This window comes from Cygnus atratus, chromosome 2 (assembly GCF_013377495.2).
Source record: "Cygnus atratus isolate AKBS03 ecotype Queensland, Australia chromosome 2, CAtr_DNAZoo_HiC_assembly, whole genome shotgun sequence".
NCBI lineage: Eukaryota > Metazoa > Chordata > Aves > Anseriformes > Anatidae > Cygnus > Cygnus atratus.
The window spans coordinates 18,310,259-19,463,691 of record NC_066363.1 but is presented as its reverse complement, the minus strand read 5'-3'; the positions used below and the strand labels follow the sequence as shown (position 1 = coordinate 19,463,691).

Here is a 1,153,433-nt window from a genome sequence, read left to right as displayed (position 1 = left end):
GGCTCTTGAAGTTGTCACCCTACACGGAGATGAAATTGTTTTATTTTAGCCATAGCCAGTGATTAAGGTGGGCATTTATGACCTTCTTATGGGCAGGAGGCAATACGTGGAAAAGCAATCTGCAATGCTAGCCATACAGACAAGGCACGGTAAGATGCTGTAAACCAAACCCACTCTGTTTTCTGCTACACAAGGAGCCCCATCAAATTACTAGCATTATTTATACTCTAATAAAATTTAGAGGTCTTGTTCAGGTTTCAGTTTCCATGGTGCCAGATTCTGTCCACACACAGAATGAAACACGGCTCTAAAGCTGATGTTAAAATGAAAACAGTTGGGAGAATTTCACAGAACTCAAAATAAATTATTTTCAGGCATACGTTTGTTTTAAATGTTCTCTCCTAGCTGCTGGTCTAGGAGAAAGACATGAAACCAACCAGGAATTTCATTGTCTTTGAGTAAACAACACGAGATAAATCCAATTTTGATAATCCTGGATTACAGCGACAGCAGTGACGCTGGTCCTGTCTCAGACTGCCTCTCCCAGCCCCACAGGCGGACCAGGACACCTTCTTCCTCCAACAAAGCAGTGCGGGATGGATGTCCAAGCTATTGCAGCGGTCCTCCGTGCCCTTAGGTTTTACACATGTGGCAACACTTTGTACAGGTGCTTGTAAACATGATACAATTTATTACTGTTTCTGCTTCCCAGTAAAACAGAATCAGAGCTGGCATTTTCAGATAGAATTCCTTTTTTTTTTTTTTTTTTCCTAGCAGCTGCAACATTTAAAAAATTTAACTGTAAGCTTTTTTTTCTTTTCTTCTGATTTCCAGAACTGAAATGATGGCCAGAATTAAAGACACGCGCTCCTCTTTTCATACACACATGCTTACATACATATGTAAACATCCACTCTGACACCTGGTTTTGCTAAAGAATGCACTAGGAGTCTTGTAAGCTGATAAGCAGCCTGCTCTTACATGAGAACCAGATTTTAAAAAAATCTTATAGGCATCAGAGCTATTTAAGTATTGATAATTGAACACCAGCAGTTTATAATGTTTGCATTCCTTATGAAAAATGATAAAGGAAGATAAACCTTTATATTAAAAAAATAAATAAATTACAGTACTCACTTCCCCTACACGTTATTTTAAATGATTCTTTTTCATTTAGTGGTACATCTTTATAAACAATGCTGAGTTAATGGGTTACAAAAATACACTCACGATGTTAGCCCACTCTTAGAATACGAAGAAAATTTGGGGTGAAAGCATGGGGAAAATATTTCAAAACGTGAGGGGGTGGGTCAGACAGAGACGGCTCCAGGGTCCACGTTGCACCCGCTGATTGATACAGCTCTCCATGAATATCCCAAGAGGTGCTGCATCTGTACACAACCTGACACGTCCTCCGGCCAGTTCAGCATTTAAGTGACACGCCATCAGTGGAGGGTGAGGCACAAGAGAGATTATTGAGGCAGCTGTTAGGAAAGAAGGGCAACGAAGCTGGTGAAGGGTCTAGAAAGCAAGTCTTATGACGAGTGGCTGAGGGAACTGAGGTTGATTAGTCTGGAGAAGAGGAGGCTCAGGGGAGACTTCCTTGTACTTCCCAATTACCTTAAAGGAGGTTGTAGCGAGGCGGGGATCGGGCTCTTCTCCCAAGCACCAGGTGACAAGATGAGGGGAAATGGCCTCAAGTTGTGCCGGGGAGGTTTAGGTTGGATATTAGGAGAAATTTTGTTACTGCAAGGGTTGTGTGGCATTGGAACAGGCTGCCCAGGGAAGTGGTCGAGTCACCATCCCTGGAGGTCTTCAAGAGATGTGTAGGTGTAGGCCTTAGTAGCGTGGTTTAGTGGTGGACTTTAGTACTAGGTTAAAGGCTGGACTAGGTGATCTTAGAGCTCTTTGCCAACCTGAATGACTCTGTGAGTCTATGATTCTAAGAAGAATGGCAAGCCAAAGAAGCACAGCCTGATTATGTGCCCTAACGCCGGGTCTGACAATGGCACGGTGCAGAGGCAACTGAGAGAGCAAAGGAGCCCGGAGTGTGGTCTCCGGGTGCAGGAACCGCGCTTCTCCCTGGGCGCTGCTGCCAGGTGGCCCCGCAGCAGCACAAAGCAGTAGCTGTGGGTTTTTCTGGCCACTGCAGAAGGCAAAGGCTGGATTAATTAAAAACAAAACAAACAAAGTGTATACAGGTCTGGGCTTTAAGTTTTAAAGCAGTTCCACGTATATGTTCTTCCTGTGCTGACCTGCACTGTACCTTCAGCCATGGATCCAGTGAGTTCTTGTTCATGGGTTTGGGACCAGGGATCCACCCACAGCCCAGAGCCCAGGCTCTGCCTCAGCCTCCTCAGTAAGCAAGTGAGATAACAGTTTAGAGAAGGGCTACACCGTCACCTATACGTATCAGAAACCATTCCGGGCACCACCTGAAGGGAACTCTGGCACAGTACAGAGCCTTAGTTTTCATGAAAGCCTCGGTTTGGGTTCCCTCACTTTGAAAGCATAAAAGAAAACCATGAAATCTGCATATGAGATTCTCTATATTGTAATCACAAAATCATCTAGGTTGGAAAAGACCTTCAAGACGACCAAGTCCAACCATCATCCCAACCTACCGAGTCCCATCACTAAGCCATGTCCCTTTGTGCCACAGCTTCTGGCAGACAAGCACCACAAAGCGACAGTGTTCAGCAGACGGGACTGGCTTCCAGACCCATTACCTTAAACTGGTTCTCAAGTCCTGACCTTGAATAAATTACTATTTGAAGCATTCATTAATTGAAAATGTGTATGAGAAAACTTGTGTCTATTAAAACATAAAAGCCAATAAGTAAATTTAACTGCTTCTATGGCCTTGTGTACTAGACGTGTTTATCTCAGTATGGGCAGGTATGACACTTTCATCAGATGGCGTAAGAAGGGAGTAAAGAAGTGCCTGAGACTGCAGATTGCCATACCAAAACAGATTTTACTACCTTCTCAGGAATAGCATATAAGCAATAGGCCCTAAAAATACCTGAGATGCTATGCTAACAGATACAATATGCAAGTGACAATTCGCAATTCTCCTGCAGGAGAATGCAGCAGATGAGCTGAAACTTTCTGGTTTCAAGTAATGAGAATGCTATCTCAACATTCTCAGGTTTTTCTTCACTCTGTCCGTCTAAGGGAATAACCCAGTCCCTAAAACAGCTTTTCAGACTGTGAGTTTCCAGTGCAGGGACTTTGCCATCATCAGTTTATGAAAATAAAAGCCTGGAAACCAGCTAAGTAAACAAAACAAAAAAAAAAAACAAAAAACCAAAAACAAACAAAAAAAACCATAATACATTGCTGCCTGAAAATATGCCACAGTCAATGCTTGCATAAGAAAATTCTTAAATGCTGCAAATATTTTAGTATTTTCCAATTCCTCCACTCGCTGCAGCAGTTGTATCCTCCGCTTATTGCATCATCTTGCCATTGGAATATTGTTGGCAGTCGTAGTGTGCACTGCAGTTTTATTCCCTTTCTCTGGGCCAGTCCTTTAATCTTTTTTTTCTTCTTCCTTTTTTTTTTTTTTCCTTCTCTCTGAAGGTTATTTATGCAAGTGTGACATGCAGTTACAGTAAAGTTCCTTGCAGTGAAAGGAGTGCAGGGCAGTGGTAAATTCCAATCCAAAATTATTTTGAATTCTAAAGGCTCCATTTAAGGGATAATGATGGGAGCAAAGGGCATTTCTTCAGGATTAATCACTGGCTGGGTGAGATGATAGCCCTAGGCAAAGCCACGGGCCATTAACCCCTGCGGGTCACCTTATCCCTACAGGAAATGCACTGGGTCAAGTTCACTGTTGCTATTATAAAATCTTATCGGAGAAAGAGGTTACACTTCTATGTTTATATATGTCTTCCATTCCCATGTTTGTAATGATAGTGGATAGCTTTTGGCAATGCCTCTATATTGTACCATGGAGAGATGTAAAAACAAGTTCTATTGTTATATTTGATGCCAAAGATACAAGTGGATTTTTTAATGTTTATAGGGAAGCATTTAAGGTTCTTGGTAAAAGAATGAAAAATGAAACGACAGAAGAATACCACATTAAAAAGACCCAAGGAAATGACCTTAGGAAGAGAGACCCTCCCTTTAACTGGTGTAAAGCATCACATCTCCTCTAAAGCCAACAGAGCTACATGAATCCACAGCGGCTGAAGAACTCAACCAGAAGTTTTGGTTGAAACACACTGAAGTAAAAATCGATGCATCACCTACTATTATATAAGGTAAATCACATAAAATAGCAGTTTGACAATATTGTTGAATGGGATTTATGAGCTCATGAAAACATCATTTAAAAGTGGTGCACAAGTTCTTAGTTATTTAAATAAGTCCCAGTCCCAGAAGCTTTAGTTAGATCCAATTGCTGCTGCTGCTCACAGCAGTAACTCCTTGCACAGAACTGTTTCATGACTGAGGACTTGCACAGGAACAGCAAATTCAGGCTATTTCTCCATAGACCGAAGGACATTCATGCGCCCACCTACAGGGCAAATCCATTTACGGCGTTTTGCCCCTTTATTTTGAAGGTGTGCTGCAGTTACACAAAGTGAAGATCCACCAAGAGGGAGAGCAAGAGCACGTGTCCGTTCATAGTGGTGGAGGTGATGCCTGAGGTGGGGAGCCCACGATTCCAGTTCTTTCTCCTAGAACAACGGCTGCATTTATCCAATTATGATCCCACGTAAAATGTGTAAGCAGCTTTGCAGCAGCCAGGACGTTTCACTGTCCATGAAATAAATGGAAATGTCACTGCAGTACAGAACTGTGGAGTTCTCCTCTTAATACACCTCCATCTCAGAGACTCTCCTGATGTCTCTCTCCCTTGAGGAAAGGAGCTTAACTCAGCACGGCTGCTAATTGCAGCCTACATATCCCACACAAACTGAGGAAGCTCCTTTCTGAGCATAGTCGGGTGCTTCACTGCTGGAGATACGTACCCCGTTTCTGGCACCCCCGATTTACGAGTACAGGTGGCTCCACGACCATCACATGCGTTGGTTCACATCCCTCTCGGAGGCGCCTGCCTCTCCTCCCGCTGTACGCTGAGCCTGGACAGCTACTAAGCGGTTCTGATTTCCCTAAAGAGTTTTAAAGTTGCAAAGGAAAATATACTTCCATCGCCTCCTAATTCCGGAATACGACACTTTGCAGCTTTAATGTTCTTTTAATGAAGTTTTTAGGTGTAATACAAACACACAAACATTTTAAACGTATGGTAATAAACTGCAAAGTAAATATAATTACGGTAGCTCTCGCCAAATTGAAAGCTTTACGTTTTGCTGTTAATTGACTGAAAGGATTTGCAAATGCTGAAAAGAAAACTTTGGCATAAATATTTAATAAAATACAGCAATAAGGTGCTAATCATCTTACGGGATTAAGTAGCTAGGTTTGAGATCGTATGATATGACGATGATGAAGTGTACAACTGCTGATGCCAATTGCTCTCTAATTAAATTTGAAACCAACATTGAAATAATATAAAGGGTCTGGGTTAAACCAAACAAAAAGCCATTATCTCCATTCACTTTTTATATGTTATTGTGAGGAAAAAAAAAGATGATGTGAGGGAAAAATGATTGTTCATCATAGCCCTGACCCCTATGAGGATGGAGACTGGTGTAAGTCAAACCTCAAGTGGAAAACCCAAGCGATTTCCTTGGCAGAGAGCTCCTGCAGGATGGGCAGGAGGAGCAGGGTAAGGCTGCCTGCTACCTGCACGTGCAGAGGCAGGCAGAAGGCATGGAGACTTTGCCACCACCACTTGTCCTCCTGCAGGGAATGCTGCAGTCATTTATGGCACCAACCCCTCCAAAGCAGGTGGAAATCAAGCAACTGAGGTACCAGGTACAACCTGTCCTTCTTCCCTCACCTCTCCAGCTCCTCGGGGAGACCAAGGGAAAATTCCTGCAGAGCAGGACCAGAAAACAACCGTCATGATTGAACCGGGGACGCCTCCAGCACATGCTCCGGGGCAGGCAGCACAGCTCGAGTCAGACCATGGAATTGTGGCAGCGGTGCCACATCCCGCGTCTGCTCAACTCACCTCTCGGAAATCACCCAGTAATGCTCAAATCTGACTCTTCATAGCCATGTGCAATAATCGGTGCTGTTGCAATGCCTTCCCCGCTCTGTTCTGCCCCTCTCCTACACTCCTGTAGTTGTCAGCTTTCTGGAAGAGATTGTCTTTTTGTTATATGGACACAGCAGCCCTTGATTTCTGATTCCTAGTGCCCCACTGCTGCTGCAGTGCATAAAAATCTTTACCGTAACATGAATCATCATGCTTGCGAGATGAAAAAGAGGCTGAAACAAAAATTCCCCTTTAGTGCTAATTATTATAAAAGTTAATAAAATTTTTGGGAGAAGTAGAATACATTTTGTTGCATCTCTGGATGGCCAATACTTGGAACGTTCCCTCCAGTTACTCATCTCCCACACAGTTTTCAGCCTACCTATGTATATATTGCTAATTACTCATACATCTATTACATATATTATTATGACTGTTGAAAGTCTGCAATGATTATTACTTTTTTTTTTTTAATGCAAATTTGTACAGAAAAAAAAAATATGAGTAATTTTCTTCCACATCTGTGGTGGGAGATGTATTGTGTGTTTGAAGTTTGAGCCAGGGTTTTATCTTGCTATTTTTTGCTCAGAAGAGCCAGCAAGAAAGAACGGTTCATTTTACTGCTCTGCACTTTCAAGAAATGAAAGGGGGTGGACTATCACGAAAAGTTGAACGGTTTGATCTTTCTGTATTTGGCTAGGTATTGCTGCAACAGGAGGAATTCAGATCTCCCTGCTTACAGTGATCTAATGATAGGGTACTACAGCCCAGCCTCGGTGGCAGGAAAGCTCTGTTTTGGCCCTTACTCACTCTGACATGTTTAATCCAGGCTATAACTCTTTCAGGAATAAGGTCAGAAACTATGCAAGTCTGAATCTCTGCCCTGTTACACCAGTTTTATGTTTATTTAATTCTGTTGGACTACATATGCTGCATCGCACTACAGGGATGAGGGATCAGGATCAACTTTTTTGGCTGCCTCCATTTTGTGCTACGTTTGTTCAGCACGCAAGCCCAGGCCACATTCAGAAAGCCATTTCATAATATTCACAATCATAATTTCCATATCAGTTCATAATATCCATATCATCAATATTCATGTCATTTTTTTCAGTTTTCTCGAGCAGCTATTTTAATTTGCAAAGAATACAATAAAGAATGTCACATATATATTCAAACACAGAAGCAAGAACTCTGTAAAGAACAATCACCAATAAATATAATAGCATTGCACATTTAAAACAGAAAGAATTTCCTCTCCTCTCTTCCAGGACTTCAAAATCCTCATTAAAGATCTGGGGTCCTACCCTCCACTCCTGGATGTTGGTACAACCCCATGGAGGTCAGTGGAAGCCGGGCCAATTTAAACCAGCCCTGAATCTGGAAATGAGAAATGGTTTCCTTTTATACTGTGAACAATAGCTTAGACACAGAAATTGGAGATAAGCATTTACATAAAATACTGAAGAAAAAATCCCCTTAAATGAAATGTTTGTATGTTGCTTGTTATGTTAGGTATGTTGTCGAATGATGTCAAACTAAAATAGCCCCAAATGTATTTGTTTGATAAACATTTTCTGTCCCTGTTTTATGGCATCTTATTCTCAAACAGGTAATGTGCTTATTTTACTCAGATAAGTAGCGTGATAGATCTGACACAAGAGACTATTATAGCCCACGTCAAAGAAATTCTGTTGCTCTTACATGATGCTTCAAGGTGATCAGTAGTTTTGTTTTTTAAATGGTCAAAGAAAAGCTCACAGTGATACAGAATCACATTTACAACACTGTATTTAAGTTTGTATTCCTATTCCCCAACAATAAAGCCTTTGAAAATTGTATCTTAAAACAGTAATATATCCTATAACGTGAGCCAAATATATACTTTACCTAGAGTCACTACATACAAACATTATAGATCATCCGACAATGTGAGAAAATGTCACTACGGTCATTTAAAAATGCTATTTGTGATAACGTGCTTTACCATATTTTGCTTGGGGCAATATATTTCCATGCTTTATGAAATTAGCAATTCTCATTAAATTCTAATGTTCCTGTCTGAAAAGAGCAGAGCTAATTAACTGCTCCATTAAAATTATTACTTACTCCTAATGAGTCCTGTAAACGTTCCTACTTTGGTAGGCCAGCAGAAGTTTCCTGAACTGAAACGCCTACCAGGAGTACTGCACGCACACAGACACGCACACAACGTCACACTAGGCTGGTTTGACAAATGACAGGAATGAAGGCAGAAACAAGAGATCAGGTTTAGCACTTTTTTTCACTTGCACAAACCTCCTGCAAGATGAGTTATCAAAGAATATAAGTCCTCACGCTCAAGACGTAAGGCGAACACCAAACCGCCTGGCGTTACAAAGAAATTCGGACTGCAGTGCCCCTACCTCTGTTGTCACCTGCGGAACTGAAATAACAGCACTGTGCTATCGGATGGAAAGGCAGTGGATGCAGCCCCCGATGACTGCGAGGCACCCCCATGCCGTGTGCATTGGGGTTTCACACGCAGACCTCAAGCCGGACGGGAGAGCGGTGAGCCAGAGCGGCGCCCGAGGGAGGGCAGCGGGTGCTCGGAGCGCAGCGCCGAGGAGGAGAGCATCTTCCACCCCGTCCGCCCGCAGGGCCCCGCTCCCATACAAGGGGGAGGATTTCACCTCTCTCACCACAGAAAGGTTTGCACCCGGGGCTCGTGGGTTCAGCGTTAACTGATAGCTTTAAAAGGCTACGCGGGCATCCCAGTAATCGAATTAGTACCTGCCTGGGGATCATGCAGGCTGCGGGAGGTGAATTCCCTGAGTCGTGCTAACAACAGGCAAAATCGTTTTGGCAGCTCTCAGTACCGGCGGGCTCAAGAGAACCAGCACGCAACCTGGCAGCAATCTATCACCAGCGAAAGTCAACGAGAAAAAGCGTTACCCAGAGCTGCTAAGAAAAGCCTGCTGACTTAGACAGCAAGCAAAACGCGACGGTTGCATTCGCAGCTGAGCAGTGCTGAACAAATCATGCACAAACATTACAAACATTCACACGTGGGAAAGATTTTAAATCTACGCATGTAAAAATCTCCCGTGACACGCCTGCACGCTCATCTGTCAAAGAGCTGGAACAGTGTTTATTATTGCTACGGCAACTCTGACCAAGAGCTACTCCAGACAAGTATCAAATGTTTTAACCAGATAATTCAAATATAGATATTAATTGAAGAAATTGAAAAATTTATGACTCTTGTGGGCTGAGATCAATTATTACATTATTTACATTCACAGAGTAAATTATTTTTAAAATGATCTGCTCAGCTTCATTATTAAAACATTTTTCAACGCCTCACTGATTTTTTTACAGGGTTTTGCTTTTTCTCTGTAAAGGTTGAAGCTTTCCACAAAAATGAAGTAGTGCTTAATAGTGCTCTGCAAGATAATAAACATTATTTTTTTAAATACATTCAACTCCTATTACTCCCAAAAAAACACCTCAGCTTGGACAGGATTCTGCCACAAAAACATCTTTGATATTCATAGAACAGAAGAGAAAAGAATATCCCAGGTTGGAAGGGACCCACAAGGATCACCAAGTCCAACTTGTGGCTCCACACAGGAATCAATCGTCCATTTATGCTGGACATGATCAGAAATTCCATTTGCAGCCTAAACTGGCAAATATACACTGTATTTCTAGTAATGACATGCCAGTCTCAGCTATTTAAGCATTTAGGATTGGCGGAGAGTTTTGAATGTTTATCTATAATAAACTAATATCGTCCATAACACTGAGTGCTCTGGAAATCCCAACACCTTTTCCTTTACTATGTCACCACTTTCAGCTGCAGCTAATAACCGGAGATCAATTCTTAAAATTAACCAGTCATTCCAGCCCCGTGGAAAAGCTTTTGCCCAATGCCTGCGACAGCAACCCTTGATAGCGCGTGCTTCCCTCAGCTACCTCAACCCTCTCCGCTTCCTTTGAGTCTCCACGCGCAGCGCACCCCTCTAGAAAGGGTGCTAACTCGTTTGTGGGAGATGAAGCCCTAGGTGGATGGTCAAATGCACTTTATTAAGTGATGTGCAGGAGGGACAGTCCACGGTGGGGTCAGGAATGCTGTTTTGGGCCCCAAGGTGACTCAAAACGAGGAAGCGTCTCACAGTGAGGAAACACCAAATGACTTGAATTTTCACAGCGAAAGAAGCAGCAAATAAGAGAGAAAACACATTCACGTACATAAAGCTAAACTCTTCTATCCAGGCAACCACCAGACACAGTCCCGGACTCTGCTCTTTCCTGGAAGAGGTTTCTTTCCCGGGGGGACCCAGCTTCACGGGTTGCAGCTGCAAGTGCAGCATCTCCACCACTCGTGCACTCTCTGGAGAGCCGTGCCACTTGCGGAGAGCTTCCAAAAGAGCAACTTACAAACCTGTTAATGTTAAAAGTTTTTGAAAACATTTGCAACCAATTTTGCAGTTAATTAAAACCAGATTTGCTCTATTCAGTCATTTGTTCTACAGCTTTTCCATCTTTTTTGTTTTTAAGTGTAGTGTTTTTTCTGAGTAAGCCACGCGTAAGCGTTAACTGTAAACAGATTAATCGCAGCTCTGATCTTCCTCCAGAACCTGCCTGCAAAGACAAACAATTTTCAAAGCCCAAGGCCTCGCGTGGATCACGACTTTTCAAGGTGAGACCAGCCGCTTGGCACTGCCAGTAGAGAGCCCCATGCCAAACCACACAGCTAGTAAATAGCATGGCACCAGTTCCTCAGAAATTTCCATAGCAAGTGTTTTAGGAAAAGATCCAAATACCCCATCAGTAAATCCTGCAGAGTAGGTGATACATTTACAATCGCCACATATTTCAAATTGACTTTCTCTCACATGTGGGTACACGTTACAAATCTAAAAGTAACATAAAATAGATATGCCACAAAGTTTGAAGCTACCCTCTTTCCCCTGTACAGAACAAATGTAGAAAAAATTTGTGACACCAAATCATCACCCTTTTTCATCAAGAAGGCAAAAAATCATTATTCCTGCTTTTATTTAAAAATCAGTATTTATCGCAAGAAAGAGAAATAAGTTGGCTTAAAATAAAATAAAATAAAATAAAATATAAAAAAGCATAACTCTTTAGCCTGAGTTTCAAGCCAGGCTTCTCCTGACTTTGGAGCACAGTCACCCCAATGATAACTGTTCCACTGGATCCCAAACAGCATCTCTTATGGCCCTTCCCCTGGGCATGCAAACAAGGAGATTTCAGTTAAAATTAAGCTCCTGCTCACCAGGGACCAGTTATTGATTTTTTTCTTTCCTTTACTCAATGAATAAAACAGATGGGATTTCAAAAACATTTGGAAAAAAGTGACTTAAAAAAAATACAGTGAATTAAAATACCAACACCAAAAAGCTATCCATGCCTTGCTTCCACTTCTGGTGACTTTATTGAGAAATGGTTGGTCTACATTGTTCAAGTAAGTTTACAGAAGCTTCACTGTGCCTTAAGAAGAACTCAGAACACAGAGGTCCTTGGTAGCTGCAGATACCTACATGTAGGTGCCCTAATAAATTTCATGTCATGAGCTGTCCTTTGCAGAAAATAATGGCCACTTTACCTAAAATGAGAGTTTAAAGCCCCACTGTATCAACCTGTGAGACATGAACTTATATCCAGTAAAATGAAAAAACATCACATGAACAGAGTTAATTGTCTACTTAGTCTTAAAAACAAGCAATGATTCATTTATTATTACAACAGATACTAACAAAACATGCTTAGAATTATTTCAGTGCCTTAAACCGACTTTCAGAAAAGCTTTCCTAGGTAGCATGTAATAAAATGAACTGTTGGAAATTTCTTGTCTGACATACAGAAAATATGCTGACCTCCACTACCTTTGAGGCATTATTAAAAATTATTATAATTGTTAAAAACAAAAAACAAACAAAAAAAAACACTGCAATTACTTGAAACAATGGTATCAGTATCATTTAGCATCATCTGTTGCTGCTTGTGGAAGACAATGCTTAGAGAACACAGATCCAGATGTGCAGCTGGCTCTGAGGCATAAGCACACTCCGCACAGTCCTGCTTATAACAATAATCAGTACAAGATTTCCCCTTACCACATCCAGACCCTAAGGATCAGCGATCACTTGCCAGTTGTTACACACATAGGGCTACCCTCTGAAAGTACGGTTGCATTTTAGCAGTATTCTTACTTCAATAATACACCTTAACAGCCTCTTAGTTTTTCAGTACTTACTGTAGTCTTAAAAAAAAAAAAAGTCTCATTTAGGCAAACCTGCACCCCGCAGCAATAGACCACAAGTATTCATCTGATACAATCACATCAATCTGAGTAGGTCTAACTGTGTATGCAGTAGCACATGCAAAACACACAGCAGACAAAATCCACCACATTCAGAAAACAAACACTGTAATCCTGATATAAATCAAGATCCACTACTTTGTGCCATATATGCATAACTCCCCAGCTTAAATAAGTTTGAGTCCCACATAAGGATAGAACTCACGCAAATTCTCCTCCTTCATCTCATTTACAGAAGTGCACAGGGATAGATATGAGTCATAAGGAGGGATGTTTCACCTTAGTTTAAAAAAAAAAAAAAGAAAGAAAGAAACCCACAGATCCTGTATCGAGGATACATATATTATAACATTCTCATAAATATTCACTTTCTGAAACTGTTCCAAAATTTTCCAGCATTCATGTTAGTTTTTTCTTGAGTTCAGACGCTGTGTTTAAAGGCTTGTAGAATAGCTACCCAAGGAATTTAATAAAAACCCATTGTTTTAAAATATAAATTTAGATTTGACTAGGCACTGGAATCTGGTTGTAACTCTTTTAACCGACTACTAGAAGTTACAAGAAAAGCCAGCGTGCATTTAACGTGTATTATTTCTCTCCTGCCCACAAGGACGACCCACAACCTGCCTCCCAGTTCAGTGAGGACGATCTCTGGGAGAAGTGCCGCTCCCCAAGGTGTCCTTCCTGTGTGGCATTCCCCCACAGCACGCCGTTGCTCATCTCCAGCCCGCAGTTGTCTTTCAAGGCTTAACGCATCAGTGAGACTCATGACCTCACATATGGCCACCTTCCTCTTTGACATTTTGACATCATCATTTAAAGCCTGGAGCTATCACGGCGGATTCTTTAAAGCCGTAACAAAGAAGGACTATATTAATTTTCAAGAAGAATAGTTACTAGACGTCCTGCAACCTGTCAACTCCTGCCTGTGGAAACCAATCGCTTATGTTCTGGGGGAAGCAAAGTATTCGTGCTCAGTTACTGTACAAATCGAGAAGGAAAAAAGGATAGAGACGGCTGCCGAAGCTAGTAGCAACTGCAATTAGAAATGAATGAAAGCATCTCGAATATAAATCACAAATATAAATCATGAATCAACAAAGATTGGAGTACCAGGTAAAAGGAAAGGTAAAATATGAGCTTTTCTTAGACGGAAAAAAGTTTCATGTTGCATTCAGCCTTTGAGCTGCTGACAAGATGCCCCTACACAAAGATTATAAATTACGGAAACCAATAGTCTGGAAGACACAAATCTTAAAAAATAAATGCCAGACAGGCAAGACGAGCAAGCTCCCTTACAGGCCTACCCCCCTACACAGCAGCCTGAGCAACCAAGACCCGTCGCCTCTTCACTTCAGCTACCAAATGCAGGAGACCTCCCAGACACCCCTCCCGTCACAGGAATCTGAGGGCAGACCACTTTCACCAGGAAATCCTGGCATCTACATTTTTGTCCTGTAATTTCACCAGGAAATTGTGGCATCTACGTTTCCGTTCTGCGACTGCCCAGAGCCGCTGCCACCCTGTGATGGCCGCCGAACAACGCGAGGCCTGCTGCACGCCTCAGCCTTGACTTTGCTCCAGCGCACATGTTGCTACCAGGAACCAGCGGAAACAAATTTGGCATAAATAATCTTACATGGAGCCTTTCTTAAAGCACCTGAAAGCTCTCAGAAGCATTGCAGACAGCAGAGGTGTGCTCGGGAGCTACAGCTCCACCTCTGAACCATGAACCACGGTTCATGAATGCCATGAACTCAGGTCCATGGGTCTGCACTTGAGGCCTCACGTCCTCAATACCAATTCCCGACCGTCTTTTATTGCTATCTGCTGGAGTTCACGTCTTTGCTCTGCTAAAGACAGTGCCTCAAGGAGATAAAGAAGGATGCTAAAACTCATTTTAACCGTTTTAATTCATGTTTAATGAGTAAGAATCCCGCTGTTCTTCAAATGCAGCTTTAGTCTCCAAGTATCTCTTCTATACTATTTTGGATTCTATTTTTGATCAATAAAATCAATTATTTCATTTTTAAAAACAGTTTTTTTTTAAACAGTGTGAGTGCACACAGTATAAAGTTCCTGTTAATTTAGACTATTATTCAGTTGCATTGTTTTCAAAATATTAACAATTTCTATTAAGCAGAGACATGTAGGAGTCAACTTAATGAAATAATTTTAAATACTCTATTTTAAAATTATGCAATTTACCTTTATTTAAATCTAATTTGCCAGGAAAACATGACAAAAGGTGATTTTCTGCAAAACCTCCTTAGGACTCATTCTAGTTCTTTCAGGTGCATTTTTAATATTAATATATGTAAGGTATTATGGCCTAATTCAAATTGAACCTAGCGCATGCTTGCAAAAATTAACACCAAGACTTTTTTATTAAGACCATCAACATTAATTTTAAAAAAATAAATAAATTTAAGAGATAAATTGAAAGCACAAGAAATCCAAACTCTAGAAGGCATACAAAACCATATTTGTTTGTGAACATGCTATTTCTAACAAGAAAGGGTAATATAAAGGGAAACATAATTCTGTAATTTAATGTTTTAATGTTGAGGTAATCTTTTAGCAAACATTCCGGTACTTTAGACCAAAACAGCATCTGGGCAAAATAAATGAATAAATACATACATAATAAAAAAGTCATTAGATTATGTTCAAATTATTAATTAATAAATTTTCAGAGAATAACAGATATTTGCTATATTATTTTTAGGCACTCTGATACCAAAATTAAGAGTAAAATCTAGCTAAAATGACTGCTCGTGTTATTCCTCTTCAGTATGTTTAACTACCTCATTTCTGGCACTGTCATATAGCTAGACATCCAGAAGCTAAGAAATGCACTTATAATTTATTGCCTATAATTAATTACACTCACAATCTTTTACAAGGAAAAGATCGTACCTATAAAATACAGACCTTTTAAAAAGGAACAGTGCATTACTTCAAAACGATATGCTTCTCCGAACAGTTTCCCTAGCTCACTTTTGCTAAAAAATTTCTTGTTCGAACAGAGAAATCCCCGGCTGGGCCTGTCCCAGCTCTCTCGAGATGCCTGATTTTGAACTTGCTGAGAAAGCCGCCTTCTTCTGCAGCGTAAGGTTAGCAGCTCCAGGGCATTGCTGCGGGTCCTGGGGCATCCGTGGTGCTGGCTGGTTTGGGGTGGGTAAAGGAAAGGTTAAAAAAAAAAAACAAAAAAACCTTTTTTTACAGTAGTGATTTTTTGGAGTGATATGTTGATTTTGTGGCCTATTTCATATTTTAATGACAAATACTGATTATATTAATAGAAGGATTTTATATAAAATATTAAACTGTAAAAAAAGCAGTCATCCATCCGATTCAGGGGCATTTTACAGGTTAGGAGAGCTGAGTTTGTGCTGCCACTGCATGATTGTGGGGGTACAAATGGCAGCAGCTGAAGTATGGCGAGGCCTTGGTTCGGTGGACTTGTGCAACGGGAAACAACCCAGCAGTTAGTATCAAACCCACTTCTTCAACAGAGTGACATTGCAGGTTTTCTCCACTAATTGGGACACTAGAAATCCCTCAAAGTAGCAAATGTGTTTCCAAAGGCTTTTTTATTATTATTATTTAAGGTTTTCATTTAATCTAAAACGTGATTCCTAGCTTCCCTGGTGCAAAAAGCCGGGCATGTCAAGCCACACACTGTTGTCTCGTTGAGTCTGTAAACAGACAGAATGAAACAATAGCATGGCTAAGTGAGAACTTTCTCCATTCATCTTAATGGACTGTTAATTATGACCACTTAAATGCCCACAGTGTTAACCATTTCACCGCTGACTGGATTTCACCAAAAAGTGCCGTTTATGTATATATCTTGCTTTATTTAAAGGTAGGTAGATGTAAAACTCACAGTCGACATGCATCCACATGGACCAAACAATTAATAAAGTTGTGAATATGAATCGTACAGCCAGCTGAAAAGCCTGATGATCATCTTCTGAAGTTTATTCTTTTCGAGGATCTGAGCAAAGTGATGATTCAGTGTCAACAACACGGTGTTACTGCTTGAGAGATTTAGAGACTCAAATAGGCCAGTGTGGATTTTGTGGTACCTTTTCAAACAGCAGAAAGGCCAGTAAAATGCAAATGACTGGCCAACATTGCCCAACCTAAGTGATGCAGCGATACACGTTAGGATATAACATGGCTAGTCAACGTTTTCCTACACTGAAATTCCTACAAAGCTGTACGACGAATGAAACACAATTTATTTTAAGAAGTCAGATAATCTTGCAGAATTTACCATAGCTTTTAATTATACCTGCCTTCAAGCATATGCTATTAATGGAATTAACAAACTCAGTTAGAAACAGAACCACTTTTTTCTGGACATAAATATTGTAGAAGAAATTTTCTTTGGGCAAAAACTAAGAATAAAAATCAGTGATTTTAAAGAGTGCAGTCCTGACAAGAAATACAGTTTTAATATCAGATGTACTACTCAAAGAGTAATTTCTACATGTATTTGGAGGAAATTAATTTTGTATTATGAATTTAACTTCTTCAAAAGTTCTAGGGCTTCTCCCTTGGGCAAGTGGATCTGGTGAAATATATGCAGCCTTAGGTTTCATGCAGTCTCTCTGGTTCCCCATATTCCCGCTGGCTTCAAGGGCTCACTGAGGAAACCCTGGCAGCCAAACGGGACTGGATCCATTTCTTCTGTCCACACCACAGGTTTTTCTGTGGTTCCTTCAGTCAGATCCTACAGTCATTTCATGCTTGCACAAATCCCAAATCGTGGACAAGCACACATATTATCAGCATAATGCTTCCCTACAGTTTCGTTCTTAACACCTGCGCTACAGCAGCCACCTGAGAGGTGTGCTGTACACAGGCTAGCACAGTGAAAGGCAGGTGTCCCCAGCATTTAAAATGCACAGCCCTATGTTCCATACTTTGTTAAGCTCTGCTGGTTATAGCCACGCAGCAATTGCACTGCCAATGGCTACCACCACAACGTGGATACTCAGTTTTGCCGTGTAACCCTTGTTTCCAGAGTCCATAAAACAGCCATCGCACTGCTCTGTAATGGTTAGAAAACAACAACGGACCTGCCAAGGAAAGCAGCTCTGAACGCAGAAACCATTTTCAACACCCTGAGAACCCAACAACTATTTGCGCTCAGGCATGCGGTCAGTTTTCCCACTTAAGCACTCTAAGACACCAGCATTTTTTTAAAATAATAAGTAGTTTTAAATGAGCAGTCAGGCCCATGTGGTCAGTATGTACTGTCAGCAAGAACAACAGTATGTGGGCCGGTGCATTGGGTCTACCACCACTCTCGAGACCCCCCTGATAGTTACCATAGAGATAGCAGGAGCCACAAAGAGCTTCGATCACATTACTGACTGGGAGGGGGTCAATTTGTATGCGCCAGCCCTGCTGGGATTGAAAGAATGCAGAGGAGGACAGGAAAGATAATAGAGAGAAAAATAAGTGAAGAGAGAATACAAGAAACAGGAAAAATGGAAGAAAGAAAGGAAAAAGGGGAGAGGGGCACAAAGGGAGTCAGGGATCTCGGAAGCAAAAGCCAGCGGAGAGACTAAGGAGAAATGAAGAGAGCAGGAGAGAGAAGGAGCGAGAAAATCCATCTTGCGAGGCAGCTCTCGTGTCACTGCCAGGCAGGAAACACTGCTCCAGGAGAGCTCATTCACAGGCGCTGCGAGCGGGCAGGAGCAGCAGGGATGCCTGCATCACCTGACCAGGCTCAAAAACTGTTCAAAACGCACCGAAAGGCAGCGAAGAAAGGAGACGGGATCACAGAGAGGAGAGGTGGTTTCGTTTTGAGATCCCGACGGGCTAGCACATGACTGTGCGGTGGGCAGCAGGGACGTGGCACTGATGGAGTGACCGCCACGAAAGCTTCATTCTTCTTTGGACTCAGCAGCCCACTGCACGGAGGGCTCGGGGCTTGGCAGGTTTTGCCTCTGAGAGCTGTGGGTCCCTGGAGCTGGACGGGCTGGAGGTCTCATCTTCAGCAACCGCGCTGCATCCCTGGGAAGCCACGCCAGCCACCGCTTCCCCAGCTGCTGTGTGCTCACCTCCACCTGCACACACCTTGGAAGATACTCCTTTCCAAACGAATACGACACCTAGGTCCATGCTGCAAAAAGGCTGAGGAGAGCAATTTGAGTTATTGTCTAAATCAGCAGAGTATCCAAAGCACCAAGCCCCAGAAATCACCTGTTATCATTTCACAAGCCATTGTTCCTCTGTGGATGAGTAAATGGCACAGCCCAAACCTGCTCATCTTTCAAAAGGAAGCCTAACAATGTCAGAGAGAGAGAAGGAATAGGATTTAACATATTACCAACAATATTTAAAGAAAGAAAACGTATTCGGTGGCATGTTCATCAGTCCTACAGCTCCCCAAAAGGTAAAGATAGCAAAGAATGTCCCGCTCCGCTGATCTCATCGATGCTGCAGCAGCTCACCTTCCAGATGTTCCCAGGACACACACGGCTTTATAATCGATCTTGTGGTTTCAGCACGTCTGCAGCTCTCCTCCTCGCACTAAGAGAAATGCCCCAAAGGGCTGGCAGAGCAGCACACTGCTCTTGCACACGGTAGCCTAATGGCTGAGTGACAAAATAATTTTTCCTCGAGAGGACGATGATGTGCTGAGTTTTTCTATAATACGCCTTTTTTCCTGGAGGAAGTATCACAGCAGTGCTCACCTTCAGGACCAGTCCATTCAGCCCCTGAGACTAAGACAACCTCCCCTGATTTCCTTAAAGCGAAACAGATATAAATATGGTCAGGGAGAAGCTCCATGGATTTCACAGGGCAACATAATCCACAACTGCCAATAGCAGCCACTAGCCTGACTGCAATATCACCTGCTTGGTACGCTACATAAACAAAGCTAGAAGTGATTGCAAAGGGCTTTTAAAAATGAATTAATATTGGTTTTGTACCGCTCCACTTTTCAAGCAGTTAAAGCAACCATAAATTGGGTTTGTCCCTCACGTATTACCACCAAAGTCGAGTTACCAGAGATGAACAGAACTGACTCCGAGTTAGAGGCACACAGATGTCTGAGTAACATTACTGAGGTGAAAGCCTCTAGAAATGCTGTAAAGCAGCTTTTCCATATATAACACTGTCACAACTTCAAATGCACCATGATTTTCACTACAAAACCCCTCCAAAGCAACACAAACTAAACTGAAAACATTTCCAATTCAGAGGGATATATCTTTACATAGAACTGCCTGTATGAAGTTGTAAAGTGCCTTTGTAGGAGAACCCAAAGTGCCCTAAGCACAATTCAAGCTCCTAAAAATGCCCCGTGCATTAGAAATACTCTTTTATTTTCCCTTGCAATTTCTAGCACAGCATCATGTTTAAAAGAGACGGTGTCGACCCAGCCACAGCCAGACTCTGAGATCTCAGATCCTGTCCCAGGCCTCACCTCCCAGCTTCCCAGCACCACGCGTGTCCTGGGTCCTCCGCTAGGCCAGCCCCGGGGCTTCCACCCGCTCCCAGCCCAGCCCCAACAGCTCCATCTAAGACTGCTGAAGTCATTACGAATGTTATGAACATCCACTGGCCAGATGAGTCTCCATTTCCAGATCCCTGACAGTTTTTTCCACTACAAGAAAACTTTCCAAAAGCTGGCTAATAGGCCCCAAATGGTTCTTTCAGCACTAATGTGAACTGGAAACTAAAAAACTGTCCAGCGGGTAATTTGTACAAGTCTCTTAAATCTTGAAAGCGGGGCTATTCATTTTCTAATAATAAATCTCTACTGCAGCTAATCTTATCTTCTTTCCACAAAAAAATCCTTTCCAGCCAGCATATCTGTGATTTTAAAGTGTGTGACAGTGGTAAAATGAAAGTGCTGGATCTTATGACTAAAAGAGAAGGAAATATTTAGGCTAGGCATACAGAAGAGCCTTGTTTTTGAAGCTACGACCAAAATTATATAACGGAACAAGTTACAAACTGGGAGTGAAGTGTTCATAATAGAGAAGTCAAGGACAGTCACTGCTGCTTGCGCGTCCGCCAGGCTGGCTGCCGTGGGGAAGCTCCACCTTCTGCTCCTGGAGCCTCACGCTGCCCCAAAGAAAACGAAAGAGGAAAAGCACTTCGAGTTTTCTTCATTTTCACTCGGACCTGGTCAAAAACAGATCTCGTTTCTAAAGGCTGAAGCCAAATGAATAAAACATCTTTGCAAATATTTGTCTGAACTCGGGGCTTTGCACGTCATTAATTACCAGTTTTATCTCTCATTTATATTCGAAGTACCTAAGGCCGCCAGCCCTGGGAGGCCCAACAGTACCAAGCACGGTGTGTTTAATGGCACAGACCTTTTTCGTATCGCTTTCACTCCGCTGACAGTGAGCAAATTACGGGGAGTATCTGCCAGGATAATTCGTGAGTTTCAGGATACTTTTTTTCATCCAAGAAAAAGCAATGTCAGAAAAACCACATCCCCAAATAAAACTGAAGCTCTGAGTTTTGACTAGCAGCTACCTGTAACTGCCTATTCTCAGTCAAGAGGTAGAACAAGAAGTATTTAGAGAAGTAATCTGAAGGACACGCATGTCTGAGAAACCCAGAAATGTTTGCAAGTAACCTGTGAAAAGAAAAGGAGACCAAGACTGATCTCTGCAGTTTTTCTGCCATTTTACTGCATCACTTTACAATCACTTTCTAAACAATACATCTGATTTAACTATGCTAATTTAATTTTTTTTTTTACAAACAGTGCTCAGCTTGTTAAATCAATTATTCCTTGCCGATACATGCACTACTCTAATAAGCATTTAACAGTTGTTTGCAGAGCCTGGTGTGGAACAAGAAAACAGAATGATCAGAATACCCTGCCCATTCAGAATAAAATGCAAACTCACCAACCCCTTTGGCCTCGGTTATTTGGAAGTTGCCAGAATTCCCTTGCCCCTCTGGAATGTGTGGATAGAAGTAGTCCTGCAGCTTTCTCTGCCTGTTCACCCACGCCTGTGAAGGGGCAATCTAGCTCTCAGGTTTTGTCACCAAAGCTTATGATGAAGATCAGGGAATACAATACTGAACAGAGGAAAATATCTGAGTTTGTCTCATGTAACAACATTTCAGGTATATGAGGGGAAATGAACTTTATGAATAAAAGCTTTATTTTTTACAGGAGATAATACTATACTGTTGTTTCTCTTCAAGCAAAATGTATCATTTGAGTCATCATAAAAAAAAAACTTACCTGTTTTGATCAAATTTCTTTGTCCTTTACATCTGATGAACAAAACAAAGAGGTCTATCTCTGCAGTCCTTTCTTTGCACCCTGTTTCCTCTCTGGCATCCTACACACCTTTCCCACATAAACTGGGGGTTCTTGACATTTAAATGCAGTTCCTTAAGCTTCCAACTAATTTGATATACCTTTTCTCTCTGGGCCATACAGCAGTCCCCAAATTCCCAGTATTATTCAATCTAGTTGAGATTTTCCTGTTTTGTAGATAACACTAACAATTTGAGCTAACAGAATGCAGTTTTCATTTGTAGGATACGATGTCCTTTAGGAAGTCAGCAGCTGCTTTTCTAGCCTATTGTTTCTAGTCTCTGCAATATTTTTGTACAAATACAAGTTTGCAATTTTTGCCTCTGATGGGGCTTGTCATTTGAATTTTAGTAATTTTGCTTACTGCTGCTCAAAACCACTGTTCTTTTGAGGTTCCTACATGTTCCAATTGTGAAAAAAAAATGACTGGTAAGCTGCGTGACTTCATGGTACCTTCTGATCCAAACAGTCTCAAGAAATGCTGTATAAACATCAGGATGCCTATGAAACAGATGCTAGATATATTTTAAGGCATCAGTCCACAGGGGAAAATATGGCACAGAGAAATTAGAGCAAAAATGTTCAGATACAGAAGTTAAATCTGTATTAATGTACTGAAAATATCAGGAACTGTGTATCAGAACTCCAAAACTGCCTTAAAAATTTAGAAACTTTAACAAGAACAATACAGGTCTTAACAGTAACCTTAGCCTTAACACCTAGGGTAAGAAGTTTTGCCTAAATTGACATTAAGCAAATCAGCAAGTCAATAAAATCAAGCAGTTTTGCCCTGCAGTCCTATTCTTTAATCTTTAGACAATGGTCTCCAGCCACCTCTGCGTTATTTTTATTAGGTGTCTTTGGCTTTTTAACCGAGCTGTTTCTGCTGAGCTTATCTGCAGAAAGAGTAGGTCCAAAGTAAGCAAACAGCAAAAAGAACATAAATAAATAAATAAGCCCTCAGAAGGAGCCTTTCAAAGCCTTGCATCTGAACCGCTGCCTTATTGTCTCTGCTTTCACCACACCCCTCTGTCAGTCGGCTGCTACACTTTTTGCCTTTAAACAATTTTTTTTTTTTTAATTTGGAAAGGCCTAACCAGCATTAAGGGACTTAAAATTCTTAGGGAGGAAAATAATTATAATAATAATAAAGCAATTTCGTAGTTTTATGGAAACAAAAAGCATCTGAATCAGCATGTTGTATTTGTTTTCACCATCAGTTTTGGAAGGAAAAAAAAAAAAAAGGACAGCTGTTAATCCATTTTAGTTAAAGTGGAAAAAATCCTGGGGACTTTCTGAGCCTAATTTCAGCCTAGAGTGGTTTTTATGGCCAAACAATGAATCCTTAGAATAATTTGTTCATATCACGAATACGCAACAAACTCTCAGCCCAGGGCCTGATGCAATTTCCAGGGTGATCAGAGGGAACACCTCCTTTGACTTCAGTGACAGTAACGACGTACTGTATGATAAAAAAAAGGATTAAAAAAAATCAGGATAAAAAAAATCTTTGCAAAAGTATTCCTGGCGAATCCAGACCAATCGTTTGTTTATGTCGAATGAGCTCTGAAAGTGATTTTACAGCTTCACATGTGACTTATATTGATGCCCACAAATCAATATAAATCGTGGGTAAAGAAAGCACCATCGCTTAGAGAGGTACTAAATTTCCAGCCCGCAGTGCTCATACCGCGATTATTTATGACCTCTGCACGCAGAGGAAAGGCTGTGGCGTTCCCTCCAGTTTCATTGCTTCGTGCCAGCTGAACGCTGCGAGAGGGATGGTGTGAGAAATGGAAGGCTACAGCAATGTTAACTATGCCGCTTCCCTCCAACATCCATTTTGTTCCAAAGAAACACTTGCCAGAGATTAAAATATTCAAGATGGCTGGTTTGTGCACCCTTTCTGGGAGCTCCACAGTTTTTCTGGTTGCAAATATTCCAGAGCCCCGTCTTTTTCTTAACCCCGGCAATATTTTACTCCGCACCTCGCCCGCCCTCCGAGTCGTTAAAGGCTGGCAGGAGTTCAAAGGGCTGTCCCCCCAAAAAAAGCCGCCCGCTTTCCAGCCGGGACGTCCACACGACCCTCGGGACGCCGGCTGGCTTGGGGGGGCTCTCCCCGGCGGCTCGGCTCGGCTCGGCTCGGCACGGCAAGGCACGGCACGGCACGGCTCGGAACAGCGCAGCACGGCTCGGCACGGCACGGCACGGCGTAGCGCGGCTCGGCGCTGCTCGGCATTGCATAGCACGGCTCGGCGCGGCTCGGCGCGGCTCGGCACGGCTCGGCACGCCGGCCCCGCACGGGACAGCCCCAGCAGCGACCCCCCAGGACCACCTGAGCTCCGGCGCAGGCCCCCCCGGCTCCCTGCGGGGCCGCCACTGAGCAGCTGCGGGGCGGGGCGGGGGGACCGGGGGCGGCACGGCTCGGCTCGGCTCGGCTCGGCACGGGTGCGGGTGCCCTGCTTGCGGAGGGGCCGCAGGAGGTTTTCCTGCAGGTACCCGGGAGGATCGGCCAGGAGCAGGGGGGTCGTGCGCCTTTACACAGCCGGTGCGAGCCGCCTTCGCGGCTGGTAACCGAAAGCTCCGGCGACCTCTCGTTTTTTTTTTAGTATTTTTTTTTGACTTCGCCCGAAGCCCCGATTCCCTGCCTTCTCCCCCAAAAGCACCGCGTTTCCCGTTCCCCGCAGCCCTGACCGCGGGCGGATGGGACGAGGCGCTGCTGCCCTAAGTGCCCCCGAGCCCGGCTGCGGTGACTTTGGGCTCCCGAAGCCGCTTCCCACCGGCACCGTCAATTTCGGTGCCGCCGCTCGCAGGAGGCTCGTAACGCCCGCACGCCAGGCAGGCGGTCGCGGGGGTTAAAATTTCCGTCCCCTGTCCCCTCGCCGGGCTTGAGCCCTTCAAGCAACGTTGCCCCTCAAATCTTGCTGCAAACAACGCGGGGATGTCGAGGAGGGAGACCGCCCGAACGGCTCCGGTGAAAATAAAATCCCACCGAGCTGCAGGAGATGCTGCGGGGCTAAGCGATGCCGCCCAGGAGCGGGGGGTCCCGCAGCCGGCGACCCCAACCCGCTGCTCGGTGCTGCAGGGAACGGGAAGGAGCCGGGCGATGGAAAAAGTCCGGCAGCGCACCGCTGCACGCGCACCGCACCGACGATTTAGGGTTTCTTACTTTAAAAAGATTCTCCGGTGTTTCTAAATAAATGTCTTTTCCCCGGTAGCTTGGCTAGCGAGGGCCGTATCTTGTCATCGATGGTAAATCAATGGCACGGGCTGACCTTTAAGAGGGCTGCATCCTTTATTTAAAACAGGCGAGCTGAAAAAGAAAGAGCTGTGAAATACAACTTCGCTGGGGCAGGAGGGATTTTTAATACGAATTCGGTTTTCTCCGAACTGTAAATAGCAGGCTTCGCTGGAAGGCGGCCGTATTTCACCCGGCTGAAACGCTCATTTGAATCCGCTGACGGGCTCGGCGACGGCGAAGGTGCCAACTTCTAATTGATACGTTTAGGCGAAGCTCGGCGCGTAATTGCTTTTAGCATTCATTTATGCAAAGCGGCTTCGGGCGGGCAGGGCGAGCGCGGAGAGGCAGCGCTGCTGTGCCAGCACCCGCCGGGCCTGCCAGCGCCGCCGGCCCCGGGGCACCGGGCGGAACGGCTCGGCTCGGCTCGGCTCGGCACGGCTCGGCTCGGCTCGGCTGCCCGCCGCGAGGTTTCTCCCCACCGGTTTTATCGCTGCTGCTTTCGGCCGCCACGACGCGGAAAACAAAACCACCGCCGCTCGGGCACCGCGGGATGCAGAGGGCACCTCGCCCCCTGCCCCATCCCCGCTTATCCCACGGCCGCGGCTCGGGGAGGGCACCCGGGCAACCGCGCACGACCCCGCCCGCGGCTGGGCTCGGGGGGCGCTGTGGGGGGGAGCCTGCGGGCAGAGCCGCCCCGCTCCGGTGGCTGCCGGGGCGCAGCGCGGCCGCAGCTGGTGCCGGCGCTGCGCTCCCCGGCGGGGGCCCCCCTGCTCAGCAGCCCCCGGCGGCTGCCCGGCCGCCAGCGCTGATCTCCCGTCCTCCCGCCCCGGCGCGCTCACGCGCACGCACGCGCACAAAACGACGGCTGGCGGCCGGGGAAGGGGGCGCAGCCAAAAGAGCGGCGCCGTCCCTGGGTGGGCTCGAACCACCAACCTTTCGGTTAACAGCCGAACGCGCTAACCGATTGCGCCACAGAGACTCCCGCGCTCTGCCGCTTTCGCGGAGCGAGCGATGGGCATCGCCCGCCTGCCTCCGAGACCCTGCTGCCGCGCGCGCGGCCCTGCGTGGCTTGGCAGGGCCGGGGGCAGGGGGAAAGGTCCGATTCCTTTACCTCGGGCATCTGAAGGGCTCATCCCCGATAGTACTGTTCACAGAAACGGTCTCTTTGTGGGAATTTCCAAATCGGTGTTAAAGTGGCTTCTTCGTGGCTCTTGTTAATTCATCCACTGCACGTGCAAGTCAAAATGTAATTCCCAAACATCACTGCAAAATTGCCCTATTAATATATTTAAAGGTAGTCTTAAGTGATTGCAGAGAACTATTGTTTAAAAAAGCAGCATCTTCCTGCACCTACACAGCTAAATTATATTTACCCCTCTAGGTGACTGCAAACAGTGCAGACAATATTCCCATTACTATTTTATCAAAATCCACTTCCCACCTTACCTTATAATAAAACCACACCTGTGGCTTTGTCACATACAAAAAGCTTTCACATTCAAACCTGAGCAAATGTTCCTCCCTTACTCTTTCACAGACTGCCCGAATCTCTTTGAACTCCTACGATATTCATTGCTTCATTTTCTCCTCGTGGCTCTCTGAAGCTCTACGCGATGGCATTCCTGCCCTCTGAAAGCCTCTGGAGTCGGGCAGGTGCGTGGTGCACACCATGGGTGCTAACTCCTTCCCAAGCAGACACCCGCTGCACATACAGTTTCTGCCCACTCAAGGCCAAGAAGTCCCAGCTTAGTCCCCAAACCAAAGAGTCTTCACCAGCAGGAGTGGGAGCGAGAGCATGTTACTACAGCTCTCCTATTTTGTACACCACCTTTGGTCTTCAACACCGTAAGACATCACTTCTCAGCCCGCTGAGTAACTTCCAGCTGACCACTTACTGTCCACACCTCAGCCTTTCCACTTCCTTCGATACTTGGAAAAGAGCTACATCAAGATATTAGCACAGAACTGCTCTACTGTATATTGATGCCACCTTGCCAACCAAAATCTTTTGAAACCCAGTGGACAAAGACAAGGTATAAAATATTCTGTGTGAAATACAATATATTCTGTTTTGTCTGTGCACGAGGACAAACGGACGGTCCTATGAAGTACACCAAGCTGCTTTTATGCACAAGCAAAGGGATATTCAGTGGAAACAGCAACATAACATGCTGAACAAAGGCCTGACCCACAGACCAGTGCTGGTGAACATTTCAGCACAGGTTTGGGGCCCAGAAACGTTTTACTCTATACATGAGTACTCCCATAGTCATCATGCACGTCAGCTTGGCTATTTGCAAAATCTGTCTAGAGGCCAGAGCTAAAAAGGCAGTTAGATGTGCTGATACCGAGCACAAGCTCTAGCTTTCAGGTGTCTGAGAGGAACACAGGAACAGGCGTCAGACATCTGAGGCTGCCCATTCAGCGCGCAGGGACAGGGTGAGTGCAACAGGTCAGGCGACAGGGCCACTTGGCACCTTTCTTGTCAGCATTCTCCCCCAGTGAATCTTGGAGGCTTTCATTTTAAATTTTACAGGGTAAAAATAAAAATAACATAACCAATGTTATCTGTTTGGTTGAAAGCTGCAGATCAGCAAAAGATCTGGACATGGATGACTTTCAATGACTGCTAAAGCTCTAACCAGTGAGGCATCATGCCAGAGAGCAACGTTACTCATCTCTGTAAATGGAAATAATTAGATGTCTACACTCTGGAGAAGGTTTCTGACTGCATCTTCAGATGAAAGGAAGATGCCAACTTCTGTTTAAGTTGTTCAAAAACCAGAAAGGGATGCTACGTCAGATGAACTTTCCTCCCTATCAGTGTTTTATTGTTCATTTCTAGACAGATCTCTTTCTTGATAAGCTGTTTCTTATGGATCGTATTTGCAGTTGCTTATTTTTTTTCCCCAATATGTAATATATAGAATTTAAATATTATTGTTGGATTCACTGATTATGGATTATATTTTATTACGTAGTTCTATAAAAACATAAATGTACTACATATAAATATATGAAAATATTATACAATGTTATTAAATATAAAAACAATAAAACTATAGATTTATATATTTTATAACATTATTTTATGGTTATTTTGGGACCCATGAACTTACAAGTTCATTGCTGTGATATCCATGATCTTCTTCAGGTATAGGCTTTGGTTCCTGAGTGTCTGAGAAAACTAATACAGGATATAAAGAAAGAAAGTAGGCTTTCTTTAAGTGTTATAAACATACAATATACTCACCCTCTGTCCAGGAAAATAACCCAGAAGAGTTCCTAAAAAATCAATTCAGTATGATATATCAGAAATAAAAGAATCTTCCCACTTCTATCACAGAATAGCTCATAACTACTGTTTCTACGATTTCTCACAGGAAAGCACAGTTTACCCCCAACAAACCCACGTGCCTACATTATTTATTACTCTATGCGTCATTTTTGTGAAGTATTTGTCAGCTCTTTAAAACTCATCCAAAACTACTAAAATTCCTAGTCACTAGAAGTTTCAGAGCAGCACTCAGTTTCTGCCCAAATGTATTTCTAATTGCTTATTTTGTAACTGCAGTCTGTAAATGTACTGCTTGCCACCAAAAGCTTTTCTACGTCTTCCTCTGAAACCTATAATTTTAGTCCTCACCAGAACTAGCACATTAAACAGATAACTAACGTAATTCAATGTTGCTATTAAAATTATTAAAAGCAAAGAATTACATTTGCATGACAAAAGTTTATTTTCTTATGCAGCTGCAAGCATCAAGCCCTGAAAAATATTATTCCTGAAGAAGGATTCAAAAGAAGCAGGTATAGATAGCTTCTCTTAACCAGCTCAAAGACTTGTGTTCTTTTTATTCTTCAAATAAAATGCAGTCAGAGGTGTTTTTCCATCAGTCGCTTGTTGACAGATTCCATGTTTTTTGTTTTGTTTTGTTTTCAGATGCAGGGTGATTTGTCTCATTTTATAAGATTTTATTAACTTACTATTGCTAAACACTTTTATTCTTTGGCCTGTTAGTAAAAGCAGAAGCATTACAACTGAAAGGACATCTCTGCAAATAGGAACAACTTAATTTATAAGCAAGGAACAGGACTGAACAATAGTATTTTACTGACCTCTCCAGTTCACTTAGCTCTGGCTTCTCTTATTACACAAGCCACACAAGAGAAGGCTGTGACTAGATGAGAAAATCCAGAAATCTTGGGCTGTAGCTAACTGCAGAGTTAGTTAACCTAAAAGTCAGCTGTTCCCCCAACCTCCATCGCCACGTTCACCAAAAGGGAACAGCACAGACCCCCAGGTTCTGGATCATGTAGAGTTGCAGTCACGCTCAGGAGAGACTGAATGTTGTTTCAGTGTGCTTGTGACAAGATTGCAGAGCAGCTTGTCGTTATTATCAGTAATTTGGAATATAGTCTGCAGCTGTGGCAAAAAAGCCCAAAACCAAATAGAAAGGGATACAATCAGAAGCGATCTTCAGATTTCACCTGACACGCTTTAAGGGGAGTTTTGCATTGCAATTCCCTCCAATCTATCTGCTCTGAGTGACTACTGAAAAGAACACGATCATTACGGCAGTCAGTTTAACAGCTTCCACCAAAAAATATAAAACCCCTAATATTAAGATAGCGCTTTAAGAAAAGTGAAAAGAAATTTTTACTGGCATAAGAAGTGAGCACAACACCAAGGAGTGTAATAACGATGCTTGTCACGCAGCACTTATTTCTCTCAAGCACTTCTTTTTATCGTGGTAAGAAAAGGAGAAACTTCCAGTCCTTGCAGGTTTTCAGAACTGTGCCTAGTAAGAACACTGAAGTGTTCTTAAAATAATAATGAATATCAAGAAAATATGAATGAGTCTCATGCAATAATTGAACTTTAATGTTGTGTCTATGGAAGACAGAGGGAAGAGCAGAAATTGTCAGTCTGTGTTCTCAGGAGCAACCTATTTTTATATTTTCTCAAGTCCCAGACTCAGATTTAAGTTCCAAACACAGGCCTCAGCTCAGAAGAGCAACTGTATTCAGAGCAACATTAAAGCATATGTTGACTTCAAGTACAATCTGATTACTATCATGTTATCAAATAAATGAGTTAAATGGGTTAAATTTAAGAAAAAAGCAAAGGACAAATTTTAGAGCAGACTTAAAACTGCGGTTTGTTTAAAAAAAAATCAGAAGGGCACAGATATTGTATCCTCGCAATGCTTAGGAAAATGCAGCCCCCTGAAATATTCTCACCAGAAGACATCTAACTCAGCTCCAGAAGTTACTCTGCGAGTAAAGCTATCAGCCTTACATCTGTCCCAATGCCGTATTTCAGTCAGAAGACCGATGTTTGGAAGGAGGGAAGAAGAGGCAGTGAGAAAGGAAAACCCAAGTAAGCCTTGTGGATCCGCTCCAGATATTTCCAAACAGGAATCCGGCATGTTCTGTCCGACAGCAATCTTAAGAAACCTGTTCTGACAGGTTGGATAGGAAACACCATTTCTGGAGGCCTTTTCTTCATTGGACTGTTTCAAAGAGATCAAGCATCAAATTCAGGTATTAGTGCTCTTTTCTGGATGCTTCTACAGGCTCAAAACGTTCTTGCATTGCCTTCTAGAAGAGATCTGCATGAAAGATGACACATGGGGTCCACAGCTTCACGCACTGTGTTTCGGTTCCTCCAATTACATTATTACCAGCTATCAAAAGGTTAGCAAAGGTTTCTCATCCTAGAACTCCATAGCCAAATTAGAGGAGGTGGAAGGTGATGATATCCCACCATGAAAGCAAACTTCGATCCCCATGGTTCCGGTGCACTGCAGCACAACTCTAACCCTCTCACACACCTCGAGCGCAAGGCAGCTGCTCCTGTCATCGCTCCCTGGCTGCCCCTTGCAACGCAAGCAGCACCCTCCAGTACCCCAGGACCCCAAACATTTTGGTGGCCTCAACCTGCAACAAAAAACTCTTTCTTGGAATTATAATAGGAATGGCATAAAAGGGACTTATTTTGTTTCTTATAAGGATTATGTGAGAGATATTCATAATATTCTTGGTAATATACAACAGAGAAACTAAAGGATACATCTTTTTCTCCCTCTGATTATAATCAATCCTCTTTCTTCGTATGGTCTTGGACATGGACAGGCACTACAGTAATGGGGACTAGATCAAAAACTAAAAGTAAAACTAAAACTAGATCTCACTCCCCTGCAATTCAGTGGGAGCGAGAAAAATTGAGGATGTTTATATTTGCCTCGGTTAAAATAAGGGGCAATGAGTATCTCCACAGTTCTGTGAAACTTTATCATCACTTAGCGTGGACAGGAATCAGTGTGGACATCGGAATATTTATAGAGAGAACCATTAAAAAATGGAAAAGAACCTTTAAGCCCCCAAATTACACGCATCTACCCTAAGTCTTGAAAAGTACAAGGTAGAGAGAGAGAATGGTATGGAGAGTAAAAGATGAAAAAGGAGAGAGAGAAGGAGAGAGGGATTAGAGAAGAAATAAGAGAACAAAGAGCAGAGGAGGGAAACAAAAGGATAGGAAATCAGAAAAGTGAAAGGAAACCTGAATTAGCTCGTTTTTCAGATGGGCCATATTCCTGCTGCTTTCCGAGATTTTACAGTGGAAAGGAACCGACGTATTTTTGCAGTTTCAACAGCTTGTGGTGAGATTGAAGGCAAAAGGAGAAAGCAGAGGGAACTGACCTCTCTCCAGTTGCTCCTGTCCTAATGGATGGTATAATCTCCGCTACAGCAAAGGAACAGAGAAGGCACTTACTGAGTTACTCACAGCTCCTTGTCCCCTCCTCCTCCTCTTGGCTCCCAGCTTCTCAGATCTTTCTATTAAACTTTTAATAGTGGGGACCCCCTCACTCAGGGCAGCACTGCAGTCATTCATTAGTGTCCACCTAGGGAACAAATAACTCTTTAGCTGCACTGTAGGTGTCCAGCTTGCTTTGTGCCTGGAGGGGGATTTGTAATCGAAACAGGGAAGTGCAGGAGCAAAGAGAAAAAATGGGCAATAATAACCCGTGAACTCGCCTTTCATTCAGGTAACGCACAAGACACATGTTAATGATTTCAGCTTAAGTACCAGGCAGCGAACTAACTGTACGCTAACCAGGCAGAAACCACCTGCATGTGCCAACGTCGCTAAGCAGGGACTTCTTGGAGAAGGGACAGCAAGAAGTGACTTGCTGAATTTGCAGGGTAAATTGTTGTTGTTGAAGTACTTTGTTGAGTACTTCACTGGTATTCACTTGTAAAGTCCCCTTTTAGATTTCACCCAAATGGATCAACAAGGTAAGATTTTTGTCAGGTCTGTGTCTTCGCTCTTTTGCGCAGAGTTTTTCTATAACTGAACTAGGAGAATCCATGAATATTGAGGCAGAACGTGCTGAGGTTTTAGCAGGTTACGTGGGACTGTTTCAGACCTCATGGCCTAGATTACCAGGGCCATTAGGATAAATTTTAAATACAAATTAATTCAAACACAAATAGGAAATTAATTTTATTCGCTGTCCAAATCTATGTGTGTGCAAACCGGTCAATCGTTACCTAAACACTCTTCTTCCTTTCCTTGTCGCTCTCAGTTTTTTGGTGACTACTGGCCCCAGCAGGGTGAGGCAGCCATTTGCCCATCTTGCCGGTACCCTCAGATGAACACATCAGCTTGCAGCATACAATAGCTAAGAGACAGCCAGAGAAATACAAGAGAAAAAAGCTCTCTTTAACAGAGAAGAGAGGGCTGCGAATACCTTCGAGGACAATGTTTCTTTTTTCATCCCTAAATATTTGCAATCAATACAGCTTCAGTATTTTGCAGGCTAATCAATAATGCAGTGACAGTGAAAGAGATGTGAGGGTCTTCTTAGCGGCTGCAAACTGGCAATGACGCTTTGATGGCTCCTACCGAGGATTTATCATTTCTTGGATAATCTCCTGCAGAACACGATGGGGCCTGAGAGTTTAATACATAATATGGCTACAGGAAGAAAACCGGACAGATGATTGCACTTTATCATAATTCCCTATAGCATCATGTGCCGAGGAAATCACACATAAAACAAAAGAATGATATGCACCTAAAAGCACAAATATAATGTACAAAACCAGTCGCTCAGGCATTTAACAAAGCTAAGCCAGTACTTAAAAAGTAGGACAGCCCCAAGGGTGTTACGAGGAGCCACAATCTTGTCTTCTGGTTGTTCTTCCCAAAAGGGACTTCAGAGAATTAAAGAGGGATTTTATTAACAATTATTATTGTTATAATTGTATTGTATTATATTGTATTGTAAAGTATTTCAGAGTATATTTTATATACTGTATTGTAAAGTATTTCAGAGACACACACAAGCTAAATCTTTCCACAGACATGCTATTCACTAACTCCATGAGAACCATTTGTTTGAAAAAAATGGGAACTTGCCCCTAAATAATCATATACAATAGTTAATAAGCAGAAATTGAAGAGGTCACACCTCTGAAGTTTAATACATTTTGGTCAAAATCCAGCCCTCGGCACCCGGCTCGAGCACCCAGAACATTTAACCTGGAAGTGCCATCCCTGCGGGAAGGGCTCATCCCTTCAGACATCTCTGCTGCTGCACGGGACACTGCGGCTCTCACGCAGCACAATACTCCCAGGAAAAAAAAATAAAGGCTATGCACAACAGCACACTCTGACAATACCAAAGTCTTCCTCCTGGAGGCTGTTATGTAGGGCCCTAAGCAGTCAGACAACATGTGAAAACTCATCTCTTCACCTGCCCAGGAACCCTCCGGGCCTGAAAGGGCTAAAATTATTCCTCACCCCTTCTCTTTTCTCACTTGTCTTTTATTACATAAAAGCCTCTTCAGATTTCCTGAGGTTCTTGTCATAATTATTTACTACCTCCAAGTAATTGTTATATATATATGAAATTCTACTTTAAGAAAAAAAGAATCTGTATTAATAGAAACAGCAACATATCCCAAATGCTACTGCAGACTCCTGATCATCCTGCATTACATGTTCCAACCATGTATTTTCAAAGGAACATGATCCAGCATTTTCAGTTTTTCATACAGCCTGGCAGTAATTGCGGTATCATTAACTTTTTCCCTCTTCCCCCCCAACCCACCCCCCCTCATGCTACATGTTAATACACCGTACATCTGCTCAATTTCCACAAAGAACTACCGAAGTGTAAATACAAAATATGAAAAACACCTGATCATACATAGCATTTTTTTAAGTCTTACAGACCTTCCTACTCTTGCTGTTACCACCTTAACTAGGTTTTTCAGTACTCTGCTAACACTCAGAGCTTTCTAACAATTGCTTTCCTTATCTATTCCTGCAATTGACATTTGCAGATTCTCAGAGATTTAATCTTTTCCTTCCTTGCAATTTATCTATAGAACACTAGAAAATAAACAGGTGCACATGAGTCTATCACTGCACCTGGATTTTTTTTTTTTTAATTGGAATAATCAACAGAACTGTACTGTTAAAATCGGTTGTTTCTTGATTAAGTTGTCAAGCAACTTTGAAATAGCTCATTTTCTGAAAATCTGTCGTGTTTTTAACATACAATTTTTTAAGCTTGTTAAAATATTATGCCAAAAATATTGAGCTAAAGAATATTAAAATTAATGATGAAATTAACAACAAAAATTATGCCTATGGTCTTTTACAGATCACAGAATCCAGTTCAATAACACACATGCAGATTTATAATAAAACTAGTCTCACAAGACTACAGAACCCTTTAAAAGCAGCGTTTCTGCCATCTTCTATCATATGCCTATTGGCTTTTGCAGCTTGGTAGGTAGAGATCATTTGTATTTCATACAGCCAGTAGTCATTAAAGACACCTCCCCCAATATTTCTCTTAAATTGCATAAATTGGAAAATTGTTCATTTCCTCTTCCTCCAGCTCTGTTTTCATGTATGATGAATTTAGGGACGTTTTGCAGAAAATGGGCAAGAGATTATCCTACATAAAGATATGCCTGCTGAAAACAATCCAATGAATTAAAAATAACCACGGACTGCAACTGACCTTTCCTATAAGCCAATATATCCCTATAGTTTTGACATGCCTTAATAATTATTAGCATTTGTCTCAATGAAAACAACTGCAGAGTACAATATTTAGCATTTGTTTTGTATTATTTACAATTTCAGTGTTCTGTTTACAGAGGTTTATGATCCCAGCCTGGAAATCCTACTCAGATGAATAATTCAATCTTATGTAAGTATTCTGAATAAGAGCCACAGGACTGAGTCTTTCTAAACACAAGATAAACGGGTGGACAAACCGTATAGATCAGTTTAGGTATTGGATGCATCCTTACTGGAGACAGCATGTCTGCTATCTGTAAAGGGTTTATACGCAGATGAGTACCATAATGCTAAATCCAAAGTCCTGACAAGATCCGAGAGCTCTGCAGTACTTCTGACGGAAGCATATTACAATTAGAGTTACACTGCATGTTCCAATTCCTGCCCAGAGACAAAATGTTGATCATCTCCAGCACCACTATGTGCATAAACACATTTTGCAATATTATGCTGCAAATGTTAATTCTAGTTAATACTCAGATCACAGACTAGAATGTACTAAATTTGGGTTTAGCTCTATCAGAAGGGGCATACGTATCCATCCTAAGTCCGGTTTTAAAATAAAATTATTGTGGTAATGTACAGCCCAGACACTTTTATTTATAAAACATGCTTTGTTAATTTTGATATTAAATAAGTGGAGAATTACAACTGTGAAAAATACTTCTGTGGCTAGCAACTTGTTTAGTTTTGAAAATTAAATTCTGTACATATGTATCAAAATACTATTCATAAGGATTTGTAAATAACAACGTATGAAATAAATATAAAGTGTTATATAAATACATGTTTGAAATTATATGCATACATCTCTCAGAGCAGATACAACTACTGCCAACATCTTCCACACTGGTACATTTTATTTCCTGTTCAAATGCATAAAGGTTTGCATACAGGGTTTGGAAACAGGAATTTTCTGGCATTTTAATGATGTGGCCCTGTGAACACTCAAGCAACTTTCCCCAGAGGTATATATAGCCCAAATCAGCCCCAAAGCTTCCCATCTTAGTAAAGCTGCTTACAACTCCGTAGAGTGAAGCCCTGACTACAGACACAGATACACATAGTTAAATGAGATCTGGTTACCGATTTCACAATGTGCCATTCTGTACCAGACAAAGCAACAAAGGAAAGATGACTTCTTCTCCTGTGTGAGCTGTAAACACTAGCCATCATACCATTTAATAGGTTTATTTTATTAGTAGTATATATTTAAAGTCTTCAACGCAAGTTTCTTTCGAATGATGAAAGGCTGGTAAATTCTTAAAAGATAATAATCAGCGGTGCAGCCGTTCTTTGATGGTCTGTAATTACCCAACTGTCCATTACTGGAATGACAGCAGCAAACTACCACTCACTGTTAGTTTGTTTTCGTTTATAACTTGTACTTTAGGTAAAAATGCATTAATCGCAAGCAAAACAAATTGCTTATTTGAAACACTTCCCATAGAGACTTACTTTTTAATGCATTAGTCTAGCTGACATATACATGACATTTTACATGGAGGTTAAACTGATGTAAATAAATGTAATTATTTGAAAGCAAACAGGATCCAATTATATTTATTTCTGTATGGGTTTATCTTACATTTTCCACCAGTGTGTATCATGAACAAACAGTGAACTCCATGAATTCCAGGCAGCTACAGATTTTAAAACTTCCTACCGACCTGAAATTTGATGATAAAGCACTGTACTCTTATTTTTATATGATTTGCCCGAGGTAACATCTTGCGTAATCATTCTTAAAATAATTACCCGCAAAACTGCTTAAGCAGGAGGAATGGCAAAAGGTTTGAATTTCACAGACTTTGGCTCCAGCAACACAAAGCTACAGATGAAGGCTGGGGCTCACAGGAGAGCTGCTGGCCCTGACATGGCAGCAGCGCTGTGCTGACCGGGCCCCTCTCCTTCCTCCCTGGGCGCTGTGTGGTGCCTCCTGCCCCACCACCACCCACCATCCACCTCAAACCCACCTCCTTCCTCAGGATCAGCTTCTCTTCCCCCCCTCTGCCCGTTTTCTCCCACTTCTTCCCTCAAAGTACCTCCACCGCCTGAGCCGCTGCCTCAGCCTTCACATTAGTGCCTCACAGCCGCCATATTGTGTGCGGCTGCGCCTCGACGACCTCCTGGCCCTTGGCCCTCCAGGAGAGGCGATGGCGGGCAGCCCCTTCTCCCCTACCTCCTCTGCACCGGCCCCTTGGGGCGACCAGCAGCCTCTTGTGGCAGCCCCCCTGCCATCATGGTCCTGAGCAAGTAGGAGGGCCTCAAGAGGCCACCGAGGGGAAATGGCGGTGGCTGCCAGGAGCCTCTGAGGGGCGCGGAGCGGTCCAGTTTGTGCTGCTGCTGCAGCACTGAAACCACCAGTTAGTGACGTGAAATTAGGTGTCATACGTGCATATATGTGCTTATATATACCCCACAGGTGTGAAATACCATTTCTGTGTACCTTTCTTACTGAAAGATATCGATTTATGTGTAAAGCAAAACCTGGCCATTGCTAAGTAGCTGAAAATTAAGTTACCTTGACCTAAGACCAGGGCAACTTCAAAAGCAATGATTATCTAAAAGGACACGCCACAATTAATAGCTGTAATCCTTCAACTGTTAATAAAGGATTTAAATTTTTTGAATGTTATTTTTAAAGTTTTCTTATGTTCTTCTCATATTCTGTGCTGCTTTCATTTCAATACTGCACAATGGCGCTTTTGAGACAAAGAAGAGGAAACAAATGGCTGTACACCAGAAATGACAAGAAGGAGCTGCCAAACCTCTGTGCTGCAGTGGACAACCTGATCCTGCCTCCTGCCAAAGACAAAAAGGGTTTTGCCACTGGCGTCACTGACAGCAGGATCAAGCTGCCCATGGCAGGAAGGTCTTGCAAACCAGGTAGATGGTATGGTACAAGTTGTAGGACGCACTGATCTGACTGCAGTCAGCAGAGAAAAAACAAACAAACAAACAAACAGTTTGATGCACCAAACCATTTCAGCTGCTATTTTCATATTTTGCTATCACACAGGTCTTCCAGAAATTATTGAAAATAATATGTACATCTGAAATACAAAATGTCAGTTTTACATCCTGCCGGTTCTTGTAAGGAACAAAAGATCATAAAGTCTAATCAGTAATATTAACACACAGCTAAACAGTTAACCTTCTATGTGCTGAATAGTATCCTTGATGGTCGTTGTTTCAAACAAGGTAGGAGAATTACAGATTTCCCTAATCAAACCCAAATAGGGACATAGTTGACTTACATCGCCATTAGGGAGACATTGACTGTTCTTCCTACTTTTGTATAAATGTGGAGGCATAAGCATGATGACTCTGTGTTATTCTTGCTCCATTGGAGATGTTACCCAGAGGGTAGGGGTACTAGGCTCCCAGAGGCAGTCTCCTAAGAGACTGCATCTCATGTGCATTTGCAGCAGCATTACTGCGCATGGGCTTGTCACAGTTTGACCCATATAATCCATTAACCCAACCAGAGATCAATTCCTGGGAGAAGTCTATCCCATTTTTTGAAAATTACTTTGTTGCCAGCATTGTAAATCTAGCAATAAACTGTTGCAAAACTCTATCCTCTCTCACATTTAAAAGAGCTTTGCAGAAAATGGATATTAGGGGATAGGGAGACACAGGGACATCTGTCTCCAAAATTTCAAGAGGAGCTTTTCTACCTGAGACTAAAATGCATTTTTATATTATTGAGTGTTTATGTAAATAGTAGCACTTTTTTTTTTAAATTATATTTTACCCGTTATTTCTTTAAAATATAGACTTTTCTATTTCTATAATTATATTTTGTGTGGTCATTTCAAAAAATATGTACAGCAATATCTTTGTCATAGCTATGTATTATCATCAAACATACATATTTATAACTCTCCATTTACTTGAATGCTCCACATAAATAAATGCTCAGTGCTTGTCATGTTACTTGTCTAGCTGTTAGAAAGAACAAAAGAAGAACAACAAAGAAAGAACACAAAAAATTTTTTACAATCTAAACTGAAAACATAAAAGTTAACTGTTCCGACATTCAATGGTAAGAATCACAAATTTGAAGGCAGTGAGACTGAGCTATGTTTTGCTTTCCTCATGCTTTTTAATACAATATGACAGGTGTCATGTGATTGGGGAGAATATTATTTAAATTTAATGTTATTTTTATTAATGTATTTTATATTGATAGACTAACTTAAAACCAGTCATCATTATCTTTATAGTAAAATTCTAGCATGCAGCTCTAGTGAGAAACTAGCCTTAATTTCTTTGCTCCAGTTACATGAACCTGGTCAGGGATACAGTTATATGTACCCTGTCATGTGTCATAAGGGTCAGTATCTACTAATTCCAGTGGCTACTGTTACAATATTCAACCTCCAAAAGTTTCAGATCAGAAGCTGAAAGTTTGAGACATTTATGAGTGAGAACACAGACTCCTAATTTAAAACGTGTGTGACCTTAATATAGCATTTGGGGGTTCAGAATGTTCCTATGTACTTTGCCTAATACTGCAATTTCACAATACTCCCTCACTTCCAGTCATAAAGCTATAGATTGATTTACCTTGTCTGTAAATTGTAAAGAACAGATCTCTATTAAAAGCGAATTTCTATGACTATTTGAACAAGTAACACACAAAATAGTTTTCCCTGACACAAAGGCAGAATAAAAAAATAAAAAAAAAGTCATCTAACCTCTAATTCCAGTGATAAGTTAGCATTTTTCATGGATGTGTATACTTTTCAGAAAGTACTTTAAACAGAATGATTCTATACTTGTCAATGATAACTCTGTTTATGTAAAATAATCTTATAACAGGTCACCAGAATAATCTGTCTTAATCAAGAACAGATTTATATCCATACAGTCCACTTATTCACTGACTGTAACAAAACATACAACATGCATATATACATTATTCTAACTCTTGCATACACATTTGCCTTCTTTACACATGATATAATCATGAAAAAGTATCACCTACTCCTGCTCACACTGAAATCAGGGACACAATTTACATCTCTCACATTTTAGAAACTTTAGAAACCCTCTTATAAAAGGGTATCATGCATATTTCGCTAACTCTGAGTGTTCCACAGCTTGTTGGAAATATTTTTTCTTCATAAGTAGCTCAGGAGGTTAAAATGAAACTCAGAAAAGTATGAACATGCACAGTATTTTCTATGTTTTCCATAATTCCATAAGATTTTCCATAATTATGGCATAGACTAAAATAATCCAACCTGGAGCATTTAACAATTTTCATTAGTAAATTACTTTATAAATGGCAGTATTAAATAAAAATAGAAAGCCTTTACAGTGTGATATCTCATTTTCTCTGGTGGGAATTAGTATGTTACTGATGAGCAGTGTTTGAAGCAAAATCTTTCTTTGTTAAATCATGTGTACTCTCTTTTAAGCCAAAACTCAGCATATGCACGGTAGTATAGCCACAAAAAGTGTGATCAAATATAATCAAACCTTCAGCCATTACACAGCCAAAATATCCATAATTTACATGATTATTTTGCCTAAGGGTCTCACTCTTAATGTTTTGGCAGCCCTTTTTGTATAAGCAATATGAATAAATTAACCGACAAGGAAAATGTTAAAAAAGTAACATATTTTTAATAATGTGCTAAAGTTTAATGCATATAACGTAGTTATCTGGTTATGTTTTTGTATCAATGTCAATACCTTTTAGATGAGTAAGGTAAAGTCAAGAGGAACTTAAATTCTTTATATGGATTCTGCCTTAGATAAAAGGTCACATTTTATTCAAAGTATAAAAAAGATCATTAAAGTTTTAGTGAGACAGAATAGTGCAATAACTCAAGAAAATTAATACCATGAGCAGTTTCTCCTCTCTTTTTAACTGCAATGGTCAACAAAATAAATGAAGAACAACAAGAGAGAATCAATGCAAAGGCCTAGAGAGTAACTCCCATTTTTTAAACTATTAATTTTGTGCTCAATGTCAAAGGCAATGACAGTAAGCACTGAATAAATACAAAAGTTCTTTGGGATTACGGGTTTTTTTTTCAAGATGAAAAATGCACTGGCTTGGAATGTTTATTTGAACCAGCTGTATGGTATTACTATAGAGAGTCAGGAAGTTAATATATTCTTTGGAAGTCCAGTATCATAATAAGTTATTCTAGCAGTCAGAGTGAACAGAGGACATGCAATGTGATTTGGCAGCCCAAGCACAGATACTGCATCCACTCCTGAATTCAAGCTATGCAGCAGCTATAAGTTATCAGAACTGGGTCCTGCTCATAATTAGAAGAGTGACTGGTAGGAGAAAGGTGGAATCAGAAATAATATTGGCATTTACTCGTACACATGATGGGACTGATTCTCTCTGAAATTAACAGGATGAAATATTTCGACCGAAATCCCTCACGTGGCAGGATCAGGCTTACTGCACTTCTTTTCATTCATTATAGTGTTTTATTCTGGGCACTTGTCCCCTATAATTTATGCAGCCATGACCAAAGTCCTTATTGGTATAGTGCCGGCGACACAACAACATGTTGTGATATGAAGCACTGGAAAATCAAATAAATCTGTATTTTGACAGAAATTTCCAGGGCAAACTAATATGTAAGGGCTGCAGGGAAGGAAGGGTATAAACTCAGATATTCTAGTTAGAAAGAGCCATGAAATCTGTTTATATTCTGCATCTCTCCCATAAAACCATTAATGGTGAAATCCTTCATACCACTACAATCAATCTCTCTGTAACTATTTAATAGCTATGCTGAGGCAAATCAAATTATTCTTATAATCAGGGATAAAATACAACACATTTTGCAATCTATCAAGTAGAAGATCACTTACTTGTACTATTAGTATCTAAAAATGAACTGTCATGCTTTGGTAATAATAATTTTATGATATGAGGTTTAAAGCAAATTAATTTAAGGTTAGTGTGGAATTTCAAGGCTATATGCATATTCCTATGGCAAGACGATGCAAGAATGTGAGTTATGACACTGCAACGTCCAGGAATAATAGGGTAAGTTAAAGTTACCATAACAGATGTTTTGATTTTAAGTCTGCATTCCCTTACTCTATCTAATGTTGTCACAATCTTCTGGTTGCCTAAGTAGGGGTTATTGTTATCAGCCACATCCCATCATTCTTCAGCAACTTTCCTAAAAAGGGAAAGGGGAATTTTCTTTGAGTGACAGACACAGAATTGTGACAGATGCAGAATTCATCATTTTTTATCCTCTGTGTGCCATGTAAAATACAATATGGAACAGTTCTGCAACACCTCTTCTTTGCAGAAAAGGACAAAAGCATCTTCCACAAAATACTACCTTCACCTAATTTTTTTTTGCCTCTACAGAGCAATACAGACATTAACCATGAACTGAAATCTTAACAAGTATAAAGAATTTGTCTGAATTTATTTATGCTTTAAAATGCCTTATGCTTTCAGCTACTATCTTCACTTTCTTTAAATTACATAAAATTTATTTTCCGAGATATGAACAGAGGCATGTTAGAGCTTGGTTAATTAAAATAGTCTATTCATTAAATATATAGGAATGCAAAACGAAGTTATTCACTGGTAGAATTGGCATAGCTACATAGATCTCAACAGGGCTCTACCAGCTTGTTACAGCTTGTGATCTTTTGGCCCATAACATTAGTTTAATACGTTGCCTTGTAAATAATAGATTAGATAAACAAGTACTCGGGTATGTATTTACATTTTAAAAGACATATTATTTACTTGATATGACAACTCACTTTAAGTTAATCTTTCTTTTACCATGCTCACAGACTATATAAAAAATGCACTAGATAATACTGTTCTGTGTCCAGTACAGAATATGATAAATTCTGCCTATTTTTTGTTGTTTGTCTTCTTTTCTTCTGAAGGACCGCAATGCAACGATAATTTATACTATGGTAACTATATATAATTAAATCAGATCGCTGCCATAAAATGCATGTTTGACTTCATTTCTATAGGCGAGATTCTCCTGGCGTTTTTCCAGGAGGATGTGTCACTGTGGCTCTGATGATGTGAGCAGATGGCGGGAAGCACGACGAAGGACCCTACCTCCGCTCCTGACCACCAGGACCAGCCCAGCCTAATCAGCTCCGTAACTTCCGTGGTGTGAACAGCTGATAGCACTGGGGACTAGCAAAACTACCAGGATGCTCAGCCCCAGAGCTGTTCCTTTCTCCTCTGACTCCTGTTCTTCGTAGCCACATTCAAGAAGGGGCTTGGACTTTGTGCCTAATGATGGTCTTCGGTTTTACTCTGCCCCAAGAGGTGTGGGGAAAATCAGACCCTCAGATGTTTTCAAGACGTTTTTTGCACTTAGAATCAAGAAGGTGGCTGGGAAATGAAGGTCACAGTGAAACAGGGCAGAGGAAAAAGGTTTCTGTCAGTTTTCCTTGACACTGGAAGAACTCCACATATGAACGCACTCTTTTTAGTCTCATCATATAGCATGAGAGAAAAATCCTACCGGAGAACCTCCCAGGGTTTCCAGGCTCTCAGATGGGCTTTGCCTCAGAGAGGGCACCTTGACAGGAACAGATGTGATAACAAATGACCTTTAGAATTGCACCCTGAGAGCTGTTGACCGTTTCCTGTTCGTCCTCCTGAGCTCCTGGCTTTAGTTTGGAAACCTTGAGACCGTGACACAAAACTAAAAAGGGTCAAAACCAAGTAAGAAGAAAAAAAAATAGAGCATAAGACTTGGAACCAAAGGAAAGATTGGGGAAAAAGAAAACAGAGTACAAACAGGCTTTAGAGTCTTCCTTTGCTTTTAAAGATAAAAATAATATATCTAAATCCAATGCCAAAACTGAGTATTATCTTCAGCCCAAAATCAAGGAAAAAAATCTGAGATGAACAAAAGTCTATCAAATGATAATAGAAGAAAAATGTGTTTCAAAGCCATGTAATTTTTATTCCAATCCAAATTACACCACGTGTAATTTTAGGTAACACAAAACTTGTGTATTCCCCTGAGTGCACTCAGATTTGCTGTGCAACAAAGTCTCTTCCCAGTGACAGTTCACGGGGTGGGTAAGTGGTGCTTCCAGGGGGATCCAGAGGAGAAGCTGTGTGCACACAGGTGTCTGCAAGTGTGAGAGAGGAAGATGGGAGGTTGTTTATTTGTTCCTCCTCGGCTTCACCAACAACAGTGAAAACTTTCTCAGCACCGATTTCTTGTAAAGCTCCTTGAAATCAAGACTATGACCATATCCCATGACTAGCATGGAGCAAAAGTCACATTTCACCCATACGCTCTCTTAGGCTCGTGTTGATGACTTCGGGCTGTCTCAACTAAGTCATCTTGGAAAAAAAGGCTGGAAGAATAACAACGTACTCACTGGCACTCCATTTTTAAGGCAAGTTCGGGGAAAAAAATGGCCCTGTTAATGCAATAATATGCTGCATCTCAGTCACTGCCTGCGAGAGACAGAGAAGAGAAAAAGGGGAGGGGTAAGTGGGAGACAGAAGGAGACAGAAAGCAGAAGCAGGAACAAAGATGCAGTATCGGGAGACAAAACGAAAGGAGGGACGACATCGAGGAATGTGCAAAACATGCCTCTTCCTACATTTGTTAAAACTAAACACACTCACAAACTATCAAAAGCTGAAACGAAATGAAAAACCTGGGTACATTTGATTTTACCCTTTCAAGCAATTAAATGATTTTCTGTATGATTTTTTTTTCCTGTCAAGTCCTGTCCTTTCCTTGCCATGCCTTCTTTCTCCCTTGCCTTTTCTCTTTTTTTTCTATGCCATCTTGCTTTGTTCCTTTTTCTTTGCTTCTGCCTGCTTCTTTCTTCCTCTTCCTTTCTTCTCTTGCTCTCCCTTGCCTTTTTTTTTTTCTTGCTCTCCCATGTGTTCCCTGAGCACATGAAGAACATGAGCACAAATAGTGGAAAAGCATTTTTTTTTCTGATGCTCCTTTTCTATCCCCATGTGGTTTTGACTGCTGTAGCTCTGTTAGGTTTAAAATACACATGGGGAAGCCACTTGTACTCCCATGTGTTTTAGAGCTATCTACAGTAGCTCACTGCAGGAAAAACATGTGGGAAGGGAATGTGTCGGAAAAGTTGCTTGTACTCCCTCCAACACGTGGGCCACATTTAACAAGGTCAAGGGACAAGTGTGGCTCACAGGCATTAGTTTGACCGGTACTATAAAAAGGATCATGCATTCTTCTTTCTTTTACCTGCGTGCACTTTGCAGTCAATCGCTCACCAAAATGCAGCTTATGGAGCTTCAATTGATCGACTTTTATTTTTAGGCTGGATGATCAGCTTAACATATTTGAGGAACAGATTATCATATCTTTCTTTCCTGGTTTGACAATTCCAAGATAATGAAGGATATAAATGTAACAAGAGGAAACTTTTCTTTTTTTTCCCTTTGTCTTTCATCCTGCACAAGAGCATCACACACGTTTTGAGTGAGCAGACGAGGGTATGTCTACTAAACCGGTCGTCTGTTCCTACGGCAGATTTTTTCTGCGGAGTGTCCCTTCTGAACTCTTCTGCTACAAGCCTACATTCACACAAAATATCTATGAACTGTTGGTTCATGTTATACGCATTTTGACACCTTTCAGCTGGCTTTCACAGATTTTCAAAGCACCTGTTCCAATACAACCTGTCTTTTTGGCAGCAACCCGTACCAGTAAGCCCCTGATTTTCTTTCCTCCTTCCCTCAACTATTTCTACCAATATATATGTCAAAAATACAATGAAGTGAAAGGAGGTGAATGCTGCCCAGTTCTCCGAGATGCTGGACCACACTTCCTGCAGAAAAAAATATTGTTCGCATTGTTGCACAGATTAACTAAACTGCTCTTGCCACTTATGTCTTAGGGGAAAGGTCCAGCTAACTTGCGAGTGGGCTGCTTGCCATGTGAACAGATGGGCACGGGCTTCGACAGCCAAGAAATGATGGATCAAATTTTGAAATTTGTTGCTCGCTCCCCACCGCAGTAGTTCCGAATCGGCCTCGGTGGAACTTTATCTCTGCAGAAGTGGTGTAATGGCAGCAACATTTGACTGAACAAATACACCTCACATCTCAGTGCTGCAGGCAGGCTGACAAAACCAGAACAACGCCATCAGCGAATGCCTGTTACAAGCTTACGTATCTCTCTGAGGCTAACAAGCTCCTATGTGAGCTTCCAGTGCAGTTGAAGTATTATTTTGTGTGGAGGTCCAAGATAAACTCTTTTTTTTAAATTAATTTTTGTTTATTATTTTATTTTAATTTTTTTTATTAAAAAAAATCCTTTTAATCTATACAGCCTTTTAAACAAGAGCAGGTTCACCTGTGTTTTACAATAAGCATAAGGCAAGAGGAGGTATGGAGGTATCCATGATGCCCTGTTTAAATGTAATTTAAAATGGTTAGCATAGATATAAAAAATATTATTCGTGATTTAACATAGCAAACTGACAAACGCAAATTGAGAAAAGTTAAATGGTATTTGACTGCTATTAATAAATCAAAGAAGTTGTTGTCTATAAGGACATTGTTTCTCAGCTTTCTAGGTGCTGCTATGGCAGTACACATTCACTTCAAATTTCTGTGTACTCGGTGAAAATCTAGGATGTGAAAGCAATGTATCTTTGCATTTCATTGATGCGCTTATTTAATTCTGGGTTTGTAATTTGAATTATTACTGAGGAAAAAGTCTGTAGGCTTGTCACATTTCCTGACATTAGTTCAACATGGCTTTGCAGATTTAACTCTGTCTTTCTGTTATTATTTTAACTACATCAACATTGTATTATCTTAACTAACACCAGCAATTGCAAGCCAGGGTCTTAACACTTTTGTTTATGCTGTAATGGGAATTTCTTACCTTGTGCCACTTTCTAGAATACATTTTGACAGTTTACTGATGGATTTGCAAAAGCAGTTGAATAGTTCTATGAGTACATGATAATAAATGACGGTGATCATAATTAGTGTTACCTTTAGAAATACATAGTATTTTTAATAAAATTGTGCATAAAGCAAACATGGATAAAATATTTTTATAAGTAGCTACACAGCTCATGCCATTAATTATCTCAGGGAAAAAAATGCCATTTCCCAGGGTCTCTTCCAATTTTTCTCCACCACCTCAGGCCCAGCGCTATTTGGTATGGGCAGATTAGGGTAGCTGATGATTCCTATTGATTTAAATGTCGTGCTAGGAAGCCTAAATCCCCAAGAGCAATAGAATCTCCCCTATCACTATCCTACTGCTTATTGACCTAATTCACTAACCAACCATCAGGGCTTTCTCTCACAGCAAATAAATCTTGCATGAAACAGACAGTACATGGACACTAGTAGTTTTCAGCGGTGTTAACAATATAATATATTTAGGGTCACCAAAGCATTCCTCTTTGTTTTCTCATATTGACCAAAACGTCATTTGCCATTTAAAAATGGGCAGAATCTGCGATCGTATTTTTATATCAAAACTATTCCTGCAATGTGAAATAAATGTGATGTCTGTTCAGGCTATTCAGCATGTGTAAAATGCCATTTATTTCAGTGCTCGGATCTGCCGGTGAGTTACTGTTGGAATGGTTGCTGAATGGATCTGATGGGTGCAGCATTATAGCCAGTAACTCGGACCCACTGTTCACCACTCGAAATTCTAATAATTGCTAAATTTCCTCTTTCATTAACTGAGTCAAACAAATGAAGACCAAAGCAGTGTTTGTTGTGTTGTTCTGCTTTTCACAGGGCAATATTTTAAACTAAAACTTGGTTCTTGGACTCAGCAGGTGCCTGTGTCTGAACTGAACTCTCAGTGATTTTGCTGGGTTGAATAACACACTTGTATGAATGCAAATGCCCAACAACTAAAATTCATGGCTCTGTAAAATGTGTTCATCGCTAGATATGAAATATGCTCACCAAAAGAGATCACAAAAAATGCACTGCATTAGAAACAAAAAACAAAAACCTACATACTACTTCGATAGACAGATCTGCTTCAGAGGAGAGGCCTAATTCTGCTGCCAGTAATGTTAATTAAAGCAACAGAAAGGTCCTGGATCACTAGTCCTCTCATCAATATTGAGCAAAGCCTTTATCAATGTAATTTGAAGCAGTATTAAAAGTGATAAATGCTCATTTATAATTGTTGATATTATCAAACCAAAATAATTTGTAACCCTACGTAACCGTGCCAGATTTTTATCACGTTAAAAAGGTTAATACAAGTGTTACAAGAAACATCAATGAGCTACGCAGACTACGTTTGCTTTCGGTTAGATAAGTATGCTTTGTAGTAGTTGATATTCCCTCTAGATAATGGATATGGGCCAGATTCTCTGCTGACACAAAGCAATATACCTAACACGAACGGAGATATGCTGATTTACGCTAGCTGCAGATCTAGCCCTAATATCTTTAGATGCAATAAACCATCTTAAATAACTCCATTTCCTAAATATTACTCAGCCATTGCTCACTATTGCCAAAAGGGATCTGTGAATGCCAAGGTCTGCAGGATTTTATTTATCAAAGCTTCTTTCAAGGCATCTATCATTCTGGCATGCGAGCTGTGCTTTATGATCAGAATCAAACATTTTCAAGAAACAGCAAGATTAATTCTAGGAAAAGAATACTGCGTAGTGCTTGCTCTCACTGTAATATGTTCCATCTTTTTTTTTTCTTTTTTTTTTTTTTAAATGAAAATGGCCCATCATGTTAGTTGATTTAAATACGTTTTGCAGCTTGATACTGCTGAACCATATAAATAGAATTAGAAGTGTTATGCTATGCATCTCTTTAAAGAGTGGATTACTGATAACTCAATGTTTGTATTTTTATATTACCTACCTTGATAAGAAGCTAACTAAATGCAGAGCTACAAGAAAAACACATTTGTTTGTTATATAAACACGAAATTATTTCCCCAACTATGCTAAACAACATTTTAGTGCCCTGACATTGAACATCTGGAGACAAATAGTACGTAAACTGTACAGCTTAATTTTCCTTTGAGGTTTATCTATTTTTACTTACATTTGCTGGATGTCAGCTTATAATAATTACTCTTCTATACACATCTCTAGCACTAATGTGACAGATTGTGAATGCTTCTTGACAATAGAGCATAATATCCTCCTTACAGGCTTCCAATAGCGAGGCTGCAATCTCACCACCGAGTGCATAAACACGTAAAAAAGTCTTACTTAAAACATTGACAAATTCCAAATATATTTGGTTTGCTGTTTAAAAGCACACACGGGCTATACATTCCTCGATAAATCTAAAAAATGAGGCTAAATGTAAAGTACTTGCAGTGCTGCGCGTGACGTCTGTATCTGAGTGCTGCCTGAGCAGCAGGAACAGCAGGCACAACTTTGAAGCGTCTGCAAATTATGTCAGATGATTTGAAAGGAAGCAAAAATGACAATTTAAAATCTACTGCTAATAACTGTTGTTTACAGAGACAGAATACCAATACAAACATTAAAAAGCATTTCCTAGCGTTTGTGTTGAGTATGACAAAACTACATTCATCTGCGACGCAGGAGTAGACGTGGAATCATGCTAACACTTCACTAAAGCAACGGGAATCTTTTTGTATTCCTTCATTCAACATTAAAGGTGAGCACCTTCGGGTAGGCCTCGTTTATAAATCTCCCTGAATTTAGTCAAAGACACTAGATTTTTGTCTTAAGAAAAAAGCAAACGTTCTGAACTACAGAGCTTTATTTCTCTGTGAGAGAAAGAGCATGACTGAAAATTCAGTAAATGCAGTAATTCCACTTAATTAGACGACTCTAAACTGTGCTAAAATGCATAAAAGGATAAAGCTGCTATCCTGGAGGATGTGTTGTCCAGTACATCACAATAATGCCTGCTTACATGTCCAAATCATTACCTCATTTTATTACTCATTTTCGGTGTGATCTTACAAACGGACATGTGCAAATTCTCCCTGTGATTTTTTTTTGGACATATAAAATAAAAAACAAATGCATTTCTAAGAGTTTGATCTGATACATATTTTAGTAAAATAAGGGGACTTTTATAACATGCAAGATTTTCCTCTATCATTAGAAATCAGAGGAGCTATGACGTTTTAAACACATAAACCTTCTCTGTTTGTCTCTATTCCTGAGTACTTAAATAAGGACTGAAACATAAATAGCTTAAACATGTATAATTTAAATGTGTATATAATTTAAATGTGAAAGCTGTCAGTTTATTTTTTCTTAAGATTTTTTTTACAGACTAAGAATACGTGGCTCTTTTCATGTATGAGGGGAATGCAAGAAGATTTTAAGTTTTGACAAATAGAAGACAAACAAGTCAGAAAGTAAATCAGAAGGTAAATAGATAAGCCCTTCAAGTTTTGTTTTGTTTTGTTTTTTACCTAAATTAATGTCGCTTAAATTCAAAAATACTACCTAACAGTGAAAGTATTTTTTCAGGTTAAACTTAGAATAAGAAATATTAAACTCCTGATCAAAACTATATTCAGCTACTATAGGTTTTACCTTACTAAAATAAATCAAGTGCTTTCACATATATAATTCAAAAGTTAATTTCCTGAACTGTTAATGAGAACTATTTGTGAGCAAACAAAGTAGGTTTTATTGAATAGTCCTTGTCCTTACCCAAACAGGGCATTTATTGGAATTAATACATACAAGAAAAACTTGTATAAAAGATATAAAATAGTTTTGCAAATAGATGTTAAGTACTGTACTTTCACCAGATAGGAGGACTGTCTACAAGAATTGTACCAACTAAATAACCCATGTTACAGCTTTGTTCAAGGCAGTATTTTATTTGCTATACTGCACTTCTGTACCAGTTGCACAAGGGAAATTTTCCTGGGCCTTTTTGGGTATGCATGCTCCTTTTCTTTCATGCTATGGTAATGTCAGTGAATGAAACATGACTGTTGATTTTTTTCTTTCAGAAATTAATCCATGCAAGAATCAAACTTTGTAGTAAATAGTCACTAATTATTTAATGTTCTTATCTGCTTCAAACACTTTTTTTTTCCCCAGTAAAATATGTAAGTTAAAATAGACTCACTACTGACTTAAAACAGAGGTTCTAGGGGCAGCCCATTACTTGCAGATGAAACTCTTAAGTCAGTAATAATTTGACTAAAATTGACATTAGAAATTTCATCTTCAGTTACTGCTTTTCACTCTGTGAAAAACAATAAACAGAAAAAAATGCTACTCTGAGAGTTTTCAGCGATACTTATGCCAACTCTTGAATTTTATGAAGTAGTGCTCGTGACATGCAAAATGATTTCCCCTCATTTTGAACAGTTGCATTATTTTGTTTTGAGTAACAAAGAACAAGCTGTAAAAAAGACTAGCTTGCATGTACTGAGGTAGTTTCACTGATTAATTAATATTCAAATATTAATGCATTTCCTTTGTAGTTTCCTTATTTGATATACATGTTGGCTTCCTCCTCTTGGAAATTATGATGAACAGGGTTTTAAAACATGTAAACACTATGCACAGGCAGTAAAATCTGATATCAGTTTGACAGCCTGTGAATACATCTTCTGTCCTTTTTGGGGGTGAAAAAAAAAGAGAGGAAAAATAAAGGTCAGGCTGCGAGGTTGGGCAGGGGAATTGAAAACACAAATTTTGTGATTAAAATTAATTAAAGGACTGACATGGGCTGTATAATCTTGTGATGAATCCTTACCAGTTGTTTTGCCTTTAAAGCTAGATTTTAATTTATATATTTCAATATGCTATAAATGATAAGAGGATGTTGAAGAATAGATTTCTGTAGCATGTAACCATGCCATATGTGTACATTTCTAACATTTTTTTATGACAATCCTTTTCCATAGCTGTGGTCTCTGCACCTTTGTAAATCTACAGCTCAGAGCTTTGTCCTCTCCTCCATTTTATGGTTTTTCTTCTCCTCCATTTTATGCCTTTTCTTATGTATCGTGTCTATATTTGACAACCATACCACAAGACAGAGAAAGCCTGATTTTGCCAGCCCACCTTGCTGTTGTCATGCCTTTTAGTTTCTGGCAAAATGCAAATCAGCAGGAATTCTGTCAGGCAGAGCTCTGAAGCTCAGCGTTCATCAATTCAGTGGTGTTCATTTGTATGCCAAAGCATCGGACCAGTGCTATCACATCAGATCATACACCAAAAATGTAAGCAGTCGTTCTTCATGCGACCGCAAGACCTGACACTGTGCTTACGTGGTGTGTCAGGATTAAGGGCCGGATCCTGCAGGCAGTATACTTTTATTTTTTTTACCTCAGTTTGTGCATAGTTGAGACCTAAGTTTAGCAATGCATGATTTTACCTAGTGAGCGGAGAATCCACAGTGCCAGCAACCTGATTGCTCGTGTCCCGCATCAGTACTGAGGAAGAAATGTACGTGACAGGCAGACAGCCGATTTAGGGAAAAGAACTGGATTAATATCACAAAGAGAAAACACATTCAAATGCATATAAAATGTGATGTGGCTAGATGTGATAAAATCCAACCTTACCGTTCTCACTGGAACAAAACTTTAACAGGTTCAAAACCTGGGCTGAGCTCTTAGATGACCGTCAATAATTAGTGACAGGTACAGATGTGGATACAAAATTCCTAACAGCTCTTCAATTAAATCCAGTCAATCGCATTGAATAGGTCAGGCGAAATGAAATTTGTATATTCAAAGCTCTTTCCTAGCACGAGGTCCACTCCTCTGGCAGCAGTGTCAACCCGCAAAGGGATCGCAGCGCAGGTCAGAAGTTGACCCAAAGAGCAGGGGATGCTCACCAGTTTTGAATTAGGCTATGATAATATATGAGGGGTATGATAATGTATAGGGGTATGCACGGGGTATGCTTTACATGTTGCACTACATTTACATATGTGCTAGTGCATCTGACGTACTCTCATCACCAACTCCTATTTCAGAGAAGAAGCATTGCAAATCTAGAGGGAAAACTGCTCTTTTTATATGATTTTACGTTACATATTTGGTAGTAATTGGCAGCTGGTCATTTTTACACCTTGTGTTGTCTGAAGTGTATGTGTAGTGTGGGAAGGCTGTGTTGTCTGAAATGTATCTGTAGCAGGAAAAGGACTACAATCTTGCTGTCAGTATGTAGATATTATTTTAAAATCACCAATCTGGCAGGGGCCTTTACCTTCTACTTTTTTTTTTTAAAAAAAAAAGAGATTTCAATATGGAATTTCCACTTAAGAAATATTCTGCAAATAAGGCTTGTTCAGTCAGTATGTAGATGTTACTTTAAAATCACCAAGCTGGCAGGGGCCTTTTGCATCTATTCTTAAAAATAAATAAACGAGGGGATTTCAACAGTGAACTTCCACTTCAGAAATATTATAATAAAAGTTTGTCGAGGGAAGGCTTGGTTAGGCGTCCCTGTCAGTGGTTAGGCGTTAGTGTCCCTGTCAGTGCTTCTACTCTTTTCAAACTGAGGAGATCTGAACACGGAATTTTCACTTCAGAAACATCACCACAAAAGTTTGACGAGGGAAAGCTCGGTTATGCGTTATCGGTCCAGCCCGTTCAGGGCGGTGGGGGGGGGGGGGGGGGGGGGGGGGGGGCGGGTTGCGGTCCGTTCTGCCTATCCCGGTTAGGATTTTCTCGTCAGAACACAGGGGAACGGTATCTGAGGAAAATCCAGATCTTTACAGGGTTCGGCCGCAAAGGCACCGCGACCGAGGGAAGGCCCGGGGAGGCGCTTTCCTCACGGCGACGCGGTCGTGGGGGGGGGGGGGGGGGGGAGCGCGGGCGGGCGGGCGGAGGCGCCGCCGGGGCGAGGGCTCCGCGGTTCCGCGGAGCCCTCGCCCCGGCGGCGCCTCCGCCCGCCCGCCCGCCCGCCCGCGCCCGGTCCCGGTCGGCCCCGCCCCGCCTCCGCCGCCGGTGATCAGCTGCCGCGCGTCACGTGGCGCGTGTCGAAGGTCACGGCGGCACAATGGAGCTGTCGGCGGCCGCGCAGGGCGGGTGGCGGCTGCTGGGCGACCCCCGCCGCCTCCCCCGCCGCGCCTACGCCGCGCTGCTGCGCGCCGCCTTCCGCGGCCTCCTGCAGCCCCCCGGCGGCCTGGGTGAGAAGCGGGGAGGGGGTAAAGGAGGATGTTTGTGATGGGGGGTGGGGGGGGGGTGTTAAGGGGGCTTCCTGCTGGCACCTGCGCGGGGGTGGGGGGGGGGGATGCGGTGTGCCGAGGGGGTCGGGGAGAGCGTGGGGGGTGTGTGCGTGGGGGGGTCGTGCGTGGGGCTGCGGTGCTCAGCGTTAAGGTTGTGCGTGTACAGGGGGGTGCGCATAAATACAGGGGTGTGCATGCATATAGGGGTGTGCATGCATATAGGGGTGTGCACGCATAGAGGTGTGCGTGCACATAGGGATGTGAATGCATATAGGGGAATGCAAGCATATAGGCTTGCATGCGTGTATATAGGTCTGTGTGCATATAGGGGTCTGTGTACGCTTATAGGGGTATGTGTGACTATAGGGGAATGCACACACATAGGCTTGCATGCATACATATAGGTCTGTGTACATGTAGGACTGTGTGCATGCTTATAGGGATATGCATGAATATAGGGGAACACACACGGGCTTGCATGCGTGTATATAGGTCTGTGTGCATATAGGGGTCTGTGTGCATGCATACAGGGGCATGCATGAATATAGGGGAATGCACACATCGGCGTGCATGCGTGCATATAGGTCTGTGTACAAACAGGACTGTGTGCATGCTTATAGGGGTATGCGTGAATACTGGGGTATGAGTGAATATAGGGGTATGCACACATATAGGTGTGCATGCATATAGGTGTGCATGTGTGTGTGCATGCACATAGGGGTATACATGAATATAGGGGTATGCATGCATATAGGCTTGCACGTGTGAATATAGGGCTGTGTATGCACATAGGGGTGTGCATGGATATAGGGTTATGCATGAATATAAGATTATGCGTGCATATAGGTTTGCATGCGGGCAAATAAGTCTGCGTGCGTATAGGACTGTGTGCATGCACATAGGGGCGTGCGTCTGTCTAGGACCGCCTGCATGCATATAGCCGCGTGACCACGCACATAGCCGCGTGTGCATGCACGCGGGGGTGTGCACGCGTACGGCGCCGCGCGTGCGAGCACAGAGGTGCGTGCACACCGCCCCGGCACCGCGGCCGGACCCTCGCCCGCGGCCGGCTCCAGGGTGCCGCTGCGCGGGGCCGCCCCGCCGCTGCACGCCCGCCTCCGCCGGGAGGTTTCAAAGCGGCCGAGCCCGGCCGGCACCCCGCACCCTGCTCCCCGCACCCTGCTCCCCGCTCCCCGCACCCCGCTCCCCGCACCCTGCACCCCGCCGGGCCGGAGGGGGGCGGCTGTGCCCCGGCTGCGAGCCTGCCTTTAACCCGCAGCCGCCCCGGGGAACCGCGAGCAGAGGAAACCGAGCTTCTCCTCGCGGTGCTTTTTTTTCTATCATTTTTAATGGGGTGGAGATTTAGGCGCAGCGCCGGGACGGACCGCGGGGTCCATAGCATCCCCTTCGTCCCTTCCCCTTCGTCCCTTCCCCTTCGTCCCTTCCCCTTCGTCCCTTCCCCTTCGTCCCTTCCCCGTCCCCGGGAGGGTGGCACGGCGAAGTTTGCGGGCTCCGCGCTGTCCTCCTCAGCGGGGCGTTTGTTGCAGACGATCCAGACCTGCAAGATATCGACCCGGCGGTGTTAAAGCACTGCCACGCCGCAGCCGCGACGTGCATTCTGGAGGCAGGAAAGCAGAGAGCCGACGTGGCTGCCATCAGGTACCAGCAGCGCCCTGCGGCCACCCCACTGCTCCCCTGGCTCGCGGCCGAGCCGGTGCTAGCAGAGGGCCGATAAATTCTGCTTCCCCGCAGCACGTGCCTGGAAGACTGTAAATTGGATAAAGAGAGAATCGAGCAGTTTTGCACCGAATATCAGGTTTTGAATCCAATTCGAACATCTTGGTGTTTTCTTTCTCCCGTAGCAATTTGTTTGAAGCTTCCAAATATATTTTCCTTTCTCTCCCCCTCTCTTTCTCTTTTTTTCCTTCAGAAAAACAAGGATGCCTTGGAAATCCTGTTGGGAAGGTAGGTGAATCAGTGCCCGTTAAAGCTACTCTGAAACTCTCCTGGAAAACATCCATGCATACTTTACCTGATTAAAATAAAAAATATTGATTTTTAAAAAATTGTTTATTTTTATTATTTTTTACATTTTTAACAGACCTTAGAAAACAACTGTTGAAACTTTCCTTCCTCCTTTCAGGATTCCACTTTTAAGTAACTTTTTGAACTTTTCAAGGAACATTACCAGTATCTTGTTGACTTTATTGATGGGCAGCTTTAGAAAATTAACTTTTAGCGTAGGGAACTTGTTACTGTTGTGTCTTTCAGCATAGGCAGATCTCCCCTCCATATAACTGATGTGTCTTGGCGCTTGGAATATCAGATCAAGGTAATCTCAAAGCATCAACGTGTTTCTTTAGTCCGTCCCAGTGCTGAGACCTGACTTTTTTCAATGCTCTTTGTTTTTAATTTAGACCAATCAACTTCATAAAACTTACCAGCCTTCCTATTTGGTGACCTTAAACGTGGAGGTACGGTACTGCTCCCACCCTCAGAGGAAAAAAATGCAATATCATGTCATTTTTTAATAAAACTGTCTTTTGTTGGTGTTTTTTTTTTTTTTCCCCTCAGAGTGATTCAGGATCGCACCCAGATGTTAGTTTTAGTTGCACGATGGAGCAATTGCAGGTACTTCTTTCCCTCCTCATTGTTTCTATACTTGGCCCCAGTTGTGGATGTAAATGTTTTTAACACCTTGTCAATCATAATTAAGTGATAGAAACTATGCTCAAAAAATAAAAATAATAAAAAATAAAATAAAAATCCAGAACTGGGAGGGTATGGGAGAAACTTCTGACAAAATTACTTAGATGTGGTCTTGCTGTCTTCTCAAATGAAGCTGTAGAGTAACTGATTTTGGTTGCATGTGTTGTTTCCATGTGTGCGTAAATATTTGGTCAGTTTTCATAACCAATGAATTATTTGGGTATATTTGGGAGGGGATGCATCATTTTTCTGAAACTCTGATTTCCCGTGGTTTGGGGAAATGATTAAGGAAAGCAGTTCACTGACTGAAATATGTCACGAGTAAAAATAGAGAACGAACTGGAGCCTCTTCAGTGGCATTAATGGCACGTCAGAAACGTAGTGAAACAAACGTTGATCTTTGTTTAGCGATTTAAATGTGTAACTGAACAATGGAGGTATTGTAATGCTTGAAAGTGAGCAAACCGGGGGAGAGTGGGAAGAGGGGCTGGGGCAGAGAAGGCAAGATATTAAAACTCCAGGTTTACACTGCCGCTTGGTTCACATGTGTCTCCAAAGTTGTCTTTGACATGCTAGAGAGTGTTTAAAATTGGTTCACTGACTTACTTAAGCCTGGTGTACTTTGTCTGGAGAATGGTCCCAGTACAAAATTGCACTCAAAATATTTTCAGGATTTTAGAAATGTGTATAGTGCTCAAGCTTCGAGTAACTGTTAGCACCAGCCATTGTAACCATACCAATAAAATCTGCACATTAAAAACAGTGATATATTTTAGGAGGTCATATACGTTAAAAGGCATTTTCCTTCAGTTCCAACTTTTCTGACTTTTTTACAACAGTATTAAAAAAAAAAAGGAATTTATTTAATTACTTGCTGGCATTGTTTGTCAACTGCAACAATTCTTTGTGGTATAGGATGCTGGTCCCCCTTCCCTCTGCGTGTAAAAGAATATTCTGTTCTACTGCTAGCTGACCTTTAAAAAATGTTTATTCTAAGACGGTGTTCCCTCTCTCAGGATTTAGTGGGAAAACTAAAAGATGCTGCAAAGAGTCTAGAAAGAGCGACTCAGATGTGACTGAAGGAAGGTGTCAGCCTGCTGAGCTCACGTACTGATTCCTAAAAGCGTCTTCTGAAGGACAAATGTCTTTCATCTCCATTTACATCTCGTGATCTGAAGCTTTTTTTAATGATCTCCTGGATGAGAATTAAGTGAAATAGCTGTTCTTACGACCGCAGTTGGTATTCCTTGCTTAGTTTTTCGGAAGATCACCTCTCGAGTTAAACGTTCGCTCAACTGCTGTCTTCCAAGCGCTCCTTCCCTTTCCCTGTGCCTCTGTTTCTTTGGTTTCTAATAAAGTTTATTCGCTCCTACTCCTCTTTTTCGAGGGGGGGGTGGGGTGGGGGGGGGAGCGGCCGTCCCTAGCAGCGGGGCTGCGGAGCCCGGCCCCGGCCCCACGGGGCGCGGCCCCACCGCCTCCCCGCCACGGGGCGTTTGGGACTCGCCCCTGTCACGCTGTGGGATGTAACCGGGCCGATCCCGCATCCCGGCCGAGCTTCAAGGTCGGGCGGCGGCTCGGGAGGCGGAAAGGGCCCTAATTGAATTTTCTTGGGGGCCGGCTCGCCCCGCAGCCCGCCCGCCCGCCGCAGCGGAGGAGCCCCGGCGGCGGCTCCCGCCTCCCGGAGCCGCTCGGGGGGGGGCCTCGTCCCTTCGTCCCCTGCTCTCCGCCGCCCCGAGGTGGCCGGGGCCGAGCACCTGCCGGCGGGGGAAGCACGTCGGGGGGACCCGGCCGCCCCCACGAGGCGCCGAGCGGGGCTCATCCCTCGGCGCTCCCCGCCCGACGGCACCCGGCCGGCCTCGGCCCCGCTCCTCCGCGGCCGGGCTGCGGCGTGTCCCGGGCTGCGGGCTCCGGGCTGCGGGAGGCGGCGGCGGCTTCCCCCCGCCGCTCCCCGGCCCCTCCGAGGGGCTGCGGGCCCCGACGGGGCGGGCGGCGGCCGCGCGTCCCCACGCGGGGCGGGACGGGGCGGGCGCAACAAGTGCGGGGGGGGGTGTCCGGGGGGGGGGGGGCGTGGGGTGTGGGAGGGGGGGGGTCACGCGTGATCGTGGGGGAGCGGAGGGGATGAAAGAGAGAAGAGCCCGAGCGGGCGGGGGGGGGGGGGGGGGTGAGAAAAGGAGGAATCGGGCGCGTTGCGTGGGGGAGAGGGGGGGGGGGGTTTGTGGGGGCGGTGGGTGCGGGTCCGGGGCGGGGGTCGGTCCGTGCCGTGCCGAGCCGAGCCGTGCCGTGGCGGGGCGGGGAGGCGGCGGCGAAAAGGAGGCGGCGGCGGCGCGCGTGTAGGGCCGGGGGGGAGGGGAGGGGGCGGCGGGAGGGGGGGGGAGGAGGAGGAGGAGGAGGAGGAGGAGGAGGAGGGGGAGGGCGAGGAGGAGGAGGAGGGAGAAGAGGAGAGGAGGAGGAGGAGGAGGAGGAGGAGGAGGTTGCGGGATTGGGTCACGGGGAGGCTGCCGGGCTCCGGCGGCACGGCCGCTAATTCCCAGGCCACCCTTAAGGAATGAGGAGCCCCACGTGACGCTGGCGGGGGCGGGCGAACTCCGAGCCATTTTGGGGCCGGTGTCAGTTTGCAGTGTGTGCCTTCAGCCTTGCATTTTTCCCTCCTCCACCCTCCCGCCCTCCCTCCCCCCCCCCCCCCCCCCCGCGTCCCCCCCTCGCCACCAACTATGAAATAATAATAATAAAAAAAAAAAAAAAGGAGAGAAAAAAAAAAAAAAGAGAGAGAGAGAGAGGAGAGAGAGAGAGAGAGAGAGAGAGCGAAAGCGAGAGGCAGAGCGGGGGGAAGAGGGAGAGACAATGGGCTGGTGGAGAGAGGACCCATCCGGATTAGCGAGACTTTGCGCTCCCGGCGCCTGAGCCACCCAAAAAGGCAGGCTCGGAGGGAGCGAGAGGGAGCCAGAAGGGTCGGTGGAAGCGAGGAGAAAACCCGGGCGTTTTGTAACTAACATGAGCGGAGCGCAGCGGCGGCGGCAGCAGCAATAAGCTTATTGCAATTGACAGCGTCTGCAGTTCATTTCAAGATGGCCGCTTGGCTCACATTCATTTTCTGCTGAACGACTTTTAACTTTCATTGTCTTTTTTGGCCGCTCCGATCGTCCCCCGCCGGCTCCTTCCTCCGGGTATGTATGCAGCGAGGTGTCTCCTCACCGACGGCGGGGGGCGGCGGGGGCTCGGCGGCGGTTTTCGGCCGGTTTGGGGGCTGCAAAGGGGAGCCTAGGTGTCCCCCCGGCTCTCCGGCTGGGAAAAGCGCTGACAGGCTGCTCCAGCCACACACGCACACATATAGACACGCAGCAGCAGCAGCAGCCCGTGCACTCGCTTTCGCTGCGCACCCACATTGGCAAATTTTAGTTCCTTTCTTCCCCCAGGTGCCCCCGAAAACGTTTCTGTGCACATGGCCCCCGAGGAGAATATTTATATTTCCAGACCCTGCTGCCAGCCCGGCCTGAGCGCCCTTTGTTTAAAGGCAGATTTTGATTAAACAGGGACGGTCGTGAAATCTGGAGCTGCCTGGGTCAAGTGATTTCAGTCCTCTCCGAAAGAAAGGCGTCCGGGGGAGCCCAAAATGTCAGATAACGCCCCCATTTTATAGAGACGGAGCCGCCGGGGGTAGCGATCCTCCTGGAGGGGTTGGTAGGCTCCGGGGCGCCCAGCAGAAAATGTTATTAACTTAACTTGGACAAGTACTTGGGGGAAATTGGATGGCTCGTAAGATGGCGGTTCCCAGTTGTTCCCAGTGTCTCCTCTTACATTTGTGCTTCAAATGCGAAAGTTTGGGGGGGTGTCCCTGCTGGGAGAGGCGGGGAGGGGGCGACCAGGACCGAGGAATAACTTTTATTTTTATTTTTTTTTTTATTTTGAATTTGGTAAAGAGAGCAGTTTGGCTGCGAGCTTTGGGGACTGGGGTGTGCGATTTGCTAGAGCCTTTGGAGCAAAGGTGATGTGCCCGTGGGACGGAGAGGGGTTTTCGGATTTCTTTCCTGCCATGGGGATTTTTTTTCTTTTTCCTCCTGAGCCCGGGAAGGGTACGTGAACGTGGAATCCTTTGTCAGGTCTTAAAGGTGTCACGAGTGGGATCCTCGTGCTGGCTGTGGGCAGCGCTGGGAAGTTGCTTGCGGATGTGTTTGCGTTTGTCTGGCCTTGGCAGTGTATAACGCGGGGTGTTTCCGCCTGTTTGCTGTAAATATTTGCGAATAAACAGGTAAAAATGGGCAAAAAACACGCGTATCTGGAAAAGTGAGAGAGTCACTTTTCAGCAGCTAGAAACTTTGATTCGCTCCTCCACTCTCAAAAAAGTTCAGGAAAACCTGGGCGCATGTGCCTATTTGCAAGCTGGGCACTAAATGGATTTTTTTAAATTTATTTATTTTTATTTTTTTGCGTGGTCTGTAGTGCTCAGAGCAGGCTGTTTTACGGGACCGTCCCAAAGACCGGGCAGGTTCTGGAAGTGCAGTCCGGGGAAACTACCGAGACTGCCCATTTGCAGCACGTCCTGGAAACTGAGACGGACTTTTGCTGCAGTTTGCCAGAGATACGAAGCGATGACCTACCTGATCCCTTAATGAATGCAAAATTAACATTTTAGTGCATTTTTTTAAGGGGACCGACTGTGGAGTTCATGTAGTTCCAGGGAGGTTATTTAAGGGGCTGGGGTCCTTTTGCACTCTGTTGCCAATATTCAGGTCTTTTCCTGGCCGCAGCGTGCTGGGCGAGGATATTTGAGCCACCTATGCCTCCTTTGAAAGGAGCACCATCCCTCCTTAAAAAACACATGGGGGCATTCTTACGTGAAAGAGCAATAACAGACTTCTCAGTAGAAGTGGGTCTGGCTGATAGTAGGTGAGGATGTGGCATGACAGCTTCTTCCCTGATGAGGAGAGACTTTCCCGAGTGGATATAGGTGCCAAGTGTGCAGACCTGCCCCCGTGATGTTTCTGTTTTTTTTTTTTAAATTTTTTTTTTTGCGGGTGTATTTTCTGTCAGAGACCTGTCAGGCGAGCTTTGATAGTTTATTGCGTTTATGGATTTTTAATAATGTAGCTGATCCTCAGCAGGAGAATGCACTTCTGTTTTTCCTCATTTTGACACAGCCCGTTTAAGGCCTCTAAATAATCAGTCGGCTGGCAGTGTTTGCTTCCAGCAAGCATTATCTTCCTATATTTTACGTCTGGTTGTCCCATGTGTCAATGTGTAAATAAGTATTGTCCTGGCTGAGAGGCTGTTTGTATTGACCGTGTGAAGTGTCGGTACTCGTCGTCTTATCACCACGAGCAGGAAAAAAAAACCGAAAGGGTTTCCCTCCTCCCAAAATCTTGAGCTCGGGCTGCTGGAGTGAAACGCGCCGGGTTGGTGTGGCCCCCACGCAGGGATTTACACGCGTGTCCGTGTGCCTGCTCGGGCGGCTGTCGGCGAGGGGTTCCCTGCCTGCTTCTGCTCGCCGGGAAAAATCTCTGATGGCAAAGATAACTCGAAGTCCGGGCAATAAATAACCCGCGTTTAGGGGGTCGCTTCGACAAAACAGGTTTCACGGTTGAATTTAATCCTCCTCCGGTTGGGCAGGGGCTGGGCTCGCGTGAAATAAACGCGTCGATGTCCTGCAAGGTTTGTCCCAGAAAGTCAGGGCTGGCGAGGAAGGAATTCTAGCAGCCGGCTCGCCTGACCCCGCTCACCGACGGGTTTTTTACTTCGGGGATTTGTCAGCTCCGAGGTGTTGGCTCGGACGAACAGGAGGCAGCCCGGGGCAGGCAGGGACCCGGGGGCACCCCGCAGCCGCTGCCTCGGGGGGCCGGGGGCTGGAGCCCCGGCTCTGCCCGTGCTGGAGGGGGGCGAGCCGCCGCCCGGGGGTGCAGGGGGGGCCAGGGACCCTGGCAGCGGCAGCACAGCCCCAAAAAGCGGGGGGCTCGCTTTCCTGCCCGGTGCCAGCAGCAGCTTCGGGGACCTGCCGTCGCTCGGGGCTTTTCGCACTTGGCTTTTCTCTTCGCCTGCTGGCTCCGCTTCGGTTTGGGGGAGCCTGCTCTGAGGCTCGTCCCGAGCTTCTCCTGGAGCAGCAGCAGCAGAAGTTTCCTTGCTAAGGTCGCTCGTTGGCGCTGTGTGTGCGCTCCTCGGGAAATACCCTACCCCTGTCCTGGGCGGGCTGGCCGAAATTCAAAGCGTTTGCGGAGCTCGGGCTGTGGGGCTGCTTGCGCTGCCCAGCATCGAAGTTCGCGAGGAGCTGGGGAGAGCCTCGCGTCTGGAGGCTGCCCCAGCTCGCAAGAGGCGGCTGGGGGCTGCGGCTGGGCGACAGGGGGGACAGGCAGCCGAGCCGCTGTGCTGGGGGGCGCCGACATGGGAAAACGAGCAGCATGCAGCTCGGTAACACGGGTACCTCGCATTTTTCAGGATCTGCCTGACAGAAAATAATTCGCTCTGCAACTGACGTGGCTGATAGGGTATTTTCCCACTGTGTACTTTCCCCTCTAGCTCTTATTCCCTCTCATTTTTAAATAGTACGCGTGCATGTAGCGCTGGTGCCACTGCATCCGATGGGGGTTTATGGCTTTCAGACTGTGAAAATGACATTTGTTTTTCACTCTTGTCGCTGCATTGTGTTGACAAGGTGTTGATTTAGCTTTAGGAATGATTTGGTCACATGGTCCTTTGCATGTTGTCACTAATGTACCGTTTAAAGTCGGTTTGGGCTTTTTTTTTTTTTCTCCTTCCCTTGGTGTGCTTTATTACTGAAAAGGAGGCGGTTATACTTTATTTATTTTTTATTTTATTTTTATTTTTGCTTTTTTTTTTATTTTTTAAGGATCCGGAGCCGTGCGTTGCCTCCCACCCGAGCACCTTGCCCCGGGGTGCTGCAAATCACTTTCCACCTCTTGCAAAACTTTGCACCGCTCTCGCTTCGTCCGCGGGAGGCTTTTCAAATGAGCCTCAAAAGAAGGGGGGGGGGGGGGGGGGGGGGGAGGAAAGGAAGGAAAGAAAGAGAGAGCGAGCTGGGGCGGAGGGGGAGGAAGGGGAGACCGGAGGGAAGGGGACCGGGGGGCGGCGGGACCCCGGCGGCGCGGCGCGGAGCGGGCTCAGCACCCCGCCGGCGGTGCGGGGGGCCCGGGAGCGCGGCGGGGCGGCGCGGGGGAGGAGGGAGCGGAGGGGGGGGAGCGGAGCGATCCGAGCCCAGCTCCTCGCCCCGAGTCGACGTGGAGAGAGGCCCCTGCGAGGAGCCGAAATGGCCGAGGCTCGGGAGGAGCCTCCCGCTCTCGCCTCCGCCGGGCTCAGACCCCGCAACCCGGCACCCCCCGGCCCGCCCCCGCCCCCCCCCCCCCCCCAAATCCTCGCCTCCCCCCTGCCCGTCCTCCCCCCTCCCCATCCCCTCGCCACCGGGCTCCCAAACCCCCAGGGCTCCCCCGCCCCCCCGGGTAGCCCCCCGGGGCCCCGTGTCCCACCCCCCCCGGGCCCCGGCTCAGCTCGGCCCGGCCCGGCCCGGCCCCCCTTCCCTCCCCACCCCCCCCCGGCCGCCCCCCCGCCCGGCTCTCGTGTGTTCCCAGCGGTGGCAGGATGCCAAGTGTAAGTGTAAGTTGCTATAGCAACCCCCTCGGAGAGCGGAGCAGATCCGGATCGGCACCGAGCGGCAGCGGCAGCCGCCCGGACCCCCCTGTCGGGCCGGCCCCGGTGCCCGGACCCCGCTCCGAGGTGCGTGTCCCCCCGTGTCCCCCCCCCCCCCCCCCCCCCCCCCCACCTCGGTCCCTCCTTCCCTCCCCCCCCCCCCCCCGCCCCCCCCCGCCGCCCCTCCCCGCTCTCCGGAAATGCCAGGGCAGCCGCACCGGGAGGCGCCGGTTCCCCTTTGTGCTGCTCGCCGGCAGCCCGGTGCCCGGCCGGCCCCCCCCGGGCTCCCCGCCGAGCCGAGAGCCGCCGCCCGGACCCGCCGAGAGCCCGGTGCCCGGCGGGGAGCGAGCGGCGCGGGGGCCGCCGCGGCCGCGCCTCCGCGGGGCTGCGCCCAGCCCGGCCCCGAGCCGCCCGGAGCCGCGGGAGCCGCCCCGGGACCCGGGCTCGCCGCCGCCGCCGCCACCGGGGGATGCCGGGCTCGGGGCCCCGGCGCCGGGACGCGGCGCTCGGCCCCGCTCACCCGGCCCGCCGGCCGCTCGCGTGTCTTGCAGAGCCGCCCGGTCCGCCGGCAAAATGCACCGGACCACCAGGATCAAAATCACGGAGCTAAACCCCCATCTGATGTGCGTGCTCTGCGGCGGGTACTTCATCGACGCGACGACCATCATAGAGTGCCTCCACTCCTGTAAGTAGCCGCGGGCGCCCGACGAGCCCCTGCCCCGGGACAGCCCCGGGACAGCCCCGGGACAGCCGCCCCCCGGCCGGCCCCGCCGCGGACGGCTTCCTCCCGCCGCCGGCCCTGCCGCTCTCTTTGTTAAAGTCCGAGTATATGGACTCCGAGCGTCCCCTTTTCATGTTAATCGCGGCTTATTTGGGTATTTGTTGAGCTTAAGCAGCGCGCTTCTGCCGATGGACGATCTGCGGGCTTGCATAGCTGAGAAGATCGCACCTCGCTCTATGCATGCTCCGGCGGCACCTCCACCTCTGGCTAAAAGGCTTCCCGTGTTTGCCTTGCAGTCTGCAAGACGTGTATCGTGCGTTACTTGGAGACGAGCAAGTACTGCCCCATTTGCGATGTCCAAGTTCACAAAACCCGGCCGCTTTTGAACATAAGGTAGGAGCGGGGGGCGAGGTGCGGCGCGCTCCCCTGGTTTTCCTCCGGCTGGGGAGGCCAGCGGCGATTGTGCTGATGTTATCTCTCGGTGTGCCATTTAAATCTGAAAGGAGCTGTCAATTTCCGAGCTAACTTGCGCGTAGGCTCTCTCTTTGGAGTTTTGTCATTGATGGAAATTGAAGATTTCGCTGGATGCGAGGCCGAAAAGTTGCTGTTGGTCTTCTTTTTGCATACGCTAACCGCTGCCACAATGCCTTCTCCCTCTCCCCCCCATTCTCATGGATACCGATCCGACAGTTTTTATCCCCACTTTCCATTTCTCACGGACATGCTTCAGTCTGGCCATCCAGCAAAGCCATGGAAAAAATAAAATGCTGCTCAAACTTTTGAGGCTGAAAGTCAAAAGCCTCGAGAGCAGGCTTCTCGGTTCAGGAATATTTTCTTCTCGCTGTTGCTTTTTCCCGTTCTCCCTCTTCATTTGGAGGACCGGTAGTTTTCAGGGCCTTCCTCCAGTCTGAGAGAATTATTTTTCAGTTGTTGTGCCGCAGATCGCTCGGGTGTTGTTTTATAGCAGCCTTTAGAAGAGTGTTAGCTTGATTATAAGGTCTTGTAAGTTAACTTTTTATGACTAGCCTCCTGCTTTGTAGGAGATGCCTCATTGTTGTGAAAGATTATAAATGAGGAGCTGCCACTCGGATTAAAATATTGCTTCATCTGCTTAATTTTATGGTCGTTGTTTTTTTTTTCAGGTCAGATAAAACTCTCCAAGATATTGTATACAAGCTAGTGCCAGGCCTTTTCAAAAGTAAGTAGTTAAATAAGTGTGTTTTTTTTTCCTTGAGAGTAGAAAACCCCAAACCAGAACTGTTGTCCTGTCTCGCTGCCAGCAGTTACAGAGCACGTACTAAAAGACAAAAATGTATGCTTTTCCACCTAGATGAAATGAAAAGAAGAAGGGATTTTTATGCTGCTCATCCGTCGGCTGATGGTAAACGCTTCTCGTTCACAACTTGAATAACTGTAGCATTGACCTAGATGCTTCCCTGTTTCCTTCTTGCCTTACAAATTAAGCGGTGCCACGATAGAATTTTAAGATGTAAATCCAGAGTAATGGAAGTTCATTGTTTTAGCACTTTGGTAGATTTAATTCATAATCTTGCTGTGGAGATTTTTTTTTCTTGTTGCTGAGAATTGCCATTCTTCCTGATTTGAATTTCAAAATGTAAATTATTGTGGAAATTTCTGCGCAGCTGCCAATGGCTCTAATGAAGACAGGGGAGAAGTGGCTGACGAAGACAAAAGAATTATAACAGACGACGAGATAATAAGCTTATCCATTGAATTCTTTGACCAGAATAGGCAAGTTCCTGAATGGCAATATTTTATGTTTACCTGACTGATAGCAGCTATATTTACTATTTGTTGTAATTGTTTCATTTCTTCTCCCAGACTGGAACGAAAAGGAAATAAGGAGAAAGAAAAATCAAAGGAAGAGGTAAATAACTTTCCTTTGCTCCAGAGGAAACATGACACGCACACAAGTATCTTTTGAGTGGGTTTGTTGCTGAGAAAAATAGATGGAGATTTGTGTCCGGATCGAGAGGAGAACACCTCCTGCTGCCGTAGTAGGGAGAGAAGAGGTAGAACAGCTCCATACAACTGTATATGCAACCAGCTCTTAAAAATAAAAAATACCTGGAGCATTGCTTTTAAAGTTGAACCTAATTTTTGTCATTCTGCAATAAATTATTTATTGGTTATTTTTTAAAAAGTCAGTATGTAGCACATATGCATTCTTAACAGGGATTCGGTATGAGATACAAATCTTTATGTATAAAATTAGTTGCATTTTTAATTACTTTCCCGGGAACTACAAGGTACCACTTATTTCTATTGTCCCTTAGAACAGCAGAAACTGTTACCGTACCGTTCAGAATTTAATAACGCGCATTTTTTTAAATATCGCATAAAACGTTAGATGCAGCTTTGGTGGATGTAATTGCTTGTTCTCAGTTGACTGATTTCCTTTATTATGTCATTAGGTGAATGACAAAAGATACTTACGCTGCCCAGCAGCAATGACAGTGATGCATCTAAGAAAGTTCCTGCGGAGTAAAATGGATATTCCTAACACTTTCCAGGTACCCAGTGGTTTTTCTTTTTGTTTAATCAGTCTTGCTGTTGGAACCCTACTAACACTGGTTAACGCTCCGCTTGGTTTACATTTCTGGTCACTTCCAGCAAGTGCTAACAACGGGGCGTTTGCAACATGTTGACGGCATTCAGAGCATTATTTTACAGTATCTCCAGGCAGAGTTTGGTGACACCCTGATTTTATATGTAAATATCGAGGTATCAAGAGATTGCTCCTTAACTCATTACAAACACGTTTAATGTATGCAAAAATTCCCAGCTCCATTTCTGGCACAGCGGTTTTTTAAATGGTTTGGGGGCTATGGTCACCTCGGGGGCAGCGTAGTGGTAAATACCAGGGCGCTCGCTAACGCAAGGTTAAATGTCTCGAGCAGATCGATGTGATGTACGAAGAGGAGCCTTTGAAGGACTACTACACCCTAATGGACATCGCCTACATCTACACCTGGAGACGGGTAATTAGCAGCCCGGCCCTGGCTGGCGGGTGCCCGGTGGTGGCCGGGCAGGGCGCTCACGGGGGCTTCTCTTTGCCTTGCAGAACGGCCCTCTGCCCCTCAAGTACAGAGTGCGACCCACTTGCAAGAGAATGAAGATCGGTCACCAGAGGGAAGGCTTGAATAACAGCGGGGAGCTAGAAAGTGACTCTGGGAGCGATAAGGCGAGCAGCCCAGCAGGAGGCATCCCTTCCACCTCCTCCTGTTTGCCCAGCCCCAGCACGCCGGTCCAGTCTCCCCATCCCCAGTTCCCGCACATCTCCAGCACCATGAACGGCACCAGCAGCAGCCCCAGCAGTAACCACCAGTCCTCCTTCACCAACAGAGCGCGGAAAACCTCGATAAACGGCTCCTCGGCCACTTCGTCCGGTTGACGGGCCCACGAGACTACCGCCCCCGCCCCTCCTTTCTATAGATCTCTCCATGCCATTACAGCTTTATAGATGCTAATACATGTGACTATCGTCCAAACTGCTTTCTTTTGTAGTGACACTGAACTTGGCTATAAAAGGCGGACTAGGTGACATTCGCTGTGGACGTTAATTGCGACGCAAGATTGAAATGTAAATTGTTTTCGAAGGACTGGGAAGCGAACAGAAGCGACACCTTCATGTGTTCTGAATGATGTGGAGTTGTTTCCGTCCCCGTCATCTGGACCCGGGAGTCTCCCGAAGTTGATATAAACCCTGGGAAGTAGTTTGTTAATCCAGACTAACTCCTCCATTGCGTTCTCTTCAATTGTTATTGTTATTATGCTGTTTTGTGAACCTGTAGAAAGCAAGTGCTTTTTCATCTTGAAATCCAACGAAACGGAAAGAATATGCATAGAATAATGCATATATGTAGCCATGTCACTGTGAATAACAATTTTTGCGTATTAGCCATTTTGATTCTTATGTTGCATCTTTAATTCTCTGTTGCTGCGCAGAACCGATCAAAAGAAAAGTAAACTTCAGTTTTACAATCTGTATGCCTAAAAGCGGGTATTACCGTTTTATTTACTGACTTGTTTAAATGATTCGCTTTTGTAAGAATCAGATGGCATTATGCTTATTGTACAATGCCATATTGGTATATGACATAACAGGAAACAGTATTGTATGATATATTTATAAATACTATAAAGAAAATATTGTGTTTCATGCACTCATGATATGGTTGTTAAATTTCTAAACTGGTTCGACCCTTGCAGATGCCGCCTGTTTGAGCTTTGCTCATACTGTGAGAAACACTTTGTGTGTGAAAGCTACAGTATTGGGAAAGCACATTCGAGTCTCTGATAACCTGGGGGCAATTGGCAATCTTAAAAGCATTTTACTGCCTTTGTCTTTTTTTTTTTTTCCAAGTGGTATATTTTTACTTTACCAAATGTTGTTGAAGTGATGCAGTGAAGAAAAAAAAAAGTTAAGGAAGATGAAAGTAATTGACCTGTTTGATTACCTTTTTATTATTTGGTGTGGTGGGATTGTGTTTTTAAAAGCACATGGAATCATTATAGAAGCCATAAACTATTTGGTATAAATTTTAAGGAACCAGCAATTTGCTGGATGAAGGCATTTTGTCTAAATTTGCTTTAATATTTATGTATATGGTACAGTACTAACTTCATTAAAATTTAACAGGTACTTTAATATTTCCAATAAATTGTGGAGAATGCCTCCTCTTTAATGGCCTGCAAATAGGTGCATTTTATTAGAGGCTTCTAAGGGTATTATTTTTTTTCAGTAGAAGGAACTTTTCCGACATAAAATATGAACAGCCCAGAACACTTTTCAGTTTGTGCTTTGCTTTGGTCGAACTTCGTGTGTGTTCATCACCCATCAGTTATACATTTGTGAGGGTGTTTATTCTATATGGATATTGTTTCATGTTTGTACGGGAAAATTGTAGTTAAACATTTCATTGTCTCCAGTCTGCAAAAGAAGCACAATTCTATTGCTTTGTCTTGCTTATAGTCATTAAATCATTACTTTTGCATATAAATTGCTGTTATTTGTCCTGCTTGTTTTTATAGACCAGGTGATTGCAAATCCTCCACAAGGTTATTGCTTATTGATGTATAATGTCTTGTTAAACAAGAGTTGATATTTTTTCCTGTAGTAAACATGTACAGTTCAATTTCAACAGTAAAAACTTCAGTTTTATATACACGAATAACTTTCATTTATAGTTGATCAAAGAAATAAACAAATAAAAGGGATAATTCATTGAAAAATAGCAAATGAGCTGTGTTGATAATGTGGTATTAAAGGGGAAACGTTCTCAGTTCCACTTTTTCTGGGGGCATAAAAAGATTTTTAATGAACAGAACAGCACGGTACTAAAATAACAGCAACAAAATTGCCTAGAAATTGCCACGATTTGTTTTGGGTGCCGACCTAGGAAACATTTGCTGTTCTTTATTTGACCTCGGATTATTCTTGGCGATCAGCAAAGGGGGTATTCCCCCTTTTCCAGCCAGTTTCGCGTCCTTTGTGTCCGAGTTTAGCCCATGTCGAAGCTCAGAGGGCATTTTCCCCGTAATTTCTGTGCTGGCAAACCCCATGCTCTGCCCGTACTGCTCTGCCTTCCTTCTCAAAACACCCTGCAGCCAAAGGCGTTTCAATGCAAAGGTTCCTCTCCGTGCGACCGGGTGTGTGTCTTGGCGTGATTCCTCAACCCCAGGAGTTAATTCCTCGGGGCTCTTTGACTTAAGTCGCACCGAGCCCGACACCGAGCCCAACCCGAAGGGCTGTGCGTTCGCACGCTGCTCTGATCTGCGCTGGAAGGAGCTGATAACCACCCCTTGGAGCCTTTAAACGGAACTTCTTCTGCTCTTTGCGAAGTGTCCGCGCAGCACGAGGCGCTGAAGCAGGAGGTGGATGATTCCCCCCGAGGTTTTTTAAACTCTTGCAGCGCGTTCGGCTTCTCCCGGTTCGCCTGGGAAAAGAACAAACGTCTCCGGTATCTCCCTGCCGGGCTGCTGAAGCCGCCGAGGATGCTTGTGGCAGCCTGTGAAAGTAACTTTTGGTGAGCTGCCGGCCCTGGGCAGCTGGCAGCGCGGTGCCGAGCAGGTCCGGGAGGGCGATGCCAGGCGGGCTGAGGATGCTCCGCTGGCGGAGCTGCGGCACCAGCCTCCCCGCTTCCACCGGCTTTCCCCTCGCAGCCATACAGAGAACGGGATTTTTAAGAAATGCATGTCAGTCCCCGCTGTTTGGAAAGAAATCCCGGCTATCCACGTGCAAGAGGGGTCTTTTCGCCACCCGACATTGCGTTTGCTGGGATTCGGGATGGAAGCCGAAGTGTGCTGCGTTTTTTAGGAGCCTGTTCCACAGTCCGGCTGGACAAAGGCAGGGGCAGGCGCCGTGCGTGCCCGCTGCAAAGCGAGGTTTTTCCGTGGTCGCCCGTCCAAAATTTCCGCCCGGCTCCAGCCGCCTGCAGCCCCGAGCCGTGCTCTTGTGCCCGGCCGGATCGGGGGCACCGCTCCCGGCGGTGCTGCCCCGGGAAGGAGAGGGAGAAGGAGCGCAAGGAGCTCCCAGGCTTTAGCAGAAGACGGGCAGGAACGGGAGGGAGGCACACAAAATTCTGCGAGAGAGAAAGAGGAGGAGCATGAGGAGCTCGCTCCGCCGAGCCGTTAGCCCCGGAGCACCAAGTTGTGGCTCGGAGAGACCTGTACGGAGCAGGCCGGTACCGGGCTGATGTGCCCGAAAATGCGGGCGGTGGGGGGCCTGTCCTGCCCTGCTGCCGGGGGGCCCGGCCGGCCCGGGGGGAGCTGCGGGCAACCTCGCCCTGAGAAGTCCTCCCCCGTTTCTTTTTTTTTTTTTTTTTTTCCTTTTTTTTTCTTTGCTAATGAATGGGGGCTCGGAAGCCCGAGGGAAGGGACAAAGAAAGCGGCAGGCGTCCTTCCAGGCGGAAAACCGTTTTCCTCCCTTTTCCCCCGCAGCCGTCGAGGCCGTGCCGCTGGCCGCCCTCCTCAGCCCAGGACATCGCCCGCTCCGCATGGGATGGCCAAAGCGCTGCCGAAACGGGTCCTGCCGGGGGTCGGGGGCTGACACCGGGACGAGGACCCCGTCCTTCCCCCCGACCCTCTCCGAGCATCCTTTCGCCTTCACCTCGCCCCCGGCTCTCCCGTCCCGTCTCCCCGCCGGCGGGGAGCTCTGCTATTCCCTTCTCCGCATCTCCGGCGGACGGCTCGGCTCCCGGCGCTCGGCAGCTCCTGCAGTTCCGATCTTTGCCACCACAGCGGTTCGCGAGGACCGGGGCTCTCCCCGCCTCGGCCCCGCTTCCCGGCCCGGCCCCGGCGGGAGGCCGCAGGCAGGTACCGCGGCGGGGCGCGGGCGGCCGCGGTGCCGGCGAGCACCTTGCGCCCTCCCGGCTTTAATACGGCGAAATTGGGAGCCTCTGTTTACCCAGCTAAGTGTTTCCTGTTTCCGCTGTTAATTTTTAACGTTCTCGCTTCTCCTCTGGGTCCTCGAAACGGATTTCCTTTATTTTACTCTAAACTGTTTCTTTCTTTCTTTCTTTTTTTTTTTTTTTTTTTTTCATCTTTTCTGCCTACCTCCCAGGACGGGAGCGCCTTTGGGCTCCCCGGCCCCGAGCCGCTGCCCTGCTCCGGGGCCGGCTTTGTGCCTGCGGGGAGCTCCCCGAGCCCCGAGCCCCGCTCCCGGACCCCCGCCGGGACAAAAGCAAAACCCTCGGAGAGCGGGGCAACCCTCGGCCCCTCCGCCTTCGGGGACGGGATATCGGCGTTAATTAACCCGCGGTAATTACAGAAGGAGCAGCCACACGGGAAGGACGCGCAGTCCCCGGGAAGCCCCAGCCCGGCCCCGCAGCCCCGGGGCAGGACGCTGCGGGCACCTCCCGGGGGCTGCGCGCTGCCGCCGAGCCCCGCGGCCGCGCAACTTGCGCGCAAAGCCGCCGAGCGACCGCGGCGAGCCGCGCCGGGACGAGGCTACCCGGGCCGGGGGGAGCCCACCGGGGACCCCCCCCGGCCGCTCCGCCCCGCCGCGGATCGGGCCCCCCGGCCCCCCCCCGGCCGCCCCCCGCGCCGCCGCCCGGGCAGAGGCCATCTTGCGCCTGCGCAGCTCCCGCCTGGAGCCCGCGGAACTTCCCCGCCCGCCGCCCGGTTCGGACGGGAGCGGCGCCGGGACCCCCCCGGGACCCCCCCGGGAGCCCCGCGGCTCCCGGGGCCGGGGCCGTGCCGCCAGGCGGGGCGCCCCGGACGGGCTTTGCAGGTCCCGTGCCGCCGTCCTGCCCCGCGTCGCCCCGAGGCCGGCCGGTGCCAGCCCTCCTCCGGGAGCCGCGGGGCTCCGGGGGCTTCCCGGGGGGGCTCGGCGGCCATTTGGCGCTGGCATCCTCACGGCGCGCAGCTCGGCGTCGCGGAGACAAAGGGCTGGATGCTTCAGCCCAGCGCCGGTGCGGCGGGGGATGAGCACCGGGAGCGGCCGGGCCGGGCCTCCCCGGCGGCGGGGGGACGCTTCCCGGCTAACGGGGACCCCCGACGGCCGCCCCCCCGGCGAGGGAGGTCGAGGCCGGGAGGCGCCGCCCCGGGAGCCGGGGCTGAACGCGGAGCACCCGGGCGGCTCTGCCCGCACGGGCGTTTCTCGCTCCTCCCTCGGCATGTGCCGGGGATGCTCCAGCGGTGCCGCCTCGACGAGGAGCTAGGAGTCGGGGGCGGGGGGAGACGACGGCGTGCGGAAGGTCCCGAGGCTGCTGGAGGCTGCCGGAAAGGGGTGGACGTAGGGAAAAAAAAAATAAAAATGGAAAAAAAAAAAGAATGGAACAAATAAGAATGGAAGAAATAGAAATGGGAAGAATAGAAATGGAAAAAATAAAAATGGAAAAAATGAAAATGATAATAATAAAAAAGAAAAATAGGAAAAGAAAATAAGAAAAGACACGACAAGAAAAGGAAACACCCCACACAGCCCCGCGTACTCAAGCCCAAAAACTCGTCTAGGAAATGCGGGGCAAAAAAATAAAAAATAAAAATAAAAATTAAGCCAGAAGGGTGCTGCGAGGCGCTGCCTTGGCACGGGCAGGGTGCGGGGGCGCGGAACCTGCGCGCGTCCTGCGCCTCCGGCAGCCGTCGGGCCGCAGCCGGGCTGCGCGGGGCGCGGAGCGGGCACCGCAAAGCGGCGGGGGCGCCTCCCCCGGTGCGGGACGGCGGCGGGGCAGCCCGGCCGGCCGCGCCGGGGCGGAGGGAGAGCGGCCGCGGCCGGAGCCCCGGGGAACGCCGCGCCCCGAGGCCTCGCTGGCAGCGGCGAGGGCCGGCGGAGGCGAGGCTGGCGCCGAGAGGGATGGCTACGAGGCTGCCATTTTGTCTCTTTTTAGCGGGTTGCCTTTCCCCTCCGCCGGAGAGCCAGGGCTCTGCGCCCCGGCGGAGCCACCCCCCCCCCCGCCGGCCCCGCCGCTCCCCGCGGGGAGGCTCCCGGCCTCGCCGGCCTGCCCAGCCCCGCCGGCCTCCCCGGCCGCAGCCTCCCGTCGCCACCTCGGCGCTAGGTGCTCGGGGTTTGCAGGCTGTTCAGCTGATTTGTTGCTAATAGCAACCACACGACAGCGATTCGCAGCCTTTCCTGCTGCCGGTGCCTCTCCTTACACCTCCGGCCGCGGCTCGGGATGCAGCCGGGAGGCTCCGCGCTCCCTCCCGGGCGAGGACGGGGCGAGGAGGACGGGGCGGGCGAACTGGGGTTTGCCAAATCCAGCCTCCCCCCGCCTTCAGCTCGGCTCGGCTCGGCTCGGCTCGGCTCGCATTGTCTGGGCGCATTGTTGGGAGCTGCCAGCGGCACGGGTGGGTGCAGCGCTCGCCTTGCTGCCTATGGAGATGCGGGCAGCGCCCAGCGCCGAGCCGGAGCGCACCCTCCCCCGGAGCAACAGACACAAAGGAAGACCTCGTTCCTTTCAGCTGCCCAGAATAAATTAAGCTCCGGCTTTCAGTTTTGGACCGTCCCAAAAATATTTGTTATTATTTCTCTCTCTCTCTCTCTCTCTTTTTTTTTTTTTTTTTTTTTTTTTTTGTTAATGGTACTGCACAAGCGCCGGCGGTTCCGCAGGAAACCAGAGGTGCAACCATCTGCGTGTGGTAAAAAAAGGCTCAGCCCCAACCAGCTGATATTTCCTGGTCCCATCCTGCAAGCCAACCCGAAATATTTTTGCCCTTTCCCAGTTTATTTCTCCCTTTACGATTTTTCTCCTGCCTTTGCCCAGCGCGGTGGCGACGCGCTGATCCCCACCAGCCAAACCCGCGCCGGGACAAATGCCTGCTCCAGTGCCAGCGTCGTCCTCTTCGGTGAATAAAAAGGAGAATTCCCTTCCCTAGCGGGTTTGAAGCGCCCCGACGTCTCCGCCTTGCCCCCCCCAGAACTAGTTTGCTCGGTAGGAAGGTCCCGCAAATGAACGCCGCTGCCCGAAGCCCGCAGCGGGGTCCCCGCAGCACCGCGGGACCCGAAGGCATCGTGCAGGGAGCGGGGAGGGGACTCCGCGGCCACGCTAAAGCCAAGCGATGGCAAAGCCAACCCTGAACCGGCAAACGAAGCCATCCAGCCCAGCGGTTCGAATATTTACCTTCGTATCTCAGACTAGGGTCTACCCCTGTTATCCGTAGGTGCTTAGGACGACACCCCGAGCTCAGCACGCCTTCGTGAGAGCACTTGAGCGTCCTACCTCCCCTCCACTCGCGAACCTTTCCACGCGTAACCCCTCGCCCCCCCGCTTTCCGAAAGCCCAGCGCTCCGACCTCGGTGCCTCGGGGGAATCCCGAGGGGCGGGCGCTCTGCCCTTCCCACCGAGCACGCCCGGGCGGGCGAGCGGGGGCTGAAACCCTCACTTTTACCGCCCCCCGGCCCCGTGCTGAGAGCCTCCAGCAGCAGCAGCAGCACGCCCAAACGGTTCGCCCGGTGTTCGCCGAGCGGCGGCCGGCGGACGCCCCGTCGGGGCAGGGTGGGCCGGGGGCGTCCCGCTGCCGCCGGGACGTGGGGTGAGCCAGGGGAGGGTCGGGGACCCCTCGCCCCTCCGTGTCAAACCTCCCCCTTCACGCCCTCGCGGTGGAAAAGCGGTGAAGTCCCGCTTTTCGGGAGATAAACGGGCCGTCGGGGGGCGGCGGGCGCGGCTCCAGCCCCCGACGTGCCCCGCAGCGCCCCGGCAGACTCGCGTGGGTGCCGGCCGCTCCCACGAGTGGGGCCCAGACACTTGTTGCTTCGCGGCTCGGCAAGCCCTTGGGGAGACCCCCGGCACCCCTCAGCCCCCCAAACCCCCGTGAATTGCTCTGCCCTTCCCCGACTTTGGGAAAATGATGTTTCCCCGCATTTGGAAATATTGGCCGCATTTCCCGGTGAACCAAAGGCTGGGATCAAAGCGCGCCCAGCAGCGACCGAGCACACGTTTATTTGGATAGTTGTCCCCCGGTCCCCCGCCCTCCTGGTTGTTTTTTTAAGCCGACGTGTGGAGGAACACGACCCGCCGAAGGATACGGGCTTGCTGATGCTGAGCACCCCAGCAGCGTGCAGTGCGCTCTCCCCACTACGTCATTTCCATCAATGATTTTCCGTCCTCGGTACTTTTTTTGCGAGAAGCGGTGACATTTCCGTAGACCGCATTTGCATGGTGTTTATCCCTCATTATTATTATTAACCACGCGAGCAGCCTCCCGGTATCAAGCAACGAAATGTCGCAGCGAGTTTTGGAGGTGCTCTGGGTGCGTGTGCTTGCTCCGCTTACCCGAGCATCAGACTTAATTAGGCAGATAAATCAATTTATCTGAAATCGACACATCTGCTTTTTTTTTTTTTAAAAAAAGAAAACCTCTGGAAGCAATTCATCACCGTTTGTTTATTTATTTTATTTTATTTTTTTATTTAACTTAAGAACAGAAATAAGTATAAAGAAATGTGTTTAACAGCTGTTCCCCTCTCAAGTACACATGGTGATAATTTCCCAAAATATTTTCTGTGACAAACGACCTTCTCCCCGATCTGATTTAATTTGTCCCATTTATTTGCGAAGAGCACCGCATCGCCTCTTTTGTTTGTTTGCTCAAAGAGCGATTTTTTTCGCTTTAAATCCTCCTGGAAACACGTGGCTCATTTCGGTGTACAACCTTCTTCACTCTCTTTTTTTTTTTTTTCCTTTTCAGCTGAGCAAAAACGGGGATTATTTACGCAAACCGGACCGACTTCTCAGACTTTTGCGAAGTTTTTAGATGCGGCTGAAGTAGCGACTCCCTTTCAACTTTAAGCCCAAACTTTGCCCTGCCGATGAAATCACGCGTTCGCACAGGGTGAGGCGTCAGGTTCGGCCGATCCGCGGCTCTGCACAACAAAATTCCAGCCCGTGAAATCAGGAGGACGCCGTCAGGCAGGGGGTGGGTACAGAAAGGGACATTTTTCTTTGAGCCTTGCCTCTCAGCTCCCCTCGGAGCAGCCGGCTCGGTAGCGGGGCTCACCGGGAACTCGGCTCACGGGCACCCAGCGCCCTGGGATCTCCCGCAAAAGAGAGCGGAGCGGGTGCGGAGCCCGTCCCCATCCTCCTCCCGAGAGCCGGCATCTCATTTTTCCGCCTCGCCGTCCCCATCAGTTGCTCGGAGGAGCTCCAGGCTTAAATCTGCCCGGAGATGTGCCCGTGCTCCGGCCGCCGGCTTGATACTCGGTGGCGAACCGGCACCGGCGTGCGGGAAGTGGAAGCCTGTGTCTGGGCGCCGGGGCGGAACGAGCCGCCTTTGAGCCCCCCCAAAAATATAAAAAGAAAATAAAAAGCAAAGCGCCGCCGCGGTGGGTATTCCCGCAAGCAGCGCCTGTGCCCGGCGGAGGGCTCCCCCCGCGGGGTCCGGCGGTGCCCACGCGTGCCCCCGAGGCCCCCAGGGTCCCGCAGGCTCCTCGGCGTGGGTGGGCGCGGGGCTCGAGCCCTTCCCGTCCCGCAGCCCCCCCGCACAGCCCGACGAGCAGCCCACGGGGGAGGGGGGGGGGGTGCGCGGGGGCTGCGCGGCCCCACGCGGGGCCGTGAATCACGCGTGGGCCGGAGCGGCAGCGGGGATCCCCCGGGGAACCGCAGCGGCGGCGGTGGGGGGGAAATAAAAAAGAAAGGGGGAGGGAAGGACCCCGCAAGGAGCGCGGAGGGGCGGCGGGGAGCTGCGCAGCGCGGCGGCGCCCCCTCCTTTTAGCACTTTCTTACTTTCTTGTCCCACGGGGGGGGCGCGTCCCGGGGCGGCGGGAGGGCGATGGGGTCCCACGGGGGCTGCCCTTCCCCATCCTCATCCTATCCCATCTGATCCCATACTAACCCTGTCCCCATCCCATCCCCATCTCATCCATTGCATCCCCATCCTATCCCCGTCCCCATCCCCATCCCATCCCCACCTTCATCCCATCCTATCCCCATCCCCGTCCCCGTCCCCACCCCCATCCCCATCCCCATCCCCATCCCCATCCCCATCCCCATCCCCATCCCCATCCCCATCCCATTCCTATCCCTATCCCAAACCCTATCCCCATCCCATCCCCATCCCATTCCTATCCCCATCCCACTCCCATCCTATCCCCATCCCAAACCTTATCCCACCCCCATCCCATCCCCATCCCAAACCCTATCCCACCCCCATCCCATCCCATCCCCGACCCCATCCTATCCCCATGCCATCCCAAACCCTACCCCATCCCCATCCCATCTCAACCTATCCCCATCCCACCTCCGTCCCCACCCCACCCCAAACCCTATCCCACCCCGTCCCATCCCCATCTTATCCCCGTCCCCATCCCATTCCTACCCCTATCCCACCCCCATCCCCATCCCATCCCATTCCTATCCCAAACCCTATCCCACCCCCATCCCCATCCCATCCCCATCCCAAACCTCAGCCCCATCCCCTCCCCTCCCCTCCCATCCCGAACCCTCCCCCGCCCCCCCATGGGGCTCCCTCCTCTCTCAGCCCCCCCCCCCCCCCCCCGCCCGCCAGCAGCGGAGCGGAGCGGGGCGGGGCGGGCGCGCTGACGTCACGGGCGGCGGCGAGGCCACGCCCCCCTCCCTCAGCCGCGCGGCTTCCGCCCGGTTGCCATGGAGACGGGTACACAGCGCGGCCCTGCGCGGCCGCGGGGCCTCCGCCATGAGCCAGCGGCAGGTGCTGCAAGGTACGGCCGGGCCGGGCCGGGGCGGGCCGGGGCGGGGCGGGGCGGGGCGGGGGGGCCGGGGACCCGGGCCCCAGCGCCCCAGCCGCTCACCCGCCGCTGCCCCCCGCAGTGTTCGAGCAGTACCAGCGCGCCCGGACGCAGTTCGTGCAGGCGGTGGCCGAGCTGTCCGCCAGGCCGCAGAACGCCGAGACCCTGAGGAGCGCAGGTACGTGGGGGGCCGTGGGGGGCCGTGGGGGGCCGACCCCCGGGATCCGTCCCCGAGCGCCCCGCCGGAGCCCCAGGCGCGCCCGCTGCCCGCAGCCCCGCTTCTCCTCCGGCTCGGGGCACGGGCTGCGGCCCCCCAGGTTCCCTTTATTCCCAAAGGAAGGCTCCCGGCGCGGTCCTCGGAGGAGTTTCCGTGGTGTTTTATGCGCCGCGTTGCCGGTGAAGCCGGCGCCGGCTCGCGGAGGGCGGCGTGCCCCAGAAGCGGCTATTTTTGTGCTGCCTCTGGAAGTCGTTCGACAGTTCCTCGGGGCTTCTCGCCGGCGGGGCTGCGCGGCTCGCGGGGGGGCCGGCCTCTGCCACACCGAGCGAACCGAGCTGGGAACGCTGAGGGAGCGCTGGGAGCGGCCGTGCCCTGCTGCTGGCGTCGGGCAGCCCCGCGACGCCCGCCCCGGGTTCCTGAGCTTAAGCGAGGACGAAGAAGCGCTCCGAACTTAATTACCTGGAAGGCAGCAGGGCAGAGTGCTGTAAATCCGTAGTCGCTTTACCATATGGTATTCACGAATTGATTATGTTTTGCTTCGTCCCGATTTTGTTTTCAGTGCTTGTTTCCCGGATCTTGCAAAGCTCTCAGCGCAGCCTGAGATACAGTGGGGGCAAACAAACAAAAAAAGAAAAGCAATCGCGTAAATGCTTCCAGGTTTTGGTTGCTGTGATTGCAGCTCTCTGGTAAAATAGTTCTGCTGAAAATCGCTCGCTCGCATCCTTGTTAAGGAAGCGTTTGCTTGGATTATGTGAGTGACACGCTGACGCCAGGCCTTTTGTATTGCCTTGCGGTGCTTCTCGGTTTTGTTTTAATCTTTCAGTGAGATAATGCCACTGCTTTAATTTATACAAATTATCCGCATTTACCAAAGCGACATCTTGGCCGTAGGAACAGATTGCGTCTTATTTGTAAGAAGAGGTCCCTCTGTGGCCATTTACAGTTCTGGGTTTTGTCTGTTCGCAGACAGAGATCCCATTCAGGCACAGTTCTTACAGTTTGGTATTTTAAAAACTGCAGAAAACTTCTATTTTAAGAAAGCAATCAAAGTGTCAAGCTCATTTTACTTACATTGTATTTCATGATCTTAAAATAATTGTCTGACGTAGTCTGGTGAGTAGCTTTTCTTTAGAACCGATTTGTTACTTGTGTAGAGGAAATAATCGTTTTGAGGCCTGAAACTATTCCGTGCACAGCCTCAGTGTTGGTCTGAGAGTTCACTTTACAAGGATCAGGCTCTGGAGTCACGTTGTGGAAATGTGCCTTTGTGAGCCAAGAAGGATGGCAAGCAGCGTTCTGGTGCTGAGCTGCTTCTCTATGGGTTTTGAATAGATTTTCAGATGGTAGAAAAGAGGGCAAAGTCTGCAAATATAGTGTTTCCTATTGCAATTTATTTGAGTGGCTGAGGCCCACAAATATTTTACCTTGTTCCCTCAACCTTAGCTTTTAAACTTATTTATGATGATATAATTAAAATGATAACTGTTAGTTTTGACCTTTTCGGGATGTGCTAGAAACAGGTTTCAGAACCTCCCTCTAAATGAAACGCGATTAAGTGCTTTAAAAATGACTAACACAAATATTTAGAGGCATTGCTATGTCTAGCAGGATAACCGGCATGCATTTTGTGGTCTTGGTCCAGCGAGCTCTGTAGCAGTGGTTTGAGAAGGAAAGACGTCTGTCTACACATGCATCTCCGTATAAATCCATACGTAATAGGACTGGGGGGGCTGATTTCGTATTCTGGCAAAGAAAGCTAATTATTCCTTAGGGAGACGGCGGTTTTAAGAAGATGCAGAAAGTCTTTGCCTGCCGTCATTTTCCATTAGCTTCAGGAGTCAGGGGCGCTTGGCGGGGTTCTCCTGTTGGATCTCAAAGGCTGTTGGGGTTCGGTCTTTTCCCAGCTGAAGCAGAAGGCAAGATTGCACTGACTCGAATTTGAACCAAATTAAGCCCTCAAAATGTGCTGAAATGTATTCTTGGGATATCGGCCTTGGTTTATGTTCTTGGGTATCCAAAGTTCAGGCTGGCGACTGTGAAATACCAGTGCCCAAGGAATAAAGCATTTGGTTCCACTTGAGAAGTAGTTTTGGTAAATAGTATCTTATAAAAACTAAGTAGTAGTTTGAGATCATCTTGTTCTGCTCAGGGATTTCTTTGGACATGAAGCTAATATTGTGCAAGATGGAAGCGTGTTTAAAAAACAGCTCGTCACTGCACCGCTAGCCCAGCTTTCGTGGCGTTACAGCAGGCACGGTGCTGTTGTTGCAGGTGAGGGGGTGGCAGCAGGAGACTGCAGCATCAGAGGGAGCAAGTGGCCGGGGTCGGGGTGAAAGTTTCTTCTACTGGTTTGGCAGTTGAGAAATGTTACGGTACCATTCCTGTGGTGCGCCCTCTGTGTAATCTGCGGGGGATGCCAGTGGGGAGGGAGCCAAGTGGAAAACCACCTCTTTCCAGTGCCTCTCTCTTCTGAGGCTGCTCTGTCTAACCAAGCTCTGGAGCTGCCTTTGCACTCAAACCCCAGAGGTGGCTGTAACCAGGGAACCGCAAGCTGGCCCTGGGCTCCCTGGCACATTTCCAATGCACTGGCTCTGCGTGTACAAGAATGTCCAGGGGGTTTTGTTCCTGGGAGCTCAGCAGCTTTCTTGTGACGGGGAAACGCAAGGAATGATCAGAGAAATTCCTTTTTCAGGACTCATTCCTGTTTGTTTTCTAACAGCTCTCGGGTCGTGCTGCTATGGTTTTGTTAAGGTTGTTCCTTATGATTAAATACCGCTATGAATAATGACTGCAAGATTTTTCTTTTGAATGCTTAATTAACGGATACGTGGAAAAAAAAATCCGAAACTCCTAAACCTCTTCTGTTTGGTAAATGTAAGCTCGGAACAACGACAGATGCTTCATTCATCAAATCTCATTTCTGGAGGACACCTGACTGATGGGAGAAGCTGCTATGACAGTAACAGCTGTAAACATATTCTTTAGAAGCAAATCTGTCCCTCTGGCAGCTACAGCTCACGATGTTTGGTACCGTTATGCGTCATCAAGCCCCGTATCCTCTACTGGAAACCAACTGTTTTTACTTATAACAGCAGGTGAGCTTGAGCCCTCTTTCTTGCACTGAGATTCAGGCAGCTTTTGTTTTTTTAGAAAACTTAGGAGAAAATCTGAGCTGGTTCCAGTATGTTTCTGCAACTGGTAGTCACTGAGGGTCTGCGTCTGCTTCCTTCATCTGTCTTGGGAAGTGCAGCACTCCGTAAATCGCCCCTTAGAAGTAGATACTGTTTTTTTTTTTTTTGAGGCATTTATGATTCAGTATTAATAAATGCATCGAAATAAGACTTGCATGACTTCTGGATATTCATTTTTTGTGTTCTCCCGTAGTAAGAATTAAATATTTATTTATTCATTTTTGTGTTACAGCTGGTGGTGATGGGGTCATTGCTTTTAATGTTTATGTTTAAGGATGTGATTGGGATTAAGAAACAGTTTTAGTTCAGCCACTTTGAGTTTGACTCTAAAGGTAGTTCAAAGTCAGCCTTTCTTGGGGCTGATCACACTCCTCAGCATAACAGCTGTGGAAGGAATAGAGAAAACCAGGTTTGGGATATGGACAAAGAAACTAGAAGCCGTGTGGTCTAGCAGCCTGCGCGTTGTTGTCCCGGGACTGCGTGTGCTGGCGTCCCCCACACCTGTGAGTGCTTCTCATTTCTCACAGGGTTTTGTTTTAACGCCTCGAGCAGATTTCTTCCAGTTTTTTGTTCCTTGGCCTTACCTACTTGCTGGCCAGTCTTCAGAGCTCAGCGAGCCAAGTTCCAGAATGTCAGTGTGAAGGAGGACACCATCTCAAACCCTTGTGGCACGGCAGGCTTCCTTCTTCGTGGTCTTGTCCCTTTGCAGCTGAAGGGCAATGCCGTGCCGGTTAGTTCTTGCCCAGCCCCAGAGCTCCTCCACTGGTCCCAGCTTTTAAACGCTGCGTTCCCCAAGCCTTGGAGTTGTTTTAGGAGTCTTTATTTTTACAAAGATGCTGTTCAGATATATTTCCCTCATCCAATTACATGGAGTCTTTTTGCCTGTACTTCTTTCAACTTCTAGCGTATGTATTTGAACGGTGGGTTTTTCAAGAATATGAAGGTATCTGCTCTGAGAGCACAGTGCCTTGTAAAAAGCCTGCTGGGAGGGTGGCACGTACAGGAGGTTGGCTGCCACGTTAGCTGTGTGCAGGAAGGCCGCTCCCTTAAAGCAGCGGTGTTCCCGCCCTACCTGGATCTCACGAGTGGATATGCACGGGTAGGCTCCAGTGCCCCCACGTAGCCAGTTCCAACGTTTGGCCTTAAGCACCCTCTGCTGCGAAGGATGCACTTCTCCTCCTTGTTGTTATTTTGGGGTAAAAGCTTTCTTGAGCTCTGGCGAGAGGAGAAGTGGATGGGGAAAGAGAAGCACGCAGCGTGGGAAGGAAGGCAGACGGCTAGCCTGGGAGTTGTAGCGGGCCAAGTGGGGAGAGTGGCGTTCCCCAAAGCCTGGCGGTGCGGTTGTGCCTGGTGAGGGAAAGTACCAGAGAGATGACAAAAGAGGAGAAAGCAAACATATCCGAGGCCGGAGGACTGCCTTGTGCTGTAAGTCAGTCAACTAAAAGCTCAACTGCTGTGGGATTCCCCCCCCCCTCTGCCTCCTGGCCTGTTCAGAGGAGACTTGCAGGTAGGAAATTCAGAGGCAGAATTTGTCGGCAGCTTCTGCACGGCTGGCAATTAAGAAGCAGCAGCTCCTTGCGACCGCCTTGGTTTTGGTGTGGCTGCGAAGAGCTGTGTGGTGACCACTTACCAGCTCTTTGAGCAGTATTTTCAGCAACTCAGCCCTCCTGAAACAGGATTAGTTCTGGTCCGTCAATGCCGGAACAGCCAAATTGGCTTTTAAGGAGGGGAGACTTACTGCTGCTTGTTTCTTCAGAGTTCTGCAGCCCTGCTGCTGCGCCCAACCTGCGTCATGTTCCACACCATCTGGCAGCTGCTTGACGAATTACTTGGTTACCCAGAGTCTCTGTTACCGACCTCTATTTGTGTTCCCTTTGATATCTGAAGGACTGCAGTTGTGTTGTGCAAAGACGGGTCCTTTCTCAGCGCGAGTCATGCTGGAGGAGTTGGTACTTGAGATGTGCGTCGTGCATGGGCCATGGAAGGGACTGTGCCAAGATGAGTGAGTATGAAAGCTCTTTCTCACCGTTCTGGGAAGCTTTGTTTCAAGTCCCTGACTTAAACCTCGCTATTTCTAGGAAGGGACTGTTGAAGGTAGGGTGCTGGGGTGAGACAGAAATAAGCTTGCATTTCATTTCCTTGTCGAATCATCTGAATTGGATGGGCATCAGGAGTCCTGAAAAATCAAGGTGGTACAACGAGTGTTGGAGCATTAGTGTTAGATCAGAGACTGTTCGTGGTATAACAGCTGGCATACAGAAATAAGAGGACAACGTTATATTTGATCCAAAGATAAGAGTATGGCAGGAGACAATAGTAGTGTAGAATTATGTTTTTTCATGTTTGCGTTTAAAAATGGAAATACTGTTTTGAGGAAGGAGAATGGGGTAGAGGCGGCCATTTTCAGGTGCAAAAATGGAGAGAATTTGAAACTCAGTGATGTTACTCTGACTTGTTCCATGTTTCTGAAGTCCCTAACTTCAAGTTTCATGCGGGCTTTGCAGGAGGTAGGGAAAGAGAGTAGGTGGATTCTGCCTGACTTTTCTGCCTGACTTTCAGGTGTGTTTTTCCCCCCCACAAAAAAGCCAAAATAACCAGATGAAGTCTGCTATTTCCAGAGCGATGACTCTCTGTTTGGCTACAGAAACTTGGAATGAAAAAACTTGGGATCTGCCGCTGCCTCGAGCGTGCCTTTTTTTTTTTGTGTGTGTGTGTGTGTGTGTGTCTCCTCCAGAGAGGCAGCAGCCAGCGTTTGCTTGCTGAAAGAAAGTGCATCAGGCCTGGGCACAACAGCTCCACTTGAGAAGTGTGCTAAGGGTGATTCAGCTGCTAAGTGTGTCATTCTTTGAAACAATTCTGAGTGGGAAACTGAGGATAGAAAGGGGAATCGGTCCTTGCCTGAGGTCAGTCAAGGTTGTGTGATGCAAGAGAGAATATTTGGCAGTAATTCTTTGTTACCCTGTTTCTGAGTTGCTTGTGGGAACCCTTCCAAAACAAATCTAGTCTAATGCTCTAAATGCCTTATTTTGTAGTTTACTTTGTGTTGCTGCCTTTGAATTAGACTTAATGAATTTCCTACTTCTGTCACAAGAGGCTTGTTTAGAAGATGGCCAAAGAGTTCTCCTAAAATTTTGGGCAGCAATATGCTGCTATCCCTGCTCTGTATGGCCCTACATCAGAGAAAGCTGTTGGATGTTTCTTACCTATGTTACCTGAAAATGCTGACAGGAACGGTGGCTTGGACTTCTTTCTTCTCCAAAGTTAGACTTTGCTCTAGACCAGGCAGTCAAAAGAAAGGAAGAGGTTGACTAGAGGAGCTCACCAAATGCAGCGGCTGTCTCAGGTGAGAGCAGCTGGTTGGGCCCAGGGCAGGAAGGCTTCCTTCTGTCGGGCACATTGGTTCCTTCCAGCGCTGTCTTCAAAAGTTGTAGAAGGAAAGGTTGTCTTTGCTTTCCTGTAGGTGTTTAAATGGAGACCACATCTCTTGGAATTAGCACTTCTTCGAAGTGCTGTTGGGAGAAATACTCTTTACTGAGGATGTAAGTATGAAAATGAAATAAATGGAAATCATGAATAAAATGAAAACTTCTCAAGCAGTCTGTCTTGCTGCGGAGTCAGATTGAGATGATGGATATCATCATGTTGCAGAGAATGTGAGAAGTGGAGGTAGAAGCTTTTAATTATGTTCAATGCACAGGCATAATCTAGGTCTATATGATTCTCTAAATTCTCAGTCAATTTGATGTCGACGTATGGCTTGTACAGCAACAAGAATTTATTTTTCTTTTTCTTGTTCCACCAAAGCTCCTGTCATGATGATTGTTTGTTCACTGTCTTTTCTTTTATTCACACATCACTTTGGGAAAATTCGTTCTCCTTGAGAATCAGTACAGTTTCTATTTCTTTCTAAATCTTTTTCATCTGTTCACTGTTCTATCAGCCTTGCTTTAGCATTTTGTGTCTTTTCTTCCAGCAGTAACTCCCATTTCACTTTTCATCTCTTCCCTCACCTTCAGTTGCATCAGCTAAAATAGTTTGTCATCTTAAATGTCGTCATCAAGCTTTATGTGCTTTGTACCACAATGAAACGATCGGTGCTGGTCATGGTGAGGAGATGCTGCTTGGAAGCGTTTTCAGGCTCAAGGCTTTTTAGCATGTTCTAAAAGCGAAGTCTGGATCAGCTCATCTTGAAAATACAAATCATATAAATCTCCTATCTGGGACAACTCAAAGCTCATGTACATATAAACTTTCCTGCGTGTGGTTTTGCATTTTGCAGTGCCTAGGTATGCCGTGCAGGCTAGAAACACGTCATGTCACCCGGAGCTAGCTCATGGGTTCCCCTGCTGTACATTCATTCCGGTCTGCTTAAATTTCACTGACTTTTGAGACTGCCTTGGTGTGCCACCTTGGCTTTTTTAGGGGCAGAACACTCACTACATGCTGAGGTGTCCCTTCTTTCCCAACCACTTCTAACAGTCTCTCTTTTTTTTTTTTTTTTTTTTTTTAAAATCAAGCTTTATTGATATTAAAAAGTAAATCTTGTTTTCGTATCATCTCACCTTAAGGGCTCAAATGTAATATAAATGCAAATGTCAGTACAAGTGTCCGAACTGGGGGCATTCCAGTAAAGCAGGAACAGCGCAAAGAGCTGGAACAGCATGAGGTCCCGCAGGAATTTCAGCAGGTGTTTGACCATGCAGCTCATGTTAGAGGGAAGGACAAGAAAATGCTTTCCTGTACAGGACGCAGGTGACTTTTAGAAGATTAGCTCACTGTAGATGATATATGGTGTTGGCACTAATTTGCACGCTTTTCTGTTTTTTTTCACTTTTAATTTGTCCTATGAGGTTCTTAGTCCATTTTAATATGAAGTATAGCTTTCCATTGAGACCTTACCTGCCGTTTGGAAGAGTTTGTGAGAAGATACCAGCACAGCGACCACATCTTTAAATAGTGCTTCCTGCCAAGTGCTGAATGAAATCACACTGGAGGAGCTACCTTCGTCTGCTGCTGCCCAGGAGGCCTCTTTCAGCTCTCCTGGCTTTGACAGGAATGTGAGCAGGCACCAGTGATACCACAGACCTATTTCCGTAGTCTCTATGTGTACACGTTCAATTAATCACAGCAGGGCTATTTTTGGTGTTGCTGTAGTATTATTAAGACATCACAATTTCATTTCCCTTTTCTTGTGTGTCCCCGTAAGACCTGTGGTGTTTTGTCTTGTGAACATCCTGGGAGGCTGCACCCACCATGGCTGGGCAGCTTCTGGTTGCGGTGCTGACCTTCCCAGAACAAACTCATCAAGGGTCAGCATGGCCTCCATGGTTACTTGTCTCTCCTGTCCTCCCCACCTCTTTTTTTAGAGCCAGCAGTGGATTCTTAGGTTTTCTTCTTGCTGGGAGTAATTTGGTTATAACTTAACATGAATGTTCCCTGTGAGAATTGCCCTGCTGCTCAATTACTTTTTTGGGCCTTTTTTTAGGGTGCTCTTCTGTACAGAAGTTTGCTCTGGGTATACCTTATTTAATAACTTCCATCCTTTAGACTATTCCTTGCTCTAAGCCCCTCGGCTTTTCCGTGTCTTGGTGTGTCAGTTCAACATCTTAGAGTCATCTGCCATTAGGCAGTGATCCTACTGTTGTGGGATTGTTGCACCAAAAGACCTTTGTTTGGCCCTCGAGAAGGGAAGTCTTGCTTTCTTCCATGCTCAGCCAGCTACATCTTTATCTGACGGAAACAAATGTAGTGGAAAGAGCAAAGAACGGAGGCAGCTGATATGGAGATTTCTAATTGCGGCTCTGGTGTTGGTGTCCTGGTGTAGCACTTTCACAGCCCCAGAGAGCATTGCTTTCTGGTTGAGCTATGAAGCTCAGAAGTATTAATTCATGCAGCTGGCTGTTAGAGGGACCCTGCTTTCGCAGAACTGCAATACGAGCAATGTTCCCTTTATCGTTTGTCACCTTACAAATGATAATCTTTATGTAACCACGTGTATCTTGCTTATATCCCTACTGAAGAGTCTCGGTTTGACTGGAGGAATAACTTCATGTACGGAGTGCTCATCTTTGGTCATCCTTGTTGCTTTCTGTTGAACCTTTTCCAGTCCTCCTCTAGGGAAGGGAATTAAACGCAGAATGGATTTGTGCAATAGCATCGTGATGGGCTCTGTTTTGGTATCTCTTCGTTTCTATATAGTACTGAATACCCTATATACTTCTGTATGTATATATATACTTTTTTTTTTCTTGCTACTGAGCAGTGAGCCAATCTCTCCATGGATCTGTCTGTTCTAGCAGTGACATCTTTCTCCTGAGTGGTAGAGATCTGTTTGGGGTCTGTTGCTGTGTATGGGACATTGGGGTTGGCTTTCCCATATGAGTTTGATTTAACTTGGCGTTTTATTGTCCAGTCATTCAGTCCCTAGTTTCATAGTTCTCCCCATTGATGCTACCTTGAATAACTTTGGTTTACCAGCGTGCATTCTCACCTCACTGTTCATGCCCTCTCCCAGATCGTAGAGGAGTACTGAAAGGCACGCGTCCCCGCACTGACTCCTGCAGGACCTGCACTGTGACCTCCTCCCTCCTATTGCAAGAATGGAAAGTTTACTGCTGCCATTTCCTATTTTCAAATGTTTATTCATGTAAGCACTTTCTTGGGCTGTGACTGCTAACACATTGCTGCTTACCTCACCTATAATTTCAACAGCATGTGTAGATACTGGAATATGCCCTTAGAGAGTGGACTTCCAGATTCCTTCATATTTCGCTGATACACTGCGGACTGCAGTAAAAACACATCATAAATAGTAACGTGATTTAAAAAACAAAACCAAACACCAAACCAACAACCTTTGAACTCTTCTATCTGGAGTCTACTATATTACGGCGATTGGTCCCCAGCTCAGTCATAGCTTGTGTAGATGGAATGCAATTTGGTGTAAGTCGACGTGGGGGTTCTGCTGGCAGGCTGAACGAGTGACATACCAGTGGTAGCTCACCTCCAGGTGGATTTTCCTGTGCAGACTTCATTAATACTTGTATATTATATATATTTGAATATACCTTATTTTCCTGTGCATATTTTAACGTGTATTTTATTTATGTCTGAATATATCTTATTTCTACATGTAAATCTTTTTATATTTCAGAGGATTTTTGTACCTATGAAAAACGGGCAGAAACATTGCTATGCATCAGCAGTGCTATCCAAGTGCCGACTTCATTTCAGTGGAACACCTGAATTTCCTACAAGTTCTTTTTACCTGGAAGAGTAATTTAATAGTTTTTTTATGAGTAAAGTTTAGTTAAAGCTTAGAATAAATGTTTAGAAGAAAATCTGCTTACCGAATGGGCTTTTCTCTTCCTGTTGTAACTCAGGTGTAATGTCTTTGCTGAGACCTCTTTTGCTGGATGTGGTCCCAACTATTCAACAGACGGCTGCTTTGGCTCTCGGGAGACTTGCCAATTATAACGATGACCTGGCAGAGGCAGTCGTGAAGGGAGACATTCTTCCACAGCTCGTGTGTTCATTGTCTGAGCAGAATGTAAGGCATCATTGTTTTCTTAAGTAATCATTTTTTTTAACTGTTGCACAGGGAAAGAGAAATCTTTCTGTATCAGCTATCTGCTGTTATTCCTAATATAGCAATAAATGAATGGAAGTCAGAGACAGCATGCATGTTTGAACTCCTGAGAGATCCATGTGTATTGTATACATAAATTTGACTTTAAATAAGTTTGACTTTAAAATATCATCTTACCTCCTAGTGCTTTACGAGATACACACTCATGGCATTGGTATGGTTTTAAAATGTTGAGTGATATTTTATTAAAGGTCCCCCTTCAAAAAGGAGACAATTTGAAAGCTGTAGTGATAATTGGCTAGGATTTGTCAATAATACTAAACACTTGTGAAATACATACTAAATATTTCATTATAGAAGTTCAGTTTGTATCTCCAAACACAGCAATTTGGAAATCTGTAGCGTGAGAAATATCAAACCACTGATTAAGGAGAACACACTAAAGTTTTTGGTCTTTACTGTTATTAAAAACAAAAAAAAGTGTAGCAACAATTACAGATCTCACGGTCTCTCTTCTTCTGTTCTTGCCATTTTTCTTCAGTTCTTGCACATATTCCATTTTTTTATTCCTAACCTAAATCAACAATAGTAATAAAAATGTAGTTTTGTATACAGTTTCTAATGACTGGAAAAAGGAAGAGACAGCTGAGAGTGAAGTGCATTGATACCACAGCCACACTTAAGTTGCAATATTGTTTTATTAGATTTAGGAGAATTAGGATTTCAGTGGAAATATAGTCGGGAAAACTATGTATATTTCTTTTTTTCAGTCTTTTGAGGAAAATGTAAATACTCATTGCATTTTTTTTGCATATCTGGTCACTGCCTATACAATTAATCAAAAAAAATTAAAAAGAGAAACCTTGATGTCAAGATACTGGTATAGTATGGAAAGAAAATTAAGGTTTTAGGTAGACAAATTTATAACCACTTTGGTTAATTTATTTTTGTTTTTTTAAGGGAAGGAGGGGAACAGAACTCTTTATCCTCTTTTTTTTTTTTAAATTTGGAAACCACCCCCCTGTTACAATTCAAAGCACTCACTAAATTAGCTTGCGTACCCTGATTTATCTCTTCCATGTTACTGCCAGTGCTGTCCCTACATCTGTGAGATGGCTGTAATTCAGAATCACTTGGGGCAGCAACAAGATTAGTGTGAGGTCATGGAAAGCCTACTATGCCTTGGTGACTGAGGGCAAGTGAAGGAAACTCATTATCCAGTTCATGCAGAGTTTAGCAATGCATGCAGTTTGTACTTCCCATAGGCAAAAAAAAAAAAAAAGGATACATTTCCATTCCGCTCACTCTTTGTGTATCAACATCTATATTTAAGGAGCAGATTCTCTGAGCACACAATAAATACTAATTCTACTGATTTATGGAGAACAGTTACAGGATTACATCCCAGCTCAATGTTTTGTCAATTAAACTGAGCAAAATGGTTTTACGGTATGTTCTAACTGGGCTTGTGAGTACGGTTTGTTTGTAAATAAATGTGTTTTGAATAACAATGGAAACAAATAAGTGTTTTCCTTTGCCAGAAGTGTAATTACTTAACAGAAATAACATACTCATATTTGCACAGACATAGACTGGCATAAATTATTATAGTTCTGTTGAGTTCAGCAGAACTTACGGTAACAAACTAGCTAGGGAATTGTCCACTTGTGTCTGTACAGTTTCCCTTAACCTCTGTTCTCCTAAGTGATGTTTAACGTCTTGCTCCTAAATTATGTTCATTGGTATCTGCTTGTAGGCCTTAGAAGTCTGGATTTTTGGCATTAAAGGATTATGTTGGTACTGGTAAACTGAGCAGGACCAGGGCATGCACTTGAACGCTGGAAGATGACGGTGCTCCCTAAATGCTAACATGATGGGTTTTGGCCAATGCTAACCATCAAACTGCTCAGCAGTGCCTGGATATGGTTTAGGGGGTAGCGCAGGACAGAGACAGTTCTCAGTTGTATGGATGGGGCCATTGTGCTTTGAGGGAAGAGAAATTTAGGTGTGTGTACCTGTTATGCAACGTTGCTTTCCTTCAGGGCCAAGGAATGGGCCTGGGTCCATTCTCCTTATACGCAGATACCTGTTGCAGGTAGTCCTCTACTGCCATACCTTAGTGCTTCAGGGTGAGATTTTTCAAAGGTGCTTGGACACCTTGCAAGATGCAAAAAACCCACTCACCTGGCTCTTTGTTTCTATGAACTTCATTCAAAAGGGATGTGGGGTTTGCACTGTTTTAAGTTCTGGGTACCTTGACAGTAGGAATCCAGCAGTTACCTGCCCAGCCTCCTTGTACAGAGCAGGAGGGAGAAAAGCAGCTTGGAATGAGATTAAAACCAAGCTGATGGATGGAGAAGGAGCCCTCTAGAGCTAGTATAGTGTTGATATACCAACTGTCAGGCCACAGAGCACACTCTGGGCATGTGGATGTGGCAGTAGGTTATTTGTGTCCCAGTGAATCTTGTGCTCATTGCTGCATGGTGACTTCAAGAGGGAGATGAACTTTCTCCTGGTGCAGTTCATAGAATCATTAAGGCTGGAAAAGACCTCCAAGATCATCTAGTCCAGCCATCCCCCTACCACCAATGTCACCCACTAAACTGTTTCCCTAAGCACCATGTCCAGCCTTTCCTTAAACACCCCCAGGGACGGTGATGCCACTACTTCCCTGGGCAACCCGTTCCAATGCCTGACTGCTCTTTCTGAGAAGAAATGTCTCCTCATTTACAGCCTGAACCTCTCCTGGCAGAGCTTAAGGCCATTCCCTTTAGTCCTATCACTAGTTACCGGTGAGAAGAGGCCGACCCCCAGCTCCCCACACCTTCCTTTCAGGCAGTTGTAGAGAGCAATAAGGTCACCTTTGAGCCTTCTCTTCCCCAGACTAAACAGCCCCAGCTCCCTCAGCTGCTCATCACAGGACTTGTGTTCCAGGCCCTTCAGCAGCTTCGTAGCCCTTCTCTGGACACACTCCAGGGCCTTGATGTCCTTCTTATACTGAGGGGCCCAAAGCTGAACACAGTACTTGAGGTGTGGCCTCAGCAGAGCAGCGTACAGGGGAACAATCACCTCCCTGGTCCTGCTGGCTACACTATTCCTGATACAGGCCAGGATGCCGCTGGCTTTCTTGGCCACCTGGGCACACTGCTGGCTCGTGTTCAGGCGAGCATTGACCAGTGCCCCTAGATCCTTTTCCTCTGCACAGCTTTCCAGCCACTCTGCCCCAAGCCTGTAGCACCGCATGGGGTTGTTGTGGCCAAAGCGCAGGACCCAGCACTTAGCCATGCTGAACCTCGTCCCATTGGCCTCTGCCCATTGACCCATCCTGTCCAGGTCCCTCTGCAGGGCCTTCTTACCCTCCAGCAGATCGACACTTCCCCCCAGCTTGGTGTCATCTGCAAACTTACCGAGGGTACACTCAATTCCCTCATCCAAGTCATCAACAAGGATATTAAAGAGGATGGGCCCCAACACCGACCCCTGGGGAGCACTACTGGTGACCGGTCACCAGCTGGATTTCACTCCGTTCACCACCACTCTCTGGGCCCAGCCATCCAGCCAGTTTTTAACACAGCAAAGCGTGTACCTGTCCAAGCCATGGGCTGCCAGCTTCTCCAGGAGAATACTGTGGGAGACCATGTCAAAAGCCTTGCTGAAGTCTAGGTAGACTACGTCAACAGGCTTTCCCTCATCCACCAGGCGGGTCACCCAGTCATAGAAGCAGATGAGGTTGGTCAGGCAGGACTTGCCTTTCATGAATCCATGCTGACTGGGCCCGATCCCCTGGTGGTCCTGCATACATTGCGTGATTGCACTCAAGATGAGCTGTTCCATCACCTTTCATGGCACTGAGGCCAGGCTGACAGGCCTGTAGTTCCCCGGGTCCTCCTTATGATGCTTCTTGTAGATGGGTGGCACATTAGCAAGTCTACAGTCATCAGGGATCTCTCCAGATGACCATGACAGCTGATAGATGAGGGAAAGTAGCCCAGCAATCACATCCACCAACTCCCTCAGCACTCTCGGGTGGATCCCATCTTGCTCCATGGACTTGTGACAGTCCAGGTGGAGCAGCAGGTCTCCACCTGAACTGTGGGGGGTTTCTTCTGCTCCCCGTCCCAGACTTCCAGGTCGGGAGGATGAGTACCCCGAGGCTAAGTGGTCTGACTAGTAAAGACAGATGTAAAGAAGGCATTAAGAACCTCAGCCTTTTCCTTATCCTCAGTAGTCAGTTGTTTCTGGCAGGAGTGATTTAACTGGGCTCTGAATTTTGAAACTGAAAGGAGGGGAAGAAATGTAACCTTCAACTTCCACATCCCGATGATAGCTATGAAACTGTGGAAGGAGACTGTGAAATATGACTTCTGGGGGAATATGCAGTTTACATGGAACCCCATGATGTGTGCAGCATCGTACATTATAAAGATGCTCAAAACATGTCCCTGCTCCAGCACTGAGGCAGATGGGTAGAAGGACTGAGACAATTGCTTGGATTTTGCTTGAACTCATTACAGAGTCACCAAGCTGCTTAGTCCTGTTGAAAGTGAGTCAGTTCTGGACACATGCAGTAGAACTGCAGCTTGCTGCTCAAAACTGAGAGTCATCCAGGGCTAGGTGTCTGCTAGGCTGACTTTTTGGGATCTTAGCTATGGATTGAGGCAGTATTTAGGCATTTGGGGATTTGGGTCCTAAATCTTTTTGCTGGATCTTATTCTCTGTGTCTGTTTCCCATTTGTGAATGTAAACAATGTTTTTTCATGGCGATGTTATGAGGGTACAATATACATTACAAATTGTGAAGCCTTGTGAATGTTGCAGATGGGTAGAATTATTTTAGAAGCTTGCCCTACATAACCTATATAAGCTGGCTAAATATGTTAAGAGCTATTGTTTTTGCAGCTCCTATCACTCACTACTCACTTAAATAAACAGACTTATCTAGGCTATTATCTTTTCTCCATATCCTCTTAGCCCTCTCATTTTTTCTGTTTGTTTATACACTTACTGCAAATTTTAGATCATAAGCTGACTCAAAGAAGGACTGTATATTCATTGTTTGTATGATGTCTGGTGGTCCTGATTTGGATCTGTGTGAGATACTGCTGCTATTAAAAAAGTCTAATTTATGCACATAAATTATGCACATACTCTGTTATGCTATAAACTACTTAATTTTATTAAAAGCATTTCTTTTTTTTTTCTTATTTGTATAGCGTTTTTACAAGAAAGCAGCTGCATTTGTGCTAAGAGCAGTTGGTAAACATTCTCCACAGCTAGCTCAGGCAGTAGTTCAGTGTGGAGCACTGGAAACACTTGCAATTTGCCTGGAAGATTTTGACCCTGGAGTCAAAGAAGCTGCAGCTTGGGCACTCGGGTATATTGCCCGACACAATTCAGGTAACAGGTTACACGTGTGTTATCTTTCATCTCATGTGAGAGTTGTAATAAATTGTATTATTGTGATGTTCATAAATTAGAACAAGATGCTTCTTCTTTACTGTTATAAAATTTTAAATTTGGAATAAAGACCTGCTCTAACATTACAAATCTGTCAATGCTACCTTACGTGGGAAGCTGGCATATCTGACATTCACAATGTCCCGGTACGTGAGAGGTGCTCTAAGAAGAGATGGATTGGATTTGTGACCAGAAAGTAGCATTCTGCTTTATTCTCCTTTGTGAAGAAATTTCAAAACTTATACATATTATATAACTGTTACTATGGAACAAAGATTATTTTGCTCACCATTAATTCTTATTTTATATACATAGCAGAAGGGAGAAGCCTAGGCAGAACCAAGTTTCATTCATCGGACAGCACTGCCTGCAGGATAAATGTGCTAAATTCATTGCAGTGACTATATATATTATCATTAGCCAGTAGACCACACTCTTCTTTGAGAGTCAGGAATAGATCCTAGGAATCTGATATTGAGCAGTTCACTGCTGTCTTGCAAGCAGTTATATAACTCACTGGCAGTGTCATGTTCCTATTTAAAAGCTGATCCACGTGGTCAATAATTCTTTTACCAGCTATTTATATAGTTCAAGTAAAAGTTTTGAACTATGAATCAAAGAACTGAGAGAAGAAACTGCTGCATGGAAAGGATGGAAGAAACGGCTTGTGTTCATATTGCTTAAAGTTAAAATAATTCTAGGATCACAACATTAACTTATGTGTTGTTTTGGTTCTAAAATGTACGTACACTGAATTTGGAAGTTATTCTTTTATTTCTTTCTTTTTAAATTTTTTTCTTTTTTAATCGGTGTGGAGTGCTGGACTGCAGAAGGTATGGGAGATTTCCTCTTCCCATTCAGAGAGATGGTTAACTTTCTGGGGCAGACTCCAAAGTTATCAGCATCTCAGGAATGGGCTGCTTTTTATCAGGGAACAAATTCATTCTTGGTGCACCTCTATGTGCTAAGGAGCTTTTATCTTTTGGTTATTGGGCCTGAATCCCTGAAAATAAGTGTTGCTTTCATCTGAAACATATCTTCTTAAGTGTCATTTGGAAGTGTTCCTTTGTATAAATGTATGTAGTCGGAGTGTGTGTCTGTGTTACTCTTAACGTAAACATTTCTGTAGTTTTGTTATGTCAGTAAATCAATATTGACTCACCTCAATTGCCCTTTGTGCTATTCATTGCATGAATGCTGGCTGATCTTCAGGGTGATCCCGTTCACTCTGTGATGGCATTGTCTGCAAAGATGGAGATGGTGTAGAGGTATTGAATAGAAAAAACTTCTTATACATTTTTTTATTCCATAGTTATGAATTATTTATTCACTGACAATGAATTAATGTATGTCCCATGTCAATTTATGCCAGCAATAAGAACAGCATTTTCAGAAATTAGGTTGAAATTGCAAGTGCTACCAACCTCAAGCATAAGGACAAGGACAGATTGCTTGATGTAATCAGTTAAAAAAAAAATCTCTGCAGCCAACTGGGGGATTTACCTTCCTCTATAACAAAATTGCAAGAAGTCTGTAAAATAATGATTACTGAAAGTAGAGGAGTTATTGACTTGTCAGTGCTAGGTGAAAGGTTGAACTAGATGATCTTAGAGGTCTTTTTCAACCTTAAATGATTCTATGATTCTAAGATCATTCTGTGCATGGTATGGCTCTTATATGGCTACAAGCATTCCTTTGTAAAAGAATATTGTTGGAGATGGGATACAACGATAGATGGACCTGGTCTTACCAACATCTGGTGTTTACTGTTGAGAAACTCTGGATTAGACTCACACGCTTATGTTGATAAAGTTTGGCAGTTATGATTTTCTGTCATTAACTGTGGACACATATTACGGCTTAAACTCTAAAAATAGAGCAGACTGATAAATGTTTTTCCCCACCCACAAGTAGTTTTTCAGTTTCATAAATTGTTTCTATTCCCATGGGGATAACATTAAGGCGAGACTTTTTTTTTTTTTTTTTTTTTAAACTCCTTAAAAGACCGTGGAGGAGGGAGGCTTATTTGCCCCTCAGAAAGAATAGTTCCATGATTAGGGCATATGTCTGGGATGTGGGAGCTGGATTAAAGTCCTGACCTGTCTTAGGCTGGATGTGAACCTCTGTCTCCCTGAGTGCAAGCAAATGCTCCCAGCATTAGGTGATAACTGCTTTGCTGTGGGAGGGATTCTCAGTTTTTTATCAGAAATTCTGTCCATGACCTGGTAAAGCTGCTCTCTAGGAACTGCAGTGTATGTTCCTGTGAAAAGATTTTGAGAAATCAGGACTCTTTTCTTCTATGGTGATTTTTTTCCGGGTTGGCAAGTTCCTTTCTATCTTACTATCTATCACTATCTATCACTTAAAATACAGTTCTTCTGTAAACAGATGTCTCCAGAAGGCGTGTTAGATTTTAGGTCAGACAGATATCTCATGAGATTCCAAGACACTAGAAATCCTGCTGGATGAGTTTCCAAAACTTAGCAACGGCTCTTGTAGTTCTGCTTTTTCTTGAAGATCCCCTTGAGCTGAATTTCAGATGCTGATTTTACTCCAAGGTATACGGATCAGTGTGCTCTATTTTTGCTGTGCTCTAATCTTGCCAGTTGGTATTTCTACTGTATACTTGTGTTTGGAAAGAAGAGAAGTGTTTCAAATACCATCAAAATACTATCAAGTCCATGAAAAGCATGTTGTAAATTTTTACTTATACCATATGCAGTTAGATTGAAAATGCAAGATTCTTCTGTTTGAGAGAAATGGGTATCACTTAACTTTCTATTTGCTTTGCCGACATAAAAGCATAAGACACATAATTTATTAATGTTCTCTTACCTGCTTCAGCATTTGGTAAACTGATAGGAAAACAAAACCAAACAACGCTATTTATGCTCAAGCATATTGCTGAGAGAGGAGTTAAATGCCTTTTATGAAGTGCTGTGGTGCCCACAGGATCGTAGGGTAGTTCGCTTGGAAGGGGCCTTTGGGAAGGCTCTAGTCAAGCTTGCTGCTTAAAGCAGAGTCAGCTACTAAGTTGCTCACATCTTCAGTGATGTGCCTTTGGTAGTAACTTTGTTTTATTCCAGGATCTAGGTTTGCCCTGTAATTTGTGACCACCATCCATCTGATTTGAATTTTTCCCACCATTTTCAGTGGAATCGTGACTGCTGTGGTTGTAATGGTCTGCATAAATCAGTGACCCTGAAGTGCAGCCTTTTGGCTGCTTGTGGACTTACTCTTCCTGTGTGGCCATCACACAATCACATGGTCTTCAGAAAAATGCAGTATTAGTGGTTGTTTTAGTCAAAACCCGTTATTTCCCGTGGCTACACCTGCCACCACAACACGGTCTGTTTGGCAACACTGCTCTACATTGAAACATGCCTTTGTTTCCACGCAAAGAAGGTTTTGCTGCTGTCTTCCACTATGTGGATATGGCATTTGTACCTGGCTGGTTTGCCTGCCCTGGGGACTACCTTGCATATTCACTTCCTCATATTCATTTCTCTGCCTCATCTTTTTTTAATCCATACTATTACTGCTAACCTGTTAATGTGAGTATGGATTTTTTTTTTTTCCCCAGATCAATCCTGTAAGACTTTCCATTGATTTCAGAGGGTATGTAGTCAGGAGCTTACTGACTCTTCTTTATTCACTTTCAGCTCTTCCTGATCACATAAGCTCATGACTAGGCCTCAACTTACTTTGAATTAATTTCTTAGTCCCTGCTGACCACTTTTGTATTAAGACAAATCAGTACAACCCTAGTACCACTTTTAGGTGAAATGGTGACTTCTTAAATTCCAATGTCTTTCTTTATAAGTCTTCCTTACAACCTCCATGTCAGCCTGTCTTTCTGTCTGCCATATCTTCCTCTGCTAAAATTCTCCTCATAGTTCTGGACAGAAGCAACTTATCTATGGTGGGTTTCCAGACCAAATTCTCTTGTCTCTGAGTGTATGTGAAATCACACTTCCTACTTTCCCTCATGTAGGGAGATGTCCAACTTTATCACCATGTAGTTAGATGGGTCTTTTGGTCCATGTTCTAAACTGCAGTTTCAAGCTCTGGGTTTGAGTCCACTTTCTGTGGGTTCAGATGATGTTCATATTTTTTTTTTCTGATGTCTTTTCCCTTCTTATCAACTCTTGGTCTTGTCTGTACTCTGGTAATGGTGTCCTGGAACATTGTTAAGAAAAGTCTTTTTGTATTTTTGGTGATTCTGTTCCAACTCATTTAATTTCTTTGGCTGAATACTTGTTTTTAAAAATGTCTGTATTTCTCCTTTAACTCTTTCTCAGCATTCTTTTCTTTTCACATCTCTCTGTGTTCTGGAATTAGATAGCAAAATTTTGTAAATAATAACAGATACATAGTCTGAATTAAAGTTGTTCTACCAAGTGGGAAGGTTAATTAAGATTTGTTTTGAGCGAAATAATTGCAATTATTATACAATCATTACTACTTAGAATCGTAGTGTTGGGCAGAGACTGTGGGGGAGAAGTGATGGGAAGATGCATAATTTCTTTTGTCCCTGCCTCGGCTTTCCTGGATTTCTGACAGTCTGCTTACTACTTGACTGTCTTCTGACACATGGTGCAGCTCTACATGTGGTAAGTTATTAGCCATGAACCTTATAAACACCAGTGGAAGAACAACCGTTTAATTAACCATGACCAACAGTAACCATCAGTATTTAAATGATATCAGGCTTCTAACAGCAAGAGCTGATCTAAATTGAATCAGATTTAGTTTGCTCTTTTAAAAGAACTTTTATTTCTACTTTTACATGCCTGGGCATTGCTTTGACCTTAAAGTATTGCTCTTTTCCTCCCTACTTGAACTTCATAATTTCAGCTCATAAGGCATCAAAGAAACACCTTCTTCTAGTACTATCCTGTACCTCTTGGCATTATTTTCATGATATTAGTATCTTCTCAGCAGAGTGTAGACAAATGAGATGGTTGCTCTGAAGTTGCTTCTGAGACATTGGGTCAGTAACTGAGGCATAGTCAGATTAATCAAGACCTTTGGTCGGTAGTTCATGATGTATTTCTCTTGGTCAGTGTTCAGAAGAAATCAAAGAAAGAAGAATTTGAAGAATTTATTTATTTATTTTTAATGAGAAGCTTTTTTATACCACTTATATCATTTAGCTTGTTTTCTGATTTGTTTTTATACGTGCTTCAGGTACATTTCATTTCAATTCTGTAAAATTGCAGATTGACCATTTGGCAAGATTTTGTTCAAATCGTGTGATGTGTATTTGGAGGGTACATACTGTACACTTTCAGCCAAATAGTCATTTGAACGGTTAATTTTTGTATTAGTTTATTTAAAAATCGCTGCATTACATCTATTTTTTGAAGTAATATTTTTATACTTTGCTTAAAATTCTATATCATGTAAAATAGCATACAGTGTAAATATTTGAATGATTACATGTATTGGAGTGTGTGACTATAATTCACTAATTGAAAACAAATCTGGTCAGAAAAATTATTTGGATGCTAACAGCCTAATGATAACGTGACTTACAGATTTCATGAAAAACTGTATTAGTCTATGTATATTTAATGAAGTATGCTATATTTTTCTTAGTATGAAAATCTCTTTATGGATGGCCTATAAATCAAAAGCTAAGTTAGAGTCTTGAAATACGACAGCTATATGTTGCCATGGTACTGTAAGTCAAGATAAATGTTAAAGATAATAATGGATATGCATAATAAGGTGTAGCAAAACTCAACTAAGACCTAATAGATTATTGAATTCCCCATGATTTTTACTACTTTTCGAACACTATTTTAAAACAGCACAGCTTTGTTATACTATAAATTTTGCTTGTGGTATCCAATAATTCTTATTTTAGGAGTGTGATTAATGCTGCATATATGGACAGAGCTAATGAATTTCTAATAGTGTAATTTTTGCTCATGTCAGCTAATCATATGCCTAGCTTTTTTTTTGTCTTTTTATTTAAGGTGCAGTTAGTTAAGGATATTGTACTAATCTCAGACACACAATATCCCACTGATGATATTTCTAATTTATCTAATTGTGTGTGATAAAATTTTCATGTCATTGAAGTATAAATTCTGTATTTTCCTGTGTATGGTAGCAAAGCCTAATTTTGATAGGTGAGTTCAGTTTTTCCGGTCTTTTATGTAAGATAAATCTTCTGTGTATGTTTTTTGTATTTCTGGTTTTGGCATTTGATCTATGCTAATATCTGCTTATCATTTAAAGAGGGTAAAATGCTCTCTAATTAGGTGGTTGGTAAAATTTTGGTACTTTGGCTTTCTGTGTTGTTGTTAGCCATGCATAAAATGCTTTCCTATTGATCAGTGTAGAATAGCCAGGGTTTAAACAGCTGACATCTGCTTACTTTAAAAAAAAAAAAAAGAGGAAAAAAAAAGAAAAAGAAAACAGAATAACAAACCATTTCAGCCTAATCTACCTCAAATGTGTGCATGTAAATGGGGGTCCATCTATTGACCTGCATTCTTTTCAGTTTTGGATTGGTCCACATGGTTTATGAAACCAGGAGGGCTGATTTGAAATGCAGATGTCGAGACAGTGAGCTACACCCTCCCCTTTTTCCTTTGCTGTATCTGTCAGGGTGAAAAATGGCTTGCACAAGGGTCAGTCACCCATACTCACTTAATTACTTTCCTTGGACCTACAGAACTGTCACAAGCTGTGGTGGATGCAGGAGCTGTTCCTCTTTTAGTGCTCTGTATCCAGGAGCCAGAAATTGCTTTGAAAAGGATTGCTGCTTCAACTCTCAGTGATATTTCAAAGCATTCTCCAGAGTTAGCACAGACAGTAGTGGATGCAGGAGCTATCGCTCACTTAGCTCAGATGATCCTGAACCCTGATGCTAAACTGAAGGTACATTTAAAAATTATTTTTTTAATCTCCATTTCACCAGTCATTACTTGATATTGAATCAATGACACTGATGTGCATATTTATTTAGAAAGCTCTCGTTTTGGGTGTTAAAATGTAACTACATAGTGACGGAGTTCTGAACGTGTTCACTGATCTAGCTACTGGATAAAAAAGCTGCTGCTCAGTGAGGATCAGCTAAACAAATCTTTAAAGTGAATGGTATTTTTTTGGGGAGAGGGGAAATTATATAGCATCATATGAAGAATGCAATCTGATGTATGACACCCTGTCCTTTTAGTTTAACATTGTCTGACAGTTACTTTTAATGCACAGTTCAGTTACAGAAAAGGTTTTGCATGCTTAAGATTATACCATAAAACAGTTAATATTGAATGCATTATTGTATTTTAGAATGTGCTATCCAATGTGAATAGCTCTTGTTGAAGACTTCATCACAAGTTTAACTGAAAAAAGATTTCCTTAATATATCTTTCCTGTTTTACTCTAACAGAAACAACATTAAAAACAGTACTTCAAACATAGATAAAAATTATTTGAGGTCTGACAGAGCAAACTTCTACAAATAAAAATACTTTCTGTAGATGTCACTGATTTTTAAATTATAGTTTTAAATGGTGTATATATTTTTTCTTTTTTATTGCATAGCAGTTTGAATGACATGAAACAAAGAAGAAACTTTTATTCAGGAACCAGCAAATGTTCTCTGCCATTATATTCGTGCATGAATTGATTCAGTGAATTGTAAAATAGCTGTAATTGTTTTCTCTATCTTGCTTTGTTTTCCTTGATGCAATAGATTTTTGTGTGCAGGAGGAGTGTGTGTTGCAGGCTGTTCGTATACTATTGATTTTATAACAATTTTTATTTACTAGCGTCAGGTGCTGTCAGCGCTAAGCCAAATAGCAAAGCATTCAGTGGATCTTGCAGAGTTGGTGGTTGAAGCAGAAATTTTCCCAGTTGTGCTCACATGCCTGAAGGACTCAGATGAATATGTCAAGAAAAATGGTGCAACTTTAATTAGAGAGATAGCAAAGCATACGCCTGAGGTAAAACCTTGAAAATGCAAATGCAAGGTCATATCATTAGATTTTACACTTTAAATAAAATACAGGATTATTCTGTCATTTGCTTTTTGAAAGAGAGGGCAAATGGCTGTTTGGCATATTCATTGGAAAAATATGGAAATGCTTGCTGATATTATGAGATGTGTATTGAATATGAATTGGCTTAAGAAAATTGGGAATCACATAAAGTATACCTGACTATTTCATTCCATAAGATATCAGCACAAAGAGGCAGTTTTAGGCTGACAGTACTGTCAGCGTTAGATATTAAAAATATCATGAGTAAAGCCTCAGAGAAGTCATGATAGCAGCTTACGAATGACAAGAACATGCTGTAACAATAATAGATGGTGTGTGTCCTTCTAAAAAATCTTTTGGGGTTGCTGGTATCACATTTTAATTATTTTTTCCAATAACAATGAGGTTCAAAAATTCCCTTATTTATTATTAAACTGATAATGATTGCTTATACTAGCTTGTGTTTGTGATCTGAGTGTCACCATTTACGTTCTTTTTGCCAATAATAGATACAGGAGGATGGGGAGGTTTAGCAAAGCAAATGCAGAATGAATAGGAAAAACAAACAATTATATTAATTTGTCAGATCATAGAATCAGTTAAAAGGCTCCAAAATATGACTGTGGAATGAAATATAAGGAATGTATTTGTGGAGTGTGCTAGTGCTGAACACAGCCGTCATGATACTAACTTAACAATTGAGAATTGTTTTATCATGAATATTGTGCTGCTGTTTCTTCAGCCTGCTTGTGTTGTGGCTGTTGTTTATTAAAGGTTGCAGTCTTGTTTTCCTACATTTCCTACTTTCTCTCTGCACCTCATGACTGATGAAACTTTGCTTTCTCAGAGAATTGAAGAAATTATCTTTATCAAAGGCAGGCACTGGAGTTGGGAGTTAGAGGCCAAACGCACAGGACTCCAGGCTAAGGCAGAAGAGCTGCTAGCACAGGATCCTTCATGCGAGGCCACTTGGCCGTTCTAGCTGCACTGTAGAGGAGCCATAGGAGGTATCTTAGTGACTCCCAGTGGAAAGTCGCAACTGACGTTTAACTTTAGAAAGCTCTCTGTATCGCTGAGCAACTCTCTTGAAGCAAAACACATTGCAGCAGAGATAGACTGACAAACGTTATTTCTATAGTTGTCAGCTGTGTCTGTCATGCAAACATTGTGGCTTTTGGATCTCTGCTTTCTATCTGTATACGCTGTAAAATTCATGTGAAGGCCAGGATATGGGGGTCTTGAAGTGGGGCCTGGGGATCACAGCATCAGGGAGTGCATCTGTGCAGCAGCTCTGTGCATCTAAGTGCACGTGGCTGTGCCCAGACACAGGGCTTGGTCATTGCTGGCTTCAGTTGGCAGTCATGTGAACAGTTTTTCCTAAGTAATAACTTTAAATTCCATGTAGTCGTTTCATGAATAAACAATCCCCTTTTAAAGGCTCAGAGGTAACGGTGGATTTCGTGTTAATAGAAATCAATTGGATTGGAAATCCACGTAACCTCCAATTTTTGTTCATTTAAATGCAACTCCTGAGAAGGTATTTCTTTTGCTTTGGAATCTTTGGAAAAAAATGTGATATACCCAACAATGTAGAAGGAAATAACCATAATATGAAATTATGTTAATTTCTATGCATTGTTGATACCATATGTACTCTACTGCTGTCCCTCAAGTGATGTGAGAAGTGATACCACTTGGAAAGAAATATGTTTCATAGCTTAATATCCACAGCAAGCATCACAGACTGTGCACATGATTTTCGTTTATAAGCAAGGCTATATAATTTGGCATTCAGGGGCAAACTCCATCGCCCATTAAGGGTGCTCCCTGGACACATCCTTCATAGTACCATAACATGGCAGAATGGTGTAGTCCAAGTTGGTTTTGTGCAGCCGTGACAGTTGTCTTTGGCTTTGTGCCCAAGTTGGGGAATCCACAAGGGCTCTTATGCTGCAGAGGTTATCTATAAAGTGCAAGTGAGAGGAGGAGTGGGATTTCCCTTCTGTTCTTGCACAGAAATTTGTTGGTTTGGAGTAGGTGTGTCTTAAGGTCATTCGTGTATTAGGTTGTCACTTAGATGAACCTTTGGTGTATAATAATGGAGCTGAGAATATGTCATCCCTTGCTATACAGCATCAAGAATTCAGAATCCTGATTTCCTTACAGTAAAGTCAATCAAAATCAGGGTAGCAAAACAGTTTAATTCTTGAGAACTTCATGCTTCACTCAGTGCTCGACAGTCAGCATGATATGTCAGTCTTATTCCAGCTTGATTTTGTAAGTCAGGAGCAATACATGTAAAGACTTTTATAATGTGGTGCTTTATGCCTGTTGATACTTCACAGTATCTAATCTGTTCCGTTTATCTTTGCAGCTTTCACAGTTTATAGTAAATGCAGGTGGAGTTGCTGCTGTGATTGATTGTATTGGCAGCTGCAGAGGGACTGTCAGACTGCCTGGCATCATGATGCTTGGTTATGTAGCAGCTCATTCCGAGAACCTGTCAATGGCAGTGATTGTCTCCAAGGTTAGCTATCATTTTGCCTTCTTTCTATAATTCTTCAGTGGTATTCTGAGTAAGAGATACAAATTAACATAGGCAGAGCACGTGTTTTGTGACAATTATATACTTGCTGTTGATTAATGTACTGTCTTGTAATAGTGCGGCTTGCAATGTCTGAAATAGTGGTAACCTGATCAAAGTTGGTCCTTATGAAGTTGAACCTTTTATGAAATGTCTTGGATTAGTCTGTGAACATATAGTTATTCCACTACAGGATTTTTCTGTGTTGCAATTGAACGAGTACAAAAAAAATAAGTCAGTGAATTTCTATGGTCTGTTTCCTCTTAAAATGAATATTTGTGGCTACATCAAAACCCTTTTTGAAACAAGAATGTTTTATGGCACATTCTTTATTGCACTAGCATGACTGTGCTAGTACTGCTAGAGTAGTCTTGCAACAGAAATCTGTGGACTTGCAGACACCTCAGTTTCTGAAATGTAGAATGGTTTGATTCAGCTGTGCAAGTGGCATTTCAAATGAGATAAGCTATTCATTTTCAGATTTAAATAAATTTTGCTGGGCAATGAGATAGAAGGGAGATGCAGAAGGGTCATTTGCAATATCTGCAATAGCTGAAATTAGTGTCTGAGGTAATATTCTGATGTGAATAATGCTAACTAATGACATTAGGAAGAAGGGATTAATTTCACTGAGTATTTTTGGCCCATTTTCACACCAGCAGGTTGAGGAAGGTGATTCTCCCCCTCTGCTCTACTCTTGTGAGACCCCACCTTGAGTTCTGTGTTCAGCTCTGGAGATCCCAGCATGAGGAAGGCATGGACCTGTTAGAGCAGGTCCAGAGGAGGGCCATGAGGACGATCAGAGGGCTGGAGCACCTCTCCTACGAAGACAGGCTGAGAGAGCTGGTTCAGCCCGGAGAAGAAAAGGCTCCGATATAGCAGCCTTCCAGTACTTAAAGGGGACCTACGGAAAAGACGGGGAAGTAGTGATAGGATGAGCATTTTAAACTAAAAGAGGCGAGATTTAGATTAGACATTAGGAAGAAATTCTTTACTCAGAGGATGGTGAAACACTGGAACAGGTTGCCCCCAGAAACTGTGGATGCCCCATCCCTGGAGGTGCTCAAGGCCAGGCTGGATGGGGCTTTGGGCAACCTGGTCTGGTGGGAGGTGTCCCTGCCCATGGCAGGGGGGTTGGAGTTAGATGATCTTTAAGGTCCCTTCCAACCCAAATCATTCTATGATTCTGTGATTTAAAATTTACTGTATGAATGGAAACAGCTAAGCAATAAAAACTGAGGAACAGAAATGTCTTCTAGTAGGAATGCAAGTTAGAAAATGGAAATTGCTACAACATAACGGCAATAAGTGCACAGAGAAGGTAGGTGTGATCAAAAAATTCTCTTTTGCATTTGAAAACCGAAGAGACAAATGGTTCTGGCTTGTCGTCTCTGGAGGCCCATCTTCTGTGTATGTGCCCATGTCTCACCCTTGTCAGTTGTACCTAGAGCAAATATGCTTCTGCTGTTAAGTGCTCGAAGTTAAACGTGACAAATGCAGGTTTAAGTTCACAAGAAAGCACCTAAGTGATAAATTTTTGAAGTGTAGTAATGATTTGATTGCTACCATAACTGAATGGGAATGCAGTGAGAGGTTTTGTAGGAATCTTCACAAACTCATGAAATATTTTAATGAATGATCCCCAAAAGAAACCTGAATAAACCCAAAGCCCATTAAAAAATAAAAATTGCTTTGGGAAAACTGAGTTTTATCAAGTGGTGCATAGTGCTGAGGGCAGGGCTTGGTAAACTGGGACCATTTGAAAATAGCACATCTAAGATGTCATGACATAAAGTTATAGTTCCATACTGCTCTACTGTCTCCTGGAAAGGATGAATTTTTAAAAGTGATGTGTGTTACTGGACAAACACTTCGTTGTGGTCTTCTGCAGTGCTGTGTCAAAAAAAAAAAGGCACTTCAGTCCTTTGCAGTAATAAAGAGTGGAAGATAAAACACTGCAGATTAACATTTTTTTCCACTAGTCCTAGTGCACATAGTCCCGTTGTCTGTATTTGAGAAGGATCTTGGAAAAAAAAAATGAAGGGAGTACAGGAAAGAATAAAAATGATCTAGGGAATGGGAAAAAAGATCTAGTTAGGGATTAGTAGCCTTGCCTCACCTAAAATAGTGTGAAATGATACCTTTTGAACTATCCTGGACATAAAATACTGGCTACTGAGTAGCTCCATAATCCTGTGGAGAAATGATAAAGACTGTGACCCTGAACCAGAAGAACTTCAGTAACAGCTGGATGTGAGTGAGGTATTCTCCATCACTTGATGTCTTCATGTCAAGAGTTGAAGCCTTTCTGGAAGTTATCAGATGCATCAAACATGAACTACTGAACTCAAGAAGAGGTTTATGAGGTGAAATGTAGTGCTGTGACTAAAAGAAAGTTAAATGACTGAATGATTGAGCCGTTCTGCTCTTAAACTGCTGTCATAGATTCATAAGCACTACAACTCTTTTATTTTCAGTCTGACAAAATGAAACCTTTACTGTTAGTACAGCCTGAATTATGTGATGTATTCCTTTTATCCCTTAAAGTTTGAGTGTTAGCTCCAACTGACTTAGAATATTGAATCTGTTTCCTTTTGTTTAACTAGATTTGTAAAGATTTCTTCAAAATTCTTGCTAGTCATGATGATGGCAAAATATGACAACACTAGCAAGTGTTCTCTTATAGCTTATTTTAGAAGAACAGTGTAAACAGAAACACTGTGTAACAATCTACCAGTTTAGTTGTCCTTTCTTGGTGTAGATTTGTAAAGGTTGTGCTTTTGGATAATGCTACAGGGAATACCACCACTGTGTACCTGCTTGGTAGAAGAACAAGAAGATCATATTAAGGCAGCAGCTGCTTGGGCCTTGGGACAGGTTGGAAGACATACTCCTGAGCATGCACGTGCTGTGGCAGTAGCAAACGTGCTACCCACACTGCTTTCTATGTATATGGACACACACAGTTCGGAAGATCTTCAAGTGAAAGCAAGTATATTCACAGTATCTGCAGTATGTCATATTTATTGTAACCAACAAGTATAAGTGCTTAAAAACTGTTAAATGGTGAATGCTTTTATTGATATTCAATGAGTTGTGGATTTCCTGTGTGGAGGGTGTCTGAAGGGTGTCTGAGGGTGTCTGAAGGCTATGTGGCATTTTTTAGGACTGGTTGGTCTTAATGGGTGTGCATATGGTGCCTGCCAAATCATTTGGTACAGCCAGAGCAGTATAGTCCCTCATTTTGTTCCTACTTTAGGTTAGAGCTGTGTACATCCATAAATGCTGTAATGTAGGACCTTTCCTCCATGGCAGCTAATAGGGCTGGACTTAGGTAAAATGTAGTTTTGAGCGACACTAAATGAACTCACTGAATAGTATTATATGACAGGATATGGTCTCCCAGGTTGTACTGTGCCTCGTTACAGTCCACCAAAGTATAATGAATTCCAGATCTATAAAATAAGAAGACAATTTTGCATTGTAATTTTCAGTGCTCACAAAAATATCAAGGCCAAATTAGCTGTACGTACAGTGAGGTCATTACTGCAATGAGGTCATTACTGCTTCTCGTAGCCAGCATTGAGTCTCTTTTCAGAAACCAGGCACTGACATACAACTGTTCCACTGTCTCTCTTTCCCTTTCTGCCTGGATGGTAGTGCACCTTGCTATCCCACACCAGCAGATTCTCCTAATAAGTCACTTCTAAAATACAGTCTTTTAAACTGTGTTTTGATTTAGCTTTCTTATTATATTACAGTACTTCAATTTACTTAAAGGGTCTACGCCTGGTTCTGTTGTAGCCAAAGTAAAATTGCCATTACTTTGACTGTAGATAGCATAATAAGAATATGATGCACTGTAGGTTTGAGGTTTAATAAATCTAAGTAGAAAATTGATCAGAGTTCTGTAAGAGTATTTTCTGAATAAAAAGTATGATGTCCATCGGGTCACTCTTTAATAAAGAATCAATTTGCTTTTTTGGTCAGACTTCAGGGATATGTATCATGAATTCTTGTTGTTTTCATTGATGTCTTACTATAGTAATTTTATTTTGCATTTCAATAGACTAAAAGAGCGTTAAAGAACATACTTCAGAAATGCACATATCTTCCAGCACTTGAACCATTGCTGCATGATGCCCCTCCCAATATTATGAAACACATTGTTGGGCAGTTTAGCAAGGTAAGAAAAGGCTCTGCTTGATGACTAATGCATTGTTTTCCATTTAGCAAGAAAGCTATCGTTCCAAAGATGGGGCATCTGTAAAAGTCTTAGTTTTCTCAGGATCCTGAAGCATCCCTCGCAGAAGCAGTTTGAAGTGTCGTGCTTTGTTGTCTGATAAAACTGGATACTGTTTTATCTGGAACCTGCTATAATTCATCCTAAGACAGTGAGAAAACAATTACTTATAAGCAAGGTGGTTCTTTTCTTCTTTGCCTCTTGAGATTAAGTGAAATACTAACTCATGTGCAAATACTTTCACTGAGCCAATGCATCACATAAATCCCAGTTATATCTGTTTTAGACAAAGTGCAAGCTGTCTGTACAGGACAGGAGTTGCTTAAGTTGGATGTTTTACAGTAACCTAGAGTGCAAAGACTTCATCGTTTCTGTCCTTACTAATTTTCAGTCTCAGTTAAGAAAGCTTAAAAAATTCTACATCTTTTCTTATTTCTGTCAAATTTTTAACTGTTTATTGTTCATTACATTATTGATTTGAGCACAGCATGTAAAGAGCAATACTGTTTAATCAAAATATTTCAAATTATTTAAGTAATTCCTAACTAAACAGGAGACTTCTAGTTATGCTTACTAGCAATTGGGAATCCTGCTTAACTATAGACTTTTCTTCTGTGCAGTTTAATCTACTTGGAGTATAATGCAGTATATGCAATGCGATCTATTTGCAGGGGTACCAGATTCTCTTGGTGAGGTGTGCTTTCTGGAAATGGCCGAGTAAAACTCTTGATTGGTAATCAATTCTTCTTATCACAGATCTGGAAGTACTGCTGTTTGTAGTGCAGATTGGAGATTTGCTCAGAATGCAGTGCCTTTGGCTTTTGTGTGCTAACTAGAACTATTAAAGAGTTGAGTGTGTAGTAATTGGTTACCCAGTGTATATACATTTGAGTGTTGTTTGCTGTTGAAGTGACTTTATACCCTTTATATCAGCTGATATTTTGTTTAATTTTTCTTCTTCTACATTGTATTAAAATTTACTTGTCCGGCATTTGTTATTCTGAAGTATACATTTAAAATGAAGTTCTTTGCACTAAAAGGTGTTTTTTTTTCAGTCCTGTAGTGTAACTTAGGAATGTTCTATTTTTAAACCTGAGGTGTATTAGTTTTGTTGGCTTATTTATAGCTCAGTAAAAGCCTTATTTCTGAGCTGCGCTTCAGGGTGGGATGCTACATGTTTTCACTGCTGGACTGTCTCATTTTAGCATTGCCCTTTCCAGGGTCTTAACAATTCTGTGCTGTCTCAGTTTGGACTCGGGGTGGGGAGAGGCTGTCTCAGAGGTGTTGTCTGTCTTTAGAGTCACTTCCAAGAAACTTTTCTGCTGTCTATCCAGCCTGGGAGTCACAGTGTGGAGGAAGAAGGCAGGGAAAGGGCCATATCCTGTCTCCTTGCTAGTTCCTCCGTGGCAGTTCTTGTGGGAGGTATGTGGAAACAGCTGTCTGTTTAGTTCCCAGAATGAAACGACCACAGTTGTTCCCGACACTTCTCTGGAACATAGTGGAGAGAAGTCTCTATGCTCTCCTTGTTTTTCCTTACCTGTCTGTTGATTTTGTGCAGCCCAGAGGGACCAGGGAAATGAAGGCTGTTTGCCCATATGCGTGACAGAAATTTCATCCTTCTTTTCCTCCATCCTTTTAGGTAATCCCTTCCTCCTTCAAGGCTCTTGTTTTACACTGACACACAGTCAAATTTATGGCTCGATTTGTCCAACCAGGGTGAAGGCTTACAAAATGCTTTTGCCCCCATAGCCCTATAGTATGTAGCTCTCAGGGTTGGCTTTAAACCCATCTGTTTTTGTTGTAGATGCAGCTGACATCTTGCATTATCTTTTTTTTTTTTTTTTTTTTTTTTAATATTATTGCAGCCCTGTGGGCCTATGGACTACATGCTGTCATTCTCCATTGCCTGGCCCAGCCCCCACCTCTCTCCCTTTCGTCCTCTGGAAAAAACTGCATATTGGCATCACTCAGGGAGTGCAGAATGTATTGTCTGATCATTTCTGCTTCTCATCCCCTTTGGCTGCAGAAACTTAACATTTTTGCTTTGTGTGTGTATGTGTGTAAAAGGCTTCCATGGCTACACAGTGTGTTGTAGGATTTTAATATCCAGGAATTTAATAGTAGCATGTAATGCTTCAAGGCTGCATTGTTCACTTGCAACAATTCTCAGTATTGTTTTCACGCAATAATCTATACTAGATCATTATGATGATATAAAATTCTGCTCTACAATTAAACTGTGGGAATTGACATAAAAGACCTGAATAACTTGGTTTAAGTGGAACAGATGCTGTTGTTATTCCATGTTAGTATTCTGTTTTTATTATCTGTTTAATCTCCACAATCATATTGTCTCTGTAGGGATAATTCAAGAAATATTACTTATGGAGCAATAAATGTTCAAATCAGAATTTTTATATATGTTATGTATTAAAGTACATGTTAAATTACATTATAACAATAAAGGGCTGGTTTATTATTTTTGCTGTATACCTGTGTGTTAAAATACAGTAGTCATTACAGATATACCTCTGATGTGTTCCACTTTAGCTGTCCTCTGAATTAAAAACAGATAAGCAATATTTGAGCCCAGTAGCACAGAGATTCCTTTAGAATAATATATTCTTTTTATGTACTTTTCTGTGTGTAGGTGTTACCACATGACAGTAAAGCACGTCGTCTCTTTGTAACAACTGGTGGGCTTAAAAAGGTTCAAGAAATAAAAGCAGAACCCGGGTCACTTCTTCAGGAGTATATCAACACTATTAACAATTGCTTTCCAGAGGAAATAGTAAGGTAGGGAAAGGGAAAATGAAATCTAAAAAAATCCGTACTTTTAGATGCTCTTCATAGTAGCAATACAAAGCGAGGATGTAAAATACTGAACTTCTACATGAATTTTGTTTTTAATTAGTGTAACATTTGGTTAAATGCTCCAGTGGTAACCACAAATTTTAGATATATACTTTTGAACACTTTCTATTTTCTGATTGTTTTGGGGAATAAATTTCTTCGTTTGTAAATAAAGCCCAAATAATCAGGCTGTTGCAGGAAACTGAGATGAAAAGGTATTCCTACACTACCTAGGTGAACCCTGAGGCTTTAGCACAGCCACTCATAGTTATGAATGTCTATAGCAAGCTTAGTTTATCTTGGTAACTTATCTGGATTTCTCAGGAATTGGTGAATCTTTGGTTACGTCCTTGACTTCCTTAAGCGCCTGTCTGAACTAGTGTATTCAGAGGCTCCTTTGAAACTTCCTCTGATAAACAGAGGGTGCAGTTGCCCTGCCCACAGCTGCCCTTCCTCCCCCAGCCTCATCATGAGGCTTAAGTGTTATATAAAAGGACCATGCACCAGCTGTCTGCACCAAGTTGAACTTTGCCCTTAATGAATACAGAAACACTATTAAATAGCTTACAGTCAAAATGTCACCATCCTAAATTGTAATAAGGAGGTAAATGCCCTCCTAGATTCTAGATATCCATTTACCAGTCCTTCACTCCATCAACACATCAAAAGGATGTTGTACTCATGCACTCCCTCTACAGGCTCTGAAAATCTGCATCATCAATTTTAATTATAGCAACAGAGTTCTTTAGCTAATAACAGCTACAGACAGTCATGCAAAATGAAGCCCAGTGTGTCTCCACAAGGAAAAGCCACTGGCTGTCAAATGGGCAAAAGCAAAATCATAAAGAAACTTTATTCTGCAGCTACAAATACCAATATTTTGAAGGGAAAGAAGACTTCTGTTTACACTTCTCTGGATATATTTAATGTTTTCGTGTTCCATCTATTTTATTTTTCTGTAAATGAAACAAGCCTACTTATGTAGGCTGAGATGTAACAAAGAAGGGCCCCTTCGAGCATCTCCTGCTTGCTTCTTTGTGCTACTACGTGGCGGTGTTTCTGCTGTCCAAGGCACAGCTGCTATACTAGACTCCAGATCTGGGCTTTTTTCGGAGACTGTTATTCCAGGCCATTTGCAGACTGAATATGATAACAGTGTATTGAAAAGTTAGCTTTACTATTGGAGAACGAATGAGTTTTTAAAAGACTTTAAAAAGTTGTATTATGCAGAAATAATTCAGAAAATGAAAATCTTTAAGGTAAATGGATCCTTCTTTAATGTGAAAAGATCAGGAATTTTTATTTGAATACATTTTAGGCATGCACTACATAGAAGTGTGTTCCTCTCTCCTTATAGTTAAAACTTCCAGGGTTCAGAGATGATATCTTAACATGCCTGCAAAACCAAGAATGTACTGTGATGTATGTTTTTAGAATAGCATGATAATTTCAGATACTCTTAACCTGGAAAACAAGGACTAAATGCAGCTTTGATGATGCTTGCATATTGGAAGCATGCAGTTGGTCCATTGTGGAAAACCAACTGAATGACAGCAGGACAATAATGGCACCATAGAGTTCTACTCTAGTGAAAACCTATTGGATAATCTCCATCACTGAGCTGACACTAGAGACGGAAGGTCACTGTGATCATTTTTTTGTTGTTCCAGAATCAATGTCTCTTGCAGTGATGTAGCCTTCACATTAGCTTTGGGGTGTGTGTTTATGTTTCACAAACAGCAGTAGGCTATTTTTCTCTGGCAGCCAATTATTCAATGTAAACTCATGCCTTTTTATTAAAGAACCTAATTTCAATAGAAGTTAATATCTGCGTTTCCCAGTAAAGATGATGCTTATGGCTGCTGAACCTCTCTTAAAAATTTGCCACTGCCCCAAAAGAAGCCAACATTCTTTTTGAAAACCTAACTTCCAATTATAAATGGTAATGTAAGTTGAAAAGCAGACTTACTGCACTCTAGGAGAATAACTGTAGAGTTTGTTGACCAATGTTTAATGCTAGGATTTTTTCCTGATCGATAGGAATATGAATAGTTTCATTACTTAGCACAGAACATGCTTTGTAGTCTAATGCACAAACAATATGTTTCTCTTTCAGGTATTATTCCCCTGGATATTCTGAGATACTTCTGGAACGGGTGGAAAATTACCAGCCAGTTTTATAAACTTCAATTTTTTATTAGAGCTGTATTTCACATTTATGCTTTTATGACTGTAATACAAATACAGCTGTTGAAACTCTTGTTAGATTCTGAAATCTCCTTCTACTGTTTGAACCACTGAAAAAGCTCAGCACTTCCAGCAAGCTGTATTTTGTTTCTTATAAAATTATTGCTAAGTTTTTGTTCCTATTTATTTTTTTTTCTCTAACTTTACTACCACATACTGCAGCATATATCAATGGAATTTCATGCAGGGGTGATGATTTATCACAAAGCTTTTTTAGAGTCAGTCACTTCCTCTTCCTTCCACAAGAAAGGTTTGTTATTATCTCATTCAAATTTTATCCTTCTCAGTACTTTATCGATTTTTTCCCCCTTTTGCCTTTGCATATTGTTTAGAGCTTCCCAAGCTTGAGAGCAGGAGGAAAAAGTTGTCCCTTGTGTCTTTTCTAATTATGGAATCCATTCTGCACTGAGATATTTCCTACCATTACCTTTCAGAAAGTGAAGTGATACGATTTTGCATCCCCAAACATGCTACTAGCTGCTAAATAAAGAGGTAATCAAATCTGATGACGATAAAAGGGCTCTATTCTGCATGCTACAATAGTGTGGTGGTCCTGCCATGCTAGATAGTACACCTCCTGCAGAAGTCCTCCTAATTAAGGCAGGATTACGTGGAGGGGTGGAACAATGCATTGTTTGGTGTATGCATCGTTGTTCCTCTTGGAAGGGACAGAGTGAACTCGGAGCTTCTATGGGTACAAAGGGAGAGAAGGACCCTGTGAGGTTCTGCCCCATGTGGATCAGCAGTGCTTGGGCAACTCAGGAAGAGAGGAGAAATGCTTGGCTGTGGGAATACTGTTAGCAAAGCTTTGAGCTCATTCAGAGGAAACCTGACGATACTTGGGTCCCACTGATTTGGTGCACTAAGACGGCTCAGTACTTATTCTTCAAGTGATGAAACTGCTGCAGAATTGAGTAGAAACACACTTGGAACTTAAACTTACAGATCACATAGATGTGGAGGTTATTGGAGGTATGAACCGTTAGATGTAGAACATCCAGGAAATATTTGTGCCCTCTTATGGAGAGTGAAAAGACTGTTATATTTTTCTTACTCTTCTGGTGTACTGTAGCAGCAGGGAGCATCATACAACCCTTTAGTATTCATCAAGTAATAGGTAATTGTCACTTACTATTTTTTGTTCTTCTAACCATTTTTCTCTTCTTAGTATGCAGCAGTTTCTATTTTTTTTCTCTTTTCCCAAAGAGCAATATGCAGCGTTTCTGGAATGGGATGTTGAAATGCTGGCAGCTGCAAGGGAATACAATACTTGAAAACCCCTGCAGGAGAAACTTGTCTACTTTCTTAAACATATTAACTGAATGAGTTTATAAAACAGGGATAGTCTCTTCTATTACTTGTAAAAAAGGGAGCAGAGACTTACTGCAGTTGGAAATGATTTAGAGTGGGTTTTCCCTGCCAAATTCCAAATGACTATTTCTTCTTGTCAGCATATTTTTCAACAGTTCACAAAAACATTGATGGGCTATCTTGTGCTAAGGTTTAATTCTACAGAGGGCTATGCCGCTGGTCTGAGGTACTCGGTGCTCTCAGACTTGTCTGAGAAGCAGGGGATGCCCAGTAGCTGGCTGTATGGCACACAGCTGAGATGGAAAATGTTGGTCTCATGAATGCTGATGTATAAAACCACACCATCTGGGTTCTTGCCTTAGCCTACACCAGAATGAGAAGTCTTAGAATTGACTAACCATGTGCCTTTTCCTTTTTGGTTTTTATATTTTGTCATTATTGATGTTACAACACTGGTGGAAAAACATTAGGTCTATTAAGAAAATCGTTGTAATACTCAATAGATTTTGCGTTATTTGCAAAATGCATTATGGATATTTAAAAATCAAATGTTGTACAATCTCTGAGAGAAAATGTACTGCAAGGGCTTCCAGAGAGCATTGAAGGATCTGAAGCCCTTATTTTCCCTAATAGAACAGAAATCCTGTAGAGGGCTGAATGCAGTTGCAGGCCACATGGGAGGCAGGGTAGGCATTTAGCTGTGTGCCCGTAGCTGCGTCTTGTGTTTGGGAGCACACCCACAACACACAGTGCTAATGTATGTGTTCTGTGTGGAGAGAGCAAAGAGGCTTCAGTCTCCTGACAAAGGTGCTACACTGTAGTGATTCCACAGGGTTAAATTTCAATGCCTAAACCATTTGTCCACATTTTTTTTTTGCAGCCTTTTACTGATTGCTGACAAAGGAAATGATTGCACAAGGCAAACCTTCAAAGTGATTTGATTTCGCAGGGTGCAATCTCAATCAGATGTAGCATACGTACATCTTCACACCAGTTGCGCAGTCCTGTCCTAGGCTGGTGGAGCTGTTTGGCCTCTTGTTGCGGGTCTCCCTCCTGGATGATGCCACATCCCATCAGGCTGTGGCAGTGCAAAGTCCTCTCCCACATACTTGGAGAAGCCCTCAGCTCTCCTATGCTGGCAGGCTGCTCCCCTGCATTGTACATACACCCTGTGGCTGGAAGCTTCCCTGGCGGTGCACATCTGCACAAGGCAGATCTAGGCCTTTGCAACAGAGTTATCACTAATTTGTATTTTAAGCTTACTTTACTAGGGCAAGAGTTGCTTTTTTATTTTTTTTTTCCCTGTATTATTTCACAGGCTCCAGTGTATGGTGTTTCTATTCTGCCCTCTTGTTTGACTTAACTCGTCATCTAAAACTATATTAATGTTTGTAATTGCTACTCTGGCAAGCTTCAAGTGTGTACCATTTGTCTCAATTTCATAGAATAAAATGTAGATTTGCATTTTAATTCATTGTGTAAATGCTGTTTTCATGCTAGTTCGTGACTGTGATGCTAGAGAAGATGAAGAGTAGGCTCATTTTGCAGCTGAGCCCGACACCACCTCTGAATGTTTGTCTCGGCATACCACTCAACAGTGCCTGAATTTCTCCTTCTGAGCTTAGAGACATACAATGATTTCAAGTAAGAATCCTTCTCACAGAGGTGGCTTATTAAGACACACAAAGAAAATTAAGCCAGTGCTTTGGCAGAAGTGAATGTAAGCAGAGACAGCCCTTAAATCATTTTGCCAGTTGCTTTGACTGCAGTATGGGGACTTTTGAACCCAAGTCTTTAAAGGCTTTCTCTGGGGGCCCAAGCTATGATTTTTGTCTACATTACTACATCTATTATTATATCTACAGATGTAAACTACAGCCTTGAAAGAACATGTGGATGTGTAAAACTTCACCATATTTCATTCGGTGGATGGATTAACCGGCCTACAAAAGCTTCATTCTTTATATGAATGACTGGAAACCAAGAGGATCTGAAAGGGGGAAATTCAAGGAGTTCAACTCTTGTGCATATAATATGTTCTGCATTTCCAGAGGGGTTTACCAAGGCACTGCTTTGTCTCATCTGAAGTGATCAATCTGCTGGAGATCTGCATCTTAACAAACAAATGAACAAAGTGTTGAAGGAGCTGAATGGTGAAAGAACAAATGAATCCCATTTTGTGAAGTAAAGCATAAAGTTACTGTAATTAGGAAGCTGATGGTGTGTGGGTAGATCCTCAGTTGGGGGCTGTGAATTAGCTTGACCAGAAGGGAGTTACAGGCATGGAGGATGCCACGCAGCAGTCCACAGCTTGTGGTGTAAACTGGAGTTCTCTGATTTCTGGGCACGTAGAGGTGGTTGACTATAATCCATTCAAGTGAGGGATCTCTGAAAGTATGCTTCCTTGATGTGTCTTCCTTAATGGCTGTATCTTGGTTGCTAGAGTTTTAGATCTCATTATGTGACCGGGGTAGGAAAAAAAATAAGGAGCAGCACTAGATTGCAAAGCCAATGATTCTGCTTCTTGTGCTGGCATTGGACTGCTTTTATGGTCTTGGATAAGCATTACACCTCCCTGTGTATCATCATCTTCCTCCGCGGAGAATCTGTTTCACTTCATTATTAGCTTACCTAAGTACTGGAAATATCATATTCATGTAAGAGGTCAATGCAGCAGGACTTAAATTATTTATTCCTTACTGAACCTATTAGTTATATTATTTAAGAACCTTCAGAAATTTGCATAAGTTATCTTCGAGATGGTAATTTTTTAGAATTTGAGTAGAACTAAAAACCAGTGGATTCTGTGAGTTTCCTCATCTGACACAATTTGAAGGAATCTTAGAGAAAGAGGAAATTACAATGTCTCTCATGACTGTACTAAAACTGTTGATGTCTTTTTTGTATAATACTTAACTGTTAATATTGATATTACTGTGCTGCATTCTGCAGTCAGCTCTATAATTTAGCTAGTGAAAATACTAATTACATTATTACCGCTGTACTGTATTTCTAGATACTGCAAAAAAGACTGAATTAGAAAATACATACAGGCAATGCTAAAGCATAATTTGGTGAGTATAATGCCTTTTAAACCAAGTTATTTCGATGTGTTACCTTTCACAAGAAGTTACACTTACTTAGGTTAAACGTTTCTTAGTTGTTCGTGTTCCCTCTCCCGCAGAGGTCCGATGGTGAGGCTGGCTGAGTGCTCAGCACGGTGCTGAGGGCCGTCTAGCCTGTTGTGTGTAGTAGAAACCGGTTGTGTTCACTGTGATGCATCAGCAGGCTGGGGAGAGGAACAGTGCGGATGTATTAATGCCATCATCCTAACGGATTTCCAAGAGATTTTGATAGCTTGCTTTTTCTCCATAAAAATACACTTGTTCCTGATAATTCCTGTCTCCAAGCTGAGTTAAAGGATAGGTACCTGCTTCAGCTGGGGTTGTTCTACGTTTTATTCCTTCTAACACAAACCCAACATTTTAGGGTGGGGAGAAGTATGCTCATGTCATTCTCTAAATCAAAGCTCTTGATTATTTTGGTGTCAAAATAGGTGATAGGACTCCTCATGACCTTGTGACAAGATCCGTGCCCTTTGCTCCCCGAGGAAAGTTTTGTCTTTGTTGCTACAGCCTAATGGTGTGTTTTACCACTGTCGTCTTATAATTAGGTCTGATGTCCGCTGTGCACGTTCACCTTTCAATATTAGGTCAGTGTTAAAGCTATTATCAATCTAAAAGGTCGGATTAGTACCAAGATTTGGCTTTTGTTACCCCCACAGTGCTATAGTTATATTACAGTCTATTGTTAAAAATTAATAATATGCAGCATAGAGGCCTGATGGAATCATGTTAATGAGAGCACTGAAGCTTCATCGACTTGCAATATCATTAGAGCCCCGAGACAGGTTTATAGCCTTGTGCAAAGTATATTTGTATTGCTTTAGACACAATATTTATTTGGTCACACCCAGCCAAATGTTTCCTTACTAAATTAAAATAAATGCTGGCTAGTTCAATGAGCTACAAAGATATATAGTGTAATTTCAGGTTCTCAAGTCACAGAAAATGAGCCCCAACAATGGAAATCAGTAGAAGATCAAAAATGATGGATATACTAGAGTGAATAAGAGCAAAGAGGAAAGGGAGTTTACAGAGTTGAAAGAAGTTGATTTTGTATGACTCAAGCAATGTATATAATTTGGAAGGAACAGCTCCCATTTGTAGGCTGTTCTGATGTTTATGTAACCCCTCCCCATATACACACACATACACATTTGCAAGCATAGTTAATAGAAATGTGATTGTTACAGTTTCTGTCTTTGCTTTCACAAGACTTGCCTCCGTAAAGCATCTGTAGTGGCTGGGGGAGAATTCACTGGCAGGCCCCCTGAGGGCTTGGAGCACACCAGAGGCAGTGACATTTGGCAGTGGGAGTCTTTTCAGGGTTCAAGGCATCGTGCCTGTGCTCCCTGTATACCATCACAGGCAGGGAGATGGAGCTGAAGGATACATCAGTCTGTTCTGACAGCATGTACCCATAGGGATGAGGGGAAGTATGGATGCCTCTCCTCTATCTCCTCCTCCTCTTCCTCCTTCCTCTCCATTTCCTTCTCCTCAGGGTGTCCCAGCGTGTTGCGGGAGGCTTCAGTAGTGCTCTGAGGTTGAAAACTGGTATGAGTGCTAAGTGTTATTACTGTTTACTGATGTGATTAATGTGTAGCTGACCTTAATTAATTTTCTTGTGGTAATTCCCTTGGTTAAAGTGGAGAAAATGAAAATGTATTTTAAGAAGCTGTCATCGCAGAAGACACAGCTATGCCTGACATACCTCGTCCTGTCTGACAGCAAGGGTGTGAAACCTGGCTTTCACCCTGAGATGTGAGCTGCAGTTGGACCATCTCCCCGTATTTATACATCTTTTTATATCAGGCATGATTTACTATTAACAAAATCTGTTCAAATTTTGCCATTGGCTCAATTTATCATGAGGTCATGAATCATTATTTTAGGTCTAACCTTTCCCCCCCAAGTGTTTTTAAAATCCCGATTTTGTGTTTATGCTGGTGCAGTCATGCAATGGGAATGTTTGGTAAACTCGCTGTTTAATTTACAGTGCTCTAGCAGCTGCTTTATAACAGTTGAACTACTCTGACTTAAATGACTGTTCTTAAGAGATTAAAAACTAATTGAAAAGGTGAAAAAGTCCAGGACTGTCTTCTCTGTCTCTCTCTCTCTTTGCATTTCATGTATTTATTTTTAAAAACATCTTTGAAACTGCTTTATAAACGATTTGAGTTCCTCTGCATAATTTAGATGGGAGAGGAAGGAATGCCAGTTCGCTGGGACTTGTTCTCTGACCACCTGAGAAAAAAAAGAGTTTTTCGTCCTCTTGAACATCATCTGGAGTTATAATAAAATGGGCTCTCAGCTGGATTCCTTCTGTGTGCAGATAGACAGAGCTACATCACTGCACACCTAAAGCAAGGACACAAAACTACAAAAGCAATCTGAAGTCTGGAGCTTGCCTGCTCCTCAGAGACCACAAGCAGTTTTCTGTAATCTTACCAAAAATGATTTGAATCTTGAAGGAGGATGTACTTCTCCCCCCACCCCAACCTGAGCAGTCCGAAGGACCAGAGCTGGAGATCCTTTTGTATGGAGGAAAGTCACCTGTCTGGGCCAGTGTGAAAAACCCTTGCAGCAGTTATTGGAGGAAATTAAAAATCCACAAAACTAAAAAGTAATTTAGAAAAATTCAATAGTAGGATCTTATTAAAAACAAGACAAAACAAAACAAAAAACAAAACAAAACAAACAAAAAAAAACAAGCTAATTAAATTTCTGTTGAATTTTCACCCCAATCTGTTGCAGATGACTGAAATGTACTGCTAGTGTGGTTGAATCCCCGGGGCGAGAGGCACATGAAGGATCCACACAAGATGGCTGTGAGTTAGCTGGTGCTGCATGCTGCTTGTATGGGGAGCTGATCCCGCAAGCCCTCAGCCAGGAAAAGCTTTTGTTGCTGCGAGGGTGTTTGGTGCTGTGAAGGGAAGGTTCCCGGGCATATGGCTATCAGATGAGGGCGGCGCGGCTCCCGCGATGTTCTGGGCTGCTGGAATAGCTGGATGGCAGAGCTGTGCAACTTCACACAGGCACGATGTAATCTGAAGCCGTTCTGCAGGGAAACTGTAGGCAGCAAGTACAATTCTGAAGCCTGATATAAATTCCTTCCTGTTCAGCTGCCAGCAGGTCTACTGCTGCGCATTAGCACACCATTGTTCCTTAATGTAATTGAAAAGTTCCTCGTTAGAGGAGCGTTTTCCATAGCCCCAAACGCACAGTGGTAAGGTCTTGGCTGTCTTCTCTTGCCATATTGTTGTGCCCCGAGCTGGTCCATTTGCTCCATTCCCTTTCTTCTGCTGAATGAAATGATGGTTCTGCCACTTTGTTCTGGATTTCCTTCATCTTGCCTCCCATCTTTTTTTTTTTCCTTAAATAGTATTATTTTAATTAGTTAATTTGCTTTAACTCAAATTCATTGATATATCCATCTACTACATGACTTTATCTGTGGAAGACATGGAATTCACTCCTTTAGCTCCTTCATGATGCTTTTCTAGACCTCAGGAAGAAAAAAAAAAAAAAGGAACTCTCTGTTCCTTTCTTGAGAAAATGTTCTTGCATGTTTCCAGGTTGTGACGCCTTTTAATAGTTTGCCTTGTGTTTTTGTTTATTTGGCTAATTGCTCTTTCAGATTTGGCTAATTGCTCTTCAGATTTTCTTTAGCCCTCCTAAACTACCACTCCATGTATTGCTTGTCGTAGTTCATGCTCCTTTTAATTGACCTTGCTTTTTCTAAGGTTAGTTGCTGAGTCCTGGCAGAATAGTTAGAGCTCTCATCAACAGCCAGTTTTTGCTGACAATAGGCTGATGTGTGCCTTGAAAGCAAGCACATACAACTGCATATTAAATGCTAACAGTGTAGTGACAAGCACAAACACTTTTTGGAAATCCTTAAAAAAAAAGAAAAAGAAAAAGTCATATATATATATATATAATATATATATATATAAAGGAAATTATTGAAAAGCCACATTCCCAAACTGAGGAGCATGCATGCTTGAGATGGGCCACACAATTTAATCAGCTCTGTGTAAAATCTCAAAGAAAATCTCTTGCAGTGAAAGACTTCAAGAGCAGAGGAAAGCATTTTGGGCCCCACTATGCCCTGGGCATAGGAAAAGTCGCATGTGGGTGCCTGCAAGATTTCTGCTGGTTTGCATCCCAGTAAAGGATTCATGGAGCAAATGTAGCTCCCCTTCCCCAGCAAGGCAGGGCGTTCTTATTTTGAGAATTTATTCATTGCTTCAGATATGCTTTTATCACACAATGTCATCAGGATCCCTGTGTGTGTTTTTTTATGACTGCTTTGTTTTAAAGCTGTGTGGAGCCAGCTACTGCCTTCGCCTTTCTCCCTCCTCTCCTTCTCTCTCCTCCACCGTTCCACTACTCCTCCCCTCTACCTTTGGTGCGGGCCGTGAGGTACGTCTGTCGGTGGGTATTTACTTTCCCAGCTTTTCTCTGCAGCCGTGTGTCTGTAAATGGCAGGCAGCATCACTCCTAATTACACGTTGCCCCCAGATGCTCCGTGGGTGATGCTGATGGATGGCTGTGTGGGTGGTGCTGGAGGGGAGGGGGAAGGGGCCTGGGACGCAGCTCCTGCAGTGGTAGCAGAGGGCTCTCTTTGGGCTGGCCTCATCCGTCCTCCCTCAGCAAAGGAGCCCAGGAGCCTCCCAAGTCCGCTGCTGGGCATTGGCAAAGGGGACACGAGGCAGGGAGGGCTTTGGGATACAGCCCAAACCGAGAGGGAAGCAGGAGCAGCTGGGACAGACTTTACCCATTTACCTTTTACCCATCACTGTGGAAACGACACAGCAGGCAGGGCTGAGGAGCTGCCATGGACTACAAGAGCTGCTAAACCCCTTCCACCTCTTGATTTCAGTTCCCCCATAGTCCTGGCTTCTGAGGGCCTGTCCTGCTGGCTGCATGGGCCCTGCTTCATTTAATGAATGATATTTCTGACAGCAACCTTCTGCATGGATTAAGGTGTCATGGAAGAGGTCAGGCTGTGCGTTGGAACCGAATCGGGCCATTTCTGGGTACCAAAAGCACGGCTGGGTATCTGGCAGGCTGAGCCACTGCCTTCCACCAGCCGCTGGCTCCAAGGCTGGTCTGTAGGGGCTGTGGGTGGAGGAGAGGCAGGAGAGAGCATCAGCAGAGCCTGCCTGTGAAAGGGAAGGGACAGACCTTCCTGCACCATGGGGATGGACGTGCCTGTGTGACTGGAGGAGGAATGGAAAGCCGGGCGATCCCGCACCTTGAAAGGATGCCCTCTGCACACCGCAGAAATCCCAGGAAAGGTGAGGAGGTGGAAGCGGGGATGTCCAAGCCATCGTTTTGTACACATCTTGACTCTTCAAGGGCTGCTGATGGAGGAGGAGGAAGTGAGAGCGTGCACGTGTGAAAGCGCATCTGCAAAGGCTGGTTCCTCCTCTCTAACTGTCCTGCGGTCCCTGAAGGGTGTTATTTCTTCATGTGCCCAGAAGGTCAGCCTGACGGTGGGTAAGCTACTGGCAAGACTTGGATGGAGGCAGGCAGCACTGGCTTTGGGAACTGAAGCAGACGGGCTGTGTGGGTTTTTATGCCTCAAGCTTAGTGCCAGCCTGGGAATTCACCCCCCAGAGTGTGCACTGAAACTAGAAGGCGTCTTGGGACAGTGTGCGGAAGTTCATTTAAAACCAAGGCCGTGAAGTGAAGTGCAGTGTCAGACCGATGGTCCCTCCGGACCCGGGTCTGTCCCCAACAGGACGACCCTAACCCCAGGCACAGCGAGCACAGGAACCTGGTCATGTCCTGCTGTCCCATCGCAGCCCCGCAGCAGGGACACCTTTCTGCTGCTTGTCCTCCACTCTGAAAAGTGACTGTGGAGCCTTACCTTTTGCTCAGGGAACTGCCTGCCGTTCTCTAAGTGTCTTTCCTCCCATCCTGCGGCAAATTAGTTTCCTGGATAACCCTTGGTGTGGAACCCTGTCGAAGCCTTTTGCAAAACCAGACCGCCCCGTGCCTGCTGGATCCTCTCTCCATGCCCTCACAGGAGCACGCCAGGGCTCTGGTGGGTCGGTGAGGCAGGGTTTCTCCTTGCAGAAGCCACACTGCGTCTTTTCCAACAGACCGAGCATATCCTGGCTCCAGGGACTTTATTTTTATAGACCCTACTGCCTTTAGCAAGGATGGACGTCAGACTTCCTGGGCTGTAGCTCCCAGGATCCTTTCTACCAACCTGTTTGTGATTTGGAGATGCAAGGGCAGCTTGGCAGCCCCCTGGCAGCCCTCTGCTTGCAGTGGTGCTGGGCGGCCTTCCTCATCCCACCGACGGCAGGGCTGAGACGTGTGGATGAACAGTAGCCAGGGAGTGAGTGGGGCTTTACTCAGGAGTGGAAACCACCACCAGGAGAAATGCTGGTAGCTCATTGTTTTGCCTCAAAACACACTTGCTCAGTTTCTAAAGAGAGCAGTTGTTCCCCCCGCCCTTCTCTCCATGGGGACGCGGCATTTTGCACGGCTTCTCGTCCCACAGCCTGCAAAGTGCAGAGAGTACGTACACAGATAAGGTGATAACATCGCTGCTGTCGCAGTTCTCATGTGTCGTAGCTCTTTGTTTGTACATCGCGGGTAATTGATGGGGATATTTCCTGGGGATATTTCCTGCAGCGTGAGGAGATGTCTGCATCGACAGCACACTGGGGTAAAGGGGGAGAGGGAGACTGCAACTCTATGCTGAAATCATACGGATTAATGGGAGAAATGAGCACAAAAGTGAAGAACGTAGCTAAATACAGGCCCTTTGGGCTAAAGAAACATAACAATGAGAAGTTTTTAGCCCAGCTATTGAACACGGATATTTCTTACATGCCATCCGATGAGTGACGGATGCTGCTAAGGACACTTGAGGACCCAGCTGGGCAAGGAGGCTGGGAGGCAGCTGAGCCCCTCCTGTGCCTGCAGCACGGTTCTGCAGGTGATGTTCTTTGCCTACTACCAAGATGGCCAGAAAGGAATAGGCAGAAGAAAAAATAATAATGGTGAACAGTAAATAAAAATACAGGAGGCAGCAGCAAAAAATTTCATTTTTTTCTTGGGCTGGATGTGGCCGCAGAGGCAGCTTTGTTCTGGGAAGAGAAAGTCCTGCAGCACAACAAGCACACCTGGCTTGGGCAGCCTGTCCTATCTGTCATCATTACGAGCACGGACAGATGATGATGATCTCCCCATTCTGTTTCTGCTTTCTCTCAGTCTCCAGAGATGCTCATCCAGCTGTTTTCACCACAAAATTTATTTGGCTAATCTGTCCATTTTCCTTCCTTGCTTCCTTGCAGTGCTTCGTACCCTTATCAAGCTGTTGCTGCCCTCTCTGTACTCCCTGCTGCTCTCAGCCCTTACCGTTTGTGTTAACATCCCAGTGCTGGATGGTGTCTTGCTGTCTTCTTCCTCCTGCCCTGATGTTCAGCTCCCCGTCCCTGCCCAGCGCAGCATCCCGCACTGCACGAGGTGGGTGCGAGGCGAGGGAGGAGCAGGGGCTCTGCTTTTTGGTGGGACACTTCTCATGAATACAGGCTCTCCACACGTGGCTCCATCCCTGCACCCATGTTTATTTTCAGGGCCGCAGCCGTGTAGCTAAAACCAGGCAGCCAGTTCACCTGCTGCCGTAAGATTGCGTGGACCAGCAGGTTTCACAAGGCTGCAGCACTCAGCTGCAGTGCCTTAAAACGATGACAGTCACCTGGGGAGCCACGCTGAGGGCAGGCAGCCCTCCTGACCGGGCTGTCCTTACCTGCTCACCTGCAGAACAAACGCCCAGCAGCGCGATGAAAGCAGGGGCGTGATGGATGCTTTCCAGGTGTGACCTCTCACCTCTTACGGTAGCCAAAAACCTTTGTGGGAAAGGCGCGTGATAGAAGATTACGGGACAATAAAATAAAAGATCAATCAGGTGAAGGATTCTGTTGTTAAGAACGTATTAACTGTTTGTAAAACACACAGCCACCCGACAGGCCGGGCCACACCTGGAGGGGCTCGTGATAAAGCCACTGGTGGCTGAAGTGGCTTGGTCCAAAGGGCAGCCCGGTCTGGAGGCGTACGCGGAGCGTATCTGCTGCAAGTGCTACGGCGCACGCAAGGAACTGAGCACACGGCCCTTTAGCAAATGCCTAGTGGAAACGTGGCACTGCAGCAATGCAACACACTTGTTTTTCCAGAGGCGTGGGACTAAAACGCCCCTCTGCTGTACCTGACCCATTGCCATCCGTGTCCGGCCAAAACGAAAGGGGAAGGGCGTGATTTTGGTGTCTGCTCTCTGCCTTGCTATTTGTAGCGCCACTAAGGAGAGGGCGCTTCTTTTTTAGAGAATGTAACAAAAAAAAAATCTTCTTTTTTAGAGAATGTAACAAAGCCCATGAGTCTTAGAATAAAAATAATCACGAAGGACAGCATCTCTGCTGTTTCTTTGGTACCGTATCTCTGATAGCCGCTGTGCATCCCTCGCATTGCCTGGAACCAGAAGCAGCCGTCACGCTGGCGTTACGAAACCTCTAGCTGCTCCAAACCCACAAAGCCTCCCAGGGTTTCTGTAGCCAAAATAAATACCGCCCAGGAACGAGAGCTTCTTAATCCAGCCCCATCGCTTACAGAAGACAACGTCTCTAGTCAAATTTCCATGCCACGTGCAAGAGGTGTTGAATCACGATTTTGGAATTGGTTGTGTCTCTGCTTTGTGCTGCCACCTTCCGCAGCTGTGGTACTCTGTAAAATACATATTCAAATATGTCAGAAAAAAAGTGGAGGAAGGGTTATGTTGTCATTTCTTTTCTCTGGATGCTTCCTTCTAAGAACTGCATGTATTCACATCTCCTCTCCCCGTGCTACAGCTGCCATAATGTGCCTTGTGCCTTTAAATGTGCGAAGCACCATGTCTGTCTTGCAGGGCCGTCAGATTCAAGATGGGGGAGAGACAGGCTTTGTTTTCTCTCTTATGGAGATTTCGCATTTGTTCCTCCTTCACCACTACCTTGGTTTGCGGAGCAGGTTAGTAAACAATCCCATCCTGCTTGCCGGTGTCTTTATGTTTTCTGCATGCAGGAAGCAAAATGCACATTTTCCCTCTGCACAGGAGAACGAGAGGGAAGGAAGATGTACAAAGCTCTGTCAGGGAAGCAGTGTCTCCTGCTGCAGAGCCTTCTTGCAGCAGACAGGCAGCCCAAGCTCTCTCCCTTGAAACTCTGCAAAGCGCAGAAAATAAACAAGCAGCTGCATATTCTTGAGCGCCTGCTGACTATTTCTGTCCTTACCCCTACTGTCATTTCATTTTCAGGTTGTTTCATTTTTATTTTTTCCCAGCTCACCCCTATTATAGAGTGCAAGACACCAGTGGAGGTTGTTCTTCACCCGTGGTAGGTGCCTGATTGAATTAAGTAAAGGTCTGGCTCTGAACCCCATCACGGGTGGGCACAAGAGCCCGATGCCATCAGCGGGGAGGGGAGTGGGCGCCTGGGGGCTCCCTGGGGAGCCAACTTTGGGGGACTGAGCCCGGATCCCCTCAGAGGAAGGCGGGTTTCCACGCAGTGTGCTGACTCGGTGCTGAGAGGAGGTGCTTTGTGCGGTCCAAGGTGAGGGCAAGGCAAAGCGAGTGGAGCCACGTTAGCATTAGAGCTTGTCTGCATGCTCAGAGGTTTACCTGTGCTGTCAGTCCCGAGGAATTCATGGGGCTGTCTGACAATTTGTGGGGAGGCCTCCAGGCTTTCTGTGGTTAGAGCTGTGTCCTTTTTCCCCCCAGTGCGTGTGACCTCCTTGGGGGAAAAAAAAAAAAAAAAATTATGTCAGGAGGGTGCTCCCTATTCATTAACTAGAGATGCAGCTGCCGTGTGTGTGGAAGTGTGTGTACGTGTGCAAGCAGAATAGTGGCTCCTGTACCAACATCCTCCTTCACGAATCCTGTTGCAGGAGGATGGTTATAAATAACTCTTCGGCCTCTATGATTGCTCAGCCGGGACAAGCTGCCAGAGCAGCGCATCGACTCAGCACGTGCCCGGACAAGAGCCTTTCCCCAGCAGTGCCTCCCACTGCCGGCACCTCCCCGACACGTCCTGGGTGCCTGGTGGGGTGGCTGGCCCCATCCTGCTGCCGAAGCCAGGCTGAATCAGATTAAAAGCAATGCTTAGGTATTTTTTCAGTACCCCTGGTTATAATTCTGACTGCTGCAAGTGCTGCATGTGCCTTTCCCAGCAGTGATGCTCTTGGTGTTTCTCCTAGAAAAACATGCGTTGTTCTTCTTGCATCTTCACTGATCCAAGTGAGATGGGCGGGTATCAGCGAGTGGGACAAAATTGTCCCCCATGTTACTGTTCTTAAGCAAATCTGCTGCTATGATGGTTCTTACACCTCTTCTTCCTGATGTAATCCTACCAAGAAAACTGCCTTGCCCAGTACCAGGTAGGAGGCTACAGTCTGACTTCTTGCTGCCACTCCTCAAACATATATGTATATATATGTATATGCATATTGCATCGTAGACATTATATATACAATTATATAGCCTTTTAAAAATTATTTTATTTTAAAGTTACCTTAAAATAATAATTAGGAAGCTGTTGTTGTACTTTCCTTCCAAAGCAGGTTCCACATGGATTAAAGAAGCTGAACACGTGATTTGCTTTTTAGCACTTAGAGCACCAAAATGGCTGTAAACAAATTCAAATGTAATTTTCTCAAGAAAATAATTCCTCTGTTATACAGGTCCTATCTGCTATATTCTTCAGAGCCTGTTTTACGTGTGTAATTTGAAATTATTCAGAAAAAAACTAGCTTTTTTTTTGGATGCAAATCTGTTTTATTCTGCTAAATCTCAGTCTCCAAGATGGCTTTTTCTACTGTTATTAATTCCCACAAGTAATTGGAAAAGGCTTCTATCTTCAGAACGCCACTTCAACCTTCCAAGAACCTATCTGCACATACACACCGTGTTCCTTTAACTACCTGGCTCCGTTTAAAGCAGTGCACTTGCTAGCTAGATGCACATGTATGCTGTTCCTATATTGCTGCATCTCTTGCTTGAAATGGAGATGGCATCATGCATACTAACGCATCAAACATTGATATGAGTAGAACTGCATGTGCAGTAAATGTTTTACCAGTATAACCACCTTGGTAAAATAAAATTATACCCCTGCCTAATTATAATGAAATAAAAGCAGGCTGTAGACCAAGACACAGTGGTTAATTCATTATTACAGCATGTTTCCAGCTGCAACAGAATATAAATATCACCTTTTCCCATGTGGGTTATTTTAATTTTTTTCCATAATGTCAAGGATTTCTTATTTCTAAATGCAATCACGACATCAGCTACATTTTTATCTTTGCCCTGCGTGCCGTATAGACAAACCTCCATAAGGCAAACAGCGAGCTTGCAAAAACGAACTTATCTCCGAGGTTAAACAAGGTGTGGCTACACCAACGTGGGTCTCCCACACCATGGGAAAGTCGTTTTTCCAGCCCCTAAGAGTGGTCCTCAGCCTATAACGTGAAGAAAGTTTTATAACTCTATATTTACACGTTTTTAGCACCATCGTATACTTTGTTTTCAAAAGAGACGTTATATTTAGAAGTTGCTCAAAATGTGGAGCATGTGTTAAATTTCTTGTGCGTAATCTGTCAAGACTAATTTGATTCGAGACCAGTGCCTTTTTTCCCCCCATCTGTTTGGAAAAGTGCAGTTGTAGAGACATCAGTCATGTAACACTTTCTGTGGAACAGCTTTACTGACAGTTGGGAGTTGTCAGTAACCATGTGCATTTCAAGCTCTCAGTCTGGCTACGAGGAGAAAAAAACCCTCTGACACATATTTTCCAGGGAGCAGCAGAATTTAAGGCCGGAAGGACCCGGCGCGATCGTCTGAGTGACCTCCTGCCTCGCCACGCACGGAGGAACTCATGTTTCAAGCCTAATAGCTGCAGAAAACACCCGTGTTTAGGCCAAACACACACCCCACTTAACAGCGTTCGCTCACCAGTCACTAGTAATTTATTTCACTAGTTAGCCACCATCGTTCAGCTCGCGTTGTGTACATAACTGGGCCTTGCTTCCTGTTTAAACTGATGGAGCTTCAACTCCCAAGCTCTGCGAAAGCTTTAAGAGGTGTTGGATCTCTGTTCCTCGTCCCGACACGGGGAGACCAAGGCCTGCGGCGGGCAGGAAGATGCTGGAAGATGCAAATTGTTGGAAGGAGCAAAATAGACCCGTGAAGGGAAAACCACGAGCCTGGGGCCGGTGCCCGCAGCCCTGCTTCGAGGTTGCTTCTCCAGCACCGGGGCAGAGCCAGGAGCAGGGCTGGCAGGGCTCGGCAGGGCTCCCTGTGCTGCCTGCCGAGGGACGTGGAGGAAGGGGCACGGATGTGCCTCTGGAAGCTCTTCGGTTTTCAACGAGGAAGCAGCAAACTTGGGTCTTGTCCCTGAGCTGCTGAGAAATTTGGAGTTGTTTCTCTTGGAAACAGTGAAGGAATGGCCATTGTGTTAACCTTCGGAAAGCTAACATGCTGAAGGGTTTCTCTCTCACAGTAAGACGTTTTCTATCCTCTAGGACTCTTTTTTCTCTTCATTTATATCCTGGGCCAAAGGAGGCCAAGTCAGAAGTGATATAGCTACCATATCCTACTCGGCATTACCTTTTATCCATTCTGGTGTGCACCAATCTTTATATTTTATCTCCTTTTGTGATGACAACGTGTTCTGCAAATTCAGATTCATTTACTGCACTCTCCAAGTCTTTTTCCTGAGCAACCAGCTCTGGGTGGCCCTGCTCGAGCAGGCGGTTGGACCAGATGGACCCAGAGGTGCCTTCCAACCCCAACCATTCTGTGATTCTCTGATACCCTAACATCTGCGGATCAGGACGGCGTCTCTGCTGCTGAAAATCTTTAACACTCTTAAATGTCTGAGCTTGCTTTTGGCTGCCTTGGAAAGGTTATGGTTTCACTATGCCCCTGCAAATGTTGATGTTGACTCTTTGGGTGTATAGTCTTTCCTTCTGGTTATTTACTCTTCCCCTGACCTCTGAGATTTTTTAAAATGTTGCTCGGGAATAGCTGTATAGGTTCTTCCAATGCAGTGCAAAAATATGAACTAGCACATTTACAGTTACCTTTTTCCTGCAAATTGGATATTAATCTGCTTAATCGTATTTATATTTTATTATAATTTCATACAGTTCTTATTTCAATTAGTTAACCGCTGAGTCAAAGGCCCTCTGGAATTCACCCAGTCCAACACTCTGCTTGCAGGGGGCTATCACCAACAGCGGGTGAGGCCAGCCATGGTCCAGCTAAATCCTGAAACATCTCCAGGAGCAGAAGTTCCACGGCCTCTCTGGGTGACCTGCTATGCTCCCTTCCAGGTGAACATTTCTTCTCAAGTCCAGCCATCAGCTTGTGGCCACCATCCCCTCGTACAGCCTCACGCACTACGAAGATGAGTGGCTCATCCCATGCACTAAGAAGATGAATGGCTCCTGTCTGCATAGCCACGCTTCAAAACGCTACGGGCAGCTGTTCCAGCAGCTATTAGCCTTCCCTTGATAAGACAAAATAAGCACAGCTCCCTCAGTCTCCCTCAGTCCATGCCTCTGACCATCCCAGTAACCTTCCACTGGACCCTTTACAGTTTCTCCACGCCCCTTTTGGACAGCAGGACCCCAAAAATGGGTGCAAAACTGAATAGATCTGGCCACTGCCCTCATGTAGCCCAGTTTGTGATTTGCCCTGCTCAGATGAGGACATGCTGGTGACTCATGCTCAGCCTCATGCTCCGTGTAGCCTCATCTCCTTTTCACCAGGATGACTTTTCAGTGAGGTGCTTCCCAGCCTGTAGCTGATGCACGGGGTCTTTCTGCCTGATGTGCACAGTTTGCAGGTTTCCTTGTCGAACCTCTTGAGGTGTCCATTGGCCCAGATCTCAAGTTTATCATGGAGCCCCTGCTCTGAAGCTTTGCCCTTTGTCCTGTCAGTCCAAATAGTTTAGTGTCATCGACGCATATGTCTGTGCCACCATCGAAGTTGTTGATGAAGATATTGAACAATGTGGATCTCAGTACTGACCCCTTGGGTGATCCTCTGGACACTGGTGACCACCACACATGGAGCCATTGATCACCACCCCCTTTGAACCTGGTGTTTCTGCCAGTTTCCAGCCCTTCGTACAGCCTGTCCTCACAGCCCACACACTGAGCTTCCAAATGATGATGTTGTGGTGAGATGATGTCAAAACCCTACTGAAGTCGGGGTAGATGACACGCAAAACTTTCATCTTCTTCACGCATTCAGTCATTTCCTCTTAGAAAGCACGCGGGTTGGTTGAGTTCAGTTTGCCTTCAGTAAATCCACACTGACTGTTCCCAAGCCCTTCTTCTCCTTTATGGCCTTGGAAGTGGATCCCAAGAGGGATATGCTCCATGATCTTCTAGTGACTGAGATGATGCTCATCAGCAAATAGTTCCGCAGTTTCCTTTCCTGTGTTTCTAAAGGCAGATGAAGTTTTAGACCTTTTCAGCTATCTGGGACTTCCCCAGTCACCACAGTTGTTACAGACAGCAGGCAGCAGTCTCACAATCACCCTGACCAGCTCTTGCAGGAAATGAAATGTGTCCATCTCTGGTATGCTCCTTTTCTGCATTTTGCACCATCGAGAAGATGCTCATGTAGCCAGTCAGGTCTTCTGCCACAACTCCATCTTTGCGCAGAACCGGGTTGTTTTTTTTTTTGCTGAGCTCTCGGTAAATTTTCTTTAAAAATCATTCAGATCCTCTGGGCACATTTCCACTTCATGGTTACAACCAAGGAGACTGTATTTAGCGAGTCCTTGAGAAAACCGCAGTTTGTTTTCCTGAAGTCCAGAGCCTTTGTTGCTTACCTTCCCAGCCTTTTTCTACACCCTGGATTCAGTTCTGGTCTCCTAGGACAGATCCTGACACAGTGACCGCATTTGCCACCAGCAAGTCACCAGCACATAACCTCTGGCTCTCCCCTTCTGCTTTCACGGCAAGAAATGATCACCAGCACAGTGTAAGAGGCCCCTGGATTGCCTGCTCATGTTGTGTTCCCTTCCAGCACATGCCTGGATGGATGAAACCCTCTGTTAGGATCAGGAGATTTCTGCCCATCGTCTCTAGAAAGCCCTGTGCATGGGACCCTCCTGGGTGGGTGCTCTGTGAACGGCAGCCCCCTCTCCATTGGGACTGTTCCTCTGCTCCTCGCGCAGGGACTCCCCTGCTCTCAGCTTTCTTGCTGGAGCTTTCTTGCTGTTGGGGGGCTCCTTAACAGCGAGCACAATTCATAGCATTCATGTTTGATTCACGGTGACTCACATCACCTCGACTCATTCTGAATCTCTTGATTCATGTCACTCTTGTTTCCTAATCAAGGTGCCACCAATCTCCAACCTTACAGTCAAATGCAGTTGAATCTCAGAAATCTAATTCCTTTCCTTATTATCTGGGCTCGGTGTAGAACTGTAATAATAATAATAATGACATATATTTCTTTATCCTCAAGCTCTTTCAACCTGACTTGCACAATATCTAGCATTCTCTGACATACACACCGTGACAAACTGACCATAGATAGCTGCATTTGCACCCTAGCACGTGGCAGCTGTGAAGGTGGGGGCTATCAGAGGGCGATGTGAGCTACACTTTGCACTGATGAAAGTACAACACCAACGTTAACACCAGGCTGAACAGGCAGAATTTTATTCCTTTATTGGTTAATTCCCCCAAAGCCCCAAACAATCATGCAAAGAATAGACTCTTTTGAATGAAAGTCACATATTAACTTTATATTTTGCTTGCCCTCCAGTTGGGTGCATTTTTTTCCTCCCTCTCCTGCTCATTCATCTGACCAGGACTGTATATACAAGAAGAACAGAAGCGAAGATCACAAGTCTTTGTTTTAAAGCAAAAATCCTGATGCAGAACTTGGGCTGCTCCTGCTGCCAGCAGGTAGTGCAGCCTGGCTTTACGGTGACTCATGGCCCTGTGCCACATCGCAAATAATGCTGGTATTAATCTCCCCTTGCTTTGTTCTGCCCCCCTCCTCCCGGTGTCTGATTTCATGGGGCGGCATAGCCAAAGGTCAGATAAACTACATGATGGCCAGAGCTGCTACTGAAGGAAGAAATCGGAAATGCCTCTCCCAGCATTTTCAGCAACAGGGATGGAGAGAAAATAAAACTTATTTTGCTATCAACCTGCCTGATTTGTCGTCTCTTGTTGCTGTTTCAGTATAGAAAGCTGTGGTACAGCCAAGGGGAAGTGGCCAAGACCAGCTCTGTTAAAAATGTTTCTGGGTCTGCCTGGCTCAGTACATTTTTTTCCTCAAAATGTTCTTTCTCTGGGTGTTTGATCATTTGCAACAAATGACAGTCCCAAGCTGAAAAAGATGCCGAGCTTTGCCTATGAGCTGGTGTTACTGACTGATTCATTAATTACCTACTTTTCCCCAGGTTTGATTCAACGTGCTGTTCACAAAAAGATAACTAGCCACAAATTAGTCAAGCTGAAGTTTGATGCGCTTTGCTACAGGGCAAATTTTTTTTGTTTCCAGTTTCAGATGACTGATTGCTCCTGTGAAACTCGCAAGTGCTTCTTGCATGTTGTTTCTTTTCCTCCATGACTACCAAAAGGGCTTTTATTCAAATGAGGCAGAGCCCACAAGCACGGGGCACTTTGTGAGCAGCTAGCAAGGATGGCTCAAACGGGTGTGCTTTGGTTGCACGTTTTTCCTCGCTTTCCTTTGAACCAAGCTGCCTGGTGGTTTCCGACGACGGCTGGCTCTCCGCTACAGGCACTGGGTAGTGCTGACACATACAGGACTTAGCTGGAAAGAGAGAGAAGAGCAGAAGACAGAAATCACTTCCTGTGCGCGCAGGCTTGTCTTTTTCTGTCTAATGTCAGGAACCCGTCAAAGCTCCTTCCCAGAGAAACTCCCTGGGTCGTGTCTGAGCGACTTCGGGGGTGAGACAAGTCGCCTGCGGTTAGAGAGATGCAGAGAGCAGTGGGTTCGTTCTTCAAAAGCTTCACAAAATCATGGGCAGGCATTTCAGCTCCAGCCTTGCCTTGTGACCTTCAAGACCACATGTAAGCAAGCCTGCAGCCTGCAGGGCTTTTTCTTGCAGCCGGGCTCTTGCTGTGCACATGGGCATTAGACTGCTGTCGGCCGGAGCAGGCATCGTTTCATTCCCAGCTTTCGCAGGTGTGTAAGTACCGGCACAAAGCACACAAAAGAGGAGGGATGGATCCAGGCAGTCCACTTTTAGCTTGGCCTCTGTGGCAGCCGGCACCAGGCACGGCTCTGCAGTGAGCAGGGCTTGTCATTCTGCTCGCGAGGGGAAGGTCCCCGATCTCACTGCCCCCTGCCCCAGCAGCCAGCAGCTGCCGCGGCCGAGGCTCGGCAGGACCCCCACCCCACTGCTCACCCCAGGCAGTCTCCTGTTAACCCCATGGCTGGATGGTGGAAAAACTGTGTGGGAGCCCTTCTCTCTATGGTTAGCTTACCCAGGGGGTGTTACTTTGTGGAGAGGGGTTATTACCGCTCCGCTTTTGTTCTTTGTCATTGGTTCTGCCTTATTTTTATGTGGATTAACTGTTAATAATAATGGGGAGCGTTAAGCTTTAGCAAACAGCTGAGCTCTGCACAAATCCAAAGAAAATGCAGCCGTGGCCATGCAGGAGCCCCAGCGAGCCGAGCCCCTGGCCGGATCCATCACAAGAGGTGCAAAGAGCAGGCAAGCACGTGCAAGCTCTTCATGGGCCTGGGCATCCCCCAGTGCTGTCCTGTGGGCTTCTTCCATTCCCCCCCGCCCCTCACCATTGCCCAGGGAGGCCGGATCCTGCCCGGTGCGGAGGGAGGGGGAGAAGCACGAGGAGAGCTGGCCTTGGCCGTGGATGCGGCCACAGAGGGAGGCACCGACATGGGAATGTGGACGGACAGGCGGAGGTGATTAATGGTGATATGTGTTACTTTAATTGAGTCATGTTTGGCTTCTCGCTTTTGTCAGCACTCTATTTTTTGCTGTTGTGGTGGTGTGAATTTGGAATTAATGTAAAGTATAACAAGTGTCCCTCAGCTGGCAAACATGGCTGAGACTGAAAATTAAAATGCTATGTAAATCTCACAAGATTAGGGCATAAACTGCAGCAGGCGGTGGAATGGCTGAAGCCTGAAGACGCTGGAAAGCTTCTCTCTACATTAGTCCTGATAATACAAAATCAATTTACATTGAATAAATTTTTCTCAAATAACCATTCACCCTGTGCTATTTGATGTTACTAATGAATGCGGGAATTGGATCTTAATATGTTCCATGGAAATATTCTGCGGAGGTTTTATTAGTTCTAAAAATACTTTGTGGAATCGCCGCACTTTGTCATTAAAATTGCCAGGTTCTGTGATACAGATATACTGGAATTGTAATTAAAATGCTGAGGCACTGGCGGCGGCGTCATCATTCTGAATTGAAACCCCGGGTCCTTTCCGAGGGCTTTTGAACCACCGTTTATAAGACCCTACTGCTCTCCTGCTTTATCCCCCGTGGTATTTATTACAGTGTAGGAATTGAATAGACCCCCGTGAGGCAGGGTGGTGATGGTACCCGGGGAGGTGTCGGTCAGAGTCGCACAGGGAGCTGAACTAACACATGACAGTTGTCCGTGAGGTGCCTCCTCCTTTCCTGGTGCCCACGGAAAGACAACCACAGCCAACTACACCCCTGGGATGGGGAGGAGACGTGGGGCCATGACCTGCGGGCGAGCGGCGGGTCCCATGTGTTGGGTGGCCGCGTGCGCCGGCAGCCCACAAATCCCCAGGGAAGAAGGGAGGCAGTCCATGGACATGGAGGCACGTCATGCGTGGACGGTGAGGGACCCCACCGGGCCTGATGGTGAGAGGCAACCTCCGGCACCGCAGCACGCCTGCTGCTCGCGATCCCTGTGACAACCGGGATGGCTGCTGAGATTAAAACCTTCTGGCAGGGCGACCGGGCTGCACAGGAGTTCAGTACAACGATACAGAGCCCTCTGCTTGTAGGTCACCAGCTTAAATCTGCCTTCAGTTAGGAGGAGGTGGAAGTCCCTGCTCTTTGACAGTTGCTTGGAGCTCCATCTGCAGCACTGTTGGGGAAAATATCATTTCTCCTGCGCCGAAGCAAAGCTGCAAACTCTTCTGCTGGGGACGCGTTCGGTGCTCGGCAGAATACGGCCGCGCTGCGGGGCCGGAAGCAGGGCCCCGCTGTGTCCCGCGGGGCCGAGCAGGGCCGGGGCTCTCTCTGGCTCACCCAAAGGTGCTCCCGTCACTGCGGGGCCCCGTTGGTATGCCTTGGGACACCCTCCTGGCCCGCCCGAGCCGGCTGCCTGGCCTCATGAGCTGGGCGATCGCCGCTGCCCGCAGGACCCCAGGGGCCAGAGCTGCCGAACAAAGCTGTGGGAGAGGGCCGCACGTGGCTCTGCTTCCCGTCAACATTCCCTTTCTTCAACTTTCCAGAAAAGTGAAGGGAACTGAATGTGAGGCACCTAGAAGAGAAAAATCCTGTGGGATCTCAACGGGACTTTATTTGTGCAAAGCTCTCTACTGTCTTTAAATATGTTGTTATGCGTATAGGCAAGCACCCCAGGCTCTGGCCCAGATTAAGAAGATTAAGAGCCCCAAAACAAAGACTGTCACAGCAAAAGTGGGGAGATGACTTACAACAGCAGCATTAATATTTTTCAAATCATTTTCAGCCATGCTTACTGCTCCCGTTTATTCTGTCACTGATTAATTTGATCAAACATTGTGAACAAATAATTTGTATTAAAAATCATGCAAGTTCCACCCTTCGCGTAGTTCACTTTGGGCAGGTATTTATTGGATAACATAGTCTCAGACTAGTGAATGTTGACATTTAATTAATACAGAAGCTTAGCACTGTGAATATGAAGAGTAGAAAAAGGCCCAAGAAAATCCTGTGATAATGAAAGGAGATGACAACCAGGTTCTGCTAGTCAGACATTTCTGTTGACATTGAAGGGTCAAATGTAGATATCTGGTGGAGGGCTGCAAATAACACACTGCAGGTCAGGGTTTGCATGTACAAATAGTTTCGTATGACGCCTGACTTATACCTGCTTAAGCTGTTTGCACTTACACTGGCAGTGCTATGCTGGGTATTTTTGTCATGCCTATACACGGAAGATGCTACCAAAATAGGGGTATGTGTGGTATAACGTGCCAAGACAGCACTGTGGCTGTGAATGTGTACCACACAGCTATGGAATTGTTTTCCAGAAACTATCCTGGTGAGAAAGCAAAATTAGGTGAGGAAAACTGCATCTATATTAGGGGATTAGCTATCATGACCTACATACCTATGCTGGCAGAACTCTGTAGTAGCTCAGAAGCACTTGTGTGCTGTCTAAATTGTGACGGGTAACATCCGCCCACGCAAAAAGCAAACAAACTGAAAGAACTTGATTGTAATAAAAGGAAAGCATTTTATCATAGAAATCTACGGGAATGGTTTCTCTTGTCATGCATAAATCAGGAGCATGAGCTTGTCTGAATTTTCCATTCCATTAACTCCGTAGTTCTTGAGTTTAGATGAAAATAGTTTCGGAGAAAGGAAACAGAAAGAGCTATTCTGTGCTGCACGCTGATGGTACAGCAAGACATGCTAAATTGCCCAGCCACTTTGTTGGGCATAAACCTACCACCAAGTTCTGTTCATTCTGTGGCTCACCTTAAAACAGTAATTGTGTTCAGGATACAGTTTATTGTGTGTGCAGGAAGTATACTATTTTTTCCTTAGATTATTGGGCTTTATAGCTACATCCCTATTCTTTCATCCATTTCATGCTGAAATTTGACAGGGGAAAAAAAAAGCAAAAAAAAAAAAAAAGATGTGTCTTCTCTGTGTCACATTGAGATTCGACAGAGAGGTTTCTACTGAGTGGAAACAGATATTCCATTAAAAGTCCACTGCTGCTGTATAATTTAAATGCTTTTTCAACACCACAAACTACCTCAAGCCAAACAGCTGGTGTTGACTAAGAACAGTATTTCAGACTGTTACATGCTGTGATTATTACTTCCCAAACAAGAGTTTATACTTCATTTTCAGTGAAGATTAAATTAATTAGGGTGGCAATGTGATATGGGAATAAGAAGGTGAGTGAAATTAACAGTTTTCACCTACTCTGAGGTTTGTTTAATTAACTATTTCCATTTGGAAGTGTTCTTCTGGGACTGCATTTTAGCAATCATACCTCTTTTTGAGCAAATAGACTTCGCAGGTCCCCCACAAAAATACACAAGCTCATCAGAAAGAGTTACTTCTATTTTGACTACATGTGACATAGTAAAAGAAAAACATCACATCGAACAGACTTAGAAACTCTGTCTTTTCGTAGCATGTATTGGAAAGTGGTAGTACGCTCCTGCTAAGTGGGAAGAATGGTGATGTATGGAGAAATTGTATTCTGTTCCTTTATTATATTTGAGGAAAATCTTTTCTCATGTTGCAGGAAAATTGTCACACTACAGAGGGCTACTAATTCCTCTTTTCCTGATTAAAATGCAGTGGATATTATCCTAAACCATCAATATTGTTCGGAATGCTTCTCTCTGCACAGACTAAGGATTATTCCTCCACCATCAATAATGGAGTTTAATGTTTAAAAGCTTAGTTCTGCATTCATAACACACTGTTGATATAACAAATCTTCACTACTCTTACCGTTGTCTCAGTATTCCATAAGTCGTTTAAAAACGACATAAACATGAAAAACTTCTGCTTTAGAGACCATCCCCTACGAATGTGATTCTACAAAAACGCTGGTTGCCCTCACATGCCCTTAATGACCACTTATTGGCAGTAACATAACTTAAGGATTGAATTGATGCTCAACCAGGCTTTTGACTTCACAATAGCATTTGTAAAAAAAATCTAATTATCATGATACAGTAGAAATTAGAAAGCAATTTGTAAGTCTTTTGGTCAATGTGGTTAATACAGTAACACTAGAGCAGACTAAACATGCATGTAGCTTTACTGATGGGAGTAGTCTGCATCTAAGAGATCTAAAAATAATTGCAGATTCAGAGGTAAAACAGCATTGGTCTGACCAGGTTTTCATTACCACAGAAACGTGTTATACAGTATAACCTATATTCCATCAATTCTGTAAGCATAGTTTGTATTCTACCAATTGTATAAACAAAATTAATGTATTTTCCTATTTGAATGATAACTGTGAATACATATAGAGATCTGAATATATATTTCTTATTTAAAATCATATAAATAGTACAGAATGAGTACATCTTAGTTTACAGTTTCTTCTCAAGAAGTTTTTTTTGATGAGCATTTAGACATTTGAGCTGTTTGGACTGGACCCCAAGGAATGTTTCTTTCCCCTGAAACAGGCTGGAACCAGAGTTTCCACCATTCATGGCAGTAAAATCCAGACTCATTTTTTTCTGAGTATTTTTCTATTTTTGGTTAAAAACGACTGTATCAGTGACAGTCTCGCAGAAACTGGACAGTATTTTGTCCCTCTGAAGTACATTTGAAAACACTGGATACAAAAAGCATACAGAGTGAAAACAAATTAATGAGAGAGCAGAATTTTTTTGTAGCATTATTCTAACACAGCAGCCGCCTGTACTCCCAGTGCTCTGCTTTAATACTCACCGTCTCAAAAAAGAGCAATTCAGGGGATGCATGTGCTATTTCAAACAAGTTAGAAAATCTTTAACCATGCTTTGCTTATATATGTACAGTTCCTTAAAAAATCATCACTTCGCATTCACTGACCAGGGTTATTTTTGCTCATCTGCCAAACTGTGCTCATTCTACGCAAAAGCCAGCCATTAGCATTGCTCGGCAGCGGAGGACCGGTGTTTAAAATCAAGCTTTTTGACAGGATTCTTTTAAAAATTAGTTTCCTTTTGTGATTTGGTTACAAGCTGAGCCACCTATATTTCATAGAGACAGAAAGGACAGAAGCATTTTGTTTCTGTGCAGCACGGAGTACCTGTTTTGAGTTAGCTCTGGCTCATCTGACTCCCCTGAATGATTCTATTGATTTCAAGGGGTCTCCTCGCCTGAGAAAAGTGAGCAGCAGAGACTGGATGCTAGTTTTATTGTTTCATCCAACGCAGATTCATTTTCTGGGATCAGTTATTCTGCTTGATGAATGGGAAGTGCAACTAAAAAATTGAGCCTAGAAACCTAATGTTAGCGGAGACCCTATGAAAGTCTGATTGTGAAATATGATCCAGAAGGCATTTACTAACAGACAAAATTTGAGAATCATTTCTCACACAGGCAAGACTGTTAAAGTCAGTAATACTTTGCTTTTCCATTACAGCCAACAGGAATCCTGCTGCACAAAGGCTGACCAAAGCAAAGACAGAAAGATCTGGTACTCGGAGCAGCAACACTTTCATTTACTGAAACCTCGTGCGTGCAGAAGGTGGAATTAATTTAATTGCAAATAAATGTCAAGAAATAAATTAACGGAACAGTGCTAAATTTTGCATCAACGATATGTTATGGGTAAGATATTCTTTTGTGTCAGTCATCTTTAAGAGAGTGAGACAAAGGAAACAGGGTAGGGGGAAAAAGGCTGTACTGAAAGCACATAGAGAAATCAAACACAGGAAAACTGTTGGGGACTTAATAGTGCTAGAGGTAAATTGGCCGCTATTCTTTCTATCAGAAAGAGATGAGAGTATTTGATTAAGTTAAACAGGAGCCATTTCTTTGTTCCTGAGAACAGAGAAAGAAGCATTTCAACCAGACAACTGAGACAGGGAATCCAGGAAAAAAAAATCTATTAAAGAGATAACAAAAGAGAAAAACACTTATACTAATTCTGTCAAAATTCATAAAGCATCCTGAGAGGTTTATAAAGGTGGTATTCACCTCAGGCACATAGAGACTAGACCACAGCAGAATATTTGAGGTAGGTCCAAAGGACTGGTGATTTCTTGGCATTTTTAAAAGTTGAAGGCCCTGTAATGCCTAAGAAATAAGCTACGCAACTAAATTTTCTGAAGACCAATAAAAAGGCACAGCTGTGTGGATCTGAAATTAAATGTTACATAAATGTTACAAAGACAAAAGAACTCCACCTCCATAATATTTCAAATTATTTCACGGGGTAGTGTAGAAAGGCCGGCCAGCAGATCTGCTGAATGTTTTATTTATTTCACCTGGCACAGGCAGCTCGCACATTCTAACGAAGGTCCCAGCACCAGCAGCATTATAAACAAGAGCGTAAAAAGCCATAATTTCTTGAAATCAGTCATGTCACATCAGTAGCCTTTTACCTCCATGATAATTTACAATATTTACTGATCAGATTGTAAAATAAAGCAAAACCTTTGCCTGCACCTATATTCACTTAAATCACTGTTCAACTTCAAGCAAAAAACAATTCCAGCCATCTGCTGTTATTTATTCTTTAGAATTTCATAAGTGTTGAAATCATCAGTTATAGTTAAAAACAAAAAAGTCTAATTCTTCTACTTCTGATAAATTCATGCAGAATGTATTTTACAGCAATCTGCATACTGAACACAATCGGTGCTTGATCTTACTGGGACTAATTTAGGATAGATAGTGTTTTAAGAGCAAAATATAGCCCACCAGCTTTCATATTTAGGTTAAATGCAAAGATTTATTAGTCCTCTAGGTAAACATTGACCTTGGCTTCACCTTGGTCAATATTTACTTCTGAGGTTAATAAATCTTTATATTAACTGCAATTGAAGTCACTCTCTGCTTAAGAGATAAAGACTAAACAGGACCTCATATGAAGACAGCATTCATCAGATAAACTCTGCAGCTTGATTTATCTTCTTGCCCACTTGTCTTAAAAAATGCTAATCCACAGATAGTGAAAGATGTTTCTCTTCTGGAGGGGTAGCTTTTTGTTTTTACCTGCAGTTTTGTGCACTTCACCTACATTTTAAAGTAATGGCACAGCTTCGTGTCTCTTGCACTTAGGAATGGCAAGTGTTTCCAGGAACATATCCTCATCACTATATCACTTTGTTGTCTGGTTATCTATGGACAAAACATAGACTATTTTATCCAGTGATGAGCCCTCTTGAGTTGGTTGCTATTCAGTTCGAATAAGGTGGCAAGTCTGACGTTTTGGAATACATAATTATTTTGGAAACAAGGTGCTGAGTGGGGGTGGTGAGAATGACTGCAATCAAACAGCAATAATAAATGAACAAACTAATGGGTGATGACCTTGAAAAACTGGAAATATTGAACTTACCAGAAGAGAAGAGACATCAAAAATGACTTAACCCAATTACCAGGAATGGAGATCTCCATTCCTGTACAGGAAATTGTCATGAGAAGCAGCTTGAGAAGTAGAGGATGAAGTTACAATTAGAGATTCCCTTGAAATTAACAGTGAAAAGGAAAACCAGAAAAGAACAGGTTTATATGTCTTCTCTTTCCACAATGTCAAACACCATTGCACTGATTAAAATCTCACCATGATGTTTTCTCCACATTTAAGATGCACTTAAAGAAAAAAACAACAAACAACATATGTTTTTTCCATGGGTCTGATTGAATCCAGACTAGATTGTACCTTATTTCAATTTAAGTGGATTCTGTACAGTATGAAGTATTTCTGCTTAACTGTTGCCCAAAAATTGAGGAGTTGTAGAAAGATAATTACTCAGATTATGGAGATATTAAAAATGACACTTTCTGAGAAACAGAATCAAAGCAGCATTAACCTTAGAAACGAAATGGCCAAGCAGTGGACTCCATTTTTTAAAAATGGATCTCACTTAAATAAACATCAACCACTTTACTCATGCAAGATTCCCTTTGAAGTCAATGGGATTAGCAATGGATAAAATTCAGCCTAAATTCTGTGTAGAAAGGCAGGTACAAAGTCAGTGAATCATTTAAATCCCACAGATTCTCAGCATTAGGCTTAAAAGCTGCAGAAGTCCGTGTTTGTCCTTTGCATTGGGTATTTCATTATCCACAAACAGGGGTGCAGGATGTGTCCTCTCCGAAATACACTTAAAGTTAGGAATCTCCACCTACATTCCTCTCTTCCATCGAGGTGTGTTTTCAGGATCCCATTGTTTTTCTCCACGCAATGCTGATGAGTTTACAATGATGTCTCGATGCCTTTCTGCGGGCAGTGCAGGGAAATGTCATGCAAACTCCATTAATAAATCATTCTATTGGCATAAAGTGTTTGAATGGCACAGCCAGCTCTTCTAGCCAGACAATGTATTTTCATGGCTGCGTGCGTAAGTGTGGGTGTGCAAAAACTATACAAATATATATACTCATCTTCCAAGCCCCAAATAAACTGATCTGCATATCTTTTTTCTTTTCTTTTTTTTCTTTTTCCTTCGCTGAAAAGAGCAGCTTATTCACCAAATGACAAGGCATACAAAAGGATACGAGCTGCATAAAGCCAGTGGTGGCTGGTATAATACACCTCTGACTTTCATTGTAAGTGACGGCGCAGTAACCATTCATAGCTGTATTCTCCCTGCAGTTTCTTATTTCTAGTTCATGAAAATAAAACGTAGGTAGGAATTCAACATGGCTGCAAAATCAGCCGAGATTTTAAGTAAATTCTTTCAAGGATAAGCATCAATAAATAAAGACGGTTTTCCTCAATTCACTGCCGCGTGAACCCCGGGACGCGATTTTAACTGTTTGAAGCCTACACCGCGGCTAAAGGGGAGCCCCGAGAGAGGGAAAAGCAAACAAACTCCGGCTGCCGGCTCCCAATATCCCGCTTTCAGTGCCGGGGGGTGCCTCGAGAGCCGGAGGGGAGCCCCCTCCAGGGGCACCGAGGGGGCGGCGGGGACGAGCGGGGCGCCGCCGACCCCGACCCGGGCTCCCCGGGGCCGGCAGCCGCTACCCGGGCGGCCGACGGAGGGGGACCGGACCCCGGGCCCGCCGGGGTTGGGGGGTCGAGGGGGAGCCCCGACGGCCCCGGGGGGGGGTTTAAGCCCCTTTCTTGTCCCGCCCCCCCCCCGAGCCCTCTCCCCACCCCAAAGCGGCGGCCGCCCTACCGCACCGCCTGCCTGGGGAGCCGGGCGCGCGGGGCGGTCAAAGGCGCGTTTGTGTAATTAATAAAGTAAATTAAAGGGTTTTAAAAATTAATTCTACTCATTTAGCCGCCAATCTGTTAATGAGGCATGGAAACCCCCGGGGATCGATAGTCGGGAGTAAAAACGAAGTAGGTGAAGGAGGTGCCTGCTGAATGGTAAAAGGTTTATAGAGGAAGTATCCGTATCTCGGGCGATATAAATATATATAAAAGGATCCGTATAAATCTTTTCCTGCTCCGGCGGGGTCTGTTTTCCATCAGCGCTATGGAGGCAGCCGCGGTCTTCCTGTTTTATGGGGCTCCAAACTTTCCCCTCCCGCGGACCGCGGGGCTCCGGCCCCGCCCGGCCGCATCCTCGGGGCCGCTCCATAAATATTAATACCCTGCGCGCGGCGTAATTATCTCCCCCTAATTGCGAATGCAACCAAAAATTGAGCCTGCCGTCATTCAGGCACCTCTAAATTATTGTAATTAGGGTGGTTTCTTTTTTTTTTTTTTTTTTTTTTTTTTTTTAATGTCAAGTGAATCCCGGGGCTGAGCGCGAGTCCTTGTGTGCAGCGGTGCAAGGGGTGAGCCGTACGCCGCGCCGAGCCGAGCCGTGGCGGGCGAAGCCGCCCCCGGGGCCAGGCTCGGCTCGAAGCGAGCGACGGGCCCGGCGCCGCGACATGGCGGGGACCGCCCGGCCGGGAGAGCAGCAGCGCCCCGGCGAGGCCATCCCCGGAGCCCCGCCGCGGCGCCGCGCTCCCGTTCGCCCGCCCCGAACACGGCGGCGGGGCCGGGCCCACCCGGGGGTCGAGCCCAGGCCGAGGCGGCGGCGCGGAGCCCCCGGAGCCGGGCAGGAGGCGCCGCGTGTGCCCGGAGCCCCGGCGGTGTGCTCGGGGCCCGCTTCCCGCCTCCCGACCCTTTGTCTGCCGCCCTCAGGCGACGGCCGCCATGGCCGCCGGGCGGGGCTCGGCCCCGCGACGGGGTGGCGGGGAGGGTTAGGACCGAGGAGGGGTTGGGGAGCCCCCCCGGCAGCCCAGGAGGCGAGGGAAGGTGCTCACCGTGTAAATTTAGGGAGTAGGGTGGCCTTCGAGCCCACCGGGACAGCCCGGAGAGGCACCAGTGCCTTCGTGAGGTGTTGAAGCATGGCTGGCGTTTAGCGCTGATAGGGAAAGTGGCACCTGCAGGTGCTCTCCGGACTGCTTTCTGTAATATTTTGGGATAGGGGAATTACTCAGTCCCCTACATAAATCCTTTGAGGTGTCAGATATTGCGTAGCTGAGGCATAGCTGAGGCTGACCTCAGCCCAGTGTGGTGCTGAGGTGTGTGAAGAACCATGGTAGTTGTGCTTCTCCCCTTGGCAGCTCCCCAAAAACCAGAGCTCTTGACGAGGAATTGGGCACCCGGGCTGTGGGTCCTCCTTCAGGCTGACGGAATTAAGCCCCATTCTCCCCAGACCCAGGCTAAGGAGGGCACTAGTGCTGCCGAAGGAGGTGCACCCCTCTCTGTGAGGGACATGGTTTGGTGGGTGACATTGGTATTAGGGGGATGGTTGGACCAGATGATCCTGAAGGTCTTTTCTGACCTTAATGATTCTATGATTCTAAAGGGATACCAGGTTTGTGAGGCTGGCAAGATGGGAAACAAGAAGGGAGCCCGCAGTCCATGCTGAGGACCTTCTGCCAGAGCTGAGGGAGCCTGCAATGCTGTCCCCAGCCAGACCTCAGCCCTCCATGCAGTGATTCTCACACCACATGAGCCTGCCCAGATGCAGAGGTGCAGTCTGCTGAGACTGCCGTCTGTGAGATCTTAATTCAGGCTGAAAGCGAGAGAACTCATGTTTTGTGTGGTGTGTTGCTTCCAAGTGGGAAATGGGGCATCAAGCTATCGGAAAAGCTTGAAAACACAAGGTTAGTTCGTACATTCATGCTCGGGAAGCAATCTGTCACAGTGCCAAATATAAGAGCTATGGGAGCACACCGTTTTGCTAGCCAGAAAGGAGATGCCCCTTACTCTGCGTCTGCTCTCACTTTTGGTGGAAAGACTTTGTAAGGAGCTCTTCCCTTATCTCCGGTTTATTCATTCCTGCCCTTGTGCTGCCAGCTGTGCCGTGCTCGCGGAGCTGTTTGGCCATGAGTGATGCAGACTGAAGAATTGTTATGGCTATTTGCTGATTTTCCTGCCAAGTCAAATAACTGAATTCTACTGGAAAATTGTGCACCCCTCTTCCCTAGGCACACCCCTGCACCGTCTCTTCATTAACACAGGTCACACATGACCCACCTGCAGCTTGTGATGTCCCAAGGCAAATGGAGTATGGGACAGGTAGAATTATAATCAATAAAGAGCTTATTTTCTCAAATACTGTCAAAAGAATAAGTGTATAAAAAGAAGCATTCAGAAATTAGAGAATGCAGGATGAAGCTTTTCTGTGCAAATTAATGCAGCCTTACTCTAACGAGCTTTTGGTCCACTTTGATTCTGAGAGTTGACATCATCTCTGCTACAAGACTCCGTCATTAATGCTGAAGATAGACCGTGTCCTTCAAGTGAATCGGGCTGTACTTAAATCACTGTCCTTGTAAGCCTGGTGTTCGTGCAGGCTGCAGTGTTGTGTGGTTTGCAGGACAGAGCGGCCTGGGAGGAGCAGCACTGTGGGCAGCAGAGCAGTGCTCCTTAGCAGGCAGCTGCAGGTCTCTGCTGCCTGTCACCTGGGCAGGTTCCTTCAAGGAAGTCTCCTGAGATGGCCATTTCATGTTGTTCTTGGTTCTGGTGCTCAGGGGGCACCTGAGACCTGAGCCAAAGGGGATCTGATTTGGGAAAAGTATGGAGCTACCTTAGCTTCCAAGTAGTTGAGGGCTATTCCTTGAACACACGAAGCCCTACAGGACATTAAGACTTCACAAGAGCCCAGCTTACAGTATTAAGGTCCAAAACTGATCCCAGCCTGGGGCCATCAGTCCCTGCCCCACTGCTGCTGTAGGATGCTGGTCTCCAGCTCCCCACAGCCCCGTGCTGCCTGGATGTGGCAGGTTGTGGACCCGTGGGCTGACTTCCCAGACCTGCCTCGCCTCTGTGGGCCTGATCAGCAATGGCTGATCTCAGTTACCCTCATAAGGCCTGGTCTGGATTTGCTGGCTTGCACTTCTGGCTTTACCTGGCTCATCACTGTTTATTTTCTGATGATCATGTTTGAACCTGTCTCCACGGCAGGGCTGCCCTGCATGGCTCTCTCGGGGCGGTGGGGCTGGCCACCTGCTGTGAGGTCCCTGCCCTGCTGGCCCTATCATCCCCCTTCCCAGCCCCACCAGCCCTTCTTGCGCCTTGACAAAGACTGTTTGAGAGATCTGATGATTTGGCTTGAAATTTTGTGTTTCTAGGTCTTGTATGTACAAGAAGAGAGCAATGCCATCTTGCCTCATAGTGATGAAGTGCAAATATTTCAGTATTTCTAATGAACTGAGCTAGCAAGGTGGGAAGACCAGAGAAAGACCCTCAGATAAATGACTATGGCAGGCTGGAGAGCCTCTGCAGGAGCGTGGTAACAGCATGTCTCATCTTAGAGCAACCACATGGGAATGAAGAACTGTGCGTTTCTTTTTTTTTTTTTTTTTTTTTTCCTCTTTGCTGTTTTCTTGACCAGCTAAACTGCTTAAAAAGAGGTCCTTCAAAAGTCACTAGGAGTGTCAGCTGTTTAAAATAATTCTACACAGGAATATATTTCAGTATGTAGTCTGTTACATCCCTCTCCCCTTATTCGGTTTGCTGGAGGAGGATGCAGTGGCAGAGATGACAATCTGGCCCCATGGAAGTCAACGGGAGTTTTCCACTGACTCCAGGAGGGTCAGTGTTTTACTTGGGGCAAAAAAAAGTTCCACTCCTTCGCTTCCTTAAATTAAGCCAAGGTCAGTGCAGACTTGGTGAGCCCCAAGCATTACAGAAAGCTGTTTTCTCAAGCCTGCAGACACTGTCCATGTTTTAAGTAAACCAAATTGTTTTAAATTCCAATTTCAGTAGAAAACACAGATGTGATAAATGCCACCTATGAGCAGGAAGCTGATTGTGTATACGGATCAACATGCTGCTTAGGCTTGGTCCAGAAAAGCGTTTTGTTTATGTTACAGGAACCGTAGTTTGTTTAGTAGGAAAGTTTGGTACTGTTTTTAGGTTAAATCTTAGTCTTTTAACAATAGGTATAGCCACTGAAGCTTACACTATCACTAGTTCTCAGTCCTGCAGAAGAATGATTTGCTTTGTATTTTATTTGCCTTGTGTATTATTTGTAATAATATTAATAGTGTTGTTTGCAATATTCATGATTTAGGATTGCTGTAAGCTTGTGCTTAACTGTGTGGGGGAAAATGGTTTGGGATGCTACTTATATGGCCAGTACTAGGAATGTGGGTATGAATATTCATAGTACTGGCCATATAAGATGGATAGATGAATACCATCTATGAATAGTGTTTTGCAGCTATTTGCAGCTACTATTTATTAGCACGTGGAGCATGGTCAGAAAGCCTGGCTGTGCGTTGCCCTCGAGCTGAGCTTTGGCCCAGCAGCAGCATCACATCCCAGTGAGCAGCGCAGCAGGAGGGCTCCTCGAGGAATGGTGCTGGCTCTGCGGTGCCTGGAGGCGGTCTAATGACATGTGAGTGACATGCAGGTGTCTCTGGCCTGCGTGGCAGTGGAGGAAGGAGTGAGGGTGAGCTTCCAGAGAAATGAGGACGCTTTCCCTGAAAGCATGGTTTTGTACTGATAATGACTTTCCCCTGAGCCCCTTCACAAGGAATGAAAAACAGTTAATGAGGTGCTGAGATGCTTTTTGCCCAAGCACCCACGTTGTGCTCGTTGCCAGAATCCAGCCCTCACTCGCTGTGCTTATGAGCATCACCAAGTCTCAGCCCAGACTTTCTTTGGGTTGAAAAAAAAAAGCAATTTTTGTAACAAAGCCTTGTACCATACCAGCTCAGAGCAGGAAGCCAGGGAGGGACCGTATCCCCTGGAAACTGCAGGGGGCACAGTGTCATTACTGGAGTTACGTTGGGCCAGGATATCTCGCCTTCCTTAACGAAAAGCTAACATGGGATGTTTAGTGTCAGAAAATCAAGTCCCGGGCTTGGTGAGTCATACAGATGCCGACATCTGATGCTGGTTTGGTGCTTCAGCTCATCGCCAGTCAAAAAAGCCATACCCGTTGGAACACCTTTTTCACTTTCAGCAGCAGTAGGTCATCCGAGGAGCTCGTTTGTCCAGGCAATCCTTTGACCTCGCCTTGCGTAGCACAAGGTGGTACAACTGCAGGTGTGCTCGCAGCTACAGCACCGTAGCAGGCCTCGAAGCGGCGGTCAGCGCGGGCAGACAGCGCTGCTAAATCAGCACAGCGCGGTTCCTCCAGCAGCTGAGCCTGGTGAGGAGCCAAGAGGCAGCTCCGCAGGCACCAACGCGAACTGGCGGTGAGGCCTGTCAAGGAGCCCCGTGTCACATCAGGGGCAGAGCTGCTGTCATCCTGTGACGCGGCATTTGTTCTGGGCTCGTCGGAAGGAGAACGCGATGCAGAGGGATTTGCTGAACACCCAGCATGAGGAGTTTGAGGGAATAGGTGCGCTTCACCTTTTCAGAATGGTCAAAAGCACTTTGCATTGAATATAAAAAAAATATATTATTAATCGTAATACTTTCTGCTAATAAACAATACTTTGAAATATGTTAGTTTGGAAGCTGAATATATTCCATGTTACCTTGGGTGTCTGTTTCTTACATGCAGTTGTGAGACTCACATCCCTCTCACCTGCTCTGGTACAGCAGTATGAGGGATTTGAGTATGCTTTCAGTGTGTGGACATAGATGTGGTCATTCAACTGTTTGTTTTTTTTTTTCCTCTTTTTTTTTTTTTTTTTCCCTGCAGAAATGCCTTGTAGAGCTGACATCACCAGTTCAGCAATCTACAGTGCTGAATAATCGTAAACATGTTTGTCCTACTTATTCCCCTGGAGGATTTTTCCACTTAAAATATTTAAAGGAATACATACTTGCTGTGACATAGGTATATTTCAGAAATATTGTAAGATTATACTAATTCTAAATTTCATAGATTTAACAATGACTTTTCCACAATTAAAATCCAGCAGGTTTTGCCTGTAGATAAAGAACTCTTTACTACTTCAAAATGTTATAATTGTCCAAGCAAAAGACATTTGTTTTATTTATAGGAAATCATCATGTGGTATTGAATGCATATGTGTTAAGAGACTGTTTTGTGATCTTCAAACTGATAAATTACCTCTAGAAACGTTGGCTTCTTGGCATGTTATCTCTGTGAAGTACAGCTAGGTGAATAAAGAGTTTGGTTTTGCTTGAGAGCTTGCTTTTGCCATGCACTTGTGATAGTTTTAGGTTATGCAAACCTTTCACCTCTAACTAATAATTGTCTGAAGGGATCAGAACAGAAAATACAGACTTTTTTTTTTAAGATTTCTATGAAAAGGAAAGTTAACAAGAGAAAATCACTAACAGTTTTGAATAACAGTACAGCGATTGCTTGCTCTTGTGTAAGCTTAATGTTTATCCTTTGGAGTAAAGGAGAAAAGAGAGAGAGACTGGGGAAATGATGTTTCCAGAGCTGCTGGGAAGCACTCTTAATAGCTTCATACAATTTGTTGTAATACGTGGTTAGCATTTCAACACAAACGTTAAGAAAAATATAAAGGCAGAGTTAACTTCTTATTTTAATTTTTGTTGGATACTAGTGTTGTTTGCAGCTTATCAGTCAAATAAATATCCCGAGAATGTCATGGTTTATTCAGATACTTTCCTGCAAAGGTAGTTCATTAAGAAAGTTCATTAAATAATATCTGAAAAATAGTACCGTTTTGTACCAGTACAGTGCTTGGGATTGTATACCCTCCTAGTCCAAAAAATGGGATTTTTTTGCATTTATCTTGCCCATCTGTAACAGTTTACAACAGAAGGATACATTTCAGTCGGTAGAAATTCCACCTATATGTAGGTGACTACATTTTCAGATAGCAAACTGGTCAGATCGAGCAGAAACTGCCGGGTACTTTTCATAGGTGGAGTGACTGAGAATCCGGTTTCAAACTGGACAGGCTCCCAGCATGACAGGAACCTGGTTAGGGAAACTACGTGGTGCTGACTCCTGCAGGTGAATTGCAGTTTAGGGTTTAGAGATCAAGCCTCCCCAAGGTCTCTCCCCTCTGACTTGAAAGAAATACCTTACCCCAGCTCCGGCAAGCATTGTAACCATAAGCGTTTGAGCAGCTGCACCAGGCAGAGACCTGAGGGGATTCTTTGTTCCACCTCAGTTCTGTGCTGTCAGCACCTTTCTGCAGCTGGGGCCAATCTCTGGTATTCCTGAGGCAAACCAAAACAAATAATTCCGTTAATCTGACTTCACCAGCTCCAGCACTTTCTGCAGATCTATGTTTTGTGATTGATTACGAGCTCTGCGTGAAGCTTTGCCGTGATTAGGATATCCTTATTGTGCCTTGCTTAGAGCCTAATATCCTGAAGGCTCGTACTTCAACTTCCCCTAGTGTGGGGTGCTTACGGAGTCCCCCTTTTCTACCTGAACACCTGTTTCAAAGAAAATGTGCAGCAACTTTGTAGCTGAAAGTAATCTGTACTCCTCTGTCAAATTTGGTTAAAGCTGGCCAAAAGATTTGGATGATGACCGGCTCGTACACATACGGAGACACATGGTGCCTGTACGTCTCTGCTTCCTTAGGAAACGAAGCTGCAAATGACATCCGTATCTTTTCCTAAGATCAGAAGCCAAATTATTACATCTGTGTGCGTGGGGAAATCCTTCCGTTATGACTCCTGTACTTAGTGGCAGAAAGCTTAAACACAAAACTTGAAAAAAGAATTGCTGTCTTAGAGGAAAGCTGCAAAACTTATGAGCCTGGCCAGTGTCCATAAAGGAGCTGGGCTGAAAACAAATTCCAGGGTCAGACAGGACAGTGGCTATCCAGCCCAGCCTAGCTGTGCATTTGTTCCTTGGCTTGGGCTTTTACAGCTTGTTTTCCAAATTTTTATTACTTTTATGGAGCTGTCTGTAAGGAAGATGAGAGGTTTTGGGGAAGTGGACATCGGGACTGAGCATAGCAGCGGTCTCAGGAATGCATTGTACTGTAGCAAATTAATTCCTATCACTCAGCATTTCCATTTTCACCCTGTGCTGCAAGCTTGTGTTCTGGTGCTTGTTTGAACTGACTTCTGCTTGGCTCTGAGAAGCTGATTCTCAAAGTAGTTCTCTCCTTCCAGCATCACCTGCATTTCTGATCACCCTGTGGCTGTTCCAGAACATCCTGCTGGGCTATGGCCACTCAGCACAGCTTGGAAGAGTAATGTTACCTTCATTGCTCTCTGCAGCCCTTAGTGCCACGTGCTGACCAAAATCACTGTGTGGATCATTGCTGACTACATTAAAAAGCAGTAGGTCTCTGGTTCCTCAATCTCACACTTCTGTTGCAATCACCGAATAGCTGAGAAGGTTTCTGGCGAGGTGTGTCTTTCGTTCCCTTCCAGTGCTGGTCCATGCAGATATAAAAACCTACTCTTGCTGCGAGTCACTTTCTTACCCTAAGTTAGTTTGTGGTGGATCTAAGGATGTCAGCCTCAGTGGTGAGCCTTGTGGATCAGCGTGAGTCCATGTGATACGATCTTTTTTTTGTTTTTAATTTTTATTTTTTAATTAAGAAACATCAAGCATAAAGCATGTATGAAAAACTATTACTAAAAGTGCAAAGTCAAGCCGTGGAAAAAATTCTGTAACCTCAGAAATGAGACTAACTGGAGGATTTTAACTGGGCACCTGTGGGTCATTCCCTGGGTATGGATTTTGATTCCACGTTCATGATGTTTTCCTGGATCCTCGTTGAGCAAGGTGCCTCCTGTAGAGAATATCCAGTGACACACATTGAAATAGGCAATGGACTGTAGTCTGATTTCTTCATTTGTTATAGAGGTGATAAAAGCATTGTTAATGATTACGGCAGTTGAATGATATTCTGGAGAACTGGACTCCATCCTTGCCATTGCTGCAGGACTCTTCATTTTCCTGGACATATTATTTCAACAAAATCTACAGGTAATCACTGTTTTCATGTTTGTGAAGTAGGACTTATGGGAGTGCTAGACACTCAAAGGTGAAGGTGGCCTAATGAGAGCTGTGCTTTGAATCTGTGAAGTCCTATATAACATCAAATACTTTGAAAAAGCAGGCTGCTGGCATCTCCAATTATTATTTATATTTTCCACTGAATCTGTCTCTAGTTCAGTTCATGTTCTGTAAAATGGGAGTGATAGTACTGGTTCCCATAAAAATATGCAACAGAAAAATAGCAACATATTAGAGAAATGTTCCGATATAGCAATAAATGCTCATGAAGAAATGGCTGATTCCTTTCTTGATAGCAGAGTTTAAATAGCATGTAAAAATAATGCTTTGGGTTATACCTTGGATAATAGGAAGAAAACAAAATGCTAAGCTTCTGTTCATTAAGTTAACGCTGTTTTATCTGCGCTGAGTAATGTAGAGATCTTGTGGAAGAACACTGTGCAGTTGTGTAACCAGAAATCATATATGAAAATCTGATGAATATTTATGATTCTGGAGGCAACTTAAAATTGTACAGATATTTAGTTCTATTTTTTTCCCAAATTCAGTAGCAGTAATCCACTAACACAACTACTTTCTTTTCTTTTTTTTTTTTTTTCAGGAAACTGCATGAAAGATTATTTATCAGGAAAACAATGTAAAGAACATCACCAGGCATTGTGTGTCCATTTCCACGTACTCCCTCCCTGCCTGTTGCCATATACATATCGTAAATCCTCTACATTGTTGCCCTCTAAGGAACTGTGCAACTGCTTCATTGTTCGCATGTCAGTTTGCATATGCAAATGACACGATGCCATACATTTCTGCAGCAGAAAAAGCTGTTTCTATAATCAGGAAAACTAGCAATTAATGAGCTGGGAGTAGGAGCAGATCCTGCTACAGGCAGGAACAGCGGGCTTTTGTGCCCTCTCTTCTATGACTTGTTGTATATCTGCTCGGTTTTTCAAACTGTTACACGGCTGAGACAGCCCCTGGTTGTCTTTCTGGTTAATTCTGCCTTCTGAGGACTCAGCGCTGTGTAAACACGCAATTGAAAGCTCATTGACTCCGAAAAGGAATTTAAAGGTGGGGGGACTTGATGTGAAAAAGTACATAACAGAACAGCGAGCTTTCAGAAACTTTATTTCCTCAGCAGATGTGTTGCTCTCCAGGCTGTCTTACAGCTGAAGGAAGGAAAATAGGAAGGCAGCAACAATTGAGGCAAACTTCCACCAGTGGCGAGCACGTGTATGAGCTGGGAGATGCTGCATAGAGAGAACATTAAGAGGAGGCATTGCCTGCTGGAAGCTTGCTCTGCCATACTTTCCGTATATACTTCCACGTAATCCCTCTATTCTGCCACTTTTATCTAATAGCAGCCTACTCTGGTACGAACGAACAAATTTTACAAATGCTTTTGGATTGTAGCATGGTATTTAAAAGGAAACACAGATGTTAGTGAACAATTCAGAGAGGAAATGAAAAGAGGAAGAGCATCTGGAGGCTTGAGTCTGGGCTGGAGCTCTGTTTGTTGGTTGATTTAGTACTCCTTGGCCTTTGCAATCAGATCTGGCCTTTGTGCTTTTGAGTAGGTGCCCCGAAGTATTGCACAGCATATCTGCCTCTGCTCTGCTCTGGGCATGCTGCTGTGCACAATGCTAATTCAAGGGCTTGGAAGAAGGACAGCTGGATTTCTTCGACACCGACTCCAGTTGCAACAGTCACAGCCACGAGTTTTACATCCCTCCCAGTTCTCATCGACCTCCTGGTAATGCTGATGCCCAGAGGCAGCTGTCCGCAGTTAGAGAAGTTTGGCAACGGACAGTCCTCCAAAGAAAAGGGGGTCTGGGGACTCTTGGCTACCCCAAGGGCTTTGTGTTTCAGCCATTGCTCTGGGTTCAGGTGAAGGTGGTAAACCTGTTCCTTTTATCGATTTAATGGAAAGGTTTGCGAGTGTCTGCAAAACAAACTGTTACACCACCTGTGGTGATAATAAATATTTTACGCTCTGCAGAAGTGAATTTGCCTTAACAAAGCTCTTGGTTACAGTTACCTGCGTGTTTCTGTTTTGCTCGTGCATGTTTACTGCATCTGCACATCTGAACAGCATTGGCAGAAATTTCTTGCCTGCATTCAGCTTCCCTCAGACAGAGAAATACAGGGTCTGGAAGCAGCTGTATGTTGGGCACAAAGTAGTGCAACATTATCACAATTCCTCGATATTTCTCTGCTTAACATCCCAGTACCCCTCTACTTGCTCTCCCTCAGCCTCTTTTTCCTTGGTGAAATGTGAGAATCAATGGGCAATAAGGCTTACATACAGGGTGAGTCTCTCTTTGGATCTAAATTTTACTATTTAAAGAAACAGTTTTCTATTTTTCACTCTTCCATTGACTTTGTCAACGTGTCCTGGAAATACTGAGTTATCTTTTGCTATCAGGGATGTAGTTCATGTCTCCTAATAAGTGATATAGGTGTTATCTGTGTTTAATGTAGAAATGTCTGCCTTTCCTTGAGCCTTGGTGCTGTATATTGTATGCTATCTAGATGTAGTCAAACTTAAAAGCAACGTAAAAGACATTTGACAGAGATCAGCCTGAAGGGCAGTTCTTTGTTGCCTTTGGAGCTTGACATGAATAGTTGGAAGGAGAGGGTACAATCGGTGAGATGGGAAGGGGCATGGATTTTTTTTCAGATTTTTTTTCCCCCAATTTATATTTAAAATGATAAAAAGCCTCATTAATATAAACTATAAAGACAAAAAATTCCTCCCCTTCCCCCTTTTTAATGTAGTGATTTCTTCTTCTTCTTCTTTTTTTTTTTTTTTAATTTATTGTTATTATTTGAGGGGCATTTTATTCTGCTCTGGGGTGTTGAGGGTTCTAATCCTCAAAACACAATATTCAAACCTCCTGGAGGTTTCTGCCAATACAGCTAATTTGGGCTTCTAGGGCTGCAGTGAGAGGAAAGTATTTAGAATAGATGCAACACTTGTGGAGGCCAAAGGTATGAGAGGGTTCAGGGAGGGGTAGGTCCACTGAGGGCTATTATACATAATGGTCCAGATGCAGTTGTGTTGTGAGTGGAGATGTGGCCTCTAAATGCAAACTGCTTGGTTAGATCAGAAGATTTTGAAGTATTCTGTACCTGTGTTTGAAGATGGTTTTATTTAGCATGTGGCTGTTTTCTAGATGGCAAAATTGTATACGAACATTGTAAACATACTAGTTTTTTTCCTTCCTCAAAATACGGAAAATAAATTGTGCCGAGCTGTTTATGCCCTTTATGAAGCGTCCTCTAAATAATATATAGGAGAGTATAATAGCTTCAGTTTTAGACAATGCAGACAATGTTCTTTTTTGAGTGACCTTTTCTGTTCTTTTTGGAAATCTAGTACAGTCTTACCAACACGAGTAGGATTGAGCCTTAAATGCTTAAAAATTAGCAATGTGCAATACATTAATTTAGGTAGTCACACTTCCATACAGTAACAAAAGGGAACTGAGTATTGCTAGCAGAACAAGTAAAGGAGTGTACATATGGATTATGGTGAGTTTCAGTATTTAGAGGAAAAATGATGAAAAGAAAGAAGAAAAGCAAGCTGCTTATGGAAATCATTTTCTAGCTATCCTGAGTCATAAATAATTTGTGCCAAAACATGAAGAACTAAAAATATTTCTTCAATACAGGTTTGGCTTTTCTCGTATTGGACCAGGCAGCCGAGTTTGAACAACTGCTGTGTGCATATACATATTTTTAATTATAACAATTAATTATACTATCCCCTAAGGTCTAATGGAATATCTATCAACTAGGCCACAGATACAAGCTTTAACATTTTATGAAAGAAAAAAGGAACTGCACACGTACACAAAAAAAATTAATTTCTTTATAAAACCAAATCTCACTGTTGTTGACTATACATGAACATGAACATGTGCTGTTGTTTTTTTAACCCATATTCATTGTCTTTTAAAGATAATGCAAGTTTTGATGGTGCCTTTATGTGCCATCGTTCTCTTCATAATGTGAAAAATGCTTTCATGTTTCTGATAATTTGCAATCTTGAAGAGATTGTCACATAAAGGAGATTGCATGTACTGAACTGCATGTGCTACACAGATGAGGTAATGTCTGTGGTGCACGCTTCAGATTAACCTGGTTGGAGCACAGAATGCCGTTTTAATGATGAATTAAAAAACAAAGGGGCGTGTGTGTGTGAACATATTACTTTGGGCAAAAAGGTGAAGTCCATCTCAGGGAAGGTTAAATGTGAGAGAAGGAAGCTATGCTGCAGAAATGAGCTGGGGAATTAATGCGTTGTCAGGGGGAGTTTGGAGAAAAAGAGTATCGTCCCGAGCTGACATATGACTTAATGAGGGGCTGAAGAAATGTAGTGGAGGTGTAGAGGGGAAACAGATAAAAATAATTCTAGTTTCCTCTTACCATCAGAAAGCCAGGTGTTATATGTTTTCTTTGCCTCTTGAGTCTAATAAAAGACTTGTGGGAGTCAATGAAAATATTTTTGTCTCTGTGTTCTATTTTCCCCCAATAATAGAAATTTTGAGAAAAAAAATGAAACACCGTTGTAGTCCTAAAGGCATTTCTTTAGATGATGCAGATTGCAAATTATTTCCTTACTGGGCAAACAGTATAATCCTAGATCATAGCTCAGCTTTTAAACCAGTTTTGATTTATTTTCACAAAACAAAGACTTAAGAAATTTAATTGCCAGACGTTTCCAAAATCTACTTACTATTGCACGTGCTAAGTTCTGTTGAAACATACCATTTCAAGAATAATTTAAGCACAGTGGAAATACTACCTGAAATAAACTGCTTTATGTACAAAGTGGGGGAAGAGCACGTTTCACAGATTACTGCACCAAGGCTTTAGAAATGCGGCACAGTACTGAATATCTATATCATTTTTAGCAAACGCTGAGACTTTGTAGCTTAATGATTGAGAGTATTTACATTTTCCAGATGGTAGGAATTTCAGTCTCTGTTGTGCAGAAAAACTTTTTGCTTTAATTATATATATTTCTTTTAAACTGAAATCATAAGCTCTTTCACTGACATGCTCCATTTATCATAGGGGTCCACCTTCAAAAATAGATTTTTCATAACTGCAGAAGTGGAAAGAAAAGCTGAAAGATCAGCCTTTATTAATTAAAGTCAGTCAGTCTTGATGGTAAACTTGTGTGGATAAACACAAGTGAGCAAACCCTCGCTTGCCTGCTGATGTGCCGTTACCAGGAGTTATGATGAGATACATTCATATTAACAGTCTGAACGTTTATGTTAATATTATAAAAGTCTTTAAATAAATGTTTATAATCGACTATCATTCTCAATAGCCAAGTGGCTATTAAACAACTGTATTTAGTGTCAGTAGTTTTATGCCAGTTGATGTAAATCCTTTCCTCCAGGAACACAGCTGGGAACACAGACAAAAGCACGATTCGGGACTCCACCGCAAGGATTTTTCCTTGAAGTTAAGCTGCAACTGCACATGAAAAGTGATTTCCATTAATGCCCCTTCCTGCACAAAGCCTAGAGAAGTGAGAGCAAGGAGGCAGTGCTCCGTGTTGTGCTCCACGTTACACAGAATACGGGTGGTTCTCCTCGTCTCTCCTAGGCCCAACACCATCAGCAAAGCAGCTGCCATTACGTGTTTCACTTTGGCTGCTGACTTAAGGCTACCACCACATCTTTTGTGTGCAGGGGATTTCCCAGGCAGAAATCTCTACACTTGCACAGCGCAGAGCATGTGCGATGAGCCTGGGGCTGCTGGGAAGCATTGGAGTTACTGTAAATGTGCAATAAATTTGGCACTCGGGGGGTGTTTTGGCCTTAACTGTGAATGTGTGAATCAGCCATGCGGCGTATTAATGGCAAATCCGAAGCTTCCAGGCAGTGTCTGACTTGGCGCCTGTGCATGTACAGATGATCTGGACAAGAGCTTCGGCAATGCCTTGCCTTCCCAAACGACAAGTAGCTGGAGGAAGGGGACACGGCTGGGGGGATTCTTGCAGAGCAAGTCGGTGCCTTCCAGCCCCCGGGATGCTTCGGGCTTGTCTTACGCTTGTGGTTCCCTACAGTGAAAACCGTGGGGCAAGGCTGCATGAAAGTCAGAAAGAAAGTTTCGCCTGTTTTGATAGATCAGCTGGGAATTGATTATTTTAATCTGTTTTATTTATTTTATCTGGTTGGGAATTATTTTGCCCAGTCTCGAACCTGGAAGCTATTTTTAATTTTAAGAGGAGTTCTCCCTTGATGAGGTGATAACCTACAATGGCATAGGAGGATCTGGTGAAAAATGCTTTCATTCACAGCTTCTGTTTTGTGAAACAGACTTTGTCGAGCCTACTGGCAGAAAAAGGAGGCTTGAAAAGAAATTCTGAAATTAACTTTATAGATCTAAAGATGTGTTCACTTTTCTGCATATGTGTATATACAATTCTGAACGTTACACTACAAATTATATGGTTAATTATTAATTAAATGCTTGAATCTCATGCTGTCCTTCAGGGTTATAGGTTTTCAGAACCTTATTAAATATGGAGAAATACACATACTGCATAAAGGCCATCTCAGGGAAAAAAACTAGGAAAAACTGCCCAGCAGAGCACAGAGGACTCCTAACAAACCACTGAAGGAGATTGGCACTAATTACAAGACTGAGGCACAAACAAAAGCAGGAGGGCAGAAGGAATGTCACCACGTTTGGAAATACGCACTGACAGCTAATGCTGCTGCTGCGGCTGGACGTGCCTGCACAATAGCTGGTGCCTGCCCCAGGGCCGCACAGCTGGGGTTTCTGCCCTGCACGCAGCTGGCCGTGGGTGGTGGAACTGCTGCCCTGTAGCCACGTCGGTCCTCTGCCATCCCGTTTCCTTCCCGTTAATATTATAATAATAACGAATAGAGATTACTATTTCTCTCTAGAATGATGGTGACTTCCCGAGACATCCTTGATAATGTTTCTTTGGCACGTGCACAGAAGTTATCTCAGATTTTTTTTCACTTTGTTTCGAGATGAGCTGCCTACTTCTTTCTGTTTGCAGCCCCCCACCCCAAGGACATCAGACCAGGCTGCGAGCTTCTGAGTCAAGGATCGGTCCCTTAACTGCCCTAAAAAGCAAAAAAAAAAAAACAACAAAAAAGCCAACCTCAGTGAACTTTGGCATATTTTTCTAATTGATGTGAATGAGATGAAAGGGAGAGCTGACTCCGGTGACCTCTGCAAGATAATTGTGTATCGTGTGTTGCGTGAATAAAGGGGTGTGCCATAGCTGCAAAAATGTGAACTGACACCGTTCTCCCCTCCAACAGCACTCTTTGGTGTGTGTCCTCAGAGTAAATTAACAGCTGTTGCCCTTCGTTTCTCTTCTGCTCACCTCCCACATACTTTGGTCATTTGCATGATGCAACTTGGTGTGTTAAAAAATGTAATGCTTCGAATTACCAAGATTCTCGTTCTAATTTATTTTCATTTATGTAAGTGTAATTATTATTATGCTGGTTCTCCATCTTTACCAGAGCAAGACATCAGGACAGATTTGGCAGAACCTGGGGAGGTTCTTACTTGTTTTGTGCTACTGTAATCTGTAGGAGGAACACACGGACATGGGTCTGTAACAGTTAAAAACTTACCAAAGGAATTGGTTCTTCAGTGGTGCAAGCTGCCATATACAGTTAGGTTTGAGATCTGCTCTCCGTTTTATTTTTTTTTTTCCCAATAACATTCTTTTGAGCTGATTTTGTAGTATTTCTTAATCAAAAATGAGTAAGATTGAAAAGGCTTTGAGCATAATTGGTTTTACATCATACATTTGTGAAAGAATTACGCTTCCCATGTTTTGATTTCATGAAAGCTTTTGTGTCTGGCTCTAAACCAAGCTTCTGCTCTATCTTTCTCCTCATTGAAGGTTTTGGAGCAAGCCAAGCTGAAATGCATCCTCTTATTACATTGCTTCAGTCAATTCAAAGTTGAAATGCTCGTGCTTATGTTTTAAATTACATATTTAAGCCTCTTTCTTCTGGAATTGAGAAGGTCTATCACAGAATGTATGAACTCGCTTTCCTTGCCCTCGGTTAGGATAAAGAGTTATCCTGTTGCATAGAGAAGCTGTATGGTACTAATTATGCTATAGGAAAGCTAGCACATATTGTATGTGTGTGCTGGAGCCTGATTTGTTCTGCTCTCATCTGGTCTGTGGGAATTTATTTTACAGTTCAAGGGATGTTTGAGCTGGCTATTAAGTACTGTGGGAGCATTAGACAAATGGGACTGAAGATACCATTCAGGGGAAGGTCTGTCCAAACATCTGTCTTGCTAACTTATTGTACTTAATATAGTTATACTCAATTAAACCTTTTGGTGAGTTTTGACTCTTGGTTTGCAGCTGCAGTTATGCTGTGGAACTCCAGAAAAGATGCACTCATTCTGTGCAAGGCAGGCTGCACTTCAGTAAGCATCCTAAATAGATATTGAAATATGTCAGTGCTTTCGCCATGAGGTATCTGGATCCATAATAAGAGAAACTGGAAATATGAGTTTATGCCGGCATTGTTAAAACAGCAACACCTTCTAGTTTAGCAAGGACAAATTGCTGTGAGTTACCGATGATGAAAATGTTATGCTTGAAGAATCTGGTTCAATACCTATTGTATTTAGAGGGAGCCTTTCCTGGGCTTTGGATCAAATTTTAATTTCTAACTAAAGGTAGTTATAAGTTAGAAGATATTTCAAGTGCCTTTGGATTTCTTTTGATGTGTCAAATGTGTTATAAAGTAAACAATAGCTTGAAGGAAGGGCTTGTACATGGCAGAATGGACTTCCAGCTTTAGAAATACTACAACTTACTTCTGAACACTGCAAATCTTGGCTATAGAAGTGTTAGTTAAAGCAAAACCTGGCTGTGGCTATAGGGTGGTCAGTGCAAGGGAAGTAGGTGAGAACTACTACCACAGTGATTAAAAAACAGAGCAGTGCACTCAGGGCTGTGAATTGGTTTGGAAAGGTAACAGTACAAGTTGTGGGAGAAGCAAGAATAGGGGAAAGCTCTTATTGTGAGCAGCTGGCTTAAACACAAAATTAAGCTACATGGGAGGTCTGTTTAAAACCACTTTGTTTAGCAGAAAAGGAACAATTAGGATTAAAAACAGTTTGCTTGCTAACATCCAGAATTAATTTCCTGGCTCTGACTTCATAATATCTGTATCATATGAAAGACTTGAAACCATACTTTGGTTGAACATGCAGAAAGTATCCAGAAATGTCTTTGTATTAGATGCCTGGCTAGTTTCTTTGAACTCATTGAAGTTTTCCACCTTTCATTTTCAGGATAGGCTGTGTAAATGTAGCCCTCCAGTTATGCCTGGCTGTGAAATTACATTTTCTAGTTGCTGAAAAGTCCTGTAAGTGTGCAGACCCTCTTCTTTAGTTGCTCCATGTAATGAGAGAATGCATTTTTTTGGAAACATGATATCAGGTTAAGTCTCTTGTGACCACTACTTTCCCCCCTGACATCTCAGATGCTGCTCGTAGGGTTTTATTCTAGAGCACAGCCCCCGTCTTTATTTTGTTGGTCTGTGGCTACCTTGCAGGAGTTGCACGTGCCCTGGTGCTCACGAGGCTCGGTGAGTTTAATTCTCTCTTGGCAGGGCTTTCGGCAGGGTGTCTGTCCTGGTCACAGCTTCTGCAGAGCGCGGGGACTCCCTGACTCCCTGCGTTACTGCCATCCTATGACATCCGCATTCCTCACATTGGCTGCACATAAAGCATGGATTAATTTGAACGCATAGTTTTGGTTTTAAAGCACGTAATGGCAATAAAGCTTGGCTGTTTGAAGAGCATCTTCAACTTTCACCTTATGGGCACCTGTGGTTGGCTCTTTGCTTAATGTTTCCCACCTTTTTGCACCAAACACTCATCTTCACTATGGTGCAACTTGCTTTGTCTCTCACCTTGCTGAAACAGCTTCTTTTATTTTTAGTATGTGATGGGATTTGATTACTAACAGCTCTGTACCTTTTTTCCCTCCTTCTTTCGAGCCTTGTCGGACAGGAATCGAACAAATGCTGTCTTGGTGTTCTTGCTGATAAATCTTGCAGTTGCTCAGAGGTAATTTAGAGTGCTGAAGGAGACGGTTTGGATAATGAGCCCCGATCACTGGCATGAGAACATAAGGGAGAGCGGCTCTTTTCTGGGTGTTCGTGAGTGCAGGGACTCCAGCACAGGAGAGCATTTTGTGCTTAAACCATTTGTATTCTGATCTTCTAGAGTAGCCACACGTTTGAAGCCTGAGCTTGCCCCGGGTACATACAGGCCAGGTCGGGTGACTTCCCGGCCACCAGCCGCGGCCTGCTCCCTCGCTGTAGTGGCGGTTGTTGAATCTAGAGGCCTGGTGAGATGGCTGATGCCCCTTCCCCAAGAAGAAGGCCAGTTAGGGGGATCCCAGTGCCTGAGAAGGAATAGGATGCTTCATTGTGGACCTTAAGAGACTGACAATCCTTTCACATCCATCTTCTAATCTGAAAAGCTCGTTTCTTTATGGATTAGCCCCACCTTGCCAAAACATGCCTGTGGAACCCATCATCTGCTTTAGGCCAGACACTTCAGTCCTCCGAGTGAGGTCAAAAAGCGTGGCTGTGGGGAGCATGCTTGATGGAGGGTCAAGAAGGGGGGAGATCAGCAGGCATGAGGACACGTTTCTGGTCTGTCAGAAGAAAACCCCATCCAAATAAGCAGTGCTTCCACAGACGTGTTTGGTTTATTGAAACGGCTGACAGCTGAAATTAGTGGCAACACTCAGAGAAACCCCTCAAGGCAGGGAATATTTTGTTGCTGTTATGTGGTTACAGGGTACAAAGGAAGACAGGGCCGGGCCCAGAGCATGAAGTCCATCTGAGCACCATGTGCCTAGTTAAGGCCGGCGCTAATTAGTCACACCTACTGGGGCAGAAAGGATCCTCAGGCACCACTTGAGCCCTAGCAGTTGGGCTAAGCAGGTGCATCTCGGGGGGCACGGGACTTTTCCCCAGCCAGAGTCCAATGCGAGCCTTTCATCCACAGCTGGGGGAATGCAAACTTAATTTCTGTCAGCACAGAAGGCAGCTGGCCCTTGTGTTGGGTTTTGTATGCCAAATAGGCTGGGGACAGAAGAGTGTCTGAGATTCTCTTATAATGAAATGTTTTTTACAGATCCACTTAAAAGTACATAAAAAGGAAAAGAAAATAAAGAGCTTTGGCCTTGGGCTACTTACGCAGAGGCAAGGGGAAAGAGTGGGAATGGAGACAGGCAATGAGTTAAATCACGTCCCTGTCCCGTATGGGGTTGTCAAACTGCTGCAGAACACGAGGATTTCACAAACTCCATTTAATCCAGCAGGATACACCACACAGCTACATAAAACAAGCCAGTATGAATTAATCAGGCTGACTGGGAGCAAAGCAGGAACCCTTTATATAAACTCAAGGCACACTGGGCAATAACTAAAATGTCCAAAAATAGTCAGAGCACTGGGCAAGTGTAAATTTATGCCAGCTCACAAAGAAGTATTTTTCATATCTTAATTATCTGTGACCAGATAATTATTTCATATCGTATCACTGACAGAGATGAGACTAGAAGCTTGGAGAATGGGGAATATCATTAGGAAAACAAAGATCGTGGTATCATTTGCTTTGATAAAAAAGGAAGTGGTTGGTATTTTATTGCAGTTGTAGCAACAGCTACAGCCAAGCAGTATCTGTGTGCTCCTTTTGAGATTGTGTTCTGTTCAAACAGCAATCATCACATTTTTGGGATTAGATAGTACATGGATTACTAGGAAAATCTCAAGATACATATTTGTAAATCTATTTATAAAATGTGACTGACAATTGAGAAGCACCATTTTATTTATTTATTTATTTTTAATTGGGCGTTAAGATGGAATAGGTCATTCTGTCTGGCTCAAACTACTTTGATTATTTTGTTAAATAAGGAAAGGAAATATTCAATTTAATATGTGCCAAAGCTAATATTTACATTGTTCAGTATATAAAGGCAGGATCGTATTAAGAGAGACTGAAAGAGGAAGAGAATAAACTGTTCTCAGGGCCCGCTGTAGATAGAACAAATATTAATGGGCTTAAATTGTAGTAATGCAGAGTCAGGAAAGATATTAGAAAGAAGTCTATCTAACGTCATAGCTAGTGAGGCCTGGGAAAGGCTAGCAGGGGGAAGCCATGGACCTGCCCTCACTGGTAAAGATTAAACCACTTCTTGCCATTGTTTATCTACAGCTGGACTGCTCTGGGACAGACCATAACTCTTTCTTCAAGTCCTTGCCGGTCCTAATTTCCAATGCTTTTAATAAGGTTACTGTTAGATTGTGATTCTTAATCTCACACAAACCATCTTCACCACTTGAAGCTGCGGCTCTCAAGCTCTATCACTTGTTCATGCACATTCCCTTGTAGCACGGCACTGGATCTCTGATCCCTCGTGCAGCAGCCTACCATTACTGGCCACACGAGCCCGAAGCCAGCACTGCTGCAGCTGCGCAGCGCCTGCTCTTTGCTACAGCACTGCATTGTAGGGGGTGTGCTGACTTCCTGAAGCAACAGCTGGCACAGAGAAATTAAGATGGACAGGAAGGAGTGAAGCCGATTTGTTCTCTAAGTTAACTGCTTTGTTTTTATTTCTATTCCCGTTACATGAGAAGTGTGAAAGTTTGAAAGAAACCAAGAAGCAGGGGACAGCACACACAGAACAGACACTGAGTAATGGAGCGCGAGAACATCAGAACGACACGATTCCCTGTGCTGCAGTACTTGCTAGCCTGTACTGCACTGGGAAAGGAGAGGTAAGCACAAGGGAGTAAGCTGGAAGTTCAGATTATACATTTACATTATGTAGTTTATGTAGAAAAATTGTTTCCATGAAATTTTAATTTAAACATCTCTTTTGCTGCAGTCCCTGCATTAACGTGACAGTTGGCTCTCATACCTTGAATATCATCAGTGCTTTCAGGTTTTCTTCAGGTGAGAGAGAGAGAAAACATTTCATCAGAGAAGCTATTCTCTTCCTATGTATTGTCACATGCACACATTTCCTGAAGAAAAGGGCCTTCAACTGCTTGCTGGAGCCAGCAGCCCCCGTAAAACACTGCTGGCCGTGTGGCAACCTCCCCTGAAGAGATTAGCAATCAGTCACCCCTGGTGATGCAGACCAGGCAGGAGGGGGATGCCCCTGTGCTGGGAGGCTGGGACGGGATGGGCAGGATGGCCACAGGTAGCTGCAGCCTTGTGAATCTCAGCTCTGTAACCACATGGAGACAACCGAGTGTCAGCAAGGGGACAGTGCTGTACCAACAGGAGCAGTTCCTCACTAAGAACCATCGCTTCAAAGGATGGGCTAGCTTAAAATTTAAATGTACTTACTGCAAAGTGAAATTTAAGCAGAAGTCTTAGGAAAAAAAAAGAGGAGAGCTTGACATGCTGTAAACAAGCAGTAACACCTCAGCTGCTGAGCAGTTTGTTGGAGCACGGCTGGAGCACGTTCTATCCCATTGTGCTAGGTTTGTATATGAGAAACTTTTATTGTATGAGCATCCATATTATAAAAGCAGCACAGGAGTGTGGCAGCCCGGTCAGAGGATACTGCAGGTTTTTAAGTGACGAACACAGGGAACTGGCCTGGGAGCTTGCTATCCACCTCTAGCACATCCAAGTAACGCGAGCAGCAGTCCTTGAGCACCATGGTCATACGGAAGCCTAAACAGCTGGAGCAGCTGTGTGATGTGCAGGCTTAGATTAATACTGGAGACATCATTAAGTGAGTAATTAAGAAGATTCTCTCCCCTCCCTATCACTTCATCTACTTTTAATAGAATAGCTCCTCAACAGCCTTCCCTGTGGGGAACATCAGCTTTATCATCAAGTCTGTCAGGTGTATTTTATAGGCAAAAGTATTTCTGAAAACATTGTCTTGCTACATCTGTGCCATAAACCAAAAAGAAGTAAAAAATGAGAAATGCATTAAGAGAATTAAAAGTCAGTCAGGATAAAGAAAAAAGGCACTTTTCTGCCATTTGCCTGGGCTGTGCGGTGCAGGCTGTGTCATGTGCCAGAAGCCCTGACAAGCAAAGCCCTGAAATGCCCGGACAGAAAGCCCTCCTTCCTCCCTGTGAATTATCCGGGCTTGTTCCCAATTATTTTTTAAATAATTTGTTTAGCTTAAGGTCTTACACACATTAGCAAAGTTCTGTCAATCTTTATATCAATTAACTGTTGTGGGCCATCTTCCTTTTTCTGTAGCAATGCTAGGATTTAATGCATCGCATCATCACTCACAAACCTCTGTATTTGTTCGTGGAGCACAGCCTAAACACAAAAAAGCACAGGCTAAACATTTCAAGCCACTTAAGTAAGCATGGAAGGAGCAAGGTAAAATGTAATGCAAAAGTTTAAAGTGTCTTCTTACGTTTTCTTTATGATATAGTCTACACGCTCATTTTAACATCCCAAGTTCATCTGTAAGTGATCAGAAATGTAGTTGAAACACAAGAACAGAAGATTTACCTAGTGAGACATCAGAGTGCTTTATTTTATAAAGCCTTGCTCATGTTTGGAGTGTAATCTAAGCACTAACATACAATAATGAGTCATCTTTGCCCTGTCCAAATAAACAGTTTATCAACAATAATGAGTGACAAAACTGCTACACAGACAAAAAGAATGCTTTGTTGTAAATTTCTAAAATTGTCTAAAAATGTACACTAATTGGCCGCAATTAAATATTTACTCAAAGTACGTGTACCTCATTTTTAGTTCAGGGTCTCGCTGTGGCCTCACGCTTTAAGAAGCCGCAGCGTACTTCAGGAAATGAAACACGGGTGATAAATGTAGACAACCGGGGTGTACAGGGAGAGAACAAAAAAAATACCAAGCCACAGTACCAACTTATTTAAATACATACAATACAAAAGTATACACATACATTACAGTGCTGCAGACATCACTAAGTCAAATGTAACAAAAAAAAATAATCCTGAAGGAAAGGTAGGGGAAAGGAGAATAAAATTAGTACACAGCAACAGGGATAGTATTGCCTTTGGCCACTGAAGAGAGTGTAATGGGTTGCTATTGTATAGGCTCCTCTGAAGTAAAACACTACATACATTATGCACAGTTGCAGGCTTAACAGCACTGACATTAGTTATGGAGAAGGCATGCTGGCACTCCTGATTTGAGTTAGAAATGATGATGGGGAGGGTTTGACTTCTTTTAAATTGCCTATAAAATCTAACAATTTCAATAAAGAAATTTCAAAGGCACAGCTTTAGCACAGTGTATAAGTAGATAAACTTTAAGCATATGTAAATTTGTCTTTCAAGCATGGAGTCTTTCAGGGAAAAATACAAGAAGAGAAGAAATACAATATCGTGTTTTAAAAATTTTAAACAAGTTAAACATGATCAGCACAGTTTTAGGCAACGTACTATACAATCAAATTTGAGTAGATGGTAGGACAGGCCATTTTGTTGACGAAAGACGACCTTGGGAAGAATCCCTCTGCAATAACCTTTCTCTTTTTATTGTAAAAGAGTCTATCACGGAAGTGAGCGAAACATTCACTTTAGTACACTACTGCACGTTACACCTTGGAAGATGACAAACATTACTTCATTTGTACTGCAAAATAACTTTACATGTAAACTCAAAAATCATATATTGTACACGAGTCTGAAATTCAGAAATATCCCTGCTTTCCTAATAATGTAAACAGTAAAATTCAGGGTTAATTTTTAGAGGGACAATCTATAATAAAATACCACTGTTTAAACAGTACAACATAAGCATTTAAACTTCAAATTCCCATTAAATTACAAGAGAATGGAGTTTCTATCAGTATGCACATCTCTCGTGGGTGAAAGATGTAGCTACTATTGCCCAAAACTATGCGCTTCTTCAAATAAGCTTTTTTCCACTTGTAACATTATTAGTTCCTATATTGCAAGAATATAAAACAAATGAAAACTTCAGGTAACAAAGTAAAAGAAGCAAGGTTTTTCCCTTAACATAAGTTTACTGTAGCAAAAATGTACACACAGCATGAATTACATGTTAGCTCTTTGTAAGATAAGAGACATCAGCTCTCAGGTGTCTGAAAGCCTGAACTTCCTGATGCAATGTGCTGAAAAAAAAGGGAAAAAAAAGGGAGACAGAGGGAAAAAAAAAAAGAAAAAAAAAAAGAAAAAATCCAACTGCAGTGAACCTGATGGGAAAAGCCTCTGGCACCAAAGGCTTACTGTTGCAGCTGTTTTTTAAGGAGTGCCAGTGTGCATGGTGTAAGTGTAACATTCGCAGTAAGGTTTTTATTATTATCATCATCATCATGAATACTGTCATGTATCTTTTAGTTCAAAAAATAAACTGATCCACAGTTTACAATTTGATATCAATATTGTAGATTTAACATGCATTTACTCTTCCCCACCCCCACCCCACACCTCTTTGCTCATTTATTCCGTTTCAGCTGGTAGCATCAGAGTATGACTGTCACAGTGCACTCTGAGTAAGCTGTTCTATTTATTTAATTTAATTATTATTATTATTTTTTTTGCACACACAAAAGAGTCAGAAATAGCTAGAACTATGCTGGGAATATCAGGCAGCTGTTAAAGCGAGTATTCCACCCCACTTCAGTCATCTTTGCCAGCAGATGTAAACAAAGGGGTTGCTTTCTGCAAGATGAGCACTTCTCTGAGTTCCTTTTTTCCGTACACTTGTAGCCACTGCTGTTGTCCCCAGGTCTTGTGTCTGTCCCATGTAACATGATAGGTTACGTCAAGATGTTAGCAATAAAGTCCAAGAAGCGCTTTGAATACTGTTCAGGATTAACGGTTGAAATTTCTGCACCAGCCTACGCGAAGAATTGGGAGGGAAGAGGAAAGAAGGAAGAGCAAGTGTTTTATTTGATGCTTTGTCATGGACAGTGTTACTTAATGCACTTCATTTGCAGTCTCAGAACCAGGTACTATACATACAAAATCTAATAACCCCTGCAAGCAGAATCTTAAGGATGCCTCTCCAGGCTCCATGCCAGAACAGGGACGCTGGTATGCTGGTTGGTGCTCACCACCATAACCCTACAATATCCACCTTCCATTTCTGAATAGCATTCTTTGCTCCTCTTTACTTTCACTGTACTTCAGTCCCCTACATAATTTCTACCACACTCATTTAACCACGCTACCCACAGATTCTGGTCTCTTGAGCAGCGGTGTCTTCATGGTGAGAAGACTGAACTACTGTAGTCGGATCTGGTGTGTCACTACTTGCTTAATGTGTATTGCTATTTGAATACTAATTTACCTGCTTTGGAATACATGGTAACAACGAGTAACTTTTTTTTTTTTTTAACATATGTTAATCTAAACCTGCACTCCCTGAAGAAGCTGTACAATTGCTACTTCAATGAGGTCATAATTTCATTCATATTTTTTATTGGACATTTTCAGAGATTTAGTCATTTATATTAGTCATTAGTCCTTTATATTTATAGTTCCTCATTTTACAAAAGGGAAAAAAATGCATGCATGCAATTACTGAACAAACTTCAGTGTCAGGTGGCTGAGGATGTAGATAGTGAAAGAAACAAAATGTTTACACGAAAGTAATGTTCTGTAGTAAGTTCTAATCACAGTCAGCTTCCATGATCATAGCTGCTATTTACAATATTACTTTATCCCTTATTTAAGCCAGAAGCGTGATTTTTTAAGTCTGCTACATTCAACGTTAATTAGTAATTGCCAGATAATGGTCTGCGTCAACTTTCATCTGCTTTGAGAGCAAGAGATTAATGAATACATTGTTTTGGAGAGACAAAAAACACCTTCTGCCAGCCTGTCCAGGGCTTATTGCTAAGTGTTCTAAATCACCTTCTGCTGGAAACTAAAAAGCTCTGAACTCTTTGGTTAAACCCCCCCACAGTGCCCTGATCCTTAGATACTTACACAGAGGGGCTTTGGCCTCATAGATGATTAAGTTCTTTTTAAAGAGTTTATGAAATTTGAACCTTAAATCACTATATGGTGCTAATGGAAGATACCAATCTTAATTCTGTAAGACTGGGCTGCTTCACCATGATTCTTTGGTGTCTGCTGCTGGACAGCAATTTCAGTCAAAAATAAATTAATGGTAGTCAAACAGAAGCCTTCATTGAATAGCGTCTAAGTATTTGATATGTACATTTTATACTTAATTTTGCAAAGTGGACTTTTTAAAATATATTTTAAAATATATATTTTTAATGAAACTCGTAAAGTGAGCCACGTTATATGCTGAGGAATTAACTTTCAGCAGGCTATACCCAATAATGAAACCATCACTAGGGCCCTGCATCTGGAATAAGATTCACAACAGCTTTCACAGAACTGTATACTACTACAAGTGCCTGGTGAACAGCTTTGATTGCAATAATAAGGTGCATCACACAAATACAGTACAAAGCCCTAAATAGGCAGCATCTCATTAGTCTTCATTATTGGTAAGAAATATGTGTACAACTGAAATGGGAGTTTTACTTGTAGTATGTGATGTGTAGCAGTTACTCTGTACTTTTGTATTACTTATGAAACCAGGAATAAACAATTTCCCCTTTCCACAGATCTCCTGGACTGTGTATTAAACAACAAAAATGCAGATCTATAAATGGTACCGGAAAAAAAATAAAACAACAGATACTTACCCCATGCTTTACCGTTTTTGCAGCATGGGCAGCTTTCTTTTTTGCATCATAATGAGTAAGAATGTCAATAATGGCCATAAAGTATATTTCCTTCCTAGGTGCATCTGCGAAGGGCAAGTACGTGACAGTAAGAATGACTTTTGAGACATCTTAGTCATGAGTCCTCCTTCTAACAAAGGAGACTTGTTAAAGATCAATCAGCAGCTCAGGCAGGTTAATGTCAGTCAGAATCACAGTTTTATAAAGACCACAGGCTCAAGATGTTCTTAACTGAGACTTTAACTGCACTCGAATATGATTCAACCCCCCCCCCCCCAAATGAGTGCAAAATAAAACACCAGCATACAGAAATAGGAATTATTGCTCACTTAATGTGGATTTCAAGTTCCTTCATAGTTATGTAAACAAGTAGGGAAAAACTAAGTTTTTTTATGAAAGGTAGTGCTTCTGAGTCAAGAAGAACATACATACTTTATTGATAAAGAAGAACACGTATTTATCAAATGCTGATGAAAAAATAAACAACTTTCCTGTCTTGAACAGCTGCTGAGAACTGCAGTGTCTGAATAGGTAAGCCAGTATATGGGTTGATTGTGCAGTAGGTGAACTACTTGACTGCATCCCCACACATCACAATATCTACGAAATATGTTCAGTACCAAAGCTTAGCATTACAGATGTCTTCTGCTTTCACCAAACAGCTTGGTGAAAAAGTTCGGTGTTTGCTTACACCAAACAGCTATCAATTTCCTCTCCTACAGAGTGAATTTATATTGTGAAATGTAACTTTGCTTTTACGTGGTTGTGAGATGTTAGGATTCTGGTGCAAGAATCAAAATATCTTAACATCTAAATGTTTATTACTGCTTACTTTCATGGGATTTTATTCCATAAACATCAATAGCTGGATCAAACTCCCCTGGAGCCAAAGGCAACGAGCTGTTCAGCGTATTTCCTGGGCTGTCTGGAGGAGTTCCAATAGGGTGGGTCCCATCACTTTCACCTTCGTCTTCTCCATCGTTCTCTTCACACTCTACTTCTTCTTGTTCAGCTCTTTCAACATCATGAATTCCAACCAGCAAGCTGTAGTCCATGAGTTTTAGCTGAGCAAGGAACTAGGAAGTGATAATAAGCAATTTATCAATATCAGATTACAGAAAAACGTAAGATCAGCTTTCAAATACGAGAAGTTACACAATGCCATCAGTCGAGGACATCAATGTTTCTGAGAGGAGCAAAATGGAGGATTAAGTGATAAAGCTAGTAAAAAAGATACCTGAATTTATTAAGACATACTAACAGCGCACAGGTCACTTGCAACTTATACTGAAAAAAGCTGTAGGACACTCTCCCAAAATCCTCAGGGAAAAGTAATTTTTCGTGTGGTGAAGACCAGTGTCTGTCATTCCAGTCTGGTGTTTTAATTAGGGCTACTCTGCTAACCGCTCGGTGCCACACCAGCCTCCGTGCATCGGGCTCATGGGCTGCTAGAGCTGGTGCTACGTCTGCCTCCTCCCGCCCTTTCCAGCCTTGTTAAAGAATCAAGCCAAAATGTTTAAATATTCCTGCAGTGGAAATGTAGTGAAGGTTTACATCAAGAAGAAACGGAGCGGTGCTATATTCTCTTCAGAGTGAAAGGCTCCCAGTGTAAGTCACATAAGCAAAATGTGAATGTGAATGAAAGGGTATTTTTGAATAAAGGTGAGTTTGAAGAAAACTGGAAAATGAATACAGTTGCCATATAGACAAATTGTTATTTCAATTGACTGGAACAGAATAAGGCAGGAAGTTAAGAGAGGGAGATGGAAATAAGAGATGTATAAAAGCAAGAAGAAGGGATAAACAGTTCAAGGGGTGAGGGGCAGGCAGGGCAGTGCTGTGCTGCAGCTTCAAAGCGATCCTGGGATTTTGAACTTGCCATAGGATGACCCGTGGAGCCTCTGCTTACGATATGCACAAAGAGAGCCTGAAAATACAAATTGTTTCAGCTTTTAGAAGCTCTAAAGGGCTACAAAACAGAAGTTAGAGCAGACCAGAGGAGAAGGGATTTAAACCAGACTTTGGAATAGCGGCAGGGATAAATGAGTATAAAAACACGGGGAAATAAAAAACGACAGTCAAAATCCTGATTCTGAGGAGAGCGGAATCAGAGATAACAACGTGACTCTGAATTCAAGTGCTAGAAATACATTACAAAGAGTGAGATTGAGAAGAGGTTTTAAGAAGAAAGAAGAAATTGGTTTCTAACCATTTCAATATAACGCAGAATATTGTTCACAAGACTAGAAGAGATCTGAGCTGGAAGAGATGATATACAATGATATACAAGAAGAACAGATGAGATTGGCCAAAGGCGATGGAGTGGAAAGTGAAGGAGTGGAAAGACTCCAGGCACATCATTAGGTACTTGATAAATATCAAGAGAGAGAGGAGAAAAATCTACCAATAACCATAAAAAATAGCATGAAAGAGAACAGACCCTTGGGAAGAAGAGTGAACTGCAAATTAGAAGAAAATGGGTCTTCGGGAAAAAAAAAAGCGTGCTGCTGATGACAGCAAAAAGATTTAGGAAGATCAACACAAAGAAAAGATCATCTGATTTAGAGTGGAAAAAATATCCTGATGTGCTTTTTCTCAGGACAGTTTCAGTGGGATGAGACAGCAGGAAAATGAAGCAGGAACAAACTGAGAAAAGTCATGGACAAGAAGCCATCAAAACAGCAGCAATGTGCCTGTTTGAACACAAGGAAGAGATGTAAGAATCGATTATGAGAGAAATACAGTACAACAAAAATATTTAATGACAAAAAAGAATGGATACAAAGTCATATACTTAAAAAAACTACTCCATAGTATGTTTAACAGTAAATAGTGGTTCATAAGATACTCATATGCTAAGTGTTGTGCATTTTTTTTCATTGTGGTAAAATCTGAGTGCCTAATATTACGTACAAAGTGCATGCTATTAGTCTTCTAGCAAGGGCAGAAGGACCAGAAAAAGCAAAACAAGGCTGAGGAATAGGTTGCTGTTGTTAAAATCAGGTGTCAGATCACTTCACACTAGTAGTGTACATGTATGTTTAACAATGCTCTGTATAAATTTCAAAACCATAAAACACAGCCTCTCGAGACATTATCTGGAATCTGCCATTGTATTTACAATCCAGTAAATGATGTAGAAGATAGCACACACAGTCCACATTCTGCAACAATGAAGTATCTTCTCTATTCCTTGCACATGTTTAATATCTCGTCTGCAACCTACTTAATGTAAAAGCTTTAGCCAGCAACTGCAGTACGTTAAAAGGGCACAAAAGTTTAGCTCAAATATACCTACCTCTAGAGCTATGACATTGATAGAGCAGTTTTCTGGTGCAATGCTCCAAATACAAAATAAGCACATATCAATTATTTCACAAAATACTTACGTTTTCATAATTATCATCATCATACATTTCTCATCATTATGATAATGGGAAATTAGATTTCTTCAAAAGCAAATGATTGCGAATTCTAAAGTTCCAGTATTGTGTTCAACTATTGAGCTTTTGAACAACACTCAGACACAGATCTGAAGAACTAGACCAGTCAATTCACAGAGCCATTCTGATAAAAATAGCTGAAAGCATTATTAAGTCTCAGAAACATTTTGCTATCAGGTCTCTTCCAACAAGGCAAACAGATCTTAGGCTTTGAGTATAGGGACTGCAAAACACTGTGCTTAGTGATAATGTTTTGACTTATGGAAACTGAAGCCAAGTTATATGAAGTAGACAACCCAAAATTTAGTTTACTTGCTGAGTAGCTAAATCAGTTATAATAAATATTACATTAAATTCATATAGTAACACTTTTCTATTAACTACTGACTATATTCAGCCAATTACAAATTTATGATATGACTGCGCTATGATAATGAGTCCACCTGCTGTACACAAACTTCTGAGGCACTCTGTTCTGGTGATACAAAAGAAGATTTAAAACTGGATTACTAATATGAAGCAAATAGAGCATCACAACTGCAAGCAGGGGAAGCTACATTCTCTGCTACAGACTACAGTCCATTTATGGATCCAGCTTAAGTCAGGTAGTCTTGGTGTACCTCCACCTGTAAAATACAACCAGCAATACTCACCAGGGGCATTTGGAGGTACTATGCTTGTAAAGCACTTATGTACCAAGTAGTACCATCAGTTTAACATCACATCATCAAGGCAGGGACAAAGTATGGCCATCAGCTATGCCATCAAGCCATTTATCACATCAGCAAAAGTAGTGATCAACTCCTGAAAGTTTAAATTATGTTTCATTTAAAACAGTCAGTGCTTATAGTCTTGCAAACAAGAGCTTTCATTTATGAATTACAGGTATGGTTTCCTGGGCTAGCTGTAATTTGGCACATATTTTTACTACATATGAACAGGTGTACTCTTACCTCAACGTCCTTTTTGAGCTTCTCAAGGAACATCTTTTTGTTATTTTCATCAATGTGAATCTTTTGGCCATCATTAATAAAATCATTGTCTTTGAATGTTGGCAACTCTTTGGCCTAAAATAAACAAAAACTACTGTAAGAGTCAGAACGCAAACGGAAGCACATTGAAGTTGCTGGTTCAGCATGGGTACAGAGCAAAAGCTTCCCCAACCCCACCAGAGCTAAACCTTCAAGCCTTCCAAAGTTCAAAAGGCTCTCCAAGGCCCAAAGAGGGCATTAGCGAGCTGTCACAGCTGAAGGCCCCACCACTGCTTCTGCAGTTGAAGCAAACACACCTCCAATGCATGCAGCTGTTCATAACTGCAAACAGAAACCCGTTTCCTTGGTTTATCAATGCTGTGAATAGCCTAGAAGGTATATGTTTACTGGGAATGATGTAAATTTTACTGAGACAAAATATCAAACTCAGCACTTCATTTGCATCTAACCTTCAAGTCCATGCTTCTTCCAAGATGGCATTTGTCAAAGTGACTGACAATAAGTGAAGTCGAAACACAATCTGTACCTCGTAACAAAGCACTTCTGCACCAGATCTTATAGATTTAGCCAGATAGGATTACATTTTATGTAGCCACCTCAACGTTTGTAAGTGCCTAATACCAAATAACTGTTTATAAAGTATCAAGTGAACATGAATTATGTAATGCTGCTTAGAAGTGGTGAATGTCAGAGAAGACCGCTGCCTTTTAAATATGTAATTAAATATTCTTGTGATGGGAGCATTAGTTGAATATCTTCATCTTTAACTCCCCCACGAAGCGATTTGCAACAGCATTAAGGAAAGCCAGAAACTCTCACATGAGCACTGCAGATAAAGTAACCACTGGTTTTAGCACTAAGACCCTCAAGTGGGCTCTGTTTTCAGAGGGCAATGACTGAAAGCTCACTTTCAAGAAACAGCAAACCAACATAACAAGCAAAAACCCAGTTTCTCTGGGGTATTTGGTCAAGCAACCCAGAAGTAATAGTAACTTCTGCAATCAGAGCCTTGAAAAAATTTGCCCATTAAGACTGATGAACAGCCTTTCTCCCTGCCCTCACCTTTAAAAAACATTAGAGAAGAAAAGGGTTGTTTTACGCAGGAAATGTTGCAGAACACCTCAGTGTTAGTCTTCATATGCAAGTCTTTCCACTAGGAATGGAAGGCAGCTAGCAGCAGCCTGCTGGAATGGCCTCCAGGAGTTTAATCAGTAAGACATTGCTTGTAAATTTAACATGGACAATAATTTTTCTTTATAAGTTTATTTTCTTTCTACAACACAGTAAGGAAAAACATCACCAAGGTACTTTTCTCCCAAACGTATGTCTTGGATTGCACTGCATTAAAATGTGAGCATCAGAGCAGACCCTGCAATGCCTTTCTGCATCTTCCCAATGGGTAAAAGTTCCTTCTGCTGTTGGGCTGTGCACACAGGTGGCTCAGTTCCCTGACTGTCCGAAATTATTTTCTTGGTCCTGGAATTCATGAATTGCTGAAGATCCCACCATACTCCATTTGTTTAGAGAAGTGATGCTTCTCTTCCAATAACTGCCCCAAACATTTAAACAGTTGCATAAGATTTTAGTAGTTATGAATCCACGTTAAATCCATTGCACCTACGAACTTTGCAAAAAACTAAGGTCCGTGCCTCACTGCTCTGACTCGTTACCGCGTCGCGTCTGGAATTTTATGATGTATTAGAATACCCTCTAGTGTTGCTCCAGAGACTCCGTCTATTTTAGCTGAAAAATAAGAGGAAAACCCCGCCTCAGGCAGCTGAGATGGAAGCACAGCCGTGCGTCCAGCCCACACGGCTTCCCTGCACGAGTCCCTCTGAAGTGCGCGGCTGCTTCGCTCGCAGGCACCGTTAGGTGCTCCTTAAAGCAAACAGCGAATTGTTTACTGCTCTACGACAGCACAGTGGGCATTGATTTTCCTTCTGGCCTACACAGTAAGTGGTTTAGGACGAAGAAGAGTGGGGGAAATATCAGATAAGCATTCTGGACTGGCAGCTGCAGGGATTATCATACGCGATTGAGCAAACTGCCCCACAGATGAGGGCTAACTCCGCAGAGGCGGGGCTGAGGATCCAGGGATGCTGCCAAGGCCAGGGGATGGAATCCAACGCGTGGGATGCTTAAGAATGGAGAGGAGATTTGGATGAATTAATTTAGGCTGGAACAATAATGAAAAGAATGCAGGAAACCAAGCTCCCTTCCCTTTTAGCACCAAAATCACTGAAACGTCTTTATCTTAGATTATCTTTGCACCTAGTATATCCCACTAGGCAGAGGTTAAAGTGAAACAAGCCCATCGATTCTGAAAAAAAACCCTATTAATGCTGTTTAAAACTGGGGGAGGCAAGGAGGAAGGATGTGCCTGTGGTTAAGACACTGACATGTAGGTTCAGTGCCAGGCCCTGCCGCAGACTTCCTGCACAACGCCAGAGCAGCTGATGAGACCCTGCTGGGGTGGGAGGGGAGGCGTGCTTTTCCTCTGAGGGCAGGCCTGCCTTCAGTCAAAATAAACCTAAATTGCAAACAGTGTTTTGGGAAGGTATTATGATCCAGTAGCGCAGGTACCACACGCCACTCTCACCTTGCCAATAAGCTATTTTTAATAAAACTGAGCTACCAAATCTGACACAGCTTTATCTTTTGCCTGTCATCACAAGGCAAGGGGCGCTACCAAGGACATTCAGGGCAGTGAATCAGCTCTCCCAAAAGCTGGACTCTTACCAGCCTTGTAGCCTCGCCTGTCCTCAGTAATTGCCCTGAGGATTTTTATCTGAGGTCATGTTTCTTCACCTTCATTCTTCAAATGCCCAGAGCAGTGAAGACTTGGCAAATACAGACCAGAAGAAATCAAAAGCCAAAACTGACGCATGGAAACAAAAGGGAGGAAGTAAAAGCAGCAGGTACAACATAAGAAACAGGAGCTAAAAAGCTATGTGTCGGTGGTTGCTCTCTCACCACGTCACTTGTATGATGCATCCCAGCCTGGTCTATTCCTTTACTAGACAAAGATTTTTTTTTCTTTTTCTTTTTTTCCTGTGCTAGGCAATATAACTCCACATTTACTTAAACCTTAATAGCCCTAGGGTACTGTTGCAATACCAAATAGTACTCCTGACAGCCAGCACAAGTAGCAATTCTAGTAGCACTTATGCTGAAATTAATGGCTTAAAGTTAATTTGTGAATTTAGGAATTAACGCCCATGAAATATGCAACTAGGAGGGGCTCTAGTAGTTATTTAAAATTCTTAATGTATGTATTCTTATTGAAAACTTCGAACACGGACATTTTCCTCTTATGCACTTGAATAAATACAAAGAAAACCACATTGTGGCAGTTTGAAACACTATCTGAATGAAAAAATTGAGACTTTGCTTTAATGAAATAATTGATATGATCAATTTTTAATGAAGTCTCAAATATTTCCAATGAAGCAAAATCCTTGTTGGAAAAAGATTCTCCTAGAATGTAATTCATTATAATGAACATATTACTATCATTAAAGAACTAAATATTTTAAGAGCTGCACAGGAGATGAACATCTAACTACTTCCACTAAATTAATAATAGATTTTCTTTCTGAACCACCTCCATCATTTTTAATCCCCTACTTACAGATGCAAGGAAGGCATACATAGACAAACATAGATTTTACAAATACGAAGTATTTATTTACTAAAAAAGCATGCTACCAACACACTTCAGGTTTGCATTCTAAAGTTTGCCATGGTCACAGACAGTTTTAATGACAGGAAGGTTTTACTGTCTTTCAAAAGGCTGAAAAGCAATAAAGGTTTATTTGACTAAGAAGACAGAATACGTAAAGCCAGATACAAAAACTAAAATTACTGTGAAACAGTCCACTGACTTAATGTTTTTGTAAAAAAAAATTGAAAGGTAAGAACCAGAGGTAAGGTTTAATTTCAGTGTGAACAAGGATATAGTTTTTGCAGATTTCTTATAGGTCTCAATTCAGTATATTAAATATTAATATCCCAATATTAAAATGAAGATTTTTTTTTCCAAAGGGATTTTTGTACATCATGACCTCGAATAATGATCCTGGCTAGTATTAATGCTGGTATTTTGGAAGAAGTTTGCTAAAATAGCTGTGGGACAGCTAAGTTTGAGAGTCTTTGACTGGAGAAGAAGAAAAGACTAACTTCACAACCTGGCAGCAATTTCTCACCTAGCAAAAGAAAGATTAGATTACAGGAGAAATGTTGCATGGCAATCTTGTTTGTTTGGAACTAGTCGCCAGCTAAGCTATTCACACAGGTAATAACTGGCAAAATTGGGCTGATAGTTTATAACTTTTGGAAGTGGTATAGAACATCTGCCAGGAGCGATGTTCCACACCCTAGGCTTCCTTTCACAGTGAATGGCTCCCATGCACTTAAAAAAAATATTTTATATTTAGTAAGTTAGATTAAATTTACCGTGCTTACCAGCATACACAGCATTTTAAAAAGGATATTATGCTACATATAGCTTGCAACAATTTGGCACAGGTAGTTTTGAACTGAGACAAAAGTCTGAGGTCACCAGATCCACAAGAAGAAGAATAACTAGAGCCTCCTATGGAAGTCTGCAGCATTTGGCATCACGGGATTGCAAATGGCAAAGGAAATAGAGATGTAACCCCAAAAATGGGATTTGAGAGGGAACACTGGAATAGTTTTAAAAGCTACCAGAGAGGTTTTTGTAGGACAAAAGATTGTGCAAGAAGTTGGATTAGGAATTCAAGCATGTACCAGAATAGTAGCTATACAGCTTATAAATGCTCAGGGAAATGCATGCACAATTATCCCTAAAGTTAATGTTTTCCTACTGCAAAACAAACATGCGACATATAATGCAAGACAAAGATGCCATTTTTATTTTATTTTATTTTATTTTTTAATATATGGAAAACAGACTTTTAAACAAATAAACAAACAAAACCCCAAAACCAACCTAACAAAGGGAAAATAATGACTTGTTTTGAAAAACAGCAAGGGTTAGTGTTATGTGAAGGCTGAACACTGAAAAAGGAATCTGAACTCTGAATGTTTATTGCTGTCTTTGCAATGTATTGCAGTGTGAAGTTATAAACTCTGTATATGCCCACTTTAGATTCATTTCACAGAGAAGACATGCTTCACGCCTGTTGTGTGAGATTGGCATATGAAGCAGATTGAAATCATTAAAAGAAATAAGTAAAAAATGCTGTTCTGGCATTAGCAATTTTAAATTAGCAGGAAAAAAAAAAGCTCAGTTTTGAGGATGATCTACCTTGGATCAAGTTTTACCTATTGACATCAGAAGAAAAAGGGCAAGCTTGTAAACAAGCAAACTTGTTGCTATGCTCCTGTACCAAAATCCTAAAAGAAAAATTGTCCTCTCAGAAATCAGGTAAGTTAAGTACAATATGTTGTAATGTTAAGATAAAAAGTTAAGGTAAGAAGTGGCTTGTTTTATCTACCAGCATCTCCCAATCTAATTACCAAAACTATGTATTTTGCATACAAATCAACTAAAATGCAACATAATAGCTGTTAACCATAGCATTTTTTTCCAAAAAGAAGCTTCATTAGAAAATTCTTTGTTCAGATATATTTTCTGTCATTTTTATGCATTTATGTGTTATGAAAAAACATACCACAGAGGTGGCAATGCAACCAATTTTACATTAATTTAAAGACATACAATTATCAGTCTATGACATTCACCAAGAAAGATGAAATAGGGTAGGCTTCACATCAGTTAGGTTTCATTTTTCTTATTCAAATTTCCTTCTGAGTTGCTCACTCACTAGCAACATCCTGAAGTTCTTTGTAAGTACAAGTATACTCAGCTGTAACTGCTAATTTGATGTCATACTGAAAGTGCAGCATAATTATGGACAGACCACCAGGGGAGATCTGCATTATCCTTGTTTCACTTAAGAGGGCAAAATTGTCCAAGGAATGAATAGAAAATGCCCACTACTAAAAAAAAAAAAGAGTGAGAGAGACAACTAAAGACTAAAAAAAATAAAGGAGCAGCTGTCAGAACTTGACAACTGTTGAAGCATACTATTCTTTTTAAATTCAAGACATCTGTAAGTGCATGTTATGATACTTGTTGCCAAGAAAGTGATGCCTTTATTATCAAAAATATCACTTATAATGCAAATGAGAGGAATCGTGTGTTAAGGTGAAATCTTGGGGATGGAGCTTGTCTCCACACTGATTATCATAGAATATTGAAATGACAGTTTCAGAGTTTATCATCAATATGTTGGGATGTTAAACAGTTGAAAACAGTCAAAAAGAAGATAAACTGAGAACAGGACCAAAAGTAACATTCTCAGAGTCATTCCAGTCAGCTTTTCTTCCTAAAAACTGATTAAAATGTTTGAATCTTAATACCTATTTTACACTACAAAACTAAAAAAGAGAAATACTTTTTTTTCTGATTTCTTACTTTATGGTCCATTATTTTCTTCTGCATAATTGACCACCTCTTATTTATTAACTAAGTAACAAAGAGTAGCTTGATAGGAAAAAGATTCAAGAACATCAAAATTTTAGCCTTTTCAAAGTAATTTATTTAAAATTTGCAATCTGTGTTAGAAAATGACCGAAAGACTGGATTGCACAGCTGTAAAGGAAGCCAACATACTATGCTCAATATTCTGAAAACCATTTGATTACTTGAATACTGGTATTTCAAATTACTTAAGAGCCCATTAAAAACTACAGCATTGGCAGACATTTTTAGCCCTATATTTTAGCACCAAAAGCTTCCTGTCTTTTATTACTTTTTTGTTATTCAGATGTGAAGAGCAATGGCTATCTTTATAATATGTAATTAATTAATGCTGCCATTAATTGGATTTCTATTGTTATTTATGTCATTTCAGGGCGATATTAATAAATTGATGATTTAATTTGCCTCTGGCTAAAAGTTTGCTAATAAGCTGCTACACCAGATAGATATTTGAGATTTTTTTTTTCTAGAAGAACAATTGAAGAGCAGTTTCTTCTAACTTAGGAGATTTCAACACAATCCTCAAAGTCTTCAATGTAGTGACATGCAAAAACACATCTCCTGATAGCAGGTCTTAGCACTGCTTATATAGCTTCAAAAACCAAGCTTTCTTTGTCTGTTCATATCACTAAACAAAAACTTTTTTATTTAATCTTAAAAACTGCTCTTTAGAAATACTTGAAGTAGTTTATGTGAGTAAACTAGTGCCTATTGAGGGAGAGATTCAGATCACAATGATAATGACTGTTCCAAACATCTACAATGAAGACACTTGATGGTGCATTCTTCTCATGCTTTCTAGATCAAAAGATAGATTCAAAAATTTACACAGAAAACATGTAATGAGCAAAATATTATTTTTTTCCTTTGCTTGGAATAATCCGCAAGAGTCTTTCTTAATGTGTTTGTAAAATTTTGTTCCCCCTATGAAGTTAGCAGTCTGCCCAGTTCATTCTCTTGCTCTGAAATGTTTGTTCTGATCGGTAGCTTGTCGACTCCTTGCTGCGCTGTATTGACATTTGAGGGGAATAATGAGTAATAAAAATCTGTTCTAGCAGCCTGAGACTGTTTGCTTACAGCTTTGATAAGCTTAACATACTTCTGCCTCCAAGAAATCAAATTCCTTTGAAAAGAAAATGATGTCTGAAACTTAAACTATCTGGAGAATTTTGGGGGAGCAATTTTTGATATATCTTTCATATAAATATGCAAAATGGAAGGGGAGGCTCTAGACATATTGAAGTTCATTGGAATTTTGTCACTGGCCTCACTAAAGTTAGAATTTCATATTACATATGGAGAATAATTTTTCTGTATAGTTATACAAAACTATACATCTTAGTTTCAACTTTGCTATCAACTCCAATAGTAATTTTGCCATGGACTTGAATGGGAACAGACTTAAGGCAGTGTTTCTTTCAGGTTCTCACTCAGTTTACTAAGTGACATTATATCACTTAGTATTACTATATAATATCTGTGTATTATTATTTATGATTATGAGACATATTCCTAATACTCCTCAAAATATCTGTACAGTATCACCTCTTGTATAGCTGAAAATGTGTAATATTGTTAAATTTTACATTATTATTCCAAGTATTAATTATAATCTGAAGTAGTCCCATCCAAATAATTTGCCCTCCTCATTTATACCGGATTATTTTAGTACTACCAGCAGAGGTTTTCAATGACAGTAGGTATCACTTGCAAGACACTGAAGGGTTAATCTCTTTGCTTCAAAAACACTAGAGTTGTGCTATTAAACAAGGACAAAAACAGACCACAAGAAAAGAATGAAGACCATTCAAGACATGATCTTGAGGGCCTAGTACAGCAAAGGAGAGCTAATGCAGATTACTGCAACTGCAATTGGCATTTGGCACATGTTAGTTGCGTAATGCTGGAAGAAAGAATTTAAGTGTTGAGTCATACCTTAGGAGGAAGTGGAAAAACTTAGCACACAGTTTTTCTTGCAGCTAGAACTGCAGCACTGACAGCTATTGCATGCCCCTTACCCCTTTGTGTAGTTGTGTGATTCACAGAAGAGTTAAAGAGGCTGGTATGGTATGACTAATGCTTAGGATAAAAACAAGTGATCAGAATGGAATTTTGGGACAAAACAAAATGAAGTCTTTTAAGCAAATTGCTGAATGATCTTATGCAACAGCATAATTCAGAAGGAATATGGAAAACTTAAGAAAACTAGTGGTATGGGTTCCTAGACTTCACTCAAAATTTGGAAATCTAAGAAGTCTTACAGAACAGGGACTATATCCCACCTTCAATTATCTGCAGAATCTTTAGACAAACCTCTCCTCAAGTGCCATTGGTGTATTTCACTGGAACCTCAGATAAATGTTTATTTTGAGAATGTTCAATTTTCCAAATGAGCTGAAGTTGGAGATGGAGACAAACAAGGCGACCAACTTCCTTTTAGAGCAAAGTTCCAGCTACAGAATTTGAGGGAGAACTGCTCTCATTATAGCTACATATACATCTAAGTCTGTCAGTTGTTGGCTTGTTTATACGACCTTTATATACCAAATGGTTCTCACAATTCAAGGTTTGATTCAACTTTGCATTCACATTAGAAGTGGTGCCATGTCACATCTTTCCATTAAGTGACATGGAGTGTCTATAAATCTCTACATTAAAGAGCAAGAAAAAGAAGATGAAGAAGCAAGAAGAAAGAGAATGAAGTTCTTGATGTTTTCCTACCACAGGGCAGGCCCTGAAGAAACTAAGAAGAGAAGAGAAAAAAGGAAAAGGAGGAGGTAGAGGAGTGGCTCACTTACCTCTGAAATTTCAACACCATTGCAAACCAATAGTCAAAGGTCTGCAGTAAATATGGGAAAGATAAAGGAGGGAATAAGGTAGAACTCAAGAGGGGAGAATATGACAGAAAACAAAGAAAAGGGGCAGAACAGCACTGATTATGCTTGTCCTGACACTAGCTAGCAGTTTAGGTAACTGAATAGTAAACAGAAATGCACCATACCTTTTCTTTGTCACTGGCTTCTCGAGCCACAGTAGAGCCCTGAAACAGAAAAAATGGATCTAAAAATGTGCATATGTCAGAAACTAATTTGAAATCGTTACGATAACAGGTCAAAAAGTGGATGAACTGCATCTTCTGAACTTGAGAGCTGTTTTAAAGAAAGGTGATACAGGAGGTAGAATGTCCATAGCACTGAACTTCTGCCATCACTTGAAGAAGATGTATCATGAGAGAAGAAAGATGGATTAAACCCTCAAATGCTCTACATCTATTATTCCCCTGACTGCTGGGTTTTCTTCCTCACCTCTAATCCTAATTTTGAGACAACTTTGGAAGTTCAGTTGGCTTGCAGGCTTCTGATCTTTTTGTGCCAATTTAGCTGTATAGCTGTGGAATAGCCTATTCTATATAACTACTTGGACATATGTAATACACATTTGAAAAGGATGTCACAATATAAATACATACAAATATTTAAAAAGATCATAAAGTACAAACAAGAACAATGTACCTCAGTGCGATATGAAGTCAAAAGAAGAGATGAGATCAACAGTGGTTTCACAAGATTTACAGTGTTTGCCAATGGCATCTTGGATATTTAAAAATACTAGTTATAATCATTAAAAAATTAAGTAAGTTATATGGCGCTTTATGAATAAGCTTTAAGTGACCAAAAAAAGGCTGTATATATTTCCTCTCAATTTTTTTGGAGCAGGACCACACCTTTAAGTACCCAGAGTTTATCTATCATAATAGCAGTGCAAGAAATAATAACTATAGTTATATCTTCATTAACACAGTTACATGATAACCATTGGATATTGAAAGATGGGTAGATCAGCTCTCTCTTGTTGGAAAGTATGCACTGTGTAAAGAAATGCTGGAGTGGAGTTGCACTAGTTTAAAGAATGTGAGGATTCCCAACCACACCTTTTCGTACCCTGTTTGTTCTGTTTGCAGAGACAAACTTAGAAAACTCAGAAAGGATGGAGAGAAAAGATAAATATGACAGTACACCCTCAGTATTTTGTATGGACCAGCAAGCAGGGATTTCATTTCATTATATATTTATCTGATAAAACAAAACAAAACAAACAAACAAAAAACTAGTGAAAGTCTATGGTATTTTGTTTTAGTGATGATACATCTTTTACATTGTATTCTGTGCTCCATCTGCATAACTATTGGGCCTGGACAAAGGTGAACAGAAAACCAAACTGGAGAAAAAAAGAGGATTTACAATAGTAGAAATTATGGAGGTTGTCAAATGTTAAGAATGCTATTTATATTTCTTTTTGTTGTGCTTTTGTCCCAGTTTTTTAATGCCTCTGGACATTATGATGCTCTAAAACACATGCAGTTCTCTCAAATTTTTGGAAGTTACTCATCTCCAATTCAAGTATGAGATCGGTCACTCCTTCTTAGTGGCACTTTTGAAGAAAATCCTCCAAAAGAAGCCAAGTTATGACTGAATAGTTGATTTCTGCCCCTCTACTAGTCATGTCACTCATCAACTGGTTAATTTCAAATGAAAAACTGCTTAAGTCTGTGAGGGTAAATTAAAAAAAGAGCAAAAACAAAAAGAAAAATATCTTTTTCTGGTAAGCTCTGCTGAACACTGAAAACCAAAAAGTCAACAGTCAGGAAATCAGTTCTTGCAAACCAGGTTCAGTCAACTATCTAACCAATTTCTAGGTAAATACCTGACAGTAAGGAAGGATGGTGCAATATGTCTCTTAATATACAATGCTGAGAAAATATCTTAAAATAAGTTTGCAGATGCACTTAGTGGTTCAACACAGAAATTAAATGCATTAGAAAGAAGTACATTTCTCAGGGAAACTGTATGGTGAAAGTAAAAAAACAATCCCTTAGAGACAGGAAGACTAAGACCATTTCTTGGGCATTCATTCTAAGGGCTTTATATTAAATATTGAGAAAAATTACATTTTGGAGCAAAACTAAAACACACCTTATGAGAAAAGCAACAGAAATTCTGTACTAAGAACCATTCTCTTTTTACTTGAATTATTTTTAAAACACAAAATGAAATAAGAAGCTTCCATAGTAGTGATGTACTTAATAGCGTATCTACTTTTTTAGTAGTTGGTTTATTAACAACGTTATGACATTACGCATTCATTTTATAAGTCTTCTGCAGAATCAGCTGTGGCTTTCCATAATGTTGATAAAAGCCTATAGTAAGCAGAATTATTATTTTACTTCTGTAAAGTGTTTTACCCTTAGACATTTAGTTATATTTAATAAACATATTTGGTTAAATTGCTCCATTTAAAACATGCACAGTACAGATAAATTTGTACAATTTCTATAAAATCATTTTTCAGCTTTTCTAAACTTAGATACAGAAATAAACCAGCAAATGCTGGTTGTAACGTAACACAGTTTAAAATTAATTACAATTTTGAGCAAGCTTCAAGCATCAGCAGAATATGGTATTTATATTAAAGGTTTTCAGATACTTTGTCAGTTATATTATCAGCAGTTATGTCTCACCTTTAGATCATATTTTCTATAAACAGATAAACGATGGCTGAACACATTTCTTGTAACAATCATATATATTTCAACTCCATCGACAGTGAGCCGGTACATGCCCAAAAACTGGGGAAGAAGTGTATTCCCATGACACTCCACAATAAACTGCAGAAGCAAAATAAAAAACAGGAATGAGGATGGGTATACTTTATATAAATATATATTTACACATTTTTAAAGATGAAACAACAAGAAAGAATATATCTATTTATTGAATACATATTTGTGTGGAGACAAACCTTTGAAAAATCATGCCAGAAACAAACACTTCAGCAGGAGGCTATCCTGCTTTTAAGCCAGTGTTTAAAAAATAAAATCTTGAACTGCAAGTTACAAGTTAAACTTGTAACTCTCAACTTTTACAGATGATGTTATTGAAAGAGCAGGCTCCATGTGGCAGATCCGTCCACTTTTATGGTCCAAAAGTGCACCTAATGCAGATAGCATATCTGGTAGTGACATCACAAAACAGAAATAGTTTTCAAACATCACAGTGCTGTATTTTGTACTCTGCTGTCCCTTATTTAATTTGTATATTTCTCTGTTCTCAGTATTTGCTTATTATGATGACCATTTACAGTGCTGTCACCAGCAAGGCGTATCATTTATTATCAGCAGCTATCTGCCAGTTCCCACGTGATGGCTGCATTTCAGGGTTAATAGAGTTGAACAGAGAAATGAAAGTTCTCTGTATTCTTTTTTTATTTATTTAAGAATCATTTCACACCCTTAAGGTTGCCATATTGAAATACAAATGTGCTACCAACATTGGAAAGTTTGGTCAACTGTACCCGAAGCCCGACTTAATATATATGTATAGACATTTATTTAAATCACCTGCCTTACAAATATTAGTTCACAGTACTATTTAACAACCACTGGAGGAAGCAGAAAAAGTACAGACTACATTGACGATGAGAACTATTTAAGGATGAATATTTATTCCTACAGTAGGAATGTCCATACTATATTAATCCTAAAACCAACTTGCATATATCCACTGTTAAGTCACAATGATGCAGAACAGAAAAGCAATCAACAGCTTTGTTCTTTCTCTTATTACCAAGTCTCAAACAGAGGAACTTGGAGAAAATTTAAAAATAATTTTCTTAATAGGAAGCAAGAAAACTAACCAACAGTCAGCTTTGAAAGCCCACCAGATTTTAAATATTTGTTGAATAGTGAAACCTCTGTTTCTTTTGTGCCAAAGTGACCTGGTTATTAGAAACACATTACTCTAAAACACAAGAGACTTCAGAACAAATTGACAGAATAAGCGATTTGAATTGTTTAACAAAGATACTTTGTTTGATGACAAATTATGTAACAGAGCTCTTGGAACTATGAAGATGTAATTTTTTGTAATTTATCTGACTGTAATTTTTGGCTGTGCTAGTTTTAAGGAATTTCACTAACTTTATACTGGAATCTGCGCATGCCAAATACAGACTTTCCTTTTTTAAATGACAAAATCAAAAACAGCTTTTAAGAAAGATTTAAGAGTCCTGAAAACAATCCTATCTGGCATGAACCAAAGTGAATGAACACGAAAGCTTGAAGCTGTTGATGGTGTATTGAACAAAATTTTGGCTAACAACTCTGACACACAAGCTCTTGAGGCTACAACTGTTTAGGCTGTGACATTTTCTGTCTGCCCTGCAGCTTTACTGGAGGTTGCAACACCACAGAGATGCCACACATGCTCCAGTCTAGCATTTTAAGCTCAAACTGCCTATGAATGGGCAAAACACCCTAAGCCACAACACAGTCTCAGCAAAAGCAAATCAGAACCTCAGTAAAGAAAGACGTATCCCCCGAATGTAAGCAGCTTGGCAGTTAAAAGGCCACAAAGGCAATTTCAGTACTGAAGAGTGCACAAAGATTGATCGCTTTGCATCTGAGAAGCGCTTCTGTTTTTACCAGATGCGGAAGCGAAGTTGTTGAATTAAAGGCTTTTTGCTCACAGGACTGTTATCAACCTCACAAAGCAGTTACAACGTGTTCCAGGACACATAGCTCATTTTGACTGTCAGCAATTTCTCCGAAAGATCTGATCATAAAGTGAAATTACAACTATTAACGCTAAGGTTACAGAAAACCTATTTAAAACAGTAATTCCTGTTATTCAGGCTGCATTGATTATGCTGTTATAAACATCAAGTACATGGCATATATTCTAAAGGCAAATGTCTTTCTAATCCTTTAGAAGGTGGGAAGGATTGTTCTCACAACAACATTCACTGCATGATTCCTTCTGTAAGATCTTTAGTTTCTGCGACAAATCTAGCTTCCAAGAAGAGCTCAGTGCCACTGAATTTCAGGCCACTCAACTGCATAAAGGATCCATCCATTTCTAATATTACAGCTCTTACTTTAGAAAGTTTGAGTTCCCATGCTGTAAAAGAAACACTATTATTCCAGTTTTCCAGATGGGGAACTGAGATGCAGAGGAAACAGGGAGTTTGTGCCTCTCGAACAAATGGACCGGGACATGTCAAGTACCAGGCTAATCCCTGTCTCCCCTGTTGCCTTTTCTCCAGCTGCCAGGGCACAGTTTTGACACATTTAAATCATCTCTTCAACCCCAGCTATCGCCAACTCTCTGATTTTAACCTTTCTGGTCCTGAGAGTCCCCATCTGTAAAACAGCAATGCCATTAACACAGAACACGTACAAAATAGCCGCCGTAACAGCATAAAATAAACCCTTTGGTTGGCAGTATACAGCCATCTCCCAAACTGTTCTGTGTTATGTGCCATAGGAAAAGGCAACTAATGAGAGTAGCTTAAGTCCTACTTCAAAGTTGGAGTCAGTCATTTGCTAACGTGGTCGTTTCATTTTAATACACTTGCTAACGTGGTTGTTTCATTTTAATATTATGCTAACATGTCTTCTGAAAAGCCCATGTCACTAGCATGGAGCACAGGACATCTGATAAAAAGGGATTTGGCTGTATGACTGCAGACTGCTAGGAGAACTTCCTTCCCAAAACAGATCAGGTACTGCAACCATTGTTTCCTACTTTCTGTTGACTGTGCAGACTTGTGCCACTGCAAGTTAAAGAAAAGCCCCTAAAATTATTTCAGTGCTTTCCATGACAGCATTTCTTATCCTGATGGGGAGACAAAGGAAAGAGGGAGGAATGCTGCTCGCTTCCAGAATCTACAAGGTTGGTCTAGAACTTCCTACCTTTGAAACTATCAATCCCCCATATCTGCATCACAGAGGAGGCAAAACGTGTCATCTGTTTGGGTGGGAGTCCAGCAGGACTTGCACTGGTGACTGTGGTTGGTAGATTTTCAATTTGTCCATCTTGATATAAATGAAGTAGCAATTTAGTCACCCCAAGGTGCTTTTTAGGAATGATTTCCTGAAGTTTCCCACTCACAGCTGGAATAAAAGTGAGCCTAGAAAATAAGCCAGTACATGCTTAACAGGACTGCTAAATTTCAGTGAAAGAAAAGACCTTCACTCCTTTTTGTTAATTCTTTCCAAAAAGAACATTAAAACAATTCTATCAAGCACCCTTGCTAAATAATTCTATAACACTTAGCTAATACATTTACAAGTCCTTCTATGTAGTAACAAAACCCATTTTTTAAAGTGTTACAATAAACACCCTATCATTTTTTCTTATTAATTCAGACAATTTTCATTTTTCTGCACAGCATGAAGACAGTATTACCATTAACAAAATAAAGTATGATCAGCATGTTGACACATTTTATCAGCTGTGCAGCATATAGTTTTTAAATATGTAATTTTCTGAGCTCTCTTGAATCCCATGCTTAAAGCTGAAAATGAGTAAGAAATTCTTTATGACCTTATATCCTCATTATTCTTTGTATAAATACAGCCTCAAAATTCCTTAATAAGAACAGAACTTATTCTATCTCATTTTACATGAAAAATACTACTCTTAGCTTCTAATTTCCCCTTGGTAATGCTAGTAAGCTATCAGGAAGACTAAAAGATAACATGGTGCACATAACTGTATTGGCAAATATACTATGCCATTTTTGGCTCTTTAAAAAAAAAAAGGGGTAAAATTCCCGTTTTTGCTATTTCTCCTCTTCTCCTTGAAAATAATCTGGGGAATGAGCTTGACATCAGTGAGGACTAACTCCTGAAGTAGATCTATCTCATTTCTTATGTGAAAAATCAACATTGCTGTTTCTGACAGGTAGCTATCTGGAAACATTAATTCAGAAACATACAACATGCTCATTCTCTGTTACCCCTTTATGTATCTTCAAGATTTCCCACAACTTGATAAAGGGAACACTGTGCTTATCAACTACTTAGACGACAAGTCTATAAATTCACTAGGACACTTTCATTAATTGAATTGAATAGTAAGTAATATATAACTATTTACAAATGTTTTGGACACTGAAAGACAATACTCCTTTTTTGGGCTCAACTTTCACATCCTCTTGCCCACAATCAGAAAATACCTTCCAGCAATATGTTGTGTGTACATGCATCTGCATGTGGGATCAGCTCCCAGAAAGGAGGTTGAAGAGTTGTCCAAAGAGTTATATCAAGTTTCAGAATATTCAGATGATTGCTATTTACTTGAACCCTGCTAATTTCACAGAAACTTATCCATTGGGTACATATGTGACCCATTGAAAGAATTAATTAGGTGAATTACAACACACAACAGGAAGTAATAACAACATTAGATGTAGATTTTCACAATATATAAACTTGTTTTACTCTAGTAAATTATCTAAGAAAGTAATTTTATTTCAGGAAGTGTTCAATAAATAAACAAGTTTTAGCATACAAGCCCTGTGATTCACAGCCTTATATTTCATGTTGATTCAGACTCAGCCCAGAGTTTAATTTACTGTCAAGTGCAATGTAATCTGAACATGACCAACACCTGTGATTATCTAGGCTGTATATCCGCTACCAGGAACATTAGTCTTGATAATGCTACGATCAAATGAGTCAATTGCTGGTGTCTTCTGAAAGTGCTCTGCACAGCATCAAGAGCAGAATACTAAATATACTGAATATACACGGAACAGCTGCTGGTGAAATCCAGGCCTCAACAGAGACAGTTGAAAAACCTCACTGAAAGATGGGATATCTACCTATGAAATATCCCATCTTTCAGTGAGGTGTTTTTCAGTAACAATTCCAGTCCATGGTGGTCTGGCCCATTTGCATAGGTTGAATTCCATCCAATGCCTTTGCTAACAAATTTCTTATCTTTGTGGTCACTTCTATTATAGGAAACAGTGGGCCTAGTGATGGAGGTGAAATGTAGTCTGTTTGGATGAGAACACTTCTATTCCTATCTCTATATTTTATGCTTCTCCTGGTTTTTTGTATCAAAACTGCTTTATAAGATGGTTATCGTGTCACAGGGCAGAAGACCATGTTCCATGCAGCTTCTTGATTCACAGCAAGAGCTAGCAGAATGGCTTTTCCAAAGCATGTTTTTAAGCAAAACTCCCATAAATATTACCCTCTTACTACACTGGGGGACACATAGAGTCAGGGTCACTGTTAGATGGAACATATCCTTCTTCATGAAGGTTTGCATTTAAATAATAGCACATTATATCGCATTGCTTTGCCTTTTTACTGACTCTTCCCCTTCTTTTTGTCATACATACAGATGTAACTCAGGAAGAAAAAGGAAGGAAAAAGAAAACCCTAGCCATTGATAACCCATTCAAGTAATGACATGGATGGAGGATGACACAAACTTAAACATAGCTCTGCCTTAGCAAGCTACTGGCTTGATGTTAGGTTACCTCAGCACGCATTACTAAACACCTGGTCCCTACCTGCTTTTCTGGGATATTCCCCAGCCTAGGTTGTCACCACTTTTGTGACAAAACTGCTTTTAGCCTGCAGTAATGATTCTCCATCTATTTATGATTATCATGTTTTCACCTACCTCCCACTCAATAACCTTGCGCTATTCCTTGATTTGTGAGCAGCCCTGAACCATGCACTCTTGCTACCTTTTCCCCGTTTTTCACATTATTGTCTATGATTTTTCCTTTCGATTTTTTTCCTGTTTCTTTCACATTTTTTCCTCTGCAGAAGTTAAGGTCGTATTTTTTCTGCTTTTGTTTTCTCCTTTATGCTGTTGTCTTTCCCTTTTAGCTCCTTCGATCCTCTCCTTTCTTTTCATTCACTTCCAGATCACTCCCCTGTTCCCTGCCTCCAGTAAACGGGCACTTGCTCTCCTTCACCAGTGTGCTGCATCTACTATTCACTGCTGCAGGTTGCCATAGAAACAGGCAGGCAGTGCAATAGGTATCAGTTCTGCATGCAATTACCTGTGCATGGAAGAGAACATGCAGTCAGAAGCCAGCTATGGAAAACCTGAAGGATACCTACACGCGTTATTAGTTTTATACTCGGAAGACTGTATGCTAACAATGCCCTCTTGTTCACTTGGTTTGAGATGGCTTCTCAATTTCTTTTTCCTTGCAAAAACAGTTAAATCACCTGGGTGTCAGCAGTGAGGAATAGTGCATCCCTTCTGAAGTCCATTTTAATGAAAAAAGGTGTGCAAAAGGTGTTGGTTTTTATGATAAACAACCTAAGTTGTTTTCATTTTATTTTTAAAAATATCCATCCTGTCCTTCATCTATTCTCGAAGAGGACATTGATTTACACCAATTTAATCTTTAAAGCAAGCTTAGCTTGCTGGGAAGGACAGAATGTCTTGATTCAGACAGTTCAGAAACAACATCTTTCTGTGGAATTTTGTTCAACTGGCACTGATTGTCCTTGAAAATATTTGTAGTTTATAAAATATCTACACTAGCATATTCTGTATTTTACGTAAATGACTTGATAAATTTTTTGCACAGGGCAATACATCCAAAGGAAACATATAAACATAGCTCGAATGTGTACTGATATTAAATTTTTTCTTTAAGGAAGACACAGGGTATACCTGTTCTTATACACAGGTTGAAATCCTGGCAATGCACTTATCACAGCAGACTTTGCTGAGCTCTCCTTTAACAGTGAAAAAAGGAGCTGTAGGCTAAACTCCAGTTTTCTGATCTGTGCTTTTGGCGTCTGGAGCATAGGTTTTAAACAAAACATCACTAGCTTTGAAGGCATTTCGAATGAATATTTGTTTTTGCCCTCAAAGACTATTTAAGTATTTAACATTAACATGCTTGATTAACTTACACAATTTTAAGTTGTTGAACCACTAAATGTAAATAAGGCCCACACAGCGAGGACTTTTCCAGTATGTCAAAGTCTGACCCACTTGACCATATTACAATGGTTCTAGCATATTTGACAGGTAAATGATGTTCAGCTGAAATAGTGCCTGAAGAGCAGCTAAGAGAGTTCTACTAATAACTGATAGCATACCAATATTCTAAGCAGCCCAAACTAAATATGACTAAAAGCAGTATTTCACACTATGTATCAGAAAATACTACAGTAGTTAAAAACTGGCTAGCAAGGAAATTCATAGCAGAAGAACTTAACACGTGATACATGTCTACATTTACCATTGTGCTTAGAAATCTAGCTGGTTCACAGCCTAGGCCACTTGGTTTTTAAATGCAGATGGAAAGCTGGACGTGGAATTTACACTCGTTATAAATGTCAGCATCTTTTGCAACTTCAAGCATGGAGAAAGGCTTTAATCCCCCTATTTGTTTAGGCCAGAAGTGGTGGGCTTAGTTGTTTATTTTTTCCCCTGGATTTTCTATTTTTAGATTTGCAAAAAAAATAAAATAATGAGCTCTAGTGTTCTTACTCAGTGCTGAAAGCATCAGACTCATCTGATGAGTAGACAGTAAGTGTGAGTGTTTAGACTGAAGTGTTCACCATCTGTCTGAGGTTGTAGGCCTGACTGCCACTAACAAAAAACCAGGCGTCATGTCAGATGGGGTGGACATATGAATGCAACTCACAATTCTGGACAGTAACTATAATTTAAAATTGTAAAAACTATTATTTACAATTCAACAGTTTTAATTTGGGTTTGCCATATATACTTATATGCTGCTTCTATAGTAACTTCTCCTGATACCCCTTCAAGCCTGGTTCAGTTTTAGTTATTTACCAATTTCTAGTATGTAGCCTTAGGCTTGGAGTTCAATCATTTCATTTTTAATATTGTTAAAGTTTTTATTATTATTATTTTAAATTTTAAATAATAGTAGTAGCAATACTGTAACTTGGGAGGCATCTAACTTGACTACTTTTGTAAAACACCACCCAACATTGCATTAGAGCCTCTACCCAGAAAGGAGAAAGCTGTTAACTCAAACTCACATATTTTATTTTCACTCTTAACAAGTTACTAGCCATTCTGTTTCATGGAAATAGCCCAATTTCTCTAAGTTGTCCAGTCGTGTCCTTTATAATTTTGGTTCATTAAATAACAGGCACTCTACACTGGATAGTGGCAGTCTACATGTCTATTTTTGATCTTTTGGTGATTTAAAAAATCACTGTTAGTTGGAGGTGGATTTCAGAGATGTTCATGGGAAAACTGCCCTGCTGCACTCCTCTGCTGACCCCACTATCTCCCATATACCTCATTGGTAGCTCAGTAATTCAAAAAGGTGCAAGTGGAATGACAGCTATTTTGTAAGTGCCAGGGATAACGACTATTTTGGTGAATGAAGAACATATACAGTCTCTCACACCTCTTGACTTATCTTGACATAATCCACTCCCTTGTTCTCTTTGGTTAAAGATAACTACCCAACTGTATTTATTTTTCAGAAATTCAGGAAGTCTTGGAAATCATTTGGTAAGGCTTATTTGGTTCTAAGCAAGGATGGAGTTACTTCCAAGGTCTAGAACAATTCTGTCAGCTTGGAGCTGTTAGCAGGAATAAGAAAACAGCTGAGTAAATGTTATGGTTTACATGAAACTCATTCAGAGTTTCAACCTGTGGAAGAAACCTGAAGTGAGTCCACAGAGGTGGGAAAAAAAGGACTGAAAAAGAGATAGGAAAGAGACGATCTGTCACAAATAGTATGCATTTCAATCATAATCATGTCAGAAGTAACTGGAAAATAATTACTGCCTTCCTGGACAGGTGGAAGAGGGTGCAAGACACAAAGTGTTTAAAAGTTACTGTTCATAATGGACAGATGACCTAACGTCAAGTCCCTTGGAGGTATCAATATGACATGGGAGACTTGGGAACACGGGAAACGTTCATGTGAATCATGAAATTCACATGAATCACCTCCCTGGTCTTCACGCACCCAAGACAGATTATTCCGCCCAGGAGAATCCCTGCACTACATAACTGGGTCTCAACACGTCTGCATGCTCCTCTCCTAGGAAGACTGAGTGTCCAAACACAGCTCTGCTCTGAGAGCCACCTGGCACGGGGTCTTGTGTGAGGCCATGCCACATCACACTTGGGCTGTGGAGCAAACCAGGCCAGAAATTTTCACATAAGTGGTGAACGTTGCTGGCAATCAGTGAACTGAAAATGGAGGAAAGCTAACGAGCAGACTTTTCCCTAAAAATGGGATACTTTTGGGTGCAATTACAATTAGCCTCTTCAGCTGTAGCAATGATTACAGTTCAGGAAGATACTGGGCAGTAAGTACGTAAATCAGTAGATTATATATATATATATTTACTCTACTGGCAGGAGAGAGTAGGCCAAAATAAAACGGAGCTCAAGAGAACTTGTTTTATTGACAAGGATTTCCACAAGGGTAGCAGTGCAGTATGTGAAGAGTCCTGCACTACTGCAACGAAGCCATCTGACAGAACCTGAAGGCACATCCATCTATCCCTGTGAGAAATGGACAGACCATGGACTGCGCTCTGGAATCGATTCTAGCTGGGATGGAAGAACTTGCATCCAAATAATGAAATCCTTCCCTAAAACAGGATGGCCATGTTCAAACTCCAAAGTAGGAATAGTAAGTGGCCTAATAACTGAATGGTTTGCTAGTACAGAGGCAGCCTAAGGCCAGCCTGTGTGGGATGACTTGGTCAGCCACAACTGTTTAAAGACCTGCTCACCAGGACAATGGGTTCTCTGGATTTTGTCAAGCATGCTAAGTTATACTTGCCCGGTCTGAAAAATGTCTAGAGAAATGAGGGGACAAGCTGCTGTACCTAAGGATACCGAGCTTGTAATTACCAGCAGCAAAACACAGGACATGGTATCAGTCACCTCACCAGAATTAGTGGGATTTAATTTAGATTTTCTTTAATTAATTAGAACAATTTTGTTCTTTTAACAGCACATTACTGAAGACACTGAAATTAATTTATTTCATTAAAAGTCCAATTATTAAATTGCCTCTGTACTTGAGTTCCTTGGCATTTGTAAAGTGCTCTCAAGTTCTGAGACAAAAAGAAATATCAGTTGTATCTTTATGAATCTTTTGGAGGCAACACTGAAAGCTTTCAGACTCAAGCTATTTAAGATATATAATGATGTGTAAGATGTTACTAATACTACATAAGCGCATGCTTCCATTCATATATGGATGTTTACCAGTAAAAAATCAAATCAGATGCCTAGTACAGGTAACTTGCAAATCATCATTACTTGTAACCTAGCCTATTATGAACCCTGATGTTTTGAAAGCATTAATGAATAAAGATTACAATAATGGTTAATTCACGTTAGCACTGTCTTCATGGACACACTCTTGAAAGGATGTGACTGTTTTGAAAAGCAATATGACTTCTCAGCTGGATTAACGGTCTCAAAAATCTGGATCATTAATGTTAGTTACTAATGCCAAACATGAAATGGACTAAAACTTTTAAATTTCCCGCACTGCTTCAGAAGTGAAAAAATGTTTTCGATTAAAGCTAAAATTGTAACTTCGAACATTCTAATAGGCAATAACCCCACAATTACAATTAAATAATAGTTTACATTTCTGGTTAGTAAAATTGTAATTAAAAGATGGTCTTCTGAAGATTTCTGACAGGGACAATATTTGTCTGTTAAAATAAATACATGCTTGTCTTACATTTTATTTAAACAGAATAACAACATGCAGAGAGGAAGGGGTTAACATCTATCTCACTGAAGGCTTCACAGCCACTCTGGGCTTGAATGGGACTCACAGATCTTACATGAACACAACAAAAGTGGAGAGGGAGGCAGATGGAAGAAGCACTGCAAGGATGGCTAGCAATTTCTTGAATTCCTAGCACCCCAAAATCATGCCTTTTTCTCTCTTCTTCCTCAAAAGATGGCTTTAAAACTGGTTTTACACGAGTAACCGTATAAAAAAATAGTCAAGCTGGGTACTTTATATTCACTCAGTGTTGCATTCAAAATGGAGTTTGTGATTTCTATTACAGTTGCTGAAACTATCAGAAAATGACTAAACATCACCACAAGACAAGATAAGACAAAACAACAAAAAAACTGATTGTCCTTAAGTCTTCACCTGGAATCCCAACCCACGGAAGTGAGCAGGAAAGTGGAAAGAAGGGAAAAAAAACACCTCCTTTTGGATATCATAGTTTATATGATTTTTAGTGTCTTTCCTGGTTTATGCAGCTTTAGAGCTTATTCAAACAGATCTGGGACTAAGAATGTTAGTACTGATTTTTATTAAGGCTTCTTCTGTTTCCCAAGTTTTGCTCCCTTCTGTACCATCCACAAAAATCATACACTGGCACAGTACCAAAACGCCTGTGGTGATTTGAGGGATCTCCTCTTCTCACTTTAAAGCAATTTATAGAAACGCACATTGGCAAAACCTGTTTTTTTTAATAGCAATAATTTTACATTAATTATACCGTTTTTAATTTCTCATACAATATAACATTTATTATTTGACATCTGGTGTTAGTGAAACACATTCAGTGATTAGACTAGGAAGAAAGAGGTCATCTGCAGCATTCATATACTTCTACACAGAGACCTCCAAGCTAGCCCAGAATAAAGTAGCTTCAAGACTGGAACGCAAAGAAAGAGCATCTTCCTAGTAAGGAAAAGGAGCTTACTCATTTAAAACTTTTAACACTAAAAAAAAGACTGGCATTGTAATATATAAGAAGAGATCCCACACCCTGACAATAAATAGCATATTACCTGATGGTATTTCTTCAGTATGTTGTGCATTTCTGCTACATCTTCACTTGTTATAGTTTTGATGATATATCTTTTGTCATAGGATGTATGAAACCGGGCACCACTGCGTGCTTGGGAATCATTGGCAAGCGGTGCACTTCTTGTCAATGAGTTCTGTCAATTGATTAAAAAACACACATAATCAGACAAAAATATGCAAGTTTTAATTAAATGAAATATAAAAAATTATATTTCTTTTAAAATCTTTTTCAATATGCATCAAGCTGAATTCGGCAAAGCATGTAATTATATTGCATTACCTTGACAAATCTTTTAAAAAATATCTTGAGAACAAGAGTGTTTGGGGAAATGTACTGACCATCACCAATTTAGAAGTCAATGAAAATTTACTGCCCTTTGTTATGGATATGTTATTAACATTTTGGAAGAAAACATATACTCTTAAAATCCAAGAGAACCAATTTACTACACCATAATAAGTATATACAGAGGATTCATCCCTAATAACAAGATCATTTTACAACCGAGCAGGACCTGTTCTTGAGCCAGTGTGATCTGGTACATAACAAGAGTTAGACTTCCAAGTTCTAGTAACAGAGCTATTCCAATGATTTCCTAACTAGTATTAAGCAAGCGATATTATTGTATTTTTCTTCTTTTCTTCTTTTGGCAAAATAGACACATCCATCTTCCCACAGGCTCAGGAGGGGAAGATCAGTTAATGACTGTGTATAGCAGTCAGAAGAAAAGACAGCTAGAGGTTAGTGACCATTTTTAGACTGAAGCTTGAGACTATGTGTGCTTCAACAGCAGCAAAAGCTGCTGCATTTTTTTTTTCCAGAAAGTAAGCAGTATTCAGATCAGAATTTTTATAATTAAAAATCACAATATTAAAAAAAAATAAGTAGTAAGAGCAGTAGCACAGCCATGAGAAAACACATGCTTACACCCTACGTGTATTTCCATAAACATGGCCCATGCTCTGTAAAGATTAAACAAGTTAATTGCAGCCTGCTGGAATATAGTCAGGGACTGTAGTATTTCTGTGCTTATGCAATATACCTGCAGTAAGCCCATTTGGTATATCACTCCTGGTAAAAAGAAAATCCAGTTCCTGCTATCATTTCTCATTGTACCACACTGCACTAACAGCTGTTGCTAAATTGAAACACACTTCCCACCTTCCACACTCAGATGAAATAATGTTTTCCCTCCAAGAAGAAAAGCCATTTTCGCAGAAAGAAGATGCAATTAAATTTTGTATGTAAGAGGAAACTTTGCAACAGATTTTACAGATTCCTAAATATCAAAATTTCAATTTCAGCAGCTACAGAACACTACATGTTCTTGGGGTTTGATAAGGCCCTGTGAATCAAGTCACAAAATACTTACAAAGTAATTACAAATAGTCTCTCTCTACCACCACCTGTCACCCAAACCACCAGAGGGTATTTTATAGGAGCTGTATCTTCTTTGGAAGGAAGATTTATGCTTTCATTCCAGCAACGCAGGAATCTGCGATCACGAGCTCTAGCAGCTTCAGCAGGAGCCGCACATGCAAAAGTGTCCAACCACAATGCCAGGAGGTCAGCACAGGTGTCAATTATTATTAAGTAGTAACCTCAACCATGAGATGAGGGCAACTATAGCCCCAATTTAAGTAGGCACCTGAACGCACGCAATTACAACTCCATATTTCTAATTGGGAATTTCTAATTGGAAACAGGAATCCCGTTGGCCTCAATAGGCCTTGATGCTTTCTTAAATCAATTTAACATGAGGTAAGAACATTTTCCCACAAGCTTACTTTGTTCAACTGAAATACTCAGGAGTAGTAGGAATAACACTAAATCACCTAAAAGCACACAGCTCTATGAGGCCTTATGAAAATGGAAAGCTTTGTTATGACACGTAGGAGAAATAAATCTTTGCATACTTCTCCCTGCATACTTCTAGACTTGCTCAATGAATTAGTCATTACTAATATCTGTGACAAAACATGATGCTTTCCTCTGCAACCCTCTCTGTCCACTAAAGAAAAAAAGTATGTTAATGCTTCCCTAATGCTTATTATAAATAAATAATTTCTCTAAACTGAACAGAGCTTTTGGGACAACCACTGAAGACTCAGTTCCTGCTCTGCACTGGCCTTTGATAGCCTATTTCAACAGATGAAAGCCCTGATACACTGAAGATACTAGATATGGGAATTTAAGCATTACTGTAGTTTTCCATACCTGCTTTCAGATGATCCTTATTCAAATTCATTTCCCACCACTCCATCACGGAAATGTTTTTATGTACAGACAATGTCTACTCAAGAGAACACGTACTATAAATTGACTGAATTTTCTTAGTACTACACTTGATGTCAGTACTCCATTAATTTTAAAATTGAATCATAAATCGAGCTAGTCTTAGAAACCACCCTCTGTTGAAACCTTCTATGTTCTGGAGTCAGAACTTGGCTTTATTTCCTGGGCTTATATTTAATTGTTTTAAATGTCAAATTGATAATAGTTTTTTGTTTTTTTTTTCAAATACTATGCAAATCCAGTCACTTTCATCACCAACTCTGGAAAATACGATGAAACATAATAATTATTCTTAGTTTTGAAAAAAGCTAAAGCATGGGTAATCATCAGCGTATATAATGAATTGAACTACTGCTAAATTATTAGGCTATAATTCAGTTAGCAATAATAAAGGCTACTGGGTAATTATTTGTTATTGTTCCCAGAAGAAAAAGGTGCATTATTCTGAGGTTAACTGTTGCAATAAAGCTAAACTACTTGTCAGTAACCACAGTTTGCTGAACGTATTGCTCCCAGAGAATCCTACCCTTTAAACTGTAAGCCATGTGGTATAAATCTTGAAAGCAATTAACCTAGGGGGAGCCTTAAGTTGTTTTGCTATAAAAAGTTGCATACCTGCCAGTCTGCCAAGGAACCTCAGAAGGAGGAGGGAAAGAGGGAAGACAATAAGGAGAACATGGACTAGCATTATTGTCCAAAATTTCAAGTACTCTTAAGGTATATTCCAACATTCTTCACCAAAAAGCATGTCAGATTTGAGTGAAAGAAAGATCTGGGAGTACTCACTATGAGTGGAAAAAAGGAGTGGTTTCATTACGAGTAGAAGCACCCTGCATCCAAAAGTCTCTCTGAATCTCAGTACTGCCGGTAATGTTATGGCTGAGATGCAGCCCACAGAAGATGCTGCTTCTCTGGACTTTTCAACTGCTGAAGCTCAGTCAACAATTCTGTGCCCAGAATGGGACAAAAATAAACCATTTTTACTACAAACCATCTCACTGCTATTCCTATAACCCTTCACTCCTTTAGAATCTGTCACCTTTGGTCTTCACAAGCACTAATTGCACTCTTCCAAGTGTTAGGCCTTAAAATAGTTCTTCCTGCTTTTCAGGTACAGTGTTCCTGCAAACACAACCTCCTTTCATATCAGTATTAACCAGGAATATATAGTATATATTTATGTATCAACCCATCAAAACCAACACATATATATTCTCACTCTTATTATTTTTTAATATTTCTTGTTGGAATATGGTACTCGACACATTTGAAAATGCAGACAGTGTAAGCAGTAAGACATTCTAACTTAAAAAGAGTGACAGCCGTAAAAATAAGAGAATGAATTATCTACTATTCCTTTTATCATGCTTCTTTCATTACAATTCAAGCCAGACATAAAAAATAGAAACTAGTCAGATTCAAATAGAAATTAATAAATTTAGTCATATTCTAAATCAACTGGACAAAACCTCATTAAGTCACTTAGTTTTCACTGATTCTTGTCTTCTCCTGCAATAGCTGTTTTTTCTAATGGAAATGAATTCTGCCTGATTGCTAACTGTAATGACAAGTTAATTTGCAAATACAACTATCATACCGAACACATTTTTAACAAGAGAATATAATACATCTGTAGATAATTATTTAGCGTAGAATTTACTGCTTCTTAATGTTTTAATAGATTAGAAATGGCGAGGCATTTATTTTTGAGTAGATGGCTATTTTATTATTAGTTATCTATATCAAGTTTAATTAAGAATGCATGTAACTATCATTTTACCACGTACATAATTAATTTATTAGAATAAACCAAACAACATTGTGCTAAGCAGCACCACTATATACGAGCACAGGTAACCTGACTGCCTTCTCTACAATACTCTGACTCTAGTAATAAATTAAAGATCAGATGTTTAAACATTAAACATGTTGAAGATAAGAAAACCCCTCTAATTAAATTGTTGACACTGTTTTTACTAACTCTCCATTCCTGTAATAACTCTTTCAATACAATGCTCTCTTCAGAGACAGAATACAGCTCCTTTGAACACTGAAAGGAGGTGGAAAATGAAGGATATTTAAGATCAATGATAACTGCTGTGCTTTCTTTTGATATTTGTGTAAGTTTAATTAATAAGTATGTTTTAAAAAGATGAAAAATTAAAACTAATGCCATCATATTGGGCTCATTACTAGTCATTGTATTATCACTTTCCTCTGCTGATAATGCATGGCTCAGCATTGTCTGTGGACAGTTTTCCTTGTCATGTTTCACACTCACTTGTGTGAACAGAGAAAAGTTCTAATTCCTCTAACGCTGCTATGTACCATGCAAAATATCCTACCTTTCAAATATACTGATCATATTCCTTTATAACTAAAAATCAGTGCAAAATTTCCTACCTTTCAAATATATTGATTATGTTCCTTTATAATTAGAAATCATTATTCAGTAAAATACATGACATTGTTACATGATCTTTGCAACAATGAATCTTTAAAAAAAGATCACAAAAATTGGTTTGCACTTGACAAATCATTATTAGCAAGTAAATCAATGAACAAAGTGGAAACAATATGGCTACGTAAAAATATCTTAAAAACACCCAGGTTGAATGGGGCTTTGAGCAACCTGATATAGTGGGAGGTGTCCCTGCCAATGGCAGGAGGTTGGAATTAGATGATCTTCAAGGTCCCTTCCGACCCAAACCATTCTATGATTCTATAACACTAAGATCCTCCAATTTTGAGGTAAGTGTATTTAATTTACCTGTTTGACCCAAAACTGTTAAGTGTAAATCAAAACATTTTGCACCCCACTCAACCCTGACAAACAAATCTGCTATACTACACCAACAAATAAATAGTACATATATTAGACATGGAAGAGATTCTTTGCCAGAAAATACAAAGTCTCTTCTAAGTTAGCACATAAAGTGTCCGAGGAGGTCCTGCTAAAGTCTCTTTCATGCACAGACACTAGTAAAGCTGCAACTGGTAAGACATCCCTGACAGAAATATCAGTAACACCCCGTGTGGTGTCTAATATGCACAGTCTACCACACAAAGCGTGGAAAGTTTGTGGAATTTTCTCTTTTAAAATTACATATTACCCCAAAAGACATATCTAGATGAGGACGTAACAGTAGAGTAGAGTAGAGTAGAGTAGAGCAGAGCAGAGCAGAGCAGAGCAGAGCAGAATAGAATAGAATAGAATAAAATAGTAAGTTAAGCATCTCCTTTTTCCAAATGGAAAATAGAAGCAGGTCTGAGGGAGGGAGGGGGAAGGAGAAGCAGGAAGAGACAGATGATGGTTAATGCCAGACTGAGTTCCCTCAGGCTCTGCTTCTTAATTAGGGGAAGACCAAGTGGAATATGAGCAGATAGGAAAGGGGCCTCTCCTCACTTAGAACAGATCTATGAGCCGCTAAGAGAACAGGGAGGATAACCTTCAGACATAGGAAAAAAACCTTCTGAGTTTCATCCTCTAAAGGTACAGGTTCGATGTCCTAACCCTTTTACCATCACTCACTGCTGCTACCTAACACTTGCATACTGCGTGAGGAGACAGTGGAGTAGCCGAACAATATCTGAGCACTAGTCAGAACAAGGTAATAAAAATCACCTGCTTACACTGTATCTTCAGTGAGCAGAAAACTCAAAGAAAACAGGGTCACAGTACCCAGTTCATGTTTTCTCAGCTGTCTCAGCCTCTGCCTCAGCGTGCCTCGGTCCTCGCCCTCACGACTCCAACATCTGCCAGCCACACGTACCCTGCTCCACTTAACAGCTTCACTTAGCAGCTCTCCTGAAGCCTACTGCTCTGAGTGGCGGTGCTCTGCCAATTCCCCATTCACCTCTAATTTGTGAAGTTTTAATCTTGTGCCTGCTGGCTTTTCGTCTCAGGAGAATGGAAAGGTTTTGTACTTCTGAAGTGTGAATACTTTTATGAGGTCATTTAAAGACTACGCTAAATTACTTGTGTAATTACTTATACAACTGAAGACACATTTAGCGTGCCAAGTTCAGAGATACCTCTAGCAGATACATTTCTCTTTTGCGTACCTCCCCCTCTCTCCCAAATAGTTTCCCTCTGAGAAACAACTGCCTGAAAGTCTCACTGCCCTTACATAAATCAATATAAAAACTATCAGCTATATTGCACTGAATAGCAGGCAACCAGAAGTATTCATCTGGTCTTCCAGTAGTACTAACAGGCTACAAATAACAAAGAACTTGTCCCATATCACAGAATTAATTTCTGATGAAATAATCTAAGTACAGCTTTAAATATATGAATATATAAATAAATAAGAGCTACACCACTTACTAGTATGTCATTTCCCAAAGAGTTCTTGATACAGAAAATTACTCAGCACACCTAAATTATATCATAATTCCACCTAAGAATAGCTTATTCTTTAACAAGTTAATTAAAAGTTCATTTCTTTTTACTATAGATCCCTTCTCTTCCCTCAGCATCTCTGTCAGTGTAGAATTTTATCTTACTTGCTACAGTGAAAGTGCATTAGTTAAGGAAAATGTGTTTTCTAGAGGTGCTCTTGGCACCTGATCCAAAATCCTTTGAAGCTCAGAGGAGCTCCTCTGGAGCCTTCAACAGAATTTCACAAACTAGAATCCAACACAAATGCTACACATCACAAGCCATTTCATATCACCCAGCTTCTCTTAAGTTGAACTCCAATCTTGGCTTTTGGTCAAAGCACAACTTCGAGAAAGACAGTCTTGATTTTCCAACTTCAAAAGGCAAAGATTCACCACTACAGTTGTTCTAGTGCTTAATCATTTATATTGCTGAAAAGGTGAGTTTAATTCTGAATTTGAATGATTTTCAGTTCCAGTCATTCTTACTTATCTAGTATCTAGAATTGTTTCTCTGCAAGTATACTCACATGTTACTAACTTCTTCTCTCTCATTTTTACAAATGAGGCAGGTCAAGCTCTGTCACTCCCATCACAAGGCATTCTCTATGTTCTTAAATTCCTTTGATGCCATTTTCCCATATTTCTTTTATATCCAAAATGTCAACATTCTTTTTTTTAAGATGACTAGCACCAAAACTATATACAGTATTAACTTCAAGAATAAAACAAATAGATGTTCAAAAAAGTTATAGTTCTTCCTGGTCTTATTTTACATCCTCCAGTTTATCCACCCAAGGGAGCAGTTATTCCTTCTCATCAGGAGCTCACACTAGTGCTAAATTCTTGTCCTCTTTGACCTTTTGTTCCTTTTCAGAGGTACTACCTCCTCAAATGCAGCCTTCCCCTCTGTAGTTCTGCTTTCATGAAAGCAGAATATTATTCTTTTATTCGTATAATTATTTATTATTAATTTATTCGTATATTTTAATTAATTTTATAATTAATTTTAATTCGTATATTAATTTATTCGTATAATTATTCATCTGACTGTATTAAAAAGCATAACGTTTGGACAGGCTCAGAATGCCCGGTGATCCAAGTTGTTTTGTATGAGATCCTTGTCTTTATCACGCTTTGCCATTTGGACAGATTTTGCGTCTTCTTCAGGTTTTCACTACATGAAATGTCAATTGCTCATTGACAATTAAATTTTGATTGTTGTCATTTAATCATCTATTATTCACATAATTTTTACTTTTTGATTACAACTCCCCCCCAAATAATTAGCATTTTAGAAAATAACCAAGTCACAAAATATCAAGCCAAACACTTTGTAAGAGGCATCCTCAGTCTACTTTTACCTTGCACATTGCTCAATAAAAATAGCAGCCTATTGTAACTAAGAAATTATTGTGTAATTGATAATGCTGGTTATACCAACACTAGGTAGCAAAAAAGGTAGCCCGATTTACAGAGATGTTGGTTGCTTCTATCAGCAGCAAGTAAAGCTGTTTGGAGCTGTATGTTCCAAATGAAACAATTTTTGTGAGAAAGCACGTAGGGCAGAGCCATAGGCCCTGCCACTGGATTACAGGAAAGATTTGCCTCCCTGTCCATAATTGCAAGCTGTATTTATAACTGGCAAAGCAGTGCCCCCATCTTCAAAGACGAACTGCTGGTGAGGCTCTTCCTCCTCTGCCCACTTTGCTTGAAGCGTTCACAGCAAGGATATTTATCTCCACAGTGGGAGGCCAAGGATTAGCCACGGCCTCTGAGAGGGTGGGGAGATTTAAAGGTCAATTTAATTAGCTCATTCTAATCTTTTACACATCTAATGTAAATGTCATTGTTTTTTAACTACTGCTTTAGCAGATGAGATTATATTTTAGAAACTTTGAACATGTGAACTATGTGTCGGATATAATACAAATACTTCATGTAACTAATCTAAAAAGAGAGCCTAATAGAAATCGTCATTGAGACAGAGCTTTTCATAAAAAGAGAAAAAGGGCAATAGGAAAATTCTGGTGATAAAGCTTGGAGAGATTTAGAGGAACAGTAAGTTTTCTAACTGACTGGCTTAACAGCTTCTCATTGATTTAAATCTTTCCCATCTTGCGACGTCTGGACAAAAGGAAAACAACAGCTTCTGGTACTGTGATCTCATTCAGAAGTTGTGGGATGGTAGAACGAGCGTCACCAGACATTCCCCTACTATTTCAACCACATACCCCAAAGACAAATCAGATCAAATCCCAAGCTATTTATGAGCGCCTCTGGGCAAGCTTTGCATGAACGAATAGGCAAAAACAAGTGCACAGATGATGCTCTGTGATGACTGAAATCATAGGTCAGTGGGAAAGCCTGGCAGGGGTTCGCTGCTGTTAGGGGAATTACATACGCAGGATCTGGCTGTTCTTCTGTGACACTGCCTGAGCCATGCCCAGGTTCTTGTGAAGACAAGCTTGCAGCTTTCCCCAACATTTTTTCATTTCATTTTTAAAAGACCTTGGGAATCATTGATGTGGATGAATTAGACCTGGATTACTGATTAAGAAGCATATCAGACAGAAACAGTGTCATACAACTGGATGTAGAGCCTCCGAGGCTTGTAATTTGAGTTGTAATTTGAGTTATAACACCAGAAGCATCAAACCCAGAGGTGTATGGTTTTGTCACACAACGAAGGGTAGGGAAGACTTTGGGGTTTACTTTGAGTGTTGGCACCACGCATTCTACCATTGCTGTTGAGCACATTCATATCTGCAGTAGGATGGTACAATGGAAAATACTTCACAGTAAATTCTTTTTTTTTTTTTTCCTTTAGAAGAATAGCTTTAAAGGAAGACATTTCTCTCCTAACATATAAGTTGTCATGTTAGGAGGTGGGAAAATTGCTTTTGCTAGAGCCTGTGCTGATAAATTTTCTGGAAAGCACATTCCATTATATCTGCAGGTTGAATCTGTCCGTCAGTCTATCAAGAAACACTGATCTCTGACACCGACATATGTCTAAGAAGTCTAGCATGTAGCAATGTATACCTGACCACTAACATATCCTGCAAACACACTCAGTGTGTTTGACCTCCCCCTGCCTTTGGCTGATGTATAGATAACACTACACTACGATTTCTTGTCGGCTCAAAAGCAGGGCTCCAAAGAGCTATGGTGAATGTCATGGAGGCTCCGAAAGAGAAAAACAAGCCACTCTGGTCCTAGATTCACCTGTCAGAAATATCAAGTACCTTATATGGTCTCATTCAGATGTGGATGTACACGTTCTGAACATCTATGAACATTCAAAAGCAAATTGCATTCAGGGAGTCATTACTGTGGTGAAAGACATGAAAATCTTGAACAGACAAAGGTGAAACACAAACTTTTTCTTCTTTTTAGCACTGAGTTATTCCTTTGTGAGCAAGGTCATGGGTTCTTTGACTTGGTCTAATGAGAGCATAATCAATAAAATACGAGATTCTTTCCTAAATCAAGTTACCCTATAAAGACTGTCTGGATATGGAGCTGCCAGTTTAAGGCATGCACTTGCTTTGGAAAGAGTTAGGGATCTTTATCTATGAGCCTTTCTCCTTCAGCCCTGCAAAGCTTGGCTTGATGCCTCATTTTCAAGGGCTGCCTCTATAATTGCTCAGGGTGCTCCTATTTTTTGCTCTATTTTTTGATGTTGTCCACACATGCTAAATTACTTTTTTTCTAGTTTGAATGCCTAGTTGTGAATGATATTTAGTTTAGGCAAGACACTGCTGAAAGCAAGGCAATATAATTGTTTGCTCCAGGGGAGACTACGAGAAACCAGAGGTTAAAATATCTGTAGAGTTGTCATACCTACTAATATTCAGTCCCACAGTCCCTAAATCCCTATTTGGACTCACACTTGAGGCACCAAATCCTAGAACATCATATTCACATTGCGTACTTTTTTACATGCTAGAAAGACTACAAACGCCACAGTTTTTGTTAGTACAACTGGCTGAACACCTTACTACCACTACCACACGTGCCCATGTCAAACAAGATGTCGGCAGCTCTGACCATCTTAGTGCCAATGTCAGTTTTGGATCCACAGACTGATGCTCTGCTGCAGGTCCCTCATTTGGCAGATGAACTCAAGAACTTTCCATGCACAGATTTAGCACGCTAAAATGACCAGCACAGAAATTTTCTTTCAGAAGGTTCTTGTTTCCAGGACTATTTATGCATTTTATTAAATAGTCAGTGAAAGGATATTGTCTTAGGAACAAGATCCAACTCCAAACGTAGTTGTTGCAAAGACATTTATTGCTGACCTTGTTGCCTGTAGTTTGATGTTAGAGGCATCTTGTCCCTTCCCTAACCAAGGGCTGATAAATGAAGGAATTTCAGTGCAGATGTATGAGCACAGAGCTCTATTTTAAGGCTTCTAAGGAAATGAATTGGACGTGGGAAACCTGAAAGACATGCATTCGTCTGGATCATTCTGCCATTTACAGCCCCCCTCTCTCATGCAGGAGAAATACGAAATTACTAAAATGTACCTTGGACACTCCCAGCTGATTCAATCACAGAGTCACAGAATGGCTGAGGTTGGAAGGGGTCTCTGGAGGTCACCTTCCTCATCAATCTAGCCATCTAAGACCTAGCAAGACTTTCAGAGCTCATTTTCATGAGTGAGAGACATTTAAGATCACTCCTCACTGTGTGTTTTGTTTTGAAAAAACAGCAGCTGATTAAAACAGTGGCACTGCTGAGTAACACTTAATCACTGATGGCACCAGCTGTACCCATCATCCAGTGGTGTTGTGAGGAATCTCAAATTACTTACGACATAGGGGCTGACACTTCTGTTGAGGGGTAGGTCTCTATAAGAGGATTATATGCACAACTTTTGCATGGATTTTTTTTTAAAATACATCTAATTAAAGACTGTAGTTACAACAGATTAATATTAATAATTCACTTTTCCTAACCGTAATATGTAAGTTGTGCCTCCCTTTCAAGGACTGGAGAGCACAGACACTTCAGAGAACCATTAATAGCCGTGGGGAGTCTAAAGAAACCAAAACTCTCCTTTATGCCTTCATCTGTGGTGAGCAGCCGGCTGAGGACACTGCCTCAACAGCCATCACTGCGCAGAACAGCCTGGCTTTCTGTGCATTGAGCACACAGCCATGCGCTGAAAGGGAACCTCTGCAGACAGATGTGGCAGGTTGACCCTGACCAGCAGCCAAGCACCCACACAGCCGCTCACTTATGGTCGAGAGCAGATCCAAAACACAGCACCATACATGCCGCTATGAAGAAAGTTAACTCCATCTCAGCCAGACCAGCAAGCCACTATCCTGTTCCAAAAAGGTGCACCACCGCTGATGGATATGTTTTTGTTCCAACAAACACATCACATTAGACTGTAAAATAGTTTGTAAACTCCTAATATGTTATCTTGGAATTGGATAAGTCACACAAAATGAGCAAAAATGTTCATAGGATGACAAGAATCTTGGTGATTTGAATTTTAAGTACCTCAGAAGGAAATGAAATTAAAGGATAACTTCTGAAAAATTAACCTAGAATTTGCAGTATTTACCTGATGCCATACTACAGTCTCGACTACAAACTACTTCAAGAAATTCTTCTGTATAGAAAGCTGTGAGAGATACTGAAACTTAAGGAGAGACTCACATCAGGAGAAGTGAAAGATACTGAGTTCATATGGCTTTTATTATTAAGGCAATCTCAATTTTCATTTTTGGATTTTAAGCTTTTACATGAAAAAATGCACATGCAGAAATAACAAGGAGCTCTACACTAAAATGAACTTATGGACCATCTACAAGTGCTTTATGAATTGTTTATCCTGCACAGACAGCCTCTACAAATTGCTCCTGCAGACAGGCAAAGCGAGAAGTGAACATGTCTCCTATTACACTAAGTAATAAAACTTTAAGGAAAATCAGTTGCCCTCTCCCCCATCCCCAGCAGAAGGATCATTAGGTACCGCAGGACATCAGTGCCCTCTGGTATGAGAAATTCTATTTTATAGGGCAAGAACCCTCTTTTGCCTAGTGGAATCCAGATGTAGGATTCAGCAAGAACTTTAAACAGGAACAGATGTGTGAGAGGACAGTAAATTAAGGTTTTTTTTTTTTTTTTTTTTTTTTTTTTAGAAAGCAACAGGAGCAGAAGCACTTGTAACAGTAGTAGACCCTCTTTTTCTGGAGTTGGTTGGAGGAGGTGTCAGTTAGCTGCTAGCTTGCTTATCTGTCATAATTTTACAGTTTCCAGAAGCCAGTCCTACAATTCTTGACAGAATTGTATTAATGGATTTTGTTAGGTAAGAAATTATGTCAAACAAGTTGAAAATAAACTCCAAGGTTATCTCAGTGACTCCATACATTTTGGGAAAAAGGCATTTTTGTAGAATAACTTTTGCAAAACCAATATCTGAAGCTAAGGGGGAATGCAGAAATTAGAAATTAATTTAGGACCGTAGTGAGTGATTTCCTTTACTGATTTTTTTTTTCCCCTGCTAGGAACAGTTAATGTTCTCAAATATTTTCCTGCCAATGTTATGACAATCTTTAGAGTTATGGATTCCTCTTCAATGAAACAGAAGACACTAACAAAAACAGTAGCTCAAGATAATTTACCCTATCAAGGCAAAATTTGCCACTATTTAATGCTCTGGGTTGTGGAATTTCTTTGACACTTAGAAATTATCTTCAATAAGAGATCTAAATCACGCAACAGCACAAAATCTCCTTCACTTTGATAATTTATCGTCTATATAAGTGGTTAAAATGATTTTAAAGGTTTTACAGTACTCAAATGCAATTTTGATTCACACTAACCACCGCCTGTGTTCCCTTTTACAAGAAAAACAGCCAGACAATTTTTATTTGATGCAATAAATACCCTAGTAAGAGGTGATCAGCAAGAAGGAAGGTCATGGTCCAATAAAGCAATTTTTGACATAGGAACAAAGTTTCTTAGTTTAGGTTAAAGATGTAATATGTCATAAAAAGTTTGTAATCTGTCATAACAAAGGCAAACTTTGAATAAAACCCAATGTTTAACTTTGTACTATATTCTCCACATGGCTGTCCATAATAAAGAATGAATCACATGTGTCTCTAGGAAACTAATCCTATCTCAGTACTAATCAAAACATCTTTCAGAGATGCCCAACTAGCTATGAAAGGCAGACAGATGTAGATTCTTCAACAAAAGGAGTAGCTTTTCATCATGTGAAAGGTGGGAGCCCATTATAGGAACTGTAATCGTCATGACTAGAAATGGCTTCCTGCAGGGCAGGAACTATGTTAGTTCTCCTGACTCTGAAGTTGGATTGAATGTAGGGAAAAAACTGTACTTGATAAGAATTAAATCCCTCTTCAGGGTTAAGAGATCTCTGCGGGGAAATCTCTGTATTAATCACTCTGTATGTGAACTAAGTCTGTCTGTGTGTTAAGCATTCCACCAAACTACTGTACAAAGTAAATAACACAATGTCAAGAATTAAAATGAGTATGGCCTAATAACTAGACCATACACTAACAAATTATTTTCATGAGGTAGGGTTTTTTTTGTTGTTGTTAATCTTTCCTTATGAGTCAGCACTATCTGCCCCCTGGAACAACTCATCAAGGATATCTGCAGAACACTTTGAAAACAAAAACGTTTAAAAGGAGTGTTCTGCCTAATTTATACTGATGTGTCTGACTAATGAAGAGGGTAAATGGCTTTATTTATCTACACCAGTCCTGTCTTGCTCAATAATGGGAATGACATTGTTCATAATTGATTGAGACTACTTTCCTGAAATCATTTTGTAAGAAACACACTATGTAGAGAAAGTTATGTGCTATCTCTTCCCTAAACTCTCTCTCAGTTCAATATTGTGTTTTTCCATATCATGTTTGGTTTCTGAGTATAAGTCAATCATTTTAATCAACATTCATTGGAATAACTTCCTGAACACAAATATTATCTGAAAAAAATTATATATATACAGTCAGCTCCCTTTGTCAAATTAGATTCCCTTTCTATACCACAGGAAATGTAGCATTAAAATGAAAGCAACTTCTACTTTTAATGGGGTAATCCCTTTTTTACATACAAGGCCAGGGTGACATGAATTTTCATTTATGTGTATTCCTGTAAAAATGATTTAAGTTTAAAAATGTGTTCAAAACATATTACTACTCTGAGTATTTTTATTTTATTAGAACAGTCCAGTAGAATGAAAATTCAGTGATAAACTCCTTGGGTTGAGAAAAAAAAAAAAAAAAAAAAGAATAGTGAATGCAGATATTGTCTTCCCTTTGGTCAAAATTATATTAACTAATCTTCTCTCTTATGCTGGATGTACTTGAAATACTAAATAGCACTGAAGATGTTTTTTGCAACTAACACGTAAGTGTTGAATCAAAAAACAGGATGTGGTTGTACTTTCTTCTTTTGTATTGTTGTTTGGCTACATTGTCATAAAAACTCAAAACACATACCTAAAAAATACTTTATTTTTAATCTGAAAATTAGGACATTTTATTTAGTTACAATTAATAAATCCAATCAGTAGTAGTTACAACACAGGAATTCCTGATTTGGCTAGAATAGTACTAGAGATGAAAACAGCCCACAATACTGTGGTATGCACAATTTTTGATTATGCTAATTTTACTAGCTTTAACTGATGACAGCATCTTCTAATATATATTTACTGAAATACTAATATATATTTTCTGAAATACAACTTTGCCTACTAATGTCATTAGCCCATCTTCTCAAAGGTACCAAGCATGAGCTGACATCATAATTTCAAGTTTAGGACCAATCACATCATCCTCTCTGACACACTGATCCTTGCCCTTTATCAAGAAAAAGGAAAACCTTCATATAAAAGGATCGTATCTTCCCTAACAAAGCATATCTCTTTGGTCCACCAGGAAAATTGTACCAGGAATGCAACCTGATAATTTTGGAACAGCCCCAGCTGTTTCAACTGTTGGCCAAATCTTGGTGTATTTCCTCTTAAGCAGTTCTTCAGTGAACAAGACAGTGAGGAATCATGCAATAGGCTCATGACAGCTTTACCAAAAGGAAAGAAAATAAAACAAAACAACCCCCCTTCTCCACCTGCTGGCAAAGTTAGTGGTTATATAGTGAGATTCATACCCTAATTTCTACCTGCATTTGTGCAAGCATATATTAACCAATGTATGCATTTTAACACATTGCTTCATATTGAGAAAGGGGAAAATCAGTGAAGAGGACAGCTGAAAGAATTAGATAGAGATTTGGGCTGCAGCATTCAGTCTGCTCTGTGTAGCATGAACAGGAGCGTTATCACAAATGGAATTTTTACAAATTTTTTAGCTGCTCAAAACCTTTTATAAAATTTATTATTTATTAAATATCTTCTCAAATATCTTAGTGACAGGCTAAGAGACAACTGTAACCCATATCAAAATAGCTTAAAAGAGCAAAAGAACAGGACAAGAAGCAGACAGTGGGTCACACTGTGAGTGCTATGTAGGACGGCTGTCTAGCAGTGTGATTGCAGAAGGAATTATCCCTATGACAGAAATGATGTGCATTAGGAACAGTTAATGGAAAAGGGAATGTCAGTGAGTATTGGCAAATCTGACTGAAGCAGAGTTCAAGAACTTTCCTTTGCAAAGACTGAAAGAGGCTTTGACTGCAAGAAACAACGCTGCCAAATGCAGAGCAATTTCTTGTTTTGCTCTATCTGCTCTTAGCAAGCTATTTGTTTCCAGACCCGTTTAAAAAAAGGAAAAATGAAGTGTAATGAAGCAGTATGAAATTGCCTGGCCACAGATCACCCTTTTCTAAACAACAACAAAAAAAAGTCATGAAGGAAACAGACATGGTGGTTTCTGAAACCACATCTCACATACACATATCCCTAAAGCGACTGTTATCAGAATGACTCAGCTGAATACAGCATCTCTTGTCAGCAGTGTCCAGAGATCGTTTCTTCTTCCTCCTGCAAGAGGTATCACCCCTCAGTTTTAATGACTCGGAGATACTGGGAAACAAGGAGGGCGGAAGATAGCAGAAGGCTGCCAGAAGACAGCCAGGGGAGGCAAACAAATAAGCCAGAAATGTTCTGGCTGCAGGTGGGGAAAGGAATAGAGAGAATGTATTCTTTTTCTCTTAGTTTTCCTCCAAAGTGTTTCAGCACTTTGTCCTGTTAGCAACTGCAGCTTTATGAACCTTTAAACCCTGTATATATCCCTGATTTAAGAGTTTTGAAAGTGAACTTACCTGAAAGTCTTGATCATCAATTCCAAACCTCTCTCTTAGATTACGGAAAACCATTGGACAATATTCCTTAAATTTGAAATGACTTGGCATGTTTTCTCTGAAAGAATACAAAACCAAATCAACTTCATTCACCTGCATATGTAATTAAGTAACTCGAGAGTATTCTGTTCATGCAAAGCAGAAAATAAGGAGATTTACAATCTCCCCTCTAGAGCCTTCTCTTTTTGAACAAGATTTGGTCTCACCATGTTCTTTCCTTTACCATGTTTAATAAATTTATATATATTTGTCTTTAACAAGCTGAACCTGGACTCAAAAGCAGAAAAGAATGTTTTGTCATTGCCCTTAAATTATTTCAAAAGTGAAACCTTAGATTGCATTATACAAGAATTAATATACCTTTGGTGACACTAGGAAATACTGACAGTGCCAAACTTCAAGAAAATTGGACTTACTGAGTACAGAGCTAGTTTTAACATTCAGTTGTTCATTTCATACTTATACTTGAGAAAAGTAACTTTGAACTTTGTCACAGAGTAAAAAAGACCCAAAATAGCAGAATTATTCCTTTTTCCAAATATTCTTAAATGGGTTGTACACAAAGCATCATTAATAGTTTTGTATGTATGCACATCCTGTTCATGTAGCATCATTTTTAAGAGATGTGGATATTACATTAAATGATCTTAATACGTTTGGAACTTTGATTGATATAATATCGTATCACAAATTATTAAAAGTTGCACGTTATTAAGCTTTGAAATATGTTTTAAATTCTCATTCTTATTCAAATATTTAATTTAAAATACTAAATGTATATGCACCCAAATTTGTGTTTTAAAAAATACCCAAATCAATGTTTATATCAGCCATAAATAAACACACCAAGAGAGGATCATCTTCAATATATAAGATACCCATAAGGCAATAATAAACCATATGGAAGAAGAATACTACCCAGCAGCCCCTGCTGTTACTTTTTGGAACAGCACAGATGGTTATGTTTATCACAGGATTAACTTAATCATCAAAACTTCAGTCACATCAACTGAAAAATAACAGAGTTCATAGTACTTCATAAAATATCACTGCCACTATCCCCCTCTACAAAGAATTGTTACTTGTACTTACTTGTTGAAAAGGTGATTGTCCACCTTAATCTTCGAGTATGCTTTGAAATCATCTGGCATCAACATAACAGGGATTTGAACGTGGCTCAGTTCATTGATCTAGAGAAAAAAGAATACATTTAGTTGCTGATATCTTTGCAAAGATTCTGCATATGTCTTAATTAAAAAAAAAATAATTATTTGGCCTATGGTTTCTTGTGTATGTATCCTGGGAATGAAAATAAGTGAAAGAAAAATGCAAAACCAGATTTATTCTTTCCAGATTAAATGCATTGACAAGGTAGACACTTTGGAAAAGACGAAAGAGCATTCCATATTTATACTAGTTGTAGAAAAAAAGTGCTTCAAAGAACACCTGGAGTGTGCTCTTTAAGGAAGGTCAGTGAGGATGCCAGCAAAATAGTCTTTAATGCTAACACACTGTTCTTGTTTATCCAACTGAGCTACATTTTCCAAAGATAATTCAAATTTTGTATTTCAAATGACTATTTGTCTTTGCAGCTTATGAACTAGTCTTACCCGTCTATGTCTTGAAAAAAATCCCCGAATTTTGCTTACATATGAAGGCGCACACTTTGGACTCAGTAAGAAGCGGCTTGTTTAGTACAATAGTGCAGACCCCAGCCTAGTTTTTGCAGTTACAGCATTCAGACATGTTTTTGATTACTCAAGTTTGACAAACTACTTAAATATTCAAATTTGTGCTTAGAAATAGATGGAGAAGTTCTAAGGCTTTCCTTATTTTATTATACTTATGGGTACCACCTGCTCTTTCTAGTTTTGCAATAAATATTGCCAGTCTCCTCACTATTATATACTGAGTATTTAATATGTAATATTCCTATATATTTGGAATTTCAGAAATATCAACTTCTGGCCATATCTTTATGATAAAATGTAGACAACTTCACAGTTACTTAGTTTGTAGGCATGTTTTTATAATTGCATGTATTAATCTACTGTTGTTTTAATAAATTTTAAGTAAAAGCATGATAAACATAACAGAATATTGTTAACTTGCAACAGCTCTTTCAAATCATTAACAAAATATCTTTCCATTTCCATGATCAAATCTTTCTGCACAGCACATTTTGCTTCAGCAGCTTTCTGCGGAGTGTAGGGGGACAACTCTTTATATGATAGTACAAACACTCAGCAGAGGTGGATGAAACAAAATAGGGGTGACCTGTGCTCTTAGCATTGGTTTTGCTTATCCAAAAATGTTTTCCAACTGGGAAGCTGTTAGTTCCCTGTAGATGCTATCCTGCTTAAGGGAGGCTTTCTGAGAAGCTTGCACTGAAGCAGCCGTGGGTTATAAATACTGGAGGATAAAAAACACACTCACTGCAAGTATAACCTTCTGCAGAACTGAACTTAAACAAAACGTGAAAGCAGTGAGGACCCTTTTTGCTCTTAAACAGAGGAAAGAAACCAATGCAATCAGGCAGGTCAGACAGCCTCATCAGTCTTCGGTCTTTTTAAGTCACGGTAATGTGTCTTGCCATGTCTCATTTTCATTATTCAGACCCCTGCAGCCCACAGGAAAACTGATAAATATCAGTTGAATTTACTTCACAGAATGCTTCCCTGGAAAGCCCTGAAACGCTATAGATTGAGGCACCATAGCTGCAGAGCGGAGCAAAGAAATGGAAAGGTGTCTGGGATGGGTGAACGTGAGCTGCTCCTTGGAGTCCCTGGGAGAACGCTCTTTCCTCCTTCCAAAGTGGGAGAAAGAAGAAACTCTAGTAAATTTTTGAAAACACAGCTGTGCAAACCTAATAAATCATGCTGACACCTCATTAGCTATGACATAAAATAACAGCACATTGATGGAACATCGCAACATCTACCATACAAGCTCTTTACTACATTTGATATCGCTGCACATCAATCTCACCCTGAAACCACAGGGCAGCTTCACGAGCCTGCAGAACAAGTCTAGCTCTTGTACAAATAAAACTAGGGATGAGTAGATAGATTATACTCAGTAATGAAACTTCAGGTTTGCTTATAAAAAATTCGCTACTCTCTTAGATTGCCAGGTTGTACAACAAATTCCGTGCTTGAAAATGGGATAACAGAGACCTACATGCCAGCCAAAAGTGATTCCACGACCATTTTCAGTTGAATACTATTAAATACGCTGAATTCACACATCTTAAAATGACCCATCTAAAACAACAGCAAGTTCACTTGCAAATTAGGGGGTTTAGATTACCAAAATTGCATCAACCAAATTTTCACACGCATTCACTTTCTTAATTTGCTAATGTACAGTGTTTCTGAATACATTTATAGATTCGCTTTCATGCTGCACAGATTTAAATTTGTGCTATAGCAGCACAGTTTTAATTGTGCCTGTAGGCCTTACAAACATCATCTCCATAGCGGAATAACAGAGCCACGTGTAATTCTATTTGCATACTTCAGAGCTTGTCGTATTCTAACCAGGAATTCCAAAACAGTTCTCCCAGGAGGTTCTCTACAAGATGTGAATGTACATACGCGCCCTCCTCACAGAAACAAAGAAACAAAATGCAGTTTAACACAGGGCTACTTTTTTTTTTTTCCCTGAAATTTTTGCTTTAAAGGAGATTCACTAACTCTGAGGTCTGTAAATATAATTTCTCTAACATTTTAGGGAATTCCTCTCTAGCAGGAGAGAAGAAAAAGCAGGTGATGAACATACAGTAGAAGTGACCTTTGGTACAGCACACCAGCTGAGTAATGGCATGTCCCAGTGGCACAGGCCATTAATTAATTTAAACCCTTCAAGTATAATAAGGTCTGCTTCTTTGTGCAGTAGTGCATTTTTCGGATGGATTTGATGAGGCCACATTGAAAGTGAACACCACCGAGGAAGGAATAGCTGTGACATTACATCTTGGTGCAAACTGGAACCACACTGGGGGAAAGAAACAAGATCCAGAACTCCCCCAGAAACGGGCCTTGGGAAACTGAAAGGAGAGGGAAAGGTCAGAGGGACCGATCCTGCACTTTGCTATCCCTGTGTAAAGAAACAGCCACGCTTGAAACAGACCAAATCTGAAACACATGGAGGACACTTTCAGCCTTCCAACTCATCTCAGACAGTATTTTTGTAAAACAGTTCTAGTTCTGCCACTTACATCCTTTAACTGCACTGCTTTTTTTTTTCTTTTCTTTTTTTTTGCCAATGCAAAATTTTGCTGTGGTTTCTCATGTTATTTGCAACAGACTGCTTACTACATCTTTGAGGAATTTAAATCCCATATAATAGCCTTGGAGAACAGATTATTTTAAAAGATGAATGACTAGGATTTTAGCTGCACAGTAACCACGCATATTATGTGGAAATACCTCATGTCTATTAATAACATGTGCAAATTCATGAACACAAGATACTAATAAGTGACCCGGAAACCTCTCTTTAAGTAATTTATTCAAAAATCTTCTGTGATATCGGTACAAAACCTGCTGGTTATGTGAGACAGAGACATCCCCCATGACTACCAAGCTTTAAAGAACACACTTTGAAAAGCTTTAGACGGCATTGTCCCTTTAAATATTCGGTACCAAAAAAAAAATATATCTGGCTGCAGGGATCTGCTCAGCCCCGTGGTTCAGCGATGGCAGGTGGGAGGGGGCGAAGGGGAAGGAGGCTTTCAGGCAAAAACCTACTGATTGCAACTCATTTTGCTCCTGCAGGTTCAGGATTGAATTCACACTGTCAGGAAAACAGAGGTTGTAATTAAACTGCAAATAAGGGAATAATAAAAGCTACTGGACATTGAATAAATAGTAAGACTCAGCTGGTAATGATTCTGAAATTAGCACACAGAGAGGTGTTCCCAGAAAGCCATCTTATATTGGTGACATTTCAAATAAGCTTCTCTAATTTATATGATTTGAAATCAAGCAATGAATATATCATAAATTGTTAGCCATTATTAATGACCCTTATTTAATTCAGATACATTCACCCTAAACACCACATTACTAGGGCAATGCATAATTAAACATTAGTTTTCATCCTGTCAGAACATAAGCAGCAATAAATTGCTTGTATGCAAAGCAGACAATGAGATATTTAAGCAGCATACAATAAAGGCAATTTACAGCATATATTGCATGTTTAGCTGGAGGAGCCAGAACAATGATCCTGTTCTCCAGCAGATACAGTCTGATGCCTATCAGTACGATGCTGCAGTGAGAAACCTGTGTAACACACTACAGCTGGTGTTATTGGTAAAAAAGAAATTGGAATAAGCAAGGTACACCCCTGCCCAAAATTTCATTCCAAGCATTTCACAAATCACATGCGGGCTACTTAGCAGTGCCTCATGGCTGCTTCTGAAACCCTCTTCCTTTGTAAAGCCTTTATTCTATATGTAGTTTATTGTATTTAGTATCTCAGCTTTAACACACAGCACATATACTGCTTCCTTTTAATTTAATGTATCAGCCAACGAGACTTAAGATGAACCTACGGAAGGATTAGGTATTTCCATACCCAACAGCTTGATAAAACACCTTAATCACAGTTCTGGCTTTTGTCAGTTTCACGAATGGAAACCCCCCCGCCCCTTCCGATGATGCATGTGGCTGAAGTTGTGGAAGCTTCTCCTTCCCTTTTCTCTGTTCATCTCCCAACTTGCTTTCTCAATTGAAACCCAACTCACGGCAGTCTGATCTACTGAGACAAACAAGCTACAATTGCTTTGTTAGTCTGAGATAAAGTCAAGTGCATTTTTCTCTAATTTATGTATTTTTAAACACAGATTTTGGAAGAAGTGGCAGTGGAAGAGAGTTTGGAAGAAAGAAATCATTGAGGTCTAAAAATAGAATTGAACTTTTAACACCAGCAGCAGTTCTGGGATTTTGATGTTCATCATATTTTTTTCTTTCTGCATTTCAGTTTCTACTCTGGCAAGGAAACTTGTACAGAGCTCTGAAAATAAAAATGTTAGGTGGCATTTTTCGTTAAGTTACAGGGCCACCATTCTGATGCATCAATCCAGGCACACTTCTTCAAAGGTGCAGTTAATTCATTTACTTGGAGGTGAATGTTTACAAGAGCAAGCTCATTGGAGTTGCCCTTACCAAGCAAGGCTACAGAGCTGAAGAGTAAGAATGCAGCAGGGGAAACCAGCTGAGGGCCTAAAATGTTATGTTTAGGAGACTCATCTTTCTTCTGGCACCTTTTTGATAACTGAACACTCTACAGGTCTTAGGAAACAGAGCATTTTCCTGCTTACCAGAGCGTACTCATCCAGAAGATAAGGATTCGTAACGTAATTCATCCGATTATCCTGCAAAAAGCCATTTCTAAAGCTGCTCCTGCCTTGCTGCAGCCTGGCTAGAGGCACAGTGGGCCCCGTGGTGTCGGGCATGGGCAGGCAGGCTTTTGAGCAGCCCCCTGCCAGATGGGAGCACGCTGCAGCATCGCTACCGGGACAGTAACCGCCTTCTGCCAAAGTATAAACTGAACCTGAAGTGATTACTTTACAGCTCTTTGAAATCTACCTTGAAGGGTCTGAAAAGGGTGGAGGAGGTCAGCAGCTAATCAATTTTGTGGAAGACATTTGCCTGTTACAGGGCAAAATCATCATTTGATAAATGTCATTTGACAGTTTAAATTACACTCAAAGCCATTCTTGCAAGAGAAATAAAAGGTTAAGCTAAGTTCTGCTGTAGAGAAATAAATCAGTTCGGCAAAATACTCCTTAATTTGTTTTAAATGAGGTTTTCATCATTTCAATCACACAAATCCATCTTTCTTTTTTTCCTAAAAGCACAGGGTAAAAAGTATCTACCCAGACATTTTTTATTAACTACACAATGTACTAGGAGTTTAAATGCCATAGGAGACTTCTCCAATATAAGTAATTTCCAGTTACTTATTCAGAAACAAGTCCTGAAATTAAACCAATGATATGATTAAGAGAAAAACACAGGGTAAAGTATTTAATTTTCTCTGAATCTTTAGGATCATTTTCATTTCATGTATATGAAGGGAAAAAAACAAACCAAACCAATATAAAAGCCCAGCCAGCTGCCAGAGAAGTATGTGTTGAAGTTTTACATGTATCAAAACATCTACCAGTAATTACTATAGAGCAGCTTCATGTTTTTACAGTTGAGGTGATACCTGTCATTAGATTTTTGGCTTTCAATGAAACTGAATAATCTAGTGCTGGAAAAGCAGACCCAATTGAGCCAAATGTTTTTCAAATTGTCTTAATGCAGAAAGACATACTTTCCCCTAAGAACTAAAACACAGAATATTTGAATTACTTAGCAAAACCATTAAATACACTTTATGCATTTAGAAATTCTGAGAAATGAACACTTCAATTAAAGATGATTTCTTTTTTATAAAAAAATGACTTTTCTGAAGTCTTATGGTCTTTGAATTAAAACAAATAAAAAACAAAGTTTCATAGGAAAACACAGATGTTTTCATGAAACTTTAGTTATTGTTCTCAATGTTACAATGCTATCGTTGGGCAGGAATGTATGTAGTTCATGCATCCACTGGAAAACAGAATATCGTGACATACCTGAGAATGCCCCAAAGAAGATATTGTGACATAGTGAAGAAAGTCCCAAAGCAGAGGAAAAAATTGTTTAGAAGAGCATTCATTTCTTGGTGTTTATCTTTAAATTTGGAAAACCAAGGTGCAAAATTCAAACAGGATTTCATAGCTTGGTTATCACTCATGTTCAGATAGTGTTTAAAGAGCCTACAGCAAAAGCGTTAAAATCACAAAATCTTGCATCAAAACATTTGTAAAGAGAGTGTAAGTCTTTCAAGTCTCTTGGACATTTCCACAGTGCAGAGAATCCAGAACATCTGCTGTATACTGTCAGACAAGTGCAAAGCCATATTTCTACAGATTTGGTTAAACTTCCTGTGCATCTGCTTACACCTTTCAAGGAGTGCAAAAATTAACACCTTATAATTTGCCAAATAATCAAAGACCTAATTTGAATTAAGAAGCTCAGATATAGTGACTGTCATGATAACCCCCCCCATATTCCTAAAAAACTAGGAGAAATGCATAGAAATTCATAGAGAAATACTACTGTACATCAATTAAATGGAAAATAAAGTAATGGGAATGTGAGTTAGAGCGGTGATTTTGTCACGCAGAACAGTTTGAGTAGCAAATGGCATACAAAAATAAAATGCAGTCTTGGTCCAAAAGGAAACTGTAAAGCAATGAAAGTCCTTCAGATCTGGATGAGATGTGCTGCACACAATACAGATGAGCTCATCCTTGTTTGCTAATGCCACAGTCAGAAGGAAAACAAGACAAGGCATACAGCTCAGACAACAATTTGCAAGCTATTAGCCAGTGGGCTTAGCACAAAATTGATACAATAATATTTTATTTTTTGAGCAGAAATATCTCAAGTAATCTTTCTTGAACTTCAACTTGTGTGTTGGGAAGTTGATACAGTTTAATATAAACTTTGATAGAACAGGCATCTTCAGCTGTTGTTTGAAATACTGATTTAAAATAGACATACTTGTCAGAAGGACTGATAGCAATCTGGTTTGTATTTTGCTAATTCAAGAACAAAACTCTTATTTGGCAAGGGATAAACTTTACTTCACTTGGCTGTGTTCTCAAAGCTTCACAAGAGAATATCTAAAAAGAGGAGGATGCTATGAGGCAGCAAGCATTTATTTATACCACAGATGTAAAAAAAAGGTTCAATTCTATATATGAAGTGATACACAACTCAGATAAATGTTTTGCTGATTTCATAAATGATCTATTGTGGGTTCTGGAAGAAGAATTCAACATGCAGGAACAAAATGAAATAAAATTACACATATTCCATGAATCATGTTACTCAGATTTGGAAAACAAACAAACCAAAAAAAAACCCAAACAAACCAGGCTTAAAAGAGTCTATTAAATAACGATCATCTCTCATAACAGATCTTAAGATCATATTTGTCAAGTATAACTTTTCTGAACAGGAAAAATGAGTTCATGCAGTTAAATGTAATATTCCAGTAAACCACTGAACAGATATGGAGATGCTGTAGTCTTACCTGAGTACTATAACCACAGAATGAAATTCAAGAGAAAAAAAAAATCTATTCAACAGAGAAAAGCAAATTGTAATGGGAAAAGAAACTTAAGGAACCATTTCACATATAACACATACAACTCAGCTGCTTATTCAAGAGGAAGGTTTCAAGAGCATCCTGCCTCAGAATGACAGGATGGAGAGGCTGCAGAACGAAGACCATAAAGCAACACTCTGATGTGTCAGATGGGCACCATTGCTGTCCAGAAGCAGTAACAAATGTAGAAAAGCCATATATATATATATATATATATTTACAATGGCATAAAGGAGCTAATGTACTGTATATTATTATTATTATTATTATTATTATTGTTATCATTATCATTATTTTCTTTTTAGGGAGGATTGGTAACACACTTGAATATGCTGTCACACATACCATCCTCATAAATATGCTGTTATTAAGGAAATTTTTGACTTGTGGAAAGACGACATTAAAACATAATTCCTTTTGGTCATTTCTGGCTATTGATCAGGTGAAGGCTGAAGCAAATTTTCAGAAAACCAGAAGCATCTAATTTATGAAGCAAAATAACTGAACGTGAGTGACACCAGAGACAAGTTAGCCTACAGCTACAACTTTTTGTTAGCACTCGACCAGTATCCTATCCTCCAGTCACAGTAACATTTTTCTGTGCAGCACCAGACAACAACCTGTACTGTAAGTCCAAAAGGATGAGAAGCACTTGCATTTTCTCTGTGTACAGAAAACCCTTGATTTATCTCCTTGAAGCATCTTGGTTGCACAGTATTCCTCCTGAATTTACATTGTTTTTACTTCTAAGTATTGTAATGCCTTGCCAACAGTTGAGGTCAGGCTAACGGCAAGATAAATTAAAAATACACGGTCGCTCATATGTATACTCTGCAGCTTCTTGCTACAGAAGCCATGATTTTACGTGCCGGTTGTTTAGGATTTGGGAAAGAACAGTGTCCTGTTGCGTTTACTGGAACACAATGAACTGGGTTTTACTTCTCCTCTAGATATCCTTTTTCCACACTGAATTCCAGTTTATTTTGGCAGTAATGCTATATACAAAATTTCACAGATTTATTGTCATTTCTTATTGGATATTAACTGACCGTATATAACCACCACAGAGTTCATTTTGCTGCAGGCTGAGCACGTATATCACGATATGGTGTTTCATGACTGGCGAAAGCCTCCCCAGCCTGCAGAGCCGCAGGCCCGTGGCGTGGTTCGGAGGAGTTGATGGGCACTGAGGCACAGCTTGGGACTCACCGGTCACAAGCCCCATCACTCTGCAATTCTGATTAAACTGGAAATTGAAATGCTTAAACTCAAGGCAAACATCTTTTTATCCCTTGATATGAAGCAAGGTAAAATTTGTTAAAAGCAACATAATTGCATGACCTTTTTCCTCAGTTTACAGGTCAGACTTTTGTTACCTGAAGATTTCACAAGCTTATGGGGACAACAGGACACATTCAATAGGCAAGAGGATATAAATCCTCTTTCTATTTCTATTTGTCACAGTCCATAAATAAAAAGTAACTCCAGTGGTTTTAGTGCTGTTTATCTGAACATGCACTGGTGTTGCAGTGCTTCTTTGAAGGGCGATCAGACAGAAACGCCCAAACTTTGTCATTCAGCAAGCACAGCAACAACAAAACTTTACTTTTACCATAAAGCTAAAGACAAAGATGCACTGTAAAGATACGATATTTTATGCATCGTACTTCACAGCTGAGCCCCCTCACTGAGCGCCAGAGCCTGGCACACAGAAGGCCCAGCTCTGTCGCACAGGCCAGGCCTTAGCCACAGCAAGGTACACCCACTGTGTAACTACCAGGGTATGGCCCCGAAAAATTGCCAGAGAAGTGGATTTAAGGACAGAGAACCAAATGAAAAACTGTATGGAAACTTCTTTGGTAGCCAGAACCCCATGTGCCTTCCACGTGCTGGGAACACACACTTGTTAGACACAAAGTACACAACACACTATTAACAAGCGCACGGAGAAGTTAGATGAAAATTTTTACTTTTGGTGAAAGTTATTTGGTTCATAGACTGGGTATACTCTGAATTAGTTAAGATGACGATGACAGCAGCACATTGGTTTCTACTACACTATCCATGGCAGCACTGACTGGGTTGCTTCAAACCCAGTCAAAAACACTTTCCCTTGATTTCATGGTTGATGCTACTATTTGATCAGCCCCCACTCATTCCTGCTCCTGAACTTCAGGATCACATTTCTAAGACTACAAAATAGCCTACAAAAATGCGCTCTCATCACTGACATTCATTTAAGGTTATGTATTGCTGATGAACATTCTGAGAAAGGAAATCTGGCTATCTTTTTGATTAACTCCGTACTTGAAAATCAAAATTAAAAACATTTAACAGATTTAATTTATCCCCTAAGCAAGAATTTCATATACAGATATACATATTTTATACACACAAATATACATATAAATTAAAAAAGCAAAAAAAAGAAAAAAGCCCGCAGCTACTGAGCTACCAACACACACTTTCAACCATTACTGCTAATCGTAGCATACAGAATTCTCCAACACAAACTAAAAAAAACAACACAACAGCACAATCGTTTAAGAGTTTTGAATAATGCACCCACAGAAAGCAAAACACCGCATTTCTGAAGATTTGAAGCCAGACAGTATTAAGCCAAGCACTATGTTTGGGAGCAGAGGCATCAGGGGCACGGGCCGGTTAACGTGGCTTCCAGCTGCTCGGCATCGCCGCACCAGCGGCAGCGCTCAGGAATGTGCACTCGTGTGCCCTCCGCATTCCTCTCTGCGCACACACTCACTTTTCCATCTTCAGTCTTACATAAAAAATATTTTTGAAAAACTATGTTAAAAAGGAAACGCCAGCCTTAGTAATAATTTGAATATAAACCAAAAGAACTGAGTAAAAGATTTTTTTTTCAGAGAACTTCACAGTAAAATATACCACCATCATACATTTTACCTCAGGGAGGCTGAGACCAAAAGCTGCTGTTGTTAGAGACAGACATTAATTTCTGCTGTTCCCAGTGGGAGAAAAGTGGCTGAAGGGTAAGTTGGTGGCCCTCCAAGCCACAGGAATCAGAGGGAAGCATGCACAGAACAAGTGAAGAAATGTGCTTGTCGTTCTTCCACCATCAGGAAAGATATGAAAATTAGGGTGGATTGAGAGTATTTACTTCAAGCTTGAAAGCTCAGGCCTTTTTTCTTGTAAATATTTTTCCCAATTATTTATGTAATCATGTACGATCTTATACAACTTTTGACCTAAAATGCACAATTAAGACCAGAGCAGTTTTCAGGGAAGCTAGAAGGGACGCCTCTGCCTAGCTGCAAGAAAGATCTTGAGAAAGAAAGTAGGTTGAGTGAACCACAGATGTTTTCAGAACACACGAAGGCCTCTGCTTTAAACAAGTCAGTGTTACCAACAGCACCCCCTGAAGCTGCACTTCCAATCTTCCCCAGTTTCACCTGCTTTTGCACCATCACTTCTCCTCTTCTGACATACATGGTATGGGGTTGTCAAGTGCTGAACCCAAGCTAAAAACCAACACAGCTGTAAACAAACCTGCTACCAAGAATTTTTTCTCATTTGGGTCAGTTTGCCAATATCACCCACTCTGAGGTCACATGAGAGGACAAATATGTTTCTTTCTTCAAGTTGTTGGCTTAAAATATTCAGACTACAAGCTAAAAAACCTTAAGTTGGAAGTGCTGTGTGCAGTTCTAGATTTAATTATTAAAAGGTGAATAAGGAATCATCATAAAATGTATTTTTGAAATTTAAATAAGTTTTAACTTCAATACCTTGTAAAAAGTACTGCAAAATAACAGTAACCTGCACTAATGACTGGACTTACTGCACACAAAGCAACTTTGATATTAGCCTTTGCTGCTAGCATTTAAGTACATTAAAAAAAAACAAAAAACACAAACAAACAATAACCAGAGTATGCTGAACTACAAAACCAGCTTTGGGTAACTAACTTCCTTTTCAGGTGCAGGCAAAATATTTTATTCGTTTCTATTCATTCAACTAACATTTGCTGAATGGATAGGTCCTTCAGACTTGAAGAACCAACTGGGAGTCAAAAAGGCAAGAAGACTTGTTTGTTTGTTTTTTTTCTGTTCCAGTAATAAAAAATGTTACAGAAGATGAGATCTAGTTTTGAAATACTGAGGCACAGTTGCGAGTTGAATTGATTATAGTCTCCAGATAATACCTGATTTGCTTAAAAAATACTACTGTGTCAAGTATACAACTTCCTTTGATTAAATTATTTTCCACTTTGTGTACCCAGAATATTTTAAGACTGCTTTATTTAACTTAGGAAAAAGAATGACTGTTTCAATGCAAGTGCATTGATTCTCAATTTATCAGAGTTTGACAAAAGTGATTTACAAGAGGATCCTTTTGTGAAAAAATAAACTTTGCCTGCCACCCTACTGTCTAGGATCTTCAGAGGAGATGGGGATACGTTGTTCTTTCTACTCAGAAAGACAATAATCACTTCATTAATTACAAATGCAAAACAGAATTAAAATCAGCTTCTTGTCTATCAATTTAAATTATCACTTAAATGACATTTTTATTTAAATCGTTACATCCAACTTCATAGTTTGAAATGTAGAAGTAGAATTTGGAAACAGATGTAAGCAGATTTATCTTCTGCTTTCACAGATTACCAAAAATGGAGATTCAAGTTCAGTCAACTATAAAAAAAAAAAACACAACAAAATCAATCAGACAAGCAAACACCAAAAAGAAAAAGCACAAAGCAACCCACCATCCAGCAAACACACGCATGTAAGTACTTCAATTTAGGATTGCATTTTTTAATTCTGATCCAAAAGTCTGCCTTAAAATTCACCAGAGAATTCAGGCTCAGCTCTACAGATTCACATAAAGAGAGCTTTGACATAATTTTGTCTTATGCTACCTTTTGAAGATCAAGATTTCTTTAATTCCCAAGGAAACATAATTTTATCTATTCACAGCAAGAATACATACAACTGCTAAGCAGTACTGAAAAAAACCTAAATAATCCCAAATACTTGGCTAGGAACTGCCATGACTAAGCCTCAGCAAGACTGAAGAAGTATATATCCTAAAAAAGAAAAGCAATTAGATTTCTTTTTATGTCTTAAAATACTGTCATTCTCCAATTCCGTGTACCACACACTCTAAAAATGTTACACACACTTCCCAGGCATATTTACTGCCTCAACAGAAAGGGACACTCATACCAAGTTTTGTATTAGTTATCACAGAACCACAGAATGGTTTGGGTTGGAAGGGACCTTAAAGATCACCCAGTCCCAACCCCCTGCCATGGGCAGGGACACCTCCCACCAGACCAGGTTGCCCAAAGCCCCGTCCTTCTCTGGGCAACCTGTTAAATCAAATTCAAAACAGAAGTATCCTGTCCAAGTATATATAGAAAAAAACAAACCATTTAATACTAGGGTTGTAGAATTTCGAAGTTGGAAGCAATCCATTCTGAAGTGCACTCTACCTCTGCCTACGCTTCCACTTGCAGTTAGGTATGACCTTCAGATCATCAGTAAGCTCTTTATCAGCCAGCCCTTTAGACTGCAAACTCCAAAACTTGAATTCAAGTAGCAATGAAACTAAGAGCCCTGCTGAACTTTTGGTTAGGATTATCTTTCCAATGCTCATCTCTGTTTTCCTTCCTTAGACAAAAGACTTCTTTGCAGGCTTCAAACACAGGAAGCCTGCCAGCAGTGTGCTAATTTCTTCTTGTCTCCAGGCCTTCTGTATTGTCTCCCTCCCACTTCTACTGCCTAGTAGTAGATAAGCCCAGAAGGTAAGGCAGATCAACGAAAGCCAATTTTCAGGAGAGGTGCACTTGGCACAACACGAGGAATATGTTGTTTTTCTAGGGTCATATTCCAGGAAAAAAAAAAAAAAAGAGGTAAAAAGAAATGCTTTAGACCACAGTGTGTAAACTCAATGGGATAAAGATGACTCATATGGCCCTGGCTGGTTGAAGTGACCTCAAATACTAACCCAGACGCCATTAAAGAAAAATCTAAATAAATACACATTCTAAAATCCCATACCATCTACCCGTCAGTGCTAAAAATGGCCTCACATTAATCTCTGATAAAATACTGACTGATGGATAAACAAATGCTGTTGTAACTGTAACCTCAGCAGTGAATGTGCCCGTACCCAGGACTGAAAGATCTAGAAGCAAGAATTAGTATTTTGTTTCACGTCTGTACACCACTGAGGAGAGGAAAGGTCCTCCCTTTCTTTCAAGGCAAGGACCCCCGAGCATCACCTGTGCAAACAGGCATAAGCTAAAGATGTACCAGCTTTTAGGTACACACAAAGAACTGAGATAATTTATCCCTCTCTGAAGAAGCAGTTTTGTTTCTCATTGATGAAGCAAAATATTTCCAGGAGAACTGAATATAACAAGCTCAGAAGAATCCCACATGGAAAGTAGCCAAGTTTCCTCAACAGTGTGGTGGAATTAAGGACAAGTATCACCCAAGGAAGACATCTGAGATATTTCTTTTCAGGCTTTAGTACACGTGAGCATGCTATATACAGAATGCTGTATTCTCATATTTCACTTTGTTATCTGGAAATCATTAGTTTTATTCAGGTTATAATGAATTTAGAAGCTTGCTTTGCACATGAAAAGTATCACCATTAAACCACAACTTAGGACAAATATGTGCCAGGAAAAATTTGCACTTTTGCCATTGTAGCTTACTTCATCTCTTGTGAGCCAGAGACGTTTGCACAAGCTGTTTTGGAAAGAGCACGGTTTTGCAAGCACACTGAAAACACGCAGCAGTGATTCATCAACCTGTCTTTATCCTGGCTTATCAACCATGCTTGTCAGAAATCAGTTCCCTTTAGAAGCATGGCTTCACACTTGTGACTTCAGCACCCAACCTTGCACTCATTTTTGGGTGCTCACTTTAAAATGCTTCTGGTCTGATTTTCAGAAGTGCCCAACGCTGTTTCCACTGACTTCTGTTCAGTTTGGGAAGTCTATACTCCAGGAGCTAGTCAGAAGATGTTTCTGACTGGGGCTTGAATAGGAAGGCAAACATCACCACAGCCACCACTGGAGATTTATTTAGGACAAAGTTTTCAAACTGAAGTAGCATTATTTGCTGTTGAGACCTCTTCCCCATGCAAACTCTGTCAGTTACAGTAAAAATAAGAATCCACAACAGATGTATTAGCCAAAGACTTATGTAAATAAGTTAGCATTAAGTGGTGAATTTGTTGTTGTCTAGTGGTACCCTGTAAGCCAATAATCTTGTTTTCACATAAAACATACAGGTCAGAGATTTACAGCTAAAGAAAAGTATTAAAAAGTCAGTGACAGAAAACTGGCTTTAATGCTTTATGAAAGCACGAATATTGATATTTAAGGAATCTTCTGCTGGAACAAATGCTGAAGATGGCAGAATAATTACATTAAAAACACTGTTGCCCAATTTTCCTTTCAGAACCTCTAACCCACAAACTGTCACCAGCTGCAAGTTTTATTTTTTCTGAAAAAGGGAACAATTTGCTAAAACTGACATCACTACGATAATCTCTCGTTCAGTTTATGAGACCATCTCAGCAAACCAGACATTTGAACTCTGGTTTAATGAGTACTCTGCAGGAAGTGAAAAGTCCAGACCATGAGAAAGACTTAATGTGCCACTCAGAAAAAAAGAAGAAATGTATTTGCAGTGAAATTACTGAAATATGTATGTGACTCTTTAACAGCATCTATGCTGTCTTTATAAAAACTGGTCATTAATTATTTTTTAATAGGTTCTTTGAAAGGAGAGTGCTTAAAGGAAAAATGTTTCAGAGTTCATAAATTACTGCATTGATTGCTTTATAAAAGCTAGGGACAATTACAAGCGTAATTATTCTTAAAATATCCACTTCATTGTTAACACCTTAAAAGTATAGTGAAAGCGTTTGGTGCAATAAAGAGGAAAAATATCTGAAACATTAAGCAAATCATTACGACAAACAAATTTACATCACTTGCAACATTCTTTCTTACCTTACTACTAATTACAGCTTGCCTTCTTGCCTTATGCTACTGATGTATCTGAACAGCAGCCTGAATTTGGCAACAAAATACTTTCGAACCGTATGCTTACATTATTGTCTCCGGGCAAGCAATAAAACCAAAATCAAACCTGGCATTCACTGGATGTGATGGCGTTGGTGAGCAGGGGACTTCCAAAACAGTTAACTTGTGTGTTTCTACTAAAAAAAAAAAAAAACACAAAAAAAAACAACAAACAACAACAACAACAGCAACAAAACACTACCAGACAACTAGGAGACGTGGAAGCTGGCATCTACCTACCTCTCAAGTTGGTTGCTGTTTCAGCTGCTATCAAGCAGCTCCCAACCACAAGCAGACTGGTAAATAACAACCAGGATCCAAAACACTGGAGTCTCTTAGCAGCTCAGCTACCAGAAGCACCTCAAGTTTTCATACTGAGCCATCGCTAGCCTCTTAGCCTCCTCTCTTCTTAACCCACTTCTGCCAAAATGAGCCTTTAGCAAGTCCCAGTTTGCAGGAGACAGGTAGACACCTAAGTCTGTTCTCACCTCCTCCACTTTCTTTCCTCCAAATTTGGTCTTCCCCATGCAGAAATTACATCCACTGAAGAATCCAGCTTTAGGTTGCATTAAGATTTAATGCAATCATCAAAGCTGTAAATAGCTTTTGCAACTATTAATAACACACCAGAGCAGCAATGCACAGAGCAGAATTCAACTGACTACCGACAAGTTGTGAGCTGAGGCATAAGGCTCAGCTGTGCTTATCTTCAGTGAGGAGTCCAGATCAGTTCTGTCATGGTCAAGTGTTTAAAACAGGTCGTAAGATAATGCCCTTAAAGCACCTTTTTCTCCCCATTAGTTCCAAATGCAGCCTGGGGTGCCCAGTTCAGTTCTAGATGCCTGTTACTGTACAGGCAGGGTTGACTTACAATTCTTTCACTACTCCACTCATCAACTATTTGCAAAGTACCTATTTACTGAGAACTATTATGTAGTAGGAACAATTTTCAGAGACTGAAGGATAAAGACCGTTGACTTCTAAGCAAAATACTTTCTACCTAGCAGAGGATATAAATACAGACAGGCACATGAGCAGCTACCAAATAGCATGAGTAAAGGTGCTGGAAGCACAAAAACCACCCAGCAATGCTGGAAATACACGCAGTAAGCAGAAGACCTGTGAGCAGCTGCTCATTTTGTGAGAACTAAACCTATGCAAGCGAGGTGAACCAGTAGCAACGCCCACTGCAGGCAACTTTTATACATAAGCACTTATCTGTTAACACACTTCAACATGGAGAATGTTTTTCATGAAATATAAAATCTTTTCTGTTTCATCCACTAATTCAAACCTACTTCTACTGTAATTTTAGAAAGCTCAGAAATATTTAAAAATAAAATCCTGGATGCGTTATTTAACCTAGAAGCACATCATCAAGTTTGATTTAGTGAGATTTTATGTTCATTTGGTTTTCTTATCTGCCACAGTCTGGATGAAAATATTTGTTTGTAGCAGGAGCACTACCCATAAAAGACGGTGAGTGAACTGAAGGAGCTTAACAATACCTTTAGGGAGAATTTGACAGGACTTAGGTCAACTCTTGCAAAAAGCAACACACACATATTCTAAGAGCAGAGAGGCAAGAACCCGCTGCCACATTCATGAGGAACTGTTTAGCAACAAGGTGATGAACAGCAAACCGGAAAGCACATTTGTGCTAAAAATAACCAACCTTTTCCTTTTCTGGAGCAGGGTACCTTAACAGAAAAGAAAGCATGTAACAATGATAAAGTCTGAAAAATAGGTTCTATGTGTATGTAAGTAATTAACTGGTTAACTGTTGGATTTGCTCTTTGAAAAGTCAGGAGCAATCCCTGCTCCCGATCCTAGCGCATGGGCACTCATCGCACAGCATCACAGCTCCAGAAAAGGTGGCTGCCCTTGGACAAAGTAGGATTCAGGTCCAGATACTTTGATTTCCTTCTCCTACTGCCTCCCAGATTGTGTCCTGGGAGTTGTAGTGGACTGGGTGTGATGTGTAACTCTGTGGTTGTGGGCATAATCAAGATCAGAGCAACACTATGGAAAGCACACACAAGTCTACAGTCAGAAGAAGGATTCCTCACAAACACTTTCCGACATTCAAGAATGGTGACTAATCTCGATGGTGTCTTTTTCAAATGTGTGTCAGTGTCTCTTCTGAAATAATCTCTCGGTTTTCCGCTGAACTAACAATAATCAAGAGAAGCAGAACAAATTAAACAAGTGTCACAACAGCTTCTTTGTGGGCAGCCTTCCCCTCTCTCTTACACGCCACCCTAAGATGTGGAATTTAAGATAAAAAAAAAAAGAAGCCAGAGCTGTTAGAGCAGTAAGAAAATAAGAAAACAATGTATATTATCTATCAGAAAATGACTGTTTTTTTGCACAACAGAATAGATGCTGATTTCAACATTCAATTTCAAGATAAACCAGTACCATGCAAGACGTACAATGCACGGCATGTTATTATAAAGACAGGAATTTCCAAGTGAAGGTGCCTTTGGACGGAATCTGATGTGAGATACTGGGGCATGCGACAGTGATGAAGGCCCCTGTGGTGTTTCTGAATGTGAAGTAACTACACCCACAGGTGTCTCGACCAAAATGTAGCAGACTATTGTGTCCTTTGAACAGGTGAGGAAGTATTTTAAACATCAGCTATGCTACCATAACAGTATTTCTTCATAAACAATTCTCAGAGTTGATCCTCAAGTGATCTGCAAAGCCTTTATGCCGTCTTTTATCTAATGTTTTCTCATGGAAATGGGAAAAACAAAGTGTACACTGAAAAGAATTTTAAAATCTTTTAAATGACAAGCTCTTACAACAAAGGGGAATATGATATGAATGATTTTGGAGCAGGCAGAAACACAGAAGTTGGATGATCTATTTGGTATGCAGCCAACAACCTATACCCATGGAGAAAAGGGCTACATGAAATAAGAAGGTGGACTACAAGAGGTGAAGGACATGGAAAGGTTTGCCACATCTCCTGATAGCACGCAGGATGCACAGTCATTATGTTATAAGCTTCTGCTGAGATTCACAGAGCTTGACTGTCCTCTCACTCGGAAGGCCGTGAATCAAAAATATCTGTGCTAACGTCTATGGAGTTCCTTTATAAAACCACTGAAATAAAATGGTGAGTCAGACTGGCTCTGTTTATCTTCCCTGTATCCAGAAGAATAGGGCCTGGGCTGCAGTATTCAAACTACTGTAATTTAATGGCAATTCCTACTGACTTTGACAGGTTAACTGAAAGAAAAGTCAAGAACTGTAGAAAGAAGCTAAATGAAGGAGAGAGAAACTCAGCAATAGGAAGGAAGCTAGCCAAAAAGCAATCCAGGCAAAAAAACAAGGTATCAGCGTGACACTCAATCTAAAACATCTATTTTTGGAGTTACAAGTTGTTCTGGGCACCACATCTGCCCAAGTATCTTTGCAGTTGTACACGTTTCTAAATAAATAAATAGAAAAAGCTTACCTGGCCTTTCACACACAGCGATTTGGAAAGGAAGCAAAAGGAGACTGACCAACAATACGGGCAAAATGACAATTCTGGATTGTAAATAAAGCAGTGCAAATTCAACAGAAAAGAACACTATTCTTGTTCCAATCTTTTCTGACCTAAATCTTGTTATTGCAAGGAACAGCTAAGTCAGCTGCTTTCTGAATTAAATTTAACTGCTTTTCTATAAACCGAACAACAAAAATCCTAAACCCCGAGCACGAAGAAATGGCAAAGGGCCCTCGCAATGGCCTTTCCTATTCTCCTGAAAACCACTTTACGTGTAAGTGGTTTGTTACACTCATTATTGATGGATATTTGGGTCCGATGCTGACTGCAGTGGGCCATCCCAGACAGCCTCCATTCCATTGCATCCCCATCTTTGCCTCTCCCCTTCCTTTCCCCTCACCCCCAGTCAGTCCCCAGCGTGTGCTTGCTCTTGCTGAACCACAGGGAACACTACGGTGGTTCGCAGCTCTCCTTGCAGTGAGTTAGCACTCCGAAATGGCTCATCCCCGGGCCAGCACGAGGCAGCAGGAGGGGGGGATGCAGGGCACGGCAGCAAGCAGTGAGCCAGGTGGATCGAACGCTGCCCTGTCACACAGTATTTCATCCCGAGCAGCCCGCACCATGGCTATGGTAATCCTTCTTCCCACATCAAGACTTTTCATTTATTTATTTCTGATGCCATCAGTTGATGGCACGAAGCCATCAACTGGATCTAAACAAGCAGCGTCTTGCCTCAAATTTAAGGGGACTCTCAGGAGACCGAGGGGACAGGACTGGAACAGTTTGACTTGTAGCACTACGGCTATAAAAAAAAAAGAAATGACACTACGTACTCCACATAATTTTCTGAAGCTCCAGAATTTTGCTGTGATCTACTTCTAGGTTTCAAACACTGGATGCATAAAGCTAATCCTTCTCATACAATCCTGAAAATCTCAGCTGGAAAAGAACACTGGCAGTAGGTTCTCGTATCTGATTTATTCTGGGATATCTTTGGTTAACCAGGAAACGCAGGGATGCTTTCCCTCCAAATAAACAAACAAATTTTAAAAAGAAACAAAAAATATGTGTTTGTACCAAATCATTCTACAACCTGCTTAAAGAAGGGTATTTAGTGTTCTCGATGGGATACATTTAACTTTTTGTTTTACCTCTCTGTATAAGTTACGTTTATATGAAAAGCTGTAAAATAAAAATGCTATGAACCACCACATTTGCTGGTTGGCACTAAGCTCACGTAGAGGCTCCCACTATGCTACCTACAAGATAACTATAATGCATGGTTAGTACTAGGAAAACCACATTTTATTAAACAGTTATGTCTCAGTGCCTGATAGGAAGTTCTGCTTTTTAAGATAGCAAAACACCAGCAGTATGGCACTGCAAACTCTGTAGAGGCAAGCCACCCCTAATTCCCTGGAGAATACGATGAAAGCAGGGAGTCTCATGAAAAACATAGTGATTCAATTAGAGTGCTAATCTTCCTGAAAACTTATGGATGCATTTAGAAATAACAGCCCCCCAAACCTGGAAATATAAAATGCTTTAAAAGGCCCCCCAGCTGGGTCGGATCCCATAAATCAACCAAAGCAGGTCTTCGACGAGACACGAGAACGCAAGGCAAGTTTTTCAGGTTTCCTCCGGTACTTGGGAAGCAAGTCACACAGCTGAGAACAGAGAGGCAAACCTGACGTTATCAGACCCGAGGTTTTGCTTGTGTCTAGACAGCTCCAAGAGGAGCCCACACAGGCACATGCAATCAGGCGAGGTGCGCAGAGCAGTGAGCGCTGCCCACCGAGCGCCTGCACGCCTTGCTCTCCCGGTATGCACGCAGGTCCGTGCTGCTCTTGCAGCTGCCCCAGCCCACGGCTGCTAGACCAGCCCAAGTGACAACCAGAAGAGAGAGGCACCCATGCCCAGAACGGTGCCAGAATCCCCCATCCGAGCAAGAAGTCGTCAGGCTGGAAGCCACCTTCTGCTGCTGGGGTGACCAAAGCGAAAGCATCAGGACAAAAATATCGGTATCTCATGACTTCAGCAAATTATAAATCCAAACGCCTCAAGAACTTGAAAGTGCACAGAATTTTTGTGCATATTTACATATTTACCACTGCATACATATTTACATACTGCATACAGGTATAAGAAACTGGCAGTGGGTTTTTCTAACAAGTTCCTTTTATTCTCAACCTTGCTTTGTCTTTTCGATAGGAGGTTCCCTTGGATACAAATACTATCAAATTTTTTGGAGATCCATGGACAAAGTAGCCTGAATTCAAGACCAACATTTTTGCAGAATTGCTAAAGAAGATGACAATCTCCTTTGTGGTTGTGAAAGACCATGGAGCACTTTGGTACATGCTGTGCCAAATCCTGACCTTCAGCATCCCTACTGTGGGTTCAGAGAACTACAGGTGCTGCAGCAAAACATCTGCCACAACTGAATTAAAGGTTTAAAGGCTTTTTCTTAGAAAAGAACAAATGCCAAGCTTTGTTAATTATCCTGAAGGTTTCAAAGTAACAAAGATCTAAAAATATGAGCAGTAAAATCTCACCAGAAAGTATTCTTCCTGTGTCCTTGCCTGCAGATGGGGACCAGAGTAGCTATAGGTGAGGAAGGGGAGGCTGACTGTGTTTCACTTACTATACTCTTCCAAACCTGGGCCCGATAAACAGGAAACAGAAAATCTAGAAAACCTGTATTTTACAGCCTTTAATATCTTCACAGCAGAGTGCAGTGTATGAAATTCAGAGCAGGCAATATAGCAAACTACCACAGACCCGTTTTTGCCCCGTCCTACCAAGTACCTGTTGAATAAAGTAACGCAGCTTATGAAACTCCATACCATTTCTGCCTGATACAGAAAACCAGGCACATCAGAAGGAGAAGGATGGCTGTTTGTTCCGATAATCGCTTCCACGCGGAGGAAATCCCTTCCCTACCTCCTCAGTGCACACCGTTCCCTGGTGCGTGTCCCAGGCGGGTACCCTGGAGCCTGCACTTGCTGGAAGCTCCCACAAAGCACAACACACGAGCTGGATGTGTAGGAGCCCAGTTTCACTGTAAGCAATGGTTATTTTTTGTAAAGCACCAGTGATCAGCACGGGCCAATGGAAGCAGCCTCTGCTGCAGGTCTGCTACGATCGGGTGCTGCAGGACACCAGAACAAAGGACACTTCTCTGCCCCTCGCTGCAGGGATCACACAGCACCACAAAAATCCCGGCTCTGCCTCATGCCAGCCATCACCACCCGACCACAAGACAGAAACCAAAGGAGCCATTTAATTGCTAACCACTTGTCAGATCAGATGTAGATGCTTCTCCAACAAGGGTGTGCATAATTTAAGAGACAAAGATAACACAACAGGAATGACTTGATATTTCTTGGGACGATGATGGTGCTTGCAGAGCACTTTTTCATTAACGCTACTGAAATCGCTATTATTGTTCCACGTTTAGCTTGCAGCCCACAAAGATAAAGGTGTATTTTGTGTGATCTGACGTTTGATCAAACCACCAAATTTACCAAACAGTTCTATAGAAAAATGCAGAACTACCATTTTGAGGAGTCTTGCCTGTTTTTCCTTAAAACTTTATAGCAGCAGTCTGACAACAGGGTTCTTGTGGGCCAGTGTTCTACCTACACTGAGGATGCTCTGCTGATGCTCTACAACCAGATGACTGCAGAAATCTCTTTACTGGCTCTTTGCATCATATAAAGAAGCCAAGTTTTATAGACTGTAATGCAAGCGTATGGCAGACTACACAGCAGATGACAACAAGCAACTGAGGGTTGAACCTCCTGAGCTATACCTGCTTGAGTTATAACTCCATGTTATCTCAAACGCTTCATAGAGTACAAAGAAGGAGAAACCTTACAGAGGATTAATCAGGTGAAGGTATAAAGATTTGGCTGTGGGGCAATGGAACACCTCCCACCAAAACACAGACTACCCTTACCTAGTTCCTTCTCAGGAAAGCCCATTCACTCCTAAAACAGCTACTGCTAGTAATGGGAAAGGTATCCTATTCCATTCACATCTTCTTTCTCATTATTTTTAGGCAGAACAGTTGACTAAATGTGTCTCTGAGATCTGGCAGCTTTCTTGTGGAAGCTCTGAAGTGCCTTTACTCCTTCAACACAGCTACTGCATTGACGCTAAGACCTAACTTAATTGGGCTCACAGAACTTGAAGGTTCATAAACAACTTTCCAACTATTCCATATAACTTTTTTTTTTTCCAAATAACTTTTCCAACTTTTTCCAACTTTTCAAGCCAATATAAAGTAACATCTATTTTATACCTGTGAATGCAAACCAATCAAAGTGTTAAGAAAATGGAAGGGGGCACTGAAGCCATGGAAGTACATAAGTAATGCAGGGCAGGAATTAAAAGGGGGAAGCGTGGTGAACAAACTCCTCTATCCCTCATTGCATCCCATGTTTTATTATCTAGCCGGTGAGATGCGGTGAGTAAGGAGGAAATGGAGAAAGAAAAGGTATTTACAGAAGGAAGGAGACCCATCAATTATGCTTCTTCTGATACAAACTATTGTTAACACAGCAGTAAAATTCAGTCAAACAGGTTAATGGACTGAACTTCTTTTCTGACATCACACAAAAAGGAAAAACTGTTACACTCCTCACTGATAAAGCTTTATAAGGAAGGAAAAAAACAGCGCAGATAACATCATTATTGCAACATACTATCTGAGTCACTAACACTTTTAACCCTTAAGGAAGCAGTAAAAATGGGAATTGCATGCCTTTTCAAGCAGTAAGTTTCTCTCAGGTGTTTGTTGCTATATGATCTCTTTTTCCAAGAAGGAAGTGCTTAAAAAAGTGTGAGAAAACCTCCTTGTAGAGGTAATTCATCATAGAGGTAGTTCGGAAGCTAAGAGATAGCCACAACCAGGTATCAGAGCAATTATTAACATCCTTTATTATCTTTTTTTAAAAATAAGAATAGATATTTAGGAGGGTGAGCATAAACTCAATCCGTTACTAGCACGAACCAGGACTGCACACTTATTTACGCACTGGGACATGTCATGTAAGTAAGGACTATTTGGTAAAGGAAGGTTTGCACAGCAAGTTTCTCATCTGGCAACAGTTTGTTTCTGGAGGTGTTTGAAGGGCCAGATGGGGCAAGGAAACTGATGTGATCGCATCTTGCACAAAGAAGAAATCTTTACCTGCACTCCCATACATGCTGTCATAGCAGTATCAATTCCTGCTGCAAGCATCCGTGCTATTTACTACAGAAACAGATTCCCTTGAGGACAAAATCCAGTCTCTAACCAGACAGTAAGTGGTGTCCTCTCCAGCTCCTTGGAGACTCCAAGTCTCCACAAGCTATTTAACTCCGAAGTCTGCATTCCCTATGTCTCTGGGTTTAAGTTTCCACAGAAGCTTGTGAACAAATCATTATATTTGAAAAAAACAATTAACTTACTGAGTAAAGATTACGCTACAGCTGGCTCGTTATTGTTCCCTCTGTGGCTTCCATATTTAGGGTTTGAAACGAGATTTCAATGGAAATTATTGTCAGTTTGAATTCCTTAATGAAAAGCTTCAATTGCCTCCTCACACAAGGATGTTTTTTCATTGTAACAGGATCTGTACTAGCCATTGCCGTCTCGGGAGGAACATGGTGTCACTAGCTGTCACACACAGCACTCTGAGGCTGCAGAAACACAGTCTTGCTTGTCCAGCTCCTGCTTTTTCCATCATTACAGAAGCAACTCTGGGATCTGGGCTAATTCAGGTGTTAAAATATTTAAGTGCTGCTCTGTAAACTAGATGTCTTCCAGTCCTATTACAGAAGGATATTTTCCAAAATATTAATCACTTGCAAAAAGCACTTAAAAACGAGGCACAAGGAATTTGTTGAAGGTGTTATTTATTCCCTATGGCATTGTCCACTGTAAGAAAAATGGCTCAAAAACATGTACTATAAACAAACAGTAACAAATTTAGACGAAAATGCTTTAAGGGCACACATACAGAAACGTAATCCTCCAGTCCAAAATGGCAAATTCCAGTGTAAAGTGATTATAATCGTAAACACAACCACGGTACAGTCTGACCCCTTTCTACTTACAGGAAAAAAAGCCAACCCAAACGTTGAGTCAGAAGCTGTCTTAAGAATTATCCTGCCCAGGGAAGAATTTTGCAGTAGGACTCAGCTGAGAAAATAAAACAGAATTTGATGCTGGCGTTATAGTATAAGGTTTCTACTCAGAAACACCTGGTCCGTGAGAGCTGCCAAAATGACTTACACCTTTTTGGGTTCTAATCCATGTGGATTCAAACATACAGCTTGTAGGAAGTTAAGATCCTGACTCCATCACCACTAAGCAGTCTGCACCAAGGGAGAAGTTCCTTCCCCCTAGGCAGAGTACAAGGGGCAAACCAAGGCTCCTGCAGCAGCACGTGAGCTGGTTAGCAGAAGTCCAGCTTCACCTTTAGACCACACATTTGTACGGAGCAAGCATTAGCATGAGTTCTCTTTCCACGGAGGTAGCAAGTCTTAAGCCTGTTGCAGGTAGTTCGATAAACCAGCCCTGGGGTCTCTCAGATTTTTTTTTTTACAATACTTTATTAATATGAAGAAATGGAAAGTAAAGCTTTTCTAATCAGCTACCCTAGGGTATTACAGAACAATGTTCAATTGTTTTGTTAGAGAAGTTAGGCTATTTCTCCCTTCCTTTCTCAGTCATAAAGTTGATATACAAATAAGAATCAGCTGTGTCTATCAATATTTCTGATTTTCTGCAGAAAATGAGAAAATATTTGTGAGAAGATAGAAGAGCCCTCCTATGCTTGGCTGCAAATTTTTTCTTAGAGTTCAGAAACTAGCTTAAGATACTTACTAACCTGCTGTTGTAAGATGAGCATTTTTGGTTCCACAGAAGTACCAAATATTGGTCAGTACTGATGTAGATTTGACTTAATGCAGTCCCTTTCAGCAAGAAGAAAAGGTTATTGCCTAGAAAGAAATACAGCTTTCTTTTCTCCCTGTTTTTGCCCATATTCCAATGTCCTTACATTAGAAATGCAGGCCCACAGTTTGTGTTTGTTCACTAGCCCATCAAGAACATCCCTTCCTCCTCTCCCACAAATCGAAGCACTTTTGGAAATTGAAGGTTTTAAAAGTCCTGTGTTTAACTATTTGAGTTTAATGTGTCGGCTTCACACACCAATACACCTGGTACGCCTGTTACACCACGCAGTGCTGCTAATTGCTTTTAGTAGGCTCGTGTAATGCTACAACCACAAGGGCCAAAGTATACCACTTAAAGACGATGCAAGAGCCCTGAAATGCTTTACTGCAAATTGTTCTCCAGAGATCTTTCAGAACCATCAGATTCAGGCAACAACCGAGATGCTCTTAACCTCAGCTTATCATCATAAGTGCTGCTAGGAGAAATTCTGAAAGTTTAACAAGATTCACCAGGAGCATCAGAAGAGCCCATCCCTAGATGAGGAGAGCACAGATGATGTGACATGAAGGATGAGGGTCATGAATACTCAATGTTATCAGTAGGAGTAACTTAAGTCCCAGAGGAAATGCCAGCCTCTCCTACAGGACACACACTTCCCTGCAATAAGTACTATCAGCATGACAAAGAACCCAAAATGTAAGATCATTTCCTTTTTTGTGTAATAAAGTCCACAGAGTTCTTATATACCGTCCTGTATACCTACCTCCCTGCTTGCAGAAAGTTGGTTTCATAAGTAGAGGCTTGATACTGTTTTTCTCTTCACAAGGATGGGGGTCTTGACCTATTTTTAACAAACAAATTTCCCTGACTACGTCAGCTGTCAACAATAATAAAACGGAAGCAAGTTACATATTCACCATCCTCAAGAAAGCTTTTGTAGGGAAACTAGTGTGATACAAAACGAAATCTCTCTCTATACACATCAGCAAGTTGATTTTATGGCTCCCCACTCTCGGATTACACTCACTCACTCCCACATACCCGAGTACCATGATGTTGCATCCAACACAGCTTTGCCAACAGGGAGAAACCTGCTTCTCTTGGCTTCCTGACATTGCTGGGGTTTTGGTTGGTGATAAAAACCTGAATTTTTAGATGGATCTTTTACATCCTTTAGGAGTTAGTAGTTGATACGGGGTGGTCCTTTGTCTCAAAATCCCTTTGATTCCAGATTCCGTTAAGTGTTAGGTCAGGTTGTATGACAATTATCTGTTTTTCCTCATTTGCAATATACATTTGTTTTCCTTCAGAGCCAACGGGAAATGAACAACACAGGGGATACACTGCCACTTCATTACAATTCTCCGGGTGTTAGGATGCAGTCTGCTGGCAACCAGTCCTCAGAGCCTTCCTTTTAGCCTTTTGGTCCTGACATAAACAACGCATTCCTCGGCTTTTACAGCTAGGAATGGTGCTCTTGGTTATCAACACAGCCCAGCTTTTAACCCTTTGTTCTGCTGTTTTCTCTGTCCTTACCACACATTTCTATTCATACTGCATTTGTATCAATCGCAGGATTTCTGTTACAGATCTCCACAATTCCACAGCTTTTTCAAACGATTAAAGCGTTCATACCTAGATGAGCTTAAAGGCTTAAGACCCTAAGATATCTTCAAGCTTTTATCTAGTCTAGTTCTTTGCTACAGGAAGGGGATAGAAAACAAAACACCTTGGTTTTTATCCTCTCGCCTCTGCCTCTAAATCCCCCACAGTATATATACACTACTTCAATCTGAAAAACTTACTGGGGATTGGTAAAGAATAACATATCAGAAGATGAACCCGTCTCAGAACAGGAGACAGGGTGGGCAAAATTAAATAAACAAATAAAACAATAAAACAGATATAAAAAATAAACAATAAAACGGATCACAAGCGTAATATGACGGGATGCATCACCGATGTAAAAAATCCCTTGATTTACACAATACATATTCATCTTACTTGATGTTTGAACTTTAACTGTTATTTTCATTTACCCACAGCTAAATATACTCTCCACTAAGTTAAAGATTTTTTTTTTCCTGTATAATAGGGCGCATGCAGACACACACATAAACTTACGAAGCACAAGAAAATTAAAGACTTCCTTGGCTTTTTAGAATACTAGAAAACAACAGCTGATGATTATTTACAAAGCAGATTTTTTTTAAATTCAGAATTGAATAATACTGAAGCATTACATAGTTTAAAAGTGGGTACCAACTAAAGATAACACCTTAAACAGATTTGACTGTACTTTAATGACAGAAAAATAAGCTTTGCTCAAGTTACCTGTCCTTTGCTATCCAATACAATTACTTTTAACTCACCATCTCTCAAGACTTTTGAGATAATATACTTTACTGTCTCATACCTCGTTTTTTATACATATATGAAGCAAGAAAGGAAAAGAAAACTAAATTTTAAATTGTTGAATCAGCTTAAATTATAAAAAGGTCCTCTTAATACCTACAAAATGGGCTTCTGCCAGGCAAAACTATCAGTCTACAGTTTGGATCAAAAGATTTATTGTAGGTGAGCTCTTCTTCCAGTTGAGTACCACGATTTTTAAAATCTAAGCAAACAAATATATAATACTTTCAAATTACAACTACTGTAGCTACCAGCACTAACACTTTCTATTTCAGAAAAAAGCCAGTGCCTATGCTGCCTATTAAGACAATCACTAAAAAAAACACCTGTTTTAAATGGATTTTTAACCATACTGTGTGGGAGATGACCGCCTGCTTGAGTGACTGACAGGGGTGAAGGCATTAGGTGATGCCTGCATTGGCATCTCCTTCTGAGGAAGTCTCTGACTGCTCCAAAAATTAGTACTTTTAAAGCAAAATCTGTTGCTTTCTAATTCAGCCATACACTTCACCTCCTGCAGTACTGCAAGAAATCCCCATGCCTGTATTTACATCCAGTAACGGTGAACACGTGTCAAACGGGAGCCTAACTTTACCAGAGAAAGCAAGACATACTTATGTTCTAACAATGCTTTTCATTCTCCTGCTCCAACATGAAGACACACGACCATTTACATACTCAAGAACGTTTCGGTCTCGATATCACACCTTTATTACTACGGGCTGAGATCCTTGAGCTACACTTTGAAGCTGTTGGTGACTTGCTAGAAAGACAGAGGCAGCAGCACAAATTGGGCCAATGCACACATGCACCAACACTGGTCAGCTCCAGCATGCACCGAAGACAGCAGTGGCTTGCTGCATTTCACTGCCCTGTTGTTTTACAGTGAGTGCTGCCCCCACCATCTGTTTCATGCAATTGTCTCTTGACACACAGGTAGCTAAAATGGTATATTGCAAGAATTGAAAAGAGTTACACCTTGGGAAGGAAAGAATGACTTCTTTTTTTCCCTTCAGGACGACAAAATAAACTACTACTACTGTTACAGAAATCTAAAGAAAGAACCCACAATTGTTACACGTACTTCATAAAATCCTTTTTTACTCCAACAAGGTATGAAAAACTGTTACTACTGAATTTTAAAGCAGAAACACTGGTTTAAAGTTACTAACTTGTGCTATTTCACAAGAAGTCTTATTGTAAAGGAAAGTCCCTGTTTCCAGAATCACTGTTAGCATCTGTTTTTATATTAGAGCAAAGTTAAAAACATCTAGCCCACACATTTGCAGACAGAAATCCAGGCATATAATCCATAGAGGCCTGAAGCTAACAAAAATAATCTGTGAATGAGTTTTTAATTTTTTCCCCATGTCTTATTTTCATGCGTCTGGGAACACGTATGTTGCTCATACTGATGTTTAGTTTTCAGATTTTTCAGAGTGAACCAGGCAGTCGAGGCTGCTTCGTAGGTAGTAAGAACCTGAAGTGAATAGGATGATGATTTTCTCCCATTTTTTAGAGCATCACTTGCTTAAAATGGCCCATTTTTACTTTTCAAACAGCCCCTTTTATCTTTGCAACCTAGCCTTTCCCAGCAATCTAAGCTTCAGACCACATTTGCCTTGTGCTTTCAATAATTTGCTGGATACAACAGGATTAAGTTTGATCCTTAAAACAACACAAGTAGGTATGAATAGGTTTACTACTTTCTAGTTTTAGGGATGTCTGCAAGAGAAACCCCCAGCCCCATGCAGCTTCATGAGAAATCACTCATGGTTCTTCAAATCACCCCTCAGAAATACATGGGGCAGGGGGACTGGGTTGGTTTTGTTTGTTTAAGGAGAGCAGGGAGGAGGAAGCAAAGGGCAGGAGAAAGGAAGGCGTCTGGCTTGCTGGCTTTTAAATCAGCCAGAACTTCTGCTGGGCAACTCCTAATGTGGCTACAAGCAGCACGGGGCAGACGAGACCTTTGAATGTACTTCCTCATTCCATATACTTGAAACCTCTATGCTATGAACAGTGTGACTACATAAACGTTTCCTAAACGTATTGCATATGACCTCCAAAAACTGAAACGAACTATCTGAAAGCCCAATCCATCCAGAAAATGGAACGGGCACGTTCTGGTCAGGTAAGAGGTGTGGAACCCAGAACCTGCTCTTTGAGAGCTTGCGAGGCTGGCCTTGGGTATCACTGAGGTACGTGTACCAGCAGCCACCTGGTTCTTGCAGCAGCCTCTCAGATGCAGAAGTAGCATCAGACAACTTTATGTAGCAGAAATGAAAAAAACTCACAACACACTGAGAGCAAACAACAAAAAACAGCAAAAAGGGCAGAGGGAGCTGAACCAGAGCTTTATTGTGAGCGTTGCATGCTCCAAATCCATAAATACAATCTAAATTGTTTGACTTAATCCAGTTATCCACTAGAGCCATTCAAATACAATTGATGAGCATTTTGTTTCTTTTCAACATAAAAATGGCTTCCATACCCAACATCCAAGTGATGGGGACAGTAAGAGGTTAATGATAGCAACCAAGAGTAAATTTATTTATTTACACAATCTCTCTTCAACTCTTTCTACTGGCAGTATAATTTTTCACTAAAAATGGTCTAAGCAATCTGTTTCACACAGGTAGGCACTACATTGTTCTTACTGGGACATGCCACTGGAAAGCATTGTTTTTTTTTAAAAATGCTGGTATTTTCTTCATGCTTCAGTTTGCTTGCTGCATTAAAATCCGTAAAGTACAAATATTCCAATTAAAAAAATATTTTAGTGGCATATTTAGTAATTACTACTTATTATAGGTATTTCAGTGAATAGCTAGAGAGAACAAAATGGCAAACAACTGCAGTGCCAAAAGTTTTCCTGCCCTGGACAGGGGAGCTGATGTACCTTGAAACCGTGCTGTTCCCAGTTCCAACAGAAGGGGATAAGGCAGCCATCCCCCTCCTGCTCCCCGAAACACCCCACTTGCATTAGTTTACAGAGCTGTGCTGAAACAAAATAGCATTTACCATTTATTAGGCTGAGAGCACAGTGCCTTTGCAACTTTGTGGTACCTTGCATTCACATGTATCCGTGAGCTGTGGAAGGACCTATCATTGCCATTTCACCACTCAACTCAAAATACGACTCAAAGCAGAACACGGATACTGTTTTGACATCTAAACTCCCATTAGCAGCAATTTCCCATCTCTGCCACAAGAGTTGGCTTTCTCGAAGGCTGAAGGCAAAAGTGAGTTTGAGAAAGAAAATTTATCTAACTTTATAAATTAATAGAAATGTTAAGAATTAAAAAGTCCCAAGGCATTACCAAGCTCTCACATTTTGTTTTATTTTTGTAGATTTAGTTTTTCCGTCTCAGCAAAGCATAAGGGTTTTTCTTTCTGGGGGTCACTTCCAGCTATTACTGCTCTGTTTAGGCTGCAAAACATTCAGGGAAACGTTCCTATCTTTATTTTAAAGATGGGTGTCTGTTTCTGAATTTTAGCAACAGTTTAAGTTCAGACTTCAGAAGGTGCCAAATTCCTTAAAATCCACGTGGATTTGAAGAGCATGGCTCATTGCATTTTATGGAGCCTATATAACAGCTCAAAGAGTGCCCAAAGGGGATGATCTTGCTCCCTCCCACACAAGCCTGCTCCCTGCAACTTGCAAAGGGGGAGGAGGAACAGGACAGTTTTCCACTATGATAAGGAGTTAAATCGAATTATGGGATCCCTTTTAAGTACAATCCAGCCTGAAATCACTTGTGTGCTCCCATACAGTGGATGGTGCAGTACTGAGGTATTCTGCCTATCAGTTTGCAGATTACTTCCATGACACAAACATCGACTTTGAAGTCTAAATATACTTCTGTGTGTGGAAAGTCCCAACAGATTCCTCTTAGCCTTAAGAGAAGCTCAAGAAAAACATTAAGACATTTTATTAAAATACCACCGTCTGATGTCTTTTAAAAATTGTTAAGATTTACTATGGTGCAATTTTGAGTACAAGATTCAAGACAGAAAAATAAAGCTATATGCATTCACAATTTGGGAGATCACTAGAGGAATGCGTATGTGGACAAGAAACAATCAGAGGTTAATAAAGAAAAGGGTAAGAGGTATTCCATATTAGAGCAAAAGACAAATACGGGTAGGAGGGTAGGCTGGGATATCAGTGCTTACTGGTTTCGGCCTGCTCTCCTGCACCTACTGGTACCCAAGGGTGAAGACAGCCTGGCTTCCCTTCCAGTGTTACTGCACAGCCAGCTCCAGCCACCACTGGCTTCACAGTGCATCCTCAAAAGAGACTCAAAAGATGAGAGTTAACTGCCCCATCTCTCCCAGAAAAAGTTTTCCTCCATCAGACTCAGTGATATACAGATCTCTCAGTTTTTGAGAGTGACCATTACAGTCTTGATTCAAGAATAACTGAGTTAAGCTGTGCAACAAATGCTACCTTCTTTTTAAAGGTGTTACAGATAGATGCTTAACAACCCCTTAAAGTGAACAAGGTCAAATATTCATTGCCCTAAGAAACACAGGAGGAGGGAGAAGTTAGCACACACAGGAAAACAAAATATATTTCCATCCTCTCCCAAGCATAGCAACTAGTGACTGACTTACATGGAAGGTTATTTATTACTGGTACCACATATGGAAATAGCAGGGAGGTTTAAGAGGTTTTATACTGGAAAGTATATCTTTAACGTTTTTCAAGTCATCTTTTCCCAAAAGCTCAATTTAACTGAGCAACTTTAAGGACGAAGTCTCACGGAGCATGTAAGATGTGCTTTATGGCACAGAGGGCAACTGAATCTGGTCACAAACAACCTGGATGCCTCAAGTCCACCAGAAAACGTTATGCTGAATATAAACCATGTAACCTTTATGCTGTCATAAGAGATTCTATTTTGATTATTAAAATACTTTATAATAAAAACTTTCATATAAATAATATGAACACGCTAACCAGGAAGCCTTTAACTGCACATATTACACATTACACAGAAGTAATCGTTATTTTCGTTTAATGCTTTGATGTTTATGTTACAAAAATCAGATTAGTAACTCTGCCCAGATCCTGTTAAAGCCCAAGCAAAGCATCAAAGCAGTTTTATTGTTTTTGTTAGATACTGTAAAGAGATTACACAGTGTCCATCTCTGACCATTCGTTGTAATTCCTTTATTTCACTTCAGCCTTACACTTTTTCCATTAAGTCTCAAATGGAACAAGCGGCGGCTTTGGACTTTGATAAAAGGTCACGTCTCATAACTTTGTACTTTATTCATCTCCTCAGCTAAAAGTTTTAGGAAAAAAGATTAAAATAGCAGCTCATTCTCAGCCATCTCTTAACACAAAGCAAACGATGGTGGTATTATTCCATGCAAGACTAGACTTTAGTTACCATTTCAGAAAAAAGTGAGAGGGAACTAACACAGCACCAGAAATAAATTTATGCCAATGGAAGCCAGTGGTCCATAAAAACAAGCACTCAGTCACTGCTGGATGATGCAGCACTTGAGGTAAAGGCTTGAAACTTGACCATAAAATTCCTGTGTTTGAAAAAAGCTATTAACCTAGCTGCTGCTGCTATTACTTGAATCAAGGAAGCAATCTTTAATTTTAGCTGAGGTGGTGCATTGAGGACAAGGGCAAGATTTACTTCTTACAGTAAACTACTCAGCAGAGCTTTCCCTCTACCCGTCCTTTTACAAGGGAAAGTAAGGTTCAGCATTTCGATTATCTAGGTGGGCAACTGAAAGCATGAAGATTAGATGGTAAAGCAAGAACCGAACACAGGTCGTGATTATCAGTTGCCTCCCTTACCCACACTTATGAACCTTTTGTACAGTATCTAACATAAAATTGATTGAAGTCTCCCAGGTTAAACCAATGAAGGGAATGTTAAGTTATATCAGAGCAGCACCTTCTGTGTGAGCTCATACGAGTAACTACACGTTGCAACATCTCCTGATCGGAAACATTTTTATTTAGACTATTTTAGTAACAAATATGAAATACATAACCAAACTTCAGAGAATTTGCCAGCAAGCCTTCAGAGCAAGCAAAAAACAAACAAACAAATAAAAAAACCACAGTACTAGTATTTTAAGTTTCAAATTTACTACAGCAAGATCATTAGAATTCAATTAAGTTTCTACTGTGCTGGAAAAAGTTTAAGAAATAATACAGAAAATATACATAAATTAGGAACTGGAGTAACAATAACTTGTCACTGACAAAGCAGATGTCCGTCACCTTGACAGTTTAAAATTCAGTGCTCTTCTTGCAATGCAGACAGCAACGAAGCCTAGAGTTTATCACAGTGATTTGTGATCAAAGATTAAAGATAGCTTATATTATCTAAAACCTCAAATTTGCAACTATCTTAAAACCATAGGAATAGCATCATGTTTAATAGATAAATTTTAGACAAACTTGAGATATGTAATGCAAAGGCACAAAATTCCATAAAAATTCTTCTGCATCCACCTTTTAAAGTGAAGCAAAACCATCAGCAAAACAACCTTAAATTACTGGACTTTCAAAGACATGACCCCCAGGTGTCCCTAGCAGCCCTGTCTGAGATATAGCACAAGGTCACAGTGCAACAACAGCACAACATGAGCAGATGCTTTGCAACTGAAAGCCCACCCAGCCCAGTCTTCTCCATGACAGCACCTATAAATAAATACCCCGGAGAACAGTATAAGAAGTGAACACACATGAAATTTTCCCTGGCTTCCACATAGCAAAGAATGTAGTTTCTATTTAGCAGGACTCAATGTGTTAGTTTTATAAAAACTCATCCACTATGACCCATGTAAAGTTTTAGCATCCACAATATGCTTTAGCAACGAGTTTGACTCCTTGCTGCAAGAACCACCACTTATTTGCAATTTGAACCTGGCTTCCATATCTTGCATGGCAAAAGGCAGAAGTTGCTTCTTACCCAATCCTTAGCTTAACTCTTGATTTTTAAGACTTATTACATATCCATCAGTCATCTTTTTCCAGGCAAAAGAGTCTTGACTTATTAGAGAGGTTTTTTTTTCTTCAGAGCTGTTCCAAGTTCTTGACCACTGCTGTTGCCACCATCTGAGCTTTAAGCTCTACTATATTTCTTGGCAGGAGGAGAGGACTGTAGCATTCAGGATGTGGCTGCAAGCTGGATTTACACAGTGCCATGGCAACCTTGTCTGGTTTACTCTTTGTTCCTCTTCTAGTAATTCACAACAATTGCTTGCTGGATTCCCATCGCATGGTGGCATAACACCAAGATCTCACTTCTGAATGGTTATGGTCAGCTTTGATACAATCTTCATGTCCTGTCTGTCTCCTTGTCACACTGAGAGATCTAGGTCGTATGAGCTGTCTAGTTATTTTCTTCATAAAGTGGTTTACTTTTTTTTCCACCTCCATTTTTTAATAGCATCTTTTTGAATGAGATAGACTTTGGTATTGTATTTGGTATTGTATTTGATGGTGTACACATTAGAAATGCTTAAATCTTTCTTTAAAAAAAAAATCAGTGTAGCATACTCTCACCTACCATTTATTTGAGCCATTCTCTCTGATGACAAATGTATAGTAAGCACAACCGGTCCACAAGACTGTTGTGACACAAGCAGACACTTCCAGTGATCCTTAAATTATACACCTCAGCCCCCTTTAAAAAAAGGGGTTAAAAAAAAAAAACAGAGACAGAAGCATGGACTTGATAAAGTTAGATTTATGTCTGTTTCTCTCAAAAAAATTATAATATCTGGCAGCGATTTAAGTGGTAGCTGAACTTTTGTTGGCCAGCTCCTCCTCTCACTGCAAAAAAACAGCTTCCACATAAGTAATTTATATTGAATTTTAAAAAACCTTACCCCCCCCCCCAAGAAGCTTCATCATCTAGACAGTGCAGCAGTTCGCTGGAAGTCAGTCCATTCAGAGACTGATGTACTCTAATAGGCAGGGTCCATGCAGATTTTTTGACAAACTCCACAAACTCATTCACAAACAAACTCACCGTATTTTGTTTATAAACCCAAACTACTACCACAAAACAACTGCACAGCAGCAGCTTGCTACTTGTGAACTACTCTCAGCAGAGTGCCTTTACACCAGCCACACATACTGCACCAGTAACTCCAGGTACAGAAGGCTTCAAAAGGGTTTATATAGAAAAAAGATTAATCTGGGAAACACGTTTTCAAATGAGATGATGTGTAAAAACAGTACATTTATGCTCACAGATGTGATTAGTTGCAATCACTAGCATTACCCATGTATCTCACTGCTATATCACATTTATGTTGCTTACAGATGGGCTAACTACATGTCTTTTCACATACTGGTACATTACACTTGTGGGATAAGCTATAGAAACACCACCATCTGTTCTCATTTACTGACTTGGATCTATAGCAGTGTAGGAGTTTAGGGACAAGGGGAGATGGAATCCCTTTGCAGGGAAGTGAAGGGATTCATCTGGAAGAGCATACAGGTAGGTTAGCAGTTCAGAAACACAGGGTGCTGCACTCCAATGTGCAACAAAGAGGAACAGGTCAGGTTTTACGTTAATCCCATCGGTTGCTCCCTAGGCAAGCAATCAAGCCACCTATTTTCATTAAAGACGCCACTTGCCAACGCTTGGCTCCCCAGCAGAAGCAGAGCCTGGACAGGAACGAAGCCATTGAGGATCTGTCCTCATGTACAGAGTTTCACAGATAGAAAGTATGCGGCTTGGGGGTGGGGAGGCTGCAGTCAAGCTCTTGCTTGTTTTCTGCCTTCGGGAAAAGTTCCTGCATAGCCAGAAGAGCTTTAAAGTACAATTAAAGATTTCTGAGAAGTGCAGTGAAAAAGCAGGTGAACAGAGCCGTTCTCTCCCACCTTCTGAAACGGAGACGTGAAAAATACCTCCATCACCCTTTCTGAGAACTGCTGCGTCTGAACACCAGTTAGAAACAAAAAACAACACACATACAATACCACAGGAAACAAAAAAAGCCCCGCAGGCTGCAACACAGCATGCAGACATCTGAGCTCGTGCTAAACCAACAGCTTGCACTAGAAGCTGTCAGTGCGCAGCACCTCAAGCTTAGGTGAGCTGCTTCCATTAACCACCATGCCCAGCACACTGCAGTTCCCAAGACCCAGATCAGCTCTCTGCCACTATGAGGATCTCATTTTCCTTCCAAGATCAGTCTAGCTCTTAATGTCATTCCTACCACTGATCAGTGCCACACATCCCAAAAGGGCAGCACTGTTCTTTATTTTGCAGCCATGCATTCACTAGCCGAGCCTCAAACAGAGAAGACTCAGCATTGTACAACAGCAGGTAATTGGTCTTTAAAAAAAAAAAAAAAGTCAATTCAGGATCCTGAGAAATATGAGAAAACATATGAGAAATCTGGGGGGAGCAGACTAAGATCATTTCCAGCAGACATTTGCCGTATTTAACTCCGAAGATCAGATTTATACAGATTTTGAACTGAAGCATTTCCTACAGGAATTAGTAACTGCTCATCTTTAACCTGATCCTTTAATATGGAGTGCTCCCCACACACAATTTTGCAGTTGAGGCCCACATGCACCTCGGGAACTTTTGCTAAGAACACTAAAAATGGATTACTTGATAAGTTTGAAACAGTTACGTAAATCAGTAATTTAAAACAGCCTCATCTTGTTTACTTACAACTTAAGTTGAGGATATGCAAGTTATTTAACTTTTTTGGTTTGGTCAGATACTTGCACTGAATGACTGGATGTGCATGACAGGAACTAAATGTAGTGGATATAGGTGGTGCACTTTATCACAATAAAAACTTTATCAAAAATAAAACATGTATTTTAACTCCTGAGAAACATTAGTTAAATCCACAATTTCAAAACCAGAAAAAATACCATCCTAACTATCAGATATACATTAAGAAGCTGTACTGGGTTATAAAGCACCAGATGACCCTAAATACACACTTGCTGCTCCTTCACAACACCAGCTTGGCACAGAAGTGCTTTGTGCTATCCACTCTATGACCTGCTGGGTTCTTCCAACACATCAAAATAGCTTTAAGGAGATGGGTCCTGCATTGACATGTAGGAGAAATTCCCCTCTAAAAACTACACAGCAGCTACGTGCAGGAACAATTGTTCTTCCCACCCTGTATCAGGTATTTCTTCATATATATCATGCAACCACCTTGTAGCAACAACTTATTGTCACCTTTTGTATAGAGGCTCCTACAGGAGGAAGAAAAACTATAAAGTTACATTCAAACCAAAAAACGTGCACTGAGTAATAGTTAAAGACTGTGCATCAGTTCTTAAACAAAACAGATATAAATATGTAATGTCACGGAGTAAGTTATATACTTGCAATAGCTATAGAATTAATTTTCTCATCAGTTTCTAGAATACTTACTATAAGGATAGCACATTTCAGAACAGTGTCTTAGAGATTCAGAGTTTAAAGGCAGGGCACTGCTTTACCCACAGTGCACAAAAGATTTGCAAATACTCAAAACAAACATGATTTTTCAGTCTTCTCTCCCAAAAAAAAGTGTTTAAAATAAGATTTTTAATAATTGGCACATTTAATATACAAACAAAACGCATGCTTGGCTTCCAAGTACTCAATATTTCTTTAGTCTTTAAAACATACTGAAATAAACATATATATCATGCCCAGCACATCAGCATAACATAGTCACTTAGCAGTATGTTTTTCAGTGATGGATAGAATGAAGCTCCCTAGTTTTACCTCCCTTAGCTTTAGCCTCCAGATAATTTTTCTAACCCCTCTGCACAATATACATTCCCATTTCTTTAACAGCCAGGATGTTGTTTCGCACACAATAGCCTCCCGTCATTATACAGCCTTGATTCATCTCTTCAACATCAAAAATGCTGAGCAAAGACACAGGAGTCTTGTTTAAAGATGTGCTAAATATTGCTGCAGTCTTATCAGATACATGGTGAAGCTTAGCATGAGCTGAGAAGCCTGGCTACACACACACCTGCCTGTTCAACTACAACATTATTGCAATCCAACTTGAAAATTAATTTTACTAACCAGCACAAGGATCAAAAGAAAAATGCAATAATGAATCAGACCTTTTTAATGAATAAAAGAAGTCATGATTTAAAGATCAGACCTCTACAATAAGATATCATAGCATATCTAATGGTGCACTAAGACACTGCAAATTTTATTGCAGAATTTAAGACTGATGGAATGACAAGGGCAGTTCAATGATGTTAGAAACGTCTCTATATAATACAGTGACATAACTGCAGTGACAATGCAATTATATACTAGTAACTGGGAAGAAAAAACTACTTAGTGAGGATTAAGAACCTAAATAACTTCTCAACTCGTTCAGTTAGGCAACCTTTATTTCTTTTGAAGACACCTTATCTGAAGGCTTCTCAAACACTTGTCTTTACAAGAAGTTTACTGATGCACACCCATTCGCTTGGTAAACACACAGTTACAGTTTGCATCAGTTGTCCAGAATATTTTCCGGGGAAAGCGTTATTTCACTTTTCTTGCTCCTGAATTCAATTAGACTGACTTCTTGACCTGACAATCCCTTAATGCAAGCAACTCCTAATACACTTCTACAGAGAAGAGCTGAACTAATCCCACATCCAGTCACCTGCTCCCATGATCACACCGGCACTCCTGCAAACACTACAGTAATCTACTTCCCTCCTTCTCCCAAGCTAGTTACAGCACCAAAGATACATAGATTTGTAAGTGTTTTAACAGGAATCCACTTGTATAGCTACCTTTATCTTTGATATCAGCCTAGCAAATCTTACATATTTATTCTTCAGGGTATGAAATTTGAGAAATTTTCAAATTTTTCTAAATTAAATGAAAAGAACCACCTCATTCTGTCACCTCGCTTTAATATGTTCTTCCCTACACTGACACATCCCGAAGCATGAAGGTTTGTCCTATCATTCCATTTCTTTGGACCAGGGAGGTGATCGTTCCCCTGTACTCTGCTCTGGTGAGGCCGCACCTCGAGTGCTGTGTTCAGCTTTGGGCCCCTCCCTACATGAAAGTCACTGAGGCCCTGAAACATGTCCAGAGAAGGGCTACGAAGCTGGTGAAGGGCCTGGAACACAAGTCCTGAGAGGAGCGGCTGAGGGAACTGGGGTTGTTTAGTCTGGGGAAGAGGAGGCTCAGGGGAGACCTCCTTGTACTTTACAGTTACCACAAAGGAGGTTGCAGCAGGGTGGGAGTCAGTCTCTTCTCCCAAGCACGAATAGATACAAAAGGAAATGGCCTCAATGAGAGGTTTAATTTGGATATTAGGAAAGATTTATCCACTGACGGGGTTGTGCAGCATAGGAGCACGCTGTCCAGTGGTTGAGTCACCATCCCTGAAGGTACTCAGATGTTTAGATGTGGTGCTTAGGGTCATGTATTTGTGGTAGACTTGGCAGTGCTAGGTTAATGGTTGCACTTGATGATCTTGGAGGTCTTTTCCAACCTAAATGATTCTGTGATTTGCAACCATTTCACCAATAGAAGAATGGACAGGCAGATAACTGATCCAGCAGGCCTGTGGCCAACCTAAAAGCCTGAAGCCTTGTCAAAGGCCCCATCCACTACACCACAATTCTGCTACGGTGGATTTTTTTGTTTAAATAGTTCATTACACCAGCAATAAAACAGACTTCATAACAAATGCAGCAATGTTTCTTGGGAGGATCTGAGGCTGCTGACAAATATTTTAAGGCTTTTGAAATGCCTAGGCATTTTTTTGTGTGTGTGTATGGAACCCTAGGAAATGTAACGCAGTGGACTACATACATAACACTGATGTTTCAGCCCTTATTGTGCTTGACATAGGGAAGAACTGCGTCATGAGGATACCGGATACCTGATCATTTGAGTATTAAAACAGATTTTTAAATGAAATAATATTTAGAACATTCATTTTAACACATACAGAAATATGAAGACCGAGATTCAATGTCCATAGTTAAATTTAATCAAAATACACTATTAGCACCTGGAAATTTTCCAGGAGCCTTCTGTGTCCTTGGCCATCTGCCAAGACAGCTGATTACATTTTAAGTCTGCTGAAATTACAGGGATGTATTTGAATATGCCATTCTCCACTTTTGGTAAGGTATTTACAGTTTTGTTGTTGTACACATAAAAAGTAGCTAACAATATTTCATTTCCACTTTACAGACACAGCCAGACATACTTGGTTCACCTATATTTCAGATATGTTTGGTTCATTTCATAAAGCAGCTACTGACCATTACACTTCCAAGTTTCTTCAGCCATAGGAAAGCAAGGAACCAGTGACAGCTTACATAAACAAACCATAGCTAGCACCAAGATTTGAATCCATGTACGAAACATGATCTATGGAGACAAAACTATAGTTCAAGCATTGGGCAGTGTTTTCTACAAGTATGCTAGAGCCAAGCATCAAAATTCATGTCAAAAGCCTCACTCAATTTCACTGCTAAGCACGGTCAGGGCATGCAGCAACAGATAGCTCTTACAATAGCATTGTGCAGAAAATGCTGAAAAGGGGAGGAAGCGTGGAAAGAAATCACAATAACAAAGTCTTTACAATACATCATCAAAATGAGCTAAGGTAGCTTGTCCATGTCCCAAGAATACTGGGGAGTATTACACCTCCTAAGAATATCTGCATATGCATGCAGTCACAATTCTTTCTGGATACCTTCAAACAACAGTATTACTGATTTAAGATATCAGAGAATATCCAGGATACAAAATATTCTAAAGGTAGACAGCCATGACTCATATAGCTCTTATAAGAACAGTAGAAAATTAGCAGAAACAAACAAACAAAACAACAACAACAAACAACAAACAAAAATCAGCATCCTGGTTCTGAATACTTTAGAAGTATTCAATGCACAAGACTTATTCAGAGTTACTTCAGCTCAGAAGATTCCTCAGGCCCAAAGTAGGGCTTGCTGTCACTAAAAAAGGAAGAGCTAGAACACTTGCACAAGGCGGATGCATCATAACTCATGCACAGCCTGAAATCTGGTGTTGAAAGCACACTAACACCTTAAGTATTGCCAAGTATCAGACCTGACGTATGGAAGCCTAAGAGAGTAAGAAATTGAAAATGCTCATTGTCAGACCAATTCATCATCAGAAGAACGACAAACTCAGAAGACTTTACCATACAACACAGTACTACAGAGTTCATTTTGTTCATCCACTGCTCTGGCTGCAGCTCCACGGCCGTCTATGCCAGCGCGAGCACTGGATCCAGCACTCCTACTCCCTGGCATTTGACGTGCCTTTTGTTGAGCTCAGTTAGTGGAGACTGACCTGAGCAGCAGCCAGCAGTTAGATCAGCTTAGGCTGTGGTTTTGCAGCCTTTTGCTTCATGGCTGAGCTGAATCACACAGCTTGCCACTTGGCAAGTGGGAGCAGCCTTCCTCCCCCTGCCCCCTCTCCACTAACACCATTTTATAAGAAGGCAAGCTGGTCCAATCTGTGATCCCAGGAAAAGCAAGAAGGAAAAAAAAAAAAAAAAAAGCCAAACCCAGACTTTTTGCCAGATTAGTTTCTGGTCTTTTAGCAAGCTGAATTGATTTACTGGATGATCAGACAAATACTAGAGCCAGCATAAACTAAGCAGGAGGCACTGGGCCTCCTGTTATTAAAACCAGATGCAGCTGGGAAGGGCTTGACCAGAATCATTCATCCCTTTACCTTATTCCACAGGTAGTGCTGCTGATCGGATGTGACTTGTACTGACTGGATGTGGTTTAGTACAAAGACTGCCTAAGAAAAGGCTAGCTACAAACAGCTCTCTCGGGAGAGAAGTCTCTTGAATTTGAAGCATGTCTTTTGTTGGAGTGGCAGAGAGAAGAGACTTAAGAGAGTCTCAAAAATACATCTTTGTTGTGTTGGACAGCAATAGATAAAGTTTTCAGTAAGCTAGTTACCTCTCATAAAGCACATGGTAATGCGTGGCAACTTCACAGAAAAATGTCATTTCAAGCAAAGTCCTCTTACATTTTTTGCCCATGTAAATATTACACACGCTTGCTTGAGACAACTATAATACCGCTATGAGATTTTTCAAGTACAATATGAGTGAGGTTAAAATCTCAAAGAACAAGGCTGAAGGGACACACGACCCTGAGCCAAGCACCTGCTCCCCTTGTGAGGGAGACAGACCAGACTGCAGCCACTCCTTGCAGCCCATGGGGCAATCCTGCCCCTGCCTTGGGCACTGCTACTTGCCAGACCCCACCGGAAATAATCACTTGTTTTCCTAAAAGTAACTCCTCCTTCCCAAAAGGTTTTTTCCTGTTGAATCATTTGAACAGCCAAGCTTACAGTAAGTTAAGGGTGAAAAAAAATAGGGCTAAGAGCAACAACTCACGCTGCTGGTAGGAGGTAAGAGTGAAGCAACATATCACAGCTGAACCACAAGTTAAAGTTACCCACTCCAAGACCCCTATATGCACTCAGATTCTCACAGCACACGTAGATGCAAGTTATTTGTTGACCTGGCAAATTGCTCCTCGGCGTAAGCATAAACTGTCCTCACAGGAGGGATTTACTAAGACAGTCACAGACAGAAAGGGGGACAGGCACAGAAATGGAAGCAATGCACATTCAAAACTAGAAGGCAAGAGATCCTATAAGCATGGAGGAAGTATGTGATTTCTTTTCTGTACTGAAGACCTCCTTACATAATGTCAGGAAGGTGTCTCAGATCAGAGGACTAACTGAAAAAATAGAAGCATTTTCCGATTTCTGGACAAGGATGCTGGTGAGCAGGCAAAGGTTTCTGAACTACTTGCTGCAAAAAAAAAGCCCACAGCATTAAATGCCAAATTCTAAAATGGACGAAGTCTAACACATTAATTTCTAGGTTCAACAATAGCCTTAGGCTTGGTATTGGTGTCTCTCACTGGTACAAGCAGACGTGTTTCCAAGATCCAAAAAAAGTTACTATGGATTTGGACTGTCTGTACTCCAATTTAAAAATAAGAGACTGCACCTCCATTTCCTCAACACTTTAGTTTGGTTGGCATTTGCAGCGAAGAAAAAAACCTTCTGCAGAAAGGAGTAACACAGCCCAACTCTCAGCATGTTCTCCCACCCACTAATTGCTACCACCAGCGCTTACAAAGGCCACAAGGAGAATTAAGTAATTTTGGTAGTTATTTTAGATTAAAGCAACTCACATCACATCCTTGTCCTCCCTGCTCCCCCCACACAAAGTTATTTTCCGTGGGGCACCGCTGAGGCGACAGCGCTAGGTTTTAGCTGGTACTACCCCTTTCCTCTCACTTTGTCTCACCAGGACTACAAAACCATGCCTTTAATGCACATCTCAGCCAGAAATTGGAGAAGCACGACTGTCCCAAAACACAAGGCCCCAAATGCAGCTCCTCCACCCTAGGTTATGCCCCCTTCCCAACAAGGACAGGGGAGATGCAGTGCCAGCTTTAAGCAGCTGGAAGTCTCTTGGAGCAAAGTGATTGCACTGCAGCTTTACTGGCTTCAGGTTAGTTATTTTGTGCTTCCTGAACTTAAGCACTCCTTGGAGGAAAAAAAAAATAAATAATTGAAGCAGTTCATTAGTAAATCACCATGCAAACTTAACAAGATTAATTAAATGCCTTCAGTTTCACAGTGCTGGAGTTAAATGACAAGGAAAATGTCACTGTTATGTAAATTGTTTATATTCACACAGGAAGTATTTTATATTTCCAATAAAGCAATGCAACTATTCTGCAATCATAGCCTGGATAGTTAAAGATGATTAACGATGCTGTGGAGAATTTGTATTGTTAGCTTAACTCAGCTTTGATGCAATCTTTAATCCAAAAACTCAAGACATCTACCTAAAGCATCTAATTAATCACCTCGTACACTTCAGAGTGGATTTCACTGCCCTGAACCCGAGCCAGCGTGACCTGCCTAGGTGGGGAGATCTCCACTGGGTTTGGTTGCTTATCTAGCACAGTGTCATCTAACACACCTTTCCTTTCCAGCACAGCTGCAGAGCTGCCTGCTCAGAGAGGGGCAAATATATGTAAATGGACTGGATCAAGGCTTCAGGAAACACTTCACAAAGTGGTAGGTTAATCAGGCAGAAAATCAGCTGTTCTGTCCTGGAAGTCATAGCAAAATTCAACAATACCAACCTTTTGACTAGTCCGTTTCTAAAAAAGAAGAAACAGAAAATTGCAAGCTGCCCTCAGTTATGCAGTGGCAGTGCTGTGACTCATAGCACATTGTTTATTTTATGCTTAAGGAGTCTAAAAGCCGAGCATTTCTGTTCCTGGTTTGTGAGGGTTGCTGTAAAAAAATAAATAAATCTCTGAAGCCTCAGTTGCGAAGAGCCACTGCAGTGACACAGCTCCCAAACCAGCTCTAGGCTGCTGTGTATGTCTGAAAACTTGTCCAATACTGGCAGTAGTTTTAAAAACATTCACGTCTCTTACAGAAGCCTGATCGAGAAGTTTGGCACAAATCTTACCAGCAGACTGTATGGCACAACTGCATCAACAGCTCTAGGGCAGGTTTAGCTTTCCTGAACGCATTTCAGCAAGCAAGAGACCATTTTCATCAAATAAGTATATAAGGTTACAGCCTATATATAACTAACCTATACGGTTACAGCCTGTAGAACTTTAAATAAAACATTTGGCACATCAAGCACACAAGGAGAGGGAAAAAAATGACTACCTGGGCAAATGCCATCAGCCCACATTTGAGCCTGGTAAGAAAAATGGGGTGCACCAGAAGCACAGCACAAAGCTCTGGATATTCGCTGCGGTTCCTGGAAAGTGAGATACAATATCAAGCTTCATTCTGAGGCAAACTTTGTTTTTCTGTTCAGCGAAATGGGATTATAAAAATGGGAAAGTTTTCATCAGCATTTCATAAATACATGAGTTAGCAGAGAAATAGCGGAGGAAGTTTGTGTCAGGAGACTTGCATGCTTGGGATGTGGGTATTATGGACTAATCAGCCTCTAATGAGTGTGTCAATCCCAACACAAATAAAATGCAGAATAGAAAGCTGTGGGAGAAGGCAGCTGTGGCAGATATCTTGATCATAGAGTCCATCTTCTGTAGAATCTCTACCTAGCCTTCAAAGTTCACATTGTTATTTATGGAATACCTGAACAGACTGTTTAGAAGTCCAGAAATATGTTTTTGGACAAGTAAATTGCAGAGCTACAGTAAGGTTTTTCCCCTTTCCCTAATTTCTGTTTACAGGCCCAGCTCACTTTAACAGTTTAGATGACTTTTTTCATACGAGTCAAACAAGACTTCCATTTCTAACAGAATGTTTTCCCTCTTTACTTGTTAGGATTAGATCCTTGGTATTATTTCCTTACACACTTTGCCTGATTACCAGTGCTGTTCTTGGGATGGCAAGGTTCTTGAGGGATCTTTACAATAGCACATGCAAAACTCTTAAAGCTTTCTTCAAAGTATTTGGAGAATGAAGCTGCCAAGACTTCAACATACTTTGAGAAATGGACATAAAAAAATTAAGTCAGGGTTCAATTCTTTAGTCTATCAAATAGAAGAGAAGACCAAACAGCTGGCAGGAATCTGACAAGCCAATTCTGAGCTCAGACAAACTTGTCAGCTAGGAAGGTAATGGTAAATAATGGAGAACGTGTAGCTTAATGCTTTACTAACTCAGTCCTGTTACTTGTTCCACCTACCCGAAGGTGTAGTATTAAATTTCTTCCAAGTGACCAACTAGCATCAGCATTTGAATTGGTTTTCAGCAACAGGTAAAGAAAAGCAGGAAAGGTGTTGCAGTGAAAAAAACTTGTCCAGGTGAGTAGTTATACAACTTTCATCTTGAAAATATGCAACCAAATCTATATCCTTCCTTTAAATAGCCTATGTTGGTATTTTTGTGCTTGCCATGTCAGAAACGAATTAATCTCCCAAGTTAATTTTTTTCAAATAATTTGATCTGCAAATCTACCATATCTATTAAACACAGGTGACTGCTGTACCTGGGGGGCAAAAAAGGAAAAAAATCCTTCCTATTCCCACCAGGAAAAAAGGCGTGGAGCACTCCAAGATTCAAGATTCTGATACTGTTTTGCTTTGACATGCAGCAGTGGAGCACTGAAGAGGGAAGAGTGCAGGACTCCGCTAGCCGAGAGACATCTGAACCCTATCAACATCCCCAAGCCAACACAGCCTGAGGGCATAGCTCATTCCAATGAAATAACCAGCTACAACTGCCTGCAGCTGTAGGTAGGAAAGAGAAAGCAGCATTGTTGAATCAGCTGAAGACCAAAATAACAGCTGGGGAAACTGCTACATCAGGAACTCAGGCACCTATAGGAATGGGCAAAGGCTTCTGAGAACAGGGGTCACGAGGCTTTGTGTGCGCGTGTGTGTGTTAACATACCAAGATTTTGTTCCTGTAAATTATTTTTCCCCCCCAGTTTATTAAAGACAAGTGGTAATATCCAGAAAGTGTTTTTTGTTTTGTTTTGTTTTGTTAATTTGGTCCTGCCCACTGTGCAAGAGCAGCAGGCTGGCTTGCTTACCACAGACTGCAAGTGCAGCATGAGTCAGACCAAAAACTCACCGATTTGATCATTCTGCTTAGGCCCAGAAAGCACAGCTAGGCCAGAGAATCTCTCCAGCTCTCCCCCAGCCTTACTGTCATGAGAGGGGTAAAAAGCAGCAAGCATCAGGAGCAGCAAGCCCCCATCCACAGGAGCCACCAGCTGCTGCCCCTCGGCCCCGTGAGTCATCTCTTCGGCCTCCATGGGAAGTCTGTGGTGGCTGAGGAGGAGGAGGCCGGGTATGGGCTTTTCCAGTGAAGTCAGCGTGTTTTTGGCTGCTATCTTTCCCAGAAACACGACCAAGTCTTTTGAATAGCCAACTGAGAATAGGTTTAATAAGTACTTCCTCTCAGAAGCCTTACCGTAAAAATTTAATTTCAAGTGCAAGCTTTTAAATGCTGTCACTTCTTGTACCAGACAGTCTATACATCTTACACATCGAGAACTGATTTGCATACCATCTTAAAAACTGAAGTTGTACATCTTTACATAGGCTTCTTAAGCAAGTCTGGAATAGATGACACGATTTTCTTTCACAATTGGGAAAGGCACAGAAAACCCCTAGAAACAGAACAGCACATGACAAGCAGAAACTCCAGAGAAGGAATTTACCTCAACAGGATCAGAGTGATTTTTTTTTTATCATTTGCAGAAGAAAAACCACACAGTACTTCATGAAAAAGGGGATGTTTATTAATGAGTCATAAATTTACAACCAATAGCCTGAACGCAAGTGTCTGTTCTGCTGTTCTCAAAACTATACAGAAGCCAAAAAGTAGCCTTGCTCACCATTAGGCACTTACAAAAAAGGAATTATTAGGATCACAACTTCAAAGTCTTTAAAAAAAAGTCCCATTCCTCATCCAATTGCCCTCTCAGTTTTTGTTATTTTACAACTTGGTCTTTCAGAACTGGCTGAAGATTTAGATGAAAATACAGGAAGTTAGGAAGACTGAAGCAAGAAGCTTAGAATTTAGCAACCCTGCTTTTGTTATGCAAATCTACTGATTTTTGCTCAGCTACATGCAACTGTACTATGTCAGATTTGCACACTATGAAGTGCCCTGACAATTGCATACCTAATGAACACTCAGCTCCTCTAGGAAGTTTTCCATCATCATCATCCAGGACCCAGCCCATGAGCCCATGCTACAGCAGAATACCAATAAATGCCCTCTAACTACAGACAGCTTGCAGCATTGGGAGAGAAAAACAGTATGCAGAACAAACAGAAACACAGCCAGCAGCTAAACAATGTTTTGGTACCTAAATGATCTAGCAAGGATCTACGATGTGCTGGGCAACATGATCAAAGCAAGAACTCAACTCTGCAGAACAGCTTTGAGCCTACCTCGCACCAGGACATGCCTCCCGCAGACGAAGGGCACCACAGCATAATTACTAGTTTGGTAACAGAATTAGTGAGGCTTGGCACCAAGCTAATCAGATATTGCTCGGTTTCAGCTCTGTATAATAAAATTCTTATTAAGCTGTTTTCTTCTGACTGGTCTCACGTTAACCAAGTTGGATATTTTCCTCTCTCCCCTCCAGAAAAAGTCCCTGACTGCTATAACCACAGGCTTGATATTCTACAGGAGAACCTTTAAGGCAGGATTCAAGAAATATTGTTTAGGTGGTCTTCCAAACGTTGTCTCTTACTTTTAAGAGCAACTTCAAAAGTTGCGGCCCATAGGAAGCCACTGCAACTCTTCTGAAGACATCCATCTTCTACCCGGATATGCAAACTAAAAGGTTAAATGTTTTAGCATCTTCCTCAAGGCCACGGTGGGAGAGATGACAGGAAACTGGCAGGTATAACAGACAGCTGTGCCTCGTACAAAATACATGCCTATTTCAAAAGGTTAAAATAATTGGAAAGGCCTCTGTTCTAAGAGCTCTCATTTTTTATTTTTACAAGGGGCAACAGTTCAACTCCAAATGTGAAATCAAACTGCCGACAGGAAGCCACTCATCAGCTGAAGAGCACAAACCAGAGCTAACACAGTCCCTCTAACTGTCCTAAGCAGCCATAAAAATGTACCTTGTAGCACATCATGCCAGCCTCTTCCCTCCCCTAAATTTTGCATCTCCCCAAAAGAAGTCACCACTGGATCAGTTTAGTACCAGAAAAAGAGAGGAAACAAGCCCAGCAGCCCTCACTTTGGCTGGCTCAAGCGTTACAGAGGTTGTGGTGTGACTAACTTTATGCTAGTATAAACTGGCACTTCCCTACAAAGAAGCTGTTCTGCCCCACCTTCTCTACTTTTCCCCATTTTTGTCCTAGCACACCTGTCTGTGTGGCTGGATGAGGAACACCAGTGAGCTGCGGTACATCCAAAAATTCAGAGCATATTAGTTCTACTGGATTATTAGTTTGGGGCTGGGTAATTACTGATCAGGAAAAGCAGATACGGCTGAGCTTGTTAACCAGAAAGACTGGAATGGCAAAGACTCAACTGATAAGATGCAAACACAGAACAGCAGACCTGCAAGAGGTGGTACAGCACATAACTGCAGAGGGTCACTGGGAAAAGTGAGGTATAAAACCAGTTAGCACAGGTGGCAGCAAGGTGGTTCTGCAATCCCAGCCTCACCAAGCAGCTCCACAGGCTTTCCAATAATGCCTCAGAAAGAAATCTGCTTTTTTTCCTGTTTTTTCTTAGAATCTAAAAGGACCACGCATATACTCACGGCCATATTCACGATATTAAGGTTGCCTTGGGAACTTAAAATGCACTCAAAAGAGCTGGATTAGTCTAATTACCTTGTCTCAGTACACGAGGTGGTAGTTCACCAAGTCTGATGAAAAATAAGTACTCTAAAAGGTGTATGGCCGTATGTATTTGTACTGCAAGTGATTCAGACCTGCTCTTTGAAGATAAAGCTAATGTTTTCTTTTCAGTTTGTGAAATCCATCACTGCAGCATTCAGCTACTTCAAACAATTTTCACGACATCGCTATCAACCTATCTCAGCACAAAACTAATTAACTTATTGTAGAACCCAGGCTCTACAGGGAGATCATAAAACAGATGTTCACAGAGCAAGCCACATACCTGAAGTTACCATCCCAACAACTCAAAACCAGCCCGTTTCACCACAGCACCTGGCTGCAGTCCGTGGAAGCTACCAAGGTTTGTCATTACCATCCCAGAGAGGCAGCAATTTTCTTAAGACTGGTGCAGCCCTTTTGCAAGGTAAGATGTGTTCCACTGTCAGTGAGAAGGGAAGAGAAGCCAGGAGCTGTTAAGACATCTAAATAGCAAGCATCAAGTGTAAGAAGCCAAAAAACATGGAAATAGGACCTAGGAGTAAATATAAATTAGTAAATTCGCACTGAGTCTGTTTTCCACAACAGCACTCAATCACCTAGAGTTCAGAAGAAAATGAAGATGAATGCTTACTTCTTTCAACTCTTTAAAATGTCATCATTCAACAACAAAGACTAACCTTTCAACAAGTCAAGATACCTTTCAGCCAACGTGCCTACAACTCTAATTGAGTGCTTAGGCAAGATTAAACTGAAGATCAATAAATAATAGGTAGTTCCATCTTACTCCAAGGGTAAGATGAAGCTGCATGACACATGGAGAGCCTGTGGAAGTGAGAACGTCACGAGGCGCTCTCCCAGAAGAGCAGAGACCAGGATCATTCACCATGAGAGGCACGATGGGGTGGGACAGTTATACTAAACAAAGCTTGTAATTCTAGAATAGGGCTCAAAAAAAACAACTAGCAGTCTCTAGCCAACGGGCATAATGTGTCTGCATTATTGACCAAGGAGTTTTAAAATAATCCACTACAGAATTTCTTTTAAGGCATCTGGTGCAGGATACTCAAATAAGATGACAAAGTTGATTCCAAAAAACAAATTTACATTGCCTGTTCGCTTCGCTGAATGTTGTCCAACCCTCCCTGCTGTGGTTAATGAAATTCAGTTTCAAAACCCTATAGGCAAAATAACCTAGCCTTTGCAGCACTGTATTTTGTAGAGGGGAAGAAACAGAAAGTAGCTTTGCGACTGCTGTGAGATTTTTGTTCATAGCTCTTCCTGTCTCATCCCTAACAGAAGCTATTGTACATTTCCTTTCAATAGTTCAAAGAACACCCACATGAGATATCGCTCCCAATTTTATTTCATGTAAGAACATTTACTACCTTTATTCCAACCACAGTAAACATTTGCAATTTTTTTATTTGTACTAGAGTGTGTCCACTGAGATGCAAAAGCATTATCAAGTGAATTTCTGCAGCAACACAGAGCTTGACACCCAAAAAAGAACCAAGTTTTCAGTAAATAGCTTTTCCTGTTCTACTTCCTTCTATATACAAACATCTGGGCTGAGTGCCCAGATAACTTTCAAAAATAGTTTTAATTGCTTTATTCTCTGTTATGCTGTAATCAATGCTTTTTAATACGTTGTTGCTTCCTGCTTCTTCGAAAGAGCCTTCTCCCATGCAATCTACCACCATTGCCATTGAACAATTAATAAGGAGGGTTTTTCTCCAAGCTCACACTTACAACTCCGGAGTTCATTCTAAAACCAATAACTTGCATTTTACTTTGAAAAAGCCCTATTGGAGCACATTTGCAGTAGTGATGCTCTGCATTAACATAAACACTAGCAACACAGCTGACAATATAACTGATGAGCAGCCCTGCCCTTCTCAATTTCCCACCAGTCTGCTGTGCTGACAGCTGATGCCATGAATCAACACTATAGTTCCATATCCTCGGGGTTTAACTAGTCTCACTATCATTTAAAAGAACATAAAAATATGGACCCAGAAGTTATCAAGTCCTGTAACTTATGAACATGTACGGCTAGTATTAAGTGCTGCCTTTTTTTTTTTTTTTTTTAAGAAACTGATGATAAACATAAGCCAATAGTTTTTACCCCAGAGGGCTTAACCGAGCTTTAATTATTCTGTATTTCTGTAGAACTACAGAAGGTTTCCTAATGCGATCAAATATATCCCAGTATACACAAGGGGGAAAGCTGCATTTACTTGTCCCACTGGCTTTCTTCTCCCCACGTCTAACTACAGTGGTGAAGACACTGCACTGGCAGACAGGAGTTCCATAGTTTTCACCCCTTTTATTACGCTGTCCTTGTGTTGTTGTTCCACTTTTCTTAAAAAGATCAAGCCAGATTACAGCTGAGAGTGCAACAGTAGCATCAGGCTTCGCAATGCCTCATGTAACCAGCCGAAGGCGATTCTGGAGTTTATTATCTGTTGAATTCTTCACCCATAGGAAGTACACGCTTTCTGATGTACTCTGTAAATACACTGGAGGAGAAAAAAAAGGCATTTGATCCATGCATTCGTATTGTTTCACTCGCTTATCAGGCAGCAAATGCCACTGTGAAGTCAGGCACTGGTAAATTTTTAGATCAGCTTGTAATCATCCCGAAACAGATGGCGATTACAGATTCTAGGGGCTGAGGGCTTTTTTTTCCCCTCTATAAACTCAACATTATGCTCAAGAACTTCATTAGGCATTCATTCTCTTCTGTGTTAACCATTAAATGCAGTCAGAAGCGAGGTCTCCAGCATTCCATTCTTTACCTCAAAATCAGTTACAAAAAAAAATCCACTTCTGTGATCTTCTGTATTTGTGGGCAATACATTGTGGAGGACCTAGGCCCAGTCCCCTACAAATTCCCAGCCTTCCTAACAAGCTTCCGACAGAAGCAGACAGTCAACACAGGAGAGAGCAGACTCACCATGACTGGGCCCGGACAACTGTAATATCCTGCAGAAAAAGCAGAATACGTACGCCTGCCTTCCATTTTTGGCACAGAATGAAAGAAGGGAAGCATGACTTCCCAAAGCATTGGACAAAAACTTACGTGCCACCTTCCTGCTCCCTCCCCTGGTTGCTGGACGTCTGCCAGTGGTGACAGTATGAAGGTGAGAACGTCATTTACTACGCCACTGGTAAATGAAATTTTCTTACAATTATACTAGTTAGAAATGTAGCTCTAAGTCATATTAACTGCTGAGTTTAAACAACTGTTTCAGTAGCGCAGCCAGATTATCTTTGACACAACGTAAAAGACCAAGATAAGATCAATTCTTAATGATGCAGATGCCCGGAAGATCCGAGCACACCAACAATTAGCCTTTGATGCTACAACAGCCGCCAGTATCACAATCGCACCTACGGACTGGGACAGGGTTGCTTTCCTTTTCAGGTGGTGGAAAGTTTCATTCAACAGCATATTTCCGCACACCAAAAAGTGAATTTATTGCTCTGAATGCGAGCATATTTCCCTGCTATTAAGATCTTTGGGTACTGTTTACATGTCGTTTTCCCCCACGTGCCCTTCTAAATCACTGAATTTGACTGCGTTCCCAATTAGGGTTTTGCATTTGCTATCTCTCTACCTAAACAACAACCTGGGCCGCCAAAACAATTTTCTAACAGCTTGAGGAGGGAGGAGGTTTTTGCTTGTTTTAAGAGCCTTAGGTAACAGGCACCTCCCTGCAGGTTTTCCTGATTAGGAATTCACACACTCGCTATAAGCCCCATTGCTTTGTGATGCTGATACACTACACCTCCCTTTTTAGAGACGTATTTCCTTTTAGGATAGGAGAGTTAAGAAAGCAGATCTTGTAACTTTCTCTTTATACAGTTCACCTTTACACATTCAATTTAAAATCCAAGGATCCCTCAAAACTCAGTTGTCACATTATAGCAGTACTCTGGGCCTACACTCCAAGTTGAAAAGCCTACAGAAAAGCCCATTTTTCACATTTTATCTTCACCAAGTGCTTCCTTCCAGTGTGTACCACATTCTGTCAGAAACATGGGAACTGCATCTCAGACACACCACTTCAATGCGTCCTTCCTCCCAAATCTGTTATAAGACACGGGGACTGCTACTGTCCCATTAATTGCTACGCACAGCAGTGGAAGCAGTCTTAAGTAAGATTTTTCAGATGAGTAATATGTTCTAAGCTTATTTAATTACTATCATCATAAACTATGAATTACGCTTATTTCCTAGACTAACCTTTTATTATGGGTTTCTGTTTGTTTTGTTAAGAAACATAAGTATCCTTAATTCCTGTTTCTAATGAACCCACATAGGTACTCTGTATTTTGTCTGCAAGAAATTCTTATTTGTGATAACAGAGCCTGCTCCAATCACACTAAAGACTCATTTTCACTTGTCAGACAAAGCCACATCAGGCGGTACAAACCAACGGGGTGAGCATCTAACAGAGGATCCTGCAACGCTTCGATGCTACGTTCTTGGCTAAGAAGAGGTATTTAGATTTGGACACAAATTATTTCTCATACTCTAATTTAGAGGGATTTTCTTTCCATGGGGCCCAAAGTATTATTCATGATTACGCCTTGCAGCAGGGTGAGGAACCAGAATATCCGTAGCACACGGCAGATGCTCAAGCCCACAGCCATGCCTTCTCACAAACACAAGGATGCACTTCTCCAAGTTTACTGTATTCCCGAACTTGCTCTTTGCGCCCACCCTCCCCAGCTAAAGGATTCCAATTTGCAGTTTTTAGCTTTACATGCACGAAGCGGTACGCCTCTATTGCTTCTTCCACTTGGCACAGCTACGCACTCCCTGGTAGCACATGATGGTAGGAGTCATGTACACTATTGTGTTTGTCGCTATTTACTTTGCTATTAGGCACGGCACTGGAGAGGGCAGAGCCTCTGAAAGCACTGGTATTTCCAGAACAGACATGTGTAGCAACAACTACGGCCAGGTCTCTGCTCTTGCCCAGGGAGACCCCAGAAGTGCCTCACCCCACCACCACCAGCTTGCCTGCTTTCCTTGACACTGCCTGCCTCGGAGCGGTACAAAAAAATAGCCACTAGGAGCGAGAGAAACTCGTGCACGTAAGCCCAATTCTGGCAAGCGGCACGCTGCGCACTTCCACAATCAGAGGGCTTTTTGCTGAGCAGACAGCTGTCTAGTTCCTTATCGGTTCGTGATGTAGGGTGTCACTGCTTACAGCCGACCTAGGGACAGCTCAAAGCCCTTCATCACCAGCTCCTGCCGGCTCGCAGGGCCACCCTCAGGGGACCGTTCAGCCTCACCCCGCTTCCCTCCTGCCTTCCGTGCCTTGCTGGCACCCAGGGGTCCCCAGCACATCCCCACCACCCCTGTGGGATGCCCAGCTTCGTGCCCGAGCTATTAAACCATACACAAAGAAAACGACACAGGTTTGGATGTGCAGGAAACAAAGGGAAAACCGGCCTCACGCCACGGACCGCTTTGCTGCTACAAGGCTCGCAGCCTGATGTAAAGCCGCCCGCTGACCACCAGCGGCGAGCAGCACCTGGAAGCGGCGGCACCGCGCTAGGGAGGCAGCAGAAGTTTTCGGCCCAGCGGCCCCGACGGCTGATTTTTTTTTTTTTTTTTGCTGATCTTTGGGTGCCGTGCTCGCAACCTGCCGCGGCGGCTATTTAAAGATGCAAAGCTGCGCCCTGAGCCCCGTAATGCCCGGCCATGTGACAGCCCCCTCGGCAGGCTGCTCGTTTTAAACGCCCAGCACCAGCACCACCAGCACCACCACCCCCGAGGCAAACCGCACAGGAGGCAGCCGTGAACTTGAGCAGCTCGGCTTTAAGAGCAGAGCTTTTGGGGGCTTTTTATCGCCTCCCCCCCCCCCCAAGGATGGAAGCAGGGGGCACCGCGGCACGTCCTCACAGCGCTGCGGGGGGGGGACACGACCCCACCCGGGGCCGGGGGGGGCACGGCGGCCGTCCCTCCCTCCTCCTCCTCCTCCTCTTCCTCCCGCCGCTTACCGAGTGGTTGACCCCCCACATGAGGACGCTGAGCAGCGGGTCGCTGGCCCGGAACAACTTCACTTTCTGCGCCACGAAGTGCTTCTTCTTCGTCTTGGTTTTACTCGCCAGGGCGGGGGCGATGGTGCTGGGGCCGCCATGGCGCGGCGGCGGCCGGCGGGAGGGGCGGGAGGAAGGGAGGGAGGGAAGGAGGGATGGAGGAGGAGGAGGAGGAGGACGAGGAGGAGGAGAGGCGGCGATGCTCAGCGCCGCGGCCGGGCGGGCGGCGGGGCGGGCAGGGTGCCGCGGGGCGCCGCGCGCATCCCGGCCTGCAGCCGCGCGCCGAAATGGCCCCGCTCGCGCGCCGCGGCCACGCCCCCTCTGCCCGCCCCCCGCCCCGCAGCGGGGGGGGAAGGGGGGGGGGAAGCTGCCGCCGCCGCCGCCCCCCCCGGTTCCAAGCCGGCGCGGGAGTTTCGGTTCCTGCCGCCGCAGCGCGCATGCCCCGCGGGCGCGCGCGCAGGAGTCATGGCGGCCGGGCGGCTGGCTGAGGGGAAGGGGAGAGAGGCTGGTCGGTGCCCTGAGGGGGCAGGGGACCGCTCCCCCTGTGGTGAAGCGAACCCAGATCGCACCGAGACGGCTAAATACACGCCGCTCTGCGCGGTTCTCATGTTCGCTCCCCCCCTCTCCCCTCCAAATAAACACACCTGAGGAGACACCTTGGGCAAGGGGACACTGACCGATGTCCTCCTTGGACAGGACGACATCGCCAGCCCTCTCCTGACCTAGCTCCTGCCCGCGAGTGGAGCTGTCACAGCCAGCATACAGCAAACACCAAGAAACAGCCTCCTGCAGGCACCACGCAGGGGTTTCACCGTGCTGTGAAGGCACTGCACTCCTGTAACATGCGCCTGCCCAATCGTACTCACAGCAAAAATGTTAAAAAGCGTTTAAAAAGTGTTTCTAAACTCCCTCTATGACCACAGAGGATGTGGTCAATGCTAGATGACATCCTACAAAGGCACATCTGCCCAACTCAGAGGTGTTGTACACAAAATACACTTTCCTTCCTTGCACAATGGAAGTCCTCCTGGCAGCACTGCCCCTTCCCAAGGGCCAGCACATTCAGCACACTTAGGCTAAGCCACCCATTGATTTCCAAGGCACACAGAGGGATGTGCCCATTGCAGGTCCCACTTTGTGCATTAGCTGCTTGTTCAGCAAGGTCACCAGGTCCACGGGGAACAGCGATAGCACGGCTGCCCCATGGGGTGGACAAACCAGGAGCCAAGGGTTGTCCCAGTTCAGGCAGCACCCTCACCAGTGGGGCCCAGTATGCAGCAGCAGTCCCAGAGAAGCCAGGTCCACCTGGGAAGGCTCAGCATAGGCACAAGGTCCATCCAGGAGTCCAGGCTAGAAGGAGCCAGAGGCTTGGAGGCAAGCTACCACTGGTATAGCCCCAAGGCATATCCAGAAGGCAAGACTAGAGACAGGCATACCTACAGCATAGCTCAGGCAAAAACCCAACCCCAGCTCATCCCTGAACTTAAATAGAGGTCCTCGGCAGAGGGTGGGGATGGACCTCCCAGGTGAGGCTGTTCAGGGCCGTTAAGGTCTATAGGTGCGCTCATGGGACTGACTTACACAGGTGCTCATAAATTTAAAACCTCATTGCCCCAAACTCACTTGGTCAAGTGTCTCATCCTTTCCATTTCTCTTTTGCCTTTGTGATCTCAATAGCAGTTATCCAAGCAAATAATTTCATCTCTTTCCAGCACTGAAACAGTTACTGGGGATTAGTATATGGCCTCTTTTCTGCATCTTATTGAGGGTAGGAGAGAACAGAGATGCTATATTTCATTATTGTTACTATTATTTAAGAGTAAAAAGTGATTAGGAATTACAGATGGATTCTAAATTCTAAAATTTCTTGAAAAAAAATCTTACAACAGCAAAAATCCCTGATGTTTCTACTGCAGTCAATGGAAGCAGTTGAATAGTCAGCACCTCTGAATAAAAGCAGGTTACTTAGATGCCTAAATATAGATTTGAAGTCAGATTTTTAAAAGAGTTCAGTACCTATTTTATTCCTTACATTTTGCTTAGAACATGACATCTGAGCATTGTGCAATGCTGCACACATCAACGTGACTAACATCTGTCACATATTTGTTTTTCATCTTCTTTCCAGAATAAATCCATAAAATCCATACAGTGAAGCATTTTGGTTTTTAAGCGTGTAATATACAACAAACATTTTGTTAGGTTTATTATAGGAAAGAAAAGGCCGGGGAAGGAATTTTTTTGTTTTGTTTTGTTTTGTTTTTCTTGCAGGAGACTTTCCTGTCATCTTGGCCTAGATTCTGAAGAGCTCCTTCCTGCAGATGTGAATTCTTACCAAGGAAGGTTGTGTGTTATCAGAGGAACAAAAGATGTTGACCATAACCTTTACATCAGAATTTGAATAAATCAAGTGCCTGGACTACTTAGATGAGGCCTAAGGCACAAGTTTGTATTCTCCAGTTTCAGGCGCCAAGAACAGGATGGTTACCTGCACCTGTCTATCTTGTTGGGATGACACAGGTCCACCATCTGTGCCATGATATACCTGGAGCTGGACACGGGCATCACTTGAAGAGGCAAAACCCAGTCACACTTGCAGCCTGTGCTTTTCTTTTGCATCTCTTTCTGGCTGTGCATCAGCTAGAGCTCCAGTCTCTTTCTTTCCTTCAACTGTAACCCTAACCTTATCTCTTAAAATAAACCTAGCCAGAGGCTGAGCCTGGGACTGGATTACCCAGCCAATTCCTAAGGCAAAAATTTCCCCCTGCCAAGTTCTAGCAGCCTAGACTTCTCTTTAAACCCTTTTTAGCTCCCCTCCAGCTGGAGCTCTGGGCTCTCTCTTTCTCCTAGCTCTAACCCTGAGAGTAACCCTAGTCTTATGCTAAGCCTCAGCCCAGGGGCCCCAGCGAGTGCCCACACCAAAACCTTCTCAAAGGCATGTTTTCTTTGCAGCCCACCTTTCCTTTGGCATGTTCTCTTTCATGTTCCCCTCCAGCTGCAGCTTTAGGCTTTCTCTGCCCAGATACTAACCTTAATGCAGATCCTTAGACCAGGACCCCCAGCCACTGCCCACATTTTTTTATTTTTTTTGGCCACATTTTTTCTACACCGTTTTTTCTTCAGAGCTCCTCTCTAGCTCCAGTCCAGCTGCAGCTCCAAGCTCTCTCTTTCTCTCAGCCCTAATCTTAATGCTTGCTCAAATCATATGCTTTGGACATGGCCCTTGTCCAGTGCCCACACCAGGAAGTTCTTGCAGCTGAGTTCTCCTTGCGGCCTATGCTTCCCTGTGACAGCCACTTTCTAGCCCTGAGCCAGCTGCAGCTCTTGGCTCTCTCTTTCTGTCATCTATAACCTCAGACCTATCCCTACCCCTGACAGTACTGAGCCTTAGACCAAGCCCACAGCCAGTGCACACACCTAAAAGATCTTACAGACGAGTTATCTTTGTGTCCCAGCTTTTCTTCTAGCAACTGCTTTCCAGCCCTCCTGCAGCTGGAGCTCTGGGCTCTCTCTTTCTCCCAACATTAACGCTAACCCTCACACTAGCTGTATGCTGAGCCTCAGACAAGGACGCCAAGCAGTAAAACAAAAACACAACAGTAAAAGCAACCAAGATCTTCCCGCACCCAGCGCTTCCTAGGCACATTCTAATTGCAGCATCAGGCTCTCTCTTGCTGACAAATCTAACCCTAACTCCAACCCTAGGAGGAGGCTGAGCCTCAGACCAAGCAGCCCTGCCGCATTCTCCTTGCAGCCTAAAGTTCCCCTTCAAAGCCTCTTTGTAGCTCCCCTTCAGCTGGAGCTGTCTCTCTCTTTCTTCCAGCCCTAACTTTAACTCCGAAATAAACCTAACCATAAGCTGAGCCTTGCCACTGCCCCCATTTTGGTGCCCACACCAGAAGGATCTCCCAGACAAGTTCTCCTTGCATCCCACCCTTTCTTTGGGTAAGTCCTTTCTACCCCAGTCCCACTGCAGCTGTAGGTTATCTTTTTCTCTCAGCCCTAATACTAACCCTAGCCATATCAATAAACTCAAATAAAAGCCAAGCCTTGCACTAGAACACACCAGGCCAAACCAAAATGTTCTGGCAACCATATTCTTGCAGCCTACACTTCCCATTACCAGTTCCTTCCCAGTCCCTCTGCAGCTGGAGCTCTCGTCTCTCTTGAGCGTAACCCTGGCTTTAAGCCCAACTGTATGCTGACCCATTGACCAGGCCTCCCAGCCAATGCCCACACCAAATTTCTCTTAGCCATGTTCTCTTTGCAGCCCACCATTTCCTTCGGCGGCCTCTTTCCCATCTCCCTGCAACTGGGGCTCTTGGCTTTCTCTTTTCCTCATCCCTAACCATGACCACAGGGTGAACCTCAGACCAAGACACCCAGCAAGTGCCCCCACCAAACATTCTCCCTTTCCAAGTTTTCTCTGCACCCCACTGTTTCTTTCTGAAACTCCTTTCCAACCCCAATCCACCTGCAGCAGTAGGCTCTTGTCCCTGACCCTAACCACAGTCCTGATGCTTGCTGGAGGCTGAGCCTTGGACATGGGCCCCTTCCAGCACTGACACCAGAAAGCTCTCTCTGTAGCCATGTCACCTTGGCAGCCTCTTGGGAGTTCTCCCCACCCTAGCATAGGCTGACTGTCTCTGGGGAGAGAGAGCCTGCAGCCCAGGTCTGCTCTTTGTTCCCTTGTGGCTTATGGACATTTTTGTGCATGCGTGAGGTGATTTTTACACATACTGCCTGGTACAACACTTGTACTTCGGTCCATCGATAGATTTTTTTATAGCATGACACTGTGAGTATATGTTGCTGATCAGAGTTTGTGGTGCATATACAGAATTGGAAGAGGAAGTATTGGAAGGCCTTCTGGGAGAGGATTGAAAAACTTCAGAGCTAAACCCAAACCTGGTACAACACTGCCTGTAGTGCCTGTGGGGAGATATCTCTTGCTCGGTATATCTCCACAAGAGCAGTCGTGAGCCATTGTAAGTGAAACAGCTTGTTTCACTTCACAGATAACCTGTGAGCAAGCTAACGTAAATGTTGAGATGATGGCCCAGGAACTGACAGAAGATTGAAGGGCTGAATTATGACAGCACAACCTCTTCTGAGGTAGCAGTTGGTCTTTAGCTGGCTCTTAGAAGACCGTTTGGGATCTGTATCTTCCAGTGTTGGTAAGAACAGTTTTTGGGAACAGGAGATTCATGCTCTGAGTTACCGCACATTCCAACAACGGAGTGGCACTTCCTACTTGACTTTAAAGAAATCCACCCCCCGTGGATTTACAAGTGTTAGAGACTCCTTTAGAGCATCCAGAACTTTTTGATGGCTGAATATAAAGCTTTTGAACTGCCTGAGGACTGAATAGGAGGGCACGGCCAGGGTCAATTCACAGTGCTTGGGAACTTTATTAAGTGTGTGATATCACCAGTGGACTAAGCTGGTCAGAACATGCTCAATCTCTGATGAAGTAGTTTACTACCCTTATTAGCACTGAGCAGTATTTAGAAGCTCCAGAGGAGATGAAACTATTTTGTTTTGTCATATCCGCATCAATTTTTTTCTGTCATTGGTACTAAAATTTTTCTGTTCCTTCCTGTGTCTGTACAAGATGCTCAGTTGGGAGCTGGTGGAGAGGGGTGAGGGAAGGAGAGAATAAGCTAGCAAGACTGCACTAATGACTGGTTGCCCTTGACTGACTTCATCAATACTTTGCATAAATTAAAACCAGGGTGCAGGCTCTCACCTTGGCATTATTTAAGTAAAGCCTGGGACTAGCAAGCCCACCATTAAAGTCCCTTTGCTCTAACTGATGCTTGCAGCAAAGTTTTGCTTAGCCTTACTATTTAAACATAACACTTTCTAAGGTAATACTTTATCCCAGCACATACAGGAATGACTTGCTTTTTGTTTCACTGATTGTCGAGAGCAATCCTGGTGAGTTAGGGTCTCTACTTCTGAGAAAAGGGATATCATACACTTTGTAAGTGAAGCTTTGCCTAGCTACTGGAAGGTAATACTGCCCTTTACAATTATTTTCTGCAGCTGCAAAGAACAGAAGGCCCACAGAGTATCCCTGGGCCAACTGCCATAGAAACTAATTTCAGCTAGGGCAGACTCATAAATTGTTCCATTACTCTATAAATTGGTCTGGGTACATGTCACTTCAAGCCAAGCTGGGTTACTTTAAATCCAGCCCATAGTTCTAAAATATGGCTGTTTTTTAAAAGAATTCATCTTAAAGACATGATGAAAATAAATACCTGAAATAAATTAACCTTCTACAAGAGCATAAAACCTACAAGGATGTCAAGTTATTTACCAATTTATTGGAAATACAGAAAGAACAGTCCAAATATTTTGAAGACAAAGCATTTCCTTCATTTGTAAAACTGAAAAACAGAAATAGAAAACAAGTATAAACTTCTTTTAAATGCAGGCTCCTTAATTGCTCTGCTTTCAGAAGAACAAATGCAATTTGTGTGTGGAAATGATTACTGGCTATATATGTTTACAGGCAGAAAGCATCGCCTGCCAGTCGTCAGATGTGCCATCAAGAGTCGCCGGGTTCACAGAATTTCACATCATTGCAGAGGATTTCAAACAAACTCTGGAACATAATTTAAAATGCAAAACCAGAATTATTAAAATTAATTTACAGAGATCAATGCAACAATTCCTTAAGCACAAAGGAGTCTTACATTTCATTTTAAGCACTACCAATTTCCTTTTGTTCCCCAACACAAAGCATAGCACATAACCAAGGACCTATGAAGGGGGCTGTCAGCCTCAATTAGAAGTCAGGCATCTATACCAAGTGATGCTTTACTTTCTTTTTACTTATGGTGAAAAAAATAGACAACCTACTTTAGCCTATGCTTAGGAAGTTATTACAGCCAGGGGTAGCTCTTTTAGCCACCTCCCTAAGTGCAATGGAAGCCAGGACAGCTTCTTCTCACCTTGTTCAACTCTCCATAAACAAACCAACTGAAAGCCTTACTGTGATCGGTGTCTCACAGTAGCCATGTCCATTTTAGTTCAAACAAAGTAAAATTCTCCCTAGCCAGAGAAACACTAGAAGCCCAGCTATCCCACTCCCTCAGGGGCCCTCTGCTTCCCTTTTATGACTTCCCCCACTTAGGCAGCACAGCTGTCAGTTCCACCTCCCAGCAGTTTAACAAGCCACAACTGCCAGGTTTTGCAGCTTATATAGTCTTTAAGGGCTAACCTCTTCCTTCTTCTAAAGCAAAGGGTTTTAACCCTTTCTAGGTTCACAGTGACTACAGTTCAGCTGGTGAGTTGTTTACGTGCAGCTTCCTGGGATTTTCTGGTGTCTCTTTACTGATCCAAGCTCCTTTTTTATCAGGTGTAGTCAGCTATGGAGTTGCAGACTTGCTCCTGGGTACTGTTGCTCCAGCTTGGGGGTAGAGAATCTAAACCTTAAACAACATATAAACCTTTGGGTTGTTTTGTTTTGTTTCAGCAAAACGATCTAAATTGATAGATTTCGCTACTAAAATTGGGGTATCTAATGAATGGTATCAAAAACATGTAAGTTCAATAAGAACATTCTGTATATGCTTCTTGTTTGTTCTTCAACCTGCAAGGTATTTTGATCAACATCAGATAATAAATGTCACTTTGAATAATCCATTAATCATGTTTGTGTCTGTCTAAAACCTGATTTCTTTCAAAATATACTCTTCTTCTGATTGAAAAGATTTTGAGCTTCCTCTATCTGTTTTTAAAGGTAATTAAACATAAAATTACACATTTTAAAAATAGTCTAAGAAGTAAAATGTAGCATTTACTTCCTATAATTGCACATACTGTAATAGAACCTGCTTGGTGCAGAGCTTATCTTACATGGTAAAGCCAGTAAGTTCCATTTTCATCTAGCTCTATTTTTCATAATTGTAAAGTTTCTGAGGAATTTTCCTTCCTGCTACAGCACTCGAGCAGCCTTTTCAATTTCTAGCCCAGAAATACAGCTTCCTTAGCGTGTACCATTTCAGAGTTTCTTGCTTGCTGTGGTTAATCACAGGAACTACCGTAGCTGATGAACTGTTAAAGAGCTGCAGTAGTTCCTGCATGCTCTAATTTAGATGGTTGCCACTGTTACTAAGGATTTTGTTTTAAGAGAAGGTTGTTTGTGCTCTCTTTCAACATTCCTAAACAACTCTCTAGCGTTTTTCTTCTGGAGACATTGAAAAGCTCCACTAATGCCAATAGTGGAGAAATAGCCCTTAAAAAAGTCCTTGTGAAACTCATGGAAAAGCAGAGTACATAGTTTTCAAAGCTCAAATTCCAAAAAAAAAAAAAACACCACACCTTTAATACTAGATGCCTCTCTTTTGCACAGAAAACACCAGATACCAAGAACCTGAGCACTGACAACACCAACTGAATCCTGAAGCTGCAGTGGTACAGCACTTGTGAGAAGCAGGTCTCTCATGCGTGGTATCTAAATAAAGTAATGTTTTTAAAAAATCTGGCCTTACCTGCATTTAAAGAATTTACATGGCTAGCATTTCACCACACATCGGCTTGCTCCAGACTGTGTCCGTTCATGTTCTGAATTCTCCAAGGAAGGAAATCCTGTGACTTTTCCAGCATTTTGCCACCTCCACATTTTTTTGTATATGTCCACTGAAAATTCTCCATGCTCCAGCTTGTGTCTGTTGATACTTGCCTTATCACTGGACACCTTTGAGAAGAGCCTGATTCTGTCTTCTATGTGCTCTTCCATTAGGTATCTGGAGGCAGCAGTAAGCCCTCCTCGTCGCCTTCACTTCTTACTGCGGAACAAAACCAGGTCTCCCAGGCTGTTCTCACGTAGGATGTGGTCCAGCCCCAAAGCTATCCTGGTGGTCCTCCACGGGGCTTGCTCCAGTATGGCAATGCCTTTCTTGGCCTGGATACCCCAAAACTGGACTCAGCACTCCAGGTACAGGCTTAGAAGTGAATAGAGGGGGATAAACACTTTTCTCAACCAGCCAGCTATACTCTTGCTAATACAGCTCATTTATTATGTCTCAAATGCAAGATCCAAGATCCCACTTGCCTTTGCTGGACTTCAGGAGGTTTCTGTCAGACCACATCCCCAGTCTGTCCAGGTGCCTGTGCACGGCAGCCCTGTTCTCCTAGCATAACAGATGCTCCCTCCAATGGCATATTGTCTACAAACTTGCTGAGAGAGCACTCCATCCCATCATCCAGGTCATGAATAAAGATATTAAACAGTATTATCTCCGCTATGAATCCTTGAGGGATTCCACTTGTACAACCAGTCGCCAGTTCTGCTTCATATTGTTGATTACCACCCTTCGAGCCCAGTGGCTCAGCTGATTTTCTGCCCATGTTATCATCCACTTACACAGTCCATACCTCACTAATTTGGCTCTAAGGAGATAATGGGAGACTGTATCAAAGGCCTTGCTGGAATCAAAGCATACAACAGTTAGTGTTCCTCCCTCCATGACAGAGCAAGTCATCTAATCACAGAAGGCAATCAGGTTGCTCAGGCATAATTTGCCCTTGATAATTCTGTGCTGGCTATTCCCAATCACCTTCTTATCCTTCTTGTGCTTGGAAATGGCTTAGAGGAGAATTCAGTCCATAACCCTCCCAGGGAGTGCAGTTAAGCTGTCTGGTCTGTATTTCCCCAGATTCTCCTTTTTGTCCGTCTTCAAGATGGACATGAGTTTGCATCGTTTCTTCTTTATGGCTCCGTTGTAATATATTATTATTTCAATCAATATGTAATTGACAGTGAGACCCAAATATGCTATTAGAAGGTTATAGTCTATCACATCTCTCCTTTTAAGGATATTTTACATTTCTAATGTAAATAACTTGCAATATTTAGGTTTTCAGTAAATTATGTTTCTGCTAAAGAAGTTTTTATCCTAGACAAAACCAATCTCACCTCGAGTTCTTTTGATTTACATAACAAATACATGTTTTCCAAGAAATATTCTATAAAAAAATGGAAATGAGAAAAATTCATTTCCTTAAACCCATTTTAAATACTGAATAACTTTCTTGATGTCAACAGATACGTAAAGTTTTTATTTTATATAAAATAAATGCAAATAATCAGCGTGACAAACATCAGAATAAGAAAGGAGAAAATGATAGGAAGAAAAACGTGCACATCTTAATTACTTTGTAATTACTGTGTGAAACTTCAAGGAGCTGAAGAGAAAACGAAACTCAGCTCTCACGAGAGCAGAAGTGAAAATGCTGTAGAAGCTGGCTAGACACAAGACCGAAAGAGATTCTAATGAAATCTCCAAGCAACAGCATAAAATGTTGTAGAGATGGATAACGAGATAGGCTTTGAGTGTGTGGTAACGTGTTCCAAACCCCTGACAGGCCCCATCTCTGACAGGCTTACGTGGCTGCAAGCCCCTAGAGCACCACCATTTCACGGGAGGCAGTGCTCGTGGTGGGGCTTGGTGTACTAAGGCTCTTTCCTCTTGGGCACGTCTGTTTCAAAATACACGTGCTTGAGGCCTGATCTACACAGTTTTTTGTTCATGTAAGTAAATGAGGGTGGTAATTTTAAACAGAAATAGTTATACAAGTGCGGAGGGGCTTACAGTAAATGGCCGTACCAGCCCGGGTGGGTTATTTCCTGTTCGTAGGAGAAGCCATGCCATGAGAGCGCACACAACAACATCCTCCAACCATAAGAGATAGCAGTGCTTTGCCTACTCTGGTGTTGAAAAGTAGGCTAAGCGAAGCAACCATAGCTATTCCAGGTGTGAGGAGGGGACTCTTCGCCCAAACCTTCCTCCTTGGCAGGCATGGGGGTGGCATTTCCTGGTGATCCTTGGGGGTGACAGGGTGCTGCTGCCTCTGCACAGGTGGTCTGGTGCCAGGGACCAGAGTCCTGGTACAAAATGAGTTGCCAGGGATTATCAGTGTTGTTAAAACAATCTGACCTGCGGGCAGACAAAGCTTTGATCATTATATACTGCCGCTGAAAACGTTACGGCAGTCTTCAGCAACACATCTCCCAGGCTTGTTGTCAGAGCCAGCAGGCTCGAGGCTCTCTCAGTTTCACTAGGGAAGCGTGAGCATTTCTAGGAATTCAGCTTTGGAGAAATCCAATGGTCCCACAGTGAAAAAAGAGCCATTCTAGGTGTTAACTAAACTAATAGGTTATTGGTGTATTCTACTTTTTTTTTTTTTTTAGCTACTTTTTGTTTGAAAACAAGTAAGAAATGTTCAAAAATTCAGTTCATATTTATTTTGAATGAGAACAAAATCCAGCAGGGAATGATTGGCACAACACAGATGAAGGCAGGGTATAGAGTTATCCATGTGAGTTACTATAGGCAGGAAGATGTATGCCCTGTATGCCCTTTCCAAGCACAAAACACCTTAGCCCCAGCTAGTTCCAGCTAACAGGCACAGTTCTTTTAAAATCAAAAAATGTATACAAGTTAACATCAGGAGAACATCTTGTCTGTGATTATATATAAAGTAAGCTTGGAGATTAATTCATTAATGAGAAAAAAAAAGGACAAAAATAATAGATAAACAATTGATATATGCCCAAAGCTCTCTACAGTGTACAGTTTCACACATGTGAGGTGTGCAGAATAAGAGTGGCGGAAAATTGAAGCACAAGAAGAAATACTGCAAAACCGCAGCTTTTTGACGCTGTCACTGTTTCTACATTTGCAAATGAAGTTGCTACCATGTTTCCTCTGCCAGGCAGGCAGAAAGGGCCGCTAGCAGCTTGCAGACTGCAGAGTAAGCGCAGCGGAGCAAGAGCTTTCATGTTGATGTAAACGGCGATTCTTTGATGTTAGGTACAGCACGGTCCCACAGAAATTAAGAGTTTCCATTCTATGTGGAAGAATAAAGCAAGGAAGCCAAGAAGTTTTGCTCTTCTTTGAAGCAAAGATGAATAAAGACTCTTTGTGAATGAAATATTCATGTGTTCCATTGTGTTTTTTAGTTCCTTGAACATCTATATTCTGGGTTGAGCTTGAGCTTAAGACATGTCTTAAACTTCTACTGCACAGTGGGAAAGGGCTTCAAGACCTAGAGGCTGTGCTGGATAGAGTCAAAGTATTGGTGGCTCTGAACCAACACCAGGCTGACTGTTACAGGCCCCGCTTTTCAGTTCAGAACCAGTATTTACTCACAGAAAAGTGTCAACACAAAAACAAAACCCAGACACACTTAAAGATGTATGAGGGGGAAGGAAACCATCTCCATGCTGCTCCCAGCTTGCAGACCACAGGGTTTCTGTTCAGGTTCCTGTGGGGAGCGTGGGTGAGGAAAGAAAACCTGTGGCACATCGCGGGGCTCCTCTATTTCCAAAGCAGAGAAAACTGCAGTAAACACAACCGCATAACCTGGTATTTGTGTGTGCTTTTCCCTATTATTTTGGCTGCTGATTATTGCAAAGCAGAGAGTTTAGCCATACTTACATGTGGCAAACAGGTCGGTTCTTTCGTCTAACTGACAGACAGAACCGACTTTTTAGCATCGCTATCTGGCTACCGAAAAATAGCATGAAGACAGCATTAAATATATGTGTATATATATATATATATATATATAAAAGAAAATATTATTCCTTGTCCCTTACTGGTTGTGCAAATATGCAGACCTGCATACACAGATGCACCAGCCAGAAAGAAGAGGGACTGGCACAGAAAAGAGCTGACAAAAATGGAAATGGAGAAGAGAGTCTGAGAAACAAGTAAATAATCGAATGAAAAGGAAGGGAGGAAGCAGCAGGGGTTTTCTTTCCTCTTCTGCATGGTCTTTGTGACAAGAAAATTACTTGTGGGTTCAGGCATCAGATAGATGTTTAAAAAGGAATGGCAGAGAAAGCTTGAATGAGACTGATCTTTTGAAACAAACATTTCCTTATAAATGAAATCAAATAGCTTCTGCTGGGACAGCAGGTCTCAGGAAGACTGCCATCAAAGTGACCTGCTCTGTCAGATACTGTCATGTTTCCCCTTTCACTCAGAGCAAAGAAACAATTTGTATGACTTATCACTTCATTATATTATTCGTTTGCTTCTTCATCCATTGCTGGGATATTTTCTGTCAGTTACCAGGCTTCTCTCAGCTCTGTCTTCAGTCATGTTCCTTGGCAGAAAACACTATTAGCCTGAAACAAATCTCTCAAGGAGAAAGATGTAATTCTCTAGGCATTCCAGTAAGTCTGAAATATTGTTGCTTCTAACAGCCTCTAAGGAAAAGTAGGAAAAAAAGCCAAATCTAAGTAACTTTTGCACGAGGAACTATTTAAAAATGTGTAATTTTTTTTGGTATATTAATCTGTATATTAATAATTAATTATATTAACCATTTTTTGTATATTAATCAATAATATTTGAATACCAGAGTGCACTGGATATGGTAAAGTAATGGACTGTGTTGTGGTTAGCCCTAACAAACTGGACAGGGAAATGCAGTCCCCCGCCCCCTCCATGCATGGAAAGCTACACTGGTCATCTCTTCACCATATTTTAGGAGTATCGCAGGCATCATCCCCAAGGCACCATCCCTGCTGCCTGGCTTTAGACTGTCCCAGCTGGTACACAAGAAAATTATATTCCATTAAGTTCTTAATGTTCTTCCAACTAGCATACCACTTGTTAATTAATAATAGCAGTCATACTTCAATAATAATTACTAATATAGTAATATTAAAAATTGAAAATAAAAATAAAAATCCTTATAAATGCAGTTAGCAGTTTATAGGAAAAAGGAAGCAATTTTGCTGTACTGCAACTCAGAGATTATTGTTATATATAACTGTTTTAAGAACCATGCCTTAACAATTCGAGGCAACAGACTAGCAAAGTGGATAGATGAATTAATATAAGATGAATATAGGAGGTAGGTGAAAATTTGCAGCCATGTATTATATCCTAACTCATGAAGATAAGTGGTTTAAGGTTGGTGGCTGAACATAATAATAGCTCCAGTTTTACTGGGCCTGGAGTGCTCCAGAACTGATTTCCACAGGCGCACAGTGACTACATTTTGGGTTTTAAAATCTCACCCTGAAAATTTTCCACAAATATGCAGTCCTTTTTTTCTATGACTTCCAGATGAAATTTGTCAAGTTTACAAATAATGATCAATCTCAGGGTTTAGCCTTGAATCTGAGGGTTTTTCTTTCTTTATTTTTATTTTTCACCTATCGTCTTTGGTGCTAAAAGTTCAGCAGCATAAATGATAGGCTCATTGATTTCACTTAGACACCTGACTGGGTTGGACCTCAGCAAGGAGTTGTGGCCACACACGGAGTCCTTCAGAAAGATCAGCTCTGCAGCACAGGTAGTAGTGAAGCACTGCAACCATGTTTTAAGCACTTGAGTGAAGAGTCACTGTGCCAAGCATACACACAAAGCCAGGAGTTAAGGAGTAGGAAAGGATATATTTATCACCAGATTAGAAGTACACTTGGAAAACATTCAGATAAAAAGAACTACCTGCAAAGTAGCTGTCCTACAGTAAAACTGCTTCCAGCTGGTGTCTAGAGAGAAGAAAGCGTGAACAACTACTTATAACGGAGGGCTGCTTCTTTGGATTTTCATTCAGGAGCACAACTTATTGAAGAGAATTTCACTTAAAGAAGCATGAGACTGCTTGGGTGAGTTGGGATCTGCCTATACAGGCCTTGCTAAAAACATTTTTGGCTTGGAAATGAAAATGAATTGTATAAAGGAAAGGCCCAGAAGGAAGGGAGTCCAGGAACCAGTATGGAGCCAGGCAGAGCTGGACCTCGGGGCTCAGCAGATCTGTGCACCTCAGATAAGCTAAGCCTAAAAACTACTATTTGGGGCATTCTTAGCTCCTTGGTAGGACAAAATTTCCAACAGTTTGGCCTTTTCCAAATTGGACATTTTTTCTCCAGGACCGTGCAATGCTGAGAGAAATCTGAAGTTTTAGCTAAGAGGACACATATTTCCTTTACTAGGCAGAAAGTGTTATTTCAGGAGAAGTTTTATGAAGTATCCCAAAGGAAGTTCCTGGTATTATCTGACACTTATATATCATATGGGCTTTTTAAAGCACAGGAAAAATTACAGTTGACTTATTAATTAACTGATTTTCAGCAGATGGGGAAACACAGACATTGAGAGGCTAGAATAAATTGGCCGTACGAGTTAATGGCAGTCAGGAACATGAATCAGTATCTCCTGGCAAACAGGGTATGAATCTTTGCCAACTGTGCCACTGTGACAATATGGGCTTATCTGGTATCATGTGCTCTCTCTCCCCACGTTTGCCTCCTGCCAGAGGCACTGTGTAAGGCCTGCCAGGAGATCCCTCATGTTGGCATGATGTAACATGGTCTAGCCATAGTCACTGTCCTGCCCCAGCCCTCTTTCCACACTGAAGGACTCTATTTTTCATGCACAGAAAAGCTTTAACTGTTGGCTTTTCATGGCTTAAGTTCAAGCTTCTTTCTTCATGTCATTGTCAAGTCTTGCAGACTCGATCCTCAGCAATTAGGCTTACAATTAGCCATTAGGCATTTTAATCCTCAGCCCTTTTAGTCACTTTCTAAAAAGTCATCCAATTTACGAGATGATCTATGTGATTCAAATTACTTATTTTTTGAGGTCTCTGAATTTCAGTCAAGGCATTCCAGGTATGATGGACAATAGAAGTTCAATACAAACTTATGCAGTAGTTTAGAATCTATGATCTGGTCTGCCGTACTTTTGTTAAAAACTGTCAACTCTTCCGCTTTCAGTCAGGAATCAGAGAATTAATTTTGCACATCTCTGTGAATGATGCACAGCCTTTAAGAAGAGTTTACGAAACCCTCTCTGAGGCACTCCCCTACTCTGTAGAGAGGCTCACTTCAGCGATGTCTGTGGGTGACAACTCTGCGACTTATCCCACCTCCTAGGAGGGCTGCTGTTCTGCCAGGTCGGCCCCTTGGGCTTCATTTCTGCCCAGCCAACAGCAGGGCTTAATTGCACCTACAGGGACAATTGCTGGTGGTAGAGAAGGACTTGATTTAGGGAGCCTGAGCATCTATGTCTGGGTTATAATCTAGATCCTCAGAAATGTTTACTGAACTGAAACTGGAGTACTGAGAAGCATTTCTCTAAAGACCAGTTGGCCATACTCATCCTTTTCTGGGAAGCAACTTACCATATGTGTGTTGCTTCACATGAGTTTGGTTTACCACTAGAAAGCTTAAAATGAAAATAACAATTTTATTCTTGATATAATTAAAAAGAAAAGCCATTTGCAAGTATAAAATATACCACTACCGATCCTTTGTCTCAGCTTTTGCTTATGCTGTGGTTTCATCACACTTCACTTGCTCTTCACCTTTCAGCCCTCCCTGCCTGTTCCTCTTTCCCTCCCTTGTGCTGCCACTGGTGCATGTCTCAACCCAGGGTGATCCAGTTCAAGAAAATAACATTTTTTTTTGCTTGTTTAAGCCCACAAACTGATATGCTGTGGATCAGATGAGCACAAATGCCAGCATAAGAGAGGGGAGAGAAGGCAAGCCTGACGCAGTGCCAAATTAGGTTTAATCTATCTGGGAATCACAGCCTTAGGCATGCTCTGAAGTATCTTTTGGCCACAGTAACCAGGAGCCAACTCATCAGCACATGCCTCTGAAATGCTGTCTTTATGTGTGGGTGCCCTTGCAGGATACCTGTATTTCACTTGGAGGTTTTCTGGTTGCCCTGGACATATGGAGAGCTTCAAAGAACCTTCTTTTTCTCTAGGAATGCTGTATTTCTCTGCCTCCTGGTATTTATCATTGTGCTGTGATAAAGACATGGATCTCTTGCTCAGCATCTGTAAGAATGAAATGGAATAACCTCAGTTCTGCTTGAGACTGCCCCTCCTGTGAAGTGCAGAGTTCTGGTTCTTCCCTTATTTTGTCTTAGTAATTGAAATTTGTGCTTATTTCACTCTAGTTTCACTAACTGAAAATTACACATCACAAAAATGTTCTTACCTCGTGGAAATTTCAGCCACGTTTTGGGATCACTGGCATCTTATAGATGCCATGCACACCATGAAAATACCCCCCTATTTTTAGTTTCAGTGGTCACTGAGCTGCTCTGCCTGTCTCACACATGTTTGAAACAGTGCTGCTTTTTTGTGTTCTTTTTTTTTTTCTTTTTCACTTTCAGAGGGAGGCTTGAATGCATCCCTCCCCTGCAAAGAGCCAAACTTTGACTCCTCCCTCTCCAAAAGAGGAGTAATTTATTGCTATTAAAATCAAAATGCCTAGATAAGATACTACTGGTTATTGGTAAATGAAAGAGAAGATAGCCCCCAGTTCTTTGAACAGAGAAGCCTGCTACAGTGTTGGCTACAAAGATGTCAAAATAAAAGATACCCAGAAAACCAAGAATTGTGCTGGTACATAGCTAATCAGAATTGCCCTTACCCACAACAGCACAAGGTAGCTTTTTATGTCTTGTTTTAAATGGAATAGAGAACCACAAATACCCCCTTCCCCACCACACACACAGTAATATTAATAGTGTTACCATTAAATGCTTTACCCTTTCTGAACATTTTGCAAAAACAAAGAAACAAACAAAAAAAGCCACCAGTGAACAATCCAGAACTAACTGCCCTGCCAGCAATGCGTATATTGCTATTGAAATGGCAGTTTGCAGAGCAGATATTCAGACAAGCAATGGCACTGGGGAGTTACTCATACACTAACTGTGTTTTTGCCTTCGTATTATCCTCTACGCCAGTCTCCAGCACTTAAATCATACTTCATCCTTTTGCTCTATTCAAGTCTGACCCCAGTTTTTAAATGGAAAAATATATTAAGAGAGTCGTAATCATAATGCTCCCTCTGGTTCCATTAGCTTCAGAAGAACTGCGTTTCGTACATTATATGTGACCAAATTAAAAAGCCCAACTTTATTCTGTGCAATTCCTGGCTTATAGAGGCTGGGTATAATTACTTCTGCTAGAGTATTGCATTATACTATAATTTGCACAATGGTCCAAAAGCCTTCCAATGTGCCAGCAGAGTCAAAATCTCCACCACTTTACAGTCAAGTGCAGTGCTGCTGCTTTGCTCGTTTCAGCATGGGTAGACAATTAGGTAATTAGGGTAGAATTAACCCCCTCATCCCCAAATTAGGGGTTGCACTGAACTATAAAAAGAAATGCTGAGTTTAGAATATAAACATATTGATCTCATTTCATCAAAAGTCACAACCATAATATTAAGGTACATATAAAATAATTATTTTTAAGTGTGCAACTTGAAAGGCTGAAGAGGTTCTACATAAAATCTTCATACTGAGATTCATAGAACTGTTTCTTCTGCAACCTTTAACGCAGAAGCCATCCTTCCTATTCCTCTGTATATGTAAAATTTTGCACCATTGCAGCTATCTCAATGAATGGAAACAATTTTTATTATGACCAAAAGCACCCTCATGCAGAGCATTTTAGGAATGTCACCATTTCAGATTCAGCTTGACTGAACAGAGGCATTTATAAGGTGCCTTCAGTGACATTTCTGCAATTCGACTCACTAATGAACCTGAATAATCAGCTGATGATAGCTGAGATCAAACCCAAACACCTGAAGCACATCTTCAATTTACACTTATGTTAGGAATTGCTATGAAAGTTTGATTCTAAGTAGTTTTGTGGTCTGTTTAGATCTTGACTGAAAAATGGATATTACAAAAGCAAAAATGAGCAAGGAAAACTCATATAAAATCACTGCAGAACTGGTGCACCTGGGCTCACCACTCACTTCTTACAGAATGGGGGTATCTTGTTCTTCACCCCGCTAGCATTTCTGAATAGCTTACAGTAAAGTTCTCTGGTTTCTCTGCTTCCACAGTAAATAGTCCTTTCTTCAGACTGGATGAATTCAGTGAATTGCCATTTTCGAGAGATTGGTTGAAATCGAAAAGATTTTGACAGATAACTATTATGAAATAGTATCAAAAAAAAAAAAAACAGAAAGAAAGTTTAATTTTTTTTTTTTGAATTCTCAAACCAATTATCTAAGCTCTCATTTCAGGATTTTTTTAATGCAATTTCAGTTTCCCAAGATATTCAGAAATTGATGCCAATTATTCCGCATTATTACCTTTTGTTGAATGTGGAAAGTAAATGCTCTGTGAGTTATATCTTCATATTTCATATCTTGAAATACATAATTTCATTGATATTTCCTATTAACATTACAATTTCAAATAGAACTTACACTGCTAGTATCATTTTAAGCATGTCCTGACATGGAAAATTAAAACACATCACTTTAATGAGTTGCTGTCACTCATTCTTTCTCTTGTTATAACATGGCTAACATCAGCACTACAGCTTGTTACATCTGTACATCTGTACTCTTAAGGATGTTTATTCAGAGATATCCCCACACATACCCCTTTGGAAGTGTTGAAAGCTAAATGTATCACTTACTGTTACAATCTTTAAAGAAATGCAATCACTTTTGACAGTTCAAAGAAACTGGATATCTCTTCAGTACTTGCCTCGAGGTTTCCTTTTGGTTTCTTTTTTTTCTTTTTTTTTCCTTTTTTTTTTTTTTTTAAATTTGGAAGATTTTAGTTCCCTAAAAACTTTACTTCCGTGCTTAGAAGCAAATAGTTTCTAAAATCTGTAGAATTGCAAGGAACGGGGAGATTTTCATCTCAGAAAAGTTCTTTTCAACTCATAAGGGTTGTCTTTTTCACCTGAACTAGTCATCTGGACTCCCTTCTAAGCATCGAACAGCCAGTCGTCACATCCTGGATCAGGACGGGTGAACCATGACCTGAAGGTGTCCGCTTCCTCTCAGCTGAAGATAAAAGGAGCCTGGGATGAGTCGGTCTGACAGACAGCTCCTGCTGTGGCCATTCAAGGCTGGGGGAGATGAAGCCCACACGAAGTCCCTACCTGTATATGAGTTGTGATAAAGCCACTGAAAACTGTCAGCTGGTGATATGAAGAAAGATCAGCCTGCTTAAAAAATACACGGGGAACTATTTGTTTCTGATGAGATGACCCAGAAACAGCAATGCTATCAGGCATCTGGTATTTGGTTCCTATTCCAGGGAACGGTAAGGACAGGTCAGCACTACAACCAAGAGAAATTAATTTCCTTACAGGAACCGTACTGGCTGTCTTCTTAATTGCTTCTGTTTCAAATGCTTTCATTTTATGACTTTGAAAATACACACTTCACTTTTATACTTCAGTGGATGATCGTGCACCTCTCTAGACTGGTAACTAAAGTGCTATCTAGAGTGTTTGCTCAGGAGGAAAGAAACCCCAAGGCATTTTGGTAAACTGAAAGCTTAATTGGTATTTTGGTCCACACTGTCATTCTATAGAATAGTCTTTATTGGCACAGAATTCAGGGGAGCATCCCCAGCCCAATTTGGATGGCTATACTGGAATAAAGATGCTTTTATGTAACCACCTTTGTTCTTCTTGTACCTTAGTTTGTCCTGAAGGTGCAGAAACTGCCTTATCCTACCAGAAATACCCAGATAATAAATAAGTCCTTGAGGCTGAAAATCTTTTATTCTTTTCTGGTCTCTGAAAAGGAAGTGTCACTTAACTGAAACAGATTCTTCTCCCTATTGCTCCCAGGCCTGAACCCTTTCCTACAGTCCCTTCTGCCTGTTCTTACCCCAGCCCTCCTCTCCACTTCTGGCCCATCACCATCTCATACTCCTCTACAAGTCACTGCTCTGCAGGCTTCAGAAGCTCTTTCTCCATTAAATTTTTGTGCCATTGCTTTAGACTGCCAGCCTCCCATTTGCTTTTTTTTTTTTTTGTTTGTTTGTTTGTTTGTTTTTGTTCATGCTGTCTTGTGACACTGTGCCTTTCATTATCTGTGGGACAAGTGCCTGGTATGCACAAGGCAAACTTGTGGGTTTGCTTCCCAATAAAATACTCCTAGCACTCTGTACTTTGCAGCCTAGAAATCCAGCTGTCTTCTTATTTATTAGGTGTCAGTGGGTTCTACATAGGACAGAATCAGCTTCAGGGTCAGCCTCACCTCCATCCAAAGTGTGCATCAGCCATGACATGGAAAGTTCAGCTTTATCCCTGCATCCTCAGGTTGGAAAGAAGTTGCTCACTTATTTTGTGGAGATAGCTCTTGTGAAGTCTTGGCAATCCTAGGAACTGTCAGAGACTCAAGCACGCAAGGGAAAGTAGAATCTTCACATTTTTAGTTTTAAAATGCAAATTTCCCTGCTGAGCATGAGCAATCACACATTGCTCAGTCTTATAGGAGGGAAAAAATGACTAGCTGAATCTTTTCATCTGTGCAAGATGGACAGTTTCAGCGTTGATTGCCAAAGATATGCATAGCTAAAATAACTGGGAAAAAAAAATCTTTAATGGAAATTATCAGCTGAACCTAATAACAGTACTGTTCTCTACCCTAACTCACAGTCACCTACTGACTTACAGGCACCGTACCTGTAGCACAATGAATTAGATACCCGTGTGTTCCCACAGGTATTTAAAATATTGTACGTTTGCTATAGACAAAACCAACAGTCTACCGCTACACTAGGAACACAGATGACTCGACTTCCTTCTCTTGACACTATGCATGGTGTACGAGCACAAAAGCTTGATTTCCACCTGCCACCCCCTGGGATCTCCCTTCAAACCACTCCGGTCACTCAAAGCTCAGGAACGACACAGTTCATTTTATCGGGGACTTAAGGCACCAAGCCCCATCCTTGAGTTTGTGACATACAAGGCACAAGATCTGGTCAAAGTGGGTTTGCATCCTGGCCTCTCTGGCTGCTGGGATGTGACACCTAGCTCTGTGCTCCTGCGAAGCACCATCTGCTGAGGCTGGGGCTGACACGGCATCAGCCTCGAAACCAAGGAGCTTCACCAAATACAGCAACCTACAGCCTAGATCACTTGGGCCTCCTAGAGCACTAATGAGAAATGTAGACACAAATAGGCTATGCTGGTGTTTATGCTGATATGTTGAAGCAGCATAATACGTTCATCTTGAGGAAAAAAATTACAGTAGTTGATAATGTCTTCTGGGGAAAAACAAACAAATTAACCTTTCAATAATGCCTTTCATCAAAAATTCCCAACTTTTTTCTCCTAGTTTTCTGAAGAGTTTTTTTCTAACTTGTTCTTGTCCTTCACATCCCCGCATTAGCTCACGTAGTCTTTTTGTAAAGCCTCTGTTTTCAAGAAAACTCTGTTTCCACCAGTATGCCATGTGCTAGTGTTTATTGCAACCTGCATATCAGAACCACAGAGCTAACAGAATACTGTACTCGCTTTTAGCCCTCCTCCCATAGACATGACTGCATGTGGAGAAGCAGTCATCTAAAGACACAATGGACTTTTGTCTACTTCTACAGAAGGCCGCACAACTAGCTAGTAAATGGAAAGCTTTAATTCATGCATGGTTTGTTTAAAAGCATCACTCTGGTAGTCCTTAGGATGTATGTTTATCATAATGCAAAATCAAAGTAAATTGCTAACAATATGAAGCCTTGTAGTCCATGGTCTGATAATATTTTATTTGGTTTTAAAAAATGAATAAACCACCTCCAAAGACTAAGCCAAATTCACCCAATAGCTCGGTGGGTCTCAGCTTCAGACTTAGACTCAGTTTGTTCAGATTTGGACAGTGATGGCTTACCACATTTATGAATAATTCCTTACAGTTTTTTATCACTTTCTACTCCAGAAGCTAAATGAGTTTTACAACTATTAATTGAATTGTCCAACTTCACTACGCTCTGTGAGATAGAAAGGATTGTTAACTCCACTTTACAGATAAGGAAACCGAGACAGGGAGTGGAAACAATTAGCTGGAGGTCACACAGGGAATCAGACACAGATAAATCCCAGATCTCTCAATCCAATGCATTAAGTGTTGAACACTGTTCCTTCTCCACACAAACAGCCACCAGAAATGAGACACATTCCAAACACAAGCAATTAAAGCAACATTTCATTAAAGATAAAAGCTTCTGAAATTCATCCTATGCTGGCGATCCCAAACATTGTTTTCTTTTGTCTCTGTCACATTGTTTTAAGTGCAGATTACTTCTGCTTCCTTCCTTCCTACACCATCAGAGCAGCATGTGCAGCACATGCTCTCACATCACTTGGTACAGTCATGCAGCCCTCCTGAAAATATCTGCCCTAACAGCATGCTGTACGCTGTTTTGTATGCATGTCATCATGATTTCCATTGTAATATATACAAATCCTGATCATTCCTTGGTATTCATGGTATGCGAAGTATATGGCTGTCTCTCTAAAGAGACCAGTCTCTACGTTACACAGACATAGCACATTTTTTCTTTTAAGAAATTATTGGACAAGTTCACAAACACACCATGCAAGGTTCAACTCTCTGAGAGCACGGGGGAAGTAACAGTAGAGCAAATACTTCATACTTTTAAGGTCTGTTTGGCTTGACCATGCTCACGCTCAGGGTGTTTAGGAAAGCTCTAGCACACTCACCTTGTACAGCACACTTACAGTTTCAGCTATCACCACTCTGAATAATGTGTTTGATTAAGCCACTTAGAGTGGTGTTTATTAGCTGACAGCCATTAGTAAGTGAGCTGGTTAAACACTTGCCACAGAGTATCAATAAACAGACTAGAATTTTCTTTGTTTTGCTTTAAAAAAATGTGTTTGTTATAATTATCTTAGCACCTAGATCTAATCATGGATTTCTTTAAATCAACAGATGTTCTGCCATTAATTTCCACAGAAGAAACATCAGGATCTCTATGAAAAACATTTTACATAACACTCTACGTGAACAAATCGGGGCTCTATATGAGTCTAGTTCTGAAGAAGCTTTAGCTTCTGACTTCAGCATTTCTATCTGTTCTTTCTCCACTGAGTAGCTGTGCACAATCATTTGCTCCATTTCTAACAGTGAATGAAGTCTCATGACTGTTTGATGGGACAGATATATACTACTATGGAAGAAAATAGAATTATTACAGAGCAAATATTGGGGCAGAAATGCAGATTAGTACAAAACAAAGCAAAATGCTTCAAAAGGTGGCATTAGCTATTGCAAAATCTCGTTTGAGTGACATTTTCACAGTTAAAAGCTGTTAAAAGTTAAAAAGTAAAAAGCTCTCTTGAGCAAATTTGTAAAATAAAGTGTATCTAAACTCTTTGGATCAAAAGCAGCATGGACCAAAATCAATATATTTTAAAAAGGGGTATTACAGACTGCTAATTCCGTATAGAATTTTAGATTTTTAAAAAGTTAAATAAACTATGCTTTTCTAGCTTGGTTTCAGTGGAATCACTGGGAATATGATCTGTAGGATTTTATTAGAGGTACTCAAAGTGTAGAGCTTCAGCAAACAACCTGGAATTCAAAAAAATGTAATTAAATAAAATCAAAAAGACTTACTAATCATTACTGACACTATTACTGATGTCTCTGCCCATTGCTGTCTATAATTACACATGGTTTTCTATGTGATAGTCCCAATCACTCTTACCTAGAATAAGGCCTAGAATATGAATGTATTCTCATGTACCTGTGACTTTCCTGAGCTAAATGTCATAATGAGTTAAACATTAATATTTATTCTAGTTCCAGGCAAAGTATTTATTGTGCTTGTGAGAGCAATACTCCTCTTATTTAGTTAGACTTGTTCTTGGGGCCATTTATATTTTGGTGGAACAAACCTATCGTGTAAAGAATGATAGATCAATATTTGAAAAACAGTCACAGATCCTTCCCAATTTCCCTGCCACATTACAACAAAAGTTTAATTTATGACTTTTTTAGAATTTCTAAGAAACAGATTTTATAAGTCTCCTGTCTTGTCAATAACATCTGTAACAGCCTTTCTTAAACCCCAAACCACGTGTTTAAAACTACAGCTGTAGGCCATTAAACACCTGTGACCTTCTCCCATAAGCTGCCGAACATCTTTGGAAAGGACACTACCTAACGGCAACTGTGCAGTCAAAAAAGAAAAAAAAAATAAAAGAAAGAAAGAAACAGCCCTAAAACTCTGTAATGAAGCACTGCCCCCCTTCTCGACCTTTTCTTCCAGGCTGGGAAGGGTAACGCTGGCTCAGGAGCCCAGGGAAGTTCTTCTGCCAGAGGTGTTCTGCAGAGGACAAATGTGCTTGGGTTATGATGTTTTTAAATGCCTAGGGCTGTGTAAGGGAATGGGATTGTCAGTGACACTTGGATTGCCATGTCTGCACACAGATTAATTTTCAAACCATCCTATCTAATATTCATCGTTGCCTCCCGAGACGCAGTGCGGAGGCTTGGTCTGCTTCAGCCCCCATTTTGGATGCCAAGAAGAACCGAATGTTCTGCCACAAAATCCAGACTACAGCCACGTCTATATTAGTGCTTTGTTTTGAGGCAATGCAAGTCCCAGCAGTCCTCATTTACTGCAGATCGGTGCAGTCTGCGGAGCAGTGCTCGCAGGCACTAACTAGGTTTCCTTTCCGAGGAACCTAACCTGATGTCTGTGCTCCATATGGCTACCAATTGCATTTCAGTCCCGTATGGGGACACGTGGGCCTGTGACAGCGCTTGCTGCTTCAGGGTATGTCTACATTACTGCTCGTCAGCTCAGATCACAAACGGGCATTTGAAGCCTATCTCCTGGCTGCCTGACCTGCTCCCTGGTTCACATTGCAGAGAAGTCTCAGGGAGCCTGAACTGGAGCAGGTGAAACTAAACTGGAAAATACTTTCCAAGAGTTCCTCTGAATGTGCCGCAGTTACTAATGGACATTGAGCACATAGGCCAAGATCTAATTTGCAGTAAACCTTCTGAAGCACACATTGTGGATGTTAGGTTCTCAGCACCAGCTGTTTCACTCTGCAGATCTGTTTTCCTCCCAGCCCACCACTTGCTAACCTAAACACAGCCTCAGATAGCTTCAAACCACATGTGCAGTGGTGATGGTGATGGTTCAGGGGACCAAATTAAACCCAGTCCAAAATAAAGCCCCTGCACAGAATGTAGACGTGCAGGCCTCAGTACTGATTACTGCACTGACTGGTGATTTTGTTGCACCAAATCGCTTGCCAGTGTGGGTACAGCCTACTGCTCTTTGCCTTCAGACAGTGACCTCTGATGCCGAGGCATGCTGAGCAGAAAACGGATATTCTATCCCCTTTAAAAAAATATAGTTTTACCACATTTTGACACCTGAACATTTATGCTCATCTCTCGGATGCTTTTACTCTGCGGCATTACTGAGGCTGCAAGCAGGGAGAGGTTAGGTACGTGCCACCACAAAGATCCTGCAACGGGCTGAGAAGAGCTGCTGGCTTTCATTGTTCTGCTCAGTGAAAATTTAAATTCCATCATACAGCTCTTACTGATGGTTTATTTAAATCCTACAAATGCAGTTTTATTCTATTAATGTACTCTACATCCGATTAAATTTTGTACATATATATATTTTTATCTCTGCATATCACCTAGCATTAGAAGTAGGCTCACTGAAATATAAATAAATACATAAGTGTACTCAAATCCACCATAATTCTGCTGGGTCTGATTCTGATTTCATGCTAGCATTAATCAGAACTAAAATCACCAAAAATGTCAGAGCCGTTTACTTGCAGAGTTTGTATTAGTGCACTTGATAGATGGTATCAGAAGGTAGGCAGCCAACTGCACAGCAAATTCTGCTGTTGCAGACTGTAAATGCTACACGAAAGAGTATATCGTGATAGAGCCTAAAGTTAATCTAATGCAAAGCCCAGGATATATCCTCCATGGTCCTTGTGAAAAAGGAACATGAAAGATTTGACCAAGTGTTATTGATCAGAATTTAAAAAGTGGAAATGAAGGTTTCCACGTATCTCTAACTTCTGCCTTGTGATTTCAGCCTGCAATAGAATTAACCTACAAAAGAAAATAAATTGTGGCAGGACTACAGATACAGATCAAGGCTGTTTTAGATTAAGTTCTCTGTATATATCATGGTTCTGTACCATCTGTTTTGTATCGAAAAAGAATAATAGTTAAGGCACATTTATTACAATAAGAATCTTAAGAGCTCACATACTCCTTTAAAATATATACTGAAATTAAAGACAAAGTCCTACATGGGAAACTGAAGGTCTTCAGCATCTTTCAAGAGACAGTCAATGATTCTATGATAACACTGTAAATAAAAAACATCCCTAATGTACATGATTCTTGCCTGCATCCTGTAAAAATGATCACCATTACTTATATTGCGCTACTCATATTTTACACACATATTCTGTAAGTTACACAGAATAAACTTCAATCATGATACTCACTGACAAATTTCTGTTACACAACTATATTTATGGAGAATTTTATGAAAAGAATGTATTTGCTTCCTTCTAGCCATGCATGGATCTACTTAATTTTCCTATAGTAGACTTCAGATAAACTGGATTTAAAATGCATAAAGCTTGTTATTTATGCACTGCATATGAAATTCATGCACAATGTTTTTGTTGGTGTTGTATAACTTTCCTCTCACCATTCTGATTTCACAACGTCCTCAGTGAATTCATTATTTTTGTTAGCAAATAAAATCTTGATGAATAACCACATGCTATCCTTGAGCACTGCAGTTGCGTGTTCCTCCAAACAATTTCAGCCACTCGCCCATGCTAGGAGAACTCACAGTTGTCGGTTTAAATGAGTTATCCAACTTCATGATAGACCCAGAAGGGCCCTAGAGGGATTTGGGATTTTTTAACGATTCCTAGAATTTGGAGTTACAAAGACCACTTCCCCGCAGACTCTCTGGCTCTGGAAATCACAGCAGCAGCAGCATTAACTGCACACTGGGCTGCACTAGCCGCAGCGTAGCCAGCTGGCTGACAGAAGCGACTACTCCCCTCAGTTCGGCACTCACGGCCAGTTTTGGCAGCCCCAGCACAAGGAAGACATGGACGTACTGGAGCGAGTCTGGCAGACAGCTGTCAGGGTGTCTAAGGGACCAGAGCACCTAACATACACGGAGAAGGTGAGGTACCTGGGGCTGTTCAGCCTGGAGAAGAGGCGGCTAAGTTGGAAACCAGCTGCTGCTTTGAACTGCCTGGTCGGGGCTTATGGACAGGCTGAAGCCAAACTTATCTCAGAGCTGCACAGGGTAAACTGACAAGAGTCAGGCTGCAACAAAGGACTTTCTGAGTGAACACAGAAAAAAAAAAAAGTCCTCTCTGAAGGTGTTTAAGCACAGAAACAGGTTGCCCCAAGGGCATAGGGATCCATCCTTGAAGACACTCAGAATTCGTGTCGACAAGGCCCACCGCAACTTAAAAGCTCTGCCCTGCCTTGAGCAAGGGGATGGATTTGATAACCTCCAGAAGTCCCTTCCAAGTAAATTCCAAGCCTATGTGCATGGGTTGCTACTCCTTCCACTGTAATACTTCTCCTATCTAGTTTTTCACCATCAATACACTAAATCTGTCATCTGTATCCTCATAATCTTGCATCCTGATTAATTCAAAACTGCTGTTTTCAGGCCATCTGTTATGCATATCCCCCCCTCAACCGAGTATATACAAAATACAGTGGCTATGATATTCCCTGACCACAATTTTGATGTTGCTGCCTTTTTGTGTCTCATCACACCACCGCTTATCTCCCCCCACAGCGCGGTGGATTTGTTTGCCAATTTGTCAGCTTCTGCCACCGGGATCTGCCTGTGTTGGCAGATCCGCACGGCAAATCACACACCGTGACTACTGCTTCTGAGCTGGTGCATAAACACCTTCCAGCATTCCCCTTCTCCCACACAGAGTTCATTTACTGCGTTTTTTTCCCAAGAAGCTGTCAGATGATGTCTACCGAGAAGGGTCACGGTGTCTGTCAATCTCTTTCTTTAAAATGATTACATATTCTACGTGTTCCTCAATACTTTCGATGTGGTATGTCTTCAATTTCTTAGCAAACCTCAGAAATTATTCACCTTCTGTTAAATAATTAGAACAGTTTTCCAGAGTACATAGATTCCCAAAGACTCTAAGGAACATGTTTTTTTTCTAAATGCCTAATCAGGGTAAATGCCTCATTTCCAGAAATACCAGGGAGAGGCAGGTGTGCCCTTTTTCAGCATATTTATCCTGCCTAGGTATTTTTCAAAGTCCCACCAGGCAGAAGGCTGCAGATTTAGCTATGCAAGTCTTGAAAATTTGGTTCACAACATGACACAAGAACAATAGCAACAATAAAAATACTGCAAAGGATCGTGATTGATCTCCAAGCTGTTTTACAGTCCAGTATTCCTTAGGGTTTCCTCTGAATATGAAAATTAAAGTGAAAACAGAAAAGAAACTTCTGAAATTTATACAGGCTGTTTTTATGCTCCTGACTGTTTCTTTGATGTATGTTCAACTGCAGTGGAAATCTGTAGTTGAAGTGGAAGAGAACACACTGCAGAAGGGCAGCAGTAAACTGGGAAGTAACCAGGAGCAGTTGTGAGTAGTGGGGGTGAATTAATTCGTAACAAAGCAAGCCTTGAAACAAACAAAAAACTACACCTTGAAAATACAAGTAAATTGCATGTATACAACATATACAAACATAGCCAAGCAGGTGTAATCACCACAAGACTGTATGCTTATTTTCACCAGACTGCCCTGCCATGGCTTTGATATTAGAAATGGAGCCGTTGTGTAGCTGTCTTGTCTCGAGTGGGGTGGAGGTTAAATCCATTAGGCCCCCTAAGGTTTAGTGAGTATGGGAATCCCTTATCACTGTAAGAAGCTGCATTTCAGGGACAGACTTAAAAAATAATTTGTATCACACAGCTTTCCAAGCCCCAGCTACAGACAGTGACAGAGACAGGTTCCTCCACTGAGTATTTCAGAGCAGGAGCCAAACTGTAGATCTTTGTAGTGTCCCCTGATGTCACAGAATCACAGAATGGTTTGAGTTGGAAGGGACCTTCAAGACCACCCAGTTCCAACCCCACTGCCACGGGCAGGGACACCAAAGACCATCCAGTTCCAATCCCCCTGCCATGGCAGGTTGCCCAAAGCCCCATCCAGCCTGGCCTTGAACACCTCCAGGGATGGGGCATCCACAGTTTCTCTGGGCAGCCTGTGCTGGTGCCTCATCAGGCTCTAACTGAAGAATTTCTTCCTTATATTCAATCTAAATATACCCTCTCCTAGTTTAAAACTGTTTCTCCTTGTCCTGTCACTACAGGTTCTCGTATAGTCTCACTCCATCTTTTTTATAAGCTCCCCTATAGGTACTGAAAGGACTAGAAATAGACCATGAACACAAGGGTGAAACTCAGCCTGCATATCAATACACATAAATTTGAGTATATGCGTGTAAATATCCACGTTAGTCAGGTGCCTAAGCTCCCATTTTGTCATGGTATTACAGTCACTCCAGCCATGGAGTCTGTAAAACTGTGCCAACTGAGTAAACAGGCATGTACGATTGTTTATACCTGCATCGTGCTGCTGGACGGATTCACCTGGCAGCATGATGGATGACACAGGGTGTTGTTCTGGCCTCCTGCTGCCATTCCAGAAAAACACTGGTCTCCCACAAATCTGGCTTCCGATCTGCCAGCCGTGGGTGAATACCACAGGGCGTCTCAGATGACGCTAGATACCTCTGTCAAGGGACGTGAATTGGCTCTAGGTGTTTGTGCTGGCATGAGCTCAGTTTTGTTCTAGCTTCCACTCGGTGTACTGGCTAGATTGCCACCGAGTATAACAGCTCCACTGAGTACAGTAACACGTGCAGATTGCTCTATGTAGACACATAAATCTGCTAACACAAGTCATTCCCAAAGGTCTGATTCGCATACACAGGTACCTGTGGCTGCATCTGAGATGTCCTAGTGTCCTGTGTACCTCCCATGGTCTCCAGCAGGTCACTACAAAAAGAGAACTGGTCTTAAGACACATTTGGCAGCTACCTGAAGGCGTCTCAGGTTCTCAATCATAGAATCATAGAAAAATTAAGGTTGGAAAAGACCTTCATGATCATCTGGTCCAACCATCCCCCTACCACCAATGTCACCCACTAAACCATGTCCCTAAGCACCACGTCCAGCCTTTCCTTGAACACCCCCAGGGACAGTGACTCCACCACCTCCCTGGGCAACTCGTCCCAATGCCCGACTGCTCTTTCTGAGAAGAAATGTCTCCTAATTGTTTTAATTGTTGAAGAGTAGCACTCTTTGTTCAATTCTTTGTTTTAATTGTTGAAGAGTAGGGGCATGACGTTTCAATTTTTCCACTCACCAGTGACATTACCCGACTGCCAGGACTTTTCAGCTATGATGGAAAGAGGCTTGGCAACTCCATCAGCCAGTTCCCTCAGGACCCTGGGATTCATGTCATCAGGTCCCATAGACCTGTACCTGTTTACATTCACCAGGTGGTCTCGAACCTGCTCTTCACGTACAGAGGGTAGGACTTTGCTCCCCCAGCCTCCATCTATGGGTTCAGGGAAATGAAAGACTTGGGAAGCCCATCTACCACTGCAGACGGAGGCAAAGAAGTTGCTGAGTACCTCAGCCTTCTCCATGTCTGTCGTTACCAATTACTCAGCTATAGAAACTTACTCTAAGAAATCAGCCACCTATAATCACTCACACGTTAGTATTTTCACCCCTCAGTCTATTTTAACAAATGTTAAAGGCACATGGTGGCCTTTGGGGACTCCTCCTGTCACCCCAATGCAGCAGCCTGAAGGGAGCTGGGTCCTCTCTTGTGCTCTTCCTCGAGGCTCTGTGCAGAAGGGATGCCACCTCCCACACAAGGGCTGGCGGATGGGAAAGAAGCACTCACGCAACCCCTGAGAATCAGCAAGAGTTGTTTATTGCTGGAACATCCTGCAGGTGAGCCTGCAGGATGTCCGTGGTGTTTGGTGGCTCCAAGCTAATGCTTGGGATGGAGCCTGAGCGACGACGAGTAGGGAGCTCTCCGGGCCCTGCTGCGAAACCGTTGGTGTTCTCTGATGGCACAGAGCAAAGACATGCCGGGGTAGTCCCAGGTCTGATGTGGCCGAGGTGGATCCACTTCCATCGGCTCCTCCGCCTCTTCTTGTGGACCCAGCTCCACGGGCTCCACGGTGTTAGGCAGGAGGACAAGCCAGTCCTTGCCCGGGACTGCCCACACAGGATGCCTTCCATCAGGAATATTTTCAGGCCAAGGTGCTGAACCAGGGGGTCGTCCAGTTCCATGCCTTGGTCCCATGCCACCCTCCGCTTGATTTTCATGCATGGGTTTGACGCTGCCCTCTGTTTTACGGCCATGGCTGGGTCCCACGCTGCGTTCTGGCCGACAGGCATGCCTCTGCTCCCCACGGCTGTCTGCCTCATGCTCCCGCCTTCGCTCCATGTCACCACTGCACCACCGGTTAGGCCCAGGCCCCCTGTAGCTGTATATTTGAGGGGCTGGCCTGTTCCCCGCATCTGCGCTGCCAATGACACCACTGACACGTGTCTGTGGGCTGGGCACCAGATGTCCCCCGGGCACTGGTGTGTTTTGTGCCGCAGGCGCTGTCCCTCTGCCCATGACACATCTTCTCATTAGCTGCCATCCTTCTCGGTGCTTCCTCGGACCGCATCGCTGTCCTCACACCGAGAAGGGCTGCCGCTCGCCTTGCTCTTTCTGGCCTTCTTCCTGCCATACAAACTGGCTCTCAGAGGACCTAGTAGCTGAGCAAGTGGTGGGCCAGCTGTAGGGGTCCTGTTTTGCAGGGCCCAGGGCAAAGGCAGGGCAGTGGTGGCCACTGTGACCTCAGCGAGCCTCTGTGATGGAGTGGCCCACGCGTGGCCAAAGGCGGCTGTGTTGGGAGAGGCCTACGATGTCTGAAAAGACATGTGGTACCTTTCTGTGCAGGCAACTAAATCCCTGGCTTATACATATCTTTTAAATTAATATATTAACAATGAAAAAATAAACTAATATATAAAATACACTGAAATGATTAAAAGGAAATTGTAAGAAATCCAGAGGAATGAAAAAGAAATTGTCACCAGGAATTCAATTTCATACGTTAGGTGAACCAGTACTTGGCACACGGGAGCGGAAAGGGCTTCCAGGATTCGTGAGTCCAGTTCCTGCCACCTTTGGCACAACATCCCGTGATACTCTCCAATAACACAAGTTCTGTCCTTGAGCAGATATCACCTACTGCTCTTCCAAGTAACAACCAAATGTGTTAATCAGTTATAGCTCCCAGAAATATGTGATAGTCAGACATATGCGGTGCATTTCACTGGAAAGACCCACACTTTGATTGTTTCTTGTGCTCTTTCCATTATTTTGGAACGTGTTTAGACCATGATATCACTCAAGCTGGATATCAAGCTGCAAGTTACAGGGTATCTGTTTTCAACTATCTGTCCACAACTTTGTTAGAGAAAGCGGAAGCACTTACTAGACAAAAACTCTGCATTTTTCATGTCTTCAGAATAAAAACTGCAAGTAATGATATCATCCTTTCACTACCTCTGTCCATTTTGGACTAACAATCATCTGTATAAAACCTGATGTTTTGGTCTATCTTATGTCAAACCAAAAAGGGAAGAAATAAATTTCCTACTGATACATCAACACAGAAAATTACTCTTTTTCAAAGTGGTCTGACAAATAAAGATACATTAAGGAAAGATTAGTTACATAACTAGTAAATTAGCTTTGTACTGGATTGTCTGTGTAATGGGACATCAGAAACATCTGTGGCTGGACTCCAGGCTACACAGTCAACAGATCTTAAACCCACTGACTAGAACTGAGATGAGGATTTGGTTCTAATTTCAAAAGAAGTAAGCACTGGTCACTTCCTGTATCTTAGTTCATTTTGGGCTTGAAAATCTTTAGTGGAAAATTCAAAAAAAGATATAGGAGGAAGGATATGAATGCTAACTTGGTGCCAAAATTTCTGTGGAATGTGTTTGAAAAAAATGAAATCAGTGTACATCAAAATTATAGAAAACTTTGCCTTCTTGAAGATTAAGAGGTGCAAGATTATAAATAACTGCATTAAATTATCAAAAACTGTGAATATAACCACTGGCAAAATCTTAAATAATACTGTCTATATCAGTCCAAACATTCGTGTACTGAACTCACCAGAATACCCCCAATGCATCCACATCATCATTATTTAGCACAACATATTAATTACAGTTTGAACTTGACAGCCATGACCAGCTTATAAAAGCACTCCAAAATAAAGTTCAACCCGTGACCATACTTATAATAAAGGCTTCTTTTCTGTTTTTAGATCACTTGTTATAACAGTCGGTATTTTTGCTTTAATGTTATTACAGTATTCTGTCCTTCTTCAGTAGAGAATTTGAAAATATCTGACTTGTTTTCTTGCTATCTGTTGCTCCGGGAAGCACAGTGTGGGTATAGCCTTCTATCTTTTCCATCTGAGAGATCTGAGTGATTGTGCAGGATGCGACTCTGTGGCAATCGGGTTTTCAGCATCACTGAATTTAGACTTCAGACCTGCCAAGTATTTCACACTGCTTGCAGGGCTCAAGCAGTTAGCTCCCGCCTGACATTTTCTTGCAGCTGGGGATCCAACGCACACATTTATTCAGCATTTACACAGATCTTTTGATTTGGTGTGTGAAATCACGGAGCAGGAATGAAGCTGTTGCATGCCCATGGTGTCCTAAAAGAGCCTTCTGCTCACAGAGGTCTTGCTGAGGGGTGCGCTCTCTGGATGCAGCCCAGCTCCATGTTAGCCCACCACTCAGTGCTCCCTCTGTCCCCTGACGTAGCACAGCATTCTCACAGGTACCAAAATAAACAGGACCTGAGAGCACTGATACCTGATGCCATACAATGCACAGAACTTGGAGTTTAGAATAAAGCAGACCGTGCAATAAATCCCCCAGTATTATATTTAGTAATGGTATCATTTGTGTCATTCGGGAAAGTGATCTTGATTTGTAAAACCCCACAGCTCTGAATAAATCACTTCCACAGTGAAGTATTTGACTGAAGAGACACTAACTGTCCTATAGTGAGAAAATTATTCAGGCTGGGAAGAAGACAGGTTCAGAGCACGAAAAACAATAAGCCATAGAGAAGCTAGAAAGAACAGCATGTACAAAAGACCAAAGGGCAATTGTCAGTATCCCTGAGTAATGACCATAACAACAGGTGCTAAAACATACAATACAGCTATATAGCACTAGCCAATTCCTCGACTGGCAGAAAGTTCAATAGCCAAGTGAAACCCTTTATAACCGAGAGAGTCTCATTAGCACAATGAAAGGGACAAATAAAAATTGGTAGAACCCATTACAGTTGCCTGCAGTGTGAAAAAGCCTCCTGTTTTCCATTTCCATTTGATCTCCCTACGCTATAGCTAATATAATAGTTGCCAAGTGGAAAAATAAGTAGAATCTTCAGTTAAAATTGACTACAGCTTTGAAATTTTAATAATTTCTTTCTTCATCTTTCGTTCCAACAAGATTCCTGTCTTACCAAGTACAGTATATAATTATTCCAGGTTTTACTCATGAAGATATGTACCCTTTCTTATCTAGCCTGCCTGTCATATCTTGTTATAACTTACAGAAACCTGAAATATGCTGTTCTGGTAAACCTGTCAGAATAATAAGAGAAATATGTATAGTTAATAATTGTGATAGGGTTTCCACATTATTCTGAGATCAATAGAAGTGAATATTGTGAATAACACTCTAAATGTAATTTATAAAAATGTATAAATCCTTGCCAGTCATTTCAGTTTACTAACACTCTTGAAATCTTATCAGGTATTAATTGCTAATAAGCATGATTCACTATGACTTACTTGCACTGATTTACTGCTCTCAGTAGTGAAGTAAGCAAACAGAAACTGGCATGGAGCACTCCTGAAAATGGAAAAAAAAAAGTTTTGGTTATCTATAGGCCTGCCAAGTATGAAGTAATATTTGTTCTAAAGCACATCAGTATTTCTGTGTTGGTCTGCAGTACCGATGTTACTCTGAGCCCTTTTTCGTGTATAAATTCACAAACACTTTACAAAAGAGGAGGAACTCTGCTGTAACACTGTGCAGCAGAGCTGAGCTAGCTAGAGATAGGAAGTGTTATCAAACTGTCAGCTGGGGAAATGCTGCATCCAGATTCACTAGGTCCAGCCAGGGAGACCTGAAGGGATATTTAGCTGAATCTTCTCCTGTATAATTGCTAATGACTTCAATGTTAACTTCAAGAGGTCTGAGAACAGAAAGCATAAGCCCCAGAGAATGATTTTTTTGTCTGAAAGGCACATTAGCTTTAATCCTAAGCATATGTCCCTGCCTCCTTCATGAATACAGGGAAATCCAACAGAATAAGCAATGCTGTCCTTTGATTTGTTTCTCCGACTGCTTATGCTTCAGCTTTGTCATCAAGTGATCCATTTCAGCCTCATCTGTGCACCCCGCATCCCTTTTACTTCTGCGCTTTCTCATTGCAGTTCTTCTTGCTGCTGCCGCCTCCCCAGTCATGCACACGGAGATCTTGGCATGAACATTCAATGACGAAGGCCTTTGGAAATTAGAGAACTAATTTTTAAAAAATTGTTTTGTCTAGTTGATAGCTTGCAGCACCAAGCCAAACAAAACCATTAAATGCTTCAATGGGCTAAGATCAAAGACGGACACCTGCGAGCAGAATCCTCTGTTATCCTTTCACTGTCAAAAGTAATTGTTGCTAATTGAACAAGTTTGTTTAATACTAAAACAGCCCAAGAGACAATATTCTGAGCTGCTGAAAATAGAGCTGGTTCTGCTGAAGTCAGCTATGCTAATCCATACCAACTGAGGAACTGACACAAGGAGAGAAACAGTTAACCCTTTGCTTAAATTCATGGGCTGCATGACCAGCTCTTGCAACTGAAATATGTGTCTTAAAGCTTGGTCTGGTAAAGAAAAAAAAAAAAGAAAAAAAAAGTTTTATTGGCTGCTTTTATCTGAGAAGCTATAAAGTGCACACTTTCATATAAGGAGTCTAGAAGATGTCCAATAGGACTTGATGAAGGTAAAAATTAAAACTTTGGAAGGACTGCAAGAAGAAACTAGCCAGCTTTAAAAACTGGTTTTCCTCTGCAAGAAAACAAGCTCCTCTCCTACGTAACCAAATTTAACACGTAACTACAATCAACCAGCAAGCAGCGAAAAACACAGTTTTAGCATATAGATTTAAATGTTTAGAAAGTAAATAATCACAAATCCAGCATGTCTTCAAATCAGGCATCTTATAAAAAGAACTTGAAATAAAGTTTGGTTCTATCAGTCTCATGTTAAATCCTGGCACAGTGAATGGAAAAAAAAAAAAAACAACAACCCAACAAAACCAAGCAATCATCACAATGACTTCCTGTAATATCAAGTGAGATAGAGGTTTAAGATATAGGTCTGTTAAACACATCACACCGCCCTGATCATCAACAGCAAAATTATATACAAGCAATGTTTTCTGAGGTAGCAGCGCACATTAAAATTGAAAGAATGTAATTTAGGGAGAGATTAAAAAACAATTGTGATTGTAAATATAAAGAGTATTTATTTCAGAATCAGAGCTGGCTCCTCCACTCAGCTAAGTGAAGAGAGCCTACAAATACCTCCAGTAAAAGCCCAACTTATCCTGTCTTTCTACCTGACATTTCATGTGATCCTGTTTTATTAGAGCTTGCCTGGATTGCCTGTGCAATGCTGAGCCGCTGTGCCAACAGCCAAGTAAATCCCAGAGTCGAAAAGACTCCGCATTATCGAGGCTGATGCTGGCACAGTCTGCAGAGAGGTAGATGGGTGCAGCTACATGGATAAACACAAACAGATGCATGCTGCATCTTGTGGTGCTCAGCAGCAGGCTGAATTCCTCTGAGCCCCAGTGCTGACCCCAATGCTATTTACTCTCAGTGCTCTTTTACTACTATTATTGGTTTGCTTATCTCTTATATTCTATCCTTTCACTTTTTACCTTTACCATTACCTTTTGCTCTTATTACATTGCACTTACACCATTAATAAATGAATAAATCACTGAAGAAACTAAAACATTGTGAAGAGAGCTTGCTAAAACTCACTCATGTAAGCGCATGGGCCTGACAGCGGTGATCTTTTCAGCATGCATGTAAGAAGTCCCCCTTTTTTTGGTCTAAGTGGCTTTCTAAAACCAAGAAACAGGAAGAGCCACTGCCCAAAATTCAGGGTGCAGCTAGATCTACCAGTGACTGAGCTAGGTGGGTACCTGGCACTGGGACCTGGAAGTCGGTGCCAACCCCAGGGGATATGCAACATGCAGCAAGTAGTAATGTAGGCCTGGCATCAACAGTTTTTGGGAGAGGGCTGTCTGGAAAGAGGCTTGGAACTATGAGCAAAGAAACGTCTGTGGATGTGCAAAGAGAACATTACTTAAATTATCTCTAAATAAACAAGATTATATTTTAATGGTGTGTCTCTAGCTTGATTCCAGACTACAGAGCCTCACTATTAGCTAATTGCGCGTATTACAAGGGAAGAACATACAGAAAGTATACAAACAATATACAAAACAGGTATTTAAACACTGCTCAGCAATTGTACATTGTCTGTGATAGTGTCTCTGACTTCAGGGTAACCACAATGAAAAAGCAGACAGTACCATCCGGCCTAAAAAAAAAGCTTTTAGATGCACCACTTGCTGGTGGCTTCCTAGATTGGTTAGTGAAGACATGAGGTTCCATATATTATGGAAATATATACAGTTACCACATTTATCTTTTTTATTTATCTCAGATAACTTGCAAAAGCTTACAGGCTGAGATGCAATGCCGTGACATCGTGTTGTGTGCTGCAATGCATTATCTGTAAAGGCCAATCTATTAAGAGCACACGTCATGTAAAGAAATTGTTTTAAATGATCACCAAAACACAGAGACATGACGTTAGCAGGTAACTTTTCAGATCCTGATCTGTATTACTGTAAAAGAAAGCTGCCCGACACCAAACTCTCCAGAACAAAAGTCTTGGGAATCCGACAAGAAGCAAACCTGCACTAGCTGAAAACAGTGGGCCCAGGGCTGCTGGTTTTCATGTGCTCAGCTGCACACATAGAGTATCAGAGACCAAAACCTATGAGCTCTCCAGTTTGCATCTTTCCTCTTTTCATCCCCCACTTTGGTTTCTGCAAGAAGGTCCCTGAATCTGGACAGTGAAGAAAACAAGATCCCAGGGTACACAAAAGCAGCTCTCATTCAGTCTGAGTACAGTCATTTGTGTGTTTACCTAATTATAAGGAAGGGAACCAAAACACCATTATATACTCTAAAAGCCTGTTTCAATACCGTCTGCATTAGAAACCATGCCTTGACGTTGCTGTCCAGGGGTCTGTCCATGTCTGGAAAGTTTTTTCTGTGTTCATATTATCTGTCAATGTAAGGCAACAGAGCACAAATTTTTACTACTCTGGACATCAATGATTTTGCAAAACCACACAACATGTAGTCTCATTCTGATTTAAGCTTAGTGAAAAATGCTAAGCTATGGTTTCTGAGTATGCATCGACTCAGAAATCAGGACTAGGCAAGTACAGAATGTGTACTTACACTAAAGGCAAAAGGAGTGCAAGATCCAACAAGCTCTACCGGAACAGAAAAAGCAGAAGACAAAGGAGGGCTGTGTTGCACAACATGTTAGTTGTTCAGCATCCTAAACTAAACACAGCTCTGTAACATTCAGTGCAGATGCCCTAGCAAATGCTCCTGAATGCACTCTGCCAAATACCTCAAATGACTGGGCTGATGACCAAATTTTTAATATCCAGAAATAGGTAACATTTTGGTAGGCTGACAACATGCCAAGAGAGTTTTCAATGCAAATAATGCCAACCTCCCCCAACCCCCCCCCCAAAAAAAAAAAAAAAGAATTGGATAGTAATCAAGCTAGGAAATGTGGTTGAAATTAAAAATAATGTAAAGTTAAAACAAGAGCCTCAGTGCCACGCGGTTTCGGGGTGACTGTCCTAAAGCACAGCTAGTTTCCCTTCATGCGCTCATCTTGCGCTTTGCTTAGCTTTTATAGGAGCAAAAATATAAGAGCTTGGCTAGTCTAAATCTATATTCAAGCTGTGAATTACATTACTCTGACAATAGGACCTGGCACCACAAACAGGCTTTGGAGACAGCACTGCTGGCATCTTTCAAGTTACCCATGGGCTCACTAAGTGGTTGGCCAGGAAGATGCTGGATTCTCATCTCCAGGCTGAGTCTGGCAAAAACACTCCAAAACAAGTGTTTCCTTAAAGATTAGTTGGGTGTGTGAGTAAATAGATGCTCTGACTTTTACAAAAATTCCTGACTATGAAGGGGAAAGAGAGGAAAACAGTTTGAAGATACTTTGATATCTCTAAATATGTATATCTGACTTAAAAATATTTCAGAAATAACATGAGGTTTACACACTCTTACAGCTAAACATCAGATAGCACAAGAGACAGAGGTATCCCAGCTAAAATTAAGGAATGTGATAAATAATATTTAACATAATTTATATATGAAGTAATAATCTCAATAACCAGAGATTTTTTAATCTCTGAACTAATTTTCTAAACCTAAACAGCATTTTCAGTGAATAAAAAATCACAGCTTTCATTGAAACTACAACCTTTTTCAGCGAACATTATTTGTATAACTTTTCTTTGCGTAACTTCAAACTTAGAAACGTTTGATTCTTTTTGGATTTCCAAACTCAGAAGAAAAATCCCTACATGAAAGACTTCTTGTCCCTCTCTCAGCTGCGGACCTGTTTTGCCTCAACTTTATAAAAGTTACATAGTAAGCAAAAGGAAAATTAAAATGTAATTCTGTACTCTAGACTGTTTTTGGAGTTGAGAAAGTTATGTAAATTACAGAGTAGATTAATGAAGAGGAACAAAAGAAAAGCAAAAAAAATAAAAATTGCTCAATTTCCCCTCCAAACAAGAAACAAAAGGAGGAACACAAAGGAAGCAAAACATCAAAATGATGAATGAGAAATGAGAATTCTAAATCTATAATTAAAAGAGCAGACTTTGACCAAGAAAATTTTCTGTTTTGAATACTACAGTAGTGAAACAAGTTAAAAATATTCATTAAACTATCTTCTATATTTTGCAAGTCTAGCCTTCAAAGCCAAGATAAGAACAGAGTTGTCATTCCTTGTCGAAACACAGACTTTGGCAAGGCTTACCAGGAACAGTGCTGTTATAAGAATGGAAATGATACGGCATAATTTGTCCTGAGGATACTAGAGTGCTTTATTTCTGAAGGCTCAAGTTGTAAACTGAAATTTGGGCAAAAAAAAACCCAAACTCTTTATTAAAACGTAGTCTCTGTGTTCCTTCATCAGGACAAGAGATAAAGGCCTCTGAGAACACCTGATGTCAATCCTAGGATGTCCAGGATGACACTTAGCAGTATGCCAGAGAATTGATTCAGTTTAGCTTTAAAAAGGATCTATGTATTTGAAAACAAGTGACGTTTTAAAATACCTTTGCTAACATGCTGTGAAAACACTTAGGCAGAATTATCTGATGTTTTAGATGTATGGTCAAAAAGGTGATTCCTTCTGTCATCCCTTCCTTCAATCATTCCTTACAGTCATCACTTAACATCTCAGACAACACAGTTTTCAAACAGCACCTTACATAGCAGACTTCTACATGTCCATTAATGTTAGCTAACCTATTGGGTTTTATAAACAAAAAAATATGATCGGCAAGGTGACTTAAAACACAGTCTCATTTTCTTAAGATACATATGCCCTGAGAAACAAGTGTGCCACCTACTGATTCACCAGATACCACTGAGGCATACCCTTCCTAATTTTGTATTGCTTCTGTGCTGCAGCAACTGTATTTGAGGACATTAATGAACTTCAGCTCAAAACACTCTGCATGATAGTGTCCTGTCACTCAGAAGTGTCCTGTTTCATAGCCAGAATTTCAAGTATAGAAATACTAAGGTATTTTCAAATGTATTTAGTCATTTCAGTTAAACAAGCAAATTGGTTTCACTTTATGAGTTTATTCAGGATCATACAGGAAGTCTATGGCAGAGCTGAGGTCTCAGCTCCAAGATTAAAAGTTTCACTGCCGAACCACCTGGAATGTCGTATTGAAGGAAAACCTATCAGAAAATACTACTGCAGTGGGAGGGCATTTTTCAGTAGTCCCAATCCATACACTTGGTGAAGGCAGGGTGCGTGCAGAAAATGAAGACTTACAAATCTCACTTGCAAGCCAAAAGAATGAAAGGCTTGTTCATTTTTTTGATTTCCATTTTTTTTTTTCCTAGAGAAAGAGGTCAATTTACATTGATATTGGGTATTTTAATGTGAGAAGTAATATACCAAACTGAAATGAGAAGATGATATGTTGTAAATTCATTATTCCCAAAGCCAGCTGCTTCTTGTCAGAGAAGGAAAGCTCCTTTTAAGTGTCTTCTGAGACTGATATAAAGCAAGCTATATGACAAGACTGTATGTACTGTATGTCATCATGCATTTCTTAAAGCATAAAATATGAGTGATTTTTTTTTTTTTTAAATGGAAAAAAGAATTATTTCAGACAAGCAATCCAGCAAATAATAATTCCACTTCTGATGTTTCAGGAAATGAGAAACAACTCCCCCAGTGGTGCTTTCAGTAACACTAGAAAGATAATTTGAAACACCTCAACATGCAAATTTCCAACACTTAAATTCAAAAAATACTTTGATTTAGCAGTAGCTTATGTGCTTAAAGCCCTTATGAAATTAAATATTAAAAATGTTGTTCCATAATATTCTTTCAAATATGTTTTTAATCCACACTTGATTTATTTTTGCAGAAGCCTTAATTTAATCAAATTGATAGGACATTTGGCGCTGTTCCTTCATAGGAAAGCAGACAAATTCTATAGTGGTTTTGTCATAAGCTAAATCATCAGAAGAAATTTCATTAAAATGTGTAGTTAATAAAGTCCTTATTCACTCTATTAGGTATTTAGTTTCTAGAAAACTCTTTAATTTCATAATCTCCTATCAAATGCAATTTGTATTATCCTCTTTTGTGTATATTTTTTAGTGCTAGAACAAATTATATTTCAATAAAATATTTCTGTCATTTGTGAATATTGGTCAAAGTTGTGAATTCTCATGACATTTTGTAACTGTTCTCATTAGTTGTCTTCCTTTGCTTCCTTATTAGTATGTTGTTACCAAATGACACCGTCGGAATATTTTCACAACATTAAATTAAAAAATGTTTTCCTTGATATATTTGCAGAATTGTGACAAAACATAATAAAAATACTGCAATTATATGGCTGTCACGCAGTGCTTGATTGCCTCTACCCATGGTAAACACAGATAGAAATAAAGACAGAAAAGATAACCTCTGCAAAATTCATTTCCATGGCACGACAATACCACATTTATTTAGACTGTGGAGTAGGTAAAGTGCCCGCAATGTGTTCATAGTCTTTAACTTCCAGTCACACAACTGAATAGAAATCAACACTGGACTAAGGAACACAGAAGGGATGTGCTCAAATCTCACCTGGCGTGGAGTCAAAACGCCACAAGATCACACACCTGGAGGTGCTTCAGGGTCCTGGAGGTTAGACCCATAAACATGGCATGAATAACAGAGCTGAGGAGAAAAAAAGCATGCTCATCTTTCTCCAGGTCATCTGTTGTTGTTCTTGCTGTTGTCTGTACGCCTTTCTACGTCACAATAACGATGCATGCTCTTCATAGAGTTTGTGAGACTGTGCTGACTGTTTCCAATCTGCATGAAGCACTTTAATCTTCAAGTAACTAAACCCTTCATTCCAGGACTGTCTTGAAACACACAGTGATCGTGCACCTGATTACCACATCCCTCTTTCACGTGGATTCTGCATCGTCAAAAGTTTATGGGACAGTTTATATGGAAATAAAGAAAAGATGTAACTAAGTGGAGATTGGCCAGAATTATGTTTGAAATAGCCATAAGAACAATCACCACTGAAGATATGTAAAAGAAAAGCTATTGTCATGGAGACCGTTGAGTTTCTGGTCAGTTTATCCCAGCCAGCAACTATGCATCCACCAGCTACTTGCTCACTATTCACACCCAGTGGGATGGGAGAAAGAATTGGAAAAGTAAAAGCGAGAAAACAAAATGTGGGTCAAGATAAAGATAGCACAGTAAGTGCGGGATGAAAAAGGAAAAATAAGTGATGTAAAGACACCATCTCTGACAAGCAGACCGATGCCCAGTCAGTTTCCAGGCAAAGGCTACTTTGGTGAGACTACCCCCCAGTTTTTATTGCTGAGCCTGACCTAATTCAGTATAGAAAAATCCCTGGTCAGTTGGGGTCAGCTGTCCCAGCCCAGCCTCTTGCCCACCCCCAGCCTCCTCACTGTGGGGTCAGTGTGAGAAAGAGAAGGCCTTGATGCTGTGCAAGCACTGCACAGCAACAGCTGAAACACGGGTGTGTTATCAGCACTGTTTTAGCCACAGATCTACAACACAGCAACATACTAGCTGCCGTGAAGAAAGCTAGCTCCGTCTCAGCCAGACCCAGCACAGAGTTTAAACCAAAATCTTTGCTTTCAGTAGTTACATCCATCTCTCCTTACATTTGTCATCTGCAGTGCCTGTTTCGAAAAATAAAGACCCACAAGAAGTTCGTGAAGCAGGTGACTTGCCTCTCTCTATCAAGCGGCTACATTTTTTTCCCCCTTCTTTCCCTGTCTTTAATATCCATTGTAACTATTAAAGATCAGCAAGACTTCATGGAGAGTCAGTCAGTCTGAGACTGGCCTTCAATCACAACTTCAGTGTGATTTCTCCAGTTAGATACTGATCAGTATAAATGGCTCTGACTTGTTATCGCAGCTGTTTCTAGTGAAGGTGATCGTAAATCTATATACATTTTCTACGGGAGTGGTGATGGTAAAAGTGGAATGAGACACCATCACGTATGGGGCTTGTTTACAACTAAAAATGACCCACCCGCTACAACTGTAATCACATTTATCACAGAATCAACCAACAAGGCCTGGACCTATTTGTGCTACAATCTCTGCAGATTGATATGGCTTATAAAAATAGAACTGAATTTATACTTGCAGTGCAATGTAATAAAAAATCTGGGGAGAAAGCAATGAGATTTGTGATAAAAAAGAGATCACAGGAGAGAGTTAATAGTAGCTGTAATGTCTTTACCTATTATTACCTGACTTTGAGGTCCAAAAATGATTATATTTGCCTGTTCCCATTTGCTTCTGCAGTTACTGATGGCAATTAAACTGCAATTTGAAGTTAGAAAATGTTATTCGATTTCAGAATTTGGCTTAGTATTCACTCCAAAACAGCCTTAGCTGGCAAAAGAGAACATGACAATGAATTCTTGTTCTGAAAATAGCACAACTATCTGGCATGGCTTTCTCCATCATCAGCCCAAAGCTGATAATAGAAAGGAGATAACTCTTCTGGTCCTCTACCGAAGCTCTGTGATGATGTCTTAACTGTGGGGCCACAACACATGATGCTCTAACAGAGATTTGCCTGTGCCTTGCTCTACGTTGCGTAACTGTTTTATCTGCTTGCTCCCAAGAATCTGCGGCTTTTTCTTTTCCCACAAATGCTCTGCTGACATTGAAACAAGAATAACATGAGCCAAAAAAGAAAGGAAGGAAGGAAGAAAAGAAAGAATATGATGGAAGGATGCACAGGGCAACTTTTATTTTTTAAACACATGGTATATATTTATTAATTCTCATACATATTCAGTATTACTTGGGTGATGAACTAGCATTTTTCTTTCATTTAGGTAAGTTATGGATTTAGTTTTTCATCAGTACCCCAGCCCACCTGTATTAAAGACTTAGTCCTCCCCTAAAAGAATTGCCACTTGCACTCCTGAGTGGGGATAAATTGCAAAGCATATTCAAGCGTGTACCATTATTTGCTATTTTCCCCTCTCCCACAGCTGCTTACAGCAAAACCTAGGGCAAGGAGCAAGATCCCAGCTTCCCCTCCCGCTGTCCCTGTCCCACTTCCCTCTGCCCTGTACCCCCAGCTCCTCCCTCCAAATCTCTCCCTGAACTCCTGCCCCGCCACACTGCGGCCAAAAACAAGCAAAAAGCCGCATTTCCAACAGCCGGGGCGCGGCCTGGCGGGGGGAAGGCGGCAGCACAGCGCCGTGTAGTGACGCGGGGAGGGCTCCAGGCGGCGGAAGGGCCCCGGGGCGCCCGCTTGGACCCGCCGCCGGGCGGCTGAGGGAGCTTAGGGAAGGCGCAGAAGCCGCCAGCCCGGGCTCCCCTCAGCGGGGCCCGGCCGCGGGCGCCACCTTCCCGCCCGCCGCCCCGCGCATGCGCCGCAGCCGCCTCCTAGCAACAGGGAAACAGGGGCGCCATCGCCCCCGGGCGGGTCGGGGAGCGGGGCCGGGGGACTGAGGGGAGAGCCGGTGGTGGAGGAATAACGCCCAGTTTGTGTTTTATTTCTTAAAGTTTCCTTCAGCCGCAGCCAGCCCAGCGACCGCCTTACTGCCTGCGTGGTAGCAGCGTCTACACCAGTAAGGAAAGCGGTGCAGTCTCAAGGTTATAATAAAGCTGTGAGATTTATCTGCAGAGTTTATGTGGAATAGTAACGTGAGAGGTACGAGACCTAAAGCTGTGTAGATAATAGATGAGAGGGGAAAAAATGAGAGAGAGAATAAAGCCTTAAATACAGAAGTTTTACCCTAAATGCCACTAACAGGTGGTTGGGCTGCGAGGGAGCAAATCTCTCCAAATTTTTGATGTTTCAAAGGTTGGGGACGTCTGCAGGCAGGGGTTTCAACACAAAATATGGGTTTGCTGGCAGAGGAGCATCATCTGCAGAGCAGAACTATTCTTTTGTAGTCTTATTACTAACCTGAATTGGTCATCTATATAACATACTCCAATACTGTATTATCTTAACCATTTTTAGGATTTTGATCATTGTTGCCATTTTCTGATTATCTGATGTGCTGCCACAGTGAATACTAAGATGGGCTTCAATGACCTTTAGTTCCTATTTCTGTCTGCAAATCTGCTATCTGTACTTCTATCCTACACCATAACTTTTTTTTTTAATTGTGGACATATTAAAGGCTAATAAATGAGGTGTTAAATAATAGGTCTACCTTTGTAACCATAACAATCATGAATGTGATAGTGACACACTTGAGGTGTTTCCAATAGTATAAATATTTAGTGTAAGTAATATATTTTGATATGTGCCAGTAAAGGAAAGAAAGTAATTGACAAAAGCTCAAACACAATACGAATACAATAAACTGGTCATGAATAAATGGATGCTGAAAATTAAAAAAAGGTCTCTGGTTGTCTGAGCAATCAGCTCATGCAACAGCTTTTCAGTGAGAGGAGTGGAAACAGAATACCTACTGTTTTGTTTTTTTTTTAAGGTAGAGCATTAGAGTTATCTGGTGGGATTAATGGGACGTGGTGCATGTGACAGGCAGGAATGAATCTGATCATTCAGAACGTCACGTTCAGCCCGATGTCCCTACAAAGCTGGCAGATGGAAGCATTCATTTTAAGACACGTACATTGGCACAACTGCTTAAAAACTTCAGTACGTCTTTAATTTTTACTTGTCTTTAAAATGTGCTTCTTCCTAAGGCAGACCAGCTTTGAATTCTATATGAGAAATGTCCTGCTATTATTCTTCAGGAAAAGGTTGCAAAACTTCTCTCTCTCTCTCTTTCTGTTTTTTTTAGATTAAGCCAATTTTTCTTAGACTCTTTCTCATGGGACGTGGGTTTTCACTGTGTCTCAGTGAGACATTTAAAATCACACACATAATTTCTAAAAATCTTCTTCATTTGGATTGTCACAGCCTGGATTCTCCAAGGATAGATCCTAGGTTTGATGTTATTTAATATATTCATTATAATTTGGAAATGAACAATAACATAGAGAAATCAGAATCTTCTACTGAGATGAAATAGTTTGTATTAATTAAGACTAAAGAAGATTGTTAGAAACATCTGAGAGCTATCCTGATTCTGCTATCATGGTGTATCTGGTAACACCGTGATAAATAAAATTAATTGGTGGTGAATGGAATATAGTTTACACTCCCAGGAATATTTGGAACACTGTACTCTTCAGTAGTGAACCTGAGTTAACTGTAACCTACTGGGGAAATGACCTGTTTACCATATGTGGATGGCTTAGTGAAAATCTTCGCTGAAGAAATTGGCTAAAAATTAATCCTCCAAAAGATGTAATGTCACTGTAATAAATCAGTAGTGCTCTAGAATTGATTATGGTATTCAGGGTTAGGTTATTCATATCTGAGAAAGATTTAACAGTCACAGAGGGGCTCTGAGACAAGAAACATATATGTCTGGAAAAGCTGTATGGAAAAAATAATTAAGACCGTTTAGAAAGATGATAAATCAGAATGTACAGGAAATTATAAAAGAAAGTAGAAAGGATCAAGTCAGGCTAACTATTAACTAAATTTGTAGTACAAGAACAAGGGAATGTTGTGTTGAATTGAATAAACTGTTTACATATTTTTTAAATCTAAGGAGTAGTTGCTTGTAAAGTACACTTGACAATTGGACCTGTGCCATAATGTGTCATAGAATGAAGAGTAAAGGGATTAAGCATTTATGTGGACAGTAAAAATAGCTACTATTGTGAGAAAGAACATAAAAACTTCAGGAGATCTAAACCTTTGTACTTCAGGGAAATAAAAAACCTGTAACAGATGGAGGAAAACTGACTTTTGGGATTGGTTTCATGCATTTATCAGAAGCATTTGTCTCTTATCACTGGAGGCAGGATACCAGTCTGCAATGGAAGACTGTTCTTATTCAGTGAAGGGGTTTTTTGAGCTGAGGCCTCTCAGTTGCTCTGTGATTTGTAAAGAATGCTGTCATGTTTGTTAATTCCTGTTCATTTTAGGAACGTTCATACACCTTCTTTCATACTGTACAAATTGGAAAGTAAAGTGTGTCTCTATATCTTAGAATCTTAGTTTAAGGAGTGAGATACTCCTTAGTTAGTGCACCTCTTACTAGGTGTGCCAAGAAGTTCAGCTTCAGAAAACAGTGAAGTGTAGTCCTTGGGCAGCATGAAAAAGGCGCTGCTACCAGAAACTATTGTATCAAAATTTTATTGCAAATTTTGCATATTTTTACAACATCTTTTTATGGAATCAAATAAATATCTGATAATCTTGGCTTATGTTCAAAATCTAAGCATCTACCTTTGGAATTTTGAAAGTAACACTCAGCTAAATGCTAATATGATACCAGAATGCAAATAAGAAGTACCGTTACATCCTGAAAGTTCTGAGGTTTTAAATAAGTAATTGTATTATTCTTTAGCTCACCTAAAATCTCCCTTCTCTCCCTCCCCCCTTCTTTCTCTCAGTTATTTGGTCAACCTGATACCTGACTGCAAACTGATGTTGTGTTTAAGGGTATGCCTATGGAGTACTCCACGCTGCATCTCTCACGTTAATTGTTGTGATTCCTTTGCTCTGTGTATAGTTTAGAAACAGGTCATTTAAAAAAAAAAAAAAAAGGAATCTATAAGTGAACTCTCAGAATGACCAGAGCGTATTTATTCTTTTTTTTTTTTTTTTCTGGAGTCGATTGACTTTTTTCAGCTGAATCAAAATGAAAGATACTATCTTGTATCTATGAACAGATTCTAGTTAAGTTGGGCTAGTTAACATCTGTTGCATGGTAGCTAATTCTTCTCTTGATCCCGATCATTTCTTGCCTAATATACGTGTAGGCACAGATAAAACAGCAAGCGGATTCAAAGGTGTTGACTTAATCGGTCTCATATGTAATGTATCTTCTGGAACCGAATATTAAATTTGACCTGGTATCTCTCTCTAACTTTTCTTCTCTGAAGGCAAGTTTCCCCAATGTATTGATGTTTGTAGACTTTATAGAAGAACAGAACGCTGGGTAATTTGGGTAAGGAGAAAGGGGAATCTTTTGGTCCATAATTAAGGACTAGGAAGAAGTAGGAGTAGGACAGATGAAAGCCAAAAGAAGAATTTGGGAGAAAGAAGTATGCAAATTTCAAGATAATTACACAACAGTATGTAATAATGACAAAGTTGTCAGAGAATGATGAGGAAGATGAAGATGTTTAAGCTAGAATACAGAAGACGTTTGTATGTAGTTCATGGATTCAGGAAAGGAGTGAGATTGTCTGGTAACGCTGTGATTATAAATTTATCATCTTCCTTTTGATTGCACTGGAAGACAGCAGATCTAGCATGTCCACACAGAAATCAATTGAAATAATCAATGAGGTGGACCAGTTTATAGGCAGTTTCCACTGTTAGCAAAGAAAGAAAAAGATTTGAATGTCTGAGACAAGAAAAAACAGCAAGACTTCCCTTACGGTGGCTAGACAAATTGACAGAAGTTAATTATCCCTTGGTTGTTCTAAAGGATCTTGCACGTTCATCATTCTTGGGGAGGAACTTGACAATCATGAGCAAGCAATGTGTCGTTGCAGCAAAGAAGGCTACCTCTGTCCTGGGCTGCTTTATGCCAAGTATTGCCAATAGGTGGAGGGATGCGGTCCTTCTCCTCTCTTTGGCACTGATGAGACCACACCTGGAGTAATGTGTCCAGTTCTGGCCTTGGCAGTACAAGGGAGACATGGACATACTGGAAAGAGTCCAGTGTTGTAGGGCCATGAAGATGATGAAGGGACAGGAGCGTGTCTCCTATGAGGAAAGGCAGAGAGAGCTGGGACTCTTCATCCTACGGAAGAGAAGGCTCAGCAGGGATCTTACCAATAAAGATTCCCCATGTATAAATACCTGAAGGGAGGGTGCAAACAAGACAGACCCAGGAACTTTTCAGGGGTGCCCAGTGATGGGACAATGGGCAGTGGGCACAAACTGAAACACAGGAGGTCCTGTCTGAAGGTCAGAAAGCACTTCTTTACTGTGCGAGTGACAGAGCACTGGCACAGGTTTCCCAGAGAGGTTGCGGAGATCTTCAAAAGCTGCCTGGAGATGATCCCGGGCAACCAGATGTAGGTGGCTCTGCTAGCAGGGGGTTGGACCAGATGGCCTCCAGAGGTCCCTTCGAACCTTAGCTGCGCTATGATTCTGTGGTCATGGTCAGGTTGTAATAACACAGCTTCAGACTTTCTTACAGCATGGTACTGTCAGATCCCAAAGGGGATTTTGTAATAAGTAACTGATTAGAAGCCTTTCTTAAATCCTTCTTTGCCCTGCTTTTCCATAGGAATAATTGTTCTCAGGAGGGACTTCTGAGTCCTTGACATAGAGGTAAGTTCTACAGTTGTCTGTGTCTTTGACTTACTCTTGCACATTATCTCATGTCTCACTAACATTCAGTATGTGCAGGGTCTTAGGTTATCGTGTCAGTTATTTGAGGGTTTAGAAAACAGAAGATGCAAATGGAACAGGTAGTTATTTTGTAAATGCATTGTATAAATTAAAAACAAAATAGTATGGCCTCTAAGTGTATGCAACAGGACTCTGACAATGTCAATATACAGTCCATACTGTAAAGGAAGTACTTATAAAATTTCAGTATTTTGACCAGTACAACCACCATAAAACTTTCCTCATTTATATTATAAAATACATATTTTGTTAATTATCTTTTTTAAAATTAATGCTCATTTGCTAGCCATTATCTTATATTTAAAAAATAATAATAATAAACTCTGTGCACGCTCGTTAGTGAACAAGTGTATTGACGAAAAAGATGTTGAAAATCTGGTGATAGTTTTTTTTTTTTTTTAATTTAAAAAAGTTGGCTGTCATAGAACATAAAACTAATACTTGGCTAAACCAGTAAAGCATTTAGTCATCTATAGTTAAAAGCAGCAATATTTAATGTCTCCCAGCTTCTAACCAGTGAGGTCAAAAGCCTGATTTATTTATTTTGGTATACTGACTAGAAATATGTGGCTATCTCAGATTTGCAATGTAGGAAATGATTCACACTGCAGAGAAGTTTCTAGAGCAAGCCAATAAAATAAGTAAAGGAACCATGGCCATCATTATCTGCAGATCTAGTGCTTAGAATCTGCTCCATTGGGCAGGCATCTGCAAGAAATCTTTCATAAACTAAATACATTTTCCTTATTTTATTTGGAGTTGCAATAATGCCAGGTCATGATACAACAGCCCAAAGGTTAGAGGGTTCTACTTTCGAACTAAAAAGTCCACATTCGTGACCTTCTTTAAAGTCATTTTCCATTTACAGGCAAAATGTTCTAGTCACGGAGGTGTTACTGGAGATGGGCCTGTTCCTTCAGCCCCCTTAAAAAAGACAAGGTGGCTGTGTTATGTCGTGTGCCTAGTCCTGCTAATGCTCAGTCTGCTGTGATAGCATCAGCCAGACATAGCCTGGCATGTGGATTCATGTGGAGAAACAGGGTAATATATTTATGTCACTAATTTTAGTCAATGTATGAGCTAGCAACTCTAGACTCTGGTTTTGGTCAGAGGAAAAAATGGTCATTTTTCAAGGTGCAATTCACCTGATCAATTTTAGATACATACTTTAGGTTGAGCTGCCTTAACAGCTATTGAACATACTGACTTGACTTCCACTGACTGTAAAGGGGAGTGACTAATTTAAGTACCGATGCTTGATCCCAGAGTTTCTGGATACTGAATGAACTTAAGTGAACGGGTTGCTCAGGCTGGGGTAGTTCTGGTCCCGTAGAAAACCAGGAGATCCTTATGAAGTTCAGGGTGAAGGAGGGAAATGCCACAGCTGAGGGAGAGCTTTGGGGGCTGTAGTTTCTGTAGGAATGAGGATGTAGTTAGACCTAACGACTGTCCTGCTGGCTGGGGGACAACACCTGATCATATCACCCCACTGGAACTGGTGGGAGCAGAGTAAAACAGGCTAATTTATCTACCACAGAAATCAGTAAATTCCAGGTGGAGGACAGGAAGTAGCATAGAATGATAACTTTATAGATTGCTTGACCATGCATTGGCTACATCTGTTTTGTCAAAGTCCTTTATTACCTCTAGCTCTAGGTGATTTAAGCAATCAGCCCTTTAATCTCAAGACATATGTGAAGAATTACACTCCTTCTAGAAACTTAAAAAACACGAAGTAGAGAATATTACTTAAATAAGAATCTTCTTTGTCATAAAGATTTAATTACATTTAATCACTAGTGAATAGAGTTTTAGTTTTTAAAATAAGATTTTCAGATAGCATAGACCCAGCACTTAATTACATTGAAAAATATAAATCCCATTAAAAATTTGCCTAAAATCAAAATATTTAGAATACTAAACTGAGAATCAAAGATACACATTCTGTAGGTCTACTTAGAAGAAGACAATACACAGTTATGGAGAGAGAGGAATTTTGAGTAAGAAGTTGACTTATGGGCCAGTAGCTTTTCAATACCTGAACTCATTGATTGTTTGAGACAATAAAAATTGAATACAGAAGGCACATTTTTAATTTTCAGTAAGTCAAAGAGTTCCACATGCATCATAGCGTTATTCTCCAACTCGAGGCAGGATAGAGAGAGCTTTATAGGGACCAAGCTAACACCAACATCTGATGGCAGAATGCATTGAAATCCAAAATAAAAATTGCAGTAAGAAACAGACTGAAGGGCATAATCCACAGTAATTATCTAATTCTCTGTGCTTTTTTAATATTTCCAAGGAACCAAATGTTTCCGAACATGGAGAAAAACTCAAGTTCCCTGAAAATGTTCTTGGGCGTTATACACGTTTATATAAGTGTGAAGAAATATTTACAACTAAAAGCTTTAGTTATTCACAGTGTTGGACTACACATAATTATTTGAATCTGTGAACGTTAAAAGAAAGTGGTGCACAATTATATGTTAATTGGTCCCTAACCAAAACTGTGCACTTTGAAACACTGAATTGTAGTGTGTGTATTCATACATGTGCCTGTATACGTGCACAAGGGTAAAGCAGATTGGAGCTGAAGAATCTTTGGTTATATGGATCTTCCTCTCAAAGCCATAATTTGTGACCTGCCTATGAAGTTCTAAATTTCAGATTTCTAAATTCAGTTCTAAATTTCAGAATTTTCGGACGTGCTTATCAGCTGGTATCACTACTGCTGTGTTGTAGTTTATTTGGGAGGCTAGTAAAGGAACAATACCTGAAAAAGTTCAGAGGATTCAAGAAAAGCTCCACATTTTTAGTGAACGTAATAAATTATAGCAGTGTTTTGTAATCAGCCAGGCTACAGCTTGTATTGCAGGAGATAATAATCTCATATACCACAGGAAAGCTGTCAGGGTAGTCTTGGTTGAGGGTGAAGGTGTGGTTTCCCCCCGAGAACTAACCAGGGATTTACTAGGGGGTACTGAGTGCACATTTTACTTTTACAGAGTGTTAAAACAAACCTAACTTTGGCATAACTTGGTCTGTTCTGTGCATAGCTAGTGCTAGTGGGTCGTGTTGTTCTTTACTTTTTGCCCGTAGCTTAACTGAAAGGCTCTCAGCTGAAGTTTTGCAAGCCATGTGAAATTAGGTCCACATGGGGTTATTACATCCATATGCTTCAGAAGCTGCTATTAGATGCAGCTGAGAAGGTCTTCCAGGTTCACTTGCACATGTGCTAATACAAAAAAAAAAAAAGCAGAAGACAGAAGTTGGACTTGGTGTAAATAATGTAACTTTTAAATAATCAGTGAAATTTTTACTGTGCAAAACTGTTTCTTAATAACTGCAGACCTGATTTTTGTCTTCCATAAAATATGGGCAGAGAATTTGAATTGAATTTGAACCCCATTTTTAAGGTAGAACTTATTTGTACGTTCTGCACCTGTATAGAATGTTTGCCACCATATATAGACGAACATGGAGAAATAGGTCCCCTAGCAGGACCTTCGTGTTCATGTACAATTTGTAGATGTAGACAAAACTAACTTATGAAAGTGCATGCCATATGTATTTGTACCTCATTACAGCTTGAGCCTGTGATGTCTTGCATCTCTCTTTTTAGTTATGTTTAGTTGATGGATGTATTTTACCAAATGCATTGAAGTGTTAAAAAGTTTGTTGTTTTGGACAAAAGAAACCTTACTGTTTAAAATGGATATCTTTGTGCATAGGAATTATGAGGTCAAAGAATTCCTCAAATTGATTAGATGCATTAAATGAATGCGAACATCGGTCCTAAAAGCTTTCCTAAATCACTGGTAAGCTGATTCTTAAGACATAGAAGGGAGTTTGTTTGTCTGCTTTTATTTTTTGTTTTTATTTTCAGAATGGGTAAAAAAGTGAAGAAGGAAGTAGAGCCTCCACCCAAGGATGTGGTAAGTTTATAAACTGCTATGTGCTATAAAATAAACATCACACAATTATAGACCCAGCTCTACCATCCTTACATAGTTCCTTACTATGGAACTTACACACATTATTCTAAAAATGTCTTCTAAAGATGATTCTGTTTCTGCTTTTTTTGGACAGCATACAAACCAGAGTGACTGGGCATGTGTAGTTCTTTGTGAAGATTGTTGTCTTTGGCAAGCTTCGCAAGTAGTAATGTATGAAACAATCCAGGCTTCTTTTTGTTTGAAGAGCTATATTAGCTTTCCATTTGTAAAAATCAAAGGACAAAGCAGCAGAGACCTGAAATCTGCCCCTCTTTTGAACTGTGGAGACATTGCCTAGGATGAAATAGTTAAAAGCCTAGATGAATCTGTGGAGTTTTTTACTGAATACAAAAGTTTTACAGATATTTTGAATTACAGTACTATGTGTTCTAGATCTTTTGCAAAGATATACAGTCTCTAGCAGCAGTTTAAGTTTTTCTGGTATCATTGGAAGTGCAACAGTGAGAAGTACTAGAGCTGAAGCCAAATATGGAATAATTAGCTCTTTTGAGCCAAGAGTATTCAACTCTTAAAAATAAATAAATAAATAAGTGGAGTTTATAAGTCTGACAGTAGCTTATGCACACTTTTTGAGATTTTCTGTAAAAAAAAAAAAAAAGGTTCAAAATACAGGTTTAAAGTCTTATTGGTTTATTCAGAAAGAAGTAGAAGAAATAAGACTGAAACGCTAAACAAAGTATAACACAAATTCTGCAACAGATAATGAGTAAGTTAATAAAGAATTGGGACCTCAGCTAATCCCAGAAAGAATACAAAATTAAATGCAAAGTTTACTATGTTTTTTTTTTTTAAAAGGTTTTATGTCTGTTAAGAGCAACGGTACTGCAAGATCTTTTTCAAAGGTCATAGAAAAGTCGATCAGCGAAATTTACATCATGATTTCAGTGTTAGATAAACATAAATAGTTTTAACGAAGACAATGATAGAAGTCATTATGGCTGAACTCACATACCCAACGCCATGATGTCACTGAGGCTTAGCAGTTGTCACTTCTTGCACAACTGTTCTGTGGAAAGGTGAATATTACAAATGTAATTGAAAAGCTACAATCAATAATAAATCCTTATAAAAGGAGACTTGAGATAAAACTTTAACATGAGAGAGTTAACCGATATAAAGACATTTCTATATGGAATAACCCAAAAAAAAAGGAGGAGACACAAAGAAGGTACATGTGAATCAGACTAAAACAGACCTGAAGAATTAAAATCTTGCAATCTAAGAAAAAAATGGAAAGACATAATAATAGATTTATGGCATACAGATAAGCTAACCCCCTCCAAAATAATAAGAGACTATTTTAGTAAATGTCTAGAAAATCAATATAAACAGCATCACAGTTTCTAGATTCAGAAGCCACCATTTGAGTTTCTGGAGAAAAGTATAGTATAGCCTTCTACCTACTACAATAAACTGTGAATAATGTTAGGCAAGATAATCAACGTTTGAAAAAAATAAACTTACGAAAGAGGTTAATAAAATAATTAAAACCGAAAACATTGGAGAGAGTGAACTCCAGATGGCATCTGTGGTTTTTGGCTTAGACACTTACCCTTATTGTACTTCAGGCTAGCATATCTCTTCTAGCAGCCCTATCAGGAGAAAATAATGGAATGTTGCATAGCAAAACAGTATTAAATATGAAAATAGATCCTTGATTAGTTCTTACTATCAACCAAGAAAATCTTCTAGCTGTGAGAATATTGTTAACACTGATCATGTAAAATCAATTTTCAAACCTTTAGATTTCACCTGGGTATTTCAGATGGCAGGAAATGAGATGCAGACAAAATACCTGATATATTAGCTTTTATCTTCTGATTGATAAGCTGCTTATGAAAATGTCAAGTCCAAGAAAAGAAGCCTTGAGATAATGTGGACAGATTCATATAAGAGGGCTTTTGTGCATGTGGAATTCTCTGAGAATATATGATAGTGCAGATGACCACTGTTTTTTTATAGTTTTCTAGGAACAGGTGGAAAACACATATCCTAGACCAGCCACAGCTTATATGCTTCAGAGAGTATTCCTGAGGACCCTGTTTTCACCAACTTCCATTATTTATTTATTTTTTAACTATTATATGTTCTGAGGGCTGGTCAGAAAAAAAGTACTCATTTGAGTTTCTTTCTCTATATGGATTACCTTAAGACTATATTTCAGGCAGATAAAGTATGTTAGCTTTGACATAGGTCAATAGGAACTTCTCGTATGATATCTTCCCTAAGTTTGGTCTGGACAATATTACTGTTTGGTCATCAGTTAGGGGACAGGCATTAGAAGGGAAGCTTAACGTTACCACTGGAGAAAGTACTGAGTCATTATGCATGAAAGAAAGCCATAAGTCCTTGAGTATTTTTGAAAATGGCTTCACTCACAACAGTCATGTTACAAGTGAAAGTTCGGAGGAACAGAAGTGGCACTGTCAACTCCTGAAATTTAGACTCCACAGAAACACCTTCTTTTGAGCAACCAATAAGCAACCTAAATATTAATTTGACTTTAGTAAGGCTTTCAACACTGTCTTTCATTACATCCTGATAGACAAACGAATGAAGTATGGATAAGATAAATAGACAACGAGGTGAATTGAAAACGAGCTGAACTGCTGGGCTCAAAGGGTTGTGATCAGCAGCATGAAGCCCAGCTGGAGGCCAGTCACATTGTGCCCAGGGGTTAACCTCTTCATTAGTGACCTGACCTATGGGACAGAGTGCATCCTCAGCAAGTTCACAGATGATACGAAATTGCAAGGAGTGGTTGTTACACCGAATGGTTGTGTTGCCATTCAAAGGGACTTTGACAGACTAGGGAAGTGGAGAAAATACGAATTTCGATAAGTTCATTAAGGAGAAGTGCAAAGTCCTGCACCTGGGTGAGTAATAACCAGTACAGACTGGTTGATGACCAGCCAGAAAGCAGCTTTGCAAGAAATGACCTGGTGGTCTGAGTGTACAGTAAGTTGAATATGCACTAGCAGTGTCCACTTGAGGCAAAGAAGGCCAACAACATCCCAGGGCACATTAAGCAGTGTTGCCACAGCAGTTTGAGTGAGATGACTGAAGTCTTTCACTCAACTTTGGTGAGACCAAATCTGGAGTGTGATGTCCAATTCTGGGTTCCCCAGAAGAAGAGAGACGTGGACTCACTGGAGTGAGTCTGGCAAAGGGCCACAAAGATGCCAAAAGACTTGGAACGTTTGTCATGTGAGGAGAGGCTGAGAGCTGAAGAGTCCGTTCACTCTTGAGAGAAGGCTTGGATGGGTCTTGTCAATGTGTACAAATACCTGGTGGGAGAGAGTAAAGAAGTCAGAGCCAGACTTGTCAGTGGTGCCCAATGAACGTATGAGAGGCAAGAGGTACAAACCGTAACACAAGAGATTCGATTTAAACATAAGTGGAGAAAAAAAAATTCTTTTGCTGACAGATGATGGAACATGGGTTCCCCAGCGAGGTTGTGTATGGAGTCTTCATCCATGGAGATATTCAAAATCAGACTGTCCCTAGTCCTGAGCTCTAGTTGACCCTGCTTTGAGCTAGATGATCTCCAGAGGTGCATGTCGTTGTCAACTATTCAATGGAATATGTCAGTTTTGTATTGTTAGTATTGGAGATTATACTTGGACAGAAGTGAAATAGATAGCATGAGCAGGTATATGTTAACTCCATTTTTTTCTAGGCAAAAGATAAGGGATTGAGGATTATGAAAGATATTAGTAATTCTTCTAAAGTGTCTGTGAAAGCTGTAAGGATAAAGCAGACCTTTAGTCGTTTAGTTCAGAAAGGGCTTTTAAAGGATCTTTAAAAAAACAATAGGATGATTAAACAATGGAATAATAGGAGATAGATACATCCTTCAAAAGGTGGGATTTGCATCTAAATGGGAAAGCAAAACAGAAAAAACGCTCACAAATGAAAAGCAAAAGCCCAATGACACGATGCACCAAAATATTTTGGGAGAGATCCATACAAAACCTAGCAGTAAAGCTTTTCCAAAATCACAAGAAGCAAGAAGCTTCTTAGAGGGGGACTACTGGGTGATTAAAGTCATAAAGGAAAAGAAAAAGTAATTCTTTGTCAAGAAAAAAAAAAAAAGCTGTGCAGCAAATAACTGAAATTAATGTGAATGAATTATTCTAACTGTAAAATGACTAGAATATGAAATTGAGGTACTCTTTCTTACGGTATTTAATGTGTACCCTTTGTACTAGGGGAGCGGAGAGCAGGAAAATTCATTTTCAAAAAGAAATACATTAGTAGTTACAGGGCAGAAAGTTTGTCTACCACACAGGGTTAGTTAGTAGAACAGATTGCCCCCCCCCCCAAAAAAAAATATATATATATATAGTTGCATGGGTAAATATGATAGTAATGGGAACCCATATTGCTTGTGTAGAGGAAAACTTTGTCTCAGAAATCTATTTGAATTCTGTGGAGGGAGGAGTCAGTGTGCAAGTGGATCATGGTGGTCTGGTTGATACAGTTACTTAGATTTTTGATTCACATAAGCACTGACAGGTAAAAAGAAAGTCCTTCCCTGGCTACATCTGGTTAACAAAATAGAAAGCTAAGGTTAGAAAACAAAACACTGTTCTGGTTTCTTAATGAAAGAAAGAAGTTGCCAGTGGACTGTCATCGGGTTTTGTTCTGCAGTCTGTGCCATCCAGCCTCTCAGAATTCACATGGATTCTTTCATGAAAATGGCAGCCAGTACTAAGTAGGTGAAAAATGAATAAATACGATATTTCAAATTACAGAAAATAAAAGGCAAAACACCATATGACTAACAAATGCATGATACCTGCGTATGTTGAATGCCATTAACAGTTCTGATTTTTCCATATCAAGAAAGGTACAGTTGAACTCTAAAAGTACTGAAAAAGACAACAAGAATAATCAGAGTGACTTCTATATCAGGAAAGATCAAAGAGAGTAGGTTTCCTCATTCCCAAAAGGAAATGACTCTAAAGATGAATATCATAGATGCTTACAAAAATGTGAACATACAGAGAGGGGTGTTATTCATTTCATTGTTCCTCCACAGTGAATGAATTGTGGAGGACAAAATTGTCCGGTGATATTTTTAAAACAAAGAAAAGGCACAACTATTTGTCTAAGACTTAAACTCTGATACTTGTGTCTCAGAGTATTAAGGGTGGCCTAAATACAAATGGCTTCAAAACTATTTACCAGATAAACTGGTGGAAAATTTTTCTTTGACTTTTTGGACATAGATAAAATCACTAGCTCACCAGCTCTCTCTAGATTGCAGAGGGCTGGAATCTTGGGGGGAACGTAAGTAAAGTTTAATAGTCTGCTTGCCAGTGTGTTATAAGCCTGTCTCAGAGACAGGATGCCTGGCCTTTAGTCTGACTGAAAACAAATATTATATTGCCTTCAGTTTAGCATTTCAACTGAGTGAAGTTGATGGAAGGAAAAAAAACACTGCAATTTCTAATGGCTTCAAAGTCAAATGCACACAAACACCATGATCAGAGCTACAGTTTTTGAATTACAGCATTTTTTTTCTCTCTTTCATTCGCTTTTTTCTCAGTACAAATCAAGTGCTGGGAATGTTGTTGCTTATAATCCAGATACCTGTGTTTATTTAATTCAATGTCATTTGTCACTTCAGGCATATTGTTCTAGCATTTAGGTTGTCCTGTATGTGTCATTCAAGGAAGAGTCTGCAATGACGTATGAAGATTTAGGAGCAAGTTGTGATAGCAAAAAAGGGAACTCTAGCTATGCTGCCATTATGAAAAGGAAAGGTCACATCCATTTCTGTGATGTTTTTGACTGAGAATGTTACTTCCAGCAAATCACTGGCCTGCTCAGGCTGCTGACTTCTTAAATGTATGTAAATATTGGTGACTCTTCTTATTGTGTTTTCAGCCAAAAGTGATTCTAACAGGAAGGTGCCTGTTGCATATTTCACAGAGTAGTAGTGAATCAAGTATGTATAGAAATGGGTAGAGATTGGACCAATTTCACTCTGCTCATAAGCTAATTTGTGATTAAAGTCTAGGAATTATCAGTGAATTGTAGTTTATACAATTACCTGTGAACATGAGAGGCAAAGAAAATGGAGCAACATAATAGCATTTTTGTTATTAGATCAATGTAAATAAATAACTGAGGTTTAAAACTCTTATTTCATATTTCATTTCTTATTAACCTTTATCTGAGATCAATCTCCGTGTTTGATTTATGTTTCTCTGAAGCACTAACGTCCTTTACTAAAAATTACTGTTTCATCCCATTGCCATGTATTTGGCCAGATTCAGCCCTGCAGATGCCAGTGAAGTTTCTACAGGGTTGGATTTGACTCTGCCTCTCTATATATCACCTTTCATTCAAAGCCTAATGTAATTAAAATGTCTGCAATTGCTTGGGACAGCTATTAGGAATCCATTTTGAATTGCTTTAGAGAAAATGTAGATTGTAATTTATTATTTTATTATTTATATTTTTACTTTATAGCAGAATGTATTATTGATGGAGCCCTACAGCCAATAGGGATAAAGAACATTTTCAGGAATGTGTGGAAGGAGGGCATATGAGGTGTGGAAAGTGTTCTGATCTGCTGCAGGGTCTTTTGTGGATGTCCAGGTCATTCCTTCAGCACATGAGGTGGGCTGTACCAGAGGTGTACCCCTGTGGAGCAGCTGCAAGGAAATGGAAAATTGTAGTCAGGAAAAACCTTTCACTAGAATAAAAAAGTGCTCTAACAAGCTTATATTCCATACCTACATAAGGATTATTGACAATGTATCTTTGTTGGTCATAGAGGAGTAATCAGCCAAGCTGAACAAACATGACTTTAGCATCAAAGGGTTATCATCTGTTTGGTCTCTTTTAGCTGTTTTCTTGTGTCAGAAGGAAGTTCTGTTCCACAGGTTTAACTATATCCATGTGAGCTGCAATTTACAGGTAGAGTGTACCCATACTAATAAAGCAGTAAGAGTTTAGACATCATCCAAATTTTCTCTACTAATGAAAAATCTAAATGCACAATTTCAATCTAGATGTGTGGACACAATTTTCCCCCTTTTGTATGGGAGAGCAGAGCTACCTGCTCACGAAGGGAGATGCATGCTGGCTGCAGCCCATAAGGAACGGTCATAAATGGTTTCCTTTTCTCCCTGCCAAAGTCTTTTCTTTTTTTCTTTTCTCCGTCTTGCTGTGTGCTATATACTGAAAGTCCTCAATTTGCAAAAGATTTGGAAGGTAGCATGTGTACATCTGGGTTTGGTTAATGACTCTGCCACATCTGTTTAGTATTCATATAATACTAATGGTAACCATTTAAATTTACAGTGTGTAAGAATCTGAACTTGTCACCTGAAGCATCATGACCTTTTTACAAGCTGAAGTATAAATATGTATTTTGAATAACATCTCTTCTATTTGTCATTGTTTCAAAGGAGCAGGTTCAATAATAGGCTAGAATGGACTCAAACACCTTTTTTCTCAGAAAAGTGTTATGTCTCTGCTTACATCCTAGTGCTTACCTGAAGGATCATGTTCTCTTCCTGCAAGGAACACACGTGTGAGTAGTAGAGATGTGTGAGGCTGGCTGAAGGGAGTTCCAGGCATCTGTTAATTCTCCTATATGCATCTCATATGGCTAGAGTGAATCAGTAAAGAAAGTTGTTGGAATAAGCCGAACTTTTTGCCTCCTTACAATGTAAAAAGAAGATTCCCAAAATAAATTCCTTTGTTTTAGGCCCATCATTAAGATGTAACTTGGACCACTATGCCACTGTTTGGTTTAAATCTTGTTGCCAAGTCATTACTGAGTACAATGACTTCTGGTGCAATAAGCTTGATTATAGAAAAGGAGCTTTGTTCCACAAGTTGTCCCTTGCCTACAACTTGTCTCAACAAGCATGAAGTTGGACAGTTCTTCAGGTTTTCAGACCTGCTTGAAGGTAGGGAGAGCAGTTAAACACATTAGCCAAGCAACCTCTGAACTGTTAGGGAAACCTGAATCTTGATCTTGCAGACTTAATTTGTGTGATATGCCTTGTAGAAGAGGATGAAAATATTTGGATTTAAGAACCTACCAAAAATAAGGATTTAGAAGTCCATATCATATTTTGCCTTATTTCGGAACAAGTCTGGGTGAGCTGAAAAAAAACCTTCATTTTTCTTCATTTTTCTTCTAGCACACTCATAACTTTGTTGAAGATTTGCTCCAAACAATTTCCTTGATTGACAAGTGACATGTATATATATCCATGTCCTTGATATTCAGCAACATGTGCTTCTGATGTAGCTATTAAAATGTTTTAAAATGAAGTAAAACAAATTATAGACATTTTAAGATACACACAACATAAATATACATTGTAATAGTATATTGCTATCCTAAATGATTGATGAGCTGTATCTTAAAGATAGATACACTGACGTTGAGTGATTCTGCACGACTCCAGTATCTAGTAGCTTCTGTATGCAAAACAGATATTCTATAGGTCTAAAGCATTGGGACATATGAGAGTTTTTGCATATATAAATCGGTATTTTAAATCCAAATTAGCTTAAAACTTTTTAATGGGTAATTTTCTTGGAAATGCTTGAGTTGTTGTAAGAACAAAAGGCTTTTTCAGAAGAGTTCCTTTTCTCAAGAGATGTTATTCCTAAAGTCTATCAAGAGGCTGAATAGATTTGTTGGATTTTTTTTTTTTTGTATGAGAGAGATCAGAAATGGAAATGAACACTGCATCATTTCTAGCTCACTGAGCATGGATTATCATAGAAATACTTCAGCTAGTATACAGGATCGTGATAAACTAGTGTTTGACAAGTGAACTGAGTTGCTGAAGGCAAAGGAAGGGTCATTTATTTTTTGAAAATCCCATCAAATGGTAGTGCCACGGAATAACCAAATGCTATTACTTATACAACATACAAGTTCATAGTTTCTGTGCACAGCAGCTCATAAAATATCTCATCCCGTGTTTGATTCGGAAGCTGCCGGATGCTCTTTCACGTGTAACAGAGTTAAGTAGTCTGTTGTCTTCAAAACTTCCTGGATGTACAGTGAACTGTCAAGTTTTTCCCAAAATCTTCATACTAGATGAAATCATGATTGTATTAAGTCAACTATTCTTTCTTACTTTTCAACATCTCAAATTGTTATTGAAAACTGAATTTCTTCAAGTAAATAACAACTTGTTAATATTTCTAATTCAATGTAGATCTCAAATTTGTGTTTTTTTTTTGTTTTTGTTTTTTTTTTAATGTAGTATGGGAGTCTACTGCAGCGCACAGTAAGGCTCAGTATAAATAAGCTTTTCTTCCTTTTTTTTTTTTTCCTAGTTTGATCCTCTATTGATTGAAAGCAAAACAGCAGCAACGGTCGTGCTAATGCTTAGTTCGCCTGAAGAGGAAGTTTTGGCCAAAGCGTGTGATGCTATATATAAATTTGCATCAAAAGGTTAGTCCTTTTGCAATAAGCTTTCCTTTGACTTGCTTATGTTTTGATAGTAGTTCAGAATTTTTTAGTTTCCTAGCAATAAAGTCTTCATTTCATTTAAAAAATCTCTGTCAAGATGAGAAATATTCAGGATAGGTTGAATATCACTAGCTCAGATACAAGTAACAAATACCTACACAGCAGCACTGTAGGATGAGGAGACGGATGAGGAGTACTACAGGCAGCTGGCAGAAGTTGCAAAATCGTCAGCACTTGTCCTCATGGGGGACTTCAACTTCCCAGACATATCCTGGAAGCACAACACAGCCCAGAGAAAGCAGTCTAGGAGGTTTATGGAGAGCGTGGAAGATAGCTTCCTGACGCAGCTGGTTAGAGAGCCTACCAGGAGAGGTGCCCCGCTAGACCTTCTGTTCACAAACAGTGACGGACTGGTGAGAGATGTGGTGGTCAGGAGCTGTCTTGGGCAGAGTGACCACGAAATGGTAGAGTTCTCTATTCTTGGCGAAGCCAGGAAGGGGACCAGTAAAACCGCTGTCTTGGACTTCCGGAGGGCTGACTTTGAGCTGTTCAGGACACTGGTTGGCAGAGTCCCTTGGGAGGAGGTTCTGAAGGACAGAGGAGTCCAGGAAGGCTGGGTGCTCCTCAAGAAGGAAATCTTAACGGCACAGGAGCGGTCCGTCCCCACGTGCCCAAAGACGAGCTGGCGTGGAAGAAGACCGGCCTGGCTGAACAGAGAGTTGTGGTTCGAGCTTAGGAGAAAAAAGAGGGTTTATAATCTTTGGAAAAGAGGGCGGGCCACTCACGAGGACTATAAGGCTGTTGCGAGGCTGTGCAGGGACAAAATTAGAAGGGCCAAAGCTCATCTGGAGCTAAATCTGGCTACTGCTGTTAAAGATAACAAAAAGTGTTTTTACAAATACATCAACACCAAAGGAGGACTAAGGAGAATCTCCATCCTTTACTGGATGTGGGGGGAAACTTAGTTACAAGGGACGAGGAAAAAGCTGAGGTGCTTAATGCCTTCTTTGCCTCAGTCTTTAGCGGCAAAACCAGTTGTTCTCTGGATACCCAGTACCCTGAGCTGGTAGAAGGGGATGGGGAGCAGAATGTGGCCCTCACTATCCACAAGGAAATGGCTGGCGACCTGCTACAGCACTTGGATGTACGCAAGTCGATGGGGCCGGATGGGATCCACCCGAGGGTACTGAGAGAACTGGCGGAGGAGCTGGCCGAGCCGCTTTCCATCATTTATCGGCAGTCCTGGCTATCAGGGGAGGTCCCAGTCGACTGGTGGCTAGCAAATGTGACGCCCGTCTACAAGAAGGGTCGGAGGGTAGACCCGGGGAACTATAGGCCTGTTAGTTTGATGTCAGTGCCAGGGAAGCCCATGGAGCAGATTATCTTGAGTGTCATCACGCGGCACTTGCAGGGCAAGCAGGCGATCAGGCCCAGTCAGCATGGGTTTATGAAGGGCAGGTCCTGCTTGACAAACCTGATCTCCTTCTATGACGAAGTGACACGCTTAGTGGATGAGGGAAAGGCTGTGGATGTGGTCTACCTTGACCTCAGTAAGGCTTTTGACACCGTTCCCCACAACATTCTCCTCAAAAAACTGGCTGCTCGTGGCTTGGACTGGCGTACGCTTCGCTGGATTAAAAACTGGCTGGATAGCCGGGCCCAAAGAGTTGTGGTGAATGGAGTCAAATCCAGTTGGAGGCTGGTCACTAGTGGAGTCCCCCAGGGCTCAGTACTGGGGCCAGTCCTCTTCAATATCTTTATCGATGATCTGGATGAGGGGATTGAGTGCACCCTCAGTAAGTTTGCAGACAACACCAAGTTAAGTGCGTGTGTCGATCTGCTCGAGGGTAAGAAGGCTCTGCAGGAGGATCTGGACAGGTTGGACCGATGGGCTGAGGCCAACTGTATGAAGTTCAACAAGGCCAAGTGCCGGGTCCTGCACCTGGGGCGTAACAACCCCAAGCAGTGCTACAGGCTGGGAGATGAGTGGTTGGAAAGCTGCCTGGCAGAGAAGGTCCTGGGAGTACTGGTTGATAGTCGGCTGAATATGAGCCAGCAGTGTGCTCAGGTGGCCAAGAAGGCCAACAGCATCCTGGCTTGTATAAGAAGCAGCGTGGCCAGCAGGTCTAGGGAAGTGATTGTCCCCCTGTGCTCGGCTCTGGTGAGGCCGCACCTCGAGTACTGTGTTCCGTTTTGGGCTCCTTGCTACAAGAAGGACGTCGAGATGCTCGAGAGAGTCCAGAGAAGGGTGACGAAGCTGGTGAGGGTTCTGGAGAACAAGTCTTACGAGGAGCGGCTGAGGGAGCTGGGCTTGTTCAGCCTGGAGAAGAGGAGGCTCAGGGGCAACCTTATCGCTCTCTACAGGTACCTTAAAGGAGGCTGTAGCGAGGTAGGGGTTGGTCTATTCTCCCACGTGCCTGGTGACAGGTCAAGGGGGAATGGGCTAAAGTTGTGCCAGGGGAGGTTTAGGCTGGAAATTAGGAAGAACTTCTTTACTGAAAGGGTTGTTAGGCATTGGAATAGGCTGCCCAGGGAAGTGGTTGAGTCACCATCCCTGGAGGTCTTCAAAAGACATTTAGATTTAGAGCTTAGTGATATGGTTTAGTGGAGGACTTGTTAGTGTTAGGTCAGAGGTTGGACTGGGTGATCTTGGGTGATCTTCCAACCTAGACGATTCTGTGATTCTGTGATCACTCACCTGTACTTAACCAAATAGGAAGCTATCCTTTGTACTACTGTAGTAGTCTCTAATAAATGAGTTGGCTGTCCAACAAACAGAAGCATCCTTTGCTTTAAAAATACTAATTAATCCTAGAGAACTGATATACAAATCCTAAGGAAATGTTAGTGCGTAATGTTGTTAAAGACTAGCCACTGTGCACATTAAGAAGGCATACTTTAGTTTGAATAGTCAACTTTAGTACTGGAACTTCCGGCTTCTGAATACTTTTTCTTTTTTAAACGTTTCTTAAAGTAATTATTTTTATTGTGTGTGTGTGTGTATATATATGTATATATATATATATATAAAATATATAGGTTGAGATGAACCCTGTTGTAACCAGTAGCTTTATCCAAAAACAGTTTAAAAGACATATCAGAGACATATCCAAAAACAAGTTAAAAGAATCAATGACCCTTGATAACATGATGATGACAAATCAGCCTATATCCTTCCCCACCACTTGGCACAGGACTGACAGGTTCTTCCTTACTTCTCTTCAGAGGCGTATGGGATCATCCTTTCCCCTGGTGATCTGTTGTGTAGTAATATGTTATCCATACAGTTACCGTGCCAGTGAAATGCCTAACTTTCAGGGCAGTTGTTTTGGATTATCTGTAAACTCAGCAGTGGGTGTCACCATATCTCTTACCACTAGGTCGTGTTCCCAGGTAGCAGCAAGGGCCAGCTGCTCCACAAGGGATGGGAACCAGCAGTCAGGGTGACAGCAGAGCAGGTGAGGGACCATGACCTCGGGCAAGAGCACAGCCCCACACTGCCTGAGCAAGGGGAGCAGAACAGGTCCCGTGATGGTAAGAGCAAGGCTTTTTCCTGCTCTGTCTTGAACAGGAGCTCCCATGGTCCTGTCCAGTCTTCTTTTTTCCTTTGTTTCTGTGGTCCGGTGAAAAATGGTAGCTATTTTACTTTGTTATATTAGAACTATGAGCTTGTTACATTTCTTACTTTTAACCTAATTACTCTTTAGGTGATGAAAACAAAGTGACACTTCTTGGTCTTGGAGCAGTGGAACGTCTGTATAAACTCATCTCACATGAAGATCCAATTGTACGCAGAAATGCCATGATGGTGCTTGGTATCATGGCTTCTAATCGTAAGAGTCTCAATTTTTTAACATTTTTCAATGTGTATGGTTGTGGTCGTCAAAGCAATAGGTGGCTTGTGATTTTTTTTTTCTTATATTAGCGACTGAAAACAAAGGAACTAGTTTGCTAGAGAGAACTCCACTGATTTGGGGAAAAAAAGAATACAAGAGAAGTGAATTTTCCTCAAGTCATTAGTTTTGTTTTGACAGGGACAAATTGAAAGAGTTTGGTACTGGAATTCTCTATCAGAGAAAGCCGGACTATATAAGATGCCCAAACAGTGTTGAAATGACACACTGTCCTCTTTTACAAAAATTGGAAGAGAAGGATAAAGTGGTATATATCATGTACATAAAAAAAGGTGTGGTTAAATATCAGTTGTTACTGGATGCACTGGTGTAACTACAGTGATAATGGAGAAAAAGTGTTAAATTTATAGCAGCTAACTCAAGTGTCAATAGCAAAAAAAAAAAAAAAAAAAAAGCCCTGAACTCTGAAGCATTGACACGCACATTTACCCAGCTTCTTTGGCAGGTCAGTGCTCCTGTGTAGGTATTTGTTACTTGTATCTGAGCTAGTGATATTCAACCTATCCTGAATATGTTTCAGAGACATTTCAGTCATGGCAAGCCAGTGTATCTTGTGTAGCCATTACCATTGTTAGATGAGTTAACCACAGTATATGCAGATTTTCTTGTACCTTTTTCTAAGGTGAGTATGTATTACATCCATGCTGGGTGGCTGAGTGCCAGATGATCAAGCCTCCGTAAGCAGAGTGTAAGCATACCTGAAGAAGATGAAAACCTAAGTGACATAAGGTTGAGTTTCAGTGGCAGTTATTTTAGTATTGCTTTGTAAACTTATACCCAATCAATATAATGAATCAGGTCTTATTTTGGAAGATGATCTGCCCAGTTGTCTTTCATGATGATATCCTAACCACTATTTATATCTTTTACCAACTGCTATCTGCTTTTCATGTTGCATTATATCTTATGCTCTTTACCTTACTTTCAACTCCATGCTAGCCTACAGTTATTCCCTTCAGACCTTGGCTTCCTGCACAAACATGGATTTGCATGGCTGAAGATCTTCCATTTATATTCACATATATATATATATTATTTTTTTATAAGTACATTTTTCATGTACCATTTCTCTTACATTTCAGCACTGCAATGTGTTGATAGTAACAACACAGCTCTGTAAGATCACATGAAGTCTGTCCCAAATGTTTTTTGTTTGTTCTGTCTAGTGGTTGTAGTTTGGCTAGTTTGCCATTACCAAGAAAAATGCTTCTGAAAGTCTTTCTTGTGATTTTAATAAGACCTGTATAATTAATGTTTTCAATTTGCAAAGTGGGCTCTGCTATCAGAAAATTAGAAAGTGAAGGCTTGAAAATTAAGTAAAGGGAGGATTGTTTTTAGTTTGATTATTTTAAGTACAAATAGTTTTAACAGTTGGAGTATGACTTCTTTGACAACTAAAACTGTGCAACATGCAGTAAGAACCTACTAGAGACAAGTATTTTGAATGAAGTTTCAATGAAGTATAGAGAAAATTTCTATTTATGAAATGGCAAAGAATGTTGTCTTGTACTTGAAAATCTCCTGTACATTTTCTGGGCCCGTTATGATCTTGGTATAACTTCAGTCAATTCTTTTTGGCACTCAGAGAGTAACCTTAAGTACATTCCCCTTGGAGCAGAATCTGTTTCTTTATTCAGTCCAGCTTGCCAAATAAAAGACTTCATGTGTGCATTTATTTCATTGTAGATGATGTCAAGAAGTTACTGAGGGAACTGGATGTCACAAATGCACTTTTATCCCACCTGGTGCCAGAAGGTAGCTTACAATATTCCTTGTGCAAAAATACTCTCAAAAATAATTTTCTATTGTCATTTGATCAGATAATTTAATAAAATCCTCTGTGTAACTTACGATTTTTCATAATATATATTAAATAGGTAATCACTTGTATAGCTCATTTTTTCACTGAGTAATGTTTTATGCTGTACAGATGGAGCAACATGTTTATGAAGAAATAAGGTATGATTAACAGCTAATGTTTATTTACTTTCAAAAATGTTTTAAACCACCAGATTAGTGAGCATATACTGTGCTGAATAAACTTGATCAAAACATTTCTTCTTTTTTTTTTCTCCTATAGAAGATGTGGTTATTCATGAATTTGCTACTCTGTGTCTGGCTCAAATGGCTGTTGAATATACTACTAAAGTACAAATATTTGAGCAAGGTGGATTAGAACCACTTATCAGACTACTAGATAGTCCTGATCCTGATGTTAAGAAGAATTCAGTTGAATGTATCTATCTCCTGGTACAGGTGAAGTTTACTCTTGTTTTAAATTACAGAGGCAGATAAACATTCTCAATGGGGTTAATAATTTTAAAATATTTGGTTCCTTTACTCTTCAGCACTTATCAATGTATTTGAAAACATTAGATGTCACACCTGGAACAGATTGCCCAGAGAAGTTGTGGATGCCCCATCCCTGGAAGTGTTCAAGGCCAGCTGGATGGGGCTTTACGCAACCTGGTCTAGTGGGAGGTGTCCCTGCCCATGGCAGGGGGTTGGAACTGGGTGATCTTAGAGATCCCTTCCAACCCAAACCATTCCATGATTCTATGATTAACTGAATATCACTGATTTGACTGTACTTCTATTCAACTTAATGCAATTATCCATGCGGTACGGCAGTGTGAGACCAGAATTGGATTCAGATGCGTTTTAAATTAAGTAGGAATATGTTTTCTTATTTGGCAAATATTAGTCTTGGTAATGAGAGTTATAACCTGTGTATCCAAAAGGCCGGAATAATTCTAGAACTATAGTTGTAATTGCATTGTGCCTTGTCTTGGCCAGCAAGTCCATAGTCACAGTTTTTGAACATCTTCCTAATGATAGGTGATTGCTGTCAACAGCTACTTTCCATACTGGAGGAATAGATTTGTTATTGGCTACTTTCACGCTAAGCACTATTGTCATCCATATGCTGCTTAGCAAAAGAATGGTGCATTTGTATGTCAGTTCTCTTCCAAGGCTTAAGCGAATCAATTCAGTAATGAATTCAGTTTATAACTCTATCTCTTTTGGGGCATCAGAGCATGTCTATTCAGAATCACATTTTACTCTTTCTCCTCTTTTACTATCTCGCTGTCTTTGTTGCAGGGTATATCTGGATAACTGCACCTGGTGCTTGCTTATATTGATAAGGATAATTGCATGCTGCACATGTGCAATAAGCTATTTAAAAGCAAATTGTAATTTATTTATTTTTTTCTATTTTAATATAATCTACTACTGTCTTTTTATTGAGCAGTATATACATTGTTTAAAGTTGAGATTTTTAATCATTATTTTATAATTACTGAAACAAAAGAAGAAGTAACCAGGCAACCACGGTGTACTGTTAAAACTATTTTCTCCCCCGCTGATATGAATAAAAATGATGAAACGAAATTTTTAAAACTTTCTCAAAAAATGTGTGTATTGAGACAAACATGGCAAAACCAAAAGTAAACAGACTTCTTTAGCCAGAGCTAGATACTGTAGGGTATACCTCAGTAATGCAAAAAATTTGTATTTTAAGGTTAGGGGGGAGGTTGATCATACTCAGTTTGATTCTTAGCTAAGAAAAATGAAATCTTCAGAAATTGATGTTCTTGTGTATTGGCTCATTTTTGTATGTTTGAAATAAGATATTTGGTGTTCTTTCTGTAAAGTCAGGAATTGCTGTACTGCTGTATTTTCTATCACTAACATTCTTTGTTGAATGTTTTGCTACAGGATTTTCAAAGCCGTGCTGCAGTTTGCGAACTGAATGTAATTCCACCCTTGCTGGAACTACTGAAATCTGAATACCCAGTTATTCAGTTGTTAGCCCTTAAAACCTTGGAAGTAATTAGCAAAGACAGAGGAACCAGGATAATACTGGGAGAAAATCAAGGCTTAGATTGTCTTCTGAAGATACTGGAAACCAATGTACAGTTTACTTGCCTTAAGAGTTTTTCGTTCTTGCCGCTAATGTTTGTATGACTAATGAGAAATATTGTTTGTGTTATAGAAGAGTGGTAACAGAAGAAATAGCTCCTTACTTGGAGCTAACTGTGATAGAAACAGGATAAGCTAGGATACCTAATTTAGTAGAAGAGGTAGCAAAGGGATTACAATAAAATGTTTACATTTGTTTTATTGCATTGTTGCCATATTGTTTTGCATTTGCCATCCATTTCTCAAACTACTGTAAATGTAAGAAATATTCACCATGTATCTTTTTATATTACGTTTTCCCAAAAATTTTTATTAGATGGTGAACTCTGGTACTGGTTCAGTTTGAATGCTGATCTTGTTTTCTGAATTTCCTTTGATATTCATGGCTTTAAATATAATTTCCTACCTTGGAAATTTCATTGTTTATGTTATTATGAGACTCACTTTAGTGCTTCTTGACTTCAGATGTCACCTAGGGAAATATAATGCATAGAGAAATTTGTGATATTTTTGAAATTCTAAGATGACAGGTCCTTTCTGAATACCTGCCTAACACATTCAGATGTAAATGAGACACTTTATTTTTTTCTTTTCTTAATTGTTTTTAGTAAGTTGTGTTCAATCCTAAGGCACATCAAGGAAAGTATGCGACTAATATAAATATGAAAAAATATATTTTGTAATATAAACAAAATGTCCTAAAGAAAGTTATGACCATTATCCTACAAAGTTAAAAGCCTGAGATATTTTAATCCTGATTTTAAGGTTATTTTTGTATGGGCTTTTTTCCTTTTTAGGAATTTAACGATCTACATGTGGAAGCTCTTGCTGTGTTGGGAAATTGTCTTGAAGATGTGCATGCTATGCAATTGATTCAGCAGACAGGAGGCCTTAAAAAGCTACTTTCATTTGTAGGAGACTCTACTGTTCCTGATATTCAGAAGAATGCAGCAAAGGCAATTGCCAAAGCAGCTTATGATTGTATGTGACTTTTTAAAAATCTGTGTATGTGAATTTGTTTGTGAAGTAAATTTTCATCCAGAATGAGGCTGTCTTATCTGGTTGAGGATAGTACTTGTGTTGAGGAAAACATTGGCAAGAAAGAATTACAATGATGAATCTTGGCAATCAGAGCACAATTGGGAAATACATGTATATGAATAGTTTAAGATTTTGCCTTATTTTTAAATATAATAGATTCTTGCAAAATGCTGACTTCCTAAAGAAAAATGGCCCTCTGAAAATATGACCTTTTAATTTTGTTTATAGATGGTAGTTACCTGGCATCATAAACTGTCACCTCTGCTGGCACAATTTCTCATCAATATCAGTTAAGACTTAATCACAAGCTTAGTTCCTTTTGCATACAACTGCTCATCTAAATGTCAGGCAATTTCAAATACAAATTCCTTTAACAGGGACATGAAAAAAGCCTTTCAAATGGCTTGCAGATTAATATTCCCAGTGGAGTTAAATAGTTTTATTGTCATCTTTTTATAATTATTCATACTATGGTTCTTTTTATAGACTTTTCTATAATTCACCAAGGAATTCTGAATTAGGCAGAACATACTCATCACTTTTGCCCACGAGGATGATCTTTAAATAAATCTACATTTGAAATTCTTTCCATACATTGGTTTCTGAATTGCAACATATGCCTAGTACTGCTATATAACAAAATGCAATGTAAGAAATAATATACTTCTGTCTATAGAAGATTTTGATTCTGTCGAGGGATTTTGATGACAGTAACTATGACAGCAGAGCTTAAATATTTTGTTCATATTTCTGTCACCTCATGGTTGAGTCATGTCTTTAATTTAGGTTTATTTTACAAATATGCTGTCTAATTTAATGCATGGCTAAAACAATCTATCCTTCCTACAGTATTTCAGACCTCCTTTCTTCTTTCCCCATTTTATCTTTCCACTTCTTTTCTCACCTTCCTTAGTTTGACTTTCTGTTTGTAATTATTTTGTTTGTAAATGATATATTAAAGTAATAGAATCTACCTTTCCTAGTATTCTGTGTTTCTGTATGCTTTTATCATTCTCTGTTGGAAGCTTTGCAAATCAGAGAAAAATATTTTCATTTATGTTTAGATATCAGAGATAGGAAGGAACCTTCTTATGCCAGTGTTTTCTTTGTGTATTTTTCCTGCATTGTTATTTTATTATGCTACTTAGGACTGTCGGTATCATTTTTATAGTCCTGTGACAGGCTTGTAAGTAGTATGCTAAGTAGATTTATATTTGCTCCTACTACTTTCTATTGCATCTTCATCCTTTTTCATATTTATTTTCAAATAAGCGTAGCCTTCTTTCCCTCTTTCACTCCTTTTTTCAGTTTTTGTGACCTAATATTTTAGCAGCTGTTAGTAGAAGCATGTCTGAACACACCATTCGTAAAGCGCAGTGGCAAGAAGTACACGTAATATATTGCAGTACGGCATATGATCTTATATCATTGAATGTTACTGTCAGTGAAGATGCATCTTCTTGTCATATATCTTTACAAATGGAGTCAATGTGGTTTCATTATAAAGGTTTGCTCTCTTCTTCAGCCTATGACAGTTGGTATGGATGGAGCAAGATGGGAAAATAGATCAGAAGATTTAAAATATTTGCTCCCAAGCTGTAGAATTTTGGTGACAACCAGTTAGATAAAGGGCAACGTGTTGTTGTGGTGCAGTAGAAACACAGTCCAGGTGCTGCTCAGCATGGCCCCCAGAAGTACTGAATTTATTACACATACCAAGAGCTACTGGTCTAAAGTCAGGCTTCCAGTGGAAAGAGAAGTGGCATTGGGGCCATTTTAAGGAATAGTCCAAAGGCAATAAGATAACAGAAATATTTGCCACGACATGCAGTTGTTGTTGTTTTGTTTTGTTTTGTTCTGTTTGGATCCTGGTTGTAAATACACCAAACAGCCTGTTGTGGTGGTTTTATCCAGCTGGGCAGCTGAGCTCCACCACAACTGCTCTCTCACTCCCCCTCCTTGGAAGAAGAGGGGGAGAAGAAAAGTACACTGGGAAGAAAAGAAAAGGCTCATGGGTTGAGATAAGGATAATTTAATTAAAGGGAAAAGGAAGAAGGGGGGGGGGGAAGAAAAAGAAAAGAAAAAAAAGCAAAGGCCATATGGAAGCACAGAGAGAGGGGAAAAAATATTCTCTACTTCCCATCAACGAGCAATGTTCAGGTGTGTGCTGGGAAGCAGGGTCTCGGTATGTGGACTGGCTGTTTGGTAGGACAGACTTCATAATGAGAGCCCCCCTTTTCCCACCTTTTATTGCTGAGTGTGACACCGTATATCCCTTCAATCAGTTTAGGTCAGCTGCCCCGGTGATGTCCCCTCCCCAGCTGTTGCCCACCCCCAGCCTACTGGTATTTGGGGGGTTTGGAGGGAGTCCTGATGCAGCGCCAGTATTGTGCAGCAATAGACACAACATTGCTGTGATATCAGTGCTGTTCTAGCTACAAGCTACTGCAGGGAAAGTTAACTCCATCCCAGCCAGACCAGTAATCCTGTCCAAACTGCAACTCTAATGCTTACTATGCCAATACCTGACTCTATGTAAGTCCAATATAACACAACACAGCCTGAAGGTCTTATATGGCTTTTCATTAAATTTGCAATAGCCATAAGGTCGCCCACATTCGTCAGGTTTGATAATCATGGTTGTATTTTATGAACATTTCCTGCATGCATAGGAAAAAAGTATTGTATTTCCTTAAATGAAATATTCTACTTCCGCTATGATAGAACGTGTATGTCTTTTTAAATCCTGTTAGGCAGGTATACTGCAGTGTCTGTTTTTGAAATGATTACTGTTTTTTTCGTGATGTTATCATGACAAACAGTTTTGTTTTATGCCCCTCTGAGCCCTTTAGAAAGGACTCCTGTAACTTTTTGTTGTTGTTTTATGTTATAAGACAAGCTTAACCCTTAAGAGCTATTCTCAATATCAGAATAAACTTATGTGGCACAAACACTATATTCAATTTTAAATAGCATCTTCAGGATGCTACTCTGTTCAAGTAAGTTAAAATTGATCAAATTTCTGTAATCATTATCCTTTTGACACTGGAAATCTGTTTTGTTCTGTAACATAATTTTGAATTTAATACATTAATCTATCAGTAGTTCTATTAGTGTTGAATTTTATTGTGATTCCTTCCTTGCACAGCAAATAATGCAATCACCTCAGAATGCAAAATATAATTTAAAGCTGTCAATTTCTGAATATCTGTGAGTGGATTATCCTGACTGTTGTTTAAGGAGGACCTGACTTTCCTCTGCCAATACTAGATGCACCACAACAGCAAAATGCTGTGGAATGGAATGTATGTGGAGAAAGTGATGATCATACTCACTCAAGTTTGGCTTCACTCTGCCAAAATTCTGGTTTCAAGCTCTCTGAGTTCTTTACATGTATCTAAATGCAAATCTTTTCAAAAGAGAGCATACTAAATATGCTCTGTAACTTGATTAACATCTGCTTTTTTACAATACAAGTTTTTATTTACTTGGGTTATCTCAAGATCAGTGGAAGTTTATGATACTATTTAACAATAACATTTTTTTTCATTTGAAATTGGTATAAATAATTCCATAAACTGACATCAATGAGCTGAATGTATGATCAGTAGAACTCTTTGATCACAATTTTAGGGTAAGAAGGCAAAACAGGAAAACACACTGAAAAACAAAGGTTAGCTTGTGGTGGGGCCAATTCATGAAACACTGGACAGAAGTGTTAGTACTCCAGACTCTTTTGGTTGGGTATTTTATCCAACCTGAGTATCTTACTTAGTGTTAAATCAATGTATTCAAATGACTTAGGGGTCAAGAAATTCATCACTGTAAATATGGTGTTGGCACTGAACATGAGAATTGCTTTAACACAAAGGATGCTTTTCAACTCTGAATTCTTTCTTTTCTTTGTAAAAACCAAAGGGAACAACTTGTACAAACGGAGAAAGGATCAGCAGAAAATATTCCTCCCTTACATAGAATTGGTACCTGGATCTTAATAATTTTCTGTTTATCTAGCTAGCTATATATAGGTGCATACTGCTTACAGTAGATTCAAAATCTGTTTTTCCACATTATTGAAAAATTCTTCATTCTGTTTAAGATACTTTAAATCACTATTTTTACTCATTCAAAAATTATTCATATTATTATAATGATTATTCTGACTTCATACAGGCATAAATTATCTTTTAAATTATCTGTAAAATGACAGTGTAAACAATGTTTATCATCATAACTGTCTTTAAAAACAAGAACAATTTTAAAGAAAATCCGTATAGTACTAAGTAACTTGCTGTATAAGAACCAAATTACTGAGGCATGAAGAACCTCTAGAGATCATTATTAGGGATTATGGACTACTTTGGCAAGCAACAGGCTAGGGGCATACCTGATTACTTGTCAAAACGGTCTGTAATCCCAATTAAGGCCTTCTCTTGAGAGCTGGCTGATACACATCAAGGTTGTGGCCAAGGTTCTGCTGATGCTTAAAATCCTCCCTGTTTTATCTGGTGCGTGTTTTACTTTCAGATTTCAATCGCGTATCTCAGATGGTTATAAAAGCAGTTAAAACTGAGCTAGTGAGGACAAAACAACTAGCTTCTCGTGTATATGCATTGAGCCTTTTTTTTTTTTGTCGTTTTTTTTGGTCATGCCTAGGTTTTTCAATCAAATTGTCTTTTCTTTGGCTTTGTGGACTTACATTTCTTTACTTCTATTCACCATAGATTCAGTTTTATTTAAAATGATACTTGCACTGTTTTTCTTTTCTTTTCTTTCTTTCTTTCTTTTTTAATTGATTAGACAACTGACCACATAAGGCATTGATCCATGAAAGCATTAGCAAGTATTAGTAAAATTTCCAAACGTGCCAAAGTCTTGCAGACTTCTTGGTTCCCGAATTTCTTTGATACATTTGAAAGTTTTACCATGTAGATATAAATTCAAACATGTAATTAATCCACTTCAAATTATGCATATAGTTAAATTCATTTTGCTTGACTCTTAACTGTACAGGTTATATGACGTGCAGTGTCTTTCTGGCTAAGAAGGTTTGACTTAGAGCAGTTTCTAACAAATACCTGCACACTGGGAGAGGAGAGAGTTTGGACGTGTCCTCCAGACTTCTGATCTAATCCATTTGGGCCTAAGTGAAGTTGTAAGCATACTTGTCAGACTCCTGTAGGTACTTTGCAGAGACTCTTTGTTGTTACTTATGTAGAGGAACATCTGTGGTGTTTCTCAGCTGCTGCATATAGTTGGTCATCAGTGAACCCTGCGTGACCAGGCAAAAATACAAAATTGAAATTCTCTGCACAGTGTGTTCTAATGAAGGACTGCAAGCTGTACAGAATTTAAAATTCGATTTTAACTCCCCCTGCCTTTTTTTGGCTATGAGAGTATGCTAACTGGTGTTCCACTAAATTTAGTTATACATTTACTAGTATGTTCTTCAATTTTATAAATTTGAACTTTGTTAGCATAAACTGGAGTAAATCTGGTCCTGAGTAAGTATGATCTACTGAATGGAAAGATCTCTTTTCATCATGTCTGTCGACATTATGCGAATTTAAGTTTTAAAGTGCATTCTGTTGAGCTATGTGTGTTTAAAGCTGTATTTAATAGGCATCTTTTAGGCTTGATTCAGAGTTCACTGAAGTCTAATGGGCTTTGGATCAGGTCCTTTGTGCACATTTCTTAATTGCTGGTGCCTCCTAGCAAAATGTTTTCATTTCCATGGTATCAAAAGCAAGTGTTACGTTAGAAACAAGTATATGAAAGCAAATTCATGTCCTTTCACTGATTTGGAAAACAAATGCAGATTAATGCTATTGTTCTTTTTTGTTTAAAGCTGAAAATAGAAAAATATTAAACGAGGAAGAGGTTGAGAACTGCCTCATAAACCTTTTGGAAATCGATAATGATGGAGTTAAAGTTGCTGCTTCCCAAGCGATTTCTGCCATGTGTGAGAATTTATCTAGCAAACGTGCGTTTGGACTCCAGGGTAAGTAAGGTGGGAAGGAACGAACTGACAGTCTGTGCTTTTTCTTCTGTAAGGAACGTTACAATTTTGCAGATTGTCGTGGTTTATTTGAAGGTTCATGTATACAACTGTTTGTTTTAAAGGGATTCCCCAGCTGGTAGAGTTGCTAAGCAGTAACAATGAAGAGGTAAAAGAAGCTGCAGTCATAGCATTAGCTAATTTGACAACAGCCAGTCCTAGTAATTCAAGGTGAGTCTGCAATAATTAAATGATTATATAAAACACTAATCTGAACACAAGTGATAATGTTTTGATTTTTAATGAATGCCTCATCTTGTCCTTATCATACAAGGATCTATTTCAATGTGTCTGTAAGCTCTTTTTGGTGCTTATGAGTCAGCTGGAATAGGTTGGTTCTCATCAGTGTTACAAGAGTTACACTATCTCCACTAACATTTGCTCTGTCGGGGAAAGGTATGAAGCAGACGTAATGAAAACAGAGGTACAAATCATGTTTTGAAGAGAACATATGAGGAAAATATGCCTCATAATCTAAGACATTCGATGTGGGATTTTTTAATATATATATTTTTTGAAAATTCAAAATCAGCAAGGTATCCTTTAAAATTTGATGGTTCCTGCAGCTTTTTTTTTTGACTGATTTGAGACATTTGACACTCATATATTCTAAATATCAGCACCGTCCTTCTTTCTCTTTTTGTTTCCCAAGTAATAGAGAATACTCATAGTGCATTCTCTAAAAGAAAAGAAATGTAACTTCAGTATCCAGAATAATTAGCAAAGGTTGGTTAGCTGACTGTAAGTTCCAAAATAATTGTACCAACTAAATTCTACTGTCAGTTGGAGAGTTCTGCTATCCCAACTCTATTAAAAGTTCTGTTCAAGGAAAAGAAACAGAGCAGTCTGACGTATATGAGCAATCACATGTAACTAACAAACCATAAAATAAAATTCCTTAAAAGTTTCCTGGAATATACTCAAGGAAGTTGTAATCCATTCACAAGCATTCTTTGAAGTGAAAAAGTAAAATAACTCACCAAATAAATTATTTGTTTCAATTTATTGATCCAGCTCTAATAGTCACCAGTATTCACTTAATGTTACCAGATGGAGCCATAATTTGACACAAGAGAATAATACTCTGTTCTCAGATTCGCATAGGAGATTTTTTTTTGCCTGATTTTCTGCTCTCCTCATGTGCATGACTCTCCATTTGGTGTCAGTGGGAGTCATACACACATAAAAAGAGCACAGTACTGGAGTCTAGGGGTCAGACTCTCAGCCCCGCTACAGCTGGTTTTCGTAGCGCAGCCCTTTGAGGTTTTGCATTGTGAAAAGGGAGTCTCTGGAGAGTTTTGAGTTGGTATAGCAGCTTATGCCAACTCATTCAGTTTCTTTTGCCAAGGAGATAGTCAGGACATTGTTTAGCTCAACTGCTAGAACAATTCTCTGAGACCTCAGGCAGGGAAATAGCTGTCTCTGTTCCTCCGAATTATAATGGAGGCCGTATTTGTTTCTTGCTAGACAGAGTCAGGAAATTGTAAAGGTGGCTTGCATATACTTCTCTGTCTTTGCAATCCAGCTCCAACTACAATATGGAAGCACAAGATAATCTAATCACAGGTCTTCTGCGAAAATCAGGAAGCAATAATTTACATTAAATATGTATATTGGATGAATGCCATGTGACTATATAATTACTTCAAAGCTTCATTTCTAAATCAAAACCATTAATAAATCATAGATGGCTCCAAGTGTGACTAAGATCTACAAATGAATATATAGAATTGGACCCTCGGCTGATACAAATTGGTATAGTTCCAGCCCACTGACTGACTATCTGGCCCATATGTATTCTACATTTGTGTAATTAAGAAAAAAAAAATTAGTTTGGAAAAAATGAATCCCAGATTGAGTTACCATAATCATATTTCATTCTGGAGTATTTTGTGTGTATGCCTTGTAAACCACTGAAAATAAGTGTATATATAATGAAGATGCTGATATACTTTTATAGTGATGTGACCTTGCTGTGTAATTATGTTGACAATATTCTGGTCCCAAATGGGACTAATGAGACTAGTGCCCTTTTATTGGCTATGTATTAGATTCTTGTTATAAACTCTCCAAGAATATTAAATCATAAAGCTAGTAGTATGAGGAAGGCCTTATATGGCAAGAACAAGAAAATGGCTATAGTAGAGGGGAAGACTTATTTACTGTAAATATGTTTTCACTATTTACCAGCCAGCCAGAACACAAAATTCAATCTTGTTGAACTCATATATGTGTTCTGCAATATTTCATTTTGTGCCTGTTTTTGCATGTGTTATATTGATTGAAGGATGAGTAGCTTGCCCTTTCATTGTGCACAGTATATATTACAGAATGTAAACGGGACAAAACTGCTATTTTTGCCGGAGATTTGTTGTTCATAGGAATATTCGATCAAGTAACGTTTCTTGCTTTTCATATAATATGGAAGAAAATACAAGTTAAAAGAAACGTGTAATTAAGGCTCCCACAACAGCCAGCTCATTAGGATAAAGTCTTCCATTGATTAATAACACAAGAGCAGCACAGGCAATGGGCAATACTGCCCCCCACTAATGTATATTAACCTTGACCTCTAGGTGCTTCCCCACAGCAATGAAAGGCTAGTTCTGTACCCTTGCCCAATCAATCCTTTGTTTCTCAACTGAGACAGCTAATAAAGGTGTCAAATATGGTGGAGGTTTTGTAATTAGAACACCTGTTCACAATGTACGGGACAGAGACCAGCTTGTCATTTCACACCAGTCCCCAAGCAACTGTTATTTGGCAAAAGTAAATAAATTAATCAATGACTCCAGCCCTCGCAGTATTTTAACCAAAGGTCTAGAACAGAAGAGAACATGAATCCAATACCAACAATTTGAGTTTTCAGGTTTACTGGAAAACATGGATTTTCTATATGATCTCTACCAGAATACATAAAAATTACTGCAAATAACTTTTAAAATATTCAATCATTTAAGCTTTTGTTGCATAACTGATGTGGTCATGCTTCAGCAGCACACAGAAAAAAATATAGTAGTAAAATACCCCCTGATGATGCTTTTATTTGAATTTTATCATAAAGTATGAGAGAATTGAAGTTGTTCTGTATACTGATAATAAAGTGTTAACCTGAAAATACTTGGGTAAATAAAAATAAAATTGTGAAGCATGCTGCAGTTTAGAATGCTGTATATTTATTCTAACGTATGGTAAAGAAATGGTTTGGGGATGTTACTATGCGCATAGCTCCGAGGCCATCCTTCAGATATGTGCCAGAATTTGTTTCTGTTTGCCTGCTTCTGGGAAGAAAAGAATTATATTCAGCTAGGTATTTGCATCCACTTTACATTTTTTAAATCCAGAACACCAACTTGTATTGTTGAAAACTGTATAGAGTTATTTGGATGGCTGAATGCCATTTTATAGTCTATGAAATCTGTCCATTTTTGATGTGTCCAGGCATCAGGAAATGTAGGCACAGTCACTCCAGTAATGTGCATTATGCACAAATTGAAGAATTAAACAAATAAAGAAACAGCAGTGCCATCTATTGGACAGAAAGACAAGTTGTTCTCTGTTATACAACTAGCTACAGAACAAACGTTTTACTTTTTCCTCTGCCGATATTTTCCTGTTTAAAGTATAACCATTTATTTTTGCTCACCGTGTATTTGGGGTAAGCTAATCATGTTAAATATAAATATGATGTTGGTTAGAAGTAACGCATAGAAATAAGATCTCAAATATACTAGTTAGGCATTAGTTAATTTGGCCAACCATTTTCTTCAGTATTGTCTTAGCACAAATGCCATTTCTAGTAGCTGGCTTCATAAATCTGGCAGTGTCTGAATTGTGGGCATCTACTGGAGTTACCACTAAAGAAAAACATATGAAAATTTGCAGCTTTATAATGAACATGAAAATTAATTATCAGCCTCAGTAATATTTGTCTTAAATTGCTTATTTTAAGTGCAAAATTGATAGCATTCAGCTAGTTTGGTCTGGGGGAAGAAGGAAAGGGATGAATTTTGTTCATCTGTACTCAGTACTGCAGGAAATTGTGGTACCCGACAGACTGAAGATCTGGCAGAATATTTCTCCTGGGGTTTATAATTAGAGTCATGTTACATATTTCTAAGAATCCTATCCGGACTCAAGATAATAAAATATCATCACAAAAATTGCAAAGTCAGCAAGCTTGATGTTACTTAATTTTCTAATTCTTGAATTCTTCAGAGGAATCTCTGGACCTGTTTACAGCAGGAAAATTATGTCCATATAGGCATTTATAGGCATTATTGTAGCATTTGAATGTGTGCTTTGTGAGATGTATGAAGATTTCCAAGATATGGAGTAGGCTTGGAACAGGAACATAGGTTGGGAACTCATTGCTTAGGGGCAGTGCCCAGTGAGGAGAAAATGAGTTTCTCCCTTGACTTCAGTGGGTTTTGCATCTATTCCAAACTGAAATTCATATCCTGATCTAACAACCCTTAGTCTCTTATGAGCAGATAAGGCTCACCTGTAGTGAGAATCTCTCACCTTCTTAGAGGGAGATTTTCATTATCCACAAGAGATTTTTTTATTATTTTTGAGAAGGGTCTGGCTGTCAAGGACTAAATTTAAAGACTGTCCAGTTTCCGTACATTTCAGATGTTGATATTATCATTAAAAAGTAATGATTATTACCATTAAGTAGTAATATCATTAGGTAGTAATCTTGCCTGTTAGAAAATGGAAAACTTAATTATCAGTTTTCTTTTTCAAGACTGTCATTGGAACCTAATTCACATAAGTGGATGAAAATTGAAGAGTCAGTATTTCATGAATGTGTTAATTTATGAGAATATATAAAATTTCTAGCATGTGAGTGTTAAATTTAAAAACAGAAATAGGCAATAATCCATAATAGAGGTTTTGTCTTTTTTATGGTTCAACATAAGTTTGTGTTCCTGAAGGAGGAGATCAACAATGAAATTCCTCTAACTGTATTGAATAAAGGTAATATGTTTTAATACTGACCCCTAGTGACAGAATTACATTTTTGAGCTACTAATGAAAAGGGATTTTGTTGGGTTTTGTGGTTTGCGTTGTTATTTTTACATTAGCACCCGTTCTGCAGAGCCCTATACAAATACATCCAGTTAACTCATGCCATGAATAGATTCCTGGTTTGACTTTCTCTTACCATATATCCATAGTGTGATAGGTACTTTCTAAACAGAAAAGACAGCATGGTCATTACCCCAGATCTCACAAGCTTCTCATTTCAAGTTACTGCAAGTGTTTTATGGTAGATTTCTCCCTTAGCATAAAAGCTGAATCAATGCCTGATGCTGCGATGTCATGCAGAAACGCATCAGATGACTGATGCACAACTTGTGGATAGTACCCTAAATCATCCCCCACTGACAGGTGTTTCACTCAGCCAGCTGCTGTTCTCTCGTAGATTTGTGAAGGTGTGAGTATATGGTAACGTTCCTCTGAAGACTCAGACACTGCATTTTGTTCCTGGTACGACTCTTGTTTTATTTTTAACTGTGTTGCTATCAGGGGTTATACTGAAAACAGAGACCAATGTGGAGCGTTCGTCTCTAACACAAATTTCATGTCACATCATCCTGAGGCTTATGAGGTATCGGTTTCAGATAGAAAATAGAACACTTCTAAATTGCAGTAACTAAATAGAAGTTCTACCTTGTGGAATAGAACAAAATCTTTGGGGCTGTTTATATTCTCCTACCCTCAAAGCCTTGCAATATGATCCATTTTGTCTTACCTGTGGAAGTTTGGAGTTTCCTTCAGAGCATGTGTTTTCACCTGTAACTTCACAGGGTAGATTTCTGTGGGGTCAGATGAGACTGGATCCCTCCTGGATGGAGACTCCTAAGCCTAGGGAAAACAAAACAAAACAAAAAAAACAACCTACATTTTATGATGTGGTGCAAGTATGCTGATTTCTCCTGAGTGTGTATCCCTACGATGACATTCAGTAGTACACACTGAGATGAATTATACTTTTTATGAATTAAAGGTGACAAGGGTTATCTTACATTTGAGTACATTTCTGGAAAGTCTACTGATTGTTTAGCATACACGTTTTCTTTGTAGCTGTTTATATATTACAAATCTAATTAAATACGAATTATTAAAGTGTATGTTTTAACTTATTTTAGTCTAGTGTGAAATCACAGAATCGAGGATCAATCAAGGAAGTAGCAGGTCTGATCATGCAAACTTCTGTGTTGCTGTGAATTTAACCTGTGCACTGACTGTGGCATGTTATCTAATGCCCCTGTAATGTTTCAAATCCAAATTAGGTATACTGGAGTTTTGGAAGTCAGATCTTCATAACGCTGTCAGCTGAATTCAACAACAGACTTTAGAAAATATCGGTGTCTCTCTCAATGAGAGTCAGGTATCACGGCCTCTGCTAGCCCAGACAGTTTAAAGTTTGATTGCTTCCAGACCATAAGGTTTATTGAGTTTTAGGTTTGTTGATATTTTAACAAGGTACTTGCCATTAAAAAATAGGAATGGAGGGCTCTGTTCCTGAAATGAAAAATGAATATTGTTTGCTGATATAATCAATATTTTCATTGTAGTACAAAGGGTCCCCAAATTGTAGATAAGATTCCCATGTGCTAGATTCTCTTACTTGGAATAAACATACTGACATTAGTTTCCCTTGAACAGTGAAGAAAGCAGAAGTAATGATAGTCATTAAATAAAATAAGAGTGACTATATAAAACAGTCGATTGCGTTTGAAAATATCTAAATTGCAAAGTGAAATTTTTGGTAAATGCAGAAGACATTTACTGTATGTGATTATTCTGATGGCATAAGAAGGTAAAGAATTAACAAACTAATACGTTTAAGGAACAAAAAGGAATGTATTTCTTGAGTTTTTTTCAACTTCTGGTTGTCATGCTCTTTTTCAGCCTCTGAAGTTGCTTTACAGTCAGAAATTATGTGATAGAGCTGGATCAAAAATGTCTTGTGTGAAAAAGAAGTCATGCGATTTAACACAGAGTTGATTTAAAAAAATGTGTGTGTAATTAGATGCATAATTCTTATGCATAATTTACATGCAATTATGTATGAAAATGAGATATGCACATGCATAAATGGCTAGCTAAGCACCTCACACACAATCACAGTAATTTTGCACAGAAATTAAACATGCAGTTGCAAATGTATTCAGAAAATGAAGTCCATAAGGAGTCCAATGGCTTTTGTGAGGAGGGAAAATTTAATTCTTCTCTGAGCAAAAATTCTATTAAATCCTTCTTCAGTCAAGAAAGGGGGAAAGGAATAGAACAGAATCAAAAATAAAATTTAGTAGAAACCAATTTATGTTCAATAGTGGTAGAAGGAGCAGACATGAACACACTATCGTTTTTATGACTTGTCAATCTCACAAGTGTTAATTAAGCACAACCCAGAGCAAATAGTGATGTGAAGCTGCACCACATCTCTTCCCCTCTGTCTCTGCTCCATGTGAGGTTGCCTACTTTAGGGTTTGGAGGGGCGGTCTTGGTGGTTTCTGTCGGTTCTTTGAACATTATTCTCTCTCCGTTATGCTGAACCTTCTCTTCAGGAAGAAAAGCTGGCTGACCCATCCCTGTGCACTGAAGAAGTCAATAATCTGTTACCTTTCTTGCCATGGCTGGGAGGCTTAATCGGGGAGCAGAGCTATTAGGTTTGATGTGATGCTAACAAAGAGGTGGTTCTTGCCCCAGAGAGCTTGCTGTCCTAAAAAAATCTGGAGTTTTAGTCTGATTTTTACTGGTTGTTTACACACTCTACCAATGCCTGAGCTTTCCTATTGCACCCCAGACAATTAACACAATGAAATATTCAGTTAAGTGAAATTAATATGCATCTACAGCTTAACTGTTTAAAAACAGTTTGTATTGTGAAACTTTCGGTAACAATATTATTGTCTACTTTGAAATGAATTTTGCAATAAAAACAGTGAACAAAACACTTGTTTTCTCTAACTCTCAGCATTTATTCTTAGAGTCCTGAGAGATCTTTTTATTTTCAAGTAAATATCTTAATAACTTATGCTATTATGTATATTTAAAATTAATCATTTAAGTTAAATTTTTAGTATCTGAGTGTATAATGTTTGCCTTTCCAGTGACATGTGAGAAAAATATTTTAGCTATTCTTGTATGTAGTCATTTGAAAAAATCCAAATGTAATCAGAATTGTACTGTACACCCTGGTTCAGGTTAATGCCTAACCCTGTTAGGTTAGGCACCCTAATGATCATAACCATGCATTTCTGTATCATAACATTCAAATTATTTTAACTTTAATTTAACCCTAGACCTATCTTGTCTGGGTTTCTTGTTTGCGATTCAGATAGTCACCTTCTACTTTTCAAAGAAACTGATGTTGCAAATGCGACATCCTTTTTTTTCCCTTGTCACTGTCTTCTTTTCTTTTCCATCATCTTTTCTCTCCATGATTAGGAAATGTGATGTATTTTGGGTCTCTACACCACGCGGAAGAAAAAAAAAACAAAACTGAGGATTTATATAATTTACTCTTTTTCACATCAGAAAGAATTCCATTGCTATAGTAGAATACTTTCTATATAATTTATATAATAAGCACATTTATTTTTTTTCAGCTGAACCACTGCTCACTTCATCCTTTGAAGATGTAGTCCTGTACTGGTAGCACTGATGAAGTGCGCCGTGCCAGCAGGATCTGTCTGAAGCAGAAGGAATGTGTTTTGCGGGCAGGGAGAGGCTACCACTACCTATGTTAGGCAAAGCCAGTGCTGGTAGAAGCTTCTTGCTCTGACTTTTCTTTCCTTGTAATAAAAAAACTACACAGTGCGTAACTGCCAAAATGGAAGGGAACAACCTCCATACTTTGGTCTTAATGTTGTAGTGTTTCAGCACCTTAAAAACTTATTTGTGTTAATTTGTTCAGTTCCCTTTGGAGGTCAGGCACTGCTGTCTCTTTAGCAGCAGGAGCTCTGTGGCCATGGGTGGCGGTGACCCAGTGTTTCCCTCAGGTGTTCCAGCCTCTCTTTAAATCATATTGCTAAAGGTATTGGTTACTTTCCCATCTTATTACCTGCTGTTGTCACTTCTAACAGGAATTCTTGTTGCCGTGTGATCCATTGTGCTACTTGATTAAACTGCAGCCACAAAGCTGTGATTCAGGATGAATCTGCGCGAACGTAGAATGCAGGATTGAAATAAATATGTATGATCTTCGGAAGCAGTGCTTCTCAATCTTTCTGAAGTTGAGTGGCACTTAAGAAAATTGGCTGTGCTCTGTACCTCACTGAGGTCAGCTCTGAATGTGCAAGGGGCTGGCACCTTGCTCTTTTGTTAAGTACCTGTGTACTCGCGGGCTTTATGCAGATTGTAGTAAATCTGCTTCTAATGCGATCGGCTGCACGGCCCCGTTCTGGGTGTCATCCTGGAAGCAGTGTGATAGGCACTGCGTGCTTAGTAGGATTTCCTGTGGGAGAATCCATGTGCTCTTGGGTGTAGTGCAGGAATAGTAGGTTGAGCCTTTGGAGGAGTGCTGGCTGTATTACACCTGTGAGATGTAAGGCTGCAATTCATGAGCAGTGCCTCTGTCCCATGCATCCTGGAAGTACTGCAATTTCTGTGCATCCACTGTACAGGAAAAACTGTTTGCTTGTTTTCTGGATAAGGTATGTGTGTATATACTGTGCAATGCTGTAAGTACGATAGCTTATGGCTGTGTGCATGTATGGTGAGCCTCTCCATCACTTTGCTGGTGCATACATCATGTCACTGATACACATGCTCCAAATGTGATATTTTCCTGAAAACCTGTGGTCCATGTGCTGTATAGCTGATCCTTACATGCAATCGTGTACGGGATTTCTTCATATAAAGCAGCCTGGATAGAGTTGCAGAACTACTGGAGCTGGAAATCTGGATAAAATATTTTGGGGGAAGAAAAGACAATACATAATAACAGGAAAACCTAGAAATGCTGTGGCCTTACCTAAGTAAAAAAATGTGTATTTTCAGCTCTTCTTATCTGGTCAATTAGGGAACGAGAGGTCGGACACCCAGATAAGTGGCAATCCAGCTAACTGTGAATGCTCTGAGGAGTGCAGAGCACATCTGAAAATGGGATTCACTTCTGACCAGATCCTGAAGTGCTTGCATTAAAGTTACTGGTGCTCCAGGAGGATTAGTTAGCCAACACCAGACTAGCCATATACCTTTACGCTGCACCCCAGCTAATAATCCTACTCACTGTCAGTCCCTGGATTTCTGCTTTTTGCATGTTTTTCCAAACTGGGGACTGCCACTTGCCTGGCAGCCTTCCTTATACACGTCCTCGAGCCCTGCCTGCAGCTGCCACCACCTTGTAGCCAAGGCTCAGAGATCAGCCCGACAAACCCTGCTGATCTGTACTGATTCATTCCAGGTCTGTGCAGGAGTATTTGCATCCCCCCTCTCTGCAAGCGGGGTTTGGAGATACTTACCCTAAGATCAGTTCACAGTAAGATCTGCATTATGTTTCCATGTAATGCGATTATATGGCAGGGCTTGCTATGTATTCTGCTTTGTATCTCCTTTGCAGAAGTGAGTGACCATCAGCATCCCTGAGGTGTTTTTGTTTTATCAATGCCTTGACGGTCTTTGAGAGCGTAACTGTTTCTTGCTTATGCTATACTTTTAAGCTTGTGTTTACTTTGTAATTGTAAAATTTACCAAAAGATTAATTAGATTTTTGGTAAGAAGCTGTTCCAGTAAAAGTAAGATTTTTCACATCCAGATTTCTCCTCTTAATGTGTTGCCAGGAAGTCAGCAAAGCTTATAAAGACTGCGTGCTCTTCTGTGCTTCAAGTGCTCAGATATGCTTGGATAGAGGTGGGAGAGTTTGTTAAGTTTTTGATATAGAAGAAATGAACTAAAGAGGTGGTATAAAAAAAGCAGTTGCAAGAAAAATTCAAATTGCCATCTGTGCATTTCCTTTGCTAACAATATTGCCAACTTTTGTTTAACAAACAGATGAGCCCAATGTAAAATTACTAAGAGCAGACAGTAAATTCAACATATGCCTCAAATCATTTGATCAAATTTTATATACAAACCCAGAAGGAAGACAATTCAATTTTTGTAGCATGCTGGTTTATAGTGACATTGGAAAAAATACCCCTGAAATGAACGTAAGATGATATAGACGTAAGATGACGCAGACAAAGAAGTAAGTGCCTGTTCTTTAGCAGAAAGCAAAGCCTTGGCAAGAAGGTTAACAAGAGTCTGAAGTTATGGAATATCTTACAGTGTTTGAAGAAAGTAAACCCTATTTGTATCAGTAGTCTCTTTTGCCTATGGCAAGGAATCCAAGGAATACATAATGAGGTGGTAACAGGAGCATGTGCCTGTTCAGCATGGGAGATGCAGATTTGTCAGAGCATGCTAGTTTCCCCTCAGTCAAATCCGGGTTCTCTCTTCAGGGTCTGCATCAGTTGTAGTCAAGAATTTACTGTCATTATAAGCCATGTCACCAGCTGCTTTCGGATATATTCTTTATCCTGGGTATTAAATATGAAGTTGATTTTCTTTTTTAAAACAGGGCACCATTCAGGTGGCTGCCAGAAGCAGAATATCAGTGTAAAGATGAGGTGCTTATAGGCCAGTTCCCTCTGCTGGGACTGAGCTCTAGTCACACATGACAATTAGTTCTGCAGCACATCACATTTAAGTCCTCCAAACGTGTCTTCCAGTAGTGCAGCTGCCTGCACCTTCTGCTGCCTCCTGCCTAAAGGTACCACTTCCTCACTACTGCTGCTTCATCCTGGCTGTTCTCTAACCTCCCTCTATGAAGGGGTCCTTACAAAAAAAACAGCGTTCTTCCCCCTGTTTTATTTGCTGCTTAAAATGTGGCTGCGAAAGCAGCCTTCAGTCACGGGCCTCTATGGTCATCTGGGAGCAGAGGGAATATTTCAGTTGGGTCTCCTGGTGTTGTGGAACCACAGTCATAGCCAGCCCTGAGCTTGGTGCTAATGTGTCTGCTGTACTCCTGTCTAAATCAGCTTGTATAAAGCCAGCTCAGTAATTTATACATTGCACTGAACTGCACCACGTAGACCTACTCAGTACGAGTGGCAGAAGCTTGCTGTGCTGTGTTTATGCCACCCACACATCCTACCCCGGAAATTTAAGGAGACACCAAAAAGAACAGCAATGTGATACTCTGTGCACTAAAATCCTCATTAGAAAACATGCTAGAATTATTATAAGGAAGGCTGATAAGACTCTGAAGAGGCATTTGGCTGGAACTAAAGATAGAGAATTTCAACATCTTTGAAAAGATGCAAGATTTATTTCCTTTATTCAAAACCTCAGAAAGAATCCATGTCCTGATAAGTTAAAGAATCCGTAAGTGTGTGACTTGGTTTGCCTGCCTAGGTTGTGCCTCTTGAGCTTCACACTGTGGGTCAGATCTAGGGAAGGCATCAGAAGGAGGGCTTTCACACTTCAGTTTTTAGTTTCAATTTCAGATCGTAATTTAGATATAAACATCACTCTTTCAATTTATTGCAGGTAAGCGAAAATTTAAGTTCTTCTTGACACGTTAAGGCTAATTTAGTTGGTACACGTAACACAATAAGAGGAAAAAACGGTCCTAAAATAACCAACATTTTTTTCTTCTTTATTTTACTAGTGCTGTTGCTGAGGCAGAAGGAATTGAGCCACTAGTAAAAACCTTGAATGCTCAGAGGGATGGAGCCGTTGCTAATGCTGCTGCAGTGCTGACAAACATGGCCACGCAAGAACCCTTACGCCTAAGCATTCAGAGCCACGGGGCCATGAGTGCGCTCACGGAGCCGCTGCGCTCGACCAGCAGCCCAGTGCAAAGCAGAGCAGCGCTCACCGTGGCTGCCTTGGGTTGTGATGCTGATGCCAGAGCTGAGGTAAAACTCCTCTTCAAGGCCATGGTTGTTTGTAACAGTTCTGAATCCTGAGGTTTGTGTCATACTTACCCAGCTTGCATAAATTCATGCCATACAGCTTTCCAGTGGAGCTTCAGCCATGGCTATATTTTAATCTATGTTTATGAGCATTAAACATTAAGGTTTCTTTCAGCTGCAACTGACGGCTGTATTTTGAAGATGAGAAGTTCTCTTTACTCTCTCTCAGTGTTTTATTGCTGTCCGCTTTCAAGGCCCAAATGGCAATGCCTGACTTTGATTTATGAGATACTGGATGCACGTGGAGTAAATGTAACACAAACAAAATTCAAAATATAATTAATCCCTTGATCAGTAGCATCCAGCAAGTTGAACTTTTCACTGTTTATCAATGGTCATATTATTTTCTTTTCATAAATAAGGATGGTGCTGTGTGCATTCATAGATCATAAGCTAGAGATTTCTCAAGGGTCAAAGCTGTTAATTAGGACATGAATAAGGGGCATAAATAATCAATCTACCTCTTTCACTGTTCTTAAAATGTTTTTCTCTTCAGAAATCCAAATGAGCAATATTTCCTTCAGCATGTATAGGAAAGATACTGTAGCACACAAGAGAATAGGATGTTAATCAGATTGTCATGCACACAATACAATACAAATTCAAATATTTTGTGATGTAAATTAGTTGCTAGGAGGCAGCAGAATGCAGAAAAGAGCTGGATAACACTCCATGGCAGTCTTGGGTTGCACAGTCTTTTCAGTTTCTGCACCTCAACCTAATAACTGAAAAGCAAGCCAGAGCCAGAAGGGATGTGTGTCTTGAACCACTCCGAAGCTCTCTTCAGCTCCAGCCTGCACAAAGTTCACAGAAGCAGAGAATCCCCATAAAAGTCTTTCTGCCAGCCCAACCTTGCTTGTCTACAAGGCTTGAGTGCTTTGGATGGAGAATTTCATAGGCTCTTCTTGCTGGGATGGAATAGATGAGTTGTGTCAGCAGCAATGTCTTTGTGTTTTTATAGTTACGAAATGCAGGTGGACTGGGACCACTTGTTGAACTGCTGCATTCCAAAAACGAAGAAGTCAGAAGAAATGCCTGTTGGGCTGTTATGGTCTGTGCAAGTGATGAACTCACCGCTGTCGAACTGTGCAGGCTAGGGTGAGTAGAAATCGTATCAAGGGGCAGAGGGAAGATTTTAATGAGAGAACTCTGTTAAGTTGGTCTTTATGCATTTATAGCAGAACAACAAAGTTAAGCTATGCTTTTTGGTAAGCAGAAACTACTTTTGTTCTACTGATGTTACAGGTGAAATGGCACTGATTTAAAGTAAGAGAAATCTTGAGAAAAAATGCAAGTCTGAAGAAAGAACCATCTGGAATTATAAGAATGTTTATTGTTCCTGTGACTGAGTTAGGCTTTATATCAAAGATGTTCTTATATCCGTCAAAATTAGGGACTGCAAGTGCCTCATATATATGAAATTGGAATTAAGGTTTCAGGCTGAGTTCAGTGCACAGCGAATTGTACTCACTACGCGAGGGCTAAATTTTGTTTGTGAGCACTGGTTAGCTGCTGGCTTGCTGAACTGTCATGTAAAAGAGAATATGTTATATTCCTTCTTAGAAACTCCAAGTTCCATATATTAATATTTGAATTAGAAAAGCTGTTTTAGCTGTAAGAATTATGTCACAGGTCTCTTATACGCGGTGACTCTTTTATTGTTAGAGTAAAATATATGTAATTGCCCTGCTCCCTCTGCTGGACACTCCTCTGGTTACTGCACAGATCCTTGCAACCCATCCATCAGGGAATTCTGCATTCACCTTAAAAACGGAGGTCTGGAGGGGACCTCAAAGGGGATATTCTTTGTGTGCCCCCTGTAACTGAGTCAGGTGCACTGGCATATTTTTGCTAGTTCAGTGTGACTGTAAATACCAATTGTGAAGGGGTTTCACAACTTCCTGAGGTAACCTCTTTGGGTGCTGAAGTATCCTTACAATTAGAAAGGTTTTTCAAATTCTGAATGTCCCTTACGGTAATTCCATCCAATTGCATCTTGTCCTAATTTCAGTGGGATTGAATAGCCACCTTTTTATAGCAGTTTGTTTGCTTTTTTAACTTACTGAATTTTCTCATGTTCCGTGGCCCTTTCTCAATTTCCTTTTCATGACAAAGTAAAAACATTGAACATTGTTTTGAAATCTGGTATCATTTTGTCACACATCTCTGAATTTCCCTCATTTATTTATGCCATGTTGAAGTGCTGTCTCCCAGCCTGGATGAGGTACTTCAGCTGAGGTCATACCACTATCAAATAAAACTCAGTAATTATTTTCCCTATCTTGCATAGAGCACTGTTCTTATTTAATCCTTTCTTTGTGACAGTATCAGAGTAGGACTCTAATTTATGTGTCCTTCCAGTTTGACAGCATATTATTGATAATAATACATTAAGCATAGTTTTTCAACCAGTCAGGCACTACTTCATGTTATTTTCATGTAGATCATATTTCCCTGACTTGCTCATGAGTATTCAAATAGGAATATTTGAAAAGACTTATTAAAGTCAAAACATATCTCAAAGTCAAGACATATCTTGCATCTACGTCTTGTGCCTACACATTGAGTCAGTTACCCCATCCCAGAAAGGATTAGATTGGCTTTACATGATTTGTTCTTGACAAATACATAATGGCTATTTCTTAACACTTTATCTCTTGCATGCTTGCAAACTGATTATTTAATAATTTGATATGGTGTCCTCTGGAGACTGAAATTTGGCTGAATGATCTCCATCATTTCCTTGGTCTTCCTTTTTAAAACTAGGTAGTGTCTTTGCCCTTCTTCACTTTTCTGGCTCCTAGCCTGTCCTCCCTAAATTTTCAAAGATAATTCTAAAGAGCTCAGAGCTTGCTTTTGCTGTTTCATAGTGTACTATGGGGTAAGTCTTCTCCCGCACTACCAACTTTGTCTTCTCCGGCTTACTCTGGACATGCTAAGCCCACTGTTTTTACCTCCTTGTTAATATTGCTGCTAGGCATCTGCTTGCAACCATTATATCAAAACTGAAGCAAAAAAGGCAGCAGACACTTCAATCTTTTCTGTGCCATCTGTTGTGAGTTTTCTTCCCACATTGAGCAATAAGCCTACATTTTCCTCTCTGACTCGTAGCATATGAACCATTTATTTTTGTTTCGGGTCCCTGAATAGTTGTATCTCAATTTGCCTGAGGGTTTTTTGGTTTTGCACCTTACTTTTTCTTCCCTGTTGGAAGTGTCCATGTTTCCATTTCTGCATGAGTCCTTTTTTGGTTTTCAGATTGTCACAGAATTTTTGGTGCTTCTGTGCTTGTCCCTTGTTGTCTTCTCTTTCCTCCAGATGAGGCTAATGTGCAAATGTGCCTTTAATGTCATGTCTTAGACATTGCTGAACTCATTACACTTTCCTTTACCCTTTTTCCACTTGAAATTTCTTCCCTGCATTATCTTACTTGCTGATTACCTGGTCTTGTTGAAATTTGCTTTATGACGAATAGCTTGGATGGTTGTTCCACGGTTTTCTCCCAGTGCTTTCTTCTAAAACAGACGGTTGTCACTTGCTTTGTCTACAAAACTTATCTCTGGATTTCTTCTGACATACCTTCAGAAGTCTGCCTTGTAAAACATCCACAGCTGAGCTGCGTAGTTCAGAGAGAGAAATGGACAGTCTAAATGTGGAGTTCATTTTATATAAAATTTATTCCTTTGGATATGAAGAATGTCTGCATGTGCATATAGGCACATGCATAGAAGTTTGAGTAAGTGCACACGTGAATATATATCCCTCTTTCTTCCATTATTTTTTCCTAAGTACTTCCAAAACTGCACTATGTTATTTTCTCCTGATTCAGCTTCCTTTACCTTCCTAGTGAGCTTTTCCTAAGTTTCTCAGGTCAGAAGCTGTCAGTCTGTGGGTTTCAGCACCAAGGAATGAATCGCTGTCCTCCAGCATCCCCCCGTGATTATTTGTTTCTGTTCCCATGCTGCAAAAGCCCTGCCAGCCTAGTTGTGCTGACGCAACTGCTTGTGCTCACATGCTAAACTGAGTTCAGCACACCTCTGCCTACTTCCCCTTCCCCAGGCACAGGAACAGCCCTAAACCAGGATTCACTCCTTGCATAATACTGAACTGGAATCTGCCAATTTATTGTATGGTCAGCTCTGAATATTATTCCTTTTACTCTGCTTTGGCATTTTTCTTTTTTTCCAGTTCTCTGTGGTACCCAGCATCTTTCCGATAAAAGGTTGTGGCATCCTGTCAGCATTTCTTTATGTAACTGTTTAACTGCCAAAAGGAATCCCTTTTGCTTTGGGGCACCACAAGGCATTTTTCTCCTCCAGAGGAAGAATTCAGTGTAGCACAGCCAGCTCTTTGCTGGCCCAGAGGGCACCAGGCTAGCAGTTGGAAATGAATCTGTACCTTAGCCTTGGTAATGCTGAAAACTAACTCAGAACTGTGTAATAGCAATTAATTGTTACTTAATGATGAGCTATTGTATTTTGTTTAACAGTGCTTTAGACATCCTAGAAGAAATTAATCTGTCAACAGGGCGCAAAAATAACTTTAGTGAAGCTGCTTTGGAAAAACTACTTGATAACAATCTTTCCCAAAAGTACAGCCAGATGGGTTATTTATCATCAAGTAATGTCATTACTGATGGATTCTATGATTATGGTCAGGTAAGCTACTTTAAATTACTCTACTTAGGAAGAGTAAAATTGTCTTCTCAATTTATCAAAAGTAAGAGGACTGTAGCAAAAGCCAGAGTCTGTCTACCTAAAATACCGTGGTGTGTTTTCTTGTCTAGCAGTTTTCCAGCTTTTATACTAATTTCTTTTGATTATCTTTCCTCATGGGTGAAATCTCATCATCTTCATGCTATTCCCCAGTTGCAATCTTCTTCCCAATCCTGTGTAAGCTGTTTTGTTCCTAGTTCCTTTACAGAGCCTTTCTCAGACCTTAGTTCTTCTGGTCTCTTTCACTGCAGTACACTTAATACTAACCTGACACTGAATGACCCTGTAGACTTTTTGTTTATTTATTTTTACATGAAGAAGGGTTCATATTTTCACCTTGGTCATGACCCTTTCTTTCACAAAGCACTGTTTATATATAAAGACTGACCCCACTCTGTATCCCCAATTACTGCTCTATTCAGTTTAAATCAGAGAAATACTTTTCAAAATGCCCAGATGAATTAGAAATACTAGTATTATTGAAAATCAGTGAAAGGCATGCTTCAAAAGCATTTGGTTGCTTTTGAAAATTCCATCGTAAATTATAAAGTCTTCAGAGGCAGGAGTATTTCCTTACCCTAAATTTTACAATGATGTAATGACAATAATTACAAGTTAAATTACAAGTTAGCAATTCTTTCTAAGAAAATTGATGAAGTAAATGTGAATATGGAAGAAACTGATTTCATATATTTTGAACAGGTTTTATAAGTTCTCATGTAAGTCTTCTGTTAAAGATTGACTCTTTAGATACCTTTTTAAGATATTTTTTGTCTTCATCATTAACTGAGCAGAACACCTTGCCTTTTATTTTAATTTTCTTGTAGATAAAACCTGGAATTAAACTTTTATCTTTGGAGGAACTCAGTATGCAAGAACTTACTGACCGTAGGGCCATAATCTTCATTAATGCTAAACCACAAGAAGAGTAAGTCATGTTTGATCTACCAACATTTATTGCAATAACTCATTTTTCTATCATTTCCACTGTTTCCAGTATGAAACTAGGGTATAGCTGGTATTGTGAGAGATATGTTTTAATCCTAGCACTGTGCTACATGTCCTAAAACACAAAAGATTTGTATTTTATAAAATAAGCTTTTGGAAATAACTTTTCTTCTCTTTAGATAGCAAAGATTCATTCACTTGAGTTAGTCTATTTTTCGTTAGAAAACTTAGCCATGAAGACTCATTCATTTAACATCCTTTGATTTCTGATGATGGGGCACCAGTTATTTTATTAGTTATAACAAAGCTTGTCATCTGCTGTAATAATTATGTCATTGAAGCTGAATGTCAACAAGCAGCAATGAAATCTATGATTTAATGGTCTTGTACAGACAAATGCATGGAATTTTAAGCACAACATCCCAAGAGGCCACACAAAGCTTTCAGGCTTGATAGAGAACCTATGTCTATTCTTTCTGTGTTTAAGTTGAAGCCAACCTAACAAATCTTCTTAGATTTGAATGCAGGAAGTTGGTATTGAGCTTGTTTAACTGGGAGTCGTTTCCTATAAACAGTCTCAGAGATCAAAGAATGCTCTACCAGTATTTTGCAAGTCCAAAATCATCTTCTCTGTCAACACATCACATATTTGGTTTACAGTATCATTAGCTTTCCTTTTAAGCCTGTATATGACACCATAAAGATGTCTGAGAATATCTATGACAAATTAACCTTCCATGCTCTTTGTTGATCCCTAAGCTTGTCTTTAACTATCAGGTTTTCTTTCTTTGACTTGATACAGCTTATTGCCTTTGCACCTTGGCAGCAATCTTACTATCCAGTTACTTTTGTGTCTATCATTGGTATGCCATACTTCATTTCTGACCCCTGAATCAATATCAGGTTTATTAGTTGCTATGTTATTCCTTCCAGTTATATATTTCTTATGAATATATTTACTCTCCTTTAAAATCAAAGCTCTATTTTTGTAGCTTAACATGCTATACAATCTCTACAAATAATATGCAAAAACATCTTGCTCCATTTCAGTGTCCTTGCAGTAGAGGAAAAGCCACAAAATTCATCTTATGAACAGACTACCTTGTCACCTTCTGTTTCAAGAAAAAGCAGTAGAGAAAAATCAAGGTATGGTCTTAAGATTTACTAGTTGTCAATGTTCTATTATTGTGCTACCATTGGAAATGGAATTCTGATTGAAAATAGTGATAAACAGTTTCCTAACAGAGTACAATAGCTCAAATACAATGTTAAATATGTTTTTAGAGTCTTTCTTTCACATCCTAATTGCACTAATCTTCCTTTGTCTATCTTAGTAGTTATTTGTCCTCCCCATACTGTATTAGAACATCTCCCATTTATTTGGCTGTTTTTTCCTTTCAATATCCTTAAAAGACAGTGAAATTCAATTATGTTACACCTTGACAGCCAGGACACAGGGAAAGGAGGGTAGTTCTTTCTCAATTTAGAACCTACATCTACAAAAATTTCCTATACTGCCTATATCCAACCTTATTTCTAGATAAAACGTCTTCCAGTGAAATTCCACAGATGACTAAAAGCAGAAAAGGATGTGTTCAATACTGTCCCAGTTTTGACAGCAGTGAGGCTAAAAATGCCTCGCAGTTGCAAGGCTCCCTCTGATCCATACAATTCAGTAGGTACAGTCCTAGCAGGCTTTTTTGTGGGACTGATCTGGTGGGCATGTCTGCTGGTACCAAATAGGTCTGAATCTCTAATGTTGTGGTAAACTTAATTTCCTTCCTGTACAGAAAGAGGATTTGAGCCTACACCTCCCACCTGCACACACTTGATCATAGGGTACTTGGGGTTTAGCAGTCTTACTCTGTTTCGTTGTAGCTTCGCTAATGATGAAGCATAATGAACAGAGCTTTCTACTTCAGCTGTTCGGGCATTTATCTGACAGAGCTGAGACCAAAGTTCTAGTCCCAGTCTTAATGGCTTTTAGTATAAAATACTTAACCCTGACCTTGTTCCTGTGGAAAAGAAAACTGAACCATGGTCTTGCAACTGAACCGGTGAACTCTATGTAAAACAGCAGCACAGTCACCACTGCAAGGGTGCCTTTCAGAGAAGGCAGGAGTACACACCTAGTTCCAGAGGATTGTTCAGGATAGCAAAACCAGTCCAAATACAGCCTCCTTGCAAACAAAGGGATGGTATCTAATCCTCGATAGTAATGTCATGCAGCCTACAACTCTACTCAGCTTTCCTGTTAGCTCACTTAGGGAGCCAACCATGCATCATGCTGGTTTCTGTGGGACCCAGTCCTGACTTCCAAATTCTCCTTGTTTTGTGGTACAGGGGTTCTTGGCTATACCTCAGGGCTGTGAATTCTAGAGAGTGATGGCATTACAAAATGCTATCTGCTGCAGGGTTTGAATAAAGAATGTCTGTCATAGGAACTGAGGTACTATGTTTGCAACTTTCAGCTTGAAGCTCATCCATGAACTATGATATGCTACTGTCTATACAGACCTTTAATTAATAGAGATAATTGTTGCTTTCTTACACTGCATATATATTTCTGTATATGTATATATGTGTGTGCTTGAGAGATGAAATCTGCAGTAAGAAAGATGAGAGAAAATGGGAACTGACCTTGCTTTGTGTTCTCAATAGCTTAATGGTATCCCCAGTAGAGGAAAAGCAGGAGCCACCTGGAAGATCTTCGTTCAGTAAAAGCAGCAGTAAAGAAAAAGGCTTAAGGTATTACATTCTGAATTGTGTATGTATAGGTTCATTTAGAACTGCAATACAAATTTTTGACAGGTAATAGCTACTGAAGGTGAAGAGTTGAAGTTCTGACTTTGAACCAGGATCCAAATTGTGAGATTAATCTAGCCAAAAGTTACTGAGTTACAGGACAGACATTTACGTTTGGCTGGTTATTTGTGCTGCAAGCACTTCTGGAATTCAGTTTAAACAATTTCATATTAAATACCTGAAATGAATCACATTGTGGAAGGTTCCTGTTTCGGGATGCAAAAGAATAAATTCTGCATCTTGAGTGTCTAACTGGGCCTATTCTAACTTCTGCTCATTTGGAAGGTCCTCCTGATGCTCAGCATGTTTTGGCCATGACACACTAAGCATATGCCAGTTTACTTAAATACAACAGGAGAGATGGGGAGATATCAAGCCAATGATATTTGCTGTGTACTTGTGGGGGATTTCTTCATTTCAGAAGATGCTCTAGAGACTTAGACCATTTTGCATAGTCTCAAAGTACAGAGACCTGTTCTGACAAGATCATGTGTTTATTATTGTGTAAGGTGAGGATACCCTTAGATAGTTGCTTTTTAATGTAATTTATGTCAATTACACAGTAAGTGACTGCATTGTTAGCGATCATAACTGTTCCAGAAAGCAAGAAAAAAAATAGGAAAAAACAAATGCCTGGCTCCATTTCCCCATAGTAAACTTGCAGGGATACAAAGCCTTCTTTCTTCAAGTATGAAATAATTGCTTTTGAATGTCATGATCAAGTTGTATGATTTATAACCCCATTGTCATTCATTTTGAATCCATAATTCATACACCATTATTACTATTAATTTGTGAGATATATGGGAGTTACTTGAAGGTCAATAGCTGACTCCAAGTCTCAAACATGCTTAGACTTTTTTCTAGATATTTTTTTCCTTTGATCATACATTTCTGTTCATCATTATTTTGCAAAGTACCACTGAACACAGTTTAAAACCATTGTTTTTGAAAAGTGATACTAGTTTATATAAACTGTAGTTGAAAGCTAAGAGAAAGGAGAGTTATAATTGTCTGCTGGAAGTGTTTGAATTAGATGTAGAGGAAGTGCCTAGTTGATAGTTTGACATGTATTTGCATAGACAGCAACATTTTTGATCAAACAGTTGTGTATCTGATATACACAATGACTGGGCTAAAATGTTATCTTTAATGTAGACTGATATATATGTATTTCTTCCACGCTATGTTCTCGTAGAGCATTTAAGGAAATACTTTCCAATGCTTGTTTACTCCATTTTGAAAGAGAGACGAGAGATTAAATTATGCAAAAAAGGAAAGAAAATAGGTGTCGTGGCTGTCTTTTGGTGGTAGGATGGTGCATTGACTGCAGTCTTCCCCACGCTGGTTCTCTGGTGTCGCAGGACATTTGTACTGAACTTACTGCAGGAATCCTAACAGCTTGGAGACTATTAATTGCCATTAGTTCTCCTTTCCTATGCTCCTCTGCATTTGCAAAGAGTGCAATCACTTAGCAGTGCAGTTTTCATAGGGAAGATAAAATATTGGGTCTACAAAAGGGAAGAGCAGGGGAGAAAGAGAGGAGACGGTCAAGGAACAAGAATTATACTGTCTATAGAACTCTGTTATTTTGAAAACTTATTAAATCAGACATCAGAGAGGTGGGAGTAGTTAATTTTGTTGTTTTTAACAGGTTACTCTCAAGCATTATGCCTAACTCTATAAGTGGACTAGTAGGTAGTGGTTTAATCTGCCGTTATAAGGTTCCCTAGCTATAGTTAGCTACAGTCAAATTAGATAAGGAAAACAGTTTGTCTGCTTTTTTAAGCATACGTGTAATTAATAACCAGAACAGTTTATTTAACAGGGTGGTGAATTTCCTATAATTTGAAGATTAAATCTTAATTGGTTGTCCTTCTAAAAAATGTGCTTTATAAAATCTATGAAAAGGTCTTTTTGTGAATATGATGAATCTCAATAGGTAAAAGAAAAGTTTGAAAAGTAGTCTGAAGACAAATTGCTTGAATTAGACTACTGATAACGGTATATGCCTTTCTGCTTTGTACAATACCTTCTTAAGAGTGCTGTTCATTGTAAAAAAATCAAGAATAATTTGAAGACCATACAATAATGATATTGTGCCCTCAAGCACACTACTCTCTGGTGGCGCTTTATTTCTTTTCTTTTCCTTCCAAGAATACTGGAAATATTCTGTATTTTTTTTTCTTTAAAAAAGCCAGTCCCGTTAAAGAAATGGAAGAAATTTTGTCAGATTTCCCAGTAGAATTACTCAAGACCCATGTTGAAAAAAGACATGATGCTTACAAAACACAAGTTCTACGTGTTCCCAGAAATGAAAAATTCTAATCTAATTGTATAGATCTTAACAATACTCCTGGTAAGATACTGATTTTGTAGTTGCTATGAAAGTTGTGAAATGCACAGTATTTTATCTAAGCAAAACAAGCATTTAATTTATACTTCTGCTATTTGGTCATGGTACCTGTTCAGGATTTGGACTTCAGAGATTACAGTACTCTAAATAAATGTACGTTGTTTTCTATATAAGAAAAGGGAAGGGGAAAAAAGAAGAGGAAAAAATGATAGATGTTACTCAGATTATATCCAAAGTCCAGGATGAAATAAATCAAGAAAATGCACAATGGCAACCACCACCTGACTTCATTTTACTGGATTATATTTATGATGCTTCTAAAACAATCCTACCACTCACTACGACGCGGGAACAGGTTGTGGCTCTCGCACAGTGAGTACCAAATTATATTTCCATAAGTAATGCTGATAAGTTCATTTGGTAAAATACTAGCTTTCTCATCACAGGACAACTTTTTTATTTTTCTCATCTTTACTTGGAATCAGCTTTGGCCCAGTGTTATTAGAGAGCTTGTTTCATGAACTAAGTCCACTTCCATTCCTCCTCACATTCCACCTATTTTGTGATAATTCAGATTGCCTTTATTCTTGGTTGTGATCTTGGCTGTGATAATGCCCTGAACATTGTTGAACAGCAATCAGACATTGGTAATTAATGCTTTCCCCCCACTCCCTGAATTTTAAAGAAAAGAACTAGAAGGAAGCACATAAAGCCATTCTTTTGTCACTGCTACTTGGGTATGGCCCAGCCCAAACAGGAGTGCCAGAGCATTTCTGTTGACTCCAATGAGTTTTGGATGAGGATTGAAAAACTGACCAAAATGCAAAAATTCAGTACTCTGCAGGAGAAAGTCCAGATTCCCAGGAGATATCCTTTTAGTTCCTTGCACCTGGAACTTTGTACAGTTTGCATTTACTTTTAGTCAGCCATATGACTGTCAGGTGTTGAGAGGCCTTCGTGACCTTCTGCCTGGACCTTCCCCAGACAGCTCTCTTCCTCTCCATTTCTTCCTTCCTGTACCGTCACAGGCACTTCACAGCAGCACATGTAGGCCTTCCCAGTAGCCGAGACAGCACAGCAGCCGTTCACATCTGGGGAATGTGCCTGCCTTGCTGTAGCCCGTGGTGGGCAGAGGCTGGAGGGCCCGGCTCTCCTGGGGCTTGGGCCCAGCTGGGGCCTGCGACAAAACTATCTCTTTTTTTTGTTTGTTTGTTTGTTTTTCTTTTTTTTTCTTTTTTTTTTTTCTGTAAACCCAAAAGCACAAGACATTTTTAAATATAATTTTTAGGTGCTGCTGTAATTAACATCGTGGTGGTTAAGTAGCGCAAGAACATTGCACTGATGTGTGTACAGAGTGTTGTTATCAATGTGTGATTCATTAGTTACCTCGACTGCTCGGCCTGGGCACCAATCACTGTCATTTCCAAGCAGTGTGGCTGCTTTCATCTTCTCCTTAGTTTAACCTTTACTATCTTACCAGTTTCCTGGCTGCCTCCTGAATCTGGAGAGTTTGGCGTCAGATCCCGCTGAGTCTCACAAAATTTGTTTCTTCTACTAACCTTCATTTTTAATGAAGTGGTCTGCTCTGATATGAGGAATGACTTTTCCGTTGATTGTAAAATTTGACAAGACAGGTATTCATCCTTAACTATCCAGCTGTGTATAAATTATGCTGCCTTTGTCAAGGTGGAATCTGTAAAATACTCTTTCAAATCCGCTCTTCACACACACCAATGAAATATTTGCAGATACACAACCCAGTGAAAAAATCATCAGGAACTGAAGTAGTATATTTTCTGTGGGGATTTTTATATGCATGTGGCATTTTCGGTGGCTGCCTGGGTGGCGTGTGCTGAATGGGAAGGGCAGGAGGAGGCAGCTGACGAGCCCCCGGCAGCTTGGGCAGGGCTCCTGCTGTACTTGCCAGGAGGGAGCTGGCATGGATCAGGGGACACACTGTGGTGCTGGCTGCATCCTTTTAAACAAACGCAGTACATCGTTGTGCATGCATGGGAGTGGTGTGCATGCAGGCTCGGGAAGCTTTGCTCCCTTTATTGAGGGCTGGCTGCAGGCACGAGCAGTGCAGATGAGTGCTGGGAGCCTCTCGCTTCCTCAGGCTCACGCAGTAATTCCCAGCTTCAGGATACCACATCCAGTCTGCTCAGCGATAACTCCCTGTGCCCATGCTGTTGGTACCAGCACCTCCGTAGGCCCTAGATTTTCAGAAATAAGGCCCCTGCTAGTGCCTCGCATTTACTGAGGCCAGAACCTGCTCACAGAGAGTTTATAATGGAGATGTGGTGATGCAGGTTTTCTCCTGGTCTGAGGCAGTGGCTTGTGATTCCCATATCAGCTCTGCAACACCCTGTCTGGAGTCACAGCCCTCAGTAATGCCCGTGCCTTTGGCTGAGGACACTGTGAGGAACAAAGGTCTTTACATACAGGGGCTGTGCAGGAGGGGGTGAAGGTGTGTGCAAGAGGAGCTAGCGACTTACAAACTGGGGGTTGATCCTATCTGTGCACGATCACCCCAAAGGCATGGTTTGGGCAGTGTTTGCACAGATTGTGGATTCTGATCTTCTCTTTCTTTGACGAAGCTATTCTCTTTTATGGATAAAGACAGCCCCCTGCCCCCAGATGTTGGCTTTGATGTAAGAAAACACATGTAGAGGTTGAAGTACCCTTTCTGGATATCATTGCTTTCCTCTGTTGGGATCATTACCTATGGCTTTATTTTTGTCATATATATTCTCATGTCTTTATTATTATTTCAAATGAATGCTAGGGCTAAGGATTGTAATATATAGCTCACATAATCCAGTAGCTGTGAAGATGAACATTAGTTTCTGAACTACTTCCTCAGTAATTTCACTTTTATTGATGATTTTCTCTGAGTAGTTGGTTCCTACATTAGACATTTCCAGAATTGCTGCTGGCAGCTGCTGCACCTTGGCTTAGGTCTGTGACAAATGTGAATGACCTGAGTTAGGTTTATCTGGATTTAATAGTGAGCATATGTAAAATACCAGCTACTGAATTGAACAATTCAAGCACACGTAGAGACAGTCTTAAAGTTTTATATATCATCTTACTGCTTCTGTACCTTTCATTTTGCTGATATGTTTTTGTAATAAATTCAAGAGACATTATAGAGATTTAACTGTTGTAATTGTAAATTTGTTGCAGGTTTGTTGCAGACAAGATGGGTGGTGCAATTGAAAGAGACAAACTACATGACTTCAGCTGGGAACTTCATATAAGTGAAATAGAATATGAACTGAAATCCAATGTTGTGCCTATTGGGAAAGTGAAAAAAGGGACATTTTACCACAGGGCTTTACTTTTCAAGGTACATTAACATTTATTTTACAACATAGAGTTATTTCTGCTAAATGTATATTATAAACTAAAGTATACTTGCATCAGTATAATATAATATTTATATTAATGTAAAATCTTGTGTATATATTTAAGTCATTTTTTACTGGCAAAGTTGATTTCCCAGTGAATGAAAGCCAGCATCGCTTCATTCTGTAAACATTCTTGTTGTCATTAAATTGTCTTAAGTGATATCAGCAGAATACTTGATAAATGGCAAAAAGCCAAGTTATTTGAATGGTAGTCAAAACATTTTACATTTTCTGTAAACTGTAAAATATTGAATTATGCAGTTTCCTGATTTTTTTTTCCATGCTGTAAATGTAAGTTTCTCAGGACAATTTCTATTCAGTATCTGTCCAGTATTCTGTGACAGAGTGTAACGGCTTTTATGCTCTAGTTTCATGGACTGGGAAGCTTCATTTCTTCTTCTGACTTCATGTATGCCTGCTTATCTGTCCAATCCTCCTTCCTTGGCTGTTGGTTAACTGGACTTTACTCCTTCTTGCATGGAAAGGAGAAGAGAAACAAAGGCCTAGGACACTAAGCCTGGGAGAAAGAGTACAATCTGAAATTTGTGGTATACATGGGGAGAGAACATTCCTGACGTATTTTGTGGAGGTCTGGGGCAATAAATTAATTGTGCTGAAGCAGCACTGGTGTTCTCTTACCCTCCACTGTTCTCTTACTGTGATGTTTACAAAGAAACCTTTGTAGGGACAGATCATCTCTCTTAGAGACACATCAGTCTAAGCACAGGATATCTGTGTCCATTTGTAAAAATGTAAAGATCTTTCAGGATTTCATTTCTTCACAGTGGATGCATTCTGAGAAAGCAGTTTTGTATCTGGAAGCCATCACAGCGCTCTCGGGGATGGTACAGCATTGAGGCAGTGCAGGTGTCCCATCCAGCTAGCGCTCGCCTCGCATTTCATTGATTTCCATGTTCATGGGGCTCAAAAGCAAGAAGTGTACTTCAGGGAGAAGCAGTAATCCTAAACTTACACTGATAAAAATGTTACATTTTCTCACTTAATTATTCGCACTGAGTGTATGTGTGCAAGGTACCTACACCTCATTGTTTGTGTAGACAGTTCTTCAGAATGTTGTGCAGAACCGAGTCTTCCAGATAGAAGAATACGTTGTGGGGACTATGGATACTGCACTTCATTTGAGATCTGAAGGACTGCCTGATATCTTTCCTGGTGTCAGAAAAGAGAAAAAATATTTTTTTTTTATGTTGTGCATAGAGTATGGTAGAAATAGTATTTATAAGCCTGCACTGTCTAAGCAGAACCAACAGTAAAGATCTGTAGTTCAGAACACCTTAGAGATTTACACAGTCTGTATCAAGAAAGCTCTTGGCCTTTGAAGTATTTCTTTTCTTTTTAAGCATCACTTGCTGTATATTGCAGAAGCTAAGTGTGATTAACACCTTTTTCTTTCCTTTTTAGGTGATAGCAGACAGAATTGGCATTGGCTGTAGTTTAGTTCGTGGCGAGTATAACAGAGCTTGGAATGAAGTTAAATTGGTTGATGACTCTCCACAAGGAGTAACTGGGCTTCTGCTTCCTCCTCAAGAGTATATTGTAGATCTAATGTTTGAGCCAGGCTTTTTGATGAAACAGGGAAGTGCAGAGGCAGATCAGTACAAACGTATTTAATCATCCCCAAATTTCTCCAAAATAAGCATTTTAAAGATGATTGCAATGTTATTTCTTATGAAACAAAAGGGGCTTGCCATCCGGTTATCAAAAAGAAGCATATGTTTCTATAGTCATTTGCTGAAAGATGTTCTTTTTTCTGAGAACTCACTTCAGATATCTGCATCTGGTATATTGTCCTAAGCATTGAATTAAACATACTTTACATAGCCAATCTCAATTCTTAGATATTTGTGGAGACTTGGGTGTGGGAGGTGGCACTCTTTTAAGATGAAATTGTAAAACTATAGATTAAAATTTGGTAGATCAAGAATATTTGATATGTGTTAACATTATACTACTTATTAAATAGGTTTAAATTATTTCCAAAATACAGTATATTCTTTTGTTTGTTTCTTACATTCCTTCAACCCCCATGCACAATTACAGGAATTATGTGTTCATGAAGCAAGAAAATGTGATGTCTGGTGAAATAACAAGTTGTCTAAAAACAATTGCACATTTTTTTTGTGTGTGTGTCCTGGTTTCAGTTAGGACAGAGTTAATTTTCCTCCTAGTAGCTGGTAGAGTGCTGTGTTTTGGATTAGGATGAGAAGAGTGCTGATAACATGGTGATGTTTTAATTGTTGCAGAGCAGTGCTTACACCAAGCCAAGGACTTTTCAGCTGCTCGCTCTGTCCTGCTAGTGGGCAGGCTGGGGGTGCAGCAGGAGCTGGGAGGGGACAGACCCAGGACAGCTGACCCAAACTGGCCAAAGGGGTATTCCATACCATCTGGCGTCATGCTAAACAATATATAGGGGTGGCTAGCCGGGATGGGGGGGCTGGCTGCTCAGGGATAGGCTGGGCATCGGTCAGCGGGTGGTGAGCAATTGCATTGTGTATCACTTGTTTCGTACACATTATTATTAGTAATACTATTATCATTATTATTATTGTTGTTGTTATTATTATTTTCCTGTCTTAATGAACTGTCTTTATCTCAACTCACAGGCTTCACTTTCCCATTTCTCTCCCCCATCCTAGAGAGAGAGGGGGGAGGGTGAGCGAACGGCTGTGTGGTGTTTAGCTGCCGGCCGGGTTAAACCACAACAGTGTGAAATAACCCAAGAACTGAGAATTAGAAGAATTAGGATAACAGTGTACTTTCAACCTCTGAAGAGGCTAAAATATAAATACCCCATTTATATTTCTTGGAACTTGCCAGAGTTAATAATTATGGATAGAAACATACTGTGGATGAACATAAATACTATTCGTCCTGACACAGAGAAGACAGATGACTGATAAGTTACTGCATTCAATCTCCCTTTAAATTCTTCATTTTTCACTTGAAGATAAAATGGACTATGAGAAGGGAGCAGTTCTGGGTGGAGAATTTGTATTTCTAACAGCCTTGGGTAACGTGGTGTTGCCAAAGTGTGATGCTGCACCTAGCAGAGGTAAAACACTGCTTAGAACACTCCAGTAAACACTTTCTGGTGAAGTAGTCAGGAATGTACTGTAGTATTTAAGGGAGCATCATTCAAATGAGTTTACTTGATTGTAGGAAAGTGACAAAAAGCCCTGTATAAAAGTTATGCCAATGCAGACAATATTGTGCAAAACTGAATTTCAGAAGAGAATGACAACGAGGCATTTACTTCCTGACCATCAAAAAAAAAAAAGAAAGATAAATTTGCAGTCTGTGTTTGTTTAGTTTTTTGATGTTTGTGTAAGCCCAGTCACTTGTATAGGCTATTTTGGTTTAAGGAGGTTTATACCTGTCATATTCAATACTGTTTATGAGTATGATGCCACAATACTCCCTCCTTCTTCCATTGACAAGCAGCATAATTTTTTGGTAGCCTTTTAGCCTTTTGGGGAAAAATTTACCTTTTTGTTGTAAATTCACATTTATGTTATGTACAATTTTTACCTTGTGTTCAGCAGTAATGCAGAAATCAGAATGAAAGAACTCTGGAAACAAAACATAGAATATACTAGCAGAGCCGAGTGGAAGGTGAGGATGTGTTTCTTATCATTGCTATGGTGCTGGCAGGAGACTGATGAAAAGTGATATGCTCTCACTGACAGACATGATTGGATATAGAAACGTGCAACTTTGAGAGTGCAGTAAATGGCAGAGAATTAATTTCCTATTACCTATCATTTTGTATAGATTTCCTACATTAGAATTTCATTATTATGTGTTGGAACTATAGCATTAAATTGCAACGTTCTCTTTGTTTGAGAAGGTCTTGAAAAACAAAGCAATTTCAGTTGTTTCTAACAGAAGTCAATTTAAAAAGTAAGTTATTCAAAATAAGTGTGAAACATCCATTCTAGACACATACACTTATTTATGTAAAATGGTTAGCTAGCGAAATGAAAAGAATACCTTGTATACTGCAGACTTTGATCCAAAAATATCAGATGGGGGTAGGTTTACGCCTTGCACAGTTTTTAGCTTTGTATTAGCTGAGTTTCTGTCACTTCATTTCTGACTTGGGTGTCAGAAACGAGATCTAGGTAGAAAGTAAACATTTAAATCCCCAAAATTGTTGTTTTGAAAAAACCGGAGTTCAGTTGTCACGTAAATCAAGCGATGCCACACTTTTTTATTTGATGCCTCTCAGAGACCTGTAGCATGCCCACACTATCTAGTCAAGAATTCCCCCAGCCTTGACAAAAACAGTCCATCTCACACTCATTCCAGAGTTGAATCAGACAACAAAATATTCAAAAGTTTTTGCATTGTTCAGCTGGGTAAATATTCCCAGAACATGCCCAGAGCACACCATTTGGCTTGGGCCATGCATAAGTGGAGTGATGGCCCAACTTATTTTAAGGAGCAGATGGGGAAGGACCTCGTATTTCCTTCTACATAATAGTTCAGGAGGCAGATGGGTCACTCAGGAAATGGAAGGAATCAGGCTTGATGCCCTCCTAAGGATAAGCAAAACAGTCTGCAGCTACCTAATTGCCAGGTTATATTCTAGCCACTGCTTGGTGTAATATTAGTAGTAGTGTATATTACTATTACTATTAATAGTATTATTATATTAATGAATTATTAGTATATACATATATATATTCTTTCTCTCTCTTGTTGAAGCTCTGCTATCATGGAAAATAATGCAGGATTAATAGAATAATAGACTATATAGACTTACAGAGCTTATGTGGCAAGGGTTTGGTAGCAGGGGCTGCAGGGGTGGCCTCTGTGAGCAGAGCCCAGCAGCTGCCCCATGTCAGATCAGAGCCGGCTTCAGAAGGCACCAGCTGCTGCCCAGAGCTGAGCCAGGGAGCAACGCTGGGTGGGCCTCTGGGACAGCAGATTGAAGGAAGGGGAAAAAAAAAAACGGCTGTGCAACAGCAGCTGGGAGAGGGGAGTAAGAACCAGCCGTGCAGCCCCCAAGGTGAGTGCAGCAGGAGGGCAGGAGGTGCTCCAGGCACGCAGCAGCAGTTCCCCTGCGGCCTGTGGAGAGGCCCCTGGTGGAGCAGGCTGTCCCCCTGCAGCCCATGGGTCCCACACGGAGCAGATCTCCACGCTGCAGCCCGTGGAGGAGCCCCCGGTGGAGCAGGTGGATGTGGCCTGGAGGAGGCTGTGGCCCATGGAGAGCCCCCTCAGGAGCAGGCCCCGGGCCGGAGCTGCAGCCCGTGGAGAGGAGCCCATGCAGGAGCAGGGGGCCTGGGGGGAGCTGCCGCCTGTGGGGGACCCGTGCTGGAGCAGTTTGCTCCTGGGGGATGGACCCCGTGGTACGGAGCCGTGTGGGAGCAGTTCTTGAAGAGCTGCTGCCTGTGGGCAGCCCCCACAGGCTCAGTTCGGGAAGGACGGCATCCCATGGGAGGGACCCCACGTGGAGCAGGGGCAGAGAGGGACCATGAGGGAGCGGTGGATTCAAAGCATCATGGACTGACATTCAGCCCCCATTTCCCTGCGCTGCTAGGGGTTCTTCAACGTGTTGTTAGGGGTAACAGTATTATTTGGGAGAAGAGGGTCCTTGTCTCGAGTGCCTGCTGCCAGAAGTTTACTGAGTGTCTACTGTAACATTTAGAAACTGTACCCTACCTCAACCAACACTGTCCTGGTTAGGCACTGCCCTGCAATGTAAAAGTCTCTCCTAAGCAAAGACAGCAAGTGAAACTAGGTTCATTCCTCCATAGCTGTAACCACTGGGCAATTACATGAAAGTAGGCATCATGACCAGCAGCTGTACAGACTGAAAACCAAATGAGACTTGTGCAGCTTCATGACAGACAAGAGTATATAGATGATTATCCCAGGACAGTGCTGTGGACTGTAGATCCTGATTTGAAAGAGGCACCTCTAAGTCATCCTTATTGTGATGTCTGTGCTTCTGAGAGAAGGTAGGACAAAGACACTGTAGTCTTGGTGCCTCCAGTTCACTGCAAACAGCCAGCTTCAAACTGCTTCTGCCAAACTTAGGTAGCATCCTGCTCAGCGTGCTGCTTACTGCAGAGTCTGTTCCAAGGCACACCTCATACACACTCATGCATGCATACACACAACTGCTATTCATTTTCATAAAAAAGAATTGCCTTTGATTTGGCATTGAAAAACACCATGTTTAATATACAGCACATCTTCATATCAAGAAATACAAAACTGGATTCTGTTGATGAAAGGTCAGACATGGTTTCAACCTTCGTAATGAATGTGACCCAGCAAAGCAGCAGACTGAAATTGGTGATGCTGTCAATGTGATTTTGAGTTGCAATAGAGGTTTTGGTATGAGAAGGTCTAATGCTTTGACCCCGCACACTACTCTGCATTTACGTGTTGTTCATGTGTGGAGACCATCACGACTAATAGGATCCTAAATGAATAATTCCAGACTTTTCAGACCAGTTTGCTGGCTCAGATAAACCTCTAGCTACAGAAATGGATTCTTCATTTTTTCCCCAAAGCAGGTGCAGAGGCAGTAAAGATTGCTGGCAGCAGCGGTACCTACACTTCCATGCTTCCCCTCTGTTGCCCTTGATCCCTGATCAGTGGGAGCATCCAGGTTAACTTCCACTTGTTTTATCTTTATGTTAGCAAGGAACAACTGCTGTGTAATTTATGGAATGAATACATTTCAGATAGATTCTGATTTCCCATTGCTACACTACAGCAACAGCAGAAGGCTGCCAGTATGTCACTCCCTCAAGCTGTGTACTCCCTGGCACAGTAGAAATTGAAATGAACTCTTTCTCCAGTAAATCTCTGTTACCAGTCCTGAGAAGGATCCAAGGGTCTTGGAGCAAAACAGGTGTTGCTTTTCAGATCCAAGAGGAATTTTTTTTCCTCTTTTTTTTTTTTTTTTTGACATCAAGCTTGGCTTCAGAGAAAAACAAACAAGAAAGTCTTTTATTAGTGAATATGGATGTTGGATGGTGATGTATTATTTCATCCATAGCTCCATTGCATGAATCTGCACCTTTTCTACCACGATTCATTTCTCCACAAATCCACCTCACTATCTTAGAAAAACAGAATCATAGAATGGATTGGGTTGGAAGGGACCTTAAAGACCACCCAGTTCCAACCCCCTGCCATGGGCAGGGACACCTCCCACCAGACCAGGTTGCCCAAAGCCCCATCCAGCCTGGCCTTGAACACCTCCAGGGATGGGGCATCCACAGCTTCTCTGGGCAGCCTGTGCCAGTGCCTCACCACCTTCTAAGTAAAGAATTTCCTCCTAATATCTAATCTAAATCTTCCTGTTTATTTTAAAACCATTCTCCCTTGTCCTATCACTATCTTTCTGTATAAAAAGTCACTTTCCATTTTTTTATAAGCTTCCTTTAAGTACTGAAAGAGCACAATAAGGTCTCCCCGGAGCCTTCTCTTCTCCAGCCTGAACATCCCCAAACACAGTGTCAAAATGGAGACTGTGCAGAGGCAGTAGGCTTTCATTGGCTAACATGCCCACTTAGTTAAAATAGAAAGCTGCATTGATACATTCACTGTATTCATAGCTCTCTTGCTGGTTTGTAAAAGAGTCTTCTCCCCCACAACTCACTGGCAGTACCTGTTTTTCTTCAGAAGAATGAAAATAAGCAAAAAATTTCCCAGGCAACACAAAGCCCAAAGCCTGCATATATTCAAACCCTTGTATATACCATCACAGCAAAGTAGCAGAATAAAGCATAAGAATGGAGGTATAGGCTCAAGCCAAGAGTCTGTCTACCCAAGCAGCCCATCTCCACCAATGGTTAATATAACAAAGGTTAAGAATGTGGCACAAATACATTTTTACATTTCCAGAGCAGTTTGCAGTTCAGAGACTTTCTGTGTTTCTGTGTACATAGTAGCTCATCAGGTTTTCTATCTTCACTACAGTTGTGCAAAAAAGCATCTCCTTTTATTTATTCTGAACTTGTCATTTGCTGGTTTCATCTCATATGTCCTATTTTTTGTAGTAGAAGAGGCAGTGGACATTCATTTCTTACTTAGTTTCACTACAGGGCTTGTGATCTTGTGGGTTTGTATCCCGTCATCTCTCAGCACACTCTTTGGGCTGCAGGGTATATTTAATTCCACCTTGTGTGGATTCCCATCCATGCCTTTGGTTATTATGATGTTCCATATTTGTATCTCTTTTATTTATACAATATTTTTAGAGAGGAGAATAGACCTGCATGTAATATTCAAGAGTTTGTGATGCATTCTAGAGGTTTGTTTTTTCCTAATAGTTCCTAACAAACCATTTACAAGAGATAATTACTGATCATTTAGCTACACAGTTTCCTTGAATGAAAGGATATGGAGGAGTAGGTAGAGCTCATTTCAAGAATCATGCTGTGCAAGGTCTAATGAGATGTCTTTAAAGTTCTTCAGATTAGCTGCAAAGGCAGTGGTTATCACTGACTAACCTAATCCTAAACTGTATCAGTATCCTAGAGCTCAGGATGTTCTGTCTAGCTCCATGCTCTTCTTGAGACCTAACATGACTCAAGGTTTCTTTATGACTCCCTGACAGATACCATTGCCATGTGCAAGGGGAACAACTAGAAGGTACTAAATTGGCTCATCATCGAGCAGAAAAAAAAGATTGTCCTGGAAATGTTACCATCTACATGGCATTGTGGTTCATTCTCCAGGCCTTCAAAATACACAACTTCCTTATATAGTTATGCCTTTGTGCCATCCTGTGTTACAACAGTAAATGACAGCTGTTATGCTCCACTAGCTAGAAAGTGCAGATTTCCAGGAAAACCCTTTTTGAGTCCATGGACTCAAAAACCGACTCCCATTTCGTGTATTTGCTCTGTTCTGATCTTAGAGGAAAGAGTCTGAAGAATAGGACGTATCCAATAAAGACAAGTCCAAACTTCAAGTTAAATAATAAATACACAGCTCTTTTGCTTCTGGTATGTTCCTTGATTAACTAGAAGAACACGTGTGGAAAGCTTCTTTCCTTCAATCCCATGTTTTCATTCCCGTGGAGTAAGGACTGGCTAGCTGGCCAAAATGGGAGAGTCTTCCATGGAAGTCTTCAATATTTTGGTTTGTAGGGTCCCACTAGCTCCAGAAGGTGTTCTCCAGTTATTATTCCTTCTCTGCCCTCAAAGACAGAGAAAAGGGGGTCTCTAATCCTGTGCCACAGCTCTTGGTGCTGCAGAACTGCACTTCCAGAATGAAGGTTCAGTGGCAGCTTCATTTAAAAGCTCCAGAATTTCAATGGTATATGAAAATGAGCAGTTGGCAAAGCAGCCTGTATTGATTTAGTCATTCAGATCAATCGATTTTGTACTACAAAGGATTTCATTCCTCATAAGCCATCTTTTCCCCGCAACAATGGATCGCAGTGGACATGACAGCTGTAGCCAGAGGGGAGATGATGGTTCAGGCAGCAAGAGCGGGTTTGGGTCCCTGGGCTATTTGGAACTACGGGATGAGATAAAGGCTACAAAATCCTGCTGTAATGACCAATTGTCGGGCACTGAGTGAAGCAATAGGCCTTAATGGCCTGGGGCCACCTGGCACGTTCATCCATAGAGGTGGCCTGGGGCCACCTGGCCTGGGGCCACCTGGCACGTTCATCCATAGAGGTATTTCCTAAGCTGTCTGCTCTCATGGGGGGTCTGCGCTAAATGTGGTTTACGTGGCACCACTGCACAGCAGGCATGGGGCTGTGGCCAGTTCCCAAGCTGCAGAAGGGGACACGAGTCCAGGCTCTGCTCTGAGATACAACCAAGTCACCAGCACGTCCTGTTTGGTGGCAGCTGTCACAGAGGAATGAGGTGCAAAACAAAATTAATCCTCGTAATAATGACACCACACGCCATGGGGTGGGTTTTATGACAACTGATTTGAACTGGTAAAACGATTTGGTATATTTACCCTCAAAAAATATAAAGCATTGCTCTGTGGCAAGAGCTGGGGATTCCTAAAGGCCGGTGACGCCACCCAAGTGCTGGGTGGTGGGCTGGCCGTGCACTTGGAGGCAGTGGCTGCCCCAGGGAAAATCAGTGGTCAGCAGAAATGTGCCAACTGCTGAGTGCCCATCAACGCGTCCAAAACACCAGGAAGAAGCACTACACGGGGATGGAAACACATAACACAGTACAGAGGCACAGGTACAAACACCCACGGGGTGTCCAGAGAGCAGAGCCTCTACCGCTGGGGCTGTGCTGTCGCATCCCCTCCTGTGCCAGGGAGCAGGACCCCAGCTGCACCTCACCCAGGTGCCGCAAAGAGGAAGGCCAAAGGGCTCCAGCATTTTTCCAAGGGCTTTGCAATATAGCTGTGTGGACACAGGGCATGTTTTTTTCACTCTTTACCAGCACAGCTATTAGAGCAGAACTTTGCAGATAAATGAAAAGCTCTTTAGCCCTCTTAATGAGCTAATTATTTTTCTATTATACAAATGCTGCCTCTGACATTGAAAGATATCAGGCATATTGGGATAACTTCACCTGGCCTTCCTTGTCCACTGTCACCCAGGCAGAATTTAGGCTTCAGGCACAGGCAGATTACATGCAGAAATGCCAGAAATGTAGGGGGAAAATGCGCACACCTATGTGTCTTTGACCTATAAACATGTTATTTGTAGGACATAGCAGAAACTAGCGTGTTGGAGACACAGTGAGCTAGAAAAAGCTTTTCTCTCATTAAGGAGTGAGCTTATTTGCATGCTAATTAACCAGCTTGTTCTTCCAGCTCATTGATGTTTCACTGACATGCTGAGATGTCATCTACGGAAACCACGTGCAAAGCATAATTGAAGCCAGCTCTTGCTTGAAGTTGGCTAAATGTTGAGGGAAATGCAGGGAGATGAGAAAAGCCATCATATCAAAGCGTGCAACAGATCCTGGGGCTCATGCAGCCTCCGCCCGAGCTATCCCCACCGACCTGACTGCCCCTCACAAGCAGCTCTCCTCCTTTGGGCCCTGCCTCGCAGAGCACCCAGCAGGGGCTGTTTTCACCCCGTCTTCCAGCAACCCTCACGCGTGGTCCGTGCCGGATGAGCCAGCAGTGTGCCCTGGTGGCCAAGAAGGCCAATGGGATCCTGGCATGCATAAAAAGGAGCGTGGCCAGCAGGTCAAGGGAGGTGATCCTCCCCCTCTACTCTGCCCTGGTCAGGCCTCACCTGGAGTACTGTGTCCAGATCTGGGCTCCCCGGCACAAAAAAGGCAGGGATCTCCTGGAAAGAGTCCAGCGGAGGGCCACAAAGATGATACGGGGCCTGGAGCATCTTCCCTGTGAGGAAAGGCTCAGAGACCTGGGTCTGTTCAGCCTTGAGAGGAGAAGACTGAGAAGGGATCTTATTAATGTTTACAAATATCTTAAGTGTGGGAGACAGAGGGATTTGGCCAACCTCTTTTCAGTGGTTTGTGGGGACAGAACAAGGGGCAATGGCCTCAAAATGGATCACAGGAAGCTCCGCACCAACATGCGGAAGAACTTCTTCACAGTGAGGGTGACAGAGCTCTGGAACAGGCTGCCCAGGGAGGTTGTGGAGTCTCCTTCTCTGGAGATAGTCAAGGCCCATCTGGACGCCTACCTGGGCAACCTGCTCTAGGGAACCTGCTTTGGCAGGGGGGTTGGACCCGATGATCTCTTGAGGTCCCTTCCAACCCCTACAATTCTGTGATTCTGTGATCTTGCCAGTGTATTTAAGACAGGTAGCAGGCTGGAAAATCTTACCTCCCTGAGCTGGGCCACGCTGGCCAAAGGCCTATTCTAGACCAAGAAACAACAAAAGAAGATGGCCTTAGATTGTCTCACTGTTTTCTGATATTAATTTCTTGTGTTAATCCCTGTCCTTCTAAAGATCAGCGGCACTTCCTACTTATAAAAGTACTGGGGGGAGAGGGGAAGGAACAAAAAATATAATCACCATGAGGTGTATTAATTTCAACTTTTTAATTTCAACTTCTCTAAACAAGATGCTTTTAGTGACTGATTTTGAAAGATGAGGCCTTAAAGGCCAAAAGGATATTCAGGAGTCAAAAGGATTTTCGAAATGTCAAGTCATTAATTTTAATTGGCATTAGGGAACAAATTATGAGAGGATATAGATGTAGTTCTGCTCCATGTCCCAAGATGTCGGAGATTTTGGTAATGACATCTACAGTTGGAAAACTAGAGTATGCTCTGACGAATGAGCATGTTGACACATAGTGTATCTGTGCTGCTGCTGTGCAGAAGAATCACACACCGAGTCCTGATTTCTTTCCATTACACTTTTTGCTGTTGACTTCCGATATAAATGAGTTTAATCCTAGATCTGCTTGCTATGAATAGGAGCTGCGGTACCAAAAAGAGAGTTAGAGGTCTCCAGGTTGGCCTTTAGGAATAAAAAAAAAAAAAGTCAGGGGCCATAATACTAGAGATTGGGTGATCTTAGAGATATTCAGGTATTAAATCCCTTTGGGAATTCCAAACAGGACAGCTGAGTACCAGGAATTAACTGGGGCTGGGGCTTTGCAGCACTGGCCCAAATGTTGCGTTGAGTGCTAATAGCTTATGGCACTTTGTACAAGCCCCGTGCTCGTGTAGCATGTGGTATGCTTCAAAAGCACAGGTAACACAACATACGGGGTGTGCTCAGGTGTGGGGTGCCCTCACCACAGCCAGACCTCCGAGCCAGAAATCCGTGGTCATTCACTCGGGGTCAGCCTGCAGCTTTGGTTACTGTGGGGCAGGGGAGGGACAAGAAAGGGGCCACCACAATTCAGAGTGCTGCTGCCACAGGGGAAATAACACTAGCAAACACAAGCCAGATTCCTGCTCATTTTTGGTACTGATATGCCTCTGAACACTAGGTATGCTCGAAAGGTGTCTCTGCTTGCCACTTGAAAATTAAAGCAACGCATGCCAATGAACAGGCCGGTGCTGTCAGACCTGCTAGTACTTTTCCTGGCCTGCGCTGCTGGATTGGCAACAGCATGGTGTGGAAAGGTCTGTGTAAGGCCTTCTGGAGCCTGCTCTGCCCTGTCTACCCTACCCCTACATAACAAATATGGGCCAGTACATTTCCAGCAGCATCACCAACTCAGTACACTCTGCCTTTTAAAAGGCTCTACCGAGCTGGAGCTTAAAGTCCCCATAGCATCAGCTGCAAGCCCTGCCAGCAGGAAAGGGCTGCGACTCTTATCTTGGGGGCAATGAGATATCAGGAGGTATTTTTAATTTCACCCATTTTCATGATGGCAATTAGAGCTGAGGAGGTGCTCCAATAAAACTCCACAGCCAAACTTTGCTCGACACATTCCCCTGCATTGGGTTCCCTTTCCTTCATGTTTGTTTGCCACGGGAGCATCACATTAGCAGCATATTTATGTATAGCAACTTTGAATAAGTAATAATAATTTATATCCTAAAATTTAAGTTAAAAGGTCATGAAATGGAAAAACTGCTTGTTCCTGGAGGACAGAAGGATAGTTTTTACCAACAAATACCTGGCGAACATTTTGGAGACCAACGATGATAAAATCTCAACATACTGCCGAAAGAATAAGCTTAAGGAAGGCGAATTGCAGTAGGCAGGCCAGCCCTGCATGCTGTACGTCTGTGAATCCCTCAGGCAATCCTTCTAATTAGAGTGACCTCTTGCACTGCTCCCACCCTGCAATGTTCCTTATTTCTCAAATAACATATACATTTGAGGAAATTGCAATCTGGTTTTAGATAACTGGGGAATGAATGAATGAATAAATAAACAAATAAAAAGCCTCCAAAACCCCAGGTGCCAAATGATCCATTCTGAGATACTTCCCCCCACCTCTCCCCCTCCCCACTGCCCATCTACTATACGATGGCCCCATTCATTGCTCCATAGCTCTCACTCCAGTGGGGCAGTGAGGGACCCCAGCCTCTGCCCAGCCTCAGGGCCAAGGTATCCAGCTGAGAGCTCATTCACGTGCTCCATCACATTCCCCCGTGGGCCACTGACAGCTCCCAGGGCTGCTCGAGCTGCTGCAGACCCAGGGCAGACTTTGTCACCCTGGGAAGCGGGTCTGGTGGCAGCAGGATGAGCCCTACAGGAGATGGGGGTCCAAGGCATCACCACGCTGCCCCTTGAGCTGTTCAATTGCATCAGTTTTTTCAGTAGATTTCCAGAGAGCAAAGGAGGACGGACACTGCCAGAATTGAGCTCACAGCTAAAGCATTACTGCTGCTGCCTGCTTGCAGCAGCACTACGACAGGGTTGCGGGTAACTCTTGGTGATGAACACTCAGCCCCACTTTCTGCCTCTCCTCCAGCCCAGCAGCATTACATGAGATGAGCTGCCGGCACTAAACTGGCGGATGAGTCTGCCAGACATGCCTTCGCCAGAGCAAAAGGGCTGTTTGTGCAGTGAGATGGAGGAAATGCAGAATTTTAGGAGATTTTTAGGCTTCTCCTGATCAGAAAATGCATTAAAACCACACCTTTAGGGGCCCATCTGAGAGAGAAAGAAAGGAGGTTCGTGACTGCACTTTCGTGAATCCCAAATTTTAAATATACCTAAGACGAATGAGCAGGAACCAAACCTGCTCTGGTAAGCCCAGTTCCTCAGGACCTCCCACTTGCTGGGAAGGAGGCAAACTGTTATTGGGGAAAGCTACTGAAGGGAGAGCCATTCCCCCCACCGAAGTGTGGAGCATAACGTACCCCACTCCTAAATCATTTATATTTTACTTTTTTATGATGCAACTGTGAATTAGCTCTTTCTGCATTTGTGATTAGAGGGTAGAACAGATGGTCAGGGTTTAGTTCAGGGTGATAAATCCATTCAGATAACCTACAGGAAGCTGCCGCAGCGGCGGTTGCTGCCAAATAATTGCTCGTTCGATGCTTTGTTCAGGCTCTGGGCGCTGGGTAGAAGGAGAGCTGCCACAGTTCTTCACTGCCTTGAGGTACAGGGGATAAGAAATAACACAGACAGGTTTGGGGAATGTGTTATTTCTGTCCACGTGACTCAAGCAACTCGCATGATATGATACGGGGCATACAAGGGGAAGCCCGGGGAAATGGCCTGGAGTTGTTGCTTCCCAGCTGATGCCTGGCATAGGGCACGTCTGCTTTCAAAGAGGATGAAGTTTGGCTGAACAGGGGGCCTTACTGCAAGGAGTAGCTCCAAAATATCCATTGCACTTTGAATTCACATCCTCACTCATTTTGCAAGAAACTTCTCACTGCATTTAACATCCTCGAATAACCTCAGCTGGGCAGGACCTCTGGAGAGCACTTGGTCAAAACCAACCCAAGCATTTGTCATGGTGGGCCAAATTCCAGCCTCAGACTCCAGCAGAAGGCTCCTCCTTAAGCTTCTCCACAGGTACGAACTATTTTTTTTTTCCCTCTAAAAACAGAGGTCAGAATAATTAGGTATGCTTTAGCATGTGATGAGCAAAAAGATATATTAAGCTGCAAACCAAATAGGCAGAGCAGTTGTGTGTTTCTGATGATGGCGTTGACCTAAATCACATCAGGCTGCTCTGCAGAAGAAGCTCAGCAGGATCCATGGGTCAGCTTCAGGGGGTTTTGGATCTGTGTAAGTCTCCGTGCCTCCAGCAACCGGCGTTACCTTTTCCATGATGCTTCAGCACTTCTGCTGCTGGGCCCAGCCGGAGCCCAGGGCAAAGATGCTCAAAGCAACTCCAAAATATTTTTGCTGAAATCCCTTTCCAGCATTGGAAGCCAGCACTGGAACATTACCGCGTGTCTTTGGAGAGCATTTGTGTGTGGAAACAGCACCTGCATGTACCAGGAGCTCAGTTTATGTCATCTGAGCAGGTAGAGGCACGCTGTGGAGTTGTAGCAAGGCTGTTAGTGGAAATGCAAGACTACTGAGGATGGATGTGGAGCTCCTCTGGCCACCTCCTGCAAAAGCAGGGAGGATTTCTGTGGGGAAGCCAGAGGCAGGCACAGATACAGCCTACCCACCGAATACTCATGCTGGTCCGTCTTCTTCCTTCTCCTGGGAGCTGGGCGTGCAGCACCACTACCAGTGACAGGTCCAGGCCACATCCTTGTATGCCGAGCTCCCAAAGGTTTCAATGGGAACGCCCCCTAGGAGGGGACGTGCATTAGGCATGACAAGATGAGCAGAGGAAAACTGAGTACATACAGACACATATAAAATAAAAATGCTGCCATTTCAGTATTTTTTCCATATGTAGTAACATCGAGAGGCTTTATTAAGACAAGCTGCCTAAACAGAGGTTTGAATTTGAGAAGGGCTCATTTGATTTCCGCACCTCACTGCTTCCTGCCTGACTGCTCAGTATCTGCCGGCGTAGGCACGATGTGGTGCTCTGCCTGTCCCCAGAGCTGTCAGTCAAGGCAGAGCCTGGGCTGGGAAATGGTTAGAGCCTGAATAAATATTAGCAGAATAGCCTGGACCGTGACCGCTTCCCTCCCACCCGCGCCTCCGCCCGCCTACACACATGGTGCTGGGGCTTCATGCACGGGGTGACTGCAGGGAAGGCAGGGAGGGGGCTGCTCCCCCTGCACACCTCTGGCAAGGAGCTCTGCTCGGAGCAGCGACCCTTCCCCGTGTGCAGCTCCTGCCGATGACATTTTTTAACAATAAACCAGCCGAATTACAATTCGGGGAGAATTTACTTTAAATTTGCATACTGTAGCTAGGGGAGACTTTCAACTGCTTCCCCTTGTGCATACAGGGAGGGGGGGAAAAAAGGAGGAAAATTAAGTAACAGCCTAATTGGCTTTTATAACAGTCTATGGGGAGAAATGCAGGCCTGTTCTCTGCCTAGCTACGAAGCTTGGTATGTGCTGTAACCATGGGAGGCAATATTACAGGCATGACAGGACAATGATTTTGTTTTTCAGCACTGAAGATCAGAAAAATGAAACACCTCCAACCGGGGAGGGAGGGGGCTGTTTTCCGCTCGAGGAAGACTTGTCGCAGAGGCTGGGAGGATGGCAGGTTGGGCTTTTGTTGGAGACATGGGGCCGGTGAGGTGGCTGAGGAGCTGACCTGCTGCTGCCTCTGCACACCTGCACCCCACGTGTGCCAAAAGCAGCTGGGGGGCATCAAGGTGCAGCAGGGCAGTGGTCTGCAGCATCCCTGCTCGGGGGTCAGGAACGCCACACCATGGCAGAGGGTAACTCAGCATTAAGTGTGAGCCCTCAAACGTGGGCTACAGACGTCGGTGTCAGCTGGATTTGCCTGTCCCACTCCTGTGCTTTTTGCAGTCAAGGAGCAGCTTGCAACGAGATGGGCAATGAGGTAGGGGAGGCGTCTATGGCTGATGAACCCAAAGCTTTCTGCTCCTGCTGCTGCCCTGCCTGCACGCCCCATGCACAGCGCTCCTCTACGGAAGAGGACAGAGCGACTGCTCCACCTGGTTTTGTCTCTCGCTGCCTCAAAATTGCTGCGTTTTGGAGTAGCAACAGCGACAGACAGCTGTAAGGAAGATATTGACAGTCCATTTTTTATTGAATTTTGTCTTTAAAAAAAAAAAAAAGAACACGACAACCAGCAGTTAAATCAATGTCAATTACATTAAAACATGCAAGTTGCAGGACTAATCTCTTTCTCTTACCGTTCTTCATTTTCTGGATACTTAAGGGAGAGCTGCATTGATTACCTGCTCTGCCTCAGCAGCAGGCATGGCCTGGGGACACGGCCGGCCCGGCAGCAGCACCAGTGCCTGCCAATGCTCCTTGTCCCCAGGCCATTTGGGGACCGTCACATTGGGTCCCCCACCTCCAAAGCCTCCCTACCATGTTCCAGTTCCCTCCTCAACTAAACCACTGTGGCAGGGATTAACTGGAAGGGTTTGGAGAGATCTTCCCCTGGTTTTGCTTCCCCAAGTGGCAAAATGTTACCCAGGAGAGGGGGAGAGAGGCGCTGTGCCCTGCCAGCCCCTAGGCCTCAGCCTCTCCTCCCTGTCCAGCAGCACTTTCCCCCCAGCCTGGAATTGTTGTCCTAGGACTTGCAGGCATCACATCTCCAGCATTTTTATCACGGTACTCTGGCTTCACTGCACTGTGTCTTATTATACAGAACAAAGCCATTAATCACCTGCGTGCCCCCCTCCCTGCCGCTGCAGACAGGAGAGGCAATCATCCCGGAGCCTTCCTGCCATCCATCTCGCGGTGCGCGGCGTCACGGGGCTGAGCAGGGTGCTCGATGACAGCCGTGGCACTGCCCACGCCGTGCACTGGATGTCCTCGGCTGCCGCTGAGCTCAGCGCCTTAGACACGCGGCTGCTGCAATGAAAAGAGTGTGCACACACAGGGCTGATCACACAATATTTTTTGGCTTTGGTTTAGAATTCGTGCTAGAAGAATTAGACTAAAAACAAAGTTACCTTGTATTAAATGCTATTGTTGGCTTTGCTACCCTGCAACCAGAATATTTCATTCTGTGTCATACAGTATTAACTACCTAATCAGAAATGAAACTATCAGAAAAAGCAGACAACAGCATCAAGGCTTAAACTGGCAAAAGCACTTGTATTTGGGTCTACCTTTTAAGGACTGGAGGCCAAATTAAACTGTGGGTACTGCTACAGGTGTATTTATAGGGAAAGGCAAAGCAGCTGCGGCTGCAAATCTCGCCCTGTAAACAAGCAGCCACTTAGATGTCCAGATAGCACATCACCCTTGCAATTACTCGATCGATACAACTAAGAGTAATGCATGTAACATGCATTTAGGAGAGAAGAAACACGAGTGTTTCTGCATGCAAATACTGGCCTTGTTCTCCTTAAGAACAATTCATAACAGCCACAGATAAATGCCTCGGCAGGATTTCTTTTTCCCTTGCACAAATTAGCGTGTGCGCTGCAGCTTCTGGCCACAATGCTAATTCAATTTGAAACCCATGGCAGTGAGAAGCGATTGACACCTGCCAGGCTCATTGTTTTAAACACCCCACCTCTGGCACAACACGGGAGCTTTTTCCCCAAGGTTTAGGCTGTGCTGATGGCGGATGAGCATGGAGGTAAGTCTCAATCTTCTGGCACACACCTCGTTAAAGAATCTGTGAAACCAGTTTATTCCATTCATTGTTTTTCAGCCAATCCATTAATTCTTGGCTGATCATGAATCCGCTGCTTGGTGTGTACAGACCAATAGCAGGTGTTGCTGGAGGTTTGTGCTGTGGTGGGTAACCTCTGCCAGGCTGCTGTGTGTCCCCCTGTGTAACCGTGTCCCCCTTTCCCTAGGGCTGTAGCTGCTGCTCTCCCACTGTGCCCCTGCCACCCCTGAGGCCTGCAGAAGCTGCTAGTCTTTGATAGCCCCTAAATTAATTGTGAGGGCTTCCAAGGGGTAAACTGCCAGACCCCACGATAAATATTCTCGTTCTTTATCTGATTGAAGATGTGGGGTCTCTGATGAAATAAGCTGGAGCAACTGCTGCTACAGGCTGGGGAAAAAAATAAATAAATAAACTGACTCCAGAGCATTTCTATGTTACAAGAGAAAAAGGAACAGAGCTAGTAATCAAAGCACAGCTGGTGAGGACCACAGAAAAACTTGTTTCGGGGAGTTGCTGTCATGCCGTTTCTTCACAGGCTTTCCTCTGCCGTCCTGGGGCTGGGAGTGAGACATGTGGCACTGACACAGGTGTGCCTGGTTCTCAGCCTGGTGGGTTCGGAAGTAACATGTTCTTCCGTCTCTGGAGCTGCTAGAGCAGGTCCAGAGGAGGGCCACAAGGATGATCAGAGGGCTGCAGCACCTCTCCTATGAAGACAGGCTGAGGGAGCTGGGGTTGTTCAGCCTGGAGAAGAGAAGGCCCCAGGGAGTCCTTGTAGTGGCCCTCCAGTACGTGAAGGGGGCCTACAGGAAAGCTGGGGAGGGACTCTTTTGTCAGGGGGTGTAGGGTTAGGACAGGGGGTAGTGGTTTTATACTAAAAGAGGGGAGAGGATGGTGAGGCCCTGGCACAGGCTGCCCAGAGAAGCTGTGGATGCCCCATCCCTGGAGGTGTTCAAGGCCAGGCTGGATGGGGCTTTGGGCAACCTGGTCTGGTGGGAGGTGTCCCTGCCCATGGCAGGGGGTTGGAACCGGGTGATCTTTAAGGTCCCTTCCAACCCAAACCATTCTGTGATTCTATGATTTCTTTATTACTATTAATTTTTTTTCTTCCTGGGGATAGAGTAGGCCCTTCCAGAGGGAAGGAAGACTGTACTGTTGTCCTTTTCTTTAACCATATGCAGGTTAGGCATGCCGTGTTCAGGATGTGGGTTATCCCTCATCTGGCAGCGCCCCGCTCACCTCCTCTTGCTCTCCAGTGAGGCCCTGGGGGAGTGCAGGCCTTCTCCAGTCCGGAGCCTGCAGCTCTGCACAGAAAGTGTGTACCGTGGGATGAAACCATGCGAGCTGTGCCCAGGTCCTTATCTCAACAGCAAGGATCCTCATTCCAGACCGTGCAGGAAGGACGAAGTCCCTCTGCAGAGCCACTTTGAAGTTGTGGAGCCCCGTACCAAAGGCTCACCCTTTGGGATCCTGCGTGTTTTGCAAGTTCTTCGGAGGTCGTGACTCCAGCGCTGGTACTTGGGTGATTTATGTGTCTGACTGCTCTCGAAGTTTCTGGGGGCAGGGAGTAGTCTTCGCTATTAATCCAAAGGCATCCTCCCCTTCGTTTCTTTGGGCTTCTAATGTTTGTTCTTCAAAGCCCCCCTGTGAAGCCTTCTTTTTATGGTTTTTCTCCTGTTTTGAATCTGATTCCTACATGCTTGTTCCAGATGGTGAGCTTTTAAAGACCTACATTATTAACTTCCCTTTTTTCATCCCTTTTTAGAAGCCATTTAGTGGGATCTATCTGAACAATGCAGAACCAGGAAGGTACTGCTGTGTGTGCTACCCCCTGTTCAGGTAACGTCCTTCAGATTTCACAGCATCCCGAAAAACGTCCCGACTGTGCCAGGAGGTGCAGTGTCTGTTTGGGAGGAATGGAAAGCTCAGTTAGGAGAGAAGAACAGTTCTTTGGTGCTGGAGTGGGAGTGCTTTGTGTGGGCCTTCCAGGACACTTGCAGTGCTATAGGTACCTGCCACGCCTTCTTCTTGAGCATTTAAGGTCTCCAGTGGCCAGCAGATCTGTTGCATTTGGGTCTGCATTTCTCTCTGGTTGACAATAATTATCCGTTTAAGAAGCCCCTAAGACACAGGTTGCCACAAAATACTTTGTGCTGAGTATCACCACGTGCTTGCTCTGGTCTGGTGCTCTTCTGTAGCCATCTCCTGGCATGCAGAACACCACCAGCCGTTGGTCTGCCTCAGCACAGCTCTTGTCATGGTCTCATTGCCAGGTCCCTCGTGCAGGAGCTGAGACCCCTCTCTCCGCCCCCACCCCCTTCTTGTTCCCTAAATTAAATTCCACTATTTTTGCCTTTTTAGCTTCCTCTACTTTTAAAACCCTGGCTGTGAATAACTCTGCCATTAACCTCTGTGCTCTTTACAATACTATATATTCTGCAACTTCATTGAAGTCTGAGTAAAAGGAAATAGAGTGCCTCAGAGTAGGACATGCAGGCGGTGTTCTGTTCTCTGTAACTGAACCAGAAAGGACAGTTCCTCATTTTTGATCTAGAAAATAGCCTTTATACCTTTCCAACTGAGAGTCCAACGGAATACTGCTGATACACCTTTTTTTTGTGTGTGTGATCTTTTTTATGAATACTTTAAAGGATGCATCACAGATCAGAATTTCAAGTGGAACGCTGAGGGACAAGATACCTGGATAATAAGAGGGGGGGGGGGAAACTGTATTAAAATGTCTGTATTAAAAAATAAACTTAAACTAAGCAATTAATTGGTAAAATTGGAGATAACTGTAAACAGTTTTCCTTTGGTCAAGCGCAGAAAACTGTTGTTATACATATGAATATTTGCTGTAATGTCTGTTTTTCTTTAGGAGCTTGGTAATAAACTTTTTTTTTTTTTGATTTCAGAAGCTGGTGCAGCATTGCAGAATATTCTAAGGAGAAATACAAAACCAAAAAATACCTGTAGAAAATTCAGATAAATTAGAGAAATTTAAAATTATTCAGCTGTGGAAGAGTTCCTTCAATACCTTCAAATGTTCCTTCAGTTTAAGCATTCTTTGTGTTAGACAATGGATATTGACAGGCAGACATGAAGAGAGGTGAGCACTGAAGGGAATTGCTTCTGCTGCTAAACTAATAACAAAACAACAATATAACCAGTCATGCTGCTTTTTGTAATATCCAGCTCTCAGAGAATATAGGTACTTTTGTTTAAAGCATAAAATAATGCAAACCCTTAAAGACTGATACGGGGTGGGGGGGGGGGAGAGCAAAGAAAAGCAAAAACAACCAAAAAAAAGAAAAAAAAGAAAGAAAAAACCTTTTAAGGAAATTGAAAATGATTAAATGTGCAAAATGGTCAGAAAATACTTTTTTTCCATGAATGTATTATGTTGTGATGGACACTAACAATCACAGAGGAAAAAAATAAAAAGGTGTTTGATAAGAGATTCATTCATCACATTTATTTCCCAGTGCATTAAAAATGTCCTTTCTTTTTCAAATGCATTAGGTCATTAGCTACAGGTAAATGTAAGGTATTTCCTCCTCTCTTTCAAAGAGAGGTTGTGTATATGGTTGTGTATATATTTATGCCATAATTTATTACCTTCTGCTACCAAATATTCATTTGAAAGAGTTAGAAATACATGCAACAAACCCCTAACCTTTATAGATAGCAAATTGTGGTGGTTTAATGAAATCTTAAACCCTCAGCGAACCATAAACCTACAGCTGAGATTCATACAGCAAAAAGCACTTTTTAGAATTATCTGGATTCCATCCAGGACGACTGAAATAGGGATCAAAGTAAATGACATGTGCTGGCGGAATGGTGTGTCGAAGGCTAATCTAATGCATATGTTCAGGGAAAGTCCATTTATCCATAAATTAAGTGGTGAAATACTTCAAAGGACAAATATGATCTTGAACAGCAATATTTTGGGGTACTAAAATGTTTCTATTAGGGAATCTAAGTGATATTACTGTTAGTAAAACCACACAGAGACCATTTCTGTGGAGAGCTGGTTTAACAGCTCAGAAGATTGATCCTTTAGCAGTGGAAAACATCTACAATAAATTCAAGTATTGTGGGCGGCATGTAAGGGACAGAGTCAGTCAGGGTCAGAAGCAAAACCCACACAGTGTTACAGTAGAAAGACCCCTCCTGGCTCTGCGGAGTTTCAGGGAGGAACCTGGTACATCTTCCCCATGTCCGGATGAGCAGAAAGACCCTCGTGTCTGTAAACGAAGAATTCCTGTTGAAATCTGTTGAAAATAGAAAGGAGATTGCACAGGTATATGTCAGGGAAATTCAGAAGTGCTCTATGGGCATTTGTGCTCACCCAGGTGACTCTCTGGGGGCATGTGCCTGGCAGGAATGGTGTTTGAGAGGTTTTGTTGCATGAATGGCAGACAGCTGGAAAGAAACGGGCCTGGACCTCTAGGTACCCTCTCATGAGAAAGTACAATCTGCAGGGTGTGTTTGCTTTGGTGCTGCCTGCCTCTGTGTCCTATTTCTCCCTGGTTTTATGGAGGGGGAGGAGGTAGGAGAGCATTTCTCACCTGTCTTCATGGATTAACGTAACAGACGGAGCAACAGCCCACGCAAACACTAGCCTTTGGTCATTCTCTGTTTGCAAATCCTCTTTTATCTCCATAGTTACACTGCTCCAAGAAAGCCACGTACAGTTAATTATAAAATATATTCTGAAGCTGTAATACTGATTTTCAGGTTGGATTTTTTTTTTTATTTAAGCTTTTGGGCCATCTTGTTTATCATGTCTCTCTAAAATGTATTGCAAGAAAGATTCTCAGATTTTTCTTCATGGTATTAATATCGCACCAAAATACACATGGGTCTTTTCACTAGATATTTTGCTTTAAATCATACATTGAATAATATAATCATCGCCTTAATGACAGCAAGGCTCATGGCTGGTGTTGGTGCCTCCGTCCACCACTAGGTGCCAGTAAGAGCCTTGCGTTTGTGAAAGGCGGACGGAGGCTGAACATGGGCAACCTGGTTTATCCTAATAGTAACAAGGAAGGCATCACATAACCAGAAAGCCCTGTACTGTGAAGTTTTTAAACTTTATAATACAGCACTGAATAGAATCGTGGTATATCCCGAGTTGGAAGGGACCCACATGAGAGTCTGCCTTCATTTCTGTCTCTAAGTCAGTCTAAGTCCCCTATGCTAGCGAGAAGTGAAGAAGAATTCTTCACTTGTAATTCCCGGGATGTTCACATTTCTATGTGTTAAAACCCCAAAATATTTTCTGATCCTATTTACAACACGCTCTAGGTTTTAATATGCAACTAAGGAGTGCTGGTAAGCCTGTGTATTAAGAGGAGGAACCCACAAGGGAACAACCTACCGTACTTTTTCTGATGGCTGTGATCATCTCTTGGGAAAAGCAGATCTTTGTGCTGTCGTTAATTTTTCATTGGTTGATTGAAGTTTTGAGCGAGGCTCTCTCTGGTTGATTTACCAGCCTGCTTGGCTGACTGTGGGGCTTTGCTGACTGCATGCAGAAGCCACCATCACCCAAGAACCTGCTTTGGTGGGCCAACTCAGCCCTTGTCCATACTCACTCTGGTTTTGTCTTACATTTCATTTCTTCTTGTAAACTCTGCTCTCTGAGGTTGTGTTGTATTGTGCCAGGCCTTAAACTATAGCTTTACAGGTGTAGTTTAGCTATCAATGTGTCTAGTTAGTGGAAACCACTTTTTTTTACAAGCTTTATAAAGTGCCAGACTATTGGTGAAATAGAAATGGGGAGGCAAAAGCTCCCATTGTGGGCTGATCAAGAATTCCCTTTGGAAAAGAGGTTTTAGCACAGTTTGGTGCCAGTGAGAAAACGTCTACAGTGCCAAATATTATTAATAGTACTACAAGAGAGGGATGAGGAAAGAAGCTGGTGTTCTTATTAAAAACAGATGTTTTTGTTATATCTCTGTTCTTAATTAACATAAAGATCTGTTTTCTGCTATGGTTCAGAAAAGAAGTATGGTTCTGGGACCGGAGGGCCATCGTTTTCCAAGGCTTATGGTACTTGAGACAGAGATGAAAGTAATACCAATACCATGAGATGACCAGATAGCTCACTGAAATCAGCTAGAACTGGAGATGTTTGCAAACAGGTATGTTAATTTTGGTGGTGATACCCAGGGACCCAAATCTTAACAGATAGGTTTTCTTTGTGTCAATGAACGAATCTACCTAAATACAGAGAATTGCGGTATCATTGGAAACCTTCAGTCTCGCTTCATGGTATGAAATACATGAGTAGAGTTCTAGGTAACAAGTACATATGGTTGGTTTTGGATGAAGAAAATGATATGACTGGGGAGAGTGTAGTTATTCCATTATAGCTAAGGGCTGGAATTTGGACAGATAATTTATTCAGAGGCCCTGAAGTAAACTGCAGTGTGTGCCAACAGACAACAGAAGGTACTCTGAGATTTAGTCCACCCATTCGCCCAGTCACAGGGTCACTGCTTCCTAATTCAGACCTATTAAATGTTTCCTTAAGCCATTCATAAATTCCGCAGTGATGGAGACTGCACATCCTCACTGGGTAATGAGGTGCAATGCTCAGGTCTTCCTACCACTGGTCAGGCACTGGGAAAAAAACTAGGTTTGCTTTGCAGCAGTGTGAGCTTACGACTGTTTACCCTGAACAGCAGTGGTGCTCCCTGCGTCCTCACAAGCTGCCTTCCAGGGGTTCTCTTCCTTCAGAGAAGTTCCCCTTCTGTGGCCACTGCTTTGACTCCCTCAGTCATCCCTCTCCTAGACTGGAAATGGCCAGTCCCTTCAATCATTCCCATTTATGTGGTGGTTTTTTTGTTTGTTTGTTTGTTTGTTTGTTTGTTTTCAAGGGCTGATCCTCTAGCCGCTCTATTTTGCACTCCTTCCAATCAATCCTATCTCCTAAAGTCAAGCACAAAGCTGGACATCGTGCAGCAGCTGGGCCTAACCTGCCTGAGCGATTAGAGGTTGTGTCTAATGTTCCTGTCTTATGCACTTCACCTTTTCACAGCCCACGACCCACACTTGTATTGTGACCTGCTGTAATACCCAGGTGCTTTTCTAAAGAACTGACACCCCAGCCATTTCCTCCCAACACTAAATCTCCACTCTATCACTTCTGTTAAAGTTTAAACGTATGCAATTGAGTTTAATGAATTGCATCAAACATCAGACAACCTTCCAACTTTATAATGAACCCCTGACAGCTATTTGGGGTCTATTTTTTTTTCCCATTGGTAATTTTGGCAGAAGGGTGAGGGGGGATCCTCAGCTGACCTGTGAGAGGCAACTACAGCAACTGTCTCAATTAACTTGTAATTTTCATTATATATTGAGACTTTTATATCCTCCCATTTTTTTCCTATACTTTCTGGCATTAAAATATTTTGAATTTGTCTTCTGGGATATGTTTGTTTGGGGTCCGACATTTACCCGCTGGCCACAAGCGATTACTTCAGAATGTATTTCTAGCCTTATCTCTCCCAAAGACTCTCCCACCCACCCATCTCGCCAGTGGATTCATCTTCATCCAGGACAGCACAGTAGGTACCAGCATAACACTAAGTTCAAGTGACTGTATTGCTACCACGTGTAACAAATGATATTACAGCCCTCCTTTATAAACATGTAACCAGTTCCTTGTATTGTGTTATGTGTTCCCTTACACGTTATCATCTCCAGTTGTGTATCTACCCTTTATCTTCTCATGTGTTAGCCTCTGTGTTTTATGTGGTGTCCATGATCTGGCTCCACACCGTCATTAATACCACACATTTGGTTCATGCTGCCATATCTTTAAATGCTCCTCATGGGCACTTCTGGTCTGTCTACCTCCTGTGTTCGGTGCCAGAGGTCTTTGTGTAGGTCTCCATTATCCATGCTGTCCACTGCCTACCTGTTAATAAGCCATGCTCCTCACCTCCTTCAGGTGCACTGACATGAATATTACTCTAAAAAGATACACTTTTGGGTCCTTAGAGCATTGCTTTGATTAACTGCATACAGATCTTTGAATTGATCACAAACCGACCCACCCCCCAAGGGGTTTATCTTTCCCGTCCTTTCCAGTCTATTTATATGTTCAGTGTCCGTCTTACAGAGAAAGACCTTCAGACACTCTCCGTATCTGCTTTGCTCTCCTTCTTAGAAGATCATCCTGTCACTGCGATCTGTGAACTGAGGGTTTTTCCTGTGAGTCATACTCTGGTTGTGAATTCATCCTCTGAAAGAAGGAGGTCCTGTTGGGAATGTTTGTATGGCTGACGAGGAGAGGTGAAGGAGCTGGCTCTCTCCCCCTTCCACCTCCAGTGCTCAGCCTCAATCATGGAGCAGCTCCGTAGAAACTACAACACCGTTTTCTTGAGGCTGGAGGGAGCTGTGTGCCTGGGAAGCTGAAGATGGTTGTTTCTCTTGCAGTGCAATGGCCATCTAGGCCACGTCTTTGATGATGGTCCCACATCAGAGGATCTGTACCAACAGTGTTTCATTAAGCTTCAGACTGAGCTCAGGTCAGTAAGAAGTGGATCTCTGTGGCTCATAGATCTTCTTGTCACTGCTCATACAACAGGATTGTGAAAAACATGCTTTTAACACAGAACTCAAATTTTTGTAGCTATGCTGGTGCAACTTTGCTTTCTAGCTACTATTGGGGTTGATAAAATACACATTTTTATGACAGCTCTTTGGCAGCCTGCCTTTTCATGGTTAGTGTGATGTAAGCATCGATCTATTTATTGTATTTTTTTATTAAAAAAATACTGTGCAATAGTTCACATTCATAAATATCATCATTAACTGTCTGGAGACCATTGAAGTAAAATGCTCTCCTAAACTGTACTTTGCCTATGCTAAACTGTAGTTGTGGCACCCAGGAACACAGTTGCACATGACAGATCATGCCAGAGCTTTTACTTCTATAAAATCATCAAATCTTCCTAAATGGAACTAAAAATAACATGAACATCCAAACCAGTTTTGAGGCTTATTTTCCCCTGATGCAAGAGACCTTTACCCAAGTCAATGACTTTTCTGGGAACCCATAAAAGCCAAAGTCCTAAAGGAGACCCTAATTAAAACTGTTCCAGGAAATGGAGCCAGTGGAGACATGGAGTCTTTCTTCTTTTAAATCAATGACTTTGATTCTCTGTCCAATAGCAGAGATGAAGTAGACTTTGGTCTAGGGACTTCCTTTTACAGAAATAATAATATAATAATATAATGATCCGTGTAATATCTCCAGACTTCTGTTATCACTTGGGTGTCTCAGAATCCGAAAATAAAAAGAAAAAAAAAAAGTGAAGTTTTCTGTATTTGGGGGAAAAAAGCAACATCAAAAAACATGTCCAGTAAAGTGATCCTTTTGTTGAAAACATGCCTAGTCTGGTCTTCCTTGTACGAGTTTGTAAATACTTTTGAATTCCTCCAAGCATTATCACCATGGTTTTCTGTAACAGGAAAATAAATCATATGTTTGTTAAATTGAGCTTTCCTGCTTTCAGATTTATTTATTTATTTTTCAGAGAAAATCATCTCCGAGTCAGAACATCAGCTTCATGAAACTGGCTGGGTTTAAATGCCTCCCTGCTGAGAGTTACCAGGCAACATCTCATTTGGCTTCACCTATAACAGGCTGTTTCCATTCTCCCTGGTTCGGTTGCCTCAGTAATAAAAAGGGTGTGTTCATTTACTTAGACTTCTGTGGCCTAGTGTATTCTTAAAAGTGTTCAATGTCTTTAGGAAAGCAGAGCTCTATTACTTTTGCTCTTAATCTTGTGTCTCAGAGCTTTGCAGTTTTTCATTCTCCTGGTGCTTTCTAGGGGAGAACTCTACAATTTCATAACTCTAATACAAATGTCATATGGGCACTGTTATAACCACAGCCAGCCTAAAACAGAATTGCACAGAGGTCCTCAGAGGTGTGAAGCAGTGCGAATAGATGCTGCTACTGGTCTGAGATAGTGTTGGAGATGGTGACGGTTACGTTGCCATCAGAGCTAGCTGGACTCCTGTGTTCAGCCAGGTGCTGGTAGACCAGACAGCGCCTGCCCAAGTGTGGAGATTTTGGGTGGGATACCAAGCTAGAGTGCTCTTTGTGTCTGCAAATAGCAGCTTGGAGTGGAGCTGGATACCTGCTGTCTCTTGTTAATGTGGAGTTTCACTTCATCTGGGTGGGTTTACATCAGGATGGTGACAGTGGTTTTAAATGTCCCTACGCTTTCCTTAAGACGTGCACAGTCATTTTGTGAAGAAAAGGGTTCTTTTTTAGATCAACATAAGTAGAATGGGAACTGGCAAAATAAATGTTTCTTACCTGTCTTCGCAGATACTAGATCTCACTGACACCTTCTGAGGATGAAAGAATGAATGCCACAGACTTGCATGCAAACTGCACTCGGTTTAGCACCTGGGATGTGAACGGTTGGCAGAGACCACCTCACAGTGAGCAGACAAGTTAGTAACTATTACTGCGTGGAGAAGCTTGCCTGAGCCCAGAGAGCACTTAGCTTTCACCTCCGAACATCATGGTAGGCAACTGGCTGTTTGAGCTAGGCAGCTGGTGCCTCCTCTCCCATACTGCTAAATGGCCAAAAAATGAGGAAAGAGTCCTGTAAGGCTTGGGTTTTGATTGTGCATCCTTAACTGCAGGTATGTAAATATGTGCACAAACCATATCTTCAAGAAGAGCACCTGGCCTGCAGTATTTTGGTATGTCACCAAACAAGGAGCATAAAGCAAAAATCTACTGCCCCAGGAAGATACCTTATTCTGCTTATTCATGTGGAAATAGTGGGGGAAAAAAAAAAAAAGTTTTCACTTCCACTATGTGTATAGGAGTAATGGCACATCACCTTTTAGTGTGGCCGTGTCTTGTGGTTTGGAGGAGCTACACTAAGAAGTATTTGAATACCTCACCCTTTATGCTTCACCGTACCTCTAAATGTGTTTAGATGTCTGCATGTGTATATGTCAGTAAAGGAATAGGGAAAATATTTTTTCTTTGTAAGGACGGTCACCTATTAAACCACATCCATACAAATAAATGATGCAGGATTCAGCAGAGAAAAATGGAGGTGGTAAGTAAGGGAGAAATGAGTGGATGAAATGAGTACAATGTTCTTGAATTAGCGCTCCTGACTTTTTGTTGATGCTGGTTTTTTTTTTTTTTTTTGTGCGCATGTGTGGGTTTTTTTGTTTTGTTTTGTTTTGTTTTTCTTTGGCAATGTCTGACTCTTACATCCTCTGCTGTATCAGTGGTTGGAACTGGTTGCACAGCGATCTTGAGTAGTGTTCTGGACATAAGAAAGGGGTCTCTTAAATGATCCACCTTTTTGTTACATTATCACTTGCAAAAAATGATCTGGATCAAATGGATTACTCTTCACTAGTCCTTTATAGAATGTCATAGAATCACAGAATGGTTTGGGTTGGAAGGGACCTTAAAGATCACCCGGTTCCAACCCCCTGCCATGGGCAGGGACACCTCCCACCAGACCAGGTTGCCCAAAGCCCCATCCAGCCTGGCCTTGAGCACCTCCAGGGATGGGGCATCCACAGCTTCTCTGGGCAGCCTGTGCCAGGGCTTCTCACAACTCTCTGAGTAACGAATTTCTTCCCAAAATCTAATCTAAATCTCTCCTCTTTTAATTTAAAACCATTACCCTTGTCCTATCACTCCACCCGCTGACAAAGAGTCCCTCCCCAGCTTTCCTGTAGGACCCTTCAGGTACTGGCAGGCCACTACAAGGTCTGCCTGGGGCCTTCTCTTCTCCAGGCTGAACAACCCCAGCTCCCTCAGCCTGTCTTCATAGGAGAGGTGCTGCAGCCCTCTGATCATCCTTGTGGCCCTCCTCTGAACCTGCTCTAACAGCTCCACATCCCTCTTGTGCTGGGGGCCCCACAGCTGAACGCAGCACTCCAGGTGGGGTCTCATGAGAGCAGCGCAGAGGGGCAGAATCCCCTCCCTTGCCCTGCTGGCCACGCTGCTTTTGGTGCAGCCCAGGATCCAGTTGGCTTTCTGGGCTGCAAGCGCATGTTGCCGGCTCATGTTGAGCTTCTCATCAGCCAATACCCCCAGGTCATTCTCCTCAGGGCTGCTCTCAATCCATTCTCCACCCAGCCTGCATTTGTGCTTGGGATTGCCCTGACCCAGATGCAGGACCTTTTGCTTGGCCTTGTTGAACATCATGAGGTTCTCAGGGGCTCACCTCTCAGGTCCCTCTGGATGGCATCCCTTTCCTCCTGCGTGTCCTATTTGACAGTCTTGTTTTCTGTTGTTTCTCTTGCAGAGCAGGATGAGTGACCATGTTCTCTTAGGTACAGGACAATTCATTTAAGCAGAGCAGTACTGTTAGGCTAAATTAGGTACTGGCCTACGCTCTTCCACTAACATCTGCTTCTGTAAGTCTAAGGCCAATTTTTATTCAAATATATTTTTATTTTATCTTGGGCTGCCAAAACTAAAAAGGAGATCCATTCAAGAATCTGCATGGCCACTGGATTACCCTGCCTCTCTCTGGCCTCCTCCCTAAAATTTACATCTCTCAGTATGCACACACAGCACATCTAAGCAACTGGTGTACTCTGACCGATGGGATTACACCAGCCATAATGGTCCCACTTTTACCTGTTGCTTCATGCATCTGCCAGGGGAATCCATGTGATATTTATCATCATGTATTTGAGCTTATTTCCCACAAAGACGTATTTACACAAACTAATTTTATGTCTATGAACAGAGCTGTTGGCCTTAATGGTCTCATCCCCATGTGATGTCAACCGTTGGACTTTCAAGACCTCTGACCCCAAGCTCTTTGGGGTGAGAACTTAATTTTCTTCTGTGCTTGTGGTACCGACCACAGCAGGACAGACCCAGCTAAAGGCCCAAAGTGTTTTGATAGCATGAATGAATGATAATAATGGAAGACGCTATTAAAGAGTGTCATAGGCTACAAGAGTTGCCTTGTGCATCTGCAGACTTTGTTCCACCATAGCAAATAAAGAACAGTTGCTTCTCTGATATGAATATACTCTACCAGGTGATTTTAAGTCAATGTTCCATTCTTTACATGTGAGAAGTCTTTCAACATTGCTATTTTGTTAATTAGTTTCAACGATGATAATTTTTCTCCCATTGTGTTTTAAATAACCTTTTTACATAGCCTAATTTATGTTTCTACATAATTCTGAGGAGATTTTAACATCTTAAATAAACTATTCCAAGCCTTTCTTGGTCTTTGTAACATCTCTACAAGCAATTATTCTCCATTTTGCTGAGGGAAGACTCAAGAAGTATAATTTAATTGACTTGCTCAAGACTACAAATTAAATTTGCAGCCAAGCCAGAATTAGACTTTTCAGACCCTACTTTTTCTAAAACTTCTTTTGGTAGTTTTTTGAGGGGTGAATTATTGAAAGAGAGGAGGTAAAATTAGCACACATTTTTCAAGCTATGGTATTAAAACCAGAGCTAAGCCAAGTAGGGCAAAGTTGGCACATAAAGAGCAATGCTTGCCCTCTTTTTCAGAGCAAAGGTGGCACAGGCTTGGTTAGGAAATAGGCAGTTGTAGCCTCTGGCTGTGCTGCGTATTGCCATGCAGCCTAAAATGAACTGATGTTCTTATGTTCCAAGCCAGCTTTAGATAGATATGGTGCAAAACAGCTTGCTAACAGTAACTTCTTTGTTTGAGAGGCAGAATGGCTTTCTTTGTGAGCACATAGAGAAGATTGGGAGGGAAGGAGCAAGTTACTCAGGTATTACTAGCAGCTTCACCCTCCTTTCACCAGAAATGTCCATTACTTTAGCCATGTACCCACAGGACTGTAGGGATGCTCTTTCCTGTGGCACCATGCTGCAAATCATTTGGCTTGTCCTTCAAGCTTGTTGACAACCTGGTCTGATTCTGGTCGGAACTGCAAAAGAAGGAAGACTTTTCTGAGAGCAAACATAGCATTTTGCCATCCCAGAACAAGCATCCCAGCATGAGGTGGCTCAGGAGGCAGTCCGTAGGTGGTGCCTGGGAAGGAACCAAGAAAGCCTCTGTTTGGGTTTTGCTCTGTTTTGTGGTTTCAAGCAAGATGGTGAGGGCTTAGTACTCATGTTCTGGTATGTCCTGGTCTTCAACCTTGGCCCTACTGTGTAGAAGAAATGAGTCCTGCCAGCACACAACCGAACTGTCTCTCGCTCCATTCGCTTAGTGACTTTTTGCACTGGGCAGCCAAGTGTTTTCCAGCCATACTCCTGTGCCTATCCCACCTCCTGCTGTACCCAAGCCATGAGCTGTGGTAACACTACACTCACAGCATGCCGTGTAATGCTCAGCACCCCATCAGCCTCATGGATTTCACAGCTCTTTACACACAAATGGTGCCTCGCCACAGCCCTTTGAGGCAGTGGTGAGCCACATGTCACAGAATAGGAAGCTGAGGGACAGCTGTGGGAAGTGACTCGCCCGCAGTCCCCGCGGCAGGGCAGGGAAATCTGATTACAGAAAGGGTTCTCAAAAGCTCTCCAAGTGTGAGCTGCTGCCAAAATTCACAAAGGCAAAGTAGTTTAAAAGCAAAGCTCTTTATTGAAGAAGTGCCCAGATTTTTTCAAGACTGAAAGAATTTGTCTCAAGGCAGGTGTGTCCATGGGGATTGGTTTTAGTAGCGCAGAGGAATGTGTGTGGAAGGGATTGGCAGCTTGCCACTGGGCAGAAGAAAGAGAAACTCATGCTCATTATTATCCTCCCTTATACTGTCTTCTCTCTCCCTCTCCTCCCCCCTCACCCTCCCTCCAGCTTCCCTTTGCTCTGTGGTATCCTTCCTCTCTCCTCCCCAGAAATCCCTTTGTAATATCCCCTTGATGCTGGCTTTCCAGACTGCACTTGCCTTGTGCCTGAGCCCTCTTGGCTTCCCGAGTCTGCTCCTCCTGGTGCCAGACAGATGATCAGACAGCAGCCGTGTGCCCACACCTGAGTCAGCAGCTACCTGCATGTGCTGGGGGTGGCTGTGGGGACCTGGCCTGAAGGCTTTGGGGAAGCAGCATCTGGCGTGCTCACCCAGCTTGCCTTCCCTGCACACACGGTTTGTCAGCATTACTGCTTTTCTTTCCAGGAGTCAGTGCTAAAAGATGAGGATATAGCTAGTGGACTGAAAGTGTATAGAAGATGGCAGCCAAAGAGGTCACAGTGAGCTCTCAGGAATGGGTGAGCTGAGATCTATCCTCCCTGAGGTGGCAGTCTCTTGGGGACAGTTCTGATGGAGCCATGGGATACCAATGCATTTTCTTGGATTGCTGAAGGAGAAAGCCTTGTGACGGGCCAGGATCTGAGCAGAACTAGAAGCAGGTGTTCATGCTTAAGAAATTTAGGAGATTGACCGCACTGTTAATCAGAATACCAGGTGCAAAATGAACCCTCACACATCCACTGCCCCAGGAATGACCCTATTCCCAATCCAGAAAATCTTCACTCCCTATTTTAGGCTTTACATTACCTCTTAGTCCTGGGCCTCTCCTGAATGCACTTGGGTATTCACGCTTGGGTCCATTATGAACAAAGGTCATTAAACCTTGTCATGTACAATATGTCTAGCTGGAATTTCCTTAGCCCCCCAGAGAAGGAAAAAAAAGGGCCTCCATGACACTTCTCCTTGGCAATAGTCCAAATAGCCACTGCCTCTGGGCTTGGTCTGTAAGACGAGCATTTTCCAAAAACTGATCACATGTAACTTTCTATGACCTTGTAGCCTTCACTTTACTTTTATGAATGAATCTCTATTAAAAGCAGGGGGTAAATGTTTTTTCTTTGTCCCTCTTTCAGTTTACAAATTTGTCTTCTCCTATAGCCAGCTGTTAAAAGATTGGTTCTGCCCCTGCTTTCACCTTTCCTGTTTTATCAGCTAGGACGTCAAACTGAGGGCCTGACCACTTGGTTTTAAAGATCCATGGCTCTTTTTGTAAGGCAGTGGCCTGGCCAACTCTAGACTCTAAATGCTGCCTTGTCTTACAGTTTGAGTTAGCCTCTCACACCCTAAATTGCCAGGCGTTGTTGCCTTGAGCAATGAACAGCTTCTGTGTCCTAATTCAGGACACAGAATTCAGGGGTGACAGCAGTTAAGCAGTAGGTGAAAGAAATGGCATGTATTTCGGACTTATGAGCACTGCTGAGAGGCTTATTCTTTTAACTCTTGCAAATTGTTTGAAATCCACAGCTGAAAAGGCATGCGGAAATGTTTGTGATGGCTTATTACTTTGGCCCCATTGCTGTTCTTATTTCTGTCACCCCTGCCCCAGTTTATCTTCTTTTCTGCAAGGTTTCACCTTATTGCTCTACACCTGCCTCAAGAATAGGCAGAAAGTGCTGATAAAAGTGTTGCGTACAACAGAGACGGCAAATGAACCACTCCAAAGAGACATAGCAAAACTCCTCCACTTTGCAGTGGAATTTAACTAAGCCATTAACCACCTCCTCAGAGGTAACTACAGCCAAGTAGAAGGGTTCAGCTCTGCCTGTGATGACTTCCCAGCCTGCAGCACCCACAGCAGTGGCTGCAGGTACCTGTCTGCTATCAGAACTAACCTACTGGCTGGAAAAGGACAAATGAAACCATTTGTTGGGACCGTGGTGGAGCAGCAGCTTGTGGGTGCTAGGGAGATGTGATACAAGCATGATGATGAGGCTGGGTTGCACCACAGCAGGAAGACCTCATGGGGTGAGGTGTTGTACAGGGAGTACGTGTGAGTATGAGGTGGAGGATATAACACGACGAAGATGGTATTCTCAATGAGAAAGACAACGGGGTAAGGTTTTGTGATCCTGCTCTGTGGAGGTATAGCATATAGTTAGATAGTTTTGGAGAGGGATGAACAGTGACTACTCAGGGTTACCTGAAAATACATTTTTTCAAAATTTAGTTTTATATTCCAGAATAATCTGACAATTTTCTCTCAGAATGCAGTGACTATGATAGCTGCTCTGCAGTGACCTCTAGGGTATGTTTGCTTTCAGACCTGCTGCAACCCTAGATCACTTAGAAACAACAGCTTCTCCCAAATAGATTATACATACCTACTTTCTCTTCTCAAACTCACTGGTACCATTGCCAGTCTTGAAGTCTTTCTCCACATAATTCCTTAGGTAGGGCACGTATGGAGAGAAGAGATTTGTTATCTACAGTTTGTTGTTGCATCAAAGGAAGTTGCAGATGCTCTGCGTGGATCTGATCCAATACTCTTTGAAGTCAATGAAAACCTTTCCCTCGGCCCCTCATTCAGTTCCCCTCTCTCAGTAGCTCCTTATGCAAATCATAGTCCATTTTGTGTATCTCTTCAACAAAATCAACATGTTTCTCCCAAGCATATCCCTTTGTGGAACCTGATAGCAAACCTTTCAAAATTCTTGGCATTCCCTTTTTCTGATGAAGCATGACTTGAAAGCAGATTAGAGCTATCCAAAGCGGGGGAAGAAGCAAGCCCTGACCCTGCAAACCTGTGGAAGTACCAATTACTGGAAGCTATTATCACACTGACTGCAGTAGGACTGCTCACCTGGGTAACAGCCAGAAGGAATAGGCCTCAGATAGGGACCTGCTGAAAATCACACACAATGCAAATGAATGCAGGCCACTTGATAGCAGAAGGTTGTCAGGAAGCCAAACTGGGAAAGAGCTGGCCAAACCTAAAATGAAATCATCTGCATTTGCAAAATACATAAGTAAATAAATAAACTTATGTATGGGAGTCTAGAGTACAAAAATCCTAGAAAGCTCAAGGCAAAACTGTAGAAAAAGCAGGCCAAAATTCACAGTAGAAGCTAAAACTAAAAACTGGGGCAGCCCCACTTGTGATGACAGGGATGCAATCCTAATGTTTTGTGCCTTTTAAGATAGTCCTTATGTATTCATGTGCCGACAGCCCACCCTTTCCCCCCAATTAAAAATCCAGGATATGGATTAAAGAGATAGCAGGTGGCAATCTAATTGCTATCAGTCTTATATCTGAACCTCTCATTTGCCACATAAACTCCCTACAGCTGGCTCTCAACCCTGTTTATCTTCATGGTTATTAGGATGGGTTCAAAGAAGGTATGGGTGTCAGATCCTCATTCGCACGCTGCCAAGGGTGGACAATGCAATTTGGGATGAGTTCGGAGAGGGGAGTACAGGTGGTATGTCCTGATGCAAGGAGCAAAAGTAGCATGCCCAGGGCACCAGCTAAGCACCCGTGTCACCCTGCTCAAGAGGAATGATTTGTTGTAGGGCCCAGCATTCGCTTGCTGGTGCAGCTGACCGGTCCTGGCTGCAGCCTTGGGGCTGGGACGACTGGAGGGAGAGCTGATGTGGGCTCTTTTCAGGGCGCTTTTAGTGACAGCAGTGACCTGGAGAGGCCGAGGGTGGCCATTCCCCGAGGGGCAGCACGGGGACGGTGGGGCAGGCTCCCTCCCGCGGACCCCGCCTGTCAGGGCGATGGCAGGTGGCAGCACCCGGGCAGCACCGGGGGACACCCGGCTGCTGTCCCCACCGCACTGCCAACCCCTCCAGGCCCTCACAGGGAACCTCAGCACCTCCCGAGGGCCCCACGGGGCCGGCAGAGCGGCAGGGCCGAGCGCCACCCCAGCCCGCCGCCGTTCCTCTCGGTGGCGCGAGATGGCGGCAGAGAACCGAGCCCGGGCCGCGGCGCTGCCGAGGCCGGTAACGGGCGAGCGCCGCCGGGCCGGTAGGGCAGCAGGGCGATTTTCAGGGAACCCGGTGCTGTGGCACGTCCCGGGACCAAAACACGGGGTTCGTGGCCAGAACCTCGGCCGCATTTTCCACACTTCCCTGGCTGCCCGCCACAAACGTGCCATTTCCTGAGGGCGACCAGCGGCACGGCCAAGAGGCCTGCGCCCAGGGGCAGCAGCTTTGGCCGATGGGGGCTGAAAATGTCAGGAAAATAAGTGTTTATATATACATACATATATAATAAGTGTTTATATATTATATATATATATATCTATAATAGCAGGTTCACATGTGGCTGAGCTGCCTCACAAGTCTGCTGCTCATACATTCCCTTTAGCACAAGAGAAGATCCTCAGGGCTTCATGGACTTCGGCTGGAAAACCTGCCTGGCTTCCATCCCCTGAGGAAGGGACGTGAAGCAAAAGCATCTTTTAAAGGTCTCCCAAATACAATGTGATGTTTACTGACCACTTGAAAATTGGCGTGCTCCCTTCTACTCTGCACCTTAGAAGCAAAGACTCAGTTTCCAAGGAATCACCAAAAGTGGCAGGCAGAGAGCTGTTCAGGAAAGAGTACGTTTAATATGATGGCTAGAATAAACTGGGTGCATTGTGAGGTTTGGGTATGTCTCTATTCACACGTAACAGAAACTTGCTAGAGTTTGCCAGCCAAGTACACCATGGTTTCCTTCTGAACGGAGCACCAGTTAGCCCAGGACTGCAAGTTTTAGGCATGAATTTACTTAGTCTGTTTTCCCATCTTCAGAAGTCTCTGGAGTTGGCCTCTGGAGATAAAAGGTGGAGACTTCCCACACCCTCTGCATTTTATCTGCTGGCATTTTGATGGTAGAAGACAACATTTGATTTGAAAGGCAGAGCCTGAGTAAGGAGAGAGAGGAGGGAACAGCATGGCTAGCAAAAGGAGATGACAGATCTGGGCACTGGGAGGTTGAGTGTCAAGGGCAGAGAGGAGTCTAAGACAGGTGAGGGAGGGAATAAGGGGTCACCAAAATAAAGTGACATGGGCGAGAGGTTTAGTAGGTATCTGGGATTAGTGAGGGAAGAAATTGGGGCTGCATTATCTGTGAGCATTCAGTAGCGTGTATAACCTGGATGAACTTTATGGCTCAGGCTGTATTTGCTAACATGACACTTCAAAGCATTGGAGATATGCTCACCATATGAACTAAATTTGCTTTTGGTAGCAAGGAAGAACTGGTGATGCTATAGCCAAAAGTACATCCTAAAATGTATTATTGTCCTTCAACAGCTATTCCTGAACAATTGCAGACCCCTAGAATCCAAAATATGGGGAGGCAGCATCTCTACCTTCTAAAGAATGGAAAATCCATTGTGTGAAATACCAGGAAAAAGTCCTGGGAATGCAGGAGCTGAGACATAAAGGCCGGCAGAGGAGTTGAAATGAATGTTGGCATGGCATAAAGAGGGCACTGAATTCACACGCGTTCCCCTAAGCCTTTGTGTGCCAGTGCACAGGGCCAGCTCTTGCTACCCAGCCCCACAGCATTAATTAAGGGATTCCCACTCCCCACGAACAGGTGCAGCCCCACCCAAACAACAACGCTGCAGACAAAAGATTACAAATAAGGGCTAAATCCCTCTACTGTACATTGCAGTGGTGAGCAGGGACAGGTGGCCTACGGTAATTCGGGTTCAGTCCTCATGCTGGGGTGGGAAACTGCAGCAGCTCATTTGGATCTGAACTATTACATGATAACTCCTTGTGGCTCTACTGATGTGGAAGCCGATGGAGGCATGGATTAAATCAAACAGCCCATATGTAACTAGCAGTGGAATTATTCCTGCAAATTTCGGACAGCTTGCAGATAAAGGCACAAACACTTGTTTGTTTAGTTATAATTGATCATAGAGATCTTGCATGTGAGATGAGCATGAGTGTCTGCATGCAGCTCAAACCCATGGGTTTATGGTGGTCATGAACCTTTGGGACTCATGATGTCTAGAAGAGATCTTGAGCATCTCAGTAACAAATAGGAGGCAGCTGTTATCCAATTTGATGTTTTATGTGCTCTTAATTCATGGACATCAGTGACCTGTCTGTAGATCTCGTGGAAGGTCATAATACATTTTGAGGCTGTGGGCAGCACAGGGGAGTTTCCAGTTTTGCGTTCTGTACTAACGGATACATCAAAACCTTCTGTCTTGGGTACACGTGGTTGTGTTACCACAGATCTGAGTGCCTTGCAAGCTTTCATGTGGTTACTTCACAACACCCTGTGAGTCAAAAGTCTGTTCTCTGCACTTAATAGGTAGGGCTGAATTATAAAAATCTGGATTCTTCTCAATGAACAGAAACACCCAATCTAAGGTTTAATCAGTGCAGGTTCTCTTGGTAATTGTTAGAGAGCGATAAGTGTGTAAAGAAGGTACTCCAGATTTCAGTAGGCTTTGGAGCAATTAACTTTCTACCTTGTGCACCTTGAGTACTGAAAATCAGAGAGAATAAACATGGGCCAGTCTGCAAGCTAGGCACTTACATACTACAAAGCTTTTACTAGGCATTTGAACCTTTAAATGTCACAATGCCTTGTAAAACATGCAGCTGGCTAAAGATGAGACCTCTAACCTGAAGCTAAAAATTTTTGGTTCCTTGTATTGCCTAGGAAAAGGAAGTGGCATCTCCAAAGCCCAAATGACTCCATCTAAAGAAAGTTCCCGACTGAAGGTGTTTTGTTACAACCTTTTTTTTTTTTTCTTGACTCATAATGAACAACTTAGGGATTCGCTTAGTTTAACACAGTTGTCCTGTCCCATTCTTAATGCTCTCAAGATATGCGTGGTCTCCAGCTGAGCTTCCAGAAAGGTGCAGGTCTCCTGTGGGTCCTGTGTCATATCTGTGAGCCTCAGGAGATGTCTTGGATGCTGTATAGTACTTAACATGATGATGGACCGTGTGTATTATATTCCTGTGTGTAAGGACCTGAATCTGTCTCCTAATTCATGTCCAGCTTTTGAGTGACTGAAGTTATAGGCAATAATGACTCACACCCTAAGCCACTTGCATGAGGTCCCACAGGACATTGATGCCAGAAGCATGTGTTTACAATCCCAAAAAAGAGCAAAAAAGAGGATCCTGGGAAGTGTAAATCTATCAGCATAACCATGATAATGAGAGTCAATTATTAATCAATTTGTAAGCACATAAGCGATAAGAAGGCAGTAGCACATATCAAAAGGGATTAATCAAGAACATATCACTTCAAATTAATTCAGTGTCCTTATTTGAAGGACTAACTAGCCAAGTGTGTAAAGGGGTAGATGTGATGTGTGTTGACTTCGTTAGCGTCAAAAGACTTGCTCTTCTTATAAACAAAATTGTGTAATGAGATCTAAATGAAATAAGGATTAGAATGAACACATCATGTTTGAAGCATACGGAAGCACTGATCTGTGGCTCACTGTCAAAGCCAGACATACCAATTGGGGTCCTGCACGCATCTGTTGTGGCCCCAATGTTTTCGACAGTAAATTGCTGGAAAAGGGAGTACATAATGCAACTCCTGGGAGCGTTGGCTGGGACAGGCCGGGAAAGGTTGATTTGGAGAACAGGATCAGGACTCGAATTGATCTTCACAGATTGGAGAGCTTGTCTGAAATCAATAAGCCTGAGTGTTATAAAGACAAATGCGAAATACAGTTTTAAGACAAAAGACAGACCAAATGCATGGGTTGTGAAATGGGGAATACCTGGTAAGGCAGCAATACTGCCGGGATGGGTTGACTGGCTGTTGTGAGCCACGCAGTAGGTAAAGCTAGATAAAACTCATGCAGAAAAACAAATGTTGTTTGGGGGTATATTAGCAGCAGCGTCTTGGGTAAAACACTGAGGTAATTATTCTGCTCTACTTGGCACTGCTGAGGCTTAGCTTAAGTACAGTGTCCAGCTTTGGGCACTACATTTGAAGAAAAACTAGAGGAAAACAGCAGAGAACAGCAAAAAATGTTAAGATGTTTAAAAAGCACACTCTGAAGGGGTCTTGCTTCGTCTCAGAAAGAGATTGTTGTGAGGTGACAGCATAGCAATCCTCATGATGAGAAAGGTGCTTCGAGAGAGGAGTGAACAATGTTCTCCGGTGCCTAGCAGAAGGTGGGCAGAGGAGAAGAGGTGCCAGGTGAGGTAAACAGCACAATTCATGTGTGGACAACTTCCAAAGAAAATGCAGCATCTCCTCGTGTAGATGTTTTTCATGTCCCTGGCTTGGTTAATAATTGGCGACGACGATAAAAGCCTCAGGGCTAAATGGATGCAGAGATGTGGTTTTGCAATGCCTGAATTGTAGGTGCTGGGCACCCAGCCCCAAGGCTCCCGGGATGGTGAGAGGCAGGTGATCAACAAAGAATGCAAGAGAGAGCCAGCGGGCTCAGCAAGGAGCCAGGGGCTTTAAGGCACCTAACTCTGGGCTGGAGAAGAGCCTCACTGCACCTAGAAGTGGAGACTGAGGGATCTCCACTGGAAATCGTTTCCTTGAACTCAACGGCCAAGACAGGTCTTTGTAGCTAAAAGTCATCAGGATAGTAGTTTCCATGTCTTGTTACAGCCATGACTATTCAACAAAACACCACCTGTGTAGGATGCTTCCTCAGGAGCAACACTGGTGGGGTGCAACATTAGCTGATGAGAGAATCCGGAGGAATATGAACCCCTCAGGTGCTTTTAGGCCTTTTCAGGCTTTACCTGCACCTCTAAGTCTTGTACCCGCTTCCAAAACAGGAATCGTCCATTCAAAACTCAACTCTACTGAACAGGTCCTAATAATTTTAATAAAACTACTTGCTGCTTAAGTTCTAACAGCCATTAGACAAATTCACAGAAGGGAGAGAGATCTGTTAAGAGCTCTTAGTCACACAGAAGCAGTCCCTGCGAAAGGAGTCCCCGAGCTCTTACCACTGTCACAGAGGGGTGAGGGAACTGGATGGACCCATGCCACGGCCCAGGGCAGTCACCTCTTTGTTCTTATGGAGCCAATGGAAAATTTTCTTGAACACTTTCAGAACAAAAGAAGGGATCTGCTAACATCTGACAAAGTCACAGAGCAGGAAGGGCATCTCAGCGCAGAGGAGTCTTGAAAAAATCATCAGGAGGAAGTCTACGGCTGCGAGTAGCAGAATGACAAAGAAGAAAGTAAATCCAGTACTGGCTCATGCACTCTGGGCGTGTGATAAGAACATGTACGAGGGCTGTGGTGTCTGTAGTCCTTGCCAGACAGAGAAGAAAAAAAAGACCTTGGGGCCCTAGTTAATGACCAAGTGGCTATAAGCCACTGAAGGAACACGGCCATGGCAAGAGTAAATATTACCCTCGTGGTACATGAGGGTTGTTGGCAGAAAAGCAAGGGCTGACGGCATTCTCCAAGGAGCTGTGAGGACTCTCATGGACAAATGCGTAAAACTACAGGTCTGGTTGTCCCAGAAGATCTTAGCAAAGGTCAGGGAAATGTGATTTAAATCTGTCTAATACTGAGCATGCTTTGCTTACCTTGTCAAGATGAGAGCCAGGAAGAAACTGTAAATAAACCTAAGGGACATCGTGTGGGCGCAGAGTATGGGTTTCTTAATGGGAACCCACACTTGCACAAGAACAAATGATCATAAATGAGGGAGGAAATTAGAGAACAGAGTCTCTGGCCCACAAAGAGGAGTGATGAGAGGAAAAACTTAATTCTATTTAATTTAGTGCTTGATATACTTGTGGAACAGACAGTGGTTGTTTACAGGAGTGGAAAAATGTCCTATCATCCACTGGGACAGGGCTCAGCCTGGAGAAATCGTCAGGAATAAGAAAAGTGAAGCCCAGCCACCGTGCCTCCTTCCAGCTGATGCCAGAGAGCCTCGCTACCCGCTACAGAACACGTTACAGCACGGAGCTAGCGCTTCCCCTCGTCACCGGCTTCGCATTTTCAGTCGTCACCTGCTTTGCTTTGTTGTCAGCGAACCCTCCTGCAGGCACGACGACGGTCCTGTGCAGGTCCTCAGCTGGGGGATCCTGCAGAAGGAGAGGAAACGAGAGGAGAGGGGAGTGCGGCCAGGGTCTGCCGCAGGGACCCTTTCCCCCTCTGGAGCGCTGCCGTGCGCGGGGCTCCTTATCGAAATGTCCCCGAGCTCGGCCGCCCCCCCTGCTTTAAATGAAACTAGCGTTGCGCCCCTCTGTTGTCAGGCCGATTTAGAAGCCGACGAAACAGTAAATTGTTGGTGGAAACGTAGGGCAGCTTTGTGCTCTGCCAAGCAGGTGCCTGGCGGTTTTAGTCAGGGGTTGGTAAATTTACAAGAGCGCAGTGGACGTGCCCTCCCCAGGCTATTGTGAAATCCAGGGGCGAACAAAGGAGAACGTGAATATTCACACAGCCGCCTTTCAGCGTGTGGCATTTCTCCGCAATGTTTAAAGCACTTTTTTTTTTTTTTGGTCAAAAAAAAAAAAAAAAGAGACAGAAAACAAAATCAGAAAGTACCTGTTTGCGGTTTAAAGCGCATGGAAATCATCCGTGGGCAACCATATAATTTGATTTGCTAAGCAATCTGCGAGGCGATTGCACATCATTTATAATGTTCATTGAGCATTTTGCTTAATTGTGTCTCTTTTTGTAAAGGCAGCACAGCCCCCTCCCGGCTGCGGGCGGCACAAGTGGCGAGATTCCCATGGACGGCAGCTTTGCCGCAGACAAACGCCGGGCTCGGCCGAGGTTTTTTTCCCAAGCGGGACGGGCTGCTCGGGCCCGACTCGCACGTCTGGGGGCAGAAAAACAACAACAACAACAACAACAACAACAACAACCAAAAAAAAACGGGGGGCTCAGGTACGAGCTCGCTGCCAAACCCCCTCCTCTCGCCGCCCCGGCAGGTGCTGCCCTCCCAGGCGGCGGCGGGCGCGGCGCCCCCGGCTGCCCGACGGGGCGGGGGTGCTCGCAGCGACGGCGGGGGCTGCGGGGAGGCGCGGGGCCGGGAGGCTCCGAGGAGGCCGAGGTGGGTTTCCTGGGGACTCGGGGAGCCCCGGCAGCCACCCCCGGCCAGGCACGGGCAGGTGGTCCCGGAGCCACCCCAGGGGGAGCAGGGCAAGGGTGGGCAGCGTGGCCGCGCCGAGGGGTTGGGGAGGAGGGAGTGCGGGGATGGAGAAGAGGAAGGCTGGAGGATGGCGAGGAGGAAGGCTGGAGGATGGTGAGGAGGAAGGCCGGGTAGGGAGAAGAGGAAGGCCGGGGATGGAGAAGAGGAAGGCCGGGGATGGCGAGGAGGAAGGCTGGAGGATGGTGAGGAGGAAGGCCGGGTAGGGAGAAGAGGAAGGCCGGGGATGGAGAAGAGGAAGGCCGGGGATGGCGAGGAGGAAGGCTGGAGGATGGTGAGGAGGAAGGCCGGGTAGGGAGAAGAGGAAGGCCGGGGATGGAGAGGAGGAAGGCTGGAGGATGGAGAGGAGGAAGGCTGGAGGATGGCGAGGAGGAAGGCCGGGTAGGGAGAAGAGGAAGGCCGGGGATGGCGAGGAGGAAGGCTGGAGGATGGCGAGGAGGAAGGCCGGGGATGGAGAAGAGGAAGGCCGGGGATGGAGAGGAGGAAGGCTGGAGGATGGAGAGGAGGAAGGCTGGAGGATGGAGAGGAGGAAGGCTGGAGAATGGCGAGGAGGAAGGCCGGGGATGGAGAAGAGGAAGGCCGGGGATGGCGAGGAGGAAGGCTGGAGGATGGCGAGGAGGAAAGCCGGGGGATGCTGGAGCGGAGCAGCGGCAGCCGGCGGGGAGCGAGCCGCCCGGCCGCACCTCGCCGGCCGCACCATATAATTTGATTTTCCCCCGTGCCCGCAGATCGATTGCAGCTCATTTGTTACATTCAGCGGCTCCTCGGGGCGGGGGAGCGGGGGAGAAAGGCGGGCCGGGGGAGCCCTCCCTCCGCCCCCCGCCCGCCGCCCGCCGCCGGCACAAGTGTTGGGATTCCCATGGGCTGCGCCTGCTCTCCAGCTTGCCGCGCTGGCACCCCGGGCCGTGCGGCCGACAGAGGGGGGTTTGTAGGCTCGCTGACCTCCGCGATCTCGCCTTGAAAGAGCCTGAAAGGAGGCTCTTTACGCTGCATTACCAGCCAGGCGCCCAGGTACCAGCGCCGAGGGGAGCCCGACCCCGGCTGCAGGTGCCTCCTCTCCTCCCCACGGCGCAGCGCTCGCCCCACGAGCGGCGCCGAGGGGGGAGCGCCTCCGTCCCCGCCTTATTTATGGCCCTCCGGCGGTGGAGGGGGACGGGGCGGGCTCCCCGCAGCCTTCGTCTCTCGGCCAGGCAGCGGCGGAGGGCTCGGCAGCCTCTGCGCCCTGCCGGGGCCGGCGGCCACGCGTGGACGGGGAGGGCTGCGCTGGTGGCCGTGGGGCCGCTCGCCTCCCCCTCGGGACGGGGGAAGGGGGGGTATTAAAGTGCAGCGGCAGGAGGCAGGCAGCCCCCCCGGTGGTGCGCTGCGGTAAATCGCTGTTTTAACGGGAAAGGGGACGGGGGAGATGCCGTGTTTTCAATTAGCCCAAGTGCCGCTTGAAATCAGGGATTGCTTTGCGTTACCCTTTCCTGCCAAAACGTCATTCGTACAGGTGTTGGGGCAGCTTTGGGTTAGTCCTTTAAAAGACCCCTGCTTCCCTTCTGCATCAAAAAGTGTACCTCTGAAAGAGCCCAAAGAATCACAATAGGAGCCGGTGAGTTTTATAATCTAGTGAAAAAGAAAAAAAAAAAAAAGTCATACTCTCATACTCTGTGTTTGCCCCATTGTGTCTCTGTGGCCTCCAGACCTCTGAGTTAAGCAGGGACCGGCAGGGTGAAGATCTGCAGAAGGAAATGGGGCAGAGCCTGCACGAGAGAAGGGGGAACTGCCCCCGCTGGTCTTGCCATGGCCCTGGCCTGGTGGCTTTGGGTTAGCGATGGGAGTCAGAAACACGTGCAGGTAACAGGAGTAGGAGCTGGATGGGTAACCCCACAGCCATCTCTTAGGACACCTGGGACCTTACCTTAGCTCCAGACAAGAGGGTTCGTTATCCTGGAATATCACACGGGTTTGGAAGTGCTTCAGAAGGCTCTGGACCAAAAGGCAGTGGATGGGCCATGGACCTGGCCCCGATACTTGTGGTTCTGCTGCCCTTTGGGCTTCGCTGCCGCTCGCCCCATTCCACCTGTGGTTCCAAAACGGGTACCCGCAGTCGGGACAGGTCTCCCAGCCCCTCGGGACACAACAGTGCCCAAAGCCGTCCCACGGTGGGCGCACAGCCCGGGGCTGAAGTCGAAGCTGCGGGGGAGGGGGGGGGGGGGCTCGGGGAGCGCGCAGCATCCTCGGGGAGCCTCCGGCGAGAGGCAGCGAGGGCGAGCGGTGCTGCTTCCGTCCTCCGAGGCCCTTCTCCCTGTCCCTTGTCCCTGTCCCCTGTCCCAGCTCCACCCCAAGACCTCCTGGTCACTTGGCCAGCCCCGTCGGGGGTGCTGCCGGGTGTGCTCCTCTTGTGCTCCTCGCCTTTCGGAGGGGAGCAAGTGTGGCCCTTTGGGGACCCCTCGCCCCTTCCTGCACCCGAGGAATAGAAATAGCGGAGTGCCGGGCGCCCGTCGAACAATTTCTTTGCCGCAGGGCGGTGCCGGGCAGCCTCGCTGCCGCCCCGGTGTCCCGACGGTGGGCGACGGCTGGGACGCGGCGTTTGCCGCACCGGCGGTGCTTGCCCAGGTGCATCGGCCCGGCCGGGGCTGCGCTGCTGCTGCCGCTCCCTCCTGCTTTTCGCAAGTTTCCTTCTCGTAAAGTCTTGGGCAACCCGAGGGGAGAGGTCCCCGCCTCAGGCTGCTCGCTGGGGCTGCGGCTGGGTCCTTGCTGCACGGAGCTGCCCCCGCAGCGCCCCGCGGGCACGGCTGAGCTCGGCGCGGCCCCGGGTGCTGCTGTCCCCGAGCTGAGCCCCCAGGGACAGAGGTTTCGTCCCCTCACCGAGCCCTGCACACGCAGGTGACCCGGCGAAGGAGAGGAGGCAGCGGCACCACGCGTCCCCGAACGCCCCCGGGGCACCGCTGTGGCCAGAGATCTGCTGGGTGCGGGAGGTTTGGGGGGTCCCCAGCAGTTTGCCTTCCAGCGATAGTCCCCGAAAACCTTTTCCCTGGCAGCCCGTGGGTGCTGGACTCGGGTGCTCTCAATGCTGGCAGCTCAGCGCGTTTCCAAAACATCCCTCTGCTCGCCCCGAGGGCCCCGGAGTAGCTTTGGGACACCCATTGCCTCCCCAAAATGCCCTCCTTTCCCGACGGAGCGGCCCTACAGGGTCTCTCCAGCACCCCACCTACGTTTTATGTCCCTCTGGTGTCGTGCCACGACCACGGTGCGACGACAGTCAGTGCCCAGCGTGGCAGGGTCACCCTGGCCACCTGCGGCCGCGCACCGGGGGGACGCGAGCAGCCCCCGCGCACCGGGACCGCGCCGGGCAGAGGCGGCGATCCTGCTTTTTTCCTCCTTCTCCATCACCTCCCGCAGCCGCCGGGCTGCGTTGTCGGGAAGATGCTTCGCCACCACGTCAAGGAGAAATGTCCCGGCGGGGGACAGGGACAGAGCGCTGGGAGAAGGCTGGTGGCAGGGGGAAAAGGGGGACGAAAGGAGAAAAAAGGGGAAAAAGGGGAAAAAGCGGAAAAAAGGGGGAAAAGGGGAAAAAAAAAAACAGCCTGTTTCTGGGGATTGCCCCCGCTCTGGATCCCGGACTGCGTGACGTGCAGCAGGACACGGAGCGCGCTGCAAGACGTGAATCAGCTCAGGAGCGTGCGGTGACAGGGGCCACTCGAAGTCGTTTGCTCAACGACCTTGAACGTTTCTTCAGTTCAAAGACCGACCCGAAGGCTCGCCACCCGCGGGGCCGCGGGGCAGAGGGCCCGGCGCCAGCGGCGTGGCCAGGAAATCCCCCGGAGCTTTGTCCCGGGGGCTCCGGAGCCCGGGTGCGCCCCGTCGGGGCACGGTGCCGGGCGTCTCCCGCGGGGTCCCGGCCTCCCTCCGCGGGGTCGAGGCTGCCTCCAGGCGAGCACGAAGGCTGCCCACTGCCCGGCCCCTCTCTCGGGGGATGCCCCGGCTTCTCGGGGAGGTTTCCTCCCCTCCCGGCCCGTTTTTTTAGCGCGGCCCGTCGAACGGCAGGGCTTTCCAAGAAGTCGCCGTGCAAAGCTCTTTGTTCCCCCCCCCCCCCCCCCCCCCCCCGTGACTCACACGTTTTCCCCGGCGTTATCACGGTGCTGTCAGGCGCTTTGAAGTCGGGTCATTTATTATTTTTGTGGAGCTGGCCCTGTCTTGCTCTGCTGATAGAGCGGGGTGCCTTTCCCTTCGGGGTTTGATCTCTGCCCGCGCTGGTAGAGCGCTGGGAAGTCGCTTTCGATCAACCTCGACAGGCTTTACCGGGCGGAATATCGCGGCGCTAATGCCAGAGATAATCCTCCCCTAATCTGCCGGGTAATCCATTTCACCCCGGTGAGAATTTGCAGCGCTTTCATCAGTGAGAGTCGCTCGGGGAATTATTAACCGAGCCGCCGCCGAACGAGCTCCGAGTTCCGAGGGGGGCGATCGGAGCGGGGGGAAAAGGCAAAAGCATCCGCTCCGGGGCTGGAGGAGCCGGGGGGATTTATTCGGGAGCCGCTCGGTGCCCGGCCGCCCGGTGGGGGACCGCGGGGCGCCCCGGGGCCGCTCCCTCGACGTGCGGGGGGCGCCGTCGGGGCTCCCGCACCCCCGCTCAGCCCCGGGGCTGCGGGAGCCGGGCTGTTGGGGGGGGGGGCTGCAGCAGGGTCCCCCCCCCCTCCGCCCGCCCCCTCGGGGCTTCCGACGGCGCCGCCCCTCTCCCGCGGGCAGCCCCGACGGGTCCCCGCGTCCCCGGCGGCGCCAGCCCCGACGGGGAGGGACTGGAGGGGAAGGACGCGGGGGGGGGGGGGGGGGTGACAAGGGGGGGGGGGCGTCTCCCCCGTGCGGCGCTGATTGGCTGCCGGCGGCGGTCACTGGCACGCGCCCGGGGATGTCGCTATAAGGCCCCTCGCGTGCCGGCCCCGCCGCGCCAGCCGGCTCCGGCCTCCTCCCCGGAGAGCGGCGGCACCGGGCCCGGCCGGGAGGGGAGGGGAGGGGCGGGGAGGGGAGGGGAGGGGAGGGAGGGAGGGCAGGGGAGGGGAGGGGAGAGGGGAACGGCCCCCCCCCCCCCGCCGCCAACGTCTCCGCCGCCGCCGCCGCTCGCGGTCCGTCGGGAGCCGTCGGAGGCGCGCCCCGTCGGGGCTGCCCCCCCCCCCCCCCCCCCCCGCCAACCCCGGCCCGTGGCACATGGAGACGGTGCTGCTGGAGCACTTCCCCGGGGGGCTGGACTCGTTCTCCTCGCCCCCCTACTTCGACGAGGAGGACTTCTTCCCCGAGCCCGCCCCGCGGGAGGCGCTGGGCGCCGACGGGCTGCTGGAGCCCGACGTGGACTTGCTGAGCCGCCAGCTGCAGGAGTACTACCGCGACGGCGGCGACCCCGACGGCGGCTACTGCTGCGAGGCGGCCGCCGCCGCCTTCCCCCCGTCGCCCGCCTCGCCCGGCTTCGCCTACGAGTGCTGCGGGGCGGCGGGCGCGGCGCTGCTGTCGCCGGGGGGGCGGCTGCAGGCGCTGGGCTCGGCCAAGAGGCGGCGGCGGGTGCGCTCCGAGGCGGAGCTGCAGCAGCTCCGGCAGGCCGCCAACGTGCGGGAGCGGCGGCGGATGCAGTCCATCAACGACGCCTTCGAGGGGCTGCGCTCGCACATCCCCACGCTGCCCTACGAGAAGCGGCTCTCCAAGGTGGACACGCTGCGCCTCGCCATCGGCTACATCAACTTCCTCAGCGAGCTGGTGCAGTCCGACCTGCCGCTGCGCAGCGCCGGCAGCGAGAGCCCCAGCCAGCCCAAGAAAATCATCATCTGCCACCGCGGCACAAGTAAGTGAGCGGCCTCCGGCCCGGCCCGCCCCGTCGCGGCTCCGCAGGAATGCGGCGCTCACCTGCGCGGCCGCGCAGCGGGGCGGCCCCGGCAATAACCCTCTGTCTCTCTCCTCCCCCCCCCCCCCCCAAAATAAAACCCCAACCCACTACCCACCAGGATCCCCCTCCCCGAGCGACCCCGACTACGGCCTCCCCCCTCTGGCCGGCCACTCGCTGTCGTGGACTGACGAAAAGCAGCTCAAGGAACAAAACATCATCCGGACAGCCAAAGTGTGGACCCCCGAGGACCCGCGGAAGGTGCCCAACAAAGCCTCCCTCAACGACATCGAGAACGAGCCCCCCTTCGACTTCGTGGCGTGAGGGTGGGCTGCGCGCCGCCCCCGCCCTGTACATGCTGTACGTGAAGACCTCTGCTGTAAATTAAGATTCAGACTCTTAAGGGCAATCAACTTTATTTATCTATTTATTACGGAGTAGACACAATGAGGTAGAATCGTCTGTTCTGAATGTATAATTTATATAATTTATCCTGATTTTTTTTAAAGATATGCAATAGTTTTATTCCACCAGCACCTTTTCGGAAAGGAAAAAAAATAGTAATAATAATAACGCCGGAACCTGTGAAAATAATTTATTGCCGCACGTGGACTCTTCCTGTGTTTGTTAATAATAAACCCGGAGCACACCTTTCGGAGCCCTGTGTTTGGGGGAAGAGGCTGCGGGGAGGGAGGGAGCCCCGGCGCAGCCCGGCCCCGGTCCCAGCCCCTGCCCCACTGGGGGCGGCCGCTCTTATAGGGCCGGGGGCCGGGGCGGGCGGGGGGACACTTTCGCCTTTCTCTCCACCCCTTTTGCCGTCCCCTGCCCAAGTGTTTCCAAGTGATGTCTTTGTCTGACTTCAGGAGGTCCCCTGCTTTCAGCGCCTTCGCTCCGCTTGGGGTTTCCAAGCAGAAAGAGCCCCCCCGGTCCCCGCGAGCCCCCCTTCCCGCCGCCCCGTACCCCATCTCCGCGGTCGTGGGGATGGGCTCCTCGCCCCCAGCAGGACAAAGCTGTCCCCAAAAATCCCGGGGAGGGGAGACGGGGCTGCCCCCACCTGCGGAGCATCCCCCGCTGTCACCCTGGGAACGCCGCAGTGTCGGGACACACACACACACACACACACACACACACACACGAGCCGTCGGGCAACTGGTGGCAGAGGGGCTCTGCTGGGGGGGGGGGGCTGCACCGCTGCACGGGGCCGGGGGGGCCGGCCCTGCACCTGCCCGGGGGCTGGGGAAGGGGAGGGGGCTGCAAATGCCACTAGCGAGGGCCAGGGGGGGGGCGGAGGGGGGGGCCCGGTGCTGGGGCGGGGGGCTCGGCCCGGCGCCGCAGGTGCTGATTTTCCCGTGGCACCCGCGGCTCGGCCCCGACGGCTCGGCACAGCCCCAGATGCCCGGGCCGGGCAGGCAGCGCTGGGCTGTCCCAGCGGCTGGGAACGGCCCTGGTGAGCCAAGGTATAATTACTGCTCATCACACACCGTGCATCGTCTCTCGCTGTCGTCTTCCTCTCCCCCCCCCCCCCCTTTTTTTTTTTTTTTTCTTTTCAAAGCTGCCGCAAAGTGGGAGCAATATGTTGCGTGCATGCTAATTGCATTAACCTAGATAGACACAGTTAGTTCCCTAGCGCGGATGGCATGGATCTATTCCAATAGCAATTAGAGGAGCTACTTACTCGCACAAACACGCCGAAGCCGCGCCGGGAGGGTGGCTCGGGGAGGGGGGGGGCTTCGCTTATTTCTTTGCTGGTTTGCACCGCGAGCTGGGGCTGCCCCGGCTGCGAGCCTCGCCCGTCCTGCGGCGGGAGGGAGGCGGTGGGCACCGGTGTCGTTGAACTTAAACGGGGCTCTTTGAGGGAGAAAAAGAGCCGACCTATAATTCGATCTTGTCCTGTATTAGGACCTCATTAAACACAGAAAGTCGCTTTGGCACAAATGCTTCCATCAGGCATGTAATCTCATTACACTCATTAGAAAGTCAAATGTTAGTCGGACTTCAGCTTAATTATAAGTTATGGAAGTGTTGTACCGCTTCCTTCTGTCTGTAGCCCCGTCCGTCTCAATTGGCTTTGGTGAGGCGGTACCCCACAATTAAAACACTACAATCATTGTTATGTGGCACCTTTTCTTTGGCGTGCCACGTTTTTTTTTTTTGTTTTTTTTTTTTTTGTGATTCAATGCTTCAACACATCCTTTAGTATGGTGCAGATGAAGCGGAAGAGCCGGCCTTCGCATGTAAAACACCAGGGTCTCTATCTTGTCACTCTCCCGTCTTGACTTGGCAAGTCCCTTTAAACGCAACCTTCAAAGAGACTGACAGCCCCTTTTGACTTACTCCCAAGCCATTCACCCCACAAAATCCCGCAGCACAAGGCTCCGCGGAGGCGCCTCTCCGGGTCCCCTGCCCGGAGGGAGCCGGCGGCACCCGCACGCCCGGCTCGCAGCGTTTTGCGGCAGCCCCGGGGGGGCTTTTGCGGGTCGGCAGCACGGCTCGGCACGGCACGGGGCAGCGCGGGGCAGGCGTGACTGACGGCCATTCACCCCCCCTGCCCCCCCGCCTGTCCCCTTATTTTTCCAGCAGCCGCGACCAGGGGCGGCGCGGCGACCACCGCCTCTCCAGCGCCGCCCCCTCCCCAGCCGAGAATCGCCCTTTGCGCCCCGGCAGCGGCTCCCCCCGGCCCCGCTGCCCCGCACCGGGACGCCTCGGCCCCCGTCGCCCCCCCCAGACCCCGCACCGAGCCCTCCGGGGACCGCCCGCCCCGCAGCCGCCGTGCCCCGACGGCGCCCCGGGGGGACGGGGGCGGCCCTCCGGGCCCGGGGAGCGGCCCGATCCCCCCTTTCTTTGGGAGAGGGGGCACCCCCGGGGGCCGGGCTGTACGCCGGGGCGGGGGGGCACTCACGGGAGGGGAAACGCTTGGACGGGCTGGGGACGGGGCCACGGGGGGGTGAAGGCACTTAGGAGCGCCTCGCTCCCCGCGGGCTCCCGGCGTGCGGGTGGTGCTGTCCTCCGGAGCCCAGCGCCACCCGCGGTGCTCCTTAAAGACACCTTAATCCCCCAGGGGGGCCGTTTAAAACCCACCTAAGTAACAAAACCGAAGAGGAGAGCGGCGGGGCGGGCGAGGCGGAGCGGCGGAGGCAGCGCCGTGCCCGCCCCAGCACCCAGGAGAGCGGTGGGAACGAGTGCGGGCTCCTGCGGCGGGGCTGCGCGCACGGAGGGGCTCCCCGGGGCGCTGTGAACCCGGCCGGGCGCCGTTCCCATGGCCTCGGGGGGCCGAGGCGGGCGAGGAGCCTCGCAGCCCGGCGAGCCCGGCCCGAGGCGTCCCTGGCTGGCACCGAGGAGCAGCTGCGAGGTCGGGCCAGCCACCGGTTGAGTGCGTGTCCCCCCGGTAAATCTCCCTCTTTCCCCAAGCGGGCTGCAGCCGGCCGGTGGGAACGGTCCTAAATAACCGGAGGACAAGCCGCGCCGCCGGGACCTGGAAGCTCGGGCAGGGGGCGATTCCCACGACGGGGCCGGGGGCTGCCAACAGGTGCTCGGCTCCGGCGGAGGGCGCCGGGGGAAGCCGGGGAGGCTGAGCCTCGCTGCCAGCAAGCAGCCTGCTCCGGCGCCTCCGGCTTTACATGGCGTGGAAGCCGCAAACAATCGCAATGATATCTTTATTGCTAGGTTCATGTCCTGGGCTATAACATATCAATCCCTGTCGTGGTTCTCTCGGATGCACCTGGTATTTCAAACTTGTTCTTTTTGTGCTTCTGGGTCCTGGACTGCAGCTGCCTAAAGCAAGCAAAGAGAGAGGCCCTTACAATGTGTCCAAGACGTGTTGGCATGGTTTGCTTGTCTTTAATGTACCATTAACCATTGTCTTTACACAATATGGGAACTGTAAAGCATGACATGTGTTATAATAAAACACATTTTCAATGATACACTTGGACTCGGAGCTGGGATGCAAGCAAACAAACAGGCCCAAATCTTGTTTTGTCTCCCTTGCTAAGCCTACTGGCAATTAAACTTAAGACCACTGCTTTCCCCTGATCAGCCAATTAAATTTTATGTCTCCTAATTTTTCACATAGAAAAAAAGTCTCGGGGCTGGCCCCTAAAGACATTGATTTTCTTGCTATCACCTGGCGCTCAGACCTTAGTTCCATTTATCAAGAAGGGAAACGTCAGGCGTTACATAAAGTGACTCTGTTACCATAAGGCTCTCACCATCCTGCCCTATTGTTTTCCCTTGTTAATAACTCATTACCAGGATTTAACAAATCAACCATTACATATGTTTTGTGTCTCCATATTTTGATCCGTACGATTAAGCAGATGTTACGATTGAAAATTGAAAAGTCCAAGGCTACTCTAGTCTGAAAGAAAGAGGGCAGCCTCAAACAACGAGCTAACAATGAGATTCAGAAGATCTTCAGAAAAACATTTACGACCAATAAACAGACTCCAACCTGCTCCATTTCAACCATTGTGCGCCTTTGGGGAATAATTAAGTTTAATAGGAATAGGTCCGCGGGGTTTTCAATGCCAAGCCCACAGGTGCGGGGTGGCACGATGAATGATTCGCCTGATTTTTGCCAAGCTCAAGGGCCCTTCTCGTGGACTTGCGAGCAGATACAAAATATTGTCATTTCTTTTAATTCACGGCATTACTTTCAGGCCGAACAAAGGGGCGGGGGGGATGAATGGCTCCGGCTGTAAATGAAGCGCGCCCGGGCGGGCGGCGCCGGCCTCGCCGGAGACCTCCCGGCGGGGCCGAGCGCGCCGCGGCCGCCGCAGCGCAGGGGCCGCCCCGCCGGGCACGGCGCCGCCCGCGCCGCCCCCGCGCCCGCCCCGCGCCCGCGCCCGCGCGCGCCGCCCCGCGCCCGCGCGCGCCCCCGCGCCCGCCCGCCGCCGCGCGCCCCGCCGCGGGACCGGAGGAGCCCGCGAGGGCGCGCGTGCGCCCCGCCGCTCTCCCGCCGCCCCCGCGCCGCCCCCGCGCCCGCCGCCACCCCGACGGGGCGGCCCCGCGCCGGGGGAGGCTCCCGGCCGCCGCCCCCGCCGCCGCCCCGCCGCCGTCGGGGCCCCCGCGGGCGGCGGCGGGCGGCGGCGGAGGGGCTCTCCCGCCCCGCCGGGCCGCGTTGCGCATGGAGGTCTCCAAGAGGGGGCCCCGCTGCCGGCCGCCCCCGGCCGCCACGGCGCCGCCGCCCCGGAGCGCCGCCCGCGCCGCGGGGGAGCCCCGGGGGCCGCCTCGCCCCGGGCCGCCGCGCCGCGCCGCAGGGTCCCGCGGGGAGGCCGCCCCGACGGCCGGAGCGGGGCTCCCCCCCGGGCGGCCCCTGGGGCGGCGGCGCCGGCTCCGGAGGCAGCGCTCGGCTCGCCGCCCGCGGGCGCGGCGCCGCTCGGGGCCGAGAGGAGCCCGGCGCCGGGGGGCCCCGCGGAGGCCGCCGCCCCCCCGAGCCGCCCGCCGCCCCCCGCCGCCTCCGCCCGCCGCCCCGGCCGGGCTCAGCCCCGGGCATCCTCCCCGTGCACCCGCTCCGCGCGAGGCGTGCCGCCGAGCGGCTTGGAGAGCCCGGGGGAGGCCCGGCCTCGCCGCGCACGCCGCGGACCGGGCGCCCCCCGGGGCGAGGCAGCACCTAGAGGCCACACGGGTGGGCGCTCGCCGCCGGCCCCCTGCCCCCCGACGGGGGCCCCGGCCCCTCTTTCCGCCGCGGGGCGCGGGGAGAGGGCCGGTCGGAGCGGAGCCCTCGGCGGCGGGGCTGTGCGGCCGGGGGGCGGGCGGAGGAAGGCTGCCGCGCCGCGAGGTGGCCGCGCCGGGCGCCCCGTCTGTTGCCAGCCCCACGGAGCACCCCGGGGACGGGGCCGAGTGGGGGCGGCCGTTCTGAGCTGCTGCCACCCGCGCTCCGGCCCCGGTTAGAGCAGGGACCCGGCCGACATCCTCCGCCCGGCCCCGGGGATTCCCCTCTGGACGGCGGGCGGGGCCCCCCCCGCGGCTCTACGGGGCCCCCCCGACGGCGCCGGCCGCGGCCCCATCCCGGGCGAGGCCTCTCGGGGCGGCCGTCGAGGAGCGGCCCGGGGGGAGCGGGGCCGGCCGGGGAGCGCCCCCGCGGGTACCGGCGCGGCTCGGACAGCCCGGCTGGTGCCTGCCCGCCGCCGGTGGCCTGGGGCCGACGGATTTTGGGAAGAGAAGGAAAGGGAGAAGCGGGGGGGGGTTGGGGGGGACTGAGGGCTGTGTCGGAGCGGGGGTGGCGGCGGGCAGGCGACCTCCGTGCCGAGCGGCGGCGGGCGCGCCCCGACGGGGCGGGCGGCTCCGCGGAGCCCCGCAGCCCCCTCAGCGACCTGTCCACCACAGAATTAGCCCCAAAGTCGCCTCCTAGGGCTTTTGTTCCCCGCCACAAGCCCGGAGACGGGCGCTGCGGGACGGGATCTCGGCGGCCGCAGCTCCGCGCCCCGTCCCCGCTGGGCCCCGACGGCTCTGCCCGTGCCCTGCTCCAGCAGCGCTGCGCCATGCATCACTGTCACCGCGCCGGGTGACGGATGGGGCGAAGGCGCGGAGCCCTCTCCAAGGTCAAGTTGAAGATCCTGGTGGCGGTGGCGCTGCCGCCGGTTGAAGCCGAACAATGCCCATCGGGGGGACGGGGGGGGCTCCCCGCCGCTACGTTTTAAGCCCCCCCAGACCCTTTCCCGGTCCGTGCCAGGCGTTTCTGCGAGGGGAGCTGGGGCACGGCCCGACGGGACGGGACGGGACGGGACGGGGCGCGGAGCCGCAGCGCTCCGGGTGCTCCGGGCCGGGCCAAGACGGACCGAGCCGGGCCGAGCCGGGCCGGGCCGGGCCGCGGAGCTCCGGGCTCGGGCACACGCGTGGCCGCCGCCTCGGAAATCCTCCTCGGCCCGTTTTAGTCCGCGGTCAGCACGAGTTTTGCAAGCGGAGCCCGGCTGAATGAACACTTCGCCCTCGTCTCCCGCTCGCTCGCTCTCGCTCCGTGATGATTGATATTTTTTATTCAGCCAACTTTTATTTACCTTGCAAAAATGTTCGGGACAAATGTGATAAATTACAGATATGCAAATTTCTTTGAATGGTGTTGTAAGTGTGTCTCGCTGGAGCTGAATAAGTCCTTGCAAGTCGGTCTGCGCGCACTCAGGACCCCAGGGAGCTGATCAAAGCACCCTTTCTCTTTCATCCCCAGTATTCTCCTCCAAACTATTTCGATACAATATGTTTCCATGATGCACTTAATGTGCTAGGGACACAGAACTCATTACAACCTAGCTAGTTCTGCCGACCCCTTTGTTCAGAGGCATAAAGTTAAAAAAAAAGGAGGGGTTGAGGGGGGAGCTCTGCTAGTTGCCAGCTTTCTGAAATGTTAAAGCATGCGTCATTTTTCACCAGGTCTCGTCTTGATATCCTCAAAAGACAAACTATGAAACCGGCCTCAGCCCTTTCTGGCATTAATTACACTGCTGTCCAGCCGATCTGTTTTTCCTATTATATGCATTTCTCAGCAGGGATTTTTTTTTTTTTTTGCAAGACTAATGCAGCTGCGAGTCGATGTATGAATGCATTTTATCAGTATAGAAAAAAAAAAATCAGTGGAAAGGCTGAAAAAGATGTCAAAGTGTCCGCCGACGTTTTTCTTGCCTGCCCTGTGTTTGTGGCAGTGGCTTTGGGAAAGTGTTTCGGACTGCCCTGTTACGGTAATTGTGTTTGCCTCGATTTTTTCCTGTCTACTCGGAAGGGAAAAATCTCAGCCGGAGGCTGCTGAAAGAAGGTTGCGTGTTTATGGGATGCCGATGCTCCCAACCAAATCTTTTCTTGCCGGGGGGACACTTGCAAGTTTTGGGGGGAAATAGGTGGAAATGTGCAGCCCCGGGTTCGGGGCGAGCCATTTCAAGCCCACGGAGAGGTGGCGGCTGTTTGGGGCAATGAGTGCAGCGGGGTGACAGTAAGAAATCAACTCTATTTCAGCGGATGGCGCGTTTGTTTATGGGGTGATTGGTTGACGGAAATGGCTGGCAGCCAGTTCTGGGAAAGATTCCAGACCTGACTCCGATTAACCCTCTCTGGTGAAACTCTGCTGGAAACCAACTCACCAGCAATTGCCATTAATCTACTTACTAATTAAGCCAATTCATTTCTAAAGGAGAAAAATTCCTTTCTTTGGCCAAACTGATGGGAGGAAATTTGAAAGAAGCGCCAAACTGTGTAACTGTAATTCAGCCAAGGACTGCTAAAACAAGGTGTTGATATATAGCTGGAGATTTAAAACAAGTTTCTAGGGCAACAATCCTTTGGAGACGGTGGTACATAGTGCATAGTAGATGAAGCTCGAATAATGGTGGACTGCAGTGTGCAATTGTACGGACATTGGTTGGAACCAGGACTGCTTTTCCCAATTAAGCCGTTCAGGTCTTTTACTCCTCTAATAATTTATCCGCCCCGTTTGAACGCTTCAGCCGTGGGCGACAGCTACAAAGGGCGTCTCAGCCGGCCCCCCCAAAACACGGCCGTGGAAATAGGGTCGGGATTTTGCCCGGCACCATCTCCGACACCTCCCCGCTCCCCTCGTCCGCAGGGTCCGGAGCGGCCCGAGGATGGGCGGACGGACGGGCGGACGGACGGACACACGCCGCCCCCGCAGCCGGCGCTGCTCGGGAGGCTCCCAGCGAGGCGGGGGCAGCTTTTATCGAGGTCTCGTCTTCGGGCGAGCGACGTTTTGCTCCTGGAGAGAGCAAAGGCCGGGCAGGCGGGCTCCAGGGAGAGCCAGGCGAGGCCCGAGGCCGCGACGCGGCGGCCCCGAGGGCAGGGCGGGGAGGGCCCCGCAGCCACCTCTTGCCCCGCTGGGTGCGGGGGGAGGTGGCGAGGGGGGAGGCGACCCGAAAGCACCCAAAGGGGCCGGGGCAGACCCGGGGGACCTTCCCCCGCCGTTTGGGGACCCCGCGTGGGGTCCTGCCCCACTGGTGGCCCCCCCTCGCTCCGGGCCCTTTCCCCTTTCTGCCGACCCCCCCAGGTCCTGCCAGGGGTGCGGGGCCGATCGAGGCGCAGAGTGGGGGGAACGGGCCCGGCGGGGACCCCCCGACGGCCGCCTCGGCACCGCCGTGCCCGCCCCTCGGCCACCGGGCTCGCCGGCGGGCGCACAAAGGGCGCAGCCCCTCGGGGTAAATGGCGTGCGAGCGGTGACAAATTCAAGGGCGGATAGCTTAAACTAAGTGTAACCGTTCCCCCCCTGCTTCGTTTTTCAAGGTGCGGGGCGGCGGAGGCAGTTGCAAGAGCAACAAATTAAAGCGTTCACTGCAGCCGTCTGCGGACAAGGAGGCGGCGGTCAAAGCGCTCAACGGGAGGCAGGAGGATGCTGAGCCCGGCACGGACCGGCCGCCCTCCTGCAAAGCAGCGGGGCTGTGCTGAGACCAGGAGCCCTCGGGGACCGCCGCACCGCCAGGGAGAAGGTCCTGGAGAAGGGGAAGGTCCTGGAGAAGGAGCAGGACCTGGAGGAGGAGCAGGAGCTGGAGAAGGAGCAGGTCCTCCTCCAGCAGCCGCTCAGGAAAGGAAGGTGCCCAGCCATGGGCAGCACAGTGTGCGCTCTTATCTCCTGCAAACACCGAACTTCGGGCATTTAAGTCTCTCTCCGAGATCATAAAAAATAGGACGCGATATCCTAAAAAGACTAATGACATTTCACAGGTAATGCAATTTAGAACGAAACACTTCCATGTTTTCTTTTCCAACAATGTGCATTTTTGTAAACTGCTATAAATTGCAATTCAAAAGCCCTGATCTCGCCATCCCCAATCATTTTTTATACTGATCAAATGAATGCAGATACTCCCATTTGGGAGGGGCGACATGACATTTCACTTGGCAGTTCTAAACAGGTCACAGACCTTTCACAGACCCTAAGGCAGTGGGAGGGAGCTCTTTACGAAACCGTGTAACCAAATCAAACCAATGGTTACCCCTTTTCAATACCATTGGAATGGTTTGCACAATGCTATTCACATAGCAGCAGAGAAACTGAAAGGATGGTCATCCAATGGAAATTTCTTTTCTTTTGTTTAAACTCGCAGAGCTCAAAAAATACTAGAAAACAATTACTTTTTTTTTTTTTTTTTGGTAGGACAAAAAGATAAACCCTCTACATAGGGCCCGTACGGGAACGCGGCGACCCTCGGCGTGCCGAGATGTTTGTACACATCTAGGCACACATATGTGCGAGGGGATGTACATTTCTCGGGGATGGGGCTTTGTTTGAAGCCATAGGCACAAAGACACAACATGGCTGCCCTGGAGATGACCTATTGCTTTCAAGTTGCTTGAACACATCAGAATTTCTATTGTCGAGGTTGATTAATTGAAACTGATAAGTTACCATGAATAAAGATTGTTTTTCTGTTTAATGTGGTGGGCCTGATTTGGTAAATGCTTCATTCATGTAGCCTTGCAGCGCAGCATATGGGCAAGATTCATTCAGTATCGCAAACATATACAATTTACTATGCTTGTATGGTCACAGCCAAAAGGCCTTTCTATTTTAATGACGAACTTTGAATGAAAAATTCCATTTAAAGAGTCACTAACGTTAAACGCGGGCTTGTAATTTATTCTAGCTGCCGGCTGCCCGGGGACGGAGCAGCCCCGACGGGACGGGCAGCGCCGCGCTCCGGCCGCTCCGAAGCCTCTCGGGGCCGGGTCCTGGCTCCCACAGGCGGCCACGGCCCCACTCGCGGCTCTGTCCCGCGTGGGACCTCCGCTGGCCGCCGGGGGACCCCGCACCCCCTGCAGATTAGGGAGAAGCAGCAGGGTTCGCCCCCGGCGTGGAGCTCCCGCGAGGGTGCTGGTGATGCTCGAGCAGGGAGGGAAGCCCCACTACGGCCAAAAGGATAATAATAATAATAATAATAATAATAATAATAATAACAACAACAATTTTTTTTGCCACGTTTTGAACTTCTTGAGTAGGATCCCCGCGTTTTCCCCCGCTCACGACGGATAATTTTCAACGGTCTCAAAAAAACCAACCAAACAAAAACAAACAAACAAACAAAAAAACCGCGGTGCTCGAACTTGACCTCGCTTCTGCTGGCAAGCCGGTGCCGTTTTCCCCGTCCCCTTCTCCCAGAGCACCAGCAAACAAAGCCTCGGCCACGGGGGAACCGGGCGGAGGGGGAGGCGATGGTGGCGAGATCCCCCTGCCAGGAGGGGACCTTCGCCGCCGTCCTGCCCATTCGCCCCGGTCCTGTCCATTTCAGGCGCTTCGCAAACTGAATTTAACAAAATCAGCATCTTTGCCGGGCAAAGCAGAGCCTGTGCGCCCTCACAACTAACTAATTAAACGTGGGGTCGAAATTGACGGAAAAAAAAAAAAAAAATCCCTTGAAAGAGCCCTTTCAAGCATTTTTAAAAAATATGACCCCTTAACCTCTTCTTCCCCGATTGACAGAGTAATTTGAAGCAGCAACAGTGCAATCTATCAAAATAAGTTGTGTTACTCCTGTAAATCAGATATCGATGTTTGAGCTTTCTCCCGCTGACAAGCTGTAAAGGCTCCCTGTTATTCCCTGTTTTATCTCTGAGCTTCTTGTCTTTTCTGCTCATTAAGAGCCGGTCTACAGATTACAAAGTCAATAGATGCAAACACCGGACTGTGAGAAAAATCTCCCTGAGTACATAAAAATCAACAGCAGTGGATGCTGTACAATGGAAAGCATAGATGTTTGGAGGTGTGCAGGTTTACCAGCTCCAAACAAGAGCGACGAGAGCAAATATTGTGGCAAAGCTTCGCCTCCCAGTGTTCCACTCTTCCTCTGGTCGTTCCTACAGGTTGATCTTTACGCACCATCTTATGATCTATGTGCCATGTATAAATGATGTGCCGTCAACTTCAGAGGCAGATTTAGTGAATAGTTCAGCTGAAATAAGCTTTACAGGTGTTTTTGGGTTTCCCACGCAAAACCACAGCACTAGTTATCAACCACCTCCAGCGAAGTGCACCTGGGTGTGGTGGGTGAGTGCAGACTGTCATGTACAGGGGTGACAGACCTCCCTGGGGCTTGTTCACTTTGCTCCAGCTCTCCGGGGGATCCTGGACCCCGGACGGGTCCCTTCGGTTGCTGAGAAATGCCTCTAGGTGCGGACATTTAGTGTTTTCTGCCTTAATGCACCGGGGTTACGGGCGCATTTTGTTAGTGCTGAAATTTATACGTTCCCAATACCCTTCTGTCCGTGCTTAGGCATTACAGAGGGACTGAGGTTAAAAGCAGACAAAACCCTCGGCCCCATCCCCTCTCCATCCCCAGGAGAGGGCACTGAGCCATGAGCAGGCAGAGGCGCGCAGCTGGATGAGCGGGGGCGAGCTGCTGAACGCCGCCTGGTCGTTTGAATAACACCGCTGCAAACCTCTGCAGGCAGCATTTTGTACCGGCTTGGAAACTGGGGGGAGGAAAAAAAAAATAAGAAAGAAAGCAGGCGTGTGCCTGGTGCTGGTACCGCCGGCATCGCCTCGCCCGGGGCGCCCCGCTCCCAGCACGCCGGGGGGGGGACCGGCCCCCAGGTGCCTGCTGCTCCGTGTCTTCGGGCACAGAGCAATCGCTGCCCTGGGACAATCCCTCCCGTGGAGCATAAAAGCTGTTGGTGTGGCTAGAGAGGCTGCTCTTACCTCTTGGAGTTGTAACTGGTTTGCTAAAGTAGTGAAGAATTGAAATAGTTGTTTGAAAATGATGTGGGTAAGGTGAAGAAAGATGTGTGTACTGGAACCTGTCTAGGATAAGGAGGTCTAATACCTCTCCTAAGTGTTTCTGAAATCACAGAATCACAGAATGGTTTGGGTTGGAAGGGACCTTAAAGACCATCCAGTCCCAACCCCCTGCCATGGGCAGGGACACCTCCCACCAGACCAGGTTGCCCAAAGCCCCATCCAGCCTGGCCTTGAGCACCTCCAGGGATGGGGCATCCACAGCTTCTCTGGGCAGTCTGTGCCAGTGCCTCGCCACCCTCTGAGTAAAGGATTTCTTCTTTATATCTAATCTAAAATACTTCATTTAACAGGACGTTAAAGATTTTCTTTTACTTTAAAAATGTTTATCTTCAGACATCATAAATTTTAAACAAAAAAGCACTTGTATGGAAATAAAAGCTTCTGTTGAAGCTAATGAAGTGACAATTAATTGTATGATAAATTCTATTGTATTATTAAACTTGAATAAGGAGGCAGACAATTGGGGGAACTGATGCAGCATTTGAATCTCAAATTCATGAACTTGAACAATAGGTAAAGGAAACAGTTCACTTCCTAAAATTTACATTTTTTAGATTGTTATTCATTCCTAAGCCACTGTTTTTTTTCACATCTTTGCTAATGAGGTAATGTATTTCATTTAATGCCATCAAAATTATTCACAGCAAAAATGATGCATTAAAGCATTTTGTTATTTTCTTGTTTAAAGAACAACTTCCCTAACACAGTAAGTTTCAAACAATGAACACACCTGAGATTTACTGCAATTAATTCTACCTCAGCTTTCAGTGGCCTTATCCACAGCTATGTGGATACAACCAAATGACGACTTCACTGATGCTTTAACATGCAGCACTGAAACAGCTCTCACTTCCATACTGATTGTAAGTGTCATCAAAATTATGTATTTCACCATTTTAGAAAAGAAATTCACATTCATTTGGCTAAGTAAAAATTTAAAGCTGATGTCAATAATCTCTCCATGAGTTGAAAACTTGCAATAAAATCAATTGAGGATTTTTATATAGGAATCATACACACGAAGCTTTCTCTGTGTTTGCACCAGTTATGGGAGCTTCACTATCTTGAAAAGAAATTCTATCTTGTTCAAATCTTGACATAAAGATTATCAAAAACAAACAAACAAACAAAAAAAAACAATTATGTTTGGACTATACAGATATTCTTGTCTTCATCTGGGGTAGCCATGTTCCATGCATATTTCTTTGGAAAGGTCAAACCTCATATTTTCAGTTTGGAGCTTACTAGCTGTACTCTCTGAACATCTGATCAGATGATTTGAAGCATGTTGAGCAAATTCTATTATTGGAGAATTAAACCCTTGCCCAGTTATGGACAGACTTTCTAATATGTTTAATGCTTTCAAAAGCTTATTTCAATTTAACCTCTATTTTCTGACTGGCTTTTATTTATTTCTGTTGTTCTTTAAGACAGGACTGAAGAGTGGGAATGCAAGGAAGGCCTTTCCTCTTCCTTGGCTCGTACTTATCCTAAACTCTGGGGAGAACATTCCCTTTTTATTTCTTTTTATTTTTTTATTTCCTTGAAAAGTCCTCAGAGAACTGAGAAGGTGAGGTACCAGGGCAGGTTGAACTATAGGGACCTGTATATGCACATATAAGAAACTCAACCAAAGACAAACAGTTTTTGATAACTTTCTTCTTTTGATGGGTACATTCATATAGTTTATGCCCCTCTTAAAATTCCATATATCCAAAGAAAGCTCATGCAGTCAATACTGAATAAGGACTCTGGGACTGTCCTCCTATATGCAGCACCATATACAGCAGTAATATAGGTAGAAACAAGTCATTCTGTAAAGAAGCCACTTACATCCCTGGTTTCTCTCCGTACACACTGTGATAGCTGAAAGTTCAAAATCTTCACAGGAATTCTTTGGTAATAATCCCAAAAGAGAGGAAAGATAAACTATTTTACAAGCATATCTTGCAAATAAAGCTATATAGGTCAATGCTCAAAGCTGAAAAGAGTCAAGGCACAGGGTGTTGTTTTTTTTCTTAAAAAAATTTCATTTTCTTACTACCTTTTTTGTCTCGTTCATTCCACCAACAGCAGCAGCAGCCATGACAAGAGGACAAACAGAAAATCCATACAGCAAACAGACTAGACACCTAATAATTCACGCGGATATGGAAGCATGGAAGAGGCTGGTTACCAGACTATTCAGCACAGAGTTTATCAGTTGTCAAGAAGATACCTTACAGGGCAGAAGAGTCATTCAAAATGTCAAGGATTCCTTTAGAGTATCCCATACCCTCATTAAGGGGAACTTGCATCACCCACCTGTATGAGTTTGTAACTAGAATGACTTTATAGAGCATTGGTAATTAGAGGAAATATTTTTGTGGAGCTTCAATAATGCATGCAAATGTTACACTTTACAATCTCAACTAACCATGAGAAAGATATCAACCTGTATGCAGAAGACAAAACATCACTATCTCTATGTTAGAGAAGTCTTTTTGTTGGGCCGCAGTTTTCGATATATTCCTTCTCATAGCTGGATTCAAGACTTTATTCCAACTATGTTTCTATCATTTTTAAGTATCAGTTTAGGGAGTATTTTCCTTTCAGTATAATTGATACTGCAGTGAATATTCTTGCTTGGCTTACTAATGTATTACTCCTATTACTATTACTATTACTATTACTATTACTATTACTATTATTGTTGTCGTTATGTTTTAAAAGTGCTGAAAACAAAACACATCAGAACTTCAAAGAAAACCAGTCCCTGGGCTGCCGTGCAGAAACTCATTTTCTCAGACACTCATTTTCTCAGACATGAGAAGCATTTTCCATTGAAAGAATTCAGATTAGAGGAACATTTCCCACTACTAATAAGTGAAAAACAGTATGCTTCTTAAAACTAAGAAGTCAGAGCAAGGCGTACTAGCATCTTATGCTTTTGGCTGCTGTCAGGCTGGAGGTAGGTCCTACGCACAGTGGGATCAGTCTGTTCTCTACCCCAGTCAGTCACCTTGTGTCCACCAAGAAGTTCCAAAAGTAACTTGGGCTCGGCTTTGGACCTTGGTACATAGGAGGTCTCAGATAGCTTAGAGGAGGCATTTACAAATATCCATGCATGGTATAAATAGCTTCAAATATCATAACTACTGAACATCGTAACAGAATGAGCAGACAAGCTGGTCTTATTAAGGAAAAAGTTAATTGCTGAAGTATTTCAGAAATAAGACCATTCTCAATCTCGGTCTTTACCTTTGTGCTCCATGTTGTCCCACTGAAGATACCAACAACTCTTTCAAACCACTAGCAAAAAATTGATAGCCTTGTGGCTGAAAATGCAGTTTCTTTATGCTTAAACAGACACAACTGAGCTAATCACCTTTCAGTATCTTTAAAAAAAACAAACACATTTTTTTCTTCATTCAGCCAATATTCGGTAGGACTGATAGGTCTGGAGAATTAAAACAAGTCCATATTACTATTCTGCAAACTGAAACATGCCTCTGGTTTGTTAAGAGAGAATTGAGAAGATTACCCGTGGGTTCTTGATCACGTTGAAATGCAATTACATTTATGTTTTGCTGTGCTTAGTTTGAAGCCCCATGGCCTCTCTCTTTTACTGAGACTTTGTTAACCAGAATATTGCAGACTTCTAAAATAACATCTGGCTCCTCGATATAGGATGATTCAGAGGCTACGCTTGGACCATCGCAGGCTCTGGTCTTCCTCTGTTCATCATCTGTGAAAAAATGTGAAAATTATTGTAGTAATGGTGGCAGAAAGAAGCCAACAGCCAGTCAAGAAACTCTCCAGACCAGTCTCGCAGACTAGTAGTTTTCTGCACATATCCGAGTCTGAGGAAAGGAGGAAAGGAAGGAATACAGTTCAGAAGTCCTTTCACATGGATGATCTGTCATATTTTTGAGAGAAAAAGGAAAAAGGAGAAAAAACAAGGAGAAAAGGAGGGAAAAAAAAACCAGCCTGCAAACCTCAGTCAGGCACACAAAATCATCCTTCACAAGAAGTGACTCCTCTGGCAGAGTCATTTTCCAAACATGAAAGACAACAGCCAGAGCTTGCCACAAAAGTAACCTTCAAACTGCCTATATTTGCTAACACCTATTTGAGTGATCTATGAGAGAAGGACCTCATGTAGGCCAGATTGCTGGAAGATTGCACTCTGCTTGCACTGAAAGGATCAAACTGAGTTACTGTGTGACTTCCTCTATTAATAATAAGCAATCAGTATGAAAAAGCATTATTGCATGATAGTATTTTAAATCTTGGTCCTATAAAAAAATCAGCTGTTTATAAGCTGGTTTTCAAGTCTGTTTAATTGTATCTTATTTAATTACAAACCTGTTTAATTGTGCTTAGTATCATCTGTTGAATATAGCAAATATAGCTTCATACACATTATATAGTTCTACGTAATGTGTTCTGTATTTGGTTCATGAGGAAACCTGCATAATAAGGAAGCCTGCTTTTGTTTTGAATTATACATTTGGCTCAAACTCCCAAAACACTGGCAATTACCAAGCGATGATAGTAACGGTGACTAGTTGGACAAGTTCCTGCCTGGTAGGTATCTGAAAGGGTTATGTATTTGTTAGACAGACTTCGTAGATTAAAAGAAACTAGTGCTATTTTATTGTGTGAAGCCTCCAGTCTCTGAAGCTATTGGACATTTTTTTTTTTTTGTACCAGAACACACACTACCTCATATGCAACTAGAAGAGCCATAAACACGCAAACATCTCAAATATCCCTACTTACCTAGTCAAAATAAAACATTTTCTTAAAGGCCCCCTCTAAGCCTCCTGGTCCTGTGTCTTGGACAACAGAATTGAGTTTCTGAGACAAATGTAAATTTGGAAAAAAAAAATTCTTCCTCCCCAGCCTCTAAAAACTCCTCCAATTGTACTCTAGGTGAGATAAAATAGTCACCTCCATTACCACCAAGTGTAATAGATCCAAGTCCTTTTGAAAGTAACCATCCCTCTTCTCTTTAATTTCATGACTGTCTAGGCCTTCTGCATGGGGAAAAATTTTGATAAAGACAGACACTGAATTCACTTTCCAAAAACACACAGATTTTAACTCTTTTCTCATAGGCTTGGCAAAAAGCTAACTAGAACTAGGTAAAAGAAGATGGTTAGTCAGAAGATGTGAAATACTGTGACATACAACATATCTTTTTCTTCATGGTTGTCCTTATTGCTATTATTTATCAATCACTGCACAGTTAACACTAGCTGAAAAACAATAGAGACAACTAAATGTTTCCAGGATCAAAATTGTCCAATGGATCAAATCTGTCAGAACAATCACCATACTCATGATATCTCTAACTCAACCCAAAATAAACGTAATTTGTACATACAGAATCAGAAGAACTGGAGAAGAAACAGAATACAAGAAGTGGAGCGATATCTGAAGTAAAAGCTTTTTTGTTGAAGTATATAACAAAAGCACGGAAAAATATTGAAATGATACTCAGGCATTTAGAGATACAAATGTAGAAAAGGTATCAATTCTCCATACTTACATAATCAGTGAGAAATACATATGAAGAATTACTTACAACAAAACTTTTAAGAGTGCTTAAAACTTTTAAGAGTTTTAGACATAAGAACAGACACTTGAATTAACAGTGCTACCCACAGACTTCATTTAAGCAGAAGTCTTTAAACATTTTGCCAGAGAAGGAATCATGAGGTGTGGGTAATAAAACTGTTATACTGTATATCAAACAAACAAAAACTCATCAGAACAGTCTTGCTTTTTAAATGAACAATTAACTAACATTCTAAGAGATATAGTGAAAGGTTTTGTGCTTAATGGCTATTATTCTTTTTATTAATTAATAGCAGAGATATTGAAAAGAAGAGAGATTAGTATTATAGTGTTGCTGCATTATTGTTGAAGTATGTTTTTGATAGAGGTTAAAAGTAGAGGTTAAAAAAGTTTTCATAATGTTCTTCAGATGCAGTTTCATGGTGATATTAAAATTCAGCACTGAAATTGCATTGTTACTCTGTTTTCTCATGGGAAGAGATGACAATACATCAAATTCATAAAGTTTTACAAGAAAAAGAAATCTGGAAGATATGATCACGTGTAAGTATATAAAAACATAAAATAATACTTAAATTGCAGGGTAGGTTATGATGCATCAAAAATTTCAGACTCACCATCAACAAACAACGTCCACTTTTGTTGTGTTTGGAAGTCTAGAAAACTGATCTTTGTCTTCTTCTTCCTGCTCTTTAGTAGACTGGCAATACTCTGAGGGCTAGAGAAGAAAAATGTTCTTATTAAGGATGAGTAGAAGCTACTGGTTTACTGCAACTTGGCTTTCTAGTTATTTAGTCAAGTTCATCTAATATCCTTTAAAAATAAATACAATTAGAACAGTTCTTAAAACAAAAGAAACACTACAACTCTATAAAATACAGAAAAGAGACATACACATTTCTGATGCTTAGTTTAGTGATGAGTTCTTTAAAAAATAAAAAAAGAGCAAAACTGAAAGGTACTTCCACTGAGTTTTGAGAACTGGAATTGCTTCATACGTGCCTTTTTAGCAGGTTAGAGCATGAGTAATCAAATATTTGCATGCATATTTAAAGAAATTCTCTCTGTATGTATGTAAACAGATCTGACCAGGAATTTCTCAGGACATGAATAAGGCACTTCTCTATGATCTTGCTTAAGAAACTAGTTTTAGTCAGTTCAGAAATCTACTCTAATGAAGGTCAAGTAATCATGGACACAATGAATTTGACTGCTGTTAGAAATATTGACACACTACTATCTTATGTCGACTATTATTATCCATAATTCTAATCACTTTTATTTTTATGAAAAGAAATATTTTTAAAAAATATTTTCACTTTTTCAAAGAAATGACAATATATTTTCCTGTTCTTTTCCAAGAGAAGCATGTGAAAGTCAATTCGCTCTTTGCTAACTGCAGAGATTTGTTCAGAGAATTGAAAAGAGACATTTCAGGATACTTTTCACACAAAATTGATCTTCATTAAATTTATGTGAATTGATGGTTAAAATGGAAAGCTCAGACTATTTTTGTAACCTTAGTATCTTTTTTGTAATTATCTACAGAAGCCTGAACAATATCTTATTCTCCCCTATTCACTACTTAAATATAATATAGACTTTTATGTTCACATTGTGTTAGATGTCAGAATTTCGAAAAATAATCCCAGTTGAGTGACATATATTTCTCATAAAGATTATACCTGTGCTCACAAATTGGGTGTATAATTCTCCCTCCCCTGAAGTAATCTGATAATCCACCCACTGAGACTGAGGTATTAGGCTTAAAAGGAAGCAAGACCAGATAAACCATTATGGGTTGGACAACTGTACTGTTCCCTACTTTAGAATCCCATTCATTTCTCATTTACATCACCGTGGTCTCCCCATTTATTTTGGTATTAGATGAATTAGGCTTATATTGGTCTTGTTACTCACTGGGGCAATGTTATTTCAGTTTATGTTCATATTGCAAACACAATGATTTATTTTTTTAAATTACATTGGCATTAAAACTAAATGTCTTGCTTTACACAAATATTTGTTATTGCATGCATCTGACAACAAAAAATAAAGAAGATATGAATATGTTAAATATTACAATCATATAAAATTCATTTAACTAATCATAATTCATATTGTAGAAAAACAGGAAATTACATATATATCTGTCTCTGTAGCAAGTCATTGTATGACATTAAGAAATTCTCTCTGAAACTATCTTCCATTATGCAAAGATAAATGTTGACTCTTGGATATATAGGAGTCTTATCTTATGCACAAAATTGTCAAAAATGCTGTTGCTATTTACTTCAGAACATGTTTAAATGCATGTATGTTTAAAAAAAAATACATACCGAAGTTGAAGGTAAACATAAACCAGCTTTGGATCCGTTCATATCTTTTGTATCATTTTCAATACAAACAGGGTAAACCATCTGTAAGTAAAATGCCACTCGTATACTAAGCACATTTCAAGACAGTGTAGCTTAAGACATAAAAGTGGTATGTAAGAAACCAATATTAATAAAAGATTTTGAAACGGATGCATTTTGTTGACTCATATTGAGTATGGAATTGCAATCAGTGTATAATCCTTCCCAAATCAGAGGAATATGTTTTAGCTTGACTGTAGCTGAATTGCAAATCTTTTACATGGAGAGTTGAATATATTTGCAACTAAATTTGATATATGAGTATATTTGATATATTTCCTTTATCAGGAGAATATCAATGGAAAATAATATTTTAACCTAGCATTTTGTTTGAGCATTCATTATGTTAGAGATGATAAACTCAAAACATTTTCAATTTGACAAGTTCCATTCGTCTTTATTCTCCCTGAAATTCTTATTATGCTGTCAGAACAGCACAAAAGGGGACAAAACTCATACGACTCTTTATGAAGGAAATAAAAATAATTCTGTTTAAGACCAACTGCCACACAATAAATGAATTTTAAACGTTTACACCTCTTATTTCTGTTTTGCCCAAATCCTTTTCTTAAGGGATTTTCTTAAGGGATCTCCAAGGCCAGTGTATTGTATCTCTAGCTTGCAAGAAGACAATCTGACCTGAGTTAAATACAATATGAAATTGTCCTAACGCAGGTCCATCCAAAGACTGAAGACCTTTCTGAAATATAAAAGATTTAAATTAAAGGATTCTGAGTTACTGTTGCGTCTACTCCATTGATCCAGAAAGCGAGAAGTCTGTGCTAGTCCTCTACCTTAATCTAGAATATATCTTCCCCCTATTAAACTTCCCTGGAAGTTTAATGGAGGATGAAAATTTCACTCTCAGGTGTTGTACCACTTGCATAAAAGGAAGATGGATAGCTTTTAACTTCATTAAGACTTCCAGTGAGAGTGCCCGCAGGACAAGAAACAGGCCAAACCTTATAGTTCCTGATCTTTCTACCTGCTATCAGGTGGATACAAGGGGCTACAGTCTTAGTCTGAATTCACAAACTGACTAAAAAATTGACATTATGGTTCATTCATATGCTGCAGATGGATGTTATGTTAACCTAATGATGTATTCCAGTATTTCAAGGTACTATATATATCAAGGTACTATTTACATGTTATTTGTACACACAAATTATGCACACAAGATTGCACTGCAGGCAGCTGAGTTAATCCAGCTTTGCCGATCTGCCTCTGTTAGATTTACCATTTTCACTATCAAATATGTTTGACATTATGGTATCAGCTGGCTTTTATGTCCTGTTATATTAGAAAGGTCAGAACAACTAGCGATAAAAACCAAGCATTAAATAAAATAACCCAGTTGCTGTGTCTTTACTTACTGTTTCACCAAAAGATGTACATTTAAGTGCTATTAACTGGTGTTGCAGGGTCTATCTAAGAAACATCTCGTCCTTAATCGCATGTAGGCTGAAAAGATTTTAACATGAAATGAACTTATATTATGTTGTCATTCTTAACAATTACAATACATAAAATTAAAACATATTAAAATTGATCTTTTAAAGTAACAAAATAACTATAATGATGTAGAAATTTGATTGATATTGACTCCAGAGCTGGAAATAAAAGAGACTCTTAAATATAAATGGAGGATAGCAGTTATATAATAAATATAGATGGAGGATAGCCTCAAGCTACCTTGTATGATTGTTCATCATTGTGAATTCAATTTCAGAGCACTTTCACAAGCAGTGGCTTGTCCTAGGAGAGTCTTCCATTTAAAATAACATTGGAATCAGAAAGCTGTCCATATCTTGCATAGCCTAAAGTTCAACTTCTATTTCATAAATTTCAGCTGATCAAAAAACCCTGCAGCTGAGTTCCTCTTATTTAAGGAAAGCAAACAGTCTATAAATTACTACCCACTGCTGTGCCCAAATAAAATTTTGTATTCCCTCAGATTTTGAAAATGAGAAAGTTGATTTCACTAATAATGAGTGTTAAGTTTGACTTTTAACTCTCTTTACTAAATGCACTAACCTTTGCCTCTTCTTTGGCATATGTTCTAAAACTATTGTGTATGTCCTGTGTATATTATTTCTATAGGGTGTCAGGTATTAAATCTTCAATTCTGGTCATTCTACAGATGATCATTCTTTGTAAAGAGTCCCTTGATATTTTATAATAAGGATGCAATGGTAAAATGCATTTTATCAATGAACATCAAGTATGCTTGTGAATATGGCATCTCTTTCAAGGTATGAATGTATGTTACTTTTCTAAGAAAAAAACCATGCAGTTTGACAGTGAATGAATTGACAAATATACTCTGGTTTTAATTTGCTTTCATGCTACTGAAAAGATTGTGCTAATCACAACATAGCAGAAAACAAAAATAAAAGACCATATTAAAATGAAAAAATTATATATAAATAACATGTCAATAGTCTGTATTTCTTTAACAGGTATACACAGCTGTCATAAATAAATAATTTTACACAAGTACCACAAACACCATGATACAGGAGTAGGTTAAGTAATAGAAAACAACGCTCTCTAGCACAAGTTCAAAATAACCAGTTAGAGAAAATTTAGTTTTGTATCTTTTTCAGGCCTTGGGGGAAATAATTAAGCAAACACTATTGATCAGAAAAATTAGAACAAATAACCCATAAATGTTCGGCAAACCATGGGACACATATACATTAAAATACCATTAATATATTACATTAAGTATATTCAATTAAATGTATGAGTAAAGTAACAGAATCTATGCAGTGGAAAAATCTATGAAGCGATAGAATGCACCCTTTGAATTTAAACTACTGTCCTTTTCCTGTCTGTAAATTTACTAAAACTTTAACCACAGAGTACTGATACTTTATCTAATCAATGAAAATTGCTACCTAATTTCTCAAGGTCCAGCTCATGAGGTAATTTGAACAGCTGTAATTTTTTTTCCTCTTTCTTTACAAAGAAAGGTATTAAACTGCTGAAACAAACCTTTTTAATTAATGTAAGCTCAAAAAAAAAAGTATTGGTTGATAAGAATTTTCATTAAGTAAGGGTATTTAGTTCAGATGGTTTGGATTATTTTCCCTGGTATTTGTCATGAAAGTACAACTAGCAAAATACAGTCTCTTCTGCTTCAGAATAACCGCAGAGAGTTCAGCTTCAGTTAAGTAATAACCAGAAGATGGCTCGACATGATAATCATATTTGGTCCTATATGACTCAAGTCTTTGACATTTATAAAGATTTTTTAAAAAGCTTGTATCATCAAAATAATACAAAAACCATTTTACATTAACTAGCACCTTTCACAACAATTATACCAGAATGCATAAAGATATCAGAAAGTCTGGAGTTCTGTGCTGTGTTTGTGTCTGGTTACAAAACCAGAACTTCACAGGCATTTCGGCTACAGATAGTAAACTTAAAAGAAGTAAAGGAGAACTTAAATGGATATAATTGTTAACAAAAATGAAAGAGAACTGACATTAAAAGGACCAATTAAACATATTTACATTCGATGTTCTCTAGAAATTCTTCATCCATCAGGATGCACAGGTATTGATGATATTCATAAAACACATAGAAGTTATTCTGGCCACAAGAGGGCTCACATATTTTTTATTTAAAATTTTAAAATATGAGTAGAATAAAATTATAATTTATGGCTATGTGAAGCTAAATTCATGAGAAAATAATTTGCACTTCTTTAATAAGCCATCAGAAAAAAATAAGCAAAAATAAAGATGTTCCTATAGACTATGTGTATCTCACCAGTAATTGGCTTTTTATCAAAAGTAATATGTTTCTATGATACTACTATGATTAGCTACATATAAAATGACAAATACATCTCCTATTTAAGCAAGTAATTTTAATGGTCTCTGTTAAAAAATCCTCTTAACCAACCTATTTAGGTAACACAGTAAATACCCATTAAGATAGACCCGAGTAGATAACAATAATAGAAATTTGTTTTTCTACAGAGACTTGCTTTATTACTAAGAACACTGATAACACTGTCATTATATTATCATTATATCAACATAACGTATTCTCACAATTTTTAGATGAGAGGATAACTTGGGGCCTAATTCAATGAATAATTAACAAGAAACTCTCCACTGACCTTAGAGGTATTGTATCAAACTGCACAAGCACAAAGTACAGTTTGATGTGCAATGGATGTACCTTCATTACAGTTCACCATTTGTAGGACAGGAATTACTGTATTTCCACACCTTTGAGCAATGTTGTGGAGATTAAAAAAAAAAACAACAAAACCAAAAACAAAACTAAAAACAAAACCAACCAACCAACCAATCAACCAACCAAACAAAAAAAACAGCAAAAGAACTGTCCAAAATACAGTAGAATGTGCAGTTGGAAGCAAATTTTATACTCTAAAATATGGTATCAATCCAGTTGGGTTTGATACAAGCTTGAAATTCTGAAAAAAAATTTCAGAAAGAATAAATACAATGTTTACAAGGTTAGATAGATTCCTTCCGGACTCTCTAAATTTGAAATTAGTTTGTCTGATTCATCCCTAGAATAGTAGCAAAGATATCACCAAGAACGTCTTAAGGTCATCCAGCATCTGCTAGGGCTCTCATATTCTGCCATACTAGGTAACATACGCAAACTACTTTTGGCTACAAACCCTGCAGTTTCCACATCTTATCCCAAAGCTTTCAGACTCCAGTTCCTATGTTCTCAGTAGGGACTGAAAGCTCTGACAACCCTTGCTGGAACTGAGACTACCGAGGTTTTCCACCCCAAGTGCTGTGGAGTTCAGTCCTAGTAAATCCTGCTTGTTTCCTCAGAGAAAAAAGATCCTGAGTGGATGTCAATACATTGGATACACGCTACTAAATATTTTTCTGGATGGAGAAAATCACAGCCCAGAAAGATGCCACACAACCTGTTGACCACACTGATCAGTACTAGTGCCCTCCAGAGAGGAATTGTTACATTCATATGGGTCCATATTGGTCCCATGGGACACTACTGTGGATTTTAGATATTCTTAATCTGTAGTTTTCTACCTAAAATAGCACTGAACTACATCATGGCCTATGAAAATGGTGTCAAACAAATATGTTGCATATGTGCAGCCTGATGTTATGTGGGTGTATTTGAAAACTCAAGTGTTCTAGAGATAGAAGCAGGGGACTGCACAGTGCTGAGTGAGCCAAATCTAGTGCCATCTAATCTGTACTGCCTACAGGAAACAAACAAGCACCAGAACTGCTCTAGGGCTTTATCTTGATGAACTGGTTGCTTTAATCCAAGTGAGTGAAGCAGTAGACATACACTGAGGCTGACTGGGAACCAAGACCCAAGGAGAGATGTGGGTATTTGCACCATTAAAAATTCTTGGTCAGTATAGATGTAGTCGTAGCACATCTGGCTGTTCAAGTGTTACCTACCCTAGAAGCACCATAAGGCTTTTCCAATTAACAGGATTTGTACTAGAAACAGCTTTAGACTAAGGGAATTCATAGCTTTTCCAAGGTTTTCAACCTCAGTCACAACTTCATAACAAATCAGGAAGCTATGTTGTGAGCAGTGATGCTGGAGCTGTGTGACCCAGAAGCACAGTTCTCAACAGGCCTTCATGACTGAGCAGCGCTCCATGGGACCCTTAGCGTTCACTGGCTGGAAGTTCATTACATTTGACAATGAGAAAATTTGTAGGTTTCAGCAAATCAGCATGTTTCAGCCCAAATACTTCAGAGTGCAAAGAAGGAAGATGAAGATTCTAGAGAGGCTGGATAGAGCAGAGGAGAAGACCATCTGAGTAAAAGTGTATGTTTTAAAGAAAACTGCAACTGCATGAAAAAACAGATTAAAGCACTGTTATTCTGGGATAGAGAAAAGGTAGTGACAGAAAAGTATGAAACAAGGGAGATGAAAAAGATGACTGGGAAAAAGGAGCATTAGGAAAGAAGACACAGAGAAACCAATTGGGTAATGAACCAGAGTATTAACAGCTTAAAATCTCATTCAAGCCTGCCAGAGAAGGCAGGCTTAAAGAAACACGTAGTCTAAAAGCATGAACACCAGTTCAATTTTTAAAAATGTTGAGTACTATTAACAAAATCATACAAAATTACCTGTCTGAAGTGTTTATGGTTGTTACAAGCAGGTGAACAAAATTATTGCAGTTATTTATTTTCAGTTTTTAGACTTAGCTATTACATCCTCAGATGTTGATGACTAGGTAACTGAACAATATATTTAACTACTTTCATTTTCATGAATATAATTTGCAAAGTCTATAGACCTTAAGTATTTTATAAATGTGATCAATGGAGTTATAATACTGAACCTGTTTTGTAGAATCTGGAATTTCTTTTTCCATATCATATTACATTGCTCAACTTCCTTTCTAGAAGAAAGCATAAAAAGAAGTAGTTAAATGTAGGGGCTTCTTAAATGTCTTCAAAGCCCATCTTAAAAATGTTGGCTACTACCTTGCTGTGGTTTGCCTTTCTTGACCTTTATATTTCTTCAGCTTCTCATTTTCTACAGTCAGGGTCTTTTCAGCAGCTTGCTGCTCAGGTGCTACGCATGTTATCTAAATGTAAGTAAAACACTGTTTATTTTCTTAGTCAACTTTGTAAAAAACAAATACAAAGTTTTGCTCATATGCAGTGCTATTCTTGGGACAAGTTTTCCTATTTTGGGCTGTTTGATATTTCCAGTACTCCATTAAAAAAAAAAAAAAAGAAGGGTCTCATAACCTAAATTCACAGTCGGCTCATTTTTTCAATTGTTTCTAAGGGTTGTGACAAGCAATATTTTGGCAACTGTAACAAAAACAGCACTGTGGGTGTATAAATGCAATCTTGTCCTCCATTTATGTCTGAACCTCATCTTAACTGCTATCAGCGGTAAAATTACTGTTGCCTTAAATGGAGGAGTATTCAAGACCTATCACTACAAATTTTCCATAGCAAAACCAGCAGCGTGTGGAAAATACACGGTCAAGAAATTAGAACGAAGAATTGAACTCTTGATTCTTAGACCTAACCCTGATTTTCATGATTGTGTCTATTCTGGGCCCAGGAATAATTCCTAACCTTTGGTGTTGTGTGGATGTTCTGACTCAAAACAGTCCCACATCAAGGGTAAGAGCAAGGAAAAACCAGGTGCATGGATTTAGAAGGAAGCTATGGTCAATTTCCAGTCTGGGTGATTGGATAGAAGTATTTATGCAGGTGCCAATAGAGCACCCCCATCACTCAGCTTAGGCACAGTCTGTGTGACGTTGGATCTTTACTCTCCTTTCTGGGATGCTTATTTCTATTTCCTTAAATGTCATGAGAAATTCTATGAGGTCCTGGGATAAAGCTGCTACGTAAATGTCTACTCATAGCATTACTTTAACACTAAAAGGCAAAAGAAGCAGTAGTTCTGTGACATCCATAGACTATAAAAAGGGTCAGTGTGTATATACATAGATGTAAAAATAAATAATATATAGACAATCATATTAGCTTGTAATAATTAAAAGATCATCTTGTCAGTAAGTTCATTCTTTTGTTTTGTAAGGTATTTGTAAAGGAGGCTGAGGGGAGATCTCATCACTCTCTACAACTACCTGAAAGGAGATTGCAGAAAGGAGGGTGTTGGTCTCTTTTTTCAGGTAAGAAACAACAGGACACAAAGAAACAGTCTCAAGTTGCACCAGGGGAAGTTTAGATTGGATATTAGGAAGAATTTCTTCATAGAAAGGGAGCTAAAGCATTGCACAGGGAAGTGGTAGAGTCCCCACCCCTGAACGTATTTAACAGACGTGGACATGGCACTAAGGGAAATGGTTTGGTGATGGGACTCAGTAGGTCAGGCTATGGTTGGACTCGATGAGCTTGAATGTCTTTTCCAACCTAAGTGATTCATAGAATGGTTTGGGTTGGAAGGGACCCTTAAAGATCATCTAATTCCAACCCCCCTGCTGCTTCTTCACACCTCACACAAATAAATATTCTGTCTTCCAAGAGAGACATTTCATCCCTGTTATATTTCCAGGGTTCTCCATACAGGCACACTGGACATGGATCTGGTAAATCAAATACATTATACACCTGTCTGCTTGAACAGAAAATTCAAACTTTCAGTATTGTTTTGTATTAATCCTATCCAGATCAAGTCATCATTTTGTTTTTTCAGCTGCAGATACATTCCACTTTCTTTCAAATACACATGCTGGTAGCTATGTGGCCAGTTCAGAGGTGTAAACACCAGAATTAAAGAATAGATAGCACTGCAGAGTTATCAGGCCTTTTTAAATAAAGGAAAGTCATTTTTATCTACATACTATGAAAAAAATCAAATGAAATTAATTGTAAATATTAATTATTACTAAATGACTGCAAAAACAATCACGTGATCAAACTCTCCTTTCTCACATTGTTTTTACACTGGTATGGCATCCTGGATTTGTGGCAATATAGCTGGGCAAATGGAGAGTTTGTAAAAATAGAAACAGGCCCATTGTAACTATACATAAAATAGCAAACCAGGCAATCATTGTGCAAAGCAGCTCTAAAGTCACAAGCTTTTTTTTTTTTTTTTTTTCTTCTGATTCTTTTTAAAGATCAGAGCTCCTTGAAATACAAGGCAAAGAGGCTCCTGTAACCCTTACTGATCCCCTCACTTACTGCTGGGACATGTCAAGGTAGAAGGGACCACACTTAATGACTTTCCCTAATCTGAAGATTCCTAGCTCTAGGAGTGATCCCCTGAGAAAGCAGTGGCACTGAACTCCTGTTCAGGATGGCAGTCAAAAAGAAATGAATGAGAGTTGCACCTGTGCTTCCTTATTTTACGTTAAACTTTAAAAGTAATGCTAACAGCAGCTACTTTTTAGGCTTCAACTTGTTCAATTTTAAATGTGTGAATTCCCTTCCATTGAATTTTTCCAACTCACTCTTTTTCGTCATTGCAAACCATTACCCTCTTTCTCATTAGATCACTTCAACCCCTACTATGTTTTGATATTCTACTTTTTTTTTTTTTTTAGTTTCTTTCTCTGAAATCTGTGTATCTGTCAAAACTATGCTCTTCCTCTCTGAAAAGAAGAGCAAAGCTCTTTGCAAATATGGAAAGCAACCATAAACTGGATAAAAAATCATCTTCTGAAGGTGAGACTCCAGCTCCATTTCAAGAGCATATCCAACTGATTGAACCATATTCCTAACACAGAAGGAGTCTTAATATCTTGATCAGAAAAGTTCTTGTTATTTAAACTGTATTTCTTATACTTCAGTTTTAAAACCTAAGGCTTAGTTAAGATTGTATTCAGATTTATATATAAAATAGCTAAGAAACACTAAACACTATAGGCATGTTCCAACCACTTGGAATACTAGTGGATTTTCATTTTTGCTTTTCAAAATTGGGAATGTATCATTTTAGGTATTTATTGTTGTCAGTCATTCAACTGTATTCAACATATTGTTGTTGTCATTCAACTCATTGCAGACTGACTGAAGCTAATGAAACAAATTTCTGCCCCCTATTCATCTACCCTTTGAAACATGGGTGAAGGGCTGAGAAACTATTGCTTTCTTCCTTCCATTAGATTTAACTTCTCATGTGCCTTCATTTGTTTTACATTAATGTTGTTCATAGTAGGAGACCCATAAGCCTACTGACTAATCTCCACTGTGAGCCTGAGCTCTTGACAACCACCCTTGGTACATATGCATGGTCTTTGGGCTGCCTCAACACATGGCCATCTGTCATGATTGCATGGAGCCTCTCCACAACTGGGTCGGACCCTTGCCTGAGGGCACTAGGGTCCAGACAATGCTGGTATAGATGAACAGTTTGGTTAACACTACAAGGGCCATCTGTTCTACAGGAAATCCTTTCTCTGTGTCATTAATGAAGTATTTGTAGCACATAACTATATATTTATTTACTTATGTAAGCTTTTATGTAATAGGAATTATGACAGCATGTTATTTGGAACCGAATAGAACAACTGGCAAAAATACCTGATTTTATTACATACATCAAGTCTACCTGATACACCTGTTAATAGAGATGAAGACCAACCATATATTTAGCAGAGGAAGTAATTAATTAGCTATGGTTTCAGCATGGTTATAACACCTCACTACTTCAGGCAATGTAAAAGAACTGAACTTGATCTAAACATTGCCTCCTGAAAATCAAAATATGAATCCTATTGAACAAGGATTCCAAAATTTAACTTTGGTAGGGAAATTCTGCTTTTCTGTAGCATGAGTTAGTATATAACATATTAGTATGATGATGATAATAATCACGTTTCAGGAAAGACATTTCACATATTTCTGTATGTAATCAAATATGTAATTAATCTCTAGCAAATTAAGCATAGACAGAATTTAATAACTGAATTTTTTCATGCTCACTATGTTTTCCATCCACTGTTCAAATAGACTCAGCTTTCAGACACTGGAAATGCAACTTCTTCATTAGGAAAAAATACATCTAGGAAGGAGCACTTGGCAATTTTGGTAAAATGTCTCCTTACTGCCAATCTCATTTTCATCTTTAAAGGTGAAAGTTTGAAATATAACATATACTACTTAGAACAAAAATCCATTCATATTACCAGAATGTATTTCACCCTGGGCAAGACTCCTAATTGCCTGAAAGGTTCTAAACGTGAACACTGTTGACTGAACAGCTACAAAGGCCCGGCCGGAGAGGGATGAAGATGCAGTGGGTGTATAGACCTGCTCAGGGGGCTTGACAGATTTTCACTTTCTACCTAATGTAGAGGAGTGTTCTAAATATCAGACACAGTGACCTGGGAATCTTCCATTTTGGGGAATTTCAAGAGTCTTCTTTCTTCTTGCATAAGTTATGAAATTACAATTACTTCAGCCACTGTAAAAAATACAATTAAAAAAAAATCTAGAAGTTGTACGTATGTATGTACTAGCCAAAGGTTACCACCCTCTTTTTGGATGTACTTACAGCTTCCACTGCTTGCAATACAAGTGGCATCAAAATGGTTTTATAAATTTCTGTTAAGATCTTATGGAAAATTAATTACTTTTAGTTTAGTTAAGTTCAAAAAAAAAAAAAGGCAAACTTGAGTGAACCTCAACACTATCAACAGAACAGATTTCAACACTAATAATTATAATGCTATTGTTAGACTTTGCAATAACATTGAGTAAACCTTGAAGGATATAAATACTGAGGAAGAAAACCATTTGGTCTGTATTAAATACTAGGATTTAAGGGATGAATTTAGGGAAGATAGAAAACAGAATGAACCCAAGAAATGGAATTAAAAATAAAAGTAATGAAGCTATGAAACAGATTTCAGGAGAACTGTGGCAATCCTCTTTGACACTCTTTCTGCTCTACTATTATATCCTTCTCACCATTACATTACTTAAATATGAATTATTTGCTCTAAATGGATAAGATAATGAAAAAATATTCAGTAAGATAAACCTCCTCATTGATGGGACTAGCTAGAATGATGTACTTTTCCATCCCTAATCTGTTTTCCTACTAAATACTATTTCTTCTTGTATCTACCTCCTATTTTGTCAACAGTGCAGTATGCAGTCATCTGCTGCCACTGAAACCGAGTATAAGCAGATATCTTATTATTTTCAGTATCTTCATTCATAACAAAATGGATTTTCCTGTGTAAATACAATCCCCATCTAGATACATAAAAATTTCTAAGGCGAATGCAGGTGTCCCCTGCTCTACCTACAAAACAAAATTACACAACCAAATTTGCTACAATACAAACACTGAGCAAAATATCACCTAACACCATATGTGTACTTAATAGTAATTGAATAGTAATTTAACTTTATTGACTGTACTGTTGTGTGCTCCTTCAAACCCACATTCAAAAAATAAAAAACCCTATACAGCAGAAACGTACCAATATCATTTACTGTTCTATTCATTAACAGTAGATTATACCTTTAAAACACTTAAGGCCATGTCAAAGTCTATGTGGTTTCTGAGAGGCACCATCCTCCCAGAGCTGTAGAGTTATGGGCAGGATGCCAGGTTAGGCCTGGACATCTACAGAGTGGCCCTTGGGATGGCCACTGAAGAGTGGTCAGGTCTGGGCATTTATCCTCTTACTTCAGAGATTGAAGGGGATAAATGTGCTTTGTTCTTTTTTTCTTTTTTTAAAGGGTGTGTGGAGGAGTGGAGGAGGAGTGTTCATGTACTCTCTTGTAGGATCAATATTGATCAATATCAATACCAAACAATACAGGTTTAATAATTTTTAATTCACCAAGTCAAAATCCTACTATCTTTGATATGTTTTAAAGCACAATAGCAATTATGAAGGGTTCTGGACACCAGAAAGAACAACTGTATGAGTAGTAGAAAACCATAATAGAATTATGGTTATTATGGATGGTATACTCAGACATTCAGCTAATAGGGAAAAAGAAAAGAGAAAGATTGTGAAACAGCAGCACCAGATTGGTCAAAAAATAGCCTATGGCCAAGGATAATAAATGGTAGAACAGGAGAATCAATAATTAAAAGGAATACAGAAAAATGTAAGCAGTGTTTCAAACTCCTCAAAACATTTCTAACAGGAGAAAAAACAGGATAGGTCATTTTAAAGGTTAAACTATAATCGAGATCTCCTTCAGTTCCTCAGGTATTCCTGACATGTTTCTAACAGGAAAATTCACAAAATACTAAAAGAAGCAAGAGGAAAAAAGAGCATTTGCGACCACAAAAAATATACCTAATAAAATACCGAAGAAACTGAAATTCTCATTTTATCAAAGTGTACTGGGATAAAAGATGATATCTGAAGAATGATTCATGCACAAATGTTAAGTGCTATTTTTCAGTATAAGTTGGAATTTTCTTTTAACTTTTCAGTTTCATATCTTTCCTTCCCTGCAACTGCCCATATTACCTGTAGCTTAAAGCTCTACTCTTCAAACAGAGCAGCCCAACACTCAGAAAGGTTTGCTGGAAAGTCGAAGCATAAGCATGTAGAAACATCTAGACTTTTTGAGCATGGAAATGTTGTAAGTATTGTCTACCAGTTCATCATCCCCTCACCTCTCAACATCACAGCTGTATCAACCAAGTTTCTCATGAGGATCTGTTTTTTCAAACCCTATGTAATCTTTAGGGGGTAGGATATGCATGACCAGGGAAAATTCTATAGCAAGACTGTTCTCTTAGTATCTAAGGATCTTTTCTGGTGGGCTTTGGACAAAAATCTCCTCGTGCTTCACAAGGAAATTGTCCTTAAAATGAAAAATGTTTTTAGATAGTACAGAGGCTGAATTTCTGTTGAAATTTTATGTTATTGCTATTGAAATTGAAATTCCATGTTGTTGCTGTGAAGATTTTACTGTATGATTAAATTTTTAGGGCAAGTAGAGATCTGGGTAAATTTCAAAGCAGTACTTAAGTGATACCAAATGTACTACATATGGATAGAAAGCAAATTCTTTAGTAAAGGATATTCCTCTATGCTTATAACATTTGAGATGTAACTCAGTAACAAATAGATAATTACTAATGGTATACCATTTTTTGTTTTAAGACAATCAAATATCACTTTCAAATATTACACGTTTCAACTAATCTAGATGTTCAGTTAATCTCAACATATAGCTTGTTCTCAACACATGCTGCAGATTTCCAAATCTAACTCTAATTAATAGGATATGTCAAATAACAGATGAAGGAAATCCAACTTCAAAAAGTGAGGCTGATTAACACATTGATTTAGATATTAACTTCTAAGCGTCATGAGTTCTTTTTATTTATTTATTTATTTATTCTTCTATTATTTAAACTTTTAGGAAGATCAGAGCTATCAATAATCCTTTACTCAAAGGCATTGTGAAACTTCAATCTAACTTTAGGGATAATAGAACATTAAAAAATCCTTCTTTCTTATAATGGTTCTCTATGTTTATTCTGATATAAAAATATTCTGCAAAAGTTAAAGAATGTCCTCAAATACATATACATTTTTCAGTCAAATATTTTTCTAAAATACATACAATATAACTCATAGCAAAAGAGAAATCCAAACCGTTCAACTTTCCTCACACTTTTGGTGAATGACAGGATGTGGTACTACATACAGATGATAAATTATATTCTTATTCGATTATAATCACATCCATAAAACTCATGGTAGAGTGATGGTTTAAATAATTCAGACAACTAACTCTAATAGATTCACAGTGCTAATCATTCTTACAAAGGAGCAAAGTACAAGTTTTAAAGGAAAACCTTCAAAAGCTAAAATATTTCTCTGTATTACTCTCACATGTTCTTATACTTAAAGGATTCCAAATCTGGCAAGTGAGCAGAAGGACTTACAGGAACAGGTTGTCTTTGGAAAGTGAGGACAACTTATATAAAGCAGGCCACACTTTCTCTCTCTCTCTGTAAATCCAAGAAGTGTTTTTGATCATTCATGAAAAAAGGAGATCATAAATGGAAAATAACTCCTTTAACATCAATAGTAATATAAAGACATATATTTAACTTATAAAATCATTGAGGCCATTGCCACAGGAATCCCCTCCCATGCCATTTCAAATGAAACTAGATTCTCATAAAGGACAACTTAATTCCCTAAATGAACTGTTTTGTGGAGTTAATATATTTATTTGACCATGGGCATATTTTAAAGTGTTTGGACGGTGGATGACAATAGGTTTTTTCAAAACTACACTAAGCTTTAAAACCATTCAAAAAAATTAGTTATGTAGTCACGAATATTTTATTTGCAGACTCTCCCCAATCTTTGCTTTCATCTTAAGAGAATTCAATGATTTCTTAATATCTTTGAGCAGCCTTTCAGTACTGACAGCTACAACGTAGTAAGAACACTTCGTATCTATTCATGTTTGCCAGACTTCTTTCAGCTGTATATATTCAGGAGGATATATATATGTAAATATACATATACATATACACATACACATACATATACTATATATATAGGATGCATATGTTATTGTTGCTTGAAGACTGGGACAAATTAAGTGCATACATTTGCAATAATAACCAACCCTACCTTACGACATGTATAAAAATGTGGGTAAACTACAGGATCTTTGTGACAGGTTATCTCAGCCGATTCTCAAGAGCCTCTCAGCACTATTTAGACCCTACCAAGGATTTTCCTGTTAGCTAGTAACTCAGGTGAGAGCTTTAACCAAATGCCCTAGCAGCATTTTAAACTCTGCTTCTATTTCTACAGTTCCTTCAGGATCACATCCTACTTAGTAAATCTTGATGAAGCAAAGGAAATATTTTTCTTGTGGATAAACTTGATTCTCAGCTTAAGAAACTAAGAAATAAAAGTTTATTCAATACATGGACTGTCTTTTAAAAACTTACAGTGCTGTGCAGCACAGTAACCTATTGGTCTTCTGCAATACTATGGCATGTATGTAAGGTAGACTTTGTGCTGCTTTTGGTCTTCAAATATGTAGGTATTTCATCAAACAGTATCCCAGTTTTCTGTCTCTGCTTCATGGCATTGTGTTTTTGTGGACAAAATGCCTGTGGACAAAACTAGGATTTGGGGTCTAGTGTTATAAATGGTGATCAGTATTTTTAGCTACTTGGGCAGTAAAATGATAACAAAAGGATTTCTTCCAGCAGATTCTTACCTTGTAAATTGAACTGATTTCAGATGGACAAACCTTGAGCTAGGCTTAGTGACTAATTATAGCTGTCAGACATCATGACCTGCGATCTGCCATGTCCACTCTATCTAGATTAAAATGCAAGAAACAGCCAGGAACATTTAAATTCAAAGGGGCAGTGAGTGGAGGATAAGGACCAAGCCTAGGAGTGTTGTTATTTAACTCCATTTAGATACAATGGAAAAAAAGAGTAAAAGAGTAAAGTTGTAATGAGAGTACAGTCTTACCAGTACAGTTTAACAGAATTATTTAATTACTCAGCTAAAACACAAATATAGATTTTCGAGAAAAGAGTAGAAAAACTAGATTAAGACAAATAAAATAGAGGTATAACAGACACAGACACAGACACAGACACAGATTTCTAGGTTGGAAGAGACCTCAAGATCATCGAGTCCAACCTCCGACCTAACACTAAGTACTCCACTAAACCATATCGCTAAGCTCTACATCTAAACGTCTTTTAAAGACCTCCAGGGATGGTGTAAAGACCTCCAGGGATGGTGGTATTTGTAAAAGGATTTTTTGTTGTCTTTAACAGCAGTAGCCAGGTTGAGCTCCAGATGAGCTTTGGCCTTTCTAATTTTCTCCCTGCACAGCCTCGCTACATCCTTGTAGTCCTCCTCAGTGGCCCGCCCTTTTTTCCAAAGATTATAAACCCTCTTTTTTCTGCTAAGCACAAGCCGCAACTCTCTGTTGAGCCAGGCCGGTCTTCTTCCACGCCGGCTCGTCTTTGGGCACGTGGGGACGGACCGCTCCTGTGCCGTTAAGATTTCCTTCTTGAGGAGCGCCCAGCCTTCCTGGACTCCTCTGCCCTTCAGAACCGCCTCCCAAGGGACTCGGCCAACCAGCGTCCTGAGCAGCTCAAAGTCAGCCCTCCGGAAGTCCAATACAGCAGTTTTACTGGTCCCCTTCCTGGCCTCGCCAAGAATAGAGAACTCTACCATTTCGTGGTCACTCTGTCCAAGACAGTTTCCGACCACCACATCTCCCACCAGTCCTTCTCTGTTTGTGAAGAGAAGGTCTAGCGGGGCACCACCCCTGGTAGGTTCACTGACCAGCTGCGTCAGGAAGCTATCTCCCACGCTCTCCAGAAACCTCCTAGACTGCTTTCTCCGTGCCGTGTTGTGTTTCCAGGATATATCCGGGAAGTTGAAGTCCCCCACGAGGACAAGCGCCGACGATCTTGCAACTTCTGTCAGTTGCCTATAAAACTCCTCATCCGTCTCCTCATCCTGGTTCGGCGGTCTATAACAGACCCCGACCAGGACGCTAGCCTTGCCGGCCTTCCCGCGGATCCTAACCCACAGGGATTCAACCTTATCATTCCCAGCCTGGAGTTCCACAACATCAAAAGATTCTCTAATGTAGAGAGCCATGCCACCACCCCCTCTGTGCTGTCTGTCCCTCCTGAAGAGCCGATAGCCAGGCATTGCAGCACTCCAGTCGTGGGAGTGGTCCCACCATGTCTCCGTGATGGCAACCAAGTCGTAGCCTGCCTGCTGCACGATGGCTTCCAGCTCCTCCTGTTTGTTACCCATGCTGCGTGCATTAGTGTAGATGCACTTCAGCTTGGCCATCGCCTTCTTCCCCAGCCTAGCCATTGTTTCCCCCGGCACGGCTCCAACAAGCCTTGTTTGAGCCCCGTCCCCCTTCTTGCCTAGTTTAAAGCTGTCTCTATGAGCCCCGCCAGCTCCTGGCCTAGGATCCGTTTTCCCCTTGGAGATAGGGACCCGTCTGGGGCCATCAGGCCGGGTGCCGAGTAAAGCTCCCCATGGTGAAAAAAACCAAAATTTCTGTGCTGGCACCAGCCTCTGAGCCACCTATTAACCATGTGAGCTTTCCATGTCCTCTCCGTGCCTCTCCCTTCCCCTGTAGGGATAGACGAAAACACCACCTGCACTCCCGCTCCCTCCACCAATCGTCCCAGCCCCCTATAGTCCTGTTTGATAGCCTTCAGGCTTCTCTTTTCAAGATCATCACTGCCAGCCTGGACTATCAAAAGTGGGTAATAGTCAGAGGGGCGAACCAGGTTTGGAAGCTTCCTGGTAACGTCTCTGACCCTGGCCCCAGGGAGGCAGCAGACTTCCCTATGCGTGGGGTCAGGCCGACAAATAGGGCCCTCCGTTCCCCTGAGGAGGGAGTCGCCCACAACAATCACCCTTCTTTCTTTCTTGGTGGAGGCAGTCCTGAGGCATGGAGTCAACTTCCTCACCTCAGGCATCCTCCTGGGTAGGCTTCCTACCTCGTCCTCACCCACCGGTCTCTCAAGCTCCAGGGCCTCAAACCTATTGTTCAAGGGCACCTGGGAAGGCAGAGGTATAACACAAGCAGAACACTTTGCAATATTAGCTAAAAAAATCTGTTTGTATTTTACTTAAAAAAAGATAATTGCATACTTCTTTCTGTGCCACACCCAGGGCATCTTGCGCTTTTGTCTCAGTGTTATCTCTCTTCTCCTTCTGCTGCTAAAATGAACCACCAGGAAATATGAACAAAATTATATGCACAAACTTTTGGAAAAAGTCTAATATCAACTCTTTGTTATAATTTATTAAAAATATTAAAATTGGAATACAAGAAGCATTCTTTAAATAGGATATTCAAAAGGCAAGTGACTTTTTGCAGATATAAATTTAATTGTGTTACCACTTTTGATCTATGGCAGTGAAAAACTATTTTTCAGTTCACAGATGGGGGACATGATAATTGGAGAGAAAAACACTTTTTCTTCGAAAACTCAGTTGGATATGAACTGGGACTGTTAACAACATCAGAAAGTGACAGCAACTCTTGGCTTGCACTGAGTTGTAGCAAAGCCAGTAATTTCTGTGTTACTGCTCAACATTGATCATAAATTTGTATTACTCAAATGAGAGGAAAGCAGAAATATTGTTTATAAAAAATGAACCCCCCAAATATTGAGAGAATCATGAAAGCGGGCAAGGGATGAAAAACATTTAAATCAACATTTTCCCCTAAGATTTATTCCAGAATTTTACTATTGATTCAAATTTGTGTACTTCTTTATTGATTCTGTTTTGTAATTGTTCATCTAACATTATTATATTTTCCAGGATTCAAGCTATTAGGAAATATCATTTTATAACCCTTTCTAACATTTCAATTTCTTGTAATGAAGTCAAAATATGCAGAACTACAAGAATTATTTTATTTGTATTATAATCTTCATGAAATTGCTTTTAAAATTGCTAGTACTTAGAGATCTTCTGAGAGTGTAAATGCTTTATTCCAGTCATATGCCATGGGATTTATATTTTCAGGATTTATATATTCCAACCTTACTTACAAATTACTTTTTACACTCAGTGCTCATTTCTCTTCCTCTTGAGCACTGTTGACTCTGAGGGTGTTTTTATTCTCTTGCTTGTCCATCTTTCATTTCCACATTTGTATGCACCCAGAGTATCAACAAGAAGTCTCAATGAGCAAAGCGTGTAAGGTCTCACGGAGTCTACTTCTTCCTTGCTGATTCCCAGAGGATAAGAATTCCACTTTATTTCCATGTTATTTCACATTCACTGTGCACATTACTGCTCTAACTTGTCTAACTTACTGCATTACTGCTATATTTCATGCTGATTTGTTTGATAATACGCAATGAAAAGATAAGGCCACAAGAAGTTGCATTTTAAATAAATGCAAGGAGGTACTGCAGGGTAGTCAAGGCATCTTCATCTCATTTCATAAGGGACCATGATGTATGCTTTCTGTGTCTTTATTTTGGGTCACTACAGGACCTTAGAACCAGCACACTATGTATGTCCTAGATATTTGCTAACTGTGTGCCTGACTACAGAGAGAATTAGGAGGAGAGGGACTAGTGAGGTCAAATCTCACTCAACAGCCTTTGCAAAGGTTGGACGGCTATGTACTCATTTGTTTTGAAATCAGACTATTTCTAACCTAGAAAGGTTTTCCCAGTTCATTCAATAAGATCCCCTTTGATGAAGCATTTCTAGGTAAAAGTTGGAACTACCTCTGGGGTGGGAATAAACAGAATTGTATATCTAAGAATCAATATTTACTCATTTTTCAAAATAATTTTATTTTGAGAACTTATTTTTGCCCTGATTTAATTTTTCTAATCTCCGGATTTTTTCATACATTAAGATTATATCCAACCTGACTACCTATGCTTTAGTGTAAAAGGTTCCACAAGGATTTCTAGAACTATCACAACTCAATTTGTACTTCACTTAAAATTATTTTTAAAACAAGTAAAATCACTTAAAATGATTTTTCTAGGTACCTAAGTTAGTATTTGAGATCCAGAAGTCTGTCTGAGTTCTTCTCATGTTACATATCAGTTCAGAAACATGCTATGAAGCCAAATCAATTCTCAGTTATATCATCTAACAACAATGCCTTCAACTGCTTTTGATAAATATGCAGATTTACAAATCCACAAATCAGACTGCAGTACTTCAACAGCATTCTCTACTGGCACATTCCTATCCCGAAAGATTTTCCTAGAAAGAGCAGAGTGTATACCCTGACTTAATAGACTAAATTTAGACAGATTTTAAAATCTTTCATTCATCACTTCCTAATTCCAATAGAATCCCACTTACATTTTCAGGTTAAAGACATTTTCTGTAAATGTCATGAGAATTATAAACTACTTTCATTATGAAGATGCTGATTAAAATTTATTTAATAGGCTATTTATTTTATATTTTTTTACCCTCTTCAACTGATTTGAAAGACCTGTTCTATAACACTATATTTTGTTTTTCTCTAATTTTAAAAAATGCAGTACTACAAAACTTACCCAGACTCACAGAAACTGAAAATTGAGTAAGGACTGCAGGACTGGCCCCCCTACTAAAAAAGCCCAAGACACATGGCGTTGAGATTAACAAAACAAAGTAAGTAAAGCAGCTATGACTTGGCACAAAGTTTGACAAGCTGCAGAAAAGCAAATGTTTAAATAACTGAAGTGGTACTGATTTTCTATTCACAACCTTTTCTCTCCTAAACAGTATCATATTCTTTTCCAGCACATTTAGATTGCAAGTCAAGCTGTGTTTTATTTTTTATTATAATAAACCCAGTCAGTTTACTGTAACAAAGACATACTAGTGGTGATCAGTGTGAAAGCCAGTACGAAATCAGGCTAGGAAAAAAAAAAAGTCCAATGGTAAAATAAAGGACCAGCCGTCTGGAAAGTTCCTGAATCATGTAAAAAGAAAATAAAAGGCTGTGTTCTTATGAGACTAATGCAGAATACAAAAATATTTTAAGACAAAACTCTGTATCTTTGCCTATAATGTTTGTTAACAGCAGCAGCAAATCTTTCTAAATAATGTTGCATTTAAATATTTTCCAAGTCCTCCTAAAAAAATTCATGTTTTTTAAAAAATAGTTTTAGTATTGTTGTTTATCTGTTCTTCTCAAAATACCACATGCACAAAAGAAAACTCTAACATATTTTTGCTATGTTTTATCACGTGAAAAAGAATTTCCTGACCTAAAAAAAAAAAAAAAGTATATTCGATCTATGGGGTATTAAAGGGTTTTTGCATATTTTATCAGATTTTCAGTAAATGATGGTTTACCAAAAATACTATATATGTAAATATCTTACCATATTTTTAGCTAATAGCCTTCCATTTTCAAGTTCTGCCTTCATTTGTTCTTGAATTTCAGTCAACTAGAATATAAACACATGAGAATTAGTGTTGGATATCATATTATAAACAGGCATAATTCTCTAAAATTTCTTTCTAGATACAGTCTCCCTGTTCAAGAGACTACATGCGGACAAGCATTTTTATATTATAACTGGTAGCAGATAGGGAGCTGGACTTACAGCTGGATACTTTTATGGTAGGATTTAATAATGCCACGAGTCATGCATAGAAAGTTCTTTTGATGTAAGCAAAATAGAGTGTGATGTCACATGAGGTAGGAAGACAACAAAAACATTAGAAACAGACTTCATTGACTTAAACTCTCAGAAATGTGGCTAACCGTCAATGAGTTGTGGCAACTTGTTACAGTCATACAGCAGTGGCAATCCTTCTGTTACACATTTGTGTAACGATCAGCAGAAGTCTGTATAACCTGCAGTGAATTCTAACAGGTCCTTGTAAAATACACTTTGCCAGGCAAATTATACATTTAACCGCACCAAGGACAAAGGACTGTGCCTAAAGAACAATTTAAGAAGGACTTTAAAACGAGCCTTCACAAGTTCCAGGATCAAGCTTGGTTAAACAGTTACACTGCGTGGCAAAGCGTCCTTAGGTTCTGCTGGTTTTGAGCTGTCAGAGCTACTGTCACTTGGGACTTGCAAGTTAAACATCTATATTTCTCAGCATCATGAAGAACAGAGTTTGTTACTTGCTGAATTTGCATTTAGAACATATTTAAAAGGGGACAATGTTGAGTACAACACTGTCATTCATTTTCTTTCATAAAAATGGAGAAACGCTACCCTTCAGCATAATAACCTAGAAGCTGGAATGCTCAGCCACAAATCAGGGCAGCCTACATTGTATGCCTCTGGGAGTTTTATGGCGCTTGATTACAATATCCCAAGTCATGGAAAAGTAGCTTAACTACCACTCTATGATGAGAATAAGCCACCAGTTCTGTTCAAGCTGTGCCATTGGACTCAAAGAATATGAAATTCATGAGACTAGATACAGAATACTCACGCATGAACTTCGTAACATAGCAAAGCTGTGACTGCATGAGAAAGGGAGAACATTGTGTTTTGACTTACTAGATCATTTATGAATTTTACATTAGATTATGAACTAAGAGGAAAAAAAAACACCAAAGAAACAAAACAGCAAACCCCTACTATGCACACACACACAAAACCCAAACAAAGGTACTCAGCAATAATCCAAAGAACAAATCTACGGAAAAGTTCCTTCCTCTATGCTGAGTACCCTCACCTGTCGTCTAGAGATTATGGCTCTTCTGTGCTTGCTCTTCCTGCACCCAGCTTTGAAGTGAATATTTTCCAGACAGAACACAGTGTAAACTAGCAGTTAAATCACTGGCGTATAGAACTACGTGTTCAAATGTCCTCAAGTTCACCAGAACCCTAGGCAAGTGCTCTAGTCCTTATGAGAAACTCAGTGCTTGCCATCACTTAGGAAGCTTTGAGAGAAATCAGAGAGGCAGCTGCCCACAGGTAGGGCACAGCTTGGCTGCATGGGCACAGGAAGAAGTTTCAGGCTCCAAGTCCCACCTACAAGACATTGATCAGTATTTTCTAGTTAGTCATTTAAGAGACAGAGCTTCTAACATGTTTCACCATCACTTACTACAAGCTGATTCAACATTGAGTTTGCTTCAAATCCCATTCTTAAGTGTCAACTTTTCCTTACGTAGCATCCATAGGATACTGATGTCTGCATCAACTTTGTGAACTCCATTTCTGGAGTGAAATTCCAACTGCTGGGCACTGCAGTAGTGCATGTCTTCCTGCCTGGCTCCTCTTTCTAAAGATGAAAGAAGAATTTACACATATTCTGCCTATCAAGTGAACATCTTTCAGTGGGATATGCAAAGAAGGGAAAAAAATGTCAGAAACTTCAATAATTTGGTTAATACTTTAGAACTGTAGTTTTTCTTTTGGGAATAGAAATAATCAGACACATTATCAGAATTATAATGCAAAGGAGCTCTCCAAAGGCTTCTGAAAGCAATACAGTTTTACATTTTATCTAACTTGACTGTGAAGAGACACCTATATGGATAGTTTTATTGGAGGAAGTTTCGGAGGAAAGCACATCATCCAAATTTACACAAGCGCAGCACTTTCAAATCATGTAAGAGGAAGGTAAAAGTGTTCCTATGCTTTTACTTAAACCCACAGACTGAGGCAGTATCTATGGGAAGGTACTGCATGTAAGAATGCCCTCCATTGCATGGAGATGAAGTGAAGGAAAATAAAGAGTAAGTTTCTGGAAAAAATTTCCCATGAGTGAGAAAATGGAAAGAAATGTACTATATAAAATATTATTTGGACTTTGCAACTGTAATAAGAAGAAATGTTCAATATAAGAACTGATGACAGTCACTTTCTTTACAGCATAATCAGGCTTCAAACCTAAGCGGGCTCCCCGAGCACAGTCAGACCTAAACATCAACAAAACTAACAGAAGCATCCCTTCTTTGACAGACTTGTGCATTAGACAGACCAATTAATTTTCCACTTCTGATTTTAGATTTCATGTATAGGATCCTGATAGTTTTTAAACTTTAATTAAATTAACTTTTCAATACTCTTGTAAAGAGAAGTATTTTCAGAGTGGGGAACTTGGTCATAGAAGACAGATTCATCTAAGGTCACAAGGAAAGTCAATGGAAGGGATGATTTTAGAACTCCAGTGCCTCAGTCATCATCCATCCCCCACCCCCACCCCCAAACCCTTCTTTAAATGTGATTTTTTTTGGTGAGAATTTAGTAATGCTGGAATAAGGACATAGAGGCATCACTATTTCTGTTATTCTTTACCACAAAGTGCGTTTTCTACAAAACCTTTTGGAAATGTTTGACAGAAGGAATGTTCTTCATAAAAATTTAGATTTTCTATTAAAAATGAATAGGTCTCAGGAATGACAGCTATACGCTGTCAAAAAAAGTCATTTGAGAACTATCACAAGATAGAAAGCTGACTGGAAATATATCTAGATGTTATACCAGGAAGACGCTAGGACCTGTCAATGTTTTATTGAGATCACTTATTAATGAATACATATTAGCATTTAAAAGTTATTCTAAAATGATTTTTATAATTAGTTCAGTTACTGTTTGCTCATATAACACATAAATAATAATTCATATACACTAACAACTCTATCTATAAATAGCAGAATATTTAACAAATCACAGGTTACCAAAATTAACCTTTATTTTTTTAAGTAACTAGCTATTTGCATATACTCTTCTTCTTTCCCTGCCTTCAAAAGTTTACTGAATGTGTTTCTTTTTATATTAAAGTCATCAACCATTTTACTGTAGTTTATTGAGGTTCAGAATTTTCACTGCATTTTAACAAAAGTATACGATATGATGGGATGAGAAACCACCATAGTAATTCAAGGAACACTAATTCATTATTACTCTACAGCGAGTTACACTACCACAAAACAAAATGTATCGTCATTCAAGTTAAAGTCTATTTCTCAGCTTTCCAGCAGTGTTTGGTCTATACACTGCTAACAGTCCAAGCTCATTACTGTTCTACCAGGAGTGTAGCTCATAAATGCAAAAATTACAGTACCTTTTGAATAGTTCGCTGATCAGTTTCCATTTTTAATCACATGCTTTGAACTTGTCTATCTGAAAACAAGAGGAGAAAGAGAAAAACCATGAAATTACATGCCCACATGAATGTATGCAAAAATGTTTGCTTCAGGTCAGTCTATAAACCCAGTGGAATGTGCGGTGGATGAGAGCCCTAGCAGAACGGTGACCTTCACAACCGCCCTTGACATTCACAGCCTTCTTCCTGCTGTTCAGCCGGCTGGTCAGATAGAGATTAAGGAGTAAGTTCAAGAGCCAAGTGTGACTGAGTGCCCACAGCTTTTCATTATTACTAATTCTGGACATCCTTGCTGTTAGTCACAGCCAATACAAAGTGTTTTAGCAGGTGGTTCTTTATTGCTCATACAAAACTACCAAAAGATGAGTAGCACCATTGAATCAGATGATAAACAGGAACCAGGAATATTTTCTATATCAAATTCATCTTGCCACTATTAAAGGTGATACCGAGTCTCATCTATATGTACATAACAAAACTAAACAGCCAAATACTACTCTACTGCCATGGTTTCCAGTCTTCCATTAAATATTTCACACTTCCAATATATGAAAAGTAATTTGTAGGTAAAGACTCTACATTGTATTTTAAGGGGAAGAAAGGCTCCTTTTAAGAACTGTAATAAGGCAAAGGTATGAAAGGTAGTGACAGCTTATTTGATAGAAACTAATCTGTTAGAAAACTTCCACAGAAACACAAAAGTAGGTAATTAGATGAAGAAATGCATATTCAGATATTTTGCAAAGCTCAAAAACTACTCTAGAGAGAGTAGGTTTTAATACAGTTCCATTACAATAAAATAATAGACTATCATTTTAAAATATCAATATCTACATCCAACACTTTTCTATTTCAGTAACTTTACCAGATGTATCTGCCACAAAATATGTACTCTAACCACATTGCTAGGCAATATTAGAAGTCTCAAAAGCCACAGCAAATATTCCTTTGTCATAAATTAAAATTATGTAAATATATGCATTAAAATTAGAATAAATATGTATGAATTTCTGTACAAATACATACAAAATTAGCATTCAATATCAGAAAAAGACAACAGTACAGAAATGAGTTGCTATCCTTCTGAAGCATGTTAACAATTAATTCCAACTTTAGTAACGTTTCTTACATGTTGCATTTAAGCTGATCATCTTGATTTAACAGCAGTTTAAACCTTTACCTAATACATATTTTTCTTTTTCAGACTGTTTCAGAGAATTTTCAAGACGAGAAATCTCGTTGCGCAGTTTAAAAACCTCTTCATTGAAATCCTCTCTCTCCTTTTCAGACTTTTTTTTTCATGGTCATCATCTTCAAAGACAACCTAAAAGATTGCGATGCCTTGAATTTGTATGTAAGGAATCAAGGATTTAAACGCTGCACTGGTATAATATTATACAACACAGTATCATATAATTTCTGAATTCTATTACAGAGTCATAATATGAATAGAAAAAAAAGTTGTGACTCTAAATGGGTCCCCGCTAGAAGAAAGGCTGCAGTACATTATATACAAAGACCATAACACATGGGGACATTTTATTGACAGGAATAATGCATATCATACTGTTTGTGTGCCCTCATCATTCAGGTCAATTTATTATGGAGGCTGTGTCCAGGAAGGCAGCTGGGGCCTATCCACCCACACTTCCCCCTGCGTTTATGAAGTGCTGTCCGTAACTAGGCAGGCAGGAGAGGCTGTGGACAGGCAACACCAGGGGGTTGCAAAGTGCATGGCGAAGGAGGGGGGCTTGTTGCCTTTGTGCCATTTCTCAGTGACAGTGCTGCCAGTGTCATGAGGAGCACATCACATGTCAAAGCGGTGAAGTTTTCAGGCTGGGAGCCGCATGGAGTCCATCAGGCCTTCTGATATCAACACAGTTGGTTTTCTACTTGGTGTCGGAGCCACCCAGAGGCAATTCATATTCTGAACATTAACATGGCTTTGCATGCCTGTCACACATAGACCGTGCAGGGGTTTAATGCTATTGAAGACTACGGTTTAAATCTCTATGCAAACAGTGATTACCTTGTAAGAAGGTTCCAGGATAACATACAACAAAAGACTTTAAAGTTATAGTTTTAGTAAAGCAAACTCATTTACATTTTTATTATGCGTGTCCTTTGTTTAAATCTTGCCACATCCATTATGGAAAAGACTTCTTATGCAACTGAAGCTTATTGGGACAGCTACTCTTTTTTTCTTGTTGGTTTCAAAGCTATTGAAAACATTTGAATATATTGTCTTATGGCTGTCTAGATTTTACTGCCACATATTTCTTTTAAAATTATAGAAAAGCTTTCAAGCTGGCACGAATCTTTATAGTAATACCAGAATATTAACTAACTCCTGAAACTATTTAAAATATTAACACAAAAGAGAAGACTCAGACAGCAATTACTCCGCTTACTAAGGAAAACTTAGGATATTATTTGCTTTGCTTAGTAAAAATATGTACTCTTTTTAAAAAAAAATCTTGAAAATAAAAGTGTTAAGGAACTTTGAAAACAAAATTCAGAGGTTTTCAAACGACATATAAACTTGAACTATAATGTATTTATGGGTAAAATTTAGTCCTGAACTTTATGTTTTTCCTCAGATAAGACAGTTTTGATCTCCTGTTTACCAGAACAAATTATCAATGTGTTATACAAAGCCACAAAGTTTTCACTGATTTTATAAGAAATCATGTAAATAAAATGTCAAGTGTTTTGAAAAGTAATTCATACTACTTTGTGTCTCCCCTGCCTTTACTGAAGAAACAGTAGCAGCTTACATAAAGACCAAATATTATTAAAAAATATTACTTTTAATAATGCAATTTTTTTGAACCCTAATAAAATACTTGAACATTATTTCGTTGTAAACAGTCTTTATGCAGTAAGAAACTTTCAATTAGTCTTCTGAGATAATTACTAGATTGCATGTATTTACTGAAAACTTTTACCAAGAGAGACTAGCACAGCAAAGGGAAACCAATAGTGCTAAGGAAACAGCACAAGCAATATTTGCGTAATTAACTAAGACTATGATCTGTCAGTGGCCAACTTGAAACCCTGCAAAACAAACTTACTTTTAAGCAACTGTTACAGCTCCTAATGGGCTTAGGTATTTGTTCCCTCACCCAGGCTATATTTGAGCATCAACAGCTGATGCTCAAAGAAGACCCTTTAGTCTTAGACAAACTAAAACGATTTGAAATGGAAATTGAATGAGCTTTAAATGGTATCGCAACTATAAGCGTGGTCATAATATTTTACTGTTTTAATGAAAGGCTGTAAACTACATACAAGACGCTTTCTTCCCAAACTTCCCCTTTCCACATTACTTAGGCAACCTTTAGCTCTAGCTCCACCATCTGCTAAGCCCAAGAACTGCAGGTCATTAACTATTCAGTCTCCTGCTGCAATGAGGACACTCATTAGCAAAATGAACAAAGGGACAATTTTCTGTAGCTACAGTCATCTGTTACACTTTGAGTGGCAGGTTTTGTAGCAATGTTCTCTCTACCATCTGCCCACAGCGGTAGCGTTTGGCTTGCTTAAACTGGGGAACTTTTAAGTTGTAAGAAAAAAGGGCTAAAGGTTGGAAGGCGATTACAGCATGGCTTATACAGGATACTTCAACATTTCTCACATTATCTAGTTTATTGTCTTCATTCTAACATTTTTACTACCTTAAATTAAAAAATTCATATTTTAAGCCTTAATAAATTCAACTATATATTTATTAAATATTAACTTTTATGCATTGTAGACTTTTACAATGATACTTCTAATAGTACTAGATAGATCTACATACGTAATTTTGGACTATAACAAAATTAAACCAGACTCATCCATTGATAAGCACAGTATTCTAGCCAAATAGTCCTTGAGGTAATGCTGAGAGAATGTAGCTATTTGTTATGCAGTTGAGAACAACTCATTTCCCTTTGATATCTTGCAGTATTTAATATACTCTCAAAATAATTGTCTGTTTGAATAACAGGTATGATTTTTGCGTTTTTACTGCAAAGAAATAAAATGAAAATCACTGATGCTATCTTATGATACCAAACAAGAAAACATTTGAGCTTATGCTAGGCAAAATTGTAAACTGAAGTTTGGATCTGCTGCTGATATATTATGAATTTGCCTTGAAAACAAAACCTATTGTTGAACATCAGTCATTTAAATTATAATGTACCTTTCCCTTTCTAAGGTATACTTTAGGTATTTAAAGCCTATTATTTATACCACAAGAGGGTGCAATTGTACAAGATGTCATGAAAAACATTCAAAATATACGAGTTTTGAGTTGCAAGGGAAATTATCATTTCAATGTTTATTTATATTTATTGCTGGAAATCATATATCCATAACATGTTACATAACACATTTATAATTTTAAGTCTTGCACTGAGTATAGCTATACATCTCAAATGTTAAGGTAGAGTGTGAAAAGTTCTAGGATAGCCTATGGTTGAACACAAGCCATTACTTTTCTGACAGTCACCCTCTTACTACACCCCTATCTTCAGATCAGCTAATGGATATATTCTAAAAGGGCTTCCAGTCTTGAAAATTTCAGGATATCAAGATGCCTTTATTCCTTTGGAAACACACTCCAATCAGCAATCATTTTCCTATGTGGTTTCATCTCCTAGCCAATGTATTTGATTATGTCAAGTCTTTTAAATGTAACAAAATGGAGGCACCTGCAAGGATGGGATTAACAAGTAACTACTGGCCCAAATAGCTCTTTTTATCTTTTTAAAGCATGACAGAGCTGGAAAAAGTGTTAGGGTAGCATAGCTTTGGAGGGAGAATAGGCAATGCATTGCAAATTCCTTGACAGAGGAGAACGGAATGTTTTCTTTTGTATAAATGCGGAACCCTTGGAGAAGAAGTAGAGTTGATTCCTCATTTCCAGGTATTTTTTGAGATCTTTCACTGCTGAACGAGGGCTTTGCCCGAAGAAAATTTTACCTCTTTCAAAAATTATGCAAAGTGCAGGACCTAGACAGAATCCTATCTTATTGGAGTGACAAAGACAAATGTCAACACTAGATATTTACCCTACAGGCTCCACAGTGCACATAACTAATGTAACACTGAAGTTCTCCTAAGTGAAAACTTCACCACTGTGCCTCCTACTTTTCCCTGTAGGCAAACGGCCTCATCCATGAATATCCACCTCTACCTATGGTCTGAAACTAGACTTCAAGGAGCTTCCTACCCCTTTAGTTGAAGGTCACATAGATAAACTTTAAGGCATGATATACACATGTAGCAAATTTAATGCTATCTTTTAAACAGTGCTACTAAATCAAACACATTGCAAAAGTCTTGTGTTGACAGGTACCATCCAACCAAATGGGTATCCTACTGAAATAAAAAAAAATCAGCTTTGTCAGAAAATGTCTTTTTTTTGTAAAATCTGTAATGCTGATTAAAAAAAAAAAAAGTCAGAGTAAGATTTTCATTATGTTAACATACTTAATACAAACAGGACAGCTGTCTCCGGGGGATTCCTGAACCTAAGCTATTTGGGTTTCCTCATCTACAAATGCACATTCTCTGCAAATATTTTAAATCCTTTCTGGAGGCTAGTAAATTAGAAAGTAATTGTTATCCTGTGATACAGGCACATTGTTCTGCCTTCTTCTAAATGCAACACATCCTTTTTTAAAATGCCCCCAGGATTTTCACATTATAACCAATTCTACAATTTTCACCTAATAGTAAGCTCATGCAATTGCAGCTATTTCCTTTGCTCCCAATATGTTAAGAATATTTTGTCCTTAATATTGCCATTTATTGTTCTTTCTTTGATTCACTGTCTATTTTATACCCTTCAAAAACTTCCAATATTAGTTGGCATATTTTTTTTTCTTTTTCCACATTTGTTATATTATGCTTTAATTTACATGATTTGCTAATGACATCTTGCTGTGGAACTAAAATATGACTTGAGAAGAGCTGTCCTCTTTCTTGATTATGAAACTATGTCTGTCTCTTTGGTCAGAAAACATTTTTTTTCTTTGAGATTCCAGCTTTTTAATTCATATTCCTGTGTTCAGATTTTGAGCTTCAGTCAGTTTCACTCACCAATGTGAATCAAGTTTTTGAAATATTCCCGTAATGTGCATGCAACACCACTTTCATACACTAGTGTGCTCACATATACCATCAGTTACTCATTTATCATTCCTTAGAAAAATATCTTCCTGTTCAGCAGTAAATTTCAAGGTCCAAAAAAGCATTTGGTTATATTCATTTAAAAAGTTTTGATAGAAAATTCTCATAGATTAAGCAATATAATTCAGAAAAAGAAAAATTTTCTAACCTTTGTCTTCACCTTTTTCTTCACATGATATAGATGAATGCTTAGAGTTACTTATTCTCTTTACCAGTTTGTCACTTGTAATAGAACCTCACCAGAGAGCTTTGTTAGTGCCATTTCAGGATTACAAGATTCTTAAGGTGCAGTTGCCAAAAATTTAAAAAATGAATTTGTCTCTGATGTTGAAGACCACTCCTCTTATTTATTTATTTATTTATTTTTAGCTGCTTCATCTTTTATAAAAAGTTTTTTTAGTCAAAGATTTAGACTTTACAGGTAGAATTCTACCACATTTCAATATTGTGGTTACATTACAACACATTGCTTGATGGCAGCATGACTATGCCCATTTCCCCTCCCTCTTGGTTAAATCCTATTATTAGTGTACAGTTAATTAAAATTTTTCTTCTCTTCACATCCTCTGCCACTTCAAATTAATGTTTGTAATACTTGTAACACAAAAATTTGTAATACTATTTACCTTCTCAGCTTATGCTATTAGTGAGAATCTACACACATGATTTTTTTTTTGTTAAGCAGAACCCAATGCTTTAGAGACCGTATGTGCATGTACCAATTTATTGCATCTGGCTCCAGAATGACGACCAACTGATAGCTTGGGTTTCTTTACAGTGGGTTTCACAGCCATTACAGTTGGTATACACCAGTTGTTTAAGAGGTAGAGTCCAGAAGCTGCAGAACAATCTGATGATGCACTGAGAATTCTGCATTGCAGGCACTAAAAATCTCCAAATACCTGAACTTGTGCAATTAAAAGCTGCAAGACAGTTTAAATTCTCCTGCCAAACTATCTGAATGATGAAAAACATAACATCCAATGTCCAGCGGAAGTTACAAACATTTCTTTACACTCTGCTTTCTGATCCAGTTAGGTGCACTAAAAACACTCTCACCAAATCAGACCTTTTAAAAGACAGTGAACATACTATACCACTAAAATTCCACAGACTACTGTGATAATGACAATGCTGGTTCACATCCAGCCTCTTCCTCTTCTGGAGAATCTGAATCATAAGAAATGCAATGACAGCCTCCTATATGCACATGGAAGACTTGATTGCAGTCTTTGTTACAGAGAACACTTAAATACACATATTTTCTTAAAGTAAGGCAGACTTATTGGGGTCAAATGAAGCGATGGAGAAATAAGCCTTATCACTGCTGACTGCTGCAGCTAACAAACCATTACAAGATGGAATTACTATCACTTCTTTCTGTACGTGAGAACTACTAACCTGGTTTAAATATCCATTTCTAGAAAAGGTTGAATAGTTATGAATTCCAGCTGGAGAGAGAGCTCATTTCCTACAGGGTACATCTGCAACCCCACCTTTTTCCTTTACAGGTCATACTGTCTATCTTAGATGGCTGCCAGAAGAATTAGATGGCATTTTCAGATCTCATTAGTACTATACATCTCAATGATGTATAGGGAGCTGAGATGAAAAAGTGATCTAGTGTCAGGCTTTGCTAGAATCTCTTTAAAGCCTGAGACTGCTTTTCATCAGTCTAAGCCATACGTGAAGTTTTGAAAAGGTATTATAGATTTCTCACATTTCAGTGAACTGCAGACAAGTATACTTAATTTGTGTAGGACATGTTTATGTTACAGAAGGGATAAGGAGATGATGTATGGACTTATGTGGCTGAATTATGTTTACCGTTTGAAGGTGACAGACTGAATATTTAAGACAGTTCTTAGCTCTTGTATCTAGTTATTTTTGTCTGCATTTGTGGGGGAAAAAGAATCATAATTGTAAAGGGCTTTTCATATCTATTAATGGTAGTAACCAAGTAATTGTCATACTCAGATAACTTCTATTGCAGGAGTTAAGAAAAATTAAACATGAAAGATTTTAATCTTCATTTGAATACTTGAAATGCCAGTTTAAATGATTAACAACACAATTCTGAATAAAATGATTTATTTCAGAAGTTATTTAGAGACAGAGGGAACAAAGAGAAACATGAGAAGTAATGTAAGTAAATTCTGTAAGAAGCAGTAGGACAGAGATGGACTTTTTGTAACTGAAATGTTCATGTATGGGACAAAAATAGCATTGAGAGAAATATTTTATTAAAGATTTATAATTTTTAAAATGTTTTTGTTAAGTATTTATAGAAGTGTTTTTTATATATATATATATTATTTTATTAAAAAATAGACCAAAAGAGGCAGTACGACTACAAACCCTTGTTCAGACTATCACTGATATAAAATTGTGTGACATTAATAGAGTACTGTAGATTATTTTAGTCAAAGTACTTACCTTTAGTAAGGGTAGCGTGCTAGTATTTTCCCATTCTAGTGTTTTCTATAAAAATAATGAGACTAGAAGTATACTTTGTAGAAGGTGTTTAAAGATTTCCACATTCAGACAATGAGTTTATGATCTTTTTTTTTTTTTTTTTTAAAAAAAAAGCATACCATTTTAGCCCTTCCTTTTTCTTGACATTCCTGCAGTTTTCTTTCCAGATTTTTAATTATGGACCCCTTCTCATGCAGTTTGTTATGTAAAAGACTCAAAAGCTTTCCTGGTGAACATTCTGTGTCTTCTGTATTTATGTTGTAATACTTCTATTACAAGAAGAGATTCTTGAATGAGAGTTTTGCATAAACCACACAGACCTTTTTTTTTTTTTTTAATTCTACAGATTTTTTTCTTTTGTAATTTGAATACATCACAGGACATATTTTACATTCCAGAGTTCTTTTCTGGTATTGAAAATAAAATTTTACTCTATCTGACATTTCAAATATTTAAGCAAGAAGCATGTTATATCTAATACACAATCCATAATACCATGCAAAAATACAAAGAAAAATTGGAAAAAAATGCATATTTAATATATTAAAAATACCGATATATTTAACACTCATATAATAAAATATGCAGAAAGTACAGCATACGTACAGTGTAGCAAGATCATAGAATGGTTTGGTTTGGAAGGGACCTTAAAGATTTCCCAGTCCCAACCCCCCTGCCAAAGGCAGGGACACCTCCCACCAGACCGGGTTGCCCAAAGCCACATCCAGCCTGGCCTTGAACATCTCCAGGGATGGGGCATCCACACTTTCTCCGGGCAGCCTGTGCCAGTGCCTCACTACGCTCATAGTAACAAATTTACCATTACGCCTTGTCCCATCACTCCACTCCCTGACAGAGTCGCTCCCCAGCTTTCCTGTAGGCCCTTTTAGGTACTGGCAGGCCACTATAAGGTCTCCCTGGAGCCTTCTCTTCTCCAGGCTGAACAACCCCAGCTCCCTCAGCCTGTCTTCACAGGAGAGGTGCTCCAGCTCTTTGATCATCCTCATGCCTTCCTCTGAACTCCTTCTAATAGGTCCATGTCCTTCTTGTGCTGGGGGTCCCAAAGCTGAACGCAGCACTCCAGGTGGGGTCTCACGAGAGCAGAGCAGAGGGGCAGAATCCCCTCCCTCACCCTGCTGGCCACGCTGCTTTTGGTGCAGCCCAGTATACGGTTGGCTTTCTGGGCTGCAAGCGCACGTTGCCGGCTTGTGTCAAGCTTCTTGTCAACCAACACCTCCATGTCCTTCTCCTCAGGGCTGCTCTCAATCCATTCTCTGCCCTGCCTGTATTTGTGCTTGGGATTGCCCCAGCCCAGGTGCAGGACCTTGCACTCAGCCTTGCTGAACCTCATGAGGTTTGCACAGGCCCACCTCTCAGGCCTGTCCAGGTCCCTGTGGACGGCATCCCTTCCCCCCAGTGTGTTGACTGCACCACACAGCTTGGTGTCATTCACAAACTTGCTGAGGGTGCAATTAAGGTAAACTACTAAAATGTTAACTTCTGCATTACTGGCATTTATTTTTGCTTCTTCTTGATTGCAGTAGTAAAGTGCTTAAATTGCATTATAGCATTAAAAAAATAAGCATCTACAGTGGATGATTTACTTCCTATGTAGTCAAAAAATAAAAATAAGATTTTCAAAGAAAAGTATGTGCAGCCTCCCATTATACAGAAATGCATATCCATGGTGGTATAGGGCCAACAACTGGCCATTAGGAAACACTAAGCTTAAAAGTGTGTATGAGCTTTTCCTTCATGAGTACCTAAATACCTAGTTTACTTCTTTTTCCAAGGTCAGGTGATTAAAAATTGCTTAACTTTCTTAAAATATTAATATTAGCAGCAATATCTAATGCAATACCTTAAGAATTGTAGCACTCTCTGATGAATTGAAAGAAGCAGGGTTCAATTCTTTCCCCAGCTACAGTGGAGTCAAACTCAGTTCTTCTTTCTCAGAGCACCCTACCTACTGAGCTAGCATGCCTAGCATGGGGTGAATCTTTACCTGGTTTCTGAACCTGGTCTGAAATTATCCAAGAGTAGTACAAGATTTTCCAAAGGGAAAGAAAAGCAAAAGGAACCTGACCCTGCAATTCAATTCCCTGCTGCTACTACACATTCCATGGAATTCAAAAGCTTTTTTTTTTTTTCTTTCACACACAAAATAAAGCTTCCATTATTCCAGATGGTCTTTATAGCAGTTACTTGATCATATGTAGACATTCACATTTTAGCTTTCACACTTTGCTTTTTTAATAGAAGAAGAAAGATAAAATTTAAGTTCCATCCAAAAGTTGGATCGTTATTATTGTTCCCATTACAAACATGTTAATAAAAAAGTTTGTGGCACAGTCCCTAGAGGGCAGTAGAAAGTCACTTTGAGTGCACATGATCAGTCATCATCATCTCTATCTGGCAGCCTCAGTGTTCAATTATCAAATTTATCAAGACATTTTCAATTTTTGTTGAATGGAATTTTATGTGATCACTATGCTTCTGCTTCTGAAGAGACCCAGTCATAGACTGTCTACATTTATAGTAACATAACTACAAAAGCAGAGGATTCCTTTTTTTTTTTTTCTTTTTTTTTTCCTCTTAATGGAACAGACTACATGCTATATTAAGACAACTTCACCCACTTCTTACAGCTGCCACGTCTTTACTGTGAATTCAAACAAGTTTACCTTCCCACTGGCCAGTAGTTCCAGGAAATCCCTTCATTTGTTCTGGCTTTACTATCCTCATGCAAAAATAAGCACTGACTGCCTGTATGAGTCTAATCCTTTGCTTTTTTTTTTTTTAATATTTTGTGGTCATTTACTTTTTCAGTAGTCAAGAAATGCAAAGCTGTGCAATTTTTGCTTTCTTCCACTGATGCCTACTAATATACTCCTTATGTATGAGGTAGTAACACTGTTACTTATCTAAAACTATATTCAAGAATGCTAAACTGAGCATTTTAATACTAGAGGGGGGAAAAACAGCACTTGTAAAAACAATATTTTGTGCTCATTATATTCTTTCTACTTAATATAGTTTACATACTTAGCCTTCATGGAAAATTTAAACATATCCTTCTCCAGATTTAGGGAGCGTACTGACTTATGACATATTACTTACTACTCCAATCAGCAGTCTACTACCAGTTTAATGGTTAAAAACCACCTCAATATTTCCTCTGAGAACAGCCAATGCATCGCATAACTGTTGTTGGTAGCTCTGACAAATTTGGATTTCTTTCTGCAATTTGATGAGCAATAATAGGAGGCAGACAATCACTAAATAATCAAACCCAAACAAACAAAAATAAAAAACAATAATAATAAAAAACCAAAGAACTTGAACTGTGCCTTCTTTTTCTTTTAAGAAAACGAAATACTATTAAAACTCTTGAATTTGGAAGAAAAAATACTAAGCTTATGTTCCTCTTCTATCATTTTTTTTCCCCTGACACATTCTTCAATCCCTTTTCAGCTTTTGGCTAATTAATCAAACTGTATTTCTTTCTCTACAAAAGGTAGGTTCCCAACTGCTTTAAATACAAGCACTTGTTAAATAAGGGTTGTTTCAGATGTTTAAAATGGGAATTCATACCTTTATTTTTTTTTTAACTTTTGCTTCTTTATGCTCATATCAGAAGCTTAAAAATGAGGTTGAATCTTTACTCATACATCTCCCTGGTAGTGAGTGCACCCTAGTTGCAACATGATTGCCTACAAGCATTAATGCTGACATGGACTGTGGTCCATGAGACCCTGAAGATCTCATGGAAGGTCCTAAAGATCACTGAATATATATTTTCAAAGAAATGTATGGGAAAAGAACAGTAAATAATGTATGCACACAAAGTGTGCTACATTTCTTGCCTATTACAATATTATTATGAAAAATTTTACTAGAAATAACTACCCCAGAATTTAAGATGTTTTCATAGCTATCACTGTTAGTATGCAGAGTACAACATAATCCGTTTTGTTAATTGCAAATTTGCAAAAGACACCTTACACAGTCATTTTTTTAAAACTATGCTACCATTTTACTTTATTTTCTTATTTTCAATACTTCTGTGAATTGCTTTTTATTAAGTAAAATATCATATTAACCCAAACAAGGAGGATATATGAATGAGAACTGGCATATATTGAAGGTTAACATATAAGTGAACAAGAATTTTTCTCTTTACCCATTTATGAAAAGACTCAATGTCTGTCAGTCTATCTTTTACATATTTACTGAGATTTGAAGCCTGCTCTTCAATTTTTTCTTCATATTGTGCTTGAATGGTGCTTTTGTAGATGAACAAATCTTGCTGGAGGGATTGAGTGAGCTAAAAATCAAAATCCTGTTATTATTTATTTTTATATACAAAGTAAGCTAGACAAAGAAAAGTTTAACTATTCCATTACTGTGTTCAAGACTATAATTATTCAAGGGTGGCATCATTCATTTACCTAAACACAAGTATCTAATGCATTTCTATGCCCCATTGTATCTTCTTTGGACTATAACAGTCACCGCAGAAAGGCATGGGTCTCTATGCTTGCCAGAGCTCCCAGCTTCACACCCATGCTTTGGACATCTTAGGGTGTCAGCACGGTTTTCAATCTGCAGAATAAACCACCTAAATTTAGGTGTCCACATAGGACCTAGGTGAGTAAGTGTCGGTTACAGACAATGAATTCAGTGGGACTTGACCCAGTTGCTCATGCACACATGGTTTAGTGTCATAAGAAATGAGGTATAAAAGACATCTTATGCAGGGCTGGTGGACATGACACAAGAGGTATGGAAACCTGTCCCTTTCTGAAACCAGAGACAGAGACCAAGAAGCATATCTTGAGATATCTCCACTGACTAAAAAGACATCTGTATTGACTGTATGGGAAGTTTAGGTGCCGTGCTCAGTTAAAGATACCTCCATGATACACCCAAATGTAGGTTTTCTAATGCGTGAGCTGACTCTCACCCCAAATACAATATTTGACTGTTAAACTAAGTATTGGGAAACCTTCTGTAATGAAAATAAGAAATATTGTACCAGAATGCTCTCTAACGAAATTAAAAGGTAACTATGTGAAAAAAACTGTAATTACTTCTGCAGAAAAAAACCTCATAAATTATAAAAATATGCCCAAATGAATATATATTGCAGTGTCAGAGGTATCAATGACATCAGTGATGTAATGTTTGTTGTAAGCATCACTCTATTGCATCACTCCTGTGGATGATAAAAAATTAAAACTAAAATTAAGAAAATTCTAACTCATGAAATGGAAGATACGAATATACAATATTGAACATGTATTTCAATAGTCCCATGCAAACAAAACATAAGGAGAACTGACCCTCAATATAAAAATACTTTGCATCCAGATGCACAGTGTTCTCTGTCAGATTTTAAACACTTACCCCCCTCAACCTTCAATACTGTATATTTTAAAGACACTTGGATTCAGTATTTCATAGGAAGAGATTATTTATACAGTAAAGATATTTAAGTTTCTCAAAAAAAAAAAGTATTTTAGGAATACTCAAGCATCTGCCAGATGGTAACTAGCTAGATTCTGCAGAACAGACCCGTACACATGTATCAATACAGATATCAAAATGAAAGTCTAGGAAGTGTTCAAAACCCATTTATAAAACCCAAGCTAGTACTCTGCATAGTATTTTACAGGAAAAGAATAAAAATATCTGCATTTTTGCAAGAAGTGACAGAGGAAGTGTTATAGGAAATGCATTCTGCTTTCCATTGGTTTAGATGAGCAAACACTCAGAAATCTTTCAGGGATGTAAGGTAGAAAGAGATATTGCTTCTACAAGTAGTATGAAAGGCACTGAAATTTAATTCTTGGCTATATTTACACACATTTGATATCTGTAAAGAAAAGTGTTAATTTTTTTTTTCCTAGGAAATTAATTTTTTGCACACAATTATTTTATATCCTGAAGCACCTTCCTTTGTAATTTCTTACACAGATAGGGGACAGACAGAAATGTCTCATTTTGATGGAATGGATCTCCCTCCACAGGTCTCTAGAGGCACCTGTCTTCCTTCACAAATTGTTAAGGCATTTATGTTAAGCAGGCTGCATTGTTCCTCATTATGGACTGCATTCTTCCTCCAAAATCTAAGCATTAAATTTCAGTGAGACACTGTTTAGGTTATATATATTACTGTGCAAGGGCAGATAACACCATTTGGACCTTCCTTCCAACTTTGTATATGATTTGTGCAAAGCAGAAGCACTGCACTATTTTATTAAATCTCCTTAAATGGACGTATTAGGTCACCTTAGCTATATTGTAACTGAGTAGGTAGGTATCAATGGAATGGATAGGCCCACATTCAATTCCAGACTCTTAGCCCCTATCAAACAAGTTTAAGCCTTCAGAATTTATCATTTTCAGCATTAAACAATGGTAACCCTTACATAATCTTCTCTGATGCAACAGTGTGCTATTCTATTTTGAAAACAGAAATTTATATGATTTGGGTGAAATAGGTATATGAAGACAGAAAAAAAGTCAAAAGATTGCTTAAGTATTACACAAAATAGAGATGACTGACAAAAGTATGTATACCACAAGGAAGACTAATACTTTCCTAGTTTACCTTGATTAAAGCTTGCGTAACAATCGCTAGCTCATTTAATTCTGGTATCTCTTTGATATCTGTTTGCGTTGCATGATCTCTGCTGTCATATCCTATTTTTAAACCATCTGAAATGCAAGGCCTGCAAAAACAGGCAGATTTGGAAAAAAAAAAACCACAAACTTTGAGTAGTACAGTAGTTGCTTTAATAAAATTAATTGATCTATTAATAATGGATATTCGGAGATAAAGTGCCTATAATTTCTTTTATCATTTCACTTGTGTGGCTTTTTAAGATAAAGTGCGACAAACACATTAACAGCTTCTTTCTGTATTTGTTTCATGAAGACAAATGTTTTCAGTCTAATACTGAATAACAACTAAAATTCAAGCAATACTACCATTATGGGAAAGAACATAAGAGAAAATGCTAAAGAAGTGTTTGCATTCTAACAGAAAATAGATATTTTTCAGTGTTCTTTAGAGAAATGCATCAGTCCAAAAACTGGACTGTAGATTTATTTCGGAGCTTGATCTTCTATTTCACTGATAGACTTGATTATTTGTATATTACTTTTTTTTTTTTTTTTTTTTTTTCAAAATGACACTTAACACTGTTACATTCTTAATAAAACATTTGATCATTGGATTGTTAAAAATTTAGGATTTTTGGCGCTGTCAGAATTCTGTTATAAATGGATAGTGTCAGACAATTCTTGCCCAGGTCTACCTAATTTATAGGTGATCACAACTGGACAAATTGATTTAAAATTTTAATAGTACTCAGTCAGAGGTGTTCTGAAGACCCATTTATTTTGTGAACATTCAGGTACATTCCCAGTACTATTACTGTCAAATATGAATGGCTATGAAGTTGTACCATCACTTCCCAAATCTCTGCATTTTAGGATGGGACGCGCAGAACTTCTCGCCGGAGTGAGATTACACTGTGAGAAGTACAACCAAAAGGAAAGAATGACCGTGGGCTACATTAACTTTAATTTAGTGCGCAGGGAGATTCCTTTCAATTCAAGCACAAGGAGATTCCCCAGGACCGGGGACCCCAGGACCGGGGACACCGCCGGGCCTCACCGCTGCTGGGGCTGGGGCAGGCAGCAGGGCCGGCTTGGGCCGGGGCCGCCGCGCCGCACCCACGGCAACCAGTGCCCGCCCCCGGCGGGCGGAGCGGAACGAGAACGCTTCCGTTCGGGAAAGGGAAATGGGTGCTGTCAGGGGGGGCCCGCGGCCCCCCGGGTTGGGTGTGAGGTGCGTTTCGTCCGCTCGCAGCCTCCTCTGCGTCCCAGGTAATCTGTGAGCGGTTAGGAGCAGCTGGCTGCCCGTGGAAGCTGCTGGATTGAAATATAAATGGTTAGACCCTCTGGGAGGTGCACTGAGCGGTACCCGAGGAGAGCTGGTGCGCTGTGCCTAAATTACTGACAGGTAAAGAAACTCCCCCCCCCCCCTCCCCGTCATGGCATGTTGCAGAGGAATTGTTTAATTGTTTTAGGTGGTCATCGGGCACCCAAATGCAGCATGGAACATCCTGGAGTCGATGCTCCTCTCCCTCCTCCAGTCTGTTTGGAAACAGAGGTGAGAAGCCCAGGTGGGCTCTTTCAGCTACATCAGAACCAGAAGCAAATCTGGAGGAAATACAGAATAGTGAGTTAGGTGCCAGAGGTGGAAGAAAGCCAAATTTCTTGCTGGTTATGACTGCAAGCTAGAAAAAGGTGATGTCAAACACATGTAAGCCATGGTGAGTGGCTGATTTGCCTTCATTGTAATAGCAAAGGTAGGTTTTGACTTCTTTGAAAGTGTTTGAGACACCAGTGCAATGATCAGAAGCTGCTCTGAATTTTCTTATAATTCTCCCACGATAAGAAGCCCATCAGAGAATGGGCTAGCTGGAAAAAACTACTTGGTTATTAGTCTGTGTTTCAATACACTGTGATCTGCAGTGCTCTCAAATCAATAATTAGCATTTGCACTAAAAATCACTTTAATTTTGTTTGAACTCAAGTTGCACATAGAGAGAAAGCAACCGTTTAAGAACAAACCACATCAATACAGCACAATCCTATAAATACAGGAGCAAAATAATGGCTTATCTAGCAGAAACCGTAAGGATTTTTAAATGGGATGAATTCTTCTAATTTTCCTAGGATTAACACCTATGTCTGCTCAATGTGATATATAATCTTTATGGACCAGAAGTTATTACAAACTTTGTTTACATAATAAATCACCATTTATGATATTTGGAGTTGTTAGCATGGATGAAATCTTTCCAATTGCTGTGAATCCACAAGGTGTAAAGGATTCATATGGCTTATAGAAAAAATGTGCCTTTAATTTTGAGAATTAAAGCAAATTTATTAATTGTGCCTCTTTTTTGCAATCTCTGGGCACCATTTCACTTTGTCCACAGAAAAAATATGGAAAGAGATAGAAACTAATGTGAAATTTAAAATGCTAGAATTTTTCTCTTTCTTGAGTTCAAGCTGAAAAAGATGTAAAGCAACAATCTTTTTATATCAGAGAAATGTAATTGGTAAGAAATGAGCAAATGTCATCACTTACTCTTTCACAAATGCTACTAAAGTTAATATAAAAAGGTTGATGTCATTATAATGTCATTATGAAGTCGTGCTGAGTAATAGTTTAAACTTATGCTTGTAACTCAGGTGTTCTCAGACATTTTCTCTCAGTTTAGCAAAAATGATAAGGGCAAGTGAGTGAAAAGCAAGAATTGTTACTTGGCTTACAAATACCATTTGTAAGACTTGCCTTACTTTTAGGACACCTTCCAGCAATAATAATATATAGAAGAGTTCATTTTGTTTGGGGAAGAAGTGTAATTTTCCGCTGGAAACAGACAAAGTTTATTAACATAGGCTGTAGCATGATACATGGAAAAACTGCCCCAAATTACATCTGTGTTACACTGAAATACAGGAATCAGATTAAAGGTTAAGAAAACTGTTTTTCGTAATCCCATACATTGCTTGGGTACATGTGAGAGGAACACTGGGGTACTGACCTGATGATTCACATTTATTTATAAACAGAAAATTCAACACTTTGCTTATGATGTATTTTATCCTGTCGTAGTTGTTTTCTTACTTTTGATTACAGCCCGGTCTTACTATTGTAACTACTACTTTTATGTTAAGGAGCTTGATGCTTCACACCTTAATTACTGCAGTCATAATAACCTTGTTTATTTAGAAACATCGTTGCTGTCTAGTCTATACAAGGTCAGCTACTGAATCTTCTGAGATAATAATCAAAAGTTATTTGCTTATTGTCTTCACTCATCAAATTCCCTGAAATGGATTTTATGATATTTTAACCTAGTTAGGAGCTGTTGAAAATGGATTTGGAATGATGCTGGTGCCAAATCTTAAATAATAGCACTTATGACATAATAAAATATTGGCTTTAATTTTACAAAGTGAGGTTGGTTGTCTCTCCAGGACAGTTACTCTTTCACTAGTGGGTTGGATTTTCTCTTTTCTGTGGTTCCACAAGTGGGAGATTGGGCTTTTGCATCAGCACCACTCCTCACCATGGCTTCTTGCTGAGCTTAGATGAACTTGACCTCTAAAGTACTGATGTTTACAGTTGAACATAACATCTTTTTAAAACTAGATGCCCTTTTATTACTGAACTAAAATGCAGTATTTAGTGTCCATTATGTCAGAATAGAACAAGAAAGCTTTTGTATCTGTGCGTAATATGCCCGTTTGTCTCTTTAGCTTGGAAATGTCCAGATTCAACGACACAAGGGAATTGGCAAAACACGATAAAGCTCCTGTCCCGTTCAGCTACCTCAGATTTTGCTTCAGATTCTAATTGTGATCATTTTACACATCCTGCCTTCTTTGACCGACAGTCATCAAGAGTCAATGTCAGGCCATGAATTTCTGACAGAGTCTCCAAGGTAACCAGGTTCATCATGTGCTAACAGTTCTTGACATTTATTTATTATAAAAACAAAATTTGTCTTAGTCCTATATTTCAGAGAAACAGAGAGAGTAGGTTGCAACACAAGTATGACAGCCCAAACAATGCATGTATTTCCTATTTTTTTCCTGATTATTCGAGGCATTTTTGACCCAAGAGAAATACAGGAAGTCTATTTTATTCTCACTGTGTTGGAACAAGTAAACGGGTCTTCAGGTATATAGTTCCTTTTGAAGGCCATTAAAGCAGCAGCAAACTTCAAACAAGATATAAGAGACAGTTGCTCTTTGTTCAGAGTAATGACATAAATCCCTCTAACAATTTGTGAAAAAAAAAAAGTGTAGTAGCACTTTCAGAAGATGGGTATATTTGCAGGAGGAGAGAATGACAGATCACAAACCCCTTGGGAAACAGAAATAAATGGAACAAAGAAGCAGGACGAGATTTTACTGCACATACACAGATTAAAGTCTTTACCAAGCTATTTGCCATACTGTTATCATTATACCAAAATGGTCCTTGTATTCACAGGCCATCCTGTTTTCAACATACTGCTACTAGTATTTTGTTACCAGGATCCTTTTGTGAAATTATTTGCAATTATGTCATATCTGAAAGCCAAGGCTGTGAGTCAAGACTAAATTTATTCATTGCCAGGTTGTATCCATTTCATTTTGGCCAGCGCTGTCCTTTAACTTAATTAGATCTTCTTGCTCCCTAGTATTTCATCTGTGAGGTATTTATAGACAGCCCTTTTCAATCTTCTTTGGATAACGTAAGCCAAGAATGTTTGCTCTCCTCTTGTTAGGGTGTCACCAGTGCTGTGATCATTTTAATTCCCCCTTGCTTATGTTCCAGTCAAAATTTAACATCCTTAAGCAACGTTGACTAGAAATAGATATGATACTCCAGATGAGAAGTGATAATGATGAAGCTATTCCACAATTGCATAGCATGTGTTGATTTTTCTTCTCTCCTGATGATTTCCCACAGCTGATATTCTGCTAATAGCAGAAATACTTACCTGTCACCAGGTGGATGATCTTCCATTTGCAGTGCTGAATTTCATCTATCCACGTAGGCAACTCCATTTCCAGTCTCCAAATGTTTCCAGTATGATATTTCAAAAATCATCACAGTAAAAATGTTGCTCAGCTCTACAGCCATTAGTGAAAGTCACTAGCACACCGTGTGCCAGAGTAATTAATGAAAATATTATACAAAGTCAGTCCCAAGACTGATCTTTAAAGAACTCCACCAGCAAGTTTCTTTCAGCATAATGATTCCTTTGAATTATCTTCAGTTTTCTCTCCTCTAATGAGTCTCACAGCCGCCTTGTAGTTCTAATTCCCATTTTCATTGGTTTAATAATATTTCACACTGTGCAGTATCAGAAACTTTATTTAGATCCAGCAAGATTAGATACACTAAATTTCCTCTAGTAATTTTATACAAAATTCACAGGGGCATGCACAAAGCCCTCTGTTCAGCAGAAAGGTCCAGGTCTGATACAGTAAGTTAATTTTAGTTGGGATTCTCACACTGAATTACTAAATGAGTACAGTTTGATTTTTATAAAATTGTACTTGCATAGAAATCACAATTAGAAAAATGTTTATATTTTCATGTATGGATAATATGTGAGAATTAACTTGTACTTTTTTATAACAATTTTAATGTTTCCAATGTACTTGAATAAGTACAGAAACTGACATTGCTGAAATTTAATTTTTAAATTTCTGTAGATGATCACTCGTAACTGTAGAAACACTACTTTGTGTTTCAGGATGACCAAACTGAGTTAAGATTCTATCTTGTTGGTAGTTACTGGTATAAATTGACTAATTGGAGTGTAGTTGTTCCCAGCTTCTTCCAGTGAAAAAGACATTGGAGTTGGGCTCACTGTTACAGTCTTTTCAATTACCTCTCACTATATTGGAACTTCGAAAATGTTGAATCAGAAAAATAATGGTGTATTCTACATTTAGGCATGAAAAACTAGGTTAAGAAAGGTTTGCCTGTTTACAGGATAGGATGTTAATAAGGATTAATTGATGTCATCCCTCCTCTCTAATGGCTCTACCTGCCTTATTTTTTCTCATTAGACAGTGGAGTTAAATAGCTGTGATCTGACCTTGCCGTAACAGTTAGCTCTATGCGACGTAGGTGGAAACAAAGCACGTTTGTAATTGCGATGAGGTACGTTCTTTCCCTGAATTTCATCAGGGCTAGAACATTACTCGTTGAGCTGGTTATACCATGCGTAACCACAGTCCTTTCCCACAGGATGGACCAAGCAGTGGAATAACAAAGGTATTTTATGTAATTATATGCTATTCCATGACTCTGAAAACATGAACTATGCAGTGTGGTTTTCTGCTACAATCCTTGGCTGTGTGAAGTGATGATGCCTCCTTTGGCAGCTTCCTGGTGGAAAAAAAAAAGGTAAGGAAAGCTCTGCATTGCAAGGTTTTGGAGGATAGAGCAGATGAGACTGCCGTTTGAATCAGCCTCAGTTTCCAAAGCCTTTCTGTTGCAAGGCCACCCATGGAAATGTTGGCTACTTGCTGCCTCACTGAAGCGTGTCTTAACTTCAGGAGTAGGCAGTACTGCAGCTTCTTTTCTACCACAGTTTTTTTTTTACATTTACAGTTTTTTTTTTAATCAAGATTAATCTGTTAATGATATTTCCTGTAATTGTACGTGGCAATTTCCTGCTTCTGTTATTTCTGTATTGCAAACTTCCTCAACTACCTTCACAATCTGTTTTTGTCAGAACTCTGTTCTGCTCTTGGTGTGAGCCAGAATATCCACTTGCCTCAACTCTAAATTTGCCATTGACCAACATGAAAGGAAAAAAGTTAACTATTTGATTTCCTATATCAGATAACAAAATATAGACATAGCAAACACTTCTATATCATTTGAGGTTTATTAAAATATAACCCTTTCTAAATTTCATACACATTTTGAAGCTTGTTTATGTCACATTATTACTATTTTTTTCCTCAGAGAAAATAGCATTGTTGATCCCTTTATTTTTCTGATAGCATCTTAAGGCTGTATTCACAATGACCACCACAAATGCCATCTACACTTCTGAGTAGAAATGAGAGACTTGACCTGCGTCATAGCTCACATTTAGAGGCTCGCTTATCAAGTGGGATATGACTATGAGACCCTGAGATATGAGTGAATGTCTATATTTATCACCAACAGTCCTTTTTCCACAGTCTTGCCACATGATGTCACACTTCACACTGTCGGTTACGTCTCTAATGACTAGTGCACCCATACAATGAGTATGATTTTAACATGACAGTATAACAGAAGCTAAACAACAAATTGTGAGGCAACTCTCTAAGATACATCCCTTGTTTTATGCAGCATATTTATACTTCAAAAGTAAGTGTTGATACGCTTACTCTTCATTTTATGTTAGTGGTGTGTTAAGGGTTGAAGGAAGTAGATACTCTAGTTAGTACAGAGTCATCGCAAGGCCATCACAGAGAAGCTGGCATCAAGAGAAGAAAAAAGAGACTAGGAATGGAAAGAGCACAATTGGTTCTTGTGGCAGTGCTGTTAGTTCATGACGTCTTCACAAGTTCATTTAATGCTGAATAACTTACCTGTAAGTCGGTAACTTTATGAAAGGAATGATATGATCACCTGCAGCAACAAAGGATAAAACTAATGATTCGGGATGTTCTTTCTAGTTCCAGCTCATATGTATTTCTTCCCTGTCGTGGATGATCCTCGGTATCCATAGTATGTATATATTTTTCTATTATTTTTCTTTTTTTCTATTATTTTTTAACTTTGTCCTTGATATACTACTTTAAATTACTAATAAAAAATAAACATCTCATTGTCCAATTATGTACAAAGAGCTATCAATTCATGAAATATTTCAGCCAGAAATATCTTTGGCTGAAGGACAGTTATGTTTGCAAGGAAAAAAAAAAAGGCTATGGAAACGCTTATTCAGTGTCATTCAATACATCATTTAAGCTAACTTCTCTCCCCTTCTTCACTAATAAATGATCCTGCTGATGTAATTAGTTTGTCTCTTCTGTGTCAATCATTAAAGTAGTTCCACTCTCAGGAACTTCAGTTTTACGTCACTGAATGCCACCGTTTTTCCACAGCTGTTTTTATATTGTGGTCTGCCTTCTAAACAATCTGAACAATTCCTGGAATGTACAGCATAACCAGGGATAATGATTATGTCAGGAGAAACTTTAACCTCAAGAGATATTTACGCTTTATTACTATAGAGATTGCTTTTAAGATCTATTCTGTATTAGCAAAGGACTGTACATTCGCCTATACTGAATGAACCAGAAACCTGGGAACAGTAATTTACGAAAGACAGTCAAAGGCATCTCCATGTTGTGTTCTGCGTGCTTTACGAAGCCTCCTAGTGCCTGTGTGACCACAGTATGCGGGCAAAAGTGACAGAAGCTGAAAATGTCAAAATATTCTGGAAGCAGTCAATCTGCGCATCATGTTTTATCCAGGCCACTCTGAAAAGCAGAGTTTAATTTTTCCCCAACAGCTGCTGTACATCCAGTTCAGAGAAACAGCAGAAATGCATCTTCTGGTAGTAGAAGGTACAAAAGGCATAACCATGTGCCCCATCCTTTTATAGATACCCTTGCACTGAAGAAGTTCAAATTCTTCCTTGAAATTTAATTCTCACAGGGATTGTATTCATAGCACCTGATCATTCCTCTCTGTTGCCACCCTTTTCTTCAGCCTGCAACCCTTAAGCAAACCATGGATTAAGAGGTAATTGTTAAAAACAGAAGTCAGATATTTAGAAGATGACCTTTCAGATATGTACTGACTACTTGGTAACTCCTTCTATGAAAGCTGAGAACTAGCCATGAAAGGCTTGTGCTGCTGAGGCTCAATGGGATTTTTGTCATTGATTTCACGAGAGATTGGATTCCACCCAAGCCAAATGGATATGACTAACTCTAGGTGCTCAGTCACGGAAAATGTTGGCCACATTGCACTGTCAGTGTTTAATAACAGGTAAAAAACATCAAGGTGAACTTCTCTTTCTATTTACTTGACATGGGAGGTAATTAATATGTTGAAAGCAATATACTATTAACACTAATAGAGTGGTATAAATGTTTTGTCACTAGTTACCTAGTAACAGATTTTGATTGTATTTTAACATTAGGAAGCTGACTACATGCATTTTAACTGAAAACAGGAATGGCATTATTTACACCTGTTTATAGATGAAAAGGGAATAAAAGAATGATCCATCTGATAACATTACCAAAAACTGTTGGCATATTTAGCATCTATTTCAGAGTGCTCCTTGGATTTTTGTTCAGCTATAAGTAACCTTTTTGTCCAGAATACACGGTAGCAGAGCATCAGAATTTTTGGCAGGAAGTAACCAAATGAGGTTTAACAAGAGCAAGTGTAGAGTCCTGCATCTGGGAAGGAACAACCGCATATATCAGTACAGGCTGGGGGATGATCTGCTGGAGAGGAGCTCTGAGGAGAAGGACCTGGGGGTCCTGGTGGACAACAGGTTGACCATGAGCCAGCAGTGTGCCCTCGTGGCCAAGAAGGCCAGTGGGATCCTAGTGTGCATAAAAAGGAGCATGGCCAGCAGGTCAAGGGAGGTGATCCTTCCCCTCTACTCTGTCCTGGTCAGGCCTCACCTGGAGTACTGTGTCCAGATCTGGGCTCCCCTGTACAAAAAAGGCAGGGATCTCCTGGAAAGGGTCCAGCGGAGGGCAACAAAGATGATACGGGGCCTGGAGCACCTTCCCTGTGAGGAAAGGCTGAGAGACCTGGGTCTGTTCAGCCTTGAGAAGACTGAGAGAGGATCTTATCAATGTTTACAAATACCTGAAATGTGGGAGACAGAGTGATTTGGCCAACCTCTTTTCAGTGGTTTGTGGGGACAAGACAAGGGGCAATGGTAAAAAAATGGAGCCCAGGAAGTTCCGCACCAATATGCGAAAGAACTTCTTCACGGTGAGGGTGATGGAGCACTGGAACAGGCTGCCCAGGGAGGTTGTGGAGTCTCCTCTGAAAATATTCAAGGCCCATCTGAATGCCTACCTGGGCAACCTGCTCTAGGGAACCTGCTTTGGCAGGGGGGTTGGACCCAGAGATCCCTTCCAACCCCTACAATTCTGTGATTCTGTGATCAGAATACTAACATGATGGAAATTTGGGCATACATAATGAATCTGGTTCTTTCCTCAAAGGAAGCACCACAAATGTTTTACCTCATTGTAACTAACAATCAAAATAAAACAGCTACCCATTGGTTACTGTACCACTGTTCCAAATAACTTACGGTTTTGGAGAGGCAGAACAGAATTGGGAGTTTCTGTAACATCCTAGGAGAAAGAAAACTGTGGTACTGAGTGTTCAAACTGCAGCACTCATTTTTAACAGAAGCGTTGTTATTCTACTGCATCTGTTTAGTGCTCTCTAACAGAAAGAGCTGCCTCCCCCCCCTCCCCAGTTACCAGACTATTTAAGACCTTAAACCCACCACCCTGAAGTCAGCTCTGGCATTCACTTGCAGGCAGAACGATTCACTAAGCAAAAATGTAGACATACCATTTTAAAACTAAGAAAGGTAGGCAGAAGAGCTGGTGAGCATTGAGTAATGTGCATCTTTATTACAGCAACAACACAAAAACCCCACAGTGAACAGCTATTGGCACGTTTTAAACCCTCTGGGAAGGGACAACTTCCAGTGATTTTACATTAGATCACCTATGAATATATTAGAAATCATTTTAGCTTGGGAATATACCTTGTAAAATTTTGATTAAGAAGTAAAACTAAACAGGAATCTTTCTTTTGCTCCAGGCCTTCATTTTAAGGAGGAAAGCACTTTGACTTACTACCACTTGGCTAGTTTGTTTCCTCTCTGAGCAATTTGTCATCCAGAAATACAGATTCACTGACTGATCTCACATGCTATATTTAAGGCAGAGTGCTGAACATTCAGAAATACGGGAGTCATTCTGTAATTTCAGAGCAGCTGTAATACCTTATCACCCTGTAAGAGGCTGCCAGAAGCACTCCTGGCTAATGCCCATCGCCATTTGTCCAGAGGTGTCAGCTTGCTGGCTGGGGCAGGGAAATCAGGGATTTGATTCATATCTGATGCACTTCTTGTACTTCAGAGGCAATGATTTTGGGTACGTGTTGACTCTAAATTTTTATGAAAAGGCTCCAGGTAGTGCATGGGAGTGGATGCTGTGTTATAGTCGAAACAAAAAGGGAAAGCAGATGTGAAAACTGTGCCCTTAAGCACCCCCAGTTTTTAGCATTGAGGATTTCAGAGTTTTTCATTCTACGTGCAAATTAGGCGAGATCAGAAAATGTTTTCTGCATAAATTATTAAATGCTGTGTGGTATTGCTGGTATCACTGGGCATGCGTTCAAAAGACAACTAAGGCTCCAAAGAAGCAGTTATTTTTGACACTGTGGTCTGTCACGAGTGATTCTCTTAGTTAAGACTTTTTCATTTAATGTAAAACAGGAACAAGGAAAATTCCCCCCGACCTTTCTAAGCGCTGTGCTTTCAGCCCCGCCCCTCCTGTGGTGTTCGCCCACCGCCACCAAGTTTGTTATGGACGCCTTAAGGCGGCCCAGGGGGCGGGGCCATTTGGCGGGGGCGTGGCCACAAGAAACCCCGCCCCCCACATTCCAACGTGCCCGGGCCCTGAGGTAAACACAGCCGCGGCCCCGCCCCCCCGCGCCCGGCCTCCAGCAGCTTCCAGAAGGGCCCGGGCCCGACGCGCGCGTGCCCGCGGAGGGAGGGGGGGGGGCGGTGCAGTGCGGCGGGAGCGCGCGGCGCTTGTGGCGCAGGCGGAATTGGGGGCGGCGGGGCGGGGAGGGGCAGGGCCGGGCCGGGCCGTGAGGGAGGGGGGGAGGGCCGGGCTGGAGGACAGGGGGTGATGCCCGCGTTTATTTTTACCCCCGCCGCTCCCCGCACCCCGCCCCGGCTCCGGCGGCGCCGCCTATAAAGCGGCGGGGCGGCGAGGATGCAGCTGTACAGCTCGGTCATCACCCACTACCCGCCGGGCGCCGCTCCCCCGGCCACCGCCGCGGCCGTCTTCAAGGTCTCGCTGCCGCCGGGACCTCCCTCCGCTGAGGCGGCCAAGAGCGGCGCCGCGGGGCCCGGCCCGGCCGCGGGGAGCCCCGCTAAGGACGGCTCCGTGCCCGGCGGGGGCACCACCGCCACCGCCGCCACCACGAGCAGCAGCGCCATGCCCGCCTTCTCCTCCTGCCTGCAGGTGATGCCGGCGGCCAGCCCCGCCGGCCCCCACTACAGCTCCTGCGCCCACATCGCCGTGGCCGCCCGCCGCCGCCGCCCGCTGGAGCGGATCGTGCCGGTGCGCGTCGTGCAGCGAGACGAGGCCCGCGGGGAGACGCTGCCGGCCCCGCCGCCGCCTCACGGCCGAGCCTGGCTGGAGGGCGTCCTGGAGGGCGTGCGGCAAGCCGGGGGGGACGCCGAGCCCCCGGCCCCCGCCGCCGCCATCCCGCGGCCCGCCGAGGAGCCCAGCAACCGCAGCCTGCGCCTCAGCGAGCACCGCCAGGCGCTGCAGGCCGCCGCCGGCAGGCCCCGCGGTGAGGGGCGGCCTGCTTGCCGTGAGGGAGAGGAGGAGGAGGAGGAGGAGGAGGAAGGCGGCCGTGGTGGCGGTGTGCCCCTCCGGGGGTTGTGCGGGCGAGCGGAGCGCAGCGAGAAGCTGGCGCTGTACCTGGCCGAGGTGGAGAAGCAGGACGGGTACCTGCGGCAGAAGGGCCGGTTCCGCTTCCACATCATCCCCGACGGGAACTGTCTGTACCGAGCCGTCTGCAAGGCGCTGTACGGCGACCAGCGGCTGCACGGCGAGCTCCGCGAGCAGACGGTGCACTACATTGCCGACCACCTGGACCACTTCAGCCCCATCATCGAGGGCGACGTGGGAGAGTTCCTCATCGCCGCCGCGCAGGATGGCGCCTGGGCTGGCTACCCGGAGCTGTTGGCCATGGGGCAGATGCTCAACGTGAACATCCACCTGACGACGGGCGGCCGGCCCGAGAGCCCCACCGTGTCCACCATGGTCCACTACCTGGGGCCCGAGGACCCGACGCGGCCCAGCATCTGGCTGAGCTGGCTCAGCAATGGGCACTATGATGCCGTGCTGGACCGCCTGTGCCCCAACCCAGAGTACGAGGCGTGGTGCAGACAGACTCAGGTGCAGCGCAGGCGGGACGAGGAGCTGGCCAAGTCCATGGCAGTGTCCCTGTCCAAGATGTACATCGAGCAGAATGCCTGCTCATGAGACCGCCCGGCCCGTGGGCTGACAGACTGACGGAAGGTGCGCTGGCTGTGATGGTGATGCCTTAATCCTTAACGAAGCAGCAGCACCCCAGACTGAGAAGAGCCACAGATTGTGGGGGATAAATCCAAGCGTATTTGTAATATTCTGTTGTAAAAAGAAAACCTTAGCCTCGGATTATTTGCCAGCAGGTTCTCCGTGTATGTTTGTGTCTCCCCTCCCCACTGTTTCTCTATTTTCTATAAGAATGTATTTTTTGCACAATATTTTTAAACTGTTACCTCCATCTCCCACATCTCGTGTTAGTATCTGGCTTTGAGCTGTACAGCCAAAAACATTTGTAAACAGTTTTTGTAGATAAGGCTTATGATGTAACAGCTATTTTTTGCTGTGTTTTTTTACCCATAAACCTTATATTTCTACCAAATGAAGTTGGTGTCAAACGACCCTCCCTAACTGATGAAAGCATTGTGGGTGTTTCTTGCAAAACAATAGTTTCTCTAGAAGTGCAGCAAAGTCTGAAAAGATTACTTCTTAAAACAGTTGCTTTCTCTGCCTCCAGCACAGAACAGGTCCTTTGAGCCGGCTGGAATGCAGCTGACATGAACAGTACAGGGAGCAATTGACTCTTCTGTATTTAATTACTGTTTTGAGTAAACTGGCCTCTTGTTGCCTGGTTGGCTTACCCTCTGCTCCATTTATGTTATTTATCTGTAATAACAGAACATTAACTTGCAATAGAATGTTGTGACTAGATAATAGCCTCCCGCTTCGGCAATAATTGCCTTGGCTGCACCTCAGTGTTTGTGTCTGGTTTCTGGGGTTATGGTGTCTTTTGTACAGGCCCTGCTTCTTTTTTGGCACTTGTATTGCACCAACAAATCATTATCTGATCACAACATTTTATTCATTTAACTTTATTTTCTAATCAAGAAATCAGGAGCGGTGTTCTGCATTAAAAAGTATTTAAATTGAGATTTGTATGGTTTGCTGGGTCAAACATTTAAATGTTTCCAATCTGAATTCTGTTTCTTCTACTTTCTGATTAACTTGTTAGATATATTTATTAAGTAATGCAGTTTGTACTTTTTTATTTTGTAATATATTGTGATTTTGGAATTTATACCGTATTTGTATAATAGGAGTATTCTCAGCTAAAATGGAATGAATAAAGAATATAATTTTACTTGTGCACCCTTTGCGTTCCTTGTGTGGTGAAAATCTGCAAGTTGACTCCCAATAACTTTTATGTAGTTTCTCTGTCCTAGTTTCCCCACTTAATAGGCAGGAGGCAGGGATGTGATGCTTGACAAATGTGAACAACTGATAATTCTGGTGTCTGTGAATGTGTGAAAGAAATGCAAACATTCAATGATGAATGAATTATTTTGTGACTGTAAGAGATCTTAGCATTTATCTTTGCCAACGAGAAACATTTTTGTACGTTATGTCTTAGAAGAGGGGTTCCCAAATGTGATACCTGCAGTGGTGATAACATGGGTTGTGATGAGCCAGCTCCCTGCTGGGCCCATGCAGACTTGCACTTGGACCTCTGTGGTTGAGGAACCTCTGTTCTGCAGCCATTCCCAGACATTTTAGATTAGTCCTGTCACTATAGATACCTCTGTAACGCTTTTCTTGTTACTAGGATGGAAGTAATATAAGGAAATACAGCTTTTCCCTCCCTTACAAAAATGAAATGCCTTGCAAGCTGTTAAACAGGACAGTGTGTATTTACAGCTATCTTTCCTCATCTCTAAAAATACTAGGTCATCCTTAAACAACAGGAGAGTACGGGCTTAAAATTAGGATTAAAGATGAACTAAGCAGCTGAAATGCTGCAGTCTTAATTGAGCACACGTGTTCTGATAATGAGCTGCACGGCTGATCGTGTGTATATTTGGTACTGTTTTATATGTTGCAAAGAGGAAACGTAATTTCTATAATTTCCAAAACATTGAAGTGTTACACGCAGAGTATATTCCCCCCCCCCCCTTTTTTTTAATACATGCAATCATGCTCTTTAAAGGTCTAGTGACGGTGGAAAAAGCAGTCTTGCTAGTCCGTTATTGCCTAGCTTGACCGAATCTCTGGAAAACTGGGTTCTGGGGTGAGAACAAGGCAAAGATGGTGACATGGGTGTCTTAATGAGAAACAGAGATAGCTGATGAGGAAAACAGCTACTCAGGTGACTAAGCACAAAAATGCAAGCATCACCGTGTATCGGTGACGTGTTAGATGTTAAAAACATTGCATCCAGACTGTTTAGGTTTTGGGTTGGTTGGCCAAAGTTGTCAATATCCCAAACTTTAACTTAAAGAAACTCATTTTCTTTTAGGTCTTTTAAAATTACCAGTTTCAGCTATATCATAAATCGAACAAACCTTAGAAACACTCATGGAGTAAGCTAAGCAAAGAAGGATCGGTATTGCCTGTTGTTCACTCTATGAGACAAAAATTCTCTTAAACGAGCAACAATAAAGTAGCAGTAAAATGAACATCACAGAACTCTGGGATAAGTTCCCAGAGGCTTCCTTAGTAGTTCTGATGCCATTGCATGATTGAATGGCGTACATATAACTTTAAGGAATTAAAAAATAAATAAATATTACTTGCTGAACGAATTTGCAAAGCTGTTAGGGATGTTTTGCTGAAGCATATAACAAGGCACTTTGTTTTGTGGCTCGCATTACATACTGTGTCAACTTTAATAGGAAATGGAAACATGGCATGTTAGGTACTTAAGGCGTGTGGAAAGTGAAATTTTCTTTATAACACTGGTGTTTAAACTTCAGCTGAGACACTGAGTTCAGCTGCAAGCTAGTGGCATCTTGCCTGACCAGTAGCATTTCACAGTGGCAGGGATCCTAGCTTGGACAAACATGTATTTGAACCTATTTGAAATAAACTTTACCAGCAAAAACACAAGTAGATCCCTTACTGATGCCTGTTACTGATTGCAGTAACTAAGGAAGAACAAATGTTGCCCTTGCTTATAATTTCAGTACCTGATTATTTTAACCTTGGGTAATCACTTGTATAGCCCAGTTAATCCTTATACCTGTCTGGGCATTTTGGTCAACAGACTCGTTATGGGCAATAAGTGAGAAGGAGAGCTTTGAGTATTTAGTTCTGTGGTTGTTTAAGGGAGGTAGAAACTGGTCTAATTCTCAACTGAGCGAACGTGGAGTCTGCCCCTGTAGGCTCCACATCAACTTAAAACTTTGTGATGCCATCTTCTCCTATATTCCTTAAAAGAATTGGGAGCTAGATGACACGTCAAATACTTCATGTCAGGTGTTTCTTAGGTTGCAAGGCCATGTCATTTTGTCTATTAATGTGCAATGGGTATACTGTAATCCTTATGTGTCTTGATCAGGTAATGGTACACAAAACAGGGTTTGTAAGAATGGGATCAGTTTGTATGTAAAATGAACACATTCCAAAATGGAAGCGGAGAAGTGCGAGTGGAAAAGGAAAAACTTGTTCAAGTGACATTGTTCTCCATCTCAGTCAATGGTTTTCTTCTTGGAACGTTCAGCGGATGATTGTTCGTGCTTAGTAACTCAGTAGGATGTATAAAAGTTGCCTAATGGCAGCTACTGGGCTTAGCTCTTCTCTGGTACTTTGCTAGGACACTACATGTGTGAAGGATAAATCTGTTACATTCATGTCACTTGTAAATAAAAGTGTATTTCAGTACTCCTTGTATATGTACCATCTGCATCCAAATGTTTCTTCTGTCTACTTTTGCTCTTACTATGCTGGAATTGGTTGATAGGATTCTTGAGGATAAAAATTTAATTTTTGTTTTGTGGTGTGCAAGAGTGCACATCTGAATCTGACCAGAAAATTACCATAGGTGTCTTGTAATAGGGACAAGTACCTGGCATTAATTTTGCTTAAGATCAATATATTAATTTTGCTTATATTTTTCATGCATTGTTAACAATTTATTGACATGATCAATAAGTATTTATAGGTAATTATAATGCAAAACAAAACAACCTCAGCTTTGATGTTAAAAGATTCTCCCATTTTTTGGTTATATGGTTATATGAAAGTATGCAGCATGCAGAAAGGCTTTGAGTAATAGTTTGAAAGGACATGAGCTCTGTCAGACGCAATTCTGTAGTCATGATGACTTCTTTAAAGAAGCAGAAAAGTTTTAACTTTGACCTTTTTAGTAATATACAGGCTGATTTATAACATGTAGGTATGCATTTTAGTTCAAAGAAGTGGCTTTTGTATTTCATGTTCAGTTTTATATTCTCTTTTTCGAAAGAGGTTTATAGTATTAATGCCATAAAAAAGCAGTAAGATATTTTCCTTGATGTATATTAATAATAATATACTTAATATATACTTATATATCTTTTCCAGATTTAGGATTTAATTTTTTTTTTTTTTTTTTTTTTAATACAAGGAAACCCATTCATGATGTTCAGACTATAAATTTACAGAATTAAAACACTGACAAGTTCCAGGTTTCAGGCTGCACGAGTGGTTATTATCCTGCCTCCTCATGTATTTATCCTCATTGCTGAACAAGATGAGGCTTCTCTGGAGAAAAACTTTGTGTGCAATTGTAGTAGCACAATGCATGTACACAAATAGAGCTCATTTAAAATTTGGCATTTCCTCCATTTTTAGTGCCTATTTTTAAACCACTATGCTTTCAATGAGGATTTTATTTCCTATAGTTTATAATGGGAGTTGTAGAAAATAGCCAGTTGTGTCCTTCTTACAAGGCATGGTTGGTAGCGTTTGAACCTTCAGCACTGTAGCACAGTTTAGCTATGTAAAGAGAGGCATTTGCAGTACGGAATGATGAATTAGGAAGGGAGGGTAGCTGAGGGTGAAAGTTGGAGCTGGGAGATGGCTGTGAACGAGCACAGGTTGTCTCCTGTCCTTCACCTTCTGTGTTGACCCCTGTCCCAAGTGCTGGGAGATCGTGGCTCGCTGTCATGTGGGGTGGGTCTGGGCTGTCTTCTGGTGGCAGCACGCATCTGCCTCATTGCTGCTGCTCATTGGTGCTTAGCTACTAATTTCTTCTCCTGCCAAGCTTTTTGGGGCTGTGGATTAAAGAAGGGATGAAACATTGTATCTCAGAAAAAAAAAATAAATCAGAATTTCACAGACAAAGCCACAGCATTTTTGTTGCCTGTGAACTTTGAATTGCTGCATACCAGTGAGTTAAAGCACGGGTCACTATCAAAATGGATTGCAAGAGCCAATATAATTTAAAAAATCAAATAAGTCACAAGTTTGCAGCTTTTTGAGACAGCAAAAATATTTGAAATACTTTTTTTTTTTTTTTTAAAAATATTATCCAAAATGTCATTATTTAGACTATATTCTTTTCACACGTGCAGGGGTCCAGCATTATTCATGCACATAACTTCTGTTTTTTGCTGAACATAAAACTTCATTTTTTCAGCTATTCAACTAACTGACATTACTGAGCAAGACAGCACGTGTTTTCGGATCTCTGGCTAAAGTTTGGAACTTAGAGAGCTCTGTTACTTTAACCTAATATGGCTAAGAGCAATACTTTGGATGCTCTGCTCAAGTTTAGAAATAACATGATCTTTGGAACTCCAACAGAGCTTCTTTTGATATTTTTTTCAGAGAGAGCCAGTGATTAAAATGTACTCCTTTTGTAAATAAATAATACAATACATTTTCTATTTCTCTGTTTTCCGTTCGACTTAGAGGTTGAGCTTTGACTAAGCAATTGACTAACTTGTTTATATGATTTGTTTGCCTTCCTGCCAAACTTCGGCTCCACCGGATTAGGTTGCTCTCAGAGGCTGACCTTGCCTTTTGTAGCTTAAGGTAGGAGTGATGACAAAATTGATTGTCCCGATTACACACAATATTGCTCCTGCAAACCCTACCTACAGTCTTTTCATTCCTTTTAATTTCATTTTCTATTGATTGATGATTTTTTACCCTTTTAAATTTGATCCCAGAAACTAGTTATGCTGTACAATAAAGCCTAATTAGATAAGATATTTGAGTGAGTTTAGGAGTTGACAGCTGTTTTGCTGCTTGTGTATAATTGGAGGGAAAGGTGGTTCCTGAAATGAAGCAATTGTGAAAGGACTTGTTTTGCTCTGAAAGGTGGTTATGTCAGCTTGTGCAGCATTGTGACGGCTGATCTAAAAACTTTAATGCACTTGTGTTTATTATTTAGAAATAATCAATGTTAGCTCACAAGTTATGTTTTTACTAAACTGAGAATGGAAACACAAGAGACTAATATTGGTAGATTAAAAATGAAAATAATGTTCTGCTGTTAGGAGCCAGGAAGAAATGTTGTTGTTGTTGTTGTTTTTCACTTCCCATCATGTCTAGTATCCAGGGAAAAAAAATCTTTAGCTTTAGGTAATAAATATTTGTGCATATGGCTAGCATTCTTCCCAAACTGGTAGGTTGAATACGTTTAGGATAAGACCTTTGACTTCAGATTTATACCCACAGAAGGGAACTTTCCTTGGCTAATAGACTATCTTTTGTACTGTAGACCATATAGACCAACAAAGCTGCAACTTCATCTGGGACTTACACGAGAAGCAGTGCTACTGACAGCTGCTGAGAGCATACGCTCTGCAGAGAACTGGAAACTTCATCTCTTTTTTTTTTCTTTTTGGTATGCAGCTTATCTTGCCTATCAGGAAGTAAATATTTATGGATGCTTTCTCAATTAGGTAGCTGTCCTTTTGTACAAACTTACAACAACTCATGTGAATATGATTCGTAGTAGATTTCCAATTTTCAGCTAGTGGTTCACAGCAGCTGCACCAAAGAGGCCCTGTAACATATGAAATTGCCAGTAAATGGAAGGAAACCACAGGTATTTGATTGTGTATTGACAGGATTTGTGTAGTTGTTTTCTCTCCTTGTAGAGGAGCTTGATATAGTTCTGTCCAGAGAAACAAACATGTTTCAGAATGGGGATATAGGCAAATCTGGGCACTGTTAGCTAAATGAATTAATATCTTAAAGGGAAATAGTCATTCTGGAAAGCTTCACATTATCACAGAGATATTCACATTATCACTGTTGGGATAGCCTAGGATATACGTTCTTCCAACCACTTTATTTCCACTGGTTTTTCAACAAAAACAAAAGAATGTCATATTTTACAACAAAACTGTGCATGAAATGACTGGACAGAATTGCAATAATTCTCTAACAGCTTTATTCTACGTGACAATGTCCCACGTATTTTCCTGTTGTGTTTTCTTCCAAGAGTCCTTACAATTATAGGTTAAATGATAAATAACACATAGCAGTTATTAACACCTTTTAGTGTTAAAATGGTAAATAACACATAGCAGTTTTAACACTTTATCTTTGGCAGGCCTGTTGTGTGGTTAGTTAGGGTGGGAAGTGAGGGGGCAATATGATTCCTGAAGTGAGTAGCACTAGTTTGTCCATATATCAGCTTTCTCTGTCTAACAGTAACCACTCATTCTGCATTAACCAGTGTCCAAAAGTTCATTGATATGTAGTTTTATGTATGGGTCACAAAAGTCCCTGTAATTTCAATTAAGAAGCTCAGCAGAGATGCATGACCAGACCATAGCAACACCTAACTGATGCAGATTGTACACTGCATTGAATATTATTTATATGCTCAAGCCTGAAGTTACAATATGTACCTGAAATACGCTTTGGTTGCATGTGAGGTCCACCACCAGCCAACTACAGCATGCAGCCAGGCAGCTGTGAATCCTGGATGGCCTCCCATTCCTTGGGGCTGATTTGACCCAGGTTCTCTCAGGCTGAGCTTCAGTCCCTGGGTCCTGTCAGGCATCTCAGCAACTCCTGGCTCAGCAGCTGCAATTTGGCTTCCTGGGGAACAAGTGGGGTCAGTGAGATCAGCGTGTCAAACCCACTCCTAGCATTCCCCTTTGAAACTCTAATTTCCATGACATTATTTGGTGGGTGAATAGGTGCTTGTAACTTGAACTTTGGACTTTTAGTTGTTGTCTGGAAGCTTACATGATTTATGGCACTAGACTCATCCTCAGGTGACAAAAGACAAATTGCTCCAGGTAGCTTGCGTTTGAAAGAAACCAGGTCTTTCCAGGGACAGGTAATGCAAGAGAAATTTTGGCAGTGGCAATCATTCTGCCAACCAGACCTTTAGCCCGTGAGACCACGTAAGTAGATGCTCTACTTCAGTCGAGGGATTGAGTTAATCTCTGCTAAGACTTTTGGTGCTTCCTCAAACCTTTGTGCTTTATCTCAGTGCTCCCTGGATTGAGCTGTAGCCAGCCAGCTATATCAAATCTGCAGTCGCTTGATGTTGATAGAGGAGGTAGACACGAGGCAGGTGCTGTTACTGTGCAGAGAAACTTGTGCTCCAGTATGTCTCATTGATCTTTCCACTGGTGTCTTATATCACCCCTGTCTAGGATGATGTGTGAGGAAAAAGGGTTTATACCACAGAAACATGGAATCAGTCTCTCTCAGAATTCCATTAAAACCTCTCAGATAAAAATCTTCAAATCTGCTCGAAGCCAGTTATACCTACTTTTTTTCCCCTACAGACTAAATATATTACCAGTCCTTTCTAGCTAGCCATGCAGGCATTTTACAACCCTGAAAATGCCACAGAAGTTTGATCACCTCGAGACCTTTAGTGGAATGAAATCCTTTTTTTTTTTTTTTTCCCCCCCCACCAAATTCAACCCTCGATTCAGATTTATATTCTGTTCAGATATTCGTTTCAGTCTATTTACTCCCACCATTATGTGTTTAATTCCCTTGTAAACTTTTATGTGTTTGTTGTCATTGTATAGAGAGAAAATGTTGGGTACTGTTTCCAGTGACAGTGAATACCATAAAAACTCGAAGGAAGGAGGAGAGAGGAATATCTTATGGTATGGAATGATACATGGATGCTTTAAGACAACAAAAAGCAAACAAGTTATTGACATGGATATTTTAACTTTCAGTCTTTTTTTTTTTTTTTTTAAGTGAAGTTGTGTTATGAGGCCAGATCTTATGTATAGGTCCCTTTTCCATGCAGACAGCTGTAGTGATTGCAGATGAGAAAGAACAATTGTGTGAAAACAGAGTTTAAGAAAAAGACATAAAATTTCATATACACACCAGAAAGATTAGGAACAGATTTCTGTCCTCTCACTATAAAAAGGCTGGCTCTTGGAAAAAATCTTTTCAGACTGGAAGCCTTCTCTAGAGAGCCTTTATTCTTTCTAAATGTTCCTTATACTGACCGTGCATGCTTACACAATTCCTAAATGCCATGAAGAGACAATCAGTGCTGTGTGAACAAAAATGAAAGCAAGGTGTCTATCTCTGAGATTCAAGTGTCACAAATGAGGAAACCTTCATTTTTGAATGGCTTGACCTGTAGGTTTTACATGCCAGTTATAACTTAACTTTAATTTACATGGCATAAAAATGTTTTTCTAACTTTTTTTTTGCAAAGCATTGCCTTTTTCCACCCAGAGATTACATACGAATAGAAATCTCAGTTCTTGGGAGTCAAGTCATACAATCCCAGAATCATAGTTTGGTTTGGAAGGGACCTTAAAGCCCATCCAGACCCAAACCCCTGCCATGGGCAGGGACACCTCCCACCAGACCAGGTTGCCCAAAGCCCCATCCAGCCTGGCCTTGGACACTTCCTCGGATGGGACATCCACAGCTTCTCTGGGCAGCCTGTGCCAGTGCCTCACCACCCTCTGAGTAAAGAATTTCTTCCTTATATCTAATCTAAACCTACCCTCTTTCAATTTAATGCCATTGTTCCTTGTCCTATCAGTATACTCACTGACAAAATACAAGTCCAAAGTCCAAAATACATTCTAGAAATTTTACATCTGATAAGATTTGATTTATGTGTTGTTTTCAATTTCACAAAATTTATGGTGTAATTCAAGCACACAGCTGGGACTCTATGAAAAGTAAGTTTCTAAAGAAGTATTAATTCCACCATTACAGCCTTTTAAAGTAAGTGTTTACAGCTGTGTTAAGGTTAATAAGCAGTAAGGGAATTCTCAACAGGATATATTACATGAATAGGACGTTATAAAATCTGATGTTTCTTATGTACTTTGTTGTAAGTTTTCAGCTTGGATTTGTTAGGGGAAGAAAAGAATTTGGAACGGAGCTTGTTTGGGCTCTTTGCTGCCGTACTGGTAGGGAGGTCATCCCAGCAAAGCCCCATACCCAGTTCCCTTCCTGAAGGAGCAGCCTTTGCGGCTGCTTAGTGCAGATGTGCAGAGCCTGTTGACACGGACTCTTAAAGGAAATCTTTGAAGGATGGAAAGTAATGGCCACGGCTGTGTGGAAAGTCAGCACCATTACCTGTACATTATTTGAAGTGTCATTTCCTGTCTTTTCTTCTCTCTGTGCTGCCCAGTGGGGTGAAGGATGAAAATTACTTAGTTTTGTGTGTCTGCAAAACCCAGTGCTGTGCAGGCACCCATCCAGCTCAGCAGGAAGGCAGCGCTGCAGGGGCAGCACGGTGCTTGCTGGGTGGAAGGAAGCAGCGGTTTGCTGAAGGAGGCGATTGGGATCCTGAGCCACACGCAGGGCTGCTTTGTGGTCTCTCTCTGAGCACAGGGCACTCTGGCGAGGTTTGGTGCCAGCACCCAGGGGCACAGGTCATCGTTTGGGAGAGGGATTTAACCTCAGGAACTAGATTTCAAGGCGTCCTTACGCAACAGTCTTACAATACCAAGCTGCAATGATTGCATGAGGAGTTTGTAGCCCCAGGAGAGTGTTGCAGGCGCTATGTGACAGACCTATAAAAATCCCATATATAACTAAATTGCTATTTAATAGGAAACAGTGGTGACTGTAAACAGGAAAATGGTATAACGGTTATAAATAACTCACTTCCCAGCAATTCTTTTGGAGGGAAAAGAGGGAATTAGTTACATGACAGCAGCTCAAGTCAGGCCCCTAGCTAAAACAAATGAGCTGCTTTGCCAATCCTTGGGACCCAGAGGTCTGAACTGCCCCCACTAACAAACTGCTATGCTAGAGCTGCAGAGCTCAGAAGGTTGGCCCAGAATAACAAGGTGGTCTACAGTAACAATGCTGTGAAACACTGAAACTTGTGTTTTGTTTTGTTTTGTTTTCTGAAGGTTTAGGAGGAAGTTGCCTGTTCTTACATCATGTGCAAGCTTTAAAGGTCAAAATTCAACTCCTGATGCACATGCAAAAAAGAGTTTCTTTGCTCTGGCTACTGGAGAAATATGGCTTTCACCCTCTGTTATCCCAGACAGGGCTGTTTCTGTCCCACCAACATGTACTCCTATCACTGTCTCCTGCATCACCTTCAGCCCTGCTCTGACCCGCTCAGCCTATTATTCTGCCAACCTATAGCCATGCTCATGCCCAAAGAGGGGTCACCAGCTATCCCCATGGACCACAGCAGATGAGTAAAGCAACCAAATAAGCAGAGTAGTTGATTAGACTGATAATGTGTTGGCTATTTCTGCCTATAATCACACAAGTCTGCCAGGCTGTGGTACCTGTTACCTCTTCACCCTTGGAAAACATGGTGTTTTGTGATGTCTGTATTATTTTACATTTTTTAAAAGTCATGTTAGCATATTCTTCTGCTTTTGGGACATCTTGTATTCTACACAGCACACTGTAAACCTGTCAACCTGGCTGGGAACTGTAAGTTAAAAAGCCTGAAATAGCACAGCTTTTCCCATAGCTTCACCAGTGAGCTGGCCCGTGACTGTGACAAGCCATTTGCCTGCTCTTACTCAACTTCTGCACATCAGAGGAGCAAGCAACAACTTTATCACAGCATTAAAGTGCCATGTACTACAGCTAACATGCTTTATAAACAGAAGAAAGTACAATGAGCTACTATGAGTCATGGCAGTTTTGGTACATGCACTTTATTTTTCCTATTTTTCTGTGCTTGTAAATTGCTAATTCATGATAGATGCAATTGAAACATTTGACATTTCTAGTTTTCTATTCTGTTAGGCTCCTTTTGCTGTTTTTCTTTAGGCTGTAACTCTTTTCTGGCAAAATTGCTTTGCATTTGATTGTGAGAAGGTAGCTGTGCATGTGACCATTTATATACTAAAATATAGCATTTACCCTAAAGATTTTAGTAAGAGAGAAAAATAACATTTACTAGTAAAAATGTAAGTATTCACAGGTTGAAAAGAAAACTTACACAGCAGATCCAGCTATTAACTGTTCTGCTATAAGCAGTCTTTATAAAAGCCAACAGAAGTATCTTATGTTCAAATATGTAATAATTAAAAACCCTTAATGAGCGTATTGTTGCAATGATGGTCTCTCATTTGAACAGAATGATGTCTCAGATACAATTAGCATCTTTAAAAGTAAGTACTATCGTATAGTTATCATTAAAACCGCATTTCTTTCAGTGAAGTTCACAATGTTCGAAAAAAACCAGAGACTTGCTACACTTTTATTTGTATGTATTTTGGCCAAGGTAGAACACCATGCCAGCTCTTTTATTAATAACAACTTGTAAAATAAGTTTCCTCCTCTCAGGCTATTTCATATCACTAATTTGTTTTCATTTGCAGTATAAAAGATTTCATCTCTGTCTCAAACAAAATCAGGGATAGAAACATGTTCCCCAAGCTTTTTGTCCCTAAACATGAGTTGTTTATTGTAGTATCTCTTCACTGCCTTTAGAAAACATAAGGAGATTAAAAACCTCAGTATGTTATATTACAGTGACAGATGAGATTGAAGCTTTTTTTACCTTGCATAAGTGGATAAACAATTCTGCAGGAAAATAGCATTATCATCATATGTTATTCTCTCAAGCAGTATGTGCATAAATAATCTTCAAAAGAAATGCCTTTAAAAATAGAAAGGGAGAAGTGAGATTTGCTGAATACCTTTGGGTTTCAGTTCTACCAGTACAGATATATACAGAGATAATGCGATACCCTACTATTTCAACCCCGCAGAAAAATTGGTCCAGTGTAAATAAGTATCACGCATGTGGCCACATATTGCTGCAATAATGATTCGTGATTACTTACCCAGTGTTCAGAACTCCTGATACTCTCAGTGCTGAACCTGTAAATAAGTGAATCAGACACCTGAATAATGGGAATAAGAATAACAGTTATGCTGTTCGTGATGTTTCTCCTGTTTCATTACTCTTTGCAGTTTCTCACCGGTTTTAGTTGAACAGAAGTCTTGCTCGGGTTTAAAAGTCGATGTGAGCTAAATGTGCTTTTGGCTAACCTTCAGCATTACCTTCCTTTTTCATTGCTTTTGGTTAGCATGCCAGAAAAGTTCATCAATCTTGAAAAGAGACACCATCTTAATTTGTTACATATGTCACTACAAACAGATGCTTATGATGGGGGAATTCAGTAGCTTCTTAAAGAGATCAACAGATTACATTACAGTTTGAAGGGAGCATTACTAGAAGATTAGAAGCCTCTTTTAATGACTGAGATTAAAAGCACTGAAAACCTAAGCTGTTACATTGCTCGATTTGCAGAGATAGGCATGTGGGTGTGCGCTTTCTAACCTTATGAATAGATGTGGTTTTGGCTGATGTGGAAGGCCAGAACTGGTGCCAGAATTCCTAAACATACCCAGAACACCTATTGTAAACATACCGTGAGCACCTACTCTAGTCGTTAGAGAAGAGGATAATCAAAGCTTACCTTTATAGCACATTGGGGAAAAAAAAGCTGATGTGGTGGACTATTATTCTTAGGTACAATGTTTATTTCAACAAAAAATGCAATATGCATGGAAAATGAATTCAATAGACTTTTACTTAACAGTGTGCTGTTAGTGCCATATGTATATAGTGATTCTTAAAAGCCAGGAGTTTGCTAAAAGCTATACGAGAGTGTGCGTCTACTTGTAAAGTAATGTTTTTAAACTTTTCATATATATAATTAAGACCAAGCAACTGCATTCCTCTAATGATGTATAATTGGATGGATAATGGCTATCACTGAAGCACTGCATGCAAAATAATTACTTTAGTCCTCTAAAACAGCAAGCACTTGGAACAAATCTAACACATTCGCAATATACAGCTGGGCCCTTGGACCCAAGTGGGTGGTATCTGAGTTCAACGTTTTAAATATTCAGTTCTACAGTCTAAAAAAAGTTTTTACCCAGTAACAATGATCACCTAAAATGCTTGTATTTGTCAGAGCTCTGGTTTTGTTACAAAACCATGCCCCTAACTGTTGTACACTCTTGGTAGCCTGGAACCAGTTCAGAAAATAACTTGAGGGTTATAGACTATCAAAAATAAATCCTTTTCAGATATTTTTCCAATCTTTCCAGGGATTGCCCTTCATCTTTGAATAACCCTGTATCACTTAACTCACTGTTAGAAAAAAGAAATACCTTCACTGAATGAATCCAGTCTGACTGTGCCTCAATGGGGAAAAAAAAAAAAAAAGTAGATAATCTCCACAACTGTGACAGTCCAGATCCTACTTCTGCATTTTACAGAACAATATAGGAGTCACTGTGCTGGTTCAGATTGAGGGGTCAGGAATGCCTGGTATTTTCTCTCCTGTAGTAGCTACAAGCAGTTGCCTGGAGGGAAGACTCAGAACAGGCTCAGCACATGGGATATTCCCTGCTAAATTTTTCCCAACTCATGACTCTTTTGCAAAGGGAATTATCTGTTGGGGTTGGTCTCTTTAGTTACTCCTTCTCCTGCAAGCATTCCCCAGGTAATGGGGACAAACCCAGTCTCCCCTGAGCTCTCTTGCTTCTACAACTTTGGCCATGCATGGCATCCTTTGAATGCCTTACACCTCAACCCATGCCCCACATGTCCTCTAGAACACTGCAAGGGTAAAGCTGAACAGCTCCTGTACCCAGACCTGGCGGTGCTGACAGAAAGCAGCCTCAGGCCCAGGCAAGAAAATGCCTTAAAAAGATGAAGCTGAACCTTCTGAAGATGAACTAAAACTGTCAGTGTCAACAGAGAAACAGGCTTACCTTCAAATCCAGAAGCAATAAATGATGTCTCGCCCCTGTTTTTCCTCCAGGAGATAAATATCTTACCATGTTGTTTTGCTGCTAGTCTGTCCTAAAGACTCCAGTTATCTTTTCTCTCAGATCACAGAATCATAGAATCATAGAATGGTTTGGACTGGAAGGGATCTTAAAGATCACCCAGTTTCTACCCCACCAGACCAGGTTGCCCAAGGCACCATCCAACCTGGCCTTGAACACTTCCAGGGATGGGGCATCCACAGCTTCTCTGGGCAACCTGTTCCTGTGTCTCACCACCCTCCAAGTGAAGAATTTCTTCCTAATATCTAATCTAAACCTACCCATTTCTAGTTTAAAACCGTTACCCTCAGATGCTCAAACTCAGCATGCCTAACTAAACTCAGAGGAATTGCTTCACCTTGTGTTTGTCTTTGGATGTTGTTGCTCTGTTTGGGAGCTGAAGAAAGGCCTGCAAGCTTTTCCCCTTCTATATCAGTTGGTCTATAGAAGATCTTTCTCTTCCCTCGAACCCTTCCTTTCTCATGCCCTTGGACATTGATGATGGTAAAAACCATTGTCAAAACAACCAATCAACCAACCAACCAACCAACCAGCCCAAAATGGCTCTGAAAGGAATGGCATCATTTAAATGACTGCTCTTTCCTTGTTTCATTTTTAGATTGTGTTTAGTGTCAGTAACAAAGACTTAAGCTTTACTAGCACTGAATCCCAAGTGCAGCGGAAGTCAAGGCTACGAGGTTAGGATAATTGGGTAAGTAGGCCAATAAGTAATTATGATAAGAAGGTTAGAATAATTAGTAGCAGCAATAAATGGCTAGAGTTATCCTACTTGAGTTCTTTGTTCTACATTTTGTCAGTGATCATTTTCTTAAAACTAGTTGCCAGAAGCAGCAGTAGATTGTTAAACACTCTTACACTCATAGAAGTGAAAATTAAATGATAGCAATGAGGAACAATGGTGATGTTTGATGTGAAAAGGATAATGTAACTGGTGTTAGTAAAGTGGAATATTTTACATTGAGTGTTACTCATTTACTGAGTACTTTCAGACCAAAACAAAAGTTAATTCAAATAGAAATATAAGAAAGGTTTAACCAGTGACACATTCAAAGTCAAACAGGACCTGCAGCTGATGTGACTAAAGGGCGGCACGTGGTTAAGATTTTGGTGCATCTATGAGTAGTTTTTGCACACAGACTGTGTTCAGCACTAGAGAGGTGAAATTCCACGTGAAATGTAGAGCTCTGCTTTATTTCAATCTCTTTTCTTCTATGATTACTAGGGTTTATGTCCATTGCACCTAGGCTTTTAATTTTTGCTCCTCTTAGTATTGGAAGTCTGGAGGACTTTGGGCCTAGGCCAGCATATGTGAAGCAGACTATCTACTTCCAAATAAGATGCAAGTCAAATCATTCATGGGCTAATAATTCTTCTATCTCAAAGTGCAAAGTTGTTCTTCAGTAACTGTCCCTGTTGTCTTGTAGAGCATGTGAGTGCAAAGAACCACAGACACATGTGTGTAGAAAGACAAATGATGCCTATGCAAAGAAAGATACAGCTTTGCCATGAAGCTGCCCAGATGAAATGCCAAGGGAAATCTTCAGAGAACACATCACTGCTGCATATTCTGCTTTCTTGCTATTGCTGATGTTTTACTCTTCTGTTCACAGTATGCTAGAAATAAGTCAGAAGCAAAGACTCCTGTCTGAAAAACCTACAGGTTAAATAATCAGTCTTGTAGCCTGGTCACAGTATGCCACTTTTTGGTTTTATCTGTGTTAGTAGAAGTTACCGGGCAGGGATTATACTCTAACATTTTCTTAAAAGGTCAGGAAGAAAGTGATCAGTGACTGTATTGCTGCATACATGATGTCTTTCTGAAAAGTTTATTGTAGCAAAGCTCTAACAACAGTTGACCTGCGGTGGGGAGGAAAGGACCACAGGAGAGAGTATGATTATAACTTGTCCCTGAGCATCTTCTGCAGTGCCCACTCCAAGTAATGTTGGAGAAGGGATGTGTATCGCTGTCCTCCATGACTCCACAGGGGCTGTGTCCAGGCTCTGCTGTACAAATCTGCTCTGGACACTTCCAAAAGCATCTCAAAGTGGTAGGCAAAGACCCCCTAAGCAAGTGCACAGGTGATCTTTTGGAAACAAAATAATCAACTTCACAGACAGATCTACATGTAAAGTTTGCAGTTTGCCTGTGGCCTGGAGGAGGAACTCTGAAATTACTCCTGCTGAAAGGGTACATCAGTGACAAAATCATCATGTGGAGTTTGAATTCCTCATGCTTTGCTTTTTGGTCACATGTGATAGTCAAGTCTTAGGAAAGTTCACTTCTTCCTAACATATTCTTAATCCTGTTGGTTTAGAAGACTTCCTTCTTTGTGTACCATATTACACAAGAATATATTACTTTGTAGATGCTCAGAGCATGCCGACTGATAAGTTGAAGCTTTAAAGAATGGAGCGGCTCAATATCTGCTGTTTTTTATGGATTTTCTGCTGGGGCTGGATAATCCACCCCTGTTCCTGTTGCATTACTTGGGCTGCAGGGGCTCCTCTGATTTTGAACCTCCCTTTTCCAAAACCATTTTGTTACAAAAGGCTACATTCCTACATGTAGTTTCATTAGCCTTCAGTGGCAAGAGAAATTCTGGAGAAGTCCCAGAAAAGAGAAACAGGAAAACACAGTCACTATCCTTCCTGGAGGAAAATGAAGGGAAAAAGAGTATCCTAAATGTTGATGGTACTTTTTGGAAAGGAGGATGACATGGGATTTTCTTATAACATAAATATCATTGGGCTTTAACCTCACAGTTATGCATATGCTGATTTGATTTCAGTTAAGGATGTATAGAATATAGAACAGAAACTGTGGGATTCATCCAGTTCTCAGAAGGGTAGTATCTCTAGAAAGAAATTATTCAAACCACTGTTCTTTCTGGATTTCTTCTACTTTGCAAGTGTATCTTTCTATTTGAGAAGAAAAATGCAAATTCTACAGGGACTTCAGATCTACCAGAGAAGGTGCAGGCTTGATCTGAATGGTGGATGTCTACATGGGAACAGTTTTCCATAATTTCAGTTTAGCCATGGTTAGGGTCCATCAAGACCTACAGGGATGTATAGGTGTATGACTAGACATGACCTCAAATAAATCAGAGTTTACATGCCTATAAATACCAGATACAGTACTAATGTATAGGAGATCCTAACACAGATTGTGATAAGCACTGTGTAAACAAGTAACAAAGCCAGTCTGTGCTTCAGAGAGCTTGCACAAATGAAAAGCAAGTTGTAGCAGATGAGTGAAATAACCCAAATGATTTTTCTGTGTTCTGAAAAGATCAGAATAATGAAATGAATAGTTTAGTCAGAGTACCAGCCTAATGCTTGGGGATACACTTTGTAGTTGATGTTGTGGCAACCACTCTTTTGAAAACAAAGCCTGTAAGTAATAAGTATCCTAAGACATTTATCCAGTACAAATGCATCCATGCATGCACATATATATATATATGCATGCACACTCAGTTGCTTAGCATAGGTCAAAATACATTGCTGACAGTAATTACAGGGTCAGAAACAACATTAAATTTCTTTAACTTAATAGAACCGTAAACATAATGAAATACAAGCTTTAAAAGATCTTTCTTTTATCCAGACCTGGTGTTTTTCTGAAGTTTCGTCTTAAAAATTCTTCATTATCTGCTGCTTTGTCATGAATTAAAATGTATCCTGCATGACTATTAAAGAGTGATTCACTTGAATTTTTCATACCCTGTGGAGTACAAAGGATTTAGCACTGAAATGTATTTTACCCAGCTAACCATTATCTCTGAGGTTCAGCAAGAAGATGGTGGTTTTCCAGCATGGATTGTAAGTTTGCAACACAAACCTGAATTGTGCACACAAAAGGTTTCTTGGGGCCTGTTTTCTCTGTGCTGTCTTTGCTTCAAAAGTTGAGGTTGGGGCCCTTGGCTTTTGTGCTGAAAGATTGGAACTTTCTGAGCTAAAAAATAACAGTTTCTTCTCCCCTTACAATTAAAAAAAAAAGAAAAAAAAGAAAAAAAAGAAAAAAAAAGAAAAAAAAAGACCAGGAATGCTTAATAAAATTATATGCGCTAAATGCTGTCATTTCTTTATATAAAAAAAACAGGAAACATGGTGGTCATCCTATAGAGGCTAGAAGAGGTTTCCTAGATGATTTGAGACTGCTTGGGAGGTAAGGTAGGGTAAGGTATTTCATAAACATAAGTACTGATGCTATTGCTTGGACAAACTCTGTTTCTTACCAGGTGGCTCTGCATATCACTATGGAAATGAGTTGCTATAGTGGGAGTCTTGTTTACTCTTCGGATGATTCTTCTCTCTGTGACTTGTAATTGCTAAGTGTTGGGATGCTTCATTCTAACACAGGAGAAGCACACAGGGCAAATGAAACTACAATGGTAGGCAGACAAATTCAGTTTGTAATATTTTCATCTTGCAAAAGGCTTGTTTAAAGTCAGTATTTCCGTGGTTGAATGGAAGCAAAGTAACATGATTTAAGATTTGAGATTTCCTAAACTGAGGAAAAAATGGACAGGGTTTTGATCTTCTTAGCATTATGTAAGAAAACTGATTCTAGTATCTCACTCAGCTTTATGGGAAAACTAACATGGATTCTGATCCTGATAAAAGAAGAAAAGGATCAGATTACGAGAACAGTAACTAAAGATAAACTACATAATGGTAAATAACTTATGTTTATTTTGAAATAAATATTTATGTGTTGCTTCTGGAGGGCATTTATTTAAAAACTGCTGGCACAGAATGGGATGAGATGAAGGTAATGTGGCATACTAATTAAAGGATAAGATGATGATGAGGATGTAATTGTTAATGTTAAAAGTTACTGTGAAATTTAAACTTAAGCATTCAGAACAGAGAAATGACACCTAGCACTGTAATTCTTTCCTAATGTAATGTAACATCAGTCTTGTTTTAAACTTAACCCTGACCCTGCTGACTCTGCCAGTACAGTCAATACTTTTAACCATGTTACCAATACACATTCTGGGGGTTCAAAGTCATTATCATGGCTTTGAAAAGTTTAGGCTATGTCTGTATGTATTTTAAGTTCTTCTTTGGGTGATTCTTCCCACATACACAGATGAGATTCCTGTATTTCAATGGAGGAAGATATGTTTGAGTATTGTATGGATAGTTATTAGAAAATTAAACCTTGAGAAAAAAAATGGAAGTAAAAATTCCTCAGGGAAAGACAGTAAAATGGCTGGTATGTAAGATAGGAAGTCATTTGTCACTTGGAGAAATCCAATGCCGGTGACTGAGTGGAGGCAATTAATGGGTGTCTAGGCAGCAGGATGCATATGCATCTACAGCAGAAGGATTTGACTCCAGCTGCATGTGGATTGCAAACTTAAAATACAGACAGTTTGTTGAACAGAAGCAAAACATTGACATTAAGCATATGTGGGAATTCATGCAAATGATAATTTTAATTTTATTTTATTTTATTTATTTATTTATTTTAATTTTTGCTTTGGATCTTGGAAGTTCTACTCTAAGACAAAGACCATGCTATTTTGCATTCAGCAGAAGTAAGCTGGTGCAGTACAATTATGCTTAACAAAGGTTGCAATCAGTCGTTGACAGGGGTAGGTTGCAAACTGGAATCCCTTCTGGCTTGGTGACACTGGTAGTCCTGCAGCCCATCATCAACTTCCCATCACTAACCCACATTGACAACAGAGCATCCTCAGCTGTTGTCTAGCTGTCCCATGCCCTCTTGTTGCCAACCCATTCATGTTTTCCTTTCCTTTCCTATCCATTTTGAGTATATTCTGAGATATAGCCCATGGGGTGTCCAGAAAACACTTGTATATGACTGGTTATTTTCATTGTGGAAGGTGAGAATTCACAAGCCTATATAGCTGCATTGTGTAAAATTTCTGATAAGGATGGCTCTAAGACACCTATTTAAATCTTGCAGTTATGATAATGTATTACAAAATATTTAAAAAATATAGCTGTCCTTATTGTGTTGGATAAATTTTGTAGGTCTTTAAGACTATACTTGTAATCTAATTAATGCCAGGCTAATAGCCAGATTGTTAGCTCAGTTCCTGCCATGGTTTTGGCATGTGCCAATTAGCACATTCCCCAGAAATGCTTGGATCCCATCCAGAGCTCAGCTTCTGCTGGGCACTGCTCCTGGGTGGCAGGACCATCTCCTGTCTTGGAAGAGTGAGAAAGTTTATCTGTAGGGATACAAGCCAGACCAGGTTCCTTGGTCTCAAGGCCAGAGGATGAGCCTTGACTTCTTCTATTTGCTAACATAGTAGTAGCCTAATATTCCTAATTTGGTTTCCAAAGGAAAATGTCAATGACCCCTTTCATGATAGAATAGCTCAGTATTGCATACAGTAAGTACAATGGGAGAAGATCCATCTTTGAGGAACAAAGTGAAGCATGCTTTATATACTGTTATACAAAATAACCTGTGTAAAGGTCTCCCTTCATGCAACCAAAGCTTAATATGGAACAGTGTGAAGAATTAATGACAGAGAAAACATTCATAGTACTATGGAGTAGCTGGGAGAAATACCTGGGGATAGTATTCCCTGGCTGGGTCCTTGTCACCACAGATGGGCAGTAAATCCAAGCACTGCAGCTGAGAGGAGCGAGGTAAAAGAAAGAAGAGTAGCAGCAAAACAAGGGAAAATGATACCGCCTCTTTTGTCCTTTTGCTGCTCTCTTCCAATTCTGTGATTGATGTCTCTGCCGGGAAACCTGTAAATGAATGAAGCCATTTGTTGGACTGAGCAAATCAGCAACGATCAACAGCTGGACACAGTGGAATGGAAATGTAATAAAGACTTCTTTGTGGATTGAACTTGCTATTTTGCAAGTTTTTTCTTGATGCTGCCTGAAGTGATCCAATGAATCATGATGTTTGTCACCAAAGAAAATGTCAAGCCAATAACCAACCATAAAAAAAATAATTTATTTTCTTTATTGAACATACATAAGAGAGACTAATCCTGATGGGATAAGTGAGTTTTTGGCATGTGTGTTCAATTTAGAGGACTTGAATTAAAGCCTGTGCATATTTGCAGATTGAACAAGGAGGAAATACTAATCTGGTAATAAAATCTCTTATTCTAATATGTACACAACAGTCAGAAGATAGGTCTGGTGACAGAAAGTAAAAAGTTGAGATAATATGATTTAAAAAACAAAGAAATGGGTTGTTTTTACTGGATTTTGAACAGAAAATGGAAAATACACAAAGCATATTTTGAATAAATTTTAATTTGACGGGAAATGGCCAAATGTATTTCAACATTTGTGGCACTGCTAACTACTAAAGGTATCATTTGGCGTTTAAAGTCAATGAGTGTATGAGTACATCATAAAAGAGCAAATCCATGCAAAACATTTTGATAATCAGCAATACTGCATGAAGAAAATTATATGCACAACAACATAATTTGATTTTTGGTAACCCAATTACATTTTTAAAGTTAATATAGTTCACTGAGAGCTCTGTATTCTGCCTCTGCTCAAAAGGTTGTTCAACTCATTATCATCACAATTTTTTGAGTAATAACAATAAAACATTTGTCTTCTACATACAAAGTGCTGGTGAAAATTGCTGTTGCTACCAAGTGTATATGGAAATGAGATTCATTTGGTTTTATGTGGTTATGTGCAAATATAAACAAAAATGTAGAACCATAAATGTCTGCATTAACCTCTAGCTTGAAGGTCTCTCTCAGCCTGGAGGGAATGTTGGATAAAAGAAAGAAAATTGAAATTGAAATAAAATGTAATTTTTTAAATGTGATATAATTTTAGACACTACCAAAACCATGGAAATAAATTAATATTCACGTTAAAGCTCTCTCTAACTAAGCTTTTTAAGCAGAAGGACACCATAGACACATGGAAATGCTGCATAATGGATTAGTGTTAAGAAAATGAAGTCCGTCTTTCAGATTCAAGTTGCTTCCCCTTAAAACAGGAACATGAAATGAGAACAATGAAAATAAAAATAAAGCATTAAATAGAGAACTCAAATTTAGGAAGATACAAGAGGAATCATATTTTTTCTCCCAAAGAAACAATTCCATCTTCAAGAGAATGTAAATCCTACATTGTCAGCCTTGTTAGTTGTTCATATTGCCATCATGCTTAAGAGTCCTGCTCCAAGAATCACTCAGTTCCTGTAGAGATTTTATTTCTGGGCATTCTTAAGATGAATAAATCATTGAGCATTGTATATAAAATCCACAGAATAAAAAGTCTGCCTTTTGATTTTTTTTTAATGTAACATTCTAGGCCTATTGAATTTATGAGCTTTTAAGGTAGCATGAAATATTCTTTAATAAGCTGCAAGACATTGTGATTCCCTGGTCCCTCTATATTACTTAATGGTCTTAGGTCTTGTTGCCATTAGGCTAAATTGAACAAATCCTTGGAAACTTACTTTGTTAACTGGGAGGAAAGGGGCAAATGTCATTCATTAGTCATTAATTGTTTTTGCTTTTCATATCTCACTTTACAGAATCTCTAAGGGGAACATACTGAACACTAAATATGTTTTAATTAAAACAGAGAGAGAAAGCCATAGCGTCAAGCTGAAAGAGAAGAATTTTACTTAGTTCTTCAGAGTAACAGAGCTTTAAGACAATTTGCATTAGGAGGACCATTCTAAAGCTGATATTCTTAGGGCTTTCAGCTGATCAGCAGTCATAGTGTGCGAACTACTTGCACCATATTTAATGCCAGCTTGCTTGAAACAAAGACCTTAACATTAAAAACAAAAATACAGCAATGTCTACCAAACTTCAGAAGTTACCCTCTTTGCAGACAAAAGTGTCTTCCTTTTTTTCCCTCAGCTGATGAAATATCTGGGGCTTCCCAGGCTGCTGGAGTGGCCTTAGCTCATCACAGATGGTAGAAAACACAGTGTTCGGTAGGAAATGAATGATAGAAAATAAATCTCTGCTTGTTCTTAATTATTGTTCATTCTTCAGAGGCCTTAATTTGGCAGCTCCCGAAGTCATTGGTTATTCCTCGAGAATGCTCCCCTGCTGTGCTCTGCTCTGTGGGATGGGATGGGATGGGATGGGATGGGGTGGGGTGGGGTGAGGTGAGGTGAGGTGAGGTATGATGAGATGGGGTGCATGTTGGAGTGGATTTTCTCATCCAGGGGCTCTGGATGCTGTTTGTCCTTCTGTTCCCTCAGATGATAGCTGCTTTCTACTGCCTACTGCTGTGAGGGGTCAACTTGTGATGTCCAGCTACATGTCCCGAGGTAAGCTGTCACACTGCTTATCAGAGCTGTCATTTATTTTGCCACGTTTCAGAGTCCACTGATGAGACAGTGCTAGAAAACTCATGCAATAACCACTGCCTGAATATTTAGGCATTGAGCCTCTAACACCTTTCCACTCCAGGAGACAGATGGATAGTCAAGTGCCAAATGTTAAAATGCATGTTTTTATTAGTGGCCACTTCCCTGAGAAATGTGCAGTTTGCATTTTTTCTCAAGAAGCACTGAGCCTGAGAATCAAGTTTAATGTTGTTTTTAATAGAAAGGTCAGTGGTGGCTGGCTGTATTTCAGAAATTCCTATGTGAAAAGATTCAGCTTGTCTCTCAACAGAACTGCCGACAAGCAATGATCCAAGCCCAAGAGAGGTCAAGTTCAGCTGCCCAGGGGATCACGATGGCTCAGACTGTAACAGGGATTTCTAAAAAAAAAAAAGAGCTGTGGCATTCTACAGACCAGCCAACCATGCCTGCTGTCTGTGAAGAAAGGGCTTTATTCAGTCTGAGATTTGGCACTTTTTCTCTAATACTCATTATTCTTCAGGTGCTCCTGAGCACCAGTCCCTGCACTGGTGCTCCAGCCCCACCTCTGCCCTGATGCAAGCTCTGCTGCAGTCCGGCTCTCCCCCACCCTCTGGCCACCAGCAAACTTTGATTTGATTAGCTTTGATTTGGTTACAATTCACTCTGAATTCACTGTGATGCTGTTTATACCTTCCTGTTCCAAGTAAATGCCCTCAGCTCAAGCCATCACCTCGTCTTGTGGCAAATTTGCTTCATTGGAATTTGGGGATTTCCACGCAGGGGTTGTTTTGACACTGAAGCTCATGGCACCATTTGTAAATTATGATACTCCTCCTTTAGAGGAGTGTTTTTATTCTGCTTCTTGATTGCTTTCATTTAATAGAGGTCTTTTCCCAGCATTTTTTTTTTTCATTTGGGGAATGGGCATCATATTCCCTCCCTCACCACAGAAGGTAGGTTTCGGACAGGTGAAAATCTCCTCTGGAGAGGTCTCTGATATATTCTGCTCAGATTTATCCCACGAATCTCCCACCTTCCCTGTTGTTGCAATATCCTGTTTTGGATCCTAGGCAATAAAGGAGCTACATTACTTTCAAATGTTTTATTCCCATAAAGGTTCATATGAACACAAGGGCATGCAAGGTCAAGTCCTTGCATGTGGTCCTGCCAGCAGCTGCTGGTTAAAGATGCCACACTCGCATGGGGGGAGCAGAAACCCTGTGGGTGTTTAGAGAAAAGTCTTTCCAGAGGAAAATTGGTTCTTAGAGGGTAAGCAAGTGTGATTACTCTCATCTTTCTGTGGATTATTTTCTTTTCTCCCCTCTCATTTTCCCACCATTACAGTGATTTTCTTCCTCTGATTCTTTCTCTGATTTCTCTTCTGAATTTCTGATTTCTTTCCCTTGTCATGGAAAGCTATATGGCAGTGGACGATAAATATATTGTGCATTGAAAAGTAGCTGATACTGTATGCCAGCCAGGGAGATGTTCTGCGGCACTGGTTTGTCCTATTGGATTTGACCCAGGGACACTTGAGTCAATCAAGCAGTGCATTATCATTTCAAGCTCAGGGAGAGATACACTATTAATCTAAGTGAGCTGCAGTCAGACTTGACAGGAGGGGGACAAATCCCTAATCAATCTTTTAATCACCCACCTGGGGTGGTTTGAATGAAGTCAATTAAGGGATCTTTCATCAGCAGAATAAGCTGTACTCAGCTAGTTGTAGAAACATACGTGAGATCTTTGTGAAGATGTCTTTATAATAAAACTAGGGGTATTTTTTTTTCTTCCCTCATTCATTTAATGGTCTGCTAGGGTATTTGTATAAAGTTTCAAAAGAGTATATTCAGAAAGATGTAATTGGAAAAAAATATCTCATTCTCCAGAAGTGCTGTAATTGATTAAGAAAACACCAAGCAGTAAAGAAACAGGAATAGCTAATATTTATTTTCATAAACCTGCTAGCTGTATACGACATCACAGTTTAATAATTCTGTGAAGTGTTAAAGGACAGCTTTTGCTATCCTAGATAATGAAGAAGTGTATGGTAACAGAAGGACATTTATCACTTGCTTTTTCTCTGATGGCTTTTCTGATGTATATCTTTACTAATATTTTGTATTCAAAATTCCTGACTGAGCTAGTGAAGCACAGGATGTCCATAGAAAGGAAAACTTGGTTGTCATTTCTAAACAGAGTTACTGTATTTTAACTTGTCAGGGTATGCATTGAAGTCCTGAGTGTAAGGTGATTCTTTCCCATTGAGTCTTGAACTGTGTCGTTTGCTTGTTGAGACTTCATGTTTACAGATCTGTGAACATATGACCTGTTGTGCAATTGATTTGATTTTGAAAAAAAGTAAGGCCACCGTGTTGTAACCTGTAGTGTTTGTCATTTCTGTAGTCATGTTGATCTGAAGTACAAAAACAGCTTAATCTTAAATCTGCCTGACGGTCCTGCAGCCTGACCTGCAGCATGACCATGAAAATGTGATTAAAACTAGAAAATACCTTCTCAGGACATCCCTAATGGATCCTCTGTTAGTGAGAGAATCAAATTGGGGAAAATTTCAGGATAAACTTTTGAAAACATCTCCTTTGCTGTGGTTGCTGGACTTCTTATGCAGCCTCGCTTTAAGAGCTTTGTTGGGCAATCTGTTCCCTTCATTCTCTTTTGAAATATGTCCTGGATGACACTGCTGTCCCTTCTGCACTGGGAGGGATCACACCTCTACACCAGTTCTGTGACAGTTTTCTCTTCCACAAGAGTCATTTTGGTGCTGCATTAGGGACTTAGTGGTAAAGGTTGAGTTGAACTGACACTTAAAACATAAATTTTTATTTTCTTCGCTACTTAGATGTTAAAATGGACAAACTCACCAGCTCCTGATAATGCTGTCTACCACTCTTATCTCTGCAGATGTCTGAGATAAATTTCAGCCAAAACCTACTTGAGAGGGGCCTGACCCTGCAAGAGGCACAGGATTGCAGCGATGTTTTCTGTAAGACACGTGGGCACGCTTTTGCCATTGCCTTGTGTGGGCAGCTGAAACAACTTCCTTTTTGTCTTTCGTTACAAACCAAAGCCCAGAACTGCAGGGATGATTGGAAACCTGACTTGGACACCTGAAAACCATCAGTGCTGAAGCCAGTGGGTGTCATGCAGCCAGTTAGTGTTTGGCATCGCTGTGCATCCTTGGGTGCATAGCGAGAGATGGCATCCAGACAGCCAGGGAGCTGGCTGAATGCAGTGCCTGCCGTATGCACTGGCCCCACGTTGCTGACAGCCCAGAGCTAATGGGCTTTAAAAAAGGAACAGACCTCTTCTGGACTGCTGGACACACACCCTTGCTTTTGTGGCAGTTGTTCTGGTTTGGATATTTTAATTCTAAAATAAGAGGTGGATTTGCTGGTTGCTGCACCTGGCAGCGGGGCACTAGCTGCTATTTCAGATTTTGTTGTCCAGCAAGCCAGCATACGGGATTTCACCCTGTTTCTGTTGAAACCATAGGAGAAGACAGAGACCACCATGAAGCCCAGCTCTCTCAGAAAAATAAACATCACACCACAAAGTCCACAGGACTGCAAGGAGGAAAGGTCAATTAAGGCTTATAAAGGCAAAGTCCCTTTCCAGTTCTTCTGGCTTATCTGCTTCTACTTGCACAGGCGTTCATGTATGCAGGATTACTGGCCTGGAGGAGCCATGAAGCCACTGTGTCTCCTCTCTCAGGGCCACCTTCAGCACAAAGGCTCCCTGGATGTCCCCAGGCTACTGGTGTGACCTTTGCTGTCCCTACAGGGACATGCATGCCGTGCCTGGGATGGATCAGAGAAGCAGGCTCCTTTTGCTCTGCATTGCTGGGTGACATTCCCAGGCTGTGCTGTTGCAGCACAATGTTAAATAGAGCAGCCTCAACCTACCTTTGATCCTGGGCTCAGGTTAGGTCACAGCAGTACCTGAGAGTGTCTTACAGCACCCGGGACAGCCCACATCCCCTGACATGTCCTCACTTCCCGCTGAACAGAGATCAGCTGTGTGCATGCCCCCTCTAACCTCTGGGTCTCCAAGGGAAGGAGATGGAGCCTGTGGACCAAAGGGGACCTGCATGACAGCTCAGTCCCTTCCCTTTACAGTCACCTGGGGCACCAGGGCATGGGAGTCCAGACACAGCCTCCCTCCCTCACTGTCTCCAGACTCAGGAAAGAAAGATTGCCTTTTACCTTTTACAGGTGCAGTTCTTACAGTCAGAAAAGGTCTGGACACCTGTATGATTCATATGCATCTGGAGGATGTTGCTGCCCTCCATTTGTACAATGGCTCAGACGGCAGCTGCCTTCGTACAGGTTGGAAGAGTCACTGGAGTGAACGAGTGCCATGATTAAACCTTTCTTCTCTTCCAGTCCCCAGCAAATCTTTGAATCCTGAGGAGATGATAATTAATGCAGCACTTTAAATAGCTTTTAAGAGAAGCAATTCAGGTTGCATGTAGTAGACACAACTTTCATAAGTATATGGAAAACAGATTTACTCTTTAGGAGAAGGTTAAATTTCATTCTTAATTACAAACGTCTCTTTTTTGTATAACAATTTTAAAATTATAACTCCCTGAAGAATAAATATTCCATAAGACTGGATAACAAGGCTAAGTCTAATTTATGCCATTTAGATGCAAATGATCATTCTGGTGTGTCAATGCCCAAAATCAAGTGGAAGGTAGGCAGATACTGAGGGAAAAGAAAAGCAATATGGAAAATCTTATTTTTTGATTAAGGTAAACGTTTCAAGGGTTCAGATCCTCAAAGCCCTTTCTCATGCTAGTCCATTGACTTCACTACAATCCTCTCATGAGAGCCCATGTCAGTGGGGTCATTCCCATGAGAAGACTGTGTTTTGAATTAACGTAGCTTTTCTATTCTTAAGCAACAAAAAATCTGAGATGATATGTGCAGCTGACTTTGGATTTTTTGGAAAGTAGAACTGCAATAAATCAGACAGTATAAGGAAAATCAGAAGATTAAATAAAGCAGCAAAATGTTTATTGGCAGCATGGAGTCTGCTTCAGAAGACTATTTTAGAAGTGTGGAGTAGATGTATACCACCTACCAGACAAGTTTTTAAAAGACTGAAAGGAAAACAAAATGCTGTCATGGTCAAACATCAAGGCAGTAGAAATCACTAAATGGCATTAAATGCATCTTTTAAAAAGTGGAAGTCTTATCTGAACAAGGAAAAATAGAAAAGAGAATAACCTCTAGCAAGTTGAGTGTTGACCTCTAATCAAGAAGGGCAGTGAAGATTTAGAGAGGAAACCTAGTAGAGTCATGAAGGCTTTTATAGGTATAAAACCTTTCTCAAAAACATCAGGGCAGGAAGCTGATCAGAAAGTCAATAGGGCCAATATGTGATGAAGGTGTAGAAAAAGCACTCCATGAAGACAAGACCTTGCAGCAGAAATAAATGATGTGTTTCTATTAGTGCTGGTCACAAAAGAGGTCATTGACTCCCAGTGGTGTCATTCATTGCAGGAGATGAATGTGAGAAACTGATTGAAGCATCCACAGGAAGGGTTTGGAATAAGTCAGTAAACTGAACCTAACCAGTTCCCAGGACCAGAACAAATTCATGTAGGAGCTTCAAGAGTATTCTGATGCAAAATTACAGAATGGGAACTGCCCCATTTGAGTTACTACACAAACCACTTAGTTAAAACACCATAAAAAAATGATTTGCCCCATTTGAGTTACTGCATAAACCACTTAGTTAAAACACCATAAAAATATAAATAAAAATAAAAAATAAAAAAGTTAAAAAGGGGGGAGGGGACATACCAGTCTTTACACAGGTATTGAGGAATAATCCAAAAAACTATGGACTATTAAGTCTGCGATCCATACCAAACAGATCAGTATTTTAATTGCCAGTCATAAGGAGGTTCTTTCTATGGGTCTTGGTCTGTATCACTGGCCAAAGATGTCAAAACAGGGGTGTGATACCAAAGAAAAGATGTCCCTAAGCACAGAGATGTAGGGACAGCCAGACTGAAGTTTCACAGCCCACAGGAAAGCCTTGATTGCAGGTATGATACACAATGAGGAAGAGCATGTAGGGCTGAAAGACTTTCAGAGTTCTCCTTGTGTTCAGATACTTCATGAACGTGTACGTAAGAGCAAAATCCCAACATGCCTTGATTTCCATCCAGTGTGCAGCCAGGTTTTGCTGGCAAGAGTCCCTTAGCTGCGAAGGGACTGCCATCGGTGCACCGTGAGTAGGGCAGGCATAAGGTACAACACTGTAAAGATGCACTCTGAGGAAATCAGGCTTTAAGGCTTTGAGAAAGACAAAAAAAAAAAAAAGAGAGAGAAAAAAAAAAAAACTTCTCTGATGAAAAGACAGAAGTGTTTGGACAAAACAGAAGGTTATCTGTGGGGCATCACCTGGCTTGTAACTATGCCATTTAATACATTCATAAAGGATAGGGAAAGAAGAGGTGAATAATGAAATGGTTGATGGTAATGCAGATAAAAAAAGCAGAACAGTTTCTCAGAATGGTCTTCTCTTACATTAGCTGTGAAGAGTTGCAGAATTTACTGATTAATAAAATGGCAAATAAAAATCAATGTAAATAATTATAGGCAACACATAGAAGAAAAAATATATAAATACACACAGTAAAGGATTTGGAGAGGGACATTTTATCAGGGAGTGTAGTGATAAGACAAGGAGTAATGGTTTTAAACTAAGAAAGGGGAGATTTAGATTAGATGTTAGGAAGAAATTCTTTACTATGAGGGTGGAAGTGCCTTACTATGAGGCACTGGAACAAACAAGAGTTAATGGCCATGATGCAGTGCAAAACCATGATGTGTCTGCATGTCAGCACTGTGGATAAGGCCCGAGGACTGCAGGCTGCCTCTGAAGAAAGGACTTGCAGGTTTGATTTTGCATTTATGTCATTGGGGTTTGTATTAAATGGTGCATATATGCAAATTTCTAACAGCTTTGTAAAGTTTTTGGAGCTGTTATGTCAAAAAAATTCTGAGGCTCTGTCCCAGGAGCAATACTGTATGCAGGGTCCTATGGTCAGCTTAATTGTAGGTGCTGCGACCCCTGCCTCTATAGGGAGGGAATACAGAGACAGCCCCTGCTCTAAACTGCCAGCTCAGCTATGCACTCAAACCGTGGTCAAGCCTGCTGAGGCCTGAAGATGTGTGTTTTGGGGGAAACCTTTCCTCAGGATGTGGCCTTCTGACTTCATCATGGGATGAGAGTTTTTTCATTGTCCGTCTTGTTTGGAGAAGGAGTGAGGAGAGGGCAATCCTTCTGGAGTGTGCTCATTTCCTCCTCCATCAGGGTTACAGTCCTGAGGTGTTTGACCTCTGTCAAGAGGGATGAGCTGGGCTCTCAAGTCCAAGTCAGCAGTGCCACTCGGGCTTTTCTCTCACAGATGGCCTGCAGCAAAAATGTGTGCTCGTTTTATTCTGCTGCTCAGTGCATACCTTTCTCTCTGCCTCTATGTAAATGTAATGACCTCTGGAGCAAACATTTCTCTGATTACTATTACACAGACTACAGACAAATTGCAGTAAGTCTGTGCTCCAAGTCCACTCTAATGTCAGAGTTTTTTTATTTTTGCTAGATTATTTTACTTAATCTAGAGGTTTGAATGATTGCACTTAATTTTTCTCTTAGTATCAATGGTAAACTCTTGCAAAGGAGTGGTAAATATAGAAATATTATCTGGCTAATAGCCCAGATGGATTAGCTAGGTGAATGTAATAAAGTTGCCACAGTAAGGTAAAATCACTGCTGTGCTGATAAAATCACTGTGCTGCTTTGCCATTAGTGGTTTGTTGTCTGGTGCTGGGATTTGCACAGAGATGGAGGCTTAGTTAGGTTCTGCTGGGCAGAAACATAGATTTTAAAATGAAAAATTATATTACAAGTGAAGACAAACTATTTTCTCTACCAATAACTAAACAGAAAATTTCATTAGTTAGTTTGTCCATTAGTACTCTAAAATTGTTGCTTATATTAAGTTGCAGCAGGTTTGAATTTTGCAAGCCAGGGACTTTTTTTGAGCTCTTCATCTTCAAAAAGTGCCCTTGAGCTGAGCTCTCAGCTAATCGCTGTTGAAACTCAGTTTCAATTACATTTTGAGAGATTAGGAACTGTTTGTGGTGTCTTTAGAAATGACAACACCAGGCTGCAGAGAGTGTGTAAGTGTGCTGTTCTCAAGTCTCCTGCTGTCTCTCCTCACCAAGTGTTTTGTAGGCCTTGAATTTGTATAAGAGCTGCAGGGACACAGACCTTTGCCATCTCACTGAGGTGAGCAGAGCTGCTCACAGGAGTAAGGACTGCGCTGCCTGACTTAGCAGCCCTGCAAAAATGAGATTCGGGGATGACATATTTCCATTCATTAGGTCTATATTTATCAATATCACCTTCCCGCTAACTTATAAGCAAGAATGCGTTCATTCTCCATAAAAATGCTAATAAATTCCTCTTGCATTCATTTAAGCATCAGTGAAATATCTTTATGTTCCACAGTGACACTTAACATTCCAGGGTAATTATTTTACTGTGGCGTATTTGCTATACTGTGAGCAATCAGGTTTGCCCTGTACTTGTCATTTGCTCAGCATTTTGCTATGCTGAATGAACAGGATGTCAGTGAGAAACTTGGGAACCTTCGGAGTGTTTAAAAGGATTTAGGTGGGGGAGCTTAAACTCGCCTTTGTATCTTTTGGGTTCTGCTTGTTCTAGCTTTTTGCCCTGGAGCACCCACATTCATACTTTATTTACAGATCTCGACAGGCTTTGCCTTGTCAAATATTTTGAATTCCCTAACGAGGTGTGTAATGTGTGTTATATAAGCTCTGCTTCTTGCCTTACTAGGATGCCTTGCTGTTTTGTGCTGAAATGGATTCGTCTATGCTCACTTTAATCGTTTCACTTTTTACTGAGGAATGAAGAAATTTAACATTTAGCTTCTCCTCTTGCACCATGTCCTAACCAAAGGAAAAAAGTCCCAAGCAATTGCCCTGCTTCAGATCATCAGTTTCATTGTTTCAAAATAATATCAGATATTACTTTTTTATTATTATTTTTATTATTATTTTGATAGGAAATATAGCAGTGGGGGCAGAAACTGTTCATCGAAAAATGGACTATGAGCAAATCATGTCACATAAGTTGTCAGTCAGGCACTATATAACAGTAACTCTTTCACTTACTCTATTGAGAAGAAATGGAGGTCAGAAATGTGCAAACCTATAAGGTACTATTGAAAGAAAGAAACACAGTTCATTGGAGAGCGCTCACTTGTCCTGGATGAAATCTTCATTAACGCTGTGATGGACTAGATATACCATCTGAGCAATTTCTGTTTATGGACTGGCTGTCCAATTCATGTTTTGTGAGTTTCCTTCCAGGCAGAGCTGCTGTGGTTGGTTTATTAGTGTCTTGTCAGAAAAACAATTGCGAGGATATTAATCTGCAGCTCAAATACCATGTCAGTTAAGAGGCAGGGGCTTTGTGCCGTGGAATCCAGAATGTACTTGGCAGAAGAAATGCAAAGTCTTTTATCAATGAGAAGGTCTTAAAGCCATAGATATCAACACTTAGTCCTGTTTCTAAATATGATCTTATAATAGTTTACAACAGATGCCATCTGTGAATGACACTTGGTTAAGTTCATGCTGTAGATAAATGTGTTAGAACAAAACTTTACTCTCATAGCAAATATGATTTAGAGAGGCAAATGAAGACTCCTCTGGTGACTCCTCTGGAAGCTGATGACAGTGAAGCATTTTTTAGGAGCCCCACCCTGAGCATGGAACACATTGCTTGGTAGCAATATGCTGTGGGAGAACCCTGTTTTATTGGCATGCAAAAGTTATGGTGTTTTTGGCATGCAAAAAATCATAACTTTTGCATGCGATCATCAGAAGAATCTGCGTGAGCTCATTTCCTTTCACCACGGCACGATAAAACAGCGTGCTCAGGAAGCTGTGACGGGGATCGAAATCCAGGGATTATGGATGAGTGTCATGGGGCACTCGTGTCTGCTGCCTCGGCTCTCGCTGCTGTAAGGAAACTCTGCTGCTGCTCCGGCAGCATGGGCCATGCTTGGTGGAAGCGGTTCCACTTCCAGGTGCAGTTTCTGAATGTTCTATATTAAAATAAATACTTCATGTTTCAGTCTATTTGCAGAAGCTGGCATTGATGCAGTTGCATTAAGGGTTGTACTAACAGTGCCACAAACCTTTTTCAGCCACTTATGCCGGGTAATGTAGGCATAAAAATAGTAAATAGGAATTGCAGCGTGTCACATTCATTTTGTAAGTTCAGAGCTATGCTTGCTTCAAGGCAGGAGGCAACTAAGACAATAACTTCTTATCTAGAAAAAAACAGCTACATGAGGCTTGAGATCATGGTCTCACTGCCCGTGTGTGCTGCTGTCTCAGGTTGCTCCCAGGGGCTGAGCTAGGAAGGCACCCCGAGCTGGGGCTCACGTGCACCTTTCAGGCCCTTACCATACTTCCCAAATGCCCTAGGAGTGGCCACACAAAGCAGCTCCATGTGTCCTTGGGATCTCCTACCCTACAGTGCTTTCAGCACTATTAGTAATGTCCTTTGGGGGAGAAATGCTTTCTGCATGACCTGCCGTGTAGCTCTACCTAAGTGGCCCTGCTTGACTCTATTCATGACTGACAGCATGCAATTACAAGAACCAAAGAAGGGAAAGAGCTTTTCTTTTGCTTACCTGGACTTTGCCTAGACCTCCAGAGTCCCAGCTAGTCCCACTGCTTCCCAAGGGTTTGCCTGAGTTTGAACAAGCTGTGAGCAGAGCTCCAGCAGCTGAGCCTCTACTGGGACCCCCGGGGCCAGGACACGCAGTGATCTGCACCTTGCCTCTTGTGCTTGTCTTGGGCTCAGTCTCTCCCTGGACATTTGTCCCAGCGGAGGTCCCCAGCACTCTCACTGTCAACACAGGCCCCTCAGGAGATGGGGAAGTTGAGACCATTCCCGTCTGGGTGCTGCAACCAGATTTCTACAGCTTCCTCATGGAACTGAGTCATGAGTGAGAACATACATTGTAGAGCGATAAACATTTTGGGCAGGACTCCAACTGGGACACCTGACATTAGTCATCTAATGTATGTGTAGATGATGTTTCTCAGCTCCCATTACAGCTGGTGAAGTCCTGGCCCATAAATCTCAGGGGATATATGCCAAGCATGGACAATGGGGTCTCTAGATTGAGCCTGCCCATGATAAGGAAGACACTGAGAGAATCCATTCAATTGTCCCCTTACTAGCACTGATAAACATATCTTTGAGATGCCTGAGGCTACCTGATGTCTGAGGCTATCTGCCCTCATGTGGCTTGCAGATGTGACATGGGACCTAGAGGACACCTTAGCTCCTCTGCAGCCACAGCTGGAGGCCATCCAGAAAACACCAGGACTTTTCAATGGCACCAATACTTTGGCATCTGAATAACAGCTTGGATGTCTACTGATTGCAATAGGAACTGAGATGCCCAGCTGACAAACAAAGGTGAGCTCACAAACAAAGGACTGCCCAAAGCATGGGGATACACACAACTTACTCCTCATTCTCCTTGGAAAGCTCCACAATTCCAGTCGGAAGCAAAGACTGTATGAAAGATGGGCAGCTTCAAATGAAATCCAGCTGTGGCCCTTCAAATAGTTTTTGAATCAGGTGCACCACCATAGGCCAGCATTTGGGCCTGACCAGCACCAAATGGTCAAGAAAGGGCACCTTGCATCACCCCTCCTTCTGAGCACTGCAGGTGAGAGCCCAGCCAAGGACAGCACCTGCTCTGTAAACTCACCTGGAGCAAGTACCCATTGCCACCTCCTTTCCCTGCATGGGGGTGAGGGACAGACCATCTCCACCCTCACCCTTGGTGTTGGGCTGGGGACATTTCACAGCCCCGGCCTCTGTCCCCATGTCAGCACAGGGCTGCAAGAGGACATTTGTGCTGCTCTGAGAGCTGATGGTGGTTCCTCGCATCACCCCAGGGAATGCAAAGGCTCCAGCAATGTCCTGCACCAGGCACCAAGTCTCCCAGTGAGGATCTGCCATAAGGTTTACCTGTGAGGTAGGTACTTCCCTTCTTGTGGCTTTTCAGAGCTCATATTGTCACTGCCAGCTGTGGTCTTTGATGCAGTCATCACACCAGTGACTGTACACCATCACCATCAGTGCCCAGGGACAAGACCCTGTGAGCACAGCACAAGTGCTGATATGAATGTGCCTACAGTGCTTAAACTTCAAAAAAATCTATCTTCTGAGAAGTTACTGCAGACATTTTTGGCAGCATGTGGTGTAGAAAAGAGCATGACACAAGATTTATATACTTATTCTTCATCCTGGAAATGTCAGCGAGGTACTTCTTTGACTTAAAAATAGCTATCAGTTACATTTCCTCATACAAAAAATAGCTCTGATTGCAGAAAAGAATAATAACATATTTCATATTCCTTGTGGGTTCTGTTTATATGTTTCTTAACAAAACAATTACTGTAGCTGCACTGATTTATCTGGATATAAAATTTACTAGTATAGAGGATAAAGTCATTCAGTGGAGTGTCAAGCTGCACATAATCTCTCCAGTGTAACCATTGACATTTTACGTTTGTCATAATTGGTTGATAACTTTATTGTTTGATCCTCCAAGAGAAGAAATGTATTTATTATTGTTTATGTTCAGTTTTATTATTACAACAGCCATTCAGATCCATATCTTATATACAGCATACACTGACACCTACCAGACTTCTTTGGCAAAATACTTCTTCATAATACTTCATTTAAAAGTACCCATCCCTACTCCTACTTCTCCTTCTCAGCAAATAGCTGATTGCCTCATCAGCTAAGAATGTACTCGTATGCAACAGAGACAAATGACACCGTTGAGAAATTTTCAAGTACTGCCTCTTGGATCTGAAGAGTGTTCTGTTTTAGAGATGCAAGCTACTATCAAAGAGAAATGCACAGCAATGCTTCTGTTTTGGCCTTCATTAAGAGAAACAGAAGTTCAGGAAATGAAACGGTAAAATTGAGACAATAAGCAAGAAAGAACTGAAGGTGGCACTGTAGGTACGGACTTTCCCCTACTCAGAAAACAGATGGTAAATACGTGCATGAGAGAAAGAGAAGACTGTAAGACATGAACCATGTTTGTCCCTACCTTCTCACTTTTCCCTAGTGATACATATTCAGCCACTCTCTTCAGAGGAGGAGGGCTTTGAGGAACTCATCCATGCACTCGATGTCCTTTCCTGCAGAAGAGATGCACTTCTATACACAGCTGTGCTTAGGCTGCTGGTCCCCCAGTGCAGCTGGGTGGTGTGGAGCACCTGGAGCTGCAACCAGAGAGGCAAACTGAGCTGCTCAGATACCACTGGTGTGTCCTCTGCAAATCGCTTTCCAGGCAGAAGCCATAGCCACAGGGGCCTGTCCATAGCTTTGTATCTTAAATATATTTTAGCAGAGAGCCTAAAATACAAATTTTCATATATCCTATAAGGTTGTAAAATATGCTTGATAATCTAACTCCAAATATACCTTTTTGCTCTGGAATGGACAGTCAAAATTCCACAGTCAAAGAGAGCAATCAGGTGGCCCCTTGACAAAACGAAGGGCAGGCAGGCAGAGCCATTCCAGTACTCACCTGCAGTTGGGCTTGGTATCTCTTGAGTTGATGCCAGGCCTAGGAGTTGTTCATTGTGGCACTTTTCTTTCCCAGATAAGTCAGGATATTTACTCTTCACGGATCTATCTCTAATGCTCACTAGAAGGGCACAAAGAGAAGCTTATCAGGAACACATCTGAACCAACTAGCCTTTATACAAAATGTTAAGGGTTATGATTCACCCCTGCGACTCTTCATTCCTGTCAAGTTTTCAAACTATGTTTGCCTAAACTCCATCCTTTCTTTTGCCACTTTGAGCCCACTTAGCTCTAGATTTTGGCCATGCTGGGTTGCAGGCAGGAGTGCTTTCCAAATCCCTTCTTTCTGCAAGGAATCTTGTCTGTTTGGCGGAGTGGTTTGGGGTTTCAGAAACTATGGACTAGAGCTTTAAAAGTGTCCAGCAACCTCGCTGGGCCATGAGACAAGAACAAAATCCTCAACTATTGCACAATCTATATAAGCAATTTGATCACAGAATAAATGCCTAGACTGGGGAAAGTTTCAGGCCAGATACACAAATATCAGAAGAAAAATGTGGATTATAGGCAGCATGTAGTATCTATCCCAGTGCTGTTTCATAGTACTAGACAGCTTTTTAAGACAGAGATCTGACTTCTGTCTCAGTTGCAAGAACTGGACCCATGTGCAGGGAAGCGTGACCTGCTCTGGGAGTCAGCTTGGGCAGTGGGAATGCAAAAGCATGAAAAAATTCAGTATTTCATTTGACTTTTGGTGCAGTTAGAGGATGCTTTTACTTTCTTTTGGACTTATTTGGGCTTCCCTGAAGGTTCAGACTTTTCTAGGCAAAAGTCTGCTCCTATTGATCAACAGCATAATGTGTTGTTTATTTTTCACAAGAAAAATAAAATCATTCATAGTTTAGACAAATTGTTTGCCGCTACAGGCAGAAGCAGACATGGAGGGCTTTGAAAATTGGGAAAGTGACAATGAACTGTACTCTGCACCGGCAACCAAAAAGTGTAGCAAACCTCTGTGTGTGTGTGTGCGCATACACGTAACACAATGGAAGTTTAAGGCAGTGATATCACACAGACAAGAACAGCATATGTGATTCATTATCAAGGTGCTAGTAAAGAGATGAGAGTATTCGGATGTATATGTTGGAAAACAAACAACAAAAAAGTAGCCATTGCAAAAGTAGCCCAGGAAGCCACATGCTTATTTCTGTAAGCCTGGGGACAAGCAGCAATATCCCCACCAAGGACTGTGGCAAAGGTTTCACAAGTACATGAGAGCTGTGTAAAACATTCAAGCATTAGTAAAAACAAATACCTAGGGAAACTTGTTACTTGTTGTAGCAGGTTGCTACATCTTGTAGCTCAGTACCTGTTGTAACAGGTTCGCAGAAAGCTTGCCTTTACCTCCTGTGAGGTTGCTATACAGTTTGTACTACGGAGGTTAAGGTACACTGCATTTTGATGGTGCTAAATTTCACTCTGAAGGCAAAATGCCAAAGAAAGAGAAGCTTTCTCCTTCCAAGGCTGAAGGTGCGATAGCATGTGCTCTCCTTGTCCAAGGAAACGTTCAGCTAAAGTTCTTCAGCCTGACATGGATTCAGGGCCCTCAGCTTCATTTCTGTGTCTGTCACCACAGCACCGTATGTCTGAGTGTGGGTTGTCGGACAGGAAAGGCAACCAAAACAAGCACTTGCTGTGTTTTTTCTAGAGATGCCAAGGCAGACCATGTAGGTGTGGAGCTGGAATCAGCCTGGGTATTGTCCCGTAGGAGACTTCTCTCAGTAACTCTCAATTATGGCCATGATGAGCACATGTGGATATAAAAATCTTCATCCGTGAGGCTCCATATAAAAACATGCCTATTGCTCAGGTATATTTTAACTACCCAGATTATAGTTTCTGTGAAAGTGTTTTATTTGCATGTGAAAAGCAAGGACCACTGTGAGGAGGTAGGTACTCAATGTGGCTAATACCTCCTCTTGTTTTGTGTAAGCAATGGTGGATTTGCACACAACACTTATGGCATTTGAATTATGAGAAAATTGAAATCCTTTCTATGTCTCTTTCTTGCTCTCTTTGACATCTTCCTGTTCAACAAGTCCAAGTCCTCAACAGGAGGCAATTCATATGTCAGTGGTAGGATAATGGCTGACTGCAAGGTAGCAGATAACATAATCTGCCTCTTAAAGTTCTCCAGAAACTGTCCTTTCTATTTATTTTACTTGACCTGGAAAGAGCAAAGTGCCCTAAGCCAGCAGGTTTGATTGATTGCAGATATAAATCTATCCCCAGGAGTCTTGCCGATCAGTAAGTTACTCTCAAGTAAGGATGGGTTTGATTTGCAAGCTTTGTCCTTAATCTAAAGCAATATGTAATAGAAAGTTAGACCTCGAGTCATAAACTGTTAACAGTTGTAAATAAAGGTAATCACTATGAACCAAAACAAGTTACTCATTCAGATGATTTGTTAAAATAAATTAAAATATAATGTGGTGCTAAGGCTGCTGTTTAGAGGAATTTAAACATTCTCCATTGCTCTCTGTCAGCTGGTGACTTCACTTGGTAGCAATTGATTTTAAGAAGGAGAAAAATACAAATTATTCATTTGGAAGTTATTCTCCCACACATTCACAAGCGATGTCTATCTTTAAGAACTATAATGCTGCTGAGGCTATGACAGCTCTGCTCTCTCAAGGGAGTATTTACCATTAACCTAGGGAACTTTGTGATTTACAGAAAATTTTGAAGCACGACAATTATGAGACAGCATGTAATAATCTTTTAACTGTGTGTTTATTCTGATCGCTGATGGAGCAGTTGTGTATTCTGCTCTTTGATTGTGAGCCACCTAGTGGTAACATAAATAGGATTTCTTTGCCCAAGGGCTGTGAACCTTTCTTAGCAATTACATACAGTTTCATGGGAATAAACTCAGCAAGCTGAATTGAAAACTCCACACTGTATAAAGATCCAATGCTAGTATTTAACTTTCTTTTTGATGAAGATGTATTATTTATGTGTGTAAAAGTATTGATTTCAATCATCTATCTCTTTTCCAAAACTGTTTTTTTTTTTTCCCACTATAAATACATTAAAATGTTGATGTTACCTAACAACACAGATTTAAATCATTCCTTCACATTGATCCTGTCAGTGGACTGCTCCAGGTCTCTGCTGAGGCTTCAAGCACCCTTTCCCTCTAGGAGCATTTTTTTGGGGACTTCCCAACTTGTCAGCTGTTGACATGGTTGTTGGCAGAAGTAGCAGCAGGGGTACACCTAATATGCCCATCACCTCAGCCCAGTGCCTGCTTTCCATGGAAAGTCAGGCAGCCCTGGGTCATATTGCTTCTTGGCCCTTAGGTAGATGTGGTTTGAGAAGATTCCTTAAAATATCCTTGCATTGGAGTCAGGAGGGAACTAGTGTGAATGAAAAAGCCTGGCTCTCATCCTGGGCTTTGACATGTGTGTCCTCAGCACGTGCTGTGAGATTTCATTCCCCAAATAATTTTTATCCACAGATTAAGTGATCTTAAAAATAGTATTTTCCAAAATTGAGCAATTCATCCAAATACTGCACCATGAAACTGAGCTAGAATTAGCAGAGAGCATTATATACCCATATATCCATGACAGAGCTGCTTTTGCAGGCCTGTTCTCTGGATGATAATCCATCACGTGTCCTTTTGCACTCAAAGAAGCAAAGTTAATTACAGACATGCTCAGTGGTCTATGAGATACACTCAGCACCTCAGATATACTGTAGCTAATTTTAGGGTTTTCTAAATGGGAACTGTAGATCAAAGTATGCTTCATTTTGTCCATGTTCTCATATAACATTCTCAAGAGCATCCAGATCACTAAATCTTTATTGCTAATCTTGCAGGTTAGAAGCCACAGTCATCTTTCTTTTCTGTGTTGAATTCTTGAAGCCTTTCTAGTCATTGGCCATTACCATTTATGCCATGTTCTGTAAATTTTCTTTTACATTCAAATATCTCTCAGTTCCCTAAATACAACTTCCCCTAAGCATTAGATGCCATATTCTTAGTTGGATTTGCCAAAATATGCTTTCAGAGCAGTCTTCAAAAATAATTAAAAGGGGAAATCCTCTGGTTTTAACACACACAGTCTAGAAAAGCAGGGCTCTTCTCTAGAGAGGAGAAAAAAACACCCCGAATGTAATGTCTTTAGTGCTTCCTGAAGGTTAAGATGTTCAAATGATCTCCAGAGCCTTAGCAAGGAAAATATGCCTTGCCTTCAGTTGCAGACTTCCCTTACTATTCAGCATTTGTGATTTTTGTGTGATACCTCAGGCTTCTGAATTGTCATGTTTCTATTTCATTTTTCTCCCTAAATTTGGTACTGGAAGCACTGGGCCTATTAAGCTGAAAAGACAGTTACAGGAAGCATATGGAGACAGGTGCTCGTTAATCCTTGTTAATTCTGAAAAATGTGTAGGGAGGATTATAGGAATTCCTTGCAAAGTGAGAGAGGAAGGAAATGTCAGCTGGGATAGGGAGACTGCAGGAATGGCCCAGATGGGGAGAGAAGTTTAGCCAGATGTTTGTTATCATGTTTGAATGCAAGGAAGCCAAACACCAGGCTAGGATAAGCTTGGCCAAGGAGAGGGATTTTCTCCCTTCCGCTGAAGGGATGGATCCAGAAAAAGATGTGTCATTTCCACATTACTGCCTGTGTGGTCTGAAAGGAAGCTGAGTGCTTCACCGTGCTGCCTGTTTTCAGGGATGGAGTGGGACAGACATGGGGAGAGGTGGTCGTGGTACTCTCCTGAAAGAGTGGTAGAGCCCAGCCCCTCTTACAGTCAATATGGGAGTACTGCGTGTGACATAGCAGATCCCAAATCACCAGCAGTTGCATCCAGAGAAGGATTTAGGAGTACTGCGTGTGAGACAGCAGACCCCAAATCACCAGCAGTTGCATCCAGAGAAGGATTTAGGAGTACTGTTTGGACAAAACTCCTGAGAGTAAGCAGGCTATCTAGGCAAGGACAAGCCCTATCAAATTCTTGTAACTGTAAGGCACTGTAGCAGTTCTTTAAAGCCTGGCTATGTCTCATGCCAGGGTTTGTTTGCTCAGAGGAGATGGTGAAATTCCTTAGCAGGTCCTAGGGGCAGGCATTGTGATGGAAACACTTGCTGCCTGGGCAGGAAGGTGAGGAGCTGCAGCCATCCCAGGTCTCGTGGCAGTGGCAGTTCCACCTGGCACAACTTTGGGGCAAAATCTGCCTTTTTCTTAATCAGAGAACATGGGAGCATTGGTTTGGTTCATGCAGTGACCGTGGGCAGCCAGTTATCCATGCAGTGGGGGCAGATGGATTTGGGAGTCTGCCACCTGCCCCATTTACACATCAGGGAGGTGCACACAGACCCTGAGCCAGGCCTTTCACCAGGGACCTCCTGATTTCTCTCTAGGTCATTTCACCAGAGGAGGACTGATTTTGAGGTAAGCCCTGCCTAGGAGTAACACTGCAGCCTCTGGGCATCCCCCTCTTCTGGCCACCTCCTCCCTGGTGTTCCAGTGTCCTGGTGTCCCCTGCTGCCCTGCCCTGCTGGCACCTCACCACAGGGTGTGACTTTGGCTCACATTAGGCAGCTGAGTGGCACCAAAATTTAGCAGGCAAAGCTAGAAAAGAAGAATTGCTGACGTACAAGAGTAGAAATTGCCTGACTGGGTCTGCCAGTGTGCGAAAAACATACACTGAGAAACTGTGCGGCAAGGAATGACCTTCGAGAGGCAAAAGCACCCAAGAGGCCTACACAGATCTGGAGGTAGTTTGTGGCAGAATTGTTATTGTTGTACCAGACTGGTGGCTGTCCACTTTCTGGACTCATGATGGACTGTGCACTACCCCGGCTTTGTCAGCTTTCCCATTTCAGGTGTCCTTCACCCCCATCCATACTACTTTGCAGGACACAGAAAGGTCATTGCAAGCTTGGGGGCTCATGAAATTTGTCACGCAGGACATACACTCCAGCCTTTTAAATGCAGCAAAACTGCTGTGCTTTAGCCACCAAATACCTTCCATCTGGTCATGGGGTGAGCTGCACTCACCCTCCAAACAGGTCTAGATGAGGAATAAAGTTTATATCCTAGCAAAGACTTACACAGACTCATAAAGAATCTCAGTAACACTTCAGATGACAGTGTATCACTGGGAGTTCATGTTCAATCTGTTATCCACAAAGTTTCCTGTGGAGCAATTGTTTTCCAGAGGATATTACTGCATAATACAAGCCACCTTATTATTATTATTATTATTATTATTATTATTATTATTATTAATTATTATTATTATTACTACTACTACTATTATTTCTAGATATATTATCTTGCTTTGGTCATTTTCAAGCTGTTTGTTACCTGACACACCACCCACATTACAAATTGATCCACCTCACTCAGTTTATATTACTGATCTGTCCTCATTATTAGCACTCATCAACTTCTCTCAGCTACAAGATAAACTTTTAATTTTTTTCTTCCTATTCAGTGACGATAGTGTACAGCAGCTTCTTGACCAGGAGACTAAGAAATCATGTCAGCCTCTCAGGTCATTGTTTTTAAGCTGCAGCAGCCAAAAGGCCACCTAGTTGTACATAGGCTGCCTGCCCTTCCCTGTAGTAATTCTGTAGCAACACCCACTGTATTCTCTTTTTTTCTCAAACACTTCGCTTTTCTTGCAGATCACTGATAATTCACAATCTCTTTCCTAGAAAAGTAAGCATGAAGAAAAATAGGAAGCCCAGTTATTTAAAGAAAGACTGGTTTCATAAAGGGAGTCCATAATTTTCTGAACTACATCCAAAAACAAAGAGAAAGAGACAAAATAATGTGCAGCTAGTTAAGAAATAGCATTCAGACTCTATTTGGTTGTGTAATGTTTTAATGTTGCTCATCATAGTTAGACAATAGGGGCATGACCTGAACATCCTAGGAAAATGCCAGCTGCTCTGAAAGAAAAAAAAAATTAAAACCATATGGTGAAACTGGTAATGCTGAGGCTTTTAACTTGACAAATTTCACAGAAGTTAATTCCAGTGGTAATGCAGTTTCTTCCTGGAACATTTATCTATTCACACTCTGTTTTCCAAGAGAGGCACATCCTGTTTTTTTCCCTGAGGTTCACTGTCTCTGGGGAATTTAATTCAAATCTAATGTTGCTTAGACTGGTCTTCAAGCACACTGCTCAAACAATGCCTTGAACAGCACAGTTGCCTCTCTCTTCAGTCAAGCCCTCTCTCCTCTTTTCACTACCTTACTTTCAACCTTACTCTTAAAGCTTACTAATTTTGTGAAGGATCTTCCTCTTACCTTAACACTTTTTTTTTTTTTTTTGGTCTGTTTTCTTCACAATTAGATGCTTACTTCCCTTAAATCAGTCTTCTACTTCTTTCTTCAGGAAGATATCTTGAGTCAGCTTGGACATGGTCTACTTTTCTTTCAGCTTTGTCTGATGGGCTGCCAGTAGCTCTCCTGGACCTGCAACAGCTACTGAAATCCATAATCATGTCCCAGTCACCACATCCTGACTATTGCAATTCTCACTTATGGTTCTCCTAAATCCTTGGTGTCTAAGTTCTGAGGTTTCTGGGATGCTTCAGTGCCATTAGAGGTGATACTGGTCCCTCTCAGGTCAGAGGTCTTTAGACTGCTCTGCTTCTTGTGACCTGTCCTAGCTGAAGTCTCTCAGCCATGCAGCTCCATCAGCACAGGCACTTCCCTTCTTCTGAGAACAGAACAAAACCTGCATTGCAAACCTCCATATTAATGTCCCTGTCTGGAAATTACACGTGCTAATCTGCATGAGAAACTACTTATCTTTAACAGGTTGATACACATTTCTCTGTATATTAGCCCAGCATAGGAATACATTTTTCCTCCTCGGTATAAGGACACATTGACTGCCTTTCAAATTTCTGAATTCCATTACTGAGATTCTGTCTCCACCTGTAACTATGATTTTTTTTGGCTTCTCTCCGGTCAAAATTTCACAGATAATCTTCATATTCCTTTGCTGCCAAATACATTATTAAATTACATAAAAAGAAGACAGAAACTAGGGTTCTATGAGCAAGAAAGATGACATAGATCAATATTTGTGTGCAGTACATAAAAAGATGCCAGTATACAAGAAAGAGCAGAAGTATTGGAGCAGAATTTTCTCCATTGACTTTTTTTTTTTTTTTCTTTTTCCCATATTAAGTAGTCCAAAACTGAAGGCATGAGGGAATGCAGCATGAAAAGAAACATATCAGACAGGCAGGAACATAGGCCAGAGAGGCAAAGATGGATGGTGCAGTGGTGCGTTCGAGGATGGAGGGTGGCTCTTCATCCCTCCTGGCTTGCTCAGCCCCTGAGATCTGGGTGTGATGTCTGGGTGTGATGGAGAGGGGGGGGAAAGCAAGCCAACCCCAAAACTGGGGTGTGGCAAAAACACAGGGCTGTTACAGGCCTCTGGGGTTTCTGAATGAAAACAAGAAGTTTAGCAAGCATCTACCATAAACCTCTCTTAATCTCAAACTGTTTCTTTCAGCATATGGAGTGCATTAAAAGAATATAAAACTATTCTCAGTGGAGGTTTACTGTGTATTATACAAAAATTGAATTGTTGTAATAGCAACTGCAGCTGACTACCACCTCTAAAGATGCGGCATAAATCTAAGTTTTAGTGCCCCATATAGTAAATGTTTAGTGGCTAACTTTGCAGTCTGCACAAACGATAGTATGGAGCAGTGCCTCTGTACCAAAAGAAACACACAGCCACTAATCTGCATTAGAAAATAAGGAGGCCACACAAAATTACCAGAAATATATATTAAACAAAGCAGACCGTTATTAGACACATAAATCTAAGTTGTTGTGAGATGTTGTTTAGCAATACCAGGATCGTAAAATGATCCTAATAGCCTATAGAGCCATTTGGCTTGATATAAAAAGGCACATATTCCTTTGACATATATAGGAATGGTATATTGTTACAGTAATTACCTTAATCTCACAATTGCCATAAATATTTCTGCTTTTCTAGGACTTGAGGATGCTCTGGGTAGTTACTACTCTTACTATAGTATTTTTTTGTTGCACAAGGTAATTATTTAGCATTTGAATGTGACTAATGTCTTCCATATAAATGTATTTAAATGTATATAAATTATTAACTGTGACTAAGAGGAGAAATAATAGAAAAAATCAGGACCCAACACAGAATTGTGGTAATGTCTCATGCATATATTTTTCTGATTTTCCAGATTTTATGTCATTTCCCACATTAATCACAAAATATCCCTGTTCTTCTTCTGTTTGTCAATGTGTTTTGAACTTGTGATTTCTGCTGAAAATATACATAAAATGAATTGTTCAGACATCTTTAAGTTCACAAGCAAAGACCAATGGAGAAAATGTTTTTTCTTAAGTCTGATGAATTAAAAGAGAAAATATCAATGAACAGTAAAAAAGTTAACACACACAACCAATCTTTTAATCTAGCAAGAGCTATAAATTTCATGAATAGAATAAGGCAAAATAAATACAAAATGTCACAGGGAGGAAATGCCTTAATATCAGGAAGAATCTTTGTGTCCCATCTCTATAATATTAGAAACATTCTGATGTGTATGTACAGTGATTCTGCAGAATATAAAAACCGTGATTCCTCTGTCATTTATAATCCATAAGCAATAAAGTGAGGTCTTTCTCATTTCCCAGGTGAGAAGGGTTGTTTGCATTCAGAGAAGCAATACGCAGTATTTTGGTATTTCAGTACTTGAAATCGTGACTCATTAAAAAAGCAGAGGAGCACTGAGTGCTGAGCTCATGAGGAAACGCCTAAATGCACGAATTTGGAGTTCCCACAAATGAATAGATGAACATCTTCTACATGTGGACCTAAGGCAAGGGTAGGAAGATTCAATCTACAAAGATAAAAATGAACATCACAATTGTTTACAATACTTACAATGACTTTAGACAATATTAGAAATACTAGAAGACATAATAACAAATAATCAATTTACTACCCCAACGGTGACACCATTCTGGTGTTGTGCAGCACACCACCAACACAGAATGCTCTTGCATTCTAATAGCTGCAAGAAGTTTCTGAGGATGCTCAATCTGAACTAGCTTCTAGAAGCCTAAGCAGAGCTGGGCCAAACTGAGCCAAATCAACACACGGAATTGTTTTGCTTCTAAAACTTACCATACTTTAAAAATAAAAGTAACATCTCCATTTAGCATGAGGAATGGGGAACAACAAGTTGACTGCAGTACAATATAAAATCTTGTCTGAATTCACCAAACGTGTCCAGGACAGTTCCTGGACGTGGGGCAGCTGCCATGAAATGGCCCAGGTCTGTCCTGAATTCCCCCAGCCCCTGGGACAAGCTGTCATATCTAACCTGACTGATGGGAACGAAACTAGGCCGTGCTAACTCCCCAAATCTGTCTAGGGATGTTTTCTGAGAGGAGGAGCTCTGACAGCTCTAGTGCCTGGGAACACTCCCACAAAGTGTTGACACAACTAGGATTGACACAACAAAAGGGGCAATAGTCAAACAATAGCTGAGTGTGTGTATGCATGAGAAAAGTAGCCATGAAAAACCCTTGAAGTCTAACATATTTTTAAATCTTTCTGAATACATACTGTTAGTTCCTGCAATCGTTCTCTTTAACCACAGTCACCAAGAACCCGGACCTGCATCTGGGGAAAGTGAAGGTCTGGTCAGCAAGTAGGCAATATTTGCAGGGAGTGTTGGCAGGACTGATGCCCAGGCACCTCTGCTCACCATGCCAGCATACCGGCATTTAATACAGTCCAGTGTCCCTGGAGCAAGAGTCCAACAGTGCAGCAGCAGAATGCAGACAACTCAGCACTGCCTGCGTCTCTCTCACGCCAAAGCTGACCCAAGTCTCACCACTGCCTGCATCCTGCCTGCCAGCCCTGCTCCTGCTTCCCTGTCCTCGTTTGGAGGCACTGCCTCCACCTTCCTGCACTCCCCAGGCCCATCCAGCAGCTGGTTGTGTCCCCCAGGCCCATCCAGCAGCTGGTTGTGTCCCCCACCACCCACACCCTGCCTCTCCAGCCGCCTCCTGCTCTCCCAGACACAGCTCCATGTCCCTTGCCTGTGAGTCACATCCTTCCCCTGCGCTGCTTTTCACCACACACCCCGCCTCTGTTTTCCCTCTGGCCTCAGCCCCAGTCCATTTGGAGAGCTGATATCCACCATCAGTGAACCTCAGCCTTCCCAGCATCGTTCCTCTGCTGTTTGAGTCATCTCCTCTTGAGCACGAAGCAGCTGTGGAGCCCAGGACAACCACTACAGAAAAATTTGCCTTGGCTGCATGTCCTGGCCCCAAGATGGTGAGCCACGCCACGGGGACACTGCCCTCCCCATCACTGGGGCAGCTGGACGAAGACCAGAGGAAAGGGAATGCTTGGGAACTGTGCTGAGAAAATGGAAGGCCCCACCCAACAAAGTGCTTCCCTCTTGTGAAATTTAGAAACTGGCAAAATCTGGGCAGATTTTCACAGGGCAGAAAAAGCGCAACTCAGAAGCAGGATGCTTGTGTCAAAACACTCCAGTGCTAGTTTCTGCTGTAATTAGGATTTTTAACACTGCTAAAACAACATATTTCTCCAAGTCTTGCTCCCTGAAATGCTAAAAACGTTTGGGCAGCAACACTGAAAACAGGCAGCAGCAGTAACAAATACCACTTGGAGCAAAAATCCAGATCAGAAATTTCTCTTAACTGAATGGGCACAATTCTGCAAGAAACTGAAAAATGGGATCTATGGGACTGTCAACACCCCCTGCATATAAAAGCATTCTCATAATGCAGGTAATATGGATGACCAGTGCCTACCCAGTTTAATGCTGAATGGATTAGCTGTTTCAATACTGCATTTGAAATGTTCATACGTATGCTGGGCTCTCACACAATAAAGTGGCAGTGGTTGTTGCTGTTGTCTTTTTTTTTTTTTAAAGCTGACTCTCCAATACCAATGCTGTACCGTAGCCTAAAGCAATTTAAATGATTGACTAGCAGAATGTGCTAATAACTTTGATTAGCTTCATTTATTTGCATATAATTATTTGCTAATTTCTCTGGAGTAATTAGAACTGTGGCACATTGCTGACATGACTTTTTTAAACAAGAATGTTTTTAGTAATATTCAAACCTGTTTTGTAGTTTCCAACTGGTGCTTTCCAGAAAGAGAAATCAGCTTCAGGAAAGATATTTCTGAAACAAATATGTAGTACTTGATTTCGAGCAGTCGTTATACAGACATTTTCCTATGACTATGCATGTTTGAAACACAGAGGACCAAGAAATAATAGAAGTGACCCAATGTTCTGCACTTGAAGCCTCAAACAGGTTGAAAGAAACACGGATAGAAAATAGTTCAATCCTGTACTACCCTATTAAATGTATTTCAGTTGACAACTGTATTTCAGTTGACAACTCTACCTGTGGTTTTTAAGCACATTTACATTTGCTTACTAATTATGCATATTGCATTTTGGTTAGCGATTTTGGGGGCTGCTAGTGACTATATTACTCTTGTAAAAGTATTTAAATGCTGCTTGTTTTTCTTTCACCATTTTAAATTGCATGTCTACTGTGGATGACTGGGTGCTAACAACTGAAATATTTTTACAGAGCTAGCCTGGATACTAGTGTCTTTTCTTTTCTCTCATTAACATGGGGTTAGCATGCAATTCAGAACCCAGTTTTGTGCCTATGTCCCTACAAGACAGAAGAATAAAAGTCAGGGAAAAAAACAACTCTGTTCTGGAAATCATGACTGGGCAAATGTAAACTTTCCTGAATGCTTTGCCAGCCACCTGACAATTTTAAATAGAAGACAGTGAGCAGGTGAAGAAACCAAACAAAGTCAGCATTAATGATGCTGCCTAAACAGTTTAGCTGTCTTTGCTCCATTTCTCCCCCAGCTATTGCCGACTGTGACTACAGATAAGTTGAACAAGGATGGAGGTCACCAAAACAAGAAATGCCTCCATAATTAAGGGCTCAATATGTTTCACAAATACACCTTCTTCTCTGTCTGCTGCCAAACAGCTGTGAATCTGTGATATCTTGTAAAAATAAATTAAGAAACCTGAAAGGCTCTTCTCGTAATCTAAATGTGGAACTGGAGATGCAGAATGAGCATGAAACTCCTAATTACTCTCCCCAAGCTCATACTTGCAGCATAATCAAATCTGTCTACCGGGGCGATCTGCACTTAATCAATTGAAGTGTGATATAACCTTGCACTTCACAAGACTGTGAAGCTAGAACGAAAAAAAGCCCTGTCATTGTTACGAGCATATTTTCAACGCACAGAATTAGCAAGCTCTGCTCTCCAAAATGAGCCCCTCAACATTTAATTAAGTATAGTACACTGAAACATTTGCTATGGTTTGTGCCTAGCTAACAGCTGAGCCTGCCGACACCACCAGGTCCTTCCTCTGCGGTCCTAAGAGCAGCCTGCTATTGGGATTCCTTGTTCCAGCATGCTTATTAAATGGTAAAATGTTAAGTTCTCTGCTTGTTTTAATGCAAATGATGACTTATTCAGTAAAGAACTAAAGCACTTTACAGTTTTTGCATTGCTGTATCTCAAAGTCTGAAGAAAAACCTAATTCTAGAGAGAAAAGATTTTTTTTCTCTTTTGTAATTGAGAATATTCATGATAGCCTTGCTGAAAACCTATGTGTAATGTCAATAGATGCTTAAATGCTGTGTTTGGACAAATAGCAGAATTTCTAAATCACAGGGCAGCTCCTCTGAATGTTACATCAGGAGTGGCAGTTTGAGAAGCAGGCTTTTCCTCCATGATTCTCTTGTCTTTTAATTATGGGGATTCAAAATAGCCGGGATTTTTATGACTTCTACTTCCAGCTGAAAATGGGAAATACAGGGACACACAAAGCCAGAAAAAGATTTCAGCTTTCTGAATCTGTAACTTTTGGGTTAAAAATTTGAGTAAAGATTGTGTGTCCACTCTTGTTTCACTCAGACTTGTTTTTTCTGCCTTCACAACTGTTATTCCTATTCCATGCCCATTTCCATGTTCCTTTCCAATCAACATTTGAAATAGAAGTATCAGTAGAAAACACTTCGGTTTTGTTTGGCATTTCTCGTGGAAGGCAGAGTGTGTCAGATGAGTACTCATCTGCTTTTCAGTTTGGGTAATCGCTTGCACCTGGATGAAGTAAGGGTCCAGGCCCCTGTCCTGCTGCTGTTACACATCCTGCTCTGATGACTGTACATCATTGTATGAAATGCAGGGGGAAGCATCTGGCCTAATTACTGCGTTTCTGCTGAAAACAAAATCTGTCAAGTAGCAAAGACAAAATTCTGCATTTTAAAACCTTCACATTTTTTGCATCTGTTTATTGTGACGTCTGTCTCGTAAAGAAATGAAGGCCATCTTTATGCCACGGCATAAATGAGCAAACCCCACATTTCTGCTTCCTAGTTGTAGCACAGCCTGTGCTCTCATACAAATACTCTACTAGTAAGCAAAATGGGAACGCAAAGGCATGGTAACTCTTCTCACTCCTATTTTGTCCTATCACCTTCTGTCAATCTCCAGACAAGTGGAACAATCTTCATAATTTAAAAAAATAATACAATCCCCTATGGGCCTCCTTCCATTAAACAGGAACAGCAGAACATTAGAGGAGGTCATCTGTCTCCCTGAATTTGTCAGCAAAATAAGAACATCGGAATTATGAAAATGTCCAAACTCAACCAAAAGTTCATTAGCATTCTGAGGAGTCACTTCAATTAAAGAAAATTCTTTTTTTGTCTGTCTCACACTTGAAATGTGGACTAAAACTGGAATATAAATGTGACTATATTTTATAATGGTTTAATGTGACAATCTTTCTATTTGCAAATGGCCTAGCAAAGGGTCACAACTTAACATCAATTCATAATGTGCACGTTCAAAAACATACCATAAGAATTTGCAGGATGCTTTTTAATTAGCTGGCAAAAGACACATGGAGATTTCTTACATGATTCATTTTTTGCATGTGTTGCCAGTTCTGAACCACTGGTAACTTGAGTTTTTAAATTTCTCTTTGGGATGTTTGCTAAAATCTGTCAAGAAGCTCCAGCAAAGCTTCCCTTCATTTCCAAACAACTTCAGGTGGGCTGCCTTTTCCTGCTGATGGGATAAATGTGCTGAGCATTTTCAGCTGGATATCAGATGAAACTAACCAAAATCACGTCCTTAAGGCTCTGATTTTCAGAGCACTTAACACTAATAACCGCATCTTAATGTGGTTGAAGCTGCTGGTGCACTGTGTCCCTGAAAACTTGAAACAGCACTGTCTTCTTGATGAGGATGGTGTTTGGTTCATCACGTCTGCCTGGAGAAGAGAGGTAGGGTGATTTGGCACATATTCTAGTGGAGGGAGAGCAGTGCCAGCTCCATCACACACCATGCAGGAAACTATAAAAGCCAAGTGAAGTCAGGGATCTCTTGCAGCTCTTGATTTCCATATTTCCTTTTAGGAGAAGCCATTGGGAAGTAAGGGGTAGTGGTGTTTTGGAGGTTGCTTCTTTTTTGTTTTTTAACTACATCTTTATTAACCATGATGCAAAACAAAACAAAACAAAAAAATAACAAAAAAGGAGCTTTTTAACGTAGTTTTAGTGTAGCCTTGTCTATTTAACAGCAAATTCCTTGAAACTATTTTTTTTTTTTTTCTTTCAAAGAGCCAAGAGCTTCCTTCTTCAGCTGAATGTGACAGACTGGTAGCTGAGTGTGTCTCAGTCATACCTATGAACATGAGGCCATTACAAAACCTCAGGCTTGTCCTCAGACTTGCTGTAGCCCTGCCATGTGATGTGCCCATTCACAAACACCTTGATTATTTCTCCCAGCTGGGGGTCCGGAAAAGGAGCAGGACTCAACAACATCAGCACTATCAAGTACTGGCACCCAAAGTCAGCATCAGCAAACCAAGGTCTAAACTCTGACCTTTGTAACTGACAGTCTGTGGTTACTGCAAACTGACAAACTAAGGCTTAAACCACCATCTCGGCGTTCATTGTAGTTGAAACTAAGGAGTGCTGTGACTGATACGAACTTCATTTGCACCTAAATGGGCATGCTAGGGTCAACCCAGTACAACTGGCCATTGCCAGTTGCCGTAATGTCATGCTACAGTTAATTTTCTGCTGAAGCACTGCTCCTGTGTCAATTTGTCAATAACTTGCATTCACTTATTTCTTTCACAGCTCCAAGCATGAAACTTCAAAGCACCACCGAAAAAATATTATCATTTTCACAGTCCAGTGGGGCTCCTTGCTCACCATCCGTAGTGAGTTCCACACAGAATATGTTTACTTTAATAGAATAAAAAATGAAAGTGTTTTATTAGCTGTCAGTCTTAGAATCTGGAGTGGATTGATTAAGCACACAAGACAGGCTGTACAGGGTTAAGCTAAGCAGTCATTTACTCCATCATCTCTCTGACAGCAGCCAGTGAGAGGAGCACAAAGCCGGGGCAGCCATAAAACACTTCCCCAGCACAATGCCCCGGCTTCAGGTGACCCGTCACTCCTGCACTACAGATTCTGTTGCCAGATTTAATAGAGCTGGATGGAGTTTTCTTACCCTGCTTTGCCTAATCGCTTTGTGAAGCCCAGAAAGCTCTGTTGAAAGTCTCTGGAAAGACATTTTACAGCTAACTATGTATTATTTCTTCTGTTTGTTTTGAATTTGCCATCTGCTTTGTCTGAATCTTCCTGGTTCTTTTATTAGAAAACACGATGAATGCAACATCCTTATTTATGTTCCCTATACATTAGTGTTGTTGTAGACCTTTCTTACAGCCACATTCAGTCATCTCTTTTCAGATTGAAAAAGCCTAATCTATTTAATCATTTCTGATGCAGAAGCCATTTGATACCTGTGTCATCCTGATACTTTGTCTCCAAATTCTTTTTTTCAGACCTGCCGTATGCTTTTGAGATGAGTGGACCAGAACTGCCCACAATGTTCATGGGGTGGGTGCCCCACATTTATACAGTGTGGGATGACTTTCTCTACCTTCTTCTCTTTTTCCTTCCTACTAATTCCTAACACTCAATTTCCTTTTTTTTTTTTTTTTAAATTTATTATTATGACTCCTGAGCATTGAGCTGACACATCCATAAGCTGTTTATTACATTTTCAAGATCTTATTTCTGAATTATAATGATAATTTGAAGACTGTCACTGTATATATAAAGCTAGGATTGTTTTTCTCGAGCTTGCTACTTTACATTTATCTACTTTGAATTTCATCTGCCACTTAACCATCCAGTCAGTCTGTATCACCGTGTTGTGCTGGTTTTTTTTCAATTGCACTGAAAAACTTTTTATCAACAGAAAACATTGTCATCTCCCACTTAACCTTCTTTTGTGGGTGATTTAGAAGTGGGTTGAACAGCTCAGACCCAGTAAGACTCCATTGGTGCCTTTCCTGCATTGAGAAAATTGACTGTTAAGATTTAGGAAATGAAGAATAGGAATAAACAATCTTAACTCCTTTTTTTTTTTTTTTTTTTTAAGAACTTTTGTTAAAGGATATTGTCAAATGCCTTTTGGGAATCCCAGGAGGTTGAATCCCAATTAGTATGTGCAGAATAGGGTGGGAATTGCTTGTTCAGTGTCTCTTCTGTACATGAACTAGGGGCCATTTAAGGGCACTGCTAGAAGCCACACTTAGAACAAAAAGCAAGGTGATTCTTCATGCGATGTGTAGGTAAGTTTCAGAATTCATTGCCACACATTAGCAGGATAGTGTAAGGTTTTCTGGATTCAAGAGACAGACTGGCCAAGTTTGCAGATGACAAATCTATTTAGGGTTACTAAATTCATAGAAGTCTGCCTGAGGAATTCCTGGAAGCCAGAACAATTGGAGGCCCCAAGAGTACTCATCAGGAACATCACTTACATATTTCTTGGTCTTCTCTTCCCCAGGCATTCACTTATGGAGGCGAGACACTGGGCCATTAACAAATCCAGCACAGCTATTTTATTTTATTTTATTTTATTTTATTTTATTTTATTTTATTTTTTCCTGCTGCCTAGGTTCTTATCTGGGTGTCTTCTTGGTTGCCTTCAAAGATGCCTGCCTGGTTTCCAAGGCATGCCTTCCTTTTTAAAAGCTGCTTCTCCAGGGTACTACGCTTTTCCCAGCATACACTGATTTATTTTCTACCAATTATCCCAACACAGTTGTGAAAGCTCCTAGATGGTAGCTATCCTTGCAACTTTTTAAAACTTGTCATCACATTTGCCACCCTTCACTGCTGCAGTGCCATGTCAGCTTTAAATGCCTTTGCAGCTTCCATTAGTAGGTCAGCTTTTAAATCACCTGGACCTGGCAATATGTTACCTTAATTTTTACAATTTCTTCTAGAGATTCTTCTAATGAACTCACTCCGAGATAGCTTCTCTGACATATTGCCTCTGATGTATGAAGAAGGGTTCCAGCCCAGAATTTTCTCTAAACTCCTTCAAGGCTGCAAAAAATCATTTAATTTTCCTCCTCTGCTTTATCTTCTCTGAGAGCTCCTTTTGTACTTTGATCAATTAATGGGCCTACAAACTCTATAGCTTCCTGCTCCTGATGTGTTTGAAGAAATGATTAATTATGAGGTTTTTACGCCTTCTGAAAACTGTTCTTCAAACTCTTTTTTACTGGCCTGAAACCAGAAACAAGGGAGCTTTGCTAAAGGCGTTCATTTTGATCTTCTTTTTTTCTTTCTTTCTTTCTTTTTTTTTTGTATTTGTACTTCATAAAAGAAAAGAAAATTCTTATTGATTTTCATAATCAAGCACATATACAGATTTGCAACTGAATATACTTTTATACCAAATTTGTTACTCTTTTGGTCCTACATATATATTTATTACAGCAGTTACACAGCATAACCTGTTTTTCTCTGTAACAACATTTTACATTTTTTCTACCACATTAGTATACACCGAATAACTAGATACTTTTTCCCTTGTGATTGTACCAAGTGGCTACAGTATGGAAAGTGGATTTCAATTTAAAACACACTAAAACAGAATTTCAACATTTTCTTTCCTTAGGCAAATGAAATGACTCAGCTTTTATTATTTATTTCCTTTAAAGAAAAGCTAAAGAAAAGCCTTTCCATTCATCTGCTTATGTCCAGCTGATTCACAGTTTACTTTATGCTTATGCCAGTTTGTTGCTCTGGTGTTCTTCCAAAGACGCCTTTTCCTCCTTTGCATTCTTATATTCGCTTCTGGATTATATTTACTGTTGAAACTTACATGCTTCTAGTTTTGTACATGCCCAGTTCCATGTGACAATTTGTGGTCATTAGTATGTCCTTTGTTTGTTCATATGTTTCTATATTTGTAACTTTGCTAGTCCGCTCAGCTTTTGATAAAGAGAACATTGTGAATTAAAATTATTTCTTGCTTTCTGTTCTGTCTTACGACAGTGTTGTGTTTGGGCATGCCTCTGTTCTGCCTCCTGATGGCAATAATCCTATGTTGTTGCACAGCTTCATCTTTGTAGATGTGACAGATGCTTCTTATGTTGCTTTCTGCTTTACCTTAAGTACTCATGTTGCCAGAAACTTTCCCTGATTATACCTTTATTTATGCTTCTTTCTTGTTGTTAATAATGCTACTGAATTTTCCATAATCTCTGATTTACTCTTGGTTATTCACAATCATTCAAGTTTTGCCAGATTTGGTGGTCTTGTTGAAACATGTTATTTTCTCCATTGCTCATGACTTTGGGGTTTATCTGTATGTGCACAGAAACGGGGGGAAGGTTAAGTCATTAACAAAATGCAGCTCCTCGCATTTCAGATGTTCAGTCCCAGGATCTCCACGGTGTCCCTTGCCCAGGCTGTCTCATGGGTCTCTCTACGGCCAGCCCAAGAGGCTGTGATAATAACACACTAACCCGATACTTTTCACTTGTTGCGCTCTTCTCCTTCTGATTTCATGGCTAACAATATCTGCCTCCTCACTAGAGGATTATTACTCCTATATAATTCTAACTATCTTTTGAGGTCACTTTATTCTATGAAGTGTCTCTTGAATGACTGTTATTAGAGATATTTTGCACTTCTAGGATTCTTAATGACATAACTTTTTGTTCAATGTATGATTTTCCTTCTCTGAAACCTTGTTCTTAGGTACTTGTCCCTGTCTGATTTCATTCACTGTACTATGACCGACATTAACATTTTCTGGTACTGACACTAATAATAGCCTATTTCTTATATTTCAGATCGCCATTCATTTGGCAGTTTGACAGTAAAACCCTTTCTGACATTAGCAAAAGTAAGACATTAGGCTTGTTGGGCACTTCTAAAAATCTCCCTATGCTTCTTTACTTGTAGTTGCCTACATTTATTTATTTATTTATTTATTATTATTATTACTTTTAGTCAATCTCATCTCCTCCCATCTGTTTTTTTTTTACTTCATTAGGAGAAAACAATAAACTATTTTTAAGGCAAATGCATCTAACAAATAATGAGTACTATTAAATAGTTAACCATGTTTACAATTAAACAATTGTATATCCACAATTAAAAAAAAAAATCTGTGTTGGATAGCAGGCATGGATCTGTCTGTGTGTTATGAGATTTCTAACCCTTCATAACCCCTGGCGCTCCAGATTCTGTTGAGGTTCTTGAGTCAAGGTGTTTGTAAGAATAAATTTCTAGAAGTTTAAGGATGTTCTTTGAAATTTCTGACAACAGAACCCACTGTAGAGGGATTAAATATGCACTGTTTACTCTTTCCCTTCTACTGCCCTTAGAGATGCTGAGCAGAGCACAGGAGACCTGTGATTCTATGAAATGATGGAGGAAGATGGTGCCCATACATCACCTCAGATGTTGCTCTGCATGATCGGAGAGTCTCTCATGATTGCCTCTTAGAGGCGAGCATGTTTGCCTTTGCACCTCCGACTGTTAAGGAGTATTTTTGCTTTGCTCACTTGGTAAGCCTACCAATGCCTATGCCCAGCAGTAAAGGAAACTGTTCAGATGAACTGCCTGCAGTGCTTATTCATTGACAGTTGACTCAAGACCAATCTAAACTGGTATACAATGCAATTGACCCCTCAGTGAGGCAGCCAGTTTCAAGGCACCAGACACATGACTGATTTCTGCTGGGAAAAGAGATGCAGCTATATTCACCCTGGCTCACTGTCCAGCCCCTATCTTAGTGCCCAACTCCCCTTCCAAACTCATCATGGTATGCTGTTAGGGCAGCTTGGGCTTGGCCAGGAGATGTGCCCTCCCGCAGAGCCCTCACTTGCTTGTTGTGTTTTCTGATGGGGGGAAGCTGCTGGTGGCTCCCTCCAGGCCTATCCATGCCACTCCACTTGTCCACACAGAATATTGCACATGGGAATTTTCAAGTGATTAATGTTAGCTAATTCCTACAGCATGATAATTCCTGCACTGCAGTCAAGCTTTCTTTTATCACTTTGTTCTTCAGCATGAGCCTGGTGGCCCCAGAAGGATCAGGGTCCCACTAACCAAGGACTTGTACAGATCTTTAACAGGATGTGGTTCTCTGCTACACAGTTTGCAATCTACAAATTCCTTGTGACGTACAATGAAGACCAATCTACAGAACATAGGCAAAGGAATTAATTGAATGTCATATCTGTGAAAGCCAAAGGGCAAAATCCTGGCCTCACTGGGGTCACTGGCCAGGCTCCTGTTCATTCCAGCAGTGCCAAGAGTCTTTGGGGCTCAAGCATTTGTATTCTGCTCATGTTGACCTATTTCAGGTTGAAATTCCTTTTAGTATTGTTCACTAAGCCATAGGGCTTGCCGGTAACCTTAGCATGTTTTGCCAATGCAAGCTGACAAGGGCATGACATAATTAGCCAAGTTTCACATCCCACTGACCTTGCCATCATGACTTAATCTGCCAGAGTCTGTCATCCCGAATGGTTTGATTTTAAAGTGCTTTACTGCACTTGTTTATTCACCCAGCATGGCCAAGTGTGAGTGTTCAGCTTCTGTTAAGGAAATGCAGATGTGCAGAAGCTGCTGTATGTCTCCTACAACATGAGAATTATAACAAAGTTTGATAATATTTTAGGTAGTTTGCTGGAGTAGCAGGCTGGCAGCTCTGCTTTGTCTTGTTTTCTGATATCTGAGTTATGGATTTTTTTTAAAGGCTGATATTGTGTGAATTGTGTCATGCTGAAATTATCAGGTTCTGGGAAAACTTGGTGTTTCTACTGAGAGGGTGATTGATCATATTTTGCACATCTATCACATTTGTCTTTAAAAATTTCACACCATTTTATAGGCCTCGTTACCCTGATATTTAATTTAGAGAGAGTGAAAAATCATTTCACACTGGCAGGCCTGGCCAGGAACCATCTTCTTCACTGCTTCAGTCTCTCTGTGCCAAGAGAGGGAACTCTCAGTGCCAAATCTCCAGTAGAACGCTGAAGTACTGCAGGACTGTTCTGCAGACCAAGCACTCAAGGAGTGCACCTTCCACTAGGAATAACACGAATGAGAAATATTAATTCCAGAGCATTGTCTGTACTCTTCTCTACATGCTGGGGGGGGGTGGGGGGTGGGTGGGGAAGTTAGTTTATGTGGTGTCAATCCTTCTCTTTTCTAAGTGGCTTGGGCATCTGGGAGAAAAGAGGGAGCTTATGGACCTGTCCCTCAGGTACTCCTGTTTGAAGTGTCTTTCCACGTTCCCAAGGTCTCTCTTCTATTCCTGCCCAACAAGCTGCATCATGGCCAGGAGAGCGAGCATTTTACCACATGAAGGAAGAAGTGTATAAGCTTTACAGCTGTTTTGCTGAACTCCTTATACTGTTTTCATTAAGAATTTGTTTGTATGGGGGAGTTATTGCAGAATAAATTTTTGAATTTAAAGTGTTACATGCAGTCTGTACTCATGCCCACTGAACCAAAGAGAGAGACATTTTCAGTATGGATTAGGAATGTCCACATGAAGAGTTAGTATGCAATAACTGTTCTAAGCTATTTCCCCAGGTAGACAAGCCTAAACATCTGATAAATAGGCCTATTGCTTTTTCTCTTAACCAATTAAGTACTTATTTTAGAAGGATAAAATGAATTATCGCATAACTATTTTACTGCAATATGTCTTACTTAGTACTTTAATGTCAGAAAAGGCAAACTACTGTCCACAGAATGGAAGGAAAGGTATTAGTGTTTTTGCATGAGATGACTTAGAGATGACTTTTGGCCTTATTATATTTTGGGTGAAGATTATGATGTATTGTTGTTTTTGCAACATTTCACATTTATTTCACAAAATAAATCACATAATGGACTGTCATAATAGCTCCAGTAGCATGACAGCAAAAAAGAATTGGTAGAGCTACACTTCAGTGCACAGTGAAATAGCTAACAATTTGTTAAATATCCCATGAGTGGATTAAATAGGCATATGATCAGTTATGTGGCTGCCAAGCCACAGCAGGAACCAATTAGAATTCACCGAAAATAATTTAGATGAAAACTGATGAATCTATCAAAACCTAATTAAATTTATGGAAAAAAGCAAACATCTCATTGACAGATTATATAACCACTGAATTTCTCTGTAAACAGTCTGCAAAGGATGGCTACTGAAAGAAGAGCTGTATTACTGGATCTGGTTTGCAGAGTGCTGGGTCTTCTAACATTTAATATTTTTCTGGTATCGGTTTCACGTAAATAACTCCCATAGAACTGAGTTAGTCGATTTTACATGAAGTAGCATGAAGTCATCCAACAAATTGTAACTATTGTTAATAGTTATATTAAATATTGTTAATATTGTCATGGCCAGTCTTATGTGAAACATGGAAGAACCTGTTTAGGGAAGAATTAAATGCAGAAGAAAGATGCAGATGGGGACCTGTCTTAAGGATCTGATTTTTTTTTTTATTATCTTGAACTATAAAATCTGTGAAATACAATTGTATTTTTGTCTCTGTTTTGCAATATCATTTTGGGGTAGGACATTATTTTTATCGAAATGCTGGATATTAAGCCAGCAAAAGGTGAAGCAAACCTATATGAGAATGAACACTGATATGAGATATCGGTAACAAAATGCATGAGGCGGAAAGGCAAAATACCTCTCAGTCAGGATTTTTAGCTGCAGTAAATAGACATGCTGCCTTCACAACAAAAAGACACAGGCTTGCATAGTTATTCTCATTTAATCACTGCAAGGAATTTGCCAGAAACAATACTGCTGCTCATCTTACTCTAGCAATGTCAGGATAGATCTTTCTGCAGTGTGCCTTACACTCCAGTTACTTCTCAGATTCCTGGACTGTTCATTCTCCCATGAAACGTTTGCACATCGTGAACTATAAACTGAGTTTTCTCTTAACAGAAATTCAGTTTTCCCTATTCAGAAGTGAAGCTTTCAGCTGCCAAGAGAAGAAATTTTGTATGTGCTTCTCCTCTATGCCTTTGCTTCTCTTTGGTGATGACCTGAGAAAGTGCTAGGAAAAAGTCTGATTCTTCTGTCTTCAAACAGGGAATAACTTTGTTCTTTTTTGGTCCTCTTTTCCCTCAAACTCAAGACAAGTGGAAAATCAAATCCTTCCAACACATGTAATAAAATTCTCCCAAACTTAAGAGGCAGATTATTTACAGACTAGATACCCTTAAAAGAAAAAAAAAGAAAAAAACAACAAAAGAGAGTGTATGCTCTGTCATCACAAGATGAATGCTAGTGTTATCCAGGTTCCTGCAGTGCATAAAGATGCCTGAATTGCCTTGTGTAAGATACCATTACTGTCTATGAAGACATTTTCAAAGGAGCCTCTCTTAATTCATAGATTCATTATAAGAATGTGTTTACTTTCTTTGTGAAAAGGAGCAATCACATGTGCTTCATTTGCTGATTTTCCTCCCCAAAAACAAAAGTTATTCTTCAAACTGAGGGAAAAACAGAGTTGCACTGTAGGATCTGATGCCTTTTCATTTCTCAAATTAACTTTAAACTAAGATGACCTGAAATGGTGAAGAAAACTGAATGGGGGAAAAAAAAAAAAAAAAAGAAAACTGCAAACCTGAAAGATGAAACAGAAGAGCTAATTGACTTAACCACCCTAAAAGTGAAGGATGAGTTCCTGGTCACAGCACGGGGCTGTATGAGCAGGTCTCAGCATCAAGCAGAGCAGCTTCCCTGAGCCTGAAGGCTGTAGGATGGTGGTGAGAGGATAGGATACGCGTGTTGCTGCCACATGAGTCTGTGTTTCAATACAGAAAACAGGAGAAGTGGCTCACCAAAAGATGTTTCATAGCTTTGGGTGCAGCTCTTGCTCTGGGTGGTCTCTGAGGTGATGAGGAGGAGACTTTTGGGCACGCTGGGCAGCGTGGAGGAGCAGTGGGTTGCAGGAGTGATGCACTGGGTCATTATGCAGGATGATACCCTGTGCAACTTCTCACCAGCTGTGAGCTTCTAGCACAAAGCACACAGCAGACAAGCTGTGAATGTGTAGCACTTCCTCAGCACTTAAAAACACATCACCTCAGAGCTAATACCAGAAAAGGAGGCTGCCACTGTCTCTCTCCTTGCTCAAATCAGTCTCAGGTCATAAATAAGTAACTTCATACACTGCTGCTAAGTACTGCAATAAGCTCTTCAAGGACCAGGACAAATCGGATTTTGCCGAGGACATGGCAAAATGCAGGAGCACAGTCCCTCACTAGTAGATTTCCATGGCTTGTTTTTAGGAGAGCTGGAGCACCACAGCTCCCACCGGTTCTGCCAAGAAGTCCTCTGATAACAAGGCCATTTGCTGCTGTGATGGGTCCCCCAGGCTCCTCCTGACCAGCCACAGCCTGTGCCTAGCTCTGCCCTTAAACACTTAAAGGACAGCCTCCTTCTCTGTAGCAAGGAAACAGCCCAAAGCTAATTGCTAAAAACTTGCTATATTTTGAGTTTCTGAATGTGTGAAACAGAAACTTCAAGTATTTTCATTATCACAAGTTGATTGGACAGTAAAATATTTTTTCACATAAATATAAACACTTTTAGAAATATGTCCTTTCCACATCCAAGGATCAGTTTCCATGTGTTGCTCCTAAAATAGTGTGGCTTGGGAGGAATGGAAGAAAATATGGCTGTAGATCCCTTTGAAACATGTATCCTCCTTTTCTGCTATGGCTGGTGCATGGAAGGGAATAAGGACATGTCAAGTGAGTGCAAGTGAAACTTGCTCATGTCTTGTGGTAGGTTTTGTATCAGATGTTGCCAGTATGTTCTATGTTTATGTCTGACCAGTTTTTGATAGTTCTTGAAAACTTTGTAGTTTGCCTTGTTAGCATTTTCTTGCTGTTTATTTTTATTTTTTAATTTTTCAATTATACACAAGTTGGATCTCAAAGTAACAGCACTGGGTATTAATAATATTCAGCAGTTGTTTATTTAAAAGACAAAATAACAACAAAACCAGATAGCTTTACTATCTATTTGCATAAGTAGACAGGAACAACTTGACATGCGCAATTCCTAATGCAGAAAATTTCACGAAGTCCCCTTAATAGAGGCAGTACATTGTAAGGTCTAAGAATGTATTGCAGGGCATCCTTAAATGAGATTCAGAGTCTTGTGGAAATTGTCCATTTTTAAAAATTGCTGGATATGCTCATGATAGGGAGCTTGATTCATGCCCAATAACATCAATAAAACTATAGTCATTGGCTTCACTGAAAACAGGCTCAAACTAATTATTTGCTGCTGTTTTTACATGTGCAATTTATTTTGAACTTAATTTTCATAGGTACTAAGGCACACTCCCATAACCCATTGATTTCAAATAATGCTTTGGGTGCCTGGCACTTAAAAAAAATGAGGCTTCATTATCCTCAAATTCAGTCAAATTGATAATCCACATTGGAAATAATGGACTAAGCTAATGGAATCTGCAAATAATTTGGAAATGGTGAATTAGTGCCTCTCCTGACAGTCGTGGAGAGGTGCCTTATCTAACCAGCCCTATCCATTTTGTCACCTTCTCTGACAACAGGCTGCCAGGCGTAGGTTGCTCTGCACAGCAGCAGTCTTCAGCTGAGGCACTTTCTGTCACACGAAAATATATTCAGTGCTTGAAACTAGCCTATTATTAATAAACACTGGCACATCTCAGGGGTGGTACTCATCTTAGCGCTATCCTTGTATAAATCTTTTTACTCTTTGTGTGATACATTCTCAAGATAGTAATATTTTGTATGTCTGGAAATTATTATTATTATTAATAATAAAATCCCTTCATTTTTCTCTGTGAATTCAAACCTGAAACTGGCCAGTGCAGAAACTGTATAAAATTGGATAATCTGATTACAGAAAGAGCTGGATGGGTAAAAGAGTCGGCAATGACATTCAGCCTTTATTTAATTGGCTCAAATACATTCCAAGCCAGTAGTTTCAGAGAGGCTTTACTGACTAAAAGTTCCTTTGAAAAACCTGTGAAAAACCAGTTCATCTGTCATGTTAGGAACACCATCCAACATAGAAAAGATACCAGCACACATAACATTGGCTGGTATTGTAGAGAGACTGTCAGGATTTAAACCAGAGATGATGAAACAACAAATGGGATTTCTGGTACTTACAGGAGCCTAGGAGATCTGGTTTCAAATGCTGATTGGCCTCACTACCCTAACTAAACCAGAAGAATGGGAACATATGTATAGCAAGAATAACTACATTTTGTTATTTTATACAAAAGAAAAAGGCACCTAAAAACTCATGCATCTTTAATAAAAGTCAAGGTTGGAATAACTATTCCTTATTTTTAATGTCCTAAGCTCAAGTTTCATTTCCAGCATCTCCAATGACTGCTGAATATTCTCCTAAAATGAACTTTGGATGAATGATTTCTCTATGAGCTTTAAATTCTGTATTTCAAATGTATGAATCTACTGGTATAACAAAATGGAGAAACTAGACTGAGGCTTACTAATGAAAGCTGAGCAGACATGAAGTTTAGAGTAAAGCCACGTGTATTGGTTCTGCCTGTTCTATATTTTAATCCACAGGATGCTATATAAACAAAAATTAAATGGAGAGAAGTTAACAAGTAAGGACAGAGAATGAATGAATTAAAGGGACAAAAATTGGCAAAATAAAACAACTTGTGTTTTAAAGTTAAAATGAAAGCAAAAGGTGTAAAATTTCCTGAAATACTATAAAATTATGAAGAATTTGTGTTTTCCATTCTTAACAATGGGAGAAATGCAAATTAAAATAGGTTTTTATTTTCAGAGGTAAGTGTGATAAAGACATACATCTTTGCAATTTCTTATTGCTGTTTTGCTCATGCTGCACAGGTAAAGGAAGTAAAATCCTTTGAATATTCAGTTCTAGCTCTTCCTGTAGGCTGTTTGGCATCCTTGCAGCTGCAAGAAAATGTCATGCCAGATCCAGGTAAGTCTGGCTGAAGCAGATGGCTCAGCAGGAATGTCTCAGATGTTAGGACTTCTCCTCCATTTGAGGACTTGTAAACTCCTGGTTCATTTTTTGTCATGCTTGTGCTGTGTCTGTCCCATGCACAGGGATGGAGAACATTCAGTGCTGGATTCCATGTTGTGGTATGCCCCAAGGAGTAAGAAATAGCCTTCCTGGCCTCACTGCTCCCCTGATGACACAAAGATGTGTCAGGGCTTTAGTTTCCACCAAAATCTGTGATTATGGCAGTGAAGAAGTGCAGGTATCTTATTGCCTGTTGCAATTACAGCTTCAGTACCAAAGTTCTTACACCTGTGACATCTATTAGATCATTTTCACTTTAGTAGAACTTACCACCTATATGTAGCCATTGTTGTTCTGTTTCTAACCTGCCTCTCACCCTTAACAAAAGCTGTCTGTATTTATAAAAGTTCCTGCTGAGAAAGTCTTGCTTAGCCATGACATGAGTGATGACCTGTGCACCTGAATCTGGAGGGAATCTGCGACTAGAACAAATGCTCACCTTAGTGGCAGTTCTCCTCGGCCTGGGTACCTGAGAGGCAGCAGGGTTTTCTGATTTGTTTGTGTTTGGTAACAACATCACCTCCTATTGTGTTATGTTTTTTCTTCCTTCCAATAGTAGAACAAATACTTTTAGGGGAAAAGTCACTGTGACAGCATCCAAGTTATTTAGCAGGTTCCAAAATTCTGAAGGAATGTGATATTTGCAGGATTTTTAGTAGTCCCATAAGAATGTTTGACTGAATTTGCAATGCATGGTATTGCGATGGATATCAATCTGCGTCTGGAGAGGATTTTAAAAAGCAGTGTGCTGCTATAGACGACAGCAAGGTGAGTTTGTAATCAAAACAGTGAAGCACTGAAGTGAATTTTATCCTTCGCAAGCCACTCCATAAGCCAACAGAACATAAAGAAGTAGACAAATAGTTATGTCTCTCTCTCCTTTGTATTAAGCTATGTAGTACCCCTCAGAAGGCCCTGCAGCAGAGGATGATTGATGCACGTAACAGCAAATTTCATCCTGCACCCAGAGGACACGAGTGATTGCTGCGCCTTTGCTCTTCATTTTACGCAGCACACCATACTTTTGGCTTCATTCTTTTCAAGTCCTTGAGCGTAATCAAAATAGTGATCCTGAAGTAAAGCAGACAATTTAGAAAAACATTTCAGATATTCTCCCCCTCTGATTTTTTATTTGGCCTCGGATCAGTCTGTTTTCTTATTTAGGCAGCCACCATGTTGGCATTTAAAAACAAAGACTGTACAGCTAAAGCCAGCCTTTGCAACAGGTACAGGAAAGACAACACTGTGTTCTCAGGCTGAGAAGAGTGCTTGACTGGATTGCGTCATTTTAAAAAAGTCTCTTTTGTCTGTAATAAAATATTAATTCAATATTTTGCATTAGCTGTTCTAATTTCCTTATGTGCAGCATTCTTTCATACGTTTCTGGTATATTCTAATAACTCTACAGACCTAGGAGGAAAAACATGCTTCTAAAAACTTCTTGCTAATGGAAGAGTGAAATTACAAGTCAGTCATCTTAAAACCACTGAGTCACAGTACTTTCCTGTTTACTAGAAACATTATTTACTTTTTCCAAATGGCTTTATCTTCCTCTTAGATTTTTCATCTCAGCCTGCTCTCCAGCAGAAATAAATAACTGAATACAGTCTTCTGGTGTGGCCAAAACCTGTCTCTGCAATAGCTGCCCCGGGAAGCCTGCACAAAATTCAGTGCTACCAGCACTCAGGTACGTCATCGTGATTTCCATAGGGTTGGGATCCTTGGTATTTAGAGGAGATCTGTCTAGGTCTTGGTATTATTATTATTTTTTTTTTCATAGAAATCGTTGTATGGAAAAACAAATATGAGGCTTAAAACGTGGGGAAAAAGCAGCTTGTGTGTCAGCAGAGCTTGCCTTGAGAAAGCTAGTAACATCTACATTTTCAAAAGAGCATGGCACGTATGCAGTTTTGCCACAAAAACATGTGTGTGCACTGTGGGCTAGTCCCAATGACAGAAGTTTTTCCAGTCTTGGCAAAAAGACTTGGTTTTCCAGGTGATGTGGGAGCTGTGGCAAGGAGGCTGGGATCCTGACAGTGCTGGAGTTGGTGGTGGTGGGAAAGGTTTCTTACAGCCACCATGTGCCACTGCAGCCTTCAGCTGGAGAAATGGCCAGTTGGGACCAGGTAAAATTTTAATCATGCAGTGAGTTTTAGAGTGGCTATTCTATGTCCTGAAATAGTGGAAAACATGGCATTTGTTGCATGTTCGTGACTGGTTTGTTGGCTGCCTTTTTATTTCACGTGGTGCATTACTGGGCAGGGGGGGAGCCAATCACACCCATACAGTCTCCAGGCATGATGAAATGCTGCATTTACTGATTTCTATGTATCAAAAACGCTAGAAACCCATACAAACTGCAGACCAATACAAAATACAGTATGGTTTTTAGAGCTCAAGCCCTGCTACACTGTGCTACTCCTTCAGCTCCACAGGTGAATGCTGTTTAAGAGAGATATCCTACACAGAACCTGCTGAGCCACGTTGGTGAGTTACTATTTGTTATGAATGTGATCTGCATTTTCTAGCTTCAAATTATGTCATCACTGTCACCGTTCAAAGGGCAGCATGTCATCTTGTCTTTGTGTGTTGATGATGTAGAAAAATAGCTTTAGTACTTCATTTTCTAGAGTAATCACATGTGGTTTTGACATACTCCGTGTTTTCTTTAGTCTCTGGGAACTAATGATCCCTATAAACCAAGCAGGTTCCTTCAGTATTCATAAAATGTCTTGAAATGTTTACCAGTAGTTCACCACTGAATATGTAAAATGAAGTTCATGCCATTAGCCAGATTTACTGGAGTTTATTTTTGGAAGCTCCAAGTGTTGATTTCATGGTTTCACGATGGCTCTACGTCTTAATATACTTGTTGCACAGAGCAGTAGTTCTGTTACTCTAAAGATAAACTGGAATACTCTATAAATCTATAAAGAAAGGCATAATCCCATAATTTAATGCCTGTTGGGTCTGTCTTGGGTTTCCCTAAGTCAAAAAAGACAACTGTGGTTTTAGCATTTTATCAAAGGTGCTTTTATGATGTTGGGAACTGCTCAATCACGTAGTAAGAGCAACCATACTGGATGAGACCAAAGGCACACCTCACTCCACATTCTGCCTCTAAGAGTTACCACTGACAAATCACTACGGAGAAAGGAAGTATAAGCAAAAATTCCCACGATTTCTGCCAGTCATCAGTTTAGGGACTTCTGTGCCAAATATTGCATCCACAGCACTGTGTTCAATATTCTTGGACTTTACTTGTAGAAATCCATCTAATTGATTTTTGAAAATGTTTGTATTTCAGGCTGAGTCAGGCGTTACTCACTGGGTGCATCAATTTCTTTATTTTAAACTTGAAATTGGACAATTTCAACTGTGATCTTAAGATATGAAGGAGAATAAATAACGTTTAATTATTTGCTGGCCCCATACTGCTCAAGATTTTAATACTTTAGTTACATTCTCTCAGTTACCTGTTTTCCAGAATGGGGGGGTTCTGGTTTTCTTGGTTCCTCTTTGCAAGGAAATTGTTCTATCACCATTCAGAAGCTGTTCTACTTGGTGGGATCCTCTCTGTGGGATTGCTATTACAGCTCAGGCTCTAATAGGCTTCAAAAATGTGTTAAGAACTATCTACTGCTTTACTTAGCACCTCTAAAATCAAGCCATTAAAAATAAGAGTTAAAAGTTATTTTATTTTCCCACTGAAATTTACCCATGGTTAAGAAAAAAATAAAAATAAAACAAAAACACATAGTTAAACGATATGGATCTTTTTTCCAGGAGGAAATTTGACAGCACAAATACACATTCACATGTTAGGTAATTCTGGAACTTTTTTTATCCTTGATGTAGAAGTGAGGAGAGGATGAGCTTCACTTTTTGCATTGCTCTTCATAACCTCATTCTCTACTGAGCGTTTAGGTGTCCTTCCTTCCTTGGTCACAGGCACATAAACAACAAACATGTAAAACAATTGTATGTATACACACACTTTCTTTTCCTTCTGGCAACTTGCCTGCACTGCAGAATAGTTCCTGGTCCATTGCTGCTGCAAAACTGCTGGCAGTGCTTCAGCAGGATCTAATGAGCCTACGTGCCAATAGTGAAGACAAGGACACGGCGTTTGTCCCATCCTCCCACTTTCCCCTTGAAGACTGATAACCAGGAACTTTCAATGCCCTACAAAAAGAGTTTGTGTGGTTCTCCAACCTACTCTTATTACTCTTCTCCTTGTAGTTGCATGTTACAAACTCCTACTGCTCAGCAGCAGAAGGGCTGACTTAGCTGGGAACAGAACCGAGGATATTTGGTTTGCCTTCCTGTTAATGCTGGTGTGTCACTGTTCATTTCCATTTTATTGAAATGTTATGACTTTCAACATTTTAATGTAATTTCAGTGGATATAGTCCAGTACAGAGTTCAAACCTAAAACCTTTTTTTTTTTTCATTTGAGCTTTTATTTTCTAATATATTCTTCAGTTCAAAACCAGATGATTCCAAGGTCATGCTCTTGTAGCATCAGAAAACTAGTCTTCTCCAACGCATAAAAAACATGCGACTAAATTAAACTGTAAAATGAATTGCTAGGAAGGGCAGAAAATGTCTTGTTCCACTTCAGTGCCAAAGTGGGCAGAGAAGTAAATCTTTGGGCTCCAAAATAAGGCAATACTTGGGATGGGGGAAGGCAAAAAGAAGCTTTCAGTTATTTAAGGGATCCAGAACAGATATTTGGGGTTGAAATTAAATATTTCGTTAAGGACTTTAGTTTGCCCAGAGAGGCTCTGAATGCTCCATCCCTGGAGCGAGGTGTTCAAGACCAGGTTGGATGAAGCCCTGAGCAACTTGATCTAGTGGGTGGCACCCCTGCCCATGGCAGGGGGGTTGGAACTGAATGATCTTTGAGGTCCCTTCCAACTCAAGCCATTCTATGGTTCTATGACTTTTTTTTTTTTTTTCCAGAAAAAGCAGAGAAAAATGTAAATTTGGGATTAGATTTGCAAGGGAGAGCCAGGACTCTGTTGCAAACACCCAAGCCAGAGGCATTGGTGATAGTGGTGATAAAGCTGGAGACAGCCCCCTGGCCCACCAGCTGAATGCTACCCATGCCCCTCTGGGGGGCCCTTCCTTCACACACCCAGATCTGGGCTCTCACAGCAGACTTGATCTCACACTTTCCACCAGTTCACAGAGAATTTATAGCAACTCCATGGTTCAAGAAAAATCCTCCTTCATGTAGGTAGATTACCCATTCCCTGTCTTGTCCTGGGTGTCCTCAAGCAGCCAATTTTCATAGAAATTGTAGGAAATTGATTTTTCAAGACCTTTCTCTTGTTTTAAAACCTTGTTGAAATTGGCTGAGTACTCTGTCACATACTACTACTAAGTCCTATAAAAGTTTTAATATACATAAATGTTTGGTATGTATATTTTAATATTTTCTAAAAACAAAACAAAACAATTTTTCCCCCCTGCTGTGTATTCCCTGCTTTCAGGGAGGATTGTGGGCTGCAAGAGGGTGAGAATGCTGCCAAGATGAGGAAGTTTCTTGCAGTATTCCTTTCTTCCAAAATGCAGAAACTTCTGAAGGACAGTTTTTCTGCAGAGCTCCCTGCTCAGAGATCTGAATTAAATCCAGGAAAATATAAATAAATAAAGTCTAAAGCTCATCCCACAAGAAAAAAATGAAAACAAATGCATGCTATAGCCCCAGAAAATATAAAAGACTAAATTAATTCCTCATTGACGTGGATGCCAGGTCATGTTGCAAGGGGAATGAATTTGGCTCTGAACCTGAACTGCAAGCCTGCAGCCTCCCCAGAGGTTTGGGTTTGTTGCAGTGGCTCTGTGTTGCTGTGAACGCCGCTTTCTGGGAACTAAGCCTTCCTCCCCTAAGTAATTCTGTAGAATTGCAATACTGTATTTAATCAATTCAGGTATCTTAAAATATTTCCTTGCCCAGCAGGAACATCACTGCACAGACCCAGAGATCAAGCAAACGTGTACTTTGTCCCCATTCACAAAAGCCAGACATTCCTTCTTTAGGAGAACAAAAGGTAGGGAGCAGACGGAAGAAGGAAAATATGAAAATATTACATCAGACTTTTTATCCCTTTTGTAAGGTGATAAAACTTCAGGGAAGTTTGTTTTCCTGCTTATTTTTTAATACTCCCGATCTCTACTTGAATTTTGGAAAACAATAGTCTTAGACATAACAGTACCTTAGTGACCTCATGTTTGTCTCAGAAAGACAATAGAGCAATAAAATCAGTGAATGCAGAAGTTTTGTGGAGATCACATCAACAACAATTTTCTTCAATTTTCATGGTGCAATTGAGAATGAGAACTTTCTTATAAATGGGACATACTCAGCGAAGCACAACACATCGTCACAAGAATCCTATCACAATACCAAATATTTAAAAAATGTAGATCTTCATCTCAAAATGGAGCAGCTCAAGCTGACTCAACACTTTGCTTTCTGCTTTCCACTTGTGAATAGCTGCATATCCGTATCTTGCTATTTGTTACGGTTACAGAAGCTGTAGATAACAGCTAATAAAATTATCAAATACTTAACCTTATGTGAAGACAATGTTGAAAAGGGATTCCTTTTGAAAAAATCCCACTGAACAGGGAAGGTGGTACTTTTAGCATCTCTAAGGCCCTTATTCTGCCCGTAGGAATGATTACTGCTTACTTGATTAGGAGTACCTGAAAGAACAATCCTTGTCTGCAGATGACAATGCACTGTTTTAATGTAAGGTACTAATCCATGAGAATTTAGTTTTGCTTCTGCAAAGGACTTTATATATACTTTCTTAAGGTCATCTTAAATTGATTAATCATGGGTTTGAATTAACCGTAAACAAGGTTTTCTTCAGTATAGCTCTGGTGTAAATAAGTTGTTGGAAGTACATGTTTACGAGGCTTTGAACATGCTTGTTAGTCCCACAGAGAGAGACTCTAGGGCCTGTACTAAACCTGAGGGACATCACTGGGATTTTCCTATAAAATGAGGTCATTTGCCCCGCACTCTGTAGGACTGGGACCTTCTGTCCCCCTGTGTGACAAGGCTTGGGAAGCATCCTGTGAGAGAGCAGGAGACCTTGACTCTGCTGATGCCAGTGAGAGCAGAAACCATGCAGCACCTCTCTGGATACCTAAACAGCATCCTAAATAGTGGGATCTCCTAAATAGCAGGATCTTGACAGCAGCATCTCTTCATGAGAGCACCGCACCCTCTGTGGCACATGGAGGGTGTATATATGGGTGCCTGCAGTGCAGCATCTTCTCTTCAGTCCCTCACAGCTTCCTTGACCCCTTTCTGGAAAAGAAATGGTAGAGATTTGGTCTCAGCTGGACTGAGATCATTTCAGCTGTCTTTGAATGAAACCATCTGAAAAGTTTCTAAATAGAAAAAGATTTTTTTTCCTGTGGTTTATGCTAACAATATTGTTAATATTATAGAATCATTCAGGTTGGAAAAGACCTGTAAGAACATCTTGTTAACTGTACAAAAACACACTCTGCTGAGAAACTTACAGCCCAAGAGGCATCACAAGTAATGAAAACAAGCAAATCCTTAGCATTACTTTAAGAGAAAAATTCAAAGCTGGAAAAATGCAGTTAACTTTACGATCATAAATTAAGCTACCACTACTGTAGCTGTTGTATTTTACACAAAGGCATGCAGTACATAAAGGTACATACTTTTATTTCTAGCACATGTAGTCAAATACCATCCAGCAATTCCTCTCACAAGTATCTTCAGTGGAGGGGCAATAATTTGCACTAATGCTTGGAAACCCAATCAGAATTCATTAATTTTGTAATTTAGCAAGGAATGGACAGCTTTAGCAAGAAAGGGTAAAACTCCACTGAAATAACCTGACTAAAGTTTGGCTTCAGGACACCAGCATGAAATTGTATCATACAACTTTTGCTACTAGTGCTTAGCAGAACAAAGCCTCAATAAATTAATGCACCATGACAACAAACACTCTTACTAAAAATGCACATTTTGTGCATTTGATTTTCAGGACTGTGCTCAGTTCATCATTTGAGGCAACGCTTGGCATCACTGCAACTGTAATACAGGCTGCTGAATCAGAGACACTGGCTCTGCATCCAGCACTGCTATAGGCCTTCTGCATGGTCTTGGGCAGATTATTTCACCTCTCCAGGCTTCTGTTTCCCCTGCTGTCTCTTGCATGACTTATCTGTTTAGATCTGTAAATCTCCAAGACAGGCATTCTCACTCGATGTGTCTGGTGAGCAGAAAACCTAACTGAGTCCTGGTTCAGCTGCAGCCCCTGTGCATGGCTATAATACAAATAATAACACTCCCTCTTCCTGTGGGCAGAGATGCAGTGTATCGCACTTAGCAAAACCAAAGGCTTTGTAATAGGATCTCCCTCTAAAACATCTGCTCTAAAATCTCAGAGAGATGGGCAAACTGCCAATTTGTTATTTATTTAGATTAGCAAGTATGAAGTTTGGAAGATCATACATTAATGATGTTCTGTTGCAGCTCTAGGTCATGTTGAAGTGGGATTATTGTACTCCATCACTTTATTATACTCCATCACTTTTTTTTTTTTTTCCTCCCAGCACTCTATGCAGACAAAGCGATCTGCTTCAGGATAAAAGGTCAAGTTCAGGCTGTCCGCTTTCCAGACAGAAGTGTCAGCTGCTTGGGAACACAAGGTGTAGAAAAGCAGAAACAGAAAGTGTGTTTCTATCTGATTCCACCTTAAACATCACCTGTAACCTAAACCCACTGCCCTTTCAAAATAAACCCAGGCAAACTCGTGCCTTTGTAATCAGGCTTTTTAAGTCTCAAGCTTTCCCACTCTTACCTCTAAAATTTCTTAGATAAGCAAAAGTTAAAAAGATGGCAGCTGTAGAAGGAAGTACTCTGAGCTTGGGGAGCTCCTTGTGTGCCACCCGGCATCACAAGTCATTTATGTAAGTGGAAAAAAAGTGAGATGAATTTACTATATTCCATTCATACACTTTTTTTGGGGTCTGTTTTGAGACTCACAGTTATTTTTAAACACAGATGCAGTCGTATAAAGTTTCTGTCATGTCTTATCCTTACTTTCTAGAGGGACTACACAGCCAATTGCACCCAAGATTAGCTCCTTATTATTTTAGGGCTCCCTGCGCGTTCAGATTCTCGCAGGAGATATTTTCCACAGCTCGATCCGAGCATAAAAGCCTCGGTTTCTCCAAGTGACGGTCCCACAGAAGAAAGCAGCAGTTTACTCGCTGAGGGCTGCATCCTGACAGCCACCACCCGCCTTGACAGGGGGCAGCACAGCCCCAGGGGCCGGGGCAGGGTCGGGGGTCCCTTAGGGCGCCCCCCCGCAGCAGGGGTGCCGAGCCAGCCGCCTTCCTCCCGCTACACACGTGTAGGGCTGCGAAATAAAAAAGTGCTCCGCTGATGCAACCATGAGGATGCTTAATAAATATTTATAGCCCCTCACCGGGGAGGTGATTGGCAGCGCGGGGGCAATCCCTACCCAGCAGAGGCAGGCTGGGAGAGGAACCTGGGGGCGCTGGGCACCCGGGGGCTCCGTCCCTCGCTCCTCAGGTCCTTCGGTCCTTCTCCCTTCCCCGCAGCCCGGGGGCAGCCCCCGACCGGGACGAGCGGCTCCCCCCGCGGGGCGGCGAGGGAAGGGCGCTGCCGCAGTGACTGCAGTCCCGGGGAGAGCTGCGGAGCCGCCCCGCCGCAGCCGGGCTGCCTGCAGGTGAAGTGAAAGTCGGCGGGGGGAAGGGGAGGAAGAGGAGGAGGAGGAGGAGGAGGAGGAGGAGGAGGAAGCACGCAGCCCGCCCTGCAGCCGACAGCTCCGCGCCGCTCCGCGCAGCCTCCGCCTCTCCGCAGCTCGCCGCGGGAGCGAGGGGTATCCCGAGTTTGCCCCCCTCGCCTTGGGGTGACCTTGGGCCGGCTGCCCCCTTCCCACCCTCCCACCTGCCCGGGGCCGGCCGTGAACTTGGGGAGGGCGGAGGGGGCTCCCCGTGGTCCCTGGGGAGCCGTGGGGGGCTCCGGCAGCCCGGGCGGGGGGGTCTCGTAGCGCAGCATCCTTCGGCTGGCCCGGCTGCCCCGTGCGGAGGAAACTTACCGGTACGTCCGACTTGCGAAGTTGGTGCTTTGTGAGCGCGGAGTACCGCAAAAATGACTTTTTTTTTTTTCCCCAAAAAAAATGTTTGCGGGAGGAGGGGTGTGTCGCGTGTATGGACTGATGTCGGAAGCTTCCCATCATAGAATTGCTGCGCTCTTTGGAGGGGGGATACAGAAAATGATGTAAGAGAGTGCGATGTCGGTGGGAAGCTTTCCCTTTGAGCCCTAGGGGCAGAAATCAGCGTCCCCAAAGAAGCGTCCCCAAGCCTGGAGCCGCCGCTCTGCCCGCAGGTACAGCGGGGGGATGCTCAGGGGTGTTTGGCGTGTGGCTCTGCCCTCAGGTAGGATCTGCTTGCTGCCCAGGGCCAACTTTCTGCTGCTTCTGGAGTTAAAACTAGTGTTAACTTTAAGAATTTGGCTTCTCGGTGTTTGGCAAAGTTCAGCTGCTGCATGCGGTGCTGGTGGCTGTGGTGACGTAAGTTTCTCAGCATATTTAGACGTCGTGTTTAGTGCTTCGTTTCGTGCGCTGCTGTTGAAAATCAGTCGTTGTCATTCACTTTCATTTTTCTTGGACTTTCTGTGATGTGATAGTTTCAAAATAATTGTTTGGAGCTCTGCAGATGAGCGCTGCATACCGCCCGGGGAAATCGCCAGCTGCTCTCGGGTTGCTCAGGAGGGCTGTGTGGACGATAGCTGCTTCTTATCGTGACAGCGTGTTTAGACTCTTGGGCAAAATATTGCATAATATCAAACATTAAAACTCCTTAAGTTTACCTCTTAGTAAGCTGCCTTTCTGCAAGTTTGAACTGAAAATGAAAACCATGTTTATTTATTTATTTTTCTTCTGACCTTGTGAACTGTGTGAAGCAAAGTGCAGTGAGGATGCAGTGTATAGGAGTCTGTATCACCTGTCTCTAAGAATTAAAATTGTATACAGTGACCAATCTAGAAGATCTCTGACTAAATATAACAACTCTTTTTTTTTTTTTTTTCCTTAGCTCTATGTTTATCGAGAAATTTAACCTAATCTCAAATTCCTCCTGTAGGCTTTGAAAACACCCTAAGTAATGCATGCAGGAAGTCCTATGCACGTAGTTGGTCCTGGTGTTACGTACATTGAGCAGGGTGCAGTGCTAACAGAGCACAACTCCTGCAACCAGAGAACAGCTCTGACCCCGTATTGTACGGACCCGGAGCTCTGACTGACGTACATAGGCCCGAAGACTTTACATAATGTCATAGTTCAGGCTTGTGGGTTTTAGACAGCTTTTATCCACAGATCATTGCAAAATTGGAGGAGGTCGTCTAGCACTGAGTGCTTTTAATGCTACTGTGCCTGGAACTATACACAAAGGGGGTTTTGTTTGTTTGTTTTCTGCTCCTGTGCTGCAGATGAATTATTCTAAAACTGTTTTGAAAATTTACTCTAGTTTAGACCGGCTGTGTTTTCTAAAGCACTCAATGTACAAAAATAAAACTGCCATTGAAGAAAACTACTGCATTTAGTTACTTTTTTTTTTTCTCCACAGAAACTCTTCCCCCATCCCAGAAAGCATTGCTTTTGTATTCAGTCATCTTTTTTCCTTTCCCGAAAACAAATAGATGTTCTGAATAGCTAACTGTTGTCTACCTATTTCTCTATTTGAAATAGCAATCTCCTGTTTATTGCTTTGTGATAAATTGCTGTGCTGTTAAGCTGTACGTGTAGCTTTTGGTTTGGACTATTGGAAAAGGTGGGAAAACTTTAGTTGCCTTATTCTGTTCCCTCCTTACCCCCCCCAATTCCTAAGGAAGCCACTACTTTGGAACAGCAGAATTGTTTCTTGAGAGAGTACATTCATCTCTCTTTATTGAAGGTTACAGCTTGGCAGTTCTAAAGTGTGGACACTTGTGTAATAGCTTCTGTCCAGGCGGTGGTTTTGCTGGGGCAAGGATGACGTCTAGGCTGCTGATGGTAATAGTTTGGATTTTGTAAGGTTGCCCTTAATTGAACAGCTCTCTTGTGTTTGACATTTGCCATGACCTCCAGCTGTAAGCAAAGGGAGACTGTTAATGATTTTGAAGTTCATCTTTCACTCAGTTGAAAATGAGGATGTTTAGTTCTAGTTCCTGTTCTAGCTCTCAGCCATGGCTGAATCTTCACTTTTTCTTTTTTTTTTCTTTTTTTTTTTCTTTTTTTTTTTTTCTTTTTGGATATTCTATTGCATCCCTATGAGTCTTGACTTTTACACATGTATGGAAAAATTTAGCAATGTACTGAAAGCCTAAGTACTTACAGGCATTTTTATAGATACAAAAGTCTTAAAGATAAGACTTGCTTATTTTTATAATTGTTATCTGGATTAACCAGAGTTTGCAGAGGACTATTAAAAGTTGCTACAAGCAGTGAAGAAAGCAAGGAGGAGAAAATAGATTATGGGTGGCAAACATGGCACTGAGAATGGACAGCACGGTGAAGCAAGAATCAGAGGACATGAAACAAGCCGAAGGGGGAGGCAACTGAAGTAAATGGAAAAGTAGGATGGAAGTAATGCTGGCAGGCAGGGAGAGAGGAAAAAACTGGGACTTTCTTGTTCAGTTTGACTCATCACTTCTATCAAATTGTGCTGAGTTAACAATCTGATGCAGGATGAGAGATTGTTTTTTCTTACCTTTTCTTATGCTGGTCATTTGACATTATTGTGGTGGGTAGAAGCTCAAGCCTGTAGACAAGAACTGTGTTGCAAACCCAGCTTAGTTATCTTAGTCCAGTTCTGGTAACTGACTAATTCATTTTGTGCACTACCTCAGTCCTGGGCTCTTCTGCTAAAGTAGTCCATGTGGCTGGTTTGTCATGGTATCTCTGCATATTTGATCTCTGGCAATGATACTGAGCTTGTCGGCTCAAGCTTTCAAAGAGCCATTGGTGGTAACTGCTTTCCCTTGTAAATAGCCTGGCTGGAACATAAATTGCTGACCTGGTGGTGAAGGTCTTTCCAGTCCATTACAAATATGTGGGTCTTTGGGCCTCTTTCAAAACATCATTTTCCAGCAGGCATCATTGAGTCTTTCATTCTGCAAAAAATAAATTGCTTTTGCTTGAATGTATTATACTGTGGTGCATAGGAGCATTCATGTGTCATACTAGAGATCCAAATCCTTCGGACTGAAAAAGATGTGTTCACTACTCTTCCAGTGGAGACTCGCACAGATGCTTGACATTGTTTATCCGTAAGTCTACATGCCATTTGGTTTGTAGATATGGATTCACTGAAGATGTATGGAACTTTGTATACATAGTTTATATATGTGAAACTGCTCCTATTATGTTTTCTTGACAGATGAATAGTAGTGTTTCTTCCATTTTTCACCTAACATAAGCTGGAATTGGCTACATTCTTGGATGCTTTGCTTCAGAATTCATTAAATATTGGAATGGTAGTTTTCCAAGCCAGCATGAAATGAATTTACTCCAAATGTATATAAAGATTCAAGGAAAATACTGAGATTTTCATTGCTAAAACTGAGGTATACTGCCAGATCTTGGGGGTAGTAATGTTATTTGTGCCAGGATTGTGTGCAATGTCAGGAGGAGAAACAGATTCCACGCTGTGGACAGAGTGGAATGGGACAGAGCAGTGTAAAGGTTTGCATGATGATAAAGGCTTGTGTTTTGAAGGGGATATTAAAATGATCTGTTATGCCTTTTACTGAAGCTTTCCCATGTAAGGGGAAGGGAAGAAACCCTCCTTTAAATCTCTTTTGAAAACTTCTTGGGAAATGCTTCATAGAACTATTGGAGTATCTAGGAATTGTTTGATACGCTTTGTGCAATTTAATGGTAGGTCTGTAAAATATTGTGGGCCCTGAGTGTTTTTTTTTTTTTCCTTCATATACTGTAGCTTTTGTATTTGTAACCTTATAGTTTCTTTCCTTGTATCTCTTCCTTCCTCCCATAGTACTCTTAATCTTTTTACTCTAGGCCCCAAACTGCCCCATTTTTAAAGTGCAATTTTTTATTAGTTTGCTTTTAATAGCATAGACTTAAACCAGTTTTCATCTATGCAGAGGAGAGAGGAGGAAATGCAGGGGAGCCTGTTACTCTTCTATGCTTCTTCTAGGAGCATGGAGAGACTTTAAATGGTTTCCCTCTAGAAGTAGTGATTTTGGCTGAGAAAGGGTTTGAGGTTGTAAGGGGCCTCTGGAGATCATCTGTTCAGATTTGCATCTGCTTGAGCAGGTTGCCCAGGACCATGTCCAGGTGGCTTTTGAGTACCTCCAAACTTCTGGTGTTTTGCGTGTTGTAATGATGCTATATGCATCTCTGTGTTGCCCAGACTCTCACAAGTCACCATTTTTACTCTTTGGCTTGCCTACCTGTTCCTTACCTCTCATCTTTCATTCAGTTTTCTTGTGATCTGTCCCCCCAGAGAGGGGTACAATGCGTATTGTTCTCATGCTCATTTCTCTTTACAAGGACAGGGCAGGAAGCCCCTGCAGTGCCAGGTTGCATGGTGAGAAGTGTGAGATGTCAAGGCTCTCCTCTCTGTAAAAGAGTAGCAAGAAAGAGCTGCAGCAAGCAGGTGTGGGTTCCAGGAGCTTGTACATGCAATCTCTTTTGTTGTTGTTGCATTTTGGGATGTGATGCCACAAGCAAATGAAGCACTGCTCTCTTAGTGTGCATTTGCCCTACTGGCTATAGGATGCCTTAACTCTGGAAGAATGTAACTTAGTTTTGTCTGATTTAGGGGTTCTGGACAACATACATCTCAACATACGTGTATCCCTCCTTCTCTTTTTCTCTGCAGGTGTAATGTTGGGGTAGTCCCAGATCATGCTTTTGTGTGCTCCCTCTCTCTTCTCATGTCTGGATGTGCAGCTCACACAGAACTCTCTCTAGGTGGAATCCCAAGTCTCAGAGGAGACCTGCTGGGGAATGAACAAGTATTTACTTATTTGCAATCTGTGATGTGTTCATAGCATTTCAGAAAGCACTTCAGGTTGTGAAATTAGTTACTGCATGACTAACGCTGCCATTTAATTCTGTACTTACCTTGAAATTCATTGAAACTATATTGCTTACATGAGAAGTCTTGCTGAGTAACTCAAGTATAACGTACAATGTAACATGCAGGATTGCTTATAATTATACATTTACTAATTGTTTTAGAATTGAAATGTATAGATTTTTTTACATAGGAAGGTTATTCAAAATGAAATGTAGCAGTGTCATCTTTTTCTCATCATTGACATATTATTCACTGATTTAAGAACTTTTCTTGCACTAGCAGATAAAATAATAGAAGCAGTTATCCTGCAGAAGTAGAACCTTCTATGAGCTTGTTAGAGTTAGCATTACGTTGATGTTGGTTATTGGGATGGCAATGGGAAAGAAAAACTACGGGATTCTCTTGGGGCCAGATAAAACAGACCATGCACTGTGAAGACAGTTAAGATTGAGTAATGCTTTAGTAAAGATGAGTCCTTCCTTGGAAACTGCATTCTGTCTGGCAAGAGTCTAAATTCTGCAATTAGGAAATATTTTCTATCCTTTATTGCTATGGCTATATATGGAGGTTGCTTGGAAATGTTTGCTGGAGAAAGTTTTTGGAATTACCCATCTTCACTTTGAAATCCGTAAGGATGGATTATATATGTTCGTTACGTAGTCATAGGGTATGCAATTAAGACTCTGGCTGAATATTTACTACGCATCTGGTGAGGAAATGCTTTCTGCCATAACTTTTATTCTAATAAACAATGCTTCAGTATGGATAATCCTGTTCTAACATTAATTGGAACATAGAGCTAATACTTCTTACACATCTTCAATTTAAAGACTGGTGATGTAGTTTTAGTAGGCTACTGCAGTATCAGCAAAGCAAAATTGGAGAGAAGTGTGGAGTCACATATTATAAGCATGAATACAGGATTTTTGTACTTTGTCCAGTCACATTTCTAACAGTCTCATACGTGGTGATATAGTCATTATAAAGACTTTAATTGGCTAAGAGCTTGCCAGCTTGCATTTGCCAACTCTGCTGAAATCCTGGCCAAACTTTTCAAGAGTAATCTGCAGTTGGCTGAGAACAGCGGATATAAATAGATGATATGGTGCTGAACTACAATTGATTATTGAAATTCAGCTAGTATGTAATAGATAGCCATAAAAAGGCATCATTGTTTCCCTAATATGGGGCTTGAAATGAATGCAGTCTTTTTTTATTTAGCAAAGTTAATGTTTATCACAAAATCATAAAATCTAGCCTGTATTTTTGTGATTCTTTGCAAACAAAAATCTTTTTCTGTTCTTAATAAGAAAAGAGTTGTGGTCTATTATCTGGTTGGTTTCCAGTAGGAACAGTTCATTATTTTATTTGGTGCTAGGCAAAATCTGGATGAAGACAAAGTGTATTTTATATAAAAATTACTTTGAAGCATTTTGCTTCAGAAATCATACTGGAGAACAACAGTATCCAGCTGATGCTCTTGTCATAATTGTTTGCATTACCTCCTCCCAGTAATAAAGAATATTTGGGGCCAAATTGGAACTTAAAAAAAAGGGGGAGTGGGTAAACAAAATTAAAATACAAAGTCTTATCTGTGGAATCAGTTTTTACTAATCTGTACTTAATTCCATAACAGACTTTTTCAGAGGCTAACATAACATGCCATGCAGTCGGACCTTGATATTGTGTATCATAAGGGCACATGAGATAAACCAGACTGGAAGGGACCTCAGGAGTCCCCATCACAACCTCCTGCTCATGGCAGGGGCAGTGAGGTCAGACCAGGTTGCTCAGGGCTTGACTTGGTTGGTTTCTGAAAACCTCCAAGGATGGAGCCTGCACAGCCCCCCAGGGCAACCTGTGCTGCTGTTTCACTCTGCTTACACTGGAAAAAGCTTGCTGGGTTTCTCCAACCTGTGTGATTGTTTTGTGCTTTTGTGTTTGATCTTGCCTTTGCTGTTTGTCACCTAACAGGAGGGTTTGCAATTTGATTTCAGGAGAAGAGAGCCACATCCCTAACTTGGCTATTTCACTGAAGTGCTTGGGATGTCCCCTTTGTACGTAAGGGAAATTCAGGGCCTCAGAGACAAGCTAAAATGCCGCTTCCTGGCACAGGAGGTGAAGCGTGGGGTTGTGTTTGATATCCTGTCACCAGAGTGCTGAGACACGTGGGGCAGTGCCAAGCAATGGGTGTGCAAGAAGTCCAAAGTCTAGCATTTGCGAAGTGTTATGGGAGACTGAGACCAGGACTTAGTCCTGAAGCTTTGTTGCTGTGTGTTGTGCAGCTGGAAAAGCCAACATTTAGTTGCTGAATTACTTCTGCTCCTTCAAAACATGGGACCTGAATAAAAGCAGTACAGGTCATTTTAGGTGAAAGATGAACAGGTTACATGGAAGCACTTTCAGTAGTGTTTTAAGTTAACTTGTATGTGGCTGCCCTCAAACTAGCAGTTCATCTATAGTAGGTGTCATGGGAGTGGTGACTTAAGGAATTACTACTCTTCAGCTCCTAGTTGGCACTGAGGGTTTGTACAGCACAATTTGTGGTGAAGATGCCTGCCATTTCTTCTCAGAAAGAGCACTCAGGCATTGGAATGGGTTGCCCAGGGAAATGGTGGAGTCACCATCCCTGGAGGTGTTCAAGGAAAGGCTGGACATGGTCTTGTGGGTGATATTGGTGGTAGGGTGATGGTTGGGCCAGATGATCTCAGAGGTCTTTTCCAACCTTAATGAATCTATGATTGTTGAGTTCACTTGGCTTGAAAGTGGGAAAGAGCAGATCCTCAGCTTAGGTGGATTTAAACCCATGTCTTCTGCACCCTCATATCCTAACTGCTAAGCTGCAGAGGGCTGTTTATGTGTCTGCTATTGAAACTCTGGAGCTGGAAGAAGAAACTTCAAAATTCAGGGGGGCAGAAAAACAGAGCCATTTCTTAGTTTGATAGCATCGGGCTGAGGAGTATGTGTCACTCAACTCAAGTTTGGTCTCTAGATGCATGGTCTCTCTGGCTTTACCTGTGTTACTATGAAGTTTCTCACTGCTGCCATTTGTGCTAATGGTATTAACAATGAATACATTAGCTGTCAGCATGCTAATAAGCATCATTAACTATCCTCGAGCAGGTAAATGACACAGCTGTTGAAAAGCCAGGGGTTGCACACTGCCTCGTGTCTGAGCTCCTCGTTCAGGTCTAAGGGATGGAGCTCAGTGAAGGGAAATGTTAGGGCAAAAACTTGGAAACAGATGAGTCAAGGTGTGAGATTCTTCCTTTAGATATTTGTTTATTGTTACCAGAACACCAGCACGCACCAGAATTGCTTGTCTGCGGTTGCATAGTTTGAGTGGTCTAGCAACCCATGGCAGCTTAATAGTTTCTCATGTTTTAGTTGATATTGTTGAAATTGCACTATGACATCTAAAAGCTTCTAAGTGATGCAGCGAAGAACATGATAATTCTATTTTAACTTTGTTTTAGTTTAAAAAGTCTCTTCCCTACATACAGGAAGTTTCTTTTGTGTCTACCTGACATGGTTGCTGTGCCATTCTTGGTTACTTGTAGGTGCAGATTTCCTGAGAGTTAACTTCTTTATTATTTTTACCAATTCCAAGGTGCTGTCTTGTTTATGCTAAATGTTTAAAAAGCAGATTTGCAACCAAGTGTCTCCATGGTTAGACATTAAGTTCCTGTTACTTACTGTACTTCTGTAATTTCATAATGCTTGTAACCAGTTCTTTTATGGGATCCTCTTTACAGTCTCTGGCACAGAGCTGGTCTCTCGCTTGCACAATAGAGACCAGACCTCCGAATGCTTTATATCATTCACAATAAATTAGGCCATTCACTAGCATTCAGCGCAGCAACAAATTGTTTTATTTATTTATTTATTTATTTATTTTTGCCTGTGAAGGAGCAAATCCAACTCACATTTGCGGGCAGATTTAGAAGAGAAGCGGCAGATGGAAAAGAAGCTGGGGCATGAGATGCGCGGCCCAGGGAGGAGTTCAGCATCCGCTGCTGGGGATTTGTGCCTGAGGGATGCGAGTGGCTGAGGCTGCTGCTGCTGCTCCTCTGCAGCCACCGGAGGGAGCTCGGCGCTGGGGCGAGGTGGCTTGGGGGGGACCAGGGGAGACTTGGGGGGAGCCGGGTGGGAGCCCCCTTCCCCTGCAGCTCCCCTCACCCGCCTGTTCTTGGCTCAGCCTGTGCACAGAAGACAGGATTTGTCCTTTGCAGAACATCTGTGGCTTAGCTCTTATTTGCAGCGCCTTGTTTCTCGGGGCGCTGGGATCAATGCTGTTTTATGCATCCACCAGCTTGAAAGGTTACATGAGGCATTGTGTGCCAGGCCAGAACAAGAGCCTCTTTCTTACGCCAGCATGTAGCAGATTTCTGGAGTCGCTGGCAACTTCTAATGAATGAGAAAATTTTACTTTTTCTTACTAGCTTTATTTTTATGGTTGACATTTTAAAAATTCTGAACAAATATCTGTAAAGGGCACTGAATAAGCTGAAGATTATTAAGTTACAAAGATACGAAGTAGAGTGGTGTAAATATTTAAAACACTAGTCTCATTTATCCTTTCTCTTCTCTAGTAGATTATGCCAGTCAGATGATCCTGAATGGAAGAAAGTTTTCATACACTGTTCCCCCCCACCCCAGAAAAGGGAACCCCAGTTCTACTGCTTGTTTAACTTTTTGTTTTGCTTTCTTCTGCAACAGGAGTTCAGTCACGTTACTCCTTTATTTTGAAGAATTTTAAAGAATAGCAGAGACTAAACCATGCAAGTTTATTAAGCTTCATAGCTTATCAAATTGTTGAAAACAGTGCTTTTTTTTGACCAGATTTCTGATTTCAAGGCACCACAGATAAATGCAGACATTCTTGTGCACAGAAGCTAATGTACCACTTGTGTGTGAGTGTGACTTGAGCATCTGCCTGCGGCATTGGGCCCCTCGGCTTATGCCTGAAGAGATGTCAAGTGTGCAGAGGTGTGCAAGGAACAGCATATGGATGCCTTCACATATCCAAAAATGAAGTTGTTCTGCTTTACTCTTCCATTTGGAGGAATTCATTTCAAGCAGAAAGTATGCTCAGAGCTACTTCTGTTTCCAAAAGCACGCATCATTGCTGAAGAGGCTTGGAAGGATTTCAGATCTGATTGTGCTTTTGCATTAAATAGATGACTTCTGGTGTTTCTGTTTCCCTGCCTTTCCTCTACTGCTGCTGTGTGTTTCTAGATTTCCCCACATCATTACTGCTGTTTGTCCCAGGAAAAGCCCTCGAGTGGTTGCTTTCCTGCATGGGTGGGTTAAGGCACACTCTGCATCTTCTGTGGCACCACCTCTGTCTGGCTGGGGGACGGGAGGGGAAGTGGGCTCTTCCCAGTTTACAGTGTGCTATTTAGTTCAATTAGTTAAATTTTACATACCTTAATGTGGTGTCCTCCCTCATGGAGTCCCCTTCTCTGACCTGCCTCTGGTGTGTGCACTGGCAGACTTCGGTATCATTTGCCCCTTGTGCAAGTTCTCGTGCTTCAGGGAAGTGGAGGAAAATAAGTATTTTATTTCCTTTTTTTGTCCTGCTCATTGTGGTGATGGGGATAAATCTTCTCTAGGTCCCAAATATTAAAAGCCTGCAGCAGGCCCAAACCCAAATCCCATCCCATTGCTGGGAAGAGAAGGGCAGGAGGTGATGGCTGGGGTGTGTAGGGGTTCGGTGGGCGTGTTGGGACTCTGCCTCCCTCCTGCCTGCTGTGGTCCAACCTCTGCCTTCCCTGGCTCTGCCTGGAGGATGGCATGCAGCCTTCTGGGAGCCTTCAACTGTGTCCTAAAACTATGTGTGAACTGATGGGACAAGAGAGTGAAAAGCAAAACATGTAAAAGTATCGCTGAGCCAAAGAAAAGCAGGGTGGCTCGTGTCTTCTGAGGTGCATGAAGAAGCTTTAACATTTAGAATTTAATTTAATTTGATCATTTCTTTATTTTACTGTTGTTTTTCTGACTTGTGTTAGAAAAGCAACATGATGAGAGGAAGCTGACCTGCTTTTTTTTTTTTAAACACAATTCAGAAATCTTTCAGAAATATTTTCAATGAGGAAACCCTAATAGTTCTAAAATAAGTATATTTCAATTATCCTTTTGTGTTTTCTTGATATACCAAAATGCCGGCATCTCAGGCACACTTTAGTTTCCCAATTTGCCTATTTGAAATGAAACTTCTGTCCCCTATGCATATTGTTGTTGACCACATCAAGAAGTTATATGATCCAAGAACCTATGTCGTTGTTAGGATCTCTTGTTTCCTACCAAAGGACTGGAGTGTCAGTTGGGCAGGAGAAGCAGTATTAAAAATAACTTGATAAATATTCGAGGGTAAAAGTTTCTGGATTCCATATGAACTTGAAGGTGAATATTTTAGACGGGAATCAGATACACAGTGAGAGTAATAAAAATATGTGTATTATAAATTGAAAATGTGGCAATGTGTATTTTCCATATGAATAGTTTAATTTAGAAAACTACAGTGGAGATTCAGAATGCAGAATTTAACTCAGTCTTACTGTGAGGCTTATTGTCTTTGCAGTCTTGAAGCTCCAGCACAAGGAGCCACATAATATGAGAATTTTACTTGTTGAAGAAATATTTTTCTCTAATGGAGAAATCTTCAAATATGAATCATGTATTCAGTGAATGTCCCAAACCATCAGAACATGAAAAGGATCTAAATTGATATTCTGAGAAACAGTAGCCTTCCAGATCAAACTCCTTTTTCATAGGTAAAGAGATAAATTATGACTTTTTTTTTAATATTTGGGATTTGTGATAATCAGTGTTCATCACATAGAAGGATGTATGCACAGGGTCAATTAATAACACACATCTGCAATTGTCATCCGTAGTTTCACTTTAAATGTTAGGAGAGTTGTCATTTAGCCAATCTGGGATTAAATTAAATCTATGAATTAATTTAAAAAAAAATGCTAGAAGAACTGCAGACTGCAGATAAGGTTGGGACCACAACATTCTACTGCGATGTAGTGTATGGGAAAGCTGGGCTACTTCAGTAAATGCAATTGAGTCTTTATGTAGTATTGTGTTCCCTGAAAACTTACGAGGAATGCAAGTGAAGTGTGACACAGAGTTTTGCATGAGGGCTTCACCAGAAGAACTGTCAAACCCAGCAGAGGCATTCTGAACCACTGAGGGTGGTGCTTGGGTTGTAGCCATGGTGTTTTGTTTGTTTGTTTGTTTGTTTTTTGTTGTTGTTGTTATTCAGAACCACTTATTTTAAATACTGCTTGATAAGAAAGTCTCCAAATCAGGGCAATAAGCATTGGTGGCCATCCTCATAATCCCTCATTCTGACATTTTATTATTACACTTTTTTCCTTTAATTTCAGAAGTGCTGTCTCAGCCAAGAAAGGAGTTTGTGATAGTTTATAAACAGAACCTATATATATGTCTGTGTATATGTACTCATCTGTGTATGTGTATATATATACATGTATATGGAACTATGTGATTACACACATATTTGTATTACAATACAAAGTGAAATCATGTTGACCATTATCTACAAATTTCTTTTGGATTAAGAGTATTACTTGCTTGAAGAGCATAGCTGTCAAATGTAAAGAACAAATATTTTGAAGGGACAGGAACTTTTTTAAGAACTAGGTTAACCATAGTGAGGTTCTAAAAGAATTAAACCAATTGCTCAATCTACGTCAGTTTCCTCATATAGCTTCCCTTGAGAGTTTGCTGCCTGCAGCACCTTCCCAGCCCAAAATTAACCTTTTTTTCCTTGTTGTGGGAAGCACAGGATCTTGGTGAAGTCACCTGGGAGGAAGTCAAGGTCCCAAAAGTCACCTTGCTGAAGGTTGTGTGCTGCTAGACCTCCTGACACGTGAGGCTGCAGGCTCCCGTGCAAATCCCGCAGCAGGAAGGCAAATAGATGGTTCACCTCATGTAATGCACAATGTCTCTGCTTTAAAGTTGAAACTGAGTTCATGTTTATTCCTTTCAATGTTTCATATTTAAAAATGAAGAGTAATCATCTGTAGTGGCACACTAAGTAAACTGCTTTTTTTCCTCTTCAGAAATGCTTTTCCCCTGGAGTACTCAGTGGCAACAGGGGTAAAAAGCAGCCTCTGTGGTTGTGTTCAGAGAATATGATTTCTTTCCCGGCCTTGCTCTTTCAATGAACTTTTATCTTGCTAAAATGAATATTTTACGATTAAGAACACTTGGTCACATCTGGTACTTCTCGAAAATGCATGCTTTTCCAAGAATAGCATGCAAACATGAAATCAGAATCACAAGCAGATGTTTGCTAATATGGCCATAGATAACCTTTCAGCTTCATGCTTAATTTTCATAAATAACCATCTGTAAGGAATGCAGATTAATGGAGAACAGAGATAATCTCTGTCAGTGTTAATATGGTAACTTTACTGTATTGCTGATATTGCACTTGTTACTATAAAATTGCATTTCCTTATTGTATAAAATTGTCAGTTGCTATTTTCAGAAAAGTGACACTTCCTTCTTTTCCATTTTGTCATAATATTTTCAGGTTGTAAGAAAAAGAAAAAAAAAAAGCTTTTTTTTTTTTTTTTAGGACACAAGGTGAGTACCTGGGTCAACAAGACTGCTAATTATGGCTTAATTCATTAACAAACACTATTGTCCCTTCCCCCCATCCATAGTTGATTAGTCAGGGTGCAGTGGAATAGAGCAAATCCCTCACTTTTTTCCTCCTTTGCCTTTGTATATTCAGTGAGCTTGGTGTGGCTCTTGCAATAGGGCTGGTGTAAGTGGGGTATTGGTTCATTTGACTGCTGGCCTCGAATAAGCACATTTAAGATAACCTTAAAAAACAAACAAAAACCCTCCTGCTTGAGCTGGGCAGGTGGAGAGGGGAAAGATGGGCTAAGCACCAAAACAAGTTCAAGCAAGAAAATAACAAACCCATAGGAAGTATTCAGTTAGTTAGTTTAGAAACTTCCAGGCATGTCACTTGGTGAAAATATTGACATTCCTCAGAAATAGAAATGTGCATGGGCAGAAAATCTATATCTCAACATCCAAATTTGTAGATGATGTAGAAACTGTTTGGGAAAATACTACAGCACAGAGAATTCATTAGAGCTTTGCTCACATTATAGTTGAAATACCTTCAAAGAGAAGCTAACGATTAAAAGAAGTTCAGAAGCAGAATAGCCTTGCAGGCATTAGGAGAAGGGTAGGTAGAGGTTTACGTGTTAATAAAATATCCCAGCTAGGATATTGTTTTACATCCCCTGTTCTTTAGTTTGCTCCCTTGGTAATTTACAAATGGAGAATAAAATTTACAATTATAGCTGATTATATATTATGAGTTCTCAACAAAGCATGTTTATGTTTTGCATGCAATTATTACAGAGTTGCTGGGCACAACTCTGTGGTTGAATTTGAGTTATCTTTTGTGTTCAAGCAATTCAGTCTCTTCTGTATCGCATGAGAAGAACACAGTTCATTCTTCAAACTGTAGTAATCTTTGGATAAAGAATATTTTATATGATTTATTTATTTATTTATTTTTAATCAGTAAGTCTCTGAAACTTGTAGTGGAAAATTAACCTAATTTCTTCAAGTATGGCCTATACAAAGGATTTTGATTTTGTCAGTTGTGATTATGTGGACTGCATTCAGGTTTAAATAAGCAATGTTGCCATTCTCAATTTGGAAGAAATAAAACCAGCAACCCTCTCTGGCTGCTATTCCTCCTCCTGGCTCGCTGACCTGTGTGCCTTCAAGGACATCGGCCCTGTGAATTCCAGATATGAGCCTGTGGTTTTGGTTAATGGATTGTCTGGGCTTGTTCTGAGCAATGCCACTTGTGTGTCCTGGCATGGGTGTTGGGCAATGCAGATACGTCCTCCCACTGCTGCTCCATCTTGCTGGGAAATGGAAGCAAGGAGGCTCTGGGGTTCTGCCTTTTGCTTCCTCTTTGGATAGTTGGAGTCTCGCTAATGCAGCCAGTGGTTTTCTGATGTGGCTACCTCAGAAATGGTGAATCCCCACTGTTAAGCAATGTTCTTAAAAAATGTTTGTGTTTTAAAGTTTTGAGAGAAAATACACTGTGATTATCAACCTGCAAAACTTGGCGTAAATATGGCGTATGGGAAATGTCACTTAACCACTGCTAGATATGAGTTAAAGGGCAAATTGCATAATTATAACTGAGACTTTGGTAGATTTGGATTGTTTGGTGCACTCTTGAAAATGCTTATTTTTTCAAGGTACCATCACCATGAACCTAACTTTCATTAATTACACAATGAATTGTTCAACTCATACTGTTACCAAAATTTTCAGTCATTAGGCAGTATTTGTTCTGGCCTTTTGCTTTTAGATATAATGTCTTATTTGAAACAGCTAGAAGTAACTTGCAAATGGATGAAGCTTGGAAATGGATATTGGTAAAACAAAGCTGAAAAATACTATTGCAAATGCCAGAAGTTCACTGTTTCTTCAGGCATATGTTAACTCAGCCTTGCGGCCAAACACTGGGACAGCTGACGCTATAGAAGTCTGACCGTCTGTTTGCTAACAGCTGTTGCAGGACATCACTCTGGGGTTAGAAATGTTTGGTTTTGAGACTCTCACAGTATTTTCTGGTGTGTATAGTTTCTAAATTACTTATACTTCCAGCTTTAATTGCATTTTAACAAACAGTTTTTTGGTTAGTCAACCTTGATGATGTGTTGCGTGCAGCATTTAAAGCTGAGGCAATGCCACAGCTGCCTGGAAGGACACATCTGCTGGTTTCGAAAGGGGCTTTAGCACTTTGGCTCTCAAATCCCTTTTTTTTTTTTTCCTGTTTTAGGTTTCCTGAAGCCGCAGTGCTGCGATGCCCCGGCATGCTTCATGGCAGAGGTCCCCGGCCACCCCGCTGGAGCGTGGCGCTCCCCTGTAGGGAGCTGGGTAAGTGTGACACCTCGTCCTTGGTATGGATATGTCTCTTGTGTTTGCACAGGTCTTCCTGGGAGATGGGGCAGACCCGGTAATGTGGACTGCTTTCATCAGCCTCTTTCTGTGCATTTTACTGTGCTCTCTTGGCTTAGAGTACATTGGGAAAAGATCTACTGGCTGAAGATGGTTTCACATTCATTTACATTTATTTCTAATGTGCTTGAGCAGTATTCCTCTGGAGAGGTGGCTGTTGGTTGGATGAATTGGTAGGAGCTGGAGATGTTCACTAGGATGGTGAGCTGCCCCCTCCTCAAGGCATTTTTTAATACAAAAGAAAAGCACCGGGGTAGGTAATGTAGTGTAGAGGAGGTCCAACTGGAATGTCCTCTTGCTCCCTTCTCTTAAAAACAACATTTTTCCAGAAAATAATTGTCTTCTCTGCCATGAACAATGTTGATTTCCTTCACACATCCTGAGTACCATCACATCTGCCATGTGTTCCTAAAATTTCTGAGGTAATGCTACCTTTCTTGGAATAATTCCTCTTTGTGCAATATACTAGTTGAATCATTTTCCTTTTGCAAAATAAAGGTGTAGTGGGTACCTGGAACCTCCTGTTTGACCCTGTAAGAAAGGTATTTGTCCATTTTCAGTGCTTGAATTGTAATTGGGCCATTCTTTGTGGTTTTATCAATGCATAGATCAGCATGTTTGCTAGGGAGCCTTGCTGAGCCATAGCAAACATTGCTTATGATTCTTGTCTTTGTGAATAAATCTAGATATTTATGTCAGTGGTTGTTGGTTTATGGATAGTTACCATCTGTTAGACAGAGCTGTTGACTTCTGGATCCTTCTGCTCTCCCTAGCAAGAAGCCCCCGTGGGTCTGTGGGGAATCTTTAGGAATTTATCTGTCTGGGCTAAATGTCAGAGGGGAGGACAGCTAAAGTGCCAATTGGTATCTGATGGCTTGCTTTAGTTGTATGTATGGGCAGGAAAGAGATGCATATCTGAATCAAAGAAATACTATCTCTTATTTTTATAGAGCTAAGAACAGTCCAGCTGCACTTGGATAGCCTGGGGCCTGAATATGTCAGACTGAGCTGAGAAGAAATTATCCTGATTTATGTAGATAACACAGGCTGATGTTGGGATGGTTCTTCAGACCTTTGGTTTAGGAAACTTTCAGATTACTAATGGACTGTTGCCCTTCGGATTTAATTTAGACTCTGACAAGAATGCGTTTTGATTCTTTGAATTCTCTGAGGCCAAATACTTGCATTTTCAGTCTACTACTGTACTTGCTTTAGTAAGTATCAGCTCAATTATGCAGTGATTGACAACCATTGTCAGTGTCTGACATAATGGGGAAAAATGCTGCTGATGTTGAAAAATAATCTCATTCTTAGGAAATGACCCTCCAAAGTCATGCTGTTAACCAGTTGTTGTCCCTTCTTTTTCTGTCTTCTCAGTAACAGTCATTTTAACTTCTGATCGTGTCCTATCCAGTGGAATGTGTTCAGGACCAGGGTTTCTCTCTGTGTCCCAGGAGGGACTGCACTTCTACTTGCCTCTAAGCAGTGCAGTGGCAGCAACCCCTGTTCTTCTCACCTTCAGGCCTCAGTACAGAGTTACCTTGTCACCGGGATTTTAAGGCCAAACCACTGCTGTTCGCTCAGGTGTTTGAAGCTGTTTCTGTTCATCGTGCTTTGCATTCATTAAATTGTCTGCCTATAGATAGGGTTTAAATTCACCGTACTGGTATGACTGCAGTTCTGAGGCCAGGATCTCAGTCTGTGCCAGACACCTTCTTTGATCCAAAGTGCAACAATTCTTTTTAGTACGCTTAGGACTTGCAAGTGGCCCGCTATTTAGGGGGTTGCTATTAACTCAAGCTGGGAGACAGAAAAACTTTGAAGTGGTGTCTCTCCCTTTAAATCTGGTCAGTGTCACTCCAACCTTGAATATGTTTTTTAAAATACAACTTTTTCAGAGATTAAAAAAAAATGAAATCTGCCTTATTGTAGTTTTTCATGGTGCTTTTAAGTGTGAGCACCTTCCAGCAGTAGTTTTTTTGGGGTCAGTTGATTCACATCCAGCTATCACTGGCATTCTCTGCAGGTTGATTGTTGTATTAACTGCTTAAAACTGGTTTGGTAATATCAAACTAAACTAGACCATTTTGGGCAACCTAATAGAGAAATGGTTAGGTGGCGGGGTAGAGCTGGAGCAGCACTCCCAGCCTTTGCCCTACGTTCCTGGATTCCCAGTGCTGAGCTGGAGTTTTCCTCCAGCTCCAGTCCAGCCCAGTGTTTTTTTAGGAGCTGAAATGAAGCTGTTGCAGTGGCTGGGGATCTGGGGATGAGGGACATTGAACAGCTCAAGCTTTATGACCCTGTCACTACTGTGTCTCTCCCTCTCCTACACTGCTCCCAGACATGTACTTGGAGAACCATGTGAAGATGAGGAGGTTGAAGGGAATCTTGTGGTTATTTATTGCTATTTACTGTTGTTATCCTTGCTGCTATGGATAATCAGTACATGTTTTTGGTTAGTTGCGTTAGATGCTCATCACTTACCAAATTTGTGTGTTCAGAAAGTTTTTTCACATTTGCTTTTCAAATCTATTGCTTTTCCTGCGGGAAAAGAAAGTGCGTGTGTTCCTGGGTCGTGCGGTATGTCTACCTTCTGGTTCTCCTTCTGAGTCCTTATCTCTACACGTCTATTTGCATCGGGTGTCTGTATTACAAGTGCCCTACTTGGAAATGGGCTTTTCTTGGCAGCATGCATAAGGCACTCGCAACCTGTGTTTCTTTTGCTTGTGTGCCTAAGCAGAACAGAAGTACCCGGTGTATGATTTTCAGTTCCCGTCAGTCATTTGAATGAGTCAGAACTCTTTTGCTTTACAGAATTTGCCTTTGCCAGTGTGTTGGTGTAGTGACTGCTTGCTCTTCTTGTTCTTTGCGTGCGTCTGTTTCTGTGTGTATCTTCTGCATTTCTTTTCTGCTTTCACCTTTCTTTAAATGTTAATCAAGAGGGAACATCCTAGCTGTATGGCATTCTGTCATCCCTTTTCTCATTTTTATTATTTTTTATTCCTTCCTTTTGTTCATCCTTCCTTCCTGGGATGACTGTAAAATTGGCCTATCCTATGGTGGGATGCTTGTTTTGAAGTTGTTCACATAAGGTGATATTGTGTAGGAGGAAACTGCATCCTGAGCAAATGCTCAGTTTGCTGGTCTTTTAGTTCTACTCTGTTCAAAAAATATTAAGAAAAAAATTAAAAACATGTATGTGAACATACTTACTTGGTCAGTCTGGACTTCATCTCAGACCTGGCAAGTCAAGGAACTTGGCACTGAGAGCATTTCCCTATCTGTGCAGCTATCATCATATTTTTTAATAAAATCTGCAAAATGCTTCTTCTGAACACTGCAAGGTCCTGAGAGAGGCAGGTGGTCTGTACAAATGAGTACACCATGACCCTTTTTACCTTCTTCTGTGTTATTATGAATGGCAAAGATGTAGCTCTTAAAAGCTCCTGCATCCTGAAATGCTGGACATGGCCTTGAAAAAGAGGCCACGTGCTCCTCCTCACCTTTTCCATGCTGCAGCAGATCCTACAACTTACTAGAGCCTCAGTTCTACTGCCCTAGTACCTTTTTTGGTGAGAACGTCTAGATGTCTATTTTAATTGTCTGTGTGAATTTACCTTCTCTGAGGTATTAGTTCCACTCCCTCCTTCCCAAGCTATAAAAATTCTGTGTCTTCCATTGAAATCCTGATAAAGAGGGCATCTAGCACCCTTGCTGTCCTTAGAGGCTGGGCTCAGCACTCACCATGGACATGACCTGGGCAATTTTATTACAGTAAACCTCGGATGCCTTGTGATGAGCCCTGGTGTGTTAAGCTCTTCCTTAAGCAATGAATCCATTTTTAAGGTAGGTGTGCTTTTAGATAAAAGCTGCCCACCGCAAATAGCCCCTGAAGCAGGGAGGAGTCTCATCCATCTGTGTGTTGATTTCTACCTCCCTGACAAGAGCTGCCAAGATGTTCTCTTCATTTTTCCTCTTTTACTCAGAAGGAACTATAGGAATCCCTGTGGAAGAGAGGAGCATTTTCTTTTAACACCACCAGTTCTCTGCTGGGGTAGTGTCTTGAGGGACTGTTTGGTTTCTTCACCTCTGTTCTTCATTAGCTACTAAGCTATCTTTTACTCTGTCCACTTGATTGCTCCTTCCAAGCAGGATGCCTACATTTGTCTAGAATGGGAGAGGACAAATTTTGGTCCTTCATGAACTCAAAAGGGATGATGGCTAATTCTTCCATTGGTAACTATTGAAGAACACATTTTTTGCAGTGAGGAGTGTGACTAGGGAAACATATAGGACTTTTCCATCATCTGAAGCTTACGTCCATCCCCTTAATCCTGGGATATGGGTGCTGAATCCTCTATCAGGATAGATAAGTTTCTCATTGCTGTGAGGATGTTTTCTCTGTTCACTCTCCACCAGTTGATGATCAATTGACATTTTCTGGGGATCTACAGGGTTGAAATCTTTGAGAGTGTGTTGTCATGTCAAGAGCCCTCTGTCCATACCAGGCTGATCTGATTTTATGTAACGTCACATGTCAGGTACTTGACTCTGACCTGCTCTTCATCTCTGCATTTTTCTACTGAGGTGTATTTTCCCCTCTTGCCCAAGGCCATTTTCAGGGAAATGGGACACATCCAGTTCTGTACAGCTAGTACTCTGCAGAGTGTCTGTCCCTAGGAAAGGGATAAACCTCTTTTTGTTCTCCCTCAAAGCTCCCTCCCAATTTTGTGTCTGAGCACCAGCATCTCTGGGAGTTTTCTGTTTGGTTGTGTTTTTACTCTTAAGCCTTTCACCTTCCTCTGGGGCTGAAATACTCCTGCTGCTTCTTGGTTATCAGGTGGGCCCAGGAACCTCTTAGGAAGCTGCCAATGCATTTCCCATTGCTGTTGACAGCTCAGATGAGGTCAGTAGCATCATTTAACCTCTGCTGATCATTGGGATTCTGTATTGCATCTCTCTTCTGGTTTCAGCCATGTACTGTGCCAGTGTGGAATTATCTAGAGATTATTTGGCCTTTGAGTGTGTGTGTGTGTGTGTGGGGAGGACATTATTTATCAACTTCTTTCTTTAAAATGTCTGGTGAGGCAGAAGGAGCCGCATGCAACACTACCGGTGGTGCTCAGGTACAGGAGGTCATTTAGTGGAGCCGAGTCATGAACAAACAGACGACATGGTGCAAAATGAGGCAGGTATAGGTAACCTCAGTGGGTGTTTCCTTTTAAAATGAACCCTTGGCGTACACCAGCATTCAAAAGAGGAAAAAGAGTCGGTGTTGGGACTGCGGTGAGAATTATAATATGGGGAAAATGTTAAAGCAGTTACGTTTTTTCAAATATTTTCTCTGTACCATTTTTATTGCTTTTTTAATTTAAAACAAACAAACAAAGCAAACTACTGTGACGCATAATCATGGCTACTTCAGATCCTGTGTAACTTCAGGAGAAATGCCCTCAATACCAAGATTCCTTCTGGCCTACTTTTTCTCTGTTAAATTAATAATGATTTTAAAAGAATGTGTGAAATGTAGTCATAGGTGCAGAGCACAAAGAAGTGGATGTGAATATTGAACAATAATCACTGTGCTAGAAAATATTTCTGTAAATAGAATGGGCTTTTTTTCTTTTTAGGATTTTTTTTCCGTGTTTGTTTTAATAAACCTAAACCCAGGTAGTTCTAGAAGGCTTGGTCAGCAACTAGGCGGTACTCATTTTGAGGAGTAGATGATTATATTTACTGTTGGAGGAGGACATGGCTAGTAGGAACTTTGTCTTGAAAATTATTTTAAACATGATGAAAAATGGCTCAGTTAACTGTCACTTTTTCCTGTCTATATTATAAAAGGAATGAAGGATCACAAATCAGTAAATGAGAGGAAAAAATGGAAATCACATGAGGAAATAGATCAAGGCACACTAAACACTACTATGGGAACAGTAAATTAGAACAACTGCTTCTGGTTTTTCTGGGAAATCAAGAAACAACTGGAGCAAAAAAAAAAACTGATAGATTTTTCTTGGATTGCACTTCTATTTTTGCTCTCAGACCTCCTCCGCCCCTTGGACTTTCTTCTTTCCTCCATCTCTTTTTTCTCCTTTTCTCGAAACAGTTGCTTCATTGAAAACCAAACTGAAGCCTACAAAGGCTCCACAGTGAATGAAGAATAAAGGACAGAGATTCCGAATGTTGTTGATTTGGGCTCCATTTGTCTATAGTGCTTGTTCCTGCTTTGAGATACAGATGTGCCCCTTGGTGGTGGTGAGGCTGGCATGCCAGGCATTGGGTCATGGGACACGCACTGGTGAGCATGGTACCTGCAGCTGTGCCAGCAGCATTTATTTATTATTAAGAAATTAATACAAAAGTGACATGCGGTGTAATATTTTCACAGATGGACCACATCTGTGGCATAACCTGGAGATATAAACTGGAGGATTATCCAGCATTTTGCCCAATTATTTGTCTCTAACCTTCTCTTGTCCCCCTTTTGCTCACAGCTCAGGTCTGCAATGTTGACGGGCTTCTCTGCTGCCTGAAGGTTTCTCTAATGCATCCTGTTTTGGGGCTGTGTTCATGGCTGGTGCTCAGCCCCAACCCCTGGCTGTGGGGCAGTAAGCAAAGCAGGGCTGTGGGCAGTGTGGCGGTGTTGGTCTGGAGGCAGGGTGCCAACCCAAGGCAGCCGTGGTGGGCAGTGGCCCCATAAATCTCACCGCCCTCCCTGAAGCACATCCCCACGCCTGCTGCCTGCTGGGGGACGCCGTGGGATGCCTGCAGCTCATGGATCTGTGATTTATGGCCTGTGGTCCAAGGTTTGCCAGCTTGGCAGCACAATGCTAGTGGGGGCTCTTTTACTATGTCTTAGTGGTATTTTGGAGGTTTGTTTGCTATTACACGCTTGTCATTCCAAAAAGGGTACTAAATATGAAATAAAAACGGCAAGGTTTTAAAACACAAAAGAATTCAAGAAAAAACATAAATCTGTCTACTAGCTTTTAAGTTTTTATTTCTTAAATGTTAAGGGCTAAAGGCCTATTGCTTTTTTTTTCTTTTTTTCTTTTTTTTTTTTGGTGAGCTTTTTAGAAGTAAGTGTGGCACTTCTGCAAACACCAGACTACAAGAACTAAGACTTTGAAAGAGCCAGATGATACTGTGAGACTCTGGGGGGAAAAATATGATGCTTATAATGCTGGAGATAGCTCCTTAAAGTAGGCCCTCTGCTTCCACATCTCTTTATTCTGGGACATGAAAGAGAAACCTGAGCCAGTGCAGGATTACAGAACTAGGTTACAAACCTGAAGCCAGAGTATTTGTTTAGTTAAAGCGTCAGAAATGTATTTTATACGTTTATTTTGGTTTAAAAAGTGTATGGATTTGGAAAACTCCTTCTTTCCCCATGAGAGTTCTTCCTTTCAAGTAATTAAAGCAAGACAGTAAGCAGCAGAGACAATGAATTGTAAAAATTCATTGCTGGCTACAAGAAGAATTTGAACCTCATCCATCTGTCATCCAAAAAAAAAAAAAAAAAAAAAAAGAAAAGAGCCTTTCAAAAAGCAGATGGTCCTGTAACTAAAACAAATCTGGATTCTGGCAGACAGGGTGAGAAATGTGCGTTTTGAGAAGAGGGGAAGCACTGTGCTGGGAACCATTCGTCCAAGTAGAGGGCTCTGGCTGCAAGCACCTCCTTGGGCAGAGGATGCTTTGGCAGGCCAAGCGAAGGGAAGGGATGTTTCTATGGCACACAACTGCGAGCATCAGAGGTCAAAACTGGTAATTTCATTTCCCTGTGCAGGCTCACTAGAAAAGAGCTTTTATATTCTTTTTCCGAAAGGCGCTGTCTCCTAGTGGGTATTGATGAACATCTTACTGCAGTTTGAGCATTGCTAACAAGTGGTTCTGCGTAGGATGGATTGAATCCTATAGTGGGAATCATGGACTAGCATTACAGAAACCTCTTCCAAACTAAAGCTCCACACTTAGTGCTATGCACATACATAATTGTTCACTTTTACTGTTGCAGTCTAGCAAGGTTCTTAAATTAACAACCTGATTAATAAATAATGCCAGCTCTCCATCATTTAATGGCACTTAGATGACAGCAAAATACTTGCTAGAAGTTTTTCTGCCTATTACTCTTATGTGTGCTTTGTCTAGATGAAGTTGTAGTCATGTGGCTTTATCTGGGGCTCATTCTCTCTGGCAGTCCCTGTGTCATTTATTGTTCTTCATCAGATTCATTGGCTGCAATGGATAAGTAAAACTCAGTGTAGGCTGCATGCTTGCCACAGATAGCATAACCTATGCTTGGCAATTGAAATTTGTGGGGGCTGTCTATACTTCTTGCAGGTGACTTGGCCCTGAGCTGCCCAGCACACTATTAAAAAGACTTTACAGATGGCTGACCATTTGCTCAAAATCACAAAAAACCTTCTCTTGGACACAAGCAATGCTCTCAGGAGTTTTTCCATTGTCTACATGTACAGCCAGCAGCCTTTTCAATAGTATGTGGTATGTGGGAAACACTGACAAACACAGCTGAAAAATACAGTAGCTAGCTCAGATGCATCCTCATTTATAGGAGGAAAGTTAAGTACTTCAGGTTGAGCCTTAAGCCTAGATGATGCTTGTTAAATGGGTTAGAAATATGAGGACAAGTGATTTGGTAACTACGAAATTGGTATTTCATTGTGTCCTAAAAAGCAGGGAAATGACTAGAGAGAAAATGATCATGAAAAGTCAGGTCATGGACGTCACAGGGTGTCTCCTGGGCAGGAGCCTCCTTGCTGCCTTGTGGTGCTGCTCGGAGCTGCCGGCTGAGACAGAAAGCAGGGGGATGCTTTCTGCAGTCCCTCGGGGTGAGTTTTATGCCCAGAGGGGCAGCACCTGCCATGCACAGAGAAGAAAAGCCAAGCAGAAATGTTTTGTATGATTTGTGAATATGTAGCTTGGTTTCAGCAAGCTATCCTCCCTTTCTAACCCTTATGTTAGTGTTTTTTCAGTGTGTTTTTCTTTCTCCTGCATGAATACATGACTATCAAAAATATTTTTAACTCACAAAATCAGCTGATGACAGTTTTAAAACATTCCACAAGGCAAAAAATAAAGCTGTGTGACCTTGCACCTTCCTCTTCTGTCTCTTTAACCAAATGATGTAGACCAGAAGATGTGAAGAACCCTGACATACACTGCTGTGTGCATAGGGAGGCTTCTTCTAGAGCCCATCAATCTTTTTCTTTATATCCAGGAATGTGACAATGGTACAGACTCTTCCAGTCTTCATCCTCATGCGTGTCCAATATTGTATTTTAAATGAATCTTAAAGTACACGAGCTTTTAGTCTCATGAGAATATATGAATAAATGATGTGAATATTGGTGTGGAGTTTTCTTCTGAAGGACTGGTGGTATTGTTACATGGTTATTGTATTGATGTGTTTTAAAAGTGATTCCTTTTAATGCATGTTGTCACATTTCACTGACCCATACAGTCAAAGTCAGAAAATGCCCTTAGCTTGATAAGTAAGAAGCTAAAGGGGAGGGACCCAGTTTCGAATCCATTCTCTGCCCTGTTCATGGCAGAATCTGAACCACAATTTCTCACCTCAGGAATTCTGTGAGGGGCTGTGCTGTAGGTGCCCTGTTTGGCATAACTGATTACACTCTTCCCAGAGATGGGTTGTGACCGCTGGGACACTGCCTGGGACAGCAGGTGACCCTCTCCTAACCATTGTTCCTGTGGTTCCTGCATCTGAATGCAAAGCCCCAAAGGGGATCCAAGAATCCCAAAGGGGATTCTCTACCCTGAAATTTCAATTTCTTCTAGCTGAACCCTTTGCCAGAGTGACTTACCTTGTTTTGAGTCAAACAGACCACTTCATAATCTGGTTAAAAGCGATTTTTATTTATTTTTTAATACAATATTTTGTATTAAAATACAAATACAATATTTTAAAACAATAAAAATTGAAGCGCTCCATGTGCAGTGCTAAGGCACAGTGAAGCATGAATTTATACATGCATACGTTAACGTGTATTCAGTTTTTCTTATGTTCTGTTTTATTAAGTATTACATTTGTTTGAATGCTTAGACTTATTTAAAATTAATCTTGCTCCTCTTTGGGATGTTTGTGTATGTACTTCTCATAGCAATCCATTGGCTCTTCACAGTAAGATTTACAACTTTTGGTGGTGCTCATGGCTGTGGCACTGTCCTCTGCCAGTTATGTGACAAATGCCTGTTGGCTTTTGCTGAGGACAAGATAATAGTAAAAGTTTGGCTCCTGCCAAGCTAGAAGAGCCCCATCTCCTTTGGCTTCCCTGCTAAGGAATCAAAGCCAGCCACTGCGTGGTTTTTTTTTTTTTTTTTTTTTTTTTTTTTTTGTAGTCAGTGAGAATGTGCTGCGTTTGTTAAAACTCGTTTATTAAGATCCGCTAATGGGTTCAAGAAGAAAATGAATTCTGCAGTTCTACGCGTCTAATGGAGTATTCCCACTCAGACCAATTTATTGAAGAGTTTGAACCCAGCTCCTTTTCTCTAGTCCTTCGCACCTCTCAGGTGTGTCTTTGTCAGGCTGTTGATACAGTAATTTCTTGAAAATATTAGTGGGAAAATAGGGTTTGAAGGGAAGATTAGACTTATAGTCTAATAGATAGGAGTAGTGAAGGAAGGAAAAAGGCAGAATTCACAGGCATCTTTCATAAGTCAAATTTGCTGTAATAAATGTCTGTGAAATTCTTGAAGGAAAATGAGTTGTAGGTCATGGTGGTATTTTTTCCCCCTCTCTAAGGAAGGAGTTGAAACCTCTTCAAACTCAGCAAAAAGGCATCAGTAAAGTCATTATGTCTGATGACCACAGCCACTGCAGGACTGCATCTTTCATTTTAATTTCTCCACAACACACAGTATCTTTAAGATACCCCTCTGTTGTGGGGTCTTTGGTGCATCCAAGAGTAATTATTAGATGCTAAATAAATAACACGGTGAATATTTTCAGAACTTGGAGCCTCTCAGATATTTTGCATCTCAAATATGTTATGTGCTTTATAAAGACACTAACTCTGTGAGTAAGACTGGCTAAGACCCAGCAAAATTGAAATGGAAGAAAGCAGAAACTGTGGTGGTCTTACAGCGATAGATTAAAATTAGACAGTCGAGGCTGTTGCTGTCCAGAACTGGTCATCCCACTTCAGTAACGACCCTGAGCATGGGATATCTGATTTTTGCTTACCCTAATACAGTGGTCTGCAGATTTAATGGGTGGAAAAAAGCCTCCTGCCATAGCAGTAGTGGTGGCCAGATCTGGGGAGCAGTGTGGCGTGGGGAGGGAGGGGAAGGATGATAGCTTCAGCTGATTTTAATTTGCCAGAAGTCATCCTGCCCTCTCTTTTAATACAATCTGCTGGAGAGCTGTGATTAAGTGTTCTCCCTCTTGATAACAACTCACTGAAAAGCAGCTTGCAGGTAGAGACAGCGGCCAAACAGCTGTGTGTTTTAGAAGGTGTCTGATGATGCTCCAGCATCCCTCAGCAGTGCTGCTGATAAGCTCCAGCATGAAACGCCACCCACAATTTCTCTGGCACTGCAGTGGAAGGCTGCGTGAGTTGCACTGTGCACAATGTGCTAATTGCTACAAAGTGGCTACATTTGGTTGGGAATGACAGGGTGATTGTTTTTGTGTGTGCGTGTGTTGGGTTTGTTTTTTAGATCTCGTTCTTATGCACTTAGCTTGCACCATTCTTGTTCTGAGCACTGACATGCAGACAATTTTTTTGTACTTTGGCAGCAAAGGGAATTTTTGTTAATCTCAAAAATGCTGTCGATTAACTGCAACACAAAATTCAAAGCAATTTTATTTAAAACTAATTGAAAATGCAAGAAGAGGTTCTGAGTTACAATATGAAGACCTTTTATATTATTGAAATACCTTAGAAAACTATAGTAAATGTTTAGCTTTTCTTTCAAAGATGTTGTATAGTCAGAAGTACCTCCTACCCAAAAAGTAGCTGGGCTCCAAAAGCTCACAACTGAGTGTCCCTCTGAATCCCCTCAGGGGTGGGTAGGGCAACCTTGTTCCTTCTTTGGCAGACGGTGCTTGTTGTTGTTTATCATTCCCCCCACCATCTGCATCAAAACATTTCTTTAACTGTTGGAGCCGTTCCAGCCCATGAGACAGGGGTATAAGGTGCTGTATGCAGAAATAGGGAGGAGTGTGGGTGTGTTGACTTGGGAGGATGAAGCTCCTCTGTCTGAAGGGCAGAGCTGGGGCACCTCGAGCACCGGTGGAGGTGAGGAAGAGGTGGAGATTTCCCCATGGTTGGTCAGAGCCAGCCAGTGGCCGCTCCCAGCAGTGATGGTGGGGCTTCATTGCTCTGTGATAACACCCAGGCTGCAGGGCAGCAGTGGCAGATGTCTATGAACCTCTTGTCTTTCCATGGCCAGGAGCCACAGAGCTCTTCCAACACTGCACAGAGAAGGGCAAGTTGCTCACAGCTCCTGTTGCAGCACATGAGCATCCTAGCACGAAACAGGTTGCTGCTGCTGCTAGTCCCATATGAGGGACATAGAAAAAATGCAAGTTCATGCTAGTGTCTGCTTGTCCTTTTGCAGCCAATTCATGGCGTTGATCCTAGAAGCGTGCTGGGTACGTGCATTTCTTCTTGCTGTATGAAGCTCTTCCCTTTCTGCCACCTTCCAGCTGCAATTCAGGAGGGGTAAAGGAGGTGCTCAGAGAAGGGAGCTGGGAATGTGATGGCAAGAAAACTTCATGGTATTATTTTTTGCTATAATATAACAAAAAATAAAGTGATATGTAGTCATACATGGCAGTACCACATGTTCGCCATGCTGTGGGAATTGGAAAAGGCAGCACTGACTGAGTGAGAGAAGTATTAACAGTATTAAGGGAAAATAAAATGCTGGGATGCCTGGGTTCTGTCAAAGAGTGCCCACAAACAAGGGAGGGAATAAAAAGCTGGAAGGAGGGAAGGAAGATGCTGTATAGCCTGGTATTCAAATTGGGCTAAAAGGTCCTGTCTGTCTATTGATGGAAAGTGAAGGGAGAAGGCAGGGTGTTTGGAGGAAGGTATGCAGTGTATTGAAAAGCACCTAAGTCAGGAAATTAAGAAAAGTGTTTAGAGGCTGGAAGGTTTCTTGTTGTTTTTATTTCTTCTTTTTTTTTTTTTTTTTCTTCTCTTATACTACTAGTGGCAATAGACTGGATTGCTCTTTCATACAGCAGAAATCATGGTTGTCACCACAATACTGCGTGAAGTGCAGGATGAATGAGAGAAAGGTTTGAAAGAGAGAGAGTGTTTATTTAGGTTAACAAAATAATTGGGCAGATAGCCACTGAGCTTCCTGAAGTGGAGCTGCACACGTGGCTTTAGCTGGTCCTTTCAGTTTTTAAGCCCCATTTTTAAAGGGGTGTATTAAATGTCAGAAAATAATTGTTATGTAGTCCCTGAAGAATTGTGCCCTTTAGTTTAGATTTCTTTAATGTTTTAGGTTTTTCCTGTTTAAAATTATAAGAAATCTTTAGATGAGTCCATAAAAGTTGCTTTTACATTTTCATAGATATCCCTAATAAATATGTATGTAATTTATTTTTTTAATTCCCTTGTGGTTTTCCACTGTTTTCAACATAAATAACGCACAAACATCAGACATGTATGCTTTTAAAACGAGCCTGTATATCTCCATTCTTGGCTGGAAAATTCTACATTAACAGTCCGTGGCCTTTTCCTGCAAGGGCTGTTAAGTGTTGTGCTGTGAGCTCTTTAGCTGTGGCCCTTCTTTCATGGGCAGTGAGCAGCTTCATGGGCTTCTGTGCCTCTGAGCATCCTCCTACTCTCCAGAGAAGGAACAGAATTACTAGTGTTTCCACAAATGTGTTCACATCCCTCCCAGCTCTGTGCTCAGTGCCTGTGACTTGGAGGCTTTACAGTTTTACAGAGCGCCCTGGTTTTAGGGGAGATGTGCTTTTTCTTGGTCATAAAATTTAGGTGTAAGAACGAATTTCCTTCTCTCCTCCAAAATTAGGCATGCTGGTATCTTCAGCTATGTGCTGGGATTCTGGCCATAACTTACCAGTTCTCCATCGTATTGCAGTATCAGTGCCATCTTTGCCATACAGGTACTTGACCTGCAGAACAAACATTTCCTGACATGCCTTAAAGAGCTATTGGGTTCCACATGGGATTGAGGGTGAAATGAAATGTTTTGTGAAAGGCAGGCAATCCAACTGGATGATTTAGCAGCCCTCTCTGGCTGTAACCTGTATGAAATAGCTGAGCTGTTTCGCTGAGGGCTTGACTTTGAGGTCTGATTTAGAGCCGTGCCCCGCAGAAGGATATGGCACACTTTGGAGGTATTTTCCAGGCTAACCAGAAGGATGCAATAATTACCAGTTGCACAAATCATTAGAGGCCTTCTGTGGTATTCAAAGAATGTTAAAATAGACAGAATAAAATGGGCCTTGTCTGTTTGTGGTTGCTGAAAGATTGCCAGAAGGCTTCCTGAAATGAAACCTAGCTCCCCATCCACCTCTTACACAGTTTGCTTTGTAACTTGCAGATCTATCTTGTCAGAGCTGTACATAGCCTTTCATTTTTGATGAGATTATTTGCTGTTGTTACGATATATATTTTAAAAGATTTTGGAGGGTTCCAAATCGTTGTGTTTTGATCAGATGCCAAAAGTTTTTAACAACAGCTTGCTATTATTTTACTGTAAAACTAACAGATGCAGGAAGTAATATATCTCACGTGTCTTAAAATTCCATGAGCTGGCTAAATTTCACGTTAGCACATTCATTGCAGTGTTCTTCAGAGTGCAGTACCAAGTAACTGGCTTCCAGGCACAACCAGTAAGAAGTGAGGGTGAGTGGGACCATCTCTTCATGCACTGGTACTGATTTCTTCTGCCCCCTGGGTGATGGGTAGGAGCTGCCAGCTCCTGCCCTAATGGCTCCCACGTAAAGCCAGTGCTGCTTCCTCGGTTGTAGAGTGCTTTACGTTTTGTAGGTTTAGGTTTTGTGCCTGCTGTTATACAATATATAATTTTTGTAGTTAATAGCAGTTTAAAACTCTCTTCTCTCAATACTGTTTCAAACAGACATGATTTTGCAATGCCACCTCCAGTTTTTGCTGGTTTTCTTTCAAAAGATTGTATTAATGGTCCCTTTTAAATATTCTGAATGGAGCCCTCTGTGCATTAAGAGCTAGATCCTAGGCTATATGAAATTCCTACTTCCACATTTAAAAAACAAACAAACAAAAATTGTGAAGATGATGAGAGAAGCACTGAATTTTCTAGGTTTGCTTTAGGCTGACATATGTCTGCTGGAATGGCACAGCTGCCTCAGCCAGACACTGGTTTTAGTGGAACTGAAGACTCGGACTCAGTCTGCAGGAGGTTGTTTTTAGCCTCCTAATGTTTTACGTTGTATTTTGCATTGTTCAAGTGAAGTCAACAAGAAAATTTGCAGGCCTATTTTCCTGTGGTTTTTATTATTATTATTATTTATTAGTGTGTGTGTGTGATCTCCTCTGCTGTTCCCAAGTGCAACAGAAAGGGCATGTGTCTCCCTGCAGTTCTGCTAATTACTCTGAACTTGGAACAAGAGCTGGTCCCCTCTGAGGGACCCATGGAGGGAGAGGTGGCTGCATGAAGCAGTAGCAGACTTCTTTGGGTTGTGTTGGAGTGCGGTATCATCTGCAGGTGGCTGCTGGGAATGCCTGTGACAAGGGTCTTGGGACGTTGTGATCGATTTTTGGAAGCTATTGAGATTTTATCTGGCTGCCTTCTGTTGCTATCTTCATCTCCGAGTCCTGTGATTGTGGGAGATGCAGCCTTCATTCTGCAAATGGCAGTAATCCGTTGCCCTTGTCATTACTGCAGAAAAACGTGAAGATGTGAAATGAAAAGGGTGAAAGCTTCTAGGATCAAATGGGGGGGGAAAAAAAAAAGGAAAAAAGGAAAAAACAACTCACAATTTCCTTCTCTAATAACCATGAGTCATCTTTTTGTGGGGTCATAATTTTTTCACTGCTTAGGGTTGGAAGAATTGTTTAAAATCCACAAACATAAATATGTTGTTGTGCATGCTTGTTTTGTGACTTGGGAACTTGATTCCTTTAGTTTTCAGTGAATAAAGATCTTTATAAGATGAAACTGCATAACAGGAACTGTTTTTTCCACATGGTGGGGGAAAATAACTTTTTTTTTTCTTTTCTCTTTATAGTTGTGACTCTAGTTGAGTCTGTTAGAAAGCAGTTGAAATGTGCAAGAAAATGTCCAGTTCATATTAAATTTATATCTCTTCTTATAAATGATCTAGTTCAGGTACTGTAAATTAATCTTAATTGAAAATAGAACTTGTATCAAGTGTATTATTACACAAAGGAGAAAGCCTCCCTCTGTGCCATGCATTGTTTTGTAGCCCTGCACCCTGGACACACCAAATCTTAAACTAAATATTTTGAGATCTGGTCACAGTTTTGCTCACATTCTCCAAATGGGTCTGCAGTCTGAAGCTTACCAAAGTATCTATCCTGGAATGATGTTTTGCCAAAGATAGTTTCACTTACAAGCTTTCTAACACAGTAAAGAAAAGCCTAATCCGATTCTGGAAATGATGAGAAACAAGGCAAACCAAATTGCTGAAAATTGCTCTGGAAATTGCTGTAAATACAGTCCAAATGTTGTGCTGTTCTTGGAACTTTCAGTGGTCCTGATTAGCTCATGTGCAGGCAGGTTTTCTTTGGACAAAAAGAATTGACTGTACTAAAACTTTTCTTTATGTGGAGAAATGTGTATGTTATGTGAAACTCTATCAGTCTTCTAAGCACTTCTTGACCAAGTTCTTCTCAACTTGGACACTAGGAGGCAAATGTGTTAAAAGTATTGGTTGGATGTCATGCTATAAAGGACCCTACTGTTAGCATGTGTGCCCAGGTAAAATGGTAGAGCACTTCCCAGTGTTCCCCACTCTTTTTTTTTTTTCTTTAATGCATGGATGGGGTACATGTGCAGCACATGCTTTGTTTTGCTGCTGTACGCAGAACTTCTGGTTAGCCAAATTCCAGGCTGACACACAGCCACAGGAGTTCACCAGTAGGTCCGCTGGCCTCCTTACCTTGAGCTGGTCTTGAACTGCTTTCTCCGTGCAATCAATTTGTATCAAAACAGATGCCAACAATCTGTATTAGCTGTGAGTTAAATTCTTATCAAAATGGACTGCCCCAGTTCGTGGTGAAACAAACAGCCCGTGTCTCTTGTTCCAAAAAAATGTACCATCTGGCTGATAATGCTGATTATCCAGAAGTATTACTAAAAATGTCTGCGTGTCTACAGAGGAGCAAATAATTGGCCCTAGGCAGAAAAAAATCCCGCCTTCACTTCTAAAAGTTATGCTGATTGATAAGGTGATTTGTTGTCCCAGAAGGCCCAAAGATGAGGAACCGGGGAGGGAGGTTGTTTATGGGGTGGGATTCCTTCTCCTGCGGGTCCGAGAGGGGCTTGTGTGTGCTCTGCTTTTAGTCCTCTCACATTCCAGCAATGCTAACTTTTATAACCATAAAACATGATTATCCCTGAGACATGCCTGATACTGTTTTGAGAGCAATTCTGTTGCAAAATAACTGTAATACAGCCGAATGAAGAACTCAGATGGTTTCTCTTAAAATTGCAGGGCAGGTCATGTTCAAAAAAAAAGAATTAAATATTAAATGGGGGGAAATACATTGGAGCCGAGCCCAGATTCTAAAAGTAAATTGTTGAAGACTATAACCTGGTTTCCTCAATGAGTATTAATCCAAATTGTGTATAGCAGACATGGCGGTGAGTAATAGTAGTTAAGCTAAGGATCAAGAGTCCAATTTCCTTCACATCTTTCTAGGAAATATAAGATCTCGTGTTGCATAGCAACAGTCGAAGGTATAGCAATATTTGCACATGAAAATGCTTAGTGTTTTGGGAAGCATTAGATGGCTGATGGGATAGGTAGTGGAGAAATGGTATTATTCTCTCTTAGGGTGCTGGTTTAAATTCAGTCTTGACTGTGGTGACTGAAGACCATTAGCATCTGAATAACTAGCTTGAGGTCTGCAAAATGAGTTACTGGGCTCTGTCCAGTGTTCAGGGGACCCATATTCACTTTTCAAAAATGATCCCTGTAATTGGCAGTGCTGTTATTCTCTGAAGGTGCAGTAGATACAAATAGCTGTGGAGGCAGCCACATTACTCCCTGCTTGAGAGCAATCCAGCTCTATTGCAGAAGGCCCGCTGCTCTCGTCCTTCTGGCAAATAGAGGGGTTTCTGCTATTCCTAGCTTCTTCCTAGATTTTTTCTCTACATCTGTGTGGGAAACTTGGAAGTGTGTTATTTAAATTTCAGAGGATCCTGGTATTTTCTTTGCTTTTTGTGTTAACTGTAAATGTTTTGAATAAAAGGTGTTACCTAAGACTTATTTTCATCATCTTCTGAGATCCTCCTAAATTGTATCGTTTTATTTTTTCAGGATCAAATTTGAGTTCCTGTTGAAGGTAAGCTTTCCAGAAAATCTGAAGTCTCTGTGATACCACTTTTCAGAGCGTCTCTGTTCTTCTCATATGGCACACATGGAAAAGGGTTGGTCTGCAAACCAGGAGAGCGTCAGAAGAAGCAGAGGAGTTAAGGTGCTGGAACCACGAGACAAGAATTTGGAGTCCCTTATAAGCAATTGGGTAGTGCTGTCCTCATCAATTGTTAATTGTCAAAAAGGCTTGTCAGATGCTCGGTATTGCTTCAGGACATGCTGAGCTTTGCTGAGGGATGCTCCTGCTGGAGTAACAATGAGCAAATGGCATAAAGACCGGTAGCTGGTAGCATACTGGTTTACCAGTCATGGGGCTGGTTGTTAGCCTTTTTTTTTCTTTTTTTTTTTTTTCCACTTTAAAACACAGATTTAGATTTAGTTTATTTTACCAGTATTTAATACACTTTACAGAAAGTGTGTATAGCCAAAGATCGCCAGGGTAAATCCAGCACAACTAAGAAGTATCAGAAGTTGTGAGAATGTCCTACGCCACATGCAACTGTCTGTCAGTGCTAGAGCTGACTCTTCTTTTGCTAAACTGCCTAAAGTAAGCTTGGTAATGAACTCTGTAAGAACACTTACAACAAAAGAGAAGTCTAGTTTTAAGATCTAATAATCTTTAATCACCTGAGAAAGAATTCAGTGATGGACTCCACTTCTTTGCTTTAATACAGGAGACCTCAGGGCACACTTAAATTAAACAAATGACAGATTTACAGGACATATCAGGCTTTTTTTTTTTTCTGTAAAAATACATCTTCTGTAAAAAAAAAAAAAAAAAAAAAAAATATCTATATATATATATATATCTTTGAATCAGAATAATTTTTAAAAGTTGTAGCCATTTCAAAATAAAAATATTTTTAATGATTCTACTTCTGTTGCTTTTCCTAAAGGTGAGAAATTATACCTATGGCATTTAACTGAAAAGGTAATAGCAAGAGCAAGAAAAAGGTGTTTAGTAATGAGGCCAGTGACACTAGAATAGTAAATGAAGGGGGAGAAAACCCACTGTACACTGGTCATGAGAATAATTTTGGTGAAATCTGTACTTTTGAAGATCTTTGGTAGAAAATGATTCACCAATCTGGAGTTTATGCTCGTTATATGAATGCTATGCCAGCACTACCCCCCTTGCACGGGTTGAGAAGTTTGGAGGCTGCTGTTGCTCATGTGTGGAAGGTGAAGAGTAATATTCCTTCTGTAAATCTGGGAACCAGCAGCAGATCCAGAATAGTTTAGGCACTGTACCACCTGGAACATTGCTTCATGAATTTTCTTTATTCTCTCTATGTACTGCACAAACAACATACTGTTGTATATGTATTGTCTAACTGTTTTTAAACTTGTGGATTTAAAAATACATTTAGCAAAAAAGGTAATATTCCAACATTAAACTGTTGCTATTTTAAAAGGTAATCTCCTCCCCCCAAACAAATGAAGTGTCTAATAACACTTTTTAACCCACACCCTACCCAACATTTTTATTTCTCTCGCATTTTAAAATTGTGCGCACACATTATTATTATTTTCTTTTTTTAAAAATTTTCCTAGCAGTGCAAGAGAGAATGTGGGGCTAGGAGGATGGACTATGAACAGAAGCAGGTGGTGACAGTAGCTTTTGCGTCTTCTCAAGGAATTCACAACAGCCTGTTTTAAAATAGGTGAATGATTGTAACCTTACCAATATTTTCTGGTACTTGGAACCTGAACAACTTACCATGTATTCTTAGGTACTTCCCCCTCCCCCCCCCCCCCCCCCCCCCCCAAGAGCTTCTAATGGTTTGTGCTTTATATATATATATATATATATAATCTTATTTTGACTGTAAAACTTTTTATAGTGCATGGTTTTAAATATGCTTTCATCTGTCTATTGAATGTGAGACAAGGCAGTTTTCAATTGTGATTTTTGTTTAAGAGGGAAGTGATTCTGAAAAAGGAATTTTATAAAACTTTGGAAATCATATCTTATCCAAAGCACATGTGATTTTTTTTATGGGGGAAATTTGAGTTTAGTCCAAAAGATTGCAGAATTTCCATTACCTTAGAGACACTTGTATCCACAACAAAATTGTTAATTGTGATCTGCTTTTAAATCTCAGGATCTGGTTCAGTTTTCCTTTTTATTTCAGGAGTGTTCATATGAAAACTGGAAACAGAAGGGAATATATCTCATGTTTGTACAATCAGGGCCAGCATTAGCATGTGAATGGAGTACCTCTTATTACATGTCTGTGTTTCTGTTTATTTAAACTGTATTAAGTTCTGCAACTTCTTTGGTGGGAATTCTGCATGCCCCATATATCTGCAAAACTCGTCACATTCACATAGAGTCGCAAATATGGTTTTGATTTAAGCAATTATTTTAGGCACCTTTGGGGCTGAATTCTAAATAAACTAGATCCAAAAAGAAACTGAATATTCTGCATGCAAGTACAGCATTATGTATACCAAGCAGATAAGTTAATGCCCAAGTTACTTTTTTCTTTCTAACTTTGGCTGAAGAAATTTGCTATTGCTTCTTTACATTTTCACTGAAAATTGTTTAAAAATATGCAGAAACTTGGAGAGATTCATAACATTTCTTGTTTCTTGGCTACTGCTGTGCTTCAGATGTGTTTTGAGACAGTGTCCCAAATTTGAATTAATTTTTTGAATGAAACTACTCCAATGTAACCTTTCTGAAGTTTCACGTTTTCACCTTTTTCATATAGTTTTGTAGCAGCAGGAGTTCTTGTATGCCCAGTGCACACCAGGACTGATCTCAGGCCATGTGTAACTTCAGTTCCATTAATTGCAAGGGGAATTTCCTTGTGCATGAATATCTCTCTAGGCTTCTTTCCCATATGGAACTCAGAATTAAACATGTAAACCTAGGTCATCTGAGTTTATAAAGTGAAAGGAAGATGATATTTTCACTGGAATTAGCTACTCCTAAAAGCAAATGAACAAAAAACACTTTTAGTGTATTAAGCCTATTATTGAGTTTTTGCATAGAAATAATATTTTTCTTTGATATTTTTTATATTTGTTTAATTTGATGCAGTCTAAACGAACAGGTAAAAATGATATAAGTGATAGCCATCCCTTTCATTTTGCTTGAGTTTTCATGTGATTCTGTCACAGAAAAGATGAAAGGCTATTTCCTTTGCTGTGACTTCAAAACATATACACACATTGTTTTTGAAAGATTCTACATTCAATGCACATATATCAGATAAAAAATAATAATAATTAAAAAAAACCCATCTGGTTATATAGAAGTTATGTTAATCTTGTAGAGCAATGGCCAATGTTTTAGGGCCCAGCACTGTAAAAGCATAAGGATGCCTTCGTATGCCTTGGTATACTATATTTCTGTTATGAATTAAAAGTTGGGGGGGGGGAGGGCATTTTTTTAATTTCATGCTTATGAAGTAGTCTGTACAAAACACACTGATGAAGGCCTTAATATCCTCTGAAATATTCCTGATTTGATACTCCTTTCGGTGCTTCAGATCATCAGATTTTTGTCTTAAGCTAACGAAATGGCTGAAGTGCAGAGTATGGAGCGGCTTTGCATGAGAGAGATACAGGAGCTGAAATCCACTTCCATGAGCTCTCGGTTGTGTTTCTTGGTATAGTTTGACCCACCTTCTTGAGGAAGTGCCTGCCACCAATGAGCCCACCTGAGAGCCAAACTGCCCCAGGAACCAAGGCTGCTTCCAAAGTAGAGTCTGGATCTGTGCTGATCAAAGCGTGGTGCCACCTGCCACCTCTGGGCTTCTGTTTCCTGTTCTGGCTTCAGGGCAGGTTTCCATGAATGCAAACAAGAGGATCTACTGATATTTTGGAGTCCATGAGTACAGGGAGCTTACAGAAACATGGAGAGTCTGTAGCTCAACCTTCTTGGGCCAAGGGAATTGCTTCTATTTAAGTTGGTGGGACTTCACAGAGGCAGCAGCCAGTGGAAAATTTACTTTAACACCAGGAGCTGATACTATGTGGGATGTGGCAGGCAGTTGACAACAAGCAGCAGAAAGCAGAAAAAATACTCAGAATAAAACCCTCAGGCAAGTGGTAGGCAGGGTGTCAAGCTGACTGAGTGAATGATGAAAGGAAGCGAGTAGGTGCCTGTTTCCAAACAGCAGTGCTGTATGAATGGCAGCACTCGGGGGAGTGGGTTAGTGGGAGGATAAAGGGCTGCAAGCCGAAAAATTGGCATATGGAGAGAAATAGAGCTGCATTTAAAAAACATGCAAAGGAAGGCTCTTCTTGCTCTTAGGGAGGCTTTGGGAAGAGGTAAGGTGAGCAGAAGGAGGTGGTGAGGAGGGTCCTGCAGTCCTGGTGAATCCAGCCACACTGCAGCTCTTCAGCTTAAATACGAAATTTACAGGCTGCTCTGCATGCCTGATGTTAGAGCTCATGTCTTTTTCGTTTGCTCTAACCCTGCCCTTCAGTGTGGTGTTCTTCATCGCTTGGCTTTGGCTCGTGGCTCCGTGGCTTCTTGCTGTAGCTGACCTGCTGGTCACGGAGGGCTGTGAAGCCGTGTGTTGGCTGGATTGCCCAGGTTGGCGTGCGCTGCTTCTCCTGCTTCAGCTGCCCCTCCTTGGTTGTTTTCCCCTTGGTGCTGTGCTTGGGTGTGAAGCTGATTTGGGGGCATATTTTCTGCTCAGCCTTTCTGTTTGTCAATGTTACTGATCTTCAGATTAAAAAAAAAAAGTTGCTAAAGTGTTAAATCACACTTTCAAAGTGAAGGTTTGCCATTCATAGGAGCAGCCGTTTTATTTAAGAGTGGTGCAGGTGCATGATGGGGCACTGGAGTGGCAGAGGGGACAACACGATTGATCCAAGGTGCTGCCAATGAGTCAAATGGAGCTGCTGGCTGCCTCATTGTCCTGAAGAGACACTTCTGTCATCGTGTAGCTCTGGAGCACTCTGGGGGGCTTTTTTTTCTATGAATCATTAAATCACATTGTGGAGAGCAACTAATCCAATCACACAAACTGAAAAAATCAGAAACTTAACACCCTCTTCTGAGCCTTTAAAAAAAAAAAAAAAAAAAAAGAGAGAAAGGAGAAAGAGAATAAAAGCTCATGAAGAAGGATCCTGAGGAGGCATAGTTAGGCCAAACATGAGGCATTGCAGGGTGGTGCAAACTTTTCCAGCCCAAACAATTGCTAAAAAAGATTTAATTTTCCAGGGTTGAAATGAACAAACCTGAACTTAGAAAGACACTGCATCAGTTTGTATGTTTATGCTTAATTTTCTGATTTGAATAATTGAAAGCCAGTGGAATTATGCATATTGATAGGTGTCTGCAATGTTCAGTGTTGTTTAAAGATGGGTTGAAAAAATGATGCATGAAGTGAAGGTGCTTGAATAGCTTCCTAGGAAACCCTGGTTTTTCTCTCTCTCTGTTGTTGTTGTTGTTGTTTTACAATGGGAAATCCGTGGTGGAGGTGGAGCTGCAAGCTGTGCTTGGAGGCATTGGTGGCAGCTGTGGAAGAGGGGATGGAGCACCAGGGCAGTCCCCGCGGGCAGCTTGGGGCAGCAGTGTGGGCTATGCTGGTTCTGTGCTCATCCAGCAGCATCCTGGGAAGCACTGGGCTGTGCCAGAAACGGGGTTGTATCCCCATGGAGAATGGCAAAGCTTGAGAAATTTCAAACCGGATTTGACGCTAAGTAATGTTTTTCAGATGTGGCAGCACGATGCTGTTTTATTTGTCACTGAAGGGCCAGATACTGGCTGCAGCCTGAGCTTCTGCTGACGCCGGCGGCCTGTGCAATTTACAACTCCAAAATGGGTGCCTGGTGCTGGAGTTTTGTCTTGTCCTACTGCTTCAGCCCTGCTAGTAGCTGAGCTGACCCCAGGAACAGGAGGGGAGCGCCCTGCGTCCGGTGCTGAGCATGGCTCTCAGCCCTGCACATGGGGCAGTTGGTGCTGGGGATGTTGGTCACTGGCAGCTGGAAAGTCATCAAAGCTCTCCTTTAGAAACGTACGGGCTTTCAGTTCATCCTAATGTACGTGCTGGCTTTTTTAATGGACAGGCACTCAGTGTTTTTTATATGCACTGAGTGCTTTCTAATTTTTTTCAGATTTTTTTTGAGTACCGTTTCCTGCTCCTATTAGAGCTGTGCGTGGCTTTAGCACTTGATCTTTTTCTGACACTCAGTAATTTTTACTATGGTGCTAGTTTTACCAAGCACACCGTCATCACATTTCCTTATCTCAGTCAGAGTAGGATCACATCTTTCACTATCACAAATGTGTATGCGTTCTGTCTTTTAAGGTGAATGCATCACTTAAATGAACTTTACTGTCCTCAACAGTAGCTTGACCAAATAAATTGGATTTTAAATTATCCAAGGCCATATTTTCCTTCTGAAACTGCTGTTGTATTAACTGTAGAAGACTATGAAATATCACTGAAAACCTCACTAAATATTTGCATTTATGCTGCTGAAATATTTTTGCATAATATTTAGCTTCAGTTTCTTTATGTGAATGGAAAAATACATTTGCTACATTGTTTTTCCACTTTGTTCTTGAAAAGAAATGTAAGACTGGTTACTATCCTGTCTTTCCATAAGCCTGAACCATAATTTCATTTCAGTTGTTATTCTAGGAGGGAATACCATAGATTTAAAATTACTGGGAATGTTTTTGTGAGGTTTTAGTTCCCTTTCCCTTTGTAAGAGTTCTGGAGAACTTTAAAATGCTGAGGCAAACACCCTGTCACAGCCTTTTTTAAAGTAAATGAAGTCTGGAGTTCATTTTTTAAAAAAGAATAGAACTGACAGCTTGATTAATATGAAACAATAAATAGCTTTTTTTTTTTTTTTTTTTTTTTTTTTTTTTTTAATCCTAGGAGACTTGATTGGTTCATTCTTTTAATTGTTACTTGCCACTACCTAGCCTGTACAGGCTGTGGGGTCCTCTTCTGAAGTTACATTTCCAGGAAGCAGCAGGGCATTTGTGCACACCAGTGGTACTTCCAGAAGGAGTGTAGACTGGAAACCAATAACCTGTTACCAGCATATTTCTGTCTGATGTGTGCTTGTGGAGTTACAGAGAGGAAGGTGTTATGAGGGTATAGACTAATTTGGAGCTTAATTTTGGAATAAATGTGCTGTGTCAGCTTGAGTGTTTTTCTTGTAGCCCAATGTAAAAGGGGGAAATTTGATTTAGGGACCTATTGATATAGGTGCTTGAATGGGTTTTCTGTTTAAATTAAGAAACTTTTGGGGCTGTATCATTTGTTCAGTATCCTTGCACAGGTTAATTGCAAGAACTAGGAAGTAAAAGCAATGTTGAATGAGATTCGTCTCTGCATGCAATTGCAGAAATTAATTATGGCATGTGCTGAAGGAAATACAGTGGAGACAGCCAGCCTGATTTTATGAATAATTTTTATTCATGTATTTGTTTTTGTAAATTAAATACCCTTTCAAACTTCCACACAGGTAAATTGCTGTCCAGTAAATAAATGATCTTTCTATGCCATTTTCCCATGCATTGTATGCTTTTCTGTGTACACTGAAAGTCTCCCTGTTGGGAGCACCTTCCAACTTAATTAACAGCAAAACACTTTCTTCCACATGCTGCTCCTAACCTTGTACCTGCTCCCTTCCACACCATGAGTCTTACTCCAGGAAGGTTATTTTAGAGGTGTTGGCTCTGTGACTGTTGGTGGATGTGGCTGGGACAGAGAAGGAAATATAGACTTCTGGTACTATGAAAATAGCCTCTAGAAAGTCTGTTGGGATGCATAGGTGAGTGGAGAATCAGCTGTAATCCTCTTTTCTCTGTTAGGAAAACAATAAGTAAACTGCATAGGGACCTGCCATTGAGGTACTCAGTCTGACTGCTTAGAGAAATCACTGACACACGTATTAGCAGTTCAGGTTTGGGTTTATGCATGTGTTGTTGATTCAGAATAAACCTGTTAACAACAGTTAATTACTTATAAATGTTTTCTGCAACCTTACAAGATCTATGTAGTGCTATGTAATTTAGTTGTCAATTGTGTTAAATTCCTTGACGTTTTCTGTCATAAGACTTTTCAGAGAGCAGAGATAAGTGGCATTTCACCAATGAACTTTTGAACCTTAGCTAAGAAAAGAAGTGTGGAAAATACTAACAAGGTAGTAGACAAATTTATGAGTTGGTAAGTGTCAGCAGTCTAATATAATCGCGTGATAGGAAAACACCCCCATAAGCAAGAGCAGTAAATTCAAAGTTTTAATCCTAGCCAAATGTTTGAAAGCATCCTGAAAATGAGAACTGTAAATATTGCCTTGTTGTTTAAGAAAGAAGAAGTTTAACATTACTCAGAATGTGGATTGTTGGTAAATATGCAAGACACCCATGGTATCACTGGTGAGGTGCCAGTGGATCATAAAAACTGATGTGAACTTGACAGCATTGTTGGGGTAGTATCTTCAGCTGTTGTGTTGGTCTGTGCTAAAAAGGATTAATTTGATATTGTCAGTAATGAAGATTGGAGCAGTAAATCCTGGGCAGTCTTTCTCCATTTGGTGAGGAGGGAGAGGTTCCAACAATGCAGGTGTGTTTGTGAGATGTCCCCGTGACAAGCAGTGACCTTTCATAGAACTGCAGCTCTTTTATTAATTGCCTCTACTTAGAAACTTTGTCTTCTTTTCCCCTATTCCTTTAAACTCCATTTTGTCTTTGTGTTCATACCATGTCCCATTGTGTGCACGTGAGTGTCTGAGCTCCAGAGGTGCAGCTTCTGCCCTCAAGTAGGCCTGGTTCTGTCCTGCTGCCCAAGTGCTGTCCCCCCTTCTGATGAGTAGCCATAGAGACCTCTTTCACTTGTAGTCAGCTGAAATTACCATTCAGGGGTGAAGGAGCAATTCAGCTACAGAAGTCACCTCATGAGAATTACCAGTCTGTCTGCCTTGGGTGGGTTTTGTAATAGTTACGTGCACCTTCATAACAGCAGAACCTCTGCACAGCAGCACAGTTGCTTGTTTTCTTCTTTATTCAGTTATCAGCTGCCTTACACGTGGCTTTTTCCTACTTTCTTTGGTTGTTCTTCTCTCCCATCCCACATCGCATTTGTTTATTATTGAGCACTTATTAACCAGAACGTAACAAGTGATGGAAGCCCAATTAAAGGGTCAGCAAACAGGAGGCTGCAGGGAGGCTTGTGGTGCAGATCAGGCTGTCTTTCAGACAAGGTCCAAAATAAAGCTTTTTAGGCCATACTTCTCATAATTTGGACTCCTATTTAGTGGAGACTGCTATTTTCTAAACACAGGGCTGGAACAAATTGATGCTGTCAAACAAATCAAACTTCCATATTCTAATATATAATTTTCCTTCTGACTCCTAAAATATTAATTTAGGCCTTGGATAAATAATAAAGACAAAGAACAATCTTCTTGTCTCAACTGAATGTGAGGGTGGGGTGTGCTTCCTGTTGAAACGCAGTCGCAGACACTGCAAAGAAAAGGCAGCAAGAAAGCAGGCATCCAAGGAGATACCTTACACTGGAAACATCCCATCCTGGGGATTTCCTGGAACATTTCAGCCATTCCCAACTGCCTACTAAAAAGCCTCGACTTCTTGCAGTCTTCTCTGAAGATAAACCAGTTGGATTCAGGTGTCTGAAAAATGAGCTCAGTCTGGGGGTGCTCATTTTGAGGCTCTGTGACCTTTATTGCATGTCTTCTGTGCCACAGTGGCTGCTGGGGAGGAAAAACATTAGTGTCCTAGGTTACTTCAAAGTTCATATGTTGGAGCTCTTGTTTCAGAAAAGTAATAGGCAGCAAATGCCCTGGCTTTTGAATATACCACAGGGATCTTGCTCAATTTAGGGCAAGTTCCAGGGTTTGTACCTGGAGGTGAGGGGATACGTATCGTAGTGGTGATGTCTGCGTGTCCAGAAAGTCACAGTCTTCTTGATGATCATGGGTGGAAGGCAGAAACCTGCTGCTGTTCTTTAATCACCCAGAACTGGAGAATCCAACCAGGTCTTCATATCTCTGAGACAGAAAATAAAATGATAGTTACCATTTGTCATGGGGCCTTGTAAGAGGTTCAGCCAAATCCTTTGGCAGCTTCCCCAGGCTTATTGAGATACGGGTTTGGGTAAGTAATGAGGCCATTAAAGCAGCTGGCTCTAGTAAATAGCCTTGGATTGAATTCTCCCAAGTTAAGATGAATGGCAAGATAAGTACAAACATATACGTAAGTAAGGTTCTGGGTTTGGAAAGGACAGACTTCATTAATCTGATCCCTTAGTTTATCTATGTCTGCTGGGCTAAGCAGCTTGAATATAGAAGTGGCTGGAATATACAAGGGTTTTTTTGTTATTTTATTTATTTTTTAATTTTTATTTATTATTTATTTTTTTCTCCCTCATAAATCAGAAATAGTACAAATCTGGAATGCATGTCTGAAGTCAAAGGAGACATTTTTGAGAACAAAGCATTGTACTTTATTGACATTTTAAAACAGAAAGAAAAAGAATGTCCCTTTAAAAAAATAAATAAATAAAAATGGGGGTAGTTTTCTAATGAGAGAGTCCAGGGCAGAAAAAAAATATAAGTGGTTTTGATGTGGAATTTGACAAATATAATAAAAGGAGCTGAATATCATGCTGGAGGTAAAGAGGGTATTGGGCTTGCCTAGTGAGCAGTTCTTTAACCAGTTCTTGCAATTGTCCTGATCTTGGTGCCCCAAGGCTTGCTCAGGCATCAGTGCAGCAAATAACATCGTGCAGATATTGCCTTGTGTTAGCTCAGACTGGAAGCTGGTCCCATGGGCTATATCTGGACTACCAAGCAGTAGCAGAGCATGGTTATGAACACCAGCAGTGCTGGTTGTGGGTCAGCATGGCCTGGGACACCAGCACTGGTCCCCATGGCCAGCTAGGGCCTTGTCCAGTCAGCAAGATGCATGAGCCATAAAGCAGTCTGATAGTATAGGAAAAAGGACATGTTACAGCATACATTTTGAGATACTTAAATCCTTTTTGGAGGAACATATGTAAGACTAAAAACCTGATTTTTAATACTTCTATCTACAGCTCTCTTTAGTCTGCTCACTGACTGCTGGTCTTTTATTCCTCTCCCTCCCATTTCACCAAGCTATATTACATCCCTTCTGCCCATCTCTTCCCTCCCAGTCACTGTATCTCATATGTATTGTGTAATCCTTGTAATCATATTTTTTTTGTTGTTGTTTGTTTTGTTTTGTTCTCAGAGTGTCCTTTAAGTCTTATCTGAAAATCTGCTCACCCAGGAGTCCCACGTTCTCTAATGCTACTCATATACCAGGTCTGGTTGTGTCCTCTGTTGGAGGTTGTCCTCTGCTCCCCCTCATGCACTGCCAGAGTCAGGCCCTAGAAGATAAACTTTTCACCTAGTAGGAAATGAAAAACCAGACCGTAGGTTACCCTGTGAGGTCATGCTGCCTCTAATTTTTTTTAAATACATGATTTTTTTTTTTAACAACAAGAATACGTCTGCTTTGTTTTTTCACAGGCAAATGGGATAATTACAATGAATTGAAGCTAAAGGAGCAGTGGTCACACAGGCAGAGGAGAGCCTGAAAACCATGGTGTATGTCGAATAGTAATAATTTTGCTGTAATTGATGTCCCTGTGAAGGACAGCAATAGCCGAGGACAGAGGGACATAGGAGAAGCCCTTTAGAGAGTTGTGTCCTGGCTGTGATAGAAGCAAGGACAAGTTAAACTTGATATGTGGTATACAGTACCTCAGAGGAGGGCAAAAATAGCAGTTGCTGTTCCTGAATTTCTCTGTGAGAACGCTTTATAACAGCAGTGGCAGCTCTGTCTCTGCTGTAACCCACTTGTGGGTGGCCTTTTAAGATGCTCCTCTCACAGCTGGTGCCTCAGGGCAGCACGCCATGGTCCCACACAGCAGGAGAGAGGCGGTTTTGGTACAGTCACGGCCTCTCTGGGATAAGTACATAACATCAGCCCCCTCCAGAGGTAAATAGGGATGATGTCTGCAGTAACGCAAAACCAGTTTATCATGAAAAGGTTTTTTTGCTCTCCTGCCCCCTTCCCTTTTCCCCCTCCTTCTTCAGAAGTTAGTTGCAATGATTTATTAGAATGCTACACAAACCCTTCCCAAAGGGCTTCTGTTTTCATCTCAGCTACCTGTTTTACAATAGTTAATTCTAAAAATGTATAAAATCACAAACTCCAGACAGTTGTTGATAAGGATTCCTGATAAAGTAATTCAGTGCATCTGCTGCCAGATAGTCTGGCTCCGTAAGTATCGCTGTCTCATACATGGGCTTTTAAAAATAAAGCTGAATGACCTCTTCATTTGATTCTGTAACTGATTTGTTTGGCCTTGAGTTATAAAGCAATAATGAAATACCCTCAATCATAGCTCCAAAGTAATTATACAATATAAAGCAGTTATCAGATTCCTGAGGAGCTGCTCACTACACTTGGGCATTTTGCTGAGGAAGTTTCAAGGGAAAAGCAGAGCTCAGGAGACACTCAGCAGTCACTGAGTAAGAGAGTTAGAGACTAAAGAAAATAAGAAAGGGAACAGGAAGACCTGCACCCAAAAAATGAGGGGGGGGAGGGGTAACAAAAACAAAACAAAAACGGTGATAACAGGAAGAGTAATAAAAGAGAATGACTTTCTTTGAGAACAACTTTCTTCACCACTGTTCTTTAGAAAGAAGCAGTGAATTAGTTTAATTGGAAGAAGTATTTCTTCATCAACATGATAAATGTATGGTAATGATATTTTCTTGTATTTTCATCATAGAAAAGAGATGATTGTTTAATTCACACTAACACTGAATTCAGTATTGTCTCTGTGCCTTCAAGTTTGGAAGCAGTAACTGGAGTATGTTACTGAAAGCTGCACGTCGGAGGTAATATAATGCATTATCTGTTTTACGGAGTAGCCTATCCAATCAGCCTAATTTAAGAATTTTCTACGTGGTAATATAGGAATGCTCAGCCTTTGATTTTCATTTATTTATTTATTTATTTATTTTTGTACCTACTTTTCACCTTCAAGCTTTAATTGGTTGAACCTTTTTTTCTTCTTCTTCTAACTTTTTAACTTTACACTCCTATCATTTTTGTTCATGGAGTGAGGAAGACAGTACATTTTTAAATAAGCATGGATGTTCTGACGTTCTATTTACCTTGTACTATGTTACTTGTATTACACAAGTCACTTGGCTTTTCTAGTTTTTCTTTAAATTTCAATGCAGTCTTTATAAGATGATGTTGTTGTTGTTGTTGTTTGTTTTTTGTTTGGTTGGTTTACATAGTAGTTCATGTCCTGGTTCTCAGGGACTGGAAAAAAAGTTTTAAAATGTGTGTTCTTCTCACAATAGTCTTTCTCCTATTGTTGCCATTGCATTCAGTGTGTTTTTCCATTGGGTCCAGTTCTTTCTCTTCCCTTTCTCTTTTCCTCTATTTTCTGATCACTTTACTTGGTGATTGCTGGCTGTATTCTGAGCAATGTGATCTTCTGGGTATCTTTTCATCCTCAGGTGGATATTTCTTCCTTTTCAGTTTCCCCGTGAATTTAATTTTATATCTGGAGTATAGGAGAGATTAAGTCGTGTGCTTTTAGGGGGAAGTTTTGGGATTATTTTTTTTTTCAGTGGTGAGATGTCTCTGAGGATGTAGAGCAGGTTCAAAAGGGAGTTGAAGTTTGTTATCTCTGTACTCCTAACTTTTATTGGAAAAAACCACTTTGTTACTGATGCGTGGGTAGGAGGGAAACTTGATGGCAGCAAATCAGTCTAGTTGAAAGGGAAAATCAGTTAAGTTGAATGGGAGCTTTTTGTGGCAGACCTTTCGAAGTGGACTATCCTTGTAATTGCCTGTAATTCGCAAGTTGGTTGCAAAATGTGAAGTTAAAGTAAAAAAGTTAGTAAATAAAAATCCTCCCCTGCTCATTCAGAACACTACGCTATAAATGTTTTGCACTGCCTGATTGTGGTGAAATCTTCAAATTGCACCAGAAATCAAATGTATCTATTCCACATCCTTCCCTATTGAAACAGCTTCTGTGTTTCGGTAGTGGCCTTTGCGACACGCACACTTTTTTGTTTCTCTGCGCCGTAGAGCACTCTCAGCAGAGAATAATGTTTTAGTCTGCCATTTCTGATTTATTCAGTTGTTTCTGATTATTAGCCAGTGGGAAATGAATCTGTTTCTGCTTTAGATCATGTGTGCTTTCTTCACATTTTTTTCAACAGCGCACAGACTTAACATGCTATTCAGTACTGAAAATTGCCTAAAAATATCAGTAGGATTTAATGGCTGTTATGTCTTAATGGTTTCTATTTTAATATGTGCTTAGGTTAAAAATACGTGAGGATTACGATTTTTATCTTTTTAATTATTATTATTTATTCCATACTCCGCAAATTCCTTCAGTGATCCCAGAGTCAAGCTGAGTTCATTCCTTCTCACTCAATAATGCAAACTTTTCTGAAGAAATTATGTCTTAATTAAAACAATTATATAGTACCCAAGTCTTATCAGGTCCTCAGCGATAACCATGTAGATCATCTGAGACTAATACTTACTGAAGAATAAGTGTTGAAATTTGCGTAGCAGTGGCGATAATTAATTTCCCTCCTGCTTCCCCAGCTCATGCCATCGCAGCTCTGGGGAGAGGGATGGGGCTGTGCTGAGCTGACACAGCTGAGGGCCATAGAAAACTTTGTTTGTCCTTGATAGAGGATTCCCAAGCAGGAGGCTGTCTTCTCATAGTCACTGCTTCAAAACGTAGTAACAATTTGGATGTGGCTGAAACTGGGCTGATCAAACCCTAGTTTGTTTACTTATTTTCATTCTCTTCAACTTCCTATTTTTCTCTTTTTTTTCTTTTTCTTTTTTTTTCCTAAAAAAAAAAAAAGAAAAGAGACATCTTGCGGTTTTTTCTTGAGATGACTTTGATTTTTTTTTTCCCCATTGAAGTAATAAACCAGTGCATTTAATTTTTAAGGCAATTCACTGGATAATAGGGTTTCAGGGTTACTGCTTTTATGCTCCCAGGGAACCAGTGTTCATGCATCCTGGGTTGAATTAACGCTTCATAAGGTAGGCGTTCTGCTTTTCCTATAAACTAATTCTCTCCATTGGAAGAGAAGAGAATTGCAACTGAAGCTCAGGGAAAAGCTATTTTCCTGCATGTATATTTACTAATGATTTAGAGAGTTGCGTGTGCTATATATCCCACCCCATCTAGTGGAAATGCTGTGCAGCAGCACTGCAAGGTCAAGGACCTGGTGGAATCCAGGGGTTCGACACTGCAGGAGGCTGAAGATCACGGATCTGCTTTCACTCAGCTATGGTATAAAAATGCCACAAAGATTAATGATGAATGTTTACTCCATCCCCTTGAAAAACACTTATGATGGCTTGTAACAACAGATGAGAAGGCCTACAAATGGATATATATAGTTCCCTTTAACAGATCCATGCTGAAGTCCATGTTGACAAATGCAAATGGGAAAAGAGAGGATTTATGAGGGGTGTCAGACAAAAAGTTAGTCTGGGGTCTTTAAAATAGTGAATTCTGAGTGGAAGGGCCAATGCTGTGTCTCCTGATATCCAACTGTAATTCTTACAAAGTGTTCGAGCAGGTTGCATGCTGGCATTTCTATGCCATGGTAGTCATGTGGCTCAGCTGGCTGCTGCGTGTGGTTCGTGGCCAGTGTTCAAGTGCACCATCAACACAAAGAACTTTGGTTTTGTACAGAAATACGTGGATGAATATTTGAATAGTAAAACAGGTGATTTTTAGGAAGCTATTGTAGGGCTTCTTGCTCAAAGTTATAGCTGAGTACTTTTCAGTATCTAGGTTTTCTTAATTAAAAGTGGATTTTACCTTAGCGGCCGTATCATTTACCCAATAGGCAATGCAAAGAGCTGAAGCAAGTTGAGGATTGTTTCATTATGTCAGGTTTGGCAGAGTATCCTGCAGTAAAGGTAGCTATAGTGACATGCATTAGAAAGGAATTAACTTTTTTTTTTCTGTGATAATGGATTTTTTTTGTTAACATTTTAAAAACAAAACTGTAAAGGAATTAACATTCTGAATTTTGTGATGCATTTTTGATGTGCTTTTCAGCTGTGTTAGGAAGAAGAACCAAAAGCATCACTAATGAGGAATGTTACCGAATGTTGCCAAAATAGCAGATTTAAAATATTGAGGTAATGTTAAATGATAGACCATAATCTACATTACAAAGCAAGACAAAGTAAAAGTAAATTTGAAAAAAAGTCATGACAGAAATTCCCAGATGATAACATACAGTCTTAAACTCAGTCAGCCGGCTGCTGCCAGCTGGTGTCATGGCATTGGTTAGGACGAGGGCAACAGCTGAGAAAGCTTCTTGTCTAGTAACATACAATACAATACAAAATAACTTGTAGCATTTTGTATTGTAGGTCCTGGGTAGGACAAAGGACAATGGGTGCGAGGAGTTGCACATGTGGTTCAAGTTGTGTGCTGGAGTAGATGTTCTGTGCCACCTTCTGGGCTGGACACATGGGCTACATGGAATGGTCACAGTAGCTCAAGCAGCCTCTTCTGAGGTATTTGGGCTATATGTTTATATTAGGGTATATACAGTTATATTAGGGTATGGTTATATTGTACTCCATGCTACTTCATAGTGTTGTTTGACCTTATGTACCTTTGTATGGTTCATAGAAAGATAAACCTGCTTTTATATGGCTCTGTACTAGAAAGCCTGCTTTCTTATATGCTAGCATAAAGGTGAGCCACATGGCAAAACCATTAGTTCAAAAGTAAAGCAGTTAGCTACTTCCCAACCATAGTTGGGAAAATGTAATTTATTGAGCAGAATTTTTATACCCTCTTTGGGTTTAAGAGATGAAGTGTAAATAAACCCTTAGCCAAGAACAAATCAGATAGTGAGGGGAGCTGGCTTTGGGGGCTTGCAGGCTGGTATCTGCCAGCACTTATGGGAAGGTGCAGCTTCCTGATATTGAGGGAGAAGACACGGGCAGCCACTGGAAAGTAGTTGCTAACATGCAGACCTACCCAAAGTGCTGGAGGTTGCAACAAGGATAATCTGCTGGAGATACCCAGATGCTTCCTTCCAAGTGCTGTGTGCTACCAGCAGAAAAATAGAGGTGAGGACTCCCACGTGTACACATTACAGGGCTTTGTACCCAGCCTCAGACCAGGGTCATCTTCTTCAGAACAGTCCTTTCTGCTCTGAACAGCTTGAGCTGAGAATGGAAAGAGAAATACTAAAGATAAAGTGAGAATTGCAACTTGGTTGTTCTCCAAGTGCCATCTCTTCCCTGAGCAGCAGCAGAACTCATTGTTACAAAATAAGCCTGGCTGTAACCCAGAGTTTGTGTATAGAGAACAACTTGAAGAAAAGGAAGAGTTTTAGGTTAGGGAAGAGTTTCTCAAACCGTGGCTACAGCAGAAAATCTATGTGTTGCTGCAAGGCAAATACTATTGTTATCAGGTTTGAGGGGTGTAGGGACAAGAGGGATGGAAACTTGCACTTTTACTATGACATCTTTTTGATTTCTGACATAGAAAAATCATTTCTTTCTTTTTTCTTTTTTTTCATATTCTTTCTAAATTAAAGGATTTTTAGTCCTGTAAGTAGGAGAGGGAAAAATGTTGAATATAGATCTCAAAAATGGTACCTTGGGAGAAAGAAATCAATGTAATCTATATCTATTTATGTAAATTCACCTAGAAGCATGTCTGTAGACTACATTTTATTTTTTCAGATAAGAATTGTGCTTTCAGGAGACTTTTCTGGTTTGGCATGTATCTGCTGTACAGAAGTTTTTAAAGGAAATTGGTGTTGGAAAAAAAAAAAGTGCTAACCACAGACTTCAAAATGGAACAGCTTGGTGGAAATGGAACTGCCTGTACTTTGATTTCCATACCTGAGTCTGTACGCTGGTATGAAATTGTCACCTTCTGGAGAGGGAGAGATTTAGTGAGGTGAGAATTTCACTAAAGACAGGGGTGGGGGTGGAACAGAGCCTTTTTTTTTTTAATTATTTTTTAAAGGTTTCTCCCTTTTAGCAACATAGCTTAGTTCCTGAGGGTTACTAATCTCATTATCTCATTCCTTTCAAAAGAAGAATAGATTTTAGCCCTTGGATTTTCTTAGTGTGGTTATTTTTTTCTCTGATGTTGTCAAGAACAGGCCTGGAATTTAATATTTGTAAGAGTGAGCTGTGTTTTGCTGTGTGCCAGCTATTCTTTCTATCAAGAAATAGAGATGAAGACCTGTTTCGTTTTTTTTTTTTTTTTTCCTTTTTGAAGAAGGAGATAACATCACTATACTGAGGTGGTTTTTTTTTTTTCCTGATTTGCATCAAAATCTCAGCAAACCTTTTTTTCAGGAGATTTTGTTTTGCTTCTTCCTCTCTCTTTCAAATCGCTGTCATGCAAATCCAAGTGTAAACATTTTTACATTTACAAACATTTTGCAGCACTCATAAAAACATGGCTTTTTCAGCTTTATGCAACCACCTGCCATTCCACATGGAAGGCTAAATTAATCTCTGCTTTGTATCTTGTGATGTCTCAGAGTCTATCATGAATATATGCATGATGTGAAAGGTCTGTCAAAATAGAGAGCACTTTGGTCTAAAAAGGCTCCAAGCTTTCTACCTCCAGCATATTCTTCTGGCTCGGAGTGACAATTTAGTCAAGGCTGGCCATGCCCTGGCTTTTAATCTGGTGTCAGAAGGTTCCTGTTTCAAACAGTCACATTCTTCAGCATTTATTAGTGCCTTCCGAGCACGTAATAGTAAATTCATGCTTAGTTACCTATCTGAGGGTTTTTAGGCACCTCTTGCTATAGATTTAAAGTTACTTAATTTCTAAAATTAATATCCAAATTTGAATATGAGAGTGATGCTTTCATGTGGTGATGCTAATTTTTAGCACAGGGTTGGCTGTTGTAGCTTGCAACTCTGCTGGCTACGGTGTCTGTTTGTTGAATCTGAAATATCAGTGTAGTGGTCTCCTAATGCTGTGGTGGCTGCTGCTGGAGCTGGGAATTTTGAAATGATCAGTTCGTCTGTCTCCAGGTTGGCAAAACTTTGTGAGACCTGCATGTGTGGGCAGTCCCAAATAGTGAAGTCCAAGCTTTGTTCTTAACATGGCTGTCCATGGAAGAATTGTTTTGCTTAATGGCTGTTTTTGTTTCATAATAAATCACACTTAAAAAGTCATTATTTAATGATGAAAGAATGAAGAGTTTGAGGAAGAAATTCAGAAGCATGAAGTCCTTCTAAAAGCAAGTATCTGGATGTGCTTGTTAATAGCTGCAGTTTTAGACTGATTTCCAAATTCAGTATGTGTTACCTCAAAACATCTCATGCCTTTCTGCTACTTCAGGGAATACTCAAATTGCGAATCTGTAGATACTGATTTATAGGGAACGAATGCAGTGCATTTGTTATACAGCCTTGGTGTCTCACATCCATCTACAGAGAGAAAAGCAATTGACTTCTCATTTCCTATGTTTCACATTCTTTTTATGAAGCAGAAGGAAGCTTGTGATGAACTGTTATAACATCTTGTTTAATGCATATATTAAATCATTATGCTGAAACTTTAGCCTAGTGAATGTTTCAAGGATGTTTAGCTACAAGTTGTGTTGGCACCAGTTGATAATTCTGTGATACAGAAATATTTTTGACCTCCATGATGGGCATAAGAAACTTTACCATTATTTTATCTTCCTGGGCTTTTTTTTTTTTTTTTTTTTTAAACAACAACAACAAAAAACAGGTTCAATATTTGATTGGGAGCTTATCTATCTGAGCAAGACTACTAACTAATGAAAGTAAAATTAGTTTGCTTTCCAGAGAAAGCTATTTCTACATGCAGGTATGCCTGTTCCTAGGCTTGCTCGTATTAGATTACTTGCTGGATAATTCTGCAAAACAAATTTGTGGAAGGTCAAGATGGGTGAGTGTGATTTACTGTAAATAGGGAGTGAAGGTGATTTATGCTGTCTGTTCTCTCTGCGTGGTAGCTTGGGTCATGCCTGGTGACTCCAGTGCCTGTAATAGCTGGGGGCTGTGCTTGTCATCTTTGCAGGATCATTTCTCCTGGTTTTATTTTCACATGCTTTCTCTGCAGGAGAGGCACAGAAGAAAAGATTTCTTAGTGAGTTAATATATTGCATGGACAGCTGAAATGAAATCCTTTGTGTAAAGCCTGTTTTGTTGTTGTTATGCTCTTCCTGTTGCCCTGCCTTTGATACGTTTAACACATCTCTGCCTTGCATGGGTCTGAGCAAGTGTGGATTTCATTTATGTTGTGGATCTAGTTGTGTCCATGTACATCTTGGTGTCTCTAAGCATAGGTGTGCCACCTTCTTGGCATGAACCTGGCTGCAGGATGCCCTGCAGTGAAGTTGGTGGGGGATGTACCATTTATATGAGAAGTTGTTGACTATTTTAAATACTTAATAAACAAGAAGACTCTGAGAAGGACGGTGTACGCTTGAGACTAGGGCAGACATAGGAGAGCTAGGGATCCCTGTTCCCTCAGATCAAGAAGGGAAATGATTTTGAGTTTCCTCCACAGATGGCTGTGTCCACTGACCAGCCAACTGCAAAGGATGGAGCCAGGGCAAGTGTTGCAAATACAGCTGCAGTCTCTTGCTTGCTGCTGCTTCGGGATGGGATGAACTTAAAAGTGCCCCTTGGGTTGGGCTTGGCAGGGAAGGTTATGGTAATTCTCCATTTGGGAATTTCTCCAGCTGTAAAGGAAGAGGGTTCTGAGCAGCCAGGAGGCTATCCTGGTGGTTGAGCTAAACTGAGGAGGGGGCTTCTCTTATTTCTCTGGATGTCAGTAACTGTTTGCCTGTGTCTTTTATTGCTGACCACTGTTAATTATTTCTGTGCTGGAGCTCCATGTCAGTGGTTAATGCTTTCCTCTTTGGGTGGTTTCCAGTGACCTCTTTTAACAGTTATAGTTCATTTTCTTTGCCATTCATTCAGTAGTTCAAGATGATATACATATAATATATGTAGTGTGCATGTGTGTATATACTTAATCAAGTGCTAGATAATTGTTAACGTTTCAGAGTATTTATATGGAAGATAGAAATATACACCCCTGCCAGCAGGAAAGAAGTTGATTGAGCTCATGCTGTGAAACAAATAAATAACCGGGGAGAATAATGTTAAAGCTTACTGGCGATAGTAATTGGGTCAAAGAATCCTTCTGTAGTGCATTAATCTGTTACCTTCTAAATAGAATTTAATATGAAAAAGTTTAAGAATATGAAACTTTAGACTCTTCTGCCAATATCCTATTCAAATGGGTAACAAAACCAACTGGATGTTAAAAAATAATTTGGAAAAATTTAATTCTAATAAAACTTATTCCAATGAAAAGAATCAATAGCACCCTGATAGTTAGAATACAAATAATTGTGGACTTCTGATGCAAGTAAGTGTTTAACTCTCTTTAGAATGTTTTGTAAGCATTAATGTTTTGTCTCTAGCTTTGTGATCTTCTAATTGCATTATACAACTACATTAATATTAAATCATCATCCACTTTGAATAAACCATTTAATAGAGAAATAATTCTACTACATGAATGAAAATAAAAATTTCTTAGTTTTGGTTTTCAGAACCAAACAGTTAATTCTTGAATGATGCTAACTATAGCTATTTCTGGCATATAGTCAAGAACAGTAACCTGAGTTGAGGAAATTAAAAAATTAAAGCATGAGTGTATAAATACCTAATTTGTCGTATTACCAGGTCTCTATATTATTCAAGTTATTTTCTGCTACTAACTATGATAAACTATCACTTGATTTATAAGAATAGCATTTATTTTATTCATGAAGTTTGCTTCCATTTTATTAACTTAAATGTGATAGAAGTGATCTTATACGGAAAAAAAAGAGGCTGACGAGGACTGGAATCCATACGTCATTTTCCATTTTATTTACTGTGTTGTTATTTCTGTTTCCTAAAAACAGGAAAAAAAAAAAACTGATTCTACTCTGTAGACTGATAACTAATATTAATTCACACTTAGTGTTTTTGTTGACCTCAGTAGGTTTAAACATGTGGCAAAGGATGTGTTTTAACCTTGCAAATCAAATTTGGCAATGGAATTCTATTCTATACTGTAGCATAAATTGAGAATTTATAACTCAAGATTACATGGATACTCTTTGGGAGTAGATGGGACCAGGGATTTTAATTTTGTTGGTGACTGACTGCAACCTGTCTCAGTCTTCCATTTTGACATGTTACAAAGTTGTAGAAACATCCTTGTTTGTTTTTTTCCTTTTTTTTTCCTTCAAAGTTAGCAGACAAACACACAAAACAGATTTCTTAAATGGGAAGCTGCCATATGTTACTGGGTTTTGGGTTGTGCAGGTATGGTTGCTTACACAGGGTATCAGTGTGTGGATTTCACACCAGGACTAGTTAGAAAGCCATAATGTGGGTCTTCTGCTAAGCTCCAGCTTGCACCAGTTTCTCCAGGAGGTCCCCAGGCTCTGCTTGCTCTGAAGGTGACCTGTAGGCTGGCAGCATGTTGGAGCCAGCTCAGAAAATCAGTGCTAGCCCTTGTCCTAGGGGACTGCTCCTGGGAGCCAATATTTTTTTAATTTTATTTTTAGTGTGCCTGTAATATGTGTCAAGAAAGCAATCCCAATTTTTATCAGTTTGTAAAGAAGATAAAAATGAAGGCAAAATAACCTTGCTGAGCTACTTGTACTACACAAAAACATCCAGTTCCCTTTGCACAGATGTTCAGAATAATTCTGCAATTCATTTTCAAGGAGGAAAAAGAGTCTAGCTCTTCTAAGACTGCAGGTTTTCTCCCCTAACTGAAACCGTGAGGTAGGTAGTGGCTGTCATTTTTAATAAGATGATGCTGAGTAAGAGTAAAATAAATGGAAAAAAATGACTCCTGTAAAACTTGCAATCATTTTATAACTAATGTGACAAAATGACATTTTTTCATTTCTGAAATGTTTTACAATAACCTTGTAAAATTTAGTGAAGTTAGAGTGTTAGAAAGATTAAACATATAATAAGGGAGAAGAGCCTTTCTAATAGCAATGCTTAGGGAGTGCTTAGTGGAAAAAAAGGTCTTCAACAGAAATATAAAATTAATGAAAGAACATTTTGAGAAGCTGCAAAAGATGCAATTAAAAATATACTGGTTTTCTAAAAATGAACACGGGCAATGAGTTTGTTAGCTGTGGAAAACATACAGTGGAAAGGTAATATGAAATGACAAATACAAAAGCATTTTTTCACCACTGATATTAAACACTCAGATAACTAGCAGAAATCTGTAAGAGCCAAGGAGGAGCACTGCAGATAACGTTGTAAGCCTAGCTCGGCCCTATCCCTGAAGACTTGTCGGGATAATGATACAGTTCAGGAAACTGCCTCAGGACATGTTAGGAAATGACAGGCACTCAGTTGTAAACTAAGCTGTTAGAAACTATTTTAAGCTGTCAAGCAGTAGAACACTTGGGAAACCACAGCTTTGTTAAGTGTGGCTAGTGTAGGGTAAGGAAAAGAAGTAGTGCTTCAGACAGGTGGAAGAGGAAAAGCTAATTGATTGGGACTTGAATTTAAAATATATCTATATTTCTGTAGGAAATGTGCATTGGCAGCCTCAGAATTATTGTGAAGTTTTCAACAGCCCTGTGATTTCATTTAAGATATTCCAGTTGGATTTGCTTTTCTTAGGAAATTATACTGGCCAAAGTTGTCAGATAGCTGCGCAGTTTGTAGTATAAATCTGGGCACAGGGCAACTGTTCATTTTTCCTTCCCTGCAAACAGAAGCCTGGAGTAGATGTATGCAAAAAGTCCTTTTTTATGCACTTGTTAATCGTTCTTGAAGCTTTTTACTGCTCTGAAAAACAGGGATGTGTTGAATTTATGATTGGCAGAAATCACAAATGGATGAAGGATAGTTTAATAAATATGTAATGTAGGGATGTTTGCTATACATATAAATGAGAATCCTAATCAAAGGACATCGGGTGTGCTTCGTATGCACATAGTTCGTGGCCAACTGCTAAATAAAGAGAGAGGAAGCACTCTGGAAGCTGCCTTGGAGGGTGGAGAAATGATATTTAAAGAATGGCAGTGAACTTGAAAACTAGCTCTTTTTAGGAAAGCAGTTAAAAGTAAAAGCTAACCCTCTTCCTGTGTCTGCTTCTTGTTACCCATATTGATTTTGTAACATGTTATTAATGAGGTCTCTCCCCCAGACACATCAAAGTATCTAACCATTAATAGAGGAAAATACCAGTGATTCACATACCAAGATTATTTAGTAGGAAAGTGTGCAAAAGTCCACTTTTCAGAGTGAAAGAGCCAAACCCATTTAAAAAAAGAAAAAAAAAAGGAAGGAAAAAGAAGGAAAACTACATCAGTTTCAGTGATCCCTGAAGTCTAACTTCTGAATATTCAAGCAGGTTGGATATTATGAAGAGCTGTCAATACTTCAGAGCTATGGATGCCAAAGCAATTATGTTTGCAAACCTTGAGATGCATCAGCCCAGTTTTTTACCTTCTGACTTGGGAGCAGGGAAGCAATTTGGCTCAATATTTAGGCAATTAATGTTGGAATTAACTCCAACTTGCGAATTTTAAGGAGTTTACAAAAACTACAGCCAGATATAAATGAACTCTATGGCTCTTTTGAAAGAATCACAGTTTCTGAGTTGGGCATTAACTTCGAATCAGCAAAACCAGTATTTTAAATGTGAGTGGAGATAACATAGGGCTCTGATGTTGCTGTCCTTGCCTGAGCTTGGAGACATCACTAGGCACAAATTGCTGGAGCTGCAGCCCTGATGTCTTAACTGATAGCAACTGAACTCGCAGCCTAGGGACAAAGTGATTTACTGGGTTGAGGGAAGGTGAAATGGGAACTGGAAGTTTTCTGATCAAGATTCATTTCTTCTTTCTGCCTATTCTTCCCCATAGGAAAGAAGCATCTCTCTACACGGTTTCTCCAATGATGACATGGGCTGTTTGAGTTAGTTTTGTAGGAACACCTCATCTGCTGGTCTCCTTTCCCCTTTGTAAAGTGGGATCAGCTGCCATGGTGGGCATGGACTGGATCTCAGTGGAGAGGGGAGGTGGCAAGGCATGAATGTGGGAAGGGATTTGTGTTCAGTCATGTCAGAATGGTGCTGGTATTTTATTGTGAGAAGGCAAATTAAGGTTTGAAATTGTTCAAGTCTCCCAGAATATGGAAGACACATCAAAGCACAACAGACGACTTAAATGTAAGGTCAAGGTTTTGTTATTGCTGTATTTAGACAAACATGAGTTGCCACTTGTTCTGGTTTTACTGATAAGCGATGTGAATCGTGAGGTCATGGGAGGGAGTTTTGGTCAGCTCTCTAGTTAAAAACTGGCTTCACATTTTTTCCAGGATAGTGATGAATTGATGTCCAGGAACAATGAAAAAATAAGTACCGTGACATTGAAAATTGAATTCATTTGATGGATAACTGCTTGCAGTCAGTTGCAGCAAGGAGCCCCCATATCATTACAGAAGATAAAGATCTGGTCTAAACAGTTTTTACTCTTTAAATTTTAGATTCTGTTATTTAAAAGATACTTCCCTCCCATGCAGGTTTTTAAGTTGGAAACAGGTGAAGGCTCCATTTAATGCCTTCTCACCTAATATTTACTTTATGAATGACTGCATGGCAAGAGAAACCTTCAGCTAAGCCTGTTCAGGAGTTTACAGTCAACGTAGGCTGCCTTAGATGCTGTGCAATAGAGTAGGTGTTGAGTAGGTTAAGTAGACGTTGACAGAAAGCAGTCTAATTCAAGTGTCATCTCTGATTTCCACTGAAATGGGAAAAGTGTAATTTGCACGTACAAAGGCTGGGAGAGTAAAGACTTCACTTATTGACCACAGATGAATCCTCACACTTATTTTCCTCTTTGAGTATCCTATAGCACAACTAGCATCAGCCTAAGTGAAGTGTTTAAGATGGTCTGACTTTCATAATGGCGCACACAGAAATTTTTATTTTTATTTTTTTTTTTTTGATTGTCTGCCTTGAGACACATAGCCAAGATGGTCAGCATGTCCCTGGGGGAATCACAGAGAAGGTCACTGCTACAACAACATGCAGCAGCACTGGCAGGGTAACCCCATGAACTGCCCGCCATAGGGCACCTTAAATTGCCCAAAGCTTGGGAACATGTTTGCCTAATGCCAGAAATGGGTATTTGTCTTGTGTACTTCCTAAAATTATAATCTTGATATGTAGGTTGAAGTTGCCTTATAATGTCTTGTAAAGTTTTTGAGCTTGTAAGTTCAATATTAATGTATTAGTGCTAAAGGCTTGATAGGTAGGTCTGTGTCTAAGAAAGCAGACACAGCCTGGAGAAGAGAAGGCTCTGGGGAGATCTTAGAGCAGGCCTTCTAGTACCTAAAGGGGGCCTACAGAAAAGCTGGGGAGGGACTCTTTGTCGGGAGATGGAGTAATAGGACAAGGAGTAATAGCTTTGAACTAAAAGAGGGAAGATTGATATTAGATATAAGGAAGAAATTATTTACAATGAGGTTGGTGAGGCACTGGCACAGTCTTCCCAGAGCAGCTGTGGATGCCCCATCCCTGGAGGTGTTCAAGGCCAGGCTGGATGGGGCTTTGGGCAACCTGGTCTGGTGGGAGGTGTCCCTGCCCATGGCAGGGGGGTTGGGACTGGGTGATCTTTAAGGTCCCTTCCAACCCAAAGCATTCTGTGATTCTATGAAGTACATGGCGTTTAGTTGCAGAGCTTACTACTATTAAATATATGCTTTATGGTTTATCTGTTTTGGAATTTAAATACAGATTTGCTAAAAATCATTTGAAATCCTTTATTTCTAATAGCCTTTTCTCTTTTTATCATTTAGACAAATGTGAGTGACTAATGTTTTCACAGCAAAGACTAGCCATATTGCTTTCAGACATATGTACTGCCTGGGGCAAGTGTGTTTTGTTTCATTTATTTATATATATATATATTTTTATATATATATATATATATATTAGAACTAAACTAGTGCGGCTCAAGTCTTATTTGCCTGCCGGCTCTCTCAGTTCAGGAGCTCATGAAATGTGGTTGTGAATTTTTGAATATGTATATATTTTGAATATGTAAGATCTTTCAGCATTGATCAACAAGGATGCAACTAGTATCATCACGTTTATTATCATCAGTGACACCAACTGGACAATCGGATCACTTGAGCTCAAGAAAGTCTTGCAGGAACCACTTTCCATTCTGACCATCTCTCACAGCTGGTTCCTGAGGTGACTTGAAAAGGCAATGATCCTTACACAAAACACAGCGAAGATATTTCTGCTTTTCTAGTCAGCATTGCAAATCTCTTAGCAGGAATTGGTGGAACATTTCAGAACAGAGAAGCCATTCGTAATTTTTGAGGGATGAAGGTTTACTATGTTCAGGTTTACATTGTTTTAAGATACTATATAGCACTGGCAAAGGTGGAGACAATTGAGCTTCTATTTATTTTTCTGTTTTTTCCATTATTGTAAGGCCAAAAGAAATCACAGGCTCTTGTGGCCAATGCGTTACTTCCTCGGTATTAGGGCTGTAAGTCCCTGGCAAACTGCTTACATGGATACGAAGTGATCTTTTAACATACCCAAATGAGTTGTTCTATTTAGTTGATTTTTTTTTTTCTTTTAATCTCGTTAGAGGCTTTTTTGTTTGAAAGTGGGGCACACAGAGCTTAAAATACTGGGCTTGGACTTTACATAGTTGGAAACTAACATGTTTGAGTTTTGAAAGGATGGAGAAAATTTCAGAGTAATGGTGAGTAGAGTTTTAGAGAGAAATACTTGGAAATGTGAAAAAATTTGGTCCAGTTTTAAAGGGAGTTAGTATATAACAATTCCGAACCAAAGTATTACACATGATGATTAATATATAGAACAAGCTGTCAATATTAGCAAAAGGGATGTATGGCTACAAGTAAATTAGTCATAATTTTTGCAGTATATAATTATACATTTCAGATGGATCAAGAGAGTAGTTTGATTTATTTTTTTCTTTCCAATTTCAAAATAATGGAAGTTTGATTTTTTTGTGTCTGTGTGGTCTCTGGTGATTTAAGGTTAGATTCCCATTTCTTCCAGGCACTTCCATAACCTTGGGAAAGTCATTTCAGTGAGGGACCAAAATCACAAACTGGTGAATTCAAAAGGGTAGTAATGTGAAACCTGCCTGTGATACACTATTCTGTTTATGTACGTTTTACCTGTAGATACTTCTACCTGAATATAAATTAATTATGCAACAGAAAAATGAAAGTCAATTCTGGCAAAGAATACTTGGTGAAGAATAGTCAATTTGAATCTCACAGTTTTATATGATGGTATATAATGGTATAAGTAACCTGACTGCATTTTTGAGAAATAGTTATGTGGATAGTACAGGAGGTGTTGAGCTTTATATTGTTTGATTAGAAGATTTTTGACTAATCCTTATCATTAATGATAGAAGTTCTATGTAGAATTTGTCAGTGCTGCATGCAAAATATAGCCTATAATAAATTTTGATATTAGAGTTCATTCCAAAATATCTGTGATCCACCAGCCTATAAGCTTATAAAAACATAATTAATTTTAGTTAAGGAATGTGCAGAATTTTCCTCGGTAATGTTTGGCTTTACACAGTGAGTGGGCAAATATTCCTCGGAAATCTGAGAGACTGTGATGTGAAGCAACAAAAAGCAACGTACTGAATACAGTTACATACAGAGGTATTAATAATGCATGCAAATCACTTGCTATTTTCCAAATGCTTAATTCCTTTCCTGTCTAGAAGGAGGGAGGGAACAGAGAGATACAGTGTAGGCAGGAGTAAGCAGTGGATGATTGTAGGACCCTGCTCTGAATAGAACTGCACAAATGATGGATTTTGCCAAGTCTGGATTTGTGGATGGTTCTCTTGCATGCTAGGAATCCATCTTACAGAAGAAAAGGGGATTGCCTTTACATAGAGTACCTGGGTAGAGCTGTGTGGATTTTCAGGAGCACAGAAATACATATAAAAACACACACAGGTGCATGTGGCCCTGCTACCCTCCAAAAATTCCCTTTGAACCTCAGAAGTGAGATGTGTTATATGTCAAAGAGACACAGTACAAAGTCACAGACCAGGGAAAGGAGAGCTGATAGGGCCTAGTTTGTCAGTATTATCCGAATTGCTGTTAATCCCCCTACACACTGCAACACAGTGATCATCAGCAGTGATTTCCACTGTATGTGGCAAGGTAGGAACTGAATTTACCTCCTTAGTTTCTGTACCCAAAGAAAGTATTGTCGAGTTAAAAGCCGTCTTCACAATTGTTTTTAAACAACTGACTTATACTAATTAAAGTCTGTATTTGGCCAAACCTGGTTATAAACAATTCATGAAGATCAAGAGATGGTGTTGGTTTTTTTGTTTGTTTTGTTTTTGTTTGTGGTGGTTGTTGTTTGATTATTTTTTTTTCCTAAAGAAGTCATGGGCATGGAGTCCTTGTAAGGAATTTTCTAACTGTCTTTATAAACTGCTTCTAATCTAAGATTAAATTTTCTTGATGTAGTGGTGTGAATAAGTATACTTCTTATGGTTGTTTCAGGAAAAAGTTGTCATAAAACAGCTGTGCATTAACCGGGCATGTTTAAGGCCTACAGGAGGCTAAATGCCTGGAGAGAAAGGTTTCTGTGTTATATATTCATGATGTTTTATTTACATCTGTGTAACAAAAAAACACCAAATCACACACTGTATGTTTTCTGATCATATGTATTATTTTAAAATATATACAAACTTGTTGCCACAACAAAAGCCCATGACCTGTCTTTAATTTCCTGGCATACCCTTCAAGGCACAAACCAGTTTGGCAAAGGGGCTGGGTTGCAGTCTCTGGAAGTTGCTACATCCCAGTGAGGCAAGGAGGAGTGTCTCTGATTTCTTTCCTAATGTGCCTGCACATACTTCATCCTGGTGTTGTTTTCCCCCTTTTTGAGTTCAGGCTGAAAAGAACTGTGGAGTTTCCCATAGGATCTCTCCTAGGATATCCCTGGTGATAACATCTCCAAAATTATGGTAAGTGCATGGCAAAATTGAGCATGTTCATGGTTAAGGTTATTTTTTATCTTGGGAAATGTCAGTGGCAGTTGGTAGCAGTCTGGGGCGATAAGGTGCTATTCTCAGCAGAAGGTAGAGAGCCTGTGGAGTCACCCTCTTTGGAGGTATTCAAAAGCTGCCTTCACATGGTGCTGGACAACATGCTATGGGTGGCCCTGCTTGAGCAGGGGCTGGACCAGATGGACCCAGAGGTCCCTTCCAACTTCAGCTATTCTGTGTTTTAGTGTGGTGGCATGAAGATGTTTAGTGTATGCTCTAAGCAGTTATTGGGCTACAAAACTACTGAGAGCTCCTCTTATTTCCTACAAATGCTTTAGGCAATAGTGATGTGCAGAGGGGGAGGCTAATATTGCCAGAGAAAGGTGCAGCGTTACACCAGCCTCCAGCAGTCTGAGAATAGAAAGTTTCTCCTAGCTTACTTAAAATACAGGAGGAGTTGTACAGAGAAATCAGTTCAGTCTGTCCTTTTTAAATCAGTAGAGATTTAGAGGTTTAGGTGCACCAGAGCTGTTGCTGCTACAATATAAATACCTGAAGAATAATGGCTTTGTGGCAAGAAGGAGCTGCAGTATTCGGCTTATTCCTTCTGTTGGTAACTTCCAAGGTTTCAAGCTAGCAGAGCTCAGGGTTTTGAGCTAGCAGAGCTCAGCATTTCAAGCCAGAGGAGCTGAGTGACTGCTGGGCCTGTGGCACAGGTTTGGGATGGCAATACCCAGGGCTAGCTTGGGATGAACTCTGCACCAGTGCTGGTGGGCAGCGAATGTTTTTGAGTCTGTGGGTGTTACTTTTGGCAGGTCCTCTGTCTGGAGTGGTTCTGAATTTGGCTTATTGTATTCTAAAAAAAAACATTTGGAGTACTTGAGCAGAATAATGTTTTGTATACTGTTCTGAAGGAGTTTGATGGAAAGGACTGCCAGACTTCCCTCTGCAAATGGATAATCATAATGTTTCCAGATGGCTTAGGTGATTTTTGCCTCAGCAAAAGGCAGGAAACTAGGACTAATCTAAGGCAAAGGTAGGCAATATGCTTTGTGTTTGTTCTAATAGGGGATTTGTTGAAGTAAGAGACAGCAAGCCAAAGGTGGTAAAAGAGCTGCCTGACAAACAGCACGGCATACTTCTTAGTATTGCCACAGGAACAGCTTTGGAAAAACTTATGGTTAGTTTTTTTAGCACTGATATTTTTTCTTCTGGAAAATGCCATTTGGTCAAAACTATGTTTTCCCTGCTGGAAAAACGAGATTTCAATAATGCTCTGAATTTTTTTTCTGTGTGGGTGGGAGAACAGTGAGGAGGGAGAGAGAAGCATGTCCTACTACAGGGAAAGTGTCAGTTCCAAGTAGGTAAGTTTCTGTTTTTGCATTGACTTTTTTATTTTGTGTGTGTGTGTGCATTGAAGCCAAAATCACCTGAAATAAACACTTCAGTTTTACCATACACAATGCTTTAATTTACTTGAAATCCATTTTAGTTGTTCTAATTTTGCCTCAAGGAAAATACTTCTGTTGATATTCAATTGGAATTATTTGGCTAAAAATAAATAAATAATAAAAATAGCCGACACTCACAAAAGTGGAATTTTCCACTGAGATGAATCTTAGTTCCAGCAAGTCTTTAATCTGATGTATATTGTTCAGGTGTTGAAATAATTAAGTGGATGGTTGCTTCATGTATTTAGTTTTATCAGGCTATCCAAGTGGTACAGACTACAATAGCATTACATTATATTCTAATAGGGTAGTAATTATCCTGTTGTATTTGTTCTGGACCCCACCTGGGATGGGCATGTCAAAATTTTCCATATCACTATAATCTCATACTTGAGTTCATAAAGTCCCACCCTTCTGGGATTTTGTCATGTGGACATATGCTACTTGATTAACCTTGTTAATTTAAAAGTTCATGATACCTAGTGAAGACCTTGAAATTATGCATCACTGCAGCATCAACTGAACATCATCCACTCTTAGAAGGGCGTATACTCACTAGTCTTATTTTGTAGGTACTGCCTCTGTCCAGTACTTTATGTGGTGAATACCTTTAATGGGTCAAGATTCATAATGCTGAGAGGTGCACTTCATCTGTGACAGCAAGTCCAAACGATAGTTACTTTGGATGACTTAACTCTTGGAAACCCTATCAGGTACCTTCCTAGGACACAGCAATGTTCAGGCTGCCCTGAGGGTGTCTACAGAAGCAGGCCTTGCTTTCACCAGGGTGGATTAAGTTTTCCACAAAACTCTCCAAATTGCTGTGTGTGCACAATTCTTGTGGTGATTTTTTTTTTTTGTGGTGGTGGTGGTTTACTTTTGTTGTTTTGTTTTGGTGTTAGTTTTTCCCTTTCGTCTTTGGCAGCTTTCTGCATACTGCATTCCAGGCCTTGGTAAAACTGTGGGCCTTACATCTTAATACCACAGTGTCAGGTATGGGACCATGCTGGTTTGATAGGAACTTGCTGAAACAGTTACAAAATGGAAATTAGAAAAATAGATGCCTGGACTCTTAGGTATGATTTTTGTGCTGTTGCCTGTCATTTCCTGCTGAAGAACACTGAGAAGCTGATAGCCATAGAATCATTAAGGTTGGAAAAGGCCTCCAAGGTCATCTGGTCCAATCATCCCCCTACCACCAATATCACCCACAAGACCATGTCCCTAAGCACCATGTCCAACCTTACCTTGAACACCCCCAGGGACAGTGACTCCACCACTTCCCTGGGCAACCTGTTCCAATGCCTGACTGCTCTTTCTGAGAAGAAATGTCTCCTCCTTTCCAACCTGAACCTCCCCTGGAGCAACTTGAGGCCATTCCCTCTAGTCCTATCACTAGTTATCTGTGAGAAGAGGCCAATCCCCAGATCCCCACACCTTCCTTTCAGGTAGTTGTAGAGAGCAATAAGGTCTCCCCTGAACCTTCTCTTCCCCAGACTAAACAACCCCAGTTCCCTCAGCTGCTCCTCACAGGACTTGTGTTCCAGGCCCTTCACCAGCTTCGTAGCCCTTCTCTGGACACACCTCAGGGCCTCAATGTCTTCTTGTGTGGGACTTAAATCTGAATACAGTGCTTGAGGTGCCCCCTCACCAGAGCTGAGTACAGGGGGATGATTGCCTCCCTGGTCCTGTTGGCTACACTACTCCTGGTACAAGCCAGGACCAGGATGCTGTTGACCTTCTTGGCCACCTGGTACACGTGTGCCATGAGGCACACATCAGATAAAGGAACACCCAGGACTGGAAAAGAGTTGTGGAAACATAAATGTCTGGTATTATAAAAGAGGCCAGAAATACCTTTTTTTTTTTTTTTTTTTCCCCCTGGGCCTAACAATTGCAAATTGCATTTGGAACCGAGCTTGCTGCTGAAGTGTGGAATTTGTCCAATGTGGGATTGAGCAATGCATTGTTGTGTTGAGAACAGCACTTTAGAAACTGAAGTGCTTTGCCAGTGGATCAGAGGGGAATTCTGAAATGTAGAGGACAATTCTAAGGTCAGAGCTTGTGCTGTGCTAAGCATATTTGACAAAAACATCAGCAGCTGAAACTGAGGGTCTTCAGTGTTTTGTGGAAGGGTCTGAAACTGGCCATCTTTTTGGAGTCAGCATATCTTTCTCTCATAACAAAACATTTCAGAGTTCTTAAAATTCATGCTAGTAACTCAATAGTCTTAAGCCAAACCATTATACTTTCAAGTCAGTGTGTAAGTATAAAAGTGTAATGATAGTCTTGTCAAATGATATTGAGGCAAAAACCTTCAAACCTCTTCTGAAGTGGTAATCGTGCTGATGGGTGGGCAGAAGTTACGTCCTTAAACGGTGTTGCTGTTCATATCTGAATTTTTGCCAAAGAAAATTTTCTAAATAACCTTGGCTCCCTGAAAGCTAGTTGTAGGCTTTGTTTGCATCTGGATGTATCTGGATAAAAAAGTTTGCAGTGTAGTCTTGTTGTATTTGAAACATCATCCCTCAAAAATTATTGGGCATTTCTAGATGTTGGGCTTCATTCTTTTTGCCTTGTACAATCAAAGTTTGTTTGTGCACCTACAGATTCTTCCCTATCTCTACCAATTGCTTTTCTCGTCTTACTTGCTTCCTTGTTCTTCTCCATCACTGCTGCTTCCACGCTCATTTTCTTTCCACCCTTTGCTACTTTTTCCATCAGCTCCCAGTCATATGGATACTTAAGCCAACATCAAGATAATGTTGCGCTCTACTCATTTCAGTTCAGTGATAACCTTGCCTGTCTCCTGCTGGTTGCCTCTCTTCCTTTGAGCCTTGGTACAATGTAGACCGATCTTAAATCCGGGATGGCCAGAGCATGGTATCTGGGAACCTCAGCTGCTGTGTGTGGGCAGCATCCAGGCATAGAACAGGCAGCGGTTGTGCTGCTGGAGCATACTCCTCCTGTGCAGGCTACAGTTGACTGGTTTTTCTGTCTTTCCCCCAGGATTTGGCCTTACAATATCATGCTTTAAGTACTTGCTCTAATTATGTTAAAATGCTCATAGGTAACGCGTTAATGAACATTAGTAGATTTTCCCCTCCTCTAAATGTTTCCCATTTTCATTTAAAGTTGATTATTCACAAACACCTGCGGAGAGGCACTAATATGTTCTGAATCGGTGCTGTACATGATACTGATGTTCTTCACTTCCACTTGGCTGTTGATGAATCCTGTTTTCAGTCTGGCCTGCATGTTTCTATTTGTCACTGTGTTTCTCTGTCCGTTAGCCAGTTTTGACACTGTCAATTCTGAGCAGCAATTTGCTGAGCTTTAAATAAGCCAAGTTTTGAACTCGCTGACCAGTATTATTAAATAGTGACAGGATTAGTCAAGGAGAAGGGGGGGGGGGAGGGGGGGGGAAGAAGGTTCTTTACGAACTGACCTAATGCAATTGAATGGACTAAAATTGGCCTTGTCATTCTTCCTCTTGCTTTTAGGAATCTCAAGGTAATTATTAAATTAAAAAAAAAATTATTAAATTAAAAATTATTAAATTAAAAAAAAAGCTGAAGTTATAACGCAGTTTTTTTCTGATGATTTGCCTTTACCTCTGAATTTATATAAATAAAATAGTAATAAAGTTAACAATTGCTTTATCTTACGGTGTACACATCACATAAACAATGTACCAGTGGTAAACTAAAGGCAAATATATAAGCAGAATAAAATAATAATAATAAGAAGAAAGTGGACTAGAGAGCAAATGCAGCTGATGCTAAGGAGGGCTGGGTCTAGTCCCACTTCTGGTGGTTTGGTTAGTTAGAAGCCATGATTATGTTCCACATGAACTGCAACTTTGTATATGTGTTTTGCATTTATTAACTATGTTATGAAGATGATACAGACGGAGATGAAACTGTTATGGAGGATTTGGGATGGAACAAGCATGCTAATGAGCCTATGCAAAAATGCATCTATTAGCCAGATGGTGAGTTACACTGGCATCAGCTTCTGTTTACCATCTGTTTAATACTCAGAAAGAGGCAGAAAAGGAGCTAGAAGTGGTGTAGAGGAACAGCAAACAGTAATAGTATAGTAACCTTCACAATCTGTCCTGAATGCTGTTTCTCTCAAGTAGTTAGAGTGAAACACCTGTTTCTTGCATCTGGTACTGGACACCAAATTACTGAGAACTCTAAGTTTATCAAATGCTTAGTTCTCCCCTGCATCCTCCAACCCCAGCATTCCCTGGGAAAAAAAAAAAAAAAAAAAGACCAGTAGTCCCTCATAGTGAGAAAAATACTTTAAAAAGTTCAAAGCAATTTACAATTAAAGTAAAAAACAAACAAACGAAAAACACATGCTTTAAACTGTTAAAAAAATGATTATCACTGGGAGGAAAAAGAAAAAGGTCCTGAATTTAGAGAGAGAAGGACTTAAGGTCAGGACAGTCCAATAACCTCATTAAAAATGCTCATTTAAATGCAGTTTGCAGTCTAAACTTATCAAGCTATAGAGTGACAAAGTCAGGGAAAATAATAGCCCAATGTTGTATTGATAGAGGTCAATATTTTAGGCTAAAAGTGGAAAATTCTGAGTTGATTAACAGTGTCCTTATGCAAAGGCAATTTAATCTTAAATTTGATTTTTGCTTGCTCACTAGAGGGTAGCAGAGAGATTGAGTGAGAGCATTTTAGCACAGCTTGTGCTCAGTAGAAATGTGTACACTTGCTAGCGTCTGCATTCTTAGACAAATCTGGTGCCCTTCAAGCTCCTTGGTATACCAGACAGCCTGTGTTTGATGCTGAGTGTAAACCAGCGCTGTAAAACTCAAGAGCATCCTTAATGCAGTTTGATACAATTCTAAATCATTCATGGTTTTAGCATTGTTAACAATTGAATACATATATATATATATATATATATATATATATATATTTAGCTTATAAATACAAACATTTTCAGGATGCACAAATTTTGCAGGAAGCACATTTCCAGTTTGACGATATTGTGCATGGGAAACACTTTCCAAGGTAAGAACAGACCAGGTTAAAACAAGACCTTGACCTTGGAGGGGTACTGCTGTTCTAGGCTGTGCTGGTATACATTCTGCTGCAGTAAACACCTGTAGCCCAAAATCTCATTAACTACTCCAATGAAAGAAGCTGTTACACTGTGCTCAGTTGCCTGCCTGGTTAGCACACCCTTTGCAGGTTTGGAAGGCACGCTGGCACAGAGCAGGGACTAGGAAGCCCCCCAAAAGAAGTGCTAGGCTTTCCTGAACTGAAGCCTGTATCTCAGCATGACCAGAGATCTCTGTGCAATATGCTACATGGGAAAATTACAAAATATTACAATGTTTACATTTTTTCTTTTACAAAATTCTCATTGTTCATCATTGTTTTCCAGTATATCCCTATTTCATGCATTGTCTAGCCTTTCTGCTTTTTCCTTTCTAAGTCTTATTTTTCCTTCCTTTTGAATCTTCTTGCATCTTATCTGTTTTAATCTTCCAGTAATAGAGACTTCGTGGCATGTTAAACATTACTGCCTCAAAATTCAACAGATTTCAGCGTGAGTTACTTCTATCCTTTCCAAGGTTCAGCTCTGCAAAGGAATATCGTGAGAAGAGCTTCAGAAAGCTGCGCAGAAGTGTGGCCATACCGTACTCCTATGGTATTAACAGGAAAGCCAAAAATGTTACCCCTGTAAAAGAGGGCTCATCCTTGTGTGAGCCCTCCATGGCAGATGGGATGGAGGGGTGTCCTGTTAGGTGTTGCCCAGCTCAATGTTCCTCCTGTCAAATGGCTTCTGTGGAAAAAATATTTGGGAATCCTTTGAGTGGATCATCTCTTGCCATTAAAACCTTTCTCAGTTTTACCTCATTTCTTGTCTGAATTCCAGAAAAAGACTGAAAGCCGCAGAGGGGATTCATAAATGTGCTCCTTATTAAATATTACAAGAAACAAAAAAGGAAGCATGTGGATGTAGAGAACCATCCTCCTTGTTTTGCTGATTCAGATGTTTCGTGATTAAACATTTAGAAAACAAAACTGAAATATAAACTCACTTTGTACCCTGTATAAGAAATTAAATATGGTCCTTTTCATCAAATTGAATTACCACATCAGTCTTCAAAGACTTGGGAGGCTTTGGAAGCTTCGTGTTGCAGCACAGCAGACAGATGTCCTGTCTACGGTTGAAGCTTTATTGTGTTTCACTTGTGTGATGGATCATGTCTCTGCTCTGTTCTTTTATCTCTGTTATAGAAGACATTTTGGACTTTGATTCATACCGGGAGTGTAAATAATGCAATTGGTTCTGATATGCTCCAGTGAGAGTGAGCCATCAGATGAGCGAAAGCCAGATAATATCTCATCTACCTGAAATCTAGATTGGAATTTGCTACAAAACCAGTTATATTGCCTATTTTCAATGAAGTTCTTATGCATTTTTTATGAATTCTTTTAAAGCATCCTTTTAAAACAAATTTCTACAAAATTATGAAATTAATATAGAGAGATTTACAGCTAGATATTCATCCCTCCTCTGAAGCCGCTCAGGAAACTGAGATTTGGATAGCAGTTCAGAGATCGTCATTCCACCACAGCAGTACTTAGCTCAGTCTTCAGAAACTACTTACTCTTCTTTCCTTCATCACAAGAGGCTCACATCTGTTCTTCCCCCTTGCTTTAAGTCTGTGACTTTCGACTCCTCCTCCTCTTCCACTCCAGTCTGCAGATTCCTGTACAGCAAATGTACGCCAGCCTGCCAGTGTGCTCACTTGTCTTCGCTAGGGGTGAGAGGAGCCTGCTACTCTCTGTTAGCATACTTGTGCAAAGACTTTAAAAAGCACTTCAAAAACACACTTTCAAAACAGTGTGTCAGGAAGTGTGGGGAATGTAAACACCTGTGATGTATAGGTAATAAGTGCTGCCCTAGAACATGCTCATCACGAATAGGGTAGGTTTAAGACTTTCCAAGTCCCTATCTCCACAGTCAAGTGTAGTATTCCAGTTAAAAATAACTGTTTTGAAGTCCACATTTGTCCAGGATCCTGCTAGCAGCTATACGTTGTGTTTGTTAAAAGTAAAGTACAAAACCCCAATACCCTCTGCCCCAAAACAACATGAACACCAGCCTATCTCAGTCTTAGGACTTTGATATTTCTGTCATTTTGGTCTTTAGGTCTCTAGCAGTTTGGGAAACTGGTGTTTGTAAACCTACCTTCTGCCTCTGGTTTTGTTATGTGGTCTTTTCCCCTATGTCTTCACCCTGTGTTTTTTGTCCAGAATTTTTAAAAATATAAGCACCAAACTGCTGTGTTTTGGGTCCTGCCATCTGGTTCATAAACCCTTAAGTGAGTTGAAACAACGCCCCTTTCCTTTGGCTTCTCAAGCTGCTTTTCTACACAGAAGTGATGTCTCCATACTTTAAGGATATCTTTCCAGCGGAAAACCAGCGTTGCCAATATCATGCACAGGACGATGCATTCTTGTAGGCACAAAGGTGACATTAGCACCACTGGACACCAATGTTTTGTGTCAAGCTACTCCTGTGGTTTGGGATCCTGCTTTCCCCAGTGCTAGCCTTTGGCGAGGCTGATAGCCTTTCTCCTGATGTTTCCAACAGATGTTCTCTCAGTATGGGGGGAAGAAGGCCTCACCTTTATAACCAAAGTGCAGCTCACCTGGATACACAGATGAATCTACAGTATTAAATGGCAATATCAAATCTCCGAACAGTGACAAAATAGAAATGTAGGGATTTCTTATCCCTGCTTATCTATCTCATCTGCTTTTTTCTTTGGTCTCCTTTTTTATTAGTCAATGTACACTTTTTTCTTTTTTTTTTTTTTTTTTGGTGCGTGAGCTTGTCTATTTATGCTTAGAAGATGACAATCATTTTATTGACACTATCAAATCATAAGTGTGAGTAATGTGTCTCAATGTGTATAGCATATGTGTATCAATATTTAAGAATTTTATGAGTTTTCTTATGTGGTATTTATAACCCCCCAGAGTATTTTGCAAGTATTCAGGCCGCTTCAGTTCATGTGCTTCATCTAATTAAACTGGACTGTTGATGTTGTGTTTTTTTTTTTTTTTTTTTAAACACATCAACCTTGATGGCCTCTCATTAATAAATAACTTGTTAAATGATAAATTCCTGCGAGCATGGACTTATTATTCAAGAAGGTAGTGAAAATAATAGCTGGGAAGGCAAAGAGTCATCTACAAATTTAGTTTATGTAAAGATAGCCTAGATTATGGAAAGTATGCAAAACCATGCAGGGTTATAAATGGCAAATGTGTGTGCATATGCATGTCATTTCCACAAGCTATTCAACTAATTTTCGCTCAGTGCCAAACCTTGCAACTTTGTTATTTCCACCTCACAGTGTTTGACACTGCAGACATATTTTAAATACGTGGGCCTGCAGCTGTCCCTGGTTTGTTCTATAGAAATGTCTTTACCTTCCCCTCTCCCCAGAGCGCTGGTAACTGCTGCTGACTTTGTGCCAGTGCAAGGGCACTGCCTGGGTAACAGCAGCCCTCCTCTCCCTCCGTATTTTTGTACCCCTTTGAAATTGTCTTCTGGAAAGCTCCTCCACGGCAAGGTACAAGCTGCCTTAGTTTGTAAGGAAGAAGAAAAGACAATCTTTGACAAACAAACTTCTTTATCACTTACAGCATTATTCACTGGTAGTATAATAAGCATTTTTGTTTTTTTGTTTGGTTGTTGATTTTTTTTTCTCTCTGGGATTTTGTGTATTTACTTTGCATAGGTAGGACCTTTTGCAAATTGTTTAATACATAGGCACGCATGTATGCGGCCATGTCTGTGCAGTCTCATGCCTGAAGTGCATGTCAGCACTCAAGCTTGCTGTGAGTTCCCTCTATTTAGATTCCTTGTTACTTAGTCCCAGCGTAACCTTATTAAAAATTGTCCAAAGCACTGCACTTCAAAAGAGAAACATTGCATTGCTCTAGGTGAATATAGGTATCCCCTGAATACAGGCATTCTAGGAAAACTAGGACTGTACTTGGTGCATGTGCATCTACACGGCATCTAGAAACTTAGTTTGGACACTTGACTGATGTCAGTAGTAATGGGTTGTTTCAATTTTTAGTCTTTGTGCATTATAGTAATAAAAAACTGCAGATATTGTGATCTGTGAGTGCCTTTATCATTCTCCATTAAGGCCCTTTTCTGTTTCTCCCCTGCTCATGTTTTTGGTTAAGAAGAAATGTGGGTTTTAAAGCTCGTAAGTGGCTGATTTCACATAGACCACATAAATGAGAGTTATGAAAGCACAGCGTGCTCGGCACGGGTAGGGCTGTGCTGACCTTGCTTCCCTGAGGACCAGGAGCATTTTGGCTGCCATTCCACACTCTTTAATTTTTATTGGATATTTGGAATATCTTCATCAAGAAGTTACTGGCCTTTGTTGCAGATTTTAAGGGTATGACCTATACGATACGGAGGCAGCATGGATTGTCCGCAGGGTGCCTGAAGGTTTAATACTTTAAAATGTTTAATATATTCCCACTGTCAGGAATGCCCAGAGAAGGGAGCACAGGGGAAGCTACCCTCCCCAGCAGTGCTTTCTTTGCAACAATGGAAGCCCTTATTCAATGGGGATAAGAGACTATTTCTACTGCTTTAGCATTTTTTTTTTAATCTCCCTCGGACTTGTGGATGAGGAAGTGTATTTTGCACATTGCAAGCATCGACTTTCTCAGTAGGAAAAAAAACACCACGGTGTCATATGAAGCCCTACAGTGGTTTCCAATCCCTGGGGCTAGCTCAGGAAAGTCCCCTTTATATCTAAAGGGAAACGGGGTATTTCCGTGAAGCCTCGCCTGCTTTCTCTCAGTCAGGCATGTACAAATGCAGGATTAGGGGATGCAGTCAAAGTTGCACAATAGTTTGTTGGTGCATAACTTGTGTCTGTTGACCCTATGGCCAGTGCCGGCATGCTAATGCCCAGACAGATGGAGTCAGCAGTCACTTTCGCTGCTTCTGCTTCGTAAGAACAGGCAGGGGAATAAAGCCAATGTCCGGGGGAGATTAAGGCTACTCGCACCAAAGTATTCATTTGCGAAGTCCTCATGGTGGTGGTGGAAACCGTAGGGGAACTACAGGTTTTTACAAAGTTACTCATTTTCTTTTGCCGAGGAAGAAGGCAAATTGCAATCTCAGGAACTTGGCGTCTCACTGGATGGTTTCTCATGCTTATAGGAGACTGACTGATTAATAGGTGATGTGGGCAGTGAGAGCTTTCCGGTTCACCTACTTTCTGCTGAAGCGCTGACACGTGAGTACGCAATGTGCATGGCTTCCTTGTCCGATTTACATTTCGGTGATAATTTGTTTGGGTATCTCAGGGTAGAGCTAAATATGTTAATGATTTTCATTTTTCCTGAGGATTTTGGAATCTGGCCCTCATTTATCTTAATGATTTGTCTAACCTCCAGTAAGGTTTTGAACAACTGTGTAGGTTAAGGAAGCCTCAAGAGAAGCAAGGTGGTTAACTTCATTGAAACTTAGTGGAGTTTGGACACATGAGTTATTTATGATCTTTTGAAAGCCTAATTGGTAGTGCTACTGCTTGTTTTTCTGTTTTCTAAAGAAATGCAAAGCAGTGCTCGTAAGTTTTAAGTACTTATTATTATTATTTTTTTTTTGTTCAAGACTCTGTATTGCTTGTGTCTCTTGGGTTATGTTAGTGCTGCATGCTCTGACTGCTCCACTACAAGAAAGAAACTGCTTAATAATGTTAATTCACTGTTTTGATCAGAAATCTTTGTTGCTGCTTCCAAGTAAGAAGGAGCACCTTCCCGTGTTTCCTTGTAGTGCTCTTGTAGCATTACAGGCTGGCTTTGTTCTTTTCTGTTCTCGCCAGGGAACTACCCTAATTTCAACAGCTCGGCCGACTGCTTGCCAAGCCGCCTCCTCCAGCACCACAGACCAGCTTTGAGGGGGAGATGAGGGAGTTGTTCTGCAACAGCAGGCTAAGACACAGCAAGCAGCAGGGGCAGAAATGAACTTTTAAAGGCTGTGTTTAGAAATCTGCTATTTTAATGTGCCAGCAGACAGGATGCATCTAGACAAGAAGAAAAATGGTTATTTTTTAATTATTATTTGTGCTGTCCTTAGTTTTAGTAGATCTTGCTATGTAGACTGTTCTCAGAGGTTACATGGTGCATTGTTGACTTTTATGAATAAGCCCGGTGGGGCTAGGGGAAAAACAGCAGTGGGATCTAAAATATGCATTATCGTTATAGATTTTTATATATATATATATATTTTTTTTTAATAGTGGCTTCTCTCTTCTCTATTCAACTTTCCTGCTCTCTTCTGAGCACAGCACAGACATCCCCAGACATTGCTGCCAGCAGCAGGAGAGGAGCAATGACTCCTGCCTACAAAGGGATGCAGCAGCCCGCCGGGGCTTTGATCCCGGTATGGAGGGCATAAGGAAAACATTGAGGAGAAATATCCAAACAAGGACTTGAAAGAGGTTGCTGGCAATAAAACAGAGAGGTGAGAAGAGAATTTCATCAGAAAAAAAGAAAGCTCAGACAGCTCTGAGCCCTTCTGCTTAACCTGACTGCAGTGAGCTTTCCATTTGCAGGTTTTCCTTTTGGTTATGAGGAGATTAGAAAGTAGTCAGTGAGTGAGTTAGTCAGTGAGTGTGGAAGTGGTTTTTGGGGAGAGAAAGAGAACTAGAGAGGGATCCAATCTGTCATGTTCATCCTTGAATGGAATTTTCTTTGCTCAGACATTCAGAGGACCAATAAAATACTACAGGCACTGTTTAGTGTCACTAGTGCTCTGTGCCCTCAGCAAACTACTCTCAAGTCATTCAGAAAATCTACTTGAGTCTTCTGCATACAGATTTATTTTTATTTTTATTTTATTTACTTTTTTGTCTCTAGGTGTTCTAGGTGTTCTTATTTTTTTTTATTTTTTATTTTTGGAAGCTGACAATTCTTATTGAACAAGCATTGTCTGTAACTTACATGCACTTTTATTACTAACATGAAGACTTAAAACTTGCTTGTAAAGAAAGTAATAACTGGATAATTTCTTATAAATACAACTCAACATTTCTTATGCATGGTGCTTGGCTTATATGAAGCAAGAATTTCTATTAGTTACATATACAATTACTAGAAGCAGTTCAAAAAGTTCAGATGATGGCCAACAGCAGCTATTTTACTTTTTCAAGGAGAAAATTTCAAAAAAGTCTTTCAAGATCATACAAGATTTAAAGTGAAAGTGAAATGCTTGGTACTTCTTTGGAAGTGTTTGACCAGATTTGGGTGTGATGACTGCCTGGAAGGCTGAGGCTGTGTGTGTGTGTTTAACTAATATGATTAATATCACTATGACAGCAGAATTCAGTAAAAATTCCCAATGCAACTGTTAAAGATATGTTAACATAGAATATAGAGATGTATTCCTGCAAAGATTAATGGTCTTTCGTCTACTGTTGAAATGCTCTTGAGTTTCAGAAAGTACTTTATGACTGGGTTGATATCTAGCTGGTGTTATTAATGACTTAATCGTAATATAGATACAAGGTATTCATCTCTACATCTTGCTGACTTGGTACAGCAAAACAGAGTTTCAGAAAAATGTCTATTAAACTAAAAAGGAGAAAAATAGCACCATCAGTCCAATCGTATGCATAAACTGTAGCACCTTCTCTCAGGCTATGACACCAGCCCCCCGCTCCAGGCTGCTGCTTATCTCATCTCCAGGAAAGTGAAAAATGGCTCAGGGTAATGGATGAAAAAAGATGGCATGAAGTTTCATGATTGCCATAAATCTTTGTGCAAAAAGACTCAGTAGCAATGGTACAGCTTTTTGAGATGTACTTCTTAAATATTCTGAATGGATCACCAATTGTCTCTTTTTTTTGGCACAGTGAACTGAAGGCAGTAGTTTTAGATCCCTGTTGTTCTTTTTCTGATGGCAGTAACAGTTGTGATACTAAATTTTATCAGGTAATCTCAATTTAGCAAGTGTTTAAGAACACAGATTTTAGTCTCTGTCACCACTTTTCTTTAAAGATTAGAAAACAATTTAAAATAACTTTCTGAATTAGGATTTTGGATATGTTTTACTTCCACGGGAGGTTCAGGCTAGATGTCAGGAAAAGATTCTTCACTGAGAGGGTGGTTGGGCACTGAACAGGCTCCCCAGGGCAGTGGTCATGGCACCAAGTCTGTCGGAGTTCAAGAAGTCTTTGGACTACACTCTCAGACACATGGTCTGATTTTTGGGTGGTTCTGCATGGAGTCAGGAGTTGGACTCAATGATTCTTGTGGGTCTCTTCCAGCTTGGGATATTCTGTGATTCTATGATTGTATGATCCACTGTATGGTGCTCATCTCATATACCAAATGCTATCTATTTCCGTGAACCTGGCAATTACTCTGTTACTTTCTGAGAAAAACAAAGTAGTGGGAAAATATTTTTGAATAATGTGAAACTAATAGTTTTAAAAACCTTTAAACTTGGTGATTGTGTCTTATCTGTTCCTAGCCCGTCATGTACAAGTTGAGGTGTAGAGAGGTCAGATGGAGTGTTCACTTATGTGAAGGAAAAACATGCTTGAGTGAAAAACATTAAATAATTTTGTGTGTCAAGGACTGAAAGGGTGAAACATCTCCGAACTTGAGTTATTAAGACTGCTCCAAACTGAGTTGTTTTCACCATGAATCTCTGAGGTTGGTGAGAGTTTAACCAGTGATTTTAAGGGAATGTGGCACACTCAGTGTCCCATGGTGAAGCTGCTTGATGCTGAGCATCTCAGGAGAGTAGGTTCGCAGCAACGTGGCTAGCTGCTTGGAAGAGACCCCAGTATTATCTATGTTAAGGAACAGGATTCACTTTTCTGGCACTGGAAAGGATTTTTTTTTTTAACCTTTTAGCTTTGTATTGTAACAAATATATACAAATATATATATAATATATATATATAAAAGTGAATGCAATTCAGTTGATAAAATTTGCCCATGTATTGTCTTGTTTAAATATTATATTTATATTTTTAAATTTCCTGAGTCCAATTGCCTCAGCCAGACTCTGAGTCTGACAGCTGACGTAAATGGAGCTGGGACTTTCAAAGTCTTTTGAGGACTGGCCCTGTATATTTGTTTGTTTTTATACATAGAAAACAGAGCTATGGCTTACTGAACTGCATAAATAGTATTTTCCATTGTTCCTAACAGAGTGTACTTCAATTACTGTAACTGATTGCGTCTGCCTTTTCCAGTGCTAGATTTCCTATTTGTTGTGTCTAAGTATGTATTTAATATAAGGACACAAATATTTGTAATATAATAAGCTTTAGATTTGAAAAACATTTGTAAATAAATGTGAGTAGACATAAAAGATTGCAGTATAAACTAAATACAAAAGGAGTAAAGTATCTCAACTTCCTGCAATGAGCTTATGCCCCAGTACAGTGCCTGAGGCTCAGTGGACCTGTGGTGATTCCTCACTTAGTAAGCACATACAAAGTCTACCACCAGTGTAAAGCAGACTAAATAGCAGATGAAACTACAGCTCATATCATTTTGTAGCCTTTTTTTTTTTTTTTTTAGCAAAAGCAGGGTTTTATCTGTCCTTTGTTCAAAATTTTTTTCAGCTCTCTTTCTGCGTGACTCACAGTAAATAAGCTGCAGATAAAGTTCTTGCAAATAAATCAATGCAAAGCATTATATGTGGGAAATGCTTTCTAGCATTTCCTTCCCTCAACCATCATTCACATTGCCAGTTTATGCTAATTTAACAAAACTATTCACTTATAAATTTGTGGGAGGAGGGATTTTTAAGGCATTTTATAAATATTAGCAGAAATTGAAAGCAAGGCCTCTTTCTTCTCAGGCAGATGTTGGAAACCGCTAGGTTTGCAGCATCACTCTTCTCTCTCCCTCTCTCAATAACTTATTTGATGCAGAGTGTAATTAGCTCACCAAGAGACCTTGTCTCAGCACTTCCCACCACATGTTAGTGAAAGGTTAGTTTGGTTGGTTTGGGTTGTGGGTTCAGGCTGAAGCTAGAAGAGGCGGGAATCAGAGCTTGGCTCTCCTGCATCACTCAGGTCTGCCGCTTTGTGGTAAAGGGCGTCATCACAGGTGAAATAAATGGTGTTCACAGAAAAGGGGCTGGTGTAAGCTCTTCCTCTTTCCTCTATTTTTCCATCTTCTGGCTTAGACATATTCCTGGAGATGTCTGCGGGTTCTGCCCTTCAATTTTTGAGTTTCCTCCCTTGCTATAAGGTGTCCGTAGGCATCTCCAGTAGGTGTGCAGAAGCAATATGCACTGTTTAATTAGGCACTGTTTAATTAGACACTGAATATTCACTATTTAATTGTGGTTTTCCTGGCAAATGAAGGAGCAGATCTGGACTTTGCCTAAAGAAGCATGCAGGAGAGTACACAGTGGTAAACTGAATGCAAAGAGGTAGGATGAAACTTGCATTATTTGCTGCTGCCCTGATGCCTCAGGGCATGCAGTCAGTCTGCAGGCTGGCGTATGTATTGAGATGAATGGTGAAATTAAAAAAAAAATAGTAATTTTTATAATAGCTAATCCTTTTGTAGGCTGTTTTGATGCTTTAGAGTTTCATGTTGGTTCCTCATGGAAAAAAAAATAACATATTATTCGGCAACTCAGTCGCATATGATGAAAGGTTTGTGGTTGGAAGCCATGAGAAAGGGCTTATTAATAACCCATTTTCTCTGCCGTGTATAAATTAGGTATGTGAGGAACTAGCTTAGGTAGCAATTAAAACTGGGTTACTTACAAATATAGGCATGTGGACACAGAGTGAAAGAATGAGAATTTTGGAAAGGGTTTTCTTAGCTTTTCTTATCTAGAGGCATGTTTTATTTAAGACCACTGTTTATAAACTACATGTCCAACACAAGAACTGAAATTGAAATTTAGATATTAGGGCAAGAACTGTTATTTTGATGTGATTGCATTGTCTCTTTAGTTCTTTTACAGATTATGTCCACCGTTAAAACTAAGTTTTATTTTTTAGGGAATGAAAAACAGAATTTTTAATTTATTTCCCTTCTTACAGAATTTTGTAGTTATATAGCTCATTTTCAGCAGAGATTAAGAAGTCTTGGCTCAGTTAACTAATTGTACATATTTGCTCTGAAAGCTCAGTGTAAAATCTGCAGCAAAAATTGATGTTTCATGTTTGTGGGGTTCTTAATATTCTTAGTGAGCTAGAAGAGTCTATAAGCAGTCAACATCTGTGGCTACAATGGTTCAGAGGCCCTTGGCTTTATTCTACATTTAATAGTTCAAAAAAAAAAAAAAGATATTTGATTTTCCAGCAAGACTGTTATGATAAAGGACATTAATTTTGTGTGAGCAGGGATAAATAACAGTAACATCTGTTCCAGATGTTAAAATAGCTAAAGGTTAGAATATGAGCAAGTCACAGCTGTTGTGACTCAGCTTTCTAGGTCTGCACAGGTATCCAGCAGGTTGGAATCTTATTTAGGTGTATGGGAACTGCCTCACCAAAATTGTAGATGCCTTTTCTGGCAGGGTGATTCCCTCCCATCCAGCCCAGTGTAACTACCTGCATTTATTCCCTGGGTGGTTGTTGGAGACCTACATCTCTGGAGATGTGCAACAGGCAATCCTGCCTGCTTACCTTAGGTGTCTGGCCTTTCTGTCAACTCTGTAAGGAGCACGGATACCTCAGCAGACCAATCCAGACAGTTTAACTTCAGTGCCTGTCTGCCACATCTTGTGTGAGTGTCCCAGCTGAGGGAGTGTGAAGTTGGAAGCACTGTCTGCTCTTTAAGTTGGGTTTGGGCCATTCGACAGCCAAGAACTCAACAGTCATAGAGGAAATGAAGGTGGAGCCAGACTCCAAGGCAGTGATTAGGGTATTCACCTGTCTGGTCCCTGTTTCCAAGCCGGTTCTTGCTTTTAAAATGCTTAACCAGTGATTGAAAGCATAAAATGCTTACATATGCTTCCATCATTGCTGCCACTACTGCAGACTTGGCCACATCTCATTTTTCAGCACATTTAAATAACTTAAGCTGTATGCTGGAGTCTGCCTGTCTTGTAGCACAGCTGATCAGCAGATGCCTATCCACCATAAGCATGTCTGTGGGTAATTAAAGCTAATGCACGGGGAACTTTTCCTAGAAACATAACTAAGGAGTCACCTATCGAGTTTTAGTGCCTAGAAGGTCAGGTAGTTCTGGATAATGGGTGAATGATGTCTGTCATACAACTTAAGTAGGTTTTAAGTTTCACCTTGGCATTTTATTTCCTTTGCACTTTGTCTTTCTGCTACCTCTGGGCTCCCAGGGGAGCTCTTGGCATGTGGTTCCTTTTGTGGCTTCCCCTCTCTCATCAGCAAATTACTGGCCATCACTCACGCCTCTTCTCATCGAAAACTGAAACAACTGTATGTTAAACTGAAGCTATCTAGACTTTTCTTAAATATAGTCTTTCCTCTTTTTTTATGACAGGAATACTCAAGTGAAGCTTATCTCAGAGATGTTTATGAGCTGATATTCCTGGCTTCTTCAGTGTCTATCGATGAAGGCATTGGTTATGTCTTTTATCTCGGACTTGCAGGTGTTATCGTATGTATGTGTGAAGGAGGGAAGAATGCAGTATAGGGAAAAGGGATTTTCTGCCAAGTGAGTACCAGCTCTGACAAATGGATGTCACTTGACTTGCACACCACCTGTTTTGTCTCTTGTCCTTTGTTCTCACCAGTGTATGCTGAGCATGCCCAGGAAAATGAATTGCATTTTGTCTTTATTAACTACTTTGCTGTCCTATGAGGGCAGACCTACTAGACCTTTCTTTGCCCAGGTCATGACAAGTGAAGGAGTTAGTGGAGCTGGCACATTTCTTTTAAATTGGAAGAGATCAAGAGGAGATGGAGCAGTAGAGGGTGGGAGTTCTTGTTCTGCAGATGCTGCTTATTTCTTGCACTCATGTCCACAGACACTAAAACCAACATCAAAGAGGGAACTGAATCAAACATATGCACCTCCATGCTTGTTCTACAGCCAATGGTGATTTTAGTACAATCATTAAAAGTTATTTATTTTGAGGTTCACTGATATTAAAAATAATTTTTTAGTTGGGGATAACGTTTGCTGTAAAAATTCTGTTTCAGTTGCAAAACCTGCATAAAGTACTGAAATAAATATTAGTTAAAAAAAATAGTCTGAGGCATCAGATTTCAAATGGCATTTAGATGTTGCGTCCAAAGAGTGTCACCTGGATTGATAATGTATTAGTTGAAAAATTGAACCCTGATTACTCTTAGGATGTGTATTTTGTATTTCTGTCAGTGAACAGTACAATGCTTTTGTGTATTTCCTGAGGTCTCGGTGACAAAGTTCTTTTGTCATTACCTGAGAATTGTGGAAACTATTTCCAGATTAAGTTTTATGCTTGATCAGTTGCATGTGCTTACTCTAATGATATTAACTTAAAAAAAAAAAAAACAGTCATGTAAATATATATTATTGGGAAATAATAATGTATAAGCAAAGCTAGGATCTGGTTATCAAATCGTTTTCAACCAGATAACAAGCCAGAACATCACTCTCACAAAAAGTGAAATATGAGAAATGAGATTTAGTTTGTAGAGATTTGGTTTTGCAATATTTTGTCCACCTCCAAACACAGTGATGCCAGATCAGACATCGGTCTGTGGTGATACAGTTTTGTTCATTTAATTTGCAACTGTTTTCCTTTTATTGTAGCCTGTAACTAAAAGCTTTAGCAGAAGAAAGTATTTTTAAGGAAAAACTGAAATTTGGAGTAAGTGAGAAACTAGCATACAGGAATTGTAATAGGGAGTAAGGCATGAAAGGGGGGAAGGAAGAAAAAGGAAGTGATTTAGGAAAAAAAATAAATTCAGGGAGGCCTATGAAAAGATGTGTCATTTGAAGCACAATACTAACTAAATGATTACAGAAGGAGAGTGGGAAGAAAAAGTAAAATTGCCACTGGTTTTCTATACCTTACTTATAGTAAATAAAAGCTGTACATTTCCTCAGTAGCATTATTGCCTCTTTAAAACCTACTTAATATGTGCAGTAAAAAAAAAAAAAAAAAAAAGTGTAGATGTACTTCCTCACATTTCCAGGTGAAATTTGTAGTGCAGACATAATTTGGTATTACAGAAACTACCTTTGTCTTATGCAGTCTTATGAGTGAGTGTACAGAAACTTCAATGATGCTAAAGTGATTTAGCTGTTACCCTATCCCATGTTGGGTATTCTTGGAGCAATGATCAGCTCTCCTTGTGTCATAAAAACCTTTGAAAGGCGATGTGGGGAGGACTGATTGTTGGTATAACAAAGTACAAATTAATTATTTTTAACAATTATTCTAGTATTTCAAAATGTAAAGTTAGCAATTCAGAGAGTAAAAAAGCCACTTCACAAATCCTTTTCCAGAGTTCAGTAAGCAAGGTTATTAAGTTAATATTCTGAATCCTATCCTGATGCTTTCAAAAATAGCATCTAGTGAGTCACCCATTGGACAAACTCTCTTGGTACTGAAGATTGCTCATTAAGAGCAAACCTCCTGCTTCTGCATTTCAAAAAGCCAAAGGATTAAGGCTTTTTTTTTTTTTTTTTTTTTTTTTTTTTTCCAGGAAATGGAAATTTTTAGCTCACAGGCCTGGCACCACTAGCTTTGACAGGCTACATAAGATGCCATAGCAGACCTGGAGAGCCGTGCCTGTGGACAGTGACATGGTTCCCATCTGAGCAGTGCACCAGTAGCACGGGTGGCTTTCCAGGGCTGCTCAAGCTCAGCTCCCCTGGCCATTTGCTAACAGCCTTTCTTGATGGTCCTGTTTTTTCTCTTGGTGCCCTAAATCTTATCCACCATCATTTATTCTCCAGATCTACTAGATTATTTGAATTCAAAGTGTGAAGGGAGTTCTTCAGCAAATAATGGCCTCCGCTTTTAAACTAAATTCAAACTAATAAAACACTTATGTAAAAACAACCTTGGAAAAAATTACCAGCTGTATTGGAATAGAGGATCAGTTAAATTTATTTCCCTAAACACAGTCTGCTTTGTGGATTTTTCCTTCAACCACAACAAACTTGAAAGGAAGAGAAACTTAATTCATGAGAATGTAGGTCAGCCAGCAGAACAACCCCCTTTTTTTTTATCCACAAAGGTCCCAGATTTGACAGTCTATATATAATAAATAAGTAATGATTGCGTGCGGACTATACAAACTAAACAAGTTATAAAACTTGGAGGAAAACCGGCTAGACAGTCTCGATCCATTCAGTGTCTCTGATTCACTTTGAGGCGGTCTCTAGCATCTCTGCTTCAAAAAACAGCAATCATTTGCCATGCCTGCAATATCACTCTTTATGTCCCAGGCCTGCAGTGGACCATCTCATGTCCCAGCCGTGTTCTCATCAGAGGGGAGCATTTCACTGCTGAGCTGGCCATTGAGGTCAAAGCACAGAGGCAGCCAGCTCAGGGGACTGGGAGATGGGGCAGGCACTCTCATCTCTGGTTTCTCACTCATTTTTCCATCTCTGAGAAGTAACAGCCTCATCTTAATGAGGACAGTGAGGCAACTCAAAGTATGTGAAGATGTCCATGGTGTAACCTTAGAAATGGAAGATGAGCTGTGACATTTTTCTCAACCAGATATTTCTGTACCAGAAGAGAGGCAAAGAAGGCTGGGAAGATGATGCTGCAATAACGTGGAGCAAGGGCAGGCCATGAATAAAGTGTGCACAGAAAAGGTTTATTAGATTGCATTAGTATCATGATTCAGCTGGCTAAACTATTTTAAGTTGCTTTCAAAGGTCTGTTGGGCTTTTTCATGTTTTCCATAATAGATGACTCCATCCCATTAAATCCCATGAGTGAGCTCTTCTAGACTTTCTCTCTGCTGCTTCTGAGAAATGTGATTTAAACTTGAATGGTGATGTTCTCTGAAAGACATTTTTTCTTATAAAAATACTCTTCCCTTGCCCTCTTTTTATGTGACTGCATTCAAATCCAATGACTTATCTGACAACACATAGATAGTATTGCTCTGTCAAATGTGTTGTGGAAAAGGCACCATGTAAGCTGACATAGATATAAGAACTGTAAGCATGCATATAAACTTGAACACACTGGAATAACTTCTGGACTTAATCTAATTGGATGAGAGCTGCTGCTAATATTTTGGTGTAGCATGTTGTGTCTTTTGTGACAGAATACATATGTGATGAACTGCTGTGCTTTTCCTTAGCAGGTCATTGCAATGTTCTGAGAGTTGATGGACAGCAAACAGATGAGAAAATGCATGAAACTCCTGTCGGTCTGTGAAATGTCAACTGTGTCCTTGCTACCCCACCTCATACATAATTCCCAGCTTTTCCTACTGATTTGTGCCAATTCACAGGGCTGTTTTATGGCACTAGGAGAATGTCAACACGATGATAACATAACCACTGAACAATATGGTGACAAAGCTATAACATACCTTTATCCAGCATTCTCTCAGTCCCAGGTGTGTTACAGCTGAGTTATTCCCTGCTGTGTCACTCTTAGCACCCTCTTCCCCCCAATTATTTACAACCAACAGCCCATAAGTATCATGTGCTGTGGCTGCAGTCTGCATTTATGTGTATGTCAGTGGGTGAAGTGGTCTCTTCTACTCAAGATGAGAAATGCAAATTTCCAAAAGATGAGCAAATGAGATGATGAAGGAAAAGATCACCTTCATTTATTTAACCTTCTGTTAAGTTTCATCTTCTGAAAAGTCTCTAAGTACATTTGTAAATGAAAGTTTGTGATGTCTAGGTGTTATTACTGGCAATGACTAATGTGCTAAGAAACATCTATTAGAAATTAAATTTTTATCATATGCAATTATAATGATATATTAAAATCTATGGTGGTAAGTATGATACAACCTTTTAAAATTTATTATGACATTAATTATTGCGACTCTAGTCTTAGCCCAAAACTGTTTGAGGTGAGTTGTAGAGCCTGAATAAAGAAATAAAAGAAATGAGAGAGTTCACTTTTTCTTCCTTGAACTTATGTGAAATGTTTGCTACATTCCCTTGCATGCCAGGCAAGGCTTTACAAGTTCCTGTAGACCGTAAGTAAATGGGTATGTGGCCAACGTGGTGCCTGGAGGAAAAATGCTAACATAATGATAAATCTAAACAAGGAACAAAGCAGCCCATCAAAAATAGCACTCGTAAAATGTTGATGCTTGAAGGTTGGGAGGGATGGGTTGCCTGAGGAACGATAAAAATGATGATGTTTACAAGCAGACATATAAAGTTGTGTAGAATGACTGCATTGACTATTTCAGTGCAGGAAATTGCAGTAATGGAACTTTAAGGTTGCACGGCTAAAAATCATAACAATTTAAGGAATATGAACTACTAGCCTAAGCTACCATGCATCAGGTTACATGTAAGAGGCCAAGCAGAAATGTAAAATGTTCTAACAGCTTAGCAGAAATACATCTGCTTTGGGAACTTTCTTTTATATTTCTTAGTGTAGCAATTGAACCATAAGGGTTCGACTACTACGTTAGCATAGTTTTAACTTGTCTGTACTTGTTCTAAAGGAAAAGAAGAGCAATTGCTGTTCTACAGGAGGAAGAGACTGACTTTTTGTACCTGATGAGTAGTTATCTCTCAGCTGAACAGTGTTCAGCTGTTACTGTTCCAGAGTTACTGGCACTGCTGCAGTACTGTCATCTGCCCACCTCCCATGAGAGGTTATGCTCTCAACTCACCTAACAAAAGATTTCCTCAATGTGTGCACTGTAACTGGCACGACAGTCCTGTCATCCATGGCTTCCATCATCCGTGTAATGTCAGGAGTAAGTGTGTCTCCCTGCAGACTTCTGTGCCATAACTTGTGCTTGCATCTTCCTCCATTGCTTGTGTAGACCTGCTTACTGCTGCTCACTTGTTTTGCCCCCTAAAGCCACTACTCTTTTTCCTGAATGTTTCTGTCGATTCACTGTTTATTTTGAAAACATTTGACCATTTAAATCAGATATTTCATGTCCTCCAGGACCTCTGAAGAGCATCATTTGTCTTTCTGCATTGTGGATAATGGACTAAACAGCCTCTGTGAAGCCTGTGCTCCACAGATGTAGTACAGGTTGCAGATGATATGCAAGTAATTTTCTCTGTACTTTCTAGGTCAACAAGTACTTCCAGCTTCTAAGAAGCTTCCCTCAAAATTATCTGTAATGTTAAGACATGTATCTCTTAAGTTATATAAACTGAACTTGAACTGCATATTAAAAAAAAAAAAAAAGTCTAATTCTTGGAATAGGTTTTGGTGATTATTTTCTGTTCTGAGAGATAGGCTTTTTTTTTTTAATGTTTTATTTTATTTTATTTTATTTATATGGAGCTTATCAGAAGTAGCCCATAAATGTTTCCTTTTCTACTCAGGTATTGCACCTCTGACATAAATCGTGTATGTCTGTACATGCAAATGTTCTTGGGGAGGTTGCTTTTGTTGAGGCTAGGAATGAGAGGTTCAAAGAGTATATGCCAGGAAGACGTCTGCTGAGGTCTCCTTGGGTGGCTAGGTATGTTCAAATGGGTTATGTATCTTTGATAAAGAAACAGTTGTGCTGTTTTGGACTAGACAGCTCTAAGCAACATACTTGGATGCTGAGAGAGGTAATCCTATCCAATCCTTTTTTCCCCTTGCTGGGTTACTTTGAACCCAGCCGCTAACTGTCTGTGCAAGGGAGGAGGACACCACAGGGGCGTGTGGTCAAAAGCTAGGGACGATGGGGTGACATTTCTCTTGAGACAAACCTATTGCAGCTTTGTTTTTTTGACAATTACTTTTACCTGAATGGTGGAAAATTGCAGGAACAAATTCAGATACCTTGGTAAAATTGCATTTTAAAATTTCATTTAGTAGAGAAATAGGGAGATAAAGCTTAAGTTCTCCGGAGACTCCATTTTTATAAAACTGCATACAATATTACTTAGTGAAAAGCAACTTTTCTACAGTATGCTCATTTTCTGCTAATGTGAAGAGGTTTATAGCATATCTGGAAATTAAGTACTAATTTAATCATTTGTTCTTTGTGACCTATAGCTGAAAGGTAGTTTAATTTGAATGACAAACTTCAAACTTCTATTTTATCCAGGATGTCTTCAATTAAAGTGAAGCTTTCGGTGAATAGGAAAAAAAAAATACAGGTTCTTGTCTTCATGTCATTGGCTAATAGATTATTCTGGAAGCTTGATGGATAGAAGCAGGCTTTTCCCCAGGTTCTGTTTGGAAAGAGACAAAGTGCTATAGTTAATGATAGACAGTGCTGCAGATTGTCATTTCTTTGTTACGTGTCTTTGTTCAGATTTTTATGCCTGATTGCTTAGAAGATAAACCTTATGTCTCCCATGAATAGATATATTTCAACACTTATGTCAGTTCTGGCCTTTAATATCAATACTCCCCCTCCTATACTAAGTGCCTCCTATACTAAGTGCCTCCTATACTTGGTGCCAGTTCTTTTACCTGTTCTTTTAGTTGTGAATGGGGGTTCTGCTTAATCATCTACATAGTCTGCCCAGTAGCAAAGAAAAATTTGGAATTTGCCAGGTCTTTATTCTCTGAAGTAAGGCACAGACTTTCTTTCTACTCACCAATATGCAGCAGCGCCAACCATAATATTTGGCAAGGATCAGTGAGGATTGTTGACCAGTGCCTTGGGATTGCACATTTCTCTGGAATTTCTTCACCCCATTATCAAGTGGCATGCGGTCGTGGTACCAAGCCAAACATGTAGTTTTGTTTCTGAGGAGCTATAAGGAATAAGAGCACCCAGGTTTGCCTGGAGATCATGTTTTAACTCCTGTTGGTGTTCCTGGTGACACAACCAGGATAGCAGGAAAGCTGCTGCCTTTCACCACAGACCACATTACTCTTCATCTGATGAGCCCACTGACTGCTCCCTAGTGCCATATCCCCCCTAGAAGAGCCTGAAACGGCTCTGAGTATAGTAGCAGGAGGTGTTAACCTCATACTTGCTATATTTGACTTCAGGAAGCCACAGGGCATGCTGATGTTCAGTGCCACACAAAGACCAGAGACCCTCCAGGGGTCTGGAAAGAAACAGCTGATATTTACAGGGTTGCCCTTCCTAATGAGAGGCTGCTGCTCAGCCCTGGAGGGTCTTCTGAGTTGAGAGTTAGACCTTATGAGTTCAGGAGCTGCAGGGGAGGTTCATTAAATTTAATGAGGCAGAAGGTGAGTGCAAGATTCCTGGAAGCCTTCCATCAGGCAGCAGGCACTGCCACGGGGTTTTCTTGCAAGCTAATGCTCAGAAAGACCACGCATGGAGGGGTTGTAAAGGGATTATGGCTCCCCCACACCTCCATGAAAGTCTAGAAAGGTGAGTTGTCACAACAAGAGCCATGGAAATTTGGTGTCCTGATGTTTTGGGTGCAGAGGAGAGATGCAGCCATTGAAATGGAAGGAAGACTGATGGGGAAGTCAGAAGTGAGGTGAGCTGATGGTAAGACGATCCTCTGGCATTTACAGGTTTAATTTGCTGTCTAGCAGAGGGTATGCAGAGGAGGGTGGTTTGTCTTAAATATCACTTACGGAACACAGGGGTTAAAGTGCTTACACTGGAAGTGAGATGTTGGTGAACAGCTTTCCTTTTCCTGTGAGTTTCAACTCACATCTTCTTTATTAAGTTATTTAGGACTTAAGTGATTAGGGTACTCGGAAATCAGCAGATGAGTCTGTGCCATTCTCTGCTGCCAGGATTACTTCTGTATTTTACATTAAATAATTATCAGAGTGCAAACCCATTCCTTTGTTTTGGCTCTTTCTCACTTCAGGTTCCTGAAACTTAGAATCCAGACAAGCTGCAACGTGAGAGGCTTTTAAAATAAGCTGAAGATGTTCATGTTTTCTATCTATCTAGACATTAATGCTATTCATATTGCTGTTGTATTGGTGGTTCTGACATATATGAGTGTTTCACACAGCTGTGCTTCTTCGTTTCATTTTGGCTGAGAAATAATGAAGGTAAGCATGAAAGAGATGCTGTCCTTAGCAGGCAGGTTTGGAGCCCTTGGTAATGCTGAGTCGTCCTCGGGGCTGCCGTGAGCACACTCGATTGCTGGCATGGGCAGGGCTGCCCCAGCCTGGGCAGTGCTTCCAGGACTTCTCTGGGAAAGGCAGATGAGCTCAGCCAGGAGAAGCAGCAAGTTCTGAGGAATGTTGCAGATAAGTGTAAAAGGATTTTGGTATTTTGTCTGCCTAGGTTAGCAGATGGCAGATGCAATGCAGTACACATTAATGTAGAATAAATAATGAATCTTCTTGAAAAGAGTAAGAGGAAACATCTGCTGAATCAAAACATGATGTGTCATATTGACCGAGAGAAGGAGAGCAAGTTACCATGGAGAAATTCTCAAAACAGGCAATATGAAGAGAAAAAAAAAATACTGCAAGAGGGTTTATTTATTTATTTATTTATAGATCACAATGTATTCATCTAGGAGTGTATCACTGCTGTTCAGGAACATGTATATTAGCTTACTGGTTTAAAGAGCTTCCCACTGCTTGGACGCTGAGTTGCAGAGCACACACGGCCATATCCTGTAGTTTCTGAGAAATGTGTCAGTGATTCACTGGACACCAAAGCAACTGTTCCCATCTGAATTAATGTAGCAAAGGTGGGATAGGACAACTGCTTAAGAAATACACTACTTTATGTTTAGGGGCAATGTCTAGTAGCTTCCTCTGTTGAATTATTTTGCATGAACCCATAAATGAGCCAGTTCTTCACAGCCACTGGAGAGAAACTTTATTAGAAGCAAGCAAATTGTTTGAGTGTTTGGTTTGGTGAATATGTTATTTCGTAGGGAAATAGGAACCATCTGGTTCCTTCCAGTGAAGATTATTGTCATATACATATAGGTCAATTTTAATTATTTATTGGAGATTGTAGATTGGGAGATGAAGGCTAGTGCTGGTACTGCTGACTGGTTCAATCCTTCTTTTCTTACTGGTACTTTGTTTAAATACTGGTACTGTAGTTGCCTCTGCAAGGAATGTGAAAAAGGGCCAATTTCTTTCCTGCAAATCTTATGAACTAATAATGGAAATGCAGGTAAAAGTATTATTTACTTTTGAGCTTCAATTTGGTTTGGCTTCATTTTATGAATGTTAAAGAAATTTAATACAATTGCTTTTAACATTACACTTCCATGTTAGCCTGGGGAAGGAAGATACATGCAAACACATAAATGCTGTACGGCTGTATATTGCTATAGAAATTTTAGTGGTGATGTTAATATTTAAAGAATGTTATTGTGTTGTTGCAATTTTAATATTTGTCAATACTTTTAACCTTTGTCTCTAGAAACTGCACTTGTTCATATTTGCAGAATAAATGATCTGGAAATCAGTGAGATGGCAATATATTATTGTGGATATTCTATAAAGATGCACTGACAAGGATTCTGAGATTCCTATCTCATTTTTTTTTTCCATTGAAAAAATAAATTGAATAATATGGTTTTCACACTAGTATGCCACTAGTTATTGCAGTTCCAATACATGGGTGCTGCTGGACAAGCACCATAGGGTAGAATGAAGCATTCCTTGATCATGAGGTCCAGTGTGTTGCAGAGCAGAACAGCAATGCAATGGAAGAGTCCACACAATATTCACTTGGTGATATGCCTTCCCTCAATGAAAGGATCAAATGCATACAAAAGTGAATGGTATTAAGAAGATGTGGGTAATTCAAATGAAAATATGAAGTTTTCTGGAGAGCTGAAGGTAGCAAACCCTTGAAATTTAATGGCTCAATGTCCAGGTGGAGACCAGTGATGACTAGTTTTCTTCAGGGGGTCAGTATTGGGACCAGCGTTATTTAACATCTTTGTTGGTGATACAGACAGTGGGATTGAGTGCGCCCTCAGCAAGTTTGCTGACGACACCAAGCTGTGTGGTGCAGTCAAGGTGCTGGACAGAAGAGATGCCATCCAGAGGGACCTGGACAGGCTTGAGAAGTGGGCCTGTGCAAACCTTGTGGAGTTTGACAAGGCCAAGTGCAAGGTCCTGCACCTGGTCTGGGGCAATCCCAAGCATGAATATAGGCTGGGTGGAGAATGAATTGAGAGCAGCCCTGAGGAGAAGGACCTGGGGGTGTTGATGGATAAAAAACTCAACATGAGCTGGCAATGTGCACTTGCAGCCCAGAAAGCCAACTGGATCCTAGGCTGCCTCAAAAGCAGCGTGGCCAGCAGGGCAAGGGCAGGCCCCTTTACTCTGCTCTTGTGAGACCCCACCTGGAGTGCTGCATTCAGCTCTGGGGCCCCCAGCACAAGAAGGACATGGACATACTAGAACAAGTCCAGAGGAGGGCCACGAGGATAATAAAGGGGCTGGAGCACCTCTCCTATGACAACAGGTTGAGGGAGCTGGGGTTGTTCAGCCTGGAGAAGAGAAGGCCCCAGGGAGACCTTATAGCAGCCTGCCAGTACCTAAAGGGCCTACAGGAAAGCTGGAGAACGACTCTTTGTCAGGGAGTGTAGGGATAGGACAAAGAGGAATGGCTTTGAACTAAAAGAGGGTAGATTTAGATTAGATGTAAGGAAGAAATTCTTTACAGTGAGGGTGGTGAGGCACTGGCACAGGCTGCCCAGAGAAGCTGTGGATGCCTCATCCCTGGAGGTGCTCAAGGCCAGGCTGGATGGGGCTTTGAGCAACCTGGTCTGGTGGGAGGTGTCCCTGCCCATGGCAGGGGGGTTAGAACTGGATGATCTTTAAGGTCCCTTCCAACCCAAACGGTTCTGTGATTCTATGATTCCCCTAGGACAAGAGCCCAGAGCTCAGAGCTGCCTTCAGCAGCAGCATTTAGAAGTGCTTCTTTTAGTGGTTCTCTTCTGCCTGTAGTTTAAAATAAAACGGGGAATTATTTTTAAAGAAATACTAAATATACCAACACCACTAACAGTTGGAGAGATTTGTATCTCACTACTTATGTCCTCTCCAGTCTGCCTCCATAGACCATGTCAATGAGGAAGAGTAGTTGTTCAACGAAGAAGTTCTTATTCCAACTTTTGCGCATTATTTTTTTTACTATACTATCAGATTTATAGTCGTTTCTGACTGGCTCTGTTGTGCTGAGGCAGAGTCTAGGTGTTGCAATACCAATATATCTTGTTCTTTCTTGAAATCTGAATGTAAATTAATTACTTTCTTTGGTTTCCTATCAAGAGAAGTATCACTAGAATAAATAAGCTGCTCAATGTTATTGGTGAAATTTGGTGGGCCACTTGCAATTGTGATATCTAATTCAGCACGTTTCAAAAAATAGGAACCTTGTACAAAAAAAAAAAATAAGAAAAGAAAAAGAAAAAAGTGAAAATGACTGGAAAACTTGCTGAATCAGTATACTGTGTTTACTTGTCTGTAAAGTGTCCACTTCAAAAAAAAAAAAAAAAAAAGCAGCAAGCAGGCAAACAAATGTTTGGGATGTCATTCATAATAAACAGATGAGTATTGGGTTTAACATTTAAGGAAGCTAGGCATTTGTGTTTCGGAAAGAAAAAATAAATAAACCTAGACAAACAGAATCACTGGAGAAATCCAAACTTTTCTAAATGCAGTGGAATACTGAAACCTAAAAACAGTAGGCTTCTGTTCATTATGAGTGTTATCATGGTTAATAAGTGCTCTGTCAGAAATATTAGAATGTAATATAGGTTCTGCTGAGAACTGTGAAGTTTTCACTGGAAAGCAGTATTTGAGACTCATTGCAAAATATTAAAAGTACAAGTTTTTGTGGGTCACTACAGACCCCATAAAATGAGTTTCCACAGAATGTTATTTTATTTTTAACTGTTAATGTTTCTGAAGTATTTGCAGCTGTGACCTAACAATTATGACATCTTTTCTTACTTATATTTCTCTCCTGATTTAAAATCTCAGCAGTTACTGAATGTCACTTGGCCTTTTTCAGTGCTTTATATTTTTCATCCAGGTTAACAAGAAAAATATTTAAATTGGCATTGCAGAATATTCCTGTAAAATATAAAAATGTTTGCTGATTTAATGTACAGCAGTGACCAAGACAAAACAGTTGCTTTAAAGTACCCCTCCTAATGCCAAAGACATGCATTTTTGTTGTTTAAACATTATGTTACTTGGATAACTCTGTTTGACATGTGGTTGGGAATAAGCTCATTGAAGATGGAGTTGCTTTTGACACGGTCTGTGTGTGTATATGAAGTGTATTTTATAAATTTATATGTGCATGGCAGCAAATGTGATAAATAGCACAAGGTATATGTACTTGTATGGTTTTGGCAACTTCTGTTGCAGTGGTTAGGCCACAAGGCTTATTTTTCACATTCCAGACCTCAGAAAGGCTTCAAAGAGCTGCTAATTATAAAACAAGCCAAAGCTCTGCTTGCTTTAATAGGTACGTGAGAAATGGCTCTGCTCTCTGTTTTCAGAGGGGGAACCCTGTAATTCAGAGTGCCTGAGTTTACACAGGGGGTTGGATTATTTATCCTGGCAGCAGCAGTTTATTCCCGGTCACCTTCTTTTTTGCAAGGATTCTACCTTGCTCCTTTGTACTCAGTAAATTCAAAAATTTCCTCCGTGCAATGGGAGACAGGCCATGGCGGCCAGAATAAGCTGCATCGCCTGTGTACCTGAAAATGGACAGTTTTTAATTCAGTGAAACATATCACAATATTTCTGTATAGATGTTTTCTCTGTTTTGTTTTGAGGCTCAAAACCATTTGCTAAAATGCAAATTATATCTGAATAAGGAGCTGGAGAGTTGCTATCAAATGAAGTACCTGAATCATAAGGTAGCTGCTTTATTTTATTGATACTTTGCTTAAGTCTACTCAGTTAAGGCTTGCTTAAAATTAAAAACAGTAAGTATTTGGCTGCCAGCAAAAAAGGTTTCATTTTTCTCTGGTACTTTGATTTCCATGATCAACTTACACTGGTGGGTTTTATCTTATACCGGGAAGCTTGGTGTCTCACAACATCAGGCTTTTCATTACACAAATTTATACTTGTTTTGCTACCTTGATTTTGGAATGGGGAAAAATTGTAGGAACATTAGGTAGAGTTAGGGAAGAATATTTTTACAGAGGCTGGAAAACATTACACATAAATAATGTTATTGTTTTTATGCCCAATGTGACATCTTACCTATTCAACCGATGAAAGGCATATTAAGTGAAAACTCTCTAAGTATGTGCAAAAATATTTGCAGTTATAAGGTACTCATAATATTCATGTATTTAAATAGTCATTGCTTTTAATGGATCAAGGTTTGGCCGGGAGATACTAGGTCTGCTTTTGGCGCTGCTGCTGACCCTCTGTAAGCTATTGGCAACCCCTTGCTCCTGTTCTTTTCCCCGTAATTTACACTTTGATGCAGAGGATAACTCTCTGGGGTAAACAGTTGATCTTCAGCATTCAAAACATGTCCAATATAGTGTCATCCCAGTTTTGACTGGAACTTCGCTGCACTATGAAAACACGCATTGCTATTAACCCCAGAGTGGTTCCTGAAGCTGATTTCAGGTTTTTAAGAGGAAATGGCTGCATAAAACTTGCTCTTGTGAGTCACAGGATTGTTGTAGGTAAGCTTTAAAGCCTGCAGTGTCTGGCAGAACACTCACTCACGTTTAAAATAACTAATTAATGTTCCTTGTTACTGCATTCTGTGCCCATATACAGGAGAAGCCTGTATCGCAGCCCAGGGATTTTAATGACGTTACAATGAAATTGCCCTTGACTTGATGGGGCAGCCTCACCCCAGCATCCCTGCTGGGTACTCCACTGGGCTGGCAGCCTCCCGTCCCCCTCTGCAGACATGTGGAGTTCTTCCAAATGCCTCTTCACTGTGAGGCCCAGTGTGGCTCCAAAAATGCCACGAGAGCCAATCAGACAATGGGGGTGGCATCCCTGCCCCTTGGGAAATGTGGGCTGTTGACTTGGGAAGTTCCCTTCTTCCCTCCTGTGCCTGTCTCCCACTTTTTCTAGCACTGTGCATAAGCCAAACCCTACTGCGTGTGTCTGCATTGTGCTGGAGCTGGTGCCTGATGGCATTAATCTGGGGAGCTCGACGCTCCCCATGTAGGTATGCAGTGAGTGACGGTTCCACCACGATCTAAAAACATTCAGCACATATTTATGATTCTGCTGTCCTCAGTCCAATGCCAAAAAGTCTTCAGTGTAAGGCAAAATCAAACAGGAGAGTATTAACCATTGCATTGCTGGTGTTGGTGCTGTCGTGTAAGGTAACACCTGGGCATTGTGTGGTCTCTGTGCATACGTGCAAGAGAAGTGCATACCTCACATTTTAGTGGGGCTGTGGTAAAGGAAGTCCATGATTTAAAAGCTTTTTTAAAAATATGTTTGGAGAGGATAACAGTGGTTTGTGCTCATTTTTGATGAGATGTTTTGACTGCCAGAACCTGCTTCTGCTCTGCTCTTAATTGCTTCAGGCGTTGTCCTGTGGGCAGTTGTCAGCATTTCAGACAAATATGCAGTCAGTCAAAAGAGAGGTGTTCCTCAAATTACCCAGGCCACATTTTTTTTTTTTTCAGTGTAGATAATAGTCAAAATGTTGATTTCTTATCTTAATAACAAGCTAGTGGTATAACAGGTTTCTACCAGCCCCTCCTGCACTGTGCTGGTATTTTGGGGGACGAGCTCCTGTGTTTGGATTTATGCATCCTCTGCAGGGCAGCAGCCTGTGCAGCTGTAGGAACCCACCTGGCAGAGCAGCTCCCATCCCCTTCTGAGCCAGCCACAGAGATGAATCCCTGTGATCATGTTTTCCCAGAAAAAAAACACAGACTAGGTAACTTTTGAGCATTCAATCCATTGCTGCTTTATCATGTACCCAGGAAGGTCACTGGTTTGTTTGCTTGTTAGAGCTGTAATGATTTTCTTCAGCTTCAAAACATTATTTTTTGTAGGACCATACAAGTAATCTGGTAATCTGGTAATAGTTTCAGTATCAGTTTTTAAGGTGTGAGTCTTCATTTTTGGCTGCAGATGATGGTGAGGCATAATTATTTCCCTGCATTACGTATTTATTTCCAGAATCTGCAGTGGATTTCCCTGCTGCAGGACATCAGGCTATTTGTTCCTCAAGTTGTCCTCTGAATTTCCTCAGCAATTTGCTCACTCAGTAACGTCGCTGGAGAGGTGCTGTTTTTTGTTTCCACCAGGGTTCAGGTAACATGCGTTTGGTGCCTGGTCTTTTCATTTCTGCTGTTATAAACCTTCAAGTATAAACCTGCAAGTAGAGGTTAGAAACATATTTAGAGGCTCAGGCTTGACCTGAAGACAAAATCCGAAATCACCAGAGCTCAAAATTGGTTTTGCTTCTTTTGTGAGTTGTCCACGTGGGACGCAGTGACTGCACTGGTCTGGGGTGGAGCAGCAGATCTCTCGGACTCATCCATACCCTGCTTGTCAGGACGAAGCACTGTCACGGTGACAGGTCCAGAAGGACAGTGTGAGCCTGTGCCTTGACTTAGGGGGCTGGCTCCTTTCCTAGTTGATAACGTAATTGAGGATGGCCTAACCTTTGGAGGAATGTGGACTGAATTCAGAGTTTGGGGTGCCTGCCCCCTGACACCTCCCCAGCATCCATGGCTGCTCCTGTTTGCTCCTGTCCCTGGGGGATGGTGCCAGGGCAGACCGATGCATTGTCTGATGGTGCTGTTAGCTTTTATCATGGCAGCACTTTGTGGCTTGAAGAAGATTACATTTTTGGCAGGAACAAGATATTTAAGATTAATTTGGAACCTAAAGCATTATTAATAGTGTTGCATTGAGACAGTATTTAAGGGGAAAGAAGTACTTTCAAAGTTATCACAACACCAAATAGAGGGAGGTCACTGGCTTTCATGAACAGCTCCTATACTTTTGTTTTTAATTCATCGTGAACATCGTAAGTAGGTCACTGCATATTTCAAACATTTCACCAAATACTAGAGCTCTTACTTAAAGCCTGATTAGGAGAGGTTACTCAGTGCTTGCTTTCAATGTTTGCTCCTTCTCTCAATCCATCTTTTCCAGTTCATGTTCTTTATATCTTAATATTGCTGTATTGCTTGTGGAACAGACTGCAAATTATTTTTGTTCATGTTTTTTACTAATCTAAATAGCTTGGGATTTCTATTTATTTATTTATTTTTGATGCACTGGCTTTTAATACTTGTCATCTTTTCATTGTAGATTGAGGCATTCTATTGTTTCCAGATTTCTGTTTCATAATACTTTGTGTGTTTTTAAAATGTCCATTAAATATAATGATTTTGCTGTACTCGCTCCCTATATTGGACTGCTGAGACTCTCATAATCTGTTCCTTCTGTTGTTTGGGTTTGGGTTTTTTTACTCTCATTTTGTGCTTTTACTGCAGCATTCTTATATCGTATCCTCATGGCTTTCCTGGCATATGCAATTATTTTAGTCTTTTAATTACTCTCTTAGGCTTTTATTTAGCTAACTTACCTGTTTTTATGTAATTCATTTTAAAAGGTAAGACCCCACTGAGGTGTGCTTTTCTCTCCAGTGAGGTTGCTGATTTAGGTACTTTGTAGTCAGTAGCACAGTGACACCCCAGTAGTTGTGTCTCAAACTAGACTCTGTGCACTGCTTGTGACTGAATCAAGCTCTGATTTTTGTTTTGTCAGTTCTGTGACCAGCTGCTTCCAAATGTAGATTCAAAATATTTTAGATTTTTGATGTCATCCTCATGGACATGGTCTACAAGGTACTGCCGGCTTTGGGAAGAGGGGGAGAGTTCATCAACCCTATTGCACCGTGTCTGGACGAGTGAGAGGGCAGCAGGGACCGGCTGTGCGTATGGGGATGGGCATTTTGTGCTGTGCAGAGCTAACAGCAGCTGCTGCATGTGGAGAGGAAGACCTGGGCTTGCCGAGGGATCTCACTGATGGGACTTTGGTGCAAATAGTGGGGCTCCACCAGAGCGCTTGTCACTTGTCTAAGCTTTTCAGAATATGTCTGTGGACAACCTTCGTTGTATTTGTCATGAAGCTTGGAAAAGCAAGATGCATTTGCATGGCTCAGGTTGGTAGAGGCATCCTTAAACCTGAATTCTCCTTCCTTCATGAAGTCTGACTGTAGGGTTGTAAAAACTCTGAGTCCTTTGTTGGCCTGAGAGTCCAAATGAGAAAAAATAAAATGTGTATGAGTAATATATACACTTCAATAATATTTATACAGCTGTAGGAGTTTTACTTTACTTAAAAGTTTCAGCAACTGTATGTAATCCTGAAATATTTCCAACAGCCTTTTGAACAATGAACTTAAGGTATTGTAAGTGAACGTCCCATGATCTTAGCCCAAAGCCCATGCATGTAACACATGTTGTGTTGTGAATTGATAAATCTGAACACCCGGTCCTTATTACTACCTTTATTTTTCTTTCTTAAAAGTATGTATTTTGCTGCCTTAAAGCTGATATGATAAGCAGCTCAATAACATCAGTCTGCGTTCCTGAAAAATAGGATGGCCGTATACTGTAACTGCAGATGTTGAGAAAGTTTGACATAAAAAAAAAAAAGTTCTGATAACTTCTACAGTTATCAAGGTCATAGAACAAAAAGTTCTCACATACTGTAGGAACTTGGTTTTAACCTGTGTGTCATAAAATAGAAGCTGTAAAACAAGTCTGTGAAATACAGTAGAAGAATATTAGTTGTTTTCAACTGTCAATTCATTTTGTAGGTACTGAAGTAGACTCAGCTGTGTATCAGTTCAGTCCTAGGGAGAGAAAAAGTGTATGGTCAGCACAGACTAATGTCTTTTTATGAGGAAAGGTTCTTATTCCATTAGGACTGCAGGTTGTTAAAATAATAAAATATGTACTCTTCACCTCTTATTTTCATTTCCTGATGTATGATAGCTTGAACTGCTGTTGAGTAAAATTTGCAGCAAATGTTCTTCCTTGTGCTCATTTGATATAGTTCACACTCCATTAATGTTCTGATAGAGAGAAGGATATTACTGCGTAACTTCTTATTTTCCTGTACCTCTGAGATGACTTTGGGACACCATGCTGTGACTGCAGATGACTGCAGAACATAGCATGGGGTACAGGCAATGTCAGTGAAGTGGGGTGGGTTCTGCAATGCTACTCACAGACTCTTAATAAACTCAGGCTTTGTGTTTTGAATTAATTGTGTTGTTTAACTTTTTAAGTATTAGTTTAGAGCTGACTTTATCCCATTGTGCACGTACTTACTGGAGAATCCACACTGGGAAAGCCATTCTTGTTCTGGCAATTACTTTAGCTAAGCATTATCTATCTGCAGGCCACCTGACCAGAGCAAATTATTTCAGATTAATAAAAAAAAAAATTAAAAAAGTCAAAAAATCACCTATCCATGACAGGAGCCCTGGGCAACCCGTCTAGTGGGTGGCATCCCTGCCCATGGCAGAGGGGTTGGAACTGAATGATCTTTAAGGCCTCTTCCAACCCAAGCCCTTCTACGATTCTGTGGCGATTCTATGACACTGCAACAGAAAGGTGCTTTCTGAAAAGACAGAATTTATTTTGTCTGTTTCAGGTTGTCCTATGAAATGAAATAATTATTCACTTTAAGCTTTTTTTCATGGTTGTCTTTAGCCTTTACTTCAACAGCAGATTATATAAAAGCAATGTTTGTATTTGAAAAATTGTCTCATAGAACAAAACTAGACTCAATAAGCAACCTGATGGAGGGGAGATACTGAATACCAAATTAGTTTGAATATAAACAGTTGTTAAAGAGGTAAAGATCTAAAGACAGATACCAAAGGAGCTGTCTGGGTGGAAAAGATAAGGCGACATAGATCACTTTAATGAGCATTTCAGACAAAATTTAAAATTAAAGTGCTTAAACTTGGCACCAAGAAATGCTGAATGCTTCTCATTCTTTTGAACCAAAATGAGCATAGAAACTCCTTTTTCATCTGGCAGGGTTGTATTTGTCAATCTAAATGCATGGCCTGTCAGAAACAATAAGTATTTGCAGATTCCTTTGAGGTCGCTCGGAGTTGAGTGTTCAGCAACCTTTTAAATCTGGCCTGAGTGTTGGTGATGTAGTGCATGAATGTGGCAGCTGGCAGGGAAGGAAAGGGTTAATTAGCCAATTGTCCACGGAGGGGCCCCAGCAGATTTATTCTTATCAGGGTGGGGCCTGTGGGTGTCTGTGACTCTGTCCAGTCTCTGTCAAATCCAGAAGAGGACAAAGGTGTGCAATGAGGCTGGAAGGAGCCCAGCTGCTCCTTGTTTGGCTGCGATAGACCAAGCTGCTTCAACCCCCTGAGCTGGGATGGGGTGCCCATGCTTGAAAGATCTCCCTGTAAACGGGCATCACTCTGTTGTGATAAGAAGGGGCTCAGCACCAGCAATAATAGCTACACATTGGCCATCAAGCTAATTTTTTTCCTTTACTTTGATTCCTCAAAAACCTTTGGTGATGTACCTGGCCTATTGTCTGAGTCTGGCAGGAGGAGGGGTGATTTCATCCCCTACATGTGGCATGTTCTGGCAGTTACTCAGTGTACCAGTTACTCAACATAACTGGTGAGATCTGCTGGTATCCACCAGGAATAAGAGGGGAAAAAAGAGCTTTATGTTATTTTTTTGGCTTGCTAATAAATATTTTCATTTCAGTTGTTCTTAAAATTATTTTCTAGGACTTGCTATTTTGGATTCTTAACACCATTTTACAAGCTACTCTTGAGAGTCCTGAAAATTAGATACCAGTCTTTTCACTAGGCAAAACATGAGATATTTTTGGCCCATGATTTCAGCTGGGTTTTAAGTTGATGCATTTCAACTGATGTGGGAGTGACCTGAGTCAGCCCTAAGGGGAATAAGTCCGAAGGCTCTGATCTGGGCTTTGGAGCAGATACTGCTCAAGATCTTCTGATTGTGCAAATTAGGAGTTTAGGAAACCTCAGTTCATGCTAGCAGCCATCTGAAGAAGAGGTGGGACTGTCTCAGCAGCTCGTGGAACACTGTGGCCTTTGATTTGCTGTTTTCTTGGTTGCTTTGTAAGTCCACCCAGTGTGAAGGACTGTGCAGGGGGGAGAACATCTCCATCTGTTATCTTGATTGCAGTTCCAGTTCCTGTTCAGTTAGTTTAGACAATGTCAATATTTTGCAAACTCAAGGTATCTTGACTTATATCAGTTTCGCATTCTTATCCTTTACAAAACAGTCATACACAGCTGGGAGATAGCCCAGCTTCTTACTCATGTGATAGGAAAGCAAAAACATGTCAGTGTACAATGCTTGCTTGAACCACTGCTGAAGAAGGTGTCCTAAGCAGTGTCTCATGAACTTCCTCATTACATCAGTGTTACATTATTTTGGACAAAATGTCGTAGGAGACTTGAGGTGATGCACCTGTGTCTCTTTATAAGTCACACTGTTCACTGAGAATGAGCCATTTACTCTGTCTTAAAACCTCTCAGCGGGCTGGAGGAGAGGAGAAGCCGCCTTAAAGGCTGGGAAGAAAGCCTGTATTTGACTCCAAGGTTTTGACTGAGCTGTTAGGTGAGAATTTAGTTTCATATTGGATGAAGGGAGAGCTGCAATTTTGGTTAATAAACAGAACAATAAGTGAAACTTTTCAAGAAGATAATGGACCATGCAGACACCTTTAATTGATTTATGGCTTCTTTGTCATTTTCTTAGATTTCTGTGCACTTCACAGGGACAGTGAAAAAATAATAATAACAAGTGACGTCCTGATTTTCTAAAAGAAGCTTTCTGGGAGATCAGAAGGTGTGGCAGACCACCAATTTGAGCTGATTGCATCAAGTAAAAGCTCAGTATTTTTTATGCCCAATTTCACTCCTTATATACAACGATACATTCTATTTTCTCTCTCTGGAAATTTTACATCTTCATTATTTACCCATGATGAAAAGTAAATGAGTTTGTCCTCCTTGACAGCCTCCTGGAGTAATAACACTTGAAAAGAATATACTGTTCATGTTTTCTTCTTGATTGGAAATGTTTCATATACCTTCTGCTTCCTTGTGTTCTGCCTGTCTGCTGTAGGAATAACTCTTCCAATTTTATCTGGTACAATCTTTTAGGAAGCTTCAGTTCCTGGAGTCTTTCTTAAATTGTTTAGAAAACAAAAAAACATCGAGTTGTATTTGAATCAAAAATCCTTTCCTTCTTGTATTTGTATAATACGTGAATTGCATTTGGACTCCTGGAATTTCTGAAATATAGTACCATCTAGAAATAATAGCTATCAAGCAAGCAGCCTCAAAGTAAACAGTGCATTCGCCGAGACTGCAGGTTTTGAGGCCATACTAATGAAGTAAGTGCTGTCCTTGGGGAGGCATTCCTCTCCTTTCAATGACAGTCTTTACATCTCAGAAAACGTAACTCTCTTTTCTCGCTGCGATATCTCAAGAAACGTACACTTGGTTGAAAATTTTCGCCAATTCTAGAAGCTGGCAGGCCCCTTACCTGGGTATACCTGGCTACACATATTGAACAGTGACACTGCATTGTGATTCATCCATCCTCCACTGCAGTAGTGCAAGCATCAGCCAGACCCCTACACAAGTAGTGTAGTCAGTGGGAATGATGAGCTGATAGCACATGTTTGGTCCCATTTTCATCAGAGCACTGAAGTCAGTGTAGCACTAGTTTAGCTCATCACCTATTTCTCCAACCTTCCCATATGGCATTTATTGTGTAAAAGGATTTAAATAACCATCTATATAAGATGTTGCTGAGCAGCCATGTGGAGGATGTCAAACCACTGGGAAAATGACCATTTTTCATAAGATTAATAATGCTGAAAAAAATGCAGTTTTCATGATTGAAGACAGCTGCTTAGTGGAGAAATGTAATCCTGGGGACAGCTTCTAGGGGCCTTGCCTTGCTCTGGTTTATTAGCATGGCCTCTGCCATGGCTTCTTATGGGACAGTGGTGGTGTTCTTACCAAAAGTTGATATGCAAAACTTGCAGGGTATTTTTGTTGTCAGTGTTACTCCTAGCGACCTGGTAAAAAGGAAAAGGTGCAAATGAATTAATGAGAAGTGTCTGGACACGCCAGGTGTTGCTGTTCAGATCCTGTCCCGAAGGCATAGAAAGTAGTCTGCAAAGTTGTGGCAGGAGTCTCCTGTCCTTCTGTTTGTTCTGGACTTGTGAGGAGCTCTTTTTGCTGGGGAAGTAAAAAAAAATAAATAAACAAACCTGAAGAATTGTGAAGATGACTTATGTTTGAGAGAAAAACATGTGCTTCATACCCCAAAGTGCTTGATCTGCAACATAAATTTACTCACAAATACACCATTGTATACTTTATTGAGGAGTTTGGTAAGTCTGCATTTTAGGCAAGGTTCCAGCAGTTCACTTGTCTCTCTGTTATTTGCTGGCACATAAATAATAATAAAAATCCCCCAGGAACATTGACTTTGTGCAAAGTTCTGGGTATAATGCAACAAACTGGTAAGTACCAAATTCTGTGGTACTGCGTACTTGTGCAAATGTATGTGGTGCATAGGAATAAATGAGATGGTGAATTAATTCAGTATTCATAGTATTTTTGTGTTAACTTTATTGTATATTTTCCATACAGTTTGGGGGGAATTTTAATTTCTGCAGAGTTCTTAACTGACTGGAGAAAGACTGGTGTCTATACAGAAAGCATGTATGGTTTGTGGCAGTCAGTGAGAAGTTTAAAACTGCATTATAAAGCATTTAATGATTGTTTAGGAACGACTTGGGGAACAAGGTTATATTTAATTAGATGTAACTATAGGGCATGAAGTAAACAGTGATCCTATTGCCCTTTGCTAAGTAGTCCTACAGCTTCTCTTGTGTTAGATCTGGTGCTCTAGTTAGATCTGTGGATTCAGGGTAAATCAGCTAAACCAGCAAGGCTGATGGGGAAGAGGCTACTGAGAGAGGGATCTAACGCTTTCTGGCTTGCTTTGAACATATGTCTGGGTCTAGCTGTGATTGAGCCTAAGGAAGGAGAAAAGACTTTGTTTTTCACCAGTCGGTATTTACACCATGAAGTATGTGTAATGCAAAGCTTCACACTTAGAAAAACACCACCACACATTCTGATTTGTTGCTCAAATGTTACCCTTTGAGTTCGGGGACTATAACCCTCCTCCCCTCCCCAACGAGCCATGTTTCTGGCTCATGGTTGTTCAGCCACACTTGATGGTTGCAGTCAGCTCCAAGGGAATTTGACACTGTATGTGGTTCTTGCAGTTGAATTTGAGAAACAAGTAAATAAACTTTTTTTTTCCTTTTTGGTAAAGTTGTAATGGTAATCATATCTGACCACATTTTTAATAATGTCAGATATATACCTATATGGCTATATATGCTTTGAAATTTTCTTATACTACATAGTTCAACAAGGCATTTGTAAAACTGAACATACAAGGTTCAAAGCGCTTGAACTTCCATGCTGCTGGCAAAGTAAGAGTAGCTCTTGAATAAATTCTATAGAGAGCTACTATTTAAAAAATAAAAAGAGATTCTTGTGGTTCTGTGGAAAAAAAAATACCATTCCACGTAGCACAGAAGCTGTAGCCAATTTAATAAATTTGAGTTACATTTTAAGCAAAATATTAACCTTCAAAAAAATCTACATGTTTTACTGGTTCTGGGTCTTAACTGTTCTTTGTAAATGACAAGTGGTTTTTTTTTTTTTCCCCCTCACATTCATACATGAAATGAGGAGGTCAGAGTGGTCCAGATCACATCATCAGCTGAAAAACCTAGCTCTTCCACAGATAATGCCAAAGCCACAAACACACAAAACTGTTGAAGAAACACTTTGTCATCTAGTATCTGATCCTGGTGTAGGAGAAGTGTAATTCTTTCATCTTATAGTTGAGGTCTCACTGTTAAATCCTTTTCAAATGATTTTAATATACGATGTAGTTTAGTAAGTCAATAAATAATTGAAAGTTACATTTCAGAAAAATAAAAATAGTGTCATGTAAATTTAGCTTAAGTGCATATTTATTTTATATAAGGTTTATAAAGTTTTTGTGTTGTCTTTAAGTTGTGATTCACTCAATTGCAGTATGCACAAGGCACTCATTTTTCGTGGAGATGGTAGTTTATAGCAGGTAAAGGATCAAAGAAGAAAAAAATCTCAAATTAATATAAAATGGATAGCAAATAGTTTGTTCTCTTAATAAGGCAATTTGTGCTTTTTTTCTTACAGCTCAAAATTCATTTCCTGTCTGTTGTAGTGTTTGATTAAGTTTACACTTTAGCTTTGAAAAGTCTCTGAAAGCACCTAACCCTGTGTAAAGACCTGGTCCGGGGCAGTGCTCATTCGTCCATCCTCTCTTGTACAGATTTTGTGCTTATTATTGTGATAGCTCTATTCAAGACTGTCTTCTTGGGACACTGTTGGGTATAATTATGAAATGTTTTATTTAAGCTGAGTTAAACATCCAGATGAAAAAGTGCTTTGTCTGTATGCTTCTACCTTCCTGTTTCAGAAGTTTTTATTCAGTTGGAATCTTTTTCCTACCCAAATCAGTAGCAAAAATGTGCACGTGCTTTTGAAAAAATAAAAAATGCCTGGCCTGATTATTCATAGTTCACACATTTTTCTTATCTATCTATCATTGCTGTAGGAGAGACATTTTTGCTCATTTCATTAGGTTCTTTAGCCAGTACAAAAGCAGATTACTAATCCTATCCAACCTGGCTGTCTTCTGTAGCTGAATGACTGGATTTGGAGATGAGGGAATAAATGGCATTCACAGATATCTTGACATTAAGTAGGCTTTTTACGCTGTCTCCTACAGTATTTTTGTGTTTGAGTTGTGCCACAGCCTAGGTGGGCGGAAGAACTGTTGGATGATGGGGCTCGTGGGGTTGTGGTTTGTGCGGCGGTCTGCCTGAAGGCCTATGACATGGTCTGTGTGGGACCTGTCATGTTGAATATGGGACCTAGAGGGTGACGGTGAGCACCCTCATCGAGGTTGAAAAGGACACCTAGCTGGGGGGCCCTTTGTGGCAGGTCTGTCTTCCAGGAGGGCCAGGCCAGAGGGATGCAGCCAGGAAGAACCTCATGGGGCTGGGCAATCACAAAAAAAAAAAAAAAAAAAAAAAAAGTCCTACCCTCTGGGAAGGAAGAGTCCCTTGCAGAGACCCAGTCCCTGGTGGCAGCAAGGGCTGTCTGTGCCCCAGGCCTCATGATCAGTGCATAATCAGTAGATTGATGGAAGAAATCACCTCCCTCAGCACATATTAAGCCTTATCTAGATGCTGGATACAGTCGTGTGCCTCAGCACAGGAAACACCCATCAACCAGAGGGAGTGCAGCAAAGGCCCCCAGGGTGGTCAGGGCTGGAGCAGCTGATGCCTAGAGAAAGGCTGAGGGAGCAGAGGTGGCACCGGGTGGACCCCACAGCTACCCTTTAGACACCAGTGGGGAGGTGATGGCTGTTTGCAGTACTGCATGGTGAGCAGCCAAGAGGCAACAGACCAACTGAAACAAGGGAGTTTCAGGTTGCATATAAAATAAAACTTAACAGTGAACAGCTTGTGCAGGCTCCAATCTTGGGGGCTTCCAGGGCCTGAAACCAGATCAAGCCCTGAGCAGCCTCTTTGGATGTCAGCTGCCCCAGCTGTGAGCAGGAGGTTTTTCTAGGTGAAGGACTTCCCAGAACTCTAGTTTTGTGGTCTGTTCTTTGTTGTGTATTCAATTTCATGTCTCCTACCCTCTGCCTTCATTGTCCCAGGTCATTGCAAAATCTTCTGAACCACTACTACCCTGGCCCCAGACCCTTCTGCCTGTTTAATGGTGGGAGGATGACTGCATGTATGCAGTGCAGGCATTCCTAAATAACCTCTGCATATCTTTTGCACTTCACTGTCCCTTTTTTAAGAGTCTGAGTAGTATTATGTATTATCTTAAGTTACTGCAAAGCTTTAAACTGTGGGTATAAGCGATTTAACTGAACAGGAATGGGTTATTTTCTTGATCATTGATTGATGCATTGCTGTGATAAAGCAATGGCATAACTGGCTAAACATGAACAACTTTCACAAAGCAAAGAATGTATCTAGCATCTAACATGGGGCGCTGTTAACAGTGATACCATTAAAGACTTGCTTTTTACTAAGCTTGAAGTTAATGAAAAGTTAATGGGTTGTAACTAAGTACTGAAGGAATTGAAGATTCTTTATCAAAGTTCCTGAATTCTGCTTGGTGAATAACAGTGATAAATGCAAATGTATTGATTTATCCTTTATCGTAATTTCTATTCTGTGAATGTAATGGGCATTTCCTCCCTAATTAATAAAAGATTGCTTTTGAGAGTTTAATTAACTGTTCTTTGAGCTCTTCATTCATCTAAAATTAAACTTCTCTGACAATTATGCAACTTTTAAAAAAATTTCTTCTCTGTAACATAAACTACAGAAGCATACATTTACTTGGCAACCACTATTAGTTTGCAAATGGAAAGACTTATGGCTGGAAAAAGCCTGCTGCACCTGTTGTTTTCACTGAACAAATCACCCTAAAGTACACAATCACTCCAGCCTGACACTCTGTCATTTGTATTGCTGGAAAGTTTTTCTCATCGATAGTGCATATTTCTTAGAAGTGAGTGAAACCACACAGTTCCCTGAAGTCTAACTGGTATATTTATGATTTTAATAGGGTCATATGGACCATCTGTCAAATAAATCACTTTGATTCATGAATAATATTAGCTATAAAGAAAAGTGGTTTAAGTGAGGTTTCAGTGTTGTTTTGTTGTTTTTTTTTTTTTTTTTCACATCTCATAGAGCCAAACTGAGATGTGCTCTTTGCAGATTGCATGTGTCCATTAGCACCATGTTAAAATTTGACCTTGTTTTTTCCTAGTAACCAAAATAAAAAGATTATCCAATTATAAACTTTCTGGGACTAATGGATGCTAATCACAGTTGTGGTCAAGGAGGCTTTGGGGAATGGCATTTGTGTGCCACTTGAGCGTAGTTTTAAGTAACTTTTGTGCTGACCTGAACCTGGATTGGTCCTGAAGTTTGTTTAGGACTGCACAAGCTGCTGGTGGCTCTGAAGGGGGGGGGGGGGGGGTGCACCATTACATAAAGGGGGCCTCCCCCCGACTCTTTCTCTCTTTATTTTATCCTAGTCTCTGCCTTTGAGTTGCTGAATATTAGATGCTTTCCATTCTTCTCTGTCTCAGATTGACTCTTAGTCACTGGCAGACTCTCAGGCTGACCAGGGGACCACTCTGCATGAGCACCCACCAGTTTCCTCACCATCCCATTTCAGGGGCACCTGAAATGATATTACCCTGCAAGCTATGAGACTTCCATTTTAACAGGATTTTTACTGTAGCACAGGAAGAAGTGATGCCTGGTAAAATAAATGGAAAGAATAATGAAAGGAGCAACTCTAACTGCAGAGTTCATTGGCTGAGATGGAGGTGGGACCAAGACTGGTGGACAGTGTAGCAGCTTCTGTAAGGTCCTTTAAATGTGCTGCAGTGCACTTGAAAAATATAGGATTAAGTCCTGAATCTGGACCAGACTCTTGTTATGCAATTATATTCTCCCAAATTAAAATTACTGGTGCAGTTATGTTTGAGCATAGAACCCAGGTGTGTGGGTGTAGTCGTTAACCTGACATTGGTGTTATTGAGGCATAAGCGACTGTGATCTTATTAGCTGCAGAATGGGCAAACAGAGGTAGTTGCTGCTAGTGGAAGAAGGTAATTAATGTGTTTGTGCTGGAGAAAGTTATGGGGAAGCTTGGGAGGAAAAGTGGGAGAGGCAGAAAATGTTCCAAGCAACTGCTAATTAAATATATATATATATATTCTGTTGTTTTATGATATTATTATTCAAAAGTATTAAGATATGTCATGCTACTTGGCGAGTGACTGAAAATGGGATTGTTTTATTCAGTTGAAGGCATTACGGTATGCAAAAAAATACATTAGTTAAGGTCTCACCTTTAGACCTAGAGGGGTTGAAGTTCACTTTATGCTCACTGCTTCCATTTTTACTATGTCTTATGTCTGCTAACATTGCAGAGTTATTGTAAGTAAAGGAGAAAGCAATACTTTTCATCTGGTTCGTGCATAATCTGGGAACTATTTGATTTCCAAATTGCAAACCTTGATGTTGGAGTAAATGTAGGAGAAAAATGTTGTGGGAGTGAATCATTTACAAACTGGTCTTTAAAGGCTAGTGGAGATAGAAAAATCCATTTAGTTCTCACAAGTTAAATATGTAAGCTACTTCTTGACCTCAAATTAGTCTTTATTAAGGTGAGAAACCTGATTTTATTGAGAAAAGTTCTTCCAAACTTCCCCTCATGCAGACCTTTTCACTGAAAGGCATTTTAAGGACTATTAAAATGAGGGACTTCATGAAGGGTTGCGCACAGAATTTATAACATTAATTTTTAATAGCTTCTGAATTATTCTGTTTATTTTATGGCTCATAGAAGAAGATGGTGAATTTGGTGGCTGTGTTTTAGTGCAGGGAATTCAGGGCAGACTTGCTGAAACCTCCCTTGTCACAGGCTGGTTCCTGTTAGTAGCCTAGGAGGGCTTAGTGGAATTGAGTTATTGTCCTCCTTTCTGGTTTTCTTTTCCCATTTTTTATTACTGTCTCTCTTCATTTGTATGTGTTTTTAATTACACATACTTTTTCTGTCTGCTCCTTTTGCAGCAGTCCTTATAGCATCATTTTTATTGTAACACTTTAAGAATCCCAAATCAAGAATGCATTGAAACTAACTTTTTATTTTGTTTGATTGTAACGTGTACAAAGGAATCAACTTTGAACTAATATCATATAATTTTAGCTTTTCTACTCATTGCAACCAACCAATACAGGACCAAGAGCAGCCAGATCATAGAGCACTGTTTGGTAGAGTGTAGTTTTTGCTCTTCGGAAAATAGAATATGCATTTAAAACATTGTTTTACCAATTTCCTTAATGGATCTAGGCAGAAATGCGAGTCATTCAGTGTACTCCTTGTTTTAGCTTGTGTTAACGTGCCTTTACAAATGGCAATTGAGTTTTCTTTCTAAAGAGATTTTATGTTTATGTATGGTGCTTGGCATGGTCACCAGTTTAGTTTTCCATGCAGAAAATAGTTTGGGTTGTTAATAGTGTACTTCATAGGTCCTTATGTTTTAATGGTAAGGTTATTGATTCTTTTCGGGGTTTTTCTTGGCTGGAAAGACTGCTCTTTCAGCTCTCTTTGCTTCATTGCCTTTAACTATTGTCTGTTATTGGGACTGTGCTTATCACTGTATTGGATTTTCCCTTTAAGTTCATGACGAGCAATACCTAATGATGGAGGTTGGAGGAGCCATCAGAGTAACTTGGACAACCCCCAGATGTATGGCAGACATAAAGAAAATAGCAGTTGCTGTGTTTCTAACGCATGTTCCATGCTGCAGCCTTTTCAGACTTAAGTGCTAGTAATTAGGACCATTTGTTGTCATTTATGTAAATAAAGTAATGAATCCTCTAATGTGCTAAGCAGGATATTAAGTCATCTGCATGAAATTTCCAGATTTATGAACATTTAGTCCATACAAGTATGGGTGGATTGAAACCAAGGAACATCTTTCCAGATGGCTTGAGCATTTGAGGATGCACTGCCTGGACCTTCTCAGGAGCAGTATTAAACTCATATTTGTGATAGTTCAGGTAATCTAAACATAACAAAGTCTAGTTGCAGATTTCTTTATTGTTTTAACAAACATGTTCATATCTCCACAGTTGCTCAGACAGCAAGGATTTGAAGAGCTGGCTGTTTGTAGACAATTTTTTCAAACCAATTCAGTCAGCATTAGGGGGGCACTTGTGATGGTGTTGTACAGACAGCTGGTGACAGAAAGGATCGAATTCAGCACCAGCCACTTGCAGTTTTGATGCAGATGAGAACCTTGTGCATAATGTATCATAGAATCATTGAGGTTGGAAAAGACCTTCAAGGTCATCTGGCCCAACCATCACTCTACCACCAATATCACCCACAAGACCATGTCCCTAAGCACCACGTCCAACCTTTCCTTGAACACCCCCAGGGACGGTGACGCCACCACCTCCCTGGGCAACCCGTTCCAATGCCTGACTGCTCTTTCTGAGAAGAAATGTCTCCTCCTTTCCAACCTGAACCTCCCCTGGAGCAACTTGAGGCCATTCCCTCTAGTCCTATCACTAGTTATCTGTGAGAAGAGGCCAATCCCCAGATCCCCACACCTTCCTTTCAGGTAGTTGTAGAGAGCAATAAGGTCTCCCCTGAGCCTTCTCTTCCCCAGACTAAACAACCCCAGTTCCCTCAGCTGCTCCTCACAGGACTTGTGTTCCAGGCCCTTCACCAGCTTCGTAGACCTTCTCTGGACATGTTTCAGGGCCTCAGTGACTTTCTTGTAGTGAGGGGCCCAAAGCTGAACACAGCACTCGAGGTGCCCCCTCACCAGAGCTGAGTACAGGGGAACAATCACCTCCCTGGTCCTGCTGGCTACACTATTCCTGATATAAGCCAGGATGTTTTTGGCCTTCTTGGCCACCTGTGCACGCTGCTGGCTCACGTTCAGGTGAGCATCGACCAACAACCCCAGATCCTTTTCCTCTGCACAGCTTTCTAGCCGCTCTGCCCCAAGACTGTAGTGTTGCATGGGATTGTGTGACTGACTTTTAGCCCAGTAACACTGAGCTAAAAGTAATGCTTACTGTAGCGTGATGATTCAAATCTTAGTTTGGATTTATAAGAAAAATAAGTTTTATCTGTGGTGGACAAAAATACATATGCAAAAATACAACGTTTCTTTGTCTCACCCCAAACGCTCAAAACACAAACACAAAATCACAGAAAACTCATCAGATTACAATCGTAGAATATCCAAGTTGGAAGGAACCCACAAGGATCATTGAGTCCAACTTCTGGGTCCCCAAAGGACTACCCAAAAATCAGACCATGTGTCTTTGTCAACGCTTCTTGAACTCTGGCAGGATTGGTGCTGTGACCACTGCCCTGGGGAGACTGTTCCAGTGCCAAACCACCCTCTCAGCGAAGAACCTTTTCCTGACGTCCAGCCTGAACCTCCTCTGTCACATCTTCAAGCTGTTCCCTTGGGTCTTATTGCTGGTCACCAGAGAGCAGAGCTCGGTGCCTGCCTCTCCACTCCCCCTCATGAGGAAGCTGTAGACCGTGATGAGGTCTCCCCTGTTTATTATTAATTATTAAATTAAAATTAATTAATTTTAATAGTGCCTAAAAATTTGCATCTGACAAATAGACAAATATTTTTTGTTCTGCTGTTGGTTAACTCATTGCTCTCAGAGCTTTTCACAAAAAAAGGACTCCAAATTGATAAGACACTCTCTGTGCCTGTTTGGAGTTTAGACAGGGGCTCTGGCTAACTGTTTTTGCTGTAAAAAAGGCATCCCAAATGAATTTTGTTCTGCACCATTATTTTAACACCTGATTATGCAGAGTTCTGTTTCTGCTTATTTGCCTTCCCATTCCTGTAGATGTGTGGAGATTTTTCTTTACATCTGAGGTCTGTGATGGAGAAAGACTGTGATAGTCAAGAGTGCCAGAGCTAAAGGCAGGTCCAAGACAGCTCTTCTTTCTCCTCCCAGTCTTCAGAGGATGATCATTATCTTGCAGTTTTTCTTTTTTCTTTGTAGTTTTGCTTCCTTACGACTGCATCATTCCTTACCACAGCATCATTCCTGAGGGTGTTATTGATGGGGCTTTGCTGGATGAGGAATACCTAAGCTTCTTCATCCTCCTCTTGGTGTATGAATAGATTACCATCACACCTGTAGTTTGTCCTTGTTTCAGTCACTTCTTTTAGTCACTTTTATTTTGCCTATGCTGGTAATGTAGAACTTGAGGGTAAAAGAGGAATATTGAAACAACAAAAATGGCTTATCAATGCGTCGCCCATATAGGCAGGATTCTGTCAGTCAAGGTTTCCATTTATTTGTCTCCTGGCATATCCAGTCTGTTCCTATTTTGTACCTGTTTCCTCTTTTCTTCATTCCATTCATTCAAACCGTCATGTGGGCTGATTTTCTGCAAGGCATGTTTATCTTCTGTAAGACTTTAAGCTCTCCATGTTGTATTTTTAATATGTTAGAGCTCTTCCAAAGGTTATTCTTTTATTAAGAGGTGGTTGTTTGAAAATGATGATGCAGAAAGGTAGAGAAGGCTGTAGATATGCTAAAACAAATTAGCAACTAACATTTGAAAGTAACATGTTCTCCGGAGTAAAATGTCAGTGCAGTGCTTCATAGATTAGACTATCCATAGTTTCACTTATATAATTTCAGAAGAGATTTTGAAACTTCAACACTTTTCTTTGATTAAAAACTATTAAAGCTATAAATATGACAAAAGGTATTTTTGTGCATATCTTCAAAATGCTTTAAGAATCTAATGTGAAATAACTGCAGATGTGGAAGGCAATATTCATATGTTATCTAAAAATGAAGTAATGGTAATAATCTGCTGTGATTTATGGCTGATGGGGTATTCCTTTAAGAACGTATTGAAGCTAAATTTTTATTTGAGTTGATTAAAATATCAGAACAAGTAAAACAACTTTAAACTAAGATTATATATATATTTTAGCACTTTTAATCATTACAGCTACCATAGTATCAAGAACAGTCCAATCACACATCCATTTTGTAGAGTTTAGTAAATAATTTGCATAAGGAATCAGCCTTTGAGTTTTCAGTGGGTGGTTGCTATATAGAAAAAGGTAAAATTATGAAAAAAAAAAAAAAAAAGAAAAAATATTTGTTATGAGTTGCATGGGCAGTTGCTCTCAGCTGATTGCTCTTTTTGGAATTGCGTAGTGATTAATATCATCTCACCAGTACAACATACCCAAGCCTACCATCCCAGCTGGCACCAACTGGAAATCATAGTAACAACCCTGGCAGATAATTCAAATGTTATCAGATGTGTTTGCACACAAATGCCCCATTGCTTTGATCTGTACATCCCATCCAATGGGCGGAAGCTGTTACACGGGTGCAAAAGTGCTTGGGCTCATAGAACCCTTCAGGTGGGAGAGACAACCAAGTACAATGGTCAAAAAGCACCCTGAGGACAGAACACCACCAGGTCAGGAATAGCAGTGATTAGAAAAATTGTAACCGTGATATAGTTAAGTATATGTAAATACTTTATTAGTAGGCTGCAGACCTGAGTACTCAGGCAAATATGGGATTTTAAGGTATTGAACCAAAGCCAAATGTAAGATACGGAAGTGACAGAATAATAAAGAGAATTCATTCTGCCCTTTCTGATGGCATTTCTGGTTTGGGGGCAGAATAAGATGTTCAGATTCCACACTTCTACCTGAAGTCTTCTACATTTAAGAAAGGTTTTGCTATGGTTGCTTAATTTTCTAAAACTTCAAGAAAAAGAATTAAACTAGACCTGAAGGGTTTCTCTCTGATTTTTATTTTTTATTTTTTTATTTTTTAAGTCTTGGAGCTGAGACTGAAATTTTATAGCTGAATAGTAAATCTCTGGAACAGAGCTTCCTGATAGAAATGACAACTCGGCTTTAATTATAGCATCTTCTAGGCAGCTATTATATTACAACAGGACCCTTAACAGACTTTATTTTTTTTAAGACCATATTAAAGAGTAACGGGACTTGCAATAATTACTGCTTGCTTTCTGTTGGAGGGTTCACCTGTCACTGAATGACTGACTAGGTTCCTTTTGCCTGGTTTATTTTTTCAATAAGATTTTTTTAGATGTGTGAAATATTTTAAAATGAATCTCAATATATTGAACATGAAACTCTTTCTGTATTATACATACGGTACAACTATTTCAGTAATCATATAGGGGAAAATAAAGCACTGGCATATAGTTCTAAGAAAGCTTTAACATCTGCAAAATTAGCTTGTCACTAATTTTGCATGCTTCAGTTACTAGAAAATGTACCTCTCTGAAGCACTAAACTTTTTTTTTTATCACATTACATACCTATCTGTGATTTGCATCTGAAATTGTTTTCATAACTGATCTTGTTCTTTTTTTGCCTTTACATTTATTTCTCATTTCACACTGAAAATGTTATACCATCTGGTTACTTGCTCAATTTTGTAAAGAGAAGACTTCATTAATTTACGATTTTAACTTCTGCACCTGCAACTTCCATTTACTCATGTACCAGTTGTTGCTTCTTAATAGTGTTGAAACACTCTGCTGGATATGAAATATTTGTGTATGTAAGTTTCTCTTTTCTTTAGGTAGCTGTAGGTCAAAATGTGGAAGAGGATTTGGTGAAAGAAGAGTGAGGAGAGATCTCTAATCATCATTTTTCCTACAGACCAAGAGAACACCACATAATAAACCACATGGCACCAGCTACCAACTTTTCCTGCTTTGCATGCTAGGGATCCTCTCGTCTACCCAGCTCTTTATGTGGGAATGTAAACTAGGACTTCATGGGTGCCCAAAAAAGGAAATTTCAAGCTTTGCAAATGCTTTGTTTGGATTAATAACATCTCTAGTCATGTTTCCTTTATCCCAAGGGGCACAAACGTTACTTAAGTTAATAACAGTATAATAACCTACTTAATATGCTATGGTAAAAATGCCTTCTGTTACCTAACTTGCAACAAATTCTCACTGTCATATTTCAGCAGTAATTTATTTTCTAGGCAGGAAAGAGGAGACTTGTATTTTGAAGATAATAGGACATCATTTTAAACAGTGAATAGAAAGTGTATGGTATTCTAAAAATACTACTTGCTCACATGTATGTGGCTATTCAAAAGCAGAAACTGCACTGTTGGTCCCCTAATATTAATTTATACTGTGTAAGGCAGTGGCAGACTTTATTCTTTGACCCAAAGCAGTAGAATACTTCCCACAACACTTCACCAGCACCTGACAAACAGAAGTAATTTGATGCTTAATGGCATGTTACATCAGTGAGATGTGTTCTTCCTAGGTAGCTCAAGTTGGCTACGTGAAATCTAAGGTAAAAGGGGTTGGGTTGGTTTTGGTGTTTTTTTTTTTTGTTTTTTTTTTGGTCTGTTTCTTGTGTGTTGTTTTTTTGTTTGTTTGTTTTTAAAGCAGTTCAAAAGAGTGCCTCGGGGCTTCAAAAAGAGCTGATGAAAGCCTTGATGCCTGGGGAGCTTCATTAGGAACCTGTGGAGGAGGAGGCGGGATGGCGGGGAGGGGTCAGCCCAGGTCTTCGGGGGAGTCTGGTGGGGGGACTTTGGCAGGTGGAGTGGGGGTGATGGGGAGTTGGCAGCACCCCTGGGCCACATGCTCTCATGTTACTTTGTCCCATGAGTGAAGTGATTCGCTGTGCCTAGATCCAACCTGAAATGCAATCAGCTGTGCAACACGGGCTTATATTTTGGCATGCGCTTTTTGTTGTTGTTTTTGAGAGGCCTGAAGTATAGATGCTTATAGCTGAAATCACCGACTTCACAGCTTGTAAAAAAAAAACAAACAAGACCTTCTTTGAGAACACTGTGCCACAAACTATAAAATGCTAAAAGAGAGTAATGACCAGAAAGGAAGCATGTTCCCCAGAGGGGAAATCAGGCACGGGACACTTTAATTGCTAGGATACAAGAGAAAGAAGGTTGGGCATCTCCTGCCAGAGAGATTTAAAATTATAAAATAGATTATAAATAGGCTCTGAATGTTTTTTGGCAATACAGACTCATGGTACAGGAAGGGACCTCTGAGATCTACCAGTCCGCCCTGCAGCATGTTGCTCAGGGCCATGCCTGGCTGGGTGTTGGACCCATCCAAGGACAGAAACTCTGCCACCGCTGTGTGCAGCTTGTGCCACATGAAAGCTTTTTCTTAAGTGAAATGTCAGTTAGAATTGAAGTGAAATTTCAGTTAGATCCCATTCCTTCTTGTCCTGTTGCTGGACACAACTGGAAAGGGTCTGGCTCCAGCTACTTTTATCCCCAATCAGGTAACTACACACATGGATAAGACCCCCCTGAGCCTTCTCTCCTGCAGGCTGAACAGTCCCAGCTCTCCCAGCCTCTCCTCACAGGCCACACTACCATTAGGCAACTAGATGCTCTTGAGGTACCATGATATTACTGGAAAACCTAGTCTTTGACCGACTGGAGTATTCTGGGAGTTCCTTGTTTGAGGAACAATGTCTGAATTGCTCAGTTTCTGCATAGCTGTGTCTCTGCTTTGAGACTGGGAGCTTCTTCTGTGTCAGAGACATACGTTGGTCAGTTCACTGCTGCTTGTCTCACAGTGCACTGGTGTCACCTTGATATCCAAGTGGACAAGACTTGGGGCCCACACTTTTCCTGTCAGAGGCAGATGGATGTTTCCCTTTTCCCAAACCTAGTTCTTGTTGCTGTGTAGAGAGCCTTAGGAAAAATTTGAATTCATGGTGTCCTAATTTCACTTAGAAATTATATTAAGGTTATGGGTAAGGTGACTGTATGGATAGGCTCCTGCTTCACAGAGAAGGCTGCATCTTCCAAGAGCACCCTGTTTGTGCCAAGGGTGCTCAGTTAGGCTGCAGTGTGCAGTGATTTCAGTAGGATTTTGCATGAACAGTATTGATTCTAAAATCAAGCCACCTTTGTTTATGTTGTCACTCAGAGCTGGATTTTACATTGCAATTGTCCTGTGCTTGAGAGAATTAATATATATATATATATATATATGCACAGTGTCAGAAGCCTTATTATAACTTCTTTAAAACTCTTCTAAGCATAAAGTATTTGCATTTGATAAAGATATCAGAGTGGAAGATCTTCAAAATAACTATGTTTGCAAAACAGTCTGGGATCTGTGGAGGGAGTGACAGCACTTCTTAGGTTCAGTGCAGCTGAGTTCTCACACGCTCACTGGCTCTTCACTTTTTCTCTGTCTCCTTCACTCATTTCTCACTCCAGTCGTGCGATTAACTCTCCGTTTGTGCCCTTATTTCATTGCTGCTTCTTTGCTCTTCTGTATGACCTGCTGTGTGTACACTGCTAATCAGCCCAGAGCTCCTCTCTGGTCTGTCAGGTCCCTTCTAGAGTACCAAAGTCTTTCTGCTCAGAGTTATGTTAATAAAACAATATGCAGAATGTTATCAATATGATGGCAAGGCTTGCTGTATAGCACTTAATCTGTACCAGACTTGATGGGGCAGCAAAGCAATAGACAATATGCTTTATACAGGAAGCATAAACAATTACCTCTTCAGTGTGGGACTCTTGAAAAAATATATGGAAATAGCATGCAAAAATTTGACTGCATTGCACAATTACCGTCTCAGAAAATGAGGAATGTCTGTAATAATTTAGTCATGTTTTCCTGTCTTTTTGCTTGTTAAGCATTTCTGCTAAATAACTATTAGTATTTTAGCTCTGGTAGTATTGATTTGCGTGTTTGTTCCAGCCCTGAAATAATATGGTCCCTCGCACTCTGTTTTTGGCATAGCGTACTGGTTGCCTGCAATATTGAGGAATACATTTTAAAATGCAGTGTGAAGATTTTACTGTAACTGTAGCTGTGATGTTTTCTTTGGCTTACACTCTTCTGTTGTGTTTTGTGTTTGTATTTTTTTCTTTCCCCTTTGGAAGTTGTTTGCAAAATTACGGTGAGTGGAATTTTCTTTTTGTGCATCCAAATACTCTGAGACTTGGCACCATTCACAAGCATGGGACTGCCAGAGAAAGTTTGGGAGGTTTTGTCTAGGCATTTTCAAAGGAAAGCACCCAGGAACTGGGGTTTGAAATAATGTAGCCTGAGGTCAGGAGTTATTTCTTTGGAGAGGCAGTAAAGAACACAGTTATCTGTAGTATGCAAGAGGCCAGGCTTTCTGTAGGTACATATATTTCAGTGAAAGAAAGAAAAAGTACAGTGGGCAATACTCTGAGCAGTATTCTTTCCTAGGCAATGGTGTAAGCGATGCAGGTTAATAATGAGGGATTTAGGCCAATTTTTTCCATAAGAGGTGATATTCGCTGTCAATCCTCCACCAATTTTGGTGAATTGGAAAATACAACAGTGGGAGAACATGCCTCATTTAATCCAATTTAATCCCGTGCCATCCCTAACTCAAAGAAACATACCCTTGGTACCAGGCTTTTACCATATAGCGCTTAAGTGGTGCAATTTTGGTGTTACGATGAAGCAAGCTGCTGACACAAGGAAGCATTTGTTGAAAGGAGAGGCAGCTGGGGGAGGAATGCAGGGGGGTCCCAGGGTGCAGAGGTGCCCCCGTGCCTGGGTGGCGTTTCCCGGTGCACCTGGGTAGGTGGGGCATCGCCAGCGGCTCCTCGCCCCTGCACGCCGCAGCCTTGGCAGCCCCTGGAAGAGCATCTGCTCCCCAGGGCACACGCTGGAGCAGCCTTGCCTGCTCTCCCCTCGCAGGCATTTACATTCCACAGGTCTGGGAGATGTGGGCTGTGTGACCACCCCGTCCGTGTCTGTTGTTTAAAACTGATCGAACTGGCAGCACGCCGCTTCAAACCTAGCTGCAACTGCACGCGCCGGCTCCCCAGCCTCTGTGCTGGGGGAAGGATTTTTAGAATTTGCTTTTTGGAGCAGGTAAATTCCTGCAGAGTCAGAATGTCCAAACCCTCTCGCTTGGCTCGACCTCTACCAGCTAATACGGCTCCTAAATCACCTTCGTCTCGGAAAGAAGATTTTAACAGCCGGTCGCGAAAAATTAGTTTAGGTGAAAAGATTTTGAGAGCTGGCAGTGAAGGAAACCTGGTTAAACAGCATCAGCAAGAACAGGTGGAAATCACAGAAGTGCTTGTGCCACGGAGAGCTCCTTTTCTGAAAGGTAACCATTTATTTTACACAGTAAAATGAATAATTAAATGGATTTGCAATTACTGGCTTTTTAATAAACCCCAAACATCAATTATTTTACAATTGTTTGTGCGTGTGTGTGTGTGTGTATCTGCATGTTGGTTCTAACTGACAGATTATAGTACATAAAGCATTTGTTTTGGAAATAAAAGTACTCAAAACATTTTTGTTGTTTGTTTGTGTTTAGTGCTGTACACAAGCTAAAAATGTTTGTCTATAAAAGTGATAAATCACGATGTTTTACAGCCTAAATCTGACTCTGTGTTGTGAAGCTTTATTTGAAATGATAATTTGTAAATCTGAACGAGTGTCAGAAAGATTAAATAACATATGAAAATGCACATCAGTGCAGTCACAGACTCTCATTCGGTGTTGCAAGGAAAACTCCTGTCCGCAGGTCCTAATAAGGCAGCTGTGAGTAGATTTCTCGTACAAAAACTGAACAGATCAAGTGTATTTCAAAAGGCTTATGTGCTTTTAGAGTGCAAGCAAATGTGGAGAATAATATAAGATTATGATCTACTCTCAGTTATCGGTTAAGCAATAGGCTACAGGAACATTCACATTGCCTCTTTAACTTAGTTTTGGTGACGTTACTCCTTAGAACTGCATTGAAAAGTAGCCATTTAATCTGCAGGGTGAAAAATGAGGGTAAGTTTCCATAATATTAGGAAATAAAAGTAGTAGTATTATAATTGGGCTTTTAATAGATTTGGTATTTAAATATGAATAAGAAGTATTTTTGGGGGGATTTTCAATCCCAAAGAGAAATTAATGCCCCTTCTATCCTATATCCATAGGAAGAGAAAGAGTAAATCACAGACCTCTGTAACTTGAAACTGTGTATTTTCATTTCACACATATGGCATCCAAGGTTACAGTTTCTGTTCCTGGCTGAATAAGCTTTAAAAGATCCTTTTTTTTTTTTTTCTTTTTTCTTTTTTTTTCCCTGCAGTATGACTTTTATTATTTCTCAAAGAAGGGAGAAGTGATGACACCTAATCTTACTCAGGGAGATGGATGATCTGTTTGTTTCTACAAAGGAAACTGGGTCTGAAGCACTTTATTAAAGGCAGAAGAGAGCAAATAGAAAAACTGGAGGTGGGAGGGCTTAAACTTCTGGTCTCGCTCAGAGACCATCTTGATTGTTTAGCAATGTAATGTGGAAAACCATTTTTGAACTTGTGATGTATACAAGAAAGTAAAACATTAATTTCAAAAAAAGCAGATGTACAATTTTGTATGTCCTGGTATCCAAATATTTATTGATGCTTTGGTAAATGATGTTTCCCAGTCAAGTTTTATAAAATTTGAAAACTTCCCTGGAAAACCCTGTAACAGTAGGCTTATGGTTTTCACCACGTTAAAGGGCTTGAAAAAGCAGTTTGTCCCCTTTGTCTTATCTCATTTGCTCAGTGCCTTGAGAAAAGAAAGTTATGTAGGATTTACTGAATAACAAGCGTGCCCTTTTAAGGGATGTGATTTTTATGGAGCTACTGGGGCCTGCTTTTACTCATTTCATTTAAATGCTTTTCGGCTATCTAATGCTCTGCAACTAACAGCAAGGGTTGCTCTCACTGCTCCGTGTTTTAGGTGGGATTTTTCCTGAAGAAAAACCTAGTGGTTATCAGTAACACTGCAACCTGGAATGTTCTTTTAGTATTTATGGCATTAAGCTTACTGTTTTCTGGAGCATGAATTAATCCCTGTAATGTACTGCCTCTGTGCATTTTGATGATTTGTGTACATTAGGCAAGATGTTGCTGTGAGTTATTGTTGCAAGAGATGTCTAAGAACAAATATTGATACTGCCGAAGTGTTACAAGGGAGGTGGAAAGGCAGAGTGTGGGGCTTACCTCTGAAACTGCAACTGGCCCCAAATGGAGCCAAAGCATGGGCAAAAGTGATGGGAAAGATGCCGTTCAGCATGAAGCGGGTGCAGAGCTGGATGGTGGCAGCCTTGGCAGAAGCCAAAAGAAACAGGGAAGGGTACAGGAGCCATGGGGCAGCACCCTGGAGGTAATGGTAAGTGCTGCAGGAACGTGTGAGTAGCGACCAAAGGGCGTTTGTGTGGTCTTGTAGAGGTAATGTGGGGAAATGAGAGAGGTGCTGGGGGGGCAGGAGTGGGCTGAATACGATGGTTGAAACTGGGGATGTGGGGAGGGGAGGCTGAGAGCTCAGATGGGAGGAGAATTGGGGCTTCGAAGAGCACGGATGGCAGAGGCCCAGATTTTAGGAGCAGGTAGATCAGGGGGGCTGGCATAGGGAAATGTCAGGAGGCTCTGTCAGGTGGGATACAGGGTTCTGGACTAGCTGACATGGAAGAGGGGGACCTGCTTGACTGAACCTTCATTTTTTTCACAATGGTGAAACCTCGTGACCCTGTGTGCCTGCTTCCCCTTCTAATCCTGCTCCCTGTGGGACAGCAACCTGTGACTGCTGGACCAGTGAGCCTGGCACGGTGGCATTTATGGTTTCCTTGAACCTCTTAAATTAAAACCAAAGAGATAACATGCCTGAGTGGTGTCAATAGACAACTGTCCAGCAAAGCTAAGTGCTCAACAGGTAGGAAGTCCAAAACCATGCTTACAATTTAAATGGGACTGTAAGGCATGATGATTCCTTTTAATTGTGATTATACGTTGAGGTTTGTTTATTTTTTCTGCAGGATCCCTGCGTTGCATTGTGCAAGGGATGAGTTGTGCTCAACAGATAAGTTGGATTGGATAGGCAGTGAGGCAGATAGAGGCAGAGAGAAAAGGCATTATAATTAAAGCCATTAAAGGCTGGAGTGGATTTATTTCTGCCTCTGCCACAGAGCTCTGTGTGGTGGACATAACGCGTTAATGTTTACAGGTGAATGCTGGCTGTGTGGATATGTTTTTTGGTTTAGTTTCTGGGTGTAAGGCTGAAACCATGGGTCTGACCTGCAATGCTGAACACACGTAACGGCAACAGAAGTCAGTGTCAGCTGTGCTTTTATTGCATAAGTACCGCCTGATGCAAAGGACTCGAGAAGGTCACCTTTTACTTACCATCGCTCTTCTCCTGAATTTAATGAACTTCATTGACCATAATTTCTGTGGATGCCTGCTTCTCATCTCAAGATTAAAAAAAAAAAAAAAAAAAAAAAAAGCAGAAAGGGTAGAACAAGATCCTTAATATATAGGGTCTGTTGTGAGAACATTTCACAAATGCTTACCTGCTTTACCACAGTAATGAAGGATACAACATTTATTGCTTGGTCATCAGACCAAGGTCAGACAAGCAGGCGGTATACGGACCCCAGGTCCACACCCTGAATGTAAGCTCAGCATCAGTTGAGGAGTTCATGGATGTGCAGTAGGATGGAGGGGTGCAGTACAGCCATCCCCCATTGCTGTGTGGCACCCAAGAGAGCTAGGCTGTCATTTCCCTGTGCCCAGTACAGGAGGAAAACAGTCCTGAAGGTGTGGCAGTCACTGCTGCTGAGGGACATCTTTTCCCAGAAACAGCAACCATTGCCCTACTTCTCTTTCCTGTTCTAGCTTTTCTCTTAACACCTTCTGCTTAGTTTCCTTCCACTCTGTCCCCACGCTGGCAGCCACTGTGCAGGGCTCTGCTCCACTCTGGACATGGCCAAGCAAAGCTCATAGCTGCCCACCCTCCTGGAGGTCAGGTGCTTGGCTCTTTTCTTTCATGCCAGCAGCAGTGACCTCTCTGGAGCTGGGGGCTGGGGGAACCAGCCCACTGCCGTCCAGGTTTTTGGTTTGAAGAAAAAGTGGAGATACGTAAACCTTTCATACTTCATTCTCTGTTTCAAGACCGAATCAATTAAAATATGTTTTTTTTTTCACCTCTGGGATACATTGCTGATAGAGGAGCTCTATGGATTTCTGTCACCCATACTTTCCTCCAAGAAATGCAGACTATACTATCGACTGTCTTTTCAATTTCCTTTCTCTGTCCTATATTATTGAGCTTTGATTTTTATTTATTTTATTTTTTATTATTATTTGGCTTCACATTGTTTCACTTTGTTTAATTTTTCACTCCATTTTCTTCCATTAGATTTTCCTTCCTTGTTCTTTCTGTGTTATTTAATTTGCAGACTATGGTCATCGGAATGCAACATTTAGAGTAAAACTCTTGGTATTTCATGTTCAGCTGAACCCAAAACTAGACAAAACTGCTTTGTCCCATCCCTAGTTATTAGACAGGGGCCAAAGGACTTTGGGGATATCTTGGTATTCATATCTATGGGCTCTTCATGCAAAACAAGCAATAACAGCACCATAAAAAGTGGAATTAATTATGGCTTTCCCATTATATTTTTATGACAAACTCCAATAGTGACTATATAACCCATATGTGTATTACTAATTATCTCAAAGCTTGTTATGGTTTTTAAGTGAAGAGATATTAAATCATGGGCAAAGTTTGGATATTATTCTCTCTGACATTCAAGTAACATCTATGGAATTTTTAAGGCCAAGGACTTTATCTCTCAGGAACTTCTATTTCACAGCATTTCCTGACAGAGATGTACCTACAAATCCAGAACACATGTAAGATTAGGGGTTAGCCTTCCAAGGAACTTCATTATTAAAAGAATAGCAAAGCAAGGAATGTTTTAATTTAGCCTACAGTATTTTTGTTTCCTCTGCAACTGTTTAATATTCATAAAGAAAGAAAACGCAGATCTTATAAGTACTTGTATATACAATTGTTCATTATCTCACAAATTTAATGGTAGCTGTCTTTTTTACTGCCAGCACATATTTTTCAGCTTGTAAAATGCATAGTTATACTGCAATCTTAAAAAAAAAAAAAAAAAAAAAGGAAAAAAAATCAGAGATTTTACTGTCTTGTACAGTAGTCTGAAAAGCTGTAATGAAACTAGGATTGGTATCAGATGCATGTATCCTAATATGGCTAATTGTTCAAAATTTCAGGCTTGAGACATACAGCTTTGCAAATCAGTAAGACGTATAATTTCATTTCAATATATTAGTATAAGAAATGAACAAAATATTATGGACCTTTTGATATCAAAATAGAAAAGAAATCTAGATAAAAACTTCTCAAGCTGGAAAAGAACATTATTAAAATACCTCTTGGAATTTAAAATTGCACTGTAGAAACAGGGATCAGTTATGAGGCAGTGAACATACTTTCATTGCCGATGTACATTTATTTCCATAGCCATTGATGTATGGCTTCACCTGGAGGATGAATAGGGCAAAAGAACATGTTTTCTTTCAATTAAGATTATGCAGTATATAAACTGGAGTTATGGATATTGAAAACTGAATGTCTGTACATTTGTTTAGGTAAGGAATGATGGAACAATTTCTGTTCTTATTTGCTGTGAGGTTATGACTCAGACCCAAGCATTAAGTATACTTTAGCTTTTTTTTTTTTTTTAAGCATGATTTCTTGCAAAAAATTGGTCGTGTCAAAACACTCTGGCGGTCCGTCCTTCATCAGTAACCTCTTTAGCTATTATATGAATTTGTGCAATTACGATGGAAAGGTAAGTGTCTCAAAAATACTGTTTTTCTGTGATATACTGTATACACTGTATGCTGTATAGGATACTGTGTCCTGCACCTGTCAAATACTGCACCTCTATATTTTTCTATAATTTTTTGAAAATTGCTGGTGGGTGGAGAAGGAAGACCTGATTAATATCATGTTCAGGGAAAATCCACAGTGCATGCTCAAGTCTTCTTACCCATCAGAGAATTCACGTATGGGTGAGACCTCATGAAAGCCACACCCCAGCAAAAAGTTTGGGTTGTAGCTCACAACTTGGACAATTCACCAGAGAAGCAAAATTCAGACTGTGGAGGAGATTGCATGAATTCTGATGGAAACATTTTGAAGCTGAATGCACACTGCAATCTAAGTATAATTCAGTTTACAAAGTCAGTAGTCAATCACCTAAAAAAATGTGCAGTGGAAACCAGGTTACAGTGGTTGCACTGCTTATGGAACTATTTTTCAATTGCAAAAGTGTATCCACCTTGAAATCTCTTCCTTTGGGACCTGTCAGAATTGGAAATAGATCATTATGCATTCCCTTGGGAAGCTCACGGTCTTCTGTTTCTTATTCTATATGGGCTAGTAATATGGAATGTGGGGGAAAGCCACCAAAACCTTCCACAACTCTGGAAGACCTTAAACCATCTAGGCAAGGGAATTTTGCCGAGACTACAATTTCGGAAAGAAAAAGGAATAATTTCTGTAAAGACTGATTTTTCTTTATATTGTGTTTCTCTGGAATCAGCCAGTAGTTTTCAAGTTTAAAATAAATTGTTAGGGAGATGAATAGGTAGCACAGATTGGAGATACCTGAAAGTACATGATTAACATATCCATGTTCCATATCATTATCGCTTAGTCATGCATAGGGTGTAAGTGTATATTTCATATAGAGTATATAACTTTTTATGTATATGCAAAATTTATAGTGGTTTAAGATTTAAATGTCATGGTTGAATATGAACCATAGTATTTTGCTATTAGAGGTTTCAGTAGATGCCAGTCAAACAGTACCTTTTACATCTGGAATAATTTTGCAAAACTTGGATGAGAAAGCTTAAAAATATTATTCTCAACTGCTGAAAACCTCTCTAGTCTGGTTGTTTCTGCAAAATACTTTTTTTCTTTTCAGAACTGATGGTACAAATAAAACTTGTATGATTTTTAATTGTGTCCTGTTGTCAAAACAAGAGCTAGAGTTTTGAAATGAAACAGTAACTTTCAGGTTTCTGCATTTATTTATCACTGTGGATAGTCTAGTATACTAAAGTGTTACTTGTGAGTTCAATTTTAACAAGTTTATTTCTATTGTCATACAAATGCAAAGAATTATATTGTCATACAAGACAGGAATTGTTCTACAGTTGAGAGTTTCTTGTTTGGAAGTGGATAGAACATCATGTATACGTGACAGAAATAGCAATACCCAGGTATTCATAGAATTATAGAATGGTTTGGGTTGAAAGGGACCTTAAAGATCACCCAGTTCCAACCCCCTGCCATGGGCAGGGACACCTCCCACCAGACCAGGTTGCCCAAAGCCCCATCCAGCCTGGCCTTGAACACCTCCAGGGATGGGGCATCCACAGCTTCTCTGGGCAACCTGTGCCAGTGCCTCACTATCCTCATTGTAAAGAATTTCTTCCTAATGTCTTACCTAAATCTACCCTCTTTTAGTTTAAAACCGTTCCACCTTGTTCTATCACTATACCTCCTGAAAAAGAGTCCCTCCCCAGCTTTTCTGTAGCCCCCTTTAGGTACTGCCAGGCCACTATAAGGTCTCCCTGAGGCCTTCTCTTCTCCAGGCTGAACAGCCCCAACTGCCTCAGCCTGTCTTCATAGAAGAGGTGCCCTCTGATCATCTTCGTGGCCCTCCTCTGGACTCATTCTAATATGCCCATGTCCTTCTTGTGCTGGGAGCCCCAGAGCTGAATGCAGCACTCTAGATGGGGTCTCACAAGTGCAAAGTATCCCTTGTACTTGGTATGTTTGTCTGTTTTTTTTAATGGATGGGTTGTGCTATTCTTCTAGACAAGAAAGTAAATTCCTATTCTTTGTTGTTATTGTTGCCTGCTAATTATGTGATGAGAGGATTGAATTTTCTTTAATCCTATTTCCCAGCGTTATTTGTGGCCCAATTACACGGGGTTGAAAAATGATGTGAAAACCCAAATCATACTGTAGAACAGATTTTGGCTTAGAGAGGTTGTGGTATGGTAGGCACACCCAAGCATCACTACTGCTGTAGTTGACCATTAGAAATTTTTAGATCAGTTTCTCTGGGAGATGCAAATTTCCTTTCAATCAAAGCATTCAACCTGAAACAAGTTTGTATTTCTTTCATACGATCTTTCCCAGAAATTTGCTTTTTGAGCAATCTACGAGGACCCTGGGAAGTTTGCTCATGAAAACAGGCCTTGGTATCCATAGTGTGAATAGCGAAACTGATAGAAATATCAGCGTAACCAATATCCTGAAGAGTCTCGTTGTTACACTCCAGAGTCTCTCTGGTTAGCCCATACTTCCTCTGAAATGTGATTTTCAAATCTGGATGTGGTCTTCCACCCCTAAGTGGAGTTGAAGGATTATATTACATTTTGTGCACATAGATAACTGTAAATCCCTATGTAAGTACTTCTTCCCCCTCCCCCCCCCCCTTTTTTTTTTTAACAGTGCCATAGTAATGTTTTAAATTTGATTAACTTCTGGTTACATTTTTGCTATGTATTTTTGCTACATTTTAATCATCTTTAAAATCTTCTAGACATTTAACAGGTTCTGGCTTTTTTAAGTTTTGTTCTTTTTTTTTTTTCCCTACTGGGAAAGATGATTCCCGCAAACTAACCTTAATTCCTAAATCATTTATCTTGTTTTAAGAGTAGGCACAACATTGGCCCTTCTCCAGTCTTCTGGTATTTCACTCATCTTGAGTGAATTCAGGTAAATATTAAGAAAGAAAAAAATCATCAGTTAGTTCTTGGATGCCCTAGGATGAGATTAATGAGACCCAGATTACTTTCTGTTTTATTCCTTCTCCATTGAGATTTTGTCCCTGGTATTAATTACGAAAGACACATGATCACAGCTGACTCTCTTAGTGAAGTCTGAGTTGAGAAAGATATTCAAAATTCTGCTTTCTCCATGCCATTTGTTAAAAGCTGTCTTTTCCCAGTGAGTAATGGTTTGATCTTTTCTTTGGCCTTCTTCTGATCACTAAGGCATTTATGGCATAAGTGGTGGCCCAGGATTACTGTTCCTTTTAAGGAAAGGGGAAAGACCCAGGGCCTATCCATGATTTCCCCCTTTTCTCCCTCTGAAAATAAATAAATAAATAAATAAAAAGAGGCAGTTATTAATGCTGCTTTAAAAATAAAAAAAAAAAAAGCAAAGCTGCAAATACATGGAAAGTTAAAACATCTGGAATACACAGCTAGCTGTGTGGACATATGCAGAGTATTAATATCTAGATATTTAAGAACAGACAATGTTGTGCTATTATTGAGGAATGTGTGTTTTATGATAGCCATCTCCTGCTGACAAAGGCTGTGGCTGTGTCCTGATTTAGGAAACATTCATCTTGAGTCTGATACTCCCAGGTTTGAGAACATGGTAATGTCTGTGTAGTGCCCTGGACTAACCAGTGGCTTCCTGGGCAGCAAGACCTTTGGAGACAGACCTCCTCAACCTGCTGTCTTCCAAAACTCAGATTCATCTGCTGCATCTAGATCTGAGAAAGACTCAGTTCAATTGTTGGTACAAATTGAAGTCAAACTTTTGAAGTTGGAAGACACAGGAGAGGAAGGTTACCCAAGAAGGTGAGACTGCAGCCCTACTGCATGAAGTGCTGGGCACTGCCTGGCTAACACATTTCAGAAGGAGCTTCCCTACCTGGATGCATCTTGGCCATAAACTTGCATAGCCTGAGCTGGTGGTCAGCACCTGGAATGTGCATCGCCTTCTTTTGAGGATGCAGATTTATCTTCTGGAAATTATATTCTGCCAGGCCAAATGCTCCCTGTGTCCTGTTATGTGTGGCTGTCAGTGCCCAGTCAATGCTCTTTCAAATCTCACCTCTTCCAGGGACCCCAGTTACGCAGGCTTTTCCAGTCACAAAGCTTAACATGACCCTTCATTCAAGACTCATGTCTTTTAATTATGGCAGTGTGATAACTACCAAGCATTGGTGTGGGTGAGCAAATAGCAATTAAAGGTGTTAAAGCTAATCCAGCAGTTTGAAACCAAAGTCCGGCCTCCCTTGAAAGCACTTCCAGTCTAACAAGTCAAGTGCTGTCTTATCAGTTACTATTTTGTAACATGGATTTACAAATGAATGTGTGATAAGCAACCTTATCCACAAGCTGGACATTCCAGGCAGTGCACAAAGGACATTGCAGTTCGTGCACAAGTCATGTAAGTTCCTGTGTTATATATGGCTGCTTTCTGGCCTGTGCATCTCACTTTGTGGTATGCTTGTTGTAGATGACCACAAGTACGCTGTCTGTAATTAACTGAGATTCATCTGCCACCTCGTTCCTTTTGTTTCCAATTGTTAAAGTATAAGCAGTTATGGGATCCACCTTAGCTCTTTGTGCTGATTTACCTCCTCTATTACTATTTGATCTCAGTTCGGATAATGATGCTTCCTGTTTTTTGAGCTTGAATTGCTAATGGGTTGTTTTAAATGCTGATCTTGACCTTGGTAGCACTCCCTGACCTCTCCTTTCATGGGGCTGTCTAGCTCTCAGTCCCACATTCAGCAGTGGTTTGTGGTGTCCACCACTGGACCAGAGGTGTGGGGGCAAACTGTAGCTTTTGGGCAAATCAGGCAACTGACAGGAAAAGATTTCTCTACACAACACCAGAAATCTTTTAGGGTCAAGGAAATTATTTAAATTGTGCTGCTTTGAATGATGGTTCAGATAGGTCATTCTGACACCAAAAACCTTCCTTTATATGTCTGTGTAATGCTTTGTCATATTTGTCTTCCAAAATTAAGCCAGTGCTAATGGCAGGTTTTCACCAGTGGAAGGAAATCTGGCAGTGACAGGCAGTTGCTCTCTAATAGAGATTGGTGGAGCTGTTGACGTTTGGCCACAGGTGAGTGGGATCAGAGTTGTCTGCAGGTATCTCTTATTTACTGCCAGGTCTGTGAGGGCTCATAGGGAAATCATAACCAGGGAGGAGTTCCTTCAACCAAGGCTGCTGCTATCTCTGTTCAGGTATCCAAAGGTCAAAGCAAGCCCCAGTCATTGTTTCATCTGGGTTTTTGTTCTTCATATGACTGGAGGCAGGTAGGGACAACAACCTGTCACCCATAGGGAAGAAGTCATAAGCATAAACCAAGCAGATTCTGCTCTGGAGAGTGGTTTTCCTATCACTTGAGCCAGTCCCTATGAGTGAGCTTGTGGCGTGCATCTCCACATGTCACCTACATGCAGCTGGGTGAATGCATGCAGCTCCCATGGAAGTCTCTGGGAGACATGGTGGTGTTAGTAATTGCCATGTAAATATCATGTTGGAGTTAGGTGGTTGGGAGACGGTTTTTAGTAGAACAGTGTGACTAACTTACTTGCTGATGACTAAGCATGTAAAACGCAGAACTGACGGGGCAAGTGGGTGCTCTGTGTATTGCTTAAGAAAAGGTGGAGAGGAAGCCCTTTTCCCAGGCTTTTGTAATTGATTTGTATATCCACTGAATGCAGATTATCTCAAGCTAAGAGGCTTATTAATTTCTGTGCAAGTTACATGAGTTGTAAGGCACAGCTAGACTTAGTTCTTGAGTTCCATGAGACCCACGAAGTCAAATGATCAGAGGCTGCAATGTGTTCTCACTCTCCTTTTTATTCTGCTCCACAAAGTTTCTATTAGGTTAATCTATGTATCACAATGGAGGTATAATGTGCGACACAATGAAGAATACTGAAATAATTCTAGAACTGAATCCTTAAATTTTTTTTTTCATTATAATCCTAAGCTTTCTGACTAAAAGATAAATACAGAAATGTTACTATTTTATTCTCAGAAGTTTACAGAATGGTTGCACACCTAATCATGAAATCAAATTAACATTTTTTTGCCTTATATAGTTAAAGGTTAAAAGGTGACTTGGTAATTTCAGCTGAAAAATAAGATATTGTTTTCCTGTTGTCTGAAGGAAAGTATTCAAATGAACCTGATGGTTTCTTGTTTCATAGTGTTTCTTTTTTTAATATCATCAGTTTGATGTGTATTGCTGCATATAATGTCAATAGAAGTGCAAATAATACGTCAGGTAAGTTAACTCTGTAGTTTCATAGCTCAGAGGCTTATCAATCACACAGGTTCTTCTCCATGAAAAATGTGTTCATATGCTGCTGCTGTCTGAATATAATGAAAATCAGAGCAAAGAGGAGTTTAACTTAATGTACATATTCTTGTTTGTCTTCCATGCTCTTATAAACTTGTCTTCACTAGAAGTTTGCAACACAGTTCTGGGGAGTGATGATAATTAGTCCACTGTCATGCTTGTCATCACAACCGGTGAAATTAGGGAATAGTCATACTTAGCATCAGGGCAGCTGCTGCTAGTTAGCTGTATGGTTTGTAGCAAGCAAAACAATTCCTTCCTGCTTAACTGGCAAGTTATTTTAACACAGTGTACATTAAAAATTTCTGTAGAGCTCCTAGCTGCATGAAATCCCCTTAGGTGCCTTACTGACATGACCTCCTCGTACATAACGCTGATCTTCTTGCTTGTTATGGGAGCATTGAGGGCTGCCCTCTCATCTAGTATGCCATACAGCTGCTCTCTGAAATCATCTAGGAGCTTCATTTAGCTATATCCTCCTATTTCAAGGATTGGGGGCAGTGGTGATAGCCTTGATCTCTCCCTTTACTCATGTACTATATCTATACCCAGAGATAAAAATGGTGGTCTGTAGTCATCTTCTTTATTTAGTAACTCCTGTTCAGCCTTGCATGAAAACTTCTTGAAAACTTACAGTTAACATGGATTACATTTTTTTATTATTATTTTTTTTTTTAGTCAGCTAATCACTGAAAATACAGAAAATCATCTTTTGTCAAAAGAGGGGCATTTCCACCAGCACAAAGCTGAAAGCTTTAGGGAGGAAAATGTGGGAAGCTCCAGACCCCTTCCCTGATGTGTGATATGGAGCATCACTCCATCCCAGCTGGCTTGTGAAGACCCACAGAGGTGAACTGCAGTAATAGTTTAGTGATGTTTGATAGTACTTAAATGATAATAATAAAAGTAATTTAATCATCATTTCTGTATTTTCCTCTTAGTAGCAACACAGGAGTTAAAATTTGAGTGCTAAGCTAAAACTAAACACATGAATTTGTGAATTTCTTTAGTCTCTTCCCTTTTTTGTCCATAAGCAGGAATCTTATTACAGGTGACAAGGTAGAGATTTTTACAAGCCTTCCGGGAAAATATTGGCAGCACACACCAGGTGCAGCCTTAATTTTCACTGTTGATCTCTGCATGTTTAAGCACGCAGTCTTAACACCAGTTGGTCTTTTTATCTTCCTCAGAAGGTTGTGTAGTGCTTATCATTACATTGAGTTTAGCCATACCTTTGACAGTTGGAGCTGTTCTGTGCTGCTCTATGGCATGTAACAGCTCAGATCTTTATATCCTATATATTCTATATATTTATTTTATATAATAATTCTGATAAGATGTCATCTGTCAGGCAGAAGCCCTGTCAAGCTACTTACTTGAAAGTCAAACCCAAAATTTACTGATAATTTTAAAATTGTGCTGATAGGATGTGCAGCTGATGAACTTGAGCATTCAGTAGCTTCTCAGACAGTGTTCTGAGAGATATGAGATGAAGTTTGCCCAAGTGTCCTTATCTCTTCAGGAGGCACACCATATCTCGTTGCAATGAGGAAATGCAACCAGCTGATATTCTTGCGTCATTAGAGAAGCTAATACATGAGATGAAAGATCACTTAGATTGTGGCAGGACTATTTAAGGAGAGTTTCTTAACCCTCTGAAAAGGTTTTGAATAGGTTCATTTCTATTTTTCATCTGAATGCTTGCTTAGAGGACATTAAAAACAGGTACAGATCCACTTACAGTTTGAATCACCTTCCACACACGTTTGCTGTAGCTGCCAGGAGGACACATGGTGAAGGTAGAAGGGGGTGACCTGCAGGCAGCGTCAATGTGGAGATGCAGAGTGCTCATTGCCAGGTCAGCAGACTCCAACAGTGACAAGGTTTGGGTGGAAAGTGCAAGGCAATGTGAAAGACAAGGTGTGTGATAGGAAACTCATTAGAAGCTGAATTCTGACTGAGTCATGATTAGTGGCAAAATCTGCATCTTATTTTCACCATGCTGATATATGGCTTAAATCCTTGAGGGTTCTGAACAGTCAGGATTTATAAAGGATTCTGAAATCTATAAAGGTAAACTGATACACATTGTAGGCAACATTAATGAAAAAAGTGAACAAATGTCTGTTAATGCTTGTGCAGAAGATGCTAAAATACTGTATAAAATCTCTCTTAAATGGTCACAAAATTATTCCTACAGCAATTGATGCTACTATCTATTTAGTCTTAAGTGATTTTCTAAAAAACATATTCAGTAACATTGAAACTGATTCTAACTACTTCAGCTTTGATTCTCTAAATCATGAGAAAAAATGAAATGTTCACTTTTTCCAAGGATTGCAAGACGTATGTCAGAGCCCTTGGCTTTTCTCTTATACTTTCTCAGCTCACTACAACTGGACTTAAAATAGACTTGAAGTAAAGAAAGCAAACACCCCCACCATTTGTTATATTCGGTGATCTTATCACTGGCAAACCTAGTGGAATCAGCAGTGTGTTTAAGCCCCTTGGGAGCCTGGTAGCTAGGGAAAGGTAAGCAAGATATTTATATATTTTTCAGAAGGAAAGTTCTGTGATGCTGTCACAGCTTTTCTCAGTTCTAAAAAGAACAAAACAGCCCAAACAAACAAAGAAAATATTGTTCATTAGATGATGCAGCATTAATTGGATCCTGTCTGCACTGGTGCTAAACATTCTCATAAGCGTTGTTAATTATCAGGCAGTTTTACTAAGCTGAAGTGATGTTTATTCAGCAGTTTCATTAAGTGGCCATAGTTAATATTAAAAGAAAAAATGGATTTCAGTCTTTGATGTGTCTTCGTGTATCTTGGGACAACCAACTGCAAGGAGAGGAAGAACAGTGACTTCCACCAGCTAGCTTAAATGGTTACTCCAATATTCACTTGCCAGACAAACTTTTGGACCCTGCATACAGGCAACTTGGAGTCTGTAGTCTTTGCTTTATAGCAAACCAGGACCGTGGTTTCTCCTAGCCTTAAAAGAAGTCTTCTGTATCAGGAGTAATGCAATTACTTATTCATCTGTGGCTTCTTTTTGTTTTGTTGTTGTTGTTGTTCTTTTTTCTCCCTTCGCTTTCATCTATCTGTAAGACTTGGGGCACCTTTCATTTGTCTTTAGCAGGCACTTTAGCATCGTTTTGGTCCTGCTGTGAGGTTAGGAGCTGAAGGCATCCTTCCCTTGCTCTCCTACCTTCTGATGGCTGCACACACCCATTGCACCAGCTGAGGGATGCCAAGTCCTGTTTCTGTGTCGCACCCCTTGGGCAGCAAGTGAGTGATGCCTGCAGCCTGAGTTCGACTTGCTACAGTCTCATCTGGACGATTGATGAGCTGCAAGGGCGAGCTGTGATGAGGACACTAATGCTTTATAGGATGTGGCTGTCTAGCAGGTGTGTGCATAATGATAGTAAATAACTTTGGCCAACAACATATCGGCATGCTCAAAGTGACACAACAAAGTAACACACTGTGGCTTAGGGTATGGTTACTGTCTCTAAAATTAGATTTTAAAATTGCAACTTGGCTAATCTAACAGAGTGGCTGTATGTTATGAAAGATTTCCTCTTAATATGGTAATGTGAGCGTTACTTTAAAAGGTTCTATTATTTCTTTCATCCTCTTTCCAATATGTTTGACTCGAAAGAAAACCCTTTTTAACTGTTTCTGCAGTATATAAAGAAATGTGTCCACTTATTAAAGCCAGACATGCCATTTGTTAAAGGAATTGCATCCTGTGAGGCATCCTGCAGAATGTTCCTTTCATCTTTTAAAAACTGCTTCAGCTAAATATCATGGGTATTCTGTCTCCCTGAATTCACCGATGAATACTGCAATACTGACTTGAAAATAAATAGGTGCTTGGGAGGAGCATGTTCTTCCCTGCTATGATGAAGTTCTGGTATTTGCAGCATGGTGCAAAATGCCTTATAGATTTTGTATCTGGACAAGTCATCATGATGTATCTGAAGGTAACTCTTCTAGTTTCTCATTATAAATCTCCACTCTCTGAGAAATCATTAGGGAGGTCACCTCCTCGCCCCCTCTAGTCTGATAATAGCCAAGTAGCAAAGCAAAGTTGTAACTCATTAAATGAAACTCCACTTTTGCGTAGCATCTGTGGAACGTTGTTGTAGATATAGGATTTTACTCTGAGCAATTTGAAAACAGAGTTTTGCCTTGGAAGGTGATGGGCTGCTTTAATTATAAGTAAAACTACAATTGGAGTTCAATGAGAGTCATGTAGGCCACATAAATGTATTGGCTGTCTGCTGTATATCTTGTGGGCTCTCTGCAGCACTTTCGCCCTAAGATAAAATGGCGTTCCTGGGGCCAGCAATGGGAGCAATACATTTTCTGTCAAAGCTGCTCCTTGGATTGAGCAGAGTGCTAGAGTAACATATGTGCTTTGAAGAACACTTCCTTGTTGGATGGGTTGGTTTTATCCTATCTCCTTCAAAGCTTCAGTGAAAATAAGGGATGAGAGCTACTGGTATTTGCTGAAAGAATGCTTGTGGTTCGTCTTGGTTTGTGTATGGAGAAAGCTGCCATAAAGCTTGGATGTGAAGTGTGAGGGTGCCTCGATGTCAAGCTGGTGAGCTGGGCTATTTTCATTAAAATGGATGTTCTGAAACTGTACAAGTAGCTGTGGTACTGCTGTGGGCACTCTCAGCAGTTCAGTGTTTTTAGACTCAGACGCAGCACTAAAACTGCCGGGAATCAAACCAATATTAAACATTGTAGGTTTGTATTTATAAAATGCAGAGAAAGAAAAAAAAATATTTATATTTAAAGGCATATAGAACGGCGACCTTCATTGTACTTCCAAGGTGTACAGTTTATGATACATCCAAACATAATTACTCACCTGTGCAGTGGGAATAGTTTTCCTTCTGACTCTTGCAGGGCTCTAAAGGTCTGCCCAAATCCTGGTGTTCATCCAGAATGAATCATCTTTGGTAAGACACTTATAGTGTCTGGGAATTGAATCATGGCAGAGTTAACTTTGGCTTAAACTCAAGTTACCAAGATGTGTAAGACAGTGACTTGTAAGAAATTTCACAAGAAAAATCTAGCAGTACACCAGTGAGAGCTGCCAACATTAAATGTTCAAAAGCTATTTGTTAGACAGAGTCAACAAAATTATTAAACTGCTTAAAAATTATAATGTTCTTAAAGTGTGTATATGCTGGGTTCTTTGTTATTTGATCTCTGATTTTGAGCTTTTGGTATTCATTTTTGTCATTGCATTAAATCCAGAAATTAACCTTTAAAACTGTGGAAAAAAAAAGGTTAAATGGTTAAACGGTAAGATCAAAAGAAAGCTGATATCTAGCATATTTGTACAACTTAAAAGTTTAAGCTTGAAGAAAAACTCTGGATACTCTAAGGTTCATGAAGAATCGCAGGAAGTTCACAGTATTGTATCAAAGCAGAACTGGAAAATACATGGCTGCATTAGTCATGATATTTTAGTTGCATTTGGCAGGTAGAAATTTCCTATCAAAAAGTTTCAGTGTTCTATAGTTTTGTGCTATTCTGTTTTTATGGTTACATTGGTACCATGTGGATTTTGACAACATATTTTAGTATAGTTGAGTTTATGTTGAAGTCTTTGCTGCTGGGACACACCAGCCCTACCAGATGCAAGAAATAGTATTTTTAGTTCAGTTGATCAAAATGGTTTCAAAATATGTAATGAGTTGTACTTTGGACAGTAAACAGTAGAAAGTGTGACTATATCAAAAAAGGTGAAATGATACTTAGAATCGGGCAGTACAGAATTTCTCTCTTAGCCCCAGTTTGAGGTATCTGAAGGGTGAGGCGCTACCATGCATTCGAACCTTTGACTGACGATGACATTCATGCCTGCTTTGCATAGTAGTGCCTGCACTTTTCATTCCAGCTTAATTATCTACTGTCTGCAATTTCTCAAACATTTGTCTTCGGAAACCCAAATACCCTACAGACTGTCTTGTTAGAAAGTGCATCATGAGCTGGGTGGTTGTTTTGGGTGAGGGAGTAATAGATAATTTTGCTGGAATAGTTATGCAGGATTATTGAAGAGAATTGCTAAATAGATAAGGAGGGGAAATCTAGGACTCCAAAGACAATAACTTTAGGAAGAAGGCAAAGAATTCTTGAGGTTCTGGGAGAATAAGAGATGGGAGAAAGCTTTGGGATTGTAGAGCTAATTACATCTGATAAAGTCTAGACTGTGCTGAAGGAATAGTTTGAGACCTGGGTTTCTTTATGACAGTATTGACAAATGGCAGTAATTGGACTTGGAGCCATTGTGATGAATAAAAGAAGTAAAGGGAGGATAGGAATTTTTGGCTGGGCCTGTGCATCTGTTGTAATGGCACTTCGAATACATTAAAATGTTAATAATTGCTGTATATTAATAGAACCATTGTTTTAAAATTATTCAGTGTTGTCCTCTGTTGCCAGCATTTTAGGTGCATTGAACTAAATTAGGAAATAAACTAAAAACATGAGCACAGGCATCCAGATGAGTTCCTACATGTCGGATGGCTATCTAATCAAATTGAAGGACATGTTGGGTCTAGATTGTGATCATTATGGGTTACCTGCAGAAGGGAACGCTAGAGGGGAATCTAGAGAGCAAAAAGCTTGCTGGTTGCAAAGGCATAAACTACCTGAATCCTAAAAGAAGTCAGAAAGGAATGAGAAGAGTCCTTACCAACGTTATTTTGTGTGAGGAATGACTGAGACTCCTGTTGGAGCAGATCAAGAGTGACTGTAAAAAGATGGGGAAGTGGTGGAGGGGAGACTGAGATAATTTCCAGTGGAGTCTGTCAGCCTCTAGACAAGGAGCATAAAGACACAAGAGGGTTGAGAAATGAACTGTGCAATGGAGAAAGTTTTGGGCTATTTCATCATAATATATCAGAAACAAAATAAGATTATTGTCAGGGGGTAGACAATATGCAGCTTCCTCGTTTTATGAGATTGATGAGAGTGGTTTTAAGCTGAAGAAATGGGCTACAGGAGAAAGTGCAAAAGAGACCTATGTGATGCCTGTACAAGCCTTGAGGGCACAGGGAAATTAAAATTGGATAAATGAGACTACAGAAGTGGATAAAGGAACAATATTATTAGGTGAGAGCTAGAAAGAAAAAAGAAAAAGTCCTGCTGCAGATAAAGATTGTGAAGTAAAGATACAGTTAGCAAAGGGATCCCACATCATCCGACTGGGAGTTTGGGTAAGGTCAATGTAAACCATGGAAGCATTGGTGGATCATTGTAAAGATCCAGGCAGGTGCATGAAAATCGGAATGCTATTGATGCTGAAGGGAGAAAAGGTGTTATACAAAAAATGGCAATGTGCCCAAGAAAGCTTGCAGTGGCAAGTGGATTTAGTTGGATGATTGCATTAATGGCATAAATCTTTGAGGCAGGGGAGATAGGACAGAGTGGGTAGCATAGAACCTCTTGGTATCAAAATCATTTGGAAGAAAAACTAGGATAATAGTTGCACTGAATTAGTGTTCCAGTAATCCAAAGACAGGTAGGAATAAGGATGGGGAGAGAATGTTAGAAACCATCATAGATCTGTAAAGCATTTGGGTTTCCAAAGACAAATATTTGAGCAATTGCAGACATAGGTAAGTAATCTGAAATTAAAGGGGCTACTGTTTAGTAGCACGAATGTCATCTTCGGTCAAAGGTTTGAACAATGGCTGGAATTAATACATATATGCAATTAATATATATTGTAAAACAAACAAACAAAAAAACAAACACATTTCTGTGGATAAATAAACATCCTAAAAATGATACTAATCATAAGCAAAGAGTCTGCCAGAAATGGAAAGGGGATTGGCCAATATAGAGAACTATATCTTAAAAAAACAGACAACATGGAAATGAATTTCATGTTTTGAAGAGTCCACCTAATTAAGATGTCACATTTTTTTTAAATCAAAATAATAAAAATTGTAGAAGAATGGAAGTGTAGTCAGTGTGAATGAAAATGTAGTCAGTGTTAAAAGAGGAAAATTTTGACATTAAGTTACATAGATTAATACGTTTTAGGTGTAACAGGTAACATTTCTCAAATCTTAATGATGATATCAAGCCTGGGACGAACTCAGGGTAGCTAATAGGAATGATTATGTAGAAATGGAAATTCTCACCTCCAGGGGGAAGCAAAACTTAAATTATGTAATCCTTTAAATCAGAAGAGACCACATAATCCACGTCCAAGGACTTGCAAAATAAAGTTTCAATTCTAACAGTAAATACTTTTAATAAATATATCACAGCAGGAATTGGTATTACCTGTGGGAAGAAATTAAAAATAGTACTTAAATTAGAAAAAAAGACTCAGTTAAAGAGCATTAATATTCTCTAAATAGTATACAAAGACAGGTACTACAAAGTTTTAAGGAAAGACTAACCAAAATACACAAAACATGACAAAAGAGTTAAAATACAGTGTAGGATCACCACAAATAGGTCATGCCTGTCTCAGATGATATTAATTAAACAGATAGTTAGTTTTCTAATCAGAAGAAATAACATATATGAAATCCATACAGACTTCAACAAAATACTGTATTTGTCATCTGCTGTGTAGAGAATTATTTGTTAAAATAGAAATTAAGAATCAGATATAGGAGAGGAAAAGGATCAAAAAGCTAACTAGAGGCAAAAGTGGAGCTGAAAGGCTGGTTGGAGGTCACCAAAGCAGTTCCCAATGACCAATTATGGGATTACTCAAACATGTTTTCATTAGTGGTCTTACCGAAAAAAAAAAAAAAAAAGAAAAAAGATTTGCAAAAACTGTATATATATTGATGACACAAGTTATTAGAAGGATTGTGTTGAAGATTGGAGTTTCATGCTGAAAAACTGGGATGAGCAGTTGAAGTGAAATAATATTGCAAATGGGATGAAAGGCTGCTGTGACAAGTGTGACAAGTGCAGGGTCATGCACTTCTGAGGTTGTACCAGGGTTATGTGAAAAGATACTGGAGTGTTAATCATAGGATAATTGAGCCATCAGAGTGATACATTTGTGGAAAACAGACAAATTTGACTGTATCATGGATCTTCTAATATATGGCAGTGTTAGGATGTTTACAAGGAATCAAAGAATGGCTTGGATTGGAAGGGACCTTAAAGATCACCCAGTCCCAACCCCCCCTGCCATGGGCAGGGACACCTCCCACCAGACCAGGTTGCCCAAAGCCCCATCCAGCCTGGCCTTGAACACCTCCAGGGATGGGGCATCCACACTTTCTCTGGGCAGCCTGGGCCAGGGCCTCACCACCCTCATAGGAAATAATTTCCTCCTAAAAGAATTTGTTTCCATCTAATCTAAATCTCCCCTCTTTCAGTTTAAAACCATTCTCCCTTGTCTTACCACTATCTGCCTGTGCAAAAAGATGCTCTTGATCTTTCTTATAAGTCTCCTTTAAGTACTAAAAGGCCAGAATGAGGGCTCTCTGGAGTCTTCTCTTCTTCAGGCTGGCCATCCCCACCTCGCTCAGCCTTTCTTCACAGGAGAGGTGCTCCAGCCCTCTGATCATCTTTGTGGCCCTTCTCTGGACCCACTCTAACAGCCCCACATCCTTCTTGTGCTGGGGGCCCCACACCTGGCTTCAGCATGCCAAGCGGGGCCTCCCAAGGGCAGAGCAGAGGGGCACAATCACCTCCCTCACCCTTTTTGGCCACCCCTCTGTTGATGCAGCCCAGGACACAGCTGGCCTTCTGGGCTGTGAGTGCACACTGCTGGCTCATGTCAAGCTTTTTTTCCACCAGAATGTGCACTTGGACTTGTTGAACCTCATTAGGTTCACATGGGCCCACTTCTCAAATTTGTCCAGGTCCCTTTGGATGGAATCTCTTCCTTCTGTGGTATCACCTGCACCACTTAGCTTGGTGTCATCTGCAAGCTTGCCAGTGTGGCTACATACACTTAAGAAAAATAAATTCAAGCTAGAATGTTGCAAAGGCGGGTTTCCAGATACCTGGGGAATGGAGAGACTGGTTTATGATAGGAGATTAAAGTCCTTGTTTCGTGTGACTGTGTAAAAATGAAAATTGAGAGGAAATATGATTGCTGTCCTGTCCATAGAAGGATTTGTATATAAAAGACAATATTATAGCTCAAAAAGAAATAATTACAAACTGGTGCTGAGAATCCATAAGCTGGAAACTTAGGCTACCGAATATGAAGCATGGTGGCACAAGACACCTGACTAATTTTTAGGTGAAGCTGTGTTGATCTATGAAAAAAAAAAAAAAAAGCGTGTGATGTAGTGCCTACAGGGAATGGATTTGGTAATAAAAAGGATTTCTGTTACCAATAAAAAGAGAAATTGTGAAGATGGGAGGCGAATACTATTTAAAATAATACTGATAAAAGTAGTGTGGTGATATTCTCATAAATTAGGAAATTCATGTGTTTTGGCTTCAGAATGGAGGAAGAGACTATATAGATCTTATACCTCAAGAAATTACACATCAAATTTGATTTTTAAACAGAATTTTGCTTGTATGGGAAGGCTTGTCTTTATTTGGCACATTTTACTATGTGAATTGTTTTGTTAAAGCAACACCTACCTATTATTTCTAAACTTTTTTTTCCTGAACATTTTTTCTCTATTTTGGTAAAAGCGATTGTCACACTGTACATCTCAAAAAAGCAAAACTGTACAGCAGTTGGAATTGTGCTAAATTTTTCACATAAAACCTTGATATGTGCCCAATGTGACTGTATTTTGCTGTATGTTTATAACAGTAATTATTTTTGATGTTAGCTTTCTGCAGTAAAATACAATTTCTTGCAACTTATGGGAAGCATAAACTTTATGGCTCTCATATTAGCATAAAGAAGAAAATCTCACAGTAAAAGAGTAATTGGTGTCTTGTATTAATATTTCTATGATTAGTATGAGTAGCTGAACTGATTATTTTTATAGCATGATTAAAAAAATAGAATGGTATAAATGGACTCAGTGCAGTGCTATGTAATGTAATCCTCCTCACGGCAGCACATAAGAATGAAAGGTTTCTGCTGGAAATGGCGTTTGGTCTAGCTCAGTAATGCAGTCTTTCCTTCAATGCACATAAAAATACCGTCAGCCTGAGGTTATGCTTTATATAATGTCACTTCAGTTATTCAGTTTTTTTGGGCTTCCTTTTTCAGTGGTAAGGAATTAAGTCCCATTGAGATGGAAGAGATCCATATCTGAAATAGCACAGATTGTTTGTTGGTTTTGTGAAATGTGTAAGTCATAACTGTGGGAGCAAAAACAAATCTTTAACTTTGATGGCGCGCTGTGTGCTTTCTCCCTCTGCCAAAATGTTTGTCCTTGGTGATGATACATGATCAAAGCCTTTTAAGGGTAAAGATAAAAATGCAGCAATGTTTTCCTGGGACTAGAGCACTGGGTTAAGTGTTTCGTTTGTCTTTTTTTCCTTTTTTTTTTTTTTTTTAATGCAATTCGTTTCAAGTAAATGATAATTTACCCAGACTTAGCAGGTTTGTCTGGTTGCTTGAGCATGAGGTTGGACCAGATGACTTCCAGAGGTCAACTCCAGACTCAGTGATTCTGTGACTTTGTGCTTCTGTGAAATGGATCCCAGGGAAATGTTATGTTGTTGCTGTTACCAATAATCTTGTTTAGAAGACAGCATTTTCACAAAACGGGGTGATTCCTGCTGCAGTGTTGGCTTCATGACTGCTAATGCGGGGCATGAACTGGCTGTAAGCTCCTCACTTTGCTATGCTCCTTCTATCCTGATGTTTTCTCTGCAAGTGAGTACTCCTGTTTTACATACAGTTACCTTTTGGATTTTGGTTGCATCAGTTCAATTGCATTTCTTTTGACGCACTTAATATAGTGCAGCTGAAATGGGGATCCAGTGGCTAAGTGGGAACCACGCTAGGTGGTCATTGAATCTTTTTCCTCTCTTTCATTCTGAATATTCAACCATCTCTGCATTGCATAGCTACATATGTTGGTGTTTTTCTGTTATTTCCTGCTTAGACATAACTAGGGCATGCTAAGGATCTTGGAGGAGATCTAAGATAGCTATCATCTGAGATTTCTATCCTCAATTTGCAGACCATGCTGCAGAATGAAATCTGAATATTCATTTGAACTTTTGGGGGTTGCTCATCCAAACTATTTGAAATTCACCAGTCATTATCAAAGCTTAAATCTTCTTCTCTTAGGCTCAATTACTGAGAGAGATTGCAAATTCTTACTTGGGAGAGTAATCAGAATGGGGAGATGCACTACATAGCTCCAACTTCAAAAGTGGGACAGTTCAAGTATCATGTTCTATTTTTGTTTTTTAAAAAGCCCCCTAAAGGAACAGGGGAAGGACATCTGAAGATTTATATTTCCTTTTTGGAATTTATAAATGGAAGAGATACTGCCTTAGCAAACCGCAATTGCTGGCTTTGCTGTTTGCTTGTTAACTTGAGCAATGCAACTTTTTTTTTTTTTTTTGGTAGTACACTCCTCAATGTAAGCAAAATAAATTCTTGTCTTTTATATGTGAATTTACAATTTTGCCTTTTTCCTGTATGAGAATCACATAGTCATAGGTAGGCCCTGAACAATCAAGCCTCAAGAGTAGAATTTGGTGTCAGTGAGGTATCCAGTTCAGCATCACCTTGTGAAAACAGGTTTATATAACAAAATTTGTGGTTGCACAAATCACAGACTGTCAAAGTTTGTCTTCTATTCAAGATTAAAAGGTCTTATTTTTATTCACTGTTGTCGTGTTTTCTTGTCTGTTAGCTTTATTTCATGTTACTCTCATCTTGCTTCTGTCCTCCCTCAGCTTTCTCACCTCTTGTTCTCCCCACTGTAAAAGGCTTTTATTTCCCCTGTCTGCAGTGTTGTGTCTGGTTTCAGTTTTCACTGTTTCTCCTTTTTGCTATGCATGTTTTTCTTTTTATCATTAATGTCTACCCCATTAATGTCTAATCTATTCCTCTGTGGTATCGACCACTCTCCTGGTTGACTGTATGCACTGAGAACAAGTGAACATCATCCTGGGGGTGAAAAGTTAGAGCTTCTTGATGGCCAAGTCAGTAGCTATAAAAATAATGCAGTTGGGTTCAGTGCTCTGGAGGCCTGAAGATCTCATCTTTGCTAAAATAAGGTGGAGAGGGATGTTTGCCCATTTTTCCCTGCTGCTGCACAATATAAAGTTGGTTGCTCTTGAGAACCATCCAAAAGGCTGGGTGGATTTTGTCTGTGGCCCTGGTCTAGGCAATCAAGAACCAGAAAAGCAAATGTGTGAGACAGGAGAGTGATGGTAGGGAAGAAACCTTTGAAATTAAAAAAAAAAAAAAAAAAAAAAAGAGAGAGAGAGAGAGAGGGGAGGGGATTTATCTGATTTCTCAAGAGGAAAATGACTGATTCTCGCACATAGTGGGATGCTGGTGTGGGATGGTGGAACAAGTCCCTTCAGAACAGAAGCACAGAGCCCACTTTTGGAGTGTTTCCATGGCCCTGCACCATACGTTCAAAGGCAGTCAAGGGGAGATTTTCCCGCTGGTTTGTATAACTGCATTTGAAGGGCAGGCCTTTGCATGTAATTTCAGCTCTGTGCAAAACATAAAGGAAAGCAGCATATACAGCATTTTAAAATGAGTCAAAATGATTGGTAGAAATTTCCTTTATTTTCAGATGGCCAGGCTGGTATTGCAAAGAACAGAGGGCAGAAAAATCCCTCACTAAAAGCAGGGCAATGCCTGCAGAAGCCTTTATTATTATTATTATTATTATTATTATTATTATTATTATTATTATAATGAAGAATTGTTTTGTGTACTTTCTGAGAGTTCAGCTGTATCAACATGACAGACCGTGTTACATTTGTAATTAGAATTATTCCTGCTCTGTGCTGCGGGCACCTTTCATTCTGCATGGAAGGTAAAAGCTCCCATATGCCAGGGCCCCTCCTGTGTATAAAGTGACACATGTAGTCTCCAGAAGCAGAAACATATTTGCAATAGGAGGGGAATAACAAACAAGCAAACAAAACATTAATCCTTTCAAGAATTAATTTTCCAGACCATGCTTTTGCCAGGTAATGCATGTATAACCTGAAGCTGCCTATCTCAGATAAGGATAGAGCGGAAGGATGGAGGTCTGTGGACAGGAAAGAAGCGGAACAAACAGCTAAGCACAGACTCTAGGTACAACACGTACATGTATATATTTCTGCAAACTGAAACGTGATTAGGAAAGCAAAGAACTGAAAAATGTTAGGAGGCAGATGAGCACTGCTTAGGGACAGGCATGTCACTGCAGGGTGCATGCAAAGCAGCAATGGGAGCACATCCCTTCCTCGCATGGCTCCTGTGCTGGGTACCTGCGAACAGACATCCCCGATAAGTAAATTCCTCACCCCCCTGAATTTGTGCCTCCATGGGGAGGCAGCAGCAGGAAATCCTCCATGTGTTTTCCCTTGACACTAACAGACGACTTCAGAGCCTCTCTCACTTTGCTTCAGATATCCTCATGTTGCTGTAACACAACATGAGAGGGGTGAGGACAAGTGTTGTTGGGAGTACAAGGGACGCGTTCAAGGTGCAAGGTGGTTCTCTGATGGGTTACTTTTTTAGCCGTTGGACATATATGCATTCTTAGTAAAAGCTGAATTTTTTCTTCTTCGTATATTATGAAGAAGTTTAAAAGATTTCACAACTCCCTGAGGGGTTCCCCTACAGGGAAAAAAAAAAAGTGGAAAAAAGAGAAAGAAAAACAACTCTCAGTTGCTTTATATTTGTTTATTAATTGGAAACTCTGGATTATTTTAACAAGAAAATTGCAAGTGAGTATTTTGTCTTTGGATTTCTGCTGCTGTAAATAACATGTGAAACAGTTTCCCTTCACAGGAAAGGGTTATTTTGCTAATTCATTATTTTACATGTGTTTTATATACTGAAACTTATTTTCACATTTTTGATGATGAAAATGGATAAATAACTAGTTTAGCATGTCTATATACATTCATTTTTTATTTTTTTAGTATTGGTTTGGGGGGGGGGGCTGTAAGCAATTATCTAATTCCCAATATTTTGTCCTGAAGATCTGTTCCTTTCATTCATGAGTATTTTTTTTCCACTTTTAAAAAAGTACATGATTAGAGGGATAGGCACATATCAGTTGTTTTTGAATTATTTTGTCTCTACAAAAAAATTCAATTTAAAGTGAAAATATGTTTCATGTGTCACTGAATGAGACTATAGCTGTCCCAAGATAATGGTCTAAATTTTTACTTTCAGCTGTATTCATCAAACGTAAAGTAGAAAGGCAACATGAAAAATTAGAGTAATAAAAGAGCAGATACTTTGCTTTAGAGAGAGACTGTGTGTGACCTGCCCTGGCGAACATTAACAGAAAATTGCCTTCCTGAACTACTTAACATTAGTACTGGTGTTAGCAGCCATCAAACTGATCCAAAACAAAAGGCATTTGGGCAAGGAAAATTAAGTCAGCCGTTTAATACACCATGATTATGACTTTTAAAGTAGAAGAGCACTCACATTTTTATTACATTCTCATTAATTTATTTTATTATGAATGTGAGCCCATAAATGCATTGTTTTAAGTAAGCTGTCTTTGGTGTCGATGGAAAAAAAAATCTCATGTCTTTTTCCAGCTTTTGATTATCTTGGTGTTCAAGATCTTGGAATCATAAAAGTAGGTTAAAACCTCTGACTTCAGGAAAAATGAAAAAAATCTAGACATTAGAGTTACAAAATAAAAATTGTAGAAATATTACCTTCCTGCAACTTAAATGCTCAACATCCAAGAAGCAAATAGAATCCAAAATTTATTTTGGATTTCACTGGGGATGGGGTGAGGAGGTGTTAGGAAACCTTGGGTGTTATCCCAAGGACTTCTTAGGTCTTTGCGTTCAAGATACCACAGAACATTTTCAAGAGCTTCTACTCTGCCTTCTCCCCACACCTCCCAACCAGGATGTGGATTTGTAATAAAAATGCTATGAAAACTGGTAGGGAAAATTAAAAAAAAAAAAAAAATTCTGAGAAACTTTAAACCTGTTCTTTGAGTTCATATAAAGAAGCTTGGTATTTGTCACTTGATTTTTCATGTTGTCTTTCTACCTTCACCAAGCGCACTGTTGGCAGAGCAGCTTCGCATCAGACCTGAACGTGAGGAAAATACAGCCTATCTTAGAGAAGGTCTTGGTTGAGGTGGCTGAGAGAGGTTGGAAGGCAGAATGACCTGACCTGTCAACTAATTTCAGCTTCCTTATCTTTCCTTTGAATCTTCATTGGCTTTACTTGGCACTGCTCCTCTGACGCCTGGGAAGGGAGGTGGCATCATCATCTATGCAAGTTGTCAAGAAACTCCCAGGTGCCAGTCCTGTGTGTGATAAAGCAACAAAGAGCAGCATCTGTTGGGGCCAAGGACGTGTATTTGGACATGCTCAGGTTCGGAAAGACAGGACCTCTTCTCCCCTCGTCTCCCCCAGCTGTCTCCCGGTGCCGCGTGAGACAGGACAGGGGCTGGCCACATCCTGCTCCAGGGCCCTGATTGCTGTGGTGGAGCAGGGGCCATGGAAGTCTGGCAGATGTGACAGCCATCTCAGCCATGTGGGTTACTGCCACTGAGTGGAAAGGATGTAAGGATGCACTGATGCAAATAGGAGCCAGGTGCATGGACATAATTGGAGCTCGTTACATGGAGGGCAGTTATTGTACAGCTTGACATTAGTAAGGTCCAACTGAGAGCTGGTCACCCAATGATTTATTTATTTATTTGTTAGTAGGTTAGTTTTTCACTGGATGGGTTCCCTGTGCCAGTTGTCTGTGCAACGACAGAAGTGGTTGGAAAGGGAAGGTGCTGAACAGGGGCAGCTGTGGGCTCTGCTGGGGCACGAGGGGATGCAAGGGAGCAGAGGCAAAGAGCACAGGGCCTGCGTCCACTGTCTTCAACAAGCACTCTGCTCCAGCGTGTCCCAGATCTCTCCCTGAAGGCCCTTCTGAGAGTTTACAAGATGACCTTATCCTTCAAGAATACCTTCTCTGTGACGCATCGCTCATGCTGCAGTTTTTATAATGTGATCATCTCTGTCACAGATGGAATATTTTACAAAGTATGCTGTCTATAATATAAGAAATATGCTAAACATCACCCCTGTGCTGCATTTGAATGGTAGAAATTAAAATATAAGTTGAAAGGAAGAGCTATTGCTTCTGCAAGGTTTATAGCGTGCCATCAGTGTCAGTTGTTAACCCTAAAACCTCCTGAGAGGTGAGATGCTCTTTCACTGTGGGGAAAATGCTGCAACAGAATTAGGAGTTAACAAAATGTAACAAATTGATTTTTTTTTTGTAGCTATAGGCGACCATTATTTTTCAAGTTCCGTATTAAATGGTTTAACTTAGATCCGTGGCATAAACGGTGGCAAAAATAAATCTGTGTGTTAAATCCCACTTTTGTTTTGAGTGAGGTGGAGTCAGTTATTAGCTGCATGATCAGAGCACAGACGCTGAGTCTGAGACCTTTTTTTTCCTTAATTAAGAATTGCCGCTACAGATACTTGACAGTTGCTCATAGTGGCAATAATCCCTTTTGAAACTAGTTGTTATTCTAATTCATCAGTAGCTTGCCATGGCATTAACCCCAGCTTCACCTCATGGGTAAGAGAAGAATCTGGTCATAGCTGGTGCTATGTTTAGCAATTTCCTACCAGACGGTCACCAAAGTAATAATGCAAGTAAGAAAATGCAACCTTAAACAAAAATTTACATTACCTTTGGTTAGAAGGAAGGTGTAGGCGTTGGGAAATAGTGTAACTCTCGTCATTCAAAATGAAAATCCATTGCTTATTGAGAGTGCTGACTTAAAAATTCTTGCACGTCTTTTGTTGATGTTGCACGCTGATGCACACGACCTGCTAATGCGATGCCTGGCTCTCCATACAGAGCCATTCATCCATGCTCTGTGTGAATGAGGCTTCCTGGTTTGTACATGTGCTGTGTCACATTCCTCTGGTTTTCTAACAAAGCTTTTAATTGGTATGCTGTGACTAATGAGCATGAAGTCCCAGAGGAAATGGAGCAGAATTTTCCATTATCCACCAAGATGAGCTTCAAGCGCAGAGATTATCAGGGCTTGAACTCCAGGATAAACCAGGGTCAAAGGCTCCAAGTATAATGGAGCCTCATAGCAGAATATTTTGCTTTCATAACATCAAATTAATTGTTTTTCAGCAAAATGGCATTGTCTGTCTGACAGCATTGCGCAGGCTATAACTGGCACTTTGCTTGGACATCAGATCGAATCCCTGACCCTTCCCCACTAAAGTTCCCATAGCAGTTGAGTGCTGATGTCCTCCCTGGCCTCCAGTTTGTGTAATGACGTGTTGCAAACTTTTGTGGGATAAATCTCTTTTCAGTTTCAGGCAGAGAACTTGCTCTCCATTCCTCTTCCGAAGAACCATTGTACAGTGTTGCTGACACAGGATTGCTGCCATATGGTGCACCAGAAAAGGTTGCATTTTTTGTGGGAAGCAAGAGGTCTGACTCCGATTTGAACAGGTTCAGAACCACTTCACTTTGAGACTAGATGTGATTGGATGTAGTGGGACCAGCACACCTGTAGGCTACATCTGCCAAGTGGAGCAAAATAATTATCTGCTGTGCCTTACATTCAGCACTCTTAAGTGTACCCAACAGGGGCACTATCAAAGAAAATTTAAATTAACTTAAAAGCATAAAAAGAGATTCATATTGCTACTGGAATTGGTGGAGAAAATTACAGTTAGCTTTCCAATAAAGCGTATGGAATAATATTTTCACTAATTCACTATTTCAGAATTTTAACCCAATTTGAAATTAATCGTTTCCTTCTTTCTAATAGAGTCTCAATGTGAGTTATATTTTCCAGTGAAACCACCCACGCAGAAAAATAAACAGAGACTAGGTTTTGTTTTTGTTTTAATAATAACTAAAAAAAAAAAAAGTTTTAGGAGAGATTGGTTCCCTGACCACAGTTGAATGTGTGGCTGCAGAGGGGTTTGCAAGGACAGGGACTGGAAGTGAGTGACTGAAGGAAGAAAGCATGTCTCCTTGCACTGACAGTACCCCCTCATGCCCGCTCATGAAACTACATTCACATTCATGAACTAATAATAATATTAATTCCATGAAACTATGAAACAGCCTGCTCTGTTGCCTCTCATGCAGTACTTAAGGAATTCTGTTTTTGTGTGTGTGTGTAGTTTTTTGTTTTGTTTTGTTTTGTAAAATAATAGGGGATTTGATGCTCCAGCAGTATCTTTCCCAGTTGTTTCACAACACAGAATTGTTTTCTTCTCTTTGTATGTTAAAACAAAAGAAAGGAAATTCTGTTTAACCTCTGTATTAATACAATATTAATGCAGTATTATTAGATTCAAAGGTTAGCAAATGCAAATACCAAGAGTGATAAGTGCATTGTGTATTCGGATTGTGATATATTGCCTTTTTATCCTGGGATGTTGGGGCTTATGCTTCCTCTGTAATCAGGAGTTCTGCGTGCACTATTAACTATGGATAGCTGTAAATAATTGCCTGTCCTTTTCTTACTGTCACATATACCAAGGGGAAAAGTTAACTGCACCAAGGCATGGTGCCTATTACTGCTTTAAAGCCTAATGAGAAGGGATGGGAAGGGGGCTCAAAGGTTTTGGATGAACGTGGAGTCCATCCACTTGCTCATCCAGGTCACTGAAGCACATAAAATCATGGGAGCTGCTGCAAGGGTCAGTCCTGCCTTCTGTCTTGATTTGACAAATTCCGTGAAACTCAGCTTGGAGCATGGATGTCCACTGAACATTGCCACACTGCAGGTTGCATTCAATGACTCAGGTGGTATTGCACAATGTGTCACAGCTTTCATCTGTGTAAGACCTCTGGAGCTGCAGCAATGTCCCGGGGCCAGGCGCTCCCCCTTGTTCTCCCAGACAGCAGCAGTGGGGAATTGCACCCAAATTTGCCAGTTTCCCTCTCAGAAACCATCTTGGTTTTCATACTTATTGTGAATATTAGAAAGCTGTTTGGTCCATCACCCCTTGCCTTAGACAAAAATTTAGTATTCCTGTTGTGCAAAGAGTGATTACTCTTCACCATGTGAAACATCTCCTGTACCGGAAAGGTGGAAATGGCTCCAGCCAGCCTGTTTCTCTGTGTAGGGAAATGTTTGGGAATATCTTTGCCCTATCCCAGCATTTTTTACTATATGTGATGTTGTAACTATCTGCAGAAGTCCCTTGTCAGTTTTTATTCTCATGAAGATGAGAAGGAAGACTTGAAAAGTGTTGTTTGGGACCGTGCCTTGGCCTCCCACTATAAAGCACTATACTTACCTTACCTGCTTTGCAAAATGAAGATAACAGGGTTCACTTTTTTAATGCTTTGAGAGAGATTCATATTGTAATGAAATGTAGGAAACTAGTTAATCTGGAGCCTCACTAAGGAAGTGTAAAATTCAAACTTTTTAAAAGAGTGAGAATACCTCTTTTTTTTTAAAAAAAAAAATAAAATAAATCTATGAAATCTGCTACTTTTTCAGTGCTTGGTTTGTTGGAAAGACCAGGAGTGCAACCCTTATTGACTTAGTCTTGTGCTTAGTGTAAATTCACACAAAGAAGAGCAATTTAACATGTGACTGACCTTTTACAGTGAGAAATGAAGAAATGTACTGTTAAGGTTACCAGAGTGTGGCAGGATGTTTAATCAGTTTCTTTGCTTTAAAGAACAGAAGGAAGGAGATGATGTATTAAAGATGATAGCTTCTTGTAGATTTTAACTCGTAACGCCAGGATCTGAGTACAATAGCAGATTAAATCTCTGTAGGGGAACTTCCTACTGGATTTGCTATTTTTAGATGTTTGTGACTGCTTCTTCCTTCACTTCTCACTAGTTGGATTTTGCTCCCTTGAAGACTTGAGTTGCTTTCTCTGAGATCTGCTTCCAACCTCTGATAATATATTTCTGTTTAGAGAACTCTTTTTCTGTCAGTTTTGTAGTAACGGCATAAATGGAGCCATGCGTTTTCCAATTGTATTTTAGTGCACACATGAGGTAAATTAATGACTCTGAGCACTACATATTTGCCACGCTTTTTTTGTATAACAGCACTGCAAACTTCTGTGTAGTAATAATAATAAATCAACACAGATTTGCTTTTGCAGCTGGCTGGGTAGGATAGTTCAGGTGTCCTGTGCATTCAACCTGCCCATCATATTTGAAAAGCCCCACTTGCTGCGAGTGCCTCACACAGGGAGGCACCTCTTCAGAGATGGTAGTTGAATTTATAATAAGTGTCCCAATTCTAATCTATCTCAGACCTGTCATATCTGGGGATATTAATTTTATTTACAATCAGACACTTTTTCTTTTCTCCATCCTCCCTCCTCAAGATTGTGCGGTTCTGTGCATGAACATTTTCCCCCAATTCCTATTATGAGTTCAGGGGTCACATCTCTTTCACTTTGATATCCTTTAAAGGTCCACTTTTGTGCCCATTCTGCCTTTCTACTCTAATTCAGGTGATTTGTCTGTATTTTCCTGAAGCTTCAGTAACCATTTCTGTATCCGTGGTTTGTATTCTTGGATCATACATTTACTACTGAGCTTCAGCCTTGTGCCAGACAAATGTTCCTTATTTTTAACAAGGTATATTAACATGGTAAAATAATTGTAATATTATAGAAATATCCTCCTGATAGTCTTGTAGCCCTACAAGGATGCTCTTCTCATCCTTCACAAGGATGCTCTTTTTGTTGTTGTCTTCAGCAACAAGTGCATGTTGTTACTGCCATTCAGCAGTCACTGCTATGCCAAGTCTCCAGCTCTGAGTAACTGCTGTATCTTCAGGATCAGATTTACTACCGGCCTCTCCATGGTGCCAAACAGTTTAGTTCAGGCAGTGGGAGCCAAGATGGGTGATAGTGCTCATGCTTCATTTTAAATGGCTTAAACCCAAGGGAATGATCTGAGCACCTGCTTCGTGTCCTGTGTTCTTAATCTGCCCCTGTGCCAGAGAAGGTCTGTCTGGGTCCTGTGCTGTCCTCACAGAACTAACAGAAGCACACACATCTTTGTCACTGGACTCTCTTTTGGCTAAGATTTTTGTCCACAGCTTCCCTTGCCAGGGTTGTGCTCAGTGCTTGGGTTGCAGGTTAATGGAGAGAGGGTGACTCCTGCTGTCCCTGCTGAAGCTGGGCCACCATGGACAGGAGAGCAGGCAACAGAGGTCCAAAAGGTGGGGAAGCACGAGGAAGGAATGGTGGGACAGCTGAGAGATATGGGAAAGCCTCTTCCCTCCTCTAATTTTTAGGCACGTCTTGGATCTGGCTCAGGTCATCTAGAAGACAGAATTAAATCTGTAAAAATATTTTGGTCTCAATGTCTTAAGTATTGTCAAAAACAGAAATATAAACATTAGTTTTAAGAATGGTGTAACCAAGGTAAAAGCATTAGCTGAATCATTGAAACAAGTCTTCCCAATGACGTGCATGTTACTTCTGCAGAGGACCCAGCTACTGCCAGTTCCCCTTCCCCACCTGGCCCTGGGCAGGCTTTTTTTCCTCTACCAGAAATTTCTGCCCTGTTTAAGGGTGGGCTGAGGATGAAGAACACCAGGGCAGGGTCCCTGCCACCACTCTCCTTCCTCCCCTCTTCCAAGCAGAAGCAAAGTCTGTGGGTGTAGTGAGGATAACTGCACTCTCTTGACCTCCCTAAGGATGCTTTCTGGATGTTGTAAAACGAGATTTCAGTTTGGCAATGCCCTGAATAACCTGCGACAGGCCCTGTGGAGCTTGGGACCCTGTTTTGGGACCACTGTGCCGGATTTTAAGTATGAAATCAAGATAGCATCTGTTAGCATTTAGTCTGGTATTTAGATGAAGCTGCATTTTGGTATGGAAATCTAATTAGTCCAAGACGGCACTCCTTTTTCTTGTATGAAATAAAAATAATCATCAACCAAATAGATCTGTAACCATTTTTATTGACATTTTGGGAGCTGCAAGCACTGCCAGTGTTAATGGAAGTGTAGCCACATGCCTTCCCAGGACAAGACTTGGGTATATTGGTGCATTTTCATACCTTCTGCCTATGTGGTAGGAGCACTCACTGCTATTCAGATGGCAGGTAGCCATGTGCTGTCAAGCCTTTTCTGCTCTCTTTGTGTTTCTCCCAGAAGCACGCTCAAATTTATTTCCCTGCTTCTTAATGGAGGATTTCTTTGCCAGATAACTTTTGGAAATATTTTCCCTGTATTTCTCCATACTTTTCCCAATAGAGAGTATCTTTCAAGTTCAGCTCTTTCCTTTGACACATTAACTCCAACGTTGTTCTTTCTGGATTTCCTGCATGCTTTGTTTTTCCAAGTTTCTGTTTTTGGTTTGTGATCACTCTTTTCACACTGATGGAGCATCTGCCTGTAATCTGCATTTCTGTATTGTAAAAAGCCATTCTGTTACACTGTGACTTTGAGTTAGGGACGGATTCCAGTTCAGCCTGTTATTCTCAAGGACAACTTTTGGTCATCTAACTTCAGTGCCTGAACGAGGAGCCTGGGCTGCTGATATGGTGAATAAAGCCTCCACAGAGAGGTCTTCCTGATCCTGATTATGGTGGAGGAAAATAGGTCCTCAGGAAGGACTTCCTTTTTCTCTCAGTTTCCATGGAAGGTGATGATTTTGTGGTGCTCTCGCAATTCTTCTGCCTCATCTATAAATACACAAAAGCCTAGATCATGGTTTCTCAAGTCTATAGCAAGGTGGGAAAAGAATAAATGTAAGGGGTTGGTAAATTCAGGAGTGGCATGAGATGTTGAGGATGCCTGTGATTGCCCATACAATGCTACTGGAATGTAGCAGAGATGTTTTTTGTTTGTTTGTTTTTTCAATGCAGTCTTCACAGAAGAGTCCTTGTAAGGGTATGTCAAGGCTTAAGTGCTTGTAGCACAGCAGAGATTTAAAACTTCATTATCAGAATCCCAGGGCAAAGGCATGGACTATGCAGGGACTATTCTGGCCTTCCACCCTTCTTAAGAGTGTAAGTGATGATGAGGTTGCTTCAGTGGGGCTGCAGGATCAGTCTCTCTTTGCCAAAATCCTTTAATGATGCAGAGGAAACTCTAAGAGACAGCCTTCCAAGCTGTTGAGCAAAACCCTCAACCTTTAAGAGAGAAAGGGATCTGGTCCAGGCTGAGGAAATGGAGAGGAGACAGATAATAGTGTGTCTTTTTAAACAAACAAATAAGAACCTCCCTATCTTCTCAGTTACTGAACACAGCAGTCTGACAAGCGGGCTAATGCCTACCTTTCATCACCGCTGTAGACAGTGCTGATCTCAGAGTCTAGCACATGGCATAACTATTGATTTGGCTTCCATTTAATTGAGTTCTTAGAAATGAGATTGTTCCATGCTGTGCACATTCATACAGCCACTTGGTAAACATTTTGCCCTTTCCTTGCCTATTAATGCTAACTGCTTGGAGTCGAGTTAAGTCAGGATGCTGTGACTGCCTGGGCCTTGTTGTTGTTTGTTTTCTGACTGCTGACCCTATCACACGGGGTGAATCCCCAGCCCTTGTCAGGGCGCTTGGGGCTGCTCTGCAGATTTTCGTTCAACATTCGTGGCAAAGGCAATGTGGCCACTCTTGCCCTCTGCAAACTGTTGCTGGTTTATTTACAGGATTACACGTACAGAGGGAGCGAAAACTTGTTTCCTTATTATAAGTGATCTTAACAAAGAGCCTTCCGGACTTGAAAGGAATGGCAAGTAAGCATTATGCTATGATTTAGGTTTCTGCAGTAGGAAGTCTTTTAAAACAGCTCATAGAGATTTTTCTTAAATGTCTGTGTTGATGTTGACCTTTAATAAAGTGGTGGCCTGAATTTTGGGAGTCTTTTTTTTTTTTTAAAGTTGTTGAGGTTGTTTCTGCCTGTAGACTGAGAGTAGCTTCCTTTTGCGATTGAAGGCTGAGGCTGGAAAGGAAGACTTACTGCAATCTATTTCAAGAATAGTCTGAGGAGGAGGAAATTCCCTTCTTGTTGCTAATAGCTGGTGCAGAACGCTTTGCTGGAGGAGGATGATAGTTCAGTAAGTTAAAAAAAAAATTATTTTAATCTTTGATTTCATCTTGTTATTAACTGGAAATTTCATTGTATTGCAAACATAGCACATTTTACCTTCTTTGTTGTGGGGTGGGAGAACTGTGGCTACTGTGTATAGCTTTGAGCTCAGTAAATACTGATTTGGTGATACAGGAAGGGTGAAATGTTCTTTTAGAAAATAAAACTCTAGCAGACGAGCTGCAGTTTGTATCACAAAGCATCTGCCTAAGCTGCTGAGGTACCTCTGTGTGATATTAGCAGCACATTTCATTATCCAGAATCCAGGAACTTGGAGTAAGAGAGACAGGTAATTTTGCCCATCTATGCATCTGAAATGTTCATATCTTATCAGACATTTTAGGCTGCTTTAGGGTACTTCCTTTAACAATTTGAACCAAGAGCCAATGTTTAAGTATCAATAGCAGGGCGATCTATACCTCCCTCAAGGCAGAGCTAGATATACTAGGTGAGTGTATTAAAATGGAAGCATTTGTCGAGACGCACCTCTCTCTCACTTTAATCAAAAGTAGAGGGGTGTTCGAGAAATACCTATTTTTCTGCTTAATCCAGAAGCAAAATGATGCTGGAGGTGGACAGCACTGCAGGCTGTGGGCAGCGGCTGTGCAAAGAGGCAAGACAAAACCCCTGTGTGCTTATGGCCCCCTGTGGGAGCTGTTACACAAGTGCCAAAGAGGCTCTGCACTACAGAAGCCTTAAACTGTGGAATATTCACATTTGTTCTCTTTTTACTGCCCCTAGGAACTTAGGTTTTGTAAGCAAATGTGGGACATTCTTAAAGTTTTGTGCAGCAAAACTCAAAAGAAAATAATACTTCCCCCAAAAAAGAAAGAAGAAACTGTAGATGGAAGAACATTCTCCACCAGATAATTTATCAAAGGATTAGCTGCAAGCCTTTTCAAGCCAAAAATGTTGCTGCAGGTATGAAGTTAGTGTGCTCCTGAAGCTGCTTGTATACCCAGGTGTGCCACCTTCACACACTATCCTTGTCATGTACGTGCTACCCTTCAAGAAGAGACACATTCCTGTGGTGAATGTTTCGTCCCATCCCATGTTCTTCTTTGTGGCTTGGCCAGGTGGGACTTGTTTTCACCTTCATCTCCCATAGACATTATCACCGTCCTTGGATTTCTTACAGGTATCTGTCAGATGTGCATGCCAAAATGAGAAACTATTAATGTTAGTTTCATTCATGCATCCTTTTAAGAAGATTATTACTACAATTTAATGAAAAATACATATTTAAATGAGAGACGATTTTTGCAATCCATATTAAATTATCATTTATTATATTACATGTACTACTCTGAAACCCATCCCAGAATTCAGCAGACAATTATACCAAACACTGTACAGAAAATTATTTTGCCTCTTGATAAAGTTTATAATTTAATTTATGGTCAGCAATATAGAGAGGGAAAGACATGCTCTCAAACATAAAAGTGTAGCTTTATATGTTTGTGCATACAGGTGTGATATTTCAAAGTTTAATCAAGAATAAATTGAGAATATCAGGTTGCCTTCCAGTCTATCTATATGAATTTTAGAATTTTTTGAAAGGTGGCAAAATCTTGCAACATTTATCTATTTCGCTTTTCTTTACATCACTTTATTTTGCTGTAACTTTAGGTCTTTGTGTTTATTGCAAGTGAAAGTGCAGATTTCAGCTTTTAATCTATGTCTTTGACAAATTTTAGGAGTTCACATTCTCTGCTTTCATTATTATCCTGCCTTTGGAAAACCTGTACGAAAATTGGTAATTTGCCCATAAAACATGTTGGGTGCTTTTAGTATATTCCAGGTATTCAGAAATCTTACAATTATCTCTTCTTTTAAATAGAACTGCAATGGTTGTGGTTCCAAGTGCTGAAAAGTGAAATCGTAAGGCAATCTTTTTGTGCTCACCAACACGCTTCCACCTGACAGTGCTTTAAAAGCGTTTTTTAAATTGTGCTACATCTGAGTCCGATGTTAAAAGCATTAAAAAATGGCCAAAACCCAAGCCCTCCTATCAGTCTCAAGGTGCAGAATACGTGTATGCTACATATATTCAAAACTACCTATCTTTAACTTAAACAGCAAACATAAAACATAAACACCCCCCTAAGCTCTCTCCACAAGCGTTACCGCTTTATAGACTTTCTCTGCCAAACTTCTTTGTTCTTGCTTACAGTTTCCACATCCTGGAAGAGATTTGCTCCCCCCACGCTCTGTCTGGAGCTCTTTGGATGTGCCCTGTCTGCAGGGTGTCTCAGCACAGCACTCCTGCCGCTTGCTGCAGAGCCCTGAGCACCTGGCACCCCACACCTTTGCACTTGCCCTGCCTCAATCCTGATTGCAGAGCCGAAATGTGCTTGGGAAAGAGCCACAGCAACCAACCCCCCTCTGTCGGTACTTCAGAAACACTGGGTTCATTTTACTGTTGCAGGAGCAGGCCAAAGGGGGGGTGGGGGGGGGTAGGAATTGTAAGCAGGGTCTGCAAAATGCTTTTGGAGTAGGTTGGGCCTGTTGATGTTTGGTGGTAAAGCAGCAGAAATCCCTGCCTGGCACCCAGGCTGGGTGGCGGTGTGTTTGTGCAAGGTGTGAGGGTATTGCAAGTGGACTTGCACTGCACGGGCATGAGGGTGGCAGAGACCAGACCATTCAGGGCCAGCAGCTGAGTGTTTAACAGAATCATAGAATCATTAAGGTTGGAAAAGCCCTCCAAGATCATCTGCTCTAACCATCCCCCTATCACCAATGTCACCCACTAAACCATGTCCCTTAGCACCACGTCCAGCCTTTCCTTGAATACCCCCAGGAACGGTGACTCCACACCTCTCTGGGCAACCCATTCCAGTGCCTGACTGCTCTTTCTAAATTAAGTCAGCAGAAAACTGAGAGACTAGGCCAGGCCTATAAGGGGTTGATATTTAAATAAGTGCATAAGATCCATAAAAAAAAGAGAGATTTATTTATTTATTTATTACCTAGTATAAATTTAGAAGTATTATATTGTGCATAAATGTGTCTTTTTAGGAAACCCTAACAGCTGGTATGTGTGTAAAACAGAAGTTTAAAAAAAAAAAAAAAAAAGCATTAGTAAAGTTGGGTATGCTTATCTGGGAACCACCTTGTGCAGATGTTACCAAGCTGCATCAAATTTTGCCCTGATGGTTTAATTTTGCCCTAAAACTGGAGGTATTGGATCCTCAAGGCCTTGAAGTCATATTCAACAGAATTTGTAGGTAGTAATTTTTCAGCAAATAGTAATTTTTATAGAGACTGGTGAGTATCAGCATGGTAAGGGGAAATCCATCCATCATTGGACACCCTGTGAAAATGACTGCTTTACTTATTGTTTGGATTGAAACCTTTTCTCTTTTTATTTCTGCACTTATTGATTAATTTAAAATGTAGGAATAAAAATTACTAGGTTACATAACACTGGCCAAATCTTGACAATAGTTTTGTAGGAAACAGACCATGTAAATGCAAAATCAGAATGGTGTGTTTTGCTAAAGTGGTACCATATGTTAGTTGATTAACAAGTTGTAGGGATATTAGAAGATCTTGGCTGCTTGTAAGAAGGAGCATCTGTTTTATAAGCCTTTTATCTAATACATATAAATACTTTGCCAAGTTGAAGCTTTTTTCTTTCTCTTTTTTTTTTTTTTTTTCATATCAGCTATAAAAATTCTATGGGTATTTTTCTTTCCTTAGGCAATACTAATACATTCTTGAGGTTTACATCTAATCCCATCCCTGTAAAGAAAATGCAGTAATGTTAAGAAGTAATGCAGAATGTCCCATCTGCAGGTATTTTATACGAGCAGTTCAAATTTTTTCCAGCTTGTATTTGGTATTAGACTTCATGTTTTGTTTTGTTTCTACCTTCAGTCAGCCATCAACCCCAGTAACTAAAGAGCAGTTCGAGTACTTGAACTTTCCTTTAGAAGTAAGCTGGTCGTGTTGACAGAATTGTGGTGAGTGTGAAGAATGACAACTGTGCATGACTGCATGCACCATAAGCATAACTACAAAAACAAGCATCATGCATTTTTACAGAGTAAAACGTTTTCCACTTAAGACCTATTTTGAGACCTTAAGTAGAGATCAAGTGGTTATTCGGTCTTATTATATTGGTTTGCAGCAGATTCTCTTGTAGCCTAGCCAGTTTTGGGGCTGTGGTGAGAGTCAACTGTCTGAGGCTTAACCCCAAAATGAAATGAAATGTTAGAGAAAAACCAGAAATTTTAAGTTGTTTCATGCCTGCCGTATAGAGAACGTCTGCTCCTCTGTGTTTAAGATCACAGTTTGAGATTTCTCAAAGACAGCGTCTAAGACTAATTGAACTTCTCATGGTCTGGTAAAGTTTTTGGACTTTTCCTGCAGATGAGGATCTTGCCTTAGTACCAATCTGGTTTGATGGGACTTCAGGCTTGGGTTTTTGCAAAGCACTTTGCTCAGGGCAACCTCTCAGGGAGGAGGAGGCTGAAGCAGGAGCTGGCTGGCCAGTAGGTGCTGTACCCAGCAAGGACAGATGTACACTCTCTAGAGCCATGCAGCTTTCCTGTCTGCTGAGCCCTATGGTGTCTTTGATTTATGCATTTAATCCTGTGTGATAGGTTTTGTTGCATGGACTAACGCAGTAGTTGAGGTTAGATGAGGCTTCGCAAGCCCCAGTTTTAAATCCCAAGAGACTTCTGTCCTGGTCTGAGGGAACCTGAGCACGCTGACCATTCAGAGCAGGTGCAGGGCTTTGGTACAAGGAGTAAGCACATCAAAGAAATCACTTCTCCCAACATATTTCCAGTGGGACGCTCAGGTTTATGGAGGACAACTTTGTTTTGGATCCAGACACAGTCTCCAACCGGAACATTCCTGTTTTGTTTATCTGTCTGTTTCCAATTTGGTTACGTATCCTCCACCACAGGAGAGCTGTGTTACACACGCCACCAGACAGACCCCTCTAGGAGCAGCCTGTCCACGTTCAGCACCTCTCTCCCGCTGTCCTTTGGCACCACGCTGACCCTGTTAGCCACAGCACTAACTTGGGTGTCCCCGGGATATAACCTCTGGCCAGGGGCTGCCCGGGAGAGGGCAGCAGCGCACCGCTCCCCGTCCGGCAGCCTCGGAGGGCTCTTGGCTTTGGGGTGGTGGTGGTGGTGGTGGTGCCGAGGCTTCTTCGGGGGCTCCTTTGAGACACCGAGGATGAGGGGAATCTAGAGTTAAAAAAAAAAAATCTTAAAAAAAATCCACAGCAAACGTCTTTTGCGTGTTGTTAATAGCTCCACTGGCAAAGCTTGATTTCTCTGTTTATCTATTTCCCCCTACTTTCATTAGACGGCTGTAATTTGAAGCTGCAAAGGAAGTTTTGAAACAGGCAGTGGGTGGAGATCGACCTATTTGCTCAGTGCTTTGGGACTTTCCATGGTAGGAAACTGTTTGTTTAGTTTTGCCAAAATTGCATGTATTTCATTGGCAGGACATTGAGCCATCCATGTCATCTGATGACCACAAAGTGTAAAGCTGGGACAAGCCTTAAAAAGAAGGGGCAAGAGGGAAAGTGACTTCTCTCTCCTTCTGCTGGGCTGTGCGCATTAAGGGACAGCAGCTTCAGTGCCTGCAGGAGGTGGGTGCTTGCTTCCCTAGGTAGCCAGGCTGATGGTGAGCAGCCATCAGCTGTAAACCCTCTGCCCCTCGCCACCCCAACTGCCCTGCTACCATCAGCTGTGAGATCTTGACCATTTAACCATGCCTTCACCTCTACATAGAGCCATAGCTTTTCTTCATTTGTTTTCCTGGGGGGATCTGTAAAGGACAATGAAAGATATTTTGTCAGCACAACATGTTGATGACGATGAACCAAGAGAAGAATGGAGAAGCAGCTAAGCGGGCAGTCAAAGCATGCTCGTGTGTGTTTGTGTGAGAGGGGGAATTGTTACCTGGTGCCATGCGCTGCATAGACCTGACATCCCCATGCTTTGCAGCAGAGCCCAGTGTGGGTGTCGCAGTGTGTCTGTTTGGGTTGGGGTCACAGCGGAGAAGGAAGCACTGTCTGCAACTCTTTTGGCACAGCCTCAGGAACTGCTCATAAAGTGTTACGGAGCAGGCTTCATGCTTCGCTTTGCAAAGCCTGGCCAGGAGTCATGCAACAGCCCCATCTGGTATGGGATTGCAAACAGAAACGTAGGGTAGGGGAAAGACAGACCATCCTCAGCCTTATAAATCTGCATTTACAATGGTGAGAGTCTCCTCAGAATATGGGCTGCATTGGATTGTTTTGTTTTGAGAAAGAAGTGTTTAAGAAGCTGATTGTCTAGTCTGTTGGCAGCGGAACACAATGACAAAAAGTGTTGGGCAAAAATAGAAATTGGAAAGTCTTTATACAGAGAATCAGGGACGTGAGCCTAAAACTTAAGATTAACTATATGCTTGGCTCTTGAAGAAATCAGTCTTCATGGGAATCACCCCCTGTCTAAAATGTTGTGGAAATGTTATTAAGAGTATTAGAAGTTTTCTGTGTATAGGCAGTGCATGCTTTTTTCCAAATAAAACCTGAATATTATTTTATTTGTAGAACTACTTAAGGAAGTGTGATACCATCCAAAGAGCCATATGTGGAGATGCTTTCAAGAGACCCCTATACTTCCCGTGGAGAGCTGCCCAGTGAACATTCATTGCTCTTATTAATGCATTTAGTCCAGTGTGTGTGCTGCTTTACAGCCATGGAGGAACATCTCAGGAGGCCAATGCTGCTCTTAAACTAGGTGTCTAGAATGAGCAGGATGAGCAATCTGCAGCAGGTGCCTGTTTTACCTCTGTGCTTTACTACGTGAATCGCTTACCACAGCTGCCTGTATTTTTGATGACTAAGGATAGGTGAGTGAAGCAGGCTACCTTCCCTTTGAAGAGGGAAGCTCTGGGATTCTCAGGTGGTATCTAACAAGTCCCATCAGCTGGAAAGTCACACACTTGATCTTCTCTTATTTTCAGTGTCAATACTGCAGGTGGGGTAAAACAGCTCTAGAACAACCTGTGCTTCTGCCCATCTGCAGCTGCCTTTGCAGTCTACAGTAACCAAGCAGCAGAACGCAGAGGTTGCTTATGCAAAGTGTCATGACCCATGTGTGCTCCACACCCATGAAGCTTTTGTGGTTTGTTTACCATTTAGATTTTCTGGGTCAAGACTCACAGAGATGCATAATTGTGTATCCTGTCATATGTTCATCATTTTGGAAAACAATATTTAATCATACAAATTAAATGTTTATACAGAATCTTCTCTAACATATCCCAGCAGTTCCCTGTTCCTGCTGTAGCTTGAGGCACACGACTCTCCTTACTTCTCTGATATGCTTCTGCAGTTAACACAGAAGTACATAATTGTGGGTATGAAACTGTCATTGCTTTCCTGTAAGTTTGATAATTCAGTAAGAATTGCTTTCTAAAGTACTTGAAAATCTAATGAGATTCTGGATAGGCCACTTTCAAGTCAGCCAGTCATAACATTTCTTGAGAAATTGCTAGTAAAAAGTTTCTTACTGTGCATAGCTGCTTAATAAAAGGCGTATTATTCTTTGCCCTTGAAAAATCCCCTGACTAACAAAAAAAAAAAAAAGCTCTCTTAGCTCTCTTGTTTTCCGGGAAAGCGAGAGCAGGGAGGTGGTTAGACACTCTGATAACCTAAGGAAATATGAAAAGCAAATTTCCAAAGAACTACAGGGGCAAAACATCTGATGCCTTCTTTCTGTCTCATATTGCAGCAAGAAACAGATAGACCAGTTTAAGCAGCTTTGAAAAAGCAGCATAGGTACTCATCAGTGGATAAGGTAATTCTCTTGTCCCCCTCCCTTTTGTGTGGATGCAGATTCATACACCAAGTAACTCACTGTCTGCTTTGGGGGAAGGCAGTGCACAAAGGAACCAGACCGCAGTTACTGCCACCGAGTCCCTGCACGTGTGGTGGGGAGCTTAAGGAGCTCAGGGGGCCTTGCTCATTTCAACGCATCTTCATGGAGAGGTGGTGTATGTTAGCATGGGCAGACAGTCAGATTTAATTCTTCTAAATGAGCGAATTACAATGACCTACTGCTGCCAGATTCCAGTACTGTGCACTGATCTTTAAGTAAGTTTTGACTGCCCTTACATGGAGTCCTGGATCCCAAAAGATGGAGAAGGGTGAGGGTGGCTTGGTGCCACGCTGTGCTTTGGTCAGAGTCATGGCACCTAAAGTCTGCCGCAACAGCCTCTCAGTAGTGGAGAGTTAATGAGGGAGAAAGGATGATCTCAGTCCCCGAAAGCTGTGCTGATCCCTTGTTCAAAGGGTTGAATAGCCTTCTGACACTTGGTGCTATCCAGAGCTACAGATGCCATGGAAGATTTGCACTGTATTGTCCACCACCTCTGTGGAACAGCTAAAGCACTGCAGATTCATTCTCTAGCTTCCACTACACTAATCTTCCTGTGTAGTCAAATATTTTGGACTTTTTTTTTTTTTTTTTTAACAGATGAGATGATATGACAATTTATTATATGCCATTCATTCTCTCCCATATCCTCTCTCCAGGAGGAGATTTCCGTACAATTCTCACTACACAGCAGAGTGTTTTGATTGGATCTGGGATTGTTATTTTTCTGTTGTAATGTAAGTGCTCCTGTTTCTTTATGTTTATTAAGTATGACAAAATGATATTGTCAGCAATAGTGCTTCTTGTACCTCACTGAATGTAAGAGCAGTTGTAGAAGGTTAGACAAGAGATCCAGCCCCCAAATCTGTCTTGAATGGTGATGGTTCCCTAAGGAAGAATACAGGACCAAGGAGAGTACATAGTGATGTTTCTGGAATATCTTCCAGCTCCCACCAATAGACAGTTAAGAGATTACTGGAAAAAAAACAAATGATGATGTCACTTTTGTTTTTAAGAGTGCTCCATGGATTTTTTTCCATTAATGTGTTAATTTAAAAAAATTTTTCTGAACTCTTGAAAACTCAGCAACTCAAGTGTCCTACAACAAGAAGTTCCCCAGCTTACCAGTACTTCATAGAACCATTTAGGTTGGGAAAGACCTTCAAGATCATCAAGTCCCGTCACTGAGCCATGTCCCTTAGTGCCACCATAGTGCTCTGTGAAATTAATATTCACATCTATATGCTTCTGAGTCAATAGCCTACTTTGTCACATTTGATGCTTCTAGAATCGGTATTGGAAGAGACAATGAACAGTCTTTCCCTATTCAGTTTCTCTTTGTCACTCATGTTTATAGACCTCAACCATATGTTTGACTCATCTGCTCTCAGAAAGGAGAGTCCTACATTATTTAGTTGTTCCTTGTGCAGAAACTGTTCCATAACTTTGATCATCCAGGCCGCCTTTTTTCTTGGCGTTTCTCTATCTGCTATATCTTTTTTGACCTGGAGTGAATTAAAACTGCATGCAATATTCAAAATGTGGGTAGGCTGTGGATTTGTACAGTAGCATAATGGCATTATCTGTCTTGTTCACTATTCTTTTCCTAACATTTTCCAACATATATTTGTTTTTTTAATCACTAATGAGCTTTGAGCTGAAATTTTCACAAAATGGTTATAACCTCAAGCTCTCTTTCCGAGTGGTAATAATCTGTTCAGAGTCAATGTGCATCACTTCACATTTAGGTACATGGGATTTCATCTATCATTTTACCGCCTAGTCAGTGAATCTTGTGAAGTTTCTTCCAAGCTCTGTCATCTCAGTTCATACCCCACCTTGTCTTTTCCAGCTAACTAATGTTGGTGGCTGCCTGGACCAACGCAGATTTCTCTGTGTGATGCCACTGGTAATGTTGCTCCCTGAGGAAATTTGTCTTTCTATCCCTGCTTGGTCTTTCGTATCTTTATTATTTATTTGTTTATTTATTTAATCCGTGGGAGGATCTCTTGTCTTTGTTTCTTTACTAAGAGATGTTGATACATGCCCTGTAGAAATCCAAGCAAACTGTATCTGCTGCAGATCACGTCTGTTCTCTCACTGGCTTGGGAAATGGAAATGCAGTTCTGCTTCTGCTTTCTTTGCCCCATATGATCTTCAGTTTCAGGTTCTCTCTGCGACATTAAATCACTAATTTCACAGAACCCGTTTGGGTTTTGCTACTTGCCTAATGCGTTGTCCACACGCAACATGTTGAGGGTCCTGCTGGGGAGTGACATACGCTGCTTCCTGAAGTCGGGGAGAGTGTTTATGGTTCTTATTTTAGCTCCATCAGCAAAAGAAAATAATGAGTGATAGTGCCTCTGTGGCTGAATTTGTGGTTTATTGAAAATTGTGGCAGAGCCCACAATATAAGGAGAGAAAATAATGGCTGATTTTAAATTTCAGCTGTTGGCTGCAGCTGCAGCTTTCAGAAAGCTTTTCAACCTGGCGTCTGCCCCACTTTTCTTCCTTTTACTGGAAGAAGAAGCTGAATTGCAACACTGAACACCCCGTTAGATTTTTAGTACACAAACACACTTCAAATGCCCTGGCTTTGAGCATAGGTGTTATCAGATCTTCATTATTTAAGAAGGGGATGAAGATATAAATTTTTTTATTATTATTTTTTAACTCTGAATGTGTAACAACACGTTCAAGGTTTTTAGAAAAGAGATGGTGAATGAAAGACACTTAAGCTGTCTGTAGGAGATTGAGTTTTTATATTTATCTTTTATAGAGATGTCATTCCCTCAGTGAACTAATAGCCTCAGAATTCACAGTTAGTTATTATGTATCACATGAAGCTGCTATGTTCTTACAACTGGTGACAACTTTTGCAGGATGAAGGGGAATTAGTCTTTTACCAAATGAAGAATCCATGCAGCATGGCAGCCCTGTGCTGATGAAGACAGCTGAGGAACTGAAAACATGCTACCTTTCAACAACTAAGGCTTTATTCATGTCTTGAAGACACTCCTGAGAATTGTGTGGAGTTATTTAGAAAAGGTATTTAGTGATGACTTGCAAAGCACTACCACAGTCTTAATGCCCATGACTAAAATCAAGTATAGTGTAAAGCGGTGTTGAAAAAGGGCCTCATGCTGGCCATGAGGCCTGCTGTGGCCTTGTCCTCCAGAGGGATGTTTCTCAGATTCCTGAAGTCAAAAGACCACCCAGTGTTTTCCACGCACAGTGGGGAAAAAATATTACCTTGTTTTATGGCTGGGAAAGGAAAGCGATTGGTAATTGTTGCCTGTAGCATTTTACCCTATAATTCTGGTTTCCAGTCTGCATATTCTGGCTGCACTTGGGCTCTTCTTTGGAACACTACTGAGATTTGATTTAGGTGTTTCTAGTGATGTCAGACCTGTAACCCCATCTGTCTTAATTTTCATTCTGCAGACCTCTTCTGCACTTACATTTATTTACTCCTAGAGTCCTCAAACTAAGAGTTGTGCAATGCTACTGTAGAGGCAGGTGACCTCAAGGGTCTAGGAAAGACCTTTGCTTCTCTGGACAGCCACTCAGTACCTATTTTTCCCTCTCAGTTCCATATGGAGATTCTTTGCTGGAATCCAGCTGTTCTTGATTTGAGCTCTTACACCAAGGCTTTTTTTTTTTTTTTAGGAAAAAAAAAAAGCATTGAATTGATACTACTCATGGGTTGCAAACTCATCCTTTGCTCCCTTAATGCCCTCTTCCAAGGACATTCTTGCGCTATTCTCTGCTGTGAGAGAGGATTTATAGGAGCTTATAAAACTGAAACTGGGGCATGTAAGTAATATTGCCATCTTGTGTCAAAGAGATTTTGATACTTCTTTCCTTCCAGCACTTTGCCCAGAATTTCTTCCAGCTGATAGAAGGACTTAGATGCCATTCCAGCTGCAATCTTGAAGTACTATCTCTTAATGGCAGTTCAAGAGCAAAGCAGCAAAAGAGGGAAAAAAAGATGTGAATTTATCACTTGACCTTGTTATGTTAATTATGAAAGATTAAGGCCATAGTATGAGAATCACAAATAAAGTTAAGTAATTCACAAAGTTATGCTTTGTAGATAAGGTGGGTATTAGAAATACAGAGTATTGGAGCATATGCAGTAAAATCTGTCTGTTACTAATTAATGTTTAATAACCTTTTCCTTTGGAGTGAAGAAAACCTATCACTACTTACTGCCTGTTCCCTATCTTCAGCTATGCTGCATGTAAAGGCATGTGCTATATTATGAGAGATATTTGTATATCTTAGTGCAGACTTGCACATTTGTAGAGGCAGATAACTAATACAGTGTCATTTTATGTTGTCAGTGGAGAGCTCACCTGTGAGTCATTACATTGTTTGAAAAGTTTTCGTAAGAAGTGCTACAAAACAGTTGGAATTAAATTGTCTTGGGTTATGTATTTATTCATGAGAGAGATGGAGGCTCTGCCTCTGAATAAGCTTAAACCTTGTATGACACCTTTCTGTGCTGACGTTGCTTATTCTTCACTTCACCTCAGGCAATTCTGCGCACCTCTTTGCAGCCTGATGAGACGGATCATTGTTACTTCTCCCTTTTTATCTTCTGCGAGTGCTGCACAAAAGGAGCAAAATTCCCCTTGTAGGAGAAATAGGATATGACACAGGATTTGTGTCACTGCAGCTCGCTTGGTGCTCAGATGGTTTGCCCTTGCCAGCCCTGGAGCATGCTCTCCCTTTCTGGGAGGAGGTAGCTGTGGCCGTGCACATAGCCCGGGGCACCCTGCACTGTCTCCCAAACATTCAGCAGCACTGGTGTTTTCAGAAGTAAATTTGGGTTATGTACTTATTTATTACTGCTACAACATTAAATTCAAAAATAAATAAATCAAAAGGCTCTGATAATCCTGCCAGCTCTATTAGGGGATGGGAATGCTAGAAATAAGTGAAAAGAAGAGAGGAAAAGATTGTTTTCCAAGACTAAAAGTGAGACTAATGCATGTTTTCAGGAGCTCAGCAGATGCAGTTGATGGAGAGGAGGCTGTGAGGTGGCTTTGTCACAGAGCACCAGCCCTACAGAACTAGTTGGTCTGGCTGACGATGGGAGAAGAGTAGGTCCCATCAATGGAAACTTGAGTTAAGTCAAGTTTACCCTGAAGAAATAAGAAGCAATTTCTTAGTAGCGAGGGTAATTAAACATCAGTCAATTAACTACAATGTAGTCTGTAAAATGTAAATGGGTATATTGAGAAGCCACGTAGCCTGGTGCTACGAGGAGGTTTGCATTTACTGTGGTGGCTGGTGCAGGGTGGAAGGTCACAGCAGTGGTGCTGCTGCTGGATGTGGTGTCTGAGCCATCAGCTCTATCAGCTGCCTTCATGGGCCAAGCACTGGAACACCCCCAGATAACACGCTTTTAACACTCGCAGCTCTGTATTATAGACAGTGATTTTAATCAACTGTTGCATTTCAGCCTTTCAGCTGCTAATGTTAGGCGTGGAGGATTTCCATCGCCTCCATGTACAATTGGCTAGGTATGTTTTGAGATGCTTTTCTTTTTCTCTTCAGGTTTCTTTCATGCCTAAAGCACTGGCTGTGCTGGAAACAGTGGCTAGATGTGTGTGCCACAGCTTTGAGATTAGGATAGTTTTGTTTTGCTTTAAGGTGGGTGACTGGCTCATGAAATTTAAGGCAGAAGAAAGGGTGTTTTTCAGGTTTAAGTCATTGTGGAGCTTGATGCTCTTTACTGTCTTACGCTGATCATCTAGGTAGACCTCATCACATGGTGTGGTGGGGTTTTGCTTCAAAAAAGTGTTTGAAGCAAACACTGGTGCAGATGCAGCTCCTGAGATCAGCAATATTATGTTCATCTCGTGTCTTGTTCTTCTCTTGACCTTTGTGTGAGGATTCCACATCAAATGTAATGGCTTGTGACAGATGGGAAGTCAGACAAGGTAGTCAGATGGTCCCTGTTGCCCCAAAGCTGTGAAATCCTAAATACCAAAGAGGTTTCATGTACCTGAATTAAGATGTGTGCATCCCAGCAGAACAGGTTGGACTGAGAAGGAGCAGGAGTACCATTGCTGTCAGCTGCCATTGCTTTCTTACTAATCAGCTGTTTTAGTGGTAGCATCAGCACGGTCTGGGAAGGTCGGGGAGGCACTTTTCAGGGAAGGGGATGTACACAGTGTCGAGAGGTCATTAATATATTTACAAGTAGGAGGAAGTTTCCCACTGGCATTCTGCTTTCACATCTGCGCTCAGCAGTGGTGCTCTCCAAAGAATGCAAACGAGAGCCCTGCAAACAGCAGCCACTGGGGCTGCATGGCTTACGGCACAATCCACAACCTGTAACCATCCACACTGGGTTGGAAATTGGATCTGTGTAGAAACAAAGCTATAACAATTTATCCTGTTTCTCTTATCTCTTTTATTTTATTTTTTTTTCTTTTTGCTGTGTAGTACTGTGCTTGTGGCAGGGTTCAGGGAGAAACAAGTAAGAACAATTAAAAATGTCCAACTTATGACATGGCAATCATGTTGCTCTGTCCTGTGATTTTAATATGAGTTTCATAGAAAGAAATCTTACTTGCCTTTGACATTGTGGGAAGAAAAAAGAATATGTGATCGGGTACAGCTCAAAGACCAATAAAAATAATATTGTTCTAAAAAAACAACCATAACTTTAAAGAAAAATTCACCGCTGTGAATTGTGTGAATGCTGCAGGTTGGCAATACTGCCGCCATTATGTTAATTCCTAATCATTACTTACTAATTAAGTTAAACCATTCTTTTTGGTATAATATTTATCAGAACTGCCTGCTGATAGGCAAGTCAGAATGATAATCACAACATAATTTCACCAATTACCTTATTTTTAGACCCAGACTCCACTAGAGTAAACTTTGTGTTTCTTACTAATTCAAGCAGTCTCCTGACAATCTTGTAAACTCCTTATGCATTTGGTAAGATCTGAAATAAAGGATCTCTGATGATTCTTTTTGAGTATAATTGTACTCTACAGAGAGCAGCTCTCAATACCTTTGATCACTAAAGCCTGCCACCTCGTACATTCATGAGCAGATCTTGCAGACACCCACGAAAACAGCAATTGTCAGTGTTTCAGGCGTTGTCTGTTGTTCTGGCACTGCTGAAAAGTTGGACCAGTTTGAATCCAAACTCTCACCAGAGCTGTTTGAGTGAATTCATCCAAAAAGGAACTTATCAAAACCAAAGTGTTTTACACTGGGGAAAAATTGAATTTGAATATAAAGCAGATGGACTTAAAAGTGACCTTCTCTCCTCCTTTCCTCCACCTCGCTCAGAAACAATTCCCTACACTGTTCCTTCCCACCCACATACTGCTTTTTATTTGATTAAACTCTTGTTATTGAAATTTCCAAGATGTAAGGCACTTTTTCCTCTCATGGAGTTATTTGTTTGGTACCTTACAAAAACAGATGTTCATATTTTCTATTTCAGTGTTTGCAGGCTGTTCTTATTCCTTACCATAGGTGATACTGTATGGAAATTGTGACATTCAAAGAGCTGGCCAGGCTGGCAGGCGTGAAGCTGCAGCGTGCCAGGGTCTTCAGTTAGAAGTCATCTGCTCTGCAGCAATGCACTAATACCAGTGTTAGTGTGGTGGGGTGGGATGGCAGTAACAGGGGTTAAAAGTCTGAGATAAGGTGTTGCATTACATGAATCAGAACGTCTAATGATGTCTAGCTCTCTTACCTTGGGTGTTAAAGTGTATCTAGAGTTAGCTGCTTCTTGTCCCAAATCAGAAAGGGAGATAAAGCTGTGGGTAAAGGTGACTAACCATCATTTTTTCCCCACTTGAATGTCAACGCTTTTTTCCTGATGACCATGGTCCTCTTCCTCAGGTTGCTTTAGGGCATGCACAAGTGTTTATTGCTTTCAGACCTTTTCTTTTATTTAAAAAATTGGAGGAGGACAAAGAAAACAATAATAAAACATGGAAAGCAGAAAACCTAACCTATTTCACATGATGTAGCAGTCTAGTTGTGACAGTTGTTAGCTTGAGCTGACTGTCTTTCCAAGTGAATGAAGGATGCTCTGTTACTCGTCGACGTATAAGGCACTTAATAGCCTTTTTGGCTGGAGGTGGGCTAGGACACTGCATCCTTCTTCATAACTGTGAGCTCATTGCTGTCAAGTGACAGGTGATTAGTGCTGCTCCCCAGAGCTCAATTAGAGATGGAATTGGAAAGATGACTGCATCTTCTGCCTGAATATCAAATGTTCAACCTCTTAATGACTCTTTTTAATAGTTGTTTTAGTGATTAAGGCTGGTGGTGACGCCTGTGATTTTCATGAATGATCATATAATTTGGCACCACTGTCAGCCTCTGAACTTCTCTGAAGGATTTGAAACCTGTAGGTTGGACAAAACATGGTTTAAGTCTGCAGTGGAGATGTGTAGAGAACCTTGTGCTCATTTTCTTGTTTGCTTCAGTTGGAATAGTTCAATTTCACTCCTCCAGCTAATTTTTTCCCCTCATAGGTATGACAAATCATAACTGAACTTGGATGTATGAAGTATGAATACTGAAACTCCACAATTTTTTAAACAGTGACGGTAACTTCATTACAAGTAATCCTAGAGGTTGTATCAGATAGTTTGTCATTGTAAATTTTCAAATCAAATTCAATTGTTTAACTTTAATTTAACCACTTAACAGATTAACCATTATCCTTGGACTTGAAATAGGAACGAATTGACTGAAATTCTTTGCAAAGCAGATGAGACTAAATGATCACAAAGCCCCTCCTACCCCCGGCTATTTAATTTCCCTGATATACAGTACCAAATTAGTGTGCAATTACTCTTAAGGTAATATAAAACTCTTTACCTCTAGATTCTACTTGCATGGATTCATATGGATAGACCTGTGGTTATTTTCATCTTGCTTATACAAGCTAGTGGTTAGTACTATATCATACTTGATAATATACATATCTGAACATAGTCCCTTTCTTTTAGGAGTCTATTTTAGTTATTAAGGATGGAAAGGCCACACCAAGGACTGAAGTGAACTCCCTGAGCACAAAAGAGAATAGAGATGCGCTCAGTTTCTCAAGCCTCCCCACTTCAGGTCTAATATTTATTTCGTTTCTGGGATATAGTAGGCTGGACAGTGCCAGGCCGCTTCGTACTGGGAGCATTCATGATGTATTTCTCAGTGGCTACGTGACTTCACATGGACACTGAGATAGATTTTCAATTATGGGATGCTTCTTCTGATTTAACTATTAATAATTAACTTCCCAGTTTTTTAGCTATGAATAATCGCTAGAGCCATAGAGGCACTGTTGTATATTATGAGTTTTACTAATTGAGCGAAGCCAGTATTTGTTAATTGTTCCTTTTATGCACATGCTAAAACCAGAAGTGTTTAAGTCGCTCTGGGACATTAATTTTGAGCACAATTAAAATGGCATATCCTGTTAGCAATTGTTCTCCATGCATTGTTTTGATATTGATGGGTCCAGATCTGAGCACAGTAATTAAAAGGAACTACTGTTATTGTTGATCCCACAGATAAACAAATCCCGATTGTGTGCTGTGAACTGGTTAATCAAGTTTATTTAACTTGTTGCTGGTGATTCATCCCAGCAGTTGTGCTATGTAGCTCTCTATTTGAGCCTAACAGTATAATGGTTCTGGCTGTCTCCAGTTTCTCAGCTGCTAAAGGAATTTCATTAATTCTTTTAAGTAAACTTAGGTAACACCTTAAAGAATGGCCTTGACGTATGGTAGTTAAATCCGCTTTGGGACCAAGAACTTCTTCCTTAAAGAGAGAATATGGTTTGAGATTGTGCTGTCCTGACTGTTTTTTTCATGAATCGTGCTGTCCTGAGCAGCAGCAGAGGCAATTATGTGAGGCTGGGTGGGCTCGTTTGTTTGACTTTGATGATACTGAAGCACGCTATGTTTAGTCTCACTTTTTGCCAATGTTCTTTAATCCTGTTTGAGAGGCTACTTCTGCAGCCGTAGGAGTTCTCCCACAGTGGCACCCACTTTTCAAATCTCACATCCACAACCAAATAAGCAATCTCTCCTATATCACCTCTGTATTTCAGGGGCTCAGGCTCAGGCCCCTTAACAGCATCAGCAGTACCATCTACTATCACTCCCAGCAGTGGCAGTACCTTGCTGCTGCCTGGGCAGCAACAGTTTCAGACCACAGGTTTGTACCAGCTGTCCCCACCTGCTGCCACCATCCCAAGGGGCACCTGGCTGCTTGGTAGGACATGTAAATGGATGCACTATTATGGGTCATGAGGCCACCTCTCTGTCTGTTGTGTGCTCTTGGCTATGAAAACTTAACAGTGCTGGCGTAAAGCAGGTATTTTAATTTTGACAACATATATTTATGTATTTAATAATCCTATAGTCATTTTCTAGTGTTTTTTTTCCTTTTTTTTTTCCTACCTTGGATGAAGGCAAAGTGTCCTTAAAGTGCTACCGTGCACTGATGTTTTGGGCTTATTAAGACACTTGATACAAGCCATACTGATCTCCAAAGCTAACACCATTTTCACTCAAGGCTACAGAAGTGCCTTCCATATAGGCATTCGTAGGCAGGTATGTTCTGTGCTTTCACTTGCATTATTTCAGGAGTAGGCCTTTTTAAATGACCTTACTTTCTTCACTGTTGGTTTCTGAGCTCTGTGTACAGGTAATGTCTTGGTGTAGCTTCCACATTGCAACTGCACTAGCTTTCTTTTCCCATCGGGGATTTCTGAGTTATTTTTTATTTGTTGAAGGAGGTGGTGGTCAGTGATCCCTCAACGCATGATATTCCTGTATGAGTCCTCTTCTCCTTCCAGCTGGCTGAGTAGAACTTGCAAGAGGCTTGTAACACTTGTCCAGAATCTAAAAAACCTCGCTGTTAAAGGCACGTTCCTCAATATCACAAAAGACATCAGATAAGTAGGCTGGCTGGACATCACTTCTCATCCTAAAATAATTCCCAATCAGAATCAGCAGAGATTAACCCAAGGCCAGTAAAAACAGTATCTAAATACAATGTGTATCGCACTGTTTTCTTAATACTGCAAAGCAACTTAAGGAGTATTCTGTTGGGAACACTGTACTGCAGGCCTTAAATAGCAGTGCTAATGTTTAGATTGTATTTTCATCTTTTCTGTGTTTTCCCTGCCAGATTTCTGGGACCTTTGCCAGGTTCCAAGACAATATAAAATTAATTGTTAAGAAACAAAATAAATATTTGTTGAGTGGTAGAGAATATGCATGACTGATCTAATGAACAATAGTTCTCTGCATTTATTAATTGTTAATAGTAATTCACACACATAATTTTTCTGTCTGGATGGGGGAGGATTGGGGCACAAGGAGAGTGATTTTTCTTGAGCTTCTGTATTGAATTTATATATATACACAACATTTCTGCATTTAATAATCCAAGTAGACAGGGTGACATTTCTGCCAGATAGAGATGTAGGAAATGTAGGAGAATTTTCCTAGCCTGCCTGGACTGTGTGGTTGAGAGGTCATTTCAAGCAATTTAGCTGATGTTATACTGCAGTGAGTGTTGAAGAAAGCTTGGAAGACCAGATTATGCTAGCTATGTTTAAAAAGGTATCCGAGATATTAACTGTTATTTGGTATTGCAGTATGAGGTTGGTTTAAATGAGAAATTGCTTATTTTTAGTAATACCTCAGTAATGCTTTGTTCTTAACCTACTTCAGAAGTTGTCCGTGGATAAACTTTCCGGTCTTGATGCTGTAACTCAACACCCGGTTTGTTCCACCATCTCTAGCTCTGTATTACGATCCCGATAGACTAATTCAGCCTGATATTCTCCACTAAATCAACACATGTGGCATCTGATGGAATCTGTGGGATTTGATCTCACTCTTCTCAGGCACATTATTTTTTGCCTTGCAGCCCGGTGGATCTATCGATTTGCAAGCGGACTTCCTGCTTCTGGTCTGCCAAAAAAGAATTAGCTACGTGTTTCTATATGCTTTGCTACTGAGGCTTCAGAATCCCTCTTAACCCAAGCCCCTGCTTACATATTGCTACCATTCATTTTTATTGGCTTCACTAAAGTTGAATTCCTCTATCTTGATTTTCCCTAATTCATTCTCCGAGCAGCTTGAAAGAATTCCGCCGAAAACAAAACCTCAAAGCGCTCGTATAATGAATTACTTTCAAACTAGACGCTAGAAAAGACAGAGGAGCATTTATCAGGAATGCTTGTGGGCTCGGTGGTTACGAGCTTAAAAAAAATACTCGGTGGAAAGCCTTTTGTCCCATGACGGAGATTTGAAAGGCTTCGGCTTCGGATTCCAGCGGAGGCTCGGGCCTGTAATCACGCCTGCAATGTTCCCCCCTCAGAAGGCTTCCCGGGCAGCCAGCCGGCGCGGGGCTCGCCTGCAGCCCAGCCCCGTCACCTGTTGGGGCCCGGCCGGAGGAGGGCTCGGGGAAGCCGCCCGGCCCCGCCGCCCACCGCCCACCGGCCGTGAGGGGGCTCCGCGGCGGGGCGGGACGGCCGAGCCGGGCCGGGCCGGGCCGAGCCGAGCCGAGCCGCGTTGCCGGCCCAGCCTGGCGCCGCTCGCCCCGGCGCTGCACTTCCCGGCTGGGAGCGAGGGGAGCGTGTGCGGTGGGCAGGGACAATGGAGGAGAAGGAAAGCCAGAAACTCGAGCCGTGCCGGGCTTGCTCCGCAGACGGCAGGCAGATGAAGGGTGAGTACGAGCAGCGGGCAGAGATGGAGTTAGGGGTAACCGTGCCCCTCGGGGCCGCCCGTGGTGTTGAAGCGTGGCTTTCTGCCGGTTTGCGAGCTCGCTGTCACGGGGGGAGCCGGGCTTCGCGGCGGATCGCGGTGTAAATCCCCCGGGGTTTGCACCGGAGCGAATCCGGAGCGCGGCCGCCGTGGTTTACACGAGGGGTCAAAGCCGCCGTGCGCTCGCACAGCCGCTGTTGTGCCGGTGGATCCTGCGTGGGGTAGCCCAGGTGGAGCACACCGCTCAGGTGGAGTGGCGAGTACCTGATCTGATCTGCACCGCTTCCAGGATTTGTGGAGCACCTGCATGTGCTCCCCGCAGGCACCTGAGGTGAAGTTGTGCTGCCCACAACATGAGCAGCCCGTGGTCGAGTGCATGTGGTTTGGGAAAAGCACACAGCTTTATGAGTGTGTAAGACTGGAAAGTGGTGCATAGCGAATGTAGTTTATTGATTTTTTTTTTTCTTGGGGGCGCATTGTCTGACTCTCTTTTGGCCATTTTTGAGGTTAAAATCCTGGGCAGTGCAAGTCACGTGCATCATATCAGTATGCTTATGTTTAGTGGGAAGGAAATCTTCACTTAAAGAATGTATCTGAATAGGGAAAAAAAAAAAAAAAGCCATCAGTAACATAGTTCTTCTGTGTAGGTCATATGAAGCTGTCTGAGATACATGTGGTCTGGAAAACAGAGGTCTGACCAGACCCATCCTCCGATTCTCTAAAAGTTTTAATCCTGAAAACTCATAACTAAATTGAGTAGTTTTAGCCCATATCCAGTAGCTACATTTGAAAATGTGTTTGGAAACAGACTTAATTGCAAAGACAATGGAGTAGCTAAGAATGATTCCCAATAATCTCAGATGTGCTGCCAGCATAAGTATAATGGAGGTGGGTTTGATTCATATTGCTAAATTTTTTTTTAATTTATTTTTTTAATACTTATGGTATGCGCCAAGGCTCAGCTTTATGGAATCAGTATGGGTCAGATCCATACTTGCTGCTTTCTGAAATTATTCTGAAAATGTTCTTCTCTCACATCACCTGGATTGCAAAACATGGTATTAAAAGTTTTACAGAATTGTGAGTCATGGAGTAAAGTGACTTTCCTGATCTTTGTAGACTTCATGGAGGGTGTAACTGGGAAGAACTGCATACCAGGATGCATTGAAGGACTTTTTTTTTTTCCTTTTGATTTCCAGTTTATGGCACTCATGGTACTCTTCCTGATAAACCCAGACATACTGCTTCTACGCTGCAGACTTGGACATTCCCTGGTGTTTTACCCACTGTAGTAATGGGTGAAGTTAAGAAATCTTGAAATTAGTTTTCAGATCAGAGGAAACTCTCAACTGTAAGGGTTACCCAAGGCTTTGGATAACCAAAGCTCTACTCTGCCAATCAGCAAATCCTCTTTTTGTTGCCCTCTAGCCTTGCTACTCTACTCAACAGAAAGATCTTCAGCTCTTAGCTTCTGAACATGAGGGAGGGAGAGACGGAGACAAGCTTATCTAGCACTTCTCTTTCTGTGTTTTCCATTGACTCTATTTACTCCTTTTCTAAGGAGGGTACTTGCATAATTTATCCTTTCGCTACTCTTAGCTGTCTTCTGGGAATCATCACATGATCCTTCACGCATTTCACAGTTATCTGTGGGGATTGATTTTCTAGGCCTATTATCTTCCCTTGGAAGATATGGCCAGTTTGCCCACACTGTTATTGAGCAACTCCAGGATCCAGAATATGTCTCTTAGTTTCTCCTCCTTGGAGTGCTGTGGTGTAGAGCTCTTGTGCCCTAGGTACACTGGGGATATTTTGCCATTCCACTTCATCCTTGCCATCAAAATTATCTGTCACTATCTAGGAAGTGCCCAGGGAAGAACTGTTAAGCGACTGCTATGCAAAAGACCAATATTCAAACATTACAGAGTTTGATTTCCATTTCAGCAAAGATGGATAATATTACCCAGGCTAGTTTGTTTATTCCTGATCTGCATAAATTTGGGCACCAAAAAGGTATGGTAGCTACCACAGCATTGCAGCCAGAGCAGCAGGAAAGATACGTGCTGATGTGTGCTGCAATATGACAGGACCTTGCCCAGGTCAGCTTGCTGGCAAGACTAGCAATTAGTTTGCATAGTTTGCATTCCTTTCTTTTCACTGCTATTTATACAGTATTTTCCAAATATATGAAAGAAAAATAATAGAATTTGTTGATCTTTCTAATATAGTATACAAAAACTATGTTATATATGATTTTTTTTCAGGGTTTCACCCAGTAACAGATAATTCTAAAAAGCTTTACTTGATATGTCTCAGTATGTTTCAGATAATTAGCTTTTTCTTAAATTACTGAGATGACTGAAGTGCAGAGTACAGAGGGACTTTGCATGAGATAGATAAAGGAGCTGAAATCCACATTCATGAGCTCTCGGTTGTGTTTCTCAGTATAGCTTTACCTGCCTTCTTGAGGAAGTGCCTGCCACCAATCCAATGACTGAAACTGCTGCTGTGGCAATACTTTAAAGGTCTGTACAGAATAGCTGCATTCAGTCACCCACACTCACGCTCACTCCCTAGAGCTCTAAGGAAATCCTTTATTTATGCCCAACACCTTTGTTCCAGCAGCCTCAGGGATATAACCTCTGTGCTCTTGGTGCTGCAAATTAAGATGGTAAATTCCAGCAAGCCCCATCCCACCTCTTTACTCCCATCTAAAATCCATTGAAATGACCATGCAGCTTTCAGAAACCATTTTGACTGAGTACGTCTGGAATAACCATGCTTGCTTCTTGCAAGTAAAACTCTTTTTTGCCACTTTTCTCAAACCAGCCAAGTGTACCTGGCAGTAGGTGCTCTGAATGTTTAGTAAATAGGCTGGATATTTTTTGTAATTCAGTTGTGCTTGGAAAGGATGAAGTGTTCTGTAGCCTGGAGAGTACCTGTGCATGTGTACGTATGTATGTAGGTGAGACTGCTGCTCTGAAGTTTTTACAAGGGTTGTTCTTCTAAGAAAGTCTTGCATGATATGAGCTAGAGTTGCCCTGTGGTGTGTGTGATTTTTGACCTTGCCCATCTTTTTAAAGGACCACAGAAAAAGGGCAGATTGAGGAAAGAGACCTAACTTTGCAGTCTGAAGCATCGTACAGGTTTGTTCCACCAGTTCCCAGGGATGTGAAAGCAGGTGAAAAAATGTATGGGGCTGCATAGTGGACTGCATCCATGGTGTCATCCAACAGTTGTGCCGTGCTGTGTCTCCAGTGTTGCAGAGCTCAGAGATGATGTTTTGAGCCCACGTGACAGCCAAACTGCCCCAGGAACCAAGGCTGCTTCCAAAGTAGCGTCTGGATCTGTGCTGCTCAAAGAGTGGTGCCACTTCCAACCTCTGGGCTTCTGTTTCTTGTTCTGGTTTCAGGATAGGTTTCCATGAATGCAAACAAGAGGATCTGCTGATATTTTGGAGTCCATGAGCAGTACAGAAAGCTTACAGAAACATGCAGAGTCTTTGAGGGACAGCCTTTCGTGGCCTGGTCCTGTTGGACCAACGGAATGGCTTCCCCATTTAAAGTGTTGGGACTGCACGGAGACAGCAGCTCCACCAGTGGAGGATTTACTTTATTACCAGGGCTTGATATTACGTGGGACTTGGCAGACAAGTGACAATGTGCACTGGGAGGCAGAAAAATACTCAGAATAAAATCCTCAGGCAAGTGGTAGGCAGGTTGTCAAGCTGACTGAGTGAACCATTAAAAGAAGCAAGTAGGTGCCTGTTTCCAAACAGCAGTGCCGTATGAATGGCAGCACTCGGGGGAGCCTGTCACTGGGAGTAGAAAGGGCTGCGAGTGGAAAAGTGTCAGATGGAGAAAAATGGAGATGTATTAAAAATGCATAGAGGAAGGGCGTTGCTGCTCCTGGGGTCGTGCTGTAAAGGGTTAACCCTAACAGGGACGCCTGGGCCTGCCCAGCACAGAGGAGGAAGGCCACAGGGGCTTGGAGAGGCCTTTTCAGTGCTGCTGTTTTCTTTTTTCTTTTTTTTTTTTCCTTTGCTGACAAAAGAATGAGGGATTTTTCAAAGGTATTAGGTAACAAGGCTCCAGACTACACTTCTTCATGCACCAGAGGGTTCATGTTACACAGTTACCTGAAGATAAGCCAGCACTTACATACATACCCTCTGTGTCTGCCTATCTCCTTGCAAAAATAGTCATGGTCTTTGGTCTTAAAGTAGATTTTAAAGTTGTAAAATTTATCTGATTTTTTTTTTTTCCTTTTATATCACTCAAAGCTTGCTTCTTTTTCTGTTTCTTGAGAAATAGTTTATTGAAAGAGTGATGTTGTATTTTCCAGCCTGCTGTCCTGAGACGTATAAAATCCAAGGGAGATCTGTGAAATTTAAAACCGTACCGCAGTCAGAAATTGAGAGGGAAAAAAAACACTCCAAAACCTTCTTATTATTTCATAGGTGTTTCTGAGCATGCTGGAAAATGCACTGAAAAAAGATTAAGGATTTCAAATCTGCTTTGTCAAACACATTTTCTTGGTTGGTGTCCTTCAAGATACTAGTTACAGGGCCATTAAGTGTACTGGAGGCTACTGAAGAAAACTGTTCCTTCTCCTGAAAAGCATCCTGTAGGTTTTAAAGGTCAGGGAATAAGGGCCCTGTCAGATCTTCTTTTCAAGTCACATAATGGTAAAGATGATATAAAAGGAACATCTACTTTAATCATGTTCACTTTTCTGTGAGGCAATACCGTGGTTCCATGTTAGAAGTAAGTACTGTGCATAGCTTATATAAATGATTATTTCCAGGCTGCTTATTAGAACATATATATGCCTAATGATGCAGAACATGCCATTGAACACTACCAGACTTGTAAAATAACTTAGCTGTTTTACCAATCTGATTATTTTCTCTTTCATATTAATGTGAATGTCGGGATTAAGTTATTAAAATATTCTGTGTTTTTTGTGTTTTTGTTTTTTTTTTTTTTCTTTTCAGACCAGGGAAAACACAGTTTGCATGTAACATCACTAGACGATGCAGAATGTCTCCGATCTAAGGATCTGCTTTCGACTCCAAACAGACACACTCCTAACTCCAAGTCCACCCGCAACATCCCTCGAAGACATACAGTAGGTGGCCCTCGCAGTTCCAAAGAAATACTGGGAATGCAAACCTCGGAAATGGACAGAAAGAGAGAGGCTTTTCTTGAGCATCTGAAACAGAAATATCCCCATCATGCTACAGCAATCATGGGACACCAGGAGAGACTGAGAGATCAGGTATGAGAGTCAAATTCATGTCTTGCTTTTTGTTCTTTTTTAAAAAGTCCTTTTAAGTCCTTTAAAGTCCTTTTAACTTCTACAAAATTGAATGTTACTTCACCATAGAAGGTGAGAATGTAAACATAAACAGATTTTTTGTTTGATGTAGCTAGAATTCAGTTTCTCCCTTGAAATCTGAAGAAAAAAATGATCAAACTATTTAATATTACCTTGGAGTTGTTTGTTGAAACTGACATTTTTTAGGTGCTTTTCATTTTTTTGTAATATACAGGGAGAAAGGGATGAAGGTGAGACTCTTGATCTTAGTACATCAGTCTCCATCTACGTTTCACAGCTGAGGGGAAAATATGGAACAGCTGTTAACTTTTGTTACATTTTCAGTATTGGCACCACTGCCCAGGAGAAAAGAAAATAACTGAAGACCTTGTCTGTGTGCTTTAGCTGGCTCTGTTACCCTTTCATTTGCTTTCTTTTCTATTTTTGAGTCTTTTAATACAGAGTGGACGTATCCACAGGTATCTGCCTCCTCCAAACTGTCTTGAGATCAACGTCAGTCTGCCAGAAGCCTACCTTTAGGTGGTTTGCCTTTTGCCTGCCTGCAATTGCTTTTCAGCAGTGAGAAGTAGATTCAGGGTCAGAGAAGACGTGACATGTTGATGTATTTCTCCGAACAGGTGGAGGTTGCTGTCACACTGACCTGAATTCAGGGAATGCCCAGCAAGGGACTGTTCACAGCATGGCTCTGGTTTTGGGTGCAAAGTTAGAGTTTAATCTGTTAAACCTTACAGACAATCTACATTCTATTCCATAATACATTTTTTCAATAAACCAGCAGAATTTAGACTTAACTTTTAGAAATCGCACACCCATTATTCTCAGATTGACAGCAAACCTGTTAAAAGTTTGTGGGTTTTTTCACCTAATATTTTGTAGGTATTTCAGCACTGGCAGCAAATTAATTGTAAGTAAGGAATAAAAACAGGTAGGCAAAATATTGTAGTCTGTTATGGGAGTGCTTACTGAATTCCTATCATCTTTTGAAGCCTTCCAAGCCTTTGGAGATCAGAACAGTTGTCACTCGGTACCTCCCCCTTACAACTCCTCTTTGATGGGGTCTCTAGAGATCCCAAGTGCTATCCCTGCTTAGAGCACAACTGCTAGAATCCATACGTACCCTGCTAAAATTGCTGTAAGACTTCGGCTCTAACAAGGATGATCTATTCCTTGTTTTTAAAACAGCTTCCCTGCTTTCCTTTGAAAGTCTTGACACCCCCCCTTATCTCTTTCATGAACTTTAGTGACTGTGTGGAATGTGCTGGGTGGTGGATAAAGATAGCATACAAATTAAATAAAGGGGGTGGGGGTTGAAATTCGGAGATTAGATCTTCTGGAGTCATGTAAATATTTAGTTCCAGTGTTGCAGACACTGCAAACCCAGTTTGAACAGCCTACAGCATTACACCCTACACATTTTGTAATTTGATCCCTTTCTGAAGGCAATAAATTACAGAAGGAATGCAGTAACTGTTCCTGCTATTTGTTTAAAATGTGTCGTCCTTGCTAATTTATTGAGGGTAAAATTATGTGAATGTCTCCTGCTTCTATTTTTTGATGATTGGATATATGTAGGGTATGTAATAATTGTGAGTTTTAAAACAAAATTACTTTAAAATTACCATTAGAGCATCAGACTATCTTTCTTGGGCATGGGAAAGACTGAAGACTCCATCCACTCAGCATAACTTCAAAAAAAACATTGTAAACTGAACTGAAGCCACATTAAAAACATAAATAAATGTATCCAGTTGATAGTGAGAAATTTGCATAGTTGAAATGTGTCAAGTGTCTGACTCATCAGACACAGTAACAGATTGTTATGGTCATGGCTTTGCAGCTCAGAGGTTTTTTTCTTACCATGTGTGTCTATGCTTGCACACCTGTGTGTCTGTGTATGTGAGTACAGATAGGAATATGTGTATACAAATATATGCATATATGAATGTATAATGCAGTCTTACTTAGCAGTTTTGTGAAACAAACCTTAATATAATTTTACTTTTAAGAGTGTGTATGTGTTTATAGCATAGAGACTTCCTTTTTAATTTCCCTGTATGTGTACAGCAGTGGTATAGAAGACACAAACTGCATACACATAGTAAGTATGCATGTGTAACATACATACGTCACATACAAAATTGGTGAGATATGTGGGAGGACATGAATTTAAATGTCACTGTTAAAAATAATTTTCTAGGCTGCTTTGCTCCCTTCTTGTTTCTCAGCTGCTCCAGTATCTGGCATCATTATCCATGGTGGGAATTTCCCCACTGTGAGAGATCTATCGGGGTAGTAGCCAACACGACACTATTTTCTAATCTCTGTGTCAAACAGTGCAGCTGGAACATGAAACATCCCAGTATTTACAGTCAAGAGATTGTCCCTTGGATATCATGTCATTTGTCTTCCAGGTTGCTCTAAACCCTGACAAGTCCATAACCAACAAAAATGGGCCAGAAAATCAAGAATGGTAATTGTTTCATTTTTGTGGGCTTTCTTCTGAGGTCCGTTTCAACCATTGTATCTGAGTATAGCAAACTGACCCCTGGTTTGCAGCAAGCAAACATTAGGAAAAAAAATGTGTTTGATGTTGTCAGGTCAAATTGTATCACCTCTGCCAGCAAGGTCAGCTCTGAACATTGTACGTATCTTACACTACGTATTAATGGTTTCCTCCAGGCTTCATTTATTCAGATAAATCCCTCCCTAGATGTGCCTTCTTGGGACCCATTTCTACTCTGATAACCTACCACAAATCAACAGTACAATCACAGCCAGGTAAAATGTCAGTGAGGATTAGTAATGGTTAGCTAATGTGGTGACCTGAAACCTCCCAGCTGTGCACACAGATCGTCTCTCCCCCACCCCACAGGTTTGCCATCCTGCGTGTGGTATCCTATTCTGGAAGGAAAAGTTCGTGGAGACAACGGCTGCCTTTATTTGTGGAAGGGCCCTGGGATATGGCTGCAAGTCAAATCACCTACCTCAGTGTAGCAAACCAGGGGCTGCCCCCCAGCCCAGTGGCTTTTCTTCGCACTGTGCTTTGTCCCCTTGCAAGTGAACCCCATGGCTAGGCACCAAAGCACCCTCCACCTGCAAGCCTGAAGAGATGAGGAACAAAATCCTTTTATTTGTATAGGTAATGCAAGCTTTGGCAATAGCTTCGGACACCGCGCATCTGCCAGGTCTGCCTGATCTGTGTTGATGAAAGCAAGGCGCTGCCATAATCTCCAGGAAAGTTAGAAAGAAAATAAATAATAATAAGAGAAACAGAAAGGTGGTCCTGTGAAGTTTGAGCTAGGGTGGACGGTCTGCTGCTGCGCTCGGGCAGGCTGCAGTCACCCACCCAGGTGGGGTGAGCCCGGTCATCCCAGGAGAGGGCCAAACAAGTGTAAGAGCTGGGCCAGAAGCTCTGGGGATGAAAAAGAGTTTGCGATTAAGAGGTTAAAAATGCTAACCTTGCCGTGGGAGGGGGGTAATCCCTGCGGTGAACCTGTTTTACAAGTCACCTCAGTAAGAAAAAAACCTTTCTGAGGGGCAGAGAGCAAAACCGAGTGTGGAGAAGTTTTTCCGAGCCAGAGCTTTTGAGCGTGCCTTTAGAAAAGGAGCTGGAAGATGTTTGCCGTGGATTTCTTTTGTTGTTGTTTAACCAGGGAAACACACTGCGGGATGAGAAAGGGTTGTGAACAACTCAGTCTCTCAGCCAGGGTTCTGTGAAGTACAGATTTACTGGCAAACAAAATCAGATTTCCATCAATTTGAAAAAAAAAGAGGAGGAAAAACCCAACAACCAAACCCTTCTGGTACGTGCGCAATACTGAGTGCCTAGAAAATGGTGGTTGGCTTTTTTTTTTTTGTTGCGTTCAGTTAGGTCTGAACATGACAGGTAACTCTGGCATCTGGGCAGGTGTGGTTAAGGTTTCCGTGGAGATTCATGATGTCATGCTTGATAGAGCATGTCAAGGCAGCTAATTTCACATGTAGATGTTCAAAGAGTCCCATAGGCCAGGAGTGAGCTTTATGCAAATACCAAAGTTACGCTGCAAAAGGGCGAAAGAAAATACGGCTATGAGATGGAGTGCCTCTTACCTGGCAGCTTCCAAGGATTATTACAGACTTCATCGTAAATTCAAACTTTTGGAAGTAAAGGAGGAGGATATCTGACCGTCTCCCTGGCCTCACCTGTGGGATCTCACGTTTCGGTAAATAAGTCTTTTCTCTCTCTGCCCCCACTGTAAAAAAGGCTTTTGAAATTGTGGAGTTTGCTTCACCACGTTGCTCCTCCTGGCAGCAGGGCTGAGTCAATAAAGCAACTTTTCTGGCACGGCACATTCCCTTTTCTCTTTCGAAAATGAGTTCTTTATTGAATGAACTGAGAATTCGGAATTATTTGAGAGGTATTGTAATATATTATGTTGATTATGTGAATCATGCTGCAAAAATGTCCTAGGTAGTGTTTTGGAGGAGAAACTAAGAATTGAGACACTGTATTTATTTGTAGATTATTGCCAGATGTCTCTCCTTTAACTGTTAAAATAGAATCCTAAAATTACAACAGCTTTTATTCCAGCATTTAAGGTCTGTAAAAATACTGAGGGTTTTTAAAGTTTATTTATTTATTTTTATAGATCATAGTATCACTTGGTCAAAATGAGTATATGTTTTGATATCCTAGGGTAAATCTGAAGCATTTCTCAATAGATTGTTCTTGGGCAAAAGTACAGCTTGTAAAGGGCAAGCATATTTAAAGGTAAAAGTCTAGCAATAGAAATTTTTATAGCTAAGAAACAAAAGTTTGTATGGACAAAAGGTGATATTATCAGTTCCCCTAGAGAGAAAGTCCCTGTGTTCTTTAGTAACCACTTTTGTGCTTACATCGACCCAGACGGATGAAGTAAACATCAGTACCTGAGGGGTAGCCCCCCCATTGACGTTGCTGTGCTATAACGTGAAGCAGGTTTAGTTTTCTTGGTCCAAATCACTCAGTTTGGAAGGGGTTAGGTTTAGGTGGGAGAGCGTGGGAGGTGGCAGTCGCTAATGTCCAAGCTTCAGAAGGTGAACAGAGAAAAATTGTAGGTTCTGCCTAAAGGCACCTGAGAAATGTAAACTTGAAAGAAACGAAACTTCAGTTTGGTGTAAATCCTCAGTAGATTTAGTGAGTAAGAAGGCTGCAGAATATTGTAAACACATTATCTAATTCCAGGTGAAAAAACAGTGTATAAAGAATTTCTGACATTCTGCATTGCTTGATCACGGAAGGTAAAATAAACTTTCTCCGAACCTGTATAGGTTATTAAAAATAATGTATTTGAAAGGAGTACAAAGTGAAGAAATCACTAACTAGGGCTTTTTTTTTTTTTTTTTCTTCCTCATGGCTCTTTTGCTTTCACACCCCTGGATTACATCTTGAAACCAAGCCAGTAATGGGAATATTATAGAATTAATTTCAATTTAACCTTTCTGTAGAAGCCTGAGTGTTAATTATTTAGTACTAGAATATGTACAAATGACAACTTATCAAATGAACTGGCATATTTGCCATTCATTACATTAATGGTGGTTGATGCTATGGAATATGGCAGGGATAAATTGATTTAGTGTTAATAATATTGTGTGAATACTTACCTGGTCTGTACTGATAAAGTTAAGAAATGACATTTGATTTTAAGATGTACCTCATATTTCTGAAGAATGTGATTTTAATCTAGATATATGTTTCTGCTGATTTTTATTGATAAGAAAGTCCATTTCATTGGATTATGGATTCTCATACTACCTTGCATAATGGGTTGTCCAAAAATGCCTATTTTTGTCTGAGAGGGCAGTGCTGTACAGCCAGCATAGGGTGTAGGCTTTTTTTTTTTTTTTTTTCAGTAAGTTGTTTCAGGAGATTTCTGTGAGTTCCCACCTCTTCTCTGCAGAAGGGTTACTACCTCGCTTCTCAAATGAGAAGGTGATTTCTCCTCCTCCCCAGTTAGTCTTTGTAAGCCCCACAGAGCATGTTTAGGAATGGGGGACCCTCCCCAGCATCTGCATGTGTCCCCTGTCTCATGTACCATCTGGTGCAACAATTTACTGCTTTCCAGTGCCTCAGTGGTAAGGGCAACTGCTCCTTTTTACATTGTTAAAAGCGCCTAAGTAAAGCCATGAAAATGAACATAGGAAACATGATTGCAAGCTTAAATCTCTGCTGGAATCCAAGCCCTTAGCTTTTGTTTATGGAAGGACATGAGATGACATGTCCATTTGTTTTGAGTTGAAACATGCTCTTTAGCCCCCAGATAATGCTGTGATTGCAAGATACTTATAAATAGCTAGATAGATAAATGAACAAAGGGCTGGTTCATTAGGGTTTACTTTGTATTCACTATAAGTGAAAATGGTTGAGGAGGACAAATGTTCCTAGTAGAATGGCTCAGTGGAAAGTCTTTCAACTTTGTATTTTAAAAAAGTAAAGCAAAAGTATATATTAAACTACTAGCCCTAAGGTATCTCTTGCAATAAGTGGAGTTTAACTAGAATAATAGTACTCGCTTTGATAAACATAAGTTCCTTCGTTTATATCAATCAGTTAAAAGTAATAAAAAAGCTGTTCTTTAAAAAAACAAACAAACAAAGCAAAGCTGCGAAAAGGCTAATAAAACAATTCCTTTTTTTCTTCTCTCCCACCCCCCATGCAAATCACACACTGGAGCAGTTACTTTGCCCTAACAGGATCAGTAGCTTTTTTTCTGTGGCAACGCCTCTGTATTTTAAGTAACGTGTATTGTTTGTAACTCAGAAGTCCAAGGTGGTTGTTCATATGCTTACCTTTGTTCGTGTGAGTTTTGTACATATATTTTTCTAACCTAATCTTATGACAAAGTATTTTTAGAATCCTTTGTATCCGGCTGACTGAATAAAAGCATGCAGTGAGCTTCTTTTAGTACTTAGATCTAGATCCAATAAAGAATTTAGGACTTAGTTCTCTGTTAAAGCAAAATTCAGGCAGCTTCATTCAAGAGTTACCCATGGAAACCTCTCCCAGTTATTGCAGACACCTGAGATTCCTTAGGTTTCAGAAACTTAAGCTTTTTTGGCAAAAAAAAATAAAATCCAGAGGTGTTTATAGATGTGTTTTTGCACATTCTCAGTTCAGTCCTGGTGCTTTCTGAACTGCTTCTGTAGGTAACTGCCAAGTGCACAGAAACAGGCAGCAGAGCCTTGTTCGCTGGATGTGGTCAGTGCAGGACTAACTCCTTCGGCAGCGGTGGATGGGGGAACCCACGTCCTGCACAGGGGCGTGGCAGTGACCACCACGGTGGGAGAGGCACCTCCTGCCTCCCCTGACCCCGTGCCTGAGACCCTTATTCCTCTGGGAAGGCTTGGAAGAATTTGGGATAGGCAAACTCTGCATTTTCCCTTTGAAGTCGAGCCCCTGGGCAATGACGTCTTACAGGGCTCAGTCTCAATAGCTGTGTGGTTAGCTCCCCTGGCCAGCTGCTGAATAAACCTCATTACTGGGCTGCAGAATTGAGCTTCATGCTCTCCCTGGCCGTGAGGACCTTGTGCTCCTTTCTCCTTGATGGCAAAGCTTCAGGAGGCAGTGGTGGAGAAGCCGTGGCCCTGTGCTGCGGAAGCCTGCTTATTAAGGCCTACTGCCCAGAGGTGGAGACGAGGCTGTTGAGCTTCCCTCAGGCTGAGGCAACCAGCAAGTCCAATCTGCTCCTTTACATATCCTGCAGAGGTGGAGCGGTGTATGAATGGTGCTTTGCCACTGCTTCCTTTTCCAGCTCGGCTTTTTCACCAAAGCACCTGAGGTTGCTGTATTTCGTGCCCAGCTCAGAGAGGAATGGCACTGGAGACATCCTCAAGACTGCTATTCTACACAGGGCTCGTCAGCAACCCCCAAGTTAATTTCAAGCCACTAATTTGCTTACAAGAGCACCAGAAGTTAGTGGTGGAAGAGAAGGTGCAGACATTTTAGGCCATGCTGTTACTGAGCTGCCATTCTCTCTCCTGCGTTGTTCTGGAAGCATTACAGGAGGTGTCAGGATCACTCATTTGGTGGATGAGGAGACTCGCAGACAGGTGAAGGTGTTTCATGAGGGCAACAGCCCATGAGGGTGGTAGAGCTGAGGTTACAGTGTAGGTTCCCTCGTCCTTGGTCAGGACTTCCTTCTGTGGCCTGTGATCAGCTTCAATGTTTATATGAATATTTATTGTGTCCCGGGACTACTTCCTTGCAAATGGTTATGGATGTGCTTTGGCTGTTGTCTTTGCAGCTGAATAGACCTATTAGCTTCCCACTGGAAACATTTTTGTGCTCTTTGCATGTTGTCACTTGGGAGGGGAGCACGTATTTATGTCAGTCATTAGCAAAGTAAATGCACCTCTGGACCATTGCTGCTGCATTACAGCATTTTTCAGTTGGTTTTCTAACAGAGGCAGATTCCACTGAAGTCACCTGATTAACTTGCTTGGTTTAACCATAATCCCTGTGATTTAAATCTCTTTTCTGGGCTCAAGTCAGAGAACAAGAGTAAATAAGACCAGCAAGTCTCTTATGAACATTCCAATTTCCTCTCTCTGCTGGTGAGTTGAGTACACCAGGAGAAAAAGTGCTACAGTTAAAATTTCAGCCAGCACCTGTGGCTCTGACAACATCCACTGAGGTGCGTTTTTAACATTCAGTAAAGTTGTCCCAGTCCAGTAAATTCAGAATCAGGTGGTGTTAAATTTTGTATCTTGAGACATCAAGCCAACAGAGGGACTTTTGTTGGGTGAGATTTGTTTTTTGAGTCCTTGTTTTGAAGGGTCCTTTTTTGTTTGTTTGTTTTTCCCTATTAGTTAGTACTTTTTGTACTATTGTATTTTATGGGGTCTCTTGTGCTATGGATTGTAATGATTCCATGCATTCACATGAAAATTGCTGCGCTAGTTAGCACTGAGCATTGTCATTTGTTTAAGCTTAGGTTTTCATTGTTTTGTTAGTACAATCACTTAAAAGAAAAATACCTACAAAAATTAGCTATTAAAGAGAGGAATAGAGAAGCTATTCTGTTGGGTCATATCTGAAAACCTCAGAGACCAATGATGTATTTTCGTTTGTGGCTTCTGCCATGGGTTCTTGAGGAGGGTCTTAACAATTTCTCAGGAGGTAGATGGTGGATAATCAGCTGTGCACGTCACACACATTCTCTTCCTTAGTAGTTATAGATTATTTTGTCCCACAGCTTGAGATTTATCTTTAGAAATATTATTCTAGTTAGTCGTTAGACTGGATCTTCTTGATATCTGTGTGAATGTCCAGTCCTGATTCATACTGCTAAGCTTTTGACTTTATTATGTCTAATGACAGTAAATTCCAGAGCTCAACTGAGAAATTTTAAGAATATTTTAACCTTTTATAGTTTTTAACTTCTCACATTTACATTTAGTAGACTGTCTCCACGCTCTTCACATTGATTGAATTCAACATAGAAAAATTAATTGTAATTCAATCAGTTTAATATTTTTTCAGTCTGTAGGGAAGAGGTCTGTCTTCTAAGGAAAGAGAAACCTAAGGAAGGCAGCAAGGGAAAGAAGTAAACAGTGAGAAACCAGAGTTAAAACATTTTTTTTGTATTGGAAAGAAGTTGAGTGATTTTAAATTTTACTTGATATGTTCACTTCCAGAGACACTTACTGCTAGATAAACAAGCAGAAGGCTTTTTCAGTTTGCTCTTATTTTGTGAGTATGTGGGTGTCTAAAGTCTGGAAACAAACTTGTTTCAAACAAAAACGTCTATGTATGAGCTTTGGGCTTTCTTCCACTGTGCTTTGAAAGCATAATTTTAGCTGCCTTTATTCATTTGTAGCCCTATTTTTAGTAACACAAAATACCATACATCAGACTCCTGTAATTAGTAATAAATTACTCACAGAAGGAACAAATATTTGACTTTGATTAGAATAAGAAGAAATGTCATTTATTTCCCATTGGCTGAATAAATAATTGAATGGCGTTGGTTGGTTGATTTAAATAAAAGTAAATAGTGTTTGGAAGCAAGAAAAATTCTTTAGCACAACTTAGAAAAATAATTAAAAATGTACAGGTAACATAAACACTTCCATTAAAATGTATGCCTGAAAAACTAGGATATTTATAAAAATCCTTGTTTTGGTTTCTTTTTTTTTTTTTTTTTTTTTAAGGAAAAGCTGTTGGATTTCCTATTTTTTTAATAAAAAACAATCATTTTAGTAAATTATTTGTTTTTTTGTTGTTGTTATTTTTCTCTTTCAAAGTGTTTAGAAAGCACACACCAAAATCTCACAGATGTTCTGGGTTAATTTCTCTCTTTTATCCTGCGTATTATGCATTCTTTATTTTTTTTTTTAAAAGCTATTTCCCATTTAACTTGCTTAATAGCTTTGCAGTCATTGCCATTAAAAAGACAATATTATTATGTCCTAGTCATTTCCTAGGCAGGGATGTGGGAGAACCTCAGTGATCTCTGCGCTCGGACTGGAGTCACCGCAGTGTCACAGGTACCATCGTTTGACAGTAACTCCTGGCAGCGTTTCAGGATGTTGTTTTTTTTTGCTGAGGATTGCTGTTGTTTCAGCTGGTTTTCAGCTGCTCATCCAAGCTGCCATCTCTTTGGCTAGTGCTGAGCGAGAGCAGGGGTGCGAGCAGGGTGGTGCCTGCTGCCAGCCCCTGGTGTGCTGTGATTGTTGTGCGACACAGCCCGGGGACTCTGCTTTTGCCATCGATGAGCAGCGTGGTGTCTGTCGACGGAGAATTTAAGTGAAAACGTGATAGGAACAGCATCAAAAGCTTTCTGGAAATCAGTGCAGAACTTCTCCCTTCTGAACATCTCAAAAGGGTGGGGTGGGATGGGGTGAGGAGGAGCAGATCACCAAACGTTTCTCTTGGCCCGAATGCTGCTCATATTCATGTCAGTAAAAATGTTCCTGTCCACTGGAGCAAAGCTGGCTCGAACCCGTGGCAGGTTGTCCAACTGATGCTCCGATCCTCTGGTATCAGATGCAAGCATTTAATTTCTGGCTCGTGTGCACTTCCCTTTTACTTTATTTTTACCGAGTGTTTTCAGCACCGGATGTTACGGCACGCGCGGCCCCGCTTGCTCGGGCAGCCCCTGCACACCTGCTGCTGCTCCTCTGCGGCTCTGGGGCGGATTCAGCAGCCCCCTAATGCCCAGCAGCTGATGGGCACTGCTGTGAGGAAGGGTGCTCTGATCCGGTCCCGAGCAACTGGGTTAATCCCATGCCGAGCCCAGGACCTTACTGCGAGTGGGAGTCAGGTTTCTTCCCCGGGCTGATGAATAACTTTCAGTAACACAAGACCACTGCAGAGGTTGTGTGTGATGCTTGGGTGTTACCGTAGCTTAATTCCACAAGCGTTTTCACCGTAGCATTAACAGTTTGTATTACTTTGATTGCGCTCTTTGCGCAGTCTTTTTACTGTGTGTGTTTTACCCTCTTTTTTTGTTGCTCAATCACGAACTGCTTGGTCTTTGGCATTAATCCTGTCACAAAAGGGTAGTTCTAGCTCAAGTGCAAATGTGTAATCGTGCAATCCCCACCCCTATGCAAGCATGCAACCGTGAGAAACCAGTATTTTTTTGTATGTGAGTCATTCATACACCCGGATGTCCCAAGAAATTTCCCATCAGATGAGGCTCTGCTGCAGATGCACACCTGTAGGAAGCCTGCACTGCACAGAAGGGGGACTCCTGCTGCTCCTGGCTCTGCTGCTTAATGCCAGCAGCACCCTGCTACCGAGGGCATGGATTCTGAGGAGGAGGTAGCCACTCGTGCTCCTGTGGCACAACCAAGAAGGAAAAGGAGCCTCTCGGGTCTTTGCTGCTCCTCTGGTGCCTCTTCTGTCAGCCAGGTACAGCTCTGATGAGCCAGGGCTTTCCCGTGTGGGGCTGGTATAGGGGTTAATGGAAATTTTTGGATAGATCAATTTTTTTTTAGAAGACTGCTCTCTGTAAGAAGGAATATCCTCAAGTGTTCATTCTTGTTATTATCCTATTGTCTGTGTGTGTTTCTATGTTGATTTCGAAAGGCACGATGACCTTTAGCTTACTGCAGTGGCTGTCAGATGCTCTTGAGGGAGAGACTGAAGGTCTACTGAAGAAAGACTTCCCTTGAACCACATTAACATACAATTTTGATTTCATCTCATGGTTTTAAAATTTGTCAGACACTTTCCAAAAACCAAGCTGCTTTCTTCTCTAATTATAGAGTGTTTATATGTAAGGTTTAATCTATTTATTGGAAGTCTTCCAGGACTCTGGAATAACTGCTACTTTGTGGGCCTCTTCTGAACTGATGGGGTTAGAAAACAGTAGATATCTATGCTGAAGATACTTGGGCAGTGAAGATGAGTGAACTGTTTTTTCCCCTCTCTTCTCTTGCTTCTGCCGCCTTATTTTGTGTTGAGATGTCTTTTTTCCTCATGCTGTGACAGCAGGTATTGCTTTGTTTTGAAGAAGCTCTGAACCCACAAGTTCAGTCTTGTTTTTGCATCTCTTCAATCTGTCTCAGAGCTATTTTTCCAAGAATAGTTCCACTTACAATATGTTTGACAGATTTATCTGTGACTGTGTTGTATAGGCGAAGCCAATTTGAAATTTAGGGAAAGCTTAAATAATTTATAAAAGGAGAACTGAGGAAATAATAAAAAAAATGTTCACAAATTCTTAAACTTGTGAGAAGCTTCTGCTGGATTGTTACTCTTTTAATGTACTTTTTTGAATTTCTCTCAATTCCTGTTATCAATGTATTAGTAGAGAGAGAAAGGGTTAGGCTTTTTGTGATGTATCACAGCTATATGATTTTAGTTGTAAAAACTGGGGCAAATAACTCTGAGTTGATATCAAAAAGATTTTCTGTTTTAGGTGATCATTTTCTGTGAAGACTGCTTTTCCTAAGGGCACATATAACCTTTCAGATTAGATTTACTTGCTGTGGAGCGTTTTAAATACACCAGACTAAACCAAATGCACAGTAAGACCTATAGAGGTATTGAGGCCGCCTGGCAAAACAAGGGCAGCTTAGATAATCATTCAGTAGCTTATTGTGGTGAGATAACATGGAATTCGAGGTATTATCTACAGTAAAAGAATTTGTGTGTTCTTTTGTTCTGTGCTCTCTGCTGCCACTTGTCAGACTTCTATGGATAATGCCAAAATGTCTATGTTTTGTCATCGTCTTTCACCTTTTTTTTTTTTTTTTAATTTTAGGATTACACCATTAGCTTTTGAGAGCAGAATGGCTTTTCTAACTTCCTCCACCCCAAAAAAAAATTCAGACAAAAGTTATCAAGGCTTTTAAGCGAGGTTTGTCTAGCCACTGCTACTTTGCTTTTGGCTTATCTTCCCTGTGGTTTGAAAACTTACTTGGATGTCTGGGTTCTGTGATCCTTCAGAGGACTTTTAAAATGCAGTCATCGTTTCAAAATGTTCACTTGGCCTTCAAATAGTTTCAGTGATGATAATCTCATTTTACTTACCTCAGTATGTGTCAAGGACCTATGCTTGGAAATGTGAGATTACATATTGTTTGACTGCTTATTTAACTAAAATGGCCAACCTGAGTTCATATTGATCTTTCTGCCAATTCACTAAATTACTTGCATTTATTCGACCAAATTCAGCAAAGCAGCTGAGTCTGGTGGCACTCTGTTACAATCAGCAGAATTATGCTATTTTATTTGAAATCCAAGAGTAAGGGAAAGTTGAATAAGAGTTGTGAAACAAATAAAAGTCTTGATTAGACATGGAAAATATTTTACCTTTTAAATCAAAGGCTGGTGGTGCAGAGGCCTTTTCTGATGGCAGGTACAGTAGCAGCTTGCCTTGAGTCAGGTCTAGGTGGTCCTTCTAAGAACAGGACCATTTAAAAATGTTTTGAAAACTGATGACTGCCACAGGAGTAACAGCATATTGTGATATCATGGTCAGCAAAAACACAGTTTGTCTCTTACCTGACTAAACTGCCTTGGCTAACAAATATAGGAAATATTTCCAGTTTTCTTGTTAATAACTGAGACAGGTAAGCAATCATAGCCATAGCTCTGCTATTTGATCGTTTGAAAGCTGAGGCTCCAAGAAGCATTGCCGAGAACAAATCTGCCCAGCCCCACAGCATGTGATATCTCTTATCTCTCCTGTCATTTTGTTCTTGTCTAAGATGGGGATCAGCCAGTTGTTTCTTGTCTAAGCTCCTGTTTCAGACATGCATTAGGCATGATGCTCAAATATCCTCCACAAGATTGAAGTTAGTTGTCAGCATTGTACTAAAGGCATTGTTTTTCCCCATTAACTTTCCTAAAAACAACTTGTAAGCATGTGACAAGGTAGGTGGTGTGTAGTAACCAAGCTTTTCTTACTGGAAGGTCTCAATAAGTGGGAATGTGCAGACATCAAACTGACTTCACCTTCCCCAGTCAATGTCTGGATTAATTGTTGTTTGCTGTAGATGATTTCAAATGCATCTGATTGAATTGTTAATATGGGTGCTGTTTTTCAGTAGTACTTTTTGAGTGATAATATGACTGTGATTTGCTTCTGGAAGTCCAAAGTGCACTGATCAAAAGAAAAATGATGCTGAGATCTGGAGACACTGGGGGAGTTGTGCTTCTTTTCCTCAGTTTTATCCAAAAAGACACAATTGAAACAAGTTAATAATTCATCATATTGGAAAAATTCTTAAATAAATATTGTAGTGTGAGCTCTGTTTAACTTGAAGGAGGGCGGCTACTATACCTTCACTTAAAAGAGAGAGATTCCTTCTTATCAGTAGAGCTAGTTCTTTCTTGCCAGGTTGTGCTAGACAGAAAGGATATGGGATAAGATCACAGGCCATGTAACAGGACTTTTTCTCCCATTTTTTGCAATTAGCAATCTGAGAGTCGAAAGGACAAAACCTGTATTTGTTCCTCTGTTGCTGTTCTACTTCACATGAAAACAGTTCAGTATTAATCTAAGCAGTTTTATGCGATTTGAATTAATCCAACCATTAAGAACAAGCTCATTGTTTAAGGATTTGCAGATACTGTTTCACAGTCCGAGAAACTTTTCAGAGTTTTGCTCAGCACAGTATGAGATAAATAAAATGAAAGCAAACCATGGTGAATATTCTTCCTACTATAGCTAAAATTTCTTTCACAGGGTAATACTTTGTCTTCCCTCCTGCATTAGGGGCTGCCACAAATCAATTTTAGAGTACAGTGACCTTTACAGAAAGACTAGGAGTAGCAAGTGCTTAGGGATCACTGTCTTTGATAGCTGGAGAGAGAAAATTATTTTAGCATCTGGGAAATTACCTGACGGATGAAATATAAAAAAGATGGATTCCTCCCAACCTCAATTTCTTGCCGTGCAGCCTGATGTGTATTAGCCTCCAACATGTCTGGACCATTGGGATTGGTCATCTGACATTGTTTTAGTCCTGGGAAATTGCTGGTCAGTGATATTGGTATAGTTTCTACTCTTCCTTCTGAAAAACTGAAATCCGGAATGCAGTTTATCTGAAGACACAGGCAGGGGAAGTCCAACATTTGTATTTTCCCCAGGAAGCCTTTAGGGAGAATGGTCAGGGTGCCTCGAGACTTGCTGCCCCTTGGGAATAGCAGAGAGAGAAGTAGGTGACATTTAATATTTGAAGACATCGTTGGAATGCTTCAAGGGTCAGTAATAGTGTTCTCATTCCTGGTTTGACAACTTGAATTTAACAAACTATTGTTGAGTTTGGTTGCTAAAACTTATTTTGTACTTTTAGGCAAATTTATGATGAAATAAGAGTTCATTTGGGAGGAGATAAATATAGCTAGAATTTAAAGTTTTGCTTAGAGAAGAATGTTAAATGTCACTTCTTGATACAGTAGTTGGGCATACATTAAAAGGCTGCTTTTATAAAAATGTAGCTTGTTACTGGGATCTGGACTTAGGTCAAGAAATTCATTCTGCTTAGGCTGCCAAACAATTGCATTAAAAATCTTTTACCACAGAACTTTGACGTGCTGTCCTGCCAGGTACACGGTAACTTGTTGCCAAATCAGTGTATCCCAACCCCAGACAGCATATTTTAATATGAGATTTTCTGTTGTTTCCTGAATACTTCTTCATTAAAATACAGAAAAGAAAGGTTGGCAAGTAGTTCTGTAATGATGTGAAGAGAAACTAATCTTAGAATGGTAATTTTACAACAAAAATTTTGAATAAAAAGTACAGAGTTGAAAGATAAAGCCAGAGGAATTGAACTGTCAGAGCAAAGTAACCATCTTAGGAAATGTGTGCACGTGTGTGTGCACAGAGAGGTGTTTTCTGTGTGTGGCAGAAGCTGCTAGTGGTAGTTTAAAATCATGCAGCTGCCTGTAGAATCATGGTTTGGTGATAAAGAGTACAGCTAATCATGAGCACAGTGTAAAGACATGATGCATATAAAATAAGTGTTTAATATACTGCAATACTACATGGATCAAATTTCAAATGTAAGAGCTTAAAGATGATATTGAGTTGGAACTGAGAGAACTAGCAGTTGCATTACAGAGAGGTAATATGTACAAGCCCACAGGACCAAATGGCTTAGTACAATTTTAGAATCATAGGATCATTAGGGTTGGAAAAGACCTTCAAGATCGTCTGGTCCAACCATCAACCTACCACCAATGTCACCCACTAAACCATGTCCCTAAGTGCCAGGTCCAACCTTCCTTGAACACCCCCAGGGACGGTGACTCTACCTTCCTGGGCAACCCCTTTCCAATGCCTGACTGCTCTTTCTGAGAAGAAATGTCTCCTAATTTCCAAGCTGAACCTCCCCTAGCGCAACTTGAGGCCATTCCCTCTAGTCCTATCACTAGTTACCTGTGAGAAGAGGCCGACCCCCAGCCCCCCACACCTTCCTTTCAGGTAGTTGTAGAGAGCAGTAAGGTCTCCCCTGAGCCTCCTCTTCCCCAGACTAAACAACCCCAGTTCCCTCAGCCATTCCTCACAGAACTTGTGTTCCAGGCCCTTCACCAGCTCGTAGCCCTTCTCTGGACAAAACTTAAAGCAGAATGACTTAATTGCATTTGAGTAAGTATGAGACCGTGTATCACAGTGAAGTCTAAGTGAAAAAGGACCTCTGGAGACCTTGTGTGGAAAGCAGGGCCTTATCCAGGGCCCTGTCAAGCTGAATCTTGAGGATTCCCACTGAAGGAGATTCCCATTGAAGGGATTTAAAGATCTCATGAACTTCATCTTCACAAGAATTCCTATTGTAAAGGGAGGTTATTTTCCAGGAAGACCGTCATTAGGACTATGTATGTGCACTGTAACAAGAACATACGCCATAGCTTTTGGCTCAACATTGTTGAAAGGATGTTGAACCATGGGAGCATTGCAAAAGAAAGTCACCCAAAATGGTTTGAGATCTGGTGAAGTTATTTCTCTCCAAGAAACACTTTTTTTTTTCTTTTGACCCTATGAAAATAGGGAGGGTCCTCAGTTAAGTGTTGTTAAGTCTCTTGAAGCAGGAGAAAGTACTGGTTTTATCTCAGCTCTCCAGAACAGCAGTGAAAATCGTGAGAAAATATAAAGGTTATAGCTGGAGAGTTAGGCAGATTCAAATCAGGAGTAATGCACAACATTTTTCACAGTAGAAAGGATTCATTATGCTGACAAATTATCAAGGGAAACAAGTTCTTCATCTCGCTAAATCTTCGAACTATGACAGGTCGCTTTTCTAGCTGATATGCTTTAGTCAAACAAAAGTTACTGATGAATAGGGCTAAGTGGCAGAGATTTATTGGTTCCTCCTTGGCCTCGGTTATGCAACTGAGGCTCTTAGCTATTCATGCAATTTTAATTTTTCAGGGACTGTTCATGAGGAATTGAGTTTGACCCAGCTGCTTTTGAATATAGCACTGTAACTACAATGAGCTCTTTGAGAAATAAAAAAATGCTTTAGTTATTAGAAATAGAGGTTACTTGAAAATTTAAGATACAAATGTGTATACAAAGGTGTAAGTGAAATACTACAAGAAAAATAACTACGGTGAGTAGAATTAGGGTAAATAGAATTTCCTATTTAGAATTAGAGTAATAGTATATATTGTTTTATCCCAGTCAGGGTACCAATATATAGCTATCATAAGCGGGCACAAGAAGGGCCTGAGCGGTCATTGCCTGAACAGACCCATGATGCCCTTAATTCAGAGGAATTTTCTACTTTGACCAAAACTTTGAATTTATCCTCAAGTATTCCTTGGGAAAATTCTTGCCTGCATCAGTAAAAGTTCTGGCAAGATTAGGGATCTCAGGATCAGTCCACCCAGAAATTGTTACTTCAGGAGGTACCATTGAAGAGCCCCATTTCTTTGTGTACTGCAGCATGCAAGTAATGGATCTGGCTACAGTAAATTTTTCTGAATATGGACAAAACTTCAATGCACCTTAAATCTATCAAGGGAAGACCTACAACCAAATTATTCTAGGGCATGGTGGGATAAGGGAGGGAGCAAAATCCCTTCACTGGAGCAACGTTCAGTCACGCATAAAAGTGTACCTGGAATGGGGTATTGCTCCAGGGTGGCAGTTACCTGCTGGTGCTGCAGACTGAGAAGTGGGAGCCTGTCTGGAGGAAGAAGCTGACAGATCAAAATGAGTTTTGAGGGGGAAAATGAGAATGAAGTGGCATAGTCTGAGAATCATAGAATCATTAAGGTTGGAAAAGACCTCCAAGACATCTGGTCCAACCATCCTCCTACCACAATGTTACCCACTAAACCACGACTGTAAGTACCACATCCAACCTTATATGAGGAGCTTCTTCTAGGAATAGGGCCAGAACTGAGAAAAGGGCAAATACTGTGTTTACTACTGTAAGATGGGAAATCTCTAAGCAGAAAATAAATCTTGATATGTTCTTCTAATCATTGCAGTATGTAAAAATAAAAATGGGAGAGAAGCAATGTATTGCTTATGCAGTGTTTTAGGCTGGAGGCATAGCACAGATCTTGCTGAAAGGCATACACTATTTTCAGATGGGTTAAATGAAGTCCTTCTGGGCTGCAGAGGTGATTGCAACAGGAGAGCCTTGTAACCCCAGGGACTGAGATGAGTGCTGCAGAAAGCTGCTGGTGCAGAGGAGCCAAATTTTAGTAGCTGGAAAGGATGCCATCAATGATGTACAGGAGGTCTGTATGTCTGTGTCTTGCGTGTAGCCCAGCTGCGGGTAGGTGTGAGAATCATCACTCCTCTGTGTGGATAGTTTGTTTTTGGGCTAACGGTTCCAGAGACCATCTCAGCCATATCTCCTTGAAAACACTCTTAAAGGTGAATAGATAGTTTTCTTTTAAAACTTTACTGAAATCATCAGCAAAAGCTTTCTTTGCAATTTGTAATTTCCAATCATATGAGGTAAGAGATAGTATAGTCAGTTGTAAACATGCTAGCCATCTCTGCTTGCTTTCTGTAATGCCTCTCTTTCCTGCTTTCTTTGATCTTAACTGTGTTTTGAGCAAAATTAAATTTATAGTAAAAGCTAAGTTTTTTTCTTTCAAAAAACTTGTGTTCAGTCTATACTTTGTCCAGTCTAGATAATCTGCATTCATAAATATCAGGTTATTGCTTTAAACAGTAACAAGCTTCACAGTAACAAGCATAAAAACTAGTTTTTCCCTGTGGCCTGGTGATGGACTTTCGAAGTTTGTGTGTAGCCCCACAGAGGGTACACTGTAATCTCACTGTCAGCTGCATTGGCTCTGCAAATAAACAGAGGAGCTCATCTCTAGGCTTATCAGTCTTCTGCTGGAGTTTAAATGCAAGGAATGTGTATTTAAAAAAAAAAAAAAATTTCCTGAGAAATTAGATTTTTTTTCCTGAAATTTCAGCCCAAATACATTAATTCAGGTAAGAATAAAAATCAACCTAAACTTTGTCCAAGACTCAGCATGCACCTTTTTAAACTTTTACTTATTTTGCTTTTTTTTTTTTTTTTTTAAGTTATTTGTTTTAATTGCACTTCATGGTATAGAAATCAGAATTTCTGAAATGCTGTGAAGGAATTTTCTTCTCAGCCAAAAATGGGAATACTGCAATACTTTGGAAGAGCATCTTTTCCTGAGGAGTACCTACTTTAATATAGAAACTATCCACATTTGGATTATTTTCAGATGAAAAACCATCCACATTTAAAAAGATGAGTCAAGATCTAATGCTGTGAATCTGGGTTTCATTCACCAGCATAGTAAATACTTGGTTAAACTGAGGCTCTTCATCTTTGGCACCAAAATATCATTCATTAAATCCCATAAAAAGAAACTTTGAGTAGAAGTCTTCTGAAAAATAAAATTTATTTTCTGTTTTCTATAGTTATGATCTAAAATGTTTCCTCATACTGAGAATATGAGGTAATATATATAATATATATTATACTGAGAATATTTCCATATAACTTTCATTTCAACCAGTAGTTCCTCCCTTTTGAAAGGAATGACTGTATTGTTATTAGAATAGAAGACCAAGGTACATGTCAGTTTTTATTATAAGTGTTTTAATTCTCCGTCTGACATGAAATAAGTAGTTTAAAGGAAAGCAAAGCATCCAGAGAAAGTGCTAATGAGTCAAACATATAGTTGCTCTTTGTTAGAGTCATCTGTTGGGGCTGAATGTGACTTGGCACAAGCTCTGGAGCTTTGCTTACAACAGCACACCTGTATGATGTGGGTGATGGAGTCAAGCAATTAATTATTCAAAAGAAAACAAAAAAAAGTGAAATGCCACCTTACCATGTGTTACGGTGTCCTGGGTTTGTCTTTCTGTACTGTTCCTGGCCTCATTCCCTTTGGCATCTCCAGGTTGCGTGTAGGGCTTTGTGGCTGCTGTGAGATGTGCTTCTGCTCTTGATGGTACATCCTGCTTGGCCTGGGTCATCGGCATCCTGCCCGCAAAATGACTCCTGTTCTCAGCCTGGATTGCTAGTGCTGTATAAACACTGTGAATAAAACAAAGCTTATGGAAGACCTTTAAAATTGCATGTTAATCAGCATGAGACAAAGTGACTGAGGCTGTAAAGCTCTTTCAAAAGCACACTGGAGTGGGAAACTGTTTTCTTCTTGTCCATCCCCGTGATCTCACTACCCGCTCTCTCCACAGATATCCAGCCTGTGCTTTGTTCCACCACTTGGTGAAACCTCAGTTTTATTATCTCTGGTAGCTTCTGCACATTCCTCCATGGTCTGAAGGGATCAAAGCTGAGTGTGGTGCACCCTTGCTTTCCTTGGCCTTTGCACTGTCCTGCCATAGAGCACTGAAGTGAGGCTGACACTTGAATTTTTGAATTCCCACTATCTCTTTTCTGCATAGAAACGGTACTTTTAAACTATTTCCTTTATAAAATGTCAAGGCATGCTGCCTCCCCATGCAGTGGTGAGGCTGGAGGCCCCAGGGCTGGGCGGGATGGCTGTGAGAGTGCGGATGAGCCCGTGGAGCTGGGCTGTTGGCCGAGCGAGGCCTTCGGTGTCCCTTGGCCGTCCTGTGCCAGCGGTGGCACGAACACAGCCAGGAGGTGAACCCCAGGGTCAATGGTCCTAGGGAAAGGCTTTCTCCCATGGCATATTTGTGGAAATCTCTTTTATTCAGGCTACAAGAGGACGGGAATTTGGCTCTTGTTTATGCTAAGGGAGCATATTTATGGCTGCTGCCAGTGAGGCACTTCGTACAGCAGACTGCTATTTGGATAATGAGGCACTGGGATGAGGAGAATTTCGAAGTTCATACCACTTTTAAAGTTCATGTAATGCTTTTAAATACTGAAAATGTGACTTGAAGGAATGTCTCTGTGCTGTCGTGTCTCAAGAGTAAAACAATAGTGCATTTTACTTGAGACATTGAAAATATTTTCCTCTTTCTACTCAGATTGAAATATACTTCTAGCCACTTGCCTGGACATTCAGCAAGAGGCTGATGAACTGTTATGGAGTTTTACTGTTTAAGTTAAGTTAAGTGGTCGTGTTTGTACCTGGGTGGAGAGACATTTATTTTACTGTGAGAAACAAATCTTAACATGTGCTCGCCTTTCATTTTCTTCACTGAAAGATGAGGAAACTCATCATCCTGAATTAAATTGAACATCAAAATGTCACTTCATGTCTTTAAAAACAGCCATGATGTGTTCCACCTCACATACAATGGTATAGAGTTTTCCTGAGGTCTGTGTTACAATATGCACTGTTTGTTTTTAACAAAAGCAGCCATCATTTTAGAAAAACAACACAAATATTAAAATCATTTTTCTGCCTTGGTTTTCACTCTATGCATATCCAAAAGTTAGTGGTGTGATATCCAAAAGCAATTCATATGAATCATACAGAATTTAACATCATAACACAGGGATTTTAATAACATTTTAGTGTTCCTTATGTTCCTCGGCACAGTCCAAGCAGCCTTCACAACACCCGCATGAGCAAAGCATCGCAGGTGGGATTTTGGCTCATTCCTCCAACAGTGCAGATAAGCTCCAGCTAGAAAGTAGGAATTTCTCCAGTGAAAAGAAGTTGCCAGGTGTTTCAGGGCCAGTATGTCCAGCTCTACCTAATTTCCTCACAGTGATTCTGCAGGACGAGGTGGAGGGGTCATGGCCATGGCCCAGTGGTGCATGCTGCCGGCAGCTTCCTGGGGATTAAGCAGGAGCTTAGAAAGCCCTGGGGCTACTCATGGTCATGCCAGGGATGTGACTAGTTCCAGGAAAAGGGTTTGTTATGGGAGCATGGGGTTAGTCATCTCCCCACTCAGCTCCCTAAGTTCAGCCAGACCGTGTAAGTTTGGTCATGATAATTTTAATAATACTTGAAAAGCTCAGATATAGGTTCACTGAGGCAGAGGGGTTACATTTGACAGGAACTCAAATAAAATCAGATGAGAATGGTATAAAAACCTTGAAACTAGCAGCTCTGAAAATATCTCTCAGGATTTCTATTGAAAGTGGAAAAAAAGGAAAGGGTGATTTTGCTTTTTTTATTAAAAAAAAATAGCAAACAAAACAGATGGGAGACATCTCAGATTTGTGTCTTCCTAATGTGGAGCACCAAAGGGTATTTTTTTCTGTTTTTCATTTTGAACATGGGGGTGGAGATAGATTAATGGGTTTTGGTTTAGCCTCCAGTTCTTACATGTCTTGCACTTGAAAATTGTGTTTTTCTCCTCCTTTATACCAGATGTTACACTCTGGAGAATAATTTCTTTGTATCTTCTAAGTTCACTGAACTGCCTTGTATTTTAATGATGTTGGTTAGGAAATGTACCAGTTCATTTCCAATGATGTACCTAAGGCTGTTTATAGACTGCAGTATGGGATCCATCACAACTGAAATGGCTTAAGAAGATGAAACTTGATACTTTTGGACAGCTGTGTACTTGCACTGAGGAGGGACAATCAAAAGAGGAAGGATGACACTGATTTTTTACACGATGAGAAGTTTGGGAGCTTGCAGTTATTTAAACAATTCCTCAGGATTTGCCAGATCTGAATGATCCCTGGGTAGCAGGGCAGCACACAGTAAGTTCAGATGTTTGATGATTAAGCTGGGTATGGTAAGGTAATTTAGATAATATTTGTGAGCTTTTTTTTCTTTCTTTCTTTCTTTCTTTTGCAGGGAAAGCTTAGTGAAATGTGAATAATAACCCGATGGATTTCTTTTTTGTTCTCTTTGCAGACAGGGTATAGCTCTAGACATTTCTCTGAAATTCTCAGTACCATTTCCAAGTGTTATTTCCAGCAAACTCAGTGTGAGAGATAATTTACTGTTAGTCACTCCATTACACTTTTTCCTTTGTTTTGCATCATGTTTCCCTGCTTGCTTCTTTCACTTTCCTTTATGCACTCGTTAAGCCCTGAACAAGCTGCTTGAATAAGTTTGTCCCTTAAGATTTTCTGCCTTTAGGTCTTTCTTGCAGACTGGCACATTCCTCTGCGAGCCCTGTGTGTACCATGGCATCTTTGTGAACTAACACACTGCAGCTGTACAGCTAGTTAGCACAAGCAATCTCACTAATTAATAGAGGCTCCCCTTAGGGAGCAGGATCTACAATTCAGCACTCACCCTGAAGGAGTTATCTTGATGATGTGTGTCTTGAAAATTCCCACTGATTTTTATGGGAACCCAGAGTGACAATCTCAGCTGTGGGAATCTACAATGTAGGTGTTCCAGGTGAGGGAAGATCAGTGGTTGTTTGAATTATGTTGTCTTTTTAAAAATGTTAGGTGGTAGAGTTAGTGCATTACCATCCTTTCCTTGTTTTTCTTAAAGTTTGAGCTGTGTGGGGAAGGGACCATCTAACTTCTTGTTTCCCCAGTGCTTAATGCATAGAGGGCACTGTCAGTTAATTAGAGTAATAACAATTTTTAGAACTTGGGGTCGAATCTGACCAAACCACAGGTGATACAATGCAACACAAGGGCTGCAAAACTCAGTGTAAAATTCAGAAGTGTAACTGCTTCCATAACTAAGACAGGATCTTGTCCTGTTTCATGAAAAATACTTAGATACCCAAGGATCTTTTAGATAAATTATGGTTTTCAAACAGCTATGTCAATCATTACAAATCAAAAGTATAAAACACGGTGGAATGGTATGTTTTCTTTCTATAACAACACCACTGTGGCAGTAGTTCAAAAACAAGTAGAAGGAAGAAACAAAATATGGTTGAGTAGTTCAAATACAAGGATATATAAAATGTCACACAGGGCATAGAATTAAATAGTAGCTGGGCAGGACTCCAGGAAGACTTATGGTTTCAGTTCCAAAGTACTTTTAGTTAGGCCTTTTTGTTTTTTTAATGAAAATACCATTTTTTTCTCCTATAGTCTTTCCTTGAAGTGCTTCTCATGTAATTGTTTATTAGTAAACAGCTGCTTGGAACGGAAGACAATTACTTCATAGTCATGGTGGTTTCTGCTAGCCGAGTTTGTGGGTGGGGGACTGGTTGCACTTCTGTTCATTCCAGTATAATCCAGATAAGAATACGCAAGTATGTTAAAATGGGCAAATAACTCACAGAAGAGCTGCGCATAAAGACTAGATAAAAAACATGATTATATATAGAACTTTTGACCTTTAGAAATACTTAAAATAACTCATTAAAGTGTACTAAATATACATGCTTATATGACTGCTTTAAAGTATATATAACATAATTACTATCTATATATTATCCAGCTATATATTTATATATATATATATACACACACACACACAAATAAAGACTATTACAGATGTTTTCTGAGCTCTTCCTATGAGGTAGATGCTTGTGAAATAAGATACTTCTTTGGTATTTAACCACAATAGTATCAGAACTGCTGGTGTTGTCAGAGTGTTGTTTGTTCAAACTTTTTCAAAGATGGCAATTTTTGGAGATAGAAATCTGTAAGACATTTTAACAAGGACCGATTTGTTAAATTGCAGTTACAGAGTTAACTATTCTTCTGTCACCTGATGTAAGTTCTTCCAATGGAATTGTTTTGTCCAGTATAGAGTCAGAGGGGGATTGAAATCAGGACACAACCTTTTGGATAGACTTGAAGTTTGCTAAATAGATGAAAGATGCCAGGCTACAACGTCACTCATGTTAGTCATCTGAATGTATTCTCACAGCTTTGAATAATCAGGGAAATATTGTTTTTAGGATATATGAATTGTAAGTTAGCACAAGCAGGTCGCTATAGCAGCACATGATGCATTTGTTTTATCGAGATACAGAGTTGCCTAAGGACAGTGGATATAATAACCTAAAAGGCTGAGCTTCCAGGGACATCATAATTAGCTATCATATCATGGGTCTGTAGAGGACTTTTTTTGGAAACATTTTGGTATTTTAAAGTGAAAAAATTGTAGGTTTTTTCTTATGCTTGCATAAGGTGAGCAACATAATGACTCCTGTGATTGATAAATGATTGACAATCAGTGATGGCTAAAGGCCAACTGTGAAGAATTGCAAAATGATCTTCAGTCTCGGTGTTATAATGGCAGATGAGATTCAATTTTAATAACAGTGAAACGTTGCATGTAAGGAAGAACAATCTTAACTTCATATATAAAATGGTAAGCACTGAGCTAAGTATTACCACACAGGAATAAGATCTGGAGGTTATTTCTGATCCATGGAAATGTCTGTGCAGTCTTCAATAACAATCAAAAAAGCAGATCTAATGTTGGCAGTTACCAGAAAAAGAGAACAGAGAACGAGACAGACCGTATCACCTGCCACTATAAAGTCATGGGATGTTTGTTGTGTGTGCAGTTTAGGCATCTCTAAGAACAAAAAGGTATAATAAAATTGAACAAGGTTTGGAGAAGGACCCTGGTCATCAAAGCTAGGCGATAGCTCCAGGGACAACTTAGTACAGTAAGAAAAGAGATGACTAGGTGGGATATGACAGAAGGGAGGGACAAGTTCCAGAGCTGCAAATTTCTAGAGACTAGGAGAGAGTTTTGGGGAAGCATCACTGTTTGCTTTCCCCAATTCTTAATCTTTTCCCTGGGCACCTACTTCAAGCTGGTGGTGAAAACAGGCTACTGGAGCAGGTGGACCTTTGATCTGGTCCTTCTTATTCCTGAAATATCACAGTAACCCCTAGGTGGCTAGGATGGAGTACAAGACACCAGGAGAAGCGCAAGGTTTGGGAAGGAAAGGAAAGATTTCACCGTTTGAGTCCCCTGCTGTAAACACTGAGCCCAGCACATCTCCAGCTCTCCAAATCTCCAAACCAAGCTGTTTTTCTCCTAGCTGCTCCCCAATAGCCTGTTTCAAGTAGTTTTTCTTCTCCCCAGAAGATTGTTGTTTCTTGTCAGGGTTTTCTCTTCCAACATGCTACTGTTTGAACTGTTTCCTGAGGGTGCTTTGACTAGCTGCTTCTATGACTTGGACAAGCAGTTTTTCTTTTTTCTTTTTTTTTTCCCCAATAGCTGCTCTGCGATACAAATGAAAGCCTGTTTGCATTCAGCCAGCTTGCTGCAAGTATGAAAGTCAGAGGAGTGGGAGGGCTGGGGAGTATTGCTGAAAACTTTCCAGCCCCATCCATACTTGTGTCGCACTAAGTTAAACTCTCACCTACTTAGTGACATGCAGCTTATATCATCTTACATTGGAGCTCTGACTCTGGCCTGCTAAATTGAACCTGAGCTTGGGAGACTTAAATGTCAGAAGGCTAGAGCAGGTCAAAGTAGCAGAAGAGCATACGTTAAAATTGGCCCTACTGTGAAGTTCGTGCTTTACCGTACACAGATGCTGTTGCCTTTGAAGAAATGCTATTGACCAAGAAACACTATTGACAAAGAATTTGCACTTTCTCCTGAAAAGACTGTGGAAAATGACAGATGAAATCATTAGACAGAACCATTAGAGAAAAGCTTCTTTTCTTATTTCGCTTTATTTATCCTCTTGCTGACATTTGTTGTGCATTTCGTCAATTCCTCATCTCTTAGTTGATCTGTTTTTGTTTTCTAGAAGAAAGCATGACTGTAAATTCACAGCAGTAATAGTTAACCCAGCGGTCTTAAACTACTTTTCCTTTGTTAACATTTTTTGAAAGAAGCAGTGTCTTGGTGCTGATTTAGAGAGGGGCCTCTATTTGGTTAATAATTAAAAATTCAGTGTAGAATAAGTTAACCTTACTTAATGTAAATTTTGGATGTTAATAGGATTCTGTGGTCTGAATTCTGTTTCTCCCCTGAGAATGCATACACGTGGAATAGAAAACTTAACTTTGTAATGTATTTATCTAAATATTCTGGCCGTTCATTAAGATTGTTATCCACACCCAAACTATGTATATTTTTGGAGGAAGAAGGTGGAAGACCTTGCCTTCTAGGAGACGCTCTTTTTGCCTCTGAGCACGTTTTTGATTTTCAGCATATTGTCCTTGTACGTTGTTTTGGTTTCAGAAGGTCATCAAAACCCAAATGAACTGGGTAAAGAATTCTGTTATGACCTAGAATCTTTCTTTTTATGGATGTGCTTCTTACGTAAATCTTCCTCTGCAGGTGGTAGATAAGAGTAGGACTTAAGCGTGGACTTAAAATCCTTGGAAATTATTCTAGCTAAAGAGCAGAAAGAATAAATGTGTGTTTCGTGGCCTGGTTACTCATGAATAAATTTGCCTGAGATATCTGATTTGTAAACTTAGAGAACAAGGAAGAGGAGTGAGTTTGAGCTGCTTTTGAGGTTTTGTGGCCAAGGGCCTTGCTGGTTTCCTTTCCTGGAGGTTTTGAGGCCAGCAGTGAGTAAGTAGGGGTTTTGGCTCTTAGTGATCAAAAGCATTGTGTCAAACCTTAAAAAAGATGAAAATATGTCAAATTGACATTAGTCTGGTATATAGGATCATAATTCTGGCTCTTTTTTGAGCATGTAATTACATCCAGAAGTGGACAGTTTTCAGCTGTGTTTGAATTGTTGCTTGGTACTTGCACATAAAAAGCTACATGCTAAATTGGTTCTCAGTGTGATCCTCACATGGTTTCTTCAAATTCCAACTTGAAAACACAGTCTGTTGTTGAGGACGCTTGGTGTGTCTTTCTTGCCTTCATGAGGCTCTTGAACTGTTGCTTTCTAACTTTGAAGTTTGTTGGTTTTTTTCCCCCAAGATTGCCACAGGAGAAATTCTGAAGAAAGGCTTTGGTGAGACTCATGGAGAATATGCAGTAGGATGTGAAGGAGAAAGAAAATCATTGTTAGTTTGGAAAAATAAAAAGAATCCATTCGTATGCCAGGTCTCGGAAATCTTGTCCAAGCTGTTGTAAGTGTCACTGTTTCAGTGCACACTGTTCATGAATGCATGCAGCATCCATTTCCAGCACTGTTTTATCAGCAACACTAAAGCTCCAGTCTCCCCCTGGGACAAGCAGCATCCTTCTGGTCAGAAGGAAAGAAGGAATATTAACACTCACATCTCCCACAAAGCAGAGGCATTTCCCATTTCTACCAAAATGCAATGAAAGAAGAATATTCTTCTACTTGTGTTTTGCAAGACTTTGTGAACCTGCTGCTTCCTCCGGCAGCAGCGGGTGCAGCCTCTAACTGCATGGCCTGAATGGCTGGCCACGGCTTACCTCAAGGCATCTCTCCCACTACATAAACTGTGAAGCTCTTTACAGAAGCATGAGTTAAATATGTAAAAATTCAGTAAATTTGGTGGCATGGAGTGAGGGGGTTTTATACAAAAGTGGACTTAGAGGCTGGGAATGGAAAGATGTCCAGGTTAAAAATTGTTGTGTTTTTTTTTTTTTTTTCCTCCTGTCCTGCGAATGAAGGTGCCCTGCTTTGTGACTCAGTCAACCTGAACAGTTCCTCTGGAAAAAAAAGAGGAGCAGAGGGCAGGGACAGACTGCTTTGTTTGGCTCCTGATGCCTCAGTGAGTAAGGCTCAAAGCAGCCCCTTGGCCACATCGCATTGCTGGGGTATGCAGGTCTCTGGGGAACAAGTCTTGGGAAAGACAGCACAAGAAAGAAATGTAGTAGTCATTAAATTGAATAGAGAGTGGGGCTGTAAAAATGTTTTACCTATTGTTTTACCTACAGTCTTTTTTCATGGGAAATTCTTCCTAAAAAAAGAAATTAGGCAGAGGATGCAGCTTAGGCTGCGATACCTCACTGCACAAAGGGAAACTCCTCTGTGCAGTAGGAAATACCATAAATGCATTCCCTGTGAGGTGTAACCATTGTACACAGCAAACACAAAACTGAACTTTTCAGGAAAAACATGAACCTTCAAATAGAATCCATGGTTAAAACAAGTTAAATTGAATCCTTTTCCAGCAGCAGAAAAAACAACCGGCTGTACTATGTGGGTCATTGGTTAGTTCCTCAGGCAGCTCCCCAAGGCATTTTGTCTTTGTCCTTGTGCCTCTGAGCATTTGCAAGGAGAAGTTGCAGCATGTCCTGTGACTTTGCTAGCTTTGCAGTTTGCAAGGCATAAATATGAAGTCAGATGATTTGAACAAAAAAGGGAGGCTTGGACATACTTCTGTGTGTTGCTGTAATCCAGGGCAAAGGGAGTAAACCTCCTGCTATCTGTTGATGTTTGAAACATAAAGGTGGTAACTGCAGGGTGGAAATAAAAGGCGAGTCAGGAACCGAGTTACCCATCCCTAGTGTCTGGCTGACTGCCATTGGTACAGTGCTGAGCAGTGATTATGAAACTGTGCCCTGCGTTTACGGGTGTCACTTCTGATTTGCAAAACGACGTGCCGGAGTGGCAGGCCCGGCGTGAACGCCCCGCTTCCCTCCCCTCTGCAGCCACCACCAGGAGCCTTTTCAGATCATCTGAGGAAGGTCGCAGGCACTGAAGTGAGGATTATGTGGAGCAGAAGCAAAAATGGGGATGATTTAATATAGCTGGATGAGAAGCAAAGACAAGCTCTGTCACTCAGACCTGGGAGAGGGAACTTAGCATTTCCCTTTCTTCGAGAAATTTGTGTCTGGTGGAAGTGTCTGCACGTGGAACTGCATTTACAGGTCCTGTCTCCCCATTAGTCCCCATATGTCATCCTGGCATGGGCACTGCTGATGCTCTGAAGCATCCACATTGTGGCAGGCATGACTGCTGCTTTCTGACTTGGTGGTGTATAGCTTAGGGCTTTAACAGAAGTTACATGTTTGCTTATTTCTTAGTTAAGAGTGCTCTGCTAGAGAGTTCAGCCTAAGTCTCAACTAGGAAAAGAGGAAAAATTGTCTCTCTTATCTCATCTAAAGTCGTTCTAGGGAAGGATAATATTGCTGAGTGAGAATCAAGCATCTTGGTTCCCAGTTTCCCAAAGGTGCTCCAGTGCTGATGCAGACGTGAGGGAAGGTGCCTCACATGTTACAAAGGTGTCTGGAAGTGTTTGGAAGCTGATCTCTCTCACAGTACTGCCCTGGCCCCAGTGTTCAGATTTTAGATCTACTCATCTTTTGCAGACATGTTTGAGGTAGCTGATATGTCTAGCAGTTGAGCACACTGTGTCCCTGAAATAGTGACCTGGGGTTTGGGAGGATGCTTGGCAGAGAATACAATAGGGTTGCTTCCTCCTATTTTAAGGCTCTTGCTCACTAGGATGTCATGGGATTGCCTTAAATGTGCTTTAGCCTGACATGGAGTGTGTGGAAACGAAGAGGAGTACTGACATGCTGTCAGCATTAGGGGAGAGATGGAGAAAGTTCTTATTCCAAGGGTTGTTCAGAAGTCAAATTTTAAGAGCTTAACTTAATTCTATCAAGTAAATCTATGTTAAGGGAATACAAACTGCCCAGCACTTACCAGTGATGTTGGAAGCAGGTAGAACATGGGGATGTTCTGCCTCCCAACTAGACAAGTCCTCAAACATCAGTGTCTGATGGCCACTGAGATCCTTGTGTAGATGTGTCTAAACTTGCCAATGGTATTTTAGGCTGCTCCACACCAGCTAAAAATATCTCACCCATTTCACCTGAGCCATTCCATCCAGATCTCCCCAAAGTGTTCTCTTTAAGCAAATTGAAGAAGCCAACTCACCTTGAGAGAATCCCAGGAGGAAGACGGGAGGCCTCTAATCCTCTTATAAAAAATGCAGGAACAAAGACCAGCAGTTCATGGACTTGCCTGAGGCTCTGAGGGAGCAGAGGAGAAGGCAGGAGCTGGGGCTGGTGGCCGTGGGCCATACCATGGTGTGAGTAGGTTGCATGGTTGCATGGGACCACCAACTCCAGGGGCACCGGGAGTCCTCTCCCCTCTCCTGCTGCCACGTCCATCCTGCCAGAGGGACCACGCAGTCCCGGAGTGAGGCCCCGAGTAAACCCGAGCTTTCCACCAGGGTCAGTACCGTGGTGAGGAAGAGGCCAGACAGTCAGCCTTGTCACGTCCCTTTCGGATCTTACACAAAGGCTTGTAATTACATTTGGGTTGGATTTAAATAATACATGAAAAGCCAAGTCTATGACCGTGCATTTAAATACAGCAAACGCTCTGCTTTTCTGGTTTAGTGAGGACTGTGTGAATCAAAAATACCTTACTCATCTGCAAAAAAGGCTTAGTCCCAGCAAATCACAGCTTTAATTACAGGAAATAATCATAAACTACTTTATATGCAATTAAAGATACTTTCTTTTGGAGATATTTTTGTAATTTGTATTTTTTCCTAAAGCCGATTATCCAAAATATTATACTCTTTCATGCCTGCAGTGCAACTTTGACTTGCATATAAATTGATTTTTTGAACTGAAACTTTCTTTATGTGTAATTGAAACTTGAGCCTGTTTTAACTTTATCTAGGTAATTGATTAATGGGTCAGATTGCAGCTGCTGGTTAGTAGCAGCAGCAGCTAACAGTTTTATGGTACGGTTTGCTCGTTTAGATAATTGTATTAATTTAGAATGTAAATTGACACAATTACAATGGCATTTTTAAAAATGTCAACATCTTTTAAGTTAATGTTTAATCAGCGTTTAATCGAATGCTGAAACTGTCTGAAACAGAAAATACCTTTCATGCTGAAATTTAAGATAAAGCTGGTCCAGAACTCAGTCTCATGGGAAGACAGATGTTCGACCACGCTCATAATTTTATTTAAAAACATCTCCAAGAGCATCAACGTATAGAAACACGGCAGCTCGTGAAGGACAACATTCAGATTCGGGCTGAGCAGTGGTGCTGCCCAGTACTTCATGGCAGTGGTAGACTTGAAAGTTGGGAAAAATGTGTCCTGAAGGATATTTGTGCTTGTGGAAGCTACAGTCCCTGATGCGGGAAAGAACAGAAAGGAGGAAACCTTGTCTTCTTGTTCTCAGCGTGACAATTGAAGGAAGTTCCTTCACCTGTGTTGAATATCTGTGAGTCAGAAACAGAAGCTAAGCAAACATCCAGGAAAACTTCAGCATGATCCTCTCTGCTCAGCAGCAGGCACGATGAGCTGTGCTGCTTTTAATCCAGGCTCTGACCAGCGCCCAGCTGACATCCACGTTCCAGCCCACCTCTGGCCAGGACACTTATGCCCTGCATGGCACTGGGTAGCATTTCCTAACTCAGCTGTCTGCTTTAATAAAAGAGATCACCTCCTGGAGAGAAGGGCACGAAGGCTGTCTTGGGCACTTGCTGGTTGAGGGGGAGCAGTAGAATGTTTCGAAAAAATGGTATCTCTTCCCAGAAAGCTTTGATATCAGAGACGTTTTATTGTTCTTTGTAAATTCATTTAGATGGATGAAAACCAGGCACACTCATTTGAAATAAAGGCAAATGTTGGCAGAAGAGCAGCAGATCTGCTTTGACTTGGGTGAATCTCAGCAGGAGGCTCTCACTGCCAGGGAGCTGGGATGCAGTTCTGGGACAGGACATCTTCTAGTGTGAGCAAAGAGCTTATTTCCGAAAATCAATCACCTCCTCTGCCTGATCGTCTGCGAGGAATGGATGTGATAATCCAGCAAAAATCATGGGTCCAGTGCCATCCTCCTTAGTGAGTACGTGATCGTATTATTGATACATATGGCTGGATGATGGAAGAGCTGTCGTAGTTAGTAGAGGCCACCTTGGGAAGCCTCAGCATGCCCATGAAGTTAACTTCACAAGGCCACGTTGAATCAGCAGGCAGTGCCCCTATAGATGTAGGGCTGCCTCAGGCTCTCCGGGGTGGTGGTGTGGGAGCTCGTGAACCTCTGTGAGGGCTGCTCATGCTTTCAGTAAGTCCTGGTTTGAAATGCAACCCAGGGAATTTACAGAATCTTTTAATTCAGCTGTCAAAACCATGCAAATGTAATTATAGGTCAGATTTGGCAGTAAGCTCAGACATGGCATTTTCCCTGAGCATTTGTCTTTGCTGTTGGAAATGCTTCAGCCAATAAATCTGTACTGATAATGCTGATAGGGAAAAAAAATCACTAACAAAACATAGTTTTACAGGTGGTTTTAGGTGAATTTTCCATCAACTTTATGTGCCTGTGCCATATCATTATATTCTTTTTCAGCCATTAACTTCTGCTATGAAGCGTGAGATGCTGGATTCCTCTTGGCCTTGCCGTGTGCATCTGTCACCCCTGCACACGTGTCTGGTTAGCACGTCTGGGGGTGCCATGTGGCTCATGGAAGGGACATGGAGGTGCGGGGCTCACGGTGAGGAGTGGAGGTCTTGGAAGAGGCCAGGGTGGGGGGAGGACACAGCAAGCTGGGGGCGGCAGCTGGAGGAGCCAAGAGACAGGATGTGGCTCCGGTGGCTCTGTCTGTACTTGATGCAAGGAATACCACGAATGCCAGTGGTAATGGTATCTAGTTAAGGAAATGAGAGCTCTCTGGGTTTTACTTTCTTAAAGGCAAATGGCAATGAAAATGTAGCTGTTGAAGGAGAGAGGCACAGGCTTCACTGAAACATTTAGGTGCCAGTTGGGAATGGGGTATCCAGCTCCACTGGGCTCTTCTTTGTGACTTAGGCAAGTCATTGATCCAATAAGTACAAATCAACCGTTTCCATTAATTTTTACTGCAACAAGGCTAACTTAGGATAAAATAGATCGTTATGGCTATGCTGGTCTAACAAGCCAGTACCCATCTCTTTTTATGCATTTGTTAAGGACTCACTAAAACAAGAGGAAATTAACCTTGGCATTGGGGAGTGAGAGGAGAAGGTGAATTGTTTCACTTTATGCCTAGGGGGGGAGATGGCTAAACGTGGTTGGGATGGGGGAAGGAGAACCAAGGAGAAGTCCCCTCCCTTCCAGCTGTGCTGAGCTGTTAGATTGGATGAGCCATAAATGTATTTTCAGCCTTAGTTTAGAGCTGTGGTTGTAATCCTTCCATCTTTGCTCTTCCCATGGAGTCACTGCTGAAGCTCTTTTACTAACAGCAGAAATATTTGTTCAGATACAAGCATAACCATTTGTTTCCCTTGTCCCTCCAGAGACACGTGAGTAGATCCCATTTAAGTAAATGAGAGTGCTGCACACCTAATTAGAGACAGAGTTAAGCCCGCAGTCCTGTGCCAAAATGCTACATCATGAACTAAAATTCATGGAAACTTAATACGGAGTCACAATTTATTTGCTACATTTAAATGAGACTTTAAAAATTAAATGAAAACCAAGACACCCAATAAAAGCCTGTAATCCAGGCTGTAATAATAAATCACATACTGGGATTCTGCTGCAGATGAGGGCGAAATTGTGAGTGCATTGACATTAATGGCATAGCGCCTCTTGACTTCAGTACATCCAGGATTTCTTTGGTAATATGCTTAGAGTCTTAATTTACTAGCAAAGTAACTAGTTTGGGATTTCCTGTTCCCCCCACAGCCTCTGATGATGTGATCAGCTCCTGGGACAACACTAAAATATCCTCAGCTGGCTCTCTCTGTCAGCACCAGCCTCCTCCTTTTTTTCATCTTCCTCCCACAGCCCCTTCTCTGTTTCACGCCGATCTGTCAGCAGCTCACACCCTCATCAGGTGCACTGGCTTGCTGGGCTTTTAGACTCATTTTCTAAGAGGAAAAAGCTTTATATGACTGTCTTTTTGTCTGCAGTCCTCCTCAACAACTTCCCTCGGCCAATTTTATTAAAGGAGAAGAGCTATCCTAAAAATCACTGGGCGGAGGAGGCAACCCCAAGCAAGAGCCAACCTTGGGTGCTCCAGACATACCACGCCTGGGGCTTTTCCTTCCCCGGGGATGCTGCAGGGAATGTGTGTGTGTGTGGGGAGGGGGGTTGGCACTGTCCAGGTGGGTTGGTGAGGAGGGTTTACGGGTCAATGGACAGGAACCAAACACAAAACAAACTTCGGAGTTGGGTGCTTTGCAGGACTCTTCTTCCCCACCCTGTATTTTTTTTTCATGTGACTTCAGCTCCTTCCATTGAACAGTGGCAACATGATGATCTCTGTCAAAGGGGCTGGTTACGTTTATTTAAGAGGTGTCTGGTGGTGACAATACAATAATCGTTTTGCAACTTTTTCTCTGCTTTGTAAGAGATGTGAGTTTCATTTCAGCTAGCTGATCGTTGAAGTACATGAAGGGAAAATAGTTCATAAGTAATAAATATTTGTATACAGTGATGAAATTTAGAAGACATTTCTTGATGAAAAGATAATTTCTGTTATTACCTTATTATGCAAAATGGTAATTTACTTAATGTTCTTGGAGATACAAAGCAATATGGAAACTTGCATAAATACTCCAAATGTATAATTTTAACTATTTCTGTGCTCAATTATTGCCATTGGATTTTTGCACCAATATTATAGTACTACAGATGTTAGGCAAGTTTCTTGTGGTTAGAAGTTAAGCATATGAGTGTTTCTGCAAAGTTTAAGGAGAGCCAGAGGGACATTGAGCTGACAACTGAATAACAAATACCTTCATTTTCAGGAGAACTGAGAACTGAAATGTTCCTTAGAAGGTTGCGGACAGGTTTCATGGACAGCAAATGTGCTGTGGACTAATGTATGAGCATCTTTTGTCTGCTAGATCAAAGCATAAATATGTTTATTCTTATATATCACAGTAATGAGGGCAGTGCAATGACAAGAAGGATCATGGCTGACCAGCAAATTGAAGGGGTGGGTAGAAAATTTATAGTTCTTCTTTGATGTTGTAAACCAAACTTATGGTTTCTAGTATACCTGAAATTAGGGTAGAAAATAGGGATGTACTGGGAGCAACAAAAAATTAGATTATGGTGGTATGTTACTGGTCAGAAGGAAAATTGAGTGCCTATGTTTACTGTCTTATTATTTACTTTTTCTATAAGGAAGTATGTTTTTTTTTCCTGTTTGGTGGCTAGGGTTCATCTGTAGCCCAGTTTGCTCTCTCCACCCCTGTGTTTTGGCTGTGCCTGGGTCAGGAGAAGGCTCCTAGCACCCAATTGTTCCCAAACAAAGTCTTTGCTGCCTGCAAGCAGCAGCAGAGAGAATGATTTAGTTCTTATATGGTGCCTCCTTTAGAGATGAGCTTCTGCCTCCAAGGTGTTCCTTCCTGATCATTATTTAATACCCATTTTATTTTGGACAAGCACAAAAAAAAAAAGCCAAAGAGAAATGGGTACTGTTCTCCACATCAACTGTTTGTGCCCTGCAGATACGAGGGGAACTGTTCCTTTTCCACAGGAAGAGCAGCCCAGGGGCCTTTTAGCCAATTACTGCTGCAGCGTGTAGACCACAGCAAAAGAGGGATTACTTCTGCCTTCCGCAGTGAACATTAGCCACTGCTGGGCTGCACAAATGGACTTTTTATATTTTATGTACTTTGATATTCTAAGGAAATGAGAAGTCTTGAAATGACAAAGCCCTAGTAATAACGAGGTGAGTTATCAGCACATGGTTATTATCCAGGGCATTTTCCTTTTATACCAGTGTATGTCAGAGACAAGTAATGTCCCTTGTTTGCCTTGGAAGGAAAACCATTCAAGTTTACTCTTGTCAGGTTGCTGGGAAGAAAAAAACATTATTTGCAGAAGAAGATGACCTAATTGAATGTGGCCTACCAGTTGTGTTCCTGGCCGCCACACACCGTCGTGCCTCTTGTCCCGACTGAGGTTTGTCAAATTCCACCTTCAGTTCCTTTGCAGGTTCAGCTGCTGGTGCTGGCAGCCATTTCTGCATTGGTTACCCCTGGTAAAGATACCTTATTTGTAATTAATCAAATAGTGCAAAAAAGGAATAGACATAGTTGTTTTGTGACCATTATAAATATCATTTATTAGTCAGGAATTGTTTCAACAATGAACTGCAGCAGTTCTGTAGAAGACAGTGAACCTGGAAGTGAAAGACCACTGTTTCTCTTAGATAGATAAGGCTATATTAAAGTGTATCCCTGTTCATGTCCTCGTGTCCTTCATGCCATACTGGGAGCAGACTGACCATAGACAGATGCTGATATAGACCCAATTAATTGTAAATAAACCATGTACTCACATTGTGTACAATAACAGCTGCAGAGGGAATCTGTAAATCACTGTTCACTGTGACTTCAGCATTAATCTTATTTTCATGCAAAACCCTGTAATCATGTTCCATACATCAGCCAGTGAGTTTTCACTGAAAACAGCCAGATGCATAAGGACCTTTGTGGTAGTGCTCTGCGCTTGAGTCACTACCACAAGCATAGTGCCATCTGTTTGAAGGGTCTTGCAACCTCTTTGTTGAGTTGCAAGCATGAAACTGCGTTCCTGTCCAGTGAAACTATGGAGTGAACTGATATAAGACTTTGCAGTGTTACACTACACTTACAGTGTAGTGTTACCCTACAAAGTAGTGTTACAGTATGACTTTATAGTGCTAGCATACTGCAGAACTTATCACAGTGCATAAAGAATCATTTGGGCTTTCAAGAATAGCATATGATGAGTATTAGTTTAAACTTGGTTAACAACATGGGTAAGGTGGCACAACCTATTTAGGCATCTATGTAACCTTGTCACTGACTATATGTAGATGTTCTCGGGTGCTTGTAGATGCCATGTACAATGCTTTTATTACTATAAGATTTCTATTAAGCATCTCAGTGTGCCCAGCATCCTTTACAATAGCCAAGAAGAACCTAAGTGAAAATAGGAAGATTCTTAATCTCTGATAAGGGATTGTTTGAAATTCTTTTCTGGAGAAAAAAGACAAATTCACAAGAAGTTTGTGTCACTTTGAAGCCGAGAAAAGCAGATTTTTGTAATTGTTCAAGCTTCAAGAACAAAGGCACTTAAAATCAACAAAAAAGGAGTGTAAATAACTTCATGAAGCTTTACAAAATCTTTATAAAAGTAGACCAGATACTGTACAGCCGGATATGCTACCATGAAGAATCTGAAGCAACTACAGAAGTAGAAGCTTTGTGAGTCTTCCAGACATGTCAAGTAATGCCTTGCATTGTTATGTGGGCAAGGGTGTTTTACTTGGCCATAATTTCGGAAGGATTGTGTGTGTTATCATCAACAAAGTAGAACTTGAATAACAAATCTCAGATATAATCATCATAATGTGTTCCTGTTGGGGAGGGAGAGAGGGGAAAAAAAGCTTATTGTAAAATATTTTAGACCTATTTGATGAAAAATCCTTATCACTTACTTGCTTAGAATAGCTCATCATTTAGCTGGATATTTTCTGTTGAGTTCTGATTCATACTGACATATGCTGCTTTAAGAGTCCTAACTTAGTCATACCACAGTAGTGAGCTCTTTGGAGTGTACTGCTTGGTAACTCATGTCTGCTTTGAGTTCCATACTGAAGTGGAGTAATTGAACACGTCAGCCTGTCCCATAAACCAAAAGCAAATAAAGTAAAATTTATTGCAATGTGTTCTCCATATTGTGTACCTGCCTTAAAAATTAACCTTTATAGATCTTTGGAACACAGTGAAACTGCAACTCATACAGATTCATACACACGCTTATAACTATTTATATCATATTTTTACATGCATCAATATGTATCAGAACTTACCTCCCTCTTGCTTGTCGTTGTGGATATTCCCTGAAGGTGCAAATGTGGCAGTATCAAGGAGTAACACTTCACTGAAACTTCAGGCAGTCAGGCTATGTGGTGTTTGTAAATTGTCAATTTAGGGGTCTGAAAGGTGAAGCATCTTTCAAATGATGAAGTGGATATGATGAAAATGTTGCAAAAAAGCAACTTTTGCCCTGTCTGGGTAAAAACTGGGAAGAACGTGAATTTCTAATACATGGGGATGAAAGAAATGCAAACGTTTGAGCAAGAGGTGTGAGACAGGTGTAGTTTCCTCAACTGCAATATACTGAAATACCAAACAATAGTTTTCTTTCTTTCTGTCTGTCTCTGTCTGTCTGTCTCTCTCTTCCCCTATCTTCCTCCTTCCACCTCCCCCCCCTCCCCCCTTATGGTTTTTTAGGGACATAGTACCGTGGGGTCATTTGATAATTACCTTCTGAAGTAGCATGTAGTAGGTCTTGGCATTTTTAGATTCGGAAGCATTTGCATTGTTCTGCTGTGAATTGTAGTGCTTCATGTGACATTTGCATGGACAGTTATGGGGGATGTGTATTGAAAATCCCTAGGCCACATCAGCAGTTTCAAACTCCCACATGCTTCTTTCCGTTTTTATTAGGATCTCCTCACAGTCAGCTACACACCCTCCCTCAAATTGTTCTTTAAAACTCAGGTCCGTCACGTCATCTGCACAATGCTCACGAATGACTGGGCAGCTGGTATGCCAATTGCTGCCTCACTGACCTGACCATAGGGGTATATCACTTTTTGTTCTTGCAACATTACTGTATATACACATTTTCTCTTGACTATACATTTAATTGTTGTGGCTTTTGGGTGGATTTTGCTTTTTCTTCAAGCACTTCAGTGTTTGTGTACAGAATCTTGCGCAGTGAGGCCTAATCCCCAGCTGGAGCCTGTCCCTGGCAGTGCAGTACAGGTACATTCTATTTCAACGTTTTTGGTTTTAGTTTGTCCTCATTCAAAAGAGGTATTGTTGCTATTTCTTAACTCCTATTTGACACGTTCAGTTTTACCGTGTTTTTCTGGCTATTTTAAGCAATTTATTTGGGAGGAAACATAATTCAGTATTCACAAGTGAGCCACTACACAGTATAGGAAACAAATCCTTAGATATATGGATTAGGGAGTTGATTTATGGCATGCCTCTGTATGTAGTACATGCTAATCTACTTGAAAGGTAAGACATGAATTGCTGCACATCTTAATTGCTTCACAAAACATGGGATTGAAGAGCTGAGCTGGTTGGCTTGTTTGCTTTCCCATGCTGAAGTGGTAACTGTATACCAGTATTGTGTGTTATTGCACTTAAAAAAAAAAAAAAAAAGTGGGGTGGGAATGACTCGAAATTTTTGCTGCTCTGTATGCCTCGCAGAGCAGGAAAAGTAAGACATCATTTATAATGGCTATTGTGCTGGAGGTTTCTGGAATGTTTGGCATTGCATGTTTAACTTTGGCATTTTGTCATCAAAAACTGGAGCAGAACACAGACTTGCAAATACACAGTCAGTCCTCTTGAGCTCCTGTAAAAATAAGCTGGCAAACAAGCCCCTCTAATAAAACGCTGATGCTGGAAAAGATACACAGTCATCACTTCGTTATGCTACTTTTCTCAGCATGTCTCATTTATTTCCAAAAGCAAAAGAGGGAGATGATGACCAGATAAGCAGGAGTGGTGATGAGGTGTGATCCTGGCCTCGCTGAGACAGGTTTGGTGTAACCACTGGGTCAGCCACTGAGCCACAAAATGTCCCATGGACACAGCCAGGTCACCAATGGCAGGGGCCATAAACTTGCCTTTCACCTAAGGTGTTGTTTCCTCTCTCTTTGTGCTCTTACCATGTCCATCGCACACCAGTATGTATGGGTCTTACGATTTCTCCTTTGGGATTCTGGGCTTTTAATTGCTCTGTAGCCAAACCCACTGCAGCAGGATGCAAAGTGGAGATTCAGGTGAGAGCAGCACTCGAGCATTGCACTCTTTCTGTTAACCCGGGGTGATGGTGGTGTCAGTACTGCCGAAAGGGCCTGGGGATTGTCTGCTCACTGCTACTGTCATTTTTTCTGGTCATTTTGCTCAAGATGGCTCATTTCTGATTTTTGACCCACTGTGTTTCTTGATTCCACTTCTGTATAGCTACTAGCCCTGTTTGCAGCATTTTCTTAATTATCGTGCACTCCTGCCTTCAGAAGGAAGTACGTGTTTTTAATGTGGCCCATGCAACAGGATAGCAACAGAAGGAAACAGGAGTAATGACAGCCTGGAAAAGTAAAGCAACATACTATTTAGCTATTTAACTTATAAATTACAGTTTTAGTTTAAAAAAAAAAAAAGGATCATCAGACTCTTTAAAGTCCTAACTACAGTTTGCTAATAGTGACCTGCAAAGCAGAACCTTCTTGAAGACAAACAAAAGGTGAGGCTAAATAAACTTGTTTTAAAGCCAACACTTCAGCAGTGTTAACTCCAGTGATGCTACAGAAATAGTAGTATCTTTCATGTCATACCAAAACTGCTGTATCAGGAAAGTATTATTTTTGGGTCTCTAACCAATAGTATGCTCTATGTGTTTTAGTAGTGTGAAGATCAGCACTGCTAGTTGTTTGCTGCTTCTTTTTTCCTAAATTAAGTAGCTGTTGTCTCCTGGCATAGTATGCTTGTTGTCTCTGCTGCACATGTAAGCAGTTTCAGGGATTTTTTAGCCTTTATCTTTTTTAATATCCTTGAGCCTGGCTGTCTTAAGATCACCCGAGTACAGCACATCCTGTCTCCTTGTCACGTTACTGAACTGTTCTGGGTATGCACAGGCACCTCCTCTGTCACCTCTCTGAGCAAGCTGCTTTTTGCAGCCAGCTTTCTTTCTCCTGTCTTCTGCAACAGCCTCTAGCATTGGAGCAGGGACCAAGATTTAATCTGCATAGCTCTACTAATTGAAATTTCCAGGGGGCATGAAAAGTTTTTTGACCCTGTATTTGTGATCATGGCTAAATGTGGCCCCTAATCCCCTGTAGAAAAGATTCCTGGTATTCCAGCAGTGCTTGCAGAGCTGTGGCAGTCCATGGATCCCATTCCTTTAGGTCCCAAAGCTCCACAACAGGGAAGAAGCTTCTTGTGAAGCTTCAATTTGCTTTATGTGAACTGCTACTGGAATATTTTTCAGGGACTATAAAAAGGAATTCCTAAAGCTAGACAGACATTCAAAACTGAGATAGAGTAGTTTTGGCTTGTTAGTAATGGATGAGATGAAACGCAGAATTTTCTAACATTTTCACTCCCTTTATCCTCTCTGCAGGAACCCAGCAGGCAGGATGTACAGTGATTTGGAAATTTCTGTGTTCAGTTCCTAGAACAGCTGAGTCAGCTCCAGAGTTTCTCATGGCTGTGTTTTTAGCTGTCTGTTACATAGATGGTGATAGGACTGTGGACTGCCAGTGGTGATAAAAACAAATATATATTTGTGGCAATTAGATATTGATGTATCTGGAGCTAAGCGGTACTGTTCTTGGCAGGATTACAAGAGCTGGGATGCTTGGAGATTTAATGTTCTTATTGTGGCAGTTGTAGAGCAATACTGAAAGCTCATAAAACTGAAGGCAAGGCATATCAACAGACCAATTAAACGCAACATGTATTGTGGATACAAATGTTTGTGAGCTATACTGCTTACACAATAATCATTTTTGACCTTTCAGCGTGAACTCTCTTGATTCTCTGTCACTTTTTTGTGCGGGATAGTCTGCTAGGGAAAACTCTGTCAGACATGACTTCATATAGCCCCTGACTTGAGTCAGATTTCTCAAGGTCTACTGATTTAAACCAGCGTGGTTTTACTGGAGTGATGTAGGAAACAGAACAAGCCAAATTTTGCTTTGTGTCTTCTAAAAATATTAAAAAAAAAAAAAAAAAAAAGTGATTCTCTCAACAAATATCCTTTTCTCCCCTTCAGTTTCATTACTAAAGCAAAGCTTGGATAAATGATTGTGTCCTACTGAGTGGCATTTGCTTTAATTACATATTTGCAGGTTGCCCTGTCTTTTTGCCAGGAGATGGGAAAAGGTCTAAGGATTTTTCTGTTAACGATAGAGACACAGGAACAGCAGTAAGATAACTTCATTTGCAACCAGAAGGCTGTTAAAACACAGATAACTTCAGACATCTAAATTCAAAACAAATTCTCCCTGACCAATTTCTAATAAACCCAAGCTTCAGCTCTTCTTTAGTGCTGTTTGCATAGAGGCTTGTTCGCATGATGCCGGTGCAAAGAAAGTACGTGTTTAGCTTCACTTCAACATTTCCATTAAGATTAGACTGTATAATCTTACATCCCAAACTCTGATTCAAATCTATGCAGGCCTGATTTTTCAGCGGAAAGCTGCTGAACCCAAGTGGTGAGGATGGTTCTTAGTTGCTGTGAATCAAAGAGGAAAATACACAGATTTCGAACTTTTTTTGAATCTTGTTTTAATGCATCATTAGTTCTCACTGAAGTCAAATTCAGCCAGAAAGGTGGTGCCCTGATACTGGTAGAGAAGGCTGAGGTGGACCTACATGTTATCTTTTTGTCAAAGAAATCCTAATTATCACAAAAAAGAAATACTGTCCAGCTGGTAACTACTGTACCATACACTTTCTTTCTTTAGGGTTCAGTGCAGTATGCGTCTCTTCCATTACTAAAAGCTGTTAGCCAAGTACCTTGACTTTCTTGAAAAACACAAAGTACTTGTTTGTCTTTCCACCATTTCACTTACTGAACAGCTGAGTTAAAGTGTTGCAAGCCACTATTTCCTTTACACTTTTCATTATCGTGACAAGGAAATTTCAACTCTTAAAGCTCTTGTTAATAATATGAATGAAAGTTAACCTTGTCCCTCTGATTTTTGTCCCGATCAAGTCAGATTCTTTCCATCAACTAAAATCAGGGTTTCAGCTCTAGAAACATAACCCTATATAAGAAATGTATATTTACACATTTTAGGGGCAAATTGATTGCTATAATAGCTTTTTTCTCTATCTCACTTTTTTCTTCTGAATTAAAATGTGGTCTTCTATCAGAAATTTCTTCCAGTCATTACATGTTCATTTTTTCATCTTCTTTTGGGTAAAGACTGCAGGGAGAACTCCTCTGGCATCAACCATAACTCAAAAATTTTATGGCTCTTTTCCGAACACATTGAAGTTTTCAATATTACTGTGGAAATATATATACCAGCACTAACCTTGTATTCTTTTTATGGCCCTGTCAGTGCCATGCAGAGGAGCAATGCCACTTTTCTGCTTTGAATTCCCTTCATGTAACTACAGGGTGTATACCTTGGTTGCAGCGTAGCTTTGGGACTTCATGCTATGATGTGTTTTTTGTTTGTTTGTTTTTGTTTGTTCATTTTTTAAACTATTACCTTAAATTTTGCCATTTGTCGGTGGCAGAACTGTCAAAGCTCTCCCAAATTTTCTGAGCTTAATTATGCAAGGTGAGAAGAAAAACAACTTAGTCTTTATTTAGCTTATTTATTAGCTGTTTATATTACTTAACAAGACTGTTCAAGAGAGCTCATTAAACTGTTGGCAAGGCATATCCACAATCATATAATTTGTAATGTAATTTATTACTTCTTAAGGTTTTAACAGTTGTCATCATCAATAAAGAATTGCAGTCCTATGATATCTCTATAAAGTGGGGAGGTGCTGTTTCATTTCAAAGTGGGGAAATGTTTAATTTCAAAGCACAAATTCATCAGAGTGTTGCTATACCTGTACCCAACCCAGTTTTACTGAATCCACCATCTATTCTTTCATCCTTCTTGTGCTGCTTAGAAGAATAAATGTTTTCTGTTGAATGTCGCTCCATTGTGATATTATTCTGAAAGTGCTCCTTTGTGTGAGGGGGTCGTCCATGCTTTCAGGACAGTCATGTGCATCATAATGGCCCTATCGGAGCAGGAACAGGACCGCGGCAGCATGAATCATGTTGCACAACAGATCTGCATTCCTTGGCACATGGAGCAGGATAACACTGCTGGTGTCCAGGCCTAGTTTTCATAGTCCTATATTTCCTCACTAATAGCTTATGAAACAAATGTTTAAGTACTTATTGTTGCATATTCTCCTTTTATCCTATTATTTATAGAGTAACTGTTAGTTAGGGTTGTGAAGCTATCATTATTTTTCCTTTCTGAAAATAAGATCAAGCAGCAGAAGATGAAGGCTTCCAAGTGTGCACTTATGACTTTGTTCCCAGTGACTGTTTTGTCTCCTGTGGTTCACTCCTGGCACTCCTTTGACCTAAACGCCAATCAGTATAGCCTGCTGTGCTCCAGCCCCTGAGCTCCTACAGCATCTTGACGCGCTCGCTGGGAATGAATCTGAGAATTGGCAGACCCTGGTGGATAGATGTTGTCCAACCCTTAGAAGTCTTGTCAAGCCTACTAAAGTATCTTCTGATGTTTATGGTGCAGTGCATGGACACTAAGGGCTTCACAGGGCTTGCTCAATTCTGTGCTTGTGGGGAGTAGGTTGGCCTCATAGCAGTATCTGTGCTGTGCTCTGCAGCCTACTCCCTTCAGTACCCACAGAAGGTTTTAGTTGAAGCACACTTTCTGTGACGTTCTCTGTTTTGCTTGGGAGACCAGTTGCTCCTCTAACCACAGCTGCTTCCTTAGAGCCCAAATCGGGTTGCATGCCCTCAGCTCACCTCTTCCTTCCCTTCCCAGTCTCATATGGACAGTTGGCTTCACCTCACCGCCTGGCTTAGTCCCCAGTGTCTGCCATGTCTGGGAGCAAAAGTGAGAGATGACAGGAGATGTTCAGGCAGCTGGAGCTGGAAAGATACCAGTGCAGGCTGTGGAGAAGCTGAAGGGATCCATGTCCAAGAGATCTTCATAAGGCTTCTGCTGACGTGTTGCTCCAGAAGAAACCATTTGACCTCCTGGATCCCCATGGTTTCCAGTATACCATTTGCTGAGAGAGGGAAAGATGGGGCTAATTATTATTTGGGGCCTTTCCCCCTCTCCTTCTTCAGAACATGCATCAAACTCTAGAGAATTAGAAATTTTGGTCCTACTCAAGCTACCACCACAGCCAAGCCTGCTTCCTTGCTCAGTGGTCAGTGCCTTTGCTGGGCAGGGCTGGCGTTAGGTGCTGGGTCAGCGTGCTGGGTCCAGATAGCCTTCTGCTGGGTGCTGGATAGCCTTCTGCTGTCCCCAGAGCCAGCTATCCACCGTGGCAAGATGCTGCTAAAGAAGATACTAAATACCCCTTTTGGCTAGGGAGTGTTTGCTTACCCTTCCCTGCTTCCTCACATCCATGATCACAGGTCTCCCGTTTCTCTAGTTTTCAAGTGTAATTAAGAGTTGTTCTAAGGCATCTTCTTTTCAAACATTGCCCAAGCATCTGCAGAAGGGAAGGCCGCTCGCTGTGTGGCCCTTTCATGCTCCTAGTAAATGCCACACTGCAGTGTCATTACATTGTGTTTATTTTAAATGTCTGAAGTCCAGAGCTATGCTGGTATGTTAACCCACCACCTTTGTGTAGTCTGGAAATGTTAAAACTATAAATTATTATAAACAAACTGCCTTTCGGGAAACTTATATACTATGGTTATTTAAGTAGTCCTATAGATTTCTGCCTTAGCTTAGTGCTTACAGGGTGTATATGTGATCAGAGAAATATCCCCACAGTTTACTGAAGAACAAAGGTATATTTAACAGAAAATGTTTTTCTACTGTATGTATATGCTTTTTTAAATTAGGATTTCAACTTAACAAAAAATTCAGCTTGCTTCATCTGCTGTCCATATGTAGCTATTTCAGCTAATACACATCGCTAAAGGTTTAATTGAATCCGTGCCATAGTATAAATATATCATGTATGTATATGTACATTTCTCATTCCAATAGCTTCCAAAAGATATCTAAGTGACCATTAGAATAATTTAACAAGAAAAGCATTTTTTTAAAGTGTTTTATGAGTCTTAAGTTCTCCCACATAAAATAGAATGTGTTGGAACTAATTTTCATTGGATGTTTATGGTTAATGGTCAAAAATTTTCAGTCTGTGTGGAACCATTTCCATACCACTGACCCATCTGTTTTAAAGAGACCCTGTCTTGAATAATACATGATATTTGGTCATTGAGGAGGAACTCCCACAGACCAATGTATACTCAATACATCCTTGAAATACTTAACGTCTGGATTTGAAAGGTTCAGTGTTGCAGTTTCTGGGCATCTTTAACCCTCACTGAATATTTTGCCAGAGTAGATAAAGTGCATGCCAAGTAAACTGCTATAGTTTCCAACCACAGCCATGAGGAACAAAGTGAATTAAGACCGGAGCCTAAAATTTCTAGGCAGAAGTAATAAAGCTTCTCTTTGTTGAGGTTTTAGATGCTGCTTTGTTCTCATATGCCCTGGTGAAAAAAAATGTGTGCCTTTTAAAAATATATTTTACAGACACTTAATCTTGGTTGTGTCTAATGTCTTTCAATATTTTTAAAAGAAATTCCAAGTGGATGAGTTATTTATGTGTTTAGCTTTTATTTTCCATTATGTCTTTTAATAGATTCCAGATCTCATCCATATTGTAATGGCTTCTGTGTTACGGAGCAACACAATTTACTGGCTTAAATATCCATTTTTCTTGCCTCTCTGACATGAAAGTGTGATAGACCTATACTATAAATTGTTAACACATTTGTGAGCTTGAAAGTCCATACCATCACCCTGGCTGGCTGCATGCAGGCTCCACCAGACAGGAGGAGACCCCTGTGCACTCCAGCACACCTGGAAGCGTCATGTTATGCCTAGCATTCAGGTTAACGTGCTTGGAAGACATTATGATTAAAGGCTGTGAATGGAGAAGTGTTCAGGCTTGAATTCCTTTTTACCTCACTTCCATCAGCCAACATGTTGAAGCACATGAAGAGTGTAATTTTATAGACGTGTCTGAGACCTGGGGTTGGAATATGTGAGGTGGTGGAAAAAAAAAAGAGATAACCCATACCGTTGTGTTGGGAGGAGGGGGTGGATCTCTCTTCCCCTGGTATTTCTTACTTTATTATTATTTTTTTTAATGGCTAGATTTGCCTGAGATTATGGGTACGGCAGGTGTCAGGGGACAGAACAGCACAGGGAGGGGGTGGACCTGAGCTTTTAGCATCTTGGAATTGCCACCCTTACCAGTTCCTGCTTTTTTTTCCTGTTCTCTGAGAGCATAAGCTCCAGGAATTGAAATAGAGCATTCTGTGCTCAAGAATTATTCTGTAGAAAATGTGAGGGAGCCTATAATTAAACACTTGTGCATAGATAGCAGTATTGGAAGAATAAATTTGGTGCCTGTCTCTCCAAAAATGGTTGAAAACCGTAAATCATGTATAGAATAGATAATCACAGATATAACAAACTGTAGCTGCATCTGCTGATTATTTTCTCCTCAACCTCTTGTGTACAATTAAGAATTCAGATTTAACAGCTGGGAATGATTTTCAAATGTTGATGTGAAGCAGAAAGTTCTATTCAGAAACTTTCAGCAGTTCTTTTATCTTCCCAGTTCATTATTTTTTCTGGAATAGGTTAAAAAAGATAATACTTGACCTGCTCTGCATTGAGGTAGGAAAGAGATCATTATAAACTCAGATATGGATTTATGCTTAATGATCCATCTTCTTATGTGGCCGAGTTCAACAGCAGACAGACTGAATATCTGTCTTCGGCCAAGAAACTTTGTCTGTTAATATTTTATTTTCCCAGATCAGCAGGGAGACATTTATCAAAGGTTTCTTGTTGATCATTGTGGCGAAGAAACTAAGGTATAAAGCTCAAAGTGAGAGCCTGCCAGATTAAAATTAGAGACAATGCTCAAGTAAGAACTATAAAAAACAGGGAGTAGATGCTAATGCAATCACCCGTCATTATATACACTGCTTGGCGGAGAGTTGTGTATAGATATACCAATATGCTGAACCGAGAGATCTGTGTAGACCATGTGTAGATATAAAATTCCTGCAGAAAGGTCTCACATCTGTCATTGTGCACTGCATGCATGTGAATTCAAAGCATTCGACATTTGTGGAATCAAAAGCTTCTGTTCCAGTTTTAGGACTCCGGTTATACATATTTGTGTTATGTCTTTTTTTATTATTTATTTTTTTTGTATTCTGCCAGTAGATTTTCTATTTTTTAATGGGCTAGAAAGCAGGTGCTGGATACATTAACTGACTGTGTATGCATGTACACTTGCATACTTTCTTTACAACAGCAGATACTCAGAGATCTTTCCTTAGTCTAGTAGGGTGAGTTGTGCATCTGTTGATGTGATGAAGGATTACTGTGATGCACTGATGAACCTGGTACATTAATTAGTCCTTCTAGAAATGGAAATTAAAAAAATATATATATGTATATATATATAGAATACATATGTATACATGGTAGAAGTCTGTCCTAAAAAGGGCACTTGGGTATGGGTACTGCAGGAGTAAATATGGCTAGGCTTATTCTCATTAAACAGCTACAGTAGCTGTGTGCATTTTACCTCCAAATATTTTCTCCTCTGTCATCTGTTCTATCTGATTTGGCTTGTAAAGCTTCATTGTCCTGAAACAACATATTTTTCTTTCTTAACAAACTTTCAAGTTGTACTGTATTGTTTGCAGATAGGGTCCAGGAAACATGCCTGAAGTCTGATTACTGTACAGTTTGAGAATGAGATTGAAAACTGTGACATGTCTTGCATTTTGACAGATAATTTGCTTTATCAGCCACAGAACCATCATTCTTTAGAGTCAATATTCTACTGTTTACCTTTCTCCTTTTTCTGGGGGGTGTTGGTTAGGCTTTTTTTTTTTCTTTGATTGCAGCAGTATGTTCAGACTTATGGTGTTCTCACTTTTTGTTCTTTTTTTTTTTTTTTCTTTTTTTTCCCCATTTCTTTAAGGGGTAGGATGATACGCTATTCTCTAGGTTGGTCTCATTGTCATGGTATCTGGGGTGAGGAGTTTACTCATACAGGTTGCAGTCCAGGTTAGGGACTTCTCTTTGTGTTTTGTTGTTGTTTGGTTGGTTGGTTGTTGTTGTTCTGTTTTTTTTGTTTGTTTGTTTTTATGATAGTCATAACTAATTTTACATGATTTTACTTGCAGAACACTGAGATTAAAAAGACTGTTTCAATAATAGCTGAAACATCCATTATTTCAGAAAATTTGCACAGAAGAAAAGAGGTGATCAACTCTGCTTAGTGTTTTTTTGGCTGGTCATGCTAATTTTCAATTTGTCCAGTAATTACGGGAAGTTTTGCTCGTGACAGTCTGTGATACTTCTTGCTTGTTTCAGCTGGAGCCAAATAGTGAAATCAGGTAGTGGGAAAGTCTGCAGAAGGTACAAAATGGGGAAGCAGTCAGCAATGAAAACGTTTGTGGTGCAAAATGATCTGGATCAACTGATGAACTCAACCCAAGGTGATAATGCAATTTTTGGTGCAGCCAAATGTCAGGTTGTACATCCAGGAGCAAAGAGCATGGGCCATGCAAGATGCAGAGGACTTGGACCTGAGAAACACTGGCTTCAGAAAAAATTGAGCGCTGTGGTAGGATGTTCAGCCAGTTGCAACCTCCTGACATGACATGGGGTGGGAAAGCCTGCATAGCTTTGGGGTCTGTAGAAACAGGGGGCTCTTGAGTAATACTAGGATGACTCCACTCAGCTGGAACTTACCCAGCTGGAACTGCAAGAATTACTTGTCAAAGAATTTGCCCAGTTCTGCTTTCTCCAATTCAAAAAGAATGTTAAAAAATGGTGAGGACCCAGGAAAGCCTAATAGCGAATAGCCTGAGGAGGTTATTTGTCAGAGTACTTGCTCGGTAAGCAGGAGTTCCCCGCTTTAGTCAAGAGCCAATCACCTGGAAGTGGAGACAAGATGCCCAGGGTTCGGAACCCGTTCCCGTATTTTTTAAATCAAGGTGATTTTGTTTTAAATGTGCTTTATTCTAACAGATTGGTTTGGATTAGTCCCATTACCTGGGTTCCGACTAGTGGGTTCTTCTTAACTTTATCTTGGCTTGTGCACTTTAATGTTCAAGAGGCATGTAAGAATTTCTAATTTTTGCCTCTTTAAAACTTAGAAAATTTATAGTAGGACTTTTTGGGATAGTAGCTTTTCTGCTTTTATATCTTACCTGGAAATGAAAAATTCCCAAGGATAGAGTAACGGACTAGAGATTTAGTTTTATGGACAAAGAACTATTGAACCCTTTGAATTCAAATAAAAGTGGTGTTACTATTCACCTTAATCAATACAAGTGGCTGTTTGGGCCGTAGGGTTTTTTATTTCTTTTTGGTTACGGATTTACAAAGAGAATTCTGAGAAGTTTTCTTCAGGTCTTCCTTCAGAGAGCAGCCGCGATATAATTGTCAGATACATATTGGAGAAGAGAGAGCACAGAGGGGAAGATAGCAGTGATGACGGTTTTCAAATAATAATAATACATTTTTATACTGCAGGAAGAAAGCGATTACTGAAAGGTTAGCCCAGATTATTATTCATGAGTTTCCTGAGCTTTTAAACAAATTGTGCAAATGCTCGTAATCTCATCATCTTCCGTCTCTCGGAAGGTGCTCAGATCCCCACACGTGCGATAGATCAAGCAAACCTCCAAAAATAGGCAGGCTGTTTGTGCTTGCAGCTCCAGATGATCTTATTATGGCAACCGACTCTGAGTGGAGTTATCTTTGGGCTGCGTGGATCCTTTTCACACCGTTCCTCTTACAGCTGGGAGCTGCTACTGTACCGCAGAATAACCCTCTCCTTTCTGGGCGCTGTGCTTGGGTTTCAAAGCCAAATGCAATTAAGTCATCCTGATTAGATCACCAGAGCCTTCAGTGAAATGTGCTCAGTAACATGCCTGAACTTTCACTGTGGTTCCAAATGAATAATTTCTTGGTATTTGACTTTGCTTTGAAATGTGGAGCACTTGCTTTGCCCAAAGGGGTATCTGGTTTTGTGTAAACATGGATGGTTTCAGACCATTTGAGGGACGCAGATGTGCTAAATTCTGATAATTCAGACATGCTAAAGGTCTGAAGTGCTTCAGCAATGCTTTTAACATTGTTCTGTGTCTGCTTCATCTTATGAAAATTGTACAGATCACAGGCCCTCCTGACGAACAGGCCTGATAGAGCTGGCCCCGCAGCACTCGCTCCCGTGTCACTGCTGTACGCGGCCCCATCTGCATTCAGCACTAGATAGAAAGTCTTCAAGGGCATCTCCCTGCCCTCTGTTCCTGTGGTACGTACACCAGGTGCCATCAGGGTGGTAGCTGAATGTTGCACAGCATTCAAGGTCGGCCTAGGGAATAGTCCCCATGCGAAAGCTAACACAGGGGCATCACTTAGCAGCAAATGGGAATCCTTGGAGAAAAGAAAACAGCAGCTTGCTTTGAAACTTAGGGGTGCTTTCACATGCTGGATGCTGGTTAGCCACCTTCTGTGGCAATCCCTCCCCTCGTCCCAATGGTCCTTAGCACAATCCACATATGATATGGGAATAGACAGCTGCCAGATGCATGGGATTATTTTACTTTGTGTTTTCACAGTATCATGGAGATACAAGCCCTAAGAATCACCAATTCAAGAAAATACAGGGAGGAGAAATAAAGTAATAATGATGAAAATAGAGCTATAAAACTGTGAAGACAAAATATACAGAAGAAATCCCCTAAGCATCTGATATCACCAGCTGCACCTCCTCCTACTTGAAAGGAGTTGGCTCATTTCTTGCGAGCGTCCTTTTTTAGTTTGTTTGTTTTCAATGCTGTAAATTCAGAGACAGTTACTGAGGGATTAATCACTACTCAAATGAGTTAGGCTAGCAGAATTTGACTGCTTGATAATATATGAGAACCAAAATATGTCTCTGTTTGAGCTCACCTATGTTGTTGGTAAATAGTAAGCAGCTTTTTTTTCTTCTCTAAGATCTGAATATTTATTGGCAAATTAAACCTGTCTCATTGGGTCCTGGGTAAGGCAAACAGTTGCAGCTCAACCTCGAATAGTATGATGGGATCTACATGCTGTATTTAGCAAGTAAATAAAAGCACGTTAGTGTAAGACCTGATTGTTAGAAACAAAATGGCCACTGAAAATTCAAAGGCTGGTGGTTGTCCACATTCTTTCTTTTATTCCCCGGGGGCATCAAACTAATAACTGATAGTTAACACCAGGCTGGCATTTTGAAGGACTCTTGTTTTAGAAGCCAGGCTGTTGAAGCTACTTATTTGCAGAGTTCCAAGCCTTTGTTTGCAGTTTACACAAATATAACGTTACTGCTTCAGATTTTACATCAGCTCTGTGCCACTGAACTCAACTATATGAATAGCTGACTTCTTCCTTCCAGCAAAATGTGTACTTCACAGCAAGCAATTTTGTGTGCTTTTCTAAAGCACTCCGCTTAACATAAGAAAATTGAGAAACAGAATGATAGCCTCAAACATAGTTGGCAAACATTTTAGACTTAATGCTGAAATGTGTTTCTTTTGCCAGCAAGTTTACTAAAATTCCTTTCTTTGCAACTACAGTGCCTTAAGAAAGCTGTAGTGCTTGCTACAGAGGTCATATTTATTAACCAGAAAATAGTAATTGGAAAAGAGATAAAGCATGGTCTGTTGCTTTAGAAATTATTCTAAATAATTGGCCAATTTTCAACTGTAAGGAACTCTGGAAGGATTTTATCCCTTCTACCTTCCCCCCCCCCATAGCACACTGATAAAACGGTTCTTGTGAGGTTTCTACTTTTCCAATAGACACAGGAAATCTAAGTTGCCTCTGGGTACTTTCTTAGTTCTAATGAGTTAAGCCTGCTCCGGAAAGAATACACACAAAATGGAGAGATACAGTTTGGAATTGTGTTTTGCTGTTAATACAGGATGTTGTGAAATAGCAGATTCAGGCATTAGGAATGCAGCACTTTGAGGGTGTAGGTTGTGACTGTACTTGCAGCAATTTGCATAGCATTTTCTGCAGGTCTTTATCAGTGAACTTTTATTGCTATTTCGTTTCCCATGATAAAGAAGTGGAAGACCTCCTTCTGAAAAAGAAGATTATCTTTATAAATTATGCTGCTCCAAGGAAGTCTTGCCTTCCTGGATCCTACTATTCCATATTTGCAATAAAGATTTTTAAGTTTAGACAGTTACTGCAGAAACATTCGAGTTGGAGGCTGTATTTTTCCTTTCTTGGTGCTGCTGTCAGTTTCTGTGGAACAACATTTGACCGTAGAGGAGATGCACTTTATCTTACTTGAAAATAGCAGATATCTACAAGAATTTCTCAAGTGCTATAATACATTGCAATTGCACTTTTCAAAGACTTTTTTTCAGATAGAAAAGCAAATACTGAAAACACTCAGGAAATACCAGATAATATCTAAGATGTGTATGAAAGCTGGGTATGGTCTCGTAAGATGTTCTTAGCTGTGGCCCATGGAGGACTGGATGGCAGTGTAGAAAGTGAGCAGAGACTCTTCACATGCAACTGACTTCTGGCATGTAAATTCAAAGAAGCTATCTCTATTCTTTATATCTCCAATATTATTTTCCTGTATAAGCAGTTGCAGCATTTGATGCAAGCAATGCACACAAGTGCAATTGATCTGATGCCCTCGCAGATGGAAGAGCTGCTGCGCGGTGGGTGAGGGGTCCTTGTTTCTCCCGATGATCTGCTCTTGCACTGACAAGAATCAAATGGCTTGAGAGCGAGAAAAAACTGCTCCTTGGAGATTTTTCAGTGCACTTATCATACGGATTTAAATACTTGCTTCTGTATAGGCAACTCCCATGCAGGGTGTGTGGCAGGAGCTATGTTCCAGTGATCTCTGACTGCTGGTGGCCTCCTTCACACCGCTCAGCATGGGGCAATTTAGGAGAGCCCCGTGGCCATCTTCGCTTATCAGAGCTACGAGATGTTTTTTATGGCCTTTGGCTTCAAGCAGCTGAGGATGTTCAAAGTGGCTGACAGCTACTTGCTTTTGTCATCCCTGCAGCTGAAGTCAGGCGTATCCCGTCTTCTAATATGTGGTCCGGAGTTTGAGGGCTCGTCTGAAAAGCGGTTGGTTCACCTTGCGAAGGTTAATGTTCGGTAGGGGTTTTCTGTGTGTGTGTTTGCTTGGGGTATACATTTGTATACTGTTTGCAAACTGATTTACCTGTTACTTGGACCATGTTGGTAACACACCTTTCTTAGTCCTAGCAGAATAAATACTGTAGCTGGTGTTGCAGACTTTAATAATCTGATATCTATCAGAGTAACTCCAGAGGAAAGCTTTCAAAGGGTAAGTACTGTTTTCTTACCCCCCATTTTAAATGCTAGCTAATAAGGATTCTTTCTAGACCATACGTTATCGTTATTTGTCTAATATTTATTAAGGCATAAGGGAAGAGTTACCCACTTTCAGAATAGTTTTTGTTCCAAGTTTCCACTACGTATTTCACGTAAACAAGACATGCAGGCTCTATTAACTAGATTGAAAGGGTTCATGATGTGAGAGTGTCTTTCCAAATTAGCATTGTCTACAAAATGCTTTTAAGGACATCTGTGTTTTTTGTGCTCTTAGGCCACATAAACATATTTTTTTCATTTTTGTTTGCTTTTCAGGCAAGAAAAAAGAATAAATATATAGCTAATTTAGAAACATACTTTTCTGGATGTTCTTCACTTACTTTTTTTTTTTCCTTCATATTATTTAGCTTTCTGTCTTTCTTTCATTCTCTTGATAGAACCATTCCAGTGTTCCTTCTACACAGAAGTTATTTTTGTATTCTTCAGTGTAAGCAGTACTGCTAGGGAGCTCTATCTGCCCTTTTAGTTAAACCTTTTTTAAAGAAGGGCCTATCTTTTTTTTTTCTTTTTTTTTTGGTGAAGAAATGATTTTTAGTTTTAAACCAGTCATTCAAGGCATTCATATAAATCATATAATCTAATACTGACTTAGCTCTGGCTCTTTCAAACAAGTGGACACATGCTTATATTTCCCACCGTTGGGTTCTGAAATTCAGCAAATGCTGTCCTAACAATTATTACCATTGCTAAACCTAAAATTACTCTATTAGAAAATCCTAAAAGATTATACATTTTCAGACAAGCAAATTTAAATGAAATTTATAAAAAAGATACTAGATATTAGGAAGGAATCTAAAACATTATAACAACAACAAACCGTCCCTCAGTCCACATCCCAAAGGGATCTGTGGAATAATCAATGTCTTGAATTACATCAGTGACTTAGAAGAGATATTAGGTATTGCTGCCGCTGGGTACTTTTGCTACGCCTTGCTTTCTTCTCCTGTTAGAGCTCTGTCAATACATGAGTTTATTTATTAACGGCTTCTGAAATAATCAAATGATTAGTTCTTTTTAGAATTCACTGTTTTTTTCAGAAAAAATGAAACATAATTTTCTCTCTTTCAGCAATGTTGTACATCTTACACCATTGCCTTATGGGATACTATCAAAATTAGTAACTATTTACCAAGTTCCTGAGATAAATAGAACTGAAAGCTCAGTCAATGCATGTCAGAGCTGATATGATCATCCAATAGGGTTTTTTTTCCACTTGGCTTTCTTACACTACCTAATCTTCAGTGAAGTCCCCTTAACATCTGCTTTCACAGAATTCTCCTTAATCCACCTTCATTGTCAGACTGAGTTTTCTTATTTATTTATTTTTTATTATTATTTCTAGAAATGGAGAAATAATGATGTTTCTGAGAATTTCAATCAGTAGAGAAAATGACTGATGATGGAAACTTGTTTAAGAAGGTTAAAAGGATATTAGGGTAACACAGTCAATGTGAGTAGAAGTCTGGAATATTTTTATGTCCTCATAATGACTTAAGTATTACCTCTGGTGCTGCTCAGATCAAACTATCTCTTTTCAAATTACTTTTGCCCAGAACTTTCAGGATTTAAAAAAAAAAAAAGAAGTTCATCTGACTCTCTTCTGCAGGAATCTGCTGAAAGTTCCTATAGTATGCAATACTTGTCATACACCTATTACCTGCAAGATGAAACGTCTTTGCATCTCCTTTCTGTGTGGATGGTAGTAAGAGCTGTATTTCCTTCATAGCTGACTGGAGATTATGTCCAACTACAGCTGTGTCATCAGTTTATGTTGCGAATGGCACGTAGAGTAGTATAGCATGGCAGAGTATATCTCAGAGTCATCATCTAGCTCAATTACAATTGATGCAAGCTGCAAGAAAGAAGATAATGATTTGAGGACACTGAAGGTGAAAAAATGCACCTCTACAATGCACTCTAAAATGCTTAATCCTGAGAACAAGAGGTCTTGATGTTTGGAAATAGAGAATATGTGTTTCACTACTGTTTGGATAATACAGATATATTTCTATCCAACAAAAATGGGCAAGTGAATTAGGAGGAACAAAGACCAAATAAACAAACAAAAAAGATAACCGTGGCTGTATGGCCAAAACAGGAATCATTTTCTAGTTTCAGCAGGCAAAACTTACCAAAGAATAACTGAAGAGGCTATCAACACATCCTTTTACAAAGTTAGGCACCCTCACCCATGTTCAAACACATAAAAAGGACTACTACCACTGCCAGTATATTTTTCTTTGTAAGTTGTTTCCTACAGAAGCATCTGTTGGAAAGTGAGTTAGTCTCAAAAACTTCCTGAAAGAACAACATATTAAAAACTATTCTTCCTTCACTTTGAATATTTCAGATCCCTTTCTAAGGCTTAGAGACACTCAAAGAGGGTAACTCTGCAGATATAAAATCCTGGCCCTTCTGTAAAGCCTGTAGCTAAATAAATAAATAAATAAATAAAATTAAAAAAATAATAAAAATAAATAAAAAAAAAATTCAATGAGCTTCTGTGGAGGTGGGATTCATTTTGTGTGTGTACCTCTAAATCCCGGGACACATATGCTCATATAGTTTCAGTAACCAGGCCAGTGGATAGTGCTCAAATAGAAACCTGCATTATGTTCTGGCTGCGGTATTTATTGAGTAGTGAAGACTGTGCCGTGTAGCTAGAAAGGACTGAGACGCAGCTTTTTCAAATATTTGTGTATATCCTTTTTGCTTGAACAGATAACATTGTCTTTTGCTGAATTTAGAGGAGAGTGAAGGTACTGAGAATTATGAGGTCACTGAATGTTCGTGCAAGAGTAGAAGAAACTACATACTGCTCATCGGGTTTTGTCTACTAAAGGTTACTTCATTTCAAATTTTTTACCTTTGATTTGATGTATTTTCAGAAGTTTTAAGGTATATGCTGAAAGATAAGGAAATCACCAATGAGAAAATGCCATAGAAATTCAAATGTACATACTCTTTTTACTGCATCTCCCTCAGATATCCATAAGGTGTACCTATTGTCTTTCTATTAGGCTTGCTTTCTCATTATTTCTGATAATTTGTCATTTATGAATGGTGTTAATACTGTAACTATAAAGAAAGCTTTTCAATGAACAAAGGTGTTAAAAAAAAAAAGTAAATATTCCAACATGGGAAAGGTTTAAGCATTTGAAGAGAAGACACGAACAATACAAGAAAAACAAGATTTTAGAAAGACATTTCTCTTTGTAGCTCAGGAGAGTAAGAATTGCACATTCCTTTCTACATGAATGTGCTGTCTATCTCCTCCCCCATTTTCTCCTCTGAAAAACCCTAAACTGTATTGCAAATTATTATCCACTGGCGCAGGGCCTGGATCCCTTACAAGTTGGAAACCATTTTATATGCTGTAGATTCTTTTTGGTTTTAAAGCCCTTTGTTGGCTTGTGAACAATAATGACATCAACTCTTGAAATCCAAATCAAGCTCTATTCCCTGTTCTGTAAGTCTTGTAAAGCCAGTAGCATCCATGTATTGTTTCCAAATGGGATAAGTTTGAAATGACATTTCAGACGAATGAGCCGATGTTATGGTTTGTTTTTTATTGATTTTTCATCATATCCTTTAAATGTGAGTAGATAACTTTAAGAAGCAGGTTTTGCGATATATAATAAAACATGTTGCAATAAGGACATTTGAACAATATATAATACTTGAATCTCTCTCGCTGTATGTATTTGTAAACCCGAAACTGAAATTAATATTTAAGCTTCCTTATCAATAAAAACATAACAGTGTTGTTTTGCAATAGCGAAGTGAAGATAATTTTCCATAAGCTAATGTTGGCTGGCATTAATTAGCCACTTATATCATAGCAGTGATATCTGATTGTATGAAAGCTAAGATGTACTCGGTACCTTGCAGAGACTCACTGTTTGTATATAGCATTACATGTTCTTAATATTTATCTCACTAATATGAAATAACTGATGTTATGAGATGATAAGACTGACTTATTCAGCTGGATTCCACTCTAATTACTCTATGTGCTATTCAGGTGTTAGCTGGTTATGTTGCAAAAAGGCATTTTTGAGCTCATATCTCTTGTAATTGTGTAGATGACAGCTGTGTGTTTAAGGAAGGATGGAAGATAATAAATTCAGTTAATAATAAGATAGGGTAGGCTTTTTATGTCTGATGTTGTTGTTCAAAATTTCTGGTGTTCTAATAAAAAACTAGAAGACTGCCTAACAAAACCTCACTACCGTGCTGAGACTCTGTGACCCTTAGAAGATGTTAGGAGCAAATTTAATGTGGTTTATAAATATAATACTTTTCTGTAACAGTTTTCTTGGCAGTGTGCTGGAAACTGTTCATGAGTTAATTATTACTGAAGTCTTGTAAGGTAGAGAGGTATTGTGAACTCTGTTTTAGATGGTATGTCAAGGGCAGGAAAAGTGGTTTTTTTGTCTTTTTCTTTTTTTTTTTTTTTAAGGACTGAAATGGGAGCCAGGGCTTGGTAACTCTTGGACCATAGAAAGCTGTGATTGGACATCTTTCCAGACCTGCTTAAGCAGGAAAGGATTTTGAATTTTTTGGGTGGGAGAGGATTAGAGCATCTTTGCAAGATTACTGCTGTGCATAGCTTACAGTGCATAAGAAAAAAAAAAAGATCCACCCTGTGGTCACGGGAATCTTGATTAGTGAAAGTTTTCAAAGAATGTTTTAATATATGAAAAAAATAATTGGTAAAAGAACATCTGACGAAGAATAGGGTTGTCACTACAGTTCTGTATTGATTCGTCTTACCTAGATTAGCCTTGATGAGTGTTCTCTAAATTGTTTCTCCACTGCAACCTGTTTTCTTAAAAGAACTTAGGTCCATTGAAGTACATAAATGAAGTGGTTTATGGCTTTCCCTAAAAGCTGAGCACCAATGCAGGCTACTGAGTGCAGTTCTGTAGCACCATGACACAGGTAGGTCCTATGCCTAACTCTTGCCTAAAGTTTTCCAGGTTGGTAGTTAAAATGGCAGTTTCTGGCAGAGACCTGCAGTTTTCATCATTTGGAGTTGTGGGGATGAAGCTCTTAGAAAATCTGGTGTTATTAAGTCTTATAGGGGAATCCAGCAGAAAGGTAGAACAAAATTTGTGTACAGCCACATTTTTCATTATGCTTTCTTCTAAATAATTGCCATTTAATTATCCTTTTCTTTTTTTTTGGGGGTGGGGGGGGGGAGGAAAGAGCAACTTCTTTAACCTTGTCATTTTGAATAAGAAATAATCCAAATTTTGATCACTTTGAATAGCTTTTATAAGGTTTAATTGGATGAATTGATCACAACTTAGAAAACCATGTACATTTAGTTAATAGTGAAGGCCAAAATGAAGTCATAAAGAAAAAAAAAAAACTTTTATAAAAGAAACATTACAATTAAATCAGAGCAATGGAAGATGGCACCACCATGTGTTTTTCAGCATTTCAGAGGATGGTTTTCTCAGTAGACCATCAGTTGTCATTGCATTCACCATACAGTGCTTTTCAGTGATGGCTATTTTATGAATAACCAGGTCAAAAAGTTTAAATAAAATTGAGAGAAAAACACCACAGAAAAACGAGAGGGGAACAACTATGTTCTTTAGACGTTCTATTTTCTCTATCATTCTTTCTTTTCAAAATATGGGAGACAGCTTATGAAAATCTTTTTCTTCTTAGGTCATCACTGATTCGTTATTCTTTTATGAAGATTCATAATAGTTTTTCGTTGTTTATCTTCAGCAATGTAATGTGATTCCGAGGAGAGATGATAATGATAGGAGGAAGGGAATGAATAATAAGAGAGACAGACTATTGGAAACAAAGATAGGGTGTTCATCTAATCGTCTCCATTTCTGACTGTGAGACAGTTACAGAAAGATAGTAGAGAATATTCTTGCCATTTACTTTTGTGAAGTAATGTTTAAACTGTTAGATTCTTCAGGTATGACATGTATGTGGTTGAAAACCCCTAACTGAACCCTTAAGTCAAAGTTGCTCAATTCCCCTCAAATCTTACCAGAATTAGTAGGCGGCACAGTGATTTCTTTATGGAGATACCTCCCTGTAGACTCATATCCCCCACTAGGCAGCCAACTTTGAGATTTTCAACTACTTTTTTTTTTTTTTTCTGTACAATGTAGGTATTTCACATACAGAATTTTGCATCGCTAAGTAATGATGCAGGTTCAGGTGCACAGGTTCAAATCAGGTTCAGATTACCTTAAAGAAACTAGATCTAATCATCTTTTTTTTTCACCCTGCACCAAACAGTCTGATTTTTCCTGTTACTTTGCACAATGATGTTCGGATAACTGTACAGGAGGGCAGACACATCATAAATACAAGAATTGCTTCTTTCATTTATTTTCTTGACTACTGTTATCTATAATGTGTCAAGGGAAGGGGCTGATGAGCACTCATTACTTAAGGTGTTAGGACACAGTGTTAAAGAGTATTCTGGTCCAAGATCAAAGAAATAATAAGTTCATGCCTAACTTTGTTTAAATATTCTCGTGGACTTCTCATATTCTTAATTATGTGCATAAATACATGATGGAACCAAGGCTGAAATATACCATATCCCCTGGGATCTTGCTTTAAAAAGAAAAAAGAAAAAAAAAAAGCTGTAAGTCATGTTAAGATGAACAAGTGAACAAGTGAAGTGATTTTTTTCCTTCATACTAGCCTTGTAACCTGGAGTATAGATACAACATGGTGTTTTGATATAACATTTCCACATGAGTGGAGTGACAGCAAAAGAGAGAAGAATAAATGACCCCGGAGAACTTCAGAACCCCTTGATTACCAAACCATTTTACAGGTATAACAATTTTATATCCCTACAAATTATGGTTTGGAATATGACCTGAATTCCCTTGATATGTTTTAAAAGTTGTCTTGTTCTAGTTGTTTTATTTTAAGGTTCATTAAATATTACATAAATGTATATAAAATCTATTTTTTGCTTTAGTCATCACTGAAAATTAAATGAAACACGAGTTTTTAGGAGATTTTTTTTTTGACAAAAACTGAGAAAAAGAAATAACAATGGAGAGGAGATTCTTTTCCACTTTTTTGTTTGGAAATTTTCAAAAATACAGTTTTTACTGTTTTACAGTTTTTTAACAGCCAAGTTAACGTGTCATTTTCAGCTGTGATGTTCAGTGAGTGGGAGGCAAAGAACATGCACAGTTTGAGGGATGCTGTAGCTGTGGAGTGTGATAGAAAAGGTAAATCCTGAAACATAAGAAGTCCTAATGTTTTGTGCAGCCCTCTTCCTTTGTTCTTGTCTCTCTGACTACATTCCTTGTTTACATTTGACTGGTCTTTTTGTTTCTGTGCTTCCTTTTGGACCCCTTGTCGTTGGCCATCTCCATTTTTTCAGCAGTTGCCTAACTGCTTTCTTGCAGGTTGCTTGGAGTTAATCCTGTACGTTTACTTTGTATTTTGATGTGATGAGATTTCACCCTTTCCATTCTTTGGCAGGTATTTGTGCACTTAAAATTTCTGCTAGAAGAGCCTCTGTGGTCTGAGCCCAACTGAGCTACCATCCTGACTTCTCCCGTTGTTGAAAAATATCAGTATCTTGCACCCCTCCTACAAAACCATTGTGTGCAGGAAATAGGCAGTTGATCCTCATTTCCTTCCCTCAGTTTCAAGTAGTTTAAGAGGACTTATGAGTCAGCATCTCGTTTCATCATGTATCATCATCTACGTACTCATATCTAGCCCTTTGGGTTTTCGTTATCATTTCCCTCCAGCGTCGGCTGATTGCATGTCTCTGCAGGATCTCACCAAGAGCTTGTAAACCTAGGGAACGCTAATTGGCATCGTAATGGCCTGGCTATCCCGACTTTGCTTCATACCAAACCTGTGCATTTCTCTAATTTTAGCCACTTCCAGTCTCTCAGCAGCTGTGTCATCTTCCTGGGCGACCCGTGATAAATGCAATGTGTTTAATGTATTCTGCCTTTATAAAGACTTCCTTTTTGAAATCCGTCAGGAGCATAAATCAAGCAGCTATTATGGGGGGGGCAGGGGGGAAGAAGGGGGAAAGCCTAGCATTTCTCCACTTTTGTGGCACTGCCAGTACCTCAGTGAAAAGGCACTTTGAATTGTATCGGCACTGCCAGCAAGAATAGCAGGGCTGCGTTCCTGCTGTGGGAGCACATTGCGCTCCCAACACCATTCTGTGACATTATTTCAGGCTGACTCAGGGGGACAGATGTCTCCTACTAAATCATCAACACAAGTGTCTCAAGCATCTGCTTTTTCATTTGGAGACTTAACATTTCAGTGTTCAACAGGCCTGATCCTGCTTAAAGTGGTGAATACTTTCCTTTGATCTGCTTAGCAAGCAGATCCCACAAGGCAGCCTTACAGTTCGTTCACCCTTGTTTTGAAGGGCCCGGAATAATGACTAACACAGTCAGTCAGCCTTGAGATATTAATCCTTGTCCTCCCTAAGTTACTGCATGCTAACCCTTTGGATACTGTCTTGCAAGCAGTGTTCACCAGACATTTCTCAGGACTCCATTTGATGACATTCCCTGCATTCCTGGCATCTTTGCTTTCCTCCTATGACTCTTAGCTTTCTACACCTTTTCCCAGGGCCACTGCTCACTCCATTTAGGTTTAAAGTTCAAAAGCAACATGTTTGGCAGCTGTTTCCTTTCTCCCTGGTACCTTTCTCATTACAGTAGAGATTGGCTCCTGAAATCCATTTTTCTCCATGTAACATCCCGTCCTGCTCATACCTGCAGTTAATGGGGCTGTGCAACCATTCGTTAGCTGTGTGCAGTGTCCCAGCCCCATTTTCCACTCTCCTCTTTGGCCTCTAACATTTTCCACTTTTCCCCAGAAGAAATTACTTAAGCTCTTTTCTTGATTTTCTCCATATTGCCTTTATGTCTCTACCTGCCTCTGTTAATCTGTTTCTTTCTCTGTTAACCCAACCTTGACAAGAGTTGGTACCACTTCTATTCTAGCTATTTCATTTACAGCTCATGAAGACTTAATACCAGTTTCAGTAGGAGCCTCCCTTTGGTGTCAGACAGCAAAAACCCCTGTCATTCTTCCCCTCACTGGGACAGGCCCACCTCATGTAGGTCACCCTCATGCTTGTGAAGCTGGTCAAGTGCTGCTCATTCAAACCAGCTGAGGATGTCATGTACAAATGTGAAGTCACAGGCTCTGTACAACTCCATTTAGTAGGAGGTGCAGGATCTTATCTGCTGGCCAGCAGAGGTTGCTCAGAGCATGTTAGTTGAGTGCTCAGTTCTCTACAGCTCTTTAATTCTTAGTGAGTCCCATCCAAAGTTTTCTAATCTGATGCGGGATTTGCTTCAACTTCCTATTTTTCCCCTCACATGGGTTATTCGCTGTGATGCCTCCTATCTGTGGTACAATGGTGGAGTCAGCAAGGGAAGCAGGAGACGGGGGATTGTCACAGGAGCCCGTACCCTTGCTGCATTTGGAAGTCGCAAAGCACTCTGAATTCGTTTCCCATCATTGTGCACTATATATATCCACATGCATGCCTGCAGTTGGAAAAAAAAAAAAAAAAAGCTCATCGACAATCTAGGAGGAAAGGAAGAAATAGATCATTACTGTTTTCCCTCTTTAAATACCCTTGAGGTCATCAGACTGCTGATGAAGGCATCAGTGTGGTGTTGAGTTTGGAAAGGAATATAGAAAGTTAAGAAATATTTTGGAAAGTTCCAAGTGAAGCCATACTTCAGGTTTGGAGTCAGACTCAACTGTCTTCAAATTTCATTCATAATAAGGTCTTTACGTGGGCTGCAGTAATGGTCTTGATTAAATTTCTCCAATATGGGCATGTCTAGATCTCCTTTGGGTGATCCAAAGCTTGCTGTATAACACTATGGAGGCCTCTTCTGCCTCCTGGTGCCACCTTGTGCAGGAGTCAGTGGATCCTTCTGCTGCACTACTGTTGTCGCTCTGTGTTTGTGTGTGGTTCATTTTTTTTTTCTGCCAGACTCTATTTATTCAGAGATTGCTGACTCAATCCTGCATCACACAGAGCAGATTTCAGAACAACTCTGGTAAGAGGAGGGAGGGACTTCTGGATCTAGGTGGACTAGTTTTATATATTCTAACTATGAATCCTCATCCAACTATTTGCTTTAGAATTAAAATAAACACATTGTTATGATAAAGGAGGGGGAGAGCAGCATTTTCCCTGAATTAGGGGCGGGAAGGGTTGCTGACTTTGTCAAGCATCCTCATTTCCTTACCCTCCCTTAGGTTGGAATGGATGTTACATTTCCTTTGGGAGTAGGAAAGTCCAGAGAAAGAGGATGCAATTGTAATTCCCCACTAGGGTGAAAGGGTTTAAGGAAATTGAGTAGCTCAAATTGGTTTTACGCAATAGCTTTAGGGAAGGCAACAGATGAACACTTTTGATCCTGCCATTCTGCAGAGCAATGTCCCTTCCGAAGTGTGGTCTTGAGATGTGATGCAGACCAAATCTCCACCAGACACGCAGCAGAATTTTTGTCCTTCGGATGTCTCATGTGTTTGGTATTGAGATGGGATTTTGTCCTTAGAAAATCCATAGCTTTTTTTTTTTTTTTTTTAAATCAGAGTAGTTTAATTAAAGGTCAGACAGAACTTTTTAGGTTTGTGGGGTGGTGACATTATAAAAGAAAGAAAAAAATGTAATACAGTTTCAGTATTACTCAAACATTAGCAACAGACTGTTTTGTCTGTGTGGTTTGGAATTGGAATCCATCCAGTTGTTGCCGGAAGGCTACATTTAATTTGTACTGTTTGCATAAATGGCTTATTTGTAAAAATCACATTTTACTTGAACAATTCTAAATGATACATTTCTCATGGGGAGAAAAATGATCTATTGTTCACTTTAAATAAAACAGTACTGCCCTTCCAAAATATCCAATAGACAAAGTCATGAAAAATCTGCGTATACTTGTATGTTGCTTATCTCATCCCAAGAATCAACTCTCCTATGCCCATATCCCCTAGGTTTGTAAAATTCAAAAGATTCTTTGAATTAGTCTCTTAATTATGATGTTGGCATTATAATTACTTGCTAAGTAAGATTCCTTAACAATAACGTCCTTGTTATCAGAGCAGTTGTGCTCCTTTGCCCAGTGCGAATAGTTGCACGTTCTGATCAGGGCAGGAGCAGTTGTCGTGGGAGCCTGACGCTCGCTGGGAGAGGAATCCAGTGCTCAGAGAAGGTTGTTTAGGGCACTGTGCAAAATCTCTTCTACCCCCACCTCCAGCCCATGGGGCAAATGTAGACTAAGGAGAATATAAGATGTCTGCCTATATGGACTCAAACATCAGCGGGCAATTTTTCCTCCAACTCGCATCTCATTCGTGTGCTGGGGAAAAGATATTTGTTTGTTTTTTTTTGGCCTTTAAACCCATTTTAGCACATTTTCACAGTGTATATTCTTTAAGATCAGATGTGGAATAGTAAAAAGACATGACTGGAGAATACTTTTTAATCATACCATAGTTTATCTTTTACTCTTTTGAAAATTGGTTTCATCAAGAACAATGTAATATTTCTAAGTTCTGATTAAAGGATTCCATGTCTTTGTAGTAAGTGAGAAACCAACACAGTGTTGCAATGACTGCTGCTAACTCCAGCCAAGAGTAGTGTCATTGCTTTGGAAGAATGCATATTTTGCCACTTCTTGTCAGATATGGTTGCTAGATATACATTTGAATCTGTGTGGCTAAACTCTCTCCCATTCTCTTTTACCAGAGGAACATTTCCCATTTCTTTGACATACCACCATAGGTAGCATTTCTGAACTGAGTCCAGCAAAGTTTCTGAGAATATTGCATATTAACTATTGATAGAACATGTTGTTCCCTAGCACATATGCCTTTCCTTTACTATTTTTCAGTGCTCTCTCTTCTCTTCTCTTCTCTTCTCTTCTCTTCTCTTCTCTTCTCTTCTCTTCTCTTCTCTTCTCTTCTCTTCTCTTCTCTTCTCTTCTCTCTCAGCATACCTTCAATATGTAGAGGTTATTCTCTTTTAATTCTATTGTTCTCCTTTTTCCTTTCCTGTTAACAATTATCTCTCCCCCTCCCCTTCTTTTCTCTCTTTGATCCACAGGTTTTGCAGTGCATGTTGGTCTCCCTTCATTCAGAACTTGACATTCAAAGGTACTTGATGAAAATTGAATCCTCTCAGAGAGTTAGTACTGTACTTTCTTTTTTCTGCACTCTGCTGTGGATTGAGTTTGTTACCTTTTAATTGTGTGTGGTTTGCATCACAACTAGTGTTCTCAGATAAATAAAGATCTGCATGTTTTTTCCCTCTGAAAGTGGTGTCATTCATATAGATTAATTGCATATGGGAGTGTGATGCATCCTTTGATGATTTTTTAATTCTGATTTTTCCTTTAATAGCATGATAGACATGAAGTCCACACTCTTGCCCTAGATAGTTGTTTTGAAATCCACCAACATTTGGTGGGAGGTCATAGATAAATAAGTGATTGCTACCAGCTGTCCCAATTCTAACTTCATTTATGTATTTATTACACATTTGGAACAGAGTTGAGGGATAAAAGTCTTTCTGCAAAGTTAAGGACAGATCTGTGGATGTAGGGGCAAATATTTCCGTATTTGATGTGCAAAAAAGCTTGGTTTCCAACTTGCAAATTGATCTTTTTGTGGGAATTTAAGTTGAAGGAATACACTTGCTGCAGATCCAAACGGGATAATGACTGGAGAGCAGTATAGTGGGCCCAGCTAAAATATAAATTAACATTTAAAAGAGCCTCCATTGAGAAGATGTTAATGTTTCACATGTGCCTCTGCATCTTGGGGCAGCACTTTCCTTTCCTGACATCATCCCCTGCTGTCATGCAGATTTGGAAGTGTTTCCCTTTTGCTGCACCTTGCATCTCAGTGTAAGGGGGGCTGACATGAGGCCACAACTCTTCAGAGTTGTTGTTCAGATAGTGTGTGCACCTCTGAAGTTGCCTGTATCTCATCTCTTGGTCTATCGAGCTCCTCTTCCATTCCTGTATGACTTGTTACGTGGATGTCTGCTGCAGTAATGTTTTTTTTTTCCATTGGTGTAGTGAACATGCACACACCTTTTAGACACGTATGTGCTACTGCGTGTTTTTTTCTGCAGTCAAAAGCACAACCACACAAGTGCCAGGATAACACGTGTTGCAAATAAGGAAGGAGGCCTCCGAGCATGCACTGTGTGCAGCAGCTTATTTGCACCTGATTTGTCACTTCCCCACTGGGTTTGTTTTGACTTAGAAAATGTAAATGCACCAACAAAAATGCTGACCACAGGGAAGAGTGGGAGAGGCAGAGGTGTGAGGAGCAGTGAGGCTTCTCCCTCGTGTGCTGAGGAGATGGCCTGGAGGGAGGGAAGAAGGAGCACAAGGGCATGGTGACAAGTCAGCAAGAAGGATGAGAAGCTCAGCTCTTGCACAGCATCCCTCCTGCCCCTCCTCGGGACAAGCAGACCCATTCCTCCTCCTCAACAGCCTCAGCGGTGAGGTCTTTTTTTTTTTTTTTTTTGGTTATTTCTAAAATAATATTTCTAAAAGAAGAACTCCTTTTTCACTTTTACGAACACAGAAAAAACAGGTTTTTCCAGGACAGCTTTGAGCTGGAGCCTGCACCGTGTTCCTTTGCTTTGGGAAACAGACACCACAAAAACAGACCCTCCTCCTGTTTTCCCTAGGCACATGTGTGGGAGAAAAGGGATGGGTAGATAATCATTTTGTTGAATCAGAACACACCATCCCCTAGGTACATCTAGGCATCTGGTATTTATTCTTTTTTTTTTTTTTTTTTCCTTTTTGCATGTGGTTTTAAGCACGTAAGGATCTTTCCCTTTTAATCAGCATAATGACAGTTTTTGTTTAAATCATCCCTTTTCATCTTGAGCGTTCTCATGACAGTTCTGGGGGTTGTGTAGGTAGGAGTTACCTCACCCACTGCTGATGAAATGCAGCCACCTCCTGGATGGAACAAGGGGTCATTCTGTCCCATGAATGCTTCACAGTAGGGTTTTTAGGAGGGAAAAGAGAAACAGCTTCCAACTGAAGCTGCCATAAGATTTTAATTAAGACAAATGTTGGTGTCTAGGCTGAAATTTACAGATAACTTAAACAAAGTAATAATAAACTGAGGCGATGGTGCAAGAATATGAGAGAGACTGGGAAAGAACAGATTTTGCTGTAAGCAAAATTGATGGGGCCATGGAAGGCTCTGCAGAGAAAAATGGTGAGGTGATCTGTCACTTTTTACATCTAGCTATCACATATAAATAAATACTTCATATCACATTAGAATAAAGCAGAGAGACATATGATTTTATTTTAAAATGAAAGATTCCTTTCATTCAGTGTGATTTTTGCTTATTACCAGTGGGTGACTATTTGTTCTGTCTATCATTTTACTTTAATTTCCACCCTAAAACCTCAGACTGGCATTTGTAAAAAGAAAAAATCCCAGGATTTGGGTAGAAACATACTGAGAAATATTTCTGTGCTTCAGCAAGGATGACTTGGGTTTTTTTTGTTTTGTGTTTTATATTTCGTGTATTCAAAAGAGATGCCACAGCATGTTGCATATTTCAGTCTGGACTTGTCTGGACCAATTAAGCTGCTCTTAGACGGGCTGCTGAGTTCCTGAGGGCAACATTTTCAAATGCAAGTTCCTCCAATTAAACATCTGAATAAGAGGTCTGGAAGTGTAAGTGCTGAGCACCTACAGCTTTTATTGCGCCTAATGAATATCTTTACTGCAAACACGCCGCTTTCCAGAAAAACAGGCTTCAATGCATCTGGGTGCTTACAATTAGGAACCAAAAATTGAAAATGTTGCTCCGTGTTAGTCCTTTATACCAGGGTTGCATGAAAAATTCCCCTGCTAACTTGGAGGATCACCCTTCCGAAGCGTGAGCCACGGTGCTGAGCGGGGAGCGCAGGAGTCAGCAGCCTGTGGACGCCCTGCTCGCTGATTCACCGGCCTCGGGATTAAAAGAAATGGGTTTTGGCAGCTCGCCACAGCAGGGAGCATGCAGCTGGCCACCAACGGGAGCTAGCAAGGCTCCTGGAAAAACATGCAGATTTTTCGGATGATTTGGATATCATTCCAGCCTAAAAATACAGCTGATAGATCCTGACACATAATTAGATGTGGTTTTTATCTGCCAGGTGAAAGAAACGGTGGTCAGCATCAGTGAATACAGGGAGTGGTGATAAAGATCCTGCTACAAGCAGAGTTTTGTTTTCAGATAAATTCACAGAAAGGAGTAAAATCACCACTCGGTGTGGCATCTCGCGTTAGCCACCTTGCTGGGATGCCACCTTGCTGGGACTGAATGCCACCAGGATTTGGTGCAACACCTTCCTGTGACCCCCGGTGCCACAGGCTGAGTTATCTCCTGTGCTTTCTTTTACATTTCGTGTTTGGAATACGTAATTTACAGCCAGAGACATCCACTAGCATTTGGTCAGGTGTCAGGAATAGTGTAAATAACACCCACAGCATATTCATGGTGCTGAGGGGCAGTTGCCCTCCTGCTCTCTTCAGCCCTCGAGAGCAGGGCCGCTGTCTCAGCATGGTACCGTTTCCAGCTGAAGGAGTCCAAAAGGAACATGCCATAGGATTTTCCATCTCATAATTGTGAAATAATGCATGGAGGAAAGGGAGCTTGTCATGAAAGATGGTTTTATGTTGCATTCAGCTGCTGAATCATGTCCCCACCCCAGTTCTCCCAGACCAAAGATATTTCTCTTTTCACAAGTGAAAATCTTTTACAGGAGGCTCAGTCCGTTGCCTTTGTGTGCCTGTATGTGTGTGTTAGAGGGAGTATCCAAATGCATTCACTGCATAGAGGCAAAACAAACTTTATGTAGGTGTGTAAGAACATGTGGATAGTACCCATTTTCTCTCCAACAACAGTATGTCCCTAATAGCATATCCAGTCAAGTTAAAACCTTGTAGTGGTTATCATATAGGACCCAAAGACTCCGTATCTTTGGGAGAAGCAGGCTCTTCCTTAAGACAACCACAATTCGGATCTGACACAAATAGGATGAAGAAATATTATTGTTATGGTAATAAGAGCACATGTGCTGTGACAATAATTCAGAGTTAATAAACTCATCATACGTTAAATGCAGCCTGTCTAAATGCACATTTGCAGTCTGTCACACATCCAGTAGTCATCTCTGGCACAAGTCACAGGAGAAATAGTTTATCTCTAAGTCCAGAAAAACAGGTTTCCATTTTTCTTTCATTTTTTCTTCTTCCTTTTTTTTTTTTTTTTAAATGTCAAAAAGACACTCAAATGTTTGTTTTGTTTTGCCTATGTTCAGTGTGTTCTTTAGAGCACATGCTTAAAAAAGAGGTATTTTACTAGGGCTGTACTATTTTTTGATGTCTTTGTTTACCATTTGCACACTGCCAGGAGTGCTGGCAACTCTGAAGATGTGTGTGATAATATTCTTCTCCTAAAGAGATAACTTTCTGTCAAGATAAAGTTCCTGGAAGTTCCTGGAGACAGGAAATACATTTCATCTCTTGATCAAGAGATGAAATTAAATCCTTCTTCAGGTTTAGGGGAAGTAACCTACTTTTTTTTTTTTTCTTTTTTTTTGTTTCTAGAAATGCATTAAGCAAATTTGCAGGAGAGATTTTTGAAAAGGTAACAAGTGAAAACAATTTGTATATATAGATTAACATGGTGAATAACTGTAAAATGAACATAGGATGTTATGAAGAGCAGAGCAATAGCACTGGGTAGACCAAAGGATGAGGGGATTCATGGAGGCAAATGGGAGCAGGGGAGCAGAAGCAGCAGCTTGCGAGGCTCTCAAAGAGAGATGTCTCTGGTGTGACTGCTGGCTGTATAGCCAGCACTTTTCCTTAGTCAGTCACCTTCTGGTTTCACTGCTCGTTATTTGAAATTTTACTGCATTTAGAGAGCCCTGGACTTTTTTTGAATCTTTTTCGGAGTCAGTAAAACTACAGCAGATACATGAGAAGTACATACTTTGGACAAGCTGTAGCAGGCAGACGTCAGTCGTGAGGCATGATTAACCATGGTTTTAATTCTTGATCAAATCCCAAGAGCAGTTAGAAAATACTGGATCTTCCGTAACTGCTACCTCCATGTGTTATACTCAAATATATACTCTGAAAAGGTTACAGAGATGTATATCCTTGCATACTAAGAAAGTTTAATAAAATAGTAATCGCAGAGCAATCTGTAATTACATATAAGATTTCACCAGAATTTCCATCTTATTTTGGCCTTTCCTTTTTGCTGAGTTTCCTACCCAGTGTTAGAACAGACAAGATCTTTTTATCAGAGAAGTCCTTAAGTAGGTTAAGCTCTACTCAGCTGGCTGAAAAATCAGGCTCATTGCACAACGAAACATTCAGAGGGATGTCTCCTCACATATAGCTGTGGGGAGAAGACCATTGCTGACTGAGGAAATTGTAGCCTAAGCTGTATTGGCACAGGGAAAAAGAGCCCCGCTGCCTGCTTCTGAGCCTGCTTCTGGTTTGGGGCATGTATCCCAGAGGTGTGGCTAGGAAAGTGCTGGCGTTTCCTTGGTTTTGCATGCATGTGTGCAGTGTCTGTTTACAGACGTCTTGGTTTTGGGTGGTTCTACCTCGTTGTGAGCATCTTGACCTTTCTTCTCTGTTGAGTATTATGCTTTTTGCTAGCAGGCTTATTAAAAAGGCAGCCACCCCAGCACAGTAATGTCCAGTTCATTGCTTTTACTGGGTCTATGCAACACGCAGTTATGGTGTCACCCTGCTCCAGGGGCAGCTGTCCACACTGTGACTCTGCCTGGGTTCTGATGTTCCCTGAAACATGGGCTATATGGTGCATGTTTATTTTGTAAATGCTTATACTGCACACTAGTTCCCCAAAAATGACTAAAGGGACACTTCTGAAATACTAAGTTTTTGAATATTTTTTAAAATATGTTTGTGAACGTATTTAAACATATGGGAAAATAGATAAGGTATAATTTATTAAGTACTTCTTGGTCACCTGTCTTATTTATTTGACTTTGGAGTCAACGCAGTGAATTGCACCCCCCTACAAGGTCTGGGTAATGCCGAATGTTTCTGCCCCTCTTTCTCTGCAGCTATCTTTACAAGTCCTTGCAGTTTATGGCTCCATAAATGTTGCTTGTCCTCTCCCCACTTCATGGGCTGGTTAAGAAACGCTGACTAGGAATGTGCTTGCTTATTAAGTAGCATTAAGTCTAGTGCTCGCTGCCAAGAATAAAATTGATTTCTTATCAAATACATACTCATATCCCTGTTATTTGAATAGCCCCGTTGTTATTGTTTGAGGATTTTTTTTAATCTGTTTAAAATTCAGAATTACACCTGAAATACAATGGTTACATGAGCTGAGCATGAGAAATAGCTTATAACCTTTCACAACCGGTATTTGTATACAGGTAGATCGCAATAATAGCTTGCATTGGTTTTACATTTATGCAACTCCATTTTCAAACATGGAAATAATGTGGATTTATACCATATTAAGAGGAGGTCTGAGCTTCATGTCTGAGCAGAATCCATGATGTGCCTCTGCCTTGCTTTGGTAGGCTCTGTTTTGCCTCGTGGTGTTGCAGTTTTGGGGCTGTGGAATGAGGACTGCTGAAAGGTGTGGGTTTTTTTTTCAGTCCAGGGAGGTGCGATGCCATATGTTAGGTCCTAAAGAACTGTTCCAGGGACAATCAAAGAAACATAACATTGCTGAGGTTGTCTCCACCTGTGCATTGGCAGGACACAGTGGTCAACTGCACAGCTGAGATTGTGTCTAGTTGCTTGTGGTAATGGAGTATCCCCTTACTGCTTGAATATGCACCTGTTCATATGTGTGGATAAACTACGTGCAATATGCAACTGCATGTCTCAGATGTCATCAGGGGATTCAACTCAAAGAGAAAAATAAACGAAAGCAAAGCAAAATATGCTTGATTCATATTCTGAGAATATTTTTTCTTAAAGAAACCAAAATAATCCCCTTCTCAACTAAATTCTAAAATTAATGATCTCTTGCAGGTTGATTTTGTTGTTTTTCTTTGCATCCGGTTTTATTTTTTAGTTATGGCTTTCTATAAAGTGAGAATTCTGATATACCTTGTAGCTTCCTATTAATGGATACACACAGATAAGCTATTAGTAGTACAAGGAGTGAAGAAGCTGTAATGACCTGACTTGTTTGTACTCCTGTGGTATGCCTGTGTAAATGAAATATTTCAGCAGTGATGGTTCCCAAGCCATTTTGGAAAGTTGAATGAAGAAATACTGAGTAATCACATTCTTTCTCTGTGTTTGCAAGTCACTTGTCACCTCTGTAAGCTTTCAGGCACAAGTCCCTGTATTTACAACCTGCAGACTAGTGCTGACCATGGAAGAGGCACTTCAAAGCATACTTTAGTTTACTGAGAACAAATGTTGTTAGCTTTAACTCCTGCAAAAATTCAGTGCTCTTGAATAACTTCACTGCGGGACATTGGATAATACCTAATATTTTATTATTAACATTTGAGAAGTGAAAAGTTCTGGAGGATTTAGCTTTCTCTTGAGGTATTTCTAATTTATTATAGTTTGTGAGCAACTGGACAACTTGGCAACAACAAGCTTCTATAGCCAGCTAATGAAAATCTAATACAAGTTAAAGTTCTTCATACATTCAAAGTCACACAGGGAATATTAGGTAATCCATGCTATTGCTGAAACAAGCTCACCTCATCGCACTTAAAAAAAAACACTGAAGGAACCAGATGTCAGCAAGATATGTCATCTTGGCTTTTCTGAAAGAGGCAAAAACATTTCTGGATCTTGCCAGCATCTTCAAATCTAGAGTTGAAGTTGATTTTAATGCAGGGGATGTTTAATGTACTAACATCTGACCTTAAATGATAGGGAAAAGAAAAGCATAGGCATTTTATGACATCTTGTGCCTGGTACTGATTATAGGCCTTTATAAAGTTTGTATTTGCATACTACTTTTGGGACAGAGTGAGCTTGCTTTGCTTTGAATTTCTGCTTGTACAATGTCTGTTTTAGTTTGTAGTGATAGAGAGTTTGCTTGAGAGACTGGAAAATTATTCTTATAGAGTAATATTAACTCTAGTGGAGGGAGTTTCACTGAACAGAGCAAGCATTACTAAGTATATTTCTTCATGCAACCCCTCCTTGTAGAAGGCACTTACAATATCACTTATAGTCAGCAAAAATTGTTCAGGACATTGTATCTCCTATTGAACGTGTTTTTATTACACAGATCTTACAGTAATAAAGAGTCAGTAGAAGTGCCCAGAAGAAACCCTCTCTCTCCTATGAGACACTCTGCTTTTTTGGATACCATGTTTAGCGGTTTAGTAATGAGATTGCCCAGTAAAAATCGTAGTTAATTTGGTCAGTTAATGAAGACATTTCTGATTTTTGCTGATGCAACTAAAACCAAAATAATTATTTATGAATTTGAGTAGAAATGTTGGATGGCTAATTTGGCCTTGCTGCATGACCTCTACCTTACACAGACATCACAGCAGAATATATTGAGATTAATAGCTTATGACTGCATCAAAAAATTTCTTTGTGGGGTGTTTTTCTCAGTAGACTTATCAACGTAAGAGTAGTGTTTTAAGTTTTTCTCTTTTATAACATTAACTGCAAATGGTTTAAATGACATTGGCATGCTGTTGTGCTACTAGTGTCCTCTTTGTACTTCCATACACTGAGGGTTTAAATGCAAATTTAAGAAAGCACTGTGAAAACCTTTCTGATCTTACATGTTCAGTAAGTGCATGCGTGTGTGTGTAGACATGTCTATGCTGTAGTAGTTATTTGAGCAGCAAGGAATGGCATTACCATACGTCTCTTCAGCACATCTTGTCCTGAGGGCCTTGTTAGCAATAAAATTTGCAACATGGATGTACAACAATAAAAACCTTAACAGAATACCCAAGGACACCACTTTCTTAAATAATCTACACAGAAGTGACCTTCAGCATACCAGTATTTGAAGAAGTTTGGAATTCTTCCTCCTTCTCTTTGTTTTTTGTTTGGTTGATTGGTTGTTGTTGTTATTTTCCCCAAATATTCTAGGTCCAGTTGACCAATAATGCAATGCTCTGTTTTGCAGACAAGAAGCCCAAAGCCGTCGCAGAGCCCACAGCCCAATTTGGGTGACCAGACAGAGCATCTATCTGAAGCGTCTGCCGATTCCTTAGAGGCCATGTCTGAGGGTGATTCTCCGACTCCCTTTTCGCGGGGCAGCCGCACACGGGCGAGCCTTCCTGTCGTGCGGTCAGCAAACCAAACCAAGGAGAGATCACTGGGTAAGACCCTGCTTCAGTCCTTCTCCTCTCTCGTCTGAGCCCGTGCTTTCCCCTTGTGCATTCAAAATAGTTTTTAAATAGTTTGAGGTTTAAAAAAGGAAGCATGTTATTTTTAATGTCAAGGTACTTTTGGGAAATGAGCTCAGTATGGGGTACAGGCTAACCTGGGGGAATGGTGAAATTATTTTCATAGTATCTTAAGGTGTGCTGGGAATGAGATAAACAAGGAGAAAGATATGGACCCCGACATGAAATGCTGACAGTTGAAACCAGTATTGCAAATGCTTTTTACCAAGCCTGCATGCTATGTGGCAGCGAACTCGGTACAGGTCTGCACCCTCGTTTTCTGACAGGAGACATGGGCTTTGTCACTTCATCGTTTCTTCAAAGCTAGACCTAGCTGGAAGCAACCTAGAGATATCATTGCCTGACAGATCCAGTTCTTAGAGAAAAGATTTGGTATTTGTACGGGAGGATTTGAATGGATAGGCTGATAGAAATGCCCTTTTCTTCAGGGCTGTGCTCTTCCACCTCTGTGGGGACATGAGTGATAAAGAAATACAGGTGTGCAGCTCTGCTGCTGCCGCTCAGATGCCTCCTTTGTTACTCCTGTATCTGAGGGCGAACAGAGCCCAGTTGTGAGCTGGAGCTCCTCTGCTAACGGTGGTTGTTGTGACTGGTCTAGCTGATGGATGGAGCAAGTACAGGCTGTTTTTTTAAGGGAAGACACCAGAGGGCAGTTAAGCCACGGTGAGGAGGCAGCATAACGTAACTTGCGTGCAGATTGCTGAGGAAGGCATGTTTCTTCTCAGAGGCAATAAACTGAAATGCTGCTTTCCTGCAGACTCTTCCGACAGAGAGAGTGACATAAACCAAAGCCTGGGCTGTAAATCACACCGTGTGTGTAAGCTTATCATGTTGCTTTACTTACTCCTCAACAGGCTAAGACAGTTTCTGTCAAGAGTGTCATGACAAACGCAACAAATGAGCAGAAACCAGGGCGGGATGTCAGGGTGGAGGGCAGAGCAGCAGGGTGTGGAGAGGGGCCGGGCTCTGCCCGTTTCAGCTCAGAGGGTGGCACTGGTGCCCTCCCAAAGCCCATTGGACCACCATTTTGTCCAACCTGCACAATACCTTTTAGTTAAGAGGTGTTTATAAGAGCAAGCTTGCAGCACACGTCTAATATACATGTAGAGGATTCATCACTGCTTATATGTCACTGCTGGCTAGGGAGTCCCCAGCAGGCCACGTTTCATGCTAAGGATTTCTGGAAAACCTGTATCTCACGGTGATGTGGATTGAGACTTGGCAGGTCTCTGTGCGACTCACAGTCCGGCCTCGCCACGTGGGTTTCAGCAGGCAGTTAGCATCATTTCATCGGCACCGGGACCCAGTGCATGCATGTGTGTCCATCCTCAGACCACGCAGAATACCTTGGCTCTGAAATTCTGTTTCAGATGCAAGCCAAGAATTGATAAACAGCTTTTGGAGAGCTTTTCACTGACATCAAAGGGGGTGGCCTGCTGTGCACAAGTGCTTTTTTGAGTGTTTTCTCCCCCAGATGCTGAAGTGGAAAAAAGGTTTTTATCGTCAGTATGTACATCTGACACCAGTCTTCTGAAAAGACGGTATGCCTGCGTGCTCCTCACTATGAATAAGGTGATAGGAACATACGAAGGGACATACCGGGTTAGACCAAGAGTCCACCCGGCCCTGTATTTTGTCCCCAGTGAGGACCATAGGCAGCTAGTCAAGGCAAGAGTACGAAGAGGGATAAGTATGTGTAGGTACGCTCCTTCCCTTGACTACTCTCACAGCCTCAAGCTATCTTCAGCTTAGGGATTCCCTGGTTGTGATTTCTGTCTATATAATAACCCTCAAGAGATGTCTCCTCCAGGTATTTGTTCAGTCTCCCTTTGAACCCACGTAAATTTTTTGCATCCACAACAGTGCAGCCCTGACTTTGGCAGTAAGTTTTGTTGGTTTACTGCCCAACAATTGCTTTTCTTTTGCTTTGTTTTGTATTTGCTTATCTGCTTTAAGCTCATGTCATGCATCCTTGTCCTTGTGCTGGAAGTGACAGCAAACATTAGATCCCTATCTGCTCCCTCAGGCCATCTCTGATTTTGTAGGCCTCTCTCATTTCCCTCAGGTCATCTCTTCTCTGGGCTGGGAAGTGCTGCTCTAATCATGTGTTCCTCACCTGGAAACCGTCTGGTACATTTGATAATCATTGCTAACCTTCCTTGAATTTATTCTGGTTGGACAGTATCTTTTTGCTAGGATGAGAGAACCTGAGCTGCAGAAGCTCACTGTCAAGTAGTCCATTCTTAACATCTATTGCATATACTGAATTGTGTTGTCCAGGTCCTGACAGAGGACTGTCACATGAAGGTGTACAGGTTTATTTAACGGCCATGATTTCAGATCATGAAAGGCATCCCATCTCAGCCTGTCTCTCCTACACTAGAGAAAAGACTGGCTTATCCCAGCACAAGCAGGCAAAATGCAGACAGAAAAAAAAAATATATAATAATAAAAGAAAGAAAGAAAAAAAAGTATGCGAAAGAATGTAATATGAAACATTTGAGTGGAGAGTTTTTAGATTTTGAAACTGGAGCAAAATAAGACTTTCTCCCCCCCCTTGTGTTGCAAGAGGGGTCACAGCTATGTGTGTGGCTTAAGGGATCATGACACTAGTCAAATAGGAGGTAATACACTGTCACCACCCCACGATCTGTCATTTCCAAGTTGTTCCAGGAGCTATTGATAGCAAGCAATTTGTTTTAAAAGATAATCTAAAAATGATTCTCAAATAGTTCAATTTCAGATTATTGTTCTGTGTTTCTTTTACAGTGTCTTTTTCAGCCTTTTCTGCCAGCATGTGCTAACACTACTATGAGCAATGTTCTGAAATGTTACAGTTGAGATTCTTTGCAGAGTGTGACCCTGTAAGGATTGTTTTTACTTCCAGAAGTACAAGAGCAGAGTTTATTTTTAAAAAACAGGAAACTGTTTATAACTTGAATTTTAAAAGCACTGAGAAAATAATCCTGTTCACATGATTATAAACAAGCTATGTATAATCACTTCCCTCTCTAACTCTATTTTGTTTTTATTTTAATCTAATTTAAATACAAATTATGTTTTGATCCTCAGCCAACATATTTCATTGAGGAAAATGACCAACTTACGTGAATTTTTATTAATTTTGCACTTAATATCTCAATGCTGTTATTTTAAAAAACTGATCTTATTCTCTTTGAAATTGTAATTCTTCCATAGCTTCCTATTTTACTAACTACATAGGAGTCTGTTTTTAAACTGTGGTCTGAATTAACATGGAGCTGGAGAAGGAATAGAGGCAATGCATTTTGGCTACCTTAGCATCGTGTTTCTGTCAGTCAGGACTAATCTAATAGGACACAGTACTCTGACATGGGACGCTGTCGCATGCCACGTGGAATTGACACAGAAAACAGTATTCCAGTTCTGGGTCCGTATAAAATTTCAGCCTCGGTTTTTGAAAGGAAGATCCTTCTTGGCTAAGAGGTCCATCAGAAATCATCACTTTGTTCATCAATCTGCAGCCTGGAGACAAAGCGAGATATTAAAATAAATTAATTCAATGTGCAAGAGAAAATTAAATGTATTTTAAAACATCTATTTGAAAGCTGGGATTTTTTCCAGCGTGATAACTGTGGGAAAAAAATTATATAGCAAAACTGTCGGAGCAAGAATCAGCTGAAACCTGGACAGTGCTCAAAACCTTTCAACAGACTTCACTTGCAGTTTGCCTGAAGGAAGCAGAACCTGACAAGCACCCGGCAAGGTTATGCCAGCAGCAAGCGTGTGCTCTGCTACCCCCCCAGTGAAATGAGGGCTGGCAAATATTTTTACTTATAGTCTCTCTCATGTGACATATTTTTACAAAACATGGTCCTGATCCTTTGTAAGAGTGGGTGCTGGCATCCACTGTGGTGATCGAGTGGTTGACAAGATCAGTTGTAGCCCCAAAGGTCAGGGTGTGATTACCAACCTCCAGCTGCCACAGGATTGGGCCCTTTGAGAAATATGTATTATGTAACATAGAGTGCAGGGCTGGATTAAGGGAGAATATGGTATTAGCAGGGATTCCAAAAACCACAAGGATTTGGGTTTGAGAACTCAGGGAGGAGGACGGAGCTTCATGACTTGTGGGCTGCAGGCACCTCCTGTGGGAGGTCTGCCTGCTGCAGGCCAGATGGATGAGGAGCAGAGGATGAGTGGGCTCCTCACTGGAAAGCCTGTGCCTAAAATCGGGTGGCTTGAAAAGGCCTCTGCAGAAATGTGTGATCCTGCCAACATTTGCATTTTATTTGCCTTTGGAGGGATTACTGCTGTACAGAAATTGCACAACTGCTTAAGGATTAGCATGAGGAAGGTCTTAAACAATCATGGAATATTTTGAATATTATTTGTTAGCCCTCTTGGTCCCACATTTTAGCAGGCACAGATTTTAATGTCTGATTGATTAGTTTGCTGCTACCTTCCATGGAAATGCTGTTACTGATTATAATATTAACACCTTGATCTTTTGCAGCAGTTCTTGCAGGTGTTTCTCAAAGCCCATTAAAAAGAAATTCAGAGATTACCATTTTACACGCAGGAGAATTGTTGCAGAGAGAGGGGCAATAGCTTGGTTGCTGCTACCTGATGGTAGAAATAACTTCATAAGTGTATGTGGAATGTACTGTAAAACTTACAAAGAAAAATATAAACTGTAAAGGTAGACATATATGATGTTTGTGGTAATTAATTACTATTTACTATTTTTGAGCTGGAAACTAAAACAGGTGTGTTAAATCAGTACAGATTTATAAGAGAAGTCTGTGATTTATTAGCAGTGGAACTGCCCTCTTGGATTCCTTAGGGCATGACTCAAGCCTAATGAAGTCAGCAGTATCTTCAGCTTAATTCATGGGAGAGGAACTCCATGGGAACTGTATTTCAAGTTAAAGCTGAGTATAGCTTTAATGTATTCAGTCATCTTAAAGAAATTTTCCCTATCTTGTCTTTTTACAGTGTATGCAAAGCAGCCAACATGCAAAAAGGTCATGTAAATATTTTCTGTCATGGTCAGATACATTAAAGTGGGCTGGCAGGTCTATAGGAAAAACAGCCTGAAACAACTAGTTCCAATTATGGAACTGAAACGCAGATCCTACTACTGTTACCTTAAAATATTCTAAGGTAACAGTAGTGTTCCTATTCAACTTTTTTAGACTTCATCTTCTTTCACATTTCTTCAAATTGTAGATGAAGTTTTTGGACTTGGAAAGAAAATAAAAATCACTTCCTATCTGAAATGTTTTGCAGCAAGAGACCAAAGGAAGGTAAACAATTGTACCAACATATCATAGTGCTGAGAGTTTTTTTCTGTTTCATTTATTGTCCCTACATGATTTGTGAAAGACAGATATATGGAAGAGTGAAATGTGGGCCTTCCCAGGCATGCACTTGTGCACTCACATTTATTACCTACCACATTCTTCCTTCTATAAAAGAGTATCTTGTGCGTACCTGAAAAAAATATATTTCCAAGAAGCAAGATACTATTTAGTACATACTGTCTCAACAGAAGCACATTCTGTCTGCCACTAAAAAGGTGACAGTGTACTTTAGATGCTGAGTCACACTGAAGCTGGGTTTGACCCTGTTGTAACATGGTGTATCAGCATGGATCCAATGGACTCATTGCAGTGATTCTGTAATAGAAGACATGCAATGTGCTAAGTAAAACCATTAGCTATGCCAGTCTGCGTCTGTCACTACTATGTCTGTTAAATGTTTTCTGAATGCAATCTTTATTTTTTATTTGCACTGCAGTAATACTAAAGGACCCCAACTAAAAATGTGACCTACCTGTGTTGGGTAATACACATAGTGAGAAAATGCCCTGTTGAAGGACCTTGCAATGTAAATAAACCCAAATGAAAAGTGGTGAAGATAAAATGAGAGGTAATTAGGATCCGTATTGATAAAGTATATTCCCTCTTTACGCCAAATCATGCCTGAACGGGAGGTGCAAGGTTTTCATTCTGCTATATTACTGCTTCTTATTTGAAATCAGCAGCAGCAATTTGGGCTTTCAGCATTTGGTGTCTTCTGGAAGAGGGACTTGGCAGCTGCAGTAGCCTGTACAGGCCAAATCACCTTTTCAATAAAAGGTATGGGTCATATCTGGCATAGAGCTATCACTTGGACAAATTTGATCGAAGTTGCATGTTAGGTAAAATTCACAAGTCTAACTCTAATCCATTTACACAAGGACATGCAGTCCTACAAGCAAGAAGTATATTGCAATTCCATGTATTGTGAGAAGTTCAAGAATTTGGCCAGTCGGACAAGTGTAGTGCCTCTCCCTCTGCACAGTGTGTTTAGGAATCGCTGACAGCGCTGACAGCAAGTCCCTGAATGAGGAACTCTAGGATTTAGTCACTGCTCCCACTACTGTTTATATATTTAGGTAGTGATGCTAATGCACAGTTATTGTATGGATCTGGGCCTGAATTCAGGTTTCTGTTCTCAAAGGGAAATCCTCTCATCTCTATCCTGTCATGTAAGGCTGTCTCTTAGTTTGTTTATTTCTCATTCTCTCTCCCTCTTTTGCATTTTTGGCTATAGGGTAGCCTGAGTTAAACAGGATAAGAGGATAATTGCTGAACCAGAGGCTTGTTAATAGTCTGCTGATTAGGGTACTCTCTTAGGATATTAGGGTCAATAGTCTGGAGAACTCTCAAGCTGGAAGCACTTCTGGATACATTTTTAACTACTCAACTGTTTCATAGAAGATGGTACCAGTGCTTTTGCCCAATTACCTTCTGTGATGAATATACTGGTGTTGGGGATAAGGGGAGAGCAGTGGATGATGATTACCTTGGCTTTAAGAAAGCCTTTCACACACCTCTTGCAGGATCCTTGTAGCCACACTGGGGAGAGATGGGTGGCCTTCAAGGTGGATGGGTCTTAACACTTCATAGTCCAACTGGCAGCTGGTTTTGAGTGGTTTTCCTCTGGGGTGGACTCTGGGGCTAGTACTTTTTAACATCAGCAACCTGGCTCTTGGGATGGAATGAACCAACATCAGGGTTAGAGTTGACACCAGGCTTTTAGTGTACTAGAGAGTCAACCACCACACTTTTAGTATACTGGAGAGTCAACCTGCCCCTCACTGGAACCCCAGTGAGCTCAAGGAATGGGCTGGCAGGAACCTCATGATGCTCAACAAAGGAAAATGCAGAGTCTTTGTGCAACAGCATAGTCAGGAGACAAATTGCCTTGGGAGCAGCTTTCCAAAGAGGACTTAAGGTCTAACAGCAATGTGACTATAGGCTAGCAGTGTGTCCTTGCAGCAGTGAAAACTGCATAGCTGGCTACATGAACAAAACCAGCCATCAGGTCAAGGGAAGTGATTGTCCCCTTCTTGTCAGCATTTGTGAGGTTGCACGTGGTTACTATCTCCAGTTTTGGCTCCACTAGTATGAACGAGATAATGACAAAGTGGAGTGAGCCCAGCAAATGGCCTTTTGGCAATGTTCTCCTTAACCATGCTAAGTTCACAATTCCATGATCCAGTTTAAATGTAGGCCCTAATGACTTAAGGCCTTAATGACTCACTCATCTGGTGTGATACTGGAACCAACTCTGCTTTCACGTGCTGGTTGCTCAACCCCTAAACTTGTTACTGACAGTAGAGAACTCTTTAGAAATGAAGTAACTTCAGAAGTATTGAAGGTAATTCCTATAGTAAACATAGAGAATTTGGTAGTTGTGGCAAAACTACCAAACTCCCAAATCATATATGGCCTATGAATACGGAGTAATAACATGGTCAGATTCTGCCCTTGAACATATCACTTCTACATAGTGTAGTGCTAAAAAGCAGGGTTTATAAACAAAAGTCACCACTCAAATAATGTATGTTTGATACAGCTGATTTACATAGGAAGGAAATAGAACTGGGTAGGACCTTGCTCTCTTTTTTGTGTTTATTCAAGAGGAAGTATGTGTATTACAAGAAGCTTGATGTTTTATTTATTATTTTTTTATTTTTTATTTTTGTTTTTTGCTATGGCCTTTTTAAAAGTTTCAAGCAAAAGTGTCCCTGTGTAAAATGCTTGCTAACATGGTCCATAAATGCTTAGCATGTCTATGTAGTCTTTGGCAGACACATCCTCTGAAGCTGTACTAACCAGCTTACTGTCTCTGGCTGGGAGCCGGCTGGCCAGGGCTTACTGGCTTCTTCAGAGGTTGGGGGCTCAGCTTCTGGTGGGCGAAAGCAGCACGGCTGCTAGAGCCTCCATAGGAAAGTCCTGTAGCTGTTCATGTGTAGTTCTCTGATTTTAATACACTAAATTGTTTGGTGAGTGTGAACTGGAGTCAATCCTGCATGGCAGAGCCTATGGGCCCTCTGAAAAATAGCTCTGGGACACATGGACTTTCTAGTTTATTTCACTGAGTTGTTCACTTGTCATTTTTTTAATATTTTGTCATTAAGTATCATAGACTTTCTCTGTTCTTCCAAGTTTACTGGCATCATTTTGTCAGTTAGGGATATGAAAAAGTCATCTTTCTGGTCAGTGGAGCTATTCTGGCAAGAGCAAGGATATAGATGCAATTACTATCCAAAAGTCATCCTGCCAGAACATTGTTTTCTACCTGGGGAACTAGGTTAAAGCGAAATGTTCCCCCAAACTCTCAAGATGATAAAAGTAACTGTCTGTGCTTGATAGGCTTGCTGACATAGGTATATGGTACTGCCTTTGCCAAGAGGTTGATTTCAGTTTTTTTTTTTCCCATGCAATCAAATAGAACAAATGCAAGTTTTCTCTTGGTAAAGAAAGTTGTCCGTTGTCTCTTTTTTTTTGGTGGTTTTTTCCTTTTTCTTCTAAGCCAGCTAAATGTATTCATTTGTAGTAAAGTGCTAGTATTTAAGTGACACATAAAAATCATTATTTCTCGTAATTGTTTGGGTGAAATTACATGTAACTGCTAAATTTTCCATATGTCTTTTTCACTGGGTAATAAATATAATGCAGAATTACAGCACTTTACAGTAAATAGCAGACAAGGATGAAATAGCAGTAAGAAGTACTGGATTAAATTCAGCAGTTCCTGTTTTTATTAAAATTGTTATCAAATAACTTAATACCTTGAGCAAAAGTCTTCAGGCTGTTCTGGAATACAATTATATTAAATAACTATTTTATTTCATGAAAAGATCTACTTCTTGATTCTCTTAGTACTTGAAGACAGCTAAGAATATTTATAGACGCTTTATGAATGTGGAGGACAGATTATCAGCAGGGAGTAGCTAATGGAAACTAGTACGAGAGCTTCAGGCTAGAAATACCACAAGGATCATGGCAATGACCTCAGACTAGTTGAAAATGTGTGTGGTGAAATAAGAGAGACAAGTATTGTGGTGTGGAAAGAAAGAACTGCATATTGAGGAGTTTCTTCCACGCTGCTAGAGGTGTTAGTGTAATAAAGTTTTATCTGCATAACTTTTGCAGAATTTGTTGATAAGGACAACAGCTATGAGTTATCTCTGTTTATCTGATAGTGTGAGGGAAGAACAATATGGGGCTGTGCCACTCTCAGTCCTATATATTATAATTGTGTCAAGGGAAAATCAAAGAAAAATTGGAAGGATCTTGCCATTTTAGTAAAAAAAAAAAAAAAAAAGTTAAATTGATTTTTGAGGAAATGCTTGGCAGTCTATATTGTGATCCCCTCTGGATCATCCTAAAATGTTCCAACAAAAACAGTTATCAAGATTTTAAAAGTTATCCTTAGATTTTAGAATTGATACAGGATTCAACAGGAACTAATATGGGTTCATTTTCTCACATCTGCTCTTGGCATTGCTTCTGACTTCAGCGTGAGGGAAGGTGCAGACAGAGCCAGTGACTCAATGGCCATATGGTGGAAGATCAAGCTAAACCAGCATGTAAAGACAAAGACTGTCCATCATCTCAAAAAGATATGGCTAATTGATAGTTAGGTAAAGAGTAAAGTAAATCCAATAACTCAACACTATGTTATTTAATTTACTTTCCAAAGCATAACTCAGCTTGATTTCTGGCAATTCTTACTGTATTTCCTTACTATGTGCTCCATATTTCTTCTCCTTTGCTAATTTATCTAATTTTCCATTCCTTATATATTCTGTACTAATTCCTAATGTACTATTTTGGTGGCATTACTCACCCAACAAGCTCTAGAGGTCTCCTATACATATTTTCCCCCGTTTTAGTTATACCTAGCTTTGCAGCTTTGATTTAAAGAATTCCAGAGCTGCCAATGCCTTTGATTGCTTTAGTCCAACCATCTTTACTTATTATTTGAAACTTTCAAATTGGACAGAAAATTTCCAAAATGTACATAGAGTGGCTGGGTCAGAAGAGAACAGCAGTGCCTTGTTCATTCCTCTGATTCCTGGTTCTGTGGGAAGGTTTCAATGCTCCACCACCCAAGCATCAAACATCAGCCAAATACATTAATACTTCTCTTCAGACGGGAGCCCATGGGTTAAGGTGTTACTAGATGTCAATAAGATTTTCAATACAGAAATTTGCAAGATGTCTTACCTGCACAAAAAGTTTCCTATGGCTTCACAGCAAAGAAATACATGGACTACAATGTAAGCTTTGACTGTATTTTCTAACACTGAGAGGTTATTTAACTCCTCTGCTTTGGTCTTCTTTCCTTGATTATTAGCATACCAGTGTTTTTCCATTTAAAATTTGTTGTGTGAGAGAATTAACTGATATTTGTAAAGCTCCCAGAAGATAACTTAATCATATTTGTTAACTTATTCTTGATTTATCAGATATTTAACTTTTCTTCACTGTTGAGTGCTTCACATTTTTCTGCTGAATAACCAGTTTTGTAGGGATAATTCCTGTTCTGTGAATAAAAGCTAGTTATGATTAAAGCTCTTCTAAGCATCTCTGAACTAGCTTTCAGCTGACCAGCACTGAGGTCATCACTAGCAATAAAACCATGATAGTATGGCGTTTAGTCAGGATTAGGTCAGCACCATATAGTAAATGGAGGTGCTGAGAGACATGAGCAGGGTGGTGTCATGCTGCCTACACAGCATTAACTTTTGCCATGAGGAGTAAGCCTTTGCCACCTGCAACTAAGGAGTCCTGTGCTTGCTGGTAAGGGTACGGTGCAGCTCTATAGACAACCTGGACCCCATGAGTTCAGTTATGGTTCACTGTTATACTGTGTAGACACGTCCTCAGTAAATAATTGGGTTCTACAGCCTTTGCTGTTGCACTGGCAGCTGCATCTGAGCTGAGCGCCTTGCCATGGGCCTTGTGTATCTACGTGAGCCACAGCCACAGCATGGGCAGTCCCAAACCAGTGCTAGCACAACTACAGGCTCAGGGTGGATGTTCCAGGCCTCGGTGGGTTCAGCTTGTGCGTGAGGCTCTGCCTATGTAAATCAGGTTAACAGCACATCTTTCATGACACCGTGCTGCTTTGCATATAGACCAGCCCTGAGGGGAAAGACTGTTTTGCAAGGCCTTCTGTTACTGACCCTTCCTAAAGGGAGGAGCAAAAAGCAGTTTGTTTTTGAAAGACCTCTGTATGCAAGGAAGGAAGGGGCGATCATGTGGTGTGTTGCGTGATCATCAGAAGATCTGGATTATGTGCTTGTAAACCTTTCTTTGAACATGTCCTTTCACCTCTTGGGTGTTTAATTTCCCCTACTATAAAACATACTTTGCTGTTGACAGGAATTTTGTGAAGCAATTTGTAAAGAGGTTTAAGTTTCTAAGGCCTGGCTTACACGCAAATGTATTCTACTATAGCCCGAGTTTAATGCCACGGCCCATTCATTGTCCATAGGATAAAGAACAATCAGAATTTCCAGAGGTGTTTCTGAAAGCATTATACCAGCATAAAGCAAGGGAAAGCCTAACACTGCAGTTTGATTGTAGCTGTAGAAAAGCCCAGGCTTGGCAGCATCTAGGAGCACCTAGGAGTGGTAGCCAGGGCTGACTTGGACTGTGGGCTGTTACACAGTGTATTTCTTATGCACCCTGGTGTTTCTTGACTTCCTAGACTAGCAGGGCATGTAACAGTCCAGTTTGTTTTGTGTTTAAAACTCAGCACAGTCTTCGTGTTTCAGGTAAATCCGTTGTGACAGAAGCATAAGTGCAAGAGGAACTTCAGGGTACATGGAGACATTAACATCTCTTTTGTTTAGCTTTTTTTCCAGCAGCTTTGCTGGCATAAATGCTTGTGCCCAAACAAAACCTGTACCTGAGCTATATTCTATTTCTTCTTACTTTAATTCTCCAAGGGAGTAACTTTTTAGCTGAAGGTAAAACACACCTTAGAGCTCTAGCAGCTTCCATGAAGTTGGCCATGTGGGTATTGCCAGAGTTGAGAGTTTCAGCCCATCAATGTGTGTGAGAAAACTAAAGCGTATGACTTAAAATAATGATTTAATTTGGAAGTGTTTATATCCTGTCATGCTGAAACAGGATTTTTAGGAGTGAGCAGTTAGTTTTGTCAAATAGGAAATGCCCTAAAGCATTGCTATACCATGAAAAGTATCAGACACCTCAAGAGGAAAGGCAGTAGTTTTTTTAAAGGGCTTCTGACTTAAGGGAGAGTAAGGAAAAGAGAATTTATTATGCCTTTGACAGTGTCTTTTACGCCTACAGTAATCTTGTGGTCAAAACATTTCTCTGATTTGTACGTTAAAGCTCTGTTTTAAGGCATGATCTTTTTGGATAACATGCGCATTTACTTTGAAAATCAAAGACTTAACGATGACTGTAATCTTGTTTTGGATCAATATTTTGTGGGACTATTTGAGGACAAGCAGAGTCAAGACTGTTCTGGAATAATTCAGACTCATGAATGAGAAAGATTTTCAGTTCTAACATTTCTTTTGTGTTAATGGTTTTAGTAGCTCAATATTCAGAATCCATTTATTGTCCTGAGATGCAAAAGCAGTGTTTTCTGCATTCTGCACTAACTTTTAAACTAAGCAGAAAAGAGAGTCAACACACACCTGAAAAGCTGCTATGAAAAGTGTGTATTTTTGGCCAAAATTGTTTTTTTGCTATTTAATCCAAGAAAGTTTCCAGTAACAATATATTGAAGGTTCCTTGTGTTCTGCCTAAGAACTGAAAGCTATCATCAAAAATGAATGTTTATGCACATCTTGGAACAGTGAACTAAATGCAATCATTAAAAACGTGTACTTAAAAAAATCAAATATAGTTAGTTTCTGAATTCTAAAAGGTGTTTCACAGCAGAGAATGTTTGAATGAGCGCTAAAAAAACATTTTTACCTTAGAAGAGCATAAATGAATGATGCCTCAAATTAAAATGGAATAATAATAATAATAAAAAAGTTTAATAACTCATGAAATATTGGCATCAAAAATAGAATTCTTAGGAAAATTTTCCTTGACCTTCAAAATAAAACTAGTGACCTTGCAGTCTCAAACATTTTTTCCAACCAAAGGAAAATAGAAGTTTATAGTAGGATTCATAAGGGGTCTGATGTCAAATTTAATAACAGAAGAAGTATCAGCTCTTGATAATAGTAGGGAAATGATTTTAAAAATGTTTTATAAAAGCAGCCTAATATTAAATAATGGTTAGGTAATACTGAGTAGTCTGTTTAGTATTCATAACAATTAACATCTTCCTTTCCTAGCTTCAAGAACAATTATCTACCAACTGATTGTAGGCACGTCTGCCTGAGTATGTATGCATTCCTCTATAGCAATATAGTGGCAAAAATACAAAAGACTAAGATAGCTCATCTTAGATTAAAATATCTTCTGTTCTTTTCACTAAATGCCTTTATGTTCTAGGACATAAGCTTTTGCCATTGCTTTTGCTCAGTGTTTGTACCTCAGGACTCTAAGCTGTTGTTGATAGTTTATGGGAATGTTGTCCCCTTGTTGATGACTTCCATGTGAGAATGTTTGAGTCACCATCTAAGTTTTGTGATTTGCTGAGATTTGGTGATGACTGATGGTAACAGCATTGAGGACCTTGTGTTCCCAACCCTCCTGTTTGTATTGACCACGATACAACAACACACAGTCCATCTATGATGCAATTATTGTGGTGAATTCAGTTTATGTAAAGTACCCTGCCTAGTTTTAGCCCACCTCTGTTGGTTATTGGCAGATGCAAGGCATGGCAGCACAAAACTCTGCTCAGGCCCCAAAGTCTGCCTGAAAATATAATAAAGACAGTAACAGTTAGTTCAGTCTGAATGCTGAGCAGCTTCTGCCATTATGTGCTGGCAGCATCCAGACTGGGTGATGTAAAACTGCCTTGCTTGTATCTACATGAACAACCGTGAATTCAGTGTAGATGCTTCTGTAATCACTAATTCTTGAGCAGATCCCTTTTCCCAATGCTTTTCTATGGCTAGTTAGCTTATGGGCCATGTACAAAGCAGTTACCTCCAAATCTTAGACAGCTGGTGGAACTACAAACTTCAATGGTATTTTTTTCTTTCTTTTCTGCATTTTTTTTTCTCCTCCATCTCATTTTGGCCTACTGAGTGTCTGCAAAGTGGATGATATGCCATTTTACTGTCTTTAGACACCACTGCAAAAGCTCTACCTGCTCTATCTCTTCCAGCTAGCATGGGAGTAAAGGTGTTCCTTCCGAGCACAATGCACTGTTGTACAGAGACACCTGAGGTGGCTCAGAAAGAGCCCAGTGTGATCCCATCAGTCCATGCTCAGGCAGGACATCTGTGCCTTGACTATGGAGTGGACATGTAGGCTCATCTGGGCTTGCCAGTTCCCTTGTACTTTGTACCCAAAGTAGTTCAGCTGAGCATTTGCCTCTACATCTACTCCCTAGTGCTGTGGATCCCAGGAATTTTCTTAGTTTGGTTGCAACCATGTGGTAGCAGCCTGTTTTCTTCTGTGCAGGTCCTAATGAGCTTTCCTACATTGGAGATGCCCATGAGAATGTCTTTCGGTGGTCTTTAGGTGTAGCATGGTCAGAGCTAACCAACTGCACCAAGTCTAGTCTGACTTCTGCTGATGATCAAGGTCGCTGTTCTCAGTCCTTTGGTCCTTGGTGGGCTTTGTAGCTTGAGATGGAGTGGGACTGTGCTGTCGTAAAGCTAATGAGTCCAACTTGCAGTACGGCACCAGCCAGTGGAATACAGGCAGCCACTGGCTACAAAAGAGTCAGTATAGCCCTGGTAGGGCCAGCACGGGCAGGGTGGAAGAGGTACTGGGTATCCCTTCACTGAGTCCCTGGTCTGTATGATCCGTGTTTTTTCCAATATCCAACACCTTACAGCCTCCCATTCCTTGAAAACAGAGAGTTAGCTATATCAGAATGGTGTACTTTTTGTCTTTAGTGAATAAGAATATCCACATTTTGCAACCCAGCATCCTAAGATCATTCATGTTTCTCACCGAGTGCTAAGGATGCCTATTAACACTGCTGTGAAACTGAAAGGATCTGAAATTGCTCTTGTTTATGTGTGAGACCTCAGTTTTACTCCTGCTAGGAGTTTCACCTGGGGCTTTATACTATATAACGCCAGCAAATTGAACTCTGAATATAAAATTGCTAGTGTTAAAATGGAAGTCTGTTTTTTTGGGGGGACTGTTCAATAAGCAGGAGGCTAAAATGCAGAATTTACATTTAATGGTAACTGGGTGATATAAAAGGGTGAAGGTCTTCCTCAACTACTCTAAGAATAAACGTACCTTGTGATTTACCAACACCTTCCCCTGTAGAGCAGACTTGGTGTGTTTGGGATTTTCCATGGGCCTTCTTAACGTAAACTTCTAACTTATCTAACTGAAAAACTGTAAAAATAGGCTTCTCAGCAAAGTGCAACATTGGAGCAAGCATATTTACCAAGGCACAGCTCCACCAGTGTTCAATGCTCTACTCCAGTATTGTGTTGAAAAGGAACATGTTGTATGTGCTTTATGAGCAAGAGGTGTGAACTGATTCTTCTCAGCTTATTATGGGCTTGGTCTATATTCTACATGGAAGGACAGATGATTTCTGTGCACTTAAGAATATTAATTTTGCTATTATATTTTGCTTGCAGGTGTTTTATATCTTCAGTATGGAGACGAAACAAAGCAGTTGAGGATGCCAAATGAAATCACAAGCACAGACACAATTCGTGCCCTTTTTGTAAGTGCCTTCCCCCAGCAGCTGACAATGAAAATGCTGGAATCGCCCAGTGTGGCCATTTACATCAAGGATGAGAGCAGAAATATATACTATGAATTGTGTGATGTGAGGTAAGTGTAGAAGGAATTACAGCTGTTGGGCTTTGGATTTGTTTTATTGTTGTTGTTTCTGCGTTGTTTTCTGTTGTTGTTGTTTACTATTTTTCTGTAGCTGATAAGTATCTAACAGATAGTGTCCTAACACATAAAGGCCTGTTCAGTGGTATCTAATATGGGAGGCTTGCTGTAGGTGCAACATCTGTTGCACAAGCCATTGATGAGTGGTGTACCTTGTTCAAATATTCATATAATGCATGCAGGTTGACATATTTAATATTTTACTGCATTTTAACTGAGACATAAATATTTAAAACACTGAACACAAAGTAAACATTTACAGAAAACATGGTCTTTTTCTTTGCTGGCAGAGCAAAACCTGATCTGTGTGAGTCTGAAGTTAAAAATATGAATGTCATTGATGCCCTCACAACAGTTTCAATTATCTGTTATCTAACACTGCCAGAGATCTGTGGCATTAGTAACTGCTGCTGCAGCAGCCTCACCACCTTCCTATTTTATGTCAGGATGCAGCAACTAATGCAGTTTCTTTCTTTTACTACTTCAGAGCTTAGTCAAGAAATGATCGGGCTAACATCTAGATGGTTCTTTCTATCCTCTATTTCGTGGGTTTGCAGCTGCCCAACTAACCATGTTCCTTCAGTCCTGATGTCTGTGTTCTTCAAGCAAAAGGACTAGGTTCTCAGGGGCTCTGGAAAATCCCAAATCATGCAGCAACAAAAATCTCAGGCATACCTCAGGCATGCCACACTATAGAACTGTGCAGGGAAATAAGGTGGGCCTTTGTGGATCCTTTTCATTAGATGTTACAAGGTAAAAATAATGGACAGAAGAGCCTAAGAGGATGGAGAAGAAAACAGAAAAGGTGTTTCCTCTCTGCCAGTCTCTACCACTAGTGCAGGAAAATGACATGAAAGTAAGGGAAGTGTATTGTCCACTACTGCCTTGTTTCTTATGGTGATTACTTGGCTCAGGTGCTTCTCCACTTCATGTAGTTTAAGGAAAGAGCAAGCTGTTTTTTTCTATCCTTGCCACTTCAAATTCCCCCATTCCTCTTCTTTCTAGCCTTTGAACAGCACTGCACCCCCCTTTTTCTCCTCTGTCTTGCTTTCCTCAGGCTGTCTATCCAGTGTCTTGTCATCAGCCAGCCTCTTGGATTTCAGTTTCTGTGTATGTTTTTTTTTTTTTTTAATCTTTCTTGTTTTGCAGTCTCCCACACCCCTGTTTGGCCACAGTAACTCCTATGTTAAGACCCATCTGATTTTTACATCGTCATTCATCATGTGCTCAAGTTTCTTATACATCAAACAGTCTGTTCACTAGATCAGATCAAGTGATAAAATCGAGATAGGGGTTCCTGTGTCTCTGTTGCTGAGCGCCTTATTGCCAACCATCATCTGCCCCATCAGCTCCTTCTCTCTCACTTTATCCTTCCATCTTCCCTTGAGTTTCAGACTAACAGTTTATGACTTCATCTCCTCCCTGCCCCTAAGAATGGGGTTGTTGATTATCTTAATACCACTCCACTCCACCTTTTTTCCCTTGCTCTTATTGCAGGCGTCACTCTGCCAACCTCAGGCCTGGCTCGCTTCCAACATCTGCTTCCTCTGTTCCTATGCCTGTATTGTAGAGTATTTCTAGAGGAAATCCCATGACCCAGCTGACTTCCTTCATAGAAAAATTCCCTCCTTCAGTTCTGCCACCCTGCTCACTAAGGAAACCTCAGCAGTCCAAAGCATACAATACCAGCTGCATTTTCACCACCTTTTGATAATTTCCAAAAAAAAAAAAAGTCTCCATTTCTGTTCCTTACTCTTTGCAAGATCTTCACACTGTCTCCCTTCAGAGAATAGATAAAAAGAAGTATTATTGTTCTCTCCTCTGCTTGCCATCTCTTCCTTCAATTATCTTCTTTCTTCCTTGCCTTAAACACAGATGTTTCAGTTGACTATTAGCTCTCCACCTCCCTTGGAGGCTGTCTCCTGTTCCTCTGAGCCTCTTATCCTTTGCCTTGTCCTTTTATTAACTTATTGTTCTACTACAGCGCTTACTCTTTACATCGCAAACATGTTTCTGTGCCTCCCAAAAAAACTCTCCCTGCACACAAGTTACGTTTCCACTGTCCACGCCATCTTTCTGTCCTGCACTGAGCAATCACTACAACTGCTGTCTGGAGCTTTACTCTTCCAGTTCAGTCCTAGACCTATTTCCAGCCTATGTGGGGTTTTATTCTTCTAATTCCAACCTGTCTTTTGTTCCCTACTGTTCCATAGCAATTGCCCAAGTCACCAAATGGCCAGCTTTTGGGAACATTACACCTTTATTCTCTGTCATATACTTTTAATGCTTTCTTCTTGGAACTTTGATCTCCCTTTGTTTCAGGGACTGCTTCTTTTGAATTTCTTCCTCTCTCCTCTCTTTTTTGTCTTCTCGAGCACTGATTTTCTGTTGTGTTTTTTTTTCAGGGCTTTGTCCTCATTCCCTTTCTCTGTCTATATCTTTCACTATCATCTTATCCCTGTGGATTAGTTGGGTTATCATACCTACCTGGGTAACTATCCCATTTTGCTTTACAAAGGGATTCATCTCACCAAATGGAAATTTTTACATCCACATTTTGAGCTGGTTGTGATTCATCCTGTAAAATGGTATGCAAAATTATACGTGCCAGTGAACCTAGCTCTGCTGTTGATGTCTTCCCTGCGAATGTGAGCAGTTGGACTTGAAACTTACCTCTTCTGCCCAAACTAAAACCATGGTCTTCTTTTTTAACATAGTCTCATGGACCGCTTGTTTCGGCTCATATTATGTACTCCTTCATTAGACCGTGAGGCCATCCCACTCCCCCCCTTTTATTTCCTTTCCTCTCTCTCTCTTTAAAAAAAAAAATAAATCATTGGGGATAAAGCACTCACTTGCTTCTTAAGTCCATAAACTGATCTTTCTTAATCCAGTTCAGGGTTCTGCAGCCACTGTAGATGTTTTCAGATTTTTTTCTTTTTCTGTGTAACACCGCTTTGAGGCAGCCTTTCCTTTCACACCCTGTAGTGAAAAAACAGTTGGCTAAATTACCAGCTTTGTAACATTTTTTAACACCAGCTTTTTAACATGTAGCTTTTCGTACATCAACTGCCATAATGTTCTTTTCTTGACATTTGATGAAGGTAATCTCATTCACTCTTACCCATTCAAATGAAGCAACAAAGATCATTCTCCTAGTTTGTCAAGCACGCTGTTTCACATGTGTTTTTTCACTTGTCCTCTGACAGTATCTTCTCCATCTCATTAAATATAAACTACTTGTCTTCATTATGAGGGCCCCTCCAAGCCCACTTCAATGCTACTTTTCATTTCTTCTTCAGTACCAAGTGCCATCTGCTTCCACTTGGCTAATAATGCCAACTTTCATTGTGCATGTCTTTAATTTTCAAACAAGTGCCTTCATGCTCCCTCTTAGGCAGCCCTCTAACATGCTTGGATGGAGTCATCTACAAACATCCGCAAAGCCACCTCATTGTTCTTCTTCCAGTCCCATTTTTCCCCGCTCTCTCTTGCACTGCCTATTCAACGCATGACTGTGGTGCCAGGATCCGCTTATTGCTCACCAGGCTGGAAAGACTACGGTCTTCTCATGCCTTTTTGTTCCCTTATCTTTCTGCAGCTATCTTGTTGTCTTTTGTGTCTTATATTCATCTTGTAAGCTGGTGAAGGGGTTGTTTTCCTAGGGTGTTTATACAGCACACACAGATCAATGAGACCTTTGAACATGCCACAGGCATCGAGAAGCTACAGTAATGCAAATAATAGTAATAATGAACATGCAGTAATATATACCTGCTATCAGTGGTGTTTATCTTAGAAGAGCAACATGAGGTGAAATAGAATTCACTTCAGAGATCAAATGCCTAGTATTTTGGTGATTTGCCTTACAGCAATGTTTTACTTTAAAGTGTCATGTTCCTACAAGAAGTATTTATGGGGAACGCTTTTAAAACAAACTCCAGTTAGTTGAGGTGCCATCTCATAGCCATCAGAACGAAAAGACAGCAGATAAAATTCATTTATATGAAAAATATAGCATTTCTCGAGGTGAAAATGAAAGAGTTAGCTTTGTATCAAAAGGAACATATTTCCAAGTCTGAGGCAGGAAACAGTAACTGAGAATCCCAGTGCAAGTCTCAGAGCAGAAGAGTTAAGTTTGTAAGATGGAAAACAGTTTACATTACCATAAATAATTGAAGAACTTGAACTTGCCACAAGGTAGCTATTTTCCTGTGCAATCTGCAAGTAAACACTCATAAATACTAAACTTCTCATCAGCCCCTGCAGTTCTTAAACAGAAGGCACTGATCTGTCTCTTAGCTGTGAGTTTCTTTAATAACTACTTGACATCTACAACAGCAGCACAAGTTCTGACTAGCTACCCATTCAAAGCAATCACTGGTTGTAATATGACATTGGAAGAAAGAAATTGGACCTGCCCAAGCATCCTTTCCTTCATTTTTAAATGATAATCCCCGTGATTAGGATCAGTTCACTAGACTTGTAGCTGCACCTGGAGGAAAGGAATTCAGTCACATGTATGAGTAAATTCTCTAGAGATCACTAGTGGGAAATGAAAGGAATCGCAGCTTTGAAGGGACGCAAGTGAGCGTAGATTGGAGGCTTTGCTACTGATTAAATGTGAACAAGAAATCAGCAGATCTCAGTGCAAATTTATAAGCCATAAAATTACCAGAAGGTAGGTTTTGAAACAAAATAGAATACTTCTGTCATCTAACTCTTTCCTAACAGTGATAGTTTAAAAATGAACTAATGAATGACAAAGTATTAAATGAAATAAAATAAACTCTTAGGGCTTTCTTTCTAAACCATTTCTGTGGTAGATTTCATCAAAACTTGTTTGTTTGTTTCTTTTTAGCTTCCTTTTTTTTCCCTTAAAACCTTATCTTTATTATAGATAAAGTTTAGAGGAATGATTTATCTGCTGCTGAATTTTTAGTTTTTACCTGTCATTTTTTATTAGATTTGTGAAGAAGTTGTTAATTGAATAACTGAAGTTAGAAAGACTTTTCTTTTATATCCTTGCTTCTTAGAATAGTAAAAATTCATGTGGGTTGAGTACACAATAAAACATGTAAATATTAACTAAATCCTTTTGAGCGTTGTGCAAATGTTGAAGCCCTATTGTCTTCAAAGTGCTTTCACTCTATGGCAGGATCTTGAAAGAAACTTAACACTATCTAATTTTTATGGGTGTGGAGTTGTAGTGAAAGAATGATACTTCCCATGGGAAAGAGAATCAAAGTAGGCTTTTGTTTGTGTGTGTCTAAGCTATGGCATTTAGGTTTTTCTTATAGGTTGGCTGCAGACCTACTATGTTTGTCTGTTACCTGAAACTTGCAGGCTATAAAGTAAATAAAACTACTTTCATCTGTTATCATTGCTGATTCTTTTGATTCCAGGAATATTCAAGATCGGTCTTTCCTTAAAGTTTACAACAAAGATCCTGCACACGCATTTAATCACACTTCCAGAGCTGTAAATGGAGATATAAGGGTAAGTACTAGTGTTGCATTTATACTCCTCTTTCCTCCAGTTTTTATTTTAAATGTTTAAATTCATAACTGTAATGTGTACACAAGTTACAAAGTCTAGGGTAGATGTACAGCACATACAGAAGAGGGAAGTGACAATGCTTTCCATAATGTTTCTTAACTGCTTTGTGTTTTCCAATTATTTGCCCTGAGCACTAACTATTTTAGTTTTTTTGTTTGTTTGTTTTTTCTTGTGTACTAGCATTCAAGCACATGAATCAAAACAATGTCTTTAATCACTTATTTTGGGGCACGGGCTGTGCTTAGGGTTTTTAAAGCTTCTTATTTCATGTTTCCAAACCCTTTACACTGAAGTACAGCATGGTGCTACTCCAGCAAGGCTTCAGCATGGACAGGTTTGCAGTAGCTGAGCATGTGTACCTAGGTTGAAGTCTACTGAAATACTTTGTAAATGACCATTTCACATAAGAAATACTGATAAATACCTGTTGTGCAGTAAATGGTTATGTCTTTTTCTAGAATTTTCTGTCTGTATTGAACAAGGACTGGTATATTTGTATTTTCAAGTGAACTTTCTGTATTAGGAAAGTATAGAGAAGACATTTGAAACATATCCACTTTCCCACTGTCTCTGTCTCTTACCTTTTACTGGACTGTGTTCTCCCACCTTAATGCTGAGAGGGCAGGAGGTGTGGCTGTGCAGCAGCTCTTCCACCACATTACCCACACCTAACATCGCACCCAGGAGTGGTGGTGGAGGTGGTGGTGGTGAGGCTACACACCCTCATCTTCTCCCCACCCATCCTAGGTCTGTCCCCAGGAAACGGTACAACAAAATGAGCTCAATGGGCCAGAAGGAAATGCCACTACTGTCCCACCTGCACTGTGACTTTTATGTGTGCCCCAAAGCTGATTCAACTGCACTGAAAATTTCCTGTGAAGTAATTTGCTTAATTGTGCATTTGCTTCTTGGTTTCATTATCAATTCTGAGCATGTCATACTGCTTTGTTATTAATATTTCATGGAAGTATGGAAGTATTTCTGCTGTTTCAACAGTTTAGCGCCTCATTATTTTAGAAAGATTGCAATAGTTTATTTACAGGCACTATCCTCAACCACCTCTCATTTATGTACTTCAATTATAAAATGGTCCTTTTGATAGGTCAGAAATCTAATTACTTGATTATTCACACTAGTGCACACACAACATGAGAGAGCAAATAGATGTGCTTCAAAGGGCTAACGTGGTAACTTCCAGCGTCTTCCTTAAGGTCTTGAAATTTGACATTAACTCCTAATGACATTATAATATGACATTAACTCCTATAGCAATATTACTGTGACTTTATAAAGTTAGACCAATACTGTTCTTGTTCTATGTGCAGTGAATGTCAAATATATCTGCTGTGGCTCTGTTTGTGTGCTCTAGACCTGTTTTCAGATATGGTTAACTACCACATTAGCTACATGTATTCAGAAGTAAAGACTACTTCTTTCGCCCTCTTCTACCTACGCACTACTGAACAGAGTTGTTTTGAACACAGGGGCTGCTTCTGTTCAAAATCTGTATTAATTTGGATTGCTTATTTTAAAATAGTGCATTGTACAACAGGTATGGACACTCAACACCTCCTGACTATGGCTGAGTTATCTCTCTTTGGCCATCATTCAAAAATTAAGGTGACACGGTGACAGCCTTTGCATAAGTGGTGTTTTCATGGTATATAATATTATATTTGCTCTGCTGAAATGCTAGAGATACCATTTTCAAATTGTGTGCATGCAATAAAACAGCTCTTTTTTTCATTTGGCCTTTCCTCCACATGGGCAATTTCTTGTCTTTCTGGTCTGAGAGGTGAAGTCGAAGCCAGGATTCTCATAGGGGCTCTGCGGAAAAGCATGCAAAAGTATTCTGTTTGATCGTGGTAAACTTCTGCACTTCAAAGTTATGAACATGGAAACAAGCATTTTCTTGAGTGCCGGAAATAATTAAATCTGTTTCTCTAGGGATTGGTGTCTTCTGGTTGTGTTCTTCCTTGTGCAGTAATGCTCAGATACTAGTTCAAGCTTTGCCTGAAGTAGGGGGATGTAATAGAGCTCTGTCCGATGCTGCTTCTCTGTAGAACAACTTTTTCTCAACTTGACAGAAGTACTGTCGGATCTTCTCACAAATCTCTAATTTGGCATAATTAGTAGGACCATGATAGATTACTGATCTTTACCCTTTGGTTGAATCTGGTTGAATTTCACCTTCACAGGTTGTTAGGATGGGGGAGAGAAGATGGATATCTTTCCTTAGCAAGTCACATGAAAGTTGGGAGTGGGAGAGGGAGTAAGTGAGAAATGTGTACATTTGATGTACTGGTATGGCATTGTAGCAAAAAAAATTTGTCAAAAAATATGCTTCTCATCTTTCTGTTTCTATTTCTGCGTCTTTGCACTGGGTAAATTGATTCTCTTCAGTTTTCCATGATATCCAAGCACTGAATTCCCTGCAGTAGGAAGCAGGGAGTAACTGTAGTAATCACTGTGCTCTGCACCACAGTAAACTGTTTAAAAAAAAATACAGAAAAGCAGGTTATTGTCAGATGAGTTGAAAAAACAGTATTTCAAATATCAAGAACTAGCTCTTGTAAGTACATTTTTCCATGGTGATACTGGAAGTGTCGTTGTATCTCTTGCCATGTGTGAGTTAAAGCTTTGTTTTTTTTGAGGTTTGGGAAGGTTTTGCCTTTACAGATTTTTCTACCGTTTGCCTTCTTGTCCCTTTGGAACATTTATCCTTAGGTTTGATGATGTTCAGGCTTTTATTCATGTGATTTATAATCATTTCCATGTAACAGACCCAGAATAATCTCAGAAAATAATGTTAGCTGCCAGCTTGGACACCTGTTTTAACTACCAAGCAGATGTGAGACCTGTATAAGAATTGGCAGTAACACTTGAAGTATTTAGTATTACCCATATGGACAAGAAGACTCTGAATGTGCAATAGGAATGTGGGATCTGTGAAATTCAGAAGTCATATCAAAACACTCAGTTCTTGCGTCCCTTAACTCTAATTTTCCTGGTCTTTCTGTTTCATGCGTTTTTCGGAATGGATTGTGTTTAAGAAAAGGGTTTTGCATGGGGTGTAAACAAGTTCTAAACAACAGTTTCTCTTTGAATCATTCAGAGTGCCTTATTTGCTTACTGGTGTTGTGTCATGGCCCTTTACATATTGAAGAGCATGATTTGTTTGACAGGTCTGCTATGTTGAATGCTGTTTCAAGCAAGAGGTAGCCACACAGTGCTGTCTCACTGAATATTTGCATTTGTGCTTTTCCTTTGTTTTGTTATTCCTTTCCCAACATGTACGCTGGAAATCTGTAGCAGCTGTTTTCTTTGGAGTCTTCGTGTTGCTGCAGTTCAGTCTTTTATTCTGCTGCCTGAGTATGTAACATTAATCAGCTCTTTCTAGGTCTCCATGCAACAATACTTTCTTTTGACAAAATACTGTCTCTTGTCCAAAAGTGGAAGTTCAGATGATCTTTTTATTCTCTCCAGCATTGTTCTGAATCCACGTACAAACCCGTGTACACAACTGTGCTGCTCTGTGCCATTAGAATTAACATTTTGTGATTTGCGTAGATTCAAAGGGGAAAAGATTTTCTCAGACTTTCTAAGTGTAGGATCCAGGTTGAATCTCGTCTCACATTTAGGTGTCGGATATGGATACAACATCAACAGGTGACAATAAAGAACAGTGGGTTTTTGTGTGTTGAATTGAATGTCTTTGGAGGTGTCACAGCTCCTTTTGTCCTGGGTTGTTGCTGTGACCTCCTGATGCCATACCGCTGACTTCAAGTGGAAGTGATTCCCCACTGTATGTGCACAGCCTATTTTCTGTCCTCGTTCCCTACACCCTCCTTTTATGGAGTGTCTATAAGGGGAAGAATCCTAAATTACAGTCTCACCCTTCTGTCGTTGTAACCTGTCTGCGTTTCTGGTGGCATGGTTGGATTCTAATAATGTTGGTTCATGCAGTGGTTTGTTTTGGGTTTCATCTCTCTGCCAGTTTGAGAATCGGGGGAATTTTTACTTTATAACAAACGGGTGGCTATTTTGCTTGGCAGTCTTTCCCTTCCCAACCACCTGCCATGATGTCTGTGGGTTACACTTTATTTTTAAATGTTCTAGACCCACCATGTTTTTGCTTAATTCCCTGGCTTGACTGAGACCTTATCAGGTCAGCCCTTTATCCCAGCCCTCAGCTGGGTGGGTGAGGCCAGAATATTCAAGGAATGTTTGTTGTGGCTGTTGTTGTATTGAGGTGCACCTTGAGGTTTTTCCATTCAGAGACTGTTTCTCGGAGAAAGAGCAATTAGGGCAAGTTCGGTCAGGGCTGAGTCAGGGAGCGCGGGTGCGTGGAAACTCCACGGTGCTGGGAGTTAAACGGCAAAAAGGTGATGATGTTCTTGGCACCGATGAGGGTTTGGTCTGCCAAGGTGACACGGGATGAGTTAAAGTGAGTTGTTCTGTAAAATGTTGCAGACATTTGATAAGTTGGGTAAACTGTTGTGTTGAATAGCTTTTACTACTGAAATTGCACAAAAGCAACTTTCAATTTTTCCCCCGAAACTGCCTGGCTAGCAAGCTGCTAACACTTCACTTCTCATCTACATTATGTATTGATGCAATTTGTGAACTTAAAAAAAAATACAATTGCTAAAAGCCCTCAAACAACGTCCCAAGAAGCAACTAGGGAGCCTGAAATTCAGTGCTGGTTTGCAGGAAAGATAGAAATAATAAAAGCAGGATCATCCTCCTGTGTGCTTAAGATACCTGTAAACATACATCCAGCTTCTTTGAGATGTTTAGCTTCTATTCATTGGATTGTTTGTAATCTTAACATCAATAAACATAAAAGCTGCAAATGCTGCCAAAACTACATTTGTTCATTGCACACCATGGCTAAAAAAAAAAAAAAAAAAAAAAAAAAAAAAACAACCCACCTCCTTGAACCATGTACAGGTATTTAGAAGAAAAGTATTGGAAAAGAACTCAAGCAATGAAATTAATGCATTTTAGTGTTAGGATGCCTATAGGACAGCATTTGTATAAGTTGTCATGTGTTTGCCTTCCTAATCCGAGTACTATAAAACTTTGTTTTCTTTTGGGCAGAAAAAGAAAAAAGAAAAAGCAAACGCTAATACCTCTATTATCTGATAGAGACCTTCCAAATGATACAAATCTCATCTTTCCTGCTGTTTTGCTGTCTGCTTTTTCTAATGCTCTTTTTGTCATTGAGAGGTTATGACAACACGAGCCATATTGTATTTATAAACATCACGTGTTTCCTTGATATGACTTGCAGTGTCTGCCAAACAGAACACATGGAAGAAACATTTCTCATTAGCTCAGCATTGGTTTTGGTTATACTGATTTCCGGGACAGGAAAAATGCCTTCCTTACTCAGATTTAACTTTCATACAGTAAGCCTCTGAGTGTCCATGAAATCACTTGAACAGAGACGCTGCAGCTCTTTTAGCCCACATACTTTGTCTGAGGAAAAGAGAAAAAGCAGTTTGTTTTAAAGAGAAGATGTAATGGCATGTATTGCTGAAACTAATTCTGAATTAAAATACCTGCCAAAGTCGTCTAGAAACGGAACTCACCGAGAGATGTAAGGTAAGATGATGCTTATAAATAATGAAAGATATATGATCCCTTTTCTTCTTTTTTTTTTTTCACCAAACTGAAAGATATTTTCAGATTAACTGGGAATTTTTATCAGAGCAATGAAAACTATTTCTTCTTCCTTGAGCTGTATGGGAAAATAAATGCTTAATTGCTTGCTAAATCACCAAACTCTACTCTTAGGTTTTATGACTAGTTACATATTAAACATAAAAAGTTATTTTCCAACTTGCCATTACAAATCTTGCGGAGATTTAAACAAAATATATAAAAGAAGTCTCTGATTTTCCAATTTTTTTACTGGCATGGTTTTACTACCTTTGCTTTGAATAGCTTGTCAGTAGTTGCCAATTATTAATGCAACTACAGAGCAGTATGCACTGAGAAGTAGCTGCACCAAATCAGACTGTGATGAAAGACTAAATGTACCTGCTCTCTTTCATTCATATGTTGTTTGATATACAATATCTGCTATTGTATAAAGCCTAAGTTAGTGGGAAAGTGGGTAAAATTTTAAGGAAAATTTCAGCTTTTATTTTAGCTATGCATAAACCAATATATGAATCTTAAATGCTTTCTGGCAAAAAGTCAATCTTTTTAAAGATATAGATCCTGCATTATAGATTGATGCATGCAGCATTGTGGATTTTTTAATAGGATGGCTATGTGCTTTGGTGGATTATATTTTTTCCCAAATATTGTGTGTAAAGAATATAATCTTGTAGATTCTGCTACTATACCAACATTTAATATATTTTTTTTCAAATAATGCAGATGGATTTTAAGTTTATGTCAAACTTGCTGTTAAAAGAAAGTATAATGTTCTTGATACTAAAACGTTGAAGGAACCTGAGCTTGCCGCACCCATGCAGTAATCTTCCAGTTAGCCTAAGAGGAGTGTCATATGGTAGATATCACAAACCAGTTACCTGGAAACTCCCAGAGAGTTTTCTCTGTGGAAACAGGTCGACTTGCAACCACAATACAGTTGTTTTCGTGGCATTTTGTTGGGGAAAACTCTTTCTTTCCCACTAACAGGCCCGTGTTCAAGCCAGCCTGTCTTTCGTGTTGAGGTCTGCTCAGAGCTTGCCCTGGAGCTGATAAAGTTCCTTAATGACAACATCTGATCTCCCTCGTGTGAAGGTCTCCTCAGTCCTTCATTAAAATGGGAAGCCTTCTCTCTAACATAAGTCTAAGGTTCTCGGCAAAGCTTTCGGTGCCTTCACTGGGAACTTGCCCTGAATAAAAACATAAGGATTGGATTTGAGTCCATTTTTATTGTCTACTGGTTTCTGGTTTTATTCTTACTCCACCTTCTTTTACATAATGTTTCCTTGTTCCAATTCTTTAGATGTTTTACTTTTTTTTTTTTCCCCCATTGCCCTTGCTTTTAGTAGAACAATTTGCACTAATTTGGCTGTTTACTTGAAATTCCTAAGTAGCTGGCGGGGTCAGATGTTGCCAGAGCTCCCTAAACAGACTGGCAGACGATAAAAATGCTCATGGCCGTGACCTCTCTTATTTGGAGGGGAGTTCCTTCTTTACCTCTATTGTAAACTGGTAGCTTATCTGAATTGCTGGAGTCCCCTATGTTCTGGGCTGGTACCAAAGTCCAGCCAAGCTTTGTGACTTCCAGTTAGCTTTCCAAATGAACTTTTACTTGGAAAGAGCTTTAAAATCACCAGGTGGAGGTGGCAGTTTGGTATCATGTGAATACTAAAGAGAATTAGTTCTGTCCCCATCTTCCTTTGACACAGAAAAAGAGTAAACCAGTACCTGATGTCTAGAACACATGTATGTATTTGAGGACTTTGATTCTTCTCGGTGTTGGATTATACTTTTTCTAATGTGGGCTCTGGAAAACTAATCAGACTTCTGAAAATATGAGGAGTAAAAATATCTTTCCTTGGATACATGTAAGATCTGGGGTTAAAAAAAGACGCAGTTGGCAAAAGGAAGGCAGCTGCAAATAACAGCAGGCAGCAGGGCTCCATGAGAAGTGATGTGATGCTGCAATTATTTTTTGCATGAGTATATGCCTTTCTTACATCATTGCAAATCAAAGTTCTGCGTGACTGAGTGAAAAGACCAAGAGGGTGTGTTGGGTAAAGGGCTAGTCCTTCAGTCACTAAATGTTTACTATAGATAGCTTCACCTTAGAATGAAGTAGGTTATTTACTTCAGTCATGCTGACCGTGACAGGTTGTATGCTTTTTTGGATAAAAGGAAGTAAAATAAAAACAAAATGTAGGGCTCAAACTGATTGCTGCAGTGATAGCACCTCTAACGTTGCAAAAAATGTACTTATACCTGCAAATACTTGCTTGGCCTTACAGCTAAGAGATGCAGTCCAGCTTGGACACATCATTGTAAAATTCAGTTCTGTGGCTTCCGTGACCATTTCTCCTGCTGACAGTGCTGAGGCCAAAACTCAGCACAGCAACTTCTTCTGATTTGCTGTGCCCTTACATTGAGAGAAATAGGTGGTTACAGGTGTGGACATGTTGCTTCGGTCTTTTACCCATCAGCTCTGATTTGTAACATTTTTATATTGTTTATATCATAATCAATTGCATATATCTGTAATAGAAATTGTGTTTTGACTCTATTGTTAGGTAATGCCAGATGACACCAAGTGTGATGCTTTCCTTTATGTTCATTTAACCATATCAACTTGTTCAGTTTTATTTGGCTTCAGCACAGTGGGAAAAAATACAAATATGGACCAAAAATAAAAGCTGAGTCGTTAGTACAGCAAGTCAGAAAGCCGTGCATTTATTTTGATTTATGAGTTCAGTTACTAACAGTATTTTTTTTTAAAGAGAAGAAATCTGATATACAGCATATTTAAACCAAATAAAAATGCTGATCTGTACCAGAAATGTACATGTTTGAAACTATTCCTTTTTTGGGAAAAAAAAAGGGATGACCCCATCAGTTCAGCAGTGCCCTGAGGAAGTGCTGACATTGAGACTGGTCTGAAGGGTTTGGCTCCCTGCACTGGTGGTGGCTGTCTGTGCTATGTGCATGATGTGCTTGATCTCTTCAAGGGGAACGGGGCGGGGGGAAGGAAATGCTTGCTACATCTTCATGAATTACATGACTCCTGTTTGTTTTCAGAAAATTCTGCCTCAAAAGCAGCTGTGGAAAAGCAAAAAGAAACAAACAGTTGGTTCAAATTCAACCCTAGTTATGAGGGGTGTCATAATGTGAACTTAAAAAAAAATCAGTAACAGCTTTTATATGTTCAGTCCAAACAGTCTAATAGCTTATGGGCTGGGTGGGCCATGCTATACTGATGAGATAAATGTGGATATTGGCAAACCAATGATGTAATTATGTAAATCCGACCTTTTTAGGATTGAAATGTGTTATGTTTCAGTATGTTTATATTTTTGTCATTTGTGATAACACTCTGAAAAATCTTGGCTGAAATGCTAAGAGGTTTCTTAGTGTACTCACCATGCTACTCTGTCTGGAAAGAGCACTGAGGAAGCATTGGAAAATCAAGCATGAGAGATTTATTAATGTCTCTCTGCTTAATTGGATAATTTTAGCTTTTTTTTTTTTTTTTTTTTTAACTCTCACATTCCATTTGCTTGTAGGAAATGAAATGCACTCATAAATACGCAGAAGGGAGTGTCTGCTACATTCACTGGTCTGGATGTCCGTCTTGCTGATCAGGAATAAAGTAACGCAGAGTGGTAGCAGAGAAATGGCTCAAACGATGACATGTTGCTGGGTGAATAAACCCTCACACAGCAGCACTGTCATTTCAGTTTGGCTAACGCAAAATGTGCTGTGTGTCATGCGCCGTTTTGCTCGGATTGCCTAATGCACGGAGGTCCTCGTGGTACGGCTTGGGGGCAGCTCTGTGTGGCCTTGTGCTCCCTTCTCCTGCAAGGAGAGATCACCCAGTGTCACCAAGGTTGTGTCGCATGGACAGCTAATCTGTAGTAATGTCTACTAGGGAGTGTAAAAAGGTTCACTACCGATGCCACCAGGCTAGTCCAAATGTTAATCCGGCTCCTTATCTAGCTCTAAGCTGATGCATATTGTAAACTCAATTTTCTTTTTATGGCAAGAAGCTCATTCTATTATTGCTTTCCCCTTATCTTTACATTGGATTCTTGTTTTACACTTGAATAAAGTGATCTTAGTCTAGGAATTAGAAGGACACCTGGGCATTATGATGACCAATGAGCTCTGGAGGTGGAGGCATATTTGGGGAAGCAGTCATAGCTGTGTGGAATTAATATAGGAAAAAGTTTTGTGAGAAGGACACACATAAAGAGAAGTCTTGCCGCTTGTCAGAGCTTGGTGGTGACTTCATCAGCCTAGAATTTCTGTTGTCCCCCACTAACAACCAGACAAAAGGCAGCAGCACCCTCAGTGTTATTGCTCAGCACTTGGTCCCACTGCATGTCAACAAGGAGATGCTGAACTGAGGCCTGACTTGTAGAGAGCTGTTTTCTATCATGTTTGAAGGAGACAAAGCTGTGTTAAATCTTAACCACAACTCCAGTGGGAATGGCTCAACTTAGTTCTAGGTTTCGGAAGCCTTTTGTAGCTTTTGAATGCATCAAACATCTTTGCTTTGCATGCTAGTGTCTTCATGTGTTTGTGGGGTTACTCCAGCTGGCATTTACCTGGAACTCTCTGCTCGCTTCTTTCCTAAAAGCCACCCTCATATTTTGACGACCCCTGAAAACAAAACAAAACAAAAAAGGGCAATCCTCAGAATATTAGCCCAAACGAAAGAATGTTTGGATGTATTTTCTTCTTCCTCTTTCCTCTTCTCCTTTCTTTCTTCCTCCCTCCCTTTCTCCTGTGCCTGCTATGCTAGGCTACAGCATTGTAATAACAAGAGCTAAGGCAAAATCTTCTAGCCTTGAAGAAAATTTGAAGTAATTCATGTTCTTCCACTCTCATTTTTTCTCATTCTTTCATTCCTTTTTTTTGTTGATGTTGAATTTCTCTTCATATTCTCTTCATATTCTCTTTAATTCGTCTTTTTCTCATCAGTACCTCACCTCCTCTGGTCTTAATTCTCCTGTTTTTGTTTCTTTGTTATTTATTATCCTTTTCTTTTTTCCCTATTTAGTTCTCAGCACTCCATCTACAATATTACTCTCTTTCACCTCTGGCCTCTTTCACAAACTCTTAGTATTGTACTTCACCCTGTCCCATTCTTCCCCCCTCCCTTTTTTTTTTCTTTTTCTTTTTTTCATCTTTTTTGCTAGAGTTTTACGTTCAGAATTCCCTATTACCTTCCCAAATATTTTTTTTCACTATTTATATCTTTTTTTAATATTTCTGCATTACATGTGGGATAAGCAGGAAAAAAATCATGCTACAAACTCAGTCCTCTACATTTAGGATTGAAAATGTTTAGGCATAAGAAAGAGTGCTAATAGTAGGACAGAGGATGAAAAGGTTGACATGTGGAGGTGCTTCTATATTGCTCTGTTGATAAATAAATAATGTTTATTAGCAGCTTCAGGTCAGAGGCATTTAATTCTTAGCTTAATCAAGCAGGAACTACAGGCCAAGTTGGATCCACCAATGTGGATGACAGCAAAGTCCATCATAAGGAGAAGCAAGCAGCAGCAGTTGGAATGAAACTGCTGTTATCCCTTCTAATTTTAGTATCTCAGCTTGACTTATAAAGGGGAAAAAAAAAGAAGAAAAAAAAAAGGAAAAAAAAAGGAGAAAGGAAAACAATAGGTTGAAAACAGAGGAGAGAGTGAGCTAAATGAAAAGACATATGGACAGGGTCATGATAAAAAAAAATAAGAAAAAAAGTCTAGCCCTTATAAACTTGTGGTAGAAATTGCCTCCTGGTGCTGTCAGTGGGGAGAGGCAAGGAACACCAAAGGGCAGCTTGTCCCACCCAGCTGGGGAGGGAAGGAGTTGACTCTGGGGGGTGCCTGGCTGACTGCCTTTGAATGCAACATTGGATGAGAAAGACCCAATACGAAGCAACTAATAATGCAATCTTAACTTTGGGGAAATGCTTAGTGCATGTATGTCTGTGATACATGCTGTGATACTTTCCTATGGCTAGGAAAATGTCTTTGTTTAAATCACTACAGAAATGAGGGGGAAGCATGAGGTTTAAATTACAGGGTAGAGAGACAGACTGCAGACCTGACGTAATAGTTCAGTTTTGCAGAACCTTCTTCATGTGACTCCAGAGAGAGTTGGCTATATTTGCTCAAGTATACTTAAAGTTTGAGAGGCTTATAGAGTTTCCAGCACCTCCAGGATTTGCTTGCTTGTACTCGCTTGCCTTTAATTTTTTAAATCCCTAAAAATCCAAAATTCCTGATTATGTTGACTAACCATCACCAAAGGATAGGCCACAAATGTGCTGCTGGCACGCCTACATATATGTATGCATGTAAGCATGCTGTTGCTTTACATGTTACAATGAGGCGTTGTTCTCTTGGAGCCCAGATGCTCACTTGTGTGCTGGTTCAAAGGCTCCATGTGCAGGTTGCTCCACACTGCGAGTGCCAGCTCTTCTACTGACTGCGCTGCGTTGCCAGCAGTGAGGCTTTAGAGCTGCCTGTCCCCTTTATAGTGGTTCATTTTAGCTAGTAGCAATGTGTGGTGTGGGATTTTTTTTGCTTGTTTGTTTGTTCTTTGCTTCTTTTTATTTTTTTCCCCTAGAACTAGGGAGTTTGGCATAAGCATAAGAGAACTTTATGGTATTTATATCTAACCCAAGGTAGATAAATGGTATTTATATCTACCCCAAGGCATATCTGTTTCACCAAGTGCCTTAGGAATCAGTAAACAGAGGGAATAACAAACAACATGTATGTTTAGGAGAAGACAGTGTAGTCTGCACATAATATCAAGTCCAATATATGTCAGGCAGCCAAAACTGTTCTGTTCCCATCTATTTGTTTAGCTTGGCCTCTCAAATTCATAGAAGTGATCCTGTAGGATTTTCAGTCTTTGTAGGTATGAATATGGTCAGGGGGCTGGTGTGCTTGACACCTTGGTGCCTTTGTGAAGAACAGCAACCTGGGGGATCTGTGATCTGCTCCCCCATTTTTGCTGTGGGGAAGCATCTGAGATTGAGGTCAGGGCTGGATATGACGGTTTTTTTTGTTCCTCTGCTGAATGATTGGAGGCAAAGCTAGGGGTTGGTCTCTTTGCTTTCATTGCAGAAAGTGGATAAGCCCAGTGAGAGGTTTGTCATGGTGCTTGCCTGTGCAGAGGGAAGAAAGATGCTGATGGTAGCTCTCTTGCTACCTTGAAAAGTCTTGTGTAACTGGAGACTTAGGAGGTTCTACAAACAAGTCCACATGCAGGTCTCTGTCCTCCTACACTCTCGGTTTCTTTGATCAGAATTAGATTCTGGGTGGGCTATAGGAGTGATGAAGTCATGTGACACCTTCATTGAAATAAATAAATAAATAAATAATGCTTCTTTCAGAAAACAGCTGTAAAAAACTTCATCAGCAAACTGTCTTCCCACTTGGATTCTGCTGGATTGAACTAACTTGTTGCATTTAAGCAAAACCCCATTGACTCCATCACAAGCTTTGCTCCTGAGTACTGAGAGCAAAACAGTTGAGTCAGTGACAAGCCATCAAGCCTATAAATTTCCCTGTTTTCTGTTAAGGAAATGGTTGTTTACAGCAGTACAAACATTAACTGCTTCATTATTTCCATCCATGAAAGTATTATTAAGGGCTTAGGGACCAAAAGAGCCGTTATCAGGAACAGAAAGAACTTTGATCAGCAGTCAAGTAATAAGCCAGTTACATCTATGCCTCATATGTATACCCCACAGCAGACTTCAAAACGTTCTCTCAGTTTATAACTGTGCATTTTACTAATGTGTCTCTAACACTTTTCCACTGAGAATCGAGGGGAGCAAAGAGAAAATAAATTAATGTGTTGGGCAAATTGTTCCAAGGGTCCTGAATTAACGTTAATAATATAGAAGAAAAGCAGGGAGACCAGAGAAATACCTCAGTGGTAATTTGTGCCTGTCATCACCATAGACATTAACAAAGATTTTAAAGCAATGGGCTAACTTCCAGGTCTGATCTTGGTGAAGTGTAGGGTGTTGTGCTTCTTAGGGGCATACCCTTTGTTTATATGGGGGGCTAAACTGGAAAGGAACTATTGCTCTGTACAGTACATTATAAACAAATATATGGCAAGTAATTAAACACAGGATAATACATGGCAAGTTAGACAAGGCTTGAGGGCTCTGATAAAGTAATTGAAATGGAAAGTGATACTTGAATGGTTTGTATGCATTGTTAGAACCTACAAATTAAATTACAGCCTTGGTAATGATATATCTGTGCACTATTTATGATGCAGTGCCCGGTGTATTTTAAAATTAAAAGAAGATTCATTCCTCATATGAAAAACTTTTCATATGCATCAGACATACTTGGAGACTGTTGCATATAGTGCCAGATGTATGGAGAACTAGTTATAGTGTGCCTGATGTTCTGGGATATACTTTATCATGCTAGAGTCCAATTACTGAAAATGTGCATCCTACCAGCTTGCAATTCACTGCAGAGAAACAGAAGTGAAATATAGTGGTCTTTTTTATCCTGCATATTAGCATAATAATGTGATTTCTCACTGCAGGTTTGTTCCCCTGTAAGGAAGAACGTGGATGGCAGAATGTACTCTGCACTTGCTGGAAAGCATGTGCGACACAAAAGTGTATTAGGATAATTTGCTTGTAGTTTTATTTTTGATATTTTTAAGTTGGTCAGCAGACCTAAGCAGATTTTTAACTAGGTCATACTTCCATTCATTAAAAGGGGATACTTGACTGGTTAGTAAAACCTGCCAAATATAAACCAGATGCTTCATCGGTAAATACTGCTTTACTCCTATACTGCAAGAAACAAGCCTTGACTGATTAAATTTGAAATGAAAATAAATAGGTTTAAGATTGTTTCTGTGCCGTGATGTTACTTTTTTATAGTTCTAGTGCAAATATTTAATAAAAATAATATCTTAAAATATTTTCACAGTGAAACTGGAAATGCTACAATTAAGACAAATACTTTTACGCACTTGAAAAGACTGCTTACATTATGTTATGCTACATAGAAATTTTGTGAAGTTCTGGTCAAGACCAATAATGGTGTACAAATTTATAATGGGAAAACACAACAGCTGTCTGCAAATCTGGACGATTCCTTCTGCTCTTGGGGAGAGTGTAGTAAGGGGTGGAACACCTGGATTTTTAGTTTTGGCTACCGGATCTGCTCTGATCTTTGTCATGTTACGCAAATGCTTTGTGTCAGCTTACCCTTTTGTAACAGCAATGAGTGATTCCTCCCTCTCTCACAGCTGAGAGGCTGAGAGGAGGGAGTACTGTGAAATAGAAATGTTACTCCAGTTAGGTCCCCTTATAAATGGTTCTTTATATTGATATTAGCTCAAGGTCATGCACTTAAATTGTATTTTGATTCTTCTAAATGCCAGTCATGATGATACAGGCAATATTTTACGTGCATAAAACCAAAAATAAATGCACACAAAAAATCAGGAGGATAACTGCAGTGCTGCGAAGTGCTTGTGTCATGAGGCTGCCCTACAATGTTTAAGTGCCATCTCTTTCACACTGCAAATACCATATTTTTAGGGGTACATTTTCAATGTTATTGGGTCTTTCAGAGTGCGGGGATGGAAGGAAGGGAAGCAAGCTTTCTATTTTTTTTTTGGACATTTGCCATCTCTATTGTGCATTTAAAAAAAAAAAAAAAAAAAGTAATCCTAATGGCTAGCGTGGTGTGCTGCAGAGATAACCGTGCGATTGATTTATGGGGGCCCCAAAGTTCAGGTTAGCCAAGCGGCTCAGGTGCCTGGTTAATGAGTAGACAGCCTGCTCCTGTGTCTAGGTGCTTCTCCTGGCGGGAGGGGCTTGCGCTTCTTTCTACCAGGTGTCCCCACAAAGCGGAGCATTCAAAAAGCTGCCAAGGTTAATAATGACTGTATTTTTCTTTTTTTTTTCCCCTAGAATTGTATGTACTGGGTTTGCTAAATAATTGGAGATCTTCTCCTGTCGAGAATTTAATATGGATGCGTTTTATATAGTTACCTTTAACATGCACTCTCTTACCTAAATGGAGTTTACTCGCAGTTTTATTTATGGCTTTCCCCTTTGTGAGTCTCCCTTGTACTTCATTCCATGATGTTAGCCTCTTTCTATGCATCTTATAGGCGCGCATTAAAAAATGGTTGAGCGATTGAATCACATAGTGTTGCACAGTTTGTGACTGGGTGACATGCCAAGGAGGTTATTTAGTGACTAATTTCGAAGGGGAGGAGAAATTGCAGGCTTGTCATGTGGAAAAATACTTCAGTCTATTGAGGCAGCATTACTTAGATGACTGGGTAAAGCAAGATGGCCTGCCCCTGTTGTGAGCAGAGAGAACAAGGAACATTTTTACTGTTTAAAAACCTTTTCCCAGAAGGCACGGATTTATAAAATGCTGTACTGTAGACTGAGGATGTAGACTCAAGGCTGAAAACAAAAAATGCTTTATTAGAAGAAGTGGAAACAAATGTTCATCTTACTGCTGTAGCCATACAGGTGATTTCCTTAAGTAACAGTAAGTGGCTTTAATTATTTCAGAGCAAAAATCTTATCAAAGATTATGTTATTTTTCTGTAGGTAACAATTTTGACCGCGTGTAATAAGACTGCTACTATTTTTAATTGTAGAAACAAATAACCAGAGTAGCATCAGGACAGCTGAAAAATTATGCCTGAAAGAGCAGACTGTATAGGATTTGGTCTGAGACTCCTCTCTGCTTGTTTGCAAGATCCACCTTCAGCATGCACATTGACTTAGAGGCAAGGTGAAGCAATCAAATATTATTTTTGATATCACCATTAAATTTGTTTTGTGGTTAGCTTAGAATTTTACAGATCTGTTTTATATTCAGTAAAAAGTGAAACAGGTATTCTTTGTTTTCCCCATGGGATCTTTAGGATATGGTATGAATTAAGTTTATATGTAGTCAGGGATATAAAAGGACATACCGAGACATGTAAAGTACCTTAAGGTAAAACATTTGGATAGCTGCAGGGACTGGGTTCATACACAAGTGTGCATTAAAGATCTAGGTATAAAGTAAGGGACAATAATGTTAAGAATGTGTTTGATGCTCTGTCATGTGGAAAGGGAAATAATGCTGTGGCTGAGCTCTGCTTGATTCAAGCTAGTGTATGTGTTGCTACAATATTGTACCCTAAAAATTCTTAGGGGTATTTGTGCCATACCCCTTGTGTACACCTGCACAACAGGTAGGAAGACATGGGGATGGGATGCCACGGTGATATCAAATAGTATGGTGATGATGCCTGACTGAGGTTCACTCAGGGCAGCATGTCTCCTTTCTGGATAATCATGTTTATGTGCTCTAACTGCCACCTCTCAGGATAGTGAACATCATCGTCTGGTTCTCCTGTTGTGTTCATGTCACCCTATGGCCAGGCGAGCCTGGCAAAATAAGTCTACAAACATAGAAACTGTAAGAGTGGCTCACCCTAAGAAACATCTTATTTTGGCTGATTGCAGCATTGTTGATCAGGGAAAGAAAAACACACAGATTTAATAACATAGATGGAAGAAGGAAAACCCAGCAATTCTCTTGCCTTTATGTCCCATTAACTGTTTTGTTCTGGTGCAATCACTAGAATCACAGAATTGCAGTTTCATGAATATTCTGAGTTTTAAGCTCAGCTCTTTTTGCACCATAATACGGAGATTTTACAGCTTGACATATACCAAAACTATGCAAAAGATGCCCCAGGTCTATGGATCTGGAAAGCCAAAGCTTTAGAGCACTCCAGGGTTGTCTGATAAGAAACCATATTGGTGTTTGACTGAAATCTGCTGGTTTTTTTTTTTCCAAGTGACGTTTACTTTACTGATGTTTTTACCAAATGTTTCAGCTCTTTTGGATTAGCATTGTCTGTTGAAAATATTTTTCATTGGAAAGTTCCTGACCAGAAAAAGCTAAAAGTGATGCTAATGTGTTTGCAGTTTGTAAGTATGCCGTTGGGCAGCTGGAGGAACCCGCAGCTGCAGCCGGCCTGTTTTTTTTCTGTAATGTCCCAACAGAATAGGGAAATGTATAGGAATTAAAAGACATACAAAGAAAAGGTAAGAGCAAACAAGTGTGACAAAGTGATGTCTGATAGCATGAGAAGGATTTGGCTTTAGAAAGACAGTCATGGTACATATACTTAAAAAATGTCATTTTCAGACTATTTATCAATTCTATAATTTTCAAGTGCACTATTTCTTCTTGTAAATATTATTTTAGAAGTATCAAAACTGTATCTGACAGTTTTTTGCAAAAGCTGATTTGTGCTTTCAGCTGTGGAAACCCAACCTTAGTGAAAGACCAGCCATGGCAGATGTGGTATCACATCGTGCAACTACTGATCAAACTGAGGGGTTTGGACAGCTAGAGCTGTAAGGCTGTCAGTTTATTTTTATGAGAGAAGAAAAAATGAGTGGATTGTATTGTTGTTGGGTTTTGGGTTCTTTAAGTAAGTCTTTCCTTTCTTTTCCTAGAAACAAAGTGAAGGATTGCCTCAATTTTAGAGGATTTTCTTCTTGTGATCAGTTTCTGTAAAAGAGCTCTTCACCTTGAATTTATCAGTAATGTAGATGCATTTGTCAGTTTTACATCAGTATTTAGTGTTTCTGTAGCTTTTTCATCAAAGATTCTCCAAGCTCTTGATAAAATTCTTTTCAGATGTCCTCAGTTTACTGGTGGGTGAGCCAGTTTAGGAACACAGGTGCAGTTTCCTCAGGGAACTACAGGGTGCCAATAGGAGAGTAAGAAAAGCAATAGCTTTGCATGCCTGAGAGGTGTCTGCTGGCAACTCCAGGGTGTCTCCAGGACAGTGCAAAGATGAGCACCTCTTAAGGAACATGCTCCATCTAGGTATTTTGGCAGGCTGAAAGTCTTGGGGCAAAGCCAGTTGCTTTGCTCTCTGTTGATGTAGACAAGGCCTGGGAGAGCAATGGGAAGGTCTGCCAGGTCAAAAACCCTCACCTACTTTTCCCTTTGCGTGTATTTTGCTGTGAGATGTTAGCAGATAGTGGCATGAGTCAGGGTACACCTCTGGTATCCGTGCCTGGTGAGGTGGAGTGTTGGTGTGGCACCAATGAATCAGTGGTAAGGCATAACACTGGTTGGCATTGCCCTGGTGTGTGTGGGCACAGCTCCATGTGCTGCTCTGGTACACACCACGGGTACAAATGATGCACTGAAGCCAGCCCAAGAGGCGGAAGTGAGGATGGTTTCTTCATTGTGGGAGGCCCACCTTGGGACAGACCGCAAGAGTGACCTATAAGGCAGGACAGCCATAAGAAATTTAGAATAAAGATCAGCACAGTGTTGTATTAGTCCTGATGGAGGACGAGACAGATGGGATTGTACTGCAGAAAACACCTGCTGTCGAACCACTGAATGGCAGCTTGCCCTTTGCTGTCCATAAGGCTTATGATACTGTGACTCTGCCCTTCTTTCAGGGTAGCTGAGCTGTTTGAGGATCCAGGAGCTGCAGCAGGCTTTGTATTCTGCTGTATTGCAGAGATACTGGTCTGCTCAGCCTTTATGTAAGACGTTTGGGTGGATGGAGAGCTGGTTTGCCACCTTTCTGCATATAATCACACAGCAAGTTACTGAGTATGCAAACTGATTTGAAATAAGGAACATAACTGATTTTGTATGATGTTCGCTCTTCAGTATATGTCCAGTGCCTCTGTTGTTCTGCTTCAGAAAATATCCAGATCTGTATCTTGCAGACTGAAGTGTTGTTAGACTGACCGAAACCTTCCTCAGGAGACACTTATATGTGGTGTGATCTTTTTTTACTTCATCAGGTGAAAGATTCTCCGTGATGCCTATCCCCTCTAGTGCTTTATACAGAAATTGTACTAGCCATTTGCCATATTTTAACCCCAAGGATTGACAAACAAATTTCTATTTCAAAGGTGTAAAGGCTACAGGGAGCAAGAACAAGGAAGACCTATGTGCTAAACAAAACCACACCCTCAAGCAAATATATTACGTAGCTGCAGTTGAAAAGCGCATGATCCTATGCTTATATTAAAAGATCTTCCTTCTACCCTGAAAGCAATTGGCTGTGACTTCACCTAGTATTTACAGGCTCAGATAAAGCCAGTATCCTCTTTCTCTGTCCCTGAGTCATGCAATGTAAGTCCAAGAACATATGGCTCAAGACAGTTTATGCATTAGAGTACATTTTCATTGAGCAATGCTGGGGTTTTGCTCAATGGTGTGAGGTGGAGGGCAGGAAGAAGAAAAACAGTGCAGAAAGTGGGGTATATATGGGAGAGAGTAGTGTGTCTTGAATATCACACAAAAGATGTATAGAGGGAAGCATGAAGAGACTATCATTTGAATTTTTGAAGTTTCCATTTGCAAAGAATCTGGAGATTTTGGAGAAGAAAAAAAAAATATATATATTGGCCAGGCAACAGGAGATGCTGTAATGTGGCCAGTGAGGCTGCCTGGCTCCTGGCCCTGTCTGGCTCCTGTGCCCCAGCCCTCCTGCCCTGGGTACCCCTGGACTCTGCGGCTCTAGCCGCTCTCCCCTCCTGCACACTCCACCCAGGGGCTGAGTCACAGCCTAAAATAGAAAGTGAACCTTCCAGGAAGGGGTTGTGCACTCAAGCTTCGTGCCCTCCCAGCCCAGTGGGGTCTTGATTCAGGCTGTGTGTTCCATGTGCTATTTTAAAGCAAAGCAAAGCAAAAGTAGATAGCATTGTAAATACCAGTACTCAAGAAAAAGGCGTTTGAATAACAGCTCAACCCTGTATTTGAACTCCTTGTTTCCCTCTTCAAGTATGGGAATATGCTAAGGTGGAAAATAGAAATTTTTCTTTGACAGATTTCTTTGACTTACGAGGAATGAATGTGCGTATATAGGAATTTGAAGTCCAGAAGTTAAGGAAAATAAAACCTGTTACTTTCAAGGCTTCCCACGGAAATTTTCTCCTCTCTACAAGGTAACATCGGAATTTTCCTTTCACTGCAACCCAGCGTATCCCAGTGCCTGTGCTTTGTGTGCCAGATACTGTTGAATCTGTGGTAGGTTTAGCTGAAGTACCTAAACAAGGCGTGGTATAGCTTGTATGGTGGGGACCAAGGAGGTCTTTCATCCTCTGTTCTCTTCTCTCATTGCAAAACATCTAGTGCTGCCTATCCCTGGAGGCATGATCCCAAAGCAGCTCAGATTCAGTAGGAGTCTTTTTGTTCTGTTGGCTCAGGTCCAGAGTCTGAATGCACAATCCAGCTTGGTATGCTGCAGTGTTTCTTCAAGCCAGAACTGTGTTGAATGCCCACTGATAATTTTATTAATACCGTTTAGTTATATATTATTGTAAATTTCAGTAGTTCTCTGTGCAAATGAAACAAATTATCCCATGTTCCCCTTTGGCCGGATAACTTTTGTCGGCTCGTTTATGACGCATCCCTGCGCACTCCTTTGTTCTGTTTGCACTTATTTATTATTGCTGCTGCCACAGTCAGGTTATCTCCTTTCTTCTTTTTGATACTTGATACTACAGACTTTTGATCTCTGGCCCTGGGGAACGTCATTTGTAATTCCCAAGTGCAGAGCCTGCTGTGATGAGAACAGCTATTGTTTATATACCGCTAGTGCAATTCCCTTGCCAGTGGAAAAACCTGTGGTGGGGCAGGAATAGAATATAACTTCTTGCTTCATCAGGCATGGATCACTGTTACTGCAGCAAATCCAGTCATATTGTCAAAGCAAGAAGTGAGAGGGGAAAAAATGGTGAAGATTTCAGATCAACGGCATCCACTACACATGAGCGTGTACTGTGTAACTTCAGGAATGTGTAGTTGGGCTTGGTGACACTTGGTTTTCTACAGTCCCTTGGAAATGATGGAAAGGGAAGCTGAAATTGCAAGCACAAATTCTAGAAGCTGTAATTTTTTTTTAATGCACTTGGTGGAAGCCAACTTTACTTCTTCATTTCCCTGTTTTTCCACTTTATCCGAACGGCACCAGAGCAAGCACATGATGCTTGCTAGAGGGAGAATTTCTCCTGTGTCCATCATTGACAATGTTCAGTCACCTGGAGAGGTCATTGCTGGGCAGTGTATTGTTGCAGTTTCAGAAGCACATGTATTCATTGCAGGTTTTGGCCATGGCCTTAGTTAGCAAAGCACTAATACACTGTTAAGGAACTTTTCCCTTTCATTTCCTTGCTTATTCATTCCTTACTGCTGGCAGTTGCTGATGATGATTAGAAAACTATAATAAAATATTTTCTGAGTATGTTCCCTACAAATCTTCCAAAGCTCAGTTATCTTTGGTTGTGGTGCAGGAACATTTGGCACATGTTTTATGTGGGCTGACCATTTTCATGCAACTCGTGTGTCTTACTCTCAGTAAGTGTTGGTGCCTGTTGTTCTCCTATGCTTTGTGTATACTCTGCATAATAAAGACCACATCAAGGTATTAGCAATAGGCCAAATCCTGCACTGAAGCAAATGGACAATTAGTTGTAACATGTATTTTCTCATGTCTAAGGAGTTCAGGTTTATTTGTGGTGCCAGAGCACCAGCATTTTCTTCATAGTGTGGAATCAGTGAACTCTGGTGTGTGTGTCTGATCAATAAGCTGTTACAGCATGTACCAGCTACATGTTCCTACAAATGTGGTAGTAAAATCCCAGATATCAGCTTGGGAATAACAGATAATGTTAATATGGTATTCGCATGAGCAAACTCATTTTTAAGACTCTCATATTCCTTTAATGTGCAGCCCATTTTATTGCTGTCTATAGGTGCTATTTTCTTTAGGCACTGAGGTCACAAGATGTTTTATTTATGCAGATGACAAATGATTTGGTGTTGCAGGTAGTTTTCTTTTTTATTCTGTAGATGCTGAGGTCGCCACAACCTACATCATCTTTTCTTCATCCAGTAATTTTACATCCTGTACGTTTTTCCTTTTGTTTCCAGATGCAGAGGGAAATTGCTTATACGGGCCGAGACGGCCCGAGCGCTTCCCGCCCCGGATCTGCCACACACCCTTCACATGCGATGCCCAGCTCACCACCCTCCACCCCGGTGCCCCACTCCATGCCTCCCTCTCCATCCAGGATCCCCTACGGAGGGGGACGGCCCATGGGTGTGCCAGGCAATGCCACTATCCCCAGGGACCGGCTCTCCAGCGTGCCAGCATCGCGCTCCATATCGCCCAGCCCAAGCGCCATTCTGGAGAGGCGGGACGTGAAGCCAGATGAGGACATGAGTAACAAAAACCTTGCCCTGATCCGAAATGAAGGTCTGTACGGGGACCCCTACTTGTTTCACGAGGGGAGGATGAGTGTGGCCGCACCCCACACCGGACACCCCCTCGATGTCCCCGATCACATTGTAGCCTACCATCGCAGTGCCATGAGGTCATCAAGCACTTACTGTAACCCCTCTATGCCGCCTGAAATGCTGGAGCAGTCCTTGTACAGACAAAAGCCACGAAAGTACCCGGAGAGCCATTTGCCCACGCTCAGCTCTAAAACGCCTCCCGCGTCCCCCCACCATGTGGCTGACATGCGCATGATCGATATCCATCCTCACCATAGCACCCACGTTCCCCCCCACACCATCCAGCCTGACAGGTCTTCCCCCAGCCGCCAGTCCTTCAAAAAGGAGCCGGGACCGCCTGTGTTTGTGGATGCCAAAGTGCGGAGCGCCCTCGGCCTCCCGGGCATGGCTGAGGTGGTGCCGTCTCCCGTCGACAAACAGGCGTTCAGCTATGGGTCACCTGCGATGCCCAAGGACAAAGAGACAAGGTAAGGCAGAGATGGAGCTTAATTTATGCAAATGAGAAATGTTCCTAATATGCACATCTTGTGTCGTCGTACACCCGGGGGACGATGTGATGTGTAGGAGGCTGCTGCGCTGGGCTACAGTGTTTATTAGCTGTCTGTCAAGGTAGTTAGTAATTTAGAGGAGATGCGACACCACCCGTTATTAATCTGAAAGTATTGTCAGCCCATGATGAATCCCTAGTTATTTTCATTTGTGTAAATTTCAGTCATTGGAAAAAATATAATAAAATAAAATGATTAACTAGGATTTTTCTTTCCAGACAACCAGATCATGTTACAAGAACAAATGATGTTCTGTTCCTGCTAATAAGGGAATATATTTCACCCCCGTTAAGAATGACACTCTGATATTACAATTTTGGTTCTTTATGGAGTGGAGTTTTTCTCATCTAGTGTTAGGAAATGGGAAGAATTTATCATTACTGTCTTATCTCCTGTAAAACATGAATTTGCATAAAAATAGGACAGTTGTTTATAATAATGTTCCTCGAGGGGAAACTGCTGAGAAGAGCAAGTCTGTCCCAGGGAAGAAATTGAAACAAGAATGTTGTTCCCAACGATTTTTACCCAGCATCACAAACAGTTGGTGACCTGACTGTTGTTAACTTTTCTGCGATGAGAATGATGACAATGATCTCTCCTGTCTTTTAAGGACTAGATTCACACAAAGGTCTGTGAAGGCTTCTCCTGCTACAGACCCTGCACTAGGAAAGAAAAATCGTTACCCTGCCAGTCCGTTATTGTGTATGTGTATGAGTTGCTCTAATCTCTAGCGTATTGATTGTGCTGTTAACTTTTATAGAGCTCTTTAGGGAAGTGAAGATGAATAGCTGGAAAATGCTGAGCTCACAAAGGCCAAAGGTAACTACTGACTGCCTTAAACCACTGGGGAGGTACAGAGCTTCATGTGGCCCTCAAACATCCCTTCCATCTCAGCAACTTGATCAACAGTTATTTGCCTCTGACCACACTAGGCAGAAAGAATAACGGGTTGTGAGGTCCCTTGTTGGGGAGAAAATGGAGGATGGGAGAAAATCAGCCATCTTCAAAAAATTACATGATGATATCAAGTTGGTAATTACATTGACACAAGGGGCTATTACAGTCTAGGGTCAGTGAAAGCTGATTGGTATTTATTATTTCCAAGAAAAAGATGCATGTACCTGAAATCTCATTTCAAGCATCCAATATTACAAATAGGAAATAATTTGCACTACATTTTCCACTTCTAGTTCAAGAGATCAGATCAAAAATTGTACAAGTTTTGTGTCAGGGGACTGAAAATGCGGGAGGACACCAACAACTTCCCAGTCTATGCTATTTTCTCTGTCTTCTCTGGGCATCTCATCTGTTCGCTCTGGTACACAGGCTGTGTATTTGTGAATATACATGTAGTTCTGCAGCTCCTTAAAGGGAGCTTTGCACCAGAAGTTTTAGTTCCAGTCCCAACATATATTTACAGTGACGAAAATAACATTTGCATAATTACACTTCCAAATAAATACATTACCTTAAAAATTCAGTATGGTTTGCATTGGCCACATGACACTGAAAAAAATCATTCTGAAAACTGCTCTTAGGTTGGTTTTTTTTTTTTAACCTTGAGAAACTGTGACTTTTAAAAAAATAATTCCAAATACCAAAAGCAATTAATGCAAATCGGTGTGTTTTCTAACCACTGCAATATCAAGAATTGTTTTTCAGTTTTACAGATAAGAAATGCTGTACCTTGTTTCAGCTTTGTAATACTTTAATAAACTTTGAAAGCAACCTCTATTGAGATTGTACTAAACTAAATAAGGCACACTGTGTGTGTCAAGGCTGAGGTGCTCTTTTCATGCTTCAGCACAGACTGAGTTGTTACACCTCTGTTATGAAGACCTGAATGGTAAAGTATATAACGGCAGAAAAGCATCCTGTACCTTGTTGTGTAATATTTACAGTTTACACACATCAGCTGTACAGCTGGACTTGCTTCTGTGAGTAAGAATATTTTGGGATTGGAGAGATGGAGCTGAATTCATCCTCTGAAACTGTAAAAATGAGATGCTGCTCTGTCATGCACATTACCCACTTGCTGGCAGCTCTGCAAAGAGTCTAAAACCCAGGCTATAGAAAGTCAGTGGTATTGCGGTTAGTCAACATGTGTGCAGTGTCAGTGGGGTAGCAGTAAAAAGGCAAGTTTGCTTATCTGCTAGCGTTGGTAATACTGAGAAGGGAGATCTTATGCACTTGTGCACCTAGACAAAAGAGCCTCACCATCCTCACTCATTTAGCCCTGCAGATAACTAAGAGGGGGCTGAGGCCCCTATGAGCATCAAACCCATCATCTCAGCACTGTTTTTCCTTCAGTCACTAGTGGAGTGTGCTGAGAAGAAAGGAAATACCTCTTGTACCATCTCTTTTGAGAAATGAACTTGAAGTAGTGCTGCCACAACCTCAGGAACAATGCACAACTTTAGTATAAAGTGAAGGAAAAATTAAAATGGGCCTTTCTGGACAATGCCAGAAGTTAACTAAATCTCTCTTCCTCCATTAATTCTTCTTCAGTTTTTCCAGTCAGTGGCTGAAGTGGGATATATATGTACTTCATCAGAATATCTTGAGTACTTATAGCAGATCAGAGCTCTCACTGAGCACATCCTGGTCTTGTTGAAGAAAATGAGCCTGTTACCTTTAGGGTGTTAAATACAGCAGATTTGGGTCTACCAAAGACGAAAGAGATGAAAACTGGCATCTCCTATCTCTTCTTCTTGGAATTTCCCATTAATTTTGCATTGCAGACATCAGTCTTGTTAAGCCTGTTATTTAAGTCAGAGTTGAGGGGGATTTAATTGCTTCATGTAGTTCTTTCTTTTATCTGTTTTACCTCAGGTATTTTCAAGGTAGCTAATTCCGCTGTATAAAGAACTAAATAAATTCTCACAGTAGTTCATTTACCAGAGGCATTCTATATAAAGCACTTTTAAAACAGTCAGAAGAAACAAGTTCATGGAGATTTCAAAAATTAAAATGTTGTAACAGGTTGTAGCAGTTCATCTCTGAGGAGTCATCGTCCCTTAAATATGAGGTTTACAGGAAGAATGCATAACTTCTTGCAACTGTTCAGACAGTTCTGAAAGTTACATGGTTCGCTGAACAAAAAATGTGATCACATACACCACTTATGGCTTGCAGTTAAAGATTGAAGGGTAACAGCCATGTTTAGGTTATTGGATATTGTTTCTATCATAAAACCACATATTGCTTGATACTTTAAAGTACGGATGGACACAGCTATGCGTTAGGAAAAAAAAACAGTCATACTCTGTAAAGCCATGGACAGTGAGGGACAAGAAAGATGGACTTTGCAGATGCACCCTCTCAGACAGTGCTGTGTACTGCCTCTCCCAAAGGCAGGCAGTGGTGTGATTCCTCTGTAGGACTGCAAGTAACCATAGAAATGTGTCCTTGCTGCACCCATTACAGACTATGGCCTGTTGTTTGCAATCTGGAAGCTCCCAGAAAATATCTTGGCAGTTGGAAGCAGTATCACTTTCCAGAGAGACAGAATTGCATCCTCCTTTGTGATAAAACTGGAATAACTGGGCAAAAATGATGGGTGACCAACACAAATGGAGGCAAGGTAAACTGCTGTTTGGCTTCCTTCTGTTGGAGGAACTATTTGTAGGAAAAATGAGATGTGGGCTTTTGGATAATAATGGAATCATAGAATATCTGAACTGGAAGGGACTAGAATATCTGAATTGGAAGGAACCCACAAGGATCATCGAGTCCAGCTCCCGGGTACCCAAAGGACCACCCAAAAAGTTTGAGAGCATTGTCCAAACGCTTCTTGAACTCCAGAAGGCTCGGTGCCGTGACCACTTCCCTGGGGATCCTGTCCCAGTGCCTGACCACCCTCTGGGTGCAGAACCTTTCCCTAACACCCAGCCTGACCCTCCCCTGTCCCAGCTCCACACTGTCCCCTTGGCTCCTGTCGCTGTCCCCAGAGAGCAGAGCTCAGCGCCTGCCCCTCCACTCCCCTCGTGAGGGAGCTGCAGGCCGCCATGAGGCCTCCCCTCAGCCTGCTCTGCTCTGGGCTGAACAATCCAAATGACTTCAGCCACTCCCCAGATGTCTGTCAGTTATCAGATAGTATCAAAGCTGATAGTACTTCATAGTCTACATTTCCACATCAGCTTCAAGCTGCAGAAAGATTGAATTTAACCATATTCATAGAAGATTGAAATATTCAGCTGTGCATAATTTTTCCCTTGGGAAGAGAGCAGAATACAGAAGAGTTCTGCTGTTCTCTGCTTCACACCCTTCCAGGAGATCAGCTCTGCAATTTTGGGAGGGAATTTGGGATGAAGTCTGACTGTGCCACTTTCACTTTGTGCTAGAGAAGCCATGGGGAAAAACAACCTACTCCTGTTCCTTTTCTTTTTCAGTGAGATAAAAAAAAATCCAATTAAATGTTTCTCTCATAGGGTGATGTAAAAAGAAATGTATTTTTTCCCTGTCTCTGACCTTCTTTTTATTACTACACATACTTCACTTACTGTTTAGCTATAAAATATGAAGTCACTGTAAATCCTTCTGCAGGACAGTGTGCTAATTAGTTTGTGGTGTCAGACTTGGTATGTGAGTATGTCTGTTATGGATGGTCACTGCACTGCCTAGGGTAGGATAAGAACATGAATGAATGGTTACACGGCCCAGTTCTAGTTTGTGTCTATACAAAGCATCTTCTCAGTGATGTGAATAAGTTCCCAGGAAAAGGAAGAAATATGAAAATCATGCTTAAATAGCATCACAGTATATACCAATTTAGCAATACACTCTACCCAGCTTGGGATTACTTTCAGTTAGCTGCAGGGAATGACATGAAGCCTTAGTGAAGCTGTAGTGAAGAAACCTGGTGATGAAACCTGATGTCTCAGTGCAGAGCCAGAGAGCCAAGGGCTTGTTTTGCTTCTGCTGAATGTGGGGAGTGAGATCCTGAGGCAGGGCCCAAGTGCTTGGGTGTACCTGGGGCTGTGAAACAGGCTGCCAGGAACAAGAGGGCAGGCAAGGAGCTTGTGCCTGCTTTGCTGGCAGAGGTTTGTGTGTGACACAAGCTGAAGCCAAGTCTGTCCAAGAGGCTTGCTAGAGCTGGGAGTTGCTTCTGACCTTGTCTACTCCTTTCCTCCTCCACCACACCAAGTCTGGATCCCCCAGCATTCACTGGAAAACAATGCGAAACAATGCCCTTTGGTGCCCAGGCCGATAAAAAGCATATTCTTTCCTAAGTGCTGTAGAAGTGACCCTCCCTGCTCTTCCTGGGTGGTGGAGAAATGTGGATTTATCTAGGAAATTAATCTGGGAACAGAGCTGGGCTTCATCCTCTGTGTACTCCCAGCTGACAAAGAGGCACCAGCAAAGATGGTTTTTCTGCCTGCCCCTCTAGCCCGGTGCTCCACATACCAGCCTGCCCCATCCACAGGGACACTGGCCTGCCCCATCCATGAGGACAACAGTCTGCCCCACAGCACAGGGACCCCAGCCTGCCCCATCCACAGGGACCTTGGCCTGCTATGTCCATGGGGACACCAGCCGGCCTGGTGCAGGAAGGGATGGTAGTGGCAGGTTGTTCTCCCCACCTTCCCTCTCCTAGAACATAGTGAGAGGTAGAGAATATAAAGTTGAGGAACAAAAATATCTGACTGTTACCACAGTGCCAGCATCACTCAACAGAGGCTGAGGTAAAAGCTGGTTCTCTTCCTCTGAAGCACCTGGCTCTGCTGGGCCACAGCAGTGTCAGAAGCCAGAATGGCTCCAGCCCTTCACAGGGGAGCTGGGGTGGCTGTGGAGCCGTCATTGCTGGGCCACGTAGCAGGCAGCGGGATGCCACCAGCTCTCCAGCCACGTCAGCCCAGCATGGCTATGCTGCTGGGCCAGCCACGTCCCTCCCTGCCCCTGCCTCCTGCTGCCTTCAGTCAGACTGCCAGGTCTCCGAAAATTGGCTTGTTTTATTTAATGCCTGAAAGGTGCCTCCTTTCAGACACCTGTTTTTGAAATGTTTGGTGCTAATGGCTGTAACGAGTCTGGGTATTACAGTGAAACGATTAGGGGAAAAATCCTGCCTTGTGTTTAACGGACCGACTCCAGAGCATGTGTAGATTCTTCACATTCTTAATGCTTTTACCATATGAAAAGTAATGTGCTCTGTGCAATTGATTCCAGTGTTTCATTCGTTTTTCATCATCTCCTATCTCTGGAACATCCCTCTCCCTCTTAACAACATATTTTCCTAGATTTCATGGCAAAGGACAAGATCGGCTTTGTGTTGCCATAATCTCATTTGAAGCAGAAAATTGTTTCCAGATTATCGAATGTGGGATGGAAAAAACATCATATTTATGAATTGGTAAAGCAGATAGACTTCCAATTGAGTTTAGTTCCAGGAAGGGTTTGTGATGATTTTCTGGGGAAAAAAAAACAAAACAAAACAAAACAAAAAAAACACTGTTTTCGTTATTAAGCGTCAAAAATGTTGCATTGAAGTTTGTTAGAATATATTTATCCCAGGGTTTTTGTACTTGTTTTTGTTCCAAAGGTTACTGTAGCCTGAACCGGTTTCTTATTTTAAAACTTGTAACAGTGGAAATTCTGTAACATATTTCTTGGTTTGAAGTGAATTAGGTCAGATTCACTAGTCTTCTCACCACCGCTCAAAATACCTTTCAACATGAAGACAGAAAAGTAAGGAGCGCACGCTGTATTCAATCGCAGTAAGAACGTGTCTGCTAGCTGGGGACTGACTGAACATCCTCTTGTTCCCTTCTTGTGTCTGTTAGCATCTCATTAATTGCTTTGCTGTCCTGTTTTCTCAACGTCTGGGTGTCTTGGAGTCTCTCCCAGCTATGGTATCTGCGTGCTCTCCCAGAAAACCTCTATTTCATTCATGGAGTGTGAATGAAATAATTAGCCTGGATAACCTGTCCAGCTAATGAGCTGAGCTGGTTACTCGCTTTGTATCATTTCAGCTTGCCTTTAACTTGTATCAATACCTACGTTTGAGTTTATATGGCCTTATTAATTGGCAGTATTGCTTTGGCCACCAAGCTGCAAACAAATGGTGGTGGCGGTGGCCAGAGCTCAGCTGCTCCCATGTGCCTGGGACACCACAGTGGTGACGAGTGGCCCCTGTGGCAGGCCAAATCTGGGGCTGAATGTGCCACCTCTGACCATGTGGCCTTTGTCTGTCCCATCTTCATTCATGAGCCATTGCTGCCGGTTTTCTTGCTTTCTGAGAAGTTTCGTTCCCAACCTCTTCCAAAATCACAGCCCGCTGTTAGTGTTTGCTTTGTGTGTTTCCCCAGTCACTTAACTGCTGGCATAGAAGGACACATTTTCAGAAGGTCCTGGCTGAGGTCCCACGCTGACATGTGTCTGTGTTGTGGTGTGTTGCTGACATACTGGCATGTGAAAGTAGGTACCTGTGTGAGCAAAAGGCTGCTATGGAGCCTACTGCCAAGGAAGTCACCAGGTACCTGACCAGTATGCGCATTCGTGGAAATGATGGGCAAAGATGAACACACAAGCATTAGTCCTTCTATCCAAAAAGTGTCATTGTTGTTGCTTAGTGGCCTTTGGTACCTCATGGAAAACACTGAATGTACCTATTACTGTTCTTCTTCCTCTATTTTATTCTGCTTGTTAGGAATTTCTCAGGTTGTGTATGTGAAAACAAATCTGTTTCAATATCATTGTGCTGCACTGTCTGTACTTGGTGTTTTGTGCCTGGTCTGTCACACTGCTGTCCTTTCCAGAGCAGACAGTTGCGATGTCAGGTACAGGGGATTTGGTCTGGGAAATCGTCAGCTTGGGCAGATTAAATGCTTCACAGACAAAAATACTGCTTTGGGGGAAACTGAAAATAGTAACAAGAAGAAGTCTAAAGTTTTTAATCCTGAAACCTTGTACACAGGCAAAACTATTGGCCCAGTGAAGGTAAGAGAGAGAGAGAAAGAAAAAAAATAATAATGCTGAAAAAAATGATTTTAATTAGTTCCAAGAGGCATTAACTGATTGTTTCAGATGCCTTTTTTGTGCAATCATTAGAATTTTATTTTCTGGGTTGCTGTTCTGTTTTTTAACTATGCAGATGTCTTTTTTATTGTCTGTTGCCATGCAAAAGCTGTCCAACCCAAGATGCGGTAAGCTGCTGTAACAAGGTATATGCAAACTGATACCAATGAGCCTTTGCACAACTCTGTAGTGTCTTTCCAGTCCTGTGGTAATCATTCACCTAGAAAAACAAGTCTGAAAGCAAATATATCTGGCTTTAACAAACGGTTCTCTTGTCTTACAGAGAGAGGATACAAGCCATGGAGAAACAGATTGCCAGTTTAACTGGTCTTGTTCAGTCTGCGCTTTTTAAAGGGCCAAATACAAGTAATAGCAAAGATGCTTCTAGGTAAAAAAAGAATTCATTAAATCTGTTTCTCTCTAATGATTTTAGTAATCAATCAACAAAAATAGGATTTTTAATGTAATAGTTAAAAAAAAAAACCTGAATGATCAATCATTTTAAAGTATCTTTATCATCCCCATGTGAGAATGCTAGGCAGAGAGGAAGAATATGCCAAAGAATAAATGGAGATTAACTGCATTACTCTTCTTTGTGTTAAAAAAGAATTAATGTAGCTACATCTCTGTGTTTTCTGCTGCTTATACCCCATTCCTTGCTTAACTTCTGTTAAAAATTGATTTTTTAAAAGAGCAATTCACAAGCTACTGGTGATTTAGATTAAAAATATATATGCTAAACAAGGCCATTAAATTTACTGATGATAAACTTCACCACAATTTTATTGTTAGTAAGTTAAATTTATGATTTTTCTTTTTATTGCTTAGTGAGAAGATGATGTTGAAAATTGTGTCCAGCAAAAGCAGCGTTGACGCTACAGGTAAGATAATTCATTTTAAATTTACAACTTCTTCTAGTATATAAATAACTCAAACTTTACTAGCATCCCAGTTTATGGAAATGGCAACTTTACTTTCTACAGCTGAAGTGTCAGAAGTGAAGTTTAAGTTAAGGATATGGGATTCAGTCATGTCTTTGTTAAGAAAGGAATTTCTGACAGGTTGAGGTGGAATGAATTTCACACCTGCACTGAATGGTTTAAATGAGATACAGAGTTTCTGCATATGGTGAATTTTGCAGTGATTCATCCCACCTATAGTATATATCTGTCAGTACTAACCCCAGATGTATCTAAAATGCTGTAGAAGGCTAAATATTTCATTCCTATTCTGGTCACCTGAACTTTTCTCTAAGGTTATCTTGCCAGGAGATTGCTATGGGTTTGATGTCACTAAGGAATTTAGCAGTCAGCAAGATAGCACTTTCCCTATTTAAGCCGTATTGATCTATTACTAATTATTAGCATGCTCCTAAACTGTTCTGAGCAAGCATCAATTGTGATGAAGCCAACATTAGCTGGTCTAACCTCAGCTTCCTGCTCAGAGAGCTCCTAAGTGTTTAAAATATATACTTAAGGCTGTTGTGAAAGTAGATCTCCATGTGATTGGAGCTCTTTGTGTATGGGCTGTTGCTCTAGATGTCTACAGGGTGGGTGGGTGTGTTTATATGCCTCCTCTTCACCCTTTGTCATGCACTGAATGCAAATAAAGGCAGTTCCCTACTTCCTGGTAATGTTGTTCCCACAGGGTGGTCTCTGCTCTGGCAGGTAGTAAACCACACACATTTATTAGCAAATCTATTATGCTCTTAACTAGCCTTTCTGCTGGAGCTGTTAGTTCACGTTCAGGATTCCTGTTTATCTGGAATTGCAGTACATCCTCCTAACCAACAGAAGTCAAACCGGACCTGGAAACTATCAAGCATATGCAAGAGAGAGCAAGCTAATGTCCTGGTGCTGGAGCTCTGCTCCTAAGCCATTCTCTGGTCCTTTTCCAACTCTTCCCTTCCTGCTGGCCCCTGGATGGGGAGAGCAATACTTCAGGCTGCGAAGAAATAAGCTGTAATTTATCAGTTTCAGGCAACTCATTGAAAAAAGCCATCATTTTTCAAAACAGCTGCAAAATGCTCTTAGACTTTTCTCTATTTCATTGTTGTTATATGCTAAGAATTTATAGTATTTCCCACTTGCATAGCCCGTGTATCATACAAAGAACCTATAAAACAATCAAACGATCTGCACATACATTGCCGTGTTTTCCTCTTTGCATTGTGTGGCTGTTAGGCCTTTCAGCTCTCCTTTGCTTATTCTAATTCAGATAGACACTTGGCAGGGGGCGCTAAGTTGGAGGTCCTGATCTAAGCAGGCCCTGCTTTGAATGGGAGTTTGGACCAGATGTCCTCTAGAGGTTCCCTTTCAACCTAAATTGTGTATGCATATGTGAATGAATGCACTTTCAACAAAATGAGAAATTAAATAATATTCATTGGAAAAACTGCTCCACACAAAGCAAGGGTAGGGATTCTTCAGTCTGTAGGTCATACCCAGCCCAACAGAATAGCATGATTCCTCTGACCAGTAGCCAGTTCATGGTGTCGTTCCAAAAGACTCTTCACTCACTACTTTGTTGTATGACTGAAAGAGTGTCCCTGAGATGACAAAATTACGTATAACAGATGAATGCCCCATCATGGGGGGCAGGAGTGGCCACTCTAATTTACTGTCAAAAGACCAGATCAGTATCTGTCAGGTACTGACAGAGATATTGTCTCTGTCACACAGCCATGCCTATACCCATCATGTGAGTAAGGATACCACAGTTCAGGTTGTGTAATAGGTGCACTTCTGATCACCTGGGGAGATAGACATAGGGCAGTGGGGCTGGCCGTGCAGCCAGTCATGTAGCCATGCAACTGCAAGGATCCCTATCAGAACACTACAGTTGTAACTCCAGCATCTGCATCCCTAAATCCTGTCCTTCCAGCATGACACAGCCACAGGAAAATCAGAAAATTGAACTATAACAGGTAAGGGGAAACAAGGTGTGATGCTGACCACAATATGCTACTGCTTTGGTATTGTCACCCATATCAGCTAATACTGAGGACTGCTTTCCTATATAATAGAATAGTCTGCTTTTGCATCTGCTTTTGAAATTACACATAACGAGGTCTAATAAGTCTCTGCTTACCTGAAAGACATCAGCAATCTGTCAGAATATGCAAAACATGCTACAGAATGTTTCTCCTTTGAGTAAATATGCTTGGGTTTAAACATGCCTGCAGCATCCAGAAACACTTCTGCAGACCTCTGTTTTGCTCTCCAGTTCACCCCAATCTTTATTAAGTATAGCCATTAGACAGTCAGCTCTCAAAGTATACAATTCCACTTGACAACTGCACACTGAGATACCAGTTTTAGCAATTTCAAAGACTATTTGAAAGGAAAAGTGGTATAAAATGTTGATTGAGCAGTCCTTTCTAGACCAGTGGTAAGCAGAAACATGAATTGCTTCCTATCCTGAACAATAAAACATCTGTGCAGGATAAAATTGACTCATCAATGCTGAACCAACATTGTATTTTGTAGTATGTTTTCTAGTGATGGGAGACATTCATGCAAAAAATAGAGAACTAGCTCACTTGGGAAGGAAAAGAAACCAAATTTTCTAAATCCTAGATACTTCTGTATATCTAGATTGTGAATACTCCATTTGGTATTTTGTATAAATCAAGTAGTTGTATTTAACATGTTTTTGCTTTGGCAGTCTGTAGCAGATTCTGTAGCCTCAAATACTAGAACCTAAACAAAAATGCTTTTCCACTGGGGAAAATAAGCCTGTGATAGTGACTCTGCTGTTTGCATTTCTTATGTTTTGTTGCTTTAGGCTCATTTTTTTATGGCAGTTGGGTTCAAAGAGCAGTAACCTTCCATAGTCGAGCAGTGTATCTCCTATTCATGCTAGGATAAATCCCATGACTGAATCCTTATAACCTTTTTCAGTTTTTCAAAAGTGAATGGCATCTAGGGACTCTTCATTTAGGAACAGCCTGGTAGCATGTGACTCAAAAAAAACAACAACAGAAACTTACTATAAAGATTGTCCATGAGATTACTAACAAATATGCTAGGAAATGCTCATCTACTCACTCTTCTGTCATATTTTGTTCATCAAGTGGTAAGAATGATAGATAGATTCAATTCTGGATCAATTATATCCTGGATTGCAAAGCAAAACAAACAAAACCAATTTGCCATTTGCTGCTTTGGTGGGAGAGGAGGAAGGAGATTTTAGTATATCCTGAAAAGGGTTAAAGGAGTCTTTCTTTCTGTGCTGACATCTCCAGTACAAATCAAGAGAGGGAGATAGAGCAGGGAGAAGTGTTACACATATAGTGCTCAAATTTGATTCCTCACCCTTTGTGACCTGTGCTTGCCAGAGAAGTTCTTGTCTTCTGTGCCTATCTGCATGCTGTTTTCACATGCGTGACTCTTGTAATGATCTGTGAATTTAAAAAGTCGTCCATATCTTCTTGCTTATCTCTCATTCAAAGATAGATCATGGTAGTCTTTGAACATGGTCAGCGTTTGCAAGTATAGCATGATCCTGAATTAATTCTGGATCACCGAGGTGAAGTTGCACACCTATATCTGTAGAACATTCTGTTCTTTTAAGGACACTTTGGTGTCTGACCATAACAGCTTGTTAATGATGGATTTGCAACCTTAACATTGCATTTGTCTGTTTGTTTAGTGGATTCCAACCAGCTGATAAGGGAACTGAGTAACTGCCACGTCTCCCCAAATGATGTTTTAAAATGTGGCTCTTTGATAAGAATATGAATGATTTGGGAAGAAACACTTCTTGATGTCTTCTGATGGTCTTTTTTTCTAGCCTGCTTCAAAACAAAATCTTAGCATTTTAGAAAGAAAACTAAATTCTGGAAAATGGAAGGAGAGCAATGTCTTTGCATGATAGCAAAGGTCAGGTGTCAGGAAGTGGCAGTCCTGTTCCTTGCCTTCCTGAGCCTGGGCAAGTACCAAGCCTTTCCCTTTTGCACTGCAGTATTTTTTGTTTTCCTCAGGACCCCTTACCTAGCTCCAACAAGGGTTTATTTAAAAAGCTATGCAAGCCAACACTGTTTCTTTCCCTTCAATCCATCTGGCACTACATCTAATCGCAAAGCTACAGCCTGGGCCTGCTTCCAAATGAGAGCTATACTCCCTAGACGAAGCAGTCCCTCATTCAGCTGCCCTTTTATTCCTTTTTGATGAAAATATGAATCTCTGAGAAATCAGCTGGTGATCCTCACTGCCCTCCCATGCTTGCTGGGTGAGTGTGGTTGTGTTTCACCCCCTTAGGAGTCCCTTCATGCTTTGTGGGCTCTGAGCACTGCCTACAGCAGGAACATCGTGGTAGCAGAGGTACAAGAGGTGGCTGGGGTAGCGGAGGAGGAGGAGGGCTGGTTTGCAGGGAGTAGGACACATTTATTGTTTACAGAAGCAGATCACAGTCCATCTACACTTAGAGGAAAGCAGGTACCTCACCCTCCAAAAATATGCAAATTGACTGGTGTCCAACATGTGGGGAGAGACTGGAGGGGACTGATTCATGCCTTGGCTGCATAACCACAGAGTTGGGGGCTGAGGTTTTGGAGCTTTTGCTTGAGGCAAAGAATAGCAGAAAGGTAGATGTGCTTTCAAAAATAGTCCAGATTTGTGGCTAGGGATCAGAACTCTTGGAGGCTTATCCACATTTTTCAGACTCTCTGGTGGTTTCTGTCTGTTGGGTTTATGAACTAAATACCCTTTTCTTAAAAAAACGCAAAAAATAGTGCATGTGGGAGAAAAATACATGCTTTGTAGGAAAAAATGTAGTGCACATGTAGACATAAGTATTGGCTTAGATTAGACTGAAGCATGGAGCAGGTACAGAATGGCAGTGAACAGGGACTGTTTATTTCCTGAGTGTTTCTTTCTTTTAAACAATTATTTTACAGTCAAAAGAGCGCTGAATCATACTGGAGCATGGCAAAAATGTGCAGCAGCTTGCTCAGCACTGACATGAAGAGTGCTGTTGTTGAAGCACGGAGCAGATCTAGCAGAAGGTCATTTAGGTAGGGCGTAGCATTACAACGGGCAGCACCAGGCTAGAACAGCTTTTTGTTTGAGCATGTCTCCAGAGACCTGCAGCACCGTATACAGCATGAGTGCAGCCCAAGGGACACATGCTTTTACTGAAGGGAACTGCAAATGTAGGTACAGCAAGAAACAACGATTCTTCAGAAACCTTTTCGCCTATTTTTAAATAAAAACAGCTTGGCATAAATTCCTTCCTTTAAAAATGCTTCCTCATGGATGAATTTTGCAAAAGTTATGTTTGAGAAATCCACACCTGATGGCAAAGGAATAGCAATTTGTTGTTCTGCTGAGCTGTACTCAGGCACATTTGGAGACTTTACTAGTTGACTAGACTACTAGGGATGAGTGCGTGGAGGTAAAACCTACCACTCTTGGGTTCATACTCATTCCAGACAGACAAGATATGTCATTCTCTTCAGTGCACTGAAAATTTGCCTCCAACAGGCAAAAAAAAAGTTTGCAACACTACATTTGATTTCATCGAACTTGATAGGATGTGTGCCTGTGGGAACAAATGATGACCAAAGTCCTTGTGCACATACATCCATTGACCAGTTATTTTCAGTTTCCTCAGATGTTTGATTTTAATCTCATAGAGAAAGAAGAAAGTGATAGGGGGATGACACAGTGCAGTAATCTGGGGAGCTGCAGCCACACTGTCATATGAGCTTGAGGTGGATCTGACACTGTGATCAGAAAGCTATGCAGGGCTACATAGTGCTGGGCTTGGAAACTGGAGTGCATCCTCCTGTCATTTTGCCTGTTGGCAGAGGGGAGGGGAAAGGTCACATTAAAAAGACAGTTTGAAGAATATGGGTGTTTAAGTGTGAATTGCCATCAGTCAGCTGTAATATGACTACTAGCTGATGAACTGGGATTTGATTGTACCCTGTAAATAAAGCTTTTTCCCAGGTACTTGAGACTGAAAAGAACAACCTTAATATTGATGCTGTGTGGAAGAACAGCATTACTTAATGAAGAAAGTCTTGTGATGACTCAGCTCACTTACTTGTTTTATGCTGTACTCCCTTGTAAACACAGTCCTAAATAAATGACCGTTATTTCATTTCTCTTCTCTTGGTTTAATACCGTAGCTGTTGGACACAGCTGATAGAAATAACACAATCATACTTTAAGCAGCAAAGTAAGATTCTCTGTAGAAACCTTTCCCCCACACTTGGCAGTTTGGCTGAATTAATCAACACATATGCAGTTCAGGAGTCCTGTGAATTTGAATGAACTTGCTCCCAGATGGCTCCTGAGAAGACGATCCCAAAGCTACTTTCAGCACCGATTTGATTTGCTGCTGTTTTGTGTAATGTGCAGTTATAGCTAATTTTCCTATCTCCACTACATGTGGTAGGAAGCAGTCTTGTGGTAAGGCAGTGCTCTGATATGGCTGAGGTTCCAGCACAGACACACTCTGATATTATACCGTCTCTCCAATTACATCGGATGGGGAGATGCCACTGCCCTGAGCACTGGCAACCATAGTTTTCTTTTCTTGTCCATCCGTGTGAAGTGCACACGAATTCGGTGTGAAGAGGAAGGACCGTGTTTGCACCTCCTCTGCTGATGAGCTCAACCTGTGCTGCTGCTTACTTGCAGGCGCTGCTAACGTATCTGGGGGGAAGAACACGTTGGCAACAGTGGAGTCAGCCATCATCCATCACCCTGCCGGAGCCTCATCGATGCAAGTAAGCCTGCATGGTATGAAACGCAACGTGTCAGATCTGCGGCTGCAGCTGCATCAGATGAAGCAACTACAGGTACGCTTACCTGAGAAATGGTAGGAAATTGGGTTGTCGGGAAACGCTCTCCCTCATCCTCCCTCCCTCCCTCTCCCTCTCCCTCTCCCTCTCCCTCTCCCTCTCCCTCTCCCTCTCCCTCTCCCTCTCCCTCTCCCTCTCCCTCTCCCTCTCCCCCTCCCCCTCCCTCTCTTCCTCTCACCTTTTGTATGTGATTCTAAGTAGCAGAGTTATATAGAAAAGGAGAGACACAATTATCACACATACAAAAGCATATACTGCTCTAGCACGTACCACTTGCATAGTCCTAGAGATATAAGAATTAGCTCAATTTAACTAGTGCTGCTCAGATATGGAGAAATAACTTAATTTCTAGCTTAGTTGAATGGCTCTAGACATTAAAGCAGTATTTATGTTACAGTAATATCAAGTCTGTGATTAGTTTGGACCCTGCTATGCTATGTGCTGTATAAACATGTTGGAAGAGCCATGTTCCTGCTCCATACTGTTTATAGTTGAGACAGTTTTTAAGTTCCTGAATAAACAACTTTGATGTAAAGAAACTGAAATGCAGCTGAGGATCAGTAGATATGCATTAAGCCAGGATTTGAGGCCTGTATTTATAGAATCCAGAAGAATAGCCAGCTTGAGCAGCAAGTGGAAAGGATGATTTCAAAAGTTACTGCTAAGGTTTGATGCACCCAACGTACATTCACACTTTACCAGCACCTTCTTAACACACATCAACACCTCAGAAGCTGCAAGAAACAATAAGAACAATGAAGAGTTAACCAAAATGTTCTGTTGACATACACAGTCAGGTTACCAATGTAAATATATGCTGCTCATCTCAGGCACCCTGAAAGTAAGCGTATGCAGCTGTAAAAGTCTTCAGCCCTTCAATTAATTGGAAACTGAAAAGCACTGTGTATTGCCTCAGAAGGTGTAAGAAGAGGTAAAACAATTTCTTGTAAGACAAAGTGGGCAGCAGGGAAAACTTCAGTACTCTGCCAGTCCTCCTTATCTGGAAAGAGACATTGCATGTTTGGTATTGTAGGGCTGCAGCTACTGCTGTTAGTGCCAGGGAGGTTTTGAATATGAGAACAGCACTGTGTCAGACTCCTTTGATTTGCTGATTAATTTTAGAGTAGAATAAAGACAATATGAATCAGGATTTAGACCACATTTTGCCTTCACTTCCTTAACTAAAGGGAATTGAATTATGAACCAGCAACAGGGCAAGGGAGCAGAAAGTAAACATCAGAGTAAAGAAAATGTGGTGGAGACTGAAGGTGCTGTGACAAGGTCCTGTGCTCAGCTTGCCGGTAACAAAGAGATGATAGAATGTTTTTGGAGCAAACAGTTGTGTCAAGCAGGTGACCTCTGCATGTGATACAGCACCCATGCTTTTACTTTTCAGTAAAACTGACTGCCTTAGGGTCTCTGCCCTGGCATGTTATGTATAAGAGGGTATTCCTGCATGTTGTGCTGCGAGCCGCTGCAGCCCTTCTGTCCTTCTGTAACCCCATGTGCCAAATGCAGCTCTTGGCAAACTCCTGTGATCTGGCCACCAGCTGTGCTTAGTATGTGGCCTTGCAAATTGGAATGGAGGTTGCAAGTGCAGCGCTGGAGGCAGTGAATGTATCTTTCTCACAGGGCCTGCTTGCCAAGGAGGTAGCATTTCCCCAGCTGCAGCTTGTCTCCACAGCCCTGCCTGGGGCAGGATCCTTGCTTTTGATCAGATACAGCATTAGGTGAAGAAACTTGTACCATCTGCACAAATCGTTGCTGCCAAGGAAGTCTTGATAAGGAAAAAAGAGGAGCTATCCAGAGTGGGCTCATTAAATCTGGCTAACTTCCCTTATTTCAGAAATGATAGCAAATACATGATAGCACTGTGCCAGTATGACATGGGCAGATTTGTGAGAGTTGGATGGAAGAACCTGTAGCTTAAGGGAAACTTGGGCGTTATATATATACCCAAGTATGAGAGTGCATTTAATGTCATGACTTTCCTGAATGGGTGGAAATATTTTGAAAAAGAGTTCACAGCTTGAAAGGCAGGAAGTGGTAGTAGTGTTAATAAGTACTGTTTTAAGCTAAAGAATGTAGAAATATCACACTTCTGATGGTAAAAAAAATGTGCTCCATTTTTTGTAAAAGAATTCTAAGTAACAGGGAAATGTATTTTTCTGTTTTTCCAGGTTGCGTGCATAGTATGTGTGACAGTACTTCATATTGTTCAGTTTCTCTGTTTCTCCTGGATCGTCAGTCAGTTTGTTCCTTTTTGTGTGAATTTTTCTTATGGTGACAGACTAAAAGAAACACTTCCAGAGAACTGAAAAAGATGATTGCTCAGGCACAGAACTTGGCAGGATAACCAAGTAACAAGAACAGGACATAAAACTATATTTAATATTGTCTGTGGTTCAATTTTGAATTGATGATATCACTGTAAATTCTTACTCATTTGTTTTATAGAACCAGAGAAACACATGATGGAAAAGACCCATTCATTCATGTAGGCTTTGTCTGTTCTGGCAAAATCCTCTTTTTAAAATGTATCCAGCAGGAATCCATCCAGATGAATTGATTCACACACCAGTTAAATGTATATGTTAGCAGATGCAACCAAAAGGCCGGTCTGTTTTACTCCATGGTTGGATTTTAACCAGAGATTCTTGAAATAAAGACATTTGCATCACGGATGTTGTAAGAGGTTAGATACCTTTCTTGCCAGCCCTCTCCCAACTTCCTTAAAAGCTCAGATTTTCAGAGATGTTCAAGGAAGCCTAGTTTCATGGTACCGTGGAGTTCTCCTCATTACCAGAGATAGGCAATAACTCAGCCTGTGTTCTGTATGTTTTTGTTGTTGGTCAGACTGGAGCACGTGATGAGTACAGTGGGGTAGTTCACTCTGCGCTCCCATAGTGGCAGGTTTGAAAAGAAACCTTATACCATGTGTTCATGGTGTATTATCATTAGCTGATTTGTACATTGAAACTTTTTCCTGTTCCTGCCTTTCTTTAACTGAACACGTTTTAAGGGGAAGCAGTTAGATCTGATTAAGGTTCAGCTTTAGATATGTGTATGCATGCAAGCTTTTCCCTCGGTAAATTTATTACTTGCAGGAAAATGAGTGCCGCCGAAAGGATAGAAAATGCAATAATAATACTGTCATAAATGGTACATGATACTCAAATAGTCTCACAAGTGTAACTTTGAATTAGAAATTCAATTATGTTCTGAACTGCGTTATAGAATTGGTGAGACAAGATTTAATCTACGTATGGTAACAAACATTAGGAATTAGGTAATTAGATTCTGCAGAGATCCTGAGCTGCAGGCAGGCAGTCCCTGGTGGTGGGTTTGTGCAGGGGCGTACGGGGAACTTGGTGGCCCAGAAGCCTCTCCCATCATGGCCTGGGATGCTCCTGCTGGACAGGACGTGCTTGTCTCCTAGTGAGGAGCAGGGTTATGAACTAATAGCTGGTTTTCCAGTTACCTGTATCACAAACAATAATTGGTTTAAAGTGAACTCGACTGGTTATCAGGTTGTTTTCAAAGTGGGTGCCAGAGGCAGTGCTGGGGTACTTGTGAGAGAACAGTGATAGATAATGGCTGGAGCAGCTGCTGGAGAAGAGGGACAACGTAGGGGTCTGGGGAGACTGGTGATGATGGGAGTGAGAGACAGGGGTAATGAACGTAGGAGAAGTTGCTAGAGTTCTAAAAAGCATATTATTATTATTTTATTTTCTGCTTGCACTTATAAGCCACATTAATTAGCAAGAGATTTTTGTCTGGTGGTGAGAGGAAAACCTGCATTGCATTTCCTTACCTTGACTTGCATTTGACTTTGAAACTTGAACACTGTTTTAACAAAGGTGTGAGTATCTAGAATTATTTATTTGTCTTGTTTTCAAGCAAATGTGAATTACAAAAGGTTGTGCTCTCCTGAATCAGAATAACTCTGGCAGATCCATAAAATGCCTTCCGCTTGAGGTGATGGAGTAACTGGCAGAGGTGGTCTGAGGGACGCAAGGCGTGTACACTTAGGGAGTCTCAGATCTGATACCTGCTGGCAGCAGAAAGATAGGAATCAAGTTCAGTTCCAGAGTGTGGAGGGAAATATGCTGTAGTGGCCCAAGACTGCCTCCTCTCCTCACACAGCTCTTCCCCTCTGCTCCTGCTCACTTTGCCTTATGTTGTCCTCTGGCTGGTGACTCTGCCCTGCTTAACCCCTTGGTTACTGGTTCCCCTTGGTTCCTTCTTTTTCTCCCTGCACCCATCTGTACCTCTCCCTCCTCACCTTTTGTCCCTGTTCTCCAAATAAGAAGAAACCTAGTTTTGCCACAACTAGCTAGGTGTTGGGTGAATTTTCATAGAAATGGCAAAAACTTCTCTTTGATACCAAGATGAGTCATTCCCAAACTTCAAGAGCTCACTCCAAGGACTGAGGTTAGGGAGTCCTAAACATAGTAGCTTTTTGAAATATTTATGAGTTATATTTTTATTCCCTAATCTTGTTATCAGAAATGGATGAACCTTTAAAACTGAAATTTTCTAATGCTGGTCAAGCACCTTAGCTGTAGATGTCACTATAATAAACATATACCCTCATAATAAACCAGCGTGTTTGCCGTTGTACACAGACGCACACAAAAGCACACAAACCCCATTTTGGCATGCTGGGAGTCACACAGCTGAGGAACATAGAGGACTGAAATTCTGGACACCTGAGGCTTAAGTCATGCTGGCCCTTCTTCCTGACCTCAGATAAGTCGTTTCATCTTTTCCAAGTCACTTCCCTTTTTCAAATTTCCCTGCTCGTTAAAGAGCTGTGAATAAAATATATGACTGAAGTGGTACATGCTCATTCCCTCATTTATTCATTCATTTATGTTTTCCTTCTTGCCACAATGAAAGAGACATGTGTCTCAGCTGTGCTGGTCTCACTGTCAGAGATTTTAATTTATCAAATCCAAACATTAATCCCATAGTGGGGAAAAATACACATATGCACTGTCTTCAGAAGAATCCAGTCTGGTATAAAGCAGCTGACAATGTTTATAAATCTGTGCTGTTTCAAATGTTTTCCAGCTTCATTTTTTTCCCTCACTGCTTACACTTATGTTGAGCTGAGTTTTGAGCTAACACCTCCTGCTTGTCACAGCCCAGACCCCCCGAACACTTTCAGTGAAGTGTTACCCTCCCTCTCATCACAGCTGTGTCACTGGAGAGTTGTGTCATTGGCAGAGTCAGGCACAATTTCTGAACAGTCAGGAGGAGAGAATTGAGTTTGTTCCTCTAATTCCTGTACTGATTGGGTAAGAACAACCTGGCAAAGGCTTTTGCTTTTTTTTCTCTGATTCCCAGAAATTCTCTTAAATCAACTTCAAAAGAAGTCTTGTTGCCTTACGCTGTCTTGTATGTAAGCCATTTTTGTGATTCTTCCTATTAGGCAGTGTTTTTACTTCTTATGTTGAAAGCAGTTTGGCTGTTAAGCCTGGATGTTTAGAAGACAGCTGAAGGTTTGATTGCTAGTTCTAAAAATGGAACTGAGTTTCCCAAGGTGTTTTAAAAAATCTTACTCTATGAGATTGCTGCTAGGCTGACAGAGTTGTGTTCTTTTTGCTTATATCCTGAAGTTGTGGCTAGATGGAGCCCCACTGATCACTTTATGTGAACTTGTTTTCTTACCTGAATTTTGTTCTGCAAACTTAATATCGGTAAAAAAAATTAACACTTAGATATGAGGCTAGGAATGCACAAATAGTAGATCTCTTGAGAAAGAAGGTGTGAATCTTACATGTCCGGTTTCCAGAAAATTACCATATTTTAAAAGGTGGTTTGGGTGGGTGAGGAAGGTGTTTTATATCACAGATGAGTATGTCTGTCACCAAAACACACTGGATGGCACAGTCCTTCCTCTGCCCTTGAGAGACTGAAATATTCCATTCTGAGAGTAATAGTATGTTCCAGCTCTGACATTAATAGGTGCAATTATCCACTAGGCATGTATGGGCAATACAGTGTATAAAAATAAGAGAGATGCGCAAAGTGGAAGTCAGGCTTTGGGCATTGTCATGAGGCGTGATTAATACTTGATTCATGGTGGACTGAGCATTATACAGGGGCCACAATCTCTGCAGAAGTTATGCACTGAAAGTGATGTATTGAACCCAACATCTTTTGTTCATCAGCTGACAACAGGAAGTTAGGTATACACATTAGAAGTTAAACAAATGTGGGCTTTTCTCACCTCCAACACTTTCTCATGGAATAATGTCTATAGGTAAAGTTAAAGAGGGAAAGGAGAAGGTAAAAAGTCTCTCTAGCTGTGGGGCTGTTTATCCCAACTTATTTCTGAGCTCTGCAATGTATTCTGTTGCCAGGGATGTCAGTCAAGCGGGAAAAATTGAAGTTGATTTCTTTTGTGCAACAGCTGCAGAACCAGGAGATGCTGAGGGCAATGGTGAAGAAAGCAGAGCTGGAAATCAATGGCAAAATGATTGAAACAGTGAAGAGGCTTGAAGATCCTGTGCAGCGACAGCGCAACCTGGTGGAACAAGAAAGGCAGAAATACCTCAACGAGGAAGAGAGGATTGTAAAGAAATTATGGTGGGTTGAGAAACTCTTAGAATTTGTTGTTTTTGACTGGCCTTTTTTTTTTTTTTTTTTTTTATTCCATAGGGTATTAGTTTTCACCACTGTCTTCAGTGAAACAGAACCTGTGCATGCTCTTGTAGCTATGTTTCCTTGTACTGATATTGGCTGTAAAACTGTGTCTGTGTTCTAAAAAGCATTGGCCCCTGACTGGGAGTCCTTTGTAGTGCAGCCTGCTGGACATGTCCTACCAGTATGAAGAGTTTCAGCCACTTCAGAAGTGTGCTGTAAGGAAACAGATGACTGTAAGACACATGACCACGTCCTTCTTCTGAAAGACTCCATCTACCCTAGTTTTCCTCTTCAGATTTACGCATTATATTTTAGGGAAGGAGAGAGGAATTTTATTAAGAACAAATGGATTCAAAAGACAGTAATGAGATTAGTTTTCACAGAATGTTTGAAGTTGGAAGGGACCTCTGGAGGTTGTCTGGTTCAACCTCCCTGCTCAGGGCCACCTACATCTGGTTGCCCAAGACCATGTCCAGACAGCTTTTGAGTATCTCCAAGGAGGGAGACTCTGCAGCCTCTCTGGGCAACCTGTGCCAGTGCTCTGTCACTCACATAGTGAAGAAGTGTTGTGTGATGTTTAGATAGGAACTCAAGTGCTTCAGCTGGTGCCCATTGCCTCTTGTCCTGTCATTGGTCACCGCTGAAAAGAGCCTAGCTCTACCTTCTTTGCACCCTCCTTTCAGGTATTTGTACACATTGAAAAAATCCCCCTTGAGCTTTCTTTTTTGCAGGCTGTACAGTCCCAGCTCTCTCAGCCTTCTCTCACAGGAAAGACTCTCCAGTCCCTTCATCATCTTTGTGGTCCTTTGTTGTACTCTCTCCAGTATGTCCATGTTTGTCTTGTACAAGGGACACAGAACTGGACACGGTACTTGAGGTGCAGCCTTACCAATGCTGAGTAGAGGGGAAGAATCACCTCTCTTGCTGGTAATACTTTGTCTGATAAAGCCCAGGATACCATTAGCCTTCTCTGCAGCAAGGGCACGTTGCTGGCTCATGTTCAACTTAGTGTTCACTAAGACACCCAGGTCCTTTGTCTGCTAGGCTGCTTACCTGCTGGGTGGCCCCCAGCATGTCCTGGTGCCTGGGGCTGTTCCTCACCAGGTGCAGGACTTTGCACTTCTCTGTGTTAAAATTCATGAGGTTCCCATCTGCCCATTTCTTGACCCTGTCCACGTCCCTCTGGATAGCAGCACGACCCTCTGGCACATCAGCCATTCCTCACAGTTTTGTGTCATCTGCAAACTTGCTGAGGGTACGCTGTGCCCCATCATCCAGCTCATAAATGGAGATGTTAAACAGGACTGGACGCTTTATTGACAACTGGGGTATGCCACTATTTTCTGGCATCCAACTAGACTTTGCACCACTGATAACCACCCTCGGAGCTTTAAGTATGAAAGCCAGATTTCATTATTAAGTGCTTCAGCTATTGCATGGTAGAGGCGGGGGAATCTCATAACTAAGGTATTGAAGTTTAATTGCAATCAGCAGTGCCAGTATCCCTCCAAGACTTACTGGGATTCCATACACTAAACTGCAGTTAAAAAGTACCTTGTGTGTGTGTGTGTGTCTGTGGGTGTGTAAAGACTTTTTGTAAGACTTTTTTTTCCCAAAACTTTGGCCTACCGTGACTGGTGGGATCCAGTTGTTTGTTTTATTCCATATTTGGAGTCGGTAGGAGACAAAATGAGCTGAAATCAATAAACAGTTTTACTAGTTCTAATGCTCACATGAGTAGGATGCTATATAATTAATTATTTCTTATTCCTGCATTTAGTTCACACCTGAAGAATTGCCCCATAACACAGAGAAGCTTTATAGTCAGCTTTTCGTTGAACATTATGAGTAAAGAACCACAGGAGTACAGTTATTGACAGCCGAGGAAAATAAATCTTTCCTGTTGATCAATGTGTTGTCATTTGAATAAGATTTGTAATAAACACGGTGCATCTGTAAAGACAGAGCAGATTGTTTCTGAGGATGTATATGCTTTCTGTGAAGAAAAGTTGAGTGTGCAGTAATAGTCCATGCTGGTGTCTATAATCTGCTCAGCTGGTTTGTAGTGTTAACATTGTGTTCTAGTCTCCAGTAATTACTCTCCTGTTCATCACTTTATCCATGTGTATCTCATTGCTTAGTTTCTAGATTGTTTGCTCTCTGTGGAAAGAACCATTTGTGTGATAGTTGTTTATAGCATTGCCTCATAAAAAGGATACTGAGTGAGGTCAAGTGCAATGGTGTTGGTTGTTACAGCTGTTCATTTAGGATACCACTCTGCAATAGGGTTCTGTTTTATCAGTGTTTACAGAGTTTCTGCTGCTTCTGTGCTCAGCTCAGTTATCAAAGGGCAGTGTCCTCATAAAGCAAGTGTCTGTTATCCTCTGCCAATTTACTTTGCAGCTAAGAAACATTGAATGGGAAAGTATTGTTCATTTGCTAATTTTACAGGAAACTGTCTTAAATCATTCGTAAGTTATCAATGTTAGTTCAACCTTTTTAGAGGTATGTTAGAAACAAATATTAAATGATAAAATTATTTTTCTTCGGTTGTGTCCAATGAGAGTTCTTTGTCATGTGTTTACATGCTTGCAGGATCAGAGCCTGAAAGAAAAACACATCTGATGGCAATGCCTTAAGTTCAACAGCTGATGACTGTTAAAAATGAAGAGCATATATCACAAAATTACACACTGAATGTCACTGACAGTATTCAGGAAAAGATTAATGTTCTATATAGGTGCTTTCAGTTAAGCTAATCTCCCTGCAGATATATAAACAAATGGAAAGCAACAGGGGGGGAAATTTTTTTTTTTTAGTCTTTCAACTGTTGCCCTCTTAACCTTTTCTGCATCATAGGACTAAATCAGTAGACTGGGTTCATGCAAGACGGAGTTTAAGGACTTTTGCAATACTTGCAAAAGTGTATTTAGCATTCTGTAGTATGAACTTCAGCTCCGTCTAAAGAAATAAAAGGAAAGATCTTTCACTCTCTTTAAATCTCAGCTTTAAAAGCCCTGGTTTTTGCAATTCTGAAACTTATAATTGGGAAATTAAAATAAATAAATAAATAAATAAATAAATTGCTGGTTTCATGCTGTAAACAGCAGAGCTGTCAATGCACACTTCAGAGCAAGCTTTCTGTTCTGCAGCTATTCATGATGATGCCTACAGAAATGTGTCCATGTGTGTCAGTTGCAGCAGGATTACAGAGTTATCTAAAGAAAACCAAGGAACCCTGTTAAAGTGTTCATACATATGTGTAACAGTGAAACATACACTCAGAATTAACTAACTAGGTATTTTTCTATCCAGTCTTTTCAGCCAGCATTAGAAATATCATATATTATACTTCCTGGGTTGAAGATACTAGCCTTAAAATTTACCAGACCAAGGGCAAATTGTGACAATATGACATACTGAGTAATCAAGTATTTATATAATGAGGAACATTTTACAGTTATTAGTAGTTTATTATGTTGTAGATTATTATAAGCACTTTAATAGAAGTTTTTTTTTAAAGCGGAGTATTTAAATTACAGTCATCTTTGAACTGCCTCATAGGTTCTCTAGTAACTTATAATTTATATTATTGTTAAAAAAAATATCAGACATTTTTGTAAGAATAGCTGTGCTCAGATAGCCACTAGTACCACATACTTGGGAAGAAATACAAGAAACTGGCAACATGCTCAGAGTGTATCTCCTTGTTTTCAGTGACTTGTAGCTCAGGGGGTTTTCAAGTCAGAGATGGCATCTCATATCCAAAAGCTCTACATTGATTGTTTACCTTTCATGAACTTGAGCATTTTTTAAATTTATCTAATTTTTGCTGTTTACAGCTTTCAGGTTCAAGGAATTCTATAGAGTAACAAATCTTTTTTTTAAGTTTTTATTATTTTTTTTTAATCTCCCGTCTGTCAAAACCCCCAAACCCTTGAATTATGCAAAGCAGAATATTCACCAACTCCATGCTAGTCATGATGTTACGAACTCTCCCCACCCCCTTACCTTGATCATGTCTTTTCCAGCCTGAAAAGTGCTGGTTTGCACAGTTACTTCTCATGTAGAAGCTATTCTATACATTTCCTCATCCTGTTATCTTTTTCTGTGCCCTTTCTAACTCTAGAGTACATCTGTGAGATGGGGATGGGGAGAGAGGAGAGCCCTGCACAGGCTGTACCTGATGTGGGCATGCCATGATTTCATGCAGTGGCATGGTGATGGTCCTCCTGTCCTCATGTTCCACCTGAACTTTCCATTCCAAACCCAACATCGCACTTATGAGGACTGATTAGCAGTTCAAAGTTCACGATTATGTATAAAAACTTTGGGAGGTAGTTGGGTTTAGTTTGATATTATTATTTTTTTTGGGTGGTGATAGTGGTTTGTTTGTTTGTTCCTCATCTCATGAGAATTACTTTATATTTATTAGGATTTACTTCAATGTTTGGTTTTCTTCCTGGTCAATTAGATTCAGAAGGTCCATCTGCAGCCGTCTGCAGTCAGCTTTCATTTTCATTCCCCTGAATAATTTAATATTCTTTGGAGATTTTTTGACTATACTATTCATCCTCTTTTCTAAATCATTTATGATAAGTTGAAAAGCACCAGCCCTATCACAGATCCCTATGGAACCCACCAGCAAACTCCATTCATTGAATAAGCTGTTCATTGATCCCTTCTCTTTACTTCCATTACTTTATCCGTGAGAGAATTTTCCCTCTTGTCCTGCGGCAACTTTTCTTTCTTAAGAGCTTTTACTTAGATATCTAGCTGAAAACCTTTTGGGCTGTAGTTTTTCCACATACTTTTGCTGTTTCCTTCAAAGCACCATCTGGATTTGAGAGACTTTCTCTTTACACAAGTCACATTAACACAATATATTTATCCCTGGGTCCGCTGTTTCTTTATTGTTTATTCTTTGTTATGGTATCTATCAATTACACTGGTCTGGATGTCGGTCTCACCAGAGTACAGATCCTTGGATAGCCCCACCTCCTTTTTAAAAAGTTATTTTTATCATCTGTGACACTTTCCACTACTCTGGTGCCAAAGCAATTTTAATCAAGAAGTTAGATGCTTAGCACTAATAGTTCAACTGTTTCATCCTTGAGTTGCTGTTGAACTCCAGGGCAAATACCATCTGGTCTGGGTGACTTGTTGCCGTTCTTTTCGTCAGTTTGTTTTGTAACCTGCTCTACTGATACTGCAATCTGAAACAGATCCTCTGATTATTTTTTTTATTTTTATTTTTTGCCTAAAGAAAGATCTCAGCATAAAAGTTTGTCTTAGCTTCTCTCTGTAAAACATAGTTGCAGGAAAATCATTTATCTTGCATTAGCCTTCTGAGACTGCTTTAAGGTGACTGTCTTGTTAATTGGGTTTGCTCAAACAAATCCATAAAGCCAAGTTTTTTTCCCAGTTACATAAAAGAAACACTGGAGACTGCTTCATCTGTTTAAATCTTTGGCTCCTGAGGGCTGAAGTTTCTTTTCTCTTGTAGCTAGCAACTTGAGGCAGCGTAATATGGTATCCCCTGAGCAATTTCAGGATCAGTTGTCTTGTTTGATAGCATCACTGTATGGAACTAAAGGTTTTTGTGGTGATCCTTTCCATTTTTGCTCAGAGAACAAAACGGAAAGAAAGACGTTGTCTTCTAGCTGGAAGTCTTTCCTTTATCCCTTTATTTCCCTCAGTCTATAAGCCTACCAAAACATCCTAGTATTGTTCTTGGTTCGTTTCTCTTTCCAACTGTGAACAAACTTAACCTTCTCCCCTTGCCTTTTTCATTGCCTGGTGGATGCAAACATCTGAGAAGCTGCTTTTCCACTTGTAATCCACAAAAGGGGGGAGAGGGGCTCAGCCTATGAATCCCAAAGTAGCGCTTCCTCATCCTGAGCACTGCTGTCAGGGTGTAAAGGATGGGGAGGATACATGACTGCAGGGCATCGTTCTGGAGGACAGGAGTCTTTGCACTGCAGTGGATGATGGAGAGCTCTCTCTTTTCCCAGCTCCTTCCCAGTTTATATCTGCACCCTTCTTTATAGCAGAGGCAGACACGGGGACAGCGGATGCCTGTGTTATTGCAGCCTCTTCCACTGGAAAAATATCCCGACTAACGTTGCCTTGCTGCCATCGTGTGGTCCCTTAAATTGTTTCCTGAAAGTACACTTGTGCTAGTGGAAATGGTTATGCTGTATTTCTCAAGGCAGAGTCTTTGGGAGAAGTGGTCTTAAAATGGGAGGAGCATCACTCAACCCCACTTATGTTTGTGATCTGTTCAGAAGCAACTCATGATTCTTAATTCAGAATTCTTTGACAGGTTCTCAGGTTCCTAGGCTTTGGATTGAAATGAATTCTGTGCTGCATGCATTTAGTGTTCAGATCCTGATACTATTTCTGTTTCACTGTGCATCAGAAGTACTACTGCATTGTCATTTATTGTTCCGTGTGCCTGTGTTTCCCCTTTAAGTGACCTAAATGCAGAGTGGTGCTGCAATGGCTTTTCTCCTGTTACTGACCACTTACTCCTCTCTTTTCCTCTTCATATTGCCTATCCATTGAGACAGATCTAGGAAGTGGCCTGAATGAAAAAGATAATTTTCTGCTGGATTTGCATGGCTGTGCTGGCACAAAAGAAATGTGTGGAAATGCAGGACCCGTGCTTGGTGTGGAAGGCGGTCTTACCCTACCCCTTTCCAGGCAGTCAGCCTGTACCTTTGTTCCCTTACAGCAGCTGCAAAACTTCTACCTGAGTGGACGCGAGAAATGAGGCCCAAAATTAGGTTAAAATGGCACCTGACTGTCAGCTCAGAGCTTGCTTTGCATTGTTTTCTAACATGCAATTAAACTGCTTTCAGAATATTTCTGTTAGTGAATTCGGTATCTTAATTGAGGCAGATTTCTTTTAGAACATATTTTCAAGAGATGGTTCTTCTGAGGTATTCGCATAGGTATTTGCTCTGTTTTTGTCTAGCTGTGCATAATGCACTGCTGGTAGTTTTATAGAGATTCTTTGAGAGACTTTTTTCTGGGTGGAAATTCCAACTAAAACAATCTGGTCTCAACCTTATAAGGAAAAAAAATGTGTCCCTCAAAAAAAAATAATGTGTGTAAATGATTGTGAAAATTTATGTGAAGCAAGGAAGTACTGGAAAAGGTATCAAGAAAGATGCTGAGGAAGCACCAGGTGAAGCCTGAGGAAGCATGGGACAGCACTCGTTGGAAACCAGCCTCTGTGATTCATTTGTTAATCCAAACGCTGACCAAGAGCTGCATACAATGCACACTTGTTGTTTCATTCTGGCTATTTGTGGAAACAGGACGCTGTATCCTGTCTAAAACGGATGGGCAGACAAACAGTCCTGCATCAAGGGGCCGTGAGTGCCAGTTTTTTGGGCTGTCACTTCACTGTTGTGCATTCTTTTGCATGTTATTAGCAGTGAGAAAATATAAGGTGCAAACCTGTACTGGATGTTCTGGTATAACATCTATGTACCCTTCTGCTAGGATTCGCATTCCCAGAGGGCTGGCTGCTGGATGTGTTTTACCACACCATCTGCCCCTTGTAGCACAGCTGCTCTGCACATTTGCAGCATCAGAGAAATCAATGACTGGGGCTGGTTACGAGCCTGGTCCTGTGCTGCGGGCATGAGTGTGCAGCAGCCTCATGTCCCCTCCTGGTACCCTGCTGGTTTTTTTCATCCTGTGGTATCAGATTTAAAGATGCCACAGCTGAGGTTTCTGATTTAGTCCCTTCATTTACATATATTTTATTGTAATGCAAAAGTCCTATTTACATTTCACGTTCACTTTTTGTTTTGCCAGTGAGCTGGAGGGATTTGTTGAGGACCTGAAGAGAGACTCCACTGCCTCCAACAAGACAGTGACACTGAAAGATGTTGAAGACGGAGCCTTTCTTTTGAGGCAAGTGGGAGAAGCTGTTGCCACCCTTAAAGGTATGTAAATCCTTTTTCCTTTCAGTTATTCTCTTTTGACCACAGTGGCTGAAAACAATTTTGCCTTTGATCTAAAGGCATAAACTTTCACTTCCAATATATTTCAAGTCAGGATTAAAGGGCTTGTTGCATGGCCCCTGAAAAGAGGTTGACAGTCAACTGTTTAACATTCACCCTGTCATCTGTTTTTCCCCAGGGCTTTTATGATTTCCTCTTGAGCCTCATAGTTGTTGTCTTTGCAGGAGAGTTCCCGACATTGCAGAATAAAATGCGTGCGATCCTCCGCATTGAGGTCGAAGCCGTGAGGTTCCTAAAGGAAGAGCCACACAAGCTAGACAGCTTATTGAAACGTGTGCGCAGCATGACAGATATCCTTACAATGCTCAGGAGGTGAATTTTTTTTTCTTCAAGCTAACGAATTTCCTCAAGCATTTTGGGTTTGTGTTCTCCCCCTCTCCTCAAGGAATGTAGGGATATGTAACTTGTTTGCAGTAATTTATAGATTCATTCTAGAGCCTTCTGAAGGAAAATCAGATTATCCTTTCCTGTGCTTTGTGCAGTGGTTCTCTTCTGACCACAGTCTCAGTTGTCCAGAGCTTATGATTGAAAGTAGCTTTCTCTGAACTGAACACTTCCAGATTTGGGAAGTACCTTGACGAGAAAGCTGACAGAGTGTCACCAGTCCCGTATGTGAGTTAATTAGCTGTAGGCATTTACAGCAATCTAAGTTAATAGAAATATTCTCTGACACTGAAATGTGCATCCCCAAAAATCTAACAGTAAGAAATAACAGGAAAAGGTTTGAAGTGGATAAAGAACCTTCTGTAAGAAGTAAATATTTTTCAATATGATTGGGTATCCATTCAAATTCTTTATTCAGTTTTTATGCAAGGTAAGTTAGAGAAAGTTGAAATATTAGATAAAATGTGTGTCCACTAAGTGCCAGTGTTTAGCTATGTTTGTCAGAATATATCAGCAACAGACAACTGCTGAATTATATGAGGCAATAGATATTGGATTTAATCCCTACTTAAAACTCAATGAATTAGGCCAAACTGTCAATGGTCATGGTCTAAATTTTAGTTCCATTACGAGCAGATCTAAGTCATAAGTGTGTTGATGCTACCATTATTCCAGGGAATGTAGGGTTGACACTGTTCCCATATATTCTGGAGCCTATATAAAATGAATTTGCCAATACTGGCAGAGGGACAAAATGGTTTATGTAACAGGCCTTCTCAGAGCCATCAATTATTTTTCCAGGTAGACAAACATCCATATCCTTTCATATTAGCTTCCTTTTCTTAAAAATGACTACAGTTATTTCCTGCCTTATCCTGTTTGGGAAATAAACAATGAGTCGAAGTTTTACCAAAAGGTTTTTTTTGTTTGTTTTTTCTTTTTTCCCAGCCAAATTACCTGGAAAGTGTCATAAACTCTGTTTTAGTATTGGAAAAACTGATGATATTTGATGGATAGCCAAGCTTTGAGGCTCAGCAGTTTCACAGCCAGTTCTTAGAAATGGTTGACTCTGCATCCCTACCTCATTCTACCCCAAACTTGACAGATAAGGCCTTCCTGAAGTACTGCTTAAATGCTTTGTTTTGGCAGTTTGTTAAACTGCTACTTCAGATTCTGTGTAGCTACTGTTTTCTGTGCTAATAGTCTAGGAATTATTTGTTTATCTAGATTTTGTGTTAAAAAAAAAGAAGTCAACTGATTTCCATTCTCCCTCTAAAATCAAACCACTGTAACTCATGGTTTGGTAAAAGGAAAGTGCCAATACATTCATGAAGGTTTGTAAACATTTTAAAAGGTAAAAACATCCCACTATGAGTTGCCTCTTTAAAAAACATGAGCCCCTGACTCTTGGAGAAAACTAAAATCACAGAACTGACAGCATTAGGAAGAGAAAACATCATTCTAATGTTTTTGATACAGTTGGTATTTTGTAGCTTTTCCCTTGCAAAAGCTTATTGTTAAATATTGCTCATGATCCACCTGGATCCTAACCATGTGCCATGCTGTTGTGTTCAATTTGGCTGGGCAGACATGTTACAGAAGGACTGCTGAGGGGTGTGGATTCCTCCCAAGCTGTGCAATACTCCACTATGGAAAAGGCCACTGCAACTGAAGCTCTGAAAAACCAGGAGGAGCCCAAGCATACCCAGGGACATGCACAGCAAAACCTCATAGCAGTCACCTCAGAGTCCCAGGTATCTTCAGTCAAGTCAGAAGTCGTCCCCTTCTCAACAATGACGGTCCATCATGTGCAGAGCTCTCCTGTTGTCATCCATCAGTCTCAGCATTCATCAGCCTTGGTCAACCATGCCCAGGGCTCACCTGCTGCACCCAGCCACAGTGAAGGCCTGCCAGTGAGCGGCCACTTCTCGGCCACCCCACCACCCCCCCCCCAGGAACCAGCAATAGGATCCCAGCACACACAAGGCATGCCATCACCACAGGTCAATGGCAACACCATGCAAAGTCTTTTCATTGAGGAAATTCACAGTGCAAGTACCAGAAACAGAGCTGTATCAATTGAGGTACGGTGTATTCTACTCACCCAGTTGTTGTCTTTTTGGGTCTGAGCTCCCAGTCTCACTCCTGAGACTGAAGGTGGGATTTTCAAATGCATTATGAGGATTTATATGCTTAACCTCGAACTACACCATGCACTTCTGAAAATACCCTCTGATTTTCAATGCAACAATATAATAACATGTAACCAAAATGAATAGCTGTTTTTGTAATAAACTTTATTTAAAAAAAAAAATAAAGAAATTACCTATTTTTGAACAATAACATATGATTCTTTCGCAACACTTGCATTGATGAATTTCATTCGTTCTTTAAATCTGCATGTTCCTTATTATGGAGAGGTAAAGATGAAAGAGTGTGAAGTTTCAGTGGTTTCACACAGAGGTACTGAGCAAACCCACAGCTGAACCCTCATGTCTTATTACAGACATGCACTTTAATCACCATGTGATACAGTAAACCAGCGACCCAGATTTAATTTTTTCCTTTGTTCTTTTAGTGAGCAGTGGCCACTGTCAGTTTGTCTTGTGTTTGTGCCACATCTAGCACAATGGAAGTCAGAACTATTGTTCAATTACAGTTCAATTATCTTCCCTCTAGTTGCTGACTAGAATCTATCCATGGTGACCTATGATGTTTACACATGCATTTTTTAAAAAGTGATCACAACAGAAATCAGAGAGGTAAACTGATCCTTTACTGTTTTTGTCTAGAAAGCAGAAAAGAAATGGGAAGAGAAGAGACAAAACCTGGATCACTATAATGGAAAGGAATTTGAAAAGCTCTTGGAAGAGGCCCAGGCCAACATAATGAAGTCAATTCCCAACTTGGAGATGCCTCCCCAGCCAGCAGTCCTCCCTAAAGGGGATACAGTGGAAAAACCTGAAGTCTCAGGTGAGGTTTGCTAGAGCAAATGGTGCTAAGAAGTTGCATATCTGGAAAAGATAATTTATTTTTCCACTTTCTAAAATGTTTTCAACTTAAAGATTTCTGTGATCTTGATCATACCTGTGAGTAGTCCCTGAGAAATAATGCAGGTGCAGCTGTCAGAATAAAGGATTGTATCACAAAAGCAGTGATTTCGCAGATGCCAGTGTGGGTTACCAGCTGAACACAAATCTCCCCATACTGCAAATGAGTGAGTTTGTCCTATAGAGATGAAGGATCCTCATAAGCAGGAGAGTAAGCATACACCTTGGTTTTGACAGAGATGAGAGTTTCTGTATGCTATGCTATATCTAGTATACTGTGCTCAGTTTTGCACTTAAAAGTTTAGCATTATGGAGGGCTGTGGAAAGAACCACAACGACTTTGAGCACAAATGATCTTACCGTCAGAAACTTAAGAAGCACTTTTTATAGACGATTCTTATCAAAAGAAAATCAAGACATTCCTGAGGTTTCTGAGGGTAAGGAGGCCTTTTAACTGTGCACAAGTTCTGACACGTTCCAGAAGCTGAAGCTGGAAAAAGCCAGATTAAAAATTAGGTGTCAAATTTTAACATTCAGAGTAACTAATCACTGAAGCTAGTTTAATTATCAGCATATTGGATTCTTTGCCACTTCAAATCTTTAAGTAATAATGCGTCTTTCCCAAAACTTCTATCTGAGCAGCCTTTCAGAAAGAAATGTAAGACCCGCTTGAAAAAATCCTTCAACCTCTGTTATGTGGGAAGTCAGACTGCTTGATCTTAGTGGTCCTTGCTATCTTAAACTATAAATGCAACCAGTGTTTTGGATGAATCCCTCAGAGGTCTGAAAAAGACCCATGATGCTACATAACTGAGTTGTCTTGGAGAAGTGGATAGATATGTAAGAATAAATGAAAGTGACTTTTGCAGTAAGGATTCGGTCTGCCCACAGCTATGGTATAGATACACCGAGTTTCAAGTTTAACTTGAGTCTGACTGTGACCACCTAGCAAAAAAAGCTATCATCATAATGAATTGATTGAACAGGAGTATCTACAGGACACATGAATCTGCTCAGCAGTTGGTGAGGTCTTGCATAGAAATCCCCAGACTCAATGTTTTGACTTCAAGGAAAACTGAACAAATAGGAAGGAGTCAAGATTACAGTGATGATGATGACCAGAGCTCTGGAAACGTGGCCTGTGGGGGACAAAATAGAAAGAATTGGTTTTGCGTAGCATCAGGAAGAGAAGGCTGAGGAAGGACAAAGCAATCTCTAAATACATAAAAAATCTGTTTAAAAAAGAAAAGACCAACTTGCTTTGTGTGGATAGGACAGAAGTAGAAGTTGGCAATTGCAATCGGGAAGATCCAGGTTAGGCATTAGGAAAAGCCTCATAATAGAAAGGAAAGTGAAGTATTGAAGAAGGCTGCATGAGGCAATGAGGAGGACGTCAGAACCCCATCATTGGAGAAATTGGTTTGTGCTAACATAGATCAAGGATTATGTAGGTATATTCCTTTGTGGAAGGCAGGTATAATGGTATAATGCTTTGTGATAGCAGGATTATTGGTTTTCCTTCCAGTCCTGTTTTTTCACAATTTAACATACAAATCCACGTGTGAATTTCTTCAAAGTTTAAGGAACAAAGAAGCTGCCTCAGCCAATCGTATTGTGAAACATGTGTCAGCTGCAAAATTCTTATCCAGCTACTTACAAATATAGAAATGTTAGAAAATGCCCTGTTTGGTCATAGCAATGTCCCTTCCAGCTCAGTACTCTGCCTCTGACAGAGGCGACAGAAGATGCTCTTTGTGGGCAGCACAGAAACCTGGCCACTTTCTGCAGACTGATACTACACCTCCAACACCCCAATAGATGTTTAAGGGAATATTTCAACCTGCTCCTTTTCATGTCCATTATGGATATGTTTTTGACCTTTTATCCATCAATTCCTCTAATCCCTTTTAGAACCATTTGCCTCCCCACTACAGCAAGCTCCAGGAGCTCACTCCCATCCTGCAGAGGAGCTTTCCTTCATCTGTTTTACATTCATCTCCTACCAGCATCACCGAGTTCCCCACAGTTCTCATATTTTGCAGTTTGGCAAACAACACTTCTGCATTCCTTTTGTAAAATCATGAAGGCAGTGGATGAACCTCAGTCATATCCTGGAGGTGCCAGCCTACCCTGCTCCAAACTGCAGACTTGCAGCCTTTCTCATCCCTCCATCAAGGCCAACTGCTCCCTCACCAGGCAGTTTCACTTGCTCTTCTCTACCTCCACTGTGTCCTGGAGCTGTGAGACCAGAGCTTCATGCTGCATTCAAGCTTTTGGGTATCAGCATTTTGTTCTGGCGTGCCTTTGACACTGACAAGTTGTTGCTCCTTGGATGTTTCTCAACATACAGGCTTAAAATAAATTCTGTTGAACCCCGTAAAATAATTTTGGAATTCAGTCACCATTCAGTGAGGTTACAGGCTAGCCATACAATTAACTTGTGTAACGTTTGGCATAAATAGAAAAAGTCAGCGAAAATATGTACCATATGGGTGCAGTGAGCTGTGACATTTTAAGAAGTGCAGAACACAGCAGCAGAGATGTTTTGTAACTCACATAGTTAACTAATCCACCTCTAGTATACCATTTTGCACTGTGTGTAGCCAGCAGATTTAGGGAGAAAGTTGATGAGATTGAGGCATTTGCCTTCTGTTGTGCATAATGAATCCTGTAATAGTAACATAAATAATTTAAAGGAACTGAAAAACTTTTCCTTAATACCTGATTAAATGTCTCACATGCCACCCAGCTCTTCTATGATTCAAGAAGAAAATTTCAATATGCTACAATCTGATGTAGACTAAAAAACTAGGCAACATAAGAAAAGGGAGACCACCTACCCCAGTAATATAATGCAGAAGACATTTTGGACAGAAATTAGCACAGTCCTTTGCTGGCTTTGCTGCAGAACCCAGATAGATCACATTACCAGAATATCTTGTCTCAGCAATTCTCCGCAGAGAACACAGCTAAAAAACTCTTTTTTTTTCCTTTAAAAACCCCAAAACAAAGTTAAATCACACATTTTTTTTCACACAGTTTTGCAGATGACTGTGTAAATACTTCTTTAATGTAACTGTAACTCATCTTTGATGTCAGGATTGTTCAGCAAAAATTATGGGGACTGTCTCTAACATACATTAGAAATTGGGCTCCTTTATCTCCCTTTGCGCCTTCACATGTGAGAACACCCTGATTTTTAGAAGTGCTGAGTGATCAGTAGCTTCCATTACTTACTTGACTAAAAAGGCTGCTTCAAGGCAGGCATTATTATTTTAAGATTATTTTTAAAGACATTGGATATTTTGGAGCAAGTAGAAAGCTACATAGTGGGAGAAACTAATTCTAGTCTGGATGTACCTGTGGAAGAACTCTTCAGTTCAATGAAATGGCTGGCGATGAACGACTCCCATTTTGTTCACAGAAGTGCTGAGCTGTTTGGCACCAGGGAAGGTTTCATAAAGCCGCATTTTTGATCATGCATAGTCTCAGACTCAGTGAACTTTATTTATCCATTTGCTCATCTCTCTTTAATAAATATGGGAGAAGAGCTCAGCCAAAGAAAAAAATATTAGAATAAGGTTTTTCCTCATTTTTTTTCCTTCAAATATATTTTTTCCTTCCCACTTAGATTGGAGAAATGAAATAAATGAAAGAAAATAGAAATTCAGCTTTGAAGTTTCATGCCTTGCCCAGTGTTGTAACATTGACAGTAAGCACACCCCATTACAATCAAATGGGAGTGGGACTGGCTTTTGAGAACCCGTGCATGTGCCATTGATCATTTCTCTTGGCTGAGTTTCTCCTTCTTGTTTCTCATTTTGAAGATGGAGATGGAAGTCTCACAAATATGAAATAATTTTTTCTTTGTGCCTTCCATATCTTGCATGCAGACTTACTAAGTGTGAGAAAAACTTGCATGTTCTTGCATTCAGAGCCTCTGTATCAGCTTGAGGTTAATAGGTTGAGCCCATTGAAAGGAGCAGAGATTTGCACAGGCCCCACGCCACAGTCTGCTGTACACCATCTTAGAGAACAACTTGGATTTTACAGCAGCAGATTTTACTTTGTGCTGGCAGAGGAGTACACCTGATGCCATGAAAACCTTAGTAGTGTGTATTGACAAAAGCAGCAGTCTAATGTAGTGTGCCTCTAGAAAATCACTCTTGTTGCAATCCTGCGAGTCAGTGCCAGATAACCAGGGAGGGGGGTAATACAGCAGAGCGTTTCTTTAAGCTTAAGCAGCTTTGAAGAATATTTGATCTAAGAAGAGAACAAAGATGAGGCTGGGTCAGCCAAGGGCTCAAACCCTCCTGAGGGGCCAGTGCATCAGAGGAGCTTGATGCAGCCCCAGGAGCAGACACTTATGCAATAACTTGCCCAGAGGGAATACTTAGCCCTAACCAGCTGGGTAATCTGAAAGCAGGAGGTTTTTTCCTTCTGGGTTATGTACGTTCCAGCTGCTTATATAACACTGGGTAGCTGCAGAAAGGTCATTCTCTCACCCTTGAAAACAAACACTGGAAGCAGCGGTGTGAAAACAGTGGCTGCTGCCATGGATGATGCTTAGCCTGGGACCAGGAACACACAGGGACAGGTCATGGGCAGGGAAATGCTGCTGCTGGGAAAATGCTGTCCAGTGGTGGCGGGGAAGAGGAAGTTGCAGCTGGGTGGGGAAGCAGCTGGGTGTGGGGGAAATACCAGTTTGAGAAACTGGTCTTGTCTTGGAAAACTCCCCTCAGAAAGCAAGGGATGGCTTTGCTCAGATACTGGATTTGGAAAATGAATCACTGTGGGTTAGCAAAATGTATATACGGCTGTTACAACTCAAAGCAAAGCTGTGCTTTCCTGCAACAGTCAGAAGTACATAAAGTGAAAACAAATGCTGCAGCATTCAAAGGAGGCTGCAGGGGCACTATCTGTAATCACGTACCCAGCTGAATCTGCACCCTGCGCTTACCACTGGTTGATTTCCAGAAGTGCGCTGTGCTATCACACCCACCGAGGGCTGAAATCCCAGATGCAGTGATGTGGGGGTCAGGAGTTTTGCTGAACATTTGTGGGTGAAGTGATCTGGTTACGCTGTGCAATTTCTGCGCTGTTTGTTTTTGTTCAAGGAGGTTCTACTTGAATCACAAATGTGTTTCTGTTCATATATATTCAGCAGCAGAACCTTTTAAGATTTTTTTTCTTTCTTTCTGGTTGAGGCAGGGCTGCAAATGCTTGTTTCCCTTCTTCACCTATGTTTATTCTGTGCTACCATGCTTACTTGCAGAAGATGTTCCTGACACAGACCAGGATAATGATAAACTGACCAAGTCCCCGCCTCCTCCACCTCCACGCCGCAGTTACCTGCCGGGGTCAGGACTGACCACAACGAGATCGGGAGAGGTCGTCTATACAGCCAGGAAAGAGGCTGCTGCTGTCAAGGTTTGATGATTCAGACTCTAGGCAATCAGATTGTTGATGAATGGCTGGCACGGAGGCACATTCCCAGGCTTGGGCTGTGTCTATAAACCACAAAATAAGTTGAGACAGAGCTACGTCCTGGAGAGCTACTGAAGCTGCCTAGCAGGAAACACTGCTGTTAAGCCAAATGATCAAGTAAGGTTTTATCAGTTTTGCTTACAGCAGTCAGCCTTGCTGCACTGATCTCCTAGCAATACAGAAGGCAAGTCACAAGCTGCTTTCATTTAGAGTTGTAAGATTAAAAATAAAAAAGCATGCCTTAAACAGATGGGGAAGATCAGCTCAGAGTTGAGAGCATTTTTTCAGAAATGTTCCAAATTAGTTTTTCTGGGCTTCCTTTTCCCATTCGTTCTGTCCCCTGAAGGAAGTGGAGGGAAGCCCAGGTGAAGAAGCTGTTAATCCTACTCATGTGAAGTAGCAATATCTGCTTAAAAAGGAAGTGGGACCTTGCCACAAGTCCTTTTCAGTGCTGAATTTACTGTGTTTGCTTTTCATCAGAGGGCTCAATTATATTGGCTGTCTGTGCTTTTTCATGCCTTTGTAGGAATGCAGTGAAGATGCTGGGCAAGTAGCACAATCCAAAACCCCTAAAGAGGATCAGACATTGTCTCGGAACACAGGGCTTGCTGTAGCATCTGCTGTAAAAGACGAAGAGGAAGAGGAAGGAGATAAAATAATGGCAGAATTACAGGTAGGCCTTTGCATTGCACATGCACAAGTATACCCTTTGGTAATCTGCACTCAGTAACACTTCTGGGGCCTCAGCACAATTTCCAGCTCTGAACATGAAGGAAAGTAGGTCTGCCAGTCTCACCCAGTTCCACTTTTTGTGCTGGGTTGTACACATTTAGCAAGCACCACCCAAATTTTGTTCAAGAGTTCTGGAGCCGAGAAAGTGCTCAAGAATGCAGAGGTTGCCACTGGAGAACCTCTCAAGACCCACAAAGATGGGTCAAGTAAAAAACTGGTGTGTGTTTGTTGTGGTTGCCCCGGCATAGAATTTCTCACAGTCCCAGACACACAAGGTACTGAGAGTCCATCATTTGTGTTAACACTGGTGGGAATGGAGAATAGGGGTGTGCTCCTGGTGAGCTGTGTTCACTTGTTCTGTGCCATGGCCCAGTGTTTTCTGCAATGTTTGGCCATTGAATCACCTGTTGTTCCCTGCTGTGTAACTAGTGTATTACTCTGCTAGTGGTATAGAAGTAGTGCTCTCTTGCTGGTCCTTCACTTGACAGCACATAGGCTGGTTTAGCACAGTGATTGTGATGCTACAGTAAAAGCCAACTATTCCAGCTGCCATCAGTGAGTCCCAGGCTCCTGGGGCACCCTCTGTCCTCTTCCATGTCCTCAGGAGGAAAGGAGATGTGGATCATCTTAACTGGATCGTATAACTTCTGATGTTTGCGATGGCTCAGGGCACTGTCATGGCATGAGATGTTTCCTGCTGTCCACCAAAAGGCAGGTTTGGTGCTGCCACAGGAGTGTTTGCAAGACAGGTGTGGATATTAAGCAGTGACTGTTTTGTACGATGAGTGCGCCCTGCCCCTCTGCTCAGTTTTCACCCACCAGAGCATCAAACAGCTGGTTTGCAGAGAGCAAGAGCAAGGGTTTACCCTTGTCCCCCATTTGTGTGCTAATGTCTAACGAGACAGGGAAACTCTGGGCAGTGAAATTGTCTCATTGTCTGCTGTCTCAGGGAAAGCATCAACTTGCAGCAATGAAGTAGAGATGGAAGTCTGTGAAGGGAGACTGAGGTGAGCTGTGGAAGAGAAATAGGCTTGGTAGACCAACAAGAAATGAGTGTTTAGATGCTAGCTTTGAGGATAAGCAATGTTCATTTTAAACAATAATCAAAATACCAGGTACCTCTTAGAAGGCTGACAGGGTGCCATGTTTTAGAAAGGTCAAACTGTTTGATCCAGGAGCTACAAACTGATTAGTCTGATACCAGTCATAGGCAGAGTGGGAAAGCCAGGCTTGGGGTTCAATTAATGAAGAACTAAAGGACAGACATACACAGTGGTTCTTGTTAACACAATGTAATGGAACACAGGGCTGTTCAAAGAAAACAACACTCTTTGATCAGGTAAATGGTTAGACTGAATAAACTTACATGGAGCACTGCGTTCAACTCTGGGGCTCCCAGCACAGGAAGGACATGGACATATTAGAACGAGTGCAGAGGGCCACGAGGATGATCAGAGGCCTGGAGCACCTCTCCTATGAAGACAGACTGAGGGAGTTGGGGTTGTTCAGACTGGAGAAGAGAAGGCTCTGGGGAGACCTTACAGCGGCCTGCCAGTACCTAAAGGGGGCCTACAGGGAAGCTGGGGAGGGACTCTGTGTCAGGGGGTGGAGTGATGGGACAAGGAGTAATGGTTTTGAGCTAAAAGAAGGTAGGTTTAGATTAGATTACATACAAGGAGGAAATTCTTCACTCAGAGGGTGGTGAGGCACTGGCACAGGCTGCCCAGAGAAGCTGTGGATGCCCCATCCCTGGAGGTGTTCAAGGCCAGGCTGGATGGGGCTTTGGGCAGCCTGGTCTGGTGGGAGGTGTCCCTACCCATGGCAGGGTGGGTGGAATTTAATGATCTTCAAGGTCCCTTCCAACCCAAACCATTCTGTGATTCTGTGATTCTATGATAAAACTGAAATGTATACGTGTAAACATTTTTGTAAATCATTTGATCAGCTATCATACAGCATTCTGATTAAAATCTGGCACCATGGAGTATACAAAAAAAAAAGCCAACCTCAAGAGGATTGAGAGCTGTCTGGTTCTGAAAGTGTTGCCCTCAGTGCAGGTGTATATAGTGAGATCTGGAGGGGTCAGCTACAGGCCCACTGCCACTCTGAATTTTCATCAGCAGCCTGGAAATACATTTAAAATCCTTACTCTTAAAATCAGATTAAATCTTAAAACTGGTGACGTATGAGAGCAGGGATATGATAGCAATCACTTGATGATGCATTTGAATTCACCGAAATGTACAGTCTGCATGAGAAACAACAAATACAGGCCAGACCACAACTGCATGTCTTGGGAAGGAGCAGGAGTTGCAGTAACAAGTTGAGAGGAGCTCCCAGGTGAATGCTGTTGCCACAAAGTTAATGTCTGCTTTAGGTGTAGATGTGAGAACAGGGAGTGTTTTTATCTCTGTGTACAGAGGATCAGTGAGGTCAGCGTCCATGACTGTGTCCACGCATCACCTATTTAAAATGGGTGTTAAGAATATAAAGGTTCAGAAGAGACCTGAGTACACTGTGGAGGTACTTTCATGGGAAGCGCCTTTTTAATCTAGCAGAAAAAGGCATAATAATCAGCTGCTGAAGCACAAACATGGACATTCAGATAGATATTTCAGAGCAAAGGTGATATATTAACAAATTACCAAGGGGACATGGTGAATTCTTCTAAGGTCGGAAGGACTTTGGGAATGCCTTTGTAGATGAACTCAAAAGCACACCATTGGTCTCATAAATGGGTAAGCTGCGGACAGTCCATACTGTATATTACAGGGGGAGTAGGACTACTTGTTCTAAGAGTTCTGTCTGAGATACCCTAATCTGGAAACACATAAAAACATGATGGAATGGAAAACCAGCAGAAACTCTGCACCGTGATTTTTTTGTACTGGATTTTTTCATTATTTTTATCTCTCTGATTTTACATAAACATGCAAGAAATATGAGACGAACAATTTTTAACTTTGATGAGTTTGTTTTTTTTTAATTTTGATTCTAGTCTGTAGTCTGGGCTATTAATTTCATGAGAGTTGCCAGGAATTAAATAATTTCCATAACAAATGGCATACAAATATGATCTTCTTGTGTTTCACGTTGTGTTTGACACCCATAAGCACTCCTCCCTCATTCCCCTGGCTGGCAAAGATGTCCCACCTGTGCATCCCACTGATGGCAGCCAGTGGCAGTAGTGACATGCAGAAATCCCAGTGATGGACATGTGGAGCCAGGACTGCGCAGTAGTGACAGTGATGGTTCTGCTTCTCTGTATCTGGGAGCCAGCTGGGTAGAGAAACCCAACGGAAATGGAAAGAGGATAGCAAAAGGGCTGAAAAGTCCAGGCTCTGTCCTGGGGTAAACACAGTGGGAGGCCAGTGGTCTCCAAGCCCATATGTTGGGCTGTTTCCAGAGCAGGAGGAGCCTGAAGGGGACTGCCACCATCTGGAGCATGAGTGAAGGCTGTGGTAGAGACACATCTGAAGTTTTAATAACACTGTATGGGGAGCTGTGTAGCTCTTGCATGATGTGCAATGAAACCGGCAAATGTGGTAGCTGAGTGGACAGTAAGGGGTGGGTAAGAGGTATTACATGCCTTCTTTTCTCATTTATTCACCGTGCTTGCGGAAGTGGAGGCCTGCTGCTTCCACTTCGTCCTCACCTTTCTGCAGGCAACAGACAGACCACTTCCAGATAACAAAATCTGGAAAATACATGTCAGTGGTGCTCGTCCTATCCATGGAAACAGCAAACTCTTGCTAATACTCACTGGGAATGGTGGTGAGAAAGCATGAAGGGAGCACAGGAAAAGTGCCTGAGGACGGTAAATGGAATAAAGTGAGCTGAGCTTTGGGCTTTGTTTATTTTAACACATAAAACTTCAGGTTTCGTCATTAGGTGATGTGTGGTCAAGGCCAAAATGTGTCTGATAAGGATTCTGAGGATGTATCAATCTCCAGGAAGTGGGTACTGTTCCAAGCCTAACGTTTGTCAGACTTCCTAGTGAAGTTTGGGTAGTTTGCAGCACCACTGTGTGCCTTCATTGCCCCATCAGGGGATGTTGAGGTCAGTGTGATGAGTTTGAGTACGGTCTTGGCAGATTGGTGGTATGCCCTATTTGTCTTAGTCACATAGTCTAAATCTACTACGTCATAAAGTTGTAAATAATATCAAGCTGCTGTGCATGTGAAAAACAAATGCTCTCTTTGTAGCTGGTCATCGCCAGACATTTCTGTGTAAAAGCTACTTGGTCTCCTGATAACCTGCAGTATTTATTTCCTAGGCTTTCCAGAAGTGCTCTTTTATGGATGTAAACTCAAACAGTCATGCTGAGCAGTCCAGAAATGATACACATGTTAAAGACATAAGGCCTGGGACTTTAATGCATCACAAGGAAAAGAAGGTAACAAGTGGCGTTTGCAAACATGCCACCCGGTCTTGGCATAACCTTCTTTCCTTACTTTAAAACTAATCTTATATCTTGTGTCCTGTTCTTTCTAACCCCCAACAACCACTGCCCAGTGGTTTCCTTCTTTTTATCCCACTATGGGTCAGAAACACTCGGGTGGAGTGTTATACTGATGTACATTCTGCGTCTCATCAGCAGTTACACAAGGGTTGCATGAGGTTTTAAGACTCTGGGAAATCAAAGTTAAAAGAGGATCCACCAGTTTCCTCTTCAGAGATGCTCTTCTCAGAAAGTCCTTCCAGTGCTGTTCTGGCAGTGGATGTTAAATCATCTCTCCTAGGTCTTGTTCTTGTTTGGGGGAGAGTTAGTGGTTCCTTTCAAGAGCCGCTTCAGAGATTTTGTGCTTTATTTTCTTCATTTGTCAATCCTAGTTATTAGATATTCAGAAATCCCATTCAGTTTACTGGAAGACAGAGTCAAGGTGGACGGGCCAAATTCACCCTCATGAAAGTTAGGTCCCAAAAATTCACACATGGACATGAACCCGTGGGACTTACAAGAAATGCCATGTGTCTGGGTCCGTAGCCAAATTGGGGTAGATTTCACAGCTTTGTCTGGACTGGGGATGTCATTTGAGTTGATTGGCATTAGTGGGCAGCCAATATGCAAGATGAAGAATAGGACAAACATTGCTGCCTTTGCAGACTCCTTTTTCCAGTTTAAGGATAATTAATTGAATCATGGTTGGGTTTAGGTGGTCATGCAGGCATGAGAGCTTGTTAGCCAAATGCCAGTTCGCAATGAAGTGATGTGGTGGGGAAGAAACCACAGCTTTTCAGCACAGCATTTCAACTTCGTAGTGCTTTCTTGTGACTGTGTGCAAGGTGGAAATAGCAGTAATACCTTCTCCGGTGCACCTTCGTGAGTATGAGTAAATCCTCCCCAAGGTTTTTATTGCTAACATTGCACTTCATCCTCCTTCAACAGAAACTGAGGAAGGAGAGGAAAAAATGTCTTCGGTAGGTCCTAAAGGCAGGGAAGAACCCAGTTGCCCTAACATAACCATGGTGAGCTGCGTCTGCACAGAGCATTGCAGCTCTAAAGCAGATGGTGACCCCTAGATGTTGGTGTCTGATATTTAGTAGCATCAAAGGCCCTCCCCAGCAAAGCCACTGCTGCCAGGGCTGAGCACTGAACACAAGGGCTTGGCTTGGAGCTGCTCAAACAGCACTTCCGGTCTAAAGCTGCAAACACCTGGCTGGGTGCGGGCACAAGTTCATGGCATTGACTAAGAGGAAAAGTTGCTTTGTTGTGTAGTGTATGGCAGTGTTGTGGAGGCGAAAGAACAAACATGTCCCTGTCAGTACTGGTGTCAGAATAAGAGCATACTGTTACATCAAAATCTGGGTTACCACTCAAGACACCACACATGCTGTAGCACAAATGTCTCTTTGAAAGGTGCTGCCAAGTAATTGCCATAAACTGCCATTTATTGGAAAACAGTCCAGGAAATTAAGGTTAATGAGATCTGGTTTTGTCATCTCACATGACAGAGTGGTTTACTGACTTTGAATATGGAGCCTTGTGGTCATGGTGAACTCATAGAGGACTGAGATGTTTTTCTCTTTGAGAAAAATGAGGTGTTTTTCTCTTTTTAGTAGAAAGGCAACAACTCATAAAACGAGGTATGTTGTACAATGACACCTTGAGATGTTGCACTGATGCTTGGAACAACTGCAACTTGCTGAAAAAAAAATATAGAGAAGTGGGAATTCAGTCACAGAGTCAGGGTAGCCAGGGGCAACGAGTGCCATTAAATGGACTGGCTTAACTCTGGGATTTGCTCTGGCAGGTAATGGGACTGCTTCAGCAGGTCTGGGCCTGAGGTGACCACAGGCCCTGGTGTTTTATTCTTACACCCCCTCTCAGCACGACGTGCAGGTGGCATCAGCCTGCGCAGCAATGCCTCAGTGGTTGTGGCTGGTTTATGTGAGAGCTCCTCTTTCTTTAGAAATATGAGGGACTTCGAGGGAGTCTTGGAGCAGCTGCAAAGACTTGTTACTTCTGATGTGCCTTCAGTAGGACTGTGACTCTGATTTACTGCTAACTTTCTTGTTCCTGAGTTTTGATAAAAGTTCTTCTGTATAAGATGCTTACACAGTATATAAGAAAATATAACAACAGACGTAGAAAATGTACCTTGTGAGCTCCTGTATGCATTGGAAGTACATGCACTAGCCAACCTGTGGATTTCTGTACCGTCGCTCATTCATCTCAGCTGGAGAGTGACTCTCCTGACTGACCTTCTGCACATCTTGAAGCTAATATAAGTATAATCCCTCCTTCATGCTTGTTAAGAGTCAGTTTTTATTCTCAAGCCATGCCTTTGGCTTACTGCCTTCAGTCACCTGATGCCAGATTTGTTTCCTTCCCAGCAAACCATCCTTTGACTGTAGGTTTCTCTCTTGCTGTGGTCACAGATGTGGTGTCTCTTCAGGTCATATCCTCACCCTGATGATTGGTGTTTATCCTAAGCTGCCACTAGCACTCAGCAAAGCAAACCAGAAATAATAAATAAAAAAAAAGAGCCTGGTATAATGAAACAGCATCTCCAGGAGACCTCAATTAAAAGTAAAGAAAAAGTGTCCCTGAAAGTGTAATTGCTGGGACCATTTTGCTTTCAAGCCAGAGGCTGACCTCTCTGCATGCTGTTCAGAGTTGCTTCTAAAAACGAACGTAGCTCGTTTGTCATTCTGCACTCCTAAGGGTGCTGCAGGGTGCCACTGGTAATTCTGAAAGGAGAACTTTTAAGCTGCAGTAGGGATTTAGAAATGCTTGGACTGTGGCCATACTAACCGTGATAGAGCAGCACGGCTCAGGTGTGAGCAACATTAGAAGCAGCAAAATGTTGTAATTTGAACATCAGCTTTATCCAGGAGGAAACCTACTTTCAGGGGTATCCAGACTGTCATTTGGTGCTGTGATGAGCTGGCAAGCCGGAGCTCCCTGCAGTCAGCCCGTACAACCAGTCTCCCTTTGAAGTGTCCCAGCTGAACGTGCTCAGATACCATGAACCTTTCAACTTCAATCTTATACAAACTAGGTATGTTTTTTTAACTGAGAGGTAAATGGGCCAAGGTAGCACCGTGCTGGAAGTAAGGTAACTAGCATGCCTTGCATGTGCTGGAGGCCTTGTTAAAACAGGAGCCCTAGGTAACGAGCCGTGCTGGCCACATGCATAGCACAGAGCAGTAACGTCCTGCGCTGCTCTGCCAGAATCTGGGATTTTGCCCTGCAGAAATACAGGAGTCAGATGACAGCTTCAGACATGCCTCTGCAGCAGTAAACAGAGTGGTGAGTTCACAAGGTCTGCGCTTCCCCTGACAATATGATGATTAATTTTTTGGGGGAAAAAAAAAAAAAAAGTCCTGTAAAAGTAACAGCCCTGAATAACTGAGTAATCCGACTTTCCCCCTTAGGTGTATGGGGCTACAACAGGATCTCCCACAGATAGTGACCATCCTAAAGAGAAGAGGGAAGGGAAAACTGACGAAGAATTGGGTTCTGATTCATCCAGCACAGATGACAGTAAAATTGGCTTTTCAATGAATGACAGTCCTACCTTTAGCAAGGGTTTGTTTGTAGACAGTAGAGACTATTCTAAGAAAAACCTCCAGAATACGAGCACAAACCTGTCTGGCGTCAGTTTGCCAGAGGACGAAAAACGAAGAGGGGCTCAAGATATTTTAGGATCCCATTTTCCAGCTGTCGAACCAGGAAAACAAAACCCGACCTACGGACTCTCACGAGATGCTTGCCAGGCCCTGCCGCAGGGCGAAGCCCCGCAGAGCACGGGCAGGCGCGTCCCCGTCAGCAGCGTTGCTCCTCTGCCGAGGCACCCGCCGGAGGCTGTGGGACCCCCTCCTTCCGCACAGGAGCAAGAAGCTCCCGCAGCCACCAACAGTCAGGTCGTGCTGAGACCCAGGGTGGCGAGAAGTAACAGCACTGAAGAGATGGACTCTCCGGCTAGCTCGCCGAGCGAGGACAGCCCTCCCCCAGAAAATATCGCCTTCATGATCACCAAAACCGCCGTCCAGGTCCTCTCGAGCGGGGAGGTCCACGACATCGTCAGCCGGAAGGGTGGCGATGTGCAGACGGTCAACATCGATGCGAGGAAGGACATGGCATCGGAGAAAGGTATCCCAGAGAGCGCGGAAGGCGAGGAGCCCGTAGTCTGCCTGGACAAAAAGCCCGTCATCATCATTTTTGATGAGCCGATGGATATCAGGTCAGCCTATAAGCGGCTCTCTACAATTTTTGAGGAATGCGATGAGGAGCTGGAGAAAATGATGACTGAGGAGAAGATAGAAGAGGAAGAGGAGGAGGAAGAAAATGAAGTGTGTGGCATTTCTAAAAGCCAGAAGGAGGAGCCGCCGGTACTTAATGACAGAAAAGCGATCGCAGAGTATTCGGCAGCTCACGGCCTCAGCGAGCAGTACGTGTTCAGCCTGCAGTCTTCCTCTGACACTGCAGACACCAGGTCTCCTGCAGAGCAGGAGAGCACAAAGTCAAATTTCAGCAAATACAGTCAGATATATGGGCTGCACACCGAAGCAAACTCGGACTCTGCTGATCAGTTTGGGAGCAGGCAGGATTCCAAGAAAAAATTTAAGTTTAAATTCCCTAAAAAGCAGCTGGCTGCTCTGACGCAGGCAATACGTACGGGAACCAAGACTGGGAAGAAGACCTTGCAGGTCGTGGTTTATGAAGAGGAGGAGGAAGACGGGACCCTTAAGCAGCACAAGGAAGCCAAGAGGTTTGAAATCACCAGGTCTCAGCCTGAGGACACCGACAGAAGTCCTCCCGGGAAGCAGGAGGCCCCCCCCGGCGCTGCAGTGCCCCTGTCTAGGACTGACGAAATTCGGCAGAACACGTACCGAACGCTAGACAGCCTTGAGCAGACCATAAAGCAGCTCGAAAACACCATCAGTGAAATGAGCCCCAAACCTATCCCTGAAAGCACATACAGCTCTGAGGGCAGCACTGTCCCCTTCTCTGCCCAGATAGTACCAGAGACCCCACCCCGAGAGCTTGTAGTGCTGGATGAGAGCCATGCTGCTGTAGAGCCCCCTGCGCCCATCCCAGCCACTGCACGTAAGGTACCTTAGTGCGACAAATCGAAACCCCAGCTGCTTTCTAAAATCTGCAATAATCACCATTAAACAAGAGGGTCTTGTGATTTGTTTGCTTCCTCTCAGGTGGCTTGTTTGGGCTCCCCACGAGGTGTCTTAACAGCTAATAGCCCGTCGGGTTGGTTTACTTTGCTGCTGATTGGTGATGGGCAAACGCAGGGGAGCTGGGTCAAATAATCTGCTGTGTGACATGACGAGCGGCACTGACACGAGATCCAGTTTGATCAGTAGTTTGAGCAGTTTTCCTCCGTTTGATTCTCGAAATTAACACCTGTGGCGTGAAGCTCCTGAACTTCTCCCTGCATGTAGCCCTGCGGCTTTGTTTTGGCGCATGGTGTGCGGCCTCCCCCGGGAGCACGCCGGTGCTGATGGCACCTCTCCTTGTCTCCCCCTCCCTGCCCCTCCGCTCCTTTCCACAGGGCCCCGGCGCCGCCCCGCAGACGAGCAGGATGCCGGTCCCCATGGCGTCGAAAAGTAGGCAAGGAAGCACGGAGAAAGCAGGCAAACAGCACAAGCTGCAGGACCCACGCCAGTACAGACAGGTAGTTTTACCCTAACCCTGGTGTTTGGATGGACATTTCGTGTTGTTTGTTTATTTAAAACCTCCAGTAACTGACTGTGATGATACCAAATAATGGATGCCTGTCTTTCGAGTGAGGTCTAACCGGACGTCCTGGAGCCTGGGGGCATGACCGTATCTACTGACCTTTTCACCATGCTTGTGCATGCCTGTCTGCAATAAAACACCTGCTGCTTTTTGTTGGGTTTTGTTTTTGTTCTGTTTTTTAACCCGTGGTGTTCAGCTGTAATGTTCAGATGTCGACTACCTGCTCACTTCCCCTCCGGTAAGCGCGGCAGTTCCTTAGGACGAGGAATGCTCCTGCTCCGAGCCTTGCCAGGAGGCCGTGGACACTAACCTGTCGGTGTACTAGGTGGCAGTAGCTGCACATTAACTCTCCAGCCGGACATGTCTAGTCACACGTTAATAACCCAGAAGCATGGCCAATGTAGTGAACGGTCTGTAAACCCTAGATTGCACCTCCTCACGAAAGCTTTGTCTGCTCTCTCTCTCTCGCTCTCTCTCTCCCCCTCTGCATCCTTCGTTGTGCACTTTGGGGTTTCTACCAGGTCCAGTCCACAGCTGCCAGACTTAGCTCAGGCCTCAAACTGTTAATTCTTACTCTCTGTAGGGCTATTTTCCCAGGTCCTGTTGATTTATCATGTTACTGGCTTTCTGACAAACTGTCTCCTGCCGTCTTTATTTGCAGGCTAATGGAAGTGCTAAGAAAGCTGGTGGGGACTATAAGGCTACTTCCCCCACCCTACCTGCTTCTAAGATCCCCGCCTTTTCTCCCGCTTCTGGGAAAAACAGCTCTGCCCCTGCTCCTAGCGGTGACAGCCCTAACCCCCCCAATCCACCCGCTAAAACATCCCTGCCCTCCTCTAACCTCCTCAGCCCCCAGACAGGGCGCATAACGTACTCCACCTCCCTCATCCCCTCTGTCGCTAACGGCTCCTCCAAGCTCCAGAGCCCCGCTCACGCAGGGAAAGGCCACCAGCTCTCCTTCTCACTGCAGACCCAAAACGGCCGGCCACCCCCTCCTTCCTCCTCTACCTCCCCTCCCTCCTCTACCTCCCCCACTTCACTGACCCAAGGTGTGAAGAGCATCAGGACAATCCACACGCCTAGCTTCACCAGCTACAAGGCGCAGAACGGCAGTGCCAGCAAGTCCACCCCGGCCAAGGAGCCAGCCTAAAGGCTACGCGCAGCGCACGTCCACCGAGGCTTTTTGGTCAAAGAGCTGCAGCCAATATCTTAACCAGGGAGCATAACCAGTTTGTTTTTTTTTTTTTGTTTTTTTTTTTTGCTGTACTGCTGGAGGCTTAATACTAATCACGTGCTAAATACTGAGTTACTACACTAGATTAGCGTGGAGCTTTTTTTGTAAACCTTTTGTTGCTGTTGTACTGATAACGGAGCGTTTTCTTCCTATAGGCAGCACCTCTGACAAAAAAAAAAAGTGTGAAGGTGTGTGAGTGAACTCGAGTGCGTGTGCACAGCGGTGTACTGAGCATGGGGAAACGTATGGTGAAAAATTTAGTAAGTTGTTTTGTATAAAGCTATTTTTCATTATGGGGACTAGACGTGAACAGAGATATACTAAAGTGTGATTCTACACAACTGTAAAACAAACTAAAATATTTTTCTTTTATTTTGGTGTTATTTAGCTTTGTTACAGATTTCTATTTTTGTCAACAAATGTCATGGTTCCTTTCAAGATCTTTTTGCCAAAACATTTTGATACTATTGTAATGTACATTTGAAAGTAGTATGCTGGACAGTAAACCTCTACACCAGAAACAGAACAAGACTGCTCTTAGTGTGTATGAGGTAACTCAACCTATTGCACTGCCATTCAGATTATATTTAAGAATTTGCCAAGCCAAGAAAAAAATAAATTGTTTTACACATATAGAGGTAGTTGCTGATCAGTTTGGTTTGGTTTGTTTTTTTTCTCCTTAGCTAAATCTACCCTTTTCCTTCAGTTTTATTTTACTGAGACCTGGTAACCCATTAATGTATTGCATTGTGGATTTTAAAATGTACACTTCTGTACTGTTCTGTATACTGGCAAACTTTTGTACATATCTATATATATATATATATATATAAATAAATAAATACTGTATGTGGCTGGGCACATAGAGTAGTTTTACCACACCAAAGTTAATTTTTATGCATGCTTTCAAAATATATATGGGGAAGGGGTGAGAAGGATGGGTATCAGTCAAATAGGAAAAAAAAAGCAACAAGCTTGCATAGCTCATGGTTTTGTAAATAAATTTATTTGTATAACACCATAATGTAATATACAGAACTATGATAAGCAAAGATCTTTAAAAAATAAAGGGCTGCATGCTTATATTTTGTATTTTGTCACTAATAACTTTTATAGTGGTCTCAAGTAGCTATGTTTGCCTTAAAAAGAGAAACTATCAGGAACAAGATTGACTTTATTTTCCCCAGATTAATGCCAGACATCAGTAGTAATTTCAAAACAGAGTGTTTAAAACTTACCTGGACAGCTAATTCTGGAATGCCAGGTTAGAAAGGGAGCAAGAAAATAAAAAGCGTACCTGAGCTTTTGAACCGACTGAATGAGGTATCCATCATCTCACCGACCTATTCTGGTTTCTCTCTGAGGGGGAAGCAGGAATTTTCTTGAAACTCACCTCAAGGCTGATCCCTTGGAGGGTGCTGCCCTTGCAGTGGGGGTAATTAAAGAATGTAAATGTTAAGTCACGCTTCACAAACACGACACCAAGTGACTCCCAGCAGCAGTTATGCTGTGCTATAGCCACCACTGGCATGGAGGTGAAGGGGACGTGCACACGGAGTGCAGGAGCAGGCTGAGAGCCCAGCACAAGCTGGGTGGCTCAGAACCGAACCCAAAAGTGTGTGGCACAATTTAGAGCACTCTGCAGTACTGGATTTCAGCCAGTTCCCTCCCAGACTCTACAAAAAAGCTGCTGATCTGGTGCCCCAGCGAACCAATACTTCCTGAAAAATCCTAATATGCTGATACCTGATCCTCAGTGACTCCATGCAAGCAGGGGAGTCCTAGTGTTGATTGCCCCAACCCTTCTCCTCACCACAGCAGCACCTTCTCTGTATCTCAACTAGGCACTGAAAGCAGTTGTGTAAATGACTACGGGTCCCCACACAATCATGGAGCATGCAGTTGAGGGTAAGGCCGTGCTGTACGCTGTTACTGCCATCACGGAGCATGCACAACAGCTGCTTCTGGCCTCAGCTACGCTGCAACGTGCACGTGCTCCAGCAGCAGCTTCATTTTGTGCCTCTCGGTGCCTCACCCTGTGCTGGGGGGCAGTCAGGAAAGGCAGCCCCCATTTCATTCTGCACATATCTCACCACCACAGGCGCTGCTGTCAGGACCACGGGGCAGTGCTGTTGCCTTTTCGAGGTGACAGCAGCCTCAGCTAGGGACAAGAGCCATCGCACAGCAATGACTGCAACAGGAGACTGGCCGGAACTGTTTTAAAAATCCAAATGCTGTCACTACCAACACAGTTCAATGCTTTAATTAATTCCCCCTTAGGTCTCAGCTTGGACCCATTTCTAATGATTTGCAGCTCCAAGCAATCTTCAGCTCTCAAGTCCTATTCAAGCCCACTTGAATACTTCGGATGATGATTTTTGTTGTTGTTTTTTAAGGTGGGGGGGGGAGGCAAAAAGGTCACAAACTGAAAACCAAGAAATTATGCTTAAGCATTAAAAACAACAAAACTTTTTTACTGTAGGTGTGATCAGACACTGGCAAAGTGGCACAGAGAGGTTGGGGACGACCTGAGTGGTCCCAGCACTGAGCATCCTGCTCTAGCTGTGCCTGCCAGAGCCAGGGGTCCCCAAAGGTCCCCAAAAGTCCCCAAAGGTCTCTGCCAACCTTAACTGCTCTGTGACTCCATGTAGCTCCTTGCAACACTCCACTTGGCCTCCAGAGGAGAAAAAAAAATAAAAAAAGGAAAAAAAGCATGAATGGTATAGGTGTAAAGTAACTGCTGTAAGAACAAGGCATAGTAATGGCTTCTAAAAACACCATCTCCACCACTATGCTGCTTGGAATTTCATGTGGTCTCAGATTTTGTCAGTCTTCCAATAGCAGAAAAGCTGCAGTGTTTCCCTAGCCTGACGTGCTGGCAGAGCACCGCTCCATGTGCTGCTTCCTTTGGGTGACCTCTGTCATCACCTCTCCCCAATGCCCCTGACAGGTCGCCCCTTGCAACCCCTACGGCAGCTCCATCATCCCTTCAAGTCAGGGGCTTCCCCAGAGCTCCCTTGCTCCTGCGCTGCCTGCCGGGTTGTCTCCTCCAACCCCTGATTTACATGGAAAGGGCAGGGAGCAGTGGGCAGGGAGCGGTGCCCTAAACCGCTGTGACCCCTTTCTTACAGCCCCACTGAAGTCCCTGACTTGTCCAGGCACCTGCAGATGGTCGGGGGTCCTACCCTGCGTCCAACTGCTCTGCAGCTTCCCTGCAGCACCAGAAGGCAGGAGGCTGCAAGCCTTTAAATTTGTATCCTGGAGCAGTCAGCCGGTGCCATCACGGTTTCTTTAAGATCTTCATTTTTCAGAAGTTCTTGTGTTCAAGCTACATAATACAACTTTTATGTTCTTATGGCTGGCAGCCACACACCTAGACTCAGGAGTTAAAATCATTAGTCAAGTCATTAAAATCATTAGTTGTAACAAAAATGAAAATTAAATTAATCCATCAACGTAGCTGTCAAATCAGGACGAGACTGCAGACTCCTAGAACCCCTGATGCACTTCTATAAGTACATCGCTTCACCAGGAATCACCCTGCAGCTTGACCTTGACACTCTACACTCTAATAAGCTTCCGAGGCTAGTTATGGTACAAAACACATCTCTGGGAAAAAGAAAATTACTACTGAAGAACAGTGTTTTAAAAGCAGCACAATACCACATTTTGAAATCCCGTGTTCAAACACACTTCACTGTTAGGACTGAAATGAAAATCACCATCAACTACTGCCTGTGCATTTCACAAAACATACCTGCGATGCCTTGCATTTCACATGAATGCTGCTACTGCACCAGTTTCATGTTCGCTCTGGGATAGAAAGGCATTTTAAGTTTGCAAGACCACCACAAGAACATTATTCACGTATGTGAGTTGGTACGAGGTACAAAGACCAAATATGCTGAGAACTTGCACAGATCTTCAGTTGTTCTGTCTGTTGCTTTTACTTCACAGACAATTTGTATAATGGTTTATTGCAAGGAACGGTAACACAGCAGATCAAAGCATGGGACTATCTGCAGTCACTCTGGAAAGAGAAGTCTATGTGAAACCACATCTGCCTACACATCCTGGTTACTATCATTCCTTCTCTTCTCAATAATAGGACAAGCATAAGTTTTTCTATGCTGATGATGTTCATAGCCTATTTATCATCAATACGGGTTTAATCCTCTACTGAGCAAACAACAGGAGCTGGTATGTAAGAGGGGAATAGCCAACGTGATGAATCAGAGATCACACACGGAAGAGTTTTTAGGGTACGAATCTGTCTTCAAATTTGTAACTATAAGAAGTCCCAAAGCCTTAAGTATTGTTTTGACCAGCAGATACTGGTATTCACTTCTTATGACCTGGGGAGGATTATGGACACATTTCTTCTGTGCTTCAAAAACAGCAAATTAAACATAAAATTACTTGCTATGTCCTGTGGAAATCAGATTAGGTATCAAAATGAAGCTGTGTAAGCAGCTGAACCTCCCTCTCACATGGCAGCTTGTGAACACAGCATTTTAAAACCCAGCACGAGAATAAATTCACGTCATGCAAAGAGTCACCAAAACAATTTTATTTCCAGTGTTTAAGTGGGTGTGCACACAGGCATGATACAGGTTTGGATTCATTAGGTCTTCATGCAGAATTATATTCTCAATAAAAGAAACCAGTTCCATCCAGTATCCACTATCTACACGCCTATGTTACAACATTTATATCAAATCTGGTATCTGAAGAAAAGATACACATGTATTATGTACATTTAAGTTACTTATTTTACAGAAAGATTAAAAATTCAAGTCACATAAAACTCAAAATCTGTATTAAAATTGGAAATATAAAACTCCAATATTTACTGGAATGCCTAAGGAATGGAAGCTCTGTAGCCACCTGTGTTAACATTTGTAAAATGTAATGAAACTCGTTAACAGTAAAATGCATTCATTTGTTTGTAGTAAGTTTCTCTAATTTAACAATATGGCACCCTAACAAACCAAATGAATTTATGATGAGGCACTTGTTAGTGACTAAACCAAAAGAACGATTTTTCTGCATACTAATGCCAGGCCAACTCTCAGTCAGAAAACCATGTATACACTACACAGCGTGTTGCATCAGATGCTTTGTTCAACATTTGTATGCAGCCATCAAATATACTTTTTCTTAAAATATATATATATGTATATATATACACTTTGACTTTAGTGTTCTTCTGGCTGTGGTAATGCACCGTGAAGACGTTCCACAGAGCATATCGATGAAACCAGCCCAAATGAAGGCTGCGTAACAACAACAGTACAGGAAAATATATATATATATGTACACACACACACATACACACAGTTACTGGGAAGCGTAACATTAAGTTAATGAATTGCTGTAGTGGACATATCTCCCCATTTCAAAGATACTGGTAGAATCGAGATCTAACCACTTGGGTCCCAGACAGTTTATGAGGATGGGCGTCAACTGCTGGGCTGAAGTTGTTTTTGTTCATATTCTGATAACTTTCACCATTTACCTGGTCTGGTGGTTGAAATGGTCCCAAAGGTGGTGTTCTGCTAATCGAAGTCAAGCTGCTGGAGGAGCTGCCTTCATCTGCTTGCATCTCTGCAGATAACGGCAGATCTACCTTTGATACGTCTGCTAAGCTAGTGTTCTCGAGCCTGGGCTTTCCAGTTTCACCCGTATTAAGGTCAGTTGTGCTAGTGCGTAAACGTTCTCGTGCAAGCCAGTCTGAGATTGAGAGGTCCTGGGCTGGACATTTTGGCTTCAACCGATTCACAGCCGAAAGCTCAGATTCCCTTTCTCTGCTTTGACTTGCCTCTTGAGCTTTCCAAGCATTCAGGACACTTATTTCAGCAAAATCCCTCTGTCCTCCAAGTGTATGCCTTCGCCTGATGTTTTTTCTCTTTGCAGTCTCTGCAGAATTAGCTTTTTGATTCCCAACTCCAAACATGTCATCTGCAGACGATTTGAGCCGCAGCTTTAACCTATCTGTAATTTTGAGTCTCCAGGTAGGTTCTTGTTTGTCAGTCTCGCTTCTGGCCGACGTAGCTAAACTGCTCGTTGATCTTCCTTTTTTCATTATGTCAAACATTTTGGTCACAGTAGGCAAGTCCTTCTCACTCTTCGCATCACCTGAACCCTCACTGTCTGTTTTGTGCCGTGCAGACTTCCTCCTAGACAGTGTGTCACATTCAATGAGCTTGTGTGAGCTAAAAAGTCTGCGGCTCTCTAACTTTGGTGTTGAACTTCCCTCGGTACAACTTACTTCGCTTTCTTCAGAGTTCCTCCGACTGGTCTTTACCACTTCTGACACCTTCCCCTTGGACAACCTGTCAGCAGCAGCACTGGTGGCAAAGACGGGGAAGTCACTTTCGCTGTCTGTCTCCATAGGACGGCCTTCACTGATCAATTCGCTTCTTTCGTCATCAGCATCTTCTCCCTTGCTTTCTGTCACTGACTGCACCTCAGGGCTCAGCATGCTGGCATCCAAGCCGGTTATATACATGGTAGATGAAGTAGTTGAATAATCGGAGGTGATGGAACTGACATCAGCTGCTAAAAACTCACTGTGTTTAATTTCAGGGCTGGCTACCTTTTTGCACGAGTACCTGTGCTGGGAAGCCTGGGAGGAAGTGCTAAGCATAGTGCCAGAATCAGACACCGTCTCTTCAACCTGGGAGGAAGATTGTGAAATAGGTATTTTAGGATTGCTCTTCTGCGTGCTTTGCCGACTGCTGAGATTTGGTGATTTTGCACGTTTTTCATGGTATGGCAGTGAAGGTTCCTCTGGCAGGATACTTTCTTTCTTCAGTGACTTCTTTTCGTCCTTCACAACATTCACATCTTTTTTACTGCTGTTCTCTTTTTCCTTCAGGACAAACATCCTCTGTTTTCTTCCTGCATCTCTTTCCTTTTCATATTCCCCTTTAGCTGTGTCCTCTTTTGCTGTGTCACCACGAGTTTGTTCCGCAAGCTCCTTCTTGAAAAAGACATTATCCAACTCATCTTCTGAGCTGCTCGGTTGTGGTTTCTCTTTTGTTTTTTTCCGCTTGCGACTAGCTGCTGCAAAAATGGAGGACACAAGCAGTTCCTTGCTATACTGATCCTTTCCAGAACCCCAAGAACCCTGTTTAAAAAAAAAGAAAAGAAAAAAGGACATAATTAAAAATCATAAAATGTTTCATGCTAATGAATGCTTCTTTAAAAATATCTCCTGAGCTTCAGAGCAGAAACCCCGTCTTTATTCAGGAAACATTCTTTATTCAGGAAATATTTCCATGCTGTTTCTGTAGTCTAAAAGACATTGCTCAAGTAGCCAATTTTCACCCAAGAACTCTACTTGTTGAGTCCCTTCAACTTCACAAAGGGGAGTTTTTGTGTACAGCTACTTAATTTCTGACTGACTGATAAAGTAGGCTCCGTTAAAGCATGACAACTTTTTCCAAGCTTGTTCTGTAATAGAAAAGTGCTTCACAGATGATGTCCCAAGAGTGTGGTTTCAGCCCCTCCTTTCAAGAAGTCTTACCTACGTGAGAAGGCTAATTTCTTCAACTATTTTTCAGTTGTTTTTCACCTTTCAGGTTCTGAGCTTTAAAACCATATCAATTCAATAGCACCAATACAAAGAAAGCTATACAAAACTGAAATTTAGGGGCAAGTACAGAAAATTAGCAGTTATTTACTTAACATTTATGTTAAGAAGAAACTTACTTAAGTTTCCTCTTGCCCTCCAAGGAATCTGCACTTAGGACCACTCATAAGTTTAAAAAAAAAAAAAAAAAAAAAAAAAAAGGACGAGCCAAATTATTCTATTTTGTAAAATTCATTAAAAACTGTTTCCACCACACTGGCACCACTGCTACCTGCCACCTCAAAGCTGTATACCTTTCCTGCTTACTGCTCCCTTCCTACCTTTACAGAAGTGGCCGGCCTGGGGAAGAACCACCCTGTCTTTGCTGACTAGTGCAGTTTGCACACTACAGACATTCAAAAATAGATAAACAGCAGTGATATCAACTGAAAAGGGCAGTTGCTTACATCAGGGGACCTTTAAAATAGCACCGAAATCTGACGTCTGTGTCCAGGACTCAACAAGAACAGCTGAGATGTCAGCTACCTAAATGTCCATGTTCAGAAGTCTAGCCTCTCCCTCTGACCCGAGGAAAGGAAGACTCAACACCAGCAGTGAAGGAGTTATACTCAAAAAGTTTCTGAAATCCCAATCAGCACTTCAGAGGGAGAGATGTTGGGGGAAGAGCTATCATCATGGAAACAGTTATAAAGAAAAAAACCAACACACTGAGACTTCATTACTGAAAGGACCACCTGTTGATTCCAGATACCTTGTTAGAGAATAAGTTGCTCACAAGAAAACGGTATTACCACTTAAATAAAAGAAACCTACATATATCTCTATATAAGCAATTTCATAAAGTAATCATCATAAAGTAATCAAATACCTAGCAGATTTCAGAAGCTTATCATTACATCATTTCACAGAGTGATTTACCTTAGATTTTGCTGAGTCACTAGTAGCTGAATCTGTGGAAAAATTAAAAACAATTCTGCTCAGTTCTGTGCAGTTTTCTTTTTTGTTGTTGCTACAGACAATGCTGGACTTATGGAAAAAGACAAGCACAGAACGAAATGTGAAGCAAATAAAACCAGAACAGAGTGAATAGTCAGAGCTCACAAAGATGCAAGCTGCACCACAGAAAGCCACCGCCATGAAAGGATGCTGTGAATTGTAGGCAGAACCAGCTCAATGATAGGAATGGCAAAGGAGCCCTGTTCTTCTAAATAAAAAAACAGAAATACTAATGTTTATTCAATGTTTTAAGTACACAGCCCCTGCAAAATCGCAGCTGAGACACCTTTTCAGGATTGTACTGCGTACTCTCCTGAGATTCAGGATACACAAAGCAGAATTGAATGCCTTAGCACTGTTGGCTGCCCTAGGTACAAATCGTGGTTTGTGCAGTCGTATTCTTTTTGTGAGACTTGAATTTTTAAAGGAATTAACTCATATTTTGTGTGTAAAACCCGAATTATAACTCTCTTCACCTGTGACTAGGTATAGGTAAAATTTCAGTTTTACGTCAGCTAGATTTCAGCAGATACCTGTTTTATGCTTTTCTATAAGAAGCGCTATTATGAAATGAAAAATGGACACCATAGTTTCACTGTCTCGCAAAACCCAAGATTGTACAATTACAAAGGGGGTAGGAAGGGGCTAGCGCAATGACTAAAAAAATATGAACTTGGATGCGATCCAGCGTTAGGGACTTTCTCCCTCGGAAGAAAGAGCTGAGCCCCCTGCCACACCCCTTTTTGACACATGGCTAATGCTTTATGACTAGAAAGACTGGTAGACCATACCATGCTATTTCTCCTCAGGGTCTGCTTCAGAGATAACAAGAAACAGCAGAAAAACTTTTAAAAATTAGCATTGATCTGTTTAAAATACTCTTAAACGAAAATTTACAGCACAGATCAACTTGTTTTTTTTCCATTTACAAGAAACGGGGGTTTCTGCAGACAAGGCAGCTACAGTGTGGGCAACAGTCCTCCTTCTTCCTACAGTTCCAGCTGTCCACCAGTGACATCACAGAATCCACTAAAGACATCACCGTGTGATAGACGCCTCCCACTTCGCCTGTTACAACATCCGTATAAAGTGACTGCTTCAGTAAGTGCTGAGCAACCCTTTGAAAACTGAAACAAAAGCTAGAGACGAAGGGAGAACATTTGTGGGATACAACATGCTGGGTTAGTGCAATAGTATAGTGAAAGGAGGGGGGGAAGTCACCAAAAAAGAGCCTGCAATGCTTGTCCTTAGCCACACAAGAGGATGGCATTCATAAACAGAAGGAAATCAGCTTTAGTATAGACATACTGCAACATACTTATTAAAGTGTCCACCACTTGACAAGAAAATGTAACTCAATTTTTCGCATTCCTAATGAGCAATATTAGAACACCACTGGAGATCATTTTTTTCTGCCATCACAACAAACCACTTTACAGCAGCGTATCTACTTCACCTCACGATGATGATTGCATGGGCTACTGTGAATAAATAAAATAGTATGTGCAAGCCTCATCTTTTAATGATTATACCCCTGTTAGACAATAAAGTTTTCTAACATATCATGCATGATTACCAACAATTCAAATCTTTAAAAAGTGTTAATGATCTTTAAGAAAAGAGAAAAACAATTGATTAGTAAAAGAAAATAGGAAGAGAGAGTTACAGTGAGTTTACAGAGTAGGTTATTCTAGCCTATGGACTAACGCTGTCCAGGCAAGAGTTACCTGATACGTCTCCAGGAGATACTCCCGTTCTTCCAATGTTGGTGAGTAAATGATCTATGTTTGGCACTGGCTGAGATTCTACAGTGTTTTCCTCCTGAACTGTTGTCTATAGTTAATAAACAAAGATCTCTTCATCATCGTTTCACAAATAGGTCATTATGATTCAATAGCATTTAGAAAATTGCATTAGTCACCTGAGGACACGCTTTCCTCATGTGTTATTTTCCCATTTTATGTTTTTTGTTTTTTAAACAAATGCGCGGCTTTTTCTTTTAAATAAATTCATTACTGTAAGGGATGGAGAGCTAAAAAGGTGCTTCTGAAGAGCAAACCATACAGTGATGCAATAAGAAATATACAGACATTCTAGAGGGAGCAGAAGCAGATTCTAAACTAAGGCAATTAAAATGCAAATATTTATGCCACAATACTTACAAGGGGCTCTTCAGCATCATCTTCTGTGAAAAACCAGTCATGCTACAATTTAAAATAAATACGGTGAAAACCCCACAAGAAACACAAAACCCGAATGTGGAACAATCAAACAAGGACATTTCTAAAAATGATATCCTGGTGTTCAAAGGATAAATACCAGACCCAAAGTGGCCCAATAAGAGAAAGCTGCTCTGTGTATGATCTTACTTTTTACCTAATGAAATGCATCCACTTACTTTTTGGATGAGTGTTTCTACAATTTTATACTGGTCTGGCATGTGCGTCACCATGTGTGTCATGTTATCATCCGATGTCCTCACGAGTGTTGGACCGAATACTATTGCCAGGTTTCTTGGTTCCATCTAAGAAATGAAATATTTCCATACATCATGTATTTGTAAAGGAGAAAATACAGTAATACGGACTAAATATATTAACACTACATTAATAATATTTGAGAACCATTTTAGCCAAGGACAAAGAAATTTTTTTTTAATAACACATTATTGACTCAGTTAAGATGTTACACAATACAAAAAGCTTTCTATCTGTATAGATGAAATGAAGGCATCCAAAACTTCTGCAATTCACAATTCAACCTTCTTTAATCCATCACAAGCGAATAGCTCCACAAGCACAGAAAACTCAAGAAGAGTCTGTAGAGAGGAGACTATTTGTTTTGATTCAAAACACTGATTTTTTTTTTAATAAAAGGGAAGAAAAAAATTTGTACAAGACATTGGTAGTTCCCTGCTTTTTTTTTTTCCCTGAAAAAATATTTACATGACACAAAAAAAGTTTAGCTAGTAATCAAATAGCATATTATGCCTGCTGACAAAGAGCTCACTCAATTAACATTTACTTTTGAGGAGGTGGCAGCAACCAATGCTGTAGACCCAACATCTACTCATGAGACAGACTCAGACATATCCCAGTCATAACATTAATCATCCACTTTCTTTTACTTTTAAAGTTACATTTCTGACAAATAATTCCACGAATGCAGAAGCAGAATACTAATCTATTTTTGCTTACTTCTCTGACTTGCTGTTCTGACACAGAAGAAAATAAATACGAGGCGAGGTCCCTGTTCTTTCAAGAAGGAAACTGCAAACAGAATGACCCAAGTCCCTAATGCTCACTTTGACTTAAACTGTGGCCTTTGGCATGTCATGTAATTATAATACATCATTCATCTAGCCTTACGTATTCTATAGTATTACTATTATTTAAACAGTATTTATACAGTACACTGAAAACATCAAATGATAAATGTTTGCTTTAGGCTTTGCTCTTAATGACATTTGCTATCATTTCCTTATAATGACAACTATAATTACACTAAAGGTTGTGTGTGTGTGTGTGTCTACATAAATACAGATATATCCAAATTTAACTAGCAGGTATTCCTTGCAGAACTGATCTTGGAACCCACCAAATTTATTTGAATCGTGACATTTTCTGATCTTTTAAATGATTTAACGTTGACCATGTGTTCATCTATTCTGCATCCGTCACACATTTTTTTCCTGTATCCCTGCATGTTGGTAGCCAATACCAAGGCACCATTCACCTGCCCTGAGGTAAGCATCCATAAACACACCCATATCGCACATCTTTGCATTCAGCTACCCTTCCCTGAAAAAAAGGGGATACTATTATTTGCATTTACAGTAGGACTGTAGCATGCACAGAAGCAACTCTACTCCATCCAATGTAGATGACAAAAATCTATTCATAATGATTTTAATTAAAAAATCACTACCATTTATGTTTTTTGTTTTTTCTTAAAACCATCTAAAGCATCTACAAGGTCAAACACTTGAGTTATTACAGCAAGTCCTAGTCTTAGGGCACTTTAGGTGTACCTTTAGCAAGTCCTAGTCTTAGGACACTTTAGGACAGTCCTTGTCCTGGACACCTAAGCTTCACACAAAGCTGATGAAGCCCAGCCTTTGTCAACAGGGTTCATTCAGGTCACAGACATTCACTTCAGTTTTACCCAAACTTTCTACACTCTGACAGATTCCAAACTCTAATAAAAGTAAGGACTGATCTTGTATTTTGTGAGAGTTTGCACAGTAAAAAGAGCAAATTTTTTTTAAACAAGGGTGCTACTAGACACCTACTTTTGTTTTATTTTCAAAGTCAATTATGCATTCCTATAGGCTTTACATTGAGAGTCTGCAGCATATTAATCGAAAGTGTTTGTTTAAACTAGTTGAAATCCCCAACCAGACACATACACTCACTGGTGTCTAAATGGATTAGATGAAGTTTACAGACATGGAATATATTTAATATGTAAGCAGTTATTCCCACAAGAATTAACATCAGTTTGAATAAATTTAATTCATGCTAAACATGAATATTTTCAAGGAGTCCTTAGTGTAATACAAAAATGTTCTCACTCAACACTGCTAAGGTCTTAATGTTATCTACAATAAGTTATGGTCTTAATCAGTAGAAAAAATCCTGCAGAAAAACTGCTTCATGAATGTAACACAACAAAGTACATTTTACTTTTGTTTCTGATACCTTGTTCTTTTCAGAGTTCTCTGCTACTGTCTTGAGGTGTGCAGAAAGAAACTTGAGAGTCTCATAATGATGTTCAGGTAGATCATGAATCTGAAACAAACAATCACTATTCAGAACATTAAACATTTAATGCTAATTTTGTAGTATACCTACAACACACCTGATTTCAGCTTACCAGTCTCTTCAGTGTTTTCAGACGTTCAACAGGATCTTCTTTTCTATTGGCATCTATAAAATCTGCATATTTGTCTGTTAAAAAAGCAGAAATTAATCACATACATATTACCTTTGGAACACAAACAAACACAACTGCATAATTTGTTGTGGAAGAGGACTGCATTTGCACCCTCCTCTGAAAAGAGGTGTGGTTTTTTTTTTGGTTGGTTGTTTTTGGTTTAAACTCAGATATGAAAAACAATACTACAGAGGCAACATGGTTTAAGAAATTGTATTCCCTAAAGTCAAATTCTGCCTTTGCTCTGTTGGTTACTATTTCTAGTGGAACTTTAAAGAAGTAACTTTAAGAATGTGGTTATATCCTCCAAATCAGAGTTAACACCCAAAGCTTGCAAGTTTCTTCCCTCTCTTAATCCTTCCGAAAACAGTAAAAGAAAAAAAAGTTATAGAACAAAAAAATGAAGATCCTTTTTTTTTTAGCCTGCCAAAGTGAGTATTAAAGTGGATACACTGAAGTATTTTGGCACAATATTTGAACACTATTTGTAATATTTTCATAATTAGAGAAATTCTGTTTACAGCTGTCATTTTTAATTTATATGATCACTGTGACTCCCTGTTCCTTAAGGCAGAAGGAGAGCACTTATTGCAGAGCTGAGATGATTCCCGCAGATTCTCTCTCAAACCATCTAAAAGTTTTAGGAGAACCATTCGACAGCATTTCCTACAGACAAAAACATACGGTAAACAACTCACCATTGGTAAAAAGTGGTTCTGGGAGCTTTCTGAAGAAGGATTTCAGCAAACTGCTTATCACATTCAAGTCTCGCCATTTCTAAACATTTAGAAGGAAAGGACAGACATGCTTTATATTTCTATAATCATAACACAGCCAGAAGTTTTCAGGAGTTCAAAGTGGAAATACCATGATCGAAGACTTACATCATCATGAACATCTATGTCAGTCATTCCTTTGTTGAGCTCCTCTTGCATACTTGAGATGGCAGCATTATTTCCAGGAACTCTGTAAATACCTGTGTACTCAAGACCTCTTTCTTCAACCAGTTTGCAGCATATATCAACGATCAGTGGAATATACTGAAGGGAAAGAAAAGTTTTAAATAAATTTTTAAAGTATACAAAAAGCATTTAAAAAATCACAATGGAAAGAAAAATTGTCCTTTCCTACTTTGTTGGTATGAGCTGGGGGACAGTCATCTAGTCTGACACCAAATGTTCCTACAGCAGATGGCTTCTTTTCAAATGTCTTCCTCATAATGCTTGGAATGCCTTTTCTCCATGTCCCCTTGTCTTTTGGTGGGCTTGTCTCATCTTTTTCTTGATAGTAATAAAGCACATAAGGAAATAAAGAAAAATAAGAAAAATAAGTCACAAAAGCTACTGTGAATACAGGAAACATTTGCAAAGATAAAGTGACCGTTTTTGTGGTTTTTTTGTTTGTTTGTTTTTAGCCCCCTTTTTCCTGGCCAAGTTTGCAAACAACTCACTAAACATTAGTCTGCCTTAAACATACCTTCTCCTCCTCTTCTGTGATTCAAAAAATACATTTGAATATACCCACACTCAGACAAGCAAGTAGGTAAATGACAAGGTGGTATTTCATCATTCTAAAACTAAATGTATATAAATTACATTAGAAAAATTAAAACCTACAACATTTACTCAAGTAAGATTAAGTCTCTACTGAGCAACAGTGCAACACGAAATTGGTATTAAGTTATACAGCCACACTAACATTTTACATTGTGCAGACCTACTTTCAGTTAATTACTAGGTTGCAGTCACTCCTAAATCATTCCAAACAGGACTCAAACACTTATTTATCCAAAATCACATTAAACATTCAGTTGCTCTGTTTACCTCCACTATACAATTCACATAACAAATTACAATTCCCATTCATCCTGTACTGCAAGACTTCTAATAAAACACTGCTTCCTTCTTATTCAACTATTTCTGGAAATATTCTTTCGGTAAATATAGAATTCACTTAACACCTGCAATTTAGGTTACATAATCTGCAGCACACAGAATGAGTAATGCAGTGTTTGTTGGTAAGCTAAAACAGAATTCACTCACAGTTTAAATTCAACATTGAATTGGTCAGAAGTAGCTGATCAAAAGCGATCACTCCAGGAAGTTGCCTAAATTTGTGTGCAGCACCCTTAAAAGCAGTCTGATCAGACACCGTGAATCTACACATTCTTTGAAAAAGATTTAGCTTGTGACACTTGACAAAGTTCATTCACTAAGTTTGCAGTGCCAGGCTTTAAGATTCTAGTATTTTAGAACTCAGCAGGTATTAATTTTGTTCTGGGAAAAATACAATAACTGAACTTGTATACTTTAAACAAAAATACAAAAAAAAAATACACTTTTTTCTCTAGTTCTACAGCATATTTAAAATATGAATGTACCTAGTCCTTACCAAGTGAGCTGGAGACCATACTGTGAATTACACACAAACTTATTTCCAAACTTTGGCAAAATTGGTCATAAAAAGCCTAACTCCAGTATTTTCCTACAATTAACGCTACATGGAGCTATAAGGGAAGAAATAAACCACACACACAAAACCTTCCTGAGGATTGAAATAAAAAAACTTTAGGGATCTGAGAAAACTTGAGGTACATCTAACGTAACATCTAGACAACGGAGTTCAAGAACTGAGTTTCTCCAAGCTGCAGCTATAAGCACTAGTAAATATTTGGTTTGCATATGTATATTTATGACTTGGAAGAACCTAAATAAATTACCTCAATAGCTTCATACTGGGGCTATAAGGAACTAAAGAAATGAAAAAAAACACAAACCTTTCGTTAGAAGCTTCCTTTCTGACTCATCCTTAGGAGAATGTGGACTCTGGGTCCTCTGTTCTGCTTTAGTTCCAAGTAGAGTTTGTCTGATACTTAGACTCTGACGAGGTGTTTTGGGAGATGGCTCTGTCTTGCTGCTTGAAGAACTGAAGCATGATATGTTACTTCAGTAAAAAGAAGCTAAATAACAAGCGTACAAAAACTATTGGCAGCACATAATTTACCTACCTCATCATTGTACTGTATTCTTTAATCCTTCGACTAATTAGGTCTCTACTAGTGACACCAGTATCCTATAAAATGAATTGAGATCTACTTTACAATCTTACAAAATACATCAGTTTTTACCTCCAGAATACAATTACATCTTCCCATCAACAGATCATATATGAAAAATTAACATTTCAGTTCAGCTAAAAATCTAGCGAGCAGTCCTTGGTAACAGTAAGTACAAAACACTTAAAAAACATGAGGAAAATTAAAGTGTGTAGTGAAAATACACTAAGGATTATTTTGGGACAGATAGTGGTATGTTATGTATAATAGCGTATGTTTGCCTTGCATTTAGCATTAACATTTAACTCATAGAAACAACTACATATAATCAAAGAAATGAACATCTTTCAAAGTTGCCTTTTTCAATTACTGAGAAACTCATCACACCATGTCACTGCACACACTACTTTACAATGCAAGTCTGAAGATGAAACACATTAGTTCCATACTACAATTATCTTTTGAAAAGTTAGGGATTTTTGACAGATCAGTTTAATATAAAGTTCATCTCTAGTCAAATCAGCAATTATACTAATTCATTTATTTCAAAAGTCTGTTCTCTGATTATCAGTATGTCAGGCTTCTTTCTTCTTTAAATTCAGTACACTTCACTGCCTCGCCTTTCAACTTCTCCTGTATGCTCCTGCACACATTTTGATCAATTAACTGCAAATGATTTCTTTTGTTGAAGTACTAAAAATGATGGTATTTTCTTTTAATCAATTAAAAGACAAGAATGATTACCTCATCATTTAAGTTGCTGTTGTCTTGTATTGCTTTAATCCATGCTAACATATTATCTCTGTCCTCAGCTTGGAACAGATACTCGCAGTCTGACGTGGTGAGTCTAAATACATTTTTCCTCTTGGTTTCACAGTACGAGATGTCTATCAAACAAGCATTGATGCTTATAGGTTGTTCTTCTTCAGATGGGGTCATTTGTTCCTTTTTATCCTTGTACAAATAAAGTGAATGACCTCGAAGAACAACATACAATTGTTTCCATGGCCGAATGCTCCCACCAACTCGCTGAAAAATATATAGTAAGTAAGTTTGGTTATTTGTTATAATGAATGTTTCTGCATTACAAATCTACTTCTAAGAAGTTTTAAAAAGGAAGAATAACCATTTATACCATCCTTAAGGATGACTTGTGGAAAGCCTACCCAAAAGTGGGACTAACTAACTGCTCTGTGTTAGAGGAGAGAATTGCTCAATAGCCCGCTCTCCCTGATCACCCATTAAGTGTGAGTTTTCACACGACAGCAGCAAAAAAGAGAATGTGCAGAACTTTGCAAAAGCATTAAAACAAATAGAGCAAAAAATATTTAGTGGATTCTTGCCCGAGTCCTTTAAACATTATTCAAGTCAGACTCGTATTTACATAACACTGCAATTCCAGATTCCTACTTTTCCTCAAGTGTTAGCCCATCCATGTGCAGGAGGTTAATCTGAACTCAGCTCCACAACACTGATGAAAATCAGAGCTTTCTTCATTGTTGGCAAATAGGGAAAAAAAAAAAAAACCAACCACAAACTACATTTACCAAGGGACTGAATCTTTCTACTTAATTAGTTGTTAGAAATGAGTTTACCTCACAGATGCTCTGAAATATAAAATTAAAACATTTCAGAAAGCAGCCTCTGAAAGAAGATGAGGAATTCACTAATTCACTAACAAACAGGTCTAAAGATTTCTTTAGCCTCACATCCCAGAAACGTTACTGAAAAATGCATAACCAGAAAGCTTCAAGTTTCTTACCTCAGTTTTCCACCAGGTTAGTATTTATGCTAGGTTTAAAAAGAAAAAGTGACAGGTACCTTTCCTTTGTCTGTAACAAGCTGACGAAAATGAAGCCATCCTTCCTTGGAGGCATCACCAAAGACCTCTGAAGAAGAATCTTTTCGGGAACCAGAGTCTTCTGAAGATTTTTGACTGTCTGGGACCTACAGAGAACATCATGGAAGGAACCTCACAGTGTACTTCTAAATACATTTGTCTGTGATCTCTACATGCAAGATGATGCCTGGTAGTGTTCAAGAGGCATTTGGATAATGCCCTTAATAATATACTTCAACTTTTGGTTGGCCCTGAAGTGGTCTCGCAGTTGAACTCCATCTTTGTAGGTCCTTTCCAACTGAACTATTCTATTCCACTCCTCACTTTAAAAGCTGACACCATATTCGTCAAAAAGCCTGTAAGAATATCCCCCTCAGAAAATATGATTCCTAATGTTTCTATAGAATAATACAGTGATCTTACACATCCCAAGGATACTTTGGGACACACTGAGAGAGTCTTAGACTCTCGTTAGTAAACTTTTACAGAAGCACACCATAGATATAATTCATTTAGAGAGGCTGAGGTAAATGAAAATCAAGAACCATGTGGGGAGCCTACAGAACAACAGACCACTTTTACTTATGTGAGGCATATAGCACCAATGAGCGAAAATACCATTAAAATCCGGTATCAAAAAATCAATAAAAAATTAAAAATAATTTGAATAGCAGCAATTCCAATGACCTTTGTGTCTTGTTTAATACATCACTTGGTATAGGTTAGTTGTATAATTCATACAACTTGCCACAGTAAATTTATAGTTTTTTAGAGTTGTTATATATATTTACTTACCTTGATCCCCTTTAAACTAGACACGTGCTTAATGGATCTGTTGGAACAAAAACAGATGTTAAAGTGAGATTTTGCACACTTTAAAAATATTTTCAAATTAACTGACATTTTTCATGAACTTACGATTTTTCCTCTTCTCTGTAGTCATCCAATCCTTCATCATATGACTTCGATCTCTCCGGTTTTGTGGCAGGCTGGCTATCTAGGACACTAGTCCTGATGGACTCTATAAACAAGCAGAAATTTTTGAGTATGTAGGAACCTGAAACACATTTCTGTAATTGATTTCAAGCAATAAAGAGATTACAATTTTCACACCTGATCTCCAGAGTGTAAAAAGAAAAAAAGAGCATAGAAAGAAAATCAAATCACCACTCACCATGATCATGAGAAAGCTGCCGCCGAATTAAAGGGATTGGAGATGTGGGACTGGAAGGAACAGTTGTTATAGCAGGTGCTTGAGAAGCAGATGCAGAAATAACAGCAGAAGCAGGAATGTGTGCAATATCATGGTCAATACTAGGACTAGTCGGTTCATCTACAAAGGTAATACGTAATAAATTAATATATTAAATGCATGAACCAAATGCTCAAACTAAGTATTTGCCTGAACTTGTCATTACTGGAATATCAGATTAAGTACCTTAAATTAAGTCTTTCACACAAGCATCCAGTCAACATATGCTGTTAAATGCTTTTTTTAATAAATCCTTAATTAAGGATGTTAATTATACATTAGAGATAAGGGCAAAGAGCATCATACCTGATCATAGATTTTACTGTGAGACACTGAAATAGGAATCTTGTGCTAAGCTCTTATGATTTTCAAGTACTCTGGTTTTGCTTGTGTGCATGTGTGTGAAGAACACACCTGTTATGTCAATAGGTCTAAACTCAGGAGACAGCTAAGTACAATTTCCTACTATAAAACATGGGCATTCCAACTACCAGCAGCTATTTGGTTTCAATGAGTGTTCAAATAACAAAGCCAAGTTCTACACCAACAAAAAACATTTGAAACATATCTAGCATCCAGAGAACCAACCCCCCATCCTCCACATATCCAGATAAAAAAGTATTCAAATTTTTAAAAGATGGCACCACTACATACCAATTATTTCTTCCACTAATTGTTCATACAAACGATCGCATGCCGCACATGCCCAGCACCTCACAGTCTCAACAGTCACAAGGGTCATCATGAAAGAGTCCAAAAAGCTTTACGTATTTCTACTATTTAATATGTTTCTGGCAAGATGGAAGAAGCTGAAAGATGCATTTTCAACCATTCTGAGAAAAGAGTCGTAACATCTTCTAGCACACATCAGGAGTACGAGAAAAATAATTGTACTTCATCCTCCAGTAGAAGAGAGGGTGGAGAGAAGCAAGTCACGAGCAGGGGCTGGACTGCACTGCCATAATGAATCTGAATGTATCCTAGGTGCTAAGAATTGTGATATGCAGTGCTTCTGAAAAGCCTATTGAAACCAATGAACACTCACAAACAGAGGTTTATTCTTTGCTTTGTGCAAACACAACTGCGTAAGCGGCATTGTGCTTTTCTAACAGTCACTGGCAGTTCTGCTAAAAGCAGCACTTGTACCATCAAAATTTGGTGAAGTTTAAAACAAGATGGCAAATGATTGAAGTACTGAAAGATTTAGCAATGACAGCCCTCTACTTTGTCTGGAGTGGTAAATATAAAAACATATAACTTTAAAAATTGCTGTTATTTTTTAAAAGCATAGTTCCCCTCCAAAACTAGCTGCAAACAACTAAGAACATGAATAAAAAGGGAAAGCAAATTCACAGCAAATCCCTGGCATAAGAATTAAAATAAATTCTAAGTTTTATTTGCATCTAGTGATAAATTGAAGCATTTACATACCTCTCCTATCCAGCAGCTAGAAGATAGGAAGAACCTCGTTTATACGTCCATTTTTGAAACAACAGTAACTCATTGTCCTATTGTTGTCTATTTCATTTGCTCAGCTAGCGTGTGGAGAAGCACACTAACATTGACTAATGATTATTTCCACTCGCTGAACAACATTAAGGTAGATTATTTCATACCATATAAACTGAAAGTGCTCAGCTTTCAGTTATTTCTGTTACAGACTTCTCTCAAGATGTCACAGCCTCTATTCAAAAAAAAAAAGTTACACAAGTGCTGACATTTGAAACACGTCTGCATGAGCTGTGAACACAAAAGAACTGTGCTCTCCCAGCAAGTCTGGGCAGGGATGCTGCAAGGATCTTGTCCTGCCTGTAAGCAGCACCACAGATGAGACACAATCCTTCCATGGGACTGTTTTTCCTATATGCCTACAAACAGGGCTTAGCACAAACGCAATGGTCCCTGACTAGCACATCTGGATGCCGTCCTAATGCAACGCAAACCACCTTCATGATGAAAAGCCTTTTCTTGCTATCATGGTTGAAATATTTCCCTATTAAGATTTACTACTGGAAAGGCGCTGTAAAATTATTTTTCCTCTTTCCTACCTTTTGCAATATGCCAAAGATACATTTATAGCACATGATCTCATTTGCCTGAATTGTGAGTGTACAGTAAGATTAATTAGCTATATCGTTCCTTCAACCAATGCACTTCAGTATCAATATGTGCTGTGAGACAGAAGAATACTCCCAGAATAGCTCAAGATCTTTTCTATATAGGTAGCATCTCAATATCCTTTTTTTTTTTTTTTATGAACAGAAAAGAATTCCACTCTTGCATCACCAAGTCGGGACGATAAATCATTATAGCTATTTAGAGAAAAGAAGTGAAAATGATAAATTCTTTAAAGCTCTTAATAAGAATTTTATCATATGCAGAGAAGTGCTTTATGCAAAGTATTGCCTCCGTAAAAAAAATGTACTTATTTGTCAGTTCTTCATATCAAATTTCCCATTTTCCAGTCTACAGATAAAAGTACCAAAAAAGATCAAACTTAAGTTTGTCTAAGACTGAAAATTCTCTTACATTTTTAAGAACTTTATTTCAAGTCTAACAAATTATATATGGTTGTAATCATTTAGTCAGATGATAAAAGTCTGTTCCTGAGACATAGTCAGGTATCTTCCTGTTACAAATTGCCCAGTTCTCATTCTCACAGGTATTAAGAGAAAACAATGCATTTAAAAAAAAATATTATGGTGACAGTTCAGCTTACTAAAAAAGAAATAGAATTAAACCTCACAGCATGCTCACAGCACAACAGAAAAAGCACTGATGAATTTAATACTCCACTTGTCAGCAGCGATTTGAAGAGTTTGTTTTATTTGTTTTCCTTGGAGGCACGCTAGAAATGGGGAATAAATTCCTATTTTTAAACAACGTTAGCCAGGCAAATGTTCTTCTGTTTCTGCATCAGACCTGAAATCCTCCAAACGATTCCCTCTGCTTCCACACAATCAAATAATGCGCTCGGTGAGTCAGTCACTCCGCTGTCAGCCAGGGATGGTTTGCTAACCAGAGAAAAAGCAGGAAGCCAGCCGGGAACCTAACCGGGGTAGAAGTGGGGCGTGCAGGCTAATGCCCTGCCACACGCTACCACCGACGTTATTTATTTCACAGGGGATCTAACCCCTGCATGAATCAAAACTGAAGGTGTTTTAGAAAGATGCAAGCTTTAACAGAAGCGTAATGACATCAGTACAGGAGGATAACCGGGTCCCTGCCGAGGCTGAAGGTTAGCTAATGGCAAGCCTTTACATAACATAAAGTGACTGTAGAACAAACTGTGACATGTACCATAGAGTTACTGACGACTGATTCAGTGCACCGTAAACATCGCCACTGCTGTTCAATAAAAAAAAAAAATACTCATAACCTTTATATTTTGACTTTTCCCCTAAGTGTTTTGTCATATTTGTCTCCATTTTTAGTTTCCTTGACTAATCAGAGAACCCGTATCACGAAACTCCTTGCTGAGCACGTGGAAGGACATGTTCTGCTCAATCAGTGGAAATGACGGCGTATGAAACGCTGTGAAGCACACAAGCCAGAGGAGAAGCCACACAAAATAATTCTCTTTCAGTCTGCCACCTTGAGGATTACCGGTACCCCTTTGAGTATTTGTAACAAAGAGGTCAAAGTCTGCAGAAGTACTTCAACTTTTAATTCAAGAAAAGGATACAAATACCACTTTTTCCATATTATTGTCTACGAAGTGACCCAAGAGACCAACCGTCAGAAAACGAGCCAGCGAGACCGCTGCATGGAGGCAGAGCATCCCTGGGGAAAGGGAAGATGCTGCTGGTCTGGGCTGCTCACGTGCCATGGGGAACACAAGCACGCACCTGGTAAACTGCTGTAACTGGTGGTTCTCAGGGAGAGCCTTTCAGTGCAAAAACATTTATAGGAGGACTCTGAAAACTTCTAAAAAAACCACAGGAAACACAGCTCCAAATGTAGTTAGCTGGTATTAAGTCATTTGCTAGCTAAAACAGGGAGAAATTTGTGTCAAAGTATGTTTCTGTTACCATGCACCCAGAGATCAGGGACCTACAAAGGGTGGGAGCCTCTGTACACAGTGCAAGTGAACTGAAAAAATATTAATAATGTTCTTAAATTTACACTGAACAGGCTCAGTACCTACAGGTGCAGGCCTAACAATTTCAAAACAGGATTACACAGATGAGGAAGTGTGACAGAGGACACTGTCCATGTGTACTGTCCCCACACCATGCATGAGGAACTAAGGAACAAATAACCCAAGTTTCAAAGGATTTGAAGGAATTAACACCAAAAAAATGCAGAAAAGAAAGCAGAGATCTGTGTCATACCCTACTACAAAATGTCATACTACACTGATATATTACAAATTTATGATTGTTGTAGTATTTGTTCGTTTAGACTTGGATCTCCCGAACAGCCCTTCAGGATGAAACATAAGGTTTTAAAGTAACAACCTGAAAACTCACAACACAAGAGGGGGCACATTTTGAGAGTCTTAATTATAATCTAAATAAATCACAGAATTCTTCAGCTGGGAGTGAACCTTAGAAGGTCACCTAGCCCAATCTCCTCCTCTCCTCTAAGCAGGACTAACACTGAATTGAGACCATGTTCCTCAGGCGTTTTGTCCAGCTGGGCACTAAGTCTCCAAGGATGGAGATCCCACAACCTCCCTGGGAACTTGTTCCACTCGTCACCAAATGGTGAATGTTTTTTTCCCCCTTTTTCCCCCAGCTGAAACCTCCATGTCTTCAGACAAAGGGTAATAAACTCTTCCTTTAATCTCCTGGCTGTTCTCTTAGTGATGCAGGCCAGGCTGGCTTTAGCCTTCATCACCATCCAGGTGAATTCACGTCTGTCTTCCCACCCACACGGAGCTCCAGATCCTTTTCAGCACAGCTGTTAAGCAGACAGTCTCCAGCCTGTACCAGGGCAGGAGGTTAGCCTGTCCCAGGGGTAGAACTTAACATTTGCTGTTAATGAATTGAGACATTCCTGTCCTATCATTCCTTTGCACAGAGTCCTTCCAAACAACAGCCCTACCCTAGAGCACATTGACTGCATCACTTTGTTCGGTGGCGTTTGCAGACGTGATGAGTGTATTACATCTCCTGTCTAGGTCACCAATAAAGATGCCTAAACAAGACGGACTCTGAAGAATGCCACTTGTAAGCAGCATCCAGGTGGAATATGAAACCTTAGCCACCATCCTTTACAACTGATAACTCAGTTTTCCGCATTGCAGACCAGATCAAAAGAATTGCTAAAGTCAAGACTGGTGGCACTTTTTGTTCTCCCCTCATTCCCAGATCTAGTCATCTCATCACAAAAGGCAATCAGGTTAGTCAAGCACCATTTCCCCTCGGTAAATCCACACTAATTATTCCCAAACACCTCCTTCATGTGCCCAGAAACAGGTTCCATGAGGACTGACTCCACGATTTTCCTGAGGATTGAAGTAAGGCTGACTGACTACATTCCCTAGACTGTCCTTCTCATCCTTTTTCAAGATGGGTACACAACATTCCCTTTTCCAATTTCTGGGGCACCTTGTGATCTGTCGAAGATGACAGACAGCATCCTTGCAGTGACATCAGCCAACTCACTCAAAAGCTTCAGATGCATTTTGTTGGGTCTGATGGACTTCCATGGGTTGAGTTGCACTGGGGCTGTGTTAAGAGTTCCCCATTTTCAAAGTTATGACTACCTTTTTTTTTTATATGAAAGAAAATGGTTTAGTTAACTGAATCATAAAAACATAAGCACAGAGCAAATTCATGAACTAGATTTAGTCTAGGGAAGCTAATCATCTTGGACTATCATCAACAGAGAAAGGTGGTTTCTCCCACCTGGGAATTCAAATTGCCTTATCTTTCTTCACTGGTGATAGAAAGTGACTGGAAAAGATTTACTTCCCAAGCCTAAAACCAGCTTTCGTATTTACCCTCCTTCAGACTTGGCAGTCTTGCATGCAGCATCTCATCATCTCAAAAGATTTTTAAAAAGGAACTGTATTATTTAGTAAGTATACTGTAGAGCACATTACCATTTACAACACTAATTTAATTAGAGACTTCACTATAAACTACATGATTATACGGCTACAAACCTTAATTCAACAAGTACATAATTTACTGAAGACTATTATCTGATTTAAAGATCCAAATCATAAGTTGGTAACTGAGCAGAAACATACATGCAATAGAGCTTCAAATTGTTTTTCATGTGAAGAACTTTGAGATAGATGGTGTGCGTTTCTGTACACAAAAACACTCAGCATACAATTTCCCAAACTCCCCACATAACAGAGGATAACAGTATTCTAACACCATGGGCTTTCTGAAAACCGCACTGAAATCTTGGAGTAGGTACGTGCTTAAAGGTGCCTTGTACTCCATGCAATTTTGGTTACTCATCAATCTCATGGAACTGCAACTCCGATTACTCTTTATAAATAACCTTCTGCAGAAGGCTAACTAAAGGGAGGTAGCTCGTGCTGCCTTCTGTCTCCAAAGCAAAGTGCTAAAACAGCCATTACAAACGTTATTTTCCTTCAAGGAAGGCATGGGCGTGAAGGCTTCCACACACTGGGCTGGCATTTATCTGACAATCATTACAAAATATATTCTATCCATTTGCCTCTCTATTTCTTCAGTAATGCTCTCATAAACAACAGATTATTGCTTTTGGGGTGTAATTTAAAAATGATTCTTACGTAACAATTTTATTCGCTTATGGCACAAAAGAAGGCACAAAACTGATGTGCCATTAAAAGGATGAAAAACCCTTTTCCTTACTGAAGGACAGGCAGGACTCACCAGCGCTATGTACTGACCTTGCAGTACAACGCACATTAGAGGCGCTCCCTTACCTCCAGCCCTGTGCCACAGTTGTGATACCACAACACCATCACAATGCACGATGCTACCTAGCCCCAAAGCATTATTCTTAAATAAGGCACATGAAGGCTTTTCAGCCTTGTCCTGTGTCCAGTCCATCCTCTGTCCCTCTCCACTTAAACTTCCTCCAGCTCACTGTGTGCAGCAGTTCCCGCATGGTGCAGCCAAGGAACCAGATCTCTCCCCCCGTGGCAGCAGGACACCAGGGGTCAGCAAAATCTGTTTGGGCACTGGCACAACAGAGCACTGGAGGAGGGGACATGGCCTGCAAGGAAAATGCACCTGTAAGGAGACTGAAGGAGTACGGAGGAGAGGACAGGAAGGTTAACAGAGGTTGGTAACAACACCTTCATCCCCACACAGGCAACAGAAAGTTCTACCTCAGAGTCAACTTAATTCTGAGAAACTTCAAAAGAAGCTCAATTTAAGCTGACCACAGATATACTAATATAGACCTACTGATTCACAAACTTTTTCTGAAAAGTCGGTCAGGAAGACAGTCAAATAAAAAGACCCAAGTACTCTATTTCATCTGCAAAGTGAGCAGGCCAGCAACTACCAATAAAAGAAAAATGAACTGTTCAGTCAGAAATAAACCATATGGAACTAATTCTGCTATCACACGAAATAGCAGAAAGGACTAATATGTATATCCCACGGAAGCAGCTTCTTGTAACAGAGCTGGGAAGCTGAGCTGCTGCATCTTTTACTCTTCAAGCAGCAGCAAATTTCTAGCAGCTCAAGATTTGAAAGCCTGGAACCGGATTTGGAGAAGATGCACTATTGCCTGGACTCATCACGACTTGCCTTTTACAATCTCATTTTTCTGAGAACTGTTTAAGTTGTTTTTTTTTTTTTGTTTGCTATTTTTTAAGTATTACCAACACTGACAGCACTGACTGCCTTTACAAAGAAGCATTTCACATATTTATTTTACGTAATTATCCTCTTGTAGCCAAATGAATATACTGGAGACATGTCTGCACGCTGTTCACATTCATTTCTGTAAGCTGCAGAAACACAGGATGGGATCAAGCCCCCTGAACCACCAAATCTAGTCCTCTGCTACTGTGATTATGTAAATAATGTTTATTACAGTGATGGAGTTTCACAAAAACAGAAAAAGGCTGGCCTAGATTATTCTTAATGCAAGCGTATCTATGACAATCTGTTTTTTATTTCAGCGTTGAGCAAAATGTATAGCTATCCTTCTCTACAAAGTAATTCTAAAGGTCCCTAATCACAGTATTATCCTGCCACATGATCAAAAATAAAGTACAATTCTGAATATACCTTTTTTTGGCCAAGAACCCTTATAGCTTTCCTTTATTACCTGTAATTACTATTTTAAGTTCTAATGATACACTAAGGATGATTTCTACTTTGAAAATGTTACCCACTACATGTTTCCACTCAATTAAAACTCTTCTAAAAGTTATGAATGGTTGTCTTAAAATTTTAGATTTGAATTAGAAGTGGACTTTCAAGTTACAGACACATTTTAATGGCACTTAAAACACTAATTTGTAGCTTTGTGTTTTGGTTGTTATATTTCAGAATATCACAATGATTTAAAAACTGCTCTTTGGATATGAAACATGGAAATTTTCAGCCTGGAGCAACAGCAATTTGGCAGGCCACACTGTTAAAAACTGAAAAACGCAGAGGATTGATGCTTATCTTAGAAACATGGATGACATGTTGAAAACTGTGCCAATGCTATCGCTGAAATAATGGAGGCGAGAGTCCCTCAAAAACGAGCATCTGTCAGCTCTCACTTCAACTGCTACCACATTTATATTTTCAGTTTGGAATAGCTAGCCAGTAATTTGTAGGGAAAAAAACTAATTATCACAATGGCTGAAGATTTTTTGTATTCATCTTGACTACTAAGAGTTCTTGCTAAAATTATAGTTTCCTTAAAACATGCCACATCAACCATATGTGTTCAGCCACCATTTGCCCTTAAGGTATCCACACATTTCGGGCTGACAAGCAATAATCTCTGCTGCATAAATTTGAGGTTTTCGATTTCTCTCTGCTCAATGTGTGTCTCTTCTTACAAGGAAAAGAATATATTTCTTTATTACATGGGGAAAATATTCTTTTTTTTCCCTAACCTTTCTTTATTCCTTTCATAACCCTTCTTATAGTGCAAGTGTGTATGAACTCATTTTCCAGTTCCAACAATGTAACTGCATTCTGTTTGTATTTACGTGGTCTTCTTCTGAGCCTAAACATCCTGCAGAGAGGAGCACAGAGGCAGGGCAAAGAGATGACAAGTACGGCACCTATTTCACTGAAAAAGGCAGACAACTCGTTACTCTTTTCAGAAATATTTTGCATAGCTGTCTCAGCTTTCTCTGTAGGCACAAAGAAAGGTAAACCCTCTATAACCCTACTTTCAGCAATACCACCATATGTACAATAAAAATGACTGAAAAGTTCAACTAATGCTAGGCATTTTAGAACCTGAAATGTTTGTTCCAACCTAATCTTCTAATCCCTTGGTTTTTGTCTTTTTTTTTTTTTTAAGTAGAAGTATTTGGTAACAACAACAAAGAAGTAAAAAGAAAGTTGAGCAGCACTCACTGGAAGTCAGATTAATTTATCCTGCCTGTTAATCAGCAGCTACCCAAATATTTTTACCATGACAGAATTTTGTGGAAAAACATATACTAGTGCACAGAAAAAAAGTACCCACTTTTTGGTTTTGAAAACAACAACAAAAAATAAATGAAGACCAGGCTCTTAGAGCAAGGTAAAAGGCAAAAGTCTGTCTGTATGTTGATTACTTTATAAAGAAAGCTTTATAAATAGCGTTCAATGAAATCTTGTAAAGTTTCTGGCAAATCTTTGGTATCCAATACTGTGTATTGATTTAAATAGATCTTTACTGTAGTAAAAGAGTATGGACACATTCATGGAGCACATAGAAAACCACAACTGGCTCAGGAGTGCTGTGAAGTTGTAGATGGAGAGTGCAAAGTACCAACATGCAGCATCACATGTTTGTCCTGTCCTTTCCTAAGGCCTCTGGTTCCAGGCAGTCAGAGAGAGGACACTGATGTTATTTCTACAGCACTTCAGCTACCAAAGTCTGGTCAAATATTTTTATCTGGCTAATCTTCTCTCAGTTATTCACAAATTAATAGAGGAATTAAGTGACCTAAAAGCTTTCTAGGGTAAGGACGAACTAGATACTTTTGAAAATGGGACTGCACCTCTGAGGAAAAGTCTATGGGATGCTACTGTATGCCTGAAAAGTCTGTAATAGGACAACTGTAAACTTGTTTTATTTGAAAAATTTCACTCCAAGACGATGCTTACTTAGATTTAGGGTATTTTTAGATTTTAGATCTGCTTAGAGTAATTTTTCATGTGACATCTCACTACAAAACCTGTGCAGAAAAGGACATTCATGCAATAGCATTGGCCAAAGCATTAAACTGTGCTGGTGGACAAACACACTGGATCAGTTTAAGTACTGAAGCGACTTCTCCATTTCACTCGTAGGTCTAGTTAACCCAATCTGGGAGATGAATTATCTTTATGGCTTTCTGTGCTAGAATAAATAGTGTAAAAAGAAAAAAAAATGGTTTCAAGCTGGCTGCAAGTCTCAGACATGCACACTAGATTATGTCTAAGAAACTATGTCTAAGAAATGTATCAAAATAGTTATATTCTGAATCAACTGCTCTAGTTACAAAAATGTTAAGTACTGTTTTAATTTCCATCCAAGTGCAGTTTGACACATCCAAAATTACTTTGTAGATCAGAAACATAGCATTTGGTGTTCTCTAGCAGAAAAATTACATACAAAGTACAAGTCTGAAAAACGTACACTAAACACCGCAATGCTAAAATAATCACTGATAGAGATAGTGGTATTTTTACTCCTCTAGAGAACAGGTGAGGCCGCTTCTAGGTAAAGGAATAACCTCTCATGAGACTAACCGGTACAGCTTGAAACAATAAGACAACATCTCAAGAACAGAGCCTTTCTTTGGACCTGAAATAGAAACAGTAGCTTTCAAATAACAACACAACAATAGCCTGCATTTAGTAGCATGTTGAAAGCACCAATGCTCGCAGTGCCAGGATGTATTTTTCTTTAAAACAGCGACTTCCCCAAGAACATGTGCTTGCCTGAAGAAGAGTTTGAGCACACGTCTAAATTTTTCAAATCAGTGTCTGTTACAAAACACATCAACCTACTGGCTTTGCTCTGAAGAGGCATTAACAAATGCAAACCTATATTTAATCTCCCTGCTTCAGTACAGCATTTTGTGAAAGGACTACACTGTCAAAAGACAATTCTTAGCACATCATCATAATCTCAACAAGAAACTGCCGTAAGTGAGCTTGATGGGAAGTCTACTCAGCTTTCTGTCTGTGGCATCAAGGTACTTACAAAGAGATGCTCTCAGATGATCCTGTTGGTGGGCTAGTTCTCTAGAGCAGGTTGGTCACAAAACACTTGACGTGGAAGCCAACTACTCCTGGCTGAATTTCTACCAAATTCTAATCTGGACATACCCACTGATTTTAATGAGCAGGAAGTAATAACAAAAATAAACACCACAAAGCATTTAAAATACCAATAAAACGTAACCTTGGAAGGTATTTATTCCTCCCAAATTTACATGTGTATGCTACTCAAAAGATCTACTGTACAAATAACTTCAGGTAGTGCTTTTATGAAATTAAACATATCCAATAAAACCTAACACCACAAATAACATGTTGATATGAACATAAAGGAAGCAAAGAGGTTGCCAACACTAAGATATATCTTTATTTGAAGTAACATCCTCTCAAATTGCCAGATAGTAGTAGAAGAAAAAAATCCAAGCTGTTTTCCTTTGAAAGAGTTACTCTTTTAACTGAGTTTCAAAGTAGGTTTAGGGCTCTATCTGCCTGATAGGAGGTGGTGAAGCTTAAGCAAGTCTCCTAACAAGTGAAGCTGTAATTAAGCATAATGATAGTGGAACGAGCAAACTGAGAATCAGGCATATTAATTCTACCTTCCTAAGAAGCCCAGCCTTAGCGGCACTTGACACTGCTCCTTGCCAGACAGGGTTATTTCACCCTGAGTTGCAGGAGCTGCGGTGGAAGTTCCCCCTTAGCACCTGCACCAGCACAAGAACAGCTCAGGAAGACGGTGATGAGCAGCGCGGTGGCTCTAGCAGCACCACGTTAGTCTTTGACAAGGGCTGAGGAGGTTTCAGTCCAAGAGGGTAAGGAGCACATAAGAATTCACAAAATCTCGTGTGGTATTATGCCAGAAGTCTGCAATGGAGAGTTACAACTTTGCTTCTTCTGAACTGCTCAGCCACTACCGGAATGAAACCCAACTGCCGTGTTTAAAGCTCCTTTGAACTTTGTCACATTTCTCTAAAACCTGGAAGCAAGCCATGGGTAAGAAGAGTTCATTGCAAGTCTTCATTTGAATCAAGCCCAACCTTTTCAGCACAATCTCCTACCATAAAATAGACTGATTTGATTTTCACACGATATTTAAATTGTGCGGGGTTAGAAAACTCCCAGCGAGTACAAATACTGGGCACCACTTTATCCAATGTCTAACATTGATTTTAGGCAAATTATTTTGGAAAACACTTGCAAAGACCAGCTACGTGCCTGACAGACTTACGCTAATCCTGGAAGGAAGACAAATGGAGTCCAAAGAAGCGTCCAAAACTACTGGACACCGATACATCCAGTAATCAAAATTACTGCACACCTCCTATTCAAAAAGGAAGGCCCAATCTGAAAACCATCTGCTAGCTGTTTAAGAAAGCATTTTGGTTAAGTGTTAACAACATTCTGTCAAAAGAACAGAACATTGCATCTCATTGCAGATTTCTATCCTTCAGTGCTCACAAAGCTCCTTCACTGTTTTGCTCATTTACTTCAATCTGGTGCAGATATCAGACATAATTCTAGGGAAAAAAAACACTGCTGCAGATCCAAAGGAGATGACAACTCTGCTAAGGCAGTAAAACTAACTCCCTTTAACAGCTTTTCTTATGCTTTTTACGGATTAGGTTTTCACATATGTAAGTTTGAGAAGCAAAATTCAGTATTTTTTAAATACTTGTTATACGAAATTCAAGAAAACAGATCAACCTATGTAGAACATGGTCTGCAGAGATCTAACCTCCAAAGGATTAAACAAGCCAAAACAACAATGAAAAAAAAAAGCAGAAAAAGACCAAAACTGAGTACTTAAGTAGAACACAAACTCACTCTGCCACTACAGATGCCTCCATTCCTCACACACCCCAAACTATTTCCCTGATCATTTCGCTCCTAGTTAGAATCCCTCCATAGCTCTAAGATAACTTTGAAGAAAAGAGGACAAGTGCTCAGCCCCCACGCTTTAAGCTCCGCAAAATTCCAACCCTTTTTATGTCACAACCCACAGGTGAATCTTTGGGTCTTCTCATATTCTGCCTACATAAATCTTTTAACTCATAACCACTTTAGCTTATTTACTTGCAAATTAACCTAATTTTGTTGATATCCTTTCACCTGAAACAGCTTTCCTGTAAATACATATCTGTTTCAGAAAGCCTTCACCTTATCTATTCGCCTATCCTGAAATCCAGTTTTCCCCACAGATTACCATTACATCCGTATTCTCTCTTTACTGGATTGCACATTTTCTATTATACAGGTAAGAATGTTTTCAAAGGTACTGCAACTGCTAGCTGTCCACACAAATAACATCAGAGGATTATGTGGAGCGCTAACCAGAGTTATGTAACGAAGACTTCTCTAGGGGCTGGGGAATATTCTAGAGAAATTAAATCACTCTAGACCTTTTTACACTGATACTCCAGGGCTCCAAACAAGACATTTTTTTCTCCTCCACTGAAAAATATTTTTAGTTTTAACCATACTAATATTATGCTAGATGAAAAAAGAACCCCCATATCCCTCAACCCCAGGATTTACAGGAGCAGCAGTCAGCTACCTGGCGTGGCGCTCTCCATCATGTTAAACAGAGAAAGGTGAGAGGAATGCTGTAACAGTTTAACTCACCGATAAATGGAATAGAAGCCAAGGAGTCGCTAGGTGGGCTGGAACCTGATGCTTTCCTTTCTTCTATCCGTTTTATGTGGACTTCTCTCCGAGCATCATTAGGTAGCCAACAGGTGGTGTCCGAGGCAGCCTCCTGGTCATTTACAGCAAGAATGTAGGACTGATGCCTCAAAGGCTGGGACGTTTGGTGGCCAGAGGGTGATTTGTCCCGCATGACAACTGTGTCTTTGTCATTGTCCTGAACATCTGCTTGCAGAATTTCAGGCTCGTGGGCATCTTCCCTTCCAAAATCGCGACTCTTCTGTCTGACGGAAACATCTATGTTATCAGAGGTAGTTGAGCTCTCACTTGTTTGTTGAACAAGTTTGGCAGAAGCTGGAGACAAAGAGGAGGGCTGGATGGTTTTGCCAGTTTCTGTTTTGTGATCTGGGGCACCTTCTGCTCGGATCCTTGACTGCTGGTTTAACAAACCACTCTGATGCATGTGATTTACTGTTCTTTGGTCTTTGCTGGCAACAACATCCAGGCTCTGGTTAAGGGGAAACGATGGTTTTGCTGCATAGGAAGCCGAGCTCTTCACAGAGTTACTTTTCAAACTTCTGGTTGTGAGAGATGGCCTCTCTTGTGAAACAGCTGCAGGCTTTGAAATTCCCCCGGGAGTCTGTAAATCTCGAGAAGGCTGCAACATTTTTATATCTGGTGGAACTTTCTGAAAATGAGAACCAGACAGAGAAGCTCTGCTACCTATTCTCCTGCTGTCTGAAATATAACCACTTGGAGCCACAGAAAAATTTTGACCTCGAAGGGACATATGAAATGCATGTTGTCTAGATCTCTCATAAATACCTCGCCGATCGTCTTGTTCAGTAAACCCTGTCCACTTGTAAGTCTTTCTCCTATCTCCGTTTGTATCTGCAATCTGATTCTCAGAACGAAAGTTTTCTAGCACTTCACCCTGTTTGCTGAGATAATCCCATGAGCGAGCCCTGTGATTCCTAGCACTAATTGAAGGTGAAGTTAGCGTATCTTGTGAAGCACTTCGTGGCCACTCTTTCATCAACACGGGATCTTCAAGTCTCTCCTGGGATACACTTCGCTGCCGGATCTGCACAGACTGGGGAACCCTGTCATGAGAGGTGCTCCTGCGCCGTACCTGTGAAGCGGTGCGATTTGGCACCACTTGATTATAATCAGTCGTATTCTGAGAAGCTGCTCTTAAACTATCCAGCCTTTCCTGTATTGTTCGGGAGCCATACATGTGCATGCGCCTGTTATCGATGTACTCTTTGTAGGTTTTGTAGGTCTTCCAGTCTATATGCTGGTGGGAGGTTGGAGAACTGTAATGATTAGTAGAGGCAGGGGGCGAGTCTGTGGCTTGACCAGGAGGTCTAGTGCTTGGGATTCCTTCTGGACATACTACATAATTTGAAGCCTTACTCATCGTTCCAGTTGGATCAACTGGCCTCGTTATTGGAGTCTGAGGAAGTACAATGGCAGTGGACACTGAAGAAGATGGTGATGTGGTCCGTGCTTTTAGAGCGGTTTGATCTTTCAAGCCATATCTTATTTCCTCTGTCCTGTGAGACGGACCAGCATGATTATTTCTACAAGATGGCAAGTCTACAGCCTTCTCAGAAGGCACAATAACAGTCCGTACAGTTTCATTGCAAACGCACACAGCTGTATTTGATTTTGCAATGTCTGTTGGTGATGGAGGCACTTGTATTTCCATTCTGTAGGCCCTCTCTGGCTGTGTCAATGCCCGTACTGGTCTACTGACTTGCTGCTTCCCCAGCGAGAAATCCGAAGGTAGCTTGTCACCAGCTTGTGCCATAACAGAAGTGGTGGATGTCAGGCGTGGGTAACATATTGGTGGTGGTTCGGGTATGTTGTGGGCATTACCACTGTAAGCTTCGTTGCCTTTCAGGTAGGCATCTTGGGAATATGCCTGTGGACAGAAGATTAAGTGAGCATTAAGTAGTAAAGGAGATGGAAGAGTTCACAATCTAGCATTTGCACAATCAAACTTCAAGAGATGGAACACAAGTTTGAAATCCACAGTATATGTAATTTTAGATAAAATATTAGTTTAAAAGGTAAAAAATAGCATTCCATCCTCCTAGTGAGCAGAAACAGAACAAGCAAAATCATTAAATACATCCTCTCCCCCGGCAATTCAATAGCTGAACTGGTGACCAATGCTAGGAAATAGTGCAGGTAGAGCACTGAGGCAGGTTTGCCAAGATCCATGAGCAGAAAACAGTATTTTTCTCCACCTTTATTTTTGCTTTCTGTCGTGATGCTTTAAATACCCTCCCCATTTAGGCTTTGCATTGCTGGGATTCAGAATATGACAGCAATTGACAGGTTAAAATGGTGCATAATAAATTCAACTAGCACTAGAAAATTCTCCACTCACTTAATGTATAAAAGAACTCCATTTACTTCACACAGTACATGTGAGAAGTACACACAAACGTACACACATACACTCCTCTCTCTAAGATGTCTTCTACATAACAGCTACTGTTCCTAAACATAACACGAATCAATTGAAGCAGTACTATCTGTTGTGAGCCAACACCCTATAAGTAATCTTACATTTTAAAGCAGACAGCCAGTACATGGTACACAAATTTTACTGCAAAAATATGAATAATATGCATCATTTTTTATCTTCAAGGTACAAAAGGTATGACAATCTACAAATATCTACTACTGTCTACACAATATTAGAACACAAATTAAAATTTCAAATTCATTTTCTTAGTGCATTTATTTGCATCTTTATGCTTGAGCCTGACTCCTGAGGAAAAAAAAAAAAGGTGATATATTATACTTAGCGTGTTTCAGTAGCCTCCTTTTAGAAAAGCAACACTTATCATTGTGAAATTAACAGAGCATACAAAAAAAAAGTCAGTGAGAAGCGCACACAGCATACCTAAATGATAGCCTATTATTTCAAAACTTTAGCATGACTTTATTCAGTTTAAACACAATGAAATAAAGAGCCAATGCAGAGCCTGCCAATGCAACTGAAGATTAAAATGATTTCTCAGGGCTTTTACACATTTAGGTGTGGTACCGTATCACAGCATTTCCTCTCCAAACCATAACATGCTCAATTCCAGAGTATCAACGTGCCCTGTCTTAATACTAGACAGGTTACAAAAGCCCGAGCGCAGCCATAAAATTAATACAGAGCAAAGTACAGAGGCGGGCGAGGCATTTAAATACTGCTGCAATAAACGTTATACTAAGCATTAGTGAACTGCAAAATATTAAAGCACACTGACCAAGTCACAGGCACAAACCACAAATTAAGAGATTAGCATTACAAAAAATTCAGCTCAGACTATCTAGCTCATTTCCAACAAACTTGCTATTTCATACTCTTGCTTCTCGCAAATCACTTGAGAAAAGCATGCCTTACAAAAATAATCAGAAATGGCTACTGTGCATTTCTTACCAGTGCTGTGACATCCTTTGAAAACTGCAGCTGGCAGAAAACAGGAAAACATAGTAAAAGCTGCTTACAGACGTAAAGACAGAATTATGTTGTCATATTGATGTTGGATACAGCAAGCTAAAAATACAACTACACTGATTTCACTGGAAGGTACCAACAGAGGTAAAGGGCAATAGAGCAGAAAAAATAACTTCAGCCTCCTTCTGAGCATGTCCATCTCAGGCTTTTTTCTGCTGCTTGCATTTATCCCCTACCCTTACAGAAAACAAAATACATTTGTGCCATTTTGCCTTGGTGCATCCCCACAGCTGCCTGCAGAGAGCTCCGCTTCTATACAACACGACTTCCCTTCCACTACAGCGACATTACTGTCTCTCATTTCCCCTGGGCTGCTACCATCCCTGCTTCCTGGTGACGAAACAACGGCTTTATTATGCCTTTAAACCAGCACACCCCTTCCCCACATATATCTGAACATGACCACAAGCTGTCAGCTGACTGCAGCTGCTTTCATACTGTACAGCTGAAATTGGAGGAATGATGCTGCAGAAACACTCCACTCATGTGATTTATTCCCCCCTCCCGATCCGTAGTAAAAAAAAAAAAAAAAAGAAGCCAGATTACTACTGTATGTGGCACATTTAATGGACGGAAGGAACGTACAAAGATAAATATTTCTAAATTTCTGAATCTTCAAACAAATGGTTATATTTAAGAGCTCGATATGGTGTAAGAATAAGAAAAAAAAAACTGAAAAAATGCCAAAGACCTGGAAAACAGATGGAGTAAGAAACTACTAGCATGCAAGACAAAACCAACCCCCCATCCAAATCAGAAAACAATTACTACTTTATAGAGCTGATAAAACAGTTTCAAACGTGGGATAGACATGTTACACCAAGATAAAACACACTGAGCTTATGCTTTTGTAAAACACGCCCACGACAGACGATGCTTCATTGACTTTGACAGCAGAAAGGCGAAATTCCAAAGCTGGTGTGATCAGATCATAGCTGAGGACTACAAATGAGCATAAAAATTAATTCCTACCTAGGTCTTGACAAAAATCAGTCACAGATATTAAAACATCATCTTCAGAGGACAGCATTCTCACAGGGTCCAAAATAAAACTAGCTAGATCCACACCCCCCCCCGCCCCTTTCTGCCCCAATAAAGAGCAAGTTTTCATGACTGCAGGTATATTGAAAATATAGTGTTATTAGAAATAAAAGGTTTCAATGTTGGAAAGTATACTTCTTCTTTCAATCTCATTCCACCCAATTTCCAAGGAATCATTAAAACAAAGCTAAACTTTCTTCCAAGGAAGACAGAAGTTCATAAAGGGCTGTGACATTTCCATAAAGGGATATTTAACCCATGTGTCATAATCCTCACTAAGGACCAAAAGAGAAATTTTGCAACTTATAAAGAAACGCAAAACATCAGAAATGATTTCTGTTCAAATAATATCAAGCTGAATGATGCATTATCAGCCTTTTTCTTACAAAATATTTTAACTACTTTAACGAGAAAATGCTTTTTTTGTTAATTACAGTAAAAATGTGGAGTACATCAACATACTTCTTAGCATTTGCACACTATTTAGATACTTAGCATATTTTGCAGCTATATGTATAGTTATACTACATTAATTTAAGTTATTGCAATAGAAAACTTAGTATAAAAGAGTATTTGAGTATGACTTAAATTTAAGCATTTAAAAAAATAAATAAATAAAAAGAAAAACCCAAACAGCCTTCCACCTTGAAATACATTCATAAAATTCAGATTAGTGACATTCCCACTTCAGACACCTACCAAGCTCCTCAAATTCCTACAGGAGCTAAGTACTCTGCAGTTAACCAGAAGTTCCACCGTGATCCAAAAACCAGTCTTGAAATGTTAAGCTCTTTCCCATCTTCTCAAAAACAACCACAAAACAAGCGAACAGAAAACCTGAAATTATGGCAAGCTTACCATACAAACACAATGATTTAGTGTGACATTATCAGCTCTGACGGATAACAGCTCTGCAACCATTTCTAGAAGAAAATTGCTCTTACAGTAAGAATTTAGTGTGCTTCCAGTTACTGGGTACAATTTCTCTCCCACCTTGCAATCTGCTTTTGTTTGCATCAAGCTTGCAAACTCCTAAGCCTAAGAATGGATTTCTTACTGTGAATTTGTATAGGCATAACCAGTTAAAACCCAAACATGCTAAAGTAACACATTCATGCCTTATGCAGAACAAATTATTTTAAGCAAATAAAACATTCCACGTGACATTAACCCCCCCAAAATTCAAGGGAAGGCTTTTGCTCACATTCATTATTTCCCACTTGATTTTATGCCATGTGATGTCAGAATAATGCCAGTCCCTGTACAAGGATTCTTCCTCCTAGCAACAACCATGGCAAATCCCTAGACTTTCAAGAGCCTGAGACAACCTTGTCCTATATCCACTAGTCCAAACCCATAAAAGCACGTAGGCATACATACACTCAACGATAAAAGGATGAATTAACAGACTCACTTCAACAGAATTCCTCGCAAACTTGGAGATAAGCATTTTGATGAATTAGACATCAATGCATCCAGCAGCTTGGAAGACTGAGCTTGGGGTGTTCTTCCTTCCTTCTGCAACAAGTTCTGCTTTACATTAAGGTTCTTTACTACTTCCTAAATTCTTTTCCGCAGTCCTAATTTACTCAGATTTAGCACAAACAGGAGCAGAACACCAGAAAAGGTTTTCAGCTGTCCGAAAATGAAACATTTTCCACTTATAACTTACTCTAGCAATGTCTGTAGTACAGCTCAAGTGGCTTCACTTCATTCTGACACGCAACACACACTACATTCAGGTAACATTTAAATCACAAACCAGAAAACCATACACTCTGTAAGAGACTTTCTTGTAAATATAGCCTAAACTAGGGTTAGGGGGTATGAAGAAAATCGTATTTTCTAACAGATACACTGTTAAAATAACAAAGTTTAAGTCTCTTCTCCTTTAGGTCAGTGTGTCTTCACACCACACCCCTCCAATTGCATTTGCTGCCAGAGCTTTAGTATTAACCTTCATGTGCATTAATGGCTGCGTCAGTACAAAATCTGAAAGTAAACAAACGCTGCTTATGCAAACATGGCTATTTATTACAAACCAACCAACCAGAAATATTTCAGTTTCCCAGTGAAATAGCCATGTTGCTCCACTAGGTCTGATGTAACTGGATGGTCTCAGGAAAAACAAGACAATTGGTAAAGTTGACTGAAGCCAGGCCTGTCGTCATCAGCAGCTTATGAAACTCTAGAATAAATTTCCTTACACAAGCCTTTTTTTTCCTCCTCTCTTATTTTTAACGCAGGTGCGTCACTGGCAATTTCATAGTAAGTACAAGGGCTTGAGAGCTGGCAAACTCCACAAAAACTTTGAGTATCAGAAACAACAAAGAAATGATCTCTTCTTTTCTGCCCAGATTTGCCAGTATACTGAAAAATTTCAAGTCACAAGGTTTGTACCTGACTAGAAATAAGAAGGGAAAAAACAGAAGGAAAAAAGATGTGCTTCATTTGTCCTTCAGGCACTCTGAATCATTCCCATCTAGATTTTTTTTGTCCCCCAACTACCCACAGCAAGGAAAATTTCTGTTCAAATTTGGATCGATTTTGAGCTATCAATACACATCTTCAGTGGTCCATAACTTTAATTCAAAGGAAAGATTAAGATGTTAATTAAAAGACAGGCAAGAAGGAACTAAATTAAGGAAGAGTACAAGATGTAGTTCTCCTCTCTCCCTGTCGCAAAAAGATACATACATAGTTATTAACAGCCCTCCTTTATTTTACTTTTAGCATTATTAATAGAATATCCAATGACATCTTGTGGTAAATGAAACTACAGAGGTCTTTCTGAAACTCTAGGGCAGATTTTAACAGATTCATAGACTAGTCAGACGTAATGGTGACAACTAGGAGTATAAGGCATCAATCCAGATTCACTTCTGCTACTTCTGGGGGGCACTTCCAATGAAGATTTTTTTTTCTTTTTAATTATTTGAAATGAAACTGTTGGAGATGGGCTGAAGGTTAGGAAAGATGGATTTCTGAGTAGGTAGCTGGAGAGGGAAATGCCAGAAAATGGAACAGGAAAAATCAGGGTTTGTTACATACAGTGCGTGTTGTTTTTCACTTACATAAATGTGTGTATACACACAAAAGAGAGACATTTACATACATTTACATATATGCACAACTATTTACATATTAAGAAGCACTAGTTATAACATCAGCAAGCCATACTAAAAATAATTTTCCAAATATACAGCTCCAATTTATACAATAGATCACATTAAAGATGCAATTTTAAAAGAGCAGTATTTTAAGTGCCTGACACTTGAAAATTCAGTGCCTTGTAAGCTACATCTTTCTCTACTTACACAAGGAACAATGAGCAACCACGCCAATTCCAACATGAACATACCTCAAAAAATTGGTTCAAAAATCCTATATGTTAAGGACACCCCAGCACAAAGCCTATAGACAAGAGCCATAACTAAGATAACTAAGGCTAAACTCTAACTGGGCCCAGCAATTTCAGGTTTCCCTCTATGGGGAGTACATTTACATTGGTCCTTTGTGTCACAAAGTTTTTGAATGACTGAAGAATGTCATAACTTGACCATTTTTTAGTATTAAATTTGTCATCCAGGAGGCTATAAACCAGCAATAATTCTATTAAATGAACTCAAGAAATGGAATTATTTGCAGTCCACCTAAATGTGTCATCCTGCCTGTATGAAATCAGTGGTACCAATGCATATGAGATGGATAATTTCTCTCAAAAAACAGCTGCCAATGCTACATAACTTTTTCATAGGGAGACCAACTAGAAATGCAGATTATAATACAACAGTAATCCTCCTCCTTGTGGTCTCAATATGGTTACACACCAGCTACAAGCTTTCTTTACACAAAACCTGTAGTGGCGAGACATGAAAGATTGCTATTTAAAAGATGTCTGATAACCGCAGACTGACATTAATTATGAAACAGCTGAAATCTACAGCAAGAGAGGAATTCTCTGTGGGCCTTTTGGCAATAGGGAAGTATCCCGGCCTACTTTGAAATTTGCAATTCTGGCACTGTTGCCCTTTACAGGTCTTTTCTTTAGAAGTAAAGGCTATCAGTATATCCATCCGAGCCCTCCTTCTGCCATCTCCTTTTGGCAAGCTAAGTGACAAACTGCATTTATTTTCCAGCTGTCCACATTCTGCTTGTGCTTGATAAAAAACACCTCTCCACTTTGTTTCCAAACTTCACTGTTTAAAAAGCATATTAACAGTTTCAGATTTTCATATAATAGAACAGAATGACAGCTTCCATAAAATTTTCCAGTGTCTCAACTGACATTGTTCCGCATGTGTTCAAAATGTGCACTTCTGTATCTATCACATAAAATGGAAACCGTTCAAAAAACTTCTTTCCAAAGAAAAAATTGGCATCACATAACTCAGCTCCAGTCCTAATTAATTCAGTTCTCTCAGCAGAAACGGAGAAATTTGTTCTGCAATCTACAAAACTAACAAACCACCATTTGTTACGGCTTCTGACCGTCACTTCCTATTGCTTTTCCCCCTCCTACGCCCTTTCATTCACAGCCTCCACCAACCCATCTCCTCTCTGCAAAGGCAGTCCTGGCCCCAACACCTCCACTCCTGATTTCCCTCTTCCATCCAACAGCACTCCCGGCTGCCCTACAAACTGTGCAGAAGGTCCCCAGTCATGACGCGCTCCTTGGCAGTAAGACAGGTGTTTGTACAACAGGCTGATTTAGTCAGGGACAGGACAAACAGAGCAGCTAATAGGAGCCTTCAGCCTTGTAAAAAAATGCTTCATCTCCCTAGCTGCTAATGACTAGGTTTCAACCCAATGTTCTGGTCAATGAGTCTAGCATCAACAGGGATATAAGCAGGAGAAAGAATAGGGAGTGACAGCTAAAAATATTACTGTGATTATTTTATTCCCTTAACAAACAAGTCTAAAATAAGGTATTTCTGAACGTTTTCATTGAGTCTCTGATACACCGTGCTGGGTTCTCATCCTCTATTTTATGTTCTTTGCTCAGTTCAGTGTTTTAACTAAGATGACACCCATGCCCGCCTGTAGCACAGCAGCCTGAGGATGTGCACACCATTAGAGGAGCCACAGACACCACTCAGACAGCACAGCTTATTTGAAGTAGCCACTGTAACAGTTCATGTGCCACGTTTTGGCAGGTAAGTAGTGACTATCCTATACAGTTCAGTAACTGAGTCATAGCTTCACAGGAAATATTGTAGAAATTCGAGTGGCTACACATCAAATGCTTAACAAAAAATGAATGGAAATGGGAAAAAATCTTTTATTTCAATGTAAATACCAAAAGACTACACACATATGAGATGTAAGATTGTATTACACCTTGATAGGCTTATAACTAAATGAAAATCCAGTATTGCCTCTTTACAAAAAAAAAAAAGCTGCATTGCCTCTGTGAAGTCCATTTCTTTAAAAAACTAGTTTTCTATCCCAAATCATTCTGAAGCTACATGTTACTGTCGAAATTTATGGGCTAAGAGATTAAAAGAGTTAATTTTACATGACTGACATGACAGGACAAGGTCTCAGATTAAAATACCTTACCTGTTACAAATATATTTAGTTACGAGCCCACTTGGGAAGAATCACCCTCTGGGATGTACACCAAGTTAAAATAAAGCTTTAGTAAATAAAATATGGAACTCCTATTTTATGTTCATAATCACTGTATTTAGATCTGTTTTTCATGTAATTGAAGTCCAAAAACTAGAAGCTATAGCTATGGTTTATCTTAAAAAGTTTCCTGACTCCTTTTCCACTGCTAATTAACACAAACTTACTTCCGAGCACTCTTTTTGCTTCTTCCCTTTTATCATACCTGCTATTTCTGCATTTCCATCATCTTTGTGACCTGTATTTTCAACCATTCTTTGTTTTGCCTACAAAGTTAAAGCATTTGCTCCCTCCTCTCACCTCTCCTTTCAGTGTCCTTATCGGTTCACCTGAGTTGCCCATGTACACTTACCTTAAATATTCATAAATACAAACAGAATTTAAAAGTTGGATGACCCAATATGAGTATTTTAGTAGATATCCTGAACACCACGGCTAGAACACCAGTGCTCCTCCTACTCTTTCCTTCAGTTTTGTCATTCCAGAGTAGCCTGAAAGCCTAAAGACACAGATCTGGAAGCTACGGATAACTAAGATGGTCCTCTTCATTAAGTTTGCAAAGGTAATCTGCCAAATTCAGCTGCAAGGTTAGACACCTGTGCTCAAATTCTGAAACTCTTCAAGCCGAAAGTAAAGCCGTGTGGAAATTCTTTTATATATAAATATATTTGTTTCTTTACACAGAATAAGCCGAATCACCCAAGTACCGATTGGAAGTGATTTCTGGAGATCATGCAGTTCAATCTACCATTCAAAGCTGAACTACCACCAACACCCTTGTCAGCCACTGCTTTGTCTAGCTGTCTCTCAAACTTCCACAGATGGCGATGCCATCTGCGCTGATTCCAGTGCTATACGACCCTTTCAGAAAAAAAAAAAAAAAAAGCATAAAGTGCTACTGTATCACACTTCCTGATGCCTAATTTGAACCTTCCAAGCGACTGCTTATGGCTGTCCTCTACTGTGAACAGTTTGTCTCCATCCTCTTGGCAATTGCTCTCTAATTGTGGACTGCTGTTACTTTACCCTTAAGCCACCTCTTTACCAGACTAAATCGGAGCTCCTGAACCTCTCCTTGTAGGCTGCGTGTTCCAGGACCCTGACCGTCCCTCTAGCTCTCTTCTGGACCTTCTCCAGTTCCTTCCCATCCTTCTCGAAGTATGCATAAAATTCCAGGTACAGCTTTGTCAGCGTGTCAGGTGGTGGAGTGTAACAGCTTCCTCTACCTGCTGGCTGAGCTGCACACAAGAACAATAGTGACTCACGGACCCTGGTGCCCACTGCAACCCCTGCCTTGTTTTCAGCAGGACTCTTATTCTGCCAGTTGCTTCCACAGTGACGCAGGGTGGTTGTTATGCCTGACTCGCAGAGTTTTCATGTTCCTCGTTTAATATCACGAGCTATCTGCTGCTCCAATTCTCAGGAATACCGAAGTCCATCCACACTGAGACTTCGTCATTCATCCTGTCAGCTACTCCCTTCTGCGTCATCCACACACCTGCTCCGTCACCAACCAGGTCATTGCTGAACAACACTGGCCCCAGCACAGACTGCTAGGGTAATCTTCTCATTACTACATATAAACTACTGTCAAGCCATTGATTCCCACTCTTACCCCACCTTGTAATCCATATAGTCACTCCATACCCTCTCTTAGCTCCCGAAAGAGCTAAGTATCATGCTTTTGATACCGTCTCTTACTAAAATCAAGGCAGAGGCAGGAAAAGACAAGACATTAGGTCTTTGTATCAGCTATCTGTTTAAGCTAAGTACTCTTAGCTAAGCACTCTTCCAGCCCCTCCTCTTCAGTCACTGGACCTACATTTTCCCTGAGACTCCCACAACTAGAATATTTGCAAAACGCTGTCTGGTTACCCTTTATAACCCCTGTTTGATTAAGCCCCTGCTGGTCTTTGTCCTCAGATATCTCCACAATGTTTTTACACTCCTCCTTTGTTCCTTCCTTCCTTTTCAGGTGTGCTCCCTTTTCTTCCCTTTAGTTCATAAGGAGCAATTTGTTTAGATAAGCAGTCTTCCACTGAAATTCCTGAATTTCCAACACAAGATGGCTCTTTCCTGGGCTTGTAAGTCTTATTTAGAAGTCCTTGAAATGCAAAAGAATTCCTAGGAAAATATGCATTTTAAATACATCACTGAATTTTAATTATTTCTTTTTCCATCTGGCAAATAATCCCTTACCGATATTCTAAAGCAAGAAAAATCCAATTCAAAATATAAGTATTCCACTTCAGGTTGGTTATTTTAAACTTATTAATAGTTTACGTGATCAAAATACAAAATTAAATGTTTCAAAGTGATCAAAAAAGATCATTTTAAGTAAAATGATCTCAAATTTGGGAAGGTGCTTGAAAAATGTAGTCGGCAAGCATAATTTTTTGCCATGGCCATATCCTTTCCACCAAACCCCGAAGTGACATTTCCAAGATCAGGTCAATGAATGAACGTGACTGACGCTGACTTCACTAATGACAGGATTTCACATGCAACTCCCCTCTAAGTAAGGAGTGCCACAGAGGGCAGTGACACCTGGACTGCAACACTTCACTGTTAATATTGATGAATGGATTTGAAGCCCCGTTTTCAGGAAATTCAATACCTCAACAGGTTCAGACATACACAGACGTTTCTGAAGACCAAATTCAAGGTTTATAAATAGTGACCTAAAGGCAGGAACAAGCAACTGTGCTCTTTATGTAGCTAACCCAGCAATAAGTCATTAACACACCAAGCAGACTGCTGAGTACTACAAAACCTACCACACCCAGCATCATTCCTGAATATAATGAAACTGTTTCATCCTTATTGTGCACGTAGACCTTTCTTTAGCTCCAACTACATTATCCGTTAGTGCAGTGTGTTTCTCTATTTTTACCTAATACCTGTATTTGTTATCAAGTTTGCAGTTATACCATCTGAAGATATTTACAGCAAAATTTATGACACCTGTCAAAACCAAAATTAAATTCCTGAACACACTGTACCAACCTATAGAATGTACTTCAGTGATGAGTGTGTTTTGATTCCTGTATTAATAAGGGTATTGTACTTTGCCATTTATCATTCATTCTGAACTTACACTGACAGAACGTTACCACTTATATAAGCTGTACTTCATTCAGGAATAAGAATTTGCTGAGTCAGTTTATATTTTGTTTAGACATACGATTCACAAAAAAGCTAACACGATGTTAATAAAAAAAAAAAAGATTAAAATAGAAAAATAACCCCCCCAAAAAGATATAATTTCTCAGATGAAAAGAAGAAATTGCTTTGTCACAGAGAGTGAAAGGAGTAACATTCTATGTTGTTACTCTGAAAACACACTGCATTTTAAGGGTGAGCGCTCAGCTTTGAGCAAATTTCTTCAACAAGTCTTTAATTAGAACAGTAAATTTTTAACTTCCAATGGCTGAAGATTAATTATCACATTCTGCAGAGGAATTACATGCATTTTTTATTTGACTGACGTTACAGTGGTGCATCATGTCTCTAAAGAATGCTGACTGTTATTTTAGATGTGATTAAATTTCTCCCTCTCTGTGATGTTGTAAAAGGGAGAAAATCATAGGATTCTGTTGTATGATGCCATTCGTTTCTATCACCTTTATCTTCAGATGTTGTACCTGTCACCACAGACTGACACCTTTTCCTCAGTAAAACACGCACTGAAATAGGGACGATGACTTCTAGAAATACTTTTAGTCATCATAACTTTTGACTGCATAGCAAACTGCAGCTATCAGAAGTCTTTTCTGATAGGCCTGAGCACGCTCAATGCTCAGTCTTGCAGAACAAAGACAACATCTGTCTCTTCATGGCTTTCCTCTAGCAGATGCTATGCAGAACTGACAGTCCTCGAGGCAGGCCCACTTTTATCCAAACAAATGCATCACAGCCAAAAGGAGCATAAATCTCTGTGTCATATCACAATCATGTATTGACACAACTTAAGAGCAGACCAACAGCAGTCAGAAGAAACTCATACAAGTTATAGAGGCAACACAAAGCAGCAGAACACTTTTGGAAAATGACAACTCCACCTCAAACTAATCCTCTTCTCACAGTCAGAAAAGGACACTAGAATAAAAAAACATAAACCACAATTCTTCATAAAAAAGCTTCATAAACATACCAACTGAAGGATGTCCTCATCTTTTGGCATAACACTAAGTTCCAATATGCTGTCACTGAAACAGAAAAGTAACACACCACATATCAACTTTTGTAATGTGAAATGTGAAAGTTTTTTTCCAAAGATGATACATTAACTTCCATGAGAGTCTTAGCAGAAAGAAAAGAATAGAAATCTGTTTTAATATACTAGCTTTACGGATAAGGCAATGTACTTTGACAATTTTATTTCATTATTTACTATTAAGATTCCCAAGATACATTCAATGTTTGGAGCTTCTCTGACAGAACAAGGTAACAAATCTTTAAACACAAGTAAAATTTCCCTCTGTCTTTCACTTAAAGTCTGTTAGCACTATTTAAAATTACTGGGAATATTCCAAAGTAACCAAATCAAACATATTTATCAAATTTGCAGATGTAATCTGGCTGACTGAATTTGTCAGTCTGAATTACTGAAACCAAAAGCAGCACGTTACTTGAAGCGATAAAGAGCCTGACATCTGTACAGGTCAACCAATATAATTCAAGTACATGCAAAATCAGGACATGGAATAGAAGATTCATTGGTTATGCAAAATCAAATATTGCAAAACAGTGAAATCCACAGCTAGTTCATATCAGAAAAAAAACTATTTTCACAAGCAAGTATATACTTGTAACAGTAATACAGAACAGCTGAATTCTTTTTCATTTCATCTGAGATAACGTAACACTGCTCACGTTCATTACATGTGAACTGGAACAGGTACAGAGAAGGGCTACGAAAGATTGCTTGTACAGCCTATTTTATCTAGACTTGCAAAACAGCAAATTAAGAGATTATACCTGTTATTTGGGAATCTCACAATTCAAAATATCACAAGAAGAAAGGATATTTAAAGAAACTGACCAATACCAACACAAGTACCAAAGAACAAAACCTAACTGGACAGATCAAACTAGAACTGAGCTTATCTGTACCAGGCAGTACAATTCACTGCTGAGAAACCACAGAAGTAGCACAGAGACCGGCCACCAATTCTGAGTACATAAAAAAGTCTATGAAAGGACCGAGAAAGATCTCCGTTTCTTCCTCCTGCAGAACGGAAAGTCTCGTCTCGAAGATGTAATGTGCAATTTATTATGCTTTCACATGTGAAAAACGTTTCTATTCTGTGGTTCCTTTTCCGTTTGTTACTGGCCACAGACGTAAGGCTGCATTCCAAAACTGCAGAGTAAGGGTGTTAGGTTTCACAATATTCCTAAACCATTATTAATCTTGGAAAAAAAACGTGTTCTCCAAACAGCATAGATTAATTTAGCTTTAAAGCCAAAAGTCATTAGTAACAGGTTTACGTTTTTCTTTCAAATCTATGCACAGCCAGGAAAAATAAGTTTTCAAAAATGTTTTTACAGTTTTTCAGAATATTGAATTTTAAGACATACAAAAATTATTTTATCCTTTTTGTGTATTTACAATGTATACAATATTTTGTATTTGTATTTACAACGTATACAATATATAATGTATACCCTGTATATTTACAAAACCATTTCCCATTTTGACTGAATGCATGAACAGCAAAACTACTGTCAAAGAATCATATAAAATAGTGTCCATCAGGAGGGACTTTTGCCTAAATTCTTCAGAATGGGTATTAAACTACTTACCAGCTGTAAAAAAATAAAAATATGAAAGAGATACCCTAGTTTGGGGCATTTCCAGTGAAGTATTCAAATTTCATTGCTACACATGGGTAGCACATGCATTTTTGTTTAGTCGTAATTCATATTAGGCAGCTTATGGTTTGATAAAAATCAATGCTTATTTGCAGGATAAACTTTGAAAATTAAAAACTGACATAGCATTGCCCATCTTCAGATACTTTATATATAAATGAAAGTTTCCCACTGATATTTCAACATAGAACACACTTCTTACAGAAGTATAGTGTGCTTTTTAAATACACATTTCCCTTTAAAAAAAAAAAATTTAAATCCATTTACACCATTTAACACCTTCTTTAGTAGCCATCCAAAAGAGGGAAGTGAGTCTATTCAGGAACAGCACTTTGTACATCATTCAAACAGCTATTCAATTATTCTACTCCTGTTTGCCTGCAGAACATTCTGGAGACAATTCGGATCTTCCTACTTTTTATTTTTCAGAGAGCTCTCAGAGTATTCTTCAATTCTGGTATCAAAGAAGGTGGTTAAGGAATACCTTTCAGGTATGGTACTATAACATGCATGTAAATTAGGAACTAGAAAGCATTAATAAAAACCATGAAAGAGAGGAAGTGGCAGCTTACACTAAAATATTAGTTACAGTATTATGAATTCTGAGAGATATCTATCATGCAAATGACTTTCATTACACAGAGTAAAATTTAAACTTCACTCAGAGGCACCAAACTAAAGCACTATGATGGGTTGTCATCGTTACAACGATTTTCTTGCATTATTTCACATACGTTTCTGAATAACCTCAGCACCTTCAAAAAGGGTTTGCAAAAAAAATGGAATAGACTTAATCATTCCAAATCCCTAAATTTCCAAAATCAAAATAACAAAAAAAAAGCAGTTGGGAAATCAGATTTTTATTTTTTTTAAACAAAAAACAATAAATAATTTATGGAGTTTACATTAGTAATCAGCACATCTCCAAGCTGATTATGTAAACAGATGAGAATAAATTCTTAATGGACCAAACTAACAACTAAATGTAAAGAGTAGGAAATGCAGATTTAAAAATAATCTTAGAACTAATCTTGCAGGAAATGGTTATTTCTGGAAACTCTTTTGAGGTGTGCCATTCATTATCCAGAGGAAATAATCAGTGTAAGCTTCAATTTATTATCTCCAACCAGAGGAAAATAGATAACGTCCTACACAGCTTGAAAATGAAACTTTTCCAAGAACAATACAAAACATGCTTGAATTATAGGCCATCAATTAGTCCTACTGGAAGTTATGGGGATCTTTCATCTAAACATCAAAAAGCATCCATTTGGATCTGGCATGAAGAAGGTGACCAAGTTCTGATGTCTGCAGCATTCTATGATGAGAACAAATATCTGCAACTGAACAATTTTCCAGAAATACAATGAGCTGCTATGGAAATGAAGCTGCTATGGAAATGAAGTAATCTAATTTTAAAAAAATAAAGTACAAACCAGTTTCATTGCTCAATAGCTGAACAATGTGGGGGGGGGGAACTCTCTCCCTTGAGAGGTTGCAGAGGATTAAGACGTTGTAACTTTACTTAAAACTGCTCTGAAGATGATCAGAAAAATTAGGAAGAACAGCATTTACAGTGGGCAATATATTTGAAAGGGCAATTTAAAATAATGAAAAATACAGTGATTAATACGTCTAGAAAATCATCACACATACATATGGAAAACGAAACTGTCTTTAGTCATGAACAAGAGATTTCAACTGACAACTTAGTCTTTCAAAAGGCTTTTCAGCAAGTCACTCGCACAAAGCCTACTAAAAAGACCACGAAGTGATGGATGAAAAATGAGCTAAAACACTAAACAGAGCAAGATCTATGTAACTGGGTAATTTTAAAATTAAAAGTTTAAATACATTCAGAAGTGAACTTATGCAAGACCAATCTATCAAGAATTGTTAAAATCAAGTGATGCAGATAAAAGCTTTGGTTCAACAAGTTCCTAAACAAGGTAGGTTCAGGACTAAACACGCTATACTTCCAGTGTTTTCATGCACTTCTCCCAAGAATCCATTTCTGGATACTGTTAGAGAGGATACTGACATAAAGAGACCATCAGTCTGATCCAGGATGCTGATGCTGATACAAGAATGGCATGCTAAAGCAAAATACATGCAACAGAAAGCAATTTCTCTTGCCATGAAATGGTAGGAGCAGCACATGAAACAAAATAATTGATGTGTAGAACAAACTGCTCTGAGTCGAAGAACGTTGTTTTCCAGCGAAGAATGAGAGAGTCCATTCATTAGTCATATGAGAAACTGTTACATAACAGACATCATCGCCTGTAAGCTACAAGGAAAATGCACCTAATTCCTTAGTCTGAGCTATCTTTCTACATCAGAATTTGTATTTACCTCTTCATCTTAAGAGATTCAGATGAAGATGTCATGATATTTACGTTTTCCGTAAAACAAAACAAAAGCAAACCACCACCAAGAACAAAAAAAAACACCACAACCCTCAGGGCTAGACATATTTGGCTGTGATCTGCTGTGACAGAATCACGGAATAGTTTGGGTTGGAGGGGAACCTTAAAGATCATCCAGCTCCAACCCCCTGCCATGGGCAGGGACACCTCCCACCAGACCAGGTTGCCCAAAGCCCCATCCAGCCTGGCCTTGAACATCTCCAGGGATGGGGCATCCACAGCTTCTCTGGGCAGCCTGAGCCTCACCATACTCAAAGGAAGTAATTCCTTCCTAATATCTAATCTACACTTACCCTCTTTTAGTTTAAAGACGTTACTCCTTGTCCCATCACTACACCTCCTGACAAAGAGTCTCCCACCAGCTTTCCTGTAGGCCCCCTTGAGGTACTGGAAGGCCTCTATGAGGTCTCCCCAGAGCCTTCTCTTCTCCAGGCTGAACAACCCCAGCTCTCTCAGCCTCTCTTCATAGGAAGAGAGCATGCTCCAGCTCTCTGATCATCCTTGTGGCCCTCCTCTGGACCTGCTCTAGCAGCCACTGGAAGATAGGATTGGTCTCTAATTTTTGGATGAAGGTAAGAGATTTCATTACGTGCCTAGCAGGTCCATCATTCAAAGTAAATAATTACATCCTGTGTCTTAGCTGTACACTATTGTACAACACGAGTGTTTGTACAACTACAAAATGAAAGAAGTGATACACAGTTAACTATCTCCAGTCTTTCTAAAGGTTACAAAGCAGACAGATTCCATCTTTCCAGCTCTTGCACAGGAAGTACTAATGACACAAAACACATTTCATTTTACCTCACTTATACCTTCTGCTACAGAGTTTTGCCATTTCAAAAAACATGTACCTGGAACTTGCAGATTTTGAGTGAAACCTTGAATAAGATCTGCATTAAAGCAGGAAGATGAGGATCTTATTTTTCCTCCTCCTTCCTGTGAGCATAACTAAGTATTAACACATGAAGATTCACTTAAATTAGAATGTGGTATGCAAGATTCATTTGGAAAACATTTTTCCATGCTGGTCATAATACATCTCTTTTCCACATAACATTCCTATACTGGAAGCTTGTTCCTATAGAAGAAAAACATTAAAAGTGGAGAAGAAAACAAGAAAACAGTAAAAGTGGAGACTGACCTGAGACATGAAAATGAGTTTCTGGACTTATGTACAGACATGATTTAACAAGCCCCTGTGAGTTCAAGAGCGGTAAATATTACTGTTTCTTCACTTTGTGCAAGGTTTGTAACTTGTAGCAATATAATGGAAAGATGCAGATGCTGCAGATGTTTTGCAGGTATGCACTGGCATAGATAGTATTTTTCTTTTACCAGATATGCTGACCTCTAGTTATCAGACCTCATAAACAAGGTAGATTTTTCTGATTTTCATTTTAAACAGAAAAATGTGTGTTTATGTGGCCCTTATCAGCCTATTTTAAGTTTATACAACCTTCCTCTATAGCACTCTGTGATTTGGTTACAGGGGACAAGGACTGACATAAACAGACTTTGGCACAATATAGCACACCCAATTTTAAGCCTTTTTCAGCATGCAGTATGTTTACAGAAACAAATACATAAAACAGCGTGTACTAGGGAAAATTTTAAAAATACGATTACTTTTTCAGAACCACCATAAGCAGTCATTTCCTGCTTAGTATAAAAAGTATGATACACAATTGAATACTAGAATCTTACCTGTTCTGTATCAAAGCAATGACTTGAGAATATGTCTTCCCAATAACACTTTCTCCATTGACTTTTATAATTCTGTCACCTGTAAAGGGAAAAATAACACCTTAAATCAACTTGTCTTGACTTTTTTTTCCTTGTTTTCATTTTGCACTTCTGTATCTCACAACAAGCAACATCAATACATTAAATTCAAGGTTAGTCCTCTTTAAAAATGAGAAAAGAAGAAAATGGAAGATGAGCAATAAAATTATACGTAAACATATATAGGACGTCAAATTCCTACACTTTTCACAGGACATCTTCAGATGAGGTATCTTATTAAAACTTCCAAGTAAGTCACCTAGATAATCATAGAAAGAAAACCACAAGCAGGCATAAGCTATATCAGCGGCTCACTTAAGCATCCCATCTTCAAAGTAAAGTTTTCCATGGGTGATACCATGTACCGAAAACTCCATCTAATTCTCAAGCAAGTCCTCAGCAGATATTTCATTCCAAACAAAACCAAATATTAACTCAGAACACTGACAAGGATATTAAAGGAAAACTGTACATTTCACACTTCTTTCCTCTGAGAAAAAAATAAATAATGTGCTCCAGGTTCTTCCTTCCTTAAAATAATATGGGTTGCTTCCAAGACATTACTGGTTCTTCAGTGCCTCACAGACAGCATAATGGGTTATTTCTTATCCATATAGATCAATCTTTAGACCTAATATCACTTTTATCAGATTTCTCCTAATAGTTTGTTGTACCTTCTTCATTCAGAGTTTCATTCTCACCATGAATTAAGTGGCACATATATCACCATGAAAACATGAAAAGGATTTTCACCTTGTGAGCTACTTTCAACTTTTGATGAAGAACTCATCCCATTACTTCAACAAAAAGAGCATTCATGTCATCTCTGATCAGAAGAACAGAAAAGTATTTGAATTTACTAATGAGGAGAAAATGGTCTCTAAAAGGATTACAGATGGGGGGACTATAGAAAGCTGCTGGAAGAAGTATTGAAAAAAGGATCCATGCAAAGTGAGCCAAAGGGAATGACTTTTTCCAGCACTGTTTTAGAAATTGAAAGCTTTTTGTGTGACCAAATCAAAGACAATGAAAAAGTAGTTAACTCTAAAGACTCAGCCTGACTCAGTGGCAATAATGCTCTAAACACGTTTCCTCTGTGAGGTTCCCTATACAGACCCCATGGAGTTTCAGACTTACCAACCCACATGGATCTGCTGACTGTTTTTGATTTGGTGATAACGTAACCATGCAACTAACTTGGTACAATATTTTCAACTTCATACAAGTTTGTGTGCTGGCTTTAAGCTGCTTATCACCCTTTTCTTCACCTGAAAGACCCCTCTCAGTTTTTTCTCTTCCTTTCTAAGCTACGAAAGGAACATTGGTGGCAACATTTAATGATTACTATCAGTCTTGCGGATTACTAGGTATCTGCAACATACGGTAATCCCCATCCCTGTGTTGTATACATACAGACACCCTAAGCAATTAGGCTGAAAAGCTCAATTTTCATTAAAATGAAGTTAATTTTGAAATATTTGACATTACACCAAAATACGTCCTTACAAAAAGCTGCAGGAGACAGAAATGTTATGGTTTGTACCAAAAAAATATTCTCTCTAAACCCTGTCCTATTAGGTCATATGGCAAGACTTCTTCAAATTGCATCAGATTCTTCCCTGGAACTTAAAACTGACTTTTTTTCCAGGCTGTTTTGGAACTTGCCCACAGATGTAGATCTTCACTCAGCATCCCCACTGAAAAATATAATTAAGAATACCTTGCAAGTAGGTCATATTAACTTACCTACTTTTGTGCAGTGTTTATTTTTCAAAGAACACAGCAATGAAATAAGGCTACTTGAAGCACGCACCCAATGAACCAGAACAGGAACCTGCCAAAAAGCCCTCAAGTGGGGCACACTGCAAAACTGGCTACTTGAAAGAAGTGGTGGCAGCCAACTCTGCAGAACACGATTTTGCTCCATTTCAGGGGAAGGCATAAAAGGAAAGGCTAGTAGTGCCTTTGCCTGTAGTGCAAAACAGGGTATAGAAGCATGAAGGCTTTTTCTCATATAATTTTTCTCATATCAATCCAGTGGTTCATTAAAAAACTTTGATCATAAGTGTTTAAACACACTTAAAACAGCTCCTTTTCTGTAGACGTTATAGTCCTTCATATTCTTGCTTATACATAAATCACAGCATAAAGACCAAGGTATTGGAAGCATGGATCTGCTTTGGCTGTCTGTACTTCCATACAAATAATTATCTAATACTTACATTTGGAACTCACAGATATGTTATTTTTAATGAAATGTATCTGATATTAAATATGGGAAATATGATCTTTCTAACTGTAGCCAAGATAAACTTAAAAGAGCATTAAAAAATACTCAAAAGGAGTTGTCTTACTTTTAAGTTATTGTACCCTCTTCCCTCAAATTTACAAGAGCACACCATGCTTTCTGGTGAGTAGCAGGCAGGTAAGCTCCTGAAACACAGCTTACTGATTCTGGGTAGTCAAGCTTGGGTTAAGATTGCCAGTATTACGTAGTAAAGGACCCTACAGCAATGAAATAAGAGCTGAAAAGCATAACTACCTAAACTAGTATTAGATTTTTCAAGCTTCTTCCTTCCATGATGTAACTATAAAAATAAAGCCAAGTTGCATAAAAAATAAATAGAATCAAAACACAGATAATTGTACAAAATAAATATACAGTGTCTGTATTAGAAGTTAAGCAATCTACCTTGCTGATCATTCCCTGAGTGCTTTATAATGTAATTTCAAGACAGAGATACAGTAATATTTCAACCTCAAGTTTTAAACAAGAAATAGTGGCATGACCTAATTAGATACAATGACTACCAGTGTTTCTAAAATATTCCAGTACATTAAAAATATTTTTTGCATGTATTTTTTGTTCTTCATTCTGGGCTCCTAAAATCTCTTCTATGCCTAAAGATAAAAATATTCTCTACAGATTTCATCTCTTTCAATTTGGCAAACACTGAACAGAGTAGAAATTAGCATGGCTCCTCTGTACAACTTCAACATATGCTGCATTTTATCAAGCCAAAACATTTCTTTATATAATAGCATTAAAATAATGCCAAAGTAACCCTCCTCTAAATAACCACTTACAGAAGAGTTAAAAAAGAAAAATACCATATGCTGTAAAATAGGATCTAGAATTGTTTTTAAATTGCAGATCATCCTAGAATGTTTTTATTTCTTTAGGAGGAAACATACAAAAATTATCCTATTACAGACAAATGCATGTATACAACTGTTTTCAAAAAAAAAAATCAACATCCCTCTAGGTCTACAAACTAGCTTCCTTTCACAGAATGTATGTTTTGCCATGTTTTTAAGAAAAATGTGTGTTTGTAGTGGTATCCATCTACATAACTTATTGTACTTTTATCGCTTCTAAGACATCCCCCTCTAACATAGGGCTTTTTTCCTTCAGCTCTTAAGTAAGGGTCTGACAAAGTACCTGGCATTTCACAAAAAACATACTGCCTGCTCCAGGAATTAGAGATTAAATTAAACAACTGAACAAAATTTAGTAAGAAAAGGCAGTCTTGAATTATTCTCATTTCACTTAAAAGAGACAAAATAGTTTAAAGGACAAAAACCTGTATGTTTTGAGGTTATTAATATGTAATAAAGCACAAGAAATAGCAGCTTACATGCGTCATTTTATTAATCATTTTATTATCTTACAACTATGAACAAGTATACGAGACTAGTAAGACTTTTACACCTTAAAAAGTATTACACAGCACCTCCTGAGAACACACAATGGTGCTTTTGAGGCAAAAAACACTTGATCACAATTCAAAAGATGAGTTTTGGAATTCTTAAAGAAGGTTTAATGGTAGACAAAATTATATGTAGAAGCTTAAAACGTATATGCATTTTTACACCATGTACACGAACATGCAGAAGAATGGTACCTGTGCAGAGTCCAGCTTCAAAAGCAGGTCCGCCCTCTTTAACTTGTTTAACAAATATGGTATCCATTGGCTCCAGTCTATTCCTTTGTTTTCCTGAGGAAAAAAAAAAAAAAAGTATTTCTTTAAGTCTTGAATTATACTGCATTACAATGTTTTCATTTTAAAGAATTATTTTGAAACGTTATCCAGCCATGTTCGTCAATACATGGAATACCAGAACCTAATTTGTGGGAAGGGAAGGAAGAGATACAACTTAGCGATGGCACTTGGTAGGTCAGGTTGATGATCTGTTAGACTTGAACTTGAAGGTCTTTTCCAACCTACATAATTCTATTTATGACTATACAGACAGCATTTCTTCTCACTATGCTAAAGATCTTTTAGGTGTCAGGGCAGACGGAGGGCGAAAACGCTCACAATTATGAACTTAAACTTGTGAATATGTTATGTTAAACGTTTGTTTTTGTTGTTGTTTTGTTTTGTTTCCTCCCCAGATTCATTTCATGATGTCTTTGCTGCTTTATCATCATGCTGATGCCTACACTGTTCAGTAAGAAATACTCCTTCCTCTTCTGGATTCCTATCTTGCTTAAGATAAAGCCAGGGTAAGAATTAGTAGTGCAAATTGAAAAATAAAACCTTAAAATTTTTCCCTAGAAGTGAGAACCATAAAACTGATTTATGGTCCTCAAGGAACTGAAACACTGATTTTCTAACCATATTTTTCAGATGCTCCAAGATTAAAGTTTTCTTGTAGATTTATCGAAATTCAAAAGGCAACATATACTTCAAATTAAATTATGTCTGCACATGAACTGTACACATCTATATATACACGATATAAACCTAAAGTTAGCCTGCAGTAGTTAGAAAGCCTGTATCTTCTCGCCTTCTCAGCATACAATTAATTTTTATGCTTCCAGGAACACAGGCACCTTGTGCTTTTACAGGCATTTACTAAGCAATTCTCAACTGAAGTAGCCATTGCTTCTGAATATCTGAATAAGATGTGGAGGAGAAAGGGAGGCAGAAGAACGCAGTTAAACAAATACAAATGAAAAGCCAGCACGGTTACACTGCAGACTAAAATACAGTGATGCTGTCCTGAGCTACCTCTGCATATAAACAGAGTAAGCCATCTCACAGCTCCTACGCAGCTTCGCTAGTTTAATTTTTCATGCCAGGAGCTGAAAAGAAACAAAAATAAAAATTTTCAAACTTTATTTCCAGTCTGCCAGCAGACTGCTGCAGAATAAACTAAGCTCAGGGCAAAGTGTAACCTGTCTCTCCTGACAGTTCTAATCTATGTAGTAAAGAACAGAGATGAGCGTTACAGAACCAGTGGTAGAACCTTGAATGTTACAGCCAGAGAAACACATACCATGCCCGTGCTAGCCATAAGCACCCTGGTCCCCCCCCAATTCCCTACACCTCTATACCACCACCGTTTGGAGGCTGTATGATGAGCAAGCCTGGGAGCTGATACAGACTAAAAATAAGCCGGGTCTGGGTGGATCGTGTTCAGGTTTCCCAGGAAGCCCTGGCATTAAGGAGAGGGCGGTGTAAGCTGCAGAAGAAGTAGGAAAAGCAATAGCAAATAAAGAGATTACTTAGAACTGGCACTGCTGATAAAAGAAACACTCCCTGAAACTACAGCTACAAGTTCTGACCACTTCAGTGACGTTTTGTTGATCAGACACAAACGGCACTGCTTTTGGCAGCACTGACACTACAGCTTAAATATTGCACCTGGTCATGTTTCCTAAGCCACATTCTCTTTCTCAGTTGTTGACGGAATATAAATGAGGTGTCCCCCTTATCACTTTTTTTGGCTTCATTTCCATATGGGGAAAGTTTATTATCTAAAGAATTTCAATAAACTGCACAAAACCTGGCTTCCCTCTGAATCTCATTCACAATTTTCAAGTACAAGTTTGAGCCCAATGCCTTCCTTTTGTCGCCCTCTCAGCGTCCTGTCATCTTACCAAAAACCAGTTCTAAATGGCCTTCTCAAAATAACTCTGAACGGGTGGAGAATAAACAAAAAGTTGACTTGATAAGATCAGCTAGCTATTACATACAACACAACTGAATTATAAATCAAAAAAACAGCTGGCAGCTCAGTCCCCAAATACTTTAAAATTTGATTAGCAGGACGCAGCTACAAGACATACAAAATGCTCTTTGTGAAGCAAAGCTAATATCTGTCATTATCAATCTGCTGATTTAAATAGACACTGAACACAAGGCAGGTCTCATCCTTTAAGAGGCAGGAACATTACAGCGAATTTAGACAAGCTCAAAGAATAATTTACCCCAGATACTATGAACAAAAGGTAGCTTCAGAGTGAACAGTTAAAATACAACCTTTTATAGGACCAAACACCCTTCCCAGTGTTGCCACGTCATGTGCTACTGAAGAGATACAATCCCAACGGTGACAATAAAAAGTAATGGAGCTCCCATGGCACACGTAATTTAAAACACTCAATACCTGACCCAACGCAGAATCACAGAATGGCTTGGGTTGAAAGAGACCTTAAAGCCCATCCAGTTCCAACCCCCTGCCATGGGCAGGGACACCTCCCACCAGACCAGGCTGCCCAAAGTCCCATCCAGCCTGGCCTTAAGCACCTCCAGGGATGGGGCATCCACAGCTTCTCTGGGCAGCCTAGGCCAGGGCCTCACCACACTCTGAGCAAAGAATTTATTCCTTATATGTAACCTGAATCTCCCGTTTTAGTTTAAAGCCATTACCCCTTGTCCCATCACTAAGAGTCCCTCCTCAGCTTTCCTGCATGCCCCCTTCAGGCACTGGCAGGCCGCTATAAGGTCTCCCCAGAGCCTTCTCTTCTCCAGGCTGAACAACCCCAACTCCCTCAGCCTGTCTTTGTAGGAGAGGTGCTTCAGCCCTCTGATCATCCTTGTGGCCCTCCTCTGAACCTGCCCTAACAGGTACAAATCTTTCTTGTGCTGGAGGCCCCAGAGCTGAACACAGAACTCCAGGTGAGATCTCACAAGAGCAATCACTTCCCTTGACCTACTGGTCACTCTTATTTTGATGCAGCCCAGGATCCAGTTGGCTTTCTGGGCTATGTCCTTCTCCCTGGAGCTGTTCTCAATCCAGTCATCGCCCAGCCTGTATTCACATCTGGGATTGCCCCAGCCCAGGTTCAGCACCTCGCACTTGAACTTGTTGAACCTCATTAGGTTCACATAGGCCCACTTCTCAAGCTCGTCCAAGTCCCTTTGTACGGCATCCGTTCCTTCTGTGGTATCACCTGCACCACTCAGCTTGGACAGACCCCTGAGGGACCCCACTTATCACCAGCCTCCACCCGGACACAGAGCCACTGACCACCACTCTTTGGGCATGGCCTTTAAGCCAACCCTTTATCCACTCAATGGACCACGCTTCAAATCTGATTTAGAGATCAGGGTGTCATGTGTGACCATGTCAAAGGCCTTACAGAAATCCAGGTGGATGACATCTGTTGGTATTCCCTTGACTGATGCAGTCACTCCATCAGCTTTTCAAATGTGATGGAGAGAGGCTTGGTAACTACATCAACCAGTTCCATCGGGACCCTAGGATGCATGCCATCATGGCCCATAGTCTTGTAACTACTATATTTCATCAGGTGGTCTCAGACCTGTTCTTCCCTTACAGTGAGAGGGACTTTGCTTCCTCAGCCTCTGCCTAGAGGTTCAAGGACTTGAGAAGTCCTCAAGAACTTCTTGAGGGAAGCCTGACTGCCAGTGAAGACCAAGGCAAAGAAGTTGTTGAGTACCTCAGCCTTTTCCATGTCTTGTTACCAGTTCTCCCTTCTCATTTATCAGAGGGGGAATACTCCCCTTGACCTTTTTTTTCTGACCTGCCTTCCCTAGGCAGGTCAGGGCTAGTGATCTACTGCTCATTTGCTTAGCGCTCAAATGCTACTTCATAGCTTGTGCTTGCCCGAATACACAAAGTGACAGGTCAAGCACCTAGATTATTCCCATTCAATATTAGACAGAAGACCTTTAATACAGGTACCACTTCTGAGCTGGAGAAAAAATTGAACCCATTTATGAAGACCAGAGACTGAAGGTTTCCCTGAACGTATGATTTCTGACTAACCTGCTGGCAGAACACCAGCAGCTACACAAAGAAGTTCTTCAACACTACAGGCAGTCACTGGGGGTTTTCACAACTGTTTTACAGACCAACTTGCAAAGCTGATAACATTGTAAGCATAGTTCTTTGTCCTACATGCAGAAGGAGGTTATGTTGAACACATTATCCTTCCCAGAAAAATGTACGGGCACCTTAAAGATTAAGATCAAATCTGGGGGGAAAAAAATAGGCTAACAGGTTTACCATGTTGTTTACATTTGCAGGTTCATTTTACAGGTCAGTAATATCCATATACAAGTAAAGGCAAGAAGAAAACCTTGGACTCCAAAGCTCTGGAGATGAATACACGCTCTGCATTTCTCCTTTAGTCGTTCACATACTTGGATACAACCCAAAACTTCTTTCCTTCAGTAAGCACACAAATGAACTTCCTTCAATGTGTAGTCTCAAAGCATATGCTTGTATTTTAAGCTTGAAATTCAAGCAAAGCTAAAAAAAAAATGTTTTCTGACAGTAGCAGCTAATGATAGTTTCTTCAGACCAGCTTAAGGGAAATAAATCTTGTAGATGTGCACCACAGTCATCACAGTACTAAATTTCAAGTAAAACTGGTAATCTAACAATCTATCTCAGGTCTCAAGACTTAACACTTCCATTTAACAAATTGATTTTTAAAAAAGGAATTGATCCTAGCAGGAAATATTACAGCTGTAATATTTAAATAAGGCAGCGCTCCCTTACACCGTCACACATCAAGGTCAGAGCACAAACTTTCCTTGCTCTGCTTCAGAATACATTTACTGAAACGCTAAACAAGACTGGCTTATCTCTGTGCCTGAAGCTGAGTTAAACTGTTTGGAAATTGTCCACTAAAGTTACTCTTACTGAAATTATGATGTGAATTACTGCCCAAGAACGCTTTTACATGGCAAGAGATGGAAATCCTATGTAATGGAACAGCAACAAAACTAGCCAAGTCTTTTATGTAGCACTAACAAGCAATGCACAATTAAGCTGCAGAAGGGACTGCTTGGCAACTATTACTTAAGTACACGCCGTTTTTACAGTGTGCATTCACTTAATCACTGTAATGACTTCTGTTTGGGGACCAACATCCAATAAGTAAATCAATATATCATAGTACCTCTTTAACAGATATCTGTTATATAAAACAACCATCCATGGCTTAGATCTAAGTAATTAATTATTAGTGATTAAAAAATTAAGGTCCCTCAGTTAAGAAGTTGCATTTTCTTGTTCACGTTTTTCACATCATGAAGTTTTAGCATGAATAAAGTACACTCAGAGGTCAAAAGCCAAGGAGGAAACAAAGATTTATTTTACAATGAGCATGCCTCATTCGTTATGAGGAATTAAGCCTTTTCTTGCCACAAGCTGCCAATAGCCAATACTACTTTCTGGCTTGTCGGAGACAGGGGTTTGTGTGCATCAGACAAGACAAAGGCATTCCCTTACCCATTTCCTCTGAATTTAAACTCCCTCTGGACGAGCACAACACCCAATGCACCGGGACCTCAGAACGTCTCAGCATGAGGGAGCATCTTCCAGCTCTCAGTTGTCCATAAGAGTAAATAAGTAAATAAATAAATAAAATACTCCCAGAGCACCTGATTTTAAAAACCCTTTTTGGATGTGATCCTCATTCAGGTAACAGCGGGAGCTTTACACAGTAGATGGATGTCCATTCAGGCTCTCTCAGAACTGACCTTTCTGACATCATTAATTAAATGCGCAATTCCACCACCACGCCACCGCCCACATCCTCTGGGCCCAGAAATGCTTACAGTTGAAAACTGCTTAATGCAGTGAAACCTATTGTAGCCTAATATATGCTCATCACTGACTCCCCAGCTAGACTACTAAAACTAACTTTAACTGGAATAGAAACAATCCGTGCTGCCCTTGCAGGAGCAAGGAGGCATCACCACCTGCACTTCAATACAGCCAGCTTCAGACAAAACTCCAGCCCAGCCTATCCTTCTACAGCACGCATTAGCCTTCAGCACGGCAAAGCAAACTGCTATAGCACAGACCAAGATCTTGCCTGTCTCCCACCGTCAGGCAAAAACAAGATGCTGCCCAAACCATGAGCCTGAACTGACCTCCTTCCAAGATCCACCACCCAGAGCACAGGATCAGCATTACTTGTTCACTAAGTTCTCCAGCTCCATACTACAGTGTCAGATTAGATTCACAATTTTCCTAATATCGAATAGTCTAATTTTTTATTTTTAGCATATCAGCAATTCCTTACAAGGCAATACAGCAGCTTTTAACTACTAGCCTGTCACGCATCTAGCCTTATTTGCCAGTGTTTTCCCAATGCTCATTGCTGCATACTGCTTTGCCTCCTCCCTGCTCCTCTGTACGTTTGTAAACAACTTAATTAAGCATTATGTTGCAGGCTACCAGCAAATAAGACAATTTTTGTCCAAATCTTCAACTGCAAGTAAAAACAAAACAGAAAAAAACAAGACATTATGCACACAAAAGGACAGGCAAAAGATGTGAGCTGCTAGGAACGCCCACATGCAAGGAAGCAGTACAGATGGAAAGCCCGACTTCTGTGAACAACAATTTCATATATATTTAATTTCTCCAGAAGTGCAGCTATGAACAGAGGTGAAGTTTTACATAAGAGTAATAAAAAAATCAGAAACACATGAAGTGGCAAAGTATACAAGTTAACTGACCAGAAACTGAAAAACAGCCCATAAAGACAAAAAAAAGTGCATAAAACACAAAAGTCTCTAGCCTGAGTAAATGGTCACCAGTCAGAGTAGGTTGCAGCTCAAGTTAACAACCAGGCAGTAAGGTAATTTTGCTAACAGAGCAGAGCAAATATTCCTTGCAGTACAAAAACCTCCCTCGAAATTATGTTATTCAAATGAAAATGTGACTTTAGAGAAGGTAACTTTGAACTTTTACTGAACTTTTACTTCAGATACTCAGCATCATCAAAAATAAGGAAATAAAAAGAATATTTAGAAGGTGGTTCATTACAGGCTTTAGAAGGCTCAGGGCAGAAATTCACTGGCTGAAACAAAGGTACTATGGACTCAGGGAGTCTTTATATTGAAGTCATTAGTCTCAACAACAAAAGTTAAGAAAATTGGTCTTAAGTGTTCATAATTGTATGCAAATCTTGTAATTAGACAACAATTTTCATCTGAATAATAATTGTTACCTTCAGTAACATGTACGATCAAAGTAGAATCTACAGAATCACAAGTGTAATGCATCTTGTTTCAACTGATGTTCCAATTAATGTCAAATCAAATTACAGCATTTCTTCATAATGCAAATATTTATCATCATTTACGATCTAACCTCTACGCTACCTGGACCAACTAGCTGAGACTACAAGTCAGTGCCACCTCCTCAGTCCGACAGGAGGAAAATTTCGCACTGTGAAGTCAAAAGGAAGCTCCTGCCAAATGTCTGGAATACCACAAGTGGCAGAGAGGAATACACTACTACCATAGCCGCCTGATTTGCAAAATAATAAAATTCTAATGTGCTCATTTCTCCCTGATGGAAAGGGAATTCAAAAGATGACTATTTTGAAACAGAGCACTAGAATTAAAGAACTGTTAGCATTTGTACCTGATTTACACTTGGGGGTCACAAACACCGAAACTTCTCCTACTTCCCCAGAACTAGACATGGAAATTAATTTTGTCCAGGTGCCAGGTCTGGCTTCATCTGCTGAAATGCTAGGCTGGAATACTGCTACTGCAAGGAACACGCCTAGCATTACACCAAATACCATAACCTTCATTTGTTTGTAGGCTGCACTTTGCAGACCAGAGTTACTATTCTGCTCTATGATGTGTCTGGAAAAGAAAAGAACATGGCAGAAGTGATATCAAATCCACTGACACACGGTAAGCAACAAGCACATCACTTCTCTGTAGTCATTAAACTTCTGATATGAGACAGTCAGATAAAAAACATCTGAGTCGCAGACAACAAAGAGCACCTCTCTGACAGAACTTTTATATTTTGATAAAAACGAAAAGCTATTGCTGACATCTCTCTTTGACCTGCAGAGCACAAACCTGCAAGTGTTTAGGGACACAGCATAACATGGTTCTTTCTTACAAAGTCTCTCCTAAGAATCTGCTTTTTAACAACATGCTGGTTCTCCTCTTCAAGGCACCTGTAACGTGCTTAGAAATCCTCAGAACATGGGAACAGAATAAAATCCACGAAGTTTTGTTAATAATTTGCAGAACACTTTTTGAAACAAAAGATCTAAAAATAAAAAATAACGAGAACAACAGAAAAAGGGAAAAAAAACAGAAAACAAAATTCTGTCAAACATCTGTCCTCCTAACCGAACAGTTGCAGGTGGCTGTGCTGGGCATTGCTCCTGGCCCTCTGCTCAGCAGGTAGAAAAGGTGACTTTCATTTTTATACTGTATCCCCCGCCTTGTGAAACAGCTTAATTATTAGGACAGGCTTTTATGTACACCTGACTCAAGGGCGAGGAAACATTTCTCTGGAGCATGAAAACTTAATTACGCTCCTGGATATCCAAGGCATTTGCACTCCGTATGTTTCAACTCAGATCAGAGTGGCATTGATTCTCAGGGCGCCTTTCAGGCAAACAGAGGAAAAATAGGCATGGCTACAGTGGGGCAAATATTTCTAAATGATTACAGAACCAAAAAGCCTGCTACTCATTTCCCAAGCTTCTCAAAAAGGGATTGCTCGATGTACAGCAAAACTTAGATTTAATTGAATATCTGTTAAAAATTAAGTCCTTAAAACTGCCAGGATTACATTTAACAGTGCAGCTAAAGACAATTTTGGATTTTATAATCTGCAAACTGCATTTCTTGCATAGTGAGCATTTCTCTACTAGCAATCTGTTACAGAAAAGGAGCCCAAAGGTCCCAGTCAGGCCCCAACAGAGCTTAATTTCACTGACTGTCAAGCATGAAGTAATTCAACTAAAAACACTAAACAAAACACAGTGCCAAGGATGAGCCTCTAAATGAGGACGGTAACGAGTAAAATAGTGTTGTTGAGTTGTTTAGCTTTGAAACACCTGGCATTCAATTCTGTGATTCAGGAAAAATACATTCTGTTATTACTTAAAACTCCTCTGGTATTTTGATTAGGCAACTCAACGATGGTATTTCTTCTTTTGCTTACTCTTCTCTTCAACCGTTTGACTAACACAGCCTCAACTCCATCCTCGAGAGAGAGGGAGACAGGAGAGAATCATCTGGCATTTTTATGAAAGACATAACAGTTTCAGCTTAAATACAGACTTGCTCAAAAAGTGTTATTTTCCCACTGCATTAGTCATCAATATTATGTTTGTTTTTCTTTCTTCCTAATTCTCTCAAATCTAAAATGAAACCTTCTGAAGTTTCAAATTTAACCTGTGATGAAGCAGTCTGGAATACTTCATGCAGTTCTCATATACACGTAGCACAGCACGGCTGAGCTTGGAGGCCATCTGGTCCAGCCTCCCAGCCCAAGCAAGGCCACCTAGAGCAAGCTGCTCCCAGCCATGCCCAGATAGCAAACACAGCCATTCAGGCTATACCTGTTGTACCCAACCTATAGAGTCTCCTGATAATCCATGGGAATTACATTGACTTCTAGCAAAAATCTTAAGAGCCGCATAAAAGAGGAACTATCAGGCTCTCATCTCTGTCAAAAATTAATCTAGCCCTCTTATAGCATTCTCATCATTCAGTGGTAAACAAAATAAAGTTGGATTAAAGATGCACAAAAAATGGCAATTTGCTATGGTACTACCTAGCTCTTTTCCTCTCACTCACACCCCATTATCGTATACCTTAAGACTGTATCATCCCAGCAATCTATTGACCTTTCCAAATACTCGCTTTCACATTCAGTCTCTTGTCCCTTATCTACCCTGTTCTCATCATCACAGGCTGAATTAGTTTATTTCATAACACACTGAGCTTTAATAGACGATGATGTTAGAAACTGTGGGGATTAAAATAAACCTTGGGAGGATGCAAACCACATTACAGAAACAGTCTGTTTAAAGAAATAAAACATCAAAACCACACGAAGCATTATATAAGCAGCAGGAAGGAATAAGAAGCCTTTCCTGATTTTTTTTCTGCTATTCCCCCAAAACGTTCTGCATCAAATCTGACTTTTACAGAGCTGAAGGAGCTTGGGTTATAAATTGCAACTTTTTAGCTTAGAAAATTGAAGGACAAACTTTAATCCAAAGTTAGGCACATCTAAACAATGTCTGGTGATTGCAATTTAACAACCTAGAAATGCCAGTGGAAACAGATGTCTGAAGCCTCACTAGAAGGTGCACAGCCTTTATAGTCTCTACAGAAAAGGAGACTGAGCAATATACCTAACCCACCTTTCATTTTGCTGGGAAGATAAGCTGCTAGTTGCTATAGATACCTCTACATAGAAACAGGAGATAAAGCGAGAACATTGTATTAAAAAAATGATACTAGATCATACTGATACTAGACTTCCTGACACTGCATCAAACATAATATAGCTTAGTTCTCATAACAAAGATGAAATTCATTTATGATACTAGTACTATATCCTTAGAACTGTTCATTTTAGTCATGATCCACATTTAAAAAAAACATACACATTTTAGAACAAGCTACAAAAAAATGACCTAACCACTCAACATGTACTAAAAACTTGTATTTGGCCAACTACCATTTCAAGGAGCCTTTGAAGGATGAAATGTTCACCATATCAAATACACAATGAAATGGCTCAAAAGGAGATGGCTTCCCCTTTCACCACTTGCCACATATTGACAGAGCAAACTACATGTGTTTTATATAAGCACACATGTAGATTTATAGATATTTTTCAGCTTGTCTCCAAAGATTCCTACAAAGATCTTCTGCAAGATTTTGTCTGTGAGATACTTCTTTTAAATAAAAATTTCTAATAGTGAAAAACTCCTAAAAATTGGAAGAATGCTGATGGTATACAATCCTCAAAACACACTAAAAACATACTTCCAAGTTAATACAGGACGGCTGGTGTTAACAGAATCCACTAAGAAAGATCTGCGTAATCTAATAGGTTGCATCTGTCAGAAAAGCATTTTAGCTGAAGACAACAAGAAATCTTCACTCAAAGCTGACAGCAGAAAAGTGACAATTTTGCACTGGAACAGGGCTTCACAAAAATGAACAGCTCGAAACTCCTCAGCTTAAGTCTTTGACAGAGGAAAGCCCAAGTGAATTACCATCTACAGACTCTAAAAGAAAAACATTTAAGGTATTTTCACTGTTGAAGCACAGCTTCACAGAGGCAAGTTTCCTAAACAAATGTGAAGGAAAATACCTAAAGTTTGCCACTAGATGGCTCCTCTGTATGACCCCCAAGGCACTGCAAGCCTGTTCTCTAGCTGGGGAAGCAGAGCCCGGGCTTCAGCAGTGCCAGCAGCCAAATACACACCTTGCAACTCTGAAGCAGCTCCGCTTAACTTTCCAGTGTTAATTACTCAAAGAATCCTTTCGATGATCCTTCGGAGAATTTCAGGCATACCTGCTTTTGCTAAATTAATCTCATGTTGTATGAAAAATGAGATGAATACTTTTTGTGGTTTTTCACAAACAAACCACTCTCCTCACTTGAGAAAAGGAACAACTTACAGCAATGTCAATAGGAACAGCGTAACAACCCTTCCCCTCCACCCAGGGTCACACTAGATGTTGGGAAAAGTCTTAACACTTTTGGTCCCGTTTTGTTATTTTTAAGGTAGGATACACAATTTTAAGGTAGGATACACAAAAATGGTAGGTTAAGTTCAAGTGACACCTATAACCACTGACTCAGTCATTTCTTCCTTTTCCATACACAACACAAGCTCAACTTTTCTGTTAATTAGCATATTATCTTATCCAAGTACGCTTTGTGCCCTCTGATCTGTATTTCAAGGCATACAGTGTACTAAGGTGCTATAAACACGCAGCAGTTGAGCTATGATTCATAGCTTAAATAGCTAAACAAAAATTTCCAGACAGTAATCTTGCTCCCACCTGTGCAGGTCTCATAACAAACCAAGTAAATGCTTGTTCACTGCTGTCCCTCTACTGAAAAACAGATCCCAGATGAGCATCTAAGGCAAACAGACCCCCAGTCACACCTTTAGCTGATCCACCTCTCCCTATAAGAAGGATTTTGTCAAACTTCTTCCTCTCCAACACAAGTGACACCTCCCAGGCACGTTTGGCAGAGCAGTAACTTCATTCCCTTCCTAACAGGATTTCTCTTTATCCGTTTTGACAAACAGGGAAAAAAAAAAGGTGGCAACAGATCTGGGAGGCAGAAGGGGAGCTAAGAGGAATTGGAAGGCACTGACTTCTCACTGTTTAACAAACAGGTAAAGGCAAATGAGCAACACCAGGAGAATGAAATACGTAAGTGCATCACCCCCTCACCCCCTGGAAAAGAATAAGAAAATTCAGTTACATTTGAATTTCCCAGAATGCTTCAAATATGTAACAGGTACACAAAAAGCCTGGAACAAAAGTTCAGAGATGCCCTCTGCCTTTGAGCTAAATGAGATTTTTAGGTGTATGTTGAAGCTAGGTACCGTTCTCAACTACAACGTAAAGCAGATTGCAACCCCCCAGTAAAATCAGCATTCCCTCTGTGCAGTTTCTGAACAAAGGTATCCAGGTTTACACAGGCCCACCCTCAAACAACTGCACTGGATCGCCACATTAAGTACAAACCAAAGTACTGCACATTACACTCACCCTGCAACTAATCCTGCATCCTTTGTATACCTTACAATCACGACAGAATGGGAAAAATGGAACGTAGAACTGGGCTCTCCACCCGAAAACCTAATTTCCTCACCCAAATCAACACATTTGTTATCCCTGAAATGAAATAAAGAGATACCAGCACAAAGGAGAGGTATGGATGAGAAAACAGCTAAATGTTGAATTTAAATTGAGACTAAGACAGCTCCAATTTGTAAAAATAAGTTAATCGAATTTAAAAAAAGACAGCAGACAGAAGCAACGTGACACAGGGAAAGCTATGAAAAAGGAGGGGAACTGACAGACAACCTTGAAGAAAGTGATTTTTTTTTTTCCATCCCCCCTAAATCAAGTGCAAGATTTTATTCACACATTTTATCTGACATCACTGAAACATATTCCATGGATCTCAAAACGTACATGAAAATGACAAAGTACTGAAAATGATGAAATAAATCAGTACTATTAAATACTGAAGATACTATTACTAGGTTGATAGTACTTTTTATTATTATCATTTCTTAAACGGTTGTATGCCACACATAGGCACTTTTTATCATCAGTCTCAACACTAGGCTTACATACTTCTGTGTCGCTTCTATTACAGTCAGTTGCAATAGAAATCAAATTTCATACCGGCTGCTCTTAGATGCACCGTACAGCATCTGTCTTTTAAAAAACACATCTATAATAAATACAGAAAGCAGACCCAACCTCTTTGTAGTACTTTGAACAGCTGAACTGTGGGGCTTAAATGCAGACCAATTTAAAACTTTGTTTTAAACAAAGTTTAAAACTTTGGCACTAAGAAGGGAACACAGCTGGTTTCTTGCCTTCTCAAACACATGACAAAATAATAGGTTGCTCAGAGAAGCTGTGGATGCCCCATCCCTGGAGGTGCTCAAGGCCAGGCTGGATGGGGCTTTGGGCAACCTGGTCTGGTGGGAGGTGTCCCTGCCCATGGCAGGGGGTTGGGACTGGATCGGCTTTCAGGTCCCTTCAAACCCAAACCATTCTGTGATTCTGCAATATGCGGGGCACAAGCGATACATACAGCATGTGTTGTAGTAAACTGTAGCAAATGCATAAACTAAATAGGTAAAGCTAAAAGACGTTTTTTCCTTTTGCTCTGATACCACACAACTCCCAAAAGAGCTTGAAAGTCATACTTAGTAATTTTACATTTACAATTACCATTTTACATTTTAAACTCTTAGGTAGTTAGTGAAGTATATTACATAGCTCGAGATAAACGCTCAACATATTGAACCTGTAAAAGAATGAAAAGAAAACATACCTTGTCTATTTCCATTCTCTTCATCCTAAGGAAAAAGAAAGAGGGCACATTAAAAATTCACTAAATGGAAATAACACATAGGCATCTGTAAGCTATGAGGATTTGAAGCGAACGGTATTAAGGCTTTCATTCTGAAATTGTAGCATAATCCCTGTTTACAAAAAAAATAAACTGTTCCATGAAACCTCCCCACAGAAACAACTTGAAAGGCACTATCTGATAACAAACGTACAAAAAAAAAAAAAAAAAAACACTGTCATGAAGCCTAATACTGCATTATGTGTTTTTGCAAGTATGTTTCTACCCTGAAAAGCCAGGCAGAAGAGATTATACTTTCATCACCTACAAAGTTAAATAATATGCTAGAGTTCTTTAATACTTACAAAAAAATTGTAAGTAAGCTCTGAATATTCTTCCTGAAATTTGAAATATCAAGTTTGTTTTGCCTTCAGTGATTCTGCTTACAGAAAAATATCTACCCCAAATTCTATTTTGGAAAAACTTTGAAGATTTTCCTTCTGCTTAACGCACTGTATTTACAAACCTAACTAACATGCATCAATTAATCCTTCAAAAAAAATCCTCTACAACTAGAACGTACTGATGGAGAAGGGCATGCTTAAAATAGCATATGATTACTTATTTCAGCTTTCTTGTCAGTACTTTAATATGGATGAGTGGCTTTTGAAAGAGCATAGCTGATTTCTTCTTCAGCAAAAATCTACCATTTTAACTTTCTAAAACGGTTAAAACATGGAAATATGTGCTTTTTTTTCCCTGAAGTGTGACTTCATGGACTAATACATTTTCCACCTACATACAGTTCCTTAGACTAATATGTATTACTTGTAAAGTATTTCTAACATTTTACTTCACCTTTGCTAATTAAAACAGCCTCACCCTAAAGGAAACAAGGAGCAGGGGATGATCAGAGAAGTAATCTTCACCTATACGTTTCCTCCCACTTTTAAATGGATCAATTCCATATTTCTAACTTTTCATAGTAAACACAAATCACTTTTGCATATTAAATATTCCCAAAGAAATTGCATGTTGATCTGAGTATACTGTTCAAGAGAAGACAACTTGCTGAGAGAGACCTAGATACAAATACTGTATTACATAATGAGGATGAGACAGAAGTCTTTCCTAGGTGTAAGGCATTTCTTTCATGACATAAAAGCGAAGTACAGCCTGCACCTCAAAACGTTACAATAGCACAGAAGTTAACAGAATGCCTGCTGGAGCTTTAAAAGAAACCACGCAAGTGTCAAACAAACAAACAAGAAGAGTGAATTAGCAGAGATCTGGTACTGATTTGGCTTCTTAAAAGTCATGATAATCAATGGCCATTATCACCCCAACTCTGGTAGCAGCAAACAGCATATCCTTACATTGAATGGTCCTGTCTGCTCTACACTTTGGTAAAAATGCCATACTATTTGACAAATGCTGTTAAAATTTACCATTATATCCCTTGAACACCTGTAACAGTCAGTTGGTTTTCAACTATGTATGATCACCCAAAAGAACAGCAGCAAAGAATTAGATGAGGCTAACATCTGCATGTCTCTAATTTCCACCCGATCTATCAAGTGAGAAAACATCTTTAGGACTCTGAACATCAGAGCCCATATACATACGGATCATACCTAGGGCAGGCTACCTTGTTTAATGCTATCAACAAAAAGTTATGGAAGGGGAAAGTTAGTTAATATAAAATTGCCAGCATATGAGAGACACTGTACTGGGTTTGTCAGTTTGTCACCCGGCATGCAAAGGTCTGTTAAAAGAAACACCTGCAAAACATTAGTTTTTCATTGTACCAAGCCAATGAACTTGGGCCTTTAAAAATGGAATGCTTTATAATGCAAATGTTTTGGAAATAGCTTTCTCTCCTACATTTACCTTTTACACTTTGCATGGTGTTAGAATATGCAGCTTCCACACCTAAAGCAAATATATTCATTTATCACTTACCAGCTTCTCAGACTGATTCAGTTTGTACAATGTAATTCATATGCAAAGAAGTGTTGCTGACTAAGAAATCCTAATAATCATCCGATGTTCAAAGCATAATTTAACATAGGCTTCTTGTAACGTTATCTTAAGAAATCCTCCACATACTATTCACGCAATGAAAAGGAGACATGAGAATCAAGGAGGATACATAATGGCTTATTCCTGAACGCGGAGCTATTCCCCGTGTACTGTTTGGAGTGCGGCCCCACGCAAGCACAGCCAAGTACTTTTGCCAAAACACAATGCGTTGACTGCAGTCTCAGTTTACAAGATCATCTTTCACATCGTCCTTCACCCCGGGCTGCCCCTCCCAACGGAGCTACCAAATCATACTTTCTTCCATTGCCTTTCACTGCCATAATGATTATAAATCAGCTAATAGATTAGATTGAGAAACAGGCACAACAAGGGGGGTATTTACAGGAGTATATTCACTGTTAAGTTCCACCTTCTTTCCTTTATGTGTCACTTTAAACTTACAGTTAACTAGCCATTTTGTGAAATACACAAGAAGTTATCACAATATCCTGAATTTAGCCTAGACTTCCTGTACTATGTATATACTGAACATTAAATGAAAGAAATTAAAAGAAAGTCTGCAGTTGCTAGCAACCTGTAACCTTAAATGTAATATACTAGTAGTCAGTATCAAAGCATGCAGGGATGTTGCCCTAAATTGGTTACAACCAATTATGTTCAATCCCTTTACAGACTGCAAGATGGAAATGTAACTTCCAGTCAGATGGAAATGTAAATGAAAAAAAACAAAGCATTAAGGAAGCCTCTCATGTGCCGTTTTCCAGGTCATCGTCACCTTGTCACTAAGTTGTTTTATACTCATTCTCACCCTGCTTATTCAGGCGGTACACAAGTGGCAGTCTGTACCCCGGGTGGCAGTGCCAGTTAGAGCACTGGTTCTAGTTGTCCAGACAACAATAGGAATTTCTCACTGGTGACAACAGAGGTCTACGAAAGGTAGATGCCAAGCTTTGTACACCTAAGGTCTAGAAATATCTGCAACTAGAGCTTGCCATTGCCCCTTCCTAAACCCTACATCTCCCGGTTTAACACAACTCCACTTACTTTATTCAGGCCCTAAACAGTTCATTTCAGAAAAATGAGTAGCATCATTAAGAACAAAAAGTTTTAGTACTACTGTGGTTTTTTTTTTTTTTAACCAATCTAAACCAAAATAAACCCTTTTATTAGACTATCAGCTATAACACTAACCCTCTTAAATTCAAACAAAAATCCAACACCTCAAATACATCCGGGCAGAGAACAGAAATGAGATTAGTTTTTCTTTACATGAAGAAACACCCACTCTTCCCCACTCTGCATCATCTGAGGAGAGTTCTTTGCATCCAAGAAAATTCACCCCACTGCCTTTCCAAGTCGCAGCCTCCTTTGGCCTGTAGGAAGCTTTTCTTTCCATTGCCATGGACTTTCCAGCTGTGGTCTGATTTTTACCACACCCTGCAGTCTAGAAGCTTTATGCTCTGTCCTTGAGATAATTCAGTGTTCCCCCCATGTGAGGATTCTTTTCTTCTCCCCAAAGGACTTCACCTGACCATGTTAACAGCTTTTTAGATGAGTTTCTAATTCTCTTTACTGCCACTACCAACTAATGTTGACTTGCAGAAAGGTTAAGAGGTATTAGAACAAGACTACCTTGAAAGAAATCAAAGCTACAACGCTAAGTCTTCCCCAAGGTAAACAAAGACCTCTGTGCTGATCTAGAGGGAAAGCGAGAGCATCAAGTTGCCACTTGAAATAATGAAGACTGTGACAATTAGAAACTTGTAGGGGATTGAGTAACTGGCTGTTATGTCAATGGCACCTTCAATTTCCAGCTGTAACCTCTACCTTACATCAGAGGTAACCACACGCATTCTCTGATGTAAGGAAGGGACAAGGTTATAAGACAATGTAAGACAGTCATAAAGCCAGATCATAGTTCCTATTATTATACTACCGAAAAACAAAAGAAGCACCTCCTCCTCCCAAGACCCTTACACTTTTGATCAGTAAGAAAAGAGAGATGAATGATACTTGAGCTTAGAATCAATGACAGAGTCTACAATAAGCCAGTAACCAATAAGATCTTTGTTCAAATAGTGGTGGCACAGAAATCAGATTTGCCTCATAGAATCAGGCTGACAGCAAATGAAATTTATTCTTTACATAACTTAGGTACACAGACATCTATAAAAGCCACCTTATTAAGACCCAGGAGTAATAATTTTGCACATCTGTTACCTTCTCTGCTGCCTCACGGACATTAAAAGGAAGAAGAGAATATAATGGTTCAGGTTAATTTACAGAAGCGCTTACCAGGGCTCTGTGCAAATGAACCTTATAATCCTTAGAGGTAACTGAATGCCTGAATAAAGGTATTACATCAATCCAACAATCCCATGATTTTCTTTTCAAAAACCATCCAGAAAATGGGGAACGAATTACTCAGATTCTGCCATACCAGAGGAGAAACAGACGTAAAAAGGGTGCAAAGAGCTTTTGTGCAGGAAGAGAGGGAGCTAGAACTTCAAGATACATTTCAAGATTTACAGGTATAAGCTCAGTATTGTATTGTTTGGGTCTCTGTCTCAGGAACCATCAGATGCGAATGAGAAGACAATGGATGACATTGCCTCCCTCCTCCCCCCCAAGTTTATTTGCCCTCCCTTGTGCGTATGTCATTTTGCACGTGGAAACAGTATCATCTGTATCAGTAGATCTCTGAGAAATCCAGGAGAAAACCAACCTAATCACTTCTCAGTTAAGGAGTTGAATCCTGCTCATGCTGTCTATTTTTACCTAGAATGCAAATATGGGTTATCAGGAGATGCTAACAAGTGCACATAATCATCTGTCCAGCTCAGCTAAGGCTTCCCCACTCTCCTTCTTCTTCACATTGGAATTTAACTAAGGATTGCTCTTGGCTGACTCTCTATAGCCTCTGTTGAAGAACAGAAACTTTGGGATGACCTAATACAGCTAATAGTCTCATTTACAGTTAGCTTTAGTGACTCTGTGTTAAGGGGAAAAACGTTGGGCACAAGTGCCTGCTGTAGCTGAAGTTAACCGGAAAAGCATACCAACTTTCCCCTGTAAAGATTTTTCTATTTGAAACAACTCGTATAGCCGCTGAAGATAAGCAAAAAAGACAACTTTAGCTAAAGACAATTAGAGACACATGAATCAATTATCTGTCTGAAATGAGCGTTTTGAAACTCATTCCCCCATCTTAACATCAACCTAGTTCTCTGCCTAACCGGCAAAGCAGAAGAAATCTCAGAGGTAGGGTGTATCATGAGAACTCGCATGTTTGATTACTTTAAAACAAGCAAATGTTATTTGAACTCACTAGAATAAAAAATCCCTTCTTGATACTCAAATCTCTATTCAACAGACTTCTCAGTACCAGGCACTACAGTAACTTCCAACAGGTTCAGTCATGTAGGGAAATACACACAACCTTTAAACGAGACAGACTGATTAGCTGCTTAACATTTTAAAATATTTGCTTTAAATAAAACCTATAGAGTATTTTAACATCATTTCTCATTAAGTTAGGAAAGTTGTTCTTCAGTTTAGGCCAGTATATATTTGTCTCTTGACTAAAAGGGAACTGCAAGAGTTCTTGTCCTTTTCTGCAGAAAGAACGTAATAAAGAGAAAAAAAAGGTCTTTCTAACATCCATCAGTTTTAAGATATTCACAAACTATGGTAAACTAATTAATTTTTCCAGGCTGTTCTTTTAGGATGATGGTATAACAGATTTCAATTCTGGAGAGAGAAAATAGAAACAAACAAAAAATCCCACAACCCACACTCCATCCTTGAAGTATACGCTTTAAAAGGTATACAAATTAATGACACTGGCTTTAGGTAAATAAATAGTCACTTACTTTAAAAGAAAACTGAACTGCAGATTCTGGAGGGTAAACTATGAAGTGTCGTAAGGTGAAGCCAAAACCCTGAGATGTCCTCCTTAACACGACGGTTTTTGGACCAGGCCAAGAGAAAGTTTCTTCTTCCTCTGATGGTGATATAGCTTCACTCTGCTCTTTTCCATCTTTATTTTTTGATGCCTGAAAGAAAAGAGACACACAAAGATACTAAGTGTAAGTTATAATTTGGATATTTTTAAGAGTATTCTTGTGCACCTGAAAACAAACTTTTTCCCTCCACATTCAAAATAAATTGATTACCAATGACATTTTCTTAAGATACATGTATTGTAAAGCAGCATCCTTCTAGCATTACACCTCTCTGGTCATATCACTTACACAATCCTTAAATTTTAAATTAAATTACACATTAAGAAACTTTATGTTCAACTTTTTAAAGGTTGAAATGAACCTCAAGGAACGTGTACAGATTATGTATTTTATTTGCTTTCTAGTTTACTTTGATACAAGTTAAGCGTGCTTTCTTTTTGTCTTCTGAGACTCCATTTTCGGACACACAGAGCTCACAGGCATACAAACACACCAGCTCCTCTTCCTGACTTCAAATGCAGGCATGATTTTCTCAGCTAGTAACTCCTCACTTAAACAACTGAAACAACTGAAGAATACATGAAATTGGTTAGGCTTCTTTAGTCAGACACACTTTTTCTCGTTATCTTTGATTTCACCTGCTTGTTGTCCGGTTGTGTTTTCTTTTCCAGCCTCAGCTACCTTCTCTGAACAATTCAGTATTCCAGCACTACACACGAGTAAAAAGGCCTGATTTCCTACTACAGTTATACTGCAATCCCAGCTCTCTGTTAGAAACAAGACATTTGGTTCCTTTCTTAAGGGTAATTCTATATACCCATGACTCAGAAATATATGATTATGAAAAAATATTTTTATTATTAAAAATATTTATCTTCTCAGCCTTATATGAAGTCCTTCATTTTCAAGTGCATGCCACATCATTCATAAAATCTGAATCAAAAGCTGAAGACATACAAAGAGAGCATGCAAAAACCCTATGACCCTCCTCTAAATATTCTAGTTCAATGATGCGTGAAACAAATTTAGATACCAGAGCCTATAGCCTATTCAAAAGGTATTCAAACAGAAATAATAGTCTTCTTGTCCTTCTGTAGCTCTGCTGCTGGGGCTCAGCAACTGGCTGATACGTGTCAGAATTTACTGCTTGGTTTTCTTCCTAGACTGCTCCAAAATAATCCCTTACAGCTGGGATTTGAAAAATGCAGCAGTGCTTATTGGTAAGGTGGGCCCAGCCAACTCCAATCAATACCTACAGAGAACAAAAAGCATTTTGACTTCCACCATGACAGCAATGGGTGTCACGAGGAAACTTCTGCAACTGCTTGATGAGATACTTAACTCTGCATTCGGGTATGTAAAACCAAACGTGCTTCTACACGGCTGCTACGGACAGCTCAGAAAACCCGTACCTTGTTTAGAGCTGCAGGGAGGCCACAGGAATACTACTCAGTGCTTCAAAGACCAGCCTCCCTGCCTCCGATCATCCTGTGCTCAGGGAGGAAAACCATACAAATGGCAAAGGGTCTTGGTGCTACACACACGCTGAGAAACGGAGCCGCTTATGGAACCTGAAACTGGGAGAATCCCGAACAGCCCCACAGGGCTCTGCTCCTCTGAACATGAAAGATTATTTTCAGATTTTTGGAAAGAAATATAAGAAGCTCAGTCTCAACCTAGTCAACCACCTAGTCCTTGTCAATCGCCTTCATTCATGTTTTGAAGTATTCGTGTAGAACAGAGAAGACTGAAATTAGGTGACTAATGAATGAAAAATTAGTCTGAACTGTGGAACTGACGAGGCTGGCTTTAGTTTAATCTTTGCATTGCTTGAACTTTAAGATAAATGCTACATAACCCTTTAGCCTGACTACGAGGTCAGATATTGAGGTGTTTCCCACCAATCTCTTCAGCTTCTGAACTTTTTCTCATTTTTGCACGAATGAACATACTTTCTCAGTCTTCCATTCTCGTGACATGAGTGGAAAACTGCACGATTGAAAATGATGATTTCAATCTTATTAAATGGCAAAACAAGTAGCTCACAATAAAAATCATTGGCCTCAACATCATGACAGCAACTTCCTCTATTAAGTGACAAGCAAGCAGAAATCCACCTATTTACCCCTTCTCTGCATTTTGTCTCTCACGTTTTTATAGGCAACACTTGGAGAAATTTTGAACGATCAAAAAAAATACAGGTATCACACAAGATCAAAAAAACTTTAATAAGCAAGTATCTGTCATAAGGATACGTAAACAGCAAACTTACTTCTGAGAATCGTTCAGGATGGAAAAGACTGAAAAGATCATCTAGTCCAACCTTTAACCTAGTACTGAAGTCCACCACTAAACCATGCTACTAAGTTCTACATCTACACGTTTCTTGAAGACCTCCAGGGATGGCAACTCAACCTCTTCCCTGGGCAGCCTGCTCCAGTATTTCACAACCTTTTCCCTAACAAAATTTATCCTAATATCCAACCTAAACCTCTCCTGGTGCAACTTGAGGCCATTTCCCCTCATCTTGTCGCTTGGCGCTCAAGAGAAGAGTGCAATCCCCACCTCTCTATAGGCAAAGGCAAAATGCAGCACTGAGAAGCAGAGGACTAATATATTTGCCCTTTTCTTTTCCCTGACAAAAGCCTCCCTGATTAGCCTACAGGTAGTTGTGGTAGGTATGACAACTGATCACTGTGGTTTGCTTACAGCCCTACTGTAACCTGGGATCAAAATGCAGCCAAACGTCCCTAGGTCTGAGGGGTGGGAGATGCAGTATTTGACTCAAGTGAGAAACAAACCTCTCATTCCCCTGCAATTTCAAGTAAACTTTTATCACTCACGCAAGTTGCTGAACTAACAGCTGCCCATAAACACCAGTACTCCACTGGCAAGTCATCGTTTCCTGAAAGAACGGGCCAGAAGTTAAAGGTTATCATCATGCCATCCTTGGACCGCCCGCGAGGTCTGCCAACAGTTCAACAGAAAAGGTCAATATTAATAATAAACGTTGGACGTGGTCAGTAACAGCAACTCTGAGCCGCCACTAGGAACAAAAAGGAATCTGAATTACAAAGAAAAGAGCCAACATCTGTTGAGTCACCCCGTGAATGGTCCAACCACAGCACGCCCACCAGCAATATCCCTTGCCAGGGAAGGCTTTAAAAAGGAACAAGCAAAGTTTTCAAAAACACAAACAAAACAAGGGTGCAAGACAGCAAGCAAGAAACAGATGATGTTTTGCACAGGCAAGAATGTTACTGAAAGCAGGGATCCTACGTGGTGTTTCTTTTGAGCCAAAAGTGATAGTAATCAAGTTACAAATACGTAGATAACTCATATCCTTAAGGTGATTTGTCTTTAGAGGAGACTGACATGCATTTCAAGAAAATGAAATACATATGCTTTATTTTCATTTCACATAAAATCTAACAAACAGAAGATTGTTTTGCTGTATTCCTTACTAAAGATCTGGATGCTTGATTCAGTAAAACACTGTATCTCTACATATTCAACATTCAATGTGAAAGTCAGAATGCATACAATTAAGTTCAAGGACTGAAGAATCCCAGGCTACTAAAAAGGATTCAAGCATCATTTCCCTCAGGATTGCTTCATATGAGCTTTTTACACAAAGTATCTCAAAACATCATTTCCTGTTACAGGCAATTACAAGGACATATAGCAGATGCTTAAATGCACTATAAAAAGCATTCTGTGCTTTGAACATTGCCTTTAACCCTGTTTTTCTGAGTGATGAAAGCATCCATGAAAAATCATACGGCACACCTTAAAGAAGTGCATGAATCACCAGGAGCTTAACACAGTCTATAGAATTATGTAAAAATGGTAAATATGATTATTTAGAACCATCTATGTTATGTCCAAATGAAAGTAAATCTCAAAACAGTAATTTCGCATTTTATCGGTCTAAAATTTAAAAAGAAAACACACAACTTGCATGGCTTCCAAAGCCTCTCTCATTTTCTGGCTTCTAAACAATTTACAGATAGATCTGTATAAATAACATGCTAAAAACAGTCCAGTCCAGTGACAGTCATAAGCAATTGCAATACAAACTATCAGTTGTCTTCTTGGCTGTCTAAACAGATAAATAGGTATGCTTTGAGTTCTGAATACTATCTTCATAGATGAATAATAGGGAACATAGTAAGCAACTACACATTGCACTATCGATCCTTGAAAAAACATGAAAAACAATTTAAAGTTGGTGTGAGTAATGTGAATCACTGAATCACTCCATTTTCATCCATATTTTATCTTTGTATTTGGCACACAATTTCAAAATTATTTCTCAAGTCACTTGGGACTGGCTGGCATTCACATTTACTCTAGTTATTTGGTTCTAACTTTTTTCTTTAATCAGCCAGACCACTTCACAAATGTCTTATGTAAATAAAAATCTCATTGTAAGTGTGTTTGTTTGCCAAACTAGATTTTCTGGAGCCTAAATCTTGATTAAGAAAAAAAAAAAACAAAAACAAAAAAAAAAAAAAGAAACACCAGACTGACTGGTGGAGTCACCTACCAACAGCTCAATAAGCACAGGTTGCCTCCTGCTTCAGAAGGATTTCACCATGCTCGTCTACCAAGAAACGTGCTACCTGAAACAGCAGCTTGGCTAGATGTGCATGCGCTGAACAGAAAATGGATTGGTGTCACCTGATTTTTCTGATTCAGCAGCCATCAAATAATATATTTTTTTTAATCACCATTGACGTAAACCAGAACCAAAAAGGATTTTGAACATTACCAAATCCACAATTGCCCTAAGACAGTGAGAGGATATTCCAAATGCTGTAATAAATGTTGGGCTTGCTTAGAAACAGTGGTATTTCTTGTATCAGGTCATTTATTTGCCCTATTTTTTGTAACCAAGTAGCTATCATTTAGCTAACTGCCCTATTACACCTGCAATTTCAAAGAAAAAAGGACTTTTCTAGCAATTTAATTTTACTTTATGTGACAGAAAGTGTAAAAAGACTTTTAAAAGGTAATGGGGAAGGGAAAAAAAGGTTTCTTTCTGGCTAAGACTAAAGAACAGAAGGAAAAACTACCTATATGGGAAGAAAATCTTGTTATCCACAGAACAATGGGAGATTTCACTGCAAGTCAGACCTTCTTTAACAATCAGATTCCTCCAGTGATGATTTTCAAACAAAATTATAACAAGCCACTGACCCTTTTAGTCTCAACCACGCAGAGAACTTCAAATCACTTTGATAGAAGCTGACAAAAAGTTGCATGAAGATATCCCTCAAAAAAATAGTTCTACTTTTCTGGTACATCCACGTGCTCAGAAATAATGAACCAAAGAACTGTATTCGTGCCCAGAGGACATCATGTTCCCTTTACCCTTTATCATCTTCTGTAGTCAAAGAACTAGGCTTCTGAACACAAGAGATCTCAGGCAGAGTAAAATGCTCAATCCACTGGAGAACACGTGGTTCCCTGGACCTGTGATGCTAGGTTAACGGTTGGACTCTTATGATCTTAGAGGTCTTTTCCAACCTAAATGATTCTGTGATAGGGGACAAATATAACCCCCAAAATACACAGCTCCTGGGCGTTCTTGAAACAGACAACACTAAAAAAAAAAAAAAAACGTTTTAGAAAGACAGATGTTTAACACAGAAGGTTATACAACTTGTCTTTGAGATCCATCATCACCACCCTTATTTGCAGTATAGGTAGGCATATCCAGCACTCAAAAAGGAAGCCAGACAATATTTATACCCGTACCACCTCAAAAGTGGCCATACTTCTTACACATTTTCCACACTATGGGCAAATTCAGGCAGTACTCCATTAAAACCACCATTGCTCTGAGAAAAGCCTTGTGGCCAACATACGCAGAACAACTGTGACAAGCGTTGAATGTGTAGGCTGAAAGCTCTTGCTGCTCTTCACACAAAATCACAAGCTCTATGCCTTTTAACTGCTGAAATGAGGACAGCAAGTGAAGAGGTTTGGCTAAGAGCGAATACATCAAAATCCATGATCACATTCCGAAACTGTCTCAATCCATAGCAAGATAAGGTACTTCTAGTGTTTTTTAACCAGATTGGAACGTAAAAATAACATTTTATTCAAAAGTAAATCATTCTCAGTGAAAGGAAATTAATTACTAATACAAGGTTGACACCTCAAGCAAATTCATCCTCCCAGTATCCAGGAAATAGCTTTGTCCTTGAAGCAAACAAAATGAGTTCAATCACTTTCAGCCTCAGCAACACATTCATCTCTTCACTGAAAAATCCCTGCAAAGAGATGAGCAGGAAAACCAGAATGCAGAAACCCCAAAACCTACATAATTCCAGTCCTCTGTGTCAAATATGCACTTGTCCTAACTTCTGACTTTAATGCTAGACAAAATCCTGCAGTCTTCCCCCTAAACAGATAAGGAAGGATGTAGGGGAGGATAGATGCTCAGGCAGGAAATGGAACTTGGCAGTATGTGTACTAACGTCCTGTCCTCACGTGAGTCTTCCATTGTTTTCTGTCCTTGCAAGGTAAGCTACAAGGTGTAACCATCAGCATCTCCAAACCCACAATGATGGTAGGAAACCTGTTTCCCAAACTAGTGTGACGTAAGAAATCACAAAAACCTGAGACGTATCACCTTGGATGCTAGCTAAGACCAAAAAAAGGCATCTAAAATTAAAAAAAAAAGTCAGATTTATTTTTTTTTTTAGTATTTAATTGATGTTTTTCTTAACAGCTATACACGCTACAGACTTAGGAAACCTTAAGCTGAACTCCAAAGATACCCACAGTATTCTATGCGGAACACCAGCTTCCTTCTTTACTAACACCAAAATTAGACTCTGCAGTTTATTAACGAATCATCCCAAACACTTCAGTATTTTGATTGTCCAACTAGAATGTTCATATTTGCATGCTACCTCAAAGCTACCCTTCACAATATATGAGCAGTAAGAAAATATATGTATATGATTATTAAATACTGCTTAGTTTACTTACAGAATTAAGCTTTGGGCAGTTGCATAATAAACATGAATTAGCTGCAGCTACCTGCATGAACATCTCCACAGGGCTTCTCTCTCCAGGTAACCAGACATCAAGAGACAGCTTTGAGGCTAGAAACAAGGCTGTATATGTAAAGCCTCTGTCTTAAATACTACCTTTTCAAAAAAAAAAAAAAACAAAAAAAAACCCACAAAACAAAAAAAAGCAACACACCAGCACATACAATAAACTTGCATAATTGCTGACATTTACTATATACCAACTTGTACTTTTTAGTAACACTCAAAGTAGACGTGACTGCAACATAGCAATCTAGAGTGAAAGTAGTTCAGGATGAACAAGTCTTTATCTACAGGAGCGATACTGTAACAGCATAATCAGCAGGAACTGAAGAACCCAGCAGCTTGAGGCACGTAAACATACTGAAGCACAAAAGAGGAGAGTTATTCCTACATGAGGACATCCCTCAGTATTCCTCCACGCTCGCAGAGTGGGCCATGAGGAGATGGAACCCACCCAACACACAGCGCTGGGCCTAGTGACAGGTTGAGCAAGAGATACGAGAAGATACCTGACTCCATGCTGTGCATTTTAGTGCTATATGTATTTAAGAAAGCTGCAGGAAGGACTCAGATGCCCGATGAGACTAATTGCCGAGCCTGTTTCCAGCAGGTACCAAGAGGAGGCTGCCTTGCCATGAAGCACCTGAAACTGGAAATGAAGATGTAAACAAGCCCTCAAAGCTCAAATAATCAAACAGCTGCAAAACTGCTCTCACCACAAGAAAAAAAAAAAAAAAGAGATGTGGAGATAAATGGAGCATGAGTCATCACATGCAACTGTTAGTAAACAGCACTCACAGAGGTAGATAAAATCGGCCCAGTCAGGGCCCTCTCTTCAGGACAACTGCGAATAGCAAAAGACAGCCCGCTTTTGGAACCGGGAAGCACAGTTCTTCTTTCACAGAAGCTCTTCACGAAGGAAGAAAAAATGAAAAAACAGTCTTCAGAGCATGACTTCTCCAGATCCATGGCTTAGAGAACGTGTGAGTTCTCAGAGTCCCCAGGGGACCGCTCATCTCTTAGAGGCGGAGTGGGGGATGGCCGCTGAGGCTCCCCAGCACCGACACTGCTCCTCAACTGCAGCTGAGGAGGATGCAGGAACTGGGAAGGCCAGCAAAGGCCAGCACACCCAACCAGCCCTCCAAAACAAGATCTGAACCTTTCAGGACTCCAGACAGTTACTACAAAGAACGGTATCAGTCCAACCAGGAGAACCAAAACAAATTACTAGGAGTTTAAGGGCAAAGATGGGCAATGCCCATGTTTCTCACGCGCGCCCCTCACCCGGCCTGGGCAGTTGGGCCCTGAGTGAGGTGGTGAGGCGGCCTCTGTGGGCAGATCTCCCCCACTCAGCCCTACGAGGGGTCTCGCTGATGGCCATAAGGAGCTGAGATGGTTCAGAGCAAGGCAGTAAAGATGCAAGGAGCACTGGATAAAGTGAAGGCCCGGGAGGCAGGCCACCTCCAGGTGCCATGCTCACAGCAGCCCGCTCTGTTGTTTCAATGTTCTGCCCAGGTGGCCACAGCAACAGGTCAGTGCTGGGCGAATAACCAGAGTGAATTTAGGTATTTGCTATGAGATAGCCCTGGCAGCAAACCTGCCACCTCCTCCTTCTAGGAACGTGAACCCCACCCAGATGAAGTACCGGGCCTAGAATAATCCTTTAATTCATACTGAAGGCCGTGGCCACCTGCCTGCAGCAGAGATCAGCAGGCACACAACACACACTTGGAAATTTCTCCGAAGTGAATGACCCAATCTAATAAAACACATTAACGATGTCCTCAAACCAAGGCCAGGTAAGGAGAAAGGCTCAAGAGAGCAATATAGGCCAGCTCCAGAAGCATGAAGTAAGTGGGAAATCTGCAACCCTTCAAAACCAAAGCTTGTGCCAGCGCAGCAGATGGCTGCTCGCACAGGGAAGGAGACATCACTGCTGCCGTGCAGGGTGCAGAGCTGCCTCGGGGTAGAAGGAGATGGACAGAGGGACGTGTGCTTCTGTGTACTTCTATAAATGCCACTGCAGTAAACACAGTCAAAGGAGAAATGGTATTTTTGAGAGGATTTCAGTCCTCAAAAAGGTCAAGGCACACACCAAAAAAAGCAAACAGCAAAAACCTCCACACGTGCGGCTTGTTACCCAAGCTGAAGTTTGCCTTACTGTGCTCTACCGTTCACGAAAGGCTGCTCTGTGAAGCAGCTGATGCTTATGTCAGTCTCACCCCTACTCCACAAGACCTGAAAAGCAAAGCTAAAGGCTACCTGCAGCAACCTCTGCCTTTCTCCCTCACCTTAAAATGCTCTCACATTTAAATCACAGTTTTTTCCCCCGAGATCAAGTACAAGAAAACAAGAAGGGTTAGAAGAAGCCTGTAGCTGAAAAACTCCATCTTCTCCATTTGAAATCAAGTCCCTCCATCGCAACACATAACTAGCTTTACACTGGCAAAGCACTCAAGGATGCAGGGACATGTGACAATCTGAAAAAAGATGATCACAAAAATGAGAACTTCTCAGTTAACAGAAGTGCCAATGTGCTATTTTCCTGGCTCTGGGTTAAATGCAGCAACACCAATTGGCTCTCTAAGGGGAGCCCAGCTGGACCTACTTGCTTGAATGAAAGGAGCATGCAGCTCTCCAGGCCAGGGGAGATCCAGAAACAGTTTTCCTACTTTGCAGCAGGGAGCGCACAAACCTACTCACTCTGGTTAGAGCTGAACTAGCATTTTATGCAGAGCAAGCTCTGGTTTTCCTACACAGAAGTTCTGACACCTGGATTTTTTGCACTGTGCTTTGACTTCACCAAGAGCAAGATCATGTTTGGCATGACTAGTGCTCCATCGCACCTCAGACTTGACTCAAAACTTCTCCAGTTAGCACCTAGCATCTTCATTATCTGGATGAAGGCATAAACTAACTTACCTGATCCTCCTTTAAGTATCAGACACTTGCAAGTTTAGCATACTTCAGCTCCTTAAGGGTTTTAATTTTAACATGCACATACACACACTACAAAAATATACTACAGTGCATCCATCTCTATATTTACATGTATCCGTGTAGATATATACATACACATTTGTAGTAGGTTGTGCACATTGTAAAACAGTAATGCTTTAACTACAATCTTTTCAAAACCTAATTAAGTGCAAATAAATGCATTTAGCTCATACCTTCTTCTTTCCACACAGTGACAGCCAATTTCAAGCAATACCACCAAGAAGCAGAGGCAAAATACAGGGATTTACTTCACGGGACTGAGATGCAAACTGTTTCCGCATTGTTTTTGCTCGTATCTTGCAATTAGTATTTAGAATAATAAACGCACAGTTCATAGTATTAAATGTAGTCAGAAAAACATTAAAAACAAAAAAGAAATTGAGAGCTTCCTTGTTTTCTTATAGGCTCATTAGCAAAAGCCTCCCCTCTTAACGGCTACATCCTCCTTAAACTGGAAAGAAAGGAAACATCTGCAGGGCTGGTAGCATAACAGCAAAATGTCATGTGATCTTAATTTAGCTAAATCAGAGCTTTTCCTTCTCTACTTGTTCTGCCCCTGCTTGTTAGGAATAGGAAATGCTTTGTCTTTACCTTAGAGTCTGATCTGGAAATATCAGAGACAGGAGACTGAGAAAGCAAACTTTCTTAGTGTCGAACGAAGCAAAGCTTGAGGTTACTCTGTGCATGATAAAAACTGTCTTAGTAGTCTGACAGAAGTGATCAACAGCGGTTGCGCAGAGTCACGGCCTGTCAGCGGCTGCCTCACGCTGCTTCTTTCAGCCTAGGGGAACTTTCTGACAGACCCAAGAACACAAGCTGTCCACGACCCTCTCCGCTTCCTACAAATGGGGAGAGAACAGTAAGTTCTCTCATTGCCAACGTCCCCAGCCAAGCGTGTTACTGCAAAGTTAGGAGCTAGCTTAGACAACGTTTGTATACTCTTTTGCTTTCTGGAATAACACAGACTTTATCAGACATACCACATACCAGATAGTTTTCACTACATTTTCACCAGACTCTATTATGGCATACCTATTCACACATGCTAAATAGTTCTGCAGAAGCTCTTAAGAAGAGCAAAATCACCGCACACTATAAAACCTGATTCACTCTGAGCCCATTGCAATAATCAGATGCAGCACAGCTTTAAAGGCAGCCATGAAACCACCTACACACTTCCTCCAGCTCACACTGTTTCTGCTCGCCGTACCCAAGGGCTATGGCTTGGTTAAACAAATCATCAGCTCTGCCGGGACCCTGGCCAAACCAGCCAAGAGAGCACCCACTTTTCCACAGCCTCTCTGTCCCTCCAGCAAACCTCTGGACTTAGACCGGGCTACTCCATGGTGCAGCTACAACGCTGAGCAAGGGCTTTACTTTGTGGGCTCGGCGGTGGGACAGAAACGCACCTTACGCTGCTCTCTAATGCAGGTATGAGGCTGATCTTCTTACAGAAGCTTCTGATCTTTCCAACATAAATAGACTCATTCGTGCTTTAAAGATATGAAATCAAAAGACTAGCTGCACCACTTCATCTGCATAAATGCGTTGTCATAACTGCTGGTAATTCAAATAGTTCAGACTTAAGATCTGAACATCTTCAGCTTTGCGATGCTGCAGTTTTACTTAAAATTTTGTTTCATGTGCAACATGAACGTCTGACCTGCCCAATGCCAAAAGGAAGCCATTGGAAGATCAGGGAATTGACCCACAATGTCAAAATCCAGACTGTCACCCTAAATATAGCAACTCACTTCCAACAGCCATTTCAGATTCAATCCTGTTGGCAGAAGATTTACCTCCTCTCGTGGGAAGAGTTTTAAGAACTGACTTGAGGGAAGAACTATTCAGATCAAGTCTACACTTCCTAAGAAAGATTTAATACAGAGAACATGGCTCAAAACACTACAAAACTTTTAAGACAACGTTTCAAGATTCTTTACATCCCTGAATACACAGCTTCCCGCCTCAGAAGCAGACACCTCTAGATATACAGTTAAAGCTACAAGCTTTAACACTGGGTAAATATTGAAACTAATAAATTCCTGCAGGCACAAACACACCACTTAAATATAATCCTGGTCCCATGTTTTAAGATATTTGAATATAGTATATAACGCACAAATTAATATACTGCAAGTTTTAAAAGCCTTAAACTCCGAAGTAAAAAGGTTTGTGTATAAATCAGCACACGCAGATGCAAAGCTACATAACTCAACACTCATGTTAAAATATTTCAAAACCCTAAATTTGTAATCTACTGTGCATATAGGACAGAAAAGCAGCTTTTTCAGTGAACAATTTAATTTACTAAGATATAATACTTAGGAAGCTGCTTAAAAAAGACTGTGAAGTCATTAACTGGAAAAAAAAATCTGAAATCTGTATGTCAACAGAGATGAGATATCACTAAGAGGATAAAGAGGAGAAAGTTGTCCACAGGATTTTCAGTTTAGCTGCAAATCCAGAAGCTTTCAAACATTGCCCTACCATGCGATGATAAGCGACCTGCGTTATTTCCTCACGGTTTGCAGAGAACATGTCAGTAAGAATGGTAAATGCCGATGACTAAATCCACATTTGTATCTGTCTGGAGAACGGGGTGGAGGGCAGTGGAGAAATCTATTTTAACAAAAATTCACTTGCTTTTTTAAGAACTACTTGTCCTTGCATGCCTATTACTACGGCTTGAATTGCTCACTGTTGCTGAGTTACTTCCCCATGCTTCTGAACATTACAAATGTTTCTCCAACAGCAATGTGAATTCCCACAATGAGTAAAGCCACCAGCTATTTCCTGCAGTGTTTTACACCTTTTACTCAACAAAACTGAAAACATTACACCCTGCACTGCTATGAGGCAAGATTTTTATCATATTCCCTCCCTCCCTGAGGCAGGAGATAAACAGAAGAGTACAATAAGATAACGTATCACATTTCTAAACTGTTATCAGCTGCAAATATCTGAAAGGAATGCAACCACCTTTATTATTTCATCCTCCAAGTGACACATTCAGAAGACTGAAAAGCTTTTTTTTTTTTTTTTAAATGTTATCTGAGATTCTCTAGAGAAAGGGAATAGCTGCAGTGCAGCAGCCGATGCAGTGCTGCTGCATCCTCAGACTTGAAGGCGATGCGATAGCTGAGCCTGCGCTGCAACGTCTCATTCACACACACTGCTATACAGAAAAAGCCTGTGATAATGAACTCAAGTTAAAACAAAATTTACAAGATCTTGGCCGCTATAGTGCCGCAACATACAAACTTATTTCTCAAAGACTGTGTTGATGTCAGTGGAAGTTCCTCCAAGCCCAGCAGCTTCAATGGCCAGGCGCTCTGTACAATGAAACCGCCCGACCAGCCGTGAGTTGATGGAACGCTGCAGAATGCCTGCCTTTGGCTGAGAAACCTGAGATTAAGTATTCGGACGGCTGAAAGCACATTATTGTTACTTTTAGAGGTTAGGATACAGCAATAAAATAAACAGTAGGCAGGCATTGCTCAGGTAGGAATTCGGAGCCCATGAGAACCTGGGAAGACCTGCTCTCCTCAAACCAGGAACAGCCTCCTTAGAGCACGCTGCTGACCTGAGCTCTTTGCTGGCCTGAAGACCCACGTTCAACTCACCACCTACTATTCCCTCATCTAACACCTGAAGGCAATGCACTTGTGATACCAGGAGAAAAAACTGTAAACTACTCATTTTAATTTATTTTTGAAGACATTCTCTTCTTTTCTTAAGGGAGAACACTAAAAATTCTTAGTTTATCAGTGTCACCAGACTATATTAATAACAGGATTAATCATCTATGACACTGTATGATCCCACTCACAATTCCCCCCGTACACATACCAGCTTTCTACCTGCTACTCTTTAACTATTTCTAAATCTGCATTCATGCTGAAGTTCTAGATTGCCCGTTCAGACTCCCACTCTTAGATCTACCCTGTGTTTCACAAGACCATCACAGACAACACAAAAAAGCAGCACGACGTTTCACTGCTCCGCAGTAACTCATTTTAAGAAAGATCGGAAGTAATGAAGCTGTCCCGTAAAGATGAAAATCTGCAATTAATTCAGTTTGCTTTTGTACTCATTACTGTGAGAAGAGAAGGCTTCTGATTTATTATTCATGGATCACCCTGTGAAAGCCACACAGCCATCAATCCCAGCCAAGGTTTGGGCTAAAAACTGAAATTTTTTTCATTGCAATTTCTGACTCAGATTTCTAATTTAGTCCTGACCTCTGCATATTCTTTGAAAACACAACATGCTAATACACACAACACCTTGCTGTATCTGAGTACAAAAGGCACCTGTCTCACGTTACAGCAACTCTCACGCTGCATCACGAAGGTACTTTTTGTAAAATCTGTATCAACACGGTGGGCACGTATTAACACTCCTGCCTCTTACATATTTGTTCCCTTCCTGTTCTAAAAAAACAGACTTTGGGAACTCTACACTGGGGGAGAGGAGCAGGGTGTGTGCCAGCAGAACAAACAAAACAACCCTAAAGAACAACTCTATAATCTGATTCAAGAAATCGTTAGCGAAAAACAAACAATTAAGCTCATTTTTATTTTCTCCTTGAATATACACTTCTGACAGCCATTTAGGAGGAAATATGTTGTCTCAGAAGGCAAGCCTTCAACTCAGCTCTCGGATGACAATTTGTAATCCACTCCCTGATGTTTGACTGGGGTCAGGATGGATGAAAATCACCTAAGAAGCTGCACAGCTCCTGCTAATTCAAGGACGCCATATGCCAAACTGGGGCTGTTAGCTCGGGCTGCACAGGTCACCCACCTCCGTTCTCACCAGCAGGCTTCTCCAGCACTGCTAAGTGGAGAATTTAGAAAGCAACACTGCTGCACCAAGCAGGATGCATCTCTCTGCAGGGCTGACAGCATTCACTTCTTACACGGCATCTCAATGGTCTCTTCCTGATAGGTAATACCCCATAAATGAGCTTACAAGTTCATTTCAAAGAAAAAACAACAGCAGTAACTCACTAAAATGTGCAGTTTACAGGGATTTTACTTTCAGGGGAAGAAAAAAACCACACACAGCAATCATATACTCTACTTATCTAATAAAAAAAATAGTAAAAACAAACAGTTCAGCAACATTTCTACCTTAAGCATGCAAGTAGTTTCAAGTATATTGACCTAAGGTTTTTGACCTGGTTTTCTTTCCAGCTTTTGGGTTATGTGAAATCTGCCTTGGTGGGTGGTTTTTTTTTTTTGTTTGTTTATTATTTTGGTTCTTAGCAGTTCATTTCAGTTTATTACTCAAAATGAAACACACACACACACACACACAACGTCCCTTTCCCTTCCCCCTACTTGTGTCAAACTCATTTTAAAATTTCACAGGACTGTCCACATCATGAGCCAGGCATTTTCTTGCTTCTTGATTTCTGAAGTACAGGAAGCTATTAGCCAGGTTGAGTTTGTCTATACAGATGAATGTAAGCAAATACCTATGTAAGCAAGCTAGACCAAACTTAGTGAGACAGCTCAGCATCTGAAAATTAAGACTGGAAGAAAGCCTCAGTTTGTCTCTGATTTTTTTTAATTCACCAGATGAGGCTTCTTTTAATCCATAACATTAAGGAGATGACTCAAAAAAAGAAGCCATCAACAGACCTATATGTACGGTGGGAATATTTCTGAATCACTTGCCTCTAGTTACTGTACTGAAACTGCAACTTTTTTCGTTTAAAGTGCTTATCTTCTCCTTAATGCTGTAGGAGAATACAATAAATTCTCCTCAGTGACTAAATGTTATGTGAGAAATACAGGTAACATCTAGAGTACCCTGAAAGTAGTATTACAACAGCATAGCACTATTTTAATTCCTTAGTAAGTGGATTCTATTTACAAACAAGCTTTCAAAATCCAGGCAGGTTTTTTTTTTCCCTCCCGTTGTGCAGGAAATAAGTCAATTAGACTTACAGCTGCCCATATTAAGGACTGAATAACATCCTGTGGTCATTTATTTTATCCTGCATGTTCACAAAAAAGTACACAAAAAACCTCCACTCACATCATTTTCTCTCACATTCCTGATAAAGTATTTTCAAACAACCAAGATGTTTGAGTCCCATTAAAGCCGGGGAAAAAATCAGCTTTAAATTTATTTACACTGCAGATGACCCTGGCACGTCTCCCCTTTCCTGTATGCGATACACTTCTTTTTGTGCAACTCCTGAAGCAAATCTCCCTCAAAGGTCAAGACTTTAACAGAACAACCTAACGTACTCCAAGTGTTAAAAAAAAGCTTTTATATAGTTAAAAGCATGTTTTATATAGCCAATAACTCTAGGAAACGCCTTAGTACATAGCAATACTTTTAATCCTACGTTTTCCATAGGATGGGGGGGTGCGGAAAAGAGATGGACCAGAGCCTTCCCTCCCCCCCCAGTTATAAATTATATAATCATATTAAAATATGTAAGGATAAGAAAACAACCGACCTGGCCACTCCAAGCACAATAGAGGTTACATATGAAGCTCCAGTTGTGGTTGATCACGCAGTCCAAAATCTTGAACTGGGCCATGTCCTGCTATAGCGCAGACTGCTGCTGTGCTCTGACTCAGCTTTTGCTGTGTGCTACTCAAGGATGCGAGAGCTATGCAGTAATGACATTCAGGAACAAGGACCTTCCTTCCTGCTCAGCCTCCCTTCCCACCCCAGCCATGTGTCAACTCAACGAGATAAACTGACAGAACTGCCTAACATTCCTCAAAACAACACTTCCGAAACTGTCAAATTATGCATTCTTGGGGGGGGGAAAAAAAGAAAAGAGGGAAATAAGAACAAGCACAGTTTGAGTGTACCTTTTTGTATTTCCTTTAGTGAGATTTCTTAGGATGTTCTTTTTTTTCCTGTTGCTGCTGATAACAGTCTGAATCTCAATAAATTAGAACAATAATTCATATAATAAATCTTAAACCTGCTTAGGCACAGCTGTGATGACGGATGCTGTGTTTTCTTGAGATCCAAAAGCTTATACTGTGTTTTAAACACAGCACAATACGAGCAACTTTTCAGCAGCCAAGTTTTACAGAAGTCACAGAGGTTCATCGCCTTCATGTTCTTAAATGGCAGGCTCCCTTTAAGCCGTCAGTGCTGACAGCACTGCTCAGAAACGCTGCCTGCATTTTGTACCAAAGGATGGCGGCTGCCCCATTGATAGGGGAATGGACGATGGAGCAGTGGGATCCTGAGAAACTGCAGAAGTGCTGGATGTTTCCTTCCTCCTTTACACAGTTCTCTTCTGCAACTTGTCAACAACCCTATCTCAGATACACTTCTTGCCTTCTGTCTTGACTGTTCTACCTTGTGCACCCTCTTCCCCTTCAAACAAGAGATTCAGAAGTACAGGAGACCTGTTTCCACAGAAACATACCCATTTTGTTTGATGGTCACACGAACCATTAGACTTGTCACAGAAAACAACTTTAATTAATCTGAGGTTTAAACACCACAGCTAGCTAACAAACCTTTCAGGAAGTCAGACGATTTTATCCATCAGCTGTAGCTCCAAATAATTTAAAATTAGGATGTTATTTGTTGAAAGCATGTTAGGGTCCCAAGCACCTGCCCAGTGACAAGAAGGGACCCCAGCACTCTGACCCCAAGCCGAGGAAGGAGCAGAAAGAGCCCCACAGCGCACAAGTCTCAGGCCCCCCCAGACCCAGCTAAGGAAAATACAAGAGAAGCGATGTGGATGAGCAGGAGGGAAGCATTCTGTTTGCATCAGCATTCGTGCATTGCCTCAAGGAAGAACATCTGCAATATGCAAAAGAGTTTTCAGTCTTGAGAAAGTATTGAGCAAGGGCAACAGGACCAGGTGGCCAATTCACCCTTTGCTTTAGTAACAGCCAAACTACTGGAAAGTACTTCAAACGTGAAAGAAAATTCATGCTACAAAAGCAGTCTGGAAGTAAAACAAACTTGTACACAAGGGCCAAACAAATGGCTTGGCCAAGTAGTAGCTTGTAACTTTGGAGCAGTTACACAAATAAGGTCTCGTTTGTTTTAACTGAACCAAACAAAAAAACTTGTTCTAATTTCTCATCCCAGGAGCCCTGGGAATTAATGCCAGGGTCCAAGCAAATCTCTTCCCTTCTCACCGACACGAGGAGTCTGAGGACTGCCAGGACACAGTTGTGTACAACAAATCTGTGTTGTTTACGATGTAAATGGCAGAGATTTTCTATTATCACTACAATTATGAAAGAGGGAGAAGAGCAGTATCAATGTGACGCTGCACAAAATGAATACGGTCTCAGAAAAAAGTACTTAGATTGGGAAAAGAGCTTGAGACATTAAAAGCATAAAAACTCCTTGTACAAGTTAAACAACCAGCACTGAAGCAGCCGGTGCTGACAAGCGGCTAGAAGACATGTCCTGCTTAGCAACTATTACTAGGTGGAACAGACAGACTTCCTCACGGCACACATCCTAACTATCCAAGCCTGAGAGATGTGGGAGAGGGAGGATGCTTGGGAAGGTCCTGCTGAGCGGGGGATCCTGCAGAGATGCCAGAGCAGAGCGAGGCCGCGAGGCATCCAGGAAGGAGCTGGCAGCCTGCGGGAGCGGCAGGCAGGGATGCTGGCAGAACCCGAGGGGCAGCCTGCACCCGGCTGAGAAGCGGCTGCACGTCACTCGCACTGTGGAAAAACGCGGTCATCAGCTGCACAGGGTGGAGGGAAGAAGGGAAAGGAGATCTGGAAATCTGAGGCACGTTTGCTGGTTTATAATAAAAGCCATCAGCCAGTTTTTAAGCAGTATTTTGGTCTGATTCTGCCACAGTCTCATTATTACATACTTTAAGACGGATAAAGTACTATGCAGTATTTATTCCTTCGAAAGTATTTAAACTCCTAGTAAATACCCAACATGGTATTTTACGACTCTACTGTACAGTTTGATATAAAAAAGTAAGTCGGTCAAACCTCAAAAACCAAATTTGTGCAACTCTTCCCATAAAATCAACAGTCCTAATTAACCTGTTACTTTTTGGCAGTAATTTTCAAAGTTTTAAGGAAATTCTGACACATACAACCCCCGGTCTGGCCAGGGCTTATGTAATACTTACTGCAATTCACACTGAAGTGTCTAAATCCTTCAGATAAAAACAAATCAAAAAGCTTTTAAACTTCAGTGGGCATGGAATGAGATGAGGACTGAAGTTTCTGCAAGCCTGAGTCTTTATTTAAAGTCCCTTAGATAAAGGATGAGCTCAGAAACTGCTACAAGGGCAGCACCCTCAATAGTTGTTTTTATTCCTTAAAATCGCTTCTTTCTTAAAATTTCCTTCTAAATGAGTCTGTGTACTTGTAAATTTGATCTGCCAGTACTGAAAACTGCTCCTGACAATCTCCAACTAGCCTGATGACTGCTCCTACTTACAAGAAAATCTCCTTCCTGGTACAAGGTTAAATCAAATTCCACTGCCTTAGCATTACTCAATTCCTACCTTATTTCAGAACAGAACAGAATTTTCTTCACAAATTACTGTTACACGTTTGCTGGAAGACCTTCTGTATTTCTCCTAGGCACAGCTTTGCTGAGAAGACTCTGCTCAGAAGATCCTTGTGCAACTGCACAGGAATTTCTGGAATTGCCTTCAAGTAAGCACACAGTAAACAGAGTACTTCCCTTTCTGTTCTCAACACACAATTTACTAGTGCCTTCCTTAAAAAAAAAAAATTCATTGAAAAAAATCAATATAACCTATTGCAAACTTTCTTTTTAAAGTTTTGAATGGTTTTGGTCAAAACTTAAGAACAAGGCTTCCACACTGACTTTCACACCAGAGTACAAGAAGGTCAGCACAGCACTGAAAGATGCGCTCACACCGGCAGAGAATGACAGCAGACACATACCAATGGCAGTAGGCTCCAAAGGTCTCAACATCCACCTGCCCAGGGTGCTCCCTGCCAGACATTAAGCTTTGACTGAAAGAAGATGACAACGACACAGATGATTTAAGCAGGGTTTTGACGTTCTACAGCTTTAATGGTCTGCATAAAATAATGAAGAGACCACTTAAAATTCCAGGAATATAAACTCTTGAAGCTCAATTATGCACTAGTTTAAAATTATAAACTAAAAAATTATAAAACTAAATTATAAACTAAACTATAAACTATTTAAAATATAAACATATTCTCAAAGACTACCTGCCACAAAGTCTGCTGTTTCATCCCAGTGTTAAAAAGGATGAGGTTTGGGATCTCAGTGTTTTGAGATAACCATGTTAAACCCAAGTCAGAAACATAACCTCTTTATCAGTTCTCAAAATCTGTCAGTCTCATATCCAAACTCTGCAAGATTAAAAAGGAAGAGACAAGATTTTGCTAAACATAAGCCCCTTAAGTATCTAGACTTCTACCTAAAACTGCAGTGAGCTTTCTGAAACAGCAACAGGCAGCTCAGCTAACAGAAAGGGAAGGCTTCATTTCCAAATGAATCCAGGCTCTTTCTGTGCACGAACAGACGTGCAGGCTGCACACAGAGATCCACCACATCATCAGCAGAGAAGCATAGAAATGTTTGAAGGGCATCTTTAGGAAGAAGGCAGTAAGAAAACTTGGAAATGGGAAAAGGGGAGTAACTTATTTTGTTAGAATTACTCTTAAACAGAAGAATTTATTACTACCACTAAACAACGGAGCAGCTCTTGCCTGAAAGTTGTCAAAACCATCCCTCTGAGGCATCAGAGACAGTTATCAAGCAATAATACTACACACTGGTAGCAACTAGCAATCAATGCCTAAGTGCCTTGGAACTGCACCATTTGATATTTGAGGAGTGAGAGGAGAGACATCAGGTGATGAAACTGGCCTGATCCTGCCTGCTATTGGCTTACAGGTCCCAAAACACAGTTCAGTACTTGGAGTACCAAACTCCTTAAAGAGGTAAATCCTTTATTAAGAAAACCCTTTTTGTCCCCCATTAAGCCAACAGCATTAATTCTAGTCAGACTCTCAGGACAGGACGTTCCTATGCAAGAATATACATTGTATTTTTACATAAACTAATACATAAAAATGACTCTAAGGTTATCTTGTAGAGTCAGACGTGGAAAATGTACTTTAGGAAGTGATGACTGGACTGAGAAGACAAGTGAACTGAGAAAGTCCCATTACAAGCAAAGTTACTACTTCACCTATCCAGTTTAGGACCAGCACTCCTGCAGTCGGTGACAGGAATTTCACTGGCACTACCATACAATATCACCACAAAGGCTTTGCGGTGCTCTGCACACAGTAACTAATGCTTTCTTCCTTGAAATGGCATTTTAGTGGCTTCAAAAAGAAAACAAACTATGCACACGCACAAACAACAAATGCAAACAGAGCATCTTCCCTGGTCCCTCCCTTCTCCCACATCAGAGAACACGTTTTCAAGTCTGGAAAGCAATTATTTTCACCAGGAGTTACAAGGTCCTAGAAAGGCCAAGTTTTATTCACTCTTGTTGTTTCAAAGGTAGATGAGGTAGGAGCCTTCGGCAGTACCTCGGGGTCCCCTTAGCTGCTGCAATCATACAGTGGCCACTTGAAAGAATTTCAAGAGCAACTGAAACGTGTTTGAGGTTGCCAACACGGTCTAGACTCTTAATGAGGATGGTGAAGCTCCACAGGAAGTCCGGCTTGTTTTAGTCAATGAAATCGAGAAGTGAATAAGAACAAAAAGGAAAAGCATGTCTGAAAAAAAAAAAAGAAAAAAGAAAAGAGACACTATTTCCATTGCTCAGCTCAAAAGACTTACAATGAGAAAAGCTCTTACAAAATGAGTCAAGAGCAGGAAGAGGCTGAAATACGATTTCCATTCTGAATTCTTTCCTATCACTGGAATTCTTATCAAAAGCTACGAACACTAAAAAAGGAAAAAAAAAAGAAAAAACAATACATACCAAAACCATCTCTCTCCATATTAAAAAAATCTGGTGTGTTTCCTTCCCCCTGTATCAACTTCTTCTTAGGACGCAATACAGTTAAGAACACTATAAACACAACAGATATCCCCAGGGGGGAAGAAATGCAAGTGTAGGACAGCTGGTACAGGCTTTGTAAGACGTTCATACCAGCCTGGTACAACTCTCCTAGTAGCCCCAGTACTACAAAAACATGAAGTACACAGGACTTAATGCTGTTCCATCAGAAATCAAGAGCAAAAGGAAGTAACTGAGGATGGTATAAATGCAGTTTTATTTCTGCACGAATGCAACTTTTACCTTTTAATCAACATATAAGCTCATTAGATGAATCAAAATACGTATTTGTGAGATTAATTCTGTAATACCCTCCACAAACAAAATCAGTTTCCAAATCATGCTGAGTTGTTCCTAATAATATTTTAGAAGATGTTACTAATGCAGAATGAGGTCCTCATCAATTTGGATGCAAGAGGATTTCTGAAGAGTTAGGGAGGCAATCCCATACAATTTCTCCATTATCCTGTTTCTTTTCAAGGAGGATATGGGACAGCAATATTGATCTGAAGACTGTTAAGATTGAGTCATGGCAGAGAAAACTCCTTTTCCCTTGAGCTACCAGTTCACAAGCTGAAGTACTGCCTGCTTGCTTAGAGTTTAGCTTCAGATGGCCATTGTCAGTAAACTGTTCTGGTGTTTCCTTACTCCTACCAATTTCTGTTTTCGATGCGATACAAAATGCATTCTCTCTTCCCCTTCATCTAACCTCTTTTTACAGATTTCTTCGTTTGTTTTAGAGAATAGGTATCCAAAATAAGAACTGAGTTTTTACTAATTTCAGATACAGGAAAGTATCATTTTCTAAATTTTTCCACAAAAATGAATATTTTACAGAAGAAACACCATGCAAGTCCCTAAACTGAACCCTAGTAAGGGAGCTGGGAATCTTTATAAACTGGACGAAAGCTTCTACCACTGCTCTGTTTCAGAAATGCCCGGCCATGTTTAATGGCGACTGAGTAAGCAATACAAATCAATACATACTCTTACACAAAGTATGCTTCTATGATACCATTAAGCACTTCTGTAGCATTTGCCACGTTAACAAGATCAAACTTGTGAGAACGCAAAGGTTTTGTGAAACTATCATGTTTGCAAGTGTATTTGTTAACTGTGCTTTAAGTTGCATTAGTCTTTTCACCTGGTTATTTTACATTATCTCCACAAAAGAAGAAACGCACTGTGACTTATTTTGAGCTTTTTCTCCATGGTTACTTTTTCCTGCCTGACCAAAACACTGTGACAAAAATAGCACAATGCTTATTGCTACCGTAACATACCACCAGCACTGAATTTGTCATCACGAAAGCGATGACCGCAAGCTGCATTATTAAGCACGTCTAGATTGCACGTGTGTCTCCAGAAAACATCCTGTACGCAGTGACAAGGATGCAGTCATTGAGCAGGAAGGTTTCAAGTTTTTCTTCCCCTGGAGAAATGGTAAAAGAACCTAAACTACACCACATCAACTCATACGCCTTTGGTACCAACAGCAGAAGGACTTTCTTGCAGTGAAGCTTTTCTGTTTACACCTAAACATGTACGCTCCTGCTGGTACAGCCTTCTAGCATCTACTGCAACAGCACAGAAGCAGAACTGAAAGACTTACTGCTATGATCTGATCTGAACACACCAGAGTCCAAGACTGGCTTGAGCCCTACCAGGGGTGCGATTCTCAGAGAGATACTTCCTGTTGTCTCCATATTCCTCGCTGTGCTGCACTTCTGTGTGAGCAGCTCTGCTATTTTCTGCTCCCAGCGCAAAGGCAGAACTGAGTTACTTGCCTGTCCAACACTGGGCTTCAGAATCCTGAAACTTCCATTTTGAGAAGATCCTTATGTACATTAGTGCATATATAAACACAAGGGAAAACGTAGTCTTAGCTCTGGTGATCATAAGGAAGATCCTTTAAATGCACCAGGACATTTATTTACACAGAAAATCTATTATAATACAGTTAAGTCTTCTCAATAATCTAGCAATCTCTAGCTAGAAGATTTGGATAATTTGGATGAAGCTTATCACCAAGTGTGACCGCAGTGAAGCACCTTAAATTACAGCCCAATGTCCTCTTACTGAGACCCGTGGGGTGCTCAGGAGGCTGAAGTTTTTGTGTACCAAAGGACAGGAACAGAGAACTGCTTGAGCTCCTCACAAGAGGATCCCAAAAAGCAAGCCCTACCTCACACTGCATCAGAAGACATCTGCCAGCCTGATCTGAACAAAGGTATACTCCTGCGTTCTCCAAATTAAGACTGTAAGAAGTTTTAGAGTCAAAATTAAAAATTATCACCATTGGCACAAACAAAAGCTATTCAACACTAAGACACGGTCAATAAAACATCCAGAGTTGAGTTGGTATATAAGATCTCAGGATTTCACTAGGTGATCTGCTTCAGAACAAAACTTCCACCTCCCATGGGGGATAATAATCGGCAGCAGACTGTTCTTCCACACAAAATAGAGATTTCGAAGTTCAGAAGCCTCATTTAATATACCGTTAAAGTAGCTGAGCTCCTCCTGAAGCCAGTTAAAATGAGGAAATAAAATCCTCATTAAGATAAAATTACCAGAGCGTGTATTAAGCAACCTGAATTTCTCAGCTGGAAAAATAATCTTCTCCTTTGCCTTCCCTCTTCCCTGCCTTCCTCTTCCCTCAGCTGGCAGGCAGTCCGCTGGTGGAGCAAGAAGTGACGCTTCAGAGCTGTCAGTCAGAAGGGTAAGCTCCAAAGCAAAGCTGAAGTCTAACCTTAACTACAGGTTGGGTTTCATAACATGTCTGTCATTTAACTGCCAATTCCTTACATTGATCAGACAAGAATGATATCCCTGACTGAGCTGAGGAAAAAAAAAAAAAAAAACAACACTTGAAAATCAGTTTTGTTATGCTAGAAAATGTACTATATAATGTTATTCATCTTATTTTTCATGGAACATCTCTATTTTGCTATACTAAACATGCGTCTTCCCCCCCATGAGTGTACTGCAGTAACAAAAGCACGTTCATGTGAAATGACAACTTCCCCTTGCAGATGGTCAATCACCAACAAAGATTTGCCACCTGAACTAGTAGAGCACTATTTTTAATGATGTTAAGTCCACAACATGTTTTTGCACGATTTAGCTACAGCCTTCCCCTCCCCCGTAACTGTATACAATCCTATCATTTTTACTTCCCCTATTGCTCCAAATGTAGCCACATAGGAAAAAAAATGAAAAAGGCAAAAGAAGAGACCAGGATTTTAGTACTATAATCATTAAGCAAACACCATTTTCACGTAAAGAAATAGAAGACATTACAAGCTCATTCTGCTTCCATTCCAACAAAAAAAAAGCCTGGGCGAGGGCAGCCACCTTGGAGCCCACGGGGCCCAGGAATCCCAAACGCTCTCCTTGCCCACCACACCACAAGCGACCTCAAAGCACTCTCCCCAGGAGCCTTTCCAAACGCCTCTCTGCTGTTCCCACCTGTGGCCTCATAAATTTAAGGCTAGAGCCCAACTGGCACGTTTTTAACGCTGCTTGAATGCTGCACAGAAAGGTGCCTCTTTGAAGCATTAACAGCACCGCACTACTCACTGCGCTTTGAAGCATCACCCTTGAACATTACAGCAGCACCCACAGTTTCAAGCAAGTTTTAAAAACGTGACATTAAAAAAAAAAAAACTATCACTCTGACAGCTGGGAGCGTGTAAGAGAGTCCTTAAGAGAACTCTGCCGTTGACTGGAAGCCTACAGCTCGCCGAGGGGGAAGCAAGGGCTGCTTTGCTGGCACATTCCCGTCCCTGTACCCATGGACGGCTTCTAAGATGTTAGAGTGCTGCAGAGCAACATTCTTCACATCTGCACTTCCAGTTTTGTTTTGTAGGGGAATAAAGTTTAAACGTATTCGGCAGCGTATGTAAGCTAAGGGCTAGATTTTGAAAACTTGTTGAACGATTTGTCATATTGATTACGGCCAACCTAATGCAGTGCAAAGAACTAGTACCATGCTCCAGCTACAGAACCCAGCAGAGGAAGAAGTACTGCCACTTGTCACTCGTAGGTGTGGAAGAGTTAAAATATAATACTTAAAAAAAAAGCTTAATTAGTAAGTCACCTCTTTGACTGTTATGTCTGGCTTTATTTTCTAACTGCCCCCAAATTTAAGTGAGTTCAGTCCCAGAGGCTAGCATAAAATTTTGACTCAATTTATTGACATACTCCCATTTGGTTGAAGATAAGGCACCTTCAAACAGAAATCAAATACCTCTGCCCTCTGCACACCATGGTTATAAATAAAATTTGAATTTACACCCTATAGCCTTGCTTCCATACACTGTGTTTTCAGAGGTTCAAACTCTAGTCTGTATAAATGCCACCTGTCTAATAATCTCTTTAGGCAATTGAAAGAAATTCAAAATTCCAAATTTAACTTCAGTTTCTCCATTTTTTCATGTAGACCAAGCCCAGCTTTGCTCAGTGTTATCAGATCAGTCACCTGAGGTATTCTGAAACTACCTTTAATTGTTTCCAGCATTTTTTGTTGGTTAAGATACGTGCACGTGATCAAAGCTCTCCCCCACCGTTGCCCAAGTTTTTGCCCTCTCACTAATTCATGTAAAGGTGGATTGACTCACAGAAGAAGATGTGCTTTAAAACAATTCAACATTTTTCCAGCAAGCTTTGGAATTCTAAGAAGGTTTAAAGTTTATTTTAACAACAAATTTGAAATATCAAGTTACCACATGAGTAACAGAACTGACTTTGGAGTCATGCATCTCGAATCTCCCCCTCATTGCCTTTCTTCCCCCATATGGGAGGAAAAAATAACTTTTTTGGCTAGGCTGCAGTCATTCCTGAGCTGCCTGGCCACCAGCTTTCCTCCAGCTCACCTTCAGCAAGAAACATTAATCCGAGTTTGTCTTCCACCCAGCTACTGACATGCTCCGCATTGCCAGGCACCTTCTACCTCCTTTGCTGTCTTTGTATTTGGCCAAAATTGGCCAATGAGTTCAAGAGTAACTGCAGAGAAATTAACAGATGGGCAGACTGATGACATGCACAAAAAAACATACTCAAGATATTATTTTTTTTTTTACTTCTTTGCTTCACTCCATTACATCACTCCTTTCCTACCACGTCTTTTGCCTGAAGAACACAGGCCCTGCATTTTCAGCTGTACTGCCCTCCACTCCTTCCACATCCAGCTATTACGCAAGCCACATTCCATAACTTTTTTTGGACATTAAATCATTCTCTTCCCTATTCATATTTCTTCCATAATCCCGCAGTATTATCACTGTCCTACAGCAGCGTAGGAATTGTGATTTTCTCATCAGAAGTAACAAGGAAACTTGCAGTACTGCAGGCTACTGTTTAATACATTTCATTCCTCATGTTCGTGTGAATTCTTTATAACACCACAAACATCAAAAGTGATTAAGTCAAAAAGAGCCTGCAGCCCTATTCTTGTCAAAAAATTATATGAGTGCAGGTGGAACAACAGACAAGTTTTTCTGACCATCATTCATTTTCTAACTGGTTAAATTCTACTTTTCTCCCCATTTTCCATCTGTCTGTAAGGAACAACAAAAAAAAAAGAAGAAAGCTTTTCTATAGAGCAAAAACTCAAACTCAGAAAATACAGGCACAGCAAAAGGTGCCATTGTACCTAACATCATGGGACATAGCTCCTAGAGCTGCATTTACAGAGCATGAGGACTTCGGTTCCTACCTCAGCAATGGGCAGACCAAGCATCTCGTAAGGAAATTCAGAACGGAGAAGTACTGACTAGACAGATGCTAAAAGCAGCAATGCGTTATATGCTGAAGAAAGGAGTACATCTGAAGTCTCACCTGTTTCTGGAGTTCAGACAACTGAACGTATTTTTAGACGGAGTATAAAAAGCGCTATGTAAAAGTAAGCATTACTGTAATGCCTGATCAAAAGCCAGAAGCCAGGTGTCTGAATTTGTCCATATATAACAAGCAATTACTTGTGGCATGAAAGAGACTTGACATGATTCTTAATTCTTCCTTAACACTGGAATTGAAAACCTTTTTATTTCTTAACCACAGGATAAAAGAAACTTTTTACGACAAAAACAAACAGTATGCAAAATACAACTGTAGCACTGGTAAAGACCTGTTCTTCCTCAACTAGGAGCACTGCCCCATTATATTTGCAGAGGAAGTCAATGGCTTCACCCTCTAGCCTCAAAATTTCAATTACACTATGAACCCAGGGTAATTTTCTGTGGTTACCACTAAAGGGAAATACACTGATTGCAGAAAACCACAGAATCAACACACTTAGCACCGCAGGGATGGTATCTAAGTAGATCTTAGTAATAATGTGTCACCTAGAATTATGTTTTTAAACCTCGCTTTGCTGGCGTTACAACTCATCAATCCAAAATTCTGGAAAAAAAAGTTCAGCATACCCTCTGAAAGCTGAGATGAGCAGAGTGATGTTATTTTCCCTCAACGCAACATGCAAGAGCACAAGTAGGCAGCATCTTACAAACAGAAGCTTGCTTGTATTAGCACTTTAACTAAAACGCATGGAATCCATCAGCATAAAAAGTATTTGATGATAAACTTCACTTACAAAATGACCTCTGAAACCAACACAAAAAACCTACACCACGCATGCAAGGCTTGTATGATGGGCTTGGCCAACCTAGCAGCTTACTGCTTATGAGGGGAAAAAAGGGGAAGGAAGGAGGTCCTGTGCTCTGCCCCATCCCATCACATAATACCACACCTCTCACTGATTTTGAGCTTGCCTGACACTTCAGTGTTCTGAAGCCCTGCAAACAAAGGGTCTCTGCGGGAAGGACATCTGAGCATACTTTGGCTTTGGGAGAAAAAGCACACTGCAGCACAAGACCAGAAACCAGTGCAACAGCAGCAAGGTGGGAAGCCCCCAGGTCTTGAGGAGCCAGAGCCTCCTCAAAATAATGCCAGAGACACAGCCAGGCCTCGGAGTAGAGGGAAGAAAAATTTCCTAGGGTCTAGAGAAAACTGGTCCCCGAGCAGCAGTAATCTGTTCAACTCATAAAGATAAATACATAAATAAATGAAAACCTCACCTGAAACTAATTCCAGAAGCAAGGACCTATTCTGTTCCAGTCAGTGAAGAGAATGGTTGACAACTTCTAATTCCATCTAATGATTTTTTCTGATCAACTTTGTAAATGGGAGAAAAGTGTGTAAAATCTCACTTTGAGCTTAAAGATAATTTGAGGTGATCACTTATGAGAGGGCTTGGCAGAGCCATACCAAAACTCTGCCCAGCGAGGTTCCACCACACTACATTGAAAGTTATTCATAACCCCGCTCCAACCCTTCTGACAAATACACATGTAGATGTACTGTTTTTTGGAAACTAGTCGTAACAGTCATGGAAGTGATCTCACTAATAAAATGAAGGAAAAGCATGGTATCTGTGGTACAAAGGCCTAAATCATGTATAACTCCATCATCACCACTTGTCATTCTTAGAAGCATGCTGATCTCAGAATCATTTTTTCTACTCCTCATTCCTGAGACATTCCCCAGATTTCCAGAAGAGAAAGACAGACACTAGAAACTTAAAACACAGTAAGGCAATTCCCCCACATAAGGTTAAATAAATAAAAATAATCCTCTAGAAAGCAGATTCACGCCTTCACTCTATTTGAGCACTGATTCTGCAAACAAGTAGTTAAATACAGGAGCTACACAGGCATGATAACTCTTAACTGAGAAAGTCAACTGGATTCTCGTTTTCCTTATCAGAACTTCACCCTCTGAGGTGAGGTGATAAAGAGGAGCCATAAATGGGATGTAGTCACCACTCTAGTCAAAACTCATGCTGGAAGAAAAGCCATCTCCCCCTCAGTCCTCACACTGAACTTCTAGAAGACAGACTTAATACCAAGATGAATCATCTGTGGGGTTTTTTCTCCTATCCCTGAAACACCTTCATCTCCAAAATAGACGCCACCCACAGTAGTCCAAAACAGCACAACTCTGCTGAGCTTCATCTCATAAAGCACCACACAGGTGGGCCTCAGAAAGAAGTCAAACTACATGCGATAAGAGAATGCGGCATTTTGCAGTCAATCTGATTCTATTTTCCTATCACATGAAAAGAACTCTATAGGCTTGGACAGCTGCACTTTCCTGGCTTTAACATATAAAGAAATACCTAATTTTTATTTGAAAATACATGCCAGTGAATTTTTTACCACGTAACAGAACAGAAGGTTGTTTAGAGAAAGAAAATCACTGTCCATGGAGACCACTGGGTGGGGGGGAGCAGCTCTGAGGACTTTGCCCAGTCAAGTGGTAAAGGCCTCTGAGGAGGAAGGTTCTGGACTCCAGCAGCCCATCCCAGAGGCCCACCGTCCTCCACAAAAGGCTTCTTTCCTGGTATTCAGTTGGAGTTTCCCTTACTGCAACTGCTCCCTATTGCCCTTTCAAGGTACCTTTGAGGAAAGTCTGACTGTCCCTTCCATAATGCCCCTTCAAGTGGCTGAAAACCCCAACCTGAGCACCAAAAGGCTCCTCTGCCTTCCCTGCTCCAGGCTAGGCCACGCCAGCTCCACAGGCCTCCTCTCTGCCAGGCTCTCCGGGCCCTGAACACGTCACCCGTCCTGTCTGTCACGTTGAAGGGAGGGCCAAACTCCAGGCACTGTGTGCTGGGAGAAGCCCAACGAGTGCCAAGCAAATAGGGAATTACAGCAACATGCTTTGAAGATGACGGAGTGCAAGAGTTATGAACAACAAACACGACCAACCATACCACTGTGCTGCACAGGTAGACCAACGAGAATTACACCTCCAGTGCTGCCCACAGCAGCTGTATGCATGCTTGTTTCCCTTCAGCGAATTGTTTCCTCCATCCCCTCCAGAGCTTCCAAAGCAGCATGTAATACCACAGCCTCTCTCAAGTCTTTTACCTATTAAAAAAGATAATTAATTCTTCACCATACACTAAATAATGGAAAGAAACTCCAGCAACGCAGGAAAGTAACTGTTCAGAAGGAAGAGGAGAGGATGAGTAAGGTGACAGAGGGTGTCAGTGATCTGCATTTTTAAGCTACTCAGCACAAGTGATGGACAACATACAACGGTAACCAAATACTTCAAAGAATGTGAATGATCCATCCCTTTAATATTTGTCACAGGTTAAAAACCTCTCCCTCTGCTCTGAGTACAAAATACACAATATTTGTCCTGAATAACAGATTGCCCTCCTGCATAAACTGAATACAGCTGATGGTTGAATACTTTTTTATTATTATTTTTTCAACTGAAAAACCGAGGGCTACAACAGGAAACTAATGAGAAAGGTAAAAATCTCACCCTTATACAGGCTCTGACCAAATATGAAATAGATACAGTAGCACCTGAAATCTCAAATTCCTAATTATTAAGTTTTTCTTACAGATTTCTATTTTTAGTGAGATATAAACATGTCTTTAACTAACAAAAACCTAATCAAGACTGAATCAAACTACATAAGCCAGAAATCCAGGTGCACAAAGCCAGGAAGCAGCACAAAAAGCAACCTGAACCAGTATACTTCAAAAAACTAAAACACTAATCACCCACCATCAAATTTTCTACGAGTGAAAAAAAAAATACTGCTCAAAATGCTGTTACAATATTGCAGGCAGTTTAAGTGAGCTATATGCTAAGTCTAAAATTAACGTGGCAGTGAAACCTAATGAAATTAGAGTTCCAAGAAAAACATACCATTTTAACAAGCACGTCCTAGATCACTCACAATCCATCAGACTTCTGTCAGCGTGTGGCAGAATACTAACATTACATCCAGAAATCCTATACAACAAGTTATCAATTTGTTTTTGAATGTTGGAGTTTTCAAAGAGAAACTTTCGTAACTGAATGTGTGGAATACAAGAAAAAATACATGTAGCAGAAACCTATGAACAGGCAAGATGTTTGCAGTGGAAAACTATAGGTACTACGTAACAAACAGCAAGTCACAAATTCAATTCCAAGTTGCTTACGTTTCAGCAGTAAGTAGGTCTTGATCCTTTAAAAAAAAAAATCACTTTGTGTCATGTTAAGTTCACATTGTATCTTAAGAATGCCTTCTACCAATCTTACCGCAGGGTTGGCATGCACACTGCGACCTATCAATCATGAAACTACTACACACACGCTAAGCTCTTCATTACATAAGTGACAGCAGTAAGACTGTGCAAAAACACATGGAACTAGAGAAGTGGCTCTCTTCTGGAGCTTTCTGTATTCATTTTTACTATGTCTGTAAAAGGATGTTCTATTGGCTAGCATTGTCCTTCAAGTGAGATTTATTTATTCTTTAATTACTATTTTGCTGCTTCAGATCAAATGGCAGACGTCCCAAAATCTATAAACGTATGGGAGTGTTTGTACAGAATATCATATGTCAAACAGCCACACAAAACATGCACACCACTAACATGCAGCAAGAGCTGAAGAGATGGCAAAATTCAGCAAATTACTTCCAATCAGATTTTGAATACGTAACAGACATAAAACAGTAACTAAAAGTTACTGAATAGCAGGAATTCAAGTTGCTGTTTCAGTTTTATTTAATAGTCCTTTACCAAGCCTCCTCACTAATTTCCTTACTAATTTTATATTCTGGCATTTAAAATTTGTTTTATGACAAAAAAGATTAATGCTCTAATGCAACTTCCTCTTCTCAGAATTTAATTCCCCTGCGTGAGTTCCTGGTCAACAACCTCTAAGGGCAGTTCCTTTTTGCTTTGTACAAAAAACAATTCAGAATGAATTCATAAAAATGTAATAAAAATACACTGGAAAAAAGGTTTCAGTTGTAGAGCCTGGGATCTCACTCCCAGCATTGTCCTGTATCAGATGCTAACCGAAGCAAGCCATGCAAAAGCATCTTTGCCAACAGGCTGGCCAAACAGACGGGGAGAGCTTTGGACTATGGCCAACAGGGACAGGAGATGACAACCAAGCAGTAAGCCCTGGACTTCGAGAGAGCAGGATTGTTCAGGATCAGCACAGAAGAATCCCAAGGGAGACAATCCCAAAGAGAAGAGGGGTCCAGGAGAGCTGCCTGACTTGCATGGATGTCTTCCTCCAAGCTCAGAACAGCCCATACCAACGTGCAGGAAATCAAGGACGCCTGCATAGATGAACAAGGAGCTTCTGGCTGAATTCAAATGAAAGAAAGAGGCATACAAAGAGCTGAAACAAGACCCAGGTGATCCAGAAGAAAGGCAGAGACGCTGTCTGAACACAAAGTGATGGACTTAAGGATAACAAAGTCCACCTGGAGTTGAATCTGGAAGGAACTTGAAGGGCAACAAGAAGGTTTCCAAGCACACGAAGGACAAGAAGATGGCTTTATGAATGGGAAATCATGCTTAACCAACCTGACAGCTATTTGCAAGGAGATGACTAGCTTGGTGAAAGAGGGAAGAGCAGTGGATGTTGTTTATCTCCACTTCAGAGCAGCTTTTGACACCGCCTCCCAGAAACAAACAGATGAAGTACAGGCTAGATAAATGGACAGTGAGCTGGAATGAAAACTGGCTGAACTGCCAGGCTGAAGGGGTTGTGACCAACAGCAAGAGGTCCAGCTGGAGGCCAGCCTCTAGCGGCGTGCCCCAGAGGCTGATACTAGGGCCAAGACTGTTTAATCTCTTCACTGATGACCTGGACCATCAGGCAGAGCGTGCCCTCAGCCAAGTCTGCAGATGATACAAAAGTGGGAGGAGTGGCTGATACACCAGATGGGTATGCTGCCATTCAGGTGGACAGCGACAGGCTAGAGAAACGGGCAAACCAGAACCTCATGAAACTCAAAGGGAAATGTCACGTCCTGCACTTTGGGAAAAATAACCCCCAAGCACCAGCATAGGCCTGGGGCCAATCACCTGAAAAAAAGCCTCACATAAAAGGTCCTGGGGCTCCTGACGGTCAACAGGCTGAACATAATTCACCGATATGCCCTCACAGCAAAGGAAGCCCACAACCTCCTGGACCCCAAACAGAGCACAGCCACTGCATGGAGGGAAGCGACTCTTCCCTTCCACTCAGCACTAAGATCACATCTGGAGCACTGTGCCCAATTCTTGTGTCCTCCCAGTACAGGACTGGTGTGGACATACTGAAATGAGTGGAATGAGTGGCCATGAATATAACTAAAGGACTGAAGGCACCTGTCACATGAGAAAAGGCTGAGAGTTGGAGTTGTTTTAGCCTAGAGAGGCCTGGTGGACAAAGAGAGAATTTATCCCTGTGTATAAATACCTGAGGAGGTGGAGGGGGGTAGTAAAGAACAAGGAGGCAGTGGTGCCAACTAAAGTGACAAGAGTCAATGGGCAAACTGAAACAGGAAATCCCATTTGAAGAAAAACTTTTACCATAAGGGCAACTGAACATCAGAAGAGGCTGCCCTAAGAGGAATCTCCACTCTCTAAGACAAAAGCAGGCGGTACACAGCCCTAGACATGCTCCAGCTGTCAGTGCTTTGAGGCAGACAGTTCATCCAAAGGATCTCCAGAAGCACCTTCCAACCTCAGAGATTTAATGATTCTGTGAAAGTTGTTTTTAATTCCAGATTTCATTTTCAATGGTGCAAATGCATTATGCAACAGCTAATGCACAACTGGTAGCTACAGACAAATCAAGTTCAGACTTGGCTGTGTTTTTTTTTCTCCCCCATTATGTTCTGGTTCGTTCTCTAACAGATTGTTCATGTACAATACAGTTTCCCTGATAATATGAAGTGTAAAGGTGTATTCTTCTTTGTCACCCCCATCTAGTTTTACCAGAATTATGCTACTCACACAAGTGTCACCCTTTTCTCAAACTTCTGGCTTCAGCAATCACTTGCAGGATCTGCAGTTACAACATATAATCACATGTGCGCAGAGACAGGAGGAGGAAACAGAGGAGAAAACTCACTTTGATACTGATCTCAGAGAGCCAGAAGCTCCTGAGTCACAAAAAGGTCTAATACCAAGAAATAACTGCATCAGGTATTACAGTGGTTTCCAGGCTCCAAATTTCTAAGTAGGCTTTTTAACAAGGTGTATTCTCACAGTAATACAACTCATTATTCATACACCAACAGGAGATGGGAAAAAATGCATTGAATATTTAGAGATGGCTACAAAGAGCTGCCAAAGGATTACACAACTGAAGAACAGATAAAATGCAGTTGCAATAAAAAACCCTAAAAGCAGTATTTCCTAACACAGCATTAGTACATTCTTACTACTTTCCCAACTCAATGCTCAGGTAGCACCTCAAACCATCCACTGTTGTTTCCAGGTGAGATACCTATACCCTTTGCACACAAGGCTTCTATAAGATTCATTTAGCATATATTAGAATTTTGCTTTCATAAAGTTGAGAAAAAACAGGGAAGAGGTGATTCTCTTAAAACAGGCAGATTTTGTTGATGCTGAAAGGAGACACCAGAAGAAATAAAATTTGAGGAAATATCTACAGCTCCTTCAAGTTGCAGACATTAAAAAAACAGTCCTTATTCTTTCTAGATTTCCTATAAAGAGAAGAAGAAAAAAAGCTAGTCTTTTTTAAAGATAACTACTTGCAGGATTGTATCAACTCTTCCATCCTGAAACAAACTCACCTATTCCATGGCTTGTTCAAATAATTTCATAATTCCCCTCCCCTTTTGTTTTTTTGTTTGTTTTTACAACACACTCCACATTTTCAGAGGTTTTTTTCCTAGCTAACCTCACACCAGGTTTTAGATGTTTTATTTTTATAATCTAAAGATACATAAAGAAGACTTGTACTTGAAGCCTACTCTGATGTAGGTCTCTATGAAAACCATATGTTTAGATGCCTAGGGTATCGTACTTAAATCTAGTACTCATTCCCTGTAAACAAGGTTTGCAGAAAGTATATGATGCAAACTCCTTATATTCTAGCGCACAACACAAAAAAGCAGTCAGCTTTATTTAAAGAAAAGTAACAGAACAGGCACAACTGGTTTTCTCAGGAATTAAGTTTTTTATTTCCAAAAGCCCATTTATTAGAACTGCTGACCCAAAGCCTGCTGAAATCCATAACAATCTTCAGTTGAAAGGCCTTACATTTTTTATTTCATGAAGTAATATCGAAGGAACAACATCATTTTCAGTTATTTCAGCATTTAAATTAGATTGCAAGTATTTTTTTCCCTCCAATTTTAAGGGATTTTTATTAATATAAAGCACCACATGAGGTTTTCCTACCCATACATTTTCACAAACATCTGAAATCATCTGTACAAACATCTGAAACAAACATCACAAACATCTGAAATCAAAAAAAAGTATTCTGGACTGCAAACATTTTAAATGCAATAAATAACGATTGAACCTCTGGGAACTGGATGGAACTCAAAGTACAAAGCACCCTACCGGAACAGTAAAGCTGCCACTACCACTAGTAACAGCAGTATGTAAAATAATGTAACAGTGAAGAAACAGGGTTGTAAAAGTAAAAGCAGCCCCAAAAGGCTTTGCTACAGAGTAAGAATTAATTGGAAGATATTTCTGTAGTGAAAATTTAGTGACATTCTAGAAGACAACTAGTCCTATTCCTTTCCCAAAGGAGGGAAGAAGGAAGAAACCAAGTTCTTCGAAGAGACAATGGTGTTAAGGGTTAAATACAAGACAAAAACCACCACCGCTCTGCTCCTCATGGCTTGGGAAGCTTAGTAATCCTCATTTGAGAGCATATTTTTGTAATCCCTGCTTTCTTGTTCACCAAGTAGGGAAGACTACAAGAGCCTTCCAAGGAACGAAAGCTCATGGTATCCTGGGCCTGAAGAAGCAAAGAGAAATCTGCCAGGCCAGATTATCTAAGGGGGGGGGGAGCAACCACAGCATTAACTGAACTTAAGGTCAAGTCACTCCCACAAATCCTGTTCTTAATCTCACACATAATACCTTTCCATCAACTCATCCGGTGGCATTAATGGCTTGAGTTAAAAACACTTTGAAACGTTATGATTCACCCTTCTGGCACGACCCAAAAGGAGACAGACATTATAGTGCTTCACCTCCCTCACAGCAGACACAGAACATTACATACAAAATTCTGTTTCCAAACTTCTGGTTCCCACTCTGAGTTGACAAAGAGCCTGGAGACAAACACTACGTCACCGACTGATGTTGCATCATCCACAGACCAAGCGACGGACAACTGGCCATGAAATGGATAAAAAGGTTAACATGCTGAGGGAAGTGTGGAAGGAATCTTCTTCCCAAATAAACACCCACCAGATAATGCAAAAAAACAAGCATCATGATGGTCTAAGAGACAAGTCTTGAACTGAACAGATCTCTTCGAGAATTTTTGGAATTTAGGTTTACACAATTCCCCAGTTCAATTCAAATACGGGAAAAATGATTGCCTGCATACACGTTTACCAGTGAGAACTGTTTACCCTGTACACACCTTGCTGACTAACCATCTCATACTACCACTGTCTCTGCTCACTCACCTTGAAGAATTTAGTTGCTGAGAGTCATGAATCACTAATTACATGAGTAGAACCCATCGCCGCCATAGAGGCCTTTAAACATTTTAGGCTTCAAATACAAACATTTAGCCTTAAAAACAGCAACATAGGCTGGGGGGCACAGGGTGAATTGTTGCTCTGCGCACCCACAAAAGACAAAAAGCCCAACTCAACAAAACCATTTTGTGGCCACCTCATATCATAGTCCTTTAGGTAAGTGATTAACCCCTTAATCTTTTTGAGAACTGCTTTTAAGGATTGGTGAAGGGTAGAAGTTGCTTTTTGCCAGGTACAGCTTCTGCCTCTGGTATATTCCATAGCTGCACACCAGCAGCCCTTGAAGCTACGTAGGTTGCTGAACAGTCCCTCGAAGAGCCACTTCCTTTCCTTAAGCTGGTACCACAGGCCTGGAGTGGAAGAGGAGTGCAGGAAACTTTTCTACAGTTGCCTGAAGACCCTTCACTGAAGGAGAATGGAGTTTTCTACTGGTTCCTAGGGATCTACTGGGCTTACTGCTGCAAAACTTGCAAGATACGGAATCAAAAATAAACTCTTGCAATGTAATGCAGCCCAATAAAAGAAGTAATGGAGAAAACAGACAAAAATACTGGCATGACTGTAAGCAAATAGAAAAGAAATATGAAAACTATAACAACATGCTTAACTTCTGCATACAAGCCACACCATCACCTTGGTTTCCTCTTGAAGCTGGGAGAGGCTGGAGGAACAGACAGGGCAAACACGCAAGCAAGTAATTAGGCATTTCATTTTAACTACTACAAACTGGGAGGCATTAGACACATATGGTGTAACAAGAATTAATAGCAACTTTTACAAAAGCAAGCAAAAGCAAAGACTAAGTTTGATATCTAGCCTGAGCCTTTAAGAATCAAAAATAGGTCAAAATCCCAAACATTTGAAAAGCTGCATTTCCTGTTGCTAATAGCAAACAGCCGCCGTGCTTCAGCATGCTTAGTACAGAACCACAGTCTCAAGGCCTGAACACGGGAGGAATTCTGATAAGCTACCATGGAACTGGCATCAGAAGGTACGATAACACCTGTAGATCAGATCAAAAGTCCACCTAGCCTGTCTCCAGTGGTGACCAACGCAGACAGTTGCAGACAATTAGGGAAGAACACAAGAGCAAGCACCACTAGAACACTCTCCCAGCTTCAATTATTTACAAATCCCTACTTCATTCCACTACAAGGTGATTTAGAAGCTCTCAAAGTATTGCTCTTCTAAAAACTTATCCTGGTTATCCTTTAGCTTACATACACACCTTTAGCTTCCAAAATATTATCATGAATAGTATCATGCTTAATTAACTATTATGCGTAAGGGCATCTTTCGCCTGTTCTCACTCCACCACACTCATCTGACACCCCCAACTTCTCATAGATAGCGAAAAGCTGGCCCACATAAATGCAAAAGAGGTCAAGAAGGCTACAATGCAGAATCACAGAATATCCTGAGTTGGCAGGGACCCCACAAGGATCATCGAGTCCAACTCCTGGATCCACAAAGGACCACCCCAAAACCAAACCATGTGTTTAAGAGCGTTGTCCAAACGCTTCTTGAACTCCGGCAGCTCGGTGCCGTGACCACTGCCCTGGGGAGCCTGTCCCAGTGCCCGACCACCCCCTTGGCCAAGAGCCTCCTCCTGACATCTCAAGCTCTCTCTCCAGCTCCAGTCTCCTCTTTCCCAAACTGTGAAGTCCTAGCTTCCTTGATTGTTTTTGGTGGACAGGCAACTCCATGTGCTCAATTACCACAGCTGCCCTTTGTCTTGAGACTTTTCTGGTTGTACTGTTATTTCTGAGATGGAGAAAAACGGAGAGGGAAGCCACAGAACAAGACCTAGACACACTAGTTCCAATCGTACCACGTCTGTACAAAGGAAAACAGAAAAATAAGCACTTTACTATCCCACTGTCGTTCAACTCATGGAAACAGCAGAAAGCTACCAGACCTTCTTAGCTATACAGCTGAATCATTCTCAGTCAAAATGCAAACAGAGAGAAAACTATTCAAAACCACCTGTAAAGTCATAAAGAAAAGAACAGCTAGAGGGCATGGGCTCTGAAATGCTACTAGCATTGGCTTGTATCCATTATACAACACTGTTTTGTAATACTTCATACAGAAAAAGCCTTTGTTCCACAACTGAGCTGCAAGGACCATTCTGGTCAGGTATGGAGTTTTTAAAATATAATCAACTTTTTTTTATTATTATTTTAAATGAGAACAAAAGAGATGCAATTAATGAGCTTGCAAGATTACTTCCATGACATCAGGATCAGAACACCAGCCTACCAAGCTATTTATGGCTGCTGAATTCCTCTCGCTTCTGATTCTAGCACAGATTGCTAGAAACATTGAAGATTATTCACACAAACTTGTTTCTATGTTCTAGCTTTCCTCTCAATGCCAATTTGCAGAGACGAGACACTTTGACATCCTAGGAACAGTTCAACAGCCATTCGTTCTTACTTTCTTGACGCCAGAAAGGAAATCACGTTCAAATCCCACCTCACAGGTAGTTCCAAACCTTCTCCAACAAATTTAAATGAAAAAACACCAGACTGTATTCAGACCAAACCCATGCAAAAACAGGGCAAAGTACACAGAATGGAGCAGGAGGCCTTTAAAATTGCCATGAAAATTGATTACTCCAGGCAAAGTTTACTTACCCACCTTTTACCATGGTGACTGAGGATAATAAAATTTAAAAACGCATGCAAGAAGGGACAAGTAGGATTTTACAACCACTGATGAATAAGAAATGTATGTGGCTACACATGGGAATACTTTTCACCATAATCATGGGCTCCCTATTAAAGTTACATCAAAATTGGAAAGCTGAGAAGAAAAGCACAGCAACAATAACAAAGCATGAACTGCAGTGAGACTGCCTGCTGCTACGTGAACACTGAGGCATTCCTCCCTAACTTAACCCTAATCAGATCTTTATCTTAAAAAAAAAAAAAAAAAAACAGGTCAGAACTTAAAGGTAGTAAGAGCCACCTGCTTGAAGTGCACATACTAGATCTGCTGCTTCTTTTGCTGACCCAAACAACAACAAAATGCTTTGGTTCTCAGTTCTTGCATCATAAGGAAATTTGATGGTTCTGCATACCCATGCTAGCACCAAATGAACCCTGGCCTTTTTAAATAGTCTAAACCCAAGGACATTCAAGTTTAAACATGCCTAAACTACAACAGACCCGAAGTTTAATTAAAGAATTGTGTTAAAATATCATTTATGTTTCTCAGGAAATCAACCACTTCCATGTTTCATTACAACAGGGTAGTCCTTGGACGAGCGTTGTGTTTTCCTCAAAAGTAAGTTGAACTGCATTCAAGTTTTGAAATGAACGTTACTTTTGTTTTATAAACTAGTTTTTCAACTACAACTCTTCAACATAGCAGATGGAAAGTTTTAATTAACTGTAGTTCTCACAACTGAGAAGTCTGTCCCAATACCATGAACTTATCATTGTGTAGACTGCATCTGTCACAAGCCAAATAATCCGTACAGGATTTCTGAGAGTTTAATTGTTCGCCTTGAGCTTGTCCCAGGGTCAGAACAGGCAGCACTCATGACACCTATTCACATCCAATGTTAAATCTCGTAGGAAATTTATCTGTATTTTAACCCTTTCTGCCCTCACACTTGAAACAAATAAAGTACACAGAAATTTGAAGTAGAGGACATCTATAAGTTCAATACTAATGTCAAAATGGTTTAAGCAGCGTTGATTTTTTTTTTTTAATTCCCCAAGAGTTTACATCCTCTGAGATTCTCAGCTTCTTATTATGAAAAGTCCCATATGCTTAGAAGAAAAACTAGAACATAAGAGGGGACAATAAAATAGTTTCTTAAAGTGCAAGTGATTTGCATTTGAATTTAAATAGGGAATAGTACTCCATTAAAAGTATACGAAGTATACAAAGGCATAACTAGGAGGGCACACTACCACTCCAATCAGTAAAAACACAAGATCACTTCAGAAACAGGCTCACATTTCTCCTTTCAACTGATTTGCACCAACTACAACCATTACTCAGAAGCATTTAACATCTCTCTTCTCAGTAAGATTTAAAGCTTTCTATTTTATTTCTCTTTCCTGTCCTTCCAAGCAGGAAAACAGCACAAACCTCAAAATTAAAAATAAGGAAGATTAGGTCATCTAGACAGCCCATTGATGTCAGCGCAAGATCGTTCCCCACAGTGTATTTGCTGTGCTTAATGCATTCCATACAGTGTGTCCTAACACATTATGCAAATGACACTTACATAAAAGAAAATCATCTATCTCAAAGCGCACCCCTCCGCCAACAGCCGATCTGTAATTAGCCATGTCCCCTAAGGAGGCACCTCATTCACTGGGAGCAAAGCAGCAGCTGCTGGCAGAAGGAAATAAGAAAAAATTCAAACAAAAATAAGCCCACAACCTACACTCCCAAAGGTAGATGCTCACGGTGGCAAGCGAGAGTCAAAATCTAAACAGCTGTCTGTATTTTTCCCGAATGCCCACACAGCACCTTTCATGCTCAGCACCAAGTATTTACTATCACGATCTGTATCAGGCTCTCTCAAACACTATGCTGCTTAGAGAGCTACAATTACAGCTTGCAGCGCTCTGCTCATAAACACCTTCCGAACTGCAAGTTTCTGTGCAACAATCGACAGAAAATATAAAGCAGCAACAGTTCCCACTGAACACAATTCATTGATGACATTCAAAACCATAATAGAGTATACTTATTCAGAAAGATGCTATAGTTCTATCTCCACAATCTAGAGACTCAAAGAGCAAGGCACATAGCTTTGCCTAGCTTCTACTTTCCTATCAGCAAGTGACCCAGTCTCTAAGCTCTTATCATCATCTTCCCAGATGAGATTTATTCAAGACTACCAGCAGCAATAAAACAGTAAACTCAGAAACTTGTTTCACCGTTACTAAAACGAGAAGATAAACAACAACTCAGGGAGTAGCTAGAGTTCCCATGTAAAGAGAGTAAGAGAAAAATGCATTTCACCCTGGTTTGAAAGCAACACAAAAGACAAAAACACAACAGAGGAAGCCTCCCAATTGAAAAGTCTCCAAGTATTTAAGAACCGCATACATAAAACAGCTTATCCCACCTTGCAAGCATAAGATTAAAACAATTCTTTCTTTAGGCACTTTCAGGTTTACAAGATGTGTCGAACTTCTGATATGAACACAGTCAAAGTCTGTTTGATGTTGCTGTTCCCACCCATCACCTGGGCTTACACTTCTACTGTATACACCTACTGCTGAGTGATGGGGAAAAAATACCATGACTCCATAACAATACTAAAAGTGACAAGACAAAAAAGGAGTTGGACAGGAGATATACAGTATTTACAGTAACCTGCATTCTGTGTAAATAAACAGGTGAAGTGTGACATGATCATCCCCATTCATCCACCAATCTGACCAGACAGCACAGCTCTCATTCACTGTATCTATTATGCTTGGCACAACATGTTATTTAGTACATACATTTCCTATTATGGGAGGCAGACAAACTCTTCCTCTGCAGCAAGGCACTGAATTCAAGGATTTGATGAGATCATAGGATCTGATGTCTCTACAACCGAGGAGTCATACCTAACAGCTCATCAGCCTGACGTCTGGAGTCCTGTCCATTAACACACAGCTTCAACGCCAACTACGAAGCCCCACCATTTACAGTACGGCTAAGCCAGGCTTTTTAGAAACAATGACCCCTTATTAACAACAGGATATAAATCCATTTTCATTTAACATCATTTCCTAAGTTTTTATATTCTGCTTCCTAGCCTCTGCAATTGAACGTACAAACAACGGTAATGAAGAATAACACAAAACCACTGAATGCTAGAATAGCTTCATTTTTCTCCATCTTCCAATTGCTAAAGAAAAAAAAAATAAGAGACCAGCAACAAGTACCAGGATATATTGCTAACAGGTTAGCCAAACACTGCAACGCAAATTTCCTCAGGAAAAGATACAGAAAGTTTTTTTTATAGTGCTCGCAGGTTGCACACACTCATATTCTCATCATCATCTACACAGTAACATACGCCTGCATTCACAAATTTAAAACTCAGCTTTTACTCCTTGCAGAGCCAATACTCTTCTGCTGAGCTACGTTTTAGTCATCCACCTACAGGAAGACATTTTCGTACGTTCAAATAGTACAAGACCATAGATGCATAAAGTGCATAAGTGTCATGAGATGCCTTCTCTTCCCCAATAGTTTGCTCAGTTGTTTTTGGTGTATGCAAGTAAACAACACAGACAAGAAATAATACATCAGAAGCAGCGGAGATGTTATTTTCACATTCAGTTTAATGACCGGAATTTTTGTTAAAAGTGCTTATAAAAGGAAGAAACCTCAGATCGGTATTGTGATGTTTGCTACAACTGCTAAAGAGAAACATTTTAGGGACAGCTCACTTTAATGCTTTTATAAGTTATCTGGACACAGGACTTAAATATACACTAAGTTTACAGATGACGCTAAATTAGCTGTTGACTAAGGAGAAGCTGTCGACTCCCTCAATGGTAGAGAGGCCTTGCAGAGATCTTGACAAATTAAGAGGGCTGGGCGATCTCCAACCTCATGAAATTTAACGAGAGCAAGTGCCGGATTCTGCACCCGGCAAGGGGCAACCCCGGCTGTACACAGACTGAGGGACGAGATGCTGGAGAGCAGCCCCGCGGAAAGGGGCCTGGGGGCTCTGGTGGAGGCCGGCTGGCCACGAGCCAGCGGTGTGCCCTGGCAGCCAGGAGGGCCAGCCGTGCCCTGGGGTGCGCCAGGGAGGGCATAAAGCTGTCAGAGAGCCTCCGAGGGAGGGCTGCCGAGGTGGTGAGGGGTCTGGAGGGGAAGGCGTATGAGGAGCGGCTGAGGGCCCTGGGTTTGTTCAGCCCAGAGCAGAGCAGGCTGAGGGGAGGCCTCATGGCGGCCTGCAGCTCCCTCACGAGGGGAGCGGAGGGGCAGGCGCTGAGCTCTGCTCTCTGGGGACAGCGACAGGACTCGAGGGGACGGCATGGAGCTGGGACAGGGGAGGGTCAGGCTGGGTGTTAGGCAAAGGTTCTGCACCCAGAGGTGGTCGGGCACTGGGACAGGATCCCCAGGGCAGTGCTCACGGCACCGAGCTGCCAGAGTTCAAGAAGTGTTTGGACAGCACTCTCAGACATGGGGTTTGGGTTTGGGGTGGTCCTGTGTGAAGCCAGGATCCTTGTGGGTCCCTGCCAACTCAGAATATTCTATGATTTACCTTATAAAACATATACTACATACAGTAAATGCACTTATTTTGAACTGATACAGCTCAAAGCATTCTTCAATCCATCAGGCTTCTCTTCTAAAAATTCTTGTTTTTCAAGCAATTATCTAAGTGGTGCAATCAACAAAGGCGTCTTTTGGAGAAGAAGAAAGTCACTTTTTACAAAAACATCAAACGCATCTACATTTGAAGGCACATCCCTTCCTTTTCTTGAAGAAAATTAACTGTTTACTGCTTTATGTTGTCACTTACAAATACGTAACATTTCCCCATGGAAGAGGTCCACGTTCCATCAAATTACCTTAGGCTTTCTCCAGCATAAATGAGAGCAGAAGCCAGTGTTAGGCTTGCATGACTAAAAAAGAATTTGACTAAAGCTTTCTCAGTACTTAAAATCACCACTCTCTGGTAACAGTGGTATTTATATTGTGTTTATTCTCCCTTGATACGGTGTTTGCACAGAGCTCTCTATCACCACAAGTAATATGCATTTCTAGTGGTAGTACACAATACAAAATTAAAACTCATTTTACATATAAAACTTTATGAAAGCCATTCTCAGATTTTGAGTTTTTTACATTATGGTTGAACCTCATTATACATTATGGTCATGCCTCTACGCATCAAGCACAGAGAAAGCACTGGTCTCCAAAGAACTGAGTTCCAGAGCAGCTTACACATTTACAGGCATAATTATGTAAAGACTGAAACACAGAACCTAACTACAGCCTTCCAGCACTTGTGCTCCTACAGTAGAGACACTTAACACCTGGGTGTCACCACTCTGAGCCTACCAATGTCATCCCAACCAGGCTGCTAAAATAGCAAGCACAGTCTACTAATTATTGTTAGTGAAAATGCCAATCATTTTCTATTTTTACTGTCATCATTGCCCTTTTCTGGTTCCTGACCCTTCCAGTTTACGCAGTTCTGCTCTCTCTGATAAGGTGTAAGAGAAAAATATTGTGGGGTTTTCTCCCCCTTTCATTTTAACCACAAATACTGAATTTCTAAAAATACTAAAGAAACTAAGTTTTCTTTTACTGGAGCCTATGGAAATGTACTCCCTAATTACCATCAAATGCTGAAACTCCCAGGAATCTCTAAAGACAGTCTACTATGCCTAACAATTCAGCTGTTAAGTCAGAAAAAAAAGACAAAAAAAAGACACCATGCTCCAAATTTCTTTGCAGTATTAGATATTTCCAGTAACAAAAATCTGAATGTATATATGCTCTGAGTTCCAACAGAAAAAAATATCAAAAACTCCTAATAAAATTTGATAAAGTATTTTAGTGTTCATAAATGGAGGAAACTGTTGTTCACCAATAAAAAAAATTACCTTTTAAAGCTACAAACATTCAGAAGTGTTTAAATGTATGGATGAAAAAATATTAACCACAATTTCGTTTCAATACAGGTAACAGCAAGCTACACCACAAACTGATTTAGTAATTCTTTTGAAGTAAATGCAAAACAGTGGGAACGGAAAACCAAAAAGAGCACTTTTTTCATGCTTTTCTAAGCAGGGAAAGAAATTTTAAACTTACACTAACAAAAAAGGCAGTTCCAGTCTCGAATCTGGACAGGACTATAAATATGGTGTTGTGACTAGCATAGCACTGCCTGTACCTCAACAGGGCTTAATCACGACAGCAAAACACTGCTACAACCTGACAAAATGGAGATACTATATGCCTAATAATCTAAAAGCCCGAAAAAGCAGACTCCCACTTATCTGTCCTTATGAACACAAGCTCAGCGATTCTTGTACCCATTTGCAAATGTGTGTCAGATTTCAAAAAGAATGGCAAACAGCCCTGAGAGTCCCTGGCCCTCTCTGCCAGCTCCCCCAAGAGCCCAGAATACGTGATCTGTCCCTTTGAACAGGCGCTGTATGTTCAGATGGGAGCCTGCAAGCCTGAATGCATCATCTTTGTTCTCAAAAATCATTTCAGTGAAGGGGCTCTGTAGCGAGAAAGGCTTCCAGGTGCAGTGTCAAGGAAAAAGAAAAAAAAAAAAGTGAAAATTAAACAAAGTAGAAATCATGACAAGGCATGACAAAAAAAATATATATAATATCAGAGTAAACAGGCATCCAGACAAAAAAATTATCTACCCATATATGCATTACCCAAAGGAATCAAACTGTATGTCCACAATTTTCCCACCTCTGTGTTATAAAGATACACACTTGTTTCTTACTCAGAAGTTCCTTTTATTTGTACAATCAGTGATCTTGAAGACATAGGACAAGTTCTGTTCTTATCAAGCCCCAGTGTTTATAGCTGTACACTTCCAAAGCCTTTATCTGACTGGAAATCCTAGGTTCTCTTGCAACTGCCTTGCCCATTATGAACACAAGCTATGCTTGGGGTCCTCCTCATGACATCTTGCTGTGCGTACAGGTCTACAACTAAACATTATTACATGGACATGGAGTTAATAGTGCATGACAATGTGAACAACATATGGGAGGTAGTGTGCCAAAAACATAAATCATTTCCCAAAATTCCCAATACCTTGCTTGTCAAATATTAACACACTATAAAATCCTACAACAGCAGGAACTTCTTTGCAAATTCAAGACCCCTTTTTACAGTAATTTCACCAAGTGTTTTCTGATATTTTTCAGGGGAAAAGAGGTTCTCAGTGATCAATACAAGTCCTATTTTGGAGTTAAAGGGATTTGTTCACACCAGTACTGCACACAGTAACCGTTTCATCAGCTGAACTCAGCAGATTGCAAACCACAACCCCTCACTCTCTCTTGGCATTTTACACCAATCTATGAAAAAATATAAAAATAAAGAAATAAATTGTACTTTAAACCATGCACGAATACGTGCACTAAAGCAACTAAGAATGCATTATGACCTCAATTAGGCATTCATGAGGGCTATCTTCATTCAAGCAAAGATTATTTCAGGCCTGCTGTGATTAAGGCAGTCATCAGTGTAAGTGCATGTTTTCTAGCAGTTAAATGTTAACTGACACACAGAAATACCAGGTAAAACAACAGGCAGCACAGCCCATTTTGCAATTCCATACCTGTTAGTAGTCCCTGGTTAGACAGCTCTAAGATGAGCTCCAAAAGTGCCAGAGGCCTCATTAGGGCTTACCACAGTAGGGAGAGGTGGATTATGACAAGAGCGCCAGTGCCAAAAGACCAACAGTCTCAACACGACAGAATTAAAAAGCAGATTTTCACTTTTACACTTGGCCATGTGGCTTCTACTCTCTTCCCACACTATTTAAATAGTATTAAAGGATACATTCTCCAAAAATGGCCTTGTTTTCAGTTACATTCAAAAAAGGATTTCAATAACAACATATAAAATCAACATACAAATTAACGAGCATAATTCATCGCTAAGTCTTAAATCTTAGCATCTTCTGTTTTTACTTAAACCCCCCATTTTGTCCTCACCTAACCCACCTACTTTAAGGGACTGTGTGACCCTCTTAATTGAGGCAACGGCAGTGAAGAAAATCTTACACCACCACCATATGTGCCACTTCAAATTCAAGGCAAAAAGGTGAACTGAGGATAAAGATAAAACAAAACCTGGCACTTTTGAAATAAAAAAACTTTCATTTTTGAACTCTGTAGGTTTAATAGTAGGTTTAATGAACTCTGTAGGTTTAATACAGTCTACTGTATTCCAATTTCAGCAAACAAAAGGGAACCATCTACATAAAGGACACCCATTCCACAGCCCTACCCAGATTCAAGTCAGCTTTCTGTCACGAGCGTAACACGCCTCAAGTTAGAAAAATACAAAAGCAAGTTTGTAAATAAAGTTTCAGACAGATCTTGGAGCAACTTGGCCGGAGCCGTTACATCTGTTTTGCTGGATGTGAACTCCTGGTCGTTTCGCAGATATTTATGACTATTAATAGCCAGCTCGGAGGGAGTTCTTCGCTAAAAACCAAGGGTTTGCTTGTCCAAACATGCAACGGTGCCACCATAAGGCACGCCGTCAAGTTTTTAAACTGAACTCCCGGCGAAACGCTGCGGCCGGAGACACGTCTAACGCAAACCGCTGCCTGCAGGCAGGGCTGGAGGAGCTGCCTACAAAGGGAGCTCGGCGCCAGGCCGGTATTTCTAGGGGGGAGGCACCCGGGGACGCTGAGGGGTTTCGGATGGGGCAGCCGAGGGGGAAACCCACGGCAACCGGGGAAGGGCCGGGGCCCGCTCCCAGCGCCCACGTCCCAGCGGCTGCGGGGCGGGCGGGCAGGAAGAGAGGGAGAGGGCGGGAGGGAGGGAAGGAGGGAGAGGGGGCGGCCATTAAGCCCGCTCCAGCCAAGCCGTTCCCCGCGGCAGGAGGGAGGGAGGCAGGCGGCCCGGCCCGGCCCCGCAGCCCCGCACCCGCGTCCCGCCCGCTCCTACCTGGCCGCTGCCGCCCGGGGGGGGCTCGGTGTCTCCATCTCCGCCGGGCGGCCCCGCTGCCCACCGGGTCGCCATTATTTCAGTTCCCGGCTACAAAGGAGGGGCGAGTCCTCTGGAGCCCACATCGGGGATGGGAAGAAGGGAATGGAGCCGGCGGGGGAGGCAACGCCGAAGCCGCTCGCACACACCCAGCGCGGCCACGCCGCCGACGAGCCCGGGCCGGCCCCGCCGCCGGGGGTGGGGGCTCGGCCCCGTCACGCAGCGGCCATGGGGCAGAGCACCGGGACGGCCCCGGGGCTTCAGCCGCGCTGCCCCGCTTCTGGCTTCATGGCTGGAGCCGGAGAGAGAGAAAGAGAGAGAGAGAAAAGAGCGGAGGTGTCAGTCCCCGGCGCGGAGCCGCCGCCACCCGTCCCTTGTTAGGCTAATTGCACTCGCTCGTCATCTTCCTCTTCCTCCAACTCCTCCTATCCACAGCCCCAGCCGCGGGGAGGAGAGGGAGGCGGAGGCGGGAGGCGCCCGCTCCTTCCCTCCCTCCTTCCCTCCCTCCCCGCTGCACGCGGGCTGGCGGCGGCACGGAGCGAGCCGCCCGGGGCAGGGCCGGGCCGGGGAAGGGAGGCGGAGGGTGGGGAGCGCGCCCCGGGGCCGGGCCCTCCCGTCCCGGCGGCTCCGCGCCGCCTGAACTTTGCTCAACTCGCCGATGGGGGCCCGCAGCCACCCAAACCCCGTCTGGGAAGCGGCGACAAAAGAGCTCGGCGAGGCCAAGCCCCGGCGCTCCCGGAGCCGGGCTTTTGTTCCCCGCTTCCCAGCCAGCGCCCTGCTTCCCTCCCCCCCCGGCTACGTCGCCGGGGCCGCCGGCGATCAGACCACCGCGCCCCGCCCGCCGCCCCTCCCTCGCGCCTCCCTCGCCACCACCGGGCCGCTCCCCCCCCCCCCCGCCGGTCCCTCGCCGTCAGGCATTGCCAGCTGCGCCGCCCCGGCCACCTGGGCACCGGCCGCGGAGCGGGGGAGACGCGCCTCGCCCGTCCCCGCCACCCCTGCGGGGCCTCCGCGGTGCCCCAGCGCCGCCCGCCCCGGCCTCGCCTCTCCCCTGCCCTGAGAGGCACTGTCCCCGCCGCCGGCCCCCTCTTACTCTCATACAGCTTCGACCCCTTCGGCGGCTCTCGTCGCCGTCCCCTTTCCCCCGCCTCCGGGCCGGCGGTTTCTGTTCCCTCCAAAAATCCGCCCTCCTCCTCCTCAGACGACACCGAGAGGGCAGGAGCTGGCTGCCACCGCCCGCCCCGCCGTGGGGAGCGCGGAGCGGCGCGGGCGGAGCGGCGGGACCCGCGCTTCTCTTCTCCTCCCCACCAGCTTTTTCGGGTTCCTCACGGGAATAATCGCCCTTTTTCTGCCCTGGCGAAGGATTTAGCGCTTCTGTGGCAGGCCTCGTCCTGCACCTGGTCCTTGCGCTCCCGCGGGCTCCGAGACAGGGTCAGGCCGGTGCCCCGCAGCCTGAGGGCTGGAAGGAGACTGGCCGCGGTGTCTCGGTGAAGGCACCGAAAGCAAACGTGTCCCCTGTGTCTCCTTCTTCTGTCTTACCACTGTGAGACTTTTTTATTTTTTTATTTATTTATTTTTCCTGTTCTAGAACAGCGACTGGACAACTGAAGTCTCTGTGAAAGGGAGCTACAAAAAATAAAAGTGACTTGTATGAAATGGTAAAGATCTCGTCTCGTTTGTGCCCTCAAAACAATAATAATGTGCTGGTGTTTTGTGGTTTTATTTATTTACTTAGCTATTCTCAGTGACCTCAGAAAGGAGGTGACTGGCCTGCTTATCCAGTAACCACTCCCATCACAGCAGGTAGGAATATTGGCTTCCTAAGAACTGAGAAGAGTCTGGACGTCCAAATGCTCATTCTTGTCTACTGGTCATATCTACTGTCTACTGAATGTAAAAGTATATTACAACACAAATCTCGTCATCCTGATTTAGATGCCTACCTACAATTCCATGTGATTCCATGGATTTCTGTAGATGTATATACAGCTAAAACATGTAGTAGTTTCTGAAGGGAATGTTAGCCCCCATTTTCAGGTTCTCATAAATTTCTGATGTTAAAGACTACATAGTGGCTGAACCTGACCTGGACCAGAGATCACATTCACATATTTTAATTAAGCATATTGCTGCCCAGCTAGCAACTCACAGGATCATTTCGTCAAGCTCCCTGATAATTTCTCATTGACATACAACATTTTCCAATTTATTTGCCACCCAAACCCTGAGCAAACTTATAATATCATCCAGTTGCCAAGAAGTTGAAAAGATCAGAGTTAAAATCACCTGAGATTTTTAAGGGGTGAGGAAGGGGAACAATTGCGGCACTTTCGCTGTTTGGAAGCTATTATCAAATAAAGCCAAGAACTGTTGCTGTCTCCTTGGCTGCATACTGCTCTCTGCACTTCAGTCATTGTGCCAACCTGCAGAACATTATTGAAAATCTATTATGTATATAAAATAACTTTCATGTATTCATGATCATCACTTTTCCTATGGGAGCCACAGACTCCAAATCTAAATTAGCATCATAACTAATATCCATGTAGAAAGTTGTCAGATTTATAAAATGTCTCCGAGATATTTAAACATGAATAGACTATCTGAGCAATCATTTAGTATCTAGCAAGTCTCTATTTATATCAGCAGAGCTACATCGATACAGTGACAAATCTTCCATTTTTACTTTTCTTACATTGCCAATCAAATTCCCTAGCTTTAGCTCTCAAAATATACAAGCGAGGCGAAAATATCACAGAGGAAAATGTAATTCTTGAATCACAAATTATTTCATGGCTTGGCTAAGGAAATATATCTTATTATTAACTCTGGGAAGGTTATATTTGTGTTATTATCAAAAGAATATTTATACATATTTATACTACCAAATCTTCATTAAACTATATGTACTTCATTTTCTTCCTCATAATCACAGTTTTCTGTTTTTTGTGGCAGATGTTTTTTGCCTGGGGGACTGGGATATCTTTAGGACTTTCATGTGCTGTAATTTTTCACTCCAAATACGGTGTCATAGTTGCAACAGGAAAACTTACAGAAGGAGGCAAGCTTTCAGAAACAAGCTTGTTATCTCAGATTCATAACACACAAGCAAAATCTCAGAGTCTCCTAGCCACCTTTGAAACTGATTTAAGAAAAGAGGTTGCAAAAGCAGAATTAGGGTAACCGAGAGCTATAATTTCACTTTCTCACCTTCTAGTCTGAAGGTGTTGACATATATTCTGTTAGCAGACAGCTGCAGCAGCTTAAAGTGTTAGCACCATCCTACTGTTTATTATCACTCCTTGCTAAAGAGTATCATCCCCACAGGAGAGCTGGTGCAGATATCTCTGAGCGCATCTCAGCCACTTCAGTGCAAAGTCTAGCAGCTCCACTTGAATTGTGGAGGCAGGCAGTTAAGCCTACACTGCCGTCCAGGGGCTGAGGCGTGCTCGGTTGTTCTGTGGTGCCAGTTCTGCTGGGTCAGCGATGACTCAAATATGGGGCTGTATCTTCTTAAGATCGCATTTGCCAAATGAACACGTCGATATCTTGAGAACACAGAAATTCTAAAGGCTAAATTTTGGATATCAAAATTTACTTGGGTGGGTAGACCAGAGGACTGAAACTCATTACATGAAATATGCTTGAGGTACCTGCCCCCTGCCCACATGGTACTTAGCATCTACCTCTGGCAGAGCCCAAGGGCCTGCCCTTCTCTCACACCTACGACATGTTTAGATATCTAAACTGCACACAGCTTGTGGTGATGTAACTCGCTTCCCAAGAAGCCATGTTGTCCATGCCATCCCAAAGGCCCTCTCCTCTCTCACCACGTGCAGCCCACCATGATCTGTCAGAACTGAGGTGCCACGAGCAGCGAGTTAGAAATGCAAGTGCAGAGAAACAGAGGATAAAGTGAGAGCAGGTTTCTTACAGGAATTTTTAGATTAGATTAGTGTGTGGAGTACCTGGTAGGATAGATTAGATAGGGAGTAGTGGGAGATAAGAGTAAACCCTGGGTATTTTGTGCTGGGGTAGGGGGAAGACTGAGGAGTTAAGTCTGAGGAGTTAAATAAGAAAAGGTCCAATTTTAAAGGACCTGGTATTGGAAATGAAAGGTAGAGTGAGTGGGAAGAGATAGGATTCTAAGCGAGTAGACATTTGCACTGACGTTTGCCCTCAGAAATTGTCGCTTATGGGAGCTGTTGAGGTAACGCTTCCCACCACAGACCCCAGCTGCTTAAATCTCACAGGCAGGGTCTGCTTTGAGAGGGTCAGGCTGAACATGGACACCTCTGCAGTTTCTCTGTTTCAGAGAACGCTACTGCCTCCCTGGCAGCCTTTGTGAGCACCACGGCGAGCAGCCTGGCTACAGACTTCTTTCAGCACATGGCCAGGGCACCGACATCCATCTAACAGCTTCCACGCTCCAGAGGATGTTGACTGGTGCCCTACATGAGGATGATTCATTACATTTTCCCCAGAATAGGAGATCAAAAAATGCACGATGAACACATTTTTCATTATCTGATATATCCAAGATACTGCAGCTGGAATACAGTTCCTTCCTAGACATATAAAAGCCTTCTGTGAAATCATGAGTAGAGCCACACAGTAATCTAACCATTGTCTGCAATCGTATTTGCTTTACAGATTTCTGCATTAAGATTCCTGTGATTCAGCCATGATGCATGCAACTGTTTCCCGTCCAGCACTGGCACATTATTCATCCTAGATATTATTGGTGATGGCTGTTTTGTTAGTAATTGAACCCTAATACTCCCATCTCACTCTATGGTCTTTCCTATCACCTATATTCTGGCTGCAGAGATTAATCTCATCGCTGCCCTGCCTACGCCTTGGCTCCCACGTGTACACTGAACTATGACCAAAGTGCCTCCTTGCTTTTATTTCAATCTTCACAGGAGATCACACCTACCTCACTTGGCCCTGGATGCTGATGCTTTTCAAGTGCTGCAGAGCACTGCCAAGAGGAACTGAAGCCAGCCTGCCACTGGGTCTGTGGTAACAGATTTTGGCGTCCCGAAGCTTCAGCAGTGCTGTCTCCACCAGTCTGCTATGCAATATCCCCTACAAGTAATTCCATTTTGAGTGCATACTGCATTCTGCATGGCTTAGTCCCCAGGTATAATCTCTGCCTAGCTAAAGCTGTGATGAAGAGGAAGCATGGCCTACTGGAAAGCCAGAGAGGAAGCTGAAGTGATGGGGTGTGCGTCTTGAGAGTGGTAAGGTGTCTTACCACAAAAAGAAAAATGTGTTGAAGACATGGTGAGAAATGTATAGCACAGTCTCCAAACTGGGCTGTGGGGCTGATTGCCAGCAGTGCCCATGAATAATGAGATGTGCAGAGCAGGTGCTAGGCAAGGCTTGACAAGCGTTGGGTTGAACAAAGGGGAAGTACAGTACTGTGACTTCTTGGGCATGGAAGCAGACCAGAGCCAGCATCACCAGGCTCGCTGAATACAGGTGAGGAGGAGAAAAAGGGACTTGGTAAGACCAGAAGTCTGTCACTGCTGACTCAGATGTCCTCGGAATATCCTCTACCACTAAGCTAACTGGTCTGATGGGCAACACAGCCTCTTGCCTTCCCCTCAGATCCTTCCTCCTGCCATAGCTGAGAATGGCTTGAGGCAATGAGACAGCTTGAGTGTGATATCACATAAATGGATGGCAGCTTCAGGACCGTGAAGCGAAGATCACTGCTAGGTGTGCTCAGGGAAGCTGTGGGGAATATTTCTGGCTGTGCTCTCAGGACCCATGTCCCCTGCACTGTAGCCATTGAGTAGAGATGTGCATGGGAAGGGGCAGTCATCTTCTGTGCAGAAGCTACTAGAGACTGCCTTCCCTGGCTTTGTTTCCTATCCTGTGCCAGGGCAATTCCCCAACCCACTGCTTTGAGGACACCTCAGCTTCTTTCCAGCAACAGCGTGAGACTGCAGAACTTTCCCCACAGGGCGAGTGATGGTTCTGGTGTCCTGACCTGAAATATTTGTAGAAACAGTCAAGTTGCCTCCTCCCATACCAGCTGTGGGATGATGTGGTGGATGGGAGGAGTGGTGGTTTGCCAGGCATCATGGTTTGGGGTCAGGTTTCTCTGAGGTAGAAAGCTGGATCTTACCTTTCGGAGCTACCCAAAGAATATACGTTTTATCCAGTCTGTGTGTGGCTGTTGTTTGCTGGCCATTTTTGTTCTTCTCCAAGGCATCTGGAGATCTGATCCAAGAACGTCTGTACATGTGTGTATGCATATGCTTCCAACACCTTTTCTTTTGCAAATAGGAGGCGTGATGTGACCACAGCAACAGAAGTGTTTGTCAGTACAGACTAAAAGCCAGGGTTTGGAAGAGGAGACAATGAGCTGCTTATTCTCAGAATACTTTGTGTGTTTGGGAGAACCAACAGAGAATAGCCATTTGGCTTCTGGCAGTTGTTTTGGGAACCAGGTAGTTACCCTATGAGAAGCAGCATCTCAGCTATGTGTCCCCCAGTCTTCAGCGTAGTCTTTTGACATAACAAAGTTGAGGCATAAAGGGAGAGCTGCCTCTGTCAGGATGCTGCTCCTCATGCAGTCTGGGTGACGATGTCCAAGGCACCAAGAGAAGTCAGGATTTCACGGAGAGATGGCCATTCCTCCTGGCCAGCATCGCTGATCCATCACCAAGCAGAAGGCTGCGTGCAGGTAAGAGGCCTGCGGTACTTCATTTCCCCTCAGAGCAAGGATGACCAAGTAGTGAGGCAGGTTATTCTTCCGTGTGTGTCCAAAACAGAGATGGTGAGAAGTTTTGGGTGTGCTGTGCATTCACACCCAAGTACTTATTAATCCTGCCACATGTGCATGTATATAGTTTCCTTGAACTGGACCCAGAGGTGTCTGTGTGAGGCTACCAAAGTGTGCGAAGGCAGGCTGATGCACACCCTTTACAGCAGTAAGCCTCAGTTGTTCACTCTAAAAGCAGACTTGGTACTCTGTAAAGAAGTATGACATTGTTCAAGCCTGCAGGAATTTAACATCATCCAGACAGAGACAAAAACAAATTCAAGTATAATTCAGTGTGCCCAGGGGAATTAGCTGCAGTGTAAAATCTGAGCAAACAGATTATGACGAGGAGGAGCACAGCAGAACTCGCTTTACTTTTAGCTCGAGTTCCTAGCAATGAAAAGCTACCGAAACACTTAGAAACCATAAGCAAAGCAAAACTCTTGTTTTTCTCGTTTTGCTGTTGGAAACTGTCACTGTGGAATAACAACTTGTTTCTGAAAATGCCATGCATGTTGTTTACAGTAAGATTTCCTAATTTTGTAAAGGGCTAGAGGGAAAAAAATATCACTCCCATCTTTTCTGCATTCACTTAAACTATCAGCAGTCTTTCATTTGTTTTAAATCAGAGGAGCCAGAGTCTAACAGATAAAGTCATCAGCCTCAGTCCTGTTGAGAGTTTATTCACTTTAGGTCAAACAATGTTAACTTGTTTTAGAAAGCCAGCAGGGACTGTTAGAAGTGCAGCATTTTCCCTCAAAACCATCCCCTCCCACACACACATAAGTTTAAAGAGTTCAACACAATGAATATCCAATCTATTTAAAATTGGCCATGACAGAAAAGATTTAATTGCTCAAATGGTAAAGAAAAGTGAAACGACAATCTGGGTTACCGTGGCCCCTCTGCTGAAATAACAGCTTTGTCTTTGGTTCTCTGCCGTCTGCTGAGAGGTGATAAATCAGCCCTATTTTGTAAAATGTTTAGTTTAACTACTTAACTGACAATTTAGGTGGAAGTAGCTGGTGATGAATTGACAACAGTGTTATCACTTTGTCCTTGCTTTATCACGTCAGCAGCAGCTTGATCTGCTGATCAGTGAGACTGCTGTAGTAGCACAGAGCTGCGAACAGCCGTCTCCAAAATTCAGGCTGCCCCTCTTGTATTTCTTCTGACTGTCCACAACTTCCCTCCAAAGGGACAAGGTGTGACAGCTTCCTCCTGAGCCCTGGCATTTGACAGGTCTTCCCCTAGAGATGGGGCTGGGTCAACATAGCTTTCAGGCACTGAACAGATCAGGAAGAAAAATAATGCATTTATATCATCGGAATATATTCCTTTCATTAGAACCCTCCCTCCTTCCAACAACGACGTGCTCCACCCAAAGGCAATATATCAGTTGCTGCTTTCTTATTTTGCCCACTCTGTCCAAAGAGCTTTTACTTCACTTTGAGCTCATCACAACATCACTGACAGATACCTTGCAGAAACCAGGTACTCACCTCTAAATCTGACTCCACTTGCTGCTACTTATGCTGACCACTGCTCAGCTCTCTTTTCACTGAAGAGAGACACAAGAGATGCTCTCTGGGACAGCAGGAGCCATCTAAAGGCCAGAAGGTCTCTAAACCTGTAAGCTGATTGCTCTTTATGGGGACTAGGCTCTGAAAATGATATTACATTCTTATTCTTATTCTTCCTTTTTTTTTCCCCACTGTTTTCCCAACACCTATCTTCCTGCTCTGGCTTTTAAGTAGTGAGATAGAAAATGGGGAAACAGCATCCAGGAAAGCATGACACCCCTCACCCCTCCCAAAGGAAAAAAAAAATGTGGGGGAAACTGGATTTTATTTATATTTCTATGGTGTGGATTTTCCCGAATAGGCTGGATTAGGAATATGTTTGGTAGTTTAACAGAGCTAGTCTGTCACCATAGCTTCCTGGAAGGAGTCTTATAAATTTCCCAGAAAGCTACATCCAACCTCCAGAGAGAGGATTATCTGTGGATGATGCTTTCAAGGAGAAGAAAATATTGGACCTTATTCCCTTACAGTCTTCTACAAACCCTTTGAACAAAAGTCAAATTCTACAGTAGGTGCTGGCTGATTAGAATTACATATACTATGTAATGAGTGATTTCTGCTCTAGTTTTAGCAAACAGCTGAGACAGCTGTGGGCAGGAGGAGCACCTGGAGCTAGGTTCAGGTTCCAGGTCACTCATCTGCCTGGATGGGAAAAAAAAATAAAAAAAAGAAACCCAGCCATGTGAATGATTACATCTAAGGAACATAAGGAACAGAAATGCTCATTTATTTTAAACAAGCCATGTTGACTGACTGCCTATGCAAACTTTAATATATAAAAAAGAAAAATGCATTTGAACTTGCTGGAGAAAGCATTGAATATAACATGTTTCCAAACTAATTGTCACACTGGGCGTTTTGTCCCTGTTAGGAATGGATTTAGAGATGCAAATCTAGACAGAAATCAATCCAGAAATCCAATCAGCAATAACATAATGCTGTCAGAAGTCAAAATGAAAGTAATGAGCTAAAAAAACAAAGCCACGTTTACAGAGTGTTTTCAGCCCAGCCTTCTGCTGAGACACCCTCAGATGTTCATTTCAGAACTGCTTTCCCAGAAGAAAGCAGCAGCCAACTATTTTAACTCATTAGATATACTTGAATTCTTCAGTGCAGCATTGGGCTGTTTCGCATGCACCAGACTCCAAATGGCTCCATGTGGATGCAAAGTATGTCCACACAAAGGTCATTTGCAGGATTAGACCAAAGCATTACAAGGGAAGCAAGGGGAAATGGTCCAAGTTAATTTAATTCTCAAGGCAGTCCTTAAGCCCTAAGCAAAACACAAAACAAACTCTGAGCACAGCAATGCAAAGAATTTCCCCCCAAAAAAACATAAGGACAGGGCTTAATCTTTTTGATACAGTAAGAGTGGTCTTTGCTTTTCATCAGGTGGGGGTGGACTATCAGATTGCAGGGCCTTACAGCTGCCTGAGGTGAGGGCCACAAGCATTATACAACTTCTATAAAGGTAATTAGCCTTAATAACTGGGTCTGGTTTATATAAAAAAAAGAAACCCAAAGGGAAAAGCCTCCGTATTCCTGTTTGCTCTTCTCCTTTCCAAACCTGTAGTACCGGCCACAGGAGCAGCAGGCTCCAATCCATTTCCCCTAAGCTGTGTCAGGACTCCTCCTTTGGAGACATCGTTATGGTTTAGAGAAATCCTGATGAAAGCCAGAGAAAAAGCAAAGATTTGTACCAGTCATCATTTGTCAAACTTCTCTGTTCACTAAGACTTTTTTTGTGTGTGCGCTGTGTTTATAGCTTCCATGTTTATTTAATCTGCTTTCCTTTATTTATTGTGTTTCTTTTACAAAGAAACACTTGCAACAGCATTGCCAGCCCAATGATTCTCTTAATACTTAGCAATGTTGCCTCTTGAAATGCATGATACCTCTGAAGCACAAAAGAGTTAAAGAAAAATAAACAGATTACTGCAACTTTGAGCATTTCAAAACAGAGGTAAATAACAGCTGTGCACAGCTCAAGTCCCCTTCCAATACTTAGCTGCTGTAGCGAAGGGACGAACTGAGTGGAAACACTGCAACAGTCATCTTTTGGCTTTTCCTCCTGCGAGATGTTTCCTGACTCCAGCTCGGAGGATTGTGCTCTTCTTCGTCGTGACAAAATTGGTTGTGCAAGGGCAAGGAGTGAGGCACACTGCTTGTAGGATGCTCCGTGCCACTGCCTCCTGAAGGCAGCCAGCGCAGGCAGCGGCCTCCTCTAGCTGCACCTAAAACCAGATGGTTATTTCACAGACAGCTGGGCTGGTGAAATTCTCCCCGACATGTGAATAACACTGGATGTGGTTTAACACAGTTCTTCAAAGCCAGAGGATAACAAACCACTTTCTTTGCCCCTCTGACTGTTTTCTGGTACTCTGCATTGAAAGAGGGCATAGAGACAACTCAGCCAGCCTGGAGGTGGGCACTTCTGGGCGAGGGGCTAGGGCTGTGAGACAGCTTCTTGCAGCATCCATCCCATACAGAAGCAGTGCTGGAGCACCTTATTACTGTCAGATATGGCCTCCGCTTCAGAGTAGGCCGGCAGATTGCTGTAGGCTGTGTTGGGGCTCTCTTGCCTCTCTTCAACAGCCAGCAGATCCACTTAGTCACTAAATGTTTTGGCTCTTCTCAGATAAATGCCAGAGCTTTACTCTTACGGTCTAGACTATTGTAGTTTTTGCTCATTTTACATTAGCTCCCTCCAAGGCTTTTCAGCCTCTGCTCATACAGTTTCCATTGACTATGCACAGGATACGTGCAGAATCTAAAAGTTCTTCAGAGTATTGGCTGGAAATGCTTTAATTAAGTGGCTCTCACACTCCCTCTCTCCTTCTGGCTTTTAATGAAAATACTTGCTTTTGGTTCCAATTCAGAGCAGGAGCACTGCTGAAATATTGAAAATATTGATGGATTAGTACAGTGTATGCTGGGTACTCTCTTCCCAAAATAAGAACATCTTATTCCCCTTTCGCTCAGTGCACCCTTCAGTTAAGAATGAGGAGCTCTTGTTATGGATAAAGCTGTTCCAACATGGCTCCGAGTGCAAGCACATCCTTGCGAATCTGGCTGCAGTAGGGCTCTCATTCTGGGCAAACAAGGAGCCTAATAACGCAAACTTCTGACACCCCAAGGCAAATAAAATTTTCTGCATGCCTTGTGCTCTCTGCTCCAAGCGCGCTAGACACCAAGGGCGGTATCCATGGCACCTGATTTTACCCACCTATAAATTATTCATTTGATCTGAGCTCATCATCTAGGCTCTCTTAATAGTCAATGAAGTCGCAGAAGCTGACAAGAAACGTTCACACCACTCTTCTAAGAGGGATTGCTTCGGCTTTTTGTTTCTCTTCACTGACTGTTGGGAGAGCCTGAACTTCTGTAACTGCAATGAGTTATTATTAGCCCATTTTCTTTTTTTTCACCCTCATATTGTGGGAATAACAATGAAAGTAACACTTTATTCCTATGTATAAAACAACATCCTTTCGATGAGGATAAGCAGACTGCTGTGCAACTGTGTTCTGCATAACTGCTGGTATACAAGTGTCAATTATTTCTATATTAAGAAATACGCATGACACGAGTTAACATTAAAGCCTTCATCCGAATGTGTAGTGGAAATTTTCGCCTGGTAGCATTGCTGTTAACCAAGTGGATTAAGTGAGACATTTCAATTACATTAATTAGGTATTTCCTAATTCTTTGGCTTATCACTTTATAAATTGCAGTGCTGTTCTGCAGGGTGAGAGCAACAGTGTGACTGTGCTACAGGATCGGCATTACTATAGAGATTTGCTTTTGGTAAGGAAGGGCTTTTTATTCTAAACAAAGCACCAGGGCCAGTATTTTGAAAGCTTCTGTAAAAGAAAATATTGATTTTCAATTTAGTTTCATCCATCATGTTACAAAACTTAGCAGTCTGTCTGTCGCAGAGGATACCAGGGATGTTTGTGGCCCTGGAAACAGTCTGCTTGGTGCACGTCATTTTTATTGATACAGAAATCAGACCCATTTAATACTGATAAAGAATTGAGCGGTGGTGTCCACTAGCATAAGAAATAATTAGAAAATCCATTGCACAGCTGACTTATACACAAGCCCAGAAAAAACTATACTATCGAGCCATGATATAACTGACCTCTGTTGAGGTGAAGAGTTAGGCGTTACACACTGCCGAATGTGTTAAAACTGAATTCAGATCTTGTCTACACTCTAACAAGGGTTGTTTTTTTGCTGTTGTTCATTGGAGATCTATTACGTATGGCAGCACAGTAGAAAGATCTGCAGTATAGATATTCTCTGAAGTGTTCTGTAGCAGGGAGTGCCTAACACCTTATTGTTGGTTATTGTTAGCTGGAAATCTGTCCCTTCCATATAACTGGAGCTGAGAACCAAAGCCTCCCTACAACAGATTATTTTCCAGCCCTTGTGGCTGTAGAGACAGCCTTTGAGTGTGACTTGAACTTAGACCAGTGCAATTACTCTCCTGATGCCGCCAGCAAACAGCATGGAACAATAACTTTGTTAACCAAGAACTGCCACATTTATCACAGCCGGGATGTTAATTTAGGAAGCGAATACAACTCAGCATTTTAACAGCATTTCTACAGTAGGGCTGAGTGTATTGGAAGGTATGCCAGAAGTCAAGGGTGCTGTTGATTAGGGTTGTGGGTTTAAAGGGGAAGAAATGAAGTTTTGGAAAGGATGTGCCAGTGGGATCAAAGATGGACTTAGTCTTGTGAGCATTAGCACAGCAGAAACTATGATTCAGGGCCCCATCCAACACATGTAGAAAGCATTTGGCAGCAAGAAAGGCTTGAGGAGAAACCCTTGTATTTCAAACGGTGCCAGAACGCTGAAGTAGCTGGGTAAGGCCTCTGTGGATCATGTGGTGGCAGATCCCACAAAGCCCTCCAGAGCCTTTGCACATCTCGCCGTGTGTTCTCCTTTATCTACTTGCCTTTGGTTCAAGAAGTAGCCTCCTACGCGTTCCCGAGTACCAAAATTACAGCCACCCACTTGCTCCTCGTAAAGGGCTCTGGTTCTTCTGTGACAGCCTTTGGGATGGGGCACTGGGGGTGGCCTGCAGCTCCCAGAGAGTGGGTAAGTGCGGTGGTGTGGCTGAAGGATGATCTGACGTGGGTATTTATCTTTATTTCAACACATATGCATACAAAATAATGAATATAGTGCTGGATATACTGCTCATTTTCCTACTTAATTGTAAGAACCCCCCCTTTTCATCTTCCTATGAGATTGACATCAGACTGCTGCTGTGTCACAGGACTGCAAAATGCAGTTTTGTTTTTGTAAGACACTTCCCATCTTGATCAGCAGGATTTACAGTAGAACACACTCGTCAATGAAGTCAAGCAAACCAAGCCTGTGGGTAGACCAGGCCTCATTACTCCTTTCACAAAACTACTGTGGTACAATCACATACAAAGCCCCGAGGGCCTGTGCGATACCAGTAGCGTGTTAGATATCCCACCCCATCTTCATTACAAACTTCATGATTTTCCATTTCCGTGGAGAAATCCCTTCAAACATGGGAGCCAATCTCTAGTCACGTGACCGATCATACATGTAGCCCATAATTACAGAGCTTGTATTCGGTGAGCAATGCTTGCAATGTGCATTTCATCTACTATGTAGTTGGATGGAAGTACATGGCTCCATCCTTATTTCAGCCTAAAAGCATGCAAGTGTTTAGCGCTGAACCAGAAGGATATCTTTTCCTGTTGTACCTCCAAAGTAGTTCTGTTATGCAGATCTGCTCCTAAACTAGCACATAGATGTCACTTAGAGACAGGTTGTAATGGGAAACATTTGGGTTTTGGCTAGATTAGTGCATTTAAATGGATCAATGATGAGATGCAGCTGCAGGGTGGAGGCTCTTTAAAAGCTGCACTTCTCATTGCCAAATATAATGAAATACGGATGACTTCCAGCTAACTTATTGTTGATCTTCATATGAGGGAAATTTTGCAACATGAGTATTTGATACTGTAAAGCTACACTGTGGAGAATAAAAAATAAAAAAAAAATAATAAAAAAAAGATATACAGGAATTATAAAGATAAGACATAAAGGGAGGAAGCAAAAGCTGACAGAATAGGTAACATAAACGTGAAATGAGTTGGCGACAATCAAAAATGAGGGGGAAATAAGAAGTGTTAAAAGTTCATGAACAAGAGATGAAAAGAATGGAAAATATAACAGATAAAAGGAGTAATAAGGAAATGGTCAGTAAAATAATTATTGCAAGCGATCACAATTACTGATACAAAGAAGAAAATTCTTCAGGGAATAAAGTGTGAAGCTATACAAATTCAGAGCTAAGAAAGTGAGCCTGATTCTGAACTGATAACTTTTACCAAAAGAGGTAAAATAATTTTTTTCTTGCTATGCTCTACTTGCAGCTCCTGTTTCAGATTGCATTACTTACCTAAACTTACCTGTTCAAATATATAAGAAAAGGAGACTCAAAGTAGTTCAGATCAATCTCGCTTCCCAAGTCATTTCATTTCTCCATCTGTATATCTACCACAGCCGTTATCAGTTTATTTACTTTGTCTCTGATTGTAAGATGGAAAACTCTTAGGCATCCCGTGGTAATCCAACAACAGTTCAAAAAATACAGCCTTTTGCCAGCTGAGAAAAAGAACATTCTGCATGGAGTCACTCAGCCGAAAAAGAAACAACACCAAAAAAAAGCGCCTGACCTGTTGTCCTCTTCAGCAAACTGTAGAAAATGAAAACAGTTCTGGAGATAACAGAAGTCAATTTTTATCAGATCCTTAAATTTGCAGACAGCTATGCGTGTGATTTTAGTCAAAAGAAATCCTCAAAATGTGACCCAGTCTGGGTTGAGCTTTCTTCAGCACTTCAGTCCAAAAAAAATGCATTGCAGTAGACTTCAATTGATAAGAACTCTATCTGTGTGTGGAGAAAAAGGGAAACTGTGGACTAACTGCTCCGAGTTGGATAACCTGCAGTTTTACATAACAAAAGGCTTAAAAAGTGTAAATGGACAAGAAGGTCCCTTGTAGCTTCCCTGAACTTGCCTCATCGCGTTTTCCAAGTTTTTGCACAACTGTTGTTGGCCTGCTCTTTTTGAGAACTGGAAACTTGAATCGTTTATGGGAAATAATACAATTCTGGGGCCAAATCCTACCTCCGTTAACTGTACGTGGAGCTGGACTGCCCCTCACGTGCAGTTGAGTGAACCAGGACAGCAGATGCTGTTTCTAGCAAGCAGCTCTTGAGAGGTTAGTCGGCTGACAGTCCCTGTAACATAACAGCAAGGCTGTATAAAGTGGTTCACATTTAAATTGCTTCAGCTCTGCCATCTAGGGGAGCTCAGCCCAACAGGGTACCAGGCAGGGGAGGTAGTGAGGAGTCAGTCCAAAACAAAGGAGATTTTTGACAGAAAACTCTTATGACAGACCCCAGCCAGGTCTGCAACAAGGGAAGGAACCGGGCCCACAGGGGTGTCTGCTAGCAACACCAGCAAGCTCAAGCTGTAACACGACCACAACAGAGAAAAATGATCGGTCAGAGTCACATCAGCATTTCAGCCTGACTGTGATGAGGAGGACACAGTGCAGCTGCAGGGCTGGCAGTCTCGAATGACCAGACCCTAAACAAGGCAGATTGTTTAATTTCAGAAGACGAGGAACTGAGACCAAAACAGTCTTTCAAAACCACCTAGTTCATCCCCTTCTGGTTCCAACTGGGTTGTTCCCAGTCCTCTGTTTTTTAGTGATTTATCTGGTCTAATTTTAAATTACTCAAGAGATGGAGTTTCCATCACTTCCCATGGGAAATTAGTCCATGCATGGCCTGATAGCCATGGCCAGAATATTTTCCTGATGTTCAACCTTCAGTGGTTTCCTTTTGTTCAGTTTAATCTCATTACTCCCAGTTATTCCCCACTGGCCAGTGCAGAGCAGTCAGACCCTCTTTTTTGTACTTGCACCTTCACAGTCGGATACAGTTGTCTTTAGGAAAATCCAAGAGCCTTGATTATATATTATTCACCTTTTCAAATGCAGAGGCAAAACAAAAATATGAACCCTTTGTTCATATAGGATAGGATAAGTTAGTTTTACAGGATGTTTTCAAGACTTAGTCTGCTTCCACTCACCAACTAGCTGAGACCTGCCCAGGTCTTTTAAGATACAGTGACTGATGACCCCACACAAACCTCCTTCCTACCTCTTTCAGAACTATGGGAACACATTATACAAGGTGGGAGTAACAGATGTGGGAAACTAAAATCAGTTATCTATAATAAGGGGACACAGAAACTGAGGAGTTGCAGGAAAATGTGTTTAGTGGAGTGGTGTTAAAAAAGATTACCAAAAATACCTCAGTGTGGGTGCTGCATTAGCTTGGCTTAGGAAGTACCAGACAGGAGCATTGCAATTAATGCCAGAGAGACAAGTCAAAATTTTAGCTCTGAAAGAATATGACAAGTCTGAAGGAGAAATACTGGTGAATCATAAGCACGGAAAAAGTTGTTGCAATTTTATTTATGGTGAGATTCTTCAGAGGCGAAGCACAGAGAGGGAAGAAAAGGTGACAAAACAGATATTTCTTGAATGTGCAGAAAATGCTGGAAAGAGAATGAAGATCCCTTAATACTTTGTAAGAAAGATTAAAGACAAAGAAGCTGAAATACAACTGTGGAAGCCAAATAAAAGCACGAAGAGTAACCTGATCAAATCTCTTGAAAGCAGGAGACAGATCAGAGGAGGGACCAGAAGTATTAGCCAGAAGGAAATCAACAGAGGCTTTTGTGAGACCCTTAGGAGATAACTGGGCTTTCCGGAAGCTTGGGTTGCAAGGCAGCATCGACAGAACAGCCTGTTCCTTGTTAGCCTTAGTCATAAGAAAGCTGCTGAGAGAGATGCACTATTCCTCGCCTTCCCCCACAAGCTCCTGTGTTTAATATAGCAGTGTTTTAGAAGCAACAGTTTAAAATTAAAACCAAAGACTCATCTTACCTCCAGTTCTGAACTTTGTGGTAGTCATAAGCCAGGGACGCTGATTCAGTGGAGCACAAGGGGCAGAAGCCAAATCAGGGAAGATCTAGGTCAGAACTGAAGAGGAAAAAAAAAACCTGTAAGCAATGATTTTAGATGTGCTGCTCACAGAGCAGAGCCACAGCAAGGAGGAGAGAGCACCTGGATGGGCAAGAGGAGTCAAGGACAGGTTTCTTAAGGTGGGAGAGACTAAAATATCCTTGGGAAGCATTGCTCCTCGCACCTATAAACATGCTGTTTTCTCTCTCACAGTGAATCCATCAAGGAGGCAGCAAGAGAGCATTACTTAGATCATGGATAATGACTGTAATTCTGTGGCACTGACATTATCAAGGGCTGCTCAGACAGCATGTGCACAAGCTCCAGGCTTTTGTCATTTGAGCCCAACTGAAACTGTAAAAAGCGTTCAGATATTAAGTAGGACAGAAACCAGTTGTTATGGGCTCAGGCATGCCAGGGAAACTGCATTGCATTCCCGCCCATCTGGACTGCAGCGAGGTGCAAAAGGAGATATTCTGGCTTATCTTTGTGAGCTAAGTGTAAAGTTATTGTTGTTAGGTGATGTGCTAGTGATAGAAATGGGATGAACTTGTCTGGAGACAGCAGAACCTCCTTTCAGCTCACTCAATTCAGATAATGCCAAAGAGAAAGATAGTCAGTCCCTAGCCAAAGACATCCACATCCAGAGGTATATTTTAAAATGTGCAAGGCATTCAGATTTTGAGGTTTAGATGTTTAATACAAATATCCTCTCTTGCCATAGATTACATTTGCAATGTATGTTTAAAAATGAGTTTTCTTTATGATCTCTTGCCTTTTGTTCCTTACTCTTTTTTTTTTTTATTGTAGTCTCTTGTTTGGTTGTTGTTTTTTCCAGTGTCTTTTCTTTCTCCCTGCCTCCCCATTTCCTGTGTTTCCCCTTTTCTTCTCTCTGTCAGTCATTCTTTGCACTTTCTTTTTTTCCCTGCTCTTTCATTAGTCTTTCCTCCCCACACCATTCATAGCTGGACAGGTAGGACTCCCCATAAACTTGCTTTCTGTCTACTCTCTCCACTACTGCGTTATCACTCTATCCTGGGGGGGAAGAGCACAAAGAGAAGAATGCAGACATGTGCTGGACCCAAGTTAATTTCTTAAATCATTCTGAGAGATTTCCCCTTTCACTGTCAGTGTGTCAGTAAACGGATTTGACCGTGTTGTACCCTCTCACCCTGTCCCCAGTCTGAATAATCAAGTCAAAAAGACCTGTAGTCACTGTGTACTTTTACCTAACCTGCTGACAGCTACAGGAAAACCTATATATGTTATAGCTGGTATGCCCCATGACACTACAGACCATGTGGACAGATTTTGAGGTTTTAATATGGTACATTATGCAGTTTGAATTCCAAAACCTTGGACAAGCTGAAGCGCCTGGTGGCCTCATCTGGGTGGCCAACACTCCATCTCTCAGGCGGGTATGAAGAAAGACTGAGAAATGGCAAATAACATCTCAGATTTAACTTCATAAAAAGAAAATAGATACGGAGTTATGCTGATAGGTAAGATGTAGGGGGATTAGGAGCTGTCAGGGTATGTCATTTTTTTTATAATCTGGAAAGGAACAGTACAAATATAAAAATATTGTATAGGCCAAAATCTAGCAATCTTTGTTAATTCTGCATTTTGTGCTGACTCCACCTAAGCCATTTGTCTAGATTTTATTTGGCTAGGCTGTAGTGGCGTGGTATGCAATTTCACTTAGTTATCCATTTTCAGGATCAGCCTTCAGCTCAGAAAGATAAGAGAAATGTCAAGACAGAAAGCAAGAATCTGTGATTCACAAGATGTCACATGCTTTGGTTTCTTGACTGAAATTTCTGAAATGAGAACCACCTGCTCCTGGTAGTAATGAAGGATCTCTGATTGGAAAGTCAAACAGCTATTTCAGTAGAGTCTGGGAGAAAGAAAAAAAAAAAAAGCTACAATTAAGAAATTCTGCCAGAAGCTTCAGCGACGGTCCTATGAGACCAGAAAGGAAGTACAGCAGATCCTTCAGTCTGAGAGTACAGCAGAAGACAGCTAGTTCCAGTAAAATCAAGACAAACCAGAATTAAAAATGGAAAAAAAAAAAAAAAAAAAGACATGCAGCAAGATAAAAAGGAGATAGTATAAAGAAGAGGCCAAGGTGCAGCAAGCAGAGCATGATCGAGCAGTTGAGCAAGGAGGTGAGCAGCTGAACCCTAGCACAACTTGCCGTTCCTACAGTGTGGGCATCACCTCAGGGTGCTGCTGTTCGACAGGACACTGCCACGTGCGGTGCCACCACTGGGTGTGAGAAGCCGTCGGTGCTAGGGCTCCTTCAGCGGCTTGCTGTCTTGTCGTGGCACTTTCTCTATCAGCTTGAAAGTCGAGCCGATATGCATCTCTAAAATCAGGGCTGTAGCCTCTCGGTTTTTGGAACAAAACCTAAGACTGTGTGCTTGCCCACATCACATATTTATGTCAGGAAAGCCAGCTTAGAAATGTCTGCAAAGGGCCAGCTTGTAACACTCTTATCTAAAGTAGTACTTTACCCTTGGATGTTACCACATTCAACTGTCCACTTGATGAGATGAACCTCCACTTTTTTCAGGAGCGACTTGAAAATATGAATAAAAGGGAAGATGATATCCAGAAAGAATGAGCGGGACAGAGCCTGACCTCAAGTGATATGCAGAATCTGGGTGGGAGGTGCTGAAAACACACAACTGTTACTTTCGGAGTAGATGCAAGAGAACTGAAATAAATGTAAATTAATATGTCATGAGAGCTCAGATGGAATGGCCTGGCACAAACCAAGCCTGTGGTTAGTTTAATCATCTATCCATCTCACCCCTGGTAAATCAGGGTCAGGAAACAATGAGAGGGTCGGGGACTGTTTGCGCCGTTGTTTGCTGCCTGCCTGCCTGAAGGAATGCTGGAGGAATGTGCCAAGAATCCAGCTTTGTCAGGGAAAAAGTTCTAATTTCTGAAAAGACTGACAGACCTTAACAGAGAAAGAGAAGCGAGACGACACGTCGGCGAAGAGCACCAAGACCAGAAGCAGGGAGGGCTTCTGGAGGTTTCTCCGCGTGCTGGAAACACTAAACCCAGCAGGAGAGGCACGAGGTGTCAGGCTGCCACCCTCCCCTGCCCCGTGGGGAGGAGCAGGGCTGGGCCTGTGGCACTTGAGCACATCCTATGGCACCTGGGCACATCCTATGGCACTTGGGCACGGCCTACGTTGCCTGGACATGGCCTATGGCACCTGGGCACGGCCTATGGCACCTGGGCATGGCCTATGGCACCTGGGCACGGCCTATGGCACCTGGGCATGGCCTATGGTGCCTGGGCACGGCCTACGGCTTGCACAGGGGCTCAGAAGTCAGTGGCAGCAACCCCAGGGCTGCTGAGGTAACTGCAGGCTGCAACGCCCTGAGGCGGGCCACGTGTAGCTGTACTTCATCAGGCTCTGGAGTCGCCACGAAAATCGGGGCCAGCGCTGAGATGAGGCCCCGCGTACATTTAACGCTATTGGCATGGCCAGAAGGTCTCATGTGATGAGGGAGATTCTTCTAAAGCCAGTCGTTCTCACTTTAAGGCTGACATACCGTGCCATAAAATGTCACTGGAGCAAGAGAAAATAATTTCCTGGTTGCTAAAATAATTCAGCATCTAGATGGGAGCACCATGGTGCACTATCCAAGATAAACAGGGAGAGAAAATGCAAGTGAATGTGCTGCAGAAAGCATGAAGAAGGGCAAAAAGAAATTTGGTTTGGGTGAGCAATCCAGATGCTACCTTTGAAATGCACTGCTTGGAAGGAGGAGAACTGAGCCTCCTTAGATAAAACCCAAATTATGAGCATTCCCTTAGCTGCAGTTTCTAAAGTCAGTAAAGTAGAGATGAAGAAGGAAATCAAGCAGGGATCCTGTGACTGACTGAAAAAGCTGAACGCAGGAGTTCTGGCAGCGCTTTGGAAAAAAAAAAAAAAAGAGAGAGAGAGTGAAAATGGGAAATAGAAAAATACCTTTTAGCTGAGACTTCATTAAAAACAGATATAAAAATACCGTTTTTTATTCTAAGCTGTTTTTCTATATCCACATTTCTCCTAATGATTATTATAGGAATATTATACGTACATAAGAACGTTTTGTCTTTCATAAAGCAATTAATGCAGACAGGGGAACATGAATTTGTAATTGCATATTTTAAAACTAAATTTTAAAGAAAGTCTGATATTATGACTTTGCTTTAAACTAACTCAGAATAGTGAAGGAAACTTCCCGGGATTTGTTTTCACCTTCAGTAAACCTATAGACAAAAGATCAAACCATACAAACTATAAATGTTTGCTTTCCTGGAGTGAGTCATTAGAAGACATTTGAAAATATGTGGAAGACTTTTTTTCAAAGTATGTCAAGACAGAGGTAAGCTCCCCCCCCCCCCCCAAAAAAAAAAAACCTCCACAACTAAATTCTTAATTAATTGTTCATAATTTTGCAGACCCTCATCTGTTAGCTATTATTTATGTTATGGATAAATACAGTACTGGGACTAGAGGGACTACAGGAGTGAAAGCAGCAGCTCAGCTCCTCTCACCAGCAGTGAGAAGGCATTAGCCAGGCCCTGCTGCCCTAGCATTAAAGCGTCTTGTAATTTTCGTTAAATCTAAACAAGGAAATCATCTACTCACCTCATTTTCAAAATCCTTCACATCCTCCTAATTATTTCTGCTGGAGCCACAGGCTTGCAAAGGTCTTTGTAGTCAGGAATAGGATTTTTGGCCCATAAAACACCCAAACACCCAGAGGTGGTGTTTTTTTTTGTTCGTTTGTTTTGTTTTGTTTTTTTAAATTATTTAGAGTGTGTTCTCAGTGAAAAGCTAACTCCTACATTTTACAGTTTTAAACTGTGATCCCATCTGCTTTAACGTTGAGTGCTGAGCTGGGAAAACTCCAGGAGACCTCAGCGAGATGCTGAAGATGACATTGCTTGTTGAGTTGTGGTCTCCTCTCTGCCACGGGAGCCTCCAGTGGTGACTCCAGGAGGACGCTGGTGGATGAATATTTGGTAAGCCTTACCAAGAGCTGCACGACTGCATCTCCATCCCATTTGGTAATGTATTAAATGTTAAACCAAAAATTTAAATTCTCAGAGTTAACAGCAGTACAAGCATTCCTACCTTTAGGCTGATGCCATTACACTGGCAGGCTAGAGGACTGTTTGGAACAACATTCACATGGAAAATGACAGTATTTTCATACTATTTTCATACATAAACCTATATTAACTAAAAACTGTGGCTCTGAACTTAGCAGGGGCTTAACTCAGGGCGTATGAACAGTTGTATACAGTCAGTCTGCAGGAATGGGGCCCACATGCTGTGGAGTTATTTTCCTATTCAAATACACAGAACACATGCTTCTTGTTCTTGAATAGCTTTACATACAATTTTCACAACCTATTTTTACTTCGCAAGATGTTGTTGTCCTTCTGTGTAAAACAATTTAAATGTCTCAGAGACGGCTGAAGCTGAGACAGCGTAAACACAGTTTGAGGAATGGAAAATAACACCAGTAAGGCTGCGCCCGTCCGAAGAATTCGGATCATCCTGAGGCAGTGCCATGACGTACCTTGACTTCCTTCTTCCCTTTTGCACAGGAAATGTGTTCTTGTATTTGACTCTTTTTCTATAAATAAATGGAACATAAAACAGGAAAACACTCACTAGCTTTGGATTCCACTTTGTGACCCATGTGTAGAAATATCAAAATATTTTGATGCATATTTTGGCTAGGCTGCTGCAAGATACTGTGAAGGCCTGACAGAATCAACTGCATGCCAGACCTGACCTGGATAAACCCCTTTTTGCTCTGTTCCGAATAACGCAGCTGGAAATACCACCATGGAGCGGGATGTTGGTTGTGCAGATCCACGTGGCCATGGGCAGATTCCTCCCCAGCTACAGGCCACTGGTAGCCAGGACGCTGCTGCAGCCCTGGAAACATGCGAAATGTGGCTTGGCGATGCTGGTGGTACACAGGGTTCTCTCTGTGCCTTGCAAGCCAGTTAGCTTCTCCACTCTGATAATTGTGGACACAAATCCGAGGACTTTTCCGCCCTGAATTATTTGCTTCTTTTCTTAAAATCTCTCATGAAAGACCAGTATCTGCCTGCCAGGGGTAGTGTCTCAGCTGTTCTTGGGGTGTGATCTCCCTAAGGGTGGCCAAACTCACCCATGTTTGTGCCACATCTCCAAATTCACATTCACCTGATCATCCTTCACCTGTCTCCCTGCACCTGCAGAGCTCATAAGCTGTTTTCTAATCAACATGGACTAGAAAGAATTGGGAGAAAGGGAAGTAAAGAAGATTGAAGGAATGAGGTAAAGCCTGAGATGGGAAAACCTAAAAGCCTCCGAAAATAAGATGGAGAGACTATGAGCAACAACACTGGGATCTAGTCAGATGAACTAACATAGGCGTCTAATTTGTTTGATTAAAGATGAAGAGAGATTCAGACTGACTTTACAGAACTGACTGCCTCATACATGTAGCTTAGGCAAAATAGTATTTAGAAGCTTAAATTGGGTGCTTGTAGTTAAAAGTTTGAATGCAGTAAATAGCATCATGCTATTTCCAAAATGCCTTTTGGAGGAAGATAAACAATTTCAGTTTATTACAGTTTTCTTTCCCATATGGAACAAGTGGGCCCAGGACCAAACAGTCTCTCAGCAGAAACCTTCCATCTCCATACTCACTCAGCAGGTCATATTTAACCGATTTCAGTATCCTTCCTGTACGCTCACTAGTGGACTCCTTCCAATCAATGTTCTACAGTTAGAGCTTGTAATGACACTTCATTTTTTACCCTCTCTGACTCTGCTCCTCGTGCTACTGTTGAATATTTCTGTCTCTGGTCTGCCTTTGGTGTCATGAAAGCTGTCTGCTTTTTGTCTCTCTGTGCAACTGTTTAGGCTGAGCTATGATTTCCACAATTTAAATTTTGAGCGCTCTCACCTCATTCCAAATTTCCTAAGAAAACACCGAAACACTGCTCCAGTAACTCTCATGAAAAAGCAAACAAATCAATCAATTAAACAACACTCGTATAATTCAGAAAGACAAAGAGATATTCACTCCTGAATCAAAGAATGACACAATTGTACTTGCCACTCCTTTTTATTCTCGTAGCTCCTATTTTCATCTACAGTTTTCTTATTGCATTATTGCATTTCCCAGTCTATCCAGATTAGGCTACAAACACATTTTCAAAGGTACATAACCACTGAAGGATGCAGCTAGGCACCTACCCACACAGGTGAAAGTACTTTAAGTTTTCTTGGCTGTAAGAGCTTTCAAAACTCTGGCCCTAAGCATCTCTGAACAAGGGCTTATCTTTTTCTGAAAAACAAAAAAAGTCTGTGAGTGTCATTAAAAACTGAGTCTGGCAAGAGTTTGGTTAAAAGACAAGGCAAAGGAGAGAATACCACATAAAAACAGGGCATACTCGATCAAACTGCAGAAAAACAATCCAAGGAAAAAAGATCAATACTTCTAATAATTTAGGAAAATAAAATAACTGTGAAAAGACACTTGAGGATAACTGTTTTCTGGCATGGCTTCCAAAATATTTCCTAAGTTCCATTATTTTTCTGTGCGATTTCAATAGCTGTAAAAGCATAGCACTGATCTTCCAGAAATAGACTTGTCCCTTGTCAAGCCTTGTGACTTAACAACACTGACAAATGTAGAAAGTTTTACTCATAGTAGGACCAATGGATTTTGAAACATATATAGCAATGATTTACTTTAATGTAATTTTGTATCCTGAAATGAGATTTTCTTACCATTATCAGAGGTTCAATCATGCAGGTCTAAAAGAAACTACAGGGTCACAATAATACAAGTCATTTTTGTCTCTTTCTGCTATGGAAAAAAGGGGAAATCTTTCAGCCACTCCCGAAACCAAACTAAAGGTCAAGCTTTGAATGGTATCCAGACCTTTTTCTCTCTCAGTATTACACATAAATTGCTGTACTGCAAACTCTGGTAGTTTGTCAGTACTTCTCTGCTCTGTGCAGCAGCAGAAGGAACAAGGCATGGCAGCAAAATACTTAACTGGGTCTAAGTTTTTGCAGATTTGGAACCCATGATCCAAAATAACCAGTGGTAACAGCGAAAGGTGTGAATACAGAAAGGACAGAAAGGAAGGCATGGACGGAAAGGAAGGCAGTGCCAGCCCAGGCTTCCTGGCAGAGCACAGACAAGGAGGGCTGCAGCCAACAGCCCTCAAGGGGCTTGCAGAGCCTCACCCGGAACCAGTCTCTCTGCTTCCCTTTTTAAAGAATAATGACTCTTCTCGCTGGAGCAACCATCTTTTCAGCAACATAAATGAGAACCTCTCTAATTTGTTAGCACTCTCTTCTATTTTGGTTATCTATTAAATGATGAGAGGGAAAAAAAAGTGCAGAATATTGCTCTTCTTAACAAAAAAAAAATATCATTTTAACGCTTCAAAATAATCCCTCATTCAAATTTGTGTCTCTCAATCAGTCTTTTCTAGCTTCAGGAACATGTTGCAATGTTCCACACTTCTCTGATGGCAAACACACCAGCCCTTCCCTAGTGGTACGAACACTACTGGTTTGGGCACTGACATAGCTGTATGTGGCTGACTTCCTGGAGTAAGGTATAAAACATCAGTGAGTAATTGTGAAAGGTGTATGAAATGAGGGAGCAAGCTTTTATTTTTCCTCCACTTCTCTCCCTCTCTCAGATGGGTACAGTGCCTGACACAGTGCTTCTCTCACCTATGACGTTTCAAACGGGACCACTGAAATAAGCGATTACCTCAGCAGAGGTTGGCTCCTCCTCAGTTATCTTCTGCTCTCTCTGGTGAGTACAGACAGGGCCAACTTTTGGAAGAATTAACTGAGGTGATACATTCCTACATGAACTTTTATGTGTAAATTTCTCCCTCCAATCTAAGAAGGAAAATAAATTAAGATACCTTTCAGAATATGCCTAGATATTGCATTCATTTCAGCTCTTACGTGTAGACAATCAGAGTTTCTGGAAGACATTTAATAAGGGAAGGGAGGGGAAAGGAAGGCAAAGATGTCCCTAAATTGATGGTTTTACAAAAGGGAAAGAGAACCTCTATCTCTTGCTATGCTACCCTGTATTTTTTCTTTTGAGATTGTCATCTTATTTTTAACTGAAACTGAAAATTAAAGTATTCTGAGTAGCTAGAGTCAATTACAGTCTTCATGTGTACCAAGTTTGATTACAATAGAGGATTTCAGTGCTATTTTATCCGAAGAAAATACAAATGCAAACATATACAGAGAAGTTGATTAGGCCTTTGTCTTCTTCAGTCTAAAGTAATATTAAAATTGATCATTCCAATACTTTCACTGAAATAAATGTTATTCTCACCACAGAGCAATAAGGATGACTCATGTCAGAAGTACATCTCCAAGTTAAGCATTTTACTGTGTATGAACAGTGATGATCTGACACTTTCCCAGATCTGAAACTGCTTTGCAGCTGATACCACATACAGGTCTTTGGTTGGTTTGTTTGTTTGTTTAAGCAAATGTTGGAATTTCACATGGAAATTTAATTACAGAACACATTAGGAGTAACATAGGATGTTTAGGAAATATAACATTAACAGTAAGCAAACAAAAAGCAGATGCTATTTTCTACTATGAATACAAGTATGCACAGCAAACTGAATTGAAAATTTAAATTACAGACCTTTCAAACTATTTAAATTCCCTTCTTTTAAGCATAAACTGCTAGATAGTCAGACCATATCTATACTAAGTAGCATGAAATCCTAAATGGTTTGTAGTTAACCAAGATGCAGGAAGTACTCTTCCTACTTTGGCTTTCTGTCCAGAAAACCACTTTCAGATACTTTGGAATTGGACCAGATGTAACCATGAATGAATTGAACGAAATCTAAAACCTGATGCCTGCTAAACATTTATTTAACCTGAAACCAAATTACTGCCCATATTAATTTGTATTCAATGGGTAGGGAAAGGATGCTGATTTTAGAGTGCATGCAAAGAAAAACTGAGACAAAAATGGATGGCCGCCAAATACATAAACATGATGTCCAGAAAATAACAGATTGCATAGAACATTCTCTCTCTTCTTCAGTAACAAATGTTGCTGAACTGATTAAAAACAAAAAAAAACAAAACCATCGCTTTGTGGGTCATAGGGTACAACTGCGACTGAAAAAAATGCTTAGTGGTCTTTTAGTTCAAGAACTTTGCGACACACGGAATCAACACTGTTACTAAACAACCACAGGAAAGAAGTACGATTTTTTTAAACTAGCTGAGAAGAATGAAGAAAATAGACCCAACATTAATCAGACGTATAATTAACCTGTTCCCTCATTAACACTAATGATGTTTTGGAATCAGATTATTAAAGTAAATGAAAATTAATTTTTTAGATGGATGTGCTTCAAGCAGAGAATAATGTGGAATGGCAACTGAGACATCGGGACATGCTTGGATATATAAAGGTACAAGATTCAAATACGACATTAGAAGAGAAAAACACTTCTTGTTCGCAGTACAATTGCACATATAAATTCGCTAATGAAATCCATAGAGCGATTTATCATAATGTTAAAAATGTGACGTCAGGAGGAAATAAAATGAATTTCAATTTTTTTTCCTTACCTTTTGTATAATTATGTTATTTTCTATTAGGTATGTGGATTTTAACAATCTGAATCTTCCAATGAAACAACTTTGACACAGTCTGAATTACGAGTATCTATAGCACTTCAAATTTTCCCACTAATTTCACATAATTCACCTGTTAGATTCTTTTGTTGGTGCTGCTGAAGGCTGATCATAGTACAAGGCAAATTGGATTGTGCCTTTTTAAGAGAGGAAAAAATGAAACAACCTCATGGACCTCCTGGCTTAAGCCTAAGCATGTCTGCCTACCCAAAGTGACAATAATAGTAAATCCAGGGAAAACAGACACATTATGAAAAACTTTAACACTCTCATAAAAGGAAACTTTTTCCAGAGGCTGTGTGGGTGCACTTTCTTCTCTAAAACAGAAGAAAGTTATTCTGTGAAGAAAAGCTGTTCAACAGAAATCTTTAAAAATACAGGTTAAAAGAGTAAAGAAGAAAGGGTTAAAACATTAGCAACCACAATAGATCTGTGATCTTACTTCGTGTCATTAACATCATGGATTTTATGCAAATAAAAATAGTTTCTGAGTCACACATACATAAGGTATCTTTAGATTAACAGTTAAATGAATACTTTTGAAGCGCTTTTAAGGGATGTGCAAAATATGCTAAAGCGGGAAAATAAACAACTGTGCACAGTAACAAGTGTTCTTATGGTTTTTTTATTAGTTTAAAGGAAACTGAAGCTAATAACAATATGCCTCTTACAGTTCAGAGCAAAGCTATTGGTATAGAGCTACTTTGCATTTGCTTCTCTCAGAAAGTCATTGAGGACAGTTGCATACGGTACAGAACTAAACTCTTCAAACTTAATACAGCATGAAAGAAGGGATCTCTAGTCTACAGCATCCACAGGTTAACTTGTTTTCTGGATTTTCCTATACTTTTTTTTTCCCTTTATTTTATATAGTCTTCAGTGTTGTCAGTTCTATATTCCTAAAGAAGACAAATGGCTACAGAAAGTCTCAACTCAGGCTATGAAAATCAAACAATAACTGAGTAATTGTTTAACATGAAGTTTTTGTGCTTAATGAGGTTTAATTAAAATAATATACTCAGAACACTATGTTAGTTTTTGGACCTGCTCGTGTCCTGCAGAAGTCAAAGGGCACTGCTCAGAAATTGAAGCCTTCCTAGCATTGTTTCCTCTTGATTAAAATTCAACACGTTAAACACCGCCGATTAGATCCATGCCCACATCACATACCAGAAGCAAGATATCTTCCAAGTTCAGATCAACTGTGTCTTGCAAAGGTCCATTGTGCACCAATATTCCAGATCAGTGCATTCTGAGAGTTGAAACTTCTGTTTGGAAGGGGCAATAATGGACTGCCAGAAGTCATCATACAGCATACAGCTTCAGCTGAAACTTTTGAATTGTGCAATTAAATAAAAATCATGTTTTCAGTTTGGCAGCAGAGTATGTTACCAAGACTAAAGGGATGCTGAAGTTCCTAAAATTCTGCCTAACACATAAACCTAACACAAAATGGCACTTCTGAAAAATCTTATGTGACACATAAGAACACATAATGTGAAGTACCGTAATTGCAACGGGTAGCATGATGGGCTGAATGAAGAAAACGCATTCACAATGAGAGTTGAGGCAGACAAATTATTAGTCAAAAGGCATCTTATACTGCAATTTTAGTACTTAAAAAGTGTAATAACTTTAAAAGCCCTCTACTTCACATTTTAGAAGCTCCCACTTCTGTATATGTTAATCGGTATCTCTAGAGTAAACCCCTTATTACACTGAGTTGACAGAAACACAAGTCGGTTGAACTGCTCTTCTGGGAGATGCTTGAAGAGCGCAGTCAAATTTTGGCTCCACTGAGCTTACAAATCTTCAGGTGAGGATGTTACTGCTTCAGACTCTGTATTTTGCTTTGCCGTGATCGTTGATAACACATATGTGCTGAAAAAAATACAACACTGATTGCAACAGCATAGTTGATTACATCATTAATTATTAATGAATTGCTCAGAAATAATTTTGCTTGTCCAATCCGGTAACCTTGCCATTACTCCTCCCTCTCCAGAGACCTGAAATTGAATTCTGATTTCACTTTCTAGCTGCAGTGAGTTCTTCCACTTGCAATTCCCTGCTTTCAGCTCCACCCCTGGGAAGATCACAGGAAGCAATGGCAAGGCTGGGAATGCTTGCACCTTTTTTCCATCATCATCTCACTGCGAAAAGGGGCAGGCAACATAGCAGTAAAATGCCCCAGTTGTCTGAACTGTAGCTGTATTTCACTTTTTCTGCTGTCACTGCATTTACTGGGAGTTGTGGAACCGTGAAGTCCCAGGCTCACAGAAGATGGAAGCATGACAGAAGTGACAACTTCTGCTCTTAGTGGGTGAGAGATGGGAATGAACGACCCACAGTGCTAAGCGGTGACTCCTCTGGATTATCGAAGGTTTTACAAGGAGTTCTACACTCACTAGAAGGATCCCAACCATGGCATAAGACCCAGGGATAAGGCAAATAACAAGGCCTTTAAGACGCCCCAAAAAAGTAAAATAGAGATTTCTGTTTTTTCTTAAATAAACTTACGTTCAGATCTCTGAAGTGCTCGTTGTAGTCTAAGGCATAACCAACCACAAATAAATCTGGAATTTCAAATCCGTAATCTGTATTGGGACAAATAACAAATACCATAAATACAAGACAGGTGGCTACTGCATAGCCCTTAAATTAACCTGTTGGTCCTTTGACCAGAAAACGGCATATATGTGTAGCTAGTTCAGGTTATGCTACTTCTGGCTTAGAAACCAGAGTAGCAGAATCCACAGTTCCAGCTCACAGACTATTTGTGATAGGCATGTGAACAGTCAGGGGAGAGTAGGAGACTTGTTTACAATTATTAGTGGCACAACAGACACGTTATGGAAGGAAGCCAAAATCAGAGCAGAAAAGTTCTGCCTAGGTTGGGCAGCTCCATTCGTGTATGCATGTGATGACAACTGTCCATTGAGGATGAAAAAAGGTATAATCTTAATTCAGAAGTTACTTACAAAGTTATGAAGAGGTTCATGTATTTTCTTCTGAGAGTAGGCAAAGCTATTATGCATATTATCCTACCAAAACGTGTCAAATGCTTCTTAAATTAAAGCCCCAATCTCATGAAGGCTCAGGCACACGTTTAACAAAGTAAATGCATGCAGCGTAGCTGAATCATACAACTCACACACTTCAAGCTAATCATAGCCATGTATCTTTGAGTGTGAAGTTTTGTGCGGTATCAGCACTATATAAAATGAGTTAGACTCTTTCCAAGTTGTTCGTTATGTAACTAGAGAAAAACACAACCTTGTGGACACCAAAATTTTTGCATAAGGTTTTTTACAGCATTAAAAATTTACAACTACTCAAGAGAGGATTTTTATTTGCTTGTTAAAAATTATGGGTAACAGACACTTTGAATCACAAATTTGGGCAGGTGAGGAAATGACATAGCTCTGTTAGAGATTTAAAGGGTGACCTCTGCTATTTTATAAAATGCATCACAAATAAAGAAGCAAGCGGTTAAAATCTGTTTCATTTTACAAAATATTACATAAAAATATTAAGCTGTCTTTCATGGAGTCATTTTATTGTATTTTTTTTATATGTTTAATGAATCCAGTAAAATGGATACTTTAATTTACTGGATTAAATTCTAAATGTAAAAAAAAATGCTGTATAAAAATTGCACAACCAAATGTTTGTGTCACAATTCAGATTATTGGGCTTAAACTGCAGGGCCATGCCCAACCTTGATTAACTTCTGCTTCATGAAGTTTCCCTCTCTCCCACATCCCAAATCTAGACCCTTGATGCTACCTCCTGGTACCCACCTGCCTACTCTCCTTCTACCCTCCTCCCCAGCTCAGCTGTGACCAGAGCCTTCTTCAGCAGCAAATACTGCTTGATCTCTTCTAGGTGAATCTATTTTTCCAGTATTTAGCCACATGCCTGTTATTACATCATTTATTCTAATGAATCTAAAATGACAATAGCTTGGTATAGCCCCATTTATGGCTTCATCTAAGCCCAGTACAAGTACCAGTATTTCAGAGAGAAGTGGTGTTGGTATGATACAAGTGGAGCAGCAGGAGAAAGCTTGAAAAGCCCATTTTATCTTTTGCTTTTGGCAGGGAGGGATTTGATTATATTATTGTTTACCCTTTAAATGATAATGCTTTTTAAAAATATTTTTTAAAATTACATTATTCTATTATAAAAATATAAAACTTGTGAATATTTAGTTCACAATGAAAAAGCATTTGTGTTCAGATGGAGTCCTGCAGCTCCTCTAAAGAGATGTAGTGAGGAAGGAAAAGGAAGAAAGGGACTTTCTCTTTCACGTATTTTGGCAGAGACAGAAGATAAAGCACCCACCTTTCATAGACAACATTTAACCCTTCCATAACTTCCTGATGGAGTTACTGCTCTTCAGAAAACATCAGACTATTAAGGAGGCTAGGCTTAAACCACAATCATAGGAATCCTTCCATTGCATCCCATCTCCCCCTGACAACCGATATTTTACAACGCTTCTAGGAGGCTGCAGAATGATATGAAGGGCAAGTGATAGAATAATGGTAACTTCTTGTATACTGATGTAAAGATTTTCACAACAACACTTACAGTCTGGTCTGTACCCATCAGGCCGAGATGTTCTTTTCACCAACAAACTGCAATTAAGAACAAAATAAAAAAATCCAGATATTCATCTGAATAACATGCGTAAAAACCTAGCCCCTTTGTCAAAAAGCTTCTGAGCCATATGAATCACTGTTCTTTTTCTGCTTCTCCTTCGACGGTATCCTAATGGCAGGGAAGAAACTGGGTGTGTTTCCCTTCAAAATCTATCAGTGCCAGTCTTGAAATGGCTGAAGGGGTCATTGCCACTGCAGAACAATACAAAAGCATTTCCTCTCCTTTCCTCCACCCTCTTCTTAGTGACTCAGGCAGCTTCTCTGCAGAGCTCCCCATGCGATGCTGCAGCACAGAATTAAAACAGGATCTTGGAATGGGAATCTCCGCTGGGACATACGTTGGGCCAGACCAATTAATTACTAAGTTTTGTGATCGTTTTACTCACCTCGCAACTTTAATCATTTTTGGTTTGTATTTTTCTATATTATTAAGCAGAACCTTCATAGTCCTTCCAGTTCCAACAATATCCTTACAAAACATTAAAAACACAACAAGTTAAAAACAAAGGAAAGCTGAAACAAGGAAATTTGAACGATGACTGGGAAATTCCATATTCTTATTTTGTGGAAATTATATATTTCTACTAGTACATTGTGAGCCACATCCAAAAAGGTGTGTAATTGAGCTCACACTCTTTGAAGCAAGCACCTTGTGCTCATAAAATAAAGACATAAAGGACTGTCCACTTCCTCTTGAAAAGTGCTGTTTCTAGTACTTGGGATACTGCAAGGGATTGGGGATGAATTTATTGGGAAATGGAAGTATGCAGGGATCAGACTTTTCATATTTTATCCTCAAGCCTACAGTATGTGAACACCTCTCCATCTCAGGGCTAAATCTGCCCTATTTATTGTTTCTTAGACCAGCACAAGTGAGTATGCTCCAGATCTCATTTGGAGATCTCTCGTACATACCTGGCTACACAACTGAACACCACTGGAGAGCAGCTGTTGATCCTGAACTCTATGGCTGTGTATTTTTCATTAGCAAAACTTTGCCTCTGCTCCTCAGCTACCTATGAGTATTAACAGAATTTGCTGCAGACATTTTTCATTTCTGTTACAGCAGTTATCATTAATGAATATGGAGCTCCCACCAGTTATTCAGGTCACAGTCATTTCTATACCTGATGACTTTTTTCTCCTCCTTTGCTATGAAAAGACATTCCAGCAGCTGTGCATTTCCTACATCATGCCACCTAGCCTACTTCTCACACAAGCAGACTGGGCCTGAAATGCCAGCCAGGTCCTGACACGCTCTCTAAACATCCTGGTTGCTTTCCTGACATTTTAAAACAGAATCACCTACATTATTTATTAAGAAAGATTTTGCAGCACCAGTGAGGTGACACACATTCTTTTTCTCTACAACTGAACGTCGTTGATTTACATCAGCAACATCGCTGTGATGGACCTCCCCAGGGGACGCTCCAGGGTGCAGCGCTAATGAGCAGGAGTCATGGGGACTTGAGAGAACGACTGACATTCTCATCCAGCATGTGAACAACCCTGAAATTGTAAAGCATGTGTAGGGCTACGCTACCATTTCACAGTCACGCTATAGGGAAGTTTATGGCATCATTGCAGTTGATTCACTGTCCTCCAAGGAACAGAACGACTTGCAGAACAGGAGCTCACGAAGCCATAAAAATACCACACCAAGTGACGCAGAAAGTGACTGCTGGGTATCACAAGGAGAGTACAAATTAGAGTGCCTGCAGTGTAGTTTGATCCCTCGTGCAATTGCAAAAAGACTGAGATATTATTAAGCAAATCAGCTCTTCTTCCTCTTCACCACTTCCCAGCCAAAGAAGTCTAAACACAGTTGTGTTTTACCTAGACTTTACTATGTGACTTTCTCCAAGTACAATATGATAGAAGAAACACCCAACTTACCTCTACAATTAAAACATTCTGCAAGAAAAAAGAAGAAGAAAGAAAAAGCTGTTACACAATATTCACAAACTAAAAGAAACAAATGTTTGAAAAAGTGAAATGAAGATAGGTCCGTGTGCATATGTACAACAGGGCACGACACAAAGAGCCTTCCTGTTGCACTTCTGTGCCCTGGATAAGAGCCAGCCACAAATAGCTGGCAGTCAGGGCCTATGACTTTTTTCAGCTCTGTCTAGATTATCTGCCTTGTGCAAGAATGGATGTAGCTTGGGAAAATACAGCTAGATGTAGGAAATCCAAATGGGATGAACTGCACTTCATGCTGGTGTGTCCAGCAGTGTACTACAGTGTACCCAATAGTTTACTAAAATACTATTTCCCAACATTAATATGAAGATACAGCAATAATATTTTCACCCTGAAATAAATGTTCTTCCTCTCCCCACTCCCAAAACCTCACAGTAAAGGATTACATGGTGAGCTGTACCACCCATTCTCAGACCGTGCAGCACCCCTTTCTCTTCAAATACTGCTGCTGAAACCAGCAGTGTCACTGGAAGAGGAGGGAGCAGTCCAACCAAAAGCAGTGATGCCAGCCTTACAACAGCATGATCACACAGGCTGATCTTTTTGCTGAAATGGCTCATAACTGCTCAAGGAGTCACAGTATCTAAGGTGACTTCTGTTCTTCTATTAAAAGCAATAATAAGAAATAAGTATCTATTTATTACACGTTCTCATATGCATGTTCAAAGCGATAGCGCTCTCGTATGGTCTTGGCATTAAGACTACTTTCTGAGGTACAATGTACAACAGCAAAAGAAAAGTTTTTTTCACATATATCTATGTATATATCTTACACATACGTGCACATTTCGCAGATAGTTTCATATCCATGCAGCATTCACCAGACTAGCTGACACTCCACTTCCTTTCTATCAAGCCTGCTGACTTTGCTACGTACACAAGAAGGAGGCTGTCTAACTTTCTTTTCAACCACACAATCCTAAAGCTGAGAGTTCTGAGAAAGACTCAAACATCATGGAGAAGGAGTGTGTGAAGGGAGTGTGCTTATAGACAGCACAGCTTTGACAGTTTCGTTAACTGGTAGCAATTTTTTTTGTTAATCTGCAAAATAGAACTGATTAATACACATCACATATATATATATAGGTATATATATACATACACACACACATGTATTCAGATTGCAGTCCCTCCTAACAATCACAGTACTTGGTAGGGAGACGTGGCATGCTTCATGCACACAACCATAGATATGCAGACTATGTTACCACGCACCATATAATCCCTGGATGCTTCTGAAATGGCAAAACACTTGGTCAAGTTGTGGAGGGAGCTCCCCGTAGCAGTTCAGCCGATGTCAGCAATGGAGCTATCACTCAAGAAAGCCACTAATTTAGACTGAGCTCTGATGGAATGTGTGTTAATCCTGGAGGGTGGCTCCTTTTTGGTGTTTTCATAACAGGTTTCGCTGGTGGTTATCCTGCTCGGCACTCCTGACTTTCAACCTCCCAGCAGCTGACAAAAACAACTCTGGATCTGAAAGACCTAAACCTGCAGAGCTAAAAAGTCAAAGGCCTCCTAACAATGAAAGCCCAAAGATGTCCTGCCTCTAGAAACTTCTTCCTTCAAGAAAGAATGGAAATAAGTCGATCCCCTAGATAAAATGAAGAGACCAAAACCATGCTCAGGAGAAGCTTACAGCAGGCTAACAGGAAGCCTTCCTTCTTAAAGGAAGCCATTTGGATCTGAAAGAGTATGGCTCTCATCTGGTTTCCTGGATGAATTCATAATCAGGAAAAAAACCTTTTCCAAGGCCTAGTCCAGGACATCTGGGTCCGAGGCATAAGCAGATCACTTGGTTCAGTCAGTGGACACCTGAAGATGATGTGCAGGAGTAATGGTTTAACCACCTCCCACACATGCAACTGTCATATTTGTATCTATGTATGTATGACATACAGAGAGCAGAAGAGTGGACAGGTATGCAGAGAGGTGTAGGAAAGAGCCTCACCAGAACTAAAGCTGGAAACGAGCTCCTTTAGTACCAGCAAACAGACCAGGATGACTGCAGCTGGCATCTGGTGGGAGAGGCTGACCTGACAACACAGCCTGGCATCCTGACTCACTCTGCCAGTTTGGTGCACCTCCTGCTGCTCCTCATGCTGCTGACAAGAACTTCCCTCCCAGAGGAAAAGCACAGATCTGGTGACAAGATCCATCCAGCAGGTATGGCATGAGATGAGACACGCCAAAACGGGCACGGCAGAGGCTGCCGCATCCTGCATTTGCGGTCCCTGTCAGGTGCTGCAGGTTGCTCCCTAACTGAAGGGTAGCTGGCAAGGCAGGGGCCCCACCAGCCAGGACCCAGCCCTGAGACAGCACCAGATCCAACAAAGAGTGTAGATCATCAGGCATGTCATGGTGAAGAGGCAGGTCTGAGGGCAAGCTGGGCTGTCAATCCAGGGGTTGGGATCAGGTCCAGTGAGAGTAACCAGGGTTAAACACAGCCCGCTGATACCAGACTGGTCTGCAGTGGTGCAACAGGTCCAAGGTTAAGCTGGGAAGCTGGTCTGTGAGTCAGTCCGGGTCAGCGGGGTCCATAGTGAGGCACAGGCGTGGCTGGAGCTGCCCTGAACATCAGTACTCACACAGCGCAGGTCAGGTACGGACTGAAAGCCTGGGGCTGAGCTGAACTGGAGCTCCTGTGTCCATAGGTGTGGGAAGGAGCCCTCAGTGAGACTGGTCAGGACCATTAAGGTTTATTAAGTGCACTCTGGGCCCTGACAGATTTCAGAGAAAAGCATAGTCCTGGGATGTTTTTTGCAACTGTAGCTGCTTCAGCTATCCTAACATGAGCAGCAAGATAGATTCTCTTGCTTACTTGCAAGCAGAAATGAATGAATAAATAAATAAATAAATAAATAAATAAATAAATAAATAAAAGAATGAGGGGACAGCAGCCTCCCTAACCATGGAAATGGGATTAAACCAACAGGGAGGAACAGACCTTACTAATTAACTCCTGAGGAAAAAAAAATAAAAAGCAGAGGTTAATAGAAAGCAGGGCTGAGGATACCTTGAAGAAGATTTTTGATATCCTTGGCCCAAAGAAATCAACTTAACCTACTGCTCACAGATATCTGCTTTACCTGTTCTTGAACATGGTGAGGACTTCAGAACTTCCTCAGGTAATGGGCCTCAGTGCCTCATTATCTAAGAGCAAAAATACAGTTAGAAAATGTCTGTTGTTATTTGACCTGAATACGTTTTGCTGTGGACACAGAAATTAAATTTTCTTTCTTCCATGCTTGAAGACAGATATATTTCTTGTCTCCTCTTCTCCATTTTAAACTGTCCCTATTTATTAAACATTTTCTCACAAGTTAAATTTTCCAGATCCCTGAATATTCTTTTTTTTCTCCTCTTGAACCTGTCCAGCTGGTCAGAATCCTCCAATTGTGGTGCCCCAAACCAGAGAGAAGCCTTTTCAAGCCTTGAGAAGAATAAAAGAGCCACTTTGTACGCCTTACAAATAATCTTCCTTTCTACAAATTCCAATACAGTGGTTACATCTTCAGTAAAGGTATGCTGCTGCCTCATGTTCAACTTGGGAACTACCTATCGTCTCCAACACAGAACTGTTGCTTAGTCAGTCCTTCCCCCCTAGCACTTATGCAAAAGATGACGTCTATGAAAACACAGAAGTTAGTATTCATCTTTATTGTCGTTACATGTCATTCTTTGAGTCAAATTCTTAAAATAACTTCTTAAATCATAATCCTACCTTGTAGTATTTTTCCAGGTAGTATCATTAGCAAGAAATGCTAATCCAGTCTTCTAAATCATGAATTAAATATCGTATAGTCCCTGGAGAATGTGCTTTAATTCATCCAGTCTGATGATGAAGCATAATTAACAGTTTCTTGAGAACAGCTTTCCAACCAGTTATACATCCATCTAATACAAATTTCATCTAGTCTACATTTCCTTATCACAAATGACTCATACGAAGCAAAAAAGATGAATGTGGAATCAGACATCCCTGAAGGACTTGTCTGGCCACAAGAGTGATAGTCACCTCCACAAAACTTCAGCTGAAGGGTAAGATCTCATATTGATTAATTATCTCAAGAAGGAATGATGTTGGTGGACCCTGAAATTCTCTGCCCAGTGCTCTGTTATCCTTACCACTTCCTACTCATATTCAGTAAGTCCAAGAGCTGTAAATTATATGCACTGGGAGATTTGGTTCTTTGAAAGTCCCTTTAATCAGGTGGCTGTCTGGCTTAGGAAACACAGATAGTCTGGTTTGTATTATGCACATTCTCATTATTGCCAAAATGTTAATGAGAATTTTCTATGCTATGGAGACACCCTGTATGTAAAGACTTTGTAGTGGAAAAGCCACTATAAAATACTGAGATATGAGAACAGTTTGTGTATATAAGCAAGCAGGCATCCTGATGGAGAATGATGCATTACTCCCCATTTTGACTAGGCAGCAGGGTTACTGTGACTGATATCATACTTAACTTGTGCTTGTGACTGAGGGCATTCAAAATGGTTTGCCAGCCTCTGGTACCAGAAACCAGTTCCTTGAAACCTAGGGGATGTGCTGGGAAACTGGCTGTATTGCTGCCTGTCCTCTGCCTTTCTCCCGCTGAAGCAGGCTCCTACTAGAAGGGCTCCAGGAAAGGGATGGCATTGCAGAGTAGCAGAAAAACAATCTGCAAAGGAAGGTTTTGACACACAGTGTATTCAAGAGCAGGTAGTGGCGATGTGCAGCCACAACTGATTGAAATGGATTAGCTTATTCTTGAGCAGATGGATAGGAGAAGATAAAAGAAGAATGCAGTGGATGTGACAAATTGCTACACTATCAGTAACGTCACCATCATCCTAAATGCACAGTGGGCTGCATCCAGCATCCTTTAGGAAAGGTCACAGGTATGAGCAGGTCCTGTGCAGCTTCACCATGAAATCCACCCATGAGTTGGTGGGCAGAAGACTTGTAAAACTCATCAGCTCAAGGAGCCACTACAGCGACTGACAGCTGGAACAAACGATGTGACGCTAAAGGACTCTGAAGAAAAGGTCTTTTTCCAAGTATATGTAAATGTTTGAGACTCCTGTACCACATAGATCAAAGCTGTTTTGTCCTTTCAGATACAGCTGTGGTGATTGCAGAGGAGGAAACCACACGAAAAGAAAAGTAATCTGGCCTTCTGGCATGCATTTGATATTTTCTATCTATTTTTGGAGTTTGGAGAACAGGAAGCGGGAATATTTAGTGACACGTTGACTAGACTGAAGATGGCTTAATTTCTGAGTAGAGCCATCTTCACCAATATGAACTGTGAAGTATGTCCAGAAATCTAACAGCGGTTCTAATATATCTGACAGTCAGACACACAGAGAACAGTCATTTTTTTTAAATATGTCCTGGAAATACTTCTCATAGCCTAAATAAAGAAGGGACTCAAACTCAAAGAAACAACTCTCAAAACTCAACTCTCAAAGAAATCGAAAAACCCTTCTACACAGTCATTACAAAAGAATCAGTAGCTTTCATTGCTGATAGCTCAGAGGAATGGTATGGAGCTGATAGATACGGATGACTGTGATTCGTGCCGTCTTTATAGCTTTTCCTACCACGTAGTAGGCTGGTGCAATAAATACTCTGCGTTTTTTGAATGTGGGAGGGAGACGGTTTCTGAGAAGCTTAAATTTCTCCAGTTTTGAGTGACCAGGGTGCACACAACTTCTGATTCTACATATGGATGTTTGCACTGAGTAGGAATAATATTTGCAGTGTGAACTGGATCTACACAAAGATAAAATTTGCCTTCATATCTGTTTTTTAGGCAGTAGTAGAAATGATTCATTGCAGCTTGGACATCTGGAAAAAGCAGGATGTTTTTGACAATATTAGATGTAAAATGAAGTAGCAATCATTTCTACTTCCTGCTTTCAATGGGAATCTATCTCTCATGTTAAAAAGACATGTTCACTTTTATAACAAGTTCCAATGCATTTTTGAATTTTAAAATTAAGAGGGAAACCTGAAAGAACTGAGCAGCAGTCTTCTCTGGCCTACTGCCTTTCAAAGCCACATGAGCTAATGCACAGCGAGAAAGTAGGTTGATATTACAACACACGTAAGAAAAATCCAGACTTGTGATAAGCTGAAAAATACTCCAGCCCTGAGTCAATACATTCCTATTGTTTACCTTCCCACAGGTCAATAACAAAGGGAACAATGTCAGCTAACAAGACCAAGCAGAGTAATGCGATCATGTATACCTCCTGCCTGACAGTAGTAAGTATTATGGAAACTAGTTTTCACCTCCTTGGAAAAGAATAATTATTTTTTTGTTTTCTAGATTTTGACTTCATGTTCTATTTAGAAGCTTAATTTCAAAGAAAAAAAAATCCTATGCTTTGAAACAGGTAGTGAATAAGCGTTTGAGGGAAAGCTTGTCTTTATATTCACATAAAATACAAAATTTTAACAAAGCAAAATGCCAAGTTGTAAATTTAAAAAGGAGGAGCTTTTCCTGGAAAGCTGATACTCTACTTAAATAACCAAATAAACAACAATACTTAATGCAATACTACAGCTAACAGGACAAACACGGTCCTTGCATGTATAGCAAGAAACTCAGGTAGGTACCCAAAAAGAATATATTCTCCTTAAATGTCTCCGTATAAAATCAATAGAACAACATGCACACACATTTGAAAAAATAAAACCTATTAAAAAATAGAAGTAACTTAAAACTGAGAAAAGCAAAATGATTTGAAACCTGGGAAAAACACCTTACAGTGAAATATGGTTTGTAGCAGGAAGTAACAGCTTTTATTTAATTAACAGCCCTGTTCCCAGTGGGAGAACATTTTTCACAAAAGAACTTTGACCTCTCAGCCCACAACCTCAAAGAGACCACAAAATACCTTCAACAGCTGAGCCTGGGAACAAAAATTCAGAACTGCTGTATGCACTAGAAATTGTGGACTCGATAAAATACTGGGTTTATGGCACGTTATCATCTTCCACGGCAGCTGACCTCCAAATCATTTATCAGTGTTCCACAGCTGTTAATTTGCTCTCTTATTTTAGCTCAGAGAAATTCTTAACATTTTTATCTGCCTCTTTGGTCATAGGGCAGGTGATCATGTAGGGCAATCACCATTTTCTCCCGAACTGACTGTCTAACTGATTACCCCATTAGGTTAAAATTAAGAATTACTCCCAGTCTTGGCTTGAAGTCTGCCAGTTCTGTTCATATGAACAGAACGATCTGCACGCTTGAAATTTTGTTTCTTCCAAGTATATCCACTGGCCTAATATTAATTCCCAGTTGTTAATTCTACCTTCAAACCTGTCTCATTTACATCCTACTACTGCCAGCACTTTACAACAGGCTCCCAATGCATTGCTTTGTCAGATGGTCTCCAGAGGGCCCTTCCAACCTCAACCATTCTGCGATTCTGTGACTTCAAAATAATTGGTAGCTCAAAAGAGAAACTGTGGCCCCATTGAAGAAATTGGTGGGTGGGACCCTTCAGTTTGAATTACCCAGAAGTTCAGACAAAAGTGTAATGGTGCTTTTGGATCTTAACATCCGGGTATCTCTAAACAAAGCTTTGTGATCAGGCCAAGTAAGTGTACTGCAGGGGGAAAAAAAAGGAAGAAAGAAAGAAAAGAACCCTACTACGGCAAGATTTGCAGAATTCTTAAGGTAGTAGTTCAAAAGGACAGATTTACCTAAGTCTTGTAAAGCTCACAGAAGGTAATCAGGTAGCAAGGTTAAAAGAAAGATAAAGAACTTTTTCACATGCATCTCAAAGATGAAACTCTTTGCTGCAGGATCTTGTAGGACTATCAGCAGCATAACTGGAATTACAAAGAGATGAGACAGATATGGATAGTAATTTTAGCACTGGATCTATTCAAAATGATAGCCCAGATTTAACTTTGATTTAGGAAGTCTATATACTAGTTATGTTTCATGTATCCCTTCCCTACTATGATTCCAGTTGGCTGCTGCTGAGGATGTGACACAAGCCTAGACAGACCTTTCATCTTGTATAGTATGGCAGTAATGGTGGTCTGATGAGGGGAGAAAATACATGGAAATTGCAACTGATGGAAATACTTTCCCCATAAGTCTCCATTGGTGTCCTGAGTTCCTTCCTCTCTCCTTTTTGCACAGAACTATGCTTCAACTCCTTGGGGATATGCATTACATATTGTTAGTTATACCAGCTTATAAAGTATGCATGAATAAACAACTGCTGGAAACAGTGATTTATTTTATACATCCACTTCCACAGATAAAAGCATATTCTTTAAAAAAGATACAGTCCCACTTTGCCTTTGTGTATTTCTTTTTTGGGAGGTGGAGGACTACAGAGCAGTATATTTTCATTCCCTTTAGTTCAATTTCCATTCAAAAGTCTGCATTTTCATTTAGATTATTTCTAAAGGCACTTTCTTTTCCTGTGTTCTCTGTGCCATCAAAAGATACATACATTGACAATGTAGTTGTTCAAAGTGAATTGCTAACCAATTATCAGCTTACTTATACCTACAGTACCAGCTCTTTTAGCTTTGTATTTGGGCAACCTCAGGTCCCATTGGTTAAACAAGACCTTGTATGACAACTTCAGTTGGGTTTGAAGAAACCATGACAGGGCTGAAAAATCATCAACAAACAAAAGCTAAACAATAATGCATCAGGTCTCAGTGAAGAGGTCTAAAGGAAGCTACAAGGACGGCTGTTAGAACTGGAATCATTTAACAGTATGCACAGGAAAGAAATCCACATGTACTAACACCTCGTCAAGATGATAGAAAATAATGAGAGACTTCTGAGAGAGTAGACGTTTAAGTGGGAGCTTTTAATGAGGTTCCAGAAAAGGTCATGAATTTCTGATTTTAATCTCTTCTGCTGCGCTGATCCACAGCTTAGGGCATCCTGAAAAGACAGACATTGTAACTCAAAAATGCTTCTTTTTAAAAAAAATTCAATTTGGTCGGTGTCAGCTGCTGATGGGAACAACTCGGTTAGTGCCTTAGGAGCCTATGTACTCAGACTCCAGCTGCTTAAAGCCTGTAAAACTAGTTCAGTATCTCAAGGATTTAACAGAGTAGGGGATGTAATGGAGGGAATGATGATGTGCTCTGACTGAGTTTGTGTTCTTAGAGAGCACTGCGGTGTTGAATGCTGCACACGCACATGCTTTGCTTGCAGACATCTTCACAGCATGCTGCTGTTGAGCGTAAGAAGTAGAGCAAATTACCATAATCAATCAAAGTTAATGCAGAAATAGATCATACTCTCCTTTCTCTTACTTGAAGGAAAATACGTAATCTTCTGATAGGCTGAAATTAGAAGGGGATTTTTTTGACAAAGGTGAGATCAATAGAATTATCAACTTTGCCTTTTGATATAAAGGCAAATGAGGCCACCAAGCCCTTGTTAAAAATGGGACAGGAAGTTTGGGAAGTTCCCTTTGTACATTTTTTCCTCCAGAACAAGAACAAAAAAAGTAAATAATGATGAGCACTACAGGAGATTACCTAAGAAGGAAGTGCAAAGAAAGGTGATTGACTATGGGAAAAAAAATACAGTGTCTTTTGCTATGGAAAAAGCAGTTAAAGATGGCAATTGTCAGAAGAGTAGATAGATTAAAATCTAATTAAGAAAAAAAACAATGACAAAAGTGACTAAAGATGGCATGCAAGCAGAGGTACAGAAGATGTGAAATGCTTCAAAATACGCAAAATCAGCCTCTGAAAAGATGAAACAGGTAAGACTGAATGTATGATAGGAATACAGTACAATATACAGATGTAAACACATACAGAGATGTGAAGACAACTGTGGACATGATTACTGCAGAAGTGTACAGTGGATTTTGTATATCTTCACTGTCATACGAATGATCTCTTGTGCTGTTAAAATACTGACATATAAATAATCTCTCATGGCATTATTTTGTTTCTGCAAACTTAAGGGCATTATTCCAGAACGGGATACATACAGGGAGAGTGTAACTGTATTCAAGGCAGGGAATATTGAATGAGAAAAAATAATAATAAATACAGAACCAACAGAACTCTAAGGAACAAACGTGGAATGGTGAATGAAAGCATAATATGTATTTTAAATCCAGAGAATAAAACTCCATGTTACTGCTGCCATGCGGATCATTTATCGATACTGAAATGCTACCATAATTAAGAGAATGCTAAAGAAACAACTCAAAGTTTGCTAGAAACTATGACAAGCAGAGAAAATGACTGAACAAAATAAAAAAGGAAATGAAAGAAATTAGTGTTGAAAAGAAAGTGAGATTGCCTTATGCTCCTGGAACATGACACGTGGGGCAAGAAAATGATAGACAGTGGATAAATTGATTTGGGTGAGATGTAGATAAAGGAAGTTTAGAGATTTTCTAAGACACATCCTGCCTGAAGGAAGTGGGGACTACTGAATGGTGGATATCTTCCTCTGAGTGAAACCTCTTTTTGATATGAGCTGATCAGTTGTTTTAGGGAGAGCATTACAATAGTGATGGAATGATGCTCAAACTAATGCAATGTAGTGCATAGAGAATACAAGACATTCACTTTCTTTTTTCTTGATCTCTACTACCTTCTATGCTTCTCTAAAAATGCCCAAACCAATGGCTGTCAACATGATGTGTTTAGTATGAATAAGGAGAATAGTCTTTCATAAAGAAAATAAACATTGATCCATATTACAGACAGCTAGAATATCAGAAATTTGTGGATTCCATAATTATATCATACTAACTAGGTAGCTACTTTGTTTCACTTAAAAATTCTTATTAACCTAACAAATAAGAATGATTAATTTTGTTCAGATTCTCTGTTACATAGAAATAGCGATAATTACAAATATATATGGATCTAACTTTGAAAATAAATACATTATCCAAATGAAATGAGTATATAATTGTAAACATATAAATTGTAAGTTTTGGTTTTGTCCAACTTGTCTCATTTGCATGGAGACAAGTCAAAACAGTATAGGAACTTTTTTGAAAGGTTATAGGTTACATTACATACAGAACGATATACAGAGTATCTCCTGCCAGTAGAGACTTTGGACTACATAACCAGCTCCAAAACTCCTGGGTTTAATGCCTTCTGAGCTCCACAACTGCCACAATTCTGGATATCAGATTAAAATGATAATTCCATTTCCCTTCAACAAAGACACAAACCCTAAGTAATTTACAGCGTATTAAGACAAAACATAAATACAAATATAAGAGGTAAATGGCAATGATAACTCACAACACTGGTACAGCTGGATCTACTGAAATTTATAGATGTTCTAAAATTTGTTTTGTTTAAATGCCACAAATACTTTAAAATGTTATGAATTATTACAGCATTATTCAGTATGATTACAGTATTAATGCTGAACATGGTTATATCATTTGTTCTTTTACCTAATCTGTAAATTTTCTTTACCATCTCACTTTGAAACAGTGCCTCTAGTTTTTTGGACGGCTACTAATTACCTCCTGTTTTCAAAATTTATTCATCTTTACAAACATTAATGATAATTTTTACCCAAATGAGCATTTTAACTTTAGAGCAATTGAAAGCTAAGCAGCTACTTAACTATGAAATCAGTTCTACTGAGATATTTTATGTTCACTACTTACATCATTAAAGAAGAGATTTTGAAATTATATTTTTTCTGCAAAGAAATGAATAGTTACAAAGCATTAGAGTTTTAAGCTATATCAGGACTCATTTTTCAAGTACCTTTGTTAATGATTCATATCATGGAAATCTTAATTTTTGCCTCTATGACCTTCTTCGTGGAAGACGAAATTCAAATTGTGTGTTACTTTTTTTTCGCTTAACAGTTTGTGTCTGTATGCTAACTCTCTCTCTCTCTCTGAATATTTTTTCTTTTTCGTGGCTTGGGTCATTACACTTTTTTTTTTTCCAGGCTTTTAATACTTCTAAAACAAAAGCTTTTTCTGTAGAGGTACAGAGGAGAGATTCTTCCCTCTGAAAAGCTATTACCTTTAACATCTTCTTTTTAATTTTCTTAATTTTTTTTTGCTTTCTCTAAGCTTTCTCAGAAAAAAAAAAAAAGATTGCTATAGAATAGCATGTTCATAATTATAATCTTTTTTTTTTTCCAATAATAGGTAACATACATGAATTAATTGTTCACTAAGACTACTGAATAGCTGAAGTTCCACATATTATTACTTAATGAAGAGCACTTTAAGATTCAAATCTCAGAATCTTTTGTCTGCAGTTTTCAGAATTGTTAAAGTTATTTATGGTCTTGAGCCTTACAGGAAGTTAATGGAACTTATATTCTGAACCAGTGCAGACATTTTAGAAAACACTTTCCATGATCATTACGTTAATATGGTTTCACCTAGCATATTAATTTTTCAATATAATTACATTCTTTCTATTATAAGTATTCCAAGCAGGCAGAAGAAGCACCCAGCTCCGTTAGAAGCAAGGAAGTTGAATTCTACCAGTAAGTCTTCCACTGATTCATTCAGTGACTTTCAAGTAGTTACTAAAGCCAGCAGTTTAAAAAACTAGCAGCTAAACTAAGGTACTAAAAAACACTTCAAGGAAAGATTTACACTGACTGTAGGAGGCTCTGAATCAATCCACAAAAGGCTGATTAGTAAAATGTGCCGAACGCTTCCACTAATTGCTTAAGTCAACAACAGATGGAGGAATTGGCATCTGTGGACATAAGGCCACTCCTTCATACATCCAACTTTAGACGCACAAGTTTGAACATTTGAGCTCAAGCCTTGTGTCCCAGTTCTTCAATCAGTAAAACAAGTCTTAAGAAAATCCCATTTTCACATCTTATAGTGAAAATGCTATTTACTTATTCACCCATCAGCTGTGTCACAGAGACAACCACACATACAACCAACCTCCGTGGGTGCCCTTTCAGGAGCTCTGCTCTCCGTCCCATCCAACCCTCCTGTCCTGCTCCGCTTCAGCCTCTCCACACCCAGCTTCTATCATGGGGCACTTTCCCTGATCAGCCACCCCTGTCATTCCCAAACCAGCCCCTTCACACTTACCCAGGATCCCAAACTCCTCACTCAACAATTCAAATCACCCTCACCCAAGTACCGTCCAGCCTCCCAACACCAAATATTCTGTCCCCGTTCCAGACTGGGGAAGGCACTGCCAACAAGAAAAGGTCACTGGGATTTTCAATATAAGTAAACACTGTGCTTCATTTTTGTAAAGAACAGAACTATTGGGGCTGAAATTTTCCTTCTCTCTCATACACATACGCACACACAAGTACACAAAAGTCCTGATAATACAGCAAATCATATTTTGTCCCAGTGAACTCAAATTATGTTAGAAAAATTGTACCTGGAAATGATATAAATAACTGAAAACAGGATCTGTCTCACCAGGCTCTCATCATGAAATTTCAGTTTGGAAGATGGGGAAGAGGAGCTGGCCTGGAAACTAAGAAAGAACTTGGACTATCTGGGAAAGAGAAATGTCAGGTGCACTGCCAGCTCTGCCTACGAAGTAGAGAAGCATTGGCAAAACCATCGCAGAAGAACAGGTTACTCCAGTGACTGAATATTAGAAAACAGCAAACGAATTACTATTTCACAAGAACAAGATGAATGCTTTCATGATAATTTGCAAAAAAACAACTACCCAACAGAATTTAGAAGTGTAATTTGAGGATGTACCTATCACAAAAATATTCTGAGTATACTAACTTTTTTTTTAATTTAAGTTCTAGTTGCATCAAAGTCTATTGAATATTAATGAAATATTTAAAATTTAGTTCTACTCATTTTCTTGTGTGCTACAGTACAAGGCAAATGAGTGCTAGCTCATTTGAGTGTTTTGAAGAAACTGATGTTATTTACTGCCATCTAATACAAGAGTAACTGCACGTACAGTACAAATAACAAAACAAGTATTATGTTGCCTTAATGCATAAGTAAAGAATCCATTTGTGACCATTTTCCACATAGACCATTTGCCTAATGAAATCAGCCTTCCTTCCTCTTCAAAGTACTGCTTTGTATTATCATGGTTGGATGAAAATAGCCTTTTCACTGACTCAAACCACTCTCTCTATTTCATTACCACAATGTCCAATCATAGTGCAAAGCAAATTCAGTCATACAGACAGTCTGATGTTGAAATAAAAAATCCCCTTTGATTAGCTGAGTGAAAGGTTCCATTTTTTTACAGTAGGCAAAATTATATTAAACTCCTCATGTGTTGAATTTGACAGGGATACTCAAAGTGCACTTTGCATACATGCACCCTCTGGGGGCAGAAAAAAAAAAGTCCAGAACCTAAACTAGCTCTGGGGAAGCATTCCAGCACAAATTTTGCCCACAATATCACTGATGATGTATGTGCAACTATTTGGCAAATCCCTACCCTACTAGGACGGAGGGGATACATTCTGACCTTTTGGGGCATCTGCAATCTGAAAGCAATGGCATTACAGCAATCTAATAGAGATGAACATATTTCTTTCATTGCGGTATTAGTGTCTGGCTTGAAACTGAGAGTTCATGTGCAAAATTACACAGCTTTTCTCAACTGCTTTTAGTGGATGCATTTTCTTTCTGAAATTTAAAATCAACAAACCTTTCCAGTCAGCTTTGAAAGATCGTCTCCTCCTATTATCTGCATGTCTTGCATAGACTGATCGTTCTGAAAGAAGAAAGACAAAACTTTGATATTGGATGTAACTGTATAAAAGTATAAACATGTTAACATATTTTTTTATCTCTTACATTCTTGACTACTAATATTTTTTAATGATTATTAGTACCGGTGCATGAGAGAAAGACATTCATTCCCATGATTTCTATCATCTCTCAGGTGTGTTTAAACTAACATCAATCTCCAGGCTTACTGAACTAGAAAGAGTTGCATTTTTTAGTTTTTACTTTTTTTAAATACGTGATGTTCCTTTGCTTGCTACTTCTTAGTATGAAAAATGTAAAGCAACATATTTGTCCCTTCCAAAACAGGAAAACAGCAGCGTCTCAACACTTGACAAAACACCTGTAAGTACATACTTTTTTTTGGAACAGTTTTTATAAACACAGGCAAAATGTGCCTTTATCTGTCACTCACATGGAGAACTTAGCTATAATAGAAGAAATTTGCCCATTTTTCTGTTCTGGAAAATGTTTTTCAAACAATTATCACTTGCTATCAAGAAAAGTTTCAGCATGCATGTGTATGGCCATACAGTTTCAAGAGTTTTATTTATTTATTTATTTCAATTAACTCATATAAAATCCTTGAGATCATTTCAGTAAAACAAAATACTGTCAAACTAATCTCAACAGAATAGTATGCTTTCATTTTCCTACTAGCAAAGGTATTAAAAAAAAAAGTAAAACTTTTTCTTTAGATAAATTTGTTTTACAGACATTTCTAGTGGAAATTCATCCCAATGGAAAATTTCTCAAACCATCTCTAGTTCAAAATCATTAACAGCAGCACATAACTCTAAGATAAATTAAGGGAGTTCTACTTCAAAGGAAGACAGAACAGGCCTTAAAGTAGGTAGCAAGTTAAAATGTATTTAGTCGTGGTGAGGCTGTATGAATTTTCCAGAGAAAGCAAGAGCAAAAATAAGTAATGCTTTTTTTTTTTTTTTTTTTTAGAAATTGGTGCATGTGCTAATCTAATCTCCTTACCCACAGGGAGACAGGGTTAGTCCAATTTTAATAATAGCTGCAGTACCACAATGTGACCCTGCAGCTTACCAATAACATCAGAAAGCTTTATCACCACAGACAAGTGCTGAAAATGCAACTTTGGCATACTTTTGCTTTTATTTCTTAAAAAAACCCAATGCTGCAAAGTCAAACTCTTTTCCACAAATAAGCAGCGAGGCAGCAGGACTTAGGAGGCAGATGAGGATTTACTGGTGGACCTAGGGGTTTGTAGCTCTTCTCCTCATGGGGCAGCACCAGCAGCAAAGGCATGTGAATGCTGGGCAGGCTGTATGCCTCTGCCGTCCTCCCATGCAGGTGAAAATCTCACCTGCCCGTGCTCCCAGCCCAGGCAGCTCACTCCTTCAAGCACTCCGACAGCCCCAGGAACCATGCATGGTCCCCATGAGCATGGCTGCTCTAAATGAATACAGCCTCCCTGAGGAACAGCAAGTAATGGTCGCAGCATTGTCCAGATGAGAATTTCTCCAGGCTCGCATAGCGCAGACCCACCAAAAGAGTTCCCTTTTGCTCAGACTCCACTCCCATAAAAAATCCCACACCACAGCTTTGTACGAGGTCCACAGCAGTCATTGCCTAAAACGACAATTTTTAGACCTGCTTTCACTTTTTCTGCACCAGATTTAGGAGCTCTGGATATTTTTCATGCTGCTCAGATTTGTTTCCTGGGAAACAGAGCTAGAGCTGGAATGAAGGTTACATCCATATGTTTCCTAGTATAATGTTCAACATTTCTCTTATTTTTGTAAGGAAAGTCAGAAAAATAACAAACCAAGCAACTTGTTCCTCAGAAGCCTATTTTAAAACTAAATAATAAGTGGATATAGGGAACATTTTAAGTTCAGCCTTAAAAGCATAAGCCTTTTGTTGTAGAGCAGTCCAGGTCATTCTTCAAAAGTCAGGGACGTATTCAGGTCAAGTCTACTATTAGACTATAAAAAGCGGATTCTAATATCTATCACGGTGTGTGTAACCAAGGCAGTGACAAAATATTTTTTCATTTCCAAATGAGAAAGACTGGAATTTCTGTAACAAACGACACATAGCAATGACTGAAGAGGCAGTTTGCCCTTAGTTGCTAGTGGAAAAAGAGAGAGAGAAAAAAGAAAGAGAGAGAAAGAGAGCAGTGAGGTGCAACAATTAATGAATTTATTTATTTTTAATTAAAAAAAAAAATCTCTTCCTGCAGTCTTTACAGCAACACTGTTCCCCTTGCATTTGGTATTTCTGGCTTCAGCTGAAAGGAAGATGCTGAAATAGCAACTTCATTGCTGGCGACCAGTTAAGCAAACACAAAAGCCATTGAGAGCCGGGGGATCAGAGCATCCCCCCAGTCTGCGTGGTTACACATTGAGTGTTGTGACACAACCGCACACAGTTATGAAAATCTTTGTGTTCTGACTGGAGAATGAGCGCTATCAGAGGACAGGGCAGAATATTCACCGTGCCTAAAAACCATATAGAAAAATGCATCTCAGAACGTTTCAGCCAAGATGCTTTCAAGAAATATGGAAAAAATGACCTGCATTGCACAGCAGAGCTATTCTATTGCCAAAGGGAAAAAAAAAAAAAAAAAGAAGAAATTGGTTCATTGACTTTAATGCCATTTAGAAGTACCTCTAAATTTATCAATTAACTTGTAGTGTAAAATACCTACCTGCCAAGTAGCAGGACTCAATGCCACAGTGTCATGTTGCAGCTCTCACAGTGTTCATACAGGGAATGTGCACACTATGGTTGCCATAGGAACCTCTCGGTGCTTTTTCCTAAATTCTCAGTATATAATCTCAAAATAACACTGCACTAAATGTTAAGCATAAAGTACAATAAATGTCAGAAAGAAAAAGAATATACTGATTCATTCATAGCTCTTACTGTCAATTCAGAACTGTTTGTTTAATTTTCATACTCTCAAGTCATTCAGAGCTTCTTTTTCCTTTGGGAGACATTCAATACTTTAACATAACCGATATGATTGAGTCTACAGGACTTCTAATAAACGCAAATACCTGAATTAAAGGTTTGCTTTCAATCTCCAAGAGCTCCTCAGGATTTGCTTTCTAACATCTTTAAACCCTATCAACACAATTTTTGCTGTTAAATGCTTGAGACTAAATATAATGTCCCAGATAGACAACTCAAAACCATACTACGTTTTGGTTTATGCAGCAAACAATTCATCGCATTTGTTCTTAATAAACCATAATGCATTTTATGTTATCCCTACATCACATCACATACTATGTTTAATACTGCATTTCCGTTTCTTCTGTATTTAATAAATCTGCATTTTTCCAGGATAAATCTCAATGTATTTGTTTTTACTTGCTGTGTTGTGCTTTTTCACCTGTTCACCTTTATTCTCTAATTTTATTTCCTGCAGACCTTGTCAATATACATCTTCAGATCCTATGAATACCTAATGAATGAAAGCCAGAATGTTGCTACTTTCACCTCCATTGTTCACAGCACGCAAGATAAAAACTTTGACTTTCTGTGTTGATTGGAAGTATAGATATTTAAATTCCATCTATACTAAGTCATGTCTTTTGAACTGGGTGGGGCACAGAATTATTACATCTCACATCTCCTGAGATCAACACTTGGACACAGTTCAAGTTACAAGTGAAATGAGTTGGGTGGTCTCAGGAAAATTTATTATAAACAGCATTGCTCATCTGAAAATTGCACCAAACTGTGAACATCTGTTACTCTTCTAAAGAACCAGAATCTGGAGTACATTAATACTGGGCTCAGTGAAACAAAGATTCTTTAATCATGGCAAAAAAAGTAGTTCTGACAAAACAGTTTAAGTGCACAACTAAATTATGAAATGACACCAAAGCATTATTGCACATATCACACATATAGTTACCGTAGTCTGCACTGTTCGTATGTTACCTCTTGGGAAAAAATGTGATTATTTTCTTCCCCAAAAATTAATTGGAGAAACTCTTAAGAGAGAAGGATGTGACCTTCAGGCCTGTTCACCAGCAGGCTTGGTCCAACACGTCAACCAAAGCAGAGTTGAGTTCAGTCTACACATTCACTTAGGCCTCATCTTTTTGTTTTCCATTAAGACTGTCACTAACTGCATGTTATTTATGCTACTGCTGTTCTCTCAGGGTGACCCATGATCTTGAAATATCTTTGTTAAAAATAGGATTACCCTGTCCCTAATTCAGGCACCTCAAAGTTAAGACTTCAAAATCTGTGCTGCTCATCCTGGGCTCCCCTTCATGATCACTGCAGAAAACCAAACAGATCAGGGAAATCATCTGTTTCACCACATGGGAAATCCACAGCAAATAACTCACACCTAGACATCTAATCGTCAGACATCTGAAGTTAGCTGAAATGAATCCCAGCTTAAGAGACTGACATCAATATTTTCTTCTTACAAACCTCACTGAGCACTCAGAAAGAAATTATTTTCAATCACGTTTACCACAGGCGTATAAGAAGCAATGATCTTGACTATTGTCCATTAGTTACATCCTGAACTATCCACTTAGGCTCTCTCTCACACAAACACAATTCCCCTTGGTACTATTATGGGTTAATTTGCTTGCACGTTTACTCAAAGGTTTCATTTTAATCTGGGTGAAGTATATTTGAGGAGAGATTTCAAAAGATACAGTCAATCTAGTATTTCTCCCCACATGCCAAGGAAAAATATTAGCAACCATTCTTTGCAGATTTTTTGCAAAAACATTATACTGGATGAATAACGGGACTCCACAGTCTCAACTTCTCAGAACAAAAATATAGGTTTATCCATAGGGTTTACCCACCACAAAATGAAAACAAGTGGATTTCATATGTGTGGGGTTTATGATCTGGAAGAATAGAGTTTCAGCGAGCCTCAACAAAACAGTAACTTGTGTTTGATACTGGTGGAAGGACAGCAGCTGGGCTGGCTGTGAGAACAGATCCTTTGAAGGTGATCTGAACAGCTACATGTTGAATGGCACTGAGGGAACAAGGTGGATGGCATTAAAGCCAAAGGGGAGATGACATTTACCGGGGTAATGAATGGCGAGGATTTGAACAAAATTCTTGGCAGTTCAAAGAAAAACTGAGAATCTGAAACCTTATATAGAGGACACAACTGGCTTATGAAATGGCTACAGTTTCAGAGACATGGCTGTGTCCAAGACAATGGCTAAAATACACTGCTGAAGCTGAAATTGAAAATGACAGAAAACCCAAGCAGAACCTTGGCATACGAAGTAACAGATATGCTTTTCACTTAAGAAAAAAACATAGCGCTCAGAGGAAAACAGAGGCAGTTATGATAAGAATTTACTTTTCAGTTCAGTCCTTCAAAAATGAAACCACAGAAGCAATGTTTCTCACAGAACTTTTAAACAGAGAATTATTACTTCTATGGGAGTAAGCTGCAGCAAACGGATTCATAATATAACCAAGCTTTCTCCATTTAAAAAATAGTGCTGCAGAAATTAGTTGCAGGTATTTGCAGCATTTAGATAGATGTATCTGCGATTATAAAGACTTCTGCTTTGAAATTATGTATGTTTCAATAATTACAATATCCTTTGCTATATGACCATGCTCTATCATCTCAGTCATGACCATAAGAATTACAACGAAAAATTTGATGTTCCAGTTTGGATGTAGACATCCTAGTATGAAATTTACTTGCTTTGCAGCCTGCCTCCTGACAAGTGCTTCAGTATGTTAATATGTTGGTCTGAGAAGTGTCAGTATGATACCTACATCATCTATTAGCCTATTTTGACTACTGGGTAAAGTCAAACTGGCATATAAAATATAGGCTATGAAATTATACTCAGTATTTCAGCAGAAGTAAGAACATCAGTGGCGTGGTAATACATAAGATGCTGTACTTACAAGCATATACTATCAGTTGATACCATTTTGGATTTCTTCAACGAAGAAAACAGCTAAGAATGAAGGACCTCAGGAGTGCAGGCCAGATCATGCACTGTCAGGGGTTTCATGGCAGGAAACCAGGACTCTCTATGCTTAAGAAGCAACATTCAGAGGACTAGTAAGTACTGCTAAGTTGGAGATTGTGCAAATGGGAATGGAAATGATATGGATCACTCCGTGGTAAAGACTGGGGAGAAAGCATGCCTTCCCTAACCCAGAATCAAATATGTACCAAAGTGCAGACTGAAACCTCCAGGGCACACCCACATTCAAAATAATCAAGTGCCAGGTCACTGATATATGTGTAGGAGGTGCTTTAAATACCTTGCAAACAAGTAAAGGATACTGAACCAACTGGAAATCAAATACAGTAAACTGGCACACTCCCACTGTTAGAACATCTTTATCACACGGGAACAGTAAAAGCACGTTTATACGGAGGCACTGATGGTTCTGTATGTCTCTGTTAGCTTTAAAGTTGAGGCTACAATGCCTTCCTGAGCTGCTTGGTAACTATACCACAAACTATGCTGCACTGAGACCTGTCTTATTGCCAGCATAACCTGAGATAGTTAATTTTAAACTGGTATTGGTATATCTATCTGAGCTCCAGTTACTATAATGTACGACATACCTGTACATCTCTACGGTTACATCTACAAGCTAACTAATTTCACCTATTCTTTTTCCTCCAAGTTGTTATTCCTTAACAGAAAGCTCCATCACACAGGTTTGGAAGCACTTCAAATTCAGGCTCGTCTATCCAGTTCCAGGGAAGGCCAGAGCTCTGCAATGAGGAAGTAGGCTTTGGACAGAGAAACACAAACAATGAGCTTACTTACAGCAAGGTACTACCCCTCGTCAGCTCACATGTGCTAACACACGTATATGCTGCTTCTCTGCTATAAAGGCAAGATAGATCCCTCAGCTTAACTCTCAGGGCAACAGTAACTTATTAAACTTAATAAATTGGAATGTTTATAATCATCTGCTCACATATTCAGTAATTTCTTGTATACAAGGACTCCTGCATACTTTCTAAGTATTTAATCCAAAGGAGGTAAGGTATTTTGAAACAGACATGATGTAGTTGGTACTATAAATTCATCCCTTATAGAGAGGCTTCCATGGTGATTCTCTGGTATCTAATAAAGCAGAAACTGCCATTGAAGCTTTTCCCCTCCTGGTCAAGGCATTTGGAATTGCTCTCTCTTGGGTATACTCTCAGACATCAACAGAGGTGAACTGACATGCAATGTTAATACCCTTAATATAGGTTAATACAGATTATAACTGTAATTAACTAGATATTTGCTAGGGACAGATATTAAAAGATGTACATTCTTTAATTTTTTTTTTCTGGAGGCATGTGCTTGACACTCTATTTCCATCTGTCAATAAGTTCTGTAGATATACAGAATAAAAAAATATTCAAATATTTTCAAACAGAGAAAGAATTCTAAACATGAGTGCATACGTGATCTAGCCCTGTAGTTTTATTGCATGTAAAATTCCCCTTAAAATCCTTGAACAAAGACATAACTTCAGCTATATTGGCACAAACTACTGGAGAAGGGTCAAACTGTTGGAAATGGCAATAGAATTTAGAACAGTTAACTTGGTTATTAGCGATTATAAAAATTATTTTCAGATTTTCTTTTCTGGTTTAGCAATTAGGTGTTACATATTTCCTTGGTATTGGTTCAATGGTTTATTTTGTTTAAGAATAAGGCAGTAAGACTGCAGCACCACATATACCCACATGCCACAAACAGCACCTGTACACTTAAAAAGATCAGCAAGAAATGAAATCCAGAACATGCAATACTAAATTTTTTGAAACATACATAAAACAAAACCACAAAATATCTTCAAATCTCAGCTGAGTTCACAAACAGTGTACTCCAAGGCTTTCTTATACTATTAACTTGTTTTTATTCTGTAAAAAAAAAAAAAAAAAAACACATTTAAAACATAGAAATGAAATCTGCATATGTTCCAGGATGAGAAATTGTACAACTGCACAGGGCTGTTCAATCAAAGGGAGATTCAGACCACTACTTTGTCTCTAGAGATGAGAGGCAGAGCAAATTTAAAACGTTCAGGCAAAATAAAAATTCAGGAAGTGTATCTGCCAGAACTGCCTTAATCCTACTCAGGCACTCGTTTTGGACTGCCAAGAGACATTACTAAGGGTGCTCACCTTCTGTGATAATAATGTAATAAAATCCCACACTCATGGAATAGGTGACTTGGGCTTCTTTCTTAGCTTTCAAAAAAACACCATAAGCTAAAGAGTGCAGGGGGATTCTTCCTCCTATTACTACGCCACAGTAACGCAAAAATCAAAAAGGACATCAAGCAACCTATGGCTAACTATACTGGACTCATCTAGGAAAAGGTCAGTGTTGGTTTAAGCCCACGCTAACTAGAGTATCTGTCTTTTACCCAGTTATTGTTTATCACTGTATACATGACCATTACAGCGACAGGACTAGAAGTCATATTTACTAGCACCAACAGAGGGGCTCAGTTCCCCAGCTGGGACACTACGTGGTGTACCGTCTTACCCCATGTTTTTAATTGTGCTGAACATTAACACACGAAAGTAAATGAACATTGTGAAAAAATGTATACCAAGTTTGTAGCTCTAAACTAAAAAACGCTGTCCCCTGAGGGTTTCTGAAAGGACAAGGGAAAACAGCTTTCACTGAACTAAGCATAAAGTACTGACCTCCTGACCCCGACTATCAGCAGTTTCTAGGATTTGGTGATAAAAGGAAGGAAGGAGAAGAATCTTCAAACCTGTCAAATAGCCATAGGCTGAGACAACAGATAGCTGTAAGCAAATTCTCAAGAGATGATACTGATAAAAACCTCAAATGCTTAATCCCTTCCAGCAACCTGAAGTCTTGTGTATCCCTGACTATTACAGCTCGGTAGCTCTCTTTCATACCGTGTTCAGTCCCTTGCTAGTGATGACTTGGAAACTTTTGACAACATGCATAACCTTCATCAAGTATTTTTTTTCAAGGTTATTTTCTAGCATTCCTGCTGTATTTCAATATTCTAACTTTTGTTTATCAAAGGAAGAGGGAAACAAATTTCGTATCTGTCACACTGATAAGCACTGCAATAATAGAGTACTTCTCATTATTGCTGTATTCCTTTAAAGCAACCTTTTTGGTTTATGCCTTACAGCACCCCTGGGGTGTGGCACCGCATGAACATCACACATGCTATGATCTGTTTTAAGAAACAGCGTGTACGGGATGCCAGCAGAAGAGAGTCATAGAATTCCTTGGGAAAATTAGAAGCCTCGGGCTTCTTTTAATTAATTTTGCCCCATTTCAGATCTTAATTAAAAAAACCACACACTAAATGGTATTATTAGCATCCAAATAAGTAATCAAGGTGATGTTCTGCCAATGGATAAACATATTATGGTACTTTCAAACTTGCCAGATCTTATTTGTACAGCAGGATTAGCAACCATCATTTTCTGGACATTTCTTAGAGGTAAGAGCCCATCTCCCTTCACTGCAAAAACCTATGAAGCAGTCAGAAAATACAGACTCCAGTCTCTCCTAATGATGACATACAGTGTTGCTGCAAATGTCATGATTTAGCGGTGGCTTGCTACATTTTTGGCAGAATATGAAACAAAATATTTTACTGAGACTAAACTTCAATTTTTTAGGCTTTGTAACAAACCGCTGCTTTACAACAAATCCTGTATCCAGGGGAACTTTCGAATCTAACTTTTTGCAACGATGACCTCTTGAGTGCTTTTGAATGAAATCCCTTGATGCTTTGAATATGTTCTAAAAGTGAACAATTTTAAAAACATCCATGGTCTCAAATGTTAAGATGTTCCAGAAGGCTGGATTGCTTAGAAATACCAAAGATTTAAGCTCATGAAGAAAACATTTAAAAATGTTAAGAAAAATGAACTTCAGATCTAAAACTTCATTTATACATAGTAGCCGTACCCTCTGTAACATAGTATAATCTAAAACATTTATTTCAATTTGGAAAACATTTTCCAAAAGAAAACATTACAGCTTGTTAGAAAAATGTGACCCTTGGGGGAGACAAATTTCTCCAGAAAGATTAGCGAAAATCTCTCAAAGACTTTGCATTAGACCTGAAGTCCAGCAGAACAGAGTATCAACCCACAATACGTGAATACTGTGTTGTTTTTTTTTATTATTTTCAGTTAGGAAGAAGAATTCCACAGCTAAAAATCACAAAGCAGTATAAAGGAAGGCAGTACCTAAGTGGGGAACAATGGCTAAAAACGAAAGGTATCTTGAGAAGACAAGTAATTACTGGCTGCAATATGTCCCATAAATGCCTTAAAACAATACTTTGATAGTGCTGGAGAGCTTCAGGACAGCTCAGTACCACCCTGCCTTCACGGCCACATCTGCTCTCATTCTGTCCCCATGGCAATCAGACCGCTTCCTACTCAGTTCTCCCCCGGCTGATCTGTTTGGTTCCCCCAAATCTTTCGGATGAGTCACCGAAACACTTACTCATACTTCAAAAAAATCCCGAAGACTTCAGATGGTGTTAACATATTTAAGTGGTGTGTAGGTGTATTATCTGATGCAGAGAGTTACAGAGATCACCTCTCTATGAGCAAGTTTTACATTACAGATGAACTTGATAAACTGACTGTATCCTGGCTTATAATGACCTTTCCTGAGCTACGCTCACAGATCAACGCCTACTTATATTATTAGTAACACTTCAACCCTTAAACAGTGTCCAACAGGAAAATACTGTATGTTTTAATTAAAAATAACTTAAATCTGAAACACTTTATTCCTCCTTATGTTCAAGAGAGCTTTGAGCAAGTGATGGTTTCAAGCTCTCATATGTCACAACTCTGCAAGCAAGTTAAATGGAAGCTGTGGATGTCTAGGAGAGCATCTGCCTCCAAACCACAACACTGAGCATTAAGGTCACAGTTTATTATGTTATAGCATAGCCTTCTGCAGCTTGCCTTGGAACTGTATGAAAGGAGGATTGGTTCTCTGAAAACAATCAGGGTTGATCCATGCTCCCTCTGACCCCTCTGAGGCGCACCTCAGATAAAGAAGTGCTGGGGTCTGAGGCCTGCCGCACTGCACCCTGGCAATGAGAATCCCCAGACCACGGGCAGACTTCTTTCTCCAGCAGGAGCTGTGCTCACTACACACCTTACTGCTCACAGGCTGTCCCCAGCCGCTTGTAACTCTCCCTCTGGCAGGGGCTACCGGCAGGCTGAGCTGCACGCGTGCAGCTGGTTCAGTGAAAATGAACCCAGCTAGCTGGAGTGGTACATGTAAGAAGCCTCCGGTACCCGGTCTCATCTGGGCTGAAACAGGTCGGGATGAGCCCAGAAACACCTGAGCTGGCAAGCGTGCCAGCATGAGGGCACCGCACTCGATGAAGAATGAACATCATTGTCGCCCCAGCTGTTGGTGCAGAAAATCAGAAAAAAGGCCCATTTCCACAGTCTTAGTTTTTACACCAAACCATGAACTAACTATACCTGGTGTAATGCAGATGTATATTGAGAGTATATTCTCAAAGAATGAGAGTATATTCTCAAAGTTGTCTGGATCATCCTGTTACACTAATAACATCAGCCACGCTTTTACCAATTGGGCTGACATTTTCCTCATTAAATTTCTGTAAATTTCTTCAAAAAATATTCAATCAGTTGCAAGGATAAGCTTTTGGGACAACTTCCACTACTAATACCTTTTCAGCTATTTCTCTGAAAAGCTGGAGTGTCTCTGAGGCTGACACTTTGCAGCAAGACACTGCTGAATGTAGAAATGTTTTTTGTCTCCCTCATGAAAATCTTTCTGTTTTTAAACTAGTCTTAACACTCGGAAAAAGAACATTTGGACACAGGAAGACCATGAATTCTAGCAACTCCAAACATTCTCCCTGCACAACATATGATCTCTTTCCAGTGTTCTTCACCTTATTAAGCATCTCAGGTCTTACTAAGTTTCAGAAAACGATGAAAGCATCAGAAATACAGAGCTAGTTACAGATACAGAGAAGTGCCTGCTTAAGACTTGGCAGCATCTTCAGCTTGGAACTGTAAAGGACGTTTTACTCACTAGTTTTAACAGGTCTGAGCATTTCACAGAGCTTTTACTCAAAAAGACATTACTACTTGAGGATCCAAATACCATTTTATCTATGGAAAAGTACACCGAGGTAGGATCCCTCAGGCAACACTAGGAGCAGAAATCTAGTTGCAAGCCTCCCATGTTTAACTTGTCCATACGACAGACATCTACTTGGCAGAACCGTCTATAACCACTAGAACACATTTCTCAGAACAGCTACAAGTTAAGGTCCATATCCTTGACACTGGTAGCTTCTGTGGACTAAAGACAAGACACTTTTGTTTTCCATAAGCTTCTAAAAGAACGTAATCCTGCAAAATTCTAATCTCTGCACAGGTGTTCACTGTCTGCAGTAGCAAGCTATGCACCCGAAAAAGGTTAAGAGAATATTTTAGATTTTTTTGTTTGTTTGTTTTACTGTCTAGTACATGGACAGCCCCTACAAATTAAGTAAATAAAGCTCATTTTGCCTACAACAAATATTTATTTGCCTGTCAAACTGATCATTTTCAGAAAATATGGAGTTCAATCTTGTGAAATTATTGCAAAATTTGGCCTTAAAGTTCGTAGGAATTCATTCTACCAGGTAGGCTCCGATTTCTAATTTTTCCATGGCTGCTCAACATCAAGGAAGATGAAATGGACATCAGCTAAAATGTGTGAATGAAGCAAAATAAAAGGAACTCACAACCTGCCCATGACAAAGCCTGTAACTACAAAAGCTAATGTCGATTCCATCTCAGGACGTGCACTTTACTTGGGAGATCACAAGCTGTGCTTTCATGACATGTAGGTATGGAGATAAAACTATCATCATAACACTGGTGAAGAGTTTGGGTATTAGATGTAAATCATTAAATCCAAGCAGTACACTTAGTCTTTTCTTCTGTGTTGTTAAATTAATAAAGTCATTACGAAGTTACTTGCTTTTTTAGGGTACAGATTACAATACATTGTTTTCAGATGTAAATGTAAAATTCACACTGGTCTTAAAGAAAACAAGTTCCACATAGTAAAATAATATTGAATAGGAACAGGTTATTAAGCAAAGAATGGATATATATTTTACACAGTTCATTACTGTAGTTATAGTCTGATATCTCATGCTGCTCTGCTTTTCAAGATGTAAGTATTTAGTAATGGCATATGAGAAGTAAAGCTACAAGGCAGAAAAATAACCTATTTTACTACTTTTATCAACTCGCTTTCAACTTACTCATTATAAAATCTCTCTGTTTCCTTACTCCTACAGTAGAGTGGTTTAGCAAAACTATTTACTGAAATGGCCCCGTATAGACAAAAACATTCAGATTTCTACTAAACAATACTTGTTTTGTTGCTTGTTTTCAGAGTTTTGCAGCACTAATGGTCGTGTTTATGCCAAGATTAATAACCAACAGTTGTAAATATATTTGAAACAACTGGAGGCTGAAGAGGAAACAGATCATATCAATGGATTTGTTTGTGAACAGATTTCAATGCAACCATTGTGTGTGGATTACAATTTGAGGTCACATTTTTTTATTAGTTATGTTCTGGAAACCATAAATAATGTATTAATTTTAAAGGATTACATGAATTGGCTCAATCCACATAACCCAGTGCAAGTTTCCTCCAAGTGACTAGCAAACAACATTCCTTTGAAGTTCGTTCACATTTTTCAGGGTGATTTTCAACAATACCTTCCTGCCACCGGAATATGAAAAATGCACTTCTAAAATCTGCAATTCAGGCACTATACGGAAAACAGATCAATATTCTGTAATAATCTGTGCTTGACATGGAATTTTAACTATGATACATTATCTGATTATCATAATTCATCTACTATCCTCTTTAAGAAGTGCACTACACAAGTTCAAAACAACAGAGATGATTGGTCTTCTGTCCCATTAGTCCACACAAGGATAACCATAGAAATCACAAAAGTCTAAAGGAAAATATCTCACTCCTTGTTTAGCTCACCATGCTTCTCACAGGAAAAGCTATGCCACTAAGACTCTCTTGTCCTTCCCCAAAACACATGGCTTACTATCATACTTACTTTGTATCACGTAATAATTCTGAGAATGAAACAGACAGCTATGGATAATGATATAGGAAAAATAACCATTTCAGAGGAACGTGTAGCAATACATGTAACAGACACGCTGGTCTGCCCAATAGAAGTATGGGTGTTTTTCCTTTCTCCCACCAGCCCCTGCTACCAGTTTTAACCACAACTCTTAGCCTGTTTTTTTTTTTTCCATTTTTGCTTCCATCATCTGTCCACCAAAGAAGTCCTAATTCACATGTATTTACTTCCTCTTCTGCCGAGAGGCTGCTAAAAACTTCTCAAGCATATCTATGGACTCTGTATGCTTCCTCTACTCATCTACTAAATTTTTTCAATTCCTTTTCAGAATTGAGCTTTGGTTTAGAGATCACATTTGGCGTACCCATGGAACAGGACAATGTTGTTGTACCTATAAACTTGAGGAGCCAGAACATCTTCTGTCTCAAGATCTAATTGAGACTTTACCTTTATTAGCCTGTCCTAAATTGTCTCTTCCACACTGAACAAAGAGACACTCTTATTGTTGTTCAGGAACACTATACTATTCTGCATGAAAAAAAGATATGCTTTAAATAAGAAAACTGATAGGATCCTGTTAACCTTCACTTCTTTACAGAAAGTCTAAGATTTGGGTGACCTCACACTATGTTTTTTTACTAAAACATATCCCCTTTATCCCTTTTGTATGTGACATCCGTCTTCTATTCCTTTGCTCGCTCACTCTTCTTCTTCATCTTCAAACATTTTTTCATGTCTTGTCCTATCCATTAATCTGTAAGCATCTTAGTGAAACAACCTCCAGCTTCTTCTGTTGCACTTCCCACTGGATTTTTCTGAATTAGTTCTTTAATCTGCTGAAGCTCTCAATATCACAAATATATTAAAGAATTTCTGGATCCATATTTCTTAACTCTTCCACTGGTGTCATATTGTCCTTACGTGACATTTGCAAGCCCATTCTCTTTCTTCAATACTTTTCATTCCTGATTTCAACCTACCATGTTTCTTAAAATACTTTTGAATTCTTCTATCAATCTGAAACTCTCATCACTTTTCAACTCCCTGTGTAGGAGTGATCACTCAGGAAAAAATTCAATATGGTGAAATTGAATATATTAGATATTATTCTTCCAACTGAAAAATCTCTGCAGTGAATTCCACTGTTCCTAACTTATACCATATTCAAGTCCAATTTCTTAGAACTTGTTATCTAAGATGTTGCCAAATTCTTTCAGTTCTTACATCACTGTTTCCAGAATACATCATTTTCCCCTAAAACTTGGCATGCAGCTTATCCATACCTGCACCGTATTTCATGAGAGGACTATGCTAGCACCTCTTTGTCTAGCCACTATACTTACTGCCTCACTACTCTTAAAACTCAGAACTGCTGTTTCCTATTCAAATTTCACCATTGGATTTTATTTTCCTTTCCATCTATGTCTTGAATCTTACCGTACAGTATCTACACACTACTTCTGTATGTTTATCTGAATAATCATATTTCCTAACTCTCACCTTGGTATTTTATTTTAATTTGCCCATTGTGCTGGAAGCTTGTAAAGTCACCATACAGCCTCTAATCAAATCCTCAGGTAAACTATCTCCTTATTTTGAGCTTATGTAAAAAAAAATAATAATATAAAAAAAATACAATAAGTTTATCATACCACCTGTAAGTCTACAAGAAACTGCATTTTTCAAAGAATTTGTCATATTTCTATGGAGGGTGCCACTCCATGCATCTTCCAGACATGATTCTTTCCCATTTCATAATTAATCATTTATACATTTATTAATAATTTTTACTTAAGAGAAATCAAAAAGCCTTCAAATCTAAGTTAGCACAACGTAATTGGTGTTTTTGTTTTGTTTTTTGTAAATGGTGTATTTCTGGATTTACAGATATAAACTTTTCTTACAAATTAAGCATACCTGATTTTTTTTTTTTACTGATCTACATTTGAGCCTGTAATTTTCTGTCCATGTGTATAAGCTTCTTAACTTTCTGTACTGCATCATTTTAGCATTCCAGTAGGGGAAAAAAAAAAAAGAAATGGAAAAATACAGTTCAGTTTCTAGAGGAAGCAAAAATATACTTTCAGATAAGGCTAAAACCTCCACATTCAGTTACAGGAATTTTATTAAAGGTCTAAGAACTAATACTGATGTGTGTAGAATATAAACAGTGTAACTACATTATTTTTAAGCTATGGTTTCCTATGTCAGATTTCCTCTGAAAATAATAAACTAACAGTATTTCCCCACATTACCTGTATATAAACAAGATTCAGTAATCTGACGTGCCAATTGGAGGTACTGAAACAAGACAGTACTTGTAAACCATGGGAAATTTTCTCATAAAAATGTCCAGGCTCGTAAACCAAATAAAACCATCCTTACTCTAGAAGTACATGCAGCCACTCATATCACTAAATATACTAAGCTTTTTTTAAATCAAATTATTTGCATGAAGAAGTCTAAATAAGAATTGATATTACAACTTTCAGCAGCTTAATATGAAAGTAGATCTTAACACCTTAATTAAATGTCTAAACTCTAGAATATGATGACAGGTCTGAAAAACAAAGACCCATGTAAAGTTGGTCTCATTTGTAGTCTCTGTTTATTTGAAATCATCTCTGTATGCGAGACATCAAAATACAACATTTTCCACTGCTACTTGACAGCTAAGATGTACTTTCACTGATGCCAACATCTGACTTTGGATCACAAATACAGCCCATTTTTGCTACACAATTAAACCAAGAATATCCCCTTTAAATTACAACCTCTAAAAATTGACTAACCTTTCAGTACTGAAGCTGGAATGAGACAATTCAAAATCTCATGAATTTGAACTGAAGTTAATTGTTGGATTTAAACAGCTGGAGGGGGGTGAGGGGAGAAGACATATCTGAAGGAAGTATATTGAGAGCAGCAGGACTCCCTTTAGGAGAGAAATTGGTAACAGTTAGTAAAAGGAAGCAAGATAAATTACATGAGAAGAACAGTGTCTGTAAAATGAAAGAGAGATTAAAAAAAAAAACACAGAAAAAAATGGATCAAAAGTAATAATAAGCCTTAAGAAAATGTGGAACAGAAAAGGCAAAAGAAAGGAAAAGAATGGAATTGGTGATGCTCCAAGACTTCATGTAGAGTCTTACTCTTAAACCTGTAATTTTTTGCCTCTTATTGAATTGTAAAACACTGTGAGAGGTATGCTATTACAGAATAAACTGACATGGAGGGTCTGGGAGTCTCATATAAAGCTTTCCATGCTTTTGTGATAGAGATCTCCTCTCACTTACTGGTTATGGGTTAGTGTTGCTAATAAGTGTTGACTTTTCATAGAGGAAAGAAATTTTAAAACTTTGGTATCCTCATACTGGATAAGAGACACCCAATAAGAAAAACATGGACATTACCTATAATGCCAGGTGCAAAGTTAAAAACAAAACAAAACAAACAAACAAACAAACAAATAATTCTACTATTCTTTAAGCAGTAGTATTGAAGCACTGTCATTACCACAGTGAAAAAAAAAATCTTCTATAATTTCTATGTGCCTTCATGTGAGACAAACATAACATTTTGCTTTATTTATTAGTTCTGTAATACTGCTAAATAGCTAGAAATTGTACAATCTTTATATTGTACATGTCCTTCACAGACCTGACTAGTTCTAGTTCTTGAAAAAGAAGACACAGGACGAAATCCTAACCAAATGGTGTCAAAAGGCTCTCATCCTGTGATGGGAAAAAAAAAAAAAAGAAAAAAAAAACACAACTTGGGCTGGATTTGTAAAAGTTTGGAAAAGCTTATGGTCACTGAGGTCAGAGCAAAATGCCAACCAACCAGCCTCTGCCTGTGGAGTAGACATAGAGCTATTCCAGGAGTTATTGGACTCAGCAAGTTGCATTTATGCTCAGAGAGAAACTGTATTATCACTCCATTTATTTGGTGTACTTCCTCAGACATTTCTAGGACAACTTCTAGAAATGCTCTCCCACTATGGAGTGTGAACTACAAGGTGGAATATAAATTTGTACAGCTTATGCAAATAGAAATCATAATCACGCACTCTAAAAAGATGCAGGTCATCTCATTAGCATTGCCTCATGGAAGCAAATGAATCATTATTGCATAATTTCTTCAGAAGGTAACAGGAAGTCTTGATCTTTTCCTCAACACTGGATTTGGTTCAACGCCTTATTTCATTTTCTTATAAAGCACTATCATCATCTAGTGGTATATTTTGCTACTATGTAAACTGCATGCTATGAAGAGTAAAACACTTCATTTACTTAGCATTAAACATTTAGAATATGGCATAGATTTATCATCTTGCAGTTATGCCAAACTATAGAAGGGTGGGGGGAACGGAACATGAAGTAACGAGAAACAAACTTGAACAGAACCATTCAGGATTTCAGGAATAACATGCAGACATTTTACAGGATGGAAACTTGAAAAATTTTTTGTCCAAAAGTGATGACAGACTAAATAAAAAATACAGCTTGAGGACGCTTCATATCATCACTCATACTATTCATAAAGTATAAAGGGACATGAACAAATATCTTGGAAAAAAAAACTCACAATTTTTTCAAACAAAAACATTTTTCAAATTGTTCTTCCTATAGTTTGAAAAAAAAATCCCATTTACAAAAGCCCACTATTTATTACAAATATACAACCAGAATTTACATAAGTAAGTTGTTGACTTACGTGGTAACTTTTCAGTCTAACAAAATCGACTTTCATGGAGATGAACCTTTCTGAATTTCTACTGAGATTTTTAATGTGCTCCACAAGGTCAGCACAGAACTTGTAGCCACCTTTGAGTACACAGAGAACCACAATATCATTGTCTCCAATGTCTTGCATAATATCTTTAGCCAATCTTTCTGTCCTGAGGCAAAAAAATAAGGATAAAATAACATTAGATGTGGATACTCTAAGTTTACAGTATGCAAAATAGTATAGTGAGAATATATCTTGAGCTACAGTTGGCCTAAGCATCTTGACTTGAATGGCTTTGGATCAAGTTCACAACAAGCAGATAAGGAGTGTTGGATGCAAGATGCAAAGTGTGTGGATCGAACTAGACAAACACATTAATTATCCAGTTACAGAAAAGGGAGTAACACATCTCACTGTATATTGAATTCAAAAGCATTTCAGAGACTTTAGGGTAATAAGTGAAACACTGACTTCAGTTTTATCTCGCAGAAAACTTCAACGTGCATTATTTCTGTAAAATCACATTTTACATGTAAAATTCTCATTTTAAATGGCTTTGATTTCTAAAGAGCAAGGTAGATGGTATTATAGATCTAAAATGGGTACTAGGTCTTTACTAGACATAAAAATCAAAATATTTATATTTTATCAAAATATAAAATCAACAGAAAACAGAAAAATGACATTTGATATTCTGAGGAAAAACAGCTCAGTGCATTATTTTCTTTAAATACGTTTTTTCTGGAAAGTTGTTTGATAGGTCTCTGAATTCATTCTGCTGGAGTACAAAAAAAAACAACCAATGGAGTTCAATGCTCACTTCAAACAAATTTATAGTGAACATCAAGAGAAATGAAATTGTAACATATTTATTTAAAAAGAGGAATTAAGAGTCAGTTGACCTTAAACAAGAGATGGAAAATTCAAGATGATGGTAACTTAAAAGGCTATGAAAGAAAGCTTGTGTGTAAAAACAAATACAGGAGTCATTACTCTTCCTTGTGATGGATGTCTACAATCTTCTTTCAAGGAGTTCCAACAATTTCAGTACTTGCAACTGGCTGTTTAAATGTGGTAGGTAGAAAGCTGCAGGCTGAAAATGTCCCATGAAATTCCATTCAGATGTTCCCAATTCTTTGTTAAAAATTACTCAGAACAATAACTGAGTATGAACACTGAGCTGGACTACCACAAATATCAAAGCACCATAGAAGCCTACGCTGAGAGCATACAGGAGCTACTGTAAGATAAGAAATGAGAGGTGATCAACCTTTCCCATTGCCACTCTTCAAACACAGCTTCTGGACTGAAACAGTCTACCCCCCAGCCTTCTCCTGGGCTAGCTACACAGCTTAAATGGCAGAAGTCAATGGTGCAGTCTGGAACAACTGGGTTATCTACATGAACAATTTGTAGTAGGGAATTGTTAAAGTTGTACGTAATTAAAAGTAGTTTTTTCCTCCATTTTATATTAAGAACACAAGACAGGGCGCAAGTGGGACAGTCAAGTATTACTATATTCAAAGCTTTTTACTTGCCCTTCCACTGTTGGTTCATCCCTCTTGTGTGTAAACACTCCAACGCCAGTTTCACTACATGATCACAATCTCTTTTTTGTGGGACCCCTGTCTCACTCAATGCCCAAATCAGAAACTAAGTGAAAGAAATTAGATAATGAATTGCAAAAGACAACTATATGTCTAGCATTTCCTACCTCCTAGCATTTTTTTTTACTTCCCAAATTAAATAAAAAGTATTTTTATAATTGATAATACCATTTATAATTGATAATACAATATTTTAGAACAAATGTTATATATACACCATTTGTGGATCACAGGCTTTACAAAAAAAGAATGAACAAAGTATTGGTCAAAAGAACTGACCAAAGCATTTATTTAGTAACAAACCACACATACCTGTCAACAATAATGCCATGAGGAATGAGCACATATTCCAGATCTCCATAGTAGTGCTGAGGATAAGTGAACAAATCCAGACTGTATCCGGGCCAATTGTCTGAAATCTGAGTATTAAATAATACTGTTAGGAATACTTCATGGTGTTTGACAATATATAGATGTAAAACCATTGCTTTAGTATACTGTATTGAATTAACAGTATGACACACTCTGTTTCATATATGCTGGCACTCAAATCATAAACTTCAAAATTATGTAATCAGTGGTTACTATTTCACTTTTCCCATTTGTCATTTTGCTTCTCAGTATACCTCAGAAATTAAATGTTTGTTTGTTCTTTCCTCAGAAAATGGCAAAATTCACCTGAAATTATAAACAGCATGACATAAAGGGGAAATAATTCTAAACCAGTGGCAAGTTTAAGTTTCTTACTACTTTCAAACTGGAAAAGCTTGTAAGCAAGTAAGTTAAAAGTAAGATTACCAGAAAGAAAGGATTTTCCAATGAGGATTAGCAGGCATAAATCATATATTAAAACTGTGAATTTCTGTTTTCAAAGTATTTTTAAAGTCACATTAATAAAAATTCTACAGATGAAACAGTACATAGGGGGAGTAGACGATGTGGTCCGTGGGCTGTGTCTGTACAAATCAGTGGAAGACTGTATGTCTTGCCAAAGGCAAGGTTCCTAATTTAGATAAGTCATCAAACATAAACTATTACCAAGTGTTCATATCTCACCTCACTGTCAACTAGTCTGTAGAATCATACATACATTTACAGCAAAAAATATTTTTCAGATTGAATACGTGTTAGCTTCATAACTGTCAGAATACAAAAATTGGGAGATACTATAAAATGCGATGGCAGTAGAGATTATGTAGGGCAAAAATCAGCCAGAAGGCAAGGGCTTCAGAAAGTTGTGAAGATGCAAAGTCATCACCACGTTTCTAAGAAAAACAAAAAACTAGGCAAACTCCCCACAATTTTCACAGTTCTGTATGAAAGACAAGACCTGCAGGCTCACCAGGTTTCTTGGAAACATTAAAAACTTTTGCTTCATTATTGATTCAGCAAAAAAAGTGACACCTAACAAGCTTTTTTTTCTGTACAATCACATTCATCAAGTAACATATTGGCTTTCTCCTTGACCACATGAACACTGATTAGCAGGATACATGGTGAGAGACTTGCCATTGTGAATTGCACATCTTAATGGCATTTCTGCTGAATAGGGCCTTTAAATGCCTGTCACTGAACCTCTGCTTACGATTTCATCTGGCAGAGCAATAACCCATGTCGCAAAAGTACCGAGGGTAACACAACATATTGGATGCTGAGCTGTTCCTCCACCTCTGTAGCCTTGTTGAACTTACCCCCAGCTCTGCCTAGTGCTGTCCTGTAACAGTGTCGTGTCTCATGGATTTGTGTTTGCTTGGGTTTTATTGCATTTTCAGTGTCAGCTACAGACACCTACATGGCCAGGTTTTTGAGCTCTGCCGAACAGTTTCTGTATTCAGAAAAATACTTTGTTGGTAACTACTACATTTGCACATAAAGAGTGTGACTAAGAGATCACTGGAATAAATGAAAGCTTTCCCCTGGCTTACACCAGCCTTGAAACTACACATAGGAAAAAAGTTACTTAATTCTGTTCCTTGTCTCCATAGAAACAGGAGAGGATAAATATACTCCTTGGCAAGGATTTTAATGAGAGGCAAATCTTGCTCCAAAAACACTGCTGCAGAAGGCCTGGGAAGCCTATTTTCCTATCTTCATTTTCAGTACATAGGGGTGGCTGACACTTTTAAAATATTTTGTAGCAATGAACTGTCTGGCATGGTTTCCTGCAAAAGCACTTTAACATAAAAGGAAACAATTTCAGATAGTGCTTTAAATTACATAAGTACTATAAGCACCCGCTAAGAACCCATGTCTGTATCGGTTATTTAGGCATCATTCTCATCAAATTACATGTTTTTGAGCATGGTGCTAAAGATCAAACTAAATGAATTGAAAGTGCCTCAGAATTCATACAAATCAATAGGTTTTACTTCAGCTACAATCTGTCCTTTCTGGCACAGGGTTGGTACAAAATCCTTATTCTTCTATCTATCCTACTGGTTTTCATGAATAATAAACCATAAGCTACATCACCTTGCAAGAATAAAGAAGTTCTCATTTACAAGATTAAATTCACATGTACTTTCTAACTAATTGCTTTTTAAAGTAATAAGCCTATTCCACATTCTTTTTTTTTTTTTTTTAAACAGGCACTTCCCAACAATAAGCCTTAAAAATTCTAATTTACCCCAAAGCTAATCACAGTGTTATGCTACAGGATAATTTTCAGGTAACTGTAACTTTTGATGGCCATTTTACCTGTGAATTGTGTGACTATCCTCAGTTTAATAACTGAGTATCAAAAAAAAAATGCCCATCCCAAATTAAATTCAACTTCCATTTACTTCTGGCTTCAATACTTGGAAATGTCAAGGAAATATTTATGATTGCTTTGTCCAGATAAATAAACATATATACTAAATATATTGGTACACAAGTGTGTAAAAAAAAAAAAAAAGAAAAAAAAAGAAAGAGCTATTTCTGAAGTTCAGGTTTGGCATGTTCAAGCAGCCCAGCAGAAATTCTTTGATGAGTCTCTACAAAGTTGATGTGAACATATACAAATAAGAATGCAAATACATGGTGATACCTGAAAGGCTTCCTTCCATAAGAGAGAAAATGGAGAAATTCTAAAGATAGCTTTGGAAGAACTTTGCTAGCTTTGCTGTCTACCAATGTGGGCACACATGAGGTTTAAGCATAGTACTTCCTTTAAAGATCTGGATTCTGGTTTGGTATGAAATGGGAGAGCTGAGCACAAAGCCAGGTCCAGCTTCACAAATGTAAACAAAATCATGCTGCACTGGCCTTACTTGTGGTTGTTTTCTTTGGGGGTGTGTGCACATGCTGGTGTGTACCAAGCACAAGAAATGAAGTTAGTACAGCAGAGCACAGTGATGAACATCCACCTCCTCCTCTGCAACATCCTCATGTTGTTTTGATGCTAAGCAGTCACATGTTCAACCCGGCATTTATCGCACTGGTGTCAGGAGAGGTGTTAGGGGATGCAGGGCGGCTCCAGACACAGCTCAGGCACAGAGTGAGGGGCTCCTCGGTGGGGAGGTGTGGATCTCTGTCGTGGTTGTGTCCCCTGGCTGCTGCCCGTGCCTAGCCCTCAGCTCTGGGCTGCTGCTCTCTAACTCGGTTAAAATCCCACCACTGCGATAAAATAAAAGCATTCCTAAAGTGGTGGTGATAACCCACAGAATGGTTGAGGTTGGAGGAAACCTCTGGAGACCGTCCGGTCCAACCCCTGCTAGCAGGTCACCTGGAGCACACTGCACAGGATGGCATCCAGGCATCTGGGGTTTGAGTATCTCCGGAGAAGGAGACTCCACAGCCTCTCTGGGCAGCCTGTGCCAGTGCTCTGTCACCCTCACAGTGAAGAATCTGTCAGCCTGGCATCTGCTTTATGGGGGGGGGGGGGGGGATCTCATTAATCACTCAGAATAATGAGCACAGTCCTTTACTTTTGTATAACCGATTTATCCCCAAACCCTCCAAACGTGCTGCAGAAGTCCACGCAGCAAGGTAAGGAACACCCAGAGGTGCTCGAAGGCGTCCCACCACTTCGGTGGGAGCCAGGTGTCTCTGGGGATCTTGAGCTCAGCTCCTCGAAGCAACCTGGTGAAAGCGACAGCCCGGGGCCAGCGGGGCCGGGCAGGACGCGGGGGACCGGGCGGCAGCACATGGCGGCGGGCGGGAAGGAAGAAAGGAAGGAAAGGAGGAAGGGAAGGAGGAAGGAAGGGCGGCGGGGTAGCGGGAGGGGTCGCGAAGGGCCGGGCCGGGCCGAGCCGGGCCGGGCGATGCTCGCATTTACCACAACGCCGCGGCCTCCGCCTCCCCGCTCCGCCGCGCCGCCGCCGCCCGGCCCGGCCATCTTCCGAGGGGCTGCGGCGGGGCGGGGCTGAGCGGGGCCGGGCCGGGCCGGGGCTGGGGCTGGGGCCGCGGCCGGCGGCCCCCGAGCTGTGGAGGGGTACGAGGGAAGGAGGAAAGGGGTAGGCGGCGGAGGTGGGGGGCTGTGTGCTGCTTGGGAGAGGGAACTCTGCAGGGTTTGAGCTGAAACGTGCCTCGTTGCGAACGAGGAAGCGGCGCAGAGTTAGCTTTGTCGACAGAGCGCGGCCGGAGCTGGAAGTGGTTACAGGAGCCCGGCGCCAAGGGGCAGCGTTAGGGCAGGCTGGCAGGACGGAGGCGGTGTGGGGAAGGGGGCTGGCAGAGCCTGGTAAGAGGCCTGGGCTGAAGGAGTGAGGTGGATAAAACTAAACTGGCGTGGCTTAAGCTGACGTTTTAACAGGTTTTCACTTATAGGGGCGAAAAAAAGGATGCCAAAACCAAAACTGGTGCAAGTTTGTCAGCCTTGCTTCCCGTCTTTGATAACTTCCCAGCTGATTGATGCTCCTTCTTCCCCACCATTACACAGGTGCTGGAGTAAGTGGCGGCTTCCCGATGCCTTCAGCCCACCGCAGCGTTTGTCGTGCTGGCTGTTCGTTAGGAGAGCAGCTCAGGAGCCACACTGCCTGCTGCCTTCCCTCGTCTGCTTCTGTAAAAAGGATTAATAGGGTCCTTTCACTGCCTCACAGATGAGAAGGAGCTTGTTTCCAGAAGTATTGTACTTTCCTAAAAGTGAAAGTTGGTTATAACTTCCAGTATTTATCTTTTAAATATAGAAGTGGTAGAATTCTGCCATTCCTATAGCAGAGAGTATTAAAGGAAGAAAAAGCTGGGTTTAAGGCAGACCTGGGCATAATGAAATATGCTTAGCGATACCTGAGCGGTTATCACAGACCATGTAGGAAGGCATTTCAGTTTGGCACGCTGCTTTCTAGAATGTAGTCATAAAGACTTAGAGACCGCGAGTCATAACAGGTGGATCCAGAGAACACCGTGGGTGTGTCTAAATCAGGAGCATGGTGTCCAGCACGGCTGCCTTTTAGGTGCATCCTCTTACTGCATTCCCACTTACATTAGAAATGACAGGACAATTAATACTTTAGGAATCTGGTGTTAAGAATATTTTTATAAATGAATCTACAATTACAGTCTGGTTAAATACTATGATAATTCAAAATGATCTTGCTACAGGTGCTTTGGTTCTTATGTTTAGCCAGATCTGTTTGCTTTTTAGTGCGTTAAGGATCTACTCTTAACTATTGCTACAATTGACAATATATCTCAAAGAACAGAGGACCACATTTACAAAGTGAGGGAGGCCAACTCCAGACCATATCTGTTTTGGAAGTGATCTCTGTATATGAAGACTGAGGTATGCTGCAAAAAGATGGTTCATGTTCACAGTGCTTTAAAATAAACTTAAGAAAAGGTCATGAATTTGATAAAGATCATATACAGATTTGCACAAACCTACGCAGAGTAAATACTATTTCTGTAAAATATATTGGAGAGCTTCATAATGGGTAAAATCCCTAAATACTTTTGCATTTCAATTGCATTTCAAATGCCACTGATTTGTGCCCACAAGCTCTTTACAGGATCTAAAGATTCTTCTTGCTTGGAAGTAAGCTTCTAAAGCCCACGTTTGTCCTACAGCTAATACAATCTGATTCAGTTACTACATGTTACGTATGAAGCTGCTGTTGAATAAACATTATAGACCTGAGCTCTATAGTTTTGAAGCTACTTATATTACAGCTGGGATTTCAGATTAGTTTTGCCACCGTTGTATGCCTACTGGTTTCTTCTGCCATCTGGACTACTTGGGAGTACTACTAGAGTTTTCTGCCTCTTTTTAAACCACATTCTTTATCAGACCACAGGAATACAAGAGATTGTTCAAACTACACTACAGAAGGAACCCCACAGGCAGAAGTTTAAAGATTTGGAAAAGATTATGATCAAGACACTAAAAAATAAATTCCTCTGGCATTGTGCTGAAAAACTTAAGCAGGAAATGTTTGTTCGGTCAAGGTTGTTCTGTCAAGGTTGGACGACTGCATTTTGTCAAGTCTTCTTTTGGTATTCTTCTCTTCCAGTAGTTTCACAGGGCTCACTCCAGAAGTGCAATGAAGTGTCAAGCTAATAACAAATAAATGAGAATATGTAAATGAAAAACTAGATAAATTTAGCAGGGACATAGTTGGAAGGGTAGTGCTAATAACAACAACCATCAATCTGCTCCTGCATGTAAGATTATTCATTAGCATAAAATGTAATAGTTTGGGAGGTTTTTTTTAGTCTTGTTGCGAATGTGACAAATTCATGGATCTGTAAACCCACAGAATTAACAGAAATCAGAATTAATTAGGTTCTTTGTGCATGACGGGAATGAAACTGCTAAGGATTTTGCTGTGGAGCTATATGTTCTTACTGGATATTTACATTGTTTTTCTACAGTCTGATCTGATTTAGAATGAATGAATTTTCAGTAGATTTTCAAACCCTTCTTAAGTAGGGTCAAAATATGGTTAGTTAAAACATGGTATTAGGGCCTTAACTGTAAAAAAGAATGTAAGCATTCAGAAGAGCTTTTCTATTTTGTTTGTTTAGCTGTTTGTTCATAAACTAAAAATAGGAGGAAAAGAGTAAACACTTTCAGATATACAACCATGGGAGATGATCAAAGGGGAAAGGAACAAAGAAAATAGGGTAGAACAGTGAACTCATACTAACAAGTAGGTCTGGACA

General features: G+C 41.1%; 10 protein-coding genes, 2 long non-coding RNA genes and 1 other non-coding gene across 40 annotated transcripts; 7 read left to right on the top strand and 6 right to left on the bottom strand.

Moving 5' to 3' along the window:
• Positions 1–25,923: 25,923 nt before the first annotated feature.
• Positions 25,924–25,997, bottom strand: TRNAN-GUU (transfer RNA asparagine (anticodon GUU)). The gene has a single exon. It is a non-coding gene; the product is annotated as a tRNA-Asn (tRNA).
• A 28,056-nt stretch (positions 25,998–54,053) lies between these two features.
• BMI1 (BMI1 proto-oncogene, polycomb ring finger) lies at positions 54,054–70,575 on the top strand. Of its 3 annotated transcripts, XM_035545336.2 has the most exons (14): positions 54,054–54,231; positions 55,818–55,929; positions 56,023–56,086; positions 56,201–56,235; positions 56,845–56,922; positions 65,160–65,293; positions 65,626–65,722; positions 66,472–66,527; positions 66,660–66,710; positions 66,973–67,081; positions 67,172–67,217; positions 67,765–67,863; positions 68,251–68,331; positions 68,415–70,575. In XM_035545336.2, exons 1-14 carry the CDS (start codon positions 54,102–54,104, stop codon positions 68,742–68,744), a joined length of 1,422 nt encoding a protein of 473 aa, XP_035401229.1. In that variant the 5' UTR covers positions 54,054–54,101; the 3' UTR covers positions 68,745–70,575. The 3 variants fall into 3 exon arrangements, with proteins under 3 accessions (XP_035401229.1, XP_035401228.1, XP_035401227.1); XM_035545334.2 differs by lacking the exons at positions 54,054–54,231; positions 55,818–55,929; positions 56,023–56,086; positions 56,201–56,235; positions 56,845–56,922 and adding an exon at positions 59,560–60,143; XM_035545335.2 differs by lacking the exons at positions 65,160–65,293; positions 65,626–65,722; positions 66,472–66,527; ... (4 more) ...; positions 68,251–68,331; positions 68,415–70,575 and adding exons at positions 56,542–56,602; positions 56,688–56,744; positions 57,996–58,351 and having other exon boundaries at positions 54,058–54,231; positions 56,845–56,901.
• Positions 70,132–76,152, bottom strand: LOC126913186 (uncharacterized). The gene is made up of 2 exons (XR_007707836.1): positions 75,913–76,152; positions 70,132–71,934 (listed from the first exon to the last, which is right to left on the bottom strand). It is a non-coding gene; the product is annotated as an uncharacterized LOC126913186 (long non-coding RNA).
• Positions 76,153–79,375: 3,223 nt separating this feature from the next.
• Positions 79,376–118,651, top strand: SPAG6 (sperm associated antigen 6). 7 transcript variants are annotated; one of them, XM_035545329.2, is made up of 13 exons: positions 79,452–79,466; positions 79,576–79,671; positions 89,416–89,547; positions 90,055–90,176; positions 90,284–90,450; positions 95,703–95,886; positions 102,635–102,840; positions 103,734–103,907; positions 106,318–106,470; positions 109,324–109,515; positions 110,597–110,713; positions 113,421–113,566; positions 115,740–118,651. In XM_035545329.2, the coding sequence occupies exons 4-13, from the start codon at positions 90,095–90,097 to the stop codon at positions 115,804–115,806; spliced, it is 1,488 nt and encodes a 495-aa protein (XP_035401222.1). In that variant the 5' UTR covers positions 79,452–79,466; positions 79,576–79,671; positions 89,416–89,547; positions 90,055–90,094; the 3' UTR covers positions 115,807–118,651. The 7 variants fall into 7 exon arrangements, 5 of the variants coding, with proteins under 5 accessions (XP_035401221.1, XP_035401220.1, XP_035401222.1 ...); XR_004778426.2 differs by lacking the exons at positions 89,416–89,547; positions 90,055–90,176 and having other exon boundaries at positions 79,376–79,466; positions 115,740–116,120; positions 118,062–118,651; XR_004778425.2 differs by lacking the exons at positions 89,416–89,547; positions 90,055–90,176 and having other exon boundaries at positions 79,376–79,466; positions 115,740–116,362; positions 118,062–118,651.
• A 52,471-nt stretch (positions 118,652–171,122) lies between these two features.
• Positions 171,123–279,837, bottom strand: PIP4K2A (phosphatidylinositol-5-phosphate 4-kinase type 2 alpha). Its single transcript, XM_035545179.1, has 10 exons — positions 279,478–279,837; positions 222,024–222,121; positions 220,893–220,989; positions 203,908–204,060; positions 191,814–191,960; positions 189,297–189,335; positions 179,728–179,841; positions 176,164–176,407; positions 175,293–175,396; positions 171,123–173,465 (listed from the first exon to the last, which is right to left on the bottom strand). The coding sequence occupies exons 1-10, from the start codon at positions 279,496–279,498 to the stop codon at positions 173,385–173,387; spliced, it is 1,098 nt and encodes a 365-aa protein (XP_035401072.1). The 5' UTR covers positions 279,499–279,837; the 3' UTR covers positions 171,123–173,384.
• A 46,182-nt stretch (positions 279,838–326,019) lies between these two features.
• Positions 326,020–388,146, top strand: ARMC3 (armadillo repeat containing 3). The gene is made up of 19 exons (XM_035545378.1): positions 326,020–326,126; positions 330,757–330,800; positions 334,771–334,819; positions 344,228–344,345; positions 348,071–348,196; positions 349,964–350,032; positions 350,358–350,533; positions 351,998–352,192; positions 352,999–353,182; positions 359,091–359,243; positions 359,366–359,471; positions 371,974–372,223; positions 373,242–373,378; positions 376,770–376,938; positions 377,823–377,923; positions 378,994–379,089; positions 383,279–383,476; positions 386,291–386,453; positions 387,937–388,146. Exons 3-19 carry the CDS (start codon positions 334,772–334,774, stop codon positions 388,144–388,146), a joined length of 2,499 nt encoding a protein of 832 aa, XP_035401271.1. The 5' UTR covers positions 326,020–326,126; positions 330,757–330,800; position 334,771.
• A 48,456-nt stretch (positions 388,147–436,602) lies between these two features.
• Positions 436,603–437,590, top strand: PTF1A (pancreas associated transcription factor 1a). The gene is made up of 2 exons (XM_035545486.1): positions 436,603–437,227; positions 437,388–437,590. Exons 1-2 carry the CDS (start codon positions 436,603–436,605, stop codon positions 437,588–437,590), a joined length of 828 nt encoding a protein of 275 aa, XP_035401379.1.
• A 16,069-nt stretch (positions 437,591–453,659) lies between these two features.
• C2H10orf67 (chromosome 2 C10orf67 homolog) lies at positions 453,660–499,370 on the bottom strand (the record flags this gene model as incomplete). The annotated part of the gene is given in 15 exon segments (XM_050709072.1): positions 453,660–453,720; positions 456,176–456,276; positions 457,898–457,978; positions 459,352–459,439; positions 464,319–464,378; positions 464,464–464,567; positions 479,300–479,365; positions 482,961–483,019; positions 484,183–484,302; positions 484,305–484,326; positions 491,780–491,929; positions 494,826–494,900; positions 495,844–495,987; positions 498,277–498,397; positions 499,348–499,370. Coding segments are annotated over 14 exon segments (1,212 nt in total), but the record flags the coding sequence as incomplete, so codon positions are not given.
• Positions 499,371–499,460: 90 nt separating this feature from the next.
• LOC118247512 (uncharacterized) lies at positions 499,461–506,202 on the top strand. 4 transcript variants are annotated; one of them, XR_004778467.2, is made up of 5 exons: positions 499,461–499,695; positions 499,763–499,845; positions 502,011–502,195; positions 504,324–504,417; positions 504,492–506,202. It is a non-coding gene; the product is annotated as an uncharacterized LOC118247512 (long non-coding RNA). The 4 variants fall into 4 exon arrangements; XR_004778468.2 differs by having other exon boundaries at positions 499,493–499,695; positions 504,505–506,202; XR_007707835.1 differs by lacking the exon at positions 504,324–504,417 and having other exon boundaries at positions 499,493–499,695; positions 504,505–506,202.
• A 4,054-nt stretch (positions 506,203–510,256) lies between these two features.
• On the top strand, positions 510,257–512,748 carry OTUD1 (OTU deubiquitinase 1). The gene has a single exon (XM_035545316.2). The coding sequence runs from the start codon at positions 510,264–510,266 to the stop codon at positions 511,545–511,547; it is 1,284 nt and encodes a 427-aa protein (XP_035401209.1). The 5' UTR covers positions 510,257–510,263; the 3' UTR covers positions 511,548–512,748.
• A 75,562-nt stretch (positions 512,749–588,310) lies between these two features.
• KIAA1217 (KIAA1217 ortholog) lies at positions 588,311–951,300 on the top strand. Of its 15 annotated transcripts, XM_050708763.1 has the most exons (22): positions 588,311–588,352; positions 604,208–604,305; positions 622,901–623,105; positions 774,238–774,521; positions 851,578–851,773; positions 867,903–868,101; positions 873,573–873,666; positions 896,391–897,223; positions 905,601–905,705; positions 906,146–906,198; positions 912,967–913,127; positions 919,552–919,727; positions 927,615–927,745; positions 927,988–928,135; positions 929,796–930,291; positions 931,000–931,180; positions 936,533–936,687; positions 937,271–937,417; positions 941,753–941,872; positions 945,358–947,037; positions 947,490–947,612; positions 948,339–951,300. In XM_050708763.1, the coding sequence occupies exons 4-22, from the start codon at positions 774,408–774,410 to the stop codon at positions 948,825–948,827; spliced, it is 5,601 nt and encodes a 1,866-aa protein (XP_050564720.1). In that variant the 5' UTR covers positions 588,311–588,352; positions 604,208–604,305; positions 622,901–623,105; positions 774,238–774,407; the 3' UTR covers positions 948,828–951,300. The 15 variants fall into 15 exon arrangements, 13 of the variants coding, with proteins under 13 accessions (XP_050564720.1, XP_035401153.1, XP_035401151.1 ...); XM_035545260.2 differs by lacking the exons at positions 588,311–588,352; positions 604,208–604,305; positions 622,901–623,105 and adding an exon at positions 758,329–758,374; XR_004778413.2 differs by lacking the exons at positions 588,311–588,352; positions 604,208–604,305; positions 622,901–623,105 and adding an exon at positions 767,912–769,203 and having other exon boundaries at positions 945,358–947,032; positions 949,067–951,300.
• Positions 951,301–953,459: 2,159 nt separating this feature from the next.
• ARHGAP21 (Rho GTPase activating protein 21) lies at positions 953,460–1,077,528 on the bottom strand. 3 transcript variants are annotated; one of them, XM_050708614.1, is made up of 25 exons: positions 1,077,405–1,077,528; positions 1,076,276–1,076,606; positions 1,026,887–1,027,069; positions 1,020,954–1,020,978; positions 1,006,754–1,006,846; positions 1,002,771–1,002,849; positions 996,914–996,968; positions 982,542–984,489; positions 968,509–968,667; positions 968,253–968,355; positions 968,130–968,166; positions 967,316–967,441; positions 966,239–966,523; positions 965,447–965,511; positions 965,216–965,364; positions 963,571–963,719; positions 963,324–963,479; positions 963,138–963,216; positions 962,380–962,453; positions 962,205–962,294; positions 959,903–960,028; positions 959,667–959,708; positions 959,232–959,337; positions 957,427–957,458; positions 953,460–956,043 (listed from the first exon to the last, which is right to left on the bottom strand). In XM_050708614.1, exons 2-25 carry the CDS (start codon positions 1,076,348–1,076,350, stop codon positions 954,310–954,312), a joined length of 5,970 nt encoding a protein of 1,989 aa, XP_050564571.1. In that variant the 5' UTR covers positions 1,076,351–1,076,606; positions 1,077,405–1,077,528; the 3' UTR covers positions 953,460–954,309. The 3 variants fall into 3 exon arrangements, with proteins under 3 accessions (XP_050564571.1, XP_035401112.1, XP_035401113.1); XM_035545219.2 differs by lacking the exon at positions 1,077,405–1,077,528 and having other exon boundaries at positions 1,076,276–1,076,927; XM_035545220.2 differs by lacking the exons at positions 968,509–968,667; positions 1,077,405–1,077,528 and having other exon boundaries at positions 1,076,276–1,076,930.
• Positions 1,077,529–1,105,117: 27,589 nt separating this feature from the next.
• Positions 1,105,118–1,150,694, bottom strand: PRTFDC1 (phosphoribosyl transferase domain containing 1). Its single transcript, XM_035545323.2, has 9 exons — positions 1,150,612–1,150,694; positions 1,146,666–1,146,772; positions 1,144,732–1,144,915; positions 1,125,785–1,125,850; positions 1,111,072–1,111,089; positions 1,109,562–1,109,644; positions 1,109,105–1,109,151; positions 1,107,029–1,107,105; positions 1,105,118–1,106,389 (listed from the first exon to the last, which is right to left on the bottom strand). The coding sequence occupies exons 1-9, from the start codon at positions 1,150,669–1,150,671 to the stop codon at positions 1,106,342–1,106,344; spliced, it is 690 nt and encodes a 229-aa protein (XP_035401216.1). The 5' UTR covers positions 1,150,672–1,150,694; the 3' UTR covers positions 1,105,118–1,106,341.
• Positions 1,150,695–1,153,433: the final 2,739 nt, after the last annotated feature.

Bases quoted from the DNA above. Each gene is read 5' to 3' on its own strand.
- ARHGAP21 (XM_050708614.1), bottom strand. From the start codon at position 1,076,350: ATGGCGACCCGGTGGGCAGCGGGGCCGCCCGGCGGAGATGGAGACACC. The intron at 966,524-967,315 runs GTACCTGTCACT...TATATTTTTCAG, and splicing joins TTGTTACAGACAAAGGAAAG to CGAGTTGGTGGGAGCATTCG. The intron at 962,295-962,379 runs GTAAGCTGAAAT...TGTTTGTTTCAG, and splicing joins TGAAAACACTGAAGAGACTG to ATTCATGATCTACCTGAACA.
- BMI1 (XM_035545336.2), top strand. From the start codon at position 54,102: ATGGAGCTGTCGGCGGCCGCGCAGGGCGGGTGGCGGCTGCTGGGCGAC. The intron at 56,923-65,159 runs GTTTCTATACTT...CGTGTCTTGCAG, and splicing joins TACTTCTTTCCCTCCTCATT to AGCCGCCCGGTCCGCCGGCA. The intron at 67,218-67,764 runs GTAAATAACTTT...TTATGTCATTAG, and splicing joins AAGAAAAATCAAAGGAAGAG to GTGAATGACAAAAGATACTT.
- PIP4K2A (XM_035545179.1), bottom strand. From the start codon at position 279,498: ATGTGGGGGGTCAACCACTCG. The intron at 204,061-220,892 runs GTAAGTTCACTT...ATCAATTGACAG, and splicing joins TTGATGATCAAGACTTTCAG to AACTCATTGACAAGAAGTGC. The intron at 176,408-179,727 runs GTAAGAGTACAC...ATCACTTCCTAG, and splicing joins AGCTCAAAAAGGACGTTGAG to TTCCTTGCTCAGCTAAAACT.
- SPAG6 (XM_035545327.2), top strand. From the start codon at position 79,442: ATGAGCCAGCGGCAGGTGCTGCAAG. The intron at 95,887-102,634 runs GTAACAGGTTAC...TTGGACCTACAG, and splicing joins TATTGCCCGACACAATTCAG to AACTGTCACAAGCTGTGGTG. The intron at 102,841-103,733 runs GTACATTTAAAA...TTTATTTACTAG, and splicing joins ACCCTGATGCTAAACTGAAG to CGTCAGGTGCTGTCAGCGCT.
- OTUD1 (XM_035545316.2), top strand. From the start codon at position 510,264: ATGCAGCTGTACAGCTCGGTCATCACCCACTACCCGCCGGGCGCCGCT.
- KIAA1217 (XM_035545255.2), top strand. From the start codon at position 769,134: ATGGAGGAGAAGGAAAGCCAGAAACTCGAGCCGTGCCGGGCTTGCTCC. The intron at 868,102-873,572 runs GTAAGTGTAGAA...TTTTGATTCCAG, and splicing joins TATGAATTGTGTGATGTGAG to GAATATTCAAGATCGGTCTT. The intron at 905,706-906,145 runs GTAAAAAAAGAA...TTTATTGCTTAG, and splicing joins AATAGCAAAGATGCTTCTAG to TGAGAAGATGATGTTGAAAA.
- PTF1A (XM_035545486.1), top strand. From the start codon at position 436,603: ATGGAGACGGTGCTGCTGGAGCACTTCCCCGGGGGGCTGGACTCGTTC. The intron at 437,228-437,387 runs GTAAGTGAGCGG...ACTACCCACCAG, and splicing joins CATCTGCCACCGCGGCACAA to GATCCCCCTCCCCGAGCGAC.
- ARMC3 (XM_035545378.1), top strand. From the start codon at position 334,772: ATGGGTAAAAAAGTGAAGAAGGAAGTAGAGCCTCCACCCAAGGATGTG. The intron at 353,183-359,090 runs GTATGTGACTTT...TTTTGTTTAAAG, and splicing joins TGCCAAAGCAGCTTATGATT to CTGAAAATAGAAAAATATTA. The intron at 372,224-373,241 runs GTAAAACTCCTC...GTGTTTTTATAG, and splicing joins ATGCTGATGCCAGAGCTGAG to TTACGAAATGCAGGTGGACT.
- PRTFDC1 (XM_035545323.2), bottom strand. From the start codon at position 1,150,671: ATGGCCGGGCCGGGCGGCGGCGGCGCGGCGGAGCGGGGAGGCGGAGGC. The intron at 1,144,916-1,146,665 runs GTATGTGTGGTT...TTTTTGCCTCAG, and splicing joins CATGGCATTATTGTTGACAG to GACAGAAAGATTGGCTAAAG. The intron at 1,109,152-1,109,561 runs GTGAGTAAAACG...TCTTAATTGCAG, and splicing joins AAAATGATTAAAGTTGCGAG to TTTGTTGGTGAAAAGAACAT.